Source organism: Hetaerina americana, unplaced genomic scaffold, assembly GCF_022747635.1.
Source record: "Hetaerina americana unplaced genomic scaffold, ioHetAmer1.1.p SCAF_2, whole genome shotgun sequence".
In the NCBI taxonomy this organism is placed as follows: domain Eukaryota; kingdom Metazoa; phylum Arthropoda; class Insecta; order Odonata; family Calopterygidae; genus Hetaerina; species Hetaerina americana.
The window spans coordinates 57,507,351-58,660,783 of NW_027286763.1; the positions used below are offsets into that span (position 1 = coordinate 57,507,351).

The 1,153,433-nt window shown below is 39.9% G+C and overlaps 8 protein-coding genes and 1 non-coding gene across 12 annotated transcripts; 5 read left to right on the forward strand and 4 right to left on the reverse strand.

Moving 5' to 3' along the window:
* Window positions 1–71,082: 71,082 nt before the first annotated feature.
* LOC139687454 (scavenger receptor class B member 1-like) lies at window positions 71,083–283,723 on the reverse strand. 4 transcript variants are annotated; one of them, XM_071584620.1, is made up of 11 exons: window positions 283,537–283,723; window positions 283,171–283,461; window positions 121,357–121,448; window positions 115,257–115,417; window positions 88,954–89,095; window positions 87,808–88,014; window positions 86,481–86,714; window positions 83,448–83,613; window positions 81,328–81,449; window positions 77,834–77,959; window positions 71,083–73,211 (listed from the first exon to the last, which is right to left on the reverse strand). In XM_071584620.1, the coding sequence occupies exons 2-11, from the start codon at window positions 283,190–283,192 to the stop codon at window positions 72,846–72,848; spliced, it is 1,638 nt and encodes a 545-aa protein (XP_071440721.1). In that variant the 5' UTR covers window positions 283,193–283,461; window positions 283,537–283,723; the 3' UTR covers window positions 71,083–72,845. The 4 variants fall into 4 exon arrangements, with proteins under 4 accessions (XP_071440721.1, XP_071440720.1, XP_071440718.1 ...); XM_071584619.1 differs by having other exon boundaries at window positions 283,171–283,723; XM_071584617.1 differs by lacking the exons at window positions 283,171–283,461; window positions 283,537–283,723 and adding an exon at window positions 224,773–224,843.
* A 15,723-nt stretch (window positions 283,724–299,446) lies between these two features.
* On the reverse strand, window positions 299,447–299,518 carry TRNAD-GUC (transfer RNA aspartic acid (anticodon GUC)). Its single transcript has one exon. It is a non-coding gene; the product is annotated as a tRNA-Asp (tRNA).
* A 35,973-nt stretch (window positions 299,519–335,491) lies between these two features.
* On the reverse strand, window positions 335,492–344,563 carry Paf-AHalpha (Platelet-activating factor acetylhydrolase alpha). Its single transcript, XM_071584659.1, has 4 exons — window positions 344,174–344,563; window positions 339,960–340,166; window positions 339,304–339,426; window positions 335,492–337,253 (listed from the first exon to the last, which is right to left on the reverse strand). The coding sequence occupies exons 1-4, from the start codon at window positions 344,237–344,239 to the stop codon at window positions 336,888–336,890; spliced, it is 762 nt and encodes a 253-aa protein (XP_071440760.1). The 5' UTR covers window positions 344,240–344,563; the 3' UTR covers window positions 335,492–336,887.
* A 394-nt stretch (window positions 344,564–344,957) lies between these two features.
* Window positions 344,958–800,013, forward strand: LOC139688305 (uncharacterized). Its single transcript, XM_071585796.1, has 5 exons — window positions 344,958–345,119; window positions 403,439–403,591; window positions 483,332–483,428; window positions 738,208–738,359; window positions 799,830–800,013. Exons 2-5 carry the CDS (start codon window positions 403,586–403,588, stop codon window positions 799,896–799,898), a joined length of 324 nt encoding a protein of 107 aa, XP_071441897.1. The 5' UTR covers window positions 344,958–345,119; window positions 403,439–403,585; the 3' UTR covers window positions 799,899–800,013.
* Window positions 800,014–800,513: 500 nt separating this feature from the next.
* Window positions 800,514–821,244, forward strand: LOC139688108 (homeobox protein PKNOX2-like). The gene is made up of 9 exons (XM_071585535.1): window positions 800,514–800,926; window positions 806,442–806,613; window positions 807,112–807,456; window positions 808,113–808,440; window positions 810,490–810,632; window positions 813,179–813,244; window positions 816,193–816,340; window positions 818,292–818,429; window positions 821,072–821,244. Exons 1-9 carry the CDS (start codon window positions 800,514–800,516, stop codon window positions 821,242–821,244), a joined length of 1,926 nt encoding a protein of 641 aa, XP_071441636.1.
* A 7,918-nt stretch (window positions 821,245–829,162) lies between these two features.
* LOC139688109 (leucine-rich repeat neuronal protein 3-like) lies at window positions 829,163–852,172 on the forward strand. The gene is made up of 6 exons (XM_071585536.1): window positions 829,163–829,238; window positions 840,519–840,798; window positions 847,107–847,476; window positions 848,236–848,616; window positions 849,555–849,736; window positions 851,860–852,172. The coding sequence occupies exons 1-6, from the start codon at window positions 829,163–829,165 to the stop codon at window positions 852,170–852,172; spliced, it is 1,602 nt and encodes a 533-aa protein (XP_071441637.1).
* A 34,611-nt stretch (window positions 852,173–886,783) lies between these two features.
* LOC139688110 (leucine-rich repeat neuronal protein 3-like) lies at window positions 886,784–889,340 on the forward strand. The gene is made up of 3 exons (XM_071585538.1): window positions 886,784–887,409; window positions 887,909–888,092; window positions 888,900–889,340. The coding sequence occupies exons 1-3, from the start codon at window positions 886,784–886,786 to the stop codon at window positions 889,338–889,340; spliced, it is 1,251 nt and encodes a 416-aa protein (XP_071441639.1).
* Window positions 889,341–894,081: 4,741 nt separating this feature from the next.
* On the forward strand, window positions 894,082–900,885 carry LOC139687949 (uncharacterized). Its single transcript, XM_071585317.1, has 2 exons — window positions 894,082–894,226; window positions 899,613–900,885. Exons 1-2 carry the CDS (start codon window positions 894,210–894,212, stop codon window positions 900,088–900,090), a joined length of 495 nt encoding a protein of 164 aa, XP_071441418.1. The 5' UTR covers window positions 894,082–894,209; the 3' UTR covers window positions 900,091–900,885.
* A 233,916-nt stretch (window positions 900,886–1,134,801) lies between these two features.
* LOC139688111 (mitochondrial adenyl nucleotide antiporter SLC25A23-like) lies at window positions 1,134,802–1,141,410 on the reverse strand. Its single transcript, XM_071585539.1, has 5 exons — window positions 1,141,306–1,141,410; window positions 1,138,316–1,138,570; window positions 1,138,003–1,138,170; window positions 1,137,414–1,137,561; window positions 1,134,802–1,134,995 (listed from the first exon to the last, which is right to left on the reverse strand). Exons 1-5 carry the CDS (start codon window positions 1,141,408–1,141,410, stop codon window positions 1,134,802–1,134,804), a joined length of 870 nt encoding a protein of 289 aa, XP_071441640.1.
* Window positions 1,141,411–1,153,433: the final 12,023 nt, after the last annotated feature.

The window sequence follows — 1,153,433 nt, forward strand, 5'->3', positions numbered from 1 at the left end:
CGCTAATTGGATCCACACATACAGGGCATGGGTGCCGAATCATTTTGCTGCGTTGTCCGCGGTTTCCCGCAAAGTTGTTACACAGATAATTGTACCGCTTTGGTTGTAAATGAGGTTATTCCAAGGCTACTACATGTCCTGCCCAATCACTACGTTATTTCGTCACGTACCCATTCCATACATAATAAATCAATTAAAAAGTCCTTATTCGTGGAAAGTAAAGTTTTTTCATCTCTCAAATGGATTTTCTGAAATAAAAGCAGGTTAAGGCCAATTCCGATATGGAGCGTTGTAACGCAGTGGCTAATGGCAAATATTTCGGTTGTCGACGCGATTTCCCTTCGTAAAATGATGCAGTGAAATTAACATGATTTCCGCTGTATATATATATATATATATACATATAATGTATAACACTTAGCACTAGTGGACACAGACAAAAACACAGAAACACACAAAAAAAGAGACTCACTATTTTTCGAATTTTCGGTGGTCGTTGCCACCTTTATCAAGGAGGAGAGGGACAGAACTCTGAGTTCTGTCCCTCTCCTCCTTGATAAAGGTGGCAACGACCACCGAAAATTCGAAAAATAGTGAGTCTCTTTTTTTGTGTGTTTCTGTGTTTTTGTCTGTGTCCACTAGTGCTAAGTGTTATACATTATTATTCACGTCCGTGAGTCTTTCAAAAAGTGTTATATATATACATATACATATATATACATATATATATATATATATTTATTTATTTATTTATATATTGTATATATATATATATATATATATATATATTTATATATAGCAGTGGAACATAAAACTTGTTCAGATTTGATTATTTTCCTCTTAAAACTTACAATGGATACCTACCAAGTGTCACCATCAATCTAATGAAAACATTCATACGCATGGACGAGTCATGCGCATATTTGGAAGAACCATCTTGCTATTTGAATAATTACCTGCTCATAAATTAGCATATCCTATGTTTCAATGTAAATTATTTTCGTGAACGTTTCCACAGGTGATAGAATGAGTTTGGCAACCACGCTGTACCGCTAGACTACCGCAATCCACATATATATATATATATATATATATATATATATATATATATATATATATATATATATATATATATATATATGTATATATAATACATATTTTGTATCGCAGTTAAAGTAAACATAGTTCCTAATAACTAATAGTTACCTCCTTCTGTTCCTAGAAGAAGGTGGTTATGCCGCTGAAAATTTCGTAATACGCTAGTGTCCTTTTATGTTTTTCCGTCTATGTTTGCATTTACCAATGCCAGTGGTTCCACCGGTCAATTTATTATCCACATCCGTATGAATTTCGTAGAATATGTTTATATTCATATGCCGTTTTGCATATGGTAGGTGTATATGTGTTATCATAAATATTGTGTGCATGTAACTTAAATGATAAATTAGAATTATCTCTTTATCCATGTCGAGGAAATATTCATATCTGTCTTAACAGACGAATATCGATGGTTAGAAGACTTTTTTTATTTATCTCCAACACTTCGCAGAAGGAACGAATGACCCGCGGTAGGAGCTTGGTAATCTCGGCACGAGTGCGGAAGTAATATGACTTCAAATTTTCGCCAATTGATATCTAAAGCGTGAGGCGCAGACTTCTGACCTAGTTAAAAAACACTACGATACCATGAGTTGATCTCCAATTCCTCCAACGTCCACACCGTTTTTACTGTTGAGAATGTCCATTATTATCTGGTATTTACAATCACTTCTACCAATAGGAGTAGAATGATATAAAACATTTTATTAATGAATTAAATCTACTCATTACAGCCAATTACCACGTATGAAAAAGTGAGAAGGGCTTTTTTTTACGTTTTTAGGGATTGTGAAATACTGGTACACTGTGCCAATGAAATTAATGGAATTGCATAAGATAAAATAGGAGATAATTCGTTACGTCTGAGTCAACAATTAAAATATTCGTATTTGGCATATTGATTTAATTTATCCTTTCTTGTTGGCATATTTATTAAATATGCCACTATATTGATTCTTGAATATTCTACGCACAATATATGATGCTTGAAAAAACATAAGGGAGGCATTTTCGTAAGAAATGTACACTATAACAAAGTTCATGAAAAATTAATCTTCACTGTGACTGATACCTTAAGAGTAGGTAATCTCATTAAGAGCGCATTATGGAAAAATGCTATGCATCACTGTTCTAAACAAAATGAAATGCAATAACGATAGAGAATTTCTATGCCCGTAAATAATAGGTTGGAAACAGCAGAATTAAAAATCCACTGACATTAAAAGAAAAAGTTAATGATAAGACTATTATCGCTACCAAATACGCTGATATTCTCTGAATCTTCTTTAAGCGCTATTATTTTTTTCGGGATTATATCAGAGAAAAAAGGTGATTAAGATAAGAAATCATAATCAAAACGTTCTAAGATTTTCCAAATTTTTCATTATTAACTACCTACTAAAATGTTATCAAGCTGGGTGTCAGCACATGTCAAGGTTTAACTAATACATATAGCAGCGATAGCCTTGTGATGATTAAACATAAATTAACGGTAAACAGTGGTGAACTGATATAATTTGACTAGTATTCGCTCAAGTGTCTAAAACAAATAAATTGGAAATACAATCGCCAGCATCCTGATTCCGATAAAATATTTACTGTTTATGGAGGAAGTAGACACTTAATGTCGCGAAGATCATTTTTGGGTCACGAAATGGTATGAATATAGTAAAATTTTAATATATATACTACCTCAACCACCACTCAGATAATTTAGGTTTTTATCAAAGATTAGTTTTTTTACGTGCACTGTTTGAATATGTGGAAATTTCCAAATTACGCCCTGTGCGACATTGTACATTTTGGTTTCAAATAAATTAAAGTTTATTTGCCACTAATGATCTCAACCATTTACTCCATTACTCTTTCTATCTTTGAAATTTAGCCTTTATTTTTTAGTTTCTTAATCACATTAAAATCCACTTGACACTTTGCTTAAGGGAATGTGAATTGCGAATTAAAAAATTGTGATTCACTGAAAAGATAACAGAGAGAGTGACTTATATTGATTTTTTTCAGAGTCACCACTTAATATCAGTAACTGAATCTATAAAGTACCATTAATTAAAAAAGTAATGATTCGCACATACCTGCAGGCTGGTTATTTCTTACTTACGGGAAAAGTAGCACATTTCCCGTCACGTTAAGGGTAAATATCTCATTCCAGTAGCTCGGCAGTTACGTTGTTAGGATGGCGATGCTCCTTATAAAACCTCTGCAGGGCTTCACGATTTGAATTCCACTAATCTTTAGAAAAAAATGTGGAAAGAATCGCTCCATCGTGGGATATTTGGATGTTACACATCTGATGGCACTTTCTTAAATCAAAATCGAGAATATGAATAAATTTCATTGCCCAACCTGAGAGGACGACGAGAGAGCATTAAAAGTCTAGAACCTCTGTACCTCCCTCGCAATAATTTGTTAACAAAGAGGAATATATCAATGATGATGTTTCTTATAGTTCTAACGGTGGTGATATCAATTAAAAGAATTAATCGTCACATTGTCAGGGGTTATCACGCCGATAATTGATTTGTGGCAGCATTCCAAAATACCCTGTTACTTGCCATTCTCTTCATTCTCTCAAAGCTCCTGAACCAATATTTTCCATTTCTCTCTTCCTACAATTCATCCTTGGTCTATCTATCTAATCATTATCCTCCATATTTCCTTTGTATATAGTCTTTAGTAAGATATCGTGCTTTGGGATGCACGTAATTTACCTTCTCCTTGTGTTTTCTCCAGGGGTTTCTTTCTTCATCCACTCTTAGCAGTACTTTTTCATTATTTACTCTATCGATCAACTCTATTTTCATCATGTTTGTGTAGAACCACATTTACATTGCTTCCTATCTTCTTTTCTCTTCTGCTCCTATAGTTTATATCACATATCCGTAAAATAAACCCCGATCCCTACTTGAGATGCTTTGTGGAGAGCACTTTGAGTGAGTACGACGTCCGTCGGATTTGACGTTAAACTGCGGGCCCCTTGGCGCCTTTCGGCAAGAGTAGGCTAATGCCGACGCCGGGTTTCTCTCCACCCTTCCTTTCCCATCCATCCCTAATGGCGCAAATGACCTTAGTTATTGGTCGCCTCCCCTAAAAACTACTACCGTAAAAATAATTAGACCCCATATGCATATAAGCTTTAATGGACGAATCGCTTTCTTATGTCCACTACTGTTTACCGTTTTTAGTTTCTTCTTCCGATAGAAAGTTTCTTTCCGATTCGTATTTTTACTCGAAGATTATCCTCCCTACTTCGAATACATACCGTAATCTTAGTTTTAATCTATTTTTCTTGGTGATGTACTCTTTCATCCCCCTCTCCGTAGTAGTTATTATTCTCTTCACGTCTTCTTTCTTCTTTGCCAGCATAAATATAATTATACGTATACACGCAGCTCCGAAAATCGTGGCAGGCATATCCTTTCTCCTTGCATTGGTACGCTATGTCTTATAGTTTCCTTGGTCTCATTATTTACTATCTGAAGGTAAATATTATGTATCAATGGGGATAATGAGTAAATCTGCCTTAGTCCTCCCTTTACTGTAGCTTCATTCTAGCTTGCACGATGTTTAATTAATGCTGATTGGTGCATATAAAGACCGTGTATCAATCTCCTGTTGTCGTTTTCCATTCCAACTTCCTTTAAGAGTGAGTAGCACGTCAAATTCGTGTATACTTAAAATATTTGTTGAAATCAACTAAATAATCAAAACTTGTTGATTTTCAAAAATTTATTTACGCGCGAACCGTTCAACGCCATCGTCAGGTATGCCATCCTGCCGCCTTAAGATATTTAACATCGGAACCCGGGTCGTATTTAAATTAAATAGTGTGGAATTTCGAGTTACAATTTTTCATTATAAAATGAATTGATATCATAAAGTCACGCCTCGAACAGCAATTGAAATCAACTAATAATTTAACTGAGTAAAGGTTGTAATTTGCTAAGCATTTAATATTAATTTTAATTAAAAATGAAGGAATTATAATACTATCATTTTCACTGCACAAAGTAAAACCTTTGAAGAACGCAACGAAGCGCTCAAAGGTTAATAAATATTTATATATATATAAATATGAACTATCTTAGAACTTCATTTATTCTTAAAACTTGGCGATTGACCCAAGTATGGTGCATTTTCAAAGTATGGTTGTTATATCAACAAAGCAGGGAATAATGCTGAGACCTGTTTTTGTGAAGGAAAGAGCTTCATCGCCCATTGTTTACCGTAACTGCTCTAACAATGCGGTAACGACACGATTGCGTTAGCATCACCTGATTTATATGGAAGGAACCGCGCCTCAAAAAAAAATTTCAGCCGTGCCCAATAACCCACATACTCTTGCGTTTATAAAACACCTACGTTCTTTTATTCTCCGTCGTAAAAAAATATGAACCATCAGAGGGAGAGAGATTCATACGATAGCGGGGAAGAGAGGCGAAAGATACAGAGAAGCGAAAGAGAAAGCTTCGGCCGGAGCGAATGAGCTAAGGAGTAAACAAAGATGGTCCCCACTCGGACCATCTTCCAAAATTTTTCGCCCTCAAGGGGTCGTGACGGAGCCTCAGAAATGATGCCTGGCCGAACGGTGGGAAGCCCATTTCATGTTCGACATATTTCCCCTCTTTCTCTCCGGTGAAGTTCGAGAATTTTGGAATACTATCGTGTGATGCCCTTGAGGGAGGCGTGAAGGTGAAAGCACAAAATCCGAAGCTGATGCGGCTGTGGGACGCGCCCTTCGGGGAGAGCGAGAGCTCATTCGGCTTAGAGTGGGGGCGCAGAGCCGATGCCGGCCGACCTCTCCTCTCTCCCTCCCCAGGGAAGGGAGGGAGTGAGGTGGTGCAGCAGAGGGCAGCGGTTGAACCCGTCTGAACCACTTTCGGTTTCGATGGGACGACATTCAAAAAGAGATCCAGTCGCTCCACGTCACATCTCCGTGCCGGCTCTCTCCCCTCCCTCCCTTATAAATGCATCGGTCCACGTATCTCCCCTCGAATGCGTTTCAATGAGCTCATCCTGAGTACTTGCACGTTGCATCTCCCGGTAATAATAAAGATTTACGTCAATTTATAATGTGAGAGAGGGAGTACTGTAAATATCTTCTATTAACCTCTGTCTGCACGGCACGCCAGAACTCGAAGTAAGCCTGTCGAGCAAGAACTTTTATAGCAATAAATTCCGAAGACTCGGTGGAAATTGTTTGGAATTCGAACTCATTGAGTAGAGATGGTAGGAAAATAAATGTCTAAACAAATAATTCGATATTATGACATCAAGGTTGTCGGATTGCTCACGTATCGATACAGTTGGCTAGATGACAGTTTTGCTGACGCTCCAGTCTGCATATCTTGGTCTGAAGTGCCCTTCGAGAAATCAGCGCTTCGGAATTAAATATGCTGACTGAAGAGCTATTGAAAACGTCGTCCAGCCAAATGGAATAGCGCGGGGGCGATCCGATTACCTTGATGTCTTCAGTTAATCACCGCGAGCGCCTTCATTACAACTTCATATCATTTATTGTTTATCTAGGGAAACTGCTTGTCTCCCATTGCCATGTAATTCATTATACGTATTACCAAGGACACAGTTGAATATTCCCAGTAAAACCATCTTACATACATTATCGGTCGCAATGACCATTGGTTAAGTCCTTGCAATAATAATACGATTGGGAATTTTTTATAGTTATGGAGTAGCGTGGTGTAATAACGTGCGGCTTCTGGATAATAGGTTCCGCGTTCATATTCCGGTGATATCATTGGACAATAACATGTAAAGTCGAAGTGGTGCGCGTTTCTGGTTACCTAAACTTCCTGGAAGACGAAATGGTAACACTGGAAAGTGAAAAAATACTAAAATTCTGCTTCAATAAGAGGAGGAGTGGATAATTAAGTGAACATAATCAATAATAAAGTTATGAAAGTAATAATAAATTAAGCATAGTAAAAAGCAGAAAGGAAGTAAAAAGATTATAAAACAAAATTTAGACCGAGTGGGAGGAACTGCAGGGGGTCTTAATTTCAAGAATTTGGAGAATTTCAAGAATTTCACTACTATACATACTATAAGGGAGATTTGTGAGCAGGAGTATGAGTAAAAATGAAAAGACTGGATCGGAATTGAAATTTTAAAAAACTCAACCAACCAATCTTAGATCCGAAATATTAAATAAATCACTCTGCTAACACACTTATCTTCATCGAATTCACGTATCGGTATATGTGAGTAAAATTGTACAACTTAGGTTGAAAGATATTCCATTATTTTTTAATGTAGAGTAAGATTTTATGGTGACGCCATCACTTCCTCCTATTTTTAATGAGCATTAGTACATCAAATGTCTATTGTGAGTTTTCATAAAATTGATTAGATTTCTAGGATGAACTTTTCTTCTTTTTCCTCAGAATTTGCTTATTACTCTAGTAACAGCGTATTGGGTTGATGTATCTTTGTTCTTTTTTTGGAGCCTTTGACTTGTGTGTTAGATAATGTTCCGGTAACGTTTATCTCTTTTGAACTACGAGTTACTAAATGAAGCGTAAATAGAATAAGGAACATGAGTGCCATTAAAGGCACTTAAAAGTTAAACCTAACCACAGCAATCAACCCGACTGACCGGTGAGGTTTGAGATAAGCACACCAGGCTCGTTCCTTTTCATGTGCCGCCTACGATTTCTCAGACATATCTAGTGCACGAGAAAATTACACAGCTTGGAACAGGCTTTGTCCCGATTTGTGTCCAAGTACTCCACCCAATAATCGGACGCTCTATCCTATTAAGATATCACACCATCTACTAAAACAAAAAGTTAAAACGAGCCTGTGTTTTTAATAAAGTTTATCTTCGAAAGTGTTGGGCGTTTTAAATTATTTAAAACTTAGATAATGCACTAAACACGGTAATTTTTATGTATTTCTTTGGTAAATTAATCTTTATTATCTTCATTACTTCATCATGTCCTTTGATCCCTTTCCTTCAAGCCACTGCGTCGTAGACACGTGACCTATCTTCATAATACTCTCCATACATAAGTCATCTCACACCCTTCTTGCTTCACATCCGCAGCCCTCGGGAAATGGCTACGCTCTATGAATATTGATCAAGTTCGACTGCGAAAGAAAGATGGGCTCCCTTAGAGTTAATCTGTTGAGACGGAACTATATTTGTAATACATTTGTAGATATTCATCACCTGCAATCCATCGGGTGGCGGGACGGTAAATTTGTTTTGACTTTGAACCATTCTCGAACGCCATAATGGAAACGCATTTGCACAACCTCTTCGCGGGGCGAAAGCTGACGGTTTTATCTCCTTTTTTCCGGAGTTCGCTGATGAGTGCTCCGTCAAATGATCGACCTCTGAACAGTTGTGGTCAATGGAGCTCGAGCATGGACTGAATCATCTTAAGATTTGGTCAGCTCCAATTGCAGTTTTCTGAACCTCTTTTTTTTTCAACTATCTGGGCGCCTGAATATGACGTGAGGGATGCAATTGAAATTCAGTGCACTTGATGCCGAGTTGGTATCGTTAAGAATCATGATATTTCTCAAAATTTACTAAACTATTTGAATACTTTGCGCAATTTGAGTAACAGGAGGAATGAAAATTTGACATTTTATTTATTAAAATTTCCATAGTATCACCGGGAACATCATCAGGAGCAGCAGCATCTGATTTTTAAATTTTAAATGCGAATGGATTGTAGTGTATTTTATCCTGTTCCTTATGAAAAAATATTAAAGCAAGAAACAGTATTTTATATCATGTACGCATATTGATTTTTTGTCTATTAGTTTTCCTCATCGCGTTTCATTTCACCCAAGTTTCCGCATAGGAATTCTGTTGAATTAATCAGACTGTGAAACATCTCGCTCCAAGAAATTGAAACCTTACTACTCGAATAATTAGATACCGTTTTCTCTTCTAAACTCACCTTAGGACGGTGCTACTATTTAACTACCGATATTTCATTGCTTACCGTTTTTTCAGGCATTTTTATCAAGTAACGTGAAATGGAAGTACCGAGTCAAATTATTCTTCATATATCTCATGGGTATACTTGTTGCATATATCAAATTGCGAAATAAATGTTATCCCATTGTACTGAGAAATGTATAAAAATCAATGTTTTGACATGAAAAAGACATTTTGTGCAAATATATAAATAGCCAAAGATAAGTATTGTGACACTGAAAAATTGGGAAGGTGTATTTCCCTTGAAGTCTAAATTGGAGTAGCAAACAGAGAAATAACGCGCATTGCTGAGACCACACAGATAAAATTGACGCTGGTCTTTGGATTCGTATTGGAATCACTTTCAACTCTGGTTAAAATGCTTTAAATAATCTCAAGCAAGAAATAATTGCACGTCTTACACGCGTACACTTTGGGTATTAATTTAATGTTTTCAACTCACGAACACCAGTTCCTATGAATTTAAGAACCCTTTGTGCTCTCAGTGTGTAACTTCGACCGTGACCGCACCCTGAGTTTTGAAAGATAGGAGAACCGAAACGAATTCCACGTTACAGAGCTCGGGGCTGACGCGTTGCACAATCAATGCGCTTAACTAATGGCGGCCATTGAATGCTCATTTTTTTCGGACACAGGTCTGACATTATGGTGATATTGGCGTTACCTTGCATTCAAAAATTGGTGATATTAACTGCTGTTGCATGTCAACCATATGGTTGATTCAGGACAATTTGTTTTGACTGACAGCTATTTCCGATATTTTTCGACCAGTTGATTTGCATGAATGATGTTTCTACGCATTACCTCATTTCTGTAATTACAATTTTTATTTTATTGTTTAAGTCAATTTAAGAGTACGTATCTTTTAAATCATTAACTAATCAATTTAAATTGACGGAATTTTCAAACGTTTCAATGTCATGTTTTTGACAGAACTCAGCGCCACTTTGTTGAAGAAGGAGTAACGCTGGTCCGACTCTACTCATTAATTACAAATCGCAAATAATTCTGTTCATTAACACTAATGACCTTGATAATCGCTCAAGTGGTCCAATATGACGAACCATGTGGCTTCATAAGTAGGGAAAGGCTAACTGGATTTGATTTCACTCGAGTAATGATTTTACTTTGGAGCACCGAAACAGATTGCGACTTGCTACATGTGACTGCAGCCCATGGCCTATTTAATTCTTTTTCCATTTTTTAATTTAGCCGATTAGTGTTATTTCCTCGGTTACCCTCATCAATACGTCACATTCCCTTACTTAATCCATTTATTGGATAATTGAATTGCTTCTTAAAAATATCTATTTATCACATCCATAGAAGATTGACACTTCACATGAAGCCTATTACCACTTTTTTCTTAAAAGGATACCGATATTACTCGTTAGTTCTTTCTTTCTCAGTAATTTCTATTCAAATGCACATCTCCTCTGTCATCTCCTCGTCTGGATATTTACATTGTTCCATCTGCTCTTCTTACAATTTTCACAACCACTTTCATCGCTTGAGCCTCTCCACTCTTTTGCCTTTTGATTTCTTCTAAGATCCTATTTTTTTCATTAACTTCCATTTTCCCTACGCTTTCTTCTGAATTTACACGTTTTTCGCTATCAACATCACACCAAAAGGGAATAAAACATATTTAACTCTCCTTTTCTCCTTATTCTCGCTCCTCTGTCACCTTCATAGCATCTCGATAACATTTTTCTATCTCTATGTAAATAACATTAAAATACATGGAAAAATATCACTTTAAATCTTATTTTGCACTATTAGTGATTAAAGTCTTGTTCAGTAAGAGTCAAATTTATTTAATCAATATATGACGTGTTTATATACTGAATATCACTGAAAAATGTTCGCAAAAACTTAAATTGACACTAGTTCTAAAATGTTGACTATTTATAAAAGTGGAATGATTTCAAGAGAAAATATTTACCTATAAACTGTCATGATTTTTACGTATTTGTTAGTTAGAAGTATGAGCAGAAAATTTATGATAAAATTTCACTGGGCAGAGAAGGTTAATTTACGTTTTATTTCAAATTGTTGCCAAATATTTAGCAGGACCCTCCCCTTAAAAAGCTCCCATGACGTTTTGCTTACGAATGACCGTGTAAAATTTCAACACACTTATTCTCATGGTCAAACTTGAAAAAATACGCTACCATATGATATGAATTTCCCCTATCGTTCGCAGGAATAAAGAATATATTGTATTGCCTAGAAATTTTTGGAAGAAGCTCTTATCATTGAAAAAATGAATGCTTATTTGATGTTCATCCTTATTTTTTAATATTATTTGAAATATTTATGCGTGATAGATTAGAGTTTGACCCGCAAGTACCTGATGCATAATTTTAACAATGCTATTAATTAGTTATGTGTTGAATTATTGGCAAATAAAATGTTGAAACTGATTCGTAGTATAATGTTAACCTAGTTTTCTGGTTTGACACAAGCCTGAAAAGTGAGCTACCACAAAATAGTTTTCCGAAAAGAAATATAATGAAGTTAGGCCCTCATTCACTTCATACGATGGATTTTAAACAATTTTCTTATACTTCTGTTTTACCCATTTAAAATGTAACATCTGAATAGCGTACAAATTGAAATACTCAAAATACGGGATTGCAACCGCAGCGGTTTGCGGGTTACGTATTCATTCCATTTGTAAGTCCAACGCGACCGCTTCGAAGAGAAATCACACGAGAAGGGAAGCCGTGATTCATTGGATTGGAAATACCAGCTTGAGAGAAAGAGAGAGAGGATATCTCATCGGATCAGGAGTAGGTGGGTGGGTAGTAAATCTGGGTTGTTGAATGGAGCTGGATGTTTTTTTGAGAGCGCTGCACATTCGGTACAAGTGTTTATTTAGGTTGCACATTCAATAGGGTATCCAGTGGACCAAGGCAGGCAGGGTTTTTTTTTAATGCTACGTGGAGGTCAACTCAATAAGAATCATGTCGGCCAGAGACCAGTTCACCAATTCAGGTGCGATTTGATGACACTGTTGCATTCGAAATAGCCTTGGACTTAAAGCATTCAAATCATCTTTGACCTCGGTACCCCTACATCGACCCAAATATCACAATGCTTCAGGAAAGTAGATTTAAAAAAAAGTCTAACTTAAATACATTAATGTCCAATATTGAAATCCCACTAGCTAATGTGAACAGTTTTTTTTACAAATTTACATTATAATCTGATGTTCACTTCATTATGAAGATGAAAACTAATGCAGATAAACATTGACAAATACAGGTTGCAAACTCGAGATTTCAAATTAAATGCATAACAATCGATCTATTAAAATTTTATTTAACCATTTAACCATGGATGGATTTTATGGTTTTGAAAATACTCATTAACATAATGAGAGATGTCATTATGGTGATATGTGTCATAATTAGTCTGCACATATTCGTGAATATTATTTTGTTTTTCGACAAACTGAAAACCCATTCTTAAATATTTGAGTATGCAATTAAAACAACTTCTAAAAGGAGAACCAAGGGAAATTATTTCTTTTCGGAGTCCATTAACAATCCCTATGTTATAATTTCTCGTTTGGCATAGGCCTTGTTGAGGTACGTTAATTAAAAGTTTGCATATGAGAGCAAAGGGAGAGTGACTATTTAGTATTTAGGAGTAGTATTGAAAATGTTTTTAATGAGTAAAGTGGCCTTGTGGATGCAGAGGATAAATCGAGGATTATAGTGTATCATGTTTCCTGGTGTATAAAGTTTTTAACTCATAAAAAAAATCCGAGGTTCATATGCAATTAATTATTTATGTTATTATTATACATGCCATTTATATTGTAATTTGACTGAATTGACCTTTGTAAAATTTCTTATTCCCTTACTGACCGAGAATCTTTAAAGTTTAATTATAAACGCCATATTGACCAATAGAAATTTTCCACTAGATGCTATAATCTAGTGGAAAAGATTTAGGTTTAGAAAATAGAGGGAACCAATAAGAAGAGGGTGTCCTTTTACACACGATTCGTGGATTTCGAGAAGGTGAAACAGAGTTTTTCGCTAACTCCCGCACTTTAAAATAACGTTAATGCTGCGGAAATGTTCAGATTGGTATGGGAACATTTTTGTTCGAAGAGAAAGGTGGGTGACGAGATGATTTTGTGAGGCCTGCCGATGATCCAGCAATAATTATTCAGGCAACGAAGACATTGCAATTATTTTAGAGCTCTACACCATTGCAGAAGTGTGGAACAAATATTAATCACAAGAGGACCAAATAATGAGAATACCAAGAATCAGGAATGCTATGCTAAGAATTAAAGGAGAAGGGAAGACCATTAAGGCATTTACATATTTGGGCAAGATTTTGGAGGATAATAAGTGCAGTCGTGGGAAAATGAGAGGAAAAAGTGCTGGTATAAGAACCATTTGCAAGATGGAGGGACATCATGACACATACTCTCCGTACGGGCGCAAATAAAAGAATACTAAAAACTGAAATATGGACTTTAGGTTAAGACATTACCTTACACCCAAAACCTGGCCTTTGGGGTAAGAATTTAAGCATGAATTAGGGGATTTTGATTCGAGAGTAAAGAGAACAGCGAGGAAGATTAATCACCACATTTAAAATACAAAGCGAAAAGAAAAGCAGTTGCTAGTTTAGAGGCAAATGGATGTTACGGAGAGGTAGTGGGGTTAAAGCCATGATATAATAGACACTGTTAAGTAGCGTGGAGGAATGGGAAGGGAGTAGACAATGGGGAAGTAAAATATCCAAGCAGAAAGTATTAAGAGTAGAAGGAATAATATTGGAAAAATAAGAATATGTTTATGCGATATGAATTCCAAAGTATCAACTTGGTAGGGACTATGATGAAGGTACTGTCATCGTTCCACATTAATCACTATTGAACAAGATTTTTTATTCTGTATTCACAATATTAACTTTAATTACATACAATTCACTACGACGAATATTGCACCATTCGTTTTAATTAAAATCGCTTTCGATGTTTATGTGAAGGAACTCACTGTTTTCATAAAATGGAACAGCTACAAATTAGTCAATTCATTTCGGTTCACGTGAATTTCAATATTTTTCCATTCCATTTTCAATTTTGAATTTAAAATCATTACATAGAAAGTAAATATAACGTTAACAGTTTTCATGCATAACGCACACACCACAAAAAGTCGCCTGATATCATAAAACACACTAAGGAATCCGAATAGAAATATTTTACTACACAGAGTAAGCATTATCAGCAGCGAACAACACTGCACGACCAGAAAATTTAATACTCAACTCACAAAATTTTAGCCGATTATCAAAACGTAAACTTTGAAAATCGGCAACAAAGATCCTTAAATTGACTTTAATTTAAGTTTTATTTCTTCAAATAAGGAGGTAAAAACCAGGATGGTGAGAGTTTATAATGCATGTAACTTTTATTTTTCTACTCTTGCACATGTGTAAAGAAACCTAGAGTATTCCTATGGTTGAGTAAATTGCAGTACAATGCGTGAACTACGAACGATATCTCTTCTAAAAGAGTTTTTAGTGTACGTTGCAATCCGAAAGGGCAGATGAAAATTAATAGAGAACGAGCTTAATATTTTTTTATTTATAAAAAATAATAATTTGATAATATGGATGTTACGCATCCACTTATTCACACCCCAACAAAAATATCTCATTTGTGCTCCCCGATTTTTACCATGTAACCAGTTACTGTTAAGTGTAACTCTGTAATATGACTCCCTTCAGTGAGTTTTAAACTATCTATATTTTATGTCTTTTATAGTGCAATAAATGTTTATATAAAAGCAATACTTTACCTTATCAAATGGCAATGATTTCTGCCTAAAATGGGTTATAATGTTCCTGACCCCAAAGTTCATCTAACGGAGAAATTACAAAATGTCTTCGGAGAAATTATTTGTCGCGTGAGAACTCAATGGAAATGTAATCCCGTTATCCTCAGCGGTCTAATCTCTGCCATTCAGCTGTCCTGCCTGAAGTTTACGCTCGGCACTTTTTGCGCTCAGTAAGGACAAGGGGACATTTAGTGACTTCACGTCACCGGGACCGGTGTCATCGTGAGCTGACCCTTTTCGCCCGGTCAGCCGTCGACCGTTATTAGCATGGAAGTCTCGTGGGTTGAAATCATATTCCCAGAACTTTATGTGCTGACAGTATTCCAGGTTATCGCGAGAGGCTTCGTGCGTGTAATGACTCTATGAAAAAATTGATGTGTTTACAACCAGCGTGTACTCTCAGTACAATTATGCTATAATTATTACACTTATGGCACTCTACTAATTATTCATACTCTCCCTAGGATTGCGTTCAGCATATTTTGTTTGCCTTCCGAGTTCCAAGGGTACAACACAGTGATCAAGCGTTTCATGAGCGTGGATGGGTACTTCGTTCGATGAATCCGGAGAAAAAGTTTCTCGCTGTGCAGAACCAATTCTTTCCCTTAATAAGCCGAATGACGTTACGACCAACATAAGTTCAAAAGAATCCAACGTGGCTATAATCCCTTTTAACTAGCTACTCTACCAGAGTTCGCCAAGAGGTAGGTAAACGTTCGGCTAAGGGCCCCAGGCTCCAGAGCCATGTGATTTCCTCCAGTTAAACCATGGGGGGGGGGTGATTTTAGTTTAAAGATATTTCTGGGAAATTGGTGAAGGGGATCCCTCTAACCCAATGTATGAATTTCATAGAACTTATGATTTGTTGAGTTTAATTTTCAATTTTCGTATATTTTTGCTTTACATGGGTCTTGAAAAAGGAAAAATATTGTCAGAATTATTTGTGAATCACTACTATGCGCATATTTCATTTTAATTATATGTTCACTGCACAGTACGTCGGATATTTTTGTGCATACATAGCGAGCTATGATAAAGTTATTTTGGTCAGAAGTAGTACAAAATCGGAGCGTCTGCATTCATTCCGTTAACAGATATTAGTCTGAAGGGTACTGAGAAAGAAAAAGGCTTTATGATTCATTACCTCGAGGCGGATAGGCATAGCTACCGTGGTGAATGAAATCCGGATGTGTGGGTACATTCATGACTCAGCTTGTTTATTTCTCTTCTCCATTTCTTCGGTACGGCTCCTCATCTTCCGAAACTCCGACAACTACCTTCCTTGTCAAACGCCCTAGCGCTCTTCGACCCATGGTCTCTCACTCACTATTTCCCATGGTTCTACCCATACAACTGCCTAAACTCCAGCTACCTACCCCCCCCCCCATCTAATACACCGCAACCTTCCATCAGAAACTTGAAGGACTTTTCAACTTTTGACTTTAGAATACGTAAAAATTGCCGAGGTAAAATAAATTTTCCCATCTGTTCTCTCAACCCAAACTTCGTATTATTGGAATCCCGATCCGGCAGGGGAGGTGGGTGGGGGGAGTGCTACTCCTCTGGGATATAGAAGTGGGAACCACAGAGGTCTTCCCAAAAGTATTTCTCCGCCCGCGACGAAGAATTTTTGCTCCAACCAAGGCCCATTGAAGCTTCGCATTCCTGGAAATTTCCTCCATCTCCTCCTCTCCTCCGCCAAAATCATTCCCGTCTTCCAACAGACCGCACCTTGTGGGAGTACCCTTACTGGTGTGGGGGCGAGGGAGTCCTTGGGCTGCCTTCTCCCCTGAGGGGGAAGAAGACAAGGTAAACAGCCGTGGCCAATCTGGCCGACGCGCCTCTTGACGTCAAGTCACAAGTGATACCAAGGGGAGAGAGAAAAAATGTAACTCAACAATAAATATTTATGTAATTATGTGTATGTGTATATATATAAATGTATATAAGTGTTTGCGTGTTGTTTGACCCCCGAAAATTCGGAAAATTCGTGCGTTTCTTTCCTTTTCTGTATGTTTCTGTGTTTTTGTCTTTGTTAACAAGTGCTAACTTCATATAGATTATTATCTACGTCCGTGAGACTTAAACAAACGTGTATTTTCATATTCGGTAGAGCTTTGGACTACTAACCTGAGGGCACAGGTTCGATACCCGGGCAAACCACTCTGGGCACCTGCAGCTTCACCCAAGCTATGTGATTTTTCGGGTTCCAGATCTTCCTGGGAAACCATAACCGGCACAGGGAAAGGAGCTGACCCCCCTACCCTGATGTGTGAATATCACACACCGTCGGGCTTAGTACTGGGTGAATTCTACCATCACCTACCAAACCGACCTTCGGGTTGATTACTGTGTGTATGGTTATATATATATATATATATATATATATATATATATATATATATATATATATATTATATATATCTATATATATATATTTATTTATATATATTCATTCACATGGAAATAGATATAAGGAAAAGGAAAAGGAACACATATAATGGACGAACACAGGGGAGGTGTGGACGGCGGAATTGAGCAGATCACAAGAAGCAAAAATAATTCCTTGACCGGGACTTGAATACCGGGCCTCCTGCAGATCTCGGTGTAAATTACGTTTCCTCGCTGGCTCAAGTGGTTAGAGCGTCGGCCCGGCAAGTCGAAAGATCCGGTGTTCAAATCCCGGTCAAGAAAATATTTTTGCGCTTGTGTTGTGTTCGATTCTGCCTTCCCCACCTCTCCTGTATTCGTCCATTATATGCATGTGTTCCTATTCCTTTTCCTTATATCTATTTCCATATAAATGAATGCTTGTTCACCATACGGCGGGATTTCGTGTTAGAATGTGTGTGTGCATGTATGTATGTGTATATATACATATATATACTTATTTATTTATTTATATTATATATATACTTGGCGAATTCCCCTGGCCTTCCTTCCCTGGACGCGAAGCATATGCCTAATTCATATATTTTTTTATCACTCTTCCCTCTCGACCTCTACTACGTCCCTCCATCTTGCTTGGCGGACATCACTAACACAATGGCCGAGCATCGAGGACAGGAGTTACGCTCCCTTTGAGACGCCTTCGGTGGAATTCTAATGACAATGTTTGGAGACAGGAGGACAGAGGAGGTTGTAGCTTCCCATCCATCATCATCCGGCCTCACGTGCCGTAACCATGAACGCTTCATGACTCACATTTTCCGGGAAAAAATGAAGCTCTTAGCTATCGAGTTTGCATGAGGGGCAAGGAAGGAGATGCGGGCCGACCCCGCCCTTATCCTGGCGGGAATTACCCCCCGACTCTCTGAATTTCTGCCCTTGTTCACTCACGTTTCTGAGTAACACTTTGGTGCTACCAGGAGAAGCAGCTAAGAATCCCTTTCAAAGAATTCTCAAGTGTAATAACTAGGTCTGGGTCAATTATGATTACCGATAACTGTGTGCGTGTGTATGTGTGTGAATTCTTGAATCTTTGCAGTTGATGATTATGGGTTTTAAATAATTGAGCAATTGAGCCGTTATTTAACACGATGATGTCACTATGACCGCCGTGGGCGAAGAAAATCACATCGCTATCACTATAAAATAAGTTTAAAATTAAATATTTGAAATGAAATTTAAAAAATATGTCGTGCGATTCAAATCTACGGTCAACTCAAAATAACTCACCAGTAACATTTGTATCACATATAAGGAAAGTGCTATTAGTAAATATTTTCTCGAACGTAGGTTGAATCTTACAGATTAGTAGGAAAATTACTCTTAGCAACTAAGAATAACTACCCAAAATTTATGGACTGTGTGTAGCTCAATAGCAAGGGATTTGATATAGAAATAGAATACCTAGATTTGAATGGATGAATGGTTCGATTCCTTAGATTAAAAAAAAAAGTTTTATGGCCCTGAGTATCCCTGATGATACCCAGGGCTTTAACTCAAGAATGATATTTGATTAAAATTATTTCATCCACAAATCGGAGGGTGTTGTTTTGCTGAATATACGTGAGAATTGTACCAGTTCGTACCGTGATGAACATTAGGAGCTGTATAATAAAATTATTAGTTGAAATGAAAAATACAGTGCAAATATTTATATTAAATTGACATACGAGCTCTAAAGAAAAAAAGGATTTTGTCTTCTTATTATTATTATACATATTTTGATATCGAGCAAGCATTCATTGATATTTTCAACTTAATTAAGGAATTAGTTCAATTTATGAAAGACAGCAGTTTTTAAAACATTTATTTTGCAGGTATTGGGAAACTACCAATTTAATTTTATGCACGAATTCATAATCATTACTAGTTAAATATTTTGGAATATTAATAAAGATTACGTAAGGTTATCACACAATCGGATTTACAATTTCCAATAGATCAATAAATGAATGATAATGTCTTTTCTGTGCATGGAGATCATTAGACTAATTTGGATAGTACAATTATTTCTTGTGAAAAGCGTATTTCCTATGGCACGTTGAACTATGACGTTGGCGTCTCAAATATTATGCCTTGAGTTAAAAAATAATTTGGGCTACATATAATTGGAGAATATGGTCCCCCAAGCCGTGTTTTATATTCTTTTTCCATTCGATATCATAATATGTGGTAAAAATATTTTAGGGTTCAGTTACAACCTGTATCGAATGTTCAAATTATAATTAAAAGAGAGCAGTTACAAAGTAAAAAAGTAAAAGTGCAGGTATATTGGTTGGAAATTTAGAAATTAATATAACACAATTTACCATGTTTGCATTTCATAGATTAAAATCCATCCATATCATATACTGCTCGGTTTTAAGGTACCCGGGGCATCAAAATTGACTAAAATGCGAAAGACCGAGGTAATTCGTTTTATAATGCACATCACGCGTATCATCCAAACGCTTACACGGCCGTCTCCCTACCTAAAGATCGTACGCACTAAAAAGGACCTGAATTACGATTGGATTTCAAAATCGAAAGCCGTACGTGTACTTGTTTTTATTACTGAATATGTAGCATATTGTCCATGATAATTAGTCGACGTGAAATTCTTTTTCCACCCAGTTGGCCTCACCAACTGTGTCGCGAAATTCACGTAAAAGGAACTGCGGGACTATTCTCACTGCTTGTTGCTTAGCCCTGACCAGAAAACTTGGAAGAGACGATGGAAAAATAAAACAGGCGAATGCCCTTGGCTTTAAAAGTGAAGAAAGTGCTTTTTATTAGGGATATGAGTGATCAGAATGCACTTTTCTACCCGTTCATTATATTTCCAAGGCGAATCTTGAGGCTTATTCATGGAAGAGTAAAAAAATGACCCATTTTAAATAGGCTCGGACATAAAAATCGACTGTATTTCCAGTTTGGCGGCCCAACTTCTGAGTTTGGACCTATCCAAATCTCTTTGGAAGGGGCAAGGGCTAACTTTTCCAACGGTCGACTTCAACTCTCGTCCAATTTAACCCACGATTAACGCTTGAACATGCGTATGAACGCGCCTTCGCCGAAGCCGACCCTTCCCTTTAACTCTCCTGCTATTGTCTCCTTCACGGGCGATGCAAATATTGAGTCAAAACCCCAGGACGAAAAAACACACATTACACTTCTCTCGTTCTTTTTTTCTTCTCTCTACATTTTTCTACATGGCTTTCACTGGGGAAAGTTTCGGAATGCCGGATGTTATGTGGCGACGAGAGATGCTGGGCGTCGCCTTGGCAATGCGTTGCTCAACCAACCCTCAAGGGACAAAGACGCTGTCGTCAAACACTTCTTTTTTTTTTGCTCCCCACCCGTTCCTAAGCTGTTCTCAAACTGTGTGCGCCGTCGTAAAGGTACGTCGTCCCGGCATAATCAGATCCTAAGGCCGGCCGATAATAGAGCGTGGTGAAATTGCCTGGTTATGTTTTTCTCCACTGCAACCCCAAAAAATCAGATAACTTTAGTATTTTTTAGTTTTCTATTCCAAGATACGAAATTTGTAGAAAAATAAGCTCCTACACATACTTAACATTAATTATTTTTTTCGGAACCGTTTCCTGATTTTCAGGCTTATTATATATTGTTGTCTACGCTGTTGATATTAAAAACAATTTGCGTAGAATTAGACATTACAACTCAATTTATATATGATAAGGCGTGTTTTGTAACTATCACTTTGACTACAAACAATTTATGGTGGATTTAAGTTATTGTATTGTTGTAGTGGATTTTAGTTATTGTATTATATGTTGTGTAGTGATCAAACTGATATTTTAATTGATTTTCCTTATTAATATTGGTTACTTAAAATACACAATGTGGGTCGCGGTAGTCCAGGGGGTGGAGCATTGGACTACTGACCAGAGGGTCCCGGATTCGATCCCCGGGCAAGGCACTCTGGGCACCAACAGCTCCACCCAAGCTAAGTGATTTTTCGGGTACCAGATCTCCCAGGGAAACCATAACCGACACAGGGAAAGGAACTGGCCCCCCTACCCTGATGTGTGAATTTCACACGCCGTCGGGCTTAGAACTGGGAGAACTCTACCATCACCTACCAAACCGACCTTAAGGTTGATTACTGTGTTCGTGGTTTTTTTATACACACAATGTTTAGCTCACATTTTTCAGATTAAATTTCTAAGCAAATATCTCTCGAAGGTACCTGTGTGATATGTCACGTAAGATATCTGATGCTGAAGAATTAAAGGCACTTTTGATATTATCACACGTCATTAAAATTTTTAATTTTACCAGTTTAAATTATCTACTTGAGGCATGGATGTATACAAATAAAAAGCAAAACGCCTTAAAAGTACATTATAACGTATATCGTTTCAATTTATATTAAAAAAATCCGCGAATGAAATATTTCACGAGTAAACGAAAACAAGTATTAAAAGAAGAGTCGTAAAAATATATGTAAAGCATTTTAACATGATGCAGACATTAAAAACGTTCAACGTACAGTCCCATAATGTAGGCTTTGCAAGTATGTGCAATGAGGATGAGCAAACCGTTACACGGAATTTATTTCGTGAAAAAACCGCTCGAGTCACGAATAAGAGCAATCGGTCACGTCTGGTTTTATAATTCTCATCCTCAGTTACATAATCCGTGGTCGGGCAAGCTATTGTTTCAAAATACTTCGTATTTAGAAATACATTTAATATTCCTATTCAATGCCGATGTTTCATGTAAATTTGGGTCGCATTACCTCAGTGAAAATGAGACGGTTCGAAAAGAAGAGGATCCCCTAGTTTATTACAGCAATGCGTCATCGAGAGGAATAGCTGTTTCGAATTTCAACGATACATCATCAAAACCGGAGATGAGGTAGCGCCGGGCGTAAGTCGCACAAACGTGGCTTAATGCCTCTTTTCTCGAAAGAAGAGCCATTTTCCCATCACGACACAAGACTCCCCGTTGCTTCTCCGCACACGCCTTTCAGAACGCTTTCTCCTCGGCGTTGCTTATGGCATTCAGCTCAGAAGAAATCTCGCGGATTTAAAAAAAAATTGCTACGATAAACTTGACCTTAAAAAGGTTTACGTATTGCGTATAAGATTACAGCAATGGGTCATGTAATCTTCAAACACTATTATTCCCCTTGCCGAAGAAAAATATACCCAAATAATTAGCTACTTTCAAGAATACAAAATTACATATTGTTTTTTTGATAAATTTAGTGAGATAATGCTTTTCCGAAGTTCTCCGGAACAAACAAAGTGTGCAATTCGTAACTATGCCGCAAGTGTTTTTCTTTTCCTCTTAGTTTCCCAATGCTAGTTCTTGGGAAGATTATACACGCAGAGAATTTTTGATAAAAATCTGTTTGAAAAAGGAACGCTTCTCTCTCGTTTTTACGTGTAATATGTCCTTGGATCTCCTCGACATCCCATTCGTTTCTCATATACTTACTGAAAAGCACTCCACCACCTCCTTCGCCCGAGCGGAACGATGGCATGAGCAAGCCAAGCGAGATGAGACAACCGAAGATCGCTCTTTCGCAGCGGTTAAACCCCTCCCACGATATTCCCTTTCACTCCACTCCCCCCTCAATTATTTCATAAAATAGGTAGAGCACAGGCGTACATTCAAACTGCCAACTATTACTTGCCAAGACTTCGCAGGACAAAAGGGTTTTAAATGTTATTATTTATTTATAGTAAGTTTATGTTTGGTCGGTAACTTATGAAGAGGTTGGGGGTCCATGGCTGGCATTATTCGCCAGGATACAGGCTTGGAAATAGCAAGAAGGGTGCGCGAGTTAGGACTGGTACTAACGTATTGGTCGACGGGCAATCGTTGCCGGAATTTGGCTGAGCCAGATAAAAAATTTAAATACCTTTCCACTTGACAACAAATATGCATCTGCATATTTGTTGTAGGCAGGGTCATATTTTTGATTAAATTATTACTATACCATACCAAATTTTATGCCGTTATCCTCGTACCAATCCTCCGGGAGTGACTGCGCCACATAACCACCAAATTAATGATACAGACACGAAACCGGAACGCGGAAGGGTCACAGAATTTCTCAGATTTAAGACTTCCCTCATAAATGCGTGGAGCGATAGGACTGCTTGCCACTACCCCACCTCCTTGACGCGAACATCACAATCACACAGCACCGCCCGTCGAATGAGATCTTAACATAAATCCTTTTCTTCGGTACTTCCATCTTTCTGTGGACATGGCGGATCCATTCGGTATTTTTGTATTCTCTTCGAAGTCTAAATTTCCTCGGTTGAACGCGAATAATTTTTTTAGTTCCAATGAATTGTTTTCAATAAATGTACACATAAATACTCAACAGTTGCGCATTTATTCAAGCAGCATTTCCTATGTCATCTACCATAGTTCACACTGCGCGTTCGAGCGGATTCAGTTCAGGGTCTGCCTCATATTTGACGCTTCCTTACTTTGCTTCTCCAAATTGATCGCACTAGGCCCTGTAGTAGACCCAGAGATTATTTGGCGTAATTTTTAATTAAAATTTGTAATTACCACCTCTATAAAAATATGAGTGATCGTGTAAAAACATATCTGAACTCCTTATCTGCGAATAAAGAGAATCATTAGGATCTCCTCAGATCAGAAATCTGATAATTAGTTTTTCAAGATCATCAATCAGTAAATATATTTCTCGTCCAATGAACTAGGTATATAGAGGAATGAAATACAATATTCTTTTAACGTCTACGATGGAAAAAAAATTTTTGGGCCATTTTTCTATTTATTGAATTGTATAAACAGTTCGGAATTAACCAAGCTATCGATACACCCGAAGCTCAATTACTGTTATGTTAAACTGATAATTCATCAGGTTCATATGGGCTTGAATAAACGTCAAAATTGAAGCTACGAGTAATTAGGGATAAAATAAATATTTTATTCACTTGTTTACATATTATTTTCAGGGAATGTTATATTCCTAAATGTACATGGGTGATCTGAAACGTTTCCGAGCCAACAAAGGTACAAGACATTTTTTCTGAAATTTTCTGAGTTCCCGACTTATCTTTGTTAGGTCGGAAACTTTTCAGACCACCCTCGTACGTTACACTATTCATATGTACACATATTACTTTACATACATATTATATTCATACCTATTTAGCATGATGTGTGAGCACTCCTTTTGATTTACCAAATGACCGTAAGTACAGATGTTTATTTTAAAATATCTAAACACATTTGACCTCTCATATGTTTCAATTTTTAGCATGATTCATGGAATTCATAATTAGGTATTCAATACATTTGGTACATCAATACTTTTGAATCACTATTGCCGAGGAAAGTACCTATTGATGAAATTAATTTTTGTAAATTCATCCCTTTTTTTATCCTTAATAAACAGTTTGAAAATATAGTGCTAAGCAATAAAGCAAAGTTAAAATAAAAGCTAAAGACTTATTGGAATAAGGCAAAAAATACTGTGAATAAAGATAAAATAACCGCTCCATGTTTAAAAACTACAAAACTGGAGTGTGAAAGCATGACACTAACATTTGGAGCCATTTAATAGTAAAATTTTACTAATTATCATTCAAATATTTCGTCAAACGGTATTCATTCATTTAACATGCGTGTCTAAACATGGTACATAGAACCAGTAAGATGATGGGCACTCCGTTAGAGTATCCTAAATATAAGATTCTATTTTTCATTTCTCAAGACGTAAAACCTATGGTAAGTTATTAACATTGAAGTTATAATTCAATAACGTTTCGCCTAATCCAAATAAGGAAAAATGAAGGCGAATTCAATACGTAATCTGAGTTTAGTAAAATAGATGCGGAGGATAAATTCTTGAATGTGTATTGGAGTCCCCGAAAGTTTATGAACGTATGGCAGCTATGGTCATCTAAATCATTCCTATCTTATTGTGTACAGATAAAGGAAACCTGGATTCGAGCTTCTAAAATTGCCACAGAAAAAAGAGCTATACTTAGCAAGTAGTTGACTTTATTGAAATTATCATCTATTCATCACAAATTCTAATCGGTAGAACGGAGCATAGTTTATGGGAAACTACTCATTTTTAATATTGCCAGTTTTGTACGATCTCCTGCAACTCTTTTACACATGAATGACTCAGTTCAGTGAAAGGTTACTCAGTCTAAGTTAACCTGATCTCTAACTAGCAGTATTAATTTAAGGCAGTGAAAAAGTATAATATTATCTTAATCGTTTTCTTTCTGTTTTTGTCATCAACGCCATCATTTTGCTGGCATGAAAAAATTCATTATTAATTCACCGCGTGCTTTCCTTTCTAACTCAGACCAATCACATTATAATTGAACGTTAACTCCATGGTGACACCAATATTTATTGCTTTCAATAACAGCTCTAAAAATTTCAATTTTCAATTCACTTTAATCCTGTTTTTACATCACGAAGTTCTTGGTTTACTCAGCCCACCATTAATACGGCACCGTGACGGAAAGAATCGGCGAAAATTTAACATGACGGAACCACTGACACAAGTTAAGAGTAAATACGGATAGAGGAGGTACTTCACAAATCGCATCTGACCGTTATGCATAGAGAAGGAGAGAAATATTGTTTGATCGGCCCGCTACTTAGAAATAATGAGAGAATGAAATGCAATTCTTTTCGAGGGAAAAATAATGAGATAAAATAAAAGTGAGGATGTGGCGGACAAAACGAAACAGTAACGGGGCACGTTGAATTCTGCACCCAAGACGCCTTCTTAGTGACAAAACAGAATTTTATAACCCCTTGGTAAAAGACACGCATGGAGAAGAGCAAGGAAAAAAATTAGACAATAGTTACCTCACTTTTTCTCGGAAAGAGGATATCAAAGATATCAAAGGCAAATTGTTTGCAAGACCCACCGAGAAGCTGAAAACGACAGGGATCACATTTTATTATGATGAATTTAAAATTAAATTTAAGAAAAATGAAGGTAATTTTACAAGTGGAGGAGCTCATAAAACTGGATAGAATGCTAGATGAGGCTTTGAATTAGTTTGTTGTCTCAGGCGTAACTTTGTGGAATTTGCATAACATATTGAAATGTAATGAAATAATTGACTTTGTAATTCCACACACAAATTACAAAGTCAATTATTTCATTACATTTCAAGAGGCTTTGAATATTAAAATAGGAAGATATCGACGAAAGCAAATGAAATTATAGCATAAGAAACCCATTGAAAGAAACAGAAGTTGGAAGATAGAATTCAAATAAGGTACAGCCATCTGTCAAATCGAAATAATTTATCTAAAAGTGAAATAAACGTAAGAGGATTCAAAAACTCATAGACTAAAGAAGGGCAGCATGGATAGAAAAGAATCAGGAATATGGTCTAACGTAAAGCTAAAAAAACAGTGAAGAATAATTTTCAAAATATATTTAAAGGCCTACAAGACAACGTAATTCATAGAAATCAAAGTAGCATATTAAAAATTAAGAGGTCACCTCAAATAATATCTTGCATAGGGTAATTAAATTTTAATTTTAACGGGCAAAGTTTTCTTACACAACAAAGACAACGGGAATAGCATGAAATGGACCCCTGGTGAAACGATCCAATATGCAAAGGCTGAGCTAAATAGTGCTCAAAGATACCATTTGGATGACAATTAAAAAGGACCCACGTATTTCTATCAGAAGCCGATACTTTATATTTAAGAAGAGATATAGAAATCGATGAAATTCCCTTTGCATTACTAAAAACCTAGGAGATCAGTGGTTAATCAGAGACGTGTTTTCAACTAAATTAGTGCTAATTAAATCCCAGGAGAACTTTTACATGCACATGTAAAAATAGAGTGGTGGAGAAATGTAAACATTTTACAAGAGCGTTTTCTACTATAACATTGAAAATGTTTTCTACAGTAATTTACACGATATGCCGAAAGACTTGAATTCACAGGCAAATATCAGATTAGTTACAGGAAAAACAAGCTAGGGAGAAGATATTGTAGCTCTAAAAGCAAACAATGAGAAAGAAAATATAAAGACAACCGAAGAGAAATTTAGAAATGGTAATTATCTCAGTCCTTCACGTTCAGCAGCATGGTTTATGTGCAATTAATATAATAGTTAATAAGAGAGACAGCTATGGTCATTTGAGCCATTAAAGATAGGTGCATGATTCGGTAAGAGATAATCAGGGAATGGAAGAGCGGTGAAGATAAACCTGGCGTAGTCAAGAGCCTACTCTTAACTAAAGGCGCCAAGTGACCACAGTTCAACGCCCCTCCGACGGACGACGTGCTTCACTTTTAAGTGCTCACCAATTTGAACCTGGACCCTTGGAAGTGGAAGCCACTACGTCATCCATTCCAGCATAAGGATATTCGTGCAAGTTAAATATTTCAGAACTGTGTCTGTGTGCTCTAATAGCCGAAGTATGTTAGTAAAATTGTGATAATCATGCAAGTAAACATTTCAACGCCGCACTTTGAGTTTTAGTACTTACAACTAAGTTTTTAACCAGTTAAATTACTTTTAGTCGAGAAAATACTTAAAAATTTAATTACAAAATAATCCAAATATTATTCTAAATTATAAAAGTTCTGCTGATATGAGTACCATTATAACTGTATTATAACTTCACTATATAATTCATTATATAATTCATTCATTTTAAAATACTGTAGTGTATCATAACTGCAGTTTTATAATTTTATTTTTCTTTTAGATATTTGTATGAGATAGCCGCAGTTTCAAATATTGTTTTATAAAAATATGAACGACACCATTGTACCCGCGAAGGCAATCGGCAGGAAAACAAGGAAACACATATGTATATTCGCATAATAAATGTGACCGTTTATTTCATCAATTGTCGGGCATAAAATGGACCGGCAAAAATGATTATGTAAAATTGAATCAAAACATAATTAAAATTGTGACGCAATTTGGTAAATGGCATTCATATGTTATATGTTGATCTATATATACATGGTTTTGCTGGCGGTGCTCTTTAGCAGGTTTTCTTTTCAGACGCCATCTCTGGTGTAGAATCTAATCAGCTCTACAACCATCTATCTGATGAAATGATGAAACTGAAAAAAAGGCAATCCAAGTGCATTCTAAGCAGGACTTCATCATCCGATGATGAGATTTAAACAATATCTAGGAGACGAGGGTGCTAGGGCCTCAAAAAGTACGGAAATGGAAACCTTCCACAAGTCTTAACCTCAGTTTCTCAACTATCCAATGATGACGAATTCAGTCAAAAGTTGCAAAACTCTGTTGGCTATCAAGAAAGCCGACCAATGGCCGTTTTCGCAATACCTATCGAGTGGAAGCTTTTACATTTTTTAAATGAACCGATTAAGAGCGACCTCACTTTTTTTCCATTTATAGTCAGGTAGGCACACGTAATTCGGAGAGAAACATTTCTTCGTTAGCACAGTTGCTCTTTGGTATATACTATAGAATAGCTCTTCCGCGTGTTTTCGAAACTGTGAAGTGCGCAATGAGGCTTCTGCGTTCTATTCTCACTCTTTTATCAAAGAAATGTAATCCCATCGAATTGAAAGTGGCAGAAAATGACCCAGTGGATACTTTCTCGTCACCAGGAGCACAGCAAAAATCATCAAGAAGGTGGGAATTAATGTAAGAAAGGCTCTTTGCTTGTTTGATAAAATATAGTTACTACTAGAAAATATGTTAATTGCGTTGACCCAAATTTTGGATTGGTAGTATGTAATTGAAAGTAAAGGCCAGGAATAATATGAATTTAAAATTTATTCAAATATGCATAACTTAAGTTACGCAAGTTAAGATAAAGGCCGTTTAGGCTCGGTATGCCATCCATGCTGCGTGTTGTTTTTTGAAGAAGGTGCTCAATAGCAACTCGGATAAGTTAAATACGTATCCCCAAATTAATGGAGTGGTAGATGAAACTGCGTTGATAAAACAGGATAAAAATATGGAATGCAGCTCAAATATTAGTTTCGTTGGTTATGTCACAATTTTTAAATCTCTGTAGCTCCCCACAGCTGCTACTAAATTGTTTCATGAATACTAGGAAATACATAATATAATTTTAGGGGTGATTAAGTGGTTTACCACCCATTAGTAGGGACGGAAAAATCCAACCCATAGTGATGGTGGCGGTAAAAAATAATCAATTTTTCAAAAACTCTGAATATAAATAGCTTCTTCCAAAGTCGCACATGCATCATTGCCCACGAAGTTCACTTTTTCCTGATTGGTACATGGTTTTTTTATGGATATTGAGCTTCGTCCTTCCTCACAGAGATGTCGTTGGCTCCCGGACAGCAGTTCAGAATTAACGTGGGGTACACACTGTTGATTTCAAATACTTGCCGACGCACGTGAGGAGGAAGGTTAAGGAGTTATGAAAAGAAGACGGCGGAAGGATGATAATTTTTCGACTCTGCTTTAGCAGTCAATCCCCGACCGCCGCCGCCGCAGGTGTAGCCGTGACCTCAAAAAAAGAGAAGATAAAAAAATCGAAATATGGCTCTGGTACAAAGGTCTCGAATCCCCTAAGGAGGGTCACGCTTACGCCGAGAGATGTGAGGGGCATGCCACACCTGTTTATACGATCAGTAGGAGAGTAGGAAACCTGTTCTGTAATTTCGATGGCCAGGAACTGGCGAGGTTTTATTTTTCGGGACACTCCTGCGTTCTGTCGCATTTGTCCCTCTTAATACAGCGTTGAGCCAAGGTCAAGCAGTGACCTCTTGTAACTAACCCCTCCTGGTCAAAATTCTTCCAGAATATTTCCGGTGGAAGCCCAATAGGCGGAGCCTAAATCTTAATGTAAGACAGACTTTTGCCGAGAATACACACTCCAGAGACAATTAAAAAATATATGTTGCGATGTTTTTAGCTTAAACTTTTCACAAAAATGAGATTGTATCCATAAAAATTCCTACTCACCTAAAAATCCAGAAGTGAATTGCAATATCCGTTTTCAAAATATGTTGTGCATTCACATACAGAAATTTTATTGTGGTGAGCACAATTCATCTCAATTTATCGGAGCGGCTGAATGTGTTATTAGTACGGATTAGAACATCGATTAATATTGGATGAAAGAATTAGAAAGCTTATGAAAGTGTTCAATTTGTTCCAAAATTGAACAGTTAATCATATTATAAATCATGTTAACAGTTTGATTACGCTTGGCATATCAAAAATAAATATGATTAAAATTATAAAATAAAAAATTAACTAAAATTATTAATGACATATGCTAAATATTTTTTCAATTCAAGCCAACAATTCCTTTATCTTAAATCACCATGAATGCTAATTCAGCTCAATGGAATTGTAATTAAGTAATATCATATATACATTTCCCATTAGCAAAACATTCGTATGGCCAAATACATTTTACCGGTGTTTATGTGAAAAATGCATGAACGATATTTTTATAACTCGCATGTTTGTACTTTGACACTTAATTTGATTGAATTTTCTGAAGTTGAGCTAGAAATGAATAACCGCATGTTAAAAAACCAGAGAGTCAAGGATTTTTTATACTAGTAAACACATCCTATAATAATTACTCCTGTCTTCTTAGCGTCTAAAAAAAACTGAAAATAAATAAAAATTATCTTTAAACATGAAAAAGACTGAAATAGGACCTGCACTGGAAAATTGCCCTAAGCTATGGTTTTGATGTTTTACGAATTAACACGTACTAGCGTCCAAAAAAATTATTCTTAGCCAAAATCACTTCCAGTTACATATTCTGCGGACTGCGGAATCGTATTTGCAGATTAATGGAAATTTTTTGAACAACATTTTTTGTGTTTAACATATTGAAATCAAAGAATTTAATGAAAGAATCTTTTTAAAAGAACACTTTCGTAGAGGTCAGTAAATATAACTTCCTTCATGTTTTCGTCGTGCTAATAAAACACTTAATAAAACATTTGTAAATGTTATATGAACGTTTTCATCTCCGGATTTTAAACAAAAGTCAGGAGTTTATCGAATAATTTAATATAGTTTCCTTAAAGATCAGTACCAACCATAATCGCCCCTGTGCAGAGAGGTGCTAGGACATGAATGTATCTAAGGGCATTGGGCCCACTTCCGAGATCAACTTCGCCCGTAAATGCATATTCCACCTTTACTTACTTATGAACAAAAACAAACGGTGATCCATAAGGTATAGATATTAACCTGGTATTTTAATTATATAGCCTTACGTGCTCGCTGTGGAACTTTCATTCCTCTCGCCTCAGATCGTGTTTCGATCGACCCAATTTCCGAGAAGCCAGTAGACCGTAAGTACTTGAGGAGGAGTCAATAGTGCAGCTACAGCGAGATGCCCGGATCCCCGGGAAAAAAACGCATTTATACGTCTGGGCATAAATTGACGCTCGATTTTATTGCCAGCACGACGATGCAATACACTTTTCGGATTCGTGCCGTGAAATGCAGCCACATTCACTACTACGAAAAGTGGAGAACTAACGACCGAGTTTCTTGAATATAGAAGCAAAGGAATTATACGCATATTAGGAAAGATTTTTAAGGTGATAAAAATAAGTTGTACGGTTAAGTAAATTGGCTCGTCCAGTAAGAGTATAGGGATAGGTTGAAGGATTATGTGCCCCACATACGGTGGAGGATCTCAAGTGTAAATAGAAAGTCAAATAAAGCATTATTAATGGCGGAGACGACAGGAAATTGGCGAAAAGTTTATGGTGGATATATTAAGCAGTAGAAGACTGCTGACATAACTGGTGCTAACTGACTAACATGATGAAGACTATGATGAAAGAGAAAATAGCAGTCGAATCATTATGACACAGTGCATTCCACCGTCAATATTAATGGAATCTCTAATTATACCGATAACCTCTTTTAACATCATTGTCCTCAGGGAAGAATATCCAATTTAGTGTCAACAGGTCTCGAGGAAATTTTTGAAAGGTTTATTTCGATCGTTTACGCAAAAGAACTGGTGAAAAATGAGCTATGAGTTAAAATACGGATGGTTTAACAAAGGCAATTTTCCTAATTATTCAATTCCTTGTATTTTAGATAAATGAAAAAAATGCTTCTTAGGAACAAAATGATTTCTATCATGTGGTCATAACCCTGATTGCAGACATTTTCAATTTCTCGTAACTTGCGATGAAACGAAAAGACGTTTTCCGAATCTCTTTCTTACTCCGCGTGACAACTGCACTCCATAATTTCAGTATAGTGCAACTGATGAGCCATCCGTGTGCGCCTCACGTGGTGGGCGCTTCTATCAAAACACCCCGTCACATTTGAATACTGCGCACGGTATCCGAATTTTTTATCAGCCTTCAATATGAATTTTCTTAACTGGCAGTGCATCAATATTGAACTCACACAGGGAAAACATGGTCATTACACAAAGTGCTGACTGTAATAATAATCAAATGTGGGAAGCTTAGGGAAGAGCTGCAATACCGCAACTTAAGAGCAGCGGGGTGGCTATGCACTTTTGAGTGTAGCACGCTTAAGTCTTACTAAGTGAAAGCAAATAAAAATAAACTAAGATCTGTTACACTCTAAAACAGGCCTAGATTTGGATTTATGAAGAAAAGGAAAATCTACTCGCTGGGTGTTTTCCAATGTAGCTGCAAGAATAAGCATTCGCATTGGCATTTCCGGAAATGTTCATAAAATTCTAGTTGTCAAGGAAGTTTAGGGCAAATTAAAAAATATATGCTGCAAAGAGACTGGATTAAGAACGCGGATGCGAATTATATCCTGTCTTTAAATATCACCAATAACATGGTCACTTTAAGCACGCTGAATAACCGGTTTATTCAAGAGTTTTACGACGTAATTGCTCATGCAAAAAATAATGAGTAAAATTGTCAATAGGATTATAGATTTTTTCGTTTCGATTAATAAGGCAAATATTTAAATAAAATGAACAAAGAAGAAAAATAAGGCCGATAGAGAGGAGTCTTGACTTAAGGTAAGCGAAAATGGACGAAGTTTATGGGAATCGAGATGGTGCGGGGGCTAACGTACTGACTTCCCACCCAGAGGGCGCGGGTTCAAACCCCGACGGTGTTGAATATTTTTCAGAGGTATCTCGATCCCTACTTGAGGTGCTTTTTGGAGGGCACTTTGAGTAAGTACGCCGTCCGTCGGATGGGACGTTAAACCGCGGACCCCTTGGCGCCTTTCGTACAGAGTAGGCTAATGCCGACGCCGGGTTTCTATCCACCCTTTATCCTTTCCTGTCCATCCCATATGGCGCAAATGACCTCAGTTGTCGGTCGCCTCCCCTCAAAACTATTACTATTACGAAATTTATTGTAATATAAGGAGAAATAAGACTTCATAAATATTCCCACATTGATTGAGATGTTAAGATAGTTAAATTAATCTATATCACTTAAATTTTGCCACAATTTAAAAGCAAAATCCATTATTTTAAATAAATCTGTAAATGCGCAAAGACATAATATACTATATAACTGGGGTTTCAAAAATGGAAGGTACTACAAAAAAACCTTTTAAATCGGAATTTATCTAAATTATACAGTCAAAATCGAATAAAAACCGCGTGGATCTTTAGTTAAATACAGTTAAGTTAATAGAATTATATTTATTCATCTGTTGTATAAGGGAAGAGTAAGGGAAAGGAAAAGTATTTTGTATGTTAAATAAATTAAAGATGAAGCTTTGAGTAATTGAAGTTCATAAAATAAAAGGAAAAATAGTTTTTTTCCTAAGTAATCTCCAAATTCCAAAAGGGGCTGAAAATATTTTCATTCTACAATATTAACCAAAAATATATCGAAAGGCAAAATTTGTTTTCCTTTTGAGGATAATCTCCAAGGCTTACCAAAATATGCAATATTGTTCACGAATGCTCCTAAAACCACCCGAGAAAGTCAAATTACTTATCATAATAAATATGGAGAATATGGATTCAATATCTTCAACCTTTATGTAGCCTCATATTTTATACGTATTTTGAATTACATATTTGGGAACTGAATGCATTCTCTCGCATATGGCGAAGGAGAGGAGTAAGATGTGTACACGCTCGAGGTCAATGCACGATATCAAGGAGAAGAGGAAGAGCCGTTTCTCTCTTGCAATCGTCCCTCCCTCTCACAAGCGAACGCAAGGACGTCTGCACCATCACCCCTCCACTTCCTTCCGGTCGAGTTTCCCAGCTGATCGAAAGCCTGGCAGCTCGATGACCTCCGTGCACACGGAGGTGAACTATGGAAATGTACGTTCACTTCTGTTCAGGCAAGCAACCAGGGCTTGCTTCCGCGAAGACTGCATTGGATGGGAGGCCCTTGCCAAGGAAGTGAGGAATTAATTCAGCTAAAAGCCAGGAATAGAGGAACTGAAGGAAAAAATGCGTCGATGCTTTCAAGAGAATTATATCTTGAAGTCCGAATGAAACTTTCACGAGTGAGCGTCATGTATTTATCAGTATTTTTCAAAAGATTTTTATTCAAGCTTCGAAAATAACCTTGCTGGCATTCTTCATCATCGAGGATTAACAGAAATCTTATCTCATCCTCTTTCAGGCCCTAAGACAAGATAGAGATCAAAACTTTGGTTCTCAATTGTTCCTTTTATGTCATGATATGGTACGGTTTTGGCTTCAATCTTTTCAAAGGAATTTTTATCACCGCAGTTCTACGGAAGGAGTTTCTAAAGGCTTTGGCGTCCCATTCTGACAAGTAACGGCAAAAGTGCCACAGGCTAGCTATCATATGCCGATGGGATAATACTACATCACCTTTCCAAAGATCCGTGACAACTGATTTACTGTTCCGTAATTTAATAGCGTCACTAATTTTGGTCAAACTGCTTTCCCAAATTGAAATAGTTGTAGCATATGGCAGATGTATTTTTCGAAAATAAGGCTAAAAAATAGGCACTTATGCATATCTTTGAATAATTGTTCAGTGCATTGGGAATGCACGTACGTTTAGGTTCCATTGATCATTTAACATCAGTTTGGAAAAAGAAGAGAAAATAAATCATTCTCGCCAAACACAATGGGAAGGGTGTTCATGAAAAAGTATGCATTAAAATTAAAAGATGTTATACTGGAACTAGTTCCGGATACTCTCATTGCATTTTGGTAAAGCAATTTACCTTCACTTCCAATCCTACCAACTCTAATACGAAATGCAATCCGAAATTTGATTTTGATAGCTGAGGATAGAGCGTAACAAACTCTAAGACGAATTCCCGACTCACATCGATCAAGCGAAATTTGTTACAACTTCACTTACTAAGAGTAGAGGAGGCAGCACTCTCTTATTTGTTACCTGTAGATTCGCGCCAAATCCGGAATGGATTTTGGATAGGCGGCAGCCAGGATTTGAACGTCTTTTCCTAGAGCCAATACACACATCCCATCCACTAGGCTACCACTTCCTTCATCCCACTATATATCAAGTAATTATTATTACATTACTTTAATTCCATCCACAGGAAAGCTTTACCATAAATCATTTGGTGATTGAAGTATGTTTTCAACTTAATTAAGGATGTATTATCGGTTATAATTTAAAATAGTTTTGGTAAGTATCAAAACCACGGTGTGTACTTTCACATGCCATATACTATTTATTCATGATGGTTATCGATACCTCCAATTCAAATATGATATTTAGGTGTTAAAACTACTTCAAAGAAATAGACTCTTATAGCTTTAATGAATATTTTCTCTAAGTATGTAGAAACACTTCCCTCTTCATCCTCTGGTTCACGTTCCGTTTCTCGAGACACCAAAAGGCATTGGTCACCCTCTACATTTTTTATATGGGAATCATAGAGTATATACTTTAGGTCTTAACATTCTAACATTAGCATTATATTCCCTTAATTCTTACTTTTTTAATATAACGTTAGATTAGGATTGTGCTTGATTTATCGTTTCTGGGTGGGTATGTGTGCCATCATGCTTCAAGTGTCGCGTTCAATAGCAAAAACACAGTTACATGGTTTGCTCTCATTCTTTCCGCAGTCCTTTTATAGCTTTGCTAAATCCCTAATTGCATTAACCCCCTAATATATCCATCAAGGCTAACATGTTCTTATTTAACCCTTATTAATGATGCAAGACTTCATTATCAACCGCAGATAGCATCACTATCACTTCTTAAATCAATGGGAAGAGTATAGTGCAAGGATCGAGGATAAAAGTTAAGTGCCCTAAGATGAGATGCGCTTAAAATAAATGAGAATGAACGAAATATAAGAATCAAGAAGAAACTCTGCGGAATAAAAGAAAAAAAATTATTTCAACTGTATGTAGATGAGTCAGAAGAGCATTTCTTCCTCCCATTAGAGTTTCCCGTTCCTGAAAATAATATCAGAAGATAAGACTATTGAGTGCTTCAAAACTACCAATGGCTCCCATGTAAAATGTCCTTGATTTAATCTTTGATGAAGATGCAAGCTAGCTCTAACCCAAAATTTTACCGGTCCTTAATTAAATAATCTCAGAAAATTTCATACGAGTCCCCACCTCCATTTCCATTAATAACATTTTCAATACAAGGTATATACCGATTAATTCACGTTTATTGGGGAATATAGCTTATTCAAACTGAAAATCCAAAGGCAACCGTTTAAATAAAATAGCCTAGGACTTCTTAAGAAATTAAATGTAATGAAAGTTGCTGATTCAATGTACCTCAATGATTCATCGTTAGCATTCACTCAAGCACAATGTCAGAAGGAGAAGAAAAGGGAATATCCAAGACCGAAACCCTACACTAGTTGTTAAGTTTCAAATGCAATACAAGAAAAATATACGAATCGCATAACCAAAAGCTAACATAATAATGTGATGAAATTTTCATCTAAAAATGGTAATGTCGTTGGTCTCAGATTACTTTTTCAATTCATCGCATTTACTTTGATTATTAGGCGTGTAATCATGAAGCAACCGCAGTATGCTATTTATGTACGCACAAACGTCCCATGAATACAGTTTTCAACGCTCTCATAAAAGGTAAAATTGTATAATCGTGAAGAGTGGGAATGTTCCGTTCTTGCTATCCATTTTTCGTTTCCGTACCCATAATAAATAAACAAATAAATATATATTTTATATAATAAACATAAAATATAGCTGAAAAATCCTCATTGATTCAAATCCCGATAACTTGAACTAAGGTGAGAGATTCTAATAGCATTTCCATCACATATATTTAGACTTCTTATAGTTTGTGGAAAATAAACTAAAATTTTAGGGTCATATTTATCTATTTCATTTAGGCTAATATGATAGTCGCATTGACGCATGAGTCACATCTAATCACCTGACATTTATCCATAGTAACAAAGGCGTTAAAAATTAAATGTGGTACAGTAGAGGGGCTGAACTCTTCAATTCATTGATATTCATTACTCTTTGAAAGCAAAGCATAATTTTTTGTTCATATTCTTCAGGCGACGATAACCAATCAGAGTTTGAAAATAAAATGCGAGCATAGCAATTTCTTTTCTTCCTATCTCGTATTCACTTCCATTCGGTGAAAGATTTTTTTATAAAGATAAAAAGGTGAAAGACCATTTTATACTCCTATTTACAAAGAAACCGTTTGCACAACAGTTATACCAAATAGCAAAATATAATAAAACTGCAACTGAGAGTTTCGGTTTATGTGAATTGAATACATTCTGAGGTTCCATCCTATGAATTGCCGAGAATGACTTTCGATGCATACCAAAATATTACAGACGCAAGAAATGTGGGACAACTAAGTGTGTAACCTAGTATCAATCTTATTTTAAATATCTTGGTTTACGCCGGGCTGTGGATATGCGAATTGATGGCCGTAACTGGTTTTCCACTCATTAAATTCTAGTTGATAAAGATTTCAATTGATAATGGTAACCCCTTTTACGAGGAGTTGCTCGGTAGCGAAAGAGGGTTATTTGTAACATACTCGTAAATGGGCAATATAAATATATTTTTTTAAACACCATCAAGTAAAAGCTCCATGTCAGAATTTAAGTGCTCATTAATGTTCACGAATTTTCAGATCACGTGATTTTTTGTCCTTATTTTAAGCATTTTTAAACGATTTTAAAACTAGATGCTAACCCAATTGTGTGAAATCGCGTATATAGTATACGTGCGTATAACGCGCATGCTTACTTAGAGCTCACATGCACATGCCTACCGCAGCCAGACCACGAAGAGCAATTGTAACATGAGAGGAATGTGAATCAACCAGTTTTCACTCTAATTCATCATCTACCCGGCTACTTGAGTGCAAATAAGTTTACTTTCCTGTAGAATATTGCATCTAGCCAAACAAAATCCTCGAGTAAAACAATTTCAAGGGATATTGATAAAATGTACGTGATTAGCATTTGTTATTCTCAAACGGAATTCACATGTATATGTTAGGAAGCAACATAGGTGTCATCACATATTATTTTTTTGGATAAAACCAATTCAAAAATCTACACTATTTTTAGCCATTTGCAATAAATTCATCGAAATATTCTGCCGCGCATATAGATTGTTATGGTCGGAAAAATTGCATGGACTCAAGAGTTTTGCTGATGTAGATATATAAATAAATTATCAAGTAGTTTTCTTCGGTTGAGGCTACGAAGACTACAAGGCCATTATTATTTGTGGAGACAACGATCAATGAAATTAACCCAAACGAGTGGTCCCCGAAAATAGTCATTTAATTCAACATGCCTCGCGCTCACGAAAACCGATCGATTGCTGCAGGAACCAGAGACGGGATCTGTGTTCGCCGATGCAGTACGTTTACTATGCATTGCCTTGCCAACTATTCTCCGCCTACTTTGTAGGCGCTCGTTTGAATGCGAATACTGGTTTTGCTAGGATCGGCCCGTTCACTGTTCGCATTTTTTAAAGAAAACTTTCCCCAGTCATGCACGCTGTCGACTAAAGGGGCACCCATGGTTCACTGGCAGCTTGAAACGATATCAACATCTTTCGTTGGTTCAGCACAGCCTATAGCGTGCAAAACGTTTCAATCCAGCTGTTCAGCTGTCATTTCACTGACATTATATGCTTTCAGACAATCTGAAGCAGTGTGAGCTATTGAATGCTGTCCGACGAGCGAATAAAAAATTGCATCCATCTTTAACCGTAAGACTTCCTTTACTAAGTGATAGAGTGTGGTGGGAGAATATGTGATCAAAATTCCATATCCAACTTGTATAGAAATAAAATTAGCTCCTTGAAGAACCTTTGCAGGCGAGAACTAAGTTGTTGAACTTTATCGAAATATCAGGATTATCGCTGTTTTTCTTATCCATAGTTTTTAAACAAATTCAACGGAAAAAAATAAGCAGAATGATTTGAGAGATGATCAAGACCGATACTTTGCGGAAATCCATTTGTAACGCACGAAGAAAGAATCTTTCATTCTTTCCTCGTGAGTTATAAGCAGAATGAGGTGAAATGCAATTAGAATCAAGCGAGACAGTAAAATAGATACTCAAAATTTTTATCCGCTACCATAACATGATAGAATTCTTGAAAATCAGTCATTTTCTACGTGATCATTTGGAATTTTGGACGAGAAATCTCATTAAATCGTCATTTTTTCTGAATCTGGTCACGAGAAACAATCGCAAACAACTACGTTCTAATTGATTAAATTAGCACTTTTTTCCCTAGTGGGGTCAGTGAAAGGATACACCGCGCTCTGTTCGCCTTGGTTTTCTTCCGATATGTTTTTTTTTTAATTTGAACCCTCCTCCTTTCCTCCCACAATCTTCATTCCCGCTCCCCACCCCATCCGCCATGCAAAACCCCAAAGCATTAGTGTGTGCGAGCTCCTTCGCGGGAACCTTTCCGCGCGAACGAAATCAAAATCGTTCCGACTCCGCGCGCCAGAGGTCTCCCTCTATGCTTTCTCTTATCTAATAAGTCTGTCATGGCCATCCACATTTTTACTCGGGCTAAAGCCGGGAACGGGTGTGCAGCTGAGGCGAAAGGTTGTTTGGAAAGAGAGCCGACCCGGCTCGGCGGTGGCTATGTTTCCCCGCCACGGCTCTGCAGCCGAGTGGGGGTTTTGAAACAGCTCGTGAGCCCCTCGATGTGGGGCAGGAGAGGAAGAGATGCTCGGGGAGGGGATCTCTCTGCTCGTCCCAAGAAAATGATCGCTCCGAAGAGCTGCGAATAAAGTCTTTTGCTCTCCGATTATTCCATTCTTTCCTCCGCGAAGCGCGCGCTATGGGAATGCCAACATCCGTGACTTGGATGCGTGTGGTCATTTTCCAGAAGATAGGCGGTATTTAGTGCCAACATGGCAAGATTTACTTGAGCTTTACATAAGAGAGGATGTGACTCTTCCTTTAAAGTACGTACCAAAGATTCTTTGTGGCTGAAATTTGGTGCCATTTACGAGGACTAAAAAAATATGCTTATTTAAGTACTGAAATCAGAACGAAATAAATTTTATTCAAAACCGTGCCGGCCATGAAGGGGGTTCTTGTTCGATAATTGAGTTGAATTAGAATGTTGATGGTGAAAATAATAATAAGTATGAGACCATTTTTTATCCGATTCTTGAATATAACCATCAAGCACTGAGGAGCAAGGGAATTTTAGCTTTTATGGGAACACAAATTGTTGCTCCGGGATCAATGTATTCTATCAAACCAGCATTCAAGTCGGCGAAAACACAAAACTAAAATCGTTCCGTGTGTTAAGTTAGTAAGGGAGTTTAATCGTATACTAGGGACTTCATCGCATCAAAGACTTTGCTGGAGCAAGTTCGCATTCAATACTGAACATCATAAGTTCAGTACTGACTTTAATATCTGTATTAAATTTCATTAAAAGTTTCTTTAGGTTAGAGACCCTCAACTGTAGACCAGGTTCCAGGGCCGTGCATCAGAATGGATCATGTGTATAATTTAGCTTCGGGGAAGCTTAAATTCAAAGCATACTGTAGGATTCTGAAAATTGAATATTTTGTAACGATTTATTTTGTGATTTTTTAACTTGTAATCAATTTTATAATTATTTCTTTAACTGGAACCATCAGGATTTTTTACACGCAGATTTTCCATATAATGATTTTTCAACGGGATTTTTCTTCTTTTTGCTGTCACTTATGAACTACTTTAGATAAGAGAAATATTTTTGGTTTATGAGATGTCATATGCGGTAATAAACGAATTATTAAATTTCCTACTCGTAGTTAACATCTAATGAATTGTAAATTATCTATGGTTTATATGGTGTTGGCAATGGCCGTTTGGTCAGCACTGTATAAGTCATTTTACATACTGAACATCAATCTAATATCTAAGAGCTATTAGAAACCTTATTATTTTCTATCATGACAAAAGGTATCTACTCGTATAATAGAATATAAAGAGAACCCTCTTTTGTCTGATATGTTGTCTGATAATTTTACACGAAAGCGACCTGACCTGTGTGCTTATACAAACAATTCACCATACTTGCTCCGCTTGTCCAGAGAAATATTATGAAAAATTCGGTTCAGCTCTTGCAAGAAATATGTACAAAAATTTAATAAAATATTTCATTACATAAAATTCATTAACTAATAACTATGCCTATTCTTCTTGGAGAAGAGGATATTATAAATTAGAATAATTTCTTTTAAATTTCTTTAATTTGTATTTCTTTTAAATAATATTGTCTTTAAATAAATGTTATTCCGTCAAACACACGTCTTTTTATGCAGCAGGTTAAACTCTGCATGCCATGTACCTGTGTTGAACACCAAGGTTACATCGGGAATGAAGCAGATCTTTTTAAAGAAACGCATTTAGATTTTAAGTTCATTTTCATGAAAGTTACGGAAAAATAAATTTGATCGGAAAGATGACAATGGTTTCGATCGATAGTAATGTTCAAACTTAGGGATACTAAGCTCATCTTGAATCAACAATGAACAATCAACACGAACTTTCCAAAAACGCATAATATATCTATTCAGACGAGAAATGTCCTTCACTAATGCTTCCCATGACTTAGGCATTAAAAACGGATATGGTTTGCAGTGAATGCCCCAGTCATTTCAACTGCGTAACTCCTTGTGTTTGATAACATTCTAGTGATCCTCCCGCTTCTATTTAGGTACAATCCAGAAATCGCTTCAACATTTGCTGATAAATCGTTAAACAGTGATCTCAATGATATCATTTGTTGAAATCGGTGGCAAACACCGATAACACTGACTATCCTCTGTCATTTCTTTTTCCTAGTGCAATAGCCATCCCCGTTTATCAATATGTCTTAAATGACACTAGGTACATAAAATGACCGACAACTAATCGCAATGGTTTTTATTTATTCAAATAATAAAACTCTATAGATAATTATATTTTCATCCATTCTTAGGGTGAAAGAAAAACTGCTCATTCAACTTTAGAAATAAATAAGAGATGATCCCGATTAGCGTCCTGCTATTTTTTCAATTTCTTGGAAAATGACATAATTGTGTCGTCACGATCTTCGACTACTCTTTCGAGATCACAATTTTGTGGTTGATGGTGGAGAAACAACGAGGCGAATGCAAGAACGCTCCTCTGCATGATGGCTTCCTTTTGGCCTTGAACTGGTTCTTCACTCGTGTACCGAAAATTACTCACCTCATGCTCTCTCCCATCCCCAAAATGTATACGGAGGCTCATTGCTTTCTCCAATTTAAATACATATACCAAATGATCTGAAATTTTCCTTGCCACATAAATCAACGCGAATAATTTACCATAAACAATACTTAAATGAACTTCAAAATCTACCATTTCTTGTACTCTTTGAGATGTTTTCGTCGTGACTGAAATTTTTGATAAATGTGTAATTAAATGATCCCTCTTTTAGAAATCCCAACACATTCTCGCAATACTGGCGAAGTGTGGTTTACGAAGATTCACCGTCTCATGAGAAAGGCAGATGCGACTAACCCCATCCAGTTTGATCAACTGGATTCGATTAAAGCAATTTTCATTCCGTTTTACGCAGTTTTTATTCATGGCAATTGATCACTCGTGGATACATCATCCGTAGGATTACTAGGGGTCCCATCTTATCAGGCTACAACAAATTACGAAGCTTACGCCTTGGATACGAAATCGGCCTTGCCATGAAAGAATATTCTTAAATGGCAAGTACGTGCACAACACGGACTTATGATGTTTGACAGTCTTAGCGAAACGACATCGAACGAAAGGGAAAGAGTCGTGGCCGTAGGAGAAGGAGCGAAGCGAGAACATGTGGGAATTTCCAAGTGAAGTAACCGTCAGAGGGGAAGTTAAGGAGGGGTGGATGGCTATTTCCCCTTGCGTGACCTCTTCAAAACAACTGAAAGGTGAAATGCGGGAAACATTATGAAATCGCCGTTTCCGAGCTCTTCACGGAGTTCTGAATGTTTGTATACGCAGTCTCATCTTGGCGAGAATGGTGAGGCTAACGGAGAAATTATTGGTTCCGAATGAGGATGATGCCGCAGAAGAAATCCTTCAGGATTTATGTAGCGTGAATCTTCGTAACTAAGGCAAGAGTGTCAATCATTTAATTAGGGTGTACCAATGCATGGTCATTAGAAGTACATCTCTCGTATAACATGACGTCCGTTTAGTCTTCATTGAAACTTGAGTTTCATCATGGTGGTTAGCAGCATGGTTGTTTTTATTTACTGCTAACTTTCAAAGAGTAAAGCCGACAAACCTGGTCGCACCCAAAGTTTATTTTAAATCTTATCATGTTTATCGAGGGGTCATTTAAGCAATTTCAACCTGAAAATGTTACACGCTGTTACAATCGCGAAGCAGTAATTAGCCCTTCGAAAGAAAAGTCAAGTATTTGAAAAGATTAGGATCACTTAATTATAGAGACTAGTGCTAACATTTATCTCAAGAAAAACGGAAGAAATAGTGTACTCTTCTGTTAAGGGGTTTATATTTGATGATATTGGGGTGAAGAATTTAATTGTCAATTATGTTTTGCATAACTAATCTATTCTGAATCGATCGGCTCTCTGTCGCTCTTGCTGCGATTTCAAAAATGAATAATCATTTCAAAGTCTTCTCTATATCTCTTGCCTTATTCCGAATCCATGGCTACAAGAAATATGCAATTTTTTTCAAAGAGAAAATTTTTGCATAACTGGCATCAAAATGTATGCCTTGATTATTACATTTCTTAAACAAAATTAATATGACATTTGATCAGAACTCTGCCTTTATATTTTACAGATATTAACTTATTTATCATTTCAAACATTTATCAGGAAAATATTTTTGGTGCTCTTATAGTATTATATTAGAGTAAGTAAGTAATATTAGAATAAGTAGTTTATTAGATTAGCGGCTACATGAATCATGCATCGCTTTGATTACCACAAACATTGCAATATAAATTACTACCTGAAGTGAAGTGTTATAGTACTATTACATTTTCTATTTTAGAATTTGGCCATGCATAGATAGTTATATATTAGGGTTCAGTTGCGCGACTTAACCGGTAAGTACCGGTTAATCTGTGCAACTTAACCCTCGGATGATTTTTACACAATTAATCAATATATCGTATGACTCCAGAATTAATGATCATCTCTAATGAAAGATTTATCGATATAATTTGTTAATATCTTAATTACATTTGTTCCTGATAGTCCAATATCACCCACGTGACATTGGGCCATCAGCAGCCAATGAAGAGTTTAATGAACATTTTTTAGAATTGTTTAATATTATCTCTAATTAAAACCCTTGATAGTTCTTCGATAAAATATCAAAGCCTCCAGCACACTTTACTGGTTTACTTTATATAAAATACTCTTTCAATATAATTCTATTCTGTGTTTTTTTATCAATGCATAAAAATTATAGTTAAAGATTTCATTTGTTTGTAAACTGGTCACCAAAAAACGAGGATAAACATTACTTATGAAAACAATTCTAACTAAATTCATAAGTGGAAAACACTTAGCGGATGACTCCGTTAAAAGTTACTGTTGCAGCATCCCCCGCAGTTTCATGGTAAATTAATATGTTTTTGATTGTCAAGTATCAATTATAAAACTTTGTTGATTTAATTATTTTCCATTAAAACGCACCTAAAATGAAATAATCTAATGTCCAGAATATGAACCGGATGTTTCTAGGCACTGCATTAACACCCAAGCTAATAAAGGTCACGTTTAGGCAAATCATTCATCATGGATCCTCTGAAGATTGGAAATCTTCAGAAGTACTTTTCTACGAACTTGAAAGAATTTATTTTATGGTCTAAGGTCTAGGTTTAATTTTAGACTAAAGGACATCATTCAAAATATAAAAGCATAAAAATAGCTGCTGATAGCATTAGAATAAAATCAAAACTCCACGTTGGCAAAAAAAGGAGACACTTATAAATTAATGCAAATTATTCGTTAATCCTGTGAGATGTAATTCTCTAATTTTTTCTACAAAAATATCTGGTATTTAAGTATCACATCCGGGTCGGTGAATAATATACATTATCTACTTATTTAATGATTAAAGTACCCGATCAATTAATATATAACCTCAAGAAGAAAAAGGCAGGAACTGCGTTTCTAAATGGCTCTGTTTCTTGAATGCAAAGCTTACAAAAACATCTCAATGAAAGTGCGCTGTCATCACAAGTGATATATCTTGTTATCATTCAAGCTATTTTGTTATCTGCAATCAATGAAAGTACTCTTGGATGTGTTTGATCGATAAATTAACTTAGTATACCAGATTCATCGGTAAATCTTAAAAGTTATAGATACCTCATTGGTCTTGATATTCCACCTGGATAAGCATTCAATTCTGCGAACGTGGCCATTTACCATTAATAGGTAGTAATCAATTTTTTAGTATTTCGATCAGGCTGAATATTGAGAAAAAAAGGTGGTGTGAGTACCCTCGGATCATTTTTCGCTTCATATTACGCAACAGAAATCAACGATTGCTAATGAAATGAGTTTGTAAATTAAAAACCCCTATGTACTAAAAGAGACCGTGACATTTCAAAACATTTTACGCTCAAGTACTCTCGAAGTACCCCCAAGTTATTGGGTACTCTAAAAATCACAGGTGCTGGCGAAATTATTACATTCTCTTAAGAGGTGGGTACCACAGAGCCACGACAAAGTAGTTGGTTAGTTTACGCCGCCGAAGTCGAACTCATGATCTGCGCTCGTCCAATCAATAGTCTTCAGGGATGCTACTATTCTAAGGACCATAGACTTAAGCCTTATTGCTTACTTCGATCCTGATTGATTCAATAGCATGTACATTAAACGTCCGTAAAACCTAATCATAAACCCAGAAAGTTGAAGAAAACAATCACAACAAACAAGTCAACGGCTTGGTCTCTCTGTTGCTTTCTTCACGCCCTTACATGGATTTCGCTGGTTTAACTTTCATTCAGTATGCGTATTGCATTTCGTCATCGATTCCAAATAGGGATTCACTTGAGATATTTCTATGTATAACCCCTCATTCATTGTTTTTTGGGAAAGGGCTATGCACAACTATACCTAAACATCAGCGTTTGCGGTTTCGTCAAGTTATATAAGGGTAGATATCCCTTAACACTACCTTCCTCCGTGAAATTTCTCCTAGAGCCAAGAGCATTGGTCAAATAACTTTATTCAACAATAATTGTATTCAATAGCAGGCACAAAGTGGTGGTTTGCGTTCTGGAAAGATGGTGGTTAAAAAGTCGCCTCCTACATTTCCATAGTTTTTACTTTTTCTATATTGTTGCAGTTTTCCTACCAAAAAATACTGTATATGTCCATGCTTCTGAAGATATACTTGGATTAAATCAATTTTTGCACGGTAATAGATTAAATTCCAATAATTCACAAATAAAAATAAAAGAGAGAGAATCTAAGAGTTTTCAGTTATTTAAAAATCTCAGGGACTTACGGAACATATTTCATACTTTGCCCATTAGTTATATTTTCTGACAAACTGTTGGCTAAATTAATTTTTAAGATGGGTGAATAATTAATAATACAAAAATAAAAACGTTGTAATGATATTCACTTAAGCGTCTCCTTCAAATCCTATAATAGAGGGTAATTTTATCTTACTGAAAAATTGGTTTTAGAGCTAAATTTTTTCATCACGGAAAAGCAATGACCATTCCATGTTACCGTTTTTCAACTCATTATTATGGAAGTCATGAAATTTTAATTTTATTAACAATTTTAAAATTTTTTAACTTTCCTATCCATATCACATAAATGATTCATTCCTGGTGTGTTCTAATTTCGTTCTCATTAACGTGGAGAATCTTGAAGGAAGCCAACGAATCATGCCATATGCTATGTTGCTGCCAGACTGTAAATGAGTTGGCTCCTGACCCAGTAGAAAATGTACATTAAGCTCTACTGAAATAACTTAACACCATGTCATTTTGTTTATTTTTCACATTACGGCACTTTTGAAATAATTTAACGTTCATCTTTCGACTAATGCTCATGTCAATTTTCCATCAGAACTAAATTGCTACATTTATATTTCTTAGGGCACAGTCCACAAGGAAGGCCAAAAAGAACCTTCCTTAAAAAATAAGAAAATGAAAAGTGTTTATATAGCCGTGACGAGGAGCATGCGACTTCGGTTCAATGCTTAAAGGGTGGTGAATGTTTACAGGACATCTATTGGTGTCCGCTTCCGTGTTGTGAGGGTAACAAGTTAATTGCACTGCCCTGCATTTCGAAACGGTCTTCGAACGGTATGACCACTTGGCTCATTTCTTAAGAGTAGGCTAAAGCTGGTGCTAGGTTTCTCCACGGGCTCTTCATTACTTTCCCTCGCTCTTTTCCCCAACCTCAACCTCTGTTCGCACGACTTAGGAATGATATTAATCCACTAATTGAGAGATAATATGTCTAGAACCATAACACTTAACCACAGCTGACATCCACGTCAACTCTGGGAAAACAAAAACAAGAAATTATGAGGCTATCATCATGATTATGAAGAACATTCATCAACCCAAAGTTAGGTTGAATGCAACTTTTCACCCTATCAGCTAACCAACTCAAATAGAGTTCCCGCAAACCCGGATAGTTCTCGTTGACGTCTGTCATATTTTTTTCTGTTATTATATCATCCGGAGAAGCATCTGTTTTTCATTCTTTTCATTGTGAAATCTACCAATGTCTTCCTTATTCCAACGTGTCCGAAAATGTATCGATAAGTTCGTCCCATCTACGAGGGTCATCCGGAAAGTAGTACCCGTTCGTGAAATAAAGACACAAAAGTAAATATTAACAAACATAAAAAATTTTATTTGAAAGAGGATACTTTAAACTACTTCTCAACATAATCTCCAAGCAAATTAAGGCATTTGTCATAACGTGTGACAAGTTTCTGTATTCCTGCTGCATAGTCCTTCGCCGCCAGCTCATTGAGATACGCGAGGGACCCATCTTGCACAAATTTTTGCATAATGCAGATGGTGTTTAACAATTTCATGAACAATTGTTCGAGAAACATTGGGAAAATGCTCACAGATGTCATCAATTGTGACGCGCCGATCGTTCCTCACGAATTCGTCAACTGAGCTCACCAGTTGGTCTGTAATGACAGACGGTCTCCCCGAACGCTCATCGTCGTGTGTGTTCCCCCTCCCCATGTTGAAGTTGCGACACCACCGCCGAACAGACGACTCGTCCATTACATTGTCTCCATACACCTCCTTTAATTGGCGATGAAATTCACATGGGCGAACGTTTCTTGCATTGAGGAATTTAATCACTGCCCTCACTTCACAACTGGCGGCGTTCTCAATTTTTTTAAACATTGTAAACAATCACAGAAACAACACAGGCAATGCTAGCGTCACGCAACTTGGCTCAGAGAAGGCAGACAAGCCACTGAAGCTATCTGACCTCATCCAGCGGCTACTCGCGTCGTCAGCACTTCATGCGGCACGAACGGGTACTACTTTCCGGATGACCCTCGTACTTCAATAGAATTGATGAGTATAAATTTTCACATAGTCGGTGACAATTTTTCGCATACATCACGAATACATTTTACAACGCGAAATAAACAGTGAAGACATGATTGACTCGAACGTTAAGTGCCTCAATGCCAATACTTACAATCGTATCATTCCCTGCGCTGTCAATCAAGTTGTATTACGGCGCGAGAATTACGTGCACAAATTCTTTAAAACTTAATGGAATTTCTACAGGGAATCTTGTCAAGCAGAGGAAAGCGCTTTATATAGCGCATTAGAGAAAGTTGTTCAATTTGACAACTTTCGTGCATTTGCAGATCTCAGTGCGTCACCAATTATCTGCCCACGTGATACCAAATAAGTTGAGAGAAACTAAGTGTCTGAGTCGTTCGAGTGGACTTATAAATTTTTAACCCCGGAAGAAATTCACCGTCGGTCGTAGGCTGGCGGCACTGTGCGTCAACCACGCCCAAAGTCCAACACACCGCAGGCCTACAGAACACGCAGGCGGGCATTCAAATGGTGTGCGCACACATGGACCGATACTGCTCGGGCCCGCAAAGCATGGAGGGGTGCTTTGTCATGTCGCGACGGTACAGAGCAGGTGGCCGTCATCAGACAAAGGACGGAGAGGAATCTTGGGGTGAGGAGACCCTCCTTCCAGCCCCCCTCCCTTCATTCCACCAGGACTTGGTCGTCTATTACGCCGGGGTTCGTCGACGAGCCAAGCGTAGGAAGGCATCGTCTCCGTCGTTCTCAACATTGCCGGCATATAACCATCATCTCTATCTTCCCTATTCAAAAGATATGCAAAGGCAATTGCAAATTTTTGTTTTAAAAAATGAAAGATTTTCATCGATAAAAGAGTGACTCGATGACGGGTAAATTTATTTTTCCACTTAACCGATTATAACCAAATAGAAATTTTTTATAGTTGTTGGGTGAGTCTTTTGAATTGACCTCGTAAAAAATTTTTTGTATAAAAATAAAGCAGACTCACAGAACACCGTTAATGTAAGCCGATTTTAATTTTTCCGTAGAACTAAGTGCAACCAGCAAGATTCTAGCCTTTTGCGTGTCGTCTTACTGATTGCCTTATCTATTTACTATTAACTATCACTGTGACTAAATGCTAATAACTATTTGCTATCAGTCTATTAGCAAATTAAAATGGCAGTCTAAAGATATTGAATCTGGTGTGTCGTTTGTATTCAAGAACCAGGAAAATCGGTCTACGCGTTCAGATGCTAGCTGCTGGTACAGATACTTGTTCCGATTCAAAGGACTAAGGTAAAATTTTCTGATCTCATAGAAACTTCTTCGTCTATCATAAGGTAAATAAAACGATATAGTTGCTAGCACGAGAAACGCCATTGATAAATTAAATTCTTGTGCAGAGTTGCAGCCTTGACGAGGCATTAACTATGCAGTTACGTTTTAAATATTAGAAAAGGAATTACTTCTCATTTTAAGATGCTTGGTCATATGCACAATTAATTAAATTGAAAAAAATACTATATTCGATCTTTCTGGGGATGTATTCATACTAGGGGTGGGATGCGAATCCGCAACATTTTCGGTAGCAGGAGGGCTTAGCCCTGAACAACACCCATTGTCTCGGAAATGAAAAAATAGTAACGTTGTGATTCCACTGAAAATTAATTACAATACGAGCCGAGTTTCGACGTTTAACGTCATCTTCAGGTGAACGTTGAACATCGAAACCTCGGTCGCATCATAATAAAGTTTCAGTAGAATCACAAATTTACTATTTTTTCACTTCCAAAATGAATTGATTCCACAAAGTTACGCCGGAAACCATGAATCATTGTCTCGGCTTAAATGCTCCCCAACTATTCATTGCAAAGTAGAGGAAATTCTACGGTCGAAAATATACACCTTAGGTCTAATTTGTAAAGCAATACGCGTAAGAAACAGGATGTTTCAAGAAGATAATTATTTACTTCGAGTGGTTATAATGTTTGCCTGGACAATGTTGCACGGTTCTGGAGATTTGTCTTAAACTATATTTGATACTAAACCGCTACATAGCATTTAAGAAAAAGAAAGAGGTTGCTCCCTTACATTTAATTCCTCAATATTAGCGGGACTTGACACACCATCTACCGGAATATGAGCAAGACTAGAATTGCTGACCTAGCTATTTTGGCAATAACGATTTAAACCTTGGCGATCTATTAACGATCTGCGCTCACCTTGTAAGTTTATTTCGTTTTCTGGTTGTGCTCAAGTTAGTGTGTAAACTACTTTTGTGATTTTCGTCTCTTGAAATAACTGTCGAACGCCTCTCGGTATTTCTTTCATGTATATACCATGACGAGTGTACGAGTATCTTACCAAAACAGCTTTGTGATTATTCTTGACGAAACATGTATTTAGTAAATTAAAGACAATGAAGAATTTGGTCTCAGACTATGTTTATAAATAAATTAAAAAATAACTAAGATATTTAATAAAGTATTATTTAATAATTAATTGACAAGCAAAAAATTGCAGAGGTGTGGCGGTAAAACGAGACGGGGAACAAGGAATGCGGGGAGGTAAAACGCATGACTTCCCGGGGACATAACTGCTTCGGAACGCCGCATGAAGCTTTAACTTCTAATTACAGAAAAACACAATTTAAAATACCCAAAGATCCGGGTTTTACTCGCGGTTAGACATTATTCACAATTGAAATCCTCTGGTTAAAGGTAGGCTTTCGATAGACACGTTGGCTAAACAACGCTAAATTTAAAGCCTCTCCTTAAACAACCCAACACACCATTTTATATTTTTTTTAAACCCTTCTTCAATGCTGCGTTATTTCTATTTTCCTTCATTCCGTCCAAAATGCCTATTCTTATTCACTTTCAACATCGATTGCCCAACATTCTACCCTGGATCATTTTATTTAATATTCTATCGCCCACGCTCTACATCCTCTTTTCTTGCTTCCTTTGGATTTCTCCCAACAACCCTCTTTCCTCCTCTATCCTGCCTAGAACTTCTTCGTTTTCCTTCCAGTCCAATTTATGTTTTCCATTTTTCTTCACGCCCAAATCATCAAGGCGTATCTTCTTGCTTAAACAACCAAGATTCTGCGGTACAGAATACTACACTCCATATCAGTCTTCAGCATTGTTTCCTTTGCATCCTTACTCAAGGCCCTTGTAATAGACTCTTTATCATGTAAAACTTATTTTACTAGTGCAATTATTCCTGTATTCCTATTATTTTTACTACGTTTCTCTAATATAACTAGTAAATAGGTGAAGAAGTTACCTATTTAAGAAGAAAATTTGATGAACTGAACTGCTCCACTGACTCTAGTTTACGATCTACAATTTTAAGGTTTAGCTTAGCCTTCCTACAAGGTCTGTCCCAACGGTAGTAGGACTTAATTTTTCCCGGATAAACGGACGCACGGGCGGCGGTTTCTCTGGCTGGGTTCGAGGGAGGGGAGTCTCAGGAAAGGTTGGAAGCCGGTGGTAGCTGGCTCCCAGCCTTTGCGGAGTATGGATCTTTCGTTTGCGAAATCTCTATAACGTGACCTCGTCACACTTCGTCATGAACCGATTATTGAAACAGTGCTACGCCACCATTTTTATTGTGAAACTGGAACAAACTGGGAAAGAGACTCAAGACATACTCATGACAGCTTATGGTGATAATACCATGGGTAGATCGGGTGTTTTTGAGTGGCACAAGGGAGGGTAGAGAATATGAAGACGCCGAACGTTCAGGATGCGCTTCGACCTCAAAAAGTGACGAAAATATTGCTAGTGAATACTTTGTTGGACAAGGATCGCAGATTAAGTGTTTGAATGATTTCTAATGAACTTGGCCTCCCTGGAATTCATGTGCATCACCTTGTGCCCTAAAACATGGAATTGAGAAAGGTATGTGCGAAGTTGGTACCGCAAGTTCTCTCGGGCGAACCAGAGGAATCTCGCACGCGGATCTACCAAGACCTTATCGACCTTGTGAGTGAGGATCCAAATTTTTTAGACAATACCCCACCAGACTTCTTCCTCTTTCGCCGCCTCAGATCCGTGTTGAAAGGACGTCACCAAGGCTCGGCGGAAGCGCTGCAAGAGGCCGTGATGAGTGAGCTTAGCCGAATTTAAGTCGGCAATGCGCTCAGCAATTATTTTATTCCTTTGGATAACTAACTGACAAAAAGATGGATCATTCGAAAACCTAAATAATGCTGGTCTAATTGAAAATAATGAAAGTCATACTAACAAGAAAATAACGATAATATACGTACATACAAGAGGATATTACCCACCTCAAAGTGCATTTCTACAGTTAGTAACTAATGCCAAGTTTGAGAATCCAATGTCCAAGATCATGAAGCCCACAGTAAAATAATCAATGGGATCAGGTTTAATTTTTCTGGGGAATCGTTCCACGCCGGGTTTCTCTCCACCCTTCATCCTTTCCTGTCCATTCCCTATGGCGCAAATGACCTCAGTTGTCGGTCGCCTCCCCTTAAAACTACTACTATATAAACAAATAATTAATCCTTAGCATTTGAGACACTAATACTTGTCTGAACTATAAATGTATTCCAATAAGTTACATCTGAACAAATGAGTAATAGTATTTTACCGCACAAATTACTGTAATACCAATTTTGACGGTTGACTGTCATCATCGAGGTACCTGGACAGAAACTCATAGTGCCTTAATGAAAAAGTATCGATAATTACTGAGAATAATAATTTTATTTATATGGTCCTCCATAAAAGTGAAGGGTGTTACGGGATGGAAAGTAAACGAGAAATCAATAACACCCCCTCTCGGCGTTCCTGTAGACTCCTAGCAACCTTATTGCATTTTTTATTCAGAAGTATAGCGTCTAGTCAGAAATTTTCTTTTGATAAAAATCAACTAATTGGTTAATGGTAGGGAGCAAACTTTGGCGAATTCTTGTTCATATTTTGGGAATATACACTCTTAATTTACGTGACGTACTTGGAGACAGGAGATGAGGCGACTACAACGCTGCTGTCGCTCGCCAATATTTCTGTCCGACAATTAACAAAAATTAAAGAGGGTGTAGAAAACTCCTGAGGTCCAAGTAGCATTAATTTATCCAGCCAATTTCTGAAGAGAGTCTCTACAGAGAAAGAGAGCCTGTGTGACAGGAGCTATTCACGAGCTATAATATATCCTGAGGATGAGCGCGATTAAGCATTTGACATTTATTATCAATATAATCAAGGATCGTTACTGATTTTGTGCAACTCATCTCGGCTATCTAATCAATTCTCTTATTGTTAGATGCAAAAAATTATAATTTGCCAATTTTTCTCAAATTTTTCGCAGTGAAAGAAATTTTACACTAATATAATTAAACCAACCAAATTAAAAAGTTTGAAAAATGTATCGTTAGGCATTGCTGTTTTTTCCTATTGCCATAAAAAATTCTATATAATTTATGATTCAAATGAAGGTAACTACATTGTAAATACTAAAAATAGAGACATGAGAAACTAATTTCACTCGTTAAATAACAAAACCCGAAATAATAGACTTTTGGGTGAAGCTCCTTGTGCTATTGAATTAAAATGTCATACCTATAGGATAGCTACAAAATTCTCATCAGCTGAAAATAATCTCATATCAAAATTGGCTTTATCAGGCTTTACTCGGAAATATTGAGATAGGATCGGAATTAAACGAAAAGATTATTTAATAAAATTCTGGTGCAAATAATTTCATTCAATATACAGTACTTCAAAATAAATATACTATGCGTTGTACTTGTCAACGTGGAAGTGTCTAAATGACTTGTTATTCGTTACAGAATAATAAGGTTGCAAAAATAGGATTACCTATGAGACGCGGTGTTCAAGCATGGAATGAACTTATACGACGGATGACAAGATATTAAAAAAGTTAAATATTATCTTGTAGATAATTCCATGGGACAAGTTATGTAATAATACACAGTTGCTCAGATCGTTTGTGGATTCTTAGGAATGAATATATCATATAAATGAAAACTAGCTATTCAGTGGAATTACAGATTTAATGGACTAATAAAAACATCAAAGGAAAAAAATTAACAGCAATTAAATAAGTACCTAAAAAATTATGATAGTTGTCTTTATCAAAATTTTGCCCCTGGAGCTTTTTTCATTCAATTATAACTACGTAGAAAAACCACTCCTTTTATATTTATTTATAACCGAGTTAATTTGTTCGCATCATCAAATCTAACTATATTATTTTCTCAATAAAAAAGTAATTTTTCCGACCACCAATTGAATTCACTAGACATGAGTGAAGATTCCACTCCAAAAAAGTTTTACGTAGGAAATATTGCCAAATATTTTGTGGACATATTTGAAATTACCCAAAATGTTTTTCAGTCCTTGAAAGTTTCGGTAAAATTTCGCTCCTTGGGTCGAAATGCAGCAAACAGTCGGAAGATGGAGAATGTTCCTCGGGGCACGTACTGCGGCCACTTGAACGGCGAATTGACGTGTTTACCACCTGCTCTCACACATCCCCAATGTCGGACAGTCCCTCTTTCGGATTCCTACCACCTTCACGGCAATCAGAGCAGGAGACCAATACAACTCACGCGGTGCGAATAAGGATCCGATCTTTTATGCTTCTCGGTCTAACGCGCTGACCGACATTTGGGACCTCCGTGCCTCACCCACGTGAATGCCACCACCTACCCACCCCCCTCCTTCCCCGACCCTCCCCCCTCACCCGCACCCTCACTCAATTGCCCCCTCGTCCACCACCCCGCCCCCACTCCCCCAATCCCCCGCCCCCCTCAGCCGCGTCTTGCCTCATACAGGTTAGTTGCCGACCGAACTAGTTGACTGGCAACGCGAGAGAGTAGCCGCTCCCTCACTAACATTTTCCATAAAAAGGGCGGCAGAGTGCACACCTGCAGTAGCTCACAACCATATGTATATTTTTTTCATATCGCCTGGGGAGAGACAAACTCAGGAACTTTCGGGCGATACGTTTTTCAATGCAATCGAGTTACTTTCGAGACAGTTATCGACGGTTTGTCTTGTTACATGTGTCGCTGAACAATGAGCATGGATGACTGCGAACGTCGATCGTTAAAGTCTCCGCTGACACGGGCCGCGGCGTGTATGAGGCCAACACCGTGCTGAGGAGGTAATTGGGAAGTGATGGAATGTTTTGCTCTAAGGTCAATGTGCCACGGTGTTGCTCCCGAAGTGATCGCCCTCTTTCTTTGGGGAAGGTCGTTCAAAGAGGAGCCGTGAGAAATGATTCCGTTGCACTACGATTGTCACCCGTCTGACGACCTCCCCCTCTCTGCTGGAGCGAGAGCCATGCCGAGAGGGACTAGAGCGGGTAACGTTGTGAAAGGGTTGGGGGCCTTCGAAGATTATATGTCACGAGAGAGCGGCTGAAGAATCGTGTTACTTCCACATATCGCAACCGTAAGAGTATCGAACCACCATCACGACGAATTGCCACAGAGCGGATCTTTTCGTGCATGTATGGGCATTGATGACGGCCAAATTTGTCATCCCCTCAAAATACATATATTTTTAATACAAACGCTGGACGACCAGCGTCCAGTGCTCCAGAGCTTTCGCTGGAGGTTATCAAGATGGGAGCGTACATTTGCATATAAATGGCTCGCAGCATTAATTTAAGGTTTTCACTGTTGCAAAAATATGCTTCCCACGAGGGATCGGCGTTTGGAACAAGTATAAAAAGATTAGGAGGATGTCAAAAAATGAAAAATTTGAAAGACAATATTGTTAACCAAATCGGCTCTAGGTCTGGCTATATAAAGAAACAGCTAAATTGCATTTGATTGCTGGAATGTAGATGAGGGTTAAAGGTATATTTCATGACAATAACCCACTAGTAAATTGGAACAGTTAGGAAGTCCAGGCAACAAGATAGAATGCTTTGGCTCAAAGATGAATCACTAGTCATTCGCCCACATTGAAATTTCTTCCGAACCTAAGACAATATATCTTTAATCAGGAAATGGTGAGTTTCATCGTTCGTAGAGCTTTTGGCCACTGACAGAATTCATGATTTTGAGCCTTTATAATTAATTTGAGTCCAAACAATAATTATTTGACAATAAAGTCGTGATTTAATCCATATTAATATTGCACACGCGCAACTCAAATGCAGAAATTTAAGAGTGTAAGAATCTTCCTCCTTGATTGGAACTGGAACCCGTATTCATCGTTTTCCAGCCAAGTCATTGTTGAAAGTAGGCTTCAACAAATAATGGTAATGAGGCGCCCCGTTACACTTATCTTTCCTAGGGGCTTTAAAGAAACAAGATGTAATGACGAATCATTGAACAGATAGTGGAGTAAGTTATCGTAGCCTTGTTCACTGCATCAAAGTGCTCAAGGTTAAAACTAAAATTTAAGCATAAAGGTGTTTTCATTTGCAAAATTTAGATTAGTGCAGGAGATGCCGCGACAGCCACGTTAATGGAATCTCCCGATGGTTAGCGGACGGCAACCACAAACAGCTACAACTGCAAGAGGATGAATTTTCCAACGTTCACGAAAGGCGTTATCAATACCAATGGACCGCATGAGCTTGCAATTTTGAGGGTTAATGATTTTCTTTACCGGTTCAGGAATACATTTTATGTAATATAGAAATGTATCTGAATTTTTCTTTTCAACAAGACCTAAAATGTTTCCGCTCTCAGCTTTCTTCAGGCCGGAACATTACATATTTAATACTATAATTGCTTACTCTGTTATTTATCATTGTGGAATGCACATAGCTTCCTTAGTAAAATTATCGATAGTACTAATTCTTATTTTTTTCGCCAAACATAAAAAATACTCGATGCAACAAAAAATACTTGGAAAGTCGGAAATCTGATCTTTTTTGTCAAAATATTCTATGAAAATCAAATTTTCCTAAATGAGATTTCGGTTTACTTGCCGTTTATTCGGGATAAAAATTACATTGTACATTCTAAAGCTAGTAGTTATATTAACTTTTAATTGCGGCTCAGAATATATAGTCTATTCATAGATGGGACATTTCCAGTTTTTAGAGAGGCATTAAGAAAACTTTAAAATGTTGATCCTCCTGCAGATTTAGTCATGCGGTGAATAAAAGGGCACAGGAATTACTGGTGGCGCTAAGGATTCAATCACACGATCTTACGTCACATTGTCTTATATGATGACACCATGCCACTACCTGATGTTCGGTAGTTTATTACACTTTCAAAGAGAGAAACCGTCGTAGTACGCTATTGCGAATATTGCCAAACGGCGTCGGATTATTTCGAAAGGATAGCTCAACGAAGATATTATCCGATTCTATTCTGCATGCAGTTGCTGAAAGTGAACTTAAGATTGTTTAACATTCTTGATAAGATTACATCCCCCTCCCGAAATTTTCAAATGATACCATTCGATTGACGTGACGCTGTCAGGTTGTTTTAGCATCATTCTCACTAAATAATCCCTCACGCTGTTTCTATAGCACTCAGAATTCCCATCCGACCCGCCACTGAGATAACAAGGATTTCCAACCGTACACAGACCTACCAAAAAAATATAAATAGCCTCCAGAGAATAACCAAATGAGTCAACTTGCGGTCGATACGTATATAAAGGTCACTGTCACTTTGGTACTTCCATCTTTGGGCAGAACGTACATTTCAAATGAATAAGGGTTAAACCATAGTGGCCCGATATTTTAAGACAACTAAATTACTCAAAACATCTTTCCTTTAGTATCACCTAACGATGTACATTCTATACTGACAATTTACATAGCTCACCCTCTCAAATTTGAGTTCATTCACTGAGCATATGCCGTCGTAATCCTCGAATCATGCTGCCATTCAAAAATTTTAATCGCTAATTATTTCCTTATCATTCGCTCCCCATAATTCGCGGTTGTATAAAATACAACTTAAAGTGGATACTGTCTTTGGTGACTCTCTGAGGGGTCTGAAAAGAGTGGTATCCAAGGCAGGCGGACACCTCAGAGGAGCCAGAGACAATATAGCTGTTCAGTCTAATGCTCCGGATAAAATGTAGGCCTGAGAAATCATTTATTTTATAAAGTATATGTATCTATGGAGTCTATTTAATACAGTTATTGTATTAGCTGGCAGGAAGTTTAGTGCAGCATACAAAAATTCCAAACCTAAGTATGAAAAGGTGAATAATGCTTAAATAAAAAAATTATTGCTATTCTAGTTTTATCATCACTCATTTTTTTATTTAGTGCCTCCATTCAACCCATGAATACATATATGTTCAATCATTCATACCTTACTTCTTACATTCCATGTCACTCCCAACATATAGTATGCCTGTTATTAGCAATTAAGGATGTATGGTTCCGATTAATAAGAGGTTTCCTTCTCTTCTAATTAACTGCAACTCAGATTCACTATCAGCAGCTCTTTTCTCTCCCCAATACATGTACTATGGCTTAGTCTCGATCATGTTGACGGGTCTAATGGAAATTCAACTGATGTTGAGTCTTACGGAATACTAATCAGTGCCTGTAAAAACTAGTCGTTTTGAAAGGTAAGAGCATCTTACCAAGTACTTTAAATTGTGTTTGGGCCTCGGGAGACTCAGCAACAAATTCTGCAGGAGTGTTCATACGATAGATTCACCCCGTGTTCATTTGCGCAACGCTTTCTGTATTTGCTCAACCTTTGCTTCCCTTTGACAGTCTTGACCGAGGGTGCATTACCCGTTGCCTTACGTCCAGAGTAAAATGTAGCAATAAAATATATCTAAATGAAAAAATACCGACGAGGGTTTTACTTGAAGAATCGTTAAAAAGTGAAGCTACACCTAATATGTGCGACGACGCTAATCCATTACCGCAAAAACATCTATGCACCTTTAAACCAAAACCATAGACCCTTGGATTTTCTACATGAGCGTGGTTTTTTCTCAGCTCTGTCTAACACGCATTTCAAATAAACTAGAGTAAAACATAGATTACTACTTATCACCAAAGCTAATTTATTTGGCTAATTTCAAATTTTTTTACCAGAGAGAAAACTTTTAGTTAATGTTTTTTTTTATTTCTATCAAACTTTGGGCTCATTACTTTTGCTAATTATTTTTATAATGTATTCAAATATTTTCAACTGAAGATTTAAAATTTTGATTGAGACTATTGTCCTTTGCAGTCTGGCGTTGCCAATTTGGTTGGTATAATTATCCTTTGCATTTATTGGTGTGTACCAAAAGTTAACAGGTGATGACATTTCGTTTAAAAGAAGAAACTCCTCATCTGATAGTCTTTCGTGATTAATTTCATTTTGAACCACCTTTTATCTTGACTATAGTTCAGAGGTAGCTTCATCTAATCAAATAATTTCTGCCATTATTTGCTCTCCAAAATATCATAATATCACTCTTCTGTTGCAATATAACATAATCTTTATTGACTCCATATCCCGAGCATTTATTAAACTATTTTTTGGTGATTTATTACTCCAATTTTTCGCCAACCTTTGGCATTCCCCCCTTTTTTTATCTGACTTCTTTAGAATTGGCAGCAATCAAGCCTCCCGAAAGAAGTATCATAGCGCACATGCTGTGTCAATTTCCTTAGCTAGCCTAACGTACTGGCTTCCCACCCAGAGGGCCCGGGTTCGAATCCCGGTGGCGTCACATATTTTTCATATGGTATTTTGATCCCTACTTGAATTGCTTTGTGGGGGGCAATTTGATTGAGTACGCCGTCCGTCGGATGGGACGTTAAGCTGCGGACCCCTTGGCGCCTTTCGTTAAGAGTAGGCTAATGCCGACGCCGGGATTCTCTCCACCCTTTATCCTTTCCTGTCCATCCCTAATTGCGCAAATGACCTGAGCAATCGGTCGCCTCCCCTAAATACTACTACTACTACTACCTATAACTGAAAGATTGAAGCTCAAGGATCAGTGTAAGAAATCACCAGCAAGAAGTCTGGGAGTCAATTTAATGACCAATATTTATGCTGGCTGTAAACATTTCTAATAAAAGTATTGAAAAAATATCATTATGTGTATATATATATTATTGTCATTAAATTGACTCCCAGACTACCTGTATATATATATATATATATATATATATATATATATATATATATATATATATATATATATATTGTGTATATATGAGTAGCTCGTATGTAGCTAAAAACGTTTCAACAATCTGACAACTCTATATTTAGAATCCAAATTTCACTACTTTCATCAACTGATCCTTTTGTTCTAAAATCGATGTAAAACGTAGCCCATCCTTCAAAACGTCTTAATCTCACTTTGCTCGAAGATCTACGCTATTTTTTTCATAAACGGCACAAAAGAAATACGACCTATTCTTTGACCAAACGCCTTCCGTTCCTAGAGAATCTGTATACTATTCCAATGACTAATGGAACGGACGATCGCTCAACTGATCATGAACTAACAAATACTGAGTACAGTTTTATTATCAATGATGGCTCCCTCTAGCTTATTTTCAATTATTCCTACCCTAATACACCGAAGAGTGTTCATTATTATGTAATTAGCTCGGATGGCATGAACGATATAGCTCTTTTCGAAAATACGTGAATACATTTCTGAGCGTCAGAAAATTCTGTACTACGATAAACTGTGCATTCACGAATTACGCATTGAAAATTTTCACACGAGCTATTCCATAAAACCTTTTGCAATTTTACCAGGTCTCCGTTAAGTTCAATCATACTTGCACTTGCTGACATTCAACTCCCGGTTTTATGCTCGAAGAAGTTGAATTTGACTTCGATCCCGGTCCCTCCAATTTAAGATCTAAATGCTGCAGCAACTATCCTCATACTTCACAATCTGACCGATAGCCTGGAAAATTTAAGCTCTGTTTGTTTCATGAAACTCATCCTGATTTTCAATATGATTTTGGAATAACAGTCAAATAGGTCATCCAACAATTGTGTCATTGTCCCGGATAATAACAGGGAGTTGAACAACTAAGGACCTTTCACCGCTCACTTTCCCAGGGCTCTCTTCCATCGGTTTGGCTCTCGGCTTCTACTTGGCTGGCTAGTTCACAGTCACAAAACAACTACCTATACCGAAACTTACAAGCCACGACTACTTGATGGCAAATACCGCCGTCCAAGAAAATTGAGTGGCAAACGTTCGTCCCGTACCCACGTGCAACCATCTTACCACGAACAATCTTTATTTTCTGTTGCACTCCAGATGACGTACGCTCATACTTTCAACTTTTTCTTCACCAACAACAATTTACTGGACTAATTACATGAGTCATATAAATATGCGTCTGACATATACCCACGACTTATTTGGGATGTTAAGTATTATTTTCGTTTGTTAGTAAAGAAGTGGAAGATAATAGTATAAATGTATTAAAATGTACGATGGTTAGTTGCAGTCTTAATCGAGACTACACCTGTGAGGCTAATGATGGAAAATTTACTGTGATAATAATTTAGAATTCGTAATATTAATAAATGATAATAACCCAAAAGAAAAAGGGTTAAAATATCTTTCTCGGCCTCTCGCCCTCGACATTTTCGTAATTGCCTCTTAATAACCCCACATTTTCTCAAAGCCAGATGAATAATTCAAATATCTCATCCTCTCACAATGAACTCCCCTCAGTATTAATCACATAAGAGTGAGATAGTTGAATTCGACGGTACAAGATGAGGCAATGCCCTCTTTAATTAAGAGGCCGTAGTACACTCTTCCTTCCCCCTCAAGCCCGATGACGTTCATGGTCAACTTCTCTCGGAATAACGCCCGCCTTGATGAATCGCTGGGCAAGAGGAGTCTAATGCAAGTGACATCAGCCACGATTGGGCAATCTTTAATTCACATAGCAGACAGCTGATCGACAATGGTTTTCGCCAAGTTTTATAATGTTAGGAATTCACTAGGAAAATGTCACTTCTCCCATAACATCCTATCTGTTCTATTTTTGTTTTCTCAACATATGACAGCGATTGAATGTAAATAGACTTACTATGAAATATATTCAGTAAGGAGAGCTAGGTAGAATTCCTTGAGCAGCATTCCGCAGGAACATTCTGTATGATGATTACCTGGTCGTACAAAGTCCGTAGGTTACTAAATCACTAAAATCCTAAGCAACATGCAATGTTCGCATAAAGCATTCCATGAGTAACTGTACCTCCAGGTTACAGATGTCAAACGTAATATTTTTCATAACAATAACTGAACATCCAAACGGGTGAATAATATTATCTCTTCGTTGACACTCAATACGTTATTTCTTAGTCATGTTATGATTGATCTGCGGAAGGCAGCCTCCTATCTTTTCCACCATTTCATCTAAGCTTTCTAGAATAATCATTTGGAAATTGAAAAAAAAGTTGCTCCATAGTAATCATTGAACCTTGTAACCTCTAAAGAATTCCATTTAAATAGTACGCATTACGAAACCAATGATGGAGGTATATATTATGAGGCAGTGAAAAGTTGGAGTCGTGCTTGTTGCAAAATCCTAACCGCCCTATGCAGTCATCCGTATAATTATGAGAAAGAATGAGTTATCGATGACGGTCAGCGCAGATCTATTTCCATGAATAACAAATATATCGGCCAACATATGCATATATATATATATATATATATATATATATATATATATATATATATATATATACATATATATTTATTAATATATGCAAACACTTAGTTATGTTCATATACTGAAATATTTCTTGTGATGAATTTAACTCGAAGGATAGTTTTTTACAAAATTTTAAAGTACCCTCAGCGAACTAAAAATGTATTCTGTAGAAGAATGCATATCATCTCCGATGTCACCTTCAGTTACTATCGGTAAATTACTTGGTCATATAGAAACGAACGTCATCACCTCCAAGTAACAACTCTACGATGGAATTTAGGAGAAGGGGCGTTTATTACTATGTCAATCTGCCACTCGTAACGCTTAGCACACCGGTTCGAATGGCTTTACCTTTTATTTAGGAAAAGATTTAATACTCACAAACACTTAGTTCCCCATCACATCCCAAGCCAGGTCCCTCCTCTGCGCCACCAGACCAATGCACTTCCTCAGACTCTTCCTCTTATTTCACTTTCCGGGGATTTTCCCTTCCTCTGTAATATTCATATATAGTGCGGAAATCAACTTATTTAGCTCAGCATTTTCCTTTATGACCCCTAAATCCCGACGGTGTGAATGCAATTGCGTCACATTCAAACCGAACCGCACAACACCGTCGTCGAGACGCGCTTAATACTTGCACGAAGCACTACACAGTCCGATGACACTCGTCCAGCGACCTATATTTTCCTTTTCTCCCTTTGAAAATATCTCTAAGGCCATTGCCGCCAGGTCCCCGGACGATTGGAAAGCATGTTGTCCACGTCTAAACGGCCGGGCACTCCCGAAAAACAAAAACGAGCTCTATCGGGATCAAGGTTTACCATGGGTAACTGAGTCAACAATCCGTTCCCTTACCGGGGAGCGTCCCTATCGAAACCGACCATCAGGCCGATCACTGCCTTTGTGGATCGGGGAGAGAGGAGGCGGGGGTCGGGGGGGATGGGTGGGTGGGTGGGAGAGGAGGGGCAACAACGGCACGCGCTTGTCGACTCTGCAGTCTGCACCGTTCGGCGACGCCGTTCTTACGAAGACTGTAATGCTGGAGCCGTTTCCAGTTCACCCAATGGCCACAGGAACCCTCACCCCCTTCATTCTCCCCCCACGCCCGCATCCAATCCCGACCCCTCCACCCTCTTTAATCCTTAATGAATGCTCAAGTCGGAGAGTTTTCGCATTGCCAATAGCATAGAAGGGGAACGCGGGTCGGCTTTCGACGGAGTGGGGATAGATGGATGTTAAGGGCTACGGGGAGGGTGAGGTGGCAGTGTATCAGCGAGGGTGGAGAATGGGAGAGGGAGATGAGGGCGAGTAAGAAGGCGGGGGATTGTGCCGGGCCGGGCGAGCGGGAGGGGGATGGAGAGGGGTGAATGCAGCACACGCATCCACCGTCGCGTGTGGAAGAAGGGAGATGGGGACGGGGAGTCGGGGGCTGTGGGCCCGAGAGAGGTGAGTTAGCCTGCTCACCTGTTGAAAGCGTTTCGTACGTCACCGGTGCAACCACGACGGCAGAGAGAGACGGCTGCATTTTGTTTGCGACCGGCATGTTCTTCCGCCCGTGAGGTCGCCGCATCCAAGACCGGATCCCGATTCCGCCGGTGGCCTGAAGGAAAACTCTCCCTCTGGAACGTTCCTTCTCTTCTCTCAAAACTCTTTTGAAAGAAATAACCTCTAACGATGCCATGAAGCGTTTACGTTGATACTAATCAAAGGCAACGCAGCCCGATTCATTTTGGGGCAAAGTTTTGACTACTATCGACATTTTCAATTTCTGTTCGAGAATGGCGTTTCAAGTGCTCTGTATTGTCTCATTTCACAAATATAGTGCAGTGAAGTGCATAATGTTGATGCCGAAAGAATTTCTTTATATGTGTTTTATTGAATATATGAAAACTTATGAGTGAAAATAAGAATATTTGTATGGTGCTTTAGAGTCAGATATTAAATGGAAATAATTTAAATATTTTGTCACACTTAACATGCGTATATGAAAAGAATAATGGTACAAGAAAAAAATTCAAAGGGTCTTTCTAATCTATGGACCACTCCAATCCCCTTGGATCTGTTAAAAATACTTTTATCATAACTCGTTTTAAGACATTTAGTTCCAAGGCTTTTTCAGATATAAACACGTATATATTCATTAACTGAAGTGCATTAGCCCTGCGGAAGGTAGTCCTGGAAAATTACGGCAGAATTAAGAGTAGACAACGAAATCCAGCAAAAGAGAATGCCCTTGGGGCATGAAGTCAATAGAAAAACCACAATTATTTATGAGTGCTCAAAATGAATAATATTTAAAATATAATTCCGTAACCATAGGTTCTATTATTTCGTGAGCATAAACTACAAAGGTGTCATGAGGAAGCACTTTGACAATCATGAAATATTTTTATTATTAATAACTGAATACAATGCTTTCCTTTTTAAATCCTTTTCTCAGTTAATATAGGAATATTTATCCCAACAAGCTTGATACAGAAAGACTGGAATATAATATTGGAATTTGCCCTGAAGATTTCATTAGGCTATCGTTAGTTCTCATATCCATAAAAAGAGAGTCAGGAGTTCGTTACCAGGGATTCTATGCAATGCATAGGCAAAGGAAATGGTTAAACAGGCATGAAAGAATCTGAGATGGGAATGGAAGTCGGTGGGGAATAAAATTCACATGATTTGCGGATGATCGATGATCAAGCTTTGGTTTTCCAGTTAGCTAAGATGTGCAAGTATTGCTGAGCGCATTAGAAATTAAGTGCGATAGGTATTTGATGATGATAACTTTAAACAGAAAAAATATTATGCGCTTTCTGTGAAAGAAGAAAGCTATTTTAAATATTAAAAAAGAAGTTCATAAACTTGAGCAGATGAAAATATTGACCAATCTCGGAACTTTTCTGGGTCAAAATGGTAAAATCTGCTGAACCATAAGAAGATGAAATACGTGAAACGACAGGGACGATTAGTAAGAATCTGTGTTTATTCAAAACCTACCTTTAACGGCAGAATACCAGTAATAATAATAGTACCATTTAAAAGGTTCTGCTGAATTCTCTCCATAAACAGATTCACACATTTACTGAACCCCTTTTGGATATTACTCGTTTAGTTTCTTATAGCGTAGGTCTGTATTACTCAGCGGACCCATATACATGTACTACCAATTGTTTCTCAGTAGATCCACATTTTACCAATTACCAACCATTTAGTAATGGTAATATGTGTGATATGGCAAGGTAATACTCCGATGATTTAAGATACAGGTATGTCAACTAGAATATTTTCATTCCGCTCAGACTTTAAGCGTGTATGGGCGGTATTCAACATTTTTAAATTAGTATATTCTTTGGACGATGGGTTAAATGGAAGAAGGGACCATTAGGTCTCAATTTCGCCCAAATAAAGACCTCTATCTATCTATTCTGCTCCTGTCCAATGTTACTCTCATTTATATTCACCTTATTTTTGTTACATAAATGGTTTTTTCCGAATGTAAATTTTGTAATTTTTCTTCTAATTTTTGTTTTTAGCACATTCGTTCTACTGTATGAAAAATAGTGGCATGGTATAATAACGGACTGCTTGCATCTCTTAATAAGTGATTCTTTCCAACAAAGTAACATTATACTGATTCCATGAAGGCGATCAGGGAAAAAATGACCCATACATATATTGATATTCTAGGGAAATTTCTTTTTTCCCTTATTGTTGTTGCATTGTTACAGTTCAGAGATTCATGGTAACACTCAACACATGTTTGATCATAGCTTCATGAAAATTTAACTTAATGCATTGTTCAAAACACTAGCCTTAAAGTTACACCATTTAGTTTAAGTACCTTGAGGTCCTAAAACCCCTCTCCGCCTTTTCGAATAAGATAATTACTTCTGACTCATTTTGATATTAAAGGTCATTGCCATTTTGATTAAAAAATGCAAATTATAGTAGCATGAATTAGGGTCTCTATTAGATTTACGATTGAAGGAATGAGAATAATTAGCTTGTTGAAAAACTACGCAACTTCAAATGAATAATTTACCAAGTAAGCCTAAAATAATCGGTCTCGTATTTTTTAAATAGAACATAATATTATTCTATTAGAAACTATTGATATTTTGTTCAAAAAAGTTAAACTTTTTTAATATAGAATCTCTTAAAAGCTAATTATTTGCGAGAAATATTCGGGAATGCGAGGAGGAAAACTTTCTGTCCTTCGTTCATGTACTCATATAAAGAAGCGGAGGGACCCGTATCGCGAAGGATTAAAGTCAGCCCTGAGTGATGAGACCCAAAGAGATGTTGAAGATGGTGTAGAAATAGGAACAGAATAGCAGCATCAAAACGCTATGCGTAAATGCATATTATTTCCGTCGAGTCTTTACGTTACTTGAGAAATATTAAATGAAATAGCTGTCCTTGACACGTTTTTGTTTTGCAATAACGAAACACATTGCTTTTGGACTACTAGCGATACTATTACAATCTTTTGATACAATTCCTTTCTCTTTTGATGGATAATCGAAGCAGAGTTGTTTTTTTCAAAAAAATCCCTCGTAATAGAATGTATAAAATATGGTTAAAGAGTATATGATCAGCTGGTGCTATTGGGAAAGGCTTCACGATTTTACCCCAATTAAGTAACATTTAATGGGATTTGAAGCTGATACGATAGCTGCGATTTTACGAGTATCACTCCATAAATATCACTACGGAAAATCATGATGGCAAAACAGTTTTTAGTCCAATACGATGGTAAAATCTGCAATTTTAGACTTGACGCACAACGACTTACACAGGAAAACAAAGAGGTCAGTCTTTCAGTACTTAGAGTGGTCTTTTCACTAATACCTAATCACAACCAAAAATATGCGGGAAAAAATCATTAGCGTGTTTTTGAAAACATAACTATATTTGTGGTGACTTAGTCTTACTACAAAACCTATCATTTTATTACTCCTCTCCTTGACCGTTTTCAGTTTATTTGCATTCCCCGGTAAATTGCTAAGGAGGTCATCATCGGTCACAAGTGATCTTCGTTCACTGGTATATTTCTATTATTTCCTTTTGCGTTTAGTTTATATACGGTAATTTAATGTGGCGCGCACTGCAGCGTTTTATTAAATTCATTAAAGAATGATTTTATTAGTAATTCGTTAATTATACTATGATCTCTCACCGTTCAAATTACGAGCGTTGAAGTCTCTTATCTGAGGCGAATTTACTTAGTTCTAACTCTCCTGAGCCTTTCAAATATGCTGTATTGTAGTCACTAACTATTATACCATGTCGGCAGGTATTAATGAGTAGTTTGGCAGGTTGACATGAGTCGAACCATAATTCTTGGAAATACATTTTTCAACTGATTATGCTCAAAAAAAGATTGCTTATTATTTTATGTTGGCCGTTGAAGTTTCCAAGTTTCTTCATTATGCTAGTAGTACTTTATCGGTGTCGAAAGACATCGGTGATTTTAAAGGCCATCGAAAAAAAAATGTTTTTTTTTTCACAGAAATGATAAGCATTTTTTCTGATTTTATTTTTACTATCAGTGATAACATAGCCAATTTATAATCCACATAATTATACATTCTATAGTTCTAAATAATTCGTTATAATTCTGACTGAATTCACTTGCTACAATTTCCTATTATTTTGAATCAAACTTGAGTAAGTTTTTAAATCTGGTTAGCAATATATACATTAGAATTTTCAAGTGATGGAATTATCACTCCATCGTATAAGACTTCTGATCTCAGTGGTTTACGAGCAGTTGATCTCATACATCAAATGGAAAAGGAGTAGCAATGGAAAGAGATTGATTAGATGTTTTTTCGATTTTATTTTGATATTTATACAACGAAACTTCTCCAAGATAGTTCACAATGCACCTCAAGGTACACTCAAAAACAGAAAAAATGAAACAATTTCATGTTAATCGCTTCCATAGAAATATAATCTATTGACGGAGATGTAACGTTCGTTAATAATTTGATTCACAACTTCATAAACTTAAATCGTATTCAATTTTTACAGAACATTGTTACTATTTTTGCATACTTTGTCATCATCGATTAAGTAACCGTCCAAAAATTAACTTAAATAGTAACATAAATCAGTTTTAGTATATACATAAAAATTATTGCACCAAATTGAATCCTTCAAACAACATAGTCTTGAAGTTGGAGAGAGGGAGAGTAGCCTAACAAAGCATTACCAAATACACATGTTTTTCATTTTGGAACATGAAAAGAAAAGGCAAAACATTTCAAAGTAAGAAAAAGGAACAGTTACCCTCTCCTACTGCCGTAATAAGCATTGCCATGGATATGGTACGTCTTCATATGTTTTCGCCCCTACTACAGGGAATATAATGGTCCCGTTTAGGCAAATGCAATGAAACTAAAACGCCCACATGAAAGGCACACATGCACAGCCAAACTACTTTTTAACACAGTATTTGGAATGATATAAGTACATGGTCGATGGAGCGAGAATATTTGATTAGACGTTACCAGTTGTTCGCCTAAATTAGCGCATAAAATACATTGGATTACGCTAACTAAACGCCAGTTGATACATTATCTCGCTATTAAATTAACATTGAATACTAATTAAGAAGAATCTGTGTGATAGCTATTATCTCTTCTAAAGACCAAATCTATGGATCTTTATTTCTCATTAATTTTGGAAATTTCCCTCTTTAATTTTACTCTTAAATGTATACAACGAATCATGCGTTTTTAATTGTACATAGTCATTCATAACTGTAAATTTGATCGATTTCTTTAATGTCTGGCTTAAACATTATGTTATAACCTCATAAAACATTACAAAAAATAAATTGAGCGATTTAAAAATTTTCCTCTCTTAACGAACAAAATGAGATTTAAGTCCTCATATAAAACCTACTGATATCTAACGACGTATATGTATGTGTGTGTTTACATATACATATATACACGCACATACATGTATATATATACATATACATACATATGCATATGCATACATATATATACATATGTATATATATATATACACGTATGTATATATGCTACACGCCTATATATATATATATATATATATATATATATATATATATATATATATACATAAACATACACATATAATCAACAGCTTCAACCTTAAAGTTTATATAAAAACACCATATATAATAACGATTCTGTAATCATATTATAAATGCTTATATACAATGCCGTGCGCTGCCAAAAGAAAAAACAAGCTTCATTAAGACATTTAAGCTCTTTTATTGATTCTTATCTCCAAAAATTTTCCTGGCCTTATAAGACTTTTATATCCCTTTGTATATGTGAAAAAATGAGTACGACGCCCATGAAAATTCGGTTTATCCACTGAAGGCAATTAAAGGCATTTAGCTTGTCATATCTTACGAATTATATATTTTCTACGCCCAAATAAGGCATGTATAACAAAAATATTATCAAATACCCTGTATTTTGGATCGTAAAATTCATTATAAAAATTAATTAGCAAAAATAATGCATGTTAAACGAACGTTCTAAATTCATTTTCACCCGTCACTCCGTGGATAAGTTCGTTACCTGTCAAAGAAAAAGTTATAACTTTCTTAATAGTACTCTAAATTTCAGTATTTTCTTTTTGTTGTTTAATATTAGTATAAAAATATTTTTTTCACACTGATGTTACAGCCGTCGAAAATATTTAAAATGTATAGATTAAAAAACAATTGAAAATACGGATACGAATTCTCTCGCTTTTTAACAATTTCTATTTAGAAGGGCTATTACGTTCAGTCTTCACTGAAATCCTCATTTTGAAAATTGAAATGGTTATGCATCAACAATGCGGCCGACATAAGAAAATTAATTTCGTTTTCTTCAGGGTAATTTAGCCGTAAAACTTATTCGCTACACACAGGAGACAATAAAATGATAATAAATGGTATTTGGCTGTCCAAAGGAGCTATAAATGAGATCTCTCCATGAAGCGATCCTCACACAGATGGCGCTGCACATTGTCCTTTGTTTACTGAATAAGTCACGAACGTGTCTTTGCTGCTTTAAGCTTCGTTGAGCACTTTCTTCTTGGGTTAAAAAAATATTTATAAAACATTCCACATCATGACCGTGTCTCCTGCACTCAGCGCCCCATCTCCCACTTCCTTCGACGCCCATCTTCTCCGTCGAAGGATGACGCGTTCTCGCACACACACGCACACACACACACACACACACACACACACACACACACACAAGCTCTCTCACCCAAGCACTCGTTCACCCATGCGCTCCACAATTATCACCACCCCATCAAGCACACACTCACGCATTCTTTCCCTCCCTACACCCTTCTGGCCACGCGCAAGAAACTCGTATATAAATGTCTTCGGGCTTACAGAAATAATACACACACGCAAGCACGCACACACGCGAGAAGGGTACCGGGCCAAAACTGGAGATGGGAGGAACATTTTATTTTACTTCTGGACCCTGTCGATTTATCGTTTCCCTTAACGGGACGAGTGATTCGGTGGTGGATAAAAACATTAAGGGCGTGCTACCTGGATTTTCGTGTCGGGAGACAGAGACGGTTTGGAGCGTCAATTTCTCTCAAACACCTCGCTCGCCGTCCACCTTTCAATAAACCTGAAGGAGGGATACGGACCTCAACGAGAGAGAGCCCTAAGGGTCTCGAGGCTGTCTTCGACGACGCAGGTTGCAGTGAAAACAAATAAAATAAAGGCGCACACGTCCCTCACCCTCCTTTGCGTTCGACACCGATTCCTTCATTTGTCCGTCATTTGTTTCTCTCTCTTTGACGACCAACACCTCACGTTTACCCCGCGACCCCCGTCTCGGGCGCCTCGACGAACGCTGGGTTGAGGGCATCCATCGTGTCCTTCCCGGACTTAACGTGGTTGGTCGTTCCGTTCTGCGCGGGTTTGCCTCCCGAGTGTGGTAGCTGGGGCATGGGTTTCCGGTTGCCGTTGGCCGCCGGCTTAGGCTTGGCGAAATGGTTGCTGGCCTCGAGAGACAAGGTCTCTTGACGTCCCGCGCTGCGGACTAGGCAGCCCAGCGAGATGAGAAGAAGGAGCACGCCGAGGGCGAAGAGGCCGTAGGAGAGGACGACGCGGACCAGGGGGGGGACCTCGGTCGCGAGGTAGAGGAGGTCCAGGACTTCGTTGGGGAGGCTGTCGATTCCCTGCGGCGAAGAAAGAAAGTATTATGTTAAGATGCAGCTTATCAATGTTAATCACTACAGTTGATTCTCACTTCTGTGTCATTCCGATGACTTCGATATATTCGCTTCATATGTTCAAAATACACAACCATTCCAATAAACATAACTGGTACTAAAACAGTAGTTCTGAGTGAATAGATACATTAATTCACTCATTTAGTGGGTTATTTATATTTAATTATCTTATCCAATACCTTCCCCATAATTATATCCTTCCAAAAGTATTCAACTCACCCTCCATCACCCGGTTTCGCAGCCAGGCATTACCATTTAATCATTGACCGAATATGACATTTGGTGTTTCGTTTTCGTCCCTTTGCTTGCCACCTTCCCCTCCATTCTCCACACCAACTTTTTTACGCTCACTTTGACCGTTGTTTTTGCTCACTGTTTTATCGCCATGATAACCAACCAAAAGGCTACTTTTGACGAATAAGGTTAGAGCCTGCCTCAAACTAAGATGTAAGACGTGCCAGATTCACACATTGTAGAGATGCAAAAAGTTTCTTGCAGCGTCATAAAATGTTTTATTGAGCTACAATACTTACGGTAAAACTCCAGTAACAGTAAATATTACAACATTCATAAATATAGCTTATATAAAAATTCAGTAAATGTATATAGAAATATATATATATTTATAAATATAAACACTGATATAGATTTTTGAAACAAAGAAAGGTCATCATCAAAATCTGCTTTCGGTGTTTTATATACATTTTTGCGTCAACGAATAGCGTTCCATTTTGAAGATGTATAATATATATATATATATATACATATATATATATATACATATATATATATATATATATACATATATACAAACAAAAATATACACACACACACACACACATATATATATATATATATATATATATATATATTATGCTCAATAAACTGCCATTGGCATATCGGGTGATGAAATTGAAAATAAAATTTAAAGAATATGTTATCGGAACAGTGGAAATATCTGCAAATTTAAATAGTAATTGGAGGACAATAAATAAAACGCACTGAGTTTTCGTTACTTAACATTCACATGTCTATGATATTATATGGGGATTACGCGGTGAAAGGGAAATGTTAGTGCTTAGCTAATTACTTGTTAACTGAAGGTTATTTTGCTGCATGTTCAATTCAAAGTTTCAGTATAAAATCAAGTAATCAGCAGATTTAACCTAAAAATAAGGGCCAGATTTAAGAATGAAGCAAACGCAGATTTATGATTCATTAAAAGTAAAATATTTTCTTAAAATTTCGCATTTGTGAAAAATTAGCAAAAGGTGGAACATTATAATATATGTAGGCGATATCATAATCGAAAATATTTAATGAGATTTATCAAACTTGTCTTTCATTGACCAAATTGACTTTTCTGTGCATTCATAACTGTACATTTAGGTTTTCATTGCATTTGTCTTTTTGTGGCATGTTGACCTGCAAACATTTGGTTGATGTTTAGATCGTCGGGAACTCTCACAATGAACGTCAGTGCAGTGTGAAAGGCTTATTGTCCAGAAACAATTTCGCGGTGAGATTATCTATTCTCGCGAAAAATTATTTAAAAAAATTATGGCCTCCATGAGCGATCTCCGCCACTCCTTTCCCTTTCTACCACTATCTACGAACTTTCCCGAACCTGCTGAATTGTAATTCAGAGTGCGAAGCCGTAATAATCGAAGATGGGCATAGACAGTCGTAAGATTTCAACGGTGATTTTTACAATGGAAATTAGATCGGATTTTTGTTCAGGAACTTCCTGCGTATCATCGCAGTACTTTAAGTAAAAATTCTATCTCATATATTATTTTACACAGATTAACTGCATATGGAAATCACAAGGATAAATTCTAATTCACGACTCGATCTTTGGGTTACCCAGCAATCTGGCTACACGATTCAAAGGGTTACTCAGGGAGTGTGGCCGTTGATACACATTAGCTTTAAGCCCAAAAACCTTGATTTTCTTTGACCTGCAAGTAAACTGTACCAATATTTGCATAAATATATTTCAAGCAAGCCATTATTCAGTTTTCTAATTTTTCTGGAATTGTGCCGACGTTTTGATTCATTTGGGCATCTTGCAGAAAGATTTTTTTGACCTCGTAGGTTCTATCACAAGCAAACACAATCCATTTTCCTTGGTTTCTCCTATATCTTAAACTTACATTTCTGTTTGGACACCCTGCGATATTTTTATAAATTGCAATTGAAAATAATGAATGATACATTTTACTGTTAAAGTAATAGAATCTGGAGAGCGATGAGAGAAAACCAATATTTGACATTAAGAGAAAAAAATATTTTTCAATAACAGAAAAGTGTTTAGGGATTTCTTGAAGCACAAAACCACCTCGAGTGAAAATTCCAGAAAAAATGGATTCCCATTTATTTTAATTCATGCTGAACTATAAGTTGGTTTTCTTGTTGAATTTCCATTGCATCTCTGGCAGAGAGCTCATTATTAAATATTTATCATTAATTGAGTCAATGTAGTAAGAACTCAAAGAAAATATCTCAGAATGAAAAAAATGTGTCTGTAAAAAGTGGGTTACATAATGTGCCAGGAGTTTATAAGTTAATGGTAAAAAAATATGAAAAAAGTCATTTATAAAAAAGTGATCTTGTTAAATATGTTTGCTATGTCTACTTTTTTCCATGTTCCCATTTTCTAGAAAGTTTGCTTGCCACTCTCTTTCAATCACTCATCTTAAACTATGAAGCTGACTAGTCTTGTTCAATAACAAATTGATGTAAACTGTGACAGGAAATAATGGAATGTGCTCTAATTTCTCAACTCTGGATTGCTAAATAAGAAAAAAATATGGAATAAATAATGTTGGAATACCTAATGATCCATAGCAACTCTTCACTTTAGTCTTCATACATGCAGACTCAGAGAGAAAATGTTTAACTTCTCTAATATAAAATAATGAGATTACACCTTTCACTCTATTTTATTGAGCAATCATAACTTTGATACAGAACTTTTGCTAGCATGTGCCTAACACCAGGCTACCAAAGAGCATATCTTCCCTCCTTCCCACTCATCAATTTCGACCTCATCTCCTGTCCCTTCTTTCAGCCATTTCATCATCAACCTTCATCTTTTCAATCCTTCATTTACTTCTTCAATCCTCATGTAAATAATTACACCTATTTCTGGAATATAGAGACTCATTCAAACAGTTTTTGTATATTTTCATTGTGTGATTGTTAGTGAAATAGTGCAAGTTTTAAAATGAGCAATAGTTTCAGTAGGAGCATCTGGTACTCCTAGTTACCTTTCTTAGTAATGAGTGGTCATTGGTGGGGCACAAAATAAGGTTATCAGTCAGTGGCTCTTAATTGCTTGTTTACAATTGAAGAAGAGTGTTAGCCCACATGAGGGAAAATTTTTACCTGCATATAAGGAAATATTTTATCAAGTATAAATTAAATGAAATAAAGGCAAGAGGCAAACTTCCCTCAAAAAGACAAGTTTTTGATTGTTCTAGTAAACAGACACATATATTTAAAAAGTTTTCCCTAGGAGTGCTTGGAAATATTTCACTCTATAGAGGTATTTTTTATTATAACCAGTTGGGCCAGAAGAAATCTTCAACATTGTAATAAGGTGATAAACTCAATGCTCATGATAAGGTTTTTAAATGTCAATTTAGCATAAATGAGTGAATTGAAGTAAAGAAAGTACTTCATTTCATTCTTAGGATGAACATAATAACTTTTCAGATTTGTTTTACTTCATTTTAGCTGCACCCAAACTACTGAATAGCAATGTATAAAAGTTGTTAAGGGTGGATTTATTCAAACACAATAGCATAAGGGACTCACTGGTTTTACTATAATGTAAGTGAAGCACTAGCTTCTTGATAATTTTAAATGAATTTCTCCAACATTTTCTGTCTTTCCTCTCTTAGGAAACTCCTGAAGTTTGTACCCCTGCCCTGATAGAGGTTTACTTATTATGAAAGACGTTCATTCCATGCTAGTTGAGACATGATGTCATGTCACTATAAACCATGATGGTATGAATAGTGACGGTGAACACATACCATTTCTGCTGCAGAAAATACAAGAACTTTTCTAGCCATTCGGACTATTCTGAAGAGAGGAGACATTGATATACTAAGAATAATGAGCATTAGCACTGAATGCTTATGCTGCCATCATGTCAATGAATCTCAATGGAAGAGAGGAGGAAAAAGATGCAGAGCTCAAAAACTATTTAGAGAGACAGGTTTTTTCATGGTAAAGCTAAAATGATGGCATTCAATATAATAAAGATTAATTTTAGTTCAATTCTGCAATTGATATTTTTAAACAAAAAAGAAAAATATTATAGATGATTGGGAAATTTGATTGGAGCCTTTCCAAATTTTCAATCACCCTTCCTCCAGTAACATTACAAATTGGACATTTGTCAAACAAAATCTGCTCCATAAGAACTATATTAGTTTCCATTTTTCCACTATATTTATAATACTCATAGTACAAGTGAACTCTCACATCTTCTCAAGCAAAATTTTGCTCAAAGTTTGTTGATTTAATTAGTAAGTTTGATCAAATATTTCACTTACTTCTTCAAACCACATGATTGGGAAGATGATGTCAGGGAATGTGGCCACTTGCTTTATGTCCACAACTTGACTCACGGCCAGGTTGATTTGTACACGGGCACGAGCAGACAGGGCAGCTCCCATTTCCTGAGACATAAGAAGAGAGAGATTTATTCAATTAAGTATTCTGAAGCACTCATGTATGGAAAAACTTAAGCCACAAAGTGTAAAAACCTTTACGTTTACACACGATTACATAAATGAATCTCAACTAGACATATTCAAACATAAAAATTAACTAAATCATTCAGCATATTATCCTAATTATCATTTGCAACACAGAAAATGCTTCCACTAAACAAAAATTAGGTATATTTTCCACATAGGCTTGTCTTGTATCCATTATGTGCATGGTATGGATATTTTTTTCATTAATTTCACTACATCTGACTGGCATAATAATACCAGCTGCTTTAAAACATGCTATATTATATAGAAATAAGAAATTTATTTAGATACGAATACTAATTAAAAATCCTATCAAAAGAATGAATATTAACAAAAGTGGTGCAAAAGGGCTTTAATGAGAATCCCCTAATCACTTATTTGTGTTAAATACTGAGTGAATTTTAAAGTAATATATTTGAAGTAGAACTTAATTACTAATTACATGTCTTAAAAATTAAATTTACTTACCTACTGATATAAAAACCCCATAAAAATTTTGCATGAACATTTATTAAGTTAATGGCTGTTAAATTACTATTGAAAAAACGACTATTATTACTGGCAATAGAGTACCAATCAGGTAAAGATTTTGATGGACCCCTATAAACTATTACTCAGATTAATAAGTATTACCTGGAAAGAATTATGCTGAATAATTAATCCATTTCTCATAAAGTAAAATCTCAACATTGATTCAACAAACCTAAGAAATGTAAAATATACTTCTGAAAACTGACAGAATAGTAGTTCAAAAATGCCAGCTTCACTCAGGGAATTTAATACACTCTAAATAAATTGTTATTGCATTTCAATATTTATCATAGTTAATTTAAGATTTGAAGTAATTTTTTATTTATAAAAGAATTTTTTGAACTCCTGAATTCATATTGTCATGATCTAAAAAACATGAATGTTTACATATATTTTAGTGTTAATTTCTACAGAGGTGGTTTGTCCATAGAAGCTGCAGCATTCCCTTGATTTTTAGAAGAATTGTCTATCTTTCAGCAAAGTAAAATTTCATCTTATCATGAAATAAACAACTCTTCTCATACTCGTTAATGTTTAATTATAAGAAGTGCAATTTTTACAGTCACACACCAAAATAATAGTTAAACATTCAGCAATGAGTCCCCGGGCTTGTGTAGCAGAAATATAGCCAACAGCTCATGTTCTGATTGAGTTTGTTGAGAAGGAAGGAAGTTTGTTAAGGGAGATAGGGTAGTATAATAAAATTCAACTCTAATGTGCCACAAGTTTCTACAGTGACTAGGACTGAATTGGACAAGTAGAGTGATCGTTTCAACTGAACTGAGCAGAATTGATTTAGTATTTTTTGGGGCTTAGAGTGGGGATGACTTGCATGGAGAGGGCGTGGACATGACTTCCAGTGATGGGAGGGGCCACATGACTTCCAGTGATGGTAAGTCATGTGGTCCAAATGAAATTAAGGAATTGTTTAGTGAATATAAAGACAGGGAAGCTGTTTTCTGAGGACTGGATTCTGGCTGTACTACTTGAGAAACTACAGATTGCAATCAGGAGTGAGCTAATTATGATCCAAGTGGTGCATCAAAAAATGTTTAAATACAGCAAATCTGAGTTATAAAAAATATTTTTTCTAATTGGCTGTAAAAGGAGTGAAAGAAACAGGATAATTGTCTTTTAAAATGAAGAAGCACACAGGCCCCAAAAGGCACATTACAAATGCAATAAGTTTAGCAATGGTCAGAAGAGTGAATATAGCTTCTTATTAAGTTAGCTAGTTAATTGGAGCTGAATTATGAAGTGATTACTGCAAAAAAAAGTAGAATGAAGAATTGAGAAAAAATGGAGAAATACTCTTGAAAATAATTGATAATTCTAAGTTTTGTTGGTAATTTGAACTTCCATTAAGAGGTCATGACAATGATGTCTGTGGATGCTGTTAGCTGAGGTATATTTGTGGATTAAGGGAATTCGCTTAAACTAATTTAACTGACACTATAATAAATTAAACATAGTGATCATACTGTTGTTGCAAAAGGGGTGGAAGACATTCTTGTTTCAAGCAAAAAAATATTCAAATTTATCTTTCCTCCCGCAGCAAGATTATTTTATACGAACATGTTTTTATAGTACTACAAGGCTTTTTGTTGCTTCACTTGAGGAAATTTTTATGGTTTATCCAGAACTTAACAAATAAAATCTTCCAGCAGAATAAATTACATGGTCTGGATGAGAGAGGAGATTTCCATCAGGTATCAGGGAGTCTGAAGTTACATCAATTATTTAAGAATAATAAACTTCAATACTCACTGAAAGAATTACCTTCCTTTGCAAACATTTCCCTAACATGAGTCACAGCAACTGGAGAACCAGAGTGCTGTTTTTTGCACTTAAAAGGATAAAAACAATCTTGTGTCATGTCCCAAGATCAGCTATTGGCTGTTGATGCTACCAATGTTTAAGCTGGGTATCACAAAGAAAGACTTTACATTGCCATGTTTTAATTTTTTCCTAAAGTACATTTTATGACTTTTATCTATAAGTCCTTCAAGTTTAATTTTCAAAATATTTTTCTTTTCTATTTCTCTGAAATAAGTTTTTTCTATTATTTATAATCTCCAGGCTACCAATCAAAAAAACTTCCAAGGTATATGGGGATTTCATTATGAAATGCACAACAGATTTTCAAATTTTATTGAACTCATTTATTGGCGCTGAAAGTTTTGAGATTCTTGAGATACCTCTCTAATGCAAGATCTAAGAATGAACTAAAGCTACCCCAATTTTATCATTTCATCCGACTCCTTTAAGCAATCCAGAATGAACTGGAACATATTTTGGCCTGGGTTGTAAACATATAGCCATATGACAGGCATAATGGGGTAATATCACCAGATCATAAAATTTATAAATGACTCCATATCATGAGGGTCTGTTGCTCAAATGGCAAATCTACTCCAATTGCATGTTCATATTGAAATACACTACATTGAAACTCTTAAAAAATTGAGGCCAAAAATCTTATGAAAACTGTTTGGTTGTCATATATGTACACAGTTCAGACAGTTAAAGCACATGACATGTAATTGTTAAGTTGTTGGTTCAATTTTCTCAGGTGTTGACTTCATGCGCTTTGACCTTTTATATTTCACCTTCTCCTGTCATATCATTACTTTATATAATCATTATGCATTAATATATGTATAGACAAATTATAATACCTTATTTAGCTCTAAAATAGTTAAACCTGCCAGTCGCAATAGTATTAATATGATTTAGGTGAATTAACTAAGACTCACAGGTTGAATGTCAATGTAAAGCTGATGCTTCTCCTTCTCAGGAGGACTGATACCTTCAACAGCTTCTCTAAATGATGGATCAGCAAGGTAGAAATGTGGGAAGGAGATCATAATTGGAGAATCTGAAAAAAATTTGAATATTTTATCAATCTGTAGAGGGGTAATTTACATCCTCATTGATTACAATGAAAATGCTCGATATTTTATGATTTGTGTAAAGATTCAATGATTTTTATTATATTCTTTTAAAAACTATTTCCGAGTAATGTATCAATGAATTTGAATTAAAATATTAAGTTGATTTTAATTTTAAGGGCCCGAACAGGGTAAAATAATCATACCCTGAAAGACAAGAAGTTTTAGCAACCTTATAGACAAATATGAGGGTTGAATCATCAAAGAATGATTGCATTATGCAAATCAATAAAAGAAATAATTATTGCAAAAAATCAAATGCATACTGTATACACAATAAACACCAGTGATAACATTTTATCATTATTTAAAGGACAGTGATTAAGAGTTAAAGTTTACAGTCTACTTTTTCATTACACCTTTTTGAGGTGTTGTATAGAGGTATTTTAATATCAATATGATTTCTCTTTTCAGGCCTTCATTGATATCTCTCCTCATGCCATTTAGAATACTTATTCCTGATTTCCCTATTAACTTTATGGTCAGCATTTTCAATTCAGCACAGTATTCATCATACCATTACTACATACATCTAATACTCTTACAAAGAGTATATCTTTCTAAGACAATATCCTAAACTCTTCTACCATCTCTAGCAATTATTCCTACAGGCATGATCATTTGTTTGCTTAGTTGAACCCAATTAAGGGCTTCAAAGAATCTTGCTCATTGGTCACAAAATTCTTCTTGCACTTTATCTTTGTGGGTTCAACGTCTTTAAAAGTTTCAAGGCAAGTTTCAAAGTTTCAAGTTTCCTGCTCTTTCTATAATTCAATACATTAGTTGTGTCCATGCGGATATAATTTATGTGGTTTTCTACTGCCTTCCCCAATGTTGAATTTTTAATGCCACCTCTTGATACACTGAAATTGCTGCCCTGCAGAGGTTAGCTATCTCTGCAGCTACCTCATCACTTAGAAGTAGACTAAGTTGACTACCACTGAGTCTCTCCACTACATCATGGCTGTGGACCATGTAAGGGAATATTTAATGTAACTTATTTTTATAATAAAAACACAGTCATTGGAATCATTTGTACACCATATAAGTGAAGGAGATGGTAGGGGGGTTTAATTAAATATATATGTAGACAGACTTGGGTAGCAACATGCTAAATGTTAAAATTTTAAGAAGTAATTTTTTTGAGTAACCCTTAGCTAAACTCATGAAATCATTTTTATTTCAAACTTTTAACATAGAAATATATATTTTCAAGAATAAACAATCGAAAATTTGGCATTAAAAATGTTAATATTTCACAAAATATACATCCTCATAAGAATAATTTTAGAGTTGTACCAATGTGAGCCAAAAGGAGAGAGATCAAGAAGACTTCGAAATCTTTCAACATCATATCTCCCCCACATTTAGAAATATGGAGCTAAATTTTATTCACCTTCTATTATGATTCAATAGGTTTCTTTTAAAATAGACATAAGTATTTTCAGATATGAGTAAAAATATTTATTAATTTAAATAGTGGTATTACATAAAAGTTTACTCTGATTTGTTCATTCTGATCATATTGAACTAATTACTTTATTAATTAACTAATTAACTTCAACAATCTCTTTGACTATTTCATATGATGTTAAATGAAAGTATTTGTTTAAATTAACCCATAAAAAAAACATTGCTTTTAACTTCACGAAGTAAGCTGTTAAACATAACTTCCTAATTATGCGTGCAGTGCAGCTAACAAACTTTCATGATATTGCTTGCTTATATGAAGGACAACATGGACTGTTTTTGCAAGTCCTAACACTATTAATTATCATAAAACACACTAAATAGCAACTAGATTACAGGATATAAGAAATGTCATCAAGAAAAACTTGCTAACATGATTTTTTCAATGATTCAGCATGAGTTAAGGACAGATACTCAGTGTGAAGAATTTTATCATTTCATTTCGTCATACTTACCATACTGGCAGAGGGAAACATTGAAAAGGCCATTTGGAGCGCATGGTGGACCGGATGGACAGAAACATATGTTATCTGGATTACTGTCAATGTCAGCAAACACATTAATTGGAGGAGTAAATCTGTATCCCTTTATCCCACGGCAACCAGCATTATCAATCTCTTCCTGCAAATGAAATTATGCTAGTGTAGTTATGAATTTTCATATACTCTACATTTTTAACCACATACCGTATATTTACATAGTTAATATTTGCAGTTTTATTGCAATAGCTCAAGGCTTTTTAAAGAGCAATTCAAATGCATACATATTGTTGAAAAGAATGAATATATTATAATTCAATTTCAAAGAGAGCACTCTTTCTCTCCATCATGCCACTTCTTGAAAATCTGGTTTGAGTTCAATCATTTATTTCATGTATTCTGCAGTAAATGCTCTCTGAGACATGCAATGATAGAAAATATACTCTTAAAGATCTGGAGAGCACTTTTGAAGGTTGATCATAATGAATAATTCACCATACAGAGGCAGTTCTAGGATGATCCATGAAAAATTATGCATATTCTTCAGTGCTTTAGAAATGACTCTGGCAAATAAAACAAGTGCTTTCCAACAGTATCTGCTTCAGAGCTTGATAACTTCTTCTATGGAAATTGAATTCCCAACTCATACCATTTGAAATACCAACCTTCTTCATTCTTCTACCCACCAACCCAACAACTTATTTGGACATTGCTTCAACTTTATTATGTCTCAATAGCCCTCCTCCATCTAATTTGCCTATCTTGTTCAAGTTTTTTTGACAACTACCATATTTTACCATCGATAACTCGTGCGTTGTCTGTACAAAAATGCTCAGATGATTAAAAAAATGACAATGTGCGTTATGTAATGAAAATTGAAAAAATCCAAACATGGGCATATTTTTACATACACTGTATATAATTTTAACGAGCATATACGAGGGTCATCCGGAAAGTAGTACCCGTTCGTGAAATAAAGACACAAAAGTAAATATTAACAAACATAAAAAATTTTATTTGAAAGAGGATACTTTAAACTACTTCTCAGCATAATCTCCAAGCAAATTAAGGCATTTGTCATAACGTGTGACAAGTTTCTGTATTCCTGCTGCATAGTCCTTCGCCGCCAGCTCATTGAGATACGCGAGGGACCCATCTTGCACAAATTTTTGCATAATGCAGATGGTGTTTAACAATTTCATGAACAATTGTTCGAGAAACATTGGGAAAATGCTCACAGATGTCATCAATTGTGACGCGCCGATCGTTCCTCACGAATTCGTCAACTGAGCTCACCAGTTGGTCTGTAATGACAGACGGTCTCCCCGAACGCTCATCGTCGTGTGTGTTCCCCCTCCCCATGTTGAAGTTGCGACACCACCGCCGAACAGACGACTCGTCCATTACATTGTCTCCATACACCTCCTTTAATTGGCGATGAAATTCACATGGGCGAACGTTTCTTGCATTGAGGAATTTAATCACTGCCCTCACTTCACAACTGGCGGCGTTCTCAATTTTTTTAAACATTGTAAACAATCACAGAAACAACACAGGCAATGCTAGCGTCACGCAACTTGGCTCAGAGAAGGCAGACAAGCCACTGAAGCTATCATATATATATATATATATATATATATGTGCATACAGATGCATGGCAACTATACACATTAATGATAACTATGAATCCTTGGGTGCCCTATACAAAATCATGATAACTACCAAGTTCTGGGTGAGCTTTATACATAAGGTGTGCGTTATCGATGGGAAAATACAGTAATTCCCTATTCCCACCTCATCCATAACTTCTTACATCTTCCCCTGCTCATCTGACTATTTTATTCTTCTACAAATCCATATCTCAAAAGCAGCTGGACTACTATTATCTTTGTTCTTAGACCTCAAGATTCTAAAGTAATCTCATGCTAAATTAAAATAACTTCAATAACCTTCTTCACATTTCTCATCATGGTCCCATTTATTACTTTTATCCATTTTGTATTATTTTTTACACTAATCTAATAATATCCTGACGTCTTTACTACCATGCTCCATTTTATTCAACTGCTAGGTGCATGAAGTACTAAACCTGATTTAATTTAAGCCTCCACAATTTCATGCATAACTTAATAATTATTGGTTTCAAAAATCCATTACTTTTACTTTCATTTAAATCAATCATAACCTTATATTTAACTATTGAAATCCTTTTAGTTTACACATCTGTTTACATCATTCATTGTAATATCATACTTACAATAATGGCAATGCTTAAGGGTCACTGTCTAGCTAAATATTTATGTATAAAAAGCAGTCACTCATTTTCAAAACAATTAGTAGCTTTATTAGCTCATCACCTACCTGCTATCCCAATAACATCTCCCATTCCCCTCAAATCATTTCATCTACATAAGCATGCACCCAAAAGCCTAAGCATTATAGGACAGCCTTGTCTCACCTCCACCTATTACTTTCCATTCTGATCATTGACTACCTTTCTGTAAATAGTTATAATGAGTTGTTGCAAAATCGACTTGATACTTATGCTAAACAATGTTAAATTATTTGACTAATTTGATCATCTATACCCACCTAATTTTTTTATGAATATAGAATCAAGAAAATCTAATTAAATTAAATAAAATTATATTCAAGGAATCCAAACAAAAGAATTGAATACATAAATTAATTAGTTGGAATAAAATAAACAGTGCAAATTGAAAGTCCTGAATGATTGCAAGATTACAAATTTAATTTCCTAACAATTAAGGTATATGAATTGTAATTTTTTCACTTGATCCTATATTTCTACTTTTTGAATCTCAATATATGAGTCAAGCCATTCTGCTTTTCCTTGTCATCCATAATTAGTCTTTCTGATGCATTAAATCTTCACTACTGAGTAAAATGAATATGTTTCACTACTCTCTTTTCTTTGAGTTATGAGTTAATTCTCTTAAGCTGCATGAAAGCACTCTCAAGTAAAAATTGTTATGATTATGTATATACCTGGAATACAAGTGGCAGCCTTCTACAGAGATCCTTCTCGTACACATACACAGTCGAATTTTTGGTAAGCCCCGGAGGGAAGAGGGAGCCATCACTTGCTTCAAGGCTGTTACATTCATCAGTATTCCAATGTTTCATTTGAGAATTGCCATTGTAGCGATTGATTAGGCCATAACGGGTGACATCATCTCTCCCGGTGAAGATTGTGACAACATCTTTCGATGTTCCATTCTTCTGCTCAGAAAAAAATGAAAATTAAATTTAAGTATATTTAATATAGGCGTAAATAACAATTTCATTGAAAAAAATATTTATATCACTAATGCTACCAATAATAAAAGTGCCATTTTTATATAACTATCATTTTTATTCAATGAATTCTTTATAGTATAAGGTGAAATGGACTTGTGAACTGCAACTGTAGGGCTATGGTAAGAGTTATTCCTATTTGGTGACTAAAATTAAAAGGAAAACTCAGGTAATGATGGATCATATGTATTTGTTAGCATACAGCAGCATTACCAATTTATAGTGATACTCATAAAAAAATGGCACATGCAGTGGCATGTATTACATAATATGTAAGTATATATTATGGTCAGAGATGGTGAGCTTAGGAATATAAAATAATCCATTGAATCTTGATTTTTTTATGACATCATCTTCTAATTTGCGATTAATGTGTGTTTTTCTAATTATATTGCATTTAAACTCATCTTATCAACTTCTACAACTGCTCAAGATGAACATGAACAAAGAGAGTAGCCAAGGTGGCATAAGCAGATTACCCAGAATCATAGTCTCTATTAATATCAAATGAAAATCAAGGCAATAAAACATGCATTTCAGTAATTAATAGAGGTTTATGCCTTAAGCTTTTATAGATATAAACCATATCACTACATTAATTTTCATAGATAAACTGCTGGCTTGAATGATTAAGCAGTAAATAAGAGTAGTTTAAAATTTGTTCAGTAATTAAAGTTAGGTAAGAGCTTTTTATTTCTTGGCAATATACCTTGTGCATCTCAGGAATACCATTGCATTGAACAAAAAGTAGTAAACTCTTAGGAATCTGTGTTTTCATCATCAATTATTTTCCTTCACTTAGATATACATGTGATTGGTCCTTTAGAAACTTAATACCTTTTTTGCCCCTCCATATCCATAATATATGTTTATTCATAATTGTCATAATATTTTTTAAATAAAGTGAAGATTGTAAAAACATTCCGTAGCTGAAATGGCATACATTTGAAGCAGAAACTAGCCAAGCAAACAAAATCCAAAATATTCCATGACACAAGTAGGTATTCAAATAACATACCCCATATAGGAGGCCAAATTCTTCATAAGGGAGTTTCTGTTCCTTTGGAACAACATCCTTTGCAAGTTTAAGAAGTGGATCTTCATAACCCCAGAGCAACTGGCCAATGGAAACCTCTACAAATGGCTTTATCTTAAGGATGTCCATGATGGAAGCCATGGCTAGACGAAGGAATCGAGCTGCATGCTTACTCTGGGAAGTTGCACTCTGACAAAATAAATAAATATTACATTCATTTTGATTAGTTACATAATGAATAATTGTAATATTATGGCTTTCAGAATTATATGTTTATATGGAAAAGTATGCAGCATTCTTTTTTATCAATGCTTTTAATCATCTCTAGGCTAAAAAAGAACTCTTAGAATGCCTTGGAGTAACCTAATACATATAAAATAATATTCCTAATTTAATAATAATAATATAGGTATTTCATTGACAAATGAGCCATGGGTATAGCGTTTAAAGTTAATTTTTAAGTAACAAATTTGAAAAAATTGCCATGGTATTTATGATTTAAAAAATTATTAAATCATTTTGAAAATATTTATCCAAAAATAAATTGTTGCTTGTGAAGCAGAGGAAGAAATTTTATTGACTGGTTTTTTTACCATATGCAAAACAGACTTAATCCAGCTCATTAAATCTTTAAATTTTAGCTCAGAAAAGGGCTACTAAGTCATAAAGATAACATTTTATTTTCCAAATACTAGTGGTCTAATGGCAATGCTATTTATATTCACAATTACATCACAAAAGGATGGCTATAAAAACTTAATACATATATAGTAAGTTTTAACTACTAATATATATTCTCAACTAAGCACTAAAGTACTATGTGGTAAACTAAAACCTGATCAAATGTCATCATTTCCAACACTGAAATAGCTTTGGGTGAGTTTTAACTAGTTTGATACGCATCCTTGTATCTCTGTATGATAATCCGAATTAGCAGAAAAATATTGAGCTATGCATGTAAAGGGTAAATTCTAAGACTCTAATTCAAAGTTTTAATGAAAATCAGTGTGATGCACAAAACATTTTGGAAATATACCCCAGAGAAGGTGGCTGTGGATAAAGGTAATGCTGAGTCCTTTAAATAACATACAGATTGGCTTCTATATAATAAGATGAAATCATACTCACCAGCATTGGAATGTTCGGCACTATCACAAGATCATCTTCTGAGCCAGCAGATGCTGCTGCATCAAAGTAATACATCTTCCTTTGTTGAAATGTTATTGTTCCATTCTTGTGTGGCCTGAGGTTGACCTTTTCCCACTTCTCCCTAAAAAAACAAGAGGCAACCAATATGAATGCTAATGAAAATAAATAAAAATTACAACCTTGCACCAAATTTTTGAAGAAGCTCAACTTAAGCACTTTCTGAGGGTACTGGAAATTAGGATTTGAAGGCATAAAGTACACCATCTAATCCTAATGGTGGAAAAGTCACATGAGGTGCCATTGAAGTTATAGCCAATGAGAGGGAAATTAAATACTGATGTCAAGGACCGATGGTATGCACCCACCACCAAAATTTTCAACCCAGAGGTTCCTTCAATCGGTTAGGACAGAGCTCACCTGGACCGTCATAAGAGATTTTGTTCCTCTAGCTACGGCCAAGACAAAAAATTCTGCTCGTGGATTAAACAGGATACTATAAAATTTGTAACAAAACTCGCGCTTGGCACCTCCATAAAGCCGTCCCAAATGTGGAAACGCGCCGATCCTTCGTTGATCACCGCCGTTATTCCAAATTCTTCATTCGCCGTGACTATGAAAACTACGCGCCGACTGTCTCCTCTAATATTTCCTCTAGCCCCAAAAATTCTAGTCCTTTATCAATCAGCACTGTAATCGTCCTCAAATTCCCAAAGCACTCTCATATAGTACCGAAAATGCTGCGGCTTCAGAGAAATCCAAACTCTTTCTAAAATTCTTTTCCGATTGCCTGCAGCCTACTTCTAACCACAGTATTACAGTATTACCGCTTCAAAGAAATTAAATATCAAATAGCAGTCCATTCGTACTTCTAAACAATTGTCGCTCCCATAGTATCATATTGCTCCCCAGTTTGGTCCACCTTATCCCCAACTAATCTAAAATCCCTCGATTGTATCTCTCAATTCTTCGCCAAAATAGTCAAACACCGAGTCCCACACGTCCGCAATATGTCCTTAAACGCTGTTCTGTCTTCTTTATCCATTTCTAGCCCCCAAACCGCAGACTTAAAGCTGATTTAAAACTCCACCACAACACCCTAAACTCGACTGTTCATTTCCCTGAGCTACTCTCTCTCTTAAACTTCAGGCTACCAACTCGATCCTCGCGCACTCACTCCTGACTCATTTTCTTATTCCTAGGATATCTCCCACTAAGCGCTCACCTTTATTTCGCCTCTCCTCCCTTCTAAATTCAATACCCCACACTTTCGTTCCTTTTTATTTATTATACAATTTCAGCACTCAAGCTTTATCCCACCACTCAACAAATCAAATATTTCCCCAGTCCATGTTCGGTTCTCGTTGTTTACTGTTATGCTGTTATTGTGTCCTCTTACGTGTTTTTATTATATTTTTCACTGTAAATTGGTGCTACTTCTGTGTGTGGATAATGTTTTAAAATATATAAATGAATAAACCTGAAGATAATCTGATTCCTTCATTCTTTCGTCGCTAAAGATTAACTGAATTTGGTGTCTCCCAAAATGAATTTAAACATTCAGTCATTAAGTAAGAATCCGCATTATCAAGTAAAATTACTTTTCTAATTTTAAATGTTAAACTAAGATTCTAAGGTATATTTGCCGCCCACCATTTTTCTCTCTTAACAAAGTTCAAGGCATTTCAAGTTCATTTTTACTTGTAGAGGAAAAGTGATGTTTTTTTTAGGCTACCCGAGTGGACTTGAGGCAAGATCACCCCTTAAGAGGTGAGTGCAGAAGAGGTCCATCTCGAGGTCATCCGGTTGTGATTACATATACCTTGGAAAGAGAAAGTCAACATTACCTAATGCTATGACCATGATTTTTATCATACTTAACCACTAAAATATGAGTGATAGTTGAAGCATTAACTTTTATAAACTGTGCAAAAGGACAGGTGGAAAAATGGGAAGATAAATGATACGATAAATTCATCATTATTGATCCTAAGAAACATGATTTTAGTACTGCAAAATAATTCCTGATTTCCAACCATCCCTAAAACTGCTGGGCTTTCTCAAGACAATTACTTCATATCTAATATACATGTCAGACATGCACTTATGCCATTCCTTGAAGGAATAGCTAATCACGCGAGATAGGAGAACCACAAAGACCGAGGCAGTTAAGACTTTTCCCATGACGAAATGTATCTGCGCACTACCAGAGACGCGAGAAAAAACGAGCATAATTTTCTCCTGCTCGGGAAAGGAAATATGAATTTTATACGACTCAAAATCGCGAACTAAAAATAAATAGAGTGACTGTTGAAAAAATCCTTCAACTCATCGCCCGAAAAACCATTCAAACGACGAAATCTTTCCTACAATACTATAATCGTCAGAGCCAGCCGTTCCATCATACCTTATGCAAATGAATGATTTCTTAGGGAACAAATCAAGTGAATATTTGATTGACATGTTCTTTCACATTTTCCGATGCTGAAGCTGACAAAAACTTGAAGCGAACTCTCAGATGAGGTTCCATGGTGAATTTTCCTCCTCGGGAATAGGCATTGTGTGGGCGCCTTTCTTTTCACCAAAATGGTGAGGTTATCGTCTACTATTCAGGGTAGAGACGAGAAAGGCGAGATGAGGTGTGAAATACCTCAACACTTCACGGATCAAGAAGGTGGGGCAGAGAATAGTCACGAGTCACGATCGTGAGGTCGTCACCAAACTCGCTTCGAGATCCACTCCGACCCACTTCCCTGATTCAACCCAATGATGATTGGCGAGATAAATCAGCCCTAAAACAGTATGGGGGAATGAGAAGAAAGAACAAGCCTTTCTTCACTCGAAGAAGGGGGAGGAATCGATGAAGATATAAGAAGAAGCCAGAGGCTTGATTTGACATTAGATCCAGGAAACTGAGCTGGCCAATAAAGAAACGACCCGGGAAATTTGTAGAAGGAAGGGGAAGCCACTCTGCACCATGACAGAAGACACATTTTTTTTAGCAATTACAAGTCATTCCATTAGTTTTAGTTAGTTTGCTAAAATTATAGATTATATAAAATAAATTGCAATAATTCAAATATTACGATTTGAAAGTTATGATTTTTTGCAAGATTCGAGCATTAAAATTAAGAAAATCCAAACAAAGGTAGTTAAAAAGGAGCTCCTATATTTATAAATTGCCTCTTAAGTTACAATTAAAGCAGTTATTATACCCTCAACTCTCACGTAGAAGGTGGCTAGAGCAGATCCCGTATCCATTCGAGGTTTATACTCTGAATGGGTGGGGATATTAAAAAGTCTCGTCTCGCGATGCTCTTATTCCCCCTTCCTCACCCACCCCCGACGCTCGACCGCCGAAAGTGACGAAAGAAAAGGAAAGGCGAAACTGGACGAGGTGAAATTACGCGTGATCCGCGGGACTTTCGGAAACCTGCTGGAGCATCACAAGAGGGAGGGAGACACCATTTGTCACAGGAGCAGGTTGGCTAAACAGACTGCATTTTCTGAGGTTCACTGCTATTTTTTCGACTCGAGGCATCGAATCCCCCAGGCACCGAGTCGGAAGCATTGAGATATTGAGGAAGGAAGGCAAAGGGTTTAAGAGATCGAGACAAGGTTGCCGAAATAAATGGAAGGGAGGGTGGTTAGCAGCCCGAAGTAACGTCAAGTAACGGGAAGAAACGGTAATGATTTGGGCGGCATGGAGCCATTCCTTAACTAACAAATCTCAACAGAAGGTATTTAAACCAAATATTTATCACATAAGGTCATTCAGATGATTATCAAAAGAACTAATGTTGAGATGTGCAAAAGAACTAATGTGATTCATTCCCAAGAAAGGCACAAATTACTTCCTTCATGGATTAAATTTAATAGACAAAAGATAATCAACCAATCGTAGTAATAAAATGGTTATGATCAAATTGTATAACATCGGTAATGGGCAGTATATATTTATTTCCTTTTTTGAATGGTCCTTTAGGTTGCAGTTATGTTTTCGATTTAAATGACATTAGTTGATTGCTTGAGAGCTGAAAATATCAACATCCCCTCTTTCACAGCAAATACTTATTAAGTAGAAATAAATGCCTATTAAACACGGGGAGAAATCAAATCGATGCAAAAATGGATTAAATAAAATTACAGAATTTTCAATACTCCAGAAGGATATTTCAAAGCTATGACTTCCTAAACATTTTTTGGACAATTTCAAAAAATATCAAATGCGAGGGCAGTTTGACAAAGGAGCACATAAATATGAAGTGGAGTTAGGAATAGTAGTAGTGTTTAGGGGAGGCGACCGACAGCTGAGATGTGGAGTTAGGAGTACTACAAGTAATAAAATGCATATATTCAGGCTTCCTTAACGCAGCACAGAAAAAAGTACTCCCATTATAAAACCCTTCCCTTCTTTGTTTGTCGCCATCTACTCAAATGATGTATTTTTAAGTTGAGCGTTAGTTTCATCTCATCCAACTGAGAACCATGGGTAAACAACAAAACTCCATCACCAAACATCTTTAATACGCTATCTGAAATTCTATTCCATGGGGCTCCAGGGAGGCTCTAAGAATGTTTGTTTTTCAACAGGGTCTATGGCCAATAATCCATTGCGGCTTCTATATATGAGTGGCGGCTGCATCAGGATAGGCGAGCTTTTCCTCTGACGTCCCTCTTGCAAGTTATTTTTAAAAAATTAATAACCATTCCCCGAGACAAATCAAAGCTACTCATTCCTGGCAAACTAGTTTTTACTGGTATTTCATCATGTCTTCCCAGAAGGAAAGAATTACCAGCCTTTCGCTGAACTTTTCATGAGTAAAGAGCAATTTAATGTCGGTGTATCTGCGTAGTGGCATAAGTTGGTTTGGCTGCATTTCAGTATTTGCCACCTTATATTAAATTAAAAGAAATGAGCATTTTGGACTTGGGGTAGACAGATGGCTTTCTGTTTTTGCGGAAAATTTCATCCAATACCATATTATTTTTAAGAAATGAGACAATAATGAATATTTTTATTGCTCCTTAATCAAAATCTCGTAATATAATTGTTTTAAATTATTAAGCGAAAAAAGAGAAAACTGACGTTTCCTCACCGAAACAAGGGTAAAATTGAAAAATTGACAACATTGTGACAAGAAGAACTTCGAAGAAGTCGAGAAAATGAGAAACTTGTTGCAGGGCTGATTATATCGAATATTGTTTTTGTTCCTGACCACAGAATCATTTAACTGATTGCCGAGCGTGGCCAGGTGGGCTAAATTTAGTCACAATAAATATTTAACTTAAGCCCACAGAAGTTCTTTGCATAATTATTTGTCATCATTAAAAAAAATGTAACTATGTAAATATATATACGTATATATACATAATTTACTTATTTACTTTAATATATTACTTACTATTATATTTATATTTACTATTATATAATATTATATTTTATAAATGTATTATACACACGCATACACGGAGTTAAAAACAAAGGTAGGTTGTCTGTTAAGCCCTTGAAGAACGAACCTTCGGAAATAGTCAAAATAAATTCAATGAACCTAGCTTAGAAAATAATTGTAATCATTACAAGATTCCTTGTTACTTAATTTGAGAGGTTAGGAGTCTTTGTTTTGAACGCGACGGGTTACCTGGGTAGTTTTTATTCTTGGAAAGCGATAAAATGGTTGCATAATTTTATTTTCTTAATAGCACTTAAGTTAGTGACGCGAGATCAAGAAATTTTGGATCGAAAGAAAGAAGACCAAGTTCCGACATCTCTCTCGACTCTCATTTTCACTTTCAAATATTTCGACACAGACGACCTCTTTTAATTTTACGGTACTTAAATAAGTACACAGTACGGGAAGCATTTTAGAGCTTTAATTCAACTACTTCCCCAGGAAAAACGATAAAAAATTAATCAAAAGAACCAGATTTCTACAAAACTTTTGACACCCAAATTTAAAGATTTTCTTCCATGAGTTTTAGAGTGTGGCGATGATTTTTTCCCGGCGAAATAAAAATCTTTTACAGAAAAATGATCGAGGAAACCTTTTGTAGAGATAAGCACCGAAATAGACACGTTGTAACCTTGTTGCTGAATAAATACTCATTTAAGTAATTCGGTGGAGAATGGGCTAAACGCAGCGATCAACAAATGCCCCCTTTTAGATCCTCTAAACAAATGATTTGTCATTACCAGCACTCTTTCACAATAAAGTTTTGAAGCATTTCCCTTAATTATTCAAAGAAAGTTTGAATAAGTAATCGGTAACCTCAACCTTTGAGTGTTTGCCATTCCCTTCATTTGCACTAATGCGTGGCTAAGTCTTCCTGCCGCTTCAATCCCCGACCCTTAACCGCGCGGCCCTCATCGCGAAAACTTAAGCGAACAGGTTATAAATGGAGCTGGCCGATCGATCACTCCTCTTACTCCCTCTCTTCCTCCCAATGCAACAAACTTGAACTCCAGATCCAATCAGCCTGTGATTCTTTTATGTTAAATTAACCCTTTCCTATAATATTGATTAGCCTGAGACACTTTTTAACATGGGAATTTAATAAAGAGCCTTTAAATGCATAATTTATTTGTTATAATAGCAGAAATGTTTAAATATTCCTTTTTTATTCTATACATTAAACGCCGCTCAGGTTTTGAATTATTCAATTAAAGCAATCCGTTTCAATGATTTTAATATTTTCATCATAATTTATTTATTTTGCTGCTTATCAAATAGCATCACCCGGCAAAGAATTGAATCATTAGATACGAAGGGTAAAAACAAACCAGCATTATAACTTTATACATTTTAAATGACAATGAGAGGCAGAATTACGAAGTTACATCCAAAGCTAACGCTAAAATGATAAAAATAGATCGTTGAATTTTGTTACTGCTATGTCCCATGAAGTTCAACGTAGGCGTGACAGTCATGAATGGAAATTCCCAGCGAGATGAGATATAAGAATTTTTTTCCTTGCGATCGGACATCTGTTTTACGGAAGCGTCAGGAAATGATTGCTTCTGGACGAATACCATCGCGCTGAATTCGTAAGATATTAAAGAAAAGAAAAACATCGGGATCGTGTGTGACACTGAGAATACATTTTTTGTATCGAAATTTTCTAACCCAATAATCAGTGCCGGAGGGAGTAAAAGAGCACTGTTTCATGTAAATATTCACGATACTAATCTTTTTTTTTCAAAATCACTTCAAATGTTTACACTGAAATGTGCTAAACTATGTAACCTATGAAAAAAGAAATTATCGAAAATTACATGCCTCTAAATCATAGAGACGAAAAATACTCTTGATACTTCCCCGAGAGAGAATAATTTCAGTTTTCCTTTGAATGACGAAAACCATCATTAACATTTTGTTTCTGATAAACCTTCTTACACGTGCCTCCTTTCATTAAGAATATCCTTAGAATCCTAATTAATATTTGACTACATTAGAAATCATAGAAAATACGCCAGTAAAATGAGATATCCTGATACAGGAATTTAAATCCATCAATGCATAAAATAGATAGACCTTACACAAGCCTGCACCTCATTTCAGTGTCCACCTATCAAAATAAGAGCTGTTTTTCATATGATTCCTGTCTGATATATTCCATACTGGTTTACTATATTCCATATATTTAAGAGATTCAGAACTTATTAATGCAATTTGATTTTTTTTAATCATTCTACTAGTGATCATGGCCATCCGCAGCTGAAAACCTGCGTAGTTTCTCGTAAAATCTTTTCATTAATATTTCTCTTTAACCTTGGTTAGAGGTTCCAAAAATTTTTCGTGGAACCATTTGGCGGCTAAAATAAATGAAAGACTATGGGTTCTCAAATTATATTGCTCACTAAATATGCCTATCTGATTTACATAAAAGTTTTAATATCAACGATAACAGAGTAAATAACTCTGTAAGTTTTCCATCCAGACGTGGTGTCTTACAGTTCTTATGATTTGATTTTGGCAAATGATTTTTATCTCATGCCACAATATTCTGTGACAAGAAATGGCAACATCCGACCAAGTCACGTGGATATTCTTGCGACTGAAATTATTGGTCCTTCAATGATATCTGCACCTTATTTTACATTGAGACGGTAAATATTCATTCGTAAAACCATAACATAATTTCCCGGACATTTATTTCTGCCGTGCGATAGGCTAAAGCGTATGATGGCAGGGTTCCAAGGGATACCCTGAGACAACCACATTTCAAGTCCAGACATAGCAATTTTCGGTAAATCCGCAATTTGTAGGAAACACTACTCGTAGATGACACAGAGGGAGGTCCTATCCCAATTGTGTGAATGTTACATGCCATAGGGCTTCGTTCGAGACTAAGCCTAACCTTATGTACCAAAAGCCATCCTTCGAGTAGGTGACTGTTGTCATTTCCATTTTCCATGCTGTTTTTCGCAGCGTATTTAGCTAGCAGATAGAGTACTGACTGCTAGTCAAGAAACTTTATAGACTGGTGAAGGATGTCTCGGCAGTTTCAGGCTGAAGCAAGGGAGGGATGACACCCCAAAAACATTATCCTTCGGTGTTTCCGTTAAAACCAGGCGTACTTAAGTTGATGACATAGTTACGAGGTCGGTCTAGACCTCGTAAACCAAGACACGGTTTCGCCATCTATATGGTTTAGTTCTGGCACGCAAAGAAAAGTCAGGTTTATAATATACGTATTCAGAGTCTCTCGTGTATAATTATGAGGCTTAAAAGAAACATTCTTTTAAAATCTGACCTATTTCCTCGAGTGAAACTACTGGCGCAATTCAAAATCTTTATACATGTCTCACCTAGATCGGCTCTTTCACCTAGCCAATCAGTCTATTATCCCCGCCAAACAAAAACACCCCTACCCCTTAAACCTCCCCCCCCTTTGCTCTCATCAACAAGAGTATATATTTGCCAACATGCAAGTAATTTTCACCTGATTATCACACGAAGTGTTCCCGAGTCGTATGAATAAAAATAATATAGTGGAAATCACAACTGTAAATATCTTTTCTCTCCAATATGGAAAGTATCTACAAAGCTAAGCCTGAAAATATACAGTTTATACATATCGTCTGGATAAAAAATAGTTCGTCGACAAATTCCGTTTATTATAAATTATATCCATAATTTTCCATATTTTATATTTCACGAAAATAAAATTTAAACAGATTGCGTGATATTTTAATTTTTTACATGAAATTTCTTTAACAAATATTCCCTCTGCTAAAATTTAGCCCGATATGGTCTTCTCAAGATAATTACATAGATATCGATTGTACGGGTAAATTTCTCTGGTGAAAAGTATTATTTGTCTACTTATCGTATGGAAAGGATAAATTGAGCTTCTTATGGTAACTTTATAGGCTGAATATATTAAATAGTATACTTACATGCAAAAAGCTTTTTACGGCTTAAGGAAATATAATTTAATATAGTTGTCTACTCATCTTATGTTTACAATCACTAATCTTATTTATTTTCCATCTGTTTCGCAAGGCTGGCATTGCCACTGAGTGTTTTTCCTTCTTGCAAAACTATTGCCGAGGTAGTGGCCAAGAGGAATATAGTGAACATAAAATACAAGTCCAAGCAACACCATTAAATTTGAAAGTGTGAGCATTTGGTTCGATCATCAAACACATACATTAAATGAATAATAAATCTAATGCGTGCTGATTCATCTTTTCCTTATTGCACTGATATTTAAACTGATGCCCAACACTATTTGAAACAGTGGAAATTTTCGGAAACAGTATGACTAAAAATAAATTTTTGTGGCAAGTTTTGTTTTCTGTACAAAAAGTAAAATTATAACCACCATATAGGACATAAAAATTTTAGCCTTAAGTCTAAATGACCCGATTTCTGACATACGACATTTCTCGTAGAATATAAATTACATATTCAGACGTGATGTGGTGGAACTGTTCCATAATAACAGAGGTGAAGACTGTTACTAGTTATTACGTAAAATTCTTCGTCTCTGTTATTCTGAATTTTTTTTACGCATTTTAAAATACTGATGCAAATGGAACTGACATATTGTAAATACGGAAACAGTGGAAGACAATTCTATGTTTACTGAAAAGATCAGGGCCAAAGAAGAAAGGGGAAGAAAACTCCAATGGCCGTAAGAATTAGTTGCCAATCTCTCGTCAGACCAATTGTTGTGTTGGTGTGACGGGAATCACGTCAGGGACCAACCACAACCTCTCGACCAGAATACCCTCTGTGGTGGTTTACGGGAAATTAATCCGCTTTCAACCTTGTGTTGGAGGTGTTTTCCCTTCGGTTCGCTGAAGAGGGCCACTTTGTGGCCGAAACACGCGTGTTCGACGCATTTCCTAGTTGCTCTTTACCTGTGTCCAGATTCTCCCAGAAGTTGGGCCCTTTTGAGTGTGTGTGCGTTTCTTGAGTGCTTGTGTGTGTGATTGGTCTGTGCCAGTCACAGAGTGTGTGCTTGAGAATATCCTGGAATCTTTAACGGGGTCTACTCTACAGCCTCGTGAAGGATTCCATCTCCATCTGAAATTCTTTAACAGGGTCTCACAGCCTCGTGAAGGATTTCAGTCAGGATAGTGTGCGTGTGGCTGTGTGTTGGTCCCTGACGCGGATTAATTTCCCGTAAACCACCACAGAGGGTATTCTGGTCGAGAGGTTGTGGTTGGTCCCTGACGTGATTCCCGTCACACCAACACAACAATTGGTCTGACGAGAGATTGGCAACTAATTCTTACGGCCATTGGAGTTTTCTTCCTCTTTCTTCTTTAATTGAGAGGCCGTAGAGCTCATTATTTCTTGCGATCAGGGCCAAATATAAATTGTCACCACAGGTTTCTGGAACAATATTAAATATCTACAAATACATTTTAGGAGAAGATTTAGAAACTGCTATAAGGTCCGCCAATCACAAAACTTAAATAAAAAATCTTGAATTAAATATTTATAGAAGATATTGGCGTTAACCCACAATGACATAATTTAAATTTGCTATCACGAATGAATATAAATAACGAAGAATATGCAAATACAACATATTTTTTTAAAGTTTCTATTAAAGTTACAAATTTTCAGAAATTCCTGCTTTGAGTTCTAAACCATTTCAAGGTGGGGCATATTAACGAAAAAACTCTAAGATATATCTACACTAAACTATTATGCATGCTATTACAAATTCGTATTAAAAACTACGATTTTAAGGAAAAAATATTGCGAGTGGTTTTGCAAAAGATCGATCGTAAAATTAAAATGAGAAAGATAGCTTTGCATCCGTCAACTATTCCGTAGAATATTAGGAAATCAGATGAGTCAGCGGAGGTTTTACATTTTTCGTCAGATTATTTTAAGTTACAGGACACCCTCTCACAAATTGAAATAAATCTGAGAGTTTCCAGCATTCTTCTTGGTATATTGGACGGCTAAGCAATAGGTGTAGGGTTCTAATTTATTCCCAGATAATTATTATTGAAGATGGAATGATCATTTGCATTTGTGCTGTGGAGATAGTGACGCTTTTTAATTCTATCTTTTTTTATAACATATTATCCTAGCTGTTTAATTTCTCCACAGTTTCCTACATAATCATCCTTTTTAATGTCTGTTAGCTACGTTCATGGACAGCCTATAAGTTTTTTGGGTTGATTCCGGGACGACAAAATCGATCACGGCCAGTAACATACCTTTCCAGAGTATGGAAGGCAAAAAACCTGATTAGTTTTAAGTATAAAATAAATACAAATTAAACCATCTTCCAAAAAGAAGTAAAAATCTAGTGAATATAATAAAAGCATTTTTTAATGAGTACACCAGCAAATCGGGTACGTCGCGCCAACTTCATCGCGTAAAAAATATATACGTAAACATTCATTTGCAAGTGTGCACTCTATCATGAACCACATTTTTCCACTCCAAACAATCATTGGTAATACATTTAATAGGTAATTTTCATTATATCAGTTAATAAATGGTAGATTATTTCGTCACCATCCTGGAAACCACAATTATCTCTCCCCTAAATACATTGTTGCTATGCGGAAACTTCAATCTGATCACAATACCATCAGCCCTATAGCAGATAATCGTTCCAGCGTTGTGGTCACTGGCACTAAAAGCTAAATCACCCAACTCTTTCGCGGACTAAAGGACGCTTTCTTCTATCAAATCCTTCCTCCCGATTCCAGTCCAAGTTTCCGCTGAGTAATATTGTCCTGCCTCACAGGTACAGCATCGAAGATTTAGATATATATCGTCTTTCGCAATCGAATCCCAGGTAGCACCGATTTTACACCATTTTCACATTATACAAACCCCAAAACAACAGCACGACCAATACTATATAATACAAATTCACAATGTGATCAGATTTTCGTTTGCTTTGTCGTCTGTGTAGTTTCAAACTTTTACCGTCTCTTTTCTCTCGTTCATCCATGACACATCACATTCATAGACTCTTATCCGGCTCCATCACCTATACTAATGGGACATATTTTATTAATATGGCAAGTCACTCACAAATTGTATACTTCAATCCCATCAGCGATGGTCTGCAGCACAGCGACATATCTTTCGCTCAACCCTTCCTCTCCTTTTAACGGACTTTCTCCTGAATATATCTGCGTAAGTTTTTCGAAAACAATGTCTTATCGATGAGAGATCGGATCTTCTTACAAATCAAAAGTACTGCTATTGGCCAGAGAGCGTATCTGCCGATTTCTCTCAATGGACTGTCTCGTGGAAGAATTTCTTTCCTCACAAACACTCCAATCATTTCCTTTGGGGTTTGTTACTCAGACGGCATCTCGTCCATTGGACTGGTCATATGACACCGATTCCCTTTCAACGTTCATCTCTCACCTCAATTCATCCTCCCCCGTCTCAATTGCTTCCACGACCACCAGCTCCAAAATAACTCGCAACTTCCTCGCTCCCGTTGATATTTAGCCACTGAATACCATTTCGAAATCCCTAAACGTAGGGGACGCGACGTCTTTACATTCGCACTATATGACTGTTCCATTTACTAAGTTACCGAATAGCTCCCCATGGCCTTCTGAATGGCAGGATCTTAAATAAACTGCGAATTTAACTCAATGCCCAGAATCATTTAGTCACCTTCAAAGTCTCATTTCAATATCCGAACTACCTTTATTCCCGAAATCCGCGCAAGTGAAAAGTACCCGTGATGACATTTACTCAAATGTTGCGACTTCTTCCACTCCCGGGGAATTGTGAGGGAGCTTTTCCATTACTTTCGCTACCTATGAGAAAAATACTTCAAAATTGACGTATTGAGGAAACACCTGGCGTTCAATGTAGAAAATGGCATTCGTCGTTGGAAGGTTATAAACCGTCAGCAATTAAAAACTCCCCCCCCAGTATTCTGTAAAAAACCCTCCAGTCATCACAACATCCAAAATCCTGACTGGCTGTCCACATATCCTCCGCCTCCAAAGTCCGAAGGTTCCTTGGCAGGGAATCTTCCTCAATCATGCGCTCCATTTTCAAATCCACCAACCACAAGAGCGTGATCCCATATTCAGTATTATTCCACGACGATAGCACCTCAAAATGTGGTGATATATCTCCTGCCGTGATTTCAGTGCTCCTTCTCCCAGATTGGAGCAACGTGTGTCCCACTTTCCACACGCAAAACGACCGCAAGGTCTCCAGCATCCATCTTCCCGTTTCAAAACATGCCCTCACTCACTTTCGACCGTTCTTTCTCACGTAGTCTTATTTATTTATGTACCCTGCAAGCCACCGCTAGGGTGTATGGCTTATCCACCATGTCTCCTCTTTTAAGGCACGGAGGTGTAACGTAGGAATATGGATATGTTCCCTAATCAGATTTTTAACGGATACGAGGTTAATATACTCCTATCTCTTTTCCAGTAGACTCAAATAACCGTAATCAAACACATTTTTCCATCAACACTCGCTTCAACTATGAATACTATACACAGCATCACAGCATTCTCATTTACACCTCCCAACCATAGCGGGGATGCCGACCTTTCCAAAAGGAACTTTCCTATTGTTTTATAGTTATTAATTCAATAGGCAACTAATGTATTGCGTTGCTCTATGTTAGTTCTAAGATATTATATATAATAACTATATTGTAATTTATGCATAAAATGGGTAATTTATCTGTAATTTTAATATTGTAAATGTGTGACGAAGGGTTAGGTGGCAGAAGAGACACCATAGTCTCAATCTCGCCCCAAAATAAAAACGGCCCTCTATCAACATCTTTTCATGCCTTGCATTCCCTCCAAGCTTCACTCTCCCGCTCTCCGTTAACCCAAACACCCCTAAAAGAGGAAAATGGTGCGTTTATTCCCTTCGATGAAGAATGCACCGCTTTCAGACCCCGAAAGTGCTCAATTACCTTTTACATTCTTCAACCATCTTACACTCTGCACTATACACGCGTTTGAGACCAGACAAAAACTGAATAAAGCATAAATCCAGGATCAAAGATATCCAAATAGACATGTGAGTCTTCTTTTCGCGTGCATATATTCTATTCTTACTGCCCACATGTGTCACTCCGACTTGACATTCAGTTTTACTAGGCGTTTCAAAGCAATTTGCGGCGTGAATGAAATATGTAAAAGCCATTGGAGTAGACTGCGTGACAGCACGTTTTGCTCGCACCTTTAGTGTAAAATCTGAAAAAAAATCAATCGAAAATAGTATCTAAGGTTACCTTTTAGTAGTACTTGAGAGAGGCAATACATCAATATTTCCGTGAACGTCACAAAATTCTAGCGAACTGATTCGAAGCACAGATGGAACTTGAAAATAAATATTTGAGCATAACTAATGATCTCTCCAACGGCTCAGTTATACGCACATGCGTGCATACGATCGTATGAATTTGAGACGAACACAAGCTACAGGTGTTTATATCTTTAGATGGGATACGCGTGTCTACTTTCTCCGCTCTACTTTCACCGCATACGCCTTACCATCCCTCGCCATATCCCTTCTGCCCCATTCCCCTCTGCCCTTATACCGGACCCCTTTCCATCCGCCAACCCTCTCTCTCCTTCCGCCAGGTCACCCCTCCGCTCTTCCCCCAACATCTATCCCAACCACGCCGCACAGGTCACGTGGACGCGGGGATATCCTCTGATGCGGACAGAGAGAATAGAGTAGCGGTCCGCGACGAGACGAGTGTCTTTTCTGGGACGGTCCATCATCTGCTGCCACCAGTTGCCGATAGATTCCTGTTTCTTCCCCATCGGCAATGCTTCCCGACGAAGAAATAAAGTTTAAGATTTCCGCTCTCAGTGGAAGTGAAAACTCAGCACACAAAATATTATGGAAGCCGTAGTGGGAAATAACTATGCTCATTTTCCCAATCGCAATGAAATACTACCACAGAATCATACGACACTGCATTAATTTAACCACGGATCTGATAATCAAATCAAAGATTTCATCTCCAATTTGTCCACCAATTCGAAGGGTAGACATGGCAGGATAGAAATATTACGTGTATTTTTAGATGAGATGTTTCAGATGATGGAAATCCCGTGACTTCCCTCTTTATTCGTGATGAAAGAGATGTTATATAGTGCAATACTGTACAGCAATATTGTTGGCGACTATTGAAGCCAAATAAAAGACATTGCAATAAAAAATATATTTTTAGAAAAGCTGTATTTTATTCAGTGCAATGTATTTTTGCTTGCTCGAATAAGTTTTTATATGAACCCTTCCCTCGAGTATAACAATGCAAACTGATTTTAAACGGCAGTATAATGCGGATTAATATTAACAAAATAAGAATCTTTGTACATGGATCGAATGCCATCACATAATTTTTCCGTAAAAATTTGAATCTACCTCTGCTTTTGCAGAAAATTTAAGCTTAGACTTCCGAATGTACATTCTTTACATTTTATTAAAATAATTTCAGCTTCACTTTTATTTCTCCACAATATGTTATATATACAGTTATGATAGAAATATTCAGAATTTTTAATGAAACATTTTGAAACCATTCCATTTAAACAAAAGTATATGTGAAAATGGGAATTATATCAACGCAAATTTGAGTAATATTTTCGACTATAACATGGCATCATAAAAATACATTCAAAAATATATTTATCATTAAATATTATACAATACAAGAGTTGAGGTATTTGAAGTGTACTGTAAGATATAATTTTTAGGTTTTCATTCAATGTGTTGCATAGTAAATATGAGGCCTTAGAGTACGAGAAGGTAAAACATGACAGGAGTTTCCATTGTACAACTGTCGACCATTTGAGAGATAGAAAGAGAGGTAGATAGATAGAGGTCTTTATTTGGGCGAAATTGAGACCAAATAGTCCCTTCTTCCTACATAAAAGAAGGAAAGTGAAATCAGTATTTGCTACATAAAAGAAGGAAAGTGAAATCAGTATCGGTATTTCGTTTCCGGGTAAGTTGTAGTCATCTGTTTTCCCCTTTTCCACAGATCGGTCGCCGTTCTCCTGTGTGATAAAATCTTCTCGCCTTCAACAGCATACATAAACGGTAATATGTAATGCATTTTTATAAACTCCATCCGATCATAAAATTTCTCCACATAACTCCATCAACATTCCAAGGCAAAAAGTTTCGTCTTAAGAATGCAAATCAGACATTTTAGGGGCTGGAGATCAACTATCAATCTCACAAATCAAGTTTCACCATTAAATGCACTCAGAGACCTATACGTGAGAATAGTCTTACTATGTAAGCCCAACAATACTTTGTTTTTAACTATAAAATTACACTTACTCCCTCATGTATTTTCTTCTATTTACCCGCAAGAATTTGTGCACATATCATCATCACGAGGTAGAAATTATAGGATTGGTTTGAGACAGCTCTCTAAACTTCGTATACTGTTTCCAGTCAATCTCTTCACTCCCTACGCCTTTTTTTCTGATCTCCTCGTGCCGATATCTTCAATTACCTAATGCTCGAAGTTCACCCTTGGCCTACCACTTTGTGTGTGTGTGTGTGTGTGTATGTATGTATGTATATATATAATATATATATATATATATATATATATATATATATATACACACACACATATACACACACATACATATATATATATTATATATATGTAAAAAGTGAAATATTATATATAAATACACCTTCCGCTTAGCCTTCGATCTGGACTGACTTTGAGAGAAACATGCTGCCGAAACATCCCTCAAGTAAGCGAATGTTATCAATTCTAACGGGCGCTGTTTTTGACCAAATATATCTTAGTAATTTTATGTGCTGGGCATGTGCTTCTTTTTCGAGCATATATTGTAAAATCGTGAAAATTATTTGTGCAACGGAAAGTATAAAAACATTTTGCCCTTCGCCGTTCCAAATTTAATAGTTATATTCAAAATAAAAACACGAAAAACTTCAGACCAAAAGTTGTTATACACCTTGTATCTAACGCGGCACATACATACTTTAATTGATAGTAATTTTTTGACTAAGTTATTTAAACATAAAATTATGACAATAATATCTTTGGTTTTTAATGAATTTACAAAGTGAAATAAATGAACAAAAAAGCGAGCTAATTTGAATAACTATGAAACGCTAATAAATATTAATTTTGCATTTTTAGCAAGTAAGATCTAGCCTCTAAATTACTGAAGTCAGAAATTAATATCATTTATTTCTTTCATCACCAAGTTCTGTGAGGCATAGTTACCGTTAAACTATTCGTATAACACCAAAAGCTCGCATATAGCAAAAGCTCACAATAACAGTCTAATTCAATGCTGCCTTAAACAAAATTTTGAGCAGAAAGAGTGTGACTAGTGTAACGGAAAATAACATGTCAAATTAAAGGGAAAAATCTCAAGAGACCATTAAGTTCTAATTTCCAATTACGAGCTTTAATAGACAATTACACCAAAATCCACTTATGATGAAAAAGTAAGGGCTGAAGTATCAAAATAGTTCCAAACAATTGAACTTGAACCATTTATCTCTAAACTTAAATTATTTGAAACAGTCGCCAGTTTTTATTATTAAATTTTAATGAATAGAAAAATGCCCATTTCTTTGGCTCATTATCCACAGAACTGCTTGGTGCGTTTAGAGAAATGCATTTTCTAATGGTACGTCAGACACATTTTAAATTTCCTTTCCATAACATCAGGCCATGTAGTCCAAAAATACACGTACAACGCAGCAGAATCTAATAAAGAAAATATGGGAACAATTTCCCTTTAGATAAGTTTAATAGCACGACCGGGTTTCGATGTATTATATCATCTTCAGGTACCAAAATTAATTAAATAACTTGGCCATGTCATTTTAAGAAGGCATAATAATTTTCTTTTAATAAAAAAATTAATATTTTCACATAAATCGTTTCAAATGTGCGAAAAACACATTTAAAACGATCTACAGGGTCGCACCCAAAAGTGGTAGGACTGATTTTCTCTGGCGGGAACGGAGCGTTGGAGGGGGATCTGCCTGGCAAGGAGCCGAAAATTCTGCCATGGCGCGCTCATCGTCAGACAGCTCCTGGCCAAATACGGCGTTGCCACGTTGCCGCACCCGCCCTATTCTCCCGATCTGGCACCACCGGACTTCTTCTTCTTCCCCCTGATGAAAAGACAGCTCAAGGGACGACGTTTTGACTCGATAAAGGCCGTTCAAGAGGCTTCGACGAGGGTCATCAACGGCATCCCCAAAGAAAATTTCCAGCGGGCGTACGGGGAATGGGAGCAACGTCATACTAACAACGTGTGTAGCAGCTCAAGGAGCATACTTTGAAGATTATTAAGTCGATGTAAGTACATCGTCAATAAAATTCTTGTAAAAAAATCAGTCCTACAACTTTTGGGTGCGACCCTGTATGTGTCAAAATACTTGTCCCGCTTACTTCCCCTGTAGAAAGTTTTAACAAATCAAACGAATTTTCTCTGGACGAATGTATTCCATTTCCATCTATGAGCCAAGACTACTTGAACTGCATTATCTTTGGTGGATATGTTTTACTGCCATAAGTACTTCATGTGTCATGCATATTCGAGGGAGATTGAAAGACTTAAATTTGCATTTCAAGGACAGGTTTTAAACACGTTATTGAATTATCTTTAAAAATCTACATTTCCCACGTATGTAAGGCAATCCTAATGGATATGAGTGCTCACTACTACAGTTGACTAAGGCGTTCTTGTCAGGAAAATGAATGTTGGAATACGCGCTGCCTGTAACGGAAAGATGTTTTACTTCCTCTAAAAAAGAAAATCCAGCAATTTGAGCCTTGATCTCTCTTGCAATTAACATAAATGGAGATCAGCAAAACGGTTAAACAGGTCTTTCTGCCTGATTAACATTATGAAGTCTTGTTTTCTTCTTTGATAAACTTGTGATTCTTTCTCAATCACTTCCTCCGTTGTTATGGAACTCTCCCATTACCATACTTCTGAATATTATGCTCAACACTTCTATGCTTATGGTGGATGTGGAAATGTAATGTGGGAAACGTGACTCCTGGTGGTGAGAATTTCAGCTATTTTTGCCTGAGATTTTAGTTATTTCCGTGTTACACAAATTGTGAACTTAATCGATTCTCAACATTCGATGAGAAACCAATTTCTGGAGAAAATGAACTTTTATCGCCTATGAAAAATTTAGGTCATTCGTCCATGATAAAGCCAACAATTTGGGATGCAAAACTGACTGTTCAAGCATTACAAAATTAGTAGCCATCGAACACAACTTTAAATCTACCGAAAAATTTTCATTAATCGCTATTGGCCCTTCCATGCTCTTCTGGGGTGCCTTACAGAATTAAATTTAAGTTACCAATTTCACTCATCCATGAAATTTCAATGTATTTCATATCATTTAGCCATATTATTTTAGATAAGCTGTTAACATTATCCTCAAAATGCGAATGTTTCAAAGTCTATATTCTTAAGAAATTTCATAAAACGATCTCGAAAGAATCAATGTCCGTTTACCATGCCGACAAAAAAACGCCTCTGTATTTAATCAAGACGCCAGCACATTTAAAATTCCAGAAAAATTCAAGCTTGTGTTTTCGGAGATCCAAGTTAAAGGTTTGGCATTTCACGGAAACGCTACGCTGAACTTCTTCGCCAGATGCTTCGCGATAACCGCTAGCCACGGACTGAGAAGCTAAAACGATGGAGCATCCCGTAAAAGGCATATAAATCCAGGAAATATTTTATTAAAAATTTGAGGAATCCATTCTATCCGGCTTCCAGAGGCCCCTCACACGAAAAGTATGCGCTCTTAGTTTCGTCTCATCTAAAAAAAAATGCGTTCTTATAGCTAGATGGGCTGCCGACCCTTTGGCATTTCTCCGTATCTCCCGGATTTCCCATTATTTTTTTGCATTCTCTTAGCTTCCACATATCCGGTTCTGGAACGCTTTCCCCTTGTTTTTATTTTGCATCGAATTAAGATCTCTTTATTCGTATCGTTCGTTTTCGCGAGAAAAAATGTTGAAAACGTGTAAAAAGTGAAACTTAAATAAAAATATACTAAATTTCCAAACTAGTAAGGATCACGAATTTCGTTGAGCATTTGTGTTGGGTATAATAAAACTTGCTTTCCGAAGGAAATTCCTTCCTAAGCAGATAAAATTAACTCGATCTCTAGCAAGCCGCCTCTCTTGTATTTCTTATTCCTTCTTATTTCATACAAAAAATTTGGCAATATTGGTCTAACTGTAAAATTGGGTAGGGCATCAATGAGCTGCAGGGTATGTAGTCTCGACTCACCGCTTTCACTCACACCCACTCAATTTTATGATAATACCTCCGGACGCTACTTTCAGATACCGCAGGGATGTATCATAATGAATAAATGAACGTAGATTACGAAAGTTAAGCTATTTGACCTAATCAAGTGAGGCTCTTAAACAAATCTCGACCCATCATATTTCTTATCAATTAATTTAAAAGTTGTCCTTAGAGTAATGATTTTCTTCCTTCAGTGCGAAGCTTAACTTGAATGCCAGGACTCATTCAATAATTCACAAGCTGGTATGAAAAAATAATCTTTATTTTTTTCAGTCATTCTTCAATTGGCTTTTCCACAGATACATAAAGGCATCCGTTGTCAAGGAGAACAAGTAAATGCCTATGACGAAAGACATGAAGATTTTTACTTTCGCTTAAAAAATAACCAACCTAGATACAAATACGCACCTTGTTGCAAACAGGTGTGCAATAATTATTCCTACCTCGTAAGAATTGCTGGAATCGAAGAAAAAATAAAGAAGTTGAGGAAAGTAGTTATGCATGCTCTCGGAAAATGTAACTCCAGCCAAGGGGTCAAAATGACGTCAAGGATTTGTGCGATTGCTGACACGCTTAACTCGAAGATAGGTCCGCATTTAAACTGCAAAACAAATGATAAAATTGGAAAGACCGAGTTGGCGATAACGACATATACCTGTCTGAGAAACACGTATAAACAGGCATTGAGTGTATTACATGAAGGCAAAGACTGAAATAATGGGCTCGTTTATCCTTGTTTGTCTTTATCCATACAAATTTAATTGAAACGTGCGCACATTTCTTAGGTTACTCTTTAAAGATATAATCGGATGTATCTTTATAAAGAGCTGTGAAAAAATTTTCCGTTGCTCATCTTCCATAGGTCGGTTTGGTTGAGATTTAAATAAAATATATTACCGTATGTATCGGTTAAAATTCGTTCAGTGAAATTTGTTATTCATTACATTATTTCACTGTTCAAATGATTAAAATTTTCTAAACCCCATTCGTGAACCTGAAAGTAAAATGGCGACATGCATCGTAACCGCGCGATAAAACACCCTAGAATAACTGTACAGAAATCATAACTCAATTTCTGGTTGGCGGTATAGGAATGAAAAGATGTTCATCAATGGAAAAATATAAAATTGACCTAAACTGCAAGATTTCCGAGAACTCGACCAAAAAAGATAAAAGTGATATCATATTTCAAGTAGATACCCATAGCTCAATGATATGGCATTCACCAACAATTATTTCAATCACCTTTGCATATTTTCCACCTGGTGAACATGTAATTCTTTTTCTTACAGGAAATAGAAACGATTTCCAGCTAATTGAATTTCCAACAACCAATCAGAGTCCAACTTTTAGATGAATAATTTAATTTAATTCTGATATTATGTCAACTATTTTGACATTGTAGACTTTTGGAATTTTCCTTACAGAAAACTATAGCAGCAGAAGTCGTCATCTGACGTAGTTAGAAGCAAATCTCAAAATATCCAGGTTTCTGCACAAAATGGTGGTATGGAAAATGTAATGAGTGATGTTTTCGTAGTAATAGAAATATTTAGTGCTCACATTGCCATAATAACCTCTCAGTAATATCATTACGGTATGCTATTATGTACTCAAATTTAGCCCTATGGTTGAATGTACGAATATGTTTCATTTAAAATCTGAAATAGTATGCCAGATTTTGGTGATCGTTTTCTCATTTCCAAGTTTTCAAATCCTTTGACAACATTCAGGATATGGTAAAAAATACATTTAATTAATAAATGTTTTGGCGAGGCCATTTGCCTTCATTAAATAGAAATACCGCTCCGTGACGCTAATTGGTAGGTAACCCGCGAGTCCCATAAAATCCCGTAGACATATAAATACTTCATAAAAACAAAAACACAAGCTGCATATTTCTATGGCTAAAAATTCAAAGCAAAAAATATATTTATTATTTAAAAAAATGAAATCTAAAGTCTCCTCAGATAAATCAACTATTGAATCGCCAATGGACGAATCTTCAATAAAATTACAACGCTGACGGCGAAGGGCATTCTTTAACGGGCCCGTGTCGTGAGAGAGGTTCCACTGCTTAATTCACGGGTGGGGTATTGGATACGTAACCTAAATACCACGATCATTTCTCCGTCGGCGCCTCAGGCATCACAGAAACCTCCAGTGAACACTGAGCATTGGGCACTCATAATGTCAGGAGGGCGTGGGTGCACTAAAGATACGTTTTTTGTAAAAGTGGAAGGCTAATTAATCGGAAAGAAACCTCGATCACAGAGTAAAATCACAGAAAGACCCATCATAAACCCCTTGCGGTTTAGGGAAACGTTGACGATTTCACAACTCATTTGAAAATTCGTCGCTCGCAATTTTTGTCCCGTCGCATAAGGCTGTTCGATTGTAAGTTTCATCACGTTAACGCATCCAAATATGGGAAATGAATGATGCAATCTTCAATTTTAGGAAAGGCCACTTAAAATCCGCGCGTGAATACAAATGGCCCACGGGTGACCACAGATGACGAAGCTTTCAAATTTTCGATTGTCTGCACACGCTGTTATCATCACGCGAAACACCGAAAAAGTGAAACACAATGCAGAGGATCATTAGCAAATGAATCTCAACTAAACTTACCTCAAATAAAAATAAATAATTATTTCATCCCCCCCCCCTTGCGGTAATCCAAAGCAGCGATTTTCAACTGTTTTCCTCACGGTACCCAAACTAAATCCTATAACTCTTCGGTACAAAAAAGATAAAATTTTGTTGATAATGCTATTATTATACTAAAAATTTGAACGCACGTTACATTTCTTTGTTTCTATGAAATCGCACTTACTAATACTTTCGTCGTGGACTCATCAAGAAAGAGGATTCTGAAAACAAATGGCATCAAAACATCTTGTGGAACATTAATTTTGAGTTATTCAGTCTTACAGATAAAAAAATATTTGAGCGATTTCAAAGCAGTTCTGAATAATTTAAATTTGATTCTGGTTCTCATAAAGAAAAAGGTGATGCAAATATGTTCGGAGATCGATGAAACGTGGAGTCTACAAGAGCAAGTAATCCAACGATGGCCACGCAGAGCATTATCCCAATACTCAGGGAATCTAAGATGCCAAGGGTGTTCCTATCCCTCTCACCTTATAATCACTCTAAACCACTGTAATCGTTGCTCTATCTCGGTCCTTGAACGGCGGCGGGTAACCTAATGAGTGAGTGGATTAATTATATCCGTTTATCGTTAACCCACCGCATTGTAATCCATAGGCGAGCAGTCTAATTCAAGTTACGCAATCCTCAGCGAAGAGTTTCGGGAAACAATGGTGCTTTCCCTTTCATTTGAGATTTCCCCGCTAGTTATTCTCGGGAGTATAATCCCACGCAGGAGTTGCTCATATAACAATGGAGCAAAATACGGACGGATTGATTGCAGGAGAAACAGAGACTTTTTCCTACTCCTTTTTGATAGCATCTAGGCTCTAAAATAATAATAATAAAAGTTGTTTGTATGTGAAGAGACGCGACGTAAGAATTCCGTGCTATTTTAAGTGGAGCTCGGATCATTTATACTCGTAAGTATTGCTTATGCTTGTTTTATATATTCCATGTTTAAACCGAATGGCCGTTATGTACATGAGCAGGAAACAAAAACTCACTCCAAAAATCAGTCATTTCATTTGTTATTTATTTTGTAAAACCGTAATATGAGCCAAATAAGCATAGTTTTCATCGATGATTAAAATATGTTAACCCACGACTGCAAGTGTGCGCAGTAAAATTGATTTCTTAAAATCTAACTCATTTCTATATTTATGGAATCGAAATTATGCTAGGGTGTGTCTGAATGTACCAACATTGAGTTGAAATTCAACATGTGTATCTTAATTAACAAGAAATGGTTTTGTTTCCTATCAATTACGAGGGTTCCATTAAATGATTACGTACAATGAATTTCCAATTACTCCGCCTCAGGTAAGTATATCACAAATGAGAGCATTATTCAAAAGAGTAATCGAAGTTTTCCGTAGTAAAGCAACGGAGAAATAAGTAAATGGGCGACGACGATACTTGAGGACCCTTTCCCTCCGGGTGTTCGTTGGTCAAGGTAAATCCTCTGGAGCAGGTTTCAACCACGGGCAATCTGATGTTAAATGAGACTTTCCCTGAATGACATGGCAATGAAAGTGGTTAGAGCTGGAACTTGTACAGACTGCTTTGGCCAGTTCGTCGACTTTCATTCTCATAAGCAAATGTGGATAGCGGTCGTGAGAGTGGGAATAAAATTAGAAGCGTCACCCATTGTCTCTCGGCGGTGCATTACTGTTGCAACTCGTCGGTCACGTTGCTCCACTCAACTGCTCCTTCAAGCGGTGAGGGTCTGGGAATGAGTGATGAGAGATGAATGGTCCTTTGGGAGTTATACACCCAAGGGAGGTTGGGAAGTGGCTTCTGAGGTAACCGAAAGGCCAAAAGGGACAATTAAGACCCAGGAGTATAATAGTCATCAGAATGGTGCTGGTGATGAATAGAATTTCGTTATTGTCATGACTTACGCGCGTAAAACCTGAGAACACAATATCTCTACTCTCTAATTTTAACGAAGCAGGATTCCTTCCTGCTTCAATATGGTCGCAAAAATATTTTATATGGCGATGAAGAGGGAGCAAGTGAACAAATTTGCCAAAGCCAATTAACCTTAAATGTACTTCACATAATTTTTAAAGATTTTCTGAACTAACAATAAAGATAGGCCTTTGTGCTGTATACTGGGGAGAAAAATAATGATTTTAATGTTCAAGGAATAGAAAACTTATACGATTTAATTTTGTCAAAACTAATTTCGGAAACATTATCGAATAGTCGAAAGAATTCGTAAATCATTGCGGGAACCTGCCATACTAAAATTATTTGATACTCATCTACAGGAAAAATTAATAAAAGCTAATATGAAAAAACAAAAACACATTAATCAACCCGAAGCTCGGTTTGGTAGATGGTAGAGTTCACCGAGTGCTAATTCCGACGGCGTGTGGAATACACACAACAGGGTCGTGGGGTCAGTGCCTTCTCCTGAGCCAGTTATGATTTCCCAGGAAGAACTGGTTCCCAAAAAATCACACAGCTTTGATGGAGCTGAGGGTGCACAGAGAGGCTTGCCAGGGAATCGAACCTGGGCCCTCCAGCTAGTAGTCCAACGTTCTACCCCTGAACTACCACGACCTATAACATTACTAAAAATTTGAGCGGGCAAAATGCTTTCACAAAAAGGTCCGCATGAATTTGTTAAAAAAATCCGCGCTGAGTCGGAGATTTCCCAACGTACACCCGTTCCATATATGTGAATTTATATTTACGCAGCATGGGATTAATCATTAAATGGAAGGAGCATACCATTGTATACAGCAAAGCACTTCTTTTACCCTCAATTCTCATCGAGGCTAGTGATTTTCAAGCAGGAATTTGACATGGTGAAGAATCTTACCTGTATACAAATGGTCCCACTTCCTGTAGCTTGGGTTTGGCACCGTCATTGAGGAATTCGTCGGCATTCGTGACGTTGTACACATAAATGGACATCATAGGAGTCACGGGAGGGCGGCGCCACCAGTCGAAAGTGTGAGAACCGTTCCTCAAAACGATTTCCTGCACATGGAAGAGGAAAGAAAAATATGACAATTATAAAATCTCATAGTAAGTCCGTAGCCCATTTCTGACCAAGGAAATGGGCACTGATTCAAACTACGCAGAAAAAATCAAGGTTATCGTAAGCGGGTTTGTATTAAATGTGTGGAGTGCGAACATGGTCAGAAAGAGAATATATCCCTTTTCCATCACGCCTACATGGGAAGGCCCAGAAGAACCCGGCTTGGCCTAGAGATGGCGATAGTTGTTTAAAACTTATCACTGTATTGGAAAGTATGTAATCTATAAAGCATATGTTTCAAGTTTGAAGACGCTAAGCTGCTTAGTATTTGTTTGGCAGCCATTAATAGTAAACGTTTTCAGTGAATTTGTGAAAATGGAGAAAATTGGTCATTGCTGTGTGATACAATACTTTTATTTGAAAGGCCTCAGCCAAACCAATACAAAAGCTGAACTGGATTCTACTCTGTGTGAGTCTGCTCCTTCGTTTACAATAGTAAAATATTGGGTAGCAGAGTTTAAACGAGGCCGTACGAGCTGTCAAGAGGAGCATCGCATTGGTTGATCAAATGAGGTGACGACTCCAGCAACGGTGAATAAAATCCACAAAGTGATACTGGATGATCATCGACTAAAAGTACGCGAGAGATTTTTTTCCTAGGTTTTGTGTTTTCTTTTTTGGGTCGGGTGCTTTATGGGATTACCCTCTTATATCGAGGAGGAGTGGTGCAAAATGAGTGTGGACAAGATAGGATACGTAATAATTCAGGGATCGTAACTGACCATATTTACATTTTCAGATGACATCCAGCTTTAGCAAGCCCTGAAGAACTTAAGATCATAGTATCAGTGATTGAGAGCTTCATGTGCGTCAAGTTCGACACGGAGATTAATAGGAATAATAATTAGAGAGAGAAAATAAAACGCTGGTGCTGATAGAATTTGACTTGAGGAGCAAAGTACCAACATATTAAAGAACAGGTATTTACTCGGTAATAAGATGACATCAGACCGAAGATGCATAAGAGATATACTTGGTAGAATTTTTCAATAAATGCAGAAACGTCTCACTTTCAACTGGATCATTGCAAAATTGAGATGCATTATCATCAACTTTTGTTTAAACTTTTGAGTTTACGGGAAGAGATGCATTGAGACTTTCGAGATACGGGACATGGAAACTAGGGAGAAATGAGGAGGACTACAGGGTTCGTCCGGAAAATAAGTGTACTGAGCTCAGGAAAAAAAATTTATTACACTTTTACATATCTTAAGCTAATATTCCTCAAAATAGGACCCTTGTGAGTCGATACACTTGTTCCAGCGGCGTTCCCATTCCTGGAACGCTCCCGCGAAGGCATCATCGGTAACCTCTCGAAGACTCGTCGTCGACCTCTTCTCTGCCCTCCACGAACATCTGGTGCCACCGAAAGATCATGTTTCTGGACATGGCTGACTCCCCGTAAGCCTGGTTAATCATACCGACAGTTTCGGTAGACGATTTCCCAAGCTTTACTGCAAATTTGATGGAATAACGCTGCTTCGGCATCGCGTTCCGTGACGTGGGTCGAGCGTGGAGGTTCGCGTTAACAGAGCTCCTCACTACACCACTCAGAGCCGACTGCCTTTTTCAGCGTCGCTTGCCAACATACCCCCCTCCAATCGCAGCCCGTCAGAGCGGTGCTGGGCGCGCCTGGAGCGGTGCGCCCAGCCCAGGAGTCAGTATACTTATTTTCCGGACGAACCCTGTATATGGGTTCCTATACACTTAAACTTAATCTGAAACCCACTACGAAGGATTGTGTTATACTCCGCTGAATCTGAGCTGCTATAAGTGAGAAATCGAAACTGGAACTTGTGGAAAAGCTTGTGGTAAATGTAATATAACGAGGAACGAGGATATGGTTCTAGATATAGAAAGTGACGCTATTTCATGAAATTGCACGACTTTGTATTTACTTTATTATAAACCGTCATTCTTTCATTTCTGCAAGTCATTCACCAGGATGATTGATGACTTTAACTTGAAGTCAGGTTTTATAATACAATTTGGATCAGGACAACAACATTTGTTTTACCTCAAACATCAGCTCATACATTATTGGTTTCAGTACTAATTTTAATTTTAATCCAGTAAGTCATAAACAGGTGGACATATTTTAGCGCTTAGGTAAGCAAACAAAAGTTTTTCGAATTGAAGCGTTGAGTAATAATGACTGACGAGTGGATAAAGTTTCCGTTAAATATTGAGTAATGAAACCTACGATATCAATCAATCTACAATCAAAACGAATGCGGTCGTACACCGCGCCCGATTGGATAGCATGTCACAATTGGATAAGTCCCAGTTGTAAAAGAATAAATCAGTAAATATTCCCAAAGATCATGAGGGCATGGTTTCCCTTCCTTCAAAGTGAGAGGAACAACGTTGCTCTAGACTCTATTCCCTTCAGTCTTCTTGGTTTTTGATTCCGCTTCCATAATTCAGCGTTCCAGTTAGGGAAACTATTACGCTTCAATGAGTTTCATACGTGTAAACATATAAAGTTAAAATGCAACAATCGTGGAAGCAAGTTTGATAATACGCACGACCTTCCAAGTGCACTACTTGCGCATGCTCTTGGAAAATGTTTTAAGATTGAGTGAAACATCCGACGGATGTGTTGTGAAAAAAAAAAACTCACATGTTTTGCCCAAGTTCAAATTTGAAAGTTTCCTTTGGCACTTTACAAATACGAACGAAAGATTTTATTCTAGAAGACGCTCAGATTCAATAGCCAAACGAGAACGGGAGCCTTTGAAACTAAGTTTTGGAGTTTAAAGTTGAAGCATAAATAAAAAATCAAAGGAGGAAATAAATATATGCAGGGCATGATAGAAGAGGGAAAGACCCTATTGAGCATCTGAAATAAAACAAGAACCACATGAATAGGACACATTTGAGATTCTAAGAAATTTTAAATAATATAATAGAAGGCAATATAGATGAAAAGGTCTTACAAGGAAGGCCAATGGACAGCATCAGCCAACTTGAGAGGGTTGTGCGACTGAAAGACCACCGGGGCATATGAGAATTTATATGAGATAGTTGGAATGGAGAGGTAGAATGAACAAATCTTCGGATTGAAACACTGGTGATGATGATGATGATGATTTTATTTCGCAAAAGAGAATTGTAAATATTAAAACGACTCGAAAACATTCCGTACCATAGAATAAAGTCTAAAAGCTAATTCATACATATTAATCCATCCGGTTTGAAAAATCCGGTTGGTTGCTTACAGTGTTCGGCTGGAACCCAACAAATTCAATCTCATCGTAATCATCCACTTTTTCATTAATACTGACGGAGAACCTCAGGGCTCTTTGAAACTTTTCATAACCATTTCGGAAAAGTGATTTCAATTTGGAAAGTAAGTTAAATACTAAAAAACAAGACCTTATTCACTATGGAAGAATAAAAATTGGATGAATAAAAACGTAAAAAACAATTTAATTTAAAAATCAGAACCTTAACTTAAAATTTAAAAAAACAAATCCACCGATGATGGCTTGAGAACCTAGTGACTGGGCAAATGAGCAGAAAGCGACGAAATTGGATCCTGCACGCTGAATTGAACTTGACCACTACTGACTATCTTATGCTCTACCAGAGATATTAAAAATGCATTAAACCGACTTGGCGATCCATTCCACGGCATCCACCGCGTCCTTGTGCCAGTTTACACCTCCGCGGGAACTTCTCAATATTTCGCAACAAAAGCGTATATTTTTTGCGAAAGTAGTGAATGTGCTCGGAAGGAACCGCGGAGTTATCGCGTGTGAATGTTGTCGCGATCGCCTGCTCTATCTGCTCTTTCCCAGGTCTGGCAAAACAATGATTTGCCAGAGACACCTTCCTACATTTACGAGGGCCATGAATGACGCACGATTAGATCTAAAGCATGCAAATAAGTTATTTAACAACACGGAGTTTTCATTCAACAGAGCTCCGCGACCTAAATGATATTGCGTGGGGAATGCAACACATTTAGGAGACCTTGAGAATACTCTGGAGCGCAATTCAGTTATTACCTATTGTTTTAGATTCCCAGACCCAGAAAGAGAGCATCCTTTTCACAGTCACAAATGCTCTTTCACGTGTGTATGGAGTTAGATAATAGAAAACCAAGGGCAGAAGAGCACAAACCTCATAGTTATATGCGCACGGCAGCATATAATAGAGATTTTTACAATTTAGACTTTAGACTTAATTGTTGTTTATTTTTAGTTAATTCAGACAAATATTATTCCCATAAAATTTATAAATTACAACTACTTCGCAAATTTTTAGTTTACCCTTTGATAAGAGTTACTCTTAAGCAATTTTTCATTAATTTCCATTTTCAGAATATATATAGTACATGCACACATACAGCAGGGTAGGGGGGCCAGTTCCTTTCCCTGTGCCGGTTATGGTTTCCCAGGAAGACCTGGTACCCGAAAAATCACACAGCTTGGGTAGAGCTGCAGGTGCCCGGAGTGCCTTGCCCGAGAATCGAACCCGGGACCCTCCGGTCAGCAGTCCAACGCTCTACCCACTGGACTACCGCGACCCATATATATATATATATATTTTTGTATGTATGTATGTATGTATGTATATATAGATATATATATATATATAGATATATATATATATATATATATATATATATATATATATATATATATATATATAGATATATATATATATATATATATTATATTATATATACATATAAAAATTCACCCACACACACACAAAATAAGATACTAAACCTTACACAGAACCCGCATGTAATTTTAAGACGCAATAAAACTGCGATACAATTATTGGAATTGAGATTCTGCTGGCTTGTTGGTTTACTAAGCATTAAGGACTCACGTGGATGGTCAGATGCTGATAGTAGCAGTGAAGTTTAAAAAAATTGTTTTTACTGTTGAATTCGCAACAAATTTTCAAGCTCATCTTTTTTTGCTACAGTGAACTTTTTTCAATACATACTAAATTTGTCTGTGTCAATGAATTTCTTGAATTTTTATTCTTGATTTCAACAACACCTTTTTTTTTTAATAAATGTCATTATTAATTCTCATTAATTCACTCCATAAGCTTTTGACCCGCTACATCTTCAGCTTGAATCGGTTTCGAGCTCAAAAAATGATAGTCTTACATATTTAAAAAATAAATAATCTTGAAATCAAACGCAATACTAATTTGGTTTTCTTTCAATGTCAAGTGAATTCATCATCGATCCTAAACTGAAGGGATGAAAACAAATGTCATTGTATTCTGTACTGCTTCAATAACCAAAGAACTTTCTTTTTAAGAACTGAAAATATTTTGAAAATTTAAATTAAACAATACAGAGCAAATCTTACCATAATAAGATAAGGTGAGATAAATGCATGAAATTAATCAGTTGTAATCAGTGTAGAAGGTCAACAATGGCTCCCAACTATTTAAATGATTGAAATAACCTAAAATTTTACTCTACAGTGTCACGCAGATGGAATTATTTCATTCTCCAAAATGAATGATAAAAAAAGTGAAAGTTTAACTTCAAGAAAAAAATACCGATTATATTGACTAACGTGATTTTCTTTCCCAACAAAAAACTAAAAACAGAGTATATCAAGATTTGTATCGCTGTCCTTTTAACAGGAACGCAAAATATGAGCTCTAATTCCTCTTCATAGGTAAACATGGATCGGAAAATTACAATTTGACTATTATTTGCTATTCAGCCAATAGAGGAAGTGGGTGGATTTTGGATAATATCCCACGGGCAGAAAATTGAGGCCTCAACCTTTATTTAATTTTTGCTTCCGGTTACAAACGGATACACATAAAGATAATAAAGGCTGTATACCCATAAGTGAATTTAAGGTGAATATTTAATTATATCAATACTTACGCTTTGAATAAATGCTTTCACCCATCCTGAGAAGAACACAAAAATTACGGCGCCGAAGACAATAAACAACAGCGACACGAACACGACGAACCCTGAAAGAATAAAGAAACAAATTGAGAGAGATAATATTACTAACAAAGTCTTATTATGAAAGCTATTAATATATTATATATAAAATTTAGCTGTTTAGCCATTGGTTATTATAAAAACATGCATGTCTTTGTGTTTTTACACGAAGAAGAGTAACTCGGACGTCAAGTGCAGTCTGTAAGAGAGAGCGTGAAACTAAGGGAAGGATTCACTTTTACTCTCTGAATTTGACTCCAGAGTATTATAAGAAGGAAGTTGAGAATTTTTTATAGAAATATCTAAACATCGATCAAAATTTTGAATCCGTGGGAAGGCAAAAATCAAGGTGAACGGAAACCCTGTCTCGCCTCTGATTTACTCCTCCAATTATACACCAACAGATCACGCAAGCTCCCTTGCCGAAGGTCTGATGTATTTTTGAGCTGACCTCCGCGCACAACGTAGGACGACAAATAGATGAGAGATAACAGCAGAGATCGTGTGATGATAGATATGATTCTCATATAGAATCTGATCAAATAAGAGGAAACACTCTAGGGAAGATCGTCAAACATCCTCTTAAACCCATCCATTCTTTTATGTGTCCGGTTATGATGCATCGTGTAGCCACTGAATTCTGGAAACAAAAATTATTAAAAATATTCACCCGTCAGTTTCTTAGAAGTACCTCAGAGACATTTATAGCTACTCACCTCATGTCGTAATAAAATGCAAGCTATTGATAAAATTGCAGTAACATAATCCATGCCAATAAAAAATCATGGACTTCATGTTATATGGCGAGTAAGATAACATAGACAAACAACGAAGGTGTCACAGATACACAGGTAGGCGTACAAAACATGAGAGATATATATGTACGTATGTCCGCAGGTTGTCCCTGTAGATATAACTGTATGTACCCACATATAAAAAAACATAAGCACAATAATATTCAGAAATCTATCCTTGAGGAACACTTTCAAATCCATTTTTTTTGTCACAGACTCCGTGCCATCAACATTCCCTTTTCTTTCCTATCCACAACAAATTAATTTGAAAAACGACGATTGGCTAGAAATATTTATATTAGAATGTTGCTAATCAGAAGACACATTCACCTCTCCCCATATGCGAAACATAGTTTAAATATCTGAATCATTTTTTGAATTTTTTTTTAAGTTGGAGATTTGAAAGTAAAACGGGCTGCAACGAATGCCCCGTAACTTTAGACTCCGTAACCGACAAACGTAGAAAGTTGTGACATACCAGCTCAGTTGAACCGTCCCGTTATCTCCCTGTAAGTCTGACCAGGCATCAAACTAGTCGTATTAGCTGATAAAGTATTATTCCAAATCTCTAAATGGTTAGCCGATAGAATGCTCCAACGCTCAGCAAGGATAACACCGTCAATCACGTCGTCTATTGAAAAATTAAATGCCACCGATTAACAAAACTTCGCCCTTGTTCTCAAACTTAACTGCCACGAAAAAAAATTCTGGTCTTTTTTTAAATTTTTGGCATTAATTTCTACCAATCCACTTAACAGATAAGATTAGTGTGTGAAGGTGAAATCTCTCCTCCCGTTCCGGAAATCGCGAGAAGAGAAGAACGCTGAGCTGTACACGTAGATTGACACTCGATACCATTTATTAACTTTCACGTGAGAAAACATGTGCTTTAGCCCACTTATTTCCTCCCAAACGTTTTTTTTTTTCAAGGTTTGCTCTCATAAAATACGGATGAGTACACAGAAAATTCTCTAAAATTACAGTATTTATGTTATTTTTAGAGCGTTCCATTTCCGCTCCCTGATCCGATTGCATGAAGAAAATTTAGTTCAAATACACTTTAGCATATTATTTTTACGAATCGCCGATTGATAAGTATATACTTGTCGATGATATAAGAATGAAACTGCAAATTATGATCATTGCTAATTGAACAAAATAAAGTTTATGCTATTTCAGTTTTGATTATCCACTCTGATAATACATGCATAGTAATATGTTGAATAAGATTCTACGGCTTATGACACAATATAAGAGTACAAGTCACAGCCAACACTTAATCCTAAGTTATCGGCCATAAAATTAACTTTCAAAATTATTTCAAGGTCAAAAACTCAAAATCCTTGAAGTATTTAATCATATTGAGTCTTTTCTTTGATACTGAAGAACAAGATTGTAGAATGTGTAAAGCTAATGACCAAAGGAGATTTAAGAGAAGTCTTTAACTTTTCGATTACTTATCTCTACTCTACTTCGGGCTAGTTACTCGTATTAAAACCATACATAGAATATACAAAATCATTTGAATGCTTTATAATGAATTTTCATTGGCAATAAATCTACTCAATTTTTTGCCTCGCGTTTACATTTGCAGTAATCGATTTTAAATAAGACTCATTGAAGCTATTGTCATTTTGTGTTAACATAATAAAACGGTCAATATTAATTCAATGATTTGTACTTGCCATTAAATTTAATGATTTGTTATATATTTTTTCACTTTGTTAGAGAGGACTTTTAGAATGATTTGTAAAAGTGAGAAAAGGCATGCCTCATCTACAATAATCCAAGGTATATCAAAAGTGAAATTCTATCATCACTGAATTATGGGGAGGAATATAAATGACACTCATTTCTCAGATATTTCCTATTAGTCAATAGGAAACTCTTCAACTTATTCAATTACTTAATTGGAAAGTTTGGCTAGCAAGTAGGATGCAAAAATCTTGCAGCTAAACCACCCGGATTTCTAAAGTTGTTTTGAAATAAAATGCGTGTCTGCCATTATTAAAATGTGTAAATCCTTAACAAATATTTTGAAACTTTTAAAAGATGATGATGCATTTAAAATTTGTAACTTTGTATTGGTGGTGATAAATAACCTCTCATGCTTAACATATTCTAAATCCGTACAATGCTAACATTGGGCAACATACATCTATTGCCATGAAAGAAACAATGAATCAGAATTATCTATTGAAAAATGGCATGCCAATTATGGTAAGCTGAGGTTAAAGGTTTTAAGGTTAAGAGCGTTCTTAAAGTTAAACACTTGCGCAAAGTGACTTAAACAATAAATATACGGAGATTTAATATTCTTAATTGTCTCCATGTAGTACTTGTATGTCATAAATGATCTAGAAGTTTGAAAACATGAAAAAACAAAGTTACTAATTACATTTGGGAAGTAAGCAAATACTACATACAAATTATCAAAATCAGTATATAGGAACTTAAATATTTCGAAAATTAAAATTGCAAAAACAGAAAGGAAAACTAGGAAAGCAAAATACATAGGCGGGTTTAAGTCGTTAAAATTCAGTCACGTAGGGTTACGTATTCAGTCATGTATGGTTAAGATATAGTCACGTATACTGAGGTCACGATATTATCACTCTCGTTGACATTGCCAGTAGCAAATAATTTTCCCCCTTAGCTTCCACTAGAATCAACTTGACCTCAAACATAAGTTCTGTTTTTACAGTTTCCTCATTTTTTTGGTTCACATTTTATTCTAAGATTACCATCAAAGATCATCAATCCTTAATTTTTGATCCATAGTATGAAGCAGCTATCCACTGAATTTTCCTATTGGCTAACCTCGTCATATATAATCTTCAACTTCACGTCTAATTTCATTTTTTGTTTTCTAATGTCAATAGCTTGACACTGACAATGACTACTTGTCAATGATACACCGTATAACAGAAGAAAACTAAGCTAGGAATGATTGTAAAATCAAAGTCAATGAATAAAGTACGACCTATTACTATTATATTTCTCTATTCTATTGAGCTATTGCTATAGCTCGTATTGGCATATTCGCATTCCCATTAGAATTTAATTTTTGTCCTTAAAATCCAGAGCTACTTTTTATCTGAAAAAATACGTTTTTTATCGAATCAACATACATTAAAACTTATCCGAGAGAAAACTTTGCCTAAATATTTTTACCATTGAGAGGGAAGAACAATTTTTAATTCGATGGCTTATAGAGGAGCCAACCACCGTCCAATGACGATCAAAGCCCGCCAGCAAATGACGGCGAATTCAAGGTCGTCTTCTGAGGATGCCCTGACATTGAGCATGTAACCGGAGATCCTCCACTGCCGTCCAGGACTCCGCCACTCATGCCAGCAAACTTTTCCGCGCTTCATTTTCTGACCTTGAACCATCGCTCTGTAACTCAGCGGACATGTCTTTGAAGGTTATGAAATGCTATCACATAATATTTAATATAATTGGTCGTAGTTACCAAATGATTGAATACCATAGAGTCTAGTTAACAGTCGTGCTCCTTGATTGAGAGCTTGCCAAAGTGATGAAATATGTTCAGAGAGTAATTTTTTAGAGTAAGCTTTACGGTTCACAACTGTATTTCCATCCATGTGCATATTTTCTTTTAGGAATCTAGTCAATCATACCAAATATCCATAGAAACTGGTATATAATAAAAAACCCTTCAGGCATTCAATCATAAGGAACTTGGTTCATAACAAGTGGACTAAAATTTTGGTTGAATATGGCTTGAACGAAATTATGTTCTAACTCCTGAATGTATCCTTCAAATAACTAAAGTTACTCAGAGGTGATTATTGATCAAAATATCTTACATTTCTCAATCTATACCTCAACCCTTACCTAGTTCATTTCCTTGTGTCATTTAAATATTATATACCTAGTTTTGCCCAGAAACACCACGCAGCATCAAAACCGGGTAGTATGATAACATACATACATAAAATATGGGTCGTTTCCTTCATTGGCTCTCAATTAATTTCAATTAAAAATACCGTCGTCAATTAAAAAAATCCGTAGTTCCATGGTGGGGTGTGTGAATTTATGCATGTATATATCAATACGCACACAAATTTATGTTTATGTATATACATACATTTGTATGTATATTTATATAGGTATATATATATGTTTTTGTATATAGTAGTCAACCCGAAAGCCGGTTTGGTTGGTGGTGGTAGAGTTTACCCAGTACTAAGCCCGACCGTGTGTGAAATTCACACAGGATAGGGGGGACAGCTCCTATCCCTGTGCCGGTTATGGTTTCCCAGGAAAATCTGGTACCCAAAAAATTACATAGCTTGGGTGGAGATGCAGGTGCCCAGAGACAGAGGTGCCCGGGAATCGAACCCGGGACCCTCCGGTCCAACGCTCTATCCCCTGGAATACCGCGACCCATATATATATATATACACACACACATATATATATATATATATATATATATATATATATATATATATATATGTATATATATATGTATATATATATACACACACACACACACACACATATATATATATATATATATATATATATATATATACTACCTTGAACAAAAAGTTCCCGGAATAACCACCGTGTGGCGCTCCCATCGTTCCGATTTGAGTTCTGTTTTTTTTGTTAAATTGGTACATCTGTTGTTGATATTCCCTTTAAATCTTAGTGTCATAACTTGACATTTGCAAAGGTTACGTAGCCAAGAGTACATCTATCTCTGTGTGTGTTGGCGATTTTTTACAATTTCAGAAATGGATTTAAATTTGCAACAACGAACTTGTATTAAATTTTGCGTAAAAAACGGATTTAGTGGCGCACGGACGTTGGAAATGTTGGAAAAGTGTTTCGGCAACGATTCTCTAAAAAAAACGGTCGTTTACCAGTGGCACGAGCGGTTCAGAAGTGGTCGTGAGTCAATCGAAGATGATGAACGCAGTGGCAGACCATCGACATCGGAAGTCGGTGAAAAAATTGATAAAGTAAAAGAAATGTTGGTCAATAACCGCAAATTAACCATCAGAGAAATAGCGGAGGACTTGAACATTGCCTATGGATCCGCCCAAGACATTGTGGTTAATGATTTGGGTTTCCGTCGTGTAGCAGCAAAGTTGGTTCCAAAAGACCTCAATTTCATGCAAAAAAGAGACCGTGTTGACGTCGCAAAAGACATGATTTGCGAGGCTGAATCCGATCCCACATTCATCAAAAGGATCATTACTGGAGACGAGACGTGGGTTTATGAGTACGACACGCAATCCAGACATCAGGCAAGTGAATGGCGTTCACCAAATGAGCCGAGACCAAAAAAACCACGTCGTTTTCAGTCAAAAAAGAAGGCAATGCTGACGGTTTTCATGGATTACAACGGTGTAGTGCATCATGAATTTTTGCCAGAAGGCCAGACAGTAAACAAAGAGTATTATTTGGGCGTTATGAGACGTTTGCGTGAAGCAATTCGCCGAAAGAGACCAGAAATGTGGGCAGAAAACTCGTGGATTTTGCACCATGATAACGCACCGTCGCACAGTGCTATCATTATTCGTAATTTTTTGACGAAAAATGCAACAAATACCATCCAACAGCCACCGAATTCACCTGATTTGGCTCCCTGTGACTTCTTTCTGTTCAATCGAGTTAAAAAACCATTACGGGGAACGCGTTTTAGCAGCCGAGAGGAAGTAATGGAAAAATCGCAGGAAGCACTGATGGACATACCGAAAACCGACCGTAACTTTAGCAAATGTCAAGTTATGACACTAAGATTTAAAGGGAATATCAACAACAGATGTACCAATTTAACAAAAAAAACAGAACTCAAATCGGAACGATGGGAGCGCCACACGGTGGTTATTCCGAGAACCTTTTGATCAAGGTAGTATATATATATATATATATCTTGGGACGGGGTATTCCACGGGTAAAGCGTTGAATACTGACCGGTTCGATTCCCGTTTTTCCTGGGGTATTCCGTTTAAGGGTGCCTGAGAAAACATTAAAGAACTTAAATGACCACACGAATCCTGATATGTCAGTCATCAACAGTGTTACTATGCTTCTAAATAGCATAACTTAAGATTTGAAGATCAAAATAGTAGGAAGAGAATTATTCTCTTCTAATGGTGGATAAACCTATGCATAGAGACCGTAAGCATAAACTATACACAAATAGACGAATAATTTTTGGAAACCTATCGAATGGAACACCTTAATAGGAATACTTTCTAATAAAAAAAGATCAACATTCTTTTTCACCGAGTATTTCAACACTTTTAAGAGCAATAAAAAGGAAAGCGTAATTTTTTCTCAATGATCATTAACGATGTTGCTACTCTATCTTACGAGGTCATTCCAATAAATACGCGAATTGAGGCCATAAAAAATTTATTTAGCAAAATTTAGTCTACATCGATTTAGTCCCTTCCAAAGTACTCTCCATTCGTTGCAATTATTCCATCTTCTTTTCCACTGTTTAAAGCACCCTTTGAAGTCTTCGGCAGTTAGGCTTTATAGTTTTCTCGTCGTTTCTTGCTTTATTGTGTCACCAATTCCCAGTGATGTCCCATCATCACATTTTGCATTTGGGAATAGGAAAAAGTCGCAGGGGGCGAGATCTGACGAAAAAGGAGAACGATCATGGATGGTGATTGAATGTTTTGCTAGAAACTGGTGCACAATCAATGCTGAATTTGCATGTGTATTATCATGGTGAAGGATCCATCCGTAATGTTCAGTTTAAAGTGTGCACCGTTGACATTCCTAAATTCCGTTCATCGGCTATCATTCGGACATTTTTTCAAAGATCTGTACGGACAAGGGACTGCAAACGACCAATGCTGTCGTCAACACAGGTGGTTGAAGGTCGTTCCGGCCACGCGTCATTCGTGGCGTTTTTCCGGCCATCTTTAAACGCTTCATTCATATGAAAACGGATGTTTTCTGCAGAGCATGAGAACACAGACCACGTTCATACACTATTAGTTGGATTAGGGCTTTGCGTCTTTTACGTGCGCTCGCTAAGTTTTGCTGGTGATGTACCAAGAATCCTATTGGCATAGTGAAGCAAAAACTAATACACATTTTAGTAATTTCTACATCAATTTTACGCTCAGCTGGATCGCCACAAGCAGGGAATATTATGCACGCTAGCGAGCAACAAAAATACGAGATCGATCAATATTAATCGCCTACCCCTCATTATATATGATAACTTGGAAAACGTATTATAACATTAAGTTGTTATTTATCGATGCATACATCTATTCATGCATGTAATTTTCATTTGCTGATGTGAGAACTCGGGATTTTGAATCCGAGGTAGGACATAAAAACCATTATAATTGATATATAGATTATATGAAATTTTAGTAAGAAAGAATCCTCCATAAGTGACTCTCATAAAAGTATTTTTGATTATTTTTTTACCATTCCCTAATTTGCGTAAAAACTGAGATATATATTTTAATATAACTTTCATACCTGCAAGTTCTGCGTGTTCTAATTCCAGAAACAAATAGGTTAAACATATGGGTGTGTAGGGGTAGCCGGATGTGAACTCGGAACGCTGCAGTCAGCAACCAATACTCCTGAACACTTCTAACCCTTTTATTTCCAGCATTCATTCTGACTGCAGAAAACTTAATGGGAATTGCGAAGGCACTTGGCCAGCTGGCTCATATCATAAAATGCACGTATAGTATGACAAATTATAGTATGATAGTGCTATTGGCAAAAAAAATAATAAAGATATTATTCCTTTCATGTCTTCGAATCAGTACAATAATTTTCCTTTCAAAGTTAAGGAAGACGGTTGGACAGAGAAATGTCTCTTCCACACTTTACGACTTGTCTTTCCGAGTATCACACTGTCGGACGACCTATTTCACTATGACATGTGACGAAGAAGTCTCCGAGTCTTGAATGTTAGCACGCAGCCGATGCCATTGATTATCCTTTCTTTCATTGCGTGTTTTGCGGACTGTCCGCTGTCTCGTAACGAAGCTGTTAACTTCCTCCGCTACCCCATTATGTCCAATTGGGTCTCTGATTGCATGTTATTCTTTCTGGAGACTTCAACGTCCGCAAAATTACTGTCACACTTCCGAACGAGATGAGAAAGTATACTCCGCCCAAAACTACAGCTATGCTTGTATGTTTTGAAAATGGAACTATTTCCTATCACACCAACTTATTAACTTTTATATCTCATCTTAAATAAAATCTTAGAAATTAGGATATGCGGCAAAATAACAAACCAAGGAAATAATTACTCGTAAAATCTTTTTCGGAAGGCATTTAACTACCGATTGCTTAATTAACAAATTTGACAAAGTTAATTAGAACCTGCAGTATAAAAAAAGATATATATATATATATATATATATATATATATATATATATATATATATATATATATAAGCAATAATATTATTGAAAATTGAAAGAAACCCACCAATAATTAGTAAAATTTTAACTTTAAGAGTGTGAACAAAACAATGGTTTTCGTCTTCTTCCACGCCTAAAAGACCTGATTTACATCCATGGAGCGCTTCGCTCCGCAATAGTCTTCACTAATCTTTACTCGGTAACCTGTCCCTACTTTTAAATGGTTCCTTTGCCAGTACTATTTTTCTTCTAATTATTCCAATACAATGCCCATTTTCTTCCAAAACTCTAGCCTAATATTTGTGAATTGCTCCACCTGCTTTGGTTAATTCCCCTATCTTTTGAGTTACTCAAGAAAACGGATATACTTATGGCATATCTGAAATAAAGGTACATTATTGATAAATATTTTAAGAAAGGCATAAACTCATATTACATACTGTCCTTCTAATATATATTTGGCTTTTGGATCTTGCCACTACTTAAAATGAGGGCACGATTCAATCGCACTACGTTATGACCTCCATTAATAGTTCTTGAATTCATTCATCTGGAAAGGTGTTCGTAAATATTTTCCGTAAAAAATTAGCCAGCTTTATGAAGTTAAATCATGAGATTTTGAAAATTTATATGAAAGATACGTAAAATAATGTTAGCCAATCAAAAATCGCGGTTAACTTCAATGGACGACTTTTTGGGGGACAAAAAATTGCTACGCACGACTGCGGGGTGATGCAATAGGATTGGGTGGAAGTAGAAAATTCGAAGAAAAAAATGGGCTTTATGTAGGAAGGACCAGGTAGTTATTTCCGCATACTGAAAATAGATATTTTGAGCAATCTTTCGTTCTTACACCACAACTGTGCGAAGACTACTATGATTTGCACAATCGAAGCTCTTTTCATTTTGATATAACTTTCGTCCATAACGCCACTGAGAATAAAAATGGTTTACCATTTTTAAAATAAATGAGAGAAGTAAGAATTTGTTGTCATACTTTAGCTCCAAAGCCCAAGAAATTTCTCGGAAATAAATTTAAAAAAAACAAGTAAATACTTTCCTACACGGCTGGTAAATAAAAGTAATAATTGGATTATGATTTTGCTTTTCTTTGTGCACACACACAAGTTCAGGGCTTTCATATAACTTCAGATGACGGAAATGACGTTTGATCTATACTACAGATTAAATAAAGCCATGCGCTTAGTTTCATTTTTGTGAAAAATAATCCTGCTATTTTAGTGCTATCAATGCAACATTTTAAATCTAGTGCTGAAAAAAATCCTTATCAACCGCGTCATATAAACTGCGACGCGTGATGAAATCTTGTGCAGCATATTTTTCGGAGTGGGTAATTTTTGGGTAAATACGTTAGCTTGTACATTTTCAATAAAAACGAGCACGAGAAAAACTTTTGTATTCCGTTGTGTCCCAAATATTGTACAGATATCACATAAAACACTCAAAAAATATTTAAGTTGCCCGAGGCAATACGAAGCAAAGAATAAGGTATTTTAAATATAAAAACAGGAAGTATATTCTATTGGATATATGCAAGCGGAGGGCTAAAAGGCTGCTTTATTGTTTGCTCAGTATCGCTTCTCTTTGTTGTCATATTCAACACGGCATCAGTGAACCAGCCAGTGGATTTCCGTTTCCGCAATAGGCGTGAAATATTCCCGCCCAACTTTATAATCTTCCTACATCACATATATCTCTTGTAGAAGCTATAATTTTTTCCATATTTCTCAAGATGGTAGAGCTGTACCATTCAATAAATGAGAGACGTTTCTTACAATATTATAAATAGTTTTTCCCTCTTCTCATGGCCTTATTGGCTTGCATTAGCGCCTATCAAAATTTATTTCATTGGACTCTCTCCGCCTTCCGAAAATCACCCTTGACCTTTGCTCAAGTCTTATTTTCGCTACTTTCTGAAATTTAAGGCAAGTTTTAGGTTGGGCATCTCCAATGGGAATCAAAAATAACCCGCAAATACTCTGTTGAGATCGCGCGATGGTATTTTCACAAGATATTTTCCTTAGTGGATGAATGCATGCCGTTTCTGAGAACCGGTTTTTTCGTCAAACAACCTTGCCCGCAGTCATAATTCTCTACTTTAATTTGATGCATCTCATTTGAAAAGAAATTAACTCCCAGAAAAATTGTATATCCTAATGTCGTCATGAAGAAACTACCTTCTCCAACCAAAGTAAATTTTTAACAGGAGTGGGCTATCTCGAAATCGGGGAGAAAAGGGAGTAAATACGGAAAAATGAACAGGAGTGGCAATTGCGTGATCCGGTTGCGTCGCAAATGTTTCGTCATTCACTCTCTACGTGGGATACTCTAATCGGCTCTAAAGGAACGAGACTGTGTAACTCGGCTTTTATCAAGGGAGTGAGCCAACAGTAACCCTGGACTTGTGAGCTTGAAAAGCATTTTCAGACTTCAATGATCTTCACGGTGGTCTGGAGGAATACGTGACTTCCTTAAACCTAGACAACGTAATTTGTGGTCTTAATGTAAAACAGTACGGGATGAAGAGATGAGTCCAGGTGGGTAAAGGGTAAAAGAGTTATAGCAAGATGGAAAAAAAGAATGCTGCCGAAGTGGAAACATCATTCCGATTACATTTTCATTCTTTCGATAACTCAATGTTCAAATACCAATCTTACTCAAAAACTCATTACCTCAGAATTAAAAAACATTGGCTAAATTACCTTGAGCAAGTTTGCAGGGAGCATTACCGAACAAATAAGCTTATTTTCTCGACCATTCTACGGATATATAGCCTAAGAAAATGGTCTTAATAAACTATGAAATAGCTTTGAGCCAATTTGGTATAGTTTAAACTTGCGTCATCTTAAAAAGATAATTATTTATTATCTAGGAATACGGATGTAAAATAGGACGGCAAAATTTATTACGGAAGTCCTCAAAGGTGAAAATACCAAAGGCAAGGAAGGCATAAAAAGAATACAACTGAGGACGAATTCCATTTTAAAGCTTGCAGAAATAATATGTTCGTAGGAAGTAATGTTCCGCTTTATTGTCTTTGAAATATTTTCTGGAACTCGAGGAAATCATTTTATAATGGATTTTTTGAAAAACTCATAACTGAATTATTCATATCACGTTAAGTCAATCAATTAAAAATTAGAGCCGTTTCAACGGAACAACTGCAAGCGTGGCATCCTTTTTTCCTATGAAGGAAATGAAAACAGATGCTGGGGCTGAAATAAACACTGTGATAAATGAGATTCACTTTAAACATGAGAATATCAATACATTTTCCCTGAAAATGTGTTTTCACACAGGACCAAACTATCGAAAATCACAACTGAACATACTGCTAAAGGTAAAAGTGAAAGCAACGTTTCAGAAGCGTGTGCGTGCACCTAAAAAAACAAAGAGAATCATCTTTTCAAATGGCTTAACCCAATGGGAATTAATCTGTTGCTGTAATAAGTACACCCAGAGGCAGCCGGAAACGTCTAATTTATTTAGCTTTTGAAGGCACCGCAACTGTTCTGAGGCAAGGGGAACTCCTGCTCAGCGGGCCCACACTTTCTAGTCGAGCATCAAATCAAACACTTTCGCACGTAAATGGAGGGAGGAGAGGACAGGAGAAATGGGCTTCAATAGTTTCGCCAAATACCTTATCGTGCCCCCTTTCGGCGCCGTGTCATCGTGAATGGCGAAAACGCGAGACTATGCTGAAGGGAAGGGAAACGAGTATTTCGACACAAAGGCACACACGCCTGTTCACAGCGTGGCCAGTTCGGAAATGCTAGGAAAAGGACAGCCGTCACGAGCCTGTCGCTGAAATGCGACTTCCTCACGGATGGGAAGGGCAAACGGGGAACGAGGTAGGGTATATTTTCATGACCGAAGAGGAAGTGGAGTTGGTGATGTTCGTTGAGCGGAGTTTATATACGTTGGTATGACATAAGCAATATTCGCTAGAATAGTTTACTTCAATATTCAACTTAGTTTTGCACCTGCTTTGGATGCCAGTACCCATTTGGATGCTCATTTTTTTTAAACTAACTCAGGAAATTTTAAAACAAGTCACGGAAAGTATCAAATGTTAAATTAAAGCTTATTGTTAGATTTTTCAACTTTATAGTGATGTGGAACACATATTTTCCAAAGGCACTTTTATATGCTCACATCATCGTGATATACACGTCTTCTGTGCCAGAGTTTGCAATCCCCATCACTAATCTCGTGGGAACTTACTGTTCAGACCATGGGATAATTCAAACGTTTAAAATTGAGAGTAACCTTAATGTCGTCACAGAATTCAGATTTTCCATTAAAAATTTATTTTACCAAATGGACATTTACCAATACATTACTGTTAGGTACATCAAAAGATGTCAACCTAAGACCTATCATTGTTATTGCCAATATTGGTAAGGCAATACCAGTAATTATGTCACCAGATTAGTGTTAGAAGTTAGACTTAGTTAGCTTTCAAGTCTTGCATAGACCTTATTTGGAAGTTGACGGCTCTTTACTTCATACCTACAATTTTTCACTGAGGTTAGTTGATGATCAAGATACCAATATTTCAATATCCCTTTGCCTACATTGGATGAGGACTTTTTTATTAATATCAGTTATTAGGTAACATAGCAATCTAGTCATTAGGTAACCCGAATCATCATATACGAGCTTATGCTTATTTTTTGGTTCTGGGACGACTATTGGTATTAATGGAACCTTATTTTAACTATCGACATTTTCATGGTTGATTAATGCAGGAAGAGGCATTATTCACTCACTTGACATATTCGTAGCACTTCCTTACATAACTTTCGAAGGAATGAATTGAGGATGATGATGGATTCAAGGAATAAAAGCAGAAGTTTATTTCCAAACGTTTCCTTTCTATATTCTGACGAGGCCCTCTCCGTATTTGTTTCTCCTAAGACTTTTGATCCCATTTTCTACCATCCCTTCACCCACCCACTCTCACTTTCCTCCCGCCTTCATTTCTTTCCCCTATCCGCGACTCCGTATACGTCAAACATTCTAGATAGGTACTTTCGATGCGATTCTCTTGGAGATTGATTATTTTAACCGATTATGAAACAATTATAATCCATATACTACAACCAATCTCTCATTGAATCGACTCCATCCTATCCGATTTTAATGAAAACCACACTTAAGATCTCCATCCATTTAAGCTTAATATTACTGTTAAGGCGTCAAGTGTATATTCTACTCTAGTTTTAGACCACTTCCAGTCATCTGAATATCTAAAGTTTTCAGATTTTTAGGTCATGCTGAAAGCTGAAAAAAATATACCATCATAAGAAATTGTTCAGGGTTAAAGAGGTCAAAAGAAATTAGACAAATTAACGATGAAAGAACCCCTCCGTCAAACTCGCAGAAAATGTGATTTGCTCTTTTCAGGTGATATCGACAGCATTTACACGAAATTATTTGGTATTCTTCAGTATTCGTATATAATGTTGACGGTTTTAAAAAGTATCGTTAACGACGAAAGTCTTTTAAAAATTGGAGCATGTGATAGTACTACCATCCTCGACCTCAAAATTACGCGCATATTTAGGTCTTCGACAATCATACATTCTTTAGAAACTAGTTGAAGTTATGGTAGAACTAGAATAATTTTTAAATGTTAAATTAACTCGATATGTGGAACGATAGCAGAGTTACAGAATTACCTATCCAACCCACGAATTGAAACTCAACGGAAGCTGTGTTCTCAACGCTTTCACGTTTAACTTTCCTCGCTAATACTGTACTTTCCACAAAGAAACTGCAACATTTAATACCAGCACATTTTCCAAAACGTCAAATGGACTTTTTGCGATAATTGTTGCAAAAATACAGCATTGATTGCTCTCGCGAAAAATATATTCCATTCTGGTATCTATGCTCGTATAAGCTAAACCGAACAAGGCTCAAATTCTGCTCGCCAATCGATGTTCGTCAATATGGATTTAAAACCATAGGATTTTCACAGACATTCAGAGAAAATTTCCCGAGATTTTACCACACCTACGGGGACAGGTATGTCAGTACTCTCGAGCGCATTTCACCTGAATCGATCTAACTTTAATTAATCTCAATTGAATCTCATACACACGATCTGTTGAGATAACCCATCTTTAGGTAATCGGAGGCATACGATCCGAATCGTTGTTTCGCATGCGGTCTATTGGATCGATCGATTCAACCAACTGATCTGAGCCAAACCAATAGAATCCATTGTTATCGCGAAACGCCCACCACTCTCGGATGAGGGGAAGGAAGGGTACCGCACTCGTAATCGCTCTCTCTCTCTCCATCGCCCCTGGCAAACTCGTCCCCTCTCAGCCCCCCCCCTTTTCCGTTCCTTCCCAATCGTATCCCTCACTTCGTTGCTCTGGCTTTCTCTCAGGCTTTGAAATAGCAAAAAAAGTTGCTTTGGAATAAATAAGTATATATATTGAGAAGCAGCCTTGATTTCCAGATGCAAAAAAATATTCTCGTTCACCATCTCGGGAAGAAAAAACCTCCAAAGTATATTTCTTTGTCGTCAGACCACATTCAAAATTGACCATTTGATGTACACTTGCGAAGGAAAAATAACGTCTGCGGGGTTTTATGACTACAGAGATATATTTAATAGCCTCGTTTTTCCCACGAATAGGTTTATTTTTCAAGTATTTGCTACAGTCTTTATTATTATTTATGATCAGTATATCGCAACATGTATTTTCCGAACTTTTATGTAAATGACCTACTTATGTAGGCGTATAAAATATTCGGTGGTGATTGCGCGATGCTTATACTCTTTTCGCCAAAACTTTAACTATTTTATTTTTTATCAAATATTTGGTCCTTGCATTATTTCCTTCTCTCTACTGCAGAAAAATTTAATTTATAAATCAGCGGCTTTCTGGTAATTGCACAGAGATTCTCTAATGTAGTTAATGCGGTTTTCTGAGGTCTATCCAATGAAAATGGTATTTCATAGAGCATTTACCCGAGCAAATTAATAACAAATAAAAGTAATCTTAAATTGAAAATATAAGTTAAAATAATTTTTCCGTTAAACAGTGATCCACCAGGCAATGCGTCAGTTTTATTTAAAGGATTTATTGGAAACACAAAGTTTTCAAAAGAAACTCGACGAAGTAGCCGCGGTAAATATGTACGGAAATGCATTTTGGTACCGAATGGTGTAATGGACTGACATAGCATAATAAAAACGTTAAGGAACGGTTTTAAAAGAATCGCAAAGGTCAGCCTCACTGGAAAAAATCTATCTGAATCTTTTGAGAGCCAGGCGTCAACCCTTTGGTGCATCGGACTAAAAGAATAGATAGATAGATAGATAGAGGTCTTTAAAAGAATATTTCCTTAAGCAACGGGTGTCCTGGCTTCAGCAACGGGTATCCTATTTATAAAATTTACTGCTACTTTTATAGAGAATACATTGCATTTTGAGAATTCACAATGATATAAATTAATGTTCGGCTTTCGTATCCTAGCATTAATGTGCCATTAGTGTCCGATTATTTCGTCATTTGATACGCTTTAACTCTAAATATCACCAAAACTGCTGCCGATATGAGATTATTTGTTAGCTTCCTCCAGTCTTTTGAAAGTTAGAGTGAAAGGATTAACCGGGCTGGACATGAATCACTATTTCAAGGATACGCCGCATGAAATAATTACAAAATTTACCATGGCATTGAGTAAGAGGTCAACTGCCGGAAAATGATTCCGGTAGTATAAATATATACACGTATACAGAGAAATAGCGGTTATGTCCCTACCTCATCTTATTTCGGCCATAAATCTAAAAATAATTTTGAATTATATCATGCCGTTATCTGATATGCCCTTTAGTTGTCGAGTCGTCAAATGAAAACGATTTCGTCGGATAAATTTCAAAGTTCATAGATAGGACATCTCTATACATGGCCGCGGCGGTCAGCGAATCGTCTCGCGAGTGAAAGACTTGGGGTGAGGGTGATAAAACTTTCACTCTCACAAAACCGCTAGGAAATTGAGTCCGTGGGTGGGGGGAGAGTGAGCACGTGTGAGTATGCCATTTCTCCCTGACGTTCTCTTTGCTACCAAAAGGGGTTTTCATTACCCGCGGTCCCTTCTCGACCAACTCTCTGTCCTTTGAGAGATTTCATTCTCCTAGCGCGCAAAGCTCTCTCAAGTCCTCCCTGTGTTTGCGGCTTCAATTTTATTGGCGGGAAAGCCTTACGCACTAGACACTGGCCCATTGTTGTATAATGCTGAGTCGCGACCCTATTCTTCTGTTTTCACCCATGTCTGTTATGACTGCAAGCAGGTAGGCATACAAAGGGATTCAAACTTCAATAAAATTAGCACAGGCTCTTAAGAATATGATAGTTTTTCTACAAAAATTAGACAAAATTATAAAGAAATTTTGAAAATGTTATTGCAAACGTTTCTCTCTAGAAAATATCAAGGAATTTAGGAAAGTAATGATGGATGAACACGTGAGAAAAAAACGCCAGTTGCATTTTCGAAACGTGGGAGATGTGAAATTGTTTTAAGTGAATCATAGAATTTTGAATGAGCACTTTCATAGGGAAGGAAATATACTTACTCTTCTTCAGAATATTCTATTTCTAAGCATGAAAGAGAAGTGTCCCAAAAAAATTGCGTCCATTCTCATGAGTTGGAATTATTTTTGGAGAATTTAGTGACAACACACGCAAAGAGGGGAAAATTTTGGTGAACGGCAATGCGAATGCGTGTTGACGTAACAAGGTCATGACCATAAATTCAATGACCTCCATGAAGCTGCGGCTGGAAAATATGCCTTTTGACTTATTCTGAAGTCATTAATTGGGTGGTTTGATTTCAACAAAAAGCTGGGTACCACAATCACTTTCAATTAACCTTTTTGTTCATCGAGCAGAGGATTTCGCAAGCAAAGAGGAAAAACTTGGTGATGGAGAAGGGAAAAATATTCTCCATTATTTGCAAGGCTTTTTTACAGGTAGAGGCTATCTAAAGCTATGCAAAAAAAAGAAAGCTGTAACGTTCCCATATTAGGCTAGTCCATATTTCATCCGCTACGCGCTCGATTGCCCTGAGGAATGATTTCGCTGCTCTATATAATTGGCCTATGACTAAGTACTCCTAAAAATGGCTGGTGGAATCAATCTGGGTGGAATATCCTCTAATAGAGTATAACGTTAAATTCAGTTTTATCGGTTAGATTTAACCTGGTATTAAGTCAAAAAACACGTGAAATGCAAGCATTCAAAGTCGACGGCTAAGTACCCTCTCTTGTATTCTGCAGTTCCCCAGAAATCGCCAACGTAGGAAGGTACAGGGTAAACAGAAAGCCGTTGAGTCATTTGAAGATGAAAATGGAGGAGCAGCTGTACACATTGAAGCTAAAGCAAATGCCTGGAACATAAATTTTGAAATCCTAAACATTGTCGATTAATCAAAACCAATCGAAAATCTCCCACGCATCAATGCATATGAATTAGAAGTGCACGGAAAACCTCAATATTTTTACTTCTGAGGGTGCCTATGCATCACCAAGATTTAAACACAGGATCCATTCTAAAGAAAATGATGCCAAAGCTACATATACTATACTGCCTCCAAAATTGGCTACATTTTATGAAAATTGAAATTATATTAACTATATTCGGCACATGAAAAAATGAAATGAAAGCATTAGAGGCAAATAAGAAGATTAGCGCAAGCAGAGAAGACTTTTTGGAGGAGGGAATTCAAACAATCCTCGGAAAAAAATTCCTTTTGCAAATGAAAATCATTTCCGAAACCTACATTTTAGCCGTACGTCCTAGCAAGATGGAACACGCACGATTTAATCAGTAAAAAATATGCAAAAACAATTTCAATATCTTATTACGCAATCAAGGTGATAAAATTACAAGGCCACGTAATAATAAAAAATCTTCAAAGAGATGCTGAAGAAGAGAATGAAAAACGTAATAAGAAGAAGGAATATACCCGCGTACTTGCTGAGGCATAACAGATTACTGAGCGCAATAAGGGGACTCATTGAAAGAAGAAAATACAGGAACCCCAGAATAAATGTATGAATAAAAGATGGAGAAATCACTTAAATAAATTATGAATAAACTAAGAGTTAGGAAAACAACAGGATATGTTGCAGAGTTGTTACGGACTAATCCTAAGATTGCAGAAGGCCACAAATTCAAGCCCTTATATGGCCCTACGATGAATTATTTCAATTACATTGTAAGCACGGTACTATTTTATAAACCTATCTTATCATTCTCCACAAAGTTTGGACAAAATCATATCCTTTATATACTTTTCAAAGGTAAAGCTCACCCTTATACTCAATTGAAAAGAAATACGAGGGTCATCCGGAAAGTAGTACCCGTTCGTGAAATAAAGACACAAAAGTAAATATTAACAAACATAAAAAATTTTATTTGAAAGAGGATACTTTAAACTACTTCTCAACATAATCTCCAAGCAAATTAAGGCATTTGTCATAACGTGTGACAAGTTTCTGTATTCCTGCTGCATAGTCCTTCGCCGCCAGCTCATTGAGATACGCGAGGGACCCATCTTGCACAAATTTTTGCATAATGCAGATGGTGTTTAACAATTTCATGAACAATTGTTCGAGAAACATTGGGAAAATGCTCACAGATGTCATCAATTGTGACGCGCCGATCGTTCCTCACGAATTCGTCAACTGAGCTCACCAGTTGGTCTGTAATGACAGACGGTCTCTCCGAACGCTCATCGTCGTGTGTGTTCCCCCTCCCCATGTTGAAGTTGCGACACCACCGCCGAACAGACGACTCGTCCATTACATTGTCTCCATACACCTCCTTTAATTGGCGATGAATATCACATGGGCGAACGTTTCTTGCATTGAGGAATTTAATCACTGCCCTCACTTCACAACTGGCGGCGTTCTCAATTTTTTTAAACATTGTAAACAATCACAGAAACAACACAGGCAATGCTAGCGTCACGCAACTTGGCTCAGAGAAGGCAGACAAGCCACTGAAGCTATCTGACCTCGTCCAGCGGCTACTCGCGTCGTCAGCACTTCATGCGGCACGAACGGGTACTACTTTCCGGATGACCCTCGTAATTATGAATAATATTAAAATCCTTAAGACAATTTGGCAGATCACCCACTTAATGAGAAGAATAACATGTAACCAAACGAAAGAATAAAGTAATAATTATAAATATTTTTGAACGAGTACTAAACAGCTAAAGCCCAATTAAAATATTCCCAGAGATTATTAATTTTTATAAACTCGTAAAACTACGATTAGATGTGGGGTCTTACCCATTGTAGTGACCTAATGAAGGAACTTATGAATTAAAGATTATTTTTTAAATTTTTATATTATTACAAAAGCCCTTTTCCAAATAGACTATACAAACTTTATGAAAACTGTGACTTTTTGTTTCCTCATTCAATTTTTTTAATGTTCATGATATTTCATTTTTTGTCATCGCCATATCCCAGTGTTTGCTTCCCAAAGGCAACCAGGTCGTTAGCCGCATATGAGCGCTTCTTTTCTAATATTCCAGTTAAGTTCTTCTTTTTCAAGTATGTCAACGTAATTACGAGAAGTAATTCGTCCGTTTAATAGCCCCAAATTTAACATAGTAAAATTGTGGCACTTTTGAATAGGATGATAGATATTTCCTCAGAATTAACAAATATTTTTCTTCTTCAGACAAAATCATGACATGGTTTAGATCAAAGATTTCATGACTGCCTTTTAATAACTTCTATCTCTTTCATGGCTCAGCAAATCCTTTTCCACATGAATTATTACTAAAATTTTTAAATGGTTTCGTAACTTCTTTAATGCAGTAATGCCATCAACATTTTTTCCCTTTCCATCTTAAAAATTCCCGAATTTTTGACGGAAAGATCTGAGACCGAATGGTGCACAAACTTTTTCTTATTGTTTCAAAATTAAACCCAAAAATGAAAGAACGCGATAACAAGTTCATTTAACTTCGACATAGGCTAAGAGATGTCGAACAAGTGGAGGGAAACTAACCTCTAGATGCTTAAGAATTAAATATAGTGTTGAAATGGAAACTAGAATGAGCATAATTCATAACTAAATGACTATAGAGAAAGAGAATAGAAGGGAAATTGGAGTAAAATAATTAAAACAAGTATCAAAAGAAAAATGCTTGATCAAAATATTGCAATAGCGAATGCGAAGAAAATGTGACAAACATTAGAATAAAAGAGAAAATCCCACGCTAGTTCCTGACTTCCTGCACTTTGAATAGAAAGACCGCAGACAAAATGGGTGGGAATAATTGGAAATATTGCAGGAGTATCAGAAAGACTTTTGAAATCTGATTTATTAATAGACCTCATCTGCTGAAAATAAGCTTCCAAACCTCTACGCACTGAGATAAACACCTTTTAGATACCTCTCATCCCTTAGCCCTAACAGCTGCCATTTCCGTATCTCTCTATACTCTCTTCTTTCAACTATTTTCATCTGAGTATGTTTTCTCATCGTAAATAATTTCGCATATCAAGATTATGAACGATTACAAGTTCTTCTTTAAGTTAAATTGTTTTCCCACAAATTAGACCCCGCCGCAGTTACTTATAAGTGGAAATAAGTCCTAAAATTGTACACAATTTGTACGGGTGGCTTGAATTCGGTACACAATTTCAGATTACCACTTAATGATGGTCTCTCATATTCTATATTTTTGCTCATTTTGTCCACGCCGTTGCGTTTAAAGAATTGTCAAGGAAAACAATTTGTAATCATAAAATTTTATTATTTAAGGATAGTCCTACGTAAAAGATTTGGCAATCTGTATAACTTGCTTCTTTACGAGGAAACCCGAGCCATCCAGAAAATACATTAATAATTCGACGATTGAAATATATGTAAAAGTTGAATAAAATATTAGCCATACTATTTCGAGTAAAATTAATTAAAAATTATAATGTTGCATCTATTGTATGAAAGACTCTTCTAGCAAGAAAACCCTGAACTGGAATAATATGAATATATGAATGAACTGCAGGCTCGAAAGAAGTGTGAAGACCGAAATCTTAGGGTGAGAGAGTTTCATTCCAATGATCTTCGAAATTCTGCGCGAAGTGGATGACTTCCTACCTCGTTCACTCCCTCCGAAACAGGGAAACCTCATGGCGAGCTTTGCCGGTTACCCCCCCACCCCCGCTCCCTCTCCATGCAGCCGTCAACCCAAACTCTTCCCCGCGACCCTCCCCCTTCTCCTTAAACCCGCCCCTTCGCGCTGCGTAATCGACTCTAATCGTTCTCCGTTCACTCCAAGCCGAGATGACAATCCAGAGAGCTGTTGCTCGGCGAACGGATGCGGTGCTCGCGGGGAAAGTTGACCCACTTAAGATGGCTGGGGTGGGAGAGAGAGAAAGAGATGGGGAGGGAAAGAGGGGAGTTAAAAAGGGAGGGAAGGGTTCCCCTTCCCCTCACCCGATCCGCCTACTCCCTCCTACACCACATCATCCCCCTTCAATTGCTCCTCCTCCCCGCGGAATATTTTCCTTCCCTGCCTCATGCCTGTCTCCCTGCCCTCCACAACCTCCGCCTTCTCTCTACTAGGCTCCGTTTCCTGCGACTCGACGCCGCCGTCGGAAACGGCGAGGGAACGGCGGAGCTCAACGGGTGATCGGTGTTCCGATGGAAGTGGGTCTCCATTCCCGTGACCGGCGGCGAGTCGGATGGCCGACTGGTTTTCTGTCCGGCGCGGCCTTCGAGATCGTGGCAGGCGACTCTCCCGCTTCCTGCGTGAGCCTCAAGGGAGATGGGGTAGGGTGAGAGGGTTGGTCGGACGGCAGTGTCTCATTCCGATAGGGGATATCCTTTAAGACGCCAGGGCTCGACTTCCTCCTTCCGGGATTCCCTGCATCGCTTCGAGCGAGCATTCCTCACCTCCTACCCCTTTCTCTCCCCCGCTTCTGACCCTTTCTAGACCGGAGTGTGGGTACAGGAAGGGAAAACAGCCTAGAGAAACCACGTGGTGGCCGATCTCAGAGTTTAAATGGAGTAAATTCTCATTCTTTGATGTTTATTTAGCTCTAAAACCCATCCTCAGACGAGGAAACGTTATACTTCTGTGCAATGCTGCAAGATATCCATTATTAAAATTGAACACTCCTTTCTTGTAGCTAAGAGTATACCATGGAATTTGGTGAATATTCCGAAAGAGGTCCCCTTAAAACCCAATTGAGTTCCACTTCGATCTCGCAGCCTTATCGACAAGTCGAAAAGTCACGCTAGAAAACCATTTAAATTGAATAAATCATTGACATTAAGCTAATTAATGGGAGCTTCTCAGTCGTTGAATCATCTTGAAACATCCTGTTGACAGCTAGGTTTTGTTTACGGAGTAAACAATGCCTTCAAAGCACAATGCATTCTTTACTTGATGAGTAGACAGTCGTCTTGAATAGATTAGTCAGTACTTTTCCACATATATGATTCAACCAACAATATAATGCAAGGTCTATGTTAAAAGTAGGAGTAATTCAATCATGAGGAACTGATTAAAATGACTGTATATTCTCTCGATGGAAGTAAATATTTATCAAAGGCTTAGAACTTTGACAAATGCAAACTGACCTCCTCAAATGAGATGATGAGTGTGTGGTTAATGGTTTCCATTGGTGAGGCGGCAAACACAGGTTTCTCTCTCCGCAGCCCCCATTACGCTGGTAATTAACTTTTCAGCCGCAGTAATCTGATCTCTGCTTGGTCGACTTCGAGGTTTCACAAAATCGCAAAAATTTGAAGGTTGGCCTCATGACAGGGCTTCACTTTCCATCCATTTGGCGTCTCTGACCATGCTAATTCCTGCCATGCCTGGTTTCTCTCTAACTGTGCCACTTTTCGAAATCACGCTTCGCACATCCTAATCTCAATCGTCCATTCCAAAAGGACCCAATGGACCTCGGAAATCGGGCCCGACCAAAAATTATCCCCAATTGTCTACTGACAACCAATTAATTAAAGGACGTGACGTCCAGAGGAGGAGGGTTAAAGAAATTTCGCTTCCTTCATTCGTCTTCATACTTGCTCTCCGAATCCGGGAGGGTGTGGGCATGTTATGAATTCCTGGAATCATTTCTCTCCCCGCGGACGCACAAGCTATTCCTTTTCCAGAGGAGTTAAACGGGAAGAAAGAGCGGAGAAAAGCTTTGAAACACACTTTCACTGGATGTCTTTACGTCTGGAGCAAGGCAAGTAACGGCTAGGAGAGGAATATATGAATTCCGGAAGATAGAAAGTAAGCTTGAAGGAGTCATTCTCCTAGCAATTTATATGCGAGAGCGTGAGTCATCAACATTAATTAACAACCCGTTATATAAGTGAAAATCTCAACGCAGAGACGAATATATACCTCTTGGAATGCCACAATGTAAGATATACTAGAAATAAATGTAGTGATCCAGACAAAAATTAATCTTTTCAACAGACATTTCACACCCACCGTGACCACATGAATTCATCAAATTTACTGTTGAACTCTCATTCCATTACATATAATTCGCATTTCTCTTCAGCAAACACCATGCTTTTGCAAAATTTCTAAGATGTTAAAAAAAGCCCCAAAATTTCAGAGTTTAAGAGGACGCCTCGGTAGCTTAAGTGGCTAAAGCACTCGACCGGATATTGAGGGATCTGGGTTCGAATCCCAGTCAAGGCGAATGATTTTTACACTCTGAAACTGTTGCAATGTTAAAAAAAACATAAAGCAGGTCACTTAGTCCTTCCACGAGCAAAAAATATAATAATAAAACATATAAATAGATATCGAATAAACTAATCTACATTTTTGCAAGGGTTATCCCTTAAAGAACGTTGCTACAGCTCTGCGATGGCGGAAATATTTACCTATTTTACTCTAACTGTATACTAGTTTTAATTTTAAAACTACCCTGCGGAAATCAATGGGATAATGGACGATTAAGATAGGCATTTTAATTTTTTGGCTAGCTAAGTAAGGGAGGGGGCAATTTTCTCCAATTGTCACGAATGATTTACTGAAGAAGCACAAATAATAGAATACCTCAAAATCACACGGGGAAGTTAATGCGCAAATGGATAGCAATTTTCCATGGGAAAATATAATTTTGATTGACTGAGAATAAAAACTGGATTTTACAATTGCTGTTACGATGTGTTAGCCAAGTAGTTTTTCACCTCCAACATACCTTAAACCTCAGTTAATTCCCAAGGTATACTTCTATGAAATGTTCAGAAATGTTTTTTAGGAGATCAGGGACCTGAAAGATCCGTGTTTGAATCCCAGCCAAGTCAAATAACATTTTTAAAGATGAATTTTCAATCAATCACTAATGTAGTTACTTAAAATTGTTAGCGTTACCTCGGATAAATTATCTTGGCTGTATTTTCCCAGTGCACATTGTTTATTAAGTCCATTCTCCAATTCATACTGCATACGTACATACTCTACAAATATTTACATGGTCCAAGTACGAGTTTGCCCTTGCTACTGTGGTATTCCGTATAAATTGCTCACGGTACGTTGAGCTATAATGTTGAATGCAGGCTATATCGTTAGAATTACACTACTTCACTCCATTTTCCTTAACTTTTCATGAGAGATTCGAAACAGAGAGGAAATTTTAACATATCTTAAATGCAGATATACCAGGTGTGCTTACCCCTTGCCAAACACCGTGGCAATGTGTTCACCTATATTTACTCAAAACCTACAATATGCAACCCCACAAGCCTCTGCAAGGGCACGTGGGGATATAGGCCATTCATGCACATATATGAACGTACGAACAAGCATGAAAGTTGTACACATTTGCCTATACGCAAACACACGTACGCTGAGTCCCATAAATGCCTATCTATTTCATTTAGTAACGGGTGTATCCTAGATTAAATGACCAACTTTTGGTTTTTAAGTTGGAAAGAATGGGGTGCATGGATTCGATTTGGTTATGATTGTGCATAGTGCGAGGGAAGTACGAGTTCTTGATCATTTTAGGGACTGTGTCGGTCATTTCATCCTGGTGGTCCGATCTATCAATGTAATGAGGAACCATAATAATGCCGTCGGTGTTACAAGTAAACCTGCGTGTTTCGTATCTTTCCAAAAGTCTTAAACTTTATGGGAAATTATTGATCAATCAATCGAACCGCGATACTCTAAACATTATGTACTCAGCTACTTAAACGATAAATTCACGGTAGCATTCATTTTAGTCTCCTCTCCCGGTATTGAATGAGCCATAAACGATTCAATCTGATTGCACTGTCAAAACTCATGCTTTTCCCTTTCTATATCCCCTTATCACCCAAATGAAGACCTCTATCTATCTAATAGTCATTGGTGAGAGGGGTGTGCAATTACTTGGATCTGCATAAGTATTTCAATTCTACCGGCTTAATGAGGAGTCACCCACGTTGTGGATATCAAATCCAGAGAGGATCACGATCGCGTGGCACGGATTGAGATCTCATCCGTTTCCCTTCCCACGGTCGGTACTGTTCCGGAGCGAAAGAGGGAGCCCCGAGCCTTCACGTCCCACAAATGATCGCTCGGAGAGGGCCCGAGATTTCGAAATCGTCCCATGGGTCGAACCTTGAAGCTGAAGTCGTTCAGGTAGTGAAATGCCACGGAGAATGTAGGAGGATTACTTGCTCAGTAGTCGAGGGTAAATCTCGATATGCTATGGAATACATTTTGGTCGGCGTTACTTTATGTTGCGGAGACATAATGAGGGATAATAACAAAATTCGTAACACTCTTAATAATTTAATGAGAAGTTGGTACGTGGGTTATAGTGAGACCTGATATGCGCTAGGGACAGTTGAAAATCTATCTTCATTAGGTTGATAACCTTTGATGAAGTGGTTTCGGCGTTTCAATCTTCATCATCCTATTACGGCAGAGTAATGATATAAAAGGGAATGGTTTTATATTTGCAGAGTAGGAATCTACAAGAATAAAAAAATCCCATTCCGTTGTCACTTCATTTTATGTCTTAATAAGGACGGAGATGTGGGAACCTATTGGCTAGTAATTTAATTGTGTAAATATTACAATTTCCGTATAGAATAGCAAAGGTAGGAAGTAAAAGTTAAGGAAAGGGTGTTCATTCACTATTATAACATTCACATGCCAACTAGTTTAAAATGTCCAAAGTTAAAAATATCGTATGAGCTGGACGAATCAAGGATTAACTATGACATCACTTTTCCTCTGTCATTCCTGACAGAAGTACAATGGTATAATATATGAAGAAAAAGAAGCATAGATTCTAGTTCGAGCACCAGAAACACAAGGTTTGCTCGCTATCCTCTGGAATTTGACACCAACCATCGGTATTATTGTGCATTTATACGAAAGTAGTAAAACTGGTGGCACTATAAAAATAAGCTATTACTTTACGAACAGTATAAAATATAATTGCAAAAACCACTGAACTGAATTAGTGCACTGAAGTTAATCTGAATATATATGGATGCCAAAATACTGCGCAACCGAGTAAATTTTGGATTTTTACTGAGTATTTCCAAAGCCTTTTTACAGGAAATTGTAAAATATATGCAAATGGAAAATGAGACAATCATCAATACTTGGAATTAAACAAAAAACTTAAAAAATAAATATTTAATTTAATCATGTTCAGTAAATAATAATGCCAATAATTCACGCGAACTTGTTTGGGTATTAAACGGAAATCAATTTTTTTATTCAAGGGATAAATATGTAAATATGAAAAGTGAAAAGATTTTAATCCTCGACGATTTCTGAATTTTAGTTACAAACGATGTATTTTCTAAAAAGCTGTATGAGCTAGAATCATTTCTATAGGAGAAAGCGCAAACCTCACCTAAAAATATATCTTATTTGAGACGATGAATATTCTCCACCATATATTACGCTCTTTATAGGAAATAATTAAGAAATATAAATGTATAATATTTATTTCTGTAAATAACTAAATAAACGATTTCAATCTCACGATCGCAGCCTTATCAACAATAATTTTCAATTAAATTTCATTATAAGGGCAATACAATTTGCGTTACAATCTATACTTATTGAATAAGTACATGATGCATAAAGCAAAAGGAAATGACCTTAAATTTTAACAACAAGCATTAAAAAATTTATAAAGGCAGTCTTGATGAAAATAAAGTCATAAATCTATAACTCATTGCTAGAGAAAACGCTATATTTTATAGATCTATAAAAGGTCTACTTTACGAGTCTACTCTCGTACATACACGAAAACATTTTCGAGATGTATTAATAATATCCACACGACATGTGACGGAAGAGAAGTGTCTGAAAGGCTGCCACTGCAAACTCCACAGCAATGCAAACACTTTCTAAGTTCGTTAATTAGTCATCCTTTACCTAAAGGCATTAGAAAGCTGTCGTAAAAAAATAGCTACTTCATTTCAGCATCTGAAGAGATAATTTTTTAGCGTAATGCTGCCAAAATGAAAATAATGTATATGTTTTTTGACTGACGATCCGGGTAAAAATATAGAAATTTAAATATGTATGCAATATGCTCATGGTGCAAGAGTGTACTAAAAAGATATTTCCAGAAATGAAGAACTCTTCCATGCGTTCTTAAAACATTAGCATAAATGACGTAGCTTATGAAAATCAGTTGAAACGCACTTCAAAGTTGTTTACGTGCTAAACTTTTAAAGAAACCTCGTGCTTTAAAATATTATTTACGAACGAGATACTTTAAAAAATTCTGGATTTAGTATTCATAGCCCTATGCAGTATAAATTTTAAATGTCGCAACAAAATTATTACGTAAAATCTGGCAATCAAATAAACTACCAAAATTAAAACAACAAGATCTTTTTATGCTCAATAATGTTTTCATTTCGATGTGTACACAGAGAAATTAACCAAAACGCTAATAAACGTTCAACTGAATTCATTTAAAATCTTTAATGCTAATTTATTTGGCTTGAATAGTTGGATGAATGCATTTTTATATGCTCATACACTTTTTACATGCTTATTGCCTCGCATTCGCCTTTTACAACTTTAAATATGAATGGTTAAAACATTATACACTACCATAGTTAACCCTTTTTACAAAAGTTCTTATAATAATTGCTCTCCTTGAATCTGATTTATAATTTTATAAATAATATGTCATTTTTGCTTTTTTAATTAAATGGAACTAAGTATTTGAGTTTGGTAAACAAACAGAATGCAGATGTAGTTGATATCCAGTTAAAATATGGGATAGCATTCTTTGATTCATTTTTGTACGTTCTCTAGAGGAGGAGTTTTTAGTGTTGAGTATTGTCACGTAGTACACCTCGTAATTTTTTAAATAGTGAAACTTAACAACCACAAAATTTTGCTACATGAAGCCCGGAGTTTCCCGGTCCGATTAGTAAATATTACGACAGAATTTAATGGCCTAAAAATAATGATGAAGACGATAATGAAGGGAATGGGTGCAAATAAGTGTGTACAGGAGTAGAATTTTCCTTTCAGAGAAAGAAAAATATTAAACGTGTGCATGCTTAGCGTTCCTAGAAGAATGATAACATTATAAAAAATCAAATAATAAAAATAAGTAATATTTGTTTCCAATTTTTTTCTACTTCGCGTAACCATCCAACCAAACGGTCGACCAGTAACTATTGTATTAATAATAATATATAAATTCCAATGAAACTGCGGGAGATGCGGCAACAGTAACTTTTAACGGAGTCATCCGCTAATATACATTTCAATGCAACAATTTCAGAGCTTAAAAATCATTCATCCCAGTCAAGGCGAATAATTTTTACACTCTGAAATTGTCGCATTGGAATAATATATAAATACACCTGTGAAAAATGGGGGAGAAAGTATAGAAAAATTGGTGTAACGAAAGACGCCTCATCGTTTTTTATTGGAATTCGTAGAAAGCTCGGATTTAATCAAAGAACTACTTATATCGACCATTATGACTTGGTGACAATATTTCGGCCAAGTTTTTCTGTCTTTTTTAAAAACTCTAATTAAATGGATATGGTTTAAAATGAAAACTCATTACTCTTAAATCTGTGATAAGTAGAGAAAACAGTAGGGAATGGAGAAGTTTTCAATTGAAATAAATTTGAGATAACTCAACAGCCAAATGAATTCAAAAACGCCCGCGGTATACCGCTTTTAAACGTTATTGTTCCCATTCCCTTCTCGAGAATGCACCCTCTCTTGTACATAAAACGAAGTGTCCAATATACGACTAAAAGGAAGCTCCACCTGGGTAGAAAGTTAAGATTCAAAGTCGGCAAAAATCGTAAAGGTTTGGCTTTTGTTTTCAATTTAGAAAATAAAAGGAAAATCCTCCGTCCTCAGTGGTTATCAACTCATCGCCCGTTTCATCAGATTTGTATCTCGGCAAGAGTTTTGGTCCCGTAAGCACCAACTGAGAATAACTCGACTAGAGATGGCAATATATAAGACTTTCACCATTTCATAGCTTAAAAATGTTTTGCATTAATTTTCCCCTCGTTAAACGGTATACTACGCTACTTCTTTTTAGAAAGCGAGGCATTAAGCGTTAGGTAGGAATACATTTCGAAGGATGAAATGTTAAAATATTAACACATTTTTACAATAAAAGTTTTATGATGAGAGTTACGTTTCATTAAAACTTCAATTGAAATAGTCTGCATGTATATGACCAACGGAATATATAAGTACTTACTATCTCAGTAACCTATTTATTTTTCTCAAACAGTTTAAAGTTAAATTTAGACATGTAACTCGTTTTTCATTGTGATCCAATCTATTGCAGGCAAATCTATTTTAAAATTCACGTTAGGTTTACGTCAAAGTTGAAATCTTGCCCTAGATTATATTTATTTTGCTACTAAAAAAAGAATAAAGTTTCATCACTCAACAAAAAGCGCCTTTCCTAAAATATTAATTTATTTGAATACTTCGTGTGAGTTAAGCATTCATTGACCTCACGTTTGTGATATGAGTAAGTCTTCTAGGTCATATATATACACACACACACAAATATATATATATATATATATATATATATATATATATATATATATATATATATATATATATATATATATATATATATATATATATATATACATACAAGGAAATAGAGATACATACATACGTATATATATAACTTTGTTTATCACTATAAATGTTATCATCCTCATATAATCGCTTAATTTGACAGGATGCTTAAAACCTATTGAGGGGTTTCATTCAGTATAAAAAAATAGCTGAGTAATTTTTAATGCCAAATTTCTCATAGAAGGGTTATAAGCCAAAATATATATCTGAAGACCTTCGTCTCTCTAATTTTACCAAATTATTGGGGTTGTTTGCTTTAGATATGCATGTTTAAATGAATTATGTTTATAACGTTAGCTGTGTATTCTTCTTTGACTCATATCTTACAAAAAAACATTTGCAGGATTGTGGCAATTACACAAAAATCCATAAGGATCAGTGAGATTTATGAATTGTAAGAGAACTAGATAAACACATCTATAGTATGTTTGTATATTTCAACTAATATGCTTCAGAATCGTTTTCTGTTATAGCATAACTATGCTTGGTATTCTTGCCACATGTAATACATATGTTTTTTTCTCGCTTCAGAGCCATTAGTTTATTCTTTTGCATAAAAAGTCAGTTACGATATTTGCATAAATACATATTCAATTTTTCTAACTATTTCAGTATATTTTTTATCACATTGCAATAATTACTTTAAGTGATTCATAATTCTAAGAGCCAAATAAATGTTAGCATCATTATATAAAAAGTATAACTACCATATTATCATAGAGATTTTATGAAACGGGTACGTTTGTTAATTCATTTAAAAATTCTTCATCAGTCACAAGTTTTTCCGAAAAATGTCCCTCCTGCCATTAATAATGACAAAGACATTTCGCACTGAAAGTCGCTTCCTCACCGATTAATCAACGAGCTTCTTTAGCTATCTCTTTCAGAGTGCAGAGAGTTATACCCACGGAAAAAAACGTTCTGTGCTTGAATGCTACGAGAACTGAATTTGAAACAGCTTATTAATGCGGCCGGAATAGCATTACGTGCTTCCTTTTTGAAATTTAAATGAGAAAGAGGTTTAAGAATTCCGGGCTGAACGACAATGATTAACCAGAAGACAAAAAGTAGTTTATCCGGACGTGCAGAGTTCTGCCATATTATCGACATCCGCCTCGCGTTTACCACCGTTCTCATGTCGATTATGCCCATATTTCTGTCTTCTGCTGTTATATTTCCTCATTAACATTCTGAAATGTGTAATGGGTAGATTCAATGAGTTGGAGAGGGAGGAGGTGATGAACGTTCAAGACACAAGCAATTTTACCTTCCGGGAACGAGATGATATGAGCTGTTCGGCACTTCTTGGTTGGTGTAAAAAGAGAGTTTATTGTAAAGGCAGCGACTGCAAAGCCTCAAGGAATCACCAATTGCCAGATAAGACATATATTCTAGGGAGATACTCCGAAAAACAGGTGCAAAGAGAATCTAGAAGGAAATATTAGGTGATTTCAACGCACGAGTATGAATCCGATATCAGATTTACGTACGAGTATGTATATTTGTGTATATATATATATATATATATATATATATATATATATATATATATATATATATATATATATACACACCTATATGCATGTATATATATATATATATGCATATATATATATATATATATATATATATATATATATATATATATATATATACACACATATATGCATGTATACATATAACCATAAATATAGTAATCACCCCGAAGGTCTGCTTGGTAGATAATGGTAGAGTTCATTCTGTACTAAGCCCTATACGGCGTGTGAATTTCACACATCAGGGTAGGATGGCCAGTTCCTTTCCCTGTGCCGGTAATGGTTTCCCAGGAATATCTGGTAACCGAAAAATCACATAGCTTGGGAGAAGCTGCAATGGCCCAGGGAACCTTGCCCAGGAATCGAAAAGCGAATGTTGTCATAATTTTCTCTTATTATTCACCCAAGCTCGCTTATACTATATGTATACTAACTCCCAACTATGAATAAGCTGAGGAATGAAAGGAGAGATGGGCAATGATTTAAAATGTCACATGATATGTTGAAATTAAAGCATTAAAAATATTAATGACATTGAAACTTCTTTGAAAAATTTTATTTTCGTGATGTAAGGAAAAATGACCAGAACTTTCCATTTTAATCCCTATTATACATCAAACAGCTTTAAGTTGTCCTTGACCGGGTTCTAGACAAATGTCACGCCTTTAGGCAAAGGTCTCAAAGAAAATTTATCACCCCATGTGACGATTTTGGTGCCAGATAAGAGAGGTTCGCTGACAGGATTAGACAACAAGTAGCCCTTTGTTTGCTATCAAAGTAAGTAAATGTGAAAGAAGTTAATAGTTGACTCCAAAATGTTTATTTCAGCCATGGTTACGAAGTGAGCATTGCAGCGGAAATTGAATTAATGGTGGTAAATCAAAAAGTATGTTTTTCAAAAGTTGAAAGCGGGAGATTAAGAAGTTCCGTCTTCCTAAACCGTAATTACGACCTACCAATTATTAAAGGTAGGTCATTCATTTATCTCCCCTATTAAAATAATTAGGTATTCAAAAGAAAACCGCTGGAAGCTAATGTAAGTGGCACGTAGGTAAATATTGAGGGAAGGTACTTTTTAGAACATGTGTTGGCTGCAATATTGAAGTTAATAATTCAAGGAATGTGTTCCTCATTTTAAAATAAAATTTTAAACATGGTCCGTGATGAAATTTTCACTAAAAATGTGATTTATAAGAGGTAATCTAAGGAAAAGAAAGAGGTCCTAATTGTTGAATGCAGAAAGCTTAACTGGATAGATTTACCAATTGGTTCATGTGGAAACCTAACTCAATGCATACATTATGACTATAAATATAGAAAAAATACTTGCCTAAAGTCCCATTAGCAAGACGTCTGCGAATAGAAAAAAAAAGATTTTTGGAGCTAAGTTATGATGAAACAATTCAGGAGAGTGAAGAAAGAGATTGAGCGTAGAAAGCAGGGTCGGAACCTAAGACATACTTTAAACAGAGAGAATAATAATAATATGTAGACTCAATGGTATTCATCTACATGACTTTCTTCAGTTAAGAGTCCTCGCCGTCTCGCCCTGACACCCATTGTTATCCTCTTCGGGGAAATCCCAGTCTCTCCCCCCGGCCAACAGCATTAATTATTCACGACGCGAGGTAGTGAAATACGTCTATCGAGAAACTGTTGCTATGATAACAGCAGTTGGAACCCTCACTCTAAGCATACCTTACTAGGTAAATATACCACAGAAAAGGAAACTATACTTATAATGTCAGAATTACATTATAGTACAAAGAATATGCTTAGCTCACAGTTAATTAACGCTTTGCTAGCGTAACACCCTTCACGATAAACTCAGCAAATTCATTAAGAATCTCCTATGGTTCCCCAAGACTTGCTCCAAGAATACTAAAATCGTCGTCGCAGGACGACCTTGAAGCATTGGCCTAATAGAAAGATCAGGCAGAGGACATAGAGGATTGCCATATTATTAGAAGTACGTCATTAGCATACAGCCGCATGCATCATAGGATGGCTGGGTCAACACTTTCATACCTAAGTGACATGAATATTTTAGCATGTGAGATATAAATATTATTTCTCTATTATAGGTAATAGTAGTGTGAAAATATTCCTCAGCTATTGACTTAGTGTGTGCTTCTACTCCCATTCCTCAAAATTCAATTTGCTTTTACTTTTTGTGGAAGCTTGTATTTTAAAATGAATCAAGCGTCCAAAGAATGAGCAAATACAGTAAAGAAAAGCGGAAAGTAGTGCTTTATTTTCGTCTTTTAGAGGATTAGTCTCTAAAAATGAAGTGTTTTTAAATGTAAGAACAGCAGCTGTATGAAAACAGAGCATATCGACCGAACGCTTTCTCTCATCCATAAGTTTCCATTTATGATTGGTTAATATCTATACATAAAAACCAGAGCATTTTCAATGTTTTCAGAGCTTTATGACGCAATGTGGGGATGAGAGGATCACAGGATGCGTGGAATCCATTACTTCCCAGAGAAGAGAGTATATCTTGAAGCTTTTGCCGGGTGATTTCACCTCCAGAAGTTATCTCACCGAAAAACAACCACCTAATATATTTAAGAAACTTAAGCAATGGTCATGTAGTGCACGAATGTTGTCTGAAAAGGGACAACTTACGCCATACCAATAAAAATTTCCGCATCCCCCAAGGCATTTTTGAGACTCGACGCGCATCTAAATTCCCACTAATGCTGAATTGCCCAATTTGTGACCCCAGTGCAAAAATACGACGAATATAAAAGAGTGCTATGAATACTTTCTCTGGAGTCATAAAATTATCGACGAGATACGGAATCACAACAAAATTTGTATGCAATAATTATAACAGAAGGCAGGTAATACGTATGGGAAACATTTTTTCGGAATTTCATGGCCAAAATACAAAGTGCCAACCATAATAAAATCACCGGAAATAAACCGTGAATTTCTTTCGCAGATTATCACCCGTGGGTAGGTAAATGATAACTCTGAATTTCATCTTGATCTTATCGCGAACGAGGTGCGTTCAATAAATAACGGGAACTTTGGTTATTTGGAAAGAATTTCATCTATTCGTTTATATAAATGTCATCCCCTTGAAGTAATTTTCATTATGTATTAAGCACGTTTACCAGTGCTATTTCCAACCCTCGAAACACTCCTGGAACTCGACCTTTGGTAAAGCTTTTGGCTCTCTCAACGATACGTTTTTAATCTCATCTTTACATGTAAAAAGACGGCCCTTTAAGGTTTCCTTTATTTATGGGAACCAAAAAAAGGTCACACGGAACCATTTCTGATAAATAATAGAGGCTGGAACATCATTAAAATGCTGTTTCTCGCCAAAAATTCACGAACAAGCCGTGAAGAGGGTGAGTAGAAACCCCAGAATGTGAGGATATACTTTTTATTATGACGAACCCTCACACGCCTCTAAAGGAGGATAACCAGGTACCCAAAAGTAAATTTTTTCTCAGGAAAGGTGAAGAACTTGCGGTCAAGTACACTACCCGTTCCAATGCGAAGCAACCCTTGAGCAACGCGTTTCTTATCCTTCCGTTGTTAGCACACACCTCTAAGCGACACCTTGATGCTTAGACAACTCGGTGATTCAGATCCCCCTTTCTTCAAGATGTTTATTGAAACAAAACCTTGAAAAAGTAAAGGTTGAGCACCTGAGTACCAGTCCCAGTTCATTTATTTCCTAAGGCATTCGTTTCTTAAGCCATCCATTCGTAAAACTTGCCCTCAAAACCTTAGCAAAGAGCGGATTTTGTACGTTTCACGACGCCATAGCTCCAGCCGTAGACTTACCTAGTTCTATTAGTGAAAAGGTTAAACGCTAAGTGCATGGCTTGAGGTCACAGTAGGCACTAATTAATTCAATATTCTTACTGCAGTAAAATAACAAGTACTAGACAATATTAAATGCTCATTAAAAACTTAAATTATCTTTCATTTATCTGATAGCCTTAAATTTGTGAAATTTTGAATAAAAAACCGTAGTAATATGACTTGTACTTGAAATAATACAAGTCATACATGTCTAATGAGTCATACATTTCCTAATGTTTAAAAAGAAGAGAGATTTGAAAATTTTTGGAAAACAAATTTGTCCACATTCTAGAAATTTCTTAATTCCTATTACATCAAATAGTATGAAGTAATTAAAAACACATTTCAAATTGGTTGGTTGTTACTGAATTACATCATGCTATTTATTACGAAATTTTGGTTTCCCACCAGAAACAAAAACAATGTTTTTTACTTTTCGCTCCCTCATTTTTTAAAGAATGAAAAAATATTAATCAAGTATTTGTTACAGAAAATTAGTTATCCGTCAAATTTTGCGTTAATAACGTCACCCGTTAACTATCCCGTTGGCGATTATGGTCGTTTATTTCGATGCACGGAAAAATATTTACTCTTCTCAAAACTTAACTAAGAGTAAGGGATTTCTATCCAAACAACTCATGAATCCATATGCTGTAAAGCTTGAAAACTTGATTATATCATTTAAGTAAGTGCGTGGAACAAGTTTTACCAGGACATACCAACAAACATAGGCAATCAAAATTACCATATTTCAATTTAATATTTCTAATAGATAGCTGTCATTGCCCCAGAGTATTTGAACAATCTTAAATGTACAACTTAAAAGGGATTAGATGATTACCATAAAAGCCCAACGAGAGTGAAAAAAGGATGGAAAATCTTAAATAATTGACAAAAAAAGCTGAGTTCGTATTCTAACTTTCAAAATATATAAACCAATAAATCAGATATTCGACACCCTGATGCTGAATTACAGGCTTATTGATCCCTATCTTGCCCAACCTCTATGAAGTCTAACCTGGTAACCAAGGTATTGATTTTCTTAAGTTTATAATTGAATAGCAACAAGTTAATGATCGTATAATAATTGTGCAACATAAATAGACATCTTACTCTACCGCGTGTCCTCGTGAAATCGATTCCCTCGTCAATTTCTCAATCCCGTGATCAAAATTCAAAACTAGCAACTAGCCTGAAAGGGACCCTCCCTCACGTCTCGACCGACAAACAAAACAATCGGCGGGGGCGAAGGAGAAAACTCGAGGGACACCAAATTCGATGGGTGACCTAAAAGTCCTCTTAGGCGAAGGAAGGTCCAAAGGCGCACCGAGGAATGCCGAAGAACCCGAGGAAGCGGGCGGTTTATTTTTAGAGGGTAGCAGCCATCGTGAATATCCGAGAGGGAAAGTGAATGGCAAAAAAATAAAAGGGTTTTGGAATGGAAGACGGCCTCTTGGGAGGGAGAGAAGGTACATAGGTGGATGAAGGAAGGGGCGGAATCTATAGCGTTAATACAATGCCGCGAGAACGAAGTGAGTGCATCGCTGGGCTCCAATAGAGGCTCGTGGAGAACCACCCCATTCCGTGTCCTGGATGATAAGTGGGAACTCGGCTCTCGAAGGCCGTCATACGACGGAGTTGATGCGAGAGGTATGTAGTAGCGCTCACTTCATCTCTTCCTGTGCATTTAATAAACTGATCAATGTGAAATGGTGGTGACGCCTCATGCAGTGAGAATTTCATATAGTCTTTACATGATGAATAGTTTTAACTTTCGATCGGCGCAAGGAATTTTTATTTAGCCGAAACACTATGATGAAAAGACACATTTTAAGCCTCCTCACTGGAATGTATCAAATGAATAAATCTCCTCAAATTTATAATCCCTTAAACTAAATAAATTTCCCAGATCTTTCAACACTAATTGTGCCTTGAGACGATTTTACCGAATTATCGGTGAGGTTGCAATTTTTACGGATTATAAAGATGTTTTTTTTTATTTCAAACGGAGGGCTGTGAAGTTTCATATGCTGCAACTTGAACGACCGTAAAACTGCGTTCCTCCTTTTAGTGGTGTGTTATTGCCGGTTCCAAAAGAATAGCATTCCCATCGAAGGCTCTTCACTGTCTGAGTTATCCGCCCATTCTGGATAGTTCAACCGATCTTAGGAGTTCCCTGCCAACGTTCATGCCATAGACGTATGGACGCTACTCGTACAAGTTATTCAGTGAGTGTGTAAACCTTGCTAAGATCTAGTGAATGAATCATCAATGTTTAAATTAGCGAAGCGTCTTATTCGACCAGCAGAGAATACATAGTTGATTACGTTCTCCACGCTTTATCAAGTTTAATTTGGCTCACGAATTATAATAAATATTATGTATAACTTGGACTCTGTATTCATTATTACAGATCTCAATCTATAAGCAGTCAAAATACAAGACATCAATTTTTAAGGAGCTCTAATAGCTTTCCTAAATTAGTATTTACTTACATTCCGTAAGTCAATAATCGCTTAGTATGGGTCTTCTTAAATAAAAAATATGATATTTATATAACGAATCCAAATTATGAAGTCAAAAATATACTTAAGTTGAAGCTCATAGCCTCAAAAATGAGGCAGGGATTATGATATCAGATTAGCTAGTGGGATTTTTAGTGATCCTCTCGGCATATAATTCCGTCTCAGCATATAATCTGTTATCTATGAAAAACACTAACTTGGGACTTTATCGGCACATGGCGCAATCAAAAATTTTGAATTTATGTTTTCATAACGCTTTTCTTCCTTTGGTTCAAACCTCCTCCAAAAAAGATGGTCGAATATTCACTTCCGGACATTTGACCAAATTCATAAATCAGAACCATTCCTACTTCCGTCGGAACCGTGAATCAACACCAGAGTCCAACGAACTGCAAACGAACCTCGCTGATAGAGAGCCAAGGAAATTGCTACGGGACGCCATGTGGCCGGGCACGCGATGCATCGTTTGTTTGGAGAGCACGAGGGAAGGCGCAGGTCGCCGCGGAGCGCCGCCTGCGAGATGGGATCCTTCCTCTCATGGACAGTCGTGAGAGTAACGGGGCTGCCTCCACAAAGAGAATTGGGTGCCGTCGGTAAATAAAAACCTAAATGTCTCGGATGAGAGCCTCCCGTGACGAAGCAGAGACGAAGATACCACTTCCCACGGCGTGACGAAGACCCCCACCGCTTCCCAGGACGAAGTTGGCTCGTTCCTGCGAGGGAGGGGAGTGGGGATGGTTTTCTTATACGCTACATCAATGAACACGCAGAAGATTTAGGTCAAAAGAAATTTCAAGGTCCCGGGAAGGCAAGCGGGAAAAAATAATCATCATAGAATTTAGGGCTCAATCATTTTTTCGTTTTCACGGCGAGAAGAATCGAAAAGGTCGAACTCAGGACAAGAACGCATCGAAACTATTTCTTTAACGCAATGAAATGTTTTTTTTGCCTCAGCTCAACTCAATTTCTCTTTCCAAATAAACTAAATGACCAGGATCGCGTTGAAAAATTAGCTTAAATTAATTTTTTACTCCTATTTTCCATTAAGGTATCTATTCCTTTCGCATTATGATGATATATATTTCGAAAACTTACGAAGAATCGTCTTGCTTTTATGTAAAACTAAAAATTCACAGTAAAAAAATTAACCGTCGTAGCTTTACCACAGCTCGTGATTACATAACGGGCACAACGTATGAAAAAGTGAACTGTTCCGCGGATGTGCAAAGCGCTAATGTACGCATCAACAAGAAAACGTCAGCTTAGAAAGGAATAAGCTATCTCTAAGAATACTGTGTTTGCCTTTTTATGTCTTTCAATCCCTTATCCTTGAATATTAGTGGTTCACGGTAGTCCAGTGATAGAGCGTTGAATCACAGACCGGAGGGCCCGGGTTCGATTCCTGGGCAAGCAACGCACCCTCAGCCCCACCCAAGCTATGTGATTTTTTGGGTATTAAATCATCCTGGAAAACCATGATTGACACAGAAAAAAATAACTGCCCCCCCTATCCTGATGTGCGAATTTCACACTCCGTCGGGCATAATACTGGGTGAACTCTATAATCACCGACCAAACCGACCTTCGGGTTGATTACTGTGCTAATGAATATACATATGTATGTAGAGTGCGAGTGCGGCAACATGACTTCCTTTTTTGAAAGCGTCTTGCGTTTGAAAAAGGAAGTTATGTTGCCACACCCTATAAATGTATAGTACATCAGCAGTCTGACCTGAAGCAAGCCTCAGTGAAGGTCGAAAGTTTAAACTTTCTGAAATGTGAGTGTCCTTTTACGTGTTATCTATTTTTTTTGTTCTGTTGTGCCGTCCAAATGTTATATTGCTCTCGTGAGTGCTTCTACATCATCGATATTATGTATATGTATATACATATACATATATATATATATATTTATATATATATATATATATATATATATATATATATATATATATATATATATATAAAGGAAGGCATTAAGAACCCCAAAGACCAATTTTAGACGAGGAACAAGGTGGAAAATTCATCGTTCCAGCTAAAGCAAATTTTAAATCCTCAGAATTCATCGATGACGGTTAATGATTCACGTTCTTAGTTATGACGTAATCGTGGCCACTCTTTGGTTGGATTCCTTACCAGCGCAAAACGGCCATAACGTCCAAAAAACTCGACTGAAATGCGTTGCTAAGACGGGTAAAAAGTGATTCCACGAGCTTTTCTCGGCTGTGCGGCGACGAGTCAGTTGGAGGTTAAAGTGATTCAAAATGCTCGAGAAAAGAGAAGCCGCGGTCTGGTGAATAAGTAGAATGAAAAATGATGGGTGACTTCAAAAAGTTTAGTCACAGTAAGTAGAAATGCGTGTGGCGTGAGATGGCAGTTGAAAAGCACAGACTGCCAAATGTAATGGCAAGGAAAAATATTTCCTACTCCCATAGAAGTTCTTCTTTTCTTTCTCGGAAAGGCAAAAATAAAGATTTAAGCTAATATTGAATGAAAGGATTTCTCCAGTTGCCTCATTAGCAATGTATCATATTTTCTCTGTTTGAATCCAAATCCTTTTGTAGAGGTTTTCTATAATTTGTTTTCAATAAAACTTCCAAGAAACTACCTGTGTCGATTTTAACTGTACTGCTAAGCATCCTCTTGTAAAATTTTCACATCTCAGTATTTAAAAGCAAGATAAAAATTAGATTCAATAAAAAAATACATAAATGAAGGATTTGGCATAAATTCGAATCGGATTGAATGAAAGAACGAGTTTTTGGGAGTGAGAATTCTGGATGAACTTGACCTGATCCACATTTCCGCTGCGTGGGGGATTCTCTTTCCATTCGCACAAAGAGTTTAGAGGGAACTAGAGTGGTTAAGCTCTCCGACTAAAGGCTCAAATAGCTGCTTCCACAGCGCAGGGCATTAGGCAACATCGACGTGTGACACGCTCCGCGTAAATGAAAGGCACTAAAACGAATAATTTTGGGAGCGAGAATGGAATCGCATTTGTTCGAAGGTTCGGAAATAAGTAGAACAGAACGAAATACCCACGAGTCGAGACGGTCAGATTTTCCTTGTTTCCATTCACTTTCTCAACGTCTCCACCTCGAAGATATTCTTTGTAGGTAATAAAGAAGTGCTCAGAATTTTCTTAGTAGCCATATAATATTCACTGGGAGGGAGGACGTGGAACCCGCTGAGGGTTGACGAAATAACATTCCATTAAATTAAAATGCGTACAGAATGAATTACATTTTCAATTCATTCATAATTAGTATGATGAGTAAAAGAGTATAAATTTAAATTTATAATTAACGGTAGCGTTTATGTACAACCTAGGGGTTCAATTGCTGGTCATTTACAGTAATAATTTTATTGTTAAGGCACTCAAATTATCCACGGAATATGATATTAAATGTACCTAGGATGTAATATATTTCGGAGATGAAATATTATCTATCAGTCATTTATAACATGAGTCTTCAACATAAAAGTACCTATGTATTTGCAATTACACAGTCTATGATAATGACGAATAAATAACAACACAAGTGCATAAATAAGTGAAATATTATTGAAACTATTGTATTTGATGAAGAAAACAAATGAACAATCAAAACTGCACAGCGTCAAACTAGATTGACCTCAAATTACTCATACTTTCAAGCATATATAATTAGATTTAAATGACTTTAAATTATTACATTTCTACCATTTTTGAATTGGGATGGGAAATTCCTTATAAATCAACTAAACTAATGTAAGTGCGCATTTTTGTTGAATTAAATCTAAATAAGAGGAAACAGGCACACCGGGATACCAATCATTTGGAGACATCAACGAGCGCAGTTCTCCATAATCAATTATAATCTTTCTCTTAAGGCTGACTTCCTGCCGTGAATTGCACGTAAACGTTTGAAAAAATAAACAGAAAAAATACCTCATTATTAACATAGATATTCTGGTTACCTTTTGAAAATATAAACACTTCAGCTCCTCTGCCATATCACTAATTAGATGTTGAATTATATTTCATAAGTAGAGTATGCATGTGAATTGCTAATTGTGGAAAAATTACATTCTAATATAACACGTAGTCAGAAAACGGAGCAGGTTAGATAATCTCAGCCATCTTACAAAATGAACTCCGTAATGATAACGGGAAAGTAGAGATAAAAAGGATGTTTTCAGCCTTAAAGTGCATTAAATACGAGCAACAAATATTTTTTAAACCTTTCCTGCATTGAAACTGTACCATTTCACCTTCCCCAAAAAAATACTATGGAGGATTTTCGACTGGTCGAACTCCGAACCTACTCATTTATTTCTTCTGAAAATATAAAAATTCCAAGGTTAAAAGCTACGCGTGAGGCTTCTAGGAAAGAATATCTGGCCAGCTCAGTTCATTTCCATTAAATCCGAAGAGGGAGCTTCACGGTCCTTCCCGAGAGATGACGCTGAGATTTTTCCTCTTGCCTCGGGGGAACATCATCCAACAGCTGACGATTCGCGAAGGGGTTCGTTTGGCCTAGAATGGAATGCGGTGGGAGGGGCCCCTTATCCCTTCTCCTCCCTCCATTTCCCTCCCATCTCTTGGATCCCCCTTTCAACCCCCCCTCACCCTCCTCCCTTCCACATATCTCGAGTCCCAGCGGTTCAGGTCCGCGAGGAGAGCTAAAGGTGGTTGGTTTTCATAATACAAGTGAACCTTATCACTCGAATCTAACACCTTTTTTGTATTTCCCAATGGTTCCGTTTCCTTTGCTCTCGTAATACAACCCTGTATGATCGTCTATTTCATTATTTTCTAAGGCAGTGAAATTCTTAAATTATGTTTTTCTATCGATTAAATGCTAACTTATTCCTTTCTCATGAGGATAGGAGATCAGCCTGGAGAATAAAGGCAAGGAGAAATATTTGTTATCCCTTTTAAGCATCCACATAAGACCAGTGATACACACAGTAACGAAAGCGGCTCGACAATGATAATTTTCAGACTCGGTCTCTTCGAAGTCGTATAATTTCCGAATGAGATAATCTACGACCCATTCAATTTCCACGCAATGGAAAAACTGTGTACTTGATCATCATATATGATTGCTTTTGGGGTATTAAAAATCAGATGGTTTGGGCTCTTATCCATAATAAGTTAAAACTAAACGAAAATCGATCCCGGAATGCTTGCATGCAAATATTTCAAGGCAAGTTGGCCAATGTACTAGAAGGCTTTCCCAACACCGAGAATCATTCCTTGTGCAATGCGACCACTGAGCTCCACGAGCTAACCTGCGCACTGGAAGAGACGGAAACGTTAAAACGTATTCACTTTTTCCCCAAACAACTATCGACGAACTTCACGCGAGCCTCCGCATTCCAGCGAGGGATGGCTCTGCCGTATTCTCGCAAACTTCCCCTGACCCCCCCCCTTCCTTGAACGTTTTCCCCTTGCCTCATTCCTCAGACTGGTTTCTTGTCCCACGAAGTTTTGAGATTCTGAGAAGTTGGGAAGGATTTAATGGATGCACTCTGGGCAGGACCTCCGGCCAGATATGAGGGTGTGCTGCTACACGTAGTGGTAGGGTGTTCAGCTTTGCTTCTACACTAGTACTGGCTGGCACCCTAATTGAAATATTACTTTTTGTCAAGAAAATGTGACGGCGGATCCATCCCTTAAGACTGAACCATCCTTTGAGACTCATTCCTTCTATTGTTACTTTCATCCGGTTATTTCCCTTTTTGAGACCAATGAAAGTTGGTAGTAAAGTGGTAATAGATGAAAGTCTCGTCCGGGCGGAATCTCAATAGAGAATAAGCGACAACCTCAGCGAGCTTCAACAGCATTAGTACTAAATGTTAATAGGCCAGTGCAAGGGAAAGCGGTAATAGAGGTAAAAGACGGACGTCAAATATGAAATGATAACATCTTTCAGCGAAAGATGAGGGAATCACAAATGGTCAAACTTTGACGCGTAGCACAATTATAATTTAAAATAGCTTAAATTCACGGTAATTTTAAGAATATCGTGGGTACTGAAAAGTATTTTTAATAATAAATCATAAGTTGCTTACTCAATTCCACTTCACAAATTGTTCTGAACGGAAATGTTAGAGCTTCCCCAATTTCAACTGCCAATGGTTCTCTTTCAAAAAGTATTTCGCAAAGTTTCATTATTGTGCATACTATGGAATAGTTTTAAGCTCTCACATACGGTTTCGACAAAGTGAAATGCCCTTAGTAAGGTAAGTTAGGTTAGCTAAGTTAAACATATTACATTTTATACGTATTTCTCATTCAATGGATAGCAATTGCAACGCAAAAAAGTAGCATACTCAATTCATTACAATACTCTCTTTCAAATGATCTATTTCATGTTGCAACTATTTCTAGAATAAACGTTGATACAAAATCCACAATTATTTGGGGATAATTCATCAATGCCATGGCCAATGCAAGCCATTCCATTGGCATTCTTCCAATGAAGTATACGCAAAAAATCTCACACTCTAGCCTTCTGGTTCGTATTATGAGAAGCACTCCATCATAATAACTTAAAAGAAGAAAGAGAATGACTGACAAATTTTCAGCATATTAACTCTGCTAAGAAGTTCTTTTTATTTTATCTAGTGCGGTCTTGTTCCCATACGTTTTTGCAGTGTTTGCGTAGGGATAAAGATTGTCCACATATTTCGTTACTTCAGGAAACATATTAGCGGATGTCTCCGTCAAAACGTTACTGCCGCGGCATCTCCCGCAGTTTCTTGTAATTTTACCACTGAGGTGATCAAGTAAAGAAACCAAAGATTTATCGCGCCCAGAAGTTATGAACCGGAAATTCCATTTTTAATTGAGTAAATTTATAAATATGGATTACAATTTGCAGCTCAATGAATAAAATTAGCCGATAATAGTTCCAATTAAGGCAGTAAAATGTGCGAGTCTATAGAGTATACGGATCAATAGTTATATATCGAAATTCAAGATAAGCTCGCTAATGGTCCATTGACAAGGTATAAAACAGCGTTTTGCATTGCATACATTCTAGGCATAATGATAATATGCATGAACTATCTAATTGTTTTAAAGAAAACCATACAATTCAACAGTAATAATTTCTGCAAATGATACTTGCACTAGTACCCTGTTGTTTTATTAACATTATAGAATTCGAGGATAGGTAGGATATATTTTGTTAATCTTGTAGGGGTATCATTTTTTATTGAATTGTTGTCTGCCAAAACCTATGAATCATTTTCTGTCAGATCCCGACATAATGAGCACATATGCCCTTGATGAAACTTGCCGACCAGGTTAGTCCTTAAGACTGGTTTAACTTCAAGGTTAGAGATTCCAAATCAGCTTATTCTAGATAGTCAAACTTGTTCCGCACTTCCATGGAGTATTTAGAATCGCATTTATGGCATCAATTCACGTTAACTGATAGAGTGCTAAAAATTTCAATGACTCTTTCCAATTCATGTTAAAACTACTTACCAAAGTTATTATTCAATTCTACAAAAACAGAAAAGTAAACATTAAGCATGGGCTAGAAAAACGAAAAATAAATATTATGTGCTCTTAAATGCCTTAACTATCAGTATTATCAACCCGCTCTTCGTTGTTCCAGTTCTCCGTAGTTGCAGTGGTATCACTAGATCTAGGTGAGGCAGCTGAGGTCATTCGAGCCGTTAGTGATTTATGGGAAAGGAGGAAGGGAGGAAAGAAACCCGGCGTCGGCTACTGCCGACTCCGAGTCTTCTACTGGGATGAATGCTGGGCTACTTGACTCTCCGCCTCCTCATCTACTAATACTGAAAGGCGCCAATGGGTCCACAGTTTAACGTCCCTTCCGGCAGACGGCGTACTCACGGTGCTCTCCGCATAACACCTCAGTTAAAGATCTGGATACCACTGAAAAAAATCTGCCGTATCCAGGAATCAAACCCGGGTACTCTGAGTGAGAAGCAAGTACGCTAGCCACCGCATCATTCCGATCTCGTTCTGCGCTCCATTCCTGATATTTTGTCTCTGATTAAATTCCCTATTCCTTTATTATTGTATGCCCGTATAACTTTGAGGAAACCTCTTATACTAATAGTCAATCATTGCCACAGATATAGCAGTGAAAATAGAAAGAAGCAGCAATCGGTTTAAATTTCAAATACCCTCCTTTTCCAAAAGGTTTGAAGGTTTATATTGCTGTATAGTGTATGTATGTAATGATAAACTCACGGATGGCAACATCAAATAATTCGTCTCCAACTCCACACGAATAACGGAATAAGACATGCCGCGCATTGTTTCCTGGCCATGTGCCTGCCTACTGCCGACGCCCTACTATTCATGGGACAAGAGGAAGGGGAGATCACAGTCGGAATAACAAACGCGACTGACCGGGTGGACGAAAACGCGCGCACCTCAAAAGTGAGCCACACGTATACAACAAGAATTGGAAACCTTTTTTTTCCGCAATTCCAAAAGTCGCGAAAAGTTAAAAAAAAAATGTAAGCTTCCAACGCATCCGGTATTTTATTTAATTCCTTGAAGCACGAATCAGCTTTAGAATATTCTGCACTTACTGAGCAATTTTGTAAAGTTAGGTCTTTCCTCCAAGTAGGAAGCAGTGGTAAAATTGGTTTTTAGTTGCCTCCGGCGGAGGAATTCACTCGGTAACGCCCCCAATGACACCAGCATAAAATGAATAAACGCCTGTGCTCCCATGACCTTTCCGTTAACCGTCCGACTCCACCGCCCGTAATTTCAATGTATACCATTCATGTTTCCGAATATTTTTATCGTATTTGGAGAATTACCCAAACCTACCACGCACGGCATGAAATTTTCGTTCATCTGGAAATTATGAATGTCCACTTAAACAAATTCTGGAAGCAATAAAGAAAATGAAAAATCAAGGAGAACTGAAAAATTTTTACGAATATACCTAACAGCATTTTCCAAATGTTTCGGCAACTGTTTCTTTCCTTACTTTAATGACTACGATCATCCGTGAATATTACTAAAACAAGGATATGTGCTTAGTTCCGGAATTCGCGATCTTATAAAATTTGGAAAAAATATAATAAAGCGTAAGACGACATTTAGTTATTTTAATATTACACGTACAATATTTAAAAGTTTACTTACACCACTTCCTCACGTAGGCGCTGCTCAGTTTATGAAAAAACTTTGGTAACTGCATTTTGAATTCTTCTCCGTCCCGTACGGTTGAAAAGGTGCAATTTTACCGCCGATGAACTTCGCAAATCACTTTTTTAAAAAGAGGAAAAACAAATGGCGTATCCCAGCACTCGTTTACGTTATTTATTCGAAGACGTTTAAAAGTCTCAAACAACATCCAAGGGCGATGGGTCCGTGAGAAAACTGATTCGTGTATTAAATCCAAACGACGTTCAAATAGAACCCCAGAGCTCGTTGGAAGGTTAAAACACCACTTCAAAGTCACCACTTTTAAGAACCTGGCGAGGGTGTAAACTTGACTTCGGGCCCGGCGAAGGGCTCTTCTCCTCACTCAGCAAGTCTTCCGGTGGTGGCAACGGGGACGTCGCTGTCTTGATGAATCTTTCACTCCGGAACGTCGAACCAGGGGGAGGAATAGAGTGTTCCGTCCGTCCAGCGACGAAAGAGAGAATGATATGTAATATGCCTATATATTCTGTCTTTTTCCCCCCACGAACGCTTTGTGTGTTTGTTCGACCGACGGAATCCTTTCCCAGCAACGTCGTTCTTTCCTCCCGATCTCTCCTGGCCGCACAAAACGTTCGAACGTCCCACGTCGACAAGATCTCACTCCCGTCTGCGAGAGCGGACTCACTCACCTGCGAGTCCGAGAAAGCACGGCCCGTAGGGCTGCCGCTGTTGCGATGGAGGGAGGGGAGGGTAGTACTCCGAAGCAGGCATGCGGCTGGAGGAGGGGCTCTTCCCGAGGCAGCGAGGGACACTCGGTCGGGCGGGCGGCGGGGTCCGAGGGTAGGAAGGAAAGAATGGGGCGGAAGGGGGGAGGGGTTGGGTTGGCAAGGACGTTCGGAGCTCACTCCCCCAACCCGCCTTACTCTTTCCTTCCGACCACCACCACGACCACCACCACCTCGCCCCTTCCTCCCCCTCGGGCGGAATCGAGGTGCGGCGAGGACGAGCGATGAGAGCCTTCGAAGCCTTCTCCTTCGTACTTGAATGGTACATTTTATCACATCCAGCTTCCACTGTGCTTAAAGGCAACTCCGCTCTCAAAGAGATAATATTCATGCCATTATCTGCGACAGAGGCGAAGTAGTTAGTACCACAGGTCTTGGCCACTCCATCCTATGCGAGGGAAATGTCCTCAGAACCTTTGACCGTTTTTTTGTGTGATCTGCGTGAGAAGAATTCAATTCGCGTGCAGAAGAAGCTCCCTGCGTCTAAGATGACCGATTTTATCTTAGTTGAGTGCCTTTCTGATTCCTAGATAAATGAAAATTTAAAAAAAAATAATAATGAATCGTATTTATTTTGACGAGATTCATACTAAAATAATCCTTTCTGCCGTTTAAACTCACGTCAAGATTGCATATTGCATCCGGAATTCGTTAGCTTTATTGCTATGACATTAAACTAAAGAATGCCTTTTTTATATCTTAAAATGTGTCTGCAATACAAATATTTATGAAAAAACGTAAGGATTTTTTAGATGACTCCGGTTTAAGGAAATTACGTCAGGACAATACCCACCGAGTGAAGGGTATGTGAAGAATTTGCTAAATTTACCAAGAGAAGCCTAATTGACATTACCTCACGAAAAAAAGAGAGACGTTAAGTAGTGACGCCGATGGTGATCGACAAAAATACTGTTTCGTTCAAAATTTTACGATATTGTGATTTCATACAAGTACGGTAGCAGAAGATTAAGCACAAATTTCATTTCTGAATTGTTTTTGAGTGAGATTATCGTTTTAAACCAAAGAGCTTTTACAAGAAATATTAAAAAAGAGCACCCTGGCTTGTTTGTTATATGGTGTTTATAGGAAGCATCTACTTCTCTATGGCTGCTCTAGACAAGTAGTATGTCAAGCAATAAAACATCATACAAATAACATTTGGTGAATAATTCTCATTTGGAGTTTGTGAAACAAGTTTCTTCTCCAACAGGAATTACTCAAGTGGCATGATTCCAAATTTGGTAAGATAACCTCAGGGCATCTCCAAGGCTCTAGTGCTATTAGAGCTATAAATAATTATTATAGGTCACCATGCAAAATGGTAGATTGTGTCCGTTTTTACAGAACTATTGAACATGCCGGAACTAATCTTCGGTCTACTATCTTTTTTCTTCTTCTTATTAGTTTCCATCTTCCAAGTATGCTTTAGAGCCTCGTGTCTGATTGCTGGTGCATAAAAACATTTAATTTAATGCTATTAAATGGATTCGTCATTAGCTTGTCTTCCAATGGAGGAATCGGCATTTTAATGAAATATATCCTTTGAAAATAAAGGTTGCGCAAACTAAAATAGAAGTAAACACATTTGTAGCACAACAGGCAGTTAGAATTTTAGCTACAGACATGTAAACAATGCACTTCCTTGATATGACATCCTTGGGAAGAATAATGGCTAAATCAAGTGTGGATAGGATAGCTTCTTAAGCAAAAATATGATACTACTGTTAGGATAAGAAGGCGATCATAATTACAATTTCAGCCCGTGAAAATAAATATAAGGGAATAGCTTGTGAAAGAATTTATGAATTTAAGGGAATAGAACAACATGTGTAGAAAGGGAAACAAATAAGTACGTAGAATCATGTTCACACGGGGAACTTCAAGTACAGGTGAACTACACAGAGAGGAAATAGAGACGAATTAAGAGAATATAGTATGTGCATAAAATTCTATTCCGGGTGAAAAAACCTTAAGGTATTCAGGAATTTCCTGGGCATGATCGATAGATTTTTTCTCGGGAAGCAAACCGCACACGTATGGCGTCTTACTATGGTTCAATACATCCAGCGGAAGTCACCTTTACGTGAACTTGAATCCTTTTCCTGAGTCGACCTCCTGGTCGCAGGGAAATACTGCCCTCAATACTGGACATGGGCATCTCGTTCGCCGAAGGCCTTTGAAGGACGCCAACCTACCCACCCACCCCTTCGGGAGCAATAATCGGTACCCAAAAGCGTGGGCGGAAAAGAGAAGGAGGTGGGTGAGAAAGATACTGACGAAGGCGAGAGGTAAGGACGACTGTTGGTGTCAGACACTTGGTTTACCCGGTGGACCCCGCTCGACGCCCGGCGAAACCATTTCCTGTTGGGGAAGGGTGGTGAGTTGGAGAATTGCACTGGAGGGGGAGAAGGAAGGGGGTGGATGAGAGCTTTCGAGGCTGCGGACGGAAAGGCTGCGAGACGTTTCCGGTTATTCTCACGGGGACAAGGCCGTCACGAAATGTTTTGTTTTCGCTACCGCTCTTTGACCCTATGGTGAAACGTAGTGTGAAAACAAAAAAGTGTTTACCTGCACAAGATTTTAACTAAAAACTGTATTTTGATCGAAGAGATATTTTAGGTTCGAAAGTTAGGTGAATTGTGTTGAGTCCCGCATTGAAATTACTCACGCACAAGAATAAGAAAACATTAGTTACTTGTAAAAGAATTCATCCTTTCTTGCTTACTCTTCGCATAAGGTTCTTCCCTCCATGTGCATTACGGAGGATGCAGCAGCTTACGTAGTATAGGGATCGGGAAAAATATTTCGTGAGTTTTTAATTCAAATAAAATATAAAATCAATTTTAAATAAGCAAGCTATATAATGTTTCATAATTGAAGCGTTGCACGATTGTTCATTAAGTTACTGTCTATCAAATGCACTCACAATATTTCATCTCTAGTAGCTAGATCAATTATTCAATAGCGTTTATAAGGCCTCAAACATAAAGTGAAGGATAATGAATGGCCCTGGGGTTGTAATATTTGTAGGCAAAAAGATAAGGAAGATAAAATTCAACTAAAAAGTAAAATTTTAGAAAACTTTTTGCAATTTATTCCCATCTCCTGTACCACTTTTTACTCACAATGAGCACGTACTAGAAGTTGATATTAATCCCTCCCTATGTTTTTCGTTTTCCGGCTTATCAACGATTTAAGAGAAATATTGGTATGTAGAAATAAAATAGCAATTACCTTTCCATTATAAGTACATGTCAAGGTGAAGTTAGCATATCGGGCACTCTATAGAACGAATGAATCGTATATTAATAATAATCAACATGTAGTTCATATTCATTTTATTTTAGTAATTCAAAACTTAGCCTGATGTGGTATTCCAAGATGGCACATCGCTTGGAAACTCATGACCCACGAAGATGACACAACCAAGGAGCTTTCCTAATCATATAAAGGTACGCGATGCAATAAGGGTAGCGCAAAATTGCATTGATGCAACTTCAGCGTGTACTTGAACACGTTTTATAAAGATATACGACCTCGTACCTACCAAGTAAGACGTAAGTCATAGACGAGGACTCTGAACATTCAATGCTTCAACGCTCTTTAACACCAAGATTAGATTATCCAATTAAAAATTCAACCGTAGCTCCGGAGCACATTAAAAATTGATATTGTAACCTTATTCCAATCGCGGCGGACAAAAGAAAGATTTATATATATATCAAAGATATAGATCGATAGTATAGTCCATATATACTGTATAAACAGATAGCTTCCAATATTGGCTACAATTAATGGGTATTCGCTCATATGTTCATAAAATTGAAAATGTTGTATTGTTCACACAAGTATCAAACTAAGTTCATCCTCCCCTAGCCATAATAAACTCTTTTGAGTTTCTTTAGCCAATACTCCTCTATCTAATAAAATATTTTTATTAATAACAGGCGGAAGGTGATTTCTTAAGTAAACCTTGCCGAAAAACGACGTCAAAAAGGCGATAAACTGCGATTCCGTATGTTTCATTTCTACAGTTCCTAATTGGAAATTGAAATTGGTTTTAGTTCTCAAGCTACAATAACTTTGTGATACACATTAAGCTACAGAAGTATACTTAAATAAAAATTCGATGGTACTCGTAAATAATGCCCTTGGAAACCAAATCCGAATTTAATGAAATAAACTAATTGCCTGGGAAAATAAATTCAAACAACTCAAAATGTTATTGTCATGTTATATTAATTACCCATGTAATGCATACGAAGACTTGGGAGAGAAACGGTTCCCTTATAAATTTTCTCTTTATTTATAATCCTTGAAAATGCATCTACATAAGTGTTTCCTTCCTTAAGTCTCATTAACATAAGTTCATCATTATTACTTCTAAAAATATACACGACCAGTAAATTAAAATACTCGAAATTCTCTAAACTTTACCTAGTTCCCTTCCAATATTTTGTCGAGTCTTTTACTGAAAAGAGAATAATAGTCCACATTCCCTGCTCACAATTATTAGGACTATATATCCCTTGATTATCAAAATATTTTGATCCAATTTTGTTCAGTTTTAATGGAAGTCTGAAAAACCATTATTAATTAAGTCTAGATAGATAAAAACCATTAATAATCTTAATTTAAATAGAGAATTCACGATATATTCTATTAAATAGGATTATTTCAATATATTTATTAAAAACTTAAGGATTATGTTGCATGTAAGATAAAATCTTTTCATTTAGTTTCATCCACACTAGCGTTTTTTGGCGAGAAATAGTTTCAAAAGGAAAGCATGCAAATTCATTCGCAAGTGCCTGACGGGAAAAACATTGGTAAATGTATTTTAAATACGTATCCTATGATTTTTTCTAATGATATATGACCTCTGAATCCAAAAAATGTAACCATAAATAAGGTTTCAAAAGAACAGTTTACCTATATGCCAGTGATGACTAAAAGAATATTTTATAGAAGAAATAAAATATATGCACGGTTTCAAAATAATAAAAAAGTTTGCTTTAAATATATGAGAAACAAAAATACTATCAAAGAGTTTAAGGCACCTACACCAACTTCCGTGCAGTAGCGTCACCAAATATTAGAGCCATACAATCGAAAAATAATAATAATGAAAATGTTGATTTAACATAAAAGCAAAGATTTCAGTCCCATACTTGAAAGAAAGACAAAATATTAGCGTAGGATTATGCTCCCTCCAGAAGCATTCATGGCCAAATGAGGTATTAAATTGAAGAGCGCTGGAGTGGAGAATCTTCCGAGATTCAAGGATTTTTCGAAAGTCATCAACATTTCCTCACTCAAAAATCCTCATCCCGGGAATGACAAAGACTCCGGCATTCACTTTAAACGCCTGCAAAATCCATGGCCGTACTTAATTTGCTGACGCATTTGCGGTTTCAAAACCATCTTGTGAGATGTTTACGATAGCAGGGTGAGATGATTACCTTCGACTCCCGATTACCAGGATTTTCCCAGAGCTACCTACGCAAGGCCACAAATTCTTTTAGCTTTTGTTTACGAGCTTTCAATCTATCAATCAAACTTTCTACACTTCGTCAGTGAATGGAATTGATGGAGGAAGATTATGGATACATATCATTCTCAGGATGGTGGGTGAATGGCCATTAAACTTGCGATGAGAGGACTCAATTCCTTTCCGGAAGTAATGAACGATCCATACAAGCAGGCCACCCTCTTGACAGTACGGTACCCGAGGTGGAAATATTTTACTATCATTGTTCAGCAGTGAGCACGGCAATATTGAGGAGTAATCCATTTCCCAACGCTTCATTCTTTTTCCTTCGTCGTGGGAGCGTTACGAAAATCTGTTAGGACGACGGAATGTTGTTTGTGTGATGGAATGTGTGTTTGATACGGTCCGATGTGTAGCGTAAACTTCGCGAGCTATTTAGTCTTTTAATATCCTTCCTATCCATTCTCGGTAACTAGTTCTGCATTTTCTATTGCTATCACTGACGATTGAGTAACTTTCATTGTTGGGAACCCGAGGGTTATGTAACGGTGCTAACAATACTACCATGCCACCTACGTACTACTGCTCATTCTGAGTCGTGCCCTATCTGAGGTGAACAATCAATCCAATTACAACCTCGCAAATCCGCTTCTTTCTAGATATAAGTGGAATTCTGAGGCGGAGAACGAGTAAGGGTTCGTAAAAAATGAAGTTCAGGCGAGGAATGTATTATTCAGTCAAAGGTACAAGATTCCACAGAGTTGAATTCCTTGACCTAAAACTAAAATATGAAAATTTGGCGGGCCATTTGATTCGTGGCAGGGAACAGGCAGGCCAAGCAGCAAATAAGGAGTCGTATGTACTCATTAGAGCTAAAACTTTTAGCCGAGCATTTTTGTCAATCGAGTTAGGAAAACAAAAGTAATCAATCTTCATTGGAAAGAAAATTGTATTGACTAATGAGTATAAATACACACACATTCATAAAGTTACCTGTGAGCATCATATGAAGTTATATATTTATAAATGTACTGAAACCAACTTCAAAAAGAAATTAATATCTTCATTAAATACCAATCAGTTGATCCGCCACAACCAAACACACCAAAAATGACATTTACAGGTTTTCACTCTAGATTTACGAAATCGATTTGCTTGAATAGACATATTAGTGAACATCATTAGTAGTATGCGTTTGCTCTTGACGTTTTACGGAGTAGATTTGAGATTGTACAATGCTACTTCCAGGTGGAACGTATTAATTCGAGCGTTGAATATCTATCTACATTCATAAAATTTGTTAGCACCAGCATGTACCAACGCATTATACTCTCTGGTCTTTGAGGCAAGCGCGTGAGTGCAGAATGAGACTTTTGAACTACTGCAACAGACGAAAATTGAGAAAAAAATCTATACAGAGATGAATACTAATGATAAAGCTCTAAATATCGTTGGAGAATTTTTAGATTCAATTTGAAGAAGGCAGAGAGAACAGGGTAGAAAAAATTAGGAGGTGGAATGCTGAATGGCGTAATGGACGGGAGAATCTCAGGTATACTGGTTTGTGGAAATATAAGAATACACTTTTTGAGCGGCTTAATGCGGATTGAGAGTATCAAGAATTGATGAAGAAAATTGGATTAGCAAAAGGAAGTTTAAGTGCTAAGTTATGCAGAGTACTAGTTGTTAAATGCATTTGAAAAATATCTAAAATGAGGAATCTATGATGATGATGATATTTATAAGGCTTTCTTTCAGTGGAACCATTGTAGTTATTTCAAATTTTGATAAAAGTTTCATTTTTTAACTCCCTCACAGCTTGAATTTAAGTGGCTAATTACGGATTTCATTGGAAATACTGCGGTGATCTCTGAGTTGCATTGTATTTTTTCTCAATGCTTGGTGACATGGTCTCTGATGGATTATCATGTGGTTGATCACAAATAATATATGACCTATGAATCTCACATCGCTTCAATCTAGTTTATAATGATTTTTAATATAAGTTTGTCGGCTATAGATTACACCGCGGATAGCATAATATAATCTTCAAAGTTTAACATAAGCTTAACTGAAATACATAAATGCATCAGTATTTTTGTCTACCAATGGCATTGCCAAGATGATTGTATTGATAGTTATTATGAATGACGGGCCTTTTTAAGCTTATCTCCATGACCTTCAAAGGTTACCTATAGTATATGAACTGCAAGGAAACATAGTCATTCTTGTGATCATTTGTGGAAAGTGCGCTCACTTTGAATGCCCAAATTATGTCAAGAAATTTGTGCGGATCAATAACATGAAATTTGGAGGATACAATATCAGCGATAAATAAATCATTAGCAGGCTCTTGAGAATTGAGAAATAGGTGAAAAATATTTCAAAGGATTAACATAAGAGAGATGAAAAGTTTTGAGACGTGACTTGTTATCATTTCATCATCGGGCACTGATGAGGTGAAAGTTAAAATCGTGATGCATATTTGATAAAAGTACAAATGTATTTGATAATACGTTATTAATTATTTGAAAACAATACTCAATAATTCATGATTTCGATTTACTCCTAACGATATTTTGGGTGCTAGGATAGTGGATAAGTTACGAAATATTACGCCAAATTGCCATCAACCTTTTCTTCTTTTGACCTACTCGTAGCCATTGTGCCTCTCACTTCCGTCTACGAACCGTTTATACGTTATTCTTATGAGATTTCACTTCAAAATAACCTTCTTCATTGACTATAATAATAGCAGGCATAATTCGATTCTCAAAGAGACAGTTGAAACCTGACTCACGAAAAGTTTTCCTGAAGATGAAGTTTGGAATATGCTAATGGCACACACTTGCAAACAATATTTTATCTTGTTAAAATTCATATTTACCTCAATCGAAATTGAATAGGCAAATGAAAATATTTGCATACTACACTAAAATATTTGTGAAACCGACTCTATTTCCCAAGAAACACGTCATCACCTGGTTTGTATGTTGCACCTCAAAAATAGGGTTGTTTCAATTAAAATACTTATGAAATAATAGAGCATCATCAATATCAACGTGAAACAGTTCCGTCAAGTTATGTCTGGCGCCACCTATCAAAAAGACAAAGTTAACTTTGAGGCAAAAGATGTCAGCGGAATAAAGAAAAAATAATATCACTGAAAAATTTTAATGTAATCAAGGTACTTTCTAATTTAACTCATAAATATTATTTAAAACGTAGACGTCCGATGATACAAAAAAATGTAAGTTCGAATATTTTATTAGAGAAATGAATCAAAGACAATTTTCATGTTGCAGAGCTGAGGTTTCAACAGACTTTTATCCTTCTAGAAAATGTATGCTCACCGAAGTAGTAAAAGGAAATCGTACATTAAAGAACTCATCAAGCGAGAGAGCATAGGCTATTTCTACGGAAATGGAATTCTTGTACTTCCTCTAGCTTTCAATCTCTCTCTTAAGTTCTCCACTTATGTAACTCTCTCCTTCTCTCTTTCTCTCTCTCTGATAACAAAAACTAATAAATCAGTTTAATGCATAAAAACTAGCAAAACGAATTGACTCTAAAATTATATTGTGCCGGTAATCAGTTAACGATATTGCTTTTTTTATATTAATGAAACAAATGTTTTTCTTTTGAAGTTAAATAAACGCCATCATTTAAAACATGTTTCATTAAATAGCCATAAAATGGCCACCAGCAGATTTAAATCAAGGGGGTGTGAAATACTTACAAGGTCTGATATCAATCTCTTCCACTATGAAATTTATTAGGAATAATTATTGGTTGCCTACCGGCGAAGGAAGGTTTTAGGTGGACAAACACCAAACCAGTAAAACGACGATTACCTTGCCTCTCTTAGTAAAAAGCAACCTGACAACCAATATTACAATATACCCGGCTTTATTTTTGCATACTTCCTTTTAACTTCATTCCGTCCAACATGCCTATTCTTTCCTGACCCTTTCTCGTTTGTCTAACATTATTTCCTCTATCACGGTCATCAGCACCCCAATGTCAATCAAAATTCTCTGCATCTATCTTTCCTGCCTGCTTTAGATATCTGCCAAAAAATATCTCTCCTACCCCATCATCACTAGACATTCTAGTAATTTAACCAACTACTTATATATATTGAATCATCAAAGGGATAGTTGAAAACTGACTCATGAACAGTTACCCATGCATATGAAGTTTAAAATGTGCTCATGGCATGCATTATAAACAATTTTTCTCTTAATTTTATTCATATTTGATTCAAAAGAAATCATATAGTCAATTACACGACAGTGAAAAATCATTTTTACTGCAAATACTCTTACAGGTTAAATGGCTGGGTAAACGAAACAAAAATGCGAGTGTTACCTAAATGGATGAAAAACAGAAAAATCCAAGGGGGAATCATATCTCCGCTCTCTGATAGCCTATACTTTCATTTATACAGTTTAATATTCTTGTAAAATCGAACGAATTAATGTTTGTTAAATATGCGATTGACTTCATGGTGATAAATATATTTCCGATAGTATTTTTAAATGAACCGGATACTAAATCACATAAAATATAAAACCCATTCTAGAAATTTCAAGATTTTCCACTTTTTGAGTACAATGAAAATGGCATAAAAGAATTCTTAACGTAATGTAGTAGAATTTTTCCCTCGTCCGATACTAGAATACGAATCTTTCTCTTTCGCTTACCGATCGAGAATTTAGAATGGAAGGCGGTAGAACTGCATGAACGCTTCAATCTCTGTATGTCCTTTATTTACGTACATTAATACTCTTCGAATCAGTTAGATATTCGGTTTATCAGGCGTTGGTGAGCCAGTCAGCCAAATGCTTAATATAACAGGTATTAGTTAAGAATCAATCACAAAAAGACGAAATTATCGAGATTATCAAGAAATAGGAATATTAAGGTTTGCATTAAATTTTGAGGGCATAAACTAGAAAATGTAAAACAGTTTACTTATTTAGGAAGTGTTTTGGAGACGCAGTGCAGATTAATATTGACATTACAAGAAGAATTGTGATTGTTAAAAATGCGTACTCAAAAGGGCGGGAGTTTGATGACAGGCACCTCAACTAATGACTCAAAAAAAAGACGAGGATAGTTTGGAATAGTTCAAAAAGGTGGTCAAAAAACAACAGGATAAACGTAGATTGGAGAACTATGAGATGTGGGCTTGGAAAAGTAGGGAAAAAATAAATTGTACGGCAATAAAAAACAAGTGTAATAGTTCTAGAGATGATAAGGGAAGAGAGATGGCTGAGGCGATAAATTGGAAGAAGGAGATTTTGAGATGCAATGGGATGCTGAAGACGTTGAAGGAAGGTGAAATTCTGGAAGAGAGAGATAGAGGGGAAAGTAATGCCTAGACATTTTGAAAAGAAGTAAGGGAGGTATCAGGTATGCAGAATTAAAGATTTAATACGAAAAATGGGTCCTAAGGATATGCTTGTGCCATGTTAGTTAGGACTTAGGAGTACAGTAGTATGTAGCCCTACTTTTCATTAAAAGCTTATACCAAACCGTTAGACTTCTGTTAACAAAACATGCATACATCATACATTAAGCTTCCGTTTCAAGTCACTGGCCAGCAAATTTCAGTCCGCTGAAGTTGTCAAATATAGATAGCTGGTGTCCGGATCTCAGCTGAACAATTCGAGAAAATTACATTCTTGCCGTCTTTGCCTCCCTTTACGCTCCCCTGATATAATTTCAAAACTGGAATGTATGCCTTCACCGCAGTATTTTAACTCAGAAGAAAGTAATCGCCAAGAAAATTGTTCTGACCACAAAATTATAAGGTGTAATCATGCAATGATCGATGCTTCCACGGTCTTTATGCAGATCTCGAGATTATGATATAGATTCCATGATCTACATCATATCTACTCAATAAATAATGCCGATGGAATTTCCCTCCCGAAGAAGCAATTTTCTTTGAAACGCGGCACATCCACGGCGAGAGGCTCGGAAGGTGGCGGCTGCGTTGCGGTGGTGCTAAGTTGCTTGGTTTTCTCCATCCGCTCATCGAATTTCCTTCCGGGTTTCGAGAGACTGCAAATCGCTGGCGTTGAGCGATAGCACTCTCCCATCGAACGAAGACTGGTTACGACACTATCATGCCCCTCGCTCCCCAACCCCGCGCCCCCTTTCTCGCCAACGTGGACCACCCCCCCACTGAACAATTCCCCCATCCCAAACGTTCACTCTCGTCTCTGACATACGTTTCTCTGAAGCGGGAGAAAGTTAGGCGTCGTCCGTCTGCTCACCGGGATGGGAGGAAAAAGAGTTTCGATCGGAAGTCGTCGAAGGAAGAGAGGTGGATGATGTGCGAAAAAAATGGAGGCCAAAACCTTTTTTTAATATTACGTAGGAGATGGACTCACTGGTCTCTTGCACAATTCGTTCAAAGACATGGCGGCCGAGGCTTTAGCCTGTAACTGGTTCTCGCCGACGATCAATGCGACTCGGGAAGTGGAGGAAGAATGCCTTGCCACTGAAGGTCACCGTAAGGAAATTTTAACGTAATTAGAGCACATCTGGGAACTGATAATACATAGGTTTTGAAATCGAATACCTATTTGGAAATTTTCGAGGAAAGGTGAAAGCAGTCCTGTTAATCCTCAGGGTTTTAATCGAAAGCCTCGAAATAAGTAGTATTACCTTTAATGCGGCCCACTCACGGGACCTAGAGGAATGGGCGTAATTAAAATTTTGTATTTACACGTTTGTAACTAAATACCACTTTCTCTTACCAAAATTTATGATTAAAAACCCGGTTTGCGATATATATGGAAATATCAATTTCATGCGCAATGTACTAAGCTTGAAAGCTAATTTTGCTAACTTCAGGTAGATTCGTACACCTTAACGACGAAAACAATGCTAAATGTATGAAATTTTTTCAGTGATTACAGAGCAAAAATATTCAATGCTTGGTTTATTTTTGGCTTTTCTCATTAATCCACCCTAAGATACGAGTATTATGTACCGTTTTTGAATGGTATCTAAATGAATTTCAAGAGCACAGTAATTAATCTTAATGTTGGCTGGTAAGGTAATGCTCACATAATGCTAGACTCAAAGTCGTGTGAAATTCACACATCGGGATATGAGAGTAAGTTCTTTTCCCTTTACCGCCTATGGTTTCCCATGCATAGTGGAACCCAAAAAATCACATCGCTTGGGTGAAGCCGAGGGTGCTCAGAGTTCTACCCACCGGGCTACCACGCCCCTAAGCGATTAAATACGATAAACCTACGGTTTATGGTAAATTCGAGTGTGAGTTATATTTTCGAGAATACCTTCCTATGTACTGTCTTTTACTGTTCATATAAAAGCAAGAGAACAACAACGTAGGAAATCTTCATTTTACTGATTTTTCCCATATTGACTAAATTATATATAAGCGTGTACATGCACACACACATAATACAATATTACATAAAAAATAAATTACAAGAAATACTAAGGAAAGGAAGATTTATCATCAATTCAGTAATTATCAAGTTACTTATAATTCCGACTCACGTCGAGGTTAACTTTTAGCCGCACATAACTATATATTTTCACCATGTCTTATTTTAACTCAACAGCTGATTGATTTGAAGCAATGGTAGTCGGGTGGAAGGTTTCCATTTTTTATTTTTTATTCAATTTAACATTTCAGCGCGCGTTTGAGAAAAATAAATGAGTTTCCACTGCTTAAGAAACAGTTGAAGCTTTGCTGATGAATCACTTTGAATCTATTATGCTTCAGATGTCTCTTAAAATGACTCATCTCAATCCACATGTCTAACGCCACGACCACAAAAAAGAGAGTCGCGGTCTAAAACAATCAATGAAAATAAATTTGGGCTATTATTTTTCACCACGAAATATTGCCAAAACATAACCCCATTGGCTTCTATTAGCATTATGAAAATGGTTTATTAATACTGCTAAAGATTTGCAAATTTTATATGAAGCCTCAAATGCAGTAATTTGCGGAAATCCATAATAAAAATGTAAAAAATATATTATAGTTAAAACATTTTCAACGGTTAAAGATCTCTTTACGATGCCAATTATCTCTGTTAAGCTAAATTAAATATATATCTCAATCGATCCTGAAATTTTCGGGCGAACTTGGTAAATAAAAGTAACGCTCTCGCCAGGTACTAGGCCTAAAATATTTCTGAATGTTTGAACATATGCAATTTAAAATCCCTAAAATGTTTAATGCTTCCAAAACCATCGGTCGTACATAGAATAGAATATAATATAATAGAATAGAATAGAATATAATGGCATAACCTTGAATGTGACTCAATCATGAATCTGAATATTGTAATGTAAGTGCTATATTTTATTATCTCCTCTGTATTCTAAAGATTTTTCAACACTTTGAAAAAATTCTCCACGGGTACATTAAGAAAATTCAGGGGCATGAATAACAGCATGAATTTCGTCCTTCTATTCCCATCGCAAGGATTTGTACCATCAGCACTAGAGATAATTACCCATAAATAGCGAAGGATCAAGGTTGTTACATGACCGGAAAAGGATAATTTTAATTTTCACTATCCAAGAGACAAAACACGAGGGTATGTTAAATCTAAACCCACATAAAGTCACTTGCACGCATCGACTCCGAGAAATTGGCATCATGGCAGAAACCCTGAGCATTCCACGAGAGGCAGGAGTATTCCATAAGCTTCCCCAACCCAAAATTTTATTTGTCACCAACATTTTAACCGTGCATATTTCAATAATTTCCCTATTTTTAGGCTAAAACCAAGAATATATTACAAAATCAAATTTTGATAGAATTGAAACGGAATTTGAAATGCTGTAATACAGGTATATACTGTATATACCTGTATATACCATAGAATCTGTGTGCTTTCATTAGTCACAAACTCTAAAATCAATGGCTGGCAAAAAGTATTAATAGGAAACTTTGGAGGATAACTAACGTAAAAAGGACAGCAAATCTCTCCAAAGAAAAACTGTCTGAGTAATTTACGAAATGCAATTATTATGAGCAACTTATGAATAATGGTAATAGTTCAACATAAGTTTCATTCTGCGATTTTCTTCACAGTTGGTGACAAATCAAGCGTAAATAATATGACTAAAAGCTGGTTTTATGTGCTATAATATCCAACATAAAAGCACAGGGGGCATTGGATGTCCAGGTAAGAGAAAAATGATTTTCGCAGGCATTCGTATCATGTCGTATGTAAATATGTAATGTAATATAAAATTCTGAAACCCATAGTTTCAATGCAAGGATAGGTTATACTAACAGGTTTTGCACATCTAAGTCTCCTATTAATTATTCACATCAAGAAAATTTCATAACAATGGTCTGCTTAGAAGGCTCAGAAATGAAGTTGAAATGAGGGTATTGTGAGAATATTATTGCATTGTATGCGCATCTACCTCTGTAAGTCTAAGTCAAGTCAATGTGTTTAATGTAAAATATTTCATTTTTCTCCGCAATGATCAAACTCCTAGCATTTTATAATTAATTTTAAGAAAATTAACACAATTAACAGAGTTTTCATTTCATTTCAAGGAATTCCACTCAACAATAATAGGTTTCCGTCCCTAAAGACCATTTACTGTTGCGCATCTCGAGATATTCCTCTTGCTTGCTTTATGTTACTTTTCTCTTCAATTTTTGCAACTTCCGTCTTCATACAATCTAAAAAGCCTACTCTTTTCCATTCTCTACTCTGTTGGCCCAACAACTTCCCTTTTATCCTGCGGCCTTCAAATACTCACTATCTTTCAATACTTCCTCCATCCGCTCTCCCTACCTTTTCCGGATTGCCAACACCAACTTGCTCACTTCGCCCACCCGATTAAAAACTTCAACGTTTCAGCACTTTTTGCGTACTAATCTTTTCTTCAACTCTTCACTTACTATAAATTATGGGATTATAATACTCTTTGAATACATTTCAGAAACCAGCAGGAATAAATATCTATTTATTTAATTACCAACTTCATTGAAGAGTTATGGCCAAGTTTTGTTCTCAGTAATGAACTTAAAATATATGCACTAAAAATCGTGATAATCTCTAGTATGATTCAAAGTTAATATTTAGCTTTAAGTTCAAAAGATACAGATCTTCATTACAGACTAATATGGACTAATAATATGTCCTGGTCAAAGAATAATTGGAAAATTACTGTCGCGTCTAGAACGCGAGTTTATTACAATTCTTTTTATTATATATGGACTTCTTCCCTTTAGATAAAAGTGCCGTTTAGCCTCCATTGACCCTTGAAGCAAACAGTAGATATTATCAAGAGATATTTTCAGGGAATTACACTTTGGATTTAATTAAATGCCGACGATCAAGTGGCAACGAGAGTGAATGGAGGTCATCCGGATCCATAGTTCACGTTCAGAGTACATTTGATGCAAGAATGATGTGTGTTGCGTTGAGGCTTATCGTATTATGCACATTTTCGCCAGTATTTAGTTCTTCCCGTTGCCAGCTAAGCTCACAGCCTTTTATTTGGAATTTTATATAAAAATTGCCGTTAAAGGGTCTCAGATCCATCGCTATACTTCAAAATGCAATTGATTTCATTGTTAGCTATTACAATAAATGTAATGGTGTTCACTCCGGCATGTTAGTAAAAATAAAAAAATACGACAAACGTTTTAAACGCGATAGTTGTAGTTGTAACAGGTCAAAACCATCAAATTAACTCAATATACGTATATTCGAATCGGACGGCGTAGATATAGCGTTTGGATGTTAACCAAGGGCCTCGTTTCCCGATCCGAGGTGGACCCTATCTTAAATCTAAGCAGTGGTTGTCTGAATGGAAAAACTCCACCAGAATACCAAAAGGGGTGAAGGCGGAGGAATTGGACACACCCCTTGAATGCACGAACGCCACCCGCCTTAGGAAATTAGGAATTTGCTCGACTTGAGCTCTAAACAACCAAAAACATAACAGTTAATCAAGGTTGTGTCACTGATATTCATATGAATCTTTATTCTTTATTCAATGATTTAAAAAATGTTTTGTTTGACCTTTTGCAACATTTGTCAAACTTTTCACGTTATAATAGTGAAAATAGATTCCTTAAATAAAATTTTAATTGCTATTTCCATCAGGATATTAGTACCAATATCGCAAGGGTAAATGGATTACTATACACATGTTAATCAATGCGTTGTACCCGAAAAGATGTATAATAATGGCGAAAATTATATTTAATTATTAAAATATTAGTTAATAATTTATATAATACGATCAATAATGAAATCTACATACTTATCCCTATCACATATGACAATTGTGGCATTCAAGTAGAGATTGGTGGCTTTCGGTAATTTTTGGCTGGATAGCAAAGTTTGCTAGCGATTTTTAGTAATAAAAGACCAACAACTTGAATATGAGGGTAAAAAGAAACAACATTTCAACCAAAAGGATTTAATATTTCACGACCATGGTTTCGATGCTTCGCATCATCATCTAAGAATCGAAACCATGGTCGTGAAATATTAAATCCTTTTTGTGGAAATTTTAAGTTTCTTTTTACCCTCATAATGAAGATTTCAAGACACCAAGATACCAACCATCTTATCTTATTTGATTCCTAAAAAACTAGTAAGCCCAAAGAGAAAATCATTTTCAATAAACTATCTTAGCTATGCAAATATAAAAACATACCCTCAACACTTTATTAACTTTGCACTTCTAACCCCATAATAATCTTTAAACAAAGAAATATTATCAGGACATTCATTCGGGTTTCATACATTTAACCTTGATTGGTTAGAAAAGGGCAATGATTCAAATCAAATATGTGAGATATGTGCAAGTTAGAAAGTATGATTGCGTCTGTTACATGAGAAAGTGATCCACGAAATCAACAGAATATACATATATGCAATTAGATTCCTAACTATGATTGGTTGCTCATTCATGCCAAACCGCGATTTACCTCGCGTATTCCCATATTTCAATAAATATCTTTTTATGGAACTGGTATTCATATTTTTTCATAGATTTTAGCAGCTAACAGCAGTTATCAGCTAACGTAACCATAATTATTCCAAAATATTCTAGGTCTATCATTCATTCTTATGACCTGGGAAAGGAAATTTCACAATGGATACTGCTGCACAAATGTTAAAAATTCTTTGACGAAGTGCATTCGAAACTAAGGTTTAGGTTTTTTCTATTCATCGTCATATGCACATGCCAAATCTTATTTATAAAAATCAGTTGATGTGTACATCATAGGTTCTAAAGACTAAACATTACTAATGCAACAATTTCAGAGCGTAAAAATCATTCGCCTTGACTGGGACTCGAACCCAGATCCCTCAATATCCGGTCGAGTGCTTTAGCCACTTAAGCTACCGAGGCGTCCTCTTAAACTCTGAAATTTTGGGGCTTTTAAAGGAACTAGATGTTATGACGAAATACCGTACATACAATGTCACATGCATTCGTAGTCGTGCGCGAGGCGCCACTGTCCACGAGGTTAAAAGCCAACTTTAAACACGTATGGTGTTTTCCCTTTGACAAATTCCAAAGAAACTGCGGGAGATGCCGCAACAGTAACTTTTAACGGAGTCATCCGCTAATGTGCATTTTAATGCAACAATTTCAGAGCGTAAAAATCATTCGCCTTGACTGGGACTCGAACCCAGATCCCTCAATATCCGGTCGAGTGCTTTAGCCACTTAAGCTACCGAGGCGTCCTCTTAAACTCTGAAATTTTGGGGCTTTTAAAGGAACTAGATGTTATGACGAAATACCGTACATACAATGTCACATGCATTCGTAGTCGTGCGCGAGGCGCCACTGTCCACGAGGTTAAAAGCCAACTTTAAACACGTATGGTGTTTTCCCTTTGACAAATTCCAAAGAAACTGCGGGAGATGCCGCAACAGTAACTTTTAACGGAGTCATCCGCTAATGTGCATTTTAATGCAACAATTTCAGAGCGTAAAAATCATTCGCCTTGACTGGGACTCGAACCCAGATCCCTCAATATCCGGTCGAGTGCTTTAGCCACTTAAGCTACCGAGGCGTCCTCTTAAACTCTGAAATTTTGGGGCTTTTAAAGGAACTAGATGTTATGACGAAATACCGTACATACAATGTCACATGCATTCGTAGTCGTGCGCGAGGCGCCACTGTCCACGAGGTTAAAAGCCAACTTTAAACACGTATGGTGTTTTCCCTTTGACAAATTCCAAAGAAACTGCGGGAGATGCCGCAACAGTAACTTTTAACGGAGTCATCCGCTAATGTGCATTTTAAAAGCCCCAAAATTTCAGAGTTTAAGAGGACGCCTCGGTAGCTTAAGTGGCTAAAGCACTCGACCGGATATTGAGGGATCTGGGTTCGAGTCCCAGTCAAGGCGAATGATTTTTACGCTCTGAAATTGTTGCATTAAAATGCACATTAGCGGATGACTCCGTTAAAAGTTACTGTTGCGGCATCTCCCGCAGTTTCTTTGGAATTTGTCAAAGGGAAAACACCATACGTGTTTAAAGTTGGCTTTTAACCTCGTGGACAGTGGCGCCTCGCGCACGACTACGAATGCATGTGACATTGTATGTACGGTATTTCGTCATAACATCTAGTTCCTTTAAAAGCCCCAAAATTTCAGAGTTTAAGAGGACGCCTCGGTAGCTTAAGTGGCTAAAGCACTCGACCGGATATTGAGGGATCTGGGTTCGAGTCCCAGTCAAGGCGAATGATTTTTACGCTCTGAAATTGTTGCATTAAAATGCACATTAGCGGATGACTCCGTTAAAAGTTACTGTTGCGGCATCTCCCGCAGTTTCTTTGGAATTTGTCAAAGGGAAAACACCATACGTGTTTAAAGTTGGCTTTTAACCTCGTGGACAGTGGCGCCTCGCGCACGACTACGAATGCATGTGACATTGTATGTACGGTATTTCGTCATAACATCTAGTTCCTTTAAAAGCCCCAAAATTTCAGAGTTTAAGAGGACGCCTCGGTAGCTTAAGTGGCTAAAGCACTCGACCGGATATTGAGGGATCTGGGTTCGAGTCCCAGTCAAGGCGAATGATTTTTACGCTCTGAAATTGTTGCATTAAAATGCACATTAGCGGATGACTCCGTTAAAAGTTACTGTTGCGGCATCTCCCGCAGTTTCTTTGGAATTTGTCAAAGGGAAAACACCATACGTGTTTAAAGTTGGCTTTTAACCTCGTGGACAGTGGCGCCTCGCGCACGACTACGAATGCATGTGACATTGTATGTACGGTATTTCGTCATAACATCTAGTTCCTTTAAAAGCCCCAAAATTTCAGAGTTTAAGAGGACGCCTCGGTAGCTTAAGTGGCTAAAGCACTCGACCGGATATTGAGGGATCTGGGTTCGAGTCCCAGTCAAGGCGAATGATTTTTACGCTCTGAAATTGTTGCATTAAAATGCACATTAGCGGATGACTCCGTTAAAAGTTACTGTTGCGGCATCTCCCGCAGTTTCTTTGGAATTTAACTAAACATTACGTTTAGATGAAAATTATTTTTTGACGAAGTGCATTCGAAACTAAGGTTTAGGTTTTCTATTCATCGTCATATGCACATGCCAAATCTTATTTATAAAAATCAGTTGATGTGTACATCATAGGTTCTAAAGACTAAACATTACGTTTAGATGAAAATTATTTTAAAGACGAAGTTTTTTACCAAGATATTTACTGTGTTTCGTTGAAAGTCCCTAGAGTTTTCCACTTTTATTATTATTCATCATATTGATAATTTGAACCGAGAAATTTCTTTATTTATACCAAAATTTTCCTCAAATATTGGTACCAAATGTAATATCATGGATATATAAAGTTGCAAATGCATTGAGCTTAATATTTTTAGGTCGAACTTGTACATAACCTAATTTCAAAAAAAAAGAGAACGTGATTTAAAATATTAAAATTAGCCACAAGCTTATCCGACAACCCCTCACGATGCATTTGGCGAATAGACATTGGACAAATTTTTTGAGGTCACGTGAGAAACGTGCTAATGTTGCTGAGAACTTCATAAATGGACGGTTAAATTCCTGAAACCAAGAAGTTTTTACACAAAGAATGGTTTTTCCTACTAGAAAGCCTGCGTGCTGACTCATCAGAAGGGCACATAAGCCTTGGGCACCCCTTTGATGCAAATGAGAAGAATAAGTAAGGACCATTATTGATAGGCGTCACCCAGTAAAGGAACTTTTTCGTCATTGTTTTGGGAAGAATAAAGGGCAGTTGACGTGCTCCATTTTGGGTTAAACGGCTGAAACGCAATTACATGCTTCGAGCGCCGTGCATTCGTTAGCCGCGCTACGGGGCAAATAGAGCGTGAGTGCATGCAGCCACCACAATGCTCGCGCTCCGCAGATAGTCCACGTCCAAACAGAGCGGCCTCCCTCCCTTCACGAATCGCGAAGGGAAACATAAACGTGCTCACCGAAAACGAAAGTTTGCGCTTTTGCCATCAATTTTCACTCGTGAGCCTTCTTGTCATTATAGCCCATCATAATACATCGCCTCTTCTTGAAATATAAGCGTAGCCATTCGTCAAATTAAAATTTCTGCTCGTTCATGCAGGCACGCGTGACGAATGACCCGAAAAAGGAACGGTAATCTCAGTTCCCGCGATTTTATGCTACCTCGTAAGCCGAAAATAACGAATCTCATGACGGCGATAACCGTGTGACCAGGCATTATGTATATTTTTTAAATTATGCTCCAAATCTCCCAGTGAACAAAGTAGGGAGTAGTCCACAGATTACTGCACTAATTGGTGCACACGCAAAATCTCGTCCTACATGTTTATCTGACACGTGGAAGTCATGCGCTTGTATTTTATCCATTTTTGTGAAATTTTGTCGTCGGAAGAGTAGTTATTCATTATTTTAATTTTAATTATCAATGTCGGAAATTCATTTTGATTGTTTAACTTTTAGGAGACGGGTTCAAATTGTCTTATGCGTGTCATCCTGAACAAATTTGTAAATATATTATTCAATGGATATTATTTGAAACTATATTGTTATCCATCTGTAATACACGTAAGGTACCACCAAAGATAATATTTCTGACTTGAATTGAACATTCTCGATAAAAAGTAAAAAACATGCTAAGGGCTTTTTGTGAATCATGTTGATATTTCCAAGAATTATGTCTTTCGCCACAGACATAATCATTTTCTTATGTTATATTTGATTATCAATAGTTACATTTTATTTGCTTTCAAGACATAATGATCTTCGGAAGTTAGCTTGGCATTCACTATCAGAGGACTATGAATACTAAGCAAATTTATCATATTGAAAATTTTTAACAAATTCTTTAGGATGTTAAAATAATTCATTTGATAAACTAACTAACTAAACTTATGCCAGCCTCGGTGGCGGCGGGGTAACGTCCTCATCTGCCAATCCATGGGTCGCGGGTTCGATTCCCGCCTGGGTGGGTTTTCTTCCACCTAGGGCTTGGGTGTTTGTAATCGTCTCCATTGTTATTCTTTGTTAATAGTCCGATGCAAAGGCCAGAGTGCTGTTTTCGGACTAAGGCTAAACAAACAAACAAATAAACAAATAACCGGTTAGAAGATAATTTGATCTAACTGAATTGGGAAAAGTGAAAGATTTTACATCGAAATGTAAAAAAATCTTTTCAATTAAAAACCAAAATCTCCTCAAAACGATGACCTTGTTTGCATGGGCGGTGGAAAACATAAGTCAGACTGAAGGTAAAAAGTAGCAGAAGATCGTTTAGAAATAAACGCTATGAGAGAGTTTTAAAAAATTTCTTCTCATCATTGATTAAGAGTAATTACGAGGGTCATCCGGAACGTAGTACCCGTTCGTGCCGCATGAAGTGCTGACGACGCGAGTAGCCGCTGGACGAGGTCAGATAGCTTCAGTGGCTTGTCTGCCTTCTCTGAGCCAAGTTGCGTGACGCTAGCATTGCCTGTGTTGTTTCTGTGATTGTTTACAATGTTTAAAAAAATTGAGAACGCCGCCAGTTGTGAAGTGAGGGCAGTGATTAAATTCCTCAATGCATGAAACGTTCGCCCATGTGATATTCATCGCCAATTAAAGGAGGTGTATGGAGACAATGTAATGGACGAGTCGTCTGTTCGGCGGTGGTGTCGCAACTTCAACATGGGGAGGGGGAACACACACGACGATGAGCGTTCGGAGAGACCGTCTGTCATTACAGACCAACTGGTGAGCTCAGTTGACGAATTCGTGAGGAACGATCGGCGCGTCACAATTGATGACATCTGTGAGCATTTTCCCAATGTTTCTCGAACAATTGTTCATGAAATTGTTAAACACCATCTGCATTATGCAAAAATTTGTGCAAGATGGGTCCCTCGCGTATCTCAATGAGCTGGCGGCGAAGGACTATGCAGCAGGAATACAGAAACTTGTCACACGTTATGACAAATGCCTTAATTTGCTTGGAGATTATGTTGAGAAGTAGTTTAAAGTATCCTCTTTCAAATAAAATTTTTTATGTTTGTTAATATTTACTTTTGTGTCTTTATTTCACGAACGGGTACTACTTTCCGGATGACCCTCGTATTTCAATTGACGTTTAGTGCCGATGATTTTGTCCATTGGCGACAGAGAGTGAGAGGCTAGAGAACCAGTTGATTTGAAGGCCTTTCAAATGGTGGTGTGTCCTATTAATCGTCGTACTCTTTATAAATAATATCTTACGTAACGCTCTGATACAAATATCTAGTACAGAGAGCAAGTGAGAGGTGAATTTTAACTACCAACAGAGCCTCCAATATGGTCTAATTCGAAGTGTGGACTTACGTATATATCCAAGTTTTTCCAGCATAAAGCGCCATTTAAATTGTTCGATCTCATAACATCATATGAGATCTAGGAATTAGAAGAATGGAACAAGATAAGAGTCTTCTAAAGTAGAAAATAATGTTTTAAATATTTCGGAATACAACATTTTCAATTAGGTCTATGAAATGGCAATTGTGTACAGCCTATTGTGTATTTCCTTTTTAGTTTCCTTAATCTGAAAACAAAATTAAATAAATGAACATACCACTATCATAAGGTTTGGTTGCTCAAATTAAAAAATAAAGAATAGCTAAATAATTTACATTTTTGTCGGCTTTCAAGGTTTTTGATGTTTTAAAAGAGTACTTTATATTTTTAACTGAATATATATAGATAATATTTCAATGTATATAGATAATATAGGTAGTAAGAAATGTTTATATTAAATTAAATGAAAAACTTGGAAAATAATTATAAGATGGAAAACCATCTTTTTAATATAATAATGCACCTAATTCTGTCACTTCAAATCATAGGAAAGATAATTTTTTTTAATTAATGAGGATTGTACTTTGTTGAAATCGGCAAACAGTGATAGTGTCACTAAGGGAACATCATAGAAAAATCACGCGGCCTGGCGGAAGTATACCAGTATGCCATGCAGTCGACTTCTTGGCAACGATAACGAGAAACAAAACGTTCACCCAGCAATCAGATCTGCGTCAAATTAACTGGCGATGGTTTTATAGCTGGACAATGGATTTTATAAAGCATCAAGCTTCAAATAATCAAGGATCCAGGGCGTCTTAGAAAGGTTGTTCGGGTACATATTGACTGCTCTATGTTCCTTTTGACTCATGCTCCTTGGAAAAGGCATTGAGACTTCGCCGAACGGGTAGAAAGATAATTCATGTGGTTGAAAATTGATTGGTAAATATATCCAATAGAAAAGGAAGGAAACAAGAAAAAAAATCATATTTTTACCATGTTTTGTTGATTTGCAAAAAATGCTGTTATTTCTCAGAAACGGGCATCGTGGTCCCCTCGCCATTAATATTTTAATCTAGATGCCCCATTTTGTTTCTTAAAACCCCCTTCTCGCAAGTCTTTTTGTTAACTATTGGCTCTCTCTCGTCGGGTTGAGTCACATTCGCTCTGACCACTCTTATCCGTGAGATGACACTCGATGGCCAATGCCAAAAAAAACCTTTCAATGGAAAAAAACCCCGCTCGCCATCACGCTTTCTTTTTAGATGTGACGTCAGATACCACGAGAACATGTAGGTAACGCAGAAACGCGCCGTGTCCAAATTAGAACGATTAAAAGTGAAATTTAGGATGAGTCATTACTTCCCCCATATTAAAGTCCTCCAGCTTTAGGGCTTCCGCGATTAGTTTAGGCGGGGTGAGTGGAGTCAAGAGCGTGGCGGCGTGTCTCATTCTGCGTTGAGTGGGGAAACATTCCTGGGGATTACGCAAGGGAAAAAATAAAAGAAGAGTGCTTTGCATCTGTAACCTCCGGGTGGGACGCGACGACGAAAAGAGGAGACGCGCCGTTCCAAATTTTACTCCCCGCTAATGTAAAACTCTTGCTGAGGAGATTGCGCACCTTACGCACGAATGAAGTGCCGGCCGAACTGAATGGAAGAGCAGGCGGTTGGTTGGTTGTTGGGAAGAGAGGGGAAGGAATGAGGGTGGGAAGGAGGGGAAGGAATGAGGGTGGGAAAGAGGGGAAAGAGAGATAAGGGGGAGGAGGGTGGACTAGAAGATTTTCTCGATGGTGCCCTATGGAAGCTCGCCTGTGCATGTGAGACACGTCCTCTGTTAGTGGAGTGGAATACTGTTGGTAGCCTTGAGTAGTAAACATCGTTTCGAAAAAGTATACGCAACGAATAAGAAAAGCCCCTCCTTTTAATGGCTCTTTTTCAGTAATCCTCTCGAGTCGACGAAGGTTGCGTTCTATCCAAGGTGCACGCTGTTAGTTGGGTCGCTTAATTGACTCGGCGGAAACGGAATTGCATCCGACGTGCGTCGGGGGAATGCAAATGATACGCCCATCAACGTTTGTACGTGAAATTTAGGAGAGTATTCTTTTCATTCCGTAAGGATAACTATCCCTATGACCTTAAAGATTCGTTCGGTAAGACTGTTAAAGGGGAACGCTTCATAATAACTTCGCGTCCACCGAGTGTAACAGTAAACTCTAGCTAGTGCGGACATGATTAGCGTAGAAATCCCGATTATAAGGAAAAATTTCTTAAGAAGGGGCAGTGAAATATTTAAAGATAAACTATGGTGAATCGAATTTAATTACCATGCGCAGGGAAATTTGTGAATGTCAAATACAGGACTTCTCATTCAATAGAGACAAATGAAGTTGATTGTTTTAGAATTTTTACACATGCAGTGACCCGAATCAAAGGCCAGGAGGTGACAATTTGACAACATTGTCTTTCCAATTGGTGTTTAGATACCGAAAGGTTATATTAGTGGTAGGTAAAAGCATTGGCCCCTTTAAAAATTTGACAACGAGGGTTTCTTGTGGATGACTATGGTGATAGGTGCAAATCAGTCAGGCACCCTATTCATTTGAACTACTCGTATTTATATTGTATGCCAATCAGGTTATTTTCAAGGAATTTTCACTAAATATGCACATTTTCTCCAGGCTTTTTGATATGACTCTCGATTGGTTAAACTCGCATAAGTTAGCTATATTCAAGTTTTTAAAATTTTGACCATCTTCAAAGCACTTTTCTTGTGAAAAATAATTCTATTCAGAAAGCCTAACATTTTGACTGATGCTCAGGTAAAAATGATGGCATTATTTTACAGTGAAATTATTTAATAGCTTAACATAAATTCTGTATTTCAAACAGTGAGCCAAAAATAAGTTTGCCCTGTAGTTGATTCAATAAGAAATTTCAAGCTGCAAAAATCATTAGCACTATAATACCTTTCAAACTGAAAGATAATTAACATCGAATATAATAGATTCCTTGGCACATTTCACAAAATTAAATACAGTTCTAGCAGAATAATTTCACAGTGCAAGAAATAATCAAGAAAAGACATTTTCAATATAATGCGAGGGATGGCATTTAACACGTCTGGTCGCAATAGCATCACAGAATGTCTTCCATTTCGAAATGGTGAACAGGGTCACTTGGTGACCTAGACTTGAGTTCACGTGCAGAAACACTGCTCTAGGGGAGAGTCATCGTAATTCAATGATCGTTCTTGGAAAAAATTATATTTCCACAGCCAGTTCCATTAAAAAAGATTAGAAAAAAAACCCATTTGCCTTGACTCCAGCCGATGAGGTATTACACTCCCCACTTAGACGCATTTTGCTTCAATATGGTATTCATATGTTTTTTTTTACCTTAGATAATGCGGTCGCAGCACGGAATAACACGCAACTCCTATAATGAAACGCAGCTCCATAAACTCCGACATGTCACCTTTGTGACGTCAAATGTGCGTCATTAAAGCCTGATTTAACTGTAGTTAATGACAACCACGCGTTCCACAAGAAGGAGCGGCTTGCTCATTCCCCTCGTGATTTCCCTCGATCAGATTACTTGGAATCTCCCACCCTCTTCAAATAGAGCCTCGAATAACACACCGAGTTGAAACAAAGCTCACGCAAGAGAGAAACGAATGTTGACCATTTTAAAATTCACTTCAGATGCGAAGCGTCACCAGCGACCTCTCTCTCCGCAGTAGTAAAATATTCCTTCCCATCCGAGAATAAAAAGGAAATATTTTGTGATTTATACCAAAAAATGATGCTACAAATTTTCAATGCAACTGCGGATGCCGAGCTTCTCTTGCAAAAGGTAATGCGAACTTAACTCTCACATATTCTGGGTTACGTGAATTCGACCTCTTAATCACTAATCTAAGTAACTCTAGGATTTTTCTTATGTGACCGGATATTTTATCTGTAAATACGAATTTAAAACTTCAAATTATGGCAATAGATGAAAAATTAATGTCTCATAATCTGTAACATTCTCAAATAAAAATGTAGTTTGACTTGAATTGTGATCACCGCAGTTGTAGACCAAACGAAATTCATCGCACGACTTATTAAGTGAAGTACATAAAAGTCAAGGAAAGCTAAGACAAACTAATTTAACGCCGCCAAGGAATTGGGCCCTTCTTTCGACCAGATGAAGTATTTTTTTAAACTAATTTCACGCCTTATGATCCGCAATCAAGCCTTATTCTCTGCGAGTCGCGCTGCAAAATTCATCAGGAAGGGTAATATGAGGAAATGAAATCACGTGCGGACGGCTACGAGATTAACAAACCTCTTGAAAGATGGCGAGGACGGGAAACGATTTTCACCGGCGAATAGCCGTCGCTAATCGAGTTCTTCGTAATAGAACTGAAAACGTGATCGATCCAAATCCCTGCCTCTCATTCGGCCGCGTTCTCGCTCATTTCGATGCTCCATTGTATCGTAGGAGAGGTCACCGGCGACTCAATTATCACTTATATTATTATAACTTAATTATCACTATTATTATAACTTTGATTCCTGGGAGTGTTTGTGTGCCTCGAAAATGGATTGTGAAATAGAGACTGATGGGAAGGAGAGATTGCTGACGAAAATTCTAATTGCTCGTTTGGCCTAAGGAGAGACCTTGGCTAAGACCTGTGAAGAGGCTGAGAGCGGTGATACATTTGGCCCTAACGACACTCAACGCCCAAATGAGATTAGCAGATAGTTAATCTTTTCAGATTAAATAAGCCATTTATTAAATGCAATATAAAATATTACAATGTATACTTGCGTTCCGTGACATAGACGTCAATTGACTCGCCAGAAACAACCTTACCCGTCAGAAATCGACGTAATAGGACGCCTTAATTTTTTTTAAAGTTTCTTTTCAAGTTTTGCCGATTGATATTTAATATTTCCACTGAAATAAATGTATTACCCTGCAATAATCGAGTAGATTGGGTAACCTTAAGCTTAGAGTAAGAAGAGGGGAAGAGCATCAGGAAGTTCTTCCTTTATAATATATTTATTATTAAAAGTATTTCACCGACCAAGGTAGGATTTTGATGGGTAAAGAGATTCACCGCTTCTTATTCCAGCCCATCTGTTACCAGTATCTCAACACCTTACATTGCAATAAACCATTTATGAATCCACTTATTTCCTGCAGCCCTTCATTCCGCCAAGCAGGCCTAATCTTCTTTTTCATCTACATCGCCTACCGCACCCCTTGCCCCATCACACTGTTCTATCTACGCCTATCCCCTACCTCAAGTTCACAGTCCGTAAAAAACTCTGCTCCATGCCAATATTTCCCACATCTTTACTTCAGGGTCTAAATTTTTCTTTACCTAACACAACTCTTTTTTAATATCTTTAGTCTAATTTGCTCATCTTCGTATACATTGCTCCCTAGTCGCACGGACTGTTTGATGTGTCCTGGTTTATAAACCCTGACTTTAATATTCAACTCAGCCTTCTATTTTCCAAGGACCGGATTACCTTCGTTTTCCTTTCAATTATTCTCATTCCGTACTTAAAATGTATTACTCTGCTAATATAATGGTTTTTTTATTCCCTCAGATTATTTTGTATAACTTTCTCACTGAAAAATACGAACAAGGGAATGTGTGCTTACAATCGTATTCGATAATCTGTGTCCCTTCGTTAGAACTCACGTAGTACCAATAAGAATGACTTGCAAAGAAATGAGTTTAAAGTTTTATTTTATATAATTCATCCAGGACATGATGGAAAAAACTAAAATTCATAACCGATTAATGATTTTTATTGATAAGAACCGTGTTCCGTAGTTTCAGGCGTTTTCCATTTTCCCCGTGGCGAATTGTTTTGTTTGGAAATGGTTTCATACGAATATAGTATTCTTTGGCGTTACTTTATCACTAACAGACAGTATATTGAAGTACTTCAGGTAACCCTAGCTTATGCCGGCCAGTCGTTGGCACTCTTTCGTTGCGGTATTACGTGTTTGTGATAGAGGTGTTTTCGTTAAACACTCTTTAAACATCTAAATTTTTATTAACCATGAAACATCAGCACTCTTTATTTATTTTTTTTCATTTCATAAATGTGTACGTTATGCCTTCCTTCAAGTGCAACCAAAGTTGTTGATTTTGCATGTTATTCACAACCTAGTAGCAGAAGAATGAAAATAATTATCAATTAGGTGGACGGTAACCTACGCAGGTTGAAGTCGACATCGTTTCACTTTCATTTTGATCCCATTGTTTGGTGATTTTTTCCATAAATACAAAAATCAAATTGTATGATTTTATTTGTTGAATTATTTATATTGTATATCATTCATATTACATTATTTAGTTTAAATAAATGCACCTAATTGCCATTTCATCGAAGTTGATTAACCTCAAAGTGGCAACACATAAGTCGTCGCTTGCTGATAAAAGTTGGAGCGAAATGAAATGGTGGAAGCTTCACATATGTCGACTTCGTGTGTTTTGAATGTGGTGAACGGCCATTTTTTTAACGCTCACCGCCGAGTGAACAAATTAATGCCCTAAGCGGAGACTATGCCCGTCCGTGACCCAGTAACAGCGACGGTAAATGGACGGTGGGAGTTTTTTTATTCCGAGCATTAAACGAAAGCATTGGGGTTGAATTCGAGGAATCTTAGCTCTATTGGGTAATCAGGCAGATGTTGATTCAGCTTTATGTACGAGTTACGGACAGAAGGAAAATTTTCGGCGCAGCAACTCGTAAATATTGCCTTGAATTTCGATATTCGTATGAATTTTGATTTCCGTTAGACCACCTGTGTGTACGAGTAAAAGTGGTCCTTTTCCTCTAAAAATATCTGTTTACCCATGCTTATATTCCATTAATTCAAGCACTATTGCTCCAAAATACTAAAATAAGAAGGTGAATTATTCTTTAAATTATATTCTTGCTTCGATCGTTTCAATTTATACTTCTAAGTATATTCGTAGCAGAGTAGACTCAGTATTTAAAGATTTTACAGTTGAAAAACGTTTGCTATACTAAATACTAAAACAAACAAAATTCATTCAGTACACGTTATATGCACATTAACGATATGAAATGAGCGAGATGTAGTTAACATAACAGATAGTGACATGCACATGGAAAGAGAATTGAAATACTCAGAAAGAACTTAAAAGTTTAGCCTTACTTAGAAAGTTACTTAATACTTAGAAAGAACTTAAAAGTTTCAAAGTACACGATAATAGAATAGAAGTCGGTAACTTTCAACCGAAAAAGTCTTCTAGCCGTGACAAAAATTAGCAAAAAGAACGTAAAATAGATATTTTTTATACTTACACTATCTGTAACTTTAAACCGATATCGTTGAATCGATATTAAATAATATATGATAATTGCAAGAGGCTGGGCCCTATGCAAACTACTTTTCAAGTATACATAGGGAGGATAGTACCGAGAGTAATTACACCGATAAACAAAAAACTCGCACCTCGTCTTTCAAAGTTAACGCGTTTCATAATGTTTCATCAGAAGTTAGCCGCGAAAAATGCCACCTTGCAAAATACCTAAAAATGCTAATTCGAAGGTTGAAGGCGAATCATTTTGCCGACCACTGCAGAAACTAGGAACGTACTCAAACGAAGGTGAGTGAAAGATATTAGCAAAGCCGCATTTGCGTGTTTTGAGCTAAGATATTCTATTTTCTGCTCAAACATTCGTATAGATGAAAATTCCATAGCGTGTTGCTAGATATACCACGTGGTATATTAAAGTGACCTCTAAGTCAACTATCTTAGATCTGTTGAACCTATACTTAAGAAATCGTTTAACTGCACCTATTTACTTGCAAATGTTCGGTGAGATGCCTCAAATAAAGAATCATGCCCCTCAGTCCACGATTCAATGTAAATCTGTTGTTGTAGAGTTTTGGCATTAAAATTAGAACTCAATTTCCCGTAGTGAGATAAGCTGTGGATCACTTCTTCCAATTTTTCCCAAAGGCTGCATGCCTACAGTAACTGTGCGACAATTCAAGTTCGTATGCATGCAGTATTTGTAGGTAGGCAGTCATTAGTGATTTTCTATATTGGACCTTCAATGAAGAAAGGATTTGACTGTTTACTACCCTTTTTAAGCGTACCTTTCACTCGTCTCCTCGCATGTGGGTCAGAAAAATTTTTTCCGGTCGAAAGTAGTTGCAACACTCCAATAATAACAGCACCAAAATTTTCTGCAGGTTAATATAAGCTATCTGTGTATATTTTTGGCGGATAAGAGTAGAATTTCCATTCAAGGATTTTTGCATTCACCTAGAATTGCTTCACCTGCCAAATGTTAGCGTTTACTACGCAATATATCGAATGAGAGTGCAGCAAATGCTGTCGTGCCTTGGCCCTGTTGGTATTTTTAGGACTGCCTGAGCAGACATCCGAGTCGCCGTGCAGGAAATATTTCCATTAAAATAAATATTAATGTAAAATTAATGATTTTTGCTGTGTGATTTCTTTACTTTTGATAGAATTTACTGTTTGATTGTTTTCCTAAAAACCTACTAAGATTTTCACAGAGGAATATAAAAACCCCTGAAAGGATGACTTATCGAATGTACGTAAAACACGGTTATAAAAATCAGTCACGATTCTCGTCGCTATTTCACTCTGTTCACTCGTTCAAATGTGAAGAATGTTTAAGCTAAAGCTTCTATGACTCAAACACTTTGCCATGAGTCTTCCCTCTGGTGGACAAACGTCTTGAGGCTTAATGTTCTGCTGTTAATATTTTAGAATATTTATAATTTATTAGAAATAACTAAAGAAACCTATTAATGCCGTAGAGAGTAAACATAAACACCCAAACTATTCAATCATATTACTTGCCTTTTTTTTAAGTAACGAATATAAATTGTGTAGGCCAAAAGTAGTTCGAATTATACGTAAGAAAATATTTGTGCTTAAAGGTCTATTGTAAAGTGACGTATGCCACCGCACAACACTCTAATTCTTTAAGGTTGAAGAAAAATTCATCACAGCAACATGGTCTTAATGCCAACCTCTACAACCCTTTGGGTTAAGGTGCGATCGCCTCCCAGGATAAGCCGACCGGAATCATCAACAACTATTGAGTAGAAATAATATCTCACATCAAAGAATCAATGTTTTCTAAAAATATTGGTGGATTCTCATGATTATCTGAAGTGTTTTAAATGCTCTTGTGGCTTGTGTGTTTATAAGTGCCATAGCTATATAGTGGCATAGTTTATAGTTTTGTACCGCAATATATGCAGAGATGATGTATTTTTCAACGAGGAAAATTGCGTGGAGAAAAATTCTTTCAAACAAAACCGCAAATCATCCATGAATTTTTCCATGCGTATAAACTACCACTAAAGAGTAGTTTTTTATCTTTCGTCATCAGTTTCTAACACGTCTATATTTCATGTTCATGGTCATATATCGAGTTCAAATCACACTATCTTGCGGCAAATATAATTTTCATAGTCATTACTGAAATAACCGTTTTCACCTGTTCATCGACTTTACACAACTGATAGAGCAAAAATGGTTTGTCATGGCGAATGATTTTTAACTAGCATGAAAACGACTGATTTCACTACATCTGACGCTTACGTACTCGTTTCTAAAGTCATATTTTTCACGCCGAACTACACAAAGAACTTCGTAGAAATTCCATTAGAAATTATAAATATATACTAACTTTTGCATAATTTGAACTAAACATTTTGTAAAAAAAATGAATTAGGAGTGCCTTTGATTTCCAAAAGCTAAATATGCAACATTTTTCGAATTTTAGTTGAATATTTCAACCAAATAACACCGAAACGTTTGCAATCATGGAAAATTCCCTTGACTATTTTTCAAAAGCTTATTTTTACCCACACACACACCTATATATATATAAAGTAGTGCGGGACATCTGTGTTTCGAACAGTCTCCCAATTTCTAGCTGGAATTAGGTATCTCCAGCCAGAAATAAAGCTTCAGAGCTTCACCTGAGAACATCTCTCCCACACTCCCTCCTGGCACATTCTCGTCACCCTGGTGATGTAGAGCACTTTAAGGTGTGCCAACAGACTTTTCAAGGTAATCCACTCTGCCAAAAAAATCCGGTCTTCGTGGAATGCGCTTTAGAGTATATAGTTAGGTCACCGCGTGGTTTATCAAAACTATCGGCTCCTTCTGTTGTATATTGACTCCGTCCGATTTAAAGGTAAATAGAGGGTTCGATATTTGATCGGATTGTCCTGGGTCTAAATACCAAAGGAATCCTCTTATTCAAATGTCATTATTTTGTATACCTATTGGCGTATATGTGTACGTGTGTTTGGCTGAAGGTATTTATATTAAATATAACACAAGACAAAATTAATAGTTTAAGGTTTGTATTCCATGAATGTTAGACCTTATAAAACGATGCATAATTATACTAATCGTTCATAATTTCCTCCTGCGTTCAATAGAACAAGCCTTAATATCCAATGGAAACAGAAAAAACATACTCACTTATAACTGGTACGGTTTGACTGAGTTAGTAGAGAAGTTAAAATCTAGAGGTCTAAAATTTGATTGAATCGTCAGAATTCAATTAGGAGGGAAATTTTAATTTAATACGGGCCTACAAATGCATTGGGCGCTGTATGAATTAATAGCAATCATGATTTACATATCTTAACGTGAAACAAGGTCATTTGTTTCATCTATCAACAATGTTAAATAGACAGCCAAGAGGCGGGGAAATGCTAAATTTGCTTGACCGTATAACCAAAGGTAGAGCAGTTAGCAAAGGTAGACCTTAATTAAAATGCGTAGCAATTTCTCTTGTCACAGGTGGCAAAAATAACCAATAGTAGTCATTTCTAGAATCTATCACGGAAATTTAAGTTGTACCAATACCTACTAAAATACTGGGCATTGATACAAATAAAATCTATTAAAGATATTGCTGTAGAGTTAGTCATGTATGACAGGAGAAAGATGTCGAACCCAATAATCCCAATAAATATGTGAAGCAACATTCTACAGATTCTGAGTATGACTTTTTGCAAAGCCGACGAAAGGGGAAGAGAAGCTGTAGAGGAGAAACACCTGCCGTCTCTGCCCATTATATAAAAAACAATGAAATATCCTTCGTATGCTAAAAATACAAGAAACCAGTTTAATCGAGTCTATAAGAAATATGCATAACTGTCACTTAAAATTGGGTAATATATTTTTCTGAAAAAATATAAACGAGTTTCAAAGCTGCAGGTTTAAAAGGAAAAGTAGAGAAATTAAGAGAAATAATCTCATTTTATTAGTTATGAGGTTATATCATACGTATTTGCAAGCCTTTCCTCAAAATATACAAGAAAGTTCATGTAAATGATACTAACTAATGTAAATAATGAATTTTCAGTTTCTTTTTTGTTATCGTTACACTGCACCATTTATGTCATGAATGACTTTAGTGCAACCAGAAAAAAATATTCAAATTATAATTAAATTGGTATTAGTTAATTATACATGTAAATATTAATACTAATTATATTGGTTAATTAATACTAATTATATTAATACTAATTATATTGGTAAATATTAATACTAATTATATAATATAACTAATTATATACATATATATATATATATTAGTATAATTGTTTGTATTGGTAAATTTGAGAATGGCATTTTTTGTGGTCATCAAATGACCACAAATCATAGAGGAATATTGATCCCGTAAATCTTACGCCAATGATTGTGTCATATAAATTCCACGTCACCAGTTAAGAGTAAATAATTCTTAAATTTATAAGCTTGGATTACGAAAACAACGTTGGCCAATAAACCAATCGATTTGATGAGGAATCCTTTAAAAAAAAAAAGAAATCCACCAAAGGGTGCTCGCAATTAGCGTTACGCGCTTTGGATGGAAAGAATGGTTAGCCGAATGTGAAATATTTCAAAATCCAAGTCGATTGCAAGAATAGAGAATGCGAAGTCAGTGTCCATTTCGCAGGATCAAGGATCAAGACGGATGCAGTGGATCATGTCGTTTCAGTGATTGCATCATCTCGACTAACTCGTTCGGGAGAAAATACGTGCATCTCTCAAGATGAAGAAGATGGCTGAAAGGTTGCCAGAAGGAAAGACCAGGAAGCAAGCACTAGACGAAACGACCACCTAAGAACTGAGTGAACGAGGAGGCATTCACGAATGAGTAAAATGACTACAGATCTTCATATAATTGCGTGTTTGCCCATAATGCTTCACCATATACGGCCACTTTTATTTTACCTAGCAAAAAAAAAATGTCTGATCTTATCCAGAAGTGAAATAAATTTCAGGTAAAGTAATTCACATGAGTTTTGAATCTATTACTCGCTATCATCTAAAGCAATACTTTATTTTGTGAGTTCCGGGAGCAAATTTTCCTAAAAAATTTATATTAAAATATTCAAACCTAAGAGATTCATATTGCTGGTTTATCCCTAAGCAACCAAAAACATTTTTTTCCTAACATTCAGCTGCATTACAGGTGGATTAGATGAGGAAGGATTTCAAGAAGCCTTAAAATATATAATCAGTGTATAAGTTAGAAATGCAAGTGTTTAATTATAGCCGTTTACTCACATTTATGTATGAACTCAAATATAAATATTAAGCCATCAATATATTTGACTTTTATTAGTTACTTTCCGTAATATTTTTTTGGTCACTGAAAATCATGATATGCCAATATTTTGTGAATTTTTAAGAACCCTGCTATACCGATTCGAAGCACAGACGATGCCATTAGGCCCAGCGTATTTTCCCGGCAATAAACTCCTTAAAAGAAACTTGGCTCTCGTAAATTCTACCGCGACGGAACCGAGGTGCCGGAACTTACTAGACACCATCGCGAAACCGCATAAGAGGTCAGATATCCAATGCCGACACTTGGACGGCCAGCTCGTCTGAACCCCCCTCTGTTTACGCGACGACCAGCGAGCTCGCTCCAGTGGATATTTCAAAACAACTCCATAATATTATCCGCAAGTCATGAGTCCGTAAGAGGTCGCAGAATTCCCCAGCTCCCTCAATCGCTCCCGCCAGTTTAGATTTGAGGTTCCCCTTGACTCTCCATCCAAGAGAAGTAGTTTCCAATCGGTAAGAGGGCCAGGGCCAGCCCAGACCGCCCGCATCCCCGCGCTCGCTTTCAAACCAGCCCACTCCACTCCCTCCGTCTACACCTTTCTCCCACCAATGTACCCTTCCCTTCCTCCTCCCCCCCCCCCAACGCCTCGGGAGGGCTGGAACCCGTCTCCACTCTCACTCTTCCATTCGCGTTCCCTTTCCCATCTCTCCTCACCGCGAGTTCTCCGCGTTTGTTACATTCGTAACTTCACCCAGATTCACATCTGAATCCAGAATACCACACACGTGGGTGAAGTATAGGATGGAGAATATGGAAGAGCGTCGGAAGAGGATTCCGTTCATACATAGCCAGCATACGTATATATATTAACAGCATTGGGTTATGTCATTGAATATTAATCGTATAAATCGGGTCAGGAACTTGGAAGCCTATATCTGGATCGCTTGTAACGAAGCTAAGAAGACAAGAATGTGAGGAACTCAATTGACCTTGATGAATTTTAATATCAATTGTATTATTTCGCAATAGTTAATAAAACACCTAAAAGATTGAGCAGTATCCTTCCTTACTCATTACCGTGTAACTCAGGACTTTGTTGACAAATATTATTATTAATGACAAAGATTTATCAATCATCATATACATATAATCCAGAAATAAATCCTGGAACCAGATTTCTTGACTGGTCAAAGTCTCGTTTATAATGATATCTTGAAGCAACTTCGTTGACTTTGGTGGTGACAGAGGTACAAAGGATGTGAATGAGAATTTTGATCATGGTACGTATGGCTATATGGTATCGAAATATGACAATATTGCACCCTTACCTCTTGATGCATTTAACATAAATAACTACTATTTCTTTTACCTTTCGGGGAAAGGCAAAACGAAAATCTCACATTTCCAACATTCTCAATTATTAATGGTTTAAGTGATGACTCAAACTGTTTAAAGAGAGCTTTGTGGATCAATTGCGGTTTTTACCGGCCTAAGTAAAAACTGAGATATTGCAAATACAGGAAGCAATCTTAAATAATTTTCTTTGCAGATGCCCATTTTGTGAAAGTCTTGCCTCGGGTGAAGGACGTGACAAGCATTTACATTAATGGTCGAACCACTCTCACTCTCTTTTCTCTCACCTTTCCTCTGCGTTTTAAAGGTGGGAGGCTTTTATTTCGAAAAACAAAAAGAAAGTAAGTCTCAAAGAGCTTCGACATTAGCAAAGTTCTGGTTCTGATTAATTTTCATCCAAGATAAATCCAATTCGGTACTGTCGAGACAATGACCAATCCAATTAGTTGATCTTGAGTCCGATTCAAGCCCTGAAAGAACGAGGCGATACCATTAATTTATGCTAGAAGTCACTATGTCCAAATATTAAGAATTAGCTACAGTCCGTGCGCGCTGGCACGACCCGTGAAAAGAGAAGAAAGTGCAGAATTTATGTTGAGTTTGTGGGGTATGTACCGGACTTCATACGCAATGTCTGATCCCGATTTGGGCTAATCTAATTTTAGAGTTTTCCCCATCGAGGCTCGTGAATTTGTGAGACACATCAACAGATCTGAAGAAGATTGCCAAGCACTAGGAGAGGTACCTTGCCTCCCCTACTCTACCTTACTTTTATTCTTCCCCTACCGTATTACTGCTCTCCCCTTCGAGGGAGCATGGCCTCTGTTATCCCAGATGGACTAGACCCAGATGGACTAGGCTCCTGAGTGTTGGCCTAGTTTTTACCGACTCTCTGTAACTATAGAATAAGTGGGTAGATCAAATTTCCTATTTTAGCTATTAATTATCATCAGCATTAACCTATTTTTGCATGACCTTTTTAACTGTAGCTATTTCATCGGTGAGAAAAATTATTAATGGCAATATGCAAGTAAAAACAATTCCGAGGGTAAAAATATTGAACAGACCGGGACATATAAGCTCATGTATCAAGCTCATGGTTTTGATTTAAACGTCCGGTTACTAAATAATAGCTATAACCAGTATTTGAGAAATACAAGTTACAATCTCGATGTACCCAAAAATGTTTTGCGAATATAAGTTATTTAATTACATATAAGCGCGACCGTTACACACAACGGTCCCCGCAACAGCAATCATCGATTTTTTGAATGAATAAGAAAAAATGCTCACATCCGCTATAAACACGCTGATCGATTCCTGAATCAATCCATATTTACAGATTCAGGATTATTAATGCCGTGTCGCCCTTATATCGAACAAAAAACACCGGTGATACTCGGGTTTATCTGGAATGTAATACCGTTCTCGCCCATTCCATGGCTTTTTACCGTTCCTTCCCTGCTTCAAATAAAACATTTCTGCGTCTCTCAACTCGTGATTGGGCCCTGCGAGATAGTCGGGGCTGGGAACCCTCGGAGTACATTGAAGTATTGCGTACCTGAGAAAATCCACGGGGCCAGTGACCTAATCGTCGAATATTTAAATCTAAGGCGAGTACATGAAAATTTGAACCCCGGAGAGGAATAAATCATTTTAATACCATTGAAATTAATGTTACTAAAATGATACCATTTATGCATTGGAAATTTATTTTGAAAAAGGAAATAATTGTTTTCATCATTCCTAAATAGCTCCAAAAAATTGGCAAATGTTATGGACATTTTACAATCGTTTTTTAAAACGGATGCAAATTTTATAAACATTTTTCATATCACAAGCGTGCATCTGAATTTCAAGCCTGAGTAATGCCTCTGACGACCTTCGAAATCCAAGCCCTGTGGTTTTCTAGGAAAGCAGGGTTGGCACAAGGAACCTCACACCACTTCCCATAAGTTTGGATTTCTCATGTCGTTAGGTTAAAACCAGATAAGTTCTACCTTCACCTATCAAATCGACCTTCGAGTTGAGGGCAGCGGCGGACTAGTCTTTAGGAGGTAACCCACTTCTGATAACTTTCTAAGAGTTCGTTTCCTAGGCTCCCAAATCTTACGTAAATTGATGAGCGTGTCGTGTGATGCAGTGGAGACGAAAAAAATAACATCCAGCTCCTTCTTATTGGGACGTCTCGCTTATGAACTCATTTCTCTTGAGTGTCACACCTTGAGAGCACAGGACAAACTCACGTGATTCGGATGTCCGGGAGCCTAAGTAGCTATCATGTGACCGACATTCCCGACCTATAGTCTTATACAATTCAGGCCGGAAAATAACAGCTATCAGTCACCAAGGCGTGACCGGGGGACAGAAATTTCGTTATTTCCGTCATTAAGAAGGGTCCCGGGAAATTGAAAAGGCACGCTACAAGAATATTATATACTTTTTGGGGATGGTTAATGTAGAGCCAAATCGGTGACGGAAATGAAAGTCAAAAGAGGGAATCTATTGCATATGTGAAAATATAGGAAGGAAATGTTTACCAAAAGGGACACAGTTTAAATAGTTGACTTGTTCCAAAAATATACTAGAAATTTGATCACAAGTAATGTCACCAATATGAAGCTTCGGTCACACTTGAATGACATCAAATATCTGCGTTTCCAGGCGACAGTTTTAAAATAATTTTAATTTTTAATCATGCATTTTCATATTTGGACAGGTTGTTGTGCAAATATTAATTTAATGCCACATTTTTGGTTTGATATTAAATGTATAGGATGGAGAACGCAACGAGCAATACGCTGCATTGAACTTTTTCTCTTTCCTGAACTAATCGTTATACAAGGCTCTTTTTATTCTACTTTAGGTATAATGAAAGTATGCCTTTCCCTATAGCAAACTTAGAAGGTGGTTTCAAATGTTTACAGAGGGGAGATGATCAATTTCATTGGAAAGTGCGCCCAGCGTTCTAGTCACAGCTCCTGCGGAAGTAATTTCTACTTCCATAGTGACAGAAGATCGTCAAATAACGTTGTTGCCCCTATCAGAAATATTAAAACTTGTATTGGGTTCCAACCGCACGTTGATAACAGAAAAAAATATATACTTAAGACGTGTTTGTGCGTTCCGAGACTGCTCATTTCAGAACGATCGATTGTAGGTTTTTTAGTTGTTGAAGTTATGCTGTAAGAAGATTAGAAGTTTCTTTTGAAAATGATAACTGAGATGAAACTTGGCTATTTCATTTTGGTTCTGAAAGAAAACAGAATGGCACGGAATGGAAATCTCCGTCTTCACCTGAAAGATAAAAAAGTTTGGAAAGTTTTGGGCACATCAATTTTCGATATTCAACAAATGGTATATCAGCATGTTGCATTAGACACAAACCCATAGTAAATGGAGAGTTTAAGAGCGATGAAAATTCTCTAAGGTCACGCATCAAATGCAAAAGGCCACATACCAAAGCAGTGAGTGGTTCACCACAATTATGCACGGTACATTTAGTTTTTGCACGATAAATTTTGCAAGTATAAAATTTGATCGCTCTGTACGACTAACATTATCGTTTGGAAATCCATGCACTTGATTACAATTTTATGAGTTATTTCCGGCAAAAGAAATACCATACAAAATAAATATAAATTGATGATAAAGTATATCCTTATATAAATAAATCCAAGTAAAGAAAAAAGGTTAAGGGAGAAATGATAACCATGGCACCTTTGATGCACAATTTAGAGCTAATAAATGATATTGAATTCATGCAGTAAATATTTGAGGAAAATTTTGAGAATGAGAAATTATTAGAGAAAGAGAAATTAGAGAGAGAAATTATTACAGAATGTCAGATCCTTAGAGCAATCATTTCCTTTAAATAATATTAATAGCCTTTTAAATGAATATTAAATAATATTGAATCAGAATTACCTGATGGGTTCTTGTTTTTCTTAATATTATTGAAGTTATAGAAAGCTTTATCTATATTTTTTAACCATATCATAAAATGATGCATTACACTGCTCATCTCTTACATATTGATGTTAATTTTTGCATCATATGGAATCATATGTTTTCCTAATTTGGTAAGGTGATTCACCAATTTTATTGCATGAAAATAATTGCTGAAAAAACTGCTACGGTAGATGTAAGCACTCGTACAATGAATTGTAATATTCAAGAAGTAGATTGTAGCTGTTTCGGTTAGTTCATCACTTGCTGAATTAATTTCGCGTCATAAATGTAAATAAACCTATAGGGTCACACCCATGTAAACACCATAATTCGGAAACGCGACTTTAAGATTACATCACACATTATATCCACAAGGATAACCGGTTTGTTTCATTATTTTTTTTTAATAATAGCTCATGGTCTCAATGCAGACTCATTCACATTTTTTTATTATTCCCGGATGTCACATTTAAATCAGACCACCCTGGGAAGTATGGCAGGAGTGTGTGTTGGTGTATGTAGTTCTGCCAAATTTCCATGATATATGGGTAAACTTTCTTAGTTATGAATTCTATTCTATTACAATGGCATTGTGGATAACCCTGAATAATAGCTAAGTAGGTCGCGCCATCAAATTTCTTCAAAACGAAAACTCAAGAGAAAGAGGAATGTTCCTCTGCAGCACGCGAGGAATGGACATGCCTGAAATTTATCTCGAAATCCTAACCTGCAATCCGCCACTAAGATATTTGGCATGGTATGTCAGGTCATCAGCCATTAATGCAAACGGTGATTATTTGCATTGTTATTGCCTTATTTTTAACTGCAAAGTGAAATCCTTTGGATTTCCTGCTGTTTTGGTCAGGTATTTTGCAAAGGAAAATGATTCTTCATATCAGTCTACTCGGTGGTAAATATCCATTAGCTTCTTCGCGCTATGGTCTCGCCTACTAATGTGACGCGAGGCGAAAACTATTCCCTCTGAATCTTAGTTAAACTCATATGATTTATGCAAGTATGAAATATATAATCAACAGTACTAATCGTGCACGTAGTTTTCGTCTTTCCCGTGATTCCACACTTAAGATTTTCAATAATAATGTGACGCTTTCTGTTCGTTCAAAAAGTGTAAAGTGTTCGACGGAAAGGGGCAACTCCGTTCGGTCGAGTACGTACGCATTCACCGTCGTCACAATGCGAATCGTAGTCTATGCGCAGCAGAACTATTAAAAGGAAAACGAGACACAAACTTAAAGTGTCTCTCGGGTGAAAATCCCGACATATTGGGGCCATTTTCATTCGCGTTCATGACACATTTTCACTCATCTAGTAAAACTCTCCGTGCACGCTTCGCGCGGCGTAGTTTTGCCACAGAGTTTCTCCCCCGAAATGTTTTGGCCAAAATCACAGACTCAGGAATACCACCCCCATTTTATTTATTTCGGATTTCTTGTCGTGGGGGGGAAGGGGGAATTTTCTCCCTTTCTCCTCCCGTCCCACTCGCCGTCGCTCCCACCTTCTCTTCCGATGCGGCGTGACATATGTAAGTAGCGCACGGGTGACGAGTCGAGGGGGACACGGGGAATGGTATTGACGCTAGATTCGAGGAGAAGGAGTAGGTAGATGAAGAGGGGAAGGGCTGAAAGAGCGAGGTGGTTTTGTGTCCAGCAGACATAACGGTGACCCCCCTTCCGACCCACCGTTTCCCCACTCCCTTGGCCCCAAACCATCCTCTCCTGTTCTCCCGAGAATCTCTCTCTCTCCCTTCCTTCATACCCTTCGGCGTTAGGGTGATCACTTGGCGATCGAGAACAAGTTCAAGAGCCATGTTGCCGCTTTCTCTTTTCTGCCTGTCCTCCTAAAGCAAAACGGACGGAGATAAATGTAACGCTTGGCAGCGTGGCGTCTTCCGATTACACTTGTACCCTCCGATCAGGGGCCAAACAAATTCATTATACCTCTTCGTGTAGTTTAACATAATGAAAGGAGAAACTTTGTAATTCCACATAGATTTATTCGACGGACGACCTAGGTTTCGACGTGGCACGTCACCATCACCTGATGATGACGTGCCACGTCGAAACCTAGGTCGTCCGTCGAATAAATCTATGTGGAATTACAAAGTTTCTCCTTTCATTATGTTAAGTCGATTCCATGAAGTCACGCCTGAGACAACGAATTATATCTTCGTGTAGTAATGAAGCCCTCTGTTATATCTTATGCACATTACATAAGATTTAGCCATAATACAAAAAATTATACCTTTGCATTGCCTTCCAAAATGGTGGGAGGAAATGGTGTCAAATCGTTTAAATGGGAGGGTCGCTAAGAGAACAGCTGAGTCAAATGCACAAGTATTTCATGTGTGTAATACTTTTCAGTTGCTGTTCAAACGTGGAAATAAAATATTCACTGAGGCTTAATTTATTTATAATTATAATTAATGCATCTCATATCATCACAAAATAGATCTGTTGATTCTGAAACTTTAGCAATGTATCCAGTGCAAAATTCACGAAAATAAATAGTGACATATGCATGGAAAAATCAAATACTTAACATTTTTCAATCATGTGTGCTGCCTTCGTTTATCTCATGCTGACCTTTCCTAGAAATATTTCCTCCCCATTTTACTTCTTTTAATCAATGCGCTGCATAACCAATTTATTTTTTTATTACAATATCTGCTTTTAACACTTGAGTTGCAATTTCCCCACAGCATTTCTGAAACGATTGGCTAATTGAAATTTTTTATTGCCTCCAAAAAAAATACAAAGTGAGATATCGGACGAATTTGGAAAAGAGCAGGCCCATGACATCGATGAGTGCCGACCATAACGATTCACTTATAAACCTTCGAATTCAATTATTCATTAGGTTTCCCCGCGGTTCCCTATTCATTTGCATATGAGTTTAACAAGTGTCCTGAATTAAAACACTGTTTCTGACCTCTTTGGCATAAATAAAAATGGAAAATCATTCTAGCAGTGATTTTCGGTTTTTCTTCTATTCAGGTAAATAGAATGCATCAATTTGCATCTGAGGTTTCTGTTTCCAAAATTGCCAAAAGAATTTTTTTTTTAATCGTTCCCTATCTCTTCGAAATCCTTGTGAAATCTGCTTTAAAGGACCTGATGCATCAAGGGTTCATTTTGTACGCTCATACTCTCTTTCTCACAGCCGAAGAAATGTTCTCAGAGTTGCGTGAGAAGAATTTTCTATTGCATCACGCGCGTAAAATAAAAACGCTCATTTTTTTTACTTTATGTTCAAGGGTTGCCGTGTCAAGAGTATCTAGAAGTCGCGGTGGTGCAACGCGAATGTATTCCAGCACATTCGGACAATCTATGAATAAAATTAAGGGAACCTAAAGTAAAATTCATGTATTGATGTAAATGCGTTCCGAGATGGATGTAAACGACGCAAAGTATGTAGTATATCAAAGAATACATCCCGTCTTTGAAAACCTTGAAGATGATTGAATTTTTCATTTGAATTTGAACTATAGGACTATGACGAACGGTATACTTGAAAAACGTCGTTTGTGGTAATTAAGATAACACTCCTTTGTAAAAAATTTGCAATCTCAATCTTTTTCCAAAGATGAACACTTTTCTTTAAACAAGCGCATCTGCGAGTGTATTGATTTCTTAATGGATATTAACGGCATAGTTCGTCGTGGATGGCAGGTTTTCGGGATTTCACCCGGTAGTGGATAATCTCTTCGATGGCAACATTTATCGTATTCCGCCGTTGGTCCCCTCAGGCCAGTGTTAAATTCGTTGTTTGTTCAGGTAAACATGCGCAATACTCGAGAAAATACAGTTATTCCAAACAAACTTACCTCAAAACTGTAAATTCAATTAAGAAGGCAATAAAAATCTCGCTAATTCCAATACTTTCTCCCCTACCACATACACAGCGTATTCTTGTGGATTTATTATGGTACAATTCGGAACTCATTCCAAATGGTTTGTGAAAAAAAAACAGAGTTTACGGCAGGCAAATGACTTAAATTACGGCATTTCACGCCATGTCTATGAAACAAAAACACTCGGAACGGTCTTTCAGCAACTCTGACTATTGAGTGTCACAAGTGTCCAATGGTATGTGAAAAGCAATAAAAAACCACGATGACACTGCAACTGAAGAGCTAAAAAGAATATTTGCAATGAAAATCGCAAAAAAATACATTTAAACAAATGTTTTCACTAACTTTTTACACTCTTTTCATAAAAAAATATTCTTTAAACTACTATTCGTTGTTTGTATTCATGAAAATGGGCAAATTTTAGAATTACAGGACTGTCCAAAGAATAATGCCGCATGATATAAAAACATATCTCAAGCAGATGACAAGTGATGTACAATGAAACAATTTCAGAATATAAAAATCATGCGCCTTGACCAGGAATCGAACCAGGATTCTTCGATTTCCGGCCGAGTGCTTTAGCCAGGTAAGCTATCGAGGCCCTTACACTCTGAGAGAGACCTGGGTTCCGATTGCGGTCAAGGCGAATGATTTTTACACTCTAAAATTGTTGCATTGTAATACACATTTAGCGGATGACTTCGTTAATAGTTACTCCCGCAGTTTCTTGAAATGTAAAAACCGATGTATTTGAAGAAGTCTTTAAATAAGAATCGTTCAGGAAATTGTTTTAAAATTTCAGTTTCCAGCATAGCTAAATAATGTCGCTTCATTAGACATTATACACGTTCAGGTCTTTTGTGAATTCCTACATCGCAGAGTATCCGTTTAACAGGGTGTGTAGGGCGAGTAAGGTGCGGGTGTGCCTTTCTGGGGCTGAATTGTTTTCCCTTTGCTTTCCAGTAATCCATGGGGTCCACGTGCCCCTAGAATTTCTAATAGCCAGCCAGTTGCCACCTGTCCCACAGAGCGAAACTCAAAGGCTTACATGACAGATATTCCCCGGGTAGGACTCGACACTTCAAACTCGCCAATGTTTTTAAACCAAATTATTTTATTTGACATTTTACATGATTTACTATATAGGGTCGCACCCAAATGTGGTAGGACTGATTTTCTTTGGCGCGAACGGAGCGGTGGAGGGGGGGTCTGCCTGGCAAGGTAAGGTGGAGGGGGCTCTTAGCAACAGACCGACACCAACCTCAGTCGCCTGCGGGCTGTCGTTGAGTGACAACACCGTTTTTAGTGAATCAAGTATTTTGTCCGCGTCGAAAAACAAAATGAATCTGAATTTAGAGCAACGTTATTCCGTGAAGTTTTGTGCGAAACTCGGGAAGACGGTATGATCAAGCAGGCTTATGGGGACACTGCCTTAAGCCGTTCCACAGTATTTGAGTGGCACAAGTTCTTTAAAGAGGGTAGGAAGCTCGTTGAAGACGACCAACGCTCCGGACGGCCGTCGACGGCAAGAACCGACACGAATGTGGACAGAGTGAGGACTGCTGAACACACACCGACGCTTAACCAGTGAAGAAATTGCAGACCAGTTGGGTCTGTCTGCATCCAACGTCCAACGCATTATTTCACAGGATTTGGCCATGCGCAAGGTGTGCGCCAAGATGGTGCCGAAAATTCTGCCATGGCGCGATCGTCGTCAGACAGCTCCTGGCCAAATACGGCGTTGCCACGTTGCCACACCCGCCCTATTCTCCCGATCTGGCACCACCGGACTTCTTCTTCTTCCCCCTGATGAAAAGACAGCTCAAGGGATGACGTTTTGACTCGATAAAGGCCGTTCAAGAGGCTTCGACGAGGGCCATCGACGGCATCCCCAAAGAAAATTTCCAGCGGGCGTACGGGGAATGGGAGCAACGTTATACTAAGTGTGTAGCAGCTCAAGGAGCATACTTTGAAGATTATTAAGTCGATGTAAGTACATCGTAAATAAAATTCTTGTAAAAAAATCAGTCCTACCACTTTTGGGTGCGACCCTGTACGAAGGTAATTTTTTCTATTGTAAAGAAATCCTTTCGCCTTCATCATAGTCATCCCGCGTGAAAATCGCGTAAAATAACCAAACTCGTTGAAAAGGAAAAAGATAATTATTCCGCGCTCATTCCTCAGGCACGGTCGGAGATAGCGTGCACTCTTGTCTTAGGAGTGGCGCCCTGCACTGCTTCCTACTACATAGTACGTGGTTGCGTACAGCCCGCCGCCTGCACCCACGTCGTCTAACCGTTGTGACATCGCCGGCCTTCTTCCGACCCCCTTTGACTCCAATGCGCAACAATTACGATTCTCTCCGCGGAGAAAGCGCTCCGTGGGGGAGGCGGAGGGAGACACTGAAAAGCTGAGGAGGGTTGAGTTGGGTGGAATGGGGGGTGGACGAGAGGGAGAGGAAGGGAGCCGCGCGAAATGTGGACGAAAGGGATAAGGGAGAGGGAGGGGATAGCGGAGGGGAGAGGACCGTTCGTGAGACACCCAAAGGGAGAGGCGGATTCCCCACGGAAACAATTGAGTGGCGAAACTTACGCTCCCACACAGTTTAACATCTCTCATAAACGATTTTCGTGGGTAAGGCACTTCGAGGAAGAAAGATAAAAATTCCGGAGGCCATCCCATGGGGTTACGTTAACCCTAACTTAACATATTACAGTCGTGCGCCCGCGACTGATGCGTTCCGAGACCTAACGAGAATAATTGAAAGAGCAGGTAATGCCAACCCTACGCAATCCGTGATATTCATGAAAGAATTCTTTAACATAGTAAAAATTTGCATGATAAATTCTCGAACTTTACAATAAAAAACCATAAACACAGTAATCAACCGGAATGTTTGTTTGGTATGTGATGGCAGAGTTCACGAAGTGCTAAGCTAGACGGCGTGTGAAATTCACACTTCAGGGTGGGGGGGGGGTTCCTTTCCTGAACATTATTATATTATTAAATAATTGAATTGTCATAAAAGCAGTCGGTACCTGTTGATAACCCCAATACTGGACTCAGTAGGACTAGAAGGTATTAATCTAACACTTTTGTAAAAGATGCATAACATTTTCCAATTAAATTTTTCTCTATATTTGTTTGAAAATTAAAAGAGATAAATTGCTCCAGTGTGTTTGGTAAAATTTAAAAACATACTTTTAAATTGTTTTTTGCATTGCTATATCGCATTACTACTTTTAGAGAGCAAATAATAAAGTAGTACAATTATATAAAAATAAAACGAATTTATAATAAAGGGAACGCAAATTATACTGTACATTTAGAGATTTAATCTCTCTTTCCACCATCTATAAAATTCAGATCTTCAAGTTTCCGTTTCCTACTGAAGTCTCCTCAAGATGAATCCACGGATATTGAGTCACCGAGTATGTGGGGTATCACTGCATTTAGATTCCAGCTAAACATTTATTTAATAATGTTGTTTGAAATCATGACCGTGGTTTCATATGGCTAATTTAAAAATTATAATATAATAATTATTGAATATCATAGAATATCATCAATCCAAAAAAATATCCATAGTCTTTTTTTTTAGTATCCATAGTCATAAGTTTTCAAGACGGAAGATTTATAACAGGAATAAGTGGAAGGGCCTGAATTTATGCATATGAATAAAGGGACGGAATTACTAGAAAATAATGCTAGCAATTAGAAGGTCTGAAATCAAAATAGCTTCTACGGATTTCTCTTGGTGAAGGAATCAATATTTAAAGTTTTATCTCCATCAAATATTCAAAGTTTTTCAACACAATTCTATAGTTGTGGTAAAATTTTACGAAAGACAAGTCATAATACAAAATTATAATTATTTTGGAAGAGAAATAAAATCGCTGGCATCGGATGGTTGCAAAAACGTGGTGAAATTGTGGTAGAGAACTAAAATAAATCAGAAACGTTAAGAAATCATATACACTGGTGACGCTAAGGGAGAGAAGAGAATTTATTGTGTTTCCATTGGCTGCTGGCTGACACGTGGATCATATTCTTTGCCGTGAAAAATTTTAATTTATTTTTTTTCTACCACGTCACGCTAGAATCAGTACCTCACGAACCTCAATGTGACTCGTTATAATCGACCATAACAATTTAATCACATGAGGAATGAATTTTATGGCCGACATAGAGGTGAAATTTCTATTGTCTTCATTCTGTGGTAGCTGAAGCGATGATGGTGGCGAAGCGTACCTACGCACGATATGTACACGTGAATCTCTTACAGCATCCATACTGAAATAGGGGGGGGGGAAGGGGTCGAATTTTTCGTCAAATGGTTATCAGCCCATCAGCATCGCCAATTCAGCTGGATATGACGGAATAGGTTATAGTTACAATGGGGGGGGAATAACAACTTGCAAGGATGTGTGGCTTAAATAGGATCCGACAACTCGTTAACCGATAAAGAAAATACATTGAACTAATATAATACAGATTACCAGGTCCTCATTAATCTTCTTTAATGAGCAAGTTGTTACCAATATAAACTTCAAGAAAACTTAATTGGGCAACGTCATGTTTCACTGCTGGATTTCATTCCCATTGAAGACAAGTTTATTTTCAGCAATCAAGTTAAAATGCTATGTTTCCTTCCTGGTGGTGTAATCCTTTTTTGTGTTAATTTTGTGTTAATGTTTACCAATTAGCCGATAGGTGTGAGCTTGTTATTAAGTATTCAGCGTTATTTCTTCAGAAACCTCTGAAAAAATTGCGTCTATTGGTAGATCTGCTTCTTGAAAATACCAAAATTTCCTGAGTACCATTTGGTGTATATTTTTATTCAGTCGAAAAGGTTAATGATTCTAGAATCAAAGGTATGATTTCAACTCCTATAACCTAATAGTGCCAAGCTATTTGATGTTAATGCAATTAAAATTGGTTAAGGAAGAGTGAGGATTGCAGTTGATTATCTTCGGATTGCAATGTAATGATGACGAGGCATTGTACCGACGAAGTGAAAGACTGTCGTTAGTGTTGGAATGAATATTACCTACCTCCTGGCAGTAAATCATCGCCATTTTTCCCCGCTGTATTAATGTCATGTATGTTATCGTGGTACTTAATTATGAACAATAAAAGTTTGCCGTTATTGAGCAAAGAAATTTATTTCTGTCCATCATCATTTTATACTGCTTTCAATTGGTCTAATAGCGGTTAGGATTAAAAAATTTGAGTGCTGAAATGGAATTTATGGGCACTAATACAAACTTCACAAACTAATACAAGCAAAACAAAATTCTTCGGTAAATAAATGTTCGCAATCTGTTTATTGCATTGCAATTTCAAATGGTATATTTCCTTTGGTCCGTGTCTCCCTAAAAAAATAGTAGACTTTCGTCAAATGGTGGTGAGTTATTTTAGTTCTCTCGTTTCAATTCGCTTGTGCCACTTAAAAAGTTTATTAAATCGCCATTACTAAAGGTGAGAATACAACAAGAGACATTTGCATAAGATGATGTTTTCCAACGTTTTCTCCGGTTTGGTTGAATAAAACCAAATTGGTTTCAATTAAAAAATTCAAAAGGGCGAATACAACGAAGCGGGAATATAACTTTGGCTGACGAAATAATTGAGTAAGCTACTGAACGCCGTGAAGCAAAAAAGCTACATATATACGATATCGCTTACCAGGTCCCAATAAACCTTGCTAAATAAACGAATTGGTTTACAATCAGAAAGATGAAGAGGTTTGATTTTCCAAGACGTATTTAAACGAGAGTAATGGAGAAATATGGTGCTCGATTAAGAGTTAAAAGAGGATAATGATGCCTGATTCAAAGCTTGAAGGATGTGACATTTCTTCAAAAAAATATCGCAATAAGTATTACAAATCCGAGGAGCCAATATAAGCTATAACAATCTTGCAGCAGCCGGCGGGAGTTTTCTCTTGAAAACTATTTCAAAACTATGATCTTCAAAGTAATTCAGCCAAAGACACCGCAGACTTAAAATGCGATAAATATGAGAGATATCGAAGTATTTTTGTTCGATGCTATGACGAACGAAAGAATGAAAATATGAAAGGATGAAACAAAATCTTGGACAGTGTCTGATATTTTTCCATTAGAAAAACTTTTTCTAAACCATACGTTCAAAAAAATAGAAAGGTGCGCCGATCTGTTGGAGAACGTAAAACACTATTTAATTGCTACTAAGATGCATACGTTCACTTTGCCTCACTTACTTTTATATGCTAACCCCATTTTCTGCTCTTTCGGATTCTCTTGCCTATTTTAATACCTAATAAATTCACCACCTATCAATGTGCGGTTTCAACTATTTTTAGAGGAACCAACAGAAGGAAATGAAATTATATTCACTATTTGCCATGAGCTACGCACTGATTTTGCATAACGATGAATTACTTCAGTTCGAAGGTAATCGCTAAAATTGTTACCTTGTTATTTGATTGTTACCCACCCTATCCGAAGAAATTACCTCTGGTAGGTAAGCTTAACGCTGTGAATATCACACCTATCGGGAAATTTAAATTTCATGATTGGGTTTGGGATTCTCATTATTTTATTAATGGAAGTTTTCGATAAGTTGTTTTTAGTAAAGAACTAGGTTATGTTTGAATGCAGGTATCATGAAATCCTCTTGCACACACTCGATGTGTACGACACGGTTTCTAATGAGGCTTTAATGGTTAATGGCCCGGCAAGCTGCACTGGATGTGCATTCCCAGTCTAAAATTACTAAATACACATCCAACATTTTAAGCGTCTAACTTTAATTTTAAAAAATTAAATCTAATATTATTCTCGAATTTATCGAAAAAGAGAAGTTAAAGATATGAAATGCATATAATTTTGTATGGCGTAGAATTTGTGTACTACTCATCATCAACACATAAACAAACCGAAGGCTCTTTGTGATATTTGAGCGCAGAGCTAGCTCTGATGAAAAATTCTAAAACCTTTGAAATTTACAGAGACGGGGCTGGGGAAGAATTTGCTCTCCGTCGAAGCTGGGCCAGACCAGTTACTTTCCATTGTGTTTTCCCTCAAAGTTCTAGTATTAAAAAAATCGCACCGCCAGAAATCATGGTAAGGGTAAGTTACCAGTATTCGAACCAAGACCCTCCGATCCTTATCCGAACGTTCTGGACTACCCATTCACTATATATGTATATTTCACTTATGAAATAAAATTTTCTTTTAAATAAATACATTTTAATTTCAATGCTGTTGTGATACAAAATTCAATGGCTTATACCCTCTAAGTACATATATTTACTCAGTGTTACAAATAGAGTGATTCCAAAGCGCCGTTTGTGAAGTGTGAGACAATCGTTGGTTTTGCTATTGTGAGGAAAGATAATTTTTCCTCCTTTCTCTTAGTAAAAGGGGAGTAAATTAAATTCACCTGTCTTCTAATAATAGGGCATGTTTACTCTTACGGACTCGAAACTCTAGGATTGCCTTACATCTCTATAACTATAGTTCCTTAGCATTGCTTTTATTTGAATTCGAAGTTGTTCATTTCACATATCCGCGTAAAGGTTTGAACCTTCAGCCGAGAGAGAGCGTCAAGGTATGCGGTTGGTGAGAGAAATCGAGTGAAGTTTATGCTCCTGCCCTCTAGTTGCGGCAAGAGAAACTACCTCGTAACAAACTGCTACTACGTCAGGAGAATTTTTTCCAACGCGGGGATAATGAATTCCCACCGTTACGCACCTACACATTACGGAACCCCGATCAATACACCAAGGCTTACATTGAACTAGCACGACTTTGCGCAATGATAAAATCAATTCGATCACTGGCCGTCATTTTCTCCACGGTCATCATTATATTAACAATCATTAGTTCTATGGTAAAATTGTAATATGCCTTTTGCATAATTATGGTTAAGTGAGCCCATAATTTTTCTGACATAAGAATTTCATTTCACCCGGTGAGATTACAAGATATAAAACTTGTAGTCATTTTCGTTTAATTTATAACCTTGAGACAAATGATACGCGCTAACGAGGCTTTTTCAGGGCCAAATTTCTCGTTATTATAAATATTGCGCAACATGGCTAGTTGATAAAAAAATAGGTCTAAGGTGAACTAGTTTTCAAAATTACTCTCATCATAAACGACACTCTCAAATGTGCAACATCGCGGAGACAAGTAATATTTGGAATAATTTCCTTACTCTTCAGAGTTATGTACCGAAACGGTGCCTGTGATAATCAATTACAGGGGCGATTGTTCTCGGTTCTTCTCTTTGAGTGTTAAGTTCCCGTTTTTTAATTAAGGATCATTCAAAAATAGTTTATAATGTATTTCACAAGAAATAGAGGGAAAAGAAAGCTTTCCTGGTAGCGACAGGATTATAGGCAGTTTAAGTCAAGGTAAACTAGTCTTGTTCAAGACCAAATTTCTCGTAATTATTAATATTACGTAACATGCCGCGCTATCATATCCTGACTTTAAATACTATAAGTCAAATCAGTCAAATGCGTGATATTTACATATCTCACGACTATATGGGAAGCCACAGGTGGTAGACGGAAGGAACTGTACCTCCACACCTTTAACGCGTAAATTTAACTCGCCTTAGGTCTTACAGGTCGCAATGAGATATTTGATCCAATAATCGAGTTTATCCTAAAGTGGCCTATATAAAATAATGAAGAGGAATTAACAATTAACTTTTGCGTTTCCACATTATAGAATATTTATGCCGACTGTTTTCGCTTCACTGTAGCATCATCGGGAATAGTGAGCAAAACTAGTCGGCAATACAAATTCTATTCTGTGGAAACGCAAAAGTTATTTGTTTCTTCCTTTTCATTACAAGGAAGATTTAAATTGTAGAATGTGATCCCACATAGTATCGGCCTCAACTATATCTCTGTATAAAATATGCAAATAATAGAAAAAAGGCCATTAATGAAACAAATCAATAACATTTTGAACTAAGCATTTGGACTAAGAAATAATAACTAAGCTCAGATACATCATTATGGAATTAATTTAAGGACGGCATTCTGTTATCATTACATATAGTCGGAATTACCTTTAGTCCGTTTATCATACATCTCCATCTTTGAGAGCTTTGAAACAAACCTCCTGGTAGCCATAACTTACCTATAAATATAAAAAAAGAGGATTAGTTACACCTTGGTTTCGTTATCTTCTGCATGTTAAATTCGTAGTTTTAACATTTTTGTATTAAATGTCAACATTTCTTATTTTTATCAATTTTTACTATACTAAGAATCCGATTGCTACATGTGCATTCATTCATGCATATCCAAATGGAATTGGCATTTGTAGCAGCGCACGACTTTCATCATCGTTCAAACCAAACCAATCAAAATATTTTCCCGCATTTTACTTCATATCCCATATCATTAAAAGACATCATTTAAAAACTTTCAAAAACGTTACAATACTTTAGTGTCATAAATTTCATAAGCTCACTTGGCTCATCAACGACTTTATCAAAAAAATATATCATCTTCTTCGCTCTCATCGATTAAGGTACACCACTCTTAGTGTGATTATAACGTGAATGGAGAGTCAAATTCGGGTATAATAATAAAAGCGCTATCCATATCTTATTCAATTAAGTTCTCAAGCACTTGTGCAACCTTGGCGTAATTATCAAAAGAGAATTAATCGATAAAAAAAAACCTTTCAGTAGTTGATATTTACTTGGAATTAGGATTACTTTTATTTTACAATACACTTTTTCTTTTCTTGCATGCGTACAAGGCATTTTTTGAAAAAAAACACTTTGCTTTCTCAGTGTAAACGCATTATTCTTGAAAAGAGAGGAATTTTCCGATACTCTTACTAAGGTTTTTGATGAGAGACGAGCAAATAGTGGACAGCAGCGGGAGAGCTGTTTGCAGAGCAGTTAAGGGTACCCCACCAAGAGGCGTCATTTGGGAGTTCGCTCGAGCGAATGGAATGACATTAATGGAAGGTCGGCAGAAACGACTTCCGTGCTTATTGGAATATGGAAATCGTGAAGGTTGAACACACGTACCCAAAGGAATGGTGGCAAGAAGCGTAACTGCTCATAGATACAATTGTCATAGTGAATAAGCGGGAACGCTACAAATACAGGTATGGCTGTCAATTCCACAAAGCACCATATAAAGCAAAGCGTGATAGAATATATATATATATATATATATATATATATATATATATATACTAACATTACTTCTATTTCTTCCGATGAAAACGGAACTGAATTCCGTCGAAATGATCAAGAAATAACGTGTGAGTGATCTTTTTATGTGTTCTTATATTGTTTGTTGCTGTCCAAGTTTGTTATTCAACACTTCCGTGTTACTTCGACGAAATTATATATATATATATATATATATATATATATATATATATATATATATATATATAATATATATAATATATATATATAGATAATATATAATATATATATATATATATAGATAATATATATAATATATATATGTGGGTCGCGGTAGTCCAGGTGGTAGAGCGTTGGGCTGCTGACCGGAGGGTCCCGGGTTCGTTTCCCGGTCACTCTGGGCACCTGCAGCTCCACCCAAGCTAAAGTGATTTTTCGGGTACCAGATCTTCCTGGGAAACCATAATCGGTTGAAGGTTGGACACACGGAACTGGCCCCCCTACAAGGGACAAGGAACAAGGAACTGCCCCCCCACCCTGATGTGTGAATTTCACACGCTGTCGGGCTTAGTACTGGATGAACTCTACCATCACCTACCAAACCGACCCTCGTGTTGATTACTGTGGTTATGGTTATATATATATATATTATATATATATATATATATATACATACATACACACACAAGTATGTACTTAATTTATTGTCAGGGCGTAATGTAGCTCTTGGCGCCTTAGTCCGCTGCCAATTCCCGTTTTCTCCCGACGCATTATACTTACCTGGACGCTGTGAACTAATTAGCCTAATTGACTACTTTACACTTAATTAGCTTTACCTCTACCGTGGCTCCACTTAGAAAATAATTGATACTTCTCTCCTTTGTAGCAAATTTGTACAAGTAATCTGAGCTAATACGCCTGTTGTTGCACAAAGAAGTCGGCTCGCGTTCATGCTATGAGGTTTATAATTTAGAACTTGTTGTTATCGCATGCATAAGTTCCTCGGAAAAAATGTAAATTCTTCATCTTTGGATCTATCTCGAGGACTATTCTGGCCTTGTTGCAGCAAAAATATTGAAGCACAGTGAACTGGACAAATACGCCGATTTAAGCCATAATGGCCCAAATACTCGTATTATATAGCGTTTACATGGGAGCAATGCTGAAATTTTCAACTGCTTCAACGTGATTTACTTTTTGGTAGTAAATAACTCACTTCTATTTGCACATTCGTTTGCTAACCCATAGGTTATCTGATATGATGGTAACAGAACCGAGTAGTACACAAATGTATAGCGTCTCGCCTCCAGACAAGTGTTATTTACGAAGAACGCTCTAGTCTGGAACTTAAAAAATATTTCGTTTCGTCCATGCAATTTGTGCCTATTTCATTTACTTATCCTTTTCTCAATCGGCTTTTGAATTAAACCTTTAGATGTCATGCTACACGAACTTAATTCCTGTTGATGAAATTGCTCTTCGGGATATCGATATCAGGGTTGAACTCGGCCATGTGCTAAACATGAACATTCCGGGTGGATGGGAATTTTATAAAGTGCTGAATAGCTCTCATCAGCGTCAAAAAATAATGGTCCAGCTTTTTGAGCCTCCACTTCAAGTTCACCTCCGACTATCGTCCCTAATCGATCATTTGGGTATTTCCCAACACTTTACAACGCCCTAACGAGCCAACCGCTGACGCGAAAGAGCTGTTCCTCGTCCTCTTGGAACATATAGGGCGGAGCCAGGCAAGAATGGTTCTAAAACAGTGACAATTAAAATCAAAGGAAGTTCTTTCAAAAGACAAGCACCATAACGGGAAGTCATTGAAGGAAATGAATGATAGAGGGTGACTAATTCCGAATCATCTGAACAATGTATAGGGGCAAAACTATCGATGCGGAGGTATATTGTGAAAGTGTTGACGAAATTCGGAAATAATTAGTATGCAATGGTTTTATATTTAATTTCTTCAAAAACAAAACCCAATCTTCAAACGTGTAATCAAGAATTAAATGAAAATTACGTGTATCTTAAAGGTAACTTCTTGGCATTTCTTTAATTTGTCGAAGCGCAAAGTAACATATCTACAGAAGTACCGAAACCATTACATTAATTGATTATAAAGAATGATTTCCGTATTAAATGTATTAACTAATGAATTTTAAGGTATCGTCCCAGAAGTGTTGTGCTGGGAGAAACTTCTACGATATATTTGACGAAAACTATTGCGACATTTCTAGCGCTAAAACACCAGAAAGTAATTCGAAATGTAAACTACTTTACTCTATGGCAATGTATATTACTTTTCTTTAATATGTTCATTTAACCGGTGTTGTTGATTGAATTTCCCTTCATTTTATTTCAGCCTTCTTCATCTTATATGACCATGATATGCGGTGAATATCTGAAGTTAAAATCAAAATAAAAATGAAAGGATTCCATTATCTCATGCTTTCAAGTGCATCTTTATTCAATTGCATTTCAATGGAACGGAATCCTTCTTATTTATCTTTGTGTTAATGACTTTATCGTGTCATCCATTGCTGACAGTGAGTGTGAGATAAGTTATCTGAGCTGAACAGGCTTTGAGCTATCACTCATCTTATAGCTATAGGGGTGAAGTATATGAGGATTGACGAGGAGATACAAATTCATTCTTGCTTTTAGATGAAATGGGATGCTTTGGGATGAAATATTCATCCGAGAGCCTTAACAGCAAAATATAAAGCTTATATATTATATTCTATTAACACAGATCCATAGAACTTGGAATGGGCGGTCAAGAATATTGATTGTAACAGGGATATTAATAAATCCTTAAGCATTTTCTCATAATATCAAAACTAATTCTAATGTGGTGAAAAAGTGCTCTGAGATCATATGAATAATTGGCAACGCCAGATGTTTTGAAATGTCTGTAGCTCAACGTTTGCATGCCATACTTCAATCGCGAGAGGAAAATTTACATATATACATGTGTACATATATATATATATATATATATATATATATATATATATATATATATATATATATATATATATATATATATTTAAGTGATATATGAATTAAATATGCATCTTAGTAGCCAATTATGCTGAGCATATGAACTTCAAAAAGGATTGCCTATTCATTAATGTATTGTCACATGTAAAGAAAAACCATTGCTTCTTCTTTACATCAAATAACAACCGAGAAAATAACTATATTTTGTAATTTATAAATTTTAGAAAATTTGGAATTCCTCTCTTTATCGTGAATAAATTTTATCGCAACAGATCAAACACTATATGATTGTCCAGGGTACATGTTCAAACCCTTGCATGACCAAGTGTACTTAGGATTTCTATTGTTTTGTAGAAATTATTGATACAAAAGCTGCTGGGCTAGTAAGATTTCCAAATGTTTAGTAGTATGATATTAAAAGCAAATAATTTTATGTTTTAATATATACTTTTAATCAAGTTTATCAATATTGGATGACAGAACGAGATAGAGGAATAACTTGATCTAAATTGCTGATACTCACTGCCACATTACCTTGCTCCATTGGCGCAGAAAACATCATCTTTATCATAACGTGTAAGGTGAAATAAAAAGCATGGGAATACTATTTTGGCGGTATAACGATTCCCGTATGTGAAATCCGTGATTGCGTCAAGAATTTTACATCTCACAATTATACAAACGGCGGTCAAACATACTACACCTTTCCTTTCAAACGAGTACGTGAGGAAATTTCCTTGACACAATTAAGCTAGCTAATTGAAATTCACATTTCGTTTTTCTCCTAGTGTGTGTTTTCAATCAACTAAAGCATTAAGGTCCAATGCGTTGCTAACCACCAAGCGGAAAAAATTGTTTCATTAATTGAGTGCCTACTACGTGCTCTGGAATAATTGCGTGTAATAATTCAGAACCGTTTGAACGACAAGGTATTTGAAAAAGGAAAGTCATGACGGAGCTTGAAGGACAATGAAAATTTCCCAAAATATTTTTGGAAAAAACTTGGTCTAAAACAGATAAGGCAACTTTGCGATTTGTTTCTAAATGAGAGCCGTAGTACGGGATCGAGAACTTAAACGAATCAGAAAAGGAAGATAATGATTCGAAAAACTAAACATTTGCCAATTAAAACTTCATTTCAACGATACTTTGAAGGATATAATTCTACGGCCAGAATTTTTTCACTTGGTATTTTTTTAAATGAGTTTGTTTAGGCATTTGATTTTTATTTTGTGTTCATTCAGTTAACAACTACGTACTTAGTGCACTTGCGAGGCGTTATTTAATGAGTGGAATGTCACGTAAGAGCAAGTAAATGTTTTAAGCCTAACGGTGTTTCCGGTCAAAAATATTCTCGAGCCCCAGATAAAGCTGAAAATTCATAATTGTATAAAGTACGGCAAATTTCAATGAAATCTAAAATTAGTCGAATACAAGAGGAACCAATCCTTGCCTCGGTCTCATCTCAAATTACTTTTTCTTTACTTACCAGGCCAAGCAAATCGTTTTGTCGGGTGGTCGTCATGCTACTAATCAACCGTACCACACTAAGATATCATTTCCCATGGATAGCAATCATTTATAAAGAAGGGAATTCTATTTAACAAAATTTAGCTTCAATATTCTCCACTCGTGTGAATAAAGTTTTGCGAACGCCAAGCCCCTTAGAGCATTTCTTTATCACTCCTTACAATGTCAACATTGCCGAGACTGTAAATTTCTGAGTAATATTTAATATTCCCTCCAATTCCACATCCTCCATCTAATCTTCCTACCGATGAGTCCCCCCTGAGTCGTCATCGATAGGTAAACAAGAGCCAATAAACGAACGAGAGCTAACTCGTACGCTGGGGCTCTCTTTAGAGTTCTCAGTATCCTTATGACACTCATGAGCTGCCACGACGATGATCTTAGTGTTGATTAGGGGGGTGGGTGATAAGGGAAGGGGGTAAGTGCAGGCGCCAGGGGGAGGGTCGAGAGGAGGGGGAAAAGAGGCAGAGAGCCATGCTTTGGACGGGAGGGGGTTGGTTAGGGGGAGATGATAGTGAGAGGGATTCGGGTCTCGGACTTACAACACCCAAGGTCATGGACATGAGCTCTAGGGGCGAGCGAGTCAAAAGGCCATCGCTTTCCCGTCTCCTGGATTCTCCCTCGGTGATCACTCATGCGAGAGACACCAAGTCAAGAGGGGGAGTCAACCCACTCTCTTCCCTAGCCCCACTTGGACGCCTTAGCGACGGTGATAATGAATGAGGAACAAAAAGGTTTTGGGGCGTGGCAAAAACCCCTAGCAACTCTTCAAAGGAAGATCCTTTTGCTGAGAGACTGATGTGGTGAGCACATTTTCCTTTGCTTGTGATGTGACCATTTTATACTTATCCTATTTATATAATCATTATAATAATGAACTATCAATCTTAAGGAACATATAAGGTACCCTTTAGAAAGAAAATGTAATGAATCAACGTTGTTTTCCTCATACGGTATTAATTCTACGAGGAAAGAATACAGTGTGAAAGTTCATAATTTCATTCCCTTTCGCAGGGTATATTAAATCGCATGTCCCTCCACAAAGTTTTTCTCGGTAAATATGTCCAGTAATTAGAGAATTGAGCCTCTTTGCATTCTTTTGATAATTTTAGACGTTTCTTTTGACTCGCAGTCATTCAAAAGTGGAGCCGTCTCACTTTTGGTCTCACTCCTTGTTGCTTTGTCCTTTGGCCTCTCCATCCATCCTGTTCACGTCTTCAAGCCAGAGACTGTTGTTCAGGAAAAACAAAGCAACGCGGGAGGACATCCTTAATTGAATTAGGTTCATGCTTCAAAATACCGCAGAAGCCATGAAAACGCTCTAAAAATCTCTTTATGACGATCTAATGCCTTATGGCAAATGTAGCGAGTATTTATTCTGTCAATATATATATATTAATATCCTATATACATGTTGACAAAATGGGTGTGGGAATTTTCTCGAGCAGAAAAATTAGTTTTAGGTAAAAAAATATCATTTGGTAATTTCTCCCTATACGAAGGCAGGAAATTGTCGATTGAAATTGTTTTGTTTAATTCAAATTCATAAATAGGTACCTGCTAATATATTTTTAGATTATTGTGTTTACAGACGTACTGCATAATTTTAAGCGTCGAGTTTGCACCAACTTTCCTTACGATATTGCGACTTATTTCTTAAAAATATATTATTGAATCAGGAATAAATATTTGGAATCACAGGTTCTCTTAAAAATTCTTATGCAACACAAACCGTAAAGAATTTGATTTCCCGCGAAATAATATCCACATATTTCACTTAGTAGAGGATTAAGGCTTTTAGAAATGAATCCATCATTAAAATAAAACTTTTGAATTTCCTTTGGAAAAAATTTATGATAAATTACAATGACCAACAGTAAATTTCCACTTCTAGGGTAGTAAATTTCCACTTCTTTCCAGGGTATAATGATGACCAATTTTTTTCAATCCAAATAAATGTAAGTTTTTAAATTTCGTGTGAATCAAAATTATATTTTTTTTATGATGCCAACACTCTCCTATCAATAAAAACATATACTCACGAACAAAAGAGAATCATGAAAAAAACGAACAAAATGTATTCACTACATCTCAAAACATGCTTTTCCGTTATATAACTGGGTTTATTTTTCAACTAAGGATACAAATATTATATGCAAATAGAGTATAAAAATCTAAACTTGTTTTCAAAGTTCGTTAACTTCATGCTCATTGATGACTATTATATTGCACTCAAGTATTTTGGAAAATTATTACTTCCAATTCTCTTTTTCTCGGGATAAGGTTTCTAAAAATATGTAAGCAATTTTATAAATTCAATTACTCATCAAACCTTAAAGATATTATTTGTGAAAATGTGCAATAAATAATCGGTATTTGGGTCGCGATTTATGGGATATTCAGTGCCTTTGACGAAGCTACTAAAAGTTAATAGGTCTAAGGTGTTGAAGTATCATCCTTTTGATAAAGACACCGGAATATTTTAGGGTTTTATAATCACAAAACAAAACGTAAAGGCAATTGACGAGACGACGCAATGTATCAGTAAATATTCATCACAATTATTAAATTAATCACTGAAAATATGCATATATCATATTCTTCGAGCTGCCCATTATATATGGCTGGGGGTTGGGTGAAAGAAGGGACTATCTAGTCTCAATCTTGCCCCAATAAAGACGCTTCTTACTATTTTATTATTACCTAGAAATGCTTTTGACTGAACCTAAGGCTATCGAATTCATCCGATGAATTGGGTTGATAAGTCCACCTATCCTATATATGCAGGTATAGGTTAAACACGAAAGCGCCCCATGTGTCGTACAAATATTGATCAACATGGAAATAGATACAAGGAAAAGGGATAGGAACACATATAAAAGACGATCACACGAGAGGTAGAGAAGGCGGAATCGGGCAGATCACAAGAGCAAAAACATATCCTTGGCGGGGACTTGAGCAACGGATCTTTCGACTTGCTGGGCCACTCCTCTAACCACTTGAGCTTTCGAGGAAATTACGCTGAAATCTGCGGCGGATTCATGAAACCAAGCGCCCCCTTGCGATTCTTTGGCCAAGAGAGATGGCGTTAGGGATCTGTTTCATCCACCAAAGAGGAATGGACGTCACAAAAGGAAAAGACAGTAGGGAAAGCAATCATAACACGTCATGAAGGGTAGAAACATTGCGTTTCGGGGCACGCATAGCCTTTTCCTTAAGTCTATTTCAGTGTAAATATATATATATATTTATATTTATATTTATATTTATATATATATATATATATATATATAATATATATATATATATATATATATATATATATATATTATTTATATATATATATATAAACCATAAACACCCGAAGGTCGGTTTGGTAGGTTGGTGAGGGTAGAGTTCACCCACTACAAAGCCCGACGGCGATTGAAATTCACACAAGGCAGGGGGGGGGGCAGTTCCTTTCCCTGTGCCGGTTATGGCTTCCCAGGAAGATCTGGTCCCTGAAAAATCACATAGCCTAGGTGAAGCTGCAGGTGCCCAGCTTTCTCGGGAATCGAACTCGGGCCCTCTGGTTAGTAAGTACAACGCTCTACCCCTGGACTACCGCGACTCATATATATATATATATATATATATATATATATATATATATATATATATATATATATATTTATATATATCGATGGTGTATAAGTACTCCAGAGAGCAATATAACATTTGGACGGCACAATTGAGCACAAAATAAAATAGATAACTCGTAAAAGGGCACTTACATTTTAGATTTTTTGAGCTTTCGGCCTTCTCTGAGGTCTTCGTCAGGTCAGACTTAAGAGTCTCGAAGACTAAAAGTTTCCTGGTTTGGAATCTATGACAGAAAAATTCGCTCGCCAAGACATTGGAGAAAGAGGATACTGTTGATGATGAGGGATGAGACTACACAATTGTGACTGAATTTTCGCGCCGATGATGATTTTTGTACAAACAAGTCAACATGTATAAACGCAATATCATCAGAAATAATAAATAATATTTACTTCACGTGTTAACGCTCAGATTCATCGCAAAGGAGACAATAAAGAAAGAGCAGCGGACTTTCATTTCATTCGGGTATCTGGAGAAAGTTCTTCATAACGTGAGCTGGAACATGATGCTATGTATCCCAAAAGTAATTGGATTGAACTACAGCGAAAGAAGATTGATACACGCTCTATATAGAGAGCTGGCGGCAGTGATTAGATTTGGTGAAAGCAGAAAAGAATCAACACTAAAGAAAATAGCGAGCCGGAATTCTTTATCGTTTTTCTGGATTTTGATTTTTTTCGATTTTATTGATTTGAACTGCTTGATTTTTTCAATTTTCTTGAATATTCTATTCATTTCGATTTTATGTTCCTCTACATATTAGCGAATACTTGAAACTACAGAGTAGGTTAATATGCTTGAAAAAAATTCAATTTTTGAAACTATATAACTTATCCATAAGAGTTAATTAATATAAAATTATGATTGGTTATAGCTGGTGTGGAATCAACCCTTGCCATAAACTCCAGCAGTGGGTGTCATGAAACTATGTAGATATATATGCTGACATTTAACATGGTTATGGTATTAAGAAGGAAGCTAATGATATTAATGAAAATCAAAAGATGAGCTTGCCGCGATTAGTGGGCAATATGGATATACTTGCAAAGAAGTAAGAAAATTCGAGAAAGAACATAGCTTGCTATGGAGCATGGCACGAGAAAGTAAAATTTCCAGATGAATGAGAATATTGAAGAAAACGTTATGTGGACAAAGTAAGGAAGAGAAACATAAAGGAAGACTAGGGTTACACACTGGAGAAGTTATGCTATGTAAGCAGAAAAAATTAACAGCGATGGAAGAAACCACAAAAGATATAGTGGGCATACTATGATAGTCGAAGAAAGTTCTCTATGAAAGCAGTGGGGACAAAAGGATTACAAGCCGATGGGGTTGTGGTACTAGAGGATAACTATGAAAATGAAATGGGTAGACTAGGTAACAAATTAAGCAGTACTTATGCAGTGGATGAAAAGAGAAACCCATGGAGGGGGCTTATGAGAATTAACGGGAAAATAATTGGATGCAACTGATTCAAGTTAGTTTATTGAACACCATCACTGAGAGGACTGCAGAGTTGAGCCAAGGATGAATCATGATAGTCAGGGGATAAAATGACTCAGAACAGTGAACTATGAAGGAATGAAATTATTGGCAGGTAGGCAGGATAGATGGCAGAGCTAAAAACCAATTATTTATTTAGTCAAACATACCAATAATTGCATGATACAGACAGGCATGCATGTCTTTGGACAAATGGTTTTTTGCACATAAGTAAGTATATATACATGTATTAATTCAAAATCATAAGTTAATATTTGTGCATATCGTATACGTACATGGCCGGTGTAGTGACACCCCCCGCCACCCGCTATTGGTACAATTTAAAGGTTGCTGTGTAGATATAAGTTTCGGAATCGATTATTCATGATGATGACATAAAATTTTTTAGATACTAATGCACCTACAAGTATTCAATTGTTGTTCAATAGTTCAATTTGTGAAAGTTCATGCTCATTACACGAAAAACTCAATGTATATTGCCAATGTTGTGTATTTACGTACAACTAGTTTCAACTAGTGATACCTGATGATGACGCCTAAGCGTTGAAACTAGTTTTACGAAAAAAAGAATAGTGGAAATATACATTGTGTTCTTCATTTAATGGACCCCTGCAAGTCATAAAAATTTTCAAAACTCGAGTCGGAGAATCTTCTCACTACGCCGTCTCTCAATTTTTCGAATCTTACACCATCGCCGTTCCTCAATTTTTCATAAGCTAAAACCACCATCTAATACTTCTTAAGTACCGTCACACGTCAGAATATATATATTATTTAGCTATCATACTTGACCAATCTTGTATCATAAACCCACAATACCCTGCGGTCCTCATTTACTTTTGTCCAATAATTAATTATAACTATAATAACTACAATTATGAGGGCTAGAAAAAAAGTTGGACTAATCAAAGGCTTTTTTATGTTGATTAGATCGTACTTCAAGAATGAACTATCTATCATTTAGTTCGGACAGCCTAGAATGGATTACAGGAGAATCGCGAATAGTGCACACATAAAAAAAACTGTATTGGAAAAATACCATTCATATGAGTTCAATGCTGACACAAGAAAAATAATTCTACCTCCGTATTAAATAGAGCCCACAACTAGTAGTTAAAAAAATAAACTTACTCCTGCAAGATCATAAATGAATTTCCCTTAAGTTTTATAAACCATATAAAATAGTCCAAAGAATATAACAATTATAGCATACCCAATTAACATAAATTCGCTTCAAAAAGCTGTAAATGTATTATTTAAAAGTATTCGTAGCTAAGTCCTAACATTGGGTTTACAGAAAAAGTTGTTAACTTATTAAATATACCATGATATTTTAACATTTCAATTTGTTATATATACTCAAAACACTTAATTTATATCCCAGCCGCAAGTTCTCCAACTTGCAGGTACGGGAACATAGATTTCCGATTTGCCATTGGTTTCTACGACAGGCGCTAAGGGATTGGTAATCCAAGTGGACTTGAAAGCTGCATTAGATTTCAGAGGACATGGATTGCTTAGTAATCAGTGTACTTTCCACCCTAACCTAAGAAACCAGATTCAATGTCAGATCCCATTACAAATATATGAATACACGTTATTTATAGCTGTTGGGTAGGTTCGATGAAGAGAACAAAAATTCCAAGATACGATGACTTAAAAGAAAGCATATAAATAAATATCCACTGCAATGAACACTTTTTCGGGTGTATAAAACGTTTACAGTGGGTGTTTTGCCGGTAAATCTTAAATATCGAAGCGACAATTAGAGCATGACAGCAAAGCTATCCCACGTTCGAGCTCAAGCAAAAAATTAAGGGTATCCGGAGAGGTTTTCTACGTCTCGTATCGACAAATGCGGTGACTGGAGGAAACAGGCCCGACTATTGGGGCCAAAAACTCAGAATCAGATATACTATAGTACGTGTAAAATAAAAGCGTCATCAAAGGAGCTCTCTGAATCAAATATACGTCCTATCTCACTGCGGTTGACTAGTAAATCCATCTAATTCTCAACTCGACATGGAAAATCATTTTTTTTAAACAGTGCCCCCGCGGCTTGCTTTTAAGTGATCTTTATTTACTTTACTTATTTACTCTTTTTTGCCTAGGTTAGTTTATAGGCAAGGAAACAATATTTCATTGCATATTATGTACCTATATATGTATATACGAGGGTCATCCGGAAAGTAGTACCCGTTCGTGAAATAAAGACACAAAAGTAAATATTAACAAACATAAAAAAATTTATTTGAAAGAGGATACTTTAAACTACTTCTCAACATAATCTCCAAGCAAATTAAGGCATTTGTCATAACGTGTGACAAGTTTCTGTATTCCTGCTGCATAGTCCTTCGCCGCCAGCTCATTGAGATACGCGAGGGACCCATCTTGCACAAATTTTTGCATAATGCAGATGGTGTTTAACAATTTCATGAACAATTGTTCAAGAAACATTGGGAAAATGCTCACAGATGTCATCAATTGTGACGCGCCGATCGTTCCTCACGAATTCGTCAACTGAGCTCACCAGTTGGTCTGTAATGACAGACGGTCTCTCCGAACGCTCATCGTCGTGTGTGTTCCCCCTCCCCATGTTGAAGTTGCGACACCACCGCCGAACAGACGACTCGTCCATTACATTGTCTTCATACACCTCCTTTAATTGGCGATGAATATCACATGGGCGAACGTTTCTTGCATTGAGGAATTTAATCACTGCCCTCACTTCACAACTGGCGGCGTTCTCAATTTTTTTAAACATTGTAAACAATCACAGAAACAACACAGGCAATGCTAGCGTCACGCAACTTGGCTCAGAGAAGGCAGACAAGCCACTGAAGCTATCTGACCTCGTCCAGCGGCTACTCGCGTCGTCAGCACTTCATGCGGCACGAACGGGTACTACTTTCCGGATGACCCTCGTATTAGATTGCGGCTAATACGACGTAAAAAAGTGAGTTTGGACAACTGAATCCATACAAAGTAAAGTGCATGGCTTGTTTAACAGAACTGAGAATGGTCATACCTTTGACACATGAATAAATTATAAAACCCATTTAAAATTTATTTCATATTATGTTATTCATCAAAAAACTAATTTTTATTTCTTGCTAGCACTGAATGCAGTACGATTGAATTTGTATCCCCGGGGTATATTTATGCATTAGTCAATAACAAACTAAAGGATATATAATTGTTTGAACAGATTTAGAGAGTCTTCGAAGATTTTATAGGAATTTTGAGATAGCCTTATACTAAACAAAACACATTTAAATCTAATTTAATAAACACTCATTATTTTAATAATTCTCCTTATGTAGTAATCGTTATTAGAGGAGGTGACCAACAGAATGGGTCATTTGCACCATTAGGGATAGACAGGTACTTGGTAGAGGTAGGATATTCAGAGGATGAGGGAAGGGTAGAGGGAAACCTGGCGCCGGATTAAGCCTACTCTTAACGAAAAGCGTCAGGGGAGGCACAATTTAGCACCCCATCAAACGGACGACAAACTCCACTTGAAGTGTTCTTCACAAGGGCACCCAAGTAGGAATCAGGATACCTCTGAGAAATCTCGGATTCAGAAATAAATACGCAGTCACAGCATCAAAACGATCCTTCTATTCTCTCCCTAGAAATGAAATAATATATTCTTTATAATTCAATTTGTATTGAGAAACCAAATAATAATGTAAATTGTTAGCTGTAAGAGTTGTCATATGAAGTCTTTCGAAATAACTTGTACAATAAGGAAAAGACAATTAGGGATAGACTGTTAATACTCATCTTAAAAATGGGTGAGGATTAAGATTGCAATTATTATACTTTTTAGGGACTTTCCATGCATAGAAATAATATAGAAAGAATCAATAGATCACCTGTCTATGGGCAATGCGGCTGAATTTGAAGTGCATTTGCCTACAGTAAAGTGGTCGCCGAAAGAAAACTGACGCAGGCAAAGCCCAAATGCTTGATGCTCTTCATAAGCAACATATTAAACGGCGATAAAAGTTAGCTATTCGCTATGCATCGAAAACGAATTCATCATCACTTACTAGTATTTATGGAGGATAACGAAAATTGCACGCGCCCAGAGCATATCTGGATTCCTCGGAAAGAAACTTGGCAGAGAAATTTTGCAAGTTGTTTCACGAAATTAATTAACTGTGGTAGATGCCTGTAGAAATAAACGGTGATTATCTTTGTGAACAAAAACTCAATGACAAAAGAAACCAAGCGTTTTAGAGACAATTTCCATGACACCACTCTGTGCATTGCCCAGAGCTCTATAAAGAGTAGTTTGTTTTAGTGAGTTGTTAGTGAATGTTTAGTGAATTGGCCAGTGTCTAACAAAATATTATCACCGAAGCGACGATTCCACTGGGCCGCATAGAAATGAACAAAAATGTCTTTACACACTTACTTCATACCACTTGTTCTTCGGCACTTACTATTAGTGCGCTTTAGATGATGATACCACGCCACGTCACTTTAAAGTTTCCTTCATCTGACGCCTGTAGCGCTCTAATTCCCTCGCATGTGGAACGGGAGTCCTTATCATCTCATGCATCCCACTAAAGGCATTAAGGTCATTTGCCGAGTTTGTCCTTTCTGTCTCGATTACAATTTTTGCCACTGATAAAATGTTGGAGTGGGAGGCGAGAAAGAGCGCAGGGAAACCCTCCGCATTGGCCAATTTCTCATCGAATGTTTGGATGCGATTAAAGGAAGGGGGGATTACGAAGGAAAAAGCAAGGACAGAGGGAATTCACTATATTCATATTATCACATGCTAAAGAGCACTCAAATCCCCGACTGCTCGATTTGGCATAAAATGGGAGGTTAGTCAGGTTAAGTTTTTAGTTACATAAAACAAAGTAGGCATTTATAAAATCTTTTTTTTGGGGCTTGGCAAAATGTTCATTTTAAAATAATACATCTGATTTCTATATAATTTATGCTTATTTGCGACTGGAATGGGAATACATGAAACGTCAAAACAACATATGTGAGTGTCCTTTCTTGGAGTTTCTATCGTTTAAAAATCTACATCTGTGTTTTTATATATTTGTGCGTCGCCGTTCATTTCGAAGATAAGTATATATATATATATATATATATATATATATATATATATATATATATATATATATATATATATATATATATGCGTGTGTGTGTGTGTGCGTGTGTGTGTGTGTGTGTGGGTCACGGTAGTATAGGGGGTAGAGCGTTGGACTACTGAGCGGAGGGGCCCGGGTTCGATTCCCGGGCAAGGCACTCTGGGCACCTGCAGCTCCACCAAGCTATGTAATTTTTCGGGTACCAGATCTTCCTGGGAAACCATAACCGGCACAGGGAAAGGAACTGGCCCCCCTACCCTGATGGGTGAATTTTCTCACGCAGTCGGGCTTAGTAGTGGGTGAACTCTGCCCATCACCTACCAAACCGACCTTCAGGTTGATTACTGTGTTTATGGTTATATATATATATGCGTGTATACAAACATACGTATTATTTGTCGTCATTCGGATCATTGCCTCAGTGATTGATTGAACATTGCGAATTGGGAACGAGAATAAATCGACGTCAGACTAAAAGGAAGCATGGAAATCTGGCGAAGGGTGTACGATAGGTGGGGTGACTACGTGTTCATGAGCCCACCGGAATTACTTTACCATCCTGAAGTTTCGTCGGCATTATGCAAGTATAAAGCCATATCATCTCTCATCTAATATTGACCTCCTTAATATTTTTCTTTCAACCTAGGTTTAAAACAATACCCGTTCACTGAAACGGTAAATTATCTATATGAGTACACATATAATAAAAATTAATAAAGAAGGAGAGGAATTCTATGAGGTCGAATCACGCATGGATAATCAACGAGTCCTAGTAGTTTATGCAACGTTGCATTCGCAATTGTGGCCTGAATGTATTTCTCCCACTTCTGGTACTTAGAAAGTGACTTTAAAATAAATGTTCTATATGGAAATACTGGGTGGAGATATGGCAGCGATTCAAAAAGATCTGAAATATAGGAGAGAGAAAGTCCCGTAAATTTAGACACCTCGAAAAACAATGTATTAGCTGAGACGAAGGAAAGGCCCTTGAGGGAATTCAGGTGACAAATACGCAGACCTAACAAAGAGGGATGTCAGCATGAAGATATGAGTCACTTTGGTGGTACGTGAAAAAACTTGGATACATGTCATATCACGATCACTTATGACAGTCACTAATTTGATGACCCTCTCAATTTTTTGTTCAAAGTTGAAGATCCTTCCAAGTGACATCATATTTCTTGTATTCACCTTTCCCCAACATAAGAAGTGGGGAATCCGGAAAAGCTTGAACAAAGGTCGGCTTTCATTAGTAAACATCTAATCAAAATACTTAAAAAATGTCTTCTGAAATTAGAACTACATAACGGGGATGTATGGCGAGGATGTTCGTTGGACATGGCCACTATTTCCGTTCCCAAAAAGGAGTAATAACCCATGTCGGTTGTCGGAAACTTTCTTTTGAGAGATGCAGATTCGAATAATTAATTTAGCAAGTTTTGTAATTCATGTGTTGGTGGGAACATTGATGGTAACGTTAGAATTCTTAAGGGATTCAGATTCTAAAGATTGTAACATAATATCTCCCGAAAAGAATGCATCGAAAGCATTCATTCCCTGTCCTCAACAATTTACAAACCTTGCAGCATTATACAGGCTTCGAATATGTTCTCAAGACCAAATTTGAAGACTTAGAGGATATTTTCAAGAATTTAAAAAATATCGTGTGAAAACTGTTGAAGTTACCTTTCAATAATTTATAGTAGAATTCCGCTACTTAAGGTAATATGGCCTTTAATCATGAAATCCTCGATATTTTTATGCTAGAGAACAAATATTTTTTTACTAATGCAATGAATGAAAATATCCTTGAATGACAAAGATGCGGTATTTGAAGGACGTGAAGGAAAATCAGCCAAAGAGCTCGTTCACTCAAGAGAAACTGGTACAAAAGGTATATAACTACGGAGTAATGGAAAAAGTGGTCCATCAGCTTCCTCCTCACAAATCTTAAACTGATTAAATTTTCGGAAATTAAACATCACTGTAAGGTAAGCTAAGCAGTATTGTCACATTTTGTCTCCATATTCCCCAACTCAACTCGTTCCGTCTCCAATTCTCGTGCCATTGTATTCCCACTCATTTATTCTCCTACTTAGCCATTGTTCCATTCCTAATGCGGCCTCCTCCGTGAATTCTTCTTGCATTATGCCAAACATTAGATGCCCTTCAGAGCTCGCTTGGTTGTTTTTGGAAGGTTAACTCTCACTGCAACACTCAAATGTACTCATACTGTAAACATTCTTACTGAAACACTCACTCTCCTTCCGTGCTCGTTTACGTTTCTCTGACGCTTCCGTGTCTCTCGTGCTTGCAACCGTGCATTAATTGACGAACTTCACTGGCGGTGTACCTTGCGGTGGCATGCCCAAATCACGGTCGCGTTTACTTAATCCCACATGGACCTGTGGCTGAATTTGTGTTGTTCTCAAAATCACGACGGCCATGTGATAGGAGTCATGAGGACGGCAGTCCTCAGAGTAGGAGGAGGAAGGGCGTCATTTACGAGCAGAAAAAACACAAGAGATAGAGACGAATCAACATCAACAGACATTTTTTAAGTATTTGAGATTAAAAACAATGCTGTTTTCTTGCATGCTAGACAATTATGACTATATTAATGAGTAGTACTGATGTAGCTACTTAGAAATGTCCTCAAGCATATTTTTCAATTCGCATTTATTAATTAGATCCATGATTAATTGTAGAAGCAAATGATATGGTAGATAGATTATACCGACAGTTGTCGCTCGCTTTTACCGTGATTATCCTACATGCTCGTACAATTAGAATGCTTGTAATATCATTGAAATCACTGAATGTGAGTAAACCTCATTATCATTTAGTCAAATGATCACACAGAAATGTGAAAATAAACGTAATGCGTTCAAGGAGACTTCGAGGTGGAAATTCAAAGGTTGCATCAGAATCGGAACCGTCGGTGTGAAATCAGCATCAAGTGGATTTGAATTCTTAAGAAAATAAATAATTACGAAAGGAAGAGGGGAGAGGGCGCGCGGTTGGAATGGGGGATTTCCCCTGCGGATCTGGCTGTTCCCCATCCGCATCGTGACCGCGATGTGTGAACTGTCCACGGACGGCTGGAGATGAGGGGCAGCCGCCGTCTTTCTGCTTCCCCACGAGTTTGTGCCGCTCATTCAAAATAAGCTGTCGGCGTGGTGCTTCGCAGGCGCGTGTGGGGGCGCGGGGAACGGAGTGACTTCTGTGTTTGGATTCTGTCCCTTGTCCGAGGGGCAGAAACCGGATTCCCAAGGTGCGCGGACAGAATATCTCGGCCACTCCCAAGGATGTCTTGCCGTGGGAAGAGTGGAAGGGAATTTGACTTTTTTACACCAACATTGAAGATGCGGCGAGTCCTGTCTCAAGGAAAAAACAATTGTCGTATAAAGATTTGAACGGAATCAAGAAAGCAGATTCCCGATTGTGGGAAAAATTTGCCAACAAAGCACACGCCATCCGAATATGAGCTTCTGGAAAATTTGGGGATTAAACGAAGAATTGAATGTGGATCGGGCTGTGCGAGGCTCTTAAGGATACAATTACTCTTTTCAATGGTAATATACTTTAACATTATTCTACCTGCATATGGTAGTTTTTAAAAAGATCCTGGTGTTACACACTTCTGTACCCCATAAGACTTAACCAACATGACACAAAATATCCAACAACCCATACTTAATATGCAATAACTCGTTCTTTGGTTCTTCATACCTTCTAACTCCCTTCATAACATCCAAAAAGCCTTTTCTTCTCCTTCCTCTATCTCGTTTCCTCAGCGTTCTTCCCGCTATTATCGTCTTTAGAATCCCATTGTCCCTCATTATATCCTGCACCCACTTGTCCTACCTTCTTCGAAATTCTCCCATTGGCCGTCTCTCATCCCCTTCCACGTCTAGTTTCATCTTTGGTCTATGCGTAATAAATAAAAATGCAATGCCACAGAAAAAAGTTATACTAGCTTTTTTGCAATGTTACTGATTTCTGCACATCTAATCAGAATACTCAAATATATTTTATATAATACGATTATGCTTATTACTATTTCTACGATTAGACGTATCGTTTTAAGTTTTAACGGCTATGGAAGAAAACTGTATCCGTTATTTGGTCAAATGAATTTCCAAATTAAACTTTATTGATATGTGTCGGAATTAAGTATAAAAAATGGACCATTTGTCTTATTTAATCAATAAAAAATCACAATGGTTCTTTCGTCAATAATAATCAACAAATCTCTTAAAGCCTAAACAGAGAAATCATCAAAAATTTGCCAAACCCACTTATACCAAGGCGCCATTTAACTTTCACGACGAGAAATTCGAATATATTGGGATTACAAGATCTGATGAGGCTTAAAAAATGAGAGTACTAACTGTTACTCTCTAAATCTGTTACTTTTCAAAATATTTGTCTTTTAGAAGTACACATTATGCAACGTTGATGCTATAATTGGTTGTTGAGGACACTTCTGTAGGAATCCCTTTTAGGGATGGTCGAGGTTTCTTGGTTTCGCTGTCTACACGGCGTTCGGCGACAACACATTACTACCTTGATCAAAAATTTCCCGGAATTTATTCAGAAAATTAAATATACAAGTTTATTCATCTAAATCTATATTGTCCCCTTCAAAGTAATCCCCATCGACTGCAACACACTTATTCCAGCGCTTGATCCAATCCTCGAAACATTTTTTATATTCGGTTTTCGGTATGTCCATCAGTGCTTCCTGCGATTTTTCCATTACTTCCTCTCGGCTGCTAAAACGCGTTCCCCGTAATGGTTTTTTAACTCGATTGAACAGAAAGAAGTCACAGGGAGCCAAATCAGGTGAATTCGGTGGCTGTTGGATGGTATTTGTTGCATTTTTCGTCAAAAAATTACGAATAATGATAGCACTGTGCGACGGTGCGTTATCATGGTGCAAAATCCACGAGTTTTCTGCCCACATTTCTGGTCTCTTTCGGCGAATTGCTTCACGCAAACGTCTCATAACGCCCAAATAATACTCTTTGTTTACTGTCTGGCCTTCTGGCAAAAATTCATGATGCACTACACCGTTGTAATCCATGAAAACCGTCAGCATTGCCTTCTTTTTTGACTGAAAACGACGTGGTTTTTTTGGTCTCGGCTCATTCACTTGCCTGATGTCTGGATTGCGTGTCGTACTCATAAACCCACGTCTCGTCTCCAGTAATGATCCTTTTGATGAATGTGGGATCGGATTCAGCCTCGAAAATCATGTCTTTTGCGACGTCAACACGGTCTCTTTTTTGCATGAAATTGAGGTCTTTTGGCACCAACTTTGCTGCTACACGACGGAAACCCAAATCATTAACCACAATGTCTTTGGGCGGATCCATAGGCAATGTTCAAGTCCTCCGCTATTTCTCTGATGGTTAATTTGCGGTTATTGACCAACATTTCTTTTACTTTATCAATTTTTTCACCGACTTTCGATGTCGATGGTCTGCCACTGCGTTCATCATCTTCGATTGACTCACGACCACTTCTGAACCGCTCGTGCCACTGGTAAACGACCGTTTTTTTTAGAGAATCGTTGCCGAAACACTTTTCCAACATTTCCAACGTCCGTGCGCCACTAAATCCGTTTTTTACGCAAAATTTAATACAAGTTCGTTGTTGCAAATTTAAATCCATTTCTGAAATTGTAAAAAATCGCCAACACACACAGAGATAGATGTACTCTTGGCTACGTAACTTTTGCAAATGTCAAGTTATGACACTAAGATTTAAAGGGAATATCAACAACAGATGTACCAATTTAACAAAAAAAAAACAGAACTCAAATCGGAACGATGGGAGCGCCACACGGTGGTTATTCCGGGAACTTTTTGATCAAGGTAGTATGATGGATGATGATGTGAATACGTGCGTGTGTGTGTAGAACTAGAGACGGAATATTATCCTATTCCATGTCCTGACAACCCCGTCATACGACCTTGCGGAACCTTTGTCTTAGGCTCTACCTTCCCGACGTTAAACGGTTAATGCGGCACGATTCAAAGGTGACGAACCGTAGACTTGGCTAATCCGTAATCGGATGTTTGCCTTCACTTGTCACCAGTCTCGACTACGTTCAGCCCAGATTTAAATGGACAGATCTAGATACTCTTTCTTCTTTCGCAAAATACGCAATCACAGCAGAAACAAGGTTTAATGTCCAAGTAGGAATGCTCAAACACCGTAAATCCCTTTTACGATAACATTCACATGAATGTACATGATGAAGGGTGGTATCCAAACATCTACATCTTGTATAACCTTCAACACGTCCTCGTGGTGTGTCGTAGATGTAGATGAAATCTGGATTATTGTCTCAAGGACTGGAAGAGGCACGGCAGAAGCACACACGTACGTTTATGTCTTTTTCCTCTCCTTGATGTTTTTATTTAAATATTCACGCCTAACATCACAGGCGGCCGCACAGAGTGATCACCACAGTCTCGGGCACGAAGGTCGCTCGGTTTGATCGGCGGACGTAGAGGTTGCTTGGTAGTAAACCCTGCTGCAGTGCACATTCAGGTTAGGGGGTCGAATAGTTTTCCCCTGCCATCTGTAGTTCCCCATAGAGTTCTGATGCCGAGCTAATCACTCATATTAAACAGCACAGTTACGGTAAGGGTATCATTGGGCATCTGCCAGATTTCAACCTAAAACCTTCCAGTCAGTCGGCCTAAAACCCTTCAGACAGTACATTTTCTCGTTTTCACGTTCTCGGCTGCCGATTGTCCACAGACCATTCGTTTGGCAATCACGTACTTCCATTTGGAATTTGTTTTGCCGCAAGCGGCTGGGCCAGTCGACGCTCAGATTACCTTATCACACTCGCCTAAATGATGACAAGCGTTTCCACTCACTCTACGAGTCAGGCTCCGCAAGAAAAGCCTTCGCTCGCCAGACCCTCACTTTCACACCCTCTTAACGGCGAGAACAAACTAAAATTCGCCCCACTTTAAGTAGATTCTCGATTGATCCCATACCATAGTTTTGTCCCATGTTTAAACAACATAGTTTTCAACCCGAAGTTTGGTTTGATATAACTTCACCTAGTACGCCCAACGGCGTGTGAATTCGCATATCACGTAATGGAGGTCAGTTCCTTTCCCTGTGTCACCTATGGTTTCCGAGGAAGATCTGGTTCCCAAAAAAGCACACAGCTTGGGTAGAGCTGAGGGTGTCCAGAGGCGTCACCCGGAGCCGAGCAAGATCCCTCCGGGTGGTAACCTAGCATTTGACCCACTAGATTACCACGTCACCAAATACCCCAAAATCTGCGTCACAACCAGCTATTTTTCAAATCCATGAACTTTCTGTCTCCCTTCAATCCGTCTGGGATGCCTTATTTTTCTGACTCTACCTCGTCTACCCAAGATTCTACCCGATAGCACAATATGCAACAGCCTATTACCACACACACACAGAGTGTGCCCTGCATCAATTTTTCCCACCTTCCTTGAATTCCTCAGAACGTTCTCCACCCCCACATGCCTAGAACTTCTCAGCTTGTTTTTTTTCATTTAATAGAATAACTATCACTACTTCTGTCGATGACGGACTCATGAAGCCATCTAGTTTAAGATACAGATATTGTTTTGCTGCTACACTTGAAATTTACAGCCTCTCAACAAGAAACACGCGTAAAAAGTCCTTGAATATATAAACCACGTCTCCCATATTATTATAGCATGCCTTAACCTCAATCTTAATGAAGCGTGTACACCTAATAAATTCATACGCTAACTGACCTTTTTATAACGTCATTAGCGCAAGGAGAAAGGTGCAGCGATGTTGAAATGCGACCTTATGCATCTAACGTATTTGCGGTTCAATAAAATAAAAGTGAGGTTAATATAAATAAATATAAATAAAATACCCCTTTTCCATGACATTCCCTTCCTTCCCTGTTTGTAGAGCAACAGAAACTAGTGTATGTATTTATAAAGGCGCATGCGCCATAGCAGAATGACAACATGGGAAAAAATACACATAACAGCTTGGACAGAGCGCAACTTACGATTTCAGGCCTCGCTTCCGAACCAATTATTTTCTGTAGGAAATACCTTGGAAGTCATTTTTTTAAACAACCATTTTCAACTTGAAAACCAAAGACACACGCACGGAAATACACATTCCCAGTTGATATATCAGTTAGTTGAGTTCTTTGGCCATTATCGAATGAATAAATTCTTTCAACAGGAAAATCTTTCGGCCTTTATATAAGTTTAACTTTCTCCACATCAACGTATATTTCTTGGCAGTTAGGAAGATGAAGGAAATCAAGTCGTCTGTATAAAATCGTAGAGAAAAGTGTCGTGCAATACGTTGGTTCTTAAATTTTCCCTAATATTTAAAACATTAGTTTCTTCCCTCATAATTACTTATCATCAAGAATTTTTACTACTCAACAATAATTAATTGTTATAATTTATATAACCATAGTTTTGTTCCCTCCAGTCAATTCGTTCCGGCAGAGTACTTTCTAATGAAATCAATCACATAAAAATCCTTTGCCATGATTAAATTTGATATAATGACCATTAAGGTCGATCTGATTCCATTCCAACGCTCATACCTTCGGGCGTTTTTGTCACCTACTTTAACTTTTAAAATATTAAAAATGTATATCAAGATTGTAGATGTATTCAATTTCCTGAACGTGTCAGTTTTTTCACATACTTTGTTTCCTCTAAATAGGAACACTTATTTTAAAATATTTTTCATCTTAATAATAAAACATTAAGGAAAAAAACTATGTTGCCTGTGGATTCACAACGGCATCAGCTCTTCACATAAAAAGTGAGGAAATGAGATTAGCCGTGTAACAATTAGTCTCCCATGACACAGAGCAGGAGAGAGACTTCCGGAGAAAGTTTAAACGGAGCGCCATAGACCGTGCGCCGGTTTTTTTTTCTTGCGGTGGCCGACCGGCATCGTCTTCCTTAACTGAGGGAGTTGTGTGAGACTCGCTCGCCTCTTGCAACGAGGTCCGTTTACGTCAACACTTAAGCAGAATGAATAGTCGCCATTACGAAAATCTCCCATCATTTCCTGGGAACATTGTCAGCTAATCACCGTGTTATTACTCTCTAAATATGATAACTACTAACTTGCCTATGCCATTACTTAGCTTAGGTTTAATAAATCAGTTAAAACTAAAACTGGGTGCCTTGATATGTTTTTGAATGATAAGAGTTATGCGTATATTGAAGTTACAAAACCTCCAGGGAGTGTACTTTAAACTGATACATTTAATAACGCAATTTATTATAATTATAATATTTTAGTTGATATATTGAATAACGCGACTGTGTTTACGTCATACTCCCATTTCACACAGATCAACGATTCAACCACAGCAGATTCGTCTGAGGGAAAAGGAGAGGGGTAAAGCTCACCAAATACTAAAGTCAACAGCGTGTGAAATCACACATTCAGGAACGAGGAGGCAGTTACTTTCCCTGTGTTGCCATTGATTTTCCAGGAAGATCAGGCACCGGAAAAAAACCTACGGATTGATTGAGGTTGAGGGAATCCAGAGGTATCACCCGGAATCAAAGCTGGACCCTCCGAATGAAAGTTCGGCGATCTACCCACTCCTATCTCTCTCGCTCTATCACGCCTCCATTTGAATAAATGAATCAATAAAATACTACGGTTAGACCTATGTGCAATGGCAAACTGTCTGTCACAAAATTCGGAACGTGCCGAATGAAATCTTATTCCATTGTTTCATGCTTAAGAAAACCACGTCTTAAGAAATGATAAAATAATTTTTACGGATTTTTATTCTATACTGATCGAATGTGAAAATACGCACATTTTAAGTTTAACTGGATTCGAGTAAAATTCCACTAACGAATGAAAATCACACAGCTTGGGAGAAGCTGAGGGTGTTCAGAGACGCCGAACTGAAGCTTGGCTCTCCGATCGGTTGCCTACGACTCTACCGACTGCACTGCAATACCCCACTTCATGATTTAGCTATAGGCAATCATATATATTATTCGTCGTCTGGAGGTGTGTTGCAAATTTTTTTACTATGAGCTATGCGTTGTATTTTGCGTGGTGGTCTCACGTTCCTGATTCGTCCGTATTACATAAGGATGAAACATATGAGATTCCTTGAAATAAAGTTCTTCATAAATGGTACTAATCGTTCAACCGCCATATTAATTCAAAACCTCTTCCAGTCGGACGATTCTTGTACTTGAGTCAATGTTAGCTCACTCAAAAGACTTTTGTGTGGCAAGTAATTTCATGACTACCGTTTGAATTGCGAGCTTTTATGTGCCGCAAAAAAAGTTCCGCGTACACTTCGAATGTGAATAATGAGTTTGGCCTAGACAACACGACCAACGGTTCCCAGACTGTACGGATAAAACGATTGATTTACTGTTAACTGGAATACTTTTTGCGATAGACTTCAAACCGCTACATTGAAAAGTAAATTTTTAATTCATGTAACCTTATAAGTTTGACTGTATTTTTTACAACGGCATATTCCTAGCAAAATTTGTATGCAGAGTAATAAACAAAATTTCGCTCTAATAAAATGATACTATTAAGCTAATTAAATAACATCTTGCTGGTACACAACTCTAAAATCACGGCATTTGCAACCAACAGTATATATTGCCCGTTATTCAATAAAGTATCTGGAATAACTTGCATAGATTCATATTTTGAGATTATATTTTTACCAAGAGCAAGTGAGATTAAAAAAACTTATTATTTTTATGTAGCGCTCTTGCTGTCATCGTCTTTTAATAACTTGACACGTCTTAAGTATCGTCAGCAATCCCTAGTCTGAGGTCCTATGGTACTATAATTTATTAGACCTATGGTGTTTATTTTTGGTCTCTCTCATTGAGACCAGTAATATTTCCGCTAAAAACGGAAATATCCACATGTTTAAAAATTACGCAATGTGTTTTTCATTAAATTGTTTATGAAGCTTGCAATGACTCCGAAATGGTTTTGAGGGGACACCAATATTTCAGCCACCGAATAGATACACATACCATTATTTAGCACTGTTTTAATGTAACTTGTTAGCCTATATTTGTAGCTTATTTCTTTCTCTATCCAAAAATGTAATAATAATGATTTAATCTATCATTTGATGCAACACTCTTGAAGGTTCTGGACGTCTTTAACAAATAATGCTTTTACCTTTGGAGAACCGTTTGGAGTGTCATTCTCTCAGCAATTATTGATTTTCTAAAAACTAGCAAAAGTAATGATTTTTAAAAATTATTTTATTTTGCGAAAAAAATTCAAAATACGCGTGAATAATTTTTTTCAATACGCATTACCAATAATTTCATATGAGTAATCATGTGCTAATATTAAATTCACGTTTGTTTTGAAACTCAACATAATCATCATCAGGTGACATGGCAGTTGCGCAAAGATCAACTGTGTACGGAAGGAGAATTTAAATAACCATTTTGTTCAAGATCCTTTAATGTTAGTCACCAAGCTGTAGTTCACTTTTTCTTTTTCTACAGAAAGGAGGCAACTTGAGAGGAATTGTATTTCGTAGATAAATATAAATGACGGTAGAGGAGATATAACACGCTCTACAATGACGAACGTGTCGCTAAAGTATAGATAAAGAGGTAAAGCTTACCTCCAAAAAACAAAAACTGTAATAAAAACCCATGGAATTTTGTTTGATAACGTAATGTCCGTTACTTACTTTTAATTATAATTCTTAATTCCTTTACTGTATGCATGAAATTTTTTGGCCTATTGGCGAATTCAAAATAATACACAATTTGGGTTCTTTTGCACAATTTCGCAATGAGCTTAGTTTAAATAATTCACTGAATAGAGTTTCATATTAAAAGTTTCTTCTATAGAACAACAAACATATATTTTTAAGGATTAATTAGCATGCAGAGTACCACTGATTTTATTCTCGACCAGTCTTGATGCACAACATTACTTTCGATTACGGACCAAATGCTGAGGTAGCACAATTGGGTATAAAAATCTATATCGGGGGGGGGGGGGGGGGAGGGGGTTAACTTTTTTCAAATATGGAATCATTCAATTCTAGCTCACGATAGAGACTTGCGAGCCTAGTTGGTTGTGCTCAACTTTAAATGGGGTGGGCTAAGTCCAGTTCATGCACTTTGCATACTTTCGGTCAAAAACCCACAATCTGTCATTTTCCGAGTACCAGCTCTTTCGAGATAAACACAGACGACACAGCGTATTGGTAGTCCTACCCTGATACGCGAATGTCACATATTGAAAGGTCTTAGCTCACTTTGAGCTGAAAGCTCTCATACCAAATCTATCTTGTACGTGATAAATGTATTGTCGTTTTGAGCTCGATACAATTGGTTTGCTGAATAAATGATAAATTATGGTATTGCTAATCTAAGCATCGTACCTTGTAAATCGATTGATTTTATACTTTAAGTCTTAGGGTACTCGATCTTCTGAGGTGAATGTTGGACAGGGGTAATGGAAATACTGGATAGAAAAAGAAAATTTCGTCCAAAAAGGAGGTCGCTTTAAATATATTGAGTGTCCTGTGTATGTTCACATCTCTTAGGCCAATTGTTTCTTATTTCACGCGAAGTTTTGAGTAAGAATCAAAATACGACCGTGAAAATTAGTATTTTTCAAGTTGCCAAGTTTTACCATGCATATGTATCCCAATTGTATCGTACGAAAGAGCGCGCGATAAGCGATAGCTACAGCGTCTTCAATAATCAGCGATGAAGGCTTATAGCAGAGTATAGAAAGTTCACCAACCATTGCGTTAATTGAAGACTATTGATATCCATTTTTCATTGGGTATGATTTTATTTTCTGGAAGCTTGACTTACCGAATTAAACGTTTCCTTCTGTTGTGATCACTTATTTTCTTACATCGGTCCGTTAGGCAATCAATTTCCATTCTCGATATGGCCTCATCGACCATTTCAATGTAGATTTAGAATAAACATTCCTCTTGGTTGATCTCATTAGATTTTCTCTTATCTAATAGTTTGATTCAGGCTTGACACCCTCGTGCTTCCAATGACTACCAATTCAGAGTTTCCAATATTACATGTATAGTAATACTTTCTTTTCGTATTTATGTAGATTTTTTTTCAATTCCAAAATAAGATACTTCCGTACAGGGTCTCAAATTTTAGAGGAGTATTCAAGAACGCGAAATGACAGCTCTCTTTACATTGGTCATCGAAATATTTCCCCTTGTATTCCTAAAAAGAAGGACGGTTTGTCAACTAGCAGTCAAGTTTGCTCAGACTATTTCTCGGGCCTAGATTTACATGAAAACTTAGTCCGTGAGATATGGCTATAAAACGTAATCGTGAACACCAGGGGTGTTGACCGTTAACCAATTTCCCCGGACTTCTCTCGAATGTTGGCTGGCAGCCGAAGAAGATATTGGTGAGAAGTAGGTTGTTCTACCAACTGATTTCCAGCGTCAATAAACCCGTTATTATTCCTGTACAGGGCAGGTAATCTCGGGATTCGTTTGCTTGTTTTGAAGGACACCGTTGATATTGCTATTTAAGTACCTTAAATCTATCTTCAACTGTGAGTACAGGCAATTCTTTCTCCAGTTAAGCCGTCTTTAGAATTTCCAATATTTTCCCCCAAAATTCACCTTCCCAAGAACAACGGTGTACATTATTACTGCGAGACTTTCAAAATTACAGTTATACATATATCATGTGCCCCCAAATCTAAGAAATAACGCAATTCAGTAACAAACATGCTATAGCAGCCACATTAGGTAGGAACCCAAATTAAAAATACTTACTCATTGAGCAACCAATACCCTTTTTATGTACGGATTACGAGAATATGACACAAAAAACCGTTAATACTTCTAGAACAATAAGGATAGCATTTATCCAAAATATTTTATCTAACATCTTCGAACTTCCCACGCTACTATAGTAAGCACGAAATCATGAATTTATTAATTATTAATGCAGAAAATTTACTCTAAATGTAAACTAATATTTCTTATTACACTCCCTTTCGTTACAGCGACGATTCTTGACGAATTGATTTTTAACGCACACATCAGAACTTACACCCACACTTAGGACACTTGGAAACCTCGAGTGGAAAAAATTATGCTTCATTCACTTACAACTCACTGAACTCAGCTCACTGAAAGCGTGGTATGGCTTCCTGCCAACCGAGTAAATAATTTGATTGAAGGGAGAAAGTGGGATTCTCACCTCCTTTCATTCGTAGCACGTAAGTAGGATCTTGGACGAGGGTCGCGCTGGAGAATAAGACGTTTACCTTAGCGTTCACCTGAGCACCTGGCTTGCTGTGAGAGTGCTGAAGAGATCCGCCCTATTGTGACCCAAGATTGTTAACCAATAATGATGTCACCAATGAATGTAACCGAGCTTCGCGCCTCCATGAACGAGACGGTTGCGCAATACTCTTTCCCACCCACTCTCCTTCAGATGTTTCGTACACTTACGCCCACTATTATTATAAATTGTATTATCTGTAAAAATATTACCCCATTTATAGGCAATGCAGTTAAATTCAACATAGTTGACAAGACCTGTGCGATGTTTTTCCTTGCTCAAAAATCACATTAATGCATATTTCGTTATTATGAACTGCATTTTCTGTAAAATATATGTATCCATTTTTAGACAGTTAAGATAAGTTGAACATAGTTCTTGTGTCCCTTGTGATATTTATATTCTTTGCAAAATTGTTTTAATGTAATATTTGTGCATTATGTAGCCGTAGCAATACAATTTGTTTTCAGCATTAACGCCTTGTTTCACAAAGTTGAAGAGTACATAGAAGTATTTTTCTACTTCGTCAAATCGCAGTTTTATTCGCTGCTTAGATAAAGAAAAGATATTGGTTCTAAAGCTAAATATTTCCTGGAATATTCACGTGGGCCAAAAATTTGTAATAGTCATATTATTTTAAACGTTTTTTATTGAGTGCACCTAAAACTTTTCGGCTGTAAAGAGATGAACTGTCAGTCGTCATCTAAATCTTGTAAATACAATTTTGAGGGTCAATTTCATTATTATTCGATAATTTGAAAATGTTGCAAAACATATTAACGTAACATTAGATAACTCATTTTAGGACCTATTTCGCGATATGCTCCAGCTGTTCACGTTGTTTTCTTTGTAGATGAATAATTTACAATGAGCGTCGAGCCATTGACATTTTAACATATATCTCGAGCTTGCCGAAGCTTTACTTGCACGTACTTCACCGCTTACAAAGAAAGAATGAGTAAGAGGGACAAAGGCGCACAAACAAAACTGACGACATCCGAATTATTAAATCGGAATAATTTGCCATTCGAAAAGGTTCTCCTCTTGTCGTTATCAATGCAATAGCAATGATACAGTATACATTAGAGAGCATTCATCGTACAAATCATCTGAAGAATGGATACAAAAGCAAAATGTACACGTATAAAGCATCGCAAGATATACATTAAATGTATTAAAACCGACAGAGTCACGTCAACAGATCCAACCCGACTCAAAATAACGTTCCAATCGCAAACAAACAATACATTGATTAATTTAAAGTAGTTCACCCATTAAAAGGACCTTCCAAAGTATTCTACCCAGTAAGTTCTTAAAAATTTTATTTTACGTACAACGAAAACTTCCTTTTGCTCGCTTTAGATTACTTCCTTCTTCATTTCTTCGTAACTTCTGCCTTCCATTTCTTCTACCCCACTCACTCAATCACGATATTCATTATCCCATAGTGTTTCAATAACTACTCAATCCACTTTATCCACTTTTTTAAAATTTCCCCGAGCAACTTCCACCAAGCACCTATTAGGTACAAAAGGAGATAACTATAATCCGGATTTACCTGTTTCCTTTTCCAATTTTGACAACGGCTTTTTTTATTTGTCAATCTTTGCCAACATAATTATATTTTAAGCAAATTGATAGAGTTCAATAAAGAATAAAGCTTGGATTACAATTGGAGTTGCAGCATGGAATGGCAATAATCTCAGGTCGAAATCCATTTGGCGGGCTCGTATTATTCGCGTATTGGGGCAGCAGACGTGCTCAATAGTGGCGGTCCACTCACGTGGAGTGCAATCTTGAGAAATTTTCCGTTCTTATTTCGAAAATTCCGTTCCAGGAATTTCGCCAAGTCATGCACACATTAAGACTTCAGGAAGAGGCCGAACTGTGCATTCGCGGCGGCCTTTTGGAGAGCTCTCTCGGGGTCTACGTTGCCTTCGGTTATCCTGGGTGCGTCTGGGTGCGTAGTATAGATGAGATAGGGGTCGAATGGGACGGATGTTTGCAGTAAACTCTATCGGCTATCACGGAGGAGAAGGAGGGTTATTTGGAAAGAGGGAGGTGGGGGCAGAAAGGGAGGAGGTCCACCACTCGGCGAGGAATACCTGCGAGGGATGTGGGGGCATGAAATACTGTTGGACCCGGAGATGACTTGTCCTTTTCGACTCGGACAAAAAAGTACAAAATGACCCGAAACAACGGGATAACGTCACGAAATCTGAATATTTAAAATAAAAAACGACGCGCTCGTGGAGGGATACGCAGAGGGAAAACAAATACTACTTCGATATTTTAAAAACTGATGTTATCATTGCCAATTTAGTAGAATTTCGTAGATTTTTAGCCCATTGTATCCAGGAAAAATATTTTTATTTTCCAATTAATAGTTTCTCCAAGAAATTTTATTTCTTCGTTTTCTGAATAGTGTTAGAGCTGCTTCTCCAATAAAAAGCCTTTATTGATTAGGTTACAGTTTCTCCCTTTTGTAATCATGGTAACAATAATAACTGGTACATCATTCCAAGTACCCAAAACTTTGTGTTTGTTTGCACACGATTTATTGATATCTTTAAAAAATAGACTGTAGAATATTTTTCGTATGAACGGATATGAATAGTAATAATGCGGCATCTCACTTAAAATCAGTTTCATCCATAATCGTTCATTGGAATATTCCATCCCGTTTACAGCCAACATTAGAAGTCTTTTCAGTTCCTGAAGTTTGATTCGATGGATGCGCTACATACGCCAGTAAAATATCTAACAGTGCAATCTCATTACCATCCGACCCATATTTTTTCCAAAAATAAATTTTCGGATCGTGCTTAATTCGCTAAACAGTGTATTGAAGTGACCTCTCCAACAAAGTTAAATAATCATATATTTTAACGAGCAGAGAGTGTAATAGGGTCGCCCGAATTCCGATACCTATATACATTTAAGAGTTATTTCGTATGCATATTGGTATGAAACATGGCAGTATGAATATCTTTAGAGGACTTCTAATGGAAACCATCTGATCAATTGCACTCAGGGATAATTTGTTAGACCATGATAAATGTTCAGGTATGAAAGGTCCAGCATTAAATGGACGTAAGTTTTGATTTCAATAAATTCCTTATTATGTCTGACCCTCTGATGATACACGACAATGACTGCCATTAGGAATTTTTTTAGGGTTGGTTAAAGCGTCTGTATAGTGGTTAAGAGCATGATAACCCAAAGGTGACCTATTAAATAAATAGCTTCACATGTGAGGGCTAAACTCGACCCATGCTGGGGTGCTCCAGCCACATGACCGCGGTGACACCACGAGCTACTCCATAATCACCTTGAATTCCCTGACACACTGTCTCACTCTCTACCCCACTTCCATTGCCAGTATAGATGATTCTCCTCCGAGTTCTCTTTTAAGAGTTGCGCCTTGAAGGAAGGGGCTCGGCCGTACTTATTCGGAATTAAATCATCGTCATCATGCAGATCCACACTGATGCAAAAGAAATCATGTTTTCAGCATTAATAAACAAATGAAAACTCTTCTATTTGCATATCGTGTGAATCTTACAGTATAATTTGTAGATGTTCCTTGACATAGACGGCTAGGCACACCTTTTAACTTATTTTTCATATTAATTAGGAAATCTGCTGATCTAGAGGGTTACTTACCGGAGGATCCAGGTTCAATTCCCAGCTATTTCGAACACCCTGAGCTCCACTCAAGGTGTGTAACTCTTCATCTACTTGATCTTCCTAGTAAATCACACGCAATATAGGGAAAGTAACTTGCCCCCCTACCTAGGTGCGTGAATTTCACGGGCCGTAAAAGGCTTGGTACGGAATGATCATTGACTTCAACTAATAAATCAAACTTCGGGTTGACTACTGTGGTTCTTTAGTCACTAATTTCGGCTTAAATGCCGGATCAAGTATTTTTTAGTCAAGTACATGGCAGAGATCCCTGGTAATTAAAATACGGTTGAGTATGGCATGGCTATCGCTTTCTGATGATAGATAATGAGGAACATAGACCTACGTACATAACAAGTAACTAGCTCTGATAGCATTTATGTCTATATTTAGCTTCTTATTCCTTCCAGTTTAACTGCCACATTCAATTCCTATGGTTTACCCTATAAGAAGAATGCATGAAATAGGCTAAATAATTCTAGTTTAAATGTATAATTATCCGTACATTGCTAGATTAAAGTTTTTAAAATCATTTCATCCAGTTCTTTCTCTATTTGTTCGAGAGAATCCATTAATAGGATTTTTCAAGCCATTTTAAATAATTTAGATGGTGGTATTTATTTGCTCTTTAATAATGATGCTACTGTTAGCGACAGTAAACAAGAGCAGATACCCTTGCTTTGACGGATATGACAAATACAATTAAAGTTCCACGAGCTCTAAATATTAACTGGTAGTAAATTAGCCAACGAAGTGAACATCTACCCGCATCTGTCCAAATAAATTTTAAAACTGCTCTACGGAGCGTATATGGTCTACTTTTCTTATGTTATATCAATAATATCCATCCTTGATTCCCTTTAGTTACACCCTGCCAGAGGTTATTGTTTTAGAACGGCCATACAAAGCAACAGACCATTTTACTAGCAATTCCCCTTACTCCTCTTTCAAAGTGTTTTCTTTCTCGGAGATTATATATTTTTTACACTCTTTTATTTCCGTCCCCCAGGTAGATCCCTAAGTGATGAACTGATAAGGAGGAATGTGGAAATGGGGAAGAATTTTAAACACTGATATCTTTTTACCAATATATTTTGAGCACGTTCGTATTCCAAAGATCATATACCGAGTGAAGGATGAGAGGACCATGAAGAAATTGAATGGATAACAGATAATGGACATGAATGGAAGAAGTGTGCCGCGCTGATTTGGTACTCTTGAGAGCATACAACTACCAAATGGATATATAGAATGGATATATATAGAGGGAATTAAATGACTCAAATTGACTGTAATAATTTATCGCAATGAAGTTAGTTTTCTCGAATGACTAAAAATCAAACCGTTTTTGACTCTTCCTACCCTCAATGGAACTACTTGAATGGTAAATGTATAATATATACCCATGATTGAGCTCCACCTTAATGTATTTTAAGGGTTAGCGAACGAATAGAAATTTCAATGACTTGTAATAATATATTCTATCGATCTCCAGTTATTTTAATCAATGTCACACAACAAACTGGAGTATACCACTTTTCCGAGCAAAGGAGACGGCCTTAGTAAGGAACATTTTATAATAAGAAGCCTTAATTAGTAACCTCGGGCAACAACGACATGAATCGGTACACAACCTCGATGGATGACAGTTTTCCACAATAATCCCGCCAATGAGACACAACTCGTAATGCCGTCACACACGCTTACGGGATTGATGCCCGGGGGCAAGGAGGACCGTGGTAGCATTCGTTAACGAAGCGTAGGCAGTCGAGTGATACACGGAGGACTGAAATTGATTTTGGGCCAAGGCTACCAAGGCTTACACCTACATTTATTTTATTTCAAGACTTATTTTTGTGTGATCTTAAGAGAAGTAACGGTTTATGGTTGTGGTGGCTGCCACAGCATGCGTACATCTTGGTGAATTTTGTTCCGAGGCATACTTCTGTCCGGTTACATGGAAAGTAACGGATAATTATTATCTAACGGTAACAATTTCGGAAATAGTTCGCCGACTACTCTCAATGGGCTCCGTGACACAAAAACTTGTGGGCAATTGTCTCCACATATTTAATCAATCTCTAAAAATTCCATTCCTCAAATTTGGAGTCAGTGTTTCGATTCAATAGTTTTACTCGTGATTTTAATTATTAAAAATATATATCAATGCTGCCGCTTGAGCTTAAAGTACATAAAATAAATCAAATAAACTGAAAATATCTTAGTTTTTAACCTTTGCCATAGTTCCTCCAAGTGTGAAAGTCTTATGAAATGACGAGAAAACAAAGGGCACCTTAAAACAAAAGAATTTTACCAGAAAAATAGTCGAGCGCCAAAAAATTTCTCATATTATTTTACTTTTAATTCGTTCAGTCACCTGTATGATAAACAAATCCTAATTTTCTTAAAAATACGATGCCTTCGTAAATTTGTTTATACCTTGTCTGTTTCAGAGTAACGAAATATTATTTCAGAATGGTGAAGTACGAATAGTATAGTATTTAATAGTAGAATATTTCATGTTTCACTAAGCTATTATGCTGATAAACCAAAATACTTAAAATCGGATATTTCACTAATCGACAAAAAATTGGTGACCAGGAGTCTCCATTTTTATCATGTCAAAACGGGAAGCTGGGATTTACCAATCGGTGAAAAATATCCAAAAACACTCCCGTGTGCTTGACTACTACCAGAATAGCTAGAGAAATAAGTCTAGATTGAGTATTTGCTGCCTTTTTGTATCATTAGATTCCTGGTGATAATAACTAAAGATGTTTTGAAGAAAGGTATAAATGAAAATTGATTCCGAAACTTTAAACCATACGAGTGAATCTCTCAAAAATGTAAGAAGGATGGATTTCACAGATGGGAAGAGCTTTCTGTATTAATACGTACCTCCCTAAAAATATTTCAACTTCTGGATCAAGTTTCAAAAAATTTTCATATAATGCATATTTTTTCACAGAACTGATATGCAAAGAGAGAAATAATTTAATGTCACTTGAGTTGGGAATTAAACTCTTCCATCTGTGTGACTGAAGAGATTCGGAGAATATTTTCATATATTACGCTGCAAAATCCTTATTACACTATTTCAGTAAGGACAATATCATTAATAGCAACTAATGTGATCTACTAATATTACATAAACATCAATCATTATTTCAAGACAAAAAGCCCGTGGATATAATTTTAGATGGTAAAATTATGCCGAAGTGTCTGTGAGCAGCTTGATTCAGTTCACCAACTGAGTTTTAAATTAATTCAATTCGTCGTCATTAGACTTTTTACCAATATTGGTTCCTGACATTAAATTCAAATAGCTAGGGCATTCCCCGCTATCACCTATACTAACAAATAAATACGTTGGTAGTTTATTTATTTTACTCGGATTATTATTCATTGTTTGTATAAAAATTAAATGTAAAAAATACCTTCTGTAATGGATATATTTTCTTGTAAAGAATTAATTATTGTATTTTTAGGTAGTTAGCAATTTAAATATAAAATTGAATTCGGTAAATGAAAGATGTACTACTGCAAATCCAATAAATATCCAAGTTACCTCCATTTTAACCTGATTATTAAGCACTGCCCTTCGGGCGAAACAATTAAATGTTGTTAGATTTTGCAACCTAAAAAGTCTCTATTTAAATCATAACACAATTTAATCGCAACGGCTAACGTTTAAGTGAAAAATAGTTCGTGCAGCGTGAGATGTGGCAGGAAAACCTTTTTTTTATAGAGGGGAAAGAGAGGTCTAGTCTTTGAGCGGAAATGCGGACCTAGTCAAGAAGCCTGTAGGTATCCCGAGTGGATACTGAAAGTGAAAAGAGTGGGAAAATACGCCAACCCCAATTGACGTTAATACGCCGAGCTGGGGCGCGCAGTTAAAGGCGGCATCCTTTACTCACGAATAATCACACGGAAGCGCTCGACTTCTCCGCCATCTGATACGTGACCCGAGGGAAGTGCATGCGCACGCACCCATATCCCTCCCCACACACACCCCTCCCACCCCACTCACCCTCCCTCCTCCAGCCATTTCAGGAGGTGGGAGCGACGAGCACTCATCAAAACACACACCCCTCCACCTCTATTTCATTTTCTTCATTTCCATTTTTGGATTACTCAATCCTAGAATGTCAGTTTCCCAACGGATTACGCGGTGAAAATTGCATAATGGATTCCATGCACGCCAGGGGATGAATCAAGTGGAAAAGGATGGTATCCCAGCCGGTGGCGGCGGTCGAGGTGTTGGAACTGGTGGCCACAGAAATGCGCAATGCGCTCGTTGACAAATTCTTCTCATAAGGTCCGGGGTGGTGCCAAATCTTGGATGGCTTGCTTGTCATTTTACGAGAGGCCTAGATAGAACACTCTCCCTTTCCTACTCGCCCAGGCGCATCGTTTTTGGCTCAGAATTAACGAGAACAACAACGAAATGCCCAGAGCTTACTTACTCACCACTCATTCACAGTATATTAATACATGCCTCGTGCATGAGTCTAAGAGTTCGTGCGCAGTGGATGGAACTTAAGGTCCACATAGAATCAGACGAGGTGACAATGTTTAGGGATTGTTTATGCAAAATAAAAAATCCATCAATATAGACCTACAAAATATTTCCCTTCCTTTGATTATTTTTATTTAGCGCGTTTACGAGTATTATTTGCCTGTCAAGGGTTTTAGATGACGGAAAATAGTAAGGATATTAGAAGAACAATTGAAGTGGGGAAAGATGTTTTTACTGAGAGGGAGTTGATGATAGGAACCGCAGATAAAGATGTCAAGAAATGACTTGTGAAAACTATGATGTGGAACGTAGTCAGAAACTTGGTCGCATAGACAAGAGCATAACCGTAAATTAGAAACTTTTAAGATATTGTTGTAGAAAAGAATAAGAAAAATAAAATGAACAAAGATTAAAATAAACAAGTATGTTTTGAGTATGATGGGTTTAAGAGAGAAGGTTATTGGGAGAAATTTGAAGAGGGCGGCACAAGTGGACGCAGGAGTTATTGGGAGGCAATGGGATGCTGAAGACAGAGATGGCAGATGTTGTGAAAGTAACGTAGAGGGAGAAAAGAAATAGGCACTTCGTGTGCAACTAAGGGAGGCAAACAGTATGCGGAGCTGAAGAACGAGTTATTTTAATATATAGTATGATTTTTGTGGACATTTTATGTCAAGCTAGCCTGGAGCCCAGGAAAGTATAGTCCAAGATTCCTCCATCGAAAATCTACTCAATTCCAGGAGACTACTTCTAATAATAATAGAGAAGAAGATGCTCTTATCCCGGCTTCTTCTTTGGGACCAGAGCTGAAGAAGAACAACGGAAAACATCGAAGACAGTCGCCGATTTAGTGGGCAAGAACAGGGAAAGCGCCAAGGAACGAGGCCGAACGCCGTATCACAAAGAAAAGGACAATTAACCTGCATTAAATCCAGTATGTTTTACGGCCATGGGGGAAATGCAAAATTCTTTTCTTTAATACGGATCCTCATGAATCATTTGCACCAGTACCACAGTAATAAAATCCAATGTTTACTTCAATTCGGCTCCAGTAGAACTTACGTTTTACTAAAGTCCTACAAGTGTGGCGTTCAAATTCACAAATTAGGGTAGGGGTAGTAGTTCTGTTTCATGTGCATCCTTTTGGTTTTCCAGAGAACGGAACAAACGCAGAGCCTGGGTCCGGTTGTGGATTGTTAGAGTCACGACGATTCGTTTTGGGCTCTCCGAACATGGTCCAACGCTCGGTCCATGGTTTTGTCACGCCACCGCAATACCTGCGGTGAACACTAAATTAAATTGTAAAGGCTAAAAGATTTCCGAGTATCCTTTTGGAAAATCTGGCATCCGCAGATAAATTGAAATGACTAATCCAGGTTTTTACGCCAATAAAAAATCTATTGAAAATCTGTCGTGATGTAGGCTTTGGTCAAGCACATATTCCAATGGCGAAAGCTTATATTTGTCTGATTTTTTATGACTGACCTTGAAAAAATGTAGCATTTTCAAAATTCGATTTACATGCCTTTAATGTGCACCTTTCCCTCGCGCAAAAGCAATAATAAAACATGAAAATTATACAAAAGGGATGACTTGAGTCGCCTGGTTTTTTGTATGCTTGTGAATTTATAGCAGTGGCGGAACTATTTTATGGCCAAACGAAGCTTTGCTTATGTATTTTGTTTAAAAAATTAAAATAAGCAATGACATTATGCCACGGTAAAAGAATTAATACAAAATGATCAAATGAGGAAGATTAAAAGCCATAGGTGTTCAACCGGTTTGTAGAAATATCTGTTTTAACTTTTAAGAGCGAGAAACCTTCATCAAGAGATTTTGAGTGATCGCGGGGGATAGTTATGAGCTTAAAATATCCACATCGCCACAGAAGTGGCTCGCGATAATTATTTCACTTCAGTTCTCACAATAATGTCACGTGAGGAACTTTGACGGCGTTAAAGGGATAAAAATCTCACGTGTCCTGCAACGTCCTGCATCTTTGATAAAAGATTTGCCAAAGATTGATTGCTGCGGAGGTCAGTGTTATAATTATATGAATTAATACATGAAACTTTCATAAATTTGTTTCTGGCAAAGAGATACCAGTTATCTTGCCGAATTCTGAACTCAATGCCCAGTTTCTTGTTTGCGTCGTGATCGGGACTCATTTTGATTCGCCCACTCTTATTGAGGCCGCTATCTCTTATTTCCCATCACTCCTCCATAGCTCCATTGACGAATTTCACGAATACTACCTCTCCCAGCAGGCCACCACCCCACAATTTTTCCATCCCCTCTCCTCTTTCTCACTCCCCTTCACCGGATGGCACCGTTGCGTTGCGGTGGTGCACATCAGCTAGACCTGCATCGGCGGCGAGTACCGCTATGCTTCTGCCCTAGTGTCCTACTGCCTGCCTGGGGAAAAAGCTTTTCAAAATCCCTTCTCTATATCTTTAGCTCCGAAAGGAAACCGCGAATAAGCCCGTGTGACCGCGATCATATCGTTATAGTCCGGGACGCGCTTCGGCGGAAAATTGCCGACAGCCGAAAATAAACACCCAAAAATATAAAAAAAGGGAGACGGAAGCAACAGGAAGAGGTAAAAAAAATGTTGCCTTGGATTCTGTTCCCAAATAATCTTTTTTTTTTAAAAGGCCTCAGCGTTTAGAAGGATCATCTATTACTTGTTTCAAATGTCGAAGAATGGCCTGGGAACTTCCTTCTGTCTCTTATTAGTCGGCCTTATCCATAGAAATTAGTGTGCATTCGCAGATACGTTCCCACAATAATTTTGATATTTTATCTGGCGTTTTAAATCCCCTGGAGTGAAACGGAACAATTAATTGAAGGAAAAGAATGGACTTTCGTGTCATGACGATCTGCTACGCAGGATAATTGGAATGTAAATCTATGCTATAAGGAGCCTGTCAAGTAAACCTGGAGTTTGGAGGGGAATTTGAAAGGGAATATATGTTTTAAGGTAAAGCAGGCAGTCAAGGTAACCTTGAGTACAATTTTAATTGGTGGATAAATAAAAATGCGAGCTCAGGTTTGGACGCTACGAATTGTTTAATTTCACTGTCACCAAATAACTTGGACAGTTCTTCTCAGAAGGCACAATACTCTAGAAAAGCTATCGCGAGTTTAAATAGAGTTTCCAGCTTAAACATTGTCGCTAGAAACCAAGTATTTCCGAAGGTCGGATATTTTGGTGAAATGTCTCCTGAAAGCACTTTTAACTTGAAAAGTTGAAGCGGACAATGATTATAAAACAGGTCTCTGCCGGGTGATTGCTTGAACTCTCCGATTAGGGGAAACCACCCCACTGCCAAGAACACCTTGCTTTAATAAAACGCCGAAAGATAAGACTAAGAGGAAACAAGACAATATTGTAGTTATCCTTTTTCATTTATATCTACATTGTGATATTTGAAACTTATGCGCGTATTTTTTAATAAATTGATTCAAATCATAATTGCAACTGCTATCGTTTCGTCTAAATGCTAAAATATCCATTTTTTGTGGTAAACTATGACTAGCTCTTTTTTCGCCAAAATAATCACGTACACCGATAGAAAGTAACTATAGATAATAGAGAAATGCTTTTTTTGAGGGATTTTTCGAAGGCTTAAAATTGAGAATTTTTTCATCAAATAAACTGTATTAAGTTCGTAGTGAACCGAGCGAAACAGATACCTGCATCTAAATACGTCTAAATATGCCAAAAAATAAAAAATAAACTTATTTTATTTGATATATCTCAGGAAAACCAAATTTTTCGTGGGGTATTTCGGAATGCTTGGTCATTAATGCCACAAAAAAATTAGCAAGAATATGTACTTTAACCGCATCAGATTTCAATATCCGACCAACCCTGATTGATGAAATTTACGATAACTAACCCGATTCCATACAGTTGGAGCATTAACGATTGGAATAATTAACTTCCGCGTTTATGCAAATCAATTAAACATCAAATGCTACTCACCAATACAACATTTTTGTGCCAAACGACTCCTTTGTAGAATTCCACCGCCATTATCGGCCAAGCTAGACGCAATATTATGTTCTTGTGCATCTTCGCTAGGCGAACCATTCCTCCGACGAGAGTGATGGGCTTGCCCTTTACTCCTGGGCGGAGAGATTTCTAGTGTCAGTCCTCCCATGTTATCTCTCTTAGGTCGAATCTGTGGTGAGTCGAATATCAACAGGATATTGAGGATGGAGCAAAAATGGTGAAAGTCGCACCCACTGTTGATACTCGCAAACGAAGCGAGCGAATATATCGTGTGGAGTTAGGACATTCACTTCGGAACACGCGAAAATCACAGCGAGGGATATATACTTTCGTGCACTGAACGATTTACAGCCTTAAATACCACAGAAAACGTGAGGGAAACTCGATTGACAGTTATGTTACAACGACGAAGGAAATGGACGAGTACTCCGCACAGGCAGTCCGCGGAAAAACACACCAGTAAGACCCGGCACATTCACGCGAAGAAACGCCGCACGCGTCGAGGTGAGGGGTCAAGGAGAGTTCTACGTATCCACTAGCCGACGAAATCGACCGAGGTGTGAAAAATATGAGGAGCCCGGGAGGTGCGAAGGAGGCCGGAAAATGTTTCGCGACCCTCTGCGCGATTTTTCCCCCTCCCTATTTCGAAGGTCCCCCTTGGCGCGCTACTGGAGGATTCGCGGAAACACAAACGCCCCTCCAAACTCGGAGGTGTCAATACTCCACGACGGCGACGATGGAGGGTGTGAGCGTTACATCACGCGTCGTGAAATGCTTTGGAATAAAATGGTGGGACGAGGTGAGGGAGGGATCGCGACGGTAAGGCGAAGCGTTCGTTCCCGTCTTGAGCTCACACGCGCGCACACACACACAATCGCTCCGGTCCCTCCCCTTCCCGCCCCCGGGCGGAGTCGCTTTCCCGTCCGCCCGCGTGCGTGCGTGCACCTCCCCCCCCCCTTAGGTCCCGACGTGTTGGAAATTCGCAAACTCGGCACAAGCCACTGTTTCTCCGCGCCCCGTACTACTTTGAGAGAGAGAGAGGGGGTTACGTGGACAAGTGTCGCAAAGAATTTCGGCTATGAAATACATCACGCGCTTTGAAGCGGGAAGGAGTGGATTGTACGCACGAATGTGTGCAAGCGCACCTGAAGTCAACACTACGAATCCATAGATATACGTAAACCTCACTCCCATTTCTCCCTTATTTAAATCGCACCATCAACAGCGTCACTGGTCTATCTAAATGATGGTGGAATGATGCTTTCAAGGGAAATGGCAAAATAATCCAGTGAAAAAATTTCACTGAAACAAAAGCCGTTATTCGTCATCATTTGCACCGTCCGCCGCCAGTTTCATGGAAAACTGGCATTTGCTGTTAGAGTTCATGATTTTGTTGTTATTATCTTTATAATTCAGTGTATGCATATCAACACTTTTTTGGAAAACTATATATTTACGCTTATATAAAGTTTTCGTGTTTTTTAAAGCATTTTGCTACATCACTTTCAAATTTAATGGAAGCGTTGGAAAGGTCTCCGGTAAACAAAGTGCTGAATTTACTGTTGGTTTTTTTTGCTTTCATATTTAAAAACCACAGTAATCAACCCGAAGGTCGGTTTGGTAGGTGATTGCAGATTTTACCCAGTACTAAGTCCGCCGGCGTGTGAAATTCACAAATCAGGGTAGGCGGGCCAGTTCCCTTGTTCTTTCCTGGTCATGGCTTCCTAGGTAGATCTGGCACCCGAAAAATCACATAGCTTGGATGGAGCTGTAGGTGCCCAGAGAGACTTGCCCGGGAATCGAACCCGGGTCTTCCGGTCTGTTTGAAATTCGCTCTAGTCCAACCTGGACTACCACGACCCATATTTCACAATTATGAATAATTTTATGATGCTGAAATTTTATTCATTTCGTCACTCCAAAATTGAGTGGGTAGTTATCGATTACTTTTGTAAGTGGTATGATATAAAATAAATCATAATATTTAAGTTAAGTGTGCGTATATATTATATATATATATATATATATATATATACATATATATAAAGATTGTACGGAAAAACTCACACGAGCGGCACAATAATGGGCTGACACAATATAACAAAAATAGAAAAGAATAGACTCATTTAAAAGAACACTCACACGGTAAATTGTTCGAGCTTTCGGCCCTCTCAGAGGCCTTCTTCAAGAGGGACTGTCTCTTGAAGAAGGCCTCTGAGAGGGCCGAAAGCTCGAACAATTTACCGTGTGAGTGTCCTTTTAAATGTGTCTATTCTTTTCTATTTGTGTTATATTGTGTCAGCCCATTATATATATATATATATATATATATATATATATATATATATATATATACACCCACACTTATAAGTACATAAAAAAGTAACAGGTGGTGAAATTCAAAAGAAATTTAGTGCGACCGGATTACAGTATCTTACACAATCACCAGCTCTTAATGAAATCATATATGAATGCTCCCCATTTATTAAAACTATTGGACAAGAAATATTTTAATACATTCGATGAACTTAATTATTTCACGAGAAAATTTTGTGGAGTCAACAAATGTGTAATTTTTACTCCGAAGAAAAAAAGGAATTCCTTGGTTTGAATGGATCGGTTAGTATACAGGTGATTCCAATACTGACTGCTATGTAGGCTTAAGCTTATTAATTATTTTGGAAATTTGAGCAATATATCAAGAGAAAAGAAGCCAGGAGTTTAAACAGATGACAGATATATGTTTTTGGATCAGGACGAAGTTCCAAATCGGAAGTCCTTTCCAGAGATTACCCATGGAAACGTAAAGGAAGTGTAAATTGAAGTAAAATAGGAAAAATGAAAATCCTTTGTAAAAATTTAAGTTCTAATAATACTGTTCCCGCCCTCAGAATGCATCGCAATATGCCCAAAAATCCGAGAACCCCACTAGCATGACATGCTTTCCACGTCAAGGCACCCTCGACTCTTGATTGATAAGTCGTGCCTGAACTGAAAAATAATAATACTCGTATATGTTTCTTCTCGTCTAACGCCTTTCCAATTTGATTGATGAAAACACAGTGAAGACGCCCTTGAGAACTCAATCCAAAGCAGGGGAGGACAAATTGCGAAAATTAACAGCATTAAGCCGAGTTATATCTAGATTTTATCTATAACTTATCTAGGGAATATTTTTGACTCATATTAATTAATTATTTTACGGAAACCTTCGAAATTCACCTTGCGTGACCAAAACTTCACTGCTTCTCCTTGGACGCGGAAGATTCTATGCGGAACCTAATGCGAAAGAGGAAAGCCAAGATAGAAATCGCGACAAGTTTTGAAAACGAGGAGGACAGAGAAGGCAGGGAGATGCCCTCCGTGAGACACCTGAATTCGCAGCTATTGGGCAAGAGACTTCGGGGACGGAGAGGCCGTCAGATACGCCAGGTGGTGCGGCCGCAAAATTTGCAAACGTGGATTCCGAGTGGGGGATTTCGCTCCTCCAGCGGAGATTGGAAGGTTAAATGGAAGCGCCCGGCATTGATGGAGCACCGAGAATAGATCAGCATGCTTCGGGTGAGGACGGATTTTTGGCATGAATACCGGATATTGGGCGTCGGTTAGGCTTTTTTATTGGCATCGGACGCATCCCCGTAGGGGTTGTGGGCGGAGGTTCTAATTGGAGTGGACTGAGAAGTCGGAAACCGAGAGATTGTTGACTACAATCGATTTCGGAAGTCGGACCCGGGTCAAAGTTTCGTCGTTGACTACCGTGATGGTAGTTCTATCGGTACGACGCCTATGCCGATTCTATGATCCAAGCGCGCCATTATTTTCCTTTCTTCTCCCGGAGATGTGATCGGAAACTTGGTAAGCTGGTCTTCCTCTTTACATGTGTCGTGAACTCATGAGTTGAGCGTATATTATGCCAAGCGCCTTTTCCCCTTTTTTTTACTCACCCTTACCTCATCCTCCTGTTGGCCTAACTGTTTCGAGCCCCGTTATATTACGTCACAGCCTCCTCTTTCTCTTCCCACGACTTTTCATATTTGAATCGACGTTATCAACCACGCAGGTAACTTTCGGTCATTACACACACTGAAGTACGAAAAGTGAACCATTCAAACTTGCACACTGTCATATACACGTAGTTTAAGATTTGGGTGCTTCCGTGAGACTTTGCTCTAATCTCAATGACCTCTTCGTTATGCCATAATTGTCAAACTCTACCAGTTTCCTCCTCCAACCTTCAAACGGGACTTCATGTCAAGGCAGCCCTTCAACGTGCTACAGGTGCACAGAAAGACTATAATTCCATGTTTGACATATTGCGCTTAAGTGACGCCCACATCATGGAAGCAGTTTATGAATTTGAATACCAATTATTAGCAAAAAAAACCCTCATTGATTGAAGTGTACGGGCGAAAAATATGATAGCAGCTAATCACAACATATAATTAAATAATACTAAATACTAATAAAGGAAGGTAGAACTAGCATGAGGTAGTTTAACTCTCATGCTCCATGATTGGATCTTTTCATATCATCGCCTTATTAAATTAAGCGAAACAAAATTTGGAAAAATAATAATATAGGAATGCCACAAGCTACGGCAATCAGAAGGCAATTATCACGATAAATTTCGAAGGAACAAATAGTCAATGGAGCAATTCACATACCCTTCTTTGGGTACCCTTTTTTCATAGCACGAAATCCTCATAACATAAACCACAAACGCAATTCAAGAACGTGTAAAAAATCACATATGGATGATTTCTTGCCATGAGCGATACACAGAAGTGATGAATACCGCGATGACTTCACTTTACTCTTTCATTGGTCGAGAAGAGGGAGAAAATACAGAAAAGGGTAGGTGAATCGCGGGACGTCCGCTCCTATTCCGAAAATCACGACAATATTTTCTTTAATTTGAGTGGTTTTTTCCCTCATCTTCAAGTGCAATATAAAACACATTGAATTAATTGGTGATAAGAATATATACTATCTCTTCGAATATTCGAATCATTCATTAAGCATTTCATAGCCTAAATATTACTCCAATTTCTTTTCTTTGTAATTCTATCTCCATGACTTAACACTTAAATTCATCCGAAAAAATGTCATGCAAAACTTTAATAGAGGTGAACTTTTCCGTAATCTGCAAGAGTATCCGTCTTCCCTTCCTATTTCTGCTAAATAAGTCCGCGTTTTTAATAAACTATATTAATAGATATAATTTGATCTTCAATAATGGTCCACTATATGCGAGTCTTCAACAGGTTAATTAATTATATACTTAAAGCCTATTCACTTTCCCTAAACGATATTTTATCGAAACTATCGCTATCTATCGCAATTTTTACATGAATTCGTTCCTCCAGCGAGTTAAAATAAGCCTAAGAACGCTGTACAGGGCAAAGTGTCACAAATGATAAAGATTTCCAATCATCAGATTACCACTATTCCTGTGCATATGAAAGATTTGAATAATTTAAAACTTTCTAAATTTTCAAGTTTAAACTCGTTTATTTTCGGCTCCTCTGCCAAAATAAAATTATTTATTTTATTAAATGACTCTGGTCTAATCTATGTTTCATTTAAATCATCATTATGCATAAGAGAGGAAAATTAAGGTGGCACAATTCAAATACGCATAAATGGAAATATGTATGTCGTAGTTTGAATGTGATATTATATTTATAATTAACATAAAAACTCTTTTTTCTGGATCCAGACTGACACTGTGCACTATTTAACACCGAAGAGAATCAGGGCTTAATGAACCTCATTCAAAATACTTAATCACTTGAATACATTTTCTTGTAGCCCCGCGCGGAGTTTAAAGGTTTTGACATGAACGGATTCTCTATTTACTAAGAAGGTCACTTTAAATATACATAAATCCTTAAAGAGTCGAAAATGTAAAACAGTAAAAACTTGAGCACTCACTGCACTCTTTTCTAGTTGCAGATGTTGGCGAGCTGTCCGCGTAGCAAAAGTCTGTGAAATCTCCTCCACGCTCCGCTGCTTCACAGAAAAGTAAAAGTAAGGATTGAAGAATGGTGCTCTGAGTCTTGGCCGTAGGCACATTGGCATGAGACTATTGATTCAGCGATACTAAGCAGTGTTGGGTAAATGACTAGGGTAATGACTGTGAGCGACGTGTCCCTGCGAGAAGTGAGTGAGTAAGTCCCTGCGGGTGTTCCTTTCTCTCTATTCGAGAGAACAACAACGAACGGGCTAAGCTTTATGCTCTTGTTGGGAGACAACACTGATTGAACCAAATTGCTGGCAAAGCATAACACTTCTGTTTCCCGAGGGAAGTCGCTCAACATCCACTAGCTCAGAGAGGCTGTCGTTAAGAGCCTCTGTGCGATCGCTCCTGCGAAATATATGCTTTCATGTTTACATTTGCATCGCAAAAGATTTCTCAATGGCTTTCCATCACTTATCGCTCACCAATGGGGTTGCAGCTAAGGGTTATCCGCATATATTCCATCGCGTATTTGTTCTCTCATGCCTTTATACACATCCGTATATATCGCCTTCAAATATTCTCATCTCTTTTTCACTTGTTGAAGCTTGAATCGACACACATAGTGGTTTGGGTGCTGCCTGGATTGTGAGTTGTTCTCATCAAAATTTTATAATTGCTCTAGAAATTCACTCAATAATAAACAAAAAGATGGTGTTCAGTATTTCGTAGCCTATTGCGCCATTTCCAGATCAAGGCTAAAAAAGAACGTCGCAGAGTAAAAGCCAGTCGGCCAAGGAGTGACGAAATTCATGAAGATTTATTCGCGGCAAGAATTATTCATAATGCGTGTAATGATGAGTGAATTATTCTCCCTGAATATCTTAAAGTGAAGAGTACATGTAATTTCCTTCATATTATGTTCAAGGACTCAAAACCCCATGAAACATGCGACAGTGAATACAAGGAAGATCGCCACGATGCTGCCGTTACATGGCTATAAGAAAATAATGATTTCAAAAGAACCTAATCATTTTATTCATAAAATATGGAGATTCATCTACTAATACCATATAGTCCAGAGAACAAAATTCAAGGTCTCAACAGTCATTATGTTAATGAAAGACAGCATAAAAATAGAAAGGAAAATTTATGAAGGCCTTAGACATGGACTCACCCTCTCACCATCGCCATCCAGCTCAAACATATTTATTAGAAACAATAAAGTAAGTAAAAAGAATGGAAATCGCTAAAATTAACGTGAACTGAAAAAAAATAACATGCTTAGTCACGCATATGATATATTGAGTTGCAGTAGACAGTGCAGAGGCCTGCTGGGCCTACTACTGCAGAGATAATGACTTGTAAACACAAAGGAAATTAAAATCCTAGTATTAGGAAGAGAAAATACGCAAGCTGAAATGAAGATGAGGGGAATTGGAACAAATGGGATCTTTCCGCTTCCTAGGAAGTAGTATGGTATGGAATGGAAGGAGCTCGACGGATATGCAGCGGAGAAGAGCTCAAGCTAAGATGGCGTTCGCCACGAAGAGGCAACTACCATGCTCAAGTATGATACGACTAAAAAGAAGGAAGCGACGCATGAAAACATAAATGTGACGTATGGCACTCTCTGAATAAGAGGAATGGAGCATTGGAAGAATTTTCAAAAGCCAGTGCTGGAGCCGAATGCTGTGTATTAAATAGATAAGTAGCATATAAGATTTAAGAAATGAAGAAGTTAACGGAATGGTAGGGGAGGGAAAGAAAATATGAAGGGCTATGAGCAAAATAAAAATCAGAGTCCTGAAGAGAAATGAATTTGTCCGACGCATAGTAGAATGGAAGGTGCCACGAAGCAGATCAATGCAGTACCATACTCAGGCCAAGTAACAAGGCAGGTTAGACGGAAGTCGGTGTTAGCTATAGAAAGGAAAGACTTGAGCGTTACAGTTAACCAGCCTTCGTATTGAAGCACTGAGTATCAAAACTACAAATACATTTCGAACATACACCGAGAAGAATTATAATTGCATAAAAGTATAATGATTTCTCCTCACCGTTGCTTGAATACATTATCTTCGCTACTTCGATGTAACGCTGTAACACCGAGCTATCTGCTTTCGCACTATCAATTAGGAATCAGAGGTCCTAGTTCTGCCATGATTAAAAAGGTAAACGGAAGTAAATTTTACCCATTTTCTTTAAATCATTGTGACTTAATATCATTGTTTATTTACTGAAAATACCATGATAATTTTCCAACGTATTCCATTTCTTCTACAAAAGAAATCGTTCATCCATAATTACTTAGGAGGAATTTATACATGGGTATGTCACCTCCAACGACATTTTGCGTCCTTGATACAAAAAAATTACGCATTTAGAAATTACTATTATATCTACATATCCGCCAATTTGATACCCGTGGTTTAAGATATTTGCGGTTCACCGATGCCAAAAAATAAATTGGAAAATTAAATAAAACCCGTATATCTTAGGGTATAAATTAAAGAGAGAGAAAATACCGTAAATTTAGAGTCCTTATTTTATTTTATCTAAACGTGAGAATTTCTTAGCGCATATAATTTATCAACTCAACTTTACCATGATTATGTATAAATCTAAATATTATCACGTAATGACCTACGTCGCTCAGTAGAGATCCCGGTAATTTCGGTATCGTGTTAGTCATGGAAACGGAGAAGTTACACAAAGCAGTAATTTCGGAGTTCTCCATAATTGTATGAATAAAGCCCAAGGAATATAATATGAATTTTACGCAAAGAAATAGGGTTTAAGAGTTACGAGTTAACCGCACCATAAAGATCGACCATGTTGTCTTTCCATTATCCGATGGAAACTTTAATAAAAGGACATTTATGCTGCCTCTCTTGAAGACAATATACGTTAATGACACGGATTTTAATATCGTGGACGTCAAGCGCTATGCTCTTCTTCCAATAACACTTTTGTACGTGTCAAAAATCATTAGACTACATCGATCGTTCACACTCTTTCATCGTGTGAGGGGAGAAAACGAAAGTTCCCTTATCCGTAATAAGTATCGCATCAGAAAGAATTGGAGCATATTTTATTTATTGACTCTTTATATCTATTAAAACAAATCATTATGGGTCTTCAAGTTAGTGAAATGGTGGAAGGTGGTTTGGCCATATGAAAAACCAACGTTAGCCGGTCTGTTACATATCAGCTCGCCGTCCATTTACGTATATATCATTGAGTGCCAAAATGTAATATACTCTTGTGGTTGTCGAACAGATAAAAACAGACAAGATAGTCCAGTACTCTTTCCACGTGACTTGGAAATATACTTTGATCAATCGGATGAGAACTAAACGTGATACGTGAACGGAAACGTGATACAGTTTTGCGACACGTGTGTGCCTTTCTCTGAAGCACAATACTCAAAGGATGAATGCTTCATTGACCTGCATTCTATGGAAACAGGTCTTTCTCCGAATACCCACAGAGCCGTTGACTGCACGTATTTCCCCTTATTTTCTCCAATCCGGATCATCAGGTGAGTATTCCACATGCGGCGGACTCGAAAGGGGATGGAGCAGATTCTCATAAGGTTGAAGAGCCGTTGATCGGCCTCTTTATGGGTCAAGGGTTCATTATATTCGCAGATCGCGGCGCACAACTTCAGCTGATAAAATGCTGCCGTCAATGCAGTGTTGCCGGACAATTTTGCACATTTTTTTCTCCTTTTTCCCAACATTTGCTGAACTGAGTGCTGAACTTCAAGCGGGCACCCATGATGAAATATGAATAGAACTAAGTAAGATCCAGGTTTCCAGCTGGGTTTCTCGGTAGTTTCTTGGTTGCTTTGGCTTAAATTGTTTCGGAGCAATGCGTATAGTAAATAATTAAAATCTGCCGCTCAAAAATGCAATTATAAAAATATTTTCCGTGTTTAGCTCGAATACAAATGAACACATTGGAAACAGAGCATTTTAAATCCGGTTGTAATATAATAATTTGAGTTGGACTAGTTCTTATTACGTGATTCATTTTCCCAAATATATTACTGGGATAAAAAGTAAAAAAAGAGTGAAATGAAAATATTAAGAAGGGAATAGTTTCACTTCTTGTTGGGCTTTCAAAGTACATTCACCGAGTTCGTATGGTGCGCAATGATTCACTATCTCAGGTGAAAAATGGCTGAAAACAACTCCCACAAGCGACATTTACATCACCAATAGGAATGCGGGGAAAACTACTGAGTAGTAAAGCTCCAGTGAGCAGATATTTTCTTTTCCCCACAAAACAATCGCAGGTGCTTCGGAGCTTGGCTTGTTTTTATATCCCTTTCGCGAGTACTCCAAAGGTGAAACTTTCGAACAATCCGGGTGCCATTCTTGACAAGAGTTTCTGAGTAAAGGCTTGATTGGACTAAGAATGCTTACACTTGTTTTTCACGCCAAAAAGCTACGAGCGTAAGCTAAGAATTTGTTTTCATACCCAATGTTTGAGTATGTATAGACATAAACATTTATTATGACATTTAAACAGAGAAACACAAATAAAGGACACTCATATAAGCATTATAAATAAACAAATAAATATATATAAATATATATTTATATACACATATATATACATATAAATGTATATATATACACACATACATATATATATATATACACACACACATGTATATATGTGTGTGTGTGTGCGTGTGTGTGTGTGTATATATATAATGTATAACACTTAGCACTAGTGAAGACAGACAAAAAAACACAGAAACACACAAAAAAGAGACTCACTATTTTTCGAATTTTGGGTGGTCGTGGACACCTTTATCAAGGAAGAGAGGGACAGAACTCAGGAAGAGAGGGACAGAGTTCTGTCCCTCTCGTACGCCCCCTCTCTCACGAACACCGAAAATTCGAAAAATAGTGAGTCTCTTTTTGGTGTGTTTCTATGTGTTTTTGTCTGTGTCCACTAGTGCTACACATTATTATTCACGTCCGTGAGACTTTCAAAAGGTGTTATATATATATATATATATATATATATATATATATATATATATATATATATATATATATATATATATATATATATTTTATACATACATATATACAGGGTTCGGCAACATGGCTTCCTTCTTTCAAACACAAAACGCTTTCAAAGAAGGAAGTTATATTGCCGCACCCTGTATATACAGGGTGCGGCCTATACGGTTACACCCTGTATAACCCTCGTCGTTAACTGCAACATTGACGTGGTGGGAAGGCTTGTATTTTCAAATAACTCCCAGCGTTGTGCTGGCGGGGGTAGTGATAATTGCTCCTAGTAGGATCACCCACGCCAGATAGGTTGAATGGTAGAAGCCAAACAAAATGGTAGTCCGCCCAGCGTCTACTTCTCAGTGCGGTGGCTGCAAAGGTGTCTGACCCAAATGGGGCGGCCGCTATTGAGTGATGGTGTCACGTTAAAAATAGTATTGAGGATGGAAACGGAAAACTACCCCACTACCTCACTACCTCATGAACTATTATGGACAAAGTAAGTCTTTGTCCATTCAAAATATACCTTAAGCAGTGGGATACAAATGCAATATATAAACCGTAAACAATGTATTCAACCTTAAGGCCGGTTTGACCCAGCCCCCCAACCCTGATGTGTGAAGGTGGGCTGCGTCACCAGTTCCTTTCCCTGTGCTGCCTATGGTTTCCCAGGAATACCGGGTACCAAAAATATCATTATGCTTGGGTGAAGCTGAGGGTGCCCAGAGAGGCTTGCCCGGGAAGCGAAACCGGGCCCTTCGGTCAGAAGTCCAACGTTCTACCCCTGGACTACCGCGACCCGGAAGATATGGGTATATATATATATATACTTCAATTTCTTCCGGTGAAGACGGAGCTGAATTCCGTCGAAATGATCAAGAAATAACGTCTGAGTGATATTTTTATGTGTTCTTATATTGTTTGTTGCTGTCCAATTTTGTTATTCAACACTTCCGTGTTACTTTGACGAAATCATATATATATATATATATATATATATATATATATATATATATATATATATATATATATATATATATATATATTATTTATTATCTGTGTCCATCCAAAAACCTACCTTAACCGGTAGATTAACTAATAAATTATATATGTATATATATATATATATATATATATATGTATATATATATATGTGTGCGTGTGTGTGTGTTTTCTCCAGGTGGATTCTAGTCTTTAGAAAATCGAAATCTTTAAGTGTGAAATAAAATGTAAGGAACTCAAGGTAAGTTTAATGTTCCAGGTGCGTGATATTAATCAAAAATAAATGTTAGCAATTCTTGTATATTATTCTCTCGTGATGACAGTTTCACTGTCCATGTGCCCCTTGAAGATAATTATTGAAGCAAACGCAAGTAAAAGAGACCGCTGTGATTTAAGAATGATAGTTTACCACCTTTGTGAACTAATCCATAAAAAAAACATTCTACGAGATTACTTGAAGAGACCGATTGGCATTATGAAACTTAAAACGCAAAGAACCGATTGTCGTAATATTTGACAACTGCTTGAGATGAATCGAAAAGTTTTCAGTTGGTGCCCTTCAAAATTAAAATAAGAAAAATGAGTAAATATGCAATTCATTCTGAAAACAGTAGCCATAAGTGAATTATGATGCCCAACATAATAAAGTAAAAAAGTTTTTAACACGTGGAGATAGGCAGGAAAAGCAAATTCATCGTTGGAATGGGAAGAGATGAGATTCCTGAAATGTCCTTTAAAACAATGGAAGAATTCCCTCCATAAGCTCACTGCGGACCGATGGAAACTATGTTCTCTCGCCTCTCTTCGACTAATTACTGTGCCTTCTGGCCACTCTGACATCGTCTCTTCGAACGCCAAACATTTCCAGAAAGGTCGAAGTTATCTCATTCCGAAATGGCCGCCCAGAAAATATATTAGGTTGTTTTCGGGGCGATGCTATGCAGGGCACACACTGCTAGAAGGGGCACATTACCAGAAACGTATGGGTCCCGAATAGGCTGCTCATTGATCTTAAATCCCTATTTTAGATTAGGCAAACAATATGAATACGTACCTATAGTTATTTTCCTGCAATGAATGCACAACCGATATTCAATTCATTGTTGTAATGATGAATGTCAACCCTGACCCCACCCCTGCCTTGCCACTAACCCGATTCACCACCACCAACTCACGAAAAATAAACCCGCTCTTATAACACATACAAGTTTGCACGGAGTGTATAAAAAGTAACGGGAAAAGTTTCGATTTAAAAGAACGAAAGAAAAGATTTATTTCGGATATTCCTATAATGCCTCAAAATTCTTCAAATTGCATCCCTTGAGCGTCAACTCACATTTGCCTGCGGCTTTTCGAAGCCTTCCTGGTAGGCGGATTCCGGCAGGTCCTTTAACGGTACCCGTGCAAACTTCTTTGGCTGCATTTTGATTCCCATGGTTGTGTCCTTTGAGAGAGGATTTCACTTTTGGAAATAGAAAATAGTCTTCTGGTGCCAAGTTGGGAGTTTACGAGGGTTGAAGGGTATTCGCGATGCCGTTTCAGGAGGTCTTTACAAGCAGACACGCGATTCTGCTCTTGGTCGTCCGTCAAGACCTTCGGAATTCGTGTAGCGCAGGTCTTTCCATCACCAAATTTTCAGTGATAATGGTGTGCACTGTCATCTTATCAATGCCAATGCGATCTGCGATCATGCGCACTTTTAAACGACGGTCTGAATTCAGGACTTCTTGCACACATCAGGAAAAAATTTTTACCGATACTTTTTATACCAAACTTGTAATTTTCCGTTATAGTATCTCGTTACATTTTGAATGAATATTGCGAAATGTTTTCTAGTACTGTCGTGCAAGCAGAAATTTCACTCTAGAAGCTGGAAAAATAAGAATTACTATTTTATTTTACTTAACTAACGTATAAAAAATGATGAATGTCATCTTCCGTTCACTACAAATAAATATGGTAATTTGATTTAGCAAATTTTTCGTCTATATTTTTGGGTCACTTCCATTTTGGGGTCCTCGACACATCTCATAAATTTTAATGATGCATTTCCCGTCATGGTCACCCCTTCCTGTGTCCATCCCTGTCAAAAGGACATAACCTTTTTGATGAAAATATGAAAATAGGTATCCAGTCATACAACCAACATCATTACGAAGGAACTAGCAGGATGAACATGAGGTTTAGCTTCGGGACATGGAAACTTGGTTAATTTTCTAAATTGGTATTCGCAATAGAAATACTCTTAGCAGGGACTGATAAACAAAGTATAGTCCTAATATATTTTTCCAAGTTTGCCAAAAATATACATTCATCAAGTATAGTCATATGTCAATTTCGTTCTTAGTGACAATCATGGATTTTCGTTTCTTTGTGACGGTATTACGTTTTTGATACCAAATTTCCCGTCGTCCCTCATGCGTCATAGCGACTTGAAGTTGTCATCATTGACGCAAACTCAAACGATCGAAAAATGGGATAACTTTCATTTCGTTTCAAATTACAAGGTCAAGCAGGTCAAAACATATATATTTAATCTGTGTTTCCTTAGGGGCCCAACGAAATGATGTGGGCATTAATAAAGGTAATGAGCCCATGAAAATTACATCAAATAATCCATTCCAACTGAAAAATAATGGAAACAGTAATTAATTTGTTAATATTCTCGGAAGAAATTTTATATGGATACGGTTTTTCATTGTAAAATGTTGCATACCTTTATGACATGAGGCTCAGTGAGCATTAGAGGGACGAGGGCGTTCATATACGATTTAGGGGGAGGAATATTCGTAAAGTATGTGTAGAAAAGTGAAAAAAATCAAAAACTAATATTTTAGTCAATATATGGAGAGAAATATAATTTATAAAAGTGTATGCCACAAAATTCTTCAAAATCTAGAAAAAAAAGTACTACGATAACTTTTAAACGCCCAAAAAAAAGCTCCCAGAAACAATATCGGCAGATTTTAATGTGTATTGTCGCTTAATATCCCACAATTCACAATGTTATTTCAGTGCCCAAATAAGTTGCATACGAGTCCAAGCGGACGTCTACTCGGATGGGACACCAGCCTGAGCCACAATAGGAAAAACACAAACAGGCGCCGTAATATTTACCCCCTATATTTACCCATTGATAATCATTCAAAATTCCAATACATTCTATTGGTTTCACTTAATGATAGCTAAAGTAGGAAAATATGATACATAAGAGGATTCCACGTATTTTAATAAAATAAAGGAGGGAAGGGTGAGTATAGTATGTTCGTTCGAAGGTTTCCGCGGCGATGAGTAGGTGATTTCCACATTTTTCGGGCTGCGTCCGCGTATGTCGTTTAAAAGTACAACAGTTTCGCCAGCTATCCTGCTGGCGTCCTCAGGTCAAGGATGAAAAGTAAATCAGGAATTCAGGAAATTTCGCACCTTGAGAAATCCAAGGTACATTTCTGCGCACCGGTGACAACGTGGCCCCTTTAACGCGAACTATAAATCCATTGGACACCCTCAGGAATTCTGGAAGTGCATATGGAATATCAAGCCCTGAGGACGTTTTTACGTTGCGCAAAATAATAACGAGAAGAACCGACTGATGAGGAGTCAGTGCGACTCCGCAGAGCATTTAATCCGGCCCGGCACTTGCACAACACGTGCCTCACACGTCTTGTTTCGATGACGGACGAACATGGGATACCGAACTTGATGAAGGCGGTGGACAGCTATTGTGGATCGAGAGGGAACGATGCCCATCAGCCTATCACTTTGGGTCAACCGAGTCCTAATTGCTTACTAATCAGGGGTTAATCCGGCTTGCACGTGCAGGAATAGTAGGGAGAAGGTACAGGGAGCAAACGAGAGGTAGCCAGGATCTAATGAAGAGCACATTCACGGAGCTTTGGCACATAAACTCACCGCACTTCTTGTTCTGCCTCATCTTCGCTGCGAAAGCTTGTTCCTCCGGCCGAAGCGGTCCCCTCCTCCTCTCTTGGATGCGATCCGCCGCTCTCTTTTCCGGGCTTCGGTCGATCCGGGGAGCCTGCGCACGCTCCGGAGTCGGGAGGGCGACAAGTGTGGCGGGATCCGGAGCGGACGTATTGCGCGAGGTCAGTAGGCCGTCGGCAGGCTGCGAAGGGGTAGACTTGAGCCACGCCACTCACGGCCCGCAATACCCGATTATGAAGGGACAACACCACCGACAGAAAACTGCGCCTCGACAGAAAGGGTAGACTTAAAATCTATTTCGACTCCCTTTGTTTCGATTCCGATGGCCACCCTCACCTTTTCACGTAGACACCGGGGAAGACGCGAGAGTCTTTATCGGGAAGGGTTTGATTCACGGGATTTGCACAGAGTCACTCTTTCCGCGGCTGAGATGTATGTTTACGCCTCTTGGCACGCGGGGGAACGACGTCTGGCCAGGTGTTGTTGATCCGGTCGGTCGTCTTGGAAACCGTAGTGTCGGAGGCCTCGGTCGAGGGAGTACTGGCCGCGCGATGGATAGTAGGCAGGAGGACTACGCCGGTCGGAGAGGGGGAGCGTGGGAGTGGGGGAAGAAGGGAGAGAGGGAAGGTTCTCCCTCGGAGGAGGGGATGAGTGAAGAATGAAGATCGACCGGGGGTGGAGGATAGTGGTGGTGGAAGTGGGGAGGAGAGAATGGCGGCGGTGGGGGGTCTCTTAAAGTCCGAAAACCGGTCGCGGGTCAGGCACGTTTTTAGTGAAGCGACACCACTGTTGCGTCAAACTGCGATCCCTGCTAAATTAACATTTTTGAACACCGAGCTGAAGGGACGCGCAGAGAAGAAGGCTGTACTCAAGGACCAAGGGAAGAACTCCATCTTAAAGTTAACGCGGTTTGGATCTTACTTCAACCAAACTGAATTTTTTTTCTTTTTATGTCATCTCGTATGATTCCCATTGTGGTGTTATAAGTATAGATATATTATTCGATTTCATAAGACCAAGATCGAGATATGAAAGGTATTCGGAGGCGTTTCTTCGACTTAAATATGTGAACTTGCGAATATCAAAGCATTTACAAGGAAGGATTTTAGAAACTAACAGTTGGAACCAATATTTTTTTTTATTTCCGTTATAAAAATCGATAAGAGATGCAATCAATCAATTCGATGTTGTCACCATTGTAAATTTCTGCATAATAAAATTAAAACATCTATAAATGACAAATCATAGCCTTGTAGCGTTACCTTCGGAGTAAGCTCTAGATTTATAATAATAGGGAATTAATTTTCATTTAATAATCGACTAAAATAATCTTCTTGGATGACTCGTTAGATTTCGGCCAAGGAATGTTATGGCTTGCTTGTTTTAATTGGCGTTCGTGTAAGATATTCACAATCGGTCAATGATTAAAATTCGCATTCTTTATTCATTCAGACGGTTTGATTTTTCTGCGTAGATCTTGGGAGATGTGGGCAACGTACCGGAGCCTTGAAGCGTATCAAAACTATGAATGCGTGATATTCAACGTTAATTAGGTAATGCGTGGTAGAACGCTATCCTTGGTGTTGTTGCAGAATAATTAAAAGAGACACTTATGCCTCCACTAAACCTCCAACCTTGAAAGATATTATGGGAAAAAATGCATGCACACAATGGCAAATCTAGTTTTAAACAGTTAAATATCCGAATAAGAGAAAGTACCCATGATTATCATTCAGTTGGTCACTACGGGACGCAGGTCAATTAGTTAAGGGACGTAACAGTCGTACATATTAAACTACTAAGTGAATGGTACATTCGGCTACGTCCTTTTTGAACTGTAATTTTTCACTGGCAAATTTTCAATGACCCGCCAAAAAATATCAGAGATCATTAATGCTTCGGCTGAAAGACAATATTTTTTTAATGCTCCCAAAAATTAAACTCGCGTATCTGATTGAGCAAGATATGTAATTATAGATTATTCCTTTGCGATAAGTCTCGCTTAATGTAGGGCAAGAGATATTTGTTTAATTCTAATGTAAATCCTTCCGATGGTATTAGGTAAGCGGATTACAGGGAACCTCTGTAATTCATGGAAGCATAACCTGCGAAAATAGTATCCCTGCCATGCAAAAATAATTAAGAGCTAGCATATATACGTACATGCTAATTGTTTCTCCATTCTCACAAAACATAAAAAATGAGTATCATGCATCAAGTAAAAATAATTAATTCATCTAATAGTTTCCCTTATTTATTGATTGATTCCATGCTTGGTTTATTGAGTCGTTTATTTGGTAGAAAGGCCTCAGATGCGACCACTGATCTGGTATACGCTAAAGACTGCTGGTGGTAATGAGAAGTTTCCAGCAGGCATCAAATGAACGGGTTGGTGATAACAGCCAGCGACAAGCAGGCATGCTCTGCGATCGCTTTAAAACAACTAAGCAGGTAGTGCACAAGTATTTATCAGGAAAGTGATATTCATGAGGCATAATCGTTAACCAAGATAGAGCGTTGGCGTATATTCTATAAAAATATGGTTAGTTGAACTAACATACGTAGGCAATTGATTATTTATTTGGCAGTGAATTAGATTGTTTATCTGGCAAACTTTCGAATTTTACATGCACCGATTTGAAATTTTTTCCTAGCATCGTAATTTAAATTATATAATCATCTGTATCTACAAGCTATTAGCTCGAGCTAATATACGAGTATTAATTAAATCCTGTTTTGGAATACGTAGCTTTAAATATATTAGTCATGTGGCTATCATTGTTATTAGCTTTTTATTCAAAGATACTTTTTCATCATGTGATAAGATTTTCTGTATTCAATTCATCTCTGAAACTTAAGGAGCCTATTAATAGAAATCGATGTTCTTAATTGAAAAATAATAATTACGTTTGATGATGAACCTTCGATGACATAGAAAAAAATTGTGACTAAATAATTATAACTACACTGCTGTGAAATTCATTACTCTTTCCATAAATGTAAACACACACATGTTTTTATACAACTAATCTGAAATTCCCCATCACGAATTTCCATTTAGAAATAACAATTAAAATGCCGCTTAACTTCTTTGTTCCTAAATCTGGATAAATCCAACACGAAGGTTAGTTGTATCTTATTTCGTTACATCCTGGCATAATTTGAAATTTCAGCATCAATAGCAAAACCAAATTAAAAACCCTGCATATTTGTATCCCAATTTTACTACTGTACATGCATGGTAAATTTTCTCTTTAAAAGTAGAGCCAGATAGAAAAATATTTACTCGAGAGAAATGCTTAAGTTTTCTTAAAGCAAAGCAATACAATCTGGCCGTTCCTATGAACTATAGATGAGTATATCATAGAGCAAATGTGCATCATATTAAACGCTAAATTAAGAACACATGCCGAATCAGTATGGTTGTTTTGATGTCGGTTGCAATTACATCTAAAAGACAATATTCCATTCTATAAGAAATATTTCTTTTAATGAAAATGTTATTTTCAATCAAATCTTATTTCCGACATTAGAATTGTCCTTATATTTGAAGAGTGAAAATAAAATAGATTAAAATGATTGATATGCACACCTTTGTATGTATGAAAATTATTCTCGGTGGCAGTGGATCGTTTCAACAGTTGGTTTTTCCACTGGCGCACTTAATATCCAGTACGAGGGAAACTATGACCAGACACCAGATTTCAAGGCCGACTTGTGACTCGATGTTTTTCTCAGGTTTCCGCATGAATTTTACTTCAACGTCGATCAATATGACCTATTTGCTAAGGGCGTTTGCCAAAAATTGGTCCTGCATCGAAGCTCAATAGGAAATAGATTCCATGTTGGTAGACTGTATTTTCACGCCGTAATGCAGTAAGTTTAGATCTTTTACCATGGAAATTTCCTTGATAAATAATATCAAACATAAATTATAATCATTCTCTTTAGGCGCAATGGAACTTGGTTTAGTTTAATTGAATTATAATGTGATAATGTTTCAAGGAACGATCATTTTTTTCATATTTTAAAACTTTAGCAGTCGTTGATCTACAGGTGGCTAGTGCTATTTCCGGGCTATTCGTTGCAGTATGCAACGTTTTTCCTTATGTTTGTATGCTATTAATTTTTACAGCATAGTTTCCCAAACTGGGGGTATTCAGGCTATTATATTAGGCACGCGAGTGTTTTCAAGAAATTATTCCGGGCGAAACTTCTCAGGGACGTGGGAAAGACTTGGTTACGTAAAGGAATTTTGCAATGAAAAAGCCTGGGCCACCAAAAAAACAGAAAATGGCAGATTTTTCTGCACGAAAGTATATCTGAACGCATTTTATCTCCGATGGCCCAATTCCTACTGCTCACTTCATTTTCGTTGTAAGGTCATTTAAAACAGAATCCAACACCATCGTGGATAAGCGTAGGGAGTCAGTTCATACACCGACAACATACATAGGGTGAAGATACTGGAAAAAATAAATTTCTGTTGGTTTATTCCACGAAATTATATCCCGTTACACAGTTATTGTGACTAACAGGTATGATAAACTTAACTTTTGATTTTATGTTTCTGATGTTAAATCACCCCCTGCCAAACACCTGAGCGATGGTTTTCAAGGTGTAATATACAATTGCGTGGGTCGCGGTAGTCCATTGGGTAGAGCGCTGAACTACTGACCGGAGGGTCCGGGTTCGATTCCTGGGCGAGGCACTCTGAGCACCTGCAGCTCCACCCAAGCTATGTGATTTTTCGGGTACCAGGTCTTCCTAGGAAACCATAACCGGCACAGGGAAACGAACTAGGCCCCCCTACCCTGATGTGTGAATTTCACACACCTTCGGGTTTAGTACTGGGTGAACTCTGCCATCACCTACCAAACCGACCTTCGGGTTGATTACTGTGTTTATGGTTTATATACAATTACACGTAAATGAAGAATGAATGCCCCTTAACATATGATTGAAAATATATTTTTATTAAATGAGATCATGAACACAACACAGCCATTAGCAAAATAAGTTCGTGGGAGAGGAACTCAGGGGAAGTATTTACGGGGTCCCAAATGGGTAGGTATTATCACATGATTTGAAACCAACGCTAAAATCTAATTAATTTCCAGCAAGAGTATAACATTTCTTATAGCGGACGTTATTTCTCCGATGGCTCTCAGCATCTTCATTTATTTTTTCATCTCCTAATTCTCTCAAATAATTTATATTCTTTCTAATCTATGTAAAGGAATCAATCCGTCCGCATTCTTCTCTATCTCAACTTAATTCAATCTATAATATCTAAAACCAGCATCTCAACCTACAAAATTGCATATAAGAGTACTTAGAGAGGCCATTTACAAGATTTTAGGGTCAGTCAAATGTGCATCGAATAGAAAGAGGCAGAGAAGGAACCGAGTCATTTCCTTTAGATGTAGTAGAAATCAAATATGATGATTTCTTCTTACAGATAAAATCTAAAAAAAAAGTGTCCAGAAGGTATTTTAAAATAGTTTCTAAGGAAAAAATGTAGTCTCAAATCCCGCAGTTATGTTAAAAATGGGCTTATTTTTTCCAATATGTTGAAGTTGTTTAATTCATACGCAGATAACTTGGAGCGTAAAAGAGTATAAAGAAAATTCAATTATACTGGGCAGCTGTCATTTTCATATTAATTTTATTTATCCTTCAGCATACAAGTGGAGGCTGGTGGTCCTTCGTGCCTCTGGGTACCCTCGTCTTTGCTCAAACTTAATTGCGTATATTTTTGGTAACCAGATATTCCAGGGAAACCACGGTCGACACATGGGAAGGAACTGCCTCCCTCCCCAACCTGATATGTGAATTTCACACGCCATATTGGTGACTTCAACCCGCGCATATCATTCCTTCAGGTTGATCGCTTTGTTTGTAAAAATACATTGAGCTGAGAATAAAAGTGAGCGAAGATGTAATAATCAGGTTAGCGGATGATCAATCGAGAGTTCGCCATTATGCCAAGAGATTCAAGAAATTGTGGAGTACTTTTACAGGAAAAATATGAAAAGAGTGGGACTAAAATTAAACGTAAGAAAACGAAGATAACGAGATTCTCGAGGAAACTCCAATCAAAAATTTAATTAGACTAAGTGAAACAGTTAAGGGGTGGATGGTATTTTACATGGAAATCAAGTGAAAATTAAGGAGGTGAAGAACAGGATTGGTGAAAAAAGCAATTGCAAGAAGAAGGGAATTGATAGGAGTTACTTATTTAAGGTAAAGATGTAAAGAAAACATTAGTAAAGGCATCAACATGAAACGTAGCGCTGTGTGGATCTGAAACCTGGTCTTAGAGGCAAGAAGACGAGCGTAGATTATTGAGGCTTCGGATATGTGGGTCTGGAGAAGTATGAGGAAACTAAGTTGGATGGAGAGGGGGAAAAAGCTTAAGTTTTAATAATAGTGAAACAAACAAGGAAGTTATGGAGGAAAAGTCCGCAAAAGGTCAAAAAAGTAGGAGAAGGAAACACTGAAACGAATTAGGTTGTTGAAGGTCATGATAGAAGGGAGAATTTTAGGTAAGCGTGGTAGAGGAAATATGAGAATTGGCTTTTTAGATGGCACGAATGCAGATAGAAGTTACGGCAAACAGAAGAATGAAATAACATATTTGCCAGATAAGAGGAAGTTCTTGAGATATGTAGAAGAAAATAGTCATTAGAGACTTCTCGTGACGTTTATTTAATAGATAAAACCCCATTAATGTAAAGCATGTATAGTTTCATTGGTATAGAAAGATCAACATAATAATTTTATTTCAATAGTAAGACTTCAATGATTTAGCGCTATGGCAACCAAACGTTAATGCACAATTCCTCTTACATAATATGCCGAGAGAAATTATTTAATGGGCCTCAGGGAATCATACCGAATGATTCCATTTATAAGTTCATTTTTTAAGCATCGAGCAGTCAGATGAGCAAAATAATGAAGGCCTTATGTAATTAATCTCGTGAAATAGTGCATATTTGAATCATTAGTTATACATGACTGGTAAAACTAGACAGTAATTTAGGTAATGTTTACAATTTGCCACGCAATGATCAAAGTCCAAAAACATACTAAAATTCTTTTCAACCTACATGTGAACTTCAAATTCCTTTATAGTTTAATAATGATGTATTTTCCACCAGTTGAGCTCACAAAAACATTGCGTTGTTATTGCACTTGTATTTAATTAAAATTTTATTCCTATAATGAATTATAAGATCTCGGCCATCAAAACTGCGTATTTTATAACACAGGACAAGCCTGATATAATCGTCCTTGCTGAGAGTGGAGTGAAATTCGGCACTCATATAGAAAAAATTAACGAGCTTCTCCGGACATTAATTACAGTTCATTCCCGGTAAAATTCCAAAAATATCGAGGAAAGTATTTCCCTGCGAAACATATGCAAATTTACTCGTAGTTTTGCCAACCTTCAAAATAGCCGAGATGTGAAATTATGTTTAGAGTGCGAAAACTTTGGCGTCACTAGAGAATCCCTTGATGAGCGAGACCGCACCGTGAAATCACGAAGGTCGAGCGTAGATGTCGAGAAAAAATTTGTGTTGGAAAGAAGAACGATCACTTTCGTTCAAATAAATTTTAACTGAGATATATGCAAGGATTACGCAACTTGGAGAGACCAATTATGTGGAAAGACGCCTCCCGAATATTATGTTTTTATAATAAGTCATACTTGAAATATATATATAATATAAACAACATACATATAAATAATACAACATACTTGTCGTCAAAATTTATCGTAGTATGCCTTCTTGCAAGGAAATTTGGTAGTGATAAATCAACTAATACGTACACGGAAAGCATTACAGCATTAAATGAAATTTATGGCAATCACACAATGTCTCGACAGTTACGAAGAAACTGGAGAATTGGTGATTGAGAATTAAATGGATTAAAATAGCAAGAATTTCTCGAGCAGAACTAAGGGTTATAAGCGGGTTGAAACAGCTGTTTTGGAAGCACATGTTTATTCCCGTATGCTAAAAAGAAAGAACACACTATAATTTTTAGAGCACCAGGAGTTCACCTTAATTCCTCTACGATAAAAATTACATTCACCAATCTTTGCTTATCGTTTTACACTGATCTGATATTTTTGAAGCTAATATGTAAGTAAATTAATTATTGTAAAATTTTTGCTGTATTTAATATGTTTTAAAATCTAATTTCCGTAGCTTTATTCCTCGAAGTTGCGGATAAGTAGTTATTTATATCAGATTTAGCTTTTGCGTAAGTGGGGAACGCCTGCCGTTCGATAAATTATATATTGATAAAGTCCAAGATTAAAACAATATCTTAACACGTTCCTGGAGTCATATATGTATCATTAGGGATTAAATAATACCTTGGCATGGAAAAACAATTTACTAATGTTCACCAGTCAATAATGCCCAAGCTTCTTATAGCCTTGTTTAAAATGACTATTTCCTCTTACTTATCGATTTTCCTTGAAGACCCGTAACATTTATCGCCAGATCCAGGATTTTTTTTTAAATTCGTTTGGCATCCAAGCATCGTCTTAATTATAGATGAAACGTAATTCCTTTCATCACTTCATTTTTAAAATTCACTGAATTTGCCAACATGACAACTCCATGCATCAGCAATTAAAGATAGGATTTCTGATACGACAACCCTCTTCTGCATTTCCCTGTTTTGATTTTCAATCTTTATATTGACAAAAGTTTATTTTTTGTAAAATACGAACGTATAATGAGCGAAATGGCAAGAAAAAAACTAGAATTTATTTAAAATTCAACTTAATTACGATTTGCTGAGAAAAATTTTTAATTGCTAACGGTAAATACGACTTAGCAGATAAACACAAATGGAAATTATTTTGAAAATTTTTTGAGTTGCTAGGTGTTCATATTTGAACAAGAATGCTTCAATAGAAGGCAAGGCAATCGAGTACCTGTCTCCCGCAATACAGGAGGTAATACTGTCCACCACACAATCAAGGACTCAGTGAAGCTAAATAAAATCTAGTAACCAACAGAAAAGCTGGGGTGAGGCAATAATTCCCAAAAATGAGTAATCATATTACTGGCTTGTTCACACCAGGAAATGAAAAAATTCTGATAGTAGAGCTAAACTTTTGGACCGTTTAAGTCCCTTTTTTAATTTTTTTTCTCGGCCTTCGACCTATTTTTCCTCTGCTCCTAAGGCCACGGATATTTGGATTCAACCGGATTCGATCAGTCACCGTCTTGTCATTACTGATTTTCATCTTAGGGGACGCCGGATGGGAGACTGAAAACCCACACCAAATCCTTTGGAAGTTGAAACTGCTTCCCTAGAGTGGTGGGTTTCTAGAATTCATGATTTCAATTGGTGAAACACAGGATATCTCGTACGGTAATGAAAAAATCGAGTTGTATCAGGTGTGGTATTTCTGTATAGCAGTCATAGATAAAATATATGCATAGTTATAATAATCACCTAACATGGTGGTATGCCGCAACTCACACGAACATGCTACATTATTCATTTGCCCTGTTATTATAAATAAGGATATGGAGACTACATAAAAATAAATAAAAAGAAAACAAAATCGCAAATTTGCCGAAGAGAAGAGCTTAAGGAAAATGTTGCGATTTAAGAGAAAAAGTTGCAGAAGCGGAAGCGTTCACCTACCTTGGAGGTACCATAATATGCGGTGGAAGAAGCTCAATGGATATTAAGTACGGGAAAACTCAATCTAAGATGATAGGGTTACCTTAAAACTCAAAGAAGGTAGGACCAAAAAGTAAGAAAATAGTTTGTAAATTCATCCGTGTGGTTGGCAATACATGTAAGTGAGCAAATAATAAGAAAAATAAGTGAGCGGCAATAAGTGAGATACATAGGCCATAGGAAAAATAGACCAAAAGAGAATAGATGCCTTTGAAATTTGGTTCTCGAGGCAAATGCTGAAGATCAAAAGGAATGATAAAGTTTATGAAGAAAAACGGCACACGAAGAAGTATAGAGGAGAGTTGTTGAGATACCATATAAATTGCTTTAAGGAAAACAAGAACTAGATCGATTGGACACTCATTGGGTGACTACGGATTCGTAAAGAATATAGTAGAAGGAGAAATAGATGAAAAGGTCTTACGAGAAGGCCAAGGTCCGGTCAACTAAATAGGAATGTTAGACTAAAAGACTTCTAGGGCACGAGAGAATTATTATGGGATCGGAAAGAATGGAGAGATGCAGTCCTCAAAATGAAGGACTGATGATGGAACGCACGAATTGCAAGTAATCCACTAGCTTAAGGTCATACTATACGCTATTGTCTGCCAAAAACCATGAGGAGCTAGAATTCGGCCAAAGGTATTGCTTCTTGAATGAATGTAAAACTCCAATAGCCGTAAACAGTTTACCTTTCTAAACAAAGTACTAATGAAATTAGTTGGCTAACGCCACAAGTCAAGAAGGGGTAAAAGGTAAAAAGGAGAGGGAAAAGAAAGGTGAATACGAATACGCGTATTTCGGCCACAAAGTAGCCCTCTTCAACGTACTGAAGGGAAATCGTCACGACAACACAAGTCGAAGTGAGAAAGGTAAAGGGTTATCCGAAGAATATATAGTGTAACATGTGGGGGGAGGGGGGGTTGGTGAAAGAGTTGTTTACGGCTATTGAGTTTTACTTCTTGACTTGTGGCGTTAGCCAACTAATTTCATTTGTAATTTGTTTAGAAAGGTAAACTTTTTACGGCTATTGTAGTTTTACTCTTTCACCAACCCCCCCTCCCCCACATGTTACACTATATATTCTTGAAGGTGTTGAAAACGCCGAACGTTAAGGACGCCCTTCGCTCTCAAAAAGTGAAGAAAATCTTGCAAGAGTGGATGTTTTATTGGACATGATTCGCAGATAAATTGTTTGCATGATTTCTGATGAGATTGGCATCCCTAAAAATGCATCCTATGTTCATCGACTTGTGACCGAAACCATGGGCATGAGAAAGGTGTAGGCAAAGTTGGTGCGGCGCGTGCTCTCGGACGAACGAGAAGAAACTCGCACGCGGATCTGCCAAGAGCTTCTTGACCATGTGAGTGAGGATCCAAATTTTTAGAAATACCCCACCAGACTTCTTGCACTTCCCCCGCTTCAAATTATGCTGAAAGGACGTGACCACGGCTCAGTGGAAGCGTTACAACAGGCCAAGACGAGTGAACTTAGCAGCATTTCGGGCGTCGTCTTCCAATAGGCGTACGATGCGTGGAAAACCAGCTGGCAGCAGTGTATGAACGCACAAGGGTGCTACTTCGAAGACTTTTGAGTGAATGTATCGATTCTGGAAATACATTTTTTAACCAACTCAGTCCTTCTACTTTTGGGACAGAACTTGCATGAGCACCAAAAACTGAAAACTAAAATCTGCGAATGAAGAAAAGAAAAGTTGAAGGCTGAAATCACAATCGAAATTAGAGTAAGTGGAATCTTTCATCTACCTGGGTAGCGATAAGATATAGAGTGGAAGAAGAGTAGAAGGACATCCAGCGATATCTCAATTTAAGAAGGCATTTATGTCATACAGCTACTGCGTTCAAATAACGTGATATTGCATATAAGAAAGCAGCTCGTCAGAACGAGCATAAAAATCTCCACTGCTCAAAGGAATGGAACAATTGGGAACTGGACCAAAAAAAAGATTGAACTCCTTTCAAAAATGGTTCTAAATGAGAATTCTGAAGATAAAATTGACAGAAAAAGTTATGTTTGAGAAACTATAAAGAAGAACAGAAGAGGAAAACGCCAAAGGAGAACACTATGGGGAAAAAGATCTAGCTGGTTTGGACACGCCTCGAGGCCCAATGGGCCAGTTAGAAGCTTAACAGAAGGAAAAATATCATGAGGAAGACCCAGAGACAAGTAAATAGGACAAATTAAGAATGAAGTAAAATAGAAAAGATAGCAACTGCTGAGGGTATTAACTCTGAATAGAGAAGAATGGAGGGCTGTATTTCCATACAATCTTAGTATTGAAATACTGATGATGATGATTATATAAGTGGTCAGCTATTTGAGCTATCCATAGCTACCACTTTTTTATTATAGTATGATAAAAAATTATGTCTTCACGGCATGTCTCAACTGAGCCATTGAAACGCCTTGCTCTTCATTACTCGAATGGAAAAGATTTTAAGAGATTTGGAAATAAGAGTCCACAATCTGAACTATCAGGATTAGTCTAATGGTTATAATTATTTCGGGCGCCGTTGTCGCTCATTTGCCGGCCGATTTGTTTCATGAATAGCAGTGAATAAACCTGGCTGAGGACTCCGTGAAAAATGATTCCATTGAATTGATCTGAATGAATTCACGGCATTGAAATCAGCGGTGAAAAACGCTACCAAATGACGCACGCACATGACAGAGTGTCACCTTGAACTGGCGTCAATGCCAACGGGAAAATATAATTAATACCGCGAGAACCGGTCTCTCCCTGACTGAAAAAATAGTTGCCATGCTGGAATGTTAACCTTCTCGCGAATAAATTTGAAGATCAAATGGACAATTAAAGCGGTTGACAAAGAAATACACAGAAGAAGAAGAGAAGTTAATACCGAGCACTTTAAGGAAAAGAAAGCCGGAGAGGTTGGGAAATTACTTGAAATTGAAAATTTTTTTAAGAACAGTTACAGTAAGAGGGGAAATGAAAATTACAATTTCCACAAAGAAACTCGAGGGACAAATCCGCATCAAAAGAATTAGTAGTAAGAAGTTAATATTCTGAAGCAAAGACTAATGCCGATGATGATAGTCTTATTATCTACGTAGTTTTCAAAGGGTCACAAGTCGGCGTACACCTTTCCAACGTTCAATATCAACTAAGGTGGCATAACACTCCGGTTACCAAAAGTTTTTTCATTTGGTCCATCGCCGACTCAGACCGCCCCATCCTCACGCACATCTCCCTTCAAACCTCTTCAACTCCCTCCATACTCCTGATCTCATGTGACACTTTCCGCGACCCTCTACAATGTGTCTTTACACACTTCACACAACTCTCCCTCGGGTCCCTCAATAACCCCACCCAAAACCTAACCCCAAAACCATTACTGAATGCCTAGTTTCCAAGATTTTACATAGAATTCACATTAAGATGAACCCAGTCCGATTTTTGAGAGATAAAGCTATGGAAACGCATCATATATTTTATATCCGAGGACTTTCTTCAAATTCCGTTCGAAAATATTTACAGTGCTTTCTTTTGCTGTGGTCATTATAAGATATTCATAGTATGAAGCAAGCATTCATATTTTCCTTAATATTTTGTGGGTCAATTAAAATTTAATTTATCGGTAGAAATTCTGAATCAATGATCACATGACAATGTTGGGCAAAATAATCAGTGAGAATGAGTGAGCAGCATAACGGAGGATACACATTGTAGAATTAGCATTTGAAAATATATTAAGTAAATTAAAATAAAAGGGAAGCTAGGATGGAGAAAAAGAAATTATAAAATTGTGAGGAAGAATGACACAATTTCAATCGACGACAAAATAAAAACCAACAGCGATTAATGAAATGCCTCCATATTTGGAAAAATGAGGAATGAAAAAATGCAATTCCAGATATTATAAGAGAAAATAAAATTCAACGGTCGTATTTTCTGCCAACGCTGGTGGATTCGCTATAAACAAGCAGCCTATTCCACTGTCATATTCCTATTCCTAGACTACATTACCTTGGCAAACACAATTTAATTGAGTGTGTCACAGGCCAAAAGATGTCTATACAATTTTCCACTTATTTCGGTGGGCCAATATATATTCTTCTAAATTTTGAAATTATAAATAATTTCCGCGAGATTGTTTTACTCGAATAAACGTTCAATTTGCGCCGTGTATTCCATCAAACTCTTATGATTTCCTATATTCAAGCATCTAGCATTTATTTTTAATCACTCGTTAGCTGGAATCAGTGAGAAACAGTGATAGGATATTAATAGGGAGAGAAAAAATTGTAAGTCCTCATTCTTCCTTCGAATTCTAACGTCTTTGACTGAAACAAGGTGATTGAACTATATCTTTACGATTACTAGCAAAACTATTTGACATTTAGTAATGCTCAATAAGCATTCATACATGATAAACAGGAGACGTATTAGTCCAGTGGGTAAAGGGCGAAACTACTTCAGAAGAGCTGCGAGAGATGCCGCGACAGTACTGCAGTTAAGCCACTGGCCAAGGGGTTCAATTCCGAATAGTACTCTCAGCTTCCCTAAGTTATGCGATTTTTCAGGTACCAGATCTCCCCGGAAAACCAAAGGCGGCACAGTGAGGAACTAATGTTTGAATTTCACACGCCGTTGGATTTAGTACTAGGTGAACTCCACCCTCATTTTCACGGCTGACAGCTGTGGTTCACATGATAAACAAGGGATTAATTGCTATAACAGAATGGTTATCAGTAAACAGAGCACCAGAGAGATGCCCACAATCCTTGACGATTATGCCGGTACATTGCCCCTTGTTTAAGACTTACAAAATTAGTTGAAATTTATAAACCCATCGTATGCAAGCGTCTTTAATGATAAAGTTGTTCTTTGGAACACCTGTAAAAGACTAAGCGAAGAGAGATTCAAGTAAAAAGACAAATTATAATTCATAATCCGGATAAATACACCAGATAGTTATACTTTAAATCTTAATACGGCACTATTATTAAAACCAGTCGAGCTACTCTATACCTTAATCCACATGAAAATGAAAATTAAATGTTTGGGATCAAGTATAATTAACTAGCAAGAGAAGCCAAACATATGGCCATCAGATATTTTCTTGAAGCCACCAACCACTCTCTTCACACTGAATGCTTTGACTTGAAATTTCGCACAACCGGTGAGATCTACTCAATAATATACGTAAATGAAGGCAACAGTTACAGAAAATTAATATTGGGATGTCAATTTTTAACAATTCGAACCTACGTCGATTTATTGTCCATTTTTCAGACTTGTAATGCGATTGAAAAGTGGAGCCATAATGCATGAATACTAATTATCTTTCAACGTTGAACTCTTTCAAGATAACCCAAGATGCAGAGGTTCAACCGATTCAAAGGTTAAGGCTAAAATCAAGGAGAATGTTTGTGATACAGTGGAACTGATGTAACAAATTAAATATCGAACATTTATTTGATATTGGATATTGTCGTTGGGTGATCCAATGTAGTTTTTTCAACTCAAACCATATTCTGATGAAATATTAATGTAATAATCAAATAATTGTTCATAATTACAGCCCGCACTTAAATTAAAATTATTAATGTATTTGAACACGCATAAATTCAAACAAATGTGAGAGGTTATAAACTTTAAAAGATAAATTGAAGGAGTGAAAGCTCTTGACTCTAAATGTATGCGGAAAGGGGATAATCCTATTACTAATAATATAGACAAAAGGAAAAGAAACTTTTGTATCGATATTTTGTTTAAAAAAGCATCCAGCAACGGATAAATGTATGTATGATAGGAATAAGAACTGTTATGGCGTCAAATACAGTAGCAATGACCTCTGTCATGTTTTCTTTGGCCAATGGTCAACTTAGTTAACAGAAATATCGGTAGATATTCCAACATTTCCATTGTTCTTTCCAATAACGAGGGTATAGAGGATTCCCATTGATGTTTATATTTCGCTCAAAAAACGCTAATATGATAATCACATTTTCTCATTTGAGGGATAATCTCGACAACCGTTTAATCACTACTCCCTACCAAGAGATTTCACCAATCCCCAATCGATTGTCTCTCAAAATAATATCGCTGAATGACAGCGATATTTATATTTGGTTCTTTACGATGTAGTTAAACTCAACAGAATGTCGCAAGGTAGCTCTAACTTATCGTTTTCTTTTGAAAAATGGGATTTCTATTTGCTGTCCAGCCGAATTTTTATGATGCTAAGATATGATTATTTTTTAACTCTTTCAGAGACTGAATCAGTTCACTTCCTTTAGGATCATACAGTACCTGGCTATCGTCCGTCAGCATTCACCAAATGTTTGCCGTCGATCTAACTCAAAAACAGAATAAATACATGACAGTAAATATTGAGTTGTGTTAATCACAAAAATTAATATTGCTAGGTCGTAGGTAATAATTATTATTTTATGTACTCATCATTTTTCTGCCCAAAACAGATGTAGAAAATGTTAGAGTTTTCAGCAATAAGGAGCGCTTGGTAAACATAAAAAAACCTCCCCGGCGGGGAATCGAACCCCGGTCTCCCGCGTGACAGGCGGGGATACTGACCACTATACTACCGAGGACCTTGGTAAAACAAGCAATGCGGAAGTGCTTGTTGTTACCAACAGAATTGCTCTCGCCAATTATTAAGTGAACTGCATGCCAAATAGTTTTGTTTCGAAAGTGAAAGCTGGAACTTGAGTTGCTTTTCGGAAAATATTTTTCACATTTGATCACTTTCAATATGTGCAATAGGCTTTCGAGTGAAAATATACACGTGTTCACGAAGGCATTTTAACTTCGAGAAATCTGGATACGATTATATCTAAAACGGGTCATTAATAATGACAATGTATCGTATCTACGAATGTGGGTTAGAATGGTTAAAAGGTTCTTCCAGGAAGAACAAAATACTGTGGACATGAGTTACAATGCCTTTGTGAATGATTGTATGCCATCTAAAATAATGATATCGTTTTTGTGCAACGAATAATGCCATTTCTTTGCTTTTTGTCACCACTGCAGAGTATAAAGCCTTTAACTCACTATATGATACGACACATTTCTATATATTTCACCCTGCTCCCGGTATCCCTTATTCTCCTTATATTTTCCCGTTAGTCACTCCTCGCACTCCGATGTAGGTGGCTGGGATCACTAAAATATTAAATGGAGCTCCTTTAATTTTCATTGACCTTATTTAAACAAATTTTCTATCTTTATATACGTTACATATGCAAGGTTTTGTATAAAAAGTATCGGGAAATATTTCTTCCTGACGTGTGCGTCAAGTGCTGATTCAGACAATCGGTTAAGTGAGCGCATGATCGTAGATCGTATTGGCATTAATAAGATGACAGTGCACACAATTATCACTAAAAATTTGGCGATGCGAAACATCCGCGCTAAACTCGTCCCGAGGGTCTTGACGGACGACCAAGAGCAGAGTCGAGTGTCTGCTTGCTAAGACCTTCTGCAACGGTATTTGCGACGATTCCCCAATCCCCTTACAGCCCCGACTTGGCACCAGCAGACTATTTTCTATTCCTAAAAGTGAAATCCTTCCTCAAAGGACGCCACCATGGAACTCAAAATGCCATCAAAGAAGCTTGCACGCGTACCCTTAAGGACCTCCATATATATATATATATATATATATATATATATATATATATATATATATATATATATATATATATACATATATATATATATATACTCTTATATATATATATACTCTTATATACTATATATATACATACACACACAAGTATGTACTTAATTTATTGTCAAGGCGCAATGTAGCTCTTGGCGCCTTATATATATATATATATATATATATATGTAGTTTCTCCCCTTAAGAAATATATAATAATATAAGAAGAATATACATGTGTGTGAGTGTATATATTATCCCTTTGACGGTTATGGTTTCCCAGGAAGGCGTGGTAGCCGAAAAATCACATACAAGTTACGGCCCCTGTAGCTTGAGTGGAGCTGTAGGTGCAGAGTGGAGCAGAGTGCCTTGCCCGGGCATCGAACCCGGGCCACTCCGGTCAGCAGGTCAACGCTCAACATATATATATATATATATATATACTTATATATATATATAAACATACATATATTATATATATAAACATACATATATTTTATATATATATACAATATATATACATGGGAACGTTTAAAGTACAGTCTAAGACGCTTGGCACTTCACTCAAGCGTAGCAGAGTAATCATTGCTGTCGAGCACACATGAAAACACACAATTAAACCACCACACACAGGCGGGGGTACCAGAGTACTACGCTAGTTTCGATTACCTAGTTCTCATCATCAGACATTGACTTACCTGAGTGTTACATGGTGGCAATACTATCCCAGCAGCGCGCACTTACCTGCGAGTGTGCACGGATTCTGCTTTATTGTGACCAAAATTCATCCTCGTTAAAAATAGCTGTGGTCTCGATTGAATTTATGAGTACGACGTTTGTTAGGTCTCTGCTTCTTTCTGTCTCTTAGGGTATAGACGGGTTATCCCACTCATTTTTAGTTTCACTCCGAAAAGAAACGAGTCCTCAAATTTTAGGAGAATATCAACCTTTTCCCTTCAGTCAACCAGAAACCCCCTCGAATGAACAAACAAATACCAGCAAGACACGCGGTGATGGCCTGTTCGGATGAGAACTCTATACCATAGATCCATCACTCCCAGAGGAGTTTTAACCTTCGGCTTCGAAGATAAGGCGGAGACGCCACATAAGTTCCAAAAGAACACCACCACCCCATAAAAACCCAGCCCTTCCTTCTTTCACGTTTATTTTCATGTCTGGGCGACCACTGTACATATCTGTTGGAATACAGATAGTAGTTGGGAACCTAAGGCAATTAACGGACGGCCAGTCACTCGACCTTCACTATGGTGACATACAACCTTTGTTCCTTCCGCCAGAATCACGATAGCGCTCTCGTCAATATTCAAAAAGCTGAGGATGACTAATGTGTTTCTCAGAAAGAGTAAAGGTGTCAGCGATTCCAGGCTTAATGGCCCCCCTCACTAACCGACGGCGTTCAAAACAGAAAAAAAGTAAATTTTCCTATTGTTCTATCGTATTTTTAAAATGTAGATGTTCTTAAAATTACGGCCATTGTGTTGTTTTTCAAATAAGCACTTTATTCCAGGGCGTGTAGCGTTAGTCGCGTTGCGCGAAGTCTTGAGTTATGTTCAAATGAAAATGAGTTTTGCGTACCTTCGTATTCTTGTTTCTAACGTCTCTCCTAAAAAAAATATTTTTATTTCATGTCAGATGCGATTAGTCATATTCGCAGTCGTAGCTCGCATTGACTCCATATGAGCTCGATTTTTTCATTCCTGATCAAGGACACACACACTTACTGCGGTTCCGAAAAATCCTGACTCTAAAACCAAACCACCGCTATGATTTACAGCATTATGACCATTTTGGTATATTCCACGTAAATATAAAGAATCCCTTTTTTCAGCAGTCATTTCACTAGCTCTCTCTTTTGTTGCATACTCGCCTTTCGCGTTTGAAGCACATATTGTCAAGCAAAACTCAACTTTTCATTTTTCTGGCAGCTCCGTCTAATGGAACCCACACCACTTATTGTGGCGGTACTTGGTTTTTGATAGTAATATGTCCTCCGATGCTCGTTCCAAGCAAGGATGAAAAAGGGTTAGGAATACAAGCAATAACTTCGTGAAAAGCCAGTATTCATATGGCCCGCATTATAGCACCCTATGAGGGGTTCTGGCAGGATGGAGATGCAAACTGCTGCTCTATGTTATATGCTACGGGTACGGTGAAGCTGTTATACGCAGCATTACATTTTGACGTTGAAACTCTAAAGGCTAGGGAAATAAAAACTCAAATGCAAATTGCTTGGTTCAATAGTTAGAGGGCTAGCAACGCAATTGTCCTGCACCTCGTACGGCGGTAAAATTTCTCTGAGCAAAAATAAAATATAAGTAGAAACCTAAAATAATGGATGGGAATAAGGGGAGACGGATGGGAAATTGAATGGCTATATGAACTTTGGTAGGCACGTGGAATGCAAAAGGGATTGTAGAGAAACAAATAGAAGTATTTGAATAGCTAAAGCGATAAAATATTGATATATACACTCTTTCTGAAGCGAAGAAGAAAGGAAGAGAAATGGAGGAAACAAAAAACTATATTCACATATGCAGTGGAGTCAATAAGGAATATAGAGCCAAAAAGAGTGTTCCCATCATAGCCTTCCCAGAAGCCTAAGCGCTACCAAAAGATGGGACAGTATACATGAGTACCATCTGCAAAATGTTATGAAGACAAAAAGTATAGTGAACCTTAGTTTCCATGTGATAACGCAACGCTCTGGTCTAAACCTGTGCCACACACATCATTCCCTTGCGGGACATGATTACGGTCCATTTTGACACATTTTCACTAGCAAGAGAAACCAAAGACTTGTAAACCCTAGGCTCGCTCCTACCTAGCGTGGAGGGAAGAGTGAAGATCAATTTTAAAACTCACGAAGAAATTACGCAAATTTTAGCAAGACACGGGGATTTTACAAGAACCGGAACTTCCGTGATCTCGCAGCCACCCTACTCTCCAGAGGTGGCTCCATCAGACTTTTTTTTGTTTCCAAAGTTAAAATCAACCTTGAAAGGGCGCCGATTCGACTCTATTGCGGGCATTAAAACTAATTGTATGGCGGACCTGAAGAGGATCCCTAAGACGGCTTATCAGGCAGGGTTCAAGACCTGAAAGAAACGTTGGCAAAGGTGTGTCGTCAGCCAAGGCATGTACTTTGAGGGTGACAAGTTGGATTAAGATGTATGCGTCGAAATAAACAAGTTATAAAATCAGTCCGGTCTTTTTTTATCACACCTTGTTGATCACACCTTAAGAAAATAGGGAAAAAAGGAGGGGAATTGTAAAGGCATAATGGAGGAGGACACGGCAATACACAGAGTCCTTTATTACCCTATATATGCCGAGGAAAGACGTGAACTGGAAGCTATCCTTGGATATTTGCATAACGTCCAACCAATTGGGAAATATCTACACGAGAAACCGATTAGTAAAATATTGGATAGATTTATCAACAAAAGATAATGTGGGAACGGGGAGAACGACGGAAAGGAAGGGTATATAACTCTATAACTCATATATTGTAAAAAAATCAACGAAATTGTATAGGGGGTTTAAAAATTAAGTACCCCCAAAAAAAGACACAATAAATTGCCTGATTCTTATCGAATCAGGCAATTTATTGTCTCTTTACGGGCTAAATTGTTATTAATAATTTATTTTTTCTAGACAAGTTAAGACAACTCCGGAGAGGACTGAATTTTGGAAGCCACAATTTCATTTTTAAAGGTATATCACTAGGTGTGTATTGGCCCATTAAAGGCACGAAGGAAATAAGTGCAATGGCACAAGAAGACTGGAAAATAAAGCGGTCACATACACGTATAAAGAGATATTTCGAAACCATTTTATTTACACCATTTTTTGGAATACTCTTACAGCACACGGCATTATTGGATTTGATATGACTAAGGAAATAGTACTATTAAAATAATAATAATAACAAGGCTAATGAATTCACTTTCTGACGCGAAGGCTAGCTAAAAATAAATAAAACATGAATTCCTTCAAATTTTAGAACTCATGCCGTCATTGTTCAGACGTTATCAACGAGGAACGTCACAAAACTCGAGAACTTTCTAATTTCTTTGCATTCAATTTTCTAACCGATTTTCTAAAAACCAACCACGAAACAACTTTATGACAGCCAGGTCCAATGACAAAATGTGAAATGGATGTTTTCCGGGGTTGTTCGTATCAGAAGATCCAGATCAGATGTAGATCCTGGAGATTCCTAGAGTGTTGCTAGAAAGCGAACACAACACCTAGCAGCGAGGTCATCCTTTTCAAGATAATGTTCCACCTGACGGTGTACAACGCCTTCCTTCCGTCTCATGAGCGTCAGGGAGAAGTCGTGACTAAACAAGGCGTTAGTTAAAAAAATATGATCTCGCTAATCTACATAAAACAAACATCATCTGTTAACTAAATTAAAGGACGTCTCCGTTTTACTGTTTTTCTCAACAATTCCTCCGCGAAGAAACTCCGAGGAATATGTTCAGAATGAAAATTACACTACCTTTGTATGCCTACGTTTCGCGTGATAAGATTCAGGTTTCCTTTCGAATTGAACTCATTATCTTTAGCTCAGGACGCGATTGCTTACAGCAGAAATTCGACAGCAACGGACGATATTTCTCTCGGTGCTCTTCGTCGAGCGCTGAGTTTTATTATGGATTATGCCCAAGGGCCCGTTTTTTGAAGGTACATTAATTTTCAGGTCCTCTAAATGCCTATTGAAAATCATATAAAAACATTCCAAGCCACTTTTACTGTGAAAGATGAGCGCGGCAAGTACTGGAGCATATTTATTAGGACCCTGTATAAGCAAAACACAGTGATTTGTAAATTACTTTTGATAAATTTGCTCTAGATTTTCAAACTAAATTGTATCTGCCATTTATTTATTCTGCTATCCATATTAATGTTTTTATAAGGCCAAATCATATGCTTTTGCGAGAACTATTTCTTTTATTGCCCGCCACTAAATTATTAAATAAGTAGAATAAGCGAGCCGTTAATTTTGAAAGTAGCCTAAGTCCTCTTGTCAATTATTATCGGTTGCCCGTGGTTACAAGTACAACTTCAAGTTATTTATCAATAAAGCATTTTGAGATTACTGATATTCCGAGTAGATGCGATAATTCTGGACACATAAGTTTTCAGAGTTAGTACAGTAAGTGAGCCGTTTACTTTGAAAGTGGCCCAAGCCCAGTTATACTTACACATAGATATTTATTATTGATAATGTCTTAAGGCAGTGTGATTAAGGTAATTTTATTTGATTAGTATTTAACAAGTTAAACCTCAGTTTTTGGCCGATCGCATTAGTTGAATAATCAGTACGCTAAATTAATGCAGTGAAGCAAATTAAATGTAAAACTTAAAATTTAATATCAAATTTGAATTGTTTCACCCATTATTATTTCACCCATGAGAAAGAGCAAAACGACAAGACCATTTATTTCAGAGTGAAGAAGAGTTAGTTACTAATGATTTCAATGAAAATGAAAAAAGAGAATTATATAACAATATTCGTCTTCAAGGGAGGACGATACAAATAACAATTGAGAAAAGATTGATGGAACATGCATCCAAAAAAGAGCGAAAGATTAAACGGATTTCAGGAAATAGATGTTAGGGGAGTTTTAGGTACTTGTTAAATTCTAAAAACGGAAATGTTCCCGTGTGTAAAAAATTCTTTTTGGATACGTTCAAAGTAAGTGGAGGACGCTTAAAACGTGTTTTAAAATCTGCAAATGTGGGAAAGGATTTGCGTGGGCGTATGGTTGGATTATCAAGAAAACTTTTCTGAGGAAGATAAAAAACATGTCCAAAACCATATTAAAAGTTTTCCTGAATTTGAATCCTTGTATACTAGATCTGTATATCCTAAAAGAAGATATCTACATCCTGATCTAACGCTCAGGAAAATGTTTAATTTATACGAGCTTCATTGCAAGGAAAATAAAATAAAAGCCGTTAATGAGCGGACTTACATAAAAATATTTTTAAAAGATTTTCATTTACCTGTACATTTTCATCAATCGCGCGAAAATGCATGTTAAACATGTGACTTATTAAATATTAAAATAAGAGCATCTAATGATGATGAAGAAATTAATAACATTATAGAAGAACACGCTGTCCATTTAAGACTAGAAGAGTCAGCTAAAAAGTCACTAAAACAAGATCAGGAGCAAGTATCACGGAATTCCTAATATTATTTCACTTTTTCGTTCGATTTGCAAAAATCATTACCTTATCCAAAGTTGACTACTTTAGTAGCATGTTATAAATGCAATATGTAAGTTTTAATTTTCAGAACGATAATGTTCACCTGTACGTTTGAAATGAAACTATTGCATCAAGAGGTGCTCAAGAAATAGCTTCGTGCATCCTAAAACATGTTAAAAATTTAAGAAGTGAAAAATAGCTTACACATTCTTTCACACATAGTGTGCAGGGCAAAATAGAAATATTAAAGTAGCTTTAACGTGACTAAATATTGCTCAAACTGTTGAAAATAATGTGGAAATAATTTCTCACAAATTTTTAATATTAGGACATTCCTTTTTACCAGATGATACAGTTTAGCGTAGTAGAAATGTCATTATAAAAATTATATATTGTTTGTCCCTCAAAATTATTACAATACTATCAAAAAGTGCCGGAGTGGTTTAAAAACTTTAATGCAAATTAAATGAGACAAGAAAATTTTGTATGAATAAAATTATTATAAGACGCATATTTTTAAAAGCATAAAGAGTTCCAACGGAGAATCAATAATGCATTTTGTCCGGAATGAACCGTATATAAATTTTAATAAGGCATCAGTGAATAGGAATGAAAATTTTAAGTCCTGAATGCATTACCACGTTGGGGTGGACCAATAAAGTTCGACAGTATTGTATTGACACCATTGTATAAAAATATCAGACAATTAACTACAGTAAAATTGACATAATTGACCTATTACGATATATATCACCGGAACATCATGATTTCATCATATCCCTTTCATACACACAAAATGCTGATGAGCAGTAAATTGTTTTGTAATTTATGTTTGTTTATTGCTATTTATATTTGTAATTTTGTACTTTTTGTAGCTAAAAAATGTTTCTGAAGTGTGGTAAAGATATGTAAAATAAATTGAGCATTTTTTTTCAATTTGAAACATCTCAGATTATGCTGAATGGACTTGGGCTCCTTCAAATTTAACAATGAATCAGATTGTTAAATTTAAAAGTGGTCTAACTCCATTCTTGGTAAGAAAACGCATATTATTCACTTAATAATTGCCAATATTTTAACAGGAACTATAAATAGAACACCTTTAGATACACTTAAGCAGTATGACTTATTAGCACCCTATATTGCATATATTTTCAATTGCATTGGAGCACAAATACTTGAATATCTCATTTTAAGTATAAATGGACTAAGATCATTTTAAAACTAAACGGCTCAAATTAGTATGGTCTGGTGGTTTCCCGGCGTATCAGCATAATGAAGTTTTCTCGGGTCTTCCACCGGGTAAGGGGCTCCATGCTGGCCGGCGTTTCGACGCTCGACTCGAACATAGTGTCAGGGTAGATGAGTGGCTCATCTGCCGTGAGGACGATTCTCGAGTCGAAACTTCGGCCAACATGGAGCCCCTTACCCGGTGGAAGACCCGAGAAAACTTCATTAGAATAAATTAGTTGAAATTTATACGATCAACTCTCATCTTTTTCGCATGCTCGATGATTTACTTTGTATTTTTCCTCTGGGAACCCTCCGTGGTAATCATTCGCCTTTATTTCTCTTTACAGTTAAAAGCTACCGTATTTTTCCCAAATATGCTCACTGTGGAGGTATTTTTTTCCTATCTATGCTCATTAGGTTAGTTAACAATCATCATGCAAATGCACAAATTTGACTTAAAATTTCACTACTTGTTCCGTCACTTTAAAAACGCAATTCCCTAACCATTAAACGCTCAAAACATAGGAGGACGAGGTGAAAATAATGAATTGCCACTCCATTTTCGTTTTTGAGAAATATTCGCGGGACCTAATTGAAAAGGAGGAAATTTAGCATATCGTCTCCAATTGCGTTCACCGGCCGTAACGACCTTCGTTCGCCATGGTGAGGTGAGGGATCGTCCCAGATTTTGTCCTCCCCCGATGTGCTTATGCGGTCATCGACATGTAGATGCGATAGCTACTCAGTATGCCGCGCATTTCGTAATCGAGGGCCTCCCGCCAGAGAGACGGCGGCGATCTCAAATGAGACTGCGCCACCTCCCTCGGTGCCCTCTCCAATGTTTAGTCTCCCGAGGAGGGCGATAGTGGCTCGTGCGACTAGTGTGACATCGTGCGACATCTTGGAGCCCAGCACGTGTGCACTGTTCTTTCCACGCCCTTCCATCGACTTCACGTGCGTTGGGAGCTCAGGACACTCGGTCACGTGCGATCCTAAAAGTGTGACCGAGGCGCCGCTTCCATTATGTTTAAATAATATTTTTCAAACGTGAAAAACACCCAAAACAAATTTTTTTTACCGCATATGATATTCAGCAGGCAAGCATTGAAAATGTCTTTGATATATTCTACGTGCAACATTTACGACGACAGCCCAATTCGAGGAAAACTATGTCAATCCATGAAAAATCTTACAAATCCGTAGAAATTAGTATGAATGCCTAAAGAGCCATAACGATCAGTACATATTATGTATACTATATTGACACAGCAGCGTAACTTTACGTTACTGCGAAAAGAGGTAAGCATGCATGTATGTACATCTTTTCCTCCAAGTCTCAATAAGGGTGCGTGGTAGCGCCAGTTTTGTCCCCAAACAATAGATTTATTTAAAATTCTAAATGCCATGTAACATTTTTTATTTTATGATAGTTAACATTGTCGTTCGTGATGTTTTCAACAGTTTTCGTCAGGAATCCTGCGAGGGAAAAAGGACCTATTATATCGGCAATAAAATCTCTAGCTCTGGTTATTCTTCGACATTATACCAATTGGTATACTTTAAAATGTTGTCTCATTCCTCGTACTTTCCATCGATTTAAAATTAAATCAATGGAAACAACGAGTTAAAAATATGAAGACCAAATGATAAATATATTTTTTCCGAGTTTAAAGGTTGTAAATCTTTTATGTACATGCACAGAGAAAGAAGTAATAAACCCTGAAGTAAATAACAATAACATAGAAGAACCCCTTTTTAGGATAAAATCCTCTAAGGGATGGAACAATAACAAAGTAGAGCTAAAAGAGATAGTGGTAGTAGCTCTGATTTCCATTTAATAGTTTTTTATTTCTATTCTGAACATGTACAGAAAAAGAAGGGATAAATTCTGATATAAATAGCAATAAAATAAAGAAACCCCGTTTCAGGATAGAAATGTAACAAAAAGGATTGAGAAAAAGATGAATCGGTGACAGAAAATAGTATAGGCAGCTCTGACAGCCAGCCAGCATTCAAATAACTGGGTTTTATAATCCTTAATTTTACAGCGCTGCTCCGGTGTAGCGAGCGTTCACCTTTTCAGTGTTTGTGGCCGATATACTCACGGGCATAGTCAGGAAGTGATGTATTGACCAGTGAACCTTTCCAGTGTAAGTGAAGGTGAAAGAGAAAGACAGGCTTTTAGCAAACCGGAAATGTCAACTAATTCTGGAAATAAATATTTGATGAATGATAGAGTTACCTACTGAATTCTACGATAAACTAATACTAGGGGGTTCATGTGCCCGGAACGTCCGCAAGGACTGGATTTTTTTACGCTCTAACAAATTAAATACGTTGATAAAGTAAAAATAAAAATATGCCCCGTCGAGGATTGTTTTATTGTAGTTTATATACAGGTTACTGTACGTATGTGTGTATATATATATAAATATAAATATATATATATATATATATATATATATATTTATATTTATTTATTTATTTATTTATTTAAATTATTTCCAACCTTTAATCATTTTTTAAATTGGGTTTAATATAATTTTTTTCTAACCTCTTTATATCTTTTTTAATTGTTTTAATTTTCTTCATATAATTAATAGATTTTGCAGGCAGCTCTGTCAGTATTTTTCAGTTTCAAGGCTTAGATTTTCGACATGTACAAATACAGCGAAAGAAGGAACTCGTTTTCGTTTAACTCTGAAGTAAAATTACAAGAACATGACATAAACTCCATTTTAGGAAAACGTTCCTCTTCGGGTTGGAGATATAACAACAGGGTAGTGAAAGAGGAAGCGGTGGCCGAAAAGGCAGCTCTGTTTTCAGTTTCATGGTATTTATTTCCGTTACGAGACAGCAGTACAGGAAATAAAAGCCTTGAAACTGAAACTGAAAAGAGACCTGCCTTTTTCCGCCACCACTTCCTCTTTCACATTTTGACCGTATTATAATATATGTATACCCTAGAACCCGAGTCACCTGACCTGTGGCCTCGTATGGCCACATTTTAATATATATAGTATGTGGCCACAGGTCAGGTGACTTGTGATCGGTCCGTGGTTGAGGGAAAAATGTTGGAGCCTCCCGATTGGTCGCCATTGTCGGCGATGGCCCTGAATCGGTGGAAGAGTGCATACGGTACGATATTCAAAGAAGCTAGTGAAATACGGATGGAGAGTCGGAATTTCAATAGAGATTCCGACTATTCCCTCAACAACGCGTGGAAACCGTTGCTGCGGAATGTTAAAGGAGGAAGGAAAAGAGCACACCACCCTGACCTGGAGGATGACCCGAGGAAACTTTATTTAGCTATTACGCCGGGAAAGCACTAGATCATACTTCAAATTTTATTGTTTTTTCTCGCTAATATGTAAAGTAATAAAAACCAATGCCTTGGAAACGAAAATAGGAATGATATGTCATTGAAGGGGTCTCGGAGTGTGGGTTTTTGCCCATACCTGCTCTTCCCCTCCCCCCTGGATCCGGAACTGTTTGGCGGATTATTAAGTGTATTTTTCTCTAGTATTAATATCTTCACAAAAGGAAAACCTTGCGAACAAATAGAAGAACTCTAGGCGTAGGCGTACTTTTGTTGAAATATTTAGCATCCATGTTTTAGGATTAGGAATAATGGTTGAATTGTACTCGAGTGGTTTATCTTGGAGCCGCAATAACCTTACCGGTCCAAAAGTGCAATCATTTTGTAGATAGCCATCGGGTGGTATAACTGTAACATCTTTGAACTTTAAAATTGCTTTTCTGGGAAAAAATGTGCAATAAAACATTCCTCCCCTTCTGTCTTCCATGGGGAGAAGAGGAAAGAAAGCGGGTCAATTAAGAAGGTCTTTTTGTCCGAGGAGGCAAAGTGCCTCTGACCTATCCAGAAGGAGATCGAGGACTTCGAAGAAAGGGAACTAAGCACCGGAAGCGACTCGCGAAAACGAAATAGGAAGGTTTAAGAAGGGGGAGGAAGGGGGACCGTCGATTCATGTTCCGGCGGGTTCGAAGGGAGCGAGGTACAAACAGAGCGAGAGTGAAAGTTTTGAAAGTGGTAAGTCCATCCGGAGGGCCAGCACTCATCAGTGGAGGCTGGCACCAGGACGAACACAAAGAAAGACACCCGAAAGTGAGATGCATTCTCTCAAATGCGATTTTGTCGGAGACTCCGTTAATTTGTCCGTCCCACTAATTCTGCCATCGCGTCTAAAATAGTCTTAGCAAAGGGCAGAATTTAAAGGTCATTCCCTCTTGGCCAAACACGAATGGGATGGCGAAAGCAAATCTACACCACACTGAGGCAATCTCCCTATTCCGCGCGCTAGTTCAATTGGGTAAGAAATCTCAGGGCGACAGCCGATTAAAAGGCGAAGACCGAACTAAACACTAGGATATATTTTATTTCGCCCATTTATCCCATGGGGTACTCAATAAGTTTATTACAAATACGAGGCATGTATATTAAGTTTAAAAAAGGTGTCTTTATTTTTTCAACGGCCAAGGTTGCTCATAACATTACTAAGAAATTCTACTTTTTTTTATCAAAAGCGGCAGATATTTCCATCAATGGGAATAATTGACAAATTCCTCACGATATATATTTTTCCCAAGAAAAACATGTTTCGGGGGACTACACGCTGACATTTCAAGGCATGACTCTTGCGTACACATAACTCTACAAGATTTCACGAACAATCGTTGCAACCGAGTGATATCATGAGGATAGTTGAATCTAAGGGCAGCTCCTTAAAATATTGTATCATCATTGCTTAATTCGTCCCATAGACTTCTAATTCTCATGTTTAATTTTGTCGCGTTTAAGATGAGGGATGCCCCCATACCGAGAGATGAGCGAAAGGTGGGGTGATTACCGTCAAAGCGTTTGATCACATTTTTTAACCGGTGGTATGATTCTCAATGGTAAGAACTAATATAATGGAGTACTCGGTCGTGTTATCAGAGTTTTTAAAACTGCCTAGTCTAACTATAATTAAATATCTCCATTATTGTGGGTTAAAGTTTAAAGAAGAGTTAAGTTTTTCATTGTTTTTCAAATCAAGGTGAAGACTATTGCACTATTCTTTGTTATTACATTCCAGATTTTTACCAAATTATCGAACGCATACCCTTAGACCATTATGATACAATTTATTGTTGAAAAATTGTTTTCTAGGTATTTAAACACATTACAAAAAGCAAAGACACAATGTACATATATTTCAGATTATGTGCCGTATCTAGTTCCATCAAGTCGTATGATAGGATTACAGCCCTTCTTCTTTCGATCAGGTACCATTGGTGGGACCGGCATACGATACAATTGTTGATATTGATGTACGATAATAATTTCCAGCGGCTGCAACAGAATTATAACACTTTGAGACTGAAATTCTTCGTGCATTGTCGGTGGTTAATTAGTCTCAAGCCAGTGGATTAATGGATTCGACGCCTCCGGAGTTCAACTTATCTTTCGTTACGCCATAGTTACACGTTTAACAATGGCCTTTCATGAATATTGCTATATTGCTGTAGAATGTTGGAATTTGTCACTTTATTTTATGGGAGTGCATTAAAATATTTTTTAATAGTAGTGACTCGATTGTGGTAGTAGATAACCCTTGAGACGGCAATTATTTAATCAATCATAGTTTGATGAACTTCCAGGGTAGGTAATTGGAAGGAATTCTGCTATTGCAAAAGGATTTGGAAAGACCGAAGTCTTCATTTACGTGTGTCAAGAACGTGTTGTTTTTTTTCAAATTTCCCTGAAGAAAAGGTATTTAACGTCTGAATAATTTAGTCCACTGGATCTCCTCGCTTTCATTTTTATATATTGCTTGAATGAGAGGATTTGGGATTGATTCGGGTTTATCATGAAATATCTGCTAAACAAGGAGGAGAGGAAGAAATATGGGCAAAATACCGAGCTCTTTGGGGAGATGTTTAAGCCTGTGATCTGATTTTTATGATCCCTTTTAAATCTGGGCCTTCTATAAGGCAGAGGGTTCGATCACATAAGGTTGACATAAAAGCAGTAAGAAAAGCGATCAGTAAACTAATTTTGGCAATGTAATGAGTTTTGAAGCCTTATAAATAGGAGGTAGCCTGTTGGGTAGCGTTCGGCTGCTCATCAAAAGCTTCGGGTTCAAATCTGGTTGACCCTACTGAAACCTTTAGCTCCATCAAAACTCTTGTTTTTTGGTTTCCAGAGGTTACTGCGAAATGTATCTCAAGGAAAAGAACAGTAACCCCTTCCCACCTAGATGTTTGTATCCGCAGATCTCAGTACGAGATGAGCATCCTTCATATTAAACCAACCTTCGAGTGCTTGATTCTGACACAATCCGAGTTGATTTTTTGCTGACACATTAAAGTAAAACATGTATAAATTCTGAAGTAGCGATAAAATCAATTCTACTATCAAATATACTCTTCACACATTGTACACAGGAAAGTATGCGCAAATTGATTTGCTATACTCAGCATTTTTAGGTTTAGTCGTAAAAATATAGATATTTTTGTACTCTTTCCTGGTGACAGTAAATCACATGGGAATAGAGTAGAACGGTTCTAACAATAGAAAAAATAATTAAGCCTTAATATTGTCAAGTGTTGTTTCACTCAAATTAATGTTATTAAAATCCAAAGAAACTGCGGGAGATGCCGCAACAGTAACTTTTAACGGAGTCATCCACTAAGGTGCATTTCAATGCAACAATTTCAGAGTGTAAAAATCATTCGCCTTGACTGGGGTTCGAACCCAGATCCCTCAATATCCGGTCGAGTGCTTTAGTCAGTTAAGCTATCGAAGCGTCCTCTTAAACTCTAAAATTTTGTTATTAGTGGTATAGATGGAACCATAATTTAATGAAAACTCGTCATTATTTTGATATAATAATATAATTGATGTAATAATAACGATATCAATTCCAACGAAGCGATCGAATATGTACATAGGGACGATATGGAACAAGGAAATGAAGGACCGTATTGGATTGATGGGCCTTAAGTCAGTCGAGCGTGAATTCTGTGATGAGTTTCAAATAACTTGCAGGAAGACAGTGTAAGAAAATATTAATATGAAATTTGACTTATAAGTAAAATATATGCTAAAATAACTTTTATGAACTTGAGGATTCAATAACTCTTTTTCCCTATTGATTCAATTTATGGCATACATATATATTCAAACCAAAAAAGATTGTGACAATCATTTTTGTAATCTAATAGCGCTGTTCCTCATAGCAATACAATTAAATTAACAATTACAAAACAAACTTTTCTCTTGCAGGCTTAAAATTAATCTTGATGCTATTCGTTCAAATTATAACATGTCGAAGAATTTCGTGAAAAATAAACACATATTCCACTTAAGAATTGATGGTTCTGACGCTCCATGAGATCAGGTTATTGACTTTAGAAGCAAAAACAACTTTAACGAGTTTAGTAGCGGAGCTGTTTTGGAAAAAAAAACGATATAACCAAATTGAATTTTCTGCCCAAGGTGTGACGCAAATCTGTGATAAATTATCAGGTTACGACAGACTTATTGGACATTCCCAACATTATAGGACTCCATTTCCAAAAGTGAAAGATTTTTAATTAGGCTATGCGTTTGATAAATAAACTACATCATATTTCTTGAATAAATATCCAACTATTTGACAACTATTCAAAATTGATATTATTTTTGTATGAGCACGGATGACTATTTTTGTAGTTCATCAAAATGTTACAAATTTTAAACGCAGGAATAGAATTAATTAACTTTATGAGCTCCTGCTATTTTTTTATTTTGCGCAATTAGCAAAAGTTTTTCTTTGCTATACTCCCCACTGCAATTTCCAGTTATGACTTATGCATATGCATAACCCAAAGGAAATGCGTTTTCTATCATTTCATCAGAGATTTATCATCAGGAAAGTCGAACGATGACCCTGTGCCCTCATCATTTATCACAATCGGGAAAAGTGGTAAAATATTATGGCAATTATAGAAGATTATTTCATGATATTATTACAAGATACGAGAAACTACACCAATGTAAAAGAAAAAATTAGTTTTTATAAAAATTCTGCATATAACGAAAGATTCTGAAAAAATTATTTATATAATTTCGATATAGGTTTTCGCAGCGATTAATGTTTTCTTCTTAAATTGTATTGCTCTTACGTATTAAGCTTTTATAGGACCACTTTTATTCTTCTTCCGGGTTTTTCCAATTTGACGCCTTTATGAGTGTCTCGCTAAGACAGCCATTGGCCATTGTTAACCATATTTAAAAAATTTTATAGCTTCAAGCGAAAAACATCAGGGAGGAAAATATATCTAACCACGTATGAATACTAATGGACGGCTTGACACTTTGAAAAAATACATCAGTAATTGCCAAAGATTGTCTCAACACGATGTACAAGTATATCGGCGAGAAATAAAATGGCCTCTTCACTTTACTACCGACGTTTTCAGTAGCAAGAAAGAAATATTGAGTGTTAATAAATGCTCAGTACACTGCAAGATAGCCCGAAAAAATAATGAGTAAACAGTATTCTACCTTGTTAGGGTAGGTTTTTGGTGGTATCGGTACTACATATTACTGTACCCTTGAAGTCCTAAGTAACATTACACAAAATATCCTTAAATCTCATAGCAAATTTGTTGTCTCAGGCGTAACTGTATGGAATTTGCATAACATATTGAAATGTAATGAAATAATTGACTTCGTAATTCCACACACTTTATTAAAAAACACACGACCCAGGTTTCGACGTTGAACGTCATCATCACCTGATGATGACGTTCAACGTCGAAACCTGGGCCGTGTGTTTTTTAATAAAGTGTGTGGAATTACGAAGTCAATTATTTCATTACATTTCTCGTAGCAAATGTTAGAGTTACTCGTTTATAGCTCTGCAATCTTTCCATCTCCCTTCCTTACTTCCATCCACAATGATTATTCTTTTCCTCCCTCTTATATGGATTACCCAGATTTTCCCCTCTATCACCACCTTCAACATACTACCGCCTCTCAGTATCCTGCATCCAATTGTGCCGTTTCCTTTTAATTTCTCCCCATAGACGTGAAGTATGTCAGTCATCCCCTACGGTGCCTGGGGCATCAAGAAAAATCGTAAAGAGAAAACTGAATAAACCCTATAGGGAAAACACGAGCTACTCCCTTGAAGTAACATACCAAGCGATTATTTTTTTAGTCGTGCAATTTATGAAAACAAATATCATCTTTTTCAGCCAACACAGTGCTTTATAGTTGTGAAATAATATAAACGTGCATTGACTTCCTCATACAAGCATTAATTATTCAGAAGAAAAATATTCATCTCTCATCAACTTGTATCTAGTTTCATAACCCGACGAAAAAAATTACATGCATTCATTAAAATAACCCCGAGATTCAAGAAACCACAGTCTACTTTTTTCCCAGCAAGGTCTTTTTAGACGATGAATTCAATATGACATCCTTCACTGTTACATGTGCTAGGAAATATCATCCTCATCAGTGGTTATAGATAAGAAAGAAATTGTTTCGTATATTTGCAATCTTTTTATTTAGGAATATATTATCCTCCGCACGCTAAAAACTTCTCATAATATTAGAGTAGAACAATATGGAGAGGGCTAGTGGAAATATATGTTTCATTTTGAAAGTAATGCGCATAATTTTATTGTGACGTGACTATCCATGGCAGCACAGTAAAACCGGTCGGAAAATGTGGTGAGAGGTTTGTGCTTCGAACGCAGCCGGTTGCCAGTTTGCTCCGAGCAGTCTGAGCGGAAGGACCTGCCTCAGCGTGAAGTGTGTTTTTACGACTTTATAGCACGGCGCGATGGAGAGTTCGCTTGAACAGCGATACGCCATCAAGTTTTGCATGCAACTTCTAAATAACGCAACCGAAACATTCCAGATACTTCAAGAGGCCTTCAAAGACGACTGTATATCAAGGTCACAATCCAGGAGGTCGCACAAGGCGTTCAAGGAGGTGAGTCCCATGGACTCACAAAACGGAAGGATATCCAAGTAAGTTTGGTCGTCAAAGGAGTAATAACTCCTTGTAATTGCGAAGAAAGTTCTCATTGTCTTAAGTTCAACTGTAAATGAACCCATTACTTGGGGGTACTATTAAAACATGCCCTAGATAGAAGTAGATGACCGAAGCTTGTATTTAATCAGAAAGCGGTTCGAAGTTACGAGACGATTACCTAACAAGCGTTCGTAATATCAGTTCCGGATTCTTCGGATAACAGCCTCTTCATCTGTTAAAGATATCTACATTCTCTTGTTTCGCTGAAGACTTCTTCCTGAAGATGCCGTTACATCTAATTTCTTAATTGTACGGTAATTTGCGAATTATTTAATAAAATATATATACTTTCACTATGAAATGACAGCACCTTCTCCATTACTCAGAGAATGGCATGTGAAGATGAAATATTTTTTCCTTCATAAGGACGAACGATTTTGGAATAAAACGGTCATAACATTAAGAGTCTGACAAGAAATGTAATAGGAAAACCAATGTCTAGAGAAAGGAGACATCTGAATGTAGACGAAAAGAAAATAATATCCTAGATTCAATATGTGCAATGGAAATATTGCATAAACATGGTCTTCAAGAAAAACGATGAAGGCATATGGAAGAATTTTGGGATGTGTAAATACAGAAGGTTACAAGAGTAAGCTCAGTGGTGAGGCCGACAAACAAAAAAAATTTAGAAGGGATAAAAAGAGAGGAGATTGAAGGACATGCAAAGAAGCTAACACAATTGAAAACATGGAGCAACAATGAGGGTGTGGAAAAAAAGAATTTTTAGGAATATTCAGGGTGGCTTCCTCGTGGATGTAATAGAAAGTGTAAGTATCGCAGGTAGGTGGAGGAGGAAGGAGGAAAGTACTGATGCATTACGGAAGGCATGGAGAACAGAACATACATATGATGAGAGAGATATGCATGTAAATGTTTTCCATTATTGAAATAGAAAGAAAGACTCGTACTTTTCCACAGATTTTATTATACGGTACAACGCGTTTCACCGACTTGCGGCATCATCAGGTACATATACACATAGGAAAAGCAAATATGCAAAGCAAAAACACATATGCGTTGTACCGTATAATAAAATCTGTGGAAAAGTACGAGTCTTTCTTTCTATTTCAATAATGGATATCAATTACTTCCACGAAGTGAAGCCTGAAACAATAGAATATGTAAATGTTTGTTAGTTTTTTCAAAATTGTTTTCTAATTTAGGTGAATTAGCCCTCTGACGCCAACATAGGTTGTGTCGAGTGTGAGGCTAAGAGGTATAGGGATGTTCAGTTGATGCCCATCAAAAACATTTTTAAAATGATAGAATACCAAATAATAATAATCAGTCTTTAAACAATTTTACTTTAGGTTGCCATGACAGAAATTAAATCGGAAAATGAAACAAGGTACTAATTGTAACATAAAACCTGGCATCATGCATTCCGATTGTTCGTGTTTTCACAGGTTGGAGGTTCGAAACTATCTTCAGTTATGATTCAAACCATATTGGAATGCCGGTTTTTAAATGTTAGTCCACTGGCAGTCTCATTCGGCCACGATGTACACCCCTTGACCAAAGTGTTCATTTTATTTTTGTGTGTATATGCAGAGCACAAATTCCATCCTAACGATACAGGACTAGTCCACGTGGGTGATTGCTGACCCAAATAGGCTCTGCCATCCTCCTCTTCAAGTACCGCAGATTTGTGATCGCCGTAGCTATTAGGCAGCACGTAAGATGTAGTCATTAGTGCATGTACCGGATGGCGTAAGAAAGAGTTAACCGCCTGCCTACGGAAGTGTTCAACGCCGGAGGAGATGAAGGTCTGGAAATCAATCATCCGTCTTGCCCCGAAACTAAAATAGGGCGTAATCGAGAGTAATAGCCGATTAGACACACAGAGGAGGCCTCAATGAGTAGGTATTTGGCATCATCGGAGCGAGAAACTTCCCAATCTCTCCCTCTCCCTCATTTCCAAACACCATTCCTGCATTCTCTCATCCCATCTCCGACTTCCTCCGCTTCAAACCTTCTTACGTTTGGCTTCTATTATCCTACCTTCCCCTAACAACCCCCCTTTTCGATAGGTCCTCACCTTCCTAAGGAAATCCCCATAACCTGAGGCCCTATCTCATGATGCATCAGCTAACATTTGTGTACGTACGAAGTTGAAATAGTATGCATAACCCCTGTTTTGATCAGTCTTCTCTTAATCTCAATTGCATCTTGGAAACAATCTTCACACTTTGGTAATTGCCCCTTCCGAGGGCCCTAGTGACAGCTCAAAGGAAGTATTGACGTAAAAAATAACCTACAACAATGCGAAGGTCAAAATCAAAATACCAAATGCATTGCGTCGTCCATCACCTGGGTTGTCGAATTATGATACCTTTAGTGGTTTTTCAATGGATAGATAAAACAATAACTCAATAGTTAAGAAATAGATTGAAAAAACCCAGCGCAGACAGAGGTTAAATTTATAGTTTTACAGTAAGTCAAGAGATATTACTTGTTGAATATAAATCGATCTGGGTAATAACCGATTGACACTTAGTTATATATTTAACTGATATCCAATTTTTCAAATGTTTTGTAACAACGACTCTTGCGACCTGGTTTTCGTTAGTAACTTCGACACTTTTGGTACAGTGTTTCTCGAAGGGCCCCCAATAATCCAATCGTAATGGCTACTAAGAATGAATTCACTCTTGTCGCAGGGAGGCTCTCAAGACAGATTTTCCCATCAGCCGCCAAGTTATACCCAAGAAGCGTTTGATGCAAACTTTTTTCTTTCACTCATGTTTTATCTGTGGTTTAGTACAGCTGCTTCTATCAGATGCATTAAAAACAACTTCAACTACAGCTGATTTTTCAGGAACAGGTAAATGAGTAACGCGAAGAAATTGCTACAGAGTCGTGACCAATGAAAATAATAGCATTTTTTGCCTCCACCTCCGATCGGGTAAAGCAATCAAGAGGTGTGGTTTACGCACTTTGCGGGGAAATCCAAGACGTGATAGGCCACAAAGCAAGATAGTATATTGCATTAGATGGCATTAAAAGAGAAAGAAAAGGAAACCACCTTTCACAGGAAATTCCACCCATTCTACGACTTTGAGTTGTTGCATTAATTGTGAGATTTAATGAAAAAAAGAAGTAAACTGGCTGTATTGTTGACTTTCGTAAAGAGCTGGCCGAGTTAAAAAAGAGTGATTGTCAGTTTTATTTCCATACTTATTCATCTGAATAGCAACGCCATTTGAACTTAAATTATAGTTTTCCTCATTGGGTTAGATACATTCACCCTCAAGGAAATCACAATCGGCCCTTCCAGCCAATAATGGAAAAGGCTACTAAAAGAAAAATAAGAATTGGCCGATATATTTAAGGGACACAAAAGGAGGACAGAAAAAAAGAGGTTAGAAAAAGTATGCGATTACCATTATTTTCTTTACAGAATGTTTATACTATTGAGTTTAAGACTAAACGAATGAAAGGATGGGCATTCTTTTTAATCTCACTAAACCGTTATTTTGTTGAGTTCTGGGGAAATAATTACCAAAGAAAGGAGTGCTTGAGGAAAATATATTCAAATTTCCGCATTTTTTTATTTTGAAACAAAAAAAATGAAATTATTGCTTCATATCCACATTGAGCAAGGCAAGTTAGGTTTGCATAATTATTTGAGAAAAAAAGTACTTTTTCGGCAAATGATCACAAGCAAAAATACGGTAATTGGAATATTTCCCTTCTGATTATAGGTTTTTAACACATTGAGAGATTTTACGGAATACTTTTACACCATGCCTCCATCTCAGCCTCTTTATATAAAAGATTTTTATCTGATCACTACTAAATTAGCCAACGCCATCACTCATCTCCAGCATGGGACAAGCTCTCTTCCGACCTTTGGCTGCGTTATATAATAAATTTATTTACTAAACTATAACTGCCTAAAATCAGCTGCAATCCAAGCCCACAAATTCAGCATAAATATCCTCTATCGCTTTCTGCAGTAAGATATTCATGATCGGCTTTCTTCCACCATTGCTAGAGGGATTTCCCACTTTCCTCTTCCTCTCCATCTTTTTATTCCCCTTTGCGACCTTGTCGCGTAGGCTTGAACTTTTCACATGTAGAGGTGAATTGTGTAACGCTGGGAAAAAATTCCTTAAATTTATACCAAAAAAAATGAATGGTACAGCAGAGACTCTTTGTACGTTTAGCCTTTGATAATGTATTCTCCTCCATTCCTCCGTTCCTGCATTCATCTCCATTTAATGGAGAAACCTATATAAATAAAAAACAGCAACCGCAAATAAATGTGATGCCACGCCACACTTTTTTGTGCATAGTCATGGAAGCACATGGACGGATCATACTTTATATGCCAACTAGTGGAAGAATTTCACAATATCTTCGGGGGTTACAAAAAAATTGGGAAGATGGCATTGATCCCAGCGCGTGAATCATTTCTTTCTCAAGCATCATTCGCAGGTAATGGTGGAATTTCGAAAGGTGACCGTGAGACGTTGACATTTTCCAGACAGTTTTCGCTGAAGTAGCAATGTCGGTGATAAATGCTGAGGTGGAACGCATGACCCCATGGATCAGTTATACAGTTTGAAGCTTATGATGCCCTAACACGTGACTGACAACACAAATTAAAAATTCTTGACTATGATGAAATAAGAAGAAGTATTTAGTGTCAATATTGATGATACAACAATCGCGATTTTAGGGAGATGGAATCAATTTTTTCCAAATACGAGGTATGCTCATAAAGTAAGGGCCATTTGGTCACAGGAAAAAATATACTCCTATGAAACACATTTCATTGGCACTTTTAGTTAGCTACAAACCTACTTCACTTCTCTACATAATCGCCGTTCACTCTAAGCATTTTTCTACCGCTGCACCAGCTTCTTTAACCCCTCTGCATAGAAGCTCGCTGCCAGAGAGTTGAACCAATTGGCAACGCCGTTCTGGAGTTCCTCTTCGGTTTCGAAACGTTGTCCACCGAGTCACTGTTTCAAGTGCAAGAAGAGGAAGTAGTCGCTAGATGCAAGGTAAGGACTGTACGGTGGGTGTTCAAAGAGTTCCCAACGAAAATCTTGAATTTTCTTATTGGTTTTGCCAGCAGTGTTTCGCTGCCCACCTTGCACACAACTTGTGGTATCCGAGGTTTTCCGTTACAATATTGTAGACAGTAGTGCGTCCTAGTTGAGGAAATTGTTCAGCCAGGCCATTAATCGTCAATCGACGATCACATCGCAGTTTTTGTTCCACTGGCGAAACAATTTCATCGGTCAGAATATTGGGCCTGTCACTTCGCTCTTCGTCATAGACATGTGTTCGTCCATTTTTAAAATCATGGCACCATTGTCTAACCTTTTTTCACTCATGATTGTAGGTCCATAAACTAGGCATAACTCCCGATGAATTTCAGCAGCCGACAATCCTTTTGCACACAAGAATCGTATGACAGAACGCACTTCACAGCTGGCGGGATGAACGATGGTCGCGGACATTGTTGTTTGCATGCACGGACCAACAAACGACTTCTGAAACAAAACAAATGCTGCTATACCTTCTCAATGAATCAGCATGTGTCGCTGTAGGAGTAAAACTGTGTTCTGAAGCGCCAATATTTAAATATAAGCACACAGCTCTTACTTTATGAACATGCCTCGTATTACGCAGATCACACTCTAGGGCCACGGTAGTTATTCATATGGTACATGTTACATGACAATATATTATTTTTCCGGTACCGGTGAATTAGTTCAACTATATGTTTCCGAATCGTAAGATGCATTTCGCAAGGCAATATTGAGCCTATGAATTCGGAACGACAAAGTGGTTACTTGGTGGGCAGATCTTTCCGCTACTCAATCGAAGTCCTGGGTTGTATTCTGGGTAACACTGATGGTTACCCCAACCAATCCCAAATGATGTGATTTTCATGGCAACAGAACTTCCTCGGAAACTGCATGTGGCGCAGGATCTGGAGCAGGCACTGTCTTCATACGTGAATTTCACCCACCTTAGGCCTTGCAGTTAGTTGGTGTGAAGTGACTCGCTCTCACCTATAATCTACCAAACCTTCGAGTAGGTGACAATGACTGTGAATTTGCTTTTAGAATGTACTCCGCCATCTGTGATCGCAGTATTGTAAACTAGTGGCGACAAACTCCATTTCTTGAATTCAAAATACAGGAAGACTCCATAGATAAAGAAAAATGTGCACAACTTCACCTTCAGTTTAAAAGGATAGAAAGCGTGGCTTCGAACGCCAGGTCACTTACTCAACACTAGTTTTCCTCAGTCTCATTTTTCAAACAAATTATACAATTTTGATTTTTTTTTAAAGTTCAGGAGCTGACATAATTTTTCTTGGTGAGTATGATCTTGATGATTGGAACAAAACCCACTGGGCTGAATTCATCACAAACAACCGATGCGATACGTTGAAGAATTTTTCCTCCTGTCACAACCTGCCTGATATTACTCCAACCGACTAGTTTGATTTATAAGTTATTACGCGATTTAAAGAGCTCCGAAGTTACGCAACCTTGGCATAATAAAGAATGACATTGCAGTCACATCGCATTGCCGATTATCCTTGGAAACTTGTGTGAACGTCGACATTCAAGTTGATCAGGAATGTAACGATTATAATACTTGACTAAAGCCACGTACCGAGAAGAATGCGGATGAAGAAATTAAAAAAAACAACTACCTACGTCATTTTTCCCATCGGGAAAATAAACAGCAGAATAAAGTGGCACCTACGTCCATCCATAGTTTTTCGATCCAAGTAACGACTTCCTCACGATGATATACATCGCATGACTAGTTAACCTCTCGTGGGTTCTTGCCTAGTACGGTCATAATTTATATAGGTGCACTTTGACCAAGAGGTTTCATTCATGAAATGTTACCTTAACTTATTTACATTTAGTAGCTCTCACCAATTTCCTTTTTTTGCAAATGCTCATTTTCATTATGCAATTTTTCTACAAATAATCTTTATTTTTCCAGAGCTTAGTTTGTTACCTACTGCTCTGGCCCTTACCTAAGAATGGGGAAATGGGATTTAAATGATTTTTAGAGGAATGCTTAAAAGTTTTGAATATTTAATAATTATTTGCTTGTAATATTCTTAAACAAATGTTAAAAATTATTCCAATATTTAAACAAATGTATCTATCAATAAAAGAATTTTTAGAGAATACAATCAATGGTAAATGTAAAAAGAGACCATGACCTAGGTAATTTCCAGAGGGTCATTTTGTCTTTTGGATTTGGTTTAGCCTTCTTTAAAGTAGTGCATCGATAGAAAAACTCCAAAATATGGACCGTTGATTTTAAAAACTATGTTGCTAAATTGAGTTACTGAAACATACAATTGCTCAATTGTCATAAGTTGTTCATCATTCAAACCTAAGCCGTGTGCCTAAACCTTGCACTCTGCAGATGAAACAGGAAATGAATTTTGTAATTGCGAGTGACACATGCAGTCAGTCGAAATGTTTTCTGACATTATCTTCACCATAAGAGCATTTTACCTCCCACTTTGGAATTCCAATGCTTGGGTTCAGATTTTTAGATCCAGCAAATTTCCACAACCTCATTCAATATGGGCACTAACTACACTTGTCTGTCACAGTTTCAAAAATTTCCATTTTAAATTTTGCTCTTTCAAAAATTGACAGTTGCCATTGCCATAAATTACATGGAATGTATGCAGAACAAAGTGTGGCATGGCCAGAGGGAACTGATGGTGGGATTACTAGACGCAAGCCATGGAATATCAAATATATTTCCAATCTTTCTAATTTGTTCATGCAACTCCTTTGCAGAGTCTTCTACTTCTTTGCACACTAGTCTGCCCCTACACCACCTTCTCATTAGCATGACTCGAGAACTTCCCCTAATTTTTCTACCTCCATCCTATTTTCTTCAAAGCCATTTTCTTAATGACTAGATTCCATGCTGGCATTATCCTTCCCTGCAGAGAGGAAGTCTGGTGAAAAAGTGTAGACGTTCTTAAATGGGGGATTTAAACAACTGCAAGGTCAAATATTTGATGAATTTCCTCAATAAACTACATTTAGAGTTATTTTGAATGAATTATTAAATTTTTGGTTTCAATTATGAGAGGTATATTCAAACATAAAAATGTAAACATAAGTCTTGAGAGATGTTTATGTCTAATATTTAGAGTGATCACTATTTTGAGGATGTAATTCCATAGGTACCCATACTAAGGCACTGGGCACTAATGAACTGTCCTCAGTGATATAGCCCCAGACTAGGGCATTGCCCAATATTAGGTGATATCATTAAGGGAGACTTCACTCAACGGCATCATTTGGATTTGTTCCCAGGTGGAATAGGGTGTAAGATATTTATAAGAAATACCCTATTAGGGAAAGCAATAAATGCAGCTCCCTCCCTATTAATCTGAAAGACAGAAATTAACTGTTTTCCATACATTTTCCTGCAAAGTTTTTACTTCTTATCACAATTTGTTTTCATACTCTAGCTAATAAAATGACAAAAGCTCATAAACTGATGCTGGACCACTGTCCTACTGTCTTCCCAAAATTATGCCTCTATTTTATTTTATTATTCGTTAATATAGTACCACCATGGCATCTCATACCCCCTCGAGATATTGAAATATAGTGATATAGAAAGGTTGGTACATTGGCTATGGGGAAAGGGAGGGGATTTAAAAAGCATGCTTGGAATGCATTTAAATATTGCTGTTGTTATGATCATTTCTATAGACAGTGTGAATACATTGTAATCCTCAATGATGGCATTATTAAAGCATCATATATAGCCTCGATGGTGATGAGTATATAAAGGGTCAGCACTTGTATAAACTAATGTTAACATTGCATATTTACACAAGGTCATTCCATTATGATTGGCTACATTTCATTTGGCTTATTGAGTGACACTGTTTTTTCCATTCATTGATGGACTCACTGTTGCAGAGCCTATAAGGGATAAAAAGTACATTACATCAATTGTCATCATCGGAAAGAGCTTGAAATATTTCCAAAATTAGACTTGCGTGGTTTTAGCTCATTTGCATAGACGATGAATTTGGCAGATCAAAAATACACCTTTTTTTTAAATATAGTTATTTACTAGGGAGGAACTATTGATATTCCAGTATTCAACCATTTGAAGGCATATTGAGGACCATTGTTGAATTTCCATGCCTTAAGACTGTACATAAATTCCTATTTGAGCATGCTTAATTTTGATGACAAGTTCATCCCAATGAAAGTAAGAGCCTTGAGGCCTTTGTATAAAGTGGCTGAGGAAGGCATATTATTTACTTGGTCAGGAGGGGATAACAAACAGCTTTTCAGAAAAGCAAGCTTGTTCCATAAAAATTATATGCAGATGTAACTGTTCACTCTATATCCCCTCTTTCTAATTAACACAGATGCCTCACCTTATGGTGACTGTGTGGTATTAGGCCATGAAATTGCAGGATTGGAGAGATGAATTTAATATACCATCACTACTTTGTGCAAAGCAGGGAGAAATTATGCACCTATTGAACATGTTGGAACACGTGAAAGAGTTTCACTATTTAGGCAGCTCTAAAAATGGAAGAATCAAGAATTATATAGTAAGCAGACTAGAAGAGGATGATGAAAAAATATAATAAAGTGAACATTGAATATTTTTGACTGGCTTCAATTAAAGCAGGGTGTAAAATATGTATACATTCTATCACTTTTATTGTTTCCATTTACATATTTATTCATAAATACAGGAAAGGGAAGCATGAGTATGGATTGTGCAATGGTTGGTGTTATGATAGTACACATTCTGTTTTGGCCGTTGGCACAATTATATTAAATATCATAATAATTCTATTTTCATGTCATTGTTGGGAGGGAGCAATAGAGTTCAGTATGATATAAGGTTTAATCACAACAAACAGTTTAAAAATTACAGTTGATGTAGATAAAAGTGAAAAATGTCAATGGCAGGGTAAATTCATAGAAAGTTTAAAAATGCAGCATGAAATGGGTGCACTGAACAGAAAATGTTCAGATATATGTATCGGGAAGTAAGAAGGAAAAATCCAAGAACACTATGATAGATACAGTAGAAAAAACTATTCGAATAAGGAAAGATTTTAGAGAGATGAAAAGAATGCATAGAGGACCTATAGGGTGAAGATAAAAGGCCAGAAAATTTAGAAGTAGTAAGAAATAGCTTTGAACCAGGCAGGAGATAGAAAGAACGTCAAAGGAAAATAAATCAAAAAAGACTTTGGAAATAGAAAATCTTACACAGAACTACTTAATTTGAGAAAACAGAAAGAAGAGTTTTTGTGGGCTAACTTGTAGCATTTATGATGGAGTAATTTAGCCAGAAATTTTTTTAGATCACAATATCATCAGATGTTAGTTCCCATCCCAAAAAAGGAAAGGCAGCTTTGTGTCAGGTCAATGGAGCAAGTTTGATTCCAAATTTAGCAATAGTGGTACTTAGGTATAATCATTGCTGAGCATATAAGAAAAGCAATGTGATAGGTATGAGATGAGACTTAAAATGAACAAAACAAAGGTTATGTTTGAAAGAAAGAGGAAACTTAAGTTGAATATTTAACTAGACCAAAGTGAAACTGTTTACATATCTTGGACCAAGATATTCACTGTGATTGAGATATAAAAAGAAGAATTGAGTTAGGCAAGGAAGCTTTCACAAGAAGGAGGGAATTGATGAAGGGACATTTATCAAGGAGGTTACGAAAAGGCTAGTGGCCAACCCTGGTATGCAGCATGGTTTTGTATGGCTTGGAAACTTGTTGGTTGAAGCAGGATGATAGACATAGTTCGGAGGCTTCGGAGATGTGGGAATGGAGAAGGATGGCCAAGGTGGGATGGAAAGATACGAAATAAAATGAAACATTATTCGGACTTGTGGAAAGTAGAGAGTATTCATGGGAGAAATCCAAAGAAGGCAGGAAAGATAGATGTTAGCATTTTGATAGGCAATACATACTGAAGACTTAGATAGAGAGGTGGACATTAAGCATGCAAGGAAGAGGGAGGAAAAGAATATGGATTTTGGATTAAATGAAGGGAGACAAAATGTATATTGAATTGAAGAATGTTTTATTATAGTGTGGGGTGCCAGGCTTTGCCGTATTAGGCAAGGCTAAAAAATTTAAGAGTGAAGAGTCGGTGTCCATCCAAAAGCTACTTTAAATAGTAGAAAAACAAATAGTTTTGATTTGATAGTAAATATACTTCCATTATTATTAAAATTTAAATAGTTCTGAGGTCACAATTGATCAGATATGATGGATGTAGAGAAGCTAAAATAAAGAATGTGGTAAAGGAGACATGCTATAATCAATCTTGGCCTTCAAAAAGTAAATAGAGAAAACAATCAAAAGGCAAAGTAAAAGATAAAAGGAAGTGAATAAATCAATGAAAAAAGTCAGACACACAGTCAAATAAAAGTAAAAAATAGATAGCTTTGAATATTTGTACCACTGACCTGTATTACAACCACTGGCAATGCTGAGTAAAGAATCACTGGTATAAAGTGATGCTGATGGTTACTTACTGAACAAATATATTGGTTGGTCACTGTGCCGTATTACTCTTTCCATAGTACCCATAAAACTGCAATGGCCATTTTATTTTAGAGGCCAGCTCATGTCTTATCAGTATATTTCATTTCACAGAAATTTACACTCTTATGAACATATTCTGAGCATTGAAAGCTACCCTAATATCTCTTTATAAAAATTTTTAATTCAAACATCCTACCTTCCTAAGTAAATAACAAATTTACCATAGATTCTGTTTCTAACTACCTGCAATCTGTCATTTGGATTGCTGTCATGTTTCCAATCTCTACACAAGTGGCAGAACCCAATAATCATGCATAATTGTATTACTAAGAGCCAATCTTTTTTCACAAAATAAATTCATATACTGCAGCGTTCTATGCTCTGCATTTATCTCTGATACTTGTCCTTTAATCTGTGCGCCAATATCTTGATTGAAGTCTTAGAAGCAAATAATAGAAAAATTTAATTGTAATTTATTAATTCAAATTTGCCCATATTTTATCAAAATGGTAATTCACTACTCTATAATTCTCACTGTAGCATACCTTGGAGTCAACTGACTGCTGTTCAGTTTTTGGTTCCAAGTTTACCTCTGATTTCTCTTGACTCATTTTTTTTAGGGCTGAATGTGAAATAATGTTCATAATTTTTCCAAAAATGATTCAAATTTTATATAATTATAATTTGCAAAACTACTGTAATATGTGCTGTGGAAAAATAATTAGCGGTCAAAATACCCATTACTCTATTGGAATGCTTCTCTAATGAGTTCATCCAAAGGTAAACGCACATCAGATTTTAGAATGGTGTTTGCTGTGCTGGCTCTATAAGCCTACTTAATTAACTTATTTTTGTTAATCATTTTTTAACCAATTTGACTTTTTTCTCATTTTTTCAATCTGTATGTGGAAATAATTTACCAATAAATATATTTTTTAAATTGGGTTAAATATAACTTCAAACTAAAACCAACGTTATTGATAAGTCTTTAATGTTCAATGAACATGCATTGTCTACGAAAAAGTGTTGATTTTATTTTTTCTGAGTCATTAATTTGTTTGCCAAAATTATTTCTAGTGGCTTTCCCCAGATTATTATATACACTTGTTCAAATACAAATAAATGCTACACTCCTGACGTCCTCGTCTTTTGGCATTCATAGAGCAGATACACCACATCCTCTTCTTGAAACGGAACCTAAATATACAAAACTCCTCATTTGAGGAGTTTTTTAAATTTAGGTAGGTTTGTATATTTCTTCCTGAATCATTCATTTGAATATGTTTTTTTTATCATCATATACTTGTTCCTTTGAGGAAACTGAAAAATGTGACAGAAAACTATTTTTTGGACACTTAATTTGCTCAATACATAATAACCCATGGTTCTTGAAAATCAAATATCATTCCACCGATCATGTAAGAGAGCCCTCAGATACAAGATAGTCCAAAAGAAAGAAACAAACATGGCAATGATGTTGCAAATGAATTCACACAAGGAAAAAGTGTAACATAGTTAAAGCAACCACTTAAATAAGTGTCTTCGATTAAGTGAATTTTCAACTAAAATATGCTCTCATACTAATAGTAGTATACTGACGCATTAGTCCACAGACTTAATTTATTAAGGGGTAATTCAACTGTAAACAAGAAATTGGACAAATTCCAAGAAACTGTGGGAGATGCCACAACAGAAACTTTATACGGAGTCATCTGCTAATATACATTTCAATGCAACAATTTCAGAGTGAAAAAATCATTTGTATTTTTCATCTATTAAAGGTACAAACAGCCTCAGTGCTTAAATTAGCATTCACCTTGTGGAATGTGGGGTGTGGCACATGACTTTGAATGCCTGTGACAATGTATGTACGGTATTTTGTCACATCTTGTTCCTTTTAAGCCACCAAAATTTCAAAGTTTAAAGGGATGCCTCAATAGCTTAACTGGCTAAAGCACTCGGCTGGACATTGAGGGATTCGGGTTCAGATCCCAGTCAAGGCCAATTATTTTCACTCTGAATTTGTTGCAAGGAAATAGGTGTATTGCATAGCCTTTGCATGTCCAAAAGGTGGACAAAAATTTATTCTAACTTTTGAAAATTTTGCATTGAACATCAAAACTCCATTCTAGACCTGGAATCAATTTATCTGATTCAAAAAGGTTCATTCAGTTGATAATAATGGACACTTCCAATGAATGTGGATTGTTAGATAACTTCACATTTCTAGTACTAGTGTCCTCCTGCCAGTGATTTTTGAGTTGAGCAAGCCTGAATATAGATCGGAAACCAGCAGCAGGAGCAGTATCCAAGTTCATTTGCATTCTTCACCTCAGAATGTGAATGAGCCAACAATGGCCGGCAACATCGCCATTATAGGTGATTCCGATATATACATTTAATCACTACTTTAACATAACATTTGTTGCCACTATCGCAGTTCAGGCATAGCATGAAACTTATTGAGCGTGTTCACTTAGGTCTGTTTTCATGGCATCATATGGTATTTTTGAGCCTATGGGAAACCAAAACTTGTGGTCTGAAATGAATAATATATTTATGAAAACTTCAAAGGTTCATGATAAAAGTATCTAATTCATTTTCCAAGGGGTTATATATACATATGGTATGTGTGTACACATATATAGGGTCATGGTAGTTCAGGAGTAGTGTTCAAATACTGTCTGGGGGACCTGGGTTCGATTCCCAGACAAGCCTCTCTCAGCACCCTCAGCTGCACCAAAGCTGTGTGATTTTTAGGGTACCAGTTCTTTCTCAGAAACCATAGGAACTGGCCCCCCTAACCATGAGGTCCGACTTTCTCATGCCATCGGGCTTAGTACCCAGTGAAACTTCACCAACACCTACCAAACCAACCTTCAGGTTGATTACTGTGTTTATGGTTTTAATGTAATGTATTGATGACATAGAAACACTCACAAGAGCAATATAACACTTAGACAGCACAATAGGACACATAAATATAAATAGAAAACACATAAAAGAGACTCACATTTCAGAAAGTTTAAGCTTTCGGCCTTTAGGAGGTAAGACTGGAAGGTTTTGAGTCAAGTGAATGCAAGGGCAGGGGAAGCACTGGGCGTGCTGGAGAGGGGGGAGGAAATCAGTTATGATCTAGTGGCCATGGTACAGCCCAGAACATTCATAAGATTGGAATGCTAATATGTAAGCGGATTTGCGAGTTATACACCTCTATATTGGTGGCTGAAATGGGTAAGGATTCTAAGATGGTTAGGGAGAAACACCAGTAGAATGAAAAGTTGTGTGAATGTACATGTGAAGAGAAAGGAAGAGAAGAGGGGCAGAATTACAAAAATAAAAGTGTTTGTTCTTGTCAGAAGATAGATTACATTTTTCGAGAGGCACTTAGCTTGGGTACAAGGTGGGGAGGTAAATGTAGGGAGCAGATCTGATAAGCATACATGTTTTACAATGGGGGTGGTTGCAATTTGGGGAAAGATGAAATTTGTCACGGTGGGGCACCAAAGGGTTGGTGGATCTCAGATGTTTCTGAGATTGGTAGGTTGTCTGTATGCAAGAGAGCGGCAGTAGAGATGAGGTAGTGTAATTATTACATAAAATAGGAGAAAGTTCTGTTAGAAAGGTTTTCAGATCGTGAGATCCTGGGAAATAGGCGGTGTAAAGGTTTAGTCCTGTCTGACATAGGATTGTTTTTCACTTTTGGTTTATGTACACATATGTACTCAGAGACACCTAAATGGCATCATTCTATAAAAAGAATATTATGTATACTTGAAAAAAGTTGCCTCTTAAATTTTGCAATAAATACATAAATCAAAAATGTACACCTAATAATGTGCCCATTAATGTGCGAGTAATAACCCTTCGCTCTCAGTGCCACTGAACTATATGGTGGAGGAACAGAACTACACTTCAGTTTTTATAGCAGATACATCCAGATTAATTCCACGAAACGTCAAAGACAAATGAGAATGCCAATGAAATCTCAAAATGAAATGAAACCGCTTGAGCCATTCATGTTCTGCCATAACATTCTATCACTTCCTTGGGTCATCATTTCTATAACTCAAGCAAATCATAGGCATCCCTATAAAATATGTTTACTTTGCTTTCAGCACAATTATTCAATAAGGGGAAAGGGATGATGTTGGCAAATAATTAAATGAAAAGACAATCTTACTCATTGAAAAGGTGCTGAATCCAATAAAACACACTGCTTCATAACTTAGGGTTACTTTATTGCAATATATTGACTGATGGAAAACTTTTGCTGTGGTATGTATAAGTTTCAATCAATCAATAAGTGCTGAATAAAGACAGTGTGTTGGTTTAAATTACCCCAGCACCGTTAAAAACTAGTAAAAATAACATTAATGTTTTCTCAATATACACACGTACTTAAATTAAATAAGACTGACAACGTATATGGTTAGAGAACATCCCTCATAAAATCACTTTCATTTTTGGATATTTGAAGTGCTCTAAAAAGATCATTCAATTTGGGACAGAAACTTACCCAGAGTAAAATCGTAAATAAACCACAGCTATCAACCCAGGGTTGGTTTCATAAGTGAGGGCATAGCTAACTTAGTACTAATCACAATTACAAGTGATTTTTACACATCAGGATAGGGTCAGTACCTTTGCCTGTGCTGATATAGTTTCCCAGGAAGTTCTGGTTGCCAAAAATCCACAGTTTGGGTTAAGGTAAGGGTACCCAGAGGTATCCCCGGCAATTGAACCCAGCCCCTACAATCAGCCGCCCAATGCCTCACCTACTGGTTGACTACGACCCCCAAGTGCAAAACATAGAATGGCTATTTGGTAGTCTGATATTAAGGTAGGTTTTAAATAGACACATACTCTACACACCTTTATTTCTTAGCTTCACCTAAGACTTCACTATTCTTCAATTCCACATGTCTGTCTAGAAAACAATCTTGACATTAAATAATAACAAAATTTTATTTCATGCAATTATATTGTAAAATATCTCCCCTTCTAGCAGACCATCATTGAAAACTAACAACCATATGATCCAAATTCTTCATTACCACTTACAATAGTAGTAGGTTCAACACACCCAATAAGATTGTCATGAGTAGAACTTTTTGAAAAATACATGAGAGACAGATCAGAATGACTTCATTCATGAAGGCATACGTATCTCACAACTCTGTCTTCAAGAGTCATTCTACAATTTTGACCATAGCAATCTGTAAGCAAGAAATAGAGGGATTAAATCAATGGGAGGTTTCTAATTATTTAAGTATTCTGCCAGTGTTCTGATTAGTCTATATTTAGACAAAAATAAACTGCTCTGCATTACATTTTAAAATTTTCCATAGAGCATTATAATTCCAAAGTTTCTCCATCACTGACATAATTCTTCCAACTTTTCCACACTTCTTTGTTGTTTGATCATGCCATTAGTGAAACTTACAGGAATTAGGTCATACTGTCACCCAAGCTATCAGCAGTAAAGATTATGTTTGCTCACGCTCAAGGAAAATCCAATTCCAATATCCTTCAATATTAACCAACCAACATATTTCCCGATATTGTCAAATCTATGGAACAGATTAATACTGTGATCCTGGATCAAATAAAAAAAGTCTTAAATCCTAGGCCACAATATATTATACTGGCACACCCATTAATCCAAAAATATTAAATGAATTAAATAACTACAATGAGCATAGGAAAATAAAATAAAGGCAATTTTCAAAGTTCAAAACTATTTTCTCAATAGATAATATATATTTTCATTCAAATGCTGCATCATACACTTTTGCTAATCACAAAACTGCCTTTTGCTGAAAATTAACAACAAACAAAAGTGTACTTCACCTCACCATATGTCAAAGTTACAAAAATATTTACAGTACTCCACTTTCAGAGTAGGGATCACAATGCTTTATTCAGCACACTTTCCATTATCAGTACACTTTGCCAATTCCAAAAGCGTTATTTTCTTAAATGCCTTCTTATAAACAGCAACAGGCTACCTATAATCAATGTTTACCTTAATCTTACAAAATATTTTGTAATTAATAAAGCACTTCTCACATGTAAACACTTCAGTCTAAAGTAAATTAAATAAACACTATCTCATCAAAAATCAGCTCTATCAATAGGAAAAACAGAAATCATACTTCTAAAGAATCAAATCTTAACAAGTTAAGAAGTTCTAAATGCAGATAGCTTCCCTTTAATCCATTCTTTTATTTTGGCTTATTATTGGTATGAATTACCCATGCAACATGTGGAGTGTTCATTAAATTGTTGCATATTACACATCTACCATTAGCACTGTTACCTGCAGTACCTGTTCACTATATCAGTGCACAAGTCTATTTGAGCCGCCCCTGATTAATCCAAGTGCTAGGCAAGTATATTGAAAATTCTGTATATATATATATATATATATTTGCACTTCCTTGAAAAAGCATTGGAAGATTAAGATAATAAGCCCACTTTTAGAAAGTATGTACAGGTACAAAAATCAGGAATGGAAATGAATGAAATGATATTAAAACTGCGATTGTGACATGAAGTGAGCAATGTTTCCAATTGAGTTGGACACTTTTCAAACTGGATGTTGATGCCACATTAGAAGTGCACACCTAATGCAGCCATGAACACAAAGCATCTGAGGTTTTCAGTGAAAATTAACTTGATTCACTCGAGAAGCAAATTAAAGCTTTAACATCCACACTCAGCTTGTAATTACTGTTTATGGGGATAAACCTGAAGCCATCCCAAAATGTGTAGATCGCATCAACTCAAGAGTAGCATTAATACAGTTAGGCCTTGTAGCTTTAACCCATAATCTCTCAAATGGAAATTAAGGTACAACTCAGCTGATTATTCAAATGTGACCCTCATAATAAACGAGGAAGACTGAACTTGCCCAGATGAAAAAAAAAAGAAATCCAGTCTTGAATGATAAAATACTGCGACAATTCCCATACTTGAGTACTTCAATTCTTGATCACATGACTCTCTGTATTTGGGAAAGAATAAAATAACCATCAATTCTTGAGGCTTTCGAAATTATAAATGGAAAAAAAGAAGTGTGTCACAATATTTTGCCATTTAGAACAAAGAGTGATATGGAGCATCTCTTTGGCTCTTCACTTATTTCACTTGGAGGCAGCCGATGCACCATCCCCACTCCCACCAGCCTCCTTGCCAACATCAACTGCCTCAGATTCATCCTCGGTGGCCTCATACTCAACTTCCTCCTCATCTTCCTGATCCAGGCAAAGGAGCCTCCGTAGTATTGTATTGACTGGAGCAAAAGCCTTGGCATATCCTGCTTCTGTCAGGTGTAGGTAGTCATACATGTCTAGGTGACTAATTGAGTCATCTTGAGGCTGAACAAAGCCCTCTGAAGAGTCAACCAAATGACAATCAGTAAGGCCTGAAATGCTTTCCTTGAGTATCTGGTTTACCCTCAAGTTTCTTTCACGCAAATGGTTTGGAAACTGACCCCTAGGCAAAAGAGACTGAAGAAAAAATTAATTAATATGTGAAAACATTACCATCAATGACACAATAAGAATTTTTTATCATACATATTTTAGAAAGCGAGAACCAATTTTTAATTTTCAACGGTTATTAACGCTACCAAAAAGAATTGATAAACAGATCTTTGTGAGTAAAAATGCCAAATTGTTACAAAAAATAAATGGTGCATCAATCCATGTACTTGGCTACTTGGAAATTCACTCCATTATTTGATCATATTTAAATGGGCTGATTATGAATACATTTAACAAAAAAATCTTCAACATCCTGAATATTTCTGAATTATTGCTCTGTATCGGATGACAACAGCTGGGCAAGGATCGGCAATTTATGTCTTTTAGTCATGATGGATAACTTCATTGAGTGGGAACTGGTTAAAGAACTGATGAGAGAAATGAAAGTCTCAACCTTCCTTCAACAAATATTTAAACTGAAGCTGCTGTTTTTCTTTACGTTTGCCTCTTTTCCCAGTCACCTAGTACTGAAATTGCTTCTGTGAGATGTTAGTTTTTTAAAAGCTCAGGTGCTTTTCAGCTAAAAGCAGGGAGGAGACTTGATCGTTTATTTCAAAATCTTGGAAATTAACTGGGTTAACGGTCCAAAATAACAATTTAAGGGCTTTTGGACATGCCATCAAATTATATTGATTTTCCTTATACTGAGTACTTATAATTTCATGGTAATAAATAGTAACTATGTCATTAGTTCCCTTAAAAGACTGTTCTTCTAATACATGGTTGCAGTATATTTCCTCAATGCAAAGGAAATACATAAATGCTTTTTGATGGATTTAAATTTATTTTGATGGATGAAAAAAATTATAAATTGCACTAAAGAATGTCAATCATGCACAATTTGTCAATGCCTCTCCACTGAACTAGATCCAACAGAGTTTAGACATGAATGATAAATTTTACTGCCCATGAAAATTAAGCACACCAGGAAATTTTTCAGTTCTAGGAACCAGAGAAAAACAACTGGGAAATATTTTGAGTTTGAGATTTGGTCCTACAAAGTTCCTCAAAACAACTACAATATTCCCCAAATTACACAAAGATACATGAAAAATCATAATAACCTCAGAGAGAACTTTCAGTATGCATCAGGATATATAGAGTCCTAAGACAAAAATTCACAATGGTGAAATAATAATGAAGTACTATGGCACACTACCACTATGGGTGCGATCAACCTTCAACAGTGAGCTGAAAAGAGGTGATATTGGATATGAGCAAAATCTGAAGCCTATAATGGGAGACTATATATTGTATAACATTGCTAACCTCCAGGACCACTGTGATAACCTACGATGAAAACTCAAAACAAGCAAATTTGACTCACTTGTGCTAACACAGACTTCTGGTAAACCGCTCAATATGATTATCATAAAACAAAATAAAACTGATTGTTGGGCCATCTCAAAATTAATTAAAATAATTGAGAGACCAGAGCATGATCAAATTATAGTCTCAAAGACAAAATTCAAAGCTAATTAATTCACATTTGTTTCTCTTATAATTTTCAAAATTCATGGCAAACTCATGGTTGAGTGACCACTTTATAATAGATAAACCTGTAAAATTAGATCATTTTTAAATGATGACAAAGACAAGTGATACAAGTAACAGGTGGATTCTATGAAATGCCCATCTGGGTAAGCTACCTGATGCACCAGCATTTTTACACACTTATACATGTCCAATCAGAGCAGCAATGACCCCAATACTTGAATTTTTCGAAGATTTGAATACTCGATCTAACTTAATGATGAATAAGGTAAATTTCAGACTAAAAAATATGTTTCTGAAAGATTATTTGATGTCAGAATCATTCAGATACAACCACAACATGGAATAGCATACATCATGTATTCTATGTACACCTTAAAAAGAAATATCTAAAACAGAATGGAATTAAAATCACCTCTGTTTTCCGGTACATTCAGAAGTTTAAATGTAGAAAATACTTATACTATTTATGTTACTAATACTAAATAACTGATCAAGGAAGATTCTTAGAAATACTTACACATACAACAACTTGAGCTTGAGATTGTTTTTGGCGAACTACCTTTACAATTTCTAATATTCCTTCAGCAATTTGATCTGGGTTGTGTCCGTGGTTGTTTGTACCAACAAGCACCACCACTATCTGCAAAATAATATCCTTCATAAGAAATTAAAACACACAAACTTTGAGTTGGGTAAATAGAGCTTTTGACAATCCAACAATGGATAAATTGAAAAAATACATCTCAAAATTTGCCAACTCAATAATAATAATAATAATAAACAATTTTTACTGCTCTGGGAGCAAAGTGCCTTGGAGCAAAATACATGTTACATGAGGCTTTTGATCTCAACTCAATCTACTTAATGCTTGAGACACTTGGCCAAATTGATCATTATTTAAAATACGTGTATACCGAAGACTGGCGGATTTAGCTCATCTGATTTACAAAAAGTATATTAATTTAATAATTTGTCTAAATTCTGAAATGGGGTTACTCTAATACAATATAGAAAATTAAACAAGCATATTTTTTCTTGTTTGGACTATTTCTGTAATGGATTTATTTCACAATTAAAAAAATGAAACATGTCAATTTATGTTAACCATAAAAGGTCTATTAAAAAAATCATGAAAAATTAATGCATTAATACAGTATATCATTAATTCATTACCTTAGGGCTTATGCCCTCCAATTCTCCATTCTGAACTCTCCAAAGTACATGCTGAGTTTGGTCACCACCAATTCCAAAACAAATAGCATGCATAGGTGCAAACCAACGATTCCAGGCATTTGTGTGAGAAAGATGTGTTATCAGAGAGTCCCCAATAAAAAGGACTTCTGGTTCTTTTTCTTTTGTCTCTGCCAAAAATCTCTTGTGCTGAAAACAATAAATGGCAACTTCAATTTTACAAAGTACGTAATAAAAATCAAGTAAACATTAGAGTAAAAATGTGACTCCAGGCTCATTATCACCTGCTACTTTGCAATTGAACATAAATGCGCCCTTGGTTTAAACAGATTACAATTACATTTGACTCCACAAAGAAGGAAACAATTACAAAGGATGTGCTCCAATGTTTACACTGTTTCATGTCTATGAACAACACAATGTTACCATACTGAAAAACAAAGAGCCTTTTGGATTGAACTCTCTAATACTGATTTTAGAGTACCATCACAACTCCAAACACCCTCACCTCAATAAAGGACATTACATCTGTCCTGCATCTGTGTACCGCATACTTGTATTACAGACTAGAGTTAGATGAACTATAAGTAAAAGACAGTGTTATCTATGTCATGTGGTCTACAGTCTAGGGGCAAAAGTCTATGATGATTAATGTCAAAATAAATCTTTGTAAATCCATATGAAAAATAAACTTTAAGGTGACCCAGGTTTTACTGTGGTGCAGCATCACCAGGCAAAGAAGTTACATCCATACAGGCGTATATACACATATATTGCCTGTAGGGATGGATTAGAAATTGGGATAAGGATGGGTTGGTTGTAAAAGGAGGGGTATTACACCGAGTTTGACTGCCAATTGGATAGTTAGGGACAAAGGAAGGGCTGGCAGGGAGGGGGGGGGGAGTCAAGAGTAGTGCATCAAGGGAGGTGGGCTCCTCTGAACTGAGACCCATGCATTTTGCCACCCCAAGGAGAGGAAAAGGAAGCGTCATTCACAAATGGGCTGTTTTCACCAGTTTTTAAGAATCTCCTCCCACAGCCCAAGAATGTCTAGCTGTGCCACTTTGTTTTCAAAATAAAGAATCTGAGGTGTGAAATAACTGGTGGGTTGGTTTTCTGGTAGATATTTGGCCAACAGAGAACATGAATCATTCTTCTTGAAGCAAAACTTATGTTCCCAAATCCTTTATTTGAACTTTCTCCCAGTTTGCCCGATATACATGGCTGGGCATCCCCGACACCAGTTCGTAGACTGCACTTTTGTTGAGTTTTTCAACTTAACTAAGATTAATTACATGGAAAAGGTCATATAATAGCAATTTTCAAGAATGAATGAAGTTGTCGTCTATTATTATTATTAATATTCTATCAGTTAGGTAGGCTTGGGTATGACACAACCTAACCATTATCATACTTCTAAACCTAACCAAACACAACATTGTAACATGCTACAATTAACCCTTCTCCATTTCCTCATACTTAGTGCCTCTTTTCATTCAATCTAACACGCTTCCTGTTTTCCTTTGCCTGCCCAACATCCTCCCCTCTCTCAGTCTTTAAAATTCCTTCGCCAGTCATTATTACAATGAGTGGGTGTTACTATGCAAAATAATAATAGGGTGACAACATGACTTCAACCTCAAGAGGCTAGAATTGCAAAATGCAATGATATAAAATAGTGGAATGATAAAGCGAAGCAGACATACTTTCATTTGTTAGTTAGACCAAACATCTAACTCTGCAGGGAGCATATGGGATTTACCTAAGAATTCAATCATTCAGGAATTGAATCAACAGGAATAAAACCTTCCAGAGTTTCAAAATGATCATGAAATGTAGCAACACATTTGAAAAAGATTATGAAAGGGGTATAGAAAAAACAATTATATAAATGGAGCGAATAGAAATGAATGAGTCAAGTAAAGGGCAATTGGCCATGGAAAACAAGATTTAAATTAAAGACCACAAAAAGGTGCAACCTCAACATCATCATCTCCTGAACATGGAGATGTGTGTAGGAGATTAAATTGAAAAGACAATGCAGATATACATCTTAAATTGAAGGTGGGTAGTGAACTGAAAAGCCAAACTTAATAAGTGAATTTGATTCAATATTATAATATGAAATTAAATTTTTAATAGGAGAAATTTAGTTTTGCCATAGCATAATAAAATAAAAGGTAGTTTGATGATATTTTCTCATTTTGCAGCCTTATTTGATGGATAAGCAAGATGAATATTGACAGAGAATCTCATACAAAATCTCATTGTATTTAGCTTCATGATAAGGTAGTAAAGGGTACAAATACAAACAATAGCTGTGTACTATCACCATTCCCAATTTAAAACATGCATACTTAAATTACCCGAAGGCACATCAAGAATAATAAAAAAGAAATATCAGTTGTAAAAATATGGTAGTACTTAATTTTCAAAGGGAGTTTTTCACCACATGACAGGACAGATTGGAATTTATTGAGCCGGCAGGATATCTGTTTCCTACCCTCTAACTTGAATACAATTGTAACCAACTACATTTTACTACATCAGGCACACTAAATGGAATACAAAAAACTAATGATGGGAGTAGAAAAGAGAATTTGATCACTTGGTCTCTCTGGGTGGTGGTGGCTTCTTCAGGGATGACTCCCATCTGCCATGAAGAGGATTAAACAATAGGTTTTTCAGTGGTTTTCAGTTAGACCAGATGAATACTAATACCAAGCATACTCCTTTTTTTTACTCTTTTCCCTAAAAATGCAATCCATAGCACATTACCCATTAATTCCTAATAAGGTAAATGGCCTTGACAGGAGTTTCTTTCACAAAAACAAAAAGTATATTAACAGGTAAGTCATACCGTATGATTCGACAAAACAGTAGGTAGCACAAAGTGTTGGAATACTAGCCTAACCTAAGCATTGTGGGTAAATATGAAGCACTCATAAAAAGAATGTCATGGCATTCTTGAATGTCACTACCTTACTAGGGTGATTAACATCAGCTTTCATGGAATCACAAATTGTGATAGCTAAAATTAGTATCAAAATATGTTACAAACCAGTGATGGATTATATTCCCTTTGTCTGACTTAAGTGCTCTAATACGCCGCTATAGAAGGGTGAAGTTAAATTGATATCTATGAAATTTGTACAAGTCTTCGTTTTGATTGCGCTATCTTCAATCTGGAGGAATATCAATTTCGTATACAATCAATCTCTACTAATCAACTAATAAATGCAGATTATTCTTGGGTGCTCCCACACATTCCTGTGTCAACCCATCTAACGTTGGCAAATACTGACCGCAAAGGTCTTAACTGCATTATGAGTCACTTAATATACACTACCACTAAGATACACCATATGCAAAGTCATAAAATCACAGAAAAATATCAGATATATATACATATATACCAACTTTAGCCTTTTAAGAGCGGAATATATCGTTCTCAAGTTCTACGATAACCAGATTTTGGCATCAGAGAAAATAAGAATCCTCAAGAGTGGTCTATTTCCATATATTTCATGGAAACAAGCCATTAAAACCTAGCATTTCACTTTCTGACAAAATTACACACACAAAAATTTAAAATACACTCCCAAATAAGACATCACGAGGCAAAGAGTAATTTTACTCCCACAGATTGCACGGACAAAATTACCTATCACTTCATTAACAAAAGTAATAGAGCAACCTTTATTTCATAGAAAATCGATTGATCTTATTAAATCGAGTACAACCAAATGTAACTGGTTTACAAACTACTGAAGATGTTAATGCTCCGATTGCACTGATCCACACATTTTTAGGATGTAGAATGGCCCATCGTGGAGGAATTTCAAGTACAGACTTTCGGTCAAGTCTTCGATGCTCATTAAACCAAAATTGGTAGGCAAAAGGAAAAATAAGTGTACAATTGAAACACAAAATTTTTACCGTCCACTAAAGCAATACTAAGAAAGCCGGTTAACATTGGGAATGGTAACAGAAGGAAACTTGTTACATACACCATGTGACGTATTGTAAATTTATGGACGCAGTTCAATACAATTGTAAATGAACCTTGATTGGGGCTATAAAACAATCTCACATTCATAGAATAATCTTACTGAAATATGCCGCTTAAATCTAATATGTAGAATACAAATACAGTTGTCCAAAGTGGTTTAAAATGCAAAAAATGTCAGCCATACCATACTCATCCATCTTCCATCTCCTTGGATGTCTTCAGGCTGTGACGGTGTAGACGCTGGATTCATTCTGCGGATAATATATAGATAGCTAAACTAATGAGTGAAAGTTGAACAATACCCTCTTCCGTGATAGAAGCGATTACATGACATTAGTGGATGAAATTGCGGATGGCTTGCCGGCTTTAACGACAGGAACGGGTATGCTTTGGACAAGGAACGAGAATCATTCAGCTTGAAAATACGAATAAATGGCGAAACAAAATATTGTAAACATGTAGCAGTAATATTTATTTGCGATACATAGTACGGTTTAAGCCTTGTACTTTGATAGAACAATATTTAAAAATTCATTCTTGGAAAACAGATATTTTTACATTTAACTAAGGAACGATACTACACATGGAACGACCTTCATGGAATCCTACTCTCCTCAGGGGATTTGTCGGAATCGAGCTAAAATAATATTCTGTAAAAGTGATTTTTTAAATAACTCTTAAAAATATTTTGTCTATAAAAACTAATTTAATTTTTAAAATTGATTTTGATGATTTAATATCTCATTATATGCGTTAAGATTATTTTTTGTTGCTATCTGATTCCGAAACCCATTCATTCCTTCAGCTGCATAGCTGAGGAGACTGGGAGGGAACGCCCGCCATTAGTGACGATGAGTGACACCTATGAAACCTGCCAGTCAACTGTCGCTGGTGTTGTTTAGTGTGCAGAAGCTGAGACAGGGACAATCGGCAGCTTCTATTTATTTTGCTAAATGGTTGCAAAACTCCGCAGTTGCGTATGGTGTTCAACTAACGTTTACTGACATTTCAAATATTGCTGTCTGGAAATATTAATTGTGAAAGAAGTGGACCGGTGCTGTTGAAGTTTTACGAATGGTTTTGTCGCACGCAGTTTCATTGCCTGAGCTACGGAAGACTGGAGCGTGGTGGTGCGTATTGCCTGTGTGCCTTTTCAACTTGTCCGCATGTATTTCAAATTACAGCGCGGGACCCATGAATCAATCCCGCGCTATGGTATCGCTTGATATATATCTGTCACGCTCGAAATTATCGAAGTGTTGTCATGAGAAAGTATATTAATCATGAGGAGGATTCAATTCATGGTTGAGCTTACGTTTAATTGTTACCAGAAAACGGATTAAATTATTTTGTGCGGGCTATGGTTTCTTTGCTCGTACTTTTCGGTGTTTTTTTTCCTTATTCGTCGAACCTCATTTTTTTATGATATGTATATCTTTTTTACAACGAAAAGTATTTTTGCATGCTCAATATTGGATTGCCTTTTTGTTTTCCAATTCTTATACATTATGAGGCCGGTATATCTTTTTCCCTCTTACGAAATAATAGCATTTGCTCCTAAGCAGATGGAAATGTCGCCTTACGTACATTTGTAATCGCTGTAATTGATCAACTTTGCAAAATATAGGAGAAGTTTTAATTTTTTGCCTTCTGCCTGGATTAATGATTGTGTATTTTATTCTAATTTCAATTGCTCATACCGGGTAATCGAAGCCATGGACTCGCTTTGAGGTAAAAGCAGGTACTCTCCGACTCCGGTACCTCCGAGCTGAAAATTTCAGTTAATACACAAAAACTGATTGTTTTCTCTTTTCTGTTATTCTTCTGAATTAATTTCTACGCTCCTCAAATCATGAAGTGATAATGTGCGATATTCCTCTAGGTACTGCAGATGTCGATGTCATTAATAAATTGTGAAAAAGACGTACATGTAGTTAGTTTTCAACACGTTTCCAAATCATGTGAATCAAATGTTTTCGCACGAAGATGTACATTTATAACCCTTTATTTATATTTTTATATTCCTTTCTCTTTCCTTGAATGTCTTATTCAATGAACAATAATTGAAAGTTTTAAATAGAATGACGGTCATCCTCCACGAATGGAGAATTACCTGGTTATTAGTGTAAGAGAGCTTAATTTTTTATTTTGTTTCTATTCATTTTATTTTACCCACTGGATAATATTTACTATAAAAGTTTCCAAAAATTGATAAACGAGATTTTAATTTGGTGGTTTTAGTTTTAAAGTTCCGTGTAGAAAAACAAGGACGGATTCACAGAAATAGGTACAGTTTTTGTTGCTGTTTATCCGGATATCTTTTGATGTTAACACTTGGCGGATTGTAGGAACTAATAGCAGTCTATAACGAATTAAAATAATTTTAACTTTTATGGACAATTTTTTTGCGTAGGATTTTTGATAACATTCCTTATGATTCATCACTAAACTATAAATAAATTTGATGTCCCCAGTTTCCTCTACAGTGCTGTTTAAATTAAACTAAAGCGTTTAACTTAAACGCTTTCATTTAACTAAAAGGTTAATTTCATCACTCTAGAGCATTTTGTTTCATTCTTCGAAAGTTAATATTAGCATGTTACATGCATAGTTTCGGCAGAAGTATTTTTAGCCGGTGATATAGTAATTTAAAGTGTGTTAGATAAAGATATTACCCTATCAGCCTCGTTTTGAGTGCTTAAGCGTAGTTTGCTACCTCCTATCGTCTTCACAATTTAATTCCCTTGGTCGGGTTTTGCCCTTTTCTTATTATCTTCTTTTCGTTGTCCCCCACACTCTTTTGAGTCTCGTTGCCATAAATTCTCATAAATGATGCGTGGAAAAAATCTTAGCAACTTGCCAGTCGTTTTATGCGAACAAATTTCCTTGTATGAAAAAATTGATTCGCTGCGCGATTTTCCTATTTTCAAATTTATTTTATTCAATGTTCAAGTTTTCCCAGTTTTATAGAAAAAGTCAATTTTATCCATTATCATCAGAATATGCAGCATGCCAAGATAGGTGTTTAATGTACAGTGCATCCAAATGTCTTTAGGTATGCATTTTACAATATTGTTGAAAATAAAATTGCAAAATTGATGTATTTACCAAGAGCACATATTCTTATCAACTTAACCAAGCGAAATTAGAAAATAGATGTAATTAAGTGAAATCATTCCTACCTAGTTCGTCTCCCAAGAGTTATCGCTGAAATCATTTTAATATTAAAAAGCTTGTTTTCATTTTGATCTGCACGTATTTAGTAATTTACCCATGATTATCTTTCTATTAATGGAATGACAAAACTCCGGTTGCAACTCGTTCGTTTTTGTTTTCTGAGATCTTATTCACACGTACCATAGTAACCTATTAATTTTCGTCCCTCATTCCTGCAACGTGCATGGTAATTTGAATTATAAATTTATTGGTAACAGCCGTATTGTATCAAACTATTTGTTCGTGAACGTGAATAATTATACCCCGTTGCCCTAATAGTTGTCCCGCAGTGTTCATCCTCGACTTGAGTGCAGTAAGGTTCGTTTCATAAACAGTTTTCGTTGATGACATTGTTAGGCTGAATTAAAATGTTGTTCGACTTTAATTTTGTGGAGCTAATTTACGTTGTATGTCCTATAGTATTTGCTCCCACTGAACTGACCTGAGCTTCGAAGTTACCGTCGAATATACTAAGGTATTGATAGAAATGAGCTCTTACGGCTAGTAGTATATAATAAATTTGAAACTCCAATAGCCGTAAACAGTTTACCTTTCTAAACAAAGTGAAAATGAAATTAATTGGCTAGCGCCACAAGTCAAAAAGGGTAAAGGTAAAAAAGGAAAATGAGGTAGGTAAAAGGGGTAAAAGGTAAAAAGGAGAGGATAAGAAAGGTGAATACGAATACGCGTATTTCGGCCACAAAGTAGCCCTCTTCAGCGTACTGAAGGGTAATCGTCACTACAACACAAGTCGAAGCTCACTTCGATCGTCAATGTATGTAATTATTTGGTCTTGTTAAAATGACGATAAACTGGCGAATGCCACAGAAACCGAACGGACACTACCATGATATTACGTTGTCTTCAACGATTCATTTGTTGGAGGATAATAGGAGTAGTTATTTTTCGTGGAAGCCAACCATAATCATATACTAGTTGCGCCAAGCCTGGAGAATCAGAATATTTTCAACTTAGGGAATTAGTTATATTATTTTAGTCGAGTAGAAGATTGGATCGAAGAGGCTCAAAGTGAGTGGGATATTTTCTTGGTTTATGCTTTCCTAGTAGCTTGCTGCTATATTCCCTAGTTCACAATCCTACGCGTATTCTCTAATTAATTATATAACATTTGTGATGTCGTGTGTCCTGGCGGAGACAAGTGCATTTTTTTTTTACAGTCGCGCCGAATTTTTCCACCGCATTCTCTCATTTCAAGTGTTTCACTTATCTCACTGCTAACAAGGTTATGCAATCGTCTAAGTGCAGCATTCATTTTTGCCCATGGATTTTCTATCACTTAGCGTTTCCCCTGCTATCATTTAATGTTGACTAGGTGTGAAGGCTTCGGCTGAAATGCATATCCTTGCCATACTCGTTTCTTTATCGTAGAATTTTTAATACCTTCGGGTGCAGTAGTAAAGGGCGTGAAAATGATTTTATTTCGCAGATCTCGTTAATAGTCTTTAAGTTTAATAGTTATGCAACGTAAAATAGATACAGCCATCCGCAAGATAATTGAAAATATTGAACATGGTTGTTGTTTTTTTTAAATTAAGCCCGAGGCCATTCGCATTGTATGGCTTATTACAGCTTATAATGAATGCCATCACGTAAATTGGGTCTCGATAAAACGTCTCTTTTCCCCTGAAATTTGCATTGCGCTCAATTGAAGTCGCGGTGTGAGCGCTTTCGCGCTATTGCTTATTTTTCTTCAATCTTCATTTCATACGCGAAGGAATTCCCGTCACTAGAATAATTCCTCAATGTCTTGCCATTATTTGCCCGTTTAACGAAGATGTAAGACGTCGCGGTTTATCCGGACACATACTGCGTTGCTTTACTAATTTGGTTAAAGACGTGAAAGAGAAGCGACGGAATGGAAACGCGGAATTTCTCTCGTGAACCAACTGGCCGGAGAAACCTTAGGCATTCCGAACGGAAGGGTCCTCGTTAATTAGCGGAATCGAGCCGGCTCCCTGCCTCACTTTCATTTCAGCCGAACGATATTGTACGTCCTTACTCGTTCCTTTTCCCACCCGTCGGGCCTCGGGGAGTGAGCCCAAAGTTGCGACGGAGTCCGCGGCGAACGGGAGTGGGCCGTGAGAGCCCTCCGCGTTTACGGGGAAAGGGGCGAGGAATACGGCAGGCAGTGACGGGGTAGAAAGTGAGAGGGAGAGAGAGAAGACGTGGGTGGATGCAGGGGGGAGTTTGAGGGAACGGGGGGGCGTGGAGGGAAACGAGTGATGGGGTTATGGCGGGCGGGAGGGAGGGAAGGTCAGGAGGGGTGTGTGCTTTATTGCCCATTGAGAGAGGTAATGCGCCAGTGGCAGTCAGGGAGGAGGAGACGGTCCTCTCTTTGAAGAGAGGGAAGTCGAGAGGTAGGAGGGTGGGGTATATCCATGAAGTGAGTGAGGGGTTGTTTCAGAGGGAGGGAGATAGTGTGTGTGTGGACTTAGCACGGGATCCCATCTGCGCCCACGTGGTCTTGGGCGCAGGCCCCATGGACCTCCCCCTCTCTCTCCTTTTCCCCTCCGCCCCTCACGTCCGAATAGGAGGGGAGGGCGTGGCCTGTTGGCGGCGCTCCCGGCTCTCCTCCCCGCGGGGGTCGGCGCTTCATTCCGTTCCCCGCCACCGGAGACGGCGAATATTGTCTCGCGACTCGAAAAGTCTCCCTCCCGGTCCCGCTTCCTCCACTTCCTCGAGCCGACTCCTCCTCCAGGGTAGTCCACGAGTTGTGTCCTCCCGGAGCCGTCGACGCTCCGAGTCACACTCACTCTCCCGTTTCTTCCTCTTGTGTGTTTCCCTTCTCCATCAATCCCTCAACTTCCCTCGCGATTCTTTCCCTAAATATTTTTTTTTTAATCGTGCGGATATCTTTTGGTTTCGTTTTTCAATTCCCCCGCCAGCATTCTGGCTCCCGCCCTCACTTGACTGCCCTCGCTACGTGCACACAAACGAAACGCGCCGGGCTTTCCCTCCGGTCCGGTTCCTTGGCGGCTTCCCTGGTATTTTTATCTTTCTTTTCGTCTCCCTCACTCACACACAAGGACGGCGGCGTTGTGCCTCGTCCGCCCCCCCTCTCTTCCTACCACTTCGCTTTTTAAACGTTTCCCTCTCCATTCCTCCCAGCACTCTTCGACAGTCATTACTCGCTTAATTGCCTCCCGGGCCGTTCCTGGTTTTTTTTCTCCTCCTCCCCCGTCTCGAACCGTTCTGGTGCGCGCCTAACATTTCTTTTTTTTTTAATCTCGTCTTTACGCTCCCACTCGCTCCTTTTGTTCAATCGCTCGAAAACCGTTCGGGTTGGTGCCCACGACCACGCTTTTTTTCTTCTTTGGTCGGTCGATTCGATTTGCATACTCGTTGTCGCCCGATGTCATTCGTTCCACGTCGGTCGCCGGTCGTAGGAGATTTTCTGACGAGGCCTCTCTCTTGGGCGGAGAAAAAATCGTCCGCTCCAAAAGGAGGAAAATAGGGGGTGGGGAACAGATAGACGGGATTCCGCGACTTTCCCTCCCGCGCACGCGTTTAGAATTCCTCGGCGCGTGTCCCGGGCGCGGCGGCGACGTGGAGTCAGTCGTTCCTCGCGTCTCGCGGAGTTCGCCGGCCTGGTGGATTATTTTTGGCGAAGGGAATGATGTCCGGTTCTCCGTGTTTCTAGCAACCACCGCGTCGCTTGCCCCCTTCACCCCTCCCCCACGAGGTCACCACCCGTCCGCCTCCTCTCCGCGAGGTGAGAAGGCGCTCCCCCGTGTCTTCTTCCCCATCACTACTCACCGGGCGTTACTCGTTTCTGTCAGGTTCTTCGGGATACACAAGGAAGCGCTCTCACGGGCGTCATCCTAGAGGTACTCCCCGCGCTAATGCAACCTGCTCGCAAGTACGCAGTTGTTCTTTTCTTTAGCGGCGGCCCATCAATGACGAGTGCGGTTGGTAACTAACGCCCCCTCCTCGTGTTCTTTCGTACGATTTTTTTCGTGTGCGTGGTGGTAACGCTTCCGTCCGAAGTGCGGCGTCGTTTAGGGAAGCAAGCCCGGCATGGCATCGTAACTGTTTCTTTTTTTTAATTTGTAACCAAATATCCATTTGCTGTCTACTTGTTTGTGGGGACGGCCAAGAGGATTTTTTTAGTTTACACTCGCTTGCATGCACAATTTCATTGCCACAACTCACTTTCCGTTGTTTTTTTATTCAAAAACTCCGACTCTCTTGCCTCTTTATTCCCTCCTCCGTCGCCCATCCATCAACGTCTCCCCTTCCCGTGATCGGCTCTAAAGACGTAAGAAGAAGTGGTGTGGTTGTTGGGAGAGGCGGGGGAGAGAGAAATCCTACTTGGTCGGTCCATCCCGAGAGTGTTGTCAGCTGTCTTCGTTTCCCTCCGGAGTTGACGTGGAGGGTGGTCGGGCGGCGCTCCGCTCCTTCAATGGAGATCTCCGCCACGTGCTGGTGAGTAGCGCTTGATTTGTGTGTGCTGGCGGCGAGGCTTTTCCGAGGAAGGTGGATGGATCGTGGGAGATTGAAGGAGGTGGCGGCGGCGGCGGGGGGGGGATGGAGGGGGCGGGGCATGCGGAGAAACGCGACCGGAGTGGTGACGTGATTCACTTAAACTGCAATTTGCCGGTTGATTCCGCCGTCTATCGCGCGCTGAGTGATGGCCGTCCATCGCCGATTCACCGTTCCGCCGCCGCCTGCTCCATGGCCATTATCCTCCGCGTACGATTCGAAGATTGGTTTCTGCGGCCCGCCTCCTTTTCCCTTTTCACTAGAGTCAATCCTCTCTCTTCCCGCAAACCACCTTTTGTCATACTGGAATTTTTGTTATCCGCCACACAGTAGTAGCCGTTATAAATCTAAGAGACTTATCTGTGTTTAATTCTCCGTATTGCCACAAGTCAACTATATTCTTTCTTCCTCCGCTTCGTGATGTTTGTTATTTTATCTCTACTTCTATATTTGTAGATTCTTTCTCTTGGTAACAGATTTAGTAGGACAATTGGCTGGGATAGTGGTGTTAACTTCATCGCAATGCTCTATAAATATTGTGTATTTTAGTTTTCGCCTGTCGATTGTGATTAGCAATGTATCACACTTCCCTAATCAGTGTTTATCCTCAAAAGTCATGGGCGTAGTTATTTTGTAAACATACGGCCAGGTCGTTGGCATATGTGGAATTTGTAGTAGAAGATATATCCCATGTTTATGGTTGTCTTCCAATTCGGGGAGGGGCTATGTGTGTGTGCCCTGTCTCAAAGTGGTTAATGTGACTTTGACCGAGGAGGCTCATTAGTAATCCCAGAACTCTGGAATATCGCATGGCATATTTTGGACACCCTTTAAATGTCTCAGATTTGGGAGACTACAATAAATGAGGACATCACCTTTCATTAAGAAAGGTACACTCAATTTAATGTCTTGTTGGACAGACGTCTGCAATTTTGTAGGATCTGAAGGCAATTGAAAAATACCTCCCACCGCCAGGATTTGAACCTGAACCGAATGGATCCCAATGTGCGAACCGGTCACCGGAGACGTAAGTGTATCACAGCGCACCGCCTGATTGGTACCCCAATTTCAGAGTTTTTCGTTAATAATTCAAGTAATTTTCTCAGCCGTGCCTCAGGTGATGGGTAAAACTTCCTCCTTACTAGGTTCCGTGACTTGGATTGTCGAATCCCTGCTGTCTGAGCTGAGCTTCGGTTAACGAAGGATACTTCGTTTACCTCCAACGTTTAGGATTCTAACACACTACGATCCAACGGTATGTAGTGGGATGTGTCGATTTAGGGCCCATAGTTGTTTCTTCGCGTTTAGAATTGTCTGTCGCTGTTGCCTGTAGTCATTTTTGCCACCTTAGATGTCGGATATTCAAGTATCCAATGTAAGCGATATAAAGCGGCCAAGTCCTGGAATGGTGGTTTTTTTTAATAAGAGCGGCAAAAGCGAATATAATCTAAGTGCATCGCCGGAAGTGTCAGCGACTTCATTTTTTCGGTATGCTGCACTTGGTTATTCTTTCGCTAATTATTGAATCGTTGGCGGGGTGGAAATGTCTTCACTGGAGAGAATATAAATGGATTAATTCTTTTACTAAACTCTATTGGGCGTAAATAAAAAGGTTGTAAATACATTGTGTGCACTTTACAAGGAATCCATTTTTTTCGCGATCGAGTTGTATTCGTGGGATGTGTGTGATTGGGGGTATTTTGAAAAATGACTATAATTTCGATGAGCGTTTCTCGATAGTTGACTCCGGAAGATTGATATCTTGTGATAGACCTCTTTCGGTGGATTTTTCTCTCTTTCATAACCACTGCTCTACCAATTGTAAGCTCAGCGTAATGATTCTTTGATGTTTTGAGAAGGATCATCCATTGCATCATGCTCATTTCATGGTATTTCAGGCTCAGCACCTTTGGTGGGTTTTTTTTTCAGACTATGTGCTGCCTCTTTTCTGCGCGGAGGAAATTTCGTCGAAAAACTTCCTGCCTGGAAGTTTTTTAATTACTCAGTTATTTTGCACTCATTTTGATCTCTCCTTGTGTCTCCATCACGTTTTCTTAATCTTCTGGTTGGAGACCGAGAGATTTGGTTGTGTTTTTTTGGCGTTTCAATTGAGTTAGGAATTTTTTTACTCCGTGCTTTTGTTGTAAAATTCGCATGGTTGTTAAATATGAAAAGGAGGAATCATTCTATTCGCAAATATCTTATTCTTGGGTTGCAAATAAATAGCAGGTGGTACACTCGAAGTTAGCAACTTCAATTCTCTTGCTAATCACAAGGTTGCGGATTCCAGTCTCAGCAAACATGATTACTGCAAATAAAGCATTGGTGGTTCATAATCTTTAAAAATTGATCGTACATTATTTAAGTACACTAATGTTCGCATGATTAAAATACGTTTTATTCGAGAGTTTATGGTGTTTTCACTAGGAAAAACGATAGAAATAGTCTTTTCGCCTCAGACTGTCGTTTAATTTCTCGGTTTGACATTATGTTGACTAAATGGCATTCTTCCAAGCCCTTAATGAATGAACATGCCAATTGGGTTACTACATTCTTGATGGGATATGTGATAAACATCATCCAATGGTGCAATTTGTGTTTGGATGCTGTAGTTCAACTTGATCTCACACTAGATGCGCAACCTTTCTTTGTTTATTCTCAGGCTGTATTGCACGGTCAATCGTCACATTACGGGTTTTTAGGATACTAAATGTCATTTGCATAAGCATCTCATCATTATGCTCAGAATTTATTGCTAAATGAATCGTGATTAACCCCTTATAGTAAGTTAAATATTAAACAATTGTTAAAGAACTGCATATAAAGAACTACGTACTTATGAATGCCATTGAATTTGTGTTGGAATTTTCCTTCAATGGATTTTTCCCTTAAGGATATTAATTCATAATTCTTAGGTTTTGCCCAAAAAAGGATTTGTGTTTTTACACTTAAACCCAATTATCTTCATTGTGGCCATGCATTTTTAATTCGTCATTTGCTGTCTTATTTATCTCTCTATTATTCTAAATATTTTATTCTGGATATTGTGAAGGACGGTATGATGTAATTACAAGGAATTTGGTGTAAGAAGAGTATATTTAGTCTCATTCTGGTCCCGATAATGATATTTTATTATTATTATTCTAAAGCTTTCTCCCTCTGAGAATGTTGTTCTTCATTTATTCCCTTGGTATTTTTGTCGCTCCAAAAGAGGAGATGTATATAATTAGCACGTAAAACTTTGCAGTCTCTATTTCATGTATGCAATATGTACCAAATTATGTGGCAGAGTTAACTGTGAAGTGTGTTTAGGCAAATATTTGTCTGATGGCAGTGGATAACATTATGGTATTTAAATGTCTTGAAATTTGAAGAGATACAATGGGAAATTTTGTAAATAACTTATAGTTGACTTCGTAAATAATTTTATTATTATTTGAGTTGTCATAACCAGTATTTTATTTAATATCTTAATTTGTTTTGGTATTAAGCATATCGTGGAAACATTCATACTAGTGAGAATATTTGACTAAGAAATGCGCTTCGAAATGTGTTGTAATGATGTGTGTTGCGAAGAAGCTACTTCGAAACGAGTTCTTTCATATGAATTGCATTGATAAATTTTAGCGGTAGATCTTGACCGTTATAATTTTTTCCGTAGGTATTTAAAATGCAGTACTTTATTTTGTTTTAGTTTGGTCGAACGTAAGTTTTAATGCTAGTTATGATTCGCACAGTTACCTTGGGATCGAAATTTATTTTATTTGTCGCGGTATCAGAGTCATTATGGAGCAAACCACTCCCATCAACAATACGAGTCTTATTGCAGCCATCTGCTGTTCTTTCCGAGTGTGTGCTTTCGGTTATCGCATCTGAATTTCTTTTCCTCTTGCAAGGCCTCCTCAGTGACACTGCGCTTGAGTGGCGGACTTCATGTAGAAGATGAATGGTAAGCTACTTGCTTTGTCAAGATCGTTGTTTATACATGGGAGACTCTAGTGGAAGATCCAAGTGAAATTAGTTGAATCCTTAAGTTCTACCCTTATGGGTATTGAACGTAGCTCAAGATATCACGCCGTGCTATCTTTTCCTGAGACTGCCGACGTGTTTGATGCGGACGTCGTTGGCGTGTACGCAGAAGCCATTTCACGTGCCAATGGGCTCATCGTGTTACCACCCATACCCTTTCATTTAGAAGCAATGTATTGATACCTACCGACTGTTAAGCTGAGTTTACTTTCTTGTTCGTAAGGTTTCATTATTAGGTCCTTCACTTTTCTTCCACCATATGTTTCACGGCAACCTTTATTAAAATAAACAGTATCAAGTTATTTCAATTTCATTTAAAAATAATTATCCTTTTTAATTTTACCTGGTATATTATTCACGTAGGCATTCATACGTAGTTATATTTTTTGCAGTCCACTCGGAAAAAAGGCAATGACAATGATCTTAGTTAATAAAGTTGTGACTGCCCTGGCAATTTAATTGCATAACAATTCTATGATGGAAGTTACTTTTTATCAAATTGTGGTAACATTGTAATTAGCATGTATCTTTGCGTACATACATGTATACCACTAGAAGTGTGATCATTAATAGATTTTATCACTGCATTTCTAGCAACTCGAGTTTTACCCAGAAAGACTCACTGAGTGAGTCTTGACGCGGAAAACACTATCATTCTTATGATTCTAGGTGATAAGATAGATGTGGGAAGTAATGCTAAGTATACGTATCGTGTTGCTAAAATGGTAGCGGTAGAAAAAGTGAATGATTACCTTATTTGAAATTCGTACGAAAATATTTTAGAGAGAGATTGTCAAATCATGCTTATTTGATTTGTTGAAATATTCTGAGATTATATCAATGTGATAGCTTTTCACTTCTCCTTGGGCAAAGGCTTGTTTTGGGATTAAAAAAATATGGTAAAAACTTTTTAAACGTAATTAGAAAATCTTAAATTGGGGATTGGAAATAAGTTTGTGGAAATTCATCAACTGTAGTGTAAGATTTATTTTCATCCACGCAGTACCTTACGAGCCACCACGATGGCATGTGGCTAGGAGTGTTGATCGCTATGATAATATGGTCCAAGAAGTATCTTAAAAAACGACAGGTTTTTTATATTTTTTTCTTGTATTGCTTTCGCAATTCAATGACCCTTGGAATATTTCGGCTCGGCGGTATATCTCTAGAACTCCGTAGAAATTTAGAGAATATAAATAAATGGCTTAAATGAGAAATATTCGTGATTTTTTAATTTCGTACGCGTGAAAGAAGTCAAGGAAAAAGTATAATTCACCACTCGGATTTAATCCGTTGTGAGTCTCGAGGTTATACTCCAAAGGGTTCTATTCGCATTTGCCGATGTTCCTTCCTGGGAGTTAGCTGATTCCTTTGTGCCAAATCGGCGGGCCGGATCTACTCTCGCTTCTTTGTCGCCCAGCGCCATCTTCCGCGAAAATCCGCGAGGTAATTGTCCGCCGTCCCGATGAAAATTTTCGCGCGGGGTCCGGAGAGTGACCGTCATCCACCGTTCATCCCACCGGAAGGCGATCGGGGGAGGTCTCGTCGGCGGCGGTGGTGGTGGGGCATCACGTGGCGGAGGTTGGGGGTTGAATCGAACCGTCGTGAGCGCGTGCCCGTATGGATTCGAGCCGCGGGGGCGGTTGACGACGACGATGATGATGATGATAGCCGTGATCACGGTGATGAGCTCCCCTCCTCCCGGGTCCCCTACGCTCGCGGTTGGAAGGTCGACCCACTCAGGTGGGGTTGGGGGGGGGGAGATTAAGGAGAAAGTTGTTATGTTCCTTTATTTTTTTCCTCCCCAGCGGGAGGAGGGATTTTTGTTATTTCGGGGGAGGGCCATGGGGGCGGGGAGGGGGAGGCGTATATCCTTGGGGTTTGTGGGATGGCGTTCTCGCGTACCAGCCACCAGCCGAATTTATATCCGCCTATTTGTTCTTCCTCCTCGCCATCCCTCCCCCCCTCATCTATTTCTGCTCTTCATTCCCCAAAGATCCTCCTCCCCCCGCTCACGGTGCCGCGCTCCTTTCTCTTAGCAAGCCCGAAACCATTTGCTTGCCTCTCATATTCTCGTGGTTTCCTCCGAGTTACTTTATTTGCATGGGACACGGCCCCCATTTTCCCAGTCCTCTTTAACTCTTGCCTCCCTGGTGATTTTTTTATATTTATTTTGGAGCAGCCTCCTTCCCTGCGGTAGTTCGCTTGATGCGGCGGGTGGGCTGGTTGGTTGGAGTAGAGGGGATTTTTTTAAACATAATTCGAACCAATTGTGTTTTACTTGATGAATTCTGGAGGAGGAACTTGAGTGGGACGGAGGATTATTCCCTCTCTGGTTTCTGAAATTGTGAGGATATTTTCGGGGTCTTCGTAGATAGTTACTTTGAGTCTAGGGACATAAGGTAATAATGGTCCCCAGATTCATTTCACCAAATCTATGCTCGATACGTTTGGCCCAGGATTTTTCCATTTTTTTATCTCGTGACATCATTTCAATTGGTGCCAAATTTCCGTTTCTAAGTGGCCTACTTGATATTAGTCATGCTTCAATATTTGTGTAGAAATATTGCAATATTAAATAGATTTGGGGGTAAGCGAAATGGCTATCTTTAGTTGAAATACATTCGAGAACTAGTTGAGAGTTTTTGATTCAAGTTATTCTGGCTCTTGTAAATTTTAAAACCCACGTTTACGTACGGCGTACTAGGTTAACTACGCAAGCAAGGTAATGCCGCAGTGGAGCGCATGTCTCTAGTATTACGCCGCTCAAAGTCAGCACCTCCAAGCGACATTTGGGAAGCTCCAGTGTTCCTATTCTAGACGATTTAAATGACATATTCGGGATCTCCGCGAATAGGTGTCATATGACATTATAAATTCACTTTCAGTGTGTAATTGTAGCTTTCAATGAATTTGAATGTAAGCGACGACCCGTGTCCCACGGGTTTGTGTGACACGGGTCTCAACTTCGTTCGTTGCACCTGCAAGTCGGCGCGTTATCACATTCCTCAGGAAGCCTTAATGAGTCAAGAATACGGAATATCTTAATTATTTCACTTTTTTTCGTTTAAGGAGATAATGCTTGTGATGAGAACTAATGAACATGGGTAGGAAGTCTGAGTTATAAGCGATGGCTTCTGGTAACATTTTCTAGAAACCATCGGAAACAGGTTTTTCTGACAAGCAGCCGGTTTCCATGCTTTGATCAGCAAGTTTGGAAAATGACGGCACTTAAACTCTCGATAAAAAAATGCTCGGTTCGTATTAAAGGAATGTTTCATTGTGGATAGCTTCTGTTACTTTGTAGGGATTAATTCGCTCAATGGTTAGTGGAAAATATTGAGACATGCGTCGCTTAATTTCTGATTGATTTTTATAGGCCACAATGCTTTTGTCTCGTGGAGATGAATACGGATACTGGTCTCCAGCAGCACCTTATTTGGAAGATGGTAAAGATTGTAAGTTTTAAAAATGTACGGTGAATCAATTAATCGAACGGATTCACTTTTCTGAACTATAATGTGGCGTAGGATCAGAACACAGGTTTTCCCCTCTTACATTCGATTATTTATAAGAAATGACAAGGACAATCGCAAACACCCAATCCCTAAGAGGAGGAAAATCCATGTTGGCGAGAGTCGAGGTCGTGACTTGTAGGTTGACGCAAGCGAGGACGTTACCCCTCCGCCATCGCTACCGGCGTTTAATATAGTAGTCATTACGCCATCAGCTTTATTTCCTCATTGATCACCGGCAACATCCATTTGAAATATTTTGCTCTGAACGGAAAGAGGCAATTGATCTCTGCTGCTCCTCTATGAAGAAGGCAGAACACCATGCCATCCAGTACTGTTGATTCGAGGGAATCCTATGGTGTTTTGACGCAACTATGTTATGAATACAACGATAGCATGTTATAATGATCTCCCATTGTGTATATATCTTCAGATAGAAATAGCGCCATACATGTCCGCAGTTTTGTTTGGAATTAACGTTTTTGCATTTAACAATAAAGGACGTAATATATTTGTCATTTTTGTTTTTTTAGTAGGTCGTTGTCACCCTTAAAAATTGAATTTAAATTTTTCACGCAGCAATATTGTAATTAGCAGTCGACCTTCACGGGATATTGAAAACTCAAAATTCTATTAACGGATTTCCCCGCCACTGCGTATATGTTGACCGGTATTCCACTCTGCTCGAAATGTTTGTGTGCTAATGGAGGGAGTGGGAAAGCTTCGGGTATTTTTGGATGGAAGGTTTGAAAGGGGGGGGGGCAAAAAGGTGTCATGTTTTGAGGAAAGAATAGTGGATGGGGGATCGCACGCCTTGCCGGAAGACAGGTGCAGTTTCCTAAATTGTAGGGAGGGTCTGATTATTATCTCTTTAACGTGAATTACTACTCGTGTTCTGGGTATATCCGTCGTCCGGTTTCCTATGGCTGGATTCGTGTGTATGAGTCATTTTACGTTCTGGAAATTTCTAAGTTAAGCTGTCCCGTTTTGGTGTTATTATTATGAGAAGGAGGATTTTCTTTTCGGTTTCATTTAAATAATCTAGAATTCCCAATGTCATCGAAATAAAGATGTATAAGGAGGGGATCATGGTGATGTTGCCTATTTTTATTTGGTCTACGAAATTCGGATTTCCATTTGTTTTTTTGCCCAAAATTTCTGGAGGAAGTCAGCCCATTTCAATTTCAAGGTTGGTTCCGTCATTTACGCAGTCGCCTTCAAATTGGTGTGAGCAAGGCCTTAATTAATGATTTCTTGAACATGTATGTATCACGTGGAAGTTATAGCAAGCTGTCCAGCTTAGAGCATGCCGTTTATAGACTCGTAAACGGTTGTTACTGTATTTCCTAGCTTCTTAATTTCAAGGAATCTTTTGTTAGTCGTTACAGAATCATACGTGAGACTTCCGGTGGCTAGCTATCTATCTTAACAAATGAAACAGTTTCTGGCGTCACTTGGTGGAAATTCTTCATATTGAAATTAAATTTAAAATACTTCGCCTTTCCACAGAAATCACTTTTATTACTACCTAGGTTTCGTTATGGTATAACATCATCAGGTAATGTTATACCATAACGAACATACCTGATGATGTTATACCATAACGAAACCTAGGTAGTAATAAAAGTGATTTCTGTGGAAAGGCGAAGTATTTTAAATTTAATTTCAATCTATCTTAAGTTTAATTTGTGCGTATATTAATATTTTATCCTTTTATGAGTTTTCTGCGGTCCCATATTTTTTCATGTTATGTTTAGTGTAATTGTGATTTTTTTGTGCCAATTTGATGGCATAGTTTGTTAATTTTCATAGAAATAAAGTAATGCTAAGGATGAGTGCTTTTATCGGAAAGTCATCGTTTCTCCGTATTCAAAATGTAATTCTTGATGGTTATGTATATTACTTGGCCAGCTACGTTGCTAAGTCGGCTGTTATCCTTTGAACTGAATTGATAAAAGATTCCTGTTCAAAAAGAATAAAACCACTAAGGTATCGCGATTAGGTTTGTTTTTGCATTGCATTTCAATAAAACGTTTTATTTCCTTGGAAGATATTACCTCTTTGTTGATTTATAAAAAGTTTTATTGCCCTTGGTAAATGTTGCCTGAAGCTCATCTAGCACTAGTATCATTACGGTTGTGTTGTAATATGGCGTGTTAAACTTAGTTTGTTGTGAAGTAAGATCTGGTGCTTTCCCGGCGTATTTGATTCGTGAAGGATTCTCGGGTCTTCCACCGGGTCAAGGGTTCGAGTCGGGCATCGAAACGTCGGCCAATATGGAACCCTTGACCCGGTGGAAGACCCGAGAATCCTTCACGAATTAGTTTGTTGTGGTTTTTATGTGGTCCTTACTTTATTACCAGACTTTCTTACAGACTTCCAGAAGTTTCATAATCTGTTCCTATATGAATTATTTTTATTTTCATTCCTTGAAATATGTGACTTTTCTTCTGCTTATAAACAAGGCATTCGCTCCTTTCCGTTGAACCTCTACCTCGCTGTTAGCGTCTCACTCCCCAGGGACCCTGCACAAGTCGTCAAGGAGCATTTTCTTCCGTAAGCGCGCCAACTCTGGTAAGAGGGACAAGTGTAGCCATGGGAACATCCACCATCTTTTTCTCATTTCCCACCCCCCTCGCTCTACCCTCCCCCCGGCGTCTTTCAAAGAGCCCAGAGCTCTCCACCCCCCTTTGGACCCTCCGACGATAGTCCCTCCTCACCCCCGCTGCACTTTCATGTTTTGCCCTCTTCCCCCCCGCCTTCATCTCTCCTTTCAACCCTTGTCTCCCTCGCTCCTGCCTCCCCCTGTCATTTCCAATTTTAAGGTTGTTGGCCTCCGTCCCCCGCTCCTCCCTCCCCTGTCCCACCTACCTGGTATGTGTGCGTTTTGTGTGTGTACCAATGGCATGCGCCTCGGGGGTCTACTTTGGTTTCGAACCACGAATGTTTTACTCCGGTGATTTCGCATAAGTTCAAGCTTTGATTCCATATTTTTTTCCGCGTTTTATTTCTAAGCGTTTGCTCTGTTTCGGTGTTATCCTCGACTAGTGTGATGTACGTTATTTCTTGATATTTTTTCCTCACATGGGGCTCTTTTGTAATCTTTGGATCACTCTCTGAGGAGGTTAATATTATTTCAACCGGCTGTGGAAGAATTTTTATCATTGTAGTAGTTGATGAAATGTGATTTCTGATAAATCATTTTTTTTACACTGAAAATAATTTTTCTAATAAAAATGGAAGGTTTTTTTTAATCACACGGTCTCGATTTGACGTATAAAAGAGTAGTGGGTTGCTCGTATCCTAGATACCCTTTATTTTCTCTTGTCTCCATTACTTTCTCGTCTTTGTATGTAATTTTCCAAGAATCGAACCAATTTACATATGTAGATGGCATTTAAGGCATAGTATTTTAAATATTGGCATTTGTTTAGAATAAGTGATGGGAGAAGTTTAATAAATTCGGATATATTTAATATGATGATATCTTAACAACTAGAATGAGATCCAAATAATACCGTGGTTGATATTGGTTTGTAATAAAAAACGGCCCTTCTGGGGATATTTGGTATGTTTGTGTAAGTTCACATTTGTTGATATAATTGCAAGCTGATTCGAAATTGTTGTCGTGGATTTTTTGTATCTGAAATGTTTTCTATGTAAGCGTCATTGATAATAATTTTACATTTGGTTCGTAGAAGTGTATTTATCGTAAATGAATACGACGATATAATCCCATACGCTAAGGACAAGCATTTTATGGGTAGTATCAATGTCAGGTAATAAAATGAGGATTTAGTTCACCACGGGAAATATTCATCCCAGAAATTAGTTTGCCGCCTGTGGTTACTCTTTTTATTTTTAATTAGCCTCGTGTCTTTGCTCTCTGGAATTGAGTTTTTCTTTATTTTCAGGAATTTATCACCACTCTTTGCTCTTCCCTTCCGTATTGTCATCTGATTGCTGCTGCACAGTACGTCCTGTCATCACTTAATTTTTGATCTTTCTTATCGTAGGGTTACTGCAATTTTGGCGATTTATTTAATTCTAAAGCAAATTAACGTTCAATGTGAATGCGACTGAAGATTATCCTGTACACAAATCTTGGAAGACAGGGAGGAGTGATACCAATCGGTATTACCGAAGATTAGCGTGTGCCGTGTCTCTTGAGAGGTGGAGGACAGCTTTTTGTGGTAACTAACTGCATTAGGGGTTGAATTTCTACGATGTCCGCTGGAAGGTTTTGCCTCAAGAGAGAGAGAGAGATAGAGGAATCGGCGTGTGTTGAGGGAGAAAGGGAGGGTGTTTGCTGCTGGGTGACAGCGGTGGGATCACGATTTGGAGATTTCAGCGTGAGTTTTCGTTGGTGTGGACGTGGATGGGGGTGGGAGAGGAGGGGGGGCTAGTGATCTGGTCGGGGGGAGTGAGGCAGGGAGGAGGTTCGGTTTGGCAATCGATTCATTGACTTTGCTGGGCGAGGGAGGAGTTGTAGAAGAATGGGTTTTGCCGCTTTATCCGTTCCCTCTTCCGTGAAAGGAGGAGATTTGAGGGGAGAGAGAGAGAGATGGTGAGCCGAGGGAGAGTGTGCGGAGCGGCTTTTCGCAAAGGCTTTCTTTATCCCATCGCCTTCTCCCCACTCGCCCTCTCTCTCTCTCTCCCTCCCGGGTCTGGACGTGTGGGGGGGGTGAGGAGGAGCGGAGGGAGAGTGCGCGCCACGGTGGTGTGACTTCCTGTCCTTGTGATTGTGTTGGTTCGAGGCTGCATGGAAGATCCAGGGAGAGGTCTTTTGAGGGTGAGGAGTGAGAGAGAATGCGGAGGCCAAAGAATCCGGGGAGTGGGGGGAGATTAAGAGAACGGGAAATAGATTCGGACGAGTCCGTTTGTATAGGAAGTGTGTGGACGAAAAAAAAATTCGGAAAAAGTGAGGAGTTTTTATGGCGACAATGGAAATTCAGGTTTGTTTGTCAACGGATGACTTTTGGTAATGATAAGGATTATGTACATATGTGCATGAATTTTACTTTTGCTGCCTTGACAGAGTGATTATTTAATCCAGAACTTAAGATAAGTTAAACATTTTTTTCAATTTATGTGGACTGGTTTTGTTTCGAATAATTAATGGAGTATTCGTTGCATTAATAGAGAATTCAGGTGTCTGCGAATATATACAGTGGATTAAGCTTTGGAATACCTCTGAGGTGAATTAGGCCTTGAAGACTATTCATGAGGGCAATTATTACTCCTTAGCTGAGTCTTTCACCACTAGTGAACGAAAGTTGGACGTTGACTTCAAAAGAGTTCGTTCTTAGGAAGTGTCCTGTGTTATGTATAGGCGCTTTCTTAAGCTCCTTTGTACCTTTGCATATTCCTTGTTATTGTTTAATTAGGAACATTTGTTGAAGCGTTTATACTCTCACTATTGCTCCATTCAGATGCTTTAGTGAAAGAAAATAAGTGCGGTAATCACATTTTTGCCGAAACTCTTTATATCGCATTCGATATTCATTAGATGACTCCAGTTTACTTTGAGGGCAATTGGGTAACGCCGCTTTAGAGCATGAATCGGAGGGAGAAATGTGAAAGGCTAATGGTTGAAGGATAGAGATGAGAACATGAAATGATGACACGTCGCCAAGATAGGAGGAGTGGGGCAGGCAGACAAACAGCTTTGCGGTGCCGACATGATGTGGAGGGGGTGGCTGAGAGATTGGTGCTTGAGGATAAGGGAACCGGGGTTCGGAAAGTGGGGAGGGGAGTTGTAGAAGGGAGTCGAAGGCTATGGCGAAGCGAAGGTTAAGGGGGGTGGGGGTGTAAGCGAAAAACAGGTGAGGAGGGAAGAACAGAGAGGTAAGAGAATGAAGGAGGCGAAGCAAGGAGGGAAAGAAAGGTTTCGGGAGGAGTTTGTGCGTGGGTGGTTCGGGTAGTTTAAAGGTGGCGGAGTGGAGGACGGTGCTTGTGTGCTTTGGGGGCGAGGGGCTGAGGGAGGGTGCGAGATGCGGGGTATTCCTTTTATCCCGCCCGGATTGATCGGTAGGGTACCCAGGGGATTCTTTTTCCATTCTTCCCCGCCCTTCCGCCCCCGAACCCCAGTCGCCTTCGGAGGCCTCTCCGTCCCACCCCTCGTTCTCCTGGAACCCCTAGGAATTTCCCACTCCCGCAAAATACCCTTTTATCAACGGAGCTCCACCCCCGCGCCCCGCCAATCCTACATCTATCCCCTCCCCCAATATGTACCCCAAGGCGTATTTTTTCTCGTCTCGTCCTCTTTGCTTTTCATCTCCGAGCATCACCGGCTGTCTTAAAGTTCTCTTTTCTTCCCGTCCCCTCCCCCCTCCCAATTTAACCCCTCCATCTTCCCTCTTTGCGTACCACGTCACCCCGTGAACTCCATGAGGTAACTTTCTAGATGACTCATTCCGATATCTCCAACCACCCTATTCCAGTTTTCCGCCACCTTCCCTCTCTAGCGACCACCGCGTTCTCTTGGGCCGATCGACCCCCTTCCCCTGTTATTCTTGCCCCCACCCTTAACCTCCCCTACATCACCTCGTCTATGCATACAAATTTATACCGCGAGAGAAGTTGCGCCTTTCGCGGTGGAAGGAACGGCTGGGTGGGTGGATAAGTTGGAAGGGGAGTAGTCTTTTTCGGCGAGGGCGTGCTAGTGGGGAGGGAGGGTGTTGGTGGCGAGGGGAGGGTGCTCTCTGATGCTGGGCGTCGATGCTTTTCCGATACTCCTCGTTGCCTGCCTTCCTTCCTCCCTCACCCTCCTCGCCGTGTTCCCTTCCGTCCACTGGCGAATGCATTATCTTCTTACGTCCCTTCGCCTGCCTGCCACCAGAGTTTTCCATCACTCTCCCTCTCTGCACGATCCTTATTCTTTTCACTCCTCTTGTCTAGTGGGTGAATGTGATTAACATATGGTCCAGGTGATTGTGCGACTTCATTTTATCATTTCGTCTAGACGGTGGTGATTCCGATGGACTCTGTGATTTTTCTAATTGGAAAGTTAATGAAAAATAGATGGTACATAGTAGGTCTCTATTAGTTTGCGGCAAACCGCGGTGTCACAGTTTCATGGGAAAAATAATATAGCTCGGTTCTAGATTTCAAGTCCATAGGAGAATGAGTACTAAAGGTGAATATTTGAAGTGCAAGTGGTCGTCTCGGAGCACGAGTGATTGGTCTATATGTGTTTATGCGTAAATTTGCCTCAAATATCTTAATTAAGAAGTTTTTATATTTGACCTTGTACCTTATCATAGCAATGGATGCAGTAAATAGTTTTATTGATTTTAGGAAGTGCGCATTCGTTTGCTTGTTTATTTAAAAATACTAATGTCCGGCAGGATTGCTTAATTTTATCAGCTCAGGGACAATTTTATGTTCCATTGCCGAAGCAGAAAAAGCTGTTGGCCTTGGCCTTCCCAAGGAAATAGGGACCGTCGATAGTAAGTACATATATTTAACTTTCGGAATCACTGTATGTTTAAGGTAACATTTTAATCATTCTTAAAGTGGTCTGTTCTTTTCTTGTCTGGATTGTATGAGACATTCTAGCTGTTTCATGAATATCACTCCTAAAACTTCCTTTACCTGCTTTATTCATACTATTCATGAATAGTAATGACATCATATATGTTTATATATTCCGTCTCATTAATTGTTTATACAGTCGTTCGCCTTCGGAATGCTGTGGTAATATTAATTTACATGGATATTTTATGATTCCAAAATGAACACTGCTAAAGGGGAGTGGAAAGCAAGATTGAAGGGATGTCAATCGGGGATGATATCATTGAATAACTATATTTTTGACTGTTGTACAGAGTTTTTCTGTGGCATTCATTTAGCATTGTTTGTCACGTATGGCTGTGTCGTACAATTTCAGTGTAGTGTCAAAACATATTTTCATAGTAACCAGTACGTAAATAGTAGCGTTTACACCCATCTATATTGCTCTTAGCGTGGCGTATCGGTGTCAATAGTGACAGCAGTTGTGGTTGGTCAAGGTTAAAATAATTAAAGGAAGATTATCTATCGTTATCTATTGAAATTTGATTTTATTACTTATGAAAAGGTGGCACATGCATGTAGGTTAACATATGGTATGTAAAAATGCAATGTAAAATCCGAAAAATATTTGAAGCTCTTTGCCAATAATATACTATTTATATAACTCTGTGCTTATCCGCATACAATAGGACCCATTTTGGTAGACTGAACAACATATTTGATTTCTATCAACCAAGTCAAGTATTCCCCAGTAGATATGTTGGAGGGCTACTATGGAAAATTGTCAAACAGTAATGGGAGCGGCCCTTATTTCCCACGTCTTTTGTCATCCTTTCGATAAATATTTTTACATTTCACTCATCTTTTGGTAAATCTTATGTGCTTACACGTGTTTGTTTGAGAGCCGAAAGCCTTATGAGAGCACAATGGCTCTGGCACTGCTACCTTCAATGGGCACACGCCCTTAAACTTCCCCTTTTCACATGCAAGAGTTCACTCTGCCCTTCGTCCTCGTTCCATTTCTTTTCATCATCAGTTCCTATTGCTTCCCGGCCTTCTCAATTTGTTTTTTATTATCTTTCCGCCGCCAGGTTAGTAGCGTTTTCCCCGGCCAATGCACAATTTTCCATTTCTCGAAGGGAACGTATTCCACTCTCGTCCTTAACCTCCAAACACATATTCTTCGAACGAGCCTCCTAACTCGGGAGCGGTGAAGTCGTGAGGGCGTGTGGGAGGGGAGGGGGGAAGAGCAGAAAAATGTAAGGCATCGTTAGTATTTGAGTGGGAGTAGGAGATGGTGAGGGGCGGTGGAGTTGTTTACGGGACCGACGGCAGAGGGGGAGATGTTAGCGAAGGGGGAGGTGTCGGATCGAAGGTGGGTCGCTCAACTCTTTGTCGCCAGCGAGGAATGAGTGTCGTTTCTCTTCTCCTGTTGTCTCGTTCCCACGATTTCTTCCCTCCTCTCCATTCCGTTCTAAGGCCGCCACCCTCGCGATGTTTCCTCCAATTGAAACGCAAACACTTGACTATTCGGCGCAGTTTTTTTATTGCTCACGGGCCAGGCTTCGACATAAAATGCTTTGCGTTGAAACCCCAGTGGTGAGCAATAAAAAATCTGAGGAATAACCAAGTGTTTTTGTTCCAGTTAGTAATGAATCGATTCCACAGTGCTGCGTCGAAGACAACGGTTTGTATTTCTTTCAATCTCCTAAGTAGCGGTTGGAAATACTAAAGGAAAGAGTATTTGCTTTCGGGTAAGTTATTAAAAATGTTTCGGATCATATTGATTATGGAAAAGTCATTTTAAGTCAATGAGAATAGTAAGTAAATATTTTTTGTGCTGTTATGTGGTAGTATATGCGATTGTATCTTGCATTAATGAGTAAAATATTCTTGTTTTTTTTTATTGCAGCGTGTTTTAGTCTCGCCGCTTCGGCAAAGGGAAAGATATGGAAATATAGGACGCTGGGATGCCAATTAAGTTGCATATATTACCTTTAAGAGCGAGATCCAATTTTATTTTGAACTTTTATCTGAAGTGTCGTTTATGTCATAGAACATGTACATGAATGAATATGAAATGAATGTAAATAACCAAAAATGAGTAAGGCAATTTATTTTGGTACGAGGAAAGGCTCAGTGGGTTTTGGCAGCCAATCCTCGGATGACGTAAATAGTTACTCTAGGTTGGGCTATTAAAAATGAGATTTTATTATAAAATGTTAATGAAAATTAGCCGTATAGAAAACTAGAGAAGTGATTCGAAGAAGTAAACGGCTTTTTTTCTTTAAATAGGTCCTTTTTGAATGCTTGGAATGAGAGATTGCATTCGTGTGGTGAAATTTGGCATATTGATTGGTATACAATCGACGGTAATGTTTTAGAGCTATTTTTTATGGAAGTGACTGCTTTAGACCGAGTAAGGTATGGATTGATCCTCGGTCAAAATACTGCCTTTAGGCATTCCGAGTCATCACATTCTATCTTTTGATTGAGTGTTTTGTCCCACATTTCTCCTCTTTTTTGGTCGGCATATCTGTAGATATAATTGACAAAGGGTTAAAAAAAAGATGAAAAGCGATGCAAAGATATATTTTTCTCGCTCCCCTCTCCCCCGCTTTTCTCTTTTCATGGCAAATATTTCTCCATCGCGTCTTTCCTACCACTTCCCTATCCTCCCGAGACCTCCCATTACCTTAAAGAAGTGTTTTTTGAATGATTTTTTCCATTCCCCCAACGTTTTCACATCATTCGACGCCCCAACCCACCCGTTTCTCGCACTTCTCCCCCCCCCCCATTCTTGCTCATATCCGAGTGCCTATCGATGCGAACCCCCGCCCACCCTATGGCTCCTCCTTCCTTCCCTGTAACTTCAATGGGGAGGCGGTTATACTGGTTTGCTTGTTTTGTGTCTTGTTTGGTCGGTCCCTGGGGGTGGGCAATCGGATGTATTTCCACCCCCCCCTCCCCCGCTCCCTTTTCTTTAGCTCTCCCCCTCACGTCATACTCTCCAGTCGACCTACCTACTTCCCGTCGTCTCTCTCTTTCTCCTTTTAGCCGTGGCTCACTCCCCCCAGAAAAGCTCGACTATTCAAACGTTTTGGGTGTTCGCGTGCCTTCTTGAAGATTAAGTTTTCAGCGGCCCATTTACTAAGCGTCGGGGCTCGTAGTTATGTTGGAGGCGACAAATCCAGGTCACCAATGTGTACCTCATGTTTTTGTTTACGTCATTCGACGGAGCAAATGATTTTATTTCGCTTATATTTTTTGGATTTGAGCGAAGTAATCGTTTCCACTGCAAAGAGGCTAATTACAACTTTTGAAAAATTTAGGTTAGATGTCATCATCGGTGAGACAGTCTCGGCTTTACTTTGAGACATAAAAATGAAATTCATTCCTTAAAATAAATTTAGTGGCTTTCGAGTATTTTTCTATTGCATCTCCTTCGGCAATAATAAATTAATCTTCATGTGTTTGCGTTTGAAGATGTGATATCTGTGCTACATAGTTTCTATATGATTTTTATCGTATTTTCGAAATTGCAAATACCATACCCAGCATCTTTTAGCGTTTCAAACCCATCATATCACTATCGTGTAACTACTTCCAAAAGCCTCTAGGTCTAAGGTGTAGAGATCTGGAGGGCTTATCTTTGTGTATAGTGCCTAGGACATGCGAAATAAGTGACCAGAGGATAGATTAGCTGTGTGACATTTTTATGAGAAGTAGCACTTTTTGTCAGCAAGGCAGTCATTTGCTTGAGACTTCGTAATTCCTAGACTGCAGTTTCTTGTGTCCCGTCATGAGTGAGTGCCTCTCAGTTGTTAACACACAGGCTTTATTCGTGTTTTTCGTTTGTATTAATTTCCGAATTGTTTGCGTAGATTGGATTATTTTGCAAGTTGGGTGTGGAGAAGATTGGAAAACGTGCAATGAATGGTAAAAAAAACATGGAAGAAGTACCAGGTGTGGTGGGAGAGGAGCGAGGATTGCTGGGAGAAACCCAAAAGAGTCAGGAAAGGTGGATGCAGAACATTTTAATTGGAGGCGGAATGTTGAAGCAGTGATAGATGGGAGAATGCTAGGCAAAGGAAAAAGGGATAGGAAATGCGTGGTCATCTTGGACGGAATGAAGGAACGTAGAAAGTATGCCAATTTGAAGGTTTTATATTATCTTGAAGAATGTTTTCAGAGAAGTTGTAAATAAACTAACAGTTTTGAAATAAGGGTTCGAATGTTGCTGTTACATTTGAAACAGGTTTTGGCCGAAATATAAGTAATTTTGGGATATTAAGTGCTTTATTTTTCTTTTTGTTTCGGGAAAATGGGAGGAGTCCTTCGTCCCCCTAGGAATGGAATTTGAGTCCTGGGTATGGTAAGGACAATACAACCGCCACCCTACTGATCGGCTCCCTCTTATTCGATTTTTCGTTCTCCTTTGGATCGCATTTTCACCTCCCCGAGCTTCAGGCCGAGTTTCGATTGCCCCAGACGCATACACTCGCGCGATTCTTCCTCCCTCGCCCGTTGCCATTCCACTCCCGCAAACCCATCTGAGAGACCGTCCCCCACCCTTCCCACGTGCGCCGCCGCACCCCTTTCCATTAAGTTAACCCCGTCCCCTCGTCTTCACGGCGGACCCCGAGACCTGCGGATGTCATCGTCTTATCCGGTTCTACTCTCCTTCCATTGGAAGGAGAGTAGAACCTACTCCCCGCTCCCCTCCTCCTCTTGCACGCAGCACCCCACTCCCAAAGAGCGCCACCTTTTTAACCCTCCTCCTTTGACCTCTCCGCCACCCTGCACGCTCTCCGATCCTTCCATCTCTCTTTCCCGCTTTGCTCTCTATCCCCTTTCAAGAAACCTACCGTCGTAGGCATCCCCTGCCATCTACTGTGACGCCTTTCTCACCCGTCTTTCCCCCCCACACCCAGTCTCTCCATCTCTCCCTTTCTATCTACTTGCCCCTACCGAGGTCCATTCTTTTATCCATCTTCTCATTCCGGTGGCGTACCCAAGAGGTCAACCTTCTTGGAGCCGCAGGTAATGTGGTTTGGAGGGGACATAATAGCAATCAACCCCTCAACCTTTCCCTTCCCACCTCTCCCTCGCTCTGCTCCGCTAAAATCCGCTGGCCTCCTTCCACCCTCGCTCCTTAGGCCCCATGGTCTTCTGTCCCACACCATCTTTCCTTGACTCCGATGCACTTCTTGCTACCCTTACTAGTTCGCTTTTCGTCATAAAGTCTCTTGCAATCACCGTCGGGGGTATTTTGTTCGGAGTGTGACATTGCGCTTTATCTTCAAATTGTATCTTTCAATGGGGTATTAATCTAGGTACTTATTCTCGAGACGAGTGCATGGCGTTGCTTTTGGATTCCGTCAGAAATATTGGAATTGGTAATTAATATGCACAAAACGTAATATTCGTATTTTTTCTTAAGATTCCAATCCACGACAGACGATCGACACTGATGGCTTGTTTTTTATTGTTTTTTCCCCGTTGAATTCTACTACTTTGTTGCCTGTTTGTTTCTTAAGCGCACTATATGCTTTTTTCAGATGGACTACTACTCTATCAATTATTTCTCTTGTCACATTAACAGATACTTGATTTGTAGAATCATGTAGGTTGGGGGGGGGGGGTAGATGCTTGACATTTTTTACTGTGGAGTTTAATCTGGATAAAATAATGTGTAGGATCTCGGCAAACACTCTGTGCTTGTAGGGAAATATCTACGGTAACATTCCGGTCAGTATCCTATGGGTGAAGAGAGACACCCCGATGAAACTTCCGTAAATATCGCGTCTGTAAATCTTGAAATATTCATTTTTTTTAGCAATGCTACATCGCGTCGTTCGCTCGCTTCCTGATGTCACATCGGCACTTCTTGCAGTATTTGATGTACGCATATTCAAATTCAAGCGTCGCACAGACGTAATCATTTTCTCATGTGGCCCTACTTCTTCTCTTCTGCTATTACACTGCTTTCTCTTCTTTTTCAAACCCCCAATTGCTCTCTCTCATCGCGGTATCCCTTCGCCCGGTCTTCCTTTCTAAACGGGTCGAGAGGAAAATTAAGTGGTGTACGCGGATGGCCTTTCCCCTTCCACCCTTACTCCCTCTCCTCATCCCGTTCCTCAGCCACGGTCCTTTTTCGAGGGTTCCTAGGTGGGTTCAGTTGTGGCTTTTGTTGAGGATATTAACGTCCCCTCAAATTAAATTCAAATTACGAACCGAATGACCGAAGCTAAGTACTTTCGACTGAAGATGGGACCTGTGCGTCCTAAGAGAACCGGCCTGAAATATGTTTCACTGTCCTCGGTTTTGGTGGTGGCTTAAGTGTCCGTCAGTAGAAGAGTTCCGCTGTTTTATTTAGGTAATTGAATTAACTTCTTTCGCTCTTCTTTTCCCTTCGGGCACGCAAATATCTCAACTCAGGTCTCCATCTGTTGAATATTTCTCTTGAGAATATTTTATGAGATTCTCAGCGCGTTTTTAATCATTGTTTTTCGGTGCAAGGCGGATAATTTAAAATTGCCTAAAGATGTCGAGTTTCTATGATGTAATTAAGTCAAGAGAAGTTGGGGATTTCCTATTTGGTGGCTGTTGATTTAATTAAGTGTCCTTGCTTTTTTAGACTTTGTGCTGAGGTCCCCTGCTGTGTTTTATTTTATAAAAATATCGGAATAGGAAATAATATTTTAGATACTAATTTCGCATTCAATGCTATTTTATCAGTTTACGTGTTGTGGGTTAATCCAACAAGATGAAAATGACGTAACATTACACTTTTTAGCGATGCCCTCTGTTTAATTTTATAACCTTCAAAGTGGTTTTCTTTAGTATTTTTTATTGCCCTTCTAGCTACAGATGGGATATGTGGCAGAGGGAAGTTATCGGAGGTACAGAGTGCGTTCCAAAAGTAATGCAATTAAATGCTTCGCGCCGCTCCTATTGGTCGGTGTGGGATCCAAGCACTTGAAGTAGGTGGTGGTGACGCTAAGCTTTGCCGCGAAATCGGTCTCAGTGCTCTCCAAGCTGTGGAAGCGGCAGGACGTCAGTTACTGTAAACCTCTGCACGCCGACCGTGTCACGAAAGACCAACCGGGCGGAAATTTCGAGTTAGCTTTTGCAACGTATTGAAAATGACCCATAATAAAATGCCAAAGCTCTTGAGTGGCACACCGACCAGTCTCCTAAGCCCAAAAAGGCAAAAATGAGCAAAGGAAAAAATGTACTGAAATATAATGTAGGGGAAATAATAGAAAAGAAAGGAAGAGGAAGGCTAAGGGAGAAATTTATAGGTGATATTAAACGTGATATTTGAGTGCCAACGTACTAGGAACTGAAGAGAGGGGCAATGGAGTGAGACCAATCGCTGCAACGGCGAGGCTTCGCATCTAGATGCTGATGAGCGTGAGTATTGTTTGTTGCTAAATGGAAAAGTATGATCACTCTATTTGAGTGTTGTGTCATTTTCAATTGTGGCTTATTACCTAATTTTTGCAGTGGGTTAATTCATATCCTGGAAAAAACGAAAACCTCCCTTTATCAGCTGGCTATTCACATTCCTGAATCAAGCACCCGAGCGTGGGACATGGTTAAACTTTTCCTTTCGGTCAGCCATCACTTTATAAGTATCATGGACTCAAGTTTGGCTCTTTCCATCGTATACTTCCCAAAATCCTCAAAACACATAAATTCGCATCGACGTATTATCGGAAAATTTCTAGCTCCGGCAGTGGTTCCCGTCCCTTAGCGCGGAGGTCTGCCTTTTGTCTCTTTATCTCACCATCCCCCTCCCTCCATCTCTCTTCCTCTCTTCCCTGCAGTCCTTTTGACGTGGTTTCGTGGCCGGCGCCCCTTTATTGCTCCAGATGCCGCCCCCAACCCCTCAGCCATTCACACCGCCGCCTTTCCCTCCTAACCCGTCTCCTTGCTTGGGAGTCAAGCGCTCAATCCCTTTGATAACTCGGCCCCCATTGGTCCCGATCTCTTAAGAACGATCGCATGGCTCGCCTCTTCAAATTTCACGCCTTTTTCTCCCGTTCCGTCCGTCCACATCCCGCGCTCACTCGTTCCTCTTATCCGCTGCAGATTATCTCTTTGACACGAAGCTCGGGCAGTCCTTTTGACTCTCAGATGGACCGACCCCCCCTCTCAATTCTCTTTCTCCCCCTCTCCCCCACATCACCCACTCTATCTTCTTTCTGTCTCACCATTGTGACTGTGTCCTAGCGGTTGGTATTTTGTTATCACTTCATGATGCTGCGGTAGCGGGAGAGGTTCGAGTAACATACACGCTCGGTCTGCAGTGAATCCCCTCCCCGGACATAACTTATTAAGTTATTGCCGGCGGAGGACCTCAAAGCCTCTCAGTTTTTGGTAACGGTGGCGGGCATTACCTTAAATGATGTTTGAAGCGTGTGCTTCAAGTGAATTGTGTTCCATTTGTCGGTGCGCTTCTCCCGGAAAATAAAATGTTTTGCGTGCAAAAAGCTATATTTTTGAGTGTGGTGAAGGCGATGCTAAGTTTTTTTTCAATATTGTGTGAATTTCGGTGTATCACAGGCACGATTTCCTATAATTTCGACATAAATTTAGTGGAAAGTATTGTTCAAAACAGATCGAGGGGAAAAAGGGAGTAAGGCTGTTTATGTTTTTACATGGTAGCGGTGGATGTAATGTATGGAGTTCGGACTAGGTTTCTAGAGTGAATTTTAAGTTCGCCTGTTGTAACTGGTACTTCCCTCATCAGATCGTTACAAGTGATGGAAGAATACGCATAATCTGTATCAGAGTCTGAGTCTCAGGATATGTTTCTTATTATCGACAGTAAGCCGCAGACTATCATATCGCTGTGCAAGGAGAATATTTAACACCTTAAAAGTAATATGTGTAACTCATTTAGATGAAAATACACACTTCCGCCCACCTGATGTTGAGGTCTAGATTGAAATTTCTCAGACTCAACGAGTATTTGTAAATGTGTCATTCGTTACCAGACAGCCGAATTTGATTTTATTCATGCTCGTATTTACTTCAGGACGATATTGTATGGGAAAATTTTGGCACCTACGTGATTTGCTTTCGTCTGTGAGCATTTATAGTTACTTGCTGTTTATCAGAATCTATTATTTACAATTAATGTGTAGAGTCGTTTGTATGTGACTAGATATACCAACAAAGCCAACTCAGTTTTGTGGATATAAATGGAATTGAGTGCTCCTTCATAAATGTCATTGACGTTTTGTAAGAGCGAAATGCTTATTGCGAATCCATCATACTATATAGTTTACCGTCGGCGCACGTAACTGATAGTTCGCGAATATGTGGAATCGATATGAAAATTGAAATCATGTACGATTAAAAAAGTTAAGGTGGTGAGAATACAAAAGGCACGGATAACATTTTTTTATTTCAACGGTCACAGTTTCAAACAGAAATGATTTTTTCTTGGAAAAGAAACTGTCTGGGAAGACAACGGTGACGCCTCAGCACAGGAGAGGACGTCGCATTGAAGGGAGATATCAAGGTCACCGAATTCCGACATTTTCAAGAAAATTATTGCCATTGAAACATACTGCACTTTATTTTGTCAAAACTCCCGATTATTATTATTATCATTTACATTTTGTTACAATTAGGCAAATGGACCGGTAGCAACGATCCAGTGATGCACCCTTATTATGCATAAGAAGAACGTACATGTGTATAAAACAAAATTCATTTAAAAAATGGTACTTATGAAGTTGTAAATAAAATTACAATCAACTGTCATATGTTGATTCTGCTCTGCACCTTTTATGCTGTTTGTTTCGCAAATGTAACGTTGAGGTTTCAATTTCATAGACTGGATGGCTGGAAGTATCTGTCACGTAAGACATGCAAACCTGCGGGTGTCCCCGAGGCTGTTGCAAACCTCCCTCCTGGCTGTGAGCCTGTTGCTGGGCATCCATTGTTGTCTCCTCTACAAGTGAGTTCCGGCAAAATTCCCAGTTCCGGCAGTACTGATGCGTCCACGCTTCCCTTCCCGTAGGGGAATGAGAGTCATCCCGTCCTGCCCCATTCCTTCGTCTTCCTTGTTCTTCCTCCTGTCCCTTGCCTAGAAGCCGGCCATTTTCCGACGCTGGAAGAAACTCGGGGAGGGATTCTGTGAGCAGGAGGATATGGGATGAGGCTATGTATCCACGGGATAGACCGCATCATTTGAATGGGTTTCTCGCTTTGCTCGGTGCGGAAAGGTCGTGATATGTAACCGTCTTCAAAGAAAAGAAACGCATACGTGGGATGGGGGGGGGGCATTTAGTAGGCGGGGGCTGTTGAGAATGGAGAGGGAATGAATGAGGCGGAAAAGGGGGAAGAGGTACGTGGGGTGGGGGAAGATGGACGCAGTGGGTCATTACACCATCCTCCTCCTTTCCCTCCTCTCATTTCTGCTCTCCGCGCAGCCCTGTTGAAAGCGGTCCGACTGACCCTCCCGCCCTTCTTCCTCCTCCACGGCATCCATCGCAAGCGCCTGGTCTTCATCGCCCCATTACCGCGTGGACTATCTCCTTGATGGATTGCCGGGCGTGCTTGGGAATGCAGCCCGGGTTGCATCTCCTGCGAAGCCTGTTCCTCATTGATCCCCACGTTTCCCGTCGGCTCCCTCTTCTTCCCTTTGCCGGGGGTTCTTTGTCTCATTGTCGAGTGTCTTATCCCGCAGCTTACTGTAGGCGCGTAGAATCTCTCCATTCCTCCCTTTCTCATGCCGAGCTCCTTTTTCAACCTTCTCGAGCATGCCTCTATGTTGTACTTCCGTGACCCATGAGGGTATACGCAATCTTTACTTACGTAATTTCCGTGGGAATCTTCCTCCTGGAACTGCTTTCTTTAGTATTTGGGTACCTCTGGAATACAGAGGACAGCATTGAAAGCTTTAAGTTAGACTAAAGTCATCGATGACAAATGTATTTTTTTAAGGAAGTTATTTCACCTAACGGCTCATGTTTTGACAAAGAAATGTTAGCTACTTTCTCATCATTTCTTTAATGAAAAACCCTGGTTTGTTTGTCTCAGGACTGAGTTCGTGGAATCTTGAAATTCATAATGGAATAACGGTCGTTATTTTAAATGTCTTGTAGCTGTGCCCAGCGAGAGTATCTTCCTGGAAAAATATCTCATCCGTCTGGTCTTTGCCGAACCGTGATTATATTGTAAGACTGAAAGGTTCTGATGTAGACTGAATCTGCCGGTGGTAGTCTGGTAAATATTTTTGTATTTATAACTTAAAATTATGTTCCTCACGGTCGTTGGTTATTGCAAAATAGGTGGAGTGTAATACATTAATTCGTTAATTGCTTTGGTTCAGCCTTTTTTAGCTGATGTGATGTTTGGCGTCATTAATACAAGAAGGATGGGTGAATCTACAGGTTAATGTTCAGTTAAGCTGTAGCATTAAATGTTGGATTTACAGTCTTAACATACAGTTACTTTCGAAGCTGACATTATCAGCCTGGTCTTTCTCAAATTTTATAAATAAAATCAGGTCGATGAAATATTTTTTCCTCCTATGTTTGCTGTTTAAGTATAAAAATGGTGGAATGTGATCACAGCCTTCGGGGATCATTAAATCCAAACATGGAAGGTACTCTGTAATATTGAAATTTGTATATTAGTTCAAAGTTACGACCCTTCGAAAGGATTTATTTTAGCTCAGAAATTTTAATTTGCCCCCGAGAAATGAAAGCTTTTCGTTTTCATTTAAAAAATTGAAAATAAAAGGCCAGATGTGACCGTTGGCGATAGTGATGCCTGCGAAATTGCAAAATGACGACAGAAGTCGAGTTATAAGTCAGCTGCAGGATTTTCGCCTAATTTTGCTTGAGATACGTTTGAACGTATTTTTATTATTTTATTTTTTTATTATTTTAAGTTGGAAACGAGGGATCCATCGCCAGTACTCTCGCTCCTTCGCTCTCCCCCTCCTTTTGCCCTTCCTCCCTTTTCCCTCCATCTCCCCTCGCGGCGCACCTATTTCGATGTCCCAATCTCCCCGCGCCATCCCCTTTTATCCCCGTCCACTCGTTTTATAACATCGGCCGGTTCGTCCCCCACCGCTTTGCCATCTCGCTCTGATCCCTCTCTTTCATTTATTTCCCTCTTACGGAGTGCGTCCAGGTGTCGGTTTCGCTTTTTTTCACGGTTGGTTACGATTTCACGGTGGCAGTAAGATTTTTCACCGTCGCTCGGCTGTTGTCGTCCTGGAATATTTACGGTTAATGTGACGTCTCTAATCTCGTTTTTCGTGTGTTGAGCTGACGTTCATCTTTTTCCTCCCTGTCTCTCTCTCTTTCGTCTCATTCTACGCTCTGGACTCGGTGGAAAGGAAAAAGTTTGGAGAAGGGGATTGGCTGTCCTCTTGCCTACGTATCTTCGATAAATGTTTTCACGCGTCCGTCGACGTCGATTGTGGCAAAATTCATGCAATGGGCGAAAAAGGATTTCGGAATGTAGCTTTGCTGGAAGCACGACGCTAATTTCGCCCTAAAAGCCCATGTTATGAGATGAATTGTTGTGTATGTTGAGCTCAATGTTTGATAAGCCTTGGTAGTTTTAGGTAGTGATGCATTTTATGAACTTAGTGGAACCCGTCATCGAATCTATCGGAAATTGGATAAAGAGTTGAGGAAAAATATTGATTACGAAAGGTCTGTCGGTTTTTCTCTTTTTGGATGTTGCCAATACCTCTTCGCGCTAGACGTTGGATTTACGATTATATGTTACTCATTTCAATGTTCCTAATAGCGATAGCATTCTGTCATACGTTAAAATCGTTTGCGGTCTTTCTTCGAACAAGTTTCTCTTTGGTTATTCTAATTGTTCTTCGTTTTGTTCTTAATTTGAATAGCTTTTGTCCCACCGTTTTATCAAATTAACGTGCCGGCAAAGTTACGATTAACCTTTTTTATGCCTGAAGTTATTACGGTGCAGAAAATAAACGTATATATAACAACAGCGTCGTAAGCATCATGGGGCAGTGCTCATTCGTGAGATGGTTTTCAAACCATCGCCGGTTGAATTATTTAGTCAGCCAATCGACGCAACAGATCAGTCCTTGTGGTGTGAATTATTTTCGAGAACTTAAAATAAGATGGCTTGCGTTGGGATTTAAGATAAACGTATCAATAACGAAATCCTAGTTGTCTCTAGCAGTTCAGTCTTCTTCTCTTGTGTTTTCGTGAACCTACCCTATTCTGTGTATTCTCACGGCTACCTACACCAACACATTTTTTCAGCCGATTAATGCCGTCATTTCCCAAATGACATCACCCGTGAAGCATCTGACCTCCCCACGAGGTAGTCCCCAAACTTTCGCAACGAAAATAATTTCGCTCAGTCTTGTGATTTTTATCTTCACTTTCCTTAATGAAACATCGATAGATTTGGACAAAGTAGGCATATCCTAGCTATTCATCCGATGAATACCGTGGAATTTGGAGGAGGAGGAGGGGAAGCTTTTGAATTTGAGTGATTGCAACCATTTTGTCTGACGTGGAATGCAATGCCATCAGGAGAATTTCGACCGTCGAGATAAGGGACCGTTGTGTCACGACTCCCTTTCGATGAACTTTTGTAATGCTCACGGAGTGTGGCAAGACCTGTGTTATTTTACGGTAACGTAAGGTCTATAAATTCATAGTGTTGCCTTAATGTATGTTAATTATTCGCTCTTTGAAAAACTTCAACCTCAGCGACGAGGATCTTTTTCTCCTCAGCGATTGGCCCGATGAGAATCTCATCTTCAAGTCAATCGTAGAAGAAATCCTACCGGTTCGTATACGAGTATGTACTTAAAGCGGAAATAATATCGGCTTTTTTATCCGGTCCTTAAGTCATATGACTTGTATCATTTTAGTTTTTTTCATTTACCGTCTTCTACTGCTAATTTCATCATTCGCAGGAATGGTTGATGAAGTAATGTTTTAGAGAAGAAGTAGAGTGAGAGTAGAAGTTAATTTTGGTTTCGAATCGTTTCAACTTTTGTGATTGAGAAATTATCTAATTTTGATCCATCCAGTCCATATAGCAATTGAGTATTCAGTTTGAAACTTAAAAGTGCGTGCGTCATACCATCTCGTATCCATGTGTACACATGCCATCTTACCGGCATAGCTTTTTACTGTATCATGGGTCCGAAGAACGAAGAAATTTATGATTCGAATCGGCCTGGAGGCGAAGGGGAAGTGTAAATAAAGTAAAAGTTTATGTAACCGCAATTAGTATGTTTGAGAATTCCCACAAGGTCATCATGCCCCCCCCCCCTCTCTCTCTCTTTAAACACTGGTTCGCATTAGAGTTGATTTTTTTCCAAATTTTTTAAGTTGTTTATCAGTTTTGAAATTTAAAGGAAAATAAAATAAATACAAATCTATAGTCGATTTGAAAATCCCGCTGCAATCCGAGCGGAGGACACCAACGTCGACCTCGAGGGAGGCGCCCTTCAGGCATTAATTACGACTCGAGGCATCAGATAGCCCTCGCCGATTAGGAGAGTACGATCGTCGGTGCTCGGGGCTTTTCACGTAGAGTGTACAGCGTTCGTGAAACGAGTGCCGCTCCTTCCACCCTCATTCCGCGTCACGCGAACTTGCCCCTTTCCAGACTCGCGTCAGTCCTCTCGAAACCGGGGTAGGGGTGAGCACCAGCGGTCCCTTCCTTGCACCACGGGCTTCCCCGCCTCCCTCCCTCCCCCCGTCGGACGGCGGCGGAGACTCTTTCCCCATTCTTGCGTCACGACGTCTGAGGCGAAAAGAATAACTTCTCCCTCGCCGCACTGACCTTCCATCAAAGCAACCCTTTCAGTTCCCCCCTCCCCTCGGGCCGTCGTCCAACCAACTCTTCTCCGTCTCAACCCCACTCTCTCTATAACCTTGCCTCCCCCCCTCCTACCAACCCTTAACTTCCAACCTCTTCTCTACGGATACTCCTCGCTTGCATGTTTTCACCCTTCCCGGACTCGGTCTGGCTCGCTCCCCTTCCCCATCCCCCTAACCCCTGCGGAGGGGAGCACATTCCTCTAATGGCCGGTCCAGTCTCCCCGGGCCGTAACATCCAAAGCGCACCACACGACCCCACCCCCTTACCCGCCCGACCACAAATACTCTCGGCTCACACTAAACATTTCCTTTCCCACCAAACCCTCCACCGCTTCCCACTGCTGCTCCCTCGCTGCGGGCAGGCTTAGTCCTCTTCCTAGAATGGCCATCTCAGTATGTACATTCGCATTCGTACATAGACGTGCACACATACGTCCGCAAACGAGCATATGCTTCTGCGTAGGCATGTGTATTTCTTCACTCGTGCTTCGGCTCTTCCTCCTGTGTGCGCACTTCCATTGTCTCGAACTTGCTCCTTCCGTGCGAATACTTTCAGCCGAGAGTGCTGCCTTCAGTATCATCCGCGCGACTCGTCGTGACTCAAGCTTCAGGAGAGTTTTCCTTCTAGTCATTATGTGATGGGATTCAAGAGCATTTTCATCTTGTCCTCGGATCCCGTGGATTGAGTCATGTCGAGTAATTTCGTGCGTGGCTCGGGATGAAGTCATTATTACGGCCACGTTGCGTGTTTGGAATCTCATCGAAGTTTTATAGTTGTGGATGAGGAGGTTGTCAGATGTGTTGGGGATGTATCTCGGAATAATATGATGGCTCATTTCCATCTGCTCACTAAAATTACTAGGAGTTGGTCCGCCACCAACTCGAATCTGTAATATTTATTGTATGCAATTGAGAGAGTGATTCCGGTAAGTCAGAATGGGTTAGTAATTGTTTCTACATCTCTTAAATCCTGCCGCGGTGCATGGTTATCATTACAAATATGATTTGAAAGATGCGGAGGTAAATTTATTTATATCTAAGAGCAGAAATTTTATTTTTCTCAGCTTATTACGATATTCCTATTTATCTTTAAACAAAGGTATCTTATCACTAATTCCTTTTGGCTGGGACATTCGGGTAGTAGTAGTATTTAGGGGAGGCGACCGACAGCTGAGGTCATTTGCGCCATAGGGGATGGACAGGAAAGGATGAAGGGTGGAGAGAAACCCGGCGTCGGCATTAGCCTACTCTTTACGAAAGGCGCCAAGGGGTCCGCAGCTTAAGGTCCCATCCGACACACGGCGTACTCACTCAAAGTGCCCTCCACAAAGCACCTCAAGTAGGGATCGACATACCTCTGAAAAATATTCAATACCGCCGGGATTTGAACCCGGGTCCTCTGGGTGGGAAGCCAGTACGATAGCCACCGCACCATCTCGATCCCCCTGGGACATTCGATTTTAGGAAACTTTGCTGAGGCGAACACTCATTTTCGTAATTTCTGTTGGGAAGGAGTGGTTTTGAAATGTACTCATTTTTAATCTCCGAGGGGCAATTGGCTCGCTTCCGTGATGGATGCCAGTGTCTTCTTCACGTACCCTCTTCCGTAACATCCACTCAGCTCTCGCTTGGAGCTGGTTATCTTTCTACTTTATCTTTCAAACGGTCTCTTTCTCAGTGACACTTCTCTTTTCCCCGACATCCACAGCAGAATTCGGCACCACCCGTGGATTGATTAACGTCCTCTTCTCTCCCCTCTGTCCGCCTCCCATCTTTTCCGCCGCACTTTTTCGAATGTCCGGCCGGACTCGAGTCCAACACGATTACTGATTGCACATACTTCTACGTTCTTCCTCCCCTCCCTCTCCTCCTTGTTTTGTCTATTCGTTGACCCCTTCCTCCCCGTCTGGCCACTTTTCCCACGTCTCATTTTGAGTTCGAGTTCTCATGACTGAACGCCTTTCCTCCCCACTCCCTCCCCCCCCTCAACTCGGCGCAGTACACACAAACACTCTCTCCTACCCTCATCCTCTCTCACTCCACGACCTATCCCTTTTTATCCACACAAGACGCCGTCTCATCTCAAAAGACTTGCCCCCGAGGTTTGGAAACCTCCAGAGCCCGCGTCGTCGCGTGTTACCTGTCCATTTACACGCGTCCCCTCCCTCCCTCCGACTCTTTTCCTCTTATCCCCCCCCCCCACCCGCCGGGGTTCCACTGTTCTCTCGTCTCGACTCCATCCCCCGCGAGCTCTCTCCATTCCATTCCCCGCCTCGCCCTCCCGTCTCCTCCAAAACACGTCTTGCCTGAGGCTTCCTGACCGATGCGAAGGTAGCTAATGGAGACAGATGAGGGGTTTAAGCGTTTGAAGTCCTGAGGTATCGACGCGCACTGCTAATTCAACTTGGCGTATGAGCTGATCATGGCTGATTTTGAGGGTGTGCAACATCGATTTGGGTGTGTTGAGAGTGATTTACTGATACTAACCAACGCGTCGTCAGCTTTCGTGGTTAATATTTTGGTTGCTATCACGGTCTATAGGAGGTGAATAGTCATATCGATGTCAGTATGTAAAAATCAGGGTAGCTCAGGAGAGGAAGGTCAATACTTTGGCATAATTCAGTCGATTCTTATTTAAACAAGGTGTCCAAATACGCTTTTAATTTCTGCGAACATTTTTAGAGCTTTATCAATGAAAATGTTTCACCTTATAAGGCCGTCAAGCCTTTGAAAGCCTCGTTAGTACAACTTCCATCTTTATGAAGGCATATTTTGCTTTCTGGTGTTTCATCAAGCGTCTATTTTGTTCGGAATAGACTAATTTGGGGTTGTGATTGTTGAATTCCGAATCGCTGTGATTGATAATAACGAGCAAAAATAAATTATGCCCAGCGTTTAATTTTTCATCGTAAGCATTTGGAATCGTATCGGAAATAGCGCATTTTATTAACAATTAAGTTACGCAAGCAAAACATTCAACTTAAGTTCACAGCACAGCTCGTTCGTCCAAATATTGAAGGTGATGCTTTTAGAAAATGGTACCTTTATTTGATTTAACCTGATACTTGATTTAATACCATTTACTTATTAATATGAACTTTTCTATTCTAATAATTATGATTCAGGAGATAGATTTTTAAAATTAAATATACTACCTTGATCAAAAAGTTCCCGGAATAACCACCGTGTGGCGCTCCCATCGTTCCGATTTGAGTTCTGTTTTTTTTGTTAAATTGGTACATCTGTTGTTGATATTCCCTTTAAATCTTAGTGTCATAACTTGACATTTGCAAAAGTTACGTAGCCAAGAGTACATCTATCTCTGTGTGTGTTGGCGATTTTTTACAATTTCAGAAATGGATTTAAATTTGCAACAACGAACTTGTATTAAATTTTGCGTAAAAAACGGATTTAGTGGCGCACGGACGTTGGAAATGTTGGAAAAGTGTTTCGGCAACGATTCTCTAAAAAAACGGTCGTTTACCAGTGGCACGAGCGGTTCAGAAGTGGTCGTGAGTCAATCGAAGATGATGAACGCAGTGGCAGACCATCGACATCGAAAGTCGGTGAAAAAATTGATAAAGTAAAAGAAATGTTGGTCAATAACCGCAAATTAACCATCAGAGAAATAGCGGAGGACTTGAACATTGCCTATGGATCCGCCCAAGACATTGTGGTTAATGATTTGGGTTTCCGTCGTGTAGCAGCAAAGTTGCTGCCAAAAGACCTCAATTTCATGCAAAAAAGAGATGATTTGCGAGGCTGAATCCGATCCCACATTCATCAAAAGGATCATTACTGGAGACGAGACGTGGGTTTATGAGTACGACACGCAATCCAGACATCAGGCAAGTGAATGGCGTTCACCAAATGAGCCGAGACCAAAAAAACCACGTCGTTTTCAGTCAAAAAAGAAGGCAATGCTGACGGTTTTCATGGATTACAACGGTGTAGTGCATCATGAATTTTTGCCAGAAGGCCAGACAGTAAACAAAGAGTATTATTTGGGCGTTATGAGACGTTTGCGTGAAGCAATTCGCCGAAAGAGACCAGAAATGTGGGCAGAAAACTCGTGGATTTTGCACCATGATAACGCACCGTCGCACAGTGCTATCATTATTCGTAATTTTTTGACGAAAAATGCAACAAATACCATCCAACAGCCACCGAATTCACCTGATTTGGCTCCCTGTGACTTCTTTCTGTTCAATCGAGTTAAAAAACCATTACGGGGAACGCGTTTTAGCAGCCGAGAGGAAGTAATGGAAAAATCGCAGGAAGCACTGATGGACATACCGAAAACCGAATATAAAAAATATTTCGAGGATTGGATCAAGCGCTGGCATAAGTGTGTTGCAGTCGATGGGGATTACTTTGAAGGGGACAATAAAGATTTAGATGAATAAACTTGTATTTTTAATTTTCTGAATAAATTCCGGGAAATTTTTGATCAAGGTAGTACATCATTGGAAACCTTATCCAAGTTATTTTATTTTCTCACTCTTCTAAGTAACTAGTCTCATCACCCAAGCTGAATTGTGTAATTTGTAGCAGTTTGGTTGTGGGTAGCAATCGTCTCATATGTTTGGAGTGTCAAAGATGCTGTTAGACGGTGGTTATTTTCGATGTGAAATACAATTAGTGCGCTAAGCAAGCGCTGACTTTGTGTGGTTGCGGTGACCGATACAAGTGTATATATGTGTCTATCGATGCGCAATGCTGACAATGTTATGCATGCCGATCCGATGATGGTCATTTTATGCGATTTCGCTTTACGAACCTCTCTCCCCACCACGCTCTCCGCCGCCGATGGTTCCACCGTCGGTTTGGGTGCCGTGTATGCGATCGTGTAGACACTTGCTTACTTAGATGTTTAGACCCGAGCATCGCGCGGTCCAGTTCCGTGGACAACCCTTTCCCACCCCTCTCTCCTCCGCCTTCTCCACATCATCATCCGCCGCTCCATCCCAGTATATATCCAACTCCCTCTCATCGTGACTGCCAACTCCTCCAAACCCCGACCGTCATCTGTCTCTGCCTCACCTTTCACTTCTTCCACTTTTAGGGACATCTCCCACTCAGCCACTCACTTGCCCACCTCAGACGTTTTTCATTCTTCATCCGTCTCGGTGTTTCACTTCCCTGTCCGACCACTCTGCTCCCTGGCCTTCCCCAGGCAGTCATTTCCTTCCCCGTCCGGACAATTTTCCCTCATTCGCCTTTTTCTTTGCGTCAGCTGTGACATGGTGGTTCGTATGCTCGATGTGTTCACTGTTCATTTAGGTTCCTAATTTCATCCCATGATGAATTACAGGTCCGTCAGAAGTGCTTGTGGTACAGAATAGGATGACAAAAAAAGGAAAAAACACCTCGTCGAAGAGGATGGCTTTTCTTTTTGATCTCGTTCATGGACTGAAGGCCTATAGTATGATTTTTTATTTATTTATTGACTTAATTGGGCGAGGTTGAGACTAATAGTCCCTTCTTCCACCTAACCCTACATTACAGACATTATATTGAAGACAATCACATACAACCAAGCCCTAGATAGAGGGAAATCCACCTAGGCGGGAATCGAACCCGCGACCCTTTGGGTTGGTAGGCGAGGACGTTACCCCGCCGCCACCGAGGCCGGCATCATGATTGTAATGATAGATAATGAGATAGAAACAATTTCTCTCTCATTAATTGTAGTTTTTCATTTTCTTTTTGGAAATTATATTTAAGAAAAAAAAAACATTCCTAGAAGTGATTGCCAGGTGTAGGTGATATTATTTTGCGATACAGATGTGCGGTTTGGCTAATTCATCTTGCTTTCTTCCGTAATCCAACCCATAGAGGTTTATTGATTCATTCAGACGGTCTCTCACCATAACGTATTTCATTCTTATAGGATTCCCATAAATTTCTGAGCTTCATTAATGAAATTATTTACTCCATGCATACTGTCTCTATTTTCTTTTTGAAATTGAAGTTCTAAATGGCTCTTTGTGTACTCTGAATTACGGTGGGCGTACATTATATGAATAATTTGTATTTTCACTTCATTAATTCATTAGAATTCCACAGGTTTTTGGTTAGAGCAATGCAGTAAGTCCCATATTTTTATAATAGCCTATAAATATAATTTTTGTAGGAAATCCGTAAATGTGAGTCAGATGATGAAATAGTTTAAAATCAGGTTTATTTCACTTTGCGTACTCCGAAACGGGAACGGTATGATGGTTGTATGAATTTGACGATCTCCTGCGCCAAATTCTTCGTCAGTATTGTTTTTCTCTTACAATATCCAAGCACTCTTCGTTTTTTGTTTAGAATTCTGAATGCTTTTTCATCCACATTTTAACAATTTAACAATTTAAGTGTAATAAGCGCAAAAAATTTGGCTTGACTCCCGCCCTCTGGGTATTTTTCCGGTCCAATAAAAAGACTTAGTGAGCGAGTCACCGTTTTGCTGGCCGGCTTGGGTTTCAATGCTTGAGCATCGTCATCAGGCCTCCTGATGATGATCCTAACGCTTGTGATTTTTAAGTTTTCTATCGATCAATGAATTGTTATTGATTACCACGAGGTTTCGCAGGAGCGAGCTTTATTTGGTTTAGTTTCTATTGACCATTGAACTTATTGTGAATCTCACATGGGAGTAAATGATCCTCAGTTGATCCCCCCTCATTGTCATCTTACTTTTATTGGCCTCAGGCTCCTGTAGCCGAAGGGATTTACCCTCCAAATGTTAGCGATTTCGTCGAATTTATGTGTTAGTCTCCTTGTTTTGCCCTTAATTCAAGATTATAATTTGTTTGCACTACCTTCGTATCATCATCCACGTTTGCGTCAAAATATTGGAACAGCACATATGTCTTCAAAGCGTCTGCCGTTACGTTCCGCTTCGTAATGCTGTAATCGAGCGAAATGGACTCACAATTCGTAAGAAAATTGATGATTCTATTTCGAACGTAGGAGATGTGAACATTTACGACCGTGCCGTCGATTCTTGGCACTTTCAAATGTTCTGTCCGTGAACGTAATTAAATATCAATATCACCATTTTCATTCCCGTTAGTCCACTTTTTCTATCACTTCTCCTTTATGCTCTTTGTTTCGTAACTTCCTTCTCCTGATCTATTTTTTGTTGGGCTCCTTCCATCTCAAAGGGACCCGTAGAATTAGTGCTAAGTGAAGAATAAGGGATTCGGAGGCGAGAGGCCCATTTCTCATGGCCCCTTTAAGAACCACCTGCATAGAATGTCTCCTTAATTCACATCCCCTTTCGCTCCTCTCCGTTTTTTTCTTTCGTGTCCCAAACCTGTGCTTTCGAAGGTCCTTTTTACCCACACCTTTCAGCCGTTCATTCTCACAGGTACAAAAAAAAACAAAATCTGCTCCTCGGTTTCCCCAGTATATTTTTTCAGTCAGCATTTGATTATTTAAGGAGGCTCTTCCATTTAATTATCTTCTACTACCCTGTATGTGCTCCCCTCCTGCCGTCAACACGTTTTTCTCTCATTTCCTTCCATGGTTGGCGCCCCTTATTGTTGACTTTCCCAATAAATTCCGGAAAGAGTTGGCTGTCATGGTTAAATTTGATGTGTTCTTATTTTATTGCAAAACAGATTTAATTTGAGGAATGTGGGGACCTATTAAGTATAAACACGCGCATATATATGTATATATATATATATATATATATATATATATATATATATATATGAATGTATATATACACAGGGAAAGGAACTGGCCCCCCTACCCTGATGTGTGAATTTCACACACCGTTGGGCTTAGTAGTGGGTGAACTCTACCATCACCTACCAAACCGACCTTCGGGTTGATTACTGTGTTTATGGTTTATATATATATATATATATATATATAAATATATATATATATATATGTATATATATATATATATATATATACATGTGTATACATCTTGAGCTTTAGCATGATGACTTTGCATCACATCAATTGAATTTAAAGGCCCCGTAAACTATTCATTCAAATTTTGCTGGTAGAAATTTAATTGGATACATCTACGCGAAAACCAATGTTATTTTATTTATTAAAATTTCGTAGTATTAGCGTCAGTTGTGTTTGTTGGTACTCGAGGAGCTGAATTGATCATATATCGTCGGTGAATTTGGCAAAGAATCTCAGCACTTGTGATGCTGTTGAGACCTTACTCTACGATCATAGCAGTCGGTGATGGTATGTTCTGGCGATTAACCATTCAAATGTATTTATCATTTTAGGTTTTGATGATAAAAATTCACTTGTAATCATTCGAATGTGGTAACCAACGGAGTGAATGCATGCATCGATGTCTTTTCAGTTGATTTTACTCGTTGGGATTGAATATTAAAATCCTAAATTTTTGAGCTTAATATTTGTACTTTGTTGTCAGTATTTGGAAATTAACTGTTAAATTGCCCGAATGCGTTCTTCTTGACGTTAGACTATTTCTTTTAGGCTTTGTCATTCATTTTTTCTTGTCTTAAACTCCGCAGTTTAATATGCCTTATTATTTTAGTGGCTCAAAATTTTTCAGGTAATGCTTGGATTCCATTCCGTCTTTATGTTACGGTGGTACGCACCACTTAGAGAGTGTTACGACAAATAAGTGCCGATGTAGGTGTAGGCGACACACCATGGCGCGTAGTAAGGGCTGAAGCCTGGAGTGTTTTATTTCTCCGGTGACATGGAATATCTTAATGGGATTTTTCGCGCTAGAAATATGGAATGGATGAGGGAATGTAAAAGAGGAACCCCGTGGATCATAGACTCGAGTGAAAAAAACAACCCGCATTATGGAGAGCTCGCATGGTCACTGAATCACGATAGCCGTCCGCTCCGAAAGGCTTTTCTTTCCTTATGCTGCCATAAAGTTGTTTTCCATTCCCTCGCGCCATCTATCGCGTCTTGGAAATCGCCGTCGATCTCTCTGCGTATCGGCTCTGCGTCGAGGGAGGGAAGGGGCACCCGGCCAAGGGGGGTTGTGGACGTGTGGAAAGAGAGAGCAAGCCAAGGAGTCGGATGTCCCATTTGTTTTTATGCGATCTTTTCTTTATTTATCGAAAGAGCGGAACCGTTCGTCCTCGTCCTAGACCTGGGTGCCGCTCACTCGGTAATGGCGGCATTGCCAGTCCTCATACCCTTCCTCCTTACGTCTCCGCCTCATATCCATCCTTTCCCATCCTTCCCCCCCCTCCCATTCAGACACGGCCTCTCCCACCCCGTCCCCGCAGCCCACTCCATCTCACGAGTGGAAGACTTGGCCCTTTAAGACTTCAATGGCCCCGCCGTCTTTTCGTTCCACAGCTTTTTCGAGTATTCGCGTCCTTCTCGGGGAATTGATTCGTTTTCGGGCTAGGCCTATGGGTCCGTAGACTATAAATTCCCGATGCCATATTCCTTTTGCTATATGTGGCCTTATCTGTTCGCTTTATCTTGTAATATCTCTCTTCTCTAATTTTCTCCGATGGAAACCTTTTTTTTTTAGAACTTCTTTTGGTTTACTCATTCGCCTGAGCGAGAATGTTGGGCATTTTGCCCGTATTTATCGTTGTGGGCAACATAAATGGTGGTCATTATGCATTTTCGTTACTATGGGATTATTTAAATTGCCGCAGCAGAAAATAATGGCGATTCGTTGTGTATGAATTTGAAGCAGTCATAGAATTTTTCTGCTCCGAAATGCGAATGCTTACGAATCCTAAACCGATGTTTTAACTGTAAAATTTGTTATATATGTCTGGAACTCATTGGAATTTCAGTGAAATATTCCTTTTCATAAACTGGCGACTCGGTCGTTTAGTTGAACAACGCTATAATTTTTTCTTTTTTCTTTCATCGGCTTAGTAGCAATCGGGATTTGATATTCGCTGTTTTTAATTTTTCTAACAGACATGAGTATATTTGGATATCTCTCAAAATGAATTGGCTCTTTTTATCTAACTTCAACAGTCACAGCTGAAGGGTTCTCTCTAAGGAGAATAATCCTTTTTTGTTATCTTTGTGGAAAACGAAATATTATCAATAGCCCGCCGTTCTTCTGGTAGCTTTGTATGCTAGTCACCATGTCTATAAGATCTCTTTAGTTATTCACCTCCTACTGATAAGATGGGATAACATTTTATGAAACCTCAATCAACTTATATCCTCATAAGAGATTCATGTGTCTTGCAGTTATAAAACGTTGTGTTTATCTCGGAAGGTCATTGGATTGTAATAGTGTAAATTTCACGCTATATTGTGTAATTTTTTGTATGTTTGTTTGTACTCAAGTCATACAAAACCTTAGGTATTATTTGCATGCAGGAATTGGTTGTTAATTGACCCTACATGTATTTAAAATTGACTCTGTTAATCCCGCTCCCATTAGTCTTTCAATCGGTGAAAGGTTACAATCATGGAATAACAAAAACCAATCGACCAGGACGAGATATGTAACAGATTTAGCCCCCATGTATTTGCGAGTGGAATGATATGAAGGATACATAAAAGGGAAACTAATGTACTTACCAAATTCTGGCCCCTGGAACATGTAGCGTTTCTCCCAAGAAGCATTGGTACGTAAATATTTATCCTCCAATAATTGCAAAGTCGATTGATGGCAGTCAAATGGGATCTGGAATCGCACCCTGAACGCTTGTCACGGCAAAGCTCAAACCACTACACTATCTATGTTTCACAATCCCAGTTAGTAACAACTTCGTTACCATTAAAATTTCTAGGCATTATGCACAGTGCTCTTTTATTTATCCAAGGTTTATTTCAAACAGAGATCTTGGACTATGATTTTATTATAACTCTCGAAATGTAATTCAATGAAGGGTACAACCTTATGTTTGCAATGTTTTAGTTCATCAACTCGTGAATTGTGATTGTTGTTGAACTTAACGAATCATATTTCAGAGGAAATCTTATTCCAAATCAGGGCCTCATTGACTGAATACACAGCAAAGAACGGAATACACTGCATTTCACATATGATAAAATAACGAAAGAATATTAATCGTTTGAATGCTAACATAGAAATATCCTTGGATCAGCCATGTTCTGGATCTCGTTAAGGTGGCTTCAAAAATTGATCGCTGATTGATCAACTCTGTGAAATTCAGTTCAAGTAGATATCCGACTTTAAATTTTGATTGGCAATGACGTATAGTATGTCTATTTTCCACTTCTAGGAGTGTACAATCTTTTAAAATTTGGATAAAAATATTTAACTCCCCGGGAAGTTTTGGCGAACGGTTAGTGTTGTTTCAGTTTGGCCGTAGCTAAGCGAGCAAGATGCAAAACGTTATAAATGGACTTTCAGATTTGTGGACCTGGTCACAGGTGTCACGGAAATTGGTGCACCGCGAAAAGAAATGAAGGCAGCGTGCACAAGAAATTAACGTAATTGCAAAGGAAAAAATAATATTGCGTGGTGTTTTCATTATTGTAACTTGTGCGTTTGCCACGATGAGAGATGATCGTATATCTCTCGCCAAGATTGCCTCTCTTTTCTTTCCAAATTTCATTTTCTCTTCTGAGTTTCCCTTAATATTAAGCAACCCCCACCTAACTTTCAAACCTATTGCTCTATTCCTGCGCGCGATTTTTTTTGATCTGTTATTCCTTTCCTAAACTTCACCCCATCCCCACCCAACCTTCACGTCCCCTGCCACGTCTTATCCTGTGATGGAACTCGGCAGTGATTTGTATGGAGCAAATTCATTTAAGTTCGGTGGGATCGAAAGGGGTTAACTGCCTCCAGCCGAGGACATTTCCCGCTTCCATCCCCCTCCTCCTCCTTCCCTCCGCTCTTCAAAGAAATGCCCCGCCCTCCTCCACTCTCCAACCGCCAGCCCCCATCCTCTTCCTCCCGCCCCACACCGCCACCTCCTTCCCCCCACCCCGTTCCTTTTCCATCCAGCTCCGAGGCGCGCACACCTTTTTTATTGCCCCAACCCCCCTCCCTTTCACGACGTTTGTCTCTGCGTAATCCCCTCCCTTCTCCTCCTCCCGCCCTCCGTCCTATGCGCACCCCGCGAGGTCTCTTCCGACCCCACCCCCCTTAGCCCCGCTCCTTCAACACCGCCGACCTCATCACTTCTTCCTCCATCCCTTCCCTATCCGGAGCGCCTCCCCCTCCCCCGACCTCCCAAGTGTCTGGCGCCTAGGCATTACGTACTTCCAACATCGGCTCTCCCCTTCCCCCGCCCTCCTGCCTCTCTTCTCTCTCGCCTTCGTTGCATTTCACCCTTCTCTCCCTTCCCCCTTCCCTCCCTCCCCTTTCCATTCGGAACTCCTCCACCCACTCCCCTTCCTACCCATAATTCCCCTTAACCTCTCCCCCTCCCCCCCTCTCTATCCCTTTCCGTTATTTCCCATGGGCCCTCTTCTTCCTTCCGCCACCGAACCGCTTGCAGTTTTCTCCCTGCCCCACCCCCTCCCTACTTGTTCCCCTCCCCCATCCTAGCCCCTCACTCCGTGCTCATAGACCTCCCCCCCTCTCTACCTTCGCCAATTCCCTCCCCCCGTCAACTCTCTCTCTCTGCCCCCCTCTCCCTCGTGTGCCTCCCGTTCTCCTCTCCCGTGGCATCCTCATTTCTCGGGGCTGCCTTGTTGATGCGCATTTGTTTCCCTTCTCCCTCCCCCCCAACCCCCGACCGCCCCTTGCTCTCTCAGGGCATTCAGAGAATGGCTTTCCTTCGTCAGAGGTCTCTTAACCGCCAACGCAACGCGAGGGTGCATGTTTCATTTTATTCCATGTACATTCCCTGCAGTGACAGTTTGGTGTAGTCGGTGGGATAACCATTTGGCATTCTTTATTCGTCGAAAGGAGTGTGCATTTTCCTTGGGAAGGCGATTGAGTGTGCCGGAATGCTTTTCGAGCTGGAGCTTTTCCTGCAGTCTAACATTTTAATGAATTACTAGATGATTTCCATACATATTCGTATTTGCTTTCACGTATTAGCATCAATTTTGCGCTTCCTATGTTTCGGTATTCAGCAACCTCAGTGCATTTCTAGAATATTATTATAGATTGTGAATTATGTGGATTATTAATTTTGGTTTATCTTTAGAAGTTGGAATCGATTTTTCCGCGTCTTATTATTCTGTGGTAAAATATATTTTTTTAAGTCGTGTTCAACATTAGAGGGCAAATTCTTCATTGATGCAAATGATTAATAGGAGAAAGCATCTTTGGTAAATACCAGGCATAGTTGATTATTCTATTGATAAACATCGATGGTGTTGAATTGTTTTTTTTATTCAGTAGTTTTAATAATCTATGAAGTGGGTTTAATGCAGAAATGAGAGAACAATATGGAGTAAGGAGAAAAGAAAAATAAAATTAAATCGTGTTTTAGCCAGAACATTCATTTTAATGAACCAACATCCCTTCAGTGGAAAATAACGTTTCACACATCTGGAAATTATTTAGTTTCCAACATTTTGCCGTAATGAGAATTGTGCAATTTTACCTTTCACCGAAAATATTAGAGCATCAAGCAAGAATATTTTTATAAAAAGATAGTGAAGTAGATTTTTGTTTTGTGTATTGTTTGACGTTCATATTTTTAGTGCATAGAGATGTAGGAATGTCATATTTTCATGAAAAGAAATGGTATAGGCCAGGTATTAAATTTAAACTTTTCTAAAAGAAGCGGAATGTAATCCTCGTCATTTCAGCAATTGATAGAAAATTTGGAAGCATTTCGACGCGTCGAGGATTATTAACTGCTCTTAATTCACTAGTCATCTACGAACTACCTGAACAGTGGGATTGATTAGTCACTCGACCGTTGTTACTATTTCATGCTGTGAACATGACACTCGAATATATCTCAACCAAATAGTGCCCCGTAAAATTCTAGAGCGGAATGTTCCGGCTGCCCGGTTAGCTCTTCACTCTCATGTTTGCATGAATAATTGGGTTGCGTCGGTGAGCCTGCGGCGTTTATAAGTTGTTAATAGATATGTCCTGCAGTCAGTCAAGTACGCCATATTTTTTACCCTCATCCTCTGGCAACCCAGCTAAAGTCATGAGATGTGCAAGGTTTGATTGGTTAATTTTTAAATACTCTTTCATTCGTAAGAGCAGGTGGGATTGAAGTTCGTTCACTTAGATATGCTAATGCGCAGTGGCTAAAAATGCTCCTGGATCTGGAATCGATTATGTATAATTTATCGCTACTTTTTCTCTCTCGGCAATCTGGGTATACGATCTATTTTATATCATCAGTAAAAGTACGTATTTTATCATCAACAATTTTTTGTACGTTAGACTTCATTAAATTAAATATTGTCAAGTTCAATTCTCCTGGGGACTCTAGCTATCAATTTTAAAGATTCCTGAACATTAAATCGTGTAATGTCAAACTTTTTAATAAGATTAAAGAGCTAATACTTCTCACGGTTGCACTTCTAAATTATGGCTGAGAAGGGAATAGAAATCATGCGTATTTTTGCCTTGTGATAAAGTAGTCTAATGTTTTATTTAGAAATATTTAAAATTAAGGAGCTATATTTTTTATGGCCGAGTATGTAATGCGTTTTGTTACTTGCAGCAGGGTTCCTTTTTCAAATCCGAGTATTCCCTCACCTCATCCCCAGCTAAACTTAAGCTATGTCATATTCGGAGAACCTGATCTTTTCGGAATGGCATAGGGTAATGGAAACGACCTTACCCTAGCGGACTTGGTCTGGGGCGAGTATATTTATCAAACTGGGATAATTATGATGCGGTTACATATTTAGTTTTCATCATTCTAGAATTTATTAAGCTACTGCCGGAGTGATATTATTTTGAAGCCTGGGCAGGTATTCTTTATGGACTTTACGCTTTCACGAAACAGCAGATTATTCGTGACTCAGTAGGTGTCCGAAAGCGTATTCTGGCGTGTCTGCTAGTAAATCTGGAAAAATAAAATTGATTATACCTGCGTAATCGTACGTTTTTGAGCTGAAGGTTCACATCGGCTTTCATTCTTTACTCTTCCAGGATCATTGCTTTCCATGCTCGGTGCTCAGTTTTTATCTTTCCCTCTGGCCTCGGCGTCATATAATTTCTAAAAAATGTTTCGCATGAATATCAATTTTCTCGAAATATCAAAAGTCATACTGTGCCGTGAGCGAAGTCATCGATGATATGGGCAATGTGAGCAAAGTTCTGATTTCTGTCATGTTTTAATTGCTTTTACTCTCCTTAATTCACGTTGCATTCCCCTTCTGCTATCTCTGCCCTTTCGTGCACCTCACCGCTTGCCCTGTTACATCCCCAATGAATGTTATAGTTCGTTACAATTTGGCATTATGCCGATGGGTACCTGCCGACCTTGTTAGAGAACACTTGTTTTTCACGTTGAAGGTAGTTGAAATATTAAGTTTATTGAATGATTTTTTGTTATCCACCTTGAATTGCGTGTGGTCCCTAGGTGCTGTAAAATGTTCCGTTTGAGGTACGTATTAAATTTTAATAATTCAATTTGGTCGAGCTCATGTCAACGATAACTTTGATGCGGTACGTGCGCACGAGGGGTTACCTTAAACTTCTGATTATTACTAAAATAAAATCGAGATGGAAACTTAATTTTTATATGTTATTCTTAACACTTCTCCTCATAGACACATCCAGAGTTTCATCTTTTCCTCAGCGATGTTTGACCTTTCGAAGGCCGTAATTGTATAACTCAGCAGATTGCGTCGAAAATCTTTGTTCCGCCTCTTGAATGATGTCATAATTGTTGTTGAAATCTCCGACCCCGAAATAGTTTTCCCGAGTTTTGGGACTAAGAAAAAGTCTGTCTAGGCAAAATGGGGAGAATAAGGCAAATTTTCAAAGACGCGCCGATTTGATTGCCGGTCGTGCCTTGGTCGGGATTTCAGGTCGCTCCTTGTTTGCTTCTGAAAAGGAGTCATAAGTCTTGGAGCCTAGCGTGCTGATACCTTTGACGTTTGCATTTTTTCGTTATCCACGTAAATACCCCGCGATCCACCAAAGAGGTGTGTGGTAGGGGTGGAAGCACCAGGTGGGAATTGTAAGGGAAAAAGGAGGAAATGAGAGATGAAGGGAAAAGAGAAATATATTCCGTAAAAAACAATCAAATAACGTGAAATTTAATAGGCATGCTGTAAGAATTTTATTTATTAAAATCAAGTGTTAATTAACGTAGTAAATTAGTTATTTGTTATAGGAAAAAGGGAATAAAAATGAACCACAACCATTTATACGACAGGCCTCCACTGTAACAAGACAGGTCATGCAAAATTGCGATGTAAGAAGGGAAATGGCGGCGTGTGGCGTTTCCCCACAAAGAGAGACTAGGGATCGAAGGAGGAGCTTGAAAACAGCTTAAACAAAGATTGGTAGGCAATATTGTAACAAGCACTATATTCATCAAATGGTATTCCAATCCGGGAATGGATTTGACAACAAAACACACGATTTTAGTGAAAGTGCATGCATTTGAGTAAAACTAATTATTCCCTAGACGCTGTGGGTGGCAAGTGGAATTTTGCTAAATCTTACCCTACAATTGCTGTCCCATATTGTCCGTGAGAAGGAGTCCTTGAGTCTGCTAGGTCTGGCATCTATTTCCCAAATTTTATATTCTTTTATTTCTTCGTAAATAATTTTCCATGCACCAGTGTAACCAAGATCAGTGTCATTCATGATCATTTGGATGGTTGCTCTTCGGTCTAATAGAATAAAGTCCACTTTCTTCACTCTGCCACCATTGTCTGTGAGTGATGGTTTTCCACTTCATGGATCGTCTGTGAGGGATATGTGGCCAGTTTTGAATTACCTATCCACCTCGCAGCGATATCGGGCTATCATTTCGTTAAACGGCTATCATTTCATCGTGGATTTGCCGGACACTGTAACCTTACGAATGAAGGAACTTAAATCAATCTGCGACCATCCATCTTCTCCACTTAACGAGTTACTTCAATGTACGGTTTCATGAAGCAAAACAAATCAACATTAATAGTTGCTATTTACAACATTATGTCCGTAAGATTCAGTAAATATGCAGAATAAATTTTATCCAGATATCTTGGTTATTTCTTAGCAATAATTACTTAAAAACGATACCCCCACGTACATGCATGGACCTAATTACTGATTTCTATCAATGCCATGACCTCGAAATCTGAGCTATGTGTATTACCAAGGGGTATAAGAGGTGTGAGACGTGAAATTTCATTAATGAAGAAGCTAATATACACCAATTTCAAAATTGGCATGGAAGGAATGAATGATGATTTACTGAAATGCATTGAATTTTCCGAAAAATACTGTAACAATATCACGTGTGTCGACAAGCATAGCCTTATTTTTACTAACAGGAGAAAAGAGATATGTCGAAGGAAGGTATTTTATGTAGCTATGAGTTACATAAATTCAAATGTATTACTATTGAGCTCTATGGTTTATTTTCGATGATTTATCCTATAGACATAATTGTTCGTCAACGTCTCTTGCTTATATTTTCACTTTGTATGTAGCTATATGAAAACATTGCCCATTAAATGATATATTTAAGTAAAGCACGGGGCGTGGTGACCAGTTGGATATAGCGTTCAGTTACTGCCCGGGGACTATGGGTTTCAATCCGCGGTGAGTCTGTGAACCTTCCTGGTTGCCTGTGATTTTATTTGATCTGATCGTAAACTACGAGGGTCATCCGGAAAGTAGTACCCGTTCGTGAAATAAAGACACAAAAGTAAATATTAACAAACATAAAAAATTTTATTTGAAAGAGGATACTTTAAACTACTTCTCAACATAATCTCCAAGCAAATTAAGGCATTTGTCATAACGTGTGACAAGTTTCTGTATTCCTGCTGCATAGTCCTTCGCCGCCAGCTCATTGAGATACGCGAGGGACCCATCTTGCACAAATTTTTGCATAATGCAGATGGTGTTTAACAATTTCATGAACAATTGTTCGAGAAACATTGGGAAAATGCTCACAGATGTCATCAATTGTGACGCGCCGATCGTTCCTCACGAATTCGTCAACTGAGCTCACCAGTTGGTCTGTAATGACAGACGGTCTCTCCGAACGCTCATCGTCGTGTGTGTTCCCCCTCCCCATGTTGAAGTTGCGACACCACCGCCGAACAGACGACTCGTCCATTACATTGTCTCCATACACCTCCTTTAATTGGCGATGAATATCACATGGGCGAACGTTTCTTGCATTGAGGAATTTAATCACTGCCCTCACTTCACAACTGGCGGCGTTCTCAATTTTTTTAAACATTGTAAACAATCACAGAAACAACACAGGCAATGCTAGCGTCACGCAACTTGGCTCAGAGAAGGCAGACAAGCCACTGAAGCTATCTGACCTCGTCCAGCGGCTACTCGCGTCGTCAGCACTTCATGCGGCACGAACGGGTACTACTTTCCGGATGACCCTCGTATATCAACTTCACCTGATCGTAAGCTGTGATTTTTCGGGTCTCAAATCCGCCTGGGAAACCGCGGGCGGCATAGGGAAAGGAACTGTTTCCCTATTCTTGTGTATAATGTCATAGGACTTAGTATTAGGTGAGCTCCAACTTCACCTGCTTAAACAATCCCTGGCTTGATTACTGCAGATTTTTTCATCGTCAAAAATATGCATGAATTATCTTTACGTTGTGGAGGGAATCGCCGTGTAAATTTCATGACGAGAGTAGAACAAAACTTTGCTATTCCACATAAAAAGTTTTAATATATAAAACGAGCATGGTTTCAAGGCTGTAGTTTCTGTGCATCATCATCAAGTGCGCATTGTTGAAACCATGGTCCTGTAATATATTAAGCCTTTTAATTATCAATTAAAAATGGCAAATAGCAAGAATAAAACTTTTTTTTCTCTACCCTCATCATGAAGGAAGTCCAGCTATTAAGCCTCAAACTATTATGTTTATGCACATTTCTCGTAAAACTATGATTAATTGTTAAAATAATTCCCAAGAATCTAAAATTAAAACAATATTCAAAGCCTTGATTTGTTTTGGGGGGAAAACTCTTGAGAAGGATAGTTGCAGTTTACAAGTAGGAATTTTCATTTACCTTTTTCAGTTAGATGCCAACATTATGGTGGGGATATAGCTATCAATTAAATCGTTCCGGATATATTTCAATATCTTACGGTCGTTCAAGTTCGCAATCGTTTCATCGTTGTTTACGGCCGCGAAGGACCGTCTGCACATAGATGTAGTATCACCAGAGCGGGAAAGACTTGTGGGTTTTGTCGTGAGACGGAAGCTTGCGCAAATAAATTAGAATCTCACGCCATATCATCTGTTTCCCATTCCATTATTAATCCCACACCGTCGCTTTCCGGCAATGGACAGTCCAATCCCTCCTCCCCTCACCCTCCCCCAGCCAACTTTTTGACAGGCAACAAGACCGACACGGAGCGCGGTACATGGAATTCCTTCCCCCCCCCACCCCACCCACCCGCCTCTCACTGCATCACGGAATAAAGTATGCCACGAAATTAGGTATGTTCACCTCGTCCACTCCTTTTCCCGCCCTCACCCTCCCCCGCCCGCCCTCTCGCCTCCGGCTACGCAATCCTATTACCCTTTTGGCACCGGTTCATTTTCCCCGCACGCGCTTCCTCTCCGCCCATCTAATCCCTCCCGAGCCCACTCCATCGGCCTTCCACCCTCCAGCGCTCCTCGCTCCCCCTCCCACACCTTGTTTATGAATGACTCAGAATTGTGAGCCTTCATTTCTTTTTTCCCCACCCTCTCTCCGCGCCCTCCCATCGAGCCGCGCGTGGAATAACTTGGGTGGGAGGTGTGTGTGTGTTTGTGCGTGTGCGTATATCGAGAGGGGGTGAATGTGAGCGCGGAGGGATTGCCCTTGTCCCTGACCTCGGTTATTTAATCTCTTGTATATTCGCCCCATCCCCCTCCCCAACTCCCTCCCATCCAACCACCCACCCGCCTCCACTTTCCTCTCCCCATCCAACCCAACCCTCTCCTCAAATATCCGCTCCTGTTGGGTCTCGCACCCACCCCTCCCCCCTAATCACGCCTTTCTCCCATCTCCGCCGGCTTTTTTTCACGTACTCCTCTTCCTCCTCGCCTCCTCTTCATCCCAATTTCGCTAATCCTACCAAATGTTGTATCAAAAATCTCCTTTTCACGTAGGCTGGCTGGATGTATTCCGGGATTATTTTCAGTCAACAGCGCATACGGTGTAAAAGGGGGAAGATTTCAACCGGGCACGTTCCGACCCAGGCCCGAGAATAATGTGGCCGAGCTTAGCCATTCTGGCGCACTCGAGGGTGGTGCTCGCGTTTGGCCGGGGCTCGTAAATTAAGATCGCCCTTCAATATATTTCTGGTTTATCTTCTCGCTTTATTTGCGGCCCACCTGTATCATGTCATTACGACGTATGGCCAAGCTCTCGCGGACCTAAGAGCTCGGGCCCAGTCGTTGAAGTGAAATCTGAAGTCTCGAAAAATGCACTCCTTATGTTATTCCTCTTTCTTCTTATCTTTTTCGTGTTCAGGATAATTTCGGGTAAGCTTAATTTCGTTCGCACGGCTGCTTGCGAAAAGCTCTCGTACATGTACAAACATCAGAATCGATACAGTAAAGTATTAGTGATGCTATCATCTGGTTAAGTCTATTTTTTGATACGTTTTCGTTTTTGTATTGAGCACAAATAGTGTTTTATGTGTAATACCTCAAGGTGTTCTTCTCTCTTCTATGGAAATATGTTGTATGCCCTTCATATCCTATTGCTAACGAATGTATTTTTGTACAGTTAATTTGCGTTAATTCCTATCAGTATATTTATTTTAAGTTGAGCTGGAGTATTTGTGTTCTCCATTACCGTTATCAATTCTCTTCAGCGTCATCCATTGTGGCATCGACATTCCCCAATTTATTCTTCTAGCATCTAGCTTTAAAGTCATGCATGTATCATTTATGTATGTATGTGAATCATATATATGGAGGGCAGTATGAAAAAGACACACTCATTTTTTCGCATTCATGAAAATCCCCGTCATATTGCTAATTTCTTTTCTTGTTTTCCGGCGATTATTTCTTCTTACGGAAAATCTATTTGATTTTCAAATACAATGCTGATTTTGTAATGAGCAGGTGCTAGCCAAACCGACTTAAGACTGCATTGGAGATTCTCTTTCTTATATTGTTAAAATTTTTTGCTCCTCTCTCGATCGATTCGACGTTCAACGGAATATGTTGGTGTAAATGACGTTTTAATGGGATACGAGCATTGATGTCTTAAAATAAAATCATGGTGTTAATTCCATTTTAATGTGTTACATAACATATTACGTGTATTAGCATAACATTTAACTTCGCATTTACCGTTGGGCTAAAGAACTTGGCATTTATAGTCAATCGCAAATGACCTTAGCTGTCGGTCGTCTCCCCGAATAGCTCACTGTAGATATTAATTTGACAGTTTATATTTGCAACCCCTTATCCTCATTTTTGCGCAGACGACATCGACGTACGATATTCGCATTAGTTTTTAGGCATAGTTTCTTTTTTTGGGTTCTATCTTCTCTATTTATGATATTTTCTTCACATCAAGTGTTGATTAAACAAGTGTTTTATTGTGGATCCGAAATTTCAATAGCGAGACAACAGTCATGCATCGTTCTACTACACCACTTTTCTTCTGCCCTCATGCAATTTCTCCATCCGATGTGGAAAACCGAAGCCAAGTCGATTAGGTTTAAAAAACGCTAACCCTCCGTGCAATACGTTGTTCAAATATTGTTATTGATGAAAATTTATTTGCTATGTCATTTTCATTCACAGGTAAAGACAGCGTTCGGTCCAAAGGTGAATTCCTTTGGAAGGCGATGCTCTTATGATGGCGGATATAATTCCAACCCGTTGACCGTTCAACTTTGGGCGCTAAAAGGGGCTATCAGTGGACCTGGGTTATGATATTGCTGCGCTTCTATGGTCGTAAGTCTGAAGTATTTTCTTTCAGTGAACAAAATATAAGTCCCTTTAATTTGAATGATAGTTTAGGCCGATACTTTGTGGAATTCAATAGTTCTTCTTAATGTTCGAAAAGTTAACAGCTCTATCTGGAGGTTGTCTGTTGAATATCCACGTGGCTGTGACCCGATGTTTCTACACTCGTTAACTGAGGTTTTTAGCCGTACGAAAGGAACTCAGCTGATACCTCAAAATATGTACAAACATATACTAGTTCAATCGTCAGGTACGTAGATATCTATTCTTTAATTTCCAGGTGTATATGTGTGGTTCATGGGTAAAAAAATATATATTTACAATATTTCCATGCCCTACAATTTTTAGCAACCTTTATGCCATCTAAGTTTTGTTCTGCGACTTATGCACTTGATGGAAGCTGTCGTTCGGGGTTAAAAAATGCCGGTTTGAAGACAGAAGACATTGCAGGAATACGTAGAAAAAAAGATGCGAAATATATGGCACGCAGGCAAATTTTTGCATTTTTAATACTTCATCAAGGCGACCGAGAGGTGAACATGTGGACGCATCACTTGGGTGCCCTTTCATTTATTTGATTTACATTCAACAACCTCTCCTTCAACGAGTTCACCTCCCTTGCTAATTTCAGTCTTCCGTTTATGAAGCACCAGTATATTTGCTAAATATTCTTCTCTTCCTGAGGGTCAACTCTTCCTGATGATGCCTTCAGCGTCCACAGTTAGGCCAATTTTATATTACCAAAGATCATAAATATATATTTGTATAGGAATGGGATTCCGTGTCATAGGAGTTAATATTCCTTGATAGTGCTCTTGTTATTATGCACAAAAGCTCCTCTTTGGCATTAATTTTACATTTTGGAAGTGGTCAATAGGTTCATCGAAATGCCTATGGTGGTTTCAATGAGCGTACTTGAATTAGTCCACGAGTACTTCCCTAGCGATCCCCGGATTCAAATTCCGTTCTGTTGTGCATTGTCCGAGGCTCTCAGGCTTGATAAATGAACGCAGATGCACCCTTCTGATTTCAGGGCGGGCCATTCATTGGCTCACCCGCCACAGTAGAAGTACCTACTTTCACGAACTCCTACCTCAATCAGAAGAATATTTAGAGCCAACTCATATCTTAGCCTCTTCCTTTCTAGTAATTCACGAGGCTTCCTTCCCGCGGATACCCATTCAGCGAAGGAGTCCATTGTTCGAACTCGGGCATATAGAGCCGCTCCGCGGCTCAAGACTGCAAAGTGTCTCATGTGCAAGGCGCAGCTCAGTTTGATGTGGGCTCCTCCGAATAAAGGTCTCACCCCCCAACAGCCTCTCCCTTTTCCATTGGGAGCGCTTCACCTTTACTTCATTGGAACCAGCAGTTCGCCGTTGTCTTCGGTTTCTCTTTGAGATCCGTGCTTGGGGCGTTTTTTTCCCCGTCGCAATTATCTCCTCATACTTCTCCCCTACACCGCCCCCACCCTCGCTTTATTGCGAGGGGGCACAGCGTCTCCTTCCCGCCGCCCACTCCTCCGAATCCCATCCCTTCTCTCATTTATCTCTCTCCTCTGCCGGCTTCTTCCTCTTTTATTAGATTCGACTTGATACCGCTTCGGCAGCATTGGGTGTCGACGTGACAAATTACCGTAGCAATTACTCCCACTTCTCCGTCTCACTCACTCCCTCTCCAGTTTTTTCCTCCTTATTTATTATGAGAGTGTGGACACACAATAATATGTTGGTACTATTATGCCTTCACGAAATATTTATGGGTGTGATTGTGAATACATTTTTATGTACACTCATACACACAAATGCATAATAAGCACTTCGCCCTTTCGGCCACTTTAATTAGTTTATTTAAAAATAGTCATTTAAATAGAGAGAAGAAAGGATGTGGTGACACTCACGGATGCTGGACGTTTCGGGGCCAGGATGCGACTCTATTCCATTTAATAGATAGTATATATAGTATGTATATATGTGTGTATATGTATATATATATATATGTGTGTATATATATATATATGTATATATATATGTATATATATATATGTATATATATATGTATATATATATATGTATACATATATATTATATATATATATATATATATATATATATATATATATATATATATATATATAATGGGCTGACACAATATAACACAAATAGAAAAGAATAGACACATTTAAAAGAACACTCACACGGTAAATTGTTCGAGCTTTCGGCCCTCTCAGAGGCTTTCTTCAAGAGAGACTATATATATATATATATATATATATATATATATATATATATATATATATATATATATATATATATATGTATGTATATATATATATATGTATATATATATATGTGTATATACTACCTTGAACAAAAAGTTCCCGGAATAACCACCGTGTGGCGCTCCCATCGTTCCGATTTGAGTTCTGTTTTTTTGTTAAATTGGTACATCTGTTGTTGATATTCCCTTTAAATCTTAGTGTCATAACTTGACATTTGCAAAAGTTACGTAGCCAAGAGTACATCTATCTCTGTGTGTGTTGGCGATTTTTTACAATTGCAGAAATGGATTTAAATTTGCAACAACGAACTTGTATTAAATTTTGCGTAAAAAACGGATTTAGTGGCGCACGGACGTTGGAAATGTTGGAAAAGTGTTTCGGCAACGATTCTCTAAAAAAAACGGTCGTTTACCAGTGGCACGAGCGGTTCAGAAGTGGTCGTGAGTCAATCGAAGATGATGAACGCAGTGGCAGACCATCGACATCGAAAGTCGGTGAAAAAATTGATAAAGTAAAAGAAATGTTGGTCAATAACCGCAAATTAACCATCAGAGAAATAGCGGAGGACTTGAACATTGCCTATGGATCCGCCCAAGACATTGTGGTTAATGATTTGGGTTTCCGTCGTGTAGCAGCAAAGTTGGTGCCGAAAGACCTCAATTTCATGCAAAAAAGAGACCGTGTTGACGTCGCAAAAGACATGATTTGCGAGGCTGAATCCGATCCCACATTCATCAAAAGGATCATTACTGGAGACGAGACGTGGGTTTATGAGTACGACACGCAATCCAGACATCAGGCAAGTGAATGGCGTTCACCAAATGAGCCGAGACCAAAAAAACCACGTCGTTTTCAGTCAAAAAAGAAGGCAATGCTGACGGTTTTCATGGATTACAACGGTGTAGTGCATCATGAATTTTTGCCAGAAGGCCAGACAGTAAACAAAGAGTATTATTTGGGCGTTATGAGACGTTTGCGTGAAGCAATTCGCCGAAAGAGACCAGAAATGTGGGCAGAAAACTCGTGGATTTTGCACCATGATAACGCACCGTCGCACAGTGCTATCATTATTCGTAATTTTTTGACGAAAAATGCAACAAATACCATCCAACAGCCACCGAATTCACCTGATTTGGCTCCCTGTGACTTCTTTCTGTTCAATCGAGTTAAAAAACCATTACGGGGAACGCGTTTTAGCAGCCGAGAGGAAGTAATGGAAAAATCGCAGGAAGCACTGATGGACATACCGAAAACCGACCGTAACTTTTGCAAATGTCAAGTTATGACACTAAGATTTAAAGGGAATATCAACAACAGATGTACCAATTTAACAAAAAAAACAGAACTCAAATCGGAACGATGGGAGCGCCACACGGTGGTTATTCCGGGAACTTTTTGATCAAGGTAGTATATGTGTATATATATTTATATATATGTATATGTATATATAAATATATATAAGTATATAAATATATATTTCCATGAAAAACCATAAACACAGCGATGAACCCGAAGGTCGGTTTGGTAGGTGATGGTAGAGTTCACCCAGTTCAAGCCCTATATGGTGTGTGAAATTCATACATCAGAGTAGGGGGGCCAGTTCGTTTCCCTGTACCGGTAATGGTTTACCAAGAAGATTTGGTACCGCAAAAATCACGCAGGTTGAGTGGAGCTGAGGGTGTACAGGCTTGCACGGGGGTCGAACCGGGTCCCTCCTTTCATTAGTCCAAGGCTCTACCCCTGGAATATATATATGTATACAAGTATATAGTATAATAAGAAGATGGGTTCTTCACACACCGACACAATAAAATGTAGCCGCTGGACTCTCTTAAATTTTCAGTGGCTATGTAGCAAACTACAATGAAGTTACCTTGAGCGCTACGTCTGTTTTCATTGACTTATAATCAGTTTATATATTCACGTTCATGTGTTTTTGCATTAACACCCATCTCTAAATACATACATAAACTTATATGTATGTGTAAGGGAATACATATTCATTTATTTTTATTCTCCTCCTATTTTCACCCCGCGTAGTGTTTTATTTCGTCCGCTCCGGTTTCTTCACCCCTTCGCCGTATTTTCTGCCATCTTCTTTGCCTCCATTCCTCCCCCCTCTCCTTTCCCCTACCCTTTGTTCTTCACCCTCATCATCCCTTTTTCCCCTACTTCTTCCTTTTTCCGTGAGACGTATCTCCCCAGCCCCTTACACTTAATCGACGTTCCACTTCTTCGTGGACTCGCGAAAGTAATTGTGTTTGCATCTCTGTATTCATTATTAAGGGCGAGGATTTTAACAGAAGTACAGTACATTCGCGGGCAAGTATTCCTTTGAGGTACTTCAGAGGAATGGTGTGTCCCCCTAGCGATTCCTGGGCGTTGTTGATAAAGTACGTCAAGCACATTTGGAAGAGACTGTGGTTTAGCCTGCCATGATACTCTGCAGATATGGGAGATGCGCATGGCTATACCTAGCCGTCACGGTAGGTAGGACTATACTCTTGTTTCTTAACTGGCTCATAAAATGTAGATGGTACTTTGTAATAATATTAAAATGGGCTCGATGTTGTGGTAAGAAGTACAGTTTTATTGCCAGCTTGTCACGCAAAATTTGTGTGATTGTTTTTATTCCCTTGTCTCATGTTTTTGGATGCCCTAGCGCGACCTGGTGTAATGAAATGAAGCAAGTAGGTGGATAGATGAAACGGGCTGAGACAGCGTGACGATTTGTGTCATGTATGACATTCGACCATTTTTGCGGTTGATTTTGTGCAAGCTTGTTCTTTAATTTAATAAAAACTTTTTTTATTATTTTCGCAATATTAAACGCAATTGTCAAAATTAAATGCATTTTAACTGTAGATTTATCAATAATTTTACCGTCTATTTATACCTGTATATAAACAAACAGAGAAAGGCAAGCATATTCCCGATGTAAATTATTAACAAGGCAGTAAAAAAACTTACTCATTGCGTTTTTATCTCATTACTTAATGGCGGTATTAATCGTTCTAAATAGGGATTAATGTAAATATACTCTAAATTCTTAATATTCTCATATATTTTTTTTAAAAGAAAGTTTCACGTTACTTAAAATTCATTGCTAGGGCATTCAATGATCCTCGATCTCAGTTGCTGTATATCATTAGAAATGTTAGGTGAAGGTGACGGTTTGGTGGAAAAATAAGGGACCTCATGTGGTTAATCTCCTGGGAGTTCTTTTCAATCAGTTACAGCCACGGCTTGATTTGTAAAGTGGATTGATATTTTTTAATTCTACTCTGACGAATTTTGAACCTCCCATAAAATCCCAAAATATTGATTTCTGATTCACTATTTCGGAGTAAAATATTTTGAACTACATTTTCATCTAATTCCCATGGTAACTTGATCTAGGATTTATTTTAATATTTGAATTTTCTTTAAATTTTTAATTCGAGCTTACTGATTAATCATCAAAATAACAAAGGAATATATTATTTAAAACTCTCATTATCTCCTGCGTGACGTAAAATGATGTTAATCAGTGCAAGTAGAATATTGACTTCCCATTACCTTTTCATGGAAAACGCTGGGAGAGAGATAGGTGGAAAGAAGAAAGGAAATCTCGGGCGGTATTCTCTAGTAATCCATAATTTAGTCCTATATTAATTGGTATTATCGTTATTTCATTAATTGATCACGTAAGTTTAGTCCTAAAAATGTATATTAAGTATTCTTACGTTTTCTATGCTTGGTGAAAATTGCTGACTCACCCAGGAATGGCTTTGCGAACCATAAAAACGTTGAATTTTACAGAGATTAATATAGGTAATAATGAAAACGGGGTAGCCGAGACTGGAAACTTGATTGGCACAAAGTTGAAAAGGAGGGTGGGGGAAAAAGTTACTAGTAAGGAGTGGGACTAGGAACACACACTAGGTCACTTGGGTATATTTGATATACAGTGAACCGGGTATACCTGAATCACACACCAAAAAGTCAAAATAAATAAAAAATTAAAACAAACTTACAGCCACTCAATCACAAGTGTGTGTGAAGGAATAACAGCACTCCCGTAAATCGCATTCACGCACACACTCAGGGTTTTCAAGGATCCCTCCTATGACAGTGACCCGCCAGTCACACAGATGCAAGCCAAATTATACAACAAATGTGGCGAAACGGAACGGATTTACGTAAACAAGCAATCACTCCGGTGTGTTAGACCTTTGTGAATTGCATTTACACACACACGCTCAGGGTTTACAAGGATCCCGCCTGTGCCAGTGACCCGCCAATCACACATGTGAATGCCAAGTAACAATACAGAGGTAACAAAACGGGACAGACTTACGTAAATAAGCAATCACTCGGGTGTGTTAGACCTTTGTGAATCGCATTTACACACACACTCGGGGTTTACAAGGATCCCTCCTATGTCAGTGACCCGCCAAATACACAGATGAATACAAAATAAGAAAACAGATATAAGCACGCTTTCTTTGTTTCAAGACCGTAGGCACGTTCATTTTATATTTACATAGGTAATAATGTTGAAATTATCATCGTTATGTTATGTTGCCTAAGTCGTAATATTTTGGAAGATTCATTTGTATATTATTTCCGATAACTGAATTACTTCGTGCGCCGGCTTCGAAATAGTAATAAGCGATCACACTGGTTACGAAGCCGCCGCCACCGTTGCAGATTTCGAACCCGTGACCTTTGCTGTCGCCGACGACATCGCTACTTACCCCGCCGGCTACGGACGCGGTGATATTTTTTTGCTTTAGTTGTGACTGAAGCGTTGTGTAATTACCGCGCCAAAACTTCTGCGACACCAGTTTTCTCATTTATGCTCGCGGGTTTCGTTTGCATTCGCGTCCCGGATCGTAAAACACCGAGGGAGGGCCGTCCGCGGAGAAGCAACCGCCACCATCCCGCTCAACCGAACTCCCTCTCCCTCTTTCCATCCGTCTGCCCCGACCATCCCACCCCTCGACCCCTCAAACCCCGTCCCACACCGCCCCAAACCACCTCTTCCCCCTTTGATCTCATTGCATTCATGTGATTCCGCTCCCTTCCCCCAATTCCCCTCTCCCTCCCCCCTTTGCTCTTTCCTTCTTCTTCCTCAATCAAAATCCCCTCCTTCCCCACGCTCCAGTTTCCATTTTGCTCCTCGCGTAGGTTTCGGGGGAGAACCCAAAGGGGGGGGGAGAGGTTTAGGGTGGTTAGAGAATAGAGGGACGCGAGGCGGAGGTGGAACCCGATGCAATCCACGTTTATGCGACGGACTGGGCTCCTTTCATTCGTCCCAGTCTTATAAGAACTCCCCTATTTCTCCCTCAGTCCCTCATCCTTTTTCCTCAGCCACTTCCCTCTCGCTCCGTCCCCTCCCCCCTTTCTCTTCTTAAATATATACACAAATGTAGTCCAGCCTTGCCTTGCGAGAGTTGAAACCCTCAACATGCTGGGCGTATTTTCTCCCGTTTCATCTTGGTTCTCGTTCTTGCTTCCCTATAAGCTGGGAGACGTGTTTTTCAATTCGCCTGGGATGATTTGATGCCATCCTATGAGGCAACTGAAACATCAGTGTTATTTTCTCGGGCGAGAAAATGAGTATTCGATTCGGAATATATGTACAGTTGCAAATCATCGGTTTTAATTACAAAATGTAACCTAAATTTCATAAGAGATTTTATTTTTTGCATTTTTAGTGTACCGGAGAAAGTGATTTTCAACCGGATCGCACACAAATCAAATGCAGCCGTCCCTAATGCTATTTTTAGTCTGTCCTGTTTTACTGTGCCAACACACAGTAGTGGTGTTGTTGCCAACCAAATCATCCCAAAAAGGAATACAGGGAAAGGGAAAATATGTCAAAAATTAATGAAAATTCAATTTTTTCGTTTTTGAGTTTCGCAATGCTACCAGGTGATGTGTCAACCGGATTCATAATGCAGAATGCTCTTAAAATTATCTATGTGAAATATGTGTATGCGATTGCATGCTGCATGTCGCCAGAAATACGAGGACTTTTGTATCCATATTTTGTAAAAATGACATAAAAATTGGTGTTCCAATTATTAGCAAAGTGTGTGCCTATAACCTTGTCGCTTATTTTACTTGATCTAAGGAGGGGAAACGTCATTAAGTTGTACGAAGAGACGGCAATAGTTTCCCCGCTGTGGCGGGTTTTATTTTGTAATACTTATAAGCACTTACCATTGCACGTTTATGTACGTGTGTGTGTGTGGTTTTTTTAACATCCCTCCCACATCCTTTTATTCGCAACCCCGTTTATATTTTCTACCTTCCCTCTCCTCACCTTGGCTCACCGCTCCCTTTTATGAGCTCCCGGGCTCCGTCACCGTGAACGGACCTTGCATTGCGAATTTATTCCATCGCGGCAGCAACGATTCCGGTCTCTTTCTCGGGAGTATATAGCGGGGCCGGTATAAGGTAGTGTGCGGCTTCACCCTCCCTGGCCGCCAAATCCAGCCAGCCGCCTCATCTCTCCCCCTGCTGCCCCCTCTCCATTACTCCCCCTCGCCCACGAGTAAGCGGCCTTTTTTCCCGACCGACTCCCGTCTCCCGACGGCCAAACTGCCGCTCCTCCAATGCATTCACTTCACCAGAGGCTCTCTCGCTCCCTTCACCACTCTTTCCTTTCCTCCTTCCGCTCCTTTACCCCAAGACGAACCCTCTCCTCCCCCGCGCCCCCATTCGTCCCTTGCCTCCAGAATGCACCAGCACCGCTCCTAACCAAGTAGTAGTAGCAGCAGCAGCATCTCATCCGCCCTTCCTTTCCATGCCCCTACCTCACCCCATTGCTCTCTCTCTTTTTCCTCGTCTCCCCGTCGTTACCAAACGAGTGCTTCCATTACTTCCGCCGAATTTATTTGTCCGCGATCCGTTTTTGTAGGCTTTATTTTTTTTCGCTTCGTCTATCCACCGCGTCCCCTCCCCCCGCTTGGATGCCGGGTAAATCCTAGTCCGCGGACGATGAGGGGGGTGGTGAAGGGGTGGGTGGGTGCCGAATGAGGTTTTGCTCGAATGCTAGGCTAAGGTTTCTTCTTTCCGGTTTTTTTTCTTCTCTCATACTGAGGTTACTTGGTGAGGGTATTAAGATTGTCTGCCTCGAAATGGAAATGCGTTAAGAAATCCGAAATGAAAAAGTTTATTTCTCGTCGTAGAGATCCCAGTCCGGAAACTCTATGACGGTCTTGTGAGATATTTGCAAGATATTTTTAATTGCTTTAACCTAATTCAGGATCGAGGAAAGTATGTGTGTACACTTAAGTATTTTTTTGTTAATTTGGTGATAAATGTTATTATCCTGGTGGCTCCCTAGTTTATTTACAAATTTCTCCGTAACAGATGGACTCTTTTTTAAATTTAGTATCTCTGGCGTCACACGTTGTCAGTTGAACTACATTTTTAAACTTTTATCTTAGCTTTAGGGGAGATAGAAAGGTTTTTTTTGTTATTTTGTGATCATTTGACCTTAATCTTTAATTGAAAATGTTCTCCAAATGGATATGGCTCTCTTGATTCACCGGCGTAGTTCTAATATTTATTTTCAAAAATTCAGTAGGTAAAAATAGGCGTTCCCATGACTCAGAAATTGTAGTTTAAGCCTTTAAATATATCTTTTAGGTTGCAGTTCTGCTAGCCCTTGTGACAATGAATATAATTTAACTCAATTACGCGTATTCATAAATACCATTTCATTTTACTTCATTCTGCATGGGGATTCCGAAGTCCCCTATTAGGTAGTAAGAATTCTGCAAAGGTGAATACCAAACGGGAAGATATGATATATTGACTGTAATTATAAAATGTCAAAATTCGAAGAATTTTTCCTCCCTGTTACTCATGGTGTTTCAAGAAACTAAAATGAAATTTACTATAGGGCCTTCCTGGTATCTTATAGTTATAATCCTTCTTGCACACGCCGAAACTCCTATTTAAAACCGTAACTCTTCATTAGTTGTGTCTTATACGGAGCAAAATACTTTCTGTAGTGAAAATTGCATGTCAAAAAGTTTTATGCAGCGTTATAAATAGTAAATTTCAAAGTGTTGAAAACTCTTAAGAAATTTTTTTCGTGTCTGATTTTCCGAGGGATTCCAGTTCAGGAGTTTTTCTTGCGAGGACTTGGCAGACGGGCTTTTCTCCTGGTTATCGATTTGGAAATCTCTTCTTCCGAGTCCATATGGCGTTTGTTTTCTGGAAATTGTCATTCTGCTGCCTCCGATTCCCCTTTCCTGTCTTCTCAGCCGTATATTTAGTTCTGTTGCTCCCGAGTTTTCTCTGGCATTGGAGTGACTTTCCCTCCGTAAAAAACACTTTCCTTAGTTTTTATCTGAATAAAAGTTACTAGGTTTTTTCATTTTCTCTCTCCTATCGAATTTATTACCAGCCACGTCTGATAGGCAGATTATAAATCGTGTTCAATGGCAAGATCTTGGATGGTTAGCTATAAAATATGTGAAGTAGTCAACCCCTTGGTAAGAAAAGTAATGTGCTTAATATGTCCAAATTTTATGATTAAAATGTGATATTCGTATCAAATACTCTCTAGTTGTAGTTTACCGTCGCATTTTTATTATAGGATACTAATACTGCGTCATCTCTTATATTGCCGTGCAAATGGAAGTCTCATACTGTACAAATTTGATATCAGTTAAGCATTTCTTGGGGATACGCTGAACTCACTTATCCTTCGCAATCAGTTTTAAAGTATATATTGGAATTATATTCAGAAGTGAACATTTATCGGTCCTATTAAAGGTTTCAAATTAAATATAGTTCATTAATGTCATGCATCACTGCTTTCAGCTCCCTTGGTTGAACTTTAAGATATTTCGCACGGATGAAAGAATGATACCCTTACCTTGTTTGCATTTCTTTGTCATCTCCTAGGCTATACTAAATACTTACTGCCAAGCGGTCATTTGGAAAAAATGTGGGGAACTACTACGTTTTCACTTCTTTAGCAATCCATTATTTGGTCAAGGTCGCTCATGTAACAATTACGATTAGAGCGTGCATATTCGTATTAATGTTAGAAGATGTAAAAATATTAACTCCATTTTGGCCTGATACTTCACTTCTTTAAAAGGGAATCCTGTAAAAAATAAACTGCCCTGCCGCCGGATGGAACAATGCTTTGAACTCATCTCGACACGAAATAGCAAAGCACAACCTGCGACAATTAACCACAGTTGACACGGTGCCGTGAAGGGATCAGAAAGAAGGTAGACATGACTGGAATTATCGCTAACCCTGCCTTCAAAGTTGAATCCCTCGTGACACTGGTTTTCATTCCATTTCATCGAATAATTTTTCTTAGTCTTCGATCGTTTTATAATTGCCACGTAACAGAAGTCCCAGTGGGAGCTATAATTTGAAATCAAAATTAATGCATTTAACGCAATGCGGATGTTTGCCTGTGACCGAGAAGGGAATGGATTAATGGTGGAGTGTCTGCCGTTTCCGCGGGGGGTGGGGGAGGAGTAAGACCGGGAGGGATGGAATATCAGTGGGAAAGAATGTGCGGAGCGAAGCTGTGCGTTCGGGAGGAAGGCCGAGAGAGGAGGCACGGAGAGGTTAAAGGTTCGCGTATGTCCCGCGTCGGCTGCTTTGAAGTCCCTCCACATGTTTTCCCGCCATCACTTTGTAACCATCTTAGTTCAGCTTAGTGATGTGTGACGTAAGGGTGCTCAGAATACAAGCCGCACTCTCATCCTCTCTCTCTGTCTCTCTCTCCTTAGTCTTTCCCTATCCTTCCTTGGCCACTCTCTTCCCCTTCTCCCTTCAGTTTTCTTCTGTCTTCACCGCTCCGCTCTTTCCAGTTAGGTAAAAACTCATTAATTCTTACCTGTGGAGGATGGTAAACATTTCTGCTCGGTATTCTTTTTGCGCTGCTCTCGAACCGTTCGTTTTCAAGGTTTCCGTGCGGGGGTAAATAAGCTGGGTTAATCCTTCGATGCAGGATGTTTCCCTGTGCTTTTCATGGAATGTTCCGAGAGTGATGATGTAGGGGTGTTATATGTCTGTACTCGGGAACATGTAAGTGTAGTGTAAATAAAACCTTGGAGCTTGACACTGGTAATGGGTTAACATCACCTAAGTTTAAAATACTACGGTGAGTCTCCTCCCCGTAGATCAATAGTTTATTCCAGTAGCAACATACATAGTTATACAACACTGCTATATGTTGATTGAGGGGATACCTGCTCCCGCTTAAATTCCCCTTTTGTCTACAATCGCCAAAGTTACCCGATATGAGATTTTTTAAACAGTTATTTACATAAACTCTCAAGTATCCAAAACATACATAATAATACATTTGGAATTACACACTTCATTCACAGAATACACAGAACATTGGAATTTAGGCACTTCAAGTACAATTAGTACATATTTTCACAATAATCAGCACAAGTACAGAAACATACAACATAATATATACAGATAAAAATAATTTGTATCGTGAATGTATGATATATTTTGATTTTTCGCCTAGTTGTAGAGCACGTTAAATAGGAAAATTTACACTGACAGTAAAATGTGTTAGATGTGTCTGCTTACATTGCTTAATTACCACTCATGTGACGAAATCAAATAGGAGTTTACAATTGGTGTTTAAGCAGAATAATACTATTTCGCGCAATTTAATTTTCTTCACCGCCATGTTATGCCATATTTCTAGTCTTGTTTTTTCATAACGGATACATTCTTCAATTCTGTGTTTGGCGGTGTCCTCTGTTAAGCAGATATCACATAGGTTAGTTCTCGATTTCCCAATTTTGTGAAGGTAATTTGAAAAATTTCCATGGCCTGATAGCATTTGGGTACATTTGTGTGAAAGGTTGATTTTCAGTTTTAATCTATCGCAAATAACAGGGAAAATGTCCTTTGTGTATGAGCCTTTATCACTGTTATCCCAGTCAGATTGCCACTGAATGATGAATTCTTCCCTCAGTCTCTTTTTTAAGACGTTTTTCCTTATATATTGATTTTCATCAAGTTCAAGATTGAAGTGTTTAGTCCTTTGTCCAGATTGTAATTTGATTATAGCATTTCTTTCCAGGATCTCGTATTTTAAGGGTGGTAGCCCGCAAATTATACACAACGCATCAGTGCTGACCGTAGAGTAGCCCCTACATATTGATAACAGGCAGGGCCTTTGAGCTTCTTTTAGTTTACGGTCGATTCTACTTAGGTTGATCTTGTGAACCCAAATATCGCAGCCATAGGTGGCGATTGGAATTGTTACTTCTTTGTAGATGGTTATTAAGGAGTCAGTGCCGAACTTAAACTTGCAGTATTTCCGAGCTGCCTGGAAAATTTTCTTCATTTTATTGGTGGTGTAGTTAATATGGGCTTGGTAGGATAATTTCTCGTCTAGTGGATATGTCACCTCAAACTCGCGCGTTCCGGTTCCTAATTTTCTTTATAATATTTCACATTTGCAACAGGTTTTTTTCGGTGGCCAATCTTTTTTTGACGTACTCGCTGAGTTTTGAAGTGAAAAGCAATTCAGGCACACAAATCGCTACTCTGTTGCGTGGAGGAATAAGTCATTTTAATGTGTCGGGTACGCCCGGCTTTTGCAGAAGCATTAATGCTTTTCCCAGAGGACGCTTTACCGCATCGTTGGTATGGGTCGATCTCGGAGGCTGTTACTATGTTTTTCTCCGTGTTAGGGTTTTAATGATGGGTGGAAAATGCTTGCTCCCAATTTTAGCGTAATGCATAGCCATATATAGAAGGTTTGGGCTAATGGGCAAAGACCATCCACCAATTATTCACTTAAGATGTCCAATCCAATGATCACCAAAGGAGCATCGTAAAGCCTGTACGTCCGAGATTTAGTCTCCCTTAGATATTAGCTTCGATCCGGGTCTTCCCATAGCGTAATGGAATCGAAATTCATGGCGCATTATTTCTTGCAGCTCGTTTTACACCTGGGACAACATCAAATAATGTCATTATGTCGCGATACTCTCGTAATAGGATTGTCTAGTCTGGTTCAAAATATTGATAAGATAAAACAAAAGGATGAAAATGTTTAGAAAAATGTTATAAGGTTTAAACTTACATTCTCAGTATCAGTAATTTGATATGATCAGCATCTATAAATTTGTTAAATAAATAAATTGGCTTAAATGTGTACGAACGTATTATATGTTTTCAAAATTTTTTCAGTGGGTTGCCGTAGATTTGAAAGAAATTAATGTAAGTATATGTTATCGCGTGCTCAGAATATTGGTAAATAAAATGTAGGAAATTGGAATGTTGTAATCGCGTCGCGGTAAATGTACGGATAGCGCCAGGTATTGACCAGTTATAATTCCCCTGCGTATTGACCTAGTCTGCTCTGCAAATACTTCCATGGGAAACCTCAATTTATCGTCCAGTCATTTGGATGGTGTATTGGATTACATTTACGTTCCTCAGCATTTGAGTAGATGTCGGGAGCGCCATCAAAAAAACGTGTCACATTCTATGGATCATGTGTGCGCATTCGGCATGGGGGCTAGTAATTTAGCCAGCGGGCGATCCGATCTCCTCGTTTACCCTTTCATTAAGTTTATGCCGCATTGTAAATTGTTGCCATCATCGTCATCAGTGACCACCAATCATGATAGGATTGGTTAGACTCAGCCCTCCAATCAACTCTCTCGTCGGCCTACCTTTTCATGTCTTCATTTTTATTCCCTTTGACGTCTGCCATAATTTGTGTAATGCATTTCATCGGAGACCGCTATGCGTCCGAAGAGGTTATCCGAACTTTTTCATGCACTCTCATTAGTATTAATCATTCTCCCAATTCTCTTCAAACTTTTTGATTTATTATTGGTTCCCTCAATTTGTCCCTCTCTTCATCTCCACAGTTGCGTTACGTCTAATTTGTTCAGCCACGGTTGTCAGTGATCACATCTCAATCATGCACGGATAGTATAGATTGTATAGTGAAATTACTCCCCTTGTGAATATTTTCTTATTTACTGATATGCGAAGTGCGGTCAAAAGCTAAAGTCTCTTAATTATTTTCTGGCTAACTACTAGCCCCAGAAATTCGAAACGTGTTGTTTCTCAATATTACATCCCGGTAGACGTACACGTGTAGTATGTAAGGATGTAGTCGTCATGATTCTATGGCCGCCGAGAACGCTTTGGTAAGGAACCAATTGTTCACTGGAAAAACCGACTGGTCCGTGGCCGAGGTTGTTTGGGTTCGTTGTTACATGCCGTTCGGTCTTCTTTGATCTTTCGCACCTACGAGTGTACATTTTTCACATCCATTACATTATCATCGCAAGTCTCATTCAATTGATGATGAATATCGATGGGATTTAAACCGCGCAAGCGAATGACACGCCGTTGTTGAATTCTAAATTTCGCCATTTTAAGTATTGAAAACCCTTCTCGTAGCTATGGCGACATGTATACAAACCCCGTGCGTTGTATTTTGCAGCCATCCTTGTCCTGTATTAATAAAGAGTTCCCTCGCATTTTAATCTCATCCATTTTTTTCTCTCTACTCCCAGTCCCGAGAAAAAAAATTGGGCGGCCTTAGAACTTTAAAACGCCATTTATTTTGACAGTAATATAATTGGATTGAATGTGATGCTATTAGAATCGTGTGAAGATGCTTTATCGTATGAGAATCGATCGAGGTTAAACCCCAAACTTAGGATATTCGGGGATCATAGCTGCTGGGTTAATGTATTGCATTTCCACTCGAGAGAATTTAATTCAGGAAGAGAACTCATTAGCTTTGCCTGTTTTTATCGATGGGTGACGTATTTACCAGGGAGCAAATTGGGGAAATATTTGTTCAGGGTTTCTTTGTTTCTGTATGGATCGTTCTTTTGGGGAATAAGTTCTGGCTCGCAGCAACTAAATACCCGTAGGGAATGATGAGTAGGAATGGTAATACTTTGCTATTCCACACAATATTTTTTGTTAAATAGCAACGTATTTTCCTTCCTACTCATCACAGAGTTCCAAAAAAAATAATGCCTTTCACCGTTGCAAATCCCTAAAGCGTTTATTTTACAGTCTTGGTCATCCGTTCCGCTATTTTGATTGATCTTTTAAAATACCTATACCCAAGGGAAGTTTATCACGACGCGTCATTCCCTTCCACAAGTAATGTAAGACCATTTACTGAACGGTAATCGTTACGATTGAATTTTCGTTTGCACGTAACTGTAGCCTTCCTGTACTTACTGCGCATTTCCTCAATGTTCAATAACGCTGACACTCCTGCTTTACCTCGCCACTTACGTTTAATAACTTGCTAATACACCATGCAAATCGGAGTACATTGACGGCATTCTATGGAAATCATTGGTCGAGTAGCTACTGCTTAAAATTGTTTATTGTGTCCTACAACCTTTTCCTCTCACACCACATTTTCTTGTTATCGCGCCCTGCCCGTTGCTAAATTCCTTCTCATAGGGTTCAGGCTTAACGCCGAAGGAGAAGGGAGAGGATGGTTGAAGGGTTTCGGGGAAAATAGGAAGGAAGCAAGGTGAGAAGGGGTGGTAGCCGAGGAAACATTGAATGAGAGATAAGGGGACTTGTGCCAGATAAAGGGTCAACCATTTCCGTCGAACCGGTAAGGGGTTTTTCGGGTGGACGAAGGGCAGGGTCACTACGGGGAGACAGAGGGAGAGAGAGAGAGATAGAAAGAGGGAAGAAATGGGACAAAAGTGGACAAAAGAAGAGAAAACCCGAGATAAAAACCCTTTCTCGATAGTTGTTTGACAAGAGAGAGTTTGTCCGTGCTCGACACGGAGGGAAAGAATGCCAAGTTTTGCCTTCGCCGGCTCGCTATGACGTCCATGTGATATCCGTTTTTTTATCTCATACGAGTGCAGTCCTAATTTTGTGCCGACCTTTTTTCATCTTTTTTTGTGACGGAGAGTGTAAGTGAAGGTTGTGACGTTCTTGGTCAGCCGATTGAAATATAGAAGCGTTTTGATCTGCTTGCGTGACGTAGGGTACTCAATCATTTGGCTCTCCTGGTCGACGGGATTTTTTTTTCGCTTTTCGTGAAAATATGCGACTTGTCTCCTATTCCCAGGTGGCCATGCGATCTTGATATCCATCGTCTCCGGTATGCAAGTTTCCAGTCGGCGTTAGAGTTGTTTATGTTGTCATGCGCTTTGGTTTGCTCGTGGAAACTATTTTCGGAGGAAGGCGAGTTGACCTTTCGGTGGAGCACCTTGAACTAATTATTTGATTTCTACGTTGTCAACTCCATGTCACATTGTGAAACGGGCGTTTTGGTCTCAAATATTCTCACCTATTATTCAATTTCAATGCAACAATTTCAGAGTGTAAAAAAATAATTCGCTTTGACTGGGATGTTTTCACGAATGATTTTTAAACTCTGAAATTGTTGCATTGAAATGCATATTAGCGGATGACTCCGTTAAAAGTTAATGTTGCGGCATCTCCCGCAGTTTCTTTTGGAATTTATTATTCCATTAGTATTCTATCAAAGTGTAGCTCCATTCTCAGACTCCTGATACCAGCGAGAGTATACTTTTAGGATATAAAATAGGATATTTAGATTATAAATTATCTTAACTTTAATGCATGAGCTGTACAATAAGTTAGCTTTATAATCGCCATTAAATTCTATAATTTTAGTGGCATCAATTCTAGATTTATTTAACAGGAATTTATAAGTTGTTAGTTTTATCTAAAATGTTAATCCTTGAAAAAAGTATTTGTCAAACTTTGACTCATCTGGCAGGTGTTATTATTCTATCGTCAGTTAATACCACCTCATTGTACGTGTCTTTCGAGTTATCATCTACATCTACATAATACCCCGCAAGCCGCCGCAAGGGCGTGTGGCGGGGGGTGTTAGGTCACCAACCGTAAAAAGGAACGATACCACATGCAAAACAACAACATTGAAGATTACACCCACAGCAGCGTACCAGCAGATATGCTATTATTTGCCCAGTTCGTCCTTCTTTCGTGCTTCTATCGTTCGTCTCTGCCAAGAGTAAGACACATCGTTTCTTTCTATTGTAAAGGTAAAAGGAGGTAAGTCATTGTTTGTTTCAACATTTCTTTTTAGAAAGGTTTTACATCTCCTCCCACCTTAATTAATATTTGGTTTGCAATGGCGTTGACCATTTTTTTTATTTTTTACCTGATATCAGATATACTTGTGGAAGTGCTAGTAGGCTAATTTGATCGTCCATTGGAACCATGTAATTCAATTCAATATTAACCTATAGCTTTATTATTTAGAGACGTCCATCTCAGGAACCTTTTCAATACGCATACATTACAACCATTGTTCAGTCTTATTCATACCATCGGCCTCTGACGCATTTATTCTGGAACATCATCCCTCTATTAATTTTGTCCAAACTTAATTCGTCTGTTTTCTTTTGGATCCTCTAGTTTACTACAAAGGGGAAAGAGCTCGCCGGATACTCTACAATTTAGCGTAGCGTGGCCGCGTGGGAGCAGGTGTGGAGAAAATTTCATCCGGCTAATTTCAAAGTGTTTCTTTTTTTCCAGGGTTATTACCTTGATTTAATGTGTAGGTAATGTGATGAATGACGAATCTCTCTTATAAAATAACCACAAGAGATCCTTACTTATAAATATGAAGGAATCACGTGTTATGCTCATCTGCTGTTCGAAAGACGATTCATGAGCTGACGCTTTAATGTCGAAAAGTCGAATTCTTTCGGTAATATGTGAGATATGTAAGAGTACTAACTGTATGGTTTGAAATCCATCATTTTGGGTCTGAATCATACTGGGAGATGACGATTCGGTAATGACCAAATTAAATTTGAAGTATTTTATTTTGTATCCCTCTTTTACACTCTTGGTTTATATTGTAATAGCCGCAGATCTTCTGGCGGAAAACATTAGGGCTGAAAGAAGTGTAGTGATCGCACAATTATTGAAGGATGTATCAGAAAATGAAACATCAGGGAATCAGGCATGTAATGGAAAACTGGAAGAACTACGCCTCTATTCTCCGTGATGCTAAAATCAATTAATGGTTAAAATATGGCATATTAGTTGGTAGTAATTATTACTATATAATTTTCAAAAGTGGAGAAAGTGTGGAGAATCATTTTTTAAGTTGACTGTTGTCATTATTAAAAAATAAATGGTCCTTGGGTCAATTGGGCAAAATAAAAATGTCCTTGTTTTATTATTCTGTGCTTAATTCGTCATCAAATCACAGACATGATTTGTGTGATGCTTTGCGCCGTAGCTTCAAGTCCTAAACCTTTAAAACATGGTTTTCATTTCGAATTGAACTTGTAACTAAAGGTAGGCGCAATGTATTAATCGGTGGGCAACTTAAACAAACCACGGTTGTAAAATTTCTCACCAGTCACTAAATTTCCAAGGATTACCACTAAGTTTCGAAAAAGTGAGTATTATGTAGTCGAAGTGCATAGTGTTTTATAAATGCCCATCGGTGCAATTTTGGTGGAAGAAATAGTGATGATATGAAATAGTTTCATCTTGAAAGATATTCTCGTAGCTTTACTCTATTAATCAAAATTCCCTTTCGAAATGAACGGTAATCGGTTTTGTGTTTTTTTAATGAATCTGGTGAGTGTTTAAAAGTTATTCTCTTTCATGTTTTGCTCTTTCATTTATGATAATGCTACCATTGTTAGACATTTGTCCTTTCGCATAGTGTGCATTTAATTTTAAATGTTATTTATTTCACAGTGTTGGCTTGGTAGCCTATAGGGTTAAGAGTTGACTACCAAACGGATGATCCCGGGGTACAAATCCCGGGTGCATTCAGGCAACATCAACTTAAATATAAGTTGATCAATTTTCTCAGCACCACAACTTCGACGTAAACGTTAGGTGGCGCTGGAAAAGAAACTGCCCCCTTCCGCCCTGTCCTTCACTTATTATTTTCACACACTTCAGATCTTAGTGTTGAATGAGCTGTACCATTACCAAACAAAATCAGTCATATAGTTGTTTACTTTGATGTATGTTGAAGCTTTAAATGGAGTATTATTCGTCGTGCTTCGTTCTTCCAGAATTGTAAAATCATAGTAGAGATGCGGGCATGGAGAAAGTGGCACATTCTCTTCGATCGAAAGGTATGGCCTTGATAACGGGAAAATAGTCATGGAATGCGAAAGTCATATTTATCCAGTCATCGGGAGTGATTCATATTAACTGTTTTTAAATGCCATTCTCTCCTCAGTGATATAGGGCACTCACACGTGCCTTTTTACCCTCCCATCGTACTTAAGAAATGTGCAGACAATTTGGTGTATGTCTTTCCTTTTTGCACGTAATTTGCGCTTTCATTTTCATCTTTTGCTTTTTTAAATTGGTCATTCATGTAAGTAGAGGCGAGAATATTATCATAAAAAATGGATTTTCTCCGGAGAACTAGATATGCTTCAAGTGTACCTATTTACTGGAAATTACAGAGCTCTGAAATTTTCCCGTAAGTAGTAGTCTAGGTTGGAATCAATTAGTAACTGCCAATAAAATGTCGCGTATTTGTTTTTATCTGCGACTGCTAATTATCTTCTATTTAAATTTCGTCTTTTTTTGTCTTCCAGTTATGATATATCAGAGATCTCCATTTATATAAAATAAAATTCATTATTTTTTTGAAGAATCATTGCGTAGTTTTTACGTATTGCCAAAGTTTATTTTGCGGGTGCATCAGATGTCTCATTAAGCCCATACAGACACTCTTTGATTTATGAATGACTAATTATTTATGGATTAAAATAAAGGTTGAATCTTTTTTTCCATTGTTCCATTCATATTTCAGTTCATCGAGTTGGAGAAAACTTTCTTGGTCGTTAGTGATAGGCGCTTGCTTTTTTCCTCTTATATGACCTTTCACTCCCGTTCCGAAGTTTACTACCGTTTTTTCTCTTTCCTTTGATTTCGCGTATTTTGTGTTACTAAAGTTATACACTTAAATACCATTCAGTGAACCGGAGGCTCTGAAAAAGCAAATCATTCGTAAGGACAAATCTTCTCATTAAGAAAATCATTGTTCTCGTTAAACTGCTTAGCACCTTAAGAGTCACTCTCGAAAATTAAGCGTTTCTTAAGTAAAATAATTGGTCGTGTATTTTTTCAGATGCTGCTAATGCGAGAATTACGATTCCTGGTGAAAGCCAGAAAAAATGTTAAATAGTGATAGGTATTTTACGACGACCTCTTTCGTATTCCTGTATTAAAAATTTCCTTCTACGAGATGTTAGATTTTTGCTTTTTACAATGCCTTACAGTTAGAAACATCAGGATTCAAAGTTTTTATGTGTAGCTCGTTTGCTGCGTATCTCTAAAACATGAGAATGGATGCATATATTTTTATTTTTTAAAGCTTATGTATTTGATGAAACCTTTTCATTTCCATCAACTCTCTAAGGTGTCAATTGTTCCTTGATGGTTTTCATGTGCAGTGGCCATATCCATTAGATTGCCATGGAGGCGGCCGTTTTGAATACTTTAAGCTCTTGGCTTGTGTATAGATATTTGTTCGTTTAGCCTATGACGGGAAATCAAACAAATTTTCGCCCATTAGTTTTTTACAAATTGTGGCTTCCTAAGATCTCTTCCTCGAAGTGAATGCCTTATTTAAGTCGGCTTTCTTGGAGGATATATTTTTTCCGTACATAACTTAAGGGGATTTTAACACGTAGGTAGTCTTCTCTCTCCGTCTGTCCTTTTCGCAGGTGGGAGCGGAAGGGAAAACATCCATCAGTCTCGTGGATTCTTTTGGCGAAGCTTTCTTTTCCCTCTGCCCTTTCTCGAAAACCTGCGCATAACAAGATGACTTAGGAGGCGTCATTACCTGGCGGTGTTAGTATGTGTTTGTTTGTTTACTCTTCTCCGCCTCTCGAACCGTTTTACCACCTCTTTCACTCTCGGCCGTTGCAGCTTTTGACGGCCGTCGCGGCATATCCTTTTATACTTACACTTATTCTCTCCTCGACAATAAGCGTTCTATGGAGAAAAAATCCTCCGAGGAAAGGGTTGCGAGCTGGGGCTTTTTTGAGGGGAAAGAAAAGATGGAGTGGTGATGGAGCAGGAGGTAGAGAGGCTTGAAAAAAAATAAGGGAGTGGTGGTGGAAGAATAAAAAGCTCTTAGACAAAGAGCTGGGATGAGGAGAGATGGGTGGGGCAGAGAATTTATTTTTAAGAGGATGGGGAGGAGGGTGTTTTTAACGTCAGAGAAGGATGAGGGGCGAGGAGGTTTTGGGGGGTTGAAAATGGGTTACCTAATAGGGAATGCCGAGGAAATTCAGCGAAAACATAGAAGACTTTTTAAGTAACAGCTACTCTCTCACCTGGAGTAAAATTTGCTTCACTGCTGAAGTTTAATTTAAAGGAGGCATCTGATAGCTGAGCCAAGCTCTATTCCCTCTGAATTTTTTAGTTTTAGGCGTCAAAACATCATCTCCAAGTGATTAACATAATATTAAAATGTTAATCAACACCTCTAATGATATAAGTGTTTAATTAAAAATATAAAACAATCATTCAACCTTCTATTAGCAGTAGGCAGTGGATTGAGACGGTAGTGCTTTTCGGATGCTCCTTCGCCCGGTAGCGCCTCGTGTCAGGAGTTTAAAATATAAACAGTTGGGATTTGAAAGAACACATCCTTAAATGGTGCTTAGTGGTCAATAGGAGAACGTTAGTTTTCAGAAACTCGTATCTTTTGACGACCGTGGGCACTTATGACTGGTCAGAGTATCTTTTAGGTCATTATTTTTACCCCCCCCTCTATTTTAATGCCCCGCGATGCTTGATTGAGCCTGGACTATCGACTATCGCCGAGTATGACGAGTAGTTTAATGGATTATGTTACTAATGGGTCCAGGGATAAATGTTAAATGTCGCCTTTTGTTTGCTTTGTATGCCTTCCCTTCTTTTCTTCAATGATCTCAACTAGCATTAACACCGGGGTATGCTGTTTCTCTTCCCCGAAGTGCATTTACCATTTAATGTACACTCCCATATCAGTCGGATGTCAAACGCTGGGATCAAATTAAAAATATTTTGACCAGTCATTGGGACGTATTTTTCAAAAAATATTTTTATGAACATTATGTTCATCGGGGATGTTAAACGATCGTATTAAAATTTCATAAACAAATGGGCTCGTGGTAGGGTAGTGCTTATGAAATTACTCCAACTAGTGTCGGTTGTATTTTAGAATTTTTCTTCGTTCTTCAGTTTAATTATGAATTTTCAAGAGTCGAAAAAGAAGGATGAATAAATGTATTTGATAGTGTCAAGGATAGTTTGAGTATAAATGTAACTCATCAAAGCCAATAATTGAGTGAATAATAGTTTCCGTCTTAGCATATTTAGTAATGCAATTGGATTCATTTAATGAATGAAAACTTTACTTTAAAACACATTAAAGATAGAATTGAAATATTTCAGGTGAGTTAATTAAAGGGTTAAGTGATGGGTTAAGGGTAATAAGAATTTGCGAATGATTTATTGTACATTGATATCCGTACGAATCAATAAAGACATTTCATTCAGGGAGTAGTAAGAAATAGCTTTGGATGTGGTATCATCTGTGTGGTTTTTCCAGAACATTTTTCTAAATTAAAATCAGACTAATTACATTGAAAAGTATCTCCAATGGATCATGTGGGCTTGGACTTAAGCCGGTTGCCCTTAGGTCAGTTGGCGGTCGCTTTGCTCACAAGACAACCACGCATCAATTCGTTTGAGAGATCATGTATGCCTCCCAAGAACGCGGTTCACCCTGGTGAATGGAACGAAGCCATACCGGGAGGCGAGATGGATGTACCGTCGCACGGGCGGGGTGCATTCGTTCGCAGTAAACACAAGCCTAGGAAGTGTAGCAAAGCCATAGGAGGGCATTGTGTGCGCGCGAGAATGGGCTTTCGGATAGATTTACAATGAGTTGAGTGACAAGTCTCGGTATCAGAAAGTGGCGAGAAGGGGAGAAGTCGAGGGAAGGGTTGAGTGGGCGAGTGGGCAGAGCATAGCATAGATATAATCGCGCGAAGGTTTTATGGGTTTCCCTTCGCTTCGAGTTAATGCCAGGTCAATGCCACTCTCGTTCAAGTGATTGTTTTTGCGATAGCTTAATGAAGTGAATTCAACAGAAATTGAGGTTACTTCGCGGAAATAATTGATTCCAAAAATTAAAATAAACCTCAGTATTTTCCAGACTTACAAAGTTTATAAAAGTTCGAAAAATACTAAGACATTCATTAGTTGTGCCCGAGTGATGTCAATGAAATAAAAAGAAATTTCGCCCAGGTAGAGGAGCTTTATCCCTTGCTGGAGTACCCATCACTTGTCACATCTTTGTTGCCTTATCCAGCCGAGTGATATTGTTTTTCATGGCAAGTCCGAAATGAAAATGACAGTGAGGGAGTCCGTGAGCGATGTCTTCCACCAGATCAGAAATAATCACCTGCCTACTTTTCGATGGTTGATTTTGCCTTCCCCCTCAGGGAGTCGAGTGCCGGGTGATTTGAGAAAGGTTGGTCGGAGGACAGAGAGGCTTTTGGTGTGAATGAGCTAGCTATTGGAGAGAGGGAATCAGGTTATGCGATGCAAATTGATTATCGTCGCAGTATCGACACACCAACATCGGGATGCTAGAAGACGACGGACCGCATTTCGTTCCATGCTGTGCTTCCCAGAATGTTGATGGAATACCGCGCATAGATTTGCTCCCCTTGGAACACTTCCTATATACTATCCAGCTATCGTGGGCAGTATCGATTCGGGATAATCGCAATATGCCCTCTAACCATCCATATCTCTCCGGTATTTTTTTACGCCCGTAAGAGTACCGATGGTGGAAATACATACACAAATGTTTCACCTCCGCGGTCATCACGGGCGTAACGGCGCGACGTTGGCAACGCATTGTTTGACGACGACCCGACATGAGCACTGGGCGTCGCAGCATTCGATACGTTTGCAATATCGCGCGGTCCTTGAATGAGCGGAGTGAGTGGACAGGGGTCGGGGGGGGGGGGGAGGGGGACATAATGGAGGTGGCAACCGACGTTAAGAAAAGACGACGGGAGAGGAGGCATGAAAGAGGCCGTGAAAGGTAGAGGAGGGTGGGTAGGGTCCGAATGAGAAAGGCTTTAACCGAGTGAGAAGAGTGGTTTTGGGGAAGGAGGGGGAGAGGTGGGAAGGAGGGAAGGGGGGTATAGAGAAGGCGGCGGGGAAGGGGGGGTATGAGGAAGGAAAGGGGGGAGGCCGAGAGCGTGAAGATAATGGGACATGAGTGATGGGAATGAGTGATGCAACGCAGGCTGTTTCGCGTGGAAGCAAAAGAGGCTGTTAAGGGATTGGTTTTCCGGCCTGGGTGTTGGGGTGTTTAATTAAAAGGCGGTGTCCCCTCTCTACCTCTCCCCACCCTCTTTCTCTGTGTCCCTCACCCCCTCCTTACCCATTCTCCCTGCCCCTCCCCCACTTGCCCAGATCCTCTATTTTGCCCGGGTAGGAAATCCTTGGGAAGTGTCGGTCGTGAGGGGAAGGGGAGAAGGCCAGGGGCCGTGTGGAGGTTTCTATGGGCGGGCGGGCTCGCGCATCATATGAGTGGCGGTGGTGTGGCTGTGAATGGGTGGGTGGGCTGGCTATTTGCGTGGGAGGGGTAGGTGGTGCGGGGTCAGCGGGAGATTCCTCTGACGGGGGGGCGGAGCGTCGGTGGGGAGTGAATTGGAGAGGAAAGATGGAGGAGTGGGAGGAAAGTCTTGGGGAGATGGATATCGTGCGAGGTGTGGAAGGAGGAATACATGAATGTGTAATCGGTGCTTAACTTACAACCTGATACGTGCTTTTGTTATATGTGCGTTTGTGTATGTGTGTGATAGGGGTAGAGAGGGAGAGACGGGGAGGTTCTCCGAGTGGCCATGCATGCCTTTCGTTCCTCCTTGCCGAAAAATGTTTTGAGTAAATTGATTCTTCTTTTTGCGATTTTTTTGCGCATGAAGTCGAGTGGTCCGGTCTGACAAATTCCCCGAGGTCAATCAATGCCAATGTATAACTTTAAGCAGGCACGTATATGCGGGTGGGCGGTCAGAAGTGTCCCGGGGTCTTCGTGTTTATGACCTTCTTGGAAAATTATGGTTTTTAACGTGATTTTAATGTCAATTTCATCCCGATTCGTAGTTTCGTATTCGGCGAAATATGAAATAAATGTGAGGCGAAAAATAAGTGGCATGGAATAAGTTAACATTGAAAATTGATACCTTATTCATACTAATTTAATACAATCGACCATGTTTTCAGCACGGTGTGTCATCATCGGTGGCATTGCAGTGTGACATCAGTGTGGCGTTACATCGTGACAGTGTGAAAATGACTCTTTGATTATCATTAGCAATAACACACTGTCGAAACTATGGTCGGTTGTTTTCAGTTTAATTTTGATTCCTGTTCATTTTTTATTGATATGGGAAACCATAATTATCTCTAAGTGACTCTGGAGACTTTCTCCTGAATTTTACCTCATTTTTTCTACGGCGTTATTAGTTTATTTTAATAATGCTTTCATAAGTTCTTGAATATTAGGTACAGATATTTACCGCCATCTCATTAATTGGCACTAACAAAATTTGCATTTAATGAAAACTGAAAAAAATTAATGAAAGCTTTAGTTCCGTCATGATTGGCGTATGTACGCAAATGCGATTGATTTTTAATAAAGATAGATTGGTATTTTTTCACTTTTGAGTGTTTTTTTCAATTTATGAATTCAATGACTATAGTTGAGTCCTTTTTTATTCTTTTACAGCTATCGTCGTGTTGCTGCATCGCATTAAATTGTTATTCTAGATATTACTTTTATGAAACTTGGAAATTGTGTTTCAACTTAGTTGCTTTAGATAATTTTCTTACCATCAGGACCAGGTATCGTTTTAGCAGTTTATTTTTCTTTGGGTGTCTGAATACGTGTCGTTAATTTTTGACTTATTCCTTATTTCTTCTTAGCAGTACATGGGTTCAAGCCAAGCTGAAGCTCCCCTTATTATTTGCATTTATCAACCTCGATTGTGTAACAAGATCCAGGGCTTAATCTCGAATACGAGTATGTCATATTCAATTGAAAATTCAGTATATTGTCATAGTCATTCGCGCAGCCGAATGTTGTACTATTATTGAAATTGTTTATTGTTTAGACCTAAAAGGCGTTGCATTATTTTTATCCTAATCATATTTAATGTTAATCCATTTTATGCTGATACCTCTTATGCGCGAGCTTTTTTGATTTTGTTTATAGATATAAAATTGAGGGCATATATATTTTTTCTGAAGAATCTGTTTCTTAAAAGATGATTATTCTGAAATAGAATGGAAATTATTGAAACGAAATTATAATTTGGGACATGAAGCCATTAAAAAGAAATATATCTCATGTGAAACAGCCTGCGTTACGCAATGTGATGGTATCTTTTTTTCCATTATTTATTTAATAACGATAATGGAAGAATTTATCATTTTATCAATTATAATAATGGAGTAATTTATATTTCGAGGGTTATAATATTCGAGGGTTTTATATTTGAAAATGTACGATAATGGAGGACTTCGTATTTTTAAACTTATAACAATTGAGGAGATTTTATTTAAAATATTTATATTAATGGAGGAATGAAACTGCCTTTTGTGCTTGAGTTTGGATGGTTGTTTATTACAATTTCAACTGTACCGCTTCGTATGTTTGAGTTTGCACTCCATAGTGATATTTCGTTAGTGAATTGATTTTTTATGTCATTCTTTCATAGTAACACGCGCCGGAGAGTTAATCGCAATAGATTAGGAAGTTAAGCCGATAGCTTCATGGTGCATGCAAGAGGCAGAAATATACCTAAAAGATTCGATAGTAGAGCTTTTAAAAAAAATTGATCCATGTAAAGCGAGCTAAAACGTGAAAGGCAATTAAACTTTTATAGAGTTGGTTGGCCTTGTGTGAAATCTTAAGATGGAAGATTTCCTTAATGACGCCATTAATTCAGGTTAGAAAAAGTAGTTACTCAAAATTTCCCCCGAACTCTTAAGAGCATGGCCCTTTATCGCCATGGGTGGGCAATCGAAGAATTGGTTTGCAGCGGTTGTCCCAGACACTACGTTCTGCGGAGCCTTTCATTCTTCCATAGCTTTTTCTGTAATTTGTGTCGTGGGATTTCTCAGTAATTCATCCGTCCAATGGTCCCTTCCATTTATTCTTCACAATAATACCGGCTATCATGATGCATTCAATAAATGATCACCTTCTCCCTGTCAGTGTCCTCTCTAGGTTTCTTTTCTCACGCATCCGAGTGCAATCTAAACGAAGTGCGAGTTCGTGTCGCAACTTTCGATTTTTGCCTGTGAAAATTGTTTCGCCTTTTACTGTTACTTTTCCAGTTAGTGATTCATCTGGTGTTTTAAATTTTCTCTTCTTGAATGAAATTTACTTCTTACAATGCGCGTGATCATAAAATCATGTAGAATTGAAAACGCAAATATTGAAACTTGAATGTAGCTGTAGCTTTGCCGCTTTGTTCGCAAGAAATGTCTATAGAGATTAATTTTTGTTAATTCTAAAACCAAGCCATATGACCCAATGGGCAAAAACCGAAAGGTTGGTTGATCTGGTGAAAAGACAAGGGCTTGTGATCTTCCTTCGTCGGTTTTAGAGAGGGTGATCATTCAGGGTAGGTGAGCTAGTTCTCTCATCCTTTTAATTTCCCCCCTCCGTTCTTAAGAATTGAACGAGGGGGAAATATTCTATATACTTAAGGATGTGAGCGTTTATCCCAGCTTTCAATTTATTTGTGCGTCCCTCATAAGTTCATTCAATCAAAGAAATCTATATCTGCAATTATTTTTCATCGTTTACTTGACGCCTCAAGCTGATATTTTAGCAAAAATACAACCCGTAATCCTGACACTTAAGAATAAAAAAATTAGTCGCTATCAGTAAATTTGAGGTTCGTTATTTCTTAGTGCACAATGTTCGTTTATGGATATTTTATGATATTAATTGATTGCTTCATTAATTTTGTTGGACAGTTTTCAGATTCAAAATGCACTCTTTATAACCTTGTCACACTTCCCACAATTGCTCTATCTTTTTTTGTTTTTCACGTATCTGGTCAATGTGGATTATTCGATTCCGTTGCAAAATTGAAATCCACATATACATACGGGGAACAATTTTTGCGGAATTTCCATCCCTCAAATCATGTTTGAGGGATTCATTTGAGGGTTTTTTCATACTGGATATGGATCGCAGAGGGTAAGACAAATATATCATGCAGTGATACAGGTAGCTAAACCTTGGGAGATCCCATTCTCCGTTCAGACGTGCGTCGCAGAGTACCCGACACTCTTTCCGTTGTGCAAGACATATTCATAATAATCCCTCATATTGCCTCTCTCCACACTAATTTTATCCACCGCGCGTCTGATCATCTCGTAGGTTTTCAGAACGGAACTTAATTAAATTTTTCTGGGATAAAAGATACGAGCGCTCAGTTTAAATAAAAAAGATAAGTCGTCGTGGTCACGAGGGTCAGTAGTCTGAAGGTTATTTTGCGCTCGAGGGCTTCATTCTTGAGGAAGTTTTCGATTGAAGCGCGCCGATCAGCCTTGGTGACCTATTTGATTGTCCGGCGGGGATTAAAAGGATGAGTGTGTGGGTAGGGCGGGTGTTCGAAGATGTGAGGTGTTGTTAGGATATAGAGCCGTCAACCGTCTCAAAGGGGTTTCTCGGACCCCCAACCCCCTCCTCCCTTCACTCGCCGGGCACTCTTTCTGTCCATTTTCCCTACCAACGGTGGAAGAGACCGAGAGCCGCCGACTAGTGGGTTTCTTTCTCCTCCTCCTTCCGGGTAGCTTCGGCGTGTTTCCGCCGATCCCCCCCCCCTCGCGTTGTGTGTGTGCGCGCGCGCTCTCTTTCGCATTGGTATGTGTGCCCGAGTGCGGGTGCGGCCATAAAACGGAATGAGGTGAGCGGAGGAGGGGAGGAAGTGGATGCCGAGTGCGTCGGGATCCATCCCACACCCCGGCGGTCGCGCGAAGGGTGGTGGCGGAAGCGGGAGGAGAAGTAAGCCTTGAGGGAGACTAGGAATGGAACCAGGGAGGGAATGGATTCCCACGGGAAGGGAAGAAGTCGAGGGGAAGACGAGGTTGGGGGAGAGAAGAGGGCGATGGTCAAGTGATGCGGAAATAGGGTGGAACGGCGGAAGTGGAGGGGGGTGGGCGGGGGGGGGGTTGCTCCTAGCCGGAGGTTTTTGAGGTGGCCTCGCCCGAGTGGGGAGGATGGCGACCGTCCCTCGAGAGAGGAGATTGAGAGAGAAGGAGAGAGAAAGGGTATTTTGTGCAGAATGGGTGGGGTTGGGGGAGAGAGGGTGGGTGGGCGAGTTTATTTAGGGGTGGGGTGGGAGAGGTGGCGTTTTGGGAATCGGGAGGCATTCCTCCCAGGGGTCACTCCATCGCCCGGCAGAATGCAAGGCAACTTGCCACTGTTGGCCTGACCGGCCAGTCGGGAGATTCTTTCTTGCAAGACTTGTATTCAGCAGCTCCCTCTCCCCAAGCTCCCCTCAACCCCCTTGCCGTCCCTCTCGTTTTCTCATCCCTCGCCAATCCCTACGCTCTCTTTTTGTCCTTCCCTTTTCCCCGATCTCCTCTCGCACTTTCCTCCTAAACTCTCTCTCCCCTCTTCCCTAAATCCCCGCTCTCTGCTGCCTGCTGCACTTCATTTTCCCACTCATCCCATCCCCTCGACCATTTTAACTTCATTGCATTCTATCCTTATGTCATATCAAAGTTGGTTTCCGCTTACTAGAGTGATTTCAAACGAGAGTTTTTGTAAAAATATTAAAATATAGTGCTTTTTAAATTGAGTTTTTTCGTACGTTTTTCAATGTTTTCTTGTTTTTCGGGAATCCAATATTATCTACCAGTCACTTGTCGGAATAATAGTAAAAAGAGCGTCCTAAACACTTTCATTTAGTAATACGTTTTGAAATTAAATGAAAATAATCCTCGCGGGTTCTGGACTGCTGGTAATTAAGGAATATTTTTATAATGCTACTGTAGTGAAGTTAAAGGCAAGTCTTAATGTGTATTTAATGTTTTACACAGGACTTAAGCTTAATTGCTCTGGCATGCATATGGGATTCATGCATGCATTGCACTCATGTTACCAGCTTTATAACTTGACAAAATAAGCATTTTGTTACAAGAATAAACGTATGATGGAATAAGCCGAAATATTTATTGCGTAATGCGTATCCACCAGGCTAACTAGTCGAATGTTTTCTGAAATGAGAAAAAAGCCTGTTGAGGAAGGATCTGAGAACGTAGAATTTCAGGCTATAACGTTTGTGCGAGAACTCTCGCATACAACTTTAGCTTAACCGTGTTTTAATCGTGAAATATATACCAGACACGTGCTTCAACATTTTGTAGTGGGTTACTTAGCCATGGCTTCTGTTTTTGTGCTTATTGCTTGCATTTCACGGTGTCTAATATTTCTAAACAATATTCCTTGGGGTTACATTGACATATATTATTAATTTTTCGGGAAGAATATGAAGCAAGAAGATTTCAGAAGTGGCTTTTAATATCTTGCCATTCGGGGGCGATTTTGTCGGATTGTTTATGTATGCATCTGGTGTAAAGTAATTATGCTGCATTTCGATGAGTATCCGAATAGTGAACATAATTATTTGGCGCCAGCAATTGCCATAGAAATCTGTATTCCGATAACGGCTAACGTATATGATGTCCATCTCATGTTAATTCAAATTTGGAGGCATTAAAACTTTCTTTGACCAGATTGTAGATGCAAATGGTAATGAAATTCGTCAAACCTTCTGTTAAAATTCGTCAAAAAGTCTAGATGTATGAGGTATATGTAAATATTGATGAGCTAGAATCCTTGCAGACATAACCGTTTAACCTCGAGATCCACTAAACTGTACTTAGACATACCTTCACTGGACTTGAATGCAGCCAAATAATGAAATGTTATGTATTATCTTCTCGAACTTTCTTATACGCCATTTTGTTTGAGATTTCCAGAGAAAGAACCGTCACATTGAGAAGAACATCGAAGGGTTTCAAAGCAAACCAGAATAATGGCTACTCTTTGTTATCAGAGAAGATATATCAGTTTGTAAAAGTTAGATTGAGTTGTTTTTGTCAAGAATAGTTTTTGGAAAGATACAAAAATAACGTGAACACTTTATTCATACTTTTATTTGCTTTGCGTTGGTCTGACTTGGAATCCTACCGTCTTTTCCTGCTGGTCGATAGTCTGAACTCTTTTCAAATCTCCTACATAGTGACAAACTTTCAAGCTTCATTTCGAAGTAAGGTTTCTTTTCGGGGGCACCGTTTTATCTGAATCCCCTTCGGAATTCAAGTGAATCAACCCCCTTTTCATCGTTGGCTTGAGATTTCCATTTGCATTCGCGCTCTGCGGTGTTGATTGGTTGAGTTTTTATACGCACGGTTATTTGTAAAAGTTATTCCCTTGAGTTGGAATGCTTTCTCAAGCAATTTTTACGTGGGACAATTCCGAGTAGATCCTTTGGGGGTGTGGAATGGGCACAAGTTGGCCGCGCTTCGCTGCCGAGCAAAATAAAAACAATTCGAAAAACCTTGGTCTCAATTATATTTTGAAAAGTAATTTGGAAATTATTTTGGGCATAATTTTTCCCACCATGGCGGAATAAGTTTTTTTCTTCTATGAGTTTTGAGGAGCGAAATTCACTCTGGTGAAATGGGCAACTTTATTTTTAATTGAAGTGATAACATCTGATTCAAGTATGGTATAATATTTAATGTAAGGAATGGTTTCATGAGGGATGCATTAACTCCGGGATGGAACGGATATTCTTTTAAACTGAAGGGAATTGTTCGTAGCTTTTAATTTAGGCATCTTTGGTATTTGCGTGGTGGGGAACCTGGAGTGCGGAGACGGAGGAAGGTTGAGCCCAGAAAAAGGAATGATGGAATGTGTTCAGTTGGTTCTCCCTGAAGGTATGCTTCCCGTGCTTAATACTCCAGCGATGACAACCGAATGAATATTGTGAAAATTCTGGCACGCAAGGCGGTCTCCAATCGATAATCCACTTGGGGAAAATTCGCAATTTTTTGATTTCCTGTCAAAGAAACAATTTTACCAAGTTAAAAGTATTTCAGCATTTGTCTATGGAGATATCTTGATGGGAGGTTAGCGATTGCATAATCTTTTTAACATTTTTGGTCCACGCTGGTGCGCGAAGAATATTTTGCATCTCATTACCCTCCCAGTTGGGTCTCGTGTACGAAAACGTTCGCACCCTCATAGATTGCCCTGAAAATAACGATATCTCTGGAAAAGCCCTGGAGTTTAGCTTGGGGAGTTCACAGAAATGCCAATGAATTTCGGAGTGCCTCCATAAGTTTTTTTCGTGACTGTCAGACTCCAAAAGGCAAGGGAACCGATATTAAATTTCCAACCATTTGCAAACTTTCCCTTATATTTTGGCAGTACTTAGTAATAATAATTACTAAGACGCCAAGACATTTTTGACCCAAACAACAAACTTAGTCATGCAGTGCCCCTCCCAGAGTTTTGATTTTTTAATATTTTAAGATCGTCTTTAAGATTAGCAAACTCTTACTGCAATCATCCTGACGGACAACGTTTTTGATTTTCGTGTCATATTTTTGTTAAGGGCGTTTATCATAAAGTGAATATGCTGAATCGAAATAAAAATTTCACGTTCAATGCGCATTTAATTTGTTTGATTTAATATTAATTTCGTGGATATATTAGGAAATTTTGTAAATGTTTTGTTTCCGAAGTAATTTTTCCACAGTTTCCTTAACTGTCCTTATCAAAGGGACTAGCTCGCTTCGTCGGGTTCATGCTACTTCGGTCTACTGCGGTCGGTAAAAATTGGGGAAATAATAATCTTAAAAATCATTTGGGAGTTTCTTCATCACTCATAATATTGAAGGAATTTTACCGTAAATTTTATCGTTATTTCTGCGAGATATTGAATGGTCGCATTTCTTTTATTTCGAGCAGTACGGTTTAACAACTATCATCCCCTTTTAATTCGTCTTTACCGCCGTGTTCTCACCTTGTGCAGTTGGGCCAAATGCCCATTTATACTACCTCAGGATGTACGTTCATTGGTTAAATGAAATTTTTCAAAATCCATGCATGACCCGAGCTGGGTGATCGTGACTGTTGCGGTTTTGTATTTATATCCTCTCTCAATGCGACCAAGGGAGATCCGGGAGGATGACAGGTCTTATTGCCTCTCCAACTGCCTCACCTTTCACCTTACGAGGTAGTTCTCATAGGCCAGCCTCTTCACGCCTCGCGTACGGTTACACAGTGCAAGAGTTCCATACTCGCGGAGTGCGATTGCGTCCCTTGCGCATGGGCGTGGCTAGTTCTCCACGAGTTGGGGTAGGGTTTTGGGCAACAAATTATGTGCTATGCTCCCCTTTGATCATGGCGTTATGGAAGGAGACTATCAGGCTTGACGCGGTGGAATTCTTTCATGATAAGGGCTAGGTAACAGCAATAATTTGCGACAATAGGGCCGTGGTTTTTAAGGCGAGTATTATCAGGTCTACCCATCACTTAGTCAGGAACACGTCGCCTTTTGATAATGCTCTATTTCGAAGCCATGATCATGTTAAAATAGTCTTGCTGATTTGTTTTTCCTTGACAATTATAATCATGTTATTGAAGTTGAATGAAGTGTCCATTCGTCATGATAGTGAGGTAATTTACTAATTTCCATTAAATATCTCAGTCACATCATAGTATCGTATTCACTTCCAATTTGGATCTTGGATGCAGCCTTAGCTAAGTATATATATATATATGGTCTGTAGATTTTTGTATTGCCTCTCCACTGCCTCTTCTTAAAAGCTTATTATTTTAGATGTTCTCACAGATTGAATTAGGTTTTACTCGGTCCCTTGAAAAGTATTCCTCTCCATCATAGTATCGTAAGTCATAAGCTTCCAGAGAAGGTGGGCGTCTGTTTTTCTGCAAAAGTTACTTCATGCTATCATGTTTCTGCCCCAGGCATGCCATCCAAGATCATTATTTTACTCCCACTTCTCCGCTTACTTAGCATTCTCCCTCCTGTTGCATTCCTGAGCCTACCACTACTTCTAAATGCCACCTCCACCGTTTCCGCCTTCTGCGGATTTCCCACTTCAATTTACTCTCATTCATTTCCATATTTCACGCCGCTGGGATTGTTCTTCGCTTTGTCCAGCTAATTTACTTTATCCTTCTCCGAACTCCATTCCCACAAGGCTCCAGTTACGCTCGTCTTACGTCCTAAAATATCTCTTTATACTTTTTTTTACTTTTCCTTTGCGTCTTAATACTCCTGATCCCCGTTGTCCGTTCCATCCGTTGTAAATATTTTTACGCGCAGTCCTTCTCATAACTTCCTTCTACTTTTACAATATACATCCTAAATACTTCCCGTTTACTTGAAATGTTCCATCTATCCCAATTCATGCTCTTCTGGTTTCGTGTTTAATTAGCCTCTGTGTTTATTCGAAATGCCATTTCTTTCCTTTTCTGGTAATTTAGTTTACCTGTACTTCTCATACCATTTTTTATATACTCGGTAGCAACTCCAATACAGTGACTTATTAATTAATGTCAGTATCATATGAAAGTGTTGTGTTTGTATGGAGGTGAGCGATCATGGATGCGCCTGTACCTCACCGCTATCTCTATCCATGAGGCCATTTTCCTCTGTGGCACGGTTTGCCATGGAAGATCTTGTAACCAAAATGAAAGGATTCTTGCGTGCCAGGAATCCCGTCATGTTGGGTTAAATCGAGAGAAAATAGAAGAATTGAGATAGAATATTCATAATCCATCGTATCGTTTTCAGAAGTGACTATTATTCGCGCCCGATACGACGATCTGTGATGGTACCCCAGCAATCCTCCTGGGTTCATTCGTAGCCCATACCATCCCTTGCCACTTCTACCCTCTTTGTGAATGAATGTGTCGAAAAGCACGGGTTAAAACGAATAAACCTGTCGTTTTACTTTCCAAACTAACTACCCCGTATCACAATATTCTGCTCTTGTTCAGACGTAGTTATATACAGGTTTTAATTAAGCCTCCCACCCTATATGACGCTGTCCGACCACGCTAGGGGAGAAAAGTATTTGGGTCAAAAGGAATGATGTGTAATCACCCCCTGCCACACCCCATAGCGGTAGCTTGCAGGGTACAATGTAATGTAATATGCTTATGATGGGGTTGGGGAATATACATGTATGATCTATGCCAGTGTGCCTTGCTTCAAAGTATGCATTTTATAATATGTGATATACTCTGCAGTACTTTCTGTATTGTCCTCTGTACTTTATGGGGCACCTTTAAATCCTATGATTTGACAAAAATCCGTATGGTATTCTCTAATTATTCCTTTACATTAATTCTCTCCTTGCTACTAGGACACCCACGAGTCAAAATCCGTTAGTCCATGGGGTAGAGCGTTGGACTGCTGACCGGAGGGTCTCGGGTTCGATTCCCGGGCGAGGCACTCTCGCCACCGGCAGCTCTACGCAAGCTAAAGTGATTTTTCGAGTACCAGATCTTCCTGGGAAACCATTACCGGCAAAGGGAAAGGAACTGGCCTCTACCCCGATGTGTGAATTTCACACGCCGTCGGGCTTAGTACTGGGTGAATTCTACCATCACCTACTAAACCGACCTTCGGGTTGATTACTGTGTTTATGGTTATATATATATCCTATTACCCTAACACTGAACTGCAAACACTGCGTGGACCTCCCTATTCATCGCCTAATCGATGCGGGATATTCCACCAAGAGCAATAGTCATTACTTCCGGTGGCTTTCTGAAGTTAATGGAAAGCTACAAGCTCTTCCGTTACGCAAAGTGCGAATGCAACAGTTAGGGTTATGCAAATTTCAATATTAATAGGAATATCGTAGTACAATAAGTTATTATCGTATTTGGATCTAATGCAATATATAGTGGTATCGGATGCACCAACAACCGGAGTTTGATTCCCTTCTTACTATAATTCTCGTATTCGTAGCAACACATCCAAATTGGAAAGCATGCTATCTGTTCTAGAAAAGCATTGTGCATATTAAGCAGCAGTGTTATACATGATGCATTTTTTTAGGGATTTCCTAACATTTCCTTTCACGTTGTTGTGGTATACCTGACGGTAGTAAAATTTTGCTTCAATATAATTTATTATTTGGAGCAATCTAAAAGAACTTTAAATGCCCTGTCGTCGAGGTATAACGTTTTCAGGTCAGCGCTAGGGAATAAACTGGTCTCCTACCTCGAGCTCACCATTTTCACGCTTTACGACGTTTTGTCTACTCTCCGCTATAGGTCTGAAGATTTTTTCTTCAATTAATTCGTATCAATTGAGGATGGCAGATTTTAGTTCACCATATTTTGTACCAAAGTGTTGTTTAAAGAGGAATATGACAGCAATATTATGTGCATTCGTGGGAGTTGCAGATCACTAATACTTTATGCATTGCAATTGCTGTTTGTAGAGGCCAACGAAATAAGTGCTTGAGAGTGAACGGAATATGAATAAGACCGAAAACTGAAATGATTATATGGTTGTAGTCGTCCATTATATTCATGAACTTGACGTATTTTCGTGGTATAGCCACGATTCGTTGTAATGACATAACAAGAAATTGTTGGCAGGTTGTCACCTAAATATACGGTAATGAGTATGCACCCGGTGTTATTTCAGTTGACACTGTCATCATGCTAGGCCAGTACTTCAAGTTCGTATGCCGTGTGAGGCCATCCCGGAATTTGTAATTTGGAGAAGTTAATGTTTTCGAAGGCATTTGGAGCTTGCGGCAAATTAATTGAGAGTAAGTCAGTCCGATAATTGCCTTTTCGTAACCGTGCCCAATGAGATTCGCAAGAGTTTAACCGAATGAGTTCAGTGTTCGTTTCTCCTTCCAGGGTGAAAGATGAGTCTTATTATGAAGAAAGGGAATAGTCACAGTTAGGGAGAGAGCGTTGCCCTCCGACGTTGCTTCGGTGTATCCGTTCAAGAGTGCGTGTGGTTCCAGGAAATTTCCGCTCGGTAGAAGGGTACTCGAGAATTAAAAAGTGTATCGGGAATCGAATCGGAATTCGATTTGGATTTTGCGTCGAGGAGGGAGGAGGCGTTTCGCGCGGATAACCAGAATAAGGAACACCGATAAAGCATCTCTTATCCCGTCCCTTCCCGGTTTTATTAACATTTTTTTTCCTCTCCCGCCCCGTCCGGGCCCGGTAGAAAATTTCATCGCTTTTCTATCAGTGGAATTTTTGCCATCGATCGAATTCTACGGATACCTACCTATGTGTGCGCTCCCGTATGTATTTTTTTCCTCTGCTGCCGATACATCGATTTTTACGCCGCTCCTCCCAAGATTGGCGTAATAAAGAAAGAGAGAAAAAAAGAAGAGGTTAAGAAATCACGAAATGCCACGTGAGGCCTTCCTGGGTGAGGAGGAAAAAAAAGTCTCTTTTCCGACTTTAAAAAAAATGTGTCCCTCTCCCTCCTTTTATTTCCCTCGCGATTTTTTTTCGTCTTATTTCCTCCTCCGCGTAACGTTCAATCGGAGCCGTAGGTTATACATATACTGCCACTTTTCCTCCCGTGTGTCGTGTACCTCATCTCTCGCCCGCTCTCCATCCTATTTTTTTCCATCTCCCTCGTATTAGGAGCCGAGATCTCCCGTCATTCTCTCCTTCCACCCCTCCCATTTTCTCTCCTCTCTCCTGACACGCCCAGTCGGAGTCCCGTTTTCGGAGGAGAGGAGGGGTCCCCGTCCTTCGCCCCGTCGTCACTGAACGCACCAGGGTCCCAGGGACTTGGGTCCGTGGCGCTTCCACGCCTTTGCCTCTCCCCTCTCCCGTGCACCGCATTCCCTTCCGCCCCGGCCCTAGTGTTGTGGAGGTAGGAGAGTCATCCCGTGTTCTTCCCCTCTCCCTCCCCCGGCGCCCACGACAAGTTCACAAGCCTTTTGATTGGATTGGGATAACACGGCAGGGTGAAAGAGAGGTAAAAGAGAGAGAGAGAGAGGGTGGAAAAGTGGGAGTCGGAAGAAAGGGAGACCGAGGGATGAGGATAGGGAAGAGATTGAGAGGGAAGGAGAGGGACAGAGCGAAGGAAGGGAGAGAAAGAGAGAGGGGGAATAAATGGAAGAGAGACGAAGAAAAAAGGGAGAGGGAAGAGGTGGACAGAGCGAATGAAGAGAGAGAGAGAGAGAGAGGAGGAAGCAAGATTGAGCAGATAGGAAGGCACGGTGGGAGGATTTGGGTCGGGGATGGAGGGCCGGGAATTGGAAAAGGCTTTATTTTACTTTTTCCCCTCTGTTCTCTGTCTCCCCTCGGTCGCCCTGTCCCGTGCGGGAGTAAAAAAAAGAAGCTTCGAGGAGGTGGGATGGCAGGATGTGGCGGGAGAAGTGCAGTGTGCGAGGAGGTTGGGCGATGGAGGGGCGCGGGGTGAAACGTAGCCGGCCGCCGTCCCAGAAAACCGATGCAGTGCTTCAAAAGGATCGGACGTCGTCGGTCCTGACGGAGGAAATGGGACGGGCGGCCGGGGCAAGTATAATGGGGTGGGGGTTGGAAGGTTAGAGGGACGTAAGAATGGGGTCTGATTTGGGTTGATGGTAGCTGATTCCGCCCGTTAATTGGGAGAAATTTTTTCCCAATTCCCAGGATTCCCTCGTATCGGTGGACTGTATTATGATTGCTAATTCATTCCGGGTCCTTTTTTTTTATTTCACTTTCCTGACCACCCATGGGTTTATCGCCAGATTTTTATCTCCGATGCTATTTCTGCGAAGGTCTCCAGTTGAATTCACGCATGAGTAAGTTGATTAATGCGCCATGGGAACGGAGATGCTTAGCTGTTAAGTATTTCGTATCATTTTTTACCTTTTTGGAATCACGATGTATATTTTGCATCATAACGGAAAACAAACTTGTTCTATTATAACCGTGGTACGACGATGTTTGCCAATGAATTTATTGCCCCTTATGACTACGTACATGATAGCTGCGTCTTTTCTCCCAAGACTCTTTGATAGAAATATTTTTTCGCTTTATTAGTTATCTTTATGTGATCTTGAAAATGAATAATAGCAAAGCAGTTGCTTGGGAATTTAAGAAACTTTCCACCAGAACGTCTTGATATTATAAGCTTGTTTGGAGTATTTTTTTAAGGCTCAAATGTATTTTAATTCCTTCAATGGTGCCATTTTGACGTTCATAATAAACTTGCATGTTGCATAAAGATGTAGAAATTGAAATTTCATTGACTCTTTGCTTTATTGTGTCAGTGGAGAAACGCCTTATTCTTTGAGTTGGAACAGGCAAAGTATTCTATGAAAATGAAAATAATGTAATTTGTGTTTCTTGTTCTGATAAATGACGCGCTGGATGAAACTGTAACATTAAAACGAGCCAAATTTTCATTTTCCTTTGAATTCTTTTGAATTCCTTTGAATGTACATACATTAGTCGCTTGGATCATGCATATAAAATTCGGGAAATAGATGCCAGAACTAGCCGACTCAAGGACTCCTTCTTCCCACGGACAATACGGGATAGCAACTGCAGGGTTATAGATAGCAAAAATTCCACTTGCCACCCTCAGCGTCTAAAAAATTAGTTGTATTTAAATGCATGCTCTTCCACTAACCTTATGTGTTTTGCTATAATAATCCATTCTTTCCGAATGACCTCATTCATGTTCTGTTCATCTGTTTTTAAGTTTCCCTTTCAATCCCTCGTCCCTCTCCGCGGAGGCAAATTCCTGCTGCCTGCAACGTTGGGTCGCATTCCCTGCCTTTTAGAGACTCTTTGGGGGTAGAGTGTTTCCTGTTGCATTTTCATGTGGTGTTTCAATTTCTTGCTTGTTGTGTCCTGGCTTCCGTGTTGTAGGATAGCTTTCGTGCTGCATCATGGGGTGCAGTTTTTTAGTTGTTTTGCGGTATATGTGTTTGCATGAGTATTGGATGAAGGGATTTTTGCATGAGTGTGTGCGCTGCTGTGGGTGTAATTTTGCGTGTTGTTTTTTTGCATATGGTATTTTTCCTTTTTACGGTTGGTGACCTAACACCCCCCGCCACACGCCCTTGCGGCGGCTTGCGGGGTATTATGTAGATGTAGATGAATCAAGTGGCGTTTAAACTTATCCCGTTAAAGTTTCATTTTACCTTACCACTGAGTAGATATATTTTTCTTCAAATATTAGAGTTATGTAGTTAAGGAAAATATCAGTGATATTACAATGCAAGTGCCCAGATATTATCGTAAACTTTATTGATTCTATCACCCATTGCCTAAAATTGACGTTCTAATTAGTTGGAGCTGTTTTATTTCCAAATCTTATTTAGAACAAATATGTATTTTGTTCTAACCACATAAAATCTATCAATTGAGGTAATATTTTACATAAAACGAACTAATCTATTGACCTATATAGATAATAAAATTACTATTATTACTGGAATTATATTTGCCTAGTCTTGGAGCAGCAATTTTAATTTTAACCTAAGGTTTCCTCACCTTCAACGCATGCGTAATTATTTTGTGGCAATATTTAAATTTCACTGGTATTCCTTGAGGCGAAGAATGATACACGTAAGTACACAATTTCATGTGGTGTACTAGTGGAAATGTCTGTTCAAAAATCCTGAAAGTAAAAACTGTCTGGAATTCCTTTTGTGAATTTTCCATCGGTGACATCGAAAAGAATGTATAGTTTGAAAACTTGTTAGTCAAATGAATACACCTGTATTCGAAACTTCTTTCTTGGATTTTATTTTCCAAAGTTTCCTCTTTGAAACTTTATTTATCTTCCGAAATTTCGGTGATATTCTCTGCTCATTTCGCCATTCGTTGATACCCAAAGGATTCTTCAAAGAGTTAACTTGGTCCCGGTTGGATTAAAGAATCATTATTTTCATATAATCCGACAGAGAGGTAGAACATTTATTGGGCAGTAAATATGAATGGTTTGTTTTGATCTAGGAAGTTTTATGACTCGTTTCGGACACGTCTAGTATGCGTATACCTATTTCTGATGGATATTCAAGATGAAACGAGCAAATAAGCTAGCGTATTGCGAGTTAGTATGTAAATGAAAGTATGTACGTGGGCTAGTGGGTACTGATTTCCGGCAATTGTAGAGAATCCTTAGCCAATATATATATTATATTTATTTATTGAAATACTCCGTTATCAGTATTTCTCTTACTATATGACCATATTGAGTGTTAAAATTGCTTATTTTAGTAAGGAAGTATTGGCTCCGAAAGTTTAAGACAGATTCGAAGTCAACTTTTTTGTGAAGTCATTCTTTCTTTAGATACACGTATATGTATTGAATGGAGATACTCTTCATTAGTATTCAGTAATTGACTGGGAAACAACCAAATTGATTGATTGCTCCTGAGAAGAGACGAGGCATAACCTTGTAAGCATGGGGGGCGGGGAGAAATGGAAAGAATCAGACGTAACCCATTGGAATGAAGATGGCACTAAAAATGTTGTGCAATAGAATGTGAAAAAACTGGGCTGTGCGCATCATACTATAGTTATCAGAGTTTACTTAGACTAAACTGGGCTGTGCGCATCATACTATAGTTATTAGAGTTTACTTAGAGCGGGTACTAAATAGTGATTATGATAGCCTGAATCTTATTCTATTTTTCCAAAAAACAAATTGGTCTTTTCAATAAATTTAACGGGCAGTCTTCTGGAGGACGAGATTTATTGATTTATTTTGTGCTATAACTAGTATATCAATTCAAGGAAGAGTCAAGTGCACAGCGCCTTACATAGGCGAAGCACCCAAAAGTAAATACTTCTGCTACTGTTACAAATTATTTAAGGCAATAAGAAGAAGTGCACAGAAGGTTAGTGAAAGCAAAGTTAGCGAATCTTAGAAAGGGAGCGACTTCTTTGGTCGAAATCAATGCGTCAAGACAGGGTAGTCGACCTTTCTGATCCATACATTGTCGTAATTGATTAAGAATCAAAAAGCGCTAATTTCACATCCTGATGAATCTGTCTTGTTATGCATGCTAAGCATAAAGAGGAAATTGTTAAATTAATTTGTCAAATACCTTATTATTGCAAATTCCCTTGCTTATTTCTCGCGTTTCGAAACAAAGCATCACTCCCACACTACGCATATCAAATTAATGGAGCTATGACCTTCGTATATTTAAACCATGGAACCCTTGGAAGGACTGCGTATTTTTTTGACAGTTTTGAGTTTGAGTCAGTCGTTGGGTCACATCTCTCTATTTTATGATTTACTATGAGATATGGAGAAAAAAACGCACATGGCGCCTAGTTATTGGAAAATCCAGTGGTAATTATTAACGCGTAAGTTTTAAACAATTTAATGCTTGAATCATTTTATTTTCCCACATGGCGTAAAACAATTCTTTTCCCTTAGCTACGAGTTTAATTATTTTTATCTGGGTCGGGTAGCGAGTTGGGTATCCTCTTCGGTGGCTTGCTGAAAGTTGACTTTATTTACGAGACGCTTGGTCTATTTATTTTGTTAAATGCATTTGCATTGGAACTATGGTTGAAATTTCCTGCATCCAAACACTCAAATTATTGTATTCAATCATCTGAAATTATTCTCCGTGGGGATCGGGATGGTGCGGTAGCTAACGTACTGGCTTCCCGCCGAGATGGTTCGCGTTTGAATCTTGGGGCCGGCAGATTTTTTCAGTGGTATCCCGATCCCTACTTAAGGTGCTTTCTGGAGGGCATTTTGAGTTAAGATGCCGTCCGTCGGACGGGGCGTTAAATTGCGGATGCCTTGGCGCCTTTCGTTAAGAGTAGGTTAATGCCGACGCTGGGTTTCTCTCCACCATTCCTTTCCCATCCATGCCTAATGGCGCAAAAGACCTTAGCTGCCGGTCGTCTTCCCTAAAACTTCTACATTAATCTCCGTCGAATAAATTGCATTCCTTTTTTAAACCCAAGTAATGCCTGTAATGAGTCGGTACTTTCCGATTCATTTAATGATGCTAATTGTAATGTGGGCATATTTGGAGTAAAGTTAAAGCAGCTTTTTATCAAGTGACTATTCATGGAGATTTTCGTCAAAGGGGTGAGAGTATTAAGAACATTTTTAATAGAAATAGGCACAGAAAATGAAGATCTTTTAGGGAAGGCGATCTTTTTAAGAGAGGACTGGGTACATTAAGTTGCCCTTCACGTACTTCTATTCGTCAGGAAAGTAAATAACGAATTCGAGACGGGCCTGCAAAAAACGCAATCATAGTGGTGGTACACGAAAGAAACTTTCACTGCGTTCTTAAAGAACCCTGAGAAAAGTTTTAATGGCGGGTTCGCAAATTCCATGTGGGATTAATCGTGCATGGCTTGTCATAGCGTCTTTCTCAACTGCAGTTAATTATAGTTAGTTCTCCTGGCGTGGTATAATTAAGTCTACTTTCTAAATGTAAAGTTAAATACTTTCTTAATGAAAACTTGATTCGTTCTATCATATAAATTAGATAATAGGGTATTTAGTCGAAAAATGTTTCCCGTCGAGCACTTCGTTGCGATAGCACACGCTCCAACTGATCTGACGAATTCGTTACCGAGTGGCTGATATTTAACCTGCGCTCCTTCCTCCATTTGAACCGTAAGCAGAAGAAATAGACAAAAGTTCCTTTGGGAGGGATAAGTCATAGTCAAGAGGTTAATGAGAATTTTAAAGTTTAATTTTGCTATAGTAATGGGATGCATAGATTTATCGGTACATAAGGATTCCTGAATATGAACATATGACCAATGCAGCATTCCATTATACTGTTTTCCGTCGAAAATGTCCCGTTGGGTGTCATGCACATTGCCTAAGCCTTTTTTGACCCTCAACCTCATTTCACGAAGTTTGATCCCCTCTTCCTCACAATGCGCCATACCTGCCAGCTTATTCCTCACAAATTTATAAATCAATAATGCCAACTCTACCGTCGAATGCCAATCCTACCGCGTGATAGAGTACGAAATAATCAACTTGTTATATCGGCCGCTACGGTGTCTGCCGTGCAAAATTTCGGCGTCTTCCCGCGTGAGGAGGACACGCTCTGCAACCATTCTCACGCTCACTCGTGTCGCATTTTTTCACGCTTTGTCAATCCTTCCCCAACCTCGTAAAACCTTTTTTTTTCCTGTGAGTGTGACGCAATAAATGGGGACATCCCCCGGCACGGATGCGGACTGGGAGTTCCTTAATTTTTCCGGAATAAGGGAGGGTTAATAAAACAGTGAAAGCAAACGCGATGCTCAAAATTGGATAAAAACACGACCGAACGGCTAATAAGTAAGGGAGGTGGGGGGGAAAGGATGGTGAGGGAGAGGCGTGTGACACGCGGGATGGACTCGACTAAGCCCAGCAGTAATAATCCGCACGGAGTCAGCGGGGTCGTCGGGGGGAGAAGAGAAAGACGACTACTCCGAGGGGGTGGCGGACGAGACGACTGCGGGGGGTGGGGGAGGAAAGAAAGGGGTGAGGCCACGGGGGGAGAGGGAGGAAGGTAGTGTAGGAGCGGCAGAAGTAGGGGAGGAAAGGAACGGCTGGGCGGTGGGGTAAAAGTGTTGGAGCGAGATGAAGTTTCGGCGCGGCGGAGGAATGGTGGAGCATTCGGGGAAGGGGGAGAGGAGTGGGGGTTGGAAACTGCTGACTGTGGAGGGGAGGAGGAGGTGGCAGTGTGGGTGGGGCGGGGGGAAGAATGGAGCGTGGAGAGTGAGGGGAGGAGGGTTGAGGATTTTTCGACGGCTGGCAAGATGGGGGATGGCACTAGGAGAATAGAGAGGGAGGGGGGAGAAAAGAGAAAGAGAGAGAGAGAGAGAGGAACAATGTTTGGAGAGACACCCGTGCGCTGCCTCCTGCCCATTATCTGCAAGTGGCGCCCCTGAGCTGCCGCCGCCTACACTCCCCTCTTCGCTCCCGCCCCCGCTGCTGCTTTCCTCCCCCGTCCCTCCCTTGCCTCCCCCCTTCTGCAGACCCCTTCCACTCCTTCCACCCCGCACACTCCCTATCTCTTCCATCCGCGATGATACCTTCCGAGTCTCTCATTTCCTCCCTCCCTACATCGCCGCCACCACCGGTGCCCGTCTTCTTCCCATTTCTTTCTCTTCTCCGGTATCCTTGTTTCTTTCTCTTTCTTTCTCTCTCGCACTTTTCCTCACAACTCTCTCCCTCTCTATCCCTTTAAGCCCATATCTCTATACCCTTAATTTCTGCACCCGTGCATTTATTTATTTATTTACCCTCCCCGATACTTCTCCATTTCTTTGTTTCCATGTCTCGTCACCCTCGTGTACTCTCTTTTGACAGTGTTTTCCTTTGGAACGTACCCGCGCCCTCTATTTGCCGTCAAAGTCAATACCAGCCTGAATCGATCTTGGGTTGACAAGTTTTATATCTCAGTTTTGAGATCTCTCCTCCTTCGATTTCTCATTGTATCGCTAAAAGCGTTATGTTATATCCCTTTGCCTTCTAATTTGATTGCTTATTTGGTTAGTGATGAGTTTGTTGATAGTACGAATGATAGAAAGTTAATGTTTGCCTGCTCAGTGTTGCTTTTTGTCTTCCAAACTCTTCCGCGTTGATGAATATGGTTTGGTGTTGTTTTTGAAGGAGACGATATTTTTTCCTTGTCATTACAAGAATTATATCGGTCGTCGAGATCGAAAATTATTATGTTGTTGTTAGGTATCTTCTCCCGTCCTGTTTCTATCTTATCTAATCTCTTCCCTCTCAGTGCCTCTTAATCTGTGTATATTTTATTCTAGTTCTCATTTCCTTTTCTCTCTTTTGTCCAAGAAAGGCTTTTCCTCTCGAAACTCGCTCTCATTCTCCTTTTTCCGCTAGCGCCATCCATTCCGCTTTCTCCCATTACCACTCTCTTTCCTTTACGGCCACGTTGCTCCTCTCTCTTTCCTTCCGCCGTTCCCCACGCACACCTTTCTCCTTGCGTCCCGAAACTCATCTCCCTCCCACGACTCAGCCGTGCTACGTCCTCGGATACCTCTCATCGTAGCCTTCCCAGATTCCCGCGTGCTCCACCACCGTGTATCTTCTCCGTCCCCTCCTTCCTCTTCCCGAACCTCTGGCACGACCGCTATCCCGCGCCCATTTTGTCTATTCATTCCACAGTTTCCCCCTCGCTTCTTCTCTCATGTGCTCCCTCCAGACCCCAACGCATCATGCCCACCTCCAAGCCCATCTCTCCTATCCCCCCCGCCCCCACCACGATATATCTCTCGACCCGCCCTACCTCACCTCGTCTTCCCACCTATCCCAATCCATGCTGCTGGTTCCACACGCGGACGGAGGGGGGGGGGGTAAAGAATCCCTCGATTAGCCCCCCCCCGGCCAGCCCCCCCTCCGCTTCCCCCGTGATCGTTCGGAAACGAGCGTTTGTCTGAGTGGCGCCCCTTTTGCGTAGAAATTATTATCGACACGCTCGGTTTGGCTCGAGAGGGCCTCGCTTTGCGTGTCCACGGCGATGAAGTTATCGACTCGTGGTGATCACCGAAATTTTTCCTGATTACATCCTTCCCCCTTTGTGCAAATAACGGAGTCGAGGCTGTAATTTTCCCGCAATGCGCTCATTTCCTGTCGTGAATGATAGTGATTTTTAATGTAACCTCTGTCGTAACTAAATGAAAGGATGCAGATAAGGACACAGACGGTAATAAAGGGTCCAAATAAATGTATTATTTGTGATGAGGAGTTAAAATCTTAAATGAATGATATGTCGACAAACATTTAGCGTGTTAAAAGTGCCACTTTGGTCTCTTGACCAGTTCTAAATGATGCACAATTTGTTTTACACTCCGCTGAGGGAAAATTTCGCTCCGCTCTGTTGAGCAGTGCTTTGTAAATCCTGTGCATAGTATCAGTCTTGTTTATTTTCTTATTGGTAACTTGTGCCTGCTAAAAATAATTGCCCATTGGGAAGTGAAATTTAATAGATATTTGCATCGTGAATTTTCATTGAAATTGGCGACCTTAAACAAGTAAGACCAGTTTGGCGATGAAATAAATCTGGTTCAAACCGTTAATGGTTTGTTCGCTTTTTGGAAGTGAGATGAAAACCATGATACATTATTGTTCCAATGAAATTCATAAAAGTTATTCGGGAATAATAAATAAAGAGTTCTCATATTCACCCTGACCATTAATTTTGATTAAAATGCGTGCCTACGTCCTCGTATCATTACTACCTCTGGTGTAACGTATTTCTTCTCTACTCGCAGAGCTACTAGTTTGGCACGAAAATGTCATCTAAAAATAGATTACTCGGTCCAAAAGCGTCGCCGATAAAACAGTATGCTTCTTAGTCCCCGTTCCTCTAGCTCGTGAATTGAACTACCACCAGCGTGTAAGTCGTTGAGTTTTCATCTCGAGACTCGCTTCATAATGTCCTCCTTGTCGATCAAGTTACTACTCAAAACTGGAGCAAAGGCGTGTGAGCCACCCATTTTGCACCCGCTGTGGATTTTCATGGGCGAAATTATGAGTACTCGAGGAAAGTTTCCCCGGTGAAAGATATCAACTTGGTGTCATCAGAAATTCGGGATACGCCCCTCCCACCTTTTCTCCCACGAATCTCTCTCTCTCTCTCTCTCTAACCCCACCATCCGATCTCCCCCTCTCTCCCCGCCCATACCACCCCATTCCCATTTCCCGGATCCCCAAAGTCAACGGAGGAGAGACGGGACCCTCTCCCTGTCCCCCTCCCCGTTGGCAGCGCCATTCAGCCGGCCCTTCCCATACACCGCTCCTCCCCGTCACACCCCCTTATCTATCAACCTTCCCTCTCTCTCTCCTCGCTTTCTTCCTCGTTTCTCTTCATCTTCCTCTCCCGTCCACCCGCCGTGCAGCTCGTTGTATCTTTCGCTTCCGCGTCGCCTCGCCCTCCCCCTCACCCCCCTACGTCCTCCGTCCTCCCCCCAGCCCTTCGAACATCCCTCCCATCACACGCCCACTTTTATATCCCACCCCGACGAAGCCTCACTCTTTTGGGCAAGTGTAGCACCCCCTAGCTCCCCCTCGGCCCCCTTTTAAATCTCTTTTTCCCTCTTATCTTTCCATCTTCTGCGTTAGCCCCTTGCTCGCCGTTTCGGTCGAAGAATAGGTTCGGGGGTCAGGGGCGGTGGGGACGACGGACGAGAGTGTTTTTTTTTCTCGGTGTGGCAGGGGTGGGGTTGGGAGTTTTGGGTCTGGAGGGAGGTGAGCGAAAGAGGCCGAAAATCCCCGTGCCACATTCCTCCTTAGCCTCCCTTATCTCCGTCCGCTGCTCCCCTCCCCCATCCCGCTTCCTCCGCATCCCCTTCCTTCCTCCCTCCCTACCTCTCCTTTCGCCTCCCCCAACCAGGCCAAAAAACCCTTTTTTCTCCCCCTTTGGGCTTGTCCCCAAACCTTAATTCCTGCGTTTCCATCCATTTCCACTCCCGTTTCCGGCGCTTTTTTTCGCCCGGGATAAAATTCTTTCTCTTTTTTTTTGTCCTTTTATATTTTTTCGCAACCCTCGTTCTTAATTTCCTTTTTCGTCTCATTTTCCTTTCGTGTAGTGTCCCCCTCCCCCTTCGTACTCACCCCCTCCTCGTGTACTCGTGAGTGTGTGATCTTTTTTTAATTGTTCCCTTCCGTTATTTCGTTTCATACCTTCCTATTTTACGTCACTCGCTTTTTTTTCTTTTTTTTTGGTCCGAGGGACGAAAAAATTCTTTTTTCTTCCCCCGCGTTTCCTACTTTTGCGTGGATTAGAAAAGTTTCTCCGCCTCTCGGTGTTTCACCTTTAGTTTATTATAATTTTCGACGACGTCTCGATTTTGTTTTACAAGTGTTCCCTGAGTCCAAGCGGCGGCAGGAGTGGGAGTGTTTGTGGGTGGGAGGGGAGTTCGTCCGCTCTGGGAACCCACATCTAATTACCGCTCGGAGCAGGGTCTCTTTTCATCGCCTCTCCTCCTTCCCCCCCTCCTCTCCGTCCTCTTCCCCTCCTGCATTCCCGTTTTCGGCATCTTCCCGCCTCCCTGTCCGACTTTTGTCATTCGGTCACCCTCATTTTACTCTTCGGAATGTTTTTATACATTTATGCTCGATTGTTTTTTTTCTGTCGTTCACCACGAACACACGCAGCCCATTTCTTCTCCCCCTCCATCCTTTTCAACCTTTTCTCAAATTTTCCTCCATTTCTCTCTCTTTCTCCGTCCTTTAACTCCTCTTTTCCTTCCTCCCGCCGCAGCCCCTCTGCCTGGTCACCGTGTGACGTTCGTTCCGTACCTTGGCTCACACCTCTCCCCCTTTCCCCATTCTCTCTCCACCCCTCTCCCCACCTCCCTCCTGCCCCCTCACCAAAGTAAGATGCGCTTTCCCTCGTCCCCTCTTCCTCCATTCTTCCTCCCGCACTCCCCGGCGGCCTCTGTACCTCACCTATCCCTCTCTTCTCCCCACCCCCCATCCCGCAGAAAAAACAAGGGCGGGCGAGGGTGTTGAGCGGTGGTGTGTGTGTGTGTTTGGGTAGGGGGGAAGGTTTGGAAAGGGGGGATGTTAGGAAAAAATGAGAGGGGAAGGTTTCGGTGGGTGAGATAGCGGAGCGGGGGAGGGAAAGAGGGTGTCGGGAAGGTGAGGCGGTCGGTTTCTCGGGTGGAGGATCGAGATAGGAGGCGGGAGGGTGTGAGGGAGCAGCGGGATGGGATAGGGAAGGGAGGGTGGGATGGGGGGACGAAAAAGGCAATAATTGTGCGGCCTCGTCGGCAGAAGGCGCGCCTGTCTCCAGGTGGTCCTTTCCTCTCGTCCGTCCCATCCTCCCCCGCCCGCCCCTTTCCCTTTTCTCTCTCTTTCCCCGGTGAACCCACCTACTCGGATATATCCACCTCTGCCATTTCTGCCTCCTCCTCCGTGGCTGCGGCCTTAAAACAACGGGAGGGAAAAAAGGAAAAAAAGAGGAAACCCTTCCCTGCCAGAGATAGTCGCTCTTGTCTTCGCCCAATCTCGTAGATTTCTCCTCCCTTTCCCTTTCACATTCCCTCCGCTTCCCTCCATCGCCCGCTCTTTTCCTATCTCTTCCCTCCGTTCTCATCCCGTCTCTCGCTTTCCCGTCCCCTTGGTCGTGTTCGCCGTGCTCTTTTAAATATCGTTCCTTTGGTCTTTTCCGAACCCAGGTCCCAGCCGTCCCCTAGCGATTTGTGGGAGTGCACGGGATAGTACACGTCATTATGCCCCCCGGGGGGAAATAATCGCTTCGGATGATCCCGAGTTTAGTCACAACACCGATAGGTCTTCTCTCTCCGTTGCTCATCGGGTTTTATGAGTTAAATTTACGTCCAAAATGATCCAGAGAAACTTTGGTGGACGTCGGAAGCAAGGTGGATGCACTGAAACATTGACTAAAATATTCTAGCCCTTAGAGGCTGAGGCCGCGTTTTCAGAACACTGAAACCATTACCGTGCTCTAATTGTCACATGCATGGGGGCCCTAAGTATGACAGCAACGGACAGTATTGCCAGGAAGATTCCTCCCTCGTTGGAGGTCCCTACTTCTTCGATATTGCAATATTGATTTAATCAATTTTAGTGCATTGCAGATATTTTGAATTATTAGACGTGTTTTTAGCAAGTAGCATATTTTGGTCGCCGACGTTTTACCTGAGTAGTCCCCAGTTATCATTATTTAATGTTTAATTTAAGGATTTGCTCTCCCTTTCTAAAGCTCTAATTTCTTATAAAATTAATGATACGAAGTCATATTTGCCTGATCCTTTGACCGCAAAGACCAAGTAATCACAATGACAGTGCTGATCAAAACTCACTTGGACGTACTTTTTACGTTTGATTGCTGATATACGGTAAATGTGTTTCCGAATACTGAACAAGGATATGTTAGTTAAACATGCATGGAAGTATGCGTTCTTGTAATGGTTGGTATAAGTAAGGGTGTATTTTAAGTTAGTTTTCTACATCTACTTAATACCAAGCAAGCTGCCGCAAGGGCGGGTGGTGTTGGGACACCACCCGTAATTTAGAAAAGAAATAAAAACCGCATGCTAGAACCACAAGTTCATACATCCACAAAAAACATGGCATATATTCATGCAAGAACCCTTACACCCCACACACATGCAAACTACCAACTAACAGTGTCATAGTTAAACTCGTTTGTCTTGAACCTTTCTAAAAGTCTAAGCCTCGCTTGTTCTCTCCGCACTTCAAGTGGTTCCCAGCCTAAATCCCCTAAGAGACCTGTCACACTTGTGTTCTTATCATAACAATTGTTAACGAATCCAGCGGATTTTCTCTGGAATTTATCTAATTATTTTGCCAAATTTTCTCCCAAGGAACCCAAATACTTGCGGCATATTCCAAATGAGTTTTTAACCCCTTCTTTCTTGATACATGTGAATTCGGAAAAAATATTAATGGTTTTCACAGAATATCATCTTGAAGGAGTCATATTCTCATTATAACGAGTTTTCAGAAAACACGTTTGCTCTACGTTCCTTTAATCCTGTTTCGTTGAGACTGCTAATCCGCTCATCTTTGGAAAGTTGAACTCATAGAAGAAGGTACTGTTATTTTCTCTTCCTCGTATTTTTGACTCGGATAAAAATTGTGTCATTTATCGTCTTAGTCGGATTAGACATTCGTGATCAGTCGTTGAAGTAGTCATTTAAGTAGATTACACATCTTTCGCTTTACTTATGCTAAGAACCTTAGCTGGGAGTACGCGTTTAATTCAACTTCCCTTATTGGTTTTCATTATTTTCGTTCTCCGCGCGGATCTCTCCCATCATCATCATTTTCCTTCATCTCGCGGAATGTGCTCCCGCCCTTCGCATGCTCCCTTTATTCCTCCCGTTCCGTGTCTTAGAAGAGTCATTTCCCCTCGCTGAGAATATTTGCTTCTCCGCCTTCGACACCCCCCGTCACTCCCTCTTCCTCCCTCGCTCGAGTTTTAACCACACCTGATGCGGCGATCGGAGCCGAGTCGGCCGGGTACGTGGATTACCCCCAGTGACATAATGTATGGACGGAGTGTCTCCTTATTTCCTTCATCTTACATGATCCCCGACATGATCTCCCTCTTCCATTTAATAGAAGGAAGCGATTATTCTCAGCTCGGATGTCATCGTCGCAGACGGTCGAGCGTACTTGTAAGCCGAACTCCTTTTCCTTCCCTATCTCCTTTTTTCTTTTTTTTCAATGAGTGGGTTTAGAGTGATGGAGTCGTGAAAGTAACCGATTATGTTGCTGTTAAGGTCTTCAAGGTTATTAGTTTCTTGGCCGCAGGTCGTTGACGAACAAGGCAGTAATCGTGTGTTGCGGCCTACATACAGCCTTGGCGGACGGAGAGATTAGTGTTCTCTTTTGAGAAATCCTTGGGTTTGGTCCTTCAATTCTTAATCGGCTCATAGACCACATAAAATATCATAATTAAATTATTTTATGCATTCCAGGCGCTTTTCCATGAATGCTAGGTCGATGTTTTTTTTTAAATATTCCGATGTGTGTATATTTATTTCCTATTAATATACATTGGCGTCTGCAGTATTTAACATCACCTTGCATAAGTATTTTCTTAAATTCTTAATTAAATTGATATTTAGTCACTGTGCGTTGTGATGTGTGTGATATGGTTCAGCAATTGACAGATTGTTTGACGGATTTGAAGATGAGCAGCTTTTTCTTTTGCAGGAGAAATCTCCTTTATAATTGCTTGATAATTTTGAAAGTTAAATTTCAGTTTTTCCATCCTAAAGTTTATATATTTTTCACCGTAGAAATCGATGACTGGGATTTAATATCTACTGTTTTCACTATCGTATAATATTTGTAGTTTGGTGTTCTTTATAGAGGTATGTGGTTTTTCATTTACCTTTCATCTTCCGTTTTCCCCTAAACTGGATGTATACATTTTGAAGGAATCGTACCTTTTTTCATTTGACCTACTTAGTAAATTATTTTTCTTTATCCGCCTTCTTTAAGTGACGAGAGAATACGTCGATTGTGATCAGGGGAAAATATAGGGTTTGACAGAAATAAATAATGAGAAAAATTTGCTCAAAAACATCCTTAGAAACTGGCTTCCTGGTCCTTGGCGTCCCAGTAATAAACTTCTTCGTTAATTAACTTTGAAAATCATGACACCTGTTAATAATAAAATTATATGTTTGGAATTCGAATCGGTAGTGCTCTAACTATTTATGAGAAATTTGTTCTTCAAACTGTTCTGAAGTAGCATTATTGCGTATTCTTTCTTCTCTGCGGATTGCGCCCCGCTATTGTGCGTTAATCACGTCAATTTTTCGATCTGCACTTTGGTATTACGCCGAAGAACCTATGCGTATAGTCAAGAGAGCAGCTTTACCGCATATTCTCCACTGCGTAACGCGTCAATCCGTTTGGGTATGCAATAATGGAATTCAGGGAGCAAAGTAAGCTTTCCCGCACGAATGAGCGGCATGTGCGACGTCCGCTATGTACCAAGACCATTGCCGTTTATGAGGCTCTGCGTCACGGAACGAATTGGAAGCCCTAATCTTTCTAACGAACTTTTAGCATGGGCTCTACTTGAGGATCGCCATTATCCACCATTGAGTCCATGTCTCCAAGTCGTACAACTTTACGACGGAATGGTAAAACCACCAGCGACCATCCCTAGCGTTTTAGAAATCGGTTTTCCTCATCCCTTCCCCACGTCTCCAGTCCTCCCAGGTCTCACCACCCTCCTTAAAAGCGTTATTATCGCCACAACAAAAGGCGGCCGTAAATGAAACACGTATGCGAGTCATCGCGAGTCGTGCGCGTCTGCTTCCGTCTCAACGCCGCCAAAAGTTTTCAATCATCCCCGCCGGGTCGTCTTCCTTTACCCCTCACCCATTTTGTGAATGCGCTAACGAGTTCTGGATTCGCCACGGTCTGGGGCGTGACGGATGGCGTATTGATTCTTTCATTCATCGCCGTCGAGACATTTCCGCGGCCGGGACCCCTTCGGCAACCGAGTCTCCCGCCTTCTCTCCCTCCCCGCCTTTCCCTTTGCCCCCCGTAAATGACCGCCCGTCCGCTGAAAAAGTTTTGTCGAATCATGCTTCCAATTTCCAGCCATCCTTCCCCGGGGCGTGTGGGAGGCAGCGAGATGTAGGAAGTTGAAAAAAAACAACCTTACGGCTCCTTAATATTCTACCCAAGGCACACCAGAGTGTCCCTCCGACCTTGTTTGCCGAGGGCTTCGGGAGTGCGGTTGTTCGTGGTACGGTGCATTTTCAAGCGAAGCGTCCTGTGGCGTACCGAAGGCGGAAATGTCCTCCGTGGTCGATTTTAAGTATTTTAAATGCTGAGTGAGCGCCATTTAGTGACATGACGAGTCTTATGGTTTTTCCTCGTCCATAGGGGAGGCTGGTCGCATCTTCTTAGCACGTGAGTGCGAAGAAATATTTTCTTTGCCAATCGAAAGGTGAGAGGGGGAGGAGACTCTTGCTGAGTTCTCATGAGGTCGTGAGGGAATGTCTCACATTTTCGGCTTTTCTCGGTGGAGAAAAGAGTCATCGCCGGTTGTTTTCGTGAGAGGAGGCGGCCAACTGATCGAGAGGCGTGATTCAGTTTCTTTATCCCGCCTTTTCAAACTCAATACGATAATCCCATTCGTCGAATGCACGGCCGCTTTCTCTCCGCCGCGTGGATTCCCAAGCGGCGGCCTTCTTTAGGTTGTGTTTTTTGGTCTATCAGCGCCCAGGCATTTTGATTTTTTTTTCGGCTACACGCCGAGGATACTTAAATGTTTTCAGATTTATTGTCTGCCATTAAGATTTCCCCAGAGAAGTCGTAAAGAAAGAAGAGTTGGGAGTATCCTGTGCAAATTCCGGCCTTAAGAGGAGTGACTTAAATGAGGGTGAAATTTGGCGTATGATTCCTAATTCGAGTATTTCTACTGATGAACCAGGGGTTATCTTCACATTTTAGTTATATTTATGTTCATTCAGTCGCCTAGTGGCGATGATAAATGAATGCATTTGTGAGGTCGTTGTATATTTTCCCTCGTGTTGCTATATACTTGTCGTCCTTCCAGCGCTCAAATTTAGCTGGTTGAATGTTTGAATTAATAAATTCATTATCATAAATAGGCACTTAAATTAATTAATGAATTAATTAATTTAAAGTGCCTAATGGATATATGGCAATTTTCATGGTGCTTTCAGAGTTAATAATACATAATGACGCCTGAACGTAAAATTATTTTGATAAAGGAAAAATAAAGTGGAGGAATATAGATTTACATATAAAATTTTCCTCAGTGTTTTAGGGATTACTACATGGCTGAATTTTAATTATTATGTGGGGGGGGATATTTATGAAAATGTATTTGGGTTATGGAGGTCATCTTTTTATTTCTTTATTTTCTGATTCAAATCGAGGGGTAACGTGCGAATAATCTTTAAGTACCTTGTGGCAAGGTATCGTACACTCCGCATCCGCAGTGGTCATTTATTGGAGTTTCATGTGATAGTAAAAGTCAATTGTTTTGGATGAATATCTTATGAAAGTAATACTCTTGGCTTTCATCGCTGTTACTTCATTTGTGACCTTTGGATCCGTGGGTCAATATTGAATGGTAATGATGACAATAAATTCTACTTATTTGACTCTTCTGTGATTAGGTATTGTTATATTGATTTGCAGCTAAAAGGTATTAAACATTCCGGCTGTTGAGATAACCTTTCACTCACACTTTGCATCATTGTCCAAAATTATGCCCCAAGTGTGTATGTGAACATGCGACGCTTGAGCTGGTACGTGATTTTCCCGCCCACAGGAAAAACCGGATTTCCAGTATTTTGAATTTATTTTGTTGGTACACGGTGTAAGACACTTCGGTTCGTCATCTGATAAATTTATTCTAATAGCGTGATACAGCAGATAAGCCCTCCGCTTGTATCCGAAAGGAGAAATTTTGGGTGGATAGTATGTGTGTGTAGCCGGGATTAACGTAACAAACATTTTTCAGAAAGTAAGAATGGGCTTCATTTGTTATCTATGATTTAGTTTCTCATTCATTGCTTGTCAATATCAGTTTAAGCATCAATTCCCTCAATGCCCTTTAAGAGTATTGATTTTACATGCGCATTTTAGTATCGGATGCATACATGTAAGTCATATATCAAATTTATACTCCAGTAGTAGTATTTAGGGAAGGCGACCGACAGCTGAGGTCATTTGCGCCATAGGGGATGGACAGGAAAGGATGAAGGGTGGAGAGAAACCCGGCGTCGGCATTAGCCTACTCTTTAAGAAAGGCGCCAAGGGGTCCGCAGCTTAACGTCCCATCCGACGGACGGCGTACTTACTCAAAGTGCCCTCCACAAAGCACCTCTGAAAAATATTCAACACCGCCGGGATTTGAACCCGGGCCCTCTGAGTGGGAAGCCAGTACGTTAGCCCCCGCACCATCTCGATCCCCCTATTAATACTCAATATCTTTTAAAATATATAACATTATCGTAGAGTCCACTCTGTGGAAAGCTTTCTTGAGAACCGCCGAAATTAGCATAGTCTTTTGATCTTGTCGTATGCTCTTCACTAAAATAATTCTGCGATCAAGTGTGCCTTTTTCTTTTGCTTCTTCTCATTTCAAATAAATCTTAAGCTAAATAGCTTATTACGATCGTCCTATCTCTACATGAAAGCATGTATTATTTAGTACCCTTGTCATTTATCTTTAAATGCGTAAGGGCTATAAAAATACCCAAGTACACGTCTCATCACCTCGGCTTTCCCCCATTCTTTGGATGATTATTATATTCACAATCTACAATGGAGGCAGGCAGTCATCGGTTTCCTTTTCCGTTTTGGGTGAGTGATGTCCTCCTCATAGTCCATCACTATTTCCAAACTCCACGTCCGGCCATATAAATTTTGCAGCACAGTCTCTCAAAGCCTTAATATGGGTTTCGGCGCGAGGGGTCATCATAATATAATCTGAATCGTAAATCAAATTCTTAAGCTTGAAATACATTGTATTTCCTTTGCAACATCCACGTAGAATCCAGCTGTATCCGAGAATAGGCATCGGTCGTGCGGAATCCTCTTGCGCGGAAAATACCAAGAATGACTCTTAGCATCGAAAAAAACCTGCGAAAGTTGCGGTGAACAAAGATCATCATCATCCTCCCTCCCTTCCCCCGCCTCAAGCTGTGCGTGGACACAGATGGCGGGGCAGTAGGCATTCTACTCAGTTTTAATTAGCGGAATCTACGTGCACTTTTTGCTTCCTGTCATTCCTCCGTGTTCTCCGAACTCATTATCGTTGAGAACGAAAGAGGGAGGAATTTTGATATGGAACTGTCCTCGCCGGGACTGAGTGAAATAGGGTCAACAGGGCAAAACAGACGCTCCAGTGGAACTGTGCAAGGTTTAATAATAGCATTCACAACTCTATGTTGACAGCATAGAAAATAAACGAATATTGAATTTGTGGTCAAGCATCGCTAATCTCACGTTCGTGGCAGTTGAGATTCTGGGGGTAAAATTTAAGAAATTAATAATTTCAATTGTTTCTATGAATCAAGCACTCAAATATGTATATTATATATATATATATACATACAAGGGGATCGAGATGGTGCGGGGGCTAACGTACTGGCTTCCCACCGTGAGGGCGCGGGTTCAAATCCCGGCGGTGTTGAATATTTTTCAGAGGTATCTCGATCCCTACTTGAGGTGCTTTGTGGAGGGCACTTTGAGTGAGTACGCCGTCCGTCGGATGGGACGTTAAACTGCGGACCCCTTGGCGCCTTTCGTAAAGAGTAGGCTAATGCCGACGCCGGGTTTCTCTCCACCCTTCATCCTTTCCTGTCCATCCCCTATGGCGCAAATGACCTTAGCTGTCGGTCGCCTCCCCTCAAAACTACTACTATACATACATATTATTATTATTAGGTAATCTACCGGTTAAGGTAGGTTTTTGAATGGACGTAATATATATATATATATATATATATATATATATATATATATATTACGTCCATTCAATATATATATATATATATTACGTCCATTCAATATATATATATTATATATATTACGTCCATTCAAAAACCTACCTTAACCGGTAGATTACATTTATATATATATATATATATATTATATATATATATTATATATATATATTATATATATATATATATATATATATATATATATATATATATATATATATATATATATATATATTCACATACACACACGCATGGTCATACATGTGACAACTTACTTGTACCTCGGCCTCTACAAATGGACTAGACTGTAGCCATGGTTTCTATTAGCTGAAATCCACTAATAACAGCGTCGAGATGTTCAGTTTCTGATATTTCCTCCAATGCTCTGCAGGCTTGGATTGTTTTGCCTCCATCCGCACTCCGAATTCACCTTCTCGAATGCCCTCGTGTTTCAATTCTCTCCCTTTCAAGTCGCTCACTCATCGCCTCTTGGATATCCCTCTCTTCCGGAAGTATTCAATTTTCCTCCAAGAATCTGTTCATAGCGCTCTCAGCACAGGTTCAAGAGAAGTAATTCTTCTTTCCTTAATGAAACGCATCATGCTCCCGCCTTATAAGTTTATTTTTCACGAGTGTGTCTCAGTTTGTTATTTTTTATATCTCTTTTTCTCTTATAGGACAATGGTCACTACAGATAATATTCCGTTCAAAGATCCTTAGTGTCCTTATGCTCTACGTAGCTTAGACAATGTTTCATAAGCGTTCGTAACTACTGGCCTTGATTAAAATTGTATTTTTTTTTTCATTTTCATAACAGAAGTGGTCAATGGATTGTATTAGTTTCGTATTCATCCAAAAGGTCTTTATTTATGTGTGGTAGTTTTTTAATGTTTCCTCGTGGCATATTGTTGTTTATAATCAGTTCTTCGACCGTAAAAATGTCATTCATTGCATCCATATCTGAACAAATTCCACCTTCGTATTCTTTGGCATTTACTGATTCTTGTAAGAATGATGGTACTCATAGGTTCTTGTGCACCGGATGTTTTTATTAACATTTCAGTAAATAACATGGATTTCTGCTAGTATCTCCTGTGATAAGAATTCATGAAAGTATGTCCTCATATACTTGAATTGAGAGTCGGTTATGATGGCATTTTCTCCCTAGTGCGTTCGGTAAAATCCTTTTTAATTAACTGGAAGTCATCATTATTAAAAATAATATTATTGGAAGCATCACCGAATCGAATTTCTAACGCGTACCCAGGTCATTCAATCACTATGGGCACACCCAAGATTTCATTATGTATGAAAAAGAGCAACCAACATTTGATCAAATAATAATTTAGATTTTCAGTCCAATTATGGAAGAGGTAACGCCTTTAAACAAATTCAGTCCTCAGTAATAATAGTCAGTCATATATCAGTTGAACGTTTCCCTTACTTAGGCAATGCCTCTAAGTAACGAAGCTCCCTTACTGGGGACACTGTCAGTGGTGCTCGTTTCAATGCTAAATGATGCAAGCTCAAGCCTTCAAAAAAATTAATTCGGTTTTTTAAAATGAAATTTACGTTTATATCTTTAAAGTAAGCAGAACATTAAGGTACTTTCAGCGAGAGCTTCTCCACAAGATTCATGAAAATATAGATCTTGTCCTCTGGTAGAGGCTTCGCTAGTGCATCTGCTACTTTCAAGCGGGGTGTGAAATAAAATTAAAGCATATTACTGTTGGCCGACATTCGATTGGAAGGGTGCATTTTTTAATGCCATTCATAGACGTGAAGATTGAAACACTCCACAAGTATATGAAAACGGAAATGTAAAAACATACCTAAATTTTAAAACTTTGCCAAGGTACTGGATTGAGGGTATAGACATTAATATACCTAATCCAGTTGAATTTAGAACGTATTAGGTAATCAATCGATCTTTCAGCAATTGTTCATTGTCTATCTTTTTGCATCGCCCGCCTGTGATCCGATTTTATTCTTCACAGTCGAAGGACTTACAAGCTCTTAGCACGCTATTTATAACTCTAATAGTATGATACGATTCTGTAAATTATGTTTCTTATCGTTGAATCGAGCATACGTTTAATATAACTTGTCCAAGATATTAGTTAGATTTTATGAATAATCTAGTGTGGAGAGTTACTTGACTGTTGCATCCGTACCGTGTGAGTGATTGTAATGTAATCAATATGGCACCCTACCAGTCATTTTGGCATATTTTCAGGTGAATGTTACTAGCAAAACCAAAGCCAGGTTGTTCCGCATGGCTCGCTTTCAATACTAATTACAACTTAAAACCCGAGGATCCTCAGGGTATCGAATTGCCAAAGTACAAGAAGGAATGCGAGAAGATTAACCGGAATGAAAGGAAGGATAGACATCATTGGTAAATATGGTCGCGGAGACAGTCAGGACCGGGAACATGGCGTCTCAGGAATAAAATAGCTTGTTTTAAATACATATGAACGTGACATGCGCGAAAGAAGCATGCTGAGATATGCCTACTCCGAAAGGGAAAAGTGTAAAGGGTACGTATCTATGAGGAAAAAAAAGCGTATATTGGAAGCCTTTGAAATGTACGTAGTTGAGGAGAATAATGAAGAAAATGAAATGGAAGGAAAGGAAAACAAACGATGAAGTACTAGGCATGGTAGCGGAAGAGAGATTGGTGTTGAGAGAAATTTTTAGAATACAGGGAAAGTGTTTTTTGGAGACGTTGAGAAACAGTGGACTGCTGAAGACAGTAATAGAGGAGAGAATGCTGGGAAAGCGAGGCGAAGCGGAGAAGAGAATAGGCATTTGGATGGATTTGAGGGAAGTATAAAGTACGAGTACTCGAAAGTACGAAAGTACTCGTATGCAGAGCTAAAGAACGAGTTATTGTAACGTGCAGTACCGGGTTTGAGGACATTTTGTGCCACGTTAGTTAGGGCTTACGAGTACGGTCGGTGTGTAGTCCAAGGATTCATCGTAAACCTACCCAAAGCTAGTAAACTACAGTTAATAATAATAATGGTAATGGTAATTAATAGTCCTTTTGCGATGAAACGTGCCGGCCCAGCGCCATCCCGCTCAGGTGGCGCTGGCCCCTTACTAGCAGTGCTGCTCGTGGGCACCACGTGGGGATCCATTGGTCTGCATCATCGTCGCCCGCATCTTCAGAATTTTTCGACGTCCTCCCAAGTGCCTAGCCTCCCTCTCCCACCTCCCCGCGGCCTCCACTCCAACCGTCACGTCTTCGGTCGTTCCCTTCTCCCTCCACTTCTCCCTCCCCCCCTCGTTCCTCCTCACCTTGGATTTCCTTACATTTGGGGAGAAGAAGAGAAAGGACATCCACTCCACTCCGTTGCCACTTAGCTCCCTCCCCTTTGGCAAGGAGGGAGCAAGTGTTTAAGAGGAAGGCAGGTGAGATGGGGGCAGTCGTAGGTGGGTGGGGAAATAAAACAGGAGACGATGGAAAACCATTAAGAAACAAGTTGTGTGTGCACTGGTACGTCTTCCGAAGTTCTCCGGCGACCACCGTTCCCTCCCCCCTCCCCTTTCCCTTCACTCCCAACCCCCTGTGGCGAGCGAGGCGTTTTGTTCGTTTTACCGTCGGCTTGGGGAAATATTTCTTTTTTCGCATCTTCATCCTTTTGAGCGACGTAACCCGAAGTTGGCATGAGGAGCGTGTTAGGAGTAGGGGTGTGGGGCGAGCGAGGGGACGGATCGATGGAAGCATTCCAACCCTCTCCAATTAAGGGCGTAGCTATAGTAACTGGCCGCCACTCCGGGGCACGTTGAAAGCCGCAGTTTGTGTGCCCAGCCAAGAGCATAATTAAAACTCCGGTGACGCGCGTGTAAATCGTAATTTTCTGAGAGTTTCACGGAGGATTAGCTCATAAAGCCATCGCAGAATTATCCGAGACAATGTGACAGTATTTGTTTGAAAAATAATTCCTGTCGAGTTTTTATGTCATTTAAAAAAAGCAAATTTACCGTCTGAAAGAAGGAAACAGGTTAAAGCAATTCCATTAGGATTCACTGTTCGCAAGAGCCCCATGTTGAGTTCAGTATAATTTTGTAATTAATCCACAATGTATTGTTATTATTCCAATCACGATTTCGCGTCTCACCGTGAGCCTAATGTTGCTACGTTTCAATTTTAGTCTCTAGGTTGAAACCCTTCTTTGAAACTGGAACGAAATATTTGACTTAAATGCATTAAAATTGGTGCTCCGCTGACAGATAACCTTGTGAATGGAATTCATTAATTCGCGACGAAAACCAAAATTTTGGGAGATGAGGAGAAATCACATTGTATTGTATGAGTAATAATCTGTTAACTATATTTTCCACAACTCCATCTGTTATGATACATGGACGATTCACTTTATGTTGATAAAGTTACACCATGGGATGCCATATGCAATATCTACCTTATATTTTCGTTGACGTTTTTGAGAAACGATTCATGCTAAATTTGAAAAAAAAAAATATTATCCAATGTCTCGGAAGCCAAGGTTGCTATGCTGTAGTACGACGGTGTAGTACGAGGTTCGTAATCTCGTCCCAGTGTGGCCAACTGCTTACGCTTGCTGTGGTACAAGTGCGATTCCTGGTTTTTGTCGATAAAAAAATATATTTTCCATATTTTTGGAAAATAACAATTGAGCAGCACTTAATATTTGATGGTATACGTATGATGTTGAGCTATCCCCCATGTCACACACCCAGGCGGTGGCTTTCAGGGCAGTAAATAGAAGTAGAGGTATTTAATCTATCTCGTACAGTGTCCCTAGCAACTGCTGTGGAGCGTTTCGCGAAAAGTAGGTAAAAAAATGGAATATTCATCAGAATAGGCCAGCGGTGTTGTTTCGAGCTTGGTATTCTAATGACACAGGGTATGAAACACCTTCTTATAGTTCCTGATCTCCCAACCGTAAACGTTTTCAGAGAATTTCAGTGCTGAATTTCCCAATGGTCATATTTTATTTATTTTTTTCAAATAATCACTCACTCAAGTGTGCTATTTATTTGCATTTCGGCCAGGCAAACATCGTAAATTAAAAATAAAATGACGGATTTTCCCGCATCTTGGATCTTAAAATTTTAAAAACAGAATCTGTAACTCAGAATTTACGGCCGAGTTCATAGAACAGTGTGAACGGTTACAAGAGTCAATTCCAATGGCGTGTTTAAATTTAAACAAAGAAGAAACTGCACGAATTTATCAAGACGGTCCATGGTTTCCATGAATTCACGTCACCCTAAAAGTACTTATAAGAGCAAAAATTTTCCTAATAAAGAGGAATAGAGACTGGCGTACGCTTGTTTGTGAGGTGAGGATGAGGTGAGGTTGTAATCAGACGGTTGTGGGGGATTGGGGAAGTTGAGAATAAGTGACTAGTCGGTACCGGAATCACCTTCCCTTAATAGGGCGGGAGGGTATGTAAGATGCAAACTCGTTTAATGTCCATTATCAGAACCTTTTTCATGGTATAACTTCTTAACATTTCAACTCTAGTGAATATAATAACATGCTAGAACCTCGTTCGCAGAAATTCAAGTGGGGTTGCTCAAGTGTGTGTTTCATCCTGGTCGAGTGTATATCGAATAGATGTTTCCTAACGTTTCCCAACATTATTGTGAACCAGGAATCTGGTGCTGAAACTGTTACCAGATTGCGCTAAATTGCTGCCCCGCATATTACATTCAGTATATACAGAATATATTTAACTAAATTGTTTTAAAATTTTTGGGAATACTACAACCAAGCTGCCAAAGGATTGTGAAAACATGACACGTTACTGTGCAACATCAGCCTCTGTGGTGATTTAATCTGCCTTGCAAGTCGTTATCACGTGTATCACTATGTGTTGGGGTACTTATTCGTGTTCGATGCCTAGTTTCGTTTCCATGAAGTCAGCTACCCATTTGCGAACTTTTTTATAGTCTAGAAAGTTAAATTCGATCATAGGAAAACTAATTTATTTGTTTTGATTCAACAAATTTCAGAATGTGACGGAAGATATGTACATAATAATGTTTCAACTCCCGTTTTTGACGGCATGAGGTCCCAACATTCTTAAGGAAACTAATGCAATTCTTTCGCCATAATTCGTCGAAAAATATTTTTTCATTAAACTCGAAAAATTATAGAAACCGGTTCTCTACCAGAGTCCTTGCTCTGGTAAACCGCGAGGCAATTAAGTGTAGGTACCCACGGAATTGGAAGAACAGGTTTGATTATTTCAGTGTTAATTGATGGATGTCAGTGTATTTATTTGATTTCGTCTTGTATCTTCCGTTTCATTCTCGCCCTGCCCCTCTCACCCCCGTTCAAGGAAACACGTCTTAGCGAGCATCTGAGGTTGACCGAATACGAGTCAACGGTGGTTCAGTGTGTGAGCGGCTGTCTCTCGTGTTGTCTTGAGGAAAAAAAAGGGCACTTGAATTAAGTCTGTGCTTCTTATATGCTATCGAGACGGCCGTTTTATGTGCCGAGTCCCACCGTTAGGGCGACGGTGGGAGAGGAGGGTGCGGTGGAGGGTCGGCACGGAGAGCAAAAGGGGCGCGGATCTCCTCTCTCTCCTCTCTCCCTCTGTCGAATAATTAGAAGTGCTCGCTTCAATTCCTCAAGGGACCCCACTCCCGCGTCCCCCTCTCGTCTTCCCCCCCTTCCCAAGCAAGCCCGTCTTATCCCACCCTCCAGACGCGAGCGCTCCTTGCCAAGTGTGGAGAAGTAGAAATAACTCCGCCTGTTCTTCTTGGGAGGTTGTCATTTTTTTTCACGTATACTTTTTTTGTTTCCCACCCCATTAAAACGCTTTCGTTCCGTTCCCGCACCCCCCCCCCCCAATCTCCCGCTTGCGGTGGAGGAGAAAAATAACCCCGGTCGAGTGTGTGGAGTTTTAGGTTTTGAATTCGGGGAGCGAAACCTCGGGTAAACGGAGTAGTCACCCAGAAGAGTGGACTGCACTAATGTATTTCTTTCTTGAAGGAACTCCGAGAGAAACGATTCGTTTTTCATTCACCTCGATGATTTCGGAAAATAAGGTTATTAAAAGAATTGCTGAGGATGTGAGAAGGCCGGCATGGGAATAGCTTGAGCTGGGAATAGAAGCCGGAGGCGAGTAGATTTGGTCAAAACGCCGAGGGGTTGCAGTTATTATTGGCTGCTTTACAGCAACAATTTGGAAGATATGAGAAGAAGATTAACCACAAGAAAATGAAGGCAATGAAATTTTCGAGGAATAGGAAAGCTAGGCTAACGCCAAAGTTGTAAGAAATAGACTCGTATGAGTGCAGAAACTCGTGTGGTAGGATAGTATTTTATAGGAAAAGACTTATTGTAATAAAGACATTAGGAGATGGATTGCGTTAGCGAAATAAAATTTTAGGAAGAAGAAAATTGATAACAGGTACGCTAAATAAATGTAAATAGTGTAGTGCTTTATGGATGTGACATCTGGTCTTGGTGGCAAGAGGTTGAGCGTATATTAGAGGATTTTTTTAGGTGTAGGTGTGGCCAAAAATGGGGGAAAAAGGTTTAGACTAAGAGAAAGACAAGCGCTGAAGTTTTAAGTATAGTGGGAGTAGATTGGAAGTATCTGGGGAAAATCTGAAAAAAAACAGGGAAAGTAAATGAAGGAAATATTGGAAGGTAGTTGAAGGCCGTGATAGAAGGGAGACTTAGGCAAGCAGGGTAGAGGAAGGAAGAGAAGAGGCTCTTTAGATAGCACGAAGGCTGGTAGAAATTATTAAAAAATGAAGAGGGAAATAATGTTGGACAAACATGGGGAAGTTATCGTGATACGTAGATAATGATTTTTACAGGGTCCGTCCAAAAAGCTACCTTATTGAGTAGAATGCCTTGAACGCCCTATTTTTGGATTCTAATGTAAAAGAGTGAACCATGGCGTGGTTTTCTTGCTTATCTTTGCTTGAAACCAGTTATTCCCGAGTTATGTTTGCTCAAGTTGAACGACTTCATATAATCTGTGTGACCTTCTTTTCCATTCAATGATTTAGCTATACGTGTAAGCTATGTAGAATTCAAAATAAATATGTACCAACTTTATTCATGTTTAGGCGCACGTAAAACATCATTCTCGAATTTTAATAATTTATTCGCATGTTATTAAATAAAACATGCAAAAGTTTGTTTTTAATTTATGTAGGCAATTGCATTTGTTACCTCAGGTATTACTATATTAATTTATCTGGCGACGGAAACAGAGAACAGTAATTTAAATCTATGCCAGGACTCTTTATTATTAACTAACTTTGGTTTATTTACGAACAAATTAAAATGTAGAAAAATCAACTAATTGATTGGTATTAAACACAAATTTCTCGCGCTTATTCCGAGTTACCGTTTTATCTAGGGATAATTAAAACGTGAAGTAAACTTAAAAGCTATTACATTATGACGCACCCTTGCTGTCCGCGTTAATCTGTCGGCAGTGGACTATTAGCGTAATTCACCTCTCCAGTAACCAACACATAAATGCTAAAGTGAGCGTAATTACATCATGTTCAAATAGTAATTGTCAAGTGATGCCTAGTCATGTTCAAAATGCCACTAGATGGTTATTACTTTTCAACGTTGTATGCGTTTTGATCCAAGATTCACAGTGATTCGGCATCTCCTGAGTCATAATTTATGATTATTTATAAGATGGGGTTATGCATTAAAGTAAAATTTTGCATGAAGCACTTAGTTTTTGTTCGCTGTGGATAATGCTTGAAATGATGACCATTTGTTCCTATTGTCCTTCTTAATTGCACTCGGCAGCGTGCGTTTGTTGCGAAAGGAAAACTTTTTAATTGGCCATAGTTGTCTTCAGAAAACGCTCAATTAAAATGCAAATTGCCAAACGTTCCAAAAGGAATTGAAATATTATATTTTCCTTTTGATACTGTTCCTGAGGTACGAACGTTACTCCATCATTCCTCAGGCAATGTTATCTGCTCGAATGCTCTCGAAAGCGATTCCTTTTTTTTCATCTGCATTTCAGCGATTCGCTTCGATTGGAGCCTAAGTGGCGGCGATGATGGAGTTCTCCGCATGGCCTCTCTCTCTAATTATTAATGATGTACACGCGGCGTCAGTCGGAAGAATCATGGCCTGACTTCGCCGTCCGTTCCCACAGTGGCCTGCTGCCGTCCCCTTTCTCCGCCTTCCCCCCCTCATTTCCCCTGGCTACCGAGCGATGCCCAGCTCTCCTCCCGAGACGTTATTCATGCCTTTTCGTATCCTAAATCGTTCGGTGGAAAAAGTGGTCTCCCCTTCCATTCCTCACTTTTATGCTTTCCTCACGCGATTCGCCAACTCCGGCGTTCTATTTTCACAGCCTTCACGCCCCACTCCACGTGAATTTGCGGAGGTGTTTTTAATAATTGCGCTTTAATTACCATTCTCGTATTCCTTACCGGCCTCCTCTACCGTATCCATCTCGCCGGACATAGTATGTGCGTTCCACTCAGGATCAATTCCATGTTTTTTTCATCGATCCTTTCTATTTTACATTCTGTGCTCCTATTGATGCATGTCGGCGGGGTGTTTTTTTTCTTTCTCCGGAGGCCAATGTGTTTCCTTAGAGCTAGAAAATATCTTCGTAATATCCATTTATTATTTTCATATGGAGGGAATAAATTATACTGGGGTGTTTTGTTCCTCACGCAACAAGAAACAGAGTTCAGAGTGAAAAGTTGAATTTGCAACACGCTGTACCTTATTTGTTTGCTTTGAACCAATGATTATGCTAATATTTGAACTGAGTAACGTTGTGGAATAGTGTACCTGCTTATGCTCCCTGTCAATCAAAATCTTGACTCATTTTCTTGAACTATATTTATATGTCACGTCGTTCATGACTTTTTCATGCTGTACGTACAGGCCTATGTGTATGTATGAGTTTATATACTTATGCGTTCTTGTCTTTTTACATTTTCTGATGCGAGTCAGAGTATTTTGTATTGAATTAGTCGACTTTTGCGGTTGCTGAACAGGCTATTGACCCGTCTTCGTTTTCCGGAAAATACTAGTATACAGGTCCCTGTATTGGGGATATTACTAAAGCTTGTGCTGGGCTATGTTTACGGAATGCATTTGAATGCCAACTTCGTTTTGTTTAGTTTCTCTAATGGTGTACTACTTGGAGAAGAAGATCGAATCGTACTAATTATTACACATTCATTGTCATCTCATTCCAAGAATTGACTATATTTTTTATTTGTATTTAGAAAATAGGACCGTCCTCTCGAGGTAGCGAGAGGAAAAGAATAGGCATAGTGGACGGAATCAAGGGAAAGGAGAGAATACTCAGAGCTTAAGAATGTGTTATTGCAATATGTAGCATGGGGTGTAAAGATACTTGGTGTTCTTTCATTTAGGGCTTAGGAGTACCGTGGCATGCAGTGCATGGTTCCATTAAAACCTATCTTATCGCGGTGGATTCTCCGCATCGTCTTGTTCCAATCAATGGGTGCATGAATATAATTTGATGGCACATTTTGTGAGTGAACATTTTTTTCTCGGAAAGGTAAATAGGCCCGTCACATTTGGTTTCCCCGCGTCGGATATGGCATGTTTTCTCTTTTATCATCCCCTTCGGTTGTTTCTTAATTTTTGTATTTTCTTCGTTATCGTCGGAGTATGGCCCCAGATCTTTTCATTTTGAGCGTATTATCTCCCTTGATCTCCCGACACCCAACCCCTAATCTGTTCTCCACCCCGTCATCCCTTCATCTCGTCGGTTCTTTGTCGGCACCCAACTTATTCACTCCCCTACCATTCGCGTCTCCCTTAACGGCGCGCCTGCCTCGCACCATCATCCCTTTAGCGAGCTCCACTAATGACTTCACACAAACGCCGATTCCTCACTTCATCACCATCCCTCAACGTTTTTTCTTCCCTCCGTCCGTTTCATACGCGATTTTCATTTTTAAACGAATCCTCCGTTCTTCACCCCCCTCCCCCTCGCACCGTCCCACCCTCTGCCGCTTCGTATCTCACCCCCTCCTCCTCTCCCTTTCTTCTCCTTCCGCAACTCTCTTCCCCGCCTGCCTAGCCCTTCCCCCATCCCTCAATCCCAAGCTGCCCTTCAGTGATTGCCTACGGTCACGACATAATCCGCCCACTTTCCCCTCCGCCTGCCCGCCCGCTTCTGTCTCTCCCTCGGCGGCTTCCCGAGGTTCTCCTTCCCCCACCGTGACGTTATATCATAGCAATCCTCTTGCTCTCGGCGACCCTCCAACCCCCGCCCCTTCACCCTCCCAAGTCATTCTATATCCAGGGTACCTTTCTCGCAGCCCCGAGAGAGAGCTGTCAATTGACCGCCGCCGGAGGGCGGAGAGGGGTTTATATTTCACGCGGAAATGCTGTTCGGATCCGACTCGGGGCGGGTTTAATAAAAAATGGGGGCGGGGAGACGGGGAAGAAGTTGATGGAGATCGATTGTTTTCTTCTTATCGATACTCGTCGCTTGTCTTTGTTCGCGCCCGGGGTCATCTTGCGCGGGAGGGTGAGGGGATGAAGACGCGAGGGAATTATCGTGGCGTGATGGGATAAGAGGTGTGGGTAGCTCTCTTCGTATTTTTGTTTTGTTCTTCCGTTCACTTCGTTTAATGGTCCATGTTTCATTCGTTGGTTGGTTTCTTGTGCCAAGATTGTGGAAATGTCTTCCCTCGTTTCGTCTCGAGAGAGTGTAAGCCGCTGAAAAGGTATCATTCTTCCGTGCACGTAGAGTGCATGATCACTTCGTGAATGCGTGTTCTTCGTAAGCATTGGTGAATACGACGTATGCCAGTTTTCTGTTAATTCCCTCGCGTCTAAAGCATATGGAATAGTTAAACTTTACGCATGTCTCTCCATAGTGGGTGAAATTAACTAGACTTTGCTACGTCTTGTTATACTAATGTAGGTTATTAATGCGGCATGAATTTCGACGTCAAATGCCATTTTCAAGGTTTAATTTTTATATTGTGAAACAATAGTGTTTTATATAGTTTTTATCATTGAGAGAAAGTTTATCCTTGAGCATCTGTAATATTTTAGGTGATGGAAATTAGATCATGCGTCAACCTTGTCTGTAACAATTAATGGGTTAAAAATAGCCTTTGATCTACTCTTTCTTTGGGGATTTACGTCGGCTCCTTGTAATCATTAGACTTCCCCAAAAATATTTTGGGGAAGATGATTATTAGATGTTTTCGTCTCTTTTTTTGTTAAATCAAATTTATTTATTTATAAATGACGGCCTCAGGAGGAATATATTTTCTTTCTTTAAGGTCAATTTAATCACTGCTATGAAGACATAACCAGAGCTAATTTCGGCCCCAAAAATTCTCCCATGGGTCTTATTTTTTAATTATGAGTCCTTGAGTTATAAATTAATTGTTTTTTGCGAAATCTTCATTGTTTTAATAAGCTGCCGCCTTTTTTGATAGAGCCGCATGAAAACATGTAACTTGTGTATGCGCACGATACACGTCAATAATTCATTGAATATTGTTCAAATGAATATTAGTAGCAATGTGTGGTTTCTTAATCATTTTTAGTTGAAATTGGTCGCATACTTTTGTACTGATTTTCCTTATTTGCGCACCGGCGTGCCTAGCCTTGTTTCCGTAGTTCCTTGCGAACACCACTGCCGTGGAAGATTAGTGTTCCGTGCTAGTATGCCACAATTTACGGATTTATTTCGCACATGAGCAAACATTAACCCCCTTAGAAAAATTTAATTGCATTGCGAAATAATTTTATACTTGAAGAACACTTATTGGATTTTAGTGAGTTTTTCTGGAGGCGTTTTCATTGCATTGCAATGCATTATTGAAGTGCTAGTCAGTATAGAAGAAGTAAACTATTCTCTAATGAAAAAATTTTATCATACACTTAATGATTGACGAGACAGATTGAATTCTGGAAATGTATGCACCGAATTGTGGTTTAGGAATTCCAACTCCTCACTTTACTTTTTAGTGCTATTTCCAATGCTAAAATTGACAGTTTGCTTTTTGCTAAAGATAAATTCCCTTTATTTTTTCCGGATATGTTCTACGTTGGTGCATGTCTTATGTAGAATTTGGTACGATTTTGTTTTCGCGAAAAAACAATAGTTCATCTCGTCTAGGTTACAGTTTTTGAACTCCTTAATAGGCAAGGGAGGTTATATAAGTTATTGTTAATCCAAGAAATTCAATATTCGGTCTATTAGTGGAATTACCAAGATTGTTGTTATCATTCGTTTATAGTTTTTCTGCATATTTATCCCCTTAACCGTATATTAATGAAATTCCGCAATTACTTAAAATGTTAAGTGTATGGTCTAATATTCCCCATCAACTAAGCAGCTCGTTCGGTTGTGGAGTCTATTGCCGTATGAGTTCATTATATGAGTACGTGACTTGTAATTTTCATTATTTGTTGCCAGTTTTGTTTAGAGGAATTTAATCGTTGGAACATCGTAACCGTAAGTATTTTTATAAGTTGATTTTTATTTATCGTAGGCTGCGCATTAAAGTGGAAAGAGAGAGAAGGGAAAAACATATTTCCCAATGATTAATAGACTTGTTTTTAAACTCTTTCCATAGCGCGCCATTAAGTATCCCTTTCAGAATTAATTATTATGAGCATTATTTAAAGTAGTCTTACGGTCCAGGTTGAGGGATATATTTTTTACTCTTAAGTAAGGAAGTACAGGAGTACAAGGGAGGTGCCTGGTGCTAAGGCCCATAAAAAATTTTGCGTATTTGTTTTAGTGCCCTCCAAGCCACCGCTAGGTTGTAAATTTAATTTTTAATTTAACATTTCCTCCGTGAGTGATTCCCAGCCTAGCTGCTCTAATATTTTGGATACGATACTAAGTTTATCTTACGGATTCACAAATCTAGCTCCTCTACGTATGCTGCACGCGATCTTATTCGTCAATCAATGCAACTTCATTAGGATCCCATAATAAAACCATCAGCATATTCTAAATGATGCCTAACGACAGAAAGATAACATTATCTTTGCCCTTTTCGAGGCGAGGAAGTTACCCCGCCCCGGCCCCTGTGGCGGCGGTGTAACGTCTTACTTCCCCTACCAACCTTGAGGTCATGGGTTCGATTGCCGCCTAGGTGGTTTTCCTCCATCTACGGCTTGGTTGTATGTAATCGTCATCAATGTGATGTAAGGGTTAGCTGGAAGAAGGTACTATAAGTCTCAACCTCGACCAATTAAGTCGATAAATAAATAAATAAGTTTTCATCGCATTTACCCATGCTCTTCTTATAAATCCTAATTTTGTTAGTTTGTCCGCATATTCCCTGTATGTTTCACCCTGGAGAGATCGTGAGTGAGGATAACGCCTAGGCATTTAATTGAGTCTACACAAACTGTCCCTAATGGATATGGCTATTAAATTGTCGGTCAAGGTAGGCTTTTGATGGATCATGTATGTAGGGGCTGCTGCACTTCGAAGCCCCAAGACCCATCTAATACGACACTAAATCAATGATCTTAAGACTTAGTACTTTTTTTTTTTTTTTTTTTAAGTAATCTACCGGTTAAGGTAGGTTTTTGGACTGACACAACCACCAAACAAATATTTTATTACTCCTAACAAAACACAAAATCCATCATCCTACTCTATATCAGGTCCCTCTTCATCTCTGAGTACTTTCTTCCTCCCTTCATCCCGTCCAACATCCCTATCCTGTTCCTTCCCTTTCCTCTTTTGCCCAACATTCTACCCTCTATCACAGTCTTCAACATCCCACTGCCGGTCAACACCCCCTTCATCCACTTTTCCTGCCTCCATAGGATTGCTCCCAACAAACCCCTCTCTTCGCCCACCATACCAAGTACTTCCTCATTTGTTTTCTTCTCTGTCCATTTCACCTTCTCCATTCTTCTCCACACCCACATTTCAAAAGCCTCCAGTCTACGTCTATCCTCCTGCTTCAATGACCACGTTTCCGCGCCGTACATAGCTACGCTCCATATCAAAGTTTTTACGAGTCTTTTCTTAACATCCTTACTCAAAGTCCCCGTCATCAACTCCCTCCTCCTTGTGAAAGCCTCTTTGCCGAGCGCAATTCTTCTCCTTACGTCCCTACTACTTTGACCGTGTTGGTCCAAAACACTACCGAGATACGTAAACTGGTCTACCTGCTCTAGCTTTTGCCCTCCTATTTTAATGTTAAGCTTGGCCTTTTTCTTTCTAGAAAATCGCATAACCTTTGTTTTATTAATATTGATTCTCATCCCATACCTGTCGCACTGAATTTCCAATTCACCAAGCAATGCTTGCAGCCCCTTGGCTGACTGACAAACTAAAGCTTGGTCATCAGCAAACCTAACTGATTTTACGAATTCCCCGCCCACTTTCATTCCTACCTCGAGTTCTTCCCATGCCTCTTTGATCATTTCTTCTGCGTACAGGTTGAACAGCAACGGTGATAATGGGCAACCCTGCCTTACACCCCTTCCTAACACTGCCCATCCTGACTCCCCGTTTCCCACCCGCACCTGAGCAGTCTGAGACATGTACAGGTTGCGGATTAGCCTCCTTTCCCTCCAATCTATTCCTATTTTCTGCAATATACTCATTAGTTTTTCCCAATTCACTCTATCAAACGCTTTTTCGAAATCTACGAAACAGGCAAATACCTCCTGGTTGTGTTCTATATTCCTCTCGATTAATAACCTCATTACTGCAATGGCATCACGCGTACCTCTCCCCTTCCTAAACCCAAACTGATCATCCCCTAAGTAATCATTTGCCCTACTCTCTATCCTTTTGTTTATGATCCTGAGAACAACCTTAGCTGCGTGGGATATCAAACTAATTGTCCTATAGTCCTCACATGACGTGGCCTTTACCTTTTTCGGAATAGGAACTAAAACTGATCTCACAAAGTCGTCCGGCCAGATTCCCTCCTCATAAATACTACGGATCAGCCCATATAGCCTCTTCCTCCCACATTTTCCCAAGCATTTCAAAAGTTCCACGGGAATGTTATCTACCCCCACGGCCTTATTTAGTTTCATCTCCCTTAATGCCCTTTCTATCTCATTGTCTAGTATGCCTGGACCTAAGCTATCTTCCTCTACGTCATGTTCCTTTTCAATGTCTAACTTTGTTGGTCTAAGCTCTTTACTATACAGGTCTTCTACATATTCCTTCCATCTCTCTTGGATCTTTCCTGCGTCAACTATTACCTTACCGGCCTTATCTCTAACTGCTATCGTTGATCTCCCTTTCTTACTTCCCGATAAAGATTTAACTATGCTGTAAAGCGCACCGATTTCCCCCTTCCTCTGCAGACTTTCCATATTCTCGCACTGCGTCTTCCACCATGCTTCCTTTGCTTTATTTGTTGCCCGCCTCAATTTATTGTTCAATTCTTTGTACTTCATTTTGCCTAATTCTGTATTTATATTCTTCCATTTTCGCCGCTCATCCATTTTTGTAATCATCTCATCCGTGATCCATGGTTTACGAGTCCTTTTAGCGTTAACGGTTCCAATAGTGTCTTTTGCCGCTTTAGACAACCCTTTCTTGATACATTCCCATTTTTCTTCAATAGTACTTAGCTCTTTACCGTCCTCCATGATTTTCTCTACCGCCTGTTTGTATTCCTTTCTTTTCAACCCATTTAATGCTTCTACATTCCATTTTCTAACTCGCCGCCCCTGCCTTATCTTTTTAAAACGTACGCTACATTTCATAACAACTAAATTGTGGTCTGAGTCCGCATCCGCTCCCGGGAAGCTGTGGGAATTTATCACACTGTTCCTAAACCTGTGTCTAACCAGGATATAATCTAGCTGATATCTTCCCGAGTCACCTGGCATTTTCCATGTATACCTGCGTCTTTTGTGGTGTCTGAACCAAGTGTTGGTGATAACTAACCCCTGTCTCCTGCAGAACTCAACTGCTTTCTCCCCGCGGTCATTCCTCGTGCCTAAACCGTAGTCCCCCACCTCATCACCATCTCTTCCTTCGCCTACTGTCGCATTCCAATCCCCCATCACTATCAAATGTTTCCCTGCAGGAACACATGCAATCATGTCCTCTAACTGATCGTATATCCTATCGACCTCTTCTTCCTTATGGTTGCTCGGTGGCATGTATACCTGGATAATAACTAAGTTCGTCGGTTCTGCTTTTATCTCCACTAGTAGTATTCTATCCGTTACCTGCTCTATGTTGACTACGCTTCTTCCTACCTCTTCATTTAATACTATGGCGACCCCTCGTTGGCTCTCGTCCCCACCGCTGTATATTATTCTATACTTATCACTCCAGTAATCCCCGCTATCTTTCCATCTCACCTCGCATAGACCTAAAATATCTATATTTCCCCTTTCCATCTCTCGCTTAACATTCTCCAATTTCCCCGTCCTCATCATTGTCCTAACATTCCACGTTCCTATTCTAACTAATTTGGTCTTCTTCTCCTGCGTCTTCTGTCCTGCTGCTGCTGGTTTTCCCTTGCAAGGGTTTCGTGGGATGACGACCGCGGAAGCCTTGCCTCCCCCGCTGCCGGGCACGACACACGGCCGATTGGGCCGAGCCCCGTGGTTGCCAGGACTCAAAATATCTCTATTGTCCATCACATTGTTCTTGGGAATGATAATTGAGGTGGTTTCCCGTTGCCTTCCTCAATAGTGTTTTTAACGTGACACCATCACTTACTGGCCGCCCCACTGGGGTCAGACGCCATTGCAGCCGCCTCACTGAGGAACAGACGCTGCGTGGACTACCTTTCGTCTGGCTCCTAACCTTCGACCTATCTGGCATGGGTGACCCTACCAGGAGCAATTTTTATTACTCCCGCCAGTACAGCTCTAGGGGTCATCGGAACGCACAAGCCCTTCCACCACGTCAAGGTTGTAGTCCGGGGAGGGAGACTTAGTACTACACTCCACATATTTCCTGTTTCCATTCTGTCTGATATGCCTGTTCTTTTTCTCTCCCCATCTCGCCTACCGAATGTTCTACCCTGTAACACGGCATTCAACTTACCTCTTTTTACTACCTTTAATTCCATTGCCCCTTACCTTGTCCACCCTTATATGTATAACTCCTCCCCTAACCTATCTATATTTTCGTTTTTCCTTCTGTCCGTTTCACTATTTCCATCCTCCTCCACTCCGGCATCTTTTGTCTCCAATCCATTCTCAGTCTCTGCCTGCATTGTTTATTATCAATACTTCAGTTAATTGGCTCGAAGAAAGAAGTTATATTTCACAGGTGACTAAAAAAGTATGCTTGGCATAAAAAAATGAGTTTAAAATGTTATTTGATGATGAATTTTAGCTCGTAATAATTTTTGACGGAATCAGCTCGCGTATTAGGTGAAAGCATAGATGTATGCAGTTGTTATATAAAAATTTCATTAGGTTTAATCCAAGTGAATGGTGTGTCATAGATTTGCTACTTGAGTGTGATATTTGCCATCTCTTTCGGCAGGATGTAAGGGAAACGTTTCATCAATAAAATGAATGATTCTCTTGTAGTTTTCAATTATGAAATGCATCAAAGCGAAAAGGCCCTATTTAATTGTTGCTGTGTCATTAATACAGTCCAAATTTATGCGGACTGCATTTGCATTACCGCCTAATTTGAGTGCTGCTAAATGAATGCCGGTCATATTTGCCTCGTCAACAGAGCGTTCTCCAGCTAAAGCATTGTTTCCCTCGGGTAGATGTTGATATCGTTTTTTTCCTCAAATGCCACTTCTGCCGTTTCCTCCCGTGTTCATATGTGGTATAGTTAACCGAATGTCATATTTCTTGAAGACTGGCCGGGTGAAAATGTGGGCCTTCTGTGCCTGGAAATTTCAGAATGGCCATCATATGTACAATCGGTAAGGATTCCTGGAATATTCATCAGGTAGAAGTAAATGAGCACATGTCCATTATGTGTGCGTCTGGATAGATACTTGCGACAAAGGACGAGATCATTGGGAGCTTAAATTAAAATGTTCTTCGTTTCCATATTTTTACATTTGAATTTGTTATATTTCTTCCATTATCGTGAGTTCTAGGGTAATGAGATCGTTGTTGACTAAGCAAAGTCTAGAATTATTCTAAGCAACATTTTAATGAGTTTAAGTATATCGTAAAGCTCTGGCATGACGCGAAAAATTCTGCAATATTGCTGTGATGAAGAAATTGCATGGTTATAGCCAGTTGGCAAGATAAACTTACTCCTTGAGTTGTATACAGTGCTACTAGTTGTTTTCAGTGCAAGGGCATGTAGCCGGGGGTGTTAGGCACTGGCCGTGCATGTAGAAGCATTAGTTTTTAACGTTAAACATTAACTTTATAATATGTTAGCTTGTATACGAACACACTCATGCCCAAGAAATCGAAAATCGAAATAATGTTTTATTTGACTTATTTATTAAATTGTAGTATGTGAGTTAATATAATTTTTTCAGGTTGTTTGGTTCGATTTTGTTATGATTGCGTATCGTCCGAGGGAGGAAGGAGTTCTTGGATACGTTTGCGAGGATGTATTATCTTTCTTCTTTTATCCCGGTGATCGAATATACCCGTATAATTTGGTGCAGTAATAATTCCCTATGTGTTGCGAGGAAACCAATGTTTCCTGCGCCATTCTCAAAGTCAAAGTCTTGCCTGATGTCTACGCGAATCAAGAGGGTCCCAAACTCATATCCCCAGCGTACCCGTTACGTTGGCTCTCTAATCGTAGCAATTTCTAATAAATCTAGAGTATTTTCTTTTTAACTTTTCCAATTCTTTATTTAGAATTTCCTCCCATGAATCCCAAATAACTTCTCTTGGTACCATTGGTATTAGGGTTATGATATCAGTTTGCCGATTAATTATTAATTGTTCATACTCTCGACTCGATATTAGCCTTATAGCTTTTCCTGATTATGGTGACGGAAGCATTTAATCTTACCTGATCACTTTGACTTTTCTCCGCTAAATATTAAAAATGTGTGTAATTTAATTTCGTGAAAGAACTTACTCTTCCTCCGAATGCGTTAATTTTACACGTTCTAGATTATACTTCAGGGTGATATCTATCCTCGCTCAACATAAACAACCTTCGTGCTGATTAGTGTGGTAGTGATGTTCATAGTGGTGGTGTATATCTTTGGAGAAAAATTGGAAGTAGCGACCATACAAAGGAAAAAACCACACTTCGCCAGCTTTTATATCTCCTTACTCACCCCGAATAACTTCCTACTTTGAGCAATCGAGAGCATAATGCCTTGTTCAGGGATTTTTTCAGTTTCATATCGCCATAAGTTTCTGCACTATCACTTCGCCATTCATTAATGATTAATACTTTTGTTTTTTCCTTAGATACCGATGCTAGCGGCGCCGGTCAACTTCAGCATCTCCATTTCACCATCGCAGCGCAGGTTGATGGGATTTGACTGCTGTGAGGACTTTGAAAGTGGTGAGTTAAAATACTTGCACATCTGTACCGTTCGGTAGCTCGGCAGCTTGTGTCCATCAAAAACCTACCGCATTTGGTAGATTCCCGATAGCAATATGTTTTCTAACTTCACAAGTGACAGAGTTCACGGGGAACCTTTGTTGGTTGTCGTTTGTTTCATTCAAAATTTTAGATATTAGCATTCGGAGATGGGCGATTTTTTAACGACGTCTATTATTCGAAATATTGGCCCAATAACTGGTATTTTCATCCGTCGCTTGTTGCAGAGTCAATAAGTTTCTATTGCTTCTTAACTGCTCTGCTAAAATAGTGAGTGTTCACCGTTGAATTCTTTCTCAGTGTAAGTGCAAATTACGTACATATTTCATAGTGCCATTTCTGCCATTTTCATCTTAGTCTACTAATAGCGGTGTCGCTGATATTAGTCTCTGATATTAGATCTCTCTAGTTCACACTTCTTGTGCTCGTAGCGAGAGGGTGTCATGCCCCCTCATTAGATTAGAATATGGGGATTCAAGTCTTTGGTTAATATTTTTCAGTGAATTCACTCTGATGAAAACTATTTCTTTTAACCTCGCATGATATTTTTTGCTAATTTTTATGCTTCTACCAAAATACATCGGTAATTTTTTTCACTTCTACCGAGGTGTAATTAACTGTGAACTAACCCTATTGATGCTGTGCTTCGCTTACCTCATAGGCATGGCATTGATTTAAGGATATTAAATCCATCGGTTGTCCCACAGTATTCTCTTGCGCTATTTCCCATCTGATGCTGTGTTGGCACTTCCTTTCTTGCGAAAAAATTTGTATTATGATCATACCTAATTTACCGAAGAGTTTTTTAAGGTAAGTCGGTAATATTCCGCGGTCGATTGTTATTTCTGTCTATACCTTTAATCTGTAGTTTTCATTATTTTTTAGATGTGTACGCTTAAAGCGTAGATATTTAATTAACAGAGCTGACGACTATTCGAGATGCGTAGTCATGCGTAGGCTTGACGCTATCTTAGGAAAATTGGGTTTGTCATAATTTCGTGCGTCCTTCGGCTATTGGCTGTATCCTTTCACCTCACCCCTCCGCAAGTCCTCCTTCTACCCTCCCCCCAACCCCACCCCAGTTTCCCAGTCGGCTGTAATCCGAGCGGTCAGTGGACCCCCGTGGCCAGCGGATGCTGCGTCGGAAGGGTGGGGGTGTCCTCTGTGTGGGGCGGCAAGCGTGTCAGGGTGTCTTCCCGCTCTCCTCCTCCCCATCAACGTCCTCCCCTCGCCGTCAATCCCACTCCCTCTCCACCGACACCTTTCCACCTTCCGCATTTCCCCCCCCCCCATTCTACCACCCCATCTGGGAGAGACCGGGTCGTTACTCTTTCCAGTCTTATCTCAATAGCGCATTAAGAAGCTTCCTTGGGTGAAGTCGTGCTATTTATACGTATTTTATATGGCTCTGCCGCGTCCTCGCTTTTTTCCCCCCACCTGAAACTGCTGTCTCATAGAATTTTTGTGTACTGATGTTCGTCGCATTCTTCTTATCATTGTGTACAGGTCTGTACCTAGTTAGCCTCCCTTCGAATTCCACAGTTAGGCTGTATGGAAAATGTCCTCCTTCGGGAAACAAACGTGCCAATTCTCTGAGAAGATTTTTAATTCGCATGACTTGTATTTATACCGATGGCTATTTCACTAAAAATATACTAGAGAATTTGGTATCGAGCGTGCAAATGCTGTCAGAAAGATTGTTGGTTTAATTATTAATGGGCATCGACAGAATTTGCGAGTGCTCTTGTTAGGAACTTGGTTTCCTTTATATGCTCATAGAATAATGCACTGAAAAAAATTAAGGAGAGGGTATATTTGTCTTAGCTAGGCCGCATTAGGAAGCTGTGGAATGTATTACGCATTCGTCGGAGGGAGTGTAATAAAGGATTTGCAATTTTTGGAGTAAATGTCTCTTGGGTAATTTAAAGTGTTTACCAGAGAATGTATGACCGGGGTAATTGGAGAAGGCACGCGTGGTACGTGTGATAGAATTCCCTTTAGACGTGAAGGAAGCAAGCGAGGTCAATAATGACCCAGAAGTAGAGGATATTCCAAGTACACTTCTATATTATTTTTTTATTGATATATACTCTGCAAGCCACCGCCAGGGAGTGAGTACACTCGGGAATAATTTTACCCGAACACGACCCCACCGCGGTCGAACGATGTTATTTAGATCCCCTATCGTTCTTTGAAAAATGACATCTAAAATCTATCTGTTCTACCTTTAATCCCTCTCATTTTAGTAGCATGATCCCTCCTACCGTAGTGCTTCTTATTATAAGTGAGTCATTATGGCCGAAAGCTTGGCGAATTCACATATAATGTAATAGTGTTATGCATGACTGGGGCCCTGATACCCTCCCCCACATGCACATGCGGCGCCTTGCAGTAAGGTATAATTTAAGATGCATTATGAGTTGTAAGATGCATAATATATGATATTTATTCAAGCCATGTTGGATTAAATCCTTATTATAATGAAATCCCGAAAGAGACAAACATGGAAAAAGCGTGCAAGGATGATTTGGTTACGTTGAGAGAATGACTGAGAGTGGAATTACGAAGCAAATGTTTGAGAGAAGGCTTAAGGTTTTAAGGGAAGTGAGAGGCCGAGAACGTTATACATGAATGTTGTGGTTTGGTCTATCAAGGCAAGACATATGTTAACATTCTCAAGGAGAAAAGCGACATGTATGAAATAGTTTATAAATGTGAACGAGTCGAAAGAACTATGCAAGATCAAAATTAAATTAATTGTTAAAAGAGCTAAGTTTCCTGGAAGTACGTAAAATCAGTACATTTAAATTTGCCTATCCCTAAAGGTATTCAGTTCTAAAATATCTATTTTATTGGAGCCGTCCACGCCATCAATGATGCTCGAAAGGAATAAAGGAAATTGAAGAGAGAGGAACGTGCGGATTGCAACAACAGCCGAACGGAAACCAGAACCCGTATATATTAATTTAAAGACAAAAAGTTAATGATTTAGTCCATCACTACAATAATTGCAATAATATGTGAAGGCATGCTTGTTTGCGTTGGCGGGTGTTTTGTTTATTAGCTAGTAAATGTGTGATCTAATATTTTTTCATATGTATGGCTGATACCCCGCCACATCCTTGGGGCGGCTGTCGAGGTTTCGTGTAGATATATCATAGATTCCAGGCTTCCACATTTAAAGCTTTATACTGAACGAAGAGCGCCACGGGCTGACAGTTTATCAGTTAATCTTAAATGTAGTGTGTCCATTTTGTAACTGTCTTTGCGCCACTTGCCTGAATGGGATAAAAGTTGAGGAGAAGACGAACAAGTTCTGTAAACATTTCAATTCGAACTAGTAGTTCCTTGGTAAAGGAAGCCAAGAAAATGGCTACCAAATGAATTCAGTCCTATGTGTAGCGTTTAAAGGAGGCAATCCATGTCGAAAGTTGCCAACCGCAAGCCGCGAATGCGTGACTAAAAATTCACTGCTTCACTTTTATTACAAGCTGGACTATAAACTCATTGTCTGGTCAATAGGATGGAGTCACATGACGCGGTGGTAGATATATCGTGTGCCTAAGGGAGAAAAGCCTTTGTCGGAGTAGTTTGGATTAAGTCATTAACTTTTCTCCAACTTCTCGGCATGTGGCTTCCTTTATTCTTCTTTTCTCGAGGTTGAGGTCTCTTCACTTTCAGGCGCGCATCAGATTTCGATGACCATTCACATTGCAGAAATACATCGATTAAACGTACTCATTATCTCGTGTCTTAAAATTTGTGATAGTACTTAAAGAATAATCGAGTACGAATGACGCGATTGGGGTCGGGTTAGTGATTTACACTGGTTAAACATATTTCTGTGTATGCAATTCGTGTCATATAGTGGGGTAATCTATAATCTCGTAGTGTTTTAAAAATTGCAATTCGTGGTTGAACCAACTTTTATTCAGCTCTTGCACCGAAAAATGCTGGACATTTTCAAGACATAATTTTTCAGTTGAGTTTCTCTCTTCACCCTTAGGTAGAGTAATTGTAATAAAGTATGTTTTTTTTCAATGTGTGATGTAAAGGGCCTTGTTTGTTGCCTAGTCCAGAGACGTTTCCTTTCCGCGAAAATGAAAATCTCTCTCTGCAGCTGTGTTAGGAATAATGAAATGTGTGCCTGCTGGAAATTTCGATGCAAAGTGAAACGTGGGGTTCGACTTTACGAGGACCCGTGATATAGTGTCACATCACGAATTGGGAGCATGAAGACCATTTTCGCTGTTCAATCGGAGCATCGCTCTTCCCCCCCGATAGGCTTGGGAAGGATCGCCTCAGTCGTCGGAAGCACCGCCCCTCCCCCTTCTCTCCCCCTCGCTCGTCCCCCTCGCAACACCCACCGGCTGCTCCCCCTGCCCGCTTCTCCCCCGTTCCCCCGCCGAAGCTTCCTCATTAGTTACGATCTGAGTCCGTAATCGTCGGGTGTCATCGTTGCAGAGTCAGAAGTGTTTTTTGTAATGCTCGAGCGCGGAGATTGGCGAGCTTTTTGTCTTGCAAATTCTTTCGGGTGCGCGGAATACCTATTCTTTTCTCTTACCCTTGCAGCAATTTATTCCTTCCCGCTTTTATCTCTCGGCAGGAATCCGTTCCGTGTCTTCGTCCCGACGCATTATTCCGTCGCCCCTTGCTCCCCACCCGTCCTCTCTCTCAATCTCTCCTCTCCCGAATCCGTTTCATCTCGTTCGGTCCTATCCTTATCTTCGCATCACCCCCAACCACCCCCTGCCCACCCAACCCCCCACATTCCGTATTCGTTTGCAAGGGAATGGATAGTATTTATTTCACCCTAAAAATACGCAGCGCTTTTGTTTACGTGCTTATGTGTCATTCTTGCATGAGAGACGTAATGAACTTATAGCATAAGGCCCTTCTAGATTGCTTGGCATATTAATTTGGTAATTTGTTAAGAGAGTGCATGGATTGAGATCGATCATTGCTTTTGTCATTTTGAATAGAAAATAATGGAGTTAAATACCAGTTCAAACTTTTAATTCGGTCCTCTTCACGCATTGTCTGGTGTGGTGCATTCACAGTTTGCCTTTTGTTGCAATTGTATTGTGGTGGAGTGGGTAAGTCTTCCTCCCTTTGTACCTTGACTATTTCTCTTAATTATTCTCCGTTCCTATTCTCGATTAAACGAGATTGTTTGTTCCAACTTAAGCACCACATGCCTCCTTCCACTGTCACTTTGAGTACTTCGAACCAATTAACTCTATTCGCAGTGCTAGAATGTCTGAATGACAAACATTCCGTGTGTGTATAAATCAGTGGTATGTATATTCGTTTCAGTTGAAAATAGGATTATATACCCCTATTATGCTGGATGAGTTCAGAAAGCCGAATATTTTCCCCTTTTAAAGAAGCCGTGAAGCAAATAGACGTCCATTTTTATGTATAGACATTGTCGCTAGAATTCATCTTTTAGGGCTTTATAGGTTTTAATTGTGATCTTTGATGCTAATTTATTCATAGACGTACTCCTTTAACTTTTCCGTCAGGTTACGCAGGACTCGCTTTCAAGTCATCCTTTTCCTTTCAAGGAAAAATATTGAAGGGAACGATTAAAAAAAAAATTGTTCAGCCACGCGAAATTCGCGTGCATTCCTCTTGCTGGCATTAGTAAATCCCCTTTTACTTGGTAAGACCCCATTCCCTTCTCGGGTGGGCATGTTGTTTTGCTTAACGACACGTGGGAACGGGGGAAGGAGATTGTGGAGTGGGAGGAGAGCGATACTTTTTAAAGCGCTTCCCTGACGTCGAGGCGGAGATAATGGCAATTATTCTTGTTCTACGCCGTTTCACCCCTTTCCGTTCTATTACGCCCTTCACCCTCATCCCAGTCTCCCCTTTGTCCCTTCCCCCTTGGACTCCCCTCCGCCTCCTTCCTCCTTTCCTCTCCAGTTGTCCATTGCCTCCCACTCCCCTTGGGTTAATTATCTCCACGCATTACCGCAGGTGCATGTCTTGGCCGTGTCTTGTCCGCCTTAGGCTCGCCGATGACCCTAAATCGTTCTCGCCTCCATCCATCCTCCCTGCGTCTCTTCGGGACGGCCCTCGATCCAATCCTAGCCTTATCTCGTGCGTTTTTATGCCGCCATAAAGTATAAAATTGAATCGGCTCGGTCTCTCTCTCTCTCTCTCTTCCTCCCTCCCTCCCTCCATCACTTGCTGGTCAGCTCGGATTTAATTGATTGCTATCTCGGGAGCGAGAAAAGAGTAAGGAGTGGTAGGCTTAATCCCAGTCGTACATTTGTTTCTTACTAAATTCTCTTGAGGTCTCTGTGCGTAGATTTCAAACGTTTTCTCTCGCCGTTCACTTTTCAATGCGCAGGTAAATGTGGGTATATTAATTGTATGCATATGAATTCCGCAAAATTGCTAGAGAGCTATTTCGAAAGATATATAGACGAAGGTGTTATTTCAAACGATTTATGTAGCAGTGCACCAAGTACTAGTATTGTAGTAGTAGGGGTATATTATTCACGATATATGGACCATCAGGTTCTCGATTGCATCAACCGATTCATTATTAAGCAACCCTGTCGTATGCTGTTTGCCAATTTCCCGGCCGCACCTTCAGTCAGTGTTAGAGGTCATTGTCGTAAAACTATGCTGTGGAAAACGCACAGAAAAAAGTAGACAAGGAGCACGCAGAAGAAAAGAAGACACATATGGGTAATTTCGGTGGCCCCAGCCACCTTCGTAAGTGTGGATCTACTCGCGGATTATTTTTTTGAGTTTCACATCCAAATAACAAAAATTTATCGGAAAATATGTAAAAGCTATATTATCCAGAGGCTGAGAATTTGATGAAAGAAAGAGCCAGTCTTAATCATATAATGAAGAAAAAGGAATAATTTTTTGCGTATATTTTTCCGGTGTCCCACCGTCATTTGGGAATCAATAGTTTTTGTGGTTTCGGACTAAGGATAGGGATGTTTTGGAATAATATAACATTCAATGTAAACAGGAGTTTTATTATTAGTAGTCTATCGTTGTTGGAAGGCTTTGAAGACCCCAAAAATACGCATTAACATGCTTCTTAGTCTTGCCTAACGCGGCGCTAAATACCCTTAAATCTCATGTCGAAATAAGCCATTTTTAATCCCACATACTCTCTACCCCCTTTCATTCCTTCGAACTTGTGTGTTATTTTCCTCCCTTTACGTATCTCTCCTCCCCGACAATGTGCTATCTATTCCATTCTCCAAAATTCCATAGCTTCTCAAAATGTAAAAAATACCTGCTGAAAAATTCCAATGAAAATAATCTTTCCTCATAATCACGATTCTCCGAATTTTCGAACGCATTCATTGTTTGGTAAAAAAATTTAATTGTTTTCATTTAAAAACCCTTTCATTTTTGGAATTATTGGGGGCATTTGATTCATTTATGGTCAGTCAGTGCAGTCGACAGGGAAGGGAGCTTATTATTTTGGAATCCTACCTAGGCATAGCTGTTTGCCTGAACTATGCCCAATTTTGAAATTAAAACATGTAATTAGAAGTTGAGGAAGAGATTATAGTTCAGACAAAGTCATTATTTAACGTGACTCTAATATAATCCATTTTATTGTTTAATCTCTTTTCTCGGGTGCAACATCAAAATTTGTGATGACGTGGAGTTTAAATGTGTTGGATGGAATACTTTTCGGCAAATTATGTGCGGGTTCAGTCTATACTCTCCCTACGGCTCATCTTAAGGAAGTTGTACTTGAATCGTTCAAATTGTCGGCGTAGGATATAGGTATTTTTTCAACGTAGCGGTTTTGAAAAAAGAGAGAACTTTTCTGAAGGAATCGCGAATGAATATATCTTTGGCGGCAACTGCCGGGAAGAGACAATATTATATTTTGTTTACAGTTGAATTTTGTGCGGTGAACTTGGGAAAAACGTCGATTAATTACATTTACTTTTATTAAGAATATAATATGTTCAAGCGTGTTCAACGTCGTCATTAATTGCTTCACAATATTACTTAATAAATTAAGGGCAGGTGCGTGAGGAGAAAAATACCTGATGACTGCATCAGATGAGTTTTTATCTGGAAACTCACCTCGTGATTCCCACCTTACCAACCTTACAATTATCTTCAAAGGTATTTCCCTCGTTGTTATTACATGTTATCCATCGTATTTTTGCGATAATTTTTCAATGTATGGACGTTGGTTCGATGGCGTGAAATAGAAAAAAACCATATTGAAGTAAAAAGAGATATTTTTTATATAAGTCTTGCTCTTACTCACCATCTTATTGATTGCAACCTTTCTCTCACAGAAATTAAGAATTCCGAACTCTTCCGTATAATGGGGCTAATTTCTCGGACACGGAGTAGAGTGCTTGTTGCTTTAATTAATTTTTTTTTAAATTGCTCCCTTCCGCCCGATCCTACGCCATAATTTTACATAAAATGAATAAATTCGGGGTTATTAAAATTCTGCAAGGTATCGAATCGCTTAGCTCAATGGTTCTAGGTTTGTTGCACAGCTATAATTTTGTGAGTTAGTGATCGGTGTTGATTAAATATCACAAATAGTAGCATAGTCAACCTTGAGCAAATGTGTGAACGCTTGTGTTTAGGGGGCGGACTTTGTGCGGAAAATCCAAGGATACTTCACCCGTGGTTGGCTGTCTGGAATTTTCCTTATTCGGCCCTCCCGCTTACCGTGGTCGAAGTTTCCCAAAACCCTCTGCATTAATTCCAGCTGGCATTAATCAGCTAAGAGTAGGTCCAACGGTCTATAATTTTCAGGCGAAGGCCGCCTTGTTAATCAATCAATCAATATTCAGTAAGTGGTAGCGCTGATTTTGGACATGGGTAGAAACGCTTTACGAAAGGCGTTATTCATCGTTCCCAAACAAATAGCCTTAATTGTTTTCCGGTGTCATCAAAACGTAATAGAAGCATTCCATTTTTTTATGTCATAATTTATGGTATTTTCTTTCCGTGATATATTTTCGTAATTACAATATTAGAGCAATTCGTGGCGGTCTTTCAAATGATTAGGACTCACCTGGCCGTTTCTTGATATACCTATTTGGAAACGTTCACTTGAAAGTGTTTGAAGGTAATAAAAAACTTCAATTCTACGCTAATATAAAATCGTGGTGATAGCACATTTGATTTTTATTCCTTTGTTAATTTCTTATCAGATGCTCAGAACGTGTATTGTTCATCGGATGACGTAATCCATTTGGAAATGCCGTAACATATTCTAAGTTATAAATGTTGTATCCCTCCTTTTCATTTAGGAACAGCATCCGGAAATGTTTTTTAATATTCTGTAATTCTAGTGAAAAAATTGCTTTCTTCATCGTACGCTTGCCAAATAAAGCTAACAGGTTTGTCTTTCATGCTAAATCATTTTGTCTTGACTTTAGTCATGAATTTGGTTCAATTAGTAGAATAGCTTATTCCGCCGAAAAGTAGATAGATTCTCTGATGGAATATGTATGTAGCATTAAATTCACCTCAGCACACGATCTTGCTGTCGGGTTTGATTCTGCTTTTCAGTTAAAGTCGCAATTAACTCTGATTACAAATTCAGTCCCGCATGATCCGATGGCTTGCCCTCTCTTTTCGCGTGCAATATCCCTTTGAACGAGTTTCAATTTCGATTTGCGTCTCGAATTCTGTCTCTCTTACCACGCCTACTGAGCATCGATACGCGGTCGGTGTGTCGCATGAGTTGAAAACGATTTTTCACCGTCGGCGAGGGAAAATGAGTCAGCCGCGCTCTAAACACTGGCTGTCGAACGAAGAGCGTAAATGCGTGGTAATCGCATGTGATTATGCTCCTCTTCTCATAACATTTACCCCGTTTCTCCTTCACCTCTCCTCCCCTTTCATCGCCTCACATCTTTGTTTCGCTCCGCTTTCCCCTTCATTCCGTTTTAAGTGCTGATTTAATCCCCTCTAAATCTCCCAGAGGCTCTCTCTCTCTCTCTCTCTCTCTCCTTCTCCCCCCCACTTCTACCCTATCCCTCCCCCTCCCATCTCTTTCCTAGATGGAAGCTCTTGTTCCACTCGAGAGCAGAGTCATCCACTCCCTTGCTCGCCCACCCATTGTTCTTTCGCCCTCTCCCCCTACCTCCCTCCCACCTCCTCCTTCCTTCCTTTCCTCATCTACTTTCTCGCATCGCTCGGGGTGGTGGGCGAGGTTAAGGGGAGGGTTTGCCGTCGAGTGTTTAGAGGTTATGAGCCGTGTAAATGCCTCGTTGCAAGTTTGGAGGACCCTGTGTCCTGTGGCCTGACATTTTTCCCTTGCTTCCTTTCTCTCCCTTGCTTTCCGACCTAGTTTGTTTGTTTTCGGAGTGGCGTGTGATATAACGGATGATTATTTCGTTGCACCTTGTGAGGACGCGACCATATTTTGTGCTCCCCCTTGCGTTTGTCGTCGTCAAACTTAATCATTATTTCAAAGCAAATGACTTAACCGACATCGCCTGTTTTTTTTTCAGAAAATTATTGCCATTTACTATGTCGAGCCTGGTCGCCGGCTGATTTTTTGGTCACCGGCTACTATTATGAAACACTATATCACTTCGTACGGAATTATTTTTAATTATATTTATTGATAATAGGGTTCGGCAGCGTGATTTGCTGATTTTAATTCAAACCCCCTTCAAATGAGCGAGTTATGCTGCCGCTCCCTAGAGTTGCGTATTTCATTATTACCCTCTGAGGACGAAGCAAATTTTAATACCTTGGTATTTTCCAGTTGGTATGTACTAATTGCTGTTATTTATGATTGTAAATATCTTTATGAGTTTATTTCCTCTCCATTGTTTTTAATTAATGTGAACGAATTATTTTTTTAGTTTCTTAAAATCATAGTCCGGGGAGGTATGAATCATTGGCTTATATTTTTATACAGGGTCGAAAGTAAGTACCACGTTATGTGAGAGTTAATACTTAAATCTTTTTCTCGATGTATTTTTGTGTATTCCGTAGAAAAAGTTCGAGGGTCTCAATGTCTGTGGCGTATCACGCGTTTGCCAATTTCTAAGGAAGCGAGGAGTAAAACATGGATCAGAGCAAAGAGGATTTAAAGTCTACCTTCATGGATTTATTTTACTATTCTGTAAAAAAAAACCACACTTATCAGCCGGAAAGTTGGTCTGACATGTGAGGATAGAGCTCACCTAGTACTTAGCCCAAAGGCGTGTGAAATCCACACATCGGGGTTGGGGGACCATTTCTTTCCCCCTTTGCCTCCTACGGATTCCTAAGAAGATCTGGTACCAGATAATCAAGCAGCTCGGGTAGAGACGAGGATGTCCATAGGCGTCACCTGGAATCTAATTCGGGCCCTGTGGTCAGTAATCCTACGCTATACTCCATGGAATAACACGTCCTTCACTCGAATATATTGTCCAATAATTATTTTCACCGATGAACAAAGACTGCAGCGATCCATCTGTATGCGAAAATATTTTGATAAGATAAATTTATCTTTTCTGGTTTAGGAGAGCATAAATGTTTCCTTTGGAGTAGCTGACGTGCATTTCTGTTCGTTTCTCCTTATTAATTTGGATATTTATGTTTCCGGGGAAACCTTTGCCCCGCTGAACTTCGTGATCTCTGCGGAATCTTTGAAATGAATTGTTAATATGCTGTGATTCCCTCTGGTCGCCAGCGATGGAATTTTCTGTGCCGCACGAAGAGCTTTTCGGACCGGTGCATTTCTCGCGGTAGAGGAGCCGAGCTGGTAGTGGCGTGGAGGAAAAGAACGAGAAGCGGATTGAGGGAGGGGGGTAAGGGAAAGACGGAGGTTGTGTTCCTATCCTCCCACGTGACCCTCCCCCCCATCTTCATCCTGAAAAGTCTTGTCCTATTGGCTTCTTATCGGCAATGGCGACTCGAGAATTCCACCTGCCGCCCTCTCGGCCGTTCCAATCCGTCCATCCCCCGCCCGCCTTTAAAAAGTCTCCTTTCCTCGCTCCCATCCCGTTCCTCAGACACCCACCCAACCCTCACATAGTCTCCTCCCTTCCCCGTTTTCCTTTTTTTCTCCTCGGAAACTCGTTTCCAGCCCTCCCTGCATTCGCCCCACCGATACACACTCGGTCCACCCTCGTCCACCACCCCGCCGCCACCCACCCTCTCATCACAGCCGTTTCGTCCGCATGACAACCCCACCAGGGCCATGCGATGTTCGATCGTGAATATCGCAGTGCGATGTGAATCCAACGTCTCGAAAGATGTGGCACGTCCATGTCGAATTTCATGTCATCTCACCGGGGGCTCACGTCAACGCATCGCGCTCGCGTCGCATCCGTATCGGATTTGCAAGAGGGCGGTGCGATTTCGGGTCATTGACGATGCTCTCACGTGTTATTTGCCGATTAGTGGTTTCGAGTGGTGCTGTCGAGAGCACAGTTGCACCTTTTACTGTCCCTTAACCGATTAAAAATATGCAATATGTTCCACGATTTTTTTTGTAAAATATTTTGTGGAAAACATTGCAAATTTTTAATTAATTATGATATTCCACCATGTCACGCCTGACACGTCTCTTTTTTGCACCTCAACCGATTTCGGTCCCTAAAGAAGACGGTCCTTTGCCTTGTGTTACGAGTGTTAAAATTATAACGCATTTCCGTTATACCACTTGAGATATGCGAGTATTAGTCGCATAGGATCACTTTTTGTATCATTCCTTGCAATGTGTACCGTAGTAGAAAATTGCTCCGAATTGAATGACTACTTCTAGGTTATGGTACCGTTTTTGCGGTTCAGTCTCGCATATTACTTACGAACCGCACCCTGTGGATCAATTTCTATATGCTATATTTTAATTCCCTTGTAAAGGAAATCACTCGATACAAAATGGAATGCAAACCTTAGGGAAAGCAATAGTAAGAAAGACTCACGTAATCTTACTTGTTCATACGTAAGTTATCTCACCTTCAATTCTGAAACCTGGTGCAATATGGGTTTGACTTTATAATGACGGTATTATTATATCGTCGAATATACTCCCATCCAGTATGGTCTTTATTCCGCGATATATTTTAATATCGTGGTCACGAAATGAAACTGCGAGTACCTTAAGGATTGGCCTCACATAAGATTCCCCTCGGCAGGTCGACTTACACATGTATCATGCCCACTCCTCTACTTGTCCAATATCGACTATGCCTGAGTTACTGGAATACAGTACCCAGCTTTTAGTCACAATTTAAGTAGTTTCAATTAATTTAACGAAGTATGCATTCAATAATTTCTCGACGAAGTATTCAATTTTTCATTTTATTTTTAATACTTCGAAGGAGACTGGTAAATAGCGTATAAATCAACTGTAGCCCAACATGAGCATTAACAAAATATTTATTCATGCTCATTTTTATGAAATTCCTTAATGCGTGAAGATTGTTTTAGTTTTTTTCAGTGTTGCTACTACCTTAATTATTGTAGCAACGTTTTTTTTTGCGTTTAGGGACGGTTGGTCGGCTATGTTCAGTCGATTTGGTATTCAGCGATATTTGGTATCAATTGGTTCGGTTAGTGTGGGGTTTGACATCCTTTTTTGCCCACCAATACGATATCTGGGTTCATCAGAGTACATTTTTATTCACATTATTTATGGTACACTAATGTGTGCATTTTATGCTGCAGTGTTAGCTAAATGTGTGATGAAAATGTGGTACAAGTTTTTATAAATTATTCCTCATTATTAATCCTGCGGCAGCCGTTGTATGATGAAACGTTCAGTTCTCCTACGGCATCAATGGAGACCTAAATTGAAATTTTGCATTTGACGGAATAAATCGTCTATCAAGGTCTATTTAACGCTACAGGAGTGTTTTCTTTGCTGTAGCATAATTGGAAGATGGTATTAATTCTTTGAAAGATGGGAGACTACATTTTAAAAAATATTGGCCCTGAGCTCCCGTCTCTGCTCGTACGAAAGTAAGCATGAGGGATCAGAATCACTCTAAACGACCACGCTAGGGTGAAGGAAAAAGTATTTTTTGCATTCAAATCGTTCTAGTATTTCGTCAATATGTCATCTTCCCTTCATTGCTTTGCCTTTCTTGTTACTAGCAGCTCGTCTCGTAAGCTTGGCGGTATTTCGCACCTAGATAACATACACATAACCCTGTAGTTAATATAATCAGAATTGTTTTCATCATTTTACGTATTTATTGGTACCTAATAATGAAGAAAATCTTGATTTTTAAGTTACATGCCTGGTATTGAATAACCGTCTGTCACACGCGCTAGGGCTTGGTTTCAATGTAGGGAGATAAGAAGAAGCCTTAACTTCGCTACTGTCATTGTGAGAGACAATCGTTGAATAATGTTTAGAAAACTATCAGAAATATTTAAAATGTTCTTTTCACCCTGTGGTAACAGAGAAATTGCATTATGGCAGTCGATATATCGCAACGTCAAACAGCCGTAACAGATCCCCTGCCGCCGACTCAAGCTCTTAACGCCTACCTCCCTACTGCTTCCTTGCCAAAACACCGTCTCTCGCCTCCTCCCTGCCCGCCCACTCACCCTTTCCCCATCTCCCCCTCTCATTCCCCTTGTTTATCTCTTTCCGTTGCGAGGGAGTCCCATTTGGGCCGACGACGGCGGAGAAAACCCTCACTCGCTTGCGCATTTCAACCCTTGAAGCTCCCATTCGTTTTTTCTCGAATCTTTTTTTCGCCTTTCCGCCCCCTCTACGCACGAACGGTTTAATCAGAGAAAGCTTCTTACATTTTCCAGTATTTTACTCGAAATCCGTCGCTCGACTGTCTCGCAGCCACTTCACTTCTCGAGTTTTTTTTTCTCTCTCTCTCTTTCCATGGAAGATGGAAGCGTGCCACAGTGAGTTCGCAGGGTGATGGAAGGTCTGTCCCGCGCCCATGCGCCGATGGATTGGTAACATTTTTTTTCTGAGTCACGACATGCATTCAGTCGAGTGTTGGACAAGTTGAACCAACTCATGAATAATTGGACCATCTCAGTTGTATTTGATTGGAAAACATCATAGAGTTGTGGAATTAACGAAGTGGATTTTGACGAACTTAGAATTACCAGTAGCCATGTATAACTCGAACGTGTCGAGTAAGGTCTTGCTTAAATGGGGGGGGATATTCTCTCCGTCATAACAAAAGGCCGGTGTGCTGATGTAACGTGCTGTGTAATTTGATTCAACCATTTAACGATTTTACTATCATTTCGCTTATGAATGAATAGCGTGTTTTCAGATATCTCACGAAAGGGTTACATTTGGAAATATGATAATTGCTCGCTTTCATTTGGATTTGGGGTCCGTTAGAATTCCTAAATTAATTCTATTACGATACAATTTTTTATATAAACTTCCTAAGAATATCTAGGAATGCGTTAGGGGCCTCGCTTGTGAAAATATTTGGTTAGGATGAATTAAGCCAGTTTTCACACCTGATTGAAAATGCCCACCAAAGTTCATCGGTGTTCGTCATTGTCAAGGATACCTAAAGGAGACTTTTATTGGAATTGTTGAGGATGCATTGTTCGCTTTTGGCGACTCTTTGTTAACATTTTCTTGTTAACACTTGTACATGTTCGGATAGTCAGTGGTGGAAACGAATAGTGAGTTAAGGAGCGAATGAATCTTCTCTAATTTTTAGACGGGAAACCAATGTGAGCTCGAGAATCAACTCGAAATTTACTGCGATCGACTCTACGGTCGCCTCCCACACGACGTGGACATATTATATTTTATTTTTATTTTGGCCACACATTCCGAGCTCTTTCAACCCTTTCTTAACTTGTGCGCGCTGAATTGCCGGCTGGAATGTAAATGTTCCCCCATTTCTTCTTCCACAGCCCTCCCCCACGGTGCCCGTCTCCCACTCCTCTCGTCTACCATCACCCGTCCATCCCCGTCCTCCTCCCCCTTCTCACCCCCTCCCTCTCCGTGCGGGCTTTCCACTGGGCGTGTCTCCGTCACCATTCTGTACGCTCCGCGGTGCGCCTTATTTTATGGTTCCGCTTTACGAAGTCCTGCCTCTTTTCCCTCCCCCACCGTAGCTCACGATCACGGTCTCGCCAAGCAGGGGAGCATTTTTTTGTGTTTTTTCCCTCCTTCCTCTCTCTCTCTCTTCCAGGACGGAAGGATGCCATAGAGTCGGAGGAACTGTGGTTGGGGGGTGGGTGACGTCTTCCTTCCCCCGGTCTTTTCCTCCCCCGCCCCACTCATCCCTGGTGGCCGTGCGTGTACCCGGCGCCTCGCAGTCCCCGGTGCAATCTCCGTCGGTCCAGCCCCCTCCCCCTCTCCCTTGCTCTTTTGCCCCCTTCTTCCCCGGTCGCTCTCCCGTCTCCCAAGAAGAGGCAGTCCTTCCCCAAACTGCCGTTTTCGCGATCGAATCTCGTCTCCTCCCCGAGTCGAGTGGGTCCTCTCTCTCTCCGTCCTCGTCCGCGAAATTCCGCGCTCCCTTGGGTCTGTCTGCTCGAAACGATCCGTTTGTCGGGGGAGACTGGTATTGCATGCTTCGACGTTGCCGGCCCTCTTCCCACGAGGAAATACCCTATCAGTCAGTTCCCTAATGTCACCGTATGCCGCTATTTTATGAGGAAAACACACGATAAATTAGGTGTTGCGCATTATTAGAGCAGGTATTGATGGTCATTTAAGTTTTGTACTCCTTCACTGCATCTCATTCACCCAGTTAAAGTCACAGTATTTATTGAGCATGATGAATCGATAGTTTCATGCATGCCGTTTAGTCATGTTTGTCCCGAGAAGCACTTGATTTGGTACTTTGGTCTTCTCACATTTAATTACTGTTAAAATATTGATGCCAGATCAAATATTTTCGTCGGAAACAAAATGAAGAAGTTTCCTGGTGATAAATCCTAGAAATTACTTGCTAAAAGGATTGTGGGCGTGAACGTGCGCTGCAAGTTTTAATATGACAAGAGAGCAGTACTTCTAAATTGTCCGTCTTGGATTAATAATTTGAATGAAGGAGTTGGAGATGAGTGTTGAAGTGGTTTCCGTGAGTTAGGCTGTCGAAGTGGAAATAAACGTACTGTAGCTATATAAGTGGAAATGTTGGCATTAGTTCTTGTCAGGAATATATCCTCGTTATCACAAAATCTAATTGTTTATTGCATAAATCACTGATGCGGACCTTTCACTCGTATATCCCTTGTAGTTAAGTTTCTCCACGTGTGAAATAAGACGTGACTTGGTGTATCTCCTTCATGCTGTGAGAAAAAGAAAACAAAGTTTTCTTTCAAAATGTGATACTTTTGTTGATATTTTATTTCATATCGAAAGCGATCGCAAATTATACTAGTACTTTTATTCTGTGGAAGTGTCGTTTTATCTTCGTTTAGTTGTTTTAATTAATTTTAATCTCTTGACTAAATTATATGCGGAGATGTTTGTTACAATTTTCGTTAAATGTTGTGATTGGTCGCATTTTGATAACAAACAAAATGATTGCCATTTAAGTGTACGTATGATAAATTCCAAAGAAACTGCGGGAGATGCCGCAACAGTAACTTTTAACGGAGTCATCCGCTAATGTGCATTTCAATGCAACAATTTCAGAGCGTAAAAATCATTCGCCTTGACTGGGACTCGAACCCAGATTTAAATAGCTAAAGCACTCGACCGGATATTGAGGGATCTGGGTTCGAGTCCCAGTCAAGGCGAATGATTTTTACGCTCTGAAATTGTTGCATTGTACGTATGATTATTAATCTCGAAAGTGAATTTCGCTCTCAAAGAGAGATTATGCTAAATTATTCGATTGTATTTGGCCAGACTTGGCAAAACTTGAATCTATAGTGAAGATATAAGTAATTACTGTAAGAGGATTATACTGGAGATCGGGGGTTATTTAAATACTATGATATTTGTGGACTGGTGCGGAAATCCGGGTAAAATCTTAGCTTAACTATTGACTTTCCATCAGTGCTTCTTTGGGTTGTAACAGCGTAACGTCTATCATCCCGAAGGTTTACTTGGTTGGCGTAATCCCTGTGCGATACTGGGGCTGAAGCCCATCTCTGTCATTCCTCACCTTCAAGCTATGAAAAGTAAATGATCATGTCTTTTCCAGAAATATTTTGCTCATGCTTAAACAGTTGTTCATTGAAATAATATTAGTAGCCCTCGAAGTAATGCGAAATATGTTCCCTAATCGGCCTCTGAGATCGTAGGATGTCTCTCAATCCATACAGTGTCCTTCAGACTTCAAACATCCCTGGGGAACAAATACCTTTCATCGCCTCCAATTTTGCCATTTATTCTCGGTGAGGATCCATGCATCAATAGTCTTCAAGTCCTTGCAACAATCAAACTTTCATCATGGGAATCATTATCATCTGTGAATGGGTTTCGAATTTTTTGTACATCTTCATTAAAATTTTTTCCATTTTCCTAAAACACTAAACTTTCGCTAGTTTCTGAAGCTATAAATTTTATGTGAAGTTACTATTTTCACATATACATTTCTTCTTGGTTAAGGTAACTAACTTTTAGGCCCAAGGAGGGTATGTTTGGTCTGTAAAATGAAATAAAAGGGGAGAAAAATAACTTGAGTTTCTAAATGACCTGTTATCTTTCAGACTATCTATAAATTTTTTCATAGACCACACTTGCGTGTTGAAATTGGAAATTGTACGTATGTTTTGTACTTCGATCTAGAAAGTTTATCAAAGTTTAATAGAACCATGGATGTGATCACTGTACTCGAAATTGAAATTTAACGAAAGTGTTAGAAAGAATGGTTATTCAAACAATTTTTGTTCCAAGTTTTAAACATCTGGAAATGTGTAAATCCAGACACTTTTTGCTAGTTTTGTCCAAAAAAGTTCAAGACTCCTACCTTAAATTTTCCCCGAATATCATTGTTAAATACATTTTCCCTCGGGATCTCACCATCTAGTCGTTGTTTTCCTCTATAATAATTTATTGAAAACACCGAATCGGTAATATTCTAATGATTCCGTCGTGTCCGGAGCGCATTCCGAATTTTTTCTCCTAATGGTGTTTATTATTTCCTTTCCGCTGTGAATTCTTCCTATAACGGATAAGAAGCTAGTAGAAGACGTCATTAGTATTTGGTGCGCAATGCGCCATGGCATTTAACTTCCCCCTCTTTGGAGATTCACATGGCGAAATCTGCTCAAAATTCTGATATGATAGGGTTGCGGTTAGTAATAGAATTTATATGTGGCATTACGGAAGAGATGCTGGATGTCTCGTGATTTTTTTTCCCGCCCTCCGTTATGTTATTATATTTTCCCCCGTACCCCTCTCCACTTCCCCCCCCCCAACCTCTCCACTTCCCCCCCCCTTCGCTCCCCACTGCGAATAAAAATGCTGAAGGGGGGGAGAGGAGGGTGGGATGGGAGGGAAGCCCTTTTCCGATTTGATCAATGGGGGAAAACCGCGGAAATTTCGAAGTGTTTCATTCGTGCGGTATCAAAATGCGGAGAAGTGATCCAGTGATCCGAATTATTGGATGTTTCCATCCCCCTTCCTCCCCTCGGCCCATCCTTCCTGCGTTCCTCTCCCTTCTCTCGCCCCCTATCTCTGTCTCCCATTTCATATCTCTCACGTCTCTTTCTCTCTCTCTCTCACTCTCTCTTCCTCCTCCCACACTCTTCGTCCTTTTTCCGACCTTCGGTTCCATCGCGGGAGGGCAGAAGGGACCACGGAAGAGGCCTGTGTATGTGCCCGTGGGATGACGTGGGGATGGGAAGAGTGGTCGTGGATATAAAAATCCTACGCCCGAACCCCTTTTACCATTCCCTCCATCCCGACCCTGGTAACCCCCCCCCCGCCCTGCAATGCCCCGCCGTTTCCTTCCATTCCTCGGACACACGTCCCCCCCGTTCCTGATATCTTTTTTTTTTAATACGCACCCTGTGTCGTTCGGTGCGGCGTCACATCTCCGATTTCCGTGCTCCGTGTGATAAACTCGTCGCCTTTTTTTCCCCTCTCCTCTCATTCCCTTTCTAGACCAACCAACCGGTCGACGGGTGGAACGTTTCTCGCGCAAAAATGGCGACCCGTACAGAATTATTTACCCAGGTTCCTGGCCTACTAAATAACGCAAACGTTTTACTTCGATTCCTCGTGCCCTTTTTTCCCCCATCCTTCTCTTTCCGAGGTGCGAAAAATGATCGGATTGAGTCGGCAGTGTGGGTGGGGCTTGTGTCTTCTTCCGCGCTCGCTTTTGCGTTCGCTTCGAGTGTGGCGGTGAAGGAGTTGAATATCGCCCAAAAACCGTGTTTTTTTTCTCGGGTTGTGTTTGATCTGTACTTATTTGCTGTAGTTCGGGAACTTGACAAAGTTTTGATTTGATTTGATTCTCTGATGATGAAACAAATTTAAAGTTTTTTTTGCCCGGTTACTTTTCCTGTATGTTAAAAATCTGCTAATCGCGGAGACATATCCTCTCTTTCGTCGTGCGGTCGCTACATTTCGAGTACAAATGTGAACTTACATATGATTTGGTGATTTTAATGTAATGACTGTACGGAGATTTTAAGTGAACTTAATTGCGTACATAACTACATGTATTGTTAAGGTAATATTCCAAAGTGACAAATGCGATTGTAAAATATTATTGTTTATTTCAAACAAAAGCTTCTACCACCATGATTGTTTCATGGCTTTCATTACAAGAGTAAAATATACCTGAAAGTTTAAATATCGTGGGTATGAAACATATAGATGGAATTAATCTAAAATATTTGGTGTTATATGCACTGTTAGTTAAATGTAATAATACTTCGTCTTGATTTTTATGACAACATTCTGCGATTATAGTGGGGGTTTGGCAAAACTCATGTCTTAACTGACCATTCCTCGATATTCGAGGTCCCCCCATTCGCCTGTCAGTAATAAACGCACGTTGGGAGAACACCACCCCGAAAAACATTATTAGACCCCTCCGAGTGCATCCTTTTTGGATGTAAGTCCAAAGGTCCTTCGGGTTATTTAAGACCTCCACCCCCTTCACAATGCTTACCATTTATTTTACATTTGCTTTTGCTCGTAAACGCCTCAATCCTCCCTTCCTCTCCCTCTGCATTTCGTATCGCGTGGGGCACTATTAATTGCTTGGGCAGCAGCACCCTAAATAGCCTCTGCTGATCGCGTTGAACTTCATCAAAATTAATTCTCTAGCCCCCTTACGCCCCTCACCCCCACTCCGACCCCTCCCCGTGAAACGTTCGTCCCCTTCCCTTATGCATGTATGTGTACGCACATAGACGCCCCACTCCTTCCTTTCCTCTTCGACTCCAGCCTCCACGTCACCCCCACCCCTCGCCGTCCCCCTTGCAAAACTCCCAATTCTCCCTCCTCCCCTCACCCCCCCTTCCCTCCCGCCGTTGCACTGCGTTGTTTCCCGGGAAAAAATGTATTTTCCGCGTCAGAACTATGGCGAAGCTCTCTCCGTCACGCCTCTAACCGGACAAGAATATTTTTTTCCCTCTTATTCCTGAAAATATCGCTCCGTATTTTTAGGGTGGGAGGCCGGGTCGTAGGGGTGGGGTGGATATGGGGGTGTGTGGGGTGAGTGGGAAGTCAGGAAGGAGGTTTGGTCATAGGGTTTTCGAGTGGAGATGGGAAGGAGAAGGAGGATGCGGGCGTTAAGGAGGGAGGGTGGACCGAGCGGGGAAGCGGGAGGTGGGGTGGGGGCTGGGATATGGGAGGATGGGTAGGGTCATCATCCACATATTATTCTGTATGCCCTCTTATTGTGGTTGGCATGTTTATGGTTACGGTTCTGCGTACTCTCCATAATCCTCAGTATACCCCTCAGCTCTCTCTCTTTCTCCCCCGCGCACAGTCCCTCCCCGTCTCCTCTCCTCATTGCTCCTCCGTGTCCCCGACTTCGCTCCATCCGCCTCTCTTCCTTCCTTCTCATGGATTTAATGAAACGCATCGCCTGCTGCTTCACTCCGCCCCTCCCCTCCCCCACACACACCACACCCCCCGCCCCGGCAGCATTTCCATGTGACCTCCTCGCTCTCTCTCCCCACATATACACACACGCCCTCACTTTAGTGTGTGTCTCTTTCTGTCCTTCCATCTCTCTCCCTCTCTCTCTCTCTCTGGGTCGGCACTTCAGACCTGCCCGTCCGCCACAAGCAAGCACGCCACACCCACGCACGAAAGCACACGTGCAACACACATCGCTCGGATTCCCCCTCAATTCCCTATTCGCTTCCCTCTCGGAAGTCCTTGCCTTCATCCTTCACCCCCTCTGAAACTCCCACACACTAGTATGTACTCCCATGTATGTCCATGTGCACACACGCGGACATGTACGTGTATATATATATATATATATATATATATATATATATATATATATATATATATGTGTGTGTATATTTGTATATGTGTGTGTGTATATATATGTGTATATATATATATATATATATATATATATATATATATATATATATATATATATATGTATGTATATATGTATGTGTATATATATATATATGTATATATATGTGTATATATATATATAATAATATTAGATAATCTAGCGGTTAAGGTAGGTTTCGGATGGACACAACTGCCAAATAATTAGATATATACATAAATAAGTGGTCACGAGTGTGACCCTGGAGCACAGCTCCGCGCTCGTGCTCGTAAGAGAATCACTGTTACGATTTCTCTCCAATATTATTTGGGTGGCACAACTACCTTTTTCAGCGGAAGGGTTAGACTTTCTAGCCCTTACACTGAGGAAACTGTTTTTACCTTCGAAATACCTACTCGAGCAAATACGTGTCATATTTGTGTGTTGTTCCACAATCACGTCTATCACCATTTTTATATGCACTCAAGTGAATATTTTACGTCTCCTTATAACATGAATGAACATAACGGTGGTGCAACAATTTTTACAAGCATGTACTTAGGTATGTATGTATAAACGCTCGCATAAACACGTATGTGCAAAAACTGACACCCTTATGTATATATGTACATGCATGCACACACACGTCTCTCTTTCCTCCTTGTCTTCTCCTCCACCAACCCTTCCGCTCTCTTCCTTCTCGCCCACATATCTCTCTCTCTCTCTCTCTCTTTCCATCGCCTACACCCGCTGTCTCCCTCCGCCTCTCTTCCACTATCTGTTTCTATGGGCCCCGGAAAATGGTAGTCGTTTCGGAGCGGGAATGGCCCTGGGGTGTTTTGTGTGTGTGCTCGCGCGCGTGTGTTTTTTCTTGCGGGGAAGAGGTGCCCCGTGTGACGGACTTTGGAGGGAGTGAAGGCAACGTGGGCGTGGGGGGGAGGTCGGCGCGAGGAAGGTACTGCGGCCATTCAAGAGGGTTACGGGGGAAAGGTAGTAGGACGCGAAGCAGGGGCGAAGGTTGTGTGTGTGTGATGGGGGTGGGTTTAGGTTTTGTGTCTTCCCTCACGCATGGTTTTTTTGAAGCTTTGGAGAGTAGAGACGGTGGCCGAGAGGAATGAGGGAGGCTTACTGGTGCAGGGTGGCTGGAATTCGGGAAGGTGCGGATGAAGAAAGGGTGGGATTTTTGGGGAAGGGTAGGGCGGTGTCCCGCAGCCATTGTTGTGTTTCGGAGCGTGAGGGTGCGGATGATGTTTGTCTGTATGCGTGTGTGTTGTCTGCGTGTGTGTGTGCCGGGCCTGGCGGGTATATGTGCATGGGTGAACTGGGGAGGGTTCAGGGGGGGGGGGTGGCTGAGGTACGTACACAAATGGAAGGATGATGGGTAGGGGGTTGACGCCCCGAAGTTGGGTTGCTCTCGTCACCGTCCCTAGCTTCCGGTCCGACAGGGTAGTCCTCTTTCCGGGCTCACCGCCACTTTTCACTCTTTCTCCCCCGGCTCTTGATTTTTTTTTGCATCCCCCATAACCCCCTCGCCCACCTCATCTTCCGTTTTCTTGATCCCTTTATTCGAAACGGGGAAGAAAGGTGAGGGCGTTCGTTGGGCCGTTGGGTCGGGATTGAAGTCTAGCCAAACGGGTGGTTGGGAGGATGGTCTCGTGACATCTCCAGGGTTCGCACAATGGTGAAGTGAAGACCACGCAGTTTTTAGATGTGCCTCTGTGAGTTGTTTTTGCGGCAACCAGTATGGTAGTGCGTCACTGGAGTTATTTGAACATAGACTACATATACTCATACGCCGGGAAAGCACCAGATCTTTCATAGACTACATATATCTGGGCGACCTAGAATCTTCAATCGTGGTGGGATTGGATTCCGCCCCTTCCAAATGTACACTATTAAAAAAATGGAATAAATCTAAAGGTCCATGTAATTTGCTCGTATGTAGTCAGATAATGGTAATAAGTTCTTTGGCATCAATCACTTGCCTACATAGCACATGGTGTGAATTTGAGATACTTATATTATAGTCAAGTCTGTATCTTAATCGACTTCTAGGTTTGTAAAAATCACCCCAAATATGCTCGTTCAATGATTCGGTTTATTCGATTTTTATTATATATATATATATATATATATATATATATATATATATATATATATATATATATATATATGTGTGTGTGTGTGTGTGTGTGTGTGTGTGTATATTTATTTATTTATCTGTGTGTGTGTATACATATAAGACATGTATTTGTGAGTCCCCCATGGGCTCACTACTGTATGGCTTATTTAATTACATATACTATTTACAGTTGAACATATACATATATATATATATATATATTAAAATATAAACAGTGTACGTCATTAAATAGCCTATGTAGTGATAGCCCTAGCATTCAGAGGTTAATCATGTCAGGGAGTAGCTATGAAACTACCCTCAGGGAAGACTGTTGATCTATCGTTCCAATTTATATGACTAGAAAATGACAAAAAGAGAATTTAAAGAGGCCTCTTTTTTAATGAAGGTACCAAAAGTGAACTAACTTCACTAATTTCTGCTCATTCCAAGTATTTATCTCTCTCCTTTTAGATTCCTTTTCTTACTTCTTCGGGTACGCGAAACCCGTTAGCAGAACAAGAACGAATGGATGTCCGCCTTAATCATGCTATTTTGGCCTAGGTTTCTCGTAGCTGAAATGTTTTCTGAATATGTCTTTCGTTGCGCAGACAAAAACTGTTGATTTAAATTAGTAGTGTACTGAATTTATTGGGGGAGGAAAGGGCCATCAGTTCTCTTTGTTTTCCCAATAGCCTTACAATGGTCTTTGCCACTCTCTTCTCTTGGCACTCTCTTTTATTGCCGAGCACCCTCTCATGGTTTTAGTTCCCTCGAGGTTATACCGCACACACTGCGAACACGGAATAAGGCGGGATGGATTATTTTCTTTTATTGCGTACCTCATCGTATCCTATCTGTAATTCCGTTGGTTGAAAGATAAGAACGGCCACATGGTCTGAAGAGCTTACAAATTACAGCGTCAACAAAGTAAATCCACTGAAATTTAAACATTCTATCATGCGAAGTAAACGAAGTCCAAATTGATTCTCTTCAAGAGTGATGCTCTCTTTCGAGGAACTCAAAAATGATTGCTATATATCCCCTCTGCGAGATGTCACGAAGCTACACCATTAAACTAGAAGCTCATCCCCACCATAAAATAGGTCACGACGTATCTCTTCCATATCCTTTGGGCAATGAAGTCAGTCAATATGTGACTGCTCGAATGTGAGTTTATTAAATTGCTTATGAGTTTTGAGTTGATTTACGAATCTATGCTTCTGTTCTAATTGTCATTTGGCTTGTTCGTCAAAGATTGTTTAGGTATTCCGTAATATTGTCTGCTACAGTCTATCTGTTCGATTTATTGTAAATAAGTGTTAAATTGCGCTAATGATGAATTGTTTTACGTGATACAAGGTCTGCTCAACAATAGGTGTTCATACATATTTAATTCGTTTAGTTTATTGTGTAAAGATTTAATTTTATGTTATTATTTGATCAATGTGTCACGTATATGTGGTACAAGTTTCATTCATTTCAATGTGGCTTTAGTAGCATACGTTGCAGGTTGGAGCATTTGTAGTTCATCTGCTGTAGCGATGGAGGTGACTAACAACCAATTCATTGGAATTTTTTTTTCGCCTGAACAAGTCGTAATCCGACTCTTATATAGTGCCACAGGATGCTTAGGGATAGTCTGTTCTTACCTATAGCAAGCTTGAAGATAGTTTAAAAAGTTTAAAGAGGAGAGAGAGCTGCGGATGAAGGGGGAACCGGAACTCTAGTCTGCTTGACCGAAAGTAAATATTAACACTGTTGCTCTCATTGAGTGAGAGATGATTGTCGGATAACATTAAAGAGATCTTTCAGAAATATTGAAATTGTCAGTGGATCCACTCGCGCGTTGGTTCGATGAAAATTGCTAATGGGGTTTTGCACGATGGGTTTCAAGACTGTTAAGCAATTTTTGTGCAGGTTTGTTCGCAGTTGAAGTGAGGCGATTAAGAAGTGTATTTAGAATGTATCTCTGTAGATTAAATGGGGCTGGCTAATTTTGATCCTGACAGCAAACAGAAACAGTTCTCAGGAAATTTCTAGCATTCCTAACGCCTAAAAAAGTCACGAAGATGCTTCTGATTGGACATTTAAGGTAATATCAGTGTTCGATATTCAGGGAGTGGTATATCAGCATGTCGTATCAGGGCAACACAACTTTAAATGGAGCATATTATGGATATGTACTGGAAATTCTGTTAGGGTATATTAATCGCATAAGTCAGCATTTCAAAGCAACAGGCTGGATACTGCACCGCGAAATGTACGTCCGCACATCGCAAATGTTGTCACCGAACATCTCACGAAAATCAATGTGAAGTGTTTTCTCACCCTCCCTGTAAACCTAATCTACAAGCCCCACTTGTAGACCCATATTGCGATTTTTTCCGGTTCCCAAATGTAAAGAAATCTTTCGTGGAGAGAGTTTTTCAGTATCAGAAGTTGGTTAAGGCGAAATGAACATCTTTCAACTTGTAACGTCTACCACTGACGCAGTAATTGAGTCAAATCAATGAAAATTGTGCCACACACATATTAAGCTAACAATATAGTAGAATATTAAATGTTTTCATAATAAATTATACAAATGAAAAAATGATTTTAACTCTTTATTGAACAGCTCCTGTAGAACGGTAGCCAGAGGTATACTTGGGATATGTGTCCTTCAGATTCTGGGTTATCATCCTCGTCCTCCACTCCGCCTTCTTTTTAGCTCTATCTCACGAATTAGAAATGCAGGGCTTGTTAAATTCGTTTGTGTATAGTATACGATCTTTTAGGCTCCGATTGTTCCGCATTATATGCAAAGTGAAAGTAAACGAGTTTTGAAAATGCCTCCACTACATGTTTTTCCATTATCGGAGTGATGAAATTTCCAGATCTTTCATTTAATCTTTTGTTTCCTGATTGAAATTTTCATTCCCGGTACGAAAATTCGTAAAGGCGCTAATATTAGTGACGTAATTAATTTGATCTGAGCTGCTACTCATACACGGAATCATAGCGTGAAAGCAAATTGAATGCTGCATATGATGGTAATTTCTCAGCGATTGCCCTTACGTTGTGACGCTTACGCCTGGGCACAGTGCGCCACCCGTGGTCACGGGAGCATCTTCTGATGACGTAATTTTCTTTGTCATTTGCCGGGCGTGTTCTTGAGGGCCGTCTTTATTTCCCTGGTGACCTTGGACTTGGAATCTTCTTCATTTGTTGATGCTTGATTTGTCTTTACTTGCCTTGCAATTCATCCTTCAAGATGGGACCTCTTCCACGGGCTGACTCCCTCCGCTGGTGTCTGCCCTCGTCTCAGGCTCCTCGGTTCTCGGATGCAGCGCAAGTATCATGTATCCTGGAGTGTGGTCTTCCCGCTCTTCGAATATCAACTCCACTTTCTCTTCTCCCGACCAACCGCCTCTACCCTCTCTGCAACTCTTTCCCCTCCATGGACTTCCGCATGGGGTGATCCTCTTTTTACGCCATTGAGGCAATATGCAGTCAGATGGTCGACGCAATCTTGTTCCTCCCCTTCAATTGCTGTTTGATCAAGATTTGGTGGTGCCCTCTTCCCCTCTCCCTGCATTTTTTCATCATTTCCGGGGGAAATTTAACGGTTCGTTTTCTCCACGGACCCAATTAGACTATTAAATGCCATTAAAAAAGTCCCCGGGACCCTCTTTACTGATTGCAATTTGCTGCATTGGCGTTTCAAATTTGCTGGCCACCATTTATTGAACCGTTATTACAATATCGCATCCGACTCGAAGGGGAGGGGGGTGAGGGAGCGGGTGGGAGGGGATCTGGAGAGGGTTAAACGGGTGTTGGGTGGGGGGGGGGTGAAAAAAACAACCTCCACTAATTTACGAATAAATGCTCTTTTCCCGTGTACGGGCGGGCGTTATGTCCTTCGTTCTCCGACTCTATGTAATCGTGCGACGGTGTGTATGTGACCTCTTTCTCGTACGCCGTCTCCCTCTCACCCTTCGGCGGTCTCATGTAACTTTTTCCCGCGATTACGTACAGTTTTTAAAAAAAAACCATTTTTCGACTCACCTTAACTCCGTGTGTGCACATCCCTCCGGACCAGTTTCTTCCTCTTCGACCGGATTCAGCCCACCACGCGTTTCCATTTCGTCCACGCCCCCCCCCCTACCCATCTCCGGCGTTCCCAGTCCACCCTCATCCCCCCTCTATCGTTTTCCTCCGTCAGACTTTGGTTACGATCGAGGGCATTAAATAATTTTTATATTCTGCCGAATCTGGGGGAATCGGGAGGGTGTAATTCGGCATTAACTCCCATTAAGAGGACCGTCTTTTTTTTCACCCCCTATCTCTCCCGTCTCTCCCAGGCTACCAAATTGTTCTTTTTTTTCTGCCGGGCGGGGTTGCGGCGGATGAGGGGGGAATGTATGTAATGTTCTATCGGTCCACACTCGCCCCCTCCCAACTCTCCCCCAATATCTGCCTGCCCTCTCCCATCTCTCCAATCCGGTCCCATCCTCTTAATTTCGGAATCCCTTCCAGGAGTAGTTGGGAACGGTGACGGCAGGAATTTTTAGGGGATTTGGTGCTCGCATGCCGGACCGACCTGCCGCCACGCCTCGCATTGTTTCCCCGCGTCTCTTTTTCCTCAATTTCGTCCGCCATCGCTCGGAACTTCTTTGTCGATTCTCGATTTCGAAGCAAATCCTTGGCTTGCGGGAAATCAAGGGAGTGGCCTCGGTTCAACGTTTCGATGTGCGTCGAAAACATCGTGCTTCACGCATAATGAAATCTTAGCAGATCTTCGCATTGTTTATGGTGGTTATCTCACCAGCTACATTATACCCTCGGGTTGCTTCCCTATTAGGGAAGTGATTCCTTCGGAGAAAATCAAATTTTCCCAGATTTTGTTTGAATTGGTAGTCAGTAATGGTCCATCTAACTGAGGTAATGTCTGGAGATTGAGTTGATTTTCGTTTGCTCCTGACCAATTGAAAGGATCAAATGAAAATTTGCTTTGATTGATGGGCGTAGAGGTTGCCACGGCGTTTCCTTTCCTAATGCCGCTGTACGCCTTACATTATGCATCCCGGAAAATCTTGCGTAATGTAGTATTCCCAGATTAATTACAGATTTAGAAACTCTTACAGGGGGAGGGAATTTTCAAAGATAAAAAAAGCATAATTTTATAACGTTTTTCCTTCAAAGAAAGTTGAAAATGAAATTAAATTTGAAAACGCTCACATTTTGAGGTTACAACGCTAACTACTGTAGATGATTTAATGCTCAAGGGATAGCAGATATTCAGAAGTAGTGTCGGCCATATGAGTAAAATATGGGTATCCCAGGTGAGGATATGGTCCCCCCCTCCCTTGGGTTCGCCTCTGGTTCAGATTTCCAGAAGTGGAGCCATCGTCTCTTGCAGCTGGTAAACGTTCTTCGACCTATAAGATGTTACGTCAGATTGCAAGGTCTGAATTTAATAATACTTGATAATTTGTGATTAGTAATTATTAATAAATGAATGAAGATCAACTGTACAGAATTAGCAAGCAATCGGTGCCACCATAGGCTATCTTCGGTATTTTATATTAACAATAATAATTATTCGACTATGGTGGGCAGCACCAATACAGTGCATGTCTCACAGAAATCGAACGCCAACGTCCTATTGCAACTTCGATCCTTGGGTTAGTGGACCACATTAGGTAGGAATGCAGCGTCCACGTCTAACACGTACATCGTATTGTAGGACCGGCGTAAGAAAATTCCTCAGAAATCAGACTCCTCTTCTCTCCCATCGAACGCTCCTTCCCCTCGCTGACCTCTCCCGCCCTCCCTCACGCATCGCTTCCCCTGTCTCACCGCTCTCGCCTCCCATCCCACCAGCCTTCGTGCTCGACGTCACGCCTCTTATCGAAATGGCCGATTTGGAACGTAACGAACTCCGGATATTTCCCATTCCGAGTCGTGGAAGTGAATTTTATATGGTGTGTGTGTGGGGGGGAGGAGGAATGCCGAGGGCTTGTTTGGAGAGGAGAGCGGGGTCCTAAGTGATGCCGGTGGGGTTGGACAAAAGAAATGGCGAAAAAAGGCTTTTTAGACCCTGCAAAAATCTCCAACCAGATGGACTCCGCCATTTTTTCCTAATCTGTCGGAAGAGCGGCTATATTTTTGTCTGGGTTGTCATTAATTCGCTCCGTGTTACTAAAGACTAATGAAAAACGAAAACTCCACTTCCATTCATTAGGCGTATCTGTTTTTTTCTGCTTTTATCGTGTGCATTTAATATGGTTCCATTGTAACTCTTCTGAATCGAATTATCTGGTTCATTCGTTACAAATGTGATTGTGTAACTGTATGATGAAAACATTGACTTAATGTTGAAATTAATAAATTTTCGTAATTGAAATGTGTTACTTTGTTCAAATAAATTAGAGCATCTCATGTTAAAAATGGCTTTTAAGGAAATGATCGCCAACCGTGTATCTCTTTGTTATTGAACTGAGAACTTTGAACGTTCAAACGATAACTAACTAACGATAGTTTTAATCCCCCGGTGTGTTTTTTTATGTTTTTCAATTAAATACTTTAGGTGAAATATGTTTTGATGCTTTGCTAATGGGTGGAGAATGGATGCTACTGTTTGAAAAATTATTATTACTTTTAATTCTTAATCTGTGTGCCATCTTTCTCTGGTTTGGTCCGCGTGAAAAAATTAGTATATTGTCCCGATGTTTATCTCTCATTTTCTAATTGCAAAAATTGCTTTTGGGAGTTGAAATGGAAATAAATAAATCGTAATACAAATAATAAATTAGCGGCGAACCAGTTAAATCGTCGTTATCTTGTGCTTTTCGCTAAATAAGAGTTGAGGCGGAAAATATTTCTTTCTATCGATAATTTTGTTCTCTTTTCTACGGGGAAGGTTCATGGCATTGGTATAATGACAGTTCCCCGTCTGTCGTCATAAAGCTTGCGCGTTGGATGAAATAACGTGCCATTTCGTCGGATTGATGGCGAATTCACGCATAGCGAGCACACTAAGCACATATCCATAGCGTTACGAGTTTGAATTGTATTCGTGTCACGTTTCATATAACAAATGTAATTCGCCTCTTATTGCCTGTAATCGGGTAATGGCGAGATAATTGGACTGATGAGGCTAATGCTCTTTTCTGAATGGCGGTCGGAGGAGTTCCACTTCTGACGGTAGGTTTAAGTACTAGCCAACTTCCTCGTTTTGTTTGGTCGCAATTAATGGTCAGACTCGTCATTGATGCGATAGAATTTAAATAACATAAGCCGAGTTAACCTCAAGGATTACGGTTGCTTTAATTTTTTGTAAAAGCGGAAATGTTAATAATAAGTATAAAGTTCTTCGGGTGGTCTAAAGCAGCATGGCATGATACGAAAAACTCCTGGTTAAAGTTGTTATTGTATTGTTATGATCAGAGTCGTATCAAAGAATTTTGCCGCCCGGAGCAAAGCAACATTTGAAGCCCCCTCCAACCAGTCTTCCTCTCCCCTGAAACGCTTTAGTTTGTCAGGACCATTCGGAGCCAAGATGAACTGTTATTGGCTCTCCGTCCTTGCGGCACTGGAACGTATTTCCTTCTGCTGGAGGAATCTTGTAGAGGTGAAGAAATGGCAATTAGAAGTCAATGTACGAACGGCACTATGGCATAGTTCTTTCATGATAATTGTGGCTAGGCTCTTTGTTAGCATAGTCATAATTTACATTTGAAAATATAATTTTTCTTTTTCCACCGAATCATGCTTTTTATACCGTCATTTTGCATAATCATTCAAAACATTTGGTTGCCCCCCCCTAATTTTTAGGTGTCCGAAGTGTTCCCTGTTGTTCTCCTGCCAAACCCCTTGATTCGGTGCTGATTAAAATCTTTATAGGATTTTTTTTCCACGGTTTAACTTAATTTTCGGTTACATATTGGAACAAACGCCTGTGTAAGTGTCGTGAACAGAAACTTAATGAGCCAAAGATAACGCCTTATTTGTTAAAACTAAATGATTGGATACAGGTGAAACAGCATAGATGATGTAATTTGAAAGACAAAAACTGTAGTAGTTGGTTAACTTTTAGGTAGATTAAACTTTAACGAGACATTTATCTTTTGTTGCTATCTAAATGAATTTGAATGTGAAGATATGAAGATGTATTTCGTAATAGGAAAATCAAATTATCTCCTTGGAAAAAGTTTTCATGGAATGAACCAGAGCGACTAAGCAAGTAAGATTGGTGCAATTGTACTTTTAAAGCTGTTGGTTATCATACGTATTCCGTCATTACCTTACCGCACTTGCAATTCAGCTGGAAAGTAATCATAATAATTCAAGACAGTTCTGGATTTGAGTTGGATAATTTCCAATTGGCTACATTTTAATAAGTGATGAATTCAATTTAACGTATTTGATTATTCTACTGTAATTTTAACGTTAATCTAAGATTATTTACAAATAGCCTATCCCATGATTTATAGGTAAAAACGTAGTTCAAGTGTTAGCATTCACTACGATACCACTCTCTACTTTCTCCTATTTTCACTACTGTTTAAATAAACTTTAAATCTATTTTGACTCCTATTATCGAACGAAGAGGTTTTTATATTTGTTCACTAGAGTTACTTAGAAAAAATGTTTTGAATGCTTATCCATTGACTATCATGTTGTCTTGGCGTCTTATCTCGTATTCCTTTTCATTTTGCTATTAGGCTTTAGAGGAACTTCATCAGTTTTGTCTGCTTCATGGCTATATTCATTTCTTTATAAATCGTATTTCAAACTGTACTAAGACCATCCGTACATTATAAATGCAATTAGCTTACGACGCCTTTCCGTGAAAATTTCAGATGCATGCCATCATTTACGCCTATAACATTTTTCGTTGTGAATCCCATTTTTTGCAGGGCTTAATGCTCGTTAAAGTCAATAAACACAGGTTTTATTTTACTCGCATGACATCTTATTTGGGTGATGCACCAATGTAGTTTTACGTTCATTCTGTTTTTCTGCCCTAGGAATAGTTTTTTGCCAATTCGCTCCACGAACTTGTTCATGTAACAGTCGGAAATTACAAATTTTCCTTGCTGCAAACTTAGTCAAGTGAATCCATGAAACTAAAACTTCGAAAATTCCAATTACTTCAAGGTTTTTATTTTGGTGGCATTTAGGAAGGGAATGATTATCTCATTAAATACATAACTCTTGTGCGGCCGATGACTCCATCTGACATTCTGAATTATTTACCGATCGTGCGCCTATCAGAAAACTTTGACCAAATACCAGCTACGCATCGTTTTATGTTATTTGCGTTTTTTGTCTGAAGCTCCAAAATTAACAGAAGTACTAATGTGCTTCAATAATAGCCAGAAATAGGTGATTTCCTTTGCACCATCTCCTGGAGAAACTGGATGTGGTCACAGGGAAAAGAACTCGCCCCTTTGACATGGGCTATGGATTTCCCACGCTGTTTGAGCTCAGTTCCTCTCTATCCAGATGACCTGTCTATACATCTGATAAAACAACCGAGGACAGGAGAGTATTAACCGCTACATCTTATCCCGTAAGCCAAGATAGTGGTGGGAGAGGGATCAGTTGAGTTAGTAAAGGTAATAAAGGAAAAAGGTACATCGACATTATGTCCTGCTAGCCACACTGGGATGGGTAATGGAGGTGATTTCATTACAGATGTGTCTGTAAAACCATCTAAATTATTTTTCATAAATGTTAATTGGTAAAGGAAAAGTCTAAAAACTCAATAAGTGGAAATAGTTTTAGTATATGGCTTTAGACATGGTACAGTATCTACTGGTAAGTTTAAAATACCTTGTATATGAAACGATCTGTTAGTAAGGTTAGCAAGAAAACGAGGGTTAGGTAGAGTAATGACAGCCAAAAATGGCTACGTAGCCCAAATATAATAGCCATCGTTGGGAGTTCCCGCTCCCTTATCGCCCTTGAAAAAAAATACAATTATATTTTACGCAATGCATGTGTATTTTATGTCAAGGTTTCTCTTTTTATAATATCTCCTACAGTAGTATCACGGGGTTGGCAATAAAGATTAATAAGTAATTACAAATGATTCTTACTCCTAATATAGTATATGCGAGAGATTTAACATAGAATTCAACATCCAGTCCGTGAACGAATCCCAACATAGTTCTAGCATTCTTGTATGGTATGTAATAAAGGTAGCCAAGTTGGATTACGAGTGTATGAGTTTTTTTCCACGCGTGAGTATTGCAAATAATAAAGAAAGTCTTGAAGGACGGCGTTGATGAAGACAGCGAAAATATGTTGGCATACTTACTCAGTGAGAGATTCTCCGTTGCGTGCATTCACGTCTCCCCCTCTGCTCTCCGGCCGTATTCCCTCCTCCTCCTCCTTGCTCTCCTCGTCGCATTCCATCCCGACGTCCATTTCCTCCTCACGGTTCAGCCGTCGCTCATCGTGAGTCGCCAGGTGTGAGGGAACTCGCATCGTCGCCATTAAAATCTCGCCTCGCCATTCCCTTCGTCATCCCCGCCTTGTTTCTTCCCGCCAGCGAGTCCGCTCCCTCTTAGTGCGGCACCATGCCAAAGCACCTGCTTCCCCGTCGCGGACCCCCTAACGCTAGCACATACGTGTAATAGTACATACGTCCCCTTCCGATCCTCAACATCCTTCCAACGGACGAACAAGAGTCCTTACCTATGCTCACGCATTCGTTCGGGTCACTCAAGTCTCTAACCACGAGGGTTGCGGAGAGGGGGCGGGTGGAGAATGGATTTTGATGAAGGATTAGTCAGACTTCGTCAGGTCCGCGAAGGAATGAGTTAAAGTGATTGTAAAATGGATGCCGATATCAATTAGTTGGGTGGTATGCCGTCAGTGCCAATGTGAGGGTGACGTACCGGATATAACGGTTTCCACAGCACTCGCTGGTTTACACCGGGGCCTTGTGGTCAAATCCTGTTTCGGGTTGATCTGATGGTGTTCGCTTTGATGGCAAGATTTTTCTTGTGCAGCGGAGTGATATCGTTCACCCGAGTAGCTGCTGACACCCCTCTGATCTTGGTTCCCTCGCTTTTGCTTGTTTGACTTTTTTTTTGTTTTCGTGTCGAAGTTGCAATATTAGTCGTAGTTTTCCATCAGCAGAGATTGAATGTAAAACTTTAAAAAGCTACATCTGAATTTTTTATTTGATAGTTGTGATTAAATAATCTTTTTTTATATAGTGCATTCAATTGAGTTCGTTTCGGCCATAATATTGAATCGTTTTGAATTACAAGTCCCATGAATTGTAGCATCGGTTTTCTTAATTTTAAATTGTAAACATGATTTTGGTTTGTGCGTGCATACTTTGATTTTATTTGTTTTACGTATCCTACCTATCCCAAATATGCGACGTCTTAACAGGATAGTTTTGGTTTCTTACTCTCGTCGTATCAATTTGCTAGTGTTCTTTCTCAAAAAAATGTAAGCATTCCTCTTAATTATAGCGACACGTATTGTGAGTAGTTAGTTGAAAAGTTATATTTTATGTGTAATGTGTTTAATATTAAGAATAAATACGAATCGTTGATTTTTTTCTATTCGCCACAATCTATTTGCTGCAAATGCGGACAATGACCGTTGTTTTATGTTCGCATATCCTTTATTATAATTAAATCCTTTTTTCCGAGAAATTTATGATTTTCAATATGTTTTATTGTTATTTAGTCGTGCGTGATGTTTGCCTTTTTTTCTATTCTAATAAATACGTGTATTTTGTTGATAGGGGCTCTTTTATCAGAATAACATTTTAGAGGCGGGATTTTAATTTATTCATTCATTATTGGAAGATATTCTTTGGCTCGTAATTTATTCAACAGGTTTTAATCGCTGTGAATTGATAAATGTTTCCATCCGATCTTTTAACAGACTTGCGATATTGTCTCTTAAAATTAAAATTTGACTCAGAATTTTTGATTGTAGTGTTATCTTGTATTTTTATTAGAGTTCATTATTTGGTTCAAAAGAGTCCTTCTCTAAAATATAAGCCTATCTTCAAGATTGGCAGTAAAATATGTTAATCATAGGGAGAGCAAGTTAAATGAGTGCTCTCCCTCTCTCTTGGCGTTTACGTAACCTCGAACACGAAGGAGGTTAGTTGTTATGCCCAAAGTTTTTCTGTGAGCTCCCTAATCTTATTGACTTAGAAGATGTGCTGTAAAATGAATTGCTAGCCGCATTCGTGCTGCTTGATATTGGCCCGCCTTTTCTCCTGCCGGGATTTTAAAAGAATAATCAAGTGTGGGAGGAAGAGAATCGTTGAATGTGTATGCATGGTATTAAGTGCGTTCGAATTTCATCATGCTATTCGATATAAACGAGCCGTCACATAAAACGTTTTTGTTCTTACTCGAGTCCATTTTTTCCCTTGAAAATAAATATAGATTCATTTTCCTTTCATTCCCCTCTAACTGTTCTTTCATCCTTAATTTCCGAAATGAAACAAAAAGAGTCGTGACTGCCATTAATCCCTCCTCCTCCCCAGTCCCACCCCCAAACGCTTAAATGAATCCCTCCGCTCTCTCCCCCTCTTTTTACACTTCTCTCCCCACTCAACCTGGTGTATTGTTAAAGACGTAGGCGTCGGTTCGCTTTATCGTCTTACTTTATCTCGTGTCTCCCTCCTTCCCTCTCTCTCCCTGTCTCTCTTCATGTCACTCTTCCTCTTGTCTCAAGTTTGCCCCACTCCGCATTTCAACTATCCCTCCCCTCTCCCCCGCAGTTCCCGCACTTCATTTTGACAAAGGCGACTTTTTGCGTGACGGAACTTCCACACGCAAACACACGCTCGCCGACGCTCGTTCACAGCTGAACTTTCGGACCAGCTCCCGCGTCCGCGTTCTGTCCGAGTGGGGTGTACCCTGATTCGGCACAACGTGCTGTCGTCTATTGGTGGATGTGAAAACCCGACGTCGAAATTGTTATTTCACCACAATCGACGATTGATTTGTCGTCAAAAGCGACTCTTTCCTCGTAGACCCATAGTGTTAAGCTTTTCAGCAGTTAAAGTTTGCGCGTGAGCTCTTTGTCCGCTTTTATTTCCCCGTTTCATTGCGTCCATTACAATTTTTGTCTTCGTATTTATCGATTGAAGCTCCCGTTTTCGTAAATTGTCCCGTTGATTGAAATGCATCTATTTTCACTGAGTTTCGCGGATTTACGTCCTCTATTAGAACTCGATCCGTTTGTCAATTTGTTTTTCGAACTTGAGCACGACTTCTATTTGAAATATATAGTATATCATCATCAGTATTTATATATAAGATTACTTTACTTTAGGCCTCCATTCTCTCTTCAGCATTAGTTCCCTCAACCTTTTATAACTCGTGTTTTACGGTCTTATGATTCGTCTTATGTGTTTATCTCTTGGTCTTCCTCGGTGAATGTTCCCTGCGATTTACCCTTTATGTCTCTTCCATTGCCTCCCAAGGTTGGTCCAATCCATCAAGATCTTCGCTGCCCATAGAGTTCTCCATTATGCCCTTTCCAATTCTGCTCTTAAATATAATCCTCGTGCCTCACTTTTTCTATCCATTTCATCTTCTGCATTCTCCACCGGCACAATGTCCCAGAAGTCTACAGTTTTCGACGCTCCCATTGTCAAATGTTCCTTGCTTCTGACGCGTGCTAGAGAGCTTCATGCTCTATTAGGACGTTTTGACGCACTGTTCCTTGTTTGCTACATCAGGTTCTTTGAACAAACAGAGTAAATTAACTCAAAGTAAGTTAACTCTTCCGCATTCACGCTTCATAGCTTGTGATATTCTTCGCTTGATATCGGTCGAACTTCCTCCATCCCAAATTACGTATATAGTGCTGCTGCCCAGGTTTATGAAGGATTTCATGTGCTATTGTTTCACTTTTCGGGTTGTGATATCAGCTTTCGGCTTTTCTATATTCAAACACGAAAAACCTCCAAGCGGTGAAAACATATTCATTCGAATAGAGGTACAGGAAAGTGATAGAAGCATATATTAAGTATAAACAAGGGCAGTGGGGATTGTATTAAAGGGTCGGATTTCAAGCATAAAAATGTTTCCTTGACCGGGACTTGAACCACGGACCTTCGACTTGCAGGGTCGATACTCTACCTATTAAACTGTGGAGAAAACGTAGTATGCACTGAAATCCGCTGGCGGTTTATGCAACCAAGTGCCCCGACTCTTTGGCCGATAGTTGACACCCGGGACTTACAGCTAGATAAATGGACGAACATAGAAGAGGAAAGGATAACAGTCATACAATATCGTAAAGAGTAGGTACAACGAGTTTTAAGGCATGTGTAAGAAGGAAATGAAACAATCAGGAGGAACCCTAATGTAATGCGAATGTACCCGGTAGTGTACAGTAGTTATTTTAGAAAGCTTTGTTATCTCCGCATGGAAAGTTTCTTCTTCTATAGGGGGTATTCTGATGAGAACGCTCATTCGTATGAGAGACGAATTTCCACCTGAGAGTATAACGTTTCTCCAATGCCTGTGATAAAGGTATCTATATTTAATTTATTTTTGGTTTTTCAGGTAGGTATGCGAATATGCACTTAAATTGCTATTCTGCCTGGCACCTGAGGACTTGCAGCGGTGGAATTTTTCTAAAACTGGTTATCATCAAGCTAAAGGAGCGAGTGAGATTATTTCTTCAATTACTTTCTAGGTGCATGTGTTTTAGATAATAGTGGTCTCTCAAGTGGCGAAGAGACATTTGGAACGGATTATTTTGTCGACTTGCGATTTAATGCGCGAACTAGTCCCATGCTAAGATATTTTATAAAATATTTGTTTTTCATCAGTCGTTCTCATGTCAAATAGTTAAGTCGCGAATAGTCGCAAATAGTCGCGAATCCTCGCCCACTTCCATTCCTCGCAAATCTCCCGCCAGCAACCAACCCTCCCCCTCTTCCACGTTCTCTTTTCGGACCCCCCCCCTGCTATCCGCGCCCCATTCCAACCCTCCTCCCCCACCAACTCGGAAGACACCCTGCCTTCCTAAACCGCCCTCGACCCCCCCCCCCCTTTCGTCCTCTTCATGTAGTAGGCGATGGAATTCCGGGCGTTATAATCCACCCCAGACAAGCTAACCTGGTTACGACGGATGAAGGGGCGGTTATTATTATTTTTATTGCCTCAACAGCCCCTCACTACTCATTGTGCTATTTTATGCATTTCACCCTCCCCCGCTCTCTCTCTCTCGAGCCGAGGGAAATCCCCCCCCCAAACTTCCCCTCAAAACCTCCTTTCTCCTTCCTCCCCTTGAGCCCACCTCTTCTCTTCAATGTCCACTCCTCCCGCCCTCCCACATGGCCACCCCTTCGACCCCCGTCCTCTCTCCCCACCCCGGCATGTCCATCCTTCCCTCACGCGCACGAATCTCGCCCATATATCCCTCCCCTCACCATTCCGTCTCCACTCCAATATGTCTGGTTCGCTCATGCCTTATCTCGTCCTTATTGTTCCTTTCCCCTTTCTTTTTCGCGCCGTTTTATTCCTGATTGCTCTGTTTCTCTCCACGCTTCTCGTCTCCACCTCCCGTTTTTCTTATCTCCATAACGGCCTTGCGGTTAATGTTCGTTCCTCCCTTTTATTTTTTCTCTATACCTTTTCGTAGTGTCGCAGTCGCATCGCCTCAGTAGAAGCAAAGGAAAGCGGGTATATTGTTCCGTCTGTTATATTGTAATGTTATAAATTAAAACCAATATGTGCTGTCAATCTGCTGGGTAATAATAATATTGACTGGTTTATTTCGAATATGTAGTGAAAGAGGACTCCACTGGTAAAATCACGAAATGGTCTCCTGAAGGGGATAGTCAACCGCAAATATGCTTTCTTTTATATTCTCATACTACGTTTGACTTGAGTGTCCATTCCCGTCGGTGGCAGCTTTTACTTCTTGAATACTTGCCAGGTTTTTCTTCGTCTGATTCAAAAGAATATCGGCGATAGTAACGCATTTGTTGGAACAAGGTAAAGCATGAAAGATGACTCCAACAATTGTTATCTCATTTTATTATTAGACCACTTGACTGCATATTGATTTAAGTATTTCTAATACCTAAACTTTTTTAATCGCTTAGCTAGATTGGTCCCCTCAAAACATCAGTGATGAACCAACCACTTTAGGTTCGTTTTCGCAGTTCATGAAAATAAGCACTGATTATATGGAATGGCTAATCTCAAGTACGAAAATATTACTAAAGCAGGTTGGCAGAATAGCAATATTTGAACTATTGTTTCGAATTATTTAGTCATAAAAACAATCGGTACTAGGGAGTTCTAAAACGAATTTCTATTGGTGAATAATGTCTATTCAATCTTAGTAGCAATTTTATAGAACGATTTTTTAAATTCTGCTTCATAAAAATACTTCACTTTCCGCTCTTGAAACGAAAAGTGATCTGGAATTTATATTGCAGGAATCTATACTGCTGCCCTCTATGTCTATAGGTTTAGGTGTAGTTTATTGCTTTTTTCTCAGTTTTCATAACTTATTAAAGTACCCCTATGTGTAATCATTGTCTTGTTTAAATAGTGAAAGCACTCAATGAATGTGCATTCCTTTCAATTGTTAATTACAATTTTAGGGGCAAGCATTTTTTTCAATTGGTTCGTACTTTCCTGGCGTTTCATATACAATACATCTTCAGTATTGTGAGAGAATTGTATTGAAGTAAAGTGTGACATCGTTTAAAATTATTGTGCATTATTTTCGACACTCGTGATATATATATATATATATATATATATATATATATATATATATATATATATATATATATATATATATATATACACACACACACACAAACAAAAAGAAAACACGAAGAGATTCATTCTACTAACCTTCATCGAATTGTATGTATTTATGAATTTATGTATATGTATACATAAATATACTTATTTATAATTTCGAAGAATCCATCTTTTTCCCTATTAATGACATCACCCTCCGTCCTTAACGGTCCCCTCCACACGTGGTCCCCACTAGCACCTCCTCCGCCTCGCTCTCCTTTTTACTCGTCCGCGTATCTCAACAAACCCCCTCTCCCTTCACCCCATGATGCACCCCCCCTCCGCATTCAGCTTCCACTTCCATCCCCTCGTCTCTCCCCATTTCCCGTCCGCCATTCCCCCCCCCTATTCCCTAGCACCGCCCCCCTTATTTCGCCAAACTGCCATCCACCCACCCAGCCCCTCCTCTTCTCCCCACCCACACCATGGCCTCACTCCCCTTCTATATTCCGTCTCCGCGCCCCCACCCCCGTTCTTCCTCCATCTCCCTCCTCCATTCCGCCCACCTCCTCAGGCGTCATAAAGCGGCGTTGTCACGTCTCGATGGTAGCGGCAGCTGGCGGATGGCCATAAACTAACCGCGGTCCTCTTTTCTTCTACCCCGCCCCTCCTCTCCTCTCTGCTATCTTTCTCCCTTCCTTGCTCTCTCATCTTCATTCCTCCTACATCTCTTTCCACATTCTCTCTTCTCTTCCTTATTTTCCCTTCTCTCCTTTCCTTTTGCGTTCCCTCGTCGTCCCCTTTCCTCTCTCTCTTTTTCTATGCATCCCCTCCTCCTCAACGGGAGCGCAACTCATCCTTCCACCCTTTCCCCAAGATCCACTCCATTCTCCTCGTCCTGATCCCGAGCGCACACACCCCACCCAGCCCCCCCTCTCCCCCTTTCTCTCTCTCTTCTCCTTTTCATCCCTTCAAACATCTGCGCCTCCCTCGAGAAGTAACATCGCGTACCTCCGAAAAATGTTGCTATGATTTACTTCTCTCCTTAGTTAAAACTTTGGGGATTTTACGTCCCTGGCCGTAATTCACGAATCATAACGTTTAAAGTTTAAAATGTATTCCGTAGAGCACCCAGAAGGAAAAAGAAATGAGCTTGAGCGTGTGGGAACTCGGATGTGTTCCCCGTGTGTGTGTGTTCGAAGTTAATTTTGGACGTTGGACGAGTGTTTTGCGCAGAGTAATGTGTCCTTTCATATATTGACTGAGGCGTATGCTAATGACACACACGGTCAAAATGAATGGCTTAGTGCTTTTCCCAAGGAAATTAGTGTCAACCCAATGTGACTAATTACGGTTGATTTGAAGTGAAGGAATCAATCGCCAATATTCGAGGATTAGGTTTACTTATTTAGAACTAGGAAATAAAAGTGAGCTAAATTAGAAATATTCTGATCCACCTTTAATTTTATTGCTCTTGCTTGCTCTCTCCGTAAAATTTCACTGCTATTTTTTGTTTTCTTAATTATTTCTTTTCTTTTGTTTAATGTCAAATTAACTGAATTTAATGTTTGTGTGTGTCCACATACATACATATACAAGCACTCTTATGCCGTAGCACACATATGCCATAGCACTTCTGCCAAGTTTGAAACAATTTCACGCACACACGCTGTTCCTCTAGCTCTTTCATTGCTACCGTTTCACTCCGCGACGAACAGGATAAGACACGTACCGCTGCTGCTGCGTAACGTAAACAAACGCAACACCTCTCGTTTTAGTCGTCCGATGTGTCGCTAGATGGCGCACTGTGTCTTGTTTCGATCCGTGGAACGGTTTGCGCAGAAGAAAATCAGTTCGGTCTTTTATTGATCACACCTTGTATTTATTTTTATACTCGGAAAGCATGTGAGTGTTCTTCATATTTGTTTTTTTGCGGCCCAACGGCATCGCACACCTTACTTTGAATTATTATTCACATCCGTGAAACAAGATACATATGTGTGTGCATGTGTATATATATATATATATATATATATATATATATATATATATATATATATATATATATATATATATACATACACATATATACATATATACACACACACAAATACACGCATAGATGCAAACATACGTGTTTGTGCATCGCGATAAATTTTACCACCATCTATTAATAATTTTTAAGTAAAAAGGTCACTGAAGGCATCGTCTTGGTAGACGCTTTTGAAGTGAATCCACGCCGTGTAATCGAGAACTCTCCCATCAGGGATATTTTTGCTCCTTAAATTGTTGGTTCTCTCTGACTAATTCTCGCACTTATCGAAATTTTATTCTTCTCTTAATTTGAATTTCCGGTTGCAAACTCCGGTGAAATGATTAATGGGCACCGTTTAGCGCCTCTATTTGAATTTTTTTCGTCCCCCACCCGTGATCTCTTTTGTCGTCTTCGGGGCCCAGTGAACTCCATTTACCCCTCCGACCGCATCTTCTCCTTCCTCCCGCGAAACTACCTAAAACCCCCACCCCTGGTACCCCGTCTCGTTCCCGTTACCCTGGTGCCGTAGCCTCGGGAGGCAAAACCATGGCGGTGGCTTCGCGTCTGAAGGAGATTGCCTGTTTGTGGGTCCGGGGATTTACGGCGAAAACTTGATCCGAGCATCAAGCTCCGTGATTAGGTGCATCGGTCTATTTCGCTGTCGTTCCTGCCCTCCTTCTCCACTCCCTCCCCGGCGTCTTCTCCACTTACCGGCCGACGGACCCCTTTATATGCGCCCCGCTCGCCTTCCCCCGCACCCACCCCGTCAGGAAACGACAAACTCTTTCCGAGCAAGAGGCGGCTGTTCTCCTTTTATAATCCAACCCCGCCCCCACTCCAGCCTCCTCTCCGTCACATGGCGTCCTCCCTCGTCTTCTTCTCCTCCACATTCGCGTACATCCCGCGCTCTCCCGCTACTGCTAATCCCGGTACCAACTACTCTACAATAAATTAAAACAATGCAAAATATTGTGTTTTCTTTTAAAGTCGTATATTGACTTGGCAAATCTTTCAAAAATATGTTAAGAATCGATTTGGTTAGTATTAGGATACTCGAAGTTTTAGGTTTATATATCCTTGATCCAATAATGTAAGAAAGAAATGGCTTGTGAAATATTTATTTATGCAACTAGACACTTGTACCAGCTTGTGTTTGAATGTATATATGTATATATATATATATATATATATATATATATATATATATATATATATACATATATACATATATACATACATACATATATACATACATACATACATACATACATACATACATACATACATACATACATATATATATACACATATATACACAAACATATATATATATATATATATATATATATATATATATATATATATATATATATATATATACACACATACACACCCACTCCTCTCACTCATACACCCGTGTGTTTATGTATTAATATTTCACGAGCCATTTATGTAGCTATAATTGGATACCATATTAGATTGCCCAAAAATATCTTTATTAATGCACTATTAAAAATATCTCGTAATTTGTTTGACAGAAAGACATTATTATTAAGTTATTTTTTGGAAACGCATTGAAAAATTCAAAATTTTAAATGATCCTACATTCCTAAAAATAATTATGGTTAATCATTTCGTGAACTTTTAAGGCCCCATAAGGTATTGCGCATCTCGATTGAGATTCTTGTGTGCAAATTTTGAACGCAAGCCCCTCTTCCTCCATCAGTATCCTCCTCATCAGCTCATCATTCCTCCTTCCCGCAATCCTCCCAAATCCTCCGGCTCCTCACACCCCCATCGCCCTAACTTCGTGCTCCGTCGAATTCCGCAGACATGGCTCGAGTTCAACCCTCCGTCCTCACTATATTCATCCAGTCCCGTATAGCTTCCCTCTCTCTTTCCATCTCTTCGCGCGTCCCATCTACCCCTATGCTCCTGTTCGTCTTCCTCTCCACTCGGCTTCCTCGAATCAGTGGCGCATCAAGGCAGTGCCGCTCCGTTCTCCCACCCTCGTTGGGATTTAAGCCGCCTCGTCTCGTAATCCACTCCCCTCTACCTGTGAATACTCGGCTAGTCGGAAGTTTTTAAATGATGGACCAAGTCGTGATGGGATAGATGGCGTTGCGTCGAGTTTACTCCCATGATTTGGCGTTGGTGCGGGCTTGCTGTCGTAAATATTCTACACTCTCTAGGTACATTATTGTTCCTTGTTTTTTCCCGAATGAAATACCAGTGAGGTAAAATTCAATGCAAGGAAAAATACAGCACAAGGCAAAAATATTAAAATGAAGTCGTAAGTGTGGCGAATTTGTATTAGCCATTCATCCACTGCATAGTTCAAGTCATAACTAAGTATTAACATATGGCAAGATGACAATTTTGAAGTCTTCTTTCTATTTTAACAATGACTGTAAGAATTATTTAATGTAACCCCCTGCACAAAATATCTTCCCGTTGGTGATCCTGGTAGTTCGGGTCCAGAATTAATGTGAATTTAACATGAGTAGAACTGGTCTTATTTCAGTGATTTTTAACTATACTTAAAAAAAATAGTGCAAAAATTGCGATGAGACGATCGAATGTAATGTTTTTTCACTGGTCTACTATTTATTATTTCATTTTTATTTTGTTAGCGCTCAGTAATCGGCCCAAAAAAATACCCTATTTGGAATAATTTTAGTCAAATCTTAACTGAGAAGTTTTGTTTGTTTCTGGGTAAATGTTATGAATTATATCTCACAAGTTGTGTTCTTCTCTTTTAACGGTTCTTCTCTTGCCGAAACGTAATATCTCCGCAAAATAAATAGTATTTATAATGATATTCGTCGATTTTATCCCTTTATTGGGAATTATTTTATCGCTAAACGTTAAATATCTTTCGTAAAATTTATTTCTTCCGGAAGTTTGCCTTCTTTTTCATTTAAATCAATTGCATAATAACTTAATTGCATTTCGTAGAAATAAAATCAAACTTTATTGCTCATGAAATAAATCATTTTTACGCTATAATCGAATTCCTTGTGGTCATTTAAATAATCTGCGGGAAATCTGATTTGTCTGATTCGATAAAATATCAGTATTGGAGTGCCTTACTTCCGTTTCCTTAATACATACATATATATATATATATATATATATATATATATATATATATATATATACATATGTATTTATGTGTCTATATATATATATATACATACACATACATATACATCAATTTTGAGTAAAAATTATCTTCAAAAGTGTATCTGATTAATTCACTGCAGCTGAATAGTTCACCGGGATATCACTGACTCTCGGGGACCCAAAGATTCGTTTTATCTTAAACAGATGGTGAGGTTGAATATCGGAAGCATTTTATCAAAGTTCAAATTACGTGATATAGTAGGAATTTCATCCTGAGATCCATTGATGACTCCGGCATCCACCACAAGATCCTTCGTATTTTTCTGGCCCTGAGAGTTCCTCGCACCCGAATCTCACGAGCTGCGTTTCGTGATGTTCTTCTCTCAAGGCCAAAGAATGATTCTCTGGGCTCTTCGTAACTCCATCGCAGTTAAGTCTTCCGTCTGTCGCCTCTCGCCGCCTCCCCGTTTCCTCGCCAACCATTTGCGAGCCCATCCGTCGCAGAAACCCCCCTCCACCCTTCCGGTCCCCATTCCCACTCACCCCGTGCCAGTTTTCCCCCTCGGTATTCACTCCTCCGCGGTATTAATTCTTCCATTTTCTTAACCAGCCTCACTCTTCGCTTGTCATCCACTCTCTCTTTAATTTAGTTGGCACTTCTGTTTTCCATCCATCCTTCGTTTCGCTCTCTCGTTTTTTCATAGCTCTGTGCACTCCTTTTGACGTATAAATGGGTTCCGACTTGAAATATACGTGCATTGTTTTCCATTTGCTATGATTTTTTTCTGGTTTCGGTTGCTTTGAAGCTATAAATCTTATACTTGCAAGCTGTATCCGTCCCAGAGATAAAATGATAATTGCTCCTTGTTCATTTCTGAACTTCATTTTGTTCTTCCTGGATCTTTTTTATGAAATGCATTATGTTTTATTTTTATCCATAACTTTCTCTTCTTAGTAGTTCCAAGTTTTACTGAAGATAACTATTTGCTGATGCAACACTATACTGAGAAAATATAAGTCAGGTATGGAAAACACTAAAAAGCTATGGGGAAGAGTATATCTTGTATAGAGTTTGATAAAGGTTATAAGAGTGACTATTAGCGGAACAGAGTAAAGACCCATATGCTATTACACTTCTTTTAGGATTTGATTTTACCTAATTTTTCTCGCCTGCCCTCTAATCGGTGTTCAGATTGATAGTTACATCAATTAAAAGAAAACAGTGTTAAAATAATTGGAATGGTCGTATCACGTTTAATATGGTCACCTGTGTTTAAAATTACTGAACTGCTCATAGATGGAATTTCACCAAAATGGCTTAGGTTGAGCGCCTCTTCGGACCGCAGCGTGGATATGAAAGACGGTTACTTTCACTGGGTAAGTGTTTCAACTTTGGTCACAGCGGAGAGTGTCATAATGGACGGAAGGACGTCTTTCCAGAAAAGAACAAATTAAATTATTCGCAACTCTCATCCCCCTTATATCACCCCGTTTTTTCACTTGGGCTTCCCATGTTCTCTCGGGGGATTCGCGGATGGGAGATTTTACGATCACAATTTCGCCCGGATGAATCCGCGTGTTTGGCTTGGATTGTCCCATTCCGTCGACGCTCCGTTCGTCTCGGGTTGCTTTTCCTCCCAATGCGCGACGCCCATTGTCTCTCTCTCCTTCTCCCGGGACCTTCCCTCCTCACTCGTGCACGTCATGCCCGTCTCTTACTCTCTCCTCCCGTCTCCCCTCGTCTCCGCCCGCACTCTCTTCTTTCGGTCCTCTCCCCCTTCCATGGAAAAGAGTGATAGAGAGGGAAAATAGGGATCGCCTCGCCTCCTTCCGCCAGCCCGCCCAACTCGGAGCATGTATCTTTCTTTCCTCCCACAACTCGGGGTGTCTCCGCGCCCCCTGTCCACCGCGCCCGGCTCCTCCCTACCTCACCCTCCCCTCTCCTCCTCCGCCCTCACTCACCCCACTCACGAATTCCCGTCTCCTCATAATCCCATCCATCCCTTACACTCTTCGACGACCCATCCTCCACCCGGCCCCCTCCTTCTTCTACCGCTTCCTCTTCGCTCGAAGTATATTTTTTTACATCCTGCGTTGAAAAACAACGCCTGTTTACTGCTGTCGCTTATATATATATATATATATATATATATATATATATATATATATATATACATATATTATGTGTGTGTGTGTGTGTGTGCACGTACGAATCTCTGTCTCTCTCCACTCCTTTCTTCTCTTCCGCTCTTCCCGAACCACTAAATTTTTCTATTCAGTCTCTTTCTTTTTTCCGAGAGATGGCTCTTCTACTCTCCATTGCCGTGCTTCATCTGTGTGCGAGTCTGTATAGAGAGCTTCATATATTTCTCCCACCCTGAAACCTCATCTCTCTCTCTCTCCCTCTCTACCCTTTCATCGTTTTTCATGTGGCTTCTTCTAACCCGCGCTGCAATACGGTATAAGTAAGTGGGTTGGGTTAGAGGGATGGGGCGATGGGGGGGACTGTACTGTGTTGGCATGCTCGCTTGCTTTTGGGCAGGCGCCCTTTTTGATTTTTTTTTAGGTTTTTCCGAAGGATGGTGTTCGGTGGGAGGGTTTGGCAAATTTAGTGCGTCTTACCTTGGCCCTAGTTCTGTTTCTGAAATTCTATAAAATTCCGTCTCCAGCATTTTCTCTCGAACTCATTCAATGGGTTTCGTGGGTCCTAAATAATTGCACCGTGGCTCCTATAAACTCTTTTAAATGTTGAATTAAAGTGACTGACCCAATGTTTTTCTCTTTTGTGTTTCATATTGCTTTCCCAAATATTTTCGCATGATTTACCACTGTCAAAATATTTTGAACTTCTGTCGGAATTCCACAGAGTAATCATTTTGTATTGTTCGGTTTGATAAAATGTCATTTTCTCATCAAATGTCCAAGTGTTGCAGACTATACTCCTCTTAAACTAAATTATCCTAGGGTTGAAGTTAACTTTTCTTTATTTTCAGTTATTGATGATTTATAGCATTACAGAATTGATAATCTACTTCCATTTTTGCAAGTCATTTTTGTCTTTTTTTATTATTATCTAAACAAGTTCATATTCAGAAATCGAGTGCGTGTCATATGTTGGCTAAAAATGTTTACACTCACCCGTGCCTAGTTCCTTGTCATTAATATCAAATAATTTATTTTGTGTTATGGAAACTTAATAAAAAAATTTACTTTTTTATTGTTCAAACATTATATTTTGATGTATTTTAGCACAAGTATTTGAATTATGCATGAGCATAAACAGTATATAAACAAAATCTTATAAATTTACTGATTCATATTGAATATTTTGTAAGATTTCCTTTGGGAATCTTTTGATTTTCAAACAACTCCTTCCATGAATTTTTATTTTTAATCTCAGAAGCTTCTGTAATATCAGATACTCTATTCTAAGGTCGTCCATTTTCACTAGCTAAGAAGTACAAATTTTTACTTACTGTGTAAAAAGACGTCCTATAAATTGTCTCACAAAATTTTCCATCGTTACTTCTTTATTTCTAGTGGATATATACTGTGTTTAACCTATGATTTCGCGACCCAATGACCTTATATTCTCCGTTATATCATTGTGTTCGTCAGATTTGATTTATACACGGGTTCTGTGTACATGGGAGTATATTTATTTTGACAGTTATCAGATTAATTTGTACTGATACGATGTATATAGATGTATTACGACCACCTTATGGCCCTCTAATTCAACGCATCAACCCTGTATCATGCTCGAATTCCAAAAACACTCGTTTTGTACAAGATTGCGGTATTTGCGAATCTAGAATTCTTTTTGTTTTTCTTTCGTGTTTCACCCCGAGAGTCGTGGAGGATCCTCGAAAAGTATTATGGCAAAGTGCAAATCGCAAAACTTCATCAAAAAAGCGTACTTGTACGGCTTCATTTTCTTCTCAGTTAAAAGTTTTTATCGCGCGTCCAACCCCGTCCCCTTTCCATCTATCCCCCGTATGCTGCGGGGTGAGCGGAAGAGGGGAAAAAAAAGGCGCGTTAACGAGCGATATCCGTTTTCTCCGTATTGTCTCCTCTTTATCCGTAAAATTCATTTGTGAGTGGTGCAAGAGTGGAAACTGGCACCAAGCCCTCCCCCCCCCCCCTTCCTCTCGCTCCCATCCACGGTTATGTTCCCCTTCCCGCTCACCCTCCGCCCTCCCACCCCACAACTCCGTCTACCATCCTCCACAGCCTCCCGCACCTAGGCCGACTCATTCGAATCGAATGGCGAAGATTTAGTCGCATCTCGTCCCGAATACTGTTACGACGGCGATAAAAGAAGTAACACGTTGTCCGGAAAACCCCAAAAGTTTGGCAATTGAAGGCAAGAGGAAGGCGGCCGTTATTTTCATACCATTTTCCCCTCTTCCCGCCGCCCTTTTCGTCATTCCTCCCTTTCTTTCTTATTCCTCGCAGTCTTCTTCTCTCTCTTTCCGTCCGTTTTCCGTCGTCCTCTCGAACAGATCGCCCTCCTCCTCCCTGGTTGCCCAAAACCTTTCCCGCCTTCTCCCTCCACTCTCTCCTTTCCTCGGCCTCTTCCTTTCTCTTCCTCCGTGTAGTTTTTAATGCCGTCGTCACTCTCTCTCCCCCGTTATCCCGAGCCCGCCGCCCTCGTTCCATTGCTCGCTTCATTTCGCTCCATATCAATATCTGCAAAGTGGATATCGCGTCCTTTCCCAACGCCTTCCCCTTCTTCGCTCTCCGCCCCTCTATCACTCTACCGCGTTTATTTTTTTTTCACAGCCCCTCATATCCTCTCCGACCTCATATTCGTCCTTTTTCCTCATATTCGCTCACCACCCTGCGGTCGACGGATTACGCACTTGATCCGATTTTGTTCTCACTGTTCCCTCTTACTAATTTTCCCATCACCAAGAGACTTGTGTGTGTGCGTCACTGTTTGAAGGAGTGAAATGAAATACGTTCAAACTCATCATAATTTTGTTGCTTAGTCAAAAACCTCTTTGTCCTGCAGCCGTGGCTCCTCTGAGTAACTTCTTGAACCTGCTGAACTCCGATTTAGAGCTATCTCAATCATGCTTGAATTATGAAATATTATTTACGATTAACGATTCATTCGTTATCTAAAGAAACTTGATTATTAATTGCAGTGAGTTGCATTAACATTATATTTTTTCATTGTTCACGTGTGGACAATATTGAACACGACACCAATGTCAGCTGTCTCTCTACTGGGAGCAAACATTGGCAGAGGCGTCTTGACGTTCCCAGCAATTTGAATTTTCAGCGGAAGAATGCCAATTGTCCATGATGGGAGGTCGTGTGTGTTGTCGTCGAAGTAATAATGGACGCCGCTTCATGAATAATGGGAGCTAAGCGATGGTCTCGTGCGTATGAATGAAAGCGTCCAATTCGGGGAGAGGATGAGGACATATCCAATGGTTATTGGCAGTAAATGCCAATGGATAAATCAGAGGCGATTTGGACAATATGCCATCCGAGTGACAGTGATCGGCATGGTTGGTATTAAAGAAGTCTTGATTTCAATTTTGAAGAAGTCGTGATCTCTCATGCCCTTAAGAACTCAAAGGTACGTTATGCTGTTTCAGTATTTTAATTGTATATCGCATCCTTAGAATGAAGGAAATATCAAATGCATTCTATTTTATGTTAATTTTTTAAAATGAAAATGTCTACGAGGATCCAATTCCTCGAATCGCCTTCTGGCTCTCAAGTGCCTAATTTTCAGCGGTGTTTTGATCTTGGCGTAAATATCTTCGTCGTGTGATACCCATGGATATGTCTAGTAATGGTTGCTCAAGAGGAAAGTGAGTGCAAGTTGACCTGGTGAAATTGCATTTCACGCATACTCCCTTTCACTCTTAACTTTCTCTATATGTTTCCACATTATTTCATTGTACATTCATTATATCGCTGTTTCTCGATTAATCCGATAAGCCCAATATTTTTTTTCTTTGCCCAATACCTAATACCAGAATATCTCGTCGCTTGTCTTGCTCATTTAATGCTCTTCCATTGAGGAAATTCGTGCTTCTTCTTGTGCTACGCCGGATAAAAGTTAATTCTCAAATATTTATATTTTTTCTTCGTAAGAAATTAATCCGGTCGAGTTCATTCCACCTTCTCATTCTGTACACCGTTGCAGGGTGCCTTTAGGTTAATACTGTAGGGAAAACTCAAGTTTCACGGGTTGCGGTTATTTTCAAATACCGTCTGTTGGAGGACACGAGAACCCTCTTCGAAATCCATGGTGAAGTGAAGGGTACTGTACCTGAGTACTTAAAAACCCTTCCATCAAAGTTTTAAGAAAGCCTAGTTCTCACAGCTCAACTGAAGGCACCTGCTCTTTGAGACGAGTCATTCATGGTTTCTGAGGGCCGAGGGAGGGGATTTTTTTGATCAGTGAAGTGAGTCTGCTTTTCATTCTTTTTTGAGCTGCGTGTCTTTGTACTATTGTTGTTGACTTTCTGCATATCTCCTGTCGTGACAATGTTGGTTCTTGACCACGTTATTCGTTAATAAACCTAAACGTTGCTTGTCTCAAATCACCGTCGCTAGTTCGTTTTTACTTATTGTAGTTATGTTTGCGGTTCGTCGACATCCGTATATTTAACTCTTGGTGTGTAATTTCGTTACAAATTGATCACGTGCTAGTTCGCGTGGTTCCTCCAGTTGATTCTGCGATTTCGCTGCATGAGAAATTACTTTTTGATCGCCACTGATAATATTTCCGCTCGACACCCAATTGATGACGAAGTTGAATTACTTTCTTCTCGAAATTTTACTCATGAATTACTCATTCGGACTTTTCCAGCAAATTCAAATAATTGCCCCGTAAGATTTTGTTGTCAGTTTCTCAAAAAAACGTACTTCGTCGTAAATCTAATCCTACGCTGCACACTGCGAGCCATCTCTTTGGACTGTTGCTTAATGTATAACTGTGGTGAACCGCGCTAACTTATTGACTCCTTGCGCCTAGAGAAAGTTTCCACTTTTTCGACCCGAAGACGTGATTCAGGAAAAGGTGATATCAATCATGTTTTACACAGCGGCGTTTCTTAGGGTTATTTCAGATCGAGAGAGGTCACCATTTTAGATTAACTTAAATGGCTAACTCTCTCAACACCTGTACGCGTTCTCTAAACTCGCGAGCCGGTTAGCGTCCCTTGTCTGTGCTAGTTTTAGCTCGTTGCTTTACACCCTCTGGATGCCATGCTCGAACCGAAGAGCGGAATTGTGATTTTACTTTTTTTGTCAAACTGGACGCTCAATGATGAAGTTGGAGGGATATTATCCTCCTTTTTTTACGCCATTATGCGTCCGTAATGGAGCAATCGAAGCCGCAATGGAAAACGAACGACATAGCGGGCGCAATTACATCTGCGTATGCTATCATCTCGGGAAGCCGAGAATTGCTGTTTACTGACTGCGAGAGCAATTAAAATGCGCTGTTTTTTGTTAATTTTTTCCTCCTCCGTTCCATACCTTTTCCAAATTGTGTTTGCAATGGTGATGCCGAGACTTGGCGAGAATTGGTCAATGCTCTCGTGAAATAGATCCGTTTTTTCGTTTACGAAAGATAAAAATTGTACCAGGTTATCATTAACCCCTAACTTTGCATACTTATCTTTTTTGGTTTCTCATTCACGCTGAAAAACGAGGTGCGAATGACGAATGAAATATCATGTGAGCCCGGGCATTGGTTATTCACTCACCCTTTGGATTGCATTGGAGGAGTCGTTTTACTTTCCGGTGATATTTTACCCACCCCGAACGTGCGTCAGACAGTTAATTACGTATGCACCTGGCGATCGGTTTAACCCTGTGAGAGGATTATTTATTGCTCCTATTGAGTTCAACTTTCCTATCTTGCTTAGCGAGCATTCCTGCATTGCATGCAAATTCGGGGAGAGCAATTATTCTTACCTTTCCAGACTGTATATAATATTCGCGGCATCCAGGAATATCAATGGGGGTGCTCCTTATGTAAATGAAAGCTCGGTAATCTTATCCTCATCTTTATCTGCATGAACGTCATGACCTGAGAGTCACCGCTTGCATAGGGCTTTTGGGTACCAGGCTTTAACTGCGAGTAGTTATTAGGTGTACGCACGTTAAAAGAATGTTAGGTGAGAGAAACTCTGTTATGTCAACATTGATGCGCCGCTTAATGTCGATTGAGATGCTCTTGCAAATTATTTGAGGAAGGAGAAAGTTGTATTTAAAATGATCAGAGCGGTTATCTGTTTCTCTTATTTAAAGGCCATTGCGTCGTTGTAAGATTTTTCATTACCATTCATACCATATTTTTCGTCTCCTTTTTTCTAATAGCTTCTTCCTTCGAATTCTGATCATGATCGCTCCCTTACGTTTGAAATGCGTCGCGGTCCTTTTTATTGCATTTGTTCTCCCGCCCGTTCGCGCCGTACATTTAACCACTTGTCCTCTAATTCTCCACCCCCGCGCTCGCTATCTCCGCCGCGATCCGTCACGCCAAACAAATTCGACCGTTGTGTACGTAATATGCGTTCAAGTAGATATGAAAAATGAATAACAATTGGCGCGCCCGTCACTCCCCTTTCACTCCCTTGGCCCGATGAAATACGACCGCCGTGAATTGATGTTTCGGGGCAGGGGATGCATATCTCTCTTTCCCTCGCTCGCTCGCCCACCCTCTATTCCGAGCACACCTCACACTACCTCCTCCACGAGTTTGTCTATCGTTCCCTCCTCCTCTATCCACCCTCTTCCCCGTCCACTCCCCGCACCCTTCTCACCCACGATGTCGCTTAAAAGCGGAGCCCTCGCCTATCACACGTCGCGGGGAGCCGGGGGCCGCTAAGCTGTCCGCCCCCTTCACCCTCCCGATGGATGCCGGCGAATTCGGATGTGAAGTCCGGAGGGGTAGGGGCAGACGAAGAGAAGAGTGTGTGGGAATAGGGGGTGATCGCTGGCGACCCACGGGTGGGTGGGGTTGCGAGTAGGTCGCGGCAGGTCGACCGGGTGGGGGAGGATCGCGGGAGGGGGGAGAGTCGGCGATCGCCGTCAGATTCCTTCGCCCCGCAGCGTATTTCATCGCTATATTTTTGCTTTGTATATCTCTCTCTCTCTCGTAATTGGTTTTCGCTTCCCATCCGTACCGGTATGTTTTGTTTTAATACTTTTTTCCCCTACCGAGAGAAATTATTATTTTTTTCCTACCATCAATACGGTACGTGGGACGGATCTTGACGTGACCGAAAAATTAAGTGCAGCTGCGGCCAATTATTCAATCACGAGCGCGGCCTCAAGCATCGTGGTAGGGGGCATGGGGGGTTTGGGAGGAGAACGAGGGTGGATTGGGGAGGGGGGCAGTATCGCGGGTGGCAGGAGGAAGGGCTTTTTGGACTGGTGGTTTTTTTATCCCACCTCCCCGCCCACTCCACAAGCGATTGCCCCCTGGGCGTTTCCAGCCCTTTCAGCCTCCCATCGCCGAAAGCGATTTATTGCGCCGATACGGGACACGCGCATTTAGCTCCCGGCGTGCCTCTCACCCCCTCCCCCCTTCTTCCGATTCTGCCCACCGCTTCCCCCATCCCCAGAAGCGCCTTCCTTCCCGTGTCGAGTCCGACGCAGCGCCACTCCGGCCGGACCCGTTGTCACCGCAATTATGGGGCCATCCGCTATCCTCCTCCCCCCACCGTCGTGGTTCCATCGCGAGGGCCGCCCGTTCCCCCGTCATCCCGCCCAATACTTCACTTGCCCCCCCGGCGGCTCCCCCACTGCCCTCCCCGCCCAAATCGATATTCCGGTGCCGGACCTTCCACAATCTCCGAGGAATTCCTATCCCAATTGTGTCATCTCCCGTTCCCTCGGAGCTAGGTGTTCGGGAGACTAGTGTTCTCCCATAACACGTTGGTGGTTAGCATTTTGCTTTTCCAGGCCGCCCCTCGGTCGGAATTCCTTACCGAATAGCCGGCACCGCAAATGTACAGATTCCGTTTCCTTTGAGGAGTTATTAGTTCGGTTTACGTTCCGAAAAATAAAAAAATGAGATATTTCATAGCTACCGATTGGCCCGTGTGACCTCTTCCACTTCGCATGCGTTGGGTAGCACAGAGTGTCCTTGTTTGTACGTAAGAATGGGAGTGGCTTTAAATCTCCGTTCGTGTGTTTTTGATTCACTCCTGATTGGTATAAACGATATATTGCCGTGCCATTTCGTTTCTGTTAGTGTTGCCGCGTTACGCTGCTTGGGTGCAGGTTTGTAATCTCTGTTTCATTCTAATGGCAAGGACTTCCAGCCGACAGGCTTGAATCCCTTTCGCAGCGGTGAAGTGGCATTACCCGCGTTCTTTCTCTCTTTCTTTCTATCTTCCCCAAACGACCTTTTTACTTCACTTACGCCGTATTTCTTTCCCTCTCGAAATGGTTATTCAGGCTTCTGGTGGCCGTATTGTTGGATTACTTTTTATTGCCTCTGTAAATTATTTCACCATATTTGCTAAAATATTTCATTGCTTCCCATTTATTGGCCCTCCACTGAAATGCCAGTGTAAACTCGGCTGCCGTCGTCTGGGACGCGGTATACAGCACTATTGTTCTTGAGAGGGCGTGGGCTCGTGGGGTGAGGGGAAACAAAACGGGAACTTTTTGGGGAGAAAGTAATCATGTGAGCCGCATGCGACGCCGGTGTGCAGGTATTTAATATTGTCTAACTTGTGTTATTTTTGTCCCACCCTAAATGCTACGCTTGTTGCAGGCTTATGAATTTAATTCCGGCGTTTAATTTCATTTTTGGTGAAAAAGCATATTTCACTTTTAGCCCTGTAAAGTTATAACCTCTTCGATTCATTGCGCATATTTTTTTCCCCGCTACGGAGTGAGGGATAAATTAATTAAATTACGGGATGCCGCGGACATATTTTTCCCCTCCCTCTCGCCCTCCCTCCTTTATTTGGTTAATTATTTTATGCATTAATATCGTGAAAGTTTAGAGAGGGGCGCGTGGGAGTGTGGGGGTGTAATACGCCATGAATTGCCGCCCCTTTGGGTTGTTATGTTTTTCCCCCTCCCCGTACACCTCCATCGCCTCCCCCTACCCATACCTGCTCCCCCCCAGAGTTTTGTGTTTATATTTATATGTTCACACATACGGACACGCTTTTTGATGCAAGAGCGTTTTGAAACCACAGACCGCGTTATAAATGGGGTCGCCTATTGCACCGGTGCTTGTGTGTGTTATCGTGGCTTTTACTCGACGAAATGGTGGTTTAGTGGAAATCCCCATTTATATTGCCGTGGAATTATTACTCCCGCCACTATCTCACAACCCTTTCTCTCTGTCTCTCTCTCTCTCTCCCTCCCTCTCTCTCTCCACTCCCCCCCCCCCACACACACACACACACACGTGCACGCCCTTGCCCCTCATTCCCTCACCGTCTCCTTTATAACATTCGCACAAACACACGTCCTCAATCCTCTCGTGCATGTGTGCTAACGGTAGCTCTTAAGTTCAGTATTAACCTCCGTTTCTCTCAGCCGTCTCCTTATGCCCTTCCTTCCACCCACGCCTCTCTCCTGCCTCCCCTTCCTCGCCCATATCCCGTTCTTCTCCACCCCGGCGATGTCATAAAGATTAAGACGGAGCTTAAAGGGCTGTTTACCATGGTCTTGAAAGCGTGTACCCCGCAATCGTTTTGTGAATTACGTTTGCACGCACGGGACGCGATTGCGTGGGAGGCTGTTTGCCCCCTCGCTTCATTAAATATGATTTTTGCCCCGCCGTGATGAGCTTTCTTTTCCACTCGTTTAATCTCTCTCTCTCTCTCTCACTCTAATCGCCAAGTGCCTTACCAGAATGTAATAGATTTAACTTGGCGTCGCAGAAATTAATTATGAATCTTGTGTCCTCTAGGTCGGATGCGTTGTTTTCTCACGTCTTCAATCTGGTTTAAATTGGTAATAAAAGAAAGAATATGTGCTTGGAAATAATTATGTTATGGTATTTTCTAAGTTTTGAATAATTCGAAATTATTCAACAGATTCAAGCGAGGTGTAGTCGAATTTCGTCCTTACGAGAAAAAATAAAATTTGCTCTTTTCCACAGATTTATTTGTAGCGTACCACGCGTTTCAATTCATCGAACCATATTCAAGTACAAGAAAAGATTCAAATTATGATTCATCATATTTATATCTATTTGAGGAAGGGGGGGGGAGAAAAGAGTGAGGAGTAAGGTAGGTGGGGACAAAGAGGTGAAGTATGGAAAACTCATAGAAACAGGGAAACTAAAGAAATGGAGTGGTAAAAAGAGGGGGGAATAAGCACTTGTGGTAATTATACCTGCCACCGTTCTCTCTAATAATGACTATAAGTGCTTATCCAGTAATAAGCTTAAACAGGTATAAATATGATCTATCACATGTTGAATCTTGTCTTGTACCTGAAGATGGCTCGATGAATTGAAACGCGTTGTGCGTTACAAATAATTCCGTGGAAAAGTGTAAATTTTGTGTTTTCTCATAATTCGAAATGAGACTTTTTGGACTTTACAATGTCAGGTCGATTGTGCAACTTCTCGTGCTGCTCTCAATTTTAAATAATAATGCCATAGTTGTGATTGTCTTGCTTTCCGTAATTAAACTATCAAGGACTCTGTAATCTTACACCAAAATGTCTTGTGCATTTGAAGAACTGTTTGAAAATGCTTCTCTGAGCTTAATTATAAGCAGATTTTAAGTCAAACTGATAGCAATCTTCTGTAAAGCATCCTACTGGTCCTTTAATACTTCAAAGCTACTTTTAAAATCGTCATTGCCAGTAAGTTACTTATATAAAAAAGATAATTGCTTACATTAATGACGCATTAATTTGCCAATTTGTCTTAATGGTTTCTAACTGCTTAAGCCCACATTTTTTGCAACTCTTGGCTATGTTACATCAAATTCAATATTTGTTTTTTTGGTAATATCAACAAAATGTAAAATGTTCACCTATTGCCTCACAGTATATGTATGTAAAACACTCTTCCATGTTCACATGCGGTAGATTAAATTGACAGCAGTTTTGAAGAGTTAATGATAAAATTTGGAAATTCAAGTAATTTCTACTCCAATTTTAATAGCTACCCTTATGCAAAACTGTGACTCCCGATTTTCCTCTAGGGTTGGATACACGTTTCCTTCATGCAAAATCTAATAATGTCCTCTCCATTTAAATATAATTTTTACATTATTTGTTTGAATTGTAGCAGAACTTAATGCCATGTCTAATTTATCGCTGACCACGAGTCCATTGATAAAAATTCTCATTGAAATATTACACTGAAAACATTAAATTGGCTGATTATAACTAGAAGTTTTGGTAAATTCAATTATTTAGGATAATGGGGTGTGTATGAATTCAGTTCTTTGTTTGGTTTTCCAATTGTCATGCATCTAATGCATTTTTATAGACAAAAGTTATTAAAGAACTTTGATGACCAACTTTCATGTGTACTTTCTACCTCATGTTAATATTAAACTTGAGATCTACCCAAAAGATACTACGTGTGTGTTGAATAGTCGGAACGGTCAGAATTTCGCCCCTGAGAGGACAGGACCGTGTATATCATCCCAATTATGCCCGCTCTTCTACTCCTCTTCCCACCCCCCCCCCTCCCTGGCTCTCCATCCACCTGACTTACGACGAATCTCACCCCTTGTATCCCTCCCGTCCATTTATACCAGAGATCTCCTCCTTCGCAATCATTTCGCTTGCTATCGCGAACTGCCGAAAAATGTTCCCCATCCCAGATCACCGCCTCCTCTCTCCTCCATCATCTTTCCTCCTCCCCGCCTTGTCATCCGTAACCCTCCACTCCATCGTTCTTTTTATTCGGAGGCGAAAGGGGCGAAGTTTTAGCCTCATTAGTGTCAGAGAAATCTCTTTTAATGGTTTTATGCTAATTTCTTCACCTCACCCGGGTGGAAGCCACCCTTTGGTTCCTTCCGCACACGCGCGTGTCCCCTCCACCTCCTCTCCCTATTTCTCTCTCCATTCCCCGTCAGGGAGGACCCTTTTCGCACCCAAACGTGAGAATTTTTGTCGTTTTTCGGCCTTTTACGTCGCGTCTACCCCACTACAGAGGCCCTTTGGTGCGTCTTCATCCCACTGCGCAAGCGCCAGACGTGGGGGTAATCGGTGATCTTTAGAATGTGTATATTTTTATCTTCGGGAATTTTCTTGAATGATGTATCCTGCATTTTCGGTCGCGAATTGTGTGACGAAAATATGATTCCTTGTACTAAACATATCTGTTCGGCAGTAAGTTGTGGTAGTGACGGCAACATTGTATTTTTAAGTTTCACACGGCTTAGATCAGTCTTAGTGTAAATAAAGGAGTTATTACGGGAACCTCGCCTTGCAAAATCCATGATATTTAACTTGTCAACGTGATAGGGATCGAACCCGTTGCATATAGACTATTGGAAGAAAGTGTAACCCAATTGAATATCCTTCCGCTAGCGCATAGGGATCCGTTACCCCTTACTCACTTTTGTTGGAATCGTGACACCAGGTGAATTATCCGGAGAGCAATACAGACAATTCGTGAGTTTCATTTTCGTATGCCAATAATTTATGCTTATCAAAAACGTATGCCATTCATGTTTTCTAATTTTAAATGTCGATTGTTAAAAGTTTTATTCATTAATAATTCAGAGCCTTCGAATCAGTAGGTCCTAATTCGGACTTACCTATTTTACAAAAGGGCTATAAATACGTATAAATATTCATAGTCTTAGCGGTATTGATTGAATATCAGTCTACCGTCTACGATATGTTTTGAAGAGACACATAATACCCTGTGCTGCAGTAAACCTTTCTTCAATTCGGTGATATTTAAAAGTTGATCTTTGATTTAGCTTAAAATAAATGTCCCTGCACATGCTTTACATCATTAGGCGAAAAAATAGGTAACACTCAGTTTCAATAAAAATTGGATATTTACCCAGTTCATCTGAAGGTGCTAAATTTTAGGTTACCGTTTAAAAATCGGGAGATTGGAGGGTAGAGTTGTTTTTCAACGAATAAGATAATTATTTATTATTTCGGGAATCTTAAAAATGTTTTCAATATTAAGAAAAAGAACATTTTGGGAAATCGTTGAGCGAATCAGTCGGTTTTCCCTCAGGGAAATATTGCTCCATTGTCCGGCTCTCCTCGTCTCTCATTTATCCAAGATGTCCTACACCCTCTTCCATACGCCCTCGCGGAAACTGGGGTTAAATTGGGTAGATATAAGGACTTTCAAGATTTCATATTCGTATCGGTCTTGCCGGCTTCGGAGGCCTATGCGGAGGTAATTTGGCCAGCGGGGTGTCGTGCTCGCATGTGTCAGTCCCATGGTTTATCTTGTTATTTTATTGAAACCCCGGTATTTTTTTCCATGAGGGTGGGAGGAGTACGAGCATGATCGACTCGGTCGTAATGCGCAAGGAGCTCCTAAAGGGATCGAGACTTAAGAAATTCCCTCGCTCCCGTGTGATTTCGTTCAGTTAACATTTTGTGTGCCGAAAGGCGGTTTGGCGGAGAGTAAGGCTTTGGAAAGAATTGCTTTTAATGGGCTACGTGGGTACCTTTGACGTGAGAAATTATGTCCTCGCAATTAGATTAATGATTGGGGTCTCGCTTCGTGCGACGTGTCCCCGTCGCCCCGCCCCCTACCCCTTCGCGTGTGTAAGTTAGCAGATCGTTTTCTCCGGGTCGTGATTTCAGCAGAAAATCTGACCGTTTAATAATTTCAGGCGCGACCTTTATTTTTGCGAGGGAAGAGGATTTGTAGAAAAAAAACGCTGAGTGATTTTTAATGACTTTTTGGGCATGAAACCCGACGCTAAATAAAAAGGTTCTCACGACTGGGTGCGGTAGTTTGTTCGATAACGGCGCCCTAAAGGCCTTGGACACTCTGGAAACTTCGTCAGGGCGTGGGAATGTCAATTATCCGCCGAACGCCCTTCGTCTGCTTGCTGTTGTTTCTCCTCCCAGAGAACACATCCTTCCTCACACTGGGCGTTCGTGATGGCCAGCGTAAACCTAATCCGTAGAAGAGTGAAAATTAGTTGTTATTGGTGAACATTTTCAAGGAAACTTGTAAGCAGTAAAAATTAAATCCCTTTCCCTTGTTTTCGATAAAGGAATAGTGCCAATGCTCTTGCTGATGGATTGACATTCTGGTGCTCTTTTGCAGTGAGAGTGGAACAATGATTGGCCAAGTTCCATTTTTTTAATCTCCATGGTTTTATTAAAGAAAATATTTTTATGGCATCTTTAAAAAAATATGGTTGTTTCACTCAATAAATGTCATCTCAAATTTTTCATTTGATGCCTTGATGTCTATTTCTGTTACCGAGGAAAACCTTACGATATTTGGGTATTTTAAACATACATTATAAAAATGTTCTTAATCCTACATTACAGCTATTAGTGTTTTTATTTGATCCTCTTTTGTTGTATCGTGTTCTTTACAAGTAGCATCTATTTCGTCTTATTAGAACGGTCTTTACGATTTTATACTCGTTATTCAAAATGAATGGATGCTGCATCAATAATGGGTACCTTCAATACATTTACTCCTACTTACCAGGAGCGGTCTGATTAATATATGCCTTTCTGACAGTATTTCACATTCATAGATGGTGAAAATGGATCGAATGACAAGTAAAACAATTGTAAAAGATGAAATGTACCCCTCCATCCAGTTTTTCTCGTATTCTTAAGGTTGACGTTAGGTAATTTATAAATTATAGATATTTTTTGATGCTTGTCTGTAAACATGCCTTGTCTTGATATTCAACTCTTAGTAAGATATTCAGTGTCAAAGCGTCATATTTCTCTGACTTCTCGAGGTTCTCGGGTATAATATAATCCGTTATTCAAGAACATAAATAACGGAATCGGTAAGAGGACTAGATGTTTTTATCGTTTTTATACTACCATGTGGTCGCAATTGATTAGGATTTTTCTATCAGCTCGCTCAATTATAAATACGTTCCGTTGCCCAGCAGTTTCTTAACGTAGTCGATCGATTGGAAGGCTAGTTGGTGAGCATGGGAATCAACAACTTGGAGGCGTAACGGCGTACACCCGAATATAGGAACCAGGCTCTTTATTCGATTCCCAAAAAGATTTGGTGCCCACAATGTTTAAAGTTCCGGCGGTTTTGTCCCCAGATGTCGCACCGATTTTGACCGAGAACCCTCTTATCAGAACCCGAAAGTTTTACGAGTATTTGATAGACTATCACGCCTCCCTCTAATGCCATTTTTGGATACCATTAGAATACTGTTAATCTTAAATTGGATTTTTGTTCAAAATATAAATTGTTCGGTATTTTTCCTCCTATTCCCCGGAACCTCCCCTATAGGTCACCCAGTTGTCCCAATTTTCAGAATATGTAGGGGCTATTTAAGGACGACTTCGTAAATGCCTCCTAATAAACAACAGGGACTGGAGTAAGGCAGCAGTATAGTTGTCTTTTTAATCAGAAATACACGTATTGGCCATTTTCCACTGTCTTCCCTAAATTCCAGCTATAAAAATAAATTCGGATGATGCATTTCACTAATGCATCTCATTATAACAGTGGTGATTGTATGTTTTTTTGCCTGCTAGTGTTAGATAAAACTAAATACGTGAATTGTTAGCAGAACTTGTGTATTTGTACTCCACGTTCCGAGTTTATTCAACTTGAATCGTTGAAATTCAGTAAAATTTTAATGTACCGATATCACTTAAGGCTTAAGAAAACTTTTCGTTATTGTACCAGATGTTAATATAATGGCAATCTATAAAATCGATCCGTAACTTGGAATAAATGAACATTAAATTCAATTTAGAAAATAAAGTCCGCGTAATTCAGTGTACCGCAGTATGAGAAATAAGTGTTTCGGCTGGTAAACCGGTTCGTCGAGGGACCATAAAATATTGATAATGAAGATAAGAAATAAGGTGAAGGTGTAGGATGACGATTTGGTGGTGATTACATCTTAGGGAACGATGAGAAGTTGGTAAAGGAAAGATCACAGAATAATTGGATGGAGAAGACAATGAAAGATTGCGGGATGTTATATGCTGTAAATAGAAGGGATACTGTCGAGTAAGTGCGGAAGGAGGTACTGAATAGACATTAAAAGCGGTGTGAACATTCTAAAAAAACATAAAGAGCTGAGGAAAGATGTAACGCAAGGCAAAATGAAAATGTCCGTAGGAAGTGATTTAGAAAGTCCCCGACTCTACGCATTACTTTTCGGACGCCCACCGAAATCTCCCTCCGGGCTGGGCTGCCTTTGATAAAGACCCTGCCATCGTAACTCATATTCTGTTATGATGACGAGGGCCGAGTACCCATTCTACGAGAGCACATCGTCTTCATGAAGTCCTGGATAAACCGCAGTAAGATATGCTACAAGATCCACCTCCTCTCCGCCTGGAAGACGGGCGCAACCTCTTCGAATAGTTGGCGGGACGAGGAAGTGGTGTAGGAGGAGTAGAATGTTAGGCGGTGGAGGTGATGCCAAAACGTCGAGAGAAGGGATCGGGAGTTTTTGCGGGCTCGTTTCAGTGTGTGTGCAAGAGAGAGGGATCTGTGCGTGAAATGGCGCGGTGGAGGGCGTGGAGGCTCGGGGAGGGAAGAAGTCGTAGGAGGAGGAGCGCGGATGGTTTTAAGGCGGCGGGCGAGAGGGGAAGGATGGTTACGGTAGCGTGGTGCCTAGTGTCATGGGGTAATGGCGGGGGAATCGGGTGAAGTAAGGGCGGCAATAGTTGGGGTTCGTGAGGGTTGCGTGGTACACAGGGAAGAAGACGAGGAGGCGTTGGGCCGAGCGGTTTGGGGGGAAGAGTGTGGGGCATCTGGGGGGAGGAAGTGAGGGGAAGAGAGCGGGGGTGGAGTTGTAGCCGGCTTAACTGTCTCCGCCCCCAATAAAGGGAACTAACCAACTTCCCAGACACTATAAAAAGTTTGCGGAATGATTCCGTGTCGGGGGAGTCAAAGGAGGAGGGGGGGCTATAGCATGGAAGCGGAGGGAGGTGTGGGGGTGAGAAAAGGATGGAGGGAGAAGCGTAGTTTAGGTCTCTAGAGGAGAGTGAGGGAAGGCGGAAGGCGGTGGGAGGAGAGAGAGAGAGAGAAATCCATGTGGATGTGTGGGTGGACGGATGGTCGGAAGGAGAGGAGAGAAAGTGTGAAGGATGGCCCGAGACACTGATGGGATGGGGAATGAAATGGAAGGCTTAGCGCGACTCGAGAGGGGGTGGGGTGAAGGGGCGGCTGGGCAGGAGGAGGCAGAGTGATGGAAGATGAGGGAGGGTGGGCACCGTTTGGAAGCCGAAAAGTTTTCTTGCCTTGCCACCGAGCACTTCTACCCCCGCGGCGCAAAGTTTAGAGTCGCAATTATCGCGAAGATCCAGGCGATTACTCCGCTTCATTATGCCGCCCGGGCGAATGGCACACACTCGATCATCCATACTCTCTTTTTTCCGTAGCCCATGTAGTCGATTTGTTTGGATCAATAGGATCGTGTGTGTTTTCGTGCGTGTACTCTTCTTGTCGGCGTCGTGGCCCTCTCGAGTGGTTAATTAAGTGCAATCGTATTGTCGGGGATTTTGATTTCCGTGTGATTTATTCGAGTACTGGTTACGCCGGGAAAGCTGCGGAAATAGGTTTCAAGAAGGGGGATTACGGTACGCCATATACGTAGATGTTTAACTATTCCTTCTCGTAATTTGATCGTATTTCCGTTTTTATTTCTCAAACATTATAAATTTAAATCATCTTTGATGTGCTCTTACCATCAGTAAGAGACGATAATTTAATAATATGTTGGGTAGTTAGATTTTGACGAGGTTTTTTTCCCAGAATAATCCTTAGAGAACATTTCTGCTCATTATTTTTCCTATTAATCCCAAACGACTATGTTCAGTGAGTTTAAAATTTCCCTATAAAATATTGGTTACCGTGTAAGATTAAGTTCTACGATTGAATTTTTCTTATGCTTATTATTCCGTCGTAATTCGTGTCGTTTATATGTTTAGTACGTTCTTTAGCTCAAAACTTATTATTTTGCTTCACATCATGTAAACTAGAGTTAATGACCATGTATACACAGCTTGTAGAAATACATATGTAGAAATGTCTGTAAGGGTATTTGAGAATTTCAATAAATCATTTGACTTGGTCGAATCTGGTTACCCTTTCGGGTTTATCAATAGTGGAAGCTGAGTTCTATTGACCGGAGAGCCCACACTTCAACAAGGATGAATGCAATGCCGCATCAGAAAAAACGACGGAACAGTACGATCTACTGGGAGCTTACAAATACCTCCACGTGAAATCGCTTTATCTTCCAAGGAAGAGCATCGACCTCATGAAGGCAGTGAATGAATCGTTTCACAATCGCTTTGACGAAGAAAACCGTATTGAGGAACTGAAAAGCGGAATTGAAAAAGCAGGACCGTCTGCATAGTGGTTTTCGTAGCACGTATATTAACAAAGCCATTAAAAAGTGAAGATACCTCCGAAGCCTCTAGTCGAAGAAAAATGTCTCCAACTTAATAAAAACCCATGTCGCCATGAATAAAGGGTGTGACAGGCCTGATGGCATAATTCCCAAGAAAATACGACATAGCTCTATTCAAGCTCAAAATTCAAATATACGAACCGTTAAGGATAAGTCGGGAGTAATGAACACGACAGTGCCTTTCGTCTGGGAAACTTCGAGCTATCTACAGTCACTTACCACACTGGAGACGAAGAAATAGATGTCATCGCCAGAGATAAACACAACTGAAATAATAGCAATGCCATAGGAGATAGAGATCCATAAACGTAGCAATATCAATAAGGACCAAGGATATATGGTCGTTGACACGTGGCAGCCTCTAATATTCCGGATGTAGTCCCTTCAATCTCTCTCCCCTCCCTCCTCCACCCTTAAAGATTCATATATAGTCCGACATGGCACCAACAAAAAATATTTAACAGTGACGAAGTCTCTGGCAGATGATGAGAGACGTTGTAAACAAAGGTGACGGAGAGGGCTCCCAAGAATCTTCGTCCTAAGTTAGCATTTATGTTTTACTCCTCCGCTTGCCCCTACAAATGGCTTTGAACTACGAGGGTCATCCGGAAAGTAGTACCCGTTCGTGCCGCATGAAGTGCTGACGACGCGAGTAGCCGCTGGACGAGGTCAGATAGCTTCAGTGGCTTGTCTGCCTTCTCTGAGCCAAGTTGCGTGACGCTAGCATTGCCTGTGTTGTTTCTGTGATTGTTTACAATGTTTAAAAAAATTGAGAACGCCGCCAGTTGTGAAGTGAGGGCAGTGATTAAATTCCTCAATGCAAGAAACGTTCGCCCATGTGATATTCATCGCCAATTAAAGGAGGTGTATGGAGACAATGTAATGGACGAGTCGTCTGTTCGGCGGTGGTGTCGCAACTTCAACATGGGGAGGGGGAACACACACGACGATGAGCGTTCGGGGAGACCGTCTGTCATTACAGACCAACTGGTGAGCTCAGTTGACGAATTCGTGAGGAACGATCGGCGCGTCACAATTGATGACATCTGTGAGCATTTTCCCAATGTTTCTCGAACAATTGTTCATGAAATTGTTAAACACCATCTGCATTGTGCAAAAATTTGTGCAAGATGGGTCCCTCGCGTATCTCAATGAGCTGGCGGCGAAGGACTATGCAGCAGGAATACAGAAACTTGTCACACGTTATGACAAATGCCTTAATTTGCTTGGAGATTATGTTGAGAAGTAGTTTAAAGTATCCTCTTTCAAATAAAATTTTTTATGTTTGTTAATATTTACTTTTGTGTCTTTATTTCACGAACGGGTACTACTTTCCGGATGACCCTCGTATGATATGAGAATTTGGGTTTAAGACATATTCATCTCGATGGGAGGCTGGAAGTGTGACTGGGAAGAGATTCATGGCAGCGGCTGGAGAGGCCTGGTCAGAGTCCGAGATTGTCAGCCCCTTGGCTCAATCCGTAAAACCTCGCAGACAGACGCCATACGCTTCCCTCCGGTCCCTTCCTCAAAGTTTCATTGAGAGTTCGATGGTAGGAGATTATATTAAAAAGGTTGGCTGGAAGCCTTGGGATGACGTTTGAAGGCAGCCTCTTGTTTTAAGATTCCGGTCCTCCCATCTTTCCGCAGCTGCATCCTGCACCGTTGGGTGTTGATTTTCATTGAGCTCAATAACACTGGCTGGTGGGTGTTGTTCTTTCTTTTAGTAATTATGGATCCATCATTCTTCAGGGAGAAAATTGTTTTCTTTGGATAAGTTCATAATTAACGTTCCAGGGTCTTATAGTGGTTGCAAGATAGAATTCTTAACAAAGAAACAGCAAACATTCAATCTAAGACCCTTAAACATGAGTGTTAGACGGTATAGAGCATAGTTTGAGATTATGGGAGTGCTTGTGAAAAGCATTGGTCTGAATAATTCGTGAAACTGAGCACAGTACAGAGTTCAGCAACGTTCGTAAATGACGTGTGGAGAAAAAAATCATTTGCCTTAAAATCTTTTCCTATGAATAAGTCCGTCGTCGATGGTCCATCTCTGTGATTCGCCTATACTAACACACACAGAGATAGATGTACTCTTGGCTACGTAACTTTTGCAAATGTCAAGTTATGACACTAAGATTTAAAGGGAATATCAACAACAGATGTACCAATTTAACAAAAAAAACAGAACTCAAATCGGAACGATGGGAGCGCCACACGGTGGTTATTCCGGGAACTTTTTGATCAAGGTAGTATATAGCCTGCATTAATAAAATATGGCCCTGTGACGCTTTTGAACCACTGGTTGAAGGTTCGAACCGGTCTTTTATTAGTGACATAATTTCCGCTTTCAATTAGAAACTAAAGAAAATTTGAGCATAAAACTTTTCCAACGGCTCCGGCGCGGCGGCTTCCCCAGGCGGCTTTTCGACTAGCGGGGAAAGGGGATAGCGGGAAGATTTGGTGGGGGTGGAAACCCCGCCTCTGCCGAAGATTCATTCCTTCACCCCGGGACGCGAGGAACGGGATGGGGAGCACGGGGGCGAAAGGGCGAGGGGAGGGGCAGGTCCCGCGCGATTTCTTTAAGGGGGCTGAGATTGGGGATGGAGTCGGTTAGGGGATGAAAAGAGAGGCAGCGTTGCCTTCCGTGATTTCTTCTCTCATTACGACTAGTCACGGTCTTATTGTTATGAGTTTTATTTAGATTTGTGTGTCTGAAATATTTAGCGCCGAGGTTTGACGTCTTCCTTTATTTTTGAGGAGCAACAACTACGGATTCCTAATTATCCCAAACTTTCTTTTTTTATCTCACGTCTTGTCCTTCAGCTACGAGGGTAGTCTGAAAAGTTTCAAACCTGGCAAATAAACGAGACTTCATTCTTCAAATTTATTTATTTTTTCGGCATAGTCTCCTTTTAAGTTAATATACTTTTCCCTGTGCTGCTCTTAATTTTTTTAACCCTTCCAAATGGTAGTTGGCATCTTTCTCCGCAAAAGAGCGTTTACTTATGCCATAATCTTCTCTTCCGATGAAAATGTCTTTCCTCCAAGTGAAACTTTATATTTAGGAGACAGGAAAAGTCGCTGGGAGCCAGAGCTGGCGAATACGGTGACTTGTGGTTGAGTTGATGAATACAGTGATCAACCAATTTGAAGCGCAATTCATGAATACTCGTATTGCTTATAAAATTCCATTCCATTCGAGTCTTTCGGTCGGTTTAGTTTTTATGTTTTTGCAGAAATAATAGAACTTTTTTATGCACGATATGACATTTTTCAGCTGTCAAACTCATGATTTCAAGTTCAACTCAGTCGTTTTCTCGTACGAACTCATCAGAATTATTTATTTAATTGGTTGCCTGCATCTCTCCACTCTTCCATATCTAATACCTAGCACCCTGATAGGCCACCCGTGTAAGATTCCTTTTCAAAATATTTGGTTTCAGGCGTGGTGGAAATTATATATTTTCTTAAAATACGAAGGAACAGCATACTTTTCCTTAGAATTTTCTGATTTGGTGCTAAGAATTTCACTGTGGTACCCGATGTTTCCTTATTACAGTGAAAATCGTTGTACCATATGAAACAACCTATTTACTTGGACCATCAATTACTTTGTGGTTTTTCTCTTGGAAGAGTTCCTTCCGCTTTACTCCTAACAAATCCATTACGTCTCAAGGTGTGCTCACTCAGTCTAGTTCTCCATTTTTATCCTACTCCATCTTGTCTTTTTCTCACAAAACCTTCTGTATGAAAACACAGTAATCAACCCGAAGGTTGATTTCGTAGGTGATGGTAGAGATCACCCAGTACTAAGCCCTATACGGCGTGTGGAAATTCACACATCAGGGTAGGGGGGCCAGTTCCTTTCCCTGTGCCGGTTATGGTTTCTCAGGAAGATCTGGTACCCGAAAAATCACTTTAGCTTGGGTGGAGCTGCAGGTGCCCAGAGTGCCTTGCCTGGGAATCGAACCCGGGACCCTCTGGTCAGCAGTCCAACGCTCTACCCACTGGACTACCGCGACCCACGACCTTCTGTATATGCTACATAATTTTCGTGTCTTCTTTTATCTGTTCATTTGATTGTTTTCTCTTAATTGTTCATAAATGTAAGCTTGCTTGCAGCATTCATTCCGTCGATTCCATTCTTTTTTAATTAAATCCTATCGTTTCATCTCGGCTGTAAAACATCCCAATTGGAACTAATGTGTGTTCTTCACAAACGCAAGCATTCTGTCTGAATGTATGTTTTTGATGACTGGCGTAAATTCTGACGACTGTACGTGATAAATATAAAAAACATATTAGCCGAAATGTCGGCTGTTAACATTTTCTTTGGTTGGTTGTACGGTCCTATTTATCGTCACGTCGCCTCTTTTAGAAGGGCGATACAGCGGAATTTCAAAATTTCGAAATGGCGGCAACACTGTTAGAGTGGAATGAAGAGTGTGAGAGAAGTGTGTTGCTCTTCGGGACAGCTACGGGATGTGAGATTAGAAAGGAGGGCCCCGGCATAAGGGGATCCTTCTTGCTCACCCTCCCTCGCGGCCGGGGCGGGTTGGTAAGGGGGTTGCGGGGGGGGGAGGGGAAGGCGGGAAGTTACGCTCGCGAGATATGAAAGGTCGGGGTGGTGGGAGAGGGGGAGATATGGGGGATGCGCGGGCGAGGTCGGTCCCGGACGAAGAGGAAGGAAATTGAAGGAAGGCGAAGGGGCGTCGGGTGTGGAGAAGAATTAGGGAGGAGAGGGTGAGGGATGGGGGCGGAATGGGGAAGCTCCTTTCGGGGGCTCGATGGGGAGAGGGTTGCCGTTGAGTGAAGGGGAAAGGTGGGGGGGTTGGTGGGAGAGGGGGGTCGAAATGGAGCACAGTTGGCCCGCGCGGATTGGAAGTGAGTCGGCGCTATGGGGAAACGAAGTAGATGGGGGAGGAGACGGTCGAGGGGTGGATGATGTCGGGGGAGGAAGGAGGGAGGGTGGGTAAGGGTACAAGAGGGGGGCATAAGGGATAATAAAGAAGGGAGCGCGAACGGAAGAGCCGAGGGTGTGAGGAGGGTGTGTAGGAGGGGTGACGCATTGGGCGGTGGGGGAGAGGTGTGGGAAGGGGTTACGATGCTTGGGGGAGGATGGAATGCCAGGGTGGTTGAAATTGAAGGAGGGGGCGGCGGGAGGGTGATGAAGTGTGGGCTTGGGAGTGTGGGATGAGGGTAGGGGGGTGGATGATGGGAAGGAAGGATAGATAAGCAGGCGTGCTCTTGTGTTTGTGTGTGGGCCACGAGGTATCTTCCCTCCGGGCGAAATTGCTGGCTTCAGCGTTTTCCACATTTTCCGCGAAAAATGTCGAATACCTGCGACCCACCCCCAAACCTCTTGTTAAACGGCTTTCAGGTGGGCTCCCTTCGGTTTAAGACAAGATGTGTAAGTGGCGTTACGGTATTTAGAACTGGCCGCGAAAGGTTCTTCAGGATTTGCTTCCTCCTTAATTGGTTTTTGATGACCATGTGTCTTATGTCCTGGAGCGGAGCAAGATGTCTCCTGTCGGCGTTCTCTCGCGCTTCATGCCACAGTAATCAGAAGACTGTTAAGAGGGATGTTCCAGAGTAAATATCGCTATGTTGTATGATGGTATTATGCATGGTCTTGAGGAAGAAATGCTCTTTTACTATGTTGCCTCCATCATGTTTATGAAGAAATCTGAAAACCCACGTTTTTGACGCAGCTGCTCTATGTAGTACCTCCATTTCACGGGTTAAAGTCGCTCGTTCAAGTAAATATAAACATAGTAAATCGATCCCAAAATTTGAAAAAAATATATTGGCCATGCTTTTAAATGATGATGATGATGTATACTCCGGTGATCAAGAACTACAATTAATCGCTTATCGGCTTCGTTAGAAGGAATTGGTGTTCTACGATACCTACTCTAAGCAACTTAATTCCATTGAATTCTTTTTCACTTCGCTGCCTTCATAATTAACCCTCCATGATTCTCTGCCTTGAGATCATCTCTTACAATTGAAATAATTGTCCTGTTAAGTTTTCGCATATCCTGATTTGAGATTTCAGACTCTATCTCTTATTTTCGTTTATACGCTCTGTCAATCTGTAGCAAATGAGTGTGGTCGGGTTTTTCTGTCGCTTGAAGAGTAAATTTGCCAGTCGTCTTCTCAACCCCGAACTTTAATTCCTCCACTGTACCCTTCCTTTCGTATATTCGAATTGAAAAGAAATACATCAATTGTTTGTTATTTTGATTTTCCTCTTGGTCGAAAAATACCAAGAGCCACAGTGTATCATTGAGTGGATCCACGCATAAAGCTATTTGGCTCTAGCTGACAGTTGCAGTCGCTTTTCAAGAAGTAGAGAGGAATGGGAGGATGGTAGGACAATGAAAGGAGGTGAAGTATCAAACAATCTTATTGAATTTGCCTCACACTCTCCCCAATGAGTGTCACGATCATTAGTTCCTATTTAGGGGAAGTCATAATATTTTTAATGTGTTATTAAATTACTCGTGAACATATTTACGTAATTTCTTTCTTTAAAACCACAATTCTTGCAATTAAGCAAATAAATATTCCATGTGTAACTGCTTCTGTCATAAATTAATGGCGTTCCTTTCCATTATCAATAGCAATTTGGTACTTTTCAAAAGTACGTAATTTTCATAATTAATTTTTTCCACATAATTATCGAGGACTTTGGTCATGATGTGGTAGCCGTTGAAATGATATCGTCTCATAGTATATTTTCCATTAATTTATGGTTGGTTTAAATTTTACACTTTTAATACTAATGACAAAAAAATGACCAAACGGTTGATTGATTTGTAAGTGGAACAACGGGAAAATGTAGCTTTCTTTCATTTTCGTCTTCAGTCGAAAGTCCTCTCCTGGACTACATTCTATGAGTAATTAATCTCATAAGGATGAAGAGAGACTAGGCCAGTGACTCTCAGAGTCCATTGCTGTAATAATTATTTAAAATTATATTCAATTGCTTATCATAAATATTAGCTTTTCAACCTGAAAATGACGTGACTATAGTTGTTTCTCCTGTTCGCTCACTCTCTTTCTCGTATCCAAATATATTTGACGTATTTATGCCTTCCATGTCTACCTCGTGTGACCGTGCCTTCTGCGCTGTCTATTTATATGCCTCAAACAGATATATTGTATATTTAACGAGCGTCTACACAATGATATTTTATTCGAAATTTCATAGAAGTATAATGCTCATTAAGTTCATTTCTGAAATACATGTTTATACTGCGCTATCCAATTAATATATTCCTAACCATAAGCCCGTGAGCGGTCTTTATAGAAGCAGCGTTCGCCTATGAATATTCTCACGAAAATTTCCTCAGTACGACGGGCCTCGTACTTCTACGAGTATGTTGAAGTCAGAAAACAATTTTCCTCCGCAAGTCGTTTTCGATTTGGTACACATTTAGCATGTGAGGGCAGCTTGTGAGCGTGTGCCCCATCCTCGTAACCTACTCCTTTCTTGCATTCCCATCCTCGCGGTGGAATAACTCTCTTCCTCGGGCATATTTTATTTAGTAAAAAAAAATATTTAAAAGAAAAACGTGCGCTCAAAGGAAGATAAGGAAGACGCGGAGTTTTTATTCTGTTTGCTTCTCGTAATTTTCCGTGTTGCCCGGCGTTTTGGGCGCAGTTTATTACGAAAGATAGTGATGGCCAGGGTCCTCCCCACCCTCAGTCTCTATCTCATTTTCCCGTCCCTTTTCGATCCTCCCCGCCGTACCCCGAGTTGTTCCACTGCCAGGCGAGTGAGTGAAGGACAGGGGAAGTGGGATGAGGCGGCAAGGGGACGGGTGCCACAAGGAACGGGATGCGGCCAAGGGATGAGGGAAGGGGAGGTGTGTAACGGCCTAGTGAAAAGTGGGATGGAGAGGAGAGAGGGAGGGAGCAAAAGAGAGAGAGAGAGAGACGAGTCCTCTCAACGGGGTGGGATGGTTCGTGAAAGATTGCACGGAAAAGATATTAATTGTCGCGGTGACAAAGTACACAGGCTCTGCGTGGAGTGGTGTGTGTTGGGGTCGTCAGAGGGGTGTGGCAGTGGGTAGCGTATCCGCGTGGTAGGGTGACGGGGCTACTGCTGTATGGGACTGGGGGCGGAGGGAGGAAGGGGGCGTAGGGAAGAGAAAAGAGTGAGTTGGTGTGTGCGTTTGCGCTGTCAAGGTGCGAAGGTCGGGACTGAGACGTATTTTCGTGTGGACGGGGGAGCGTTTGAGGGCGCGACGGCCCTAAACGAGTCCACCGTGTGAAGCGTTGATGATGAATGGCCGTGGGTGCAAATTCCGGCTCTTGGGATCGGTGCGTTGGCTACTGTTCTGGCTCCCTTTCCCCCAGGGTCCGAGTTCGAATCCCGGCCGTGGGAATATATTTCAGGGATGTCGCCATCTCTAATTCTGGTTTAATGATAAGAGCACTTCAAGTGGAGTGTGCCGTCTATGGGATGTGACGTTAAATTGTAGACCCCTTGGTGCCTATCGTTAAAGTGAAGAAAATGCCGTCACCGTGTTTCTCTCCGTCCTTCCCCCATTCCCTGAAAAAATGTTACTTGTGCCTTTTACCCACCGATTTTGAACGGCACAATTGACCTGTCCTGCAGCTGTCGGTGGCTTCTCCTAAAAAGTACTGCTGCTCGGAATGGAATTAATTAGTTCTTCGGTTAGGTAAGCGGGCCTATAGACAGGTAGGGCGGTATCGACCGGAGGGTGTTTCGGTCGAGGAATTAAAAAATATTTATATATTTGACGCACCCTTCCAATCGCAATTCCGTCTGATTTCACGCGAAGGACGACCGAAGTTTTTTTGTAACCGTGCGTCATACTTCGCTGTGGGATTTAATTGTATTATTTAATGTGGGTGCTCGAGAATGAGATAGCTATTTGTGCCGCTTGGGGTGGGTGGATAAATTGAGTGAGGTACATGTAGAGAGATGAGTGATGGTCGAGAGGGACCCGGAGTGGGAATAAGTGTCCTTTTTTCTTAGAAAAGGCCTTCAGGACCAAAGTTAAACGTCCCAACCTGTCATGCGTTTTACTGTACCTGGATATTTATTATCTTTGTGACGAGCTCTTTGGGACTGGAATAAGGTTGCAATGCCAGAATGTCGAAGTTCAAACTATGACTCCAGAAAGTGAGTGGTTTCACTGCTTGTAGATGTGGAAGATATTAGGGAAAGCTACCAAGAGCCGTTATTTACGTCATAGTCACGCTCACGTCGGGTTGATAATACGGTATGTTGGAAGGTATGATTTTGGGAAGGGAGGAAGGATGGAGATACGTCTGACGTTTGTAGGAGCCTCTTGATCAAAGATTGTTAGATCCACAGTTTAACGTGAATGAAGCGGCAAACGTGCAGCATTTGACAAGGAAAATATTTTCATTTTTAACTCTTTGAACGAAATCGTTTATTCTGAGTTTTTTTAATTTAAGTTACTTGCTTGAACATTTCCTGAATGTGTGTCATACATTTTCCGCTTCGTCTCTTCCACTGCTTGAATTCGTGGGCTGACGGTTGTTGACGTTTAAGTTCCTTCAGTTCCAGTTCTCGGACTTATATATAAGAATATCCCTAGAAATGAAGCCATAAATTACATAAGGTTCTCAGAGATCTTATGATCTAAGGGAAATGATTCGTGAAATCCGTAATCTACTCTATTTTATCGTATGCATTTAGAGATTTGATTTCATGTATTACCAAATATAGTATACATTTCTCAACGTCATATTTCCTCGCAGGAAGCTATATAATCCCATATATGTCGCAGGGAATATATCCAGCCTTGTAAAAACTTATAAATCAAGCGTTGAGAATAATTTGAATGATGCCAAATTTTCTTCTTTGTCACGCCACGTGCATTGGAGATCGACCACTGTGTTTGCTATTCTAATTTTATTATTTTTTGTAGTTGATGCTCGAATCATGCGGTAACTTTGGAAAATTGGCATACTCGAATTTTTCGTGGCGTTTAACTATAATAGAAATATTCTTTTGCTGAAAAGGATATTTCCTACGGACGCAGAATTTCCATATATTTCCATTCTGAGTAAATTAGCCAATTGAAGCCAAAGTGTTGTAAGATACTAAATTTAATTTTTTGCTGGCCGAAGTATCGAAATGTATTTTATAATACTAAGGCATGTATGAAAAACGATGGCTCAAGTCCATTATAGATACAGCTTTGGTCAATAAACATTAAATTATAAAATTTAATGCATAACAGAAAAATAATAAAACCTTTTAATTTTTTAGATAAAAATATTTCTTGCAATGCTTTTGCTGAAACCGGGTACGCTAGATTATGATAAACTCTCTCGTGATTGAATATCCCTAAATAAATTAAAATTGGACTGACTTGAGGTACTTCATAGATCCTTCTTGGTATTGTTTTTCTTTTTACGACGATACTCACTCGGCAAATATATTTTACCTTCTCTTTGCTTTGTTTGAATTCGCTAGCGGAGGTGATCTGAAATATTTATGGCAGTGGGTATTGGGTAATTTTTGTTTGGCTGTACTTAAAACGTACGAAAGAACTTCACCGTAGTGGCACGAGAGAGTCAGGTCACTCACCACTTACCTCGACAATGTGAACCACCAAAATCAATTCCATTTAAATAGTTTATCTGAGTTGTCAAGGAAACATTATTTTCTTACCATCCGCTCATTTATCATACTCAAACCGCGTATCCCGCTGGAATTCCAAGGTTTTTGTAATCACCTCTTCTAGAATTTGTTCAAAGTGTAAACTTTTCCCTGCTCGAACGTTTAGATTTACCAAGGCTTGGTGGAGGTGCACAAGCGTTCAGGTACACGGTGTGTCTTTCGGTTTCCGCATTTCAATTTTCTCTCTCTCATTCTCTCTCTTTCTCTCGAGAAACTTATTCGGTCACAGGAAAAAATATCGCTGTGGAATTCTCCTCCGGAGCATCCTCACTCCCACCCGTTTCGTCCCATCTCCTCTTCGTATCCTTCCATCACCACGCTCTCTCTCTCACTCTGCCGCCCTTATTTTCTTCCGCTTTTATCCTCCTCCTCCTTTCGCCCCCTATATTCCTTCACCGTCATCGATTATCCATTCCCCGCCTCCCCTTACCTCTCTCCCCCCCCGTCCCAGCCTCTCTTTATTCCCTCTCCTTCCCATTCCCACCGCCTGTCCGCCTACCCACCCACACACTCCTCCCTCACTACCTTCCGGCCAGTGTTGCCAAAATAAATTGGTTGAGCTTCGCTGAAACTATGATAGCGGGACCCTAGGGGCGATCCTGTAAGTGTCGCCTAAGTCATCGCTATTAGTAAAGAGTTGACAGAGTGGTCGATCACGCCAAAGTTGCGATCATCCTGGACGTCAGCGTGAAACCACATTTGTTTATATTTTTCCTACTTATAATTTGCGTCGTAGCTCGAGAGAAGACTCGGAAGGTAAACCCATCCACTGTGAAAATTTTATTCTCTGATTGGAACGATTCAAGAATCTACCAACGTCAAAGGCATTTGCTCAAGGTACCGACTGGTAGAAATGTTTTGTCGAATTTTTGTTTTGGTTTCGATATGTTTTTCTTTTTGCTATAGTTCGTGCAGGGTTATTTTTGGAAATTTCGAGTAAGTTAGAGTACTGGCCTTTAGTATAATTGCCAAAATAATGATTCGTGAAAAATATAGTAGTTAAATTAACCTTGTAATGTGACCTTGTCGAAAACAAGTGAATGAAATGAAAGCAGACGGTATATTGTTATTAAAACATCTTCTAATACGCGCGTGTTTTTATACTGATATACCTAAAGTTATATCCTCAAGCATCCCGACGAATATTGAGATTTTCAGGTACTCCTCAGTTAAATAAAATTTACCGCGAAATTTTTCTCCACGCTATACTAGACGACAAATTGTTATGATATGACGAAAGGGTATTCGTCACCAAAATGAAAACGAGTTGAAAGCCACATTGCTGTCCTTGGGGTAATTTCGAAATAATTTTGATGGAGCCTGCCCCATAAACCTATTCAAATAAAAGCCGTGAACTCCACCCAAAAATTTTCAAACCTAGAGATTTTTCATGTCGAAATTTTAATTGAGAAGCAAGGAGAGACGTATATTAAGATTATAAACATTTTATAAAAACAGTGGAAACAAAAGTTGTTGGACAAGCGACAAAATGCCCAGATTGGTAACCCTGCGCCCGGCCCATTTACTTGAAGCCTCTCTCTCTCTCTCCCTCCCGCTTCCCCCCCCTCTCACAGCACCTTCCTCCCTCCCCTCCCCATCATTGCCCTCTCGGGCCGTTCTCCTCATCCCCTTCCCCCCATTCTGCACCCCTTTCTCGCCCCTTCATTCTCATTCTCCCTCCATTCCGCGATTATCCATAAATCTCGATTATCCGAGGAGGTTTTTAGGGTTCCGGACGCCTCTCTTCATCCTTTCCACGCGGGGAATCATATCCCGCGCTTCCCAGCAAGGTTCCCCCCGCTCCCGGAGCCCGAATTACTCGTCCCTCACCGTGTCAGCGTACCACACTTTAGAGAGGAAAGAAAGGGCTCGAAGTCAATCCTATCAGGACGACAAGAAGGGATTTCGAGGGACGTCGTAGATGCGGGGAGGGGTTGGAAGGAAAGTGTTGATGCATCATGATCAGACTTTAAAGTGTGTTTTTAATGTCAACGAAGGAAAGGGCTTGAGATGATTTCTCCTCTGTCGTGAGGTTGGCAAGCTATTTCAATCACTTCTACGCTAACAATGTATTGTTGCGATTGAGGTTATTTAAATTTTACTTTGCATTATTACGCAGTATTAACCACCCCGAATATATTATTTGCAAGTATTAGTTGGAACCTCGTAAACCATGTAATTTATTATTTTGCCACTAGAAATATACTATTTTCGGGGATTCATACATTTCCCGGCCACCTTCCTTCATCACCACGTTTACCTTATTTATTTCATCAGCATAGTGTTAATATATTTCACTTAAACGTTTTTTTCCTATACTTAAATAACTCTTCTTTTAATTTCCATTCACAATCGAAATCAGAATATATAAAGAAGATGAAACTAATTTTCTTTCTTCAGTATCAGAATAGTGGTTATTGACGAGATGGAAAGAGTAATGTACTATGGTTATCATTATAAAATATGTATGATAATGCCGGAAGGAATAGAATGAAGGACCTTGAGTGGCCTTACGTCTACCTGCATTACGATTCTCATGATGAGAGGAGGAAATGGGATCCACCAGTACGCTCCCTGAGGCGGTGTACTGCAATTGAAACGCCCTCTCTACGGCAACCTTGCATGAATCGCAGTGTGGGTTCATTCATTTCGATGGGTAAAATAAATGCAGCGTTAGCGCGGAATTCAATGTGCATACATCCGCCGTGAGTCAAACCTAGCTTGTAAATCGGTGGAGTAAGGAGCTCACTCGATTTAATCGGTTTTCTGACTCCGAAAGCCGGCGTTATCTTAACAGAGGCATACCATGAATTTTCATCAGCATTAAAGTATACGCATTCGTGAGATTGTAATTTTTTCGCAACCTATTATATTTTATGTAATAGTGATTGTTCCTAAAATGGAGACTTGTATAATTTTGTTCATATAATAGAGACGCAGATAATAGTTATTGTTATTGTTTAGAATTGTATTATAATATTTCACTACAAATATCTCTTTCCTGTAGCCTAGGAAATCTTTCCACATGTATTTACTGCAGACAAATATCTCTCTGCATGCGTACTTTGGTTTGGGAAATTCGAGATTAGAGTATTATTTCTTCGCCGCATGATTGAGTGTCACCACGAGGTAATTTTATACGACCTTACGATTCATTCGCTGAGTATCCACATTGTGTTTCATAGTACACTTTGCAATACCTCTGCGTCACCTGGAATTATTTGCACTTGCGAATTTCCTGATTCTTTATTCCTCTGGATTTCGTTATCCCTTGCATGTGACTCCACGACTTACGAGGGTGCAAATTTCTGACGATGCATTAATAAGAGAGGTAATCGCAAAACTTTGCCAATGTCATGCGAGACGTTGTTGGCTTTCCGCGTGCCTTCCTCATGGAGACGAGAGCAACCGGGTTGCTTCTTCTCCCCCCCCCTTCCCCCCCCCCCTCCCCTCAACTTCGCACGCAGGTTGGCGTCGGTCTCTTCGTTCCGTCGTTAAGGGAAAGGAGAGAGAGGTCTAAGGTGGGGCGAAGTGTGAGGCCTGCGTTCGAGTGGAGATGGGAGAGGGCGGGAGAGAGAAAAGGAAAGAAGAGACATAGAAGGAAAAACACACAGGAAGAAGGGATGGAGATGGAGAATAATGCGCACTTGTTCCGTCGCGGCATCCCATCTCTTTTCCCACCACCGTCGCCATCCTCCCTCAGCACCAACCTCTCCCCATGCCCATCTCCCCCCCAGTACGCCTCTTTTCCAACTTTTCCCATTGATTTATTCCCCAAACATGGGTTTTAATGGATGCGGTGGCTTGAGATAGCTCGCAGAGATATCCCTCCCGTCGTTTCATGAGCACCCGGTGACAGTCCAACCTTACCACTGTGCTAATAAACTTGGATGGGTGTGAGGGACGGGAATGGGGGGTCTGGGAAGTGGGAGATGTGTGTGTGTGAGAGAGAGAGAGAGGGGGGTATGGGTCGGAGATGGGGATGGTGCGCGGCGTGGAGGGAGTCAGGGCGCCGCGGAGGGATGGAGAGGGGGAGCGGCGCAAAAGTGGTGAGGAACGGGGGTAAGGGTGCTGATATGGTAAACTACGCCCTCCCCCTTCCCAAACGAGAGGAGGGACGGATTCCTGCATCCTCCTTCCCTTTCTCCTCCCTCCCTCTCTCGCTCTGCTTTTTCTTTCCTCCCGAGAGTTCCTTCCTTCCTCTCGCTCCCCTCCCTCTTTTCCCCCTCCTGAACCGCGTCCTGGTTTCAGAAACGAAAGACCGGATAGTACGCATAATAATCATATACTGTGAATGTGTGTTGATGCATTCCTATCCTGACGAAGGGACCGTGTTAAGGCCCAGAAACATCCTAGGTGATATTTTTATCATTAATATATTTCGTTTTCCATCTACTTTTCTACAGCCATTATTTAATTAGTAATTACGTCCATCCAAAAACCTACCTTAACCGGTAGATTACCTAATAATAAATAATACTTATATATATATATATATATATATACTACCTTGATCAAAAAGTTCCCGGAATAACCACCGTGTGGCGCTCCCATCGTTCCGATTTGAGTTCTGTTTTTTTTGTTAAATTGGTACATCTGTTGTTGATATTCCCTTTAAATCTTAGTGTCATAACTTGACATTTGCAAAAGTTACGGTCGGTTTTCGGTATGTCCATCAGTGCTTCCTGCGATTTTTCCATTACTTCCTCTCGGCTGCTAAAACGCGTTCCCCGTAATGGTTTTTTAACTCGATTGAACAGAAAGAAGTCACAGGGAGCCAAATCAGGTGAATTCGGTGGCTGTTGGATGGTATTTGTTGCATTTTTCGTCAAAAAATTACGAATAATGATAGCACTGTGCGACGGTGCGTCATCATGGTGCAAAATCCACGAGTTTTCTGCCCACATTTCTGGTCTCTTTCGGCGAATTGCTTCACGCAAACGTCTCATAACGCCCAAATAATACTCTTTGTTTACTGTCTGGCCTTCTGGCAAAAATTCATGATGCACTACACCGTTGTAATCCATGAAAACCGTCAGCATTGCCTTCTTTTTTGACTGAAAACGACGTGGTTTTTTTGGTCTCGGCTCATTTGGTGAACGCCATTCACTTGCCTGATGTCTGGATTGCGTGTCGTACTCATAAACCCACGTCTCGTCTCCAGTAATGATCCTTTTGATGAATGTGGGATCGGATTCAGCCTCGCAAATCATGTCTTTTGCGACGTCAACACGGTCTCTTTTTTGCATGAAATTGAGGTCTTTTGGCACCAACTTTGCTGCTACACGACGGAAACCCAAATCATTAACCACAATGTCTTGGGCGGATCCATAGGCAATGTTCAAGTCCTCCGCTATTTCTCTGATGGTTAATTTGCGGTTATTGACCAACATTTCTTTTACTTTATCAATTTTTTCACCGACTTTCGATGTCGATGGTCTGCCACTGCGTTCATCATCTTCGATTGACTCACGACCACTTCTGAACCGCTCGTGCCACTGGTAAACGACCGTTTTTTTTAGAGAATCGTTGCCGAAACACTTTTCCAACATTTCCAACGTCCGTGCGCCACTAAATCCGTTTTTTACGCAAAATTTAATACAAGTTCGTTGTTGCAAATTTAAATCCATTTCTGAAATTGTAAAAAATCGCCAACACACACAGAGATAGATGTACTCTTGGCTACGTAACTTTTGCAAATGTCAAGTTATGACACTAAGATTTAAAGGGAATATCAACAACAGATGTACCAATTTAACAAAAAAACAACTCAAATCGGAACGATGGGAGCGCCACACGGTGGTTATTCCGGGAACTTTTTGATCATAGTATACATACCCACACATACGTTCAAAAATTATCGCGAATTTTGAAATTTCGCTGGTTACATGCATTTGATTTTCGATTTTTTTGTGGCGTTATTTTGGTACTTATGTCTCTCACTTGAAAAGTTCGGCCATTTTGAATGTTCAGTTAATTGTTGACAGCTGTTTCGCTTGGACGTGTGTTGGCTTGTCTTCGATTTTTGCCTGTTCCAAAAATGGATCAATAAATCTGTACCAAATTTTGTGGGAAAAATGAAATTAAGTGCACGGACGCATTCCGAATGTTGACTGTGGTATATAGAGACGCTACCTTGGTCCGAAGCAACTTTTATCGGTGGTACAAAATTTTCTCAGAGGGCCGAGAAGATGTGAACGACGAAGAGCGTGCCGGACGCCCGAGCACGTCAACAACAGACGAAAACATTGATGAAGTGAAGGAAGTAGTATTGGCCAATCGTCGAATCACCGTTAGAGAAGTTTCGGAGGGCCTAAACATATCGATTGGCTCCTGCCATGCGATTTTGCCAATGATTTGGGCATGACACGGGTCGCCGCGAAATTCGTACCAAAATTGCTCAATTTCGACCAAAAATAGTAACGCATTAACTTGCTAATGAGGTGTTGAACTCTGTCCGCGACGACCCAAATTTGGTCCAGAGGGTCATAACTGGTGACGAATCATGGGTTTATGGTTATGACGTGGAACTTGCAGTCAACCTCCCCCAGAAACGTTATAAAGCAAGTACTTGAGCAGTTTGACTTGATCATTTACCAGATGAAAAATAAATTCCTTGACATTGGATGAGGGAAGCTGAAAGCAGATTTAGTATGTGAAATCGAGGTGTGGTAATCCCGGTGTGGAACCTTTCCAGGTCCTTTCCCGTCCCGAGCGAGTGGCACATCAACGAAATCGAGTTATTCGCTGCACTGTATGGACTCAAAGAAGCCATTCTTTTATTAAATGACTTAAATTTATCAAATGTAATTGTCAATGTATACCTTGATAATCAATCAGCCTTGTACACCCTCAAGAAGGGTAATGGGGTCATGTTTCGCACACGACCGCTTTTATTTGAAATGTACTTCTCGGTTATTAAAGAAATTCAGTCGCAAACCGTGACCTGGTCCTGGGTCCCTTCGGCCGACAATCTTGCCGACGAGCCCTCTCGGGCCGTGCCCGCGTTTTAATGTGTCCGCCGGCCATCTTGGTCTGCCGGGCATATTAACGCGCGAGCGCGGGCGGGAGGACAGTCGGGAAAAAGAATCGGTCGAGGGTGCCTGGGACCAGCAGCAGTATAGCATGTCTCACGGACATGCTATCATGCATGGGGCACGTATGGGGTAGTCTGTATAGCAGATCTACCTGGGCAGCAGTATACACGTAAACTGAGATGGAAGAAGATCGACCGATATCAAGCGAAGAATATCTCAAGCTAATAAGCGTTAATGAGGAAGAGTGAACTATTATGTTCCAAGAACCTTTTGTTGCAAACAAGGAATGGTTCGTGAAAACGACCTAATAGAGCATGACGCTCTACGTGTCAGTAGCATGGAACGTTTGAGATTAGTACTGTCGAAGAATATAGACTTCTGAAACATCATGCAGGTGGAGAGTGCTGAAGATAAAGTGGATAGAAAAAGTGAGGAACAATGAACTACATCGATGGGCAATATGGAGAACCCTACGGCAAGAGAGAACTAGATGGATTGGACCGGCCTTGAGGATCATTGAATTAGTTAGGAACATAATGGAAGGCAAAGTTGAAATGAAGATCCAGAGAGCAAATGAGACGAGTTTAGAACACACATTTAAATAGACTTAAACGGAATAGCTATCTGCGGTTTAGGGAATTAACACTGAATAGAGCAGAATTGAGGGTTGGAGTAAACCGATCTCAGGATTGAAATAATGGAAACGGAATCCTTTTTATGAGTGTCTGAGTTTTTTGAAAGAAATCTATATCCGAGTTTTAGAGGTTTAAATGGACGAAAAGTGCCGAGATAGTTTTACATGGTAATGAAGAGCAGGTAAATAAATTACCGAGAAGACATTAGCTGGATAGAGTTGGATAGGATTCAGATTGAGACTAACAATAATTAGATAAAATACTATAAGTATTTATGTGTTAGTTTATTACTTTCCCATTTGAAAATTGACGATTGTAGATTTTTTTCGCAAGTTAGATAATTTAAATTCCAAGCTCTTCCTTTTTACCCGCTTGGGTATATTAAAATTCCATGAGTATCGTTATCTCACTAAAATATACGTGAGATCAGGGTAAAATTAAATTTTAATTTTTGAAATAAAAAGAAAAAGTATATTTTTTAATTCAACCTGCCAGTATACGTACATGTATGTGTATGAAGCTGTTAGAGGAAGCGAGGTGAATTTTATTTGCATGGCATGAGTAAGGGAGGTAAATTCGTTAGGACTGTACCCTTAGGTGATAAGGGAAAGGTGTAGATTAACTTCAGAGACGGTAAATATGTTTTTATTCAAAGCGTTTGTAATCTATTGTTAACATCTCGACGTTTTGACGCATGACACCTAGAGTACTGGCAGTGTTATTGATAATAAGTCATAATGCTATTTCAATAATAAGATTACGAGTATATGCGAGTAATCTTTACGCGGAATACACGAGGGAAATATATTTTCTCCAGAAGACCATAGAATTTCAAACTCAGAACTTACTAGCTTGTAAGCTTCCCGAACCAGGCATTATTCGTCGTGCCAAGATTACGTAACTGTTTTAATCTATGTTTTACATTTGTTCGAGGTGTATGTTTTATTATTGTTAGCAAAATTGATTGTGTTGGTGTTTTTGCAAGGTGCTACGATGGAATGAAAGACTCAAATTAACGGTTTCCTTTTCATGTAGCTTACTGCCCATACCCTCAGGCCTCGGAAAGAAATGATTTGCCCGGTTGAGACTAGATTAAGATGGGTGGGAAATCGTTTGTCATTGCTCTTGCAAAGACACTTGAACATGACGTTTCTTCTCCGTCAAATAGCATTAGTGATTCGTATGTCTTCTTCATTTTAATCATTCTGGCATGATTTATAACGTTCTCCTCGCAGTGGGCGTTGTGAATGTATATGTCATATGTAGATGATTGCAAAACACATTATTACTGATAGTAATATTGCGTAATTAAGCGACTAGAGACCCGATTCAGTCAGCCACAATGCCATTGAACGAATATTTGGAATCAAAAATGTTCTTTTCCTTTTTATGGCTAGAAGAAATAATGGAATGAAACATCCTAATTGGGGAATAAAGGATATCAAATTAAGTGCCTAATACATGATGTGCTTGGTAAAACATTAAATGATAAATACGTATACCATTGGAATAGAATGCTGGTGGCCGCAGTGAAATTAATATAATATATAAAGTAAAAAAAATATATAATAATTATTTCTAATGATTTCCAATGTTTACATGTTGTCACGTGGCTTTGGAAGGCTTTATGATTGAACACTGGGATTATTTGCTTTCTTTTTTTCCCTCAAATAATAAAATATGTATCCTTAACGGCAGTCCTTAAATAAGAATTTTAGATGATTAAAAAACATCTATATTTTGTAAAAATCTTTCTAGTTCACCCTAATGCTGCATATTTCCCCGCTCACTTTAATTTAAAAAATTACTCTTGACTTTTTGACTGATATAATTGATAAACGTAAGGATATATTGATTGGTGCATCACAAGCGTTGCTCTCGAAAAACTTAAAAAATTGCTTTGATTCTCGGTTACCCACTGTAAGCTATGCATACTTCCGGACAATGTGTATTTACTTTAAAGTAATCTGATTGATCATGCCAGAATAACACTAAAGTACTCATATAAAACTCTCATGTGATTTATTGCTAGCTATCAGAGGCGAAATTAGAAAGAGGGGAACTTAAATATAACAGTACTAACTCTATTCCAATTGTACTTAGTCAAGAAGAAATTATTGCGGTTGGATTTCTATGGAGGAATGTATTTCCATTCTTTCCGAGTGGGTATTCAGGTCATAAGGTAGATAATAATAGGGAGAGAAATTATTAACCCAAGGGACTAAGTCAAATGCCCCTAGGGTTTAATGAACGCATTCACGCCGGCGCGACCGTATCATTTATTTTTTTGTGCTTTTGAATACCCCGAATAAGAACGTGGGGACTAGAATTTTTCCTTTGCGCGCGTATGTATTCGTATAAAAGATACGTTCTGTAGGAAATAAAGATTTTCTTCCTAGGCAAGCCACTTCAATGTAGTTGGAAACGGAGTAATTTGAACTGTAAGGAATAAAATTGGAAAATCCAAACCCTGGCTTAGATATTTTTCTTCTCTGCTGTACCAAGTGTGTGGAGCTACTCGAGTAGGTGATATCTGGCTCCCCATGATTTCAACTGTCTAAATTGCTTCTTGTTCATTTTAAGAATAATATATACACAGTGCAAAAGTAGGTGTGTTTTATTTGTACGAAATATTCCCCGCGGTGAATTTGTGTAATGGTAAAATCCGTAGTAATTGAACTTCAGTCATTACCCATGATTTAGCGTTTATTCGCAAAATATTTTTTACTCGTTAAGACATTACTTAATCATTTTTTCGCTGTTTTTTTCTGTTGCCGTTTCTCGTTACTGAGAGTTAATATTTTCTCCCGGAAAGAACCATCTTTTATTTCCTCGGGACTGCCCCTCCTTATTTTATACTCCGTCTTCTTTCAAAATATAGTTTATAATGTCGCTAATCCCATTTGCGTTTCCAATGCGGCTTCACAACCACCGAGTGGGGTGCACACATACACACCTGGGGAATTTTAGGCGCAATTTATCTCCGTTAATCCTGGAAATTATCATGCTGCCTCTGCGAATGACAGATCGCGCACTTGATATTTCGAATTTCATTTTTACGGCTTACGGGTTGGGGTTGGGATTAAATAGGAGGGAGGGACAGGGTTATAATTGCCAGCATAAATTAATGGAACGGTAAAAAAGGAGAAACAAAACGGGTCGTTAAAGAATCGTTTGCGAGTGTTTTATAGGCTTTTAAATCACTCCAGCTGCCGGGGACATGACGTTCCCGTCATGTGCGATGATGTAGTTAATGCTGCACGACTGCTCTCTACTTGGCTCTGTCCTTAAAAATACCATCTCGTGAAATCCGTAATATATATATATGGCGGGAGGGGGGAGTCTTGTCGAGTGTAGCTGCCTTTCATACGCCCGTTTCACCGTGGTCGTGATTGCCTCGGGAGACGGTTGAGTGATGGCCATCGCGGACAGATGCATGTTTTATGTCTCTCCCCATGTCGAACCCGTAAGCGATGGTCGGAAAATTAAATGAATCCGCGAGTCTGATAAATTCGAATGGGAATAAACATCGCTGAGCAGAGAAATTCGTTGAGTTCCAGTCGGCATAATTAGCGGCCGCTCGTGAATTTCGGTCGCTTTGCAGATCTAGTATAAAAAGCTGCGACGTGCAATCAGTGCAACGCTTGGCAAACGGGTATTCAATCATTGCTAAATTTTTCGCTCAAACTCTTTCATTTTGTCTTATGTGTTGTTTGTGATGTTATTTTTATTTCTTTACCAAACTCGCACAAGTGGCTGATATTGTTAGTCAGAAGTTGTTTTCAGTATTAATTAATTTTATTGCTTGCTCGTGCCCTTTGAAACTAGGATTTTGAAGTCATGATTTTTATTTCGTCTTTTTTTTAATACGTTCGTTCGGTCTGATAAAACATTGCCTACAGTAAACTTTATCAAAAGATATCTCAGGTACTTTTTTATTCGTAATTAATTCCTCCGAATCAATGGCCTGAGTTTTCTCCATTTATTGTGTCTTCAGCCTTTGAGGAGAGGGGGATAAAAATACTTTGTTCTGGAAAGACATTACAGGATTTGAAGATGACATATACGGTTGAAACATAAGTCGTAATAATAGATCCTTACTAATTGGAAAAAGCAAAATATATTACTTTTTTTCTCTATTGATGGAGAATTTCCACTCTGCAAAGCCTAAAATAGTGTGTTATATCGGAGAGGGAAAACAAGATGACTTTAATTTGTCGTCGCACGACTAATACGCTCGCATCTTGAGCATCTTGAGCTTATCGAGATCTTGATGTGACGTGCAAGTAATTGACATTTGAGATTTTCCCTGTAGGGCTGTCTTCAATTTTTGCTTGTTAGTTTCTTCCTTTGATCTTAATTTCCAATCCAACCTATGGATTCGGCTTAAGGAAACAACTTTAATAAGCAGACTATATACAGGGTTCGTCCGGAAAATAAGTGTACTGATTTTTTCCCGCCGCTCCAGGCGCGCCCAGCACCGCTCTGACGGGCTGCGATTGGAGGGGGGTATGTTGGCAAGCGACGCTGCCGAGTGAGATGCCGAAGTTTTTGGAGCAGCGTTATTCCATCAAATTTGCGGTAAAGCTTGGGAAATCGTCTACCGAAACTGTCGGTATGATTAACCAGGCTTACGGGGAGTCAGCCATGTCCAGAAACATGATCTTTCGGTGGCACAAGATGTTCGTGGAGGGCAGAGAAGAGGTCGACGACGAACCACGGCCTGGACGCCCATCAACGACACTCACCGACGAAAATGTGCGAAAAGTTCGCGATGTACTGAACTCTGATCATCGTCTTAGTGTTCGGATGATAGCAGCGCAGTGTAATCTTCGAAAACGAGTCGCCCGCGTCCGGCCAGCGATCAAAAACATCTGGCGGCTGCATCACGACAATGCGCCGTCTCACACCGCGCTTGTCGTGTCGGACTTCTTGGCCAAGCACGGCGTGGCAACGCTGCCGCACCCGCCCTACAGCCCGGACTTGGCACCACCGGACTTCTTTCTGTTCCCGAAGATAAAGAGGAGTTTGAAAGGAACGCGATACGGGACTTTGGACGCCGTCAAAGAGGCCGTGACGACGTGTCTTCGAGAGGTTCCCGATGATGCCTTCGCGGGAGCGTTCCAGGAATGGGAACGCCGCTGGAACAAGTGTATCGACTCACAAGGGTCCTATTTTGAGGAATATTAGCTTAAGATATGTAAAAGTGTAATAAATTTTTTTTCCTGAGCTCAGTACACTTATTTTCCGGACGAACCCTGTATGCTCATGGTATAATAGCTCAGATTTTTATCGCCAGAAAAATCTCTTGCAGGTTGCAAAGTAGAAACAGTAAACCTTAGTGCACGAGGCTACGTGACATTTCCATTCATTTTCTTTACAAGACACGAATATAAAATAACCTTGTCGTGGTTCTTGTTGTCATTTTCCGCGCTCACTCTACGGGCAAAATTGCATTTTTAAGGGTAGCCGTCTAGAAAAATGTATTAAAAAAGGGAATAACACCTAGAAATACCTGAAGAGGAAAAGGTAACCACATCACAGCCATCCCTACCAAGAATCCCTTTCTTCCCCCCTGCCCTCTCATTCTTTCGTTCAAGTTCGAGGTTTTAAGAAGATTCCCTTAAGTTATAGAGCGATTAATAGCTATCATATATCCGCATTATTTAAGTTCCTCCACAAATTTAATTCCTCACAATTCATTCAGCAGCGTTATACAGAACTCAGAGGCGGCTCATTCATTGATGTCCTTAACCACCAATAAGATGTGTATACGTAAATGTAGCAGCCATTTGAATTTTAATTTCAGAATTTTATCCTTTTTGTATTTTCTTAATTTGATCAAGAGAATATATTCGATCATTTAAATAAGCGTTGCAATAGTGACGGATTCAATGGAAAGGAAGGTCATCAACTCCAGCGTCAAATGATTATTTTGTAACTTAAGTTATTTTAACGCTTTGTGGAGAGGTTTACCAAGTTGTTTTTATTTTTTGAAGATTTATCAAAACAGCGCAAGAAATCCATGTAACTCAAAGTTGTGGCGTATTAGAGTTGTCATTCATGTTAAATGAGATCTACAGCTGTAATGGAAATGCAGCAATATCCACGCGAAATCTATTACTCTTCAAGAGAACGTAACTACTCTACTTGTGCGTTGTTTACTATAACCACGACTGTGCCTCGTTCACTGTTTACAGAAGCAAAAAGTATTTAATTGTATCGAATAACTTGCAAAGGATATATAACGGTATTATTCGTACCTCTGAAGTTAATTTCGACTTCCTAAATTGAAAGAAACTCAGTAGATGATAAGATACTATATTTCTTTGGTGTCATGCTCGTGGAGGAGGAGCTAAATTTTACCCAGGAAAAGACCGTGGAACTGAGCGCTTTGTTACAAGGATAAGGGGTGTGAGACATGGTTGCCAAAAGATGCACGCCGTATAGGAAAGGCAGCTTACCTAATGATGAACTAGCGGCTGAAACCGGTTGTACCATCGAATAAATTAATCATGGGAGTCGTGAGTTTTAGTTTTGTAATAATGCAAGAATTTCGCAATGTTATTGGCGATTTGTTCAGTCATAGCCTATTCCACCTGTTTTGGCTTAAGCATTCATTTCAGAAATAATCCTGATTTTAAAATTGATCTCACATGGTATATGTATATTGAACAGAAAGATATCAAAACTTAAATTGGTCACGGAAACGAGACGATTCCTGGATAGATGAACTTCTTCCGAGTCATTGCAGTCTCGTTCAGTTATAATAATATTGCTTAAATCGTTGCGTTAATCAGAATAATTTGTTAAGGTACGAACCAAAGTTTCAAAATGTAATTGCTGGTAAACTGTTGTCAACCACAAACAACAAACACACCGCACACTCCATTAATATCTTCAAACTAACCATGGTTTTGATATAGATAAACTGTTAACTTGATAATTTGAGGGAAAACTGCATGCTAAGTGTGGTGAGAAGCTTCTTTTTAGAAATGGGCAAGTTGGTATGTCCTCAAGATTTCGCGTGAACCACACAGTGAATGAGACTAACTGAAATGAAAGTAGCTGAAATTAAGAAGTTGTATTTATCATCGCTGGTTGCTGGGATGAAAATGCTTTTTGACATTCTCTATCCATACATGAAAAAAAGATAATAATAATAGATTTAATCTATAATTTTATTAAATTTCATGCTTAAAATCACCATAACTTTGTGAAATTTTAGGTGCATTAATTTGTCCTGGCATTTTTTCCTTTAAAATTCTTAAAAATATTAACTGTGAGGCAAAGCGAAGGTGTCATACTGGCGAAAACACTCGGCTGGAACTCAAAGAATCCACCTTCGAATTCCGATATTGGTGAAAGGTATTTTTTCCTCTGAAACTTCTCGCATTATAATCCTTGGTCCATTATGCATAGGTTATTTGATGTTACTCCCTCTATAAACTATTTGAAAACTGGTGACTTGGAATATGAGACGGCTCACCTTTCGTGTGATTTGGAGTTCGTTATTATTGCGCGAGACCACCTCAAGTCACTATTTCGGAATTATTTCAACCGCCTTAAGTAATGCATGATCTTTCATCAATCTCGAAACATTTAAAACTGCTCTACTTCAACAATCTTGAGTGTCATAGTGGGATGAATGGCTCAATTGGCCGTATGCTGTTCACCAACGGTTTGACAGAGCATGATTGGTGGCCTATATCTTCGGGTAATTATTGTAACTTGTTAACTGAACGATACTTTTTTTTCGGGTCGCTGATGTTAATCTAAACGGAGCGAGGTAGTTTCCTTTTGATGCGGAGCGAGCCCGAACGAGAGTCCGCGCTCATTTCTTTTCTTTCGAGTGCGAAGTGAAAGCACGCCATCGGTGGAAACCAGTCATCCCAAAAATAAGTGATTGACTCTAAGGAGAGTTTGTTTACCTGGGTAACCGGTAACTTCATGGTGTGTTTCACATCATAGTCGATGCTGTTGAAAATCATAGCGCCCGAATTACGTTAAAGCAATGTCACGAGCAAACCATCAAAGTGAATCCATGCTTCTCTTAAATCGGTTCCCACAAATGCGTGCGAAACTAAACCGCATTCCAATACTATAAATCGCGTCGGCCTACTGATTTAAAAATCCGAAGAAGTCACTATTGGGTTTGGTTTTGTTTTTGGTCATTCTCAGTGTTTCAGTGTGCTAGAGGTTTGATCGCCATCTCCGTCCTCCCTATGGACTCCGCCTTGCTCTATATCATCCTTTGAAGCTCACTCGGCCGGAAGACATATAATCGCTCTTATTCGTTCATCCTTGCGAGGCCCTCCCGTTCTTAGGCGTGCCTTTATTCATCTCTTCTTTGCCCATTATCGCGAGAGCGTGGTCTCGCCCCTGCGGCATAGTGGCCATTGATCCTTCCTACAAAATTGACCCCGAGTATACCGGTATCGTTTCGTTCTCTCTAGTTTCATGCCATTTAATCTCGTCTCCAGGTTCCGCTCTCTGATACTGAGGTATTGGGATTTTCCTACTTTCGAATCACGATTATCTGTGGTAATTACGTGATTTGGAAGCTGGTAATTACGTGAAGTTGTTTTTAACTAGATTCTAATCATTATTGCGGCATTTTAAAGTATTAATTGAAATTATTGCAGTATATACGTTCATAAACACTTTGTAATTTCGAAGCGCACGTAGCATGAAGCGGCTCTTTATGTAAGTTAAAGTATAATGCCTGAAAATAATATCAGGGAACCAGGAGGAAAAATCAGGGGAAGAACGACCATGCCATAACAAAAATTAAATGAACGTATCACAAGCGTATTTCAGGAGTTTGGTTGTATCCCTAGTCACTGCACCCTAGACTTATTCTGGTTCGTAATAACTGAGACTTACCTTCATGTGCTCAGAATTTCTGACCTAGTTATTGATAAAGAGATAACGTTACCTGATATTTTCGCAGTTGGTTCAGGGGGCCATCGGAAGATAACTGTATGCATTGGTAAAATACCGAGAAAGAGCCCTACAAGAAAGCCACTTATGTGACCCAATTAACTCGTAGAAATGTTTGAGGCTTCCATGGAAATCTCTACATTGCCAATGCCCTTTCATGTCATGATGACGGCGGGTTAAGGTCCTCGCCCGCGAACCTAGAGGTCGTAGATTCGATTCCCAACTTGGTTGGACATTCTCCATTTATTATGGTTTGGGTGTTTGTGATTGTACTTGTTGCTGTTTAATATTCATAATTATACTGAACCGCCAAAACCTGAATTTCTTCGGATTATTGCTGAAGTAATAAAATGAAATTTTAATGGAATCCGGCAATTTAAAAAAATCGAATTTCCATAGAGGGCATGATTAGGTTTCCAGGAGGATATGCTTTTTGAATTGAGTATCGTAGTCGTTGTAACACAAGCAGGAAACGATTACTTGGAGAGCTGAAAGCATCAATAAATTGCGGTGTGACGTGACGAGGATGTTCGCCTCTGGTACCAGCCCCTGAAAAGTCGTCTCTCTTTATTCTGTGTTGCTTTAGCTGCTAATCCGCCCACGAATAATCGAGATTTAACTCTGGTATTCACTTTTCGCTTCCCCCAGTCCGCCGCTGTGCCCGGTTTGGGGTAACCCCTCGTCGGTTTGATCACTCGAGCCCAGTTCGCTCGCGCCGCCAAAGGTCGGGGAAACAATGGTAGCGGATGTGGGTAGAGGATGGAGAGGGTAGGGGGAGTTAGGCGGTGGCTGGAAGAGAGATGTGGAATGCGCGTTCTCCGCAAAACTGCGTTCCTCTCGGCCACACACATTCACACACACACGCAACACCCCGCGTCTCGATTCAATGAATTGCATCGGCATCGAATGCGTGAGCGAGGCCGCTTGGGGATTGGGGGAGGGAGCGAGAGGGGGACGAGCCGCGAGCGAGGCGGGAGGGATATCGCGGTGCTCCGTCAATTATATCGGAGGTGGAGGCGGATCGCGAAGGAAGGAGAGAAAAATAGACGTTAATAAAATTCATGCCCCTCAGTCATGCCCGCGCGGTGCGTGGGGAACAGGTTTTTCCTCTCTCTCTCTCTCCGGAGGCGCGAGGAAAGTGGGACGGGGAGGAGGGTCTGGATGTGGGTGAGAGGGGGGTGAGGTGTGGAGAGGTGGGGACGGTCGGTCCAAGGGGTCCGGGCTCTCTCGATTGATGGACGGTGTGGAGGAAACGAGACCGGTGTTGCCGTGATTTATTCCCATGTCGCATCCGTGCATTTCAGCTCCACTGTGGTGAATCGAAAAGAAGTGGTGTAGAAAGGAAGGCTGGAGTAACTGCTGGGGAGGGATCCTTACTTCTTATCCATGCCTACATCGTCGACAATGGGGATTTTAGCGTGTATTGGTGCTCGTAGGAAGGTGCCAGTGGAAGAGACTTGACAGCCGAGGTCATTTGCGTCATTAGTGATAAGGGTTTCATTTTGTTCGAAGTACAATTCCGAAGAAAAAGAGGAGGGGGCTGAGAGAACCCCTAAATCAGTCAGAGTCTACACATAAGAGTACACGCAGAGGAACCCTCAGTTGAGCGTGTCATCCGATGGGCACGGCCCTGAGCGTCTCTTACGGAAAAATTAGATCATAAGGTGTCGAGTGAAATAGCCGTTTTTGTTCCATCTATCGAGTCAAAATGATTAACTCCTTCAGCCAAAGACATTGAATCGCAGGCTACGACTCCAATGGACGCCTCATTTAATTGTAAACGAATGTTTCGTTGAGTTTCATGTAGGCCTTGTTCACTCGAAGCGATCTATACGTACTCGGTTGTGCAATCATAGCGGCGGTATGCCACTAAACATTTCCCACCTCGGTGGTCGGGATTCGAACCAGGGTTGCGGCCATGGACCCAAACAACGGGTGCACGTTAGCGGTAACTTCATCAACGCGATGGATAACGAATAGCTTGGTCCTGTTGTTTAAATTTCGGGATCCATCATTCCACACTAATCAGAAAATGTTGGTTTTCTTACGGCTCATCCCGAATTGTCATTAGGCATGTAAAATCTGCTCATTCAGATTAAGGGAGCACTTAATTTCCCTATGCCACCTTTTGGTTTCCGATGAAGGTCAATTAATTAGAGTATCCCACCATTTGTATTTTGTATACGGTATTGTCCTAAGTTATCAGCCGGGAGTTGAACGCGGGAGCCTTGGGTCAGTAGACGAACGTTGTGCCAACTAGTCTACCACGCCGTCATAAATTAAAGAAACGTTCGGGTTCGTTACTTTGGTTGGAAATACCGCGTTACGAAACAAGAAAACCTACCACGAATCGTCGGTGCTGGAGCGCGAGATCCGTGGCCGCGAGGCACAGGGAGCTTCGTATGCTGCGGGTAGAAATAACGTATTGGATAGCGTTAACTCGAAAATCTGATCGAAGATTACCTCTCAAGACTTTTGCAATGAGACGTTGTAAACTAATCATTGCACCGATGTAGTGGGTTAGGGCACGATGTGCCGGTGTGATTTGAGGGCTGTGCCAGGTGAGACGGTCAAGAGGGACGCTTATTGGTTACAGCGAAGTGCTGACCTCTACTCTAGCTGATTGTTTTCTTTTAAATTTCCTCTCAATTGACGCAATATCGATAACATTGGAGAAGCAGACAAATCCTGAATCATGCCTAAAAATACGTATATCAGGAAATGAAATGAAAGAACTATTGATTTGTGTCTGATTTTTATATATTTCGTGACATTTCTCATTCGAATTTGAAATCTGCTCATTTTGTAGATTTTTAACCGGGTGGAGCCTTTGGTGCTCTCATGCCGTTGTTCTATTATTAACGCAATTTAGAACTTGTGCCAGCAGTTTATATTTATGTTTCGGTAAAAATGAAAATAAAACAGGGGAGAATACAATCTGGTTTATAAAGCTGGATTTATATCCAGAAGTAACGACCGCTAATTGGAATGGAAATTTGTTTCATTCCCCTGCCAAGCATCGTTCGGTGCCCGCAATGTGGACAAGTAATATTTTTCTTTGGCGTTTGTGGAATTTATAGTCACAAACGTTCTCTAACGAATGCCGAAGAAGAAGGGTTTCCGTGAACAGCTGTCCCCGTCGGGTAATAATTTGCCAAATTCATGATATCCCTGTCAATATTGGACGAACGCCGATAGGCAATGTGCGAATGATTTAATGACCAGTCATTCATTATGGAAAAACGGCGATACGCTCCGCGGGCGTATAAAGTGATGGAATGCATCTTGATTCAACTTTCATGTAAGCAGGGTATATAGCCCTAAATGAATTTTTATCCTCAATTTTTACACCAAAATACGCCTTTATGTATGCAGCAAAAAATCATTGCATGAAATATCCGTGGATTTCGTCGGCAACTTTGTTTGTATGTGGTCATTTTATTTATTCATCTATTTCCTTTACTTTTAAATTCTACGGAAGAGTTTTCCTTGAGGCTTTTTAAAGTATTTCAGTATTTAATTGATACCAGAAAGGCAAACATTAATCTAGAAACAATTGGAAAAAAATAAAATGCAAGAACTAAAGTAGCTAGGGTTTTTTATAACATATTTGGTTTCGTGAGGTCATGTTTTATCTTTCTGGCCAATTATTGGGGGGTTTTCAATAAATAAATACGTGGTTAAATAAGACCAGATATCTAACGAAGCCCGTGCAATTAATTGATTCTTTCATAAGGGGATTTCTAAGAAAAGAAAGTTGTTCATAATGAGATTTGGGGCATATAGTCATTAGGTGCTTTCAAATGTGTAACTAACTTCCCGGAATCCATTTGAATGCCCTGTAGAGTCCACCCAATTTAGGTCATTATGAGCGAATGTCATTTCGATTTGAGGATAAAAGAAATTGATTAATCTCGACTTCGTTGATAATGTATTGTCCTGTTTTTGGCACGAAGGCTGGAGGGCACGCAAAGGATTTTTAAGACCAGTCGTCCTTTCATGAATATATGTTGACAGTGCTCGCGATATGAAGTATTCTTGTTTGAAGTAAATGTCGCGTTGTCATAAGTCCCGACTACAATTTGTTTTCTACTACTGTTTATCCGATTATACCATCTAATTACATTTTAATTCTTCTATTTATTTCAACACATGATTATTGCGTTCCGTATGTGGTCTTCCTTTGTAATTTTTTCGCACTAGTCTTTCTTCCATTGTTCCCTTTGGCAGAATATTATGTCTAAAATATGCCATTAAGTTTTTTATTCAACCCTGATTTCCTCTCATTGAAATTTCATCCCCATTAGTCCGTATAATATTTCTTTTTAAAAAATGTCGCATTGCGTAAAAAATAATTGAGAAGTAAGAGTTTCATTCTGAAATAACTGCACTGACGACAAATAGCTGGCCTGCAGCTGCGAGAAGCATATTTATACCTCTGTTGCTTCCAAATTCTGTAGCAATTCGTCTCTGCCTGGATTTGGCATGGAAGCTCGATGTATATTCGCTGTGATAAAATGTTCATTGGCATTTGCGGAGACCCAGCGCTGCGCTGAAAAGGGGGCAGTAGGGTGTGACCATTGTTTGACCAAGGTATCATGTGATCCATTAACCATTCAAGCCATACACACTGTTCCGTGGCGAGAGTGAATGGGGGAGTTGGACAAATATTGTTTGACACCTGGCATTGTCCCTCGAGCGCAATGTGGAAACGCTTTGATGGGATATGGCGTAATGCGATTCGATTCGAGATCCGATTGGATTCGTGTTTCAAAGGTCACGTCCGAAGTGTCCAAAGCAGACGGACTCAGGGCGTCATATCCGAAGCGGAAGTGACGGGAAACTGTATCAGGAAGAATGACCGGCTAACGAAATCTGGCATGTGTGGGATCGGATTTTCCAAGCTAGGAACGCGTCAACTAGTTCCGTAATACGTAATGGTGTAATCGCCTGTTGCAATAGCTCAAGGTCGGCTCGTGCATGAAATCAAGTTGTAATATTTAACCGCAACTAATTACTCTTAATAAGGACAATTTCTCCCGCTTACCCTTCCAATTTAAAACTATAATGAAGTGATTCCAGTAACATTCCTCTGAATAAGGATGCGTTCACTGATTCTTGATAGCTGCAATAATAAATCACCTCCTTTATATCATTGTTGAAGGCTTGATATTTTAAGTAAGTGAGTCCTTAGCATAATATTTTTTATTTTATTTATTTTATTTTAAAACATTGTTCACATACAGCAGTGGCGCCAATTTACAGTGAAAAATATAACAAACATAAAAGAGGACAAAAGACAATAACAGTATAACAATAACAACGGGAACCAAGCATGGACAGGGGAAAATTTTAATTTACTGAAAGGTGGGATAAAGCTTGGGTGGTGAAGTTTTTGCATGATAGGTTAAAGGGGTCGACAGTGTGAGGGAGTGAAATTAGAAGGGAGGAGAGGCGAAATAACAGTGAGCGCTTGGTGAGAGATATTACTCCTCCTTTATATTTTTAGGACGGTTTCATGGTCATCTATTATTTTATTTCCTTCAAACATACGAGGGTCATCCGGAAAGTAGTACCCGTTCGTGCCGCATGAAGTGCTGACGACGCGAGTAGCCGCTGGACGAGGTCAGATAGCTTCAGTGGCTTGTCTGCCTTCTCTGAGCCAAGTTGCGTGACGCTAGCATTGCCTGTGTTGTTTCTGTGATTGTTTACAATGTTTAAAAAAATTGAGAACGCCGCCAGTTGTGAAGTGAGGGCAGTGATTAAATTCCTCAATGCAAGAAACGTTCGCCCATGTGATATTCATCGCCAATTAAAGGAGGTGTATGGAGACAATGTAATGGACGAGTCGTCTGTTCGGCGGTGGTGTCGCAACTTCAACATGGGGAGGGGGAACACACACGACGATGAGCGTTCGGAGAGACCGTCTGTCATTACAGACCAACTGGTGAGCTCAGTTGACGAATTCGTGAGGAACGATCGGCGCGTCACAATTGATGACATCTGTGAGCATTTTCCCAATGTTTCTCGAACAATTGTTCATGAAATTGTTAAACACCATCTGCATTATGCAAAAATTTGTGCAAGATGGGTCCCTCGCAAGCTTACAGATGAGCACAAAACCAAGCGTATGGCTGCAGCACTGACGTTTTTGGGACGTTATTCTGATGAAGGAGACTCTTTCTTGACTCGCATAATTACTGGTGACGAAACATGGGTTTGTTATGCATCACCTGAGAGTAAACGACAGTCAATGGAGTGGCATCATGCTCATTCACCAAACAAACCAAAAAAATTCAAGACAGTTCTGTCCACCAGGAAACTCATGGCAACCATTTTCTGGGATCGACGAGGTGTATTGCTTATTGATTTTATGGCCCGTGGAGACACTATTAATGCCAATGCGTATTGTGAAACATTAAAGAAATTACGGCGGGCAATACAAAATCGGCGGCGAGGTCTATTGTCTACTGGTGTCATTCTCGTTCATGACAATGCCAGGCCTCATGCAGCTGGGATAACACAAAAACTTTTGCAGCAATTCAAATGGGAAACTTTCGACCATCCACCGTATAGCCCGGACTTGGCCCCTTCAGATTTTCATCTCTTTACAAAGCTTAAAGACTTTTTGGCAGGAAAAAGATTTGACAGCGATGAAGAACTTAAAGAAGGAGTGACCCTGTATCTCAATGAGCTGGCGGCGAAGGACTATGCAGCAGGAATACAGAAACTTGTCACACGTTATGACAAATGCCTTAATTTGCTTGGAGATTATGTTGAGAAGTAGTTTAAAGTATCCTCTTTCAAATAAAATTTTTTATGTTTGTTAATATTTACTTTTGTGTCTTTATTTCACGAACGGGTACTACTTTCCGGATGACCCTCGTAGTATTGTTCAAGTGCCTGGTTGGATTACAGCGATTAGTTTGCGTGTGACTTTTAATTACTTATTACTATTCAATTTGTGAGGAATCCGTAATCAAACTATTTCTTCGGTCCATTACTTATGCCTCTAATTTTTCAAACTCATAAATAGCTGTGTAATTTTCGGTGTGTCTGGCAAAAAACTCCGTATAAAATGGGAATGCTTACGTTTTAAAATGGGGAAAAGTAAGGTAACCATAATTTTCAAGTAACATTGGGTATAAAAATGCTCAAATTAGCTCGAACTAGTATATTTAACCTAATCTAAGTTGGCCCACAGCTTGGGAAGGAGATTCTAGTGGAATTTCGAGTCGTCCTGCCAGGCGTGAACTATTAATCGGAAAGTTACTTTCTAGGGAGTTTTGGAAAGGAAACTAGTTCGGAGGAAAAAGTCTGGTTTGTAGGGCTTCATCCGCAAAACAATGCGATGACAAGGATAAGAAGACCTCTTTGTCTGAAAAATAAATTGAAAGAGAACTGGAATGGATAATAGGATAATGGCAGGGCGACTGAGAGAGTGGAGGAGAGATAGGATAAACATTGAATCCCTTGTGAGGGAGTGGAGGAATGGCGAGTGGGTGGTCGTGTGGGAGGTTAGGAGATGTGGTGGAGAGGATGATTGCATATTAAGGGCCTAAAAGCCTCTCATCGCGGATTGACGTGTGCGCGCAGGCTATCTCGATACATGTTGTCTCCCGTTTTCATCTCTCGGAAAAACAACGGCCGAAGCCTCCTGGCAGTCCCAAGGAGGAAATGTGAGGTGGAGGTTACCAAATTTACTCCTCATCCTTCCCCCCTCTTCCTCCACCCTCGTCCCTCTCCGGATTCGTGCCATTTCCACCGCCCCTCCTACCCCTCCCCCTCCTTCCTTCCTTCCTTCCAAGTCCGTTCTTGCAGGACTATTTGTTTTCGCCCGGTCCATTAACTCCCCACTCTCTCACCTCGAGAGAGAGAGAGAGAGAGGAGTACCACCATCGCTCCCACTCCCTCACTCCACATACTATTCTCCTCGCCTCCCTCTTTCTCTGACGTAGTATCGGCTAGGCCCACGGGGTGCTGAGCCACTAACTCCCCCGCTCCTCCTGCTTCCCCCCTCCGCATCGTGCCACCGCGCCAGGCGGTGGTTGAAATATCCCCTGGACGGGGTGAGTGGCGCTCGCGCTGGTTCCTGAAGGGAGAGAGATATCTGTGGATCACGTCGCGTAGCCTATTCCTCGGGGACGCTCTTGAGCCATCAATGGAATGAAAAGGGTTAGTGGCCGACAGCTGGGTCACTCCGTTTTCCTTTTCTTCCTCCATCCTCCTCTCTCTCACACACAATCAGTTGAATGGAGAGTAGGGGTATTATCGGGGTGGAGACGTTGTCTGTGCAGAAATTCTTTGATTCCCCGTGCAGTCTGTATATAGCCGTTGTCTTTCGTGGAATCATTCAACCATGCTCGCGAGATAGTAGGATGCTGGTACTTCCCGGCGAATCCGTCAAAATCTTAAGTAAATAGCGAAGCCGGCTGGATTGTATTGTTTTGTTGTCATTTCCTTTTGAAATAGGCTGGGTTAGCCATTACAGTTAGTTCGTGGCCATACTGTCATCAGAATGCTAATATTAAGAATCGGGATACATTCTGTCTTGTTGGGAGTAGCCACGCAAAATAGCGTACACTATTTCAGATACCTGTAAATGTATAAAATTAGAATAAGAAGGTGGATGAATAAAGTCAATTAACAAAATAACTTGTTCCCCTAAAAGTTATCCCTTGAAGTTTATCGGACAATTTTTATGGGAACTATTTTCATCGCTAATGATTTTAACTAACGCAATACGATCGTATAAACGGGGTTAAAATGGATAAAATATAAATATTTTAATGTATCACGTCAGACTAAAAATGAAAATATAGTATATGAAAAATAGGAATTATAGACGTGCTATGATTACCTACGCCCGTTTATTGTGGATAACTGTACCGTCAAGATAATTGTTTGCATTTTTTAAAATGATTTACTGAAATATGGCTTGCATCTACCTAGGAAATGCAGACGGGAAATGCAAGAGTTTAAATCCTCTTCTGAATCTACCTGAATTGAGCGTTGTTGAGTACTAAATTAAATAAATGAAAATAATCATAAAAAAGTTTATGTAAAGGCTTCCATATTATTAAAAATGAACAGCATGAGTTTGGGCATTAATTGATCATTTGATAAATAATGAGAATTGGGAAACGTTATAACTAAATGGAATAGAGATGAATCGCGAAATCAGTGATATTCTAACAGAAACAGGAAAGATGAGTGCCGAGTTAACATACGAATATTTTTGTTGAACATGATGCTTATGTAGAATTGAAACATGATGCCTCCCATCCATCTCTTTGAGATATTTAGTTCCATAATTTTAGATGAATTGTAAAGCAGTGCATAAGTGTTTTGTTACCGATAAGGACGAATAAGGATATAACATATCTACTAAACGAATAAAGAAATTTCAGTATCAGCTGTAATTCGATCGTCAGAAATAAATCAATTTAGTAATTAATCCTGAAATAGAACAGTGCTTAATGAATTAAACGAAAAAGTAATGACCTCGGATGTTGACATTGTTGATTATTTAAATGATTTTATTGCCATTTTTGAGGTTTGTGTTTTGTGATTTTCGTTGTCGTGTTTATCATAGAGTGATTTTATTTTTAGTGTCTTCGTGGCTAACTGTCAGAGTTAATGTCTTAGAACTTACTGTAATTTATGTTCATAATTTTTTCTTTCATTTTTACAGGTAAGTGTGTTCTGTCGTGATACACGCCAATCCGTTGGAAAGATATTGGTACGTCTGTTTTATTACCTAAATTGCAATCATTGGATACAGTTCACTCATATTAGGGAATGATATTTAATTTGAAATTGTACTTAGAAGGTGTAGAATGTATATTTTATTTGTTTCAATTGTATAATCAAATATTTAATATTTCCTAATTTTTCAATACGAATATGAACTTCAAAAGAAAAATTATTTAGTATAAAGCTTTCCACTTATGGATTTTCAACATTTCACGCATGGGACTGATATTAGTCCAAAACCCAGGTTTAGCACCGTAAAAGCAAGATCATTTGAAACCCACCTCTTTTCATCATTAAATTGTTTCATATTGGTGTCGTTAATTATCATATTATTTGACTTTGGTATGATGTTTTGTATCTAAATTAATTCCAGGGTGAACCCTTGAATCTCTGAGTGAAGGAAATTACGTGAATTACGAATAAATGAAAGCACACGTCTGAAATTTCATGAGTACATCGAAGATGATTTGGAGAAACCATTTCCGATGAGAGTATCAAGAGGGAAATTCAGCTAGAACAATCTTTTTTGTGTATTTTGTTCTTAATGGACGGATTATGCTCCATTGACTTTCATGACCTATGAGTATTTTTTCGTATTTTCAGAATTGGATTTGTAATTTAACCTCGTATTCATACCTCCATGTTGATGTGAATATTAACCTTATCCAGTTGTTGAAGTTAGGTATTTGATTTCAAAGGTGTATATACTTACGTTACAATTATCTCTTCTCGGGCCGTCCAATACCTCTATTGAGATACAGCCGGTAATAGAAGTTGCTGTTGGGAGTTGCTATTGACTATTAAAACGTAATTGAGTTCCTAACAATAAAAGTTAATGTAGCGGCTAAATAATTGGTACATACTGAACACTAACCCAGTTTGGTAATGCCTGCATATTTGTCACGCCACAGTAAAACGATTTGAACTACATTTCATGAAAACAATTAAGAAAACACCTTATAAATTAAATTTCTTTGAAGGCTACGCAGGCCAGAAAACATTATCGTTCCTTTATTTTTATTTTCTCAGCCGGACTATCTCCTGCGTCAGAAAATTTATATATAGGATGAAATGAAATCAAGCACTTCCCCTTGTGTAATGAATTTTGAAGGGTTGAGCACTGTCCCAGAGAAAAAAACGACATTCTGTATTGTTTACCTAATTTTTCCAAACGAAATATTTTTTGTATATTTAGCATGCTTCCCCTCGGTATACCGTCAAATAAAAAGGCCTAAAAAATATCATATTACATATTAAAAATCTATATATTAGAACCAGCGAATACCGAAATTCATTTCTAGTTCTTTTTATATATTTGGTAATTTATTCCCCCCCCCCCATTTTTAGAAGTGTTATTTATTATTATTCTAAATAGAAACATTATTAAAAGGTATTCTGATAGAAATATTTATAAACATATTATTTACAGTGTTTCGGAAGTATCATACTGGTCTTTGAAATCGTATTCGAAGTCTGATTGGCTTCCCACCCTGAGGGCGCGGGTTCAAATCCCGGCGGTGTTGAATATTTTTCAGAGGTATCTTGATCCCTACTTGAGGTGCTCTGTGGAGGGCACTTTGAGTGAGTACGGCGTCCGTCGGATGGGACGTTAAGCTGCGGACCCCTTGGCGCCTTTCGTAAAGAGTAGGCTAATGCCGACGCCGGGTTTCTCTCCACCCTTCATCCTTTCCTGTCCATCCCCTATGGCGCAAATGACCTTAGCTGTCGGTCGCCTCCCCTAAAAACTACTACTACTACTCGAAGTCTGATGCTGTAAACCTACATCTTTGTTGGTTCAAAATTTACGGCCGGAAATTATTTTGTTCTAAAAACTTTGGCTGAGGCCGCCGTAGAATATTTTTGCCGTTTCAATAATTCACTTCATTTTTTTACTGATTAAACGGTATCCTAGTACGTGATGTCCTTTCGAGTCGTAATTTTAGGTGTATCTCGCGCCTTTGTAATGCCGTAAGAGATGTTGAACTTCTGCACTTAACCGTTCTCACTTCGCCACTTTGTATTCACAGACGTCATCATTGGGCACCCCGCAGTAATATCCCGGGAGAGTTTTATTTTATTTTTTAATTATATCGTGATAATCGCATTAAACAAATTATGCATGCGATACGCTTTTAAACACACCGTGTTACCATTTCATCGAATCCGATAATTTGCTGTTTCCTCGTCGTCGCTCCACGTTCTTTTATTATTATTATTTTTCTTTTGCGTTACGGCGCGAGTTCCCGCCCTTCCTGGTGCTCCTTGATATTTCCGTCGTGTAGAGAAGGCAGGATGAATGTGCTCTGGCCCGTTTTCCTCACGGGTTTTAGGACCGAGCGACAGTGCTTGCCTATTTCTTTTTTGATGCGTCGTTCCCCAGCAATTAAGCCACCCTCTTCTGCTTTAATGGTGCCATTGTCGCAAGCGTTTGGAAGAAGTGCTCTGGCCGTTTGTTGCTTCCCATGCAAATTTTTCCCTTCTGCTTCCTCCGCTTCGACAATTGGCTTCGGGAATAGTCGATCTCATTATCTCACGCCCTCTCCTCCGCTTCTTTTTCCTTCCCTTAACGTTTTCCATCCGAGGCTTCTCTTGAAAAGAATGCATTCCTATTCGGTGCCCCAGTGGTTAATTCTTTCATTGACATTTACGCATGGGCCGGGTCACGAGTTCTTTCACTTTATTTTTACGCTTTGTATCCCATAGCATACTCCAGTTTTCGAAAGACCCAGCGTTAGTGTGGACTGATTTTGTTAGTCTACACACGTGTAGGCATTTGTTAACGGAGAGGTGTTTCCATATCACTATATTGTATATTGCCTGTCGTTTGCTAGCCAGAGGGGAATTATTATTATTTTTTCGAATAGCCATTAATTACTCATGAAATCAATGTTGAAGTCCTAGCGCCTTGAAATAAAACTTTTCTTCTTTATCAGATAATATTACTTGGAGAATGATGATTGTTTTGTTTGCGTAATTATCAGTTAAATCAGTCGTGCCCGACGAAACATGCTAGGACAATATTATTTTTCTGAAAAACACACTTTGTGCTACCTAGTAATTTATTTTAATTTATAATGCAACGCGTGATTCCACGCATAGCGATCATCATGAGGAGGACACCTCAACTTCTCAAAAGATTACCTAGGCGTAAAAAATTCGCGTTGTGCATTATTTTAAATGAATCAGTGTGCGCTGCAGAGTGTGTTCTTTGTTTATGATCCATTTTTTGCTTGCAATCAAGGTTCAGGGTCCCTCGTAGCTAAGTTGAGTATGGCTATTCTCATATTATCATTTTTCTGATCATGCTGTTATATTATATCTTATACCGTATTATGGCACCAAATATATTGGTAGATTCGACCATAGGGATAGCATACAAGTAAGTAAGGTAAACGCCTTCACCGACAGAATCAAGTATTCGTTCTTCCCTCGGATGATACGCAATCATAACAAAATCAAACCGAAGCACCCAAATATAATTGCATATATAAAGGCATTTAATGATTGAGTCGGTTTTTACTAGACTCAAAGAGGCATGTATGCGTTAATGTGTACGAGTGTTTTTCTAAATGAGCAAATATATACTCAAATGTGCATGCCATATGTTCTAATAGTTGTGCATGTGGCCTACCACCCTCGCTGCTCGCCCCTTGCGGTGGTACTCGGGGAAATATGTAGATGTAGATTTGATAATGTGGTTGGTAAAATATTTTCAAGGACACCCTTTGACCTGCCTGTGGGCTCCTCCTCCCTGTTGTCGTCATTTTCTTCCAGTCTGCATTATCCTGTCGTAACAACCGTCGTGCCCTTGATCTAATGATTTTGCCATCCATTTGCGAGCGAGCGGGGAGTGCACGTTCCTCTCTGTCTCCCGCCCGTCGTTCTCTGCCAACAGAGGGATCCCCGGCTTCTTCCCCCACCCCCCAATCTCCCCCTCCACCTCATCCCCCTAGGGTCCTCCCTTGCGTTGGGCCTCGCTCCAAACTGCCACTCACTCCGTTTAATCCCGCCGCTCCTTCCTCCATCCACCTGCCCCCTCTTTTATCGTTACCTCTTCTCTTCTTAATGCCGCTCATCTTCTCCTCCTCTCTCCTCCATTTTGATTCAAGGTGGGGTGTCCCGCTTTCTACATCGCCTTCGGAACTCCTATCCGCCGGGCTCTCTCGCTAAGTATTTTCGACGCCTAAGTCGTGCCAGCTAGTCCCGTCCCTCATGGAATTCTTGAAGTTTATCCTTTCTGGTGGATATAGGATGAGATAATATTCTCCAAATGTCATCGACGACATCATTTGACTGTACTCTGAGAATTGACCATAATTTGCCTTCAAAGCGTACCACATGCCGTTTTAATGCGCGAAGTGACGTTTTAGTTTCGCATGCGTCGGATCACCAATCGCCGATCTTCTAGTAATGTCTGAACCGCAGACGATTGATTACTCCCGTGCGAAAATGTTCACTTTTGATAAATATAGAATCCTTGTGTATGCCTACTTCTCCCGGGAAAAACCTCATAAATCAATGTAATTTTATAACTGTGATTTTGTCCTCTAAAATGTAGGAAAAAGCCTGAGAAATTGTGAGTGCATGATATGGGAATAATACACGGGATGTGTGTGTGTGTGTATGTTTATATATATACACATACATAAACACACACGGACATTGAGACACGAAATCCCGCCATATGGCGATTACATTCATTCACGAGGATATAAATATTTGGGAAAGGGATAGGAACACAAATAAAAGATGAACACAGGAATGGTGGAGAAGGTGAAATCGAGTAGATCACAACCGTAAATAAGTTTGCTTGACCGGGACTTGAACCACGGATCTTCGAGTCTCTTCTACCACATTCACTCAATACATTCCTGGTTAACTCCTCCTGATGAAACCATCTATTAATTTTTTAGATAACCTACACCTGGTCGAAAGTTATCATTTTCCTTGTATGCCTAAGTTTATTTTCCATACCGCATTACAGGTCGGAGGCTATAGCATATTTTTCGTTCTTTGGACAAACAGCTATTTTTGTATTTGCACCCTCATATTGCCATAAGCGATAGAAAGTGCTCGCTTTTTAATCGCCTCATCCATTCTGCCTTCTTTCACACACATTCCGGTATTACATACAAAACCATCAACGTGGAAAATGATGTATTTCGCCTTTTGAATTTACTGTACTATAATTCTTTCCGGATGCCTATAAATAATGTGGGCTCTTACCAAGCTAAATGTCCTCTTCGACATTTAAACAGACGTATGAATCAATATTCTCCATCATTTCCTTATTCATGCAACCATCTCTCGTAAATTTATCCATAAACAAAGCGAAGGGGGTTGATGGAACGCATCATGTCCTTATTAATGTAACAATCTCTCATACTCTTATTATTAGGTAATCTACTGATTAAGGTAGGTTTTGGTTGGACACAAACTGCCACATCATTCTCTTGCCACTCCTTACAAGAAACAGTCCAACATACTACTCTACAAGCGCCACTTCCTCTGTGTTCTTCCTTCCTTCCTTCTGTCCGTCCAACGTCCCTGTCCTATCCTTACCCCTTCCTCGTTTGCCTAACATTCTCCCCTTTATTAGTCTCCAACATCTCACTGCCGATAAATATTCTTTTCCTCCATTTTTCCTGCATCCTAATGATTCTTCCGAGGGACCCATCTCCTCGCCCACCATACCTAACATTTCCTCGTTCGTTTTCTTTCGGTCCAGTTCTCCTGCTCCATCCTTCTTCGCACCCACATTTTAAAAGCCTCCAATCTACGTCTATCATCCTGCTTATGTAGCCATGTTTCCGCGCCGTACATAACTACGATCCATATCAAAGTTTTTACGAGTCTTTTATTAAGATATTTCCTCAACGTCCCTATCATCAACTCCCTACTCGTTGAAATCCTCTTTCCCTAGTACAATTCTTCTTATATCCCCACTACCTTGACCATTTCGGTCCAAAACTCTTCCAAGATACGTAAACTGTTCTACCTGCTCTGGTTTTTGCCCTCCTATTTTAATTTTAAGCGTAGCAATTCTCTTTCTGTGACCGCAAAATCTTTGTTTTACTTATTTTGATTCTCATCCCATATCTATCGCACTGAATTTACAATTCACTCATCAATAGTTGCAATCCCTTGGCCGACCGATAAACTAGAGCTTGGTCATCAGCAAACCTGATTTAACGAAATCCCCGCCCACTTTCTTTCCTTTCTCCAGTTATTCCCGTGATTTCGTTTGCATTCCCTCCACATATAAGTTGAACAACACCGGTAATAATGGATAACCCTGCCTTACACCTTCTCCTAACTGTGCTCATCCGGACTCCCCGTTCCCCACTCGCACCTGAGCAGTCGGAGACATGTACAGGTTGCGGATTAGCCTCCTGTCCCTCCAATCTATTACTATTTTCTGCAATATACGTATTAGTTTTCTCCAATTCACTCTCCCAAACGCCTTTATACGAAATAGTCAAATGCGTCCTGATGGTATTCAATATTCCTCTTCATTAGTGACCTCACTACTGCAATGGCATCGCACGTCCCTCTCCCTTCCCTTAACCCAAGCTGAACATCCCCTGAATAATCATTTACCCTACTATTTATCCTTTTGTTGATGATCCTGAGAAAAATTTTAGCTGCGTGGGAAATCAAACTTATTGTTCTTTAGTCCTCGCATGACGTAGCCTTTACCTTTTTCGGAATAGGAACTAACACTGATCTCACAAAGTCTTCCGGCCAGATTCCTTCCTCATAGATACTACGAATCAGCCCATATAGCCTCTTCCTTCCACAAATTCCTAAGCCTTTTAGTAGTTCCGCAGGAATGTTATCGACCCCCGCGGCCTTTAGTTTCACCTCCCTTAATGCCCTTTCTATCTCATTGTCTAGTATGCCTGGACCTAAGCTACCTTCCTCTACGTCATGTTCTCTTTCTATGTTTAACTTTGTTGGTCTAAGTTCTTTACCGTACAGTTCTTCTATATATTCCTTCCATCTCTCTTGGATCTGTTTTGTTTCAACTATTAGCTTACCTGACTTCTCTCTAACTGTTAACACAGATCTTCCCTTCTTACTTCACGATAGTGTTTTAACCTTCTAGTATAGCGCACCAATTTCACCCTTCTCTGCAGACTTTCCATGTTCGAATGTCTCATATACATGTAACGCAGTTGCATGCGATACAAACAAAGCGAGCAACCGTGTAGATGAAACGCATCTTGCTTAATATCAAAACATTCACTCAATTTCCTATTTGTCTTCCACCGGCCTTACTATTTTCATGTTTCCATCTTGTAGAATTCACCAAGTTTTTATTCGCTCTATATTCTCACAAAAATGTCCACATTTCATTTAATCTTTCAAATGCCTTCTCCTTCTAGAGAGGAGAAAAAATGATGTTATAAATAGAGAGAGCGAAGAGAGGAAGTTGCGGGGGAGACCCGAAAGAGGTGGAGAAAAGGTTGAAGAAAATATTAACAGATATGGTGTTGGTGAAAGTCATGATAAAACGGGGAGAATATTGGGAAAGTGGGGTACGGGATGAAAGAAAGCAAGCAGCATGAGAGTAGACAGAAGTTGGGAAAAAATTAAGAAAGAAAAAATCGAGGGCCTAGGGAGAGGAATTTCTCACGGCACCTAAAATTAAATAGTCGTCAGAGAGCGTTCAAAGCTTACTTAGATTGGGAGAACTCCTTTAATGAATGACTTCTCTATGTTAAAAAAATATGCAACCAACGTTTTTCACCAGTACTTCAAAAAAATGAATATTCGTGCTGTCTTTTTTCGTTTCTTATTAATTTATCCTTTTACCTTCTGATGAATTAATTGTGGGTGTCAAGAGTTTTTTCGTGAATATTTCTTCGTATCGCCAATGTTCTGTCTCGATATTTATTGGTTTTTTTAATGACAGCTCGCCGACAATCGACCCATCAGTTCATACATTTTGCTGAGTGGTGGTCTTCAGCTTAGAATACACTCGATGCGGCTTATTTGTTCCGCGGCCTTGGCTACGAACTCTGTCTCAGCTCTCGCCCTGTTAGTGGAGTGTGTCACATGTTAGCCTTTCTAATTTTTCTCCCTCCCCCCCTCCCAAATGATGTCGTGTCTTCCGTCCCGCGCAAAGCAAAGACAATATTCTTCCCTCCCGGCCCGTGTGATACGTTCAACGAGGGAGCGCTAATGCCCTTATCGTGTCGTCCCCTCCTCCTCGTGGAACATTTCCTCTTGCCCACCTGCACTTGGCTCGCCGCAGTCGCGCAAATATGCCCACGGGCGACAGAAATTTCGACTTTTCAGCGCTCGATGCTGTTTACCAGTCGTGATTTCTAAAGTTTTTCCGAGCGTGGAGTTTCTACTCCGTCCTCTCTCACGTCTCCTTATTTCTCTTGCATGTAATCATTATCTTTCCTCTACACGTCTATCCTTTCCGCGAATGAGTACTCCTGAGACTTGGTGCCCAATAGCTTAGCTCCAATGCTGTGGGACAAACATGGAGGTGAAATGTCATATCTGGAATTGGTGTAGTAACATGACACTATTTATTAGCATGCACGCTTCATGCATGTCTGGGTAGTGCAGATGAATTCGGGTGAAATATTTCTAAAAATTATTTTAAGGGAAGTAAGATTTTTGATTTCTCTCTTTGATGTTTTGTTCCATCAGTTGTTCCCCTGTTGAACTGTTGTTTTGACAAAAAAGTTGGGTATAATGATTAGTCATGTCGTGTTGCTTGTAACTATGTTACATTTAGCATTGGAACAGGATATAGTATTGAGAGAAAGAACGTGTGAACAGAGGATATCGTTTCGTGTCTCGTGCTTATCAGAAAATTGGTGGTGCAGAATTAGATTTTCTGGAGTCCTAAGGTGTGTAGCATTATTATTTTTGCATTTTTCATGTAATTGTTTTATTCTTTATTCATTTTGTGACGTACCTGTGAGCATATTATAGGCTCTATGTTTCAATTTCCTTTTTTATACATTATTAGCAGCTTAAAGGTTAATACTTTAGGGGATATAGATGAAAATCAGTTACCTGATTCGCGAATCCTGTTTCGCAAAGTTATCCACTTAATGTGAATCACTTCGCCACTTCCAACTTTATTTTCGTTAATATTCCTTATCACCTGCAATTATTGGTAGTTAAAAATATCATAACCACTCGTTTCATCTACATTTAATTCAATTCCTCCTCTACTCTGTGCACAAGTACACACATTTACGAAAACACCCTTTAAAATGTTTCAACTATATTATGGTTCTCAGCCATTATTCGTCGGCGACTTTCTCGTACCTTTTATCTCCCTCCTTCCCGACGGGTAGCAGCTCGTGATACTTCGGCCATCAGAGAAGTTCCCTCTAGCTTGTTCATGAGATAGATGCTCGCTACCGAAGTAGAGCTTTCACGTGCTTTTCCTTAATGGGAGTCCTCCATGCAACGAAATAAGCCGCTCACCTTTTATGGTCCGCATGCATTTTGAACTCCTCCTAAAATTCTTCCCTTAATCTTTCCCCATTGCTTCTGTCGGATTATGTTATGGGTCCCCTCCGCGGCGTGTCTAATTTAGAGAGTACCCTCCCGCTGCACTTCGCTCGCCGCGTCGGGTCGAACTTATTTGAATGCCACGATAAGCCGGGGGTAAGAATGCGAGGGTCCGGAATGAAGTTAGAGGAGGCGAATTCTGGTTGTAAGCCAATTGTGCATCTTTCATTATCTCACCTAATGTCCAACCCGTCCGGTCCACACAAATCCTCCCTCCCCTCTTCACTCTCACCCCACCTGGGGTTCTCCGTCTCGAACCCCCATCTCTTATTCCAACACCCTCTCCTCACTCCTCCGCCACGCCCCTCCATTCTCTTTCCTTGCACCCCTTCATCTCCGTCGTTTTATCCTCTCTCTCTCAGCCTTTGCGCCGCAATTTACTGCCCATCTCTCGGCCTTAATACCCCACACTTCGCCACAATCCCCCTCCCTCCCTCCTCGTTCCCCCCTCCCTTCCAGCGTCATATATTTGGCCAATAAGGACCCTCTTCTCCGTCCTCTCGCACAGTTTCCATCCGATTCAATGCCACCGCCCTCGCGTCCCCTCTTCCCTTCGCCGTCTCTTTTGCGGGGCTCTTGCGTACATTTTCACGCCCACCCCTCCTGTCCCCTTGCCCCCCCCTCACCCCGTGCCCTTTTGAATCCCCACCTTCCTTCCCCCGCTACCTCTCTCCTTCTCCGACACCACTCACCGAGCGTCTCCCACCCTTTTAACGGACACCACCTCTCTTTCTCTTTTCCCGTCCGCTCTCTCTCTCCTACCCCCCCAAAACGGTAGCGGCGGTGGCTGCGGAAGGTTCGGTCCCCGGGATTATGGCTCTCCGCTAGTTAACATTCGTGATACATGCTTCCCTTTCATACCGCGGTCCGTCGGTGTGGCGGGAGAGAGGGTGGTGGGGAAGGAGAAGGCGGTCCTCTCGGGGAACGGCCGGTTTTTCTTTTTCTCCCCCCACCCTCTTATCCCCTTCCCTGTACTACTCCCCTTCCCATCCTCCCATCGCTTCTATCTCATTTTCCTTCCTCCCGCTCCCTCTCACTTTTCACCCCAGCCCACACCGCACTCGTTCCATCTCATTCCGTCTCCCTTCCTATCTGGTGCAGGAAGAGAGCGGGTGAAAGGGTTCGGGGGAACCCTGAGGGGAGGGGAAGTATCTGGGTGAGAGGAGGGATGAACCGGGGTGGGACGCGGAGTATTTGGGCGTGGGGGATGGTCAAGCGGGGAAGGAGTGTGGGGGAGAGGTGGACACAATAAGGAGTGAGAAAGAGAGGGGAGAGGGGTGGAAGGGTTGGACTACTGCGATTCCAACGTATCCCCATCCGCCCCCGCCCGTTCGCGCCGACCCTTCTCACCCTCCCCCCTCTCTCTCCCGCCCATCCGACCTCCGGTCTCCCTCGCATCGCTCCGAGGAAGAAGCACCCGGAGATATCAAGCACTATTTCACGGTCCCACCTTTTGTAATGGGCCAAGCGGGAGGGAGGTGTGGGTTGAGGTGGGCGGAAGTGTGGAGAGAGTGAAGGAAGGGGTTGGAAAAGGTGATGTAGAGGTGATTTTGCGAATGTGTGTGTAATGACGGTGGGATGTTATCGTGTGTGTTTTTATGTGTGTGGTTGTGTGGCGTTGGGCGGGGTTTTCCTGGGCATGGACTCTCCGGAAGTTGCGGTTGGGGAGAGTAGGGTGGGTGGACGGGAATTGAGGGTTGGCGGGTAAGGGTGGGTGGGAACCTTGGGAGAGGGAGCGGAATTGGAGCAATGGGAGACCTTTTGGGGGAATCGGTGGAAGGGGAATTGTTCAATCCCTCCGGAGGGTGAGCAAGAGGGGTAGTTTTAAGGAAAATGATTGCGATTCTCCTTCTCCCATGTCATGCATGAGTGTTAAAATGTTCGCAAGGGTCGTGGAGAGTGGAAGCGTTTCATCGTATCCGTTTTAAATTTAAGGTGGTAATTTTTTTCTCGTCTGTTTATTTACAAGATGAAACGGCATCCGAGTGACTCGCGACATTTTGTGTCGTTAAACAACATCCCTTTGGGAAAATTGCCCAATTATCGTCATTGGCAGTCGTTTAAATCGCCTTTGGGGACTTGGAAAAGTGCTTTTCTAAGTGAGTTCTCTTGATCTAGTCCACCTATTAGGTACATGTACTTCTGCCGTCGAAGTACGTCTATTCAACCCTTCATCTACTTAGGGAAATTCATTCGTTTGAATTTTTCCACTGTGTATGTGCCTTAATTGCAAAGATATTTAAATGGTTTAGATATCTGAATTCCCGAAGAAAAGGTCAAATGGGAAAGTTATATGGTAAAGTTTGATGTGACAGGGATAAATGAGGATATTCATATGATACACTGAGTGGGAACGTGACCCTTCTCGTGTTTTCCGTGGTGTATATTAGAATTTCTTAGCCGCTCCGCCCGTCACCCTCCATCCATCGTCATTACTCCATCACCCTGCTCTGCGCCTCCCCTCGTTGAGTTTATATTTACCTCTCTCCAAAATTTATTTCTGGACGGTCGTCTCATAACCCGTGACCCCGTTAAGTTTCGAGGACTTCGGTTGCTGGACTAAGCCTGCTGGACTAAGTGCTCTGTTCTTTTGGCCTTGGCACATTTATTTGAGCACTTGAAAATAAATGCTCAAATTCCATGTTCAAAAATACTTCTTCCAATGAAAATGAGTGAACAGCTTGAAAATACTCGTATGTATTTGAAAACTGCCGACAAATTCATCCCGTATCAAAAGATAACTTTTTAACGAAGCTTAAGTAAAACAATGTTGCCAATACATTATAGCCAGCATAACTATTTTTTGTTCATGACGACGTTAGATCACTCGATTCCTCCACAGGGCTATTTTCTCGCTAAAATTTCTATACAACTTATTTTTTCCAAATCATGCCATCATATCCTATTTAGTTCGGTATTTTCAATTGGTGTCTTTCTTTAAAATATTCGCACCGAAATTATGGCACTCCTGAACGTACAGTAATACAAGTAATAATAAAGAACTAACTTAAATACCTTTCATACGAGTAATCATAACCCAGGAGGATCTTTTTTTCTCTCTCTACATGATAAACCCCGCGTATGTTAATCCACGCTATACTTACCTTGCAGCTTATCCACACTTTCACTCCTGGTTCTTATATTAACTGTTTCAACGTGCAGCAGTTATCTCCCTCCCGGCCTATAACCTCGTTTGTTTTCATCTTTTTGATCTCTGGTTCCCCCTTTTCCCCTCGCACTTTTTGTTTATCTACATCTACGTCTACGCCATGCCCCGCAACCCGCCGCAAGGGGGTGGGGCGGGCGGTGTTAAGACGCCACCCGTAACACAGAATAAAACCACCTGCAAAACACCAAAAAGCATTCCAATCACACCCACAGAGACGCATATATTCAGGCAAAGCCCATTATAACATACGCACATGCATATGCATGTACTAGCAGCTAGCATACGCAAGAAAGCATCTAATTTTAGGGCTCGCAACCTGTACTTGTAAATATATGAGGCATACTCATTTCCTAAACATTGAATAATAACGGAAAATACCTAATTTTGGAATGAAACAAAATTAGAGAAAAGCTCCCTGTTTCATGAACAATCGACGAAATGCGTAAAATTGCGTAGAATTTGAATCTAACACAAACAGGGGGAATAATTTAACCCAGCATTAAACTGCTGAGCTACACTGCAGCAAGAAATTAAGTGAAATTGACTGCCGAACAGATCGATTTAAGGAATTCATTTTCCGTCGTACTAGTCGTGACCAGAGCAGTGTAAAACATCACGCACTGCAGTGGGGATTCCTAGAAAATCAAGTGTTATCCAAGGTAATAATCACCTATTATCTTAAATGCTAGTGGCCTTACACCCCCTGTCACACGCCGTTGTGGCGGCTGGTGGGGGCTTGTGGGGTAATAATTAGTTGGATATTTCTCATTCTTTTACAATCGTTGGTTCCGAAATAATTCCGAAGAATCGATATGTGATGATATCTGTTTCGAACCTTGGATGTTCGACGCACAGGTCGTACATGTTGTAGATTTCACTGTATGGGTTCCTATATTTAATGTCCTAACTTGGTAATGACAGAGGCCAAATATTTTACACTAACTAGAAAAACGTTACGTTTACGTTATCTAGAAATACGAGCATTGTTTGTTCATTTTTGAATTGATATTATTGACAGCTCGTTTATGACGTAGAAAATCTCCCGTTTATGACTTCGTTTTCATGTTGTGAAACCATCATTAGTTTATGGACAATGACGTGTATACTGTGTAATTCTCGCATTCAAAACTCGAGTTACTTGAGATGTATCTTAGAAAAAAGGCAACCGATTATAATGCATTGAAATGTATTATATAGGATGTCATTTATACGTTTTGTGTAGTTCAAAAAAAATTTTGTCGCTTTAAATGACGGACTTATCCTTAATTTTGTTTAATTAATGAGGCGGATTTCAGCGTAAAAAATTCGACTCAAACGTTCGTATATGTTATTTTGTTGTTTTATCAACATATCGACTGGCAGTTTATAGGTCATTTAGCCAATGCTGTTGTTCTTAAAAATCAACAAAGAGCCATTTGTTTAATAAAAATTGTGATTAAAATATTTTGTCATTTTTGTTGTGAGCATTGTAAATTATCCTGAGTAGAAATGAATGACTAAATGATAACTTGACGTAGAATGTACGAATGGACTCGAGCATCAACAATATTTACCGGGTCATTTTTAAATATTACCAGGATAATCAATAACGATTTTTTAGTACGACTTAATACTTCCCACTGCCACAAACTTCGGGATGTGCTTTAAGAATCCGATCGGTGTGGGTAAGTCGAAACTGGGAACAGAACCGCATATACTGCGTAATAGCCATTATGCTTTCACTATCCACTGGAGACGGCCGTATCCCTCTCACTGGCGGCAGGTGAAAACTCCGGTCGACTCGGGGGGTCGTGTCTTCTTTCGTTCAAGGCCCCCGTCGCATCCTTTCCCTCAACCCCTGCCACCCTCTGCACACCCCTTCCCCTTCATCGCTCGTCGAGTCCCTCCGCAGCCAGGGACATGTTGCGAGCACAAAACTCACCAATTCTACCTCTCTCACGCCCCACGCCTTACACTCCCGCATCGCCCTATTCACACACGCATCCCCCCTTTCTCCTCGCAGATGCCATGCAATCCTCACCCCCCACTCATGGTTTTCTTTATCCCCGCATCACCCCACTTTCTCTCCCCCTCGACGGACGCTCGCATATATCTTACTTTTCTCGCTCACGCCCGGTCGACCGTTTTCGGCATGAATAGTACCGTTCTAGCGCACCCATAAGCAAGCGTTGAGAGGAAGATCCTTGGTTAAAAAAGTAGCGATAACATAAACCTTTAGAATTATTAGTAAGTAGGGAATGGGGCTGTTAAGGAAAAGGTCCTTGGTAAAATTAGATAGGGTTAGGAATGAGTGGGTCAGTAAAAGATTGTGGTATGGACGTACCGGTAATAGATAGGTGTGAAATAAGTGTACTTCTCTGTTAAAGTGAGATTATGGGAGGGAGTCGAATTGCCAAATATACTCGTATGGGAGTGGCAAGTGAGGAAATTGGTAGGTGGGAGTAATTTTCCGTAAACAATCAAGTGAGGCTTTTCGTACCTACTCCGAAAGGGAACGGTAACGCCGTTAAAGGGGGATACATATGTATGCATTTACCAATTGTAGGAACCCGATAATTAACTGGTACCGGGCGTATTCGTATAAGTATGCAAGAGGATTGAAAAGGAAATGGCAGCATGGGGTAAGAAAAGAAAAATACCTGCCAGATTGATTGTACAAATTCGCGATCCAAGCAGTGAGGGATGTTAGACGGAGGTCTGAGGATGTAAGGGAGTTAACATTAGAAATGGAAGATTGGAAGGCTACGATCAACCGATCGTTTAATTGAAATTCTGATGGTCATTGGCGTACATGGCCATATTTTTAGTAGTCCAAGCTTGGAAACGACATCGGATTACTCGGTTTCCTGTACCCTTATGAGTAAAAATACTGAAAGTAAGTAACATAGGGTATTATTTCGGTTTTATTTTTAAGTATGGAACAACTCTTATACAAGTTTGACATATTATTGCATTAAAAATTCCCTTGTTAGACCTTTGCGAGGTATTTAATAAATGATATTTGGAAACTGAAAATTCGTGATAATATACCAAGGTTTTCTGGAGAATAAAAAGTCAGGTGAGATTTTGCCACGTGATAACTAGGAGAACTTATGGTCGAGTCAGTGTAAGAGTACGCGTCTCGTATAAGTCAAGGAGAAATTTGTCCATAACCTAGTAGAGAGGAATAGCATCTGCCTATTAGGAGGTTATGCTACAGGTACCCAGAATTTTTCCCATCCTTTTCATTACTAATCCCTACCAAACTAGTTCTGCATGCATGCATCACATGTACAACGGGTTCTAAGGAACTGTGTTAAAGCAGTGAGGGTGCGGCAGTTAGCTTTGAGGGTTATTTTTAGAGATTTTGGGATTCGAAGGGCTCATTTTTGTTGTTTTTCCTCTTCGTTTAAAATGCTATTATTTGTTTGGGGCATTATTCTTTCATATATGGTCCTGAGCCAGCCTTACTTTTTCGGGTCCTTACTTTTTCGATCGATCGTATCGATCCGTGTGTTTTTTCTCAAATATGATTATCGATATTCCTTTTTGATGTTTATAGATGAAACATAGGTAGTAATAAAAGTGGTTTATGTGGAAAGGCGAAGTATTTTAAATTTAATTTCAACATGATGTTTATAGATTACATCTCTTACGTAAGTTATTGGGTGTGGTGGAGAATGGCGAAAATGGGACAGACAGAGAGAAGACAGTCGCTGAGGTTTTAAGTAGGGTGCTGGAAAAGATGAAGTTACTGAGAGAAATCCGATGAAGGCGGAAAAATTAGGTGAAGGAAGTATTGAAAGTTGTAGGAATGTTGAAGGCCGTGAAGGAAGGAAGAACGTTGGCTGACCGGGGAAGGGAGAGAGGAATTTGGCTCTTTTAGACATTGAAGCAAGCAAATCCGCCAGTCTTGAGCCATCTCTCGCAAGAGGTGCTGTTCTTTCAAACGACTAGAGATCGAATAATTCGTTATTGTTTTATCTATTTTGAAAAATATATCATAACCTGCAACAGTAAATGTTCTAGGCTACATACAATACTATTGTTAATGTACTTTTAAAAAGGACGCACGGGTATTATAAAGGTAATTTATTGTATCTAAAGTGTTGGTATCATGGAATAGATAATGACCAGCAGGCCAACCTTATTAATAGCGTGTTAAGCATACGTATTTGGTTTTGTGTAACTTACTTGGGAGGGTCAAACGAAAACCTAGAAACTAATGTATTTTTAACCTCTTTATTTCTTCAATACAAAAGATTCTTAGTTATATTATTTTCAAGTGTACCCTCCATCGTTTGCAATAGTAATATTCCAGTACTTAGTAAGTTGACGTTACCTCCAGAAAAGTCATGGCTTTAAACTGCTATGAAGGCCAAGTTCCAAGAAACTGCGGGAATACGGTGGCAGTAACTTTTAACGGAGTCATCCTCTAAATGTGCATTACAGTGCAAAAATTCATATAAAAATCATTCGCTTTCTCTGGGTCGTTAATACTTGGTGTGCATGGCCTTCTCAAGGGTAGTCTCTTAGAGTAATAATGCTATTTAGGAACTGCATGATTGTCATGTAAACTTTGATGGGTGAGATTGATTATTCACCAACTTTCATTCATCGATGATTTCAGTGTTTCTCCTATTAACTATTCAATAAAACAAATGGGAGAATGCTGTTCCTCTGTGGCGTATTTTGCAAATACAGCTGCCATGTTTACTCTATTGTTGCTTTCTGGCGTCATGCTGCTATATATATGTGCTAAAGTACCGTCCAAATGCTTTCCTGTTTATTTTGAAATTTTCTGGCGTCTCCCCTCTGCTTGTATTTTGCGTATTCGGAATGTCGAAAATGATAATTGTTTTGGGTAGTAGTTATATTTTAATTTCTTGCTCCAAATTCTCACTTGTACCCACGAATTTTCGCAGCTACTTGCCAGAGAAATCTTTTTTCTCCTTGGGGTGCTATTTTTTATAAGTAGGTGCGAATTTTCTTGAGGCAATTCCGGATCTAATTATATCTGTTTAAAGTCGTTAGACTTTATTTTACCGAAAATATTTTTCGTCGTTGTTTTCCCGTGACCTGACCAAATTTTTAACGATATTCTCATGCCTTTTATTGCATATCTTAAGCATGTGAATTTAAATTGCGCTCATTAGCGTGAAAAACTCCTACAAAAGCGATTATTATTTTCATTATCCCTGAAAAAAGAAAAGAAAGTCCATCGTTGTAGCTGCTTTACGCTTCCTCTACTATATTTCTTTTGAGAGTTTCGCTTGTATTGTTTTTTGAAAGTAGAACAATATTGTTTGCAGTCGTTGAAGATTACGAGGTTAGAAAAAATTGGAATACCTATTGATAATTAATTTTGTCGAATTTTCATGCCATAAGGCATCAATTGACTTTTGCTTTTCTTTCTTGGGATTTTTGGATTTTTTTTAATATAGGAATTTTTGTCGTATTTGTTGCACTTCCAAAGTATGTTACCCGTCTTATATGGGAATGACGTTGAAAAATAAACAAACCAAATGGTAAGTCAATACAAATACGATTTATGAAGTCCAAAAAGTATCTGCCTTACGGTCATCAAGGAAATAGAACTGATTTCGTTTTCTATCAAAAGTAAACAAGCAGTAAAATGTCCGAATGTGTTGCATGAGTTGAACTTTCCGGTCGCTTTCCCGAAGAAAAAGAGAGAACTAACTGGGCCCATCAATCCTTTTATCCGGTTAGCCTTCCGTGATTCTAAATACTCGTGGGTGTGTGATTCTCTCCCCTGTGCCTTCCCCTCCCCCTCGACTACCCTCTCGTTATCAGATTAAATCCCATTCGAGCCACCTTTCCTTTTCCGATCTCCACCCTCCCCTCACGCCCCGCCCGTCTTCAGTCATCTCTCGCTGGAGGCAGCCGGGGGAGTGTCTATGACCCATGTGTTGCCCAACCGGTCGATGCAAGAATTTCCCTCCCCGCCAAGCCTCCTCACTCCCCCGGTCACCGCCACCCCCAACCTCTTCCTCCTCCTTTCCACCGCCTCCCCGCCTTCAACGGAGTCAGTCACCCACCCCGACTCCACCAACTCCCCTCGTCCATTGTCACACCCCCGCACGCCCCCTTCCACACTCTGCAGTCCCCACACTCGGAGAATTACTTCGCATTCAGAGAGATCCGCCGCCGCTCCGTCCACTCCTCCCCCCGCGCGCCGATGGCTCCACGTCCCCTTTCCCCCGTTCCCGCCTTTACCTCATCTCCTCTCCACCCCCTATACCCACACACAGGCATTTCATCCCTACCACTCATACCGCCCCCCACCCGACGTCCGCCGCCTCCTTTGTTTCCGCATTGGATCCCACTCGTGGCTCCAGGGGAGGGAGAGGGGAGGGTTGGAGGCTGATGGCCGCTTAACTGCAATAACGGAAGGGGGATTAAGAGGGCGGGAGGGGAGTGGAGGGTGTTATACAGGGGTACGGGTCGGCCGCCGGGGGGTGGACGTTGGTCATCCCCCGACCTTATCCCCCCCCTTACTCCCGCCCCGCAACCGCCGCGTGAAATGAACCTGCGGGTCGGAGGAGGTGGGTTGGTCGGGGGGGGGAGGGGAGGAAATGGAGATAGAGAAGAGAGGAAGGGGTTTGAGTGTTTGGGAAGGTCGTTGTAGGGGTGTGGGAGGGATGGGTGTGGAGTTTGGAAAGAGGGGTTGGGTTTGTTTGTCGGGTCGTGGAGGAAGCGTGGAAGGAAGGGTTTCCTCAGGCCGCGGCCCGGAATGTACGGAGCGATTTCCGTGTGCACACCTTTTCAGCTTCTCTCCTTCCGCCGCCCCCCCCCCAACTTCCCTCCCTCCAATCCCCCCCTTTCGCTCACCCTTCTTCGTCCTCTCTTTCCCCGCTCTCACCCTCAGCACCTTCACCTTCCTCCTCACATCTGTTATTACTCTTAATTCCTGTTCATATCCCCCACATTGGTAAATGACATCTCATATATCTCCATAGATGTGCCAAAAATAGTACTCCGTAAAGATTTTCATGCGTAAATTCTTTCTGTTAGCTTTAATAGTCCTAAAACATATGGGTTGTGGCTATCCTCATTTCTTTACTTTCATATGCTTTCGTATCTTATTAAATCGATATGCATTCTTAGGTGCGCTAACAACCTCGCAAATTTAAACAAGTTCGTGCTTAAGTTGAATGTATAAATTGATTATTTTTTGAGTACTAAAATGCAATCACATAATTTGTAATATTAAATTTTATTTCAGTGAATATTTTTACTTCATGTTCTTTGTCTCTTTTATGCGTCTTATTTCATGTTTGGCATTTTAACTTCAAGTTAATGTCTCCATTGTTTCATCGAAATACTTGTACTGTGTTAATTTATCTTTTTAAACAGAGTTATTTATTTATAACTGCAGGAAATAATCAATGCCACGGACTTCGGTTTTCTATAATTCAAGATCTGACGGCATTCTCTATATTTTAATAATTAATATCGACCGTAAGAGATGAATAATATCATTTAAAATCTTTATTTAAATTAACCTTAATGTTTTACGTATACATTTATTTTCATCCTACGCAGTTTACTGGGTATAATTAAGGGCCTTTAAAGGTTCGACTAATTGTATTCTGCGAGTAAAATATTCTCGGAATTTCACTTTTATCCCATTAGTCCTCCTGTGTGTAATGTTTACTACGAAGGACATAGTATCGGGTGCATTTTCAGATATTTCTTCCAATAAATAGGTTTTAAATACCGGAATCCATATCATTGGGCGACGTTTTCTCCAAATTTCTTTTAACATTATTGCGATAAAACAGCTTGTAGGTGTTAAACTTCGACGTGATATTAATGGTATACATTGCGTTAATTTCACTTATTCTGTTATACCATTTTTTTCTGTAGTGTATATTTGGCCTTATTCTGCTCTGCATTTTTTCCAGTTAGGACAGTGGACATAAATATGCTCAATTTTCAGTCAGTATAAACGCTGGAGTCACTTCATCTTTGACTCACAGCATTTTTCGCAGCGGTGCTGCCAAATTTGACAATATATCAAAATATTTTTGCAGAAACTCTCCATATTGATTTCCTTGCCTTGTGATCGCTAGGTACTCGAAGCAGAAACCCTTCATGTACATCTACCGGTTATAGTGATGGAAATAACTAGAAGGAAATTGTGCGCCATCTGTGCGCTTTATAACAGCATCTCCGTGCGTGTTGCTATGTATTTCACTGCACTGCACGTATTTGAGAAAAACTATACTCTAGGTTCCTCAATTGTTTCTATTGAAAGTTCTGCTGCGTAATTACTTATTCTCCTCGCGTTTTAGAATACCAGATACAGATTTTTTGCCAGAGAGATTCTTTTAATTGAATGCGATGTCCATGACCATGTAGTATAAAATTAAAAAAGGTAAGTTATTTTAGTTAAAGCAGTTGAAAAAATACCAAAGGCGAAGTCCCTTTCGTCGAAAAATGTTGACTGTAGGCAAGGCACGACGGGCTATTCGGATCCCCGTGTGGCCATTTTCTTTTCTTAAGGTCTACTGTGGTATCCATCCGCGTACTACTTGGGTCGCCTTCATTTCTGCTTCGTGTTACTCCGGTACATCCGCTTATGGCGCGGCTCTATGCGGATTTGAAGGTCTTTTCTCTTCCCCCTCCCTCACTCCGCACTTCATCATCCTCGTGTTTTATACTCTTCACCCTACTTCCTTTTTTAATCCTCTCCTCAGTACCGTAACTTTCACGCTCCCTCGCCGGTGCCTTCATTCTTCCGTGATCCTCTTTTTGTGCTGCACGCATTCCACAAGTTATGCCGGGTCCCCATCACACTAGCGCATGCGCCAGAAACGACCGACACACTCGCCATTCCTCCCTTTTCGAAGGAAACGGGAGAGAAAAGCACGGGTGGCGCGGGGGAGGGAGGGAGAAAGGCTCGCATGAATTTCCGCCCATTAGGGAGAATCAGGCTGCCCCCATTATACCTTAAAGTACTAAGGTTGGAGCAGGCGGGGCCGCTGCTGCTTCTGTCGCTACTCCTCTCGGCTCTACTCATCCCCGGCCCCATTCTTCTCCTTTTTGCGCCCGCCCCCCTCTTCTCCACGGCCTTTCAGCTCAGTCGCTCCCTCACCCCTCCGTCCCACCCCCCCCCCGTGTTCGCCGACTTTCGCATATCCTTATGCGGCCTACGGAAAGGGGACGGGTCCAGAATGGGGAGGTAATGTGTCCCGGTTTTCCGGGATAGGCCCCGAATCGTCATCTAATGTCTTTTCCCGAGTTCGAAAAATGTCTTCGCCTCTAGTTTCTTTTTCGTATTTCGTTGCTGTTGACGGTTGTTGGCCATTTATTATGCTTACATTCAGAATTTTCCAAAAATATTTCTTGGTTTAAAATATGTTAAACAGTGGGAAAGTGAACCCTTGCGGCATCAAGATTAACAAACTCTCGATTAGGTTGCGATTGCCAGCTTTATTTCCTTATCATCTACATCCTTATGTCTCTTGTATTTCGACTTGTTTGGACGAATATTGCCATTGTGTCTTTCAAGATAGAATTGTGCCCACGGAATGATACGGAATATTCATACATCTAGGCGAAGCGATGCGGTGTGAAATTTCAGAGCGTAAATTTCAATTTCACCCAATTATTTCTTGGCCATTTTTCCGCAGCACATTCTCGATACGCAGAAGTAATTTTCTACACAGATTAAAAATATATTATCGTTAAATAAAGTATCCTAAATTAATTTATAGGTATTCTTTTGACGAATAATAGAATGCGATCACATATGAAAGCTGTTTCCTAATATATCCTCTACTGTTACAGCTCCATTTGTTTATTATTTATTTAGGCAATCATTGACTATAGGGATTAGGGATTGCCGCTATTTTTCTAAGCTAATGTTTCCGCTCCTGTTCCTGAACCGATCCATTTTGATAAAAAATAAAGACGAATTGGCAGTCACTCTACCAGTAATTGCTTTTCATGCCTCAGAATTTCTTCATGCTAAGAGCCATGACGACAAAGTATTTTTTTTCTTTGAGCTTTACCTAGTAATACTTGAGTTATACTGGAAAGGAACTAGTTACAGATAAAGAGAAATTTTGAAAAGCATTCTCAAAGGTAAATTTTAGGTGTGTGTTAATTAGTTAACACATAATGCGATTCCCGTGTATCTAAACTAAAAAACCCTTTTAATGGATTTTATTTAACACTTGTTTAGAACTAAGCTTTCCCCTAGGACAAATATTAATGAATTTGTACTTTTTTCGGGTTATTTAGTGAATGTGTTTTCACTTTTCCTAACCATTTAAACACCCTTCCTCTCCCTTTTCCCTTACCCATCCCACCTGGTGTTTACACCCCGTGCGACAAAACATTTCGGTGGATCGCGGGGTATTTATGTACTTGTGCATTTAAAGGAAACCTAACCAGAGTTTTTTTTACCCTGTACGATTAGCTAATCCCAATATTCCAATTATAAGGAAACAAGTATGCGAGAGAAATCCCCTTCCTCTCCAGGTGGTTGAAACTCACCGTTAAAATTATTTACACCGTTCAGCAAAAGTGAGAATGTATGGAACGAAGGAATGGAACGGAGGAAGGGGGTGGGTAGAGAGGGGAGTAAAGAGATGATGGGGATGCGTAGAAAGGGCGGTAGGAAGGAAGCTGAAGGTGGATTGGGGGAGGGTTGGAGAAGGGGGAGGACGGAGTCGGATTCACGGTGGTGGATGGTGTGAGGTGCGGGAAATGTCTCCCCTTTTCGCTCTCTCCCCCCGGGCTCGGAGGGGATTTTGAGATGCGAACGTCAAGAGGGCGAAGGGGAGGAGGACTGGCAAAGGGTTGAACGAGGAGAGAGAGGGAGGTGGGGGGTGGCGGGCGCTCAATTCCTCCCTCCCTGTGGTCGGTGGCTCGGGGGAGGGGGCCGGTGGGAGGCGGAGAAAGCGGAGAGAGAGCGCACGCCGCCTAACAAACAGACGCGGCTTTTCTGGATCTGTGGCCGAGTGAGGTGCCTCTCCACACAAGGGATGCGCAGGGATTGGGGATGGGGTGGGCAAGGGCTGCGCGTAGGGTTAAAAGACCTGAAGGGGGGGATGGTGTGGGTGCGGCAGTTGACACCGAGAGTTGTTTTTAGTGATTTAGAAAATAGAGTACTCATTGCATGGTGTCTAGATTTATTTGTGCGCATTCTTATTCAACTGCAAATTCGTACTTCGGCGGAAGTACTCGAGCAGGGTGTAAGAAAAATATTCAAGGAGTCAATGGAAATTAATGAAAATGAATTAATTTAGCACACGTATTGATGTGAAGTTATTTTATATTTAGTCAATAATAAGAAGTATAGAAGGCTCCAAGAAGGTGATAATTTGAGGTAAGTATTGATCATTGCAGGTAATTTATCACAGCTGTTAAATTTGGCTGTCTGATTGATTCAATTGAAGTAGCTTTGGTTTTATATTTAAAATCTTATGTAAAGGTATTACTCTAAGCTAATTTCAAGGTTTCCTCAGTTTTTCACACTTTTCTTCCTGCGTGTCTTTCTCCTAAAATGGGATTTTTTCTCAAATGATAGACAACATTAAGTTTCCTATTTCTTATATTTGTGCGATTGTATTTTTAATTTACCAAAATATTAAATGAAATAACCAATTATTATTTCCTGTTCTGAATTCATGATGATGGATTTAGTAATGGAATGGACTCTCATTAAAGATCATTATTATTTTTAGTCATTGCACGGAAATGAAGACAAGAAAATCGAATCAACATCTTTTGATGCGTCCTGCGCTCGCAAGGTGTAATATACTCACCTAAGGTTTGTAAAGATATTTTAGACGTACGTATACTCTGATTTCTCAAATACATTTTCTCCTGGGAACCGTAGCGATGGACGTCGGGAGGAGGGCGGGGGGCCGGGAGAGCAACGGGGAAGGAGGGGCTGTTTGGGAGGAGGCGGTTGGAGAGGGGTGGACTCCGCAGCTTTGGGTGGTGGGTGAGTAGGAGGATGCGGAAGGGTTGGGATGAAAAGGGAGGGCGGCGCTGAATTGTTGCGTCGCCCGGAGGGCAGGGGAGGGAAGAAGGGTAAGGCTCTCGGAAAGGATAAAGCGAGGAGTGCCACCGGGTGGAGATGGTGCTTTAGGAAATGCGGTGGAGCTGGGTACGGGAGGGAAGGAGAGGTGCGTCAAGTTGTCGCGTGGCTGAGAGGGGTGGGAGGTTCCTTTTGAGTGGAGCGGGATGGGGAGAAAATATCCTAGAGGGCGGGAAGCAGTCGCAGTGAAGACGTTTGGCAGGGAATGCGAGGATACCAATCCGATTTCCATGGGGAGGTGGCAGCGTAAGATATAGAACACTTGCAACAAACCAATCAAACGGAAACGTTCAACTGCTGGAACACCAAAGACTCCCGTGAGGTAAACTTAGAAGTGGGGCGTAAATCAACGGAGGAGCCCATGACTTAGTGGAGTAAAATAACAAGCAGTATCGGTATAATGTTCAATTTTTAAAGCAGTTTATTTTTCCGCTATTTTAAATTTTGTTTGCTTATAATGAGTGACCGGTAGTGGAGAGCCAGACAATGGTCGTGTGGTGTAAGCAAAATTTTACAATGGAATAGTACATGGTGTAAAAAACAAAACCATTATTCATTCGGGTCTTCGAAAAGTATGGTGAGGTTTGCTCAAAAATATCATTTCACCTAATATTTCTACTTTGTAACATGTCTTTTGAACACAAGGTTAGGTGTCTGGTTTAGGTTTAATTGGTGAGATGTATTTTTGGCCCCCTTGTCTTCATTTCAAGTGTCTTCACCCGACTTAGGAGTTCTCGTGATGAGCTTCTCTCTCCAAATAATAAATAGCATAGTTTTTCGAGTAATTGAATGGTCCGTTAAGCGGCGCGGGAGGATGTGTAGACGTTCGTCTACTCTTTATATGGTTATGGGTCCCAACCCAGTTGACGCCCCTGAACTCCATCAGCTAATTTATAGTTCCGTCATTTTCTAGGCCGGAAATGGTTTTATTAAGAAATTTAGGACTCAATTCAGTAGTAGTTCTGTCATTAAGTAATAGATTACTATATGATAAGAAGCTTGATTAAGATTGAATTGCTTCCCATCTTCTAGTTTTATGTTTGTCGTCTGGAATATTAATTAGGAAACATTGTAACAAAAAACAGGGCTTATCTTAACAAGAGTGGTGGCCAGTAGGTACCCAAAGTGCTCTGTGGTAATTTATTGGTGATACTGTTTTAAAATTAATAGCTTACACCAGCGAACTATATAGTTACCTATTCTAAATCTAAGCCTCCGAATCCCATTTTTTTAGATCCTGGAAGTTTCAAAACATAAAATAAATTGAATTCTTAAAGAGAAATTTGAAATAAGGAAAACCTTATACATCTATCCCAGCATTGAAAAAATAAGAATTTCGAGAAGGGGGGCCGTAAAACTTTAGAATTCTAGGTTCGGGAGAATTAGTATTCTGCTCATCTTTAATAATCAGCAACGATACCTGGGTAAGCAGAAAAACCGCGAGAGGTAAGGAGATTGCGGGGAGGAGCGCAGCAAGAGTGATGCAGGGGAAAGGGGAGGAGGGCGGGTTCGCCAAAACGTGGTTCGGGAGGTAGGCGGAGAGAAAGGGTTCGCGTCGCAGCTTCCACCGACCCTCCCCCTCTACCCCCACCCACCCCCTGCTGAGCCATCCACTCAACTTTTACAACCCATCCCACCAGCATGCCCCTTTCCATCTCGATCCCCGCTCCTCCCTCTTCTCCTCTCGCTCCCCTGCGACTCCAAAGCCTTTCCAGCCTTACGGGGGGGCTTTCCGTCTCATTCGCGTGGGAAAGACGGTTTTCTCCGGGATCGAGGAAATGTCTCCTCCGCGCGCGTGGGCTGGCGAGGGAAGAGGCGTGGGTGGGTGGTGGGAGGAGGGCGTGAAAGAAGGGGATGACGGAGTTTTTGTACGAGAAGAAGTTTATATATATATAATATATATAAATAATATATATATATATATATATATATATATATATATATATATATATATATTGATGATTTCGTCGACGTAACACGGAAGTGCCGAATAGTACATTACACAGTAACAAACAATATAGAAACAAAAAAATATCACTCAGACGTTATTTCTTGATAATTTCGACGGAATTCTACTCCGTCTTCATCGGAAGATACTCGGAAGCATTACTTCTCTATCTTCCGATGAAGACGGAGTAGAATTCCGTCGAAATTATCAAGAAATAACGTGTAAGTGATATTTTTTTGCGTTTCTATGTTGTTTGTTACTGTGTAATATAAATAAATATATATATATATATATATATATATATATAATATAATGCTCTTAATTGTTTAATGCTTTAACAACCTTCGTGTTCGAAAGAAAAGAAAGAAATCGTCCCAAAAAATTACTAAGAATAGAATCATTCCTAGTCTTCCTTCTGATACCATCGGAAATACAAAAGCGTTTGTGAGTGTTACGTTTATTTTTTTGCCTGTGTTTAAAGTGACTATTTATCAGTTCATATATCCATATACGTGTGTCGTAGGGGATCGAGATGGTGCGGGGGCTAACGTACTGGCTTCCCACCCTGAGGGCGCGGGTTCAAATCCCGGCGGTGTTGAATATTTTTCAGAGGTATCTCGATCCCTACTTGAGGTGCTTTGTGGAGGGCACTTTGAGTGAGTACGCCGTCCGTCGGATGGGACGTTAAACTGCGGACCCTTTGGCGCCTTTCGTAAAGAGCAGGCTAATGCCGACGCCGGGTTTCTCTCCACCCTTCATCCTTTCCTGTCCATCCCCTATGGCGCAAATGACCTTAGCTGTCGGTCGCCTCCCCTTAAAACTACTACTACGTGTGTCGTTTGAACGATAATAAGTACGTAAGCTCACACGTCTGTGTGTTTACATATGTACCTTTCAAAAACAAGCGCTCTTCTGCGGCGACACAAGTGTTTGTGTAAACATTGTTTACCAACTTAACTAAACACAAAAGCAAAGAATGAATACCTACGAATATATTTGACGTTACAACAGCCAGTTCGCTATCTTCGTTGTGCGTCTATGTACGAGTGCGTGTGTTTGTATACACACACGCATATATATTTGTATGCAAATATATATATATATATATATATATATATATATATATATATATATGCATACACATATAATATATATATATATATATATACATACATACATACATAAATGTATGTATTCTTTCTTTGAAAGAGAGGACAGGTCGTCGCCCCAAATATCCTCCGTGAAGCAAGGAGTCTCCGGGGATGGTTTAAGGGAGTTTGGCGAGGTCAAATCATATGGTTGTGCTCATTTCCTGTTTTTCTTTTTGGCCTGCATGTGCCGATTGTGCACTCGCCATCCGAGATTACCGCTGTCTCACTTTGGGCGTGTTGCGTCATTGAAACTCTTTTTTCATACTCATCCAGTCTTACATAGAAGAGCACTCTTCCCTTTAGATTTTCTTGGAGATCGCGATTTGGGAATCAAACTTGACGCTATCTCGGAATTTTCCGTCAACGCTTCAGGAAGAGATTGGTGCGCTATCGGCGGAATAGAATTACCTGCAAGTTAGCGGGCGACATCCTGCTGAACGCTATTAGACCTATTTGTAAAATTTATTATTTTAACACGGCCGATGTGATAACTGAAGGGGTAAAGCATGCATGGGATCTGAGCCGATAGATTTTGATTCAAATCCAGAAGATGCCATAGGTTATCCTCTGAGGTGGTCTTCTTTTTGGGGGTTTTCAAAATATTTTCTGGAAAACACAAAAGAATAAAGGTTGTAAATTGGTCCTTCTACCCTTAAGGTGCAAGTACCATGCTTCTAAGATCTTGATACCAGACGAATTTTTCGATAAGGAAAGAACGGACTTATCACACGAACCATGTAGTATTTTTTCTAATGCTTCTTCATATACATGCGCTGTACGTGCGCAGTGAAATGTATCCAGTATATAAAAACTTCATTAAGACGCGTTTTGACCTGAAATTATGTACTTTTACTTTTAGGTAAAAATTCTTAATAAGTTGTTAGCTGGTTGTCGAAAGTAGTAACTAAGGTGTTCCCATATTCAGTAAGAATAGATGATTCCTTAAAAATGTGAGATTGTAGGATCTGAATGATATGCTGAACGCATGATATAAAAAATGGTGGGATACTGAATAAAATGTTGCTAAAATATAACATTAACATCTAATTATGAGGGCACGGGTTCTTCCAGGTTAGGCGCATGGATATAAGCTATACGTTAAATAAATAGATGTGCGTAAAATAGGGATGTGTGGTATCGTGAGGAAATTAGATTCTGATAAGTCCTTGTCGGTACCTGGCTTAATACGGAGGACATGGATGATTTCTTTTCTGTAAACGGTGAAAGCATGGCTCTATCATTGTATGCGGTGTTCTATGTGCGCTACACAACCAGGAAATCATGAAATTCGGGGAATTTCAAAGAGTAGGAATATCTGGGAAAATGTAATATGAGATGAAATTTCCTGAAATAATGGAAAGGAACAATTCGCTTCTGAGCATCGGATAATTAAAGACTAACCAAATTTTGTTCAGGTATAAAAAAAACTTAGATTTATAAAAGGATGCTTTCTTGAAATTTGATCCTTATCCCGCGATGTAATTAATATCTGCCGACTTCGATTTTTGGCAGACAAGCGTAACATTAAGAGGATTTAGAGAGCATCTTCATCACAGTACAACAAAAGTCGCCGCAAGGGCGTGCGGCGGGGGTATTAGGGCACCAGCTTATTTTGTACAAAAATGAATTCATGCATAGAATATTATATATTTGCCTCTGTACACAGGCACACGTTCATCTTAGCATGTGTGCGTGTGTGTATATGTATATATATATATATATAAACCATAAACACAGTAATAAACCCGAAGGTAGAGTTCATATAATATGTATATTTATAAATACCACAGTTTAAGGCGTAAAATGGTGGAAATCCTTCATGACAAAAAAGACACTTTGCTTTTCCACATTGAGTTTTTGACATCGAGTATTTATTACGACTTAGGCTTCGTTACAGCGTAACATCTTCTGGTTTGACCTGTTTCATTAAATGTTGATTTTTAAGTAAAAAGTATTGAGATGTTTGGGTTGATTTTGTTACGGTTGTGTATAGTGTCATGGAATAAGGAATTCTTTAACCTTTTAGCGACGATCTCTCTCACATTTTATCCCGGTCGTCAAGTGCATCAATCGATATAACTTAGAGCCATAATAATTCCCCTCAGAGGCACAACCAAACACGGGTGTTTTGTATCCATCTGAAGGTTTTTATGTTAGCCCGCTCTCTTCGTGAATCAAGTTGCTCCCAACAGAAATCTCTGGAAGCATTCTCTCGATGTCTTGGGAATTTTAGGCAACTTTGAATTCCCGATTTCGACAAACGCCAATCGCTGGTATTACTACGTACACAACTTTGGGTTACCCTGAAACGTATTCAGTGTACCTATTGATAGTAACACTAATGGAGGAAAATCTGTGATCGAAGTGATCATTTCGCTCGAATTTCGTCCTATTCATTGTCTATTCTTCACTCTCGTACACCACGTCGAGGTTGGAGAGCGAAGAGCTTTCTGCTTCACGGAATATTTTGATTAAATCCCACAGACTACGATAGTCGATTTTCCATCGCCAGCGTTCGCCAAATCCTCAGCGGGGTCGTATCTTATAGCGAAAACCCCGTGCGCTGTTTGTAGGAAGACTCAGAAAAGGCAGAAGGGTGGCGAATGTGCCGTGCCTGGGAACGGCTTGGCAATATGATGTACTGGTTTTGTAAATACAGCTTAAGTAAATGCCTGAATAGGGAGTCCCACACGAAGGCCCTCAGGATTCGGGGATTTTTACACAGTTATGTGCGACGCTGTCGTTCTCCTTGTCATGATTCCACGCCGCCTTCATATGTATCGCATACGTGAAGTTCTTTCTTAACCATCCCCAAACGGAAATCTTGTGAGAGGTAAAGGGGGATGGGTGTGTTTATACTGTTGGCCTCTACATCTCAATGTCTTGTATTTTCATGATTTATTTCCATTCCCTTGTGAATACATTGTAATTTATCCGAATGGACTTAAGCCCTGCGTTTTTTAACGAACACATGTTATACAAGTATAACTTGCGATGTGTAGTATATAAATAAATAAATAAATATATATATATATATACTATGCATAGCAAGGTATATATATATATGTATATATATATATATATATATATATATATATATATGTATGTATATATATATGTATATATATATATATATGTATATATATGTGTGTATATATATATATATATACATACACACACTTGTACGTTCGAGTGAATGTGATCAATGCGTCATATTTGCCTGTAGGATATACGGGTTGCAGGATGTTTAATGATGACCAACGTTTTATCTATGTGAGCTTTTCATGTGATTTATCTTCAAAAGGAAGAAGTCCTGTAACAATGGCGAAGCATTTTTGTTATAATTGTTTGATATAATACAATTATTTTCATTATTTTTTCCTTCTTAGCTGTAGGATCTTTTGATGCTTTCTGTTTAATATTATTGAAAGGAAATAACACCCCACGACTTTGAGACTCAATTTTTTTCATGCTATCCATTCCTTATGGCGCCAGTGTTTTCTGGACTAGCCGTGGATTTTCTCTGAACCGCACATAATTATTGCTAAATGTGCAGATCGCAGGCTTTTCGATATTGTGGGTTATAGTGATGGATCCATCGAAAAACTGTTTTAAGCTTTGTTCAATATTGAATAAGAAGTAGAATTATCAATCATTAGAAATAGTAGGTTTTTAATGAATATTGATAATTGCCGGTCTCGGTGGCGGCGGGGGTAACGTCCTCTCCTACCAACCCAGAGGTCGTGGATTCCCATCTAGGTGGATTTCCCTCCATCCATGATCCATGGTATGGTTGTATTTGATTGTTTTCAATGTAATGTAGGGTTAGGTGGAATAAGGGACGTCTCAACCTCGCCCAATAAAGTCAATAAATAAATTAAATAAATAATTATAGATTGATTATGTACAATACTTTTACTCAATCTTTTACGCGCTTTATGATCATAGTGTCATTCCTATGCGATATTATGTGATAAATGTTGGTTAATGCATTTTAATCCATGTATTAAATTTTATTGTATAAATTGTTCCGTTTTTTAATATATGAAATGACAATGGGACCTCATATGGCGGTTTTTATTCACTGCAAAAGAAACATCGAGCGGAAGCACTAGGCAAAAACAGCACATGAATGTCTTTACTGATTAATGATTAGCGTACATGTTTTTGTAACGATTTCGTAATGATAATTAGATGCATCTATTCACGCATAGATAGATGCATTGATGCTAAAAATGCAAGATGCGAGTGTGTTAATATTCCATTTATGTCATAAATCAGCGTTCCCTCGTGAAATGTAGATTTCCTGTAACCACTGTAATGGTTAATGCGAATTATAGTTTGGTCAGGTATTTTTAAATTACGACATTGATAATTTTTTTGTTGATTTTTTCAATACGTGATTAAAATGAGCCACTAAAATTCAACGATCTCACGTTACTGGCTTTGCGAATTAATTTCTTTTCACCGAAGAGATTTTTATCATCGCCGGTAATTATTTGGGTTGCTTCACCTGTCGCATACAAGCCATTAGCTGTGGCAGAGAGGGAAACAGGAGTGAGGAAGCGAGTATATATGTTTTGTCAAACTTTGTACCAGGTTGTTTATATTGTTTTGGCTGCAATCCGAACGGCTAAAGCCCTTCCGTATTCCCTCGATGGATACGGGGGGAGAGGGGGAAGTGGCGGTTAACGGAGGGTGGGGTTTAGTAGATCGGTTCTGCCCCTCCTCCTCTCCTCGGCGGTCCGAAATTTGTTGGCGGAGGGGGGAAGGGGTGCGGAGCGGAGGGTGGATAGGGACGTAGGGTAGGGTGACTGGGGCCGTGCCGTGCTTTACGAGTTCCCGAAGCAATCCTCCCCTGAGTCCTTCCTCTTCCAACTTTTGTTGCCGTTTTCTAAACTCTTCTCGTGCCTTATAAACATGTGGGGGGCGTTTTTGAATCTTCCGCGACCGAATACGTAATGCCGACGACCGACCGAATGCGGACGGAATATTTTATCTTCATTTCGGCGAGATCTCTCTCCCTTTCTCCCTCGTCGTCTTCTCCCATCGTATCCATCCCTCCTTTCTACTCATTTCTCCTCGTTTTTCTTAACTCTCTTCCTCCTCCTGTTTCCTCCGTGTACGTTGGCACTCGTAATAACTTTTCGTCGATTTATTCTGCATTTTAAAAATAATTTATTCACCGGTACGCCATCGCAAAGGGCATCTCGTTCTCCTTACGGTATATTACGCCCCTTTATTTCCTCTCCTCGCGTCAACCCCTTCCTCCCCCTCGTGAATTTAATTTGACGAATCTCGCGATGCAGCGAAACAAATGAGAATATGGGATGGAGCTAATGCACGATACTTATTACTCTTTCTTTAGTTTTCAGTGTACTCTGTGCATTTTCGTTTTGCGCGCATATTCCAAGTAGATTCTGGTGCAGTCATTTTCTTGAAAAGAAACTTGCCGCTTCCAAGTACACATTTTCCAAGTCTTTTGTGGATCAAAGTTCCTAGGTTTATTAAAAAGTGATTTCAAAAGGTTAGTCTTAATTAATACACAAATCCATTGCCATTCTGTTTTTTGTGCTATAATTGATGTCTTTTCTCCGTTTTCAGGCATAGATATTAAAATCTAAAATGAGGAAATTTTACCTTGCCATTGAAAAAAGTGTTTTTTATTTTGCGACTCAATATTTTACGAACGTTTTTACTTAAAAGCAGTTGCGGTGTTTCATTTATTGCTAAATGTGTAAATATTAACTGTTTACTCTCCTTTATAATATTTGAAGGTCTCATTCTCTAAGAATTGTCATCCTTTAAATAGGGGCATTACAACCAATGCATCCAAACCTGAATAAAACCTCGTGATTTCCCCCAAAAGTGTTTAACAGGAATTGATTGCAATACATACAAAGTAGCAGTAAATATTAATAATTGAGCTGTATAAAATACGAATCATTAAAACCATTTACTCCCAGAGTTATCTAATGTGTAATTAATCAGCGAAAAACAAATTAATATTTTGATTCCTTATTTATGATAAACGTAACTTTGAGCGAAAAATAAAGGTTTTTCCTCGCTTTATTTCCTTCTTCTACTCAAAGAGTTTCTACGTATTTTAAACCGTAAAAACGTCTTCACCTTTACTCTCACTAATGCCTTGGCACAACAGGCTCCCCACCAACCCTCTCAGGAAATTCTTCGAATCTCTCTGTATCCTACTTATTTTCTTCCTCCCTATCCACGTCTCAAAACCCACCGATCGGCGCTAATCCTTTTCCTGAGAATTCAGTTATCGGAACCATATGCCATGCTATTGTACACATCAAAGTGCATGGTAATATTATGTTTACTTCTCAAGAGTTTTGGTCGTCAGTTTCCTTCTTCCAAGAATGTTTCTTTTCCTAATGCTTGTTTTCTCCTCACTGGAATGCCAATATTTTTCCACACACTGTACCTCCTAGTGTGTTGTTGGTTCATTATGCCCTAATGTATTGTTTCTTAATTCAATTTTAAGCTAAGTTTTCCCTTAACTTTAAATCGCATTATTTTCGTGTATTTATCGTTTAAATTTTAGTGCGTTGAAAAATATAGTTTTTTAATAATATAACTGATTAAAATAATAATTTCATCGGATTCAAATTCTTATGTTTGATATCTATCACCTTCTAATTCTAGGTAGGACGTCGTTTGTCGTTTTTTCATTAATTTACCTTGGGAATTTCTTTCCCGATTTGATTGCTCACATTTAGCGCCTTAGTTACGTCAAAGCATTGTTTTTTAAGCAAAGTTCCAAACTTTTTCTAAGATTACGATTTTCCTTAGATTTTTTACTTATGATTCATTTATGTTTGCCATTAAATCTCAGGTTTCCTCGAAGCTAAGTAGAACGTATGGCTTTTCTCACACCATTTTTCTGATCACACGGTTTTATTTTTGTCTACCGTGTTGCGACCCAAAATTATATTAATAGATTCGACCACCGGAATAAAATAAGTGAGATAGAAACCGTCACCGACGGATTCAAGTTTTCGTTCTTACCTGGTATGATATGCATTCGTAACTAGATAAAACTCAGGCACTCGAATATGCCCTACTAATAGAAAACCGTTTAATTATTTAGTTATGGCATGATGCACCGAGGCACATATATTTGTTCTATGGCACGTATGTTTTTCTAAATGGGCTAATATACGAGTATATCCAAATGCAAATATGGAGTTATAATTTAGCATGTGTCGCTGGTACCCTTCCACCCCCTGCCTCTAGTCCTTACGCTGCCGATGGGGGGTAATATACGTGCATATGTAGAAGTTGATGAATATGGTTCACAATCGTAAGCACTTTGCTTTCCCTTAAATTTTTTTACTCTACGCTTGGGTCTGAAGAATACAAAGGCCAAGTCTTTCGGGATGTTCATTGTCTAGGAGAGCGGGACAAGGTGATGGTGTAGTTTCATTTACGAGTTTATCGGAAGCTAAACACGTACCAAATGGTTTGCTGTCTCTGCTCAACGGAGCGTTTTAATGCAATATCATAGTGTCAGGTGGGGAATGCGGATGTTGCGATGGAAATTATGTCTACCTTGGCCTAAGACCTGGTTTTGAATTCCGGCGTTGACAAATCCTTCGGAGGTATTCTGTATGCTCAAGATTCTTTGGGGAGCCTACCAATTGAACTGCTCGTTACTTGGAACTCTTAACTGTGTAAACTCTTGGTGCCTATGATAAACAGCAACTCAACGCCGACGCCAGGTTTCTCTGCAGCGTCATTTCTGTCCCAAAAATCATAACTTTCTTCACAATTACTGTAATTAACCCTTCATAAATGCTAAAATAACCCCATATATCGGTCACCACCATAGTAAATAACTCCTGGTACTCCTTTCAAATATGTTTTCATTGGTTATACTCAAAATGCCAATCCTAGATTTAAGTTATTGTGGGATATTTTGAATCTGTAAAAAATCTTGGAATTTATCGAGTTTATCTGAAAATCAGTTCAATGATAGTAATGCAGGCAATTAGCTCAAACAAGTTTTAATATAATGGGTTACCACCTTACATTAGTGATTCAGGATTGCAAATTTAAGCATTCATCTATTACATGTGAATGTATTACTTCCATTGAGAAACTTCGACTTTTATTGTTATTCTCTGGCACTATCTGATATTATTTCAATTTTAATGGATCATTCAGGAAGTAAACTAGATAGACTTATTTTTAATAGCGCCTTTTTAAAACTTCTAACCACAGGAATATTGCATCGGAGTTCCAGAATAAATTTAAACTAATTTAGATGACCTCTTTTTCATAATGTGTTGCGAATGCATTGCAGATAAATATAATATTTAAAGACAACCAGATAAGCATGAAAGGAAAATATTTTGGAAATTCGTAAGGCCGTGAGAAGAGTTTAGTCTTAAGTTTTTGTTAAGTAGGCTTGGGTTTAACTGAAATTAAGTACTCACATTTTTGCGAGAATCGTCCAACCGCCGCTGAAAGTCTTCAATTCGGAAGCAAAACCACCCGATACCCCACACAACAGCGGCGTTTTCGACCATAAATAATTGATATATTTGTACTGCTAAATATTAAGCATCTTATATTTGGTGTATTTTTCTCCAACACGTGACCAATACTCTTTCTTCGGTACCCAAAACCACTAGGGTGTTTTTTTCACTCAAAAAAGCCTAAAAATATTTAACTCCGTGTTTTGCTCGGCTTCGTTGAAGAAAGCCTATTAATTTACAGATTCCAAGCGAATTTGTTTCAAGGTTTCCCTATTTTTAGCCACACGAGGGAAGTAATGAGCCGCCCACTTCTTTTGTTTCCCCGTGGTACTCCGGAATCTTTGGGTTCCGGGACGGGAGGAGGAAGTCAAGTGGGAGGATGGGAATGGATGCGCGGGGGAAGAGGCAGGAAATTCGACGGTGCCAGGGATTGAGAGGGAGGTGGGGGTTTAGGCCGAGTGCGGCGGGAAAATAGCCCCGGCGTGTGCGGGAAGGATAGGATTGAGAGTTGAGATCTCCGTCGAAGGTATTAGCATCCGTTTGGCGGGGAAATATGGTCGTTCTGGCGGAGGGGAGGAGAAGGACCCGAGGAAGGGATTCTTAGGAGGATCAGATCCATGCCTTTTTCATCGCCTCAAATTCTTTCCGTTCTCCATTCGTCCTCCCCCTCCCTTTGTTCATGCCCTCCACTTCTCAATCCCTTCTCCTATCCTCATCCAACCCCCGAACCCGATCGTCCTCTCATCTCCCTGTCCTCTCTCCCCCGCGCCTCATTCTCTCATTTCTCTCCCATCTCTTATTCCGCGCAAGAGCCATCTCGGGGCGGACTTAGTATAACGGCAATCGCAAATTCAGGGTTTTGCTCGTCGAGGAACTGGGCTAGTGTGTGGGACGCGAGGGGTTGGGGGACCGGGGTTTCTAGGGTTTCGGAGGTGGGGCCGCGGAGGTTGAAAGGAGGAGGGGTTTTCGCAAGTGTTCTGAGGGGAGAAGGATATTCAGAAGGGGGATGCTGGGTTCCATTTAAAGGTGGGGGTGAAGGGGTACGTGAATGATATGGGGAATGAGGAGAGGCTACCGGACGGCTGCCGGGTTTATGGCTTGGGAAGGGAAGGCGCTTTGTCGGGTTAAATAAAGCTTCACTCTCGCTCAGTGCAACCCAGTATCTTTCGGTTATTCCATGAGGAGTAAGCTGAATGTACTTCTTAGTGCTGCCATCCCCACCCCTTGGGTATGGCGAAACGGCTTTTGAAAGCGAGGATGATGGCTCGTTATAAAGCGGGGCTTGTCGGGCAAGTGTATTACTCAAGGTAGCAAGTGTATGTGGGCCTTGTATAATATGGGCGGCGTTGTTTTAAAAAGATTATTGCTCGTGGATCATTAAAGAGCAATCACCTCTCCAGGCGTGTATTTTTTTCGTCAAATTTAGCAAGATCTTCTGCGTCTCTGCGTTTTTAATTATAGCGTAAGTGGTACTTTACTTATCGTACGGACACTAATGAAGGGCGTTCGTTCTTACTGAGGAATGTCCCAAATTGATTCTCTAGCTTATATTCTTCGATATGTGTTTATTTTTTCAGTTCACGAAATGTTGTTTTGAAATTACTATGGAACTTAAATTAAATATTTTAGGACTGCTAGTTAAAAAATCAGCTATCACCACGGTTCTTTCGACTTGCCGGGCCGATGCTCCCTCGATAGTCTCAAAGTCTTCATCTCCTGTAACGTAATTGATTTACAGTTGCAATGGATAAAAGTCGAGAGAGTTTTATTTTACGGACTCAGTTAATACATGTACCATTATATTTCCCAAATGGCACAAGTTAACGTACTCAAACTTCTCTAAATGTGCATACTATAGTATATTAGATATAATCGATATAATCTCTCGCATCTACTTAGTGGGCTTATTGAATTCGGATTTCACCATAATGGCTATGATTTATAATTAAGTATATCATCCAAGCTAGCATATCGTACGCGGAAATGCGTCTTGAAATATGTGCCAGGTTCAAGGAAAGCCAGATTAAAATTGCAATTGCTCAGATAGAGTTCGTCATGAAAACCCTATTGCTCATTTGATAAATTTGGTGCGGGTGAAATTGTTTTTATCTCATCCAACACTATCTTTCGAACAGATATTTCTTCCTGTAATACGAAAGCCTCATGGCATTTAAAGTTGCCAATTAACCATTATTTCGGAAGTCTCTATCCGTAAAAAAAAACCGAAAATGCCAAATTCGTAGGGCAAGGAAGTAATATAGCCGTGAGGTTAAACCCTTTTTTTAGTTGATATATAATCCCGTCACGGGGGAAAAAGCAGTGACTGCTCTAATTCTCTCCTCCCCCGAGAGTATGCATCCTCTCCCCTGGGAGTGTCTCATCATCTTTTTCGGCCATTGGGAACCAGGTCACTCTTCCCCGCCCCCGAACAAGAAAAGGCACCCTGCATAAATTTCGGAAAGTTCCCTCATGAGGAAAATCCTTCGCTTTTAATGCGACTTTCGTGGGGGGTGTGGAAGGGGAGTGGCGGCGGTGGAAAGGGGGAAGAAAGAGCAAGAATGTGGGTTGGGAGGAGGAGAGGGCCTTGTTTTATGTGCAGCTTAGTTCACCTGACTTATTTCTGCCATAGCCATCATTTCCATCGGGCGGGGTGGAACTCCCCTGCTCATCTACCGCGCGCTACTCCGAATAGTCCCCCTCCGAGGGGGCCGAGAGGAGGTTGGAGGAGAGGCTTGGAGTGGGAGGGTATAGGAGCTCGCGGCCGCTCCCATCATACCCCCGTCGTCCCCAGACCCCCCTCCGCCACATCACACATCTCTCCCGGCGTCTCTCCACGCCCTCCTCCAACACATTACCGTCCTCCGCCCCTACTACCCGCCGCCTCCGCGCGGACCCTTTTCCCCCGCCGCCATCCCCATCCCCTCATGAAATCACATCTCTCTCTCTTCCTCCACTTCATGCGATCCAACCCCCGGACCTCCTCCCTCAAGTCCTATTCCTTATACCCTTCTCCCCTTCACAGTCCCACGGAAAAGCACCTACGTCCTCCACCGTACTTCACCCCTCCCATTTGCTTCTTTTCTCTCCTCCTCTCGAGCCAACCCTCTAAAGGCCTCCGCCGCCGTCCGAAACCCCTTTCCCGGCCTTCCTAGTTCCAGCGTCCCCTTCCACCTTCTCCCATTCTTTTCCTCCGTTTCCTATACATATATGTATTTTTTTCTCCTTTCTCTACTTCTTCGACAGCGTGTGCGAGAGGGTTGGGGGGAGGGGGATGGAGAAAAAATTCCTATCCCATGGAATCGTTCTTTTTTTTTATTCCCGGCACTTTTGCCCATTCCCCTCCCCCCACCATACCTCCCTCTCCGAACTCCCATCTTCTCCATCATTTCCACACACAAAGTTTGCGGGCTCAATCTCCTGCCACGTTGCCCTCACGGCATTCCCATATTCAAAACTGTTTTATCCCTCTTTGTCCCAGCGTGTTGTGGCCCTCTTTGTTTTTTTCCCCTCCGCTGCTCTCTCTCGGTCGCTTCCTCGGCTACGCCCTCTCTCCCCGGCCCACACCTCCGATATCTCCCTCCTGGGGAATGTTTGCCTCTTTATTCTTTATCCGCTGGGTATTTTACGGCATAAACAAGAGTTTCATCTTCCCCTCCCTCTCTTTCTGCCTATTTCCATCCGTGTTGCGCACATTGGGCTGCTTTATTCCAGGTATTATGTTGTCGTTTTGGCGCCCACGTTTCATCAATCTCTGTTGTATTTTCACATCTGGATATAGTCCGGGTCAGGCGTTTCTTCAAGACCGCAAGCCTTTTCCATCGCATGTCAATGTGTTTGTGTACCATATGTTTTGGTTGGAAACCGAATGATTTCTTCCCATCCTTGGAGATTTTCTTCGGGAAAGCTACTTGACGGGGAACATGAACGAAATCCCGTTTTGTTTTCTGATATCGGGGTGATGATCATTTTGTTATTGTTTGGTTATTCGAGGGGTGGGGTATTTTATCACCGCAGCCGAGGCTACGTCTTCATTATTGCACTTTAAACTAGACTTGGTATCCTAATTTTAGAATAATATTTTATCCGAAAATTTACCATTACCTTCTATGAGGGAAAGAGCGGATCCAAGGGTGGCCAGAAGAGCCGTGCCCCCCACCTTTCTGGAACACTTTCCAATTATTTTCGCCACCTTTCCCCTGAGCATAAAATTGCATACTGCTGTGTGCGTTGCGGTTTCTTAAATCAGCGCGATTATTTTAAAATTTCACATGATTTTTGACTTTTTATTTTCTCGAAATAGGTAATAAGATTTTCCTTCAACGTCTGTAACTGACCGCCTTAGAGTTAGTCTTCGATTGCTACTGTGTGAAAGTGGTGCTCAAGAAACTGGATTTTGAATTTTAAATTCCGTAGTATTTCAGCAAAGTCATCTAAAGGTACTATACCGTGTATGAAGTCACGAATGTTAGCTCAGACCAACGTAATGCTCGGTAGCCCTAACTGGCTCTTAAATAATGAGAAGGCCCTTTAACGAGCGCTATTTTTTAAGTCATCGAACCCAATGCATAAACATCAAAGGACGTGCACCTAATTTACGATTATTCATCTCAATGCCTGCCTCCCTGCCAGATGTTTGCCTTTTCCTCGGCACTATTTTCATCCAAATGTTCCGGAACGCCCTGATTAAATGTAATCACTGAGACGCATGAGACACCAACAGGCACACCCACACCACCTATTTATGCTAATTTATTCCCTCTGATTATCGCGACACTCAGGCTGTTCAATATTCAGCATTCGTATAGCCGGGGGCTAGAGGTAGGGATGAGGGAAACGGGAGGACATGGGGACGAAGTCGGAAAAAGAGAAACGTTTGATCGCTGCTCCTTAAAACCCTTCCCTTTCTTCCCCTCTCCCTCCACGCCCCGATCCCCCCCCTTTTCTCCCCACCACCCCAAACCACCCTTCTCCCCCGGTCCCGTCGGCCCTTCTCTTTCAACCAACTCCGCTATTCCGCACCCATCTCCCGAGATCTCCTTAAATTTCCTCTCCCAACCCATTCCTCCGGACGCACCCTCTCCTCGCCGTCGCCTCTCTTTCCTACTCTCCCGCTTGTATCATTTTCTGAGTCGCCGCCTTTTACCCCCCTCTCCCTCCGTGGGAAAAAAGGAAGTGAGAGACTTTTTATCTATTTCGTTTTTCTTCCTTTCATTCGGGTCTTGCACCTGCCAGCCATTTCGGGTCCACCTCATTTCTCTCCTCTTTGCTTTCTTGCCCTTGGCTTCTCTCTCTTCCCCCCCCCCCCCGGGGTCACAAAACGCTACCTGCGTTCCCCTTACATATTTCCCCTAGTCCCCCCCCCAGCCACACCCCCGGGAGTTTTACTTTGTTAGGAATTTCGGCCACGTCTCTCGTCGAGTGAAATTTCGAATTCTGCCGATTCTTGTTTATACTTCCGTCTCCGAAAGCATAGTGATTATCAGCGACAGTTTTTCGCCTGCGTTTATGCTTTCCGCTTGGACGTTAAATTCTTTTCTTAACCTGAAGAGTGTTGATAAGTGTGTATCGCGCAGATAAAAGTTTTGATTTTTAAATTTCTTTGCCTGGACTAAGCTAAATTTGGGCTTGAAGTGGAATATTTTAGCAAAAAGTGGAGAAAGTCGTGTGAAAACCTTTGAGAATTGTTTCATGTTTACAGCCAGGGACATTTGCTCGAAAATACCTCGCAGGGGCGTAAATTCTGCTAGCAGTACTTGATCACACTCAGTTGTGAAACGGATTTTTCAGTATTGCGTAATACTACGAAAGTGACAGTGAGTGGCCGTGAAATACAGCGCCCGGCTACTTCACTCTCCACCTAATGGCCTGAGTTGTATCCATCTCCGGCGAATCCAACTGGCGTTAATATTTAAGAAGGTGGAAGGCGGCTATGTGAGTCGTGGACTCCATGTCCCGCCACTCCTCCTCCCCCATCTCACCCCCATCATCCCTGCCACGTTTTAATCGCTCTCGACGTCGGATTGTCGGCCACCGAAATGCTTCGCGGCCGAAGCGGCGTCTCTTCTCCCTCACGCCCTCCCCCCCGCGCGCAACCAGCGTCACGTGGTCCCACGCCCCTTTTTCTCCTCTTCGCGAGTTCCTCCCTTGCTTCCCTATCCCTCCTACTATCCCCCTCCGAGGCTCTCTTTATCAGGGGAGTAAGTTATGCGTGCACGTGCTGCAACGTGCGCCCGTGGCAGGGATAGGTTAGATATTTTTCTCTCTCTCTCTTACCTTCTCTCCCTCTCTTCTTCCCCTACTTCGTCCTCACGAAAGGGTAGAAATGGGAAAAGGGTTTGTTCGGAAAGGGATGGAGGAGAGTGTGAGAAGAAGAGAAGCGAAGGACGATGATGATGAGGGGAACGAACGTATCTCGGGGGTAGGGACAAGGTTGGGTCTCTTGAGGGAGGGGGAGGTGGATGATAGGGAAAGGGGGTAGGTGGGGGAAGTGAGGCAGGGAAGCGGGCGTGATGTGGGGAGGGGGGTTGAGGGCGTCGGAGGTGGACGCGATTGGCGGCGGGGAGGGTAGGGGGTGGAAGCCCGGGAGTGAGGTCGAGGGTGAGGGAGGATTTAGCGGGGCAGATCGGGAAAAGTACGGGATCAGATGCATTGGAAAGGTTCAGAAGGGCGGGTCTAGGGGGGGGGGGTGCCGGTGGGGATGGAGGTGGCTGAGGCTTAACTTGGGCGGAGGATGAGGTGGAGGGAATTGGCGGAAAGATAGAAGGTTGATGGGAGGCAGGCGTGTGCGGAGGTCGGGACGGGATTGAAGGCTGTTCGGGGGAAGTGGGAGAGGAGGGAATGGGGTCGGGAACTCCATGATTCGGGAGGGAAAGGTAGGAGGACGTTTATTTCCCTCCCGCTCATCCCCTCCCTCCGTTCGGGCCCACTGTTTTGTGTGCAGGCGGGGGTGGAATCCCTCCCATCCTGCTTCTTATTCCGCTTTCCGTTTCCCTCGGCAAAACCTTTAGTTCCCCCCACCCCTGATCTCCTCCAGCGCCCCCTCCCCGGCCCTCCACTCCAATCTTCATTCGCCTCGTTCTTTCTCGGGGAATATGCCTTTTTCACTCTTCGTGATGTTTGGCTCGATCCTCGTGCTCGTTTTTCTCCCCCATTGTCCGTCCTTTTTTTCGTTAAGGGGCGCATACGGTGGATGTATGTTCTTAACGAATTGTACAAGGGTTACGGGCGGGGGTGCTGTTTGGGATTCCCTGGGAATCAACCCCTCCTTGCGGTGAGAAACCAACCTTTTTGGCTTCGAGGGTAGGTGGTTTTCTTTTGAGTTGTGGGAACCAGAACGGCGGGACGTGCATCAAAAGAAAAAGATGCCTTTTGTAATTATTTTAAGTCTTTGAAAGCTCGGAAAACCTCGGTGTATAATGCGTTGGGTTTCTGAATTTCTTGTGTTTTTCTTTCCCATTCCTTTGATCACCGATAAAAGGGCTTCGCCTACACTTTAGGGTTTTTGCTTTATAAAGTTTATATCTACATATTGTTCAGTGACTGAGAATGACACGTAAATCATGTATGAAGCCATCTGTCATACCGCCCCACTCTTTTTTTTATAGACCTAGCTTGCCTACCCTGCTTTGTTTTTTTTCAAATATTGTACACCACTAGGAATACGACGGCAGTAGTTAATCGACTATCAACACGTAGTAATTTTTTTAACATTAGCCGTGTGTGTTCCGTAAGTGTTATTTTCGAAGGTGATGCCGTATGCAATGTTCTGGAGGCTCATGGCTGTCGTAGATATGTGAACGTATTTCTTATAATTAGGGTTGTAGCGGACTCTTCCGCAATGGTCAGTAACTCTTCAAGGCGTCGACCTGGAGATGTTTTCTGGAACGGGTACAAAACTGTGATCTGCTATTTATTCTAAGTTCAAGAGCACCGAATACTTGGAAACCATAAATAATTATTTATTAAGTCGAAGCAGAATTTCGTTGTGCTTTCGTTGTTGTGATTTAAACAACCTGACTTTTTATGTTCATAATTGCAATAGAAAGTGATATCAGTTGTTTGGTCAGTGGAACTTCGTAGATTGCCCATGCTCTGTAACCAACACGTTGTTTGCTTTTTTATTTTCGCCAAGATTTTGTTGAAAATGAAATGACATGCGCAGGATAAAATTGTAGCTGTGGATCTTAATGAGTTTTCGAGTAAGTAAGAGATATGTTTATTTACTCTACTCCCTGTACCTTAAATCTGTAACTGGATGGTTAATTTTCGTCAAAGTGAAATGGGTTGTCTGACGAGCACCCACCTTTTCTTATTTCTGATATTTTTTAATTGATCGTATAAAAGGGATGTACCACCATCTCATTCTTCGATTCATATATTTCAAAGATGCGTTGCCGAAAGATTTAGAACTAAATACTATAATAAGCAACTTAGGCCTGTCTCCAGCGTCGGAGTTGTACGAATTAAGAACATTCCGTGAATGAAAAGGATCGCGAAAAAAATTCTATTCCATCTTAATTTTTTCCCTACATGCCCGTAATTACGACGTGAACATATTTTACACTAGGCATGTAAATATATGTGAAAAAATTTTCGCCGAGCTCATACAGCTGTGCTGAGATTATTTATAAGAAGAAAAACAGCAAGACTGACTGCTGCGGGCCAGATGGTCATACATTAGTCTTGAAATTGAAAGGGTTCTTTCCCATCGGGTACCCTCGAATCGTTGAGTTCAAAGCCATTTGCCTAAAGGATGTGGATTTCAGACCCTTGTACACAAAAGATTTATCCGAGCTATTTATTTATTCGGCCGCGATCCTCTTTTTCGCTCCATCATTTCCTCATCTCTGTCGACCTGTGGTTTCTCGCTTCCAAAGCCTCTATCAAAACCTATTCTCCTCTCTCTCTTTGCCCTCTCCGTACTGTGACTTCGTTCTAAGCCGCTCTCCCTCTTTAAACCATTCCCTGGGGTCTCACCTGCTTCTTACTTCGTTTCTTAAATCACTTCCGTTGGGGTATCTCTCTTTCCTCGTTAACCTTTCGGCATTTACGTGTCATTTGTCCTGAGGATACCTCTACTCTCATACAGTTGTAAACGAGGAAGCAGACTCGCCCAGAGTAGAATCCGTTTCAGATTTTATAACGGTTGGGCTGAGGCCTTTCAAATAAAAGTATTGTATTATTTTCTCCATTTTCACAAATTCACTGAAAAAGTTCACTTTTGATGGCTGCCGAACAAATAATAAACACTGTAGCGTTTTCAAACTTGGAACATATGTTGTATAGATTGCGTACTTTCTAATGCAATGATATTTTTCAAACAACTACCGCCATCTCTAGGTCAGGCCGGGTACTTAGGAAAACTCTATATACTAGGGTCCACCCTAGTATATAGAGTTTTCCTGTCCTCGTCTCTGATGTGGAGGCTACAACGGCAGGCGTCTAAATCATGCATTTCTCCTCACCTTCAAAAAGATTGTAGGCGTCATGCATTACTCATAAGCACAAATAACTCGCGAAAAGCTATGGCGTCCCGAATTCATGATGATGGCCCTGAGGCTTAGTCTGTCTTCGCTTGGGCAATGCAATGGATAAATGAACTTTCCCACATGCCTTTTAATTGGTAACCCTACAATGATCAATATATGTTGCTTATTTTTGTAAACCATCGTGTGCTTAACAATATTTTAGACTCTGGAGCTAAAGGATCACCTTTGCCTTGTTCCCTGTGTTCCAGTTTGATAGTTAACATTTTCCCTTGTAATATGTATGATTCGTTATGCTTGTTTGAATCTTTTGATTCTTCCGCCGAATTTAATTGGTGACATTTTTATTAACTTTTTTATTGTGAATTCAGCTGATTCAAATATTCATTGCGGTGCAAACTCTTTAATCCTAATTTTATATTTCGTTATCTAGTTTCATTGTAATTTAAAACAATAATAATTTCAGCCATTTCCAACGCAGCAAATTATCATTGCTCATAATGATGCGTAACTGTTGCGAAATCTTGAATTAAGGCAATGCTAATGAAATAGCGAAACAAATATTGTCCCTATAACTTAAAGTAACTATGTTGCGAAATAATAGCATAAACTCTTGCGATATTTTAACCTTTTTCATTTTTTTCACATCACTACGTATCTTGCGTTAAATTATTGGTAAATACGCAATAATGGAATATTGTTTTTTTGCTGCTGTTAAAATCAATTTATTTCTTTCGGTGGAACTTTGTTTGCAGTTGATCACCGAATGAACCTTTTATCCTCTTTGCATATTTTGCATGTTTTAGTTGTAAACTAATGTCTTTGCTAGCTTAGTTGCATAACAGGGAATAATGTAGCATATTCTAAATTCTTCATTTCCTTAATTGGAATTTTCGCACATGAACTACTTCGTGAGCGTAATGGCAGTTAATTGTATTTTTTTTCGTGGTGTCTTAGCCGATGGGCATACATTTCCATTGCAGTTTTATGAAATGGATTCTTACAAAAAGGATTTTAAGTTTAGGTACAGAAATATTATCTGTGAAACAACAAGTTCTTTTAATGACGGAATACGGTGATTTCAAGAAAAATCTCTATTCTCCTCACATCTTAAGTAATATTTATGGAATACCAATTGTATTCTTTTAAATTTTAGTATGAAGGAATCCCACCAGGCATCATACTCTTCTTTCACCGATTTGCCTTTAAGGTCTTCCTGTTACGTAATTTCGATTATTATCGGCAAACATTGCCATCGAGGACTAAGCTGGAGTCCAGAAGCGAAAGGAGACTTGATCGTTGAGTCGAAGTTATTGCGGGAGGCAAAATAAATCGAACTCTGGGTCTTAGTAGGGAATGTGAATTATGGCTTCCAAACCCTTTTGTCACCTTTTATTTTTACGCCCGAAAGTAACCCTCACTCACTCACTTCATTTTTGGCAATTCCGGCAGGGTTTTCCCTTCCAGAGGAGGCAATTTCTCCTCGCGTCAAAGCCCTAATCAAAAATATGGAATCGTTGTTCTCGAACCTCGTGTTTATTTTCCCTGCATTAATGTCGTGTGAAATTTATTGCTTATCCCCGCGTTAACGCTTCACGTCTCCCGTACGTTCCGAAACGTATCGAGCTCCGCCTTCCCGTCTCCCCTTTCTCAATTTCACCCCCGGCACCCCACCCCCAGCCCTCTCGACCGCCCCTGGTGCTTTTCCCTCTTCATCTAGGCTTTCTTCAAAAAGCCTTAGCGAAGGAGTGGCCAGGAGGTGGGTCGTGAATGGGGGCAAGGGGTGGGAGGCTAAGGGGTGTGAGGGAGTGCGTGTGTAAGAGAGAGAGAGGGGAGAAGGGTTCTATTACGGTCCCGCCCGATTTCATCCACAAGTCATTTTCTTCCATCCCATTCATTTTCTTCGCGAATCCCCAAACCTGCTCCTTCCCCTTTTTCTTTCCCTCTCTTCTCCTTCCACGTCCGACCTTTCCCTTCAACTTTGCTCCTCCCGTCTCTCTCTATTCTTTCTCATAATTCTCTCCTCTACTTCTTTTGTCCACTCCTCCTCCTCCTCTTGTCCTCTCCGAATGGATTTTTCGATCTTGGTGGATGCTTGCATAGTCCGCGTGATATTCCTATACCTCGAAGCGTTCGAAGTAAACTTATGTTCCTTTTTGTCCATTTTATGGCGTGACTGGTATTTATGACTAAGTTCCCGGTAGCTAGCATTTGCGTTCGGATTCCGCTTGAGAATTGTAACTATTACTCAGGATTAAATTTGAGACGAGTGGTGTTGACAGCTTGGGTAATGCTGATATCCAAATTATGTAATCAATATCAAAGTTCAAAAGCCAACTGCGCCTACGTATAGTGTACGTGAGCATTAACGGTTACATTTTCTTTGTTAATGTAATTTTCATTTTTATTTAAAATCGTAGTTTTGCTTTGCTATCCGCACGATACTTAATAAACAAAAATGGAATTTAAATTACAGGCATTTGAGATAGCGTGCCCAATAAATTTGATGTTTGATTGAACAATTATTCATTCGTACCTTGATTGGATTTGAACTACAGAATTACCTGATTCATATTCAGATCAAATCATTGTCTGGCAACAATTGCAGGGGAAATATTAGTTTCTAGATTCCAAAGAAACTGCGGGAGATGCCGCAACAGTAACTTTTAACGGAGTCATCCGCTAATATGCATTTCAATGCAACAATTTCAGAGTGTAAAAATCATTCGCCTTGACCACTCTGAAATTTTTGCAAAGTTTTTAGATGTATAAAAATTAAAAAACAGTAATATTTAGAAGTTTTGAGGTGTCTGTAAGCTAAGGGGATACGAGATACTTCATTCAGAAGACGATTATTATCTTCAAACTCAATGAAAGATTGAAGATACGGATATAAGATGTACTGTTTTCGAAAGGCGGAGGCCAGCTTGTCTGCGTACTAAGAGTATACGCGCTGATCCGTTTAGCATATGCAAGCTGTATCCTTGCGCAAGTATTTTTGGTGCCTCTCTCGTTTTTCTTCTTGACAAACATCACTCGTTAGCATGGTCTTAAATTTTAATTTCCATATGTAGGTACGAGAATATTAAAAAATCCCATGACACCGGTGCTGAGGCTGTTAATAATGTGTACAGTTTCGTGCAGAATTCTTTCTTAGTTTGAAAATAAAACAGTCATAAAGCACCAATGTTATATGTTCTCTGATAGCCAATTCATAAACGTCGGGACAATAAATCAATGGATATAGGCATTTAGAACCGCCACGTCCTTTTTATAGCCCTGTACGTTCTCATCTGATTCGTAGTGGCTTTCCTAACGGCTTTTGCTGTCCCCTGGGGAGCCAAGATTGCCCCAGCCCCTTCTCTTCATTGAATGGCCAAGGGTACTTAACAACCCCCGCCTCAACCCACCACAAAGGTAAAGCGCACATGTATTCATAACAATCACTTCCTTTATAGCTGAAACGTTTTTGTCTCACTTTCACATACTGATATACTCCTATCAGCATTGATCTTATTCTCCCTTTATTAATAACTGCGTGTTTTTGGCCCCTTGAGACATGTCCAACCTGAGCCTAACCTCCCCTTACCTTTGAAACTTTATTTAAACAGCGAAATTGGAACAACTCGATTTTTCCCAAAAATAAGAATGTCCATTATGATTGTCCATTTACATTCAGACCCATGTGAAGGAAAGAATGGGTTTTCTTAGGTTTAGGGGATGTAGTCATCTTTTTTGTTGTTTTCTTATTTAACTCTGTTCCTAATTGCAAGATTTAACTTCCAAATTCTTTCCTTCGATCAATGTTAAAGTGAAATGTACCTCATTGTTACCCGGTGAACTCAATGTTAATTCCAATGTAAACTGCGGACATCTACGAAGAACGAGCATGTTATAGGTTTACAATTCTTGAATTTATAATTTGCTAATGGCTATTATGTTTTTTGGTTGTACTTTTATCTCTCTTGTGCCTTCTTGGTCTGTGGTTCACCAAGGGTACGTTGAATCACCTCATGCTACCACTAAAAGACAAAATCCTTAAGAAGATGTGCAAATTAATTTTGTTATCTTTAGATGTGGATTCCGCATTGCGATAGTCAATTATTCACTGTTATATTACTGAATTGACTTTACTCTTGCCACTAATTAATCTTCAGTTAAGGACGGGAAGGGGCCTTTATTTAATTTATTTTGGAACTTTTCCCTTTAATTCATAATTTACGTTGATAACCTTCATGTATATCCAGCCGGCGTCTTCTTCCACGTCTTGGTTTCCTTTGACGTTGCCACTCAGCCTTCGGCCAATTCCATGGATGCCTCGTTGTTTTAGCCGACTTGAAAAAATTTTCTCGCACCCGTCCTTGCTCTTTCCCTTCCTTCCCTCTTCCTTGCTTTATCCCTCCAATCTTTAAAAAGGCATCTTTTGTCTTTGTCAACCCTTTCACTCATCCTTGTTTCCCAATATTTCTCTTTTCCTCCTCCTCTTCCTTCTCCTTCATCTCTCTCTTCATCTTCATCTTTCTCTCTCCCTTCTTTCCTCCCCTCTTCCCCTCCCCACTCCGTCCTCGATCCCCTGACTTATTATTCTCGATGGCTCCTCTATCCTTTTGCCCATTCCTCCCTATACTCTCCCCTACCCAAACCTTCAACCTCATCCCTCTCCACCCCTTTCTTACGCTCCCCTTCCCTCCCCTCACCTGCGCTCTCTCTCTCCCTCCCCCCCACACTAACCTATCTCCCTACATCTCACCCGCCCTCCGTTCCCCGCCTGCGTCTCAAACCCCTCCATCCCCCACCCACGCCCCTCCCCCTTCTCTGTATGCCGGCCCAAAGACTTCGCATTTGACTCGCGCTCACATCCTCGGAGCCTGCATACAAATCGCTGCATCAGACTCACACCGCTGCGAGTCGAGCGAACCTTGCCGCCCTTCTTCCATTTCCCCTCTTCCCTTTTTTCCTTCAAACCTTTTTCCCTTTCGTCTTCCTTCCTACTTCCCAACTCAACCCCCCCACCCTCCCCCCGCTGATTTTTTTTACCTTGCATCCCGCCCTTCCGCTTTTTTTGGGTCTTTCTTTCCCAAGGCCTTCGTTCCTCTATCTCTATCTCGGGTCCCCCGTGCAATACCTTTTCTAACCCGCCTTCTCGGAAACCTCCCACCCCTTCCCCTCTTCACTCCCCGACCCTTAATCTTGTAGTATTTTTTTCCTCCGATACACTCTCCAGAGTCTTCATCCCCTTATACGCATTCCGCCGTTCCATCCTCCGACTTCTCGTTCCCCCGCAGTTCCCTCGGAAGTCCCTTCGCCCTCTCCTTAACCCCACCCCAACCTCCCTCTCATCTTTTCCATCTCGTTTCTTAGCACGGCCTCCCTCCACCCCAAACATTTTCCTTCCCTGAAGCCCTCCTTACTCCCCCTCGATATATTTTCTTTACCCACCCGAATTTCCAGCTGTATGTCCTCGTGTCGTCAGCTGCCTTCGCTATCGGAGACTCACTTATCGATGGATATTTATTTTTCTTAAATATGCATATTTTTCATTTTCTCGTAGAATTTTCCCTCTGAGATTCTCAACTTGAATGAATTCATTCAGGATTCGCCGAATCTTTTCGCGAGTGCAATTGTAGCTATATTTACATTTTCTCGAGGTGAGTCATCCTTGCTGAAGGCTTGCATTTTGGGTCCATGGCGTGCGATCTCATTGTAGTTCGAAATAAGGTAATAGCGTAATTAGCTCGTGTTCCTATTGTGTTTTAATTCGCTTGCGATTTAGTTTTTAAAGTACACACATATATATATATATATATATATATATATATATATATATATATATATATATATATATATATATATATATATATATATATATATATATATATATATATATCGTATAACCTATTACGGGACAATATTTCAGCTGATGAAATTGAAACATGACGCTGTTTTTTTTATTTCGCATATTTTTACAGCCTGAAAAATGTAATCATTGTTATTGTATATAATAATAATAGAAATGAATAGTCCTACGCATCAAAGTACATTGCCTTAGATTTCATTGGTAATGTAATCTTGGGGAATTTTTAATTTCGGCTTTGAAATCTTAGTTTTTGAAATTCCGTTTGACCTGCATGCCACTGCAGTTTACGTTGCTACAAGGGCTGCATTTTTTATTGCACTTCATTCCAATATTAAAAATCGGCAACATCATGGAACGTGTCATATTGTGTGAATGCTTTGAATATAGTTGAAATGCATAAATAGAAACGGAATAGCCAATTGTAGGGAACTGGAAGGGAGAAGTTTATTTTTATTTTTCCCAAGTTTATTGTTGCCGTATGTTTATAAATGGCTAGTTCTAATATAACCTAGTTATAATGAATATCTTGTGAGGGATTGATGTGAAAGCTGTGTCTGTGCCAATTAGCAATGAAAGTCGTTAATGGCGAAATCCATGCGGTTTTTGATTCTTCAGCTTTATGGGAAAACCTTCTTCAGTGTAAGTGGTGTTTCACTTTGATTCCATAACATTGTTCTTAGCCCGAAGGCATTCAGCTTCGCTGGAATATGTCTTGGAAGTATAGGTATATCGATCGAATTTATTGAAATTTGAAATGGGATGAATTTAGATCCGGTACCCTCTCCCGCACTTGAGTATCTTGCGGGTAAAAGTTCTTCTTTTCTTCAGAACAAAGCGCTCTTTAGAGGAGTTGGTTTCCTTTCTGAAATATTGTGGAATTTTCGTCCCTTATTTCGCCTATTCATATCAATGTCTGGCAGTCGTTCCGAATGCGTCACGATTTTCCATTTTACCATTTGATGACCAAAAGAAACTTCACCTCCATGAAAATGTATTGAGTTTTCACGTTCGAATTGTTTTTTTTTTTGTTCCTCCTCTCCTCCGTCTACAGGCCGTTGGACGTGCATGACTCGACGGGAGTCACTTCAACTGCAGTACCTATTGGAGTTGAGCCTGTTTTGAAGAGAAGATACTGTACTGAGAATCTCCCATTCAATGGAGCTCCGTTCATCCTTGCGATTCTGTCAAATCTCTTTAAAAAGTAATTTCAAGTTTCTCATGTATGGTTAGCGTGTAGTAGGTTCATCTCTTGCTGCGATGATTCTGCATCTTTCCCGTTAATATCACTCAAAGGAGTTACGTTCTGTGTGAAGCGCGCAGCGGACCTCTTTCGCCTGTATTTATGGTCGGAAGATGGGATCCAAGAAATCGAGTTTGTAATGCCCTGGTGATACACCAGATGGATTTTGGATGTTCGTGGTATTAAGGGTCTCTCGATCCATGGAAATATGTTCTAAGTTTTGCTCCACCCCGTGGGGTTACATTCGACCCACACTTAGCATGGTATCTTTAGGCCTCGACAAAAAGATGCATTTGAATTGTCTTCGCCTGTTTCGTTTAGAGCTTTCGGGCAAAAAATATACGTTATTCCCGTGCAAAGCCTTGCCCGAATATAAAACTCCCTTATTTTTATACTATTACATATATGTAGAGTTTTTATGCATTGATATTTATTATTTTAAGTGCGTTTAATTTGATTAATTGTTTTAGTTTCTTTGTTTCTATTTTTTTGCATCAAAATTTCCTCCCAGTATAGCATCTGCCGAAAAAGGCGATTCGTAATAAAGTGTCCAAATGCCTACTTTTCATGTACATTTCAACATGTGTATGTGTGTAAGATTCTCTTGGTGAACGGAAATATCGTCGTATGACTGTCTGATAGGAAGATACTATCAAGTATAGCTTGCAAGTTCGATAAACTGATAACAACTGTTGTTTTAAAAAAATAAAGTTGTGTAGAATACTTTCTTTGTGCTCTCTTTGATTTACCTTCTTCCATGTGTGCTATCTCAAAATAATGTTTTTCCTCCTCTTTTGCTTCATAATCATTTTTATTTCAATCAATTGGTTGGCGAAACACATCCATTCTTTCCTATTCAATGTAGTCTAATTGGTTTGGAAAGCGATAATTAAATCTACCCAATGCCATTGTAAAACGAGGTGGTATTTTTTACGAAGTTGCCATATGGTACCGTTTCTTATAGATATTTTTAGATTTTTTAATATAATTCCCTGTTAAATATTACCTTCAACTTATATCCATTAAATTCTACTACCCTACTTCCTATTAAAGTTGTCAACATTTTTCTGAAAACTAAACGCCTAAATTTCCCTCTTAAAGTGGATCCGAGTCTGAAGTTACCCTCGTACATGGTGATCAATGAGACTTGAATTAATTTTTTTTTAAATGACTTAAGCAAGAATTCGATACTAATCACCCGATTATTTTCTGACCGACATTTAAGTTGACTATCTCTTCACGTGTGCCTAATATCGTAAATCACCAAAGCCTAACTGTTTCCAATCCAATTGTGGAAACATTCAACCAAGTATTTAATCCGGATTCGTAAAGGAATCATCCGATTCGTAGATCCCAATTACGAGTATTTTGAAATAAATACGTTGGGATATTTTTTGTTTAATATTGTCAAAATAGCAGTTCACCATGCCGGGTATATTTCTTCTTGACTCCTAAACATTCACAACCGATTAAATTTCGTGCAACGTTAGTACGTAGAGACCGTAATATTTGTATTAAGACCCTACAGACTGTAGATTTCCTCGACGATTAATGACCTTCAACCCATAAATAAAACTTAAGTATTTTTTTCCTCACTCCGCGAAACACATTGTCAGTTGCTTTACTCGAGGACCGCGTTTAGACACGTTCTGGCGTTTATTTTTAAGCACACAATAAATCGAAACTTCAAAAAATATTGATTCGCGAAGTCCCCTCTAAATGATGCTGTCACGATTGTAATTTGCAATCTGCTTAAATCAGCAATGGCAAAAAATCTGAATGAATTTTGAAATTCCCTCCCACCGTTTAACAACAGGTGAGTGAGAACACTGAATTGGATGCTTTGTGGAATAGCCTTCGCAACTCTCCTTTTAAAGGTGGGCAATTTCTGGCCGCCAGCCATATTTTTGCCTTTGAGACTCAGGCATGAATATTAGGAAATGAATGAGACGCTTGCATTTCATGTTCGCGAGAATTGGTCCTGCCAGATTCCAACGGTGGTGCGATTTAGATTTTCGCACAAATTAAGCAGACCGCCCTTCCGTGTTTTCTCTCCTATTTGTTTATCGTACTTAATTAGCAAGTAGTTTATCGCAGTTAACAAAAATCAAACGCCGAGTCGCATTTGGACTTTCGAGTGCATTTCATGTCACGTAGTAGAAGCTCAACGTGTGCCAAATTTCAATCTAATCAATCTTTTTAATCCATTTAAAAAGTTTGTTTGCCGACGCTAATGGAGGATAATTTTAGGGTCCCTTAATATGATTAATGGATTGTTAAAAGTTTTAGAAAATGACGTTCCTCCATTTGCTTTCCTTGCGGCAAGATTCTGCTTCGAAGCGAGTGTTTTGAGCGGAGGTTCTAAGTTTTTCCATTTAATTGAGTCCCCTGGTTACCCAGTGCTGAAAACTAAACAGGTAGATTCTTTTGAATATATTTTTCCAGGAAGTCAAAATACTGATAATGAAATATCCTGAACATCTGTATGTTGACTTCTTCAGGTCCGGTCATCGGTAGCGATTGGGTAACGCCATTCCCTGCTTACCTAGAGTCCGCGGGTTCGATTACTGACTCTGCTAGTTTCCTCAACCTGGGGCTTGGTTTTTTATGATTTTTCTTGTTGTTAACTGCTGTTTAATGAGCTAATGTAAAGTCCAACTTTCCTAATTTCGCTGAAGTTGTCAAATTAAAAAACACTTAATAAATTGAAAACGTATTCCTAACTGAAATATATCACTTCAATGACTGTGCTAATAATGAGGTAGGTAGCTTCATTCTTCATATGCTTCGTAAAAGATAAGCACTGCCGCATCTATATACCACCAGCATTCAACATTTACACAATGCCCGCAAGCCGCCGTAAGGGCGTGTGGCGGGGAGGGAGTTAGGTCACCAGCCATACGAACACAATCGCAATCAAGTTACCTCTACACACATATTATTCTTATCATGCCCTCGAAAAATGTTAACCACGCGAAAGAAAGTACTTTCATGCACCACCATTAAATAAAAGGATATGTATATTCAAATCATGGTGTAGAACTGTTAAAAAAATGGATCTATTAAATAAAAAGCATGATGAAATAAGCATATAGGATATCGACAAATATAGAAACTACTAATTATAATTAGCTCCTTCGCGATTGGAAAGGAGATAATTAGAATTCGGGGTATTGGCTGAGTTTTGGCTTTATCTCAAAATTTCTTGTGTCACTTCTTCACTAAGTCCGCGAGTGTTTAATCATTAAACGTTTTGCATAGCCTGGAAAAAAACTGGAGTTTTTTTCAGGCTGACATTACAATCGTCTGATGTTAATCTCATTGGGAGATACCCTTGCTCAAATACTCATGAAAAAGTGATATGTAGCCGGCTTACAGAAAGATGTCACGCGACTTTTTCTTTCGTGTACACGTTTCAATAACCGACTGTGAGTAACCGCACGAAGTCAGCACATCAATACGCTCCACATCTTTCACATGTCATATAAAATATGTTGTTGAAAATTCACGAACTGTCCGAATGAGTCTTGCAGAGGTATGGGATCCCATTTGATCCGAGAAACCTGTGAAACAGGTTTTCTCGAATCTCGGGTGTCATTTTTCTGAAACTGCATTTAAAATTATGAAATCAAGAGCACTCACTCACAGCTTTAACCGTAAATGGTTAAGCATAGCTACTCTATGTATTGACAATTGAAGCGGTAACTCAATCATGAAAAGGGGTAAATCGGGAATAAGTCAGAAATTAATAAGTTTTTCTCAAGTATTCGGAGAAAAAGGTTTTGTTAAAAAAAACTCTGGAATTTATTCTACGAATCGGGAACTTGAATTAAAACTCGGCAATTCTCGATTAAAGCAATGTCACTTTTAGTTTTGAGATCAGGTCTTCGTAGACGCAAGTCATCACACCCGCAAACCCTGGCAAAAACCAAACTGCGGTGAGGGCTAACATCGGTGAAACCAGTGTCACTCGAAGCGATGAGGGATGAGAAAAATACCCGATCGGATTCTTGACACTCGGGGGAAAAATCAGGAAAAAGGGCGTCATATTCGGAGGTAAAACGTCAATTATTGTAATCTTAAATCATATTTGGCCACTCGGTCATAAAATAAAATATTTTTTCAAATTTCTGGAATCCTCGAGGTTCCTTTTATACTCAAGAATGATATATTTAATCATTGCCATCCCGCGAAAGTTATTATCTAGGGGGAAGCTTAAGAAACGTGTCTTCGTAAAGATACGAATGCTCGAAAGCGGAACATAATGGGAAGGGCTCGCGTTTTGGAACTGGATGCTACGTAGAGAGTTGATCCCTCTCCAAGAATCCACCCGTTGGGTGGGGGCCCTAGGATGGAGGTTAAGAACCAAACATTTCTAATGGCTCCGCCTGGCTGAGCCACGTCGGCGAAGGGGGGGCCCCCACTCCCTTCCCCCATCACCCCTCGTCTGATACACTCATCCCCAGTCCTTCATCATCGTCCCTCCGCTCTGGCGCCCCCCGCCCCCTCCTACTCTCTTCCTCTCGTTTCAGTTCACAGTTGCATGATTCAGGGCGCCGTGAGGTGCATGCTATTTCCCGGAGCATTATTTATGACGCCTCGACGGCTTCTGCGTATGACTACCTCCCTCTCATATGAATGTTTGCGCTCTCGTGGACGTGGCCAGGGCCTTATGTGGCCGCATTTCAACTTCCCAATTTCCCGCGGAGCCATGGGATTTTTCTGGTGCTAATGTGATATTCAGACGAAAGAAGAGAGTAAGAGGCTCTTCGTCTATATGAACGAGTACACACGTATTTGTATCTATGTGTGAGTTTATGTGCGTGTGTGTTTATATACCGATGCGTGCGCCCACTGCTTACGCTCGTATTTATACATTTATTTTTACGTCCCTCATGCGTGGTATATTCGTTTTGTCAGTATGTGTTTCTGGAGAGCCATCTCAGGGTGCATTATTGCCTCTACATCTTCGATTCTTCTTTGGTGTGCGCGTCTTGTCTCCCCTCATGACGTGATTCTGGTTTTTATGGAGGCATTTTTGGTGGCGCGGGATTTTTGTTTTTCTCCTGGCGGCCACGGCCCACGGTAGCCACCCAGCCGAGCGACTTCGTCACGTGCCCGGAGTTTTGTTATTTATGCATCGTGTGGAAGAGGTAATTCGATAGTTTGTGTGTGCGTCCATGCCTCGGGTTTGTGTGGGAGATGTTTCTGGGAAAGCCTCGTTTTTGACGCGATGGCGTCTGTAAGTGCCGATTATTGTCACATCGGTGGTGATTTAGTGTGAAGGGAAGTTTTTTGAGACTTGTTTTTTTACTGTAGGGATATTAATTCTCGTCGCTTGAGTAATTCATTCCTTTGATCGTGTCTGAAATTTGTTTAAAGAACTTATGAGTATGGTGGTGTGCATATGGTTTCGAGTGAAAATTGAAATATATGCCTAGCAATTTGTTTTTGCAACTATTAAGTACTTAGAGTTAATTTACACATTTGGTGTCTCCTAGGCAATTCTGAGGTACGGGTATGTCCTTAAATCACGTAAAGGTTTTGGGTGGAGAGAGAATGCACCATTTCATTGCATTTGCTCTCGGGAGAGGGGGTCCAGGAGAGCACTAGGTTGGTATATTACTATATTATTATTTATTATATACCATGGATGCCATTTTGATGGAAAATAAATTTCGTTATCTTTACCTTAGTATACCTTTGGTACCTTTGCCAAAGGTACCTAAGTATGTATTGTGAAAATTCTCACTACTGAAACTGTTGCTAAATAATTATTTAAGCCTTTATTATCTCCTATAACAACCTGTGAAAAAGTTTTAAAAGATATCATCTCCATCTCCTTTTACTTTGTATTCTAATACCATCATAACAAAAAATATGCTATTTTTAATGACTCTGCTGGTACTCTTTGTCAGTAGAAATACGTGATGAAAGTGATGATTATATAATCATATTTTCAAACGCTCTAATAAAATCTATGTGCGCTTTTCCTTTAAGAAAAGTGCCTCTTTGGGATATAAATAATAACTTCAAGGTGGAGGTAGGAGATGATTTCGTATTTTATTGGTCCTAGGCAAGGAGGTATGAAAAAAGGCGAAAATGATCTTAATGTAACTTAAGGACGTCGCCTACCTTTAACCCAAGGCAGTTCTTAATGTTTTCGTTGTTTGTACTTGTCGCTTCTTGGGCTAAATATCGTATTTGTTCTTAGTGCAATCAAGGCATTTGCGATGTGGGATATCGGCTATATGCTAAGGAAAGGTAGGTTTTGCGTTTTTAGATAATTATTATATAAGATGAATTGGAGTAAATGATAAACATTCTTCCATCGAATGTTATACAGAGAAAAAAGAAGAAATGGCGCCAAGGAAATGTTTACGCTTCTCTTGATTTTATCGATAATTGTCGACACTCAATTTGAGAATTTTATTGTTTAATAATTATGCCACTCATCAATATTTTTTTATGAATTTTTTATTTTATTTTTATGATTTTATTTATTTCTTTCGGGAGCGGAAAAATGAGAAGGAAACTTGGCCGTGATTCGTAATAATATTTTTACTTGTATTTGACATGATTATTTATCACGGAATCCTCATAGAGAAATGCTTAATGTGAAATAATAGGTATCATACTAAAGTAATTCAGTCATCTCAAAAATATTTCTAGACCTGGAAAACTGGAGATGTCTATAAAACTAAATATTATTATCGTACGGGCACCCTGGAAATTGCCATCTTTCAGCTGAACATACCAATGTAGACATTTTTGGTATATCTGCTTAAATGTGCTCTGTTAAATTACGGACTTTAACCAGTGTAGTCATCAATAATTATTTGTTGAATATTCCTGGGAAATGTTAATATTCGAATCCCGTATATGTGCGTGTATACTCGCACATGCACACAGAGAAAAACCGCGTCAACAAAATATTCCTAAACTACAGTATTATGCTTCCTTGAGCCTATGCATTGTACTGGATCAGCTCTGAATAGCATTTTTATTCCTTAATTTGTGATTTATTTTTTTGCTGTCAGGGAGGATTTCAATTTGGGAATAGGAAAGAGTATGCTGGTGTCGATTCGGTACTGTAAGGGGGTTGGGGAATCGTCGCGATGGCGTTGCAGATCTTTATAAGCAGACGCTCAACTTTATCCTTGGTCGTCTGTCAGGACCTTCGGTGTAAGTTTAGCGCAGATCTTTCGCATCACCAAATTTTCAGTAATAATACGATCTGCGATCATGCGCACACTTACTTAACCGATGGTCTCAACTCAGCACTTAAGGCGCACGTCAGAAAAAAATTGTTACCGATACTTTATGTACATATCTTGTATGCTCTAGAATATACTATTATAGAATAAATCAATAAAATAAATTTTCTCTGCGCTATGTATTCTCGGCAACAGTGCCGCTTGACTTGCTCTGCAAATTCCAGCTCAATCTAAGTAGTCTCTCATGAAATTCGAGTCTGGAATGACTTTTTGTCATCGAAAGACGAGGAATGTCTTTAATCCGATACAATAGCCCTCCTATTTGTGTACCGTGTCGTCATTCAGGTAACGGCTGATTTTTTCTCCTCGGTCGCATCTTCATCATATCGGAATGCAACGCGTTTCAGAATATTATTCTGCGTGTTTCAACCTGAAACCTCCCTCCTCTGCATGGCTGGAAACGTCGTAATAACTCGCGAGGAGCCCAATTTACAGAATGAGGGGAGGAGGTGAAGTTACCAGTGGCCAAATGAACGTCAATCTTAGAGAAGATCTGGGGGGACAGGAATAGGGGTAGGGGGTCGGAACCGAATGGAAGGGCGGCGTAGCCTTGTATTTTGGTGGGGCACAGGGATGGGAGAGGAAGGGGTTGAAGGGCAGCGCGGGGAGGGAAGGATGGGGAGCGGAACAGAGGAGAACTATCTCTTTTTATTGGGGTCGGTGATGTAATTTTCCTTTCCCTGCTCCTCCGCTCCCTCTGGTGGCGTCATCATATCGCACTTCTGTTCTCCGCTTCGGGCCCCCCCCCATTCCCCCGGCCATGACCTTCCGCAACCCCTTCCCTCCCCTCCCCAATTCTGCCCCCCTCCACCGTCATTTCTCGCATATTTCCGTCCGCCTCACCACTCCTCTTTCTCTCTCTTCCACTTCTCTCCTCACTTTCCCCCTCCTCCACTTCTGTCCTCGTTTCCTCTTCTCTCCTCCTCCTTTCTCACCCATTCTCTCTTCTCCCCGTCCACCTCCGCGCTGTTAACCCGTCCTCACTTTTTTAAAGCAGTGCTTTTCCCTCTTTCCTTCCCGCACCCTCCTGTGTCGTAGTGGTGGTGTGGTGATGTGTGAAAAATCGACTCAGTCCCACTGCATTCACATTATAGACGGAAGGAGTGGATTTTTTTTCACCTCCCCTACATCCCACAATGGGGAGCCCCGTCGAGGGAGGCGCAAGGGATGCAGGAGCCGGGGGAGGGAGGGATGGTTGAGGCATTCGGATCAGATGTAGGGGGAGGGGTGTGCGTGGAAATGATACGTGAACGTGAACTGCCGAGGATGAGGTAAGGGCTTGCCTTATTCCTCTCCATCCCCTCTTCCACTTCCCTAACTCTTTCCCACTTCTTCTCTTCACTCTTTTCCAATTTCTTTCGAAATCTTGTTCTCCTCTTCTCTACCAGAGCGCCGACCCCCCTGCTCCATCTCTTTCTCTCCAGGACCAAACCGACCGAGGAAGGATAGTGCTCTCCGGGCGTCATTTTCTCGTAATTTAGTCGCCATTTTTTGTTTGAGGCGTTTTGACCATGTGGCGCCTGCTTCTTTATTTTCCGCACCTGTCTCTCTTATGATTTTCGTGATCTTCCATTTTCCTTTTCTCTTGTCTGAGGATTGCGTGGGTTTTTGTTTTTTGGAGAACAATGAACGAGTGTAGTCGCGAAAAAAAATAATGGAAAGAATTCTGAGTTTAAGAAAATTTCTTCCCATCTTGGTAAAGGATTCCGCGTTCGACTTTAGCTATTCGTCTTGAGTTCACCGTCCGTTGTCTCCACGAAAAAAAATTTCAGAGTGAACGACCATTTTATGTCTACTATCAATGAAAAGGATGTAAATTGGGATAGTTATTATATTTTATCAGTCTGGCATGCGCGAGGATAACGTATAAGGAAGAACTATGCACGTCGGGTGCCCAAATTAACTCGTTGTCTATAATTCTGGGCATTTGATTAAGTTAGCTGAGTGACCAGTAGGTAGCAATAAAAGTTAAATTTGATGTCAATCGTGTCATCATGGAGGTAATTTATTGTTTATATCTAGTTCACGTAAAATATTTTAGTGTTACCCTGAAGTACAGATTAGCTTAATTTTATTGTGATTAGTAAGATCTCTTTGTCAACGCTTGAGAATTTGCACATTTTAAAATTAAAATGGGATCCGTATCTCTGGCTCAGAATTTTAAAATATCAGTCCAAATTCAGACTTATTTTTCGGCTTTGGGTGTGAACCTAAGGATATTAGGAGATACATCATTTTACAAGTTGCTTACAGGGGAGATTAAATAGGGAGTGAACGTTTAAAACGTTTAAAATATCTTCTCTAATTGTATTTTATCTTGAAGTTGGATTTTAGAAATGTACATTCATAAAATAAAAATTATAATTTTTTCCTTGAATTATTTCTTTTCCCTGTATAATATTTATGTGGATATAAATCTGATATTCATGAGAGAATTCAGTAATTTTATTCCAATGAAAGTGCCTTTTCAAATCGTTTGTAATCACGCCGCTGTAAACTTTTATTTCTAAATGCTTATACGCGTAAATATTTTTGTTAAATAGTCTTATAAACTCAGTTAAAAATATTTTTTGTGCTGCGTAAGGCTGATAGAAGTCATTGGTTAAAATGTAGGTAGTTTTTATAGCATCATGACTTACGCTCGAAACGGGACCAGATAATAGAAATTTAATCTTAGCAATTTGGTTCCGTAATATATGCCTATAGGTGTCATTAAAACTATCAACCAATTCAATTGTAGTACATTAGGGCTAATTGGAACAATTTTATTTACCGTTCATCACTTTTCACAAACGTCCTTGTTTGCACTTGAAACAACTGCCTACTGTATCCAACTGCTTGTCTTTTGTTCTAGTCGAAGCTCAATTCCAAACCAATTTTCTGTGCAGTATACTTATTTTCTATAATTTATCTGACTCGAATTCCTCAGAAAAATATTTGATTAAATGATTTTTTTCACTTAAACCCTTTTGAGAAAACTGTTGCGTTTATGCTGCGGGGAAAGTATTTAACACACGCGAGTATTTTCCGCGTTATATAGTAATTGTTCATGTAATCCCTGAATGCCTTTGCACATAGCAGTCGAATTCAATTTTATTGCTCGTCGTATGCTGTTGGACGTAATATGAAATGCTCTTGCCCTTTCCCTGTGGAAATACATGCGGGTAAACGTGGTATTCCCGCACATTAAACGAGGTATAACATCGTATCAAAAAGGAACAATATTCTTTCTATTTTATTCATTCCACTTCATTATGATTATGACGAATATGACGTTCTGAAAGGATTCTTTGATATTGCCATAATAGTAGAGGTACTTATTAGAATACCTCTCTTAGATATGACTAATTACTGGTGGAGTATTTATGTCATCTTCCATATGGAAAATAGCACATCAATAACCGACTTTTAGAAGGTCAATTCGATAGCTTTCTTCTCTGAGTTTTTTTATGTATTTAAAAAAATATTTGTCGTAATGTATTGCTTGGTAACTTATAAAAATCATTGTTAAAAAATCACACACGTTTTTGGATGTGTCAGTAACATCATCAGGGGAGGCAAAGAAAACAACAACTCTGTAATATACTCATCAAAGAGGGAAGAGGCTTGGGCCTTTGGTGTAAATGCTGCAAGCATGAATTGAAATGGCCGCCCATCATGGTTTAAGTATTGTAGAGCCTGATACCTATGTTAATGTATTATGCGATAGCCAGGCTGTCGTAGCTAGTTTTATTAAGGGTAGGGGTATGGTTTTCAACTGCCCTGAAGTGTTGCAATTGTACGTTTTATTAATAAAGGAATTGTCACGAAACGTGACCTGGAGGTACGTTCCCTCGGAATCCAATCCGGCCGACCGTCCTTCTCGGACCGTCCTGCCTCCCTACGCCCGCTCGGCCTCGGATTCGGGGACCGGTTTGGTATATAGGTGGCATGACGCCTGAGATAGGTCAGTCGGTCGAGATTCGGTAGAGAGGAAGGTATCTCCGGATCTCCCCTCTTACCCTCCCTTTTTCCTCCTCTCTTTGCTGATTATATAGGAGAGTTGCCCCTTGCCTTTGCATTGTAACTCATTGAAAATGAGTCACATTCCAGTTAGGAAAAGGAGTATGAAGTAGCAACCTGTATCTCATAATTCCGCATATACCTACCTACCTTTCGAAGGACGAGTTAAAACTTAATTTCTTTTACTGGAGATGATAGTGAGAAAATTATCGCTTATTTGCTCTCACTTTCCCGGATTATTTAAAAGATTGAAGGATGAGATTAAGATGAACGAGACATATCGGGTACGTCTTGAGACTTAATAGATACCTAGGAGCATGGTATTAGGAAAGGAATATGATAATTACAGAAGGGAAAATACTATGGGCAAATATAGAGGGTTGTGAGATATGCCAAGTAATGTTGACGCGAGAGCATCGGAGGTGTAAGAACAGAGGTTTGCCGTCAATCTCTCTTTGAACCGAAACGTAAAAAATAAATTCTAGCTTTATTTAGTTTCAATGGAGCTGAGGTGAGTCGCGGGCAACTCTCAACCGATTCCCTCCTCATCTCGGCGTACAGAGCAGGGACGGTCCTAGTTAGAGATGCATTTTGATTACCGCCCACTCCTCTTCATTCCCTCCACTTCTATCCTCCTCCGCCAACCACCGCGTCCACACCGGACTCTTCCGATGGCGGCTCCCGTTCCTAGCGGCAGCGATATTAGGCGTTCTCCTCCCCATCGCCCTCGTATTCTCCTAATTCACTCTCCTCTCTCAATGCACCCCGTCGATGCCCCCTCTCTCGATGCACACTCCTCTCGCAAAGATAACTCACAGAACGTAAGACAAAGTCGCCGCCGTGTGTGATCTTACATGTGTGCAAATCCCTCCTTCCGTCTATATTCCCACCCTTCGCTCACCTTTCCCATTCCTCTTGGGTATTCTTCCTCTCCCATCCGTTTTCTATCCGGCACCCCTCTGTTGAGGGCCTTCCATGTCTTGGGGGGGGGTAGGGGGGAGGTTAGGAAGATGTGGAGGAGCCCGGAGGTAACGGGAAAGGTTGGCTTAAAACGTTGTTTGTGACGGAGGAGTGAGTGAGCGAGGGCGGAGGGAGATTTCTCGGCTGGGAACGGGTGCCAGCGGGGGGAGGGAGGGATATTGCGGCTGACTCGGTGGAGTTCCAAGGGTCCCGGGGATGGGAGGTCGGGCGGATAGGGGGGATTCTCTCTCTCAGGCGAGGTCGGGGGTGTTCGGGGTAGCTGGTGTAAAATGGGTGGGGGCGAGAAATTTAGGGGGTGGAAGAAATGCCCCTCTATCTTTCTTCCTCCTCCATCCACCTTTGTTAAACCCCCGACTCCTCCGCCCACAATACCACGCCCACCTCACATTCCTGCGTGGGCTCCCCCACCACTCTCTTTCCCCCCACTTCCCATCGCAGAACACCCGCGCCCCTCCCCCTCACGTCGCTTCCCCGCCACCCCACGGCCGCATCCCGTGCATTTGCCTGCCCACCCATCTCCACACGCTTCGTCTTCTCTCTCGGAACTCGTTCGGTCTCCTCCTCCACTCATCTTCGCCACCCCCTCCCTTAACCCCTCTCCGCTCCCTCTCCTCCATCACTCGTCTTCCCTCTCCCTCCCACCCGGTCTTCGCCCATGCCTCCCGCCCACGCACTCTTTCTTCCCCACTCCGCTCTCCGCATCCACGAACGCCCTCTCGCCTCTCTCAGCCATGGGCAGAAATGCCTCGAGACTTTTCGCGGCCTCCTCTCCTCCGCATACGAATTTACTCTTTAAGAAGTTGCCTCTTCGGTATCCTCTTCTCCCGCACCCTGGCGGAAAGGCGAGGCGACGGGTGGGGGTGGACGCAGTTGGGAGATAGGTGTGTACGGTGGGGTGGGTTTGAAAGGCGATGGGGCTGTTGGTGGAAATGTTGGGAGTTGTGGTAAGGGTTTGGTTGAATGTGAGGGGATCCTTATAAGTCTTCAGCCCTCCTTCCTTTCTTGACGTTTTTTGCTTTATTATAATCAAAGTTTTCCCTGTTGGCGGCGGGGGAGGGGGGGAGAGAGGAATTGGTGTGGGGATGACGGCGTGAGGAGGCTTTAGGAAGGAGGGGTATTTTGAAGGTGTGGCGCGAGCGCGATCTTCCGCTGTCAGGTGCGTTTAATTAGGGTTTTTGGTGCGGGAGGATCGTATAAGAACGGAAAGTTTCCCCAAGGAGAATTTGCTCGCGTATCCCTACGTTGTGGGATTCTGAGTAGGGCGAAGTGGGGGGGGGGGGGAATGTTGTCCGGCTTATTTTACTCGGGGGGGAAGTTTAAGTCCACTCTTTCTACCTTATTATGACTGAGGGCCACCGGGTCCGAATGTGTCACTGTGTCGACCTTGGGGGTTATGCAACCCACTATGAGGTATTTGCCAACATTTTTTTTCCCCTTTCTAAGGAGACAAGTCATTCTTCATGTGTAAATTTATGAGCTGCGTGTGCCTTCACTTGATCGAATTGCAAAATCGCACGTGGTGGTATCCATTATGTGACGCAAGGACGCTCAGAACTGGTTTTTGTTTCCCTAAAGGTGCATTGAATTGATTAGTTTGTTTGTTTCTAACGCGATTCTGAATGACCAAAAAAAAAGGTGGGGTCGGAAAAAATCTCTCTTTAGTCCTGTCGTTATCACTTTATGTTTTATTGCTAATCGATTTGATAAGTGAAATTCAGGAAAGTTCATTTTCGGTATATAAATACGTTTTCTAAAACTATGCGTGTGTTGTAATCCCTTAGCCCTTTGTTTGTATGGGAGGTAGATGTCAACATTTATTAGTCATTTTATTGCGTGCAAATTGTGGTTCCAATACTTATGTGATATCATGAAATTAATCAACTTTAAGGTACCAAAAACGGAAAAGCTATGAGATTGATTCTCTGTGGAGATGCGTTTCTAGGTGCTGCTTTGAAGTCAATTTTATGCGGAAAACGACCTAGTATACGCCAACTTGCTCAGGTACGGAAGTGCTTACGGAAGAATGTGAGAGATACTAAAGGGGCAACTCCATTCATGATCCACTTAAAGCTCGTTGAATCCTTAGGATTTCCATCTAAAAGTTTTAAATCCACAAGAAATAGAGAAACGGAATTCGAATTCGCTGTTGAGAAACCATGACCGTCAAACAGACCACAGTACAAGTATAAGACTCTGACTGCCATTGAATGAGTAGCAGTCACGTTGCGCATTTAGCAGAAAATGTCTTCTTTATGAGATATCTGAAATGCTTGAGCATCCCCTAGACTTAGTTTTAAGCGATACCAATGGATGTTGATTTTGTTTTTTGATAACTTGTGGATGTGAATTGTGTTTCTGTGTGTTATTTGCATAGATGCAAACCGCAATGTTATTGTGTTCACTTTGATTGAGACTTGGCAGCCCAGAAGACAATCGAATTATGGTTGGGGGGGTCCAAATCGTTAACCCTTCTTTTCCGTTCGAGATTTCCAAACGGATCGTGTAATGATGGCAAAATTCAGTAATTTGAAATGCATTCACTGACCACTCATTACAATTTCTAAATTTACAATTTCATTTTCATGTCCTCGGTTTCGATGCTTTAAACCATTATCATTTGGACCTGATGGTTTTCATTTACGATTTCAAGAAAGGAATGAATATTATGAAATTTAGAACTTAGTGGTGCCTTATTAAGTTATTGTTTTACGTGTCTTTCTTGTATTAAGTACGTCCATTATATCAAATTTTATTATTTTCTTGGTAATTTATATTAAATAGCGTCAGTTTAAGGTGGGCACATGCAAACCTTTCGTTTCTAAACTGAACTGCATGTTGGAATGTTATGATTTTTGGCGGTTGGGTGACAAGACTTCAATGAAGAATTCAATGTACAGTAAATCAATGGCATTTCTTTTACGATCATGTAACATTTATTCTCATGAAGGATGGTGCCTTAATCCGAAACCCGAGGGGGATAACGCATTAGCTGTTGAAATGGCGCTGCACAGCATCAAAACCTTAGTATAGGGTAAGATGTTTCTAAAGTGCGAATTGCAGTATCTTGTTTATTTTATAGAATCCAAGATTAGGGATTTCCGCTACGAAGTCTGAAATTGCGTCCTCTGTTTTGCATACAATTCTTGCACTGTAATCCGCGATCCGTATTCAGCCAATTAAGACACTATCCATATTAGTACGCAAAGGGAATCCGAATCAAAAAATATACCTTTGAGTGTAAAGGAGTCACGAAAAATGTGTTGCGGGGGTTGGTCGAAGTTACGTCGGAAGTGTGACATCAAAGGTAAAATCCCGATTTTTTTCCCTGTCGACGTTCAATTTGCCAGTGAGTGACTTCTCATGAAAGGAAATTAACGAAATGATGGTGCGCGTGATGTTATGGATGTGTCCTGTTGTTCACGGAGGAGAGGGGTTTGCTGAGGAGGTTGGTTCGAGTCTCTGTGATTCAGTGTTAGAGGAATGGAGCAGGTAGTTGAGAGGGCGAAAGAAAAACTGTGACCTTCGTTGTGGGCAAGGCGAAGAGGGAATGGAGGTGTAGGGGAGTAGAGAGGCCGAAATTTCACCTCCTTCCCCGTCGTGCCAGGGGCGGGAAGAAGGGGTTTTCGGCCTCCCACTACCCCCTCCGTAGTTTCTCACTGCAAACGGGGCCTGTGTGGGTGGGTGGGAGGCTGGTGGTCGAGGGCAAGGAAGGAGAAAGACAGAGAGAGAACTTATAGAGAGAAGGAGAGGAAGTCCCGCGTTGTATTTATGTGCTCGCCCGTCGCGGTCGTTAGATTTTGGCATGGAGTTGTTGCGGTGGCAGGGACATAAGGAGGAGGAGAAATGTAGCGAGTGGATGGGAAGGAGGGAAGTTTGGGAGGGGGTAGTTGGAATGAGCAGAGCAGAGAAACGAGGTGGGATAGTCGATGGGGGGTTGTGTGAGAGGAGAGAGGAAAAGGGTTGGACGTTATAAGAGCCATAAAATTGCGGGGGAGATTTCACGCCGGGAGGACAATGCGACAGGATTTAAGAGCTTAGTGGTTTGAGTTAGGCTCTGCTCTATGTGTGTGTGTGTGTGTGGGTTTCTCCACGTGTGTGTGTCTGTGTATGTTCGGGTGTTTCGAGTGGGTTGAGGGTGTAAGTAGCCGAGGTGGAAAGCGAGAGAGGAAAGAGAGAGAGAGGATTCGGCTGTTTGAGAGTCGTTTTGGCGCTCCGTCTCCGCCCTTCGTGGGCTTAGTTGAATGGAGTCTTTTCGTGTAGGAAAAGAGCTTCACTTCCACTCCCCTCTCCATCTCCTCGCCGCGGATTCTGATGGAGGCCGGGGGCAAAAAGACTAGCCCTGGAATTAATTTCTATTGCGCTATTACTGTAAGTTATCCCCCATCCTCTTCTCCCATTCCGTTCCCACATCTTTCCCCTTTTTAGTTTCAGCTCGAAATACGTTAATGGCCGCGGGAGATTTTAGACGTTGCGTCTTTTGTTAGCTACGCCAAAACGAGCGTTGGTAAGTACGCAAAGTTCAGGCATTACACGTGATTTTCCAAGCTTTTTGTTTCGGGTTGATTTGAAGGTTTTAATGTAGTCACTATGGGGTTTGGGAGAATATTTTATGCTCTTAATGTTGGTTATTATCGCTGGCGGGTGTAAAATCGCTGACGTAAAAAAATCTGTAATATAGATAGCAGTGAATAGGAAGCATAGCTGGAGCATTATATGAGTATAGGTTAAAGAATGTAAAGCTAGAGAGATCGATAGTTAATTAAGACATTGGTGAATGTTTCATTTTCTGAATATTTTCCGATAAAAATGAATGTAGCACGTTACATAAAACCCATCTTTCCGGGCTTTTCCAGGGTATGAACTTAGTTAATATTCCCTTCCTTAGGTAATTTACTGCCTAATAAGTTTTGATTTTGCTATCTTAACTTATCTTTATGATTTAGACTGGTTTCATTTTGACCTCTTCAAGTTCATGCGCGGCTTCAATTGCGGCTGAATCGGTGTTTTGGCTACGGAGCATACATTTGTCGGAATAGGAGTATGGAAAATTATAATGTCATGGTATTATATGCGAGTTTGAAGATATATGAGAAATCAACTATCTATCGTTTCAGTTACATTTTTAACACTTCCTTAATAAGAAGAGTCTATTGTGATGTCATTCATCATTGACATTGTATTTGATGTAGTTGACTCATTTAACGCTTTCATGCAAATCCGAAGAACTCATAAAAATCGTGTCCTTGCTTTTTGCTTTGAGTGTGTTTGAAGTTCTGTCATCATCCACTGCAAGAACGTAACGCTCCACCCATCAAAAGTTGTGTGGAGCGTTAAATTATTCGTTGCTCCTTTAATCTATGACCGAATTCATCAAGCAAGGCCAACTTTTGTATCGGTGGCATCTTCATGCGGCTCAACTAATTGCCGACTTCAACGCGCCGCTGCCGCGAGAAATTACTGTTAGAAAATCTCGGAAGCCTTGAAAGAAGTGGAAGTGTCTGTACCGATTTTAGGAGATTCTGATAATATTCCAACGATAGACTCTTATGGTCTCAGAAAAATTCTCTCAAACATTTTCGAATTGCGCCGCCTTTGATAAATTTCAATATTTTTGGAGCTTTCGTAGATCATGAAGAGAGCTACGGTGACATCATAAATTGCGTCTCTCGCTTCCGCGGCTCAATTAAGGGAAACATGTAGTATTCCACCATAAGACATAGTATTAAACCCAAAAGATAGTCTTCCATATTTTCGAAACGCTTTAAACATAGGTAAGGTGTTAACATTCACTGCTGTGAATGATAGTTACCTTTTAAAACTTTTCTTGAAATTTCGCTTGATCGCTTGAGCAATCTACGATTGTTTTCATTTATACGAGCTGTAATTGCTCATAACCACGAGGAAGCTGAAATCACGGAAGCGCTGGCTGGAATCACGGGCATAAGAAGAGTGGAATGTAGGTTTGTACCTCAATTGGCCTCTTGCCAATAGTAACCCATGCAAAATCGTCATCGTCACTGGTGAAGGATCGTAAGATTGGTTTGACGCAGTTCTCCACCCAGTTCCCATGTCGGCTGACCTCTTCATGGCTGCGTATAGCCTTTCTTTGACGTCTATCATTTGGTATGTTTTTTGTCTTACATATAGTTTTTGTGTTAGGTTTTCTCATTCCGTTGAGGTGGGTAGCTTCTCCCTCAGCGTTAAATTGAAGCCTTTTCACGGAAGAGAGATGAAAAGACAAACGTAAAATTCATATCTCCTTGCCTTTTGATTTTATGATCCCTTTTAGCAAGAGCACGGGTAATTGTATTAACCCAAATAAGTATTTATATGGAAATTAGGGCTTGTGTTTATATTTGTTATTGAGCTATTTTTAAAGTTAGGTTAAATTGCAGCTACATACGAGTTAATATCAGTTAGGCTTCCGCGCTGTACCAGATTGGTATTGAGATTATGACTGTTATTTAATGGGCGATTTGGAACCGCCTATCTTGAAACTGTAGTGTCATGTAATGTAGCTGCTTCCAAATGAACATCTTTCAACTTAGAAGGAGATGTGTTCTTACATTTTGAAGCCTTATTCTAGTCACAGAGCTTTACTGGTGCCTCAAGTGGTTAACAGTGCAGTGCTTTTCAATTCTTGCTGCGTAGATTATGCTCAGTCCTTAGTCCTCATTATATTAGAAAAGTTTCATGGGCGTTTTTATCAGGACACATACGTGTTTTATTACCTTTTGCATCGCGTAAGTTTATTCCGGCACCGTTCATGAGCTCAGTACGGAAGAAAATAAGGGTCCTGCAGAACAACCTCCTTGGGATTTAACTTATTAAACTGGTGGTCAGAAAAGCAAGATGAAAGAGCAATGAATTGAGAGGGGAGACCTTATTAAACATACTCCGTAGCCCCTTATGTCTATCCTGGTATTTTTTTATTGCTTTTATTTGGGAAATATATTCGTGGTGGGGGATTATTTTTCCGCAGCGAATGTAATGTCGGGGTGGCAGGGAGGAGTAGAATGGAGAGCTTGCACCTCTGCACGATGTCATATAGAGATTCGAAAATATGATCTCCCCTCGTAGAATTGGAGATGGACCCGTTGCTATTTACCAGGGGTTGTTGTCTCTTGTATGTATATGAATATTTACCCCTCTGTAAGAAGACAACTTTTTGTCCTTCAATTTATTGAATGAATTTTGCAAATACTGAATATCAAAATTATTTTAATTAATGACCATTAGTTTCTCTCTATCTTTATAAAACTCGTAGTTAATGTGTTGTTTTGATGCTGTGCTGCCTCCATAAGTCTCCAATAAGAAGTATTTGGCTTTCATAAGATCATTTTTTTTATTTCCTTCTAAGGCTAAGAAATATCATGTATACCAGGAACACATTAATAAAAATTTAATTGTTTTACGTTTTCTTCCCCAACTGCCACGGATAGGTCCTTAGGGACAAAGTGTAAAGAGGCTGAGTGTAAAAATTGTGCAGCTGAGTTCGGTTTTGAGCCTTTTTAATTTTACGATGTAATTGTTCACGTTTATTACGTAATTTTGGTACGCATGCGGATAATTTAATTTATTTTGTTACACCCATTATTGGAATGCATGGATTGACTTTCGAAACAAATGCTAATGGTCAAGTTTTTTATTTGTATGTTTAATGTATGTGTCCATTAACCGTACCATGGTTGTCCATCACGTACGACAATAGGAAGCGTGGAGAGTTGTTTTGTGAAGTCCCGTCTATTTCTGTATTTTATAAAATAATTTGTCCCCTTTTTAAGACTCGGAATCTGTCAAGCCAATTTCTTCCTCGTGTGCCATTATTCTTTCGTCTTGCTCTCCTTTTCCCCGCCCTCTTCAAAAGCAAGTTTGAAAGTGAGCGAAAGATGATGCCCCACGCATGAGTGGGGAGTGTAGTACGCCTTCTGCAGGAGGACAATGGGGCAAGTGTGCGGAGATGAGATGGAGAAAAGAGAGGCGGTAGTTTTCCCATTTTTTCCTCCCCTCCCCCCCCCCCCCCTCGTCGGTGAGTCCCACGTTCCTCCTTTCCTCCAGTCGTCTCTCGCTCGCCCCCCAAGTTGTCCACTCCTTTCCCACCCCCCGGTCGCTTCTTTTATTATTCCCTTATTTCCCACCCAGCCCCCCTACCCATCCCCACGTCCCCTCCCCCGCCACTACTTCATCCAGTCCATCCGCGCGGAACGGGAACTCGAGAGATATCACGAGAATGGACACCACTCTCACACATTCCTCCTTCCCCCCCTTTCCTTCCCCCTACTGGTCCGTTTACCCCTCCCTCCCGTCTTTATTTTCCTCTTCCGCCATTCCTTCTCTCACCTCCTCCTCCTTCCTCCAGACCGAACCCCATCTCCCTATCCCCCCTTCCCCCCCGCCGCAAGCTCTCCCCACATGGTAGGGGTCATCGTCGTGCGGTCACGGATGCCCTGAAAGATTCATGGGGACTACGAGTCTCTGGGTCCGCCTCCTCCGCCGCCGCTCGTACTGCTCTCCCCGGGACTGGGTCCGAGGAAGGATATGAGTGTGAGCGCGCTCATGTGCTCGCTCTTGAGTGTGTGGGTATGAGCGTGTGGTGGGGAAGAAGAAGGGATAGGGTACGGGAAAGGTATGCTCCTCTATCTCTTTCACCTTCCTCCGAATCCCAGATGTGTAACCGCGTGTCGTTTGGTTCGTTCCCGTGTTCCCACCTCCTCCTGCCCCTCGGCTTCGTCACGTCATTCCGCCCCGCAGTGACCTCGGAGTTTTCAGAAATTGAAATGTTTCGCCACATCCGATCGGGGTATTTTTCTGACTCGACGATGCCATCGGTTGCGGCGGTGGATTTCGTAGGTGCGATTCTTGCTTTGCAATCGTATGTGGCATGTCTGTTGGTCCGTGCGTTATTTTTATTTGTCTATTATGTCTCAATCCGATTTATCCTCATCATTGTGAAATACAAATCTTTGCATGGTTGATTCTCCTCTGTGAATGTGTATGTTATTAATATTTTAATTTAGTACCGGTAATGAAATATTCAAGAGATAATTTTGCCATGTAGGTGATAGAAATTAAATAAATGAGGGAGTAAAGGGTAATGGTCGTTATAGTGAGTAAGCGGTTAAATATTCTATATTTCAGGCATGCTTAATTCGCTTAATTTTCTTTGGTGCATAGAAATCTTGATATTTTTAACCGGAATTTTCAAATTTTTTAAATGCTTATCTGAAATAGTGTCATTGTCGCTACTGTAGAAATTATGTTAACTTGTTATGCCTTGAGAAATTAAATTTGTGATGCATTTACACTGGGAATATTTTAAGTTTAATTCCTTATTTGCACTTTTCGGTCTAAGTGTAGGTTCGTTTTTTATTTATTTAGAGAATTTAGAGTTGGTCATTTTCATAGACCTAAGTATGTAACGTATTTTCGTCCTGACGATTAATAGTTCAAACAACACCGATTTGACCACATTTCGCCTTTTCGGTAGCAATTGTGAAGATGTGAAGGGAGGCTTCAGCACTATTAACAAGAAAATTGTTTTGCCAATTTTCACCCCTATTTCGTGTCCAAAACGAGAAATAAGTAATGCTATCGATTTCGACAATTAACTCGTTCATTCGATCTCTCCCTCATACGTACCTTAAGAGACACTCGCTTTTTCGGTGCGCCATTATTGCGTGCGATAATGAACGCAAAATTTAGTTTACGGCTTGAATTCCTGGGCTTGTGTGCCGCAGAGTGCGCCAGAAATAATTTTATTCTTTCATTGAGACAACGAATTACCTGCCGCTCAAATTGTTAATCTGCTAATCCACAATCGTTCCGACGACGTTTTCCTGCGGTCCAGGTTCCATTCGATCGCAAAACTGACCGTGGGAGTGAGCGGGTGGTGATTTTTTTCCGAGACGGGAAAAGCCGCGCTCCCATTCCATCATCACCCCTCAACTTCACCCACCACCCACCCGCCGGAGCCACCACTGGGGCGGCGGCGTTGTCATAATTCGATCAGTTTCCTCCCCAACACCCCGGCCCCACGCAAGCTCACGACCCGATCGGCGGAAGGGGATAAAGTGGGTTTGATCCGAAAGCCGATTCCTGAGCATCCGAGGGAGAGAGAAAGGAGGGGATAGAGGGGGAGCATTCCATATGCCCTCTCACACTTCAGCCCCGAAGCATTCCGTCCGAGTTATCACACTAAATTTGCTTGAGCATTATTTTCGCCCGCGCGCCCCCATTCCCGCAGTTCTTCCCCGTTTTTCCCGTCGCATCCTCAATTATCCCCGTCCCTCCGCGCCGCACCCACTCCGCCTTCTGCCACCCAATCGCTCCCGTCCAGTCATTTTCCACCCCTCCGCGCCGTGCCCCCCGTGCTATGACGCGCGCGCGGAGCGGTCATTCCAGCAAATCCCGTCGGAATTAGTGAGTCCGTGGGTCTCCCTCCTACCCCACCCACCCGCCCATCTCTCCCGGCACCCCTCACACGCTCGCACATAAATGTCCCCGAGCCATCTCGGAAGGGGGATTCCACGTACTGAATGATGTGGCGCTTATATGAATTTTCCGCCGGTCGGCGATGCCAGCGTGTAAGTGTGTTGGGGGAGGGGGTTCGAGAGGGAATAAGGGTGGCTCAGTCGGGGGGAAAGGGGGTAGGTGGGAGAGGGAAGGGTCCTGGGAGGTCGTATCGCCGGCAAGGCCAAGCCGATAGAGGAAGGGGAGGTGCAATGGAGGGGTAAGCGGGAGATATAGTGGTGGCGTGGGGAGTGTTGGGACGAGGGGAACGGAATAGGAGGTGGCTCGGAACCTCAACCTTGGGAAATATATGGGAGCTACCGGAATCTTGAATTGCCGGGGCGAGATGCGAGGGGGTGGGAGGATGTCGAGGGGGAGAAGGAAGTGGCCAGGAGGAGGAATGGGATCCGGCTTGGCAGGTCCACTGTCGCCAACCTTTGGTCCAGTCCCCGACGCCGACTGCCTTCCGTTGTTTTTCGCCGGCCGAAGGCCTTCGCACCGTCCTTCCCCAATCCCCTGAATAGTTTTACTGTCGTCCCCCTCGGCTGCAGCCGAAGTTTGTTCTCGACGCCGCCTCGAGCCAAGGAACTGTGCAAATGAAGTCGACAAAGGTCTTCAGAGTAAAGTTAAATATTACCACGATCATGGTACTACGAGAGGCTGGTTTATCTGAAAGAAAAAGTTTCTAGTCTGGGAAGATCATTGAAATTCTTAAACTCGTGGAGACGTTTTGGGATAGCTCCCTGAATATTTTTACCTTTGCTGCGCGCGTTCACATCCAAAAGTATTTCTCGCGTCGTTTACTTAAATAAAATGAAACTTAAATATGCAAGTTACTGCTATATTGTGATTACCCAATAGCGTACAATACCGCACCGCATTGTGAGTCTCACTCCACCATCCCCTTCTCGCCGCCTTCGATCCCCGTGTCGTGGTCGGCGCATTTCCGTGCACAAAGCTCAGACTTCGTTTCAGGAGAAAACCAACATCAGGTGGGGGAAACGAGCCTTCGTCGCCGTCCGACGACTGAGTTTCCCCAATCTCGATCCTTCAAAACCTCACAACACGGACCTGCTTGAGTTAAGCCCTTCCGTACAATGGTCACTTGACTGAAGTGACCACTCCTCTCTCCGCAGGGACCTACCGGGGCTTTTGTCTGCAAGTCGTCGCTTCAGTTTACAGCGCACCTCCAGTGTCCCCTCTCGGAGTCCACCACTACCTTGCTTCTCACTCTGGTCGAATCCCGGTCCCGTTCCCACTTCTCGTTTCCATTGTCCGGGATCAGAATTACGCCCATCAATACACCTCCGTCCGCGTTATTTCTTTCCTCCATGCTCTGCAGTCAAAAATTCAATGCCATGATTAATCGGGCACCGGCCATGCTGCCCATTTACTTATTCGGGTGTAACACGTTTCAAGGGCTGGCTGATCAGACTGTCTCTCTAATGGGATTACTCGTGGGTGGGGGGTTATTTTTAGGGCAAGGTTGTGACTCCTCTACCCTGCTCTCAAACTAAACCCCTTCTCCTGGATCCTAGGCAAGTAAGTTGCAGACCATAAGTTGATACAAGACTAACTACCGCTAAATTTCTAAGCCTCGTTACATGCTACACCACGAAATATCCTCGAATTCCGTATAATGTCTGCCTCCCTTCATAGCGTCCGACCTTCCTTTCCTCCCCCTACTTTGCCAGCCTAACGTTCTCCCCACTGTCGCAGTGTTCAACATTCCATTACCAATCAAAACACTTTGCATCCACATTTCTTGCCACCTTTGGATTTCCAGAAACCATAAATAAAAAAAGCACGGAACTATCTATCTAAATTAGGCTGGAATAAAATTTCAGCTTGAGTTCAAATTTGATTTTAGGCAAATTTATTTTGGGAAGAAATTAAATTAATGATTTTTCTCATGTATTCATTCAAAGTAAACCGCTGCTGGAAAATTTCCACCTAAGATGGTGGCTTGAGAAACCTCTGAAAACTACTTTGAAGAATTTTAGTGGTAAGTTAGAAGATTTTTATAGTGCACACGAGAATTGTTGATTTATTTACCACATAAACATGAGGAAGACATCTCAGCGGGGAAGGGAAGATGGTGGAAAGCACTCAGTTCTTAGATTAGGTTGAAGTACACCATTTAAAAAGGAAACGAATGGACGGGGATTGGTGTTAAAACTCTCAGTGTGTAATGTAAGTGTTCTTACGATTACCCTTTTTTTTCTTTCGTCGCTTAATTGCTGGACTGCATCAACCTGCGAAGAGGCGGCCTCCCACGCCTTCGAAATGGAGGAAATTACTCGGTTAGATTGCCGCAGTCCAAGGCACGGGTCCACGTTTGGCCCCCCGCTCCTCTCGCATCTTTCTCTCCTTCTGCCCACACGCACCCCCCCCCTCGGGTCCTCTTTCTTCCCCCCTCCCGTGCCTTCCCCAAGCGGCCGAAATGACGCTCCGCCTTGGATTTATTAGGGGTCGATATAAGGCGGGAGAGGGTTGGGGAGGGGGAGAGGAAGAAGCAAAAGGAGGAGGGTGAAAGGTGGCTTTATTGCTCCTTTATCGTTTTCCGTTGCCCAGCGGCATTTACAAGGCGATGATCGCCTTCGTGAGCGAGGACCTGAAAGGGGGATTTCACCCGCGCCCACTCTCTTTTGCGAGTCGGATTCGCCTCGTCCCTTGGGGAGTCGGGAGGCCATATCTGCCGCTCCCCTCCCGCCTCCGTCTTTCTTATTCGTTTGTTCCCCTTGTCCTCATCGCCTCCCCTCCGTGCACCACTTCCTATCCCATTCTCTCGCGGCCATCTCGCACGGCTGAGTGATCAATGTTTCGTGCACCAGTTGTCGTAACTGAAATTAGCTCGATAATTTAATCCCGCTGCCTCGTCCATGCCTTGTATTCATGCAGTCAAATCACAAATTGGTACCATTTAAGGGTCAAAACAGGTGGGATATGGACGACGGATATTTTAAACTTCCCACCATCACGAGTTGGTCGTCAATCCGGTTTGATAGGTGAGGGGTTAGATCTTGCCTCGTGCTAGGGCCAGCCGTGCGTGAAGTCAGGTATTTAGAATTGTGAGGGCGGTTCCTTTACCAACTCTGTCGTTTGTTTCCCCGGATAAATACGGTTATCAGAAAATTACACAGTTGTACCTGTACGAGTGTGTTCACAGGCGTCATCTGAGAGTGAATCTCGAGACATTGATATAAAAATCCGAGTGCTCTAAACATTACGGCATCCTGTGTTGTTTATACTTTTATCATGGAATGAAAATTAATTTTATGCCTGGATTACGGATGATGATTGACATTTTCTCCTGGGTAGGGGGTGATCACCCGATTGAAATCGCAAACAGATTTAGTTGATACTGTGGCAAGTAATTTTTGAATTTTTCACGTATTTAGCATTAATCCAAAAACAACCAAGCTTGGCCTATCACATCACATTGAATTCTGGAAATTGAAATAATAACCACCAAAATGATGGGCACTCAAGTTAAAAGTGGCGGGGCACCTACCAAAGTGATAATCGAGCCCGTGGCATACGGATTATCAAGCGCCTCCGAAGCATGTGCATTTTGAATGAAATGTGAACTTGATAGTAAATTAGTGCAACTTATAAACACCTTTAGTAAAAGTCGTTATAATTTTGGTAATCTACAAGGAACTTACTTTTTTTTGCTTAGGTTCTAACATCTTTTTCACTCGGGCAAAACAATATTTTTTTCCTTTTTTTGCGTATTAAATCATTTTAAATTAAGCAACCCTTCCTCACTTCTACCACCTAATTCCCTTTAATTAAGAAAGTATGGCACTTGAATTTCTGAAAGTGTGTATTTTTAAGCTACTTCATAAAATTTCGGTTGTTCATGCTACGTATCTAGGCGATCAATACTCTCAGAGAGAAAAATGTTCAATATTTCCAACCCAATTCAATTAATTTGATGTTTGTGAGACCCCTATTGCCCCTTCGATCTATTGTCTTCCCCGCTGATTTGTTTTATTGGTCTTTATATTTCCAATTAATGTTGTATTCCATCCGTCCATTGAGCTGTTTAGTTTGTATACTGTTCAGCGATGCATGGCTTACTTTTATGCCTTACTTTTTCTTAATGCTCGATGATAATATAATTAAACTCCAGTTGGTGGATTTCACCAATGTTCTCCTCGCATTACTTCTGATTGTAACATTTACGATACATCAAGCCTCGTTAGCTTGAGTAGCTGTGTACAGCATCCGGTGGCGCATGCTATAAATGTGGTATAGACTTGTCTCCGTACGTGGTATATATAGCCGAGCGCTGTAGTAAATACATATTTCTTTTCATTCGATGCTCTGAGGCAAGTCTCATATAACCATGTCTCCTTCATAGTCTGCGTCGTACGCTATGGATTGGGTGACTGAGTGCGAGCAATTCGTTAAATCATATTTCTAATGCGCAACCATCGAGTTCATCTCGCATTTCCTCGGTTGCTGAATAATGGTAATAGCCTTCGTTTCTGAACCACGAGCCGACGTATCCCGGCGTCAATGCACATGTGCACGCGTCACTCGAAACGAATACCGCGAGCGATTTTGACTCTTGGCTGGTTTATTTTTGTCGGGAATTAATCATAGTGTGTGTGACTTACCTAGTAAGTAAATTCATCATTGTCGCGACGGTCATCTGTCCGTGATGGCGTTCGCCGCCGGTGTTCCAGCTTTATCTTGGCGCCGCAGTTTTTTGAAACTCTCTTTCGAACGAAAGCGGCAATCGAGCGCTTGTTAGTCGTTTATTTATTGTCCGTCATTACGGCGCTCGGAAAAAAACCGAAAATCCCACTTTTACGTCTCTTTATTCGGACGATAAAATTGCCTTGAAACATTAATAGCCAATGCGCAGCGTGTCGCGCCCATCATATCGGTGATGCACTTTTATTGAGAGGACGCTGGAGGCTGAGTCTTGATTGCTGGTCACCGTGAATGTAATTGATGGATGATTTTTCCCGGCGTTTACCCAAACAACTGGTTGTGACAGTTTCAACTCTTTCCCAAAGAAATTGGGACCTCGCGCGGTGCTTGCTGTTTTTAGATACTCTATAAAAATGGTAATATGGAATGACACATTTTAGTGAGTCATTTTTGTTGAATATAATAGTACCCTAATAGTAATAGAAATGTGGTATTTAAAAAAAGAATGAGATATTTGGAGCGATGGCAATACAGAAAATGGTCTAGGAAATCCGAAAAAGCTGAAATTGTTCGAGAATTTCTTAATTTTCTTATACCTTTGGGAAAAACAAGGGAGTTCCTTTTTAAAATCTCAATCGTATATTAATTCACTATTTTTTTCAACACAAGGGTTAGTCAGTCCCTCGCCAAAAGGTATCCAACAGCACCCTTGCAAAGTCCACCCACACTAACGCTAACGGCATGTGTATAACAATAATGTTCTGGGGAGCCCCTTTTCAACCCTTATAACTCATAAACTTTAGGGTCCCTTCAAAGTTTGTCCTAAGCCCATGGTGCTTGTTCCACTAAAATCTATAGTATTCTTGGAATGTGTACCTCGTTTCTGGTACATACACCCACGAATAAAAATTGGAATTCAATATTTTACCAAAGAATTGACATAGAGTTCCATTTGAAATGTGGGGAAATACATTGCGTTTCTGTTTATTGAGCTACGAAGTGTACATTCTCTACATTCCGTTGCATTCGTTCCTCTTTGCACTTGGACATATCATTGCATTATACGTTCCCTCACGTGAAATTGAATTTTAAATGAGTGTTTCAATTTTTTTACTTATGTTATGAGACATTAACGGTAGTTCCATTTGTAATATATTTTTAAGCTTTTCTTTATACCTAGCGGAAATAGTACGAGCTCGCAGAAAAAGCATGGTTGCATAATCATTTGAGATAATTTATGTATCAATTTTTTATTGTTAAATGAATCGAGATACGGCTACAGGTGTTGTAATCATTATTGTGGGTGCAGAAAATATATTGGTTCGTTGTGCATAGTAGTCCAACGAGAGAAATTGAAGCCTTCATCCATGCGTCCAAATATTGAATTATGCATAGGAAAACAAATGTTCCTTTGAAAAGTCCAAATCAAAAAATCTTATCAAAGCAAACTTAAAAGTCGGTCACCGCCCCGTGTATAGGTCCGGTTCCATTAATGAAAAATTCTTCGCCCATTTTTATTTCCCGCTTGTATTTTGTGAACAGTCCGTAAAAGAGTCATCGAATCAAATTCGTGAAAGTTTTCCCGTGGCACGTGTACAGCTGGCCGTTTATTTTCTACCCGTGCGACCGAATAGATGGACACGTTTGGAAGGCAACCCTTTCACTCTCCTGGAAATACTTGGTCATTTTCATGATCGCTAAGTGGACGTGTATGGCTAGGAAGCATTCCGTGGATAGATTATGTCATGAAGTCTAAATATAGGCAGCAGTTGGATACGCCAGGTATCGTAATCGTTTTCGATTCCATTTGCATTCCCTCCCCCGTTCGCCATCCGCCGTTCACAGCCTTCAAAAGGGGATAAGATCTGAAAGATTGATAAGGCAAAGGCTTTTGAAAGACAAGTCCCCCTCGTCTCTCCCTTCCCCTCCTCCACTCCCTCCCCCAGCCCGTGCATGCGATGAGTCCTCTGCTTCTCCGCGGCGTCGCGACATTAGCTGGATATAAATGGCCACTAAAATAGAAATGTCTCCTTCACTATGTCCCTGTCTCCCTCTTTCGCTTTCTCTCACTATCTCTCCCTCCCTCTCTCTCTTAGGGCCCCTTCCCAAATCAATATTCAGTGACAGGTTGGGACAGCATCGCTTTTGTAAAATATCCCTCTCCAGCTTACATAGTGCCCTTTTTATGGCCTGCGAGAAGGTGGGTTTTGAGGAGGGTGGCGTGGGAGTGTGACGTGGTCGGTGGGAGGAGCGGCTCGAGGAAGAAGAAGAAAAAAGATAATGACCCCCCTCCCACCGTTCCCTCGGGAATCCTAAATTGAATTCGCTCGGTGCGTGTCGCAGTCTCTTGAAGTGCGCTGGCGCGCGAGCTTTTTAGTGGCGCGGTTGTTATGCGTACACTCCTTTTGGTACGTAAATCGCGTGCCGGCTTAAATGCGGAAACTCTTGAGGGGTTGGAGGGGGTGGTAGAGTGTGCGTTTTTGGGAGGAAGTATTCTGGCGTGAGTGAAAATGGGGGGCTAAGACGTGGGAGGGGAGGTGGTCGGGATCGGGAGAGTGGGGTAAGGTGCCGAAGTAATTTTGGGCTCACGAAGGGAAGTGGTGGTTTCGGAGGTGGAAATAGCTGGGAAGGTTTCGATGTTCTTGCAGCCATTGTGCATTGTAGTAATGACGAATGCTTGATCCATTTTCCGGTTTGACTTTATTTCTTGAGTTCAAATTCTTACGAGCTCGATCATAGAAAGTAAATAATTGGAAGAGATCCTCTTCCGAATTAGTCTCCCGATAATAACGCCACTTTACCGGCCTTATAAAAAAATTATAATGAAAAACAGCTCACGAAAGGAAAGGATTCCCCCTTAGAAATGTTGCATTGACATTCTATTTTGTCTCTGCGTTGAGTTTAATGTACTATAATGAAATAATTAATTTAATTCGGAAAACGTCAATCGAACCTTCGTCAATCTAATATTACGCAGCTGCAATCAATTATGCTCTGAAATAAACGACTATTCGTAAAGTTAGCGAAATCCAAAATTTTCTTAATTTCAATTAAGTTGAAAGTTCATTCTGTCAATAATTTCTTTGTCACAACTTCTTCATTTGTGATTTCAAAAATTTAGTAGTCATCATACAGTCTATTCTCACTGTCAAAGTTAGCGTTTCAGTTTGTGCGTCATCATCAGATGTGCAGAACTTTTGTTGATGCTGACCCCTAAGGTTTTAACCAAATGTCACCATACAGCCTTGATTTCACTCTTAATACGAGTTTTCCAATTCATTGCTCTATATTTTCGAATCATCTATCATGAAAACTAATGGGAGCAGCCAAATATTCAAAATTGTTGGAGGGACCCTTCTTTTTGTGGTTGGGTGAAACTATCGCGGAGAACAAGAACGAAAAATCATCAGCATTGGTGGAATCCGTCCGTAGACTACAGGTATAACCTCTATCCCCGAATCATCGCCACCTCTAGTCGTTTCATCCACCACCACGCTGGATGTTTTTTTTCCGCGTAACCTGCCAACCCATGAAAAGTTCTGCTGAATCATTGTCATGAAGCGCACTAAATTTCATCCAGTGAACGGAGAGAGTGGGTGGGGCCTGGGAGTCGAACTATCACGCAGGTGATGGGGGCGAAATAGGTGGGGATAGCTGGGAATTTGGGCCAAGTCACGTGTCTTTGTGACGGGAGGGTGGGAGGGAGAGAAAGTGGGCGGAGCTAGGGACCGAGGTTGGGGGTGCGAGAGGGTGAAAAAGCGGGGGGTGGGGCGAAAGGGTTAAAAGCGAGCTCGACTCCGGGAAGGGCACACGAAAGGCCGGAAGCGTTTTGCCATCGCATCCACCGCCCACGCATACAAATCGTTTGGCGTGAGGTTGGATTTTGCTCGGGCGAGAGGGAAGAGAATATTGAATCATTCGACTGAGATGGCGGCGGAGATTCAGGCATCGGGATGGGCAGCGAGAAGTTCCGTTGGGATTTTAATAAGCCTTTTTTTGCGCCGGAAAATATTTCCTTGGTTCTCCTCCCTTACTTCCTTAAAGGAGTAGATCCCCGAGATAGCTGCTCTGGTCACGGAATTGGTTCACGTTGTGGGGATCCAGACAGAGAATAAAGTTGGTGCCTTGATGGTTGAAAATTGTCATGTATTTTGCCAGTGTGCCAGCAACTGGTATGCTGACGAAAAGTGGACTGTCACATGGTAATAATGTTGGACTGATGTAAGAGTGAATTGAATCAGAGTATGTTTCTTTCCTGGGTCTATGGAAAGATTTGGTTTTCTTTTTTGTCTGAGACTTCCAACTTAGACACATCTGTTCGATTCCAGAATAAGGCAATCATTTTCAAAGTATTGTCTATTAGTCTAGCCATATAATTAGGCAGCATGCTGAGAAATAGTGTTAGCCGATCATTTAAAATTTAACGTCCTCATCTTAGGTTATTAATATAGAGATTTCCTCGTGGCAGTTCTTTAGGCTCTGTTCCGTATCAATCCCCTCATTCCTTCATAGGTCTTTGAATTGACATTTTCCATCACTTTCTTTGGTCCTGAGGTTATTTTTTTCGTTTTTCATCCTTTCTCTGTCGCCTCTTGTAATTATTGTTTGGTAAATGTTATGCCTCGGAATGTATTCCATTTGATTTATCTATCCTAATTACCTTTCCTTAGGCATAGTTCTGTGGTGGCAAGACATTTATGTTACTTCTAATTGAGCCTGCCTTGAAATCTCTATTACCAAGCATTATCAGTCATTATCAGCTTTCATACTTAATGTTTTGTGGCTAATCAAACTTGGCGAAAGTTGAATTAGTCTAGTGAGAAACTTGATGCATACTTTTTATCCCATTATTTGTGAATCCCTTTGCCAGGTCTAACAAATCCTGTATTCATTACAGTAACAGTATTCATTACACACCGAGAGTTGAACATGTTTTTTTCGGTATTTAACGGGTAATTGCTCACTCTTTGCGAACTTACTAACGATCCGAAACGCTAAACTTCATGAAATAAGTTTTTAAAAGTTCGGTGTAAACCTTTCAAAGACTTGTGGTTAACTTTGCTTTTATAAATACCTCATTTTTTCATGGCTAAGCTGCACATTATCGATAATTCCCTATCGAATTCAGATCATTTTTTACAATATTTTGCTTGAATTAAAAATATTAATCATGAACATGATGAAAGTAAGCAGTCATCACAGGAATCCTGCAAACTTCGGCCAAGGTAAAAGAAAATCTTCAATGGAAAGCATGTTTTAGCGTGTTCTGTTTTTTATTTATCTGCGTGTTGCGTGAATGTTTCCAGAAAAAAACAATTCGTTGAAATTCAATGTTCGCCATATTCGTCGTAAAAGAAATTTTACTTTTCGGCGTTGCCGCATATGTTATTCAGCGAAACATTCATTTTGCAAAAATGTTTCAAATCAAGTTTTCTATATTTTTGATACATTTTTCATGTGTAGTAACATTTTTTTTTTCTCTTTCAGGTAAGGACAGTGTTATTACTCGCCGAGTATATTACTGGAGTTCTCGGTGAGTCGATAATTGTTTTGATCACACTTGATCACACATTCTTTTCTGGAAAGCAGTGTTAATATGTAATATAATCCATACATAAGTATGCAACGCTGGTTACTTAAACACATTTTTTTCATTCTTTAAGCAATGAATTTTTTTGGAAAAAGTAACTGCTTGGGATCCAACAAATGCTTGAAATATTGAAAAGGTCACAAATGTGGACGTTCTCTAAATTTACATCTACTGCTTAATAAGAAAAAAGATAAATAATAACGGTGAAGCAAACTTGGAAATCTTCGTCATTATCTGGGATCGGATTTCCATTCAGGTCTCGAGATGTTTTTTCAGCGCGAGGTGCATGCATGGGTGGAGTTGATGCGGAGAGAATAGCCGTTTACATGCCATATGTTTTAAAGGTATCTTATCTCGCATGTATGGATTACCTCTTTTCTCAACTTAGGTGAGGTCACCTGCGGAAAGACCTCTGTCTCTCTCTCTTAACGTCCTGCAGGAGCCCAACCAGGGCCAGTTCTTGCCAGCAAGTTTCTCGGGTTCCTCATTCCATCTCATTTTCCGTCTCCCACTCTAATTGTTTTCGTTAGGAATTGCTCGATTGGCAGCGTCGTTTGTCTTTCTGATTTTTAACCTGCGCCAACTATCCCACATTAAAGAGTATGAGTTTCGTATCAAAATCCTTAACGGGTTTCTCACCTACCCACCTATTTGATCTCTTGCGCTACAAATCGTATTTCGGGAAAGAGTGAGTGAGACGCTCGCGTTCATTGCTCCTCTCCAACGAGTACAGTCGCTCATATTAGTGGTCTGCGGTTCCTTTTCATCAAAACTCGGAACGTCTCCGATGGTTCGCGTCTTCTTCCGGTGAGAGGCGTAATCCTTAAAAGGTTCTCGCCGAGATGCCCTCGGATCCCTTCTCCCTCCAGGCACTCGTCGCCAACTCCCCCCCCCCCGCTCCCTCCCATGTTTGCGTAAACACCACGTCACCGGTCGTTGGCACTCGCTCCTCCCCCGGGGTCATCCCGATCGAACCCAACCCACACCCCGCCTCTCCACATCACCCCCGCTCATCCCTTCCCGTCATGCATCCAGCGCTCGTCACCGCCCATTCACCTCCCCCCCCCTCGGGGCGGTTTCTGTGGCCGGCCCGCCCGCCTTGCTTACGGGCGCTAAAGTCTCTTCCCGCACCGCCCTCCCACCTCTCCACACTCTCCCATTCCCCGACGTAGGCGTGCGGCACGACGCGATCCGCCAGGGCATCCCGGCGCTTCCCGACCGGGCAAAAACTCAACAATCGACCCACCGAATCTTTCGCGTTTTCATTTCTAGCCCTCCCTCTTCAAGTCCAGCTCGTGAATCGCGCTGTTGAGAATTGGGAGGGGGAGAGAGGGGGAGTGAAGGGAATTGAAGGGAATTGAAAAAGGACGCGGCCAGTCCTTTCGCTTGTTAGCGCTTCCTTTCGTGAGTGGGTGGGAGGTTGCTCCTCGCCCTTCCTTTGTTTCCTCGCATCCATCCTTCTTTTTTTTATATCTCCTCCCCCCCGCTCTCTCCGCGGGACCCGTCGTTTTACGGCGGTTTTAATAGTCGTAATCGGCACGATGGGGTGATGATAAGGTGCGACGAAAGGAGGAATGGAGAATCATTACGCCGCCATGTTACGCGCCCCAGGCGGCGGGCCCCGTCGGGTCGGGGATGAGGGATGGGTACGGGCCGGGGGGGGGGGACTGGGGAAGGGAGGGTGGGGAACTCCTTCGCCTCTTTCTCGCATATCCCTTTTCCCATCCTTCCATTCCCCCCCCCCCCCCCCAACCTAAAGCTCCGTCTTTGTGTGTGCGATGGTGGGGATTAGTCAGTCCGTCGCTATGGATAACTTGCGGAATTTCTCGCTCCTCTTTTTTTGCATCCGTCCTTAATAGCCGGTGTAGCTATCACGTCAATCTCGGCCACTAACCTCTTATTTGTTTATGGCCATTTTTTCGGAATCGTTTCATCGCCCTCATGAAGTTGTTACGAATGGTTTTTGGAATACGGTAATATTTTTTTCCTCTTAACGATTTTTCACGTTTTCCCGATCGTGCGTGCGTTATATGGCGAGTCGAATCCAATGCAAGCCCGTATATATGTACGACTTCTTAGTTATAAATGTTGGATAGCGCTTTTAGGATCCCGAAGGAATATTTATCAGTGTGGAATTTGGCAAGCATAAGTCGAAATACAAAAGATAAACTCGCTTTTGAACTAAGATTTCCCTTTCAGATTTTATCGGAAAAAATTTCGTCATTTTCATTTTTCTCTCTTAGCATGTAAACATTTGTCTGCGTCATGAATAATAATAATCCTAGGTAAATATTTAGTGGATTAGCTCTCGAAGATTGTGATCACCCAATGGTCCTTATTCCTATGTTTATTGTACTTAAATATTAAATTTGTTTTTCTGTCAGATAAGCTACGTATTGGCCCAGATTTATAATGTCTCGTTTAATTCAATCGTTAGTGTATATGAACTTTAACTTTTCGTGGTGGCATCTGGTAAATCCCATTTTATATGCAAATAAGATTACTCCTTAGTAAATGTGAACAACGTAACCATTGTAATATCATCTGTCAGTTATTGAGCTGTTAAACGGTCCGTTTTGAACTTAAATACTGATTTTAAAACTGAGTTATGGCCTTAACCGCGGGTCAAATGAACCCTCATATTAACGATGCATTATAATTTCTGGCCATAATGTGTTTAGGGAAATTATGTGGAAATTTGTGGAAAGCTCCATGTTGAATTCATGGATTGAATGGCTTTGCATTGCAAGATATTTATGCGGTTATTTGTAATGGTTGACGTTTTGTTAATTACGTGGCCCAGTAAAGCCTCAGTAATTGTAATTATTTTTGTTCCAGTTGGACTGTTGTTACGTTCATCAGTCACTAAACGAGGGCAGTGAATAAATGAAGTAGTTAATTATTTCCAAAACGTTGCCCGTTTTTGTATTAATTCTTTGAATGTAATCGTTTTAACTTAAATTTTACAATATCAACAACCCCAGAATTTAAAAGCCGTAAAAATATAACTAATTGTAAGATTGCTGATTACTTATTAATGCTGTTTAAAAATGTTCGGAAAACAAATGAAAACTAATTACCAACTGAACGATTGAAAGGTGAAGGCAATAGATACGAGTCTGCGAAAATGACACCTATTATGCGAATAAAAACGGTCTACTGAAACTTTGATTTTGGCCCTCCATTGTTGTATGTAGGTGCATGCATGGAGGTTTCTCATCATATAGCTGCACTCGGAAAAGTTTTTTTTTATTTTCAGAGCAGAGAAATTCAGTCCTCCACCATCCACCCACCATTGGGTGCCAGGCTAAGTAAACGCGGAAGTGACTCAGTGGATTATCCGCCTCGGTACCTCCGCTGAGCTCGCGACGGATTTTTGCTCTCCCTTGAAATTTTCGGAGAAACTATTCGTTCAATAACACTCCCGTGCATCCACTCGCTCTCGCATTTCCCTCCGCCCCTTCAACGAGGCGCCTTTTCGTCACCGAAGCTTCTAACGCCTCACTCTTCTTCCATTGATTGCCTTGGTGTAGTGCCTGGGACGCTTTGCATTCGCCAGCCTCGGCGCGGCGGTGTGATCATTGCGATTCAGGAGTTCGCGTGTGCTCAGAGAGCTGAAATAATTAATAAGATATGGAAAGTACCCTACCTACTGTTGGAAACGTATGAATCGGGTGAATTTAATAGACGGAGGTAATTTCTCAGTGCCAGTGTTTATGACGTCGATGTAAAGGTAGGTGCCTATGCAAAAAATTCATATTCGTCTTGCATCCTTTATCGGAAAGATAAAAAAAATGCCGCATAGCCGATCGTCACGTAATTCCATTTGTTTCATTTTAATTTTCAAGTTGTAAATTTGCTCCTTTGTTCTTTTATGAGCTCCGTCCCAGATGTCGATGGGTCCGTAGAATATGTCCCAGGCCCATTTCGTCACACTTTCGATTTCATCCGGTGTCCTCTGCTTTGGCTAATTGGTGTTGTTTTAAGGGTTACCATCGACGTATGTTATGTTATTGGAGTTTGACGTGATAGTTGAGGGCCAACGCACGCTGAAATATCAACACATCAGCGTGCTTATTGATTATCATTTTCATTTGTCAAGTCAGTGGAGTCCGGTTCATTAGGGCAGAAGCAATAGATTTGATCGGTTACAACTACTGTATTTTAATCATCTCAGGATGTTTTCTTTAGTTTCGCCCCTCTCTTAAACTTCGTGAATAATGAGACCCTTGGTTCCGAAATCTTTATTTTTTTAAATAAACTCCCTGATAAACGAGAATTGCTTGATTGTTGTCGCGTCAAGGCATCCCCGCATTTCATTCCGCGTTCATTCGAGTAAGCGGCGAAAATGATAGCGTCGCGCCTGACACCATTCTCCTAGGCGGGTGGTATCCGAGAGGAAAGTATGAAGGGACGGCATGAAAGGGATTAAGGAGGAGGGAGTTTGCGGGTGGAGGCGGGTTGAGCGGGGAGCGGGAGGGAGTAGGGGGTGGGCCAATTGCTCGACTCGCCGGGGATTTCGTTGACGCGTCTGTTGACTCACCTTGAAGTGAAACGTGTTCGGAGACACAGATAGGAACGGAAACGAGTTTTACGTGGCGGAGTCGACTGGAAGTGTGTGTAAGCTCGGGGCGGGAGGTTTGAGGTCTCCCTCTCGCATTTTCTCACACTTCTCATCCTTCGACCCTCCCAGAAGAGAATGGGGGGGGGAATATTGGTGAAGCCATTCAGGGTCGTCACTCTCGCATCCCCTTGATCTAACCCCTTTCTTTGCCCCTCTGGAGTACACGGAGCCTCCAGCGCCTCGATTCGCTCCACGGTGAACCGAAAGTAAAAAGAGATAAAATAAAACGCCGCCGACTCCCATCTAACCCCGCGTTCAATTCGTCCGCGTCTCTCATCCCTTTCGCTCACCCCGCTCTCGCCAATTCCCAATCTGCCCCAATCTCTCTCGTTTTGCAAATCTCTCTTTTTCTCGTTTCCCTCCCTCCGCCTGTATTTCACGCTGCGGAATTCGCCCCCCCCCCCGGATTGTTTCCGTCCCCCCCTTTCTCTCTCTCTCCCGGCGGAAGGTCCGATTTCCCGCCGCCGCTCATCCACGTACAGACGCGCGCACACATAAGAGCAGGACCCTCCACCCCCGCCGCTCTCTCCGCGTTCCACGCTGTGGGGCAGAGGGAGGGTATGTGGCGGTGGGGTGGGACCCCGCGGAAAAAGACTTATCTCGAGATATTACTCGGCCCCTCTCCGTGCTGCCTTTCACGCGCTCATCTCGGCCCGGGTGGAGGGAAACAAAAGGGAGCGAACAAATGAAGGCGGTTCCGGAGCTTGTGGGGCGGCGCGGAGAGGGGTTAGGGGTGATGGGAGAGGTTGAGGGCGGGATAGGAGAGGTGTTGAGAAGGAATGGCGAAGAGATAAGGACCGAGGGCGAAATGAGTAGGGGATTGAGGAGGGGAGTGGGCGGAGGTTTGGAAAAAAGAGTCGGGTATGGAGGGTGAGGGTAAGCTGTGAGTTCCCGAGGGAGCGTAGGTGCGTGCGGGTGGGTGGGTAGTAGGCGGGGAGGGGGCGGTTAGGAATAGGCTGGCGTTCCCGAGTGTGCGTCGGGTCCCGCGTTATTGCGGAAAGATGCGGAGAATGTGGAAAGGAAAGGCAATCGCATCGCATTTTCCTCATCCCGCACCCAGAAAATTTTTTAATGCCCCGGTACCCCCGCCACACTCAGCATCCCCCGCCCCCCTTCGCTCTCCATTCCCCCACGCGAATTTAATTGGGGTCGGAAATGGTCCTACGAGCGTAGTAGTTCATCGGTTAGAACTTTTATTTCGGGTCGGTCTCTTCGCAGGGCGTGGGTGTGGTGGAGTGGACGGAGGAGGGCTGTGTGAGGCAGCACCACATTTCATCCGGGAGCGCTGAGAAGAGTTCCCGGGGGTGGCCCACGTCACCGCTTTCCCTCTCTCTCTCTCTCTTAAACTGCAAATTTGCATTGTACGTGCTAATTATTTTGTTTACTCTCAGTGTTGCACATTATGATTGCATTTGATTGCTAATTGAATTAAATCTGACGGAGTTAATTGTTAGATTTATTATCGTAATTGAAATCAGACTCGGGCACGCACGTGAAAGTTATTGTCCCACGTCTCCCTTGGCTCCACCTCCCGCTCTCTGTTGCGATAAAATATCTGGGGAATGAGTGGTACCTTTCTGTAATTTTAAATGTCAAACTGAAAATGTTTTTGCCATAATGTTACCTGCCAGGCGGGTGTTGTGGTAATCCAGTCAATTATCAACCTGATCAGTGCAATGCGCCTCACCTGTTAAAATGAGCGGGAGTCGGGTAAACATTCGTAAAAAAATATTTTAGTGGTAGTTTGTCGCATGAGGCGGTGGGCAAATTCCCTCTAGAAAATATTAAAATATCTTGTAATAAGAGAGCTTTTGTCGTTGAAATACAATATACTCGAAAGCGGAGCTTGAATTAAATCTAGAAGTTGGTGTGTGAAGATCTAAATGTATTTTATCCGACACTACAATACGCTAATGTGTCGGACTAAGTGATGGCGCAATATTTACGTACTAATGACCGTGCTCTTCCAAAAGGATTTCACTCATAATTTTCCAAATCGTCTGATGTATTCGGGAAATTACAGTGTCGTTACTCATGAGTGACTGCATATGCAAGAAGAAGGGGAAACTTGATTCCTTGAGCATCTGCAGATTTTTTGATTTTGATAAAAAGTGTGTGGAAACTCCTGATTGAATATGAATTATTCTTTTACTCCCCTTTCTCGAGGGAAGTAGGCAGTCCAGTGGGTCTAGGGTGATGTCTTTTGAAAGTCCTACCATTCTTAAGGCCATTAGGTAAGATTTTCTGCTCGCCAAAACCTCGTACAAAACGGACCAGTGGCACAAAGGGAACTGTCCTCCCGCCTGGAATGTGTGAATTTCTAAGGAGGGGTTTTATTATCCTTCACATAACTAAATGTGTCCTATGGTAAACTATGGTGATAATCCTTCTTACCTCAAGGATTTACTCCTCTCTTCTATAGAAATTCTCAGTTTTTTACCTTATAATTTCTTTCCTGATCCCAGTTTCGTTTATCATTCGCAACCAATTGGATCTTTCACCAGTGCAAACCTGAAATTGTCCTACGATATCTATCGATATTTACTTACAGCCACCCTGCTTACATTTTCTTTTCCCTCGTTTAATTCAAATTTAACTCTCTGCAATACCCCACCCTCGTTATTCCTATATAATTGCCTATGATCTCACTTATCACCTTTCTCATTCGGCTGGAGAGTCGAACCAGTGTCGGGAAATAAAACTTTCAAAATATAAAAAAATATTGATCATAATAAAACATATCTACATCTGCATGATAACCCGGAAGGGCGTGTGGCGGGGGGTGTTAGGTCGCCACACTTTCACGCACGCAAACATTTTACTTGTGTAATAAATGTCCATAAATTCACGCCTTGATTACATTCATAGCTGAATGTGATTGCTATGGATGTATTTAAATGAGGAGAAGAAAATTATTATTTGGTAGTCTACCGTTAAAGGTAGGTTTTTGATGGAAGCATACTAAATATCTCTACATTTCTTAGCCTCAACCAAGATGGCAACCTGATTCCTCACATTATCATAAACTCTTCTTCATTTCCGGATACATTCTGTACCCTCTTTTCCGTTCAAATGCCTATTATTTTTCTCCATTCACCGTGATTTCCTAAGTTTCTCCTCTTCATCATAGTCTTCAGCATTTCTAAGTCAATCAAAATGCTCTGAAACCTTCCTTACCTCCTTTGGATTTTTAGAAGACAATTGCCTACATCTCAAATACGCCCACATCCAGCCACACGTTTCTCTGCCGCTCCCGTGAAATAGATATCCGGTCGTGAATCAGAAATAATTTGGGTATGTTGATCTCTACTGTCATCGTATTTCTGTTTTACTTGAGAATTACAGTCAGTGTTGAGAATTATTTTAATATATTTTCTCCTCCAGACGATGGTAGTAAATTAGATGGAGTAACGGTAGCATTTATTGGTCTTTCGTGGAAAACAATTGCGAATTTCCATTATGAAAGTGTTTTTAGGTATTAAATATTCTTTCCAAATTTCATTTCCCACGCAATTACTGCGCAATTGAATTGAAATAAATTTCCCTTAAGAGAATGTTCGGAATGTGTGAGCGCGAAGGTGGCAATCGTGTTATTCATCTACATCTACATCTACATAATACCCCGCAAGCCGCCGCAAGGGCGTGTGGCGGGGGGTGTTAGGTCACCAACCGTAAAAAAGAAAAATACCACATGCAAAAAAAACAACACGGAAAATAACACCCACAGCAGCGCAGACACTCATGCAAAAATCCCTTCATCCAATACTCATGCAAACACATAAACCGAAAAAAACAACTAAAAAACTGCACCCCATGATGCAGCACGAAAGACATCCTACAACACGGAAGCCAGGACACAACAAGCAAGAAATTGAAACATCACTACCACATGAAAATGCACCACGAAACACTCTACCCCCAAAGAGTCTCTAAATGGCAGGGAATGCGACCCAACGTTGCAGGTAGCAGGAATTTGCCCCCGCGGAGAGGGACGAGGGATTGAAAGGTAGACTTAAAAACAGATGAACGGAACACGAATGAGGTCATTCGGAAAGAATGGGTTATTATAGCAAAACACATAAGGTTAGTGGAAGAGCATGTATTTAAATACAACTAATTATTTTTTAGACGCTGAGGGTGGCAAGTGGAATTTTTGCTATCTATAACCCTGCAGTTGCTATCCCGTATTGTCCGTGGGAAGAAGGAGTCCTTGAGTCGGCTAGTTCTGGCATCTATTTCCCGAATTTTATATGCATGATCCAAGCGACTAATGTATGTAGGAGTACGAATAATTTGCGAGACCTCGGTGCTGAAACATGCGGATCTAAATTTATTTAATAATTTCAATCTTGCATTGAATCGTCTCTCAGCCAATGATTCCCACCCCAAATCCATGAGCATTTCGGTGACGCTTTGCGTTTTATCGTAGGAATTTTTTACAAAACGGGCTGCCCGGCGTTGAACCTTCTCAATTTCCCGAATGAGACCTTTTTCACTCGGATCCCACACGCTGCATGCGTATTCTAAATGAGGCCTTACAAGAGCGTGGTAACAACGTTCCTTGACCTTCGAGTCACTTTTGCCGACAATGCGTCTAATGAATCCCAATTTTTTATATGCTTGACCGCAGACTTTACGTATGTGAGTCCCCCAAGTTAAGTCTTTGGTGAATGTGACACCTAGGTATTTTACCGTATCAACTACTGCTAGGTCACCTCCAGCTAATTTGTAAGCAAATCCCGTTGATCTTTTAAAAAAATTTACCACTGAACATTTATTATAATTTAGAGTCAATCCCCAGTTAGAACACCATTTAGTAATGCAATCTAAATCCTGCTCTAGAATAAAACGATCCTCATCCTCAGATATCTCCCGATAGATCACCGTGTCATCCGCGAACATCCTAATTTTACTTTTCACTTCGCGGTTCAAATCGTTAACAAAAATCAAGAAAAGCAACGGCCCGATCACACTTCCCTGAGGTACCCCCGACGTGACTCGAACGCTGTCGGAACTAGCGCCATCAAGGACTACCCTCTGTTCCCGCTCTGAAAGAAAATCTTTAACCCAACTTATGGCGCCCTTGTTTATACCCGCGACCTTTAATTTATGAATGAGTTTACCGTGTGGGACCTTATCAAATGCCTTTTGAAAATCTAAGAATATGGCATCCACTTGCCTACCTCTCTCACCCGATAAAAGTAAATCATGTGTAAATAATCCTAATTGGGTCTCGCAGGAGCGGGTTTTCCTGAATCCGTGTTGATTGTCACTTAAAAAGTTAATATTGTCAAGGTGTCTCATTATTGAACTGACAATTATGTGCTCTAAGATTTTGCAACAGATAGAAGTGAGAGATATAGGTCTGTAATTACTGGGATCCTCCCTGTCACCACCTTTAAAAATAGGCGTTATTTGCGCGGTTTTCCAAATCTTAGGTACTTTGCACTCTGTGAGGGATTTGTTAAATATAAATTCAAGGTACGGGGCAATGTTTGGAGCTAAATGTTTTATCACCCTAGCTGGTATATTTTCGGGACCCGGGGATTTGTTGGGTTTAATCTCGTTAAGCAATTTTAGAATTCCTTGTTGGTCCACTGTTATTTTTTCCATGGGTGGAGTATGTATTGTTTCTTGGAGATATGCGGTGGCAACATCATTCGAGAAAACGCTTTGGAAGAATGAATTTAAGATGTTAGCTTTATCCTCACTGTCTGTATGAATTATATTGCTACAATCCCTTAAGCAAGCCACGGTTTGTTTACTCCCATTTACTTCCCTAACATATGACCAGAAAGCTTTGGGGTCAGTGTCCAAGTGCTCGCAAAGTACTTTGCGTTTAAAGTCCAGTAAAGCGCTACGTAATTGTGTTTTGGTTTCAATTTTGGAGGATCTATATGAGTCCCATAATTGTTTATTCTCAGGGGATGATGTGTTCACGCCTGCCCTCTTTACCCTAGAGTGTAGCATTCTCTGCTTTCGAAGGGCTTTTCTAACGTCTTTATTGTACCACCTGGGGTCGCGATTTGCTTTAACGTATTTTATAGGTATGAAATCTACGATTCCTTTTTGCATTATATTGACAAATTCTGTCCAAGTTTCTTCCACGTTGACATGACTTAAGCGGGTTTTGAACTCGGGTAGTGAAGAGTTTAATTGATTGGCAAAGGATTCAAAGTCTGCTTTATGGTAATTATAAATTTTTCTTTTTGGTTTAATGATCTTTTTAATTTCTACGTCCAAGTGGACATTAATTGCTTTATGGTCACTCAAGCCCTCATCAGTTGATACACTAATAATACGTTCAGGCGTGTTTGTAAGAAATAGATCCAATATGTTCTTTCCACGGGTGGGCATGCGTACTGCTTGATGGAGGGAGTTTCTTTGAACCAATTTTATCATGGAATTGCAAGATTCGCGATCGCGGGTCCCAGATTTAACGATATTGTTGTCCCAATCTATACCAGGGAGATTAAAGTCGCCACCAATTATGTTTATGCTGTTATTATATTTACGTGTAAAATTGTAAATTTGATCGTTGAGGGTGTGAAGTGTTTTAAAATCTGAGTCTGGAGGTCTGTAGAAAGAGCATAAATTTATGTTGGGTTGATTGGTCCGTATTAAGGTGCACCAAACACTTTCTATGTTATTATTTTCAAATGAAACTTGTCTGCTTTCAAAATGACTTTTAACTGCCACGAAAACCCCTCCTCCGGGTCTTGTATCTCTATCGTGTCGGTAAACTTTGAAATCTATTGGGAAAATTTCTTGGTCGTTTATGTCATTGCACAGCCAACTCTCTGTGCCTAATACTATATCAGCGGAATGAGTTTGGATTAAGTGTTCTAGATCCGCTGATTTGTTCTTGAGGCTTCTGCAATTTATAACAAGTATAGTTAAATTATTTTGATGTTGAATAACGTCCTTATTTGTGCCTGACTGTATTTTAGGACGCCTTTGTGGGGAAGTGCATGTCACATGTCTTTCTAAATCAATGTCAGTGTTGTCGGTGACTTTTATATTTTTATAAATAATATTATACGCGCTATCCCCAGATGTTACTGACCCACTAAGTGACCTGCCCTCTATCCTAAAAAAGGCCTACAGTGGTCGAGTATCCTATCCGCTACCTTACTCGCCGCTTCCGCCGTGTAATGGACCCCAGATCGGTTAAGGGGAGTCCTGCAAGATCGGAGGGTTGGTCTCAGGTCGACGAAGGAGGCTCCTATGTCCGAGCAGAATCTCGATAGTCTCTGGTTTATGCCTTCCACTCGGCTCCAAACCAGAGACCCGCGATCCTCCCTCGGAACGATGCTGCAGACCGTTAGTCCCAGCCGAACCCCCTCGACGCCCTGGACGCGCTTCACCTCGGAGCTCAGTTCCCTAAGGGAACGGAGGACCTCCTCGGATCCACGGTCCGTGACGTCGTTGGTGCCCACATGGGCCACGACCTGCAGCCTAGAGCACTTCGTGCCTTATTGTGTCAATCGTTGATTGATTTCATTTTATCTTACTGAAATAAGTTATCTTCTGCGTGTAATATACGACGTGTGAACCAAATGTAGAAAATTATAAATTAATCTCCCCAATTCAGTTTGCATAATTGCAGTATTTAGTATTGTATTCAGCTGACTTGAATCTGTTATAATCATTTTACCCTTGTATCCAACAAAATGTACTTTAGCATTTGTCCTCCTGTCTTCTGCATTGAAAAGGCATTGCATGGAATATCTTCTCGAAATTGTCCTTGATTTATTTTTATTGACTTTCTTAGGCGAATATTGGTTAATATGGTCTATCTCCGGTTTATAAACTGTGCGCGCATCTTCTATTACGCGGAAATTTGTAAAATATGTATTATGCGAACGTTATCGCTACTTCCCTGAGCCTATATTTATTTTATTTTTATACATCGACCATATTGGGGCAAAATGAGTACTTTATAGTTCCTTCTTCCACCTAACGCCCCAAACATTACATTATGGACATTTGCCAACATCCAAGCACTAGGCGGAGGAAAACCCGCGTAGGCGGGAATCGAACCCGCGACCCCTGGATTGGCAAAGAGGACGTCACCCCAACACAATCGGTGCTGGCAGGAAGGCAAACACACGTAACATATTTGGTTCAATTTTGATTCGCTACTTTTCTTCCCGTCGTTTCAAGTAATCCAGGCTTATTATAAGTGTAAAGAAATACAAATGAGGTCACCATATTGTATGTAATGATACGAGGGTCATCCGGAAAGTAGTACCCGTTCGTGAAATAAAGACACGATCGATCGTTCCTCACGAATTCGTCAACTGAGCTCACCAGTTGGTCTGTAATGACAGACGGTCTCTCCGAACGCTCATCGTCGTGTGTGTTCCCCCTCCCCATGTTGAAGTTGCGACACCACCGCCGAACAGACGACTCGTCCATTACATTGTCTCCATACACCTCCTTTAATTGGCGATGAATATCACATGGGCGAACGTTTCTTGCATTGAGGAATTTAATCACTGCCCTCACTTCACAACTGGCGGCGTTCTCAATTTTTTTAAACATTGTAAACAATCACAGAAACAACACAGGCAATGCTAGCGTCACGCAACTTGGCTCAGAGAAGGCAGACAAGCCACTGAAGCTATCTGACCTCGTCCAGCGGCTACTCGCGTCGTCAGCACTTCATGCGGCACGAACGGGTACTACTTTCCAGATGACCCTCGTAGTATAAGTAGGAAACCATTTTTAAAATTTCTAATAAGTTTATATCGTGTGAAGCATGTTACGTTCTCTTCCAATGTCCATTTGACACTACTTCTTTTGGGAATAATTATGTTTCCGCTGCCTTGGCGTTAATATTGACTTGGTATTAATGCATACTGTGATAGTCGGCGAGTATATCATCGAACGCGCTTTGCATTCTCGCTCCGTGCGAGGCGGAAACTTGTAAAGTATGCGAGTCCTTACCCAAGACCGCCGTCGGAGGAATCCTAGGACCGCTGGAAGCCTTGAATCCCCCCCGCTTTCCCTCAACCCCATCCCACCTAAGTCCCTCCACCCCCATGGGCGAACATTCTTCCCACCCTCACGTCCGTGTCTCACACGCTTACGTCGCCGTCCCACTTAACCGCCGCGCAACAAAGGCCTGGATGCTCTCGCGCGACGTGCATCCCTTCATCCTCCTCACTCAAACCTCCCCGCTTCTATCCGGGACGCGAACAAATTAAAAAGAAAAAAAAGATGAAGAGGGGCGGACGGGAAGAGTGAGCAAGCTCTCGGGGAGCTGATGGCATAAGCTGGGTGCAGCGAGGGCGGGCGGCGGAGGATGTGCATATAGTGGGGACGGGTAGAAGGCGAGGGGGTGGATTATAACGTCCGTCCGCGCGTTTGCGTGGGTGGTGACTCCGACGTCCACGCCGTCCCGTTCCCCGCCCGATACACACCCTCTGCCTCCGCCGCATAAGTTTCCTCCGTCCACCCCGCGTTTCCTAGGTGAGTCCCGGCGATCCGGGCGGATGTGAAGGAGTCTCCGCTCCTCCATTTTCCGGCATAGTTTCTCAAATCCCCATCTCAAATCCTCCCTCTCGCTCCCCCCCCCCTTAGCGTCTCCTCCCCCGGGCGTGCGGCAAGGCTCAAACTCATGCCACCCACCAATCCCGCGCTCGACCATCCACCACACAAACACACACCAGCAGCCACCTCCATTTTCTTCCAACATCCCCCCCCCCCCAACTTTCCTGCACCTCCCACCCCGTCCCCTCATTTTCCATCCTCTCCTCATCTCGGGGAGCAGGGCCGTTTCCATGCAAATCTCGCTTCGCCGGCTCGCCGCCCTCTCTCGCTGACGGAAATGGAAGCTGGGGGGGGGGGGGGGGAGAAGAGGTCTGTACGGGTAGGAGGGTTGTCGGTGTCGGCGGGGTGAGAGTGAAGGGTATATAGAGTATGTGTGGGAGGGGATCTACCATCCAGTTCTCCCCCGTGGTCCTCTCCTCGCCCTTCCCCCCTCCCCCCGACCCAGCTTTCCCACCCACATCAGTATTGGAGCCAGCAGCCAAGCCGGCAGAGGCTGAGTGGGCGAGTGTAACAACGTCGGGGGTATCTCTCCAACACATACAAACACACACAAGCACACACGTTCGCGAGAGGTCCCACTACTTACACCCGTACCTTCACGGAATGACACGTGCTACGTACGTCTCATGCTGATAAGAAGTCGGGAAGCAACGGGAGGGAGAGCTCTGGTGGAAGGAGGGTGAAGAGAGGGAGTTGGGGTACACAGGGGCTTACTCCGCATTATTTTTACCCTAGTTCTTTCCTCTCCGCCTTGTCCCGCTCACCTCGCCCGACGTTCTCTAAACTGCTTTGTTATTTATTTTATTCCGCTCGCCTGCGCTCTGTAATTCACCGCGTGCCCTCCTTTCTCTTCGCCCTCCCATGCGATCCCCCCTTCAGTGCAGTTACGTGAGGCTCATATAACCCATACGGCATGCAGGTATGTCGGCGGCTTAATCTTAGGAAAATATAACGAAAGCATTTCTCTGTGTGACGTGCCTCCCCAATGCCTCCCTCGTTTCCCGCTCTCCCGCGATCCTCGCACCCCCACCCCCCGGGTCCGTCCGCTCGCCCCCCCCCCCCCCACCCTCCGTGATTGCTCCGAGATGATGGTGAGTCCGAAGGAATGTCGTGCACGTTTTGCAAGTGGATTGAGACAATGAATAAATAGGCGGTGCTTCGTTTTGAATCTGGCCCAGGTACGGTGTCACAAGTTTTCTCGGGATTTTCAAGGTTGTCGGTTCCGAAAGATATATTTAAACATGGTTCATGAATATTTCTATAGCTCTGCTGAATTATTCGATGGCTCGCGTTGCTTTTGTTAATTATTCGGTTTGAACTTGAGCGTTATCGATTGTACCCCAGTGGTTTCGGTTTCCTAGGAAAGTCAGTAAATATCCCTATCATCATTATGCTCATGTAGAGGTTTATGATCAAAGTCCTAACAATCAACAGGACGTCACTTTAGTTTTCAGCACTGATACATCTATTCAGTTGTGATTATTAATTCTATTTTTTTGCATTAGTTTCTCGCATTATAACTAAAATGTGATCATTTTAAAATCGGTTTAGTTCCAAAGATGTGTTTTGATGTCTAAGTGTGAGAGTGTGTAGTAGTATTAGTAATAGCAGTAGAATTAAGTTGAAAGCAGAGTAGGTGCCTCAATAAATTCATGGCTTGTTGTAAATACTCGTAGACCTACCACAGGATGATGCGCACTTGTAATCTTTTTTTTCAGCATCTTGTTTTTACTTTTGATAGAAACAAATTGTTTTTAATAATGCATGTGGAGTGTAGTCCCCTTTTGGAGAAAGTGTCAGTGACGGAAGTAACTGTGTTAATATTTATACATGTAAGTTGGCCTAATCTGACCTACCGGCGAATCTACGGTCTTTCAGGCAGAATTAAACTCGGAAAAATTAATCATGATCAAACATATTTTTATCATACATTTCAATGGCATGTTACACACGAAATACTGGTTTTACCAATGATACATACCTGAGAAAGCCCGCATTAGAATACATGTTGTAATTTGGTCGCGCAAATAGGGTGTAAACTCGCAGTTTGGTTTCTCTATCAAAGAGAGAAGGCGCGTCCGAAAAGTGAATTCGTCGTATTCCTCGGATAATGATTCGAACGTAAACATTTCCGACATCTCGTGGAAGAGGAGGAAACGTGAGGGGCTTGATTAGTTTTTTTTCCTTTCTTTTTCCCGGAGAAAGGGCGGCACGCCCGGGGAAGTGGAAGTGCCGATGTGGATCGGGAGGTGAGTGGGAGAGAGAGAGAGGGTGTGAGGGAGGGCGCAGATTTAGAATGCTTCGCGGGAAGGCCTTCTCATATCCAACTCTTCCTACGCATTAATTAAGCGCAGCGTCTTAAGCATTAATAATAATGATTTTTTTTCCTCCTTCTGGTTAACTTTTTGGAGTTGCGAGGTCTCTGCCCACGGGGAGCGGGGCGTCTCCCTCTTTGCCTCCCCCCCCCCTCTCCCCGCAATCCAGCCCCAATAACTTCCTCCTCCCTCCCTCCTCCTTCCCTCAAGGGCCTCACCCGCCGTCCCCCCTTTCCAACGGCGCCAAGTAATCTTTTTTCTCCACCCCCTCTTCATTTTTTTTGCCTAGGGATGTCTTGCGGGAGAGTCTGGCTGAATTAAGCCGAGAGTTGATACCCTCGTCCCGCTCCGTGGATCCCATACCCCCGGACCCCTTCTCCCCTCGGATCCCTCCTCCTCTCGTTCCCCAAGCCTTACCGCGCTCATCATCTTCTTCCCTTCTCCCTGCATTTCCCCCCTCCAAATCCCGTGGTGCGGTCGGGGGGAGGACGAAGGGGGTGGTTTGATGATTTTTACCTCTCCTCTTCCAGTTTCTTCGTTATGTTACCTCGTTACGGCAATGACGCGAGGCGACAAGGTTGATTCCCAACCTGTGGAGGGTTTAACTCATGCGCTTCGGGGGTGGTGGAAAGGGTGGAAATGGAGGAGGGAGCTGAAAAAAATATCTCTTACAGGAGTCGCCGTGTCTTTGTGGTCGTAGTTACTGCACTCCTTGCGCCTCGACTGCGTAATAAGGTCTAATAAGATCGTAATATGGCGGGCGACCTGGTGTGGAGACGGAATTTCTTTCATCCTCTTGGCATTTGGATATTTGCTGGCGGGCGCAAACCGGGGTGGTGTGTTATACTCTGTGTCTCGATTCTTCTCCACGGCTGTTTTAATTAAACACTCGTGGGTGGTATTAATTGTGGCGGGTTTGAGCATGGGCTAGAGGAAGAGTACTTTGTTTCCTTTGCTTTATATTTGTGGGACTTAATTGCTGTTTTGCACGCGAATGGAACGTCTTTTCTTCTTCTTCTTCTTGATGCAAGACCGTGACCTCCTCCTCGAGTACGGTCCCGTAGATCCTTTCTCCAGCGCGCCATTTCTTTTCTACAGTTGGCGCGTTTATGGGGTCAGAAAACCCAGCGGCCGTTTTCCTCTCTCGTGATGCCCTACTAAGTATGTTCCGCATTCAATCTCGAGCGGTAGTGAGCGTAATGGGCAGTCGCCATCAGTCGCTTAATTAAATGATATTCCCAATTAATCACCTTACGTCGTCTATCACAGTTTTCACTGGATGTTAGAAATGCTCATAAATTGAGCCTCAAAAAAATATTTGCTTAGTTAATTGAAATAGAATGTGTTGTAATGTATGTTTCGTGTTCATCTGCATGGACAGCTGTGTATGTATATGTACACACATACATACTTATAGACACACCACACTTTTCAAGCCGCCCCTGGGAAGTTGTTGCAACACTGGCCTTTTATGTATTAATATGCACTTATTATTCATTAATATAAAGATATATTTCCTCATAAATAAACACACGTACACGTATGCACATACATGTCTTCCTGTCTGCACCATGCGGTAATAACAATAATATCTTCGAGTAACGTTTAAAATTTTGCGTTATGAGTTAAGAATGTAGGATTTGTCCGTGGTTACGTCTTATATTGTTATGGCTTCGTGTTGTGCTAAGGAAGAAAGAAAACTTGAATCTGTCAATGTAACGTTGGGCGTTAATATTCACTTCGGTGATACTTGTAAATTCGGTTGTTCTATTCCTCTCAATAGTCGTAGTCTTGTTTGTTCTTTCCTTGACTATGATTCGTTACCCTCTTTGTTAATTCAATCGAGTTATTTGTAACTGCTTTTATTTACCAATTCCCATTTATAGTTTCCCGTGGCCTAATGTAAAACAACGATTCGTGAGCGCATTTAAGTCCCTTGAAAAAGGCATATTGGTGCCTCATAGAGTACTTGAAATATTTGGTAGCGTAAGGGTAATTGTTGAGGTGGAATATTGAATGCGTACTCTCGGATGGAAATCAATATTTTCATCTGACAAGGGGTTTGAAGGAGGTCCAATAAAATGTTCCTAAATGGCCCCGCTGCAGAAAACGCTGCCGAGATTAAGAAGACAATACCGCCATTACTTTTCCTGTCAGCGTCACTCGAACAAAGTGGCGGCTGCGCTCCCTTTATCTCCCTCGGGCGGGGAAGATTACGCCGGCGTCCCCGAGAGGTATCTCGTCGCTCCTCGCGAAGCGCCTCTTTTTAGCGCGAGGGCTGGGGGGGGGGGGAAGGAAAATTGTGATGCAGATGACGATCTAAGAAATGCAACATCGATCTCGTGCCCTCGGAAAGTGTGGAAAGAGACGCCCGTGGTTATCGCCCCTCTGCGATCTCCGCATTCCTCTCCCGGCGGAGGAGCTCGGGGTGTGTTTTTTTCCCAAAACGGTTTCATTAGCGCAGCTCCTTGTCCCTTTGCTCTTTCTCCCGCCGTCGTCGTGTATAAATATTCAGCGATCCACGGGCAGCGCCCTCGTCTCTCCCGATCGCTCGCTCGCTCTCGCCTCACCCCTGCGAGTGGGTATTTCGTCCTAGTTTTGTGCCCCGTTCATTCCACGCCTTGGTTGTTGTTCCTTCTAAATGGATATTGTAGCGACAAAGGAGAGTGTGGGATCTCCCATTTTTTGCTTGTTCAATCGCGGTGTGCATTTTTTTCCAATTTCGCGAAGTTCAATCACCTCTTCCCTTAACGTTTCTGTCATGAGTCGTGTTCGAACAGCGAAGTCAGACTTACGTGATGAGAGACGTTGCTTGTTTCAGAATTATTTATTTCAAGATGCTAGTACTTATTGTTCCGGCCCAAGAATTCTACTTCCTCGGAATGGGATGCATCTGCAGAAAAGTGATTGTGGGTGGAGAAGGGTGAGAAAGCGGCGACAGATGAAATTTTAGATGCTTCGTTTGCTGAGATCGTTGGCTATTATGTATTTTAAGTGAATGAAAACGCCCTTGCCCGAGGTATAACTCTGCTGACGCTTAACTGGGAAACCTTGTTTTACAAGGTCAGCACGCTACTTATATGATTATCCGGTTAGGTTTCTTATCATCTGGACAGGTAAGGTTGATCTTCCAAAGTTGGCCTTTGTTCACGTGAATGTATGGAAACACGCCATAGAGGCACATTACCCGCCTTTCCGACCGATGGGTGGTGTAGTCGCGCTCGACGAAATACCTCCTGGGGACAGCGGCCACCATCAAACTCGAATCCCCTCATTTTATCCATTCTCCTCGCATGTTCACCGTGAATTTGGATTTATAAGAAAATGACGACTTACTTATCCTGAATGTAAATTCGGACGCACACACGTATGTGCTGGAGAAAGGTACGTATCATTCCGTCCCGTGGAAAGTAACGTTGCCCCGTCTTCGTTGCTTCGTTTAACGAGCAGACCATTGTCTGAGCTAATTAAGAGCGTTAATCAAGAGGCCTCTCCCCGAACATTTTACTCATTTGTTCTTACGCTTGCGAGCGCGTAATGTAGATACATATCGCGAGGAAGAGGGGACGTTTATGTCCGGGGGTAGGCGAGGAGGAGGGAGGGATTAGATAGGAATATAACCGTGGGTGGCGAGGAGGATAATTCTGCGAGGGATAAGCAGGTCAAGATAAGGGTTTCCCCACTGGAAGGGACGGAGAGCGATGGAACGTCCTGATGGGGAAGAAGAGGGAAAACTGAAAGGGGTGTCCGGGCGGGGAGAGCGCGGGAGGAGTGGAAGAAAGATAAAATAAGAGGTGAGGGGAGGGGGAGAAGGGAGGCGAGGGGCGGTAGTTTTTTTTTACACGAGTCCGGAACGACTGGGCGGAGGGGGAGAGGTCGGGGTTGAACGGGACAAGGGACACGGAGTTTTCAACAAAGGAGGAGCTACCCCTCTCCGCCCCACTCCTCCCACTCTGTTAAGTAAGAATCAGATGAGCAGAGGAAAGTGCGGAGGGGGATAGAAGTTGTGGGAGGGAGAGAGGGATGGAGTGTTGGCAGTGGGATGTGGTGGGCGTGGGAGGGGCATTGCGGCCGTGGAAAGGGTTGAGGGAAATGGGGCGGAGAAGCAGGGGTGGAGAGAGAGAGTATCATTTTTCGCCCCTCTCCCTAAGTCGTCCCCTTTGCAGTCGTTGGGTAGCCTGAAAAAGAAGGGGACGGGTGCGTTTGGAGGAGGATGGGGAAATGGGGGGACGGAGCCGGCGGTGGGAGAGAGGGGGGAAGGGATGCAAAGACGACGGGAGAGGGTGTTGAAACCGGTGTAGAAACGACGCGACCCGTCGGAAGCATTGAATTTTTCAGAGCCGTGACCGCGGAGCTCACCGCCGAACTGCCATCCTTCTATGGCCATTCCTCCGCGCCCCCACCTAATTCTTAAACCCCCCCTTCGGTCCTTCCCTTCTCCTCCTCCATCCCCGTGTCCTCGTTCCCTCTCCACCCTTCCCCCCTCAAGATTCCTGTGGGACACCTTCCCCCCTACCCCTCCCATACGCCCTCGGAGAGAGATGCGTCCCATTCTTTTCGACCCCGTCTTTTATTTCTTTTTCTTCTTCTTCTACTCCTCTCATTCCATTTTGACTCGAAATTCCGTAAACTCGGCACCCCGTCATCCTCTCCCTCCCCCCATCCCGGGTTGTGGACTGGAGTGCAGCGTTTTATTTGCCCTTATTTCTTTCTGCGGCCCGTCGAGTTTAAAGTTTCGAACCCCCCCCCCACTTCCCCCATTCAACGCCTCCTTCGGATAGTTAACTTAGTTTCGTCTGGCGTTCGATTTCTCCTCTTCCTCTCTCACCTTGCATTGCGTGTTTCTTGTACGGCTCAATGAGTTTTGCGTTCATTATCTTGGTAGACATCGGTCAGTTCGGTATTGATCATTACCGTACTGCCTACGCGCTGGTGACCTATTCATTTTTAATTTGTTTTCGTCGAAAGGCTCGTATCTGAGGCAGACGCGAAATGCATTACATTTCATGAATAGTGACATAAACATTGTTGTAACAAGTGAAAAAATTTTCGATGGCGAGGTCTTGTATTCATCGTCCGAATTCGGAGTTATTAGTCGATTCATGTTTAAAATGCATCGCAGAATCTTTTACTTTCTCTAAATGTGTCAACCTATAACCAATTGGTCGGGATTTAAATTGTCCTTCAACAAAAGGTTAATTGATGCAATAAGGAAATGTTTGATTCCATTACCTATTCAGTACCAAATGAAAACTTGTTTTAGTGTTTTAATTATATTTTTTTTAATTATTGAAAGGTGTTGCATTGGTCTTTTCTATTATGTTGATTATTTTATGCTTGAATGGTAATTATTTTCGTGGGCATGGGAAATTTAGTGATCAACTGATTTAGTATCAGCTGATTCAGTACACTGATGACATTAGGCTGTGATCGGCACGTGTGGAGAAATTTATCTCAATAATTAGCTTTCGATATTTGTTCAGTGATAAAGAGCTGGTAAAAAAAATTTCGGAAGCTACTGCTATCTATTGGCCACCTTACCCTGTGCTATAGGTTTATGCATTTTAAGATATGTCGAAATCCAAAAAGTGTTCCAATTTTCGCGTAATCATCCTTCTTTCTATTTGTGCTGCCAAAATCGGTAACCTACGTAGTTCAACGAACTTGTACATTTAGATCATTTTTCTTTCTGCAAATGTTCGAATTCCGGAGTGACTTTCCTCTCCTCCCATGCATTTTCAATTTTTATCCATCGATCTCCCACTACCTTCCCCACACCTGGTATGCCAGTTTTACGTGTCGGTTCATCGTGCCATTTCCTTCAGCTCGAGCATCCCAATCCTTTCTCGCTCTCCTTGCATCGATGTGCATTTTTTATCTTGTCCCAACGCCCACTGGCGTATTCCCCTCACGGAAATCGGATCGTACGTGACGCGAAGTAGTTGGATTGAGGCAAAGGAGGGAGGAGATGGAAGGAATGTGGCCAAGGGATGCCCATATCTCTGCGGATTATATTATTTGCTGTCTTTGGCAACTTGTTTGTCCCAGTTATGTCTTCTTTTTTCGTCGTCGTAGGCCTATTGGTTCTCTCTATTTTTCATGCCCGACAGAGCGAAGTCCGCCAGTCCATGAGATAATTCCGAACGTGACGCAATCGGAGTAATGGTTGATGGATTAAAGCATTTCGTCGAATATTAATGTCAAGTTTCCCTTAAATAGTTCTAGCCAATGAAAATTAAGCACCAGGTTAGAATTCTATGTCGGCTAACTAGATGTTCACGATGAATCGGAAAATCGTAGAATGGGAAATTTTGTTCACCAAGCCTATTCCATTAAATTCTTCAAGGTGGCATGGATTCGTTTCTTTTTGTCTGAAAGCTTGGCCTCAATCATTTGAACGGGAATATACTTATACATGTATAAAGGAATAATCGATGCTAAATTTTGAAACATTCTGTCACTAAACGAAGACTATTACTTGGCCAGCTGCTTTGTAATGTATGATTCTGTTGCCAACAATTGTTTTAGATTTTAAGATAATGATACTGAAAATTCAGTCCAATATCTCAGGCACAGCGGTACAAAATTTAGATTATGGTTTAAATCATTAGTTTTTGCGGCGTTATATAATCTGTTTGGCTCACAGAAGGTTCATCATAAATTCTTCAATCTTTCCGAGACATCAGTGAGGATATTCTGTGGTAGACAACCAATTTAAATGCAACTTAATTCTTATTTTCCCCGTGGCGGTCTTCATGGGTCGTCCCTTCGACATTATCTCCGGAGGTACCAGATATTTCTTTTATTCTTAATGCTCTGCACTCGACTTATGTTTTATTAACGCCCGCGGGAGTTAAGAGAAAACTTTATAATTAACGTCGCGTTCATTGCCCGGTCGGTGTTTTAAAATGTTCAATGTTTAATTGCTTCCACACGAGAGAGAGAGAGCGACTGACCTCCCGTTGTTGGTGGACCCCTCTTCCCAAGCACGCCGATACTTTCTCCGCATCACTCGGGATGTTTATTTTTGTGAATCATTTGCGGCCATTCCACCTCGCTCCCCAAGTTTAACTTTCATTCCTCTGCGAAAAACAGAGGGAGTTGTAATTTTTTGCCCCCCCCACCCCAAACCCCCCCCGAACGAAATGGGGAATGCGTATCCGCACCTCCCACACACCACCACCACCCCCCCACACACACCCTCTCCCTAAATTTCTCGCTCCCAAGCCGTTTCTTCCAATTGGGCTAACCCCCCCGGGTAAGGGGTGGGCAAGGAGTTGAGAGGGGGCGGAGGGGACGCAAGAGTTCATGCCGGACGGATAAAGAGTCGCGGGGGCGGAGAACGAGCCGTGGGTTTCGGTCGGTGTGGTTTTAGGAATTCCATCCCAACCAGTCCGCGTAATGAATAGGACGTGTGTGTGTATGTGTCGTCGCACCAGTACTACCACCTCTTCTGGTCCCACTTCGCGCACCCCTTTCGTTCCTTCGTGCCCATCTTCCTCCACCCCGTCCGTCCGTCTCTGCCTCACATCTCAACCCCTACCGCCAATCTCCTCCTTTCCTCTCCACCCCTGATTCGAAACTTGCCCCCCCCCCAACCCTCCCTCTCTTCCGAACTCTCTCCCATCGCCTCGCCCGCACCTCTCCTCCCCCCAAAAGCTCCTCCGCCCCCCTCGGCGAAAGCCCACCCCCGCCCCTTCTTTTCTCACCCCTCGCCTCCACATCCCAGCTGTCGTTTTCCAGTGAGCGACAGCTTTACTTATTCATAGAAACGCATACTCACGCATCCGACACCAACACCATCGCCTCGGCACCGCCAACGCTACCACCGCAGAGGACGACGACACACCGCTCTCTTATCATTCCTCCGCACGCCCCGCCTCCCCCCGTCGCCGTCCACGCCCCCCTCCCGCCCTCTTTCTCCTCGCAATCCAGCCTCCTTTTTCCCTTCATTCACCCCCCGAGACTGCCTCTCCCCTGGACCAACCGCCCTCCCCGGCACACACCCTGCTTGCCCCCGCTCCTCCCGCGCCACCCCACTCTTACCCATCCGGTGGCTCACCCTCCTACTCCCCTCCCGCCCCATCTCCTCTCATGTTACTTCTCTTCCCACGGCCAGCCTCGCCCAGTCGTTGGAATGTAATTAAGAAAAGAACACTGCACTAACTACTTCTCATCCTGCTGCCTCGGCCCGGTTGTCTTTCCCTCTTTATCTTCCCTCTCCCCGCCGGCCACCCTCTCATGCTCCCCGCCCCTCCTACAACACATCCCGGCTCTCTACTTATCCCCTTCTCTCCCATTTTCCACCCTCCCTTCATCTCTTTCCCTCACCGCCCACTCCCTTACACCCCCTTCCATTCCTAAACCCAGCCTAACTCTTTTATATTTTCCCTTCCACCCGGTCCCCTATCTCCCCAATCTCCCATTCTATCCCTTCCCGCCCCCTCATACAGCGTCCCCCCTCTCCCTCTTACGTCCCTTCTTTCCTCTTCCTAGCTGCCATTTCCCTGTACTCTGCCCTGCCGTTAACTCTCCTCGGCCTTCTCTCCCGATCCGCCGCCCACCTCCGCATCGCTTCATTCTCCTCGGCTTGCCCCCCCTTCGTTCTCCTTTTCCCTCCACATATCTACCTCCTCGCTATCTCTTTCTCGTGCTCTCTCCTCCTCCTCCCTTCCTTCTCCCACGTCCTCTCGTCACTTTCCCGGAGTCCTTTTGTCCACTCGCCAGCCACTTCGTGTCTCCGACGCTCGTTCTTCCCCCCCCCTCCCATTCCATTTCTTTCTGCGGTCTTCCGAACCATGCGGGGCTCTTCGGCCGGGCGCTCTCGGTGAAGGGACGAGCACCTCGCGGGACTTTTCGTGCCGGGTTGGGTATAATGTGAATCTATTTCGATTGGTGCTCAGCTCGTTTCTTGACGTTCCTCTTGTTTTATGGGACGCATGTTGACAAGCCAACTCTGATAAATGATGTTTAGGAAACTGTTGGGCACTTCCGTTGGAAAGAATAAATTCCTGTGCTCTTCCTAATACCCGAGTGATTTTTCTCCATCAAATGAGAATTTGATGCGTGAAGCTCTGTTGTAGTACCAGTAAGTGTCATATTCGAATTAGTGATAATTTTAAGTACCACTTGCGGAGTTGAGCGGTCGGCAGTCTTCGTGTGGTTTTGAAAAATAAAGATCCCCTTTCGTGTTATTGAAATTCCCATCCCTGTATCTGTTCCTCGTTGATCTCTTTATACTGCGTATAGTCATTGATGAGGAGGATTTTATCCGTCTATTTAATGCTAATTTTGGGGTATTTAACTTAAAGATAATTATATTTTAAGTCCATGCCGTTGCGTAATAATAAATGTAAACTTGTTTTATACACAACCGATGTATCGACTGTATTTTTTAATACTTAGAAACATTTTCCCCTTTCTGGGAGGGGGATTGCTCTGAACTGGTGGGTTATATTGTTTAGTAGATAGTAAATAATGTAAAGATAACAACCTTAAATGTGAACTAATATGCGATCTTGTATTTGAATAGGTGAGTTTAGATTAATTAGGCCAGTGGAATAATATCATAAAACACCCTTTGCCCCGGTTAAGTAAGGAATAAAACTATTCTTAACATATCTGGAGCATCACCTTTGCTTGGGTAATGAGTCGTATATTTTGGATAAAAATAGTAAGCTTAATTTTTATTAGTAAGATATCCTACGTGTGCATTTTCTGTGCGATATTCAACAATACCGAATTTTTTCCTGTATTTGGTGCATTTATGCATTCCTCAGTAGGTCAGTGTATCAACCATTATGCCCATTAATTGATGGTAATTTTTTGTAATTTTCTCAATGCAGTAATTTATCTCCTCCTTTTTCTATTATCCACTATATTTTATAAAGGCTATTGTTTCCGATATCCGCTTTGGGAAAATTTACGTCTGGCAGTTCGGGGTAAATCTATGCTTCCTGCTTGCAATTATCACCTCCATTCCGAATTCCTCACTTCCGTCAAAAAATTTAACTCCTTCTATTAGTTTTAGAATTCGTGGGACATTAAATTTGATGCTTGGAAAAAATTTCTTAATTCTCTATTAACATGTATGTTTTTCATATCTCACTATAACTTCAGCAAAGAAAACTTTTGTTACGTTTATTTTTTCTGGATCGCTAAAAGTGTTTTTTTAAGCCTATGGGATGCTATCGTCATATGGCCGACGCGGAAGTAATTTTACGGATTCCCTTCTAACGTGTCAAGTTATCATAGGATAGCGTTGATTAATGAAATATTTTCCGTTATTCCATTGAAATTGGTTCTCTGCTTGTTTAAGATGTCTTTTCGCACATTTCTCAGTACATATGACTTCCTTAGCAGTCTCACTATCTTGCGCGTTTCTTTGTGTTTCATTTTTATTTGCGTAATGTAGGAATTACTGTATACCATTTTCGAGTGGGACTTTTTTCTTGGTTTGGCAACGTGTTTTTGCTTCAATATGTGTCCCGTTGGCCATTGTAAACCCTTATTTGTACTCTCTTCTCTCCCAGGCTGTTATTCTGTGTCACCTTTTGCCTTCTCTAGAATATAACTTCAAGAAACAGGTTGGCAGAGAAAGCCTTTTCATCGACGTGAATAATTCTATCGCAAGGTCTTATTTTCTCATCGAAAATTCCCCTAGACCCACCCCAACCTCCCACGCCGTTTTTAGCATTCATTATTTTTTTACGTCAGTCTATCTCCGACGAGGCGTCCTTCTCCGCAAGCTCGCCGTCTCCCTCCTGCCTCCAAGCCCACACCCTCCCCACCCAAAACCCCACCCCCCATCCCGCTCCCCCTCCTTCCCCGTATTCGCCCCCCCCCCGACCCAGCTGCCTTCACCCCCTTCCCCTGAACCTTTCCCGCCCCTCACACATCCCATCTTTCCCTTTCATCCCATTGCCACAGGCCATTGTTTCTCTCATTCCTTCCTTCCCCCGGCTCCCCTATCCCGCCAGGACGCATGCATTTCATTCCCCCGCTGCCCCCTCCCCCGTTTCTTCTTCCTCCTCTCCCCTCCGCCTCCCTCGCACATCTCGCCTCGTATGCCAGCCCGAGTATCAACTCGGGACGTGTAAAAATAATTGACGGAGGGAGGATGTTGGGCAACCCGAAACACACTGCTCTTTTCTCTCCCTCGCTTCCCTCCTCACGGCTTCCCTCTCTCTTCCGCCCATCCTGTTTTTTTTCCCTTCCCCCGTTCTTCCAACTTTCTGCCTCCATTCCGCGTCTCCCCCACAATTTCCATCCGCTTTTGCCTGTTCTACCTTCGCGTTTATCTCTTCTCTCCTTCTCATTTTGTTTCCTAATAATTTCTTCCCTAGCTCAAACCTCCATCAACCCTTCTTCTTATCTCATGATTGGTTATACCAATGTTGTTTTTCCCCTCAGTTATTTTGCCTTTTTCCCCTGTTTTTTTAAACCCATTCATTATCTAATTTTCGTACTAATTTCTCTTTGTATCGATTCAGCTCGTGCGTGTTCCAAAGTTGGCACTGCTGCTGGGCTGCATCTTAAGATGAACTCTTATTCATGCCCGCCATCTCCTATCTACAATTTCTTCTTGTTGATTGTATGGTTGTCGTGTGACGCAAGATCCGTAATCACCCGTTGATTATCTCGAAAACTGTGTAATATCTGACCATCTAGAATATTCGCCAAACACTGTGAGGCATTTGAGAGGACGTTTAGTTGGACTTATCCTGACTGTTTGACTTTTGGAATTGACGGCACGTGTTTCTAAGGTCGTCAGCGCATCATACCGTCGTAAATGCCGTTGCTATTCACGATAACCCAGCAGTTGCGACACATTAGTCCGTCAGAGCCCTCGTGTGTCTCTCTAGATCCGTCCTGGATCTCGCCCGAACCTTCTTCCCCATCATGCTCTCGTGGCCCTTACCCGCCCCGCCCTTCCCCATCCTCCCGTCCTTTCTCTCTCCCCTACGCACTCCAGGTCCCTCTTAATATTTTCCCATCACACCGCGATCTCGCTGCCTCTTCTGGTCTTTTCTCCCGCAAGCCTTTCCACGGTATCCTCCTTACTAACCCCCCACCATGCTTCTTACTCCTGCAGCTCTCCTCCATTTACTATTTTCATGCGTTGTTCGCTGTTCTTTCCCGCAGCCTTCCATCTTCTCATATCCTTGTATTTACTTTCCCCTCTCTCTCTCTCCACCCTTTCAGTTATCTCATCCCTTCTAATCTTTCCTCGTCCCTCCTCACTTCTCTCCCCCTCTCTCCTCGGCGTCTCCCTTGGATGTCCGTGGAGAGCACCTTTCCCTTCCGGCAGCTTTCACAACGCAACCAGTGTGCCTATTGTTTTCTTCCATCTCTTTCCTTCCTTCCGCGCTCTCCTTCCTTCCGCGCTCTCGTCCCCCTCCATCCTTACCGAATACGCCCGTGGTGCGTAGGTGCCCCCGCGCGAATTTATTCGATCCTCGCGCACGCGTTATAATTTTAAAGTTTCAAGGTGGTTGGAAGTCTACAGAGAAATCCTTCCTCGTAGCTTTATAGTGAGAAGCCTTCTTCAAGAATATTTATGGGTTCAGACGTTAAGCCGTTTGCTTTAAATTAGAGTTGAAATACGTTATCGTTTAGATTTAAATGGAGTTATTTCTAGCCCATCTTCAAGTACCTAATGGAAATATTTGGTTCAGTAATTGCAGTCAAGTGTAATTGAAGGTGCTAAAATCCAATATTTAATGAGATAATTGTCAATTTATTTTATGTACCAACAATTTATTTCCTAATAGGTCCTACGAGATGAAACAATAATTATGTTAAATGTTTCTACATTTTATGAAGTTGTATAGTGTGTATTTAATATTAATGAGAGAGTTTTACTTTTTTCCTGATTTTTGAGATCATTACGTTGAATTTGGTGCCGTGCTGTCAGATTTAACGTCTGAAATAGATTCCCATGATATCTCTTGAGACATTGTGAAATTGACGTGCATTTCCAGGTCTGTATTTAGTCACACCGTCCGTGTAAAAATAAGGCAACACCAAAACCTAAGCCTCTGCATCCATGTCTCTCAGAATTTGTCTGAATTCATTTGTAACTCCTTTCGCTCGTAATATTTTTCAGGTAACCATAAATTTCACGTTCCTCTTCGCTTTTAAATTACGTTCATTGTTCACTTCACAAAAGCCCTTTCACTTGAGTAACGTAAGTTATGTTACCCCGCCACTCTAATTGGTTATGCGGGTTCAAGGCATAGCAGGATAAATAATTTTTTTCTTGTTATTGCTAGCCTCGTGACGTAGCGACAATTTCCCAAGTGTTTGAGGCCAAGTTTATTTCGATAATATTTCTAGAAACTTGCACTCTTGCAAATTTAACGCTCTTTCGACAAATGGGTAGCTGTTAAAATAAAAGTCTCAACGCAAAAATAGATGTTAAATGTATTTCCCGAAGAATAATTCGTGCAACAAGTGAAATTTTGGTTAAATGAATATTTTATGCATTATGTCTACATCTAGTTTTGTTGTTATATGAATAATTAGATTCAATAGATGCTTATCTTATCCAATTTTCTGCATCAAATATAGATTATTTTCAGAATAATATTTAATGATTTAAATATTGAATTTAATAAACTTCCGTATGAGTCCATAAATAGTTTCAGTATTCCTTAGCGAACCCTTCATAAATGTATTTTTTATAAATTCCAAATTCTTATTTCAAGCCATTGAATATGAGTTTCATTTAGTCTTGCTTAAAACGTAAAATTTTAAAACTACATGCGTATATAAATATTTAAGCTTACTCTAATGCTATGGTATATAATCGAATGCTTGGATCTGCTTGTGTTCCAGTTCATTTTTGTAAATTATTCTTTTTCGGGCGGAAAGTTCCCTTACCTTCATACATTTTAAAATACGAACAGGCTAAAAAGTCGAAGCTGGGAAAAAATTCTTAAACAATTCATGCGAGCACTCACCACCTTAAAAATGTAATTGGTGCCCAGAGTCCAGCCCCCACGTAAGGCTTAATCACGAAGTTTGAAATCGAGATTATGATTTATTTATGAACGAAACCAATCCCTCTGAATCCTGTATTGTTTCCCCAGGCCCAAATGGTACGGAAAAATCCAAATTGTCTCCTCAATGTGTTATATTTGATTTCATTAGTGGTATTACAAAAGTAACGTGTATTATACTGGACTCAAAATATTTTTACTCACCTGCGGATGCAATATATATATATATATATATATGTATATATACATACATATGTGGGTCGCGGTAGTCAAGGGGGCTGAGCATTGGACTGCTGAGCGGACCTGCCGCTCCACCCAAGCTCTGTGATTTTTCGGGTACCAGATCTTCCTGGGAAACCATATCCGGCACAGGGAAAGGAACTGGGCCCCTTACCCTGATGTGTGAATTTCACACGCCGTCGGGCTTGGTACTGGGTGAACTCTGCCATCACCTACCAAACCGACCTTCGGGTTGACTACTGTGTTTATGGTTATATGGCTTATATGTATAACCGGAATATATATGTATATATAAGTATTTATATGTGTAAGCATGTATATAAGAATGTATGAAATGTTCAGTGAGATTGCTACCGCTGTGAGTGTTGAAGTCTTTGGAGGTTACAGGGTGTAGTTTAGTTGAATTCTTTCTATTTAGGATGATAACACCGAATAAAAATTTTTTAATTCTTTTGAATTTTTATCCTTTATTCTTTTTTACTTCCATATTTTTGCTATTACGTCTCTGCAATATTGTTTTGGAGTTATACAAACATATTCGAAAACAAGGTTCTCAAATTAACATGGTATCAGTTATTAATGCGGCACCATTAGAGTTATTTTATTCGTCCTAGCATTGGAAATTAAATACTATCGAAATCATGCCTCCTCCTCTAAGACGAATACTTCTAAGATAGCAAAAAGGCTAATATAATTTATTTTTGTATACGTCTATCACCGTTCAGCTCCCGATCAGTATTCAGGAAAAAAAGCAATTTAAACGGTAAGTTTTCGCTGTAGGTTCGTTGCGTTAGAATGGACTGGTTATGCGCTTTGAATGATAGATTCTCTTTTGAATTGGCTTGCTTCTGGAATTCCTCTTTTCGCATAGGTTCCTCCTAGCATTGGCGTTAATATCCGGGAATCGGTTGTGACTTAACATTGGACAATTGTCCCATGCCCAAAATATCGTACATTGTGCCCTCACTCACCAACTCCGCTCGCTACCCTTCCGGTTATGAATATCTGCCCTTCCTCTCTCTCTCGCAATGCTCTTTCACAGATGGAAAACGTGGAGTGGGCGAGGATCGATCACTGGAGGGGTGTGGAAAGGGTCGTTGTGGGGGTCGGGGCTGGGAGGTGAGATTGAATGACTGGGAGCTGACAGGGTGGAATGAGGGGGAAAGAATGGGGGCGACAGGAGGGGGGAAGTGTGGAGAGAGCATTTGAAGTCGGTGCGAGGAGGGCGAAGGTGACATGGGGAATGATAGTGGGTGAAATGAGGACACGAGGCAAAGCGATCGAATTTTTTTTTCTTTTCCCTCGCGCTCAAATGGTATTTATTTTATTTGTTCCTGGCTGGGAACCGTGAATTCCACGCAGTAGACACTGCTACCTTTGGGAGCAACTGTTGATGCGCACGTCGTTCGAATGTTACTCGTCCTGGCAAGATTTTGTGGGTTATTTTAATTATATCGCGGTACCAACTGCTTCTAAGGCTACTCCATGTACGAATTATCTTTAGATGATCGAATAAATCCGTTAATGTAATGCTTTTTATGTGATCAGGATGAAACTTAGCCGAAAATATTTGGTCAAGTACTTCCAGAAAGATACATTTTCATTCCGATGATAACAAGTTCATCCAAACCAATAATTAAAAATTCGAATTCCTCAGCAAAACACACTACAGGACTAGTTTGTAATTCATATTGTTCAAATTAATATTATCTCACGCTTACTTCAAAATATCATTTCCGAAGGCTTATAAGTTTCATTTTCGAATTTCTAAATACCAATTTTTACACGACATATTCAATTGTTCAAACTATGACTTTAAGAAGGTAAGGATTATGTAATCTAAGGCTTCGAAACGCTGTGTCGTAGTGAAATCTTAACAAAATGTCCTAAGCTATGGATTTTGTTAGGTAATTTTCTATTCCTAGGGTATAGAAATAATTTTTCAAAATAATTTCAATAATTGGGGTTGTAATGATTTCCATATGGCACATTATTCAGTTCTGTAGCTGGAAAAACGGTTCGGGAAAAATAACTTCGAATTATTTATCAGTTGAATTGCCCTTTCGTGAGTTTTATCTCTGAGAAAAATAGGTTTATTTTACCTCTATCAAGTATTTATTTACAGTTCCAAGTAATTAAACGTGTCTTCGTTCCTATGTACTTAAAGGCAAAATGAAGGAACAATTCATGACATCCATGATACTTTCTCATTGATTAATATGTAAATATACATATTTTTATCGGTGTCAGCCGATTTATATAAATAAATAAATAAATATATATATATATATATGTATAAATTAATTAAAATAATTATATACTCCAAAACTTTCATGAATGTCAAATACCCCCGACCAACATTTCACTGCGAATGTATTCCCATTGACGCGTAATAAAATGGAAACCACTCTTCATGATTTAGCGAGAAAAATCATTCAGTCGCATTGAATTTGCCATCAGACAGTCGCTAGAAAGAATGTTTTAGTTCGCGCGACTCATCGCCGTCGCGATCAATCATGGCCCCGTATGAACTTGCGCTCATTACGCGATACAGCAGCTGCAGTTAATTTAGAATGGCGGCGATATTAAAGAAACCCGTGCAGCGAGATGGAAACTAGGGAGGCAGGTGGGGGAGGGGGGCGAAGGGAAAGAGGAAGGGTTTAGATGGGGAGAGTGGGGGGAATTATCGTGGGTTGGGGGACGCGGAGTTGGAAGTAGTGGTGAGGGGAGGGAGGGCGGACGTGCGATTAATTATAAGAGAGAAAAGAGAGGGAATGGGATGAGGCCGATGCGTATCACCCCTTTACCACCCTCCCCCCCCTCCCTTCCCAAATTCGCTTCAAATCCTGACTAACCCTTCTCCACGTCTCCCTCCCAACCTCCCCTTCACCATTATGCCGCACCTCTCTCTCTCTTTTTCATTCCTCTCCCTCCCTCTCCTCGCTTTCTCCAAAGTCCCGCCATCCTCCGCAGGGCTTCCTTTCCTCCCGCTCCGCCCCGCTTTTTTCAAGTTTGAATTTTTTAAGTGGGAGATAACGGATGGCTTTACTTGTTCCGTCACATTCCGTCCTGGTGCGTCTAATCCCAATCCCTGGCGCGTGTTTTAGTAACGAAGCCACTTGTCGGGTCGGCCAGGGAAATCTTCGCTCCCTCCCTCCTAACCCCAACCCCGCTACCCTCCCCGCCCCCACCACTCGTCTAATGCACTCCCCTCACCTCCCCACCTCTCGCCTCTCTCTCTTTCTCTCTCTGCCTTCCCACGACTTCTTTATTATCTTGCTCCCTTCATTATTCCCAGGCTCTTGTATTTCTTCTCTCCCTCTCCTCGCATCCTCACTCCCGGTCCCCCTCACGGTCCGTAAAAATTCTTCTCATCTCCCGCTTCCCCCCCTCCACCCTCATCCGAACCCCCTCTGGTTGCTAAATCTCCCCCCTTCCGGCGTACCCAATTTGAAGTGCTCGCCACCGTTCAACTGTTTTACTCTCCTCACACCCCCTCACCCTGCCATTCACCCTTCCCGTCGTCGTCCACTCGTTTCCCTTCCTTCGACCCCGACGACGATGCTCTTTTGATGTAGAATCGTTTTTTAAGTCCTATTTTTTTTAATTCCCACCGCCCATTTTCCACCTCTTCACCTCACACCTCTCCGTTTTCTCCCTCGTTGACTTTGTTTTTCCACGTTTTATCTTTTATTTTTGGCAATTATTTGTGTTTCTCCCACATCTCCGTTCTCCCGAACAGCGAATTCCATCCACATAGAAAGTAGAGTGTGAGGGGCTCCCAACCTCTTGATGGATTCCATCCCTCATTTGTTTTCGTATTTTGGTGCGCTCTCTGCCTGTCACTTAAGAGCGGACGGAAGAGTTGGGAGGAGGATTAAAATCCCATTGCATCTCAGAGGTCATAATTATGCAATACTCCTCTTGGGTGACGTGACGACGTGTCTTAACAAGTTTTTTTCTAAGATAAATTTTATTGAAGACAGCTCTGATTCTCCAAAAGAGTAGAGTGCTCTCATATTTTGTTGTATTAGTTCGGGAATTGACTACCGTGGTGCACTTATTTATTTTTAACTAATTATTTTCGAAAAGGAAAGAAGCCGGGGCAAATTGTATTACTCAAAGGCAGCTGTTTTTATGCGTATAATTTGTTTTTCCCGTGTCTTCCTTGTCTATTCATAATAAGCAAACTGGTGTGCGTCCATGTATTCCATCGAATTCATTGTAGCCAGGGACTTTTCTAATATTTTTTTGAAGATGTCTTAAACGGCAAATGCTTTTGAGTGAAATGTTCTCTTTATATTATTTTATTACCATTTTATCATCTTTTTCTATATTATTAATGCTATTTTTGAGGGAAACACTTTTACATTCACCGCTACCAGTACTACGCTCGGTTCTCTTGATTTTTCTTCTATAGTATTAATTTCAAATTGCTCTATAAAAGTTAAATGATTTCATAGATTTTATAATGGAAAAAAAACGAGAAGCGATTTAAAAATCCATACTTTCATTTTATTCTTGTGTGCTTATAGATGTGCATATGACCTTGAAAACAGCCTCGAGGGCGTTTGGTAGGGAGTGTTTGGTCACTAGCCATTAGATTAATTACTCATTCAAGTGTCGTAAATCATGCTTCCTACTGTTCCAATTGTGGTAGGAGAAAATGATTCCTTACAGCGATCGGTTCTGCAGTCAAATTCCCTCAATTTATCACTGTCAGTCGTCTCACCTACCAGTATAATTCGGTGTAAGGATTATTCCTTTCGTATCAGCATATCACTTTAATAATTCGTACTTTTAATGCAAGTCGTAAGTCGCGCCTGTAATTTTCGTTTTTCCAATGGCTTCCAGCCTTTCTTCCAAAGCCATTCAATAAGATAGTTACGCTGCCTATTCGTTCATAAAGGTTTTTTTCACGAAGCGAGCTGATTTTCTTTCTGTTCTTTGTGTTTTGGAAGCACTTCACCCACACAGGTCATTTTTTTAATGGTCGCGTGTATTGTGTGAGCTAACGTAGCAATGTCCTTCCACCATTCGTCAGTTAAATGCTTTATGGTCGACTGACGGGTCAAAAGATAGGTTGATAGCGTCCCCTCGAGCTCCCATGAGCTAATTCAGGTGCATAGTTTTTTCGCTATGAACCGCCGCCGGCCCCATCCCTCACGGGTATTTAACACTGCGATAGATTTAATTGAGCCACTCCAGCGGCGGAACCCCAATTTCCGCACGTCTCCCTCGTCCTCGGACTGAATCCCTCAATAAACCTCCGTGGTGGCGTCTCGTTTAAAATCCCAGTGTGGCCACAGGCGCTCCACGCTGTCATTCCTCGCGTGCTCCACCGTTTATCTTCTACCCCATTCCCCTTCGCTCCTCCGTTTTGAAAACGCAAACGCCTTTTTTCCCAGCTTATCCCGAACCCGCAATTCTTGCCGGCAATTTCACTTTCTGCTTAAGAGCCAATCATTCGAATGTATATTTTTTCACCGGTAAACTTATTATATCGTGCAGTTTTCGATCCTTCGTTTTTAATTTTTATCTCGTAACTCTACCTCTCAACCCAATAGATCATGTAGTCATCCTAGAACATAAACTGTTTTTTCTGTATGGGTATGCATTTTCAAAGCCGGTTGGTGCCGAGATACTCACGTATGATATTACAATATTGATATTACGTCGAATATTGCATTACATACCTACGTGAGATTTCTTTAGGCTGCCGTGCTTTTCTAATAAATTTTAATTTGGTAATCCAACCTAAAGAACTCTCCAAACCGTTGCGATACAATTGTTATTTAAACACTTTGCGATAGTCTAAAAAATTTTTGTTAATTTAAAAAAAATGCTTTATAAGCGTTTATTAATGCTTTAAAAGCGAGTCCTGAATTTCCATTAGCCTAGCCTGTTATGTTATGCAATGTCTTTCATTTAATTATTTTAACTTTTTCTATTGAGTTCAATCCGTGGTATTTGTTTTAATTGCAAACTTTCCTTAAGCACGCATATTGTTTTCCTCCAGATTTTATGATTTATACGGCATTTGCCAGCAGATATATATGATATTTATTGGGCTTTAGGGTGGTAGCATTAATTGGTTACATTTTTCGTTAACTTCCGTTTATCGGTCAATTAATTATTGCTCTTCTCTGCTCTGGAAATTCAATGAAGAGGATTAAAATCATAGTCAGTGCTTCGTTTGGGTACGTCTACTTATGTTTTAGTTGTAGCATGCATTCAGTGAATACATTTAGAGATTAAATAGTGCGAGACATTGACCCCATATGGTTAGAGTTGCCAGTAGTCCGGTTTTTCTCGGACATGCCTTCTTTTCAAACACGTTACGGCTATCTTTTGGTTATTTTCTGTAAATATGCTTGCATATATAAACCTTTGTGTGCTTGCGTGTAAACAAATGCACACCCTTTAATTGTTTTTGTCCTACCTTAAACTAAAAAGTTTCGGTAAACCCGCGTAAAAGTGATTTTCCATGGATTATTTCCTCAAATAATCCGCCGTGACAACCAGCTGAGTTGATGTATTTTAGGGGACGACCCGTGGAATTGGTTAATGAAACGAGTAGAAGGTTTATTTTTATGATTCGAGTTTCCCAGTTAGATGTTCCCAAGTGTTGCCAATCCCCGCGGGAGGATGGATGCCCCTTTGTTTGGGGTTAATAAGAGGGGAGAAGGGGGGGGGTGGACGTGGCGCCATAATTAAAAGAATTCCGCCCATTAATTCTTTTCCCGACTTCTTTCTTTCGCCGGGAGAGGAGGAGGGCACGGGAAGGAGAAAAGCCACGGTTCGTTAATCTCATTGAGTCGGAGGGGCGCTCTCTTCGTTCGCCCGCTCCGTCTACACGCGACTTCGGTGATTTTGAGGGGATGAATCACCGAAGGGGGAGAGGTGGGGGAGGTCTCGGGTGCCGTGGGGAGAGGAGGAGTTGGGAAAGAGGTTGAGGGAGTCGAGTGCTCCCCCATCCCTCCTTTGCGGCGCGGACACCCGTCGTACTGACGGCTTAGCGACGCGGATGGGAGGATCGACTCGGGCTCGCCGCGACCCAATTGTCTGTGGGCGGGCGGAGGGGGGAAGGCCCACGGGCACGTCCTCCCGCCCGTTTAACCGCAGTTCGATTAGTCGCGTCCCCTCCTCCCCTGTCCCCCCCTAACACGCCCATTCGACGAGCGACCCTTCCCTTCCTCCCGGCCCCATCTCCCCATCCACGCCCATCCCCGGCCCACCCTTATTCCTTTCTCTCTCCCCACCGCTTGCCACTCGCGCTATTAGGAGATATAAGGGTGTTTTGACTACGAGACTGGAGGATAGAAAATGGGGAGGGTTGGTCGCTCCGGTGTTGGGGCGCGGGGAGGGGCCAAGGGACGTGGAGATTTAGCTCAATCATGCCCCGTTTTCCCCCGTCAGCTCATCCCAATGTCGTCTTCCTCGGCTCCTTCGCCGCAGTCTCCAACCTGGGATCCTCGTACAGAAATCCGTCCAGCTGCCTTCGCAAACTCGGGATTTCTTTGTCTCCCGCTTTTTTTTGGATTTTCTTCGCCTCTGTCCCTCCGCATTCCTTTATCTAATGTGAAAATGAGTTAATAGTTTGTCCAGTGACATGTATCGTTATCACTGGATATTGAATCCTCATAGGAAATGAAAATCGTTTTTAAGTACTGGGAAAAACGCGCTATTTGATTTATATCTGTGAGTGATTAGAAAATGTTTGTTTTATTTATCTCTATTGAAGTTAACTTTATCGTGTTATTTTTTTCTACTTTTAGAGATTACTGAGTTGGTGCAAGAATATGTTTCCATTCGTTTTGAAATCAAATCTCTGCATCTTAGGATTCGCTCCCTGGCGTACTTATTTCTATGCCATCATAGGGTAAGGAAAGGGTTGATTCAATTCTTTTTCATAGTCAAGAGAATCACGAGAAAAATATATCTCATATGTTGTCTAAAAACTCTTCACAAGTTACTCTTCACGTTATGCTTTCCTGCGAACACCGGAAAGCCACGTGATTCCGCGGATGACTCAGACCGCTCCTCACTCGTCCGACTGGAGGGGTAATTTTAATGTCAGCAGTAATGAACCTGGTTTCGATTTGCGCTTGTCAATCGCCCCCACTCGCGTCCCTTCCATTCTCCCCTCTCTTATTTCTTCTTCCTCCCAATTCTCAGCCGTCACTCCGGGGCGCCCCTCCTCCCCCGCTTCCACCTTACTTTCCCATATTTCCCCATCCCGCACTCACCCACACATTCTGCTCCTACTAACTTCTCACCCCCGTCCTCCGCCCGCCCACGTCCCCTTCTTAGTCCCGTACCCCCCCCCCCCCCATCGCCTCTCCACCCTCCCCCTCCGGCCCTCCATCCCCACGTCGCTATTGTTGGCCTCTGCAAAGCGATTAAGGAGACGCTCATCTGTTTCTCATTACGTACGCCTCCTTCTCAGTTACTCCCACTCCCCTTTCTCGTGCCCTCCCCCAAAGCTCCTCTCTCTCCATACATCCTCCTCCTTGCCGTCATCTCAACATCTTTCAACTCTTCTCCTTTATCTCCCCCCCCCCCTCCCCCGCCACCCTCTCTATTTATTTTCATTCTTTATTCTCGAGAACTCTCACCCCATCTTCACTCGTCTGTTTGCTGCGGACGTGGAAAAATGGAAAACCTGGAAGGTCAGGGAAATTAGTTGGCGTTCCTGAAATTAGTTGGCGTTCCTGAAATTTGTTACTTTTTGGAAGTGATATAATTGAAAAAATATGACTTGCGATGGAAAGACACTAATTTGTTTAATGTTGTTTTAATACTCGTTATTGCCTCGGTACATTTTCGGAATGATTACTAGTATGCGCCTACTTAATAATTTGTACAATGAACATTTATGATAGCAATAATCATGTTCATCGTGTATTAATCATGAGTATCAGGTGAAAATTATTCAACAAACGAAAATTCATCTGAAAAACGTTATAATGTCGCCTTACAGGAAACCTTATAAATTCAAGAAAATTGGCAACATTGAGTGTTTTCGACGAAATGCGTTGTCACAGTCGTATTCCTCTTTTGCTGCACCCCTCTTGTTGGCTAGTTAAGCCTGGTGCACATTATACTCTTCTGAGAACCTTAAGTTTGCGGATGAAGCGCATTTCAAGTTACAAGGTTGTTTTCTAAGTTAAACTTTAATTTTATAGGCCCTGAAGGTCCCAAAATCCATCAAATCATATTCATAGTCACTTTTATTGTTTTCATCATTATTAGCCTACGGTTCCGTATCTTTTTTTTCCCCAAATCTATGGAGCAAGTAATGAGGGGATAAACCAGCTCGTTATAAACCTCTTGTAGTCAACTGGAGAGATCAATCGAGATGATAAAATGCGGATGTTTAACGTCTTGAAAAATTGTACTGATGAACCTATCCCGGAGTGAATTGCGTTGAGATGTGAATGGAAATGCATCTCGTCAAAGTCAGAATGTACGTTCGCCGGCATGATGGGCTTTTAAATCACGTGAATGGCCTATTGTTATTAATCCAATGTGAGCATTCACTCCTTGTGTCTGGAATTTGATGGTAGCAATAGCCCTCCTCACTAGTTCGTATCATTGAAACATGATTTAAATACTCCACGCATTATCCAATGAATTCATTTCTCTTCCCACCCGCTGATTCAAATTTGAAATAAAAGTGTATCTGAATCGTTGAGGGTGGCGTCTAATCAAGAGTCGAGTCGAAATCGGATAAAAGTGTTCGAATTCAACGGCTCTTGATGTCGCAGGGAAAGACTCGATTGAGGAGCGAGCGAAATAGGTCTCCACTCGACAACTTGTGACTCACCGTAATATTCGTTTCCCAGCGTTAAATTTCCTTCCTTCCTTCCATTCACCGTTCCCACTCATTCTTACATTTGCCGGGGAAGTTTCCCCCGACTTTTGCCTTTCTCTCTTTTTGCATATCATCATCCTTCCCCGAATCTCCAGGCCTATCCTCCACTCTCTCTCTCTCTCTCTCCTACGCCCACCACCCCCAGTCGTGCTACCTCAGTGCTTCAGCGACGGTGTCGTCCTCTTCATCATCCCCATTAACTCTTCTCCTCCTCCGTCTCCTCTCAATCGCTGGTTGCAAGCCCTCTCCGACCCCATTCTCTAACATACCCTCTCTCCCTTCTCTCACATAACCACCACGTCTTTCTCTCTGCCTCTCTCCCTCTTGTATTCTGTGTCCTGTCAGTGGTTCGGACGACTCTGAGGAATTGATTTCAATGCCTTATAATCGTGCACTAGTTCAATTACTTCCGAGCATAATTTTAATTTTTCCTCTCAAAAGTGTAGCTACTGTGTAACCAAAAGTGTATCTGACGGATACCGTGCGGTATCCGAGCTTATGTTTTCTCTTTCGATCGCGCTCTTGAACGCGATGACGTCCCATTCTTAATGAACGGGTTTTATGTCTCACCTACAGCGGTTATCTGAGAGAATTTGCTCGTTGTATAAGTCTTATAAGCAGAACCAGATGTGAGAATTCCGCAAATCGCACTTCTGAGCTTGATAAGTAAGGATATAGGATATATTGAACTAATTTTTTGCAGTTTTATGTGAATGCCACCTGTATTTCCCCCTCTGCATGATACCCTTCGAGTGTGGATAATCCTTAGGTGAAAATATACTAGCTCTATCGTTATTTCTTGTATGTGTCTCATCGAGATGGGCGAGAGCCTAGCTACATTGACACACCGGTTCCGTCATATTTCCGTGGAATGTTTGACCCGAACTGCAGTTGGGTGGATGACCTCCATTCCTTTACGGTATTGCTCCTGTCCTCTGCATGGGGCAGGCAGGTTAAGCATGGGTTGGCACAATGGAACAAAAGGTATCAGTGCCCGGCCCTCCTGCCCAAGACCTTACACCAGCAATCAATCAGTCTCATCGAGATGAGATGCATAATAACATAACAGATATCGTGCATCTACTTTTCAGACCTGCTCATCGATTTAACGCCTTCAGAAGACCTCGGCATTTGCCATTCCCTACCCGGCGCATCATTAGGATCATTCCCTCTATCTTTTAGTGCGTGGACTCGGTGATTCAGTGGAAATGCACGGCGAGCATTCATTAAAAATGCGATCGACGCCGCTCCGAGGAGTCTTGTGACGCTATCTGTTTCGGAACAACTTTGAAAGACACCGAAGTCCCACGGTTCGTTACGTTTTTAATGCTGCTGCTTCGGAGCAAAGAGATAATAAGATCCCCCGCTCCCTCGATCGACTCTTCGCCCAAGGGCTTCCTCGAGTGCATTTTAGGAGGCGGCGCTCCATTGCTTCGAGTGCATCATTATGAGTCCTCGGCGATTGAGATGTCGGGGAATCGGCAGGGGCCTCGGGCTCCCCCTCGCGCGCGGATGGCGGAGGGAGTTGGGTGCGGGAGTTGAAACGAAAAGAGAGAATCAAACAACCCCTCCCCCCATTAATTATCCCCCCCCCATCGCCACCTTTTTCGATTTTTCTTTCATTTTTCTGAATCGGAAATGTTCTCTGACGGAGGCATTTAAAGGATTCTCGGAGTGAAGGCGGACAGGAGGGCGTCGATCCACTCGGCCCAATGTCTTTCGAGTGGCTCGACCCTTCATTACTCCCAAATCGTCCGTGACAGCAAACACTCGAAGTCTCCCTCTCACTTCCCTCCCAATTCTCTACGCCTCCCCTTCAGGGCACGCCCGCCTTCCTCGAATCCTCACCCCACTTCACCTCTTGTTATTCACTTCGAGGGTTTTCTCGAAAGCTCTCCCCCACCCTTTTCCCTCCACTTCCCTTCCTCTCTTGAACTCTCGATCCTCGTTGCACCCACTTTTCCAACCTTGGATTTTGCTCTCGTGGATATTCGCAATACGTGCGTAGTTGTCATCATTATTAACTCGATTATAATTATTACTATTGTAGTGTAAAGTTTGAAATAAGTTTGGATGGACATTAGGGCTAACGCTACATTTCTGAGCGTCGCCTAACAAGGCACAACGTGAACCGTACACGGCAAACGAACCCCTCTTCAATTCGTCATGTTTTTCTTCTCCCATCATTTCTTACGACATGCCCATATGCAAGATGGGTAGTGAAAATTTTGGCGCTGTTCTTTAAGTTTCGCCTGACGGGACGAAAAATAATGCAGTGTACTGTCCTGCCGCGATTCATTGGAGCTGGGCTTCAATATTCGTGATTTCAAACGGTGCTTGAAGGGGAGAATCGCGTCGGATGTAGCCTTTAGCGACCGCATACAGAAAAAAGGTGCACAACCGCGCTTCTAGTGCCACATGTGATGACCGAGACTGCGAAATTTTCCGCGCCGCAGCCATTGTAACGGATCGCTAAATTTTACAATATTGCATGAATAATGACTGGAGAGATATGAACGCGGAACCTTTATATAATCTTTTGATAAGTGATCCTAGTGATTTAGTTTGAAAATGATGCTTCCGAGCTTTGCATCAGTTATGCTTCATTACCAAACTCTGGTCCAGTTTTTTGATGTAATTTAGTTACATGTAATGAGATTTTTAATGTTTCCATATAGGAATCATGTAATTTAAAAATTTTAAATGGGCGGACCTTTTATTGAGCTTTATTTATCTTTTATCAAATACTTCTAAAATATAATTTTTATTTCCGGAGAACCAAGCTTTCATGCATTAAATTTAACTCCCAACGCTTCCCCGGTATCTTTATGGTAGGCCATTAACCGCCGGAAATATTTTTAACCGTTAGTTTCGTTAATGTGTCTGAATTTAATAACAGTCAAAATATGTGCTTGATCACGATTTATTTTTACATTTGCCTCCGTATTGGCGATATTAAGAACTCGTCCCGCCTCTCTGGCGAGGTGTGTGATGAATCTCGTTACCCTGATACCCGTTAATACTTTCGGCGTCACATTGCGAGGACCGCACTCGGAATGGCTCGCCAAACGGCTTCCGTTTCAACTAATACTTTTCCCTTAGCTGGGTGGGTAGTTCTTTCCCCTCCAACTGCTGCCGGGGGTCCTTGATTAGAAATGAATTGGCATCGGAAACTGGTGGAAGCGTTTCGGATCGCGCTCATCCTCCTCCGAAACCCGACCCCTTCTCAATCTCTCCCCCCCCCTCCGGTCTACCCCCGCCCCGCCTGCCTCTCCCAAGGTTCTCGTCTCTCCACCCTCCGCCGTAAACTCAGCAACTCCTCCAAAGTGTTACAAAACTCCTCTCTCTCTCCGGGCCCCTGCCTCAACTCCTTCCTGCACTCCAGCAGGAGGCATTCCCAATCCCCGCTGCCCGTTCGACGGAGCCTACCACATGTGAGATGTGGAAACCCACACATTATCTTTCCCTCCCCGTCTCTCAACCTCCCTCCGTTTCGTCGGTTCGTCCTCCCCACGCGAATTTCGGCCCCAGAGATCCGTGCGCCTCCCAAGCATTCCACACTCCCGGACTCGACCTAGTGACTTTGAGGGCTTTCCTTTTCTCGGGCGTCATCCGACTCCGTCCGCGGAAAATCTGCGGGTGAGGAAGAAGGATGAAAGGGAGAGGGAGAACTTTGGTCGCTTGGATTCCCCGCCCGTGGGAATCTTTTTCCCCGTGCGAGACTTGAGGGAGAGTTTTTAGTGCCTCGGGGGTGCGGAGAACGGCAGGTGCATTACAAAACCCACTCGCCCGGCACTCTAACGAGTCCGCTTGTTTCTCAGCACAGGACGAAACCTGTTTTCTGCGTCCAAGGCTTCGACAGCCTGCCCTAACTTGTACGGTACCCACTTCGGGGCATCTCACTCGCGGCCTAATTGTGGTACGTCCCGTGGTCAGTGATTTACAAATGGAGAACTTCATGGTTGTTATTTACGGTAAAAGTTTCATTATCTGTTTTAAAATCGTAAATTATCCTTTACATTGTTTAAATGAGTATGAACGAATTAAAATTTTTACTCAGAAGGTAAGTTGGCCCTACCTCGTGTGAAAGAGCTAACGTGCAAACCTATTGGAATACAGAAGCCCTGTACCGGCCAAATGCTGGAGTCAAACTTAAACCAACGTTCGTACTGGGTCATCCAACATGAAATCGTGTAATGTATATTCAAATTATCAAATGCCATAATCCTGAAAGTTAGATTATTATTAACGTCATACTCGAACATTTTGAATTTTAATTTTTTACTGCAATCATTGAGTACCGTGGGGGCAACGTTATAATTGAAACACTCTGAATTTGATGCTTACGTAGGGAAATGGGTTACGAAATTTCCTAAGGCACAAGTACGTGGGTCCTTCAATTAATCATTAGAAATCCAAGAGATGGCGTACTATCGGAAAAGGTTTCCTCTTAGTAAGCCTCATCTCTCACAAGACTACTGTTAAAGTTTCAGCTATCTTCATCCTGTGGTTTAATTTTCATAGTCGATTGAAGCAACAAACTTTTGTTTATTTAGAAAATGGAAAATATGAGTTTCGTACGGTGAATAAACACGTCTATTTAAAAGGCTTAACACAGAAAGAGATGAAACCCGGGTTGGATGAAGTTCTTGTGTTTGCGACTATTTACAACTTAGTGAGTATGTTTAAACGTGGCCGTGCATCCTCTTAACATCGTTTGGAGCTTCCAGTGGTTTGTTTGATATGGTTTGAAGTGTTCGATAAATCAAAGTTCGCGAAATATTTGAGGCCACAGTCATAGCACAAGGTACATTGTTTTCAAGTTTGCACGAAATGTTGAATTTTAAAAAAAAATCGACAACATGAGTGCCGCGTTTGCCGTAAGTGGAGAATAAACACAATCTTGGGACCGATGCGGAGGCTGGTGTGGCGCTTTCTCGTCGCAACACTGCCGCGTTTCTGCGTCCGCATATCGTTGTACGAAATATGGATACACTGCTACACTCCAGAGACAAAGGAACAGTCGAACAGTGGGTTGCTTAAGGCGATCCGGTTCCGAAGGAGGTGAAGGCGGTGAATTCGGTCGGGAAGGTGGTGGACACGGTTTTAGGATACACGCGGAATTATCGGCATCTATTACATGCAAAATGAGCAAACGATAAATGGAGATTGTTATATGTTGGTATTACACCGTTTGAGGGAAGAAATCAAGAAAAAAAGTCCTAATTTGGTAAAAAAGAAAATTCTTTTCTATCAAGACAAAGCACTGGTGCGCACTTGCGCAGTTTCGATGACGAAATTCATCGTATAATTACAAAATCAATCGTATCCACCAGATTTGGCTCCAGTGACTTTTTTTATTTCCAAACTGGAATAAATTACTCGGTGGAAAAGGATCCACGCTGAACATAGAGTTGATCGCGAACAACCGTCCGAATTCCTACTTTTTGGACTGCTCAAAAAAGTTGCAGAAACGTTGGGAAAAGAGTATCAAGCCAAAAGGATATTATCTTAAAAAATAATAACAAACTACACAACATAATTTTCTATTTTTCCCAAGAACCTATTGAACAATCCATGTATCATTGCAACTGCAGAATTTTATTTTGGTCGTATTTAATGGCTATTTAAATTTAGTTACTGAAAGTGTAAAAACTGGAAAAAAAGGCGGCTGTTGAATTTGTTGAACCCACTTTTGAAACCTCTTGGGAAAACACACACACATATGTATGTGTGTATTAAACCACACACACGCACACAAAGCTGCATACATACGTACATAACCACACTTAAAAACCCCTAATTCGGGCAGAACTCTGACCCTTCGTGTTTCTCCATCTGTCTTCTTTGGAAATAATGGAATTTTCTGGTTATTATCCTTTCATAACTTTTCTCTTCCCGTTTTTCTCATATTGCTGAAGTTTATTTTAGGAATGTTAGTTTTACGTTTCTCTTGTTTTATCTTTTTGTCTCCGTCTTTGAATTTCTGACGCAGCCTGGTGCCTGAGGGTTCATCGGTTTGTCTTGGGTAAATGTTTTTATTTTTAGCCATTTCGTGGAATTCTCTTCACGGGTTCTTCAGTTTAAAAGTCGGATGGAATGTTAATTAGTCTAAGCCCGATGGTCAATATTATTTTCAGTTATATTAGCTGAGCGTTTAACTTCTGGAATTATTTTTGTGTTCTTCATAGTTTAATGTTGGAATTAGTATGAGTTCTTCGGAATATTTTTGTCATCCTGGTTTCCAATGGAGGAGGTAGTAAATTTTTATTTCCTCAATACCGTTTTTTTACCCTGGTAAATAAACTGCCTCGAGTAGTAATGTAAATTGAATATTCATTGAGGTGTCAAACGCGTTGTCACGTTATTTTCAATAACGAGAGACTAGAAACTCAAAAATATTTTTATTATTAAATTAATCAAAACAATAATGATTAATAGAGAATATTCCGCTAATGGAAGAAAGGTAGAGAGAAATCCGGAGCTGGCATTAACCACAGGCGCATAGGTTTCCACAGTTCAGCGTCTCATCCGACGGACGGCCTACTCTATTTGTTGTGCTCTCCAAAATGAGCCTGTTTGAAACTTTTGTTTAAATAAAAACAGCATTTAGGGCAAAATTTAGATAGCGTTTTGCGTCTTCGCGTGCGCGGTGGAATTCCTTATATTCCAAAGAATTTCACGTAGTGCTCATTTATTCACGCGCCAGTCGGTCGAGACCTTCGCATGGTCGAGGTGCCGCATGTGACTGAAACATCGATATTTTGGCGTGCATTGCCTAGTACGATACGAGGGTTTGTCTTTCGGAGGTCCCCTTCCCGCCTATCTCGCCCACTCCTCGAAGCCACCGCGGAGAAACTTAAGCGGCACCGCAATTAGCGACGGGCTTTCGAGATCTTTTGATGCTTCGGCGACGCGCCCAACCCGCTCGCGCGTCATGTCTCCCGCCACGACGCCCCTTCTTCACCCTGGGTGCGTGAGTGAGAGAGGGAGGCGTTACTAAGGGAGGAGAGGTGCAAGAGGAGTAGTAGGAGGAGTCACGAGACTTAGGAGGGAGGAGGGAGAATACGCTTGGAAGGAGGTCGTAAAAAAAGTTGAAACGCGGAAGGCGTCGCGCGTGGGATGTTGATGGGCGATTGACTGAATCCTCTCGGGAGATTAAGGGAGAAAGGGGAGTCGGCCTCCGCCTCCCCGCCCCACCACCCTTGGAGGAGGGCGGGAGGATTGAGGGGGTGAAGGAATGGAAGAGGAGTAGAGTTTGGAAGGGTGGGTCGGGTTGACTGGGGTTGGGGAGAGATGGAGCTTAAAATGGAGATTTTCGTTAGGCCCGTTGAAGGAAAATAAGGGAGAGATGTTCTTTTTTTCGGGAGTGGTGGGAGAATTAAGGGGGTTTTGCTCTGCTAGAAAGTGGGGTGTGGATGGTTAAGTAGCCCCTGAATCCAAATTACATCGGAGTGATGCTAGATCGCGTAAGAAAGTTTTATAGGATCAGGGCGTGCATGTGGGCAGGGTAGAGAGTTATTTTTGAGTATGTGTCGTTGTACTGATTATATGTTGAATTAATTTAAAGACAGTTTTATCTCTTTCTGCGAAGTAGTGGTGCACTTAGTAGTACCATGAGTGTCACTTCTTGGCATGAGAAGTTCTTAAAACCTGTTCGTCGCGTGACTTTATATGACATGAATAATGAATTTGAAAGTCTTGACAGAATTTTCGAGTCACGCAGGTTAGGCCTTACTGTTTTGTTCGTGAAAATTTTATGATCACCTTTTGCGTGAGCATTGATGTGGTAAACGCTATTTTTCTCTTGGTATGTTTCGAGTGATATGTATTAATTAACGGAAAATATTGCTTGTAAAAAATATTTCATTTATTTAATCATCGTTTATTACCTGATTTTATTTTATTTTGGCATGATTCATATACGTGTTGTTTCATCCCAAAGTCTGGTGCTATAGCCTGATTGCTGTTACCCTATCGCGTATAGCAATGGGTCTATTCGTTAGGGTGAACGGATGTTCCAATATTGGTTGGTGTAGGGTGTGGAGCTTGGCTGGGGAGGGGGGGTGTTTGAAGTTGTGGGCACATTGGCGAGGGATCGGGGAGGTATCGCTTAATGTTTACCGAGGGGGCGTCGTTGATGAATGGGGAGACGAGAGATTGCCTTGGTGTGGGTAGAGATCGGTTGATCAACGAGGTGGAGCGGTGTGTGGGGTCGATTATGTATGTGAGACTGTGTGGATGTGTTGGTTGATTCGTCCCGAGGAGCGTCGTAATCTTGCCGTTGTCATTTTTACAATCTCATCGAGTCTTCCGCAGTAAACCAACTCACCCATACTGCGGGACGTTCTTCCCCCTGCGTCGCTGTCGAGAAGAATGACATTGGAGAAGGAGTCGTTAGCCCAGATGAAAAATTGCCATATCTTTATAATGAAAGTGGATATCGTTGTAGAGAATGTTTATCCCCATCCCCACAGCTCCGGTTTTTCGTGATTCGATTCGCTGTTCTTTTTTCGTTTTAGTTTGAAATCTTGTATAATAATGAGTTTCGTCATGAGATCGAAGTGCATAAAACGTGGACGAAGTTTTCAGCTAGACAAAACTTCGAACTGGTATGCATTCATTCCACTTCGTGAACCTACCTCAAGCGATATCAAAGATTAACTGATATGCCTGATTGTCATTTGACTATTTAGCTGTGCATTTTCCAACTTTTGAAACGGTTAACTCACAACTATGCGCGCATGTATGCTTGAAAATTTTAATTAATATCTAAAGGAGGTTTTGAATGAACACACTGACTAGCCACTGTTACACATCTAATCCAGTTCTAACAAGACACTTGGTGACAGCGTGCGATCCCATAAATCCTTCTTCAATTCCGCAACATTTCTGCCCCCTCCCATTCATTCTGTACGAAATACGTATTCTTTTCTCCCCCCCCCCCCCTCGCACCTCCAAATAGTCAGATCTCAATCAGAGTTTTCAACACTCAACCGTCAATTAAAAAGCTCTGCATCAGCATTTCCTGCATTCTGTGAATTTTTTCAACTTTATTATCTAGAACTTCGTTTTCCTTCTTTACTTTCCTTTCAGCCCATTATATTTTTCCGTTCATATCCCCACCCACGGTTTCAAAAGACTCCAATGAAAATAAATTCTGTATGATAAAAATAATCTCAGGTGTGCATTACTTCAACCGCGGGAAAAGGCCCCAACAATTTTTGAGGCATCAGGAAAAACCAAACTCCAGAATACCGTACGTTTGTTCAAGCAACCAAGCACATGCGGGTTGGAGATGTTGCGTACGAGAGGAAAATGGGAAGCTTTGGAGGAGATTGGCAGGCGCGTCTCATGACCCCTTTTTTCTATCTCGCTATTTCTCCAGTGGCAGATTCCGTGTTGAGGGCATCAAGTGCCTCGGAGGAACCCAATCCTTTCGCCCTTCCTTCTCGCTCTCGCAAAATGTGTCTATGATATGTCGATATGTGGGCGGAGGAAGCGGCATAGTCGAGGGCTTGGGTTTGATAAGGGATCGGGAGAGAAAACGGTTTCAAATGGGAAGAATCTTCGGGTCGAAGGGGAGAGAGGAGGACATGGGAGGTTGGATTTTTCGCGAGAAAGTGATAAGGAGCTAGAGGTGAGTGGTTTGGGTAGAACTTGATTCCTCGTTCCATGTCCACGATCTGCAAGCGGAGGATCGGAGGGTTGGGATGGAAGTTGAGGCGTCTCCAAGTGATAAAGAGATTTCGCGTCTTTGAAATGGAGCCAGGGTGAGACAAAGCAGCCGGGTTTTATGTTTTAGGAACGTGAGAAGGCTTTGTGATGCAGTAAATCGACGGACGGAAACGTGGGTAGTTTCCAGTTGCGGAAGCAGTGCGGTCCTAAGCATAGTTTTGATATAATTTACTATAGATGGATGTTGATACGCATTGACGGTGGCAGCTTTGATTTAGATGCCGTTTTCGTCAGCTGTACTCGATAAGTTAGTAAAAGGGGGAACGTTTTAAATTTCTCGTATCAGTAGGTCTTAGTAAATTGCAAAAATGACTTTTCTTTTGTGAATTTGGATTCTTTATAATATTTTCTTTATTTCAGGGTACATATATTGTATTTTGATGAAGTTTTTAATCGAAATATTCATTCAGTGAAGTGAAGTAAATGGAGAAATCGTGTTATTATTTTAGGAATAGCTTAGAAGATTTAATTTCACTAGCTTCAAACACCTCGGTCGTAATTTGATAAAAACTTTATTTGGTAATGCAATGAATCCAAATTTCAATAGTGATAGATACGTATCTTATTTGATCGGATTAAAATAGTTAAGACTAATGAAGAAGGTTAAAATTGGCAGTTTACGTAATAAATAACGAATACAACTTTCTTGCGAACTAGATATAGAAATATTGAACCTTAGTTTTTAAATTCTCTCCTCGGGAGACGATTGGAAATGTACAGCTCTAGAATGGTGAAAAATAATCCCTAGTGGAATATTCGTCTGGTAATATCTATGGAGACTATTAACTTATGAGGCGTGGAAATTTTCGGACCGGGAGCGAAAGATGATTTGGAAAACCGTCACAAGGTCTGTTGAGTAATTTAGCGAAAGTCAGAATCTTTATTTAAATCAGATGTGTAGTTGACTGCCAACGCTATTGCTGATTTTAAAATGTTTATTCTTGCAAATCACGAGTAAAACAATCACGAAACTTAATTATTCACAGCCCAGCAAGACGAGTGGTGGTGTAGGATTTGGGGATCTTCGGGTGGTGTAGTTTTCAAGGGTTTTAGCGGGAGATTTTCTTTATATGCGCACATCGATCTCATTTCTTCCTCTCTTCGTCCGCGGAGGGAAGTTTTCGGGGAGACATCACAAGGAAGCGGGAGTTTGGAGTTTTAGCGCGGAGTGGGGTGGGAGGTGGTGGAAAGGGAGTTGGTTGCTTTTGTTGGGGGGGGGGGGGGTAGGTTTTAGTGCTCTGGATCCGCGGATGAAGTGGGGACGGAGAGTTTTATAGCGTTGGATTGAAGGGGTTTTAAGGGAGCGAGAGGATGGTGTTTGAAGAACAATGCAGATGCAGAACTCTCGCGTCGTATGCTGTCCTTCCTTCCCTGGGACTCCCGCGCCGAATACCCTCTCCTCTCCCTCCAACGTTCCTCCCTCCTCTCTCCATATCTCTCTTGCAAAGCCGCCTCTGTACGTGTATCCATCCCACTCGCTCATATCGCGCCATCTCTTTCCATCCTTCCCCTCCCCCCCGCGCCCCCTCCCCTCCTCCGTCGCATACCCCACCTCGTCCCTGCATCTCTCTTCCTCGGGAGTAATCTCCCCCTCCCCCTCCCTTCTTTCCCTCTTGACGGCGAGGAAGTCTACAGTTACGCATGTTAAGACTCCTTTCTTTCTCTCTGTCTCTCTCTCTCTCTCTCATGCTCTATCCGTCTCCCTCCTTCCCCTCTTTTGTTTCTCTCTTCTCTACCACACTCCCCCTCCCTCTCTGTCAGCGAGCGCTGATCTGATTAGCGTCGTCTTTAAAGCCTTTTGTGCCTCCTGCCAGCGTATTTGTTCCCGCTCGGGAAATGGGTGTTACATTTTTCGCCTCTCTGTTGCTTCCTCTCTCCCTCGTACACAATATAAGTTTTATCTTCCCCGGAGTTGTTTTGTGTTCCGAGAGGTTCAAAGCCAGCCACCTCCCCTCCGCTAGCTGTGCTTAATATGGTATTGTTTACGGTTCTTGTTGCTATGGCTGCCTTTTTCAGGGTTGATAAACTGTTGCCACTGTTTTCGACTCGCGTTTGCTCTTGGAGGAGTGAGCTCTGGGTACTCGGTGCAAGGAGCAATGGTTTTCCTGGCAGTCTTTCATTGCTTCTATGGCCAGCTCATAAAGCGGAACTTAGTCTTCACGTTAAATATAGTATTTGGTCGCGTCCTGTGATTTTCAGCTCATAATTAAAGTGAACTTTAGGCCTAAAACAGCTTATCACTACTTCCTGCCCGCACCATCACCGTGAACTTTGAACTCTAGGCATAATTGGGTCATTGGATTTTTAAAAGCTCCATCTATAATCGTGTATTCTGAACTCTTTATGACGTGAAAGTATTGAATGAGATGATTTTTGTCGGGATGTAACACGTTACATTTCAAAACTTCGTATTATCCTTGAAAATGGCGTGACCCATCGAAACCGGTCGAATTGTATTAAGTGACATCTCACTTTATTGTAATGGTTGTGCGGCAATGAAAACTTAGTTCCCATGCTATTATCTAACGGGATTTTATCAGTGGCTTCTCGCTTTGCGAGTTTTTGATTAAATTATGGTTTTGTAAGATGTCTTAATTGCATCGTAAAGACTTGAAGGGGATCTGCCAATCAATCTAAGAAAGGTTGCTGATAAAGTCCATTGTGAAATCCGCGAACTCCTGAAATTTCAACCGCGTTAGCGAAGCGAAGGTAGCACTCACGTTTGGCTTAAATAGCTACACGGAAATCGATGACCTTTCGTGGCTAGTAGTTTCAATTATTCCACCTTGTTCCGCTTTCTTGCTTGATCCCAGCCCTTCACTCCACCGGCACCTCGTAATAATGCAATAATTTTGGCCTAAGCGAAAGGGGGGGAGGGTGGGGGTGGGGTACTTGGATTTTAATCAGTGAGTGAATGACCTCGCGACACCGTTGTTCCTCTTAACATTTCGCGGAACCAACTTTTCTCCTCCCCTTCTCACCCACCCCCTTCTGGAGTCGCTCCCGTCGTCTAATGTGATTCCCAAGATCCACCTCTCACGTCAGAGCACTCTTTCAGTTCGCTAACTTCTCCAAATCTTCAACTCAAAGTCTCCTTCTCTTTCCAAAGTCTTTGCTCTCTCAACTTATCAGGCACTCGGGAATGACCTCCCCTGAAGGCCTTTTTAACGGTAATCCCTTCAGTATCTTTGGATTCTCGGTGGGAATTAACGGAGAGCTAAGATTTTTTTAATTTTGTTCCATCGGTCATGCCACATTTTATTTTCCGAATAAAAATGCGACTAATTTGCATGATGAGATAGATATTCAATTTATCATTTTCGCGTGTCAAATATGGTTTAAAGTACCGAATGTTTATGAACAATGGTTTACATAACGTCGTCTCGTAGAAAACAAGGCGTTTTCCAATCGTATCTTGTATACTTCTCGTGTTTTCTCAAGCTATGTGATGTACAAATATTCATCTTGTATCGTTTTCTTGTCTAAATAAATTTGTTTAGGTATGTTGTATCCATCGCAGTCGTTTATACTATGCCCGGTGTATATTTAATTTTCATGAGTGGTTCTTTTATTCTTTTGAGATTAATAAATGGTAAATCATTTTGCACTCATGAATGATCAATCCGTCTGCGTGTCCCGTGGCTTTATATTTGTAAGCATACTCCTTAACAGGCTGCCCACCTGTCATGGTATGTTTCCAATATAAAAAAATCAATTTTAATGGCAATAAGTATAATGAACTAACCAAGAGGTGTTCTGATTTGTTTTGTAATCTGCTGTCGCGTTTTCTAGACATAATAAAGTTATCTCCAGTGCATGATTAGCTGAAGGGTTGTCAATGGGAATCAATCATTGTCAATTGTTGGCCATTGGAAACGTTCCTTTTTAATCTAATTTCTTTTTTAACTTGCACTAGATTCCCGTTCAGATTTATTTCGATTGTAAATTTGATTGTTTCATATTCTTTTGTCCTAAAGTGGTAATTATGCTATCTTATTCCGTTATCAATTTTCATAAGCGTGATTGACGATTTTTCCTATCTTTGATGCTTAATGTTACCTAGGTTTCGTGAAATTCATAAGTTTGCATTGATTTTGCTTTACCATGACGTTATCATTCGGCGATTTAATACGGAAACTAAGTAAATATTCTCAGTGACGGTATAATAAAGTTTTGACTTTTCCCTTAATTCCTTTATACGATTTTAATAGGTTTTCGGTTTGTCTGATCTACATTTACTTCAATACCCTGCAAGCCACCAAAAAGGTGTGTGGCAGGTGGTGCAGCACCAGGAGGAAAGGGTAAGGGATGAGGGGGTTAGGGTTTTACAAATGAATGGGGAAAGGTAAGGGGAACCTGCAAAAAAAATATAAATATAATCGTATAACCCTGCGCAGTCGCTACCTTGTAGGTTAATACTTATTATGTCGAACCGGCTCCTGGGGGATTTCGATTACAAGAATTCTGGTCTCTTATTGTTCTCGGAAAAAATGACCATTTAAATCTGTCTGTCCTGCAGTCAATCTCTCTAATCTTACATTCGTGATCCCTCCGCCCGTAATACGTTGGGGTTCGTATTATGTTCTTGATGTCATCGGAAAAGGACCCATCTTTAAATGTTTTTAATAAGTTTAATCTATATTGTAAACGCCGCTGTGTAAGGGAATCCCAGCCTAAATTTTCTAGCAAAGTAGTTACGCTACTGCGTTGGTCATAACAATTTTTTGACAAATCTAGCCGTCCTCCGCTGAACTCGATCCAATTCCGAAATTAAATTTATGTCTTGAGGATCCCATATACTGGCAGCATACTCTAGGTGGGGCCTGACCAGGGCAAGAAAACATCGTTCCTTCACTTTTTCGTCACATTTACCCAGCACTCTTTTTACAAATCCCAATTTTTTATTAGCGCGACCGCATATTTCCCGTATGTGCTTTCCCCAGGACAGATCGTGAGTAATTGTTACACCCAAGCATTTAAAGGAATCTACCCTCGTGATTTCTGTTTGCTGCACTTTGTAACTGAATGGGGGGTGTTACTCTTTTCCCAAAAATGTATTACTACGCATTTTTTCAAATTTAATTCCAATTGCCATGTATCGAACCAAGTCTGGATTGCATTTAGGTCGTTAGCTAACGTGACTCTGTCATCGCGACTTCGAATGTCCCGATAAATCACCGCATCGTCGGCAAAAAGACGGAGCCTGCTATTAACCACGGCGCTGAGGTCATTTATGCAAATAAGAAACAAGAGGGGGCCTATGACACTTCCCTGTGGTACACCCGACGTGACCTTAACAGTATCGGATGATACACCGTCCAGGACGGCTGTTTGAACATGAGTTTATACATCCAACATAAGCCTCTTCATTTTTCATTTGGTGTACTTTTTTCAAGAAATCATGTGTTGCTAGTATGAAGGTATGTTTTTATGATTTAATATCCGTCAAAGTTCAATTCAATTTCTATCCCGTTCATAACCTTGTTCAATTATTTCTTTGATGGGTAGCTTTTATGATTTTTTGTTGAGTGGAAGCAATAAATTAGACATCCACGTAAGGTTATTTCGGAGACGCAGCTATACTCATCTCTAGCAACGGAAATAACTGGATTTCTTTTCTCGCGCTGCAGACTAAATCAGTTTGACATGTGTCAGTGAAAACCCAGACACAATGGACATTTCAGCTGATCTCTTTGTAACATGTCAACACCTCTGTCAGTTCGGTGGTAGGGATAGTGCGGTAGTTCATCTCCTGGCTTCTCATCCCGAAGGCCTTGGCTCAAATCCTGGAGGTGGTAGGATGTTCAGCGACATCCCGATCTCCAACTTGCGGAGAGTACTTCTAAGTGAGTGCTCCGCCCGTCGAATGGGACGTTCAGCTATCGAACCCGTAATGCCTTTCGTTCAGAGTAGGTTAATACCGACGCCGGGTCTCCCTCCACCCTCCCACCGATCCTTAAACATCCTCTCCCTACCAAATGATCCACCTATCCCTAATGTTGCAAATTGCCCTAGCTTTCGGTCACCTCCCCCAAAAACTAAATAAATAACCCGTTGTTAGTTCAGGGTTTACTGTGTGAAAACAATCTGTGAGTTCTGATTTATTTTTCAAGGTGAAAACGACTAATTTTCCCAAGATGATGCTGAATACACAAGTTAATAATACGGAAGATCTTCTATTACAAATTTATTGCGTTGCCGATTTGCCATATATCCATCTTTCTTAATTTTATTTCGAATGTTTTGACCGTGAGGAAATAGGTGGTCACTTGTAATGAGCTTAATGACCGAAGCAGTACGCTCATTACCACCTGAGACTTTTGACTATGCTAAAAATCTCCTAAGTCGTGATTAAAGTCTTGATAATCCGATCGAGGGAAACCTGCACTTGCGTTGAAGGCGTTTTACTTCAACTTCTCTTGTCAAATTAAAATTTACCGTGTAAAGAATGCTTTTGCAGTTCTGGGACGAGGAGTTATCATTGCTTAGGTTCATTCATTGCTGTGTAGTATAAATGGCTTGATTTCTTTAATCAGCAGGCTCTTGCCTTTGTCGTTTTCAAGGTAAGGAGGAGGGAAAGCCCGAGTGGGAGCAAACGACGATTATTTTCCCGGTCAGCCCCTCGATTCATAGATTAGGGCATTGAAGAAATATAGCGAACGCAGGATTCGAAGAATACGCAGGGTTGCGACAGAAGTGAAAATACCTCTTTTACTGTTGTTTGTACTTAACCTGTTTCAGGCTTCTATTGGTGAAAGTTTTGTGTTCATTGTAAAAGTTCAATGGTATTATTCCGCATAAATTTTATTTGTTCGACGCGTTTCACCGTTTTCCTGTTTTATCAGGTACAAAGTTTCCTAGTAGCTGATGATCCCGCAAATTGTATCGCGTAAAGCGCGTCATTCCATGAAATTTTCTTTAGAAAAGTTCGATTGTGTCATTGCTATTGGATAAAACTACTGGCAATGAGTTTATTTCAAGCATTAATTTCGATCAAAAGGCATACATTATTTGTCATCGGGATTTTGATCAATGGCATTGAATCAGCCGCTGAGACTACTGTCTTAGTCTAGGACGCGCTGCCACCTAACTCCAGTTCCCTACCATTAACTCCAGCGACTGGCTATAGTTTTCCTTTTGTCGATTTGGTATGCCAATCTTGGCGCATGGTGGGATTTGTTGTCCGTAGTAAGAAGAAAGATCATATCATCAAATTTTAGCGACGTCATTTTGGCAAGACGGGTGGATCGTTTTCCGCGGATCCTTTATCTGGGTGTGGCCGGATCAGATTTTTAATTCACTCCGAGAAGAGCACTGGGGGGGGGGGGGGGGGTGAAGGGGTGGGAGGGTATTTGACGGCGGGATCGTGGCTGTCTTGCGCCGGGAGGGCGAGCGGGGAAGAAAGAAAAAAGAAAATGACGCTGCTGAACGCAGTTCAGAATCCTTAGCTGCTCCTCTTCTTTCCTCCAGGAGTAATTGTTGTTTATGTCAACTCGGGGGAAGAGAGTGCTGCGTGGGTTTGACGTGGGGTGGGGTGATGGTGGGAGATATTGGAGGACTTTTTAGAAATTCGGCGTTGGGGATTAGGAAGAACTCGGCGGTGCAGGGGAGGAGGGGCGAGTGATGTGGGTTCGGGGAGGGAGGCGACGGTGGTGTGCGAGCGGGTGCGGGAGGAGGAAGAGAGGGGAAGGAGGAATTAAGAGAATCCTTCCGGGTGTGTTTGTGTCGGGGGGCCGGGAGTGGCGGTTGTTGTTGCGGGGAGGATTGTGGAGGGGAGGTGGGGACGGGAGGCGGAAAAACGGCAAGAGAAACGAACGGGGCTGGGTGGGAACGCTCTGGAAGTGTTTCTCCTCTATCTTTTATTTTTTCTTAGCTAATTTTTCTTTCCTCCCCCCCCTTCCCCCTTCGTCTTATGTAGAGAGTTTGGATATGGATGTCGTAAGGGTGTGGGGTGTGCGGCTACGGAGGCAGGGTTGCATGCGGGGATGGAGGTAAGGCGTTTTAGCAGTAGTAGGAGGAGGAGCGGAGTGGAGGGGATGAGTTAGAGTCTTGAGGAAGGGTCGGCAGGGAGGGAGGGAAGAGGAGGAAGAGTGAGGATTAAGGGTTTTTCGGGGGAAATGAGAGAGAGGAGTATAAAAAAAGGAGGCGGCGCGGGGAAGGGGGGGTTAAGGGAATGGGGATGGGGAATGAAGGGGGAGGGGTTAAGAGATGGGGCGTGGAGCGAGGGTGGCGAAGGGGCGAGGAGGGGCGCAACGGAGGGGACGTTGGGAAGGAAAGATCGTTGCGCCGGCGTTCGAGAAGAGGAGCCTTCCCTCCAGATCGATGTGTGTGCTGCCTCATCATCCGCATTGCACGGACATGGCACGTCCAGAGATACGTCTGCGTGGCTGGCTAGAGACGACGACGTCGGCGGCGGCGAAGGCGGAGGGTGGCCCCGATAAGATTTACTTTTTCTCTTCCTCTGCCAACCTCCTTCCCGCCACTCCCTTGCAACCCCCCCTCCTCTCTCTCTCTCCGTGGCCCCCACCCAGAGATGCGGCTATTTTTCATCCCCTCTCGAATCCTCCTCTCCTTATTCTCGGATTTGCTCTCTTTACTCCGGTATCATTTCGACTCCTTTACTTAGCTTCATTTTGTTGAGTTACATGAAACTCGCTATAGGAAGACTAATTTCACTGTCATAAACCTCTCGTTGATCTTCACCGAGTTTATTGATAATCTTAGCTTGTGATATATTAATTAATATTAATAATTAGCCATAGGTTATGCGCTTGAGCTGATGCCCAGGTTTTTACGTAAGAATTCGAATCGCCAATAATACGGCAATTCGATCGTGGTTACAGGAAACGTTTCCTGTTAGAAGTAGATGGATGGCGATTAGTTGTCGTTTACTCTTGGTGAAGCCCAGCTTCTGGTGCGGTGTTACATTGTTTGTCTGTACAGGCATACGAATTTATTCCCTTTCATTTCATAGAAACGTAATTTTGCCCGACGTACCGGTACAATGGATTTCTCCCAAAATCTCATGCTCTTATTTCATACACATCAACTTCGAAATCAACGTAAGAGGCTGAAAGGATTACTCTTGTCTCAAAAGTTTTCTTTTTTTAAATGCACCAACATTCTAGTGATGACTTTAGTTATATCAACCAGCAAATATCAGTAATTTGTAATTATGAATCAAAATAAATTTATTTCGAGCATCGTGGAGCTCTTTCCAATTTATTTAAATCTTTGCATAATAGTTTAAAAGACTCGCCAATTCAAACCCGTAATTTTTGTGATGGAATATCATGAGGTGTATGAGAGCATTGACTTCAGTTCAGGGATCACTTCCAATAGGTATTTGAAGCATTAAATGATAATTTTTTTGCTTTCGCTCTTGATATATATCCAATAAAATTGAAACTTGCATCACGATTCCATAACTCTATGCCACAAAGTGGGTTTTCTAGCTTAAGTAGAAGACAAAAAATATTTAGTATGTAATTTTTTACTGTTATCATTTTTTGGTTGTTCTGCCTTTTTAATTCATGACCACTTGTAGTGAGATTTCCGTAATTCTCATCTTACATAGAGGAAGAATGACTGCATCTATTCAAAGTCTTTTGTTTCCTATTTTTGTTGGAAAGTTGTACTTTACTTATTTCGCAGTGAACGCTGGCGGCCAAATCATAACATCCTCGGCATACTTGTCTTACTATCTGGTTATTTATGCTGGTTAATGTCGGTGTAGTATTAAATTTTATGAGTATGATACTGTGGCGTGTCATAATGAGGATATATGACATCTTGCTCGTTTGACTCATCCTATTTTACTAAATTTATCGTCGTGAGTATTATTTGTTCTTTGGTGTTATATTTATTAATTCATTGCTTTTGACCCCATTGTCTATTAATGGTCGGCAATTTTATGTGGATGATGATCTGTATTGCTTTATAAGTCATTATAAGTCTATGATTGTCCACGATCATGTTTTTTCGAAGAGTGTCATGATCCATATCCAGTAGAGGGCTGCAGTAAACCGATTTCTGGATGGGAAACTGTTATTGACGATGATGAAAACGCATTTCATTAAATGACTAAAACAATCCTTGTGGTGTCTGTTTTATAGACGTATCTATCGTATGGGCTATTGTTTTATATATTTTGTTGTTAAATTAACGACATTCAATAATGCGTAAGGGAAGTGATGTTTTGCCGTCGGTAATTTTTATTCTCCCATGAGAAGGCTGGAAAGGTGAATGCCGAACATTTTGATTGGCGATGGAATGTTGAGACCTGATATAGAGGGGAGGACGTTAAGCAAGCGAGGCATGAGGAGGAAAAGCATAGGTTATATGGAAATAACATTTTTTCTTTATATTTTTTCTTGAAATTATATATAATTCATAAAATGTTCCGTTGTTGGCGCTGCATTAAACTATTGTTTTGGAAAGCGAAGCTTTTTTTTCCTCCAGTGGTCGTCTCCACGTTCGTGATTAGGATTTTATTTGATCACAGAATGCCTTCCAAGGAGTGCCGATATCCTGTCTATAAAAGTGCAACTCCGAGCCATTCCAAATAAATTGGCGTGCGCGAAATTGTGATTCGGTCTTCCATTTTCTCCCCTTCTGTGAATTATATCTGGCCGCGCAGCTTTGGTTTCCCCTCGTTCGGTTCTGTGGGGTACCCTGGCGAAGCCGGAGTCGGCCCAAGTGGAGGAAACTCTGAATGTCCGCCTGCTTGAAAATAATAAATTCCGCGCGGGAGGCGTAGGACGTTGACGACGTTTTTGCGCGTGCAACTTTTTACCCACTCCCGTCGTGTCCCTTAATTTCGCTGATTTATTTCGATCCCTCCACCACCACCACCAACCCTCCCACCTCCCATCTTCATCCGCTCGATCCGCGTTCCTCGCTCTTGAGAGCGGCCCACACCGCGAGCGCCCTCCCCGCCGCCGTCCCGCCTCGCTTCCGTGTCTTTTTTTTTGCGATTCCTCTTCCTTCCCTCCTCGCCTCCCCCGCTCTAGGTACCCTTTCTTCCGCCTCGACGCCTTCGATGCATTCGCAACGCTTCGGCTCCCCCCTTCTCCTCATCTCTTCTCCCCAAGTCCGTTCTCTCCACGGGGGTGTGAAGGGGGAAGGGAGGTACCCCCGGCCGGGGGGAGGAAAAATAAAGGGAATGCAAATAATATCTCTACCCTCGTGGGTGGGTGACTGTAAGCCGTGTGAGACGTGGTGCACTCTTAGGGGGAGTGCAGGGATTTCCTTATTTCCGCAACGAGGAGGGGGGAGGCTGGACGGGTGGGAAGGAACCTCCAACGCGTCCTCTCCGTCAATCCCAACCGTCTGGATTATCAGCCCGCATCGAGGGGGGATGCGATTCCGGTCTCTCTCTACTTTGGGTACGCGCCCGGGGAAGGAAGGAGGGGGAGGGGAGTTTCTGGAGATTCCGGGGCGTGTTCTTAATCACCGGCGTCGTCGGGACATTGACACGGCTCGTCTTTCCTCGGCCACCCCCACGCGAAGATAACGGTGTGGAAATGTCGCTATATTCCCTCTGCCATTGATAGTCTTCTAAAATTGTACCACCACCGCTTTCGGCGGTTCATTTGACTAAGAAGTTCTTCCTTCGTCGAGACATTATTTCCTATTAAACTTAATTAGTGTTATAAAGAGCATGGATAAATTACCCTAAGCAGTTGCTCGTAAAGGAACTCTTATGCGACTCCCTGAAGGCAGTACATTTCCTGTTAGAGCCCATTTTATTGGATTGGTTGATTGGAGGATCCTTTTAGCATCGATCATACATTTCAAGCTTTTGCTTCTTGCGACGTCAATTTTTTTTAAACCTCATATGATGCATTTAATTTAAACGTACCCATATTTATTGTATGCGTATAGTTTTATGGATACAATATGATTTCTTAATCATCTGTGCTACTGCGTGGAGAGATAATGAGTTTTCCTTGGTAGGGTAGCAATCGAAGGTTCAAATGGCTGATGAACACCTCTCCATTCTCCGTGCTGATAGCTCTCTTAGTTCTACATAATTCTAGCATTTATGGAATCGGTTGAGAATCTTTGTTTGCCCATTTGTTATTTTACCAGTGTATACGGTAACCTGCACGATCTGAACTATATTCAATGGAAAAGGATATGCTGCGGATTCACCATGGGAAAAGAATGTAAAAAATCAGAAATTATCATTCTTGAAATCGTTACAGTGGTTAATATAAAGTATATCCATGTCAATATTTACGCAATATTGGTGAATTTTGTTACGGTTAATGCAATGTAAGGCTCACATTTTATGGTCGTTCCCTTCCCTAGGGCGAAATATATGAATTCACCCCTTTTACGTATGGCATGGTTTATTTATATGCATATCATAATTTAACGACGAATATTTCTTTTATGAACTGTGTAATTCCCGAACTCATTCGTCAATGTCAATCACTTATTTTCCTGTCAAGCCATTTCTTTTCATGCGCTCAAACAGAAGCTTTAATTCCACTCGATCAAAGTTCTTTTCTATAAATATGAAGAACAGGTTAAGTGATCTATTCATTTCCCAGACACTTAGACCGCTATGACACTTAGACCTAATATTGCTTCCTTTGTGCCTCAACCACATTTAAACCTAAACTGTTCCTCCCCTAAATGCTATTCATTTTAGACTATATTCATTAATATTTTGGAAGCATGCAGCAATAGAGATATATTGTGTGGTCGCTAAGCATTGTCGAATATTTTTTCTTCGACATGTTAATAGTTGTCTTTTTTATGAAAACCTCTAGGAGCTTACCTACGTCGCAACTTTGTTAACGATGTTTTAGAGATATTTTGTCGCTTCTCTTTCCTTTTTGCGGACATTGAGCAGTGTTGCCGGTTAATGTCCATGACTACTCCTTGACTCATATTAAGACTGTAGTTCCGATATTCTAGACATTCTATTCCATCATTAATTATTTTTCCATGACGCATTCTTTTTTCATTTTAGACGCATGCTATTCATTTTAGACTATATTCATTAATAAATTGGAAGCATGCAGCAATAGAGATATATTGTGTGGTCGCTAAGCATTGTTGAATATTTTTTCTTCGACATGTTAATAGTTGTCTTTTTTATGAAAACCTAGTAGTAGCTTACCTACGTCGCAACTTTGTTAACGATGTTTTAGAGATATTTTGTCGCTTCTCTTTCCTTTTTGCGGACATTGAGCAGTGTAGCCGGTTAATGTCCATGACTACTCCTTGACTCATATTAAGACTGTAGTTCCGATATTCTAGACATTCTATTCCATCTTTAATTATTTTTCCATGACGCATTCTTTTTTCATTTTAGACGCATGCTATTCATTTTAGACTATATTCATTAATAAATTGGAAGCATGCAGCAATAGAGATATATTGTGTGGTCGCTAAGCATTGTTGAATATTTTTTCTTCGACATGTTAATAGTTGTCTTTTTTATGAAAACCTAGTAGTAGCTTACCTACGTCGCAACTTTGTTAACGATGTTTTAGAGATATTTTGTCGCTTCTCTTTCCTTTTTGCGGACATTGAGCAGTGTAGCCGGTTAATGTCCATGACTACTCCTTGACTCATATTAAGACTGTAGTTCCGATATTCTAGACATTCTATTCCATCTTTAATTATTTTTCCATGACGCATTCTTTTTTCATTTTAGACGCATGCTATTCATTTTAGACTATATTCATTAATAAATTGGAAGCATGCAGCAATAGAGATATATTGTGTGGTCGCTAAGCATTGTTGAATATTTTTTCTTCGACATGTTAATAGTTGTCTTTTTTATGAAAACCTAGTAGTAGCTTACCTACGTCGCAACTTTGTTAACGATGTTTTAGAGATATTTTGTCGCTTCTCTTTCCTTTTTGCGGACATTGAGCAGTGTAGCCGGTTAATGTCCATGACTACTCCTTGACTCATATTAAGACTGTAGTTCCGATATTCTAGACATTCTATTCCATCTTTAATTATTTTTCCATGACGCATTCTTTTTTCATTTTAGACGCATGCTATTCATTTTAGACTATATTCATTAATAAATTGGAAGCATGCAGCAATAGAGATATATTGTGTGGTCGCTAAGCATTGTTGAATATTTTTTCTTCGACATGTTAATAGTTGTCTTTTTTATGAAAACCTAGTAGTAGCTTACCTACGTCGCAACTTTGTTAACGATGTTTTAGAGATATTTTGTCGCTTCTCTTTCCTTTTTGCGGACATTGAGCAGTGTAGCCGGTTAATGTCCATGACTACTCCTTGACCCATATTAAGACTGTAGTTCCGATATTCTAGATATTCTATTCCATCATTAATTATTTTTCCATGACGCATTCTTTTTTCTTTTTTTATGTTATAGGTAGTGTCAGTTTCTGCCAAACACTCCGTCTTACACGTAACAACGCGGAATCCTTACTTCACGGGCCTTGTCGAGTGGTCGTTGGCTGTCTCCTCACGGGAAATAAAACGGCTCAGCCATCGTGTTCACCAGGATCGAAGCGACGGAGTCAGGTAAAGATGGTGGAGGGTAGCATCTGCTCTTTCAGTGGTCCATGTTGCTTCCCACACCCTCTGCCCCTCATCCTCGTCGCATGTCCATCCTCTCCTCCCCCTTCCCATCCGCGCATTTCGCTTTCCCATCGCATCCACTCTCCCCAATCGTATCCCTCCATTCCTCCGACGCACCCTCGGCCTCCTCTTCCCACGTTCTGCACCTCCCCGGACGACGTCTGAGAACTTCACGTCCTTAGAACTTTGGGGGGATGCACTTGCGGGGAAAACGTAATATTTTACCTGCATTTGTGTAGAGAGCATAATTGGAGTGGAAATGTGAATGCCCTTTGATGATGTCAATGGAATTTATTCTTAATTACACGTGAAGTGATCTTGATTCTTTGCTTTTTTAAATCAAGCACATTTGTTACTGTGACCCTGGTATCCGATTTCATCCATTTGGCAACAAGTGTTATGGATTTAATTGATACATTTCGAGGGAAATTAGTATTTTTCGATTTAATGTAAGCTGTTGTCTATTAAGATATGTTCGTGTGATTCCCATTTGAGGAAGTGAAGTTATTTAGAACTATATGCAACGCATAAAATGACAGAATATTATTTGCCATTGTGATTTGGAATTAGTTAAACATTTTGTGGAAAACACAGTCTCTCCTGATCAGATGTTTTTATTGATATTAGTATAATAGCTGCAGGTGCATTTCCATATAGCGTAACAATATGAATTCATGGGTTCAGCAAGTTGATCAGTTTCACCGAATAGGGAATAAGGCGAGGGCATAACCATGACTCCAGTGTTAGTGATAGGGTTTAGAGGTAAAATATGCGTTGAATACAAACTGGTTTATCAAGTAGAATGGGTAATATTTGTGTGTACTTCTCCAGGGTGAACCAAGAAAAGGCGGAATGTGCAGTAATATAATTGGTTATTTTGTTGATGCAGTTTTGACCGAAATATATTGCAGGTTATCTCAGAATCGTTAAATGAAGAAATGATTATAACAAATTCCAAACATTTGGAGATTTGAACTGAATTAAGTTTTTCTCGTGTCTTATAAGGGTCATAAAATGTTATTGAATTTCTAAGATTCCTCATGTGAGTGATTATTGCGCGATGGGAGCAGCAGTAATTGCTTTGATGAAGAAATAATCAACCGTGCAAGCAATGATATGTGCAGAATGCTGAATCGGTTGGCAAAAAGAAGCAACATGAGGACTTAAGCGCATAAAGAAACATGAAATGAAAACAATTTTGCTAAATTCAATCTGCTTTCTAAAGTAAGTTCCCCAAATTTGAGTTACCTCTGATCAAGCCTTCGATCAAAGACGATATTCTTATCACCGAGAATTATAATTAATCATCTCGTCGTTTTTTCACGCTGTAATGACCAATAAGTATTGCTTCCATGCGTTATAGGAAGGATGTGTGCGGGCAAAATTCTGAGGGAGTAGAAAATGGTGGTTAAACATAATGGTCTATAAATGCTTGCAGGAATTTTTAGATTTTATTTAGCTTCATTTCATAGAAACTAGACTTGATCAATTTCACAAAATCTGACAGCTGCTGTTTGGTATTTTCTGCAGTTCGATAGTTAGAAATAAGCTTAAAATCTGATTGTTAACAAGGCAGGCAGTCAATTACTAGAATCTTATGCGCTCCAATAGCTAGCCTAATTGCTAATATTCGAATCCGCTTGACCATTTATTAGGATACCCCTGGTGCGATGGCTATCGTACTGGCTTCCCACCCAGAGGGCCCGGGTTCGAAACCCGACGGCTTCGAATGTTTATCTCGATCCCTACTTGCAGTGCATTGTGGAGGGCCCTTTGAGTGAGTACGCCGTCCATCGGATGGGACGTTAAGCTGCGGACCCCATAGCGCCTTTCGTTAAGAGTAGGCTAACGCCGACGCCGGGTTTCTCTCCACCCTTCTTCCTTTCCTGTCCATCCCCTATGGCACAAATGACCTTAGCTGTCGGTTGCCTCCCCTAAATACTACAACATAAGATACTCTCGTTGAAAAAAGAATTGGAAACTAAAATCGTAAATTTCGACTTTTATGTTTTGGCAGTATACATTTTTGTAAATTGGGACCGTCTGTTTTTACGGACCCTTTATAACGAACATGTTCATTGATACTGACGGATACTACTGGCAGGATGTGCACTGCAGTGCGATAAATTAGGATTAGTGTAAGTTCTTTTTGCCGTGATTTCGATTTAATCTACTTACCCATGAGACGTTTGCCTCTTACGCGAGAACTGACTGCAGCAAACAGCGTCAAAACCCATTACTCTAAGGCGCTCTGGATTTATTCTGCGTGAGTTGATACTCAACCAAATCCCAAGCTAATTAATTCTGAACTGAAATTTAAGGTTACGATTTAACGTGAACGCTTTTGTTGGAGAGATTGGAATTTCATGGTATCTCCATTCTTCTTAATGTTTTTAAAGAACCAAACTTTTGGGAGTGTGCTGATTTTGAAACGATACTCAATAATCTATCCCCCAGTATTCTTTGCTACTATTTATACCTTATTTGTTAATTAAATTATTGTTTTATTCGTATGGGATAACTCTGAACTCGTCTCTTCTATCCCAAACCTTTCGTGATTTGCATGAATTTGGTGTAAAAGGGTCATCTCGAAGAACTTCTGCTTCATTTACGTGTGGTTGACATATATAACGATATAAATATATATTTCATATTGCTTTGGCGATATTTAGTATACACGAGAGTCATCGGAAGAAATTAGGAACGAAGAAACTCCAGGCGAGCAAAGTAAGCCGGACCGAGTTCCTTAGAAGGGTAAAATGCGACCATGGAGCTTTCTTCTAAAACGAAAGGAATGAATTAGAATCCACGCTGTAGTAGTAATAAGTATACCCTCCATCCATTGGCATCAGGATCAACCCTGTAAAATTGCATCCTGAGGAATGAGAGAAGATGTAAATTTCAGCAAACTGGAATGCTGTTTGGGCCGGTTTCATCACATTTGACATCTTCAGGCGCCTGAAGATGTCAGATATGTGATGAAACCAGTCGCATCAAAATAAAATTTGCTTAAATGTAATGCTTGCATTGCTTTTTTCTAATTCTACAATTATACCACCCCTGATAAAGGAAGAGGAATTTTCTTCAACGCTGTTTAATGAGAATATTTGTTTTTACTTCATTTAACTCGCAATCTCTCAGTTGACCGTGACTCTCGGTCGCCTCCCCTAATAAATAGCACTAATTCGCGATCGCAAACGGAAACAAGGTCAACATTTTGTAGAATCATTGGGAAGACATTATCACCATCAGCACTATCAATTTACGAGCCTTGTGTTTTCAATGTTGTCGATCAAGTCTCTGGGAGCTGAATGAAAATAAGAGTATCTGCAAGAAAAGGTATCTGTATCCTGAAAATTAAAGTTGGGATGAGATAAATTGCATATAAAAATATTAAATGTTAAATTACCACATATACAGTAACTTAATATGTATATAACATTCATATTTATTTGTGCGCGCCATCACTTCCGTGTTATGTCGACGAAATCATATATATATATATATATATATATATATATATATATATATATATATATATATATATATATATGTATATATTCCGTTTCCCTCCTGTTCCGGCATCGCTCCCGCCCACACCTTCTTACTTCCACCCCCACTCCTCACTCCCCCCCACTCCACATTCTCCCTTTCTCCCCCTGCTCCATTCGCCTTCTTCATTGATCAAGCGCGCTCAACCAGATGTGTTTGTATGTGTGCCGGCGTGTGTGTTTTGAAGGCGCTGTAGGGGCGGGAATTGCTGGAAGAAGTGAGTGGGGGAAGAAGGGTAAGTGGGGGAGGTTGGGGATTATCCTGCGGGTGGGGGAATGAGGGGAGAGGAAAGGAGTTAGGCTGGGAAGTGGGTTGTGTGGGGAGAGAGGGGAAGAACCCTGGAAATCGCTGAAGCGGCGGGACGTGCCTGGGGGAACCCCTTTACCCCCTCACCGCGCCACCCTCTTCTCTCACCGCTCACAAACCCATCTCCTTCCGCTCATCCCCCCCTCGTTTTTCTTCCTCGCTTCCTCTCCTCTACCTTTCCCATCTTTATTCCACTCCCCCGCGACTTCATCACTCCTCTTTCCCTCTCGTCGCGTCCTCCTCGTGCCGGTATTCCAGGGGGTCGCGGCGTGGGAGGGAGGGATCTACGAGAGTCCGAGGAACGAAGGAGCAAAGCCAGCGGGGGAAGAGGGGAATCGCCGGCTGCCTCGCCCTCCTCGCGGTGTAGTACGTGATTTTCGACTGTATTTCCTGGCATGTTCCCTTCACCTCCCCTCGAACGCACGGCCCAGCTTCCCGTCACAGGCGTGCCCTGCAGAGGAGCCGTGAGCAGTGATTTGCTTCGGAAGGGGTCGCGAGGGGATTTCACGTCACGGTTATTTCGTTTGCGGTGGATTGCAGTCCTGACAGAATTGACGCTCGATCCGCCTCCTCACCTCTCACAGGCAGTCTTCGGCGCATACCTTTGCCCTGGAGCTAGTCTATGTGTGTCAATGAGGTTATTATCGTGTGATTAGGCCAACGTAAATTATTCCGCTCTACTCAAGTTTAATTGGAAATGAATCAAAATTTGGTGAAAGGCTAAAGATATTAATTTCGCGTGCACTTATGGTCATACGTATTGTGTCAGCATAAAATTGAGCATGTTCTTCCAATGCGGGGCCATATTAGTACTTTCCCTTTGCTGCACTTTAGGTAATTTCTGCAAACTTAACGCATATTTAATCTGACGCGTTTATTATCCTCCTCAAAATATCACACGAATTAATGGATTAAGCAATTATAAGTTTGCATTATGTATGTACACCCGTCTTTAGCTTCTAGTTTTATGGGTAAGGAATAGTCTTGAAACATAATTGTCAGGCTCAGACTCCCTATTCTAATATTCTCGTGGCTTGTACATACAGTGATACAATTTCACTGAAAACTCACGTACGCACAAACACTCATATATATATAACACTTATTTGAAAGTCTCACGTGAATAATAATGTATATGAATTTAGCACTAGTGGACAAAAGCAAAAACACAGAAACACACAATAAAAAGAAAATAAACTCACTAGGTTTCGAATTGTCGGTGGCCCACGCCACCTTTCTCAAGGAACAGGACAGAACTGAGTAAAATAAGGAGCTGGAAACGCTGTATGGAAGGGGAAGGTCGGGAAATATTTGCGAGGGGAAGAGTTAGGAGGGGGATTTTTAGAATTGTGGGGATAATGTGGAAGGTGTTGGGGGCTGAGGGGGTATGAAAATATGTGAAGATCGGGGTAATTAGTGTCTAATATTAATATCTGGGCTATTCCAGGAATCCCGAAGCCAGATGAACGCCTGTTCGATTGTTTTGAGTTTCAGTGGAGGGTCAGAGGGTGGGAGGGATGCTAAAATGGATGAACTATAGCATTTATCAAAGGGAGTGTTGTGTTCGGAGGCGTGTTTGGGGATTGGGATCATACCAATCAGGGAAGAATTCTTGCATGAGGCCTGGTGGTTATTTATTATAATATTGTGGTGCACTGTCTAATGTAAAAGGCAGGGCAAAGTTGGCACTTGAGAAGGTAAACTACATTGCCGGAGGTACATGAGGGGTTAGGAAATGGTGGGAGAGGGATGGTATTCTGGTTTTGAAAATAGGACATGTTTTACACCTAGGTTTATTGCAGGGCATTGGAGTGATTTTGGGACGGGGCGGGGATTTAAGGAGTGGATTGATTGATTTGAGATCTGATAAGTTGGCGGGGCGTTTGAAAGTAACAGATGGGCATTTGGGAAAAAGTTTGGCGGTAGAATTATGATTTTTCAGGATAGGGCAGAGGTATTTTAGGATAAATCTCAGTTATTCTTGGCCAGAGAAGCGTGTGGAGCAAATTAAAAGAGGGTGGGTTTTTCTGTCTCTCTCTTCCTTGAGAAAGATGGCGTGGACCACCGAAAATTCGAAGCCTAGTGAGTTTCTTTTCTTTTTTTGTGCGTTCCTGTGTCTTTGTCATTGTCCCCTAGTACTAACTTCATGCACTAATTATTTAAAAATATATATTATATATATATATATATATATATATATATATATATATATATATATATATATATATATATTTATATATATATATATATATATGATTTTGAAAAGGCTCTCTTGATAGATGAATAAAGTTTCTGGCATAAGCTAGTCTAAGTGAAGTAGTGAAATTGACGTGTATTTTTTAAAACTGCTTAAAGTATTGTTAAATTATTCTTCTGTACCATCGTACACGAGCAATGTATACGATATATAATGTGCCATCTGAGCCCAAATTCCGTTAAAAAAAGGAGATAGGTATTGATCATGTTTGGCCAAGCCTCTCTGAGCTGTGCTCTGTTTCCTTTCTTCCCGTCTCTATATTTCTGTTGCAGTGCTGCTTGTGATGATGTTTGAGCAGCATTTATATTTGAGCATCACTGATGTTGATGTGCCCTCCAGTTACGGCTTTTTTTACTTCATAGAGCATTTGTTGTGTATTGAAATCGATGCGTTTCATTTTACCTGTATTCTTTATTTTATTATAACTTACTTTGTTGTGTTTTGTTTAAGTCGTCTCGCTGCAAAATCGTATATATTTGGTGACGCACAAAGGAAAAATATAGGATGAGTTTAATTAATTCCTGTCGCCGCATAACGTTTTATGAAATGAATCTTGCTTTTGCTTGTATTTATTTTGCTATAGTATGTCGAAAATGTCTTTTCTGATATGATTGTGAGTCTGCTGGTCTTGAAATCTCTTGAGAGTCATCCACAGGATGTATTAGTCTTTTTAATGCGCACGTTAACATGTAGACTTTTTGTTTTACCTGGCGATGATATGGTGGAAAGGTATGGTTATCTATTTCTAATAAGGTTCCTTATTATTCAGAATTCTATGCATATCTCTTATCACTGTTGAGAAAGGTTATTTTATGTAGGATAACTTTGTTCAGATGCAGATGTCATCAGGTGAACTATGAAACACTTGAAATTGAAATCTTTTTCTAATGATTACGCTACGCAGCTTCCAACTCGTAAACATTTCATGGAAGTGTAGGTTAGATTTTTTTGCGGGACGTTTTATCCTAGAGTATAGAGCCTTCGGATATATTTTGGTTTCTGGTTACCTTTGCAGAAATATTCAAATGGTGTGGAACCGTTGAATTGTTTAGAGAAAGTATCCAAACGTCGGGTCAAGATGTGTGGATGGTTGGATGGATGGTTAGCTTTTCAACTCCCATTAGAAATTATTCATATTCATTCAGTTAGTTCTAGCACCACACCTTTCATGGGGTGCACATATCTGGACAATATGCGGATCCACTTAAAAGAAACTCGGCTTCATTAAACGGGTGGTGGGGAAATGTAATGAGAAAGTTGAAGAGAGGTGTTATTTCTCTCTAGTTAGGCCTCAAATATTTGGCATCCGTGGGAAAAAGTTCTGCTAAAAGAATTGGATAAAAGTCAGAGAAAATCTGCCAGATTCGTCAAAAATTGTTACATTAGAGGACGGATGTGACAGGCCCTTTAGGGTAATTAGGCTCGGAGCCACTTGAGATGCGAAGTGAACAAGCGAGACTTAGACTTTTAGAAAGGTTCAGGACAAACGACTGCAGCAATGACACTAGAAGAATTATTATGGCCCCACACTATTAAGGTAGATTATACCACAAAGATAAGATTAGGGAGATAGATTCCGGTTCAGATAGATAGAAATACTCGTTTTTTCCCCGGACAGTCAAGAATCATAATAATAAGAAACCAAAGTCACTATAGAAATATCGAAGACATTCCATTTACAAGTCAGGGCAAGATTAAACTTTGCGTAAACATAAGTTTTATTTGTAGGTGTATGTGTAGGTTAGTTCATAGTATATGCATTCGCGTGCGTGTAAGTTAAAAAGGTTTTCGTATGAATATCTCATTCCCCTCCATGGGTGTAGATAGGCATGAATTTGTTGGTTTTACATGTGGTTTTATTCTCTTTTATGGGGGGGAGTGACACCCCCCGCCACACGCCCTTTCGACGGCTTGCGGGGTATTGCTTAGGTGTAGATTTAATCACAAATAATGTTTTAGTGACACATAAATTCGGTTGTCACATCGAATGTTAATGTTTACGGAAGCACAGATTCTCTTGAGTCCTCATCGGAAATCATGGACATTATTTTTACTTCATCTTCAGTGTACTAGTTTTAATACACGTAAACAAATCCGTCATTCTCGATGAGCTCTGGATTCCGCTGTCCCCATATTTGGATTGTCTGAGGCCCCAATAGAAAATGGCCCGAGCATTAAAATAAATCATGAGATTTCATATCGAGTTTATTGAGTATTTAGAGGGGTTAATATCTGCGTTCGGTGTGTGCCTCCGTTTTTTATCGCTCCTTTCTTAATATCCCACTCTTCCCCAATTCAATCCTTATTTCTCTCCCCACCCCATATCTTTTTTCTCAGTTCTCATTTTCTTCATTCCGTCCCGCACTACGTCCTTCCCTTTCTCCTCTTTCCATTCCCTCTCTCCATCCCTCACTCTCTCGAGTTCTCAAAGGCCTTTTTCCTCAACTTGGCTCCTTTCTCGGGCGCTTCTCTAATTTTTTTTCGTTCACTCTTGCTCCCATGCCTCCTCGCTTCCCTTCTCCTTGCAGGCTGCCTGTTTTGAGCCATCCTTTTAAGGTGCCCACTCAACCGCGTGCTCTTCCTCGCCCTTTGGCGAGGGGGCCGATAGGTGACATGTGCCCCCAACCGTAAAGCCCCAATGCTTCATTTCTTTCTTGCCCACTCCCGGTGACCCTCAGTCTTCCCCCAGGTTCTTCTCTGGTCCTCCTCCTTTGTCTCTGACTCCTCCGTCCGTATGACGGGAGGGGAAGCCTGCGACGGTTTTTCTCCGCTGCCAGAGTTGGCAGGATGATTTCTCCTCTCTGACCAAATTACGCCTCCGGTTTTGTTGGGTCGTCGTGTATGAACTCACGAATTTTTCTCATTTCGCAATTTTTCCAACAGTTACTTCCAACTCTTAAACCTCTTTCTGCCCCGATTTTGAGGACCAGCCAATATTCACCTTTCGTTTGCTTGCGAATCATTATTATCGTCCAGATTACAATTGCTAAGATTACTTTGTATCTGCTCCGATGTCATCATGTTAATTACCTCCCTCTCCATACATACTTCCATGCACGCATTCCCTTCTGAGAAGGGAAATCCAGAATATCAGGGAAGGTTTTCTATTTGGTTTGCCCTTTCTTCGTGATGTCATTGCTATCTCTCTACCTACTACTCTCTTCCAACTGTATTTGATAAAAAAATCCAAATATTGGTACTGCTTCAGTTCAGTCTAAACACTCTGTTCATCCGTTTATTTTCATCACTCTCCGGTAGTGGCTCCTCCATAATATCGCTGCTAGTTTTTTCTCTAGTGTTGCAACACCATCATCACCTCACAGCCGTAAAGCCAAGTCCAGCCATAAACTTTGTTTTAATGTTTCCCTTTTAATTTTTACTAACTTAATTGTATTTATTAGGATTGTTGTAAGGTAATAATTTTCACGAATTCTTACTTCAGTTAATTGTGGTCCAACGTTCATATCCGATTTCCGTAAATGATACATTTATCAACAATCAATCCATTGAGGAATAAGACCAACTTGGTAAATGCCAATGGCCAACTTTGTAAATTCACAAAAATGTCAAAGTTTTTAACTTATTCCTCGAGATGAATGGTCACGGAGTAGATCCTGATATCATTGAAATAATCACATTCTCGGAACCCAAAAATATCTTTGAAATGAACTTCACTCATGAAGCTTTTTCTTGATGTAACACAGTGTACCTTGAAGAAGAGCTAGAGTGTTAAGATTAATTACGTATGCTCTTAATGTACAATTCTCTGAGGTTACAAAGTTCACTGATGAATGTAATTGTATAACTTGCTAAACGATAGTCTGTGCATACGATCGTTTTAATATTTCCGTTTTTCGGGTTTGCAAGCGTTCTTATTCTTTTTTCTTCGGTAGGTTATACTCCACGGAATTTATCACGTAACATGGCACTATCCTTAGTATGCAGGGAAGATATATGTTTGTGTGCATTGGAAAAATCCTTGGCGAAATTAAGTACCATTTTCCTTCCAAAGAAACTGCGGGAGATGCCGCAACAGTAACTTTTAACGGAGTCATCCGCCAATGTGCATTTCAATGCAACAATTTCAGAGTGTAAAAATCATTCGCCTTGACTGGGATCCCAGTCAAGGCGAATGATTTTTACACTCTGAAATTGTTGCATTGACCATTTTCCTTGCTATGATCTCATGCACATTTGGCAAAAGCAGAACTTAATATTCGTTCCAGGTCAAGCCCAGTTAAAGTCTCTGATATATATTGCTGCAAATAGAAAGGCGAGAGATTTAAGGACACAAGTATTCCAGCAGGAATACAATGGAGGTAATTCGTCAGGAAATTTTGACTTGCATTAGGACTTTTCCAAAAATTTACCAATTCTATCGCAACGACTGCTTATTTATCCAGGTCGAACGGATAGGTTCGGGTATTATCATTCACTCCATAGTTCAATGTAAACTCAAATTCCCATTCATTTTTTTATCTAACGATCCTATAAATATTTCACTATTTATCATACGGAGGAGCACTATAATGTAGTTTGCATTTTTGGAATGCCAAATGACCATGCCCACGAGCGTCAGCGTGTGTTTTATGTTGTTACATGTTTTTTTCGTCTGTTTCTTGTTGTCTGCGTGTCTCATTGATGTCGGTCTCGTTTCGTCTAATTTATCCATTTTCCATTCCTAGGTTCTTCTCTCTTTCCTTAGGGCTTCCCTCTTTTTCTTTCTTCGTCGTATCTTCCAGGCCCAACACCCCTTCCTTCACCGAATTCGGAAATACGAGGGTCATCCGGAAAGTAGTACCCGTTCGTGAAATAAAGACACAAAAGTAAATATTAACAAACATAAAAAATTTTATTTGAAAGAGGATACTTTAAACTACTTCTCAACATAATCTCCAAGCAAATTAAGGCATTTGTCATAACGTGTGACAAGTTTCTGTATTCCTGCTGCATAGTCCTTCGCCGCCAGCTCATTGAGATACGCGAGGGACCCATCTTGCACAAATTTTTGCATAATGCAGATGGTGTTTAACAATTTCATGAACAATTGTTCGAGAAACATTGGGAAAATGCTCACAGATGTCATCAATTGTGACGCGCCGATCGTTCCTCACGAATTCGTCAACTGAGCTCACCAGTTGGTCTGTAATGACAGACGGTCTCCCCGAACGCTCATCGTCGTGTGTGTTCCCCCTCCCCATGTTGAAGTTGCGACACCACCGCCGAACAGACGACTCGTCCATTACATTGTCTCCATACACCTCCTTTAATTGGCGATGAATATCACATGGGCGAACGTTTCTTGCATTGAGGAATTTAATCACTGCCCTCACTTCACAACTGGCGGCGTTCTCAATTTTTTTAAACATTGTAAACAATCACAGAAACAACACAGGCAATGCTAGCGTCACGCAACTTGGCTCAGAGAAGGCAGACAAGCCACTGAAGCTATCTGACCTCGTCCAGCGGCTACTCGCGTCGTCAGCACTTCATGCGGCACGAACGGGTACTACTTTCCGGATGACCCTCGTACCAAGCTCCCGCACGCTCTTGGGTGTGTTGCTGTTTGTATGCCTCGTCGTCCGTGTGTCTCGTATGTCATTCTTACCCTGGTTACTCTCGTTGTCTGTGTCTCATTGCTTTTTATGTCTCGTTTCGTCTATTTCCTCCGTTTTCCACACCTTCCTTCTCTCTTTCGCCTCATCCTTTTCTTCGAGGCCTACGTCCTTTTCTGTCCTCTCTTTCTTCCTCCTCGATTCTCTTCCCTCCTCCATTCTCCCCAGGGCGCATCACACCTAGCGGACCACTTTCCCTCTCAATATTGCGACACGTGCTTCCCCAAACGCTTGTCCCCCTCTCCATTGCCGCGCTCCTCCTATCTCCCCCCCCCGGTCCATGTCCCTAGACTCTTCTCTCCCACACACCACCGCACGCAAACGCGTACGGTCCACGAGACCATCCCTTCGCCACAAACCCACCCCCCCTGGTCGTCCTCAGAACACATCTGCTTGAGGGGGGTAGTGGCCCGGTAGAGAGAGGGGGAGGAGACGAGGAAGACCTCGGAGGATGGGTGGGGTGGAGAGTCATGGCGGTCGTGTGATATTGCCGCCGCATCGGCGGTGACTCCTGCGGTCGAAAGCCCATTCCTAAGGATTCGCCTTCCATGTTCGTTGGTTGGATATAAAAAGAAGCGTCTTAAGAATTTTCCTCCACCCTTTTCACGCTTTTGCGTCCGCAACTGCGACTCGTAAGGTAAATTTAGGTCACCGAACCTGCCATATTTTTTTAGTTGAAGAGTATTCAGATAAAAGCTTTTCTTTTCGTGAGGAATCGCTATAAATGTTCAGAAAAGTCACATTATTATTCGGTTAATCTAGAGTCGCAAAGATTATAAGCATGACTTTTTGATCATACTAATCTATTGAATTTAACTCGTTGCTTAGAAGGAGAAATCCTTGCCCCGCATCACAGCGATACCATGGGAGGGGGAGGAGACGAAGGGAAGTAAAGGGTTTTGGACTACTTAATTGATTAACAAATAAAGAGTCATTTTTCTCTCCCACGGTTCTAGGCCACAAAAGTGGGAAGCATTACTTACGACAATTTGTAGCACCCGATCACCATTGGTTTCCAAATAGTAATTTTGCCAATGGCGGCCGGCCTGCCACATTCCCTTTTGTGTTTTGCATTGTATTTTGGGCACGGTCCTTGATTATGTTTATGATTTCATCGCGCACAGGTTTTAGAGTGGAAGTGTAATTGAATACTTCTACTGCACTCCCTGACCTCATGGCAATATGTTGGTTGGCCGCAAAATAGACTTGTAATAGAAGGTTGTGCGGTTAAATATTAAGAAGATCTATTCTGAAAACGGAAAATTAATTCAACCAGTTGGCGTTTAAGTATACCTTTCAGTTAGCCAAAGCGTAAATGTTGATCTTTATTTCGATCGTTGTCTCATAGTTTTAATAATGGCTCAGATGAGAATGTTAGAAGATTAGATGGTAGCTTAAGAAATATTTTCCTTCCGAAAGATGGAATCTCTATAAGTAATTTATGGTGCCTGTTAAGAAATAGTTATTACCACACCGTTGCGTTACGTACTTAGAAGAATGAGATCATGCTTCATATAATGTACATAAGTTTACAAGGCGTCTCTCCTTTGAATTGTTTTCCACATTTGTTACGTACTTTTTAGTTTCAACCTTCAGTATATTTTTTTCGTTTTCTTTTTCAAATAACATTTTCTACTCTTGTCCCCGCTAGATATAATAGGTTAATTATATTCCAGTTCATCCTCTAAGTATTTACTTCGGAAATTAATTTTTTGAATATTACCGATCATGCAATGAAAAATAATACCTTTCATTTAATTTTGGAACTTAAATTTTGACGTCTCTAAAATCAGTTGAGCATACAGGGTTCGTCCGGAAAATAAGTGTACTGAGCTCAGGAAAAAAAATGTATTACACTTTTACATATCTTAAGCTAATATTCCTCAAAATAGGACCCATGTGAGTCGGTACACTTGTTCCAGCGGCGTTCCCATTCCTGGAACGCTCCCGCGAAGGCATCATCGGGAACCTCTCGAAGACACGTCGTCACGGCCTCTTTGACGGCGTCCAAAGTCCCGTATCGCGTTCCTTTCAAACTCCTCTTTATCTTCGGGAACAGAAAGAAGTCCGGTGGTGCCAAGTCCGGGCTGTAGGGCGGGTGCGGCAGCGTTGCCACGCCGTGCTTGGCCAAGAAGTCCGACACGACAAGCGCGGTGTGAGACGGCGCATTGTCGTGATGCAGCCGCCAGATGTTTTTGATCGCTGGCCGGACGCGGGCGACTCGTTTTCGAAGATTACACTGCTCTGCTATCATCCGAACACTAAGACGACGATCAGAGTTCAGTACATCGCGAACTTTTCGCACATTTTCGTCGTTGAGTGTCGTTGATGGGCGTCCAGGCCGTGGTTCGTCGTCGACCTCTTCTCTGCCCTCCACGAACATCTTGTGCCACCGAAAGATCATGTTTCTGGACATGGCTGACTCCCCGTAAGCCTGGTTAATCATACCGACAGTTTCGGTAGACGATTTCCCAAGCTTTACCGCAAATTTGATGGAATAACGCTGCTCCAAAAACTTCGGCATCGCGTTCCGTGACGTGGGTCGAGCGTGGAGGTTCGCGTTAACAGAGCTCCTCACTACACCACAGCTCAGAGCCGACTGCCTTTTTCAGCGTCGCTTGCATACATACCCCCCTCCAATCGCAGCCCGTCAGAGCGGTGCTGGGCGCGCCTGGAGCGGCGGGAAAAAGTCAGTACACTTATTTTCCGGACGAACCCTGTATGTATGTTGACGTGTGAACATTTGTTCGTGTGACAAGAAATCGACATGGTAAAATGCTTTCAAAATGTTTCTCCGGAATTCACGTTTTTGACTTTTGGGGCTTTAAATTACCTTTGGATTCATACTATGCAGATGCCTTGATAGTTCATGGGTCAAATGAGTGGGACTTATACTTCCCACAAAAAGCTAAACTTTTTACGTACGATGAATGTTTAAAAGCGTTTTAGCACCATGAATTTGCTGAAAATGACGACATATCATGTCTGTGGCCGATGGATAACCAGCTTTACCACTTTGAGTAATGTCATGCAGGTTTTTATAGCCTCCGTTAAAATTTTACGATCTTAATGCTGAAAGGATTGAATGATTCGCGAGCGGATGTCATTTCTCTTTTTCTTCTTCCAACGCCAAAAGAATTCTCCGACGTTGTTCATTTATAACCGAACTCGAAAAAAAAGGAATGTAATGTGCTTGATTAATAATAACTGAAATTTGAAAGGAGTCAATTTTTTACTCATCATTGAATGCCGCTGACTTTGTAATGAGCGGCCGTAAGAGAAATGGGTGCATCTTACTTCTCGTTGTTTGCGTGGGTAAGCGACGTAAGCCACACAAACAGACTGCCGTATTGAACACCTGGAAAAGTAGGGTAAAAATTCCCTGAGGAGATGTAAAGGCGCTGACCATGCCATTGGTATTTAAGACGTTCGTGCACTTCACGTGAAAGAATGGTACCTGCACCGTGTTCTTGTTGGATTCAGGAGGTATGCTCATGAAATTGTTCTTGATTGAAATGCGCTCTCGGTTTCTTCCAGATAATATTTTGTGATATTTCCTACTTTTGCTAAAAAGTTGTCGTTTGTTTGATGTCCTCGTCTCTATGTAAGAAGTTTCTACGGTTTTCCACGGAGAAACTGCAGGCGTTAGTTCAACAATCACAGCGTTCAAAATTCATCCCTTCAAATAATAATAAATATGTGTGCGATAAACTCACAGGTTCCTGTGAAAATAGGCTTTCCTTTAAATAAAACTCGCTCCTCGGAAACCTCTTGGTTTCCATTATCTCTTGGTAAATGTTTTTTGTAACGTTCAATCTGGTTTTCCTTTTTTTTTAAATATATTCTTCCACCTCTTATTTCTCCAACTCCGATGAGCCTCATGAAGTTTGCCTGGGTGATCCATCCGAGTATTTGGTACGCGGCATGGTACGACTTTTAAAAATAACTACCCTGTCGGACGTGGCTCTTCGGATGAAAAAGAAAGATTTGGTCAAAGTCAACTCTCTCTCTCAAAAATCATCGTCTGTTTGAACAGACGATGATGGTCCGAAGCCTCAGCCATCCACTTCTTAGCCTTCACGAGTATTTTATAGACATTGAACGAACGAGCCTATATAACAAGTAATTTACCTACGCGTGAATCCCTCTCCCGGTCCTCTCCCACTTTCCCCTCCCGCCCCCCTCCTGAGTTAGGTGCATCCCGCAGTCGCGGTTCGCACTTCTTGTCCTCTCCCCCAACCAACCCCCGCCCACCCAACACTCACTCGCCAATCTCATCGGAGGCGACAGAGGGCGAGTGCCGCGGGAGATCGCGCGGGCGAGAGAGGGGTCCGACGTCGGCGTTAGCAACGGCTTTCGAGGACATTAGTTGGAGAGCGGTGCGGGGAATCGAACCGAGGAAGAGATCATGAATTATGAGGGAGCGGAGGATGCGACGATGTGTCGAAGGCCGCATAGGGGGTGGGCGCAGGGGGCTTGAGGTCATAGGGGGATGGGCGCGGGTGGTGCCTTGCCCTCGGTGGGGGTCGTGGTAGGGGGTGGGGAAGGCAAGGGGGATTTTTCCAGATCCAGCAGTCAGGTGGTGGTGGCTTGTGTCGTCCCCTCCTTCCTTAACCCCCGCCTCTCTCCACCTCGGCCGTGGAAGCTAATAATCCGACTGCCAACTGCCGGCACCCGACCCCCCCCCAACCCTTCCCCTCGCTCGACGCCGCGGGTGAGGGGTCTCCGCAGTCTAGGAGCTGCATCAATGGCTGCTGCGGGTGGCGGCCTCCCTCTACCTCGAACCCTCTTCCCCATTCCTCCCATCGTTTCCTCTTTTTCCCAGCCGAACTCCTCCTTCCTTCCCTCTCCCTTTACCCCCTCTCCCCGGAGTACGCCTGCGGACTCACATCCTCCTTCTTTCCGTCATATTTCTTCGTTTTTTCTATATAGCGTACTCCGGCGGCATACATGCCACGCTGCTGCGAGGGCAGGACAGCAGGAAGGGTTGTGGGAGTCAGTGGGAGGAGGTTGAAGAGTAGAGGGAATGGAAAAAAGTTCCTATATATGTGTGGGTGTATATATTATGCATATATGTGTGTGTGTGTATATATATATATATATACATATATATATATATATATATATATATATATATATACATACATACATACATATATACATACACACCCGCACACATATACACACATATATATATATATATATATACATACACGCACACACATTTATAGAGAGAGAGAGGCATATGCACCTATATATACTGATTATTTTTCTCTTTCGTTCCTCTCGGACGAGAGCAAAGAACGAAGTGTCACCATCGTCCAAGGTTCATAAAGATTAGGAGGTTCTTACTTTTTCATTTATCAAATTATTTTTACTCTCCTGGTCGTTCCTTTTTTTGTAAGCTCCCCAACTTTTGGTGGATGAGGTGTGCTACAGTGGCGTCGTAAATCTTCGGCGTTTCGGATGCGACCGTTGAGGAAAAACGCCTCCTATTCCAATTCTATATTTCTTATTGCCTGCGTGACAGTGCCGCATATGCCGGTTTGCTTCTTATTTGAGGTTTTCCAAAAATCTCATTAATTAAATTACTGATCTTGACGCATTGTCGGATATTAAGGGAAATGTGCCGGATTGTGAGTTTCATGTCGGAGAGTGCCCAATAGGTGCACACGATTTCAATTTCTACTTACTGCAGGTGACGAAGGGAATCCTGAAAATTTGAATTCGTCGAATTTTTAAGAGCCTTGCAAAGATATTTTAAAATATTTTATATCAAAAATTGTATTTTTAATTTAATAAATAATAATATTATTAAATAATTACATTAATCTTTTTAGCTTAGTATCCTACTCATGAGTTATAGCATTTAAGGGGCCTGGAGTGAGCACTGATGATCAAGCATTGAAAACCGAAAAATATCTTTTTCGATTCGAAAAATTGTTTGAAGCTATGTAGATTACTTGTGAGCATCTTTCTCAATGTCTAAAGCTACTTTTTATAATGTCTTGTTGAACTAAAGGTTAACTTTAACATCCAAATAAGGCCAAATCTCATTTTTATAACCGCTAGTTAAATTCAAAACCGACCATTAAGCAGTTCAAAGGCTGACAGCCGTTTTGCTATGGATAATATGTTCACATTTAGTAAAAAATAATGTTATTTGTATATAAAATCAAATTTTTAGGTAATCTTCAAGGTGACGTGTACATGAACTAACGATTGGATTAAACGAGACGTTTAAAACATGGCCTAAGTCTCTAGAATACGTATTTAATTTTCAGCAAAGGCATACATTTAAAACATATTTATCATTTTTGCAAGTTGCTTTGGTATATGGGTAAAATTACCTCGATGAGGATTATTATCGAATTAAGATAGATTTCAGAGATTGAATAGAAGGTTACCCTGAGAACTAATTTCAGGATTGGTTTATTATTGGTCGTTTTTGTAGAAAGCTTTGGGATTTTTTCCAAAATGGGATAAGTTAGCTTCGTTAAATCAATGCATAAAAATATAATGATTTCGATGGAAAAAATATTCCTTGTGACTGTACTTGACTCTTAGTGTCCGCCTTAACACGTTTTTTGGACTGCGAAATTTTCGCGCATTACGTTCTTATCGACCCTCCATCATCGCAAGAGCGTCGTGGATACGTCTCGGACCACCCACGTGGTTCGGGGTAAAATGGAATTCCTCTAGTCCGGTCAGGACGTGGGGGGAGAATCTCTGAATGTGATGAACTGTATCTCGCACTGCCCATCCTCCATCAACGCGCCTTTTGTTTTTTTTATCGTTTCACTTATTCTCCGCTCTCCCTTTGGCTCCATTCTTTTTCCCTTTCTCCGTCACGCGTATAATTACAGAAATCGGCCGCGCAGCCGTCACCGTTCGTCAGAATTTCATTTGGAGTGGAAATAAACAAGGGCTTGATTTGTGTTCGTCGAAGTTGGATTTACGGTGGCTTTTCCGTCCCTCCCTAACTGAACGTCTCTCATACCCTTTATCCTTCATCCTCTCCCGCCCTAGCCTCCTCACCAAAAACCCCTTCCTCCTCCGTCCCCTCGGTTTTCATTTTAATACTCTCCTTCACCATGCATCCAGGGAGAGGGAGAGAGAGAGAGAGAAAACTTCTCAAGTGCCTTGTTCCATATGGTCTTTATGGCCGGGTTTGTTTTTCCTCTCCTGGAATTTTTCCCTCTCTGTGGCTCGGGCATTAATCACCCGAAGTGGCCGTAAAAATGGTGGGGAAGAGGGGAAAAAATGAAATAAATCTGCTATGTAGCCTTTCCTCAAGTTTCCTTCCCATGTGCCTGTGTGCGTGCGCGCGCGCGTGTGTGTGTGTGGTTGTGCTTCGACTCGTTTTAGCATTTCAGCATCCACCCATCAACGTACCTCCTCCTCCGCCACTCACATTCCTCCCCGCCTCTCCATCCATAACCCTCCTCCCACTCGCGAGTCATCCTTCACTCCTCCAAGCTTACGACGCTAATATCTCCGCCGTTCCTCCCCCTCCCCTAACCCTGAATGCTATCGCTCCTCCCCCAGTTGATCCGGCCCGGCCACTCGTGGATTCGGCAGTACCCGAGGAATTGTTCCCGGCCGAGGCGAGGGATGCGGTCGCCTCCGCGTCCGTTGAAATCAGCGGCGGTCTTCAGTATCCCCTCCCTCCCTCTCCGGGTTGCACTCGCCTGCCCCGAGGAGGGACGGAGGAAAGGAAGGGAAAGAATTGGTTCAAAAGACCAGAGAGCGTTTTGGGGAGTCGTGCCTCTCGCTAGTTTTTCGCCGAGACCCCGAGTCTCGTTAACGGCATGCAAACAGATTTCTAAGTTGCGCCCGCGCTCTTGTTGTGGTTCTTAGTGTTTACGCTCTCCGTCCGAGATGAAAGCGGGGTTGCGTGCATGTTTGGACGTTGATTGTGTGCCAGGGTTGGTTTCCTCCGTGGAGAGATAATATGCTAATTTCTTCCTCTGCTTCGGAAGTTTCGGCGAGCCGGAGTTTCATTATCTTTCATGTTGTCGAAATTGTTTGCCAAAATTATGTAATATTATTTGTTCGGGGGATTTCTAATCGTATGATGCGGAGAAGTATGTTTCATAAATCTTATGTTTTTGTTTTAGTATCAATATCTACAGTTATATATATATTTTAAAAAATGTAAATATATTTATATATATGGTCGCGATAGTCCAGTGGGTGGAGCGTTGGACTGCTGACCAGAGGGTCCCGGGTTCGATTCCCGTGCAAGGCACTCTGGGCACCTGCAGCTCCACCCAAGCTAAAGTGATTTTTCGGGTACCAGGTCTTCCTGGGAAACCATAACCGGCACAGGGAAAGGAACTGGCCCCCGTACCCTGATGTGTGAATTTCACACGCCGTCGGACTTAGTAGTGGGTGAACTCTGCCATCACCTACCAAACCGACCTTCGGGTTGATTACTGTGTTTATGGTATATATATATATATATATATATATATATATATATATATATATATATATATATATATATATTTATATATATATATATATATATATATATATATATATATATTTATATATAATATCATAAATACAACAATCAATCCTAAGGTCGATTTGCTCAGTGATGGTAGAGTTCACCCAGTACTAACCCCTACGGTGTGTGAAATTCACACATGAGGGTAGGAGGGCCAGTTCCTTTCCCTATGTCGGTTCTGGTTTCCCAGGATGATATGGTGCCCGAAAAATCACATAGCTTGGGTGAAGCTGCAGGTGCCCAGAGAGGCTTGCCCGGGTATCCAACCCGAGCCCATATATACGAGTATATACGAGGGTAAGTCAATAAATAAGTCGCAAACGCCAGCGAGACAAACGCTTGAGCTATTGGGAACACTTTACGGGGATCGCTTGGAACATCCAGAGTCCCGACTTAGAGCCCCCCCAGTGACAGCCATCTTTCCGGGCCCCTAAGAAAACTATTTGGATGGACGACGTATTGAAAGTGATGATGCCGTTTTAGGCCGTATAGGTTAGTATTGGGTTGGCTGCGACTGCAAACAAAAGACGTCTCTGCTGCCGGGATGCTGGAGATAGGATGGTTGTCTCTGAATGTACATGGTGAATATGCATGAGAAAAGTGACATAATTTTGGGGAAGTTACATTCATTATTATTGCCTCTACCCAGCTTTGCGAGTTATTTATTGACTAGCCCTCGTATAATCAAATAAGGCCGTGAGGGTGGGCAACATTCCCGTAGAAGTACGTCAGGTTTAGGTAAATTTGGGAGGAAGAGTTTTTATGGAGTAATTCCTAGGATGTTTTGGGGAGGAGGTTGGCGGTAGGTCTTCCTCAAATCAGTGTTAGTTCCTGTTCCAACAAAGGGAAAGGCAGCAATACATTATGTGAGTGCTACAGAACGATAAGTCTGATTTCGCACGCAGCTAATGTGGTTGTAAGTATTATCAACAAGCGGATATAGATCAGGAAAAATGATTATATAGGGAATGATCAGTTTGGGTTCTGAAAGGGTAGAAATACGCCAACTTGCTAAGAGCCCGATAAATATAATCGCTGGAAAAAGCAAAAATATCCCAAATGAGGCGAGCAAATTTGCTAGGAAAACAGCATGGTCCAGGTTTTATTGCACCCTCCCTCTGATTTCGTTCTCCGTTGTCGGATCCCCTTTCCTTCCAATACCTCTTCGCAACGGCGCTATTGTACTCCCTCATCTCCACTCCGAGGCCTTCATCTCCTCTCTTTTCTGCTGGTCCCCATCCCTGTCTCGTTTAATTATTTTTCACGGTATGTTCAGAGGGGCCTGGGGTATTTGCATTATGCAAAGGCCTCCTGCAGTCTCCTAACTCCATTTAGGCTCGTTAATGAACCATGCACCTACCTACATCAGGGTAGCCACTCAGTCGGGGGTTACTTTTTTTGATTCAGGAAAAAATGTGGGCTGGGCAAAATTTTTTTGAAAAAGTTAGGAAATTGATATGAGGATCGATAATATGATGTGTGAATCGGTGATTCTCGATGGGAACGGCGTTAATTTCAGTTGTGGTCGTGTTCGTGACAGACCGTCGCGCGGAAAGTTCTGGTAAAACTCGAATCTATAGTGGAACCGCCTTTGGTTAAGGCACGAATGACACTTGATGGATAACCCACGAAAAAATACACAACCGAAGTCAATACATTCGGGAGAAAAGTTCGGAAAGAGGGCGTCATGTTTGTTGGGAAAAAGTTGATAATGGGAATGTATAAAATGAGTAACCACCCTTTAAACATTTGTATGGAGAGGATTTCCTTGGCTTCATCCTCTGGAAGCATACTGCTCGGAACTCAAGATGTCAGTTTTATTGGCAATTGGTTTTAGTGTGAAAATGTCGTCCAGCGAAATGGATCTACGTGGGAGCATCTCGAAAGCATTGCATTTGTATCTCTCTTTAGAACTCTATTCTAATTAAATTTTGAGTTGTATCTAATAGTTTTGATTTGAGTTAAATGTCTCTCCTCGGATTACACTTCGAAATTTTGCGTCCAGAGTTAGCAGTCATCGCTCTCCCCTGAGATTGGCTGAGGAATACCCTCCGTAAAATTGAAAGTGTTAACTTAAGAGATTTTCGTTTCTGGGAAATTATTAGTAATATTGGCCTTTTTCTAAACACTTATGACCGTTTGCTATGATCGGTCCCGTATTCACCATGCCACCAAGTTCTTAAAAAAACGCTTTCATTCAGTTTTTCATTCTGGTTTTAGAGTACACTTTTCATTTTGTGTGTGAATTATAATCTCCCTTGCGCCTGCCATATTATTTAAAGGTAATAACCTTTACATTCTATACTCTTCTCATTTTGTGTCAAAAATTATGCGAGGTTGATTTTGCATCTTATATGTCGTGTAAATAAAGTACACATTGTGCCATTTGTCTATAGTATGTATTAATGCATGTATGAAGCTTCTGGGATCCGATTTACGTTTTTTACATAATGCAGTTGAGTTCAGAAGAGCATCCATATATTATCCTAAAAGCTAACAGAGAGACATGTAATGTATACACATTCAGCCGTTAAGAAACCTTACAATGTCGTAGTTGAAATAATTAAAATTTCTAAATTTGTGACTTAAATTCAAACTTGGCAACCGCTTGCTATTTTATTACTTAAAATATGGATCCGAGGTTTGTATACATACGAAGATCTTGCAACCTGTTTCATCATTGTATGGTGTACTTTATTCATTTGATAAATTAGGATATAATGCAAACAGTACCCTCAGCGCAATCATCAGGAATGCATTTTGCGTGTTCGCGAAACTTCAGGGCGAATGTTGTTCCAAGGAGGAGAGTGACAATCCTGGGTTCTACATTTAACCAACGAATTGCAAGAATTTTCGTGTTAAGCGTGTGATGATGATCAATCGTAGATAGGTACTGTTGAACCATTGATGCGTCTATGATTCAATTAAGATTGCATTTATTTAAGAATGTCAAGGAATACATTAAGGCACGTATGTCATTATGAGTAGTAACAATGTCTCACGTGTAGCTACTTGCTATAATGCAGGCTTTACCTTCCAAAATAAGTTTTCCATGTTAAGGTGGTTGGAAGTTAGGTAATTATACTTTGCCCTGGAATGAGCCTCAAGGTAGGGAAGCGGTTGATATTTTGCTCATACATCAAAAGTGGTTAAATTTATTTTTACATAAAGATTTTATATCTGTGCATATTCCATCTGGAAATATATTTGGAGTACCCCATAATGTACATATTGATATTTCCCATTGTATTTAGAGGCCGTACAAAAGCTTCCTTCGGAAAAGAAAGAAGTCAGAGTAAAGTTAAAAAATAAATACATCATCTTAATTATTTGTGTATTTGACTATTTGAAGAATGATTTTTGAAAATAATAAACCCATTGTCAGTCTGAATCGAAACCACAGGATCCAATACTAAATGTGAGCGTGTGAATATTGTTTTTCCGCGAGTCAAGCAGTTTTTTTGTGATTCAATATATTTATAATGACGAAATGATGCTCTCTGAGATCACATGTATTTCAATAATATTGATTGAAAAGTTTAAAGGAGCACGCAGATTGGCTCAAACAAGAGATTAGTTTGCTTCAGGTACACGATGCGTAACATTCGGTATGTGAGGCCAAATCATGCGGGTGTGCCCGTATTGGGTGTTCCGGGGTGGTCGCGGGCATGAGAAACGTGCCGTAGGGAGCACATTCGCACCCGTACGCCTCATGCGGTCTGCTCTGCTGGATGCCTCATTTGCTTCATCTCCCTCCGCATTCTCCTTCCGTCAAACTCAGCTTTTTATACGTTCAAACGAACGCATTAGAATGTTAGCCTCAACTTGGCCGACTCACTGTCATTGTTATGTACTTCGAGTCAGCGCTTGCTGGTTCGAGTTCAAACGAAGTCAATGTGCTGAAGATTCTTGAAAAGCGTCGTCTCATTTGTATATTTCTGTTAATAAGTATAAAAAGCATTTTCAGACTGACCTTAATATTTATACGCAATGAATATTCATGATAACTTCCGTAGTTGGGTAAGCTACCAGAAAAATTATAGCCCCCTTAATTTCCGCTGTACATGTATGTCCATGAAATATATTTAATTCCTTTGGATAAAATTTGAAAAATTTCTAGTCGTACTGCCTAAGTGTATGTCTGTTCATATAATGTGTGTTTGTGTGTGCTTTATTTTCAGTGCCAGGCACTTGAGCATTAAAATCATTAATACTGAGCAGAAATGCACAAAATTAAAGTATTTATTCAGACACGTTTGTTGCTGTGAGCGGTAACGGTGCTTCACATGTATCTAGTTGGATATAACGCTCTAAAGCATCCTGAAGCTGCAAAAATAAGCTTTACCATGCGTTTGGCAACTAGTAGGTCCTTTAGTGCAAATACAGACACTCTTTATGTTTCCTTTGATAAAAAACAATGTTTTTATATCGGAAGTTATACTCGCTCAAAACCTGGTGTTTTCTCCCTGCTCTTCTCAAACATTTTTCCTTTTTGTTTTATGTTCCCACGGATTTCTTACGATCTTCTTTATATCTCTCAGCTTAACGTCTGGCCATTACCAGGAGTTATTTTTTTTAAGTTGAAAGGATATAAATGTACTCTATGCTTACATACTATGAGAATAGGAGAGTATATTTTAGCACCTAGAATTTTGTCGTCTTTCTCTCTCATTCTAAGTCGTCTTCTTTTACAACACTTTAGTCTCACCTTTATTTTCTAGGATCCTTTGCACACTATGTTTTGAGGGCACTCTCCGATCAAGAGAGGGCTTTCGTCACCCAGTGTCGCACCATACAGCCGCGAGAAAATATAAGGAAAGAGGTGGGTCGTGTAGAAGGCATCGACTGAAGGACTCCCTTTTGTATGCTTTTCACCCATTCATCTTAAATCGAACGATGCTGGAAGATATTGCAAGATGTTCTCATCCGTTTTTCACGCACAGTTAGTATTTATTTTATTTGCCTGCGGAAGAAGAGTATAACATTTAATTTTATGAATCGATATTTATTCCCTCAATTGAACTGATACAATGGATGCCTGAATTTGTTTTCATAGTTCTCATTTGGAATGTTGTAGTATTGGTTTAATTTAACTTTTCCGTGACGATCTTGTTAATAAACACATATTTGAGTGCGTGGTGTTGATTTGAGTGTCTCATAGAACAGTGCGTTGGACTATAATGAATACCATAGCGTGCCTATGCAACTTACTGATCGCGCTGAAAAATATCCTTTGGAAATCTTGTCTTAAACCTTATTTATTATTTTTTCAAGTATATTTCAATCCAAATTTCCTTGCTTCTTCTTATATCGGTGCGTTCTTAGTGATTGTGTCGGTGAGAATTATGATTTTACAACGTCATAAGTATAAGCTTTCCTAAAATTCTTCTAGGCTCAAAATTTTTAAGCAACTAGTTGAAATGCGGTGGTCAACAGAGCGTGGTTGGGCTACCGGGATATGTTTCTCTCACATAAGTCAGCGAAATTGAATATTTTTGTGAATGTTGTTGGCAAAACGATATAATATTAATTTCTAAAGTTCCATTGCCAATTATTTCTTACCCCTGTTAACTTTGTTTCTATTGTTCGTGCGTGAGAAGTATGTAATATAAAAAAATACCTACAATTCGGGGATACATCACCGCGTCCCTTAATCTCCCTCTCTCCTGTATGACGTAGTCCACTAGCAAAACTTTTTGTCGCCAGTGAAGGGCCGCAGTGATATCAGGGACTTATTTATAAATATAATGTATTTTGCCTGGATTGACGATCGACCCTTTTCCCAACTCGGCCCTTTAATCCTCAGACTTTTCGTGCCCTTCTCTCTCCTCTCCCCATTTACTCTTTTCCATTTTTCGCTTTTCCAAATGCCCATCCCTGTTCTCTCTCTCCTCTTCGCCTCCCACTGCCCTCCGCTATTCTCTCGCATCTTACAGTCCCCCCTCACACGCGTGATGGTTAATCGCAGGCTGTTTGTTATTGATAGTAACGCCACCTGCCCTCCTCCCTGCTTCCTCCATGTTCCCTTTTACACCCCTTCACCTCCCTTCGCAAGTGAAACTACCCTTAGCCGCAAACCCCCTCTATCCCCCTCCAGCCATCGTTTTCCGTCCCTCCACTTTTATCCCATCTCTTATCCCCATCTCCCCTCTTTTGTTTCCCCTACTTATCTCCTTCCCTTCCTCCAACCTTCCTGCCTCGCGCGGTCGCAAAAGTAATCGCGCCTTTTATTCCTCTTGGCCGCTTGCATCCCCCCCTCGATCCACTCACCCCCTCCCCCCGCCTCTCGTATCCGTAGTCTTGCCGTTGTTACTTTCCCTGAACAGAAACAACGCCGCCCCGCGCAGGGGTCCTTCCCCCCTGCTCAAGTGATTCTCTCCCCTCTTGCGTTTCTCCGTCGTGCTCCCCTCCCACTCCCTGCGCGGGAAATTAGCCCTCGTTTCGAAGTCGTTCGTTCTCTTCGCGCGGAGCGGTGGAGAAGGAAAAAAAATGAAGACCGTCGTGCGCCACGAAATGTTTTAGAGGTCTTTCGGGGCGGACTTGGCAAGTCACGTCTCACGCGGTGATCTCACCTTCTATATGGAGAGAGACTCATGATACTAATGGAGGTTTTTTCCCCGTATTTTTTTTTGTTAAAAGTTCGCCGTTTGTTTTATTTCGAATTTCACGCGCGCGGGCCTCATAAGCCTCGTAAAAGTAAATCATCTTTCACACCCTCGTGTTATTTGAGGCCCGCGCGGTGGGAATGGGGGACTTTGAGCTCTTCCCCACTCGTGTGAATGCGATTTCGGGACTAATCTTCTCCGATTCCCGCCTCTTGGTCCCTTAGCCTCACACGCTCGGCCTCTTTTCCTCTCGCTCCTCCTCCTCGGTTCCTCTCGTTGTCCCATTTATTCCCTCGCCCGGCTGGGGTAGGTGAAGGAATGATTGGGCGTCGCTTTCGAGCTTCTGTATCGCATTCGTCGACCTTGGCGCGCATTACGCTGCTGCATTTTTCGGAGATGTGTTCTCGCAATATCATCAACGGCTATTGTAAAATCATAGAATATGGTTTCGATGATGCGACTCTTTTCCGGTATATTGTCCCCGACCAATTCAGTGGTGCACATCGTGTAAAATTATACGTTTTAAGTCGTTCGGTGAAGATTTTTCCTGAGTTGATCGGGTAGCTCTGACACCGAGGTCTAGAAAAGATTGGAAAGCCTGAAAAAAATCCGGATTTGTCGTGGCAAGTGGCCTCTGAAGTGCCCAGATAGATCTGATACCGTCAAATCACAGTTTGGGTGAGGCTTAGGGTTACCAGAGACGGCAGCTATAACTAAACCCGAGCCTGAGAGGGATTTTTCTTCTGAAGTAAAAAAATCATCTTATTACGGCTTAAAATATATATGCTTAAATATCCTAGTAAATTTAAAGGACGAATCTACAAAAGCGATGATAACTAGGCGAAGTTATTTTTTGCTGTTTTTCTGCTCAAATTGGCGATAAAATAAATTACTTACTGTAGTGCCTATTACACTGGCTTTTATACATTTTTGCCTGCCTATTTTGACTTTTGTGGTGCCTGAACTTTCGGCCTCCACCAATCACTAATCAAATTTATAAGCTTATCGAGATCCCGTTGAGTTCATGGTGAACTGGGAGCGTCTGGAAGGCAAAGAATGTGTTCTTCGAAGATGATTTGTGTGAAAGTTTACGTGTTTTTCTTAATTTTTTAAGCATCTTAAGATTCTTTCAATTAGATGTGCCTATTGTTTTCTGATGAAATTTGAAAACGAATGCGAAGCCATTTTTTTTAAATACGTGGTTGAACTCTTCAATTTTAGGGATGTTCAGTCTCTTGTATAGCATAGCATGCCTGCTTAGCTCTCCATCAACATGAACCTCGTTCACGATTGGTTTTGTCCATTTCGTCTGAGATTTGTACGGCTCCAAAAAGTCCAGTTATAATTGTTGGCGATCTCAATTCCCTTGCGTATGAGTACTTGTACATGGCATTTAGCCTTATATCTCTCTGTTCAAATCTTCTTCGAATTATACTCTGAAAATTGATGATTTTCTCACGACTCTATGTTTGGTTCTTTCCATTCAGGGTGCTCTGCATTAGCACCCTGGCGGCGTACGTAATTTCAACCTCCTCGAACGGAAAATAACGAACTGCCCCGGTTCATTCATACATTCATTCATTCCATTCGAATTCCATATTTCACATGAAACTCGACTAAGGATATGCGCTTCTCCAGGCTCGGATTCATTCCATCTCTCCCCTCGCATCCCTCTCCGCCCCTTCCGCTTTGCATTTTTCCTCCGTCACCTCCCCCGCTCCTCCCCACCGGGGCCACTCGTGTGTTTTTCCAAAGGAACGCCCTAGTCTAATAAACCGCTTATCGTTCGTTGTGTGTGCTCTGGGACTGAGGAGAGGGAGGGAGGATTGTGAGGAGGGCGACGGCCGGCATTTCGCGTTTCCCAGTCCTCGCAACAGGTGCTCTCGTCCCGCCTCCTCCTCCCCCCCCAAACCACCCCCTCCTCCCCCCCCCACTCTGTCTCACACTCTCCTCTGTCCCCTCTCGCCCCTCCCTCCCTCTTCTGCTTATCGCGTGGGATTTCTCTCTCCGAGTCCCCTCCATTCATGGGCATCGGTTATTCAAACGTCGCTTATATATTTTTTCCCTCCCTCTCTCTTCATTTTTTTCATACTTTCCATCCCTCTCCTTCCGTCTTCCTCTCCCCTCACTTTCTCTCTCCTCAAACCCTCTTTCCTGTCTTTTTCCTCACTTCGCGTATACCGGGGTCGTAGAATCGTCGAGTGGGATCCATCACAATCTCTTAACTTTTTTTTTTAATTTTACGTGTTTGTTTTTGCTCCACGCCTTCAGTTTTGATTTTGCTCATCGAGGGATATTTTATTGCATTGATTTTCCCTTTTTTTCTCTTGCTCCGTTTCTCCACTCAACGCATCCCGGGGTTGGGAAAGGGCGAAAGAGAGAGGGAGGATGTGAAGTATCGGACCGAGGGGTGAATCGTGAGGATTAGGTGGTTCTCTTTCTTTCTCTGCGGAATTCTTGAAGTGTTCCTTTTAACCAGGCTGTCCCAAATGCTGGTGTTTCACCAAAGGACTTGGAGTGGAATCATTCCAAATGGGAAGATAGTTACGTGCCTACATATAACTTTTAGTTCATCGCTACTTTTCATATTGCCGCAGCTAATCAGCTCTCGCATCCGTTTTCGGTTCTCTGCTCGCTATCCTTGATCGCATGCCAAATGCCGCTGGGAAAACTTAGCTGAATCCCTATCGTAATTACACAAATTCTTAGGCATCATGCCAATGAAACTTTCAATAGATAATTCCTCTCTTTCATTGACAGCAATCATTTTGACACTAGTATGTGTTTTGCACTACTATTTTCTGATCATTAATTTTAATGCTGAATTAAAAATTGCGGGATGGCGCTTATACGAATTTTCAATCATATTTCATATGAAAGTGAAATTAAATTAAATTTTACATCGATAAATTGTGGTAGGGTTATATTGCAATAAATCTATCTTTTTTTAAGAATATATTTATGGCATTATAGATCCTATGAATCAATTTTTGGATAACTTACCATTGAAATAAGTATAATTGAATTTTTGGTTTTTTTCCGATAGAATGATAACATCTTGTGATAATTATACATATATCGTTTATATAATTAAATATTTCATAAATGAATATAAATGCAAAGGTTGAACGCTATAAGTATCTAGGGTTACTAATGAAACGTACTCTTCATTTCGATTGAAAAATAAATATTGTTGTTGTGTATAAATATGCATGTGCACTTTTGGCTGAAGCTGTCTGGAATTTTTTAATAATGAATGTTTTTATGACTGAGTGAATTGTATATTCCTTAAGAAAAAATGAAGTTACTAATATTACTTATTATTCAAATATGATTACGGTAATAGAGTAGAATAATACAATGAATGATACCTTATGTTCCATACGAGAACAGTAACCCAAGTAAAAACGACATGGCAAGTGCGAAGTGTTGAGCTTTAACTGTGTGACAGAGAACTTGTCGGAAGCCGCTTCATTTAAATTGCATGTTCAATTCCCGTATTTTTAGCTCAATCCTTCCAAATTGTATGCTTATTGATTTGAATTTGGTTGCTTCTTTGACCAATTTCACGCCTTTGGAATAATATCTAATCCCATGTTCTTACTAATGAATCCACATATAAATATTTTGTTAACGGTTTCATTATCTAATCTCTTAGCACTGGATGGTTTTTATATTCCCACGCAAATATAATGAGGTATGTAAGTAAATTTACTAATTGGCAGTTATTGAATAGTTTTCGTGTTCAAGTTATTACAGTCGTCGAAATTTGACCTTAATTAATATACTTAATGATGTAAGGGAATCTTCGTTAAACCACAAAAAAATTTATACGCCCTTCAAATAAATATTCCATTCACTTAGCCGTGAATGATGTGTTATTTGAGAAGTGTGGTTCAATTATGAAAAATGAGACATTTCCAATTATTATTAAAAAGGTGCTGAAACTCTGTTAAAGTCATTCATTATCAGGCTTTATGAATGAACTTGCGGCTTTCCTTGTCTAATTTTTCTACATTGTTCTGTTAACATGTTTCCATTGGAGTGGGTTTCCTGATAATTTTCATTTAAATGCCCGTCGATATGATACTCAAATCATAGTAGTGTTTTCAAAGTACGCCGTGGTTTACTTAGAATATTGCCTAAAAAGTAACCCATCATTTAGCAAATGTGCCAATCAAGTTCTTCGGAAAATCTCGCCAGAATCTCAGAATTAGTCAGTCAGGGTTTCGCGGAAGTTGCGTGGCTCAGCGAAATAAGCCTAGTACGGGATTCGCAAGGGAATAATTTTATTTTCTGGCAATAGCTCTGATTCATGCTTTATCTTGGAGTGGAACTCGGGATTTGGACGCTACGCATCTTTTTTCTTATTGGGAGTTAAAGCATCCATTTCGTGAACATGGAAAGAAATCGGTAATAAAATGGTCTCTCTCTTTCTCTCGCGATTAAAATGGCCACCCCAGCAGATATGTATAAACCTCGCGCCCGGACAACGGCCAGCGCTGTCAATTCCCCCACCCCGACTCCACATTTCTCTTGCATCAGATCAGGTAATGCGCCTTCCCCACCCCGCCCCTTCAATCGAAATGATCGGCTCGTGGCGTCCGGAACGGCTGGCTATAACCTCGTTTACACCTTGCATTCATTCCTCAACGACTCCGTGCTCGCCCTCCCTCCTTTTTTTTTGTTCCTTTCTCACTCGCGAAAATGAACGCGGCGCTCGGCAGTTTCCGTTATTGCCACTCGGCTTTATATCCGACGCGACCGCGGTGTGAATCAAAATAACGAATGCGAATTATTCGAACACGTCAACGAGATTCTCTCTCTTTCGTATCTTGCGTCCTTTCTCTCTCATCCTTACTCTCGCCCATTCTCTTTCTCGATCTCTTGTTCTCTCTCTCCTTCCTTCGTTTGTCCTTCGTTTCTCTGTCCTTCGTCCTCTCTGTCCTTCGTTTCTTTATTGCAATTTCCATGACCGCTTACTTTTATTGCCGTATTCCACTAGTTGAGTATTTCACCAACTCCAACATATAATGTAATTGTTTAGTATAGATATAATGATTTGGTGATCGCCTGGGAATTGGAAGATGGGACCAATCTCTGATCTAGGTAGATAAAAATAAAGAAGTCTCTCAACCTTCTTCACTTTCTCTTCATTCTATCGCCGTCGATGTCTTTTCCGTCTCTTCTTCAATCTGCCATTTTCTCCCTTCTTATTTTATTCTCGTTTTCCTTGGCTTGTGTACATAAATGTACAACATGGTCATTTCGCAATATTTAAATGTTTACATAATTTAATTCCCAAGACATGTGAAGAGCGCGGAACATTACTGGTGGTTAATATCTTCGCCTCTGATATTAGTCTTATTTCTTTCTGCTTTTTTGTCAATCCTTACGATCTAGGATTATAAGCTGCTTGATTACACTTGTGTGCAAATGTGAAATTATTTAATTTGTCAAATTTGAATTGTGTGTCATAAGGGATTTCATTTTATATAATCGCATCGTACACGTCACATCATATGCATATGAATTATTAAGAACCCTGGATTGGAGGATGGAGCGCCGTCTGCGTTACATATGACTCGGGGAATATTAAATATTAAACTTTCCTCTCTTCACTCTACTTCTCCCTCTAACCCTGGTGCTCTCTCTCTCTCTCTCCTTCTCGCCTCGCTTTTTTGTACGACGGGACCGAATATCCCCAGTCTCAAATTCTTCCTCTTCCGTGCCGCCCGCTGCGTCCGCCTCCCCCCATCCCCCTCCCCGACCCCGTTGAAAAATATAGGATCCGATAAATGGCCCTTCATTTCGGGATCCTGAGGTTTTCGCAGTTTTATGAATGGCCGTGCGTCAAAATTGCGATTTATTCCTAACATCGCCTTTTTCGCTGGCTGTGCCGAAAACGGGAGAGATGACCGTGGGGGGGGGGGGGCTGGGCGGGGAGAAGGGGTGTCGGAGGAGGGAAGGGGATGTTGAAGGGGTGGCTTGGGGGGGTGACGCAGACGTCCTTCGCTCTCCACACTTCCATCGAAAAAAAAGGGGAAAAAAATGGACGCCTCTCCTGAAAAATGTCTCTTCCCTCGCGCGTCTGATAAATGTCTCTTTGCGCCTCTCGTCTTCGGTCCGTCTCCCTCTTTCCGCCTGTTTGTGTGTCTCTTCGCTCTCCACTCCATTTTTCTCTTCTATACTCAGCGCGATTATGGATTTCCCGCAGTCGTTGATGAAAAAAGAAATTAGAAGCGTCGAAATTATTTAGTCCGCTGAGGTCTGGTCATCCTGCTCATCTCCACTCTTTATTTTTTCTACTATCCACCCCCCTCCCCTCCCCCCCGCTGACTTTTCGCACCGTCCGCCGTCCCCTCTCGTTCCCTCCTCCTTCTCGTCCCTTCCCGCCGGCCTCCCCACCTCCTCATCACCGTTGCTTTATTTGTCAATTGGTTTGCGTCGCTGCCATCAATACACCGGCGGTCTCCGTGATGTAATTGGGGCAGCGGACCTGATCAACGCTTGGCGGTGCATTGAGTGTATGCACGGGTGTGTGTGTGTGTCTCTGTGTATGCATGTGTGCCCGCGCGCGTGTGTACGTTCCCTGTACGCCCGCCGGGGATGATTGTTTGGTCAGGCTAACTCTGTAGAGGGTGTGAGTGAGCAGAGATACGGAAAGGGCGTGCGCATGAAGTGTGTTCATGTGTCTGTGTTTGCGTGTGTGTGTGTGTTTGTTTGTGACTGCGGTGTGAGCGAGTGGCGTGGTGTGAGTGGTGGAGGGGGCGAGGGGATGATGTCGAGTGGAGATGGGGAAGGAGGGCAGATAGGGGTGCGGAGGGGCCAGAGGGGGGAGGTGTGTTAGGCATGGATTGTATATGGAGATGGCTGAATTATGTGAGCTCTGATCCAGAAACAGATTGAGCCTGCCCGCTAACATGAGCGCTTGCCCGCACACATACACGCGCCAACAACCTCTTCCCCCAGCCCACCTCTACCCCCCCCAACCGCGACCCCCACAACCCCGCCGCCCGGCCATCCCTCCCTCATCGGATCAGCGATTACACACCAAACGCCCGCACCCTACTCTCCCATAACTCATCCCAATGCGAATCGGTAATTCCTTAGAGGGAATCCGCGATCGGCGTTCTCCGGCGTGCACACAATCACACATACACACACACGTCTGGATGAGGTTTCGCTGTCTGCTTTCAGAAGAGGCAATGATGTAAGAGAACCCTTGCCGCCTCCTCCGGCACCAGTGGCTTATATCAGGGAGGATGACGCGGGATGAATGGCTTCCATTTGCCGATTAAGAGAGCGTACGGTTATTTCCGGTACGTGCGTCATAAGCTTCACAAATCGGTACACACCCGCGAAATATAGTATTTAATGAGAAAACAGGCCTTCAAATTTGAGTGCAACAAGCTAAGCCAAAGTTCAAGAACGATTTTGTATTTCTTCTGTTTAATTTCATTCGTGAAATCACGTCTCTAGCAATACTGGCACCGTTCTTAAATGTCAAAAGTTGGCGTCCAAAAATATCAAGTAATATTGAATAAAATTATTTAATATTCTATGAAACATTAGAATTAAGTTTCCCTCAGAAGTAAAGGTTTGTAGAAAAATAAATGGTTGCGCAGTTTTGAGGGTCATTTTCATGGGAAGATGATGAAGGTATTCACTTCGTCTCACAAAAGAATTCTACCTATAGAACGCTAACGGGCATTTGGATAAAATTAAATTGTATGTTAGTGATAGAGTTTCTGGTAATGCTTCATAATGGAATAAAAAAACAGAGAGCCCATTACCATGCATGTCGATTTTTGGATCGAATTCAATTTTTCAACGGATAAATTTAGAATTTTTGGCGCTGAAAATAAATAATTATCAAACTTCTTAAAATGTTTACCTTTCTCATTTTTCAAGATATTAAAACTTCAGTAATCCTAGAAACTATGCTATATTTCCTGTAGTAATTTTGTCGGGTGGTGTCCAAGACGTCAATTGCTTCCTAGAATCTTCCAGAGCGAAATCCTCCTCCTTCTTGGCAGCTTAAGAACGCTATAAGAAAAAGTATGCGGTCAGATTTTCTTATTAAGTTAGTAAGATAAGCGTATTGTGCCTGCCAAGGACAATGAAAGTGCCCAATTTATATCAAGTGGGAGTAGTGGTGAGGAGGAACGACAGTGATATATTTCCGCGGGGGAGAAAAAATCATTACGAAACCAATTATTTAGATATCTACAAAAGAAACCAATGGCTACTTGGGTTAAAATAATTTTGATTGCATGTAAATGATAAAATCCGACATCTCGTCTGCCCATTTATCACCCGACCACATAAACCAATTGCCTTGATAATATTCCAGAAATAATTATTTTTAACATAATAAACTACACTTCTATTGCGACCTTCTCCACATATAGTTTTTGTATATACACAAGCAATCATTTTTGATGTTATAAATAACTTTAATTTCTCGTTTCACGTGCATATCATGCTTCACACGTAGTTCCAAGAAAAATACAAGGGTTCAAAATGCTCTCGTATTTTAATAACCGTCGGGTATAAAATTAGCACCTAATCCTCGACACATCCAAAAAAACAAGGGCATTTTCCCGCCCCTCGACGGAAAATTATCTAAGGTGGAAGATTGTGTAACTTTCCAGGATTAATGCAAGTCGATAATCTGTGATGCCGTTTAATTTAAGTGGCCCAGGTCACTTCGGAAGACGACTCATTCGCACCTATTTTTCACTGGAAGGCCTTGCGGTCCACACTCCCCCGTGTTCTTCGTCTCGCGGGGTGGAGTAAAACCAGGGAAACAAGTTCCGGAATATCTCCGGGGATGGATCAGGGGACGTGTATTTGGGGGAGTCGTGTGCGCCACAACAATTGCAACTGACGGCGCGCACCCTCCCAGCTCCCCTCCCCCTCCCACTCGCCCCCCTCACCCTCACCGAGCCCCCACGCTGCCCCACCCCAACCTACCCACCCAATCGCCCGACCGTACTGCGTTTCCATGGCAATTAAGGGAAGGATCATGTTTGTTGTTTGTTAGACGGTCGATTGTGTTTGTTACGTGTGGGCGGTACGTATTGGGTTTTGGACGAGGGTGGGTGAGACATAGAGGGGAGGGACGGGGGGGTAGCCGAGGGGCGGAGTGGGGAGGGCGCCGCGGATAAGCTCACGCTTTGCAAATCCAGTCGCCAGCTCTCTTTACCCGCCGTGTCCCTGTGTGCGTGTGTACGTTTGTGATTGTACGTGTGTGTGCCGCCCACCTCCCTTCCACCCTCCCCTCCACCCTCGGACCTATTTTGAGGGGGAAGTGGGACGGACGGCCACCAACTTCCCCCACCAGTGTGGTGGAAAATCCCTAAATCTAGCACTACTCCCTTCAAACCGCTCAGTCCGCCAGCCAACGCCATACTCCTCCCCCCGCGCCTCCCCATAACGACGATTAATGTTTCACTCTTTTAGGAATTAGCGTGAAATGCGTTGATTACTAGCCTCGAAGCTTTAATTCCTAGTTCCTCCGTCGTCGCCCCCCCCTCCTCTTCAGCGTGGTCGCGGCGGCGTGTAGCATGCCCGCCTCTAAGTGCCTCCCGTCCCCTCCCTCCCCCCCGCCTCGGCTCTCTTCTTCCTTTTTCCTTTCTTTTTTGGCTCTCGTTATTATTTCCGTGATGTAGACGCCGCCGTAATGTAGGTGGCGCCGGGACTCACCGGTCGTTGGGGATTTTCGGTTTTCACTCGGTGCCCCGGCCGCGCGCGATCTCGCTCGCGATCCAATGACGTTTCGTTTCCGTGGTGATTTGGTGCTGCAATTAGCGAGAGCAACCGACGTCAGTAAGGCGATTTAAATAAATCACCTTAATGCCCGATATAATTCTCTATATCTCTGCCATGGTCTCCGAGAATGGGTGTGCATACCTTGATTTATGGTCGGGGCGTCATTGCTGTATCTGCATCAGCGTCCGTGTGGCTTATTTTCATTCTTCTCCCCCTCCGTACCACCCCTCGTCCCACCTCTTGCGTTTTTATTTTGTTGTCACATTTCTCTCTCTCTTTCCCCCTCTCCCCTCCCTTTGCCGCTTCGTATCCATAGCGATGGATGTCATTCCCTGTTTTATTCCGACTTTTATCGCGAGTGCGGTTCGGAGCCGCGTGTCGTTTGGGCCGATTTGCCGATCTTTCTATGCCAGCTGTATCTGCTTTCCTATGGCCGAGGAGAAAAAAAAAACAAATTAGGGTTCTGCGGCAGTATCTCTCCACCATTGAGGAGCTCCGTAATATAACTCTTCCCTCCCACCCCACCCATGTGTTTACCATCAAGATATCTGGGAATTATTCCGGCAAAATTTGGTGGCCTAATAATCCCGACGCTCCGCGGATAAAATTATTTCTTTCTTTGGTAGGAATTCACAGAAGAATTTCCGCGAGCATTTGTGATGATAATCGGAATGTCCATGTCCATTTCATTGTTTAAAATTTTCTCATTATGCAGCTATGGGCAAGTGATTAGAAAAACACGGATTTCCGCTGACCCCGTGGAATTATTCCATTTTACATTTCGTGTTTGAATGCGTGGCGTATATTTTTGAACCCTAAGATTTCGCTTAGCTTATCTTTTCGTGCTCAAATGTTATTTTTTTTTAATTGTTCGTGACCGTTTTTTTTGTGCTCGTGGATGTAATTTTTTTTATCTGGGTTGTTATTTGGATTCCCCCTTTGGGGGAGTCACATTAATTTAATCTCTCTTATGAAGGTTGACGCAATTAGGCCCTAATCTCCATATTTGCTTTCTAAATTCTCCCCGTCACTTAATTTCAAATGCTAATGCGCCCGATAATTGCTGTATTTTTTGATATTTTTCATTAATTTCGATTCATTATTTAATTACCTGTTTTTATTATTGTTGTGCGTGACGTGAGTGTTTGTAAAATTTTAAGCATTAAGAGGAAATAAATAACAGTTTCTTTGCAGTAATTTTCAACCCTGGCGATTTGCGTATGATTCACAAATGGTTGCGACGTCATAAAATGCCTCATGCCGTATTTCATAGTCTGTTGAACTTTGTCGAGTTATCGTGATTTATTTTTGTGTTTTACGTCACATATCGTTCGGATACCATCGGAAACTGTTATTATGATTCCTAACCCCGTGGCTAACGACTTTAAATTCCTTCTGCTCGTCCCGATATTTAAAAAAGAGAGAGAGAGAAGAGGAGAAATAAAGGAAATGTTGAAAAATTAAAAGCGGCATGAGCTCCACACTCATTTTCATGGATTTAATCAGTCGTTCGGCCGTTTGTAAATTTTCCGCCGACTGATTCAGCAACGCGCTTTCCATCTCATCCCTCCTCCTCCCCCCCCCTCCTGACACACAATCCCTCTATCTCTTTCCCCCTCTCCCCTGCGCTTGTTTTTCTTTACTCTTCGAAATGGATTCGCGAGCGCGGTCGCCCTCAAATTATCCGTGACGTTTATTTCCTGCGGAGCTCAGCTTATAGCAGCCCCCCCCCCATTTTCCTCTCTCACACTAGCGTTCCGATTTCTATCCCTCGTGCTGACCGAATCGCCTCTCGCCCTCATCGTGTTTCACTCTCTCTCTCTCTCTCTCTCTCACTATCACCATTCCACCCCTTCCTCCCTTAATACATCGACCCCCCCTTGCCACCCACCCGTCCCTCCGGAAACCCTCTCCGCGTCCTTCCCATTAGTATCCTTCTCTTCGGGATTCCTGCGTCTCCACTCTTCGGCGTCTCCCTTCGCACTCAAACCAGTCTCCGATGAGCCCCCCCTTTCGTCCACTCGGCTCACCCGCCACGCCGGAGGGAAGAAAAAAACTTGTCGAAATCGCTGTGCTGCTGTAGCAATATCCGTTTGTTAATGTTGTGACAGTGAAATTTGCAGCCGCGGCAGCAAATTGTTTGCGAGCGTCGCGATATTTTGTATACCCTCTCCACAACTAAAGTTCGTTAGATTAACTGATCGTTCACTGTAAAAACAAGCCGTTACAGTCCGACAAGTAGTTGAGGGTAAAAAATTAGCTTGTTGTGTTCATTTCTAAGGGCAAGTCAAATGTTTTTTGGCTATATGCTGTTTGTCCCTAGCATTTTATGCGGATATAAGGCAAAATTATGCTGGACTCAGTAGAACGTTCTAGGGATGAAAACTTCATTAATGGAAAGCGGTAAAATATCATGAAATGTTTGTTTTATTCCAGGGAAATACTTATATGCTAATATTTTCCAATAAAACGACCAATAAGCATCGTAAGCAGCACATATGGAGGTATTAGCTGATAGTTACCTTCGAATTGATGAATTTGGGGAGGAATAGGAGAAATCTAAACAGCAAGTTGTCAGGCTGGAAAAATGTTGCTTTGGTCCATATTTTATGGGAAAATGTTCTTCGGGACGAATTGATTCAAAATTATCATGCTATAATTGTTACCCTGTATGCATTGAAGCATTTTAAAATAAATGTAGTTTGTGATTTCTTAGTTCTATTTTCTCTCTATTTCAGGGTGATGTCACAGTTAGGTTCAAGTCAATTTAATTTCTCTAAGTTTTGTATGATTCGTTGACGTTCATGAATATCACTGATTGAGTTGGATAAATAAAAACCCATAACAGTAGTTTTGTCAGAATATAAAGGGTATCATGGATTTTAAGGGTTCTTTATTGTCTTAATCCCTTTGATTGAATGTCGTCAGCCAGGTTCATACTTAGTATACCTTTGATTGAAGTAAATATTCATTTTCGAAGCTGCTATTATTTCCATTGGTGAATTTTTATAGAAAAACAAAGGCACAATTTTATTTCGCTCGTATCCACAAAATGCAAATGCCAAGAGAGAAGTCAGAAATTCATGGTAGGTAGTGTGAAGGTATCGTGCTGTAGGCAGCACATTAATACGTGAGTCATTCAATAATTTCTTAGAAAATCTAAGAGTTGGCGCTCGTAGTATCGGAAAAGGTGTCTTAGTTAGCACCATCCATCACTAGACTGCTGTTAAAGTTCGTGCTATATCCATCGCGTGGTTTCATTTTCATAGTTCATTGAAGAAAATACTTTTGTTTATTTAGAAAAATGAAAAAAATCGGCTTCGAGTGAATAAACACGACTTTTTAAAAGGCTTAACACCGACAGAGTTCAAAGCCGATTTGGATGAAGTTCATGGCATATTTCTGGTCCTGTGTTTGCGACTGTTAGCAATCCGGTAAATGTGTTTAAACGTGACCGTACAACCACAAATGATAAACATCGTTCGGGACGTCAAGTGGAAATGACTTCCTCCGAAATGATTGACAAAATCCACGATGTGGCTTTGAGTGATCGACGAATCAAAGTTGGCGAAATAGTTGAGATAACAGGCATATCACAAAGTAGAGTGTTTTAAATTTTAAACGTAAAATTGGGTGTGAAAAAAATCTCTGCATGATGGGAGCCGTGTTTTCTCTCAGGAAAGAATAAACGCAATCGTGTGGTCTATTCGGAAGCTGGTATGGCGCTTTACCGCCACAATCCTGACGAGTTTCTGCGTCAATTTATAAATGTGGACGAAACATGGATGCGCACACTACTTCACTCCAGAGGCAAGGTAGCAGTCGAAACAGTGGGTTTCTAAAGGCCATCCTGCTCCGACGGAGGCGAAGACGGTGAAATTGGCCGACAAGTTGATGGCACGGTTTTCGGATACACGCGGAATCATCTACATCGGTTACATGTAAAAAGGGAAAACGATAAATGGAGAGTATTATGCGTTGTTATTGCACCGATTGAGCGAATAAATCATGGGCAAACGTTCTTATTGGGTGAAGAAAAAATTATCTTCCATGAAGACAATGCTCGGGTGTACGAGTACACCTAGGCAGTTTCGATGACAAAAATTATGGATTTAAAGTTGGAATAATTACCTCGGCGGAAAACGATACACATCGAGCGAAGAGGTCGTCGCCAACATACGAGTATATGCATGCCTATTTTGAGGACCTTCCTAAATCATACGTGTTGGAAGGCTTAAAAAGTTGGAGAAAATCTGGGAAAAGTGTATCGAGCTGAAAGGAGTGTTTGTTAAAAAATAAAATAATTAACCGAATTAATTTGTTTTTGTATTTTTTCCTAAGGATTTAATGAACGGCCGACATGCGCTTTAATAAAGCAATGGCGGAGCTGAAAGTAACAGGAAAACTGCTTTTAAAAATGTTTTTTGAAACCGTTGAGGAATGCAATGTTATTTGCCATCATATTTCGCTTCCTTCTTCACATTCACTTAATTTCCTATCGACTCTTACATTTTCCCTTTCCATTTCTCGTGTTTTCTGACTTCAGTTTTCACTATTTTTCTTCAATTTGTTTTATTTCCTCTTTAAATAATCATCCAATTCTTCAACGGCAAGCTTTCCACACTCATCGGTAACCAACCGCAATTCGACAGTTTCCTGGTCGTGTTTAAATTCCTTTTTAGAATAGAGGGACACTTTTTCCACCAAAAGTTTTACTGATGCAAACGTGGCTTCGAGGAATGTGTGTCATTTTCACCTATCTTATATTGGTCGGGAACTGTACATTGTGCTTTATTCCGTGAAATTATAGGCTTTTTCAGTCCTCTCAAAAAAGGTTTCCTCTTCGCCCTATTTTTTCAAATTTGAAGCGCTGGATATGATGGTGATAATTTTTAAACTGAAATACGTGGGAAATGTAGGAAATAGGATGAATTTTACAACCGCGGCTTTCCTTCTGCGACCGAAACTCCGCACTCTGTCTGTAATCCAGATTGATTTGTCGCTTGTTAGAGGTGCGCTATCAGCATTCGTTTAGCATACCCTGGCACCAAGTGTTTTCATTTAAGAAAGATATTTTTCTTCAAGTGACATGGAAAACTTTTAAAAGAATACATTTTTTCTTCACTAAAATCTTTATAAATTTTATAATGTTTTTAATAGTTCTATAACCTTCTCTTTATTCGAAACTACGAACTTAGTTTATATCTCATGCAAATAGAAGAAGCACCAATAACCCTAAAAAGACTAGCTACAATGTTCTCAATGTGGTTCTACATTATTCTTTTATAAAATTACTTGTATTAGTGTACTAAAATCGCCCATTTCTCGGCTATGGATCCTCACAGGAAACGTCGCTACAGTTTCTGTTTATAAAAGGAGCTTGTGATCTAATAATTCTGCGAACTGAAAAGAAAGAGATAATAAGCATGAGCAACAAATTACATTTTTTAAATCGGTAAAATAAAATAATGAAAAGAGCTGCGTAATTTCTTATTTCTGTTATTTCCTCCTAGCTTCCTTATGATTGTATGACCGTGCTGAAATGTTGTGCCATTATTATAAGGTTGGTGTTTTAATGCTGTAGCCATCTTGCCTCATTTGGTGGTTGAAGTAATTCTTGCTCAGTTAATAGGATATAAGTTCGCTGTCCACACATCAGAGATCTACACCCATTCGCTTTGGCTTAGACGTTAGGATACGCTTCTATCGTCGACTGGTGTTATTTGCCGCAGAGACAACTTTTGAGAACTTTTCAATATGTTAACGATCGTCTCCCGATGTGAAACTTCATCAAAGATGCATGATACATGAAAATTTTAATAATCCTTGCAGGCAGATATTTTTAGATTACATTACAAATACAGCGTCACCATAAGTACATACGTTAGCTTTTATTAATTTTTGTCAGGTAATGGTAAATTTTTTGATAATATTCTTTGGATTAATGTTTCTATGTAATATATCACTTCCTCATTTCTATTTCGTTTGCTCGTCCATGTCCCGAAGATTGCTCAATTCTTGAAGCTGCCGTGATCGTAAATGGCATCTGTTGTTCTGCCATGCCCTTTTGGGTGTACATTTTTTTATTGAGATGCTGTATTTATTTTTTAACGACTGTGTAGTACTTGGATCTGTTTGAATTTCAACTTTATTCTTTTTTAATCAACTTCATTTTTTTGACTTCCGTGTCAGCACACCTCTTGCTAATCCAGTTAACAGGCATTCTCACATCAAGGCATTTTATTGAACTGCCTCATGGCATAACATATTTCCGAACGTATTACACAGTTGATAGTGTTAGCTGTCCTCCTCGCCCGTGGTGTCAGTCTCACCTCAACACCAAGCAGCGGCGAACTTCCCCCCACCTTTCTTCCCCTCCCTCCCGCCTCTTCCCGCACCCACGTCCCTCTGATAACCGGAGAGCAAATGACGGCTCTCCCGGCTGCGAAACGGACACAGTGTCGCACTCGGGAGTCCCATTCGTTGTTTTCGGACGTGGTTTTTTTTTTTCAAAGTGAAAACACATCTCTCGCATCGTCACCCGTCTGTCGGTGTATGATCCCGCGTCCTCCTCCCCATCTTCCACTTAATCCTCCCTTCCAAATCGAATCGCGGCCAGGAAAAACATCGTGTCCTTGTTCGCAGGCACGTGGGCATTTGTTTGACGGCTTTCGATGTCGCCTCCCCGCCGTTGTTCGATCTGTTCCCTCTCCTCCCTTGCCATACCCACTTCCCCTTCAAACCCGCACCCACTTCCTCCTCCCTCTTCCTCAGCCCTTGACCGGGTGCATTGGTGCGTCCGGTGTTCCCCTTCTCATTTCATCCATTCCGAAAAGTGACCCAGGTCTCCTCACCGGCGCCCCTAAGCTTTAACCCACGTGCACCCGGATTCTCTCTCTTCTGTCTTAGGTTCGTTTCAGTAGATTCCGGTGGTGGTCGTCCCGTGACCACGGTGTGTGCGTTGCCCTAGTTTAAAAAAAAGTCAAAAAAATTGACAAGGGCATCCACTGGAAAAGAAGTTGCTCTTTATTGTGTACCCGATCGATCTAGCCTTCTTTTTTATATTTTCCGTTCATTTAGAATTTCTTCGCTATCGGGCGTGATTTTTATGGCCATATTGACTCATGTTTGCCTTTCGCGCAATAATTTATTTTTTTTATTTTTATATACCCTGCAAGTGTCATCAGGGTGTTTGGCAGGGGGTGAATACACCCCAGAATAATTTTACCCGAACTTGAGCAATTTTATAATGATCCCCTATCGTTCGTCGGAAAAATTACGTCTTAAATCTATCTGCTCCTCAGTTAATCTCTCTAATTTTACTAGCATGATCTCTCTTACCGTAGCAGGATGGGGGTAATAATAAATTTTGACATCACTGCTAAAGGGACCTCCTTCCAGTTTATACTTCAATCTTTAATTGAACCTTCGCTCCGTGAGTGATTCCCTACCTAGCTGCTCTAATATTTTGGATGCGCTACTAAGTTTATTACGAGGATGGTCAGATGCAAGACATTTTTTCTGAAATTTTCTTAGTTAGGAAACTTTTCAGACCACCCACGTATTACAGCGTTTTCCAAATCTAGCTCCTCCACGCTGCACACGATCCAATTCGGCAATTGATCCAACTTCGTGAGGATCCCATATACTTGCATGTATTATCATCATGTATACAATCATCTTGTATATCATATATTGCATGCATATAGTATTATAATGGGTGTAGGAAGGCAATGGCTGCACCGTATTTTTGCAGGCTTAAGTGTTATCAAATATTGCAGTGTACATGCCATTGGCATAATTGGTTTGAATACTAAAAAGCTCTTTTGTTAAAGATTAATACCACTTAAAGGCGACCTTGCTTGTCAATTCAGACTACGAAAGTCGACCATAATCGTCAATCACGCGACGCGAAGAACTCTACAGATTTCGTAAGCAGTTGTAATCGATTTTCCATCACTGTTACCGCTATTCTCCCCCTTTTTCATTGCCTATCGGGAGCATGCCCAATCGGGATGGAAGACAAATAGAGCACCAGCTCATGGGTCTTCGCCGTGCCGTTCTGCAAATAAAAGACGTTATCGAGGAGGCGGCATCACCTGTGCTCATTCGTGGGGTACGATACACTCGGCCGGCCGGAGGCAGAGGTGCAAGGGCTGCTCCTCCTCTCGACATATTGGATTATCTGTCGACCCATCATTGCCCTCGCCCCATTCTCGGCAGGGAGGTCTGTTAACTGCCCCCTAAATCTCTCTTCGCCAACTCCTTTTATCGATGCACCTGACGACCACGTTCCCTAACCTCCCGCTGCAGTGGTTCATCCCTGCTCCTTTTCTTCATTAAGGCGTAATTACTTCCTCACAGCTTGGTCCCCCCTTCCCCTCCCTCCCTTCCTCCCGCCCGTCACCCAACCCGTAACAACTCCTTTGATCTCATCGCTCGAACTTTCTCCCACCCCGTACCGCTAAATCTCTTGACCTCCCCCAATTCCCTTACCTAATCCTTATGCCCCGTCTCCTCCTCTCCCCATCCCTTTCCCCGCCGCGTATCTCTGAACCTCCGCCCCCTACTCATAAGGCCCCCTTCCTCCTCATCCATCCCGAGACGGGCGAACATTATCTCCCGGCGGAAGTGTTTCCAATCCCCAATCGGCGAGCGCTGTGGGTTCGACCGTCGAGGGGGCTGGGGGGATTGCGTCGGCGTAGTTAGGATGTTGCAACCTGGGGGGTGTGAGTAAGCGTGTGGGGTGGAGAAAACCGCGACCGTACTGTATACGCCTGTCTCCCTCTCTCTATCTGTGCTTTCCTCTCTCTCTCTCTCTCACTCGCCTTCGCGTAAATCCACGGGGTCTGCCTCGGTCGGACCCGCCGCCGGGGTCATAGTGCGGGGGGTGTGGGTTGTGGGGAGGGAGGGCGAAGGGTCGAAGCGGCGGAGTGGAGGGTTCCGTGTTCATCATGGGGGAATATTGCCCCGGTGGGAGTAAGGGAGGGGTGCGGGAGGGTTATTAAGGTCGGGGCGCGCGTAGTTGGGGGCAGGGAGGAGGATCGTGGTGTTGGTGATGTGTGGGTCGGGAGACGCCGCGAGCACACACCCCCGCTCTCTCTCTCTCTCTTGTGGTGTCGCCCCTTCCCCCCCCCCCCCACACGGTCGACCCCCGTGCGGCGCCGTAAATACATCCTCCTGGCTCCCCCCCCCCCATCGAACGCCCGCCTCCTAGCCCTCCCTACACCTCTCTCTCCTTCCCCATATCGCACATTTCTTGAAAAGGGGCGGGAGCAGAGGCACGGACCCCCACGCACGTGTGCACTCGGGAGGTGAGCGCCAAACGGCCGCGTGAAATGCCGTCGCGTCGGGCCCACTTGCGTGAGAAGGGGACATTCGCAGTGTAATGCGGTGTGCCGCCTTGGAAGATGCTAGCCGATGGCATTGACGAATCTCGTGGTTGGGCAATAAAGGAAAGTGAAGGAAGGGTGCTCTGTCTCTTTAGTTTATCCACTCGTGGAATTTGCTCGCGAGTGCTAACATGCCGAGCGCAGAAGACCTTCAAGAAATACACATTACACACTGCGCATTACGGAGAGGATTTTCGCGGTTCGTGAAAAAAATCGCCATAAAACAGCCTTCCCTTCTCACTTACTCGTTAAGATACCAGTGATGAGAGCCACAAAGACTCGGCGCTGGGTCAAACGTATTGCAAATGTATCAATCTCACGGTTTTACTTGCGGTATCGGGGAAATTATCCAAAGCCCACACTGCAACGGTGGATCGAGCAATAGTGTCAAAATCAAGGAGATAGCATGTCGAAAAATTAGATTCAGTGGTTCGCTTTTTACTCTTGCACAATTCACGACCGCTAAGCACTAAGCGACGGTAAGTACTGACATAATGCTGTAAGAGTGAATGTATGAGTAAAAATATCAATGAATTATGAACATTTCCATCAATTACCGGTGTCATTATTACCGACAGTCTACTGGCGAAGTTAGGTCCTAGGTGGACTGAGGGACTTAACATTGGTCCACTTCTTAACCCCACCTAATACGATACTAAAATGCCCTGGAATCATACATTGAAATAAACCATTTTTCAACTCCATACATTTACTGTATAACTTTATTCAGTTTAACATAATCCATAGTTTTCCCACTCGGTTACTACTACCCAACATACTCTCCTCTGTATCACAGTCTTCGACATTAATTCATTTGTCACTTGTTATTTCCAGCATTTCTTTACATTTGTCCCAACATCTTCCTACCTGCCCGTACCCTGTGTTGCGCTTCTTCGTTTGTATCTTCGTTGATTTCACTTTTTCCATTCTTTTCCATATCCTCAATTAACATGTACAATCAAATATCCTTCAGCGAATGTGTGCATCCTCTCTGTTGGAGCAATTAGTGTTCTGACACCCAACGCCGGCAGTGGTTCACTAGCTGTTGTGTACGTATGGATATTATTAACCTTATCTACTCACCTTTATCCCTGTCTCCTGCCAACGCGAGTAGTGCCTTCCCCATCATCCTGACAGCAATCCGCTGTGGGATGTGAGGGGGTGTTAATAATTGGGAGGAGATGGCAGAGAGCCCGAGTGAGGTTGAGGCGGTTTCTGTTTCAATGGTTGTACAATGCGAGTTGCCACATTCGCCCCGGAGACGTCAAATGGTGTTGGCAGGTTGGTAGCGTTTAGGTATGGGGAAAGGTTGGGAATTTATGGATTGGGTTTCCGGAATAAATGGATCGTCAAGGTCGCTCACGAGACTGAAGAAGAAAGTGAAAATGCCGTGAATCGGGGTCAAATCAGGTTTTGAAATGTATAATTTTTAACGATTTTATGATATAGTGAACAAATTAGATTACATTTAAACTTTGGGTATGTATAAAAAGTTTAAATTATGCGAACTTTGTTCTCATTTCAAATTTTTTTAACAGAGGAACGAAGTAGTCCCTTATTCATTTTCCCTTTGAAATAAACATTTCGCGCATCATTTACAACTATTATACAGCTAGTATTCTGAAGTAATGAATCGACTCCGTTTCACAGTTTCTACGGTGCATAAACTAATTTTTATCGATCGAGTTCCTCCGATATCTATCATGGTTTAAGCATGGCATAAATTACTCAACTTTCAAAGTCAGATGGAACAAATCTTTAAAAACGTAATCTCGAAGAATAATACCATCATCATTCCATAGTATGCACCTCACTGTGGAATTCATCGCGGACTTTTAAATATAAATATCTGTGTTGTTATCTCGGTAATATTAATTTTATTAATTATCCATCATTTTATTTTTAATTCCACCTGTAGTTCTCTTTTCTGATAGTTTTATTCATACGGCATTAAAATTACTTTACAGTACTCTCTGGCTTTGAATTCAACCCGTGAGGTGTTATCTGGGGAATGACCAAACTTGTTATCAATCAGTTGGTCGCTAACAATTGCCTCCAGAGATCATTTTTTCCTAATATATATCGGTGATTGCGAGCGTCGTGTTTTTGATTTGAGGCCCGCGCGATGATTTTTCAATCAAACGATAAATTAAAAGAATTGCACGCCGTGTGCTACATCATCTGCTCGAAGCAGTCTGCCGACCGTATCAAAAACAAAATGGTTAAAAAAAACTAAACCAGTGGGAGTCCCCACATCTGCGATTGGCGATATTCCAGCCGTAATCAATGCCATTAGGGCAAATGGCGATGCGGGGCGGGAGTGCTCCGCTCGCTAAAATACGTTAATTTATTAATCAGGGCACATTATCTTCGGTTCCCTCTCCGCGCTGCAACCTTCACACGTTGAGAGTCCCCTCCCCGCAATAACTGTACGTCAAAATACGTTGCATACGCCGTTTTGATTGTATATTCCGTACCCCTCCGTCCTCCTCCCTCTCTCCGCCCGTCTCCCCCACCAACGCCCGCCCTTCTCTAACAGACGCTTCGGAAAAGCCCGGGATCCCCAAATCGCCACCCTGCGGTATCCATCCTACCCGCCAGGTATCCCCCCTCCCCGCGTACCTATTTCCCTGCGGATCGGTCCCGTACCTATTGGCGACCCACCCCCTTCGACTCGACCGACCCCCTCCATGCGCACCCCGCCGCCGTCGCTTATCCCATGTTCCCCCTATTTTACCCCTATTTCACCCCCCTCCGCATCCCGACTCCAACCCCACTCACCGTCAGCCCTCTACCCTCCCTCCGAATCCCTCTCCGTGCGTGGCTCACCGTTCCCAAATTGAGGATCACAGTGCGTGAGCTAATGGGCATAATTGATTGGTCCCCGCAACGCCCATTACAGCGCTTCGGATCTCCACGTCAACCATAATCACCTCTCCATCTCTCTCGGCGGCGGCATCGGCGTATGCGAGGGGCTGTTCAAAGAGAAAATACCCGTGATATAAAAAGGGGAAAAAATAAATACCCTCCCCTCCCACATACGTGTGCATCCTTCTCCCTTCCTCCACCCCCCTTCGCTCCCAATCCTCAATCCGCCGCCTGCCAGCAGTCCCCCCCCCCTTGTAAAAACCCAGCCTCCCACCTTCGTCGCCTACCTCTTTCCGTTCTTCCGCGGCGTGCTCGCACATTCACACACGCGGGAGCGCACGCTCCGACACCCGTCCACCTCCCCTTCCCCCGCCCGCTTTCGGCTTTGTCTGCCCTGAAAATCAACTGGTCCCCCTCTCCTTCCTTCCCGCCCGTCCGTCCCACCTCTCGCCTTCCCCTCCCCTCCCGTCCGCAATAGCCATATCTCTCTCCCACCCCGCGTTGTATTGGACACATGGGTGCAGTGAAGTCCCAGTTGATGTAGCCGTTTCGTGATTGGTTGTATTCGCCATCGCTCCGCGTCGAATTACGTCCCGAGGGTCCGTTCTCTCTCGGATTTCGCTGTTTGGATTGCAATTGTTTGGCAATCTGGTTAATTGTTTTGGGGGAATTTTTTTCATTCCCTTGTCTCCGACTCTCTCTCTCTCTCTCTATCTCTCGCTCTCTGGTCAACAAACGTGGAGTTATCGGGTTTTATTTACCGTGGGTTCCTTGAAGGATGTCGCGGCCGATGTTGGGAAAGCTGATTTTTTTTCTGGAGCCGTAAATAGTGCGCGGACATTGGTGCGGGGACTGTGAAAGACGGGAATGGCCTGCCTTTGGTGTATTAAACGCCAACGGCGCGAGTATTCGAAAGAAATAATGTGGGCATTTCCATCTCTGGTGGGGTCACATTGATTTAGGTTTTTAAGCAACCTAGATCCAAGGTAAATTGAAAATGTTTATTTCTGCTCATACTATATTGTTTCGACCTACGAAAACCCATTCAGGAAATTTATATTTGAAATAATAAACTGAAAAAGAAAATTTTGATTTTTCTGGGGGAAAATGTCCAGTATGGTTCATATTGATTACAAGAGTGCGACGACTCAGTGTGCGAAACAGATCGAGAATTTTCAGGAACAGAAATTTGATTAAATTAATTATGATCCACTTCATTTAAATTTATCCCTCTCCGTTGGAGAGGGATAACTTTAAATTGACGTTTATTGTTTTTTTACTATATTATTACCTTCACTACGTTTCATTGCTTTACTAATTTTAGTTTTCTTTAGGGGCGTCGGTGTGGGAAACGGGTTGAGTAATTGGGCTCTGTAACTGGTTGTTGGAATAATAAGGCAACAACATCACATCGCGAATGAAACTAAAGCATTCAAGGTATATTTTCTAATTTTGGAAAAATATCATGGGACTTAGAAATAGTTTCCTGATTTTGAGATTTATTTTATTCATTTATGTTTATTCAGCAACACTGAATTCTTCTGAAAGTATACCAAAGGGCTTTTGTAGTTCTAGATCTAATTATTTTTATCAATTCATCCAGGCGGATGACTGAAATGATTTTTCTTTTTGGGATCAGTGAGAAGAGTAAAACGACGCTGATTAATACTATTTAACCATCGTTGGACAGTGCTACGAGTCCGTCGGTGCATGGAATAAATAACGAACACAAAGCATGGCTTTTATTTTATCGTACTAACCTATTTTTTAAATATCATCACCACCAACATCTTTATCACATTAAAACAATATGCTATACTACCTCATTTTCCTATGACGCATACAGGTCCTGTGTCCCCGACTGGTGCTTTGGCCTCTCGGTGTGGAGGATCCATTCAGTAAGGGCAGTAGTTGACTGCCGCAAGCAATTCCCACTAATCCTCGTACTAGCCTGTCTTCTTTCCGGAATCCCTCTTTATTTAAGTGTGCGAATTCGTCCCGTTGTCCTACTCGTGGGGCACTTCTTTTAATTTGTCCTGAAGCATGTATTCAAGTCGTGTTTTTAATTTCAGAATGCAATACTATTCAACTTAGCGCAATACATATTTTTTTCAAAGAAATATCTAGTCTAAAATCCTTAAATTTAGATCGTCGAGGAGTCGTGCCGTTGTGTTTTATTGCTTCTTCGACGCATGCAAGGATAAGATAAAAGGAGCAAGAAATCCTTTCCATTCAATCCAATGCTCCTTGCCTTCCCCCCCCCCTCTCCTCATTTGTTTTTCGATTCCGTTTTGCATCAGGGCCCGCTGACTTGAATTTTTATGGCAGCGCAACCTGTTTTTTATCGGGATCCACGGGATCCGACGAACTCCTCCCCCGTGCCGCGTCAAATCAAAATACGTTGAGGAGATGCAAACTGTGGCACGCGTAGGCTGAGCGCAATTTCGGAGAAATTATGAAACTGGGAGTCGCTTTACGATCATCCCTCCTCCCTTTTCTCCTCCGAGGATCTCTCGCCTCGATTTTTTTGTACATATATTTCTTTTCCTTTTATTTTTCCACTATTCAATGCGGATTTACGGTGTAGTGGATTGAAGAAGTTGGGGATTTTTATGTGTCTGGCGAGAGCGCACTATCCTAACTTTCATCTCCCTTTCTCACTCTACTTTCCTCCCCGCCCCTCCCGCTTATCTCCCCGCGCCCTGAAAATATATCTACTCTCTCCACACACAGCTCCTCCTCCACCCCCACAAAACCCTCCTGCGAGACCTCCTCATCTAAAACGCCGCTGCTACAGCGCTCGGAGAAGAACTTGCTCAATATTTGTCCGGCAGATGGCACGACCCCCTTCTTTCTCCCCTTCCATCCCCGAAAACCCTAACCCCCCCCCCTTCCGGAGTTCCCGTTCTCCCCCCCCCCCCGCTCTCCCCACTCCCGTACCACTCGTGCCCTAGCCATTCCTTCACTCCGCAAACCCACCCCCACTACACTCCCTCCCGTCACTACCACTCCCCCAAGCGCTCGGGAGTACCTCCTCTCCTCTTTATTTCCACTCCCTTGGAATTTTATCTCCTTTCTCCCTTTCACGCCGTTTTATATGTGGGAGGGAGACTGGGTCGGTGCGATGGCTCGCGTACCGGCTTCTCACCCGAGGGTCCGGGCTCGAATCCCCGCGGTGGCATGCTTTTTCAGAGGTATACGATCCTTACTTCGTTGCCATGCGCAGAACGCTGCAATTGGAGTGCCCCCCGTCTGTCGGATGGGACGTTAAAACAGTGTATACCCTTTGCTCCTTTCGTTGAGAGTACGCTAATGCCGGCGGAGGGTTCTTTTCTCCACTGTCCCCACCCACCCCTAAATATCCGACCTCTACCTAATTGCCTACCAATCCGTAATGGGTGAGGTGACCTCAGATGCCGATCGTCGCCCATAATAATTGCTTCAACTTTATGTTCGGTGTATTCCCTTCGCATCGTCAATTCTTTACTCAGAATTTCCCATTGCCCCTTGAGTTTTACTCCCCAAGGTTCTCGATTAGTCTCTTCGCATTCCAACGCTCAAGGTGAGCCCGTCCCCGTCCTATTTCCTCCGTATCATTTGATGAACTAAGTTTTCAGCGATGCATTCTTGAATTCAGAGCGACCTCCAGAAACGGGGTTCCCTCATTAGTTGATTTTGGTTTGGCCATTGGATCATACATCTCGCCATCTTAGGGGTTGCCGTGCATCTTGTTCACTGTTTATTCCTGGTTTAGGTGAAAAATGTGGTATCCCCGGGAACTTGTACGTGAAATTTTCGCGTGCGACGGTGTACGCGCGTGTCCTATTTGAATGAATGGAATCAATAAAATTATATCCCCGGGTAATTCAACGGAGCCTAAGGAAAATAATTCTTCGTATTCGAACGAAAATGTTAAAGTGCATTTAGCCAGCTTAAAACTACCCACTTGAGTAAAACAAGGAATTTGTGCGCTCCTTCAAGCTCGGATCCAACCCTTAAAACTTGGTGTGATAAGCTTCCTTTTGAGAACATATTGGATGCATGTGAAGCCAAAGATATCTTCACTTTTGTGACTGTGCCGCTGCTAAATACAAGTGATCAGTTTGTATTGATTTGTCATTCAGTCAGCACGTTTCAGAAGTGAATTTTTTCCGCAGTTTTGTCTGAAATAGTTCAAATTTTCTCAACTGATCTCCGAGTGCAGTCTGGGAAATTCTCGAAAAGGGCATGTGTTTTTCTTTTCAGCATCCTACGGAGGCACCTCCTGTCATTTATGTCTCTCACATCTAAAGCGGTATCGATCTTCTCTCAAAAGATCTCGTTTCATCCCTCCCTCCCGTCCTTCGCAGTCCTATCTCCCTCGGATCCGGCCCGGCCCGCCTTCCCCACCGCCCTCGTCGGCGGCCTTCCTGTCTCCGCAGTCATCCTGAAACCTCAGTCTAACGGCGTAGTGAGAGGGCGGTGATCTTTGACCGACCGCGCGCAGTCCGCTTCTCTCCTGGCCGCGGTTTAATTTCTTAAATAGCTCGGATCCGTATGAATGAGAAATGTTAATGCGTGCCATATGTACTGCTGTTAGTTTGAATTGAAATTATACTGCAGTGAAGGCATCTGCCGGAGTGATGGTTATGTTAAAGGGGTCCATCCCTTTCCTTTCGCATTGGTCCATCTGTTACGCCGTCAGTTATGCAGGCGTTTCAGTCGGCTGAAATGCCTGTGAAACTACATTTGCAACAGATGAATCATCGCGGAATTAAAACCCAGAGGGCTTCTTCATTGAAATTCTATCGAATAAATACCGATTTCAGGCAAAAAAAAGATGGAAAACCTTAAACTGACGAGAAAAGTAATGAAGAATGTGTTGCGTCATATTACTATCATTTGGTAGTATACCATTTATGGGAGACTTTTCGATTGGCACTGTGTTCACATCTGTACATTTCTCAGCCTCATTTAACAAGACACAACCTACGCTGCAATAAATTGTTCTTCAATTTCGCTTGCATTCACCCTCCCTTCATTTCGTAGAGCATGAGTATCCTATTCCTCCCCGTTCTTCGTTTTTCTAACATTTTCCCCTCTTGTGACATAAAACCAAAAAAATAAGTATCATGAACCGCACTGGAGTGAAGCTGTATCCTTCGGCTAGCTGGAATAAAAAGAGGAAAGTTGAATGAAAATGTGAATTTGAACCCCATTTTTTTTGGAAGTTTCGGAATGCTGAGAATAGAAAAGAATAGTATTATGCATATCAACACAAGAGCCAACCATCCCAACACTTTTGAAATCCGGATTCAGGCGGAGTTGAGGTTTGAGGGTTGGATCTCTTTTGGTGTTTCTCGCTCCTTCCTCTAACGTACGAGGGTCATCCGGAAAGTAGTACCCGTTCGTGAAATAAAGACACAAAAGTAAATATTAACAAACATAAAAAATTTTATTTGAAAGAGGATACTTTAAACTACTTCTCAACATAATCTCCAAGCAAATTAAGGCATTTGTCATAACGTGTGACAAGTTTCTGTATTCCTGCTGCATAGTCCTTCGCCGCCAGCTCATTGAGATACGCGAGGGACCCATCTTGCACAAATTTTTGCATAATGCAGATGGTGTTTAACAATTTCATGAACAATTGTTCGAGAAACATTGGGAAAATGCTCACAGATGTCATCAATTGTGACGCGCCGATCGTTCCTCACGAATTCGTCAACTGAACTCACCAGTTGGTCTGTAATGACAGACGGTCTCTCCGAACGCTCATCGTCGTGTGTGTTCCCCCTCCCCATGTTGAAGTTGCGACACCACCGCCGAACAGACGACTCGTCCATTACATTGTCTCCATACACCTCCTTTAATTGGCGATGAATATCACATGGGCGAACGTTTCTTGCATTGAGGAATTTAATCACTGCCCTCACTTCACAACTGGCGGCGTTCTCAATTTTTTTAAACATTGTAAACAATCACAGAAACAACACAGGCAATGCTAGCGTCACGCAACTTGGCTCAGAGAAGGCAGACAAGCCACTGAAGCTATCTGACCTCGTCCAGCGGCTACTCGCGTCGTCAGCACTTCATGCGGCACGAACGGGTACTACTTTCCGGATGACCCTCGTATTTCATCCTCTCCCAGTCGTGAAATTTCGCATGTGTCCCACAGCCTTTCCAACCCTTTGCTCCATAAAATTTTACCGCTTCGTGCGGGCTTCGCGTCCGTGTTTTTTTTCGCAAGCGCCTCTTGGTGTCGTCGTCCCGCTGAAGTCTCTCCCCAGTGTTTCGCGGAAATTAAAAGTCAACACGCCTGCATTCCGTTGGTGTACCCCCCCCCCCTCCTCCCCCGGAAATCTTGTTCCCCGTGACAATGGATGCCGGTAGAGCGTTTTATTTAGAGTGAGGTCTATCAATTCCAGGCCTTAGAAAATGTCATGCAATTGAACTTATTATCTGAGTCGGATTTTTCTCAAAGCTTCATATATTTTGATGCCACTCTCTAGGAAGGTAGGCTACCGAGTTCTGATAGAGTATAATATTATTATTGGGACCAAGCTCCTTAAAATGAAAAAGAAAAATTGATTAAGCTTTTTAATTTGACGTTCTTTGGTGGTTATAAATTTTACCGGACAATGGTTAATTTTTTTACTATATCGGTGATAGGGTTTTCGGTGATAGAGTTTTCAATTGCTCCCAAAGTTGTGCATATTACCCTCCGGCCCTGTTAGATGTACACTTCATGTAAGGGAAGACCTACCTTAGTGTGTTATTGCGTCATAATAGACTATATTAATGTGATTAATGTGAGAATATGTCTTGGATATTTTGTGTCCCTATTTTCAGTACTTTTCATATCACAGAGGTTAGATGAAATGTTTGCCATTCATATCTTGAACAATTTACGTAGCTATAAATTCATATGGAGCGTGGTTTCGTACAGCGCAGAAACATGGTCATTGAAGCAAGATGATATGCTTAGATTGGACGCTTTTGAGATGTGGGTGTGGAGAAGGATTGAACAGGTGAAATGGGCAGAAAGGGAAACAAACGAGGGAGTGCTAGGAATAGTGGGGGAGGAGAGAGGATTGCTGCGAGAAATCAAAAGGACCCAGGAAAGATGGATTTAGAGCGTTTTGTTTGGCGATGGGATGTTGGATGGAATGAAGGGAGGAAGGAAGTGTGTGGAATTGAAGAGAGGCTTACTGTGGTGCCTGATTTCAAGTGATGTTTTTGGTTTGGAGAAATTTTATATACTGTGTCCATTCAAAACCTACTTTAACCGGTGGAATACCAAATAATAATAATTTCGTTAAGTTGATTGTTCTAATAACTCTTTAGTTAACTAGAATTTTTTTAAGTAAAGCATGATCTTTTAAAGTTAATTGTATAAATATTAAGACTAAATTGGGTGTATGTAATTGTGTCAAATTGTTATATACTTATTCGAAGTCCGATGTAAAGGCCCAAGTGCTGTTTTCGGACTAATGCAAGATAAATAAAGATTGCAACTAAAATTCAGTAGCCAAAGAAGCGATCACGTAAATCAATAAATTCTCTTTAAGAAAAGTTTGAAATCCAACTGGCAACACTCCCGAAAATGTGTCTTCTAAATCTACGATGGATCAAATCGTTCCGATCTGAGACAGTTCATAAAATTGACGTTACGTTGAGAAGTAACTTTCCATTTTTTAAATGAGGATGTATTTAGAGTCAAATACTGCGATTCATTTCTGCAGGATAACCTGCATGGTTCCCATTGTTATTGAAAATAATGACGTTTCAGTCGTAAGAAAGTTTCATTCTTATAAATCGTCATTTCGGTGGACGACGATTTTGAAGCTTTGACGTCTAATTCGTAATCGGTAAATGCATGCTGTCGTATACCAACTCATGGCATTACAGAGCACTGCTCTAATACGCTGCACTAAAATATATAGTAGTAAGTGAAATTGAAATTATTAACGACTCGTGTTATTTTCCTATTCATATTACATGGAATATTATTAGATTTAGAATATGAAAACTAAGAAATTCATGAGTAAATTCAAAGATGATATTTTATTGTAAAATGTTGTGATAACTACATCTTTGGCGTCTTTATTCCAAAATGATAGTTGGTTGAATAGGTAGAGCTACAGTTATACATTCTGCAACATTTTTCTAATACTTATGCTACGTGAACTCACTGCAGGGTTTTTTTTAATTCTTCGATGAATACATATTGGCCATTGGAGGGGTGTTGTCTTCAGCCCAGCGACAAAGAGCATCAAATACCTAAATGGCGCACCATAGACATCAGTATGACCTTTGGAAGATGTTCACTGTTTGATCAGATGCTAGACCCCTATGTTGATTGTTTAGAATTGAACAACTAGTGATGGGGACCTAATCAAGCAGAGAAGTGTCGTCTAACTTATGACATGTGGCTTTAGTCCGGTCCGCGATATCTTTCATTCCATCCCACGAAATAGGAAATCATAAATATATATTTTGAAGTTCCTATTTGAGACATTTGATAATGTTAAGTAAGGATCTTCTGATTTTAGATTTAAGACCTCCCAATGAAATAGAAATACCTGGCAAGCTAGTCGTATTTTTTATTTGGCGAGAATACAAAGAGCAATTAATACTTATTGTTAATATAAAAATTCGCGCACGAATCTTGGACCGGCTGATCTATACTTTACGAAACCCGTCATATGGCCTGTAGCACACCCAAGTTCAAATGTAAGTGCGACCTCAATGAATTAGACCATTGGAGCGGCAAATTTTTTACTCGCCCTCTCGTCTGGAAAAAACTAAATTTTCGCTTGGAAGATCAGGAATACTACCCATGAAAAGTTGATAAATCCAGTCATATAGCAACCCTTTCTGTTTTTTATCCTTTCTCCGACGTTTTTGTTTGTTTTCCTCTTCCTTCCTTTCTTCCGGGTTGTAGTTATACACTTCAAAAGAAAAATGTATTGGGAAAAGTCTTTCGTGGAATTAAATACTAAAATTTAGTGAAGAGATTAATTAGTAGAAACAAGATCGTTCATGGGAAATACAGGTAGAGTGTAGACTGTTGAACCAACTGGGACAAAGAATCATTTGTCTTGTGCTCAGTTGGCGATGAAAAGTCGGCATTTTGGATACATGAAGAGTCCAAGTGGATGTACGAAGGATATCATCGACATTACTGCGAGCATGACTACTTTCCTAAGGTATTGTCATTAAATCGAGTGCTTTAAAATAAAAACTATACGTCCAATCCAAAAATAAGGTAAAATAAACGTAACTACCAACTTGATTTATATTGATTTGTAGATTTCAAAATAAGCACACGAAAATGTCCCTCGCGATACTTATGAAAAAGTTAAAATTGCAATTATGAACCGTCTTTGCACAATTGGTTATTCCATGTCGCCTGTAAATCCTCCCGTAAATTTGGAAATTTTATTTTAAGTTTCATAAAAAAGCCAAGAATGCACGTCAATTTAAAGGAATTATTCTGGAGTTGGAATTAAATGTATTTACATTCAATGACAACGTAGAAAGGCGTTAAAGTCCAGTGGGCAGAGCCTTGGGATTTGCGACCGGCCCCGGAGTTTGATTCTGCCTAATCGGAAATGCAATTGTAATACCTATTGAATAGTTGAATGGTGATAGTTGCATATGCATTAATGATTCTTTATTTAATACAGGACCCTAAAATTCCATTTCGATGGAGCTCACAGAAGTACCCGACCCAACAAAGAAAACACAAAATTTTGGAAAAAATGTATTTATTTTTCAACATAATCTCCGCATAATCTAAAGCAGCACTTTCTTCTTAGCCAAATGCGGGCGGCCGCTTTTGCTTGATTTCTTCGCTCAAACGTTGCAATAAATTCGCATAATACTCGCCGTTGATAGTTTTTCCTTTTTCAAGATAGTCAATGAAAATTATCCTACTCGCATTCCATACAGGGTTCGTCCGGAAAATAAGCGTACTGATTTTTTCCCGCCGCTCCAGGCGCGCCCAGCACCGCTCTGACGGGCTGCGATTGGAGGGGGGTATGTTGGCAAGCGACGCTGAAAAAGGCAGTCGGCTCTGAGCTGTGGTGTAGTGAGGAGCTCTGTTAACGCGAACCTCCACGCTCGACCCACGTCACGGAACGCGATGCCGAAGTTTTTGGAGCAGCGTTATTCCATCAAATTTGCGGTAAAGCTTGGGAAATCGTCTACCGAAACTGTCGGTATGATTAACCAAGCTTACGGGGAGTCAGCCATGTCCAGAAACATGATCTTTCGGTGGCACAAGATGTTCGTGGAGGGCAGAGGTCGACGACGAACCACGGCCTGGATGCCCATCAACGACACTCACCGACGAAAATGTGCGAAAAGTTCGCGATGTACTGAACTCTGATCGTCGTCTTAGTGTTCGGATGATAGCAGAGCAGTGTAATGTGCCAAAAACAATAGTGCACGAGATTATTAGGGAGCAATTACAGATGCGAAAAATTTGTGCAAAGTTGGTGCCGAAAGTGCTCAGTGATGATCAAAGACTCAATCGTTTGGAAATCGCGACACAACTTGCGGATCACTGCAAAAATGATCCACATTTTTTAGAGAACGTTGTTCGGGTGACGAGACGTGGATCTTTGAGTACGACCCAGAGTCGAAGAGACAAAGTGCGGAGTGGCACACCCCATCATCACCCCGTCAAAAGAAAGCTCGCATGAGCAAATCTCGGTTCAGGGCGATGCTCATTGTCTTTTTTGACAAAAGGGGAGTCGTCCACTACGAATTTGTACCTGAACGACAATCTGTAAATGCTGCATTTTACGTCCAAGTGCTCGACAGGCTTCGAAAACGAGTCGCCCGCGTCCGGCCAGCGATCAAAAACATCTGGCGGCTGCATCACGACAATGCGCCGTCTCACACCGCGCTTGTCGTGTCGGACTTCTTGGCCAAGCACGGCGTGGCAACGCTGCCGCACCCGCCCTACAGCCCGGACTTGGCACCACCGGACTTCTTTCTGTTCCCGAAGATAAAGAGGAGTTTGAAAGGAACGCGATACGGGACTTTGGACGCCGTCAAAGAGGCCGTGACGACGTGTCTTCGAGAGGTTCCCGATGATGCCTTCGCGGGAGCGTTCCAGGAATGGGAACGCCGCTGGAACAAGTGTATCAACTCACAAGGGTCCTATTTTGAGGAATATTAGCTTAAGATATGTAAAAGTGTGATAAATTTTTTTTCCTGAGCTCAGTACACTTATTTTCCGGACGAACCCTGTAAAACCGACGCCATGACCTTAGCTGCAGATGAAACGGTTTTCGCCTTCTTTGGAGGCGGTTCTCCCTTTTGAATCCATTGTTTTGATTGTTCCATTGCCTCGGGGGTGAAGTAATGAACCCATGTTTCATCCATGGTTATGAAAAGTCGCACACATTCTGCTTTGTTGCAGTGAGACACTCTATTGAAACATCTTCACGACACTGGTTTTACTCGAGTGTGAGCAAGCGCGGAACCCATCTTGCACACAGCTGTCTCATGTCTGAATTTTCAGTTAACTTGCGATGTACCGCACTTTTTGAAATGCCTACTATGTCTGCTATCTCGCGCAATTTCAGTCGACGATCATCCAGTATCACTTTGTGGATTTTCTTCGCCGTTTATGGAGTCGCACCTCATTTGGTCGACAAATGCGCTGCCGTCTTGGTAGATCGTATAGGCCTTGTTGAAACTCTGCTATCCAATATTTTACTGTTTTTAACGAAGGAGCAGACTCACCCAGAGTAGAATCAAGTTCAGCTGTTATATTGGTTGGGCTGAGGCCTTTCAAATAAAAGTATTTTATCAAATAACGATGACCAATTTTCTCCATTTTCACAAATTCACTGGAAACGTTCACTATTGATGGCTGCCGAACAAATACTAAGCAACTTGGCGTTTTCAAACTTGAAACATAATGGATATTAATTACTTCCACGAAGTGAAGCCTGAAACAATAGAATATATTTGAAACATATGCTTTATAGATTGCGTACTTTCTAAAACGGTGATATTTTTCAACCAACTACCACCATCTCTAGGTCAGGCCGGGTACTTATGGGACCACCCTCCTATGTCCATTTCATTCATGTTCCCAATTGGCAATAAACATTAATCTTTCTTTCTTCTTACTGAAGGCTAGTGAACTGCTAACTCAATGGAAGACACATTTAATGATCGCTAACCGATCGCGATCACTTGCATGCTCCTATGATATCTTACCATAATAATAAGATGGATTTCATGGTGAAAAACTATTAATTACCTCAAACAGCATTTTAATTCTAGCATGGGATTAACTATTAATTGAGTGTTGATTGTTTCCCTTTTGCCATATATATTGAGAAAAATCTTCAAGATATAGATATTAGAGTAATTCCATGATCTTTCCTCATTTATCCGATTCTCAAAAAAATGAATTTTTATTCCGCTATTCTCATTTTTGAGGTGCTTCGGCTCCTCATCTTCACGACTTCACTGCATTTCATTTTTCAAAGGCATTTTCCCTTATCTCTCTTTTCAGATGGAAGAAGATCCACTGGCGTCTTCCTCGGACGAAGAAGGGCTTGCCACCAAAAGTGAACGCCATTGACGAAGATTGAGTGAAAGAAGAACCAGGAAAAAAATTTATTGAGTAGCATAGAATAAAGGAATGAATCCCTCTCATCCATTTTAGTATACGCTTCTAGATATAAATTTAAAGAGAAAATTTGGTATACGATAAAAGAATAATTTTTAGTACAGATTAGAAGTACATGTATACGTTTAGGTGCCTCTTTATAAAGTACAAGTGTGAAAAGAATTGTGGGATGCGGCAGATGTATTATTAATTAGGAACCTCAAAGAGGAATTAGTGAGTTTTTTTAACTTTTTGAGAAATTTTTTCAACTTCACTCGTTTCCGATAGTCCTATTCGAGTGCAAGGAAAATAACCAAGCGACAGACAGACGGAGAACAGCCAACTCGTTCGCGATAAACTAGCGGAGAGAACTGAATAGATTATTGGAAATAAAATAAATATACCTACATAAAATAGGATTCTTCCGAGGCCGGCGGCTGCCTTAGCCCCACGAGCAGGATCGACTGCATCGGGTGCTCGCTCGCTCATCCCGTTCCCTTGGAGAGGGGAGCTGTGAGTGGAACAGGGGCGGGTGTTGGGCGTGCGTTTGGCTCGGTGGTGGGTCCTGGAGGAGGAGGAGCGGCTGTTATGCAAGAGGAAGGGGTCGAAGTCCGCCGCCACCCCCTTCACCTCGGCGGCCACCTTCACCACCGGCTGCGCGGCCTGCCCGCTTCCACCTCCCTGAGGGCCACCACCCACCGGAGCGGCGACGGCCGCAGCAGCCTCCGGGAGGCGTCCGCCTCGCCCTCGGACCCGGAGGACCCTGGCGGATCGCCCCCTTCGCGGAGGCGGGAGGAGCCCATCGCCATGACGACTGGGCAGCAACAGCCCCAGCCCCCGTCCTCGGCCCAGCAGGGGCAGCCGCCGCAGCACGACTCGTCCTCCTCCTCTTCCTCCTCGTCCTCGTCTTCCGCGGCGCAGCAGCAACCCCCGCCAGCTTCACACTACGCCGTGGTGCAGGACCAGGCGCAGTTCGAGGCGGACAAGAGGGCCGTCTACAAGTAAGTGTGACCAACCTGAGCTGGCTTCCCACTCGTGGGTCCGGGTTCAAATGCCAGTGGTGGCAGGGTTTATCATAGCTAACCTATCCCCTGTTAGTGGTGTCACGTGGAAAGTATAATGTCTGTCGGATGGGGTTGAATTTTGGACCCCTTGGTGCGTACGTTAAAACTAGGCTAATGCTGACGCCGGGTTTCTCTCCACCCTTCCCTCATTCATTGAAAAATCCTAACTTTAAAAATTACCCACTTATCTCTAATGGTGCAAATGACCTCAACTTGCTGTCACCTCCCCTAATCACTATCACTGCTACTTTCCGCTTCTCAATCTTCTACCTCGAGCTTGATCGGTGAAGCATCCGCGGGGTTGGAAAGATTGAAAATGCACAATAGTCATAAATTTTCTCTTTTTTTATTTTCTCTTTCTCCGTATAAAATAGTCGTTCCATTTTGCCTAAAATAAAAACTTCTCACTTTTAATTGATTTTATATTTAAAAATGTTAGATGGTTTTCCTTCGCTCTGATTGGGGAGTGGTAATCCAATGTGTAGAGCGTTTGAATATTCATCGTAGGTCCCGGTAAGATTCCGGGTGATTCTCCTCGGAACCTGCAGCCTGCACAAAGAAAGGACTGTCCTTATATACTTGGAATACATTATTAATACAATTGGTATACTACCTTATAAGTTAGGTTTTAGATGGGCACAATATACAACGGTGCAGTAATACATTTCTTCACATATCTTTAAAAACCCGAACCTGGCATGCGAAACTATAATGAACATCCTATTTCTGCCCCGCCCTCGATTACCTATGTAATTTTCTATCCTCTACCTCGTTCTTCAACATCTCATCGCCAATCAAAATGATCTGCAGCCATCTTCACTGACTCCTTTGGATGTATCCCAACAATTCCTCTCCTACTCGTAAAAGTGCTCTAAATCCGTCTTTGCTACCCCCTTTGGATTTCTCCGAGCAGTCAGCAATCCTCTCTCCTCCCCGAAATCCCTAATACTTCCCCGTTTGGTTTCCTTGTTGTCCATTTCACATTTCCTATCCTTCCCTACCACCACTTCTTGGCCTATCGTCTTCCATTAACGACCATGTTTCCGCGCCGTACAAAACCATGCTCCATATCCAAGTTTTAACGAACCTTTTTCGTAACATTCTTACTCAATGTCCCCGTCATCAATTTCCCTCTGATTAATGCTTCTTTGCCTAACGCAATTATTCTTCTTATGTCCCTAATACTTTACTATTTTGGTCCGAAATACTTCTGAGACAGGTAAACTGTTCCCCTTGCTGTAGTTTATAAACTGCTGTTTTAATATTCAACTTAGCTTTTCCCTTTTTCGAAAACAGCTAAACCTTATGTTTGTTTACATTTATTCTCTTGCCATACCTAGTGCACTGACTTTCCAATGCAATCCTTGACTGGCTGGCAAACTAAAGCTTGATTGTTCATAAACCTGATTTAAGGAATATTCCACTGAATATCATTACCATATCCAGTTATTCCCATGCCTCCTTAATCATTTATTCCGCATATACGTTCAAAGCCACGAGTGATGATTGACCCTCATGTCTTAGCCATGTTTTATTTCTTTTCAAATAATTTTCGTCCCTTTATTACCCGTTTCCCTTTCCTCACACACATAATTTTCTCTACAGTGTGTTGGCATTTCTTTCTTATCATCCCAGTTATTGCTTCTGTATTCCACGTCCTCAACCGTTTTCCCTGTTTTATCCTCATGAATCTGACGCCACCCTTCATTAAAGTAAAATTATGAACTGAATCATCATCTGCGCGAATTTGGTGAAACATTTGTGGATCAAACTAGATCAGTCTCTTAGGTGGCCGATCTCGGATAGAAAGGAGAAGATTATGAAGTAGAGGATTGAGGTACTCTATATCTATGTGGTAGAGTTGCAGGTAGAACGTAACTTCACGGGGTTATGGAACCCTCGTAAAATATGTACTTCCTTTCCACATGCAAATGAGAAAACTACTAACTATTACTTACTATTAGTTTGCTATTAGTATATTCCCAGTTGGCCTATTTCCTTCATGGATAACGCCCTTGGATTTATCTCCCGAAAGCATCGATGGGAAAGGTAGGTACTGCCGTTGAATGTATGACTTTTGCCGAAGTTGCCGAAATAAATTTATGCTTTTTACCATAGCCTATGCTAAGTTATATTAGTCCAATAAAATACAAATAGCTGCGAAAAAAATATTTCAATAAGTCAACAGTGTTTGACTCTCTCTTTTAACATACTACCTGTTCCTCATTTTGATCTAATTAGCGAAGCACTCTCGCGTTCACTGAGCATTATACCGTTTGCAGGTTATAAATCGCTTTTTTTCGGCTCAGATTATCAGTTGTCGTTCTTGCCTTCGTTCTCTTATCTTTAGGGTAACAGCGATAAATAGCCTATTCTCACACATTCGTAACCACAAGCCTTTTTCGCTCTTTTCATAATCTGGTCCGTCCGCACTATTTATATCTGACAAAACAAGGCATACCCTATATATTTAGAAGGGAGATGCACAGTTAAACTGAACGTAGAAGTATCTATTACTCGTAGCCACAATTTTTTACGTGAAAGGCCTTTTTGGGTGTGTATGCCTTCTGTACGATAAATCGGTGTGTGTGTGTGTGTGTACGTATAGACTCTCAAATACATACATTTATGTACACCCACATGCAAATCCGATAGCCCGTCAAGCGGCAAACATATCTGGATATATGTAGATAGAGGGGAAATGGATATATGAAACACATATGACGAATGAAATTTATATATGCATGTATGTGTGTGTGTATATATATATATTATATATATATATATATATATATATATATATATATATATATATATATATATATATATATATATATATATATATATATATATATATATAATTATATAATATATATACAAAAATATAACACTTTTTGAAAGTCTCACGGACGTGAATAATAATGAATAACACTTAGCACTAGTGGACACAGACAAAAACACAGAAACACACAAAAAAGAGACTCACTATTTTTCGAATTTTCGGTGGTCGTGACCACCTTTATCAAGGAAGAGAGGGACAGAACTCTGTGTTGTGTTCTCTTGTCTGTCCACTCTTGTCTTTGTCCACTAGTGCTAAGTGTTATACATTATATATATATACATATACACACACACACACAAGGATATATAAAGAGATATTCAAATTGTCTGCACGTGCCTCCAGAACACCTATCTGGGAAATGAAAGTATAATATTCCGTATGTATCCTTGTGTTCCCGCCTTTTGCATTTTTAGGAAGTGCCTAATTTTACAAAAGTTGACTTCCATAACTGCGGGTAGGGTATAAAATATCGTGTCCTCTTACAGTGAGACTATGGTTATCTCGAAAAAACGATATTTCCTCTTTGATGTTGGGCCAATATGGTGTATTCGTTTATGAAAAACGGCCGACCGGCACAGCGTGTCTTTTTCCGAGAGAGCCCTTTGAACATTATTCTGACCTCAGCGTTGCGGTTATGTGGTTTCAGGCACGAGAAGTTTTCTTTGTCTAGCGCAAGGCGTTACAGGCATCGCTCCAACTCCTCTTTATCCCTCATCAGTTTCCTCTGGTTTTGGTTTTCAGAGTAAACCTAACCGCCCGCGTTTTTCCGAGTGCCTCTAAAGAAAATCGAAATGGATTTTTCTCCTTAGTTCACTCGAGTCCCTACTTTTTTCAAAAAAACATCTAAAAATTCATGAGAGTCATTTTAAAACCTAAAGTTCTTAAAATAACATTTCAAAGGTAGCTTTTCTGCCTAGTCGGTAGAGCGTTCGACTATTGCCCGAACAACCCTGGTTTCAAATCGTGTGCTAACTCGGGTACCCGCTAGCTGTGTGGTTTTCTGGGCATCAGATCTTTCTCGCTGGTCGAATTTTGAACGCCGTGGGGCTCTCGATATGAGGTGTACCAGTGTCCTTCGTCCAACGGATCTTCGGGTTGAAGCGATTTGATTTTGACGCCGATTTCATTTAATTTCGTTGATTTGTTTTTAAAAGAAAAGACAAGGTACCTAATGCCCGAGTCTCTACTGTTTTGGGTATACTCATGTTCATTTCTTCTTACCCAAGTTTGTAATTTGGTGAAGAAAGCTTGTTGGGAAGGAGAAAATTGTAAACTGAGGAAAAATGTATTACGAGGTCTGTTTAAAAAAAAGAAGAGAGTGGTATTTCTGCGCGGGAACTACTTAACGGACACAATTAGTGAGTGGTTGTCTTCTAGCGACGTCTGTGATAAGTAAAACACCACCTTGCTCGTGGCGCTATCTCGACTTGTCTCGGCACAACAGCTATTCTTGTCTGAGCTTACTCATGCTTGCTGTGCAAATTCTTGTGTCGGTTAGAATGAAAGTGTCTAACACTGTCTGAAGCAGCGCGTGTGCATTGAATTTTGTGAAATCATAAACAGCACACTCATAAAATTGGTTAAAGATTTTAAACAAGCCAAAATTCGAAATACACCAATTGACATATATAATAATGCACCCCCCTCCCCCACCTTGCTACACCTCCCTTTACTCTCCCCCACCCCCCACCAGTTTCATTCACTTGACATCAGACAGAGCTTCAGTACTGACTTATTTTTAATTGCCAATTTGTAATTAACCATGATATTCCGCCATATCACGCCTGAAACGTATCTTTTTATTCAGTATTGACGTCTTCTCTCTGTCAAGCCCTTTACTCTCCCTGTTTATGGTCACTGGCTGACTGAAATAACGTTAAATAAGACTTCTAAGCTTGTGATTTTTATGATCAAGTTATCGTATTTTTTTGGGAGCGTGAGGTTTACCTATAGCGTTATTTTCTGGGATATTTTAAAAAATAGCAAAATTGATTGATTCTTGCGGTGTAATGGTAACTGCTGAAACAGTCGCTATTTTGTCACTGGATTGTAAGGACTCTTGGTGGTAAACCAAGATCTCAATTTGGAGAGGGAGGGAGGAGGTTGCAGAATAGGTCAAATGGTCCTTATGGCTGGATCCTGAAATGTAGAATTGACTCTATTAATCTATTTTAATCTTGTTGTTTCCTTCTTTAATGTTTTTGCACTGAAAAAAACGGTATTTTTGGTTTTATCATTGAAAATAAATTTAACCTTGTGAGAAGCTCTACAGAATGAAAAATTTTTGTCATGTGTTTATCATCATCTAAATTTGAACTTGGGACACTCTGATCAGTAGCCAAGCTAGTCCTCCCCCTTGACTGCCATGTAATCCTTTTTAAATACAATGGTATCATAAAAAAATTGAAAAGGGAAACACAGAAGACCAGTGGTAAACCAATATGATTGGTGTGAGTCAGACTTCAGAAGGGCTTTGCAAGTGCTTTCTTTAGTCAATAGATAATAGTTTTATGTCACATTATATCTATCCATATGTTGGTTTACCAATGTTTGTATGAATTGATTTTATTGGCATTGTAATTCTCTAATCCTCTCCACTTTCCGTACCAGGCACCCCCTCTTTCCTCTCTTGGCTCTTCTCTTTGAACGCTGTGAGCAAGCCACACAGTCTGCTGAATGCCCCAACTCAGAAAACTTTAACATGGACATCCAGGCTTTTGTCCAGCATCAGGAGAGGGACAGAAAACCCTTTCTTGTCAATGACCCTGAAGTAGATGGCCTTGTAAGTGATTTTAAATATATACATATGTATATTTCAATAATGAAATTGTATTAATTTATCCTTTGTTTTTTTAACACTATCTTAATTCATTTTTGACTTGTTTTAATGGTAAATATTGTTTGTTTGGCTTTCCTTTTTGCACAATTTAATGTTTTTTTTCAGATTTAGTGATAGCATTTTTTTCACCATTATTGCTCAATTCTAAGTAAAAAGTAATAATTTTGTTTCGGGAGTGGTATAAGACATAAATTTCAATCAACTTTCTACTGAAATAATTAAATTTATTTGAGGGCACTACATGTTTCAAAGGTGTCATTATATCCAATCTGTAAAGGTTAGGGAAATTAATTTGCTGATACGTTAAAATTAGTGTGAAAACGTAGTGATAAGAAAACAATTGTACAGTATAATTGATACATGGTAATATAATGAGCATATATTATATCTTGTCAATGTTTAAATAAAATTGCTGAATTTCTGCTTGCTTATATTTCACAGATGATCAAAGCAATTCAGGTTTTGCGCATACATTTGCTGGAGCTGGAAAAGGTTCAAGAGCTGTGCAAGGACTTTTGTAACCGCTACATTACCTGCCTAAAGGGAAAGATGCAGAGTGAAAATCTATTGCGCTCTGACTATGCATATGAAAATAACAACAATGGAGGAGGTGGGGGTGGTGGTAGTAATGGCACGGCAGGCTCTGGTCAAGGAAGCACAGGGGGAGGAAGTCCCGAAGACCTGCACCATGGCAATGGCTATCACCAAATGCACCTGGCCTCCCAGCACTCCCTCCCACCCCAAAATCATCAGCAGCATCCCTTAGATGGGCAACAAGGAATCCAGGTGCAGTGTTCCTGCCCTCTGAAACAACTCATATTTCTATCGTCTCTGCATCATTCAAAATAAATGAACTCTCATACTAGAATCATACCATATGCATGCCTAATGCATCATCAGCTGTGTTGCATTGGACTACTTTATTATACTTAATATATTAAATATAAAATTCCATTTCTCTTTTAATGTTTAAAAGTAATGCGTATTGTTTTTAGTTTACATTCAAGTAAAAGTGGTTTCTTTCCAAAATTTGAATAATAAATTTATTGAAACATTTTTGAAGTTTCATGGTCATGAAGTGAAACAAAGTAATGGATCCAATGGATTATTAGGTTGTCTTGATTTCAAATGGTGACAGAAACACTATATATTGATGGTCTGATGTCAAAATATTTAATGGATTCTATAAATAACTTGTGATAATTTTTCAATTTGAAGAAATTCACATTTGCAAAAAAATGACCTGGATAAATATGAAGCTGTGTTAGTTTCATTAGATTTGAAAAGGATAACAGTAAAAGTTATTGTAAGTTTCTAGGCAAAATGAAAGGTTATTAGAGTAGTATCTAATAGCATCTTGATAATTGGGAAAACTGATTTTGCGTGAGTAATAAATGTTTTCCATGCCATTCTAAATCCGTGTGTTTTCACCCCACGGGTAGGCAGCCACTGGAGCTCCTGGACAGGCTGGCATGCTAGGTCAACAGCCAGCACACTCCCGTCACCATCCCCACCTCAGTGCACAGCCAGGGGTAGTGGGGGTTGCTGCTGGCCCCACAACAGCCGGCTACCAGATGGTGCAGACACCCCAGGGCCTTGTGGCACAGCCGGTTGTTGTTCCTGTCCATTTGCAAGGAAGTGGTGGCACAGAGCTGTCCTCTAGGGCACCCTCTGCTCCCCCATCCCCTGGCTTGGTGCATGGAAGCACTCCCCTCTCACAGATTGGTGCAAATCCATGCCCTCCCCCAAGTGAAAACTCTTTACTTCAAGGTAAGGCTTTCAACATGCTCATTTAGTTTGAAAGTGAGTGATAAATGCTAGCAAGGATACATGTATGAGGATGCAATAAAGGTTCTTCATGAATCCATGAAAAAGTTAACGTATACATATAATGACTCAGCTTCTTCACCACTTACACAAGTGTTGAAGTATGTTCATGGTATAACTCCTTTGGCAAAGTTTGTGTCAGGTTTTGTGAAGAAGCAAATGACCTGATTGTGATTGATATTTTCACTTTTCCAATTTACCTTTTATCCAACATGAGTGTGCAATGAGTTGATTCCCATGTATTTCTAGGAAAAACTTCCTTCTAGGTTTCAGTTTCCTATTGCTGTTCACGGGGATTGTTTCAGAGTCGACGGGGTGATATGGTTTACTCACAGGAACACATTCCATGCCAGAGATAAACAGATTAAGAGTCTATCCCATATAAACAGTGATAAAACCTCAACTACGCATACCATGGAAGACTCAAATAGCAAAAGAGCTGAGAAAATAGTTCTCTTGTAACAGACTTCAAGATAAATAGATGAGCAAACTTTGACATGTTGCTAAGAGTAAGAGGGGAATGATTCTAGAGAGTGTAAAAAAATGCCTGGAACTAGGATGCTTATTCTCCTCTATTTTTTTATTATGATTTCTGAAAGAAAAAGCTGTATACTGATTTATGAGGTACCTTTAACTATTAAGAATATAAGAGTATATAATTTGTTGCTGTTATGTTATACCACTTATTGTTATCAAAAAATCATGCTGTAGGAAGTAACTTAATATTACACAGTGATACCTTGGAATCTAAACTTAATTCATTTCTGGGTCCCATGAAATCAAATTAAAAAAAATGATATTGACAATATATATATAATGGGTTTTAAGGTAAAATATTAGCAAATAATAGCAATAATATTTTAACAAAATGTAAACTTATAAAATTGAAAATATAAAAACCTGTATTTATCTAAAATAGGAGTGTGGAAGCTAAAGGAGAGAGATTATTGCTTGGAAGGCAAGTCATCTTCCATGATGACATCACAAAACTGCATTTCTGTTGTCTGTATTCTTTCCTTGTTCATGTCTTTCCTAAGGTACATTTGTAGATGCCTTATTAGTCGCTGGTTGTAATATCTTTTGAAAACCAATGTTCCAAAGTGCTCTGATGTTGGCAACCTTTCTGAACTTTTCTAAAATATCCAATGATTTTATCATTGAAAAAATCAACATGCCTGATAACAAGGACTTTATCAAGTTGTCATTTGTCAAAAACTACTTGGGGTTTTTACAGTACATATGTATGGAAAGGATCATTCATACAGCAGTGGGAATGGCTCCAGCATCTCTTTTTTTCTCCCGTGAAGAAATTTCCTCTGTGGCTCTTATCAGCTGCTGCTCATTGACATGTGGAAGACCTTCTGTTTTCATCTAAGTTCTATGATCATGCATCTATTTGTTGTCATCCTCTTTCCTGCATATCAAACCCATGGACTTGTGTGGAGATATAATGTCAGAAACAACAGGTGGTTCCTCAAAGCATTCAAAGCTCCTGGCAGCAATACAGTCATGACAGAAGTTTTTCCAGGTATAGTTTATTGTCTCGAAAGGCACTTCCCTCCATGAGTTAGTTCTCAATTGTTCTTAGGCATATTGTATTGCTCCTTCTAAGGCTCTCTCACTCAGGGTCAGTTCCATTTCATTAGTAACTTCCAAACATCTCTAAACATAGCCTTGGTGTACTATTTTTTGAAGTGTGAGATCACATGCTGACACATGATCTGCATAAGAGGAGTGGTATTGAGGGGAAATAAGTTATCTTGAAGCTATATTCACCCAGCAAGTCACCTTCCAATCCCAAGTTATTCGAGTTACGTTCAGATTCCAGGTGCGATGCTGTAAATACTATTCTAGATGTAGAAGCAAAACTTTCTCAGGCTGTTTTAATAATTTTGACTTGTACAAATTAGTGCATTATGTTTGTCGGTCAAATTAAGTTAATCAATTTTGTAGTGATTATTGGAAGATAAGTATCTTTTTGTTATTTCTCAGGTTCTCTGTCCCCTGCCCCTACAACTCCTGGAGGTTCTGCTGATGATGAAGAAGACTTTTTAGGCAAAAAGAAGCAGAAGAGAGGAGTATTGCCTAAACATGCAACCAGCGTGATGCGCTCATGGCTCTTCCAACATTTGGTGGTAATATCATTTTAACAGTGTTCTTTTTATGCCGTGCTTTAATCAGTAACTTGCAAAAGCACAAGCGCTCCCCTTAGATTTGAACAATTTTAACACAATTTGTTTCAAATTCATGATGAAACTATGATATTTATCTTGTTTTGAATTTTAACAATGAATAGTAAATGAACTCTATACTGCAGTTTAGTAGAACTGAAAGGGGAAAATTACAGATTGTTTAATAGTTTACATAATAGAATTTTACTTGGTTAACTCTAAAACCTTTGAAGATTTGGCACTCATAAATAATTTCTTACATTCCAAACCAATCAAAAGTACTTTATTAATAATCAAATTTTAATAGATGATGGGTACCCATTACCATTTTAACTGAATATTGGTAAATTGATACCATATCATTGTTCAATCTATTTAATGTCATTGATTTTGATTACATTGCATTAGCAAACTATGAATGACCAAGATTTCCATTGAAGGCCTCCAGCCACCATATTCAAGCATAGGTATCTTCATTTTTAGATACTCAAAAAGTGAAATGTAAAAAGTATAAGGTAATAGGATAGTTCTTCTGAAGTTTTAATGTAACTGTCTGAGACATGAAATTTGTAAAGGAGACATTAATTAATTCAAAACCATACTAGCTTATTAATTTATCATTGGCCTTATTTTGCACAGTAATCTTTGATTCTAATGTAAGGTTTTGAACCTTATATTGAACTTCTTTTATCTATGAGGGTGGTCTGAAAAGTTCTTGGCCTCGCCAATAGGTGGCATCACTCCTCACATGATTTTTTTTCTCATTGGAACAACCGTGAGTATATGCTATGTGAAATAGCAAGTCGTTCCATCCATCAATTCACTGAAGGTAGTCAGTCATTTGAATCAGTTCCTGTGCATGTACTGTTAGAAATGGAAAAAATTGAGTGTAGTGTAGTGATAAAATTCTTTTTAAAAGAAGGTTTAATGCCAAACAAAATACATTCCAGAGGATTATGATTGCATATAGGGTCTCTTCTTCTTAAGTTCCACCATGAAGAAATGGGTGGCCAAGTTTAAATGTGGCCTTGAAAGCCTCTAAGATGATCTATGTGAAGGATGCAGGAAAAGTGCAACCACCCCAGAAATAATGGAAAAAGTGCATGATATGATTTTGGAAAATCAATGAATGAAGGTGCATAAAATTACTATTACTTTAGGGATTCGGGAGAACATGTTGGTTACTTATGACATGAGGCACATGGCAAATTTTTGCGCAAGATAGGTGCCATGCTCGATGTGGATCAAAAACTCATTTGGATGACACTTTCCAAATGGTGTTTGGATTGCTTTACAAAAAACATGATTAATTTTCCGCATTGATATGTGACAATGGATGAAAAATGGATTCGTCATTACATACCAGAATTGAAACAACTATCTATGCAGTGGATATAGGCCAGTTGTTCAGCTTCGAAGAAGGCAAAGACTGTATCATTGGTTGGAAAGGTCATGGCAAAGGTTTTGGGATGCAAAGGGAATTCTGATGTTCTACTATCTTGGAAAAGGTAAAATAACTGGTAAAAATTATTCTAACCAAAATGGATGCAAAATTTGTGAAAGCAGACTTGCTGGAGAGTGGCATGCAGAGGAAAAAGTAGCTTGGAGAAGGAAAACCTCTTTCGGAAGTTTTTCTTGTGCAAGAAGAACCGGAGAAAAGCCTCAGGATTGATAAATACACCTAGCCCCAAAAATGTCTTGGCGCTGGGAAAATTGAGGAATTTACTCCATGAGGTGCTGGAACATTCACCCAAGTCCCCAGAATTGGCTCTCTCAGACTAGTATCTCTTGCGAGAACTCAATAGTTTCCTTGCTGGTCAATGTTTTTCATCCAATCAAGAAGTGATTCCAGCTGCAGACAAGTATTTTGCAGCACTTCCAGAAAAACACTATAAAGACAGGAGAACAGCACTGGAACACAGCTGGATGAAATTGATGTATTTAAAACGATTATGTTGAAAAAACTTTTTCGTAAATGATAAATGGTCATTTTCGTCATCAGGCCAAGAACTTTTCAGAACACCCTGGAATGCTAATGGAAATGGACTATTTCAAGATTAATTCTGGTGATGCCAATGCTTCCAAGGCACTTTTCTAAGCTTGTAATAAATGAATGACTTATTATTTATTTTTTAATAAAATCTGATTGGTGTAATTTTATAGTGTAGGGATACTTAATATGGGCATAGGCTACATAAATTATAATTCAAATAATTATGCCTTAATATTTGTAATTGAATTGCTTGGGGTTATTTCAGTTGTTCATCTACTAGATAAAAAAGCTGTTTTAACTTTAAAATTCCATAGAGTATTCCCAAAGTGATCCATTTACTTGAGGAATTTATTGTCTATATGAATTATCGTTAAAATTTTTGGTTTTATAAAAAATAATGTGTTTGCCACGACTTTTCTTTTTAGAAGTTTGCATGGTTTTTGACCCAACCATTTGCTTAAAATAATTAAAGTTATTTCTGATAACTATATTTTAACATTTTTGTATCATTTTTTAGCACCCATATCCCACAGAAGATGAAAAACGACAAATAGCTGCTCAAACAAATCTCACCCTGTTACAAGTAAGTACTTTGATGGTAATGCAAATAATGACACCAAAACTTGCTTAGTCAGTATTTTTTTCATCAATTCATCCTTTGCATTGCATTACAGCATGCTACTGTATAGATTATGTGGTGGTAGGGTACGCATTCTGAGTGAGCAAAAAGTGCATAAGCTACTAGAAAATTCTATTGAATCCAATTTTCATATGATGTATGGAAATAAGTGGCAATTTAATAAATATGGCATTGAATAGTTTAGGATTAAAAATATAGGTTGAATGAATAGATGAAGTTTACTTGGAAAACTAATGGTTTATAAGTTTAATGCTTTGTGTAGAATAACAATATTTCAAACAAAAATAATAAATCAATAGAACCTTATTATATTGGTCCTGCCTAATATGAAACAGCATGTAATGTTAAGCTTAGAAGAGTCCAGTCCCTAATCAAAAGTTAAACACTGCTATTTAGTTTGTACAGATAAATGTAAGGCACACTACTATGACTTCCCCCTGAAGTTCACCACCTACCCTTATCCCAAGTCCTGCAATGAATGATGAAATTCGTATATTTTCGTCTGAAAAACTACTTGTGGTTTTGCTGTGTATATTCCAGAATAAAAAATAAATAATGTACATGATGTGAACACGCTATGCTCATCTTATCTCGACTTTTAGGGAACCCCAAAGACTAAAATCATTATTGTAATGTACATAGGTGAGTCAAATGAAAACCATTATTATTTTTTTGCATGTGATTTATTGAACAAATTTGGAACACAAGTGTATCATTTTTGACATAGTCTCCCTGATTTTCAACATATTTTATCAAATGCACAGGAAGTGCATGGGTTCCTCTGGAAAAAAAATCTTGTGTTCCATCTGGTGCACCTCTTCATTGAAATAAAATTTCTTCCCTCTCATCGCCTCTCTTATTGTACCTCTGAGTAGTCCAAACATGTGGTAATCACCTGGGGTGACATCTGGTAAGTATTGTGGATGTAGAGGAGTATCAAAGTGAAGATCAGTGTGGTTGCATATTTAGTATGAGGTCGAGCATTGTCATGTTGCAAAATGACATCTACAGTCAGACATCCATTTGGCTTTGATCTGAATGTAGGCAAAAGGTAAATTTCTGAACATATCAGAAGATGAGGCATTGATGATGGTGGTTCCCCTAGGCTTCTAGTGTTCCAAGATAACTAATGCCTACATCATCCCAAAAGAGAGTCTGTATGACCTTGCCTGCAGATGCCACTGCCCAGAACTTAATGGGTTTAGGTGATGAGGAATAGCACCATTCCTTGCTTGCGGTCTTGGTGGTAGTGGACCCAGGTTTTGTCTCCTGTAACGATTCTTGCAAGGAAGCCATCACCTTTTGTGTCAAAGCAGCGCAAAAGTTCTTCATGGTGGTCAACGTGTTACTCTTGTCACTTCTGGAATGAGATGCCATAGTACCCACCTTGCAGACACTTAGTGAAACTTATGTATGTCATAAATAATGTTATATGCTGAGCCATGACAAATATTCAGATTTGCAGATATTTCATCTACCATCATATAGTGATTGTGATTGATCACAATAGCTTCAGCTGCTGCAATAGACTCCAGTCTCACAATGTGGTACTCATACACTTAGCTTCAGTGATAAATGTTCATTCACTAGGCTTTCATTTGCTGATGGATTTCAATAGGTTTCATGCCTTCACTGCTCAGGAAGCATATGATAGAACATTGTTTCTCATTGGTGCATGTCAAAAAAAGAGGCAGCCATGGTGAACTGATATTGTGGCAACATTTTACTTGTCCGCAGTATGCTGCCCCATGCTGGACATTATTTAAAACATTGTTAACAGTACTGCCAACTTAAAGACTAATGGCATGGGAAATCGAATATTTAATAAATTTTTATAGTTTTCATTTGACACCCCATCATAAATTGATTCCATGTCATCTATATGATTTCAATGAAATGTTAATACCTTAGGTGGGTTCTTAGATTAGTAACTATTTTCTGGGAAATGCATGTAAATGTTGAAGTTGTGACTAAAAGAATAACCAACCAGTTCAGAGAAACTGCAGGAAACACAGCAATTTTGATGGAGTCACCAGCTGTTGTTAACCGATATGCAAGAATACTCAGTGTGGAAATTATTTGCTTTGACCAGATTTTTATGCTGCAAAATTCTTGCATTTGTGTAACCAAGTAGCTTGATATGTCTGAGATGATGAAGGGTGCAAACAAAATTAGAAAAGACATTTTTATGAACTTATTATTCAGTAACTTGAATTGTGGATGCTCAAGAAATAGAAAAACCAAATAGACCCACTTCGAAGGTAGCAAGCCTTGTAGAAAAAAATGCTGGCTAAAAAATGACTTGGTTTCATTATCTGCCCTGAAAGTATTAGTTTTGTTGATTTATCCCAGAGTTTTCCTTTAATGAATGATTTTACATTCTCTTTTTATTTTTGGTTGTGGCTATAATGGGGTGTGTGCAAGCTCATATAAGAAACAGATATCGTAAATTAAAAGTCTAACAATCAAAGAAAATGATGAATTTAATATCTTGAATTTCATATTACCTGCTGACTAGATTTTTGACCAGTTGGCCAATTCTTCAAGTTCGTATGAGGATGAGAATGTAAAAATTCAGTAGGCATTGTAAGAGTTACCATCAGAAAGCAACTGGTAGTACCACATTTACAATTTACCAGTGTGGCCACTTACTGTCTTAACTTCCACTCACATCCGTCCCATTTCGTTTTCATTGCTCCCACATTCCTATAATTAACATGTTCCCTAGTTGGGACTCTCTGAGTTGCATTTTTTCAACGGATGAAGTATCTTTCTAATCGCTTACTCACTCTCTTGCGGTAATTTTAAGTAATTATTTCAATCTTTCTCCAGAGAAAGATAATGCTGAATAATTGCATGTTTGAATTTTAACATTTCTTACTCTACTGCAGGTGAACAACTGGTTCATAAATGCTCGCCGTCGTATTCTACAACCAATGCTAGACGCTTCCAACCCAGAAGCCGCGGCTGCCGCTCACAAAGCAAAGAAAGCTAAATCTATTGGAGGTGGGGTTGGAACTGTTGGAGGTGGGACTGGAGGTAAGAAAAGATTTGCTACTATGTGTCTTATTTTGATGGTAATGAGTTGCAGTCAGGCAATTGGTTATTTGCTATTGTGACCATTTTTAGATAATTGCCTTATATTTAGCCGTGCTCTTTTTTTATCATGTGCATTTTGAGGTATTCATTTCTTGAGAAATTTTGTCTATTTCACCCAATTGAATAGAAAAAGTCTGTAAGTCCACTTATGCTGATAGAAACCAGTTTTAAAAGTAGGCATATATATTCATAGCCTTTGGGCAACCAAAAATGTACCATGAATGATCAGGCATTGCCCTGGTTAATAATATAATGTGTTATATGTAATTGTAAAGAATATTTAATCTGTGCCGATAAAATATGTCGCAAGTTTAATAGTAGTAGTTTTGTTGACATTTTCTGTCAAGTGTCTTCACTCCTGAAGACCCTACAGCAATGTAAAGGAGAGATTTGCACCCAAAATTCTCTTCAAGTTACAAGCGTTAGAAGCTACTTGTGCAGTGTCGTAAAAGTGTTTCATCATTTCATTGAACTGCTTTTACATTTACTTCCTCCCTGCTGCCGCTTTTGTGTTATTCTAGAAACTAAAGAGCTTGGTGACATTAATTCCCTGACATGGGTGCATTATTTACTTGAGTGTTTCAGAAATATTCAAACTTAGTTTCTCATGACCAAATTAATCATAGTTTAAAAAATTCTTGTAAGATTTGTCCATTTGCATTGATAGGGGTTGGTTAATTTTTATTGAATCATCTACTCATTCAAACATGTTCATTTAAAATGAAAATACCCACATTTATAAAATAGATTCAAATTATGGTAATTGGTTGAGTTTTGATGTTTTCTAACAAATCCTTTGGGGAAAATTTTTGTGACCGTAGTCATGGGTGAATAGAAGTGTGTGATTACATAGTTACTGGCTGGATAAGAATGATGTACTGCTGGATGCTGTACTATTATGGCTGATGCACTACACCAGGTGTGCTCAGTTTGTGAAGAGTTATGGTGACATTTCATGTAAGCAAGATTGTTAGTTACAAAAAATCTTGTCTTCTTATGCCGTGAAAAAATATTCTTAAGCTTTTCACCCACTGGGATGCACTGTGCCGTGCAGAACTGAGCAGAATAGCCGGATTGGTTTGGCGTCTGTTCGTTTGCTTAGGTACGCCATGCCTCCCCTACAGAAGAGTTGCATGTGCATGCAATATAACACATTGAATACATCAGTCAACCTGTCAGTTTGGCTTGGGAATGTCGTTTGTTTCTCGGGTGGTATTTACATAAATGGAGTAAAAAATCTTTGCCAAATGTTGCCAGAAGATATTGTTATTCCACCAATTCCTTCCACCCCCTGCCAATCACCAGAGCATACCATGCCATACCATACATGCAGTGCTAAACAGAAGAACACTCCCCCATGAAGTTTTCCGATTGCTCCAGCAAAACTACTGCAGTGAGGCACAGTGTGTCCAGGGAGGTGCACTACCTTTTAAATACATGAATTTATCTTAAATGGTTTTTCTCAGTAGAGCCACAATTCCATGTCAAAACCTTTGCTTACCCTTGCAGCATTTGCTATGAATCTGTTATTTTAGATTTCCCATATTTCTCCAAGTTCAAATGATAATATAAACATTCATATGAACCCGATTATCAGCGTTCAAAGTCCAGCTGCCAATCATTTGAAAACTGACATTAGATGATGAACCTTTGTATAGAAGCAATTTTATTGACTCATGGATACATGGGTAAAATAAAGTGTGTGGAATTACAAAGTCAATTATTTCATTACATTCCAATATGTTATGCAAATTCCTTAAAGTTACGCCTGAGACAACAAATTTTATTTGGTGTCTTATTTTTTTCAAGTACAAATTTCCATATTTATAATGTCCATGACTTTATTTTGTATGAAGACATCTTATTTAGAGTATCTTTGTTAATTGACTAGGTGGAGGTAGTGGAAAGCAAGCAGCTCAGAGGTTCTGGCCAGAGAACATAGCAAATCTGCAGCCCCAGCTGGGTGCTGGTGGCCTCGTTGGGAGTGCTGGCAGTGGGCCCGGAGGACTTCTAAGGGGAGGAGCCATGGGTGAGGGCCACAATGGGACAAGTCACACGGGTCTGTCCATAGTTCCAATGCACTTAGTATTGGTCTCAATTGGGCACATTTCCTTTGTCTGTACTTTTCCCTTTAAATATCTGTTTAAGTTGTCATGAGATTATTGTGATATGAAATTATAAAGTGCACAGGTTAAGCTAGATTGTTGATAGAATCGTTAATATTGATAGAAAACAGTAGTTAAGAAACCGTAGCAAATCGTTAATATTGATAGAAAACAGTAGTTAAGAAACCATAGCAAATGCAAATTCTGAACTATATGGTTAGCAGCTTATGCATTTTTTTAAAATAGCTTGTCAGAGCCTATAAAACATGATTGGAGTGTTACTATACTATACTTTATGTACTCATCCCTTATCAGACCTTCTAGATGTTTGAGCAAAAGTCATATGTATATTTTAAAACTTGAGGGTCAATTCCTTAATGTTATCTATGTTTTGTCTTATTTAATCTATGGTGTTTTGCTTAATGTCAAAAACTTTGGCAACTCTCTTGAAAAATTTCTTCCTCACTACCCCATGGTGGGATTCCATATTTAGCACTTCCTGTCATACATCATAGGGGGTTTTTAATATAGGTGCATTAATTTTAAGAATTCATAGAAGCTGGAGGCCATAGTAGATATTATTTGGTCCATAAAATGGGTTTCAAAATAATTTCCTGTCAACTGTTAGGTTTCCAAGGGAACATTTTAGGTGTCTCAAAAATGGCATAGCTTGTTCCCACTAGTCATCAGCTGGCCATCATGTTATCATGTACTCAATTAGAGTAATTTTTAGATGTTGCATCATAAATTTTACGTTGACTTTCTCTAAGTGTGGATGAGGGTAGACATGAATAAACTTAACATTTTGATCAAATACCTATTTTTTTTAAAATACCCCCAATAAAATGCCATGTCTCTTTCATTGGGGGGTTTAAAAAACTCAGGAAAATTTGAATGTGTGCATAAGTGGATTGGTCTGACGTACACACTCTAAATTACATATTATGTGTATTTTATATGCACAGGTGTATTTAGGTAGGAAAATAATTCGGCTTAATTTATTTCTGAGCATTGCCAGTTTTAAAGATTGCTCAATAGCTATGAGGATCTGATCATGTGGTCATTCATTTGATGACTCCATAGCAGTTCTCATTGTGAATCATTGTGCAGTTCAGAAAGAATTTGTCTATGAGATGATTGCCATAGCCATGAAATAAGCTGTCAGATGCAGCCATAACAGTAAATTGATGATCTCAATTTAAACATTTTGTTCTATGAATAGTAAATAAATGTCAATACCATCATTAGACATTGTTGATATAGATTAACAATTACATGCATTGCTCCCATGTATTTAACTTGGTTTTCAGGAGAGCATTATGTACGTTTGTAAATGTGACTGATTTCTCTACCAACTTTCAGTAATGTAATAACTGCATGTCTGTGTATAGGTGTAAATGATTTTTAGGTTGCTATTGCAGTTTATTATTAACGGAACACTAACACTCAAGCAATCTATTTACTTACATTTAAAATTAGACACTAAGAGGCTTTGATATTTTTGTAGGTAATTTACAAATTTAATTATTAAAAGTATCATAATGCCATTATGCCTCATTATGCCTTTTAATAATGCGGTAAAACCTCCATGCAATCTTATAGCTATAGTGAGAACCCCTTAATAATAAAGAAAATATTATGCAGAAAAATATGCTCTAGAATCTCATGTGTTACATTCACAGAACAATGCAACAATTTCATGGGTGTAAAAATCATTCGCCTTGACCGGGATCAGGGTTAAGGCAAATGATTTTTACACTTGGAAATTGTTGCATTAAAATACATATTATTGGATGACTCCGTCAAAAAGTTAATGTCGTGGCATATCCCGCAGTATCTTGGAATTCACAGAACAGTCTGATCAGAATGAACCCCTCCCTTAATTAGTTCAATAGTTTCAGCCTCAACTTTGTGGAAGTTCATTTTAATAAATGAAAAAGAAACACTTTGTTCCAATCCACCACTTTATTACAGGTACGACTAGTTTCGACGCTACGGCGTCATCCTCAGGTACAAAGTTGAAAGTCACAATCATTGTATATATACCCTCTTCTGGAAAGAGTGGGGGAGTTGTGGGAAGAGGGGGCGGGGAGGGGAGTACGGGGGTAGGTACGAAATAATGTGGGAGAGGGTAGGAAACACCAGGACAAGCGTTAGTGAGTGGGGGGGATTGGAAGGTGGGTTAAGAGAGGGGAAAAATTTCATTGGTCGGTATAATTTGAGTCAATGGCTAATGGGGATAAAGGTACGGGTTAGGAGTCAATGGGAGTTAGGGGGAAGGGGTTAGAGGTTCTGTTTTTCTGTTATTGCTAGGGAGGCTTCCAGGAGAGGTGATACGTTTTCAAAATATTTAGTGAAACGATACATTGAAAATGGAATGCAAAGTAAACTTTTTCAACAAGTTATGGTTTGTGTGTTGAGTAAATTAGAATTTTCTTTCTAGTTTTGAACAAAATCTTCGTTGTTAATTCCTCAACAATGAGCCTTTCCATTTTGCTGCTCATAAATTTGGCTCTGTACTCAATACATTGGCTTTATGCTAAGTGACGATGGTTTCCTTTGCCAGGCCTGAGCAGTGGGGGAGAGGACGAGAGTGAGGAGGATGAAGAGGAGGAGGGTGATGCAGGAGGGGAGGATGGGGACGAGGAGGGGGGAGAGAGCAGCCAGGATGGCGAGGGGCCCAAACTCGAGTGTTGCAGCAACAGCGGTGGGAGCGGAGGTGACTCACCGCCACAATGACAGGAATCCTTGGCGCTGGTCGCACCTCGCCTCTCCATCCCCACAGGACACCCCCTGCCGCTGCTCGGCCTCCCCCACCCACCTGCTCTAGGACACTCCATGTACCCCCATTGCTTCCAGTGAGCTGATGAGCCACAAAAAAGGGTCCAGGTGGCGGACTCGAGGATACCTCAGTGCTCAGTGCAATGTGAATGAATCTTCCGAGTGTGCATCCAGGGCCTCAGTGGAGTGTTTTCAGCCATTTGGAAATGGCTAATCATTTGAGGCCTCCAAGAATTCTCTTTCCTTCTCTTTTTCTCTCTATATCTTTCTCTTTCTCTCTCTCTCTCTCTCTCTATGTTCCAATATGAGTGGTACACTAGAAGTTGAGCAGATGGCGATTGACGTTCTCGCCATCATGTGTCAGTCATGTGGGTGCTTCTCTAGTGAAAATGGATGCAGTGTAGAGGGTGTGACTAAAAATGCCTAGTTGGCTAGTCCTTGATTATTCTAAATACAGGAATCTGTTGATTAAATGGTCATAGTGAATGGCACTTACTGTCACTTCCATATGCAAGTCACAGATCTGCAATGAGATCTTAGATCTAAGGTCATATGTCATTTTTAATCAAAATTTTAGGGTGGTTTAAATATAAGTCCCATAAACCATTCTCCAACATTTGCAGGTGTTGAAATTAACAAAGGAAGAATGAGAGTTAAATTTTTTTTAATTATACCATTTGCTCTAGGTACTCTCTGTGCTTGAGAGCTCTGTAGTGTGACACTTAATGCAGATCTAACTGAAGAATTGATAATAGTTAAAATAATATCCCTTCAGCTAAGCATATGGAAGAGTTGAGATATTAAATACGGGACATTATGAAGAGTACTTGAAGTCAAAATTTCAAAGCATACTAATTAATGAGCAGATGTGATCACATTCTGCTCTTGTTCATATTTTATGTGAGAGTTTTGAATGGTGACTATTTGTCTATTTGTTTGTTTTGAGAGTATTTATTGTTGGCTGTCCCAGAGGCAATTGCAGATATTTTTTTTATACATTTCTCTTCATCCCCGTCCTCTGTTCACGTCAGTTAGCGTGAGCAGTTTTGGGGTGATTTTCACCCCTCATACCTCACTCATGTATACGTATGAAACAAGTTCAGACCTCATAATGCCATTTACTCAACAATGATTGTGGAAGTCAACATGTAAATCATAATAATTTGGGAGGGTAGTGTTTGCCCTCTATTTATATAGTTGGATAAAAGTTCCTCATTTTTGAATGATAAGAAGGTTGCACTAGCTGCATGGCCGAGTTATTGTGCTTGAACTTGTAAGTGATGTTTGCCCTAGTTGTGTGGGCAGTAGCTATTTGGGAAAATGTTCTGAAGTATGTATTTAATGGGCTTTGCATTTGTGGTAACTTACAAGATCTTTGATTTTAGCGATTCCTTCTAAATGTTCTATCCAGTAATATTAAAGCAGTGTTTAAGTTGGTAGACATTTATTGTCCATTAAATGCTCTATTAAATATCAGGAACATATATTAACTGAATACAGTTGATATTTTCCTTCAGAAAATATACAAAAAATTGTGCCAATTAGTCTTGTATACGATATTTCATATGGTCTGATAATTACTTGGTTCTACAATTGAAAAAAATTATGAGAAAAATTACAGAAGTGAAGGAAGCTTTTACTTCAGTCATAATTCAAGTAGATATGACCTGTACAATGGGGTAATTACCAAATAAATTTTTGATGCAGGAAATAGTATACATGAAGATACTATCAGTCCAATGGTAAACCTCACTTATGTTTCAAAGTAGGACCTTTTAAGTGAAATGGTTAGGTGAAGTTTCTGTGTACAGCCATTCTTGTAAAACTGTGTGTATGAATGCATCATTGAGTCTTTCTGCAATATTTTTGCATCATTGTTTTTGTTTAGTATGGTTGTTTGTGTCACTTGTGATTTACCTTGGACCTTCTGTGGTTTCATTATCAGGATATGGAATGTGTCCATTCAGGGAGTAAAATATGTATTGGGTGCTTGTTTGCAGTGCTAAATTTTCACTTCCCTGATTAAAACTTTTGAAAAGCTGTGCTTTTTTTACGAGGGAAATTCAAGCAAGTTGCTGGTGATCTCATACTTGTCTCAATATTTCCAGCCTCCTCTTTTCCAATCGCACTGTTGTTGTTTTCAGCCATGAATTTGTTGAAAGGCTATTATTTAAATATTCTCATAATATAAAGTTTGTGAGTTATTTTTTGAAAACCCTTTGGCAACAACTGAATTTAAGAATTAAAGGAGTGCATGCAGTTTTCTATCTTAATAAAGCACAGTTCCTTTTCTGTGTTGGGACTTCTTTTGTAATATTAAATCAGATGTGCCTACTGTCATATATAAATATATGCCTGCATTTTTCATTTATTGCCTAAATTATCTAGTATGCCTTCAACAATTTGTGCAGAGTAGTAATGTAATAGTCTGTTTTTGAAGTTAATATTGAAAGGAATGAACATATTTTGATAGGAGTGTAATCAACATTATTTTGAAAATATTTCTCAATTGTAAATGAACTGTAAGAATATCTACATTTCTGTACAGTATTGCACTAAAATAATCTGCAGTTTTTGTCCATGTATATCTTTCAAGGATAGGGTGTAATTCATGATTTTTCCCTTGAATATTTGAATTGCTTTTCATGCAAGGTCCAGTCTTCTTATTCTAAGAAAATTTTTTGAAGCCTGCCATTACATAAATGTGCCATAGGAAAATTGATAGTTATTTTAAAAATTATCATTTGGAATTTGTAAACTCTTAATTTTTTTTTTAATTTCTCAGGTTTTTAGACCCAATTAGAGAATTATTCAAAGAAAACAGAGCAATACTACTTGAATAATTTTTGCCTATGTGCCTAGATTTATTCCTTGATGGATAAAGTATACTTGCCTACTTATAACAGGTTTTTATTTGGCCTTTGATAATAGTATACGATCACTTGGTGGTTTAAAATCAACATGTGAATTTTATCATATGTCATATGTTTGTGTGTGCACACATTGTTCTTATGCCTTCAAAGGTATTTTTTTTGCATCAAAGGGTTCCTATTGGGGCAGTACAGATTCAAAGTTTTAAGTATTCATCTTTTATTGTTTGCTGAAGAAATATTAGGTACTCAAAAGATGAAAATGGATTTCCAGTAATGTATACGTAAACTTACTTTCTGCTGAGCCTTCCAGTGAGATACGATAATGTATACCAAAAAAAAAAACATTTTGCGTAAACTTATTCTCCTAAAGATTATGTGACTTAACTCTGTGGATGTGCTCATCAAACATTGCTCATGGAGTTTGGTGACAGAAATTCGCACAAGCCAACCATGGCTCTGATTTCATCCTGTCCCAAGCAATGCTGGCCGTGAACTCTCTGCTAATTCATGTGAGAATGACTTTATAAGTAGTCATGTGCTGGAATATTGCAGGGAATAGGACTGTGGCATTTCATGGTTAGCATTCAATGACCTCTTTGTACAAATGGGGAGGTTAAAAAAAAAAATGCTCATTTGCAAATGATACATATTTACCTCTACATTTATACTCATGTTAATTAGGTTATTAGTTTTTTTGTTGCATATTGTGAGTGAAAGTGTGATTTCAGCTTTCAGAGTATAGAACTCTCTATAGCTGTCTGGTTGAAATCATTTGAGTGAGGAAATGAATCCTTTTTGAAGCATTGATGATGCTTTCATCAGTATACGTATTTAAAGTGGCTGATGCCCTGGTATTCCATGCATCAACCCACTCTAAACTGTAAAATGATATGTCTTATGATGAATGCGAGTTCTCATGCATACCTGTCTGTGATAAGTGTATGGAGTATTTTGAGTTGTTGTGGATGAGTAACTTGATTCTTTTGCAATAACTGAATTGATTCTTCTGAAGCTTTGTAGATAATAATAAAAAAAAGTCTTTGGTATTTTTTATGTCATACTAAATGTTTCTTTTTTTTTACATTGAGAACTCTATTTGGAATCATTTCAAGAAAAAGACTGCCTGAAGGTGTGATGTGCTACCTTTCTGAATTATTATTTCCTTGTGAATCAGTATTTCAATTGTACTTTGATTTGAACTTTAATTTTATGACATAATGAATGAATAGATATTAAAAGTCTTCTAATACTCTTTTGCTACCTGGGAATTGGTGGTAAAAGAGGTTTGTGCTGAGTACAGTTGTTTCTTAGCTATTTCCTTCCAGTACCATCTTTGCAGTGTTCTAAAAATGCCACTACTGTACTGATAAACATGTAAATTTATCAAATTTTTATTTAAATATACTATAATTAAAAATGGTTTTAGATAAATGCCATTGTACAGCTGGATGCATAGTTTTATACCTTATTATATCATCCTACTGAGATGCTTGATGGATTTTGAATGAGATTGCCGTTACATTAACCTTTGTGTGTACGTTTCTAATGAGATTCTTGAATCAATTAAAATATATAACTGACAATAGAGTGCAGATTAGGGGTAGTTATTCTTTTTGAAGTTAAACATGGGCTCTCTAAAGGCATGGATTCAGTGAATTAAGAAATATTTTTTACGACTACAATCATTTCAATAATGCTCTTAACATTTCTGTTTTTGCAGAATTTAAACTTTATGGTAAGTTTGTCCCATTATCAACTTTATGTCTCCCAAATTTGTGGGTTTTGAAATTGAATGCTTAAGGAGCTTATTCATCAATGCCATAATTCACAAAAATACTTTTACATAAAATTGGAGTATGAAAGCCAGCTGTGAGTTCCCACATTACTGTGTTAAAATAAATCCAAAATACTGGCTAAGGCAAAGCACATCAGAATTTATGTATTAGGCATTTGAAAGCAATTCCTAACGAAAGTAAAGTTCTTTGAAACTGGGTGCATTAAATATGTTGCATATTGTCCAGAATAATTGCAAAACAGTTCTTCAAGGCAATTAAACAGAACAATGTTGTAATTTCCAGTAATGGAGAAGACCTTGGACATATATATTTCCTTCAGTTGTCATTTTATCCTTCTGTATTAATAATGCATGATGAAATGTAAACTATAACTGACTTGTTTGTTATACTGTTTTTGAGAGGAATGCAATAATTATAACATCAGTGGTCTTGTGAGCATTATGATGGATGTAGGCCTGATTAAGGATGAAAGTCAAACAAGATATAAAGTAAAGAGATTTACTCATTGTTGCGATGGTAATGAAAATTTGTTTGGTTCAAAGACCTTCGTTAAGATGTAGAAGTGGTAGCATATAAGTAATGTATTAAATTTACATTGAGGTATTGGTAATTATAAATTCATTTTTAAAGCTATACATAAATTCATGCCTATTACACAGTCCTGGACTTTTATGTTTTGAAGTGTGCCGTAGGGCACACCAACACAGGCTATTTCTTGTCTTCAAACTATGAATATCTATACTTGCATTACTATTGTCAAAGTTTGTCATACAATACGCGTGGGCCAACTCTATTAGTGACTTTATGTGATACCTAATGATTTCATCTAAAAAAAAGTTCTATGCCTACATAAGGGATTATTGTAAACCTTTGTCTGAAGAGGCCAACCACCTAACGACCCCCAATCTAAGAAAATTTGTACAAATGCTCTTTGTTAGTGTTATTGATACATTTCCAATGTGCTTTTAATGAAAAATACACTGAGTTTTCTTAAATTTCATTTTACGTTAAAATTTACTGTCATAATTATACTTGAAAATTTGATTCTAAATTTGGGAATTTTTAAGAAGCTTATCTGCTCTATAGATGTAAGAATTATTCCTGCAACATTTTTATTCTAATATACACATCATTTTATACTGCCACACACAACCATTATATAGATACGTGTGGCAGTTTTTATGAAAATAAGACATTTGTTAAAATTATTGCACCAATTGAAAGGCTATACAAAAAACCACTGTTAGAATTACACTTGGTGACAATTCATGTAAAGAAGTAAAGTGAATAGTAGAGTAAAACAAGAGCATCTGATTTAACAAGTATTCTCTGGTGCATATATATTTATAATTCCCTTAATATATTGCTCTATGCTAACATAATGATAATACTGGAGAATATCACTTTCAAAAATTTAATGCGCACACTATGGCATTTGACAGCATAAGAATGTAAACAATTGAGACAAAAGTATAGTATTTAATGGAAGAGAGCCCTAGAGATCAAAGTTTGTGGTGTACAAAAAACTGTTCTGCATAAATGAAAAGAATGAAATCTTAATAAATACAATTTGTAGATTTGGGGTATATTAGGGCATTACAAGAATAACTAAGTTTTTTAGTAAAATATGAAACAGCTCAGAATTCTTGAAGAGTTTTATGAACTCTTAGTGTGAAAAAGGAATATCATTAAATGCCATTAATGTACAAAAAGTTTGCTCCAAAATGGAAAACTAAATTAATTACTATGTGATCAATTTTATAGTATGCAAGAATTTATGGCTTCACTGGTCCCATAATTTGTTAGTTATAACCTGGTTTATTCCCACAATTAAAGGTCGAACTTTAAAGAAAATTATTGAATGAGTGTAATCTCAACCTAAAACAGGGCATTGGAATGGTCAAAAAGATAGTATCAACCAGAGAAATGATGGGAGAGGATGGAAATACAAATTTTTTAAGTTGACAATAGACTCGGTAGAGGTTCATTTGTTCATGGTCTTCTGCTGGGAATCTCCATCATTCCAGTTTGGATGCCTGGCTGTATTATATAGAAGAAGGAGAGGATAGCGGTGATTGTAGACTCTTAAAGAAGGAGTAAGAACAGTCAAAGGTTCTTCATGCAACTTGCATGTCAGATCAGATCTAATTTAAACTATCTATTTAAACTATTGATGGAATGCTAATTTGGGTAATTTGAAAATAGAATATGACAAGCTAGGTCATCTCCACCAAGGGTGAAGCAAGTAAATGTGATCTCATGGAAAACATTTCAGGAAATGCCCTACATGGGACACAAATCCTAAACTTCCCTAGCATGTGGTAGACAAATATTAAAGCCAATATACAGCCAAGATTAGGGACAATTATGATTTAGTTCAAAACCAGAGCCCCGATTATTTCTTGGAATACCCCAAGAAGCCATGGCCCAGGCTTCCCTGGGATTTTTCTGACCACTTCTAAGACCATAGTGTTTTAATTTGAGCAGGTTCAAGTAAAAAGGTGAAAGTTACTTTATCATATCGATCCTTTTCTTATAAATCATGTTTTTCTCAATTTTAGAAGTGATTCCCCATGCCCAGGATACTTGGGCTAATTATTTCAGATGATGGGTCTGCTTTTCAGTTTGCAAGATTCCATAATTTTCTGGGAAAGAATGGTATCAATCATTATGTCACATCCTTTTACTATCCAGCATTTAATTAAAGGGTGGAGCATAGGAAATATCCAGACAGTAAAAAAAATTACCATGTAAAATTCCAAGTTCACTCTGTTCTAAAGAATGGACAGCTTATCTCCTTAATATTGTAATGAATGTTAAGAATCGAAACTGTTGCCGCTGTAACTTTTTCCCCCTGATGAGCTTCTGATGGGAAGATAACTGCATCATTAGATCTCAAGTAGTAATAAGAGCGACTCAGCCTGAAAGTAATAACTTGAATCAGTTCAAATTATGCAAATTTTAAATGGGTTCACCTTTGGGAAGGAGGTAAAGTTTTCTTGAAGTGTATCACATTTGGAGGGGTTGAAAGGCCTTGAATTTTTCAAAGTGTGATCAGGGATATCAATCAATCGCAGAATCAATATTTGCCGAAAAAGAGAGATGAATGTCCTCCACAGGGTGCATGAATGAGAAATCAATTTAGGGAACCTAGTGCTCTGGGCCCCTTTGATCTTGGACTCTGTTCCCTCAATGGAAGGGAGTGCAATGGCAGAGGCTGATGCATTGACTCCTGAGATATCCCTCCATGCCCTATATAGGGAAATAAGGGCGGTCAATGCGGGTGAGTAGACCCTTAAGGCCTTTTTAAAATAAAAACTCGTTTGTTTTCCCCTTAAAAAGTTTCAAAAGAAAAACGACCACAGTTTTAATATAAAAATGAGATCACAAAAAGAAATAAGAAAAAGTGTTAATTTTTAACCTGAAGTGCTGTTGAATGGAACCAGTTGCATGGAGGGTTGTTTGAGCCCTTTCTATCAAATTTTTGGAGTTTTAAGAATAGGTGAAAAAGCAGCCTCAGGACAAAGGATTGGATAATAAATTTTATTTATCAATAAATTTTATTTATCGGTGATTATATTATTTTATTTATTGAAAATATTGTTCTGTTCGTGATGTGGATGGCATGAGATGTTGGATTGTAAAAGCATGTGATGTCATCACGGTGACTTTGGAAAGGGTATGATGTAGCTAAGTGTGTGATTTTGGACGGAGCATTGCTTTGTATGGTGTGAACCTGGGCCATATGTGATGGTACAGGTATGGTAGGGAAATTCGAGAATCTTAAGTGCCATTGATTTTTGATACATTTTGTTTCATATACATTCTTCTGCATTATAAGAGTACATTACTGGATCGCTGCCACTTTACATGTGCCTAATTGTAACAAAATTTAAATAATAATAATATTGGTTATGTTATGCCTTCTGCAGTTCATTTTACTCATCATTTGTTTGTAGCGGTTTTGTCTTCTAAGATACTCTAATTGTGGAAGAATATTCTGGAATAAACTTGACATATGGCCCAGCAACTTTAAATATAGCAGCTCTACTTCTAAAAGCGATAGGTATTCGACTTTTCAGTACGCTCCTTTCTATAGTAGCTGGAGAAGACTACTTTCCTTAAGTTTATTAATCTAAATGCAACGAGGCACTTGATGCATCATGGGGATAGGACGGGTCTGCCAACAAGAAGATGACGTTTGGTAGGTTCATATCGGTAATTGTAGGTGGCTGTTAGCGTGTAAATATTACTAAGTTGATACTTTTACTTCACTACGTTACCTGTCTATCATTCCAAACTTTGCATTTAATTATTGATAATGGTCAGGAAGAGGGGAAAGTATTAATATTATATAACTCAATGCTTGTTTCGTTTCTGGCAACACTACTCCAACTTGACATATGGCCCAGCAACTTTAAATATAGCAGCTCTACTTCTAAAAGCGATAGGTATTGGTAACGATTGGTATGGGAAACGATTCTCCATACGTCTGTACAATTTTCTAAATGTGGAACGCAGTATAGAAAAAACTAATCGCGCATTTATCACTCGTGCGACTTTACATGTGGCATTGAGGAATTAGTCCGATTCCCACATTGCAAGTCAAGTATGATGACGGTGAGGACATGAGAGGGACTGAGGACCCGATGGGTTCAAGTATTCAGCCCATTCCGGCTCAACGCAAAAGTGCATTCATAATTCAGATATTCCTTCCTCTACTTTTTCCATGTCTGGCTTACTAAAACTTGATATTGCATTTTCTTAAGTGCGGGTTTCTTCGCACATATCTTCTACACGTTTTAGCTGAGAGAATTAATATAAGTTTTTCTTTAGGCCAAAGTGAGATCATTCCCTCCGGTACAGAGCGGAGTGATGGTAGAAAAACTCGGAAATAGAGGTGGGAGGGAGAGTTATCATATCATAAGAGAGCTTTTGTACATACGCCCTCCGTCCCGGAGATAAGTATCAGTGGAGAGCAGATAGTGTCTGCCGACGGCTCGTCCCACCTGCTCCAACTAAACGTTCCTAGAGTTTTCTGGTGACACACTTACAGCGGTGACATAAGTATTCTACCACGGTGGTGCACGGGATTGTACCGAGAGGTAAGCGCTTGAAAAACCTCGATCTTATCCTTTTATTCGTTTAGATGATTGCCAAGCTCATTAATTTCCGAGTGCTTAAGCAGTGCGACTGGGTAAAAACATAAGGTTCCCAATGCTTCACTTATCGGGCTTATCGGTGAATGTGACGACTAATTGCGTTCTTCGCTTGGGGCGCCCGAACCTCGTTCACGTGTCTGCGAATAGAAACAAATTGAAAGAATGTAGATGAGTGGCATACTATATTTTTACGAATGAATTCGGCTTCAGGGCTTGTGAGAGCATTAAAAAACTATATTCGCCTTGTGGTACGACAGTGGTACGATTTCGAGTTTGGTGGCCAAGGTGTTGATTCGGCTCAAACGATTTCTGTGTCGCCTCTAATAGTTGATAGGGCTGTAACTTATTTTATCTCTGATTTCATTCGCGAGATAAAAGAAAGGTATCGAGTTTGCTTTGGCTAGGGAACTGTCTAGAGGACGAAGTGTTAAGCATCCGCGAATATAGCTAATATCCATTTTTAATGTAACTTTTGATTAGATAGAATAAAGGTACAGTTACCTATTCTTCTCTGTAATTTAACATAATTTGTTTAGTGTCTCGTACGCATGCGTCTCTTTTTGTATATGAGGGAATGTCTATTCATATATATATATATATATATATATATATATATATATATATATATATATATATATATATATATATATATATATACATATGATTTCGTCGAAGGATCACGGAAGTGTTGAATAAAAAACTTGGACAGCAACAAACAATATAAGAGCTCATAAAATGAACACTCACACGTTATTTCTTAATAATTTCAACGGAATTTAGCTCCGTCTTCCTCGGAAGAAACAGCAGTACTTCAGTTTCTTCCGAGGAAGACAGAGCTAAATTCCGTCTAAATTATTAAGAAATAAGGTGTGAGTGTTCTTTTTATGTGCTCTTATATTGTTTGTTGCTGCCCAAGTTATATATACATATAAGGATTCATATTTGTGCATGCATGGCTGGAGCTCAAACACCCCTGGCACACGTCCTGGCAGAGCCTAGAGGGGCATTGTGTTTATGTAGAAGTGTATGATATAAACTGAACATTTTCGAGAATCACTTTGTGATAATTTTTCATATTAACAAGGAATACCTTATGATAATAGTATACACATTTTATTTAAAATTCGCAAAGGTTAAAAAGAGTTTGGAAATGGCACTTAAAAAACATAGGCCTAAAACAAGCCTTAGAAATGCATTGAACAGTTTGAACCTGAGTCAATGTATGATACCAAGGGGGGATAAGTACACAGAAAAATTCTTTTCGCTTACCTTATAAACTTAACTTGTTCGCTGTGAGCATTAACGACCGATAAGAGGTGGCTGTGAGCTTTGCAGAAATCAACTTGTGAAAATATTAATGGCGCTCAGAGGCCCCATGACTCATCACTTCCAAGATACTTGAGGTGTATATTCAGCCATCACGGTCATTTTGAATAAGAAAGTGTTTGAAGGCCAGGCTGATTCGCAACTCAGCTTTATTTTTGCGGGAGATATCTCCTTTTCCCATGGAAAATAGTGTGAATTAATATTTTGGTCAATTTCAGCTCAATGGCATATCCTTTTACCCCTCCGTCACTCCACTCGTCGGCTAAGAACATGGCAGAAACTACGAAAATGTAATATTTGGAAAGCGTGTATGTATTAATTTGAAACATCAGCACATTCAATGTATGAAGGAAAATAAAGTCGCCTGGTCATTGAGCCCCTTTAAATAATACCTCTAATAAAGTCGTGATTATCCGGTTCTGGTGACGCTCGATTTTGGGACCTCAAGTGCAATGACTGATCGGAAATTCACGTCCTTTTACTTACATTTTATTGAAATTATTTTATGTACGTATCTCGTATGTACTTTCTTGTATTTCCTTTGCCACGCATAAATCTGAGGGATGTAATTGTGAATGCTTATCAGCATATAGAGCGAAAATATCGTGCATAAAAACTCACTCTCCCGGTTGATAGTGATTATTCGAGTAAGCTGAGTACCCAGTGATTTAACATAAACTTTAGTGGTGAGGCGCGGGTAAAATTATGATGCTATCAAGGCAGACCCTTAAGAACTTGCTGTTTAGATGGACGAAAATGGATTACTAGGTCTTGGTTTCCTTTGTGGCACGCTGGTGAAAAATTACCTAAACTGACCGCTATAGCAGGGTAGGCTGTATGAGACACATATAATGCGAAGTCTGGTAACCATGCATGCCCTAAATTTATCTACATTACTCATCAAAATCAAAAAGTCCCCCGACGACAGGAGAACCATCAATAAGCGACGTGATCCATGCAAGATGGCCTATCAAGGGCCAATTTGTCATGGAATACTTATTACTTGTAGTTTCTGGAATTTGAGGTGTGCACGAGAAGGATTAAGAACAGGCAAATGAAATGATTTAGAGGCAAATCAACGCGAAACGAATAATGGGGTTTCTGATACGTAGTAAGAGAATCAAATGTTGGGAATGGTCTGAAATTACTTTAAGGAGTGCATAATTTGCACCATAGATTTGGTCTAAGGCGGATTCTGAATATAAAAATCTAAGGTGCATTAGAGAGAAATGCAGGGTAGTTCTCTCTATATATTGCTTTGGGTTCGTATTAATGTGCATTTGAAAGGTTTTAACCGTAGCTGGTCATGTACCAATGCGTGAAGGATGAGTCCTCGGGATAACAGATAAAAGGTTTTAAGGAATTTGATATCGAAGAAAGACAAAAATGAATAGGGTAACATAAATAACCTTAATGAATGAGAATGGTGAATGCTTGTTCAGTGCGTGCGATGAAAAAGGTGAGCTTGTCTTGAATGTATGGTTTAAGTCTAAAGCCATTCATTTGTATACATATTATGTACTCGTGGGATAGGGGTTACTCAAAGGCTAATATTGATTTTTTTTGTGTTTGAATGAGGATATCTGAAATTGAATCGGGAAGAATGGGAAAAGTATATCATAAACGGAAGAATGAGAGATGGTTTGGAGATCTTTCAAAGAATAGTTGTTGAAGGTGCTGATTTATACTCGGGAAATGTATGGTCGGGCATAAGATGAGCTGTTAGTAACAAATGGTACAATAAATTAAGGTTTGATGAAATAATGACCGCATACTAGGCTACTTATATTGAAAAAAGTAAAATTCTTTTTCCACTAGATTATTCACAATTATTTTGAAACATTACCTTATGTTCTTATATGGATATTTATTTCGAAAAATTAAAAATTCAAATTTCTAGGATGAGGGAAAAGAATGGAGGCAAATTCTCGGCCAAAAATACGACGTCCCTGGTTAGGATAATAAAAAAGGTAAAACAATAGAGTAACTCTAACCAATACTTATCGATAAAAGGAAGTTAAAAATATGGCAAATTTCATTAAAAATTTCTGGCACGGTACAAGTCACTACAAACAGGTTATGTTCATGAAATCATTTTGTTTCGAGCAAATAGATGCTACAAAACTTAAAAATTGGAGCCATACCAGCTCATTTTATTGTGGAATTTAAAATGCGTATTTCTTTTGCTTCGGTAACTATTGAATAGATCCTGATGTAGAACTGGTCGTACAAATAAGATCGATTATCTCCAAAGGGGTGGAAATATTGATCAATCCTTCTCCAAGTTGCATGAGACTTGACGGGTCTTAAAATCTAATCTTGAATGGGTGAACTTCCACGAAATACATTTTTTCCAATCTTTAGATACTGATATGACTTATTATGATTGCTTTTTAGAAGGCCATTATGACGTCTCTTCACATTAATCATTCAACATATCACGTTAACCAACTTTCTTGAGGGTCGAATAGGTTTGGTGGATAGTCTGATGATTCCAAAATTTTAAAAATACCTAGTTCGATTTCTGGCGCATTTTCCAACGTTATGCAGAATAAAGCTTAAGCGCAGAGCCGCGAAAACTTTAAGTTACAATGACCCAAGGTGAGACGGCAAGCTATTTTGGTACCCATCGGCGTCATATAAAAGGAGCAGCATGATGCGATCGCTGGAATCCTCTCCACTTCCCTTTATCATCTCCCTAATATGTGTTGGGTAGTAAACCAAGTATAGTATGTCAGAAAAAGCAGTGATATATATATATATATATATCAGTTGGACCTATATCTTATTTTGAAATGTGGGTGTGGAGAATAAAGGAGTGTGGTGACGATGATTGATGATGGAATGCTGAAGACTGAGATAGAAGGGGGCAAGCCAGGTAGGGGTAGGAAAAATATAGGCATGTTGGACGGAATGTATGTGGTCGGAATTGAATATCAGTTTATTGTAGTGTGGGGTGTTAGTTTGTGTCTTGTTAGGCGAGATTAAGAAATGTGGACGTGCTCCGTCTGTGTCCATCCAAAACTTGTCTTAAACTGTAGAGTACAAAATAATAATGACTATGATCTTATTCATACAATATTTGAAGGGTTTCATTCTATCCAATGTTGGCAGATACACTATATTGGCAATTTTAAAGTATTTGTGTAAACTTTGCAACGATGAGAAAACTTCCCACGATAAACTCCTATTCTCCCCCAAAGACCGCATTTTCTGATTCGTTGATCCTTCACTTCAAACATGACATCCTAATTCTGCTCAGTTCTATTAATTCACAGGCGCCCACAAAATCTGTCAGTTCATCTTATCATAACTGCGCAGATCAAACAACGCTGAAAGCTGGTCATGTTTGTTCTAGAGCCCTTCATTTTTCCTTGCATTTTAAAATTTCGGGATGCAGGATGCACATCATCCACCGACAAAATGGAATGAATCGCACGCTTCCCCGTGACATCCCGTGGCATTTCCTCACTCATGTCTCCTCAATTATCTCTCTTTGCTTGTATCCCGGCCCATATCAATCTTGAATCAATTGTAAATAAAATGTCACTCGATTCCACTTCCATCGTTTTCCTGCAAATGATAAGGAGGCGATTGAATGGGAGGTGCAACGCATCAGGTATTAAGATAAACTTGTCCGCTGATTTCATAGAGCGTCCATTTTCCCGGTCATACCACGAAAGAAAGAGTGATAGCTGCTCAGGGATAAAAAGAAATTTATTCCAAACATGGAGTGAAGGTAGATCTAATATTTTGAGCGTGATATACCGATTTACATGCTTTTAGCGGGTAGTAATAGAAGCTAATTGGAGGCTTTAATGGAAAAGAAAGAAAAAAACCGTCAATGCCTTGTATATATTTTCATCGTCTTTCTTGACTAGGCGTTCGGTCTAGTCACGTGTCGCTTTTCCAGTACATCTCCATGGCCTCTGCACAGCTTTCGAGTTTCCACAGTGTTCTTTGGCTTAGATAAACAACAGTTTTGCCAGTATTCCAGCTGTCTCTCAAGACCGTGTTTTCAAGTCAAGGAACGCGGTGGAAATCCAAGAAATATGCAGAGTTCACCTGCTGTCAAGGCTGTACTGACTGAAGTAAGATCTGGTGCTCTCCCGGCATATTTGCTTCATGAAGTTTTCTCGGGTCTTCCACCGGGTCAGGGGTTCCCTGAGGACGATGCCCGAGTCGGGCATCGAAACGTCAGCCAATATGGAGCCCGGTGGAAGACCTGAGAAAACTTCATGAAGTCAGTACCCACTGGCTTAGCAGGAGTATTTGCTTTGTACCTCTCCCAATTTATACTACTGTCGTACAAGATGGAGATTTCCTACAAATGTCTTTTGTGTTGAAATATTCTCTTGTACATTGCAACTAAAGTTTAGCCATAAAAATATACGCTGCGGAAACGCCCGAACGAACCCTTAATATTATATTGGCTTGGCCCGAGCTTCAACATATTATGCCATCTTCAGGCTTGATAAAACACTTAAAAAGATGGTATTACGGTTTCCCTCTTGTTCCTTCTCAATAATGGGGCACTTTATTGCAATAAAACGTGATATCGTGAAATTTGTTTGTACCAGGGGATTGAAAGCTATCTTTTAATCTTGTGTAGACAGGATTAATTTCTATTGAAGGAGGTGAGGCAGTAATGGAAACCGGCCTTCATAAAATTACTTACCGGCTTACCGACTAATCTCTACTGTTGGGGTTATGTTCAAAGTTCGTTCTTTGCAAATGCTGATAAATTTTAAAACTTCCCTTCGCAGGTGGTCGCATTTATTTCTGCCTCAACTCTTCCAACCAAGCTTATTTTACATTACAGGCTCAAGGACTAACGAAATGGCATGTGAATTTCATATTTATCAAGTATATGTTTTACGCAAAGTGCGATATAATTACATTAATACGACCTCTATTTTATTTCCGTTTATTTATACCTTAAAATTAATGATTTCAGTGTTTAAACGAGTTTTAATGCCTTAGTTATCATTCATATTCAGGATACGAATGTATTTGATATTTTTTATTCCCATAATTCGAAAGGAAACGGAGCCTTTTTCTAGCTCTATAACGCTAATTGTTTCCCACCAATCAATTGAGTCGAGCGTATATATAAATATATATATGATTTCGTCGACGTAACACGGAAGTGCCGAATAATACATTGGACAGCAACAAACAATATAGAAACATATAAAAAGATCACTCACACGTTATTTCTTGGTCATTTCGACAGAATTCTGCTCCGTCTTCATCGGAAGATATAGAAGTAATGGCTGAGTTTTTCCCGGCGTATTTGCTTCATGAAGTTTTCTCGGGTCTTCCACCGGGTCAGGGGTTCCCTGAGGACGATGAAAGAGTCGGGCATCGAAACGTTCACAATTGTGTGACTCAGTCATTCCTTCTATAGTCCAGAAGAAATGACTGAGTCATTACTTCTATATCTTCCGATGAAGGCGGAGCAGAATTCCGTCGAAATGATCAAGAAATAACGTGTGAGTGATCTTTTTATGTGTTTTCTATATTGTTTGTTGCTGTCCAATGTATTATATATATATATATATATATATATATATATATATATATATTAGAGAGAGAGAATAAATATAAAATATCAAATATAAATAGATTAAATATTTAGTGGATTTGATACCAGTTGTTGCCAAATAAAGGCAACATTATGGACTACAATCAAATGTTCATTTTAAGGGGCTCGGGCTTTTTATTAGATACAATATCAGGTGAAATATCATTGCATCTATAAAACTCTCGAACTTTACTGTGTTATGAAAAAATACATGATTTTTAATAAATATTTTCTACGATAAATTTTGCAAAATACCAAGTTTTGCAATATATTTGCGCTAACCCATTTAAAATACGAAGGAATAAAATCTTTTCAAAAAATTCAAACTTAAAAATTAACCCCAGATTTTTAAATCTATTTTTAAGATCAGTGTAATACTTTCGTTTTTTAAATTAATGCACATGCATTGTCTCATTAATTTGGGAAATAGTTTCAAATTATCTTGGTCAAAATATTTTCTATTTTATAATCGTGGCATTTTTGAATTCGTTTCTCAGTTTAGAGTTTTCGCGAGCTGTTTACCGCTAGCCGCTAAAGGACCGTGTTTTATTTCTAAGACATCCTTCCTAGATATACCAAGTGGAGAAGGCATATGTAGCTGAAATGAAGGTGGTTAAGGCTGATTGTAGAAATGAGTCGCGGAGTTGGGGAAGATGGAGTGGGTAAGAGATGAAGCGATGAAGAGAGTAATGAAACTATAAAAAATTCTTACGTGCGATACTCGGCTTAAGTCAATGTTTTGACATTCAAAATGGTAGGCCGCTCGAAAGTTTGGATTTTGGTGGACGACCCACTGTTAAGAGGCAACAAACTTACAAGACGACAACGCACATGCACATGCAAAACGATGAAATACATACACAAGAAGAAAACGCAAGAAGGCAGTAGAAATGCATGCTTGGGTATAAGTTGTATTTGAATCAGGCGGAATGCGACAAATAGACAAAATACGGAAGCGTGAGGTGTGGTTGGAAGAGTTTTGAAGGGCATGGTTATCGATTTCGCTGAAAGTGTTTGTGGAGTAGGTGTTTTGAGGAGAATTGAAGATGAATACTTCAGGAACGGAATACATTACTTCGTGAGTGAATAGAAAGAGACGTATAAAACATTATTTTATCTGAAGGAATATTGGAAAACAGTGCACGTTCTCTGCACAAAAATGTGAGAGAAAATAAGTAAATAATACGAGTGGCAGAAGAAAGTATTCAGTATGAATTTGAAGAAAATAAGTAGTTTTGGATAGATTACAGAAAAAACAGCACTTCCATAATTACTATTTATTAATGACCATGTTTTCGCCAATGTTCGGCATCCCCATCTGACATCCCCAGCGTCAATAAATATTAATTGTGGAATCGCTGTGTTTCTCTTATCTGTACAATCGTAAAATTACACCGAGTAGCGGCTAAAAAAAGTGTAATGAGTAGTTTTGAAAATGGCTCCAAATTACAAATCAAGGATTGGTCCATGGGATGAAGGTAATAAAGAATAGGATTGGTTTGGAGCCAATTCGTAATTGGAGAATATCGGAGGGAGTAAAAGTACTTGTATTTTGTTGATTTGGAAAATAATGGCGCGCAATATGGACGTCAACCAAATGCATTTAATGGTGGCAATACCTTCAGGGAAGGTGATATAAGTAACATTTGGTCGCAAAAGAGGCGAGAATTAGAATGATGGAAAATCTGCGTAAATATATAGCAAAATATAACTGCAATCATAGAAATATGTTCAGCGACCTGCTGAAGTGTGGTTGGAAGTAACTTAATTGCAATAGTAGTTTTGTTGCACTTTGTGGTTATTTATAACTCGTCCGCGCGAGTTATTTATTTTTTATCAATTTTTACGAGAATATTAGCTATGCCAGATGATTGAAAGAATTTCGATGATTTCAACTCGCATTAATGAAGTAAGCTGTTCTTCTTTCATTAATTTTTCCCCACATTTAATGACGTCATGGCAATAATGGCACTTTTTCACATTATTCATTTCTATTCATGCGACTTATTTTACCTTGATAAAGCATCTTTTGGCAACTCTCTGAAACGTTCATCTTAACATTGCGAGGAGATACCTTATTGAGGTGAAACCAATCTTATAGATTAAATAAACATTGCGGAAAAGTACCATTTGAAAATACATTCTTCCACAATGTTATGCCCGAAACTACCAAGTGTATTCCTAGCATATTGTCGTATCCCTCATATTTCTAATATTCCGATCCACTTTAGACACATTCACTCCTGGCTGTTACGTTCTACCCCTTCCTTTCAAACCCAGACAAACCCTGACAGCTATCTGCCGCCGATTAGACTGGCATTTATTCTCTCAATACGGCCATAATAGGACGGAGCACAAATGAATGTATCCCAGCAATGCTACGGGATGACATTAAATTGTCACCACGCAAGTCCTGAGCATTCGTGATCTGCATTGCATTAACGTTTTCGTGATTCATCATGCTTCTTTTATTTCGTTTCTTTTTCAGAACCGTGCCGTCATAAACTAAACCTTTACAAAATGGCTCCCCGGAGTGCATCACTGGGATTACTGTCCATGCTATTGCTGGCTTCGGCAACCGCGGACTACATATGTGATAGGTGCAAATGTCAGAGGCCGAATGCGGTGGATGGAGTTACGACCATGGCCATTGACTGCACCATCCAAAACGTAAATGATGTTTACCCGATTGCCGAGAGTTGGCCGCACCAGCTAAAAGAGAATGTCACGCCGCCTGTTCTAATCGACGTGTTATTCAGCCACGAACAGTGAGTATTCTTTTAATTGACATCTTTCATTTTGATTCACTGTAAACTGTAGTAAAAGGTGGCTACTCAGGCACGTGACTTTTATGGATTAGCTATCACTTGATGTGATGAAAAGATGACTTTCAAGTTAGAAGAGATAACCACAATTTAAATCATATTCAAACTGTGATTTAGGCAGGAATGGCTCATGAAATAAAATGTTACTCCGTCAGTGTCGATTGAAATTTCATATAACGTTACTGCATGATACGGGGTCTGTACCAAATATAAGTAGTGTACGAGTTACCTCGTACATCCAGCAAAAAAATATTGCACACCAAATTACTAAAATTATTCCAAAATTACCTTGTAGATCAACACATCGAACGCCTTAACTTCAACTTGTATTCAAGGTGAAGTGATGTAAGTACACCTTGTACACCTTATGAGTGTTTTGAATCGTTATTATGACTGGCATTCTGAATTAAACGGGGCACAGAGAAAGGCCACCGGTTTTGAAGAGAATCGCTGTGAACAAACGGAAAGTATTATACCATTATCACAAGGTTGTGGTTCAAAGGTTGGCCACTGAAAGCACTAAGATTATACTCACGACTTAAATTCAGAGAAGTTCAAATCATTCGTGTCTAGCGCTGACACAAAAGTAATAAGTCTAGAACCGCATTAGATTGTTGGGCGAGACCGAGGTACAAGTCAGGGGAAGTTAACTAACAAACCGATCGATGTAAGCATGATTTTCCTTCACACAAATAAGAAGCAACAGAAAAAACATACTGTGACTGATAAAATGATACTTTCTTTTTTAATATCATTAATCGAATTCACTTTAATGTTCTTTAAGGAACAATTCCTTCAATGTTTTGTGAATTCACACCTCGTCCCACTCGCCCTACGTGGAGTCTTGTGGAATAAGATGCAAATTAGATGAAGAACCAGCATGGGCATCTAGACAAGAGAGGCTTGTCCATTACAAAACGTACTTTTCAAACATTACAAGAGGAAATCTTAGGCGAGGCATGAGACGGACTTGATATACGAATGAAAGGAGGTGGAAAACTCTTTATGTCAGTTAGCTGTCCAGTTGATCGAGGATTAATTGGCTGGTCCATCACGGGCTTGCAATAATTAATAACGGAATTATAGAACCTGTATAATAAGTTTGGAATGAAAATTATCCATAAAAAACAAAGGGAATGAGATATTATAACATTGAAAGTACTATCGCAATTAGAATTTTAATGACAATTATACGTCTGTTCCTCAGGCTGCAAAGTTGTCTGACCCCAGTAGGGCGGCCATTTGGTGATGGTGCCACGTTAAAAATACTACTGATGAAGGCAACGGAAACGAACTCAATTATTAATCCCTATGTTTTTGTGATGGAAAGTGTAGAGAAAATGTATCCTTGCAACTACGCGACTCGGCTCAATAAGCCGTGTGTCATCCCCGGCAGCAGGAGAGGCCCAAATTAGTTAGAATTGGAACTTGAAACGTTAGGATGATGTTGAGGACAGAAAAATTAAGGAATATTCAGCGAGATATGGAAATAGGAAAAAGTAAAGATGTTTAACGTGTATGCGAGATGAGATGGAAGCATCTCTGGGATTACTAGTGATAGTTGTAGAGTAATATACAGCGGAGGGTCCGAGAGCTAGCGGGGAGTTGCCATAATATAAAATGAAAAGGGTAGGAAGAAGGGTTGATTAATATAGAACAAGCAACAGATAGAATATTAATATTAGAGGTAAAAGTAGAACCGACGAACTTGGTCATTGTTCAGGTATACATACCACTAAGAAATCATTAGAAGGAAGAAGTAGGGTATACGATCGTTTAGAGGACATAATCGCGTGTTCCTGCAGGGAAACATTTGATAGTGATGGCGGATTGGAATTTGACAGTAGACGAAGGAAGAGATAATAATGAGGTGGGGGACTACGGTTTAGGTACGAGGAATGACCGCGGGGAGAAAGTAATTGAGTTATCTAGGAGACACGGGCTGACCATCACCAACACTTGGTTTAGACACCACAAAGAGATCATTTTTGATGGCCTTTGGATGGCCCAGGTATCGTTTAGATTATATTATGTTTAGGCACAGATTTAGGAACAGCGTGCTCAAATCTCACAGTTCCCAGGGAGCGGATGAGGACTCGGATCACAATTTAGTACTTATGAAGTGCCGCGTCCGGTTCAAAAAGATCAGGCTGGGGAGGCAGGCTAAGGAGTAGAATGTAGAAGCATTAACATGATTTACGAGGAAGAAGTATGAGTAGGCTGTAGAGAAAATCATGAGTAAGGGAAAGGAGCGGAGTACTATCGAGGAAAAATAGGCATGTATAAAAAAGGGGTATCGAGAACCACAAAATAAACTGCAAAAACCGTTAATATAAAAAGGACCATAGATCACGGATGAAATGATCAGAAAGATAGATCCTGTGAGTGAGGGAAATTGAAATATGTAAATACTAAATTAGGTAGAACTGTGAAGCATGATCGGTGTTCTTTAATCCTAATATCAAATGCCCTCCCTGCCTGTCCAATGTAAATGGCGTTGCAGTCCGTGCAATTGTGTTTGTAAACCCCGCTTTGTTGTATTATGTTAATTTTGTCTTTGGGTGGACTCATTATGTTTTTTAAAGTGCTGATGTTGTAAAAAGCTGTCTTGGTTTTGTTCTTAGAGAGTATTTGTTGTATCCTGAGTGGACTGTGGCCAAGAAATGAAATACTTCGCAAAGACAGTTTAGATGTGTGGTATATAGCTTTCTGGGATATCTGTGTTTGTTTTCTGTTGTACATGTTGCCAATCATTATTTCCCTGTACTCATTGTTGACTGTAATTTGTTTTATAATACGAAGTTCCCCTTGTTTGTTGTGTCGTGACATTGGGATATTGCATACCCTGGGTAACATGGCATGAAAGGCTGCACGTTTTTAAGAATGGTGATGTTTGGATGTGGAGTGGATAATTTGGTCGGAGTAACACATTTTTCTGTATATGGAAAGGTCGAACCTTTGATTAATTATTTTCACGGTTAAACCCAGGAAATTTAAGGCACCGTCTGATTTCAACTCAGTTGTGAATTGTATACGTACATCTAAAGAATTTAAAAAAGTCGAAAAATTGTTTAATTGCCTTGTAGATCCAGTCCAAACGCAGATGTTATCAACATATAGGAACCAAGATCACATATTCTTTGTAGGGGAAGGTTTAAAGCAAATGATTGTCTTTTCCAATTGTCCATATAAATGTCTTCTGCTAGGATGGGAGATAGGGGCAACCCCATGGCCAGGCCTTCATTTTTTCTATAATGTTTACCGTTGAACACAAAACTACTTTGATTCACACATGATGCTAATAAGTCACACAATTCACTCATCACTGGAGGAGGTGTTTTAGCCTTTACGAGGGCTGTCTTAGCTAGTTTATGGGTTTCCTTCCTTGGGATGCTTATGAACAAGTTGGTTACGTCGAAGAACAAAATAATACAATTTAGTGGTAGTAATATATCTGAAAACCTTATCGCGAGCTCGTATGAGTCTTGATACCGTATTTTTGGGAAAAATGAGCATGTTGTCTGAGCAGGTTGTTTAACTTATAAGCAAGTGGGTGGGCTGGCGCGGAGACTGTAGGTACCACTGACCGGATAGGGATATCACGTTTTTGTATTTTTGGGAGACTAATGAATGTGGGCGATTTGGGATTCATTTGTACAAATCCCAGGTCCAGGCATTTGAGGAGATAAAAAGTGCATTAAGGGAAATGAAATCGAATAAGATCTTGCAGGCAGACAATATTCATGTGGAACTACGTAAATGTTTGGTAAAATGTGGTAGGAAGTCTTAATGGACTAATTCATAGCATATGTGAGAGAGAATGCTGACCGGGAGACTTCGTGAGATCAGTGTTAGTTCCAATCCCAAAAAAGGCAAAGGCTACGTCATATGAGGACTACAGAACAATGAAATTGATTTATAATGCAGATAAATTTGTTCTCAGGATCATTAACTGGGGAATGGTGAGAAGAGCAAGTGATTACTTAGGAAAGGATTAGTTTGGGCTCAGGAAGTGGAGGCACGCGTGATGCCATAGTAATGAGATCAGGGGAATGTAGAATACAATCTGGACGTATTTTCCTGTTTAGTAGATTTCGAAAAGGCGTTTTGATGGAGTGGGTGGGAAAAACTAATGAATATATTGCAGACAATAGGAATAGATTAGAGTGACAGGAGGATAATCTCCAATCTGTACATGACTCAGACTGCCCAGGTGCGATTGGGGGACGCAGAGTCCGGTTGGGTAGTGTTAGGAAGAGGTGTGAGGCAGGGTTGTCCATTATCACATGTGCTGTTCAACGTGCTGGAAGAGAAAGACCAAGTGAAAAGTTAAAATTGGAGGGCAAAAACTATAGCTGATAGAACAGTTTACGTATCTTGGAAGTATTTTGGACGAAAATGGTCAAAGTAGTAGGGACATAGGGAGAAGTTTTGCGTTAGGCAAAGAAGCTTTCACAAGGAGGAGGGAGTTGATGATAGGGATGTTGAGCAAGAATGTTAAGAAACGGCTAGTTAAAACTTTGACATGGAGAGTAATTATGCACGGTGCGGAAGCATGGTCATTGAAGCAGGATGATAGGCTTAGATTGGAGGCCTTGGAAATGTGGGTGTGGAGAAGGTTAAGTGGTTAGAAATGAAAACATATGAGGAGTTGAGAGGGAGAAATCAAAAGTAGACTAGAAAAATGGATGTAACACATATTGATTTGCAATAGGATGTTGACGACTGTGACAAAGGGGAGAATGTTAGGCAGTCGAGGAAGGTTCAGGAATGGGATAGACATGTTGGACGGAATGAAAGGAGGAAGGAAGTATTCAAAGATAAAAAGGGGCTTGTTTTAGAGTAGGATATTAGGCTGTGTTTTGTCAGGAGATACAAGGTAATCAATTAGCGGTTCTGTCCATACAAAATCTACCTTAACCGGTAGATTACCTATAGTGATAATTGCTGTTTTATGTTTACGTAAAATGAGCTGAATGATAAATATATTGTTCAAACATTTTATTGCAAAAATACGGTATTTTTCGCCAAATCTCCCCTTTACTAAATAAATTTGGATCGTTTCTTTGCTTCATTTGCTCCCCAAACTTTTAAGACAGTGGAGGATGCAAAGGGCCTTGATTTAAGAGTTTAAAAGATATTCCAAAAACTGTTTACATGATGCTGAAACATTCTCGATGAGGCAAGAGGAGAAGCGTAAAATGGATATGGGTGCGGAGATGAATGGGGTAGATATAAGGTAAAGAAGGAAAGAGGGATCGTAGGCATAATATAGGAAGAGACAGTCCCTGAGAGAACTTAAATGAAAACAGGGAAAGTAAATGCTGAATACATTGAGTGGATATGGAATCCTGAATACAGTTATAGAGAGGAGAATGCCGGTAGAAAGCGATGTGGAGATAGGAAATGAATAGGCACATTATCTGTAATTAATAGAGATAGAAAGGTTTGGAAATCCAGGCTAATTAAATATTCACCCTGACAAGTAGATTACTCTTATTATTCCAAATCGTATTCTTATGGAGAAATCTTGTAGGCGAATCCAAAATCCGACTCTAAAATCAGCTCTCCATGAAATTCGTTGTACCACGTGTTACTTGTGGATCCTAACTTCTGTTAAGTAAAAGGAAAACGCCTGAGTGTTCCACAAAACTTTCATCAACGCACTGTTTTTTTTCTTCAAAGGCATAGCCCTGATCACGTCGTTTAAAGCTTAGGTGTTCAGATCTCAAGAGAGGGGGCCTGAGTTGGAGTTCAATACTACCTTATGTGCATGATTTTTAATTTAAAAAAGAAACGCGATGGTAACTTTGAATTTTGAAAAAAATATGCATATCTTTGAGGAAACTGCTTGGAAAATAGAATAACTGTGATGTTGAATTTAGTACCTATGATTTCCTCTGCGACGGAAACGGGTTTAAACTGCTAATTCTTTCATAAATGAATGTTTTTCTCTCTGCCTACACTCCATTCTTATTACACTTTGCATTACACTTTACACATTACATTACACTTTGACACCTCTTCGCTCATCTCGCATTCTGCCGCTACCGTCCTTGCTTTCTTTGTCATGGTAGCAGTTGAAAAGTCGAGTGCTTTTGAAAATCGTGAGTCTTCCTCCAAGTAGACGATGATAGAGAGTTAGCTGGTACAGATGATCTAACTCTTCTGTCTTCGTTCTAACATTCCCACGGACTGACTTCAGTGGCAAATGACGGTACCGATGGTATGATTCTCCTTTATTCCCGCAGAATGACCCGGCTTCACCCCCTGCCGGCAGTGCCGATTGTCAAATTCGCCTCCCCCAACTGCCAACTCGCCACCATCGACGACGGAGCCTTCTCCGGACCATCGCCGACCATCGAAGAGATTGACCTGAGCTCCAACCGGCTCACGTCCTCCCTCCAGCCGGACGCCTTCCGGGGCCCGTACTCACCCAGCAGCCTCCAGCCTCTTCCTAAAGTGCGAGTGCTGAATCTGAAGAGGAACGCATTCCACTCTCTTAATAGTGATTTGTTCGAGCACTTCCCCGCTTTGGAAGAGCTTTACTTGGATCAAAATCCCTTCAAGGTCATTGACATAGTCACGGTGAAGGCCATCGCCACCATAATTAAACTGAAGGTAAATATGCTATTTCTCGTGCTCATGATCTCATGGTGAAAATTTGCCTTAAAAGTCAAGATTACATAATACGCGAGTACTATTCTATTATGCAGCACTTAGGACGATGTCTTTAAGAAGAATGGTAAAATGAAGGATCTCAGGTTTTCCCGGCGTATGGTATTCAAGAAGTTCTCTCGGGTTTCCCACCGGGTCAGGTTGTAGTACACCGACGTTTCGAAGGCTGACTCTGCCATCACTTCACCCTGAAGACGATGGCAGAGTCAGCCTTCGAAACGTCGGTGTACTGCAACCTGACTCGGTGGGAAACCCGAGAGAACTTCTTGAATGGTAAAATTGTCTTTAAACTCCAATACATTCTTTTTTTACAACGCTATCATTAGTTTTTATTCAGAGTTATGCCTTATGATAGCCAACAAACATGTATAACTACATTTTTGCATTCAGAGAGTGCGAGGGCAAATTTTATGCTTTGTGTGTTGGTGAGGACCTTATCTTATACAGAGAAGCTTATTATCTTATTCAGAGAAGCTGGATTGTTTTCGAATACCTATGGCGGTATATTTTTCAAGTTTACCGTCTATTTGTTGAAATTCATAATGCTAGTGTTTAAATACTACAAGTACAGTAATCAAGCAATTACTTAAAATTTTAAGATGTGGAATTCTTGGTTGGCACACAGCATCCTTTCCTGTATCGAGAACCCTTCAAAGTAAAGCGAGTTCAACTAATACATAGCTTTTCTTTTGCTACTTTCAGGTCCTCAGCTTGGCCGACACAAATATTCATACGCTTCCAAACACATTCCTTCACACTCCTCGCTTTCTGGAGTACCTGGATCTCTCCGACAACCACATGGATACTGTCCCGAAAACCGTCGGCGACGCCAAGCAGCTTAAGACGTTGATCTTAGATGGAAATCCTATCAGGACCTTTCACAATCTGTCCCTTCCCCTTATGCCCAAACTTTCCAAGTTATCCATATCCAGAATGCCGCACCTAGTTGCTATCGAAGACGGCGCCTTCTCTGGACTTACCGCCCTGGAAGAGTTTCATTGCCAACTGAATCCCAATTTGGAGCTCATTGATACGTATGCTATGGGAGAGAATTTGACTGATAAGACAATCGAGCTAAAGACGGTGAGGTTACTGCCTACTTAATTGAATATGACTAGACCCTACAGTTATGTCTATGGCTTTCTCGTTTCCATTACGTGTGTTGTTATTCGTAGAAAACAGTTCCACCGGAACTCCAGCTGTGGTCTCCAGGTTTAGTTCGAAACTAAGACGCTAGCCGGACTGGGGTGAAACTGTTGCTGACGAAGAACAACGCACACGGTGGAAACTGGAAAGCCACTTACTTCTTACGTCCCATACGTAGCGGCAGTCTTTGCATGAAATTTTGAATCTAAGCCATTTAAATAACGCAATTAAAATATGCAACTCTCATATACAGTTATGCCTACCATTACATATCACTAGAAATTTGGGCGCTTATGCCTCAACATTGATCTACATGGATTTCCTGTACCGAAACCTTTTTGTTCCTAGCCGAAGAAATCTTATGCTTTTTTATGGATATAATTGAGAAATGTAGGTATTTCATTTTTTAATAATGCTAATCTTGCAGTGTATAATTGCACAGGAATCTTGCTGCTACACCTCGTGTTTGTCTGAATTATGTTTAACTTTAATCATCTAATAAATTGAATGTAATGGAACAAAATATAGGAACCATTACAGTCATAATTGACGGTTTAATTTTGATTGCAAATAATTCGTGAAGGAATGAATGTGAAACTGCACGGCGTGTACTCTCATCAACTGAATTAATCATAAAATATTATAATCAGCAAGTGTACGTCAAATTGAAAGTGAAATTGTTGCAAATACATGCCATATAAATTATGCTCATATATTTTTTCGTATATATATATATGGTTAGTTAATTGTTGACCTTTCATTCATAATTCATTTTAATTGTCCTAAATACCTACGTATTTTCTCACATGAAAACAACTGATTCTATTTTTATACCATGCCAATTTTTCTCTATTTTCCGAACCACAATTATCCAGCTTATCCTCAACAACAACCGTCTTTCTTACTTGAGCCGCCATCTAGTCCTTTATTGGAATCATTTGGAAAAGGTCACTCTTTATGGAAATCCATGGAACTGTGACTGCGTCAACCAATGGATGGTGACAGATCTACTACCTATTTTGGATGGAATCGATCCAAACATGTCTAAGACAATGAAGTAAGTTCCATCCTAGATTTATTTCTTAGTTTTGTACAGCAATAATATTTAAAAAGAGTGTCATACTACATGCATAGATCCATATCCCTTGATTGAAAAAGTCTAGATCACTTCCGGACGTCTTAAAAAGCTACAGTTTTCATACATTCTTCGAGTCATTTTGAAAGTGAACGGAAAGTGCTACAGATTCTCCCCTTTGAAAAGTTAACCTTTCCCCCGTAAGAAATCATGGTAGAAAAATATAAATATAATTGCCTTGAAAAACGAAACAGCAAATGTCGTAAACTTGACTCCACAGTCCCATTAGTCGGACTGTTGGAAAGAACTTAGCTGCAACTTTAAGAGATAAACTCCATACTGGAAAAATTGGGCCTAATTTTGAATTGATGGCATCAGCACATTTAAGTCTAGCAAAAGTCCACGACAGTATCCATACCCATGACCTGAACCTAGAAATTATAGGGAATCGCACTCATCAGCCGCCCCTATTTGGGCATTTCTTCTGTCGACTAGCGGCACAGTCAGACTGCATATGGAAGTGTTCTCGGGGCCTGTTCAGCTTCTGCTGGCAGCATAGGACCGGGAGAGGGATGACCTGAGTCGGGACGAGAAGGGGAAAAAGGTGGAGGACACAGCTGGTGGTGACAGGGGTCATTGGTGTGGTGTATGGGGTCAGCTACAGGCTCCATCTGGACTTGTGCGAGAAAAGGGAATACTTTGAGCAAAGTCGATAACCCATTAGATCCATTACAGTCGATGGAGAACCTCAATAAGAGGAGGACGCTCATATTCTAGGGAGATTTCCCTCGGCAATATGTCTTCGTCCAACTCGCCTTCCTCGTCGGCCACGCCAATGCGCTCTCACGGGCCATTAGGTGGAGTGTGTCCGCGTGGTGGGTCACGGTCGCAAGTAACGGAGTGTGTCCGCGTGGTGGCTTTTCGGGCCCGGTCGGAGACCCCCCACCCAGCGTGAAGGGAATATTCGTGGGTAACCCTCACCCCCACCCCATAAGCTCAATTTATTGCTCCCATTTTTACTCGATAGGTCCTCCTATCCTCTCCCTGGGCCAGAGAAATGGGGAGAGAATTAAGAGGTGAGACTGGGTCGTTTTTTGTTGCCAAGTCATTGTTGTGTCCTCCATTAATAGAATGATACCTACCTCAAAAGTATGAGGATTGAGCAATATTGCTGTATTTGTTTTGTTCTTACGTTTTCTATACCGAGAGAGAGAGCGAGAACTTTAATTATGTGTTCAATATTTTATATGAATTTTTTGCAACAGACTGGCAAATTCACCCATTCCTATCTAAACTGAATGTGACTCTTTCTCTTTGGTGGAAGTGTTTTGTTCATCTCCGGAGGGAATGAAGTATCTGAAGACAGAGTTAAGTTGTACATTCAAGAAGATTTTGCTGTAGTGCTGTAGTTTGTTAGTACTTCCAACAATGCTGTGCCATTTGTGTGAAAACATTATAATACATTCAAGATACTTCTTTAGATTTAATTAATGATTATAATCGTATTCTGATTGTTTAAATGGTTTATTTGGAAGATAAAGGGATATAGTAGATTTGGTTTATTTTATTTTTAAGGAGTCAATGAAATGTAGTTAACAGTTGGTGGCCCAAATAATTAGGTACGTTTGTTTTATGTTTACATCTACTTGCCTGCTACATCTTGCTTGCACTTAAAAAAATGACATAAATTTGAGTTACTGATGTGGAAAACTCACTAATACATCTTAGGGATGAAAATATTCAAATCTTACCATCAGCTGTTGTGCCGCTTAAATATGTCGAAATAATTCCTTTTCCATCTCCAGGCGTCTAATGATCATTTGAAAGAGTAATAAATTTTGGCATCTGCATTGCCTAGCATTGATTTTCATTACATATATTGAATAAAGTGCGCGAAAATAATACTTTGAGATTCATTAATTATAGCCCTAACCATTGATAACAAACATGGACATGTTAATGTTTTTGCCATGCATTGTGTACCCAAATGGTCACGAAAACCTTCCATAGCCTCCTCACGTGTAAGTAAGGCACAAAGCCTTCCTTTGCTAGTTTTCTATGGTGAAACAAAAATTAAATCTCTCTCGTCTTTTCCTATCGCGTAGGTGCTACAAGCCACCGGAGCTGTTGGGAAAGAGTATGTACGACATGCAAATGCATTTCCCGCACCTGAGGTGCCTAGACCTCTACGCGAACCGACCCGAGAACGACGGCTCCATGCTGGTGGGCGTCTTGATCGGTTCCCTGCTCGCCATACCGATCACCGCCTGCCTTTACTTCCTGTGGACCAAGCGAAACCAGATCCTGGCGTCCTGCTTTCCCGGAGCGGCGTCCTCTACCCACGAAGGTACAGGAGCGGCGGATTTTTCCCGGCGCTTCTACAAAAGGACGCAGCTATCCCAGAGTGGTGAATTCTGAGAGACGAACTGAGAGGTGCACGACACGTCCCAGTGACCATGACATTACATTCCAGGTGTGCGCCGCAAGGTTCCCTTGGAATAAGGGAGTGTGTTTCCATAGATTCTCTTGAGAGGGTGGGGGGAGGATAATTTCCCTTCCATTGGCAATTCCTCCCATCCCCCAATGCTCTCCCCTTGATACCATTCCCTTATGTTCTGTGGGCGTGGTAAAAGTATTACTCTGAACGATCTTAGGCTCTCCTTTTTTCTGAGTTACTCGTTATTTCATTGGAAATGAATAAGAATCACTAAGATAGGCAAAACGGTAAGTAGCTCGGTGGTGGGAGTAATGCGAATAAGCTTCTAATGGCAATTCAACATTTCTACAATGCTGCAATTCAACATCATTGTTTTGAACGAAGTTATGTTTTTTAATATAAAGCAATTAGAAGTCTCAGGTGTGGAATATATATTCCCCACCCTGGCAACAAAATGAGTAAAATATCTAAAAAAAAGGCACCTTAAAATGGAACAGAATACGTTGACCTTATTACTCACGTCTTGCGTTTGAAGCTGAAATCATTCCAAATTCTTATATGCAGTATCATTCGTTAGAGTTTTATAGGGGTTCTGATCGTGTCAGAGGCGATACTATAATTAAGAACTTCCAGGTTATTTGCTTCATTCCATTTCAAACCTTGAAAAATCTGCGGTGTCTAACGCTTTTTTGTGGTAAAAATTGCAATTCCTAATGCATAAATTTGCGATTCCCAATGCGTTAAGATATTGCAAACGTGATTGGAGGTCAGGTTGGAAAAACGAGAAATTTTTTGATTTTAAGATATATTTTTAAGCTAGGTGTGTTGGCTCCCATGTTTTATGCTTTCAGGTGTGTATGTAATCTTTCTGAATAAAATTTGACTAGATTTATTTAAAAATGTGTCAAAGGTTAAATTTTTTTACATCTTTCAACGATGTTTTGTGATAAATAAAGAAATTTTAAAAATACCCGTGAATTTTTATTTTAAGGCCTGAGAAACATATAGAAATTTATTTATTATTTATTTAAGAACTACGTTGCAATTAGGCGATTTTCCTGGTGGCAACGGTAAAGTTTGGTCAAAGATAACTCTTACAACGAAAATTAAGTACATACACGCACTAGAAAAACAGATAAGAGACAAAATATTCTTACATAGAATGACACTTCCACATCACATACAAACAAACGTCCACATCACATACAAAATGCCGTCCACATCACATACAATATTTTAATAACTACAATGAAGTTTATTACCCAGTGGCTGCTTAACGCTTATACTTCAAACTTCTAAAATTGGATGGAAAGGGCTCAAACAAACCTCCAGGCAGCTGGTTCCAATCAATTATAGTTCTATTTAAAAGAGAGTATTTTTTCTTATTTGTTTTTTGCGTCCTTATTTTTATTTTGAAACTATGGTCGTTTTTTCCCTTAAAGTTTTGTTTTTCTATCCCTTGCCATAAATCTTCCCACGCTTCGTCCTTTTTAACAATTCTATACATCGCGCCTAACCTACTCCTTTTTCTTCTCTATTTTTCAAACTCTCCCGTTTCAGTATATCTAAAATTTCTGTGACACTATCTGTTCTTTTGTATCTTCCAAGTACATATCTTGCTGCCTTTCTTTGAACTTTTTCTATCTTTTTAATATGTCCCACCTCATATCGATTCCATACTATGGACGAGTATTCTAGGATAGGGATAACCAGTACCTTATATGCTTTTTCTTTTGTGGCTACGCTACTTCCTTTTAAATTTCTCATAACCCAATACAATACTTTAAATGCCTTCCGTAACAAATTATCTACTTGGACTCCCCACCCAAGATCCCTAGTTTAGTAAATGTCTAAATATTTGCAATGACTGCTACATGGGATTCTTTCTCCAAAGAGAGTGTAAATTTCCTTTTCTACATTCTTTTTATTTGAAAAATGTATATGCTTACTCTTACTAACATTAATGCCCATATTATTATTTGTAACCCAGTCACAAAGGCGATGTCATTTTGTAGTATTACGCGGTCATTTACATGCTCTATCCGTCTGTATATAAAGCAGTCATCAGCAAAGAGTCTTTTTTGGGAATGTAAATTGTTTGGTGGATCGCTAAAATATGCCTCAGTACCTATGCAATGCAAATTCAAAACACAACCCAACCTCCTACACTACGCAATTTTGCCGCCATCTGCGTAAAGGAGAAGTTTGTATTGTTTGGTAGTAACTATTTCAACCATGCGCAATGCAATCAACAAAGGACCAAGGAATCTCACTACGGGACACCGAACGTAACAGGGACAACGGAGTGCACAACATTAATTACAACACGTTGCCGCCTCTTTGTTAGAGATGAAGTCGAAATTTCCATAAATTAGCCATGAATATTATAGCGATACTCCAATTTGTAAAGTGGCCATTGGGGATTGATTTTATTGAAGGATTTAGTGAAACCGTCAGAGAATGCGTTCAATTGAAATAGGCGCTTGAAGCCTTGAATCCAGTGGTGTTGCGAATTCCAGAGATTCCTTAATGATGACGATCCATGAAGGAAAACATGCTGCTTCTCAGAAATGAAAGAAAGATTGAAAGATAAAAGTCGTTGATAGGTAATGAGCTCACAGAGATTCTCAGAAAAGAAAGAAAGATTGAAAGATAGAAGTCATTGATGGGTAATGAGCTCACAGACAGCTGACAGGATGGGTAGAAGAAGAGAGATAGGTCGTTTAGACTTGATAGAAGATTTTTTTTGCAGATTTGAATAAAAATTAAACGCAATCCATTTTTCTGCATGGGGATTGCCAAAGCTGGAGCGGCATTTCACTGAAGCATATCACTCAGTTGATCAGAGTCATTTGGACGGGTGGCGTTAATGTAGGTTAGCAGTAAAAGTGATTCATCAGGGGAGGAGAAAAGTGATGGTGGAGAATGGGAAAAAACACATTTTAGATAGAGGTTTGGAGCATCTATTTGCATGCTTAGGCGGGATATTGCTTTGAAAATATTCACACTCTTGAGTTCCAGAAACTACCGACGCACCAAGTAACATCCGTTTCGTTGTACAAACAGAATTGCGATGGATATTGATCATGAATCAGAAATGCTTTGGGTTGGTGACACATTCAGAGGAACTATATGTGATTACTGTAGTCCGATGTAACAATGCTGTTTGCACGCCGCTGGAACGCTTTCCAAGGGTGAAAGTTTGGAAAGCGTTTCTGTAAAGACCATACACTTCGTTAAATTTTTAAATAAGTCAATAGCGTTTCAAACGACATCCAGGGGGAACTTCCATTTTCGAGGTTTGTGGTGAGAAATGCAGTCCTTTACTACAGCTGCCGACCAGTCGTAAAAGAAGTTGAACGACGCGTCGTTGATTGTGCTTTCTTAAAAAAGACATCATGGGAGACAACTGAGGGTATCATTGACATGAACCTAGTCAAAACTCGCCAATCGGCGAAAACATTCATACGGGTAGGGATAAGGGATAGAAATGAAGGTAAAAGACGAAAACAAGGTAGGTGGAGAGGCTGGAGTGTAAGGATTCCAACAAGAAAAGTTTCCTTGATATTCATTTAGCTTAGTGCACGGAAATGGTTACGCTCAGTACAATCAGTGCTGGCAAATTTACATTGAAATATTAATCAGGAAATTTATGAACACGGCCTTCTATTAGGATAGCCTAAATTTATCCTCATTCATATTACGTTAAATTTGGTAATAACAGTGGAAAATAAGCCATAAGTCATTTGCAGGGTCTATAAATAAAGCAGTAATTTAAAACAAAGAGTCTTCCGTCCATTTTAATGCTCTGATATAATATCACTCTTATATGCTCCTTTTCCGTTCCCAAAACTCGGGGTAATGCTGTAGGTGGTATTTGGGAGATAATCAATTGAGCTGTAACCTGGAGCGACAGTGCGTGCATGGTCAAAAGAGAATCCCAACTTTTATAAGAATTTTTAAATCACCACACTGAAAATAAAAGTGGTTCGTACTAACCTCTATTAGCATCCGTAAAACCCCGATTTTTAATTGGTCTTGCCGTCTCTTCTTTGGACCGCCCCTTAATCTCCTTATCACGTAATTTACTCTGGGATTTTGGCTGGAAACCGTACCCCAAATGGAATAACCCTGGCCTTTCATACCCGAAGGTTCTCAAAAAAAGCATCTGTGTTGGCAATGGCACCCTCGTTCGACACGAATCATTTTCCGTCGAGCCATTTTTTTTAAGTTCGGAAATAGAAAAAAAGTCACTGTGGAGTAAATTGGTGAATTGCGGGGGATTTCATAATAATTCGAACTTTATAATACCATAAATTTTGCCAACTGTGCAGGTGTGCACCCGTGTCTTGTCTTAATGGAAGAGAATTTTTTTCTTTGCCAAATGTGGACTTTTTTCTTAATATATTCACTTATCCGGTACAATAACGACGCAGTATACTCTCCATTTATCGTTTTCGATGTAGATTATTCCACCCGCATCCAAAGAAAACGTGGCCACCACCTTGCCGGCCGATTTCATCGTCTTCTTCATAGCTGGGTTGCTTTCAGGAACCCACTGTTTCAACTGTTCCTTAGTCTCTGGAATGTACTCGTATTAGTGTGCGCATCCATGTTTCGTCCACAATTATGCATTGATGCAGAAACTCTTAAGGATTGCGACGGAAAAGGACCAAACCACCCTTCGAATGGACCATACTTGTGCGATAGCGTTTATTCTCCACTGAGAGGAAACAAGGCATCAAGCCAAGCGAAATTTTTCGTCGAAAATTGAGAGCACTGTACCTCGTGCTTATGGCTGTGGCATCAACTATTTCGTGAAATTTGATTCGTCGATTACTGAAAACCAAATCATTTCAGAGGAAGTCCCTTCCACTGGACGTTCCCAACGATGCTCATAATTTGTGGATGCACGGTTGCGTTTAAACGTATTAACCCAATTTTAAACAGTCGCAACCACTAAAGCAGATATGCCAAGAACTTGATCCAACTCGGCTTTGATCTCTGTCAGTGTGAAGTTTTTTAAATAGTCGTGTTTATTCACCGCACGAAACTCATTTTTTCCCATTTTTCTTAAACAAACAAACATTTTGTTACTTCAACGGACTATGAAAATGAAACCATATGATATGTTGGAGTTTCTAAAGAATTATTGAATGGAGCACGTAATGATGTGATACCTATAGTGGGATACCTTCGCATAGAAGTGTTTATTCACCGCACGAAACAACATTTTTTTCCATTTTTCAAAATAAACAAAAGTTTGTTGCTTCAATCGAAAATGAAACCACGCGATAAATGTACATGAAACTTTAACAGCGGTCAGGCATAAAACATACTAAAATCAAACCTTTTCCGATACTATGAGCGCCAACTCTTTGATTTTCTAAGGGATTGTTGAACGATACAGGCATTTCCTCTCTCCATCACAGATATTTTATGATTCCCTGACTGAAAGCATCGTCCTAAAATTCCAAGTTCCCATTGTGTCTAGTTAGCTCCTCTTCTGTGTCTAATTCGTCACTGCTGACTGCTATCTATTCCTTTTCGCAAGGATTTCAATAAATGATTTCCTCGGAAACCCCTCCTCTTCTGCTTCAGGCTTATGGCCCGAAAGGGTCGTTTGACGAAGTGTTACTGCTCATTCCCTCTTCACTGTACTTAAATCTATCATTATCGATTCAACAAAATCATTATTTGTATTGGTATTGGCCCGATAACTAACGCAGTGATAGGCATCTTCGGCCTCAGATTATTAGGGGAAACGAAGAGTTGGAAAAGTTAAGATCTTTCAGTCATGTACATACAGTTTTAATATCGCCCACAAAATGGTACAATAATATAAACTAGATTAAAATATTTTAACATTTGAATTGTTTCTACTCGTTGACATCATGGCTAGTCGTTTTTATCTTCCTACTTTTTTCTTCTTGGGCTTCTCCGACACATGTATTCTTTTCGGTAAGAATATGCTAGTCGTACGCGGAGTTTCTAACCGTCCTCCTCTTCTATCGTCCTCCATATGATTAATTACGAACTTAACAATGATAGGGGATATTTAACCGAGATTAAGATGTCATGTCTGATTTTACTGCTTAGAAATACATAAAAGAGACACTCGAGTATGTCGCATCCTTATCGAAGTTTCGGAAAAAATGACATCATTATCCTAATCTGGCTTAAGGCCTGATATATCTTCTAGGGAAAATAAATAAGGTCGTGAAATAACTACTGAGTCACAGGTACTCTGTGGAAGGAAAAAATTTGAACATGAGTTTCTAAAAGAAGTCCTTTCAATCCTGTTTCTGCCGTATAGAGGGATGGCCTCTCATTGGTGGCCCCAAACAGAGGTCATCATTCGTCAAAGATATAAAAAGATAATAAGCCGATGTAAAGAGATAATAAGCCGATGTAAAAAGATAATAAGCCGATATAAAAAGGTAATAAGCCGATATAAAAAGGTAATAAGCCGATACTCGTTCGAGAAACTTTTGTAGAGACGTTTAAATACCTGGGATTAATGCACATGCTGCAGGACAAGGTTTTCTATCATTCAAATCGATAGACTGGGAAGAAGCTAGTATTGAGGGATCGAATGAAGAAGAAATACTGTAATGTGATCTACTCCTTCTATTTCCTTGGTGTCATATGAAAAAGCGTATTTGAGTTAATTTTTCATTTTCAAAATTATACTAGCATTGTGCAACTCCCAATTTTCTCATTCAAATTACTCACCTACTTGTTAATGGAAAAGGTTGTACAACGTGCAACGCAGATCAGGCACACCTGAATCAAGTTAAAAGAAATATTAAGAGTGGAATTTCAGATAAAACGACCTGAGAGGAAAGCTAATACCATCGCTACTCCTTTAATACGTAAATAAAAGTAATATTTACGTTATTCTTGGAGGATATTTCAACTAATATGCTTTTCAGAGCCCTGCATAGCTTAGTTTTGCTTCTTTTGGCGTTTGGAAGACGTGCATCCCACAGTTCCAACGATCTCCAGCTCTGCGACCGATGTCGCTGCTCCAGGGATAAATCAACGTGGATAGTCGAGTCGCCGATCGAAGATGACTACAAGGGTACACAACTCGCCAACGCATACGATCTGCTGGTCAACTGCTCTGGCCGGCACGTGACTCCCTTCGCCGGGGCCTACGCGTGGCCCGACGCCCCGCATTACTCACTCTGGGAGGAAGATGACCACAGACCCATCGGCGTGGATGTCCCTGCGACGAGGGCCGACTTCTTCGCCTGTCGGCTCTTCGGTGTGTTGCGACCTCTTCCGGCCAAGGAAACCAGGAGGCTGAGGGAGTTATCTTTGTCCAACAACAAGATCTCTTGTATCGAGGCCGGTTTCCTGTCGGGACTTCCAGCGCTGAGATTCCTCGATATTAGCCACAACGAGTTGAGTTCCTTCCCGCCAGATACTCTTCCTCCTACCTCAGATCCATCCGCGGCCTCGATCTTGAAGGTAGTCCTGTTATCCCATAACAATATACAGGGCGCCCCTTGGGAGGCGTTGCGGAGGATGCCCAGTTTAGAGAGGCTGGATCTGAGTAATAACAACATCTCTAATTTAGAAAATGGTTTCTTATGGGCTAAGTCCAACATGATTTTCAAAAGCATCAAGGTAAGTTTTCTAGATATAACCTTTCGCTTCCGCTTAACCGAATTGGAATTGATGTATATAAAAAAGTGTTTAATTCACGAGGGAATGATAGCATCATTAGATGTCCAAATCATCACAAATATAATGACCTAAACTAAAATTGCCTTAAAGGAAAACAAGCGGTTGTCTATTACGTAAAAAAGGAGGGTATTCAGAGAATGAGTTTATTCCAGAAGTGAGTTTACTCCATGTTAATTAGACTAACCTCCCCATAGACATGCATTGTTTTCCACCTTCCAAAAGCTTAACATGCATTATTGCACTAAACCTGATTTGTAAACGAGTGATCTATTGAAAAATATATAGTTTATTACTATGAATAATGGCTTGAAATAATGCAAAACTTTATTTCCCCACTCAAGCCAAATAAACTGTGAGTCCTTAATCATTTCTTTCAATTTTATTAAAGAAAACATTTGCCTCCCTTTCATTTATTCCGAAATGCTGGGGAAAAAGAATCAATAAGCGAATAAAGACCGCTAACATGTGAACTTGATGCCGTGGAGGCGTACGATAATGTATCTAATTCACCAAAGTCATAACAGCCCAGGCTTGAAGACTTGAGGATGTTAGACATGATGCACAAAATGCGAGTAATTACATGAAAATCTGGATTCAAAGGGTGGTAGAATTCAATAAATAAAACCATTGTTACCTCTTTTAAGGAGGATTATCCTATAATTCTTCATTAGTTGAAGATTTATTTATTTTACTGGCAAAGTCTGTTGTCGCATGTCGTACATGTACAAAGTTTGACGAGCCTTATATACTTGTACCCTCCAATGGGCGAAAACCTTGGTGGAAGGGCTTGTGCGTTCCTATGACCCCTAGAGGTGTGCTAACGGGAGCAATAATTATTGTTCCTGTTAGGGTCACCCATGCTAGATTGGTAAAAGATTAGGTGCCAAACGAAAGGTATGTCCCGACTGCTTTGACCAAAATGGTCGTTAAAACTATGATACAGAGCGCAGTTACGTACGGCGTGGAAACATAGTCATTGAAGGTGAATAATATACATGGAATGGAGGCCTTAGAAATGTGGGTTTGGAGAAGGATGGAGAAAGTTAAGTGGTGAAAAATGAAAACAAATAAGGTGGTGTTAGTTTTGGTGGGGGAGGAGAGGGGATTCCTTGGAGAAATCATAAGGAGACATTAAAAATGGATGCAAAACACATTGATTGGCAGGGGATATTGAAGACTGTGATAGAGGAGAGTATGGTTGGCAAACGAGGAAGGGGCAGGAATAGGATGGGATGTTGGACGGGATGAAGGGAGGAAGTACTCAGCGATGAAAAGGGACTTTGTGGTGTAGGATGTTGGGCTGTGTTTTGTCAGGAGAAACAAGAGAAATATTTGGTTGTTGTGCCAATTCAAAAGCTAAATTAACTATATATTAACTATAATAATATCCTTGAGATTAACCTTCAAAGATTAAAAACTTTGAATTTTATTTTAAAGAATGGTCTCATGAAAAATCGTCTGAATTGAGATTCTGGCAATAGGTTGTCAGAAATCATTTTCAAAGCATTCGGCGGGAAATAAGTTAACAGAAACATTTCCTCAAATAAATTGCTTCTCCGTCGTTATCACAAAGGAGCAACATTTCCTTTAACTTCCAGAACTTTTCTGTGGGATAAATTTCTCATTTTTACGACACGATCACTATTGAATACACGAAATGGTTAAAATATTAACGAAGTTTGTCTTTTTAAATTTATGACCTTCATTGGCTGGGTATTCAAAGCATCACGAGATCGTAAATGGGCTTCTTGATTGATTGATTAGAATGGAGCCACGGATTCCTTCTTGTATGAATATGCTGAAATGACATGGCGACGTTTTCTAGTAACAATGGTTTGTGCTAGTGAGCATGTTTCCCAAAAAAAGCGATTATCTATAATCATGACGATTTGCTGCAAACGGATGTTTCTTCCCTTATTTATTTTCCGGAGGTGCTAAATTTAAGGCACAACCGGCTGACCGGCTTGTCCGTGGAGGCAGCGTCACGGTTTCCTGGATTGATGGAGCTGGACCTCTCGTGGAACCACATCGAAGTCATTCCAAAGGCGTTTCAGACGGGGACGGACGTTCATTTCAAGAACTTGACCGTGCTGAACCTCGACGGGAACCCTATTAAGCGGCTGGGTCCCCAATCCTTCGTGGGCTCCCCGTCTATCCGCTCCGTCTCCGTGTCGTCCACAGCCACCCTGACCGAGATCTTCGGCGAAGCCTTCGACGAACTTCCTGAGTTGAAATCGCTGAGTCTGAGGAATAACTCCCTTCTGTCGCACTTTCCCAAGGAAGGCATCCTTTGGAACCTGTACCGAAATGGTATGTTGGGGGTAGAAAAGGTATTTAGAAGGATCGCAGTTCCCTTGGGAAGTCTTTTGACACCTATATTCAGGGTGCCTGAAAGTAGGGAGGCAGCTAAAAATTTCTCTATGACGATGGTATCCTGATGCGGTTTCCTTGGAGGGGGGCAGTAAATATCTCCTATAAATGATTAGTTATGGTATGAAATGAAAGGCATAAATGATTGTAATGCACTTGCTGCAGTGGTCCACGTAATTTTCCTTTCCACAGTCACAATTTCTTAATATTCCTTGAGTGGCCACCACACTTGAAGGTTGCCACATAAAATAATATTGAGGATAAAATGATTAGATCAACATATCTTTCTGCATTCGTTTGAGACTTCATTCCGATATGAAATAGAGAGGTTGATATTTAGTCAATCACCATGAGCTTCTAAATCGTCTATTTACACCTTCCACTTTATGCCAATGGAGCGTATATGCATTTTTATATGCTACGTATCACCAACACACATAGGCAGTTTCACTCTCTCCTTCGTTCAGGAGAGAGTGAAACTGTGTTTTGAAATGGTAAGAAAGCGTTTTCTTACAATTGGTCTGAGGATATCACCTGAATTATTTTGAGGTAATGAAGTATTTCTATTTTAAAATACACTTAATATAGGAACTACAGTTCACAAAATGTTCCCGTGTGCGTAAAATATGTAATCACAAATCTTTTCATTTGTAATCCGAAGTCCAAAAAACAAGTTATTTTCATTCCAAGTATAGGAAGTAATAAAAAGTCTATTAGAGAGTAATATTTGACAAAATAATAACCCTCTGTTAAAACATTTTTCAGGTTGACCTGAGTTACAATTCCCTGGAATATATCTCCAAAGACTTCCTTCCTTGGGAGGAGATAAAATGGGTTAAATTGGAAGGAAACCCATGGAACTGCAACTGCAGCTTGCAATGGATGCTCGACAGCTATATACGACATGTTAACAAAATTAATACGGATCATCTTTTGAACTTGAGGTTCTTCCATTGATGTTTAATATTTTCCTATCACTAATTATTTACTAAGACCTCACATAGGAGCACAAAATAAAATAAACACTTTTCTGTTATCTCAATAGTTTCAGCCTCAACTTTGTGGAAGTTTATTTATTAAACACTTTTCTGCCTTAAATTTATATTTTAATGATGTGAGAATAATGATTAATAAATTAAATAAAGGCTAATTAAGAATATGTATTAACAATTTTCCACTATATAATTTGAATAGTACGACCGGGTTGCGATGTATTACATCATCATCAGGTCTAAAGATGATAATCTTTAGACCTGATGATGATGTAATAGATCGGTCGTACTATTCAACTTATCTGGTAGGAAATTGTTACTATCTCCTCTTAATTATGTTCGAATTCTACCAAATCACGCCTGAAACTACTCAACTTGTAAATAATGCCTGCACGTAAGATATTACTGAGAACTGGAATTATGACGCAAAGTTCTAAATTGAAGTTTGATAGCGTTTAGTTTCTGAATGGGAGACTGCTTTCAGTACCCAACAGATATTTTATATATTCATAAGATTTCTCAACTCTCCTAAATATTGACAGGTGTTACCAACCTAAAGTGCATCAAGAGCGCCTTTTCATACGTTGGCTTGATGATGGATTGGAAGATTTTTGCAAAAATACGATGGAGAAACCACTAGTTACAATGGCACCGACGAAGGTAAGAATAAGTCTTAATCTTGCACTCGTTTGTTCTCATGTGGTTGAAATCTACGTTGAATTCTCAATGAAAAAGGTACATCAAACACCTAATTCAAAATGGGCTTGTTCGAAGGCTTCAAAAATCTGCATTTCAACCTTATCAATTTCGAACTTTGGAAAGGATTCATTCCTCGTAAATAGCCACGTTGACATTGCTTGAGAAATTGCTGTGCATGTCGATATCGTGGAATCTCTGGCTTAAGATGAAACCCTCCCCAAGACCTTAAATATCGATGTCATTTAATTACGCTTGGAGTTTTTGATTGTTACGGTCTTCGGAGCCACTTTTATTGCATCCGGAAAAGATCACCCACACACACGCTGTGCACAATTCGAATAAAATTTTGAGTGCCCATCTTGACCGGAAGCATGGGTTTAATCGCCGTTAGAGTCCAATGTGTATAGCTGCCTACTCGTGGTGGATTCTGGGCTGTCGCCAGTGTGGTTCGCAAGCAAAAATATTGAGAGAACAAGGATATTGAGGTGTATTTAATATCGGGTTGGCCGGATTTCCTAATCCCGAATCGTAAAAGCAGAAAAAATACTCATATATTTTGAAGAAATTAAGGGGAAAAGTTGAAATAGGGCAGAGTAAGGAGAGGGCAAAGAGATGAATGCAATAAAAAATAAGAGTTATGACCAGGGTGTGTAAACAGTGTGAGGACACTGTGATGCCAGTAATCTTGCAAATTCCCGTACAAACTATTATGCAAGCTGCGAGAAGTAGCAACTGCAGTACTGTTATTGACGGCGATGTCAATGAGTGGCGAAACATTTGCGGGAATAAAATCACCAGAGATTCACTAAATGCCCTGACATAAAAATGGCAAAATATTCAGCATATAATTAAGCTTCTAACAAATAAATAAACACCAAATTATGCGAGATTTATGATGGGAGAATTAATGATAACGCTAATATACAATCTTTATTTTTGATGGTTTTTAAAAATGTGAATTTAATTAAAATAGCTGGTCATCTGCAAAAAAAATGGAGACAGCAAGAAGACCAATTACTTCTGTTTCTTCTTCCATTTCAGGGGGAGGGTATGGACGTAGATGCAACAGGGATGAGCCCAAGAATGATCCCCGGTCTCATCTCCATCGCCGTGGCTGTCCTGAGTGTTATTTATTAGCATTATATAAAAAAGTCTATAAGCATGTTGTAAAGGGAGTCATCGAACTTCAGGTGTTGGGGAAGAAAATGAAAACCGAAAATCTTTACTGTCGAGATCTTCGTAAAGGACTTAATTGATAAAGTGGCATTCAAGAAATAAACTCTTCCTCCTTTAAGATACCTGTAAATATCTATGTTATAAGGACCGAGGTTATTGGAGTCTGAAAAGGAACTTAAAAAAAATATTGGTTTTGAAAACGGTAGCATATCTTATTTTAAATTACAAACTGCAGGTTAAAAGTTTTGAGGTGCTTAACAGTTGATAAGAAATTTGCGCTAGAAGATGAAGGATGCAAGGAAAGTATAAACACTTTTCTTATAAAATAATGCTAAATAGTTAATAGAAAACTGTTTAATAATGAGAAGGAATTACGATTAAATTTTGATGAGTTAATGTGTGGATCGTTGGATAATTCCGTAGGAAAAAAAGGAAAATAAATTGTTTTTGGCAGAATTGTCTTTATTTTGCTGGCCTCTATTTTGTTTTCATTTTGTTTCTCCTTGAATTTCTGTCATCTTTATCTAATCGTATTTTCCGCAGGGTTTGCAGTGGCCGAGCAAAAGATGGAATCTTTTCCAATGATCTTGTGGTGCTTATTCATTCGTAGACTTATCTAAATATCTCCTTTCAATATGATATAATGCTTAATAATGTGATCCTTAAGCTAATTTTTAGAATTGGGAAGATTAATAGTAACTCAATAATAAACTGAGCGCAGATTCAGCATTTTACTCCATTTTGATGATGATAAATCGTTAACATTTCCAAGGTTTAGATACAGTTCATTTTTTTATACAAAACATATTGTTCAAACATGGTAACAGGAAATCTAATAATGTATATGATACCAATAATTAGCATAAGTAATCCCCCTTTTCACTCCTTTTTTTTACATACAATAGAGGAAGAGAAAAAAAAAACCATTTGAATAAAGTGATGATTTTAGTGTGCAAGCGGTGCAAAAGTTTACACAAGTTTTACATTTATTACGAAACGCAAAATGTTTCTATGTCCCGCAAAATGCGGAACACTAAAATTTTGTGTTCAGAAAATACTTCATCCATGAAACATATTTTAGACACAAGAATTTGGATTCAACAGCCTCTATATGATTGGACAAAAGTTTAAACTCTTTTTTTAGCAAATATAGTAGATCAGGTACAACAAGAATTCGAGAGAACTCTAATTAATCCAACATTCATAGCACACAATAGCAAGAATATTGCGATTCCAGCATACTGTTCAGTCAGTCCTCTGCTGCTGCTACAAAGAACATTCATTAATTAGAAAATTATTTCCATAAAAATTATTCTGAGATGAGAAGATAGAAATAATTAGCCATCTTTAGGTTTAATGGATTTATTGATTCATGCCTGTCTCAGGGAAACATTCGCAAACACATAGCCACACAAACTGTTCATTAACTGCTAAAACATTCATCGTAAGTTAGTTACACTTAGCAATCATATGAAATGGACTCTGAAATTACAAGTATGAAGCAAAATTTTCACAAATCTTATTTACGCTTTTCGTGTGCAACATCATTCCTACCATATTCAATGTCCTCCGTGACCAGACCAGACCAGACCCCCTATTGACTGGGCTTTTGCCCTCATTTTTATCGCTGCTTCGGTGAGACAACGTCCACCCCTTCAGCGGTAGTGTTTGTGCAATTCGCACAGGGGAAACAATGGCGATCGAATGTGTAAATGGCGAACGTGTACCTTTCCAGTGTTAGTGAAGGAGAAGTTGAAAGAAAGACCTCTAGTGGGTTGGCAATTGGCCTTAACTTAAAGGAAGAACTAAAATTAGCTTAATTCTAAGGGCCGAGACATTTTGCCCAAAAACTCGTCAACAGGACGGAAAAACATTTACTAGTCTAAAAACTTAAAATTAACTTACGATTCTGGTCTAATTTTTGGTTATACAGGATATATATTTTTTTCTCTTTTGTTCTGTTTTTTTTATTGTTTTCTTTTATCCATTGGATTTATATTTTTTTTTCTTTTTGACCTTTTTTTTTCCTTCTTTACTTTTCTTTTCAAAAGAGACTTTTTTTTTTTTTTTACATTCAATGATAACAAAATAAAATGATAATATAATGGCAGTTACACAATGCCTTAAACATAATACATAAACCCTGGCTCAAATACATATTAATTTTTGAATCATATATAAGAAAGAAAGTCATAGGAAAGAATTCGGTAATGTTACCGAAATAAAATTTCTTTTGGTAGTCTGTAGCTCGGACGGCGTTTCCTGTGTAGGGAGTAATCCCATATATTTTTTGTAAGCGTGTTACGTGGAAGGGACCTCTCGAGTCGTTCAGCTTGCGCTCGAATGAAGTCGTGTATTTTAGGTATTTTGTGTGCGTTTCTGATCTCTTGTATTGGGACGAGTTTACTCTGGTTTGTGAGGTAGCGAAGTATTTTATTTTGGAATGTTTCTAAGCGATTTCTGTCTGTTTTTGTCGCGTTCCCGAAAATTTCGCAGCCGTACAGCATCCTGGGACGGATATACGAAAGGTATAGTCTAATCTTGGTTCGGTGCGTGAGGCGCGATTTGGAGCACAAGAGTGGAGACAGAAGTGCTCTTGTGCCCTGAGCGATGTGTAAGGCATGCTGTACGTGAGTGGCCCATGTCAGTCTGTAGTCGAAGTGTATCCCTAAGAATTTGTGTGACAATTTCGTCGGAATACGCACGGATTGAAAGGTTAGAGGTTTTTTTGGGAAATAGCTTCGTCTCCTCCGAAAGTCGACAACAACACTTTTCTCAGCATTAATTGTGACTTTCGAGTTGACGGTCCACTTTTCAAGTAAAGAGAGGTGGTTTTGTATCTTTCGGAAGGCACACGTGCCGCTCCAAGATCTTGCCGCGATAGCAGTATCGTCGGCGAACATGAAAGTTTGAGTTTGTGGAGAAGAAGGAAGATCGTTGACATAGCAGTTGAAGAGAGTAGGAGATAATATGGCGCCCTGCGGGACGCCACAATTTATCTGTTTCCCGGTTGATAGAGCTCCGTTTTCGGCGACATGTATAGCTCGTGAAGCGAGAAAACTATGGAACATCTTGATGAGATGTAATGGAACCCCGATTTTAAATAATTTAAGTATCAATCCATCATGCCAGACTTGGTCGAATGCCTTGGCCACATCCAAGAACAACACTGCAGTGTGTTGGTTGTTCTGCATGCCGTGGCTGATATACTCTGCTAGTCTGAGTATCTGCAGGGAGGTGGAATGTCCTTCCCGGAATCCCATTTGTTCCGGTCGTATTACGTCATTGGTCCGTAGGAAGAGGTCTAGACGGGCTTTTAAAATTGATTCAAACAGCTTAGAGATAGATGAAAGTAAGGAAATAGGTCTACGGTTTAAAGGAATTGTCGGGTCTTTGCCTGGCTTGGGAAGCAGGCACACTTTTGCTATTTTCCAGGAATCTGGAAAGTAGCAAGAGGAAAGACAGTTATTAAATAAGCCCAGTAGGTGACGAACGGCCGGCAGTGGCGCGTTCTTCAAATGCCTGTTTGAGATGTCATCAATACCCGGGGCTTTATTCGGGTTTAAGTACTTTATTGTCATTCTAAGCTCCGTCTCAGTGACCGGCTGGAATGGAGGAGTCGGAAGGAGACCTAAGCTACTTACAGCAGCCTCGGCTTCTTCGTCCTCCCGCGTCCTTGGCCAGTCGGTTTTAAGAGTCATGGTTTCCTGGAACGCGTTGGCTAGGATTTCTGCCTTGTCATTGGCGTCGAAGTACAGGTTGTCGTTATGCCTGATGGGCTGGTCTGGACGGCCTTTTTTGGTCAGTTGCTTAGCAACCTTCCAAAGGGATCCGTCGTCGAAGGAAAGGTTGTCGAGTTTGTCTCTCCATTGGTCATTAAACCGATTTCTGATCTCGCGTTTGACGCAGGACGCGAAAAAGTTATAACGCCGTTTATAGGCGCCATCCCTGGTTCGCGCCCATTGTCTGCGGGCCTTGTTGCGCTGTTTTATGAGTAGCAGGATGTCGTCGGGTAGGGCGTTTGAAGGAGGAGGGGGATGAGGGTACGGGAGCGATGCCAGTGCATGCGCGTCACGCATTGCCTCGGTTATGGCCAAGACATGAGCGTCAATGTCCTGCCGGGCTGAGGAGTGTGGGATTGTGATTGAGGAAAAGGCGTCTTCTGCTATGGAGGCGAACTGTTTCCAGTTCGTCTTTGAGGGAAGGGAAGGAGGCTGCTCATAAGGGACAGTCGCAATGTCGGTTTTAATCGGGTAATGATCACTGGAGAGATCGGAAAGTACAGTTGGAGTCGTTATGTAAGGCAGATTTTTCGTTAGGCAGAAATCCAGGATGTCTTCACCACCACGGCTGTCAATGTGCGTTGCCGCTAGTGGCACTTCGACGTCTACCATGATGGAATTAACAATGTTATGCAAACGCCGGCCATTAGTATTCGCGGACCGGCACCCCCATTCCGTATGTTTTGAATTCCAATCGCCGATGGCTACGACGCGACTGTCAGTCGGGAATAAGGGACGAATTTCGTCAGGAACAATAGTTTTACCAGAAGGTTGGTAAACGGAATAGATGTCAAGTTCACCTATGGGAGTTGGGAGTCGTATTCCGACGCATTCTAATGTACTAAGGGCGTATCCTTTCAGTGCCTTGTGTTTAATAGATGACTTTACTGCGATAAGCACGCCTCCACCGCGAGCAGTGGGACGGTCTCGCCGATATGTGGTGTAGTTGGGTATGTAGAATCTGTGACTGGGTGTTAGATGCGTCTCCTGAAGGGCGACTACATCAAAATTGCCAGAGCTTATAAAATTTTTGAATTCCCGTTGGCGGCCGAGTATGCCGTGTCAACTTATCTCAACATTTATCTGTTGCTATAGAATCATAGATCGCAAGTCATCAACTAAAAAGTTAATTTGGACTTGGTAAACGACGATGGAGAAAGGGTCAGCGAGGTCAGGTGCATTAATGAATAAAGAGGTCCTCACCAAATCATACTATATAATGTGCACGGATACATACTACTGACACCATTGAAAAAAATCAAGATCAAAGTGTAAGAACTGGGGCCATTGAAAATGATAAGTTGAGATGCTTAGCTCCAAGCCCTCCTAAAAGGTTACTTCTCAGGTATTCACAATGCTAGATACAAGGTCTATACCAAAAGTAGTATGACTTATTTTTCCCGGATAGACGGACGGTTTCTCTGGCTGGGTTCCAGACGGGGAGTCTCAGGAAAGTCTGGAGGCCAGTGGCAATTGACTTTTTCGGAGTTCTGGTCGTTCGTTTCCTCTAACCTCTATAATGTGACCTCGTTACGCTCCGTCGTGAACCGGTTATTAGTATAAGTTGTTTTGGGATGGTAGCGAAGATGTTGAAGACGCCGGATGTTCAGGACGCCCTCTGACCTCAAAAAGTGACAAAAATCTTTCAAGAGTAAAGGTAATGTTGGACAGGGATTGCAGATTAAGTATCCACAAGGTTTCTGATGGACTTGGAATCCCTAAAGGTGATGTGCATGGACTTGTAACCGAAAACATGGGCATGAGAAAGGGGTGTGCGAAGTTGGTGCCGCGAGTGCTCTCGGGTGAACAGAAGGAAACTCGAACGCGGCTCTGCCGGAAGCTTCTCAACCATACCTCAGCCAATCTACAGCCCTGAAGTTGCCTCACCAGATTTCTTCCTCTTCCCCTGCCTCAAATCTGTGCTGAAAGGACGTCACCACGTCTCGGTGGAAGCGTTACAACAGGCCGCGACGAGAGAGCTTCGCAGCATTCCGGGCGCCGCCTTCCAAAAGGCGTACGAGGCATGGAAAATCCGCTGGCAGCGGTCGGTGGATACATAAGGTTGCTATTTGGAGGCTTTCTACTTCGAAGACTTTTGAGTGAATGCATCAATTCTGGCAAGAATTGTTTTTAATCGACTCAGTGCTACTACTTTTGAGTCAGACGTACGTAGTGCTCCCTGAGGAGATCTCTGAATACCCTCCGGTGCTGTTGGCATCATTTGTTGGGGTCACTAATTATGAAGGATAAATATTTCTGTTAAATCAACCCTCTTATTCACCAGGGTACACATCACTTTGACAGAACAAAGGTCAAAGACCTCCCCTGGATCATGTGGCCGACTATCCCTTTCCCTAAGTCCATCTCCATAGTACTCTCTTGGCTTTCAACATTGGGCTTGGTTTCATCTTTTTCTTAAACCTTTTCTGATGTGGTAGGCTGAACTACTTTCGAAGGAGCGGTTTTATCTTGCTCGGAGAATTTGGCGGACATCTGGGTGAGGTTGTTAATTTCAGAACGGTAGTCATCCTCATGAGTGCCAACGTTCCACTATAGAGGAGAGGCCAACCGTTACGGATATTACGAAGGACAAGCGTTTTGTCAGCGTATATCAGACAGATATTGGCATTATTTTTATCGCGTATGAAGAAGAGGAAGCCCCAGATAATCTGAGAGTAGAGATTCATCAATAAAAAAGAGATTACTGTTTGGGGAATTCAATAGGTTACTCCGCTTAAGGTTGGTAACATCTCATAAGAATGTCGAAAATAAATGAATCTGAATTAAATAAATAATGCATCTTTTTCTTTATGTTGAGTTCAAATATAAAGGTATGAGAAAGTTAAAAATTAAATTGGTTTGGATGAATAATGTGAAAAATACCACCATATTCGTTGGTTAATGTTCATTATTTTGACAGAAATAGAAATAGCTAAAATTGTTTATGGAAACCAAAACATACAGAAATATGTATCTGAAAATAGATTTCATAAAGTATATTACATTTAAAAATCAGAAAGGATTTGGATCCGCAAAAACATTCACTCATTTACTGATAACTAATATGCTTCATCTAATTATAATATTTTTCCTTCATTGTATGGGTAAGGAATGTGTGTGAACTTTGAAAATTATTATATCATTGGCAGGTAAGATTTAAAATGCATCATGCTAAATTAAGCATTTCCCTGGATTCAGACAATAAGAATTACATTATAATATAAAATTAATGGGGGAGAAAGGCTTAATATGCACTCTGAACTGATCTTGCGAAGTGTGACCTTTTCCTTATGTTTTGCTGGCTCTTTTTCCAGGTAGGTTGGAACTCCAGTCTTAAAATCCATTACAAGTGAAAACTTGATTCCTCAGGGAGATATTGAGGTTGGACGAGTATCTATCGAGAACCCCCGCTCAAAAACACGACTCACCATAAATATTTCTGTTACCAACGTGTGGACGCCATCTAATGGAATTTTCAATATTTCTGATAGTGCCGTTCGACGATACTCTCTCGCAATGTCAGTGCCGGTGTTGATGTTTACCTCCGTAAGAGCAGTGACTGGAGGTTCAAACGCACCTTCCATTGAAAGTGTCTCTTCTTTAAAAAAATTTAAAATCATCATGGACAATTGGTTATGACTCTCCATTAGTCTCTTGTAACATTGCATAGGCCAGATGAAAGGAAAATTTCAGTACATCGTAGGGTATTACCCCCGAAGGAAAACTTGAATAGTTTCAAATTACAATGGCTAACACTGACGCAAAAGTTCAGCAAAAATCAATGAAACTCATACCACATATACATTAACATTAAGCATTACACATCAAAAAATTAGATTAATTTTTTAAAATATAAATTAGGTAAAGTCATAAAAATATGATCGCTCTTCATTTTAATAACCCTTGCACACCCAGTAATGCCTCCAACACTGTGAGGACGGTAAACTATCATATTCCATTTACACGAGGGCTGTCAAGCAAGAACGTAACTTACGCTTCGTCTTAGCAGCGTTAGGTAGAGCTAGCACCACCCTCTTGGTGTCTAAACGTCTCCACACTCAATGGTAATTTTCAGACTGTGGTTCCTATACGTCGCTCGCTGCGAACTGTTAAAATGTGCGCTGCAATAGAAAATCCCACGAGTTGTCAGTGAGGGATATAAGCGAAAACTACTACTACTGTAAACTTAAAAAAGTATTCTTTACCCATGGTATCATCAGGTGGTGAAGTCACGCACTGGATAAAAAATGATCGTCAATAAATAATAATTGTGAAATTGCTATGTTTCTTTAATCTATACAATCGGGAAATTACACCGAGTAATGGCTAATACAGTGTCATACGTGGTTTTGGAAATGGTTACAAAGAGCAAATCAAGGGTTGGTACCCGGGATGAAAGTAATAATGAATAGCATTGGTTTGGAGCTTCATTGGAGGGAGATATTTTGTTTATTTGGAAAATAATGGCGTGGGATATGGACGTCAAACAAATGCATTTAGGAGTGACAACGGCTTAAGGGAGGGTGAAGTAAGTAAGATATGGTTGTAACAGTGGTGAGAATTTTGAGTAATGGAAAAGCTGGAAAATATCAGATCCCATTTATATTTATCGTCAGACAAGTACTCACTATCCTGGTGTTAAGCAGATGCCATTACTAAAGACTGAGAGATGTTTCTCCCAGAAAAAAACACTCCCACGAGCTATTTTGTTGTCAGTGTAACTATTTTTCATGCCCTTGAAGGTGAAGAATAAGGAAGGAGTGCGGAGATACTTTTTTATTCATTATTTTTTGCGAACTCCAGAGATGGGATATAAGAGGCACTATCTCGCAAACCTTCTCGTTCTTCTCCACACGGTGTGTAGCCAACAGCGAGGCCTCCGTCAGTCGACCCCGGCTCTATGTTGGTTGACGCTCAGAATGGTTCAGTCATATCAATAGGACGAGAGAGGGACGTTTACCTGAGATTGTGGGGGTCGTGTGGGTGCCATCTAAAAAGAGATAACTAGGTAGATCGACCTGTAAGTGGGCAAAGAACGGCTTAGCTGCGGCAATGAGGGTCTTGAATATCGTGGGCTACTAAGTGTGGTTTCGATGGAAGTCGGGGATGGGGTGACTCAGGAACTGTAAAAATATGCAAATTTAGCTAAAAATATTTTTGAAAAGAACTGCATCAGGTATATAGTCCAATGACAAGAGGGGAATTTTGATTCCACGTGCCATGAGCTAAGGATAATGAAAGTTGAACACTAATAAATTAAGCTGATAGAACTATTCATTTAATTAAGAAGTCCGTCGGATGAATATGGGAATGGCACTCGTGTTTATGATATTTAAAAAACCATAAACACAGTAATCAACCCGAAGGTCGGTTTGGTAGGTTGTTGTAGGTAGGTAGAGTTCACCTAGTACTAAGCCCTATACGGCGTGTGAAACTTCACACATCAGGGTAGGGGGGGCAGTTCCTTTCCCTGTGCCGCTTATGGTTTCCCAGGAAGATCTGGTACCCGAAAAATCACATAGCTTGGGTGGAGCTGCCGGGAGTGGCTTGTCCGGGAATCGAACCCGGGCCCTTTAGTAGTCCAACGCTCCACCCCCTGGACTACCGCGACCCACGTATGATATTTATTGAAGTTATTTATTAACATTAAAATAGGAGGAAGTTGAAGACAAGGACCTTGAGTTACGAGCTTAATAATACGAAAGTTTTGATGTGGAGCATAGTTTTGTATTGCTCTGAAATTTAATCGCTGAAGTAAGAGGTCGGATGGTTGATTGGAGGTTTTTGAGGAAGGTGTTGAGAAGAATGGAGAAATATAATATAGAGATAGGGAGAAAATAGAGAATACTATCTATGGTAGGAGAAAAGAAAATGCCTCTGGAGGAAGGTGGCTGCCGGCTAAGTGGATTCGATAAAATACTTTAATTTATCGCAAAAAAATTAGTCGCAGCAAAATAGCCTTGAACGCCTCCACGATTCCTGACTACTAATTCAACTCACCATGAAATGCCCTCTGGGAAAGATTTGCTGTTAATTGAGTGGAAAATTTCCTTTTGCTTCATGCGTCAATGCCTCTTTTATCTTTCACCTTGTTAGGCGCTCCGTTTCTAATTATGTTTGGATGATTGACTAGCTAATCGTCTCTTTCACAACCGTCTGCTTGGTTGCGAAGGCAGAATTGGTTTTAAAGTCACTATTCATAATTTTCCAGCAGAGGCAACGAGCCAAAACTTCTTCCTCTCACATAAATGAATATTTTTCTCCCTAGAAACACTCCGTTCTGAACGTCATGACTCCGCTTCTTCATTCCGCATAACTACCGCTACCATCTTCGATTTTCTTAACACACATGCAGCCGAGCAAGACCAACGCTTTTGGAAGTCGTAATACGCCCATACCAAGGCCGAGCAAATCGTTTGGTGGTGCATGAGAGCATATTCAAATATTATTAAAAAGGTCTCTTGAGATAGCTGACCACTGAACGTTGAATGTCTGTTTTTACAATCATCTGACTCCTCTCTCGTTTTTCCCCACAACACAAGCCCACAAACGCTTCAGGGAGAATGACTCGGTTCCAACAATTGCCAAATCGTCACCATCGATTACGGATATGGACGGTATGGGACGTCAGAATAAGAATTAAATTAGGTAAAGAACCTTTCACAAGGTGGTGAAAGTTGGTGACAGGGACGTTAAGTACGGATGTTGAGAAAATATTAATGAAGACTCTGATATGGAGCGTGTTTTCGTGTGTGTTGCGGAAACATGATTGAAAAAGTGGATGATAGACGTAGATTTGAGGCTTTTGAGATGGGGACGTGGAGAAGGGTGATTAATGTAAATGGACGGAGATGAAGACCAATGTAGAAGTACTTGATATGGTGGCGGAAAAGAATGGATTGCTGGAATAAATTCGAAGGAAGCAGGTGGATGCAGAGCATTTTGATAGGCAATGGATCGTCGGCAAATTTATCAGAGGGGAGAGTGTGAGGTAAGGGAGGAAAAGTATGGGTATGTTGAAAGGGCTGAAGATCGATAGAAATTGTGTGGGATTGAAGAACATATTACTGATGTCTAGTGTCAGATTTTATCCTGTAAAGTGAGACTTAGCAATGCAGAGATTTTCAGTCTAAGTTCATCCAAAATTTACCTAAGCGATAGAATTCTAAAATCGAGTCCATTATACTAGTCGTAAAACAAGTCATTTACTGAGCATCACTAGTCACTCCTAAAAATGTATGCTTCATTTCAGCGCATTATATTTTGTAAAAATAGAAACCGATATCTGCGTATTATGCTGATTGTGTCAAATGACAAAGTTGCGGATATCCGGGCGGGTATACGATGAGGAAAATGGATCAGCGCCGTGACACAACCCGTTAGGCCCTGGTTGTCATTCTATGTCATGCGCGGGAGAGTATCTCTATGACGTTGTCGGTAAAAGCCAAAATGAATTAAAAGTCCACTCCAAAGGTGTTCTGAAATGAGTTATTCACTCTTAACACGATTGCATTTCCATCGAAGGACTAACTCGTTTGTGAATTCTGAGAGACGCACGACAATCCCAAATGACCACGGCCTTATCACTATGTTATACGCCGTAGGATGAATGAAAGCGGCGAGTGTGACGAAATATTAATCTTCTGCATCTGAAGCTATCCTTTTTCATCTTTTCAATATCTCGCTATTTCATTGGACATTTGTTGGAATACCTTTAAAATAGCTTGAAAACGTCTATTTCAGCAAAAGAGAGTTACTAAGTAAAATGCACGTTTATTACATGAAAGTTATATAAAACATGCGAGATTGCCCTTAACCCAAAACGCATTTCCCTCCCAGCGCGTTTGGCCGGAAAAAATGACAACTTTTTCATCTATCTGTTTTGCATTTAATGTCTCGATTTTTACTGATGTGATCTCCTCTACCATGATACGATGGGGCTAATAACAAATTTTCAACAACATTTCGAAAGAGGCATCCGTCCAATTTATGCATGAGATTTAATCTGTTGGATCTATTTGTGAGTGACTCCCAACCTAGTTCCTCTAATACGTTTGATAGGCTACTCAATTCGTCATATCAACGTTTTACAAATCTAGCTTCTCTGCGCTGCGCGCGATCCAATTCAGCGGTCGATCCAACTTCGTGAGGATCCCATATACTAGCAGCATCTCCTGAGGCCTAACTAGCTTAAGATCCTTAACCCTCTCGTCACATTTCTCCAACACTTTCCTGATAAACCATAGCTTTGTATTATTAGCCTGCTTAAATATTCCCCATGTACTTTTCACCCAGGATATATCGTGAGTGACGATAACGTCTAAGTCAACGTACTTCATCGAGTCTACATACACTTTCTATTTCAGTATTCTTGAAGCAGTTGGCGCTCTGGAGAGAACTAATCTTATTCGACAAATGCATCACTACGTTTTCTATTGACCCTAATTGCCAAGTATCGCACCAACGTTGATGGCATTGAGGTTATCTGCTGAAGCCACTGTTTCCTCCGAATTATGGATGCCTCTGTAAGTGATTGCATCGCCAGTAAAAAAACATGTATTACTATTCACCAAGGTGTTAATGCCTTTAACGTAAATAAGGTATAAAAAAAGTCTGATAACACTTTTTTTCACTTTTGGGAATAGTGTCTGCTAGTGATAAGTTGAGACTGTGCAAAGAGTCGCAGTCTTCTTCAACGCGTTGCAGAAGGTCTTCGCAAGAAGACACTCGACTCCACTCTTGCTCGCCCGTGAAGACCTTCGGAAAGACTTTAACGCAGGACTTTCACGTAGCTAAATTTTTTGTGATAATGGTGTGCACCCTCCCCGGACTACAACCTTGACGTGGTGGAAGGGCTTGTGCGTTCCGATAACCCCTAGAGCTGTGCTGGCGGGAGTAATGATAATTGCTCCTGGTAGAGTCACCCATGCAGATAGGTCGAAGGTTAGGAGCCAGACGAAAGGTACTCCACGCAGCGTCTGTTCCTCAGTGAGGCGGCTGCAATGGCGTCTGACCCCAGCGGGGCGGCCAGTAAGTGATGGTGTCACGTTAAAAACACTATTGAGGAAGGCAACGGGAGCCCACCTGAATTATCATTCCCAAGAAAAATATGATGGACAATACAGAGATTTTGAGTCCTGGCAACCACGGGGCTCGGCCCAATCGGCCGGGTGTCGTGCCCGGCAGCGGGGGAGGCAAGGCTTCCGCGGTCGTCATCCCACGAAACCCATGCAAGGGAAAACCGGCAGCAACAGGACAGAATACGCAGGAGAAGAAGACCACATTAGTTAGAATAGGAACGTGGAATGTTAGGACAATGATGAGGGCAGGGAAATTGGAGAATGTTAAGCGAGAGATGGAAAGGGGACATATCGATATATTAGGTCTATGCGAGGTGAGATGGAAAGATAGTGGGTATTACTGGAGTGATAAGTATAGAATAATATACAGCGGCGGGGACCAGAGCCAACGAGGGATTGCCATAGTATTGAATGAAGAGGTAGGAAGAGGCGTAGTCAACATTGAGTAGGTAACGGATAGAATACTACTAGTAGAGATAAAAGCAGAACCGACGAACTTGGTTATTATTCATGTATACATGCCACCGAGCAACCATAAGGAAGAAAAGGTCGATAGGATATACGATCAGTTAGAGGACATAATCGCGTGCGTTCCTGCAGGGAAACATTTGATAGTGATGGGGGATTGGAATGCGACGGTAGGCGAAGGAAGAGATGGTGACGAGGTGGGCGACTACGGTTTAGGCACGAGGAATGACCGCGGGGAGAAAGCAGTTGAGTTCTGCAGGAGACAGGGGTTAGTCATCACCAACACTTGGTTTAGACACCACAAAAGACTCAGGTATACATGGAAAATGCCAGGTGACTGAGAAAGATATCAGCTAGATTATATCCTGGTTAGACACAGGTTTAGGAACAGTGTGATAAATTCGCACAGCTTCCCGGGAGCGGATGCGGACTCTGACCACAATTTAGTGTTATGAAATGTAGCCTCCGTTTCAAAAAGATAAGGCAGGGGCGGCGGATTAGAGAATGGAATGTAGAAGCATTAAATTGATTGACAAGGAAGGAGTACCAGCAGGCTGTAGAGAAAATCATGGAGGATGATAAAGAGCTGAGAACTATCGAAGAAAAATGGGAATGCATCAAGAGAGGGTTATCGAAAGCTGCAAAAGACACTATTGAAGCCGTTAACGCGAAAAGGACTAGGAAACTATGGATCATGGATGAGATGGTTACAAAGATGGATGAGAGAAGAAAATTTATTTATTTATTTATTTATCGACTTAATTGGGCGAGGCTGAGACCTACACTCCCTTCTTCCACCTAACCCTTACATTAGAGACATTACATTGAAGACAATCACATCGAACCAAGCCCTAGATGGAGGAAAATCCACCTAGGCGGGGTTCAAACCCGCGACCTCTGGGTTGGTAGGCGAGGACGTTACCCCGCCACCACCGGAGCTGGCAAATGGAAGAAAATGGAAGAATGTAAACACAGAGTTAGGCAAAATGAAGTACAAGGAGTTAAATAATATATTGAGGCGGGCAACAAATATAGCAAAAGAAGCATAGTTGAAGACGCAGTGCGAGGACATGAAAAGTTTGCAGAGGATAGGTGAAATTGTTGCTCTATACAAGAAAGTTTCCACACTATCGGGAACTAAGAAGGGAAGGTCTGTATTAACAGTTAGAGATGTCGGGTAAAATACTAGCCGAAAAAGATAAGATCCAAAAGAGATGGAAATAATATATAGAACTAAATGGGAAAAAACATTGGCCACCAAGTTAGACGTGGAAAGAATATGACGTAGAGGAAGATAGCTAAGGCCCGGATATACTCGAAAATGGAATAGAATGTGCATAAAGGGAGATGAAATCAAATAAGACCGTGGGGAAAGGTAAAATTCCTGTGGAACTACTTAAAGGTTTAGAAAAATTTAAGAGGAAGAGTCTATAAAAACTAATTCATAGCATCTATGGGGAAGGAATCTGGCCAGAAGACTTTGTTAGACAGTGGTAGTTCCTATGCCAAAAAAGGTAAAGGCTACGTCATGTGAGGACTATAGAACTGTAAGTTTCATTTCTCTCCCAGCTAAAGTTATCTAAGGGTCATAAACGAAAGGATGGAGAGCACGGCAAATGATTACTTTGGGGATGATCAGTTTGGGTCCAGGAAGGGATGAGGCACGGGTGACTTCATGGCAGTAATGAGATCACTAATCATGATGAATATAAAATACATTCAGGACGTATTTGCCCGCTTCTTAGATTTCGAAAAGGCTTTTGATAGAGTGAATTAGGAAAAAATAATGAGTATATTGCAGAAAATAGGAATAGTTTGTAGGAACAGGAGGACTTTCCGCAACCTGTAAGAGTAAGTGTCTTAGTCTGCTCAGGTGCGAGTGTGGGACGATGAGTCCGAATGGTCGGTGTTAGGAAGAGGGTTAAAGTAGGGTTGTCCATTATCACCGGTGCAGTTCAACGTGTATGTGGAGGACATAAGTAAAAAGGCATGTGAAGAACTGGAGATAGGAATAAAGTAGAAAGGACAAATTGAGCTTCTGATGGTCTCATTTTAAACTTACTATATTAAATTATATTTCCTTAAGCCGTGAAAGGTTTTATATACCACTGTAAAAGTAAAAAAGGAGGGGGAAATTAAGATTGGTGTGGGGATTTACGGCGAAAGGTAATCCCTCACTGCTGATCAGACCCTCATTCTAAATATTAATGCGTTCACATTTACACGGGGGGCGGATGGTATTTCCCGAATTGGTTTACAAGGAAATAAATCATATTTGCTAGCTATTCGGGAATTTATTACACATACACACAAATATTGCAAATACACACGGAGTCACACTGGTTAGACCTAAAGCGGGGAAGTTTTTCCCCGCCAGGGACCGGCTCTCGGCTGCCTTAACCACTGTGTGTTGAACAGGAGGAGACCGAATAGACAAAGACTTAATCCAGTTGTCAAGGACCTAAAGGTACTTTGGGGCCAAAATTCGGGGTGCACCGATAGGAAAACAAATGAGGAAGTGCTAGGTATGGTGGGGGAGGAGAGGGGATTGCTGGGAAAAATCATAATGAGGCAGGAAAATTGGATGAAAAGCATATTGATTTGCAATATGATGTTGAAGACTAAGACAGAGGGGAGAATGTTAAGCAGGCGAGGAAGGTTGAGGAATGGGATAGGGATGTTGGACGGAATGAAGGGAGGAAGGAATTATACGGAAATGAAGAGGGGCTTGCTGAAAGGAAAATGTTTGGTTGTGTTCTGTTATGAGAAGCAAGATATTTATTTGGTTATTGTGTCCATCCAAAACCTACCTTAACCGGTAGGCTATCTATATATAACAGTAGTGTGAACTGTCATTTTGCCAATGCTAATACGATCTGCGATAATACGCACACTTAACCGACGATCTGAATTCATTAATTCACGCACACGTCAAGAAAAAATTGTTATTGGTACTTTCTTTACTAACCTTGCATGACTAATCTTTGTACCCAACTATTAAAAATGGCTTTAATCCAGCCCAGGATATTTTTATCTATGCCATATCTAGCTTTGTGAGTAGTTTAATATGAGATACTTTGTCAAAAGTCTTTTTCAAATCTAGAAAAATCGCGTCCACTTCAACATAGCCGTCTCCCGAACTAAGAATATCATGAATAAAAAACACAAGTTGTGTCTCGTAGGTTTTAACCTTTCGGAAACCGTGCTGGTTATTCATTAACAGCTACTAACCTTCTAGGTGTCCCACTATCGAACTAACAAATATATGTTCCTTGTATGAGATGGATGTGGGAAATAGGTTTATAATTGCTCGGTTCCTCTTGGTCTCCTTTTTTAAATATAGATGTTACATTAGCCGTTTTCCAATTACTGGGACCCTTGTGAACTAATAGCGATTTCAAAAATATGATTTCTAGATATGGCTCTATTGCCGACGGCAGTTGCATAAATATACTAGCTGGTATTTGATCGGGACCGGAGGAATTATTAGAGACATTAGAGGATGAGGTTAGCTTTCGCATCTCCCATTCCTCGTCGCAGCGTTAACTTGCCACCGCTACTGCGCGCGACGACCTCCCAATCTTCCGGTTTACGGAATGGCACATCCTGATCCCGGACAGCTTTTCGATCACCGCATCGCTTGTTGCATTCGGGCGATTACGTGCAGTCCTATTGACACGGCGTCGTTTCCTTAATTCCACCCAGAGTCATGTCCTTCCGCAGAAGAGTAAACTTCTCTTAAATCTTTGATCGGAGCTCCCACACGATACCCTCGCGCAAACGTAGCGATACGTGCCTTTAAAGCCACGCATTCACAGACGCAGGCGTCCATCTTGGCTGAAGACGGGGTGGAAGCCATCCTAATTCTATCAAAAATGTCAAATTTTTGAGCGAATTTTTAGATTTATGCTATGCATGAATTTTGCATGCATTCATACGTATGCATGTCATCCGGATATAAATAACTGAATAAATGCCATTAATATTAAGACCCTACTCTATATGTTCATATACTATTTGGTAATTTTGGGCTAAAATGCATTTTAACAGATTTTACTTGCAAATATACCCAAGTTGCTGAAAATACAACATTAGCTCATTTCCGTCATGTTGATTAAGGACGTGATAGAATATTCTAGTTTGTCAGTGTGTGGTTTTAGCTTCCGAATTGTATGCACTTTCGCATGCGAAGCAACATTTCTAATCTACTAGAGCTCAATTCGAATAAAAATCAATAGGAGAATTTTATATCTCCTGGAGACTGATTTCATCTCTCGTTGCGTCTTGAAGCGCTATCTCGCCATACGCGCGACAACGCTGCGTAAACAAAGCTGGCTTATCGTTATCACGTCGCATGCCCGAGCGTCAGATCGAGTAGAAAATAGGAAACGAAGCGAAGTTAAAGATTAACTAAGTTCCAGGTATCTTATGATGCGAGTAGTTATCGGCCGTATAGCGTTTTTAACCTCAAAATGTCATTTATTTCTGCCAAAGAATCTTCTGTGGTCTTTTGATATTTTAGTGTCCAGCAAGCAACCGCTAGGACAATTGTTTATTTGATAAAGCGTTGTTATAATCTGAATGGATTGATGCACATTGTCAACGGACTAATTGACCTATTTACTAGTTACAAAGAAGGGATGAATGGTATTTCCAAGCAATATGTAGTACGCCTATCGTGCTTCATGAAAACCCGAGAAGCAGAAATGAAAGTTCTGTCCACGTACTTTCAGACACTACGAGCATTTCATCTCTTACTTCTTACCTCGTACTGTTTTCCTTATTGACTGTTGCTCAACTCATATTTTTGATCTCGTTTTTATAGGCATTATAGGGTCTTAAACGAAATGGCGCTATTTACTTTAACTTTACAACATTCAATATCAACACAGGGCAGAGATACAGCGATGCTGAATGCGAAAATGTATCCGAACTAAGCTTATCAATTTATTATTATTATTATTTACAGTTACGTTGCAATTAGGCGAATTTCCTGGTGGCAACGGTCAAGTTTGGTCAAAGATAACTCTTACAACGAAAATACATACATGCACGCACTAGAAAAACAGATAAGAGACAAAATATTTTTACATGCAATGACACTTCCTCATCACATAAAAACAAACTTCCACATCACATACAAAATGCCGTCCACATTACATGCAAACAAAATTTTAATAACTACAATGAAACTACAATGAATAAAAACACCTCTACGAGTGGTTTTACGGGCGTTAATAGAAATAAATAGCATGAACAGAATCCCAGTATGGATGATGAATTGTTAAACTGATTATTATATTACTAAGATGATAACGTCCTTAAAATTAAAAAGAAAACTCCAATGGCCGTGAATTTATTTGCACAAAACGTGGAAAATGACAGGATGGGGAGGATTCCGAAGTGATTTAAGAAGAAATAAATCCAGCTACTAACGAATTAATATATCCACTCTCACAAATATCCAACAAAACTACTTAAAAGTGGTTGTTGACGGGAATTTTACTTACGCACAATTGACACCAATTGTTGGTGTCAATTGTCAAATTTCACCACAACAGTTACCTTACCGGGTCTAAAGGGAAGGAATAACAATAAGTAGTTCGCATTTACACATCTTATGGTTGTTTGCAGGAACCTACTTATCACAAATTCAAATACACAAAAGAGAGCTTTTCCAGGAACTTCACGGGAGTGTCCGTAAATGAGTATTCAATTCGCAAGAACACAAATGAATTAATTTGGAACTCAATTCCACGAAAGGAGCGAATTCAAATTCACACATGCACATTCCTACACATACATCAACGAAATGTAGCATATAAAATGGACCCCTAATTGAATGTACGAGCTCCAGAAATAATGGCGAAGCGAAAAAACTTACTTTGAAGCTCATGGACATGTAAAAGGAATTACCAAATAAAAAATGATGGCGGAAACACACGAGTGATTAGAATTCTGTAATCGGACCTCTCTTCTTCCTACTTTACGTTAACGACAATTACTCCATAGTCGCTAGTAAGATACGTTTATTTGTTGACGTTGCTGCGGTTTACCGTTATATCCGTTATCCGGAGGATACAGCAGCTTTATCAGATGACCTTAATGCTATACAACGCTGGTGTGACACTTAGCAATTAGAATTAAACTTAAAAAGTGCGTTGTGATGAAATTTTGGAAAAAGAACGATTCCCTCCCGAAAGCCTACCGCATCGGGAACACTGAAATGGAAATCGTAGACTCAATTAAATACCTAGGCGTTACCCTCACTCACGATCTCTCCTTGGTGAAACACATACGGGGAATGTCTGAACAAGCTAACTAAAAATTAGGATTTATTAGAAGAGTACTGGGCAAATGTGATGAAAAGGTCAAAGAGAAATATTATCTTTCGCTGGTTAGGCCTCTTTTAGAATATACTGCAAGTAAATGGGATCCTCACCTGGATTAATTGCCGAATTGGATCGCGTGCAGCGTAGAGGAGCTAGATTTGTACAACGTTGTTATGATAAACTTAGAAGCGTATCCAAAATATTAGAGGAGCTAGGCTGGGAATCACTCACGGAGCGAAGTTAAATTACAGTCTGAAGCTATTGCATAAATTTGAAGGACGTCTCTTTAGCAGTGATGTTGAAAATGGAATATTACCCCTATCGTACTACGGTAGGAAAGATCATGCTGGTAACATTAGAGAGATTAAGTGTAGAACAGATAGATATAGAATGTCGTTTTTTCCACGAACGACAAGGGATCATAATAACATTGTTCGACTACGGTAGGGTCATGTTCGGGTCAACATTAGTCTGGTGTGCCACACGCCCTAGCGATGGCTTACAGGGTACTAAAATAAATAAATAAAAAATCGTAAACGAGAAACAGAATTACGGAGGGCGTAATCTGAGGTATTCTACGCACTTCTATTTGAAAATTAGGACACCACTGTTAAAATATTTCACACCTGCACCGAAAGGAAACGATTTCAACAAAATGCATCATTATTTTTCACCAATCATCAATTTTTCATTAGATTACCTTAATTAAAAAACAGATATAAGGAATTCTGCCCGAATAAGCACATCAACTTGAAACCTCCGTTATGGAAATATGTAATCTTCCATCAAAAAAATGTTTTTCACTTTCATTTTCATTTTGTCTCATAAGTTTCCAATAGGTCTCACAGAAAAGAATCTAAGGTGACCATGCAAACTTTGAGAGCGCAGCATACTGAAACTTATTCGCTCCTATGACCGTCATCTTTTGAGAGGAACTTTATCAAGCACGGATGACTCAGTTCAAACGCAGTGTTATCAGCCTTCTTTACTCATCATATAGCCTCTCCCTCATTTCATATCAAGCTCAGAATCTTAAAAAGACTACGCCAGCACCATCTATGGCCCCGCAGATAAATTTAACCATGCACACTGAATGGGATACACGGGATGATTCTCACAATAATACGCAATGCAGTGGGAGAAGCGTGATAAAGAAGTAAGCAGCCAAATTTTGGGATATAAAAGGTATCTGTTCTTTGGTATTAAATATATTTCTAATAAGGCAAGGGTTTAATGTGAGGAGTTCGTCCCAGTTACATGTGATATCGAGATGTAGTATTCTTATAGCGGTGGTTGATTTTAATGCGAGCTTTTGTCAAGGTTTCACCGAAATCAGATTGAAAGGAATGGTAGTTCGAATTGAGACATTGTGTTAACTGAAAATTTCACACCGATTTGCATCTTACCATGTAATTTGACACTAAATGGCAAGAAAGTTGAAAGGTATTTTTTTATCTTAGTCAGCCTGGCAAGAGATAAATGTAATCTCGTACCTTTGGACCAAGATATTGATGGATGTTTCACCACAATATGGCAATACTGGCACAGTATATTCGATTTCTCTCCTCGTGAGCTCTTAAAGGGAAATTTCTGCTCATATTTACTCAATTCCCCCTCTCCCTACCTGATATTCAAATCAGTGATAACTCCTGGCTTCTCGTTATAGCTCAATCACCCTATTCCATATTTTTTTTATCGCTCCTCTCCGTTATACTCTCTTGTTGTTACTAATTGGGAACTACTTTTTTTTCCTGAGGAGTTGAAATTCACTTTTCAATCTGTGAGAGAAAAAGTAAAAAATGTTCTCGTTTTAGAAAATTAGGAAGGAATTTTAATAATCGGCTCCGATTGTAAATAAATGGAATACAAGTAATATCGATGGAATTTTTGATGCACTCCTCAGTTAAATTGCATTTAACTTAGATAAGACCCAAACCACTTCATAATTTCAGGAAGAAGATTAGCGAGCGCCATAGGTAAACAAAAGAGAACTTCAAAATGACGCGGTTGGATCGCCACGCGATCTGTGTGGGGCTACTCATCTTTTGCATATTGGCGGATTCGCAAAGTTACCGAACAAAGAAGGGGATATGTAAACGGTGCTCTTGTGAGAAATTGAACGCAGGGCCTAACCAGACATTGAGGCTCGACTGCTCTAGATTGGAGGCGAACGACGTGGAAGATCTCCTGGGATATGGCGAGGACGAAGGGCACGGAGGAGCTTGGACCCTACCGTACGAGGCATCCCAGGACTACAGGATCATCAAAATCATACTGGACGCCAACTCGATCAATCACCTCAGGCGACTTCCCCCTCTGAAAGAAGAATTTCCGAACGCCACGAGGGAAAGTGAAACTGGGTCGACTGTCAATGTGACTCCTGAATCTGTTAACTCCACGGGATTTGATATTCACGGGAACTCGACCGCATCTCCGTCCCCACCGAGTGATGATTTCACTATGCTCATAGAGGTTTCCTTCCGGGCGAACCACGTGAAGAGAATCGATCCGGGGGCCTTCGCCGCACTGTCAAATACGATATGTTCGATTGACTTGGCGAACAACGACCTGACGTATGACGCTCTTCCGGGCTCCGTCTTCGGCGGGGATTTCTCGAACCAGAGGTATGAATAGGGACGCTCATTAGATACATGCTTTTTTTCTATGCATTTATGTTTTGTAAATATGTTCAAATATCATTTCATACTATAATTACTTCGTTTTAACAAATACATTACCGATGCACGTCTTTTGGTGCGTTCGAAGAGGTTTTTTTTTGTAAATTTGCCCAAGTATCTAATCTTAATTACTTATCCCCAGCAAATACTTTTCCAGTGTATTTTAATGAACTCTGAATCAAAAGTCTCATTAGCCAAGCCCTTTTTTAAATATTTCAGTTTAGAGAGTAATTCCAATATCGCATACTATTAATACTGTTCAACGTGATCGCAACATTAGAATAATAATTATAAAGTACGTGAACATATACCTGTAACTTAATGGGGCACCGATTCAACATCTAAGCCACAGATAATTTTCCTTTCAATTTTTGGAGGCCATATCGGTAGAATGTACATGGTGAGACAGTAATATAGATCATTTCTATGAATATGACTTCCTTAGGTACGAGCCGCTTCCGAACTTAAAGAAGTTGAATCTTGCGCGGAACATGCTGCACTCGCTCGACGCGAAAATCTTCGAGCATATTTCGTTCACATTGGAGGAGTTGAACCTGCAGTGGAACTCACTGGGAAACTCCCTAGACACGGTAACTGAGGCCGCCCTTTCAACACTGACGAAACTGAAGGTGAGTATAATGTGACAAAACAGCTAGCATGTATCTTAAAATATCGCTTTATAGAGAGGAATAACATTACTGTTCTTCCCTGGGTTCGAAAAAATAGATTAAAACACAAACTGAATATTGAAGTTCCCCTTCCTCTCAAATACTATCGATTGATTTTTTTTACCGTGACACTTGATTAAAGGTCATAAATAGTTCTCTCAGAAAATATCTATTTCATTTTATTTATTGAAATATTTACTACCTACACGATCAAATATATGAAAAGTTTGAAGATAACTTTGAAGATAGCATTACACAAAAAAATGAATGCCATCGTATTAAGTAAATCAGAGCAGGTCAAATGATTGAGTATTTTACTTGCATAAAACTTTTCATGGGGCATAGACATCAAAGGAATATGTGAGTCAGTCTTATCAGAAATGGTTTTTTATTAGGTTGGAGAAAATGTTATGAAAGAGAAAAAGAAAGATGATGGATTACTTCGCTTATGTTGGTCACTATTAATATAATTTTGGTCATAAAATTTTCTCGATGAAGTTATTTAGCCAATGGAATGGTGTAGCATAAAGTTACTAACATTTTTTGGAAAAAGGCAGACTTTTGTTTTAAAAGACATGATATCAAACGCTTGTAGACGGTGTAAATTTAGCATGCCGATTAAATTACTTTCCCATGAACTTCTCATAGAAGTTGTAGTAATACAAGTTGTAATAGTAGGGTATAACTTGTAGTTATATTATTACTATTCATACATCCTCTCAGGGAATAAAAATAATCCTAAAAAGTATTAATTTTTCCCAATTGCAGACGCTCAACTTGGCTGATGTCGGGATTTCATCCTTCCCAGAAGGACTTGCGCATGCCCTCATCTCCTTGGAAAACCTACGGTTGGATGGAAATAAATTGGCCGTCGTTCCTACCTCCCTCTCCATGGCCTCCTCTTCCTTGCTGTATTTGAATCTGAACAGGAATCCAATCACGAAGATAAACGCCACATCTTTCGTAGAGTCCGTTCATGGGTCCGCGTGGAGCAAACTGGAGACGCTGGATATCAGTGCGATGCAGGAACTTACTTACGTCCTGAAGGGATCCTTCGAGAACTTAAAAGGGCTGAGAACACTGCGATGCGCATACAACCAGAAGTTGATGCACTTCGACGAAGAAGCCTTCAGGCTGATGGGTGATGATGAAATGGAGTGGGAGAGATGGAAGGGGTTTCAATTGAAAGAGGTGAATACTATTATGTAATAGAGCCCCATTATGTAATCTAGCCCTTGAATTATATGACGAGTCTGATATGTTACTCTTCAGAGAGTAGCTTTACGTGAAAAGGTAAAGTCAGTCAAGGTATTCAGCCTATTTAGGGAAGGTTTAGAACGGTTCTTACGACCATTGTCTTCCAAGTATTACGAGGGCCTCCTCTTGCTCGTCTCCTCCTACATTATCCCCTTCTTTATTTCTCCTTAAACTCTGTCTCCCTTCATGTTGTCTCAAAATCCAACTTTATTCTTTCCCCTACTCTTATAACCCAACATTTTCATTTTTATCCCAGCCTTCAGCATAAGACTAGCTTTCAATATTTCCTCCACCCACTTTTTCTGGCCTTTTCAGATTTTCCCCAATAACATGCCCTCTTCAACCAATATCTTAACAACTTCAGTGTTTGTACGCTTCTCTGCCCAACTTATTTTCTCCATTCTTGATTAGAGGCCAATGAATTCCTCGATGTTTTTCATACTATATGAAAATGGGGTGGCGCATGTTAAGAAAATTTACCATTGAAGAAATACGATGGGGATGTTTTGCAGGCCTTTATGAGTATATAGTAGAGGGATGAAGATAATAAGCGGGATAGGGAGGAAGTCAAATAAATTATTCCAGATGGTGTTGCAGGGGGTAAATTCGATGAAAGAAGGAATGGCGGATGGAACAATAATTGAGAATAGGTGACTTCAAACAGAAAATATTGGATAATCAGGAAAGAGTGAGCAAAAGGTTAGGTATTCTGATCTGTATGAGACGGGTAGAAAATTCAAGTATGAGAAGCTGATCATGTAAATCATGAAGGGGAAAAGCAGCGTTTAGAAAGCTTATGGAGCTGCGAAATAATTTCTCGGGACCGTTCGAAACATTACTTTATAAAAGAGAACCAATAATAATAAATTAGCTATCACTCAAATGGCATCGTTCATCAATTGATTGGCAATGACATAACATCAGCGTTATAACAGTGTTATCCACTAAGGGTTATTTTGTGAATGTCGATTAATAGAAATAACTGTAAATAATTATAATTATGATTTTTAGCTCCCTAATAGGTATGAATGAATTGTACCGATATATCCTGGTCTTTTAGACGGCACATTGAACATTATCTACAATCTTAGCTTCTCAAACATATCGTATCGAGCATTTTTTCCGACGCAATCAGCCGAAAATGTCACTCAATAAAATGTTCGTCATTAATGAATGCATTTCATGCAAAATAAAATTCTTATATTTTATTTTATATTTATTAATTTTTATAACACATGGTAGTAGAATAATCGGCAGAAGATTGCGAATATTATCAAGTTGTTTTGTTTACTAGTTTCTAGCTGTCTTTTCTCGCATCCCTCTACCACCCCACCACATAGGAAAGTAGCGCAATAAAACACCACCAGGATACGAGAGGAATGAAATTCCGTGGTCGTTTAGCGATCGTCTCAGATGCACATAAATGTAAAATCAAGTATATTGTTCTACCCAATCTCATCACTTTTCCCGCGTTATACATTGACTTCATATATTTCTTTGAAACGATAGTTGATACTTTCCGATCTATTACTTGTCAGACTCTGTTTATCTGTTAAGTGATGGGTTTACTGTGCTTTGAATGTTTAAATGCTTCCTTTGGGGCTGATATTTCACTCGCAGGATTAGTTCCAAATGTCTAACATGAAATTATTTTGGATAAATCGATGGATTGTAGGTGACAGGCGTCCATGGAAAAAGTATAACCCTGAGGTGATACCTCAAATTTGATTTTCCACCTACAAGGCAAGTATAGCCATTGACTGTTACTATGTCTATACATACTGTCTCAAGTTGAAAATATACGACTTATGCTATCAAAGAGATAGATAGAGGTCTTTATTTGGGCGCAATTGAGACCAAATGGTCCCTTCTTCCATTTAACCCATCGTCGTATACATATTATGTTAGGCATTCAATATAGAGAGACATAAATTCATTTAGCACAGATTTGCACATCGAAAAGAAAAATGTATGTATATATACACACACATACACACATACATAAACATACACACACATACACACATATACAGGTATACATGCACATACCTACATTTTTACATACATATCCACACACACATACATACACACATAAACATACATACATGCATGCATACACATACATAAATACATACATAATTACGCACATATACACCCTTACATACATACATATACATATATAAATGAAGAATACACCTACACATGCCCATTATGCCCAGAGAAGCCCATTATGAGCTAATTCTTAATCAAGGAGATTTATCAATGAGGTAATTATTAATCCTTTTTTTTCAAGGTAATTTTTTGTTTGATAAAAAGTTAATTAAGTTATGTTCGTGATATGTACCTACCTGTCTTTCCTGAATGTCTAATGATGAAATTACCCAAAAAACTTTGAGTGTAAATGCTCATGAAACGGAGGAAAATCGTTATGACACGTTAAGGTTTTAATGACTCAAGTCATAGAAAGGATCGATAAGATTACTGATAACTTTTGCAAACGGCGGTAATGATTTTAAATCACTACTTTCAATAAAACCTAACGCATTAATCGCAGCAAAAATTCAATTGTTTAATGCACGAGAATTGTCATTGATCTATGCAGAAAAAAATGTGAAAGTTGTACTGTCAAAGAAAATTGTTCCAGATTCCTACTTTACTGATTTAAAAATATATCCGATCCCAATATTATAACTTTCGCGAAATTGAGTCGCAATATAACTTAAGTCTTCGTAAGGCTTGGTTGAAAGCAAATATTTGGCCCACTACTTATACTCTTTTTCTCTCTAATTTCGCATAACGATTCTCTCATTCGACCTTAACTACCTGTCGCATTGATCTAATAATAGTTTTCGATACTTTCGAATTATAATGTAAGAGGAAGTTGCATTCAAAATATCACAAGACATTTGACTAATTTACAAGGACAAAGTCACCAAAAACGAGAGGAGTGGATTGTATGAGTTAAAGTGTTCAGAATGTAACTCGAAGTATATTGGGCGAACAGGATGGAAATTTAAAGAAAGAAATAAAGAACACCAAACATGTGTAAAAATAAGAACATTACATCCCTCTTTGCAAAGCACCTCATCGAAAGTGACCACAAAAGTGACTTTGTGACTAATATTATTCATTTTGAAAATAAAGGTCAAAGGCTCGATGCTTTGGATCAGTTGGAAATTTTGAAATGCATCCGTTGCAAAGATAAACTTGCCAACGACATTTTGTATCCCTCCCACTCCTAGACCTACCACTCTTCCAAGTCAACGATTGACACCGAAAGATGTAATTCTTCTTTTTCTTCCCAGCTACATTGTAACCTTTTCACCCCTCCACCCTCCCACCCTTTCTGACCAATCCCCCCTCGCTTGATCAGAAGGTATACATACCAAGTTTGTTTTTATGAGGACCACCTGATAATGACGTACAACGTCGAAATCTGGGTCGTGCTTTTTCAATAAAGTGTGTGGAATTACAAAGTCAATTATTTCATTTCATTTCAATATCACAAAGACAGCTCTATTAATGCTAAAGGGTATGAAAAAAATAGCTCAAAATTTGTATCGACATTTTTTCGCGATATTTGTAAGCTAACTTATAGTTTTTAATTATACTGACGGTTGATATAATGTTACTAATTTTATTATGTACCAGTTTTACTCTATTTAATTGGCATTGTGGGAAAGAATGACTATGCAGAGGAAGTAAAAAAATCCTTAATGATTCCCTCGTATTTGTTATTTAATATCTCTATAGGAATGTAATTTTTGAGAGCATGATAAATAATTTAAACTCAAGGACTTTAAAATAAGTTCAACAGATTCAGGCTTGAGGTCGTGGAAGTTCATCATAATGAAATAAGGACAATTTGCACTTTTCCACAGTTTATTTAACGTACGACGCGTTTCAACTCACAGAGTCATCATCAGGTACAAGACAAACTAAATAGTAAGGAGACCTTATTTATATGTACAGAAGATGTGGTTGGGGAGGGAGAGTCGTGTAGGGGAGAGGAGGAGGGGGGGGGGAGGAGAGGCGGAGAGGTTATAAAGAGCGAAAAATGGGGGGTTAATGACAGGAAAAACCGCAAAGTGGGGGACAAGGGGCTGGAGTATCGGGAGCGGGTTGTTGTATAGCAGGGGGTTAAAGGCTTAAGGACATAGGGAAGGAATTATCAGTAGGAGATAGTGGGGGGGGGGGAAGATGGGTTAAACAGGTAACTTTCTGGGAAGCAGAGCCCACTAAACTTTAAATAGCTGTCAATTTGTGATATTAATTATTACACGAAATAATTCCCCCAAAATTATTAATGCTCCTGATTGATGAATTCGGTCGGTGTTTTCGAGACTTGCGGCAGAAGTTCAGGAGTTTTACGTAACAGTTTCGACTTATCTCCTCAAAAAGGATCAGAAAATAAAAGGAAAAATCCAAAAGCTTACGACAGTAAATAAGTTCATTATTTTCGCTCGTTTCCCTAACTCATATGCGCATCCGGCTCTTGATTAATAATGTTTGAATTTCAATCGACGAGGTGAGTTTTGGTGATGCTTGTAAACTCCTCGATCTCTCAACGAATAAACATCAGAAACAGATTATTCTAAGGACATTATATTCCTTCGGTTTATGTGCTTTAATAGAGTCTGAACGTGTCTGTATCGTTAGTTGGAGCTACAAGCGAATGGACTTCAGTGGCTATCACCAAATACAGCCCCATGGAATGAACTGGATTCAGCCGATCTTCAGGGGAACCCTTGGTACTGTGACTGCTCTCTTAAACCTCTAGCCAATTCCATCAGAGTGTTCATCAGAACGAAGGCGCCCAACATGTCAACTGGTCTTCTGTAAGTGGTTAAACTAATCTCATAAATTTTAACCGAATTGGTATTTACTTATTTATCCCAATTATCGGTTAAGAGTATTTACCGATAATTCTGAGTTGATATTATAAATTATTCCGGTTCTTGTTAAGCATTTGGGTTATCCATTGAAAAATTTTGTTCTCTATAATTTCTGAAACTTCTCATTTTGATACCAAAATGCATTGCATTGACGGTCATGAATACCCCTGAATTTGGTGTGAACGGTGAGCTTTTCAAACTTACGATTGATGCGTAGAAAAATATGTTAAATACACAAGAGGAAAGGACAGTGGTTTAGAATTCATACAACATCATTGTCTATTTCTCCATTGGTGGGTGAAACAGTCCCCTGACGCCATCTCTTGGCTAAAGAATCGGGGCGCTTGGCGACATATTAGACCCACGGATCTCAGGGTAAATTACGTTTCCTCGATAGCTCAAGTGGTTAAGAGCATCCGCCCGGCAAGTGGAAAGATCCGAGGTTCGAGTCCCGGTCAAGGAAATATTTTTACTCTTGTGATCCGTTCGATTCCGCCTTCCCCACCTTTATTGTGTTCATCCTTTATATGTGTTCCTATCCCTTTTCCTTATATCTGTTTCTGTATATATTAGTATTTATTCGCCGTTTGGCGGTATTTCGTGTTTGAATATATATATATATATATATATATATATATATATATATATATATATATATATATATATATATATATAAATATTCCCTCCTCGGACTACAACCTTGACGTGGTGGAAGGGCTTGTGCGTTCCGATAACCCCTAGAGCTGTGCTGGCGGGAGTAATGATAATTGCTCCTGGTATAGTCACCCATGCAGATAGGTCGAAGGTTAGGAGCCAGACGAAAGGTACTCCACGCAGCGTCTGTTCCTCAGTGAGGCGGCTGCAATGGCGTCTGACCCCAGCGGGGCGGCCAGTAAGTGATGGTGTCACGTTAAAAACACTATTGAGGAAGGCAACGGGAGCCCACCTGAATTATCATTCCCAAGAAAAATATGATGGACAATACAGAGATTTTGAGTCCTGGCAACCACGGGGCTCGGCCCAATCGGCCGTGTGTCGTGCCCGGCAGCGGGGGAGGCAAGGCTTCCGCGGTCGTCATCCCACGAAACCCATGCAAGGGAAAATCGGCAGCAACAGGACAGAATACGCAGGAGAAGAAGACCACATTAGTTAGAATAGGAACGTGGAATGTTAGGACAATGATGAGGGCAGGGAAATTGGAGAATGTTAAGCGAGAGATGGAAAGGGGACATATCGATATATTAGGTCTATGCGAGGTGAGATGGAAAGATAGTGGGTATTACTGGAGTGATAAGTATAGAATAATATACAGCGGCGGGGACCAGAGCCAACGAGGGATTGCCATAGTATTAAATGAAGAGGTAGGAAGAGGCGTAGTCAACATTGAGTAGGTAACGGATAGAATACTACTAGTAGAGATAAAAGCAGAACCGACGAACTTGGTTATTATTCATGTATACATGCCACCGAGCAACCATAAGGAAGAAAAGGTCGATAGGATATACGATCAGTTAGAGGACATAATCGCGTGCGTTCCTGCAGGGAAACATTTGATAGTGATGGGAGATTGGAATGCGACGGTAGGCGAAGGAAGAGATGGTGACGAGGTGGGCGACTACGGTTTAGGCACGAGGAATGACCGCGGGGAGAAAGCAGTTGAGTTCTGCAGGAGACAGGGGTTAGTCATCACCAACACTTGGTTTAGACACCACAAAAGACTCAGGTATACATGGAAAATGCCAGGTGACTGAGAAAGATATCAGCTAGATTATATCCTGGTTAGACACAGGTTTAGGAACAGTGTGATAAATTCGCACAGCTTCCCGGGAGCGGATGCGGACTCTGACCACAATTTAGTGTTATGAAATGTAGCCTCCGTTTCAAAAAGATAAGGCAGGGGCGGCGGATTAGAGAATGGAATGTAGAAGCATTAAATTGATTGACAAGGAAGGAGTACCAGCAGGCTGTAGAGAAAATCATGGAGGATGATAAAGAGCTGAGAACTATCGAAGAAAAATGGGAATGCATCAAGAGAGGGTTATCGAAAGCTGCAAAAGACACTATTGAAGCCGTTAACGCGAAAAGGACTAGGAAACCATAAATCACGGATGAGATAATTACAAAGATGGATGAGCGGCGAAAATGGAAGAATGTAAATACAGAGTTAGGCAAAATGAAGTACAAAGAATTAAACAATAAATTGAGGCGGGCAACAAATAAAGTAAAAGAAGCATGGTGTAAGACGCAGTGCGAGGATATGGAAAGTCTGCAGAGGAAGGGTGAAATCGGTGCGCTGTACAGCAAAGTTAAATCTTTATGGGGAAATAAGAAAGGGAGGTCAACGATAGCAGTTAGAAATAAGGCGGGTAAGGTAATAGTTGACGCAGGAAAGATCCAATAGAGACGGAAGGAATATATAGAAGAACTGTATAGTAAAGAGCTTAGACCAACAAAGTTAGACATAGAAAAGGAACATGGCGTAGAGGAAGATAGCTTAGGTCCAGGCATAATAGACAATGAGATAGAAGGGGTATTAAGGGAGATGAAACTAAATAAGGCCGTGGGGGTGGATAACATTCCCGCGGAACTTTTAAAATGCTTAGGAAAATGTGGGAGGAAGAGGCTATATGGGCTCATTCGTAGTATCTATGAGGAAGGAATCTGGCCGGAAGACTTTGTGAGATCAGTTTTAGTTCCTATTCCGAAAAAGGTAAAGGCTCCATCATGTGAGGACTTCAGAGCAATAAGTTTCATTTCTCTCCCAGGTAAAGTTTTCTTAGGGTCATTAACGAAAGGATGGAGAGCAGGGCAAATGATTAGATTGGGGATGATCAGTTTGGGTCCTGGAAGGGAAGAGGCACGGGTGACTCCATTGCAGTAATGAGATCACTAATCGAGAGGAATATAAAATACATTCAGGACGTATTTGCCCGCTTCGTAGATTTCGAAAAAGCTTTTGATAGAGTGAGTTGGAAAAAATAATGAGTATATTGCAGAAAATAGGAATAGATTGGAGGGAAAGGAGGCTAATCCGCAACCTGTACATGTCTCAGACTGCTCAGGTGCGAGTGGGGAACGAGGAGTCCAGTTGGGTACTATTAGGAAGAGGTGTAAGGCAGGGTTGCCCAATACCACCGTTGCTGTTCAACCGGTATGCAGAGGAAATGATAAAAGAGGCATGGGAAGAACTGGAGGTAGGAATGAAAGTGGGCGGGGAATTCGTAAAATCAGTTAGGTTTGCTGATGACCAAGCTTTAGTTTGTCAGTCAGCCAAGGGGCTGCAAGCATTGCTTAGTGAATTGGAAATTCAGTGCTACAGGTATGGGATGAGAATCAATATTAATAAAACAAAGGTTATGCGATTTTCTAGAAAGAAAAAGGCTAAGCTCAACATTAAAATAGGAGGGTAAAAACTAGAGCAGGTAGAACAGTTTACGTATCTCGGTAGTGTTTTGGACCAACACGGTCAAAGTAGTAGTGACGTAAGGAGAAGAATTGCGCTCGGCAAAGAGGCTTTCACAAGGAGGAGGGAGTTGATGACGGGGAGGTGAGTAAGGATATTAAGAAAAGACTCGTTAAAACTTTGATATGGAGCGTAGCTATATACGGCGCGGAAACGTGGTCATTGAAGCAGGAGGATAGACGTAGACTGGAGGCTTTTGAAATGTGGGTGTGGAGAAGAATGGAGAAGGTGAAATGGACAGAGAAGAAAAGAAACGAGGAAGTACTTGGTATGGTGGGCGAAGAGAGGGGTTTGCTGGGAGAAATCCTATGGAGGCAGGAAAAGTAATTGAAGGGGGTATTAACCGGCGGCGGGATGTTGAAGACTGTAATAGAGGGGAGAATTTTAGGCAAGCGAGGAAAGGGAAGAAACAGGATAGGGATGTTGGACGGGATGAAGGGAGGAAGAAAGTACTCAGAGCTGAAGAGGGACCTGATGTAGAGTAGGATGTTGTGTTTTGCTAGGGGCCACAAATTATTTAATTAGTAATTACGTCCATCCAAAAACCTACCTTAACCGGTATATTACCTAATAATGATAATAATATATATATATATATAAATATATATATATATATATATATATATATATATATATATATATATATATATATATATATATATATATAACACTTTTTGAAAGTCTCACGGACGTGAATAATAATGTATAACACTTAGCACTAGTGGACACAGACAAAAACACAGAAACACACAAAAAAGAGACTCACTATTTTTAGAATTTTCCGTGGTCGTTGCCACCTTTATCAAGGAAGAGAGGGACAGAACTCTGTCAGAGTTCACGAAACAGACGACCACCGAAAATTCGAAAAATAGTGAGTCTCTTTTTTGTGTGTTTCTGTGTTTTTGTCTGTGTCCACTAGTGCTAAGTGTTATATATATATATATATATATATATATATATATATATAAAGTGATTTTTTATAATTTTGGACTTGCCATTTCTCTCAACCCCAGAAAAATGTACACTTTGGAATGTATTCTGTTGACGTTCCCCTAAATCCTAAATAGTTTTGGGAAATCCTAAATAGTTCTGATGTGGTGATGTAAAAGTGGAAACCTGATGTCGGTGAATTTAAATAATAAACCTATGAATCATCTCTTAAGGTACGAAAAGTGAAGAGTCAGGCGTGATGTTGTGGAAATAAAGTTTTAATTGTGGAAAATTGCAACAAAGTTTTATTATCTCTTAATGTGATCAACGAGACGATGTATTTCGACGTATTTTTGGTATGATTTAATTGAAAAGGCGTTAGGCTTTTCAACTTTACTATGGCTTTGAAATTGCACTGTATCAAACGTTACATCCTTATCTTAATGGGAAGAAGTTGATTGCTCTTGTTTAACAGTTTTCTTGTCAGGATTACCCATTTCCTTCCTGTATGATGTTTCTGAAGACAGGGGAGTATTCAAGGGGGAAAAGGTTTTTAAATTATTTTTGCTCACATATAAAAATGTCCCATGCTCTTTGCTGGATATATCACTGCGTCAAAGATCACCTCCTCGTAATCTTCAGGGGAACTTAGATATTTTTCGCCAAAATGTCAGATATTTTTACGCCAAAAGAGAGAAAATCGCTCTGTGGACGAAAAATACAATGCCGCTGTACTTTGTTATTAAATGGGTCATTGGGTCTCATTGTAAAACTGGGAAGAACACAGAATGAAGTTTTGGAAGTAGTAAATTTGTCTCACATATAGTAAGCCCATTTGTTTGAATAAATCCACACGCAGAATGTTTAATATGTTTTTAAAAACGTGTTTCGATTGTGATTTCCATGTAAATTGGTGACCTCATCCCGAATTTGCAGGTGTTCCTTCCCAGACTATCTCAAAGGCATCAACATCCTCACGACATACCCGGATGATTTCGATGCGAGCCTCAATAACGGCACCGCTTTGGAAGATGACGATGGATGGACGGGGAACCCTCACCATCCCCGGCGCCGCCTCTGGAGCGACTGCGATAAGATGCCCTCGAAGATGCTCATGAGTTCCCATGGCGGACTGGCCTCGGCCCTCGGGGCCGTCGCTGTCACCGTACTCGTCTCCCTCCTCATCGTGGCCGTACTCATCTACGTGGTGAGGAAGTCCGTCCGACTGGAGAGCTTGAACCTACCGGGGCAGGTCCGCTACGTGAGGGGCCCGCCCTCCAAAGACGAGGACGAGCACGTCATCATGGACATGAGATGGGCGACGGTATCCAAGGAGGGCAGCGGCCCCGGGAAGGCCGCGGTCATCCTGAACAGCAGGGCCCTCAGCACCGAGTACACGCGGCCCAAGAGCTAACAGCCGCCCCCGCTGAAGCGCGCTACCTCCGTCTCCGGACATGTGAATGAGGAGTGGTACCCTCTCCACGCACCAATAAACCTAAAGATAGGGGTTCGGAAGATTTTGCTACGTGTAGAAATGGGAGGTCGTTCAAATTTGCAGCGAAATATGCCGGATCTCCACCCGGAATTGGGATACTGATGATTTACATACACATGTGTTTTTGTTGAACGGAATCGCAGAGTATTACCCGGTGACAGCCTCGGAAGATTGAATATCGGACTATTTCACGTTAATTCTTGTGGCGAGTGTGAAACGGCCTATAGTGGTCAAATATGAACCGCATGAATAAAACGGCGGATGGGAAAGTGTGTAACCTACCTTACACTTTGGACAAAACATATATTTGCCCCAACAAGAGTTCCACTCCATAAATCTGGGCGTTCTACTACCATTCAGGGCAATATATGAACTCATATAATTGGTAATTTACGAAGACTAAGAACAGACTGAGTTTCAATGTGGAAATTCTTACTCTATGATTGCATATTTAAAAGACAAAAGCCATATTTTAATGTGATGATTAACATTTACGTATTTTTTCTGATCTTAATCAGGATTGTTAAAAATAATAGTTTGTATTAAAATTTAAAACAGACTTTTATTGCTTAAATGACGACATAAAGAAAAATATAAATTATTTTTTAAGTAAAGTAACTGTATTAATGTTTTTGAGGCGTACACGTCTCTACAATTTTATATGAAGCTTGTTCACAGTTCTAACTCTTGGTATAGTTCATTTAATTTTCATTAGATGGGAGGCTGTAAAATAAAACTAATGATATGAAAATAATGGTTGTTAATTCATATCGAAGAAAATATTGAAAAAGTTTCAACAAACCTTCCCTCCTATGTATACTAGCATAGCGTATCGCCAGTTATCAAAGTAAATGAGCAGAGGTTACGGTTTTGGGAAATAATGTGCTAGTGAAAGTATATGTTCTGTTCTAATAGCGATGGAAATTAGTTTTCACACACCCATATGGACCACTAAAATGGTCATAGGCATGGGCTCTTTCCTAAACTTCAAAGTTCAAATCCATGCATAATGCAGGGAATCGTTTGCATCCGAATTTTGGTAGAGTTGACAATAGGGGAGAGGAGAAGAAGGTAAAAGAAGACCTTAAAAAAAGTGAATCTCAATCAATAACTTTGAAAATATTTATTTTATTGACCAACTTCAGTTATATCTAGCCCATATTGATGTTCACTCTGTGTGCGTTTCATGTGTTGTATAAAATCTATTTCCCCAAACATGGACTACAACCTTGGCATGGGGAGACTCTACCAGAAGCAATGATAAATATCATTGCTCCTGGTAGAGTCATAAGAATTTTGGTAAAAATGTATTTATTTTTTAACAATCTCCTTTCAGCTCTATACCTTTTTCCCAACGATGCTCAATAAGTTCGATACCGTTTTTATAATTGGAACTGTCTTGCTCCTCAAAATAGCCATAAACTGCCGACATCATTTCTTCACGGTTGGAAAATCTTTGACCACCGAGTCATTTTTTCAAGTTTGCGAACAGAAAATAATCCTGAGGGGGCTAAATCTGGCGAATAGGGTGCATGAAGTAGCCATTCAAATTTAAATTTACGAATTGTGGCCATTACAATGGCGGATTTGTGAGCTCGTGCATTGCCTTGAAGAGACAACACTTTCTTCTTAACGAAATGCGGCCGCTTTTGCTTAAGTGCTTCGCTCAAACGTTGCAACAAGTTTGCATAATAATCGCCGTTGATAGTTTTTCCTTTTCCAAGATAGCCAATGAAAATTATCCCTCGCGCATCCCAAAAAACCGAAGCCATGACCTTGCCTACATATAAAACGGTCTTCGCCTTCTGTGGAGTAGGTTCTCCCTTTTGAATCCGTTATTTTGAGTGTTCCTTTGTCTTGGGTGTGAAGTAATAGACCCATGTTTCATCCATGGTTATGAAACGGCGCAAAAATTCTGCTTTGTTGCTGTTAGACTCTCAATTGAAACATCTTCACGACACTGGTTTTGCTCGAGTGTGGCACCTGTCTTGCACTTAGCTTTCTCATGTCCAAATTGTCAGTTAACATACGATGTACCACACTTTTTGAAATGCCTACCATGTCTGCTAGGTCGTGCATTTTCAGTTGACGATCATCCAGTATAATTTCGTGGATTTTCTTCACCGTTTCTGGAGTCGCACCTCATTTGGTCGACCAATGCGATGCTCGTCTTGACAGATCGTATAGGCCTTGTTGAAACTCTGCCATCTAATATTTTACTGTTGTAAACGAAGGAGCAGACTCACCCAGAGTAGAATCAAGTTCAGCTGTTATATTGGTTTGGCTGAGGCCTTTCAAATAAAAGGATTGTATCACATAACGATGACCAATTTTTTCCATTTCCACAAATTCACTGAAAACGTTTACTATTGAAGGAGGCCAAACAAATACTAAACAACGCGGCGTCTTTAAACTTGAAAGATATGCTTAATAGATTGCACATTTTCTAATACAGTGAAATTTTTAAAAACAACTACCGCCATCTCTAGGTCAGGCCGGGTACTTCTGAGACCTTCCATGTGCCCATAAAGAGACAAACACAAATTCATAATGCACAGATTTTCAAATCGAAAGGAAAAGGAAAAAATACATATGTATATATACGTATACATCCATTATGTACATACATATACATATATAAATTAAGGATAACCCTACAAATACGCACATACTTAAAGTAAATGAGAGTGAATAAAGAGAACAATAAAATTAGAAATGTTTAAGCAAAGAATGAGGTTTGTGAGAAAAACTAGGAAGAGCATGGCATTACAGAGCAAGGCTGAGAGTTACACAGACCGCATACTGTAACATGAAAAGATTTGTGATGGATTTCAGTGCGATGATCAGGGGCCAGAAGTTTATTACCCTAGTAATCCTGTTGTAGATTAAGCTGATGGGGAGGAAATTTTGGCATAAATATTTCAGCATATAGGTCGAAGGTTAGGAGCCAGACGAAAGTTAGTCCGCGCAGCGTCTGTTCCTTATTGAGGGAGCTGTTAACGCGTCTAACACCAGTGGGACGATCATTGAGTGATATTGTCACGTTAAAAACACTATTATGAAAGGCAACCGGAAACCACCTCCATTTATATTTCCAGGACTTCTATGACGGACAGATTAGTGCAAGCGGGTCTTGGCAACAACGGCACTCGGCACAATTGGCCGTGCTTAGTGTCCGGCAGTGGGAGAGGCAAGGCTTCGGCATTCATCTCAAGAAAGCCTTGCGAATCAAAACCGACATTAGCAGTACAGAAAAAGCAGAAGAAGACCGACTTATTTAGAATGTGAAAGTAGAATGCTAGGACAATGTAGAGAGCAGGAAAATTAGATAACGAAAAGTGAGAGATGGAAAGAGGAAATATATGTATATGTTTTTTATCTGTGCGTGGTGAGATGGAAGGATAGCGGAGGTTTCTGGAGTAATAGTTATAAAGTAATAAACAACAAGGGGGCAAGAGGCAGCGAGAGTTTACCATAATACTGAATAAAGAGGTAGGAAACAGCGTATTCAATATAGAGCATGCAACGAATAGAATATTACTAGTAGAGGTAGATGTAGAACCGACGAACTTGGTAATTTTTCAGGTATACATGCCACCAAACAATCATAAGGAGGAAGATGTCGACAGGATATGCGGTCAGGTAGAGGACATAATCGCGTGTGTTCCTGCAGGGAATCATTTGATAGTGATGGGGCATTTGAATGTGATAGTAAACGAAGGAAGAGATGGTGATGAGGTGGGAGATTACGATTAGGTGCGAGGAATGACCGCGGGGAGAGAGCAATTGAGTTATCTAGGAGACACGGGATAACCGTCGCCAACACTTGGTTTGGACACCAAAAAAAAGCATAGGTATACAAGCGGTATGCCAAGTGACTCAGAAAGGTATCAGTTAGATTATATTATGTTTGAGCACAGATTTATGAACAGTGTGGTCAAATCGCACAGTTTCCAAGGAACGGATGAGGACTCGGATCACGATTGAGTACTTATGAAGTGCCGCGTTGATTAAAAAATATCAGACTGGGGAGGTAGGCTAGGAAGTAGAATGTAACAGCATTCACTTGATCGGCGAGGAAGGAGTACCAGCAGGCTGTAGAGAAAATCGTGAGTAAGGGAAAGGAGGAGAGCACTATCGAGAAAAAATAGGCATACAAAAAAAAGGGATATCGAGAGCCGCAAAAGAAACTGTTTAAACCGTTAATGGAAAAAGGACAAGGATACCATGTATCACGGATGAAATGATTAGAAAGACAAATGACAGAGAGAAATTGAAAATTGTAAATACTGAATTACGTAGAAGGAAGTACCAAGAGTTGATTTATAAATTCAGAGGGGTAACAACTACGAGTAGAGTAAAAGAAGCGTGGTGGCGGACGCAGTTCGAGGATATGAAAAGTTTGCAGAGTAAGGGTGAAATTGATGCGCTAGGTAAGGCTACAATACGGTTACAACACAATCGGAAAACCCCTCGCTGGCTTTCGTCTTCTCCTCTGTATATTACTCTATATCTATGCCCGCTATCCTTTGATCTCACCTCGTATAGACTTCAAATATCCTTGTTTTCCCTCTCCATCTCACGCTTTATATTCTCTAATTTTCCTGTCCTCAACTATGTCCTAACATGCCAGGCTCCTATTCGATTTAATTCGGTCTTCTTCCTCCGCGTCTTCTGTGACCCCGTTGTCGGAATTATTTGGCAAGAGTTTCGTGTAATGACGAACCTTACCTCTCCCACTGCCGGGCACTACACACGGCCGATTGGGCGGAGTCCCTTAGTTGGAAGACCCATTTGCTCTTATCTGTCCGTCATGTAAGTCCTGGGAATATAAATGGAGGTGGTTTCCCGCTGCCTTCCTCAATAGAGTTTTTGACGAGACACCATCACTCAATGCCCACCCCACTGGGGTCAGAGGCCTTTGCGGCCTCCTAACTGAGAAACAGACCTTCGACCTATCTAGCATAGGTGAACCTTCCAGGAGCAATTATCATTCTTCCCGCCAGCACAAATCTAGGGGTCACCGGAACGCACAAGCACTTCCACCACGTCAAGATGGTACTCAATGGGAGGGGGCCAGTCTTCCTCTTTTCTTCTTCGGGGCTTTTTTGACCGTCGTATTCCATTTGATAAATTATTCAAATCGTACGCCAAATATCTAAACATTTCCCTCTCCTATCATCCTTCCTTTAATTAAATATGAATTCTCAATGATAAGGGATATTTACTCGACATTAAAATGCTATTCCTATTTGTACTGCTAACATTTGCGTAAAATATCTCCTCAAGGGCATTGCCTCTATCGAATTTCCGCGGAAAATAGAGTCATTATTCTACTATCTATAATATGTGTTTTACAAGTTAAACATTAGGACCCGATACATAATAATCTTATGGATATAAAGTTTTATTTCCTGAAATGAGTACTCAGTCTCAGGTTCTCAATGGTAGGCAAAAGTTAGAAGAAGAGTTGCTAAAAGAAGTCCTTTCAATCCTGTTTCTACCGTGTTAATTTCGACTAAAAAAGGTAATATAATGTATTTTATACTATTCTAATTCAATTTAATGCTAGATTAAGATAGTTTTACATTGATTTTTCGAAAGTTTCAGTTTTTCTCGTGTTTGCTATTGATGAAGAAATTGAAATATTTCATCAAAAATAGTTTGTAATGGCACACGCATTTATTTTGTGATTATTAGAAGTAGCCTGTGTGTGTTTAGACCAGGGTGAATGTTTTTCGACACGACAACACATGTAAGTTCCTTGGTTTGATGTAATCTTGAGTAAGTTACACAGAGCGCTGGTTTGCGCCCGTTCATTAAAATTTTAAAATTTGCTGTCTGGCTCTACATCCGAGTGAAACGTAGCACCGGTTGCAAGAAAACGAGGCCGCAGAGTTACTCTTCCCGCAGAATATTTGTGACTTACTTAATTCCGACTGTTACGCGTACAGTTGCAATATTTGCCTTAAATTATATTGCATTGATGTCAGCTTCTCCGGAGAATGAATTTGTGGAATAGTCACACCCTGTCATTCCAATGGTTGATGTAGGAGTCTCATTAGATCGTATAACGGTCTTCTGGCAAATTGAGATGGATCACTTGAATCGAAAAACATGGAAGAAAATTTCAAAAATGTCAGTGATCTGAAGACAATGACACAGGTACAGAGCCTGAACCTGTACAGAGCCTCTCGTTGGTTGCTTCGAACTAGTATCCTCTTCCTGCAGAGGCATAAAGGGTTAAAAAAATTAGGCCGATATTCATTCGAAAATTTGCTTTTGGAGCGTCTAACGTCCTGTGACTGATGCAGCTGGCGTTGAACTTCACTAAATTAAAGGATAAGCATGTAAAATATTTTAAATACAGGGAAATCGGAAGATGAGAGATGAGATTACACGGTTGCTTTTGTGATTCCAGCGCCGCCTACTAGTCTCTTCCGTTGGCGTTTTCCTCGTTCCACACAAGCCAAAGTTGTACCCTTAATACTCGTAAAAAGAAAAGAAAGGATGTGTCTTCTACTGGTGATGGAGATATTTTGGTTTTTTAGTACTGTGAATTTAGTAGGGTGAATACACACCAAACTACTTTTTCCCCGAATATGACCCTACCGCGGTTGGATAATGTTATGCTGATCTCTTATTGTTCGCGGAAATAATGACATCTTAAACCTATCTATCCTACACTTGATCTATCTGATTCCATTGACATTATCTCTCCCACCGTAGTACGATGCGGGTAATAATACATTTTCAACATCACTGCTAACGAGACGTCCTTCCAATTTATGCAAGAGATTTTACCTGTAATTTAATCTTCGTTCCGTGAGTGATTCCCAGTTTAGCTCCTCTAATATTTTGTATAAGCTACTAAGCTTATCATAACAACGTTTTACAAATCTAGCTCCTCTACGCTTCACGCGGTCAAATAATGATTTAATTAATCCAATTAATTTAATTAATCCAACTAAGTGAGGATCCCATATACTAGTAGCATCTGTTGAGGCTTAATTAGCTAAAGATGACAGCTCCTTACCCTTCTCGTCACAATTCCCCAATGCTTTTCTAATAACACCTAAATTTCTATTAGCCTGTTTACATATTCCCCTCACACGTTTCATCCAGAAGATGTCGTGAGTGAGCGTAACGCCTACGTATTCAATTGAGTCTACGCATTCCATTTTGGTGTTCTCGATTCAGTAGGCGTTAGAGAGGAAATTACTATTTTTCCAAAAATTTATCACAACGCACTATTTTAAGTTTAATTCTAATTGCCATGTGACGCACCAGGGTTGTATAGAATTAGGACTCCTGATAAATCTGGTGAGTCCACAGGATTACGGATATCGTAGACCGCTGCATCGTCAGCAAATAAACATAACCTACTTGCGACTACGAAGTCAATGTTGTTAACGTAAAGTAGAAATTAAAGAGGTCCGGTGACACTTCTGGAACACCTGAAGTAATTGAATTAATGAAAAACTCCAACAGTGAAGTAACTTCAACTGCATTTGAGCTAACTCAATCTGGGATTACTCCTTGGACCTGACCATTCAAAAAGTCTTTAATGCAACCCTGGATATTCTTATCTATGCCATAGGCTTCTAGCTTTACCAGCAGTTTACTATGAGATACTTTACCCAAGGCTTTCTTAAAATCTAGAAAAATCGCGTCCACTGGAACATTGCTCTCTCACAAAGGGCATATTATGGGCATAAGGCGCATGTCGTGTCTCGCAGAATCTACCGTTTTGGAAACCGTACTGATTTTTCATTAAAAATTCGTGAATATCGAGGTGTCTCCCGATCGAACTAGGAACTATGTTCCATCACCTTTCACGAAATGGATGTGAGGGAAATAAGTCTGTAACTGCTCGGTTTCCCCTTGTCTTCGTTTTTATATATTGGTGTTACGTTTGCCGTTTTGCAATCTCTGGGAACCTTGTGATCTACCAGCGACTTCTTAGATATAAATTCTAAATACGACGCGATTTCCAATGCTAGATCGTTAAATATACGAGCGGGTATTTGATCGGATCCGGGAGGTTTATTAGGCTTAATATTTATCAGCAGATATGGAAAGTTTGCAGAGGAAGGGTGAAATTGGTGCGCTGTACAGGAAAGTTAAATCTTTATCGGGAAGTAAGAAAGGAAGGTCGATGATATCAGTTAGAGATAAGGCGGGTAAGAAAATAGTCGACACAGGAAAGATCCAAAAGAGATGGAAGGAATATATAGAAGAACTGTATAGTAAAGAGCTTAGACCAACAAAGTTAGACATAGAAAAGGAACATGGCGTAGAGGAAGATAGCTTAGGTCCAGGCATAATAGACAATGAGATAGAAGGGGTATTAAGGGAGATGAAACTAAATAAGGCCGTGGGGGTGGATAACATTCCCGCGGAACTTTTAAAATGCTTAGGAAAATGTGGGAGGAAGAGGCTATATGGGCTCATTCGTAGTATCTATGAGGAAGGAATCTGGCCAGAAGACTTTGTGAGATCAGTTTTAGTTCCTATTCCGAAAAAGGTAAAGGCTCCATCATGTGAGGACTTCAGAGCAATAAGTTTCATTTCTCTCCCAGGTAAAGTTTTCTGTGCGGACTTCAGAGCAATAAGTTTCATTTCTCTCCCAGGTAAAGTTTTCTTAGGGTCATTAACGAAAGGATGGAGAGCAGGGCAAATGATTAGATTGGGGATGATCAGTTTGGGTCCTGGAAGGGAAGAGGCACGGGTGACTCCATTGCAGTAATGAGATCACTAATCGAGAGGAATATAAAATACATTCAGGACGTATTTGCCCGCTTCGTAGATTTCGAAAAAGCTTTTGATGGAGTGAATTGGGAAAAACTAATGAGTATATTGCAGAAAATAGGAATAGATTAGAGGGAAAGGAGGTTAATCCGCAACCTGTACATGTCTCAGACTGCTCAGGTGCGAGCGGGGAACAAGGAGTCCGGTTGGGCAGTGTTAGGAAGAGGTGTAAGGCAGGGTTGCCCATTATCACCGTTGCTGTTCAACCTGTATGCAGAGGAAATGATTAAAGAGGCATGGGAAGAACGAGAGGTAGGAATGAAAGTGGGCGGGGAATTCGTAAAATCAGTTAGGTTTGCTGATGACCAAGCTTTAGTTTGTCAGTCAGCCAAGGGGCTGCAAGCATTGCTTAGTGAATTTGAAATTCAGTGCGACAGGTATGGAATGAGAATCAATATTAATAAAACAAAGGTTATGCGATTTTCTAGAAAGAAAAAGGCTAAGCTAGACATTAAAGCAGGAAGGCGAAAACTAGAGCAGGTAGAACAGTTTACGTATCTGGGAAGTGCTTTGGAACACGGTCAATGTAGTAGGGACGTAAGGAGAAGAATTGCGCTAGGCAAGGAGTCTTTCACAAGGAGGAGGGAGTTGATGACGGGGACGTTGAGTAAGGATGTTAAGAAAAGACTCGTAAAAACTTTGATATGGAGCGTAGCTATATAGGGCGCGGAAACGTGGTCATTGAAGCGGGAGGATAGACGTAGACTGGAGGCTTTTGAAATGTGGGTGTGGAGAAGAATGGAGAAGGTGAAATGGACTGAGAAGAAAACAAATGAGGAAGTACTTGGTATGGTGGGCGAAGAGAGGGGTTTGTAGGGAGAAATCCTATGGAGGCAGGAAAAGTGTATCAGGGGGGTGTTGACAGGCAGTGTGATGTTGAAGACTGTGATAGAGGGGAGAATGTTGGGCAAAAGAGGAAAGGGAAGGAATAGGGATGTTGGACGGGATGAAGGGAGGAAGAAAGTACTCAGAGATGAAGAGGGACCTAATAGAGAGTAGGATGCTGGATTTTGTGTTTCGTTAGGAGTCACAAAATGATTTATTTAGTAGCTTTGTCCATCCAAAAACCTACCTTAACCGGTAGATTACCTAATAAATAAATTTATCAGGAAACTTTCTATTCCATTATATGAGATTTCAATTTTGGGCATCGGTTGACCGGCACGATTTGGTAAGCTATCGGCAGCATTCGGTGAGAGTATGATGAAGACGCTTTGAAAGAAGGAATTTAATACGGTAGCCTTTTCCAAACTGCTGGTTACTCTTTTGCCTTTATCATTTTTGAGTGAATTGAATAATCATTTCCTTTTGAATTCCCTTAGCGCTTTCCGAAATTCCTACTTGGCATTCACCCTAGGTCTCTTGCAATCATTAGTGATCTCAATTCTTTGGTCGCTAGAGATATCATCCCTAATATTTTTCATCTTAGCGTGACACAGCCTTTGACGTCGTAATGCGTTTCTAACATCCGCGTTGTACCGTCTGAGCGCGTGATCTCTTGGAAGTGATTCCACGAACCTCAGTATTTTGGTGTTTTCTGTATTTCTTCATACAGCAAATTGATTCTGTAGCACGCACTTTAGGCCATTGTAGTTCCGTTCTTTAAGCAAGTAAATTGTCGTTTTAGACTTCTTATTTCAGACATTATGCAGCGAAAACTTAGCATTTACTGTCCTGTGGTCACTAATTGCTTTAATAGTTTCTTTGGTAAAAATTTTTTCGGGAATATTCGTTGCTAACAAATCCAGAATATTATCGCCTCTAATTGGATAAGTGACAAGTTGATGTAAGGAGTTTAACGTAAGGAATTCAATAGCGATTCGCAGATATCATTGCCTTAACCCTCCGTTTCAAAACTATACCAGTATTTACTCCAGTCAATAGATGGGAGGTTTAAATCTCCACCGATCAAAACTTCGCGATTATTGTGTAGGGATAAATAACCTTTGGTTTTCTCATATAATTATAGTATTGAATTATCTCTGTCATCCGGTGGTCTGTAAAATACGCATGCATAATTTTTTTTGAATTAAGAACTTTTAATTAAACAGCAAACTCTTAACAAATCATTACCTGGAATTGCCTCAGCCCTGCTGACGTAAGCCTTTTTAACTCCAACAAAGACTCCACCCCCGATTCTATTTGTTCGATCATTTCTGTAAATGGAAATTAAATGTAGAAGGGCTTCAATACCCTGCCAATTATATAACCGGAAAAATTGCCAGCAAAGGGCAGTAGAATAGCAAAGAGGTATTTTTCGAAAATTTTCATTGTATATTTTAAGAAAAATTTGTTCGAGCCACAGAAATTTAAACCAGGTAGAGAGCCTGTGGGAAGAAGATAAAGAAAGGAGGCTCATTCCCCACCTTTGTTTAATATTCGTTGATCTTAAAACTTTACCCTCTTAGAGACTGAATGAATGGAAGGAATGAGTGAGAGTCCCATAAACGGCTTATATATTCGTATTTATTTTGGCCTCAACGTACTATATATGGCTAGCTACAATTTAAAAATTACAACTTTAGATGGTTCGTGTAGCGTATTAGAGATTTTTGGAGTTCCTCTTGACGGCTGAATATTCGCATCTTCGATTTCCTTGGGTCACACTTACAAGAATATTTAAGTTTAATCCTACATTGTCAACACCCTGCTAACATCTGGCACCTCCCACTTTTCCCATTCAAATTACTAATCTAAATGGCAACGGTTGAGCAAAGTGCAACACTTTTTGCTGATTAGGAAAACCTGAGCCTAGTTTAATGGAATATTAGGAATGTAATTTCATATGACGCGTGAAGCAAGCTAATAGCATCGCTGCTCATGCAATATGCAAATGAAAGTGAGTGGGACGTTTTTCCTACAGGGTACATATTTTGAAATGCTTCGTGGAGCCAAGTACAGTTTAATAGCGCTCCTCTTGGCGTTTGAAGGTTGCGCATCCTTCGATTACAACGCCGAAAAGCTCTGCGAATGGTGCCGCTGCGTCAAGGATAGTTCAACGTGGATGCCCGCGACGCCAGGTGAGGACGACTCAAAGGGTTTCAAACGCCCTGACCCAAACGCTCTGCTGGTCAACTGCTCTGGCCGGCACGCGACTCCCTTCGCCGGGGCCTACGTGTGGCCCGACGCCCCGCATCACTCACGCCGGGCGGAACAGGGCCACGGACCCAGCGACGTGGATGTCCCTGTGACGAGGGCCGACTTCTCCTCCTGTCAGCTCTTCGGCGGGTTGCGACTTCTTCCCGCCAAGGAAACCAGGAGGCTGAGGGAGTTATCCCTATCCCACAACATAATTTCTTGGATCCATCCCGGTTTCCTGTCTGGACTTCCAACGTTGAGATTTCTCGATATCAGCCACAACAAGTTGAGTTACTTCCCGCCAGATACTCTGCCACTCACCTCAGATCCATTCATGGCCTCGAACTTGAAGGTATTCCTGCTGAGCCACAATAAACTACGTACCGTCCCTTGGGAGACGTTCCAGAGGATGCCCAGGTTGGAGAGTCTAGATTTGAGTAGCAACTACATTTTCTCTTTAGAAAATTGTTTCGTCGGAGGGAAGACCGAATTGATCTTCGAAAGCATCCAGGTAACATTTCTGTATTTTGTGAAGAAATTAAATTTATGATAATGTTCGTTTGTTTTCTTCTATTGCACCCAAACCGAAGGAATCTGTTGGGTAAACAGGCTGAAGGTCACACGCTTGTTTGCTCCAGTGAATATTTAATTGAGTTAAAAGGTTTGATATAAACTTTCCCATTGGAGCAATCGATAAACCGATATTTCTTTTGATTGCACTACACCTAATTGGAATTCATGGATGCATTAAATTATTTTATTTACGATAGGATATTAAACTTATTGCATGTCAAACTCTTCTCAATTAGATTGCCTGGCCAAAATTTTGCCACAACGAGAAAAAATCAACCGTCTTTCACGAATAAATTAAGTAAATTTGCGGAATAAGTTTACTACAGATGGGATGCCTTTTAAAATAACCGCCCAACAGATAGGCACGTATTTCAATCCCAGAGAAGCAAGCTCCCGATTGGTTCCCATGGATTTTTGCACAAAACCTGGTTTTGAAAATATGAGTTGAAAACCTAAAAAGGTCAAATTGTTAATTATGAAGGATTACAAAAAATAATATTCAATATTTACTTTCACAATCCTGACAACAAATTTAGATTTCAAAGTGATTTCCTTCGATTTTAATAAAGAAAATTGGTGCCGTCCGTTAGGTCACGGCCCAAACTTGAAGATGTGAGGAGTTAGACGAGCTATGCTCACCGCAAGTGATTTAATGTGAACCTGATCTCAAAGGGTGGTTATGTACTGTAAATAATCCATCGTCACCTTTTTTTAAAGACAGATTCCCAGAAACTGCGTGAGATGGCGTGACATAACTTTTGACGGATTAAACCGTTAAATATTCAGTACAATGGGACAATTTCATGTGCATTGCAATGCGACAACTTATGTGATTTATCAAAAGCATTTCTTCTAAGGCCATGTCACTTTTGGGCCTGATATATCGATTCGGTGAAGTGTTTAATTGGCCAGCTCTCCGGAAATTTTTCTTTGCCTTTGTTTCCCCTGTCCTTAATTATTACTCCTAAATCCGGACCACAGCTCCTCCCACTTTTCTAAAACTACTTGATCACCCGTTGAATTTTTTCTCTCCATTTTACCCCACCGTCATTTACTCTTCCCCACCTTCTCTCTACCTAGAACATGCTGAAATGAATTATTGACGTTTTCTAGTAACAATGGTTTGTGAGCATGTTTCCCAAAAAAAGCGATTATCTATAATCTTGACGATTTGCTGCAAACGGGTGTTTCTTCCCTTATTTCTTTTCCGGAGGTGCTGAATTTAAGGCACAACCGGCTGACCGGCTTGTCCGTGGAGATGGCTTCACGGTTTCCTGGATTGATGGAGCTGGACCTCTCGTGGAACCACATCGAAGTCATTCCAGAGGCGTTTGAGACGGGGACGGACGTTCATTTCAAAAACTTGACCGTGCTGAACCTCGACGGGAACCCTATTAAGCGGCTGGGTCCCCAATCCTTCGTGGACTCCCCGTCTATCCGCTCCGTCTCCATGTCGTCCACAGCCACCCTGACCGAGATCTCCGGCGAAGCCTTCGACGAACTTCCTGAGTTGAAGTCGCTGAGTCTGAGGAATAACTCCCTTCTATCGCACCTTCCCAAGAATGGCATTCTTTGGACCTCGTTACGAAATGGCACCTTGGAGGTAGAAAAGGTATTTAGGATTTAAGTTCACTTGGAATGTCTATTGATACCTATTTACTGCTAAACAGTTCAGCAGATATATTTTTAAAAATAACCAGCTCACATTGTCCCTTTCCTACGACTCATTCTAAAACAGTCTAGAAAAATTTTTCTATCACATGTATATGGGCTGGGATATATTTGTATATATTTACTACATTTTTCAGGTTGACCTGAGTGACAATTCCCTGGAATATATCTCCAAAGACTTCTTACCTTGGAAGGAGATAAAAAGGGCTAATTTGGAAGGAAATCCGTGGAATTGCAACTGTAGTTTACAATGGATGATCGACAGTTATATTCCATATTTTCACAAAATTGATTCATATCTACTTTTGGAATTGAGGTACTTCTATTAATGTTTAATATATTTTTATCGCGATAGATTATTTACTAACACCACATATAGTATGACAAAATAAAAAAAACTTATCTTCTTTAAATTACTTTTTAACATAATGATCATGGACAATGCAAGATGAAAGAGTTCAATAATAAACTAAGGCGCGAAACAAATAGCTCGAAAAAATCGTGATGGAAGACGTAATGCAAGAATATGTTAAGTGTACAGAGTTTTGTAAATTGGTGCGTGATATATGGAGATAAAAGGACTGTCAGGAAGTAAAAAAAGGAAAATCGTTGCAACAATCAAAGATGAGCACGGAAAAATATTAGTTGAACCAATAAATACCTAAGGAATCCTTCCCAAGACGAAAGTAATAAATAGATCTGTATGGTAAAGGTATTAGATCAGCAAGGTAAGACAGTGAGATAATATGACGTAGATGGGAATAGCTTAAGTGTAAGCTTACTCGAAGATGGAATAGGAAAGACTTTGGAGGAGATGAAATAAAGTAAAGCCGTGGTGGCAGACAACATTCCTGCGGCACAACTAAAGATTTAAGAAAATGTGAGTGGAAGATTCTATGGACTGAATCGTAGCATCTATGAGGAAGGAACCTGACCTGAAGACTTTGTGAGATCAATTTTAGTTCCTATTCCAAAAAAGGTAAATGCTACTTCATCTGAGGATTACAGAACGAAGTTTGATTTCACAGTTAGATTAAGTAGTTCTCAGAATCATCATTTAGGTAGGGGAAATGAATACTTAGGGGATCAATTGGAAGAGGCTGGCGTGATGCCATTGCAGTAATGAGGTCATTGATAGAAAGAAACAGAATACAATCAGGATGTTTTTGTCTGTTTCATTAATGTAAAAAAAACATTTGGTAGAGTGCATTAGGTAGAATTAATGAATGTAACGCAGAGAGTAGGATCACATTGCCGGTATAGGAGACTTATCCGAAACCTGTACATGTCTCAGACTGCTCAGATTCGAGTGGCGGAGAAGGATTCGGAATGGGCAGTGTTAGGAAGAGAGGTACGACAGGGGTGTCCATTGTCACCGGATTTGTTCGACGGGTATGTGGAGATAATGGTTAAAGAGGCATGGGAAGAACTAGAGGCAGGAATGAAAATCGATGGAGAATTCATATAATCAGTTGGGTTAAATAATATAATCAAGCCATATTTTGTCAGTCAGCCAAGGTTGTCAACATTGATGAGAGCATTGGAAAGTCAGTGCAAGTATGTAAAACCAATCAGGTGTGAAGGGAACAAATGTTATGTGGTTTTCGATAAAAAGGAGAGCTAAATTAAATATTGAAATTGGAGTTTATAATCAAGCGCAGTTGGAACAGTTCATTTGTCTTGTTAGTGTTCTAGACCAAAACGATCAAAGTAGTATTGACATAAAGAGAAGAATAGTGTTAAGCAAATAGCTTTCATAAGGAGGAGGGAATCGATGACAGGAACAGTAAGTAAGGAGATTGACAAACGGCTCACCAAAACATTAATGTGGAACATAGTTTTGTTTGGCGCGGAGACATGGTCAATGAAGCAAGATGATAAGCGTACATTGGAGATTGTTGAAAAGTTGTAGTAGAGAAGAATGGAAAAAGTGAAATGAGCAGAAGCCCTCAGCGTCTAGGGAAAAATTAGTTCTACTTAAATGCATGCACTTTCACTAACCTAGTGTGTTTTGTTATCATAACCCATTCTTTCCGAATGGCCTTATTAATGATCTGTTCATCTGTTTTTAAGTCTCCCCTTCAATCCCTCGTCCCTCTCCGCGGGACTGTGCGCTACCTGCAACGTTGGGTCCCATTCCCTACCTTTCACAGTCTCCTCGGGGGGTAGAATGTTTTGTGTTGCATGTTCATGTGGTGGTGGAGTTCACATTCTCGCTTGTTCTGTCCTGGCTTGCGTGTTGTTGGATGGATTTCATGCTGCATCCTGGGGTGCCGTTGTTTGTTGGTTTATAATATATGTGTTTGCATGAGTGTTGGATGAAGGTACTTCTCCATGCATGTTTACGCCACTGTGGGTATAGGTTTGCGTGTATGTGTTCATTCTCTGCCTGGCTTCTGCCAAGAACATACGTGCTCGAGCTCGCTCCCTAGAACCGGTTCGACCCTACCTGAGACTACCTGCGTGCCTGCTGTTACTTGTGTACCTCTGTGTTTGTTCTTCCCTAGTGAAGTGTAGTGTAGTGTTAGCTTTAATTTTGTGAAATAGTTAAGTTTATTTAGTTTTTGTGTTGCTTGTTATTAGTTTTTAATAGTTTGGTGGTATTCCTAGTGGGTACTCGTAGTGGCTTGCGGTGGTTTTTGTCCGTCGAATCTAATTGGTTATCGGTGAGTGCTTTATTTTCTTTACCATCTTTTTTCTTTCCTTTCTTTACTATCTTCCAAAGCGTAACTTATTGTTTGAGCTAAATTTAACTAACCCCTCTTAGAAATTTTAGCGTAGCGTATACAAGTTAGCTTTTGTTGGGAACTCGGTTGTTATTTAAGATGGCTTCATCTAGGTCCCCTGTTGCCATGCTCGAAGGCACTGGCGAATGCGCGGCTTTAAGGGCCGGTATTGTCATGCTGGAGAGAATGGTGCGGGAGCTTCGATCGGAGATCGCTGGCCGGAGGACTCCCCTCGGGAGAGATGGTGCTCGGGGTGGGAATACGAAAACCCGCCTCGCCCATATGGGTGCACGGATTCGTCCGAATGCAACACGTGGCTGGGCGATTAGAGACCTACCCCGTGTCCCATCTCCCAACGAGGGAGTGTCTCACGTCCGTAGGTCGGACGATTGGAGGGTCGTCTCTCGGGGCAAGGGGAAGGTAACGCTGCGGAGTGGATTGGACTCTGCGGAGGCAGATACCATCCCCGTCTCCAACAGGTACCAGGTGTTGTCGGATGACAGCACCACCGTACCTGCAGCCCCTATCCCTGCTCCGAGGGCACTGCCTAGATAAGACGTCAGGGAACGGGAAGGGAGGGAATTGTAGTAATAGGTAGCTCGAATGTCCGTCGTGTAATGGTTCCATTGAGGGAAAGGGCGCGCCGCGTAGGCGTCGATCAACGGGTGACCGCCTGGTGTATACCAGGCGGAGGAGTCCCTCAGGTGACGAAGGCAATCGAGGCGGTGGTCAAAGGCACGAAGTGCTCTAGGCTGCAGGTCGTGGCCCATGTGGGCACCAACGACGTCACGGACCGTGGATCCGAGGAGGTCCTCCGTTCCCTTAGGGAACTGAGCTCCGAGGTGAAGCGCGTCCAAGGCGTCGAGGGGGTTCGGCTGGGACTAACGGTCTGCAGCATCGTTCCGAGGGAGGATCGCGGGTCTCTGGTTTGGAGCCGAGTGGAAGGCATAAACCAGAGACTATCGAGATTCTGCTCGGACATAGGAGCCTCCTTCGTCGACCTGAGACCAACCCTCCGATCTTGCAGGACTCCCCTTAACCGATCTGGGGTCCATTACACGGCGGAAGCGGCGAGTAAGGTAGCGGATAGGATACTCGACCACTGTAGGCCTTTTTTAGGATAGAGGGCAGGTCACTTAGTGGGTCAGTAACATCTGGGGATAGCGCGTATAATGTTATTAATAAAAATATAAAAGTCACCGACAACACTGGCATTGATTTAGAAAGACATGTGACACGCACTTCCCCACAAAGGCGTCATAAACTACAGTCAGGCACAAATAAGGACGTTATTCAACATCAAAATAATTTAACTATACTTGTTATAAACTGCAGAAGCCTCAAAAACAAATCAGCTGATCTAGAACACATAATCCAAACTCATTCCGCTGATATAGTATTAGGCACAGAGAGTTGGCTGTGCAATGACATAAACGACCAAGAAATTTTCCCAATAGATTTCAAAGTTTACCGACACGATAGAGATACAAGACCCGGAGGAGGGGTTTTCGTGGCAGTTAAAAGTCATTTTGAAAGCAGGCAAGTTTCATTTGAAAATAATAACATAGAAAGTGTTTGGTGCACCTTAATACGGACCAATCAACCCAACATAAATTTATGCTCTTTCTACAGACCTCCAGACTCAGATTTGAAAACACTTCACACCCTCAACGATCAAATTTACAATTTTACACGTAAATATAATAACAGCATAAACATAATTGGTGGCGACTTTAACCTCCCTGGTATAGATTGGGACAACAATATCGTTAAATCTGGGACCCGCGATCGCGAATCTTGCAATTCCATGATGAAATTGGTTCAAAGAAACTCCCTCCATCAAGCAGTACGCATGCCCACCCGTGGAAAGAACATATTGGATCTATTTCTTACAAACACGCCTGAACGTATTATTAGTGTATCAACTGATGGGGGCTTGAGTGACCATAAAGCAATTAATGTCCACTTGGACATAGAAATAAAAATGATTGTTAAACCAAAAAGAAAAATTTATAATTACCATAAAGCAGACTTTGAATCTTTTGCCAATCAATTAAACTCTTCACTACCCGAGTTCAAAACCCGCTTAAGTCATGTCAACGTGGAAGAAACTTGGACGGAATTTGTCAATATCATGCAAAAAGGAATCGTAGATTTCATACCTATAAAATACGTTAAAGCAAATCGCGACTCCAGGTGGTACAATAAAGACGTTAGAAAAGCCCTTCGAAAGCAGAGAATGCTACACTCTAGGGTAAAGAGGGCAGGCGTGAACACCTCATCCCCTGAGAATAAACAATTATGGGACACATATAGATCCTCTAAAATTGAAACCAAAACACATTTACGTAGCGCTTTACTGGACTTTAAACGCAAAGTACTTTGCGAGCACTTGGACACTGACCCCAAAGCTTTCTGGTCATATGTTAGGGAAGTAAATGGGAGTAAACAAACCGTGGCTTGCTTAAGGGATTGTAGCAATATAATTCATACAGACAGCGAGGGTAAAGCTAACATCCTAAATTCATTCTTCCAAAGCGTTTTCTCGAATGATGTTGCCACCGCATATCTCCAAGAAACAATACATACTCCACCCATGGAAAAAATAACAGTAGACCAACAAGGAATTCTAAAATTGCTTAATGAGATTAAACCCAACAAATCCCCGGGTCCCGAAAATATACCAGCTAGGGTGATAAAACATTTAGCTCCAAACATTGCCCCGTACCTTGAATTTATATTTAACAAATCCCTCACAGAGTGCAAAGTACCTAAGATTTGGAAAACCGCGCAAATAACGCCTATTTTTAAAAGTGGTGACAGGGAGGATCCCAGTAATTACAGACCTATATCTCTCACTTCTATCTGTTGCAAAATCTTAGAGCACATAATTGTCAGTTCAATAATTAGACACCTTGACAATATTAACTTTTTAAGTGACAATCAACACGGATTAAGGAAAACCCGCTCCTGCGAGACCCAATTAGGATTATTTACACATGATTTAATTTTATCTGGTGAGAGAGGTAGGCAAGTGGATGCCATCTTCTTAGATTTTCAAAAGGCATTTGATAAGGTCCCACATGGTAAACTCATTCATAAATTAAAGGTCGCGGGTATAAACAAGGGCGCCATAAGTTGGGTTAAAGATTTTCTTTCAGAGCGGGAACAGAGGGTAGTCCTTGATGGCGCTAGTTCCGACAGTGTTCGAGTCACGTCGGGGGTACCTCAGGGAAGTGTGATCGGGCCGTTGCTTTTCTTGATTTTTGTTAACGATTTGAACCGCGAAGTGAAAAGTAAAATTAGGATGTTCGCGGATGACACGGTGATCTATCGGGAGATATCTGGGGATGAGGATCGTTTTATTCTAGAGCAGGATTTAGATTGCATTACTAAATGGTGTTCTAACTGGGGATTGACTCTAAATTATAATAAATGTTCGGTGGTAAATTTCTTTAAAAGATCAACGGGATTTGCTTACAAATTAGCTGGAGGTGACCTAGCAGTAGTTGATACGGTAAAATACCTAGGTGTCACATTCACAAAAGACTTAACTTGGGGGACTCACATACGTAAAGTCTGCGGTCAAGCATATAAAAAATTGGGATTCATTAGACGCATTGTCGGCAAAAGTGACTCGAAGGTCAAGGAACGTTGTTACCACGCTCTTGTAAGGCCTCATTAAGAATACGCATGCAGCGTGTGGGATCCGAGTGAAAAAGGTCTCATTCGGGAAATTGAGAAGGTTCAACGCCGGGCAGCCCGTTTTGTAAAAAATTCCTACGATAAAACGCAAAGCGTCACCGAAATGCTCATGGATTTGGGGTGGGAATCATTGGCTGAGAGACGATTCAATGCAAGATTGAAATTATTAAATAAATTTAGATCCGCATGTTTCAGCACCGAGGTCTCGCAAATTATTCGTACTCCTACATACATTGGTCGCTTGGATCATGCATATAAAATTCGGGAAAAAGATGCCAGAACTAGCCGACTCAAGGGCTCCTTCTTCCCACGGACAATACGGGATAGCAACTGCAGGGTTATAGATAGCAAAAATTCCACTTGCCACCCTCAGCGTCTAAAAAATAATTAGTTGTATTTAAATGCATGCTCTTCCACTAACCTTATGTGTTTTGCTATAATAACCCATTCTTTCCGAATGACCTCATTCGTGTTCCGTTCATCTGTTTTTAAGTCTCCCTTTCAATCCCTCGTCCCTCTCCGCGGGGGGAAATTCCTGCTACCTGCAACGTTGGGTCGCATTCCCTGCCTTTTAGAGACTCTTTGGGGGTAGAGTGTTTCGTGGTGCATTTTCATGTGGTGTTTCAATTTCTTGCTTGTTGTGTCCTGGCTTCCGTGTTGTAGGATGGCTTTCATGCTGCATCATGGGGTGCAGTTTTTTTTTTTTTAGTTGTTTTGCAGTATATGTGTTTGTATGAGTATTGGATGGAGGGATTTTTGCATGAGTGTGTGCGCTGCTGTGGGTGTGGTTTTCCGTGTTGTTTTTTTGCATGTGGTGTTTTTCCTTTTTGCGGTTGGTGACCTAACACCCCCCGCCACACGCCCTTGCGGCGGCTTGCGGGGTATTATGTAGATGTAGATGTATGTGTTGATTTTGCATGTGATGTTGTTCCTTTTTATGGGTGGTGACCTAACACACCCCGCCACACACCCTTGCGGCGGTTTGCGGGGTAGTATGTAGACGTAGATGCAGATGAAGGTAAAACAAACCAGGAAGTCCTGAGCATGGTGGGAGAGGAGAGAGGATTGTTGGGATTAATCCAGGCAGAAAAGATAGATTCAGGCGTTTTGATTGTGAATGGGACGCTGAAAACTGTGTTATAGGGAGAACTTTGGGCAAGCGAGGAAAGGGAAGGAGTAGGAAAAGTATGTTGGACGAAATGAATGGAAGAAGGAAGTTTGCGGAAAGTAAGAGGGGCTTAGTTTAGTTCCCGATTTCAGGTGTTTTTTTTTGGTTAGAAGAGGAAAGGCAAGTATCTATGTACATTGTTTATGAAGGGTCCATACAAAACCTACCTTCACCGGAAGAATACCTATAATAACAAAGGTTATGATCCTATATATCGTATATAAAATTAAATAATGTATCTACTTTAGATATCACGTGGAACTGGAACTTTGAAGTCTTGTTCTGAATTTACGTTCGATGGCGTTTATGTTTTGAAGTGGGGAATACTTTGAGTACCCTACAGATATTTGATATATTTCTTTATCTGATACCTAATCTCTCTTCAATATTGGCAGGTGTTACAAGCCTAAATGGCTTCAAGGACGCCGTTTCGTGCATTGGCTCAGTCGTTCTTCGGGAGTTTATTGTGGAAATATGATGGAGGAGCTGCAAATGAAAATGGGAAAGGTAACGTCCTGTTAGATAATTTAAGCACCCAGCTCTTGTTTGCCCACAGAAGGATGAAGGCATTGCGAAAGTAATTAACATTTTATGAAAGAAGTGTCTCAATGCATTTGCAGTCTGGGATAAAAAAATCGGTAAAGTCCATGAAGACATGAGAAAGAAGGTATTGATTATGGGAACGAAATAAATGCGGAAAGAAGCGTTTGAAATTCTTGAAAGGGCTCACATTACCACACCTACAAATGATAACCTGAAACCGAGAACTCATTTCCGAAATTATCTTTTTTTCTCTAGAAGATACATCAGGCCTTAAGCCGGATTAGGATAATGATGTCATTTTTCCCGAAACTTCGATAAGGTTGCGACATACTCGAGTGTCTCTTTGATGTATTTCTGAGCAGTAAAATCAGACATGACATCTTAATCTTGAGTAAATACCCCCTATCATTGTTAAGTTCGTAATTAATCATATGGAGAATGATAGAAGAGGAGGACGGTTAAAAACTCGGCGTACGAATTGCATTTTCTTATCGAAAAGAATACATGTGTCGGAGAACCCCAAGGAGAAAAACAGTAGGCAAGTACAACGACTGGCGACGGTGTCAACGAAGTAGAAGTACAGTGGCATTGCGATAGTGATTGAACATTTTATGGAAGAAGGATCTTAATACCCTTGTAGACAGGAATCCATCAGTTGGTCAAGTCCATGAAGATAAGAGAAGGGAGATATCGCTCATTGGAACGAAATGAATGCGGAGAAAAGCGTTTAGAATCCTTTGAAGAGCACACATTAGCAATACGAAGTAAATATAACAGATGGGTATTACCGAGTGGTGTAGGAGTTAGTAAATATTTTAACAACCACTTTAAGTAATTAACAAGTCAGGAAATATAGAATGTATTGCAGAAGAATGTCTTATTATGCCAGACGGATATAAGAAACAGAGAAAAAAAACTTTAGGCCTAAAGATACTTGCGTAAAGGAAACATGAATCCCAAAGTTATACCGAGCCTAATAGAAATAAATGAGTATAAGAATACCAGAAATCAGAAAGGGTAAAGACTACCGATAAAGCTTACTACTGCGATACCAAAATCAGATCCATTGACTAACAAAAGAAATAGATTCTATAAACTAAAAATTCTCTAATACATATGCAAAGATTTCCCTGGGAGATTCTGTACAGATAACTCAGTGAATTCTGCTGAAGTCCCTAACAGTCATTTATAGCTTCCTTTCTTTAATCATTTTGTGGGATTATTTTTTTACTTCTGCAATAGCAATGCCACCATTCAATAAGACTTCAAATGCAAGTGATACATATATCTTTTGAAATATTTATTTGATTACTACGTCTTTGCTGAAGATCCAACTTTCATGAAAATAATTATATTGAAAATATTTATGATAGTGGAATATGAAAGGATATGGAAGAAGTTTTGAATAGGAGAGAGATGGCTGTATAATTGAGGTGAGAGGGAGATGTAGGCTAGAGAAACGGGATGAGTAGATCTTATCGAATTTACGTAGTATGAAGATAAGGAATGTTCCGTTTAAGAATGGAAGAGCAGATACGTATGAAACTTATGAAAACGACCAAGGCGAAATAATTATTCAAGGACAGGGTGAGTAAGATATAGGGGTGAGAAGATGATATTTTTCTCCTCATAACAGAGGATATGGTCATTATAGCTGTCGCAGCCCCAAATTTAAAAGTCATAGGAAATTATCTGAAGGTGCATATGCATGATGCGATGAGGTCGTCGCGGTTTTTCCACTGGGTCAGTGAGTGTCAGCTGCATGAGGGCTGACACTCAGCACCGGTGGAAAAACCGCGAATATTTCACTAAATTCGTGCGCCGGGGAAATGTCAAATCCCACACATATTCATTATATGGCGAACAATAATATTAATCCTTATGATAAACATCCTAGGAGAACCAACTGATTTTATACAGCTAAACTTTTTACAATGCCTTTACGTATTCAAACAGACTATGATGCTTCAAATTCGCAGATTTTTTCCTTAGCCTATTTTAATATTAATCATTCATTAGTAAGGATTTCATACCTAGTACAAATATAATATGAAAATTTATAGGAATATATTGGTTGTCACTACTAGGTGGACATCCTTCTATTGCTGCGGACCAAACCCTTACGATAGATAATGCATAATCTTTTTGCGAACCTATTTTCCCACTAACAATAAACTATGGAAATGGCCTGGGAAATAATTTATTTTTTTTCCATATAATAGTTACAATTTTATTTTCCCTGTCGTGTCGAAAAGAAGTTAAATAATATAAACCAGAGAAAGTTACTTAAACTAGTGAATTCTGAACACTATTTTTATCATTCTGAAATGTTATCATTTTTAAATACTTTCACAAGTTTAAATCGCCTAATTGATCGCCCGGAGCTTTTATATGTTATCAAAGAAAACTTGTCAATTCTATTTAGATTTGTACATTTCTCTAAACAAAATCTAAAAATCATGCGTGTATATAGTGTATATACATAAAATCTATCATTCTTAACAGTTGGTTATTTGATTAACTTGAAGGAGGCATTTTTAAGAGGGGCGCCTATTAATTGTAGGCATTAAAAGAGTCGTACCACTAAAACATTTGGGCACCTATACCCTGAGTGAATTATTCCTATCAAATATTGCGTTTCTGCTAAAATTTTTCTGTTTTCTTTGGTGAAACTCTCATTTAGCATAGTTCCACAAGGCTCTTATTTGCATAACTTTTCCAATAGTGACATTGAGCCACTTAGATTACCGTTATTTATTAATTAAAATCACGATTCATAATAGCCAGCAATATCAAATGCATAGCTGCTGCGACGCCAAACTGAAATAATTTTGTAAAGGTCAATGGGTTTAAAAGTAACTAACAAATAGATAAATAATGACAGATAACTGCAATTGAATAAAATATTATTGATAATAACATTTTAATAATTTAAATATGCATACTTCAGAAATTTTGTATGCTATAATAGAAATAAAAGGTAAAACGATCCTGTAGGTTGCATAACTACCTGAAAATAGCGGACGCTGTAAAAGTTATTCACTGTGCTTATTTGTGTTAAGCGAAATATTCAATTAAAGCGAAAAAATGTTTATAATTACAGTGGAATTTCTAAAGACTGCACATAAACTTTAATTAACTCGGGCTATTTGCGATGTGAACATATAACAACTTCAAGTCATTAAAAGATTTGTCTCCGATTTATAATCTAAAGAATTTACATTATGAGCCGGTAATGAAATGAAAACAACTAATTTTCTCCGTAAAAAAGTGAGAAACGACTTTATGTAGGGTTAAAATTTCGACTATGTTTCACTCAATAATGATATTTGGTATTATTGTGGCAAACAAGAAACTAAAATTAGCATATACACTTCCGATTTCTGATCTGAAGACACCGACTGCAACGCCGGCGAAACTGTTGTCCCAGACATACACCGTACATAGACCAATGCTGAGTAAATCTCGGAAGATTTAGATCTTCAATATCTGCACACCGCGGAAGCCTTCACAAGAAATAGCATATGCAAGTATTAGACATACTTGTTTCTGTTTGTACTGATATCATTAACTCTTATTTAAGTTTTCTATATGGTTTTTTTGGCTAGTGTAAATATAGTAGCTTGCATGTAGATGAATCTTGAATTTCCCTAATCAGTCTCATTCCAACCCCCAGCTATTTTCATATCCATTTCCCGGTAAGTCTTAAGATGAGGGTAAGCACAAAGTAAGAGGAATGGAGATTTTCATTTCCCGGTCTTTAAGCATTTGTCATTCAGCGCCATCACAAAAAATTGACAAAATCATAACGCTAAAAAAACTATCTATATTTTTTCTACATATTTTAACGTGAACTTCATTAAAGTAGTTGGTCATCCGGAAAAATGGAAACGGCAAGATGACGCCATTCCCTCTGCTTCTTCTTTCTTTTCAGGCGGAGAGCGTGGATGTTGCTGTGACAGGGATGAGCTCAATGATGGTCGCCATTATCACCGCTATTGTGGTGTTTTACTTCAGTCTTCCTGCTGCAGTCATCCTGTTTCAAAGGTGGTTGAAAAGGGATGAAAGAACTGAAAATTTAGGCAGTGGAAATCATCCATTTCTACGTCAACGTTATTGATCAGGTGGCGTACAAAACAAGGAACTCTCCCACGTTTAAAGGGCCTGAAACTACATATTTTGTTATAATTACCGAAGATACTGGAGTCCATACAGATTATTTTAAAAGGTGTCAGTTAAATCCATAGATGAGATTCACCTTGGGTCGAACAACTGCGATGTCGTCTGTGAACCTTGACTCTGATGTCCAATGCTTGCGCTTCCTTTATTGCCTCCTCTGGGTATACAAGGTGAGATTAAAAAAAGACCGGAATGATTTTATCTGCGCAAATTGTTCAACGGATCGTAACGAGGCACAGAGTTTCTTAAAACCATCGTAACCGGTGACGAAAACTTGGTTTACGGTTATGATGTTGAGACAATGGTCCAGTCTTCTCAGTGGAAAGATCCTCATTCTCCGCGACCAAATAAAGCTCGCATGTCCCGGTCCAATGTGATGGTCGTGCTGGTGTGTTTCTTCGATTGGCAAGGGCTGATTCATTACGAATACGTCCCTCAAGGTCAAGCCGTCAACAAAGATTTCACAACAGAAGAGGCTATGAAGAGGCTGAGGGTCGCAGTTAGCCGAAAGAGGCCGGATATGTGGAGAAAAAATCCATGGCGTTTCCACCACGATAACGCGCCGGTTCACACGGCGCTGGTCGTGATAGAGTTTTTCGCCAGAACCGGAACTTCCGCGATCCCGCAGCCACAGATCCCGCGATTCACCCTACTCTCGAGACGTGGCTCCATCAGACTTTTTTTTGTTTCCATATTTAAAATCAACCTTGAAAGGGCGACTATTCGACTATGTGCTCATTGTTCTAGGTAGACTATTTTTCTTAAAATATTTCATGGCAGTATTATTTCTGGACAGATCTCGCATGCACGCCCAAATACACAAAACATGTCTTAACTTACATATAGTAAATCGTAAAGGGTTTATTAAGTACTAAAATAAACTTTATTCAATCTAAAAGTATGCTAAGTTGGTGTACTTCTATGGGTAGCAGTTTTATTGTCTTCTTCTAAAGGCCTCTTCCAAAAATGAAACAGGAAATGGCTGCAGTTCAAAAGTAGTTTATTGCTTGTAGGCCCAAACTCAACATATTTGCTCTATAACACTTAATTCAAAGAATACCTGCTATAGGCAGTAGCCTCTTTGCGTCTAGCATCTACTTCTTAATCTGTGAATCACCTTCATATTGCTGGTGGATTCTGTACCCTATCTGTCAAAGCTGTCAAATAGCAAACCCTCTGGCTTTTCATACGGGCAGCTGAATTGATTTATAAATAGCAGGGGATAGGAATTACTTTATAAGTATCTTTTGTTGAAAGTGAGATCTTTTGACTTCACACATGCTAAGCCATGAAATGAAAGTTTCAATACCTATCTAACAGGACTGCGTTTCAAATTTTAGTGCCACTGTGTGAATGTTAAGATGTAAAGTGAAACTGAAATGCTGTTTGATACATGGTAAATAACTGGCATACTGAATACTTGTACCATTTAGTGTCTAACTCTTTGGCCAGGAATATAAGGATGATCTATAGCCCTTTTGCACTACTATCTACACATAAACAAGACAAGAGCATAGAGGGAGTTACATTAAGCATCTAGCCATGGATGAGCAATGCAACAAAAGACAAATGAATGAAGATAATGGAATGTACTAATGAAGACTTGCAAATCAAAGACAGTCAAGAATCTATAATACAAGAACACTATGATTTCTGTTTCTCATTTTTCCATCAAGTTCTTCAGGAAGGAGGGATCATCTTTCCCAAGTGTGATAATTTGGGTTAAGTTGAGTAACCAACACTTGAGGTGGTAAGTTAACTTACCCTTTAGTCAAAAGACTTCATAAGTAGGTTATGGCAACATATCCCATGAGGTAAGTTTATCATCCATTATTGACATGGCTTTAATATAACCTGCATGTAATACTCATTGTACAATCCCTGACAGTTGAGCCCCTTTGCTGAGAAATCCTCTGGCTTTTCAGAAAAATGGACAAGAAAAATCGAAATTCTTGGAAAAGCTTAGAGCAGGCATGAATGACAATACCTTCTGGAATGACCCTCCAAGGAGCATTCTCCCAGCAGGCTTGACACCTTCTCTCAAACATACCATCATTGATTTTTATTTAATAGTCCCTCACCCCCTTCAAATTATTAGTTAATCCAGCAACCATAAGGTTCATCCAGATGCTTATTCCTGTAGAAGTTAGGTGTTCAATTCAAAAAAGGCCCACCATTTGGAAGGACCATATTCCCTTAGTAATATCAATTTGTTACTTTCTAAGGTAACCCTGGAGCAGCAAGTACAAAACTTTCTTCTGGGGGCAAAAATTAAATGCTGTGCATACAGATTTATTTTTCATTTTTAATGCCCAGAATCACCAAACTAATTGACAGATATTACATATCACAGCTAACAAGAGTATAAAAAATGAGAGGGAATCCTTGAGAAGAATATGCAGTCAATTGCACAACAATATATATGCGATTATCTTTACCTTAATACCTGCAGAATGGGTAGTGAGCATGACTAGGCAAGCATGGAAATAAAAGAAATATCAGTGACATATATTGCTTATCTATTCTTAAGTTCATTCAACCTTATGAATTAATAACAATTAATTGATGCAAATGGAAAAATGAAATCCAATTCATACTGAAATGGAGATGAAAATGGGGCTTCTCACAAAGAAGGAAATATCCATTGACAAGTTAATTACATTCCTCAGAAAAAAACCTTTCCAAATGTTATTAAACTAAGTACAGCTAAAACGTGTCCCACAGTATAGTAAGTAGCGTAATTTATTTATTTGATATGTTTAATTGCAACCGTGTTCATCGCAATGGACCAAATAACAGTAAATATGAATATTTTGGGAGAATATCTACAGTCGTAGCAATGGATATATGTAATATGAAGAACAAGAAATAGCAGCTTCGATAATGGTAACAAAAAAATTGAAATACCTGATAACAATGAAGGAGAAGGATTTCTCTGGTGTTCTCGGGGCTCCAATCACATCAGACCTACTTACGGGCAGACATGTGTACTACATGAGGTACTGCCTTGGAGAAGGAATCCTTGAGAAGAATATGCAGTCAATTGCACAACAATATATATGCGATTATCTTTACCTTACCTTTACCCACTTGTGAAACACATTACTGGAAAATATAGCGATGAGAAAGTGTATAAAACATGATGTTTCTCATTAATGATATCCCATAATGGATGAGTTGTGAGCATTTGGGACCCATCCCGGAGAATATCATTTTGAGAATTGACCATATACATATAAAAGTTGCCTAGTTGGCGAAAACTGGCAAGAAAAACACACTTTTAACAGATAATACAGAGCCTGGTATGGGAGACTTGAAAACTCAACCCTGAATAAAACTTATGTCCCTAGTACATAGGTACTCCTTTTTGGCATCTGTAATGTTAAATGATGGAGCGGATGGATAGATGATATTTATTGTTATTATAAAGATTGTACACATCATACAAGTGATTTCACGTATGTCTTCGAGGAAATTGAGTCCCATATTATATTGCATGGCCAGAATGTAAAGGCTTCTTTGCTGCACATGCAGTCAAACTGATGAATTCAAGAATATGTTAGGTTTATGACATTCCCTGCCATAAAACTTTGCTTTATATACGAGGGGCAGTCAAATGAAAACTGAACACCTGCTACAACAACCAGTCCATGTGCCAAAAAGGACATAACTCAACAATTGTGAGTGCCATAAGCTGTCACTATGTATTTCTTCTGCCACAGCAATGGCAGTATCAATACGTAAAAAGCTAGCTTTTAGCAGACTGTGTGTTATGACGAGTATTCAGTTTTCACTTGACTGCTCCTAGTAGGTTACTAGGCAAATGGAGATAGTCTTCTTCACATTACTGAATGTAGGTTTTGTAGTAGGTAAGTAGATTTACTCTACAGGTACAATTGTGGAACTGTTGCCATGGAAACTGTTGAGATGTCATTGAAAACTTAAGGTATTAGAGCTAAAGGTAATATGACACATTCTATAGGACACCATGGAATATATTAGGTGCCAACATATGTCTGCCTGTAATATCTCATTTCTCATGACATAATCCAGAGCAGCTGTTGTGCTATATGAAATGAAAACAACACCTTACGGGAAAAAACATTGTACCTCATATCTTATAACCTTATAGGAAGGCAAATATGAAGTTTGAATTGCATTGGTATATCAGATTTTCATCTGAATTCAAAATTTAGCAAAAACCATTGAAAAAAACAACAGTGATAAAATTTCCTCAGTAATTTTTACACAAATATAACATTGAAGCCATTCAAGATTTTTTTTAAATACCTGAGGTGTTAACAGATTTGTGGTTTGGTATTTTGAACAGTTATGAGTCCTAACAAAAATATTGCTTTGAGAAGCTTCTTGTTTCCTCTCAGCAACAGAGTGAAAAGGCTACTCAGCAATGAAAATAAGAAAGTAGTGCTCATCAATTTTTTGCACTTTATATGTAGTGATTAAATCTACAATCCACCATCAGCCATTACTTGATTATTTCTCGATTTAAGAGGCAATCTGGAAAAAGAGTATAAAAAACAGTATTTTAAAAATTAACTTAATGTAAAACTTAAAATGTTTTAGATTATTAGATAAATCATCATTCATCATAGAGAAAAATTCATTTTATAATGCTTCCTCCATCAAAGAAATGAATGTTTGCACACAATACATATCAAAGAAAATACCAAAATTAAATCAGCTGTAGAAATGAGCCTTCAATAACTACAACTTTGATTAACTATTTTGTTTTCATATGGTTGTTAATGAAAGAACCATACACAAAGAAACTGCAAAATTTATCTTAGTGAATGAAAAACATTTGAAAAATACTGCATGCAGGAAGATATTTCATTACGTTAGAGGCTAATTGAGATGCCATTCCAAATGTTAATTTGTTAGAAAATAAAATGATTTCTCAAGTCTATTCTCTGTAAATGGCTCCTTAGAGAATTTTCGGCAGGCGTCTTTCAAGGTGTCGCACTAGGTGAATGGATGCCCAATTGTTGGGTGGACAGAAATGAGTGCCATGACCCTCCCTTTTTGCCAAATGCAAGGAGAAGGTTTCCTGAGAGTCAGCTGCAGCAAAGGGTTAATGGGATATTGTATGTGAAGGATTGAATCGAAACTGGAAAGTTTTTGTAGTGGAGTGCAAGTAAGTCATTGAGCATTAACCTGATCTATACATGATGGGGAAGAAGAGAACACTATTGGGAGAAATTCAAAGAAGGTTGGAAAAATGGATACATAGTCTTTTCATTGACAAATGAATGCTAAGGACTGTGCTGAAAGGTATGCAAGGAAAAGGATAAAATCTAAATAATGTTTTTCTGATTTATTATAGAAATATCAATTTCAGAAATATGTGAAAAATAAAAATTACATTAATGTTTAGCTAGGTAGAAATATCTTAGAAATAGGTTAAGTGAACCAGCAAAAGATATTATGATTGGTAAATATGGGTAAGATTAAGTTGCCATGTATGATAAACGGGGTAGTTAGGAAGGATGGATGAGAGAAGAAATGGTGGAATGTAATCACAGAATGGGGGACCAAAATGCACAAAGAAATGAATGATATAATAAGATGAAGAGCTAATTGGGTGAAGTAATCATGGCAGAAAGAGCAGGACAACTGTACGGAATTAACAGAGACAGGATGAAATGGATGTGCATATAGATAATTGAAGAACTGTCAGTACGTTAAAAATAAAAAAATCCATTTACAGCATACCAGAGACAATAGAGATAGTATTTATCAAAGTAGAGCATATTCAGACAAGATGGAAAGATTACATAGAAGTAAGGACATGATAAATATAATATGCCAGTGAGTTCAGACCGTTTAACAGAATATGAAGCTAAAAAGGAAACCTTAGATCCAGGCATCTTTTGCACTATTTCCAATCTCATTCCTCATCTAGCTTTCTGATAATACCATCCATAATCCAAAGTTTCCATGTCATGTTCCTAATTACTGTTTCCAAAGTTTTCTTCGCTAATTTTGATACCTTTTTTTCATATATTCCCATTTTTCTCCTTAAGTATCCAGGACCCTTTCTTCACTCAGGATTTTCTCTTGAGCCTGCTGGTACTCTCTCCTTGTCATTCTTGTTAATACTTTTATATTCCATTTCTTATACCATTTTCCCCATTTTATCTTTTTGAATCAGACGCTACACTTCAATATTACTGAATTATACCTGAGTATGCCCCACTACCGGGAAACTTTGTGAATTCATCACACTGTTCCTATATCTGTGGCTTAACACAATAGAGTAAAACTGATACTTTTCTGAGACACCTGGCATTTTCCCTGGAAATGAGGTCTGTTTAAAAAATATCGCGAATTTTGAATTTTCATGGGTTACGTATATTTGATTTTCTATTTTTTGCGGCCTTAGGTTGGTACTTATGTATCTCCCTTATGGCAAAAAGTTCTGCCATTTTGAATGTTCAGTTCATTGTTGACAGCTGTTATTCTTGGACGTGTTTTGGCTTGTCTTCGATTTTTGCTTGTTCCGAAAAATGGATCAAAGAATCTTTATCAAATTTTGTGTGAAAAACGAAATTATGTGCACGGACGCATTCCGAATGTTGACTGTGGTATATTGAAAAGCTACTTTGGACCGAAGCAGCATTCATCAGTGGTACGAAATATTCTCAGAGGGCCGAGAAGATGTGAACGACGAAGAGCGTGCCGGGCGCCCGAGCACGTCAACAAAAGACGAAAATATTGATGAAGTGAAGAAAATAGTATTGGTCAATCGTCGAATCACCGTTAGAGAAATTGCTGAGGAGCTAAACATATCGATTGGCTCGTGGTATTCGATTTTTACCAATGATTTGGGCATGACACGAATCGCCGCAAAATTCGTACCAAAATTGCTCAATTTCGACCAAAAACAGCAACGCATGAGCCTTGCTAATGAGGTGTTGGACTGTCCGCGACGACCAAAATTTGCTCCAGAGGGTCATAACTGGTGACGAATCATAGGTTCATGGTTATGACGTGGAAACTAAAGCTCAATCATCCCAATGGAAGCTGCAGCACGAGCCAAGACCGAAAAAATCGCGCCAAGTTCGGTCGAATATGAAAGTTTTGCTTACAGTTTTCTTCAATTGCAGGGGTGTGGTGCGTCATGAGTTCTTGCCACAGGGCATAACGGCAAATATGAAATATTACCTGCAAGTTATGCGCAATTTGCGCGAAGAAATCGGACACAAACACCCGGATTTGTGAGAGAACAAAAATTGGCTTATGCACCATGACAACGCCTCTGCTCACACACCGTTGCTTGTGCGCGAAGTTTTGGCCGTAAGCAACACACTAATGATGCCGCAGCCACCGTATTCCCCAGATCTGCCCCCCAGTGACTTTTTCTTGTTCCCGAAACTGAAGAGGCCCATGAAAGGACGACGCTAAGCTACGATAGACGAGATAAAGACTGCATCGAAGGAGGAGCCGAACAAGATAAAAAAATAATTTTTTGAAGTGCTTCGAGGAATGGAAAAAACGTTGGCACAAGTGTATAATATCTGATGGGGATGACTTTGAAGGGGACAAAATAGATATTCATGAATAAATAAATAATTTTTGAAAAAACATTAAAGTCACGATAGCCTTTGAACAGACCTCGTATCTGCGCCTTATTTGGTGTCTAAACTAATTTTTGGTGAGGATTAACTCGTTTCTCTAATATAACTCAAAGTTTTAAACAAATTCAAATAAGAGCAATATTTCTCCTTCAATGCATACCTACGCCTCAGGCAGGATAAGTTACAGACTTAAGTCAGGAGATTCTCCTCTGGTTGGAGATTGGAAAGCACCTTTTTCGGGAGGAGCGAGCCACTGACCTGGGCTCTTGGACCATCTTCTCAGCAAAATGAACCGGTTTCCATCCTCATGTATCCAATATTTCAGCGGAAATCTGTTTAATTCTCGAGTGTCTAGTGAATAACATATCCAGTTCAATGTACAGTGTCCGTCAATAAGTATCACTGTAGCCTCAACGGAGCGGTGGATGGGGGTCCGATCGGTCGGCTCGGTAGAGGAGTCTCCCACCACTAAGGTTTACTTTAGTTCAGTCGCCTCTGGGTATGCGTTGAGACAGGAGGTGGATTTTTGTAACATGTGATTTTTTGTGGTGTCGTCGCGCCAGCATGGAGCGCACCGTCGAGCAACCCTACGCTGTGAAGTTTTGCGTTAAACTCAGGAAATCCGCGTCGGAGACCCTTGAACTCATCAAACAGGCTTATGGGAATTAAATCTAAAGCCGCACAAGAGTTTGTGAGTGGCACAAAATGTTTAAGGAAGGCCGGGAGCTCATCGAAGACGAGCACCGCGTCGGAAGTCCGACGAGCGCTCGAACCAATGCTCAGGTGACCAAAGTGAAAAAAGTTTTGGGCTCTGAAAAGTTGACGCTCTAACAGGCGTTTAACCATCGCCCTTATCAGTGAGTAGACTGGTCTTTCAGTCCGAACTGTCCACACCACTGCAACAATGGATCTTGCGATGGGGAAAGTGTGCGCGAAGCTGATGCCGAAAGTCTTGAGCGAGGAACAAAAACTGTCGCGGGTGAAATTTTTGCAAGAAATTTTGGACTGCGTCCAGGAAGATGAAGATTTTCTCGACAGCGTTATTACCTCAAAGGTTAGCTCAAAAGGACCTCAAAGGATATCGGTTCGACTACATCGAGGCGGTTGAAGCAGCGACGACAAAGGCTCTCGACATTATTCCGGAAACCGACTTCCAGGGGGCTTTTGAAGAGCGGCAGACGCGCCGAACTAAGCATGTATCGATGCAGGAGGAATGTATTTTGAAGATTATTAAGTAATTTTAAAGATAACTGCAATAAATTTTGGTTTTTGGACACAGTCCCGTTCCTTATTGTACGGGCCCTGTGTGCTCGACTTATGGAACCTAATTCACGTATCAGCCTGTTATCTCTCGTAGAGTAAACGAAGTTTATTTCTGATAGGAAGCTACAGTTTGAGGTTGCCATCGGAAGGAATAAGTCGGAAAAATCTTTCAGTCCTGCATCTACCGTGTTTATATCGTTCAAAAAAGGTAAATAATTAATACTATACTAAGATCTTTTTAAATTCTATTTTTCGAATATCTAACATTTTCTCATACTTTATCTTGATAGAGAAATCGAAACATTTCACCAATTATAGTGTATAATAGTATTAGCGTTGTGATGGCAGAATATCGAAACCGATTAGGTGTAGCTGGAGTAAGTTGTGACCCATGTGACTGTTTGAACCCAAGAGCACACGTGCTCTCGTTGGTATTATGGTATATTGAGTGAGTTATACAAAGTGACGGTTTGCGCTCGCGCTCAGAATAGCTTTAATTTGAAAGTCAAAAGTTAAGAATAAAATCAACATAATCACAGCCTTTCAGTTCTATCTGGATCCACGTAAACATTGAATCGGATGGTGTTAGAACACGTGGTTGAAGAGTTATTACTTCTGCAGAATTTTTATTGAGTTACATACTACCTACAGTTATGTATACATATGGAATATCTTCCCTACATTTAATGTTATTGATAAGAGTTTCTCCGGGAAATTATTCCCTGAAAAGACACGATTTCTTTCTTATATCTGGTGCATGACACTCGTTAGGTCGGATAAGGTCCTCTGTAAAATCGGGTTTAATTTATTCGAATCGGCACTCACTGGGAAGAAGTTTTCGCTTATCAGTGATCAGAAGACAAAGAAGCACAGAATTCAGAGAGATGGCCTCTCATTGGTGCTCCAAAGAGATGTTCTCATACGAGAGATACGTAAAAGATAAAAACAGTAAGGTGATACTCATTCGGAAAACTGCCATTGAGACGTTTGATGTCATTAAACTGAATCAGTTGACGTACTAATTACAATTGAAATATAATTATCATATTGAATTTTTTACTTGAGGGTAATCAGCAGACAAGAGATAAGATTGCGCGGTCGCTTGGGTGACTACGGCCAAGTAGACTCTTTTGTTGGCGTTTTCCTCGTTCTACGCACGCCAACCTATGGCGTTATTACCAGGATAAAAGAAAATATGTCTTACTATTAGAGGAGATGGTATTTCTAAGTCTTTCAATATTATACCGATAGTGTAACGAAGAAGAATTGTCAATGGTAAAGGAAATAGCATACCAAAATAACATCTTTCAACACTTTTCATTGTACTTAAAAAAAACCTTTCCTGGAGCCCCAGAGTTTTAGTCCAAAACATATGATGAGAAAAGAGGTTGAGAAGGGGAGGCCGCTTACTCTCTTCCGTTTAATTTGGGTTATTTTACAGTTTGAATGATGGAAAGGAGGGAGTGATTGTCTCCGAAACGGTTTATTCATTTGCGTTCTTCGGGGTCACAGCATACGATATACAGGGAAATACAACTTCAAAAAATTTCACTATTATTATATGGACTATATGTAGCATGGTGTATTCCTACTTTATATCCTAATGACCACAGGAGCAAGATAATTTAAATGAAATCTCCATTTTTAAGATTCCACGATCACCTCCAGCTTTTCCCTTAAAAACCGACCAAATGGGAAACATGCAACGCTAATTAGGCAAACCTGATCCGAGTTAAAAGAAATATTTGGAATGAAATTTCAGATACAATGTCTACTGGGACTCTACCTAATAGCATAGTTGCTACAGGAACATAACCAATTATTATTCTAGAGTAAAAGTAAAATACACGTTTTTCTTACAGGATATGTAAGTTGAAATGCTTCGTGGAGCCAAGTACAGTTTAGTAGCGCTTCTCTTGGCGTTTGAAGGCTGCGCATCCTTCGATTCCAACGCCGAAAAGCTCTGCGGATGGTGCCGCTGCGTCAAGGACAGTTCAACGTGGATGCCCGCGACGCCAGGCGAGGACGACTTAAAGGGTTTCAAACGCCCTGACCCAAACGCTCTGCTGGTCAACTGCTCTGGCCGGCACGTGACTCCCTTCGCCGGGCCCTACGTGTGGCCCGACGCCCCGCATCACTCACGCCGGGCGGAAGAGGGCCACGGACCCAGCGACGTGGATGTCCCTGTGACGAGGGCCGACTTCTCCTCCTGTCAGCTCTTCGGCGGGTTGCGACTTCTTCCCGCCAAGGAAACCAGGAGGCTGAGGGAGTTATCCCTATCCCACAACACAATTTCTTGGATCCAGCCCGGTGTCCTGTCGGGACTTCCAGCGTTGAGATTTCTCGACATCAGCCACAATATGTTGAGTACCTTCTCGCCAGATACTCTGCCTCTTACCTCGGATCCATTTATGGCCTCGAACTTGACGGTAGTTCTCTTAGGCCACAATAATCTAATCAGCGTCCCTTGGGAGGCGTTCCTGAGGATGCCCAGGTTGGAAATTCTGGATCTGAGTAGTAACTACATCCACTCTTTAGAAAATGGTTTCGCTGGGCCGATGACCGATTTGATCTTCGAAAGCATCAAGGTAAGTTTCCGGATTTCGTGACGGAGTAAATTTTAAGCAATTTCCGCTTATCTTCTTCCACTCTAACCAAGCCGTGAGGATCAGTGACGTAGACAGCTTGAAGGTCACACGCTTCAATGCCGCCTCTTGTTTACCCAATGATTATTCAATTAGGTTAGAGTGAACGGTATAAACTTTCTCATTGGAGCAAGCAAAATCAATCTTTCTCACAACCTTTTGCTTCCGCTTCAAAGAATTGAGGTTCATGTATGGATAACATTGTTTAATTTACGAGTTAATGTTAAAATTATTAGATACGGAGAAGGATATCATAAAATAAATTCCAAAAGTGGAACTTATTAAACAAACCCGCCCCCCGTCAATCACAGTGTTAACCCCCAGAGAATTAAGCACCTGGCAGCTTATAATGCATTGTTGCATTTTACCTGATTTTTAAACAAAAAAGCTACGCATTCATTAAAGTAAATTTTATGATATATTATGAAGAAATGCGTATTATAATTTTTAAACCTTAATGGCCCGATAGGTTCAAATAAACTGTAATTGAGAAGTAATTTTCTTTGATTTTATTGAATAAATCGTTAGTGCCCCACCATTTGCACGTATTCCGAAATACAGTCCGAAAAGAAGCGATAAGCGACCAGAGACGGTCTACACATACATACGGTCATGGACTCGTCCGTTAATTTATATATTGCAATAGATGAGGTGTAAAAAATTCATGTGATTATATGGGTCCCTAAACTCAAAGAGCGGTTGAGTTCTGAAAAAAAATTCCATCATTATTTCCTTTTAGAAGGATTATGTTGGTAATCGCTCATTGATTGATTTATTGCTTGTGCCGGCTAGATTTTTGTCACAAGTCGTAATATCTAATTTTGACCAGTCTCATACTCTTATGAATAGCCTTCGCAATTTAAAACATTAGTAAATTATTTTTAAAAAGGCTCGTAAAAGTTGTGCTGTCGTAAATGATACCCTTTGCGGGCAGAAGGTTGCCAAAATCCTTTTCCAAACCCTTGGCGAGCCATAGCATGCCAGACACTTCCGTCCCCAAATAAATTGGTTCTCCTTCGTGATCACAAAGCAGCAGCATTTCGTGGGTGGCAACAGTTTTTTTCTTTACGCGTCCACTAATAATTAGATATTAATATTATGAAAAGTAGTATAACTTTAATGAAGGGAGTAATAGAATGTAAAAAAAATTTTAAACGAGCTCTCATTAATTTAAATTGGCAAATAACTTAACTTTGTTCAAGGATAATATTATCATTATAGTGACACCATCATTACAGAATGCACGTAATAGTTGGAAGGACAGCTGATTTTGACTTCTTTAATTTATCATTTGCCGTGACTGCGTGACCGAAACACCACGAGTTCATAATTGTGATCTTGTGACTATTTTCCCACGGGTTCCCTCATGCTGAAATGACATAGCGACGTTTTCTATTAACAATTATTTCTGCTACGGGGCATGTTTCCCAAAAATAGCGATTATCTACAATCTTGACGAATTGCTGCAAACCGGTGTTTCTTTCCTTATTTCTTTTCCGGAGGTGCTAAATTTAAGGCACAACCGGCTGACCGGCTTGTCCGTGGAGGTGGCTTCACGGTTTCCTGGATTGATGGAGCTGGACCTCTCGTGGAACCACATCGAAGTCATTCCAGAGGCGTTTGAGACGGGGACGGACGATCATTTCAAGAATTTGACCGTGCTGAACCTCGACGGGAACCCTATTAAGCGGCTGGGTCCCCAATCCTTCGTGGGCTCCCCGTCCATCCGCTCCGTCTCCGTGTCGTCCACAGCCACCCTGACCGAGATCTCAAGCGAAGCCTTCGACGAACTCCCTGCGTTGGAGTCGCTGAGTCTGAGGAAGAACTCCCTTCTATCGCACTTTCCCAAGAAGGGCATCCTTTGGAACCAGTACCGAAATGGCACGTGGGTGGTAAAAAAGGTATTTAGAAAGATCGCCGTTCACTTGGGGAGTTAATTGACGCATATTTTCACCTTTAAAACTCAGTAGAGAATGATACATCCAGTATTCAAATTGTTCACGTCATCGATTTCCTATGACTCGGTCTCAAATAATTTTGAAAAGGGAATTTATTACCAAATGTAATATTTCTTTTTTAATATATACGTAACATTGCAACCACAGTCACAAAAGCATCTGTGTGCGTAAAACATGTATTCGCAATCCTACATGTCTTATTTTGAGTATACCACAGAAGTTATTATAAATTACAATAGCAGAAGTAAGTTTAATATCAATTAGAGAAGCGCATTTTTACTAAAGCATGATCAACTGCTACTATATTTTCTAGGTTGACCTGAGTTACAATTCCCTTGAATATATCTCCGAAGACTTCTTACCTTGGAAGGAGATAAAAAGGGTTAACTTGGAAGGAAATCCATGGAACTGCAACTGTAGTTTACAGTGGATGCTCGACAGATATATGCCCCATGTTTACTATTTTGATTCGCATCTACTTTTGGACTTGAGGTACTTCCATTGATGTTTAATATTTATTTATCGCCAATAACAGTTCAGTAACACCCTATAAAGGTACAAAAAATAAAATAAAAACCTAACTGTCTTAAAGTAATATTTGAATGCTGCGAGCATAATGATTATCAAATTAAATAATGGCTATGCTAAAGATATTACGTGGATTTGGAATTTTGTCTCTAAATATTGAATTTAATATGGATAGTATTTAAGTTTTGAATGGAAGAATGCTTTCTGTGAACAAAGGATATTTTAAATATTTCTAAAATTATTTAACGCTCTTTTAATATTGACAGGTGTTACAAGCCTGAATGGCTTCAAGGACGCCGTTTTGTGCATTGGCTTAATCGTTCCTCTGGAGTTTATTGCAGAAGCACGATGGAGAAGCTGCAAATGAAAATGGGACCGACAGAGGTAAGAGAATGTCAGCATGCTGCTCTTGTTTGTCCTCAATCAACATATAGTATCCAACGTTTCATTCTTAATGGAGAACTTAATTCAAAAATCCAATTCGAAATTGGCTTGCTAGAATGCTTCGAACAGGAAAATTTAAACATTATCAATTTCGACCCCTGGCGAGGGTTCATTCCTCGTAAAAAGCCACGTTTACAGTGGTTTAGAAATATTTGCGTGTGTCAGTATGGCGGAATCCCTGGCGGGAGACGAAACTCTCTTCAAATTCAAATCTATTTTAAAGGCCCTAGATATAAATTTCAATCAAGAACCCTTCGTGTTTTAAGTTATTACGGTCTTTGGACTGACATTTATCACATCCAGCAGAAATCACTACTCACGCGGTGCACCATCCGAACGAAACTTTTGAGCGATCATTTTGGTCGGAAGATTGGGTTGAGCGCCGTCGGAGAGATGCCTCCTATGGTGAATTCTGGGCTGTAATCAGGGGTGTTAGCAGGCTTACATGTAGCAAGAGCTATACGGATATCGAGGAGTACTCCACGTCGCCGTCGTTCCGGCCGGATTGCCTATCCAGAACCTCAAAAGCAGAAAAATACCCAATTTTTTGAAGGAAATGAGAAGATAAACTGAAACAAGGCAGAGCAAGGAGAGGGAAAATAGATTAACGCAATTTAAAAAATATGAGTTACAAACAGGGTAAGTAAAGAGTATGAGGACAATCTAAGATCTTGTGACAATTTCCGCGAAAATGTAACAGCAGCAGCGATGTTCTCGAAGGCGATTTTTTTATATGCTGTGATATGAATTGCGAGATATGAAAAATATTTTTAAATAATTTAGTAAACATTTTCGAACAAGATAAATGAAGATTATTCGTTTGATTTGTAACTTGTGCCATGCACATATGTTACTGGACGCTTGCTGTTCCGAAAAATGGTTGCGATCAAACCGTCAAGAACTGGAAAACATTCACTTTTGTTGGTATTAGAGATTTTCCTCACGGATCATTTTGCTCTGAAAAATGATATAATTCTTATGTCTAAAGAATAAGTCATAAATATTAAGAATGCAATGCTCCGAAGTGGCTTGATCTATCGTATTTTCTATCAGACTTGAAGATTACTACGAACTTGAATGAAATGTGGTATTCACTTTCCAAAATCGGAGAGGTAGTATTTATTGGGCTTTGTGGGTGGTCCGAGGGCTAATGACCGTTTGATGTACCAAATCTCACTTATAAATCCCAGTACATAGCGACATAACACCAATGTCTAAAGCGAGTTTCGAACTTTGGACCAATACGTTCACTGCTGAGCGCGTGACCCACCAATCCACGCTCCTCATAAGGGTGGAAACAAGTGACATCTTTGTGAAATTTCTCGGAGTTTTTTGTTAGCCCGACACGTGGGCCAACGCCATGCTAAAGTCGCTTAAAACAACACATATACAAAACTAGGGCGTTAGGAAGGTTTGAAGGGTGTTGAAGGAGGCACGCATAAAGTAGACTTTAGCAGTTGGATACAAGGAAAGAAGGTGGAAAATGCTGAATGTAAGGCTATGATGAGGGAGGTTAAGCTGGAATGAATGAGGGGGGATATAGAAGGGGAGAATGACGGGGGAAAATAAGAAGGGGTATCGTTGTTAAGTAATCATTTCTAAAAAAAAACGAGATATCTGAATACAATTTATTCTTCATATCAATTGATTCCTATGCACACGACGTTGTAAATTACAGCCATTAGTGTTGATTTCTTTTGATTTAGGAAACCGTACATTTTGAGTAACCCGCAGCATGGAGAAGATAGAGGCTCACAGTGCGTTTAAGTTTCTTCGTTTGAAAGGTTACAGTGCCCGGCAAGTCCACAATGAAATGATGGCTGTTTATGGAAATAATAACCCATCATATGGCACCTTTGTGAGATGGAAAAGGGATTTTCAAACTGGCCACATGCTCCTCACAGAAGATCCAAACAATGGAACAACATCACTCACGGACGATGCTGCCAGAGAGAAGAAAATAGAACACTTCATCCAACGAGACAAAAGGCCTCTCATCCAAATAATCACGAATGAGACTGATCTTAGTTACGGCAGTGTATGGAAAATTATTCACGGAGAACTTCCGCATGTGAAAGGTGTTGGTCTGGGTTCCACGACTGCTGACTCCTTTTCAGAATCAAACACGGCGCGACAGGCAATCAAAGCTATGTCTTTATCCTCCCTATTCTCCCTAACTCTCCACAAGCGTCTTTTTCTCATTTCCAGAACTGAAAGAAACCATTGTGGGTTCGGAGGTTTGACAACCCAAATGACGTCATTCAAAAGGGAGAAAAATGGTTTTCGACGCAATTTTTTGAGTTCCAAGATGACAGCCGTCGAAAAGTCATGACACGTTGGGAGATAACTCTGGATGGTGACTATGTTGAGAAGTTTTAAGAATAACAAATTTAAACTAAGTTTTTATCTCTACAATTTTATAGCAATGATTAAAAGTTAACGAAATCCGCTTGTATGGTACGTGGGGCATTCAACAATTGTCTTGAAAATCCAAGTGATGGTCCTTCCAATATCGGAAAATGTTTGCTTTTATTCTCATCTCTCACTAGACTACTGTTTAAGTTTCAGCAATTTCCATCGCGTGGCTTCATTTCAAAGTCGATTTCAATTTTCTGTAAATCTCAAAAATAGAAAAAATAAGCTACTTGCGAGGATTACCCACTTCTTTTTAGGAAGCTTAGGACACCGAAGAGAGCCAAATTGAGTTGAATGAAGTTCATGCCACATCTGTTTTTGTATTAGAGACCTTTTACAATTGGGTGAATGAGTTTAAACGTGACAGTACATCTAAAAATGAAGAACATCGTTTGGAAAGTCCAGTGGAAGTGACTTTCTCTGAAATAATTAACAAAATCCACGATATAGTTTTGAGTGATCAACAAATCAAGGTCCGCGAAATAGTTGAGGCGACACCGCCTGGGGCAATTGCGGGAGATTATTCTGGATTTTGGTAATCAGAAAATAATGGTTGTAATAATGTTGAGTATGAGGAACTCACCTTGCCCCAATAAATGGAAATACGTGAGTGGGATGTGCCGCGTAATAGAGCCGTATGAATACTAAAGGACTCCCTGCAATGGAATGAAAAAATGGTTGGGGCGAAGATAGCAACAGATCTCACATACATACACTGCAGTGGTGCAAGTTTGCACGTCTTCGACTGGCTACGATGTTTACAAAATAGAAGGGTGATGGAATTGCTAAAGTAATAAAAATTTTAGGGAAGAAGTGTCTTAATATTTTTGTAGACTGGAATGCATGTAAAATAATCAGTTAAGTCCAAGAAGATAAAAGATTTAAGATATAGATTAGGGAAACAATTAAAAGTGGAAAAATTCTTTTGGAATTCTGTGACGAGAATTCATAAGTAATACGACGTAAACAAAATGGATGGGTATTACCGTGTATTCCAGGGGTTATCAAACATTTCAAAAACCACTTTTAGAAATTGAAAATCCAAGAAGCATAGACTACATCGCAGTAGGATGACATGGTTTTAAAGGGGAATTATCGGAAACCGTGAAAGCAACTTAAGGCTTAATAATGTTTACGCAAAGTAAACAATAAATCCCAAAATTGTCCAGGGTCCGATTAAAAAGGAGAGATTAAAATAATTCAAAAATCAGGAATTATTCTACTCCTGTATTTTCTTTACCTTCTGAATCTGATTTCATTTTCCTGCATTAACTGCAGGAATTTCTTCTTTTTCTGAAAAATAAATTCTTCAGACTTCCCCTCTACTCCTAAATTTTCCAGCAAAAAGTTCTGAAAATAAGTTACAATGATTAGAACAGTTGGACATAACAATTATTGCCTTGTAGGAAACAAAGTATTTTAGGATCGTTTGCTGGGAGAGGAAACGTTTAAAGAGTTCAATAGATAATACATTTATATTCAACTCAATTATTTATTCAATATTCATAAAATTATGTACTGTTTTAATTTCCATGGTAAGTTGTTACCAAAGTGGCAATTTATACGCTACAACTATGTCACCAATCTAAAGAAACATATAGAGATTATATCATTCCCGGGTGCTTACTATAGCATTTCATTTAGTAGTCAAAACTGTCAAATCAACAGTCTATCAGTCATTACTATAAAATAATTAATGTATCTGCGGTCTCTTCCATATTGAGAATACATGTACGTTTCTATGTGCCAGTTTTATTAGAGAGCCTGGAAGGTGATTTTCTTTCCTCCTTTAGAAATATATTGCTCTTAAATTGACAGCAATGAATAGCTAACTTATTTTTTAACTCAAGCATTGTATGTTTGGTAAAATTTCTACCAGGAAAATATTGTTCTCGAAATAAAAATCCACGAGGAAGATTTGTAAAACATGAAACATAAATTTTGGCGCTCGTGATTTGTAATACCAGTTGCTGTGTTATTTTTAAATAAATCAGTCATTTAAGATTATGTTAATGCCGTTGTTAACTTAAAAAATAACTCTAGTCGTTACTTAATCCACTTCTATTAAGTCCTAGGGAGGATTTATGCGGTCGTTCATGTTTTCCTTGATGAGAAAAGATGGCTGGGAACCTCTCCGTAGAAAACTAGAGGCTTCCCTTAATTCTGTATAATTTTGGAGACTAGCTGTGTGTATTTTCCTTATGATTCCGTAGGAAGGAACCTTGCTTTACGGAAAGCTGCGAATATTCCGTTGAATTCATTCGAATTTCTCACGTTCTACGGAATAGTTTGCTCGGAATCTTTTTGAAGGATGATGATTAAGATAAAAAAAGGGAAAATGCATCCTGAGAGTGACACTGCATTCAAGGATTCAGGGGAAAAAAGTCACCAAAGATCGAAAAAGATACCTTGGAAGTAGCAAAAAAGTCAGCATAGAATAAAGTTACGAGCCAATGCAATATATTCTGCAATATTCATTTGCGGAGAAATAACTTCAAGAAGAATGTGATGCTATAGACAATACCTAATCAGAAAAGAACAATCGAATGTGGAATATTTATATCAGTTAATATGATGACCCAATCACGATGATGAAGATTACGATGACATCGATACGATTACGATAGAAAAAGAATAAGGAGGGAAGAGGAAGAGCTTGGTTGACCCAAAATAGGATTTAGAAGCAGACGGGAAAGAAAAGCTATAGCGGCTGCCAAATTCAAACTGACACACCACGGTGACTTGTTATATTAATGCACGTCATTTACTCCCTGGTAGCTGAGCGTGGGAAACGGCATTCTGTTAAGATAATTTATTCCCTCAGAAGATTTCCAAAGCTTGTCTAGAATAGTCTAAAAAAAACTAGAATTGGTAGTCGAAGGTGGTATGATGAGGAAAAATTGCAAGCATTTTCTGGTAGAATGCCGTAACCGTTAGCTGGGAAGGCTAGATCTGGCACAGATGCGCAGAGGTTGGTAATCATGCTTGCCTTATCTCCCATTACTCACAGAGTCAAGAAACCTCAGATGCTCGGATGATGATAAGACGTACGCCGCCCACCATGAGCGAAGTAGGTCGTAAAAATTGAATCATCAAGAAACGGATAATGGTTATGTTACACGGAATTTCACCCCTAGAATACCAGCATTAAAGGCACTGATAAATTAAATGAATGTGAGGCGAATAAATGTTCAATGTGTACATGAAACAAAGCGAAAGGGATGCCACCTAATTTTGCTTATCGTGACTAAGATTTGTCATAGCGGTCAGGGTTTGACGATAATGTACGCGACAGACGAGATCGAGGCTTGATATTAGCCAAGGGGGGAGGGGGAATAAGAGTCAGTAATTATTTCTCAATACTATTCTAGGTATTTTCCACAATATTATTCCAGGTATTTCCCTTATAATAATGCTTTTGAAGCGTTGCGATGCTTGGTATGCGCCAGTGAACGACGGGACAGAAAACGTGAGTGATAAGTTCCCAGTCAAATTATGATAATGTTTGAATGAGTATGAACCTGTTGAAAGTATAATAGTACATATTATGATGCATAAGTGTTTGTGATTATGAAAGATGGGACGAACCTGAAAAGATATCGGGTACATTTGATGACCCCGAAGGAATAAAATCAATAAAAACATTTTGAGTACATGCATCGAATATTAAAATACTAACATATTTAATGAAAATAAAAACCGAGAGAATGTGGAGAGGAAATTTGAAGGAAGTATTTCGCATAAATCAAAAACATAATATTTGTGTACCATAGCAAAAGTGTAGGTGCCGCACTTCTCCCACATTATACGGAGGAAGTGAAAATTGGGAATGGTAAGAAAATAAAAAATGCTAGCTGAACGTAGTAAGAATGGTGTACCGTAAGAATTTTTATGGTAAAAAAATGTAATATTGTGCGAGAATGCGTGGATTATTACGTGGGAATTGGAAGGATCTGCAATGGGCAAGTTGCAAAGAAGTATGTTAAGCGATTTAATCATGTTGAGAAAATTGATGATAGTGGAATAACAAAATAAATATGCCGGAGGAGAGTGATTGAGGTGTGAGGGAGAGGTAGACTGAGAAAGGGGATGGCCAGATGTAGACAAATGAATTAGAAGAACATGTAAGAAACGTGTGATAATGACAGAGAGTAATTCAAGGAGAGAGAGATATAGATATATGCTTGAAATAAAATAAGGTTTTTTTCACTGCACTTACCTCGAAAGAGAATTAAATAGTGATATACAGGTATGTAGGTGCCATATGCATGATGCGCTGACGACGTGAAGGGTTTTCCTCTGGGTCAGGGAGTGTTAGGGCTGACACCTAGCCCCGGTGGGGAATCCGGGAAAACCTCACAGCATTCATGCGACGGAAAAAAACAAATTTTGCATATTACAATAATATTTTGAACTCTGTTTTTAATACTCATAATATAAGTCGTAATTGTTCGGCTGTGAAACTTTAAATAATTGCTATACATATTCAACCAGAATGTGATCCTCCAAATTCGCAGATGTTCGCCTTAGCCATTGTAATATTAAACCTCAATCATTAAAGAAGAGTATCAACCCATAATTAGAATCATATGCGAATTTGAAGGATGATTTATAAGTGGTCACACAGTAGACAGCCTTCCATTGTTACCAGCAGATTATATGTTTTTTATGCGAGCTCATTGAACATAAACAATAAAAATGCGACAAAAACATTGCGAACCATCAATTATGAAACAATGGGATAACCGGATAAAAATTGATTATCGTCTTTTTAATAGTTAAACTATTTTATTCCCCTTGGTGTTGTCGACAAGAGTTAAAACCATTTTAATTGATACAGTATACTTGAACTAGTACCGCCTGTCACCGAGAGATAGCGATACACGTGCGAAGTTAACGTGGGTCGATATTTGAGGCTCTGCCCGTTATCAAGTGAGCTCTGGTGGGAAACGAGTGTCTTTTAAATGCCAAAAGAATTTTCTAAACTATCAGCTATCACTATGTAATATTTCTGAAAGCTGATAAATTTATTTTTGTCAAAACAATAACGCAAAAGCTTGCATCCATGTTCATAATAAGTATCATTCTTTACAGTTTGTTGCTTCGGTCGAAGGGCGCATTTTTTAGAGGGACCTGATTAATTATAGACGTTAGAGGAGTCGAAGTTAGAAAACATTTGGGCACCTATACAATATTTGGGTTAGGTGATATCAAATTAACGACTCTTGAGACGGCCAACTGAGTTATTTTTAAAAAGATTCTAAATTGGAATAACAAGGAAATAACAAATGAATAAATTAAGATGGATTACTGCAATAGAATAATGAAGTATTATCACTCACATACTAACAAGCGAAAAACTTCAATAGCATAAGAGAAGGAAATATCACTCCGGATATTATATTATTATAGGTAATCTAGCGGTTAAGGTAGTTTTTGGATTGACCCAACTACCAAATAAATATCTTGCCTCCCCTAATAGAGCACAACCCAACATACTACACTATAACAAGCACTTCATCATCACCGTTTAATTCCTTCCTTCCTTCCTTCAATCCATCCAACATTTATATCTTATTCCTGCCCCTTGCCTAATATTCTCTCCTCTGTCACAGTCTTCAATATCTTATTGCCAATCAATATGCTTTGCATCCATTTTTTCTGTTTCTTTAGAATTTCTCCTAGCATCCCCTCTCCTCCTCCATCAAACCCTACACCTCATTTTTTTTCTTCTCAGTTCACTTCACCTTCTCCAAATAAAGACCACTATTCATCTATCTATCTATCTCCATCCTTCACCATACCCACATTTCAAAAGCCTCCACTCTACGCCTATCATCCTGCTTCAATGACTATGTTTTCATGCGGTACATAACCACGCACCATATTAAAGTTTTAACGAGCCTTTCTTAACATTATTACCAAATGTCCCTGTCATCGATTCTCTCCTCCTTGTAAATGTTTCTTTGCCTAACGCAATTATTAGCATTATGTTACTGACTCCTTTGACCATTTTGGTCCAAAACACATCCGAGACACGTAAACTGTTACACTAGCTCTCATTTTTGCCCACTTATTCATTTTGCACATTATAATTCTCATCTCACATCTAACATACTGAATTTCTAATTCACTCAGCAATGCTTGCGACCCCTTGGCTGACTGAATAATTAAACGTGATCATCTGTTAACTTAAGGAATTAATTTAGGAATTCCCCGCCAGCTTTCATGCCTATCTCCTGTTCCTTACGAGCATCTAAAATCATTTCCTCAACATATATGCGTTGAACAGCACAGGTGAAATAAGCAGCTTTGTGGTTTACACCTCTTTTTGTTACCCGTCTCAATTTATTACTTAAATCTGTGTACTTCCTTCTGCCTAATTCTATTTTTACATTCTTCAATTTCCTTCTCTCGTCTATCTGTCTAATTAAAGCATCCGTGATACATTGCTTTCTTGTCCTTTTCCTATCAGCAATTCATATAGATTCTTTGGCGGCTCTCAATAATTGTTTTTTGATAGATCCCCAATTTTCCTTGATAGTTCTCTGCTCCTTTCCCTCACTCATAATTTTCTCTGCAACCTGCTCATACTCCTTCCTTGTCAATGCAGTAAATGCTTTTACATTCCATTTCCCAACCAGCCTTCCCAGTTTCATCTTTTTAAATAGGAACCTACACTTAATGAGTACTAAATGTGATCAGAGTTCGCATCCGCTCACGTGAAACTGCGAATTGATTACGCTTTTCCTAAGTCTGTGCCTACCCATAATATAATCCAACTGAGTTACCTTGAAATTTCCATGTACATATACCTATGTCTTTTGTAGTGTCTGAACCAAGTGTTGGTGATAATTAACTCCTGTCGTCAGTAGAACTCAATGGCTTTCTCCCCACGGTCATTCCTCATACCTTAACGGTAATCCCCTACCGCACCACCATCTTTTCCTTCTCCTACCGTCACATTCCAATCCCCCATCACCACCAAATGTTTCCCTACAGGAAAAAACCCTATCATATCCTCTAACTGATCGGATACCCTATCGACTTCTTCTTTCTTATGATTGCTTGGTGACATGTATAACTAAACAATGCGGATATTGTTTATCTACCTAAAATTGGCGGACGATGCAAAAGTCTGAAGAATATGAGGAATTTATTCATCCTAAGGCGGTTATTAAATGCAAAGTGTAAAAATGTTAATAGTTACAAAACAATTTTTAAAACTGAAGATTTGCGGTGTTGTCATATTCTCACATAAGCTACTTGAATTTATTTTCTTCGATTTATATTCCAAAGAGAATTGCCATTTAGAAGCCAGTTGTGAAATAAAAACGACAAATTTTCTTTATGAGAAAGCGAGAATTGACTTAATGTGGGTATTTAATGTCGATTGTGATTAATCTTATAATGATATTTTGCATTATCGTTTTTAGTAAAATAATCTAAAATTAGCCTATATGAAGATATATCAATTATTCCCCAATCGTTTTCATTCTAATTCCATGCTAAATCAGTTTACATAAAATTCCCGGAAAATCTATGGTAGAGACCCGTAAAGGCACGAAATAAGAGCAATGAAGACTCACTTCCTACAACTCAAGTAGCATTCGTGTACCGTAATCATTTGACGAAGCCATTACACTAACAAAACATCTGTATTTTTACTAAATTTTTTAACGTGAACTTAATCATAGTACCTGATCATCTGGCAAAATGGAAACGGAAAAAATACCCAATTCCTTATATTTCTTCTTCTATTTCAGGTGGAGGATGTGGACGTGGTTGCGACAGGGATGAGCAGAGGGATGGTCGTCAGTCTTGCCACGATTGGGGTGGTTTGCGTCGGCCTTATAATTACCGCCTTTGTACTTCAAAGGAAAGCCAAGAGGTTGGAGAAGAATTTGAGGAGAGAAAATTATCGCTCTCTAAATCCTCAATATTGACTTAATCAATTTGGTGACGTGCATAAAAAATAATGCTCTCTTGATTAAATGTCCCGCCGGGGGGAAAAATAATAATTTTGATCTCCAGAACCTCCGAATGCTGCACACGCGGAAGTGATACATCACTAGATGTAAACACCGTATCTCCTATTTTTTGCAAGAGTTTTTATCTGCGACAATTAAAAGAAACCAGCTTTAAAAATTATTAGCAACTATCAATTAGTAACAATAAGTTAGCAATTTTTCCTTTTATTAAAGAATATTTTGATTTTTTACCGGCTCATTTCTAATTCTAGTACCGATCCAGGCTTCAAATGTTTGGACATTATTGTCAGGGAGGAAAAACCTGGGGTAGTAACTTATATAAATATTCTATGTGTATTCAAAAATGTAATGCCGATATTATTAATTAATTAACTATTAAACATAAAATCATAAAATATATATTTTTTATTTTGAAATAATTAATTTTTTTATAACATCTTTTAGATTAGGGACATTTTACCACAATAAATATTCTAAATATTCCATTCTTCTGGTTCCAATAAGGTGCCAATTTTATCCCATTACAATTTTGATTTCCGGTAGAGTTCATCAGAATGGGAGAAAGACCAACCCGTAAAGTAGCTTAGTACCCTTTGTTTAAACTTTTCCTTGGTTTTTAAAAGTGCATTTAAAATGTGTTTGCTATTATTCTCGCCCTTTTGTTTCCATCAACTAGTGATCAGACTGTCAACTTAGCGAAGAGAGGAAAATCTGTAGGAGATGACTTTAGTAATTTTTTTTAACAATTAAATTAAAACCATTGTGTTTAAAACATTTCATGGCCTTCATAAATATCTTTAACATATATCAACCATGCGAATAAGCCTTACGGGGTCATGTTTCACTTCGTGGAGGTTTTGTCTCTCCATCAATTGAAAGAAATAACGTGCTTTTCTAGAGAACTTAGCCGGTTTGGTACAACTCGTTTCATCCTGATATGGCATTAAAAGTTACGAATTTTTATTCTGATGATGCTGTATTGCGGTGAAACTCGTCGTGTCAAACCAATAGAATTCTTTGTAAAAGTACGTTCTCTCTTTCTATTAATACATACTCAACCAAGCATTGCGGTTTACGAATATGTACTGAATCCATTAATATCTCTAAGTAATAATCACAGACGGCGTTTCAGACAGTTAGACCTTTGTGAAAATAATAATCGTGTCAATATGCATTGAAATGCTCCGCCTGGTACTTCGGCATGTTTTCTCCAAGGTTGCATGAAAAACTGCAGTAACTGAAGTAACTTTTCTTCCGCCTTAATATGGATTGCCTGATTTCCAAAGTTAAAGAATGCGTAATAAATCAGCGCCGGAGGAATTAGACATCATCAAACCCCGCAGTTTGAAATATGTATTATCGTTTTACATGAGTGTTTAAACTGAATAAAAACTCCTATTTGAAATATGGATCTTTACCGTACCTATCGAGCAATTACCATTATCATACATTATCAAAGATAGCACATGATATGACGTACCCTCATCCTTGGAATGACTCTGTATACGAAATATAATGTTAGGAATATACTGTGCAAATTCCAAAGAAACTGCGGGAGATGCCGCAACAGTAACTTTTAACGGAGTCATCCGCTAATGTGCATTTCAATGCAACAATTTCAGAGCGTAAAAATCATTCGCCTTGACTGGGACTCGAACCCAGATCCCTCAATATCCGGTGCACTCGACCGGATATTGAGGGATCTGGGTTCGAGTCCCAGTCAAGGCGAATGATTTTTACGCTCTGAAATTGTTGCATTGAAATATACTGTGCACTCTAATAAGCGTATTCTGGATGTTGTTCCTCAGATGCCATCCGAAATGTAATTGCACGACTGGAATTGCTTCATTATTTGAAAAATTCATGTAGAGTAACTTAAAAAAAAAGAGTCTCATAACTCTCGCTGTCGTTTCATTGGGTTTTTGCTAACTCGTGACTGGACGGAATTGTTGTTAACTGTTGAAAAAACATTTTTTTGTATTGAAAGGATTACCTTACTTTCATTTGATTTCAGTCTTTAAAAATGAATTCACAATATACGGCTGTAAAACAACAGTAGCTAGCAGTAAGGCTGAAAAATAATGAATCGTAATTTCAATATTTCAGATTGTAGATAAAAGATAGCTACTATTTTTGAAAGTACCCTAAAGTTAGGATGCTACAATTCTTCTTGTGGCTTACCCAACACCGGCTACACGTTTGAGTATAAATAAAGAAATATCAAGGTTGGCTTGGAAATATTTTTATGACAATTATCGGAGAACTATAATTGAGTCTTTAAAATTACTTCCACAAAATTTCAGTTTAACCTATAAATGATATCCACCACTTATTTTAGAACACAAAATGTAAGTTTAGAATTTTGAGATACCTTTGTTCAGTCGATCCCACGACTGGAAAGTTTACATTTTCGGAATGATAATGTCTGGACAAGGCATTCATTTTCGATCAAGTGAGTAGCATTTAAAAAATAAACAATACTATCTAGTGCTTATTATTTATATAAGCTTTTTAATGACTATTTTTACAACAAGATACGTGTAGTCATTATAGTTCCTCTTATTTATTCCTTCCATCTCTCTTGAATCATCCCTGGTACAACTAATAAATTTTCTTACTTATCTTTTCATTTTTGTGCAGATTTTCCATTCTCATTTCCTGACAGTGCTTTTACCTTCCTATGTGGAGCAACATTTCCTCCCTCCCTTTGTAATCTTTCCATAGCCTCGCGCTGCGCCCTCCACGCTTCTTTCGCTCTATTTTTCTCCCGCCTCGGTTTATTATTCAGCTCTTCAAATTTCCTTCTTCCTAAATATGTGCTTATAAGTACATTCTTTCATTTCCTTCTCTCGTCTATTTTTCTACTTACCCATCTTGCCCTTAATCCTAGGTTTCCTCGTCCTTTTCCTATTGAATGTTATTATCGTTTCTTTTTTGACTATCGATATCCATATGTTCCTATTTTTCATACCTCAGTACCCAGCTTCCTTGCCTCACCAATGAAATCATTTGCAGAAGAAAGCGTGCCAAGCGGCTGAAAGATAGCTTCTGTAACGCCCATATTTAAAAACGGAGACCGGGAGGACCCTAGTAATTATAGGCCAATATCGCTCACCTCCGTCTCCAATAAGATTCTTGAACACATCATTGTTAGTTCCATAATGACGTATCTCGATTGCCAAGATTTATTGATTAATAACCAACGCGGGTTCCGTAAAGGTAGATCCTGCGAAACTCAACTCGCACTCTTTGTTCATTATACGAGCATTTAAATAGCTCGTATAATGCATTCCGGTGAAAATAATATTTCAGTTGATGCGATATTCCTAGATTTTAAAAAAGCTTTTGATAAAGACCCTCATTGTAAGTTACTCGCGAAGTTGGAAACCTATGGAATACATGGGTGTACTATATGCTGGATTAGACAATTTAAAAAAAATCGCGTTCAAACAGTCGGCCTGGACGGTGTATCATCCGATACTGTCAAGGTCACGTCGGGTGTACCACAGAGAAGTGTCATTTTCATAAATGATCTCAATACCGACATTCATTCCGATCTCCAGTTCCTCCCATGCTTCTTCAATTATACCTCCACATATAGGTTGAAGAGCAACGGTGATAATGGGCAACCCTGCCTTACACCTCTTCCTAACATTGCCCATTCGGACTCCCCGTTCCCCACTCGCACCTGAACAGTCTAAGACATGTGTAGGTTGCATATGAAGAGTTAAGTAATGTATAGCTTGTGACCAGAAAGAGAGAGATGAATATGATTTTCTAAATATCTCCTTTTTCTGAAAATTTTCTGAAAACTCCTGAAACTCCAATACCGACTTATTGGGAGAACTCCTTTATTTGGTCACCATGCACGCTTATGTATGTTATTACAAAGAAAATTTCTGGTAAATAAAACAATTAAAAATTTTTCTATCAACTTCGATTTGTTTGATAAAATATTTCTGTCCATAATTTTACTTTCAACTTAGTCTTATATTTTTCTCAATGAAATTTATCCTAAAATATTAAAACAGATACCCTTCTTTATTTAAAAACCAGGAGCACATGATCATGGAAAGGTTCCATACTGAGACGAGGCTACTGCCTACATTTACCTCCTTCGTGAAACCCACACTCACCCTATTCACTTCTTTCTGCAAAAATTATGCATCCTTGAAGCTTGCAATCAGCAACCAAATTCCTGGATCTGCGCTTTGATATGGATACATTCTCTCATTCCTTTCAGTAAAAGAGAAAGACGGTTCTGCAGTGGCACAAATTTCTAACTAACATACGCATAAGCCGTCGGTCATCTCCTTGGTGTCTACTCACGTCCATCAGTTCACATGAAATTAAAATGGACGCAAACCGTGCCAAAATAAAAATATACAGTCGTTCTTTCTCTAAGAAATTGCTAGCATATAAATTTAGGAGTGATTGAATCTAAATATTCTGGGAGTAAAAACTACCATGGATGCAGGAACACACATAAATGAGGTCATTTCAATCCAGGTCACTGAGAGCTACAGGTATATTCTCCCTGTTATATTCCCCTGCTACAGGTATATTCTACCTGTATATTCTCTTTCGCCATTTAAACAGCTGTCAATGGGCTAGATGACCTCATGAATATACAATGCTGGTGCGACACATGGCAATTAGAATTCACTCAAAAAAGTGCGTCGTGATGAATTTTAGAAAAAAGACCAATTCTCTCTGGAACGCCTACTGCATTGGGAACACCAAAATATAAAGTGCAGACTCAATTAAATACCTGACTCATACCCTCACTCACGATCTCTCCTGGTTGAAACATAAACGGGATATACATGGACAAGTTAACAAAAAAAATTAGGTTTTATTAGAAAAGCATTGGGAAATGTGATGAAAAGTTTAAAGAGAAATTTTATCTCTCACTCATTTGCCTTCATTTATAATATGCTGCAAGTGTATGGCGTCCTGATGGAGTTGAATTGATTGCCGAATTGGATCGCGTGCAGTGTAGAGGAGTTAGATTTTTGAAACAATGTTATGACAAACTGAGTGGCGTATCAACATTATTAGAGTATCTATGTTGGGAATAACTCACGGAGTGAAGGCTAAATTACAGATTAAATCAATTTCATGAATTGGAAAGATGTTTTCATAGCAATGATGTTGAAAATGGATTATTAGTCTCATCGGACTACGGTTGGAGAGATCATGCCAATAAAATTTGAGAGATCAGAATACGTAACGCTGTCCGACCGCGCCGGGAGTGAAAGGTGTTTTGGGTCACGGGCGGTCTTGCATGTAATCCCCCCCAGTGGGGGAACACACCCTAGTCGTGGCTTGTAGGGAACTATGTAAATCTAAATCTAGGCCATAAGAGCTCTTCAGAGCGAGATGCTTTCACACTCTTTGTTCTGTGGAAATGCAAAGAGGACAACAATTCTCGCGGTGGACCTTCGTCGCCATTAGGCTGCTACACGTATATAGCTGGCCCGGAGAGTTCTGATTGGCTGTTTCAGAAAAATTGGCTATTAGCAGCCAATCAAAGCACTCCGGGCCAGCCAATGTCTCCAATATATAGCAGCTTAATTGCCACCCCGAATTTTCCACCACCGCTTCATCTTTTCTCTTTCCTTTTCTAATTGTTCCACCCGAATAGGAGCTTATCCTTAAACGGGTTTTCTGTTATGTTACTGTAAATTAATTAAAAGATTAATCACTTTTTCGTTGTATTTTTCTGATCCTAAATATGAAGAAACACATTCCAGTAAAGCGTTTTCCATCATTTCAGAAGCAGACGTAAACGAACTTAACATATTTCTACTCGCAACGGCACTCCATGACTCAATCAATACTAGGTTCAAATCAACGAGCATTCTACCAATTATACATTACACATCAAGCAAACAATATAGCTAAAAATGTTTGACAGGAAGTAATGAGAATAAAAAAAACTATGATCACTCTTAATTGAGCATTCCTCTAAAATAACAAATTAAGGTAGCCTCACCTCAAAGGATTGGATGGCTGACGAAGTGCGCATTATCATTCTTCTTATCTTAAAGGGTGAGATAAGATCCTCGATCGCTTTCACCAAAGCGGAGAGGTGTCGGTCGCTCTTTGTATCAGTCACTACCTGCCGTTGGAAAGACAAGAGTGAGTACCACCACGTCTTTAGGAGTTTACACGATCCTTACCTCAGGCACAATTTACCTCTCAACTTCATCAGCCATGGGTATGTACTTGAACAAACGGTTTCTCATACTCATTTCCTCGTAGGTTATTATCCAATCTTACTCCTTCAACCGCAGTGATCGATTTCCATTCTTCCTAGATTAATTGTCTATATTTTATAATGATTCAGTTGTAGGAGATAATTATCTCTAAATGATAGAGAAATATAAAGTAGTAAGTCACTGACTCAGAGCGCAATTGTGCCCAATTTTAAATCTGAGATTGAAATACTCTCTAGCTGGTGACTCAACGGTCGTATGAGTTCATTTGTTGGTGGTGTTGACGTTGAAAAAGTTGAAAAGTCGAATGAGGTTAGTGTGGACTGGTGCATGCTCATCTGGGACATCTTTAACCTACCGACTGTAAGATTATAAGAAGCACCAGGGTAAATAACGCTCGCTAAATTTGTTTAGTTTCGATTGCAAACTGCGGATTTTGAAACTAAGTCTTTTGAGTAGAAATGAGATAAAAATGGTGCGTCAACCATATCTTATCTGGGTTCGTCTGCGATTTCCAGTGACCAAGAAAAACATGAGTCAAATAAAATTCACTTTGTTATTCATTTCCATCCTACGGTTTGTAATTTTGATCCATGATTGAGAATGTGACGAGAAAGAAGTTGCATTCTAATCCAAAGGGATATAAGGCAGTTATTTATTTATCAGTTTTTATTACACCTTGGCTTTACTCAACTAATCCTATAATTCCAATTATGTTTATGATTCTAAAATGAATTGATTAAAAACTGTAATTTCTCTTGTTGTCGTTAAGACAGACTTTTCCACTGTGGGACTGAAAACTTATTTCTAGCTCTCTGTGAGAGAGCGATACTTTTACATGTATGTTGGCAAGGCTGAGAAAAAGCAACTATATTCATAACATATGCACTACGGTTTCGGAGTACACTTCGTGGAAGTATTTAGAGTATATATTAAAAGATGATTTACCTTTCCACATAATTCATTTTAAGGTTCAACGCGTTTCATCGATTTGGTGATGTCACATGTTGATGAAAAGCGTGTACCTCAAAATATGTTCTGTGGAAAAGTACAAAATCTTTTAACGTAGATATATTTATAGCCATTATTTACTCCAGCATTGTTAAATTTAGCAAAGATACTGATAGAAGTAATATATATCATTTCAACAAGGTACACATGTGTTGCAAAGAAAATAAATTTTCGCAACTTGAACTATAGTCAGGAATTTCAGAAACGATCGTAACATTTGAAATAAATTTTAAGTCGTAAAAAATCCTTATTGACTTAGCGAGATTATATTATAAAGCAAAATACTTAATGGTATTTGTCCACACTTTTACATTGTCCACTTTTACATTGTCTTTTACATTTGTCCACATTGTGATCGGTTTGGGCACTAGACCACTATCATCAATGCACCTCGATTCTAGAAAATATAACGTTATTCCGTGATAATAGCTAATTGATAATATAATGAGTTCAAATTACGTTATCTCATAGAATGCGCATGTATTCCACAGAATAACTTCATGAAGGAAACAGGATGAAGTACTTCATTTTGCCATTTCTTGCGCTCTGCATGGCGAGGCCCGCCATTCTGCACGAAGCAGATCGACCACACCGACCGCACCTGTGCAAGATCTGCGCGTGCCCCTACGACTCGTCCACGTGGGGGCTCCCCATACCCGGCGACGCGGACTCTTACAAGCCATTCGTCCCGGACTCCGAAGCCCTGCTGGTCAACTGCTCGGGCATGCCCGTATCACCCTTTGCCGATGGATTCTCGTGGCCGGACGTCTTACCCGTTCACGAAGAAAAGGCACCAGACCCCAAACTTCCCACCGTCCCGGCCACGCGGGCCAACTTCTCTTCCTGCCAGCTCTCCGGCTCCATGAGGCACTTCCCAACCACGGAGTTGAGGAAGTTGAGGGAACTATCCCTGGCCTATAACTCGATCTCCACGGTGGACGAGGGAGCCCTCGGGGGACTCCACAGTTTAATACTTCTCGATCTCGGTCACAACAACCTGTCCGTCCTACCTGCGAAGTCCCTGCCCGAGGCTTCGGATCACGCCTCCGCCTCACGTTTGAAGGATCTCCGGCTGAACAACAACCAGTTCGAGAACATTCCGTGGGACGCAATGCTTAGGATGACCAAGCTAGAAAGGTTGGATCTGAGCCACAACTTCATCAAATCTTTTGGAGGTTATGGTGGGCCTGCTACGGATTTAGTATTCAAGAATCTTACGGTGAGGCACGCACAGCATTTAAATTTACGGTAATTAACTCTAAAGTCACTGGCAAGATCCATTGAAACAATTATTTGAATCAGGAGGATTGGGTGAAAATTTAGTTCTCGAGGTTCGCTCTTATTTTCTTTATTTTTCGTTGCCTACATTTTTTAAATGCCTCTTCATTGAAGAATTCCACTACTGATATATTGTAGATCTGAACTACATCCTTATTCTAGAATTATGTGATTTATCATTTTCAGATTTCTCTATGGAACTGTGAGCTCCACAGGAAATCAATTAAAAATCCTACCTAGCATGCACAATATCCCACGCTATTGGACCTACACAAAGCAAAATGAGATTTAATTTCACTCAAAAACCAATCTCAAAGTTTATTAAGGTACTTTCTGAGCAGATACATCAATTTTTGTGGCAGACAAAGGTTATTTTACAATATTATTATTATTATTATAGGTAAACCCCTCTTCAACTCCATATACGATACTTCCTCCTTCCCTTAATGCCAACCAAATTTGTATGTCCTTATCTCCTTGTATACCACGACTACTTAGACCATTTTGGTCCAAAACACTTCCGAGAAACGTTAACTGTTCCACCTGCTCTAGTTTGCTCCTTCATATTTTAGCCCTTTAGCTTAGCCCTTCTATTTCTAGAAAGCGCCATAACTTTTGTTTTAGTTACATTTATTCTCATCCTATATCTGTAAGCGCTGAATTTATAATTCACTCAGAAATGCTTGCAATCCCTTGGCTGACCGACAAACTGAGGCTTGATCATTAGCACACCGAACTGATTTTAGAAATTCCCCGCTTGATTTCATTTCGATCTCCAGTTTCCCCATGCCTCATTAATCATTCCCTCCACATACACGTCGAACAACACCTACTGCGATGCATTGCACCTATATATATGCCTTGGATCATTTTATTCATTAAAACTTCTAAAAATTAATAAGGGGTTGTTTTTTCGGAGCTCCGCGTCACTATAATAACTGTTACCCATATTTTTTCACCACTGCCAAAGACGTCGTCAAGCTAATGGAGTGATTTCCTATCTCTTATGTCACTAGTGAAGGAATCGTATTATCGCTTTGTCAGAAGTCTACGGTCGAGTTGTACGGCGCCCAGTAATGTCTAATACGGTGCCTCTAAAAAGATATATTACCCTAGCTCATTTGTATGTCGAGGTAATCCTCAGGAAAACTCTTTTAAATTCCTTAACCTTTCATCAAATGTTTTTCTTTCATTTCCCCCACCAAGGTCCTCTTTCTCAATCATAACCAGCTGTCTGACTTCCCAACCGACGTCGCCGCTAGATTTCCTCGAATTCGAGTCCTGGACCTTTCCTGGAATAATTTGGAGACGGTCTCCGCGGTCTTCTCCACTCTACCATCTTCCGGAGCTGGTTCTGCGGTTGGTGTTTTGCAACACCTGAAGGTTCTGTATCTTGACGGGAATCCGATGAAAGTGCTGGGACCAAATTCCTTCGTCGGGATCCCCTTCCTCCACTTCCTGTCCATCTCTGAGATAAAAACCCTCAGCCAAGTTTCCGCGGAGGCTTTCGACGGACTCCTCTTGCTAAGGACGCTCAGGCTGCGGGAGAACGTCCGCCTCTCTCACCTACCAAATGAAGGGTTCCTCCGGCAGGTTCGACAGAACAAAAAGTGGACGATTAAAGAGGTAATTCGGGTTTCAAATGTGTCTTCCGTTTCGAACGTGACTGCACAAGTCAATCTACATCTACATCAATACCCTGAAAGCCACCAAAAAGGTGTTTGGCAGGGGGTGCAGCACCAGGAGGAAATGGTAAGGGATGAGGGGGTTACGGTTTTTCAAATGGATGGGGAAAGGTAAGGGGAACCTGCAAAAAAAAATATATAAATATAATCGTATAACCCTGCGCAGTGGCTACCTTGTAGGTTAATACTTATTATGTCGAACCAGCTCCTGGGGGAATACAATTATAAGCGTTCTTGTCTCTTATTGTTCTTGGAAAAAATGACCATTTAAAACTGTCTGTCTTGCAGTCAATCTCTCTAATCTTATATTCGTGATCCCTCCGCCCGTAATACGTTGGGGTTCGTATTATGTTCTTGATGTCATCGGAAAAGGACCCATCTTTACATGTTTTTAATAAGTTTAATCTATATTTTAGCCGCCACTGTGTAAGGGAATCTCAGCCCAAATTTTCTAGCAAAGTAGTTACGCTACTGCGTTGGTCATAACAATTTTTGACAAATCTAGCCCCCCTCTGCTGAACTTGATCCAATTCCGAAATCAAATTTATCTCTTGAGGATCCCATATACTGGCAGCATACTCTAGGTGGGGCCTGACTAGGGCAAGAAAACATCGTTCACTTTTTCGTCACATTTACCCAGCACACTTTTTACAAATCCCAATTTTTTATTAGCACGACCGCATATTTCCCGTATGTGCTTTCCCCAGGACAGATCGAGAGTAATTGTTACACCCAAGAATTTAAAGGAATCTACCCTCGCGATTCCTGTTTGTTTCACTTTGTAACTAAATGGGAGGGATTTACTCCTTTCCCAAAAATGTATTAATACGCATTTTTTCAAATATAATTCCAATTGCCAGGTATCGCAGTCTGGATAGAAATTAGGTCGTTAGCTAACGTGACTCTGTCTTCGCGACTTCGAATGCCCCCATAAATCACCGCATCATCAGCAAAAAGACGGAACCTACTATTAACCACGGTACTGAGGTCATTTATGTAAATAAGAAAAAAGAGGGGGCCTATGACACTTCCCTGTGGTACACCCGGTCACCTTAGTCCATGTATTCATGACGAGTGGTTCATTTTTTGTGTACTCTTTAAATAGCTATGATGCACAGTTTTTAAGAACGCTTAGGGGTTGTTATTAATTTTTGAAGCGCGTTCTCAAACTTATTTTGGACTAAAATGAGGCTCCGATCGTTGAAACTATGCGATTTCAGATTTTGTTTTCTTCCAATATAATTGATATCTTAAATAAAAGGCAGACAGGTACTCTCGTGTTTGAAAAATTAGAACTAGGCTACAAGAGTGATATTAGTTATTCGAGAGAAATACGTCCGCCATTTACAAAATAAACTGCTCCTCTTGCGATTCAACTTACATCGGCCAGACGCGGAGGAATATTAAAACTAGATTCAAAGAACATATGGCCCATTACAGATACAACAGATCAGATAAAGCGAGCATTGCCCTACACTTACTCAAGGAAGACCATCAAACATCAGAAAAGGAATTGAAGTTGATCAAACAGACCCCCCAACCACCTTTTGGACGCATACGAAAGCATTTTCATACACAAATTTAAAAATGTGGTTGTCAATAACGATAAAGGGCCGATTCCATTCTCCCCACTGTATTCCCTTTTGAAATGACTTTACTAGTTTTAAAACATATTTCCGTTGGACTAAGGTTCAACGGAAATATGTTTTAAACCCACCCCCCTACTCCCCTTCATAATTCGTTACTCGGATACCTTTGACTTTTGCCCCAACCGCCACCCCCCCCTTTCCCTTCTCCTTCACTTATTACGCCTTCCCGTTCCACTCAGTCCCTTGGTATCTGTTTTCCCCCCCACCTTACTCCCGTCCCCCCCCCTCCTTCCCCTTCACCAATACGTTTAAAGTACTCCTCCCCTTTCCATCTTCTAACTATTTCGAGTGGCCCCCTAACTCCCACAGTTTCTATATAAATTTGACGTTTGTCTCCGGTTGTTTACTTTCAACCTTGTGTTTGAGGTGCTTTCCCTTCGGTTCGCTGAAGAGGGCCACTTTGTGGCCGAAACACGCGTGTTCGACGCATTTCCTAGTGGCTCTTTACCTGTGTCCAGATTCTCCCAGAAGTTGGGCCCTTTTGAGTGTGTTTCTTGAGTGCTTGTGTGTGCGATTGGTTTGTGCCAGTGAAAAAAGTGTGTGCTTGAGAATATCCTGGAATCTTTAACGGGGTCTACTCTACAGCCTCGTGAAGGATTCAATCTCCAACTGAAATTCTTTAACAGGGTCTCACAGCCTCGTGAAGAATTTCAGTCAGGATAGTGTGCGTGTGGCTGTGTGTTGGTCCCTGACGCGGATTAATTTCCCGTAAACCACCACAGAGGGTATTCTGGTCGAGAGGTTGTGGTTGGTCCCTGACGTGGTTCCCGTTAAACCAACACAACAATTGGTCTGACGAGAGATTTGCAACTAATTTTTACGGCCATTGGAGTTTTCTTTCCCCATTCTTATTTAATTGAGAGGCCGTAGAGCTCACTATTTCTTGCTATTTATAAAAGTGATAGGAGATGTACCTGTGTATGAAGAACGCTTAGTGCGAATTTTTAAACATTCTGGGAAAACACTTGATTTTTCTGTGAGGTCATTAAAAAGCCATAAAAAAATTGAGTAAGTTAAAACATAAAAGCATGATGAAAATATATCTTTCTCTGGATATAAATACTAACAATGATATACACAATTTAAAATCCAATGAAAATTAGTACAATTCTAGATGTTGTCTTATACACCTTATGGTGCTACAAAGACGCATTCTTCTAGGAGTGCATTGGCTTTTCTTATACCGGTCTTAAAACGCAATTAAAATGCCCTGGAGATTGAATTTATTCCCATAGAATAGGCGTAGACAGCATCCAGTTTCTGTCTTCAAGTTGAATGTTGTCATAGGTATATACTATAAATGCAGAAAAAATGAAACACGTTAATAACAATTTTTATCCGAGTCAATATCAATTTACTTTTTGTATTTAATGACCGTGAGATTTCTAACGATACTACTTTAAATCTTCAAGCCCCACGTTCCACTATACAAGCAATTGAACTTAAATATCATCACTTAAGATTTAAATTAAATTAAAAGTATAGCATTCTATATTATAACTTTAAGTTTGTTTTAATGTTCTTTTTTACAGGTTGACCTTAGTTACAATGGAATGGAACAAATTTCCAAGGACTTTCTTCCTTGGAAGGAAATTGAGTATGTTGATCTGCAAGGAAATCCGTGGAATTGTAATTGTAGTCTTCAATGGATGCTCGATGATCTAACGCCGTACTTATATTCCTCTAATTCAAGTCTTCTATATGACTTAAGGTAAATTGAAGCTATTGTTTATTTTAAATTTGTCAAACATTAAGTGGTGAAAGCATTGAAAAATGTACAATCCCGAGAAAAACAGGATATGCCAATTAATTCTTTTTACCGGAAGAGCATTTTTTAGTATTTTCTTAATACCTTGGGATTCTTAACGATTGCCAATACCATGCCGGTGTATAGAGATGACGAAATTCACCTTCCGGTGGTTTTCCCCCCGTGAGTTGTAAAAGCAGTTCAAAAATTAGGCTCAATAAATAAAGGATCAAGGGAAAAACGATGCTTACATTGCTATTATGCAACAGTTATACTAGATTTGTTAAACTGGTATTCATTAGTTTTTATATGTAAATTAAACTTCACAAGCACATAGTTGTATAGTTGATTTATGCCAATTAACTCTCTCTAAAAAATGGGACGATAAATGATATTCGCCTTCTCTCCAGATGTGCAAAGCCTGCAAGGCTAAGAGGTCGCCGTTTTGTTCGATGGATGGGTCATTCAGATGGAGTATTTTGCGGGAAAAATATCATATCTCCGGGACCGAGCCATTCTGAGGTGAGTGCTTCTCTGGTCGTGATCAAGAAATCATCATTATGATACATAAAAAATAGGCATTTCTCTTAATGGATTTAATTCCAAGCTTAAAACCATGGGTACAATTCGTGTTTTCAAAGTAAGAGAAGTGACCATTAACCAGTTAACTTTAATCACTTCCAGCCCCTGGATCAAATATACGTTTTTAGTTATACGAGGTTGATCTGAAAATTTCTCGGCCTGATGATGAAAATGATAATTCATATTTTCAAAAAAAGTTTTATTTTTCAATTAAATCGCCTTTAATATGGATACATTTCATTTTTTGGAAGAGGTGGAAGTACGAGAGAGCCAAATACGGGGAGCATGGTGGATTTTTCAGGTCTTTCTATTGCAAATCCCTCAATTTTCCAATCGCCAAGACACTTTATGGGCAGGTTCATTGTCCTGATGAAAATCAGTTTTTTCCTCCACAATCCAGGGTCTGCTTTCACGAATTTTTGCCACCTGTTTTATTACAAGATCAGAATAGTAATTCCTAGTTATTACTTTACCATTATCAAGATATTCGATTATGAGAATTTCTTTCGCATCCAAAAAAATTGACGCCATGTCCTTTCCCGCCGATGACACTGTCTTCGCCTTCTTCGGAGCTGAAGAACCGTCCTTTATTCACTTCGTAGATTGCTGTTTCGATTTTGGTGTGTAATTGCGAATCCATGTTTCATCCATTGAAACATGTTGACGCAGAAAATTAATCTTGTTTTTCGTAAAGCGCGTCAAGGACTGTTGGGAAAGTGTCACTCGAATGCGTTTTCGACCCATAATGATCACGCGCGGCAATCATCTAGCGCAGAGCTTTGTCATGTGCAATCCCTCATGCCAAATACAACCGACGCGTTCTTTTAATATTACTACGGTATTATCAATTTCACGAACCTTAGTGCGCCGATCTTCTTAAAATTAAATCGTTCACTTTTTCGATAATTTCCGAGGAGGTTACACTTTTCGGACGTCCTTCACGAATCTCATCTTGGAGGCTTTCACGGCCATGTTAACACTAGGACGTCCGTATCTTCACTTTGAAATTGAAGAAGAGATTTCACAACCCTCGAATGTATTTGGTTGGTATTAAACCTTTGACAAATAATTTTATCACCACACGAGGCTCAATTTACTCCATTTATAAAAACACACACACTTCAACTGGTTCACACGACCTCCTACCGCGAACTGATGGATGGATTGGCTTGCAAATTTTATTCGAAGGCTACTTATCTAGGTGTCAATATGAGAGGGAAAATATCAAGTGAGTAGTAATGCCATCTATGAACGAGGCCGAAACATTTTTAGGCCACCCTCGAACAAAATAGGAATTGAAATAATTAAAATTTGTAAATAGGCAAATCGTTTTCAGAATTCTTATCTAGAGCGCTTTCGACCTTGCCTAATCCACTTCATAATGATTTATTTCACGGCTCAGGCTTCGATAATTTAAATTATTTTACTAACCTAAATAAGAAACAAAGTGACAAAACATAGACTATAATATCTTATCCTTAAAACATTAAACAAGCAAAGTACATTTATTCTCTTTTAAAATACTATAAATCTCCCATCAGGTTGAACCTGAAATATTCCGTTCGATAAGATATGCGTGTTTTTAAATGAATAAATATTATGTCTAATGTAGATTCGAACGCAAGCTCTTAAAACGTAGCACATTAGATGGATCCATATTTATAAATATACAGGTATATATGTATAAAGATGTTTATGGGCTGGCACAATATAACACATATGGAATAGCAACATTTAAAAGGACACTCACACGGTAAATTGTTCGAGCTTTTGGCCCTCTCAGAGGCCTTCTTCAAGTGTGTGTGTATATATATATATATATATATATATATATATATATATATATATATATATATAAATATTCAATTCATTAATGACAAGTGTATTACTACTTGAGCGACACAAACATAAATATAAGAAATAAATATTACTACGGGAAAATATATCCCATTGCCTCAAAACGTACCACTTCTTCATCACCCCATTCTTAGTTATATGAGTTATGTTAATATTGACTTTTATTAAAGCAAAAACGTTTGCCAAGAGTGATGGAACCCATCCATTCATCCGCCTCTGCTTTAGGCCCCCCTTCGGAATGCACTAATCTTAAAACTGAGCACTGGTTCATTGTGTTCTTGCAGCAAATGGGAGCGGGGGTGGATGAGGAGGAGGTACTTCTCAGCATGAACACGGGGATGCTGGTGGCCATCGTAGTCCTGGGCGTGGCCCTCCTCGTCGTGTCAATCGCGGCCATCATCCTCCAGCGTCGCGTGAAGAAGCGGGAGCGGCAATTGAAGCGTCGGAAATCACAGATCCAGCATCCACTTCTGGGCGCCAAAGGATCGTTCAGGATGTGAGGAACTCTCCCCGTGCGAGAGAGATGGGAAAACGACGCGCTCCGACGGAAGAGCAAGCGAACAAATTTCCTCCCCCCCCCAATCGATCGAGGCGAAAGGAAAAGAACTCTCGAAGGACTGCTCGAGTTTTCCCGCAAAGGGAAGAAAACCACCCAGATGACTCCAGCGGTCAACTGAATGGCTAAAAGTGTTGCACCGTTGCTATATATTTGCGTCATCTCAGTGTTGAATGAATGGTTCATAGTCGAACGACTTTTACCCACTGTTTTAAATTTTATGCACGCTGTGCAGAACCTGGAATTTGCGTGCTCAGGGCCACTGTCTCTCGCTGTATCATCCTGATCACACTCCAATCGATTTATTGTACCAATTTGCAATATACTATGTACCACGCATCCCGATTATCAAAATGCTGGAATCTCAAAATTGTTAGGTTTATATTTTCAGAGAAGAATAAGACTCACTTGGGACAGACACTATAAATACGAGCTTGGCAATATTTTATCATCTCGCATGAAGATAAGAACTTTTGGCTAAGTCCTATAAACCAATCTGATCAATATATACAAGTATTAAAAAAAAGATACACAACAAACGGGCATTGAAATCAATACAAACATTTTCAACAATCATTGACGAGAGGCTAAGTTTTTGTAATAATGTCATTACGATCATGAAATTTGTCATGATTCAAAATGCAGTCATCATAAGCTATTTATTATTATTATTATTTGTCTTTTATTAATCATTAATACATTTAATTGATTCCATCCTAGTGAGAGTGCCTTATGAGAGTTACTTTTGCCTAGTGAGAGTGTACTTGATTCATTCAAAATATTGTAGAATGTGGAGCAATCACTGGAATTAATACAAATGTTCTTGAAAAAATACGTGTATATTTTTATTATTTTAATCGAGTTTCATTTACAAACGGTCTTGGCAGTGCTACGCAGGTAATTGATACCTGGAACGTGAGAATTGTGCGCAGAAAGGATGAGCTGACGAATGAAAATGATTGAGAGACGAAGAGATTACATTGTGTGCCATGGAGCAAAGACTTGATAAGAAGGATGTCATAGTATACTGTACTTCATGGTAACGGTTTGGCATCCTAATTAAGATTTTACAGTATTGTCCACGACAGTCATAATGGAGGCTTGATTTTGAACGTTCGAGCTTATATTCATCGAAAAATATCTAGTTGGTTTCTCCACGACCTTTCTTGAATTAAGAACATTGTTCATTGAACAGTTGCTCGTGCAGTTTGTTAAACCCTCATGGATGGCTAGATTGAATTCATGAATATTAAATTTGGAGGATTATTTCCAGATTTGAGTTACTGAGATCCTGTTAAAAGAAGAAAAGTACATACTGTATAACTTAAATAGTTGGATTTTGGATGCCCATAAAGAGGCTTTAGATCCCATTTCAGAACTCCAAATGAGAAAGTGGTGATAAATTGTTGATTTTTGATTTTAAAAAGTCGGTACTAAAATGAAATTACCAAATTTATCACAGTTTGTGACGTGAGAGGTAAGAAGTATGTGAACAAAGATAATGCCCCGCAGTTGACACAAGGAGGATAACCTCCAAATGAATGTAATTAAGGACAAACTGGGACGAGTGGGAGCAATTTTGAATATACTATGCATCAAGTATGCCTGCGATAGAAGAAGACAAAGAGTGACGGGAAGCAGGATAGTGCAAGAAATGAATGTTCACTATCAGAAAACATAACTACCGAAGGCAAATTATATTAGTCAACACATAAGGAATTTGTTCGATAAACATGTGTTTTTATAGTAATTTCTTATACGGCAATAGGATGCGGGAGATGAGAAAGGGAAAAAATATTATTACTATTTGAAATACATGCACACATAAAGTCAGATAGCATACAAGTCCCTAGTATCACAATTAGACTTTGAAATATAACAGGGACATATATATATATATATATATATATAAGAAAATCAAAACTAAGCCGCTACATACTAATCAAAGCAAATGCCAAGTCAATGTCATCACTCATGGTCCCGCATCGTACCATGCAAACAACGCACCGGAAAAACTATATTAGAAGCTATTTAGATTTGGTGATGTGGAAGAACGATGAAAGAAATGGATAGGCAGAATAATAAATTGTTTTCTTCGTTCAGCTGTTGAATAGAAGTGCAGGCAACTATGAAGGAATGCATAACAGGTGACACGACAGCTTGGAAAACTGCTAATAATCAATTGTTGGATTGATAAACTATATGATATCGGCAGCGATAAAGTCCATATTAAAGTCTGTACTTGCTTTTTTTCCAATGCTTTAATTAGCGTGCCGTAGCCTATTCAAACACTTATTTCGCCAACGTCTCCAGATGCATCCGCCAACCTTCGTCTCCAGATGCATCCCTACTTCGATACTCACTGATTCATTGATATGAACCCCCTTGGTGCTGTTTATTTTTACCTTTTTTCTGCAAATTAAATAGGAAAGATGCAAATTTTTCAGCAGCACCATAAATACGCATTTATATCGAAAAAGATGCGGTATGTGCTCCCTCGCCTTGAAAAATCAAGTCTCCGCCATCACTTGCGGATCGAATGCGGGGCTGAAACGATGAGAAAGGGGATCGAGGGGGTGAGGGGGGGGGAATAACGTGTGGTGTGATGGGAAGAGGAGGAGGGGTTGAGGGAGGGGAATTCGGGGAGGAGGAACGACGACCGTTTGGAGAAACACGGGCTTGGGGCTGCCCACGAGGGGGGTGGGGAGGGTAAAGTATCGCCGTGGGAAGAGCAGGACGCTTTTGACGGGAGGCGGGAGAGAGGCGACGGAGGGTGTGACGGAGCTGATGAGGCTGAACATCCGAGCGCTAATGAGGCCGGAGAAAAGAATTAGCGAGGAGGGCGTTGCGGGGGTGAGGACGGTGAGAGAGAGAGAGAGGGCGGTGTGTGTGTGTATGATGCAGGAGGGGTCGGAGGAAGGTTTAAGGGGAGGGGGGCGGTCGAGTGAGGGTGGTGAAGGTTGTAATAAGGGGCAGGAGGGGTGGAATGAGGGTGATGGGCGAACGCCTGTCGTCGACTCCACGTAAGCGACGTGAATCGAGAGGGCGGTCGGGGTGGTGCACAGAGGCGAGGGCAATGGGAGGGAGGAAGGTGGGGCAGGGAGGGTGCGGAGGGCTGGTGAAAGGGGAGGAGGGCACAGTGTAGTGAAGCGGTAGACTCGTGGGTTTACGGGCAGACCAAAATTGTGTCATTAGTCCCTTTCATCCCCTGGCGGAAAGGTAAAACATTGAGTGTTTCCCTGTCGTAAGTCAAACTGGAGGGAGTCGATTCAAACGAAAAGAAGAAAATACACCAGTAGACAAATTAACTTCAGTATCAGCCTGAAATAATCATCCAAGACACGTTTTTCTCCTAACCTGATTTCAAAACAATTGCATTATTATCCTACACAGTAAATCCACGCGATGGGGGTTTCCCATTCATGAACATTACAATTTAACCATCTTCATTGAAATTCCCCTATTTAAGGCAGATTTTGGGCGGTCCCTAACGATGGTTATATATATTTTTGTATTTATATGTGTATATAAATATATATATATATATATATATAAATATATATATATGTATATATATATGTATGTATATATATATATATATATATATATATATATATATATATAAATATATATATATGTATATATATATGTATGTATATATATATATATATATATATATATATATATATATATAAATATATATATATGTATATATATATGTATGTATATATATATATATATATATATATATATATATTATTAAGTTTCCGAAAATGAATATCTTCTACGATGGATGATATAAAAAGATGGAAATTAAAATAAACACTTAAGAATAGCTAAAATCTTATAGCTGACAATTATAACTATTTTGGAATCGGTCCAAAGTATGCTAAAATAATTTTAAGGCCATAAAAAGTGTAGATAAATGAAAAATAACGCATTAAAACCGTTATATATGTACAGCATAAATTGTTGTCGGTGATAAAGGGTTAGAGAATGAAAATCAGTCATCCTATGAACAAGTAACACTGCATATAGACTTTAATTACAACTATTCCGGACGACACCAATAGGGGAATACATTAAGTAAATAACGGGAGATATAAATATAGGGTCTTATGAAGAAAGGAAGTTATCCAAGGAGAGCATTGAATGAAGAGTTGCATTAAAAGAACCTACCTATCACTACCTGATGTTCTTGTTATTGAAATTTATTTTATTTCTGATCACTTCCTAATTTTATCTGAATTTTACCCCACTCCCCCATAAAAGAAGACAAAACACATTTAAAAGATGGTAACCTGGGCAGTGGGAAACCAAATGAGGCAAGCACTGTCAGAAGGAATGATGGATCCACACGCGACATAAACAGTTGAACAGTTGACGCGGCGATTAAATGTAATACTTGGCTTGGACGGGTCTCGGGAAAGGAGATAACTTTGAATTAATGACGAAGACGATTGATGGGGAAAGGGAGATGTAGGAAAAAGATATCGGGCTAACGGTGAATTCAGAGCAGTGATGGTGATTAGAGAGATGAAAGATGGGAAGACAATTAAAGGAGGGATATGGAACAAACGCATTATTTCCGAGAAAGGGGGTATTTTTAATACTTGAAGTGGGTGAGGGGGCTGTTTTGTGAGGAGGGGGATGGCGGGGAAGGTTAGGGGAGGAGAGAGAGATTCTGGAGTATCGAAAGCGCCAGGATCTCATAAACCGTGTATGAGACGCGGGCTTGAAGCATAATTAAGTAAGTAAACTGTTGTTTCACGATTATGCCAAAGAAAAATAATAGTTCGTGGTTGAAAGATGACTGCGATGGCACAAAATCCCCCGTGAAGATGATAGAGCCTTAGGGTGGAATATTTCTTTTCGCAAAAGATCGTATATTCTAGAGTCGGAATGTGCAAATGTAGTTCTAAGATGTACGCCAAAAGTACAACAGCAAAAATATTCGTGCAATTTTTCTGAATGGTAAATTTATATTCGTAGTGGATTTATCTTACCTGTAATTGTATTTAGAAAATATCGCTATATTTTATTTTCATGGTATTTATCATCAAGCATCGATCTGTAACAATACTGACATTGCTTTCTGTCAGTTATCCGTTAATGGTTGCTATTGGATAAAATATTACAGACCATGCCGTTTAGTGACGATAGCTTAAAAGTTTTAAGCAAAAAATATGCACTCAATTTATTGAATTAGAATCGTGTAAAAGGAACGCTATCGTTCAATATCATCCTATGTAGGGACAAGAAAACAATCGGCACCCGTCACAAGAGATTAGAATTGAGAATTCCAAAATCTTATTTCAAAGATAAGATACACATAAATATATAATATAGCTTAGATTATACTTGTATATAATAAAACTAATTTGTCCTCCTCGTGGCGCCCAAATATTCGAATTCTTCGACATTTGAGGCCACGAAAATGCTATAAAAGGAACCATAACCATAGCCATTCATATCCTACATAACTCATAGTAAACTCTTCCAAATATTGATCTCATAAAACTTCAGCAAAAAATTATTGGACCGCAATTAGGAACTAAACAAACATAGAATGTTTTGAAATAGACATAGAGAAGTTAAAAGGTCAACGAACTGTTTTGTGATTCCGCAAGTTATGAGAATTTTATACGATAGCCAGAACTAAGGAATCGTTTGGGAAAATGAAAGAATATTTATTATACTCAAGAGTTCAAAAGATAGTAAGAGGTGTTCTACTTCTCATGTCAAATAGATGTACAACTTCATGAATGTTTCTTTCCAAAAACATATCAATTTTAATCTGTCCAGTAATTTTCTAGCCCATAACTGGTAAATATGAATAAGCCATTTTTGACTTTAACCTGGTTCTTAAAATGCGTCCATATGATGATAATGATAATAATGAGATTTCGCGGTACCTTATAAGGCGGTCAACAATGCCGCGACCATATTCTGCGGCCATTTATCAAATCCGGCCGTAAGAGACGTCGATTAAGGAGTGTCCGTTCATGATACTGCGCTGGATCGGCTAGAACAATAGGGACGGAAGTAGTTGGAGCGAGGAAGAGTGAAAGAAGTGGAAAAAAGGTCGGGAGGGTGCGAGGTCGAAACGGGTATGCAATCGGATCAGAAAGAAGGGGGAGCGTGTGGGGAGGAGGAGGGAGGATTGGGGTTGGGGAGATGGAGGGGGGAGGAGGAGGAGGCGGGAGAGACAGTGATCCGACAATGTCAACTTGTCACGGCTGAGGACGAAGTTCGACCTTTTCAATGAGGACCGGCGTAACCTCTCCCCCAATATGCCATTCGTAAAACCCTCGCCCGGAGCCCACACCACCACTTCCCAGGCCTCTACGGCCTTCCCAACACACACACACGCCGCCGCTGCTACCACCAGCCCTCCTTCCCTTCATGACTACACAACACCCGCCCCAACCCCCAAATCTCTTCACCCTCCAAACACCCCACACCTCCCTATTCATCCCAAAGCCTCTTCATCATGTACACCTAACCTCCCCTTCCCCTTTGCGATAATACCACTCTCTCACTCCACACGCACACACACGCACGCGCGAACGCCCGCCCCTCCCCTCACCCGTTCCCCGTCCAAAACTAAAACTCCCTCTCTCTCTATCTCCTTCACCCCGCCGCCCCAGCTACGTACGCTAAACACTCTCCCGCCACGGTCCACGTGCATTTCCTCCCCCCCCCTCGGCTTCGTTCAATGCCTCGCAGAACCTCTCCCGTCCCCCAAAACCACCCCACTTCACATCCTCCTTCCTTCAAACTCCCCCTCCCCATAAAAAATCCACTTCTCCCCGCATCCAACCGCCCTCCCTCCCTCCCGCCCCTCAGCGCAGTCCTACGCCGCCAATTTGGACAAGTGCCGTTTCCCCTCCGAAAGCAAAAAAAAATAATGATAATAAACCCCCTCCTTAGTTAAGATAACCTTAAGCACCGCTTTTATCCATGGGTGGATCCGTGGAGAATTAAGAGCGCTTCAAATTAGGGAAGTGGGAAATGCAAGGGGACGTGCCTTCAATCTTCTCGTTCGTTCTCCGGGTAAAGCGCCGAACTTCACCAAAGCGGTAGGATGTTAGCAATTTATTCATCCTTGATAAAGTTGATATTTTTTTCATGAACAATTTTTGGCTGAGATTCACTTGTGCTAAAGATTCACCTTTGCGGCTCAAAAATCTATGTGTTTTATCATGTTATTTGGGCCTAATGAAAGTACCTGATGACTTCAAAGAATTATTTTCAGTCTAAAATCATACACACACGAAATATTATTTTCTGGGTCTTTCTCAACCATTGACTTCGTTCCATTGCTCATTTGGAAGTCAACGAAGTTATATTCGCCTTATCCTGTGAGAAAAATATAACGAAGTATAATCTCCAGCTTAAAATTTGATGTCTCCCCGTTGTAACGACGCTAAATGTTTCATTAATTCGGTCTAAGTGTATATTTAATCCACGAAGCACCATTCATTACATTTCCCCGCGATTCTTAGCTTATTACACCTTACTAATTGTCTGAACGCACTTTCTTCCGCGGCCTGACAAGCACTTACTGCTCACTCTTTCAACCCGAGTTTTTGATGTTTCCCTCTAAAGCCACAAACGAGAGATTTTCAATTTGTGGATCAAAGAACTGCGGGATATGCCGCGACAGTGACTTCCGTCAAGGAGTCATCCGCTAATATCCATTAAAATGCAGATAATCCCCGTCAAGGCGATTGATATTTACCCTTTGAAATGTTTTGCTTTTGAATCGATTAGTTTTTGAGCTATAAACAGCGTGTGTGCGCTTCATTTCGAGTGATTCTGTTCAAATCCACCAGCCAATCCGATCATTGACCGCCCAGCAATCCTGGGTCAATGGAAAGCCATCCTTGAATTAAGAAACTTGACCCGTATCAAGAACGGCATACGGTACGTTGCGATTCCTATGTTTATTACAAGGTATGGTCGTATTGGAATTGCCCGACTCCCATCCTCCTCTTTTGCGATCGCCAGTAAGATGAAGGTTATAATTTTGCGCTGTCGGAATCTTTTTGAATGTAAAATGGATATTACTAGACTTTGGTTATGCTCATGGCATGCTGGTGAATATTTGCTCAAACTGGCCAGCATAGTGCTCGATAGAATGGTACAAGAATCCTGCCATAGGTTGGTAACCTTGATTACTTTGCCCTTCATTACTTTTGGGCGAGGCAGTCCAGAGGGTATAATTCAGGGTTACTGACCAAGGGACCTGGCATGATTCCGAGGTTACTCCTCTGGACATTCTCAGCTTCATCCAAGCTTTGTGATTTTCCTGAACCTGAATTGTGAACTAGATTTTCCAGGGAAAACGCAGGTGACACAGGTAAAGGAACTGACCTCCCAAAATACCCTGATGTGTGAATCAAGCGTGCCTTATAGGACTTAGTACGCAGTGAGTTCTACCCAGACCAATCAAACCAACTTCCGGGTTGATTGCTGTCGTTAATTTCTTTCAAATACCGTTCATTGGTCATGAAATCTATGAAGTCGATGGAGAAAAAAATAACGACGGCAAAATTCGTAAATTCCTAATGAGTTTTTGAGACAAAAATGTGAGCAACGGTTGCAAAAGCGTTGGTTCTGAAAGAATTCGGTTTGCATTCGCCGATGGCAGTAAAATGAAAGAAGTCCTTGCTACTCTGGTTTTGGCCACGATCAGAAAATTAATGAGAGTCGCCATCACCATAGAGACATATGGGGGAAGAACAAGTGGTCAATTTAGAGGAATGGATAGACTGAGGCCATCATGGGTGAACGTCGTTGAAGAAATTCTCGAGGTATGAAATACTGGAAGCTTCAAAAAAAGAAGGGCTCATGTGAAACCAATTAAAAATATAAGATACTGAAAACGCACGCTAGGATAGGGTATTTGGGAAGAAATGGGAAAAGAAGGGTACGTTTCCTTTCGTAACATTAAGGCAGACATTTCTTAAAAGTGTCAGGCCATAAAGGGTAGAGCATGAAGATTAAGTGTACATTTATGATTAATATTTTCCACCCATGGCGGCACAAAACGAGACACAAATGTCACCCTTCTTATAGGCTGGAAACTACTTTGAGGAATCCAGTACTGCCAGACTTAGTCTGCGTGACGGTTGTGTGGCGGAAAGGGGATCTGAAATATGTTTATAAAGATCAGTTCTATTTCGTGATAACGGATAATTTTTTTATTAATTTCGCTTCCACATCATCCAAAGTATGAGTTCACCTCGACCTGTGCAAACTAACGAAGTAATTATCAGCACCGTAGATGGGAGTGCAACACCATGCTACTGTTGTCATTCAGCCATAGGTGCCGACTATACGCTCTCCACTGTCCATAGGTCCACACACAATATTTCCGCATTACGGAAAGCCCGAGATCAAAGCGATACTTACACAATATGCGTAAAGTGGTAGGACGTTGTGTTACAGATCAATAAAATCGGTTCGCGGATATTCATCGGAACCGTGTACTCTAATGTCTTATATTTGGAGGTAAAGTACAACACTAGTAGTACCAACTACAATAGTAATTTATTTTAATTAAGATCTCTCATATTATCAGGATGTTTGAGAGAAGGCGATGATTTCCCTTTAAAACGTTTTAAATGTCATATCTGGTCGTCGTGAGATGCGCTCTCTTTGTTATTCGCCGGAGTTGTGGGCTTGGCGCAAATATTTATAAACCAGTTATTTTAACGCCGTTCTTATTATTCGAATGTTTCCCTTTCGCTACATACCATTCATGATACGGGCCATATGCATATACTTTTATGAAATACTTGAAATTGAACTTTAATGACGAACAGCTACAATGAATTAAAGTTGGAATGTTGACTGTGTCCACAATAATTCGAAAATCATTAACTAAAATTGTTAGATTCAGTCATTAAAATTTCAAATCAACATGGGAATAACTTCAAACCAATGCTATTGATGACATTTGATGTCAATGCTGATTATCAATTTTACTGTGCTGTGTTGTAACATGAAGCTTTTCATATTTTTCAAAAGAGCTTAAAGTACTATCGCTTAACTTGATTTGTGATCTTTACGTAATAGTAACTCCATTAAGTGAATTTGGAGCATAGTGGCTTAGGCACTTCTCTCAGAAGAGGACGATAGAGAGGGCAATATGGTCCGTCCATCTGCCGATGCCGTTAATCATAACACTCACTGAAAGAGATGGTTGCGCGAGGCTTTCCCATCTCTGTACATCCACGACGACGGCTACCCATTCCCTCCCCAAGCCATTATTACAGGACTTATCCCGGCCCCATGCGGGAATCGGAAGCATGAATTAGGAAGGAATGACCCGAGAGCAGGGGGCAGATAGGGGAGAGAGGCCCGGCGAGGGGGGGAGAGGGTGAAGGGTTCGGAATATTTTGCTTCCGTGCGTGGTTGCTCACAGGCAGAATAGAATCGGGACAAAGGAGGGATGAAACCTGAGTATCGGGGCGTTTTGGGATGGAGGGGGCCGTGCAGGGGAGGTGGAGGGGGGGTGGAAACAAGGGAGGAAAGGCAGGGTAAACCCTCATCCATGGCCGTGGGGGGAGGAGATTTTCTGTGCCTAAGGTCACGGAGAGCGAGACATGGAGCATTTTTGTTGAATGGAGCATGTTTGCACAAGGATGTGTGGGAAACACTCGACGACTCCTCTCACGCTTATCCTCGGAGAATGCAGATACACATCCCAGCCCTTCACTCTTTAGTTGTGTCATTCCTTGAAGAGCATGTCGGCGAGGTGCCGATACTGAGAATCACCAACGGTCGAGAGAGACTGGGATGTGATACGGCGAACGGCGAACGGCGAACGTGGAGTCTACGGGTATTCGAAATTTGGCTTCGTCCATTCGAGAAATTACCGTGAATTTTTTTAAATCTTGGCCCGTGTAACGGATTACTACCATCGATATTTCACATCTCGGATACTTGTAGAAAATAAAGCTTTTACAGAACACTTATATAATATAATATAGAACGCCCCTTCAAAAGCCAATGCGTTGAAATGCGCGTTTTACAGGTTTAAGCAAGTTAGTGGGCTGTGCAAATTGTTTTCTTCATTTTATAAATAATCCTCCAACAGGTCGAGTCGAACTCTCGTAGAATTAATCCCGAATTTTATCTGCCGCAGCTCTTTTCAATTAGTTACTTTGAGTACATTCTGTTCGGCGTAAACGCTGCCGTGGCAATAATACCAGATAATGAAACGTAACTCATCATATATTCATATAACTCATACTTGATCATAACTATTACTGTCAGCTTGTCCTACATGAAGAGAGTGGTACATTTATGGATAGATACTTGTAGTGTATATGAAGTTTGATTTCAGCGCTTCATTAAACAAGTCATTTCCATCATGTGAATGGTATAACTTCTTATTTATTCAGAGCAGATCAGTAGCATTTAATTTTGATGGTGCATGTCGTCCGAGCGACCACCCCCATCACACACCTTAGAGGTAGATTTCTGCGTACCATTCAGTTATCGACGCCTCTACGAAAACATGCACCAACGTGAATTGTCGCTCGAGTTTGAAGCATGCTGGCAACATAAAAGGAATGAGGAATTAGAGCATGGGAAATGCGAAGCTAAATAGGAATTATACTGACCAAATGGGCGGATAAAATAGCTGGCAAGCTTCGACGAATGGCCCATTAAGAAAGACTTCTTACAGAATAGCTGAAAGGAGAAATGGAAAATCTCATTAAACACGCTGTGAGGCACGACGTGCTCCAGAAGACAGTTGCCGAAATGAAAGTAAACAGGTAGAACACAGAGAAAAATTAATGGGATGAGATAGACGAAACATATAACGGCGGAATTGAAAGCGAAGATAGGCCAAGTCTCTTAAGGGATTAGTCAGCAAGAGAACTGGTTGTAGAGTGGAGTCAAGCCAATAACAAGACTTATTGATATCAAGATTGATCCCAAAAATGACCATGGCAGAGCAGATGAGATGTTAAGGAAATATAAAGCGTGAAAAAGGAGATCACTCAATGGGAAAGGCCGAGTTCCTACATCGCGGAATAGATGCGCTCACCTCCTTCCAAAGCCATCGCGGGGACTAGCTATTTTTAGAGAGTAAGACTCTCGGAACATGTTAATATGCCACGGCTTCTTTTTTAATTTTAGAAAAAACAGACGAGTGGAGCACTGGGGGGAGGGTGGAATCTAGTCCGAAATGAGGATGGGAATACAAGCGGCTTGTTGGTGGAAGGGGGTAGGGGGTAAATTGGGTGTGGGGTTGAAGGTGAAGGGTGATGAGGAGAAGCGTAGAGGGTGGGCGGGGAGGGTGAAACATGCACTTGGAGTTTTAAGAGGACAGTGACGTGTTTATTGTTAAGTTACAGACTTGGGTTCGCGGCGGCAAGGAGGGAGATGGGCGAGGGTATGGAGAGGGGGGGCGTAAGGTGTGGAAGGGGTAGGAAGAGCGGAGTGGAGAAAGGTTGGGAGAAGGAGGGCCGTCTCGAGAATCTCCACGAGGACAAGAAAAAGAGGTAAGGGGACGTATCCGAGTGGGAGCAGAAGAGAAAAGCACGAAGCTAAGTGGGAGGGATTGCGGGAGGCCAAGGGTTCAAGTGCGCACCCCATAAGCCGGACGGCTCTGGTTGGCTGACTCCGGGTGTTAAGAGTGGGGTGGTGTGGTTGGAGGAGAGGGTGGGCGGACGGAGCGGGGGGGGGGGGGAGTGAAGGAATAAAAATTTTGCCCGTTGGCGAGAGAGAGGGAGTTGCGAGCGGGAGGGGGGGGGGGGTGAACGGTTTGCCAGGACAGGAGTGGAGAATGTGGGTGTTACGCGGCATGCTGTAATCAGTGTTCCCCCATTGGCAAGAAAATTAGCGATTCCATCAAGTTTTTCCGTGCTAGACATTTTAATTATTCATGATTAAGTAAAACCTTATTAAATTCATTAAAGTCGAACCTCAAAAGAATTGAAGAAAGGCGCATTTTTAATTTTTATTCTCCTTAAAAGAATTCCTCTCTATATATAAGATGATGTCGTTGACACACGACAATGTAGCTACAGAAATAAAGGCTTAGATACATTCACTTAGAAGAAAATGAAAAAAAAAAATTAAACAAACGATAAAGAGTGAATGGAATATTGGAGCGCATGAATAAATTAGCTCCTAAGAATAATACTAATAGAATGGAGAGCTGCTAAAATATACGTGTACCCTGTTTGTGATAACAGCAATGCTCACGTTTGATTCGAATAGGGGAGTGGTCGGCAAACCGCAACTCACGAGACACGTGCGCTTTTGGCCCCATGAGTCAGGCTCTTCCACAAAATACCACGCGCGGGCGTGGTGGGGATCGAGGTGGTGCGGGGGCTAACGTTAAAAGACAAGCTTCCCACCCTGAGGGCGCAGGTTCAAATCCCGGCGGTGTTGAATATTTTTCAGAGGTATCTCGATCCCTACTTGAGGTGCTTTGTGGAGGGCACTTTGAGTGAGTACGCCGTCCGTCGGATGGGACGTTAAGCTGCGGACCCCTTGGCGCCTTTCGTTAAGAGTAGACTAATGCCGACGCCGGGTTTCTCTACACCCTTCATCCTTTCCTATCCATCCCGTGGCGCAAATGACCTCAGCTGTCGGTCGCCTCCCCTAAAAACTACTACTACTACTCCGGGCGTGGTTGGGTGCTTATGTGTCATTATCTTTGGGTGAGTACTTTGAAACGACTTATTGAGAAAGTATTTCCAAAAAGACAAAATTTTCCCTTTCATACTTACATTGATAACTTTGAAATGCAATTGCTGGATTTTAAAAACAAAGAATTGGGGAGCTCGAAGTTTTAACGTCTTTGCGCTGATATCGAAATATATGAGAAAAACAAATGTGAACTTATTTCACAGTACAAGTGGGTACTTCGAAAGACTTGAAGAAGGAAGGTTAATTTTTTTAGTATTCCTGATTCATATAATCATCTGAAATACCTAGCGTTTGGTGTGCTTTCTTTGTTCGGGTCTACATATTCATGCGAACAATTATTTACAAGCATTAACCTTATCAGTAGAAAATTGAGAAGTCATCCTATTGATATTAGCCGATATAATAGCGAACATCTGGATTCGTGCCTGAAATTAAAAACAACAACCCACAATTTTAACTTAACCAAATTTCCCAACGAGATTCAAGGCCACTGTCCACATTAGTGTATGTTAGTCATTCTCATGGTTTAATTTTATTGATATCTTACAATTTAATGTTATCAATAAATAATATAGCTATTAAGTATGACATCGAGTTTTATTCAACGTACATATTGTTTAACCTAGACTTTAAACTTTAAGTGAATTTTATTAAGTTCAATCTTGTGAACGTTGTCCGAGAGATGTATTGTGAAGGATTGAGCAAGGTATTTACGATGGTTTGGACATGTAGAGAGGACGAACGAAAAGACATAGACGAAACAAGTGCGCAAGACGAGTGTGGATGGAAGAATAGGAAGGGAGGTGGACCTCAGCGAGTGTGCCTCAATCAAACTAAGGACATTTTTAGCATAGGCTAGCTTAGGAGTACCCTATTTATAGCAATTAACCCATATAGTTTAAGTTAAAAAAATTCGGCCCTCAAAATAATTTTTTGTCGATATTGGGCTCTATTGACTCATGAGTTTGCCGATAGCTGGACTAGGGAATCGGCAGTCATTGAGATTTTGGCCATTTAATGTGATAAACGTACGACTGATTATATCAGGATTGTTCTGATACAAAAATATCGGGAGATCCTTTTATTTTTTCAAATCTGCTAAATTCAGATAGCCATCTACGCAACTGACCAGGTTGGAAATGTAGGTCAATTTGCAAACCGGATTTTTTCAAAGACCACTTAAGAAAGTTCCTCGGATCCACAGAAGTGTCATATGGCCAGCTATCGACTGCTTGAACTCGACGGAAATCTTGAACCTCTTAAATTATACCTTATCCCCTGAGAGAGGAATATAATTTGATATAATTAGCTGTTAAACATTTTCATATTTCTTGGCTAATTATTGCTGTACTATTAGTAATTGACGGCCTTAATGATATAAAGGTGAATCGACTTCGTGGGGAACATCATGGTACTGGAAACAGAGGCTGCTTCAGTCTCATTGGATAAGTTACAAAATATCGGAGTTCTCAGTGATAAAAGTACTATTCAAATGCTTTATATAACTTTCAGGATATTTTGCTTTAAATGATAAATCACGCTTTTTCGGTGAACGAGGATTCTGGTTGTCTCCAGAACAAATTATAACGCTAATATTTGCTACCATTATATCCATGACATCATAGGCAGTGTGACACTGTCTCAAAATGAAATTAGCGCTAAGTGAATCCAATAAGGACAACACGAATGAGGAATTTTCCCATTCACGATCCCCTACTCACCCGAAACCCTCGCTTAATTCACTTGAAAGCACAAAGAAGTTTGAAATGGCAATGGAGAAAAACCTAAGGAATCCCTACCCGAGACGATCGCCTCCTATTTTATTTCTTAATTCATTTTCTGAGGAGAAAGAAAGAAGAAGGGGAGAGAGAGATGGGGAAAATAAACCTCGGGGTAAGTTGAATGAAAAAGTGACGGAGAACGAAGCAGAGCTTGAGTGTATCTTAGGGAAGATATGGAGGTGATGGCGACGAATGGCACAGTGAGACACCTTCATTTACATTCCCTTGGTGGTTGCGGACGATGAAGTGCTCAACATAATATTAATAAGACGTACTAACGGCATCAGCAATGATAATGAGGCGAGGGAGGGTCGAGACGGTGACTCGTCAGTGTCGTCGAGGGTGTATCTCCTCGAGGGGAGCGAAGCACGAGAAGTCGAGGGTTGAAGATACGGCGGACGGGGAGGAGACATCCCCCCACTCCTCCTCCCGAACCTTTGCGGAAGAGTGATGCAAAGCATTAAAGATTAGGCGCGAAAGCGGATATTTATATCCCCACCCGAGAGGTGAATTTCGTCATTTTATTTCAGAAGAGGCACGAGACGGTGACGCGAATCCTGCGAAATGATAAGAAAAATGGGGTTTCTCGAATGCTTAAGCTGTTCTCTACGGCTCGGGATGAAGAAAAAAAATCGAGGAGGATGGAGCTTCACGAGAGAAGGAGAAAGTAAGGAGGGAAACAGCCACCGGCAATATAAAATCTCTTATGGAGAGAGATAAGAGAGAGAGAAGGGAGTCGCGTTACTAAGACCCTCTGTCTCTCTCTCTCGGAAAACAATACTATTTCATTTTTTTTTACTCCCGTCGAGGAATGAGCGCGTTTTCACGCGAGCGGGGATAAAGCAGGCTCTTCAGTTTTCACTTTAATTGGGATATAAATGTGAGCTCGGCTCGCGGTGGAGAAGCGGAAGAATCGTTAAGAGTCTCAAGTGTGGACTTCATTCTTCTTAGCACGAATAATAAGGAAGACTTTGACATGCTCCTGAATAGAAACCCAAACCATGGGGCAAATTTAGTCCAATGAAAATGAAAAGTCCAATTCATACCCCAATGAAAAGTTTTGTACGGCAGTGAGTCCTCATTTAGGATGCAGTCAAATGCTTAGCTGTTTAAAGGATCCATAGAATGCCATCCATCCATCCAATCTCGCAAGCCACAGCAAGGGCGTTTGACGGAGGGTAGGTGGTGCTTAGTCTTACTTAATAGGTGGTACTTAGTGGTACCTCCTCTACTCATGCATTATTTGTTCCCTCGTACGTCAAATCATTCCTAAAATACATTCTCAACATGTTTTTAACGGGCCCTGGTGTTTTCTCTGATACAAAAACAAATGAACAGTTGTTTCTGATCCAAGCAAAAAATGAATAAAAATTTCATACAGAGATATACATCCACTACTCTTATTTTTTATCACACTTTTTAACCGTTCAACACTATGACAAAGATAGGTGTATTATATATGGTCGGAATAATTGGTGAAGTCTATGTTAGATCCCATTCCAAAAAAGGAAATCCAAGCAGCATGTGAACAGTATAGAACAATAACTGATTTTCAAGCAGCTAAGGTGGTACTTAGGATCACCAGCCGGGGAATGAAGATAAAAAGAGACGATTACATAAGGGATGATCAGTTTCTTCTCAGGAAAGGGAGAGGTTGGCTTGATACCATAGAAGGAATGATCGAAATGATGTGGTAACTAATGTACTGGCTTCCCATCCCAAGGATTTGGATTCAAATCCCAGCGTTGGCCGGATTTTTCAGTAATATCCCGATCCCTACTTGGGCACGTACTTCTAGTGGGTACGCCACCAATCGAATTGAATATTAAATTGTGGACCCCTTGGCCTCTATGGTTAAAAGTAGGCTAATGCCGACTCTGAGTTTCTCCCCACCCTTCCTCCATTCCCTGAATAGTCAATCCCTACCGTGTTGCCCCCTATCTCTTCTGGCGTAAACGACCTCTGCTGTCGGTCGCCTCTCCTAATAACTGCTACTACTTTACTTCAGTTCCGCACACTTCCTTCCTCCCTTCATTCCTTCCAACATCCCTATACCCTCTTGCCCCTTCCTCACTTGCCAAACTCTTTCACCCTATATCACAGTGTTCATCATCCCATAGCCAATCAAAATTCTCGTTATCCATCCCTGCTTCCTGTCTCCCACGGATTTCTCTCAACAATCCCCTTTCTTTCCCCACCCAAACTAGTACTTCCTCGCTTGTTTTCCTTTACCTTTTCCACCCTTCCTAACACCCACATTTCGAGAGCCTCCAATCTATACCCATGATCCTGCTTCAATAATCAGTTTCCGTGATGTAGATAATTACTAACTCAATATAAAAGTTTTGACGAGCCTTTTCTTGACATCCTTACTCTGGCTCTAAAGTCTCTGCCATCTATTCCTTCCTGTTTGTGAAAGCTTCTTTACCTAATGCAATTATTCCCCTTCTGTAACAATTACTTTGACCATTTTGGTCAATAACACTTCCAAGATACGTAAACTCTTCCACCTGCTCTAGTTTTTGGCCAACATTTTCAGCGTTTACTTAGCCTTTCTCTTCCCGGAAAATCGCATAACCTTTGTTTTATTTTTCATGTGTTCTCTTCCCACACCGATTGCTCTGACTTTACAATGTCCTCAGTAGAGTTTAGAATCCCTTGACTCACTGAAAAACTAAAGCTTGATCACCGGCAAACCTAACTGACTTTTATGAATTTTCCACCTACTTTCATTCTTATCTCCAGCTCGTATTCGTAGAAAAAGGTTGGCTGTGAGTTTGCTAACCAGAATCCAGCACTTTGCCATTAATATGTTTCATTTCTACCATTTTGCAACTGAAACTACGCAACCCATTGTTTATTCATTGACGATGTCCTTAAGTGTTCAGAACCGGTAGAGATTTTTTTTTAAATTTTCCACATAACACTACGAAGTGGTTTTATTTTCATCATGCCACAAATCCTCATAGTATCTACGTCCACGATCAATTTCATTCTTGAGTAGTTAATTCATTTGAATAATATCAGCAATATAGATAAATTAAGAAGCGGTTAAATGAACTGAGATTTAATCTGCAATCATTAATATGTCCCAATTATAGAAACACCTCCAATCTTAGATTCTATTTTGTCTGCCCTCCTAAGTTATGATTTTAGTCGGATAGCTTAAATTATCAACTATTGTTATTTTGCATAGAGGTTTTCATTTGTATTCTATATTGAATGTATTCAGTGGTCGTGTTGAACGAGCAAATTAGCAGTTGTCTACTGTTTCTACATCCACCATAGAAAAATTCATTTAAAAAATATGACGATTGAAATGCGCCCAGTCTTGAAAGTTATTGTGCCATTTAAAATTTCATTTTTACATTTAATGGAAATATTTTACTCTTTCGGCTTCAGAAAATGCTACTACAGGTAGCATTTTCCCCACTCAACGACATCAATTTCACGTCAGCCCAAAATTAAATTCTGAGAGCATGGAGAAACAATACGACGTAACAATAAAATGTGTACTTAACCATCACCATATGAATGGCGCAGCCTAGTGAAAAAATTGGCACAATTGGCACTCACTCTACGAAGACTCTCTTTCTCTCACTAACACCATTCATGCATACGAAACTTTGACAAAAATAACGTCATAGCAGTTATTACACTTGCACAATTTTCACTACAACCGATAAAGAAATTATCCCAGGGTTAATTGATATTGTTATTATTTCATCAAATATTAAGTTTTTTTTACATATGGAAATGAAAATTCGGGGTCATTTGTTACTGCTCGTTGATTGGGAATAACAAACTAAGTGGGTTAGAAAATATTTTACGGGAGTAGAGGTGGAGGAGTGAATTCTTTTCAACGAAGTCAATCTTACAACACATTTGTCTCTAAAATTTAATGCCAACACTCATCCGTTAGACGATCAATTATGGAGAAAATGTCAGAGGTATAACCGTTTTTCAAGATTCATCTACCAGTTCGTTTGCAAGTCCAACGAGTTTTACTAAATCCTTACCACTTGTTTTACTCCTTCTCGGATCTGAAAAAATGAGTGAACGAAATCCTGCCAAATCAACGATAGCGAACGCCCCATTTACTCAAGCCAACTCTTTTGATTGGCATACGTAGCCTCTAATTAAAAAATAGCTTCTAAAATCTCCCAATCAGTGCGATACGCCCCCTGGCGCCAGTAGACTGAAATATAGATTTTCCATCCAGAGAAAAATATGCACGCATCTATGTGTGAGTTTGCACCAGCAAAATGTGTGATTATAATTCGCCCTCCTGTTTTAGGCATAAGTTCATCCTTCTGTTATACATTTCAATGGATTTTCCTCGGTATTAAGCTCACAAATACCGTAACCTTATGAAAGAGCAACTACGCTTCCTCATTAAAATCATAACTTCCAACACCTACTCCTTCTCCATGAATGTCATTATCTTCCAAAAGCACATTCTTGTTATGTTTACACAAGGCTGGTTTAGTGAACTAAATCATTATGCGACTGAAACTTTTGAGAGTTTCAAAAATCTAGGCGGCAGTGGCATCTTACCATTCTACCCTCGCCATCTCTCGTGGGTGAGTATATCAGTCAGTCGACTGATGTGCCTCGAAGATTTCCTGAGGTTATGCAAATGCAATGTGGCAAAAGAATGTGCATACCAAGGAAAGGCACATAAACGCTCTCTGTTTATTACGACAGGCTTAAATTTAATCAAGTGGTTTCATAACCGATGCATTTAATAACTTGTCGTATTCATTTGAACATGGGCAAAGATTTTTGAGGCATAAATAGATATGTTCAAAATGTTTGAAACCGGCATATTTGGTGATGCAATCATTATGGAAAAAAATTAAGAATTTCGACCGGCAAAAAATTTTGAGATTTTTATGATTGGAATAAACAATACTGAGGAGCGGTTTTGCAATTGACCACTGGTTTGCAGTTCGTATTATTCCTGGTGGGAGTCGCCGTTGTTGTGGGATTATTATTAAATGGTCGCGATACCCTGGGGGCAAAGTAGGCCACGCCGCCGTAGCCAGCCCCATCCCTCGCCCTCATTTTTCTCGCCTTCCCCCCTTCTCTCCCACCTAAACGCGGTTTTAGTAGAGAGGGAGGAAAAGGAAAGTAGGGCTCTAAGTGGGGGCGCTGTGAGGGTGGGAAGGGAAAGCGATCCACGGGGGCGTAAGGTCACTTGGGTGTTGTCGTAGAGTTAGCGGAGGGTGGCACAGGCAGTAGTAGCGGGGCCGGGGATGGAGACGAAAGAAGACGGTAGAGTGACAAAAAGGGTTTCCTGAAGGGGGGGGAAGGTTTGAAGGAGGGAAATTGGGAGAGGGGGTGGGTTTGGTTGGGAGAAGAAAGATTGGAGAGGAGAGGGACGGACAGAGGGAAGGGAAGAGGGGAGTAGGAAACAATGGAAGATTGGAGAGCGAGTGGTTGAGTGTGTGCCACTTCCCAGTTTGCTGTCCATTATTCGGCTCTTTTTATTCCGTTAGGTCGGCGAGGCGAGAGAAGATCGGGCGGGCGGGGCCCCCGATCCAGGGAGACGGTGGTTCGAAGCAGTCCCCACTGCGGGTGGGAGAAGAGAGGAGGGGAGGAAGGCTATCGACGCGGCGTGGAGAGTGGTTGGGACAATGCGGGGAGGAAGAGAGAGAGAGAGATAAGGAGACTGCGATGGAGGGAATGAAAAGGAAGGGATGGCCTGTGATGAAGGATCTCCCCGCGAACAAGAAAGGAAAAAAAACTTTTTCTTATCGAGCCAACGACGAGGCTACACGGTCGCTTTTGTCCTCCACCTATTCTCGTGGTGTAGGGTGCGCTTTATAAGAAAGAAAGCGCAGCTTATGGGAGGTCTTGGGTGCAGAATAGCCATTTTGCACGCTTAACTGAGAGATACTCGTAAGTTAGGGAAAGGGAGGGTTTCACGGGAAGGACACTTCCGTTCATCTTATTGTCAATTTCCTATTTTTAGAGCCCAGGGAAAGGGAATATACGAAGGAAAGTTTCGTCAGAGTGTCTAAAATAAGGTAAAGAGAGAATGATGAGCGCAATCGAAGAACAGGTATATATTTCTCGCCTTGGAGCATTATGTTCAAAAGCATAGCTAGAAGAGTTATTAAAGGTTTAATGGCGCTGATGGTTTGGACAGGTGACCAATAAGTAAAACATTTCACCCTTGATTAGGGAAGATATTTTTAGTGGAAACGTTGAATTACTGATTCTCCATTCAGTATGTATCGGCTAAGTCATTTTGAAATTTTTGATAGAAAATCGGCTCTTTTTTATAATATATCAACTATATACAGGTTTATATTATATATATATATATATATATATATATATATATATATATATATATATATATATATATTAGCATTATATGACTAGAGTTTACCCAAAAATTATTAATGTCACTTGTGAAACACAATCGGATTATGGTACGAAAAAGTAGCAGCTAATGAGTTACTGTTCACAGTACACGAGATTTGCTACAAACGAAAGACTGAAAGAACAAATGACGAATTAAAACAATTACCTTGTCGTCACCCTTTGCTATTTTTTTAGTATATTATTGATCCATCGTCATGCTACGAAACGCAACAGCAATTCCCCTCATTAGCTGTTGGGATAACCGTTTATTTTAGGGAATAGTTCACTGACAAACAGTTCACTTGAATATACTATTAATCTGAACGCTATCACATAATGTAATTAGGGCACATACAGGTTAGGATACGGAATTTACAGCGTTCAATCTAAAATATTACTTGCATATTAATTTCCCGGTTCCTTTTGTGGCTTTAAGAAACAGGAAATCGCGGAATCGTATAATTTCTTCCTTGTAGTTCATTTTGACTCCATCCATTTGTCAAGAAACTATTAGAATTCTGGAAATAGAAAACTGAGCACATAAAGAAGTAGAAAGGACAAAATTTGGACTTATCGCTCAGGAGACTCGTTTTTTCTACATGTACGACGACTGGCCATAAATTAACCTCCGTTATGCTATAAAAAAACACTGGAATAGATAAAGAAAATTTATTATTTTCATCCGCGTACTACATTTCTCTACTATTTTATACATATTATGCAAACAGATTTAATACATATGTAATGTCTCTGAACTAGTTTTTATAATTCCTCCCGCAGTAAAATTCTGCCGCCCGAGATCGTAGCCAACCGATGACGGAATCTCGAAGTTCCTCGTATAGACGAGTAGAAAATATGTAGTAGCCTCTTTTCAGTCGTGTTTCCTTACGTAGTCGTCTTTCCAGTCGTAGAAATCTGCGAAAAATTTTCTTGAGTTTTCAGATGCAGTAAAACGCCGGTTTTCGCGAACCTTTCGTCAATTTTCAGGTTTACTTCATTGTACACCGCAGATGGGCGGCCACGTCTGTCATCATTATGGACATTTGTGTTCTTTCTTAAACGAACGACAACACTGAAGCACAACTCTTGTCACTTATCACATTTGGTCCGTAGAGAGCACACATTTCCCGATGGATGTCAGCAGCTTTGAAGTTTTTTTATCAGTAAAACCTTATCACTGAACTGACTTCACATTTGGTGGGAATTTCAATTGTGTTGTTCATTTTGACCTACTCTTGTAAACAAACGACCAGCGGCGCTACCTTCCAACCAGTGCAGATCGAGGCGTACTGACCTACTGTGCGCGTAAACATGGCGACCACTAACCCCCCTTCACCACTTCTCACCATACATGGAAACGGAAGTTACTTTCTGGTCAGCTCTCGTATAATTGTCCTCCGTTTATCTGTTCCGTATTTCGTATAATTGTCCTCCGTAAATATTCCGTTTATCACTTTTGTGAGCAAAATGAAGTTGTATGTGTGATTTGTGAATTAAAATATTGTACGATATATTTATCTGATTGTCAGTTAGTAACAGAATTATATACATATATAACATACATAGACTCGTCTCACTTGAAGAAGGCCTCTGAGAGGGCCGGAAGCTCGAACAATTTACCGTGTGTGTCCTTTTAAATGTTGCTATTATATTTGTGTTATATTGTGCCAGCCCATAAATATATATATATATATATATATATATATATATGTATGTATATATATATATATATATATATATATATATATATATATATATATGTATGTATGTATGTATATGTGTGTGTATATATATATATGCACAAGAGAGCGTTGGACTACTGACCGAAGGGGCCCGGGTTCAATTCCCGGGCAACTCTCTGGGCACCTGCAGCTTCACCCAAGCTATTTGATTTTTCGGGTACCAGAACTTTCCGGGAAACCATAACCGGCAGAGGGAAAGGAACTGCCCCCTACCCTGATGTGTGAATTTCACACGCCGCCGCTTAGTACTGGGTGTGCTCTACCATCACCTACCAAATCGACCTTCGGTTTGATTACTGTACTTATGGTTTTATGACATATATAGTATATATATATATATATATATATATATATATATATTAATAGATAAATTATTATAAACTATTTTTCCTACCATGCTATCCCAACCAAATATCCCCATTAAGGTATGCTCAACGAATATATGGTAGTTAGTTGGGAATATGGATTCCGGCCAATGAGAACATTGGCTCCCATCTTTAGATTTTTATCCACCGATCGATTACCAATGAAAGACCGTATCTGCCTGAATTCCAATAATTCGATGCTTATTTTTGTAACTTAAGTATCGATAAAAATAACCCATAGGCTTAAATTTTATCCTCAGGAAAAAAAATCTCTTGTTTCTTAGGCGTATGCAACGTGCTGTTAGGAATAGAAATTTGTATATTCTTTTGGTGGATTAAAAAGAAGTTTATATTGATGTTAATTTGATAAATATTTTTAATGATCTAACTTATTCACAGGATGTATCAATTTTACGTAAACATATTAAATCAATATAATTATTAAAAAATTATGATGGCTTTAGATGCTCGATTTCCAGCATTCCGTTAACGCCAATTCGGAGACATTTTCTCCGGTGATTTGGGCAACAGTACGAAATTTAACTCATCTAAATTAGGAGTAGGAAAAGCAAATATGAAAGTTTTTAGTTTTTTTGTACTGGGATATGGTTATTTCAAAGTTGATGGCAATTGGTAACAAAGAACATAATAAAAATAACATATCAATCAATCTAAAATGAAATAACTTGGCTGGATTAAAACCAAGGAGGCCATGGGAAACCGTTCTCCGCAGACATGAACCCTTGTACCTTTGACTTGCTATCGAAAAATAATTAACATCTCCTAGAGCTATTGCTTCCCACAGGTTTTGGTCGTTACAATACGATTCTAGAAAGTTTTCATCGTGCCAACTAAGCGTGAAATAACATTTTTTACAGTCTATTCGTACCTGTATTTCACACTCAACCGTCGTAAAAATGCGACTAAAAGGGTATTATAGGTTTTCCGTACATACCCAAAAGGCTTCACCATTGAAATATTTAAAAATTAATCTTATCCATTCATATTTTTTGGATGCTGGCTTCAATCCGATCATATACGGTATTCCCGGTGAACTAAAAGTGGAACAACTATAGAACACATACACTTTCCCCTCGCCAAAGAGTCTTACGCTGAAACACCCGCCTCCCATAAGCACACGAAGTCACTTAAGGTCGTTATGGTAGGCATAGCGTGTGAATCGCAAATGGGCATAAAATACGAAATCGATCCCATCTGCCTTCTTCATGATTTGTGAATGTATATACTGAACGTTCACACTAAATTATGCTATCATTTATGGATTTTGGTGATAAGTCAATGAAATTGTTGGGCTAATAAATATGTAGTAATTTTACAATAGGTAAATGTCAACTGAAACAAAGTTTAAAAAATTTTACATTATTTTAATGAAAGACATAATATTTACATTGAAGTTAGTAGTAGTAGTATTGAGGGGAGGCGACCGACAGATGAGGTCATTTACGCCATAGTGGATGGGCAGGAAAGGATGAAGGGTGGAGAGAAACCTGGCGTCGGCATTAGCCTACTCTTTACGAAAGGCGCCAAGGGGTCCGCAGTTTCACGTCCCATCCGACGGACGGCGTACTCACTCAAAGTGCCATCCACAAAGCACCTCAAGAAAGGATCGCCATACTGAAAAATGTTCAACACCGCCGGGATTTGAACCCGGGCCCTCTGGGTGGGAAGCCAGTACGTTAGCCCCCGCACCATCTCGATCCCCCACACATACATTGAATAGTTATAATACATTGAATTAATTAGGTTACTTAAGGCTAGGTTACTTAACGTTTGGTTACTTAACGTTAGGTTAATTAAGTTACGTTGAAATTACATTAAATTAATACTATTATATATCTAATACACATTTATTATGCTATACATGTATATTTTCCGTCTAACTACGTGCGATATTAGCATTGGGATACATGTCCACCACGAGTGGACGGAAGAGAGGGATAAAAGTTTTACTGCGTTGTAAGAGTTAACAGCGGGAAATGAAATAATTTGCTCAAAAGGTAATGCAAAAGTATTGAAAAATCATCGACAGGAGCAAACCAGGGAATGTAAGTTAAATGAATTCACTTTTATTGGTGAGCACAAATAGATAGTTCGATCATAAATTCTGATGGCGGAAGGTTAGTTTCACTTCTATCGTGAAGAGAGCAACTGATGCCATATTAATCGATTATTAACGCAATTTCCATGACGGGATGGCTTTTCAAAACCACAATACATAATCACCCAAAAAGGAGCCCCCTCTCTCTAATTAAGTCAAATAGCGTTTCTCCTCCGCGCTAATGAACCATGGGTAACGATGATGAAACTTTTTATGTAATCCGAGACTGCGTTTACGGTCGCATTGATTCGAAGCTTTGACTTCAACACCTCGCCCACCCCACCATATCCTCCCCAACAATAACCTCGGACCGCTCACGTGCAAACAAAATCCTCTTCCTGGGCCACCCCTCCTCCCGCCCTCCAACCTCTACCGCCCTTATGGAAACAGGACAGCCCCCCTCCCGGAAACCCCCTTTCGTCTTCTTCCCCCATCTCCATCTCCCCCATCCCAATGCTCCTCTCCCCATTTTCTCCCTCTTTCCCCCCCTGCCCCCTATCGTGTTTCGATGACTCCCCGCCGGCCACCCTCTCCTCCCTCCCGTGCACCTCCTTCGCCCGCCTCCCCCGCCATCGCAAAACCAGGGTGAGTTGGGGAAGGGCTAGAGGAGAGGGTAGGGGCGAAAGAGGGGATAGAGGGGGAGAAACACCGGCTTTACTATTCCCAGGGCGGGGATTGGGAGGGCTATCGTGTTTGGAGTCTCTCGGGGAAGCGGGAAGAGGGAGGGTTCGGGTTCGGCAGGCGTAATCGCCGAGGAAAAGAGCCCTAATTGGCGCCCAATCTGCCTGACATTTCCGCGTTCCCCCCAGGGAGGACGGCTTAATCCCTCTCCTGTCTCCCTCCTCCCTCTCGTCCTCAACCTCCAGTCTCTTCTTTCTCTCCCTTTCCTTCATCTACTCCTCCTCTTTAGGCCTCCTCACCTCTCTCCATCCGGAGACGTCCCAAACGCACCCCTTCCCTCAGACGTTCGCGAAAGGGAGGGTGGACATCTCCCTAGAGATATATTTCCGAGGGGTATGATACTCCTCCTTCCACGAGCCCCGAGAAATGCGTTCCTCCGCCGAATCCGGCCTCGGAAACGCGTGCCCGTAGGACGAGAGATCTTATACGAACTGATACTCCCAAACAGGCGAGATGAGAGAGCTCATTCATTCGGAATCTGAAATAATTGCCCCATCAATTCCAGTGAAACACGAAATAATTGAGAATTGGTGGAGTGGTGTTGAGTTTTCTCATTCTTCATCTTCTAATTTTTTCTTTGACTGGACTTTAATTTTCGCTTCTTATAGTCAATGGAGTACAGCACGGGAGAGAGTCGCATGACGTCTGTCGGACGTAATGAGGTTTCAAACGATACACTATTATTTTTGTACAATGCTCGTGAAATCTAACATAAGTGATTCGGTGATGCGGTAACTCCATTGGCAATGCAAAGCTAGCCATAGAGTCGGACCATGTTACTTCGGTATAGAGCTGTACTAAAATAAAGCTGAAATGTATCTTTACTTAGGATCAAAGGAGTTACAAATATATCAGACCCATTGTATTTCTTCCTAACATTTTTGCGAACTGTTATTAGGAATAAAAAATGGATTGCATGGGCCAAGGGATCGCACCAAGGACAGGAAAACTAATGAGTGATGAGATGACTTGGATGTCGCTTTTGAGTTTTGTGACGAAAAATTTCATTATTAATAATTGGTTTGTCAATTAGTCATCCACGAGCATCGCAAATTAAAATCCCGTTAATCGTTTTTTGAGAAAGCGCCATCTTTAGCTGCAATAAAGCGATTAAAGAGCGACGAATTAAATCAGATTGAAGGTTAATATAAACGCCCTCTGAATAAATTAATATAATATTATAAGATCTCTTTAGTGATAAATTTGATTCATGTTAACCGACGAACTTTATCAAACCGCATGACTTATAAATAAATCTTCCTAGCTATTGAAATTCATCCTCACGAAAGACCAAAGAACAAATATGAAAATACACCTTAAAAATCCCCCAACAAAACGTTTAATGCATGAAATATATTTAGTGCGGAAAATTTTCAAATTTTAGAAATGCTTATATATATATATATATATATATATATATATATATATATATATATATATATATATATATATATATTCATTCATTATGTATTTATATAGCAAAAGAGAAAATACCACCAAAAACAAACTTACAAAAATAAAATTTGCTTACGATGAATAGTTACTCCCGGTTGCCATATGCGAGAATAAATTACGCATGTGTGCCAGATTATAGACTACATATTGATGAATGAGAAAGAGTTATTTTACTATTTCTACAAAATTCCCCCAAGCCACCGCAAAGGCGTTTGGTAGGGAGTGTTAGGACACCAGCTTGTTATGAATAAAAATGTTTTTCTTATATGTAGATGCATATATTGAAAATATCTTCTGGTCAAGATTGTCTCAGTAAAATGTACATCCTTCTCTCTCTTCAATCCAGAAAACGAAAAATACTCCTTATCTTACCGTTAGATTATAGGCACAGATCCAAGTGGATTCTTCCGAACGCCTGTCAGAGACCTGAATGCATGTCATGCAGTCGCTTTGTATTTTTTGGGTACGGGATTTGTCTAGGAACTCAGATTCCCCAAGTACTAGTGCGTGCACGAAAAAAACCAGAATGGTCTTCAGAAAAATAATCCACATTCTTTTCTGAACCTGGACCTTTATCTGAGATTGGGAAGGAAAAAGAAATGATGGAGCGGCCTGGGGAATCACGATGACCCCTAAACAACGGGTGGACCAACCAAAACAGTGGAAGGAAGAGGGGCGGAGAAGACGACCACCTTGTCGGTTAAGTGCTCAAACTTACGAAACGAATACTCAACGCCAAAATACAGTGTAATATTAATTCATAAATGCGTTCTAGTTTTGACCTGCGTAAAGTCATTTCCCGTTCATTACATAAGCGGGAATTGGATTGATTAAACGCAAACTTACATCGCTAATACCCTCGTGGCAAATTTCCTTTGCCCTTTCAGCCCCACGTGAGCCTACTTTTTTGAAATATTGACTTCCAGCCCTACCCATTTGTCAGCGGACATCAAAGACTCCATTGAATGATCTCTATTGCCTTGCATATACATTATCGGTTCTTCGTAATTAATTTAAAATAAAAGCCTCGCAACTTTAGACTCTTAGACAAACACTATTCTAGCAAACCTAAAACAATCCACTTCCAATACATTCAGATGAATTTTGTGACCTATTGATGAAAAAAATATCAGCAGTGAATTTTTTACTCGTCAAATTGTTAATGAAAAAACACAAGCGGTTAATATTTACATTTTTTGGGTTGTGGAATGTATTTAACCTTTGGTATTTGAAGATATTTCGTGTGTCATATTAAATGTGTATTATTTTCGCTTTGTCCATGTTCTCTTGTATATGAATTGGTTAGCCACGGTGTTCTGAAAATGTATTTGTGTTCCATGCTCGTAAAGTTACCGCTAAAAATGTTTTGACGTGAAACATAAATAATCTCTATCAAGATTTATTTAATGTATTCCATAATTTGCACCCGTAACAATTATTTTATCATCTATGGAGCCCGCCTTTGTTTTTCCATTGCGGTCTATTCACGTATCATTTCAATGTTCCGAGAAAATGAGAAAATGTATTCGGTCTTTCATTCGCCCTTTCGAAGTGCCCCTTTAGTCACTCCACCCACCCAATTGAGCATCTTGAGCTATTCCACTTTCCCGTCGCTTCTAATTTCCGTTTCACTACCGATTCCATCGTCCACATCTCATGGCCGTCGAAAACTCAACGCCGAGAGCAAGTGTAAGACGGTTGAGGAGGAGAAATAAGAAAGCCATTCATGCATTAATTTTGCCAATGCCTTCCTTAGACACCCTTCTTCACCCACACTTCTTCGTTAGTCACTCGGCCCACGCTCACTTCGTCATTCTCCCGGACCACCGCATCCAATATCAATTATAATCTCCTTTTCTCCGTTCACGTACGGATTGCCCCGCGTCACATCGGGGAAAGAGTAAACTCCAGTCGCAGACAGAAGGAGAATCTTAAAGTGAAATTTAAAAAGCCACTATACCCGAGTTTTATCGCACACACCACAAAATATACAGCCATCCCTCTACGGTATATTTATCAATAAAAAGAAGAGAGGAATGGGATATGGGAAACCCTTTCACGTCGCGATTTCATCCGCATTCACCCTATTTGGACTCTCTCTCTCTCAACCCCAACCTTTTCTTTTTTTTCATGGATAGGATTCCGTAGCATTGAAGGAGATGTATTTTTCTTCTTTTTTTTAACTTTCAGTTGGTAAAGGGGGTGAAGTGGGGGAATGGAGAGGTTTTTGGGTGGGGTTGAGGAAAGAGGGGGGTGATGGGAAGGGAGAAGGCTTTGGGGACCCGAAGGGAGGACGGAATGGGGGTCGCGCACGGCTCGGCTTGGAGGTCGGGAGAGAATAAAAATGGTGAGGGGGAGAGGGGTTGAATGGAGTGGGCGGCAAAGCCTCGGCCCCCGATTGGGGGACGATAGACCGGGAACGGATGGTGACATTTTCGAATCCCTAAGGGAGATGAAGGCAGGAGGGATAAAAAAATATAACAGTCGGAATGACGAAACGCCTCCCACCGGCAGTCTGAAGGGTTTTGTGACTTACCCTGGGGTGATGAGAGGGTGAAGAGTTTTGGGATTGACGTGTGCTAGGAGAGGGGCGAGGATGGTGTTTACGAACTCAAAATGATTGGTCGTCCACAAAGAAGAAAATTTCATTCCCCCGCAAATCTTAGAGGAAAAAAAACGTGATATCAAATATGATCATCCATGGCAGTCAGATTTAAAGTTTGCGATACTATCGCATTCATAAATCATTCTCGGGGGTCTGATAAAGGGCATATGGAGCAACATAAATGATATTACTCATTACCAAAACAGGCCGAATTGGCCCGTATTATGACCGTTTGTGAAAAGGATGTTTCAATCCGAATAATTTTCACCTGACCTAGTGCCAGACGTAGCATATACCAGCAGCAGAATGAAGTTATATCTAGTAGACGTTTTGTCCAGAAACGGCTAAAATTTGCCTCTCTGTTTGAAAAATATTGCCCATCTGCCTTAAATATCAAGGCTTAAGAAATAAATGACGTGACGTTTACCGATGCCTCAGCTGAAACAACTGCAGCATCCCATTTGTCACTTACCCACGGTATTTGGAAATAATAAAAGCTAAAATATACGTAAGTTAAACATAATGGCGCATATTTAATCAAAAAAAAAATTAAACAAACTCCGTGATTACAGAACAATTGTTGAGCATCACTCTGTGTGAAAGGAAGAGTAAAAACAAAAATCACTCGATAAAGCGCTGTTTTATTATTTTATTTTTTGTCAAAATTTTTTAATAAACCTTATTATTATCGTGATGGTTTAAGCCTGAAAATGTATAAACATTATATGCTGCTGACCATTGCCACAGTAACACTATGTGATTGATAATACTAAATGGACGCATCTGTGGGGTCAGAAAGCAATGCTAATTTCCATTTAAAAATACAACAAACTAAAAATGGGTATTCCTCATTTGAAAAAAATGGTGAATAAAGATGTATTTATGTGACACCATTTTCTGCGGAAGAAAGTACGTTTCTTTTAGTCAGGAATCCAGTCCAAGACACGGATTACGGACTGAGCACAGACTGATCATAGGATTATACTTAAGGATCTGATCATTACCGAGGAGTTACACTTCCTTCTCCTCCTCGTATTTTGAAAGCAACGGTGCATAAAATGAGTCATGGATAAACATGAGTTGTATAAAAAGAAACGAGAAAAATTTCGGAAGAGTAGATTTATTTCAGATAATGCTAAAATGCCTAAAAGTTCTTCAAAGTACATCCCTTGAGGGTCGACACACTTTTGCCAGCGGCTTTTCCACGAATTGAAGACTCCCTGGTAGATGGACCCCTTAAGGGTACGCGTGCAAGCTCCTTTGACAGCACTTAGGGTCCCATGATGGTGTCCTTTGAGGGAGTATTTCACTTTTAAAAATAGGAAATAGTCTGCTGATGCCAATTCGGGGCTGTAAGGGGGTTGGGGAATCGCGATGCCGTTGAAAAAGGTCTCCGTAAGCAAACACTCGACTCTACTCTTGGCCTTCCGTCAACACTTTCGGGCTGAGTTTAGCGTAGCTCTTTCTTCGCATCGCCACATTTTCAGAGATAATGGTGTGCACTGTCATCTTATCAACGCTAATACGAATTTCGATCATGCGCACCCTTAACCGACATTTAATCGTCCAATTCATCTCCAATAAATAATTTATGTGCTAAGGAAATTTGTAATCACTAAGCCCATCAGGAGCGATTCCACCACCGTTGTTGCAACTTGGACCTAAGTCCTTCCAGCTCTCAGTTCTACCTGTATGATGCACGCCCGGTTGAGGAAAGCTAGATATGTTTCAAAAACCTCTAAGTATTCCATTTTCATAATTAAGTTTAAACTTTTAATTATACGACATGATAATAATACAAATGATATGTATTATGTACCATTTCTTAAAAAGAGTGATTGTGAACTTCGGGAATTGAATACAAGACCTAAGAAAAAATAATAACTATAATACTTTCTGGAATCTGTCGGTTATTACACGAATATAAATGTCAGCATTTGCGCTCAATGGCCGTGGAATATATAATATTTTTACTGCCCAATGATAATGTGGAGATAATGACATTTTATTTAGAAATTAACACTGACATGTACTTCATAATTGGTTGGCATAAGGACATAGTCACAGAAAAGATAACCTGAGTAGCACACAAAGTTTCTTTAAGTTTCTACGTTTCTCATTTTTCAGATTAATCGTTATTTAAACTTTCCTTCGTTTTAATTTCGTAGAGAACGCGGGAATCAGAATAGGGTAATTGAATTACTCACATTAAATTCATTTACTATTCATTAAGTTCAATTATTTTTTGGCACTAATTGGCCAGTCTATTCTGAGATTATTCTTTGAAGTCGGCTTTTAAATATTTACCCGCGATAAATTCAGCTTGCTGCAAAATTCTAATCCATTGCAGGACTCACAATTTCGTTCATTATTTAATGCAACTGGGCAAACGTCGGCTGAAATGAATTATCCAGCGAAATAACTAAAAAGAGCAGAGATCGGGTGATTTAGGTGTGCATACACACGTGAAATCTACATTACTCCTAAATTAAGATTAGGGAACTATTTAAGAACTTTATTTCCTGTTCAAGGTCTATCGCCCCTCCCTCTTCCATGATCCAGCTCCCTCCCCCGCCCTTCCAACGCCCTTCCTTCACTCCGACCCGTTTACACCCCATCCTACTCCTCCCCCCCCCCAAATTGCCTTTTCACCGTGATGACGACACTGACAGTGCGGCATTTGAATGGCCTTTAAGGTCCCCGCAGCACCTCTAACGGCCGCACCATCTGCTCACTTAGTGACCCCCGCGCAAAACGAACAAACGCCTAGCTATTCCCGACTTCAACTAATTCCTCCCTCTACTTTTAAATCTTCACTAGTCCATTGCTCGATTATGAGGAAGTAGGCAGAATTCAGATATCCTGATTTGCGCTTTGAAGACGTCCGTCTACCAGATATGCAATTAATACTTTGCTAAATCACCTCGAATAATGTATTTGAGTTTTCTTTGTATTTTCAATTATAATATATTATTTCATTATCGTATATTTCCTATTACATCTTATATAGGATTGTACAGTTTTTATTTGCTTACTTACTCTTTAAGTGGTTATGCATATTTTACTGTTAATAACTTTTTTTGAATTTTACAACCAGCCTGCCGCCCAGTGCTTCATTTTCTATTCAATTTCTCATTGAATCCTTAGTAATTCGAAATAAGCTTTGGTGTGACTATCAATTTTCCCTTATCATAAATTAGCATTATTTCAATGTGAAGACCTACATGTATCATAAATTTGATAAAGCAATATATATTTTTTTCAATCAAAAGTGTGAAAAAAACCTTACTCTGCAGTTTGCCTGTTCTTATTAACCGAAACTTCAGCCATTACAGTATTCACATTCAGACGACTCTGATGACCTCAGGTCTATTATTTACACTAAATTATTCTCTGAAAGCTAAATTTAAAGGTCAATAGCCTAATTTTAATTTTAACGACAAACTCATGGGCATAAAACAATTTTCGTAAATTACGCACGGATGGAAGCAAGGCGAAATGTGCCTTTAATTTCAAAAATTCTATTGTTACCAAGTAGAATTGTTAGCAAGTATTGTTACCAATTAGTATCTTATTCAATGGAAACCTTGGAATGAATTAATATTTCATTTAATTCTGGAGACCTCTTTTCAACAAATAGTAATCGGTGTATTGTTAAATATTACATGAAACTAAAGCATATGAGCGATATTTAAATAATGAAGAATTAAATCCGGATAAAACTAAAAATTAATTAACTACATTCAAATTCAGGCATTCATAAATGAGTGTCTTTAGCATTAACCTCTTTTCATTGACCTAATCCATTTTTTGCATGCATCAAATTTAATAACATATATAAGGATTTTTAATGGATTAAATTCTGATTGAACTCGACTGAAAGGAAATTTACAAAAACATTCACATATACTTTACCAATCCTGAAGTCACTGAATATTCAAATACTATCCTGGGAGATTTTCCTTCCTTAGAAAAAAATCTCGGAGAGACACCGTTTTCTACTTGTGCTCTCATTACGTAAAAATAAAATTGATGATGAAACAATATAAGTATTAAATTTATCTGCCTCACTAATGGTTACTCACTTATTGTCATTTTCTCTGCGGCATATTGAAAAACTCGAACCTGTTTCTTATGAACTTATTAATTTTTCCCTTTAGCTTATAAAAGTTTTGAACATAGAATGTGAAGGAAAACCTTAAATACTCTGTAAAAATATTGCGCTTGGATTGGTAATTAGTTTTTACCATTTTCTTTCCTTTAACGACGAAGCAGTCTGAAAAATATTTTTCTGGACGAAAAAACAAAGAAACTTCATCATCAATCACCATCGCAAAAAAACGTATAGCCAAGTCTGGTCCTCAAAAAGGTAACATGTGTCATCATTACAGAGATTACTCACGGCGTCTAAGCTACTTCTCGGGTACAGTTTTTGCACTGTATATGACAGTATTTTCTTGAATGAAATACCAAAAATAAGAGCAAATGGTTTTGTTTTTGGTTAAGAGAGTTGTTTACCTCCAACTCAAGTTATTCGTTGAAGTAAGCTATTGTGATTAATGTAAAAAATAGTGCTATGAAACAGATACAAAAGGATAAACAATAATTAAATCATCAAGAATAAATCTCCTATTATAGACCGCTGATAAGTGGCCTTTACCAACTTCATCAGACTACCGCACGATTTTCTTCCTCCCTCTTGGCGTAATTTTCATGGAAAACCTGACCTGAAGAGTTTGTGGGGGAGCTTAAGGTCAAATTTATTCCCCACCATGCCACAAGCTAAACGATATAGGTTGAGTGTTCTCCCCCATGGCATGAAGAGATCGACTCACTTCCCCACCATGATTGACGTGGGCTGGCTGGATGAATTCTCGGTATCTCCGGAAAATCAGATTCTGACTTTTTGTCCCCACTCTCGTTCGATTTATGCCATCGCATCGCATTTATATTCCATTAAACAGTCGTGAGGGAATTTGAGGCGGACTCCGACAGCGTTTTTCAGTCAATATAGAACTCCTTGTTTTGAAGAGATGGGGGCTAGCGTGAGAAAGAGACCGAAGGAAGCGGACGAGGGTGAATGAAGCGAAGGAAAAGGGAATTTGAAAGAAGGGGTGCTTTTATCATTGTGGACCGCGTGGACAAAGGGTGAAGGGTTACTTCGAGTGATTTTGAATGGAGGCTAGCTTGTAAGAGTTTCAGCAGGAATTTTATTATTTTGAACTGCCACTAAAAGCAGTACATGAATTACATGTTTTGTAATGGATGCATTACCTATTATTGGGCGCGTACCCTAAGGGATAGAGAGATGAAGAGTGCAGCAGGATAGGGGTTTTGGATGTGCTTGGAAAGGGAGAGAGGGCTCTGAAGGAACGAGCGTGACGACAAGATGGCCCGAATGAAAATATAGTCGTCGCAATTTCATTTCACCTCTCCCTCCCTTACCTTTGTATTTTTACACGTGCATTCAAAAGTATGTACCTAAGTCGCCACACTCGTCACATCAAGAGGCACCTAATGAAGCGCATGCCGGATCGTGCCCTCACAGACACTAACTCACTCAAAAAAATCTCCCGACCCCTCCAAAAAAAAGCTAAAAACTCCCTCTTTCCCCTCTCACCTATCCTACACAACCCTCTAAAGGAGAGGGAGAAAGAACTCCTTCCTCCCCTCCTCCCGAGCTCATGCATACCTACTAGGAATACATACACACGTATGCTCCGCGTCCCCCCTGACGCGTTCAACCTGCCTCCCCCATCGAAAGCCAACCTCCCCCACTCAGCCAGCCCTTCCGCGTTCCAACCCGTGATGCCACGTCCCCTTTCCCCTCGAAAAAAAACCCCACTCCCGCTCTCTCCCTCCTCCGTCCCGGAACAGCCCCCCTTCCAGGGCCTTTGCCCTTCTCAAGATCTTCCCGTCCCATCGTCTCCTCCCCCGCCGTGACTGGAGCCATGACAGAAAAAAAGCGTGAAACGCTCCTCTCATCCCCCCGCCAAAAAAACTTCCACTCCCCTCAAACCACCCTAAACCTGACCACCCCCTCCCTTACATGTTCCCCCCTTCTTCCCCGATCTGAAGAATAAAAAAAAACGAAACATCTTCATCGAAGCTTTCCATCGGCTACAGTGCATAGGCTTTCACGGCACCGCGACCCTCCCGGGAAGGACGCTCCCGAATATCCCCCTTCCCTTCTCCCTCTTCTATAGCCTATCCTTCCCCCTTCTTCTCCCCGACCTCTTCCTTCTTCCTCTCCCACACCACCTGCTAAACATTCAGCCGTTCAGCTCCTTTTTTTCGCAGCCGTTCCCTCCCCGCACACAAACACGCGGCCACTGGTGACATCTGTCAGCCAATCTCCTCTTACCCTTTATCCCTTCCCCCTTTTCACTCCCCTTCAATTCCCTCCCATTGTCCCCGCGCCACTGCCTGCTCGCCTTCCCACCCATTTTCCCTCTCTCCATGCGCGAGCCCCCATCCACCCCGCCAACTTTTCGACCCCCGGGCGACCTCTTTCACAGGGCTCTTTCTCGCGTACCCCCCTCGTGGAATAAATCCGCGTCCATTACTTCGCCGCCAGGTCGCAACGTTTGGAAAGACCAGGAGCACGGTGTTGGGCTTCCTTCACCTCCCACACGGAGGAGGGAGGTACGCTTTGCATGTGCACCATTCAACGTTGATGAATGAATAAGCAAGGTTTTTTCTGAGAATGAGGAAGAGTTTGGAAACAGGATTGGGAGTGTGAGTATGATTGCGCATAATCGGCTTGATCGAGATCAAACGAGATGATCATAAAATTAACGAAGTTAACAATTATTTGGTAAGAAGTTCAGGGAAAGCACTGACAAGTGGAATGGAAAGACCCATCGATCGATGAGTTACCTTAGACAGACGTGGAAGAAAATGTAAAACAATTAAGGAGATTCTCATATACAATGAAGAACATAGTGCCCAGTTAATTGCAGTATAAAGCCGATTAAGTGTTAGCATATAATTATGCTACCCAAATGGAGTAGAGAACTGCGTAAGCCCAATTGGGACCGATGACCACTGAAAATGGTGATTAGATTATATGAATTTTATTAATAAACCTGTTCGATATCAATTAGTGTTTTTTTCAGATCCGTATTAAAATGATCACTGCCAACACCGCTCTTGCCCCTTAGTTCACTCTTATATTGCCATATAGTCCCTCATATCTTAATATTAGTTCTGTGTAGGAGCCATTCTTCTTAAGATCTCAACTCCCATAAGAAGGGGAGTTATTTTGTGCTTTGCGTTTCCAATATATCATCAATTCACAGCGCCATATCTAGGGCAATACGCAGTAAAATTTACGTCGGGAATAGGAATAGAGTTTCAGATGGTGCCTCAGAGCACAAGCACAGAATTTGAAATTTCTACATGATCTTGTGTCTGCAATTAATATGCTCGCATATTTTGGATACTATATATATATATATATATATATATATATATATATATATATATATATATATATATATATATATATATATATATATATATATATATACTAATGGGCATCGATATTTTTGTTGTAAAAAAATAAATGTTTTATATATTGTTTGTTGCTCATGTTTTTAACTAATTTAATGCTCGCAATCCGATTGGAAAAATTGTGGGGCCAATCTTTTTAATTTAAATTACAAAACCTTTTGGTAAAGTACACCTCAACCCAGTTTCAAAAGTACTAAAGAAAAATTAACTTAAGTAGTGACTCTCATCACATTATTTACCATTAAGATTTTAGCTCTGCGATATTTAAGGAACGAGGCAGCCAATGCAGAACAGTTTTCGTATCACGAATGGTACTTTAGACGACCAAGTATTTCAAGTTTTTGGCGATTCAAAATGAGGTTTAAGAAGTTATTAAATCAATTTTGGAAATTTTCCGCAATTGTCAGCGCATGCTAGGTTTTTGAAAGCCTGATCCGATGCTAATGCTAACGCTAAATGTTCGCCAGCTAGAGGAGTAGGCATATCTGCACCAACAGTTAAGTCGTATCCATCGAGCAGCCAAATATGAGCATGGTTTATAGTTTTATTATCAATACAGTGACGGCAAAAGTTAACTATACACATTAAATTATAAATTATTGAATGAATTATGGTTTTGAGTGATCGACAAATCAAAGTTCGCGAAATAGTTGAGGAATATCACAAGGTGCAGTGTTTTCAGGCTCGCGACATATATGTGAACAAAAATAAACCGCCGCACCATCTAAGCTAGTCCTCAAAATCTACACTCACTTGAAACGACACCACTTGGGCCAATTTTGGTAGACTATTTTGGATTTTGGTATTCAAAAAATAATAGTTGTAATAATGTTGAGTGTGACGAACTTTTGGTGAACTTTGACGAACCTTGGCTCAAAACATGGAATAACGTGAGTGGGATGTGCTGAAGTATAGCGCCGTATGAATACTAAAGGGCTCCGTGCAATAGAATGAAAAAATTGTTGGGGCGAATATAGCAAAAAATCTCACATACATGTACTTCGGTCCCGTTTGCACGTCTACGACAAAATGGCATTGCGAAAGTAATAAAAAATGTTGGGGAAGAAGTGTCTTGATATTTTTGTAGACTGGAATGCATGTAAAATAGTCGGCGAAGTCCAAGAAGATAAAAGAAGGAAGATATAAATTAGGGAAACAAACAAAAGTGGAGAAATGCTTTTGGAAATCTGTGAAGAGAATTCATTACTAATACCACGTAAACATAATGGATGGGTATTACCGTGTGTTCCAGGGGTTGGCAAACTTTTGCGAAACCACTTTTAGAAGTTAAAAATACAGGAAACATCGAATACTCGTAGTAGCACGTCGAAAATTATTAAGTATTCTCCATTAGAAATATGTGATTCCACAAAGCCGCCCTGATACCGCAGATTCCAGTCAACTAAATGACATATATCCCAGTGAACTAAGCCGGTAAATCTACTGTAATTGTTATTACCTCACGGGATATTTCACATTCGAGGAGAATGAAGTTGGTAGCAGCTTTCGGTTGGTATTGAGAGAAAATTTGGTCGCTAACGAAGCCACAGTAGCTGGGATAACACTATCAAAGATAGTAATCGATCGTTTTATTCCTCGCTCGCTTATAATGCACTCGATCGAGAGCTGGAGCGTGGTGATTTGCCTTTCAATCCCTCGGTTAACGAAAGAGGTGTGGACGGGGGGTGGTGGAGGAACTCATTTCAACCACACTCATTCAGAGGAGGCCACGGGGAGGGAAAGGAGATGAGGATGAGCCGAACACGGATTACCCCCTCCACCACTTTCCCACTCCCATCAAAAGATTCCCCTCCCCATTCCCCCGCCAAAATCTTCTGAATTCTCCTGCCTCCTCCTCCCTTTCGTTCGGTCCCATAATTTTTTTTTATATTATCATCATTATTATTATTTCGCCCGCTCGAGATGTAGATTGCGCGCACGCCGCCGAGGTTCCGATAATTGGCGGAGCGGGGAGACGAGGCGAACAGAGGGAGGAAGAGGTGGTCGTCGGCGGGTGTGCTCGCAATTACCGGGGAGCGGGCTTTCTCGTGGCGGCTACAAAATTCTCCGTCGAGGGGATAGCGGGACGTGGCCCCTCCCTCCGCCATTCAACTTCTATACCTTCCCCATCGCTCCCTTGGGCAGGAGGAACGAATGAAGGGAGAAGAGGCGACGCGAATGAATAGGAGGAATTGAAATTGATAAAAGCGAAGCATTGGAGAAGCTCTGAGGCTACAGAGGAACAAAAACATTATAACCCAAGAGTGAATGCAAACAAAGACAGCCCATGCAGTCAAAAAGTTGACGGGAAACGTGTATACGTAAAACCTGACTAGCATCATTTGACAATTATATAGATGACAATATGTAAGGTATAATGTAATTATATATATATATATATATATATATATATATATATATATATATATATATATGTATTTGAAAAAATGATACAAATTAATTACCTTTACCTAAATCCATGACTCATGATTATCTGATAACGTTAACGAATGTGCACGTATGATATTCTTAAGAAATACTATATATTGAAATGTCCAGTCGTTGCTGTGGTTTGTTCCATCTCCTTTAAACTCATTTAACATAATCAGAGCATTTATTTCTTACAGTGATCTACCTCTATCATTATGAATATTACTGGCAATTCTAAAAATATTCATAATTTTCTTGCGACAAGGACTATGTTACACTCTTGCCCATCCCATTGAAAGTGATATGGAAAAACACATTTTCTACTTCGCTACCTAATGCTACATTACATGAATAGGGATGACTCATTACACTATATATATGTGTATATATATAAAAAATATATATATACATATATATACATATTCATACACACATACGCGCATGCATACATGCATGAATTTATGTGTGCGCGTGAACATGCCCCTCCCATCCTCCCCTTAAACTCCCACCCCATATATTGCCCTCTCCCAATGCATACTCCCACTCACTCTCCCGCTTTTGCATCGCCATCATGAGGACGAGACATCACCGACCCACCACCACCCAACCTCCACCCTTCCTCCCTCTCTCTTTATCCCCGAATAATGGCGGCATAATTATCAATTTCCGCGTCGAAAGCGGTATGGTTAGGCGCCGTGCCCTATCTCCCTCTCTCCCTCCCCCTCACAGTCCCCACAATGAGGGGGGGATGAGGGCAGGAGAGGGAGACGGCAGGGGCGGTGAGTGGGAAAAGGTTGAAGGGAAAGGGGTTTTTGAAGTGTGCCAGCGCGTTAGTGGTGGTGCTCGTGTATTTGTGTGCGTGTGTTCGAGAGATTGTTGTGTGGGAAAATCCTTAAATAGGATGTGAGAGGGAGGAGGAGGGGGGGTATGTGTCTGGATGGGGGTGGGGAGCTTGATGGGACCGCGGGTGGATCGGTGGGATGGAGCCGCCGCGAGTCCTGAAATGTGACGTTTGCTCTTTGAGGCGGTGATTAGCACGAGGGCGGGGTGGGGGTGGCCTGGGGCAATGGTGCCAGGTGTGGGGAAGGAAGGGAGAAGGAAAGGGGAGAGAGATGTGAGGCGTGATTGGGGGAGGGGATGGACGGGGACTCACTCTGCTGCGCGCGCGTCGTTCGTCAAGGGGGTTCATCTCGGCGCCGGATGGGGACAGCTCCTGTCTACATTCGCATATCCTGGGCTCCCTTCACCCTCCTCAACACCCAAAGACTCCCTCTTCTCGCTTCCACTGTACCCCTCGGGCATTTAGAATTTTTCGTAATTGCGTGCACTCGCGTTTTTTTCCCATTTTAAATTCGGACAACAAAGATAGTATCGGGTCTTCCTCTATAGAAAGCGATCAATACATGAATTATTCCCAGTGCGGGTTTCGATTGCACGACGCTGGGAATCCGAAAGCTCGTAATGCAGAGGGAAGGGTAAATGGGCAGTATAGAGTTTAATGGGATGAAACAGGGTGCCGTGCATTTCTAGGAGAACTTTGAAGAAAACCACAACGCTGAAATTATGACATGGCATCTGGCAAGACGACGTGGTGGCCCATTTGGTAGAACCGATTGCATTGTCCTGGGTGGTGCCTTTGGGTAACCTCACTTATAAAACCCCAGCGATACGGTTTTCTATTTTCAGCTACTTTGTGGCACAGGGAAAATCTATGACCCCTCCCCCGGTTAAGTGTGAATTTCTAACACCTTTCGGATGTATACGAGTATTCGGGTCAAATTAGGAGAAGTGTATTCTGAAAAAGCAAGGGTAACATCGGGAGTCCCACAAGGAAGCGTACTTGGCCCGCTCTTGTTTTTAATATATATAAATGATCTCCCAATAAATATTAATTCTCAGATAACACTTTTTGCAGACGACTGTATTATCTACAGGAAAGTCGAAAATGACAGAGACCGTGACAAACTTCAAAGGGACATTAATAAAATGGCAGATTGGGTGACAAAAAATGGGATGGATATTAATGTTAACAAATGCAAATCCATCACTTTTAGCAATAAGGTAAATGTAAACAATAGGGAATATAAATTCTCAGAAAATGTCATTCCTAGAAGTCTTCTTGCTGTCAAATACTTAGGTGTATATTTATCTAAGGACTTAGGGTGGGGGCTAAATGTGGAGTACATCTATAAGAAAGCTTTCAAAACTCTTCATTGGGTAATGAGAAACCTCAAAGGGAGCGTTAGAGCAACCAAGGAGAAGGCTTATCAGACCCTAGTAAGACCAATTTTAGAGTACGCTTCTCTTGTATGGGACCCTCATGAAGAAGGTCATATTAAAAAACTGGAAAAGGTGCAAAGAAAGGCTGCCCGATATGTACTGGGGAAGCATAGGAGGATGGAGATTGTGTCTGACATGCTAGAAACGCTGGGCTGGGAACCTCTAGAATCTAGAAGAAAAGTAAGCAGACTTTGTGGAATGTTCCGAATTTTGAAGGGGGAGAAAGCTTGGGCAGACCTTAGGAAAGAGGCGGGGAATCCAAATTTTATGGGCAGAAATGATCACAAATTTAAGATAAAATGCCGGGCACAGAGGACAAATAAAAAAAATTTTCTTTTCTGAATAGAACAATTGTTGAGTGGAACTCCTTACCTGCAAAAATATTCGAGCCCTTTCCTAACAGAGTGTATACTTTTAAGAATAGATGTAAGGTACGAGTATATATGTAATAATTTGATTGATGTGTGGTGTATGGTATTATATGTAATAGCTTAATTTTTTTTTATTTATCTTTTTTTTCTTGCTGATTAATGGTTGTAAATGGGATGGGGATTCACTTGTTTTGTTAAAGAGATTTGTGTTTTGAAGTCTAGTTTTATGTATTATCTTTTGCAATTATTTGGGACTTGTGTGCCACCTGACAATGTCTATCAGCACATGTGTATTTTTAATAATAATAATAATTCGGATGGGCTATAACATCCCTGAACAGAAGCAGTCGTGTTGAATGCTATGGCATTACCTGGTATAAGACTGATTAATGTGTCCTGCGTAGTGCAGTACGTTGCTCGTACTCGGCTCCTCATAAAGGAGAAAAAATATTAAGATATTTCAGCGATGACAAGAAAGGGCTGATCTATAATAGAATTTGAGCCACGAGAGCCAAGGAATCGATTTCCTAACAGTTATATTCCTATATTTCTATTTGTTACTCTTCTGCGCATATTACGACTTTATGTTCGGTACTTGTCTGGGCTATCTCATAATGTAGGGTTAAGCCTGTAGAATATGTTCGTCGATGAAACTTCAATAGTGAACTATCAGATGCGAGAAAATAATTAATTCGTTAGTTCATTTTTTACTATATATTTCTAAATTGAACCAATCAGACTGCACAATCAATTAATGTCGTAGCATTTGCATTAATTTTAAAAATTCGAAACAAAAATTGAACAAACACATTTTCCAAGTTACCATAGCTCTCTGGAATAATTACCACCATTTATTTAAATATTTCTACGACTGATTGACGAATCTAACCAATGTAATTAAATAAGAAAATAATTCAATAATTATTTCCATCTGGAGATATTTGAAGAAGGCACGAAAGACGGATACAGGAGATATTGAGAGCAAATGATATAATTAAGGTGGTTGTAGAAAAAAAAGTTTCATGCCAGCAAAGGAGAGGGAGGAAATTTTTTGGCATGTTGGATGGAACAAAGACAGTGAGTACTAGGGATTTAAATTAGTACAATTTAATGTTATTTTTTTAGGGTATTGTATTAGGTGGGGCTTGGAAGTGAGAAAGTCGATCAAAAATATATCTCAACCTGTAGTCTATGGTAAATAATAATTGTAATCCATTCAAATATTACTACACAACTATTGAAACGGAGAAGAAGTTCATATTAAGTTTTCTCTTTGTTTTCTGGTGTCCACTCCGGTATTGGTGTGGAAGGAATTGTTCACTGTACTTAGTTTCACGAACTCCTCCGTTCCGTTAAAAGAAATCGGCGGCAAGAGGCCTCCCTTTCAAGCATCACTCCTCCTTTCTGCGTCTTGGACGGTTCCCCTTAACATCTCCCCCAATATTCCCAGACCCCTTTCAACACCTCAGAATTTGTGTCACCCTCGGACATAGAGTGAGAGACCTTCCACACCTGTACGCTTTGATGACCTTATTTAATTAGAAAATGTGTTGCCACAAGCATGTTCGAGAGACTTTGGGAAAGACTGTAACCCCATTTACCTAAAATAGCAGTAATGCAATTTATTAGCTGTGGTCACTCACCCTCAATAAACGGGCGAAACTTACCAAGCGTGTTTGAAAATCACCTGGGAATCATTGGCTTTCCGTTTATATCATTAGGAATTCCATTACCTTCAGTTGTAAATTCTAAACTAATCAGCGAAGTTCATACGTAGTAGGCAGAAAATACTGATTCCTAATTTTATGAACATGAACATTTTGCTAAAGCGTTTTCTAACTACTTCTTTCTTTTGTTTAAAATTTCCAAACCAAATTGATATTCTAAGTTCCAATAATTGCCTCTTCAATATAGTTTAATGCTAAATTAGTCCTTTTTCCCATAGCATCACAGTTTAACGTTAATTACTGCATGTGAAATACTTTAACAGTTTGCCATTTAATATCCGGTAGTAGCTTCTCGCCATGAAAAGCGAATGGGATATCCATGTTATTGTTTTTACTTCAATTCATTAGCAAATGACTTCGAGTTTTGAATACACATCTTATTTCATAGACTGCCGCAGTTTATATTTTACCTCAATTGAAAGAGTTACTCAGGAAATTCAATGTATCTTAAATTTATAGGTTTTATTATGATGAAATATATATTTATAACAATTCCATAATTGAAATTTTTGCATTTTTTTCAAATTCAGTCAAACTCAATGGCATCTCAAAATTCGTAAATGCCACTAATTGCTCAATTAAAACAACACCGCTGCCTCAAAATTTTCACTTATTATAAGAAAAGTACGTAGCCGTAAAGTACGTAAATTGCCAACTTCACATGAAAATTACAAAATTTATCAAAGAATATTATAACTATTGGATTTTCTAATCCCTCTCACCTTGTGTAAATTGATACGTTGACTTGATTTTTAAATTTTACCTTTAAATCTGACCGCCTGATCGCATGCGTCGATGATTAATGTGAAAATTCTTGTGATATCTTTCACATACAAAGTTTATGAAACTAAAATTTAATTCGAATAATTATTAATGGGTTGAAATTCGCAGGGTAAAAATAATGAATGATATACTGAGGTAAAATCATCTTCATGGCAATCACTAGGATAAATTGGCAGTCATATTGTTGGTCAAAGATAGAAAGTGTATCGCTCTTTCCGTATTGATAATGAGAGTAAGTACTTATTTAATAAAAATCTAGTTAAAGGCATTTTATCTTCTTATATTTTCATGGTATCAAACGTTCCATTTTATTTAAATATGAACAAAGGAGGGGTTTGGTTGATTAGTGGAAGAAGCTTTTGGTTAATGATATAAGAATCAGGGACAATTTAGAGTAACGTGAATAAAAGTAACATTGGATACTTACTCTTTGTTTTATTCAATCTGAGTGAGTTTTGGAATATCAGATCTTTCGGAATAAGCAAAGGAGTCTTAGGATTAGTATCTGGTTCCTTCACCTCGATGTTACTGGCTCTCTATTCTCTTACTTCAATGTATGAATTTAAATCGCTTTAGGGTTTAATACAAATACATGGAAAATTATGAAAGTAATGCGCATGGTTCTATTTATTTCTCAGGGAAAAATAGATTTGATCGCACTAGTAAAAATGCTTAAAATTCTTCAAAATACTCTCCCCCCGCATCAATACATTTGCGGAGCCGTGTCTGCTACACCTGGAAGGCACCCCGAAACTCTTCGACAGGAATGTCTCTCAAGAACGTTATAACATGCTTTTGGATGTTTGCTACGGTTTCCCAACGCTTTCAGTTCTCTCTTCAGTTGGGGAAACAAAGAAAAAGTCACACGGAGCCAAGTCGGGACTGTAAAGAGGCCGGAGGACCACCGGGCTAGGAAGTCGGTAAAGATTAAAGGCGTGTGGTAACACTTTTGGCACAAGCAAGTCATGTAGGTATCATATAGGAGATCTAATTCAAATGATGATACCCACAGATAAGGGGTAATCCCATTAATTGTTGGTTACCTACCGTCTAAGGTTGGTTTGATTGGACTAAAAATGTATACACCTACATATTTTGGTCTCGCCTAGCAAGATAAAACCTGTGCCTTCACACTGCAATAAACTCTTCTTTTATCCCGCATACTTACTGCCTCCCTTCATTCCGACTGACACATCTATTCCTTTCGCCTCCCTAACTCTCTTATCTACCGTTCTCCCCTCTATCACAGTGGAAAACATTGTATTACCATGAAAATACTCTGTTTCCACTTTTCGTGCCTCCTTTAGATTTCCCCCATAAATATCTCTTACCCCACCATGCCTGTCACTCCAAATTGCGCCTTCCAATCTTGTCTAAACGACCAAGTTTCCGCGTTTAAGAAAACCACGCTCCGTATCAAAGTTTTCATTATATTTTTCTTAACGTACTAACACAAAGCCTCTGTCACCAACTCTTCGCAAAAGCTTCCCAAGTTTATTAAGGTCATTCAAGAACAATTATTTAAATAAAGGAAAGGAGCCTGTGCTTCCGAAAATGTGTATAAGCGCTAGCCTAAAGATCGATGGCAAGGATGAGGTTTGACCACCACTAATATCCTTGCGATCGACTGATTCACGCTACAATAGCGACTCATTCCATTCTCCGTCAGGGTGATAGCGCAATGAAATGAGTGTTACCCACCCTGGTGCATGTGGTCCCTAGTGTAGCATGTTGGTTTCTGGTACAATGGAGAGATGGGCCCGGCACTGCCTGCAGCCTCCCCGAGGATGGGGCGGGGAGGGAGTGGAGGCGTTCTTCCGGCAACGGTTTGACTACACTGCACAAAATTCCACGGTGAGGGAGGGACACAATCGAGAGTCGTATGAAGGATTCCTCCTGGGATTCCTTGATTTGAACGGAAGCACGGTGGGAAATAAATGCATTCCTCGGTGCCGAAACACGTGTGGGTGCGTGGGTAGAAGCGAAATCACAACAGAAAGGACAATTTACGACCTCTCAGGGGAGAATGTTCCAACGACGTCCTCTGAATACGGAGGGACGGCTTATTTACGACGGATTTTTATGTCTTCGATCACACATAGCATTTCGCGTTGGAGGAAACAAGTTTTATTCCAAGAATTTGATGGTGTGTATCTTCAAAAGCCACAAAAATACCATATACTCGCATTTTTAACAGGAGATTTTTTTTCACCCAGAAAATGTTCCTGAAAGGGAAACTAATGATATTATGAAACTATAAGTGATTATAAATTTAAATGCTAATTTGTGGGAACGATTTTTAATATTAGAGCTACAGAAAATGTGCACTAATTTCTCTGGGAAATCAAAATAAATGCACCTTTGATGTACATCCACTTATAGGGAATAATTTTTGTGCATGTTTGATCGTTCCAAAATTCCTGCAAAACAATGCTTTCCTAAGGGCATTGAATATACAACTCGAAGAGTACATATTAACAAAGGTCCGAAATTTTAAATGGCAGAGGAATAGATGGAGGAATAAATGAAATTGCATGCGAAATACGCCAAATAAAAAAAAAACATTTTTATGAAGTTGCGCAAGGCGAGTCACCAATAAGAATGAAGGATTATCAACACTCCATTAGAAGAAAGAAAAGTAGATTGAGCAGCTTTAGAAGAGGAAGGGAAAGTATGAAAACAAATATTAGACATACAAAGAACATTTGAATAGAAGTCTTGAAATTAAGAAAATAATTTTTTATTTTGCAGGGCATAATGGAGGTACTGTAAATTCATCAGTCGCATCAAAATATTTTCAGTGCGAAATATTTACGATAGAGGAAAATTGACAATCTAGACCTTTCTCCCGGTAGTGTATTAATAACGATTTGTTTTTTTTTGAAACAATAAATCGATTATGATTGCGATAGAACTAGTTCAACTTACTTGACCTGTCCAAAATTTGCTGTTGAAATGCACCAGGTTCAATGCCCCCATATTTTCCTGTAAAATCATGCACATTTATTTTGCCATTATGATTATATGAAAAAGTTTTTAAAAGTAGGACTGATTGCAATATTTAAATCCATACAAGTACTCATTTTTTTGCAGAACCGTGTAAGTTTTCTACATCCTGTACATACTGGAAAAGAAAATAATAAAAAATCATTTATTCGATAGGGTTACAGATGAAATGGTGATGCTCACCAAATTATTGCAATAAAAAGTATGAAATCGCCTGTCTTATAGCAACAAAGGTATTAACTGTAACTGTTACCACAGTATTCATAAAGTATTCAGCCATCGAAAAAAAACTCTCGCAGCGAGAAGAACGAATTTTTTTACTCTTCTGCACTAAATCACCTTCTTTCAGCAAAGTTGTTCTCACTCATATGAGATACAGCCGTTATTCTTGAAAATAACATGCATTTGCCAAATCTAGAATAAAAAATCATGAATCAAGGCTAAAAAAAATAAAAATCGTTAGTTTTTTACTGATCAAAAATATGGTAAGAGTAAATTGAAGACTTTTTCAAGCATGGTCATGGAGCATGGCCATGGAGGAGAATGAAAATATAAGTTGTGCAGAGAGGGAGACTATTGGCATAATTAAAATCATGGTTGGAGATTGAATGAAGTTATTGCGTGAAATCCCAAGAAAAGAAAATGGTGGGGATATTGTGAGTTGGTGAGACGTTAAATGGGTGACATAAGTGAGAATTTCAGGCAAGCTCGTCGGTTGGAGGACGTGAATAGACTTTTTTGGGAAGCGTGAAGGCAGTTAAAAAAGTACAAAGTAGTACTGCAGATGTATAATTGTTACGGAGAACCGAAGAGAGACAATTCGGGGCAAATAAGGTGAAGTCCACATGATAGGCAGCGTATGAGTGTTGCTATGAACCATGCAAAAGCTACCTTTAATTGGTGGATTACCTAGAATGTGTTCATTTTACGATATTAACGAACAGTTCATGAATTCGCGGTGTTCATTGATGGAAGACTTGGACCCGTCATCCGACGTGGAAAATCATGACGAGGAACTCGGTCCGCTTCCGATCGTCATGCCTAATCAGCAAATGAGAGAGCGGACCGCCCCAACCGAAACGACACGACCGCGACGACGAGGCGGAAACATCACTTCAGAACGAGAAGAGGAGGGGAGTCGGCCGAGTGGGGGAGGTGAAGAGAAAAGGTGGGTGGTATATGAGAGATGAGGAAGCCCGCTACATCGGTACACATGCGCGCACACACACGTACAAGCATGGGCAGACATACACGTCGTCGGCCCTCGCCCCTCCTCCTCTTCCCTCCTTCCGCTCCATTCCATCTTCCTCCGTCTCATCCTCTCCCTCGCCGGGTCGATTTGAGGCTAACGAAGCCCTTTATGTCGTGAGAAGACGCCTTTGAATGCGCTCGCGCCATCCCACAACCCCACCTTCCCTCATTTCTCTCTCTCTCTCCCCCCCCTTCCCTCTCCACCACGTCGGCAGAAGCGGAATATATTGCATTTGGGGCGGCTCACCTCGCAGCGAATCAAAATTCAAGATATTCACCTCGTCATGGCGGCCGCACACCCTCCCTCTCTCGTCTAAACGGCGGAGAAGGGGGAGAGGGGATGGAACCTTTGGGATGAGAGGGTGTAGGGAGATAGGGCGAGGAGAAAATGGGAGGGGGAAGTGGTTGGGTAGTAGTAGTGGAAGTCGGGGTGGAAAAGGGACAATTCCGAAGGCAGAGGACGTCGGCCCACAATGTCATCTCTGTATATCTCTCTTCCGCCGTCCAAACTCGACGCCCCCCACCCTCCCATATTTCTATTTCTCGTGGGTTTAGATTGGGCAATACACGCCCGGAATGGGGACACCAGGTTGACAACTTACTAGGCAATTGAATGCAGGACCACAACAGAGGAGAAATGAGATGTAGGGACTTAAGTGCGAGACTTAATCCGCAATGGATCAAAGAGTTACGTATTGGAGCACATGAGGCTGTGAAATTGAGATAACGGATAGAGAAAAGAATCGAGGGTAGCGATGAATCAGTCTTGACTATCGCCGATATCAGGGCCTTCGCTCATGCTAGTATCAAATAAAAGAGTTCTAATGGATTATTTTTCCGATATGCTATCATAACATTTGCTATAACCAACATTTTATTTGAGAGTTTTATTCAACAAAACAAATGAAAAATGCATATTTGAAGCTATTACGAGTAGGTAAAGTTAAATCAAGAAATTTATAAGTAGTTGATGAACTGGTAGCCTTCATTAAAAGAAGAGATTTTCAATAATGCCTCCCTAACCTTCCCATCCCGGATTTAGTCGCCTACTTCCTGCTGTTACTGCGACTGCTTGTTAAATACTACCTTGATCAAAAAGTTCCCGGAATAACCACCGTGTGGCGCTCCCATCGTTCCGATTTGAGTTCTGTTTTTTTTGTTAAATTGGTACATCTGTTGTTGATATTCCCTTTAAATCTTAGTGTCATAACTTGACATTTGCAAAAGTTACGTAGCCAAGAGTACATCTATCTCTGTGTGTGTTGGCGATTTTTTACAATTGCAGAAATGGATTTAAATTTGCAACAACGAACTTGTATTAAATTTTGCGTAAAAAACGGATTTAGTGGCGCACGGACGTTGGAAATGTTGGAAAAGTGTTTCGGCAACGATTCTCTAAAAAAAACGGTCGTTTACCAGTGGCACGAGCGGTTCAGAAGTGGTCGTGAGTCAATCGAAGATGATGAACGCAGTGGCAGACCATCGACATCGAAAGTCGGTGAAAAAATTGATAAAGTAAAAGAAATGTTGGTCAATAACCGCAAATTAACCATCAGAGAAATAGCGGAGGACTTGAACATTGCCTAAGGATCCGCCCAAGACATTGTGGTTAATGATTTGGGTTTCCGTCGTGTAGCAGCAAAGTTGGTGCCAAAAGACCTCAATTTCATGCAAAAAAGAGACCGTGTTGACGTCGCAAAAGACATGATTTGCGAGGCTGAATCCGATCCCACATTCATCAAAAGGATCATTACTGGAGACGAGACGTGGGTTTATGAGTACGACACGCAATCCAGACATCAGGCAAGTGAATGGCGTTCACCAAATGAGCCGAGACCAAAAAAACCACGTCGTTTTCAGTCAAAAAAAAGGCAATGCTGACGGTTTTCATGGATTACAACGGTGTAGTGCATCATGAATTTTTGCCAGAAGGCCAGACAGTAAACAAAGAGTATTATTTGGGCGTTATGAGACGTTTGCGTGAAGCAATTCGCCGAAAGAGACCAGAAATGTGGGCAGAAAACTCGTGGATTTTGCACCATGATAACGCACCGTCGCACAGTGCTATCATTATTCGTAATTTTTTGACGAAAAATGCAACAAATACCATCCAACAGCCACCGAATTCACCTGATTTGGCTCCCTGTGACTTCTTTCTGTTCAATCGAGTTAAAAAACCATTACGGGGAACGCGTTTTAGCAGCCGAGAGGAAGTAATGGAAAAATCGCAGGAAGCACTGATGGACATACCGAAAACCGAATATAAAAAATGTTTCGAGGATTGGATCAAGCGCTGGCATAAGTGTGTTGCAGTCGATGGGGATTACTTTGAAGGGGACAATATAGATTTAGATGAATAAACTTGTATTTTTAATTTTCTGAATAAATTCCGGGAAATTTTTGATCAAGGTAGTATATCACTCCGCACTCGAGAATTTCAATGAGAGATTTCATTGAAATTGCATCAGTGGCTGAACAGTACCTGAACAATATATTCCCTGGAGTTAAATTAGCATTTTAGCCAGCCTTGTCACGTCACGATGACAATCGCGATAACAAATTTAACCGATTAATAGGCACTATAAAAATACATTAAAAATACTGGGATAGATACATTAATAATTTCGGTGGGACGATCTTAGAAGTAATAAGTTTAAATATTTTCAGAAAATCCTTCAATCATCAAGCATTTCCTGTTATTTTGCGATGGTATTCGCGATAGAAAATTAAACCAATTAATAGGCACTATAAAAATACATTTAAAATACTGAGACGGATAGATGAATAATTTTGGTTGGACGACCATAGGATTATTAAGCTTCACTAGTTTCAGGTAATTCTTTCTATAATGTAGCATTTCCTGTTATTTTACATCCTAGGGAACTTAGAAACCTCAGTTCCTAGAATGCGATAATCGTTCGTGCAACTCATAATTTCATCGAGCTTTCTCTCGGATAAAACATTTACTGGTACCAAGAAATCTAATTTGGAAAATATGTAGATCCAAAGTGCTCTTCAGCCCTACGCATTTGGGATTGAATGAATTTACAAATTCTCAATTCTTGAAAAGCCGAAGTAAATTAATTTTAGTTTTAAGTACGATAGAAAATTCTTTATTATAAATGCATCTAAAGGAGAACGTGATGGTTTAACAAAACATCAAATTGAAAACCAATAACTGTCACGGCAGAAATAGGTACCAGCGAGTTTCAGATATTCTAGAATACATGATCAAATTACTGTTCATCGCATCAGTCCCTCTGAACTCGTAACAACTACATCATTTAGTGCTTTACCTATGGCACGAAAAATATCCCTTTGTCATGGCCATTCCAAACGTATTATCCGACAGCGTAAATGACTTGGCGTAATCAAAACGCAGAAAAGACGCACAACTTCCTAGATTGAAGACCCTCGCCATATAATTTCCCTCGAGCGATAAACGGCGAGCGGGAAGGCGGGCAGAGAACAAAAGACGGGAGTACGGGCGGGATCTCCACTCCCCGATCTCGGGGGAATGGGGGTGCGGGACGGAGGTGGGGGAGGGCGTGAAGGGATGTTGAGGCGAAGAGATGGAGTGGGAGGAGAGCAGAAGAGTGGGCACATCCCGAGGAGCGTGTTGGGGGTGGGGCGAGATGGGAGGGGACAACAAGGGGTCGGCGGAGAATGAGGAATGGAGAAGGCGGGGGTGTAAAGGGGCGGAGGAGGGAGGGGACGTCATCTTTGATTGCCGAGAAGAGAGCGGCGACCCCGTACACATTGTTGGGACCCCACCGGTGCACGCGTCAGTCTGCGCGTGGCCCCCATTGGTCCGTCCGTCATCCCGACCACCCATTCCATCTTCCACCTCCACCACTCCCCCAAACCTTCCCGTTTTCCTCTAACCCACGCGTTCGCTCCAACCTCCTCCCACGTCATATCTAGAGGTCTACGCAGAAATTCGGGACGTATAGTGCGGAGGAGGAGGAAGGGCATAGTGAGTTGGGGTGCGGGAGGAGAGGGGACGGGGGAGGGAGAGGAAAGGGGTAAATAAGATTTGAGGGTAATGAAATCAACAAGCGAAGCGGGGCAGGGGTATCTTCCTCCTGCTCCCGCGCATACACACACACACATACGCCTCTCTTGTTCCCTCCGTTGCCCCAAGCGACGGCTTCAGAAACGTGTGCTCCCATGGCGAGAGGAGGAGGGTGGGGAGGGAGGCGGAGACGTGATGGGGGCGTACCGGACCGTGGGACGCGAGACGACAGCATTAACGCGTCGTAGGCAGTGTGCTCTCGGAAGAGGTTGGCTGCGGCGAAGCTTCCCGGCGCGTCTCTTCCACAAAAATGAGACGGTCGCGTCATCAAAAAGGACTTCTTTCCTTCCGTGGGCTTTTACTTGATTTTAATCAACTGGAAAGGGTGCAGTCCTTATCGATGTGAGACGAAGAGATTTGTGGAGTATTCACAGTACTTCGGGGTCGTCTCTTCAGAGTCATTAACTCTATTTGGGACTGCTTTTTTACTTCCTGATCCAGATTCTAATTGACAGATATTGTCATGAAAATGGTGTAATAATAATTCATAATATATCATCACTCTTCATGCGATACGGAATAACAATTAATTCACTGTCGATTTGTTTTTCTTATCAATTTTTAACATGTTATGCCATTTATATAATGATTTAACGGCTTGCAAAGAAAAGTAAACATACATATAGTATATATCCCAAACGAGCAAAGCACACAAGAATTGCAATCCATGCGTAAAATAACAAGCAAATATTTTCTTTTCGATGAATTCAATATTGCCCACCTACTCCACAGCATCTCTCCCCAAAAACGTTGCAAATACGCTATGGACTGATCGGATGGAAACATACTGCAAGGCCCACTGTAAATTTCAACTTCAAGGCCTAGGATATGGAAATAAAATTCAAGTTATGGGAATAAAACTTCCTTGTTTAACTTAAATATATGTAAACCCATTGTCTCTCTTCATCAATTAAAAAGATTTCAATAAATAATCATAATATCACTAACCAAAAGGCTCGTTTCCAATGAAAATGTGTTGTTGTTAATTTTATCTTACACATGGACGTATAAAGGCACTCGGGATGACAGGAATATGAGGGTAGATTAGAAAGCGTTGAAATTCATGGATGGTAAAAAATGGAGAAAATAAGTTAAATTTTAACAGTGAGGAGAACATACGAAATTACAAAAAAGGTGGGTAAACCAGCTGGGCAAAATTCAAAGTAAGCAGAAAAAATGGGTAAAAGAAATATCGAGAGGTAGTGAGATGTTGGTGGATGGAATAGAAAAGAGACTTTTAATGACGGGGATGGAGAGAAGAGAGGCGTTTTTGACGAACTGAATGGTATAATAAGTATGAAGAATTGAGGAAGGAAATGAAGGGTATCAAGTATATATTACGGTCCATGAGTCTAAGCACTTTGAAGACCCCGAGAACGTATGCTAATCTTCAACAACCGACCAAGTTATCTGTATGAGGTAGACAATCCTCAATTATAATGACAACGAGTGCTATCTAAAATCGGAAAATTTTGGTGTGCCTCTGAATCCGTGCCTCTTACCCATCCAGTACCTTCTCCGAAGAGGTTGAGCCGGCAAGATTGAGATATTTCTACTTTCCTGTGTGTAATTCTGTAGGTAATCGGTGGCGCGCCAGAAAATTGAGGAAAGGTAAAAACGTTCGTATACTTAGGCATTCAATGGCTGGGAGGAGGAACTTGGGCTACGATGATTTCAAGCCACTCTGAGAGGTCCGAGTGTCCTCGAAAGTAAGTACTCTCGTCATAGTGAACAGCTCTGAGGAATGGAGAATACTTGATGGTAGACGAGGAAAGAGGGTGATGGGAAAAACGGAAAAAGTAGAAATAAGAAATTGTAATCGCCATCACGTAAGTTGTGTTTATTGGTTATTTCTCGTTGCGATTGGGCAATTGTCCTGGAGGCAACGTTCAAGTCTGGTCAACGGTCACTCTATCAACGAACATACATACATACACGAGAAGAACAGATATGAGACAAAATGCTCTAAAAAACAATGACACTTTAAGATTACCAACCGCACCTTTTCCATCACACAAGAGCTAAATTCACGCCATACCTACAACGCTCTGTCCATCGCCGCACTCCGTCCATAATCACGCACTCTTCAATTTCATATACCGTTCAAAATCACGCACCATTAGCACATCTTTCACTTTTGCAATGCAACTTCTCACGCCGTGCAAATCACATACAAACAATGTTTTAATAATTACAAAATACAATAGTATAATCATCACTGATCAATGAAGTTTATCACCCAAAGGCTGCCTTAAAACTCCTAAAATTGGATGAAAATAGCTCAAACAAACCTCCAGGCAGCTGGTTCCATTCAGCAATAGTTGTGTTTAAAAAAGAGTATTTTTTCTTATTTGTTCTTGCGTTCTTATTTTTATTTTGAAACTGTGATCGTTTTTTTCCCTTAAAATTTGGTTTTTCTATCTTTTTCCAATAAATCTTCCCACGCTTCGTCATTTTTAGCAATTCTATACATCGCGCCTAACCTACTCCTTTTTCTTCTATTTTTCAAATTCTCCCATTTCAGTGTATCTGACATTTCTGTGACACTATCTGTTCTTTTGTACCTTCCAAGTACATGTCTTGCTGCCTTTCTTGGTACTTTTTCTATCTTTTTAATATGTCCCACCTCATATGGGTCCCATACTATGGACGAGTATTCTAGGATAGGGATAACCAGTACCTTATTTGCTTTTTCTTTTGTGGCTACGCTACTTCCTTTTAAATTTCTCATAACCCAATGCAATATTTTAAATGCCTTCCGTGTCAAATTATCTACTTGGACTCCCCACCCAAGATCCCTAGTTTAGTAAATGTTTAAATATTTGCAATGACTGCTACATAGGATTCTTTCTCCAAAGAGAGAGTAAATTTCCTTTTCTGCATTCTTTTTATTTGAAAAATGTATATGCTTACTCTGACTAGCAATAATGCCCATATTATTATTTGTAACCCAGTTACCAAGGCGATCGATGTCATTTTATAGTACTACGCGGTCATTTACATGCTCTACCCGCCTGTATACAATGCAATAATCAGCAGTCTTATTTGGGAATGTAAACTGTTTGGTAGATCGTTTACGTAAATTAGGAAGTATAATGACCCTAGAACACTGCCTTGCGGAACTACTGCTATAACGCTCGCTTCTATTAAAAATGCATCCCCTATTTTTAATTTGGGAATTCTACCAGTAAGAAAATTTTTCATCCATTTCTTTACCCTCAAATCGAATGGTAACGACTCCAACGTTAACTGTATCATTGAGTGGCGGCGGAGGAACGTCGGGGTCCTACAGTGCTGTATACTCATAGACTTATTCTTCAATCAATTGATTTCGAGTAAATATAAGTCTAATACTGCCATATTGTACGATATCACTTATACACCTGTAGAGTTCTCCCGCTAAATGAGACGAGTTGCGGACAGCAAAACTGTCAATTCACTGTGCAGTGAACAGCTCATATAATTACGGAATCAAGGCTCCGGGCGCTTGGTTACTCTTCCGGAAATTTACAACCAGCGTGATGCGATTGAAAAGATGCCGATTTTTTGAAAAATGTTTTACCCCGCGGTCTTTAACTCGGGGACCAGATAAGCGTGACACGACGAATTGTGACAAAAATATATGCCACTGCACTCGTAAGCAATCCGTTCCAATGATCCGTAAAATCACCCACCTTGACAAATTTGTATTAAAGGAAGGACCTTCTCACTGAAGGGTCCGCAATCGATGATGCCGCGGTTCTGGATGATGAGAGAACGGAACTTCCGGTCAGGTCAAATGAGAGACGAGTGGGGGTTAATTGGAAGACTGTTCGTAACATTGCCGGTAACATTTCTTCCGAATTTTCACGCGAAAAGACTATAAGGGTCAATCCAGGTTTTGAGACTTGATTTTTCCATTGCTGTGGATTTGCCATCGACTCAAGGCAAATAAGTGCACGCCCTTACCTTACTCCGTCAAACATAGATAATCGCACCTCTTCTAGATTTTTCTACACTGTCAACCTTCCGCTCTGGACAACCCATTTATATTGGCCGAAAAGAAGAAAGGAAAGTATGACAGGAATTGAAGGCTGCATTGAGAAGGGTTTATACTTTGTTGAATAATTTTCCACTTAATTCAGAGGAAATAAATGATACTGAACTACTCAGGATAGGTCTGAAGTCATGGAAAAAATATTTCGTCCTATTTTGGATTTGTTTACTATCAAAAAAATATTTCAGAAATTAAAAGATGGCGGGATAGCCCATTGAGAGCGTTTGGCTGGAAGACTCAGGCTTCAAATCAGGGCGATGCTTTGATAACGATAAGGATAGGTGATTTTTCTGAGTTCTAGTCCTTTGTGGGAGACCGCATGCTAAGCAGGGAAAGCGATCCCACCACCCTGATTCGTTACAGTCAAACACTGTAGGAGTAATTTCAAGGTAATCCTTACCCTCTCTCTCTCTCTTATTAGGCAGACAAATGGAAAGCTGTGGTTGGATGGAGTAAGGAAATGTTAATTTGAGCGGTCCGAAGTAGTAACATTCTGCCGTGAAGTAAGACTTTATTCCATATTTAAACAGGAAAATAAAACCAACCATCGAGTTAATAACATTATTTTAGCCTAACTATTTGGAACCGCATTCTATGTAAATGAACGCCTTTCCCATGTAAAAGTGCCATAGCCTTGCCACCAGCCGTCTAACCACTGTTTTCCTAACCTCCTTCTCCTTCCTCATCGCCAAGCTACGCTCCGGCGCGTGTCGCACTTGGCGGAGTGGATTTCTTCCTTCCCGGCGGCAGCAGCGGACGACCTGACCCTGGTGTCTTGCAACTGGGCCCGTAAAACGATCCTCGTCACGTGGCCACGCCTAAAATCACTTCCGCTGCCCAGCCACTTTACCTACACCCGTATCCACAGCCGTGATCCCTCCACGTTACATGACGACGAACATAATTCGTCTCCCCACCTTCCACTTCTCCCCACCGCACGCCGATCAGCGCGCACCAAGAACACCTGATTCCCCGTCCCCGGAGACACTTTCTTCCGTGGAGACGTTTCATTGTCCCTCATGGAGGAGAAGGGGGTTTTCGGTGTCGTCGATCCACTCGGAACAACCCACTCGTTCATTGTCACCCGCGTCTTGCGATCGTGGGGCGGGGGCACGTGTTAGACGCTGCGGCTGGGCGGAAGACCCGTGGATCCCCCACCGCTGGGTCCGAGCTTCGATGGAAAGCGGGAAGGGGGTCTGGGGGGGAGATGGGTAGGAGGGGTGGCTGGACGGGCCGGACTCTTCCCTGCCCTACTCCTCCGAGGAGGGATGGTAAGGCGATACCGGGGCGACAGAGGGGTTGCTTTGGAGGAGGACTGCGGAGGAGGTCGAGGATGGGGGTTTTGCAGGGAGTTTTGTAATGAAAAAGCGTTGCCGTGGGGTGAAGGTGAATGGGTTGGGGAGGGGCGAGCGGGCGGGGAGACCTTCCGCATACAAGGGAGAGCTTGAGGGGAGGGGATGGGTGCGAGGGCCTCCTCCCGCTTATTCTTTACCATCTTTTGTCATCTTCGTCGTATTTGAAGTGCTTTAGGGCGAGTGCGTGAGTTGGGAAGAAAAGGGAGGAGGACGGTAGGGAAAAAAAGACATCTTCCGTGGAAGGAAGTCTCCTCTCCCCGTGTGAGGTTCCCTCCCTCTTTCGAGTCCTTTTCGGTCCTCCCACCCCCCTCTCCCCCTCCTACTCCCCGCGTTTTTCATTTACATCGGATCCCTTTCATGTTTTGCTCGTGCGGAGAGAAGGAGGAAAGAGGAAGAAGGGGAAAGGGGAACGCGTGCTGGTGGATCCCGCGGCGGAGTGAGGTAGAGACCCGGGGTGACCCACCGTTCCCCTTCCGACCCCTTCCCTCTCCCACTTTTTCCACCTCATTGGAAAGCACCTTTCCTTTTCGGGATAATATTATGTACGGGCAGGGTGAATGAAGTGGCGTGTGCCCGCCTACCCCCCTCCCCGCATCCCCCACCTCACCATTCCTCACCCTTTCTCTCTCCCGCACCCCTGAATGAGCACGATGCTACTAGGGAGTTTTCGCCGTCAGGTGAAACGATACGGTGCGCTGCATTAGTCACAGCTTCAAACCAGAGTCTCGCGTAGGCGTATCCATTGGCTTTGTAACGTTTCGTCGAAGCAGAGATCGGTGGCAAGCCTATTTTGCCTAAAATGATTAATTTTCACCGCTAATGTGGAAAACCCCCTCTTTCCCGGTCATTTAATTTTGACGTAAAACGGATCGAATTTCGGTAAACAGATTGCAATCACCATGGCGCTCGCGGTGTCAGACTTACGCGTTACCTACGTACGTTTACAGTCATTTGCACCAAACTAAATTATTCCTGAACAATCCGCAAATACTATTTAAAGCAATATTACTAGGTGAGAAAAAAAGAATTATTGAAAAATCTAGAACAACATCCTAATTGGCCACCATGTAGGAGGTCACAATTTTCACAATCTCAATTACTAAAATGTTTTATATCTCTTGAACCGCTGGTCATAAAACATTAAGGCAAAATTCTCCTCAAAAGGCTTCAAATATGTCTAAATATATAAAAATTTGAATCTTCAAAACAATGAAATACCTATTTTTCAAAAAATATTTCGTAAAATTTTAGCTGCAAGGTTCACTATGCCGAAACTTACAGTCACGCTAAAGCAAGAAAACTACCTAGCATAAAAGGAGACAGAGGAAGGGTCGCAGAGGTCGGAAAGTTCAAAAAACCTCAATATATTGTCAGTGAGAGAGCCGAGCGTTTTTTGTGCTAGACGGCGTTTCATTTTGCTGAAACGTTGGCTTTCAGTCATAGTTTGAACCACCTTAGATTTTTTTCTGCTCAGGGGATAAATTCAAGCGATTCTTTTTTCCTGGTAAGGTAATTATTTGTTATTTCATGTGACTCATACAATCATTTTTACTATCCATTAAAAAGTATGGAATGCAGTCAAAGTAATTATCTGGCCTATGATTTTTAGATGGAGAATTACGTGAGGTTCCTTTGCCAAAAATGTGTAATTTTTATTAGATTTTCTCTTTTTATTGAGCACAGGCTTGATTAGATGTTTTTTTGCAAAAACCATAGCATTGACTGATATTACCATTTTCTTTTAAATTTGTCGTACAATCATGAATAGCTTAATATCTTCATTGATAAAATTTAATAAAGATCTATAAATTGACGTGTGGGTTTTAAACGTGTCCGAACACGTTGAAATTAATGCTCCATCCCTGTGAGGATAATAAGGACATTTAGATGATACTACATAATGATGAAATAATGTGTTTCAAGCAAGTGAAAAAATCAGAAAATAGTCTATATTATCAAGATTTTAACGCAATTAGTTTTAGTGAAAATGTTCTCAACTTGTTTCCGATGGAGAGCATACCTTAATCATCAACTTAAAATATCACGCAACTGGTTTTAGAAACACTGTAAAATGTTTATTTGGTTATGAATAAAATTAAAACCTTAAAAATCAACCTAATAATTGATTATTTTCGAACACAGGGTTTCCTGTGTTATGGCTGACACGTAAAAATGAATACCTTTGCGCTGGCCAATCCCAATTACATTTTCATAGTTCTTTTCTGTTTACATTGTAGGTAAAATTTAAGTAATAAAATGAGACTCAAATATGAGTCTCATTGTATTAGGTCGCTAATTACGATGTGAATAGAGCCAATGTTTTTATTGAGCACAAGTGTAAACAATGTGCTTGTTCCCTTGATTCACAACCATACGTTCAAAACAACTCATAATGTTTACCGCAATTTTCAATGAAACTCAGCATAGATGATTCAATTCCCTAGATATTAATCAATTAGTTAATAGTAAGCGGAGTCCATATATTTAAAAAACAATATGTCAATCATCAAGATATTAAGCACATGTTTTTTTATATAACTCCAGAACGAAGGAACTATATTTATTCCAAACTGTAGTCATGGTAGAGGTCGGGGTAGTCCAGGGGTAGAGCGTTGGACTATGGACCGGAGGGCCCGGGTACCACACCTTGACTTACTCCGCTCTATCCAAGCTATGTGATTTTTCGGGTACCAGGTCTTCCTGGGAAACCATAGCTAGCACAGGGAAAGAACAGGCCCCCCTACCTTGATGTATGAATTTCAAATGCCGTTGTACTTAGTACTGGGTGAATTCCGCCATCATCTACCAAAACGGCCTTAGGGTTAATTATTGTGTCTATGGTTTATAGCCATGACAGAAATACATGGCATGGTTCAGTGTGGTCAGGAGAGAGGATGGCATTCACAGTTCAACTCTTGCTTTAAGTTAGCTGGAGTAGTAATAATGCATTTTAATTATCTCATGTTGGTATTGTGAATCCAGAAGTAATAAATGTTGAATAATGTTTAGTCGTTAAGATAATCAAGAGCTAGGATTACAATCCGCGGGGGATCGGTTGGCTGACACCTAGTACTCGGTGGATCTGATCCATCTCGGACGATTCGGGAGTTGATACTCGCTCGGAGGGGAGGCGCAAGCAAATGATAATAAAAAAGAGAAATGAGTAAATAAAAAGTAGAGAGGCAAATTTTAGTTGTGTTCTTTCCTCCACAAGAGTATGATGAACCTGTTTGCGTTCTGCTTTTATGCTTACGAAATGGATACAAATTCGTAGTTTTCATTTATGAATGGTAAATTTGGTGTAATTTATAAAATTTATATTTTCCATCCACTCTTGTGAATACATAAAACAAAGCAGATATCCAAAGGTTATAGATTCATTTAATGATCAGCTAATGTTAGAACACTATCGGAGAATGAGGTGGAGTGAGGGGGCATTTGGTTTAGAAAACTACGCCACCTTAGGAAAAGAAAACATTTGCCCTTAGATGAGCATCATCTCTGAATCACCAAAAACAAAATCTGTCCCTTTGAATGTCTACTGGGGTAAACACACCATTCTAACCTACCTCCTCACTTGTACTCGTGTATCATCATCCTCCAGGTTATCTCGAACGGATTATTACGTGTTCCAATCGATTTGGATTATGATCGATCTTGAATTTAAAGCCTCACATGGGCACAAAATAAATATTACACATGGGCATATAATAGATGAAACTTGAGTTACGCAGCGCATTCCACCAATTTAATCTGGCCGACAGCCGTTTGATTAAATTAAGGTTCGGTTGGTCTGAATGCGTCAAAATGATGCCGAAAATTGTCTGCGCCCTTAGTTCAGAGGTGGTCGCTTTTGAATTCACAATAAAGAGGCCGATTTCCATTTCCCGAACGCACGTTTGGGCTTCCACAGTTGAAATCATGAAAATTGTTAATTACGGGTCGTTCCAAATAGTGCGCGATCTTGGTTTGATTCGTTTTTTTTTTTTAAGACTCCTTTGAAGACCCTGTCGTCAAAGTGACGTCCATCGTGCGTCACACTCTCTATAAAGCCGACCAATTTCCAAATCTGTCACCCAATTCTTCCGATGGGGGGAGCCTCACCCTCCCCGGAACCCTCTTGCTTCCACTCCCGGGATCTCTCGCACACGATGCCCTACATGCGGCGAGCTAACTTCGTTTCCCGTCTAAGGGCCTCCCTTATTCCCATCCTTAATACATCCCCAACTCATGAGTTTAGCGTCCTCAACAAGGGACTTTGGGGATTGGCAGGGGGAGAGGGGGTAGGGGTGGAGAGAGGGTACGGGGGAGGGTGAGAGAGGAGGGGATGGAGTTCGAGAGGGGGTTTCGACGGAGGTGGTGAGACCGAGATGAAGGATCGAGACCTCCGTGAAAGGATGACAGCGATAACTAAGTTAACCGCGCCATGAGCGTACGCGAGGACATGCGCGCACGTGCCAAGCAATCACGGGCCTCATTTTTCAGATTCCTCGCCCGCCCTCCTCTCTCTCTCTCTCACCCTCTCCGCACTCCCCTCTAAACCCCATCATCCCCCCCCTAACTCTCTCTCTCATAATATCCTTTTCCCGTTCATTACTTTTATCTCCCAAATCTACGTCCACCGTCTTGTAGGAACAATGCTGTCATGTTATCGTAATGCTGTAAGTTGTGACAGCTGGATTGTAACGAGGTGTCTTGCCTGACAGTGCACTAGTCTATCATTATCTTTATTATGTATTTCCCAATAGCAAGAGTTCCAATATAACATAACATTCTAAAATGATACATTCCAGATTCCATATAATAATTTACAAAGACATCAGGAGAAAATGAATGTAATAAAACTTCGGACAATTAATTTATTCCCTGGCATCCAAAAACCGAAAGAGAGTTTTAAATTTCGCGCGAATGTACATTTTTTATCCATTTCTCCAGTTGACGATTCAACGAATAATTCAGATAGCTGCATAAGAAGTGCTGAGATTCCTACTCCATACGTCGCACTCCTTCGTGGATGATCCAAGGATATGGCGTGTCTAGTTGGGTGCTATTTATTTTTGAGTTGGCAAGGGCGCTAAAGCAATTTATTAGCCCCTTTCCCCATCGGAAAAATTCTAGTATATCTGCCGGATACGCTCATTGGTGATTGTAGAATATAGTCATAATAGTCAAATAATAAATATACTAGGGAAGAATATATGTCAAAAAACTATTTCTTAATGTCAATAAATAACTCTAAACCGTTATTTTGTGAGAAACGCAAAACTCTAGCAAAATACATTCCCAATTAAAGCACCGAGTTTATATTTTGTTTTCCATCATCATCAATTCTGCATAGAATGAAATATAGATAAGATACTCGTATTTATATTTTTCCATAAAATATTTCCTCTCAAAGAAACACACAAGATTTAATAAAGGCCTCACGTTATATGGCTTTCTATGATATTATGAAAGCCAATAATACTCTATAGATAAAAATGATTATGAAACTAGGCTCTTCTGTCTACTTTACTTGAGTCCAAACGGTGCTGGATATCTTGATGTCTTTGACAATCATGTCAACAAAATATCGAATCCGTCATTGGTTAATATATATCTGGAAATTAAAAAATATTAGCATTTATGTAACCTTATTAAGTTCTTACATTAAGTTTCTCAAAGTAATGGTCGCAGTGCCTTTGCACATTGAGCTGAACTTGAGAGTCGTTTGGCATCTGGAATTTTATTTTATTGTTAAACTTTCTCTTAATAACGTTCCATTATTCCTCATTCTCCCGGCCACAATTTACTGACTTTGCCTAAATGCAATAAGTCCCATTCCTGAATAAATTATTTCATATCCCATTCTGTACTCAAAATATTGGAAATAGTCTCCGAGCTTTGCTTTTCCCTCAAACTCTTTTCGATTATATTATACTACGGCGACTTGATTAACTTCTTTCTCCTTCCTTACCTTCCCTTCCTTTCATATAATGCTTTCGAGCTTTTTCCCTTCCTTACCCTCAAACCCCTCCCGCCAACTTCTTACACCACTGTCTCCCCTCCTTCGACGGCCTCAATACCCGACGGCGAAGCATGCTAATCTCATTTATCTACCCGACGCCCCGGCAAAAATTCCTCCGCTCTCAAAAGGAGTTGTAAGAGAAACCTTACTTAAGCGTTGCGGCCTCTACTCCAAAAGTTCAAAATTGAAACGTTAAGTGGAATGCTTTAATGATCAGGAATGGATCTATATCACTCCTCCATCTCTCTCTCCCATGCATTTTCACACTCATGACTTCATCCAACACCCCTCGCCGCAACCTCCCTTCCCATCAAATCTGCAAGAAGGAGTCGACTCTTGAAAAATTACTGGTGGAGACGATTATAATGATTCAACTGACGCAATTCTCCGGAGTACATACTTACGATGGTATGCCGATGTTAAATTAGTCACCGAAAGAAATTACAGCCTCCATGATCAAATCATTTGCCTAATGGGGGTCAAAAGTGATCCAGCCTAAAGGTTATGGTTTGGTTATTAACCCCACTAGGAAAATAGTATCGGATATTGTGTGAAAATAGTACCCACGTCTGTGGGTCAATGATTATATTTATCAAGCACACATTAATGCTACTAACACTGACAGGAATGAAACAGTTTCCGGTATGAAATTTCTAATATTCTGATAACAGAGTTCATCTTTTCCTTGTTCTTACCCCATTTTCCCAGAATTCTTTTGTATCTAGTCAGTAAAACTAGTTGAGCTTCGCTAACACTTCGTCCAGACATAAAGGTCCCTCGCGTAACAGATGAAATCAAAGTCACCTGACACTCCACGTGTTCATGAATGAAACTAAGGAATTTATAAAAATAATACTACATAGTACATGAAGAATGATAAACCAGAAAAATCAACCCGAAGGATAGTTTGATGGGTGAGTATAGAGCTACCGTAATACTAAGTCCAATGGCGCGGGAAATCCACACACCAGCGTAAGGGGATCAGAGCCTTTGTCTCCAGCAGGTTTACATGAATGTCCGGTCCCAAAAAGTTTTTTGTGTGTGTATCTGTAAGTACCATATTTTTTATATACAAGGTATGTATAAAAAGGTATGGGTAACAAATTTGTCTTCACCTGTGCGCGAAGTGCTGTATTCAGATCGTCTTTTAGGTATGTGCATGATCGCAGATCGTATTGATATTAATAAGATGACAGTGCACACACCATTATCACTGAATATTTGGCGATACAAAAGATCTGCGCGTAACTTGTTCCGAAAGTCTTGACGGACGATCAAGCACAGAGTCGAGTATTTGATAAGGAAGACCTTCTGTAACGGCATTCTGACGATTCCTCAACCCACATACAATCCCGACTTGGCACAAGCAAACTGTTCCCTATTCTCAAAAGTGAAATCCTCCCTCAAAGAACACCACCATGCGACCCTGAGTGCCGCCAAAGAAGCTTACGAGTACATGCACCCGTACGTTATGTAAACGCGTACCCCCAAGAATCTTCCGGAATCCGCCAATACATATAAATACATAATTCCTGTTTATTTAAAGCTTTGAAATTCCCCACAAATTAAGAGTCAGATGTGTGTGAACTTTTACTACATAGGGAAGATCAGACAGAAGGAAGCAAGCAAGAAAATCTGATTAAAAATGCCACCTCCCTGGAATTTTTGTTTAAATATTGAAAAAATAATGTAATTTCAATTTTGCAAGTTTAACAAATGCATATAGGATTTAATTATATAGTTTGTGGGTTAAATGAAATAAATTTTTTATCCATGGTTTTTTTAAATTGAATGGCACATAAAGTAACCACTATTTAACTCATGATAAATAACAACAGAAACTGAATAACTCTTTCGATAATACAGCGGAGGTATTTCATCAAGCCAAGACCTAGGAGCGCATTCTAATTTATTATGCATCTATTATTTTATGCATTATAATTTTTAAATTTTGGTCCCCTTCCTCGAATTTAATATTGCCAGTTTCCTCTGCCTCTAACCCAAACGTTTTGTTAAATTAAATGGTAAGTCATTCAGTGACAAAAAAATTCTGGCAGGAACAACAGACACTCACACGGATAAAGTTATAGGGAAAAGAGATAGGTAAGCATATTTTAGAGGAGTGTAATCCTGGTGGGGAAGGTATAAGGATGCCGGTGAGAATCTTAATCAAAAAAAGTCTCCTTGACTGGGGTCTATCCTGAGTTCTACCTATGAAAGGACCCTCAACTTTCCGGGCCGATGCTCTACCAATTAAGCTAACAATGAAATGTAATTAACACTATAACGATTATCACTTGAATTCACGGGAGGTGTTTATGTAATCAAATATCCCGATTCTTCAGCCTAACTTGGGGTTTTTTTCTCCAATTTCTTGAGGAAACTTAAAATACGTACCTAGCGTTACAAATTGTGTAGGCATAACCCTCGTTGGGGCTTATTTCTTTCTCCTGGCTCATACGAGCCCTTAAAGGAGGACTCTACTTACACTTTATAATAATTTATGTTTGCTTTCCCTATTATTCTTCCCTGTTGTGCGCTCGTCTATTTCTCTGGCGGTGGGTGAAATATCTCCCGAGTGCCATCCCTTGAACAAATAATCAAGGCACTTGACTTAAAAAGAACCCCTGCAATCTATATGGTCCTTGCAGATCCCCTCCAGACAAAATATCTATCAGTCCATTTCAAACCAATATCAAATAAATGTTCTCTCTTGAAATTCGCGAGACCCTTCATACAACCACCCACTCGTATACCTTGTCTCTCCCAGCAACCGCCCACGTCACAAGTACTGACTTCTCCTCCGTTTCGCAGATTAATTTCCATTGCCAAACATTCTTTCTCAAGTCACTTGCAGGTCCAAAAATGATATACACCTATCAACAGGATATTACGCCCCTCCTTCTGCATCAAAAAATGCGGTATCAGCCTTCCCATCCGAATGAACAGTCATCGTCACTCGAAAACCACCGCCTTTGCCACCTATCCAATCCCCAAGCACACGGCTTTCCACAGATAATATTTTGACTGTTGTTTCCAGCACATGTGATTCTCCCCAAATTTCAATGTACCCTACCCCATTGCTGACTGGTTGCTCTTGTTAAATTATATTAAGCATAACTTGCATTAATTAACTAATAAAAATGGGAGGCAATCGTGATGTTGCGGTGGCTAACGTATTGGCTTCCCACCCAGAGGGCCCGGGTTCGAATTTAGGCGGTGACGTTTATTTTTTAAGTGGTTTCCCGATCCCTACTTAAGGTGCTTTGTGGAGGGCGCTTTGATTTAGTACGCCGTCCGTCGGATGGGGCGTTAAGCTGCGGGCTCCATGGCACTTTTCGTTAATAGTAGGCTAATGCCGACGCCCGGTTTCTCTCTACTCTTCATCCTTTCCTGCTCATCCCCTATGGTGAAAATGACCTCAGCTGTCGGTCACCTCTCCTAAAAACTACTGCTATAAATTGGAAATTTCCATTTCAATACACACGAAATCGTCCTCGTAAATCTGTAGTGTTAGGGAGCGAACTTTAAATTCTTATTCCCCTGCCTCTATTTCACCTCGACACGAGTGACCCTCATTAGCAAGTCTGTTGAGTGCGGCCCTGGGGTGCATAGCCTTGGGCATATAGTACTTAAAACGTATTACTTTTAAAAAGTTCATTTTATTTGACTGTCTGTATGAATGTTACATTTTGGTTCCCACAATCTAATCTTGAGCTTGGCAGCGGAAGCCAATGAGTTAATTTTCTTTTTTCTTAGATCCTTCAAATAATGTTCACTTCTGTTCGTATAATAGACCATAGACACAGTAATCAACCCGAAGGTCGGTTTAGTAGGTGATGGTAGAGATCACCCTGTACTAAGCCCTATACGGCGTGTGAAAATTCACACATCAGGGTAGGCGGGCCAGTTCCTTTCCCTGTGCCGGCTATGGTTTCCCAGGAAGACCTGGTACCCGAAAACCACTTTAGCTTGGGTAGAGCTGTAGGTACCCAGAGTGCCTTGCCCGGGAATCGAACCCTGGACCCTCCGGTCAACAGTCCAACACTCTACCCACTGGACTACCGCGACCCACTGTTCGTATAATATTAACAGTAATTTATAATAAAGAATAATGAGACCAGGTTAACACCAGTCGCACGATCAAGAAACCTTATTACCAATATGTGAGAAACAAATAAATAAACAACTAATAATTATGTGTCTAATAAGAACCCAACGTCCAGGTCTAATTTTGAATTCTGCAAAGTTTTGATTAAGTTTGTAAGCTCACTTACTAAATACGACTTGTCCGACGTTGAAGAAAGCAAACACATCCAGAGTATGTACTTTATTTCTTTCAAATAATTTTTTTATATGCGCAATAGCGATCCCCCTGATCCTCTTCGGCTTCCAAAGTATTTTCAAATAGTAATTTTCCCTGTTCACTAGCATCTTAGTGATGGTTCTTAGAACCAACTTCGGCGAGTGCAATATTAAACGTTTTCATACAGTAGACGGATACTGCTAATTCACTATTTTCTTTGCGTGGAGGCAATGCCAGCGACTCCTGTCGTCAAATACCTTCCTCATAAATATAAAAAAAAGCCAGTTCTTGACATTTTTCCGAAATCCGTACGTATTTCTCTGGGGATACTTTCTATTCCAACCGTTTGTATTTTATATTTTTCTTATCTTTATTTCCCTGATAAAATGGTGGATGAAAGGGGAAAAAACCGTTTGATCCTCGTGATATATGGTATGAAAAAGAGCGTGACCATATTGAAAATATATTCACATGCCATCAGAATGATATGAATTTATTCAGCGACAAGCATGGTAATATTGAGATTTGCATCACTCAGGCCATAAGAGAAGTTATGCTCTTCTAATAATGACCGCATCTAAAAAGTTTATTTGTACTTTATTTGGTATGACTTAAATAATTTCATCAGAGAACTTAACTTGCTCGCAATTCAAAATATTTCGTAACGCGAAGGGTAGTATAAATAAAATGAAATATGGGTACGGATTACCAGCTGCCTTTGAAGTGCGGACCAGGATGAATGCAGACTTGTCATCAACGCCACCTTTTTTTCCCAATTACCCGTCCAATATTGATATGATGTATGCACATTATCTTTCGTGATCCTTGGAATTTGGGTAAATGAAATGTATAATAAACAAGGAATTGTAAACACGTACTTGTCTAAAAAGAAAGCTCCAAAGGAGTCTTCGTATTCCACCTTGTACGCTAACCGAGAGAGGATTTGTGAGGTAGGGCGGTTTTCGCTAAGGCTAAGTGTTCCTCTTGGTTCCCACTTTTCCTCGAATGCTTCGTCACTCCGCTTAATGGTCGCTTAGAGCAAAGAGTATTCTTCCTAATCCACGGGGTATTTTCACGTACTGCTGAAAATATTAGGATCTTGTGCACTGCTTAACAAAATTATTTTCTGAAAGTTCAGTAGACTCTGCTACTAAAAAAGTGTGAAAATAGAATATTTTTTTCTAAATATTAGTTAAATTATGCTGCGAAAAAAATACACCTTTTAGAAGATTTGAAATATAAAGAAAATGTACATATAACATTAACGTCGAATGTTCAATGGTTTTTAACGCTCAATAATTAGTAAGTATAAGACAACAAATTCAAAATCAAAGGACGTAGTATTAAATTTTTTGTGAATCTTTACGACCACTGTGATGGATTGGCAAAATCTTCCGCTTGACAATATGAGACTATTTGAAAAGATATTGTCGTTTCTTTAATTAAATTTTTATTTCATCACTAATGATTATGGCTGTATAATTCCAACTACGTGATGGGAAGGAAAACAAACGGAGAAGTATTAGGCGTAATGGGAGACAAGAGAGAACTGTTGGGGGAATCAAAAGCTTGCAGAAAAGGTGGATGCGTATTTAAATGAGCAACAGAGCATTGAAGACTGTGATTAAGGGGAGAACGTTAAGCAAGCGAGGTAAGGAAAGGAAAATGATAGATGTGCTGGATGGAATGAAGGGAGATGGTATGCGGCATTGTATGGGTAGTGTCTTGTTAGGTGAGGCTGAGAAATGTAGTGGTGTTCAATCAATACCCATCCAACAATAAACGGTAGGTTGCCAACATTGTGGAAAAGTATTGCAAATGCACCCAATACCATGCTCTATTTTAAATAGATGGTGAGATTGTATGTACTAGGATTAAGCCTGAAGGTTTTGGACAATCGTAAGTCCGGCGATAACACTCGCATGAGTTGAGTGCGAAGTTTCATTTCAAAAGAATAACTGCCGTAGGATAAGCTTAAGATAACATAGCGTATAACGCAATGTGAGTGTTGCCAAAAAATCGAAAAACAATGCGTGTCAAACATAACTGAGTTTAATTGGCTATTAATAACGCTTCTCTGAAATATCACATCGGTCTGAATCACAGGGGTATTAAATAAATAAATATGACGAAGAGAATGGCTTACATCATAAGCTATTAGTAGTCTTAGAGGCTATGCTTAAACTTCAAAGTATGAAATTCAGTCGCAAGTTTGGAAAAAACAAATAAAATAACACCTGTCAATAAAAAATAAACGGAATATGATCAATGTAATTCTCTGCCTCAAATATGATAATAGTGAATAAAAATTTAATATTGTACTTACAACTATAGCAATGCTTAAGCTTTTTTCATATATTAAAACCATATATTTCAATTAAACACCCGGGAATCCAAGTTGAAGATATTATTCCGATGCAAGATATACGCCGCCGAGTGCGTCGGTAATATGAGAAAAAGTCTTACTTACTACCGCAGTGCACCAGATTATCCCTGGAGGAGAGGTCATACTGCAGTCATCGCTAAGATTTGCCAGTTAAAGATTAAAAGCATAGATGGCTCGAAATGAAGAAAAAATGGGCTATGCATTTAGAAGATAAAATAAGCTTCGTTTGAGGACCCGCAGTCGTGAAGAGGTGATGATGCCTTACCGTGAGTCGGGATGTTGTAGGTATGGGTGGAAAGACATGGAATGATATCGATTCCGGACGCTGAGGAGGAAAAATACCATCCATTGAAAATCCCTATTCAGAGATGGCCATTCGTGGGGGGATGGAATTTTAGGTTTGACAAAGGAAGAACGAGCAAAAAATTTCGCCGGGAAATTGCAGGAAAATAAGAATAGATGGAGGGGTCAATCGCCGTGGAGCCCGTTGGACGTCGTAGGCATGGAAGTATTAGGTAATAAATACGAATTTGTGCCCGATTCCTCGAAGTTAATATCAAGTTATTGCAAAACAAGAGGTTGGGAGAAATGGAATGTAGGACGACTCCTGAAATCTGGCTACTTCATACAAAACAAATCAAAATCTTTATATGTTCATTCCAACTTGCACATCTCATGTGAAATAATACTTATAACAAAGGAAATAATGAAAATAATTGAACAGAGCAACATTTTAAACTGTCCATTCCAACAGGCAAATTCTATTGATGTACTCTGATAGGTAAGATCTTCGTGGGATGAGGGGGAAACGGGGTTGTAGAGTCATATCAAATTCACCTTGAGTTGCTCACTATTTTGAAAATCCAATAGTCTCATTAAAAAAGAGCCATAGTCAGTGCATCAGGAAAGTTTTTACGAACCGATTTTTTTACTAGAAAAAGAACGAGTTTTTTTGAGTTTCTTGAAGATGATTTGGCGGCACAAGGAAACGGAAAGTGGTGAGTGAAGCTTTCCTAACAATAAGTATAATCATATTATATCATTAAATAAGTTAAAAATAAAATAGCAACCAGAAAAATCAACCTAATAGCTGAATATTTTCTAACATAGGGTTGCCTGCGTTATGATTGGCACGTAGAAATGAATATGTTTGCGCTGGTCAGTTCCAATTACATTTTCATAGTCCTCTCATGTTTACTCTGTAGGAGGAAGTTTAAAAATAGGAGTGTAATTATATTTGGGCGTGAAATTACAATATAAATACATTCAATGTTTTTCTTGAGTATGAACAATGTGCTTGTTCATGATCTGCAACCATAGGTACATTAAAAAACTCATAATGTTTACCGCAATGTCCAATTAAACTGAGCATTGATAATTCAATTGTATAGATATTGATCAGTTAGTTAATAATAAGCGCAGTCCATACATTAAAAACAATTAGTCAATCATCAAGATATTGAGTACATGTTTATTCACATAACTTCCGAACGAAAATACTCTATTAATCCAAATCTATAGTCATGGCAGAAATTAATTCAGTGATCCATCCCGGAAAATTCGGCAGATTATATTCGCTTGAAGGGGAGCCACAAGCAAATAATAATCCAAGGGAGGAATGAAATAATGAATAAATAATAATTATTATTCTGCCACTATTTATGTGTATGAATGTGCAGACATATGGGGATGGGAATAGTGTAGCGGCTAATTTACTCGCCGAAAGGGTCCAAATTCGGATTCGCATCCTGGCTACGACAGATATTTTTAGTGGTATCCCGATCCCTACTTCAGGAGCTTGGAGGAGAGCACTTTGAGTGAGTGCGCCCTTTCATCCAAATCTTCCTTTCGTCAATAGTAGGCTAATGCCTTAGCTGTCGGTCACCTCCCCTAATTCTATGATGTACAGATATGAATGAGTATATGCATTTATATATATATATGCATACCTTGTATATATATAACTTGCATGAAAGTCTCATGGATGTGCATGATAATGCTCTCAAGATAGTATTAGCGAACAAAAACACAGAAACGCACAAAAAAGAATCGCACATACAGGGTTCGTCCGGAAAATAAGTGTACTGATTTTTTCCCGCCGCTCCAGGCGCGCCCAGCACCGCTCTGACGGACTGCGATTGGAGGGGGGTATGTTGGCAAGCGACGCTGAAAAATGCAGTCGGCTCTGAGCTGTGGTGTAGTGAGGAGCTCTGTTAACGCGAACCTCCACGCTTCGACCCACGTCACGGAACGCGATGCCGAAGTTTTTGGAGCAGCGTTATTCCATCAAATTTGCGGTAAAGCTTGGGAAATCGTCTACCGAAACTGTCGGTATGATTAACCAGGCTTACGGGGAGTCAGCCATGTCCAGAAACATGATCTTTCGGTGGCACAAGATGTTCGTGGAGGGCAGAGAAGAGATCGACGACGAACCACGGCCTGGACGCCCATCAACGACACTCACCGACGAAAATGTGCGAAAAGTTCGCGATGTACTGAACTCTGATCGTCGTCTTAGTGTTCGGATGATAGCAGAGCAGTGTAATGTGCCAAAAACAATAGTGCACGAGATTATTAGGGAGCAATTACAGATGCGAAAAAATTGTGCAAAGTTGGTGCCGAAAGTGCTCAGTGATGATCAAAGACTCAATCGTTTGGAAATCGCGACACAACTTGCGGATCACTGCAAAAATGATCCACATTTTTTAGAGAACGTTGTTTCGGGTGACGAGAAGTGGATGTTTGAGTACGACCCGGAGTCGAAGAGACAAAGTGCGGAGTGGCACACCCCATCATCACCCCGTCAAAAGAAAGCTCGCATGAGCAAATCTCGGTTCAGGGCGATGCTCATTGTCTTTTTTGACAAAAGGGGAGTCGTCCACTACGAATTTGTACCTGAACGACAAACTGTAAATGCTGCATTTTACGTCCAAGTGCTCGACAGGCTTCGAAAACGAGTCGCCCGCGTCCGGCCAGCGATCAAAAACATCTGGCGGCTGCATCACGACAATGCGCCGTCTCACACCGCGCTTGTCGTGTCGCACTTCTTGGCCAAGCACGGCTTGGCAACGCTGCCGCACCCGCCCTACAGCCCGGACTTGGCACCGCCGGACTTCTTTCTGTTCCCGAAGATAAAGAGGAGTTTGAAAGGAACGCGATACGGGACTTTGGACGCCGTCAAAGAGGCCGTGACGACGTGTCTTCGAGAGGTTCCCGATGATGCCTTCGCGGGAGCGTTCCAGGAATGGGAACGCCGCTGGAACAAGTGTATTGACTCACAAGGGTCCTATTTTGAGGAATATTAGCTTAAGATATGTAAAAGTGTAATAAATTTTTTTTCCTGAGCTCAGCACACTTATTTTCCGGACGAACCCGGTATTCCGAATTTTCGGGGGACGAAAACACCTTTCTCAACAGATGGAAATAACTCATTTTTGCTTTTCTTCGCGAGTATTATAAATAAATAAATATATATATATATATATTTATATATATATAATATTTATTATATATTATATTATATAAACTTTTATAAATTATAAAAATGATATAAGTTAATAAAAGTTCCTTTCCACGGTAGGAAAACATGTTTGACAAATGTTATTGTGTTGGGCAGATTTCTTTGCCAAAGTATTATAGGTGACACGATGAGATATCACTAAAATGAGATTTTATGAATTAACGTTGGATGCCTAGTTGGATTCCAAGTATTCAGGGGATGCAATTTTTGGAGGCATTTTATTTATTTTTAAAAAATCAACATTTTTTCACAGATCAATAAAAAGAGAATAATTCTCATTAGAAATCTCAGATATATCTAAAAAAAATCGACGTATGGGAGGAGAAGTTTGAAAAATCTTACATTTTTTGTATTTTCACCAAACTTTCTATGACTTCCCTTTCTTCTTTTGCCACCATTTGTCGCATCTGAATAAATCTCTACCACCGAGTAAGACACAACTGAGATTCGTGTAAGTCAATTATCCTAGTTTTTAGATAGCTTCTTAATTTTCATGTAACATCAATTTTAGTATTAGGTCCTTGAATTCACCAAGTTTGTGTACACATTTAAGTTCCACTTCAAGTCAACGAGAAACTGAGATTTTTTAACACGAGCAGTAATATTAAATTAGTAATGTCATAAGAAGCTTAATTTTAACGGCTGCTATAATGGTATGCTGCATTGCTAATCAAAGGGAGTTTATAATGCTCATAGAATAAACTGGAGTGTTTAAATTTGAGGAATGGCTGCTTGAAGTTCTTCATGATTCCACAACATATATGCTTCTTCACCACGATATGATCACTTCCAAATGATCTTGGTAGTCTTTTCCATACGATCGACCAATTTATCCCTTGCTCTTTTCACTGAAGCCTTAATACCAAGGAGGGACCAATTTACCTCATTAATTCCAGAGTATTGATCTGTGTCATTCTTTCCTCATCTCGGCACTCTTCCTTGTTGACCAATTCATATGACTTTGATTGCCGGCATATTTCTGTAGTTCTGCACTTCTCAAAGGCTCTTATTTATTTACATTTTTCTTTCTAGTTAATCATGTCACTGTCGTACAACAGAGTAGTGAATATATTCCCTTGCGTCTTCCTTTTTGGAATCAAAAAACTTCTTTTGCAAATATATAGTACTATTTAGTCTTCATAATGGCAAAGGAACCTCTGGAGTAATCCTAGAATTAACTCGCGGCGAAACTATTTCGTCCCAATATATACTGCATTCGTTTCTTTTCATTTAGGTTTTTCTAAATTTGGCACTTTTTTAAGAATTCGCAATTTATCTCCTGTAGCTGGAATTTCTGTCATGAAACAAAGAAGAATATTTTTATCCCTCTTTACTATTTCTTTCCCGTTTCATGATTCTTTTGCCGCCTTTACGTGGAACTCTACGTTGAACTGTTCATTCTTAATGGCATCATCCTTCTCTGACCTTTTTATTAAGCATAACTTTGATTTCCCGTGTTGAGATTTGGCCTCTATAAAGCAGATAGAAGTATTCCTTATTAACTTTGAAAAAATATTTCTTGGCGTGACTCGGTGGAATTACTTCACAGTGAAATAACTCAATTCTATAATATATATCATCAATTTTTATTAATAAACTGTGGATGTGGAATTTGAAAATTGTTTCCTTTCACTCTTTTTACTCTACCATTGTGGTATGTATTCCAATTTTATCCAGATATTGGTACACATCATTCCAATTGCATGGTAAAAGGCCTCATCTATGTCCACCAATTCCATACAAAATAGCTTTTTAAAAAAATTAATTTGTCCTTAGGACTCTTACTAAGAATAATTCCTGATTTAGAGATCTTAAGTTTTCGTTACTATCAAGCATCCTTCCTTCTCAGTCCGCCAAAGTATTTTTATCATTATCAGTCGTCAGTCCTTTGGCTTTCAAATATATCAAAACTAGATAGAGTAATTTTATTGAAGCAATATGGAAGAGAAGGTAAACTTATAAAAATATAAACAGATCAAAGTTAATTTTAGCGATTTTCTAGCTAGTTTCATTGTTTATTAAATATTTCCAGAGCAATGCGTAAAATGTCAGGTTGCAGCGTCAATTCCGAAGTTCAAGTATATATTCTAACTTTTTGGGTGAGCCATTTGCTTTCTCGGTTACGTCTTTACTGTAAAATTATCTTTGTTGACCTGAATTTGTAATTATACTGAACTATATCCGGTCATATTCTGCATCTCTAGATATCAAAAGTATTCGCTCCCATCTTTCCTTGAACTTAGGTAACATCGATAAATTGGAGCTGCAACATTTTTCTGTAAATATAATTGCCATCCGTTGTCAGAGGGAATTCAATGGAAATAGAGGCTCCTTTTTAAATTGATTCTTCTTTCGATCGACAAGTTTTTCTTTAGACTTCCACTTTTAGATATTCTTCCACTCTTTATTTTGATCGTCCTTTCATAACCAAATGCTCTCTCTATTCTTAATATCTAAGAAGTATAACATCTTTCAATTCAAATGAGAGCAAGTCAAGTGTTGTACACAACACCAATTTAATTTCACGATTTAATTCTTAAAACAATGAATTTACACTTAGGCAACTATATTATTATTCAAGAAGTTCTCTCAGGTTTCCCACCGGGTCAGGTTGCAGTACACCGACGTTTCGAAGGCTGACTCTGCCTTCGTCTTCAGGGTGAAGTTGACCCCACTTCTTGAATACCATACGCCGGGGAAACCTGAGATCCTTCGTTATATTATTATCATTTTATCAATATTAACAGAAAGCAGGTACGAAATTGATTTAGATCTCGTCTTTATGTCACCAAATATTGAGTGTAAGATTAAGCATAATATTTGGTCACATTAACTCCGTGGTTATTAGTAAGATACGTTTGTTTGTCGACGACACAGTGGTTTAAAGCGATATCCATAGCCATGACGATATAGTAGCTTTAGCAGATGACCTTAATGCTATACAGCACTAGTACAAGTAGCTCCCTACCGAACGCCTAGTTAATCAAGAATTTTGAAACAGAAAGTGTAGACTCGATTAAATACATAACCGAGACCCTTACGCACGACCTCTCCTGGGTGAAGCATACTATTCATGTGGACATAATGGAATATGGGCATTCAGAGTATGCGGACAATCTAACAAAAAATCAGCATTTCTTGGAAGAGTTTTGGGGAAATGTGACGAGAAGTTTAAAGAGAAATGTTATATTTCCCCAGTTAAGCCTCATTTAGAATATGCTGCAGGTATATGGGATCCTCATTAATTTGGATTGAGTGTCGAATTAGGTCACGTGCAGCGTAGAGGAGCTAAATTTGTAAAAGGTTGTCATGATTAACTGAGGAACGTATCAAAATTATTGAAAGAGCGGAATTGGCAATCACTCACGAAGCGAAGTTTACATTACATATTTAATGACTTGCATAAAGTGGAAGGATGATACTTAGCGATGCCATTGTAAATGTATTATTAGACTCATTATACTACGGTTTAAGAGATAATGTCAATAAATTAGAAAAAAGTAGTATAGAAACGATAGATTAAAGATATAATTTCCTCTACGAACGCCAAGGGAGGAGAATTATATTGTCCAGCCGCGCTAAGGGTGAAAAGTATTTTGTTTCAAATTCATTATTGGTGTGTAATCACCCACCTACCACACATCCTAGTGGTGGCTTGCAGGGTACCGTGTAGATGTCACTGATTTTTGCGACTCATTTCAAACCGATTCCACCAGTCATTCAGAACCAGTATGTCACTGATTTGGCGCTGCTGACATCTGGACGCAAAATAAAAAGGTCAAGCGACTCTTGGCACATCCTGAATTCGATATCGCATCAGGCAGTTTGGGCACCGCTGACTCCTGAACCACAAAACGCGGCCGCGTCTGGGAGATCTAACAAAGGACGGAAGGGGTTGAAGGGGAGGGAAGGGGGGTGGCCGTGGGGGAGAGAAGGGATGGGGATAGAGAGGACGGAATGGACCCGGGGAATGGGAGACTTGGGTTCCTCTGCGCCTCTCTCTCTCCCAAACACACACGACGAGCGACGGCAGACGCTAATGGTCGATTGGAGTCGCAATTTCCTTTTGGATCAACGGGTTTCAGGAGTGGGTGGAGGGAAAGGGAGGGGAGAAAGGATGGAGGGCTGCAGAGGGGGACGGCGGGAATTCAGAACGGGGAGGAAAGGGGATGGAGGTGGGGAGTGGAGGATAGGGTGTCTGTCGGACCGGCTCCGTGTCACCCTCCGTCTCACTCCCTTCCCGCCAACGAAGCACTCCCCGCCACACTCCTCTCCCGGGCAAGGGCGGGCGGAGGGGGGCGTGGCGAGTGCGCGGAGGGGAGGGGAGGGAGAAGGGGCGGGGCGGGGTGTGGAGGGCTGACGCGTCGATGCCGCCCTCCTATTGGTCGTGGCGCTTCAGCTCGAGGGCACAGTGGGGGTGATCGATATCGGCTCTCTCCCGGTGACCGCGATTGGTGGAAACTCCACTAAAACGGGGGTCGCTTTAAAAAGGTGGAGGCGGGGGGGGGGTTGGTAAGGAGTCGGCAAGGAGGGCGTGCGTACAGGCAAGCGGGAGTGGAAGGGGGAACTTGGGAAAAGGGAAGTGGGGTGTTACTCTGTTTTAAGGATGGAATAAGCGCTCAGTTTCCTCGTTATTTTTTATTCGAATCTTAACGAGAATTTGGGATCGTACAGGAATTGAGATCTCAAAAACATCGGAATAAGACTGAGGCCAGTAGTAGGTAATCTATCGTAATTTCTAACCCTCTTCAATGTCTTTCGACTGAAGATAGCGTCGTTCTGGTCTTTTGGACGTGATTAAAACATATTAGAGGAGGAGAAGGGAAGAGTTTTTTTCTTTCCATCGGGTTAAAGCCCTGCGATTTTTAAAGGGAAAGTCATTCTGATGAAATTCGGACCGAAAATGATATTTCCTACTGATTATAAGAACGAGACCCACAGAATTGAACAATAATATATGCACGGTTCAAACGTCTCGTTAATCCCGCATAATAAGATATAAAAATGACATTTAATAAAATATTTTCACTCGATTATCGATCGATTTCCATCGGTAGCGAGTGAAATTTCCATCGTTAAGCGAAACTAGTCGACAATAATAATATCTTTCCTGTGGAAACGTAAAGTCTTTCACTCTTTCTTCGTAATTTACAAACTCTATTAAGAATGAATTTTGATTACCGCGATAATTAACTACACGTGCGGTTAAAATCCTCTTTTCCAATTCATCAATGTTAACTTTCGCAATCAAAATTATTAATTTCTTTATAAAGTAATAAGAAGAATGAAATAAACGTGAAATATTATTAGGAGAAAAGGAGGTTGGTATGAATAATAAATAAATATGAATCCGTATGCTTTGGATGTTTCATTTCCATGGAATGACTACCGTAGTGAAGAGAAAATTATTTTAAAAATCAATCCCATAGAACGCAAAGTTCGCCGATCATAGCACTTTTTAAGTTATCCAAAGATGGATTTAAATCATAACATACGTTAGAAGATACTTGAATGATAACGCATTAAGCTAGACAATAGAATCGATATAAGTCAGCTTTAACTTACGGCACTTTAAAATGTTAGTACCACCCATGAACATGAAGATTTCGCTTATTGACAGGTGTTAAAGTAGGCAGTTTAAACATGGAAATTAAGATGAGCTTCTTGCACACTGTATTGTAGCTACTGGTATTGTAATTTTAGGATGAAGAAGTCCGTTAGTAATCCCATTTGGCAAATACAAAGGACTTATAATGGTTGGCATATATGTGCCAATTCTAGATCATATTAAATGATAATTAATCAGATTATGAATGGAGTTGAAATATCTTTTAGTTCAAAAACCCCATTTTTGGCTTAATTTAATGCTGTATGATGTTAATAATTTCCAGGAAATTATATTCATTTATTTTTAGCTATATTATAGGATATTTTGGATATAAGCATCTCTGGTAGGGGGGTTCCAATATCATGAAAAGTATTCAATATTGGAAGGGATTTTATCTTAAAGGACATTACAAGTATTACGTAGCTTTGGTTATATCATTCTTGTGATATTTCAATTTTTGCTTTATATTAAATAAATTGGTTTAAAAAGCTAGGCTTTCTGATACAATTTCTCGCAGGTTTTATTCATGAAGTATTTTAAGGATTTAAAAATTCAATGAACTGAGTTGGGTGACGAATAAACTACTCTTAGTCATCCTAACCCGCTTCATAGTCGAAAGACACATTTTGACGTTTGTTTAGCGAGAGACATTCTGAAAGTATTGTGAACCTCTCGCACCTCGGCCATGCACTAACTATAATGAGATATCCGCAAGCTAAACACTTCTAGGACTAAAACTACAACCCTCGATTCAAATTTCGCTAAATCATTATCTAACAGCTTAGCTACTGAATCCCGAAACGCGCTAACGACTATGGGTAGCGAAACGAAACGACTAATGAAGGGATACGAAGAGCACCCTCTTCCCATCTAAAATTCGAAAATGCGAGTCAAAGGGGGTGAAAGATGGAGGATGATGGGCGGGAGGGATAGATGGAGATGCAGAAGGCGGGGGTTGCGTCGGGATACGCAAAGCTGCGGGGGTGGTATTGTCTATTAAAGAGGAGGCGAGGGTGGAGCGATGGGTGATCCAAGGAAAAGTATGTGGGAGAGAAGCGGGAAGGGGGTGGTGGGTTTGGGGGCCGTGTTGAGAAGGGAGGGGCTACCGCGTGGAGTGGGAGAACAGGGGGGGGGCGTTGCGAGCAGGGGTATGGGTAGCCGAGGGAGCGCGGGGGAAGGGGAATTTGAGTGGGAGGGAGAGGCAGGGGCCGGGGGTAGGACGGCAGGGAAGCCTCGGCGGATCCATGGAGGCAGTGCGCTTTGAGAGGCGGTAATCACCGGCGGTGGGAACCCTTTTTCCGTCGCCCGCAACTCCGGAGGGAGAACCCCTGCCTTCTCGGGAGGCTTGTCCCGGAAGCAGCCAAGAGGAATCGTTTCCCGTCGGAGTCGTGGAGTGAGAGAACCGGAGGCCCCCTTTCGCCCTTTTTCTGCCAGGGTAGCGGGGACACGCCCGGCGATGTGGATGGCTCGAGACACGAATACCGCCGGCGTGAGTTTTTCCTAATCGGAGACAGACATCGTGCCACCACGCAACGGATAATTACGTAGAAAGCGACAAACCCGTACTACCCACGGAAAGAGCTGAAGAGTTCTGACTGACACCATCGAAAGCTGGTGGAGAAGACATTTGGAGGAGGGTCTGCCTTACCAAACGACATCGCGAACTCCCCCCATGTCGTTTACGTCAGAGGTGGGGTGATTTGCGAGAGGAGCGATGGTGTAGGAGGACCGTGATTCTTGGCCAGGGCTTCACATGGAAGACGCGCCATACCGGACGCGTGAGAGATGATTGAGGTGTGCCACGTTTGCCCGAGGAGCGCGGTCCTCGCCCCATGTTTGCAGGGCGGCACCCGACGCACCGGATGATGCGTGGGTGAACGCAGCGTCAACGATTCCGCGTCTTCCACGACACGGGCGGGAAATCGGTGGAGCGGAAGAACGAGTCGATGGAGGTGTATACTGGTGTCAAAAGCAAGCGTGGTGAAATTGAGTGAGGACACTGATAGGGAGACATACTTATGGAAAGCTAATATGGTTGAAAAAATTTCTTATGGCTTTATTCCGTTCAGTCTGATCCGTGAGGGATATAGAACGAGTGACCGCAGTATCTCCGAGAAAATATCCATTTACTTCCGTGGAACAAAATCAACTATTATTTATCTCTAAGCAAGGAGTTCAAGAGTGTTGTAGCAACGTGCCAAAAAAACCTGTGAAAAACAATAAGTGACAATTCCTAAGTGACAACTAGTCAAACACACTTTAGTACAACTTAGAAAAAAACAATTAATGATTTGATTTTTTTAAATTTTATAAGGGGTAATAAACTATGGATTTCGGAGCAATGCAATGCAGAAAAAACGTTTACTAATAATTCCCAGATCGATTTCCAAATATCTCACATCTACAAGTTCTTTTACTTAAATTATAACATTATATGCCTTAGTGTTGATCACAGAACCTATCTGTTGTTGATCCGACAACCGATATACCGATAAATTGTGATAATACTTTCCGCCGGAGGATCCTGTAGTGGGTACTGTGGTATCCAGCCCATCCGACGCCCGGGAGAGAGATCTGGTCGACGTACCGTAGGAGAAGGATTTCCCGGGCATCCCTTCCCTCTTCTTTCCGGCGGTGAAACAAGCGGGGCTCGTGCACCAGCTGAGGGGGAGGGATCCGACCCTTGCTTCGCACGGGCGCAATGCACGTGGCGCAGCAGCGGAGGCAGGAGGCAGCCGCACAGGGGGGCAAGTCGGGGGTGGTGTTGGCGCGGTCGGACGGCGGGGGCGGCGGCGGGGGTGAAGTTGAGGCCGGGGGAGGCGGCGGCGGCATGCCCCAGGCAGCAGCGGCCGCGGTGGCCGCCGCGGCGGTAGTAGGAGGTCGGGTGAACCACACATCCTTCCTCATCGAAGACATCCTATTCCGGCCCAAGGGTGGGGCCATGCTTTCTGCCTACCCGCAGGTAAGGACTTGCAGCGAAGCGCACTAGAACACGTGACGGAAAAAGTTGCGTGTTTGCGTTGCGTGCATGAGAGAATACGTATTAAGTAATACCGTTCTGTCATATCTCAGGCTGCGTGATAAAATAATTTCCTAATATTACGCTTTGAAAGTACGGTGATCAATAATGAATGGTTACTTTTTCGTCCGCTTTTAATCTAAGAGGATTTACTCACGTAATTATTTCTCCTGCTACCCTGTTTCAAACCTGGGGAGGTCCGAGGTATTTTAAGTTACAAATATTAACCCAACTATTGAACATAAAAACCAATTTTAGTGGAAGTGAACGAATTTTTTTCACACACTTGTTAAATAGAGGTCTATGATTATTAAACGTGTAGTAACTGTGCACCAGAAAACTGATAATAAGATGATATTTTGCTCAATGTTTCGAGTTCAGATAAATCGCACGAAAGGAGAATGCCCTTCAACAGAATTTTTCCGTTGTAACTTTTTCATGAGAAAGTAATCAAATTTCATTGATTATTATTAAAATCATAGCATTTCATACAATAAATTGTGGAAATCCATAGTTTAAATTATCACATAAATACTTTGTATAGGTCAACCGAGTAACGCCATTTTACATCTCTCCTGGAGTTTATATAATTACATGAATATAATTATGTGAACCCTGTTAACGTTTTTTGAGAAAAAGGTAGCTATTTCAACGGTCACTCTGGAAAATAAAAATTTCATTATAATTTAAACAAAGAGCACCGTGAAGTTTTTGCTAATTTCAGAATAATACAAGAGTGAAGGGGTATTAGTAATAAATATATCATACACATACTACATATATTGGTGTGGAGTAAAAACATTATAATCATGAATAGGATGGTATCATTCATTTTAAATTTCATATGGAGAAATATTAATGTTCCAATTTGGGATACATATATAAATGCACAAACTTTTAATTATGCTAACGCTGTATCAATGTATTCCACCTTAGCCCTACGATGAGAATTGTATTTTAATATTTTTAATTTTCCTATTTACTACGCCTCTCTATCATGAGCAATTTTATTCTAACCCTGAATGGTTAATTTTACTAGTATGGAGAAAACTTTGAATGCTAAAAGTAGGCACTTTGTTGGAAAATATATTTCGTTTACCAAATATATTCTAAATCTGTTCAGGATCGCATAGATGAAACGCAAATAAGGAGTGATTAAATATAAACAGTTATTTTAAATAGAGAAAAATTCCTTTAGCTTACAAATAAATTATCTTCCTGTGGTAAAATATGCTTGAATAGCAATAAATTCATGCCAACTCGACTGGTAATAGCAGCCGTCGAAAATTAAGATATGTTTACCCGATCCATACGTTCAACAGTATTTTGCTCTGCGTGTCATCCTTTTTTTTAGCTTGCTGAGGTTACTTTTGCAATGTTACTTTGGTAACATTAGAATTTGTTTGAAAAAGGCAGGAGCAAATTCATTCTTTCTTAGATTTTTGCACTAGCATATTAAGAACAAATTCAGGAGATGGCATCCTTACTCTGATCAATCCTTGAGATACTCGGAAAAAAACTTTTTAATCACTATTACTTCCAGTAATACTCGACAAATTATTTCAACCTATTTTAATTTTCTTATTTATAGTATCTGATTTTGAAATAGAATAGATTTGGCATTATGTAAAATATAAGGAATTCTTAAAATTATTTTTGTCACACTTAAGAATATAAAACATTAGTTACACTAATATTAATATAATGCATACAATTATCAGAATTATTAAAAATGGCTAGTTGAGAGGTAACAATTAAATTATGTATACATTGGTAAGTGATCCTTTCAATTGAATTTGGTTCATCATTCCATTGATTGACATATTTTTTATCCTTTGAGATGATTATTCTTCATACCATTCCTATCAAAATGATTCTGTAATGGCTTCAATGATGATTGCACTACACAGGTATTTAGCCCAAGTGTTGCAATCGTTAATTAGCACATGGCAGAAGATGTGATGGATGTGCGATGAAGAAACGAAGGTAATGACATTTTCAAGAAGTATTAAGACAAATTATGAAGTATGAAGACAAAGTATGAAGGAAAATAAATTGAGAAGTTCTTGGTATGATAGTTCAAGAGATAAATTTGTCGGGGAATGTTTTAATAAGGTATAACAAAAGGATGCAGAAGATACTGAGGGGCATTGAAATGCAAAATACAGTAATATATGGGAGTTTTGAGAAAGTAAGGAAGTGGGAAAAAAATAATTAGGCGTCTTGGATGGAATTAAGGTTGGTAGAAATTTTGCAGAGCTAAAGAATGAGTGGCTCTAATAGGTAATAGTATTGGGTTTAAGGATTTTTTTGTTTCATATCAGGTTGCCCTTCGAATATATAGGTGTGTTTACAGTAGTTTTACTGCACCAAAGTTAATTAAAAACCTACCCTAATGCGGCATATTACTGCATATAATAAATAAAATCAACTCTATAAAATCTTTCTCTTAATAAAATATAAAATACATATATTTGGCCCTGACTATTTTCCCTCCTCAAGCTCCAAACGATTTGAGAAGGGCTGAAGAAGTAAATTTACAGCATTAAATAATTGATAAATGCACATGATGGAAAAGCGACATAATAATCCGTCAATATTGCATTTTTTCTGTTAGCTTAGTTTAACAGCTCTTCGGGTTCCTCAGGAAGTTCATATTAGACACCGTCACTTGTGTTATTTTGACCTTAACCTAAATAATAATTTCAACTAAATGCATAATTTTTCAGCGCACTATTTAGTCAGTACAAGTAATTAATAAAATATTAACTGCAAAGATTCTTGCACTAGTTTCCAATACAAAGCTTGGTAGTATCAAAGAGCTTTGTTGATATTTCTCCTCACGGTTGTTTTTGTTATATTTTAATCGTTTAAAAGACGTTAATCAAAAAGAGCCAAATAGTCTATAGAAAGTATTTTATTGATGCAGTCGCCATTTCTTCGCTTTCATATGACGTGGGTATGCCTATTGTTTCCATTTTCACCTGAGATTGATACATAAGAGTGTGGGTTTTGATTTTCAGCGTTTCTCTTTCTATAGCCTTGGCACCAGATGCGTGTTTATCTTTACTAGATGAGGGCCATTATTATCAGCATATTACCACCTATTAGTGTACGCAAAGATTGGAATTGCAAATTTGAAAATTTTACTTTGAGTGCGGGTCACCTTGATTCAAGCAGAAAAATCTACTAAATGGTTTCTGATGGAGCACTGTTGCCAAAGTTTGTCTCAAAATTACTTTTAGAAACATTACATATAGATATGCAATTTTTTAAATTATGGTAGAGCTATCAATAAAACTCAAGTTATATAAATATAATTCTTTGTTTTATTAAAAGTAAATCTCTGAGAATTTTATAAACTAAATGAAATGTACCGAACATTTATTTTTTTTACTACAAAAATATTTATGCCTATTAGTTTCCCGATATATATATATATATATATATAATATGTATATATATATTTATATATATATGTATATATATATTATATATATAAATATATATATATATATATATATATATATATACATATATGCAATAGTCTTATTTGAAGAAGGCCTCGGAGAAGGCCGAAAGCTTAAACAATCTACAATGTGAGTGTCCTTTAAGTGTTACTATTTTATTTGTGTTCTTTTGTGCCGTCCAAATATTATACTGCTCGTGCGTTTCTTTATCATCGATAAAAAAATATATATATATATATATATATATATATATATATATATATATATATATATATATATATATACATATATGTGTGTATATATATATATATTTAACAAATAAATATACATTTCTGCCCTTTTTAACATTAATTAAAAATAACGACAAATAAAATAGTCACATGGAGATTCAAGTCGGGTATTTCTTTTAGTAAAGTAAATTTGTTTTATTTTATTAAAATGTGAGAAGATATATTATAATAGAAAGTAGCTAATTAAAGTATCATATTTAGCCAAATTTTTAGTCCAATATGAGAAAAAGAATTGATAAAATATGTCTGTGGCTAAAATATTATTTGTTACTTTTTTTTCAAATTTCATTGTCGTTCACTAGAATAGACTAAGTCTTAGCTTTGGAATCGTTCATTCGAAATGCTCACTGTGTATTTTAATAAAACCAGATTCGGCAATTAGTTCTATAAAAATATTGTAAATTAATGACTATGTAATATTCCACACTTTTTATTACAATACACATACCGGTATCGAAGTACAAATCTGTAATTTAACGTATTTTACACACTATATTTTTGCCATTTATGGTCAAAAATAGATTGCCTAATTTTAATCATAAAAACTAAACAAAAATATTCAGAGATACATGTATTGCACGGATTTCCAATGATTATTTAAGGGCATTTTCGTTTTCATTCGATAAATATATGGGGTATCTTAGAAGGAGGTGATTAGAGAAACTGTGATAATTTCTTGAAGCTTTTGTAATGTTATACAGTGCTATTTATTAATAGCTGAATATTTAAACTTAACACAATGAATATCGTAACAGTGGTAGGTTGGGTAACTGATGGCCTTCATTTTTTTATCATATCACCAAAAGTCTATTCTCAATGAAATATTATCTAAATTTAAAATGATTTCGAAAAAATGTAAAATGCATTCCTCAAGGTTCGTTATAAAGAACCGAGTTTTCGGGTAAAATGAGAGAGGCATCAAATAAATGAGGGACAAGAAAATTAGAATAGAGAATGGAAAATGTAGTAAAGTAATGTTTTGAATAATGTGGGTATACCGAAGTGGGACTCTAAATATTTAGTTTTTGTAAATGAAGCCATTCACATGGAAGTTAAGAAATTCACATGGAAGAGCCAGCGTTAGGTATGATGTGAAGAGTAGTGAAAAAAAGTGGAGGCTGTGAAAAGACATAGACCAACCTGAGGATTAAAGTTTATAAGAAGAAATTATTAACTGAAATATGCATGTGAATATCAGCATAATCCCGTCAGCAGGAGTCCCTTTAATTTGATGAGTCAAGGTAAGTTTTTGCTCCACTTGCGGCATGCTGGCGGAAATTAGCAAAATATAGAGCCCGGTCACTGTCAGTAGGGAATCGTGCACGTGGTCCGGTTATTACAAAGTTTGAGATCTTAAGTATCCTATCATAAAATTACTTACAAAAGTCGAAAAGCTTTGGATAACCAAATCCATTATGTCGTGATGACGTTGGACCGCATTGGAATGGTCCATCCGGAAACGGAGACGGCAATGTTAGAAAATATAAGTGAATTCTATACCAAATAATATTTTTGAAAGGGAAAGTCCAAAGGGTATCATTAGGATGAAGACGATTTTATACATTTTATGGAACATCAAAAAACGGGGGAGGGAGAGTACACCGTTGAAAAGACAAATTGACACCGGCGGAGAGAAGAATAACACGGCATACTAAAAACTTCTAATCTAAAAAAAAGATCTAATATGTTCAATGAAGAAGTTCAATAATAGTATTATAATTATTGGTTAGGTCATACGAAAGATATCTTAAAATAGCATGTTATTGCTGTGGAAAATGTGACTGGAGTCGACTTGCCATAAGAAACAATTACAATACCAGTCACCTGTCGACTACTAATTTTTTAAACGCCAAGTAAATGACGAATAATTGAGTACTTAGCTTTTGCAAAAATCTTATTAAATAGGTCGTAGTTGTGGCAAACATAGTAACTCTTTAGCTCTTCATTTTTAGAACTTTTCCCTAACCCTTCCTCCATAACTCTCTTCGCCGCTCTCTCTCTCTCACGAAATCAGAGTGTGCCAAAGTAAGTTTGTCCGCTACAACTCATTCAATTAACTTCTCTCCCCTGCTGTACACACTACAGGTTACCCGAAGCGGGGAAATTCCCGTGGCTCCCGCAGCAAGCAGGGCAGCGCTTGCGTCGTCCCCGTCCTCGGGGATGACTCTGGCCTCCGCGAGGGAGGAGGGGGCCGGGAGCGGCGGTGGAGGCGTGGTAGGTGGAGGAGGAGGGGCAGTGGGAGGAGGCAGTGGTGGAGACGGGGGAGGGGGTGGAGGAAGCGGGGCAGGAGGGGGCGTAGGGCTGAGGGGCGAGAGGGGAGATATGGCGCTGGGGGGCGGAGGGTCCGGAGGGGGCGGCGGAGGCTTCGGCGGCATGATGGCCGGGGGCGGACCGACCGCGGCCTCGGTGGCGGCCGCTGCAGCCATGGCCGCCTACCTGAATCCTCATCACCCGCACCACCCCCACCACCCGCACCATCACCCCCACCAACCGCATCCGCACTCCTTACATCCTCACCATCCGCACCACCCGCACCACCACGCTCCCATACACCCCCACGCCCATCACCCTTATCTGCATAAGCCGGAGGCGCATCCGTTCTTTCTACCCACGGCAGGTGAGTGGAAGAATGGCCAAACTAGGGCGGGGATCAGAGAACCAATGGCAATAAAGCCCGACTTCCATATTCTTTGTTTTGAGTCAGGAAATGATTAACTTTTAGAGTAAAAATGCTTTTAGTATTACTCCACTTTGCACTTGATCCTACGAAAACCACAAAATCAATAAAAAGTTTGATTTTTTGGGATTCCATCAAAAATTAAAAGATTTTTAAATTTGAAAATAACTCAATTAAAACTGCTAAAAGCGTTTCAATTAATTTTCCGGGCATCTGAGACAATACAATTCACTTTTTCGAATTATAAGATCCGGTAAGAGTAATGGAAAATTATGCGATATGGACCTACCAAGTTTTTGGGACCTTAAATATTTTCAGATCAATAAAAACACTCAAAATAATAAATTATTATTTGGTTTTACTTCTCCAGTATTAATATATTCTTTTTTGTTAGACTTGAATTCGCTAAATCTGATTTATTCTGTGATAGCATGGGCTCTTAAATTGTAATCGTAAGCTCTCAGGCTGAAAATAAATATTATTAGTGCCATTAAGTATGATATTTTGTTATTTCAGCAAAAATGAAACGTTAAATTTAAAATCCCGAGGAAAAATAAAAATGGTTATTTAAAACAAAATGAAATAGTTCCAATTATGTGAAATATACCAGGTGCTTCCTTAGTCATGTGTAGACCTAAAATATCTAAAAACCAAATTTCAAAAAATTGCGGGAGATGCCACGATAGTATCTTCTAACGGAGTTATCCGGTAAATGTGCATTGAAATCCAACCATTTCAGAGTTTAAAAATCATTCACCTTCACCGGGATTCGAATCAGGATCCATCAATTTTAGAGGGATCTGGGTTCGAAACCCGGTCAAGGCAAATGATTGTTACAATCAAAAATTGTTGGATTATAATTTCAAAACTAAATGCAGCGAATATAAATCTTCTTAGACTAACATGGAGCCATATTGCCTAATATTCACTTTTCATCCTTAATATTTCCATATTAAAAATGATCATTTTATTTACTAAGTACTCTTTATTACTCTTTACTTAAAAAAATATCATAACATTTTACACACATTGTTTCATTTTTAACATATTCAAGTCATTAAAGGAAAAATGCCATTTTGTGTACTTTTCAAGGTATTCAATTAGAAACATAAAATTATGAATACTCACCCAATTATATCATCTCTCAAAGTTATTTTGCCTCTTCATCGTCCATCAAGTCAATTTTTAAAAAATCATTCGCCAAAAGTGATAAAGCAAAGTGTGTATAACACTGTAGATAGATAATAGTCATGAAATTTAGTCAACAGGAGCCACGGCACTCAACAGTATAATCTATACAGACTAATCACCGATTTGCAATTGGTTCCACTACCGCTTTTGTAGACGCATTGCGCAACACGTTAACACATTCTTGAACCTCCAGAATCTGGAGAGTGATCAAGGGGCAGATAGATCACTTTAATCTGAAAAGACGAAAGTTTGATCAGCCATTTTCTTTGTTGACAGAAATAACAAATCTGATATTACGACGCGACACCAATCTTCCAAATTCGCATGTTTGCAAATTCAGGGGCTTTCAACACTCCGCTCTTGCCTTGTTCCAGGCATTCCATTCGGCTCCCTGTTCACGGGTGACGGACTCGCGATGGGGGGACTGAGCGTCGCGGCCGCCGCGGCGGCGGCAGCCGCCGCGGCCGCCGGAGGGGGCGGGAAGCACTGCCACCGGAGGAGGAAGGCGAGGACCGTGTTCTCGGACGCACAGCTCACGGGGCTCGAGAAGAGGTTCGAGGCGCAGAGATATCTCTCCACCCCCGAAAGGGTCGAGTTGGCGAACGCACTTAACCTATCCGAGACACAGGTATGGGAATCATAGGTAAATCCAGCAAACTCGTAAATGCCACCCTGAAATTACTCCCACCTTAATAAAGTGATGGAAAATTTTTCAAACAATTATTTAATGAATTTTTATAGCTAATAATTCCGAATTATCAATGAGGAATAATAATTAATAAAATTAATGTCTTTAAGTTAAAAAATGAAGGAAATAATAAAAAATAATTGGTGACAGGGTTGATTTCTAAGAAGTTCCAATTGAATTATATTTTTAATTTTTTCTTGTACATCTCTTTTTATTTTTATCAGAGTCAATGTTGATCTAACAAAAAATATCTCTTTTAACGATGGTTATGTGTACTCAAGTCAGCAGTTTCAGCTTAAAAGCATAGTTATTGCACAAGCATATATATATTTATCAGATATTCTATTAGTTTCACAGCAGCTCTGTCGATCTTGTCTATTTGCTCGAAGTCCTGGAGAGTATGCAACACCACAACTTAAATGTTTAGCGGGTAGCATAACGCGAAGGACCCGTTCAGAGCTCACACAATTAATGGTTTAAGAAAATTAAACGGATTTCGTAAACGCTTCAAAGACTAGCCATGCAAAATTAAATTATGAAAGAACCAATTAAAAATATAGACAAAAATGAGTATCATATTACGTATATGGGAATCAAAGTTAAGAAATCGTTCAGTTACAGCCAACAAATTTTTGCCGTTACGATCAGATCTAGCATTCACGAATAGCGCTGTATATTGATACTAGGGCATGTGGATAATTTAACCACCTAATATCCACTTATGTATGGCAGCAGGCCTAAGTCGAACCATAAAACGGTCTATGGCAGGGAGTGTAATATCCCTGAAGAGGGTAGAGGAAAGGGATGGTAACAACAGATTTGGGGTTTACTTCTATAATAAGTCCAATCCCGAACTATCCACGGAAATTGTTTCATCATGATGTTACCTTTGGCATTATTATCTGTTTAATTATCTAATGTATCTCCATTCTAAGTCTATCTAGGCATAACTGACTGGACCATATATTTGTATCTCTAAATTCTTTCAATAAATTCAAATTTCCTTTCCGTGATTAATCTCTACGAGGATCAAAATCATTGTTGTAGATTTTTAACATTAACTTGAAAAACAATTCTTAAATAACTGTACTATTGAGTACCTTGAAGCTCTTTCATAATGTGAACGAAAGATTTCCTAAAATCAGCAGCATGTTCTTCATCTCTGGAAAAGTATTATTTTAATAAAAAACGAGGGATGATTGAATAAATATTTCCTAATGGTGACTAAATCTAATTTAATCAATAAAGATTACTTTTATATCACAGTTTACGTGATTACCTTGTTAAAACACGACTGAGGTTCATCGAAACGACGGAAAGTTTATTTGTTTATATTTATATATAATTCGAAAAAAATCTCACTGATATGCATTTTTGCTTTTTTTGAAACTACCAGTAAAATTTTGAGTCATTTCTGTAAAAATATCCGCTTTACTGATCTCTACCATAAATAGTGTTTTTCTTTCTGCTGTGCTGTGATTTTAACCGAAGTCCACCGCGTGACTTCCATACATTCAACCTCGTCAACTCAATCTATTATTTCAAACGGCCTTTACTGAAACTCTTAACTTTCTCTCCCTTTTTTCTACACTTAGGTCAAGACGTGGTTCCAAAACCGTCGGATGAAGCACAAGAAGCAGCTGCGGAAGATGAATGAGGACAAGGGATCCGGGGGCAGCGGTGGAGGTGGGAGCGGCGGAGGTGCGGCCCAGCGGGTAGGGCAGGACGGTGGGTCTCCCATGTCGGGAGAGTCCCTGACAGGTGTGGGAGGGCCCCGGCCCTCCATGCACCACGCCCCCGCCCCGCTCGTGCCCCCTTCCCTATCACATCAACCTCTGGGGTCACAGCCGCACCAGCACGCGTCCCTGAGGCCACCCGACAACTGCGGAGGTAGGGACGTACATGGATTTTGGAAAATGAATTTAATTAGTACTTTTCAACTTTAGATATAAAAAGTATGGACTTCTCCTTTTATCAAAACAAAATTGAGGAAGTAAATGCCCATGAGTATGGAAACGTCTACCTACTCTCTCTGGCTCTTGTTCCCACGGTTAATGGGAACATCACGTGTCGTGTGTCGAAGGAGAAAACAGTGACAATCCCGACAGAAGATCCAACAAAATCTAGAAGAGACAAATTGTTTGTCATTGGGAAATGGGAGCATAGAAGATGTTGGGAAAACCATTACGGGAACAGTTAAAAGAAGAGTAATGAGTCATTTGGGTTTTTTTTACGAATAAATTTCTTCTCACTGCTCAAAGTATAGCCCATATAATATAAAAATACCTTAACTAGACCCACATATGGAGTGTAGTTCCTTTATATGTAATATGGAGAACAGTAGCAGCAGATAAATAGATTACAATGAAACGAGGGATGGTGCTCAAAGTTTAACAACGGCGACCTAAATTGCAGGCAAAATAACATTTTTGTCAATATACAAAGCATTCTAATGATAATACGGATGCGAACAAGGAGCAATCTTACAAGGCATAATCTGAGAAACTACAAGTTGTTGAAAATAAATGCAGATGGTATAGAAAACTCCAATTACTACGAACAATTACATGGGAGAGATATATGACTATAATAAAAGTAGACGATGAAGCAACGGAATTTGAAAAAATTAAGGTTAGATGATGACGGTTTTAGGAAATTAATTCCATATTTTAAATATTTTGTTATATTAATAAAGACCTAATTCTAGTACCATTAATTATTGAGGTACGCTCCTCTAAAACTAATTATTTTAACCACACCATGTGTCTTGTCGTGAATGCAGATAAACTTAATATGTAAAAATTATAGGATTTATACACAAATCCCGGCAAAAACAATTCTCTCAGCAGCTTCCGGAAGTAGATGTAAAATGTATTCCTTACAATTCACATCAGTTACCTAAGTTACAATGCACAGCATTTTGCTAAAAATTTGTGCTCGTAATTTGATATCTGAATTGAGAATCAGGAAAACCTCAGAATTCCACTTGAAGTGCTCAAAGCTTTATTTTCTAATCAAGAGTCCCGAGGAAATTATAAGACTCTACTATGCCGGCACGGAAATTTCCCTCATTTTCTTGATTTAAAAATCTTTGGGGCAGAAAATGAAGTTAAATGGGTTTAACGTAATAGCTTTATGAAAAAACTTAAGAAACGCCAATAGGAAAGAGCATAAAAAACCAAGGATATCTATGTATTGCCTTATCAGGAATTCATGATGAATATAGAAACATAAATGAGTACGGCGGAGTTTCTTGAGAAAGAAACATTAGCAAAATGTAGAATCGGAGAGATCTCATTTACGAAGGAAATGAGGGTCAGAAATGGGGTGGGGATCCAGAAAAAAACTCAGGCTAAGTATTGAGAGAGCAGAAAAAAACAGCCTGAAGAGGTAGGGATGAAGTTAGTCCCGAAATGAATTAAGTGACATGAGCGCCGCGGAGAAGGACGGGGGTCGGGGGAAAATATTACATTTTCTCTTAACGGAGCATCATCTCTCTCTTTTTCCTCGGAAAAGGGATGGATGGACGGAAAAGATGGAGCACGTTGAAAGGGAAAATCATCGCTCCATAACCTCGCCTCCTCAAAACGAGACAGAGGGACGGTATAAAGTGTGAAAGAAGTGCAGAGAGGGAGTGTGTGAGAAGAAATTCCCCCATCCCCATCCCCTCCTCGACCGGAGAAACTTAATAATAAGGCAGACGCTATGGATTGCGTCTAGAATAAATTTTCTCTTTGCTTCGTTGATGGATTACACCCTCTCCGTCTCTCTTCTTTTCATTCCCACCCTCCCTTCCATCCCCTTCCTCTCCTCAACGCTCCCCTCAGCTATCTTTCCATTAAGTCCCATTTTTCTGCCCCCATCTTCATGTTGAACTCGTCCTAACAGGCGCCCAATGAAAATCCTCCACAGTTCGGTGGGAGGAGGGGTGAACACCCCGCCCCCTCGTGTGCTCCCAGACACCCCTTCCCCCACCAGCATCGCCCCACCCCCTCCCGATATCCTTCCCCACTACTCCAACCCCGTTCCCCTCGTCCTGTCCCCCTTCCTCCTTTCCCTCAGTCCTCTGACTCCCCCTCCCCGATCCATCCGGAGCCCCTCGAAAACAGCCCCCCTTTCCCTCCCCGGACCGCTCGTAATGCCTCGCCGCTCCTCCCACGAATCGCAAACGACACTTCCCCCTCTCCTCAGCGCTCACTTCCTCACTCCATCCCCACCCACACACAACAGCATCCTTTGGCTCTCTCCTCGCCCTTCTTCTTTCCCGTGCTCCGTGACAACTGGCGTTTGACATCTCCCGGCCATCCCACACTCCCTCCGTGCTCATGATGCCCTGTTGAATTAAGGTCGAAATATGTTCGCCACGCGATGAGCAGGCACGAAACGCGAACTTCTGGGACGGCCCCACTACCCTCTAGTCTGTTTCAATAATTTCATCGTGCTGGAAGTTTTTGCACGCTTATGGAGTTCATTTCGCCGTATTTCGCTCCTCAAATCCCATCTTTTTTGGTAACTACTCGAGATGAGCGCTGCGGGTGAATTTGGTAGAGTGACTAATAGGGTAACCCTCACGAAGTCTTTTGGGTGAACGTATGTAATCGACTTTTTGAAAGAGCACCTCTGAGAGAGAGTCTCTTAAGTCGCCGATATGGATCCACTTTTCGAGAGAGTGGTTGCAAAATGCAGGAAAATGCTTGACGGGGATGAAATCAACTTGGATCCAAGCCGCTTACATTTTTAATCTGTATATTGGTTTTCTGTTTCCTTGTTTTCAACTTCTCCAAGTTATAAAATGAATAATTCATTGTCTTAAGTTTCTTTAATGATACAATTTATGGGCTTCGCTTCCTTCTCCGAAAGCTTGAAATTTGATTCAGCGCAAGTCGTAGCCAAAGACTGAAACACTCAACGATCATCAAAAGAGAATAACTTCCTGCATCAGGAGATGGACCGAGTCGCTGTTAATAGTTTTTACACTTCTATGCAGGAGTGGGTGGGTTTTATGTTATTTTTGCAATTGATGCAAATATTTGTTTAATGTTTCCATCTATATTTAAGAGCCCATACCTTATCAATGGCGATTTTCAAAAATTAGATACAAGGATTTGATTTTCGTTCCCACTTTATTTGATGCCAAGTCAATCTAATCAAGATTAATGAACCCATTTAACAGAGTATGTATTACGAATGATCATACCAGTGAATACCACGTTTCGTTAACATTTCAATCCCTATGCACGGATGAAGTTTATAATAAAGAAGCATTTTAAAAACTCATTCATATCTCTTAGGATCACCTAGTGGCCGAAATAAATACACCAGACTTATTCTAACTGACCTGATGATCAGTAAAAATAATTGCTACACGGAGCTTAGTGTTAAAAATAACTTGTTGATAATAAAAAATAAAGTTGATAATAAAAATAATAATAAAAATAATAATAAAAATAATAGTAAAAACAATAATAAAAATAATAATAAAAATAAGTACTGAGACGAGGAAATGTAGGCCTTAGAATCGTTAGTCCTGATACCAAAAGAAGACTGAGCACAAGCAAAGTTTCAACACTATAATAAAACACGTTCATCCGTGCACTCTGAGAAAATGTGGAAATAGCAGTTGAGAGAGTAGGAAACAAGGAGGAGAAGATACAGGAAAGGTTTGACAACTGAGCTTTTTATCTCAAGAAAAAAAAGGTAGAAATAGAGCAATTAAGAACTATTCTTTTGTGTCCTCATCCCCAAACCGATATTCCAACCCTCTTCCATTCCCTTCCCCTACCTCCATCTCCCTCCCTCCTACACCGCCTCGAAAAATTCCCTCCTCCGCCCAGGTCCCCCCGCCCCGTCTCCACCTCAATCTCTTCCCTCTCATCTCCCTTACTCCCCCATCCTCCCCCTATCTAACGTGCATTTTTTATCTCCCTAATATACGTTCACCGCTGCGTTGCTCCCCTCTCCCATCACCTCCCTCATTCAAACCCTCCCCCACCCTGCACCTTCTCCAGCAGCAGCCCGTACCTCAAGCGCTCCTTCCTCGTCTGGCAGTCCTTTTATTTTCAGAACCGGTGCTCAAGGGGGAAACCTTATTACCAAATCAAAAGGTATTCTTTCCTCTCCCTCTATCCAGCGCGCGGAATATAAAGCCGTCCCCGGCCCTTCCTCCCTCCTCCTCACCCGCCCCCACCTCAGGCTCCCCACTTCCCGCTCACCCTCTCCCTCTCATTATCTACCTCCGCCACCTCCCGCCCAGCCCCCGCCGCCTCCATCTCCTTCGCCTCAAATCACTTTCTTACGTTTCGCGGGCATGCTCCCGTGTCCTCACTCCCCTCCCTTCGTCCGACCTCCCTCCGCCTTCTCCCCCTCCCCCCAAACTCTCCCCTCCCACCCCCCTCGGGCCCATCTCAACACTTTACCATCGCTCACTCGCTACATTAGGGTTTGACATTTCAGAGTCATTCCCACTCCCAACCCCGGGAGCCGCCCTTCCAGTCTCCCTCCATACACCCCCGCCCAAAGCCCAACATTCGGCTCCGGAAGAATCCCCCCCACTCGCTCCCCCTTTGCCCACCCACACCACCCCAATCCATCCCCTCCCCCGTCTCAAACACGGAGCTACCCTCGCCTTCAGTCCACCTTCCCCCATTCCCCGTCCTCGCGACGATACGCCTCCTCAACTGACTTCGTAATTTCATTCCCAAACTCTTTTCGAGCGTTCCAAAAAATAAAAGTTATTCCCCTTTGCACTCCTTTCTTTTCCTTTTTTTCCCTCGTGTTCCTTCATCCCATACTTTCTCGGATTTTTTGACTGGAAATTATTTTAATAGTCATTAAGGAGAGCGAGGCACGTAACAAGGTTATTCGAAACGGAGGAAAAGACGGGCGGAATGGGAGTTTGGGAGTTCGGGGCGGGTATTGCAGGGTTGTGATTGGGTGGGGTGAGGGGGGGTGTGGAGGGAGTGGTGTAGTTTTTCAATCTCCTGGGCAGGTTTGATTATGAGATGGTAAGATGTGCCCTGAATTGCGCGTGAGAATGAGAAAAAGTGCCGCCTTTTTTTCGTCAATCACTCCTCGGAAAGGAAGAACTCCCCTCTCTTTCTTTTCTCTGGGTAAGCTGAGTGAAAGGTAACAGAGCAATTCCTCCAATCTATATAGACAAACCATTGCGTGTAAAATAGCAGACTGTCTTCTTCATTTTTAATAAGATAGGAATAATTTAATCTTTTCATTAATCATAACAATGGTAGTTAAATCAGCAAGCCTTTATGCAATTCTGGATTTCTTAGCGGGTTCAACAGTCCTATTTTAGTAATGTATTGTCTTCTTTATTTAGTTAAGATCGTGGATAAATCATTATATCTAAGGTTTCTGCTGTGACGTTTTTGAATAACTTGATATTTTCTATTGACGTGAAGCACTTGTCGGTTTAATTATTCAGTTAACACAAGCCATTTGAGTATCGTTTGTGTAACCAGAAGATTTTAATTCCAGTGTCACCTAAAATCTCGATCTTAAGAGATTTTATAATTATAATTATTAATAATACACTCATTTCCCTGTGTAAATTTAGGTTATCGCATGCATCCACAAAACATCAATTCAATACAAAAATGATTATACTATCGAATGCATAGGTACCCATGTTATTTAGAAAAGTAATGAAGTAATCTTAATCTTAAAAACCTAATGAAGTAATCTTATAAAACACTGAATAAAAAACTACAAAAATTGACCCCGACGTGATTTGAACGCGCGAGCTTCTGACCTGGAGTCATTCTGACTCGTTCGTTAAAATAAATTCTCGTAAAGCGTCACTTACCTTTAAATGAATATTTTTTTAAGAGTTTATATACTTTTTGAATTAGGGAAGGAGATTCCTCGTATGGTAAAAAGTTAAAAAAAGGTAAACAACTGAATCATGAGTGAGCCATATACACACATAATTTGCTTGAGGGCTTATAATTACAAAATTTTGTGGAACACTCCCTACAAAAACATTCATTTTTCACCACGCTGCATTTTGAAGGAGAGAACAGTGCGACTCGGAATTATTCGCTAATTGCTTAAAAAAAGATAAGACAGTTTTTCCTTCTGATAGAATTACTTCACAGTAAACTCTTGAATTTTTCCTCTATAGTCTTCTTTCTGACTTCTCCGTTTCTCATCTCTTACGAATAGAAACCGCCAATATCAGAATAACCTTGATACACGTATTCAAACACCCACCAACGTGACTATATTGAAAAATAACTTCCCGATTGTTTCTCACCTACAAAGTTAGAACAAACCAGTACAGGATGTGCTTATGTACATGTATTTTTCATTGACCCCTGCGAGACCTTATTTCGTTTGTAACATAAGATGAATTATCCCTGGCAGGGAAATTAATATCTACAAAAAAATTAATGGTGCTTGACTCTTGTTTCATTCGTTTGGTGTGAACCCTTATTGTGATCATGTGAATTTTCCATTTTCTTTTCATAAACTTAAGCCAGCATGTCTTATGTTAACAGTTACTGTAATGATAGTTTTTGAATTTTTAAGACTGGTATTAATTTTCCAATGCAATTTTTACGGCTTGTAAAAAAAGTACACATAATAAGGCAATGCGAATCTCCGCACAAAAAGTTCCAACCAAACGTAAGAACCGGTTTTTAAACTTAGTAGATATATTCGAGAAACACGTTGCAAAGAATTTCCTTTGTATTCATTTCCACACGTTTAAAGAATAAAATGTATTCAACTTAGGTATATAATGGTACTTCAATCAAGCTTCATTATTGCTAAAACCTTCGAAATGCAAATTTCTTTATTTTTCCAATAAATTATCATTCGTTGATCGAAAAAAATTGACATTTCCGTTATTCAATTGTGAGAATATACATATATTTCTCAAAACATTGCTCCAGATGCTTTAGAATTTAACGCTTCCCTATCCTATATCGGCATATGAAACAAATTTTCAAATATTGGTGACCACAATCACACTATTTTCCATTTTTTGTACGTAAAAAAGTTATTTGACTCAAATTTACAAACTTAGGGAATAGAAGAAATTTCATGAGAAAATATTCCCGCGAATACCCAGGTGATCTCATTTTGTCTTATGTCGTGCATTTCAAGAAAAAAATGCTTTCAAATTGGAAATTAGTACTTACTTTATAAATGAAAAGTTTACTTAATCACAACTCATATTAAAATATATTTGATATGAATGAGAGCTAAATATTTCAAAATATTCCATTGCTGCTATGCAGCAATCCAATTCATAACATATTGTACAATTAATGTAATTTTAATTGAAAATATTCATGGGTCATCCCACGCCACTTCGGACTCGAGTTAATGCTTGACCTCTGGGATTTAGATGGAGATCGCAGGACATATTGACCTTTCTGAAAATACATTAATTGGAGTATTTTTTAAAATACGAAAAAAAACAATCGAATATTGGTATTTTCCAAAATGCTGGTTTTCAAAAATATCACTTTTCCATGGCTTTATATTTCAGGTAGAATCAAAAGTACAAAGAAGTTGGCTCACTTTACACATAAACTTAACGCAAAAATTAATTATGGCCGCTAAACATTTTTCAAAAAAATAATTAACGTTTTATTGTTAGCATTTTTAACTTTTGCAGTCTTTTAACTTTTATTTTGTTCAATTTTTATCATACCTCATAAGGTAAAATACAAAAAAGGTTTGGAATTCGATATCGCTGATATTCTCCCAAATATTTGGAATTTCTCTTGATGAAAATATTTCAAAGGGAGAAAATAATTTGGTTTGACATGCGTGGAAACCTGTCAAAGTTACTATTCACAGATGAATTTATATGGCAAATATCATACGGTGGTTAGAAAACAGTTAAATGAATTCATTATAGTATTGTTCCCAAATAGGTTGGCATTGTTTCCCAAATTCTAATCACGTCGCAGACTAAAGTGGAATGGTATACGTCAAATGTGAAGTGTGTACTATCTTGCTGCTGACTCATCGAAGATTTCTCTTCCACTCTGGTTCGATAAGAACGCCGACTTGCAAACGAAAATCAGAAAAACTCGAGGATCTCTTTGTCTAATCCCATTCTTATGCGTAAAAAAATAAAATTATAATGGAGCAATTGCTTACTACGGTTAAAATACATATTTATACGTTAAAAAGTGTACAGCATAATAAGAATAGTTATATACAATAAAAAATTAATTAAATGCTCTCTTAAAATATAACGGTTGAAAACTATAGATTTATCTCATGATCTAAGAATAACGGGATAAATTTGTCACGAAATTAATGAAGATTTAAGAGGGCCAAATATTCAATTTTAATTTTTAAACCAAAGCCAGCACCACCACCACCAGCTACACCAGTGAAACAAGAATGTTACGGTAAAATAGTAAAAGTTCTCTTAAAGTGGTGTTCTCCTTCAGAAACATAATGATGACATTCTTAAACATATTCCGTTGATTTGCACAGATACATTTTCGTTTCCTTATTTGTAAAAGAAATCTCTCGAGCAATCTAAAATAGGTGAGCAATTGTCCTTCTTTAAACGCAACACACGTGGAAAAAATGAAACTTTCTTCTCAAAGTTGCAATCCAAGCAATACGATCTGAGATAAAAACTTCAGAACGTCAAGGGATCTCGGACGAGAGCGCGGACCTCTCCCACCTTTCGTCGCACGAATCTCATGAACGACTTAAACGTGGCCCTAATGAATCGTCCCAGAGCACAAAGCAACATTCAATAGTTTTCACATTTCCCGTCAATCAGGAGGAGGCCAGAGGGTGCCACGAATGAAAATAAAATGAGGAAACGGGAGAGATGGAGTGATTTATCAGCTTAAGCCGACGGAGAGCAAGTAGCGATGACGCCGGAGGAGAATAGGGAAAAATGGCTCGTATAGGAGAGGTAATTGGGATGGTTAGGTGGGATAGAGGGGAGGAAAACAAGTCAAAGGGATACAAGTGAGTGTGGAGACTTTCTAAAACTCTAAAAATCTTAGGACTAAACGGGTAATTTTCTCGGAGTGCTCGTTAAAAGACCGACCGAAGGAGAGTGAACATTATGATCGAGAAGGCGAAATGTCTCCACACCCTTCAATGGACGAATTATAAATCAATAATAAATAAATAAATCAGCTTGTAAATGCCGTTAATTTTTGTTTGCAAGCATGTTTCTCCCATGATATTCTAAAAAGTGTAAAGAATAACAGAGTCCAGGTAGTACCGGGATAAAGTGTTGGACTAATGACCGGAGGACCCGGGTTCGATTCCCGGGCAAGCCACTCTGGGCACCTACAGCTCCACCCAAGCTAGGTGATTTTTCGGGTACCAGATCTTCCTGGGAAACCATAACCGGCACAAGGAAAGGGACTGGCCCCCCTACCCTGACGTGTGAATTTCACATGCAGTACAGGGATTAGTACTGGGTGAACTCTATTATCTCCTTCCAAAATCTCCTACCAAACCGACCACCGGGTTGATTACCTTGTTTATGGTTTTATGTATATACTCGTAAATATATATATATATATATATATATATATATATAATAAGTGACAACCCAATGGATTATTATGCTCAATGGCAGTTATGCCTCATATAAAAACATGAATTACCTTCGAGTGCATAGAAAATATTTTAAAATATGAATCTCATGAAAAAAATACTAAATATCCCATGGAATATGGTCAGTATCTGCTATTCTCATTTATAACGAAATTCGCGGAAACATTAGCTACCGATTTCTTGGCATTACGCTCACAGCTTGCGTATTTTAATTACAATATGCAAAGCTTCTCTGCTTGTATGAAAGAAATTTTCATTACTAAGAAAATGGAATTTCCATTGAAAAATTCTAATTGTTGCATATGAGACGCTAGATAATAACGCTTTTCACTGCACCATTCCTCGGAGAAGCTTGAGGCATTCCTTGAAGTGAAAATTGCTCTACAATCTCGACTATGAAGAAAAAAGGTGGTCCATCTTCAGAAAAAGAACCACACAAACGTCTGGCATCCTTCTCTAGGCGTAAATTTGACTTGGAAATCAAGAATCGACACCGAAAATATATAGGGGGCAATTAGCGACAGCTGCTTCAGCAACCTCAACGCCACTCCCCGCGACTCGCGAAAACAGCGCTCGCTTCCCCCGTTTAACTCGTCCCCTTACGCTAAATGCTCACTTACTCGATCACCCGGCCACTTCCCACCCGCTCCAAATGGCATGGGAAATTGCTCCCTTTGCCACCCAACCCCCCTCCTCCACTCTCCCACAAGCCGTCCCACCCGATCTCGCCCGTAGGGCTGCCTCCCTTCCCCACACTGCTCCCTCGTTCCCTTTCTTACTCCCTCCTATAAGGGAATGACATCCTCCCTTCAAAGTCTAAAGAAAATAGAACAAAATGGCACCTTTCCCTCTGATTTTTTTTCTCCTTCTTCCGATAATTAGAAAGAGATTCTCTTCTCTCTCCCTCTTTCCATTTCCCCCATCCCATATTTAGCGAACGCACACTTTCTCTGGCAGTGGGAACTACCGAAAGAGTGAGACCGAAATACTATTTTAGCAGGAAAGTACGAAATAAAGGGGCGAGGAACGATAAAATGACTGCTCTTCAAATATCCAAATTCCATATTCCTTTGATAGTAATGGATTCCAGTTTGTAATTGCGCCTTCGTAACTTCGTTGGCAGAGCACCCATTTCTCTTTTTAGTCCTCCGATTTGTTTTAAAAATCCATTTGTTTCATTTATTGGTTTATTGAAGATCGTAATAAAATAATTACGATAGGAAAAAAGGATAAACGTTAAGCCAAGTACTGTTGTGGGACATCGGCTTCAGTTAAAATGTCGACCCCGACTCGATATACCGATTCTGGCGATATCGGAGACATGTCGATCGATGTCTATGCTATAGATCCTGGGTTTGACGTCAATGTGGCGTCGACATCTAATGTTGTGTCGATAGTCAATGCCGCGTTGACAACAATCCAGTGACGTGTCGCCATTGTTAAATCGCCCTGTTTGTCATCTCGTGCGTTAAACGGGGTGTTAGACTGATTAATTACAGAAGAATTTAACTGAAAACTATTTCGAATAGTGCACGCTTCGGAATTCATCCTGAAATGATTCACGCAGGGTGACATCGGAGTTTCTTTAGAGTCTGTTACACACAACGTACTATATTTTTGTAAGATTTCCTTGACATTTCCCACGGGTGGCAGAATGATTATCGACACACGTGAAATCTTTATATCCTTAGGCGTAACGCGTAATGTATAAATACGCGTATGTTACAAATGTGTCATACCTAAATAACTTAAGGAGCTGTTCATTTATTTCTCGCATGTATGAAGTTTATTGGAACATATTTTTCAAAAACCACGTCGACAACCAAATAAATTTAAACCCTGATATCTATAACTACGTCAACATAAACCACCCTCAACATTAAAATGAATACCTCCACATCAATATCGTCCATGATATGTTGATGGAATTTTTAATCAGTATCGAAAAGCCAACATCAAGGTAATGTCGACACCCAATTGGCATATCGAAGTGTTGCATTACCCTGAGTCCAAGCCGAAATAGGGTGAAAAACTTACCACAGTTATTATGTGGAAAATTTTGAAATAATAAAGAGCCCACAAAAGAGCCTGAATATCTCTTGAAAATTAACCCTCCGACTGTTCACACATGAAAGAGATATTAGGTATTATGATTTGTTGTCAGCCTAATATACCCATATATAGGAAACATATCAAAAACGGCGCAGTTAAGTCAGGGTTATTAAATCAATTTAACGTGTGGATTTTGTGACCATCGCATGGCATCGTGACACAAAAAAGGCAACTCTAAAGAATTAATCTCTATGAATATTTCATTACCACATTATCTTTCATTGAGAAACCCACCCACCCACAACTCAGCCGTTGGGTTTTAATAAGAAACTGAAATATGGTAAAATGCGCGGGGGTGAGCATGGAGGGAGCTGAAAGAGTAGGCGGTGCGAGAGAAGGACAAGTGTCTAGCAGGGGTGCGAGCAACGGAAGAAATCCTTGAGACCCATTTATGTCAATATGGCGATGCACATATTGAATGTGAATTCTAGTCCTTGCCGACAGAACAATGCACCAGTCTACACTTTCACATCAGTCAACGAAGACAACTTTGAAAATTTAGGAAAATTGTTAATATTATGGAGTACGAAAATACCCTAGTTTTTAAAGAAAATATTTATTCTTGTAATATTTACGTTTTTGCGATAAAAGAGACGCACGCCTTCTCATTTTACCACGGGTGACATAAGTACTTATATTTGATCATTATTTTAGAATTTCTAGTCGTGAAGGGGAAAACACCTCCTTACCTCAAATATGTTTGGATATTTTTGGTGAGTCCCTCTGTTTTTAAAGTTGAAGTGAACCGTTGATTTATAGTCACCAAAGAACCGACCACAATTTTTTTACGAACAAATCATCAAAAATGTACACGCTTTAAGATTAAATTTTAGCAATCCCAATGAAATATAATTGGACATTAAATTAAACATTGCTTATGGTAAAAACCCTCCTGGGATCTCCGTCAGAATCCTGAGAGGGTCTGCACCACGTGACGCGTTAATGAACGACCCATGTTTCGCCCGCGCAGAAATGACCAAGTTAACTCACCAGCCCTCCTCATCCCGTTCTATCCCTCTCTCGCCGCAGTGTCCGACCTCCCCGTCGACTTCTCCCGCCACCAGGACGTGAGCAGTAGCAGCGGCGGGGTGTCAGCAGCGGTTGAGGCGAGGCGGAGACACCCTGGAGACGTCCTCCAGGGGCGGGGCGGCGTCCGGAGGTGCGACTCGGATGGCCAGGAGGACGACGAGGACGAGGAAGACTACGAGGAGGACGACGACGAGGACGAGGAGGACGAGGAGGAAGGGCAAGGGGGGCCGGGGGCGTCGGGGGGAGGGCGGAGGCGACGTGGTCGGGGGTCGGGTCGGAGGGCGGCGGGCACGGAGGACGAGGACGACGAGGAGGACGAGATCGACATCGTTGGCGAAGGGGGGCGGTGCGTGGGACACGGGGGTGGCGTCGGCCTCATCGGGGGCATGGTCTAGCCCACGTTCCAGCCCCCGCCTCCTCCCTTCCTTGTAGAACTCAAACAGAGGGCGCATTGAAGGAAAGCAGGCGACATCTAAAAAGTCCCCTCATTCGATTTGCCACGGCCTCCGCCGTCATCACAGGGTCCTCCCTCCAGGCCTGGAGTCCCTGGATTGCGGATCGATTACCTACGTAACCCACAATTCATACACTGTAAATATCCCATTCGGCATTAATTGGAATGAAGATATCAATACCTGGGGTTGTCATATAATAAAAAAAACATTTAATGGAGCACAGCTGAGAACAGCAAAATAAAGATTTCACGATTAATTATCTCAGAACTTGGTCACTTGGATGCAGAAACAGACTCTTTACGAATGATTTCTCTAGGTCATATCAAGTTTCCATCATTTTTCGGCCCTACCACAGTTGTCCACCAGTGATTGAATTTGACAGGCGAGGAGGGATCTGCAAAATTTCCGTTCCGTTTCCCCTTCCGACAGTATTTCTTCCAAAAATCATCTGGCACCCAGGCACAAGAGTGTTCAGATGCATCATTAGGACTCGATTCCAACGCCAAATAGTCAGTAGCCGAACGCTTTATCCTCTCATGGTGCCTTGAGTGATCGGCTGCATTCCGCGGTTCAGTTGTGTCCAGACTACGGGGTATAGTGCAAAATATACGCCGGGAGTCCTTCGGATGCTCGCCACCGAGTCGGACGTGGTCCCTTATTCTTCGCGTCCGGCACCACGTCCAGCAGCGAAGTGAACTTTCCATTGACACCTTCGAAAGTGAATGTGGTCGCAGACAGGCTCTGGCAAGGTGGTGAAGTGTCTGTGTGAAGTCAAATGTGCAATATGAATGGCTTTCTACACCAGTCGAATCAACGTAAAAATGTGGGACGCTATGATAATCCATCGGCCTGCATTGGACAAATGCGTGACGGTGTCTAAGACAGAATTCGACTGCGGCTGTGATGTTGAATAAACAAGCCGAGCCATTTTCAAAGCTTGTCGCCAAACAGCTGAAAAATATCTTCCTTTAAATAAGGCGTTACATATGACTCTCTTGTAAAATATCATATTTATTTTACCACTGGCCTGGTGACTGCAAGAGGAGTTCCCTGCTGTATCTTGCGTTGCCAAAAGTTTCTTTACATCAATTAGCTGAGTGCGGTTGGAAACAACAAAAGTTTTGCCTTCACCTCAGTAGGCCACGAATTAATTGGTAACTGAGACGAAACCGCTTTATGAATATTCAAATCTTTCCATGCCCTCAAAATTTTTATTTTTTTGTTGGAATTTGCATAGATTTCAATTTATTGAAAAAATCTGAAGAACATGGGATGTTAGTTTGTGTTCTGTACTATCGTTCTTACTATATTTATTTGTAGTGTGAAATGTATAGAAGATGAATTAAACGTATATTTGCTACATCTGATATCAAAATTGTTGACGTAAATGCAAGCATTTCTACTTACTTTGATAACTTGCCAAAAACTATTAATACTCACGGGGAACCGAATTAAAAGGTAATTTAATATAAATTGCTTCCATGAAAATATAAAAAAAACAACGATGGTTACCTGGGAAATCTAAGACCGCATCTACACCAAAGTAGCAGTTACAGGTGATATGTAAAATAGTCTGGCGTGCTGCATGCAAAATGACAAATTGTTTGCATCGAAGGTAAAGCGGCGTGTCTTTATTCCACAGTTTTTAAAGACATTTTTCATGATAATTAAGAAGACGCGGTCTTGAGTTCACTCCTTGCACTAAAGATATAAATGTACAAACGCTTGATAATGATTCCAAAATAAAAAATGACTTGATATCCTGATTTTGTATTTGATAAAGTCATGCGTGCAAACAGTATTTCGATGTTTTTATCAAATTAATATTTTTAATTTAAATTTCAATTTGTCTGAATACGTAAAGTCCCACCGGAAAAAAATGACCAGTTGCATTAATCCACGTAGCAATGACCAAATGCGAAATTATAATAGTTTTTAACTCACAAAAATATAATGTAAATGAGCTCGGAATTGTATCAAATGTGATACTAGACTGCATTAGATGTGGTACTCATTCAGTGTAATTTATATTCTTCTTTACGTAGTTAACGAGCAAGACAAATATTGAGAGTGAGCCAAAACTCCTTTTTTAGACTGTCAATAAAACAGTGTAATAATAAAAGCGCCTCAAAGATAGCAAGGCGAAGTAGATTCCAACGAGGACAATTAGAAAAGTTGTTTGAAAGAACAGTAGATTACCGGATCTTGTGGAAGACCCAGGGAGAATTTACTTGCTTGATAGAGCAGTGATGAACAAAACCCTTAAATTCTAAAAGAGGATGTTCTGAATCCATTGATTTTTATGTTATGCTTATGGATCTTCGTGGCCGTAAGATATGCGGGGCTGGTCGTATAGATAATATTAAATGAGTTTGCAATTTTCCACAGACTTTTCCACGGCAAGTCTGCGGAAAATGACAAACTAATGTAATGTGGACATGAAATAATTCCACGAAGTGAAGCCTGAAAATGTAAAGTATGAGTATGAGTATATGCATAGAAAAATATTTTTATTTTTTCCCGTCCATTAGAAAAAGCATACTTTCAGCATGTTTTAGTTTAGTATCCTTTGTATTCAACACCAGCAATCATCATTAGAAATTAAAAAAAAAAGGTTATCGGAATGGTACAAATAAAGAAATAAAAACATTTTCGAGCAAACAAACTATGCGATACAAAAGAGGAGAAACTACAAAGAAGACCAAGACACCTGCAAAATTGTTTAAGTTTAAAAAATATATTTATTTGTAGTATTGCTGTGTTTTTATTCGCCTGTACGACGACAAGTTCCACCAAGTAACGGATCGAACAGTTTCAAAAATTGGTAGCTAAACTAGATGTAAAAATGGAATACAGAAGGCAAAAGACTAAATAAGGCAGAAAGTATAACACAAAAGAATAAATGAGGGAACTCAGGAAAAACCTAAAATAAAGTCGTTAAAAAAAGAATTTGCAGAGATAGAACAGCCAGGTGGAATAGTAAGGCATGACCTAGCATTGAACAAGGTAAGGAAGGGAAGGACATGAGGACCAAATTATAGACAGGGACAATCGAGGAAAAATACCAGAGAAAAAAAAGGTGCTTTACAGGTAAAGATAATATATAGTAGAGCTGTGGGAAAAAGTGGGAAAACATAGAGGACAAAGTATATGGAAGAATAAAGAAGGAAAAGAGAATGGAATGGGAGAGAGTATCATGGTTGTGGGAGGTTTGAGCTACTATGAAGGGCATGAAGAATGGCAGGGTATGAGAAGTAGATGTCTACAGTAAATGAGTTTTTGCCATACTTGGATGAAGACCACTTAAAAGATTTAAACGTAGTTCAACATAATTTACAGAAATGGAGAATGGTCGAAAAATTGAAAAAAACGCGGAAATTATCTCATTTACTGAAATGAATGAGACACAAGACTGCCGGGAGCCTAGAAAAAGTAGTGTGCTATTGCATGAAGCAAAGATCGTTTTAGTGCAGTTAATAAGATCGGTAAGAACATAACAAAATGTAGCAGAGGAACAGAGTGGTTTCAAGATGAAGCCAGTGTAAAGACACGCAATCAGAACGATATGTAGATGAGAGAGGAGAAAAAAGCATTCTAATAGTCAAAAGAAAACAAAGTTAATGATATCTGGAAAGGTGGAAGCGGTGAAAATTTTTACGAAAGAAAAAAATGGAATGATATGAACCGCAACTGACATTAGATATTCTTAAAATGTATTATTTAAAATCCCTTTCCTTGGATCGCGTAAAATAATTTAATACAGATGAGTACGACAATAGCCACCTTTCTTTACGTTATAGCTGACTTTTTTTATTCTTTCAAACCCTTGAGACGAGCCTTGTCTCTGAAAACATTAAGAATTCTCTGAGGCTTATGCTTGGTCAGAGTAATGCATAAAATATTCGTGAAAAATCTTGATGTAGGCAATGACTAATGAGGAAAGCAGTAATATCAATGACTATAGGTATGGCCATTATTTGATTTCACTCAGTGCTGAAGTCACACTCGCTGTCGGAACTCTTCCCTGGCCGGGCCGGGTCCATGGGCTCGCCATTTTTCACTCTCACTAGTTGATATCATGGGTACTTTTGAAAGGTTCTGTACTTTCCCCAACGGCTATTTTAAGTTTTTTGAATGCAACATAGAGTAGGGATGGGAATTTTCATAATACAGTATTCAAAATTAAGAATATTAGTAATTCAAATGCATGAATAATTTTCTTTACGACAACACGCACCGAAATCACATTAAATAGTCCTCGGTATTAAATTCTTTGTAGTTATGCTCTCTGCCATAATTATATAAGTTCTTCTGTGAATAATTTCTAATAACTATTAATTTAACAGCTGAGGGCTTTGAAAATAGTATTTGGTTTTAAGAAACACATTTTTATGTCCCATCGATATTGAAAATACTCCTCAGGAAAAACGATTTGCGTTAGAAGAGACGTGGGACAGGTAAAGTATAACTGTTTTCTGGGATCCAGATTTGAATAACAAAGGTGGATTTTTTAACGGAAATTTGGGCTCCTTAAAGGCAATTGTAGAAGTGAGGTTAAGTTCTTCAGTGTAGCGACCAGTTAGTACGATGGAACAAGTACTTCCCCGGTCCCTGCCGTTAATATCTGCACATGTTACTTACTTTGTCTCCGCATTGTTTGCTACCAATATTTAATTTATCAACACCTCTTCCACCAATTCCATCAATAAGAGGAATAGGCTAATGGTTTAAAGAGGAGCTTCAAATCCTTGCTCTATGGGGTGTGTAAAATTTAACATTTCAGAACAAGAAATGTTTATCACTGGTTTGGGGCTTTTATCCCAGAGACAGTAAAAATAGGCATTTGTATTGACCAAGTGGATCCCGTAACCTTTTGGCACTAAGGAATCTATTGACAAATCGAATGAAAATTGATGCTGACTTTGTAACAAGATGATACCAAAAAAATTCTTCTAATGATGAATCAACTATTAATTAGGTAAACCACTATGCTGAAAATACTGAATTGTGTAACCGCGTTTAATCCTCGAAGTATTTCAATCTACTGCGCATGGCGAGAATTCCCACACAGTAATATCTAGTTAGTGCCGAGTTTACCAGCTCTTCTTATCCAATAGAATATGATGAGACCCTTGTCAATTATATTACATCAGTTACACTTTTATTAGCGTGAACGTTTCATATCAAAGTTATTCAAAAATAAAATGAGAATTCTTTAACCCGCCTGGAATCATGTTCTTAGACAGTGCAAGTTACACAATTCCTTCAACACCCACAATTCGACCATCATGTTGAGCTGAGTTAAGCTTAATTGCATGCGTATTATTTTCGTATTCCTATTATATTTACCATATATTATTAAAGCATAATAAGAACAAAAATTTTCATTGTAATTACCCATTATTCAGCAACTGAAATTGTTTTCCCATCCTTAGACTTTAAAATGGAGACTCAAGGGGACCCATAGATGAACGATGTGCATAAAATGATAATTTTCATGCTTTTTTAAATATATTTGGTATGGATTTCATGATCGAAAGCATGCATGAGTTGCTCCATTCTCCTTTCAGCGTGTCCTTAAATGGCTAACAAGCTGAATTGGTTCACAACGACTCTAACCAATATGAATTTCACAGTACTCAATTGTCGTTCAAACTTCAAACTAAAATTTTAAAATCCAATATAATAGCGCCTAATGACCCAAAAATATGACGTAAATCCGGGTGAGATACTACAATTTCAACAAGAGACATTTCTGTGTCTAATTGCATACTGTGCCTGTCACTGTAGTTAGATAGTGCTCACTTGAAGTGAATGAACTTGAACCGATAGATAAGGTGAAAAGAATCCTACAATCGTGTCAAAATCGTATCAATCGAATTGTACAAAACTATGACCAAAGTGGTGGAGTTCAAAACTTTTTGCTGGAAAAAATTATTCTGCGATTTTATACATTTTTAATTATAATTTTCAAATTGAGATTAAATTTTGCATCTAGTAATTTAAAGACACAAATAGGGTCTCTTTTATTTATGCGTTCGAGTTTGTTGCAATTTTGTTTATCCCAGGGGACGTGATAGTTCAGTAGGCAGAGCACTGGGCTACTGACCGGAGGGCCCTGATTTGATTCTGGGTGACGCACCTGTTCACCCTCAATTTCACCCAAGCTGTGCAATTTTTCCGGATACCAGCTCTTCCTATTCCTTCCTCGGCCCATGGCAAGTAAAACCGGTCCCCTTATTCTTTTGGTGAATTTCACAAGCCATGGGACTCCACGTGCCAGGTGATTTCTACCTTCGCAAATTATACCAACCTTCGGATAAATAACTGTGGAACCATGGTTTCTCGTAACTTTGAAAACAAGATGCTCCATCTATCCCATCCAAGGCGGGAAAGACGGTTCGGTATTTTACGGGATAGGTGACGCATCAAAATTTGATTCAAATCGAAAAGCCGCTTATTCGAGATGTTTTATTTTGGAATAAGTGGTATTACTATTAATAAAGATGGAAATCCCAGCTAGCACTGTAATTCAAACCATAACGAGAGTGTGTCGTGCGTCATGATAAAAAGCCCAAATTTGAGGAGAAGATGATAGTAAGTTCATTACATCGTATTTATAGTGAGTACCCGAACCATCACTATGAACGTTTTCTATATCCTTATGATTGAAAATTGACTTAATTATATACGCTATTTTTTAGTCTTTAAATATAATCACTGACGCCATATTTACCAATCGTATTTCTGTGTCTATTACAATACGAAGTATAAAAACGACGAAGCATAAAATTTCGTCATTTCAAAATTGTCTACGGGGCACCGCAAAACATGATTACCGATCACAATCTTCCGTCATACTCTCGAAATGTCCTGGTCACCCCTAATGCAAGTTCAAGTAATCCTTCAGTTATTAAGTACTCATCCCTTTGTCTGCGCAGTATCGATTTTTCTCTCAGGCCAGTTTCATCCGCCAACAAAATCCAAGCCGTCCTCCTTACACGGTGAAAGGTTTTGTTAATAAGAGAAAAAAGAAGTGCCGACGAGGAATTTAATAACGCTTTCTCCCCCCGCGAGAAAAGTATTTGAAGAGATTTAATAAGGAGCTCCTCATAAGATATACGAACTTTTCAAAGAGTTAAAAGGGGAATTCGGAGCTCCCGGTTCACAGCGAGGGGCATCAAAAGGTAAAGCTACGAAATAACACCCGAATTAAGTGAGTGTCGAGTTCACAAAAACCTGACATATTGAGGAGCGGGGAAAGGGATAGGTCTTATCCCATTTCAAGGGAATAAACACTTCATTAACTTGAGCCAGTTGGAGAGGACAAGGGTGCGAGAGAAGAGGGGGGGAGGACATTTTGTAATGTTCAGATCTGAGTAATCCCCTTGACAATGCGTTGGACCGCTGGGGTTCTTCATCCCCCGACACCTCAGGGTGAGGGAAGGGGGTTTGGTCGGGAACCCAGGCCAGGGGTGGCCGCCGGATCAAAGCAAAGCCCCGGGCAGGAAGTAAGGAGGAAGGAAGGCATAAGTAGTGAGCGGCTGCGTGTTTTAAATTGAAAATAAGAGTGGTGTTATTTGTTGTTTCACGACCGTCATCAAACATCATTCTTCCACGGTCTTCAGGTCCAAATTTTCCATTCAAATGGGAATAAATGGAGAAATATAAACTATTTCAGAATAGAATATTTTTATTATTTTACAAAAGATTATATGAAACTCAACCGAAACTAAGTATGATTCAATATAACTGATACGCAATGTGGTCCATCTCACAATGAGTTGAAGTGATATTAAACTTTTAATTATTCATATTAGGACATTTTATTATTAATTTTATGAGTTTGCTTGTTTCTTCGGAGAGACTTTTGAATTTTCGCTATTATATTGCCATAGCTATAACCTTACTTAACGAAAATACCAAATTATTACCGAGGTAATACTCATTGTTAATGAAAACTTTCATCGAGCATTCAAAGTTTGTTGAGAATTTGAAGACAGAATCAGTTTACATCAATATAATGATCCAAAAAAATATTATATCCAAAATTCTAATGCATATGTTAATATGAAATATAAAACTTTCTGTTGGTTCCCAAGGATTTGAAAACAAAGAAAGACTGTCAAAGAATACCAAAGATTAATACACAAAATAATTACATAAAACGCATGCCATATGAAAACATAAAATATATTTCTCGTTTGTATATACTACCCGTACTTGGGCCTTAAAAAAACTACATCACAATATAAAGGCTTAGTTAACAAATCAAATTCATATATCTAATTATCAGTTCCATTTTATTATTACCACTGTGGAAACGTTGGACTTGAGTCCATTTTAGGGGATCGAGATTGTTGCGGTGTCTATCGTACTGGCTTCCCACCCAGAGGGCCCGGGTTCAAATCCCGGCGGTGTTGAATATTTTTAAGTGGTATCTCGATCCATACTTGAAGTGCTTTGTGGAGGGCACTTTGAGTGAGTACGCCGTCCATCGGATAGAACGTTAAGCTGCGGACTCCTTGGCGCCTATCGTAAAGAATAGGCTAATGCCGACGCCGGGTTTCTCTCCACCCTTCATGCTTTCCTGTCCATCCCCTATGGCGCAAATGACCTCAGTTGTCGGTCGCCTCCCCTAACTGCTACTACTACTTGATTCCATTTTAGCCATTGGCTATTTAAAAATTGGTACTTATGACTTACAAAATTTGTAACAGAATGAATGGGTACTTATTTTTATTTAAATACAAAGGAATCTCACCTGAAAATTGGTTTCATATTGTACGCTGGTTTCATAAGAGTTTAAATGCACATAGGAGATTTATCCGTAAGGCGTTCGTGTATTAAATTATAAACGAGGTCAAGCCGTGAAAATGTATATACAAATTCATATACTATATATGTGTGTGTGTAAAATAAGTGTCATTTATTTCCAAAATGTTTACGAAAATGTAGTCAAACAGTTAGTATAATTTATTCTAATACATAATTTAGTGGATACGGGAGGGTACTGGAAGGTTTCTCTGAGATCTGCAACCTTATCCGAGGTTTCAACACCCTTTATTCAACTACACATATCATCTCCACACTTAAATATAAAAATTTAGAATGAGCAGAAAAATCTCATTTTTGGTCACATTTGCAAGAAAGAAATAAAATGTTATAGCAATAGCTACAATGCGTTTTCATCATCAAACGTATTCAGGGTAAATGTACCGAATTCCTTACTTAAATTAGTAATTGCCAGAGAGTCAGCAAAACCATTTTTTTACAGATGTCATCCCTTTTAATTTTTTGGTAAATGAGCTGCTATTCAACGGACTCAATGAAATTAATTCAGGTTCAATTTTCCTAGCCATATCGTTTAACAACACCTCATGAAGCTGCATTTCATTTAATTTTTGACTAGCTTCCCCTATTTCCATTTAAAATTAGGAGTAAGAATTGTTGATTTGTGGCAAAATAAACTTTTTGAAGATGCGATAAGCACGCAAAACACATTATGTCTGCTCATTTCGTGCATTCCGATTTAGTTGAAATCGCAAACCAAACATTCACAAAAAGTTCCGTTGACAACAATTGCGGATCCAAATAAGAGGGCGGTCACTCCCCCTCATTGATTGATTGCAATCATTTCACATGTATCAGCAATCGTGGAGATAGGTCATTCAATGCATAGTTCCTTGTTCCAGTTTTAAAGCACGTATTCTCCCTCACCTCCCGCTAGCACTCGGCCAATGGGAGGAACTCCGCCCTCAGGTCTGTGGATAACTTTATCCAGAAAGGATTTTCGTCAGTCAAGGGTGAGAATTCGTCAGCTTTCTCTAGTCTGATACTTCATCTCCACGTTATTCCTAGAAAACCATAGCCGGCAAAGATTAAGGATCTGGTAGTAGTAGTAGTTTTGAGGGGAGGCGACCGACAGCTAAGGTCATTTGCGACATAGGGGATGGACAGGAAAGGATGAAGGGTGGAGAGAAACCCGGCGTCGGCATTAGCCTACTCTTTACGAAAGGCGCCAAGGGGTCCGCAGTTTAACGTCCCATCCGACGGACGGCATACTCACTCAAAGTGCCCTCCACGAAGCACCTCAAGTAGGGATCGAGATACCTCTGAAAAATATTCAACACCGCCGGGATTTGAACCCGCGCCCTCAGGGTGAGAAGCCAGTACGTTAGCCCCCGCACCATCTCGATCCCCTTAAGAATCTGTACGTCATATACGTCAGTAAACTACGTGGAGATGAAGTATGAGACCACAGAATCTGAAGGATTCTCAACCTTGACTGACGAAAACCCTTACTAGATGAAGTTATTGACAGACTTGATGTTCCTCCTCCAATTGGCGGAGTGCTAGCGGGAGGCGATGGAGGAAGGAATGGCGGGAGGCAAGGAAAATGGACGGAATGCATTCACAAACACCGCCGACCAAGAGAAGGAGATGATTGACTTCAGAAGTCCTCCTGGAAGTCGGTGGTGGGGGACGGGGAGATCATCTCGCTGCAGGCTCACTTTTCAATTAGAATCCGGGCAGGGGGGGGGGGGGTTCGAGCGGGGAGAGAGGCCTTTTACCCCCTCCGATCCCCGTCTCCTTCTCACCAAGGCACCCCTCCCCTCTCTCACTCTTCATATGGGACAGGCGGCATGCGGTGGAGGAGAGGGGGTTCCCCAGGAAGGGAACTGTCCTGGGGGTCGGTCGGCATCGAAAGAGGGGACGAGGGACACCATGGGGGGGAAGAGGAAAGTGCAGGGAGACGTTTACCTCGGCACGCTCGGCACTGAGGGCTACAAAAAGGATGGCAATAAAGGCACGGCCCAAGGTATGGGCCACCCACCGGCGCGCGTCACGGCTAAATGGCTCAGAATGAGGTGAGCTTTGGAGTTCTCTCCAGAAGGGATGAATGGAACAATATCAAAGTAGATTATGCTTTGATGCGATGACCCTCATAATTGAAAACCATTTGATCATCCACCGGAAAATGGCGTTATTACGAGGTGGATGTTACCCTCAGCAGTGATCCCATACCCTGTTTAAGGAACATGACCAAGTTATTTGCCTCTTTTTGCGACTAAATTGCTTCTCCCATCCTTCTATCCAGTCAAATAAGTATATCAAACAATGAGCTGCGATGCTCCAAGGAAATTATTTTTGACGTTAAGGGACAACTCACGGCGTTCAAAATAATTTGAAATGTTTAAACCATGCCTTGCGCACTTTATCAAAGTCGGAGAACTGAGTGCATATGTACATGTCAACTGATAGTAATACACATTTTTATTTCAAATTAATAAAAACATTGCAACTGATCTCTGATCCTTTGTGCTATTCCGATTTCAAATCTTTGTCCTTTCCAGAACTGTACAAGAATGGCGAAATTAAGACAAAAATAAGTCCGAAGGGGCTGACATTGAAACATTTCATTTCTTTTAGATCGTAATACGTATGACACATTTTTTTGTAATCCATGTGCGATACCTGACCGCAACTATTCGCATGCTCTGCATGCTGTTTATACTCGTAACCCCTTCCACACATAATTTCGGGGACTTTCAGAGTATTATGTTTATTAAGATATTGTAGATGAATAAAACATTACAAACATGGTGGAAATGTACCCAAGGAGAGTGAAAGCTAAAAAAAATACCTTAAGATTACACCAATTTGATCCTTTCCCAGCGGATAAAAACTCGGTGAGAAGGAAAAATTGAAATCCCGCAGGTTTTTGAGCCTATAGGTTGAGCCGAAGGGTCGAAGGGGAAGGGCGAACACTAACACCAATATTAGCGTCGCCAAAGGAGGCCTTTGAAGAGTGAATGATTGAGGGGAGAGAGTGAACGTGGGAAAGGGGCAACGGATGGAAAGGTGGATAGGGGGAGAGGTGGCTGCTTGCTGTTGTGGTGAAGGGATAAGGAGGAGAGATAAAGGGGCGAAGGGGGGCGACTAGGAAGGGTTGCTAAGGAGGTGATGAGAGGGAGAGATGTGAGGAAGGGAGTCAGCCGTTTTAATTAAGGGACCTCTTCGCCCAACTCCCCCACTCCCTTTAAACCTTGCCCTCAACCCCTCCGCCCGTCCCCATGCCACTTTGGGGCCGCGAAGAAGGAACTCAATTAAGTGAGGTAATCAGGAAACGGCGAAGAATTTCCTCCTCCTTGTCGTCATCAATCTCGGAAAGATGTCTCCGTTGTTTCCAATACAACGGCAATTTACTCATTTCATGGGCACACATGCAGAAAACGAGACAGATAGACCGTTTGACTCTGACGAAGCCGCTTTCTGCGAGACTACGAAAATATTTCTCCTTCGGAGTTCAAAGCTTCAGATGTTCTCGAGGTGTGAGCGTGTCGCGTTAGAACTTTAGAACTAACGCGATTTCGATTTATGTTAGAATTTCCCGCCACCTTAATCAAAATTACTGAATGATATTCTTTAATTAACATCCCTTTTCAAAATTGAATCCATTTAAGTATTAGCTTCACCCAATAAACGGTACCTTCCACGCGTCCGTGGTTTTATTCGAAAAATATTTTTCTAGTCCTCATGTACGATAAATCTATTCCAGAAACGGAAATATTTATGTCTACGTTAACCTTTACAAAGGGATTTAAACAAGATTAACAATTTTGGACTTCATCAAGATGCTAGTATAAAATATCATGTGCGTGAAAATAGGAAATATAGCGTTTTAACGTACAATCCTTAAATGTTAAAACTTTGTTCTAAATGATATTCGGTTGACAAATAGATCGAAGTGTCCTGTTACTTTGACCCTCTAACCAATCATATTATTATTATTAGGTAATCTACCGGTTAAGGTAGGTTTTTGGACCAATCATATTATAGATTTAATATTACTCATGCTTGATCGAACTTGATTTTTGCTGGGAAATCGTACTTAAATCGATGTGGTTAAACTAGAAGTTTTTGGGCTTAGCTCGCCATTGCCAAAGAACACTTCTGACGCACAAAGGCGTATACTGCATTAAACCGTCATCCTTCAAAGTTTTCACCCGTCTGAGCCACTTAGGGGGAGGAGTAAAGTGGAATTTCCTCATCCATAAGGATATGCAAACTCGAGAAAAGGCACCTTTTGCTTGCGGTTTGGAGGACCTGAGGCTCGGGTTGAGTAGGCTGCAGGCAGAGGAAGAAAGAGCGGCCGGTCATGCCTCTACCAGAGGCAACTTTGTTAAAAGCTAATCAAAAGGGGGTCTGCAGCAGGAGATAAGTGGAAGAAGGGGGAGGGATTGTGAGGAGTTAGAAGGCCAAGGGTAGAAAGGTTCCCGTGAGTCACTTTTGGGAACCGCAACGTAATTCATGCCTGCCATATCTGCATAGCGGCAACTCCTGGCAACGCTTGGCAAATTTACAGTTAGGGCAGTTCCAAAACGACAGTTTTGTATGGCAACTTGAATTTTGAAAGAATATTTCTTATCCATTATCCGATGATCTTATCAATGTGAACATATTTGAAAAAGAAAGGAAATAATTAATGAAATATCCTGGAAATCGCTACACCAGAACTTTAAATAAACATCGGTAGTCATGTAATTAGGCTTGACTTAAAAATGAACGTCTTCCTAGCATAAAAAGCCTTTCATGTGAACCTACCAAAATTTGTTCAGTTTATATTCTAAATATATTAGCAATACATGCTTATGTAAGGTATAAGAGAGTTGTCAAAAAAGTAATTAATTCAAATTTTAAAAACAGTTTTAAAAGTAATGACGAAACTCCAGCAAATGCGTAAACTCACAGAATGTTGAGCAAAAACAAAAACGATTGTGGGCAAAGATTCAATTGCCTTTAAAAGCAAAATGTTTTGCGAATATTTGGAACAAAACCGGAAATCAATTCGGTCTTACGAGGGAACGTACCGCAGGGAAATACAAGGGAAACAACTAACTCAACATCTTTTAACAGCAGAAAATGGTAACATTTTCACAGACTGTAAAAAAATCAATATCCTTATTTCTTTCAGAACGTCTACGCCAAAAATATTGGTGGTTGGCCAAAAATATCGGCGTAAAGCAAAAGGCTTTGTTACTGTTGCGGCATCTCTCGCAGTTTCATGAAATAGTTGGGTATTTTTATTAATGACATCCTAAAATCAGGGGAAGGGAAAATTAAATTATTATTTTTAAATTTCAAGAAAGCCTTCGACAAGATCTTTAAGGACATTTTGACACACAAACTAAAATATTATCGTATTGACGAGGAAGTAATTTACTGGTTTAAGGACTTTTTACCTAAACGTAAAAAAAGTAGTCGCCGATGGGTTGAGTTCATTGGAGGCAGACGGGACTTCAGAAGTGCGCAGGGAACAGTTATAAGGCCCATGCTCTACTTATTATGCGACAAAGACCTAAGATCTCATGTTAGCAACAATCTTAGATAATTTTCATGCACAGTAATTTACAGAGAAATAAGGATCCCCGCTGTTTTTTGGGCTATTGTCTAACGATTTAGACCAGACATCAGGGTGGTGTAAAGGCAGAGGATTAGGGTTAGATATAAAAAATGTATAGCAATGAAGTTTTGGGGTAAAAGATAAGATAAAAAAGACAAACTATAAAATATATGGGATCGAGATAAGTATTTTAGAACAGGTGAAGTACTTGGGTGTTACACTGACATCAAACCTTTTATGGGATACACACATTAGAAGAATATTCGGGTCAACCTTATAAAAAGCTAGGATTCGTTGGAGGAATTGATGGGAAATGCAAAAAAAATTGAAAGGGAGAGGTATTCATTCCCTTTACTTCAGCCACGTTTAGAATGCACGCAAGTATTTGAGACCCGAGGAAGAAATTTTGAATTTAAAAAAATAGGTAATATTGATAGAAAAAATTGCTTCATTTGTTAAAAATTGCTATGGGAAGTGAGTAAGGATCACGGATATGCTGGAGGAACGAGGATGGGAGCTTCTTAATTCTCGAAGAAAGCAGGCAGATATAAACTTTAAGAAATGTGCAGGATGTACGAGTTTTATTTGAACGCAGATGAAATTATCACGGATTTCCTAACACCCACTGGCACACCAACTGGTGGCGGCTTGCGTGGCATTGCGCATATTGCCCGCAATCAGCTCCACCAACCACCCTGTCCCCGACCCCATCATTTCCCACCATCCCCGTGGAACTCCATACTTCGACGGCCCTCGAATTCCACTTCCTTTCTTGCCATTTGCTGCCCCTCTTTCCCATTCCAACCCCTTCACCTTTGCCCATGCCTCTTTATTCTTCCCCTCCTTCTCGTCTTTCTCCATGTCTTGTAAAATGGAACTTCGACTTGGGGAAAACTTTGATAATCGAATAAAGGAGGTTCAAGTCCCTCAGGTCTCCTCCCCTCGTGCTCTCTTCTTCGCGTTTGATTTCTTTTCTCTCTCAATCTCTCTACCGTCTCATTCCTCCTCCTTGTTTCCTCCTTTCTACCACTCACGTTTACTCCCTTACCACAATATGTGATATACACCAACGCAAACGGATCAATGTACCGTAGATGGCGTAGATGTGTCGGATCTAAATCAATGTTGTTTCGTCATTTTGAGGGACAAGCAGTCTATCATAATTGAAGGAGGCGTCACAGCTAAGTAATAGCTGTAAGTGGTATCTCTAAGTCTTCAAAGCCTGATTGATGCTAGAGGCTAATGCGGGAGATAAATTGAAAAGATAAAATGAAGAAACAAACAAAAAAATGTAAGGGGAAATGGAAATGTAGGATACTAGAAAAATAGTTTCAACTAGATGCATAGAACATGCCTTGATTCGAAATCCAAATAAATCGGGACGAGGGACTGAATAGGTAGGATGGTGTAGGATTATTAGACTAGTATTAGACATGGTAGAATTGCTGCCAACCAATCTTAAGATTTTAGCACTGATGACTATGATGAAGATGAAAAGACTATAGACAAGGTAGAATCTAGCTCCTAGAACTATGAGAAAGCCAACATCGTTGAAGCAGAAACCATCACATGAATATATAAGAAAATACCTCAGTTATGATCTATTTAAGTATACTTGGGCCAAAAGCAAATATTTCTCCCCTGAACGGAAAGTACGAATGCTCATTTTTGCCTTTTTAAAGAACATCTGTTCCTTTAGGGACTAAAAGCTCTTTAATGTTCAAAATTATTGAATATGAAATACCCTTTTATTTCTGCAAAAATATAAAATATATGTTTAACACAAGCACTTTGGAGTTGTACATCACTTCAATCTCATGAGTTCGAGAAATAACTTTTTGTTAGTGGTAGTATAATTTAGAGTCTATGACACGTGGGTTTCAAAAATGCTTAAAAGGTGAATTTTCACGTCCATGTTGTTGAAAATTACATATGAATGCTCGTGGATGACATACATTGTTATCTTTGAAACAAAAAGATAATTAAAGATTCTGTGTGCTACCTTTTTTTATAAATAAAAGCAACTATAATGTCTTGACGGGTCGAGTTTGGGCCCTAGAGTATGTAAATATTTCATTTCATTTTAGTCTTCAAAAACTAATTTTTAAAGGGCATTAGGGTAAACATACGGGATGTCACTAAAATCTTGTCGCTAATAATAATACTATGAGGAAGACCACGAAATCACTTCAAAAACTTAAGCATTTTGAATATGCACTACAGTTTAGACGCCTGATAGCTAATGATTTCGTAGTGTTAAACAATACATTACGATGAATCTTAAGTAAAGTCGAGCCAACGTGTTACGAGATACGCAGGCGTTATTCCGCCTGTACAAGAGATTCGGGGAGTTTATAGGCTGCGGTTCAATAACAAAATAGGAACACTCTTTGGGGAAGTTCTTTTTCCTTGAGTAGGTGGAACGGAAAGCAGCAGGGGGATTGCTTTAGTCATGTTATTGATGTAGCGCGATGGAGTGAGCTTTTCCTAGGGGTTACAGAGACGATGGATGCGAATTGATACAATTTAAAGAACATTTTTGCCAAATGGATACAGCGAGAATCGGAAGAGAGGGATGAGTGAGCGATGGAAAGCATTACCTTTGGAAAGAGAAATGTAGGATAGAATTTGAGAAAGAAAATTCTCTTTTATTGGAGGAGGATTGTATGTAAAACATACGTTTCAGCATGTTCGACAGCCCTCCGCTTTGAGAAAGTAAGCAGCTTTCGTTGCGATCTAAAAAAGCAATATAATAAATATTTGCCTATTATAAGGCCTTTGGAATAATCAGTTAGTGAAGTAATAAGAATAACAGTAATTTTTTCACAGCCAAATTTTACCGCATCGACCTCGTGAAGTAATTACAGATAAGATCAAGTATTTGCACTCTATTAAAATGTCTAAAGTTTTTATTTTTCACTATTTAGCTATACAGAGAAGAGAAATAAACATACACAGATATGAAACTAATCCCTAATTATAGCAATAATTACAGTAGCCATGGCTTCAGCAATCTTAGTTTATAAAAAGTATGTTAATATTTATTCTTCAAGGCTTTTAATGCTTTAAAATTTTCAAATATCAAATCATCCCCCTTTTTACGGACTTTTACATACGTATCCCTTTATTGTAAATTAATAAAACAAATAATCTTATAGTGATGGATATTGGAAGCTCAAGAATTTAGATTTTAGGTTTAAGAAGCATTTGACCCTCCCAAATGTTGCCATAGATTGCCAAGCAAAATCATTTTATTTCAAGCTTCTTTTCGGGCAGAAAAAAATTAAACAATTTTTGAGCTGACGGATTTTATGACTATTATTATGATGAGTATTTAATATTATTTCACCGATTCATTGAGACCTCAATGGAACAGTTTTGCATCAAAGCAGAAATGAAGTCAAATTGAACTTAGTTGAATGAGTGTCAAGAGTTTGAGGATCTTTACTTGAAGGTCAACGGCTTTACGGTGGCAATTTTGCTCAGCCTCTACTTTTATCTCGGAAAATGATCGACACTTTTTTATAGCAGGCATTGAATAGTCTAAATGAAAAGGCAAGAGCACTGAGCACCGTAAAATTATGGAGGAGGTGTCTCTTTTGTGACGCGAAAACATGTTGCGAGATAGCTGTCGAGTGCTTTGTCATCTTACTTAAGTCCTTCCAGTTGGATAGCCCCAGTCCCAGCACATTACCCCCGGATTCTTTCTCGATTTTATCTCGTTTATCCTACTATCACCCTTGTGTGTTCCACCGACCCTCCTCCCTCCTTCCGCATATGGTCTTCGTCCCCGAACGCCTGTCTCGCCCGGTCCCCCTCTCTCCACCTCGGAATATATCGCTTCAAATTCACACCCCCCTAAACTCTCGTGCACACTGTGTACCGCCCTGCTCTCTGCTCGCTCCAAAAGTGATCCTTCCAATACCACGACACAAATCTGACAATCTGATATCCGAATGAGAACCACCAACCGATAGGAATTCATTAAAAATACTAGTTCCGCGCAGCTAAAACTCACTTCCTGGAATAACCGCGGTGCATTGCAACATTGTTTAATTAAAAAAACAATTTTTTGATGACAAACTAAGACTCTTGAAAAAATATGTGATGTGACGTCAAGTTTACAATTGTAGACATATAGAAAAACATGTTATCAATAAATCTGAATGCTAAAGTAGTTTATAACTGCAAAATGATAAAGCACCGCAATATCTTTTATTTCCCTCTGAAATTTACGTACTTATAGTGTAACACAAAAGACTGGTACTAAGGGTTGGATGTGACTTAAGGTTTTCTGTAATATGTAGTTCGCATATACATTTGCAAAAAGTTATATTTAAGTTCTATCAGGAGAGCCCTTTCCGTTTGAATTTCCCTTGTCGCTTTACTTGTGGTTTGTGCCATGATCATGGCAAATTAATTTTAAGGGCGTGCACGTTAAATGGCATTACACATTATATACTTCAATGCTAATATATAAATAATATATTATCCGTTGTAAATATAGTAGTTTTAAAAACTATTTTTAACAATACGAAGTATTTGGCAAACATTTATGTCAATTATGGGCTACTAAATATCATCTGATGCAATTTGTAAACATTTTCCTAAGCCCTACTACACTCTTTAAGATATCCTCATTTCTTAGGTTATTTCAAAATAAAATCAAACAAAACCGTGGTGGTAGACAACATTCCTGCCGAACTACTTAAAGTTTTAGGAAAATTCGGGAGGAAGGGTCTATATGAACCAATTCGCAGCATCTATGAGGAAGGAATCTGGCCGGAAGAGCATGTGAGAGCAGAGTTAGTTCCAACTCCGAAAAAGGTAGAGGCTACATCAAGTTAGGACTACATTACAAAAAGTTTGATTTCCCACTCAGCTAAAGCTGCTCCCAGGATTTTCAACGGAAGTATAGAGAATAGGGCAAATGATTACTTAGGGGATGATGAGTTTGGGTTTAGGAAAGGGAGAGGCACGCGTGACCCCATGGCAATAATGAGATCGCCGCTAATCGAGAGGAATATTGAATAAAATCAGGACGTATTTGCTTGTTTCGTAGGCCTCAAAAAGGCGTTTGATGGAGTGATTTGGAATAACTCTTGAGTATATTGTAGAAAATAGGAATTTATTGGAGGCATAGGAGGCCTATTCGCAACCTGTACATGTCTCAGACTGCTCAGGTGCAAGTGGGGAACGGGGAATCCGGATGGGCAGTGTTAGGAAGAGTTGTGAGGGAGGTTTGTCCATTATCACCGGTGCTGTTCAACGTATAAGTGGAGGAAATGATTATATGGAAAGAACTAGAGATAGGTATTGTAGTCGGTGAAGAATTTGTTTACTATTATATTATATATATAATACATAATAGTCATACGTTTATGCTGAGTCACTCGATCACTCGGGTGTGTTCGGAAACATTGACCTTTGTGAATCACACTTACTCGTATACTTTGTAATAGAAGGTTTGCAAGGATTGCTCCTACGTCAGGGATCTGTGCAACACATTAAGGAAGTTGGTAGGGAGCGGGAGTAGGTAAGTGCCCAGAGGAAACCTCACACCAGGTGTTTCCCCTGGCAAGTAGGCCTCTTCACAGAAGAATGTTTTTTTTACATTGTTGCTGTGTGATTGTGGTACACACCAAAGTGGTAGAGTGATTATCCATTTTCCTTTAACTGGTCACCTTGTTTTTACCTACCCCCTTAAACAAATCCAGCACCAATTAAGTTTACGGTCTTGTCTATTTCGTGTTCCATCCCAAAGGTTTCGGTCGAATTTGAAGTGATATCGACCCGAAGATGACTCAAGGGAATTTGACGAAACAGTCTGAAAGAATGTCAATTTACGTGGAGAAAATCGTGAGATAATAGTGCTTTCATCCACTATAGCATACAAGCGATTTGTACAAAGGTTGTCCCGCCGGTCACTTTCAGCTGATCGGATATAATACCTATTCGCACCGTCATCACAAATTTATATTACTCACAATTTTCACACCATTATTTTAAACACCGATCATTAGATCATAAAAGGCCCGCATCAAAAAATACAAATGAAAAAAATAAAGGAAAAATTTGAAAGAAATTGAAAGAAAATAAAAGAAGTTCACTCGATTGTAACAGCATCACAGTGAGACCACTACGTGTCGTAATGCAGAACGTTTCCTATGACAGAAACAGAAACGAAATTTAGAATCCCTGAACAAAAATTCACATATTTCATCTGTTTTTATACCAAAATAAAATCCATGGCATTGAAAAATATTCTCGTTACGGTGTGTATATAAAACGAGGTTTAATTCCCACAATCATAGAATGAATCTGGTTCATAATAAAAGGAAATGAACCTGAGACTGGCTATCCTACTCTGACCTCTCACCGTGACGAAATTACGTTCGTATGACAGTTTTAAAAATTTTTATGTCATTTTATTTTTATTTTATTGAACTAATGTTCAAACCATGTGCTCAATTGATTACCCAGTTTCACTACATTGTTTTTCTCCTCGGTTAAAACAATATAGTTGAGGGTAGAGTGAATTAAAAATTTAGATGTAACAAAGAAGGAACGTTATTACGTAACCCGAAGAGTACTCAGCTCGCTGCCGTCGAGCAAATTGCGCGTAACACTGGCCGAACCAAATACTGCACCCGCTAACCAATTCCATTATCGACTATCGTCCTCAGTATTTACGTTCCATGACTAAAAACGATTTCCCAAGATCCATTTAGGAGAATCATAAAAGGGAACAAAAAGAAGCTAGGTTCGTGACTGCACCATAATAGAACTCCTTACTGACTTGAGAAGGAGCGGGAGGATGGAATAAAAGGGGAGTGCGGTGGGGGCCCCGTCGCCCACGCCTTCCAAGTGGCGGCGGGTGTGAGGGGGCGGGGGTGGGTTTCCCCGCCGCGAAGAGGCGAGACCCCGTGCGAGTGAGGACGGCGAAGTTTGCAGCGACATCCGTAATTATTCAGTTTACTTATCGCGATGGCTCGAATCGACTCCTCGCCCCGACAGCGGGGTCTTCCGACAAAAGGCCTCCACCCACCGCACGCTCCCCCGCTTCCCTTTCGTACTTACCGATGCCGGATCCCTCGCGAACCGTAATTCGCTCACAAATAGGTGCCATTCAGAGCCATCCATTCCTTCCATTCAAAAACCGCCGCTGCCTCCCTCCTCCCCTTTCCGCCCATCAATCCCCAGCTCTCCCGTCTCCTCTCCTCCCGACTCCTCACACAGTTTCAATTCACCCCTCTCCCCCCCCCCCAACAACCTCCGCCTCGCCCCGGAAGAAAAGCGGGTAGTCTCAAGCAATAAGGCGGGGGCAAATCATTCTTTCCCTCCCTTACCACCCACCAGATTGGATCGGCTCCTCTCCCCATCCCACGTGGTTCATGGTTCGGCTGCCCTTCCCCTATACTGCGACAGACTCCCCTTCCCCGATGAGGGATCAAATTTGGACGGGAACACCCAACCTCCGCCTCCCTCCCACTCTTTCCGCTTCTTCTCTGCAGCACGAGTGCATTACACCCCTCATCATCATGCTCCCATCGCTCCTACGCCCCCACTCCCAATTCCCCCGTCCTGCCTTTTCCCACCTCCTTCCCATTCTCCTCTCCCCATCCTCATCTATAGTCCTCCTTTCCATTTTCTTCGCATATGGTAACGTATTTTTCATAGCGCGTGCACCTGCCGCCCTCTCACATTATGAAATGTGGGTCCAGTTTATCTCTTGGTACAGGTTAAAGGTTTCATTTTCGCTCTCCAATCAGAATTTAGAAAGTATTCGTGAGAACATACATATAATTAGAGCTTCAAACCGTCGACCACAAGAGACGGACTACGCTAGTATAGTATTGTCTCTCATTCCTCAAAAGTTTGGGTTTTTTCGATGCCATAATTTAGTATTTGAGATTCGGATGACAAAACTAATGCATGTAAAACTTGATTTTACGGAGGGATCCGGTATGAAATATCATACCATTTAGTATCCTTAGTATTTTCACACTACTAAATACGAGCAGACATTTTAAAATTACTGATATAATAGTGAATCGTATTTCCGGAAAGATCGTGAAAGATTTTATTTCCACCTATTTTACCAGTTCTATTTACCCCTTTTTGAGAAATTACAAAATTAATTCAGGATTTACCAAATCGCGAAAAAGAGTATAAACTAAACCGTTAAATCAGCTTGAATTATCGAGTTATCTATGAAAAATAGATTGACTCCCTATTAAGATATGGAGTGGTGTAATGGCGGAGTAGGATATCCTCTGTCGTGGTGTATTAAGGACTAAAATGGATATCAAAATCAGTAAAAAAAAGATGTTCATCGAGTTGACAAAAATTATGAAAATTTGAACACCTCACGACTATTTCCTAATGTCCTCCCGGGTTGTTAAATAGTTCTTGTCTTTCGTGCATCCATCGCAAACCGATGCTCTTAGATACATCCGTCCCATCTTCCCCCCAGGGACCGTAATTTCGTATCCTTCGCTCCCCGCTTCCATTTCTACAACTTGCCTCCATCAGCCCTCCTTCCCCCCCCTTCCTCCCCAACGCCCTCCAACCAAACGCTCTCATCAAATCAACTCTCCCGACATTCCCTGCAATCTGGCTCCCTTGTTTCCCTCGGCGCACTCGACCCCTTACCAATCCCTCTCCATCCCACCCACCTTCCTCCCACTCTCCCTCCCCCTTCACATCCCTCCAATCCCTTCCCTTCCCTACCCTACCGCTCTCACCGACCGTCCTCTTCACCCCTTCCCCGGCTGCTGAAACCATCCCCATATCCTCACGGACCGCCCTCAATTATTGCCTATCAGCGGTGTCTAAACACTCGTCCCCGGAATAAAGTGGGAATCAAGTGGATGTAGTTCGTGCCCTTTTGTCTGCGTGGCCCGCCCACGAGCGCGTGAACCCTCCCTTGCAAACCCAGAATCCCACTTCAAATCTGCTCATTCGATTTCCTTATCTCCTGTCTACATACTTGAACCATTGCCTTCTTCCCTCCACCCACCTCCTCGCGCAACCCATCCACTTCCTCTTCTCGGACCTTTCCTCTGCCTTGTAACCTCCCATCTATCCTTCTTTCCGCGCTTATCCCTTGTAGTTATTCACTTCCGAAAATGCGAGTTCCACTCACTCACCAACCTCACTCTCTCTCTCCCTTGCCCTCCCCCTTTCCGCCGCTTCGCTTTGAAGCTCTTAAACGTCGGCTATCTTCTGTCCCGTCGTAATTTAATCCGTGGGAGCTTGTTCGCAGTCACTTAGGCGGATGAGGACGGAGCCTTACCTTAAGTCCACCCCCTCACTCCACTCCCCTCAAAGCCGTAACCCTTGTGGAAAATATCTCTCTTTCTCTCGCTAACGTCAAAAGGTTAAATTTTTCTCCAAATTTAGTTAAATTGTTATTGTAACTGACTTCATGACCGCGCACATGTTCAAATTGAATCGACTCGGACGGTTTACTTTTCATCAAAGTTCTCGTCGGAATCACGCCAGAAAAACTATGCACTGGATGTACAATGCTGTCCAATAGAAGTTGCTACTCAGAAGTCACGTCCGAAAAACAGAAGCGGTGATTGGTAACTGTTGGGATAATAATGAGTGCATGGTGGTTCTGTAGGTAATACGAATTGTTGCGCTCTTTGCCTACGTTAGGACGCCTCCGAAATTATCAAATTGTTAATCGATTGCTGTCGTTGCCGTATCTCTCCGCAGTTTTACGGTCACATTATTCCTATTCAATTCCAATTTACGGTCAATTCTAATTACCACATTGTTTAGTCACGGTGTAAATTTGTGCCGAATCTATAACATCTACTAAATATATATTAAACCTAAAAATAATTGTGGATGATGTTATATGTATGTATGTATATATATATATATATATGTATATATATATATATATATATATATATATATATATATATATATATATATATATATATATAAAACATCATTCACAATTATTTTTCGGTTTAATAAAATTGAGTAGATGTTATAGATTCGGCGCAAATTTACACGGTGAGTGAACAATGTGGTAATAGGCATTTTAAATTCGTAATGTGACCGTAAAACTATATGTATATATATGTATATTTCATATATATATATATATATATATATATATATATGAAACCTGTGAAAACCAGTGAATATATCTATTAAACCTGAAAATATTTGCGGAAGATGTAAATTTTACAAGCGTTGCTTTGATAATTATGGTGTGTAAATTCGTAACTATTCTCATGAAAGATTGATTGACCTTGTGAAAATCCCGTGAATACGAGTATAGTGATTCAAATGCTGGAGGAGAATGAATGTCAATTTAAAACGTTATTACTAACCTTTAGTTAGATTGTACCGAGTGAGAGTGCTTGGACTCCCTAAGGCCGGAAATGCTGGAAAATGAATTACGAGAAGGTGCATATGATGCACGCTGGAAGTAAAATTCAAAATTATGTTAAGACCTTACATGATCGTGCGATTTCATTAATTGTAATATTAGATGTTTAGGAAGCGAAACCTGCGGTAATTAAGAGGGTGGATGTAGTAAGAATCAATGCCTAGAAACAAGTTACAATTAAAGTATAATGTAGAATTAGAATGAAAATTTGGCAAATTCGGCCTAAACAACGCGGATGGTAAACAATCATAAAGTCACGCTTAGGAATCCTGTTATTAAGAAAAGAAACAAATTTCCACTAGATAATTTTAATGGTACGAACGGGTTTTGATGCATTATATCACCTTCAGGTACACCTACTTTGAAAGGTACTCTTTTTTTCTTTATTATGTTCGAATTCCAACAAACCACGCCTGAAACTACTCAACTTGTAAGAAATCCTGTCGCTAGTAGTATTTAGGGGAGGCGACCGACTGCTGAGGGATGCGCCATAGGGGATGGACAGGAAAGGATGAAGGGTGGAGAGAAACCCGTTGTCAGCATTAGCTTACTCTTTACGAAAGGCGCCAAGGGGTCCGCAGTTTAACGTCCCATCCGACGGAAGGCGTACTCACTCCAAGTGCCCTCCACAAAGCACCTCAAGTAGGAATCGAGATTCCTCTGAAAAATATTCAACACCGCTGGGATTTGAACCCTGGCCCTCAGGGTGGGAAGCCAGTACGAGAGCCACCGCACCAATCCCGATCCCCAAGAAATCCTGTCTCGGGCATAACTGTCGAATATGATTTTATTGTGTGGGGAGAATTGTATAAAAGATTTAATTTCATTTCTACTATCAGAGAAACTATAAATCCGAAAAATAACTACAAAGATTAGTCTTTCAAGTTTAAATGTGTCTAGTTTCATAATTTATGCATATATATCTATCCTAATACATTTAGCAAAAAATATAAAATACTTAATATTTATTGATTTTTTTCCTTATTAGTTTCACGCAATAATTTAACGCAAAAACGTATCTGACCAAGATCCATGCATTTCAAGACATTCACTTGCTTACCTTAATTGTTAATTCCAGTGAATAAATAAAGAGATTCAATTGGGTTCAAATACCAAGGTGCTTTTGGCCGAATAGCCTTTAGGTCAATTGCTGAAGTGTTGCTTATTAACAAAGCACAGCAATAAATAGAAGTTAAATAATAAATTATTCTCATAGTCACAAAAAGGTGCGCGCTTCAAACAGTACATCTACAATTTAATTTAAATCCGAAGACGTGTGCTATTATGAACTGTGTGAAATAATCCAGGGAATTAAATAATTAACATATCTTACTGTGGGTTAATATATTGACCCAAAGTAAATTACCAGTAAAAACGCTGGCCCATTTTTCAAGCCTACAAGTCACTTTATACGTCCTTGTAATTTACATAAACGGAGTCCATTGACATAAATAGTTGATGAAGGATTTGCCAGTCATCAGTATTACACGTTATGCGAGTTTAAAAGTATTTCATTACACTTAACCCTGAATTCGGAGGACTTGTAAATCGACTTTGAGAAACGTGTCCCTACTCGTGTAAACACTAGTCCTTTTCATGAAAAGGAACAGCACCAACCGGCCGATTTTCTCTCAAAAGAACGGGAGGCATTCCTCCCAGGGACTGCACTTTCATCTCTTCCCATCATTCCCACAATTTCCACCCTTTCACCAATTTCCTCCATCCTTCTCTTCCTCGCTCTCCCCCTCACTCGCCCCGAGCCGTCCTCTTCCTCCTCCCCCTCACCCCTCCTCCTCCCTCCACAGCCACCCTCCACCCGCCCTCCTCCTCTCTCGAGATGATCTGATTGAACCCTTTCAGCTTCGAGCGGAATCGAGTTATCCTTGGCATTTAGCGTTTCATAAACAGAGTATTCAGCAAGGGAGAGCGTTCGTTAGGAGCGCTAATTTTCGGGAGGAAACCGATAATGGGGTGAATGAGAGAGGAATTCGACGGGTTTGATGGAAATAGGGGAGACGTGGTGGAAGGGCGGAGGAGAGGGGAGGGAGAAGGTGGCGGGCGGTGGAGAATTGAGGGGGTTGGGGGTGGTAATTTGGGGGGTGGGAGGAGGGTTGCCAAGTGAAACCAAAGGAGGACGTAAAGGAAAGACTTAGTCATGGAAAAGTAACTGAGGGCGTGTAAAGATCGATGGGGTGCTGAAAATAAGCGTTTGCGAAAATACAAGCTGAACAAAAGAATTTTATGGAGTAGGAGAACTTCTAGTAGCTAATCCTTAATTAAATGTATGCATGCTGGACTGAGATTATGATCTTAAAAATAGCCAAGTATTATTTAAAAAGAACGTTATACATCTACGTGTATAATTTCTACACAATAGTTTGTGTTTTTGGGGGCGTTGAGAAATTGATTAATGCTGTGCTCTCTGTGGACACTGCAGCTGAGAAAATTATCGAATGATGAACGAATGCTCCTTTCGACAGAAAAACGTCCAGTCATAGTTTAATTAGATCTATTATATTACGGAAAAGGCCATTCAATTGGAGTCTTTTTAGGTGACACCGTACGATGAACTAGTATCTATTTATTCACCAACACATAAATATCTTTCGTTTGAAAGTCGCCAACCCAAGTAATTGAATTAATTTTCTTTACTTATTTAGGTTTTGTTGAGCAATAGCAAATATGCCGCACTTATGATATTATTTACAGTGGAATAATTTACTGTAGGGAATCGGGTGCGGTGGCCATCCAATCGCTTCCCGAGAGCCGGCAGATTTCTTTCAGCGGTATCCCGATTCCTACTTGAGGTGCTATGTGGAGAGCTCTTCAAAAAAAAGAGACTGTCCATCTAATAGGACTATAAATTGTTGACCCCTAGGCGCTTTTCGTTAGGAGTAGGCTAATGACAAAGCCGGGTTTCTCTCCACTCTTTCTCCTTTCTCAACCGTACCTAATGCCGCAAATTGAATCAGCTGTCAGTCGCCTCCACTAAAACTAATAATACTACTTCTATAATTTACTGTATCTATTAACATTTATTAAACGTCTTGATTTCCTACCTATTCTAACACATTTATTTAATGCTCTGAATGCATTAGAATCAGTGGAAGGATATAGGGTAATCATATGCAGTCGCTAGTAAGTTGCTTTATCTATTTTGATTCTGTCACGTCAGTAAGTATAAGGCTAGAAATTACTGTAATGTGACGAAATACTATATTTATGCAATGCTTCCACTGCAAATGCTATCCCGAGTTGGCGCGGTGACCTCATAATGGGGTTATTGGCAGTAGTAATTGTTGATAACTAGCATTTTTCTACTGAAGATAAGTTCCTGAATCATTTTTTCTCGACGATCAAACAGTCGCCTCAAAAGATTAACCCTAATCCGGAATCCCACACCCGGAATGGTTATTATTATGAACCTATCTGACTATGGCATTTGCAGGAGATTCTAATGACCAGAAATTTAGAAAATCTTTACGTACCCCTGATACAAGAGGTCAGAACGTCACCTTCCGTTGCGTCGCACTCCATTTCCGTAAATTTTCGCGGACAATACTTGCTTCACTGCGGAAAGAGGACAGATTGTGGATTCAAGAGAGAAAATACGAAAGCACAAGTAATCCACCCTCTTCTACCCCAAGTCCCTTTATCCCTCGCACTCGTTTCTCGCGAGCCCGACAACCCGAAAGAGAGGAAGGGTCCCTAAAATCCAATAGTATTGACCCAAGAGGCGGGTAATGAAAGCTGACTGTCCATCGGGTGTGGGGGCAGCGGAAAGGGTGTGGACGGATGGTCGAGAGTTCCGGAAGCGTTGGCGCATTAAATCTCGAGAGGTACCTATTACGTTAAAGTCAACCAGAGTAGGAGTGCTCGGGACGGGAGCAGCTGGGAAGGTTGTCGCGTGAGTCATGGGGCAAGATGGGATAGGGCGAAAGTTCGCAGTCTATAGGTCGTGCGAGCTCGGGTGCGCAAGCTTTTCTCGGCCCATCTTTTTCATCTATTTACGCTGACGCAATCTATTATAGCCTGTCCCCTCCCAAGTTCACACATGGCTCCTATTTTTGGTGTATTCAGGATCGATCGCACATTGAGATGCTGTGCTAATATTTCCCTTCCCTTAATCTGAATGCCCCTTTTCCCTGACCTACGGAATCCGATTCAAATCGAAAATTAACGAGATACGCTGTAGCGTTTACGATTAAATGAGAAAATGCACGAGCCATTCGCAAACAACAAAAATGATAAAAGGCCATTTTTATAATATTATCCAAAAACTGAAGTTTTTACGTGATATTTGGCTGACAATTATTCGAAGAAGTAATATATTCAATCTCAGCTTGATCAAAAAACGCAGCATACGTTGATGAAAAAATTTACCATTTTCTACATCCTACCTCTGTACCATCCGCTGTACTTGCTGATGTCCAATATTAATACGGAAAAATCGAGTAAACGTAGAATGAGTATTTTTGACTACAGCTATGACAATTTCAACATAAACAATTTGATTTTCTTCATAGAGTCCTGAAAGTCACCGTTATTCACCAGAGAGTGATGGAAACAATGGATAATATTTAGCTAAGACTTAAATTCAATTAAATTCCAGAGAGACTAACTAAAAAATGTATTCTAAAATTATTCGCTTCTTTTAGGAATCAATTCTTATTTTGTAAAAGCAGAGTTCTCTAACGTTATATTAACATTTTCATAAACATATTCATTTTACAAAAGACAGGAGGAAAAATGGGAATCAGAAACGGCTCAATACATTTATTAATAGCCAATAAAACTAGTTCATCTACTACTCATCCAGAGTGATTTACTGAGGATGGTAGAGGTGTAGCCTGTTTTCCCTTTAACACTACCTTAAAAGCCATGTTTTCTACCATCGCGTGATACTAGAATTTTATTTATATTATTATTAATGATAACCGAATGTACACAGCATTTTTCATAGCAAATAGAAATATTTCCTACACTGTAGTTTTGGCGGAAAATATTTCGTAAATTGGCAACCCAAAGATGGCTCCCTAAATGCAATTTGACCAAATAATAATTATTATTGAAGTCAATGGAAATGAAATTAGTATTTTACGAAATTCTCTTGAATTGAGATGATATCTCAAACCTATACCTTGAATGGAGGCAAACAGAGGAAACGAGGCAGGCAAACGAAATGTTGTTAGATAGGTTCTAGACCAGAGAAGAAGCTGGATGGGGGGAATTCTAGTTAGACTAGGGTCATCGGTCTATGAGGAGGTTAGCGAATGACCCGAAAGAAACGGGGGAATCCTAGGTACGTTGGACAATGAGGGAGGGGGTGAGCATTTTGGATAACGCGGGGTGAAGTGATGATGAAATGAATGAGGCAATAGCCTGTGACAAAAGGTTCTTTATAGTGTCTTTAACATTCTTATACACGCAGTTACAGCTTATTGCAGGTGACTGAACAAAGGGTGACCATACGAACTGATATTTCCACTGATTATCTCTTTTCGCGAATTATATCTTCCTTCACGAGTTCGAGTTTCTGTCCAGGATGTATAAGCATTCTACACTGTATCTACGTGTACATATATATACTCGTATACGCGTTCTTAGAGACCGTCCATGCTCCACCTACTCCCATGTGGTAGAGTACTGAAAATGGAGTTTTGATTTCAACCGCTAACGCTCCAGGTGTACGGTCTAGTGGCCGTAATCACAGAAATATAAGCATGGCGATATGAAACCCAAGCTGGTCCCTGACATATTCCGCGGAAAATCGTCGGTTAGGGAGGGGCTGCTAAACGGCATTTCCCCTGTACCCACCCCGTCGAAGGATTCGGTAATTAAATCAAACAAAAACCTTGGATACGGCTCCCTACTCCGCACCCGCCTGAAATCCCTCTAAGCAACCGAGCGGGGATGGGGGATTCTCTCTATCTCTCCAGTGAGTGGGCGGTGGGAGTTGATGTGGACGAGGGAGAGGGTATAGAAGGGGGATGCATTTAATACCGCGAAGGTGACGTTCCTGTGATGGTCGGTCCAGGAAGGTTCGACCCCTCCGTTAGGGCGGCGAGCCATTGACAGCGCCGTATCCGTGGCCGAAGAGGGGGGAGGGGGTCGGCGGCGTCTGCGCAGAGAGGGGATGTGCGGTCTAAAGGGGGGGGGGGGTGAGGGGTCCGAGGACGGCGGGGGTGGAGGTGGCGGAAGGGGGCGGCACCGAGGAAGGAGAGATGATGGCCCCTCGAGGCTCAAAGGGGAACAATCCAAGGACCGGGAGGCAATGGTGGGTAAAGAGGTCTCCCCACTCATGCCTCTTGCTCTTCCCCTCCCGTCGGGACCTCCACCCCTTGGCACTTGGACCGGAGGGAAGCGTCGCCGACCGGTCGCTCAGAGCCGCGCGCAATACGAGAGGATCGACGAGAGGAGCTCGCTCAATGGGTTCGCATGTTACTTGGGAGTAGGAGAATTTTTTTCGAAATGGTGATTTTAGTGCCTACAGTAGATCTTATCAAAAGTCGTTTATCAAAAGAAATGCTAAGGCAGAACAGAGCATAAAGATAAGCTTTCGTCTCCCTAATTTTGAGGCAGAATTTTGACAGTCTCTTATTACGTATTTCTTAAGGAGCATATTGACACACAAGTCCCACTATTATCTTTATCATTTGAAGCACCATAACCATCATAAAATGGAAGCTACATTTTAAAAGTAGTTATAACTCAGAAATATGATTTTAAAATGTGTGTTTGTAATTTTAAGGGCAGCGGCACACTACAATTTGCGTTTAATTATTGAATGAGAAACTTTCGCTTATCTAACACCACCTTATACTCAGATAATTACCGATCCAATATTTTCTCAAAGTATATTCAATAAGTATCTCGATCACCCGTACCTTGCCAATGTACCATGAGTAAACACCACAACCTACCGATTGCGCAATGATGGGAAAGACTGCATTGGTAAACAAATTTTCCGTGCTTTTATTATACACCGAATCATTCTCGATGCTGTAGACGATTTTTATCGGGATTAGCGACTTCAGTAAGAAACATAATACCAGCCGGAAGATGAGAGAGCAACAATTGACGTACACACTTGGAGAGGGGACAAGGGGGAGGAGTACTTCGTCGGAGAGTTCACGGCTTCCAAGTCCTCTCCATCCCGCCTCGCCATAGAATCCCTCACAACGGATTTGCAAACACCCTCTCATTCAATAATCGTCCATTGTTTCGGAATTATCGCTCATTTGAGGAAACCTGTCACCATGGCAACGCCATGGTTACGATGAAGTTCATTGCTCCCACCGCCGTCTCCCCCACCCACGCCTCCTGTCGACCCCACCCCCTCCAGCTCCCTGTACCCCGTCCATCATACCCTGTACCCCGCCCAATCCATACCATGCCCCTCGTGGAAAGCAGAGGGCCGGAATGGAGATGTTACGCTCGATGGAGTTCACAAAAGAATGAATGATGAATCAAGGTTGGTTATCGTGCGTCCAAAGCCCTTTGAGATAATTACACTGTTCTTTATCACAATTTGCATACACATACGTTATGCATGTCATGTAAACATAAAATAAATTCAGGAATAATCAGATGAAACCATAATATATTAATGTACAAAACTCGAAATATATTTCAAATCTGAACATTCTGCAACGCATAATTTAGCACGTAGTGTAGAAAATTTTGTAGCATGTATAACAAATAACTTAATGAATGTAACTTGAAGTTTATAGGCCTATATTTTAAGATTTATTATCCTTACATCACATTTTAGAGGTCCTAGAGACGCTGGAATCTTCGCTTTATTCTTAGACTAAAAAAAAAGACTGAAGTATTTTAATCTCAATATTTTCATCTGTAGTGAGAGGGGTTAATTGTATATAAATGAATGCAGTAATTTTTATTCTCTGAAGATGACACTTTATGATCTTTTAAACGCAGAAGTACGATAAATTGGAGTCTTCTGGTCTAAACGCAGCGCGATGTCCGTGTGTAAGAGGTCTAATTGCACGGCTTAAACTGCTAAAGAGGCAAGGGAAAGGAGAGAGAGGGCATGCATAGTGGAACGGGCGGAAGTGACAGGTTGAGGAAAATTTGAAACCGCAGCGAGATCGGTATTAATTACTCTTCTCTGCTAAACTACTAGCAAAAATGTATGCGAAATCAATTAAGGTGAAAAAATTATTTATTGATGATTGAAGTATAATTTAATGAAATGATTTTGTTTATTTCATCTGCCTTTTATTTTATTTATTCAATTCAGCTTATTTATCTCGTATTTTTGTCATTGCGTTACCATCACCTAACAAATGTATATTCATTGCGCTTAGCTTTGCGGGCGCAATAACTGGAAAGGCTTATACACACACACGTCCAGATGAATTATTTTTATTTTTTCACAAATCTCGAATTGATTCGAACGCGGAGGAAACACGACAGGATGCTTGCAGCATGAGCAGGATCGTGGAAAATTTGTTAATCGAACGTGCGGGGTGTCCAAAAGTTAAAGGGAACCAAAATTAAAATATTCGCGTCTCGAAATCTATTCCAGTTTGCATTATTGATAAGGAAAACCAATTGTGGTGTGTTTATCCCCTTCCGTCACATCAGCCCAAATCCAAAAAGAGAACTCAACTACTCGTTGCCCGGGGGGGAGGATGGGAGAAGAACATTAATTTTCCGCATTCCGACCCCCACTAACATAGATTCTTTTCACTTGGGGCTAAGCAGACAATACCAAAGACTGGGTCAGCGACGATAGACGTTCTTGAGTATTTTTAAGCTAGGACGAGGAACGCTGTGACTAAGGTAACTGACGGGACCATCCGGAAGATCTAGGCCATTACGTGAGGTTCATTACGGCCTTGATATTTTCCCATCGCCCAAGGGAGTTCATATTGAAATCTAAGTTCGGTATCAGCGGAAAAAATTTGTATTGCTATTTTCTTCGTAATCGTGCAAAATGGCGGTCCACGTGAATTTTTATTTTTGGGCTCCCACCCTCCGGAAATATTAACATCATCATTTGAAAATTCAACACCGAGTAAGGCAAGATGTGGGAATCGGGAAGAATCGCTGCGTATTTGGGAAAAAGATGATTCAAATACGGAGAATATTGGCCATAACTATCGTAGAAAAAGAAATGAAAACATTTATCCTTTTTCCTTAGCATATGAGGGTGATTACGAGGATCAACGTCTGATTTTCCCGCAGAGGAGATGGGTGCTATTGGAGTCGCATGATGCACTAGGACGATTTCGGAGTTTAGGAGGGCGATGATGCGTTTAAATGAGTGCTGTGGGGCAAGAAGGCGTGGGGCGATGAAGCGGGAGCGGAGGAGGGAGAAGGCTGATTGCCCCGAGAGCTTAATTGGAAAATTGCCGCGGCTCAAATAACTCCGAACCAGGAATGCCAGACATCCCCCGGGCGGTGGCTGCTGCGCAGAATAAGAAGTGGCAAGGAGCCGAGTGCGCAGGCCGGGTGTAAAATCGTCCCTCCGCCCTCATAAGCATCGCCGTTCTCCCCATCCTCAACGAAACCCTCCACTCGCCCCACTCCCTCTCCTCCACTCTTGCCCTCGAAGCATCGTTACACATAGTATACCTCCCTCTCCCTCATTGCTCCCGTCGTTCTCTCTGGATTCGCCAAGGAGGTATTTTCGATGAAACAGGTGCAGTATGGTTTGATTAAACCATTTAGGAAGCGTGCACGTTCATCGAGGCTAAGGTTACACGAATGCCCTTGCCTGTAATACGAACTCCATCGACATACTCATAATTACCGCGTTTTACCTTCTCTTATTAAGATGGTGTGCTGAACTCCACGCACTGGCTCCGGGGTCGCAATTTCACAGCGGCAATATCCGCTGCTTAAAACGCACCCAAGGGTAGCTCGATTGATAATTCAATCTGCCTTGTCTCTGTAGTTGTTTCATTACCTCATTTTCCTCCACTGAGAGCTCCTTCGTCCCACAACGTCATAACATTTTGTGATGCCAAGAAGTGGGCTTAGTGTTGAACTATATAGCCGTCAAAGACTTAAATATGGAGTGTGGTGTTTTATGGATGTGAAACCTGGTCTTTTAGGCAAGAGGACGAGCATAAATTGGAGACTTTTGCGATGTGAGAGTGGAGGAGAGGCATACATGCAATTAGGCTTTTAATATTAAGGCCGCAGAGAGGAATTACTTGAGGGGGGAATCAGAAAAGGCAGTTTAAGTGGATGGAGGAAATATTTATGTTGAAGGCCGTGATGGAAAGGATAACGTTGGGAAGAAGGGATGCAGGAAGGAAGAGAGTGGCCATTTTAGATGCATAGAAGATAGGCAGAAGTAACGAAGTAATTAAGAAGAGAATAAGAAGTTTCACGATAATTAAAAATGAAGGGTCGCCAGGGACCGTTCAAAACCTACTTTTAAAATAGATACATTTATTTGCCTGTTACGTTTCCTCCCTTAGTTTCAATAAAACTCCAAGTTCAAACACCGCTGCATTAAAATTCCAATTTAATGCCAAAATTTCTCCTTGATATTTGTCCCACCAGCCGTTCATGCCATAGTAATGAAATAGCCCGCCTAATCTTGCGTACATCGTTATAAGTATCCCGAGATAGCTCTCATATTCTCCTCCGCCGTAAAAATATCACTCCAAAATACTGTTTTGGTGTCCCTCGCTATCGATTCAATCCATAACACAGCCGATGTAGATCTCAAATGAAAGTTGTCCTTATAATAATCGCTAATACTTGTATTGGACTTTTTGTCCCGCAACTTAAATGATTAATTGCTTCAAAACATCTTTCATACTGTGGGGATCAGTAGATAATTCAAGCTGACGATAGAGCAGATAAATATACTTCATATTCATATAGAATTATAAAGTATTGATTAAGTGTGCTATCAATGGCCATCAATTGTGAAAAAGGAAGAAATCAGGGTGATATGAGGGGAAAATGTATGGAAAAAGAAGAGAAAAGCTGGTAACTTAAATTTCCATGGTGCACAATGAGGTATTTGTCTGGGAATCTGTGGAATTAGTTCGATGTTGAAGCTCTTGTATGTACTTGTTTTGAGCATCACAAATTAAGGGGTGGTCACCGGGATCGAGGTACGGTAAGAAGGAATATGAGCGTGGAGGGATGTGTGTGTGTGTGTATGAAAAGGGAAGGATGTGAAAAGGTGTCTAAATAAACGGATCAATAATGGAGAGGGAACAGAAGGAAGTTGCAACGCCGTTTCGATTGGTTTCCGATGGCTCAATCGGACGAGATATGTATAATTACAAAACGGCAGCACAACTGAGGGCGGGAGAGGAAAGTGGACGCGAGGGAAGGGGAATCAGAGATTGGGGGCATTTGCGAGTAGGTTAAGTGTGTGAGGATAATGGGAAGAGAAGGGAAACAACGGGGTATAAAATCTGAATTTAAACTTTTGACAGAAAAGTACATAGAAATAAATCAATCGGGGCCAAATAGATGGGAACTTCAAATTTCGCTGCGTCGAGTAATCCGCAAGAGTAATGATTAGAAATGATAGACGGATAAATGATGTTCAACAAAATCTGCGAAATTAGCCGATTTGAGGGTGTTTTTTCTGCACATTCGAGGTCGACCTAAATAATAATAATAATAAGGAAAGGTAGTGAAGGAGTTTCCTCAATCACAACTTTCCTTTTTTATTGCGGAAGCAAATACAAAAAAAATAGCATACAGAAAATAGCATGATATGTTGAGGGGGTTCCTGCTCTCGCTTAATCCCCCTTTTGTGTTCTGATATAATTATCATCAATTACACAATATGAGAAAAAGAAATATCAAACAAGATGATACAGTAGCATTAAAATACAGAAGTAATGTACAACCCAAATTTAGTACAATTAGAGATAATAATTATTATAAGAAATAAATATATTATTCTATGATAACACTTCAGTTTACAGAGTCATACAAGATATTTTTTTCCTGATCGTACACGAGGCAAAATAGTACACGTTAACTTAAAATAGCAATTACATACAATTTTATTTACACAATAAACGAGCAATACAATTACTAGTTTTATCAAGCTTTTAATTTACCAACTTCAAATGTCACTACAATTATCAAATTTCATTGCACCATTTTAAATAATTGGTCGTTGTTATGCTTAAGGCAAAATAGCACAATCTCACGCATCTTGGTTTTCTTACAAGTCATACTGTGCCAAATTTCATGTCTGGGTTTTTCATACTGTAGGCACTCCTCTATTCTATGCTTAGCGGTGTCTTCTGTTAGGCAGGTACTACATACGAGGGTCATCCGGAAAGTAGTACCCGTTCGTGCCGCATGAAGTGCTGACGACGCGAGTAGCCGCTGGACGAGGTCAGATAGCTTCAGTGGCTTGTCTGCCTTCTCTGAGCCAAGTTGCGTGACGCTAGCATTGCCTGTGTTGTTTCTGTGATTGTTTACAATGTTTAAAAAAATTGAGAACGCCGCCAGTTGTGAAGTGAGGGCAGTGATTAAATTCCTCAATGCAAGAAACGTTCGCCCATGTGATATTCATCGCCAATTAAAGGAGGTGTATGGAGACAATGTAATGGACGAGTCGTCTGTTCGGCGGTGGTGTCGCAACTTCAACATGGGGAGGGGGAACACACACGACGATGAGCGTTCGGAGAGACCGTCTGTCATTACAGACCAACTGGTGAGCTCAGTTGACGAATTCGTGAGGAACGATCGGCGCGTCACAATTGATGACATCTGTGAGCATTTTCCCAATGTTTCTCGAACAATTGTTCATGAAATTGTTAAACACCATCTGCATTATGCAAAAATTTGTGCAAGATGGGTCCCTCGCGTATCTCAATGAGCTGGCGGCGAAGGACTATGCAGCAGGAATACAGAAACTTGTCACACGTTATGACAAATGCCTTAATTTGCTTGGAGATTATGTTGAGAAGTAGTTTAAAGTATCCTCTTTCAAATAAAATTTTTTATGTTTGTTAATATTTACTTTTGTGTCTTTATTTCACGAACGGGTACTACTTTCCGGATGACCCTCGTAGATTAGTCCTTGATTTTCCTATTCTATTGAGGTAGTGTCCAAAATTTCCATGCCCTGATAGGAGTTGCGTCGCTTTCTTAGTTAGCTTGAATTTTATATTTAGCCTTTCAATGACGTCTGGGAATATTTCTTTAGTGTGAATACCCTTATCGGAATTCATCCAGTCTTTATTCCACTGATGAATTGTTTGTTCCCTGAGTATTTCTTTTAATTGTTTTTTGCTTAGGGCGTGATTGTGTTCGATTTCGGAGTTGAAGTATTTTGTGCCTTGGCCCGATTTGACTTCGGTTATGCTAATTCTCTCCATAACCTCGTATTTTAGAGGTGGTTGTCCGGTAATTAAACATAGTGCGTCCGTGCTGATTGTCGAGTAACCTTTGCTAATTGCTAAGAGGCAGGGTCTTTGTGCTTCTCTAAGTTTTCTTTTGATTCTGCTGTAGTTAACCTTATGACCCCAAATGGAGCAGCCGTAGGTAACAGTCGGGCGGAGGAATGAAATGGTGTCAGTTTGAGAGAGTTATCAAGCGGTTGGAATCAAACATACGCTTTGAAAAGCTGGATTATTTTCGGTCTACCGAGCCTAGGTGGGCTTAATACCCCCTAATCAAAGGAGGTGATCTCATTTGATTCATCCTCCTAGAGCATGCTTTACTAAAAGGTGCATTGGTATTGATAAAAATTGATATGGTATGTAAAGAATATCTAAAGAGTAGTGGTAACATCTTTTAGAAGGGAAAGAAATTTTTTAAATTTAAATTTGCTAGAGCGTGAGGTAAATTTAGTATAGTGTTTGTATAAATACATTAAAATACAGTTTAATGAATGTTTGGTATTTAATGGAAGAATAGTGGCGGTGGAATGAATTATTTTCTTTTATTTTGTTACTTGAGAATACTATGGCCGTTGTAACATATAGCAATGACTACATTTCAATGGAATCAAGGCCTTTGGAAAAGCATACTCATTTAATTTGATCAAAAGTAAGTGGTTCTTAAGGAAACAGAAAACAGAATTTATGTTTTTCTTTTGATGATATTTTACTTTGAGCGGATATAAACGCCTGTATATAGTTTCCTATACATGAATTTCCATTGGGATTCTTCGGGATTAATATATCAGTTAGAGAATTGTTGATTCGGCTTTCATAATAAAGGAAATGGCTGGAGAAACAATATTGAAGCCAGTGAAGAGGTCATGTATGTTGGTATTATATGTATCAAAGGTTTTGGAATGTGCTTCTTAAGGGGCTTAGTCAATGACACTTTGTTTAATCAGGATTTGATGGTGATTACTTAATTGTCTATGGGCAGTTTGTAAAAGTAGACGGAGGGGTTCAATGTCATCTACTGATATATCCATTTTGGCACCAATGTTTGCATAAAAATGTTTTACTAAATTTGAAATGATTTTCAGGCATGCATAGGCTGGTTGGATAAATTTTATATTGTTAGGCTAGTAATTTTATATTAATAGGTTGGTTAGATAAATAGAGGCCAGGATTAATTGCCTAAAATTACTGTAAATCACTAAACCCTCAAATGCTTGAATTTATGAGTGATTTCTACGAACCTATATACAAAAAACGCTCTGGAGAAATATTTTTTGTTAAATATGGTCACTAGTCAACGTGATAGAGATGAAATAGTGACTTGTCCGCAGAAATTGTAGGTAACATTGAGCATTGAGAATTATGTATTTTGGAAACATACCATAGTTCTACGACAAAATGATTCGGAAAGCCGAGAATTTTTTTTTTATGTTGCAAGAAGACTTATGGGTTGTTTTAGTTTGGGATTCCATCTCGCTGACGGGTTTTCTCAGATTTGCGTGTAAGGTCCAGAATTGATAAGATCTTTAGCTTGTAATAAGTAATCATTTCTATTGTAATTCAAGATTACAATTTATAAAATTACGAAGTTACTCATTAATACCGGCTTTTAAATTTTATATATATTTGGATTTGAGGGATTTGTAATGGGCATTGGAAAGATTTTCTCTGGACAAAAAAATCATTTTTGACTTTTACTGAAATATAATGACAGATAACTCCTCTTTTTCGGGTATATATTTAATGGACAATCTTATGCCAGCAACAAAGGCCAACGAGAAGGGGTTAAGTTGGATTAAGGGAGAATTGGAAACCCTTTTTACGAAGTCCTTTCTTATGGGAATAAATTAGCTGAAGAGAGATAATTGATACATTTTTTAAGAGAGAAAGGAAGGGAAAGAGAACGGGAGATTTGATAAAAAAACAACAGGAGGGTGAGCTATGGTTGGATAAGGAGAGATTTTTTTCTTTCTGTTATCGTTGAAAATCAGCGTGTTCTATATAAAGTCCATCCAGGGGCAAAATTAAAAATTGGACAAGAAACATATAATTAATAGTTTAAGTATTGATGGCATAAATTTCGAGAGGGAAATACAAAAATATACTTGTATTTGAGCTTAAATTAATGTTATTTTTGCTATTTGATGGATACCATATGGACGTGTGCTGTAAAATTATTTGATAGTGAAAGCGTATTGACATCGATTGAAAGATTTGAAATTGTTATTGAAAGAGGATAACATTAATAAATTATTATCGGAAGAGATTCTAGGACCTACTTGGTACTCAACGTCTCACGTTCTATCGGGAACATAATTCAGCGAAAGTTAAAACCCATCTGTATCAAGAAGATAAGAGAAATCAACAAGATCTTAGTGCGGTGGACTAAGTTATCGTCAATCTTTGCCCAAAAACAAGGGAGCCATTTGTAAAGGAGACCACATTCCAGCATTTCGAAAATATTAAATGACTGAGACCAAATGCTGCTGAGAGAATAAGAGAGGTAAATGGAGGTAAAAGGATATGGAAGCGGGAGAGGAGACGTACATGGAGCAATAGGACGACACACGGAGGGGAATGGGAAGACGTGCAGGGAGTCTCCTTTTAAGGAAACGTAACCCGACGAAATAAGGGAAAGAGGGCAGAATTATGTCTTTGCTTCCCTTTGAAAAATCTAGGAGTGTAGATGGCCCATTCAACCTCCATCCAAACGGCCCTGGTCTACGTTAGCCCTGGTATTACCTATTTGCTTACACCTGAGAAACGTCCGCGGACGCGGAATAGTGGTGCTTCACCATCTACATATCTAAGTCCTGCACTGCATGGTGCATCACCAGGAAGTGATCGCCACCGTAAATCGAAAATTCCCTCTACAGAGAGTACTAATGCAATCGACGACCAATGCAAAGAAAATGATGATGGATTCACATTCAATCACCATGAACGCAATTGCTTCGGATACCGAAGTTGAGAATCAAGAATCGTTCAATCATTTGTTTTTTTTCTCGTGCCGAGTAACAGAAGGAACCAACCCAAATCTGCATCATTTTTAATGCGTAGATTAAAAACAGTGTATCAAAGAAGTTCCCTGGTCCTTTTCACGGTAAATTAAAGGCAAGGAAAAAACCCTCGCGCATTGAGAATTGGAACTCGATAGAGATTTGTGGACTATCATCAACTCACTGGCTACAACAATTTCAGAGTATATGTATTAAGAGAACGGTAACTACGGCCGTGTGAATATTATGGGAAGAGTCAACTCCAGCCGTACTCTTATTTTCCAGCCAATCTGAATATTCCCAGTTGTTAAGACCTTTCGTTAGTTTCAAGTGTAGTTGGTAACATTCCAGTTCTAGTTTACCTCTTTTTGAGTAGAGGTATTGGATTTCGGATTCAAGAATCTGTGATTTAAATTTAGCATCGTATCGTGTGAATTGATTCTTGGCAATTTTTGCCGAAGCAATGAATTTAGGCAGGATATTGTGTTTTTGGCATGTTTTAAGAAAGGTTATGTCTAAGGGAATTAAGCTGATGTTAGTTTTCAGACGATGAAAGCGATTCCGTTCGGTTGACTTGGAAGCCATGTCAATGTATTAAGCGAACGGTAACTACGGCCGTATGAAAATCCCAGCCGTACTCTTATAAGAGTACGGCTCGGGTTGACTCTTCCCATAAATTTCAGAGGATAAAAATCATTCGCCTTGACCGGGATTCGAACCCGGATCCCTCTATGTCCGGTCGAGTGCTTTAGCCAGTTAAGCTATCGAGGCGTCCTCTTAAACTCTGAAATTTTGAGACAGAAGAGAGTTTCAGAGTTTAAGAGGACGCCTCGATGGCTTAACTGGCTAAAGCACTCGACCGGACATTGAGGGATCCGGTTTCGAATCCCGATCAAGGCGAATGATTTTTACGCTATGAAATTGTGGCATTGAAATGCATATTAGTGGATGACTCCGTTAAAAGTCACTGTTGCGGCATCACCCGCAGTTTCTTTGGAATTTGACTCACTGTCTGTTTTATGGATATCCTCATTGTTGACCCTCCATTCCATTCCAGTATCGAATCTTGAATAAAGAGGTGAATTTCGAGGACATAAAAAACTTAAATTGATGCTGGGAGAGAACCGTTCGGACGGCGCAGCCTAATTGAAATTCTGATATTTTTTTCCACCAGTTTCGTAAGGAACAAAAGACTTGGGGTCAAAATTCCACAGGCAATTGAGTTGAGTTGTCATGGCTGGAGTGGTGGAATGGGTGGGGCACTACGGACGTGATAACCGTATTGGACTATCTTACTCCATACTTTCACCCTCCTCTCCAACCTACCAGATCGACGTGGAAACAGCGCAGAATTAGGTATTCCCTTCCGTTTGGAATACCTTCATAGCAAATACTCAATTTCACATTGATGCTTTTCTTACATAAAGTCATACTTCACCAAATTGCATATAGCTTGCTCATGGTAAACTACATCATGTCATACATCAAATAGGTAGAGAATGACCAAAGAAAACTTATCCTCCTATGTGAAATTCCAGGAGGAGCATTTTTTATCCTTCCCTCTTCCCTCGTTTTAATTGTCAAAGGAATAATTTCCAAGGGAAATAAAACGAAACTCGAGGTCCCAGGGAATATTTCTTGAATATTAGATGATATAAAGGTATTTAATATGGTGGAAATGGATTTCAAGTGTCAGTTCTATAACGTACGCGGAATTAAGGATTATAAAAACTATTGTATTTAAGATTCTAACGGAAAATATCGGTATGAAACGTGACGGAAACGGAAACAGCTGTGGGAAATTGGTGATTGGCACCTTCAGCATGGCAATGCCCTTGCCCATTCATTGCTTGTGGTACAGGATTTTTTGGTGAAACACAGTATCACACAGGTCGCTCAGTCACCCTACAGCACTGATGTGGCTCCTTACGATTTCCGACTTTTTAGAAGCTTAAATCGCCGCTGAAAGGAAACAGATTTCAGTCGGTTGACGAGATGAAGGAGAATGTGACGAAGCAGTTGATGATCATTCTGAAAAAGAACTTGGCCGATAGTTTAGAAAATGGAAAGAGATGCTGGGATATGTGGGTGAGGCCCAAAGGGAGTACTTCGAAGGAGACTGAGGCCTCATGGCTCTAGGTAGAACATTTTTCCCAAAATATTGCATGGCTGGATACAGATGTGGTAATTAGATGTCACGACTTAAAAGGAACAGAAAGAAGAATTCATTTTGGCGGGAAATAATTTGAAAATAAATTGAAACAATATAAAAAGAAAAGCATCTGCAATCGAGAGAAAAATTAAGAATTTCAGAATTTTTTCTTTGCTAAAAACTCACCAGAGGAAAATACCCTTAAAACCATTGTGTGCTGAAAACCTAAAGGACCAAATTATTTTAGCTACCAACGATTGTACAATTCCACTTACTTTAAAGCAAAAGGGCTGGAAAAAATGGCAGTATGGAACCTAGGACGGATTCAGGAATTGATAACGCCTTTACGTCCCACTAATAATATCTGAACAGTAAAAAATTATCATTTGTATTTCGGCCTTTGTGTTTATAGTTTCGCAATTAGGACACTAGCATGAAACACATAATATTAATCGATTCCATTCACATTTAAAAAATATTCCATAAAACATGTAGGGTATTAAAATATTCTTCCACGGTGAAATAAGCCAACTGGTTGATAATACAAATACAATACATACAATTCCTAGGCAATCACTCTTTCATTCCCCCGTATTTGAATAATTATTTCCTTGCCGTTCATTAACCCCTCTCCTTTGGATGAAGGCTTTGTCCTACCACAGACGGATGGACGGTGAGTAGTGGCGACCGGCAAGTCGATGGGAACTCACAGGAAATATGCGAAGGGCGTACACGAGCCCAAATGCACGGAAAACGCGTGGAGTGCGGGAAAAAAAGGGGCGGGAAAGAGAGAGAGAGAAAGAGAGATTTGGGGGATATGACTGTTTCGGGAGGATCCGGAGTTGAACGCACTGGGAGAGGAGACAGTATAAATTAAGTGCACACTCCGGAGGCAAATTAGGTCGGGTGGGATCACGTGCCTCCCAACCCCTTTCGCCCGCCACTCGTACATCCCGAACCCTGAACGGGGAACTATGAAAAGGGATGAATGGAGCGGGAGTAGGGAAGAGGGGGAAAAGGAGCGCGAAGTACGTGGGAGACGGGACATAAATGGCAGGAGGAAGAAAAAAAGGGTGGTGGGAGATTGGAGGGGGAATATGGTGGAGAATAGGAATGAATTATAGGGAGGGTGCGTGTGTGGGGTGAGGGGAGCGGACGTCGCCCCTGACCACACGGGAAGGGCAACAATAACGCAAAGACCAGCGAGGTCTGGAAAATTCCAGCTGTATTTCTTTTTGTACCGTGCATCCTCGGGCAAAGTGTGTGACAAACGTCGACAATGTTAGAAATCTTTGGCGTTATTTTACAGCTGCATTAGTACACTATGGCTTCGATACGCCTAGTGGAACAAAAAGGGATGACATACCGAAAGCAGAAAAGAGGAAGGGGTCGGATTTCATGCCATTATAAGTAACAAAAGGCGCCGGAACTGATTAACTGTGCATGATTAACCGTGGACCCTTACAAACGGTTTAATTTCCTAAAATGAGCAATGGTGTGCAATCATGGATCTTAACGATGTTCTTCCAATAATCACTGTCATTTTGAATGCAATGATTAACAGATATTCGATTAATGTTCTCCTAATTTTGCGATACGAAACCCGGAAATAACGCGAATACTGGCGCTACCACGAAAGATTTGAGGCCCGATCACTAATTTCACCATCTCAATATATGATGCAGAGAAAAATTGTGCAATAGATAGCCATTGTAATAATGTGCAAAAATATTCATGGTCACGAAATTCTCAGATTGGTGTGTAAACAGCTCGTCATACAACCAGAAAGTCATACGTATTAGCTTCAAATCCAACGTGGGGGTTGGAAGATGTGTCCCCAAGGACTGAATATTACGAAGTTCAGCTAGTTGTGAGATTTCGCATCAGCCGAAACATCAGGTGGATAGTAATGTACAGCATATACTGTAGGCAGCAATGTATAGCATTGATCAAAGTACTGGGATGCTAGGGAAGTAATAATTTCTGAAGTGGGAGGAAAAAAAGTGGATCTCTTCCCGCCAATAATTTTAGAATACGGTGAAAGTATAGGTACATACACAAAGGAGTACAAATTTCATTATTAGCCTTTATTTTGTTAGAGAATAAAATACTTGACTCGTATTGCAATAATACAAAGGGCATGGAATTTTTGATTATCAAGAAAAACGTTAGCATTAGTTGGAAGAGTTTCATAATAAAATGTCCATTTATTTTTCTAAACTTATGAGAGCATATAGGAAAACTTTTATGATTCGATGAGCACCCTACAAACCAGCAGCTGCACCCAGTCATGCAACACATAAAATCTTCCCTTCTCTTCCATAAGGCGAAGGGGGTGAAAGTAATTTTTTCATGCTATCCGAAACACGTAGACAGAGCGCGGAACGAAGCGACCAGCCTTGCGACAAAACAAGCTTTTGCTAAACTGGAAATCGTTGAAAAATCTGATATAAGGATATTACTACGGCTTATATTGGAAGACCCGTAAGCAAGCGATGGTAACAGTGATGGGATAAACTAAGAGGCGAACAAATTAAGGGCGATAAAAAGTACCGTGTTACCATCGTCTGTACGAAAAAAACAGAAGAATAGAAGTCTAAGCATTAGAATGAGGTTACCGACACGAGGTTATCTTTTCAAACGAGAAAAGGAACAGCCTAGATGTGATGAATGTGACCCCTTCTTTTCTAAAAGGGACCTCCTGACAGAGCGCTGCAAATTTCAGAATATGCGCACCTGGTTCAACATAGCACGTGGCTTCACGAGGTGGTAACTCACGGAAGATCAATAGAAGCCGCCTTTTGTGCTTGTTTATAAGATATTTTCTTCGATCGTATTTTGAATGCACAGTGTTTTTTATTGTTTAAACAATTGATCCTATATGATGCAATTTTATTTTAACTTACGCATAAAAATTATTATTTCAAGCATTTAAGAAGGTACACAATGACCTAGTCAGTCGACGCACACCAAAAAACAAATATCACTGCTTGGTAAATTTTGTCGAAAATCAAAGGGATTCTTTACTACACACCATTGACCTGGAACCTGGGAAATTTTGCCCATCCATAAAGTCTTCCAACCTGGCGCCCCTGGGGAGGAGGATCCAGCCGTGAGAACCGAATCCGGCAACAGGACGAGGACCACCTCCTTCCTGTAACTGCCCTCGCGAACGGAAGGCATCCCCAGCATATATCCTCCCCTACCTACCCTTTTTATTATTTCCCTCTCCCCCTGACCCCTCCCTTTGCACAATATATATCAACACCCTCCCTCCAACAACCCACACGAGGCGACCGGGGACTCCCACCCCCTCCCCTGACCGCCCATTTAATTGGCAGGGTTGAGGGTGGTATCGGGGGCGGGCAAAGCAATGGTGGGGTGGCTGACGGAGGCGCGCCGCTCTAGGGGTCGAGTGGGGCAGCCCGGGAGGATGGGAAGGGAACGCCGCCGGCACGCATTGTCCTTCCCCGCGTCATTAAACTGTGGGGTGCGGCGGGAGGGATTGCCGGGGTAGGGGAGGGTTAGGAGTGAGGGAGGAGGGAGATGGAGGCCGATGTGCTGATGGCCGCGGAATCGTTCGATGGGGGATGGGCTACGCGAGGGGGAAAGGGCGAGGCACACATGAAATTTCTGAATGTCCCACGACTCTCCTGCCGTGATACTTCAATTTTCGGCACATTGAACTCCGTGAAATAGCGGCGGAGGTGATCATTTGAATGCGATGCGTCCGTTTGACGAGAGGAGGGTGAGCAGCCTATGTCTTTCTTGGCTTGCCGATTTAAATAAACTTTTTATTCGCCGATTTAAATGCCGATCATATTTTGTAAGGTTTACCCCCCTCCCCCATTTTTAAAGCTCACATCTCTCTCACTCTTTTAAATCCGGTTTTTGGAAAAGTGGTACGTTATTTTTGGAGGAAACACTTAGGGAGACTATGACCTTTGTTTCAGTTAATTGTTTCAGTGTTTTCACGTGGTCACCGTCCGATCATTAGTAGCCTTTGCAAGTCCCATCACCTGGAATAATGATAATTATTCCTATTCGTAAGGTTCCTAAAGAAAAATTTCCGCTTCCTCCCTGTTATTCGACGATGTATGCCGGATATTTCCTCTCCTGAAGACGCATTTTCCAAATTTACAATGAGCTAGCGTTTGAAAAGGATGAATGGTAGAAGAGTATAAGAAAATTGATTGGGGAAGAAATAAAAAATCAATCTGCTTCTTTGAAAACGGAATAGCAAACGCTTTTATTTGATGATTAGGTTCAATGCTGTTGCATAAAATGCAGAATTGCTAACGGCTATTCAAACAACTTGGTACCTTTGAAATAATACCGTTTTTAAATCGAATTCCCATTTAACCGATTCTAAATGATTTCAGTAAATAATATCGTAGTATTAAAAGTTTTAAAATGCATGTAAAGCATCGAGTTTTAAAAATATCACAATTTATACATTTTATCCCTTGTTGTAAGGATATTTTTCGATTATTTATCATGAAAAGAATGCATATGTCTTGGTAGTATCCATCCGCAGCACATTTCCCCTTTGCGTGTGAATAAAGGTGAACCGACGGAATAGTGTAATGATTCTGTTCGTGAAAAAACAGTGACATTTCGAATGAGGAATATAATAGCTTTACCGATATTAGCTTTAGGCAAACAAACAGTCAAGGAGCGAAAAGGAGAAGGTACTGTGGACCAACGAACGGAAACTACGAACTGATGGGAGAGAATTTCCACATGGCTAATTGAAATTGCGAGAAATATCGTGGTGACAAGCAAAAGGAGAGGATAACTGGGACTAGGGAGAAAAAAGAATCAAGTTTCATGCACCTGAGGTAAAGCGAGCTTAGCTTCAGGTGCCACAGAGAATGAGCATATCGCAGGAATAAAAATAAAATAATAGCTTCAATTGGGCATACAGTAGTCAATGGGTCGAGGAACAATCGCCATATTCAACACGTCTGATGATTATATACTCGTATGATTCCTATCCAACATGCAATAGAATCTTCCCCACGTTGAACGATCGCCTTTGTATCGTATATCTACGCACGTGTTTTCATTTTATTTGATCTTGTTGTAACTATTTTAATTTTTAGGAACCAATTATAGAAAAACATGGATATAACTTTCCGAGACATAGCGGAAGTCTTTTATTTAGTCATTCAGGGATCCTATTTACATATTTAAAAGACTAACAACTCTTTCAACTCATATCCTCGTGTACTCGGACTTACGATATGTAGCGGTCGGAATATTATGGATGAAATGATTTATCTTTAAGATAGTCGACCATTCGAGCTTCTTCGGTAAAAATAATATATTTTGGCTTCAAATAATTGGTATATTTCTTTTGTGAAAGCAGAAGGTCAATGCGTCCCCGTAGGAAAACCCTTGAAGGCAACATAATAATTATATTACCATTGGACCGGAAACCGAGACCCCGGTCGTTACATAAACTATGAACTAGAAATGCCTATAATGCCAACCAATAAAAAATATCGAATTAGTAATAATTATCTGTCTAGCCAACTTTTGTCTACTCAATGGTTTCCGAAATTTGAACAGTGCCAATTATATATATTTGTAAGAGGATCTGTGTAATAAGTTCCACGAACGGCTCCCCTAATAACTCTTAAGTCGCAGGCATTAGCAATTTTCAACTTTTTGCGTATAAGTCGCAAGATAGCTCGTCCAAGGTTGCCATCAGAGGTCGATGGAAAGAATATTATGAGAAACGTTTGCTATTTTGACATTATTTTCGTTTCTCTCCGTCTATAATGGACAGCGGGGTAACATGGAAAAACACGATTCCTTATAAGCTCCTTAGGAAGGCTTTGAAAAAAAGGTATTTATCAATAACTGGGAAATCTGGCCTGTGATCAATACGGAATAAGATATAAAAGGGCATATATTGAGGTTTTTGGGCTAAAAATTCACGAAGAAACGAAAAGATAAGGAAAGGAGGAGCAATTTATTACTAAAGTAAGTCAGCCCTGAGCAGATAATAAATAATGGTGATGTGGGTATCCCGTGATAAAAACTTTTTCTGAGTTAAAAAAAGTTGAGGCTGAGAAAAAAGTTTTTCTGAGGTAGGCTGAAAAGTAATGCACACATGCTTGTAGAGCGCGAACAAAAACAAACAGCAAGACTGGGAAAAAAGTAAATTAAAGTGCAATTCTAAAGTTTCAAAATAAAAAATTCATTTTTCAGCATAACCACTGTTAAGGCTAACACATTTCTCCCATTGTGTAACAAGTTTACTCATTCCATCACTGAAAAACTCTTCCGACTTATCTCGAATCCAGGGCTTGACAGCTGCGTTCACCTCATCATCCGAGGTGTAATGATGACCCATGAGGTGCCTCTTGAGTTGAGGAAAAATTTTAAAAATTGCAAGGCGCAATATCAGAGGGGGAATAAGGAGGGTGTGGAATCGGTTCAAATTTCAAAGTTTCGCAGAGCCTCTCCAGTTGTGCACGAGGTGTGTGGACGAGCATTGCCATGTTGCAAGATTATTGGGCTGCCTTTAACACAATAAACTCGACGTCGGCGGTGTTTTAGTTTGTATATACTGAGAAGAATTCACCGCTTCCCCTCGTTCAAGAAAATCGCCCACATAAACTCGGTGAGCATACCATAACGCAGTCAAAAGAAGTTTCATCAACAATTATGGCTTTTCCAGGCTCGCAACAACGAAATTTTCTACCCATCGATTTGCAGTAGACTTATCAACAGCACCGTTACCATAAACCGCCTTTAAAAAATGATGATTCTCAGTAGGAGTCAATTTTTTATCAGTGAAAAATTCGATAACAGCATGCTGTTTGACTCGCGTTGGCATAGCACCAGAACATCGCTCCATACTTCGCCTTCTCGAAATACACTGGATGAACGCAACGACCTCAAAATTTTGCATGAGTATTGAAGGGAAATGTTACTTCTACGTGCCACCTGACGTGCTTCTAAAGGTCATTTCGTTCTTGCTCTACAAGCATGCGCGCATTACTTTTCAGCCTACCCTCATAGTATACAAGAGCGGCTGACTTGGTCGTTAATGTGTGGACATTTCTAACATTAAGTAGAAAAGACTGCACCAATTACCACCAACAAATCTTTATTCCACTACCCGGTTTCAACATAGTGTCTAACGCAAAAAAGAACTTTTGGAAAAGCAACTAGACCTGCGTTAGTTTCCTACGAGACATAGGGGATCGTATAAGGATAGACTAGACCCCTGTTGGAGGATTACGTCGCGAATTCGCGACGCCACGTTCCATGGAGTAATAATACGCGATAAAATTTTGTTTAAAAATTTTATAGAAAGTCGGGTTCGGACAACATGACCATGGTTAAGTATCCTTATGGACATTAAATCGATGTCCCAAGAAATGATTTTCCGCAGGCACAAGATGCCCCGGGAGAGTAGAGAGGAGGTTGACGACGAGGAAGGTCTGTCAACGACACAGAAGGACGATAATGTACACAAAGTAAAACACATGCTCAATTCCAGTTGATGCATGAGTTCCTGAATGTTAGCAGAAGAGTACAATACTCTGAAAAACACTGAATCGCATTTTTACATCAAATTCAGCCATGATAAAGGTGTGTGCCAAGTTGGTCTACGATGTGCTGTCGGAAGATCAGAGCACTGCTCGTATGCTAATATCGCGTGAAATCTTGCATCTCGCCCCAGCCACCCTACAGCACCGATTTGGCACCACCGGATATCTTTTCATCCCGAAAATAAAAAGGAGCTTCAAAGACAACTATTTTGGAACGCTGAATAACGGTGAAGAGGCCATGACAAGGTGCCTGAACGTGGTCCCCGTCGATGGATTCCAGGAAAAGCACCGAGACTGGCAGGAGCGTTGGCTGCAGAGGTACATGTTTGTCGATGAATAAGGATGCTATTTTGAAGACTTTTAGTAATTTTTTCTAAAATTTGCAATAATTTTCTGCCGGATTTATTCTACTTATATTTTAAACAGACCCTGTAACAATATCATCAGCAGTACTTCTCAGTTTAATTCGATATTTACAAAACTTTTATTGATATTCACGAAACTATTTTATAAAAATCTACCCTAGAATCAAAATTGTTGATTTAATTCCAGTTCAAATCAATTTTTGGCTTTTATTGATCATTATATGCGTATTCTTCAAAGTAATTTTATTTCACGACTATTTACGACTTTTTTCGTCAGAATGAATATTCTCTCGAGTCGATTTAAAAATGTGTGCCCTAATGTATACTCTTAGATATATTCATAGCTTGCCGATTGATGTAACGTAACACCATTACTATCCTCTTAATAAAGCGCCAATAAAAATCTGGCTAGTCTCACAAAACATTTAGCAATGAAAATACATTTAAAATAAAATACAGTAACAACTTTGGCATACGCACAGAGTGGATTTCATAAGATTCAGATTGTTGCAGAATTACGAGAGTCCATCAATAAGTAAAGAGACAAATACTCTCATTTTAAAACTATTCAATGAACTTCACCATTTTTTTCAGGCGAGTTAGTTGGCAACCCTGGTCAGCCGTTCAATTTTTTTTATGTCAACATAACCTCAAAATCTTCAATTCACCAAGTCAAGTCCACTTGAAGATTGTACCTTAGAAGAGCAGTGCTCTGTCATTAGATTTTTAGTCATAGAAAGTGTAAAATCAAGTGAAATATTTTACAGGTAATGTTGATACTATACGGGAAAAGTTGTATGGACCGTGCAAATGTTTACAAGTGCGTTGATCGGTTTAAAAGTGGCCGAAAAAATTTGGGTGATGAACCTCGAAGTTGAAGCCAAATCGATGTTTCTGGTCCCTCGTTAGATCGATGGACTTATTCGCGATAAGAGAATAATTACTGTTGAAGTGATAGCAAAGGAAGTTCAAGTAAGTGTTGAAACTGTTCACAATATCATTCATAGCCATTTAAAGTACAGAAAAACGTGTGCGAGGTCCCAGGCAGCCTACTGATGCTCAAATAGAATTGATATTTTTTATTAGTCAAGGACTTTGTTCCTCCAGGATAGACAGTTAACGCTGTCTACTACGTGGATGTGCTGGAAAGACTCCGGAAAAGGGCCCTTCAGGGTGAGAAAAGACATCTCCGCTACCTGGCAACTCCATCACGAAAACGCGCTATGAGTCCGCGAGTTCCTGGCCAAACACCAGGTGCCAACGTTGCCACACCACCGAAATAGTCCTGACGTCGCCCTAGCAGACTTCTTTTTGTCCCCTCGGCTTAAGGCAGCCCTGAAAATTACCCGTTTTTCGTCCATAGCAGAGCTCCAATCAGCCGTGACAAAGACCTTGCGAGAGGTCCCCGAAGATACCTTCCAGGGCGCGTAGCGGTCATGGCAGAGTAGCTGGAAAAAATTTGTAGTGGCCCAAGGATAGTACTTTGAAGAATTATAAGTATTTGGGAAAATCTGTTCGATAAATTACTTTTTTTAAATAGCTGGGGACGCACCCTGTATAGAGTATCTCTTAGTTTCACCCGATGATGGTTGTGACAGTACAACAGACAGCACAATAAATTATTTTTTCAGCGGACATGTGCAGTTTTTGTTTCATTCTACACGCTCCAATTCCACCGCAATGCGCTCGAGTGCACTCAATTTGCCTAATCTGTCGTTAAGGGCATAAAAAAAGAATTCACCAATGGTAACAAGCAAACTGAGAAAGCCGCGGAAATTGGTCGAACTTCGTCCTGACATTCGTCGTTCCTCCGGGACATGTTCGAATGACGCTCGACGGGGAATGGCGTCCCCTTTAGCCAAATACCGGGGGGCCGGAGCGGGGATTGAGCAGCGGTTGAGTAAGAGGCAAGGCCAAACGACCTCCCCATGACATCTCGTTCGCTCGAAAACAACCCTCGCTTTGCCCCACGAAAACGGCTGTCAATAAAACCGGGAAAGGGCGGGAGGTTTTTCCGCGGGAGGAAGGAGGAAAAGTCTGCGATAAAAAGAAATGACCCGGCGATGCAGGGAGTGAGGGTTGTATCCGGGGAAGAGGAGGGGAGCGCGCTGAGGTCAGGGGTCGTGGCGGGCGGTGCGGGGGGTTGGGACGCCTGTCTCTGTGGGTATTGGCCAACGCCACTCGTTGTCGTATGAAATCCCGATATTCCGGCGTTCCAATTAGGCGGCGTTTGGGGGAGAGTGGAGCATCCCGAATTTCTTGGAACCCGAGACACGCACAAATGCCGACGAAATCTGGGTAAATATCGGAAGGCTGTCAAAAGGGAAAAGGACCTTCGGCTCTAATTTCGACGGCGATCGGGACGTGCACGGAATGTGTTTCTGGCATTCATAAAGCGGGCGGGGGGGCAGAAGGAGATAGAAAGAGAAAATCGAAGCGTTCCTGAATGAGTAAAAGAAAGGAAAGCTACGTGATTCGTTCAAAATTGCTACCGACGTACGAAAAGCGTTACCCGATTATTTCCAGAAAATTCGAGGATAGAGTCACCAGGGGAACAAAAACTACTCACATGCGCTACTTAACCAACTGGCTTAATCAATCCGTGGTCTCAACCTGAAGTCTAGGAAATAATTCTTACTCCAATAAAATTAGGAGACAAAATAAGAATGATCAGCTAAGGAAAATCGAATTTTATTCAAACCGATAAAAGGAATCTATTTAAGAAATTCCTTAATCACAAATTGCAATAATTGGTGGGAAACTTTAGGCAAAATAATGCCCATAACTCAGAAACAGTGAGCAAAGTTTTCTAATGAAATCAAGGTTTCGCCTAAAGCCTGACAACACCCCTTGTTATACGAGGCATATTCGAAAAGTAAGGGTCGTTTGATCATTTAAAAAATACATTCGTTAGAAAAAGTGTTTAGTTCCCTACAGATGCTTCACTTTTCTACATAATCGCTATTAATTCTCAGCACTTTCCGTAATGCTGAACCAGCTTCTTAAACCCCTCAGCATAGAAGTTCGCTTCTTGGGAATTGAATCAGTTGACAACGGCGGATTCCAGTTCCTCATCATCGTCTAAACGTTCATCCATCAAGCCAGGGTTTCAAGTTCAAGAAGGGAAAATAGTCACGAGGTGCAAGGTAGGGATTTTAGTGTGAGTGATCAAAAACTTCCGAGCCAAAATCTTGAATCCTCTCCTTGGTTCGGGCACCGGTGTGAGGACGCGTGTCGTCGTGGCGGAGAGCTATTCCGGACAACAGCTTCCCGCGCCGTCGATTTTAGATCGCACGTCTCAGTTTGGTGTGCATTTTGCAGTGCATGTCAGATTTAACTGTTTTCCCACGATGTATCGTGAAATTAACCAAAAGAACGCCATTTTTGTCACAAAAAAACTGTATCAACCACTTGCCGACTCGAGTAAGAAGATTGCTTGAATATTTTCGGTTGAAAGGAGCCACCAGATTGTCTAATGTTTTGTAATATCCAACTCGTAAATAGTGGTCCAAAAACCCTCGGCCACTCAATATTCTTTGTTCTTTGTGTTGGTCGCTAACCATTTTTAGTGCCAACCTCGCACACAATCAGCGAGGTACCCGAGCTTTTCCTCAATAATCGTGCAATTAGTGACGCGTCCAACAAGAAAAAATTTATCAGTCAGAGCCCTAATTGTCAGTCGTCAGTCAGATCGCAGTTCTTTGTCCCCTTGTTGAACGATTTCATATGCCTGGATACTGGGCCTGCCATTCCACTCTTCAACATGCATATCTGTGCGGTCATTTTTGAAGTCACTACACCATTGCCTAACCTTTCCTTCGCTCATTACTATAGGTCCATAAACTAGGCACAACTCCCGATGAATTCGGGCAGCTGTTGATCCTTTTACCCACAAAAACTGAATCACAGCACGCACTTTGTAACTGGCGGAAGCAACGATTATCGCGGACATTGTTACTTGTATTCACTAGCAGGTAAACAAATACTATATCGAAATAAAACTACTTCAGTGGCTTCGGAAACAATCAGTAGATGGCGATGCATACGTGTAAACTTGTTCTGACCCGGCAATTTCAAATATAACAAAACGGTCTTTTAGAACATGCCTTGTACTATACTGGACAGATAAATACTTGTAGAAAAGATTACGAGACAGGAAACTAAATATAGTGTCCTCAAGAGCGAGTGGGCCCTCTTCTATCAACGCATTCTTCAAAAACGTTCTAACGAAAAAGTGATCTCGGGAAAAAGTGAGCTCGCGTCAACTTTCTCTTAATAGCAAACTAATTACAAATAATACTATTGATTATTCATGGTTAATTCATGTAATCGCACCTACATTTATTAATCTTACTTCTAGGTGTTTACCAGCGTTGGCAGAGCTTTATCAACGTGACAGAATCATACGGTGTATAGAAATACATAACGGAAAGAAAGATTTTTCTTTGGTATCTATATACGAGGACGGTTCAATAAGTACCCGTGTTAGAAATGAAGAAACCATTTTTTCAAAAACATTTTTTTGCAACATAGTTTCCTTTTAGAAAGATACACTTCTCCCAACGTTCCGGCCATTTTTTTAACCCCTCGAAAAAATAGGATTTGTCGAACTCTCCAAAATACGCCTGTCTTGGTGACAACTTCCTCGTTTGAGCTAAATTTTTTTCCCGCGAGCCATTTCTTCATGTTAGGGAATAAGAAAAAGTCGCAGGGAGCCAGATCGGGCGAATACAGGGGGTGTGGCAGCAATTCATAACGTAGCTCATGCAGTTTGGCGGCGACAACTCAGCTTGTTGTCGCCGCGATCGCGGCATCCATCGGGCCGACAATTTTTCATCGCAAACTTAACATGTAAAATATTGATTGCCGTTCCAGTCGACACACCCACGGCCTCTGCTACTTCGCGCACTTTCGTTCGTCGATCAGCGAGAATCATGGCGAGGACGTTTTGATTGATTTCCTCGGTAACCACATCTGCCGGGCGTCCTGGTCGCTCCTCATCAAAAACAGATGTTCGCCCACGTTTAAATTCGTTGAACCAATATATTCAAGTATTCGTTGAATATCCTAACGCTACAATTGAGACTGAAAAATCCACGGAATTTTTCGAACAATTTAGGTTTAAAAAAAACTGATATGCTTCTATATCATTTTGAAAGCGTTTTGCGTTTGAAAAAAGGAAGTTATGCTGCTGCACCCTGTATATAGGAAAAACATTATTCCCGCATTAATTTGCTTTATATCGTCCCCAACTATTCTGAATATGAAGTCTGCTCATTCTCATATTTCACGAATTTTATCATCGTTTAGTTGAGTTACACTTGATAAAACCATGTTCCGACTACGTAAATAAGGTTAATAATTAAACATAAAAATGGATCCAGACATGGAAACAGGTACCGAGTATCATCGTAAAAATTCCTCTGTCAGATTAGTTTCACATGCATGTGGTCATATGACATCATTCCGAAATTAGTCGATCAATATATTGCGAAGTGTAAAAACATCATCGCCAACTCGTTCAGCCCGCAGTTCTGGCCTTTTTAAGGGATGTACCATTAGCGTAGGATAGGTGCGAGACGCATATTATAGAAATATATTTTTGTAGTGTGATCAATGCCACGAAATAGACCGAGAGCCGAAGAAAAAGAATCCAAGTTTTGTCACGCAAAAAGCAATTGGATCCGTGTTCGTTTTTCCTCCGGAAAATTCACTCCCCCCAGCACTTCTCTCCTGATTTCGTCTCCCACGGTAATCCGACGTCGATTGGGTTGTAATCGCCATTAAATAACGAGAGCATATGCGGCAGCGGAGCCGTGGAAGGAGCGAATAGGGTAATCGGGGAGAGATGGAGGGGAGGAAGGAAAAAGAGGGGGAGGGATTGGATGGGTGGGAGTTGGGTCGTATCTCGGAGATTTTGTCTTGTGGGTGGCGTGGTGGGGGGGGAGGTTGGTTGGGGAGGAGCGGTATTGGGTAGGGGAGAAGACATGAAACGAGATAGTTGACAGCGCCATAAAGAGGCAAATCCTCTTTCAAAGGGAATTTCGGGGGGCTTATCCTTTTTCGTGGAAGGAGAGCAGGGTAGGAGTTAGAAAAGACGGGAAGTGTGTGTATGTGTAAGGGGTGATGGAGAGGGGAGAGGAGTTGGAGGCGTTATGCAAGTCGGTGTATCTAGAGAGGAGGGGACAATGACTGAATCGCGGAGGAAGAGGATTTAAAAGGAGTGGGAAGGTGTGCGTGTACCTCCCGAGAGGCATTCATCTCTTTTGAAATACAATTCGTTTCCCATTTTGTTCGTAGTTTCACAAATACGAACCTGTACATTAGGTTTGCCCGTCTATTACAAATACATCTCATGAAAATTCTCCTGCTAGAGAATACGATGAAAATATGCAATGATGTGACATGAGCATCCAACATATTCCTTCACAAAATAACTCTCGCTAAATATAGTTGTAGGCATTTTGCTGGTGTTTACTGAGCTGGGTTTTTTATAAATTAAATGAACTATAGGCGTTCATATTTACATTTATCATTTTAATGAATTTTTTACTGATAAATCCGAAGTAACATGGTATATTTTTGTAATTATCGATTGATAAAAAACTGTTAGAACATGTTAAATTGTAAAAGTATTCTCTTTCCGTGCTTAAACTCCAAAGTGCTAACGAATTGAATTCCAAGGAATGGTAGAAATAAATAAACTCTAAAATTCCACAATTTATTATAAATCAATGGTGAGTTATAATAAATTGAAAATTGTGGAAATGCAGAGTTTCTATTTTTTTACCAGCCCTTGGAATATGGAGAAATTCGACATAGATAATCCTGAAACAGTGCCGTATAACGACTTGAATGTTCTATAGAACGCACAGGCTCTGAAACAAAATAAATCTTTTTATGCTCTAAACTATATTTTCCAGTTAATAGTTAATAAACGGTCGGTGAAATGTTAAATAAAAATTCATTTTGAGTCTATTAATAGATAAATATAAAGAGATACTTAGGTTTGAATTTCTCAATTCTCTTTTTACCACTCCTCTGGGACTATTTCCCAATGTTATCAATTTTTCATGTTGGTAGTGAATAAATAATGAAAGACCTCACGCAATAGGAAATTTTGAAAACCATTTTCTTTCGCTACACGCAAATATAACAAAGTGATGACGCACCCTAAAACCGTAGGGCATTAAAAGTGTGTGGAAGTGTAAAGTTGTCTGTTATTTTTTACCCTCATCATTAAGGAATTCCACAAAGTTAAGCCTGAAACTGTTAACTCTATCGTATTATGTTAAAGGCTAAAGATTGTTCTCAATCCTTGTGTCCCCAAGTATTCAATCGCCTCTGATTTTAGTTAAGTCTCAGTAAAACTTTGCTGACGAAAAATATCTCCTTGAATGATGAACCTGCCGATCATATTAATCTTATGAAAAATAGTATCACATTTAAAAATAAAACAAATGTATTCACCGTTCACTGTTTATTCTTTTACACTATTCACTTTATTCAAGTTGTTGCCCTCACACCAAGAGCTTCTCGGCATTTATCGTTGACAGCGTAGCTAATGCTTACAGCGGGGACAACTTTTAGGATGTTGGAAAATAAACCTCGGTAAAGACCGAAAAATCCTTCATGTTCGATGATTTTTCGAAAAAGACCCGTCATCGTCATGCTTTTCACACTCTCGGATTTTGTCGGTACTTCTGAAATCAGAATAAAAATATTTAGTTTTATTCATTCATTCATTGTTCTATGACATTGATGGCTTTGGCAGATTGCTCAGGGGCCTTGAAATTCATTTTGATTTGGTAACGTTCCAAATCGACATGAGTTTTGTTACTTAACTTATCACAATTTTTCATTTTTCGATATTCAGAATAAGCCGCACTGGTAACAGTTTCGTGTGAGCAAGAGGAAGAAAGAAAGGAAAATTCATGGACCTGCAACCTACAGGCCATTTGATTTTCCTTTCTTGGATGAAATTCTCGTTGACTACAAACAATAAATAAAAATTAATTAGTATACCTCAAAGGTAAATTGTGTCATTCATCGGCGCTAAAGCACTTGAATCTTCGTGTTCAATCGCATCACCGAGAATGAGAATATGCTCACTTCTCACAAAAACGTTAGAATATGAGCAATTGAAAAAAAATGAAAGAAAATCAACATATATTAAGAAAGGTTATGCCTTGTGCACCGAATGTGAGCCAATTCAATTCTAGTTTTTAATATTTGGATAAACATATTATTCACCATTCTGTTTCCTTTCCGTCATTACCAATTCAAGGAAAAAAATTGAGAACCTTTGTGACAATTTTGAAGCAGCAACAGCAATAAATACATGTACGATAAGCAATGGATCCTCAGCTAACTGAAATCACATTACACAAGTTTTTCTTTGAAAGAAAAGCCAATTGACGACAAAATGCATCTTTGTTGATTACAAACCTTCAAAATAGTTAGAAATAGCATTATTACAATTACAAGGAGACGATGATCAATTTCTACACAAGACCTATATTTGACAGAACAATTATTCTTAGCAAAATTAGAAAAATATTTTGAATATATGCTAATGAGTGCCATTTAACCAGAAACCCCAAAATTTCCATAAAAAAGGCCTTATAAATCAATCATTGTAATTTCAATATTTTAAAAAGAACTTTCATCAGTATTTGACTAAAATAACTCATTGTATTTAACGCCAAGACAGGATTAAATTGCTCCTTCCCGAAAATTCTATCACAGTTCATTGTAACTTGAATAAATTATAAACCTACAACGCACAATCACTCTCAAGAATATCTAGCTGTATTTATAATATTAAGGGGCTGAATCAGATCAATCTGAAAGCCGTCTGCGTCTTATATTACACGTGGATTCCGAAGGCATTCTTTTTTCAGTGGATAACGCTCACTGGTAATTTTATAAATGATCTTCTTATTGGAATTTTTTTGCTTATGCTGCAATTTATGATTGGATTTTTTATTTGTGTACTTTTCGTACTTCATAGAAATATTCGAAAGAAACTTGAATGTATCGTGTGATTTCCATGTATTCTGTAGAATTAATGAGGAAAATAATTTGCAGCCAACTATGGACTTCATAGGGGAAACCTAGAGAAAAACGCATTTGCATTCAGCAGCGAATCCAGAAAATTCTTTTTTTATGGGGTGGTCTAATTCTGGCTCTGATTTTGCGGGATTCTCACGCACAGTTTGATAGCCCAAAGGTTGGTTTGATAGGTAAGCGTTGAGTTCACATAACACTAAGTGAAACGGCGCGCCGTGTGGAAATCACACATCAGAGCATTAGGGGCCAGTTCATTTCCTTGTGCTACCTGTGGTTTCCCAAGAAGAACTGGTATCCGAAAAATCGCACAGCTTGGGTGTAGCTGAGGGTACCCAGAACGGCGTCGAAGCCAAGAATCGAACCCGGGCTCTCCAGTGACGCCGATCCCATATTTTGGCGCCTAAGTGAACATAACTTCTGGTTATTTGTCAGGGGACGTCGTTCACAACTCTCAGGAGATGACTTCGGACATCACCATCAACCAAAGTGTGATTTTCTTTTTTCTTTGTGCTTATCACTGAACGTGCCAGGTCTTGATGGAATACTTGTACTCTAGATGGCACAGAAAAAGGAATTGGATCTTCTTTTCTAGTTATCTTTACCGCTGTATTAATCATTCCAACTCTGAATCCGTGAATTTTCCTACAAGTTAGGGCTTAGCTCGATTTGATCTGCGCTCTCAACCGTGAAAACTAAATTTGGGGTACATTACCAGGGTGGATATAATTGCATTTTAAATTGCACGAGATAATATTAATTATATCTATTGTCACTTCAATCGAAAATCCACACTAATTAACGCTTTCGTTACCCGCGGAGGCAAATTCGTTAACAAATCCACGAGGAAGTCCTGACTCATTGTTGAGGTGAGGCCTGAGCACATAAATTTTCCCTCCACAAAGAAATGATATTTGAAAAGATATTTTTGCGAATCTTTCAAGTGAATGATAAATAAAATTTGAGGGCAATTTTTAAGTGGATGAAAATTAAAAAGTGACAAAAATTTGGCACAAACGACGCAGATAGGTTATCTACATAAATGTTACCTTGAGCTTGGAGCCTTGTCCGTACGAGGGCGAGGGGATAGGATGCCACCTGCCCAGCGGTGCCGCTGACGGCGGCGAAACCACCGAGAAGTAGAACCCCAGGACGCTGCACGTCCGCGTTTTCCTGAAGGTAATGCATTTTTGTGGTCTGGAAATAAAATGAAACGAAATTTAACATAAAAGGAAACGCTATACAATAAAGGGATCAGATATTACGTAAAAGAATACTATATTTATCCAAGCTCAGATTAGAATCTAGTGGTTAACTAAATTTAAGGAAAAAGGTATTATGACCACACTAGAGATCTTCGGGATTAGCTGCGATGACCGAAACTGTGTAATGGAAGCATCTGCGAAAGCCTACATTTTAAGTAAAGGTGTAATTTACTGAGAAATGAATTTTTAAATCCAAAACTATGCAAATAATTAATGGTAAAAGAATGATTTTCGAATAGTTGCATATTAATTAATTTAATTGAGACTGAAAAAGTTTTGTTGCATATTAATTAATGTAGTTGAGACTGAAAAAGTTTTTTTTCTCAATGAGATGCTCCAAGAGAACCCTTGCCGGAGCGCAACTTTTACTTACCTCGTAAAGTGCCAGATCAATACCAGAATATGGTATAACACCTAGTATATTTGGTAAAAAACCACGGTAATAACATCTAAAACCTTCGTTCCTAGTAATTTTTACCGCTGCATCAATGATACCCGAATATTGGCCAGTTTGTCTCAGGATTAATCTTGTTTTTAAAACCTGGGAATTGATATCACAAAATATAACATTTGAAGTTTTACATCAAACAACTTCGAGTATGACTCAAATAGCTTGGTAAAAGACATTACGCAGCTGTGAAGCAATGGTCTTTCATCTTCAGTAAGGCCCAAAATGAGACACCTACCTCAAGTGGGTATATCACTGTTTGACTGAAACACCCAGCCAATGAGCCGGCTATAACTCTGTCATAAATTGTTGCTTCGCGGGCTTCGCGACTTATAATCATCGCTTTTATTTTCTCATAAGCCGTGTGCCTAAGAGCCGCCTCCGGGATCGTTTTCGTTACATTCATTACATTTCCGCGCCAAAGTCCTGTAATGCCGCCCTCCTTGATCATGTCTTGCAAGCACAGACGGAAACCGTTATACTTGGAATGTACCTTAATGAAGAAGAATTGCATGGAAACATTAATTTCTTTAAAATATTCCCCGATCGGCTACTCGGGGGTGGTCGGTGGCGGGAGTTTAGACGATATTCTTCCAGATTCGCGGTTCAAAGATCGCGAGTTCGCATCCCGCCGCGGACATGAATGCTCAGATTTTTTCTGAATTAATCGCTTTTGTTGAAGGGTGCAAAATCAACTTGTCTATTGAATGACTGCAAAACCAAATTCTATCACAATTAATACTCGGAAGGATATTGCGCTCGCCGCGTTGTCTAGCCTGTATATTGATTCACACCTGTAACACTGTTATTACATCGTTTATTTGCAATTTATTCTTCGATTAAAATTAAGATTTCATAGAATCTCTCATGGTGCCTCAAAGTCAGTATCGACACCTCTACAGCTCCTGTGGCTATCACTTAACGTCCCTTTTCCTTAAAACGAATAAAAGTGATCAACATTTAATTACGCTTCTTAAAAAACTAACATTGAACTTACTATCATCTTTAATGGACCTATGTAGCACATAAACACACACACACATATATATATATATGTATATATATATATATATATATATATATATATATATATATATATATACTACCTTGATCAAAAAGTTCCCGGAATAACCACCGTGTGCCGCTCCCGTCGTTCCGATTTGAGTTCTGTTTTTTTGGTAAAATTGGTACATCTGTTGTTGATATTCCCTTTAAATCTTAGTGTCATAACTTGACATTTGCAAAAGTTACGTAGCCAAGAGTACATCTATCTCTGTGTGTGTTGGCGATTTTTTACAATTGCAGAAATGGATTTAAATTTGCAACAACGAACTTGTATTAAATTTTGCGTAAAAAACGGATTTAGTGGCGCACGGACGTTGGAAATGTTGGAAAAGTGTTTCGGCAACGATTCTCTAAAAAAAACGGTCGTTTACCAGTGGCACGAGCGGTTCAGAAGTGGTCGTGAGTCAATCGAAGATGATGAACGCAGTGGCAGACCATCGACATCGAAAGTCGGTGAAAAAATTGATAAAGTAAAAGAAATGTTGGTCAATAACCGCAAATTAACCATCAGAGAAATAGCGGAGGACTTGAACATTGCCTATGGATCCGCCCAAGACATTGTGGTTAATGATTTGGGTTTCCGTCGTGTAGCAGCAAAGTTGGTGCCGAAAGACCTCAATTTCATGCAAAAAAGAGACCGTGTTGACGTCGCAAAAGACATGATTTGCGAGGCTGAATCCGATCCCACATTCATCAAAAGGATCATTACTGGAGACGAGACGTGGGTTTATGAGTACGACACGCAATCCAGACATCAGGCAAGTGAATGGCGTTCACCAAATGAGCCGAGACCAAAAAAACCACGTCGTTTTCAGTCAAAAAAGAAGGCAATGCTGACGGTTTTCATGGATTACAACGGTGTAGTGCATCATGAATTTTTGCCAGAAGGCCAGACAGTAAACAAAGAGTATTATTTGGGCGTTATGAGACGTTTGCGTGAAGCAATTCGCCGAAAGAGACCAGAAATGTGGGCAGAAAACTCGTGGATTTTGCACCATGATAACGCACCGTCGCACAGTGCTATCATTATTCGTAATTTTTTGACGAAAAATGCAACAAATACCATCCAACAGCCACCGAATTCACCTGATTTGGCTCCCTGTGACTTCTTTCTGTTCAATCGAGTTAAAAAACCATTACGGGGAACGCGTTTTAGCAGCCGAGAGGAAGTAATGGAAAAATCGCAGGAAGCACTGATGGACATACCGAAAACCGAATATAAAAAATGTTTCGAGGATTGGATCAAGCGCTGGCATAAGTGTGTTGCAGTCGATGGGGATTACTTTGAAGGGGACAATATAGATTTAGATGAATAAACTTGTATTTTTAATTTTCTGAATAAATTCCGGGAAATTTTTGATCAAGGTAGTATATATATATATATTTATATATATATATATATTTATATATATATTTATATATACATATTTATATATATATTTATATTTATATACACATATATATACATATATATTTATATATACATATATAGATATGTACATATATATATATATATATATATATATATATATATATATATATATATATATATATATATATATATATATATATATATATATATATAGCGTAAACTGCATACGACATCCAGCCGTGGGTGAGCCAGCCGTGGGCCAGCTTGATTTTTGTTGGCATCTACTTAGACAAGAGTGGAAACAAAAAACGTATTATATAATTCAAATAGAAAATGGCGAGTTCTTATTTTAAATTTGAATTCTCACTCTTTGGATGTACTACGAATCTTTAGGTTTACTCTTGTCGGAAAGTAAAACAGGATGAATGAATAATAAAACGTAAAATCACGGATTAATTCACAAGTTCACCACAATATATAAGTTATGACAAGACATACATTCTCAAATAACCACGAAGATATGCTCACCCTTTTAAAACCGCGCTTTCAAAACATATCTCCAGTTTTAAAATAAAAAATAGAAAATTTAGTGAATAGTTTTAAGCAAAACATACCATCTCATACATATTAATTCCATTAGGTCGTAAAAACGGAACATAGCATACGAGTAGTATTTCTAAGAAATGGGGAATAATTAAAATATTTAAATGTATTAATGAGAGAGCGATCATATGCCGTAAGCAAAAGACTTTACTTCCCGTTCCTAATGATGAAAAATGGCAAGTTCTTACCTGCATGAACACTTTCAGGCGGTCCAGTGGTGCAGTGCACGTTCGGGATACACCACCAGCCACGGCACCGGCCACCAGGTACCTCCATAAAGTTCCTTCATTCATTACAGTTAAAGTTACATCACCATCGGAAATGCTTCTATCCTCCCCTTTTTGAAGTTGCTGCGGGGAGAAGCATAGCCGACATGTGGATAGTTCTGGCGTACAGTGACGTCAGAGAGTTGGTGGAACTTACTCTACCAGTTGTGAGAAATATTTAAAAATAATTGTAAAATTATATGCTTGTGATTTGGGACGTTAAATGAACCCCGATGAGAATGGTCAAGGGCGTAATGATTAGGGAGGGAAAGGATGCTAAGGTCGTGGTCGTGACCCCTTTTAACGTGTCCTTGTTTATCTAAAAGAGGCTATGTAAAAAAAACTTCAAGCCTTTGTTCCTGAAAAATAAATATTGCATATCTTAAGCAATAACATTTTCCTATCGTAAATTTTTAGAAATTTTGACCCCAAAAAACATTGAAATAATAACTTGCCCCCACTATTTACGTCTCACCGAACGTTACGACTCGCCATCGCACTAATCGTGACCTTGGTCGGGATCGGGCGTCTTCTTTTGCTGGTTATCGCCACCGCTCTCTAATGCGGTTTTCTTCCGTGGCATGATTTATTATCAAACGATGGTAAGCATATTTTTTAATTCTATTATAGGGCTATTTATCATGTGTCATAGAAGGTTAAGACCACGATTTCGCGGTTATGAAGAAATAAATTTTGCTGGTTAGGCCTAATTTAAAATACGCTGCTAATATATGGGAGTTGGATTGATTGCCATGAAGTTCGATTGATTGCCGAATTGATTCGCGTGCAACGTAGAAAAGCTAGGTTAGTGAAATGCTGTAATGATAAACTTAGTAACGTCTCAAAAATATTAGAGAAGCTAAGTTGGGAATCGTTCACGGAGCGAAGGTTAAACAAATTAAATCTCTTGCATTAAATGGAAGGATGTCTCTAGAGCAATGATGCTGAAAATGCATTATTACCCCCATCGTACAACGGTAGGCGAGATCATGCCAGGAAAATTAGAGCGATTACTCATAGATTTAAAATGTCATTTTTCCAAAGAACGATAAGGGATCGGACTAGCGTTGTCCGACGGCGCTAGAGGGAAAAGGTATGTCCAGTCAAAATTAGTCTGATGTGTTATAACCCCTGCCACACATCCCAGCGGTGACTTGGAGGGTACCTAAGCATTAACTAACTAATCTTAACTTTAAAAAAATCCAATTTTATCGTCGAAATATAATGTCAATGGCATAATCCTATATGTTAGGTTATTTTGGTCAATGGCGATTTTACCTAATGAAGAATTTCTACGACAAACTTTGAAAGAGAAAAGGGAGACCATCATTGGTCTAGTTAACTTATTTTCAACGGTAATATTTACCGAAAAATAAATAATTGACTAAAAACTAATAGTTTAAACAGTATACTTGTTTTTCTATGTTTCATCAGTGGATTCACACGGAGTTTTCTCCAAGTTAAATTTTTACATTATACATTGTCTACAACTATATAAACAGTCCATAGTTTACCAATAAATAATGCGACTTGTGATTCTCCGAGTTTGGCACATTCATCGTATATCCTCCGTATCCACAGATATTTCAAAGATGGGCGATCAAACCCTTCTGACCATCAAGAGCGGAAGAATATAGTCTCGTGTAGCCTAGCATACACTCCTACAACATTTGGAATAAAGTAACACGTGTGAATATGTTCCTGGTTATGAAAAATGTACATATAAACAAAATTAAAGTTGCTAGTTACGATCGGCGGTACAAACATGGTACCAATAAACACGAAAATGAACTTAGTTGCTAAGGAAATAAATATATACTATTGAAGACGAGTGGTGCAAAGGGATTAATTTTCCATCCATGTGGGAATTATTACTTTCAAAAATTTTAATTCATATCTCCCAAATATTATAAAAGCATATCATAACAAAAATATATGAAAATTAATGTGCGTTCGCTGGGAGGTTTTCAGAGCATGGACTCGATGATTTGTGCATATTTCCCGGGATTTCTCCGCAATCGTCGGATGAAATAGAAAAATAATCTCCTGCAACCAACCGATCAGAGGGCATTGTCTATATATGATAGCCTATATTAAGGCGGCGATATATTTTTTACATAATTTATGGACCGATGTTTTCTTTCTACATTTCAACTACGGAATAAAATACCTTTAAATTGAATTGGATTTTCGCCACCGCTTTCAACTTTGTAGCAGCTTTTTATTATATAAACCCCGAAGAGGAAATTTCCTATATCGAGGAATCCGGGTTGTAATATATTTCTATAATTTTTGATTTTAAGAAAGCCTTCGACAAAATTTCTCGAGGCTCACGGCTTCCATGGGTAGCACGTTGGTGAAAAGGTTGCTCACATTGAAGAAAACGAGCATGTAATATTTCGGGATGACCGTTTTCATTAGTTGTTTGACAAGGTCCAAGGAATTCACCACACTATATTCCGTGGAAAATTTGGCAACCTCCCTGAAGAGTTCATTAAGTCTTTCCACTAGCATGTAGTTGGGAGCTGACATATTTGATACTACTAGTCTTATCGGATTCCCATTTTTGTGAACTTTTGGTAGCCCGAAAAACCGTGGTACTGAGGGATTCATTAGTTTGAACATGTCACAACTTTTAAGTGACGCATCACTGGATTTTATCACTTTCTTAATTTCTCGTTGAAACTTGGGGGTTGGATCTGAACGAAGTATTTCAATGTTGTTGTCTCTGATTAAGTCTTCGCATTTCGTGATGAAAGTATTTCTTTCTAATACAACCTCAAAAAAAATCAAAATTTTACCTAAAGAAAAAATTAAATGTGCCTTTTACAGTGGTTCATGCCTTGAGAATCTGATCTCTCCCGCTAAAGACCAAGTCCCCAAAAACGAGAGGAGTGGATTGTATGAGTTAAAGTGCTCAGAATGTAACACGAAGAATATTGGGCAAACGGAACGAAAATTTAAAGAAAGGATTAAAGAACACCAAACATGTGTGAAAAACAAGAACATAACATCCCTATATGCGAGGTACCTCATCGAAAGTGACCACAAAAGTGACTTTGTGACAAAAATTCTTCATTTTGAAAATCAAGGTCCAAGGCTCGATGTCTGGAGCAGTTGGAAATTTTGAAATGCGTCCGTTGCAAGGATGAACTGGCAAACGAAATTTTGCATCCCTCCCACTCCTAGACCTACCACTCCTCCAAATCAACGACTGACACCTAAAAATGCAATTCTCTTTTCCTCCCAGCTACATTTTAAGCTTTTTAACCCTCCACCCTCCCTCTCTAACCAACCCCCCTCCCTCGATCAGAAGGTATATATATACCAAGTTTGCTTCTATGAGGACCACCTGACGATCCAAAACTACGAAGGAGCACCAGATGAGCTACCAAAAATCACATTAAACGACGTGACCAAAGTGATAATAAAACTTCAAAACAAGAAATCCTCGGGAGAGGACAACATCTCAAATTTGAAAAGACTTCCTGAAGCGGCAGGTACCAGGCATACCTGGTCAAACTTGTTAACCAATCAATCTCTCTGGGATATCAACCAAAAAAATGGAAGGAGGCAATAATTAAATGTATCCACAAAAAAGGGGGAAAGACAATAAAAGAGGAAAATCTCAAGCCAATATCCTTCCTTTCGAGTCTGGGTAAGCTCTTAGAAAGAATGGTAGCACCGCACATAAGGAGACACGCGGAAGAAAATAGCGCAATTCTGCAAGAACAATTTGGATTCCGCCAAGGCTATTTAGCAGTACAGCAAATACACAGGGTGACAGATTTTGTGAGTGATGCATTCAATTAAAAAGAACGAGCCATCAGGATCTATCTTGATGTGTCCAAGGCTTTCGATAAGGTCTGGCATGGAGCCCTAACGGATAAAATGGAACGATGGAAATTCCCTAAATGGGCAATGAAGTGGACACAATCATATCTTGAGGGCAGAATATTTAAGGTAAATTGGGGGAGGACAAAAGCGATAGTACAATTGCTTAAGCTGGCGTCCCACAAGGGTCCATTCTAGGTCCACTCCTGTTCAACATTTATACGGCAGACTTCCCTATAAATAGGCAATGACTGGCGAAGTATTATTGCCCTCTATTAAGATGCTGCGGCAATCCTTGTTAAAGGAAAAATATAACCTTGGTAAAAGAGAGAGCGCAAGATGCACTGGATGAGGTAGTAAAATGGTATAGGAAGTGGAGAATTAACATAAACACCAACAAAACTAAAGCCATTTTATAAAAATATATAAAAGCCGGAAAAACCTATACAAGCCTGCGGATGCATTAGAATATAAGAGCAGCCTATTGCATGGATCGACAGCGCTACATATTTAGGACTAGTCATAGACCAGAGACTGAATTTTGAAGAACATATAAAAAAGACCCGAGAAAAAGCAGCCTCAATATGATTGCAATTGGCAGAAATCCTTATGAAAAACGCCACACCTCACGAAATTAAGCTACTGATATACACGGTAGTAATAAGACCAGTGATGACATACGCAGCACCTGCGTGGACAGGGCTGGTTAATAAACTTACAATGGAAAAACTAAACATCGTCGAAAGGAAAACACTGCGAATGGCATTCGGACTTCCCCCATGGGAAAAGAACGAGGAAGTATTGGTTAAAGTAAATATAGAAAAACTGAATGAACTACTACTAGGCAGAGTAAAAAATATTTTGAAAATTTAATAGATATTAACAACAGCACCATGGAATACACCAAAATTAATAAAAAAGGTTCAATACGGTTCCTATGGTTTCATTCGCGGCATTCGATATCCCTTTTTTGATGCATTTCCATTTTTCCTCGATAGTACTCTCTACTCACATCCATGATTTTCCCCACAGCCTCTTGATTCTACTTCCTGGTCAATCCATTTAATGCTTCTACATTCCATTACCTAACCCGCCGCCCCTGCCTTATCCTTTTGAAACAGACGCTACACTTCATAACAGCCAAATTGTGGTCAGAGTCCCGCATCCGCTCCCGGGAAGCTGTGTGAATTGATCTCACAGTTCCTAAGACTGTGCCTAACCAGGATATAGTCTAACTGATACCTCTCTGAGCCACCTGTCATTTTCCAAGCATATCTACGCCTTTTGTGGTGGTTAAACCAAGTGCTGGTGATGACTAACCCCTGTTTCCTGCAGAACTCAATTGCTTTCTCCCCGCGGTCATTCCTAGTGCCTAAACCGTAGTCCCCCACCATCGCTTCCTTCCCCTACCGTCGTATCCCAATTCCCCATCATTATCACGTTTCCTGCAAGAACACACGCGATTATGTCCTCAAACGGATCGTATATCCTATCGACTTCTTCCTCCTTATGATTGCCCGGCGGAATGTAAACCTGAACAATGACCAAGTTCGTCGGTTCTGTTGCTATCTTTACTAGTAATATTATATCCATTGCTTATTCTATGTTGACTACGCTTCTTGCTAAGTTTTCATTTAATACTATGGCAACCCCTCGTTGGCTCTCGTCCCCGCCGCTGTATATTATTCTATAACTATCACTGCAGTAAATCCCGCTATACTTCCGTACCACCTCGCATAAACCTATAATACCCATGTTTATTTCCTCTTTCCATCTCTCGCTTTATATTCTCCAATTTTCCTTTCCTCAACATTGCCCTAATATTCCAAGTTCCTATTCTAACTAAATTGGTCTTCTTCTTCTACGTCTTCTGTCCTGCTTCTGTCGGTTTTCCTGCAGCAAGGGTTTCGTTAGATGAGGACCGTGAGAGCCTCCTTGCCTCTCCCGCTGCCGGGGACGTCACCCAGCCGATTGGGCTGAGTCCAGTAGTTGCCCGGACTCATATTCTCCATGGTGTCCATCATTATATGTATTCTTGGGAATGTTAATTAAGGTGGTTTCCCATTGCATTCCTCAATAGTATTTTAACGAGAAACCATCACTGAATGGCCGCCCCACTGGGGTCAGATACCTTTGAAGCCGCCTCACTGAAGAACAGGCCTTTCGTCTAGCTCCTAATCTTCGACCTGTCTGGCATGGGTGACTCTACCAGGAGCAATTTTCGTAACTCCCAACATCACAGCTCTAGGGGTTATCAGAAAGCAAAAGCCCTTCCACCACGTCAAGGTTGTATTCCATGGGAGGGATATACTATATGTATCTATGTGTGAATATATATATATATATATATATATATATACGTATATACTTTTACTTTTTTCCAAAATTATTTTTTGTGGAATACTATGGTTTTGTGATGGAATAAGTACATACTTATGGACAATACATAATACCTCTTTACAGGTTATTATTAGACGTAGTATTTGGTAGAATCAGTCCAAGGTAGCCTATTATTTACTTATCACTTACTTGATTTATTCCAGTTTCTTGCTCTCATTTTCATTATAACTTGCCTCTAATAATTATTCTCAAACCTTTCTCCATCACTCATCTTCTATTTTCTTTCAACTATCACAACTTCAGTAAACTACTGCAATACAGAGGTACAATAGTGCATCAGGATATGTTCCATTAGGTTCCTTTTTCTTGTATCCCCCAAAGACCTCTCTTCACCTACTCTTTGAATTATTTATTAATGTTTCATTTTTTATTCGATCTTTTGATTTAACCTTCATCATTCTTCTGTGGCACCACATTTTGATGGCTTACAATATTCTTTTCTCTTTTATCTAATATTATCCATGCCTTACAGTCATCAAAAACTAAAAATAAGTTTCAATGAAATACTTCCTTAAGCCTAAGCTACAATTATTTGCTGTTAATGTCTACTTATAATATAATTATCACATCCCTCTTTTTGATTACTTAAGGGATGATCAGTTTGAGTTCAGGAAGGAAAGAGGTATGCAAGATGCTATAGCAGTAATGAGGTAACTAATAGAATGGAAAATTAAGTACAATCAAGATCAATTTGCTTGCATAGTAGATTTGGAGATATTCCATAAGAGAATGGGTAGCATCATTAATGTATTACAGAAAATAGAGTGGATTGGAGGCACGGGTGACTCCACAACTTATAATTCTCAGACTGCTCAAGTGCCCAGTTTGGATTTGGTAGATGGAATGTCTGGACAGGCAGTGGCAGGGGAGTAAGGCAGGATGACCACCACACCATTCATTTTCAATATATTTGTACAAGGAAGGGAGACATGAGAAGGGCTGAAGGTCAGAGTAAAAGTTGTTGAGGAATCCATAAAATCAGATAAATTTGTGAATGATCAAGCTCTAGTTAGCCGGTCAGCAAGAAGGTATGAGCTTTGCTGAGCACAGTAGAAAATCAGTCTGATAGGTATTTGATCAGAATCAATGTAACAGAATAGAGGATATGTGATTTTTGAGAAAGAGGAATGCTAAGATAAATTTAAAATAGGTGGGTAAAATCTATAGCTAGTAGACCAGTTTACCTATCTAGGTAGTTTTTTGGAACAAGATGTAGTAGGGATGAAGGAATAAGAAAATTTGCATTAGGCAAAGAAGCTTTAACAAGATGGAGCGATGAATTGATGACAGGGTTGTTGAGTAAGGATGTTAAGAAAGATTCACTAAAACTTTTATATGGAGTGCATTTTTGTACGGCACAAAAACTTTGAAGCAAGATAATAGGTATAGGGATTAGAGGATTTTGTAATGTGGTGGTGGAGAAGGGTGTAAAATGTGTGATGGACAGAAATGAAAATGAACAAAGAAGTAAAAAGCATGGAGGGGGAAGAGAGCGGTCTGATGGGAGAAATCCAAAGGAAGCAGTGAAGAAAGATGCACGACATTTTGATCAGGGGTTGAATGTATAGGACTGATAGAGAGGAGAAAGTTAGGCCAGTGAGGTAGTGGAGGAAAAGAGGACACATATTGAACTGATTAAAAGCACGTAGAAAGTATGCTCTATATTGAACTATTCATTGTACAGTGACATGTTAGGCAAGGCTAAGAAGTGTTGGCATGCTCAGTGTGTCCATCCAAACCCTATCTTAAATGGTAGATTGCCAAATAAAATCTCTTCTGTCTTCCATTGCTGGTGATCTTGCTGCTTTAAACAGTGAAAATCTCCCCATTTTCAAGTATGTTTCTTAGTGTTATTATAAAATTATCTCCCCTAATTTGATTGAAGAATATTACCTTGATTTTATTCATATTTATCTTGATTCTGTTTCATCTCATTCTCTATACAGGTTAGCATCCTTATCAAGTCTCTTTTCTTCTCTTCAAGAAGGCAGTCATCCACAAATTACAGTAAAGTAACAGTAACATAACACCTTGTATTTTTATGTTGCCTATAAAATTTCTATGATCTCATTCATTGCCTTCTCAATGTGATGTTAAAGCTCAGGGGTCATTAGAAGCTACTCCGCTTTACTTCTTTCCTTTGTTTTATCTCCTTCTATTCTTTAATCAGATCTAGTCAATGTTACTTGCTCTCTATATAGAGCGTACAAGTCTATGGATATTGTGCTAAATTTCGATTTCTAATAGGATATGTAGCATTATGCTCCAATCTACACTGTTGCAAGGCTTTCTCCGGATCAATGAGTACAATAATAACCAGTTGTTGGCTATGTATCCTCATTTCTGTCATTAGTCTGGAAGCAAAATTAGCCTCGGTAATTCCTCCTTTTTGAAATTCAAACTAATCCTAACTTTAATAGCATTGCTCTTTCCTCACCATACTTGAGAATACCATTAATGTCAAAATTATCAATACATGGTCATTGTAATAATAATCATACATTTGCAAAATCTGCCCACCTTACCTACTTTTCTGGGCAAGGGCCAAAATTGTATTTTCCTTCATTCAGTCCTAAATATCATGACCTCCAAATTATTACTTCCTGGTCAATCTATTCCTTTGAATATTTCACAAAAGGATGATTCTAAGAGCACTGAGACATGCAAATGAGGAGCGTCCAATTGTTAGGTGATCTTACAAATGAGCCTAAGAAGAAAGTCTACAGAAGTCAAGATTTTAATGTCTAAGCAATTGAGTGAAATGTGAAAATTTGCAAGACAAAAATGTAAAAAATCAGTTTGAATACAGCTTTAATATTAAGGTATATTAATATGTTGACATTAGGTGGAATGGGATTAAATATAAAAAATGGAAGTGAATGTAAAAAAGGCATTAGGGGGAATGAAAGCCAATCCCTGGTGGAATGAATAAGTAAAGTTTCTGTGATTGCAAAAAAAGAGTCATATATGAGGATGACAGAGCCAATGGTAAGGAACCACATAATATAGTGTGGCGGTTACCACATTTCATCTATCAACTACAGTCTTCCCAGTCTTTCCACCAGAGGACAGCACTAGAGAGCGGAGACGAAGGCGCATAAACCAATTAGCTGGCAGTACACAGCAAGAGCTATCGCGACAAGCAGCAACTTGTTCCGTCCGCACCTACGGACATTCTGTAACTGAGCAGCGTGATAATAAACGTTCCGCAGTGTTCTTTCAGTAGCTGTTTTCTCTTATTTTTGTAGTCGCTTCCACTTCCCCCCTCGGACGCGACAATAGCATATGAACGTTATGAAGAGAAAAAGAATGAATTCAAAAGTTATGTAGTTAAAGTACATGTGAGAAGAATGCCAATGGTACCACACAACTAGAATCAATTTGATGGAAATAAGACAGGAAATCAGAAAGTTAATAAAGCTAGGTGGGGGAAAAGGAGAGAATGCAATATGGAATAAGTGTAACAAGATTGATGGAATGAGATGAATAAAAAGTTAGACACTGTTAAAGGGAGTGTTTCATGATGGTAATGATACTGACATATGGCATTACCATAATATTGTATGAAATGCATCAGATGGTTAGAATTCTTAGAGGAAAATAAATATAAGCAAAAGTGAGGTTGTAAAAAGTGCAACAGATAGAAGGTACAACAAGTGAAATGGTGAAGGGTGTGTATAGATCATTTATGACCATTTTCTGATCCAATTTACATCAGCAAACTTTTGTTCTACCAATAAAGTTATAATGCAGTAATTATGGCTTTGTTTAAAGGAAAGGAGGGCAAGACAATGCATGAATAATAGAGACATTATACTTTTTAGTACAATAGGGAAAACGGTTCAGCAAAGCAATGCAGAGTTTATCCCAAAATTTAGATAAATCATTTTTCCCATCAATTGGATGGCTGGAGTGGAGTGATATGTGGCAGGATAGGAGGTAGGAGGTCTTGGGAAAGCAGCAAAACTTGCATTGGCTTCTGCAGACTGTTACAGTGTGGGGATCGCTACATACACGCCCCTGTTTGAGGGTCACATCATAAAGTCACGATGCTGCATTCCATAGGGCAATGGTAAGGGATAAAATTTTGTTTTAAGCTTGGAAAATCAGGTTCAGAGACCATGACCATGGTTATGCAATTTCCCAAGGAATGGTTTTCCACACAAGATTTTCTGGGAGGCAGTTGGCAATGAGGAATGCTCTTAATGTCTGCCAACAACACTGTGATGAAAATGTGCAAAAAGTGAGAGAAATGCTCAGTTCCGACCGAGAAGGCTTGGCACACACCTTTCCATGAGAAAGGTGTGGGCCAAGATGGTTCACAAGGTTCTGTCAGAAATCAGAAGGCTGCTCGCGTGACAATCTCATGAGATCCCTTGAATCTTACCCCAGCCACCCTAGAGCCCTGATGTGGCACTGCTGGATGTTGTTCCCATAAATACAAAGGACTACAACATAAATACAAATAACTATTACTAAAAACAACAGTATGACTGGGCATAGTTGGCTGCTATTCATTGCTTCATTCAGCCTGTGCTTTTTGTGAACAGGAATTTCCCTTCTTAGTTCCTTTATCATCTTGAGAAAATATTGATATGAATTTTTACTTCTGGTGAGTGATGAATCATGCATCAGAAGGAAATCTATCTTGCAGCTCCATAATTAACTTTCAGACTACAGGCTATTGACTGTGCTTCCTGAAAATCCTGATTTTTCAGTCTCAGAAAAAAATATAAAAATCTTATATTCAATGCTATAATGGGTGAACAATAGATTATCCAATCACTGTAGGATGGGATCTCTGGTTAGACAAACTAATGGTCATTAAATGGATAAAAAATCCATGCATACTATTAGATACATGGCATGAAGTTTTAATGGAATTAGAGATTCAAGCTCAGTGGAAAAATACAAAGAAAAACTAAATGGATATGATATTAGTTCAGTAAGTTTAGAAACAAGAATATGATGTCGAAATGACCGGCTCAGGTCTGATTTCACTTGATTGTAACATTCAAGATAAATTAAAGGAAATGACAATGAACAAGGAAGTGAGGACATACAACATCCCTGCTGAATAAATCACAATTTAGTAAAACATGAAGGAAAAATCTTGTACGGGCTCATCAATAATATATGTACTGGAGTTTGGACAGATCACTTTTCAATCAGCATTGATTCCCATCTCAAACATGGACAAACCAGAAGTACATATGAAAAAAAACATGTTTGACTTAGGCACTGGTTGCATTCCAGATCATCATTTAAAAAATGGAGAAATGAAAAAATGACCCATTGGGAGAATATCGGTTAGCATTTTGAAAGGATAGGACTACACATGATGCCATAGCTGTTACAAGGTCGTTGAAAGAAAGAAAATTGGCTATAATCAGGATGTATTCGGTTACTGATGGATTTAAAAAATGTATTTAACCAGCTAAATTGGAAATAACCAATAGCTGAAAATATAATTAAATTGAAGGATAGGCAAAATATCTGAAAACTACCAGTCTCATACTGGAGAAGTTCTGACTTCTAAAGGAAAATTAACATAGGTAGTGATAGGCATGGAGTGTGAGACGGGGTTTTTTTTTTAAACCTCTGACTTCCAATATAACCATAAGAAATGAAAAAAAAAGTTCTAGGAAGACAGCATGTAGGAATTAAATAGGTGTTTAAAACCTCTGACTTCCAATATAACCATAAGAAATGAAAAAAAAAGTTCTAGGAAGACAGCATGTAGGAATGAAAATAGGAGGGGAATCAATCATATTAAGATTTTCCTAGTTTAAGGTAGCTATTGGAATCCTCAGATA

Coding starts and splice junctions, on each gene's coding strand:
- LOC139687454 (XM_071584617.1), bottom strand. CDS start 224,836: ATGGCTACCAGGAGGTTTGTTTCAAAGCTCTCAAAGATGGAGATGTAT. Junction 89,096..115,256: donor GTGGGACCATTTGTATACAG/GTAAGATTCTTC, acceptor TTGTTTTTTTAG/GGAGAAGTGGGAAAAGGTCA. Junction 77,960..81,327: donor TTTACATTGACATTCAACCT/GTGAGTCTTAGT, acceptor CTTATGTCTCAG/GAAATGGGAGCTGCCCTGTC.
- LOC139688111 (XM_071585539.1), bottom strand. CDS start 1,141,410: ATGAATGAAGGAACTTTATGGAGGTACCTGGTGGCCGGTGCCGTGGCT. Junction 1,138,171..1,138,315: donor CAGTGATATACCCACTTGAG/GTAGGTGTCTCA, acceptor ATCAATTCCCAG/GTTTTAAAAACAAGATTAAT. Junction 1,137,562..1,138,002: donor TTGATCTGGCACTTTACGAG/GTAAGTAAAAGT, acceptor TTTTATTTCCAG/ACCACAAAAATGCATTACCT.
- LOC139688305 (XM_071585796.1), top strand. Junction 483,429..738,207: donor CTGTGAGGACTTTGAAAGTG/GTGAGTTAAAAT, acceptor TTTATGTTATAG/GTAGTGTCAGTTTCTGCCAA. Junction 738,360..799,829: donor GATCGAAGCGACGGAGTCAG/GTAAAGATGGTG, acceptor CTCTCTTTTCAG/ATGGAAGAAGATCCACTGGC.
- LOC139688109 (XM_071585536.1), top strand. CDS start 829,163: ATGGCAGAGGCTGATGCATTGACTCCTGAGATATCCCTCCATGCCCTA. Junction 840,799..847,106: donor GTGTTATTCAGCCACGAACA/GTGAGTATTCTT, acceptor TTATTCCCGCAG/AATGACCCGGCTTCACCCCC. Junction 848,617..849,554: donor AGACAATCGAGCTAAAGACG/GTGAGGTTACTG, acceptor ACAATTATCCAG/CTTATCCTCAACAACAACCG.
- LOC139688110 (XM_071585538.1), top strand. CDS start 886,784: ATGACGCGGTTGGATCGCCACGCGATCTGTGTGGGGCTACTCATCTTT. Junction 887,410..887,908: donor GGGGATTTCTCGAACCAGAG/GTATGAATAGGG, acceptor TGACTTCCTTAG/GTACGAGCCGCTTCCGAACT. Junction 888,093..888,899: donor CAACACTGACGAAACTGAAG/GTGAGTATAATG, acceptor TCCCAATTGCAG/ACGCTCAACTTGGCTGATGT.
- Paf-AHalpha (XM_071584659.1), bottom strand. CDS start 344,239: ATGAATCCAGCGTCTACACCGTCACAGCCTGAAGACATCCAAGGAGAT. Junction 340,167..344,173: donor ATGGAAGATGGATGAGTATG/GTATGGCTGACA, acceptor TATTGTTTTCAG/CACAAGAGATTTTTGGCAGA. Junction 337,254..339,303: donor AAGCTCAAGTTGTTGTATGT/GTAAGTATTTCT, acceptor TTTTTTCTTCAG/TCTCTTTTGCCTAGGGGTCA.
- LOC139688108 (XM_071585535.1), top strand. CDS start 800,514: ATGCAAGAGGAAGGGGTCGAAGTCCGCCGCCACCCCCTTCACCTCGGC. Junction 807,457..808,112: donor ATGGGCAACAAGGAATCCAG/GTGCAGTGTTCC, acceptor CCCCACGGGTAG/GCAGCCACTGGAGCTCCTGG. Junction 813,245..816,192: donor CAAATCTCACCCTGTTACAA/GTAAGTACTTTG, acceptor ACTCTACTGCAG/GTGAACAACTGGTTCATAAA.